Here is a 1,153,433-nt window from a genome sequence, read left to right as displayed (position 1 = left end):
GGAGGTGTCAAATAATAATAATAATAATTTTTAACATAAAAGAAAATGTAAAAAATAATTAACTACACTATTAACAAGCTTACTATATCTAAAACTGTACAACCTTGTCACAAGTGATACTGAGAATCAGGTAAAGAATTCGCGACAATAAAAGTTCTACATCATTATCCCACAGGTTGTCTTTATATTGGAGAATTTGTAAATTTCTCCAATATAACATTAAAATATCTCCGTAGAGCAGTCGTTAGCGAAGATTCCTTTGGTGCGAAAGACGTGGGTTCGATCCTTGTCGCACGCACTCACGCACGCACGCGCGCGCACGCACGCACACACACACACACACACACACACACACACACACACACACACACACACACACACACACACACACCTCTCTCTCTCTCTCTCTCTCTCTCTCTCTATGAATCACGTGATCGCAAACAACTAGAATCGAATGCAAGACTTGCTTCGAGTTGTGTTTAGTCTAATAGGTTCCACCCGGAAAAGTGGCATTAATATATGTTTCAGTGTTTCTAACTCCTATGTCGGTGTCTTACAATGGAGAGTGGGCACACGTTTGTATTAGTTGTAGTAGTTCGTGGTTCTTCGTCCCCACGAAGTAGGGGACAAAGAACCACGACGCTCCCTCACGAAGAATGTTGAGGGTAGCGGAAACAGAGGAAATGATTTTCCATTATCCTCACGCCTGGATACAAATTGAAGTAACCATACGTTTAGTTGTAAAGAATCTACGTGTGATGGCATGCAATCCACGTATAGCACATGAAGGATGGTAGTGGAAATGGTGTCTCCCATGAAGTTGTATGTTGTAGAGGCCTTCCAGAAAATTGTCTTCATGCGTATAATTTCCAACAGAGTCAAACACTTCTAATAGACATAATTGCCGACTGGTATTTTGTGAGTGGTTTCTACAACAGCATACGTGGGACAAACGATTTCTCTCTTGTGCTTTTCACAGATGAAGTGATGTTTAGTGTACGCCGTATTTTCAATTATTTTAACAATCACGGGTAGACCAAACAAAATCCAGATGCAGGTATGCAGTCAAAACATAGGAAGTGATTCTCCATCAAACGTATGCAATGTATCTTTGGTGAGATATTACTAGAGCTGTGTTTCGCCAAATAGGACTACAGGACCTTCGTACCTGATTTCTGCAAAACCTACTAGAAAACATCTTCCATGTACTTGACGACATTCATTTGGTATCGAGAAGAAAGGTGGTTTATTTATGCATTACCAAGATCCACCACACTTCAGTCTTGTGTTCCAGAGGATATCTTAATCAAAGGATATCTTCATCAAAGTTTCAAATAGCCCGTCAGACAGAACTCCAAAGGAACTCTTCTGTGGAGTTCTATCTGACGGACTATTTGAAATCATTGGCACTCCATTCTCCACCCTAATCAAGTGGAGAATGTTGATATGTGCAAGAGCATCATGAGCATGCATGCCTGTATATATATATATATATTATATAAGATTACCAAAACTGTATGTATATATATATATATATATACACACAGTTTTGGTAATCTTTCTGTTTTCATTCTTTGAACGTGTTCCATCCATTTATGTTTATATTTTTTAATTTTTTTCTATTACTGATTCTTGATTTAATTCTTTCATAATTTCTTCATTTCTTTTGTGATCAAATAGAGTATACTTTGTAGTTTTTCTCATAAACTTTATTTCTGCTGTTGTTAATCTTCGTTTGTCTTTTTGTTTTATTGTCCAGATTTCGCTTCCATACATTAAGACCGGTAAGGCTAATGTATTGTATACTTTTAGCCTGGTTTGTTTTTGAACTAGGTTTGGTTTAAATATAGAGTTAATTACACCTGTTATTTTTAAATATTTTGCAATTTTTACGTTTATATCTTTTTCATTTTCATATGTGATCATACATTTTAGGTAGTTAAATTAATTCACCTGTTCTAAGATCTTGTTATCTATTACTATTTTAGTTCTTACTGGATCGTGTCCTTTAAAGACTATAGTTTTTGATTCTGTTGATATTATTATTCCATAATCTTTGGCTATCTCATTTGGATTTAAAATGGCTTTTGTAAGTTATCTTCAGAATTTGTAATTATTAAATGGTCGTTGGCAAAAAGGAGAGTGTTTAAGTTCCCAGTAGGAGAAAGTTTAATTCCTTGATAGGAATTTTTATTCCATTTTATTATTATTTCGTTTAGGTAAATATTAAAGAGAGTTGCTGAGAGGAGGCATCTCTGTCAGACCCCTTGGTTTATCTCTCTCGTATATGATAGCTCATGGTTTAATCTTATTTGTATTTGATTATTTTCATATATACTTGTGATAGCTTTCAGGATATTATTTGGTATTTGTCTTTCTTTTAATATGTTAAGTAAAATGCTTCTTTTAACTTTGTCAAATGCTTTTTAAAAGTCAATAAATGCAATATGTGTTTCTAAATTGCATTCTCTTCTTTTCTCTATTATTAATTTTAGGCAAAAGGCTGGATCTATACATGATCGTCCTTTTCTAAATCCATTCTGTACTTCTAAAATAAAGTTTTCGGAATATTTCATTATTTTGCTATTTAAAATTCTGCTATATATTTTGTAACAGGAATTTAGTATACTTATACCTCTATAGTTTTTAGGGTCATCTTTATTAATTTTTTTAAAGATAGGAATCATAATTGCTTTTTTCCATTCTATTGGGGGGATTACCAGTTGTATAAATTTTATTTAAAATAATAAGTCTTTCTTTGAATCTTGTTCCTGCATATTTATATAGTTCTGAACTTAGGTTTCTTGTTTCTTTCAGGCTGATTTCTAATTCTTCTTTAGTTTTTTCTTTTTCATTTTCATTAAATGTTTGCCAGTTGTCATTTTTAAAATATTTATCTGTCCACAATTCTGTGTAGAAATTTAGAAATTCTTCTAATTTCAATTCGGTGTTTTAATTTTGTTTTCTTTAGTATCTGCATTTAGGTTTTTCAAAATCTTATATACATTGGGGCTTATTTTATATAAATCATGTTCTAAATTATAAACACATTTGTTCCATGATTCTCTATGTCTTTTTCTAACTTCTCTTTTAGCTATGGCTCTTATTCTTTTATATTCTATTTCATCTTCTAATGTTTTACTTCTTAACCATTTGTGATAGGCTTCTTTTGTTTTTTTTCATTTTGATTATTTCTTTGGTTGTATCATCCCAGATCTTCAGTTTTTTTCTTTTATTGAATTTTTTGGTCTTTCCTAAGCTTTCATTTGCTGCTGCATTTAGTATCGTTTTTATATTAAGCCATTCTATTTCTATTTCTTCATTTTGTTTTATTTTATCTAGATATTGGTTAATTCTTTGTTCATATAGCCATTGTATATTTGTGTCATTCAATAGTCTAGTTTTATAAACAAACGTTTTAAATTTTCTTTCTGTTCTTGTTACTTGTTGCCATTTAGGTGGTAATCTTAATTTTATTTTATCGAGGAAGTGGTCACTGCTTATTTCATATCCTTTGTGAACTCTAACATCTAACGAAAACTTTGATGTCTTTTCATTTAAGATAAAATAATCTAATATTGATTTCCATCCTCTTGCTGCCCAAGTATATTTATGTATGTCTTTATGTTTATAGAAAGAATTCATTATATTTATGTTATTATAAACTACAAAGTCAATCAATTGTTTACCATTCCTGTTTAGAGTATGTTCTGCATGTATTCCTATATTATTGTTAATTTTCGTGTTTCCAATTCTTGCATTTAAGTCTCCTGCTAAAATTACAATCATTTTTATTTAATTTATTATATATATTTTGTAGCTGATTATGATATTCAATATTATCCTGTTCTCTTCTTTCTTCTTGGGCATATAAACCAATTATTGTTAAATAGCCTCTATCTATTTTTATTCTAGCTTCTATTATTCTTTCATTCCATAACTTATAAGGTTTTAACTGTTTTGAAGGGGAGTTATGAATCCAAATCATGACTCCTGCTTGTGCTCTTTGGTCTCTGTCAACTCCACTGTATATCACATTAAAATTTTTGGTTCTCATGGTCCCTTTTAATTTCTTTTTTGTTTCAGTGATTACTGCTATTTTAAAATTTCGTTTATTTAATATTTGGTCTAATTCTATTTCTTTATATGCTATTCCTCTTACATTCCAGTTTGCTATGTGTATTATATTTTGTCGTTTCCATATTCGTTTTACCTTTTCCATACCAGGGTCGCTTTCCATAGATTCAATCCGATTACTTTTTCTGTCAGCTTAAAATTAGAATTATGTTCTCCATGTCAGGGGACTAGCCTCACGATGGATAGTTCAAGGATAGTTCTGCTACCTTAAGGCTACTGAACTAGCCTTCTTCAAAATTTGAACCCATAGGAGGAATAGGGTATATTGAAGGGGAAAGAGTAGATCATAGTAGAATACAGTAGAATTATCGTCAAGGTTTATAGAGGGGACATGGTTATAAGGTCAGAAATGGAAAGACCCCAGGCCCTCGAGTACTCTAATAGCATCTGAAGTTGCGGGGAAGTTACTGACATAAAATAAGAAGAGTTGGCTGATAAGGCCTTATTGGAAAGATTAAAGTGAGTGGATCTTCCTCAAAGTAGAAGAAGAAGTGGATAGATCCAGCTAGGGGACCACGGGAGTGCCACCTCTCTTACAATCAAGATGATTGCCCCTTTTGGCAATCCATAACCAATATTTTATTAAATTTTATCCGATAACAGAGCAAAGTAGTCGAAATATATTATTTCAATATTTTTACCCTTTGCATCCCAACAAACAGTATGATCGAAACAAAAATCCAACCAGTCAGAGTTCAGAAGCAATTTGCTATCAACAGATCGATAATCAGAACAACAGTTATAGGCATTGGGTGGAAAGTAACTAAAAAAAAACAGTAGGATACTTTCATCTGTCTTTGAGAAAGCGGAGTTTCAAATTTTCAGTAGTCATTACAAACAAGACCAAATAGGTTGAATGTTTCACCGATACTAATACACTAACAAATCTCACAGTTGCGTATCTATGAAGATGTTTTGATTGTTGACATCATTGTCATGCTAATTAAACTAAACTGAAAATGTTGGAATATAGATAACTTGTTTTGCTATCTTCGTTCATAAAGAAGAGTTTTGTTTCCTTTGGCTTGACACTTTTTTGATATCACAGAACTGAGATTTTCTGCAATACCGTTAGTACAGAATGTTAATCTTTCATCGGCTCTGATAGGCGAATATATTACTTCACTTTGTTTTTTTACATAATTTCTGGTGTGACATCCAGATCATCCGAAGACAGTTTAAGAAAAACTGATCTAGTTGAATAATATCATATTATTGAACGAAATGTGTAGATCATAGGTAGCCAACAGCAGGCCCGCATGCGGCCCGTACCGTGATTTTGTGCAGCCCGGGTCGGGATAAAAACGATATTAAATTATATGTATTATTAATTTAGCTATTAGTTTCGACCGCTGATTTTCTGATTGATATACTAGTTATATTCATTATTTCTGATGACGGAAACAATTTATATTCTCAACACAGAATCAAAATTGCTTTAAAAAGATTACTCAATTTATAAAATCTACTGCTTCTCTGTGGGGGTTGTAGTAGTGGTAGATTTCTATGCTCTCCAGAGTAAAGCATCATTGAAAGTCACTTGCTCTGGTTACAGTGATCAGTTTCAGAGACTCATTTTCACAATTAACAGTGTTATTGTTGCAGTTTATATCACCTGGTCAGTTACTTCAGCCTTTGTGTACTATGAGTAAGAAACGTAATCTGTGAAGAAAACAGGTCATTTCAAGAGAAATGGGAAAATGAATTTCTGTTTATAAACAATTACGACAACAAACCACAGTGCCTTGGGTGTTTGCAAGTACGGTCTGTGCACAAGGAATATAACCTCAAACGCCACTACATACAGCACCATACCGCTAAATACCAAGAATACGTTGGACAAGTACGTATACTAAAATTGTGCGTAATTTGAAGAGAAAGGTTAGTACTCAGAAATCTATTTTTGCTAAACCAACATTAATACAAAAAAGCTCACCCTTGGCATCGTTTTTGTAAGCGTAGAGATAGCAAGAGCAAAAAAATTATTATCTGATGTTGCATTTGTAAAACACTATTCTGTGAAAATGGCACGTGCATTTGGGGAAGATAAAATTTCCAGTGAGTTTGAAAGCGTCCCACTATCAAAACAAACTGTAACAAAAAGAGTCGAGGAAATAGGTTCTCACATATTAAATAAATTAAAAAGTGTTATTACAGATTCAGCTTATTTCTCATTGGCTCTGGATGAATCAACTGACATGACATATACAGCTCAACTTCTAATTTTCATTCGAACTGTTTCCAAAGACTGTTATTAATGAAGAGCTATGTTACCATTGAACATATTATATTACATAGAACCATTGAACATATTATATTACATAGAACCATTGAACATAATATAACAATGTTACCATTGAACTAGACAAGGGGAATGGATACACCAAGACACTTTTGGATTTTGCTAAAGCTTTTGACAGAATACAGCATGGCAGACTACTGCATAAATTAGAGAAAATTGTTTTGTGTTATACAATATTAGCATGGATAAGAGGATGGTTGACTGACAGATATCAAAAAGTGGTATACGGGGGATCTGAGTCTGCAAGTAACAAGTGGTGTACTACAAGGATCAGTGATTGGTCCACTGTTATTCAATCTGTACATTAATGATATTGGGAAGGATTTGACAAGCGACATACAGTTATTTGCTGATGATTCGAAGATAGGTAGGGTAATCAGGAATGCTGCTGATATGCAGACTTTGCAGAATGATTTGAATAGGCTGGAATTATGGGCATAGGAAAATGGGTGTCGGTTCAATGTCAGTAAATGTAAAGTAATTCACTTCGGCATGATTAGATATCCAATCTCGTACTATATTGGTGGGATTAGGCTAGAAGAAACTTGAGGCTAGGGATCTTGGAGTGCTATTAGATAGGAAGTTGAAGTTTAGGGGGTCATATTGCAAAGAATGCAAATACAACTTAAAAGATAATTGCAATGCCGAAACCTACGTTCACATGTAAAGATAAGGATGTTATTTTGCCTCTTTACAAAGCCTTGATAAGACCTCACAGGACTGTTGTGCACTGGTCTCCTGGTTTCCGTTGCGATTCTGATGTATTGGAGAGAGTACAAAGGAGAGTGTTAAAAATGATATTAGGATTGTGGAATACTGAGTACGAAGACTGATTGAGAAATTGTAGACTGCAGACACTAGCAAACAGGAGAAAGAGGGATGATATGATTGAGACTTACAAACTTCTGAAAGGGTCATACAGGATTTCAATTGATGGAATTTTTCATTTCATGGAGGGTGGGGAAATTTCTTTCATTCTTGGCTTGGAAGCCGAGAATGAAGGCTGCTAAGAAGGGGGGTGAGGACTGGATTTTTCTCTCAGAGGGTGGTGTGTGATTGGAATGGGTTGCCTTTGAATGGTGTGTGTGTGTGTGTGTGTGTGTGTGTGTGTGTGTGTGTGTGTGTGTGTGTGTGTGTGTGTGTGTGTGTGTGTGTGTGTGTGTGTGTGTGTGTGTGTGTGTGTGTGTGTGTGTGTGTGTGTGTGTGTGTGTGTGTGTGTGTGTGTGTGTGTGTGTGTGTGTGGCCTCCCTCGATGAGTCTCTGACTCCCTGGAGGTCTCTCTTAATAATAATAATAATAATAAGAGTTACTAGCATTAGAGTCATTGCATAACAAAGGTCAAGGTCATAACAACCTTCATAACTGCATCATATTTATGATGCAGTTATGAAGGTTGTAAATGGTACTGGTGACATCAACAATCTCACAGCTATTGTGACAGATGGCGCCAAATCCATGCGTGGTACTCAAACAGGCCCAGTTGGCTTACTAGGCTGGAATCAATTGCCCTGCATTATACATTAGGAGGCTCTGTGTGGTAAAATTTTGGAGATAGAGGATGATATGAAAACTGTAATGAAATGTGTGAATCTAATTAAGGGCGGAAATCGGGCCTTGACACACCGCAAGTTTCTGTCTTTTCTAACAGAAATGAAGGAAGAATATGACGATTTAGTATTGTACAAAAGTACGTTGGCTAAGAAGAGGGAACTGTTTGAAACGGTTTTGTGCTTTGAGGAAGGAAATAAAACAGTTTTTAGAGGAACACGAGAAGACAAACAAAGAACTAATCACAAAATTTTAACAGCTTACTCGCCTTTCTAACAGACATCACACACCACATGAATGAATTCAACGTGAGATTACAGGGACGTAACCAAACAATCTCAGATTTAGTTGGACACCTAGATGGGTTCATAAGTCGACTGAAGGTTTTTAAATTCACCCTAGTCAGAGTAAACTTGGTACATTTCCCTTCCTGCAGGGAGTTGATGAAGGAGAGCCATGACATTGATTTCAAGTTTTCTGTGCCAATGTTAGACCAACTTTTGGAGCAATTCAGTAAGCGATTTTCTGACTTCAGTGACATTAAGCCACAACTGACATTATTTAATAACTCAATCAATAAAATGCGACATTTCAGAGCAGCATGACACTATTTAATTGGAGTTGTGTGACCTTCAAAGTGACCCCTTTTTCCAGTCAAGGGTGGAGATAGGCATTGACTTTTGGAAACTGGCACCAAGGGAAAAATATTCTGCATTGAGTGATTTCAGCTTGAGAATTGCATCTATGTTTGGATGCACATCCATATGTGAATGCACTTTGTCAGCTATGAGGGCGATTAAATCGTCACAAAGAAGCCGACTGACTGATGACCACCTTCAGGATTTGTTACGAATATCGTCAGCAGCGTTAAAAATCGACTTTGATGAACTTGTTGCAGCACATGAACGCCCACAGTATTCTTATTAAGTTGTGTTACATGTAAAAAAACCAGAAATATGTAATTTAACAACTTATATTTAAATCAATCAAGTATTTTATATTGTTCTCCCAGTAGTAAAATGATTTAACAAATATAGTAATTCAAAACATATAACTATTGCCTTGAAAAAAATGCAGAGTTTATTTTTATTTAAGTTTTGTCTAAAAAGCGTGCGGCCGTGACGTTACCACTCATCATATATTGGCCTTCGTATAGAATGAAGTTGGCCACGCCTAGTGTTAATCGTTAAAAGCTTACACGCACGAAGTGACTCAACTAATAATGTTGAGGTTTTGGACAATGCTCAGGTATCGAGCCCTAGGAGGACATGATGAGTGCCTGCAGTTACAGACTTGATGGGGATGAGTCCCTATCCCGAACGTCTGGTTTCATAACATCCTAAAGATGTTTAATGAGACTGAGATCTGGTTAAATTAAGGAGAGGGAAGAAATCGATTAAATGAAGGCGTTTTATCATGTTCCTATAACCATTCCTGGACAACTATGACCTGTGACAAGGCGCGTTATCTTGCCGGAAGTGTTTGTCACATTCAGCTGATGTACACTTCACCTGAATGCGAAGGAAACTCAAGTTGCATGGGTGTGCTTCTTCACGTGTTATAGGCAGATTCCATTTAGCAGCATGGAAGACGTCTAATATTTGACCACTGAATATGTCTTCTCATAACAGAAAAATAAGAAATTTTCTAAATATTCAAAGTCTAACAAAGTTGATGTCGGACACATATTCGAATTTAGCTGTTGCATTTTTAATATAAACAATGCACCAAAGTGTATAGTGCATTCGGATAACTAACAACCAATTCCATAAAGTGATTGAGACTAATGGAGAGACATGAATAACGCAAGTTCATGAAAGGTAATAAAGAATTAATTGATTGTAACAATATATTAAATCTAAAAATGCATAAAGAAGGATCTAGAGAATAGCAATTTTTTTATTATTTAATTCATTCAATATGCATATAGTCCTTTAGAAGATTTTGATTGGAATTATGACCGAAATATCTAAAACTATGTGGCCAGTATACTGTTTACTAAATGCGTGTTCTCTGGTGTTAGAGCTAATATATCGATAGTGTTATAGCTAAAAAAAAAAAAGGAAAGAAAATTTAAATTCTGATTTATAAATTTTTATAGTTCGTAATCTGGAATGTGAGAATTTTGATGATTGAACTCCCAGCAGGACTCTTTGCAGGACTCAACCAAAAATGCCACTGATATTTTATCTGCATAATTCTTGGCAGGCCTACTGTACGTTGTTCTTTCGTAGGTAGGATTCTTATAATATAAATGCCAATGCAATAGTTGTGAGTCCAAGATGAGGTTATGACTTTCTTTCTCATTTCCTGAATGCCGTAACAGAACTCCGAGACCTGCCTTTCCTATACATCTCCATCCTACACCACAACGAAACAAACATACAAAATTCTCTCCTAACAGAGATAATCATCAAATCAAATGCCAATACTAACTAATTACCTCGGATATATCTAGCTCTAACCTATAACTATTTGTTGTTTTCTAGCCAACTTCCACACCGTTTCCTATTTTGAAGCCAGAGGGCAAGAACGGAACTTCTAAGGTACTTGTCGGAAGTCAAGTACAGAAAAGGGGTAAACGATCGACTGACCCATTAACGAAAACTTCCCGAAGGTCTGCGGTCCGCTTCCGTGCATACATAGAAACACGCAGCAAGACGCGAGAACTTTCGCTTTTCCCTATTTATCAGCGGCTGTTACCGAAAGCGACCGCTAAGAGGAGCCAGCGTCGCAAAATAAAATAATTTCCCATGTGGTTTTTATCGTACTCACTTAGATGCACGTGTTCCGAAAGATGAGCAGGATGTCTAGCTCAGGAACCATCGCTGCCGTTGTGGTGTACTTTTTAATACTCCAATTCAGTGGGAGTGAAGGACAAGATAACGATGTGTATAATATTGGAGTTGGAATTGCTGACATTACTGGACCTGCAGCAGACATTAATATGGTAAGTGATGAGATTGATTTAACTTATACCGCTGTTCTTAGCAGAGATAGAATGCGGAGAAAATATTTAAGTAAGTTTTATTTTTCCTATCAATGTTGATCATCATTTAGTACCTGCCTACTTGGGAATGACGATACTAAATCTTGTATAAATAATGCGATGAACTGAGTATCTTAAAATTTTACTAATCGCCATCATTAAGTATTTTTATGCATAAAAAGTATAGTCTATGAAATATCGTAACGTCTTCGAAGAAGACAAATATTCGACTTATATGATCATTAGTTATGTATTTTCTCACGTTAAACATTTTAAAATATAAAAGTTTGTATAGAATATAAGAAATGTGTACATTAGCCTTAAAATACCTTAATTAAAAATAAAAATAACCGTAGTTGCAGCATGAAATGTTAAAAATAGAAAAAAATTAATAAAGAAAATAAAAAGACTTAAATATTTAAATCAAGGATATCAAATGGTCCTCTTTCGATTATCAAGTTTGACTGATATATGAATCTATCTATTATAATAGATAGATTAAGCTAGAGTGATAATTATCACTTAGTCTATCTCAGTATATGATTACTGCTACTTATCATTATTGTCCAATAAAGGCAGACGCATGTTAGTAATTCTCTCTTGAGATTAATATTTATCTATTTTCAGTTAAGTAATCTTCGAATCTTATGGTATTCGTATATTCGAAGAAAAGATTGTATGAAATACAATAAAAAAAATCGCTGCAGTATTCACTTAAATCATCTGGTACCAACATAAGAATAGTGTCCTGCACTATAATTCGTAACATTTTTTATCACAAAGAAAAGTATAGGAAATATGGGGGTTTTTTTTGGTTCCTAATTACTCAAGAAATTATTTTAAAAACTGAACATATGACTCAGAAATGCACAAACATGAATAAAAATTTGTAAAAAATAATCCGAATTCTTCAAAAAAAAAAAAAAAACTTTAGTGCCAATGAATGAACCAAATTTTGTCTTTATCTGTTGCTATGAAATTGTATCTTTCTATAAAACATCTTGAGGGTTTGCAAAATAGTTTTGATTTAAGCAATATAGGCCTTTATACTAACGTGTACCTTTAACGTGATTTAGAAAATACTTATGTTGTATATGAATATTGGTTACTAAGAATTGGATAATAAAATATATTTTTCATGTCATATGGCCACCATATCCACACCACGACTGAATAAAATAATACCTACATGTTAATATTAGATTAATCACTTATCCTCGAATGAGCTATTAAATAGCTCATTTAATAATTAATATATTGATGTAAACATCATCAGCACAAAGTAAAACTGGTGCTAATCTCACCTGTTTACTTTGTGCAGATGATGTTATACTCCTATATTAATCCACTACAATCTGCGTGATTCCTTAATTGAAATTAATGATTTCTACAAATTTGCATGAAAATCAGCAACAAAAAAGACTGAGATTATAAAAATAGGCCGAAACATTGAAAATATCACCTACGATCTACATAGGAAACCTATAGAACAAGTAAAACATTTCAGCTATTTAAGCGCAATTTTAAGTAAAAATGACAAATTAAATCTGGAAATAGACAACAGAATAAGTAAATCTGGTATGATAGAGAGTCAGCTGAATAAATTTATATGGAAATAAGAGCGAAATGAATCAAAAACAAAATTAGTTCTATCCCTGTCTGGTATGGAGACAGTCCAGACAATGTTGAAACCCGAGTTCTAAGAAAAATTAGGGGAGTGAACCGATGGCATCAATGGCAGAATCATATCAAAAATGATGATATTAGAAAGGAACTTGACATTATTAGCATTCAGGAATGCATGGCAGAGCTAAACTCGGATGGTATGGTCATTTAAACAGAATGGGAGAAGGTTAGCAAAATGGGTGTTGGACGGCAGTAAAAAGACCTACAAGAAGGCCATGACCTAGATGGACTGATGCCATAAAACGTGCCTTAAAATACCAAAATATAAGATCTGAAAATATTGGATTCCTTACAGAATAATTTGGAGGAAATCGATAGGAAGTTAGTAATGATGTAAACTCTTCATGCAGTACTCTCACTGTATCCTTCATACCCACTGAGGGGACATATAATGATGAATGCTAAAAAATAAATAAAAATAAAGATAAAAATAATAATTACAAGCGCGATATTTATATGTAACATTCCCCTTCAAAAAATTTAGATATACAGCTGAATTGTAATTATTATTTTCTATTCAACTGTCTGTGTTAAGAATCTTTGTTTTTTTGTTTTGTTTTGTTTCTCTTTGATAACATACTTTCTTTGCAATATCAGAAGCATATCAAAAATGATGACATTAGGAAGGAACTTCCTAATCACATTTTTGATATGCTCGTAAACAAGTGTCGAACACAAATATTTTTCCAAGTCATAGAAACAGTCTTATGGCAGCCTGTGGAATTTTAAGTGGGAGTGAGGCCTAATCAAAATAATTTTTAAAAAAATCCTTTTTTCCTAATCAGTAACCAATTTATTAATAAATAAATCTACAGATTTATTTATTCTTTAAGCTGAAATTGTTTATATTCTTTGTATTATTAATTCTGATTTCGCTTTCCTGCACACGGGAAGGTAATCGCGTATTTATCAGAGCTCGGATTTCTTCTTTCGAATTTTGTGCATCTTTCCTGCTTTATCTAACAACTTTACATAAGGAGGCGCAAGTTTAAAAAGAAAAAGGAAAACTCTTGGAAACTATTCTATGTTGTCGTTTTTTTTTCCTTCCTTCCTTCTAGGAAGGCAACCATGAAGGAATAAGTGAAATACCTTACCTAACTGCCTGACCTTTAACCCTCCCTTCATCCATCCAGAACGTAGATACACACACCAGGAAATCTAATACAAATTACACATTTAAAATGCGGGAAAATTTAGTAAAAAAAAAAAGATGTTGATATTTTTCCATGATTATTAAATAATGTTTTTATATCTTCAAAATTTAAGTAATTATTTTAGAATTATTTTTAGATTTCTAACTAATCTTCGTTGGGTCTGTACGAATTTTCATATGTGAAATCTATGGTAGATAAGGTTTTCCGGTTATTATAATTTCATGGCTGGTAACTTTCTTTAAACAATTATAATTGCATTATAATTGACAACCTACTTATTCTTAGGAGTATCATTATTTTGACAGTAATATATATTTGACTACTTTAATTCTCTGTCGACCGTCCCCAAATTTTTGTTTGTTTTCATAGATTTCTATAAGTCAGTATCACCTGACTTCGATTTTTTTTTCTAATTTTGCAAATCTATTCTTTTTTTTTTTTATCTCGACCTTGTATGAAAAAACATCCCTTATGTCATTGAGACAGCGAAATCGCTAAAACTTCCTTTAAAATGAGTAATACTTGAAATACATTAAACTGCAAATAAAAATGTTCTCCAAGGACAGTTATTTTAAGTTTCATTACACTCAAAGAAAGATAAATTGCTTTGCTAAAAAAAAAATTTAAAAAAAAAAGATTATTTAGCATTATACTTTAGTGACTATTTATTTTGTTAAGCCGCAACGTATTGCAAGAATCCCTAAGGCAATACATCTACGAATATAGCTATGGCTTCCTTCGATATAAGGCATTATAATTCGGGACAACAATTTCATTATTACACTTTTATTTTCTATTACCATTATGGTTCAGCGAATAGAAATACTTACTTAGCGAACAATGTGGTGTCAGAGATCGTTTGCGATTTGAAATAACCTTAAAGCCGAATTAACATAAACCTAAATAATTACATCAATCTCATCTATATGAGATTTTCTAAGTATTTCTTTACATTTGGTGATTAATGTATTGTAACAAACGACTCGAAGTTTTTTTATAAATTAAATAATTTAGTAACTTCTTCATGTTATTCGCTCAAAATGATAATAGGTAAACACCATATTGGCACATTTTTTTTCATTTTTTTTTTTTTATTGAGCTATGAGCAGAACTATTGTTCGAGTCATCTACAGTATTCTAGTCACAGTAGATGCCACTTATTATGTCTATTAATACACATCATAAATTTAAATAATATAATCAGTCCTCGTGGCCGAATATGATACATATCGATATACAGCAAGAGAAGCAAAGGGACACAGCGGAAAAACATGTGATTCCTCCCCAAACGACAGAAAAGGTGATTAATGTAGACGGTTAGCGAAACCGGATAAAATGACCAATTATGCAACTTCTAATGAAAAACAAAAATAACAGGATGCAACACAGAGGGATATATCGTAATTCATTTTGATAACATTAGAGGTATTAAGTCTAGTGGCCGGTCCTAATCACTTATACCCTCTACTTCAATATTTTAAATGGTTTGTAAAATTCTAAACAAATATCATATACCTATAAACGTTCCATATCATAATTTCCCGAAGACAAGCCAAGAATAAATAATAGTTTATTATTTATTTCATATTTTATTACAAACTAGTTATTGGTAAATCGAAATATCGATATACATAAGCTTTTATCATTTGAAGATAGCTAGTGTGATTAGGTTCTCCATAGAGCTGATAGGTCCCATCTGTTTCTCAGGATGTTGAACAGGCTTTCGGCCCTATCGAATATGGACTTCAAATGATCGCATTTGTATTTCAGATTGCTTCTTAAAACTGGCATATTTAGAATATCGTTATAGATAACTTTCAAGCCATCGTCTGAAAGTGGTCAAATTTAGAAATGGCATCGCAATTTTTTCCAAAGTCCCGATGCTGTCCCGAGCAGCGTCATTGTCACTATTTCGTAGGCATGATTCACCAAAAAAAAAAAAAAAAGGTTTGGAAACGCGTTAAAGTCATAATTAAAGTCATTATCTTTGCACAACAGGTGTACAAAGAAAAAGACTTTGTTTTACCAGATACAGATTGTGTATTATAAAACCCAATTCCATTCACGTCCCAATGCAATTTATCCATTCTGTAAAAATAACATTTATTCAAGTTTTTCAATATATATCACGTACTGCTATCCAAATTAATTAACGACATTGCATTTTATCCAGGAACAGTGCGATTATCTGTTCAGATTATGCCAACATGTGTCCATACGACCGACTAACTCTCTGTTAGTTGAAAAGCATTTTTAAAATATTCCTCACGTGCTATGACGAGAATCGTACCCAGAATCGTTCCGATAGGACATTGTTGCCATGCGCTTTGAAGGGATGGAAAGTAGTACTGAGTGTACTTTATGTAATTTATTGTAACAATGAAAGATCATTACCTGTTCGATCCAGAGAAGAATATAGTAGTTTCCATACGATAGCACTTTACATTTGAAGCTACTTACCGATGCTTCCTTATGATTGCAATAAGTCAAAGTAATTAAAGCTAAGATTATTATTATTATTATTATTATTATTATTATTATTATTATTATTATTATTATTATTATTATTATTATTATTATTATTGGCCTTCCACTATTAACTAACTTCAATCCAAAGTGGCAACAGTATGAGAAAGAAACAACCAAATTCATATTTATACATGCAAATAAAATCAAAATGTGTTCGAAATCGGCTTTATGTTTGTGAGGGAGAAACCGGAGCACCTGGAGAAAATCCAACCGTAGCAGGAAAATGAAAACGAACAATAGTTGGTCCATATAGTAAACTAGTCATAAGCGTGGCCAAACCGATACACGAATTTAACCACCGGCAGGGAAGATGGATTGTACATACTCACTCAGCTTATCCTCTTCTTTGCATTCATTCTCTAACTTTTTATTCGTTTCTTTTTTTCATACTAGATAATCATTATGTTAATTATAATTAGAATACCCTCCAGCCATAACAAGTATCTAATTTTGTCTTAAAGGTATATAAATTCATCGATTCTATAACCTAACTCGTTACATGGCCATTCCACATTTTGTCTATCTGAAGAGGAAAAATAAATACGAACATTTAGTTCTAATTCTCTTTTTCACTAACTTATTAAAAAAGCATGGTTCAACTAATTACAGCAAACTCCTGGTATGTATCTCGTGTGTGCCCTAAATTAACTTATAAACATCAATTCTCATGATTATCATGATACAAACCCACTATACTTAATCGGTATTCTCTGATCTATTTTCTTGACATCCATTAAAAACCTGAAACTAAAACTTCAATCCATAAATACTTGTATAATAGATATGACATCCTTTCTCTTACAGGTCAATCTGTCTAGCTTTAGAGGAACTCTGGACAGTAAGGAATACCATTTTACATACAAAATAGTATTCCGTATTAACAGAAGTTCCTATCTACTAATTGTTTTAGCAATATGATCCTGAACGTAAATTCTTTTTTAACTAAAACACCCAAATCTTTATATTTACTGATGCTTTCTAAAACTTGTCTATTCAGTTTATATCCATCTAATATTATCTTCTTCCCAAACCGGTTATATTTGCATTTATTCCCATGAAATATTAAACCAATCTTCCCAGTCACTATTCCGGGGTTTTAAGATCATACTGTAAAGAACTTAGGCCATCCGAACAATTAACTATTCTGCTCAGCTTTACATCAACATGACTATGTTAAACAACAAGGGTTCTAACACCGAACCCTGTGGTATCACGCTCCTAAAAACCTGGCTCTGAATACTCTCATATAAACACTACTTCTTATTATCTGTTCGTCAAATTCTTTTTGGTACATTTCAATCATCAGGCACTGATGTGGACCACTATCAGGTGGCTTTGCTAAAATCCAAAAAATCACATGGTTCGCTATTAATGGGTCTATTTTCCTTCATAAAAGGTAAGTTAGCAGATTTGTCATAACCGATCTCTCCTTGTTCTGTTTGATGCGCTTAACAACCGATTCCTCTCAAAAATATCCTAGATACGATTCTTAGTAATTTTATGTTTTATTTTATGTAATTCTAAGAAGAATTAATGGCCTGTAATTCTCTATTTTTTGTGATGATCCATCCTTATGAATTGGAATAAACCTTTGCAAACTTCCAAACAGAAGGAAGTATTCCCAATCTCAGTGAAAATTGGAAAATTATCATTTTCCCTTTAATTATCATTTTCCTCAGGAAAATTATCATTTTCCCTTTAATTTTAATTACCTTTCAAAGTCAAATGATTTGCTGTTCATCACAAAGGAGTTTCAAATAATTCATATGATCAATCACTAATCCATCTGATGTTATTATCAAATCCAAGATCCTATTCCTTCTAGTTCTAGCAGAGACTCGCGCGCATATGTTGCTCTAAATAACTATGACGAAGACGCTCCAAAAATGTATTACTAGTTACATTATATTATCATCTCTTTCATTCTCCTAGAAATGTCTCCCGCATTAAAATATTCCATTAATAGTGCTTTCCATTTGCTTATCTCTAAATAATTAGCACATAAAAACATTTCATAGATGGCTTTCACGTTCTAAAGAAAAAATGTGATTCCCAAACAAAAGGTCAGCTAAAATCCGAAACCCTGTTATCCACTTGACTAATCAGCAGCCAGATGAAACTGGTGTGGTCACTGGACCGTTTTCGTCACACACACACACACAGGGTGATAATAGTAATGTTAGCATTTCTAGTGCGATTGTCAATCGTTCAATCAGAAAACAAAACCTCCACAGCTTTATTTACTAAGTGTAAAAAGCTCTGCTTCATCATTGAAACCTAAATAATAACTACTGATTTAAAGCATTCTAGTTCCGAGTAACCGTATCACCTCCCCCTCGCAGTTGTAACCAATATGTAATATTGGTAATAATCAACATTATTGGTAATGTGCGATATTCAATGTTCCGTTGTGAATATCGTGCAGTGACTATAAGCTCCATGCCTCCAAGTTTAGTCAGATGTCTATAACTTTAAATACTGTACCTTGTCGTTTATCGGCAGCTTCAATTACAATCATGTCAATCAGATACTATGAAATTCGAGTATCTTTTCTTTAACAGTTGTAATGAAAAACTGTTACTTCCAAGGAACTGTACTTTGACGGCAACTGCACTTTCAGTTTCCTCAAGAACTTCATTTCAGTTTCCTCAAGAACTTTCAAGAAACAACTCGTAAAATTTAAAAAGAGGAAAAGTGTTTGGCTTTTAAAAAGATGTATAAAATATTATGCAATAATCACACGTCTGCTGTATCGTAGCCTTAATATTACATTTGTTTCACTTCCAGGGAAAAAAAATATTTTCCTTAGAACAAAACAAGGAAGAAAAGTTTTCAATGAATTGAATTTCGTACTTGTTGTTGTTGTCTTCAAGTAGCACTCTCAATATTCAGATTGTTTCATTCCTGTTCTCTTGATTTCCCTTTTCATTTAATACGTCATTAAATAAAATAAGAACGAGCAGCTATGTTACTTATGTCGCCAAAAGTAGGACAAAAATATAGTTGTCAGGAAGACACGGAGAGAAAGCTGAAAGAAAGGAAATCAGCAGCTGTATCTTCCGACTCACTCCAGCGATGGAGTCATTGAACTAAATCCCAGAAGGCAGTACTTTCTTATTAGCTTTTTTTTTTTTTTTTTTATCTGGTGCTTCCTCGTAACTCTTCCGAATCATGTGAGGCTGAAAGTTATCACGCAATTGCATTCTTTTCTACAGTTTTGGTTATTGTTTCTCAAAATATCCATTTTAATATAACATGAAATCAAACTACGACAAATAACAAGCAAAAATATTCAGTATTTCATATGGGAATGTTTTAAAAAACGAGTTGTTTTTTGTGTATGTTGGATGCGCGCATCTTTCACTTAAATTAGCTAAAACGAAAGAAATATTTTTTAGAAACCATTTTTTTGTATCAATGCGCTGTTGTACCTGGTAGCTGTGGTGGCGATTCACAGTTCAGTATTTGAACAACATTCCGAAATATATATTTAGCATTGTTACAAAACTGGCCGGACTTTAAAACATTAAAGTGCTATCCTTGAAAAAATAAAATAATAATAATAATAATAATAATAATAATAATAATAATAATAATAATAATAATAATAATAATAAATAATAATGGGCGCATGTAAAGATTTAGACTTAAGTCATCTGAGGATTTATGAGGATTTTGTTACGGCCTGCTAACAAAACAGCAATCCAAAATTGTATTTCAAATCCTTTCTGTATACGCTAGTACTGTGGAAAAAAGCCGTAAATGTGCAAAAGATGCAATAAATCATGTCTGGAATCGCCAAACCTGTTACTTAAACGTTGATAACTTTGAAAATGTAATCAATTCATGCTCTTCTTTAGCCAAAATCAACATATCCTATATAAATACGCTATTTCGGCACAATATTGTATATTAAATAATATTGTACATATACTCATTAACATAAACCTTCAGCTTACCGAAGCACGTTGTTTAGCTCTGAAATAATACCGAACAACAGACCGAAACACGCAAAACTGGTACTAATATTATTATCAAAGCTAACATATATTTAGCTGGCCAAATCATAATATCTATGCTTAGGAATGCGCCTAGTGCATTGTACCTCGAAGGTCAGCCGCTTCCTTTCATTATCAAAACTTGTCTTCCCTCCCACCCTTAGTCTCCTTTTTTTTTTTTTTAATTGGCGTCGTATCCGCGCCTTATGCATGGCACTTCGCAGATGTTCAGCCACTGTCAAAGCTTGTCATTCCTCCCTCTACTGCGTCTATTTTAATTGATGCCGCATCTGACTTGAAATGTGTCCCCTCAAGTTCTAGTTCTAGTTTCTTTCATGCCAAAGTTCCAAGTCTGGAGTTTCAAGCAATAAGGTGAAAAATAATCCTATGCGAAGGCCTTTAGTACAGAACGTGGTACAAAAAATCTGTCATGACGTGGTCCAGTGTGAGATGCTCCAGTTATCTTTCCATGTTTTGTTTTGTTTTAATATAGATTCCACTCTTGAAAGGCCAGAAACCTATAGCACACTATACAACCAACATTTCGTTTATGCATTTTAGGTGGATAATCCGCAACCCTGTTCTAGAAACCAAATAGGAACCTTTCAAATCACTAATCATTGTTGCGAAAATGATCTTGTAGTAATATGAGGAAATAGACAATGCAAATGTTGTCTTCACTTATTCAACTACACCTCCTTTAAATGATACACTGTTATCTCATTTTCAAACACTCTTGGATAAACCTACAAGGCAGACAAAGAAATACGAGTTAGGGCACCGTTTTTAAGGGAAACGTTTATTGCATATATTTTATATGAAATATATCAACATACGATTAGTTTAAGGTCAATTTGACATTTTCTACCAAAATGATTCGATATTCAAAATATACAGATTGGCTACAAATGTACCGACTAGTTAGAAGTAAACAGTTAATATGATGCGCATGCGCGTTAGCAGCTGTACCAACAAGACATAAAATAAGTACAAAACACTGTTTGTTTGTTTTTTAAAATTAAAGTTTGAAATTATGTAGAAATTTAGAAAATTTTAAAGTTTGGTATACAATGCAGTAACTACATGTAAAAAAGAGACAATTTAAAAATCCATTAAAGGTGAAGCAAAAATGTGTAAGACTGGTCGCATTTGTCAATTGCATGTATTTCGATATTACGTTAGCCTATAGTAGCGCCCCCAACCAGTGGCTCGCAAATAATTTCGTTTTAAAACCCTTTTTCTGTAATACACAAGTCAACTTGATATTCACGTATCGCTGATTTCAAAGAAAAAAGCAAAAACACATGTTGACGAAGAATATTCTAAAATAACTAGAATGTTAATGTATAAAATAACATGGCTGTCAGGATGTCTGCTTACTGCTGAGAATAAGTGTAACTCTGCAGAAAAAGTTGGAAGAGCATTGGAATTAATATTCATAAATACAATGATATTAAAATCGCTTTCTTTTCAATCCTGATTTTGCTGCTTTCTTTGGGAAATTATTTCGACATTATATTTAGAAAGTATAATGAAATTAAATTTTATATTTACTTGGTTATTTATTATTTTTTTTAGATGGGCTATGCAAAGTTCAGCCAAAATGCTGGAGGTATACACTTCCGCCAGTACAGCAGAGCATTCATCATTGGTGACAACACCTCACGTGTGGTATTCGTAAGTGCTGATTTCTGCATGACGTCACAGTTGGTCTACCTTGAGGTAAGTGTACAATAATCAAATACTATCTTTTATCAGTGGCCCTTATTAATCTTATTAATATATTAATACTATCTAATATCTCAAAAAAAAATATATATATATATACACCTAGAGAGAGAGAGAGAATTTCAGCCAGGCCACATTAACTGGAAGAATGAGATAGGGGAGAAAGCTCTTAAATAAGTTAGGCCTTCCTACTATCGTTCGTCAAAGGATGATTTCAGTCAAGTGTGTTCCAAACATTACATACTGAACTCCAAATCCTCGGTTTCCACGAAAAGACTCTGCATACAAGTTAACTGTTCGATTTGATTGGTGCAAAGTTCACTACGATTTGGCTGCAGACGGTTGAAATATTATTGTATTGAATGACCCATCACGATAAACACTCTTCAAATTAGATAATGTTTTTGTGTAATGACAGCCCTGCCAGAACTTTATTTACCAGAGTATTATTCAGTCTGTTATGTGGGGTGGCATTGCTGTTATGGCGTAGGAATGATTATAGTTTGGACTCCTTATCGTCGTGCCAGGAAAAGTTAGCGCCAACTGTTATATTGGTATTCTGGATAATTTCTGGGCCGCCTGTGCTACAGCAGTTATATTGAAACGATTCAGCGAATATTAGCATGATAAATATCATATCTATATCATATCTCAGTGCTTATGGTGACGTGGGTTGACAATATCAAAGTGAAAAGGTTAGACTGGAAAGACAGAATCCTGATCTGAAAACTTTTCGGTAAAGTAAGGACGTTGGTTGAAGGCGAAATTTAAGTGGCCTAACTTCAATACAGGGTACAATTTTGTTGGTGCCAAAATACCTGTGTCCATCCATAATGCATCTTATAATCTCAGTGAAAGACAGACCAACCATAAACTTGTCTGGCGAAAATAAGGACTTGCGATGAGAGCGATGTTCGCATAATTATTACAACGTAGTGTACATGCGAGAAAGAGGGTATGAAACAGTCAAAACCAATTTTGTTATCCTGCAAATAATGTAATAATTTTAACTACGTTTCGAACATAAGCATGATTGACCATATTGAACCCTTGTTGGCTATGAAAACTTCATACAAGTATTGTAATTCAAATTTATAAATTTCTTTATGCCATGAACAGGGAATGAGGACATGAAATGTCCTTTAAACTGCTTGGAACTTTCAATTTCTCTGCTATCAACTGAATGTTCTGTCATTTGTGGTGTAATGGGTGTAACAGATGCTCCGTCACTAACCCACTATTTGCGAAGCGTAACATTTCGATAAAGAAGTAACTTATCATTCCTCATATCAATTCGATTTGAAAATGGTGCCAGTTGTTCATGAGAAAGTATTGAGATACAAAATGTTTACGTAACGCCCTAAAACTATGTGCTAAAAATGCCGTATCCTGTGACATATATGTGAAATTCAGTTTTTTAATTTCTGATATATTTCAATACAGTTAATAAAAAGTTGTAGTGAAGTTTTTCTGCTTGGTTGCAAGTTATATTATACTTAGAATTTTATTATTGTTTTTATTCTTTACTCAAGTATAAACAAATAAAAAGTTTGCACATAAAGCAACTTCACAAGTATATATAAGTATGTACTTGACATTCAAATTGTCCCCGGTGACCCATAATGTGCACCATACTTCCTTTCAACCATGTAAATTTCCATGCATTAACTCCCAGTATGTGTACCGGTCTAGCTTCCACTCATGAGACTTCAGTAAAGGTTGAAACCGTTCTGAGCAGTGACATTTTTCTCATGATGCATGTCCTATAAAAAGTATACAGTGCATTATGGTATACTGGAGTCATTTGAATGTGAAAATAATTGACTCTATATACAAGACGCGTAGTCGTTAAGTTACTTCACTTGCAAGGTTTTTGTTTTCTGGTGCCTGGTAACAATCCAAGAAGTTAACAATGCTGAACTTCTTGGAACTACTATAGACATCTTATCATATTAGTTCTCCTCTATAATAAATTTGGATTTTTTTCATGATCGTAATCACATTATTCCCTTTCTTGTATTCATTCATAACGTACCGTATGGAGAGCTAAAATGACTTGAAAATATAACATGTTTGATCTCGAGAATAGGCTTTCGGATAGCCCGGCCATTAATAATGTGTACAAAAATCTTTGCAACCAAAATTTTGTGGGTGGGATTATGATTAAAAAAAATTACCTCATGTGGTGCCTCCATCCTTTTTCAGCGCCTAGTAAAAACTAGTCACTGTCATCTCATCTTAAAACCTAAAAGCAGGCAGATGACTTTAATATCAGTAATCCATGAAATACGCGACTATGAACTTAAGAAAAACGGCATTGTTTACAGGCTGACCTGATAATTTTCAAGCAAGGAGACTGCAATGAATAAATTAACTGAACAGTGAATATCGCTAAGATTTTTGTTAGTTAAATTAGTATATAGGTTATCAGTAAACTCCAGAAAAATGTACTTTCATCTGTTATACTACACCACGTATTATTTTGCCTATCAATGCAAAATATTCATTGAAATAGTCACTGGAATCAAGGGAAGCTCTCAGCAGTTGAACGCTCCATAAGTAATGCATATGGCGCGATAACTGAGGACACATACTTGAGTTTGTAGTTAAATAGCCATGCTATATATAAGTTTATTTACAGGTTGATAAGTAATATCGACCTAAAAATACAAAAATACTAATTTTGCTTCTGTAACACAAGCAGTAGCGAATATACACCATTGGCCAGAATGACTTGGTTCGATACTGGTCGTGGTAAAATGAAACGTCATGAAGATCTCGAGATTTTTACGACAGGATTCTTGTTCGTGTTTCACCTCCCATAACATACAAGCAAAGCCAGAGAATGCACTTTACTGACAATTAAATGACCTGTTCTGGAATAATATAATAATCAATTAATTAGATTTTAAAAAAAAACTTTCTTTTTTTTCAATCTAATATTGAACATCTTGTGTTATAATCAATACGTTCGACATATTTCTGTAGACTGAAAGCACTGGAAACATCAACAGAAATTGGTATTTCTTTATTAGCTGATGTAAAGTTAGGTGCAGGACTTGTCCTCCTATAGAAGGTAGCTGATGTAAACTTGGAACAGTAAAAAGGATCTATTTACTCGTTATTTAGTTCACAAATTTATTAAACGAAACGTTTACACACGTTTTTAATTCTCTAACATTCTAGTTGATGCATTACACGGGGTATAAAGCTTATAAACGCCTTAAATATACAGGGTGTTCGGGATAAATTTGACATATTTATAATTAATTATATTTTTCCGTAAGTTACATGTATTAACACACACTTCTCTTCATTTAAAAGTTTGGACCCTTCTTCATTCATATACAAGATGTCAGAAAGGATGGATAGCTGGAACCCACCTGAATCATGGAAGAGAATAACTTGTATCATGATGATTCGTGCCCGCCATCAAAATAAGGATATTACGACTGCTGCCCAATGCTCCCTGAATACAGTAAAAACAATCAGGCATGAACTAGAGACATGCAATGGTGACTACGAGGATGTAGCAAGAAGAAAGATCCCTAGCAGACGATCTGATTGCGTTCGTACAGCAGAATTCCTCGCAAATCTGCAGGAACAGGTGTTGAAGAACCCTGGCATTGGAATTCGGGCTTTGTTCGTGGAGTTGCTAACTGTAGTCAAGCCCTGGATAACAAGGGTAGCCAATGGTAGGCCGTATGTATGGCAGCAGGATTCGGCCCCTTGCCACACCTCTGGGAAAAGTCAAAAATGGTTGTCTGAAAATTTCTACGACTTCACCAGTCCAAATGTTTGGCCTCCAAACTCCCCAGACCTTAACCCCATGGATTATTTTGTATGGGGCGCAGTTGAAAAAGACACCAATCGCACTTCCAGTAATACAAAAGCCCAGTTAATGGATAAAATTAAAACAGTTTTTGCGGCCCTTCCCAGGGAGACTGTAGCATCAGCTTGTTCGAGGTTCCGAAGCAGAATTGAAGCTGTGATCGATGCTAATGGTGGTTATTTTGAGTAAATCTTGTTGATAGTATTGTAATTAACTCTGCCTGTAATGTTTTTTTGTCAATTCATTAAATTTAATAGATACAAAGAAGATTTTCTTTTTCCTTACGAAACTGTCAAATTTATCCCGAACACCCTGTACTAACACCAGTAAATGTTACCACTAACTGATAGTTCTGATCTGTGATTAGCGTAATGACACACAATCAAAGAAGGATATTTTTTTTGCATTAATTTGACAACCTCCTAACTTTTTTACTAACCATCATAACTGCACCATTATACATGACAAAAGCTAAGCAAGTTTTAAGTAATCATTCATTCATAAAACATGAGGAAAGAAAAATCGCACAAAGAATTAATAAGCCCTTTTTTTCTATCGACTTCATTCTAGCTCAAAAAAAACAACAAGTTTATGCAAAAACTCGTTTCGTTATCTATACAAATTCGAACATACACGATAAAGCATATTTTTCTGTTAATGAGAATTTCCTGCTCGTCAATTAACGATTTTGTAAGCCAAACTTCTTTTTTTTTTTTTTTTATTTCCTAAAGATCAAATTTTAAGACAAACAGTGGTTTGTCTTAAAAACAACTATTTACTTTTTGTTTTGTAAACAGCTATTTACTTTTGCCAAATGAAGTTACAGTACTTCATCGTTGCCCATTCTGTAGAGACCTTCCTTCGTACTTCGCACAAGTCATTTTTTTTAATCAACAGTACAGCAATAGTACATTTTTTTTAATCAACAGTACAGCAATAGTACATTTTTTTTAATCAACAGTACAATTTTTTAATCAGTTAGTTTATTTTTACACGAAATGCTTTCAGAGAACTTGTGATAGGGTTAGAAATGTTCTCTCAACATTCACAAAAATCTTGCATTCGTGGTTCACGTGATACAAACTTGTAAAAATAAAGAATTTCAGCTCATCTTCATACTTTGCAACGCTGATTTTATATATTTGATCATATCTACTTTCTTCACTGCAGACAGCTTATGTTAAAATCGTTTAAAATGTGTTTTGTTTCATTTATTTTTCCTACTGTTGCAATTAGCTCCTATCATAATTTTATTTCTGAAAATAGAATTAAAGATAGCACAGGAAAACATTTAAGTTGCATTAATATCATTATTTTAAATTCACGCTTTGTACCACTTAGTTGATCAAGTGGAGGAATCAATGCTCTCCAACCAACAGGAGATGGGTTCGAATTGTACTGTGACATGGATGTTTGTGAATGTCTTTAGGCGGTACAAGATCATTGTTCGCCTTGTAAGATAACCATTCTGCTTATGGGACGCCTGAAGTGGCTTGAAAAAATGTTCCATGTTTGGTGTCTCTAAAGCAAGGTTATAGCTTACTTCATGGTCAAAATGTAAACATTTACCTTTCATGAATGAGATTTACATAAAAAAGCATTTGGCAAATCCAATATTCATGCTTGCACGTTTGTAAGTGTTGCACTATAAAAATGTGAAAATGCGTCATTAAAGATAGACTTTTTTTTATACCAATGTAAACACGAAGAGCTTTAAACCTATAAAATAACAGGTGTTTAAGGAGAAAGAGGAAATCTGTGGATGCGTTTCTTGAACAACCGAAAATCGTTATCCTTAGAGGAAAGGCTACTGGAGAAAACTGTTCCAAAGAATAGAGGAAGATGAAATGTAAAGGAGAATGAGAAGTTTGGTCAATAAGTTTGAAACTGAACTGAGCTATAGTATATGGATGTTGACCAGAACCTACTCGTGTTTTTACATGTTTGAAGAAGATGGAAGAATGGTGGGGGATAAGCAGTTCGGTGGAGCAACGCCCACAAAAACAAATTATATTCTACAAAAGAAATTGCACCATGCCTATGAAAGAGTCGATGAGCTTCTAAGAGAAAGTGACTGAAGGGAGTTTGCAGTACCGTCGACAGGGTGTAGCACAGAGGCAGCCTGCCTCACGGTGCGGCTTAATAAGGGCGCTCGATCAGCCATATTGCGGTTGGCACCGTTGCTAAGCTAACAATTCCTGTTAAGTGCGGAAAGAAGTTTTTCCAAGTTTAAACTGATTAAAAATTATTTGCGAACAGCAATGATCCGAGATAAATTTGTTGGTCTAGCAACTACATCGATAGAGGCGGACATAGCTTATAATTTAAATTTAGAAGAGTTATAAACAGTTTTATCGTGCGATATCCCCGTAGAGCAAACATTTAATTAATGTTATTATGTAATTGTTTTGCATTAATGTTTCTCTTGTAATAAAAATTTAATTATGTAAGTGAGCATAATAAATTGTTGTCTTGATAGATGTGGTATCGTTGGTTGAATTGCTCTTTCAACTGCCCAAATGTATCCTCAAAGAGAAAGACGAAAAATTAATAATAATGAAGCTTCACCGTAACTGTCACTTCGAGCCAAACAATATTTAGCTGGTCCAGCTTATTGACCACGGGTGATGGCAAGCAAATTAAAAAACAGACTATGGGTTTTTTAATAAGTAGAAACGTGGAATGTTTGGAGAGATTGTTTATCTGATCTGCCATGTGCAATTCGTTTCAATGCTGGTGTTTCAGACTCGCCGATAAACAGGAACAAGTAGTTAGTGGAGTTGCTGTGCTAAATTAATCAATATACCGCCCAAAAAGTACAATTATATATACTGGTATGGAATGTTATGTACGCAATGAATCCCATACCAGCATTTTTTTTGTTTTGTTTTGAATCTCGCAGTACCCAGAGAAAACACAAGCCCTTATTTTTGCGTAACTTATTTCTCTACAAGAATTATTTTCCTATGCCTTGCTCTGTTTAATCTAAATAACCATTCTGTTTTTCTTTAAAATAATTTTCACATCAAGCTGCAGAGGCATCACAAGATTTTTAAGTTTTATTCTCGCCGTTCAACTAATTCAAACGTTATCAGTCTAGATTATTCTTCCTTGTTAAAAATTATTAAATAATTCAAATGCTAAAAATATAACATTTTGAAACTTTTTCAAAGTCCTGTGACCTCAGGATTTATCCAGCACACGGAAACGAAGTAGCGAAAACATTTTACATTATGGTAAATTATAGCCATTGTGAGTATTGTACATTGACATATCAAACATCAGTGGCATCTGTGTAGGCACCACTGTCATCTACACACAGACCCAGATTGATGCGTCGCTAAATACGATGATTCATAATTCTTTGCGTGCAGTGCGGTGTTCTAAAAAGCACTGAAAATTATTCGCCAGTTATTTGTGATGTTTGTCTTCTTACATTCTTTTCGATGATACTTTACAGCGTGGTCCCAAGTCGAAAGATTTAGATATGTTCAGACCAGCGAAATTGAAAGTGCATTTTCGTAGATGTTACATGGAGATATTTTTAACTGCCAGAGCAAAATGAGGAGAGATTCTGTTAATATCGTCAAAATTAATCCTCGAAACTGAAAGTATTTATTCTGGAACAGACCATTTCTGTAATATCTGCAGGTAACAAACTTTGTTCCTCATTAATCCAGTAAAGAAACAAATGCCTCGCACTACCTTCTTTCCAAATAATAACAGATGGAGGATTATTCTCAATTTCAAGTGAATATTCACTTCAGTGAGCAGATGATCTAATGCAATTTATAATTAAGTGTGCTTCCTTCTGATTTGGACCATAACAGCTCATGCACAAATTCCGGACGGTAGGAATAAAAGTAGATCCTTCGGCAAATGCAAGTGCAGCGTAACTTTACATTCCAAGTTTTTCAGAGCATTTCCGCAGATTTCGTTGGTGATCAATCAAATGATGTAAAGACTGCCGTCACTGATTCATTTTTTATTCCAGGTCTTGGTGAATGGTGAAACTTCTTAAGTTAACTTGGTCATAACAGGTCAGTCTGTTTAATAAACTTAGTGTTTCACTAGTGACAACTTTATTAGTAATCAATTCAGTTTTTTAGTGAAATTTTAAGCTTTCCATCTCTGATATTTGAATGCAATCATCCTCAGCACCATATTTCATTTTTAATATTCTTTTCAACATGCCATTTTCATTATGAAAAAATGTTATTTAACCATCATCATTATTTTGAGTAGTGGTTTAAGATAATAAAAATACCATTTGGTCGGCCAAATTCCTAAATGGAAAATTAAATTTGGAAATAGACAGCATAATTAGCAAAACTGGTGTGGTAAGAAGCCAATTGAATACATTTATATGGAATAAGAGAGAAATTAAGCAAAACACTAAATTAGCTATATACAAGACAATGTTCAAACCAATTTTAACTTATGGATCTGAGAGCTCCATAAGTTAGAAATAAAACACTTCACCAAAGATTAAAGAGCTCATATGAGAGTCCTGAGAAAGATTAGGGGAATGAACAGATGGCAATCAATGGCAATATCATAGTAAAAACAAGGATATTAGGAAAGAACTTGACATTGTCAGCATCCAGGAATGCGTTAGCAGAGCTAATCTCAGGTGGTATGGTCACTTAAACCGAATGGGCAAGGCTAGGATTAGCAAAACAAGTGTTCTTTAACACTTGTTTTGCTAATCATACAATAAAAAAAAAGTGTAGAAGACAGAAACATAAGATCCGATAATATTGGAATGTTGGCAGATAATAGGCTAATCTGGGAGTAAATTATTGATAGGAAGTTAATAAAAATGTAACTTTTTATGTAGTACTATCATAAGATCCTGCACACCTCTTGAGGATATATATCAGGAATTTAATGATGATGATGATGATGAAAATTGTAATTTTCTATTACATGTCCACTGATGAAAATAAAACAAAATAAAAACAATAACAAATAATGAAACAATAAACTTTTATGGTATATTGAAGATAATTCGTGTTCACAATAAAGATGATAACGTACGTATTTCCAAATGTTTTCTAAATAAAGTGCTGTGGTGTACTTTGTAACTGATAAAGAGCTGTTTGTCATGGATATTATGTTTTTGTTATGATGACTAAAATAGAGTCCCCCCAACATAGAAAAAAGAATGTATATAACATGGGGTAATAAAAAGAAGATTGTATAAAATGAGAAATATTTAACTGAACTACAATTCTTTTTCAATAAGGCTACTAAAACAAACCGCTGATTTGTATATCAGCTTCCCACCATCATATAACTGCCCTCTTTCATCAGGTATAACTACTAAGATGTTCGAATACTAGCTTATTTGAATTCTGTCTAGCACTGACGACATAATTTATATGTCATGTTTTTCATTCACTGTACAAGTAAAAAAAGATCCATTCAGCGTTCTAGAAACAAACCGTCTATATGCGCTGATCCGATGCGCGTCCAATTAATAACACAATTCCATGCCCTTGACATTATAACACGCCCTCTCAACTCAGTAATCAGGAAGTTCACATGGTAATTAACATACATAACTAGACAACTAGAAATATGTGATACTTTAAACTCGAAGTTTCATTTATAACGTAGTGAAATATAATACGATCTTGGTATTACTCAGTAATAAACACCAGGCTGAAGTGAGTCGTGTTCTACGTACTAAAAGCTACTACTACATTTTTCTCCAAGTGACTTTTTTTATACAAAAAAAATGCATTGCATTATTATAGTGTGTGTGTGAGAGAGAGAGAGAGAGAGCGAGAGAGAGAGAGAAAGAGAGAGAGGTGAAAAAATAACGTCGAAGCTTGCAACCAGTCGCCTAACGAAGTGGGTGGTTCAATGTGCAAACACGTTACTGTGCTGGTATATCATAGTCGCCTATACTTAACCAAGAAATAAATACTTCAAAGATAGCTTACTCACAGTAGTGAGCAACCTAGAAATCCTAAAATTTAAAAAATACATAGAAAAATTATTTATTCCAATTTAACATACTAGTACAACATGACACAAAAAGGTTCAGCATCAAAGATTAATATTAATATTCAGTGCCTAAAGTATTTCCTGTTTACTTCGGAAACATTAAAATAACAGGAATCGATATGAATTACTCATTATAAAACAATGTAGTCAAAATAACTGAAAAATACTCTTATTAATTCGAAATCTATATGAAACTGGTTATCCTAATTATGACAATACAAATAATTTCTTTCTTAAAGCTTTTAATTAACCAAGCATGGTGACCTCCTCATTAGTTGAAAAGATTGCTATTATTTTATCTAATAAAAAGCCACACATACACGAAGTGCATATACAAGGAAATAAGAATATGAATTTCATTGTCCGTGCGAGAAAATCACCCCGCTTACTGAAGGCTAGATTAGGTTTTGAAAGAGTTTCGTGTTTGATTTCTAGAGTAGAATTTTCGGATCAGGTTAAAATAAATAAAAGAACCAAAAATTATAACAATAGTTTAAAAAATAATAAACGAAATCCTTAGCCTAACTACTATTATAATAAGTGGGTTGGAGTCATATAAAAAATATATTAAAAAAACTGATACAATGCATTACTATACTGTACACATAATTCTGTTTTACCTAATTTTACTATTAAAATGGTCCCATTACTAAAACCGAAATGAAATAGCTCTATTAAAGGTTTGAGTCATTGAAATGTTGAAATGACTTTAAGAGAGCGTTTATAGAATCTTTAAGTGAATTTACTGGTCAACAACAACAACAACATCGTGTACATATATCCGTATAACGTCACCTAGAAGGCTGTTATAATTGTTTATATGCAGCATAGCACAATAATTCAACTATGAAACAATTCATAGTTGAATTTTTGTGGTTAATATTGCCATAATGTCACTGTTCAGGTACAGTATTTAAAGAGCAGCATCTAATGGTGGAAGCTTTGCTGCGAGAAGAGATTGAGTGCGTCAAAAGTTATAGTTCCTTTTATCAAATCTAGATATTTTTGCCGAAGCACTGAATGCGACATATTTTATTTATTTGGATATATATATATATATATATATATATATATATATATCCAAAACTGAGACTGGTCGACAAATGTTTAAGAATTCCAAATTTCATTAAAATCCTTCTAGACAGTGACTAGGAATAACTTGCGTACGGACGAACAGACGAAGATTCTCTTCGTCTGTTCATTTTTTTCAGGTATTCTAAGGAACATTTGGAAAACTAATCATGGAAAAGTTAACAACCCAGTAATGCATACATCCTAAGAACCACAATGAACTATTAAGACATGTTTTACGCGAGTGAATAACTTCTCAAAGATCAGCAATTAATTGGCCATCATGTTCTGTAGATCTTACGCGCGCTCTACTTTTTCCTAAGGAGCTACTTGAAAGAAAAGGCGTATGTGAACAAGTCCCAGATAATCTAACAGCTGAAGGAGAGCATTCGTGCAGAAATTAGGGCGCTGCAGCCAGAAACATTAATATGTCGTAGAAATGGCCTGTCTTTAAGTCACCCTGTATAACAACAAAGAGAGAGAGAGAGAGAGAGATGCTGAACTGAGGCGGAGGACCTTCTGTTCAGACATAATGAGGTTGTACTGTATAACATAACCTTCCCAGTCAAGCCAACCCTATCTTACCGCGGTGGGGTCTGTTTCCACAAATGGCGAACCTCGCAAATACTACCGTTATAAAATTTATCTTTCCTAGTTGGAGAAAATGCCACCTGTACTCCTAGGTGGTAAATAGATCTCATCGCCTGATGAAATCACCTCGCTTACTGAAAATCTGAAGCAGCTGTGGCCATCTCCGTTTGTAAGGTCGTATTTGCCGGCCTGGGTGGCCAAATGGTTAGCGTCCGCTCTCCAACTAACCAACCAACAGGATGCGGGTGCGAATCCCACAGTGAGCAATGGATGTTTGTGATTGTTTTTAGTTGGGCGATGAATTTCATCGCAGGTGTGAGACCACAACCCTGCGTATTAAAGACCTGAAGTGGCTCCAAAAAGTTCCACTTTTAGTCTTTATAGCAGGGTTTCCGGACTATGTAAAAAATAAATTAAAAATAGAAAAAAAAAATAAAATAAAATTGATAAAATAGAAAAAAATAGGTACAAAATGTACTCTAGGTTTGCAATCATCCTTTTGGGGGGGGGGGGGGCGAAGTAAACAAAAAATCAAATTTCCGTAGCTGTGTTGATGAAACAAAAACTACGCGGAACTATAATTAAAATAAATAATTTATTAAATTAATTATTTACACTAATTAAATTGATTATTTGCATGCCGACGTATCGCCAGCTTAAGCTAGCATTATCGAAGCCAGAGCAATGTCAATGCAACAGATAATATAGACATTTAGCTCCTTTAAAAGGTACGATTTAAAACAAAAGTGGAATGCCTGGAAATTTTTAAGGATTTCAAATATTAAATTTGAATGAAATCAGCCCAGCAAAAGCGCCGGAATAACTTGCATACTCAGACAAAACTGTTAATGCATCTAACCAGACCTCGAGTATTTTTATTAGCGTCCTGTCAGCGGTAGCTAGACCCATGGAGATATCGAGAGCTAAATCAATGGTTTCATGTTTCCATATATACGGTGTGCAAGTAGGAAATTAGTGTGTTACCATATTATTAAAATACTCTGAATGAGAGACAGAAAGAAAAACTGGCAACAACTGTCACCCATCGAGAGTACTTGATAATATGGCGATATATCATTTTGGTATATGTAAACATGACTTTTACCGTCGATACCGTATCTCAACGAGGGGATAACTCCCACTGAGAAGACCTCAATAAAAGTTGAAAGCAGTCCAGGCCGTGATCCTTCTCATAATGCACGGAAATAATGTCAGAAAGGAAATGTGCTGTGCATTATGGATTACTACGGTAATTCTGATGTAGTCGTCTGTCTCCGTATGCGAGTAGCCCATCGTGATGTTACTTCACGTGCTTTGGTCTGTTTCCACAAATGGCGAACCTCGCAAATACTGCCGTTATAAAATTTATCTTTCCTAGTTGGAGAAAATGCCACCTGTACTCCTATGTGGTAAATAGATCTCATCGCCTGATGAAATCACCTCGCTTTAAAAGAATTTACTTGAAGCAGTGTTAGCTTAAGCCGTTTTTATCTTTATCTGCGGATAATTTTCTTTCTCAATACGTAGCTGAGTCACAAGGTGCATCTCTCTCTCTCTCTCTCTCTCTCTCTCTCGTGTGTGTGTGTGTGTGTGTGTGTGTGTGTGTGTGTGTGTGTGTGTGTGTGTGTGTGTGTGTGTGTGTGTGTGTGTGTGTGTGTGTGTGTGTGTGTGTGTGTGTGTGTTATTCCTCTCCTGTGGCTGGACAGATTTTATTGAAATGCGATATTTTTTCATGTAATTCCCCACTCAAGAAAAGTTGTAAGTCAATAGTACATCACCACCGTGAATATGTTAAGGATTTTGTATGCATGTTTGTGTGGTAAAATAAAAAAGATTAATATAAAATAAACTATATAGTATAATAAGATTCATTTTAATTAAAAATTAATAATATTCATATGAAGTAATATTAATATTATTACTATATTATTGATATATGCAATATGATGCTATATTAATAATAATATTTAGCACATTTTTAATTATTCATTAAGATTCTTTGCACATACCAAGGAAAAGGAATCCAGGTCAGTATTATATTAATATTATTAGTTTTTCTTCCGGAAACTCGGGTTTTTCGTCCTGTAAACTCAAGAAAATCGACCGTAGAACCCACATTATTTCAGACATTAAAAATACGAGTGTTAGGGTTAGGGACCACGAGATGGCGGCACTCGTTGAGCCGTCACTCTTCACTGCGTGCCGCTTAATTAGTGATAGCCTTGGGTCAGCTATCTCTGATTGGGTACCAGTGGAGATTGAACTGCCCACTCAGTCTCCAAAAGTTAGATAGGGCTAAAAACGGCCTCGCCTACTCTTTATATATATACAGGAAGAAAAAGGCGTTAGCTGATTTTTTTTTTGATTATATGATTAACAAAAATACATTATCCTTTTACCAAATGATATTAAATGCCCTATTCCCCATATATCCCTCACAAAAATGGATGGTAAATTACGCCTTCATATGATATATCCTCCAGACTATTGACATGGAAAATATACCTAAATTAAGGTATACAGGCTGTCTTTGAAGAATATCAAAAATCAAAGACTAATTACTAAGCTGAGCAAATGGTAAAAACTCACATTAGATGACCTTATTACAACAGCTCAGATATGCCTGGAGTCGTCCGTCTGTGCTGTATAACCACCTCACTCTTGTAATCCTGACCTCAGACTCAAATTTCCTGATTTCCCCCTCGTCCTTACCGTTTGATCTAAATTTAGTATTTAGTCAAGTCTGTCCCTCCCACCCATGGCATTCTGATTAAATTTGTGATTTTGCTGCCTCGGAAAATTATAAACTTGATCAAAGGGCAGTTAGATATATTCCCTTCAACGAATTATTCAATATAAATGTTGCACTACCCTTCTTTCCCTATCCAATTTCGTTTGAGATCTATCTTCTCTTCGACTCAAATGATCTTATAAAGATTCTTCACGTTCTAGATGGAATGAGAACATATAAGTTTTCCAGTAGAAAAACAAATAGCGAAGTCTGGCGACAGCGCTACCAAGCGGGCTGTGCAGATAGGACTATTTCAATTACCAAAAACATCGTTAACTAACAGCCCAAAAACATACAGAATGATAGAATTTGTTATCAGTTCAAGAAAATTATAGACGTACACAAAGGATAGTTGCAATTAAATACTATTGGTGCCCACACAGAACTGACTCTTCGGTGTAATGCGTCCCCGACTGAAAATCTTACTCTGCTTTAATATTATTATTATTATTATATAAAACGTCTATGGAGTCCAATGACTAATCGCCATTCTACACTCCACGATCCGCGTCTGCACACTATCTACTATCCGCTACATATTATTTTCGTCTCTTAATTGAGTATGCTCTCTGGCCGAATTGTCTGTTTTGTTGAACTAAAACAGGAATTTCCTGGATAATAAAATTTAAAAAAAAAAAATCCTTGCTACCTTCATATGAGATAGATAATATATCTTTAATTGAAAATGTCTATATAAGGATTCCTCTAGTTCTCACCGGAATCGAAATCAGATCTTTTCCAGTAGAAGACGTATATCCCGTAGATCTCCTTATTACAAGCGGTAACTGAAAGAACCAACGATCGTTTTTGATTCCAAGCATTGGTTTCTTCATAACAGGTGAAATCAAAACTTGCATCACTTTTAATCTTCTGAATTAGCTAATGTATTTTAATTCATTAGCTAATTCTGATCGCATTTCAATCCCGACACACCTAGAAATACCAACAAATGACCTTTACTGATAGAGAACAATCGAATATGGAAGTACATCATTAATTATTACTTATTTTTGTCGAAATACTTCATAATATAGTTATATTCCATCAGCAATTTTTACAACATTTTCTATGCTGCATACCAAATTTCATGTTTGATTGTATTATAATATGACTCCCAAGTCCTTAATGTCAACCTTACGAAGTTCAACGCTTCCTAATATTCCCAGAATATAGCTCGATGATACGTTGTACATTCCAACATGCCTCTGTCATTTGACCGATTACAATCAGTCAACCCGGACAAGAAGGGATAAGTTCCCTGGGCCCGCGATTTCTAAAGGTCTAGGCGTAAGTTGTTTCTTTTTCCACTTCAGAGGGCCTGGTAAGTTATTTTCCATAGGCCCAGCGTTAGCTGACGACCCCTCTGCGGTCAGCCTGCTAGAATGCACAACTCAAATAACCCTCTTTGATATCAGCAAGCTGACTCTGAACATAGAATTGCCGTAGGTTGGATATTTTTAGGTTGTTGGGTAATTCTAGATATATTAAACATTGTTGTGCGCAAACACCTCGGCAGGAACGATAGTTGAGGCCCATTATCGTGCTGAATTACACACACACATAGATGTGCCTCAGATATGAAAGTATGATGGCGATATCCAATAACATATCTCCAAAGTTTGTATAATCGAACTCGTACAGATGAAGAGGTAAATATGACAAAGGAGAACAGACATTGCACATTGTTATATAACGAACCTAAAAACTAATATACTGTTACTACCATAAAATTTCATGATAATATTAACCTGAACAGAATATTCATATAATATAACAAACTGATAAATTGTCTTGTTAAAACACTCATTAAAATACATGATACGGTTTTTTTCTTGTCATTATTTTTAATCTCTGTAACATTGTCGACGACACTGACACGGTTCTGTAATAATTTAAGTTTCTAATTGTCACCAGTCATTTTTGTAAGCATTTAGACAAATTCAAACCATGTCGCTAAAAATTAAAGAATGAATCATCCTAGAAAGATGATTCCAATTTTATAGGGAAAACTGTATAAATTTATTTTTATTAATACGAAAGGTATTTGCTGGTTTGTGAACTTAAAAAAGAGTGTGTAAATACTTAAAAAAAAGGTATTAGTTTAAAACATTGACGATAATGATAGCAAGATTATTTAACGTGGCCACAACGTCGTTCTGAAATTATGCACCAGTGACAGCTGTTGCTAGTTTCACAATGTTAACAGTAGAAAAAATACTGTGAAATTCCCATGTAACTTGCTGATGCATAATTTCAGAATGACAGCTGTTGTTATCATTCTGAAATTATGCTAACAGTAGCATCGTGAAGTGCTACTGTTAGCGTTTCACAATATTATTCACTTTTTACTATTCTAAATATTATTCACTTTTACCTTTTAGGTAGTGAAGCGCTTAAAAGAAAAATATGGAGATCTGTATACAGAACAAAATGTATGTATCAGTGGAACTCATACCCACTCGGGACCAGGAGGCTTCTTACAATACGTACTTTATATAATTCCTTCTCAAGGATTCATCAAGCAAACGCTTAACGGCTATGTTGAAGGAATATTGACGGTATGTTGTGTAACAGTTTATATCAATTCTGAAGATTATCAGATTTTAATTTAGCGTACATCGAAACGTAAACTTATAACATGAGTGCAACTGCCAAAAGTTAATGTCGGCTTAAACAGATAATAAATATCTGTTTAATACAGATACAGTTTCATACTGCATCAACACACAAACACACACACACAACGAACAGTGCCAGAAACACAAAATCTTAAATAAGACTCTGTAGTAATACTTTAGAATTCAGTATAAAAATTATACTTTTAATAATTTGTACATAATTTGTTTTACTTAGCTACCGTCAAAGCGAATATGGCAGAAGTGAATTTCGTAATTTCAATACTGCATTAACAACAAAAAATATTTACGCATATACCATTCACAGATCGATGAATTCGGCTATGCTTCAGCTGCTTTGGGATTATCATAATAAAGTCATGAAGAATCCAATCAAATCATGCAGAAGTGTTATACTGAAGCAAAACATCTGTAGGAATTCAGCTATTTGCAATGAATTTTAATAAACAGCTTTAAGCGACTGCTATCAAGAAAAAGAAAGAACAAAAAACTAGAAATTGTCACAGAAAATATTGGTGGTTTTTGAACTATGCAAATAACATTTATTACGAAACAAAATAAATATATTCCAGAACTAAAGTTCTAGAGTGTAACAATTCTTCTGAATTATTACACTTACGAGGGTTGTTTGAAAAGTTTGGTGAATTTCCAATTGACGGCAACACAGTTCGTTCATTTATACCAGTGTCGACACGCATCATCTTTAATGACCCCTAGCAAAATTTTAGGTACGTGCGACAGGTAGTTCTCGTTTGGCAAACAGTTAAAATGACCCTGTTCACATTTTTCATAAAAATGGAGAAAAACGAGTTTCGTGCAGTGATAAAACGCTTTTAATTGAAGAAGTGTACGCCCGCACAGATCAAAGCCGAGTTAAATGAAGTTCATGGGGACTCTGCACCAGCATTAAAGGCTATTTATTTTTGGATAAATGAGTTTAAATGTGGTCGTAAGTCCATCGAAGATGAAGCGGACGCCCGACTGGGGGTCACTATGAAGAAAATGATTGACAAAATCCATGGTATCGTTATGGAAGACCGCCGAGTGAAAGTACATGAGGTTGCTGAGATTGTAGGCATCTCAACTGAATGGGTGTATAATATTCTGCACGAAAAATTGCACAGGAAAAAGCTGTGTGCGTGATGGGTGCCCCGATTGTTGACTGTCAATCAAAAACGCATGCTAAAAGACATTTCAGCGCAGTGTTTGGAATGTCTTTTTGCAATTCGCAGAATTGTTTGCGTCGATTTATGACTGCAGACGAAACTTGGATCCACCACCACCACACACCTGATTCCAAGGAGCAGTCAAAACAGTGGACAATGCCCTGTGAAAGAGCACCGAAAAAAGCGAAGACCGTTTTGTCAGCTGGGAAAGTGATGGCTACTGTTTTTTGAGATTCCCAAGGAATTATCATGATAGACTATTTGGAAAAGGGTAAGACAATAACAGGAGTCTATTATGCGTCATTGTTGGACCGTTTAAAAGAAGAACTGAAGAAAAAACGGCCGAGATTGGTGCACATAAAAATGCTCTTTCATCATGACAATGCACTGTCCCACACATCGGCCGTCTCAATGGCAAAATTGCACGAATTGAGATTCAAATTGGTTCCACATCCACCGTATTCTCCAGAACAAGAAGAAGTCGTGTGACTTCTTGTTCCCAAACATAAAAATTTGGGGCTCGGTGGGAAAAACTTTCTTCCAACGAGGATGTCATCAAAGCTGTCTATGACTATTTTGCACAATTTGACAAATTCTACTTTTTAGATGGGATGAAAAAATTGGAAACTCGCTGGACCAAATGTGTAGACCTCGATGGAGACTATGTTGAGAAATAAAGATGATTTTTTCCAAAACAAACATGATTAACTTATTTTTTTGCCGAACGTTTCAAACAACCCTCGTACACCTAAAAAAAGAAGTTGATAAATTGGAATTTTCGGACCATGCGCAAAATTCAACTATTAGTTTTCAAAACGAAATATCAAATATTGGGATCAATCAACGTCATCGGGGTAGGGAGAGACGTGTACTCTCTGCTCTTGTGGATTAATTTGCAGTTTAGGCAAGTTTGGCAGTTATATTATCATAAAAATACTGAAATATTTCAATGTAGTTTCTTAATATTTTTGCATTGCATTAAATCAAACTAGTATTAAAAATATCATTGATTAAAAACAAGTTTGACAAAATAAGTTAATCTCCTTAGTAATGTTACTTATGTTTTACGTGATATTTTTTTCGTGGTCTCTCAAAACATTTGGAAAGTGAAATATACTTCTCTAAAATAATAATTCTCAAACTAGAAGTCAAGAAAAATTTCATATTCTCTAAATAAGATGGGAAAGATGAGATGACGATATGAAAATATCTTCAACCCATGAACGAGACAGCTGAAAATTAAACGTTTATTATTCATAGTCTGATAAAACAAACTAGAAAGGATGCATTTTTGAATATAATATGGCTGAATATTTGATATTTTGCTGAACAGGTATTTTAATGTTTTGTTGCCTGAGCAAAGTCATACCTGCCTTGGAGCAGCGACACTTGTACACCTGCCTGAAAAATCATCCAAAGTGCCGATGAACAAGGGGACCCAAATTTATGCTTCGTCCTGGAAGATTTTTCGAAATTCTGGAACCAACTAACATGAAGCGATGTATCAAGTTAATGATGTAGGTGCAAGCATAAAAGCCAAGTCTTTACTTCCGTATTATATGAATGACAAGGATCGAGATGTAAAAATGTGATCCAAGTATCAGTGTCGTGAAAATATGAGCCATTACTTTTGACGAAAAACGTTTGGAAACCACTGCTGTAAGCCGATGTTAACTACTACCTGATATTTTCCGTGATGGGAAGGGGGGGGGGGGATCTAGCATGTGGAAAATGAATATAGCTAATTTATTATTCTATAAAATCTTTCCCTCTATCTAGTCTTGTCAACGTATAACCATACGCTTTAACTTTCCTTAGAGTATCGATCGTGCCCATAAAAATATGAAACCAGGATATATATTTTGGAACCAGGGAGACCTATATAATGCAAGCATCAACAGAAGTCCTTCAGCCTACGAAAACAATCCCGAAGAAGAAAAATTAAGGTTTGTTCATGATTTACCTAAACATCTCACTAAACGTACTTTTTATTTTCAACGCTTAAAACATCACAAAAGAATATAAAAGGTGGCAGTTACATTTTTGTAATCGAATCAACTGAGTAATAACAAACAATTTTAGAATTAGTTAACTCCGATATCAATAATTATTTATCTTTCAAATAAAGGTACTCAAGCAATGTAGATACAACGATGGTACTTCTCAAGTTTACTGATATTAACAACGTTCCTCTAGGGATGATAAAGTAAGTATTTTGAAACTACGTAATTCTTTAAATATTTACTTAAAGATGCTTAAATTGATGAGAGAAATATTTATAGAATGCAGCTGTTCTCGCTGATACCTGTCACTACAAATAAAGCGATGTTTCAATACAAAATAGGTGCACTCAGCTAAGTATGCCTGCTTTGTAAAAAAACAAAAAACAAAAAAATGTGAGCGCGATTTGTCACTGGCACGTGTAGCTCAGTGGAAGTGGCGCTTGCATCCTCTGCGCTAGGCCGTCTTAAGTTCAAGTCAGTTCGAACTTTTTCTAAACGTTTCTTCAACCAGTTTCTGAGTTAATCGATCGCTGGTGCGGGAAATCAGACTTTTGGTCCCGTCAACTGAAGAAAATCGACCGTAGAACCTACATTATTTCAGACAGTAACATATCCTGTTGGGGTAGATACAAAGATAGGGCAAAACTTGTTGTCCCGTCTCTTCATCGGTTGCTGCTTATAATTAGTGATAGTCTTGGGCCAGCTATCTCTGATTAGCTATCAATCAATCTCCAAAAGCTAGAATGGATTAAAAGGCTTCTCCTACTCCCTATAAGGGTATAAAAGGTGTATAACCATACTGTTGCTGAAGTTATTATTTTTCATTTTTACTTTTAAATTTGCATCTTTACAGTTAAGTTTGGAGGATCACAATTATACCGTGTAGTCAGTCCTCGACTCACGATGTATACGACTTGTAACTTTATATATTTTTGTCAATTTTATGTAATTTTTTATTACAAGTCGTATACATCGTGAGTCGCACGGTATAATTTTCGTGCCTCACGTGTTCGTGCTGGTATATTTCAAGGGACGGTTCAGTTTCAACTATATTCTCCACACTCACCGTATTAGATATGCTTTTCTCCTTCACTGGCGTTGTAACTTATAGACACACAAAGGAAGATGGTCACTTGTTTGATGATGTAATGGCTATTTTTCTTACTTATTTCAGGATTTTGCTACTTTTTAACTGCTTAAATGTTTTTATATAAAAAAAAATCATGGAGAATTTTAACACCAAACTACTAATCTAGATAGACATTATTTTTTTGACATGACTATATTTCAATCGTAAATATAGTCCTAAGTTTAGTGAGAATGATTAAAGTGTCCTTTTGTGAGATATTTAATATTAATTCTCCATCTATAATTTTTTGTTTGGTTTCGGTTTTCTCTGCTGAAATAACGGAGTAAGAAGGGTTTTTTTTTTTCGGTGGTATTCAGAGTTTAAGATGACTGAGCATGTCTTCTTTTATTCTTAAAATCATCTTTATTTCTTCTCAGTTTTGCTGACAGCAATCATTTCTCATAGCAACTAAGTGTTCTACTAAAGTATGCTGTTCTTGTGGAAGGATTTACATTGAGCAAATTGGAAGAAATTGTAAATTTCGGAGGAGTAACCTCGCAGCATTGTGAGTAATGACAGGCAAGAGAAGTCGGCTTAATTGATTCAGCAAGTACATTTGCAATACTGGATTAACTGTCTATTATTTATGCATCAAGGATCTTTACGCATCAAGGTAGAGAAACCTGGTTCTAAACACATGTACTATACAGCAGTTTGTTCATTAACAAAAATAAACCCAGTCTAGTTTTCACATCTGCTGGATTAGAATAATAGGAAAACCTAGTCATTAGTCTATAAGAATTAATAGTGAACTATCATTCATCACAAATGTAGTATACAAGTAACGGTATATAAAAATCGAGGTAATGACTTTTCTCAAAGTGCAAGTCGACTATATTAATTGTAACATATGATGTATAAAGAACAATAATTGAACTCAATCTAATATGCGCCCTATAAAACTTCAAGCTGTAAGAGAAAACGGCATCGGATCTTAATAAAATAAAAATAATAAAATTCACTAACGCCTTTTGTTCCCAAAGGAAATAAGAACTCCTTTAGCCTAACTTTTGGAAGATTGGTGGGCAGCCAGTCTCCACCATAAGTCATCAGTGATAACTTAGTTCAAGGCTATTTATAATTTCAAGAGGTCGATTTACAGAAGCCAACTATCGATACCTTGTAGTCCTAAATCCTAATAGGTATATATTGCTGTCTGAAATAGGGTGAATTCTACAGTCGATTTTTTGAGTTGAGGAAAAATCTTACTTGCTTATGCCAAAGATCGACTAACTAGAGAACTGAAAAAAAAAAAAATCTTAGAGAAAACGTTCGTGTAGTTGATGACTTATATTAAGTTATTTGAAATGATATTAACTATCCTTTCGAACAACTTAATACTAGCTTTCGCTTCAGTACCTATCCCTATTATGTAGAAGATTACACAGATTTGTTTGCATTATCGCAATCATTTGTTATAACAATGGACTTTGTCGTGTATCCTGTAGAAGCAACAGAATCTAAATTGCAATAGGAAGTAATAGTGCATTGACATTAGTACTAAAAGAATCTTAAGACTCAGTGACTTGGATCTAATCGCCTCCGTAGCTCAGTAAAAAGAACGAGACTTGGTTGAAAAGGCCTTGGTTCGAATGCCCTCCAGGGTGCAATGATTATTTAAAAGGAGTTAAGTGAAGATGAACTTCTTAGTCTCATAAAAAAAAATTAGAGATTTTTCCTGATTCTGAAAAACTCAAGTGATATCAATTTAATCAGCATTCATTTTTCTATCCCAATTTTAGATTAGGTTTAAGAAACATATCGCATCAGGCCAAACAATTCCCATCACAACTATTGTATTTGGCCTAATACGTAACTGGAAGATGACTTAAACCTAATTCGATAATTTTATTTTTATTACATGACACCTCAGGGAGCCTAGACTCATCGAGGGAGGGAACCTACTCTACCACACCAGCCGCATCTACTTTCATCATCTACACCAACACCATCTACCGCCGACCACCACTATTAGTATTTCCACAGACAATCACAAACATCCATGCCCACGGTGGGATTCGAACCTGCAGCCTTTTAGCTGGAGAGCGGATACGCTAACCACTCGGCCATCCAGGCCGGCTATTTATTTTAAATATTTTCTTAAAACTCGTAAACTAATTCCACGTTAATTATGCTGTTTCAGTTATGAAGTTTGGGTTGACTTCATTGAAGTAACTTCATCCCTCCGACATTATTACTATTACCGTCATCAGACCAGATGGGGTTCAAAATATTCATCGTGGGAAGTCCCGTTGACACATACATAACTCATCCTAAGTACCGCCCTAAGCACATTCAGCGTCTCCTCACTCCCAACACTCCTAGGCAGTGCATTCCAATCATTCACCACTCTCCATGCAAAAAACTTACTTCTCACTCCCCCGTCCCCTGCTCATCTTATACCTTCATTATACAGTTGGCAAGGATGGTTTTTTGTTCTTTCTCGTCCATCTCATGAAAAACCTCTTCCACATTAATCTGTAACGCAGAAAACTATGAAAATACTGAAAATGGTTAACATGATTATTACATACATATATGCTGTTTTTTTTATCAATAAAATGAAAAATGCTTTTAAAAATCAATTTTAAAAAATGTAATATTATCAAAAAAGACTTTCCGTTGTAGAAAATCACTGTTCCCCTCCCTCCCTCCTCCCCAAAAAATGCAAAAAAAAAAAAAATAATTAAATATCTACTTAGAACAGTAGATATTTAAAATGCCTGCTCTTACTTCATAAGAGGAGGCAGCTATTTTGACTATTTACAAAGCTGAATTATATTGAAAATTATTTTACTGATTTTCTGCAACTTATACACTCAGCACATACCAACTTAAGATCATTACTAAAATATGATAAACAAAACAAATCTCTTAATACAGATGGACGAAAATAGTTCGTAATTTTCATCTATGTAATATGCAATACGTTAGTTGTTTACAAGAAACTAAAGTGTAATCACCCTTAAAGCATGATGTTACATGCATCAGATTTTATAAATGCCTCATCATCGTCTTGGTTCTCCAACACAAGACTAAAGCTTTCCCTTTGCAGCAATTAAGCAACTGAACCCATCATCCAATAACAATTACATGGTGATTATGGCCACTGACATGCTGCAGTTTCTAACAAAGTATCTCTTGGTATACTCTTGCTTAGAATAAATTTTTTATGTTTCAAAAATTCAAGATAATTCCTTTAAGTGTATTTTATTCTCGTTTTAGGAAAGCTTCAATGTTCATAGAGTTATTAGAAACTGTTAATTTACCTAAAAATTCTTTAGTACAGGAATACTAAAAAATAAAAAGAAAAAAATTTCAGATTTAGTATTCAGATTACGGTGTTGTTGGTTTTAATTCTCTGGTGCACTAAATTCGATGTTTTTAATATGTTTGTAGCTGGTTTGCTGTCCACTGCACTAGTATGAACAACACAAATCGTCTCATCAGTGGAGATAACAAGGGTTATGCTTCTATTCTCTTTGAAAACGACATGAATGGAAACAGTCTAATTGGAAAGGTATACTATTCTATTTATTCATCATATATTCTAATAATAAGTGATACCAGCGAATGTTTTTCTATTTAGTTACTGAGAGTACATAGACATGGAATGGGATAGTTTCTAGGGGGAAAAAATAAGTACTGTACTTACTAAATGTACCATGATATATTCTAATAATTATAGGTCTCATCGAATTTTAGAGCCTTAGAATTGTCCAACCTTAGAGAATAAGTCCTATATCTACCATAATCTCGCGATTTGCACCAAAAACGTTGGTGCAAATCGCGAATTACTGAGAAATTGTCAAGGTGGAAGTTAAATATTGATTTTTATATGAAAACTTCCACTAAATATCAAATGAAAATCAAAACTTATCCTGTATCGAATGGTATCACCAACTCGGCTATCAAGTAGTATGTAGATATTACATAACATTGTAAAATAGTACAAAAAATAATTGCCAAATTCTTCAACGGCTACGTCTATTTGCTCACGTTGTTTATCTCTTGGTCATTACCAGATGCTCTTGGGAAATATAAAAATAATACTTCTGACATGAAAAAAAAAAAAACGTTGAATTGTGAAAAGGAATTCGTAGGAAATTATTAATTATTTTCAGTGAATTGTTTTGATTATTGATGAAGTTTCCAAAACCATACCATACCATCAGCTTCCTCAAATCAGGTATGTGCAAAATACAGCCAGTTCAGCGGCAGAAACATCAGTTGGTCTACTTGAAAAATATACTTCTGAATTATTTAATCACCATGACCGAAGCACTAAGACTTTCCATTCAAAATTGTATTTACTTATATGAATATTCGATTATTCTAAAGAATGCTCTGGAAATGTTCTTCCCCGGTAGTTTTTCGAAGGAAGAGGAATAAGGTTCAAGATGAAACCATGAGGGTCTCCATTTTAGAAGTTAGTAATGACTCTCTCTACCTTACTGGTTTTTTCATTGAGATTTGATGAAATTATTTTCGCCTAAAAGAGCATAAATTTTAATTTAAAAGTCTCTGCAAATCAAGCTAACAAAATGACCATTTCAAAAGCAAGCACCAAAATATTAATAAAATAAATCCCCTCACGATCAGTGATTCCAAATCAAAGATGATTATCCTGTTCTTCGTTCTTTTCTCTAGTGTGGAGTGTCGTTCAACAGACCAAGTTGTGGTCAAAGATCTATGAATGAATATGAACAGTAGTACCAAATAAGTTGACTTCCCTTGCAAAGTATCCATTAAAATACTTCAATGTATCATATCGTCATTATTATGTACACGGTATGCAGTTAAGTAATGAGACTAAAATTATTATATCAAAACAAAGAACTATATTTGGAATTGTCAATTGCACAGATTCAAATTAATCTCCATCCAACTCCACACAACTTTACATCTATCGTAGAGGTGTTGGAAGGCACGGTGAAAGTCCTGAACAGAAACCTCCTTCAGTGTCGGGATCACACCGCGTTGGATGTCCTCAATGTGGCTGAAGTGCCCCCTTTCAAGGACCGCTTCATCTTTGGGAAGAGGAAAAAGTCTGCGGAGCCAAACCTGGCAAATGGTGGTGGTGGTGGTGGGGGGGGGGGAATGTTCGATCACACAGATCGCCTTCGAAGCCAGGAACTGCTTCACAGATAGCGCACAGGTGCTCGGGTGCGTAGTCGGGCAACAGAAACCAACTGTTGTTGTGGAACAGTTATTTCCTGACACTTCGCATGTGAGCATACAGACGTTGCACTACTCCTAAATAGTACTGACCATTCACTGTGGTGCCCTCAGGAACAAATTCGCTGTGGATCATTCCAGCAGCGTCGAAGAAAACAATGACCATTGTCTTGGCACGTAATTTTTGCAACCTGACTTTCTTCTGCCGGAGAAAAGACGTTCCCCACCATTCCATGCTCTGGCGTTTCGTTTCCGGATCAAACTGAAAACACTAACTTTCATCACCAGTGACAATTCTTTGCAACGCATCACGATCTTGATCAACTGCATGGATGAAATTCCGACAACGTGCAACCCTGTTCTCTCTCTCTGTGTTCGTGTGTCACAAACCTCGACCAAATCTTCCTCTTGTGCAAATCTCTTTCTAAGATTAATCTGGCCCTTTCCTTACCGACACCAAGATGTACAGCGAGTAGCCTAGTGGTTATTCGCCTGTCATGGGCAACAATATCCCTAGCTTTCACCACATTTTCATTTGTCCGTGCAGAAACTGGCTGTCCACAGCGTAGTTCATCCAGGGACTCTCTCTCTCTCTCCCCCCTCTTTAAACGTTCAAAGCCAGCAGAACACCTGTGCCTGGCTCAGACAGTCATCGCCGTGAACGTTTTTTAGGTCTTGATACACTTCTGTAGCAGTTTTTCCTAAGTTACATTGATATTTTATCACAGCTCTTTGCTCCATAACGCAATTTCTGACACGCTCCACGCACACCTTCTTACTTCAACGGTTGCCACAGGAAAACTACTACGTCAACTGACTCGAAAGTTGCCCTTGCGATTTCAACACATTCTAGCAGTCAAAACTATAAACACGTTTGTTACTTTTATTCAAAAGGCTGTCCTGTCAAAAATCAATCTGATTACTTAAGGAGCACACTGTGTATAGCCTGAGTACCAAACAATTATGAAGCACACTCACTTGTCTTGGCAACACGTTGAAGGAATCCTATGGAAACAGCAGATACTGGACGTCGCACAAGTCATGTAACGATGCAATCTGCCTTCTCATTTCATGATTCTGCTACAAATATTCTGCTACACTGCTCGTGTAGCATTTGTCATATTTTCTGATTTCACAAAGCTCTTCCTGTAAATGATAAATTAAATTATGGAGAAATATTTAAATTAAACATTTCCTCTTTAGTTAAAATAATAAATATTTCCGCCTAATTTTAAATAATATACATGTTCATATAATGGAAGAAAAATTACTCCTGTAGTGAAATTAATGAAATAACCATATTAATGTTAAGGTACTCAAACCGCTCGTATTCAAGTGGATGCGCATGTTACTATTAGTTTTCCTAAACCGTGGTCTAAAATTATAATGGGTGTAGGATTCTTTTTTACCCTTTGAAAAACGCTGTAGCTTACTTATATTGTTTATTTGTTGTTATTTTGAATTACAGCGCCTCATAGTCATGAAGACCATGCGGCGATTGTGTTTTTTTTGTGGGGGGGAAGGGGGGGTGCGTAATGATAACACTGGCCAACACAATTTTTGCTGACTTTTATATGAGACTTGTTTTTTACTAATTTGGGTGCGCTGATTTCAAATATCAAACCCATTTTTCTCTATCATGTCAGGTTTTTCCTTTATGGCATTTTCTTTTTGCTAATTTGTAAGTTTTTGATAGTTTTAAGGAGGCAGTACTATTTAGAGGATCAAAAAAATCGATTTTTTAATATTATTTTCTGAAAATATGTACTTTTAAAAATCTGTTCCTAACTTTTTATCAAGAAATTCGAAAAATTCCCGAAGATATAGCCTATTATTCAAAGCGGTGCGCAGATCAGAATCGGAGCGCTCACCGCTCTCGCTTGTTAGTAAACGTCCTTTATAAATTGGCACGGCTATTTCATTGGAATGAGCAACTGGCCGAATTGCTGAGTCGAGATTTGGATACACAATTTTTTTCTTATTCTTCTTATTATAACCAGAAGTCTGAACTAAACAAAAATAGCAATCATCTACGTGATTTTTCGGTTCACGCCAAATCATTGGAATGCCAAAAGCTAATTTTTGGCGTTTTTGCTTGCTCAACTGTCGTAAATTTTCTACACTTTATTTGGAGCCCATGACTTGTCCTGATCTGCTCTGCAATTTTTACGTCAAAGTATGCAAAGTACACTTTCTTAACGAAATCAGTGATATTTGTCCTTTACTGGGAACAGTAAAGCTGCCACAAATGTAGCAGAAGGAATCTACACTATTGACACAATTTAGAGTACTAGACATGATGTATTTTCTTCACTGCCGACTAACATGCAATTAACAAGACAAAAAAAAACCAGAGACTTTATTGAAACGTTATAAGCGTTCATCATACTTTCACGGTCGATTAACGATTGACTGATTTCGATCGTTCTTTGTCCGCTATGACACATATAGCATTCATTTGTTTTAGGCAGTTGTCATCGCCTACTTTTCATCACCTAAATGTATTAGGTCGGTTATAGGCCTCTCTTGCATTCAAAGCACCAGTACGTACCGTTGCAGGTTCCTACGCATTTATTCCTTTACTAACAAGCGAGAGCGGTGAGCGCTCCGATTCTGATCTGCGCACCGCTTTGAATAATAGGCTATATCTTCGGGAATTTTTCGAATTTCTTGATAACAAGTTAGGAACAGATTTGTAAAAGTACATACTTTCAGAAAATAATATTAAAAAATCGATTTTTTTTGATCCTCTAAATAGTACTGCCTCCTTAAAACTATCAAAAACTTACAAATTAGCAAAAAGAAAATGCCATAGAGGAAAAACTTGACGTGATAGAGAAAAATGGGTTTGATATTTGAAATCAGCGCACCCAAATTAATAAAAAACAAGTGTTAGATCATAATCAGCAGAAAAATTTTTTTTTGTTGTTGGGCAGTGTAATGTATTTACATAGCTCTCTGTAGCTATATTGCAATATTGCAACTATATTGCAACCTAGACGAGCTGTTGCACTTAGGTGTCAAACATATGATTTTCCAAAATTCTGTATAGTATGAAATTTACAATAAAAGGATTTTATAATTAAAAAACTGAAATGAATTATTCATTAATTTATACGAATTACTGATAATGGATTCTTTTGCATACTATTTAGGGTCCATTTGTCGCTGCATTTGCACAAGCCAACGAGGGCGATGTCTCGCCAAATATACTTGGTCCACACTGTATTGATACCGGACTTCCCTGCGATTTTAATACAAGCACATGCAATGGTAAAGTAAGTATATGAGCTGCAAATTGATTGCATTAACCTAGGCTTAGAGAAAGAGAGAGAGAATGAAAGTCAACCCAGCGAAATATCATTTTACAAAATGGATACATACATTCGATTTCGTTCGTCACGACAATGTGCTTACTGAATTTAATTTTAAGGGTTTTGAAAATAAGGATTTTGTGAGCACTTGGGATGGTGCCTGGTGCGCGCGTACACACACACCTATATATCACCGATATATGTAGGACTGATCCCTCCGTATATTTCGGCGAATACACCAACATACGGAGGGATCAGTCCTTTCTATCAAGGCCGTATTCATGAGTGTGCGAACTGTGCGGTGGCACAGGCCCCACAAAGCGCAAAAAATTGAAAAAACAAAATCAATTATTTTTTTAAATTATTACATAAATTAATATTGTCATTATTATATAAAAAATATTATTATATAGAAAAATATATGTATATAATTTTACAACTAACTATTGTTGTAAGCGAAATAAGATCGTAGCGCTAGAGCGGTAGTATTTGAAACTACTCTATTATAACAATATCGTACAACATAGTGTTAAACAGGGAAAAGTGCATTTCAAAACAGGTGTTTTTAATAATTTTAAGGAGTTTTTCTTGATTTTAGTTTATGATTTTATGAACAACTAAGTATATACACCCACTGTCGTGGCAATTTTTTTATGTGACATTACTTGAAAAACATCTTAAAAAATATATTTTGTAAACTGGTTTTAGGTTATCCGACATCAGAATTTTTCTTCAATAGTAGTTTTCAATCTATATTAGATTTATTTATTTTCTAATATTATCTATTTTATTTATCAGGTAAGTAATTTTGTTTTAATTTATTAACTTATTTTATAATTAAATCTATCGTATTTAATTCTAGAGTACGACTAGTCGTGAGAGAGATTATTATGGAAGAAAATACCCAAGTGGGCATGAAAAACGAAAGCGAAAACAAGAAAAGAAGCGGCTGAGGAACGTCAAAGAAATTCACTGTTTAAATTTATGAAGTTGAACTCATATATTTGTTCAGATATATCAGTTGATAACGGGAGTTCTGAAATAACTACAAACAGTTCTTCGGCTTCAACATTAATTAATAATGAGAGTTCTGAAATACTCAAAGGAAGCAGAGAACATGACGCGTTTGGTCAAACAATGAGTATTGAAGATCCTAAAACTGAGACACCAGAGGAAGATGAACTATTTACTATTGATGATCCAGCAACATGGCCCAAAATTTTGAACAACGCAACACTAACACAAATTGTACAACGTGGTCCACCGTCTCCTCCGACTGAAAATGATTTTCCAAAAGATGACTACAAGAGGTGTTTTTCCACAGCTCACTATAGTAGAACAATTGCTAACGGAGAGAAGCAAAACAGAAGATGGCTTGTATATTCAAACTCTTCCAATTTTTTGTTTTTGTTGCAAATTATTTTCTTCTGCAGATAATTTTTTATCTAATAATGGCTTTTCTGACTGGCGACATGTAAGTGAAAGATTAAAGTCGCACGAACGAAATCCAGTGCACATGAAATGCATGTATTCATGGACACAAATGGAATGTAATTTAAACAATCACAATACAATTGATCAGGCAAATCAAAATGTCATAAAATTTGAAGCAGAACGGTTAAGAAATGTTTTAAGACGAATAGTAGCAGCAATTCCTTATTTATCCGAACATAATTTAGCTTTTAGAGGTAATTTTGATACTTTGTACACAGCCCATAATGGTAATTTTTTTTGGAATCATAGAATTAATTGCAGAATTTGATCCACTTTTAAAAGATCGTTTAATGATCTTTTAAAAAATCATTAAATGCTTTTTAAAAGCATTTAATGATTTTAAATGGGAAAAATCATTTAATGTAAATTTTTTAATTAATATAATCATTAAATTAATGTAACCATTTAATGTCAATAATATAATGGGAAAAAAATTATAGGTAAGAAACAAAATTCTTATCTATCACACCCATTATGCAAAATGAATTAATTGTTGATATGGGAACCAAAATTCAACAAAATATTATAAATATGATACGACAAAATTACTATTCAATAATTCTCGATTGTACTCCTGATGTTAGTCATCAGGAGCAAATTTTAGTAATTTTTAGATTTTTACATATATTTGAAGCAGATATTGAAATTCGTGAACACTTTTTGACATTTTTGACAACTAATGACACTACTGGTAAAGGTAGATCTGAAAATATAAAATCACTTTTGAATAAATTATATCTTAAATTGTCAGATTTTAGAGAGCAAGGGTATGATAACGGATCGAATATGAAAGGAGTATATAAGGGAGTCCGTGCTTACATTTTAAATGAAAACGAAAAGGCATTTTATACTCCTTGCGCCTGTCATAATTTAAATTTGATTTTAGGGGATGTCACAAAATCATCAATTATAGCAATAAATTTTTTAATGCTATACAAAAAAATATATACAATATTTGCTGCCTCAACTTCACGTTGGGACATATTAAAGAAATTTGTAGAATAGAATTAGTTAGAGCTGTACGTTTTCAAATTCCAGAATTTTTAAATGCACTAAAAGAATTATTTAAACTGCATCAGATAATACTATCAAAGTAGAAGTGGTTTCAATATATGAAGAAATAGATTCATTTGAGTTTATACTAAGCCATGTAATTTGGTATGAGCTTTTGTCAAAAGTTAATTTAGTAAGTAAAGTATTACAAAATGCAAAAATTCCCATAGACGTAGCAACTAAGCATATTAAAGAGTTAGTGCAGTACTTTGAAGAGCAGAGAATATCAGGATTTGATAGTTGTTTTGAGATTGCTAAAGAACTGTCAAATCTATTAGAAATAGAAATTAAATTTAAAGAAAGTCGAATACGTCGAAGAAAAGTATTTTTTGATTATGACACGCCTGATGAATCACACATAGGTGATAACAAAGATAATTTTAGGATAAATTTCTTTTTTGTAATTTTAGATACTGCTCTACAATCTGTCAAAAAAAGATTCGAATTGTATGAAATTCACGAAAAATCATTTGGATTTCTTTATGATATAAAATTAATAAGAAAAATGACAGAAAATGAGCTGTATCAAAAATTAAATACAGATATTGATGAATCTGAATTTTACAATGAATTAATTATTTTTAGAAATACTGTTCCAGAAGATGCACCCATTAATATTTTAAAATTCATAATTGCAAATAATTTGTCGGATATTTATCCAAATATTACTACGCATTTAAAATATTATTGACCAGTCCAGTTACGGTCGCATCAGCAGAAAGGTCATTTTCCAAATTAAAATTAATAAAAACCTATTTACGGTCTTCTATATCTCAAAAATTTGTCGTCCCTGGCAATAATATCTATAGAGCATGAAATTACAAAAAAAAATTTGAATTTTGATAGCGTTATAAATGATTTTATTGATAAGCGCATTAAGTTAAATAAAATTTAATATATTAAGATTTCTTTTAAATCTTATAAGTTGTTATACATATTTTCATTCTTTATAGTAAAAATGGATATTTTTTTCATAATTTTATATTATTATTTATATTACTAAATAAATCATTGTTCTGGCGTATTTATATGATAATGTGTACTTACATAATAAAATAATATATCATGTACATACAAACACATTTATTTTTTAACTAATATCTTCCCTTTACTTAAATTGATGCTAAAGAGCATACTTGTTTATTTATGTGCATAAATATTTTTCATATTTGATTTAATTAATTAACAAGATATTCTTCCATTTAAAATGTCCATAAATGTTACTAACTTTCAGGGCCCCGCTTTTCCATTTCGCAACCGCAAAATGTAGAAACGGGCCTGCTTTCTATGCTCTGCATCAGAAAGACACTGTACTACCATTACTACTCATATTCTTGCTACTTTTACCACCATCGAGATTTTATAAAATTTCCTCCATGAGATGAGCTGATTAAGCTAATAATCTAGTGTTTAATTTGGATAGACATGACTGACAGTTTATGACTTAAGTATTCATGAAAATACTGATCACGTCCATATAAAAAATAGAATATTTTTATGTTATTTTTCAATCTGTTTAATTTTATAGAATGAAAAATGTATTGCACAAGGCCCTGGAAAAGATATGTTCGAAAGTACTAAAATTATTGGAGAGCGGCAGTATGAAAAAGCTAAGGTAAGTGATATTTAATTTTGCAGATTTTTCTTTTTAGTCATGTAGCGATGATAGAACTACAAATGTTTTACTATTATATGGCAATCTTCACGAATTGGACCAAAATGGAGGAAAAGGTTGTAGGGAGAAGGAAGTAATTTACTTATTGAATGTTTTAACTACTTCATTAATAAATAAACGGTAAAACTGTCATTTCTGCTGCCTCCATAAGAACCAAAGAACATCGTTACTATATCCCATGCACCTACCCTGTAAAAATCTCACCAGGAATACTTTGTGGGCAATGCCTACATTAATGGCAGAGATAAAGTGAACAAAGTGACTGATATATATATATATATATATATATATATATATATATATAAATTTGTCGTCCCTGGCAATAATATCTATAGAGCATGAAATTACAAAAAAAAATTTGAATTTTGATAGCGTTATAAATGATTTTATTGATAAGCGCATTAAGTTAAATAAAATTTAATATATTAAGATTTCTTTTAAATCTTATGTTGTTATACATATTTTCATTCTTTATAGTAAAAATGGATATTTTTTTCATAATTTTATATTATTATTTATATTACTAAATAAATCATTGTTCCCTGTAAATAAATCAGTGTTCCCATACCACCCTGTATATATATATATATATATATATATACAGGGTGGTTCAAAATTCCACGTAGAAACTTTGAGGGGAGACAGAGAACATCAAAATCAACCATATTCACATAGGAAGGCATCACCGGAAACGCCACCGGAAGTACTAACAGGGCAGTAAGTAGCGTAAAAAACTTTATTAGGCGTAACTGAACAGTTCAATAGTAGTTGGATACATAATATGGTAACGAGGTGCATGTCTGCCATCTCAGCGTTCGTAAAACGACGCATGTCCTTCGTACGACGAAAGCTTGAAAGAGGAAGCCCCAATTGCTCACCTGAAGCGCTGGCGAACAGCGCCACCTATCACTTTCGGGTGGCGTTTCCGGTCATGCTTCCTATATGAATATGGTTGATTTTGATGTTCTCTGTCTCCCCTCAAAGTTTCTACGTGGAATTTTGAACCACCCTGTATATACAGGATATGTAGTGTATAAGATATTGCATGTGCTGCCATCTCATGTTATCATTTAAAATTAATTTTATAGTATCATAATGATGCTGTTGGCACACCCTCCCTCGATGAGTCTTTGGACTCCCTGGAGGTGTAAAATAATAATAATAATAATTATTATTATTATTATAATAATAATTTCATGCACTTTGACTCACCGGTCATCCAATGCCATATCGTGCACCTTGATCGATGATTTCTGGTGTTGTTACACTTTTTGGACGTCCTTCACGTGGGTCAACTTCAAGGCTGGTAAATGAATAATTATTATTATTATTATTATTATTATTATTATTATTATTATTATTATTATTATTATTATTATTTGACACCTCCAGGGAGTCCAAAGACTCATCGAGGGAGGGTGTGCCAACAGCATCATTATGATACTATAAAATTAATTTTAAATGATAACATGAGATGGCAGCACATGCAATATCTTATACACTACATATCCTGTATATACAGGGTGGTTCAAAGTTTCTACGTGGAATTTTGAACCACCCTGTATATACAGGATATGTAGTGTATAAGATATTGCATGTGCTGCCATCTCATGTTATCATTTAAAATTAATTTTATAGTATCATAATGATGCTGTTGGCACACCCTCCCTCGATGAGTCTTTGGACTCCCTGGAGGTGTCAAATAATAATAATAATAATAATAATTATTATTATTATTATTATTATTATTATTATTATTATTATTATTATTATTATTATTATTATTATTATTATTATTATTATTATTATCTGCCTTCCGCCAAGTACATGTTATATCATCTGACCAAGTTCCGGGACCATTAATAACCCCCAAATTCATTATACCTGGATGGATACTATTAGCAAATGCGTTCAATCTCAGCTTTATGTTTACAATAATAATGTTTATAACAGCAAAGCCATTTTGAGTAATCTGCCCATAAAACAGTTTTGCTACTATAATAATTAACTTAATTCAAGTACCTTAGTTCTTTAAAACCTGCAATAATGAATACATTTTACATTTGTGAAAAAGATCAGTCAGTTGAAACACAATATCATTTAAATTTTGAAATGTATTAAGACTACAAAAATAGTGTTGCGTCCAATTTACTATTATTATGCTTTCAACTATCCTTACTTGTGAAACTCCACTTGTCTTGATCCAAATCTTATCTATATTACGAGATATCACCTAAATACAAATATTCAAGCTTCTTCTCCCCTTAGTGTCCCTAAATATTTATTTTATACTGCACCTTTCAGGACATTTAGTTTAAGATATAAAATTCAAAAACAAGGAGCAATTACCAAAATATGTCTGAGTGTAAATACTAATATGCAATCGTGGCCGTTATCTCGTAACTTAACAAATCCTCCCCCCCCCCTCGTGATTAGGTTCGTATGTTGTTACAAGTGGTGCATTGAGCGGCAATCTCAGACAACTGTATTTTCATTGAACAAACGTTTATTGAACTCTTAAACATGGTACAATTCATTCTTTATCAAATAAAACTCAATTCAATACTAAGAATATATAATGCCAATTAACACTAGCTAAACGCAAGTATTAGGCTAAGATCCTACATGAGAATTGTGATCATATTGCCATAACAGATTCTATACAAACAAAACATATATAGTCCTAGAACTAGTTGACCCTTTATCTAACCCCTTACTGGTCTGATCACGCTATAATTCTGTACTTTCTAGGACATATATAATCAGTTACTCTAATTTTCTTACTATGACAATATGGATTAAAATTATCCTTTCGCTGAGCTAATACACACCTTTGACCTTTAAAACTCTCTTAATTAAAATATAATGTACATGCATAAATAGGCACATGAATAGTTATTAATTAATAGTAACAAGCTTATTCTCATTCTAGTCTGACATGTACTAAAGTCTGAGTATAATTCTCATTAATCCCTTCAACTGTTCAGGTATTGAACAATGACTACAGTTACATATGATTTGAATTGACACGAGATTCTTACGGTACCTTTTGACTTGGGTCTTCTACACTGGTCTCTACCCTTTTCCGATATTTCACCTTCTTAGGACGAACTCTTCTATAACTTATCACTCCTAAGTTCTTTTGGCATTAAGATGGGTTTTCACGATCTTTACTTTACATGTTTCAATCAAGGACATACATAGAATCACCTATTCTACGGCTGTGAAATTCACCACGTGGGCACTGACTCCTTTATAGAATTTTCTTTCTCTCGTTACGATCACTGGACGATGAAACACACTGACATTATCTTCTCTCTTTTTTACTAAACGGCGTCCCTCATTTCTTACAATAGGAACACAGAACCGAAATCCCGCACACTTTGTTTCCTTATTGTGTCGGACGGAGAAAACTTCTAACCCGCCGCTCAACATTAGGAAAATTAGGAAAACCGCGTGAGACCTATACGAAGACTCGTAAAGAAAACTCTGAGGAAAAAAGCCTCGTTTGGGGGGGGGGGTTGCTAGCCCTTTTATACGATGAACCCTACCGGCACCTTCTTCAATTTCTTTTCTCCCCTTCCCCCCCCCCCCTTTACTGGAGTCGATTTCACTGACCAATTAGAGTGGCGTTTTTCTGCCAAAACATCCTGCGGTCCGTGTGCACGCGACTGACACGTGACGAAGTCTCAATTCGGGAATTATGCCCTTGAGCTTTTTTTTTTGGTTTTTGTTTAAGCTAACCTCTATGTCATCTATACTAAATTAATCCCCTTTTCAAAATTTTCTAAGAATTAACTCGAATCTTTAATCTCTTATTTCAAGTGTAACAACTAGCCTCTCACATACAAAATCCTATGACTAATCTTCTTTGCTTTACTTAACTTTATTTTATCATATCACAACTGTAATAAATTTCCTCCTCCCCCTTTTTTTTATTTAGTTCAACAAACAATTTCAGCTATATTTTTCACTTGGATCCAAGCATACTTTTCCTTCTTTTAATTTTATGTATTCGTTACTTTCAAAGGCTCTTAACGATATTTGCTTAGGAACAAGCTTGCTCACTTAGTTATTTATACGGGTTTTTTTATTTCTTCTCCTGTTACATCATGATAACTGAAATTTTCACATTATTAGGTTATCAGGGTGTAACAATGGTAAAGCAACAACATAAATATTGCAAAAGTGATACAACACAAGTCTTATAAGAAGGTAGTAAAAATAATACTACAAATATAATACAAGTACTGTACAAGTGAAATATAAAGACTGATAAACTAGGAAAAAACATAAGAATGAAGAAGAGAAAAGGGAAACAGACCAGAAGGAACTGTGGTCTACAATATTTGTAGACCACGCAATGTCTACAAAATTTTGACATTGCGTGGTCCAAAGAGTCAGTGAATGAGAGTCCATCTATTATCTTATAACTCTAGCCATTTATGAATTTCGCAAAATTTTCTCGCGATGACTTTCTCATGATATCAAAGAATTATTCTAGGATTATCCTAGACTAGTAAACGCAAAAATAAATAAATAAATAGAAAAATAGATTATTACTAAATTCAGATTTTTTTTCCATCTTCTAGGAGCTGTTCAAATCAGCTAAAAAACGTATTAGCGGCTCAGTTGAGTTTATACACCAATATGTTGACATGACTGATGTCTACGTGAGAATCAACGACAATCTTACAGTAAGTTGATTATTAGAATTTTAGCCTTAAAAAAAGCCTGTAAAACTGAAAATTAATATTTGTTCACTTTTAAAAGATCAGATATTACGTTGTTTTCATTGATTAGACCAAATTTATGATGATGTTTTGGGTTAAACGACACAGATTATGTTTATGAGATACCTGCCGACTTTTCCGACAAATGTTTGCATTTTTATCAAATAGCAAAATGTTTTTTTGTTCTTGTTGTTGTTTATGTGACTGCCACCCCCTGCGTATTAGTACTGTGAGCGGACTAAAAGGTTTTAAATTATATTATATTTTATTTATTTTTTAAATTTGTTTACATAATCCGTCTCTAGAAACCAAACAGAACTTTTTTCAAGCCACTTCGAACCTCCAATAAGCGGGACGTGTCACATTTAAAAACAATCATAAACATCCATGTCCAAGGCGGATTCGAACCACAGCCCATTGGTCGGAGAGCTCAGCCAATCAGCCCGGCATAATCATAGAAGATAAATCATTCATTCAACTTGGTTAAAAAGTGTTTCCCTTCAATGCAGTTCGAATTTATAGTCCAGTGTTTCTCTAACTGAATATCGAAATATCAATAATCCTCCTCCTCTGAAATGTATTCACCGTTGCCTGCGATTCGGTCTGAAGCATCCTCAAATCTCCGAACCATGAGTTGCATTTCATTTATCTTATGAATAAAAAGACATTGTCCAAAGGAGAATATCTTTGGATGTGATGATGGTTGTATGCAACAATTCAAAAGGTCTCTAAAAAGCAACATCTATAAAATCGCCGACACAAACAATTTAAACTGTTAAATTAAAGCAATCAACGATGCTTAGCGTAAACAAGTCCACTTCCAGCTGCACTGACACTGGCGACCAGTCCAGCACTTTTAAGCAATGCCTCACAAATGATTAAATACATTTTAAATACACAGCACTTAATTGCAATTCCGCTATCACAGGATTCCTCTCTAGTTGGAAGAAATGCTAATTAGACCTATTAGGTGGTAAATGAGCTGCACTGCTGGTGAGACACCACCACAACCTTCCTTATTGGGGAATCTGCAGCAGCTTATGCTCTGTTTGATCCTTAGAACAAAGATTCTTTCCAGAGCACTGTACATCTACAGTGTACACAAGCATTTTGTGTAAATTCTACACAATATGCTTGCAAGCTTAAGATTACTTTGCCTCGTTAAGTGGCGTTGATTTACTGCCTCTACCTGTCCTCCAATTCTGAAAATCGTTCATCCTGGCCTCGTTGAATTCTTATTCCTGAAGCTGGATTGTTATTAACTATTTCTCATCTCGGTAATTCAGATCATAACCTCATACAAGTTTTCTTTATTGGAACGTCCTTTCCCTTCCATCAGCAATTCACCATCTTGCATCATTTGGTGCTACAACACCACCGAGTGGAAAGATTTCCGAAGATTTTACTTCTCCCTTCCAGTGTCAGAATACTGTTTCCTTTCTCCATATGCAGGTATTTGTGACCATGTGACATAAATTATCCATTGGGAATGAGAATATGCATTCCTCACTATTCAAAATTTCCTCCCGATATCCAAGAGCTATGGTATTATCAAGAGGTGTGCCAGAGTAGTTCAAGAAAAATAAAAATAATGAAAAAAAACAAGCATGTTGTAAGTGGCTTGATCAAAAAAATCAAAATACTTGAAAAACAGTCATTAACAGTGCTAGTCTGAATGGGAAAGGATTAATGTAGAAAACCTGCCACTTTTGGCAATGGTAATCGTGCTTTTTGGTCCTTTGCAAAAGCTGTTGGGCACAATTTCTGCCCCTCGGTGCTCCTGCTTCTCTCTCTCTCTCTCTCTCTCTCTCTCTCTCTCTCTCTGTCTGTCTATCTCTCTCTCTCTCTCTCTCTCTCTCTCTCTCATACACACATACAGATGACACTATTGTAACATCACTTAAAGAAAAGATAAAGCTGACCTCTCTGCATCATTCTCACCCAACTCTTTCACAGATGACCAACGTAAACCATCTCCACCTTTACCTACATTACATGCTTCTGACTTTCCTCCTGATGGTATCCCACTAGTTCTACTCAAAAAAATCTTCTTTTGAACTAACACCTGTCCTTTATCATCTCTACACTATATTATACACAGTCGCAGTCCATACAACAACACGAAATCAAACGGATATAGAGCCCCCCCTCTAAAAAAAAAGATAAAAAGATAGGTGTCTACCATCAAACTATCGACCTACTGCTCTCATCCCAGTGCTGTCTAAAATAATGGAGAAAGTCATCAATAGTCAATTTCGACATAGAGAACGATTAACTAATCAGTGACCAATATGGAGTCTGCTAATCAAGATCTACTTCTCGCTTATGTCACCCATTTTTGGACACGTATAGTGGAAAGGTTTGGAGAAATTGTGCTGTTGCACTTGATATTTCCAAGGTATTTGATTGGATTTGGCATCCAGTGCTTCTCAGCAAAGTGCTATTTTATGGTCTGCCTTCTTCCTTTTGCAAATGTACTGCCAGCTGCCTCTCAGATAGCTTACTATGAGTAAGGTGTTCTCTCTCTCTCTCTCTCTCTCTCTTAAGATTTTCCTATTAATGCAGGTGTTCCTCGAGACTCTTATTTCATCCGCCATCTTCCTCGAAAACATAAGCATCTTATCTCACTTCCCTTAAGCTCCTTCCATAGTTTCGCTGATGACAGCGCTTTCCATTAACCACCCTCCTTTAAAGGGCTAAAACAACCTCGTAACCTTCATCAATATAGTACTTCTAAAAACACACGAAAAAAATCTTAGTTCTTCTCTTTTTATCTTAGTTTCTTCTCTCTTGATAATACTCAAATAAGATACAGTCAATAGTCAATACTTTATCTCTCTCTCTCTCTCTCTCTCTCTCTCTCTCTCTCTCTCTCTCTTCAAAATGACTCTTACTTCTAACTTTCCTTGGCATTCGCATTGTGGCTCTTCTACAGATACTTCCATGGGCTCTGTTCAACAGACTTAGCATTCATTATGTCCTCCATTTCGGGCTAAACCTACAAGAACACGAACAGCAGTGACAGTTGACTGTCTCACTCAATCTGCTACTCCCATTCATCTTTCATTCCATATACCTCAGCTCCATGGAATAGATTTTCCCGTGAAGTGCTCCTCAAAGTTCAAACCACAACTTCAGCTCTTCAAAAATAATATCAATATTATTTTTCGCTTGACCTCCATAATATTTACTACCACTTTTCACAATCCTTTTTTTTTTACATAATATCCTCTTTTTAAAACGTTCTTACTCGCCAGCTTGGTAAATTAGTCTTTATTGATTTTTGAAAGACCAAATGAGAATTTTGGTTTTTAAAATTATGGAGTGGTGCAATAATTAAATGTTCATATAACTTGGAATTTTCTTGCTCTGTTCTTAGCCTATTACAATAATACGAAAAGAGTTTCTGTTATAGCATTTATATGTTATATAAATGCATATGTTATAGCAATCCCGTCAGCGGGATTGTATCTCTTGCATGGGTAACAAATTTTTCAGGAAATGATAAAATTGTTTATGAATTAATAAATCAACAGATCTTGGAAAATTTACTGACCAATATTGCGAATTGTATCAATATTACTAAACCAACAGTAAATACTGAAATAAGACAGCCAAAAGGCTTCCCTTCGGTGATGCACAATTATTCAAATTAAGTCAAATTAAGTCAGTGACCCCCCCCATAATGTATAACATCATACATGTCCGCTAGGAGATATGTTTCGCATTATGGGAAATACTAAGGATAGTGATCGGAGCTTGTTTCACCTTTACTACGAGTTGCCCCTGTCATGAGAGGTTTGCTTATGCTTGGATCCGCCGAAACTTTTATAGTTTCCATATATTTGGCACGAAACTCTTGTAGTTTCTCTATTCGGCTTTGAAATAATGTTGGATTCAATATCCACTTAATTTGAACAACAATAAATATAAATTGCAAGGCAATGTCAACAGCAAATTTCCAATATTTGCGTATAAACTAGTTATTCTAAAATCGAAATAGCATGCCTTCCTGAATTATTTCTTGATGAACAATTTTCTTTGCTGATTTATTTTTTCTTTACGAAAGAAATGAAAAGAACTCAAAATTCTTCTGACGTAATTTGTTAAAATCTAAATCACTTTCTTTTCTATTTTATGTTAATTTCGTGCTAGATACACCCATATGTTTTCTAAACATGATTATTTTTAAAGTTCATCATTTGGTTATTTTATTTATTTTTATTTTTTTAATTAATATTTTTTGGTCTAGCCTATTTGAAATCGGCAGTTACGCCTGCCTGCTTGCGTGGCCTTGTGGATAGCATCTTCGCTTGGCAACCAGCAGGCAGTGGTGTACGACTCCCACAACCTGTTGGCTGCAGATGAAGGGTCATTAGCCGGGAAATACTAGCGAAATGCTATTAAAACAATGAGAAGAAAAGTAGTAGTTTCCGCTCATAATGAAACGAAAAGCATGACTGATGCTAGGAATGTCATATTTCACGCTACCCCTGACAGCGGTATATATTTTTTTAGATATATATTTTTAGGACATCTCTCATAGAGAAACATGCAGAGTCTTATAACATACGGTGTAGATGCACCTTCTGGCTAAAGAAAATTTTAAAGTCTGCTAAAATCGTTATTAATATGCACTGCTATACAATATCGCATTTGAGAATAACTACAAGCAGATTTAATTCTATTAGTCATTACAGTGAAATGTCACTTAATTGTACATGCCTATAAATATCCAATAATGAATTTACAAAATATGAAATTTAAAACATTAAATATAAGATAAACTAACATAAAAAATAATTCAAAACTGTCATAAGAGTTTCCTAATGTTTCACTTATTTTCTTTCTTTCTTTTTTTCAGATAAAAACCTGTAAACCTGCTATGGGCTACAGCTTCGCAGCGGGTACAATCGATGGACCGGGAGATTTTGACTTTAAACAAGGTAAGAAAAGATTTATTCATACCTTCTGTAATCCAGACAGTGTGCCAAAGGTCCAATGACGGTTTTAAAAAAATAAACTCTAAAATGGTTTAATATGCGACCTACATGTCGCACATTAAACAACTCTAGGGTTTTATTTTTTTAAACCATCATAACGTTTAACTTATCATCCCTAAAGGAAAATACTACAAATGAAGAGTCTACCCTGAAAATCATTGTGGAATAAAATTGCTTGGAGACATTCTTCATTCATTTTAATCTCAATTCCAACCATGGAAGGTTCTAAACTTGTAGTACATTCGTACCATCAATTGGCTACAGATTAAATAATCAAGAAACTGTGCTTTAAACTGTGCTATACAAATTATTTTTGAGGCCATTTTCAGGCTTCCAATAAAAACGGTGGTGGTGGTCCACTGGTCTCTCACATTGGGTCATGGCATTATGGATTACATAATCTTTAGCTCACTTGCGCTACCTTATTCGTTAAAACCTTACGTCGGTGATAAATCACATACAAAATACTAAAAATCCATCAGAAAGAAATTCGACCTCCATTTGAGAAGGTGGGGAAGTGAACGGAGAATACACCTCCATTTGAAAAGGAAGTGAACTGAGAATATACAAAGAAATAGCAGTAAGCAATTAAATATGTGGTATGTATATCGTTGTTGGTGAACTGATTGCACCATACATCTTCAAACAACATACAAACATACTAGATTTCTGCAAAATGAACTACAGTTCCCTTTAGAGAATACCTCCTCTATAAATGGAAACGATAAAACCGATAGAAAAGAAATAGTACCCTCTCCACACAGAATTTAACTAAAAACGTTCCTCAGTATCTCAATGTGCAATGCACATTGTAACGAAGTATCCCCATTTTGAAGAACTGGCCACCATGTTTGCAATAATTCCATATATGGAATTTTACAAAACTTATGAGTGCCAAGTGAATACGAGATAAGGACTAATTCATCAAATTTTCTATGTTGTAGGAAGGTTAATGACATTGCAATTTTTCCAACGGCTTACACTTTCCATAGCCGAACGAGTCAGGATGTGCATCGAAGATTGTAGGCAGTCGGAATATTTTAAACTGAACTGTAATTTTGTTTCCAGTAAATAATTATGTTTGTTCAAAATCAATTTCGTTTCCAATACCTGAAACTCTGTAACCGTTGAGAACAGGAACCTTATTCATGTGATATTTCTAACCAGGACTGGCCTCAGGAATAACTTAAAGTATGGACAAAGTCACTGCACACTCTGTACTCCAATACGATGCAAAACACTATTTGGGTATAAAATAAAAAAAAAAACGAGTTTCTGTAATAATAATAATGGCCAAACTTTATCATTAAATTATTATTTTCATATTTTCAAATGTACTAAAAATTCTTGGTATTTTCAATATATATTCTTAGAGAAATGTACCTAATTTTATAATGAAAATATTACACGACAATTACAAATCTTTAAAATTTAATATATACGAGTATATACCGGGTGATTATAAAATAACGTCGTGTTCAGAGCCCTCTAGCGAGTAATGTATTGGACGAAACACATCAATATTCGGTAGACGTACACAGTGGAATGGGGATTCGATTTAACGAAAAAAAAATAGTACAAAAAGTCGCCAACAGGGGAAATTTTGGCGCTTCCACATTAATTTTAGTATGTGTGACTAATGAATGACTAAATGGAAAATGAGAGGCATATGACCACCATTCTGATGTTCCTGACTCTGCATACGGTGCACGACATTTTCCAAAGTGGCTCTCAACATATCGGAATTGATTTGTCTCACGTGAACGTTATTCGATCTTTCAAAGTTGGAATATCGGGTACATGTCCTTGATATACAATGCTTTTAAGAAATCCCCACAGCCAAAAGTCACAAGGATTGAGATCAGGCGATCTCGGTGGCCATGGCGTGGGAAATGCACGACTAATGATTCTTCTGTCAGAGAAATGTTGTCGCAAAACACGCTGTACCTGAAGTCCGATGTGGGGTGGTGCACCATCCTGAAGATGGTCGAATCGAGATATCCTCTTTGCTGCAGTTGTCGAACTACAAAGTTCTGTAGCATATTGGCATATCTGTTAGCATTGACGGAACAGGTCACTAGTCCATTTTAGCGATTTTTCCTCGTAAAAGTATGGACCGATGATAAAAGACGTCGTAAATCCGCACCACACTGTGACTTTGGGCGAGTGGATATGCATCTGTAGGCACACGTGCTGATTAGTTTCAGCCCAAATGCGACAGTTGCATGTGTTAATATCGCCGTTCAAATAAAAGTGCGCCTCGTCACTCCATAAAATCTGCCACCGCCATGCATCATCTACTTCCATGCGCGCTAAGAATCTCAAAGATAAGTCGATTCGTGTGGTCCCATCAATTCTTGAATGACTGATTTTATAGGGGTAACACTTCAACATCTGATGTAGGATTTTCCACACCGTTGTGTATGCGATATCCGTTTGCCGGGATATTGCTCGTGCATTGCTGGTACCCTGTACATTCGTCATCTCCTGTTCCACAACAGCAGTTGTAACTTGTTCAACTTGTTGGAACAAGTTGCAACTGCTTACTGGAAAACTGCTCGAGTTCCAGTAGTTTCAAATCGCCGAATCAGTTTTCGTAAGTTTCTTACGCTAATCGGTCCTTTTCGTAAATTTTTCATACGCCGAAAATCACGAAGACAAGCACTGGCATTATTGTTCCGCTGATAATAGAGTTTGACTAACAAAGCACGCTCACGTAAAGTAAGAGGCATCGAAAAGCAGTTTGTCTTCGAATGATAAGAAATCTTTCCTTTTATTGCATGATCGCTCACAAGAAACGCGATAATGCAAATTAATGCATTTTACTCGGTAAACAGAGCAAAAATTTCCCCTGTTGGCGACTTTTGGTACTTTTGGTTTTCGTTAAATCGAATCCCCATGTTCCACTGTGTACGTCTACCGAATATTGGTATGTTTCGTCCAATACATTACTCGCTAGAGGCTCTGAATACTTGAAGTTATTTTATAATCACCCGGTATATTTATATATTATGTAATAATAATAGACGAGTAAGTGTGTGGATGAAGACTCCATAGTTCAGTCAGTATACAAATCCCTTTAGTCAGAAAGACCTGGGCTCGATTCCCGTCAGTGACGTGAGGAACCTTTATCTGGGTCTCTTTCGACAAAAGGTGAGTTAGCCAGTCTCATACGGGGGTAGGGGTTTTTTTCAGCCGGCAACGGTTTTTCTTCCCCCAGACCACACGCAAATCGGCCCCCATGAACACACATGGATTATAGTTCCAGCTACATGCCGGTTCTAAGCCCGGATAAAATTGGGGGGGGGGGGGGGAAGCAATGGGACTATCCTGTAAAAATCTCATCAGGAACACTTTGTGCGCAATGCCTAGAAAATCACCTGGGGTCGGAAGCGACTGAAGGGAAAAACCATCATCACCAAGTCTGTGGATAGGATTATTGCCGTTGTGCAGAAACCTTATCACTAAAAACATTGAAAACTTTATGGTCACTTGAATATGAAGTCTTAGAAATGCGAAACTAAAAACAAAACAAGACCAAACATAACTTCTGCAATATGCCGGGTTTGTTTATGATAATTCCACACACACACACACACACACACATAAACACATAAGGGTATATATATATATATATATATATATATATATATATATATATATATATATATAATGTATTCCTTGAGAAACGCATTAGGGGGAATGAAGAGTAATTTCTATTTTGGTTTCAATCGTACTCTTTCTAGTAGTAAAATCAAATGTCTAAGATAAACACAATTTGAAACGATATTGTTTTTACTTTTTTCGCTATAGCTGAACTGTTTCATTGTTTATTAGTTTCGAAATAATAATTTCTCCTTGGTTCGATGAAATTTAATGAAATCCAGTATTTAGAATTACTGTTTAAACTTATCAAATCGCAATATTTTTAAAAGGCAAAATCCTAAAAACAAAATTAAGTGTGCTTTACAAATGCTAAAAATAGCTCGAAGTTCAGTTGTTGAGATAATAAATAGAATCATTTATAGAATAAGGTGAAGAGACATCTTTTCATGATTAATTAGTTTCTTGTGTGTAGATGTATATCACCACCATTTTATTGAAGCGCAATGAAAAAAAAAAAAAGAAAAGAAAAAGAAAACTACTAATTCGATTTAAAATATTATTTTGTTACACAGGCACGCATTCAACAAGTGCCTTCTGGAACTTTCTACGAAATGTCATCAAACGGCCGTCAACTGAAATGATTGATTGTCAGGCTCCAAAGCCGATACTCTTACCAACTGGAGAGGTGAGTAACATACTCGTAGAGGTACCTATTTTTTTTTTTCAATTTTTTTTTCTTTTCAAAAGTTACAAAAAATTTCGACTAGCCACGTATGCTACATATTTTAAGTGGACACTGATTAGAAAGAAGTCAACGGACACGAACATGGACAAGGTACATCGTGCCATGTAACGAATCACGTGCTTGTAGCCGGCCGGTAAAAATTGGACAAATGTTATACTCCCTAGTCAGTGCAATTGCGTCCGGGTGAAATGGAATTTGAAAGAGGCGTTGTGATAGGATGCCATGTCGCAGGCCTATCTGTTCGGTAAATGATTGACAAATTGGGCCATTCCAGGTCAACAATCAGTGATACCGTACTGAGATGGAGTTCCTGGCATTGCCTGGAATATGAATCTATACAAAAGCATTTAGAACCGAGGCTCATAACATGGGTTTCCATGGAAGGATCGCAATATGCAAGCTTCGCATTACCCGAACCAACATGCAGCGTCGCCTCTAGTGGTGCAGTGGAACGTGGACGCTCAGAAACCTGTGTTATGGAGCGACGAATTACACTACACCCTCTACCGAGCGGATGTGCGGATGCTCGGTGAACGCCTCTCTTCCCAGAGTGCATAATCTCATCTATGAAAATCGGTGGTAGCGGTGTGATGGTAAGGTCCTGTATTTCCTGATTTGGCATCTGACATCTGTTTGTGGTGCCACGAACATTGAACTCCGAGAGGTATCTGATCAATCTGGACAATGCAATGCCATTTTCACGGAATTGATCATTGTCTCAACAAGAATATGCATCGTGTCATAAGGCTGCTGCTGTATCTGCGTGGTTTGTGGACATGAACGTTACCATACTTGACTGCCTTCCACAGGGCCCTGATCTCAACCCTACTGAACATCTGTGGGATGAACTGGAGCATCAGGTGAGGTCAAGGGACGTCTGCCTCACAGCAGTCCAGGATCTCATTACATGCCTACAGGAAGAATGGTCCAAAATTCCCATTGATTGGTATTGTACGCTTGTGAAAAGTATGCACTGTAGGATTGCCGCAGTCAACGCAGCAAAAGGAGGTTTTTCATCTTATGGAGGTGGCTGTTTGTTCCTCACAGTCTGATGACCGTTGACTTTTTTCCAAGCAGTGTATTGGTGAGCATGGTCCTTCTGCAGCGTTTATATTTATAACAAACGATATCAATTTAAATGTCTTCTTATACAAAAAGATATTAATTTCATATGTAATTACAATAAATAGCCGATTTAAAGTGATTTATGTTTTAGCTATTATAATTGTACAGTATAAATTTTTGTAGTTGTTTAACAGTTATAACTTATAATTGTTATAATTATAATGACAGTTATTATAATTGTATTTTTTTTTAAATTGTGTGTGTGTGTTTGTGTGTGTGTGTGTGTGTGTGTGTGTGTGTGTGTGTGTGTGTGTGTGTGTGTGTGTGTGTGTGTGTGTGTGTGTGTGCAAGAATATTTTTTGCTGAAAATAACTACCCTATAGAATGCCGAATTAATAATGGAAATTGCTGATATGGTAATAGAAATTAACATAGAAGATTAGTTGTGTAAGATTACAATTAAAAACTTAATTCGCACATGCTGGATAAAAATATCGCCTATTTCGAGATTTTTTTTCCCCCTTATTTCAAAAAGGATGTAATCGGATTCGAACGTAGAGTGTTTGAAAATAATGGCGACTATCTATCTGTTTTTTTCTACGGACGTTCGTCAATTTCATTTTTCACGCTGTAACATCATTGAAGTGAATGTAATGACAAATAGCCTTAAAAAGGTTTCGTCTTGCATCAAAATTTATGGAAAGAAAAAAGTTTCGAAGAATAACCGATAATGTACGGAATTCACACAACCTTCGACATGAGTTGCCTTAGCAGTGACCCTACTTGCACAAACCCTGAAAAGTCCGTATCTTCACTTTTGTTGTTCTTTGATTAAGGAGTTTGATTAGACGTGTCTTTGATGAGAACAAATAACTGAAAAATATTACTAACTGTTCAGTGGAAACTAAATTCAAAGAAATGTGAATAATTAAATAAAATTTCATGAAAAATAAAGTGTCCATTAAAATTCCATTGTTTTAACTTTCAAATAAATCTTGAGCGAATAAACAAAAAACAACAAACCAGTGTAAACTAAAGCGGTCATTACTTTTACCAAATATAGTAATGAATGCAGTAAGCATACATATTTCTGAAGGTAAAATACAAAACATAAATTATCACTCAAGAAAAAAGCTAATTAACGAATATGAACCATTTTTTTCTTGATTTTTTTCCTCATTAACTTTTCAGATGTCCTTCCCATACCCTTGGCAACCAGATATAGTTCCAACACAGATTCTAAAGATCGGTCAGTTAGCAATACTTGCTGTTCCAGGTGAATTTACGTAAGTATAAATAATAAAAATACAGGTTTACACATAGCCTAAGCTAAATTGCTCGATGCTAAAGATTTTGAAGATATTTACTTTAAAATATGCAAAGAACTTCAGAATGTGGGTGAAAAACAAATCATAATTTGTTTTTCGCCCACAAATCCACAAAAATGTGCAAGGGAGATCCACTATAGCATTTTTATCAGGGGGGAAAATCAGAAGTCCGACATCTCAAGTGAAATGAAGAACAGAAGTGGACTGTCCCAACTATGTGAACAACATGAGTGACAATGGTATGTTAGGATATAGCTTGGAGCTCTGCACTGGCTTTTATCGATATAGTGTTATAATGAACGGAGAAGTTTTGGATTGCGTTTTCAACGTTCTGGATAACGCTAAACTTATGGAATTGTATAGCGAATGCTATAGCAAGTCTAAGATAATTTGTTTGAAGACAGCAATGCCTCTGGCCAACTCAAATTTTCGATCTAAACTTGATTAAAACTCGGAAAAACAAGTAAGTAATCGTCACGGGAGATAAACAACACTGGGAAATTTCAAGACAATCTTACATAGTTCTCTATGTATGTTCTCTAAGTTCTCTATGGCAGTTAATTTCGCAGGAAAAGTTTGTGGAAAGTGTGTGGAAAGTTTACTACTCAGAAAAAAATGTTATGACGTCAAAAGTGGGCCTATATTTTATTTCTTTATTTTTTTAAGAAAAGAAATATATTTTTTTTTTGTCTTTATTTCTTGGGTATTTCAATCCTTTTGGCAGCATTGCTATTTAGAAGCAAAAAGGATTAGCAAAATGGTGATATATATGTAACGGCATATATCGTCACATATACACGTTGAAAAAATTCCATTGCTAGCCTGATTATTTCATTCTGTATATAAAAAGAACTGGCATGAGCAAGAGAAACGGAATCTTTGAAATATTCCACCACGCAAAACGTTAGTCAGATACGATCATACGAGGAAAGTTGGACTGGTGTATAACATCTAAATCTGTAAGTACCAAAGCTAGACATTTTGCTACATGTATAGCAAGGGAATGAGAAGCCATTCAGTATCCTTGGTCGCCTAATTGTCCTACAACTTGAAGGATTTCCACATGTAGAATTTATCGAAGAGTCTTTAAACACAGCAATGTAACGAAAGCTTTCATTCTCAATTAAAAAAAATCAGCTAACGCCTTTTTATTCCCGTATACGAGGAGTAGGCGAGGCCATTTAGCCCTATCTAACTTTTGGAGACTGAGTGGGCAGTTCAATCTCCACTGGTACCAATCAGAGATAGATAGCCCAAGGCTATCACTAATTAAGCGGTACTCAGTGAAGAGAGACGGCTCAAATGTGCCGCCATCTCGTGGTCCCTAACCCTAACACAATATATTTAATGTCTGAAAATAATGTGGGTTCTTCTCAATAACCAAATCCTCTTATCTCAATATGTAGATAAATTAATAATGCATTTATAAAATCGATTCTAATAACCTGTGATTAAACTTATGGGGCGGCTGATGTGTCCCATGAATGTACTGTGCGTTGTGAATAACGAAAGAAAATTCATTTTGTATGGTTAGGAGTGTCTCTCCAGTGCATCGCGATTTGTATCTACACTTGCCACCCCAGTGCTGCCATCTGGTGGTCACTATAGCATTCAATCCTTATGATTTATTATCACTCATCTCTGTAAAACTTCCTTCTTATTTCAGGATTTAATCGCTTAGTGAAATATCATTCCATAAAAATAAATCACACTGACAAAATATATTTACGTCATAAAGGAAATTCAAAATTGAAAAAATGACAGAAATCTGCATAGTTTTCATTTTAATAAGCGATTCATTCGTTTCAATTATAAATTATTTCAGAAAAACTTCTTTTAAAAATGAGAACTTCATCAAAAAAAAGGTAAACGGGGAAATATTAAGTATACACCTAAATATATAAAAATATACGAAACGTAAGACATTACATAAAACGAACATTTATGTAATGGCTGATAATATTTATGTGAATGGCTGAGATAGGATTTATTTATTTAATAGAGGAAAACATCTACTACAATATGTGGCGTAAAACTGATATTTTCGAATGTATCTCAATGCTACTATCGTTTCGATTTACAACACATGCTAGCACGATTAGTGTCATAATTTTAGGGATTATGATTCACACACACACACACACACACACACACACACACACACACACACACACACACACACACACACACACACACACACACACACACACACACACACACACACACACACACACACACACGCACAAAGAGTGGCTGAAAGTCACCGAACAGTTGTATTGATTAGATTAGATTAAGTTAAATTATAAACAGATTTGACTGCAAGTTCAATTTTAATTTCAATAAATGTTTGCTTTATTAACATGACGTAATTTTCAAGATTTTTAAATGAATAAACTCATCAAATTTAACAGGGTTGCCTATAAGTCATGAAACATTCCGTATAAAGGGTCCATCTTTGTGAAGCTGAAAATAGAAGGAATTTACGTGATGTAGTTTATCATAACTAATAATAATAAAAAAAATTGTGATGTTAAAACTTATCTAGTTGCTTCACAAAGACGGGGTCTGCGCGGTTAGCCTCTGGCTGTGGCTTCGCAATTATATGCCTGGGGAAGGAGTGTCCTAGGTTCGATTCCCGTCAATCAAGGACGTGAGGAGCTCTAGGATCTTTCTCAGACATAGCCAAGTTAGCCGGTCTTGGGCGTGGACAGCAGGGTTTTTTCCACCAGTTTATCCTGCGGTTTTTCATCCCGCAAAGTAGGCAAACCGGCCTCGTGAACACACACACACACACACATGCTACAGTCATAAGATATAGTACTTAATCCCTCATTAGGAGGGCTCAACCAAACGAATAAAATAAACAAAGACGGGCACTTTCTAACAGCATATTCCATGATTTATGGGCCATCTTGTACATGTAAAATATATGCAAACGCTTAAAACTTATTCAGATAAAGATGACACAAGATCATATGATGGATGATACTAAGGATTATGCTAAAAGAAACAGAAATATTTCTACTGGCATTTTATTTAATGTGCCCATGACCTGTTAAAACCCCACTTATAATTTACTTGTTATCAATACTTATTTATGCGCAATGAACGATGTTTCGTTATTAACTATTCATCAAAGAGTAAAGTTAATTACTCTTTGGTACTCTTAGATTTGTTGGGGGTTTCTTGTTATTATTTCTGCGTTCTTGTTTTGGAAATCAAAAAAATATTCTTTAATTTGATTCGAATTAATATATTATTTCGCATGTACTTTTATTTTTCATTTCTCAATTTTTTTTTCTCATTTAAAATACATTTTTTGGGGAGTTAAATTTTCAAGATTACCAATGGTGTAACGAAAATACTGGACACGCAAAGGTACATCATAATCCTTCTCCGCAAGCAGTGTGTCAAGTCACTCCAGATACAATGGACAGTTACAGAGGACAGATTTCATGTTGTTCATCTTTTAACCGAGCTGTATTTCGATTTGGAAAATATTCATATATTATACTTAATTCAGTGGCGCACTCAGGATTTAATCTTGGGTGGAGTCCGAGCACTCACGATTTAATCTGGGGGGGGGGGGCTGAGTAGACGATTTACGAATACACACTACGCATTGCATACGGCCTATGACTGAGCATCTACAGTGAGCGCCAATACATGGTAAGTAGTATAGAAATAGAAGACACAACAAAAATAAAAAAATGAATTTTAATTAGGAAAAGATTTTGGGGAAATTTTCTAGTGTTTATTTCCTTTTTCTTTTGGGAGGGGCCAGGGCCCCTTGGCTCCCCTCCCTGGGTGCGCCACTGATACTTATTATCTGAAGATAATGTGGAAATGTTTATGTCTACTGCAGTCGTATAATGAAGGATGCCAAATAATTATACTTGAATTGTATTGATAACAGATTATAGCACAAGAAGAGGGCAGTTCATTCCACACATTTCTTATATATATTGCAAAAGCCATTTTGGAGGAACAAGTGGAGAGTATCTCAGCTTTCCAATCTACATGCTTTGGTTAAATCTCTAGAGTAGATGATTTTCATTACATGGTGTGAAAACTACCTCGCCAAGGTTTACTGACGTGATTGAAAAAGTGTGTATCAATCTAACCCTTAGTCCACTTATTGCAAATGTTTATTGGTGTCAACCTTTTGTGGGTGAGATTTTCACATAAAAACAAAACAGGAAAAAAAAAAAAAAAAGGCAGTTGATTGTTCTTAGTTGGCACTCTCCAAACGTTTGTCATTCGTCAGTTTGACACTATCATTTCGTATTTTGACATTTCTAGTACTTCAGATACTGATTATTAAGGTACCCATAAATAAAGTTTGGCGCCGCTATAAATAAACATTTAGACTAATTTTTCTTCTGTATTTACTTTTCATCTGCAGCACAATGTCTGGAAGAAGACTAAAAGAATCGGTCAAAAAGGTAAGTGGTTTTCAATATTTTTCTGCAATTTTTAAACTCATGATAAACTACATTAAAGGAAAAAAATAATACACACACACACACACGCACACACAACACACACACACAAATACTGATCGGACACTTTATTAGAAAAAGCATTTAACAGCGAGTGGGACCCTTTTGCCTTAAAAGAATGGCCTGTATTCTCTGTGGCACTGATTCAACTGACTAAAATGGTCCTCTGAGATGTTTGTCCACGCTTTCACTATGACATCGCCCAACTGTTGCAGATTGGATGATGACACGTTGCTGCTACAAACTGCTCATTCCACCTCATCCTAGAATTCTCTATTGAATTGAAGTCTGAGGACTGATTTGGCCATTGAAGTAAAGGAAACACTGTCATGTTCTTCGAACCACTTCAACACGCTACTTTCTTTTGGCATGGCTCATTGGTGTGTTAGAAGTCCATTTGACAATGAGTAAAGTGCAGCTCTGAATGGATGAAATGATTAATGACGATGATAAGATTGGCTGCGACATTCAGGAGGTGCCCAACTGGTATCAGGGAATCTAACGTGTACCAAGAAAACATTCCCCATACCATTAAACCTGACCTGTTGCTACTTGGAAGGGTCAGTAACCTCACATTGTTGCCATCATATTCTGGTTCTGCCATCAGCATGGTACAGTACAAAGCAGGACTGGTGAGACCAGGAGATATTTATTTCTGTCGCCAGTTGTCCAGTTTTGGTGATTACGTTCCCACTGAAGCCTCATATTCATGTTCTTAACTGACAGCATTGGGACATGCAATGGTCGTCTGCTCCTATCTCATCGCTGACAGCGTGTGACCAACTGTGAACTCAGAGATGATGTGATGACCACCACACCACTGTTCTACTGATCTGTGATTTGACTGGTTGTGGACCTCCTGTTACGTTTCACCATTCTTCTCTGACTTCTTCATCAATGAGCTATTTTCGTATACAATTGTGAGATACTGGCACCAGCACGTTTGGTACAACAGTCATACCACGCTCGTCATTTAAGTCATGTCTTTTACCCATTCTGATGCGTCAAACACAAAAAAACAGAAATGTCCGGGGTCTGTCTGCCATTTTTATATAAATAAAAATGGCAGACAGATTTATATAGAAATTTATATAGATTTATAAATTTATATAGAAATTGCAACCACGTGATTCAGGAACAGTTCTCAGGAACGGTTCAGGAACCCGTTTACTTCCCTAAATGGGGAAGAATTCCCAATAAAGTGGCTACATATAGCTTGGTTATCCGACCATTGTAAGACTACGTAAGTGTTACATGTAATTATAATATTCCTGGAAATGCAATAAGTTTTCCTAAAATGGCTTAGGCAAACCTGTGTGAGAAGATGCGCTCATGTCCAACCAAATTAATACTGTTTCAAATCGTAATTTTCACTTTATCATTTGTTCTTTTATTTTACTTTTTACATGCGCGATTTTTTTTTTAGTTTGGGAAAATTTCCCATTCAATAATTAATGTTTCATTTTTATTTCCTTGTTTCTGAATTTTAATGCTAATTCTTTTCTAAAAATGTGTCACTTTTTTTTTCCCATCTTCTCTTTAGCTTGTTAAGCTCAATTATCCCTGTCAAGTTCAACTAACTTGGCTTCGCGTCAACCTATTTAATGCCATGATAGATAGTTAATCCTGTCTCTGCACACTCGTAGGCTTGTCATCTGCGCATGCTTTCTGTCCGGTTTGCCTGTTTTGAGAGATGAAAGAAAAAAAGAAGAAAAAAAAAAAAAACAGAGGTTTCTTGAGGGGGAAATCCCTGCCCGATATTTCCAACCTAAGGACATCGTTGTTACCGACCAAGCTAAAAGAGGGTGGATTTTTTTTATCTCGAAATTTACCATTCCTAAAAACACAATACACTGCTTCTGAAAAATAAACCGAATCCAACTTTAATTACAGAATATGTATGACAGTATTTCCCAACGTTTTTTTGGATTATGCCCCACCTCAACGCCTCAAAGATTTTGATGCTCCCCTCTAGCATAATAGTCAGCCAAGTTCTGAAAAAGTATAATATAAATATGTAGTAAAACTGTTTTTAATTTGACTTTCTTTAGTGAATATAAATTTGATATTACACTTCGTATATTATAAAACATAAATCGAACTGAACTCGGGAAAATAAAATCCAATAATGCGATCCTTGAGCTTGATGTCTGCTGCAAAGAGTTTTTTTTTTTTTTTTTTTGAGGTACTAATTTAGTCATTTTCAATCTCAAATTCCCCATGGTTTGATATCCAGATGATTTCTTTTTGTCAGTAGCAAATCATTTACAGCACTAACGCCACATTCAACTAAATATGACGACGGGAAGGGCAACACTATTTTTTTTGCAAAAATAGTTGAATTTCGGTATTTCGTTTCTGTCTCGTCAGAAAGCCATGCCATTGTTCCTTTTATGTTAAATAAAGTTCTAATAGACTCATCATTTTGCTTTTCTGAGAGTTCTTCTTGATATTGTATTTATGTTGACTGCTGTACTAGTGATGTCAGCTTTTTTTCTCGCAGGGTTGCAACATCGACAATTTATCGCCGACTGGTGAGTTTTTGTGAGTATATCGGTAATGAGGTGACGAATGCAACATCATTTTCTATTTGCCCTCCAAAATATTCATATTGCCCCCCTGCAGGGCGTACGCCCCACGTTGGGAACCACTGATGTATGACCATGCATTGACACACAAATATACTGCTGTTTGTCAAATAAAACTAGATACTATATTGTCCAACATAGAGTTAATTTGACTTTAGCGAATCCCTTCTCAAACACTTAATTAAATCGCTTGAGAAGGGGATTCGCTAAAGTCAAATTAACTCTATGTTGGACAATATAGTATCTAGTTTTATTTGACAAACAGCAGTATATTTGTGTGTCAATGCATGGTCATACATCAGTGTTTCCCAACGTGGGGCGTACGCCCTGCAGAGGGGCAATTTGAATATTTTGGAGGGCAAATAGAAAATGATGTTGCATTCGCCACCTCATCACCGATATACTCACAAAAACTCACCAGTCGGCGATAAATTGTCGATGTTGCAACCCTGCGAGAAAAAAAGCTGACATCACTAGCACAGCAGTCAACATAAATACAATATCAAGAAGAACTCTCAGAAAAGCAAAATGATGAGTCTATTAGAACTTTATTTAACAAAAAAGGAACAATGGCATGGCTTTCTGATTAGACAGAAACGAAATACCGAAATTCAGCTAGTTTTGCAAAAAAAATTATGCATTCAATTTAAATTTAAATTTAAAAATAAGTTTTCAAATCTAAGAACGCTAGTTTTAATCAAGTTAAAATTCACGATCGTTTCATGTAGATTTTCTTATGTGACGAATTTTTTCAAAACAGTTATGATTAGGTTTTCCGGCTTGACTGGATGAGTGAAGAGCGTACTCGCTCTCCATCCAAATGGCTGTGCGTTTGAATCCAGCATTGGAAAATGATGTTTGTGAATATCTTTAGATGGAAGAAATTTCATCGGCCATATTTTGAAGAAACAGATTGTTCTTCAATGACATGATTGTTGTTTGGGATTAAGATGGCCACAAAGCGAGCGTATTATATTATGTCGATTGAGTGCATTTTCAGTATGTCTGTTTTGTAGGGAGGAAACCCTATCATCACAGTAGGCGACTCGCTAACTGACTCTGAAAAGCCTTTGTAATATTCCTTGCCTCTTAAGCTGAATTCGAAACTTGGCCTTTCCAACTAAACGAAGTCATCGTTATTGAACGTGCTGTATTAATGTTTGGTTGTGGATAAGTTCTGCGCTGCCATATTATTATTCTTTTTTCGTTAATTCACACCCACCTTTGATTACAGTAAGGCTGATATTTCGACTTGATATTAGCAAGCTTGGAATATTTTTATATTATTAGTACCATATACCGTGATATCTGATTATACGTTCGTATAATCTATCGACGAAGTATGAAATTTGTTACGGATTGCATTTCAAATGCGAGAAAATAGGAAATCACTTTTCCTAAATAATGTCATGTTAGTAAGGTTACTAGCAAAGAGTGTGCCGACATATACGGAACAACTATACCCTGGAGTGAATAAAAACAGCTGACAGACTATATGGCAGGAATGACTATTCTCTAACAATCCTACCTATTGATCAATGGGTAGAAGGGATGAATGCTAATGGGATGAAGTGGTGTTAGGGAGAATTACGACCGAAGGAACTAAATCTATGAGACCAGAAAAAACTCAAGCTTCCACCTCCGTATTGGACTGGCCAACTCACCTTCACTTGAAAATCCCTTACGCTTTTATCCAATCAAAGGGCAAATGTTGCATAGTCCACGCGACTATGGATCCCTATTGAGACTTTTTTTTTATTTCGTTTTATTTATTTATTTATTTATTTGCATAAGCGTCTAAACACACATAAATTGAGTAAATATTGAGTATTTACTCAATTATTAGATGGACTGTTATCAAGCAATGAGTAAATACGAAGAACTACTTACAAAATTACGATACTAAGAAATAAATAGGAAATCTTTAAGTCATTATTAAAGAATATGACGACAGGTTTCAAGATTTTGAGAAGCATGATATTGAAAACGAGTTCGTTTCGGTCATACCTTGTTGTTTTAAGTGAATCTAATTATTAATGAAGTTAAACGAGCGTTCAGAATACAACATTCTGTGCAATCAAATATTTTTTCCATTTATGAAGAAATTATTTGATTCTTATTTATTCCATTTTGATACGAATACGACCTATTGTTGTGAATCAATATTCTCAAACGTGACTCGAATTAAGACGTGCTTGAGATCACAAACGCTCACTTAGGAAACTAGTCGAAGGTGAAATGACTGGAACCAAACCCGAATCATTAGTTCAGGGCACGTAGACGGGAGGGGAGAGGGGGGAATTAAGAGACACTTGCCATTCATTTACATTTTTGTAAATACGAGGAATGTTTAATAATAAATTTAAATACAGAAACACTTTTCATAATAAAATTTATTTTATTTCAAAATGCTGTCCTATTTGTTGTATATCGCAAAATCAGGAACTTTTTTTTTTTTATCTCTGCTGATTAATGTTCTTCTTAATATCCCAACATCAGGCTAACGAAATATTCTGAAATATCGTGTGCAGTAATTATAAGTAAGCAAATTTGTGTCTATAATTGTCACTTTACGCTGTAGTTCATAGCCTGATTTAGGGGGATCAGTGATTTGCAGCGATTCACTTGGAAGTCATTTCCATATGACATATTATCATTATTGCAGTAACTCTTCATCCCCTCCAAACTCCGGTGACCAGATGGGAACGTTAGTCCGAATGTGGTCTGATGAAGGCTTTATGCAATGGGTAGTAGGTAGTAGAATTTCTTCCAGCAAGCGTTGCAACAGTTATTACGACTAAAGATGGGACAACACATTCCTTTCTGTCAATAAAGGTATACTGTTTATATCACTATCGTATGACTTTTGGTAGGAATAGTGCATCACTTTTAAAGTGATGCACTATTCCTACCAAAAGTCAAGTTTATCGTAGTGAAATGTACTGCTTTAATTATAAGATTTTGTCCTGTCTAAGTATGAAATTATCTGATTACAGACCATAGAAGAAAATACATCTGAGGACAACGACACTTTAATAGTAGTTGCTGGACTTAGTAATACCTATACATCCTATATAGCCACTTTTGAAGAATATCAGGTAAGACTACAGCGGTTCTGGTGAACATTTTCAAATGAATATGAGTTTATATTGCAGTTTTAATTATTACTCGAATAACAGTATTTTATTATCATTGTTCAAATAACCTTATTTGAACATATGGGGTACTGTGCCACCAGTATAGCACCGTACCTTATATGAGGTACTGTGCTATACTGGTGTACTATGTGTTGAATAACCTTTCGTGCTTGGCGTCACCATAAAAAAATTCTGTTTAGTATAAAGTCATCTGCAATTTTAAAAAAAAAATCATGAAAATTTAATACATTTCATTCCTGTTTCTTCATGCTAATGAAAATTTCCTAGTATTTAAATAACTGATTATTTCAAAAGTGAATGGTATATTTGTACATGTTATGAAGTTGTGTTTTATTTGTGATATATACCAGGTACAAAGATATGAAGGAGCTTCTACGCTATTTGGACCTTATACCCTAGATGCCTACGTTCAACAGTATAAAATGTTGGCCAAAAATCTAGTTAAAAAGAGATTTGTACCGGAAGGACCACCACCCCCGAATTTTCTGAAACGACAGCTCAGCTTCAAACCTGGAGTGATATTTGATCGAGCGCCCTTCAGGAAAAGTTTCGGCGACGTACTACAAGATGTGGATAAATCATACCCTGTGGTAGGCTATGGTTTCATTCTTTGCATTCTGTACTTAATATTTGTGTCTATAATTGTCACTCTACGCTGTAGTTCATAGCCTGATAGGGGCGTATTTAGAATGAGTATATTGAAATATACTCATCTTTCAATTAAAACAACTACTGGAAACATATATCCTCTTAGGACATCCATATCAAAATATACAAGCATATAATATCAATTCGATGTATTTTAAAACGCAGCAAATGCAATAATTCTACTTTCATGGCAATACTACTACTACTACTACTACTACTACTACTACTAATAATAATAATAATAATAATAATAATAATAATAATAATAATAATAATAATAATAATAATAACATTACAGATGTTGTTACGCAATTTCAAAGTTAAGACAAACCATCTTCTCGAAACGTCAATAGAATCTGTCAAACGTTGAATTATCTGCATGTGCCAAATAGTTTAAGATTGGCTTTCCTAACCATAATTTTAGAATAAGGTCTTTAAGAGCTTCGACCTCCAGTTGTTCGAAACACATAGTAGGATGTTGTAAACTTTTGTTGATATGTTCCGTGAACATCTTGTTATGTTATGTCTAAATTTATATTTTTGTGCGTAAATTGCTTGTGTTCTTCTCGCCGATTTTCATAGCTGCAGGTTGAAAAACCCAAGTTTACGGTAGGAAAAACTCTGCTCTACATGTGATGATCTCTTTTGTCTAAATCGGCTTTAATTTTAAAATTCCGATAAAGGTTCTTAGCATCCTAAAAGAAAAAAAAAAAAAATCAAGAGCACGCCAGATATATTTTGATATATTTCTGAGATATATTTCTTGTGCCTTATCCCATCTGTTTGGGGTCGACTTTTTAAATGATGCGACTTTTAAACGATCCCAACCGACTTGTCGCAGAGCCTGAAGATATTTGTGTGTGTGTGTGTGTGCTCGCGGGGTCGGTTTGCCTATTCTGAGGGATAAAAAACCCGAGTTTTCAGAGAGAAGAACCCTTGACCTCCGTATGAGACCGACTAACTCACCTTTAGTCGAAAAGACCAGATAAAAGTTCCTCACGTCATGGACGGAATTTAACCTAGGGCTTTCCGATCAAAGGGTTTCGTCTCAAATGGAGTAAACCGCGATAACATAACGGTAAGAAAATATCTAAGAGCAATGTATGTATGATAGTTTTGAATGAGCGTACACGCGCGCCCGCGGAAAAGTATCTAAAGCGAATGAAATATCATCCGCTCTAAAATAAACTGTGTCTTCCGGTTCATTTTAGTCACAATTAACGAGTGACGTAACTGTTTGTGGGATAGAGAAACCTGACTGGAAGAACCTCAAAAGTAGTATCGTATTTCAAGGCCAGTGAGCTAACAATGTTCTGCCAACTTCTAATAGTCAAACACATTTATCTTATTTATCCTTAAACAAAATATTTACTTAACCTCTATATATTTTGTATGCGATTAAAATAATCATTCTATGACGTTTATGTTCGAAGTTAAAAATTAATTAGCTTTCGGATATTTAACGTTAATAGTTATATTTCTAAGAGTAATAAATTTCTTCAACATGATGTGCGGTAGATATTTGTGTGGAATGGAACTAAATTAACTTCCACATCGAGTCGCCTGTCACTCAAATATAATAATCTTAAAAGAGGTGAAGCCTCTGTATTCCTCCCTCCGAAATCATTTATAATCAATGCCAATAATTGCAGTAGTTAACAATACATCTCTGCACAAAGTTATACACATAACTGTCGTCCGTTCTGTGCGATCCCAATAAGGATTTTAGAACATTCTATCGTTGCCAGTATCAGTGCTTGTATAAGATACAAATGCTGCATGTAAACAGTGATTGCATGTGAGGAAATATTTAGTAGATTTTTATTTAATTTATTGATTTTATTTTTCCAGAACGCTACTGTGTCGGTTACATTTGTTAGTGGACATCCTAGGAACAATTTACAGGTATGGCTTCCTCAAATTTCGAAAATTGTATAATTTAATTCGGAAGTTTCCAAACTTTAGTAAATCTTAAGAATATAGACTCATCCTGTTCTTTACGGATTTTAAGTGAAAGCAACATTTAGATCTATATTTTTAATCAACACTAAAAAAAAAAAACTATCATAAACAGCACAACAACAACAGCAAAAATGCTTTTATACCGCACCAAGAATATGCAGTATTAAAACCTGCTAATGGCAGAAGAAATCTTATTGAACCAGCTATGGTATCAGGTTTACTCTGTGTCTGTTCCTAGTAATAAAGATTGTGATACCGGGAGGTGTCAAATAATAATAATAATAATAATAATAATAATAATAATAATAATAATTGTAGTGCAGAATCGGCCAAATTGTACTACTGGCTGTAAAGCAGCATACGCTCTGGTGTACTAGAAGTTGGCTTCGAGATAATCCGACTGCATCAAAGGTATAATTCAATTCCTTTTGTTTTAACACCGAAGTCACCGAAGCTGGTACGGCAATCTTCTGTATCAGGAGCAGTTACAGAGAAAACCTGATGCTTACTTCAGACCATATAGAATAGTAGGTGGGTAATTTTTGGAAATTAGCACAGAAGGAAGATGGCCCTCTCTCTTCATTGTTAATTCACGATAATCTTTTATATTCTTCAAGGCTACTAATGTAACACATTCGTATCATTACTTTACATACGTGTAATACATACGTATTACATGAAGAAGAAATTGCAAAAAATATATATACAATCTAGGAAATAACATGAATGAAAATAAACATTTAAATAGATAATATACGGGAAAATTTAAATATAATCATTATAGAAAGCGTACATGAGATTGCATTAGATAAAAAGGTTAAAAATAAAAATCTCTTATAGAAAACAATATATCCCACACAGAAGAGGTACAACAACTTATAGCACACCAGTGCTGTTTGTGAGGTGCAAATAAGGGTTGAGAAAGAAGAAACCTATTAATATTCTTCTATAGCTGTAGTTTATAACTGTTGGGAAACACATCTTGAAGAAGGCTGTTCTAGAGTATACGGGTAGAATGGAATAAATGAGGAAGAGGAGAAGCAGATAGAATGGGTTTGCAGTTGAACTATAAAGGGATTTTGGACAGCTGCTGCTCTTGGTTTAACAGGTCTAACAGGAAGAGGAAGAATGATGGTTGTCAATTCACTGACTCAGTGACCATGGAAGTACCGGTAGAAGAGACAAAGCTGAAACATTGCGTCGGTGACATAGAGGTTGAAATGAACCTTTGAGGGAAGGGTCATCTAAGAGCCGAATTTCTCTCTTCTGGAACAGCATCAATAATTTTCAAGGTTTTAGGTGCACCACCTAAAATGTGAACAGTATTATAAGGATGGTGTGAACAGTATTATAAGGATGGGCTGATTTGGTATTTATGCAGGGTTAGTAGCTGAGGTGGGGATGTAAAATATTTTCTTGCGCAGAGAAGAATACCTAGTTTTTTGAAGCAGAGGAAGTTGTTGATGTGATGTGCTTGTGCCAAGAGAGGTTGGAGGTAAATGTCAGTCCAAGGAGAGAGAGAGTTCATCCTGTCTGGTGATGCAAGGTGAACTGAGATCCCTTTTGCGAGAAAAGTCAGGACTGCGTTGTGGTGAATTGAAGGTGACTAAGTTATCCTTGCCCCACTGAAGGATGGTATGAAGATCAGTGTTTAAGGCACTGGTTGCATGATTTTGATTTAAGGGATGTCTGGAAAATACATAGTTTATCAAAGGGGTAGGGTGAATGGAGAGTGCTTTCGTCAGCAAAGTTATGAATAGGATTTGTAGTGAATTGAGAGTAGGTCATTTATGTAAAAGAGAAAGAGGGTAGGTGATAGAAAGGAGCCCTGAGACACTCCTGCATTGGTGGAAAAGCTCAAAGAGAGGGCGCCATCTACCATGACATGCAGTGAATGACCAGAGAGGAAGCTGGCTATCCAGCTTACTCTCTGGTCATTAATAAATACATTAATAAATGCTTAAAACAGAAAGATATACCAAACAGCTGAGACAACGCTATTATGATACTCTTGTTCAAAAAAAGGATAATAAAAAAATGGTAGAAAATTAGAGCTTGCTGTCACAAATATATAAATCATTTATTTATGAAAATAATAACAAACAAACCACAAGATTATCAGATGAATCTCAGCCTAATGAACATGCTGGATTCATAAAGGGATTCAGCACAATCATCCATACGAAGGCATTGAATCAGCTAAGAAAAAAAATTGCATCTAGGTTTTATAGATTATAAAAAAAAAGCCTTCGATTCAGTTGAAAAAACAAGCAATCCTAATAGCAATGAAGAAACATGGAGTAAGCCAAAATTATATACAGCTAATAAGCGAAATATATGAAAAAAGCAATTGCTAGTATCCTTATAAATGAACACAGCAGCCCATTCCGAATCAATAAAGGAGTACGCCAAGGAGATACTATTTCACCCAAATTATTCAATGCAGTATTAGAATATGCCCTGAGTGAACTAGACTGGAGTGAGAAAGAGATTAATATTAATGGTTAAAAAACTAAATTATTTACATTATGCTGATGATATTGTAGTAAAAACAAACAACAAAGGAGAACTAGAAGAAGTGATGCCTGAATTAAACGCAGTATCAAATAAAGTAGGATTATACATCAACTATGAAAAAAAAAAACTAAAATAATGACAAATATCTTAGGAAACCAGATAATAGAAGAACAAATAACAATAGACAATAACAAAATAGATCACGTACAAGAATATGTATACCTTGGAATAACCTTTACATTATGAAAAATAAGCATTTATGAATAACAAAACAAATACGGACTGAATGATGAAAACTGAGCACAGAATGGAGGGAATATGCTGAACATCAAACTGCGAGATAAAATTTAAAAAATGAAGATATAAGAAAAGAAACAAAATTGTTGGACATTAGGGGAAACGCTTTTAAAATTAAAATGGAGATGGGCAGGACATATTGCACAGAATAGTGGCGATAGATGGACAAAGACAATCAGCCAGTGCCATCCATATGCAGGAAGACGAATGCTTGTATGGACGAATGATCTAGTGGAGATGGCTGAAAAGCTGTCTCCGTCCGTTCTTTCTCATCAGATAGATGATTGTTCGACCATTCTTCTATAGTCCAGACTATGCAGGAGCACTTAAAAAACTCGCTCCGTATCTGAATATCAGTTATATGTAGTCAAAAATAACCACGTGACGCTGTCTCTGATAAGAGATGCACTGGCCACTCAGTGTACATTTTGAGGTAAGCAAAAAATTCTCAGATAAGGCTCTTATGACAATCTCAACCGATATTCTTTACAACGAAAACTGTATAATTTCCCTCCCTAGATATAACAATCCGATCATGGTAGATTAGAATACCCATAGGAAAAACATGCCACACATTCGTTTTGTTCACATTAAATAATTAAATCAACAAAGCGACAACCGCCCCCATCTGTGTGAAGAAGCCCTTGGCCTCTCGCAACTGTTCATAAACTGGTCTTGCTTTATTCACTGAATCTGCCGAACCAATCATTTTGGCTCAAATAGAGTACCATTTTACACTTTTTAACATATATACATATATATAGCTTTGAAATATAGTAAGTCACTATGTTGATCAATTTATTGAGAGAATGCATACGATATTGCATTATATGTGCGTAAAGTTGCACTGGGTGATTAATAACATATCATATGCTACATGCTTAATCCTATGCTGCATGGCCATTCGTAAAAAATATTTGTTCAAAATGCAAACTGATACAGTACCGATGCAAAAGGAAAATAAATGCTTCCTGCAACTTATTTTACATAAACATGAGTTTCGATCGGATTGAAACTTAGAACAACTAAAGAATACATCATATTTAAGTTATGTTACTCTGACTGTTTCCTACTCAAAGTTAATTAACTACCGATGAATGTTATTAATCGTTTGCCACATAAATTTGTAATGTGAAGGTAATAATGCTAGTAACTAATTATATATTTATCATTTTTATAATTACGACACCATGAAATAATAAAACCAAAACTGATACAAAATGACGAAAATTCATAAATTGGCGCATCACGTTAATACTCAAATAGTTCATGGTTGCACCAACCTACAAAAAGAAGTATGAAAATGAGCCAAGTCAATTATCAAAAAAGTGCTTTGCAACAGGATTATTGTGTGCTGTGACGTCATTCGTTATCTTAGCAACTGAACCTAGAGCTAATTTTGGTTTATGCATACTGTGAACAGTATACATAAGCCAAATGAACAGTATAAATAAAATTTGGAGATAGGCAAATAAAAAATGATCTATAGTGAAAATACTACAGAACGAAAACAAATCGAAATAATCAAAGACAGACTGAGCCAAAAGTCATATGTATTTGCATACATATAATAAGTGCTCAGGTATTATTCGAAATGAACGTAAAAATAGTCTATCCCCATTTACTCCGGAAATATGTCAGAAAAATGCAGTCATGTCAATTCGCAATAGAGAAGCGATTCTTTATTGGGTTTTCAACAGATTTGTAAGTGCTTTTCAAAATAGTTTGAAAGTGGTCACCACATAACAGTAACACAAAAAGATATGAACATATAAATTATACTGCAGAAAATAAAAACCACTGTGGCTAAATCAGAAAAAAATCATTAAAGGCACAGAAACCTGGATTATTTATATTAATATTTTTACTGCAGCTTGTTTCCAAACAGATGTCCCTTCACGGAAACAGAAATTAAATTACCACAGTACAGATATACGATCCACAAAGTACATCCAACGGACAAACTGCTGTTCTCTTTATAACTAATAATCTCCTTAAAATTATATGCAAATGCAAACACGAATGCAATGCTGAAGAAGACTTTTTTATTTGTTTCTTACAGCATGACAGCACTTTCTTAACAGTGGAGAAATTGGAGGCAAGTACATCGCAATGGAAGGTGATTGCAACAGACGCAAACTGGGAGACAAGGTAAGTGTTTTCATTTTTATAATTTTAGCTAATATAGTAATGAGTGCTGTTTTCAATCATGCAAAAAGCATGCTGAAATCACTCCCAAATTTCACAGGTCACGATTAAAATCACTGGTGATTTTAATCATAAAAACTGCAATATCATTAGACCCATCATAACCCTGCTCAAAAAGACATTTTAGAGAAGTATAAAGGATATGGAAGTGGGAAGGTTAGCATAAACATTTTCACCCTCATTCAACATGATGTTTGAATTCTAATTAGAGCTAAGAAAAAATGAGGGTACATCTAAAACATAAGAAACTATTTTTACATTCCTTTTCGCCGCTGTTATTTATTATACTTCTTGTTTACGTCATAAACTACTGATCATCTAACATCATTATAAGCACTGCAATTATGTTCATTATCTGTAGGTTCTACTGGAAAAGGACAAATACCTTTCTTGGAGAAAGCGAAGTCACCGTTACATGGGCTATCCCACTCAACGTAAAACCTGGAAAATATCGAATCCAACATTTGGGTCACAGCAAAAGTCTTCTTCAAAATATTTCCCCTTACAACGGAACATCCAGCACATTTCAAGTGGAAGCGTAATACTAGGGAAGACTCCTTACTAAACTAACAGTGTATATAAACAAGATACTTGAATTATAATTTCTGAGTTTTCTGTTAATGATAGTCATGTCATCCGGGTAAACCACAACTAAACATTATCTTTCCTTAAGCTTTTTATTATTATTATATTTCTAAAAGAGAAACCGACAATTCAATATTTGTTAATAAGTTAAATTAACAAATAAGCTAAATTAACAAATTGGAATATATAACTATTAATATTTAAGAATAGTCATCATAAACATACTGGGAACTACGGTGGTATATGGAAATTTGTAAGCGAGACCTGAAATTTTTGGAATGTTAGTGCTGGATTTTATAACTTTAATTTAATTTTATTACATTATATTCTAACACATCCTAACATACAGTTAATGGGAGGATGATGGCTAGATGGTGGATTATGTAGTATGAAGGACGCCCTTACCACATGAGTTATTAGAATCCATGGGAGTTTCATGTAATAATAATAATTTTAGGTTTCTAAGGATTTAAATGAAAAATTTAAATGGAATATTTTAATAAGCATGAAATATACGCACATATATAACAGAGCAGGGAAATGATCTCCGATTAAAAAATGACAAACTTTGTTCTCATAAAAAGAAAACGACGTTGTCTTTTTAGTTAATCAACTAACACTAATCGTACCATAGTTAAGAAAATGCTTATTGACTTAAATCTTTTAGTCATGAAATATTCTGAGTCACAATACGAAGTAATACGCTAGTATCTAAGTACTATTAAAGAATCGATCATTTGTGCTTGAAGAGAACAGGTGATCAATATATATATATATATATATTGAAATCGCGAATAAAAAATAATAAATATACTGTCGAACTCTTTTTCACTTTTCATAGGTATAGTAGAATATAATGTGGTGATATTTTACACAGGGTTGCCCATAAATCACGGAGTTTAAATATTTAATAATTTATTTATTAATTAATTTTATTCTTTTTTGTTATAATGAAATACAGAACCTGGAGATTTTTTATTAGTTATGAAAAACCACATCATGTAAATACCTTCCATTTAGGGCGCTGTAGCCAAAAACATATAATAATAATAATAATAATTAATAAATAAAAAGCTATTAAATGTTTAGACCCCTTCGTGGCTTATGGGCCATCCTTTATTTATCTGTAACAAACGAACCAAAGAAAATTGTATTCTAGTCAAATTTCTTAATCAATATATCAAGTCAAAAGAGTACTTTCGTGTCGCAAAACATTTGTATTTCAGAATTAAATGTATCATGTTACTAGATTAAAATAAAATGTACTAATTTCAGTTTTGTTAATTTCTTATCAATATGAGAAAAACACTTCAGCTTCTACAGCATTTTTTAGGTGGCGCTGGATCCATTTACTGTTTATTGTTGTTTCGAAGAAGCGTGAGGATTTTTTTTTTTTTTTTTTTGGTTCCTAGTGAGCGAAAGTGTGTAAAAAATATTAATAGATATTTCTATCAGGCTATGTTAATAAATATATAGCCTGATATAGCAAAGTAAAGAATTGTTTTCACAAATAAAGATTATTTCAACGCTCCAGTGGTGTAGCTAGAGCTTTTGCCGTCCGGGGCGGTCCCTGAGTTTGCCACCCCTCTCATTACACACCAAAAATACTACAAAGAGTCAAAACGACGTATAGGGAAATAAACTAAAACACTATGTTTATTTTTGAAGTAAAACTTTAATTTCAACATTCTAAAATGTTATTTTTCTTGCTTTTCTGTTAGCAAAATCGTCGATGACATTGGCGAAGTCTATTTCATAGTAATGTAGGTAATTTTTAATCAATTTTATTTAGAAAAACTCCTCTCACAACTAGCAACACTTACAGCAATTGAGAGGAAACTTCGCAGTAGTATTACAATATTTGGAAATGAGTTCTCCAGACTGTATTTTAGAATTAGCTGCAAAAGTTCAAAAAGGTTCAAAGTGCCGCCCGGGGCGGATCGTCCACCCCTAGCTAACGCCTCTGCAATGCTCTACTTTCTCCCTATACGTTAATAAGATTATCTCTTCCCAACGTACTATGATGACAAGGATGGTAAATCTATGGAAGGCATCACGGTGCTCGGTTAAAAGAATATTATCTTTGATGATATATTCAAATTAATAACTTTAATTTCAAGGATAATACAGTGAAGTTTTAATCTACTGCAAAAAATATACATGATAATAAATATAATATTATTTTATTATTTATTTATAAATTATTTATAAATTTCATTTTTTTTTTTTTCTGTTGAAAATTTTAGATTCAATGTGTGGCATCACTTAACAGGGACATTTTGGTTATAACAAATTTTAACATAATGCACCCTTTCTCCTACAATCACGTCGATGGGTCATAGAGAAAAAATACGAACAATAAAAAAACGTAATCCATTTTTGATATCATTGGCTTGTTAAAAGTATTCTGAATTAAACACACCATATTTGAATATTCAAGTTTATATCTAACTTTGTTTTGGCACACCATCTTCATTTATTCTGTAAAAAAACCTCACCTACTTTATTAATAATTTAGATAATCAGTAGTTTAAGCCAATTTCTTGTCAGTTTTCTTTTAAAACGTCGAACAAATCCATTTGATATTAATGTCACTGAGTCTAACTTCAAACAGACCCAAATCATCTTTTTGCGGAAGACGGCAATGCGCATGCAGAAATATCAAAATTTTCAAAACTAAGTAATAAATAGGCGTGTGCTAGCTGCACGTACTAAATTTACATGGGCTAGCTGAATTATTTAGAAGAAGAAAGACAGTAGCCTGATCGCTGATATATTGCCAGGCCCTTGGCGTTTATTAATGGGGACAAGGACAACCGCCAACTGGTTCTCACAGACAAAGGACTGTCCACAGAAACCTGCTCTAGCTGAGAGTGAAAAGAAGGTTAACGGCCAACCCCACCTTATTCTCTAGGTTTTTGGCACCTTGAAAATTGAAGAATAGCATTTATTTCACGATAAAGGGCGTTGTAATAGTGGGCCACCTTCCTGTGATATATGGGTGACATTTCGACAATTTGCAGATCACAAAAACTTAACGAAAAAAAACTATTTTGTTTAGTATGTAAGGAAAATTGGGGGAAGGGTGTCAACGATATAAAATTTCTTCGGCGATAAAATTATATATTTCCTTATATAAAATTTTAGACGCCTATTGTATTTATATTTATCTTTGATAAATATAAATATAATTTCTGATTGAATCTAAAAAACTGCATTTACTTCGCAGTCTGAAGTAAATTCAGAATTAAATCACAAATGAGAACTTTAATGACAAGTCTTCAAAGAAATAAACAAAGTAAAAGAAAAAAAAGCTATTAATGTGTCAAAAATAATGAAAAACCAAAAAATCTTTTTTCTAATATATCACGTTTTTACAGAATGTATTCATTCTTTAAAATTGTATAATTATTACCTAATTGTACAATGATTACCAAAAATGCAAAATTAACGAGTTTAAAGAATCGCCAAAATTTATAAATTCGAACTACCGTAAACAGAGAAATAATAAGACGATGTAACAGAATCATCTGTGGAGTCGTTACTAATAAAAAGCCAGCAGGTAATTAAGTTAACTGGTATTTGTAATTCAACTTTTGTTTTCGTATTAATGACTATTAAAAAAAACTATAATATCATAATTTCATCAAATGTCTTCGGCTTGACACCAGACTACAGAATGAAAGCGGGAGGAGAAGAAAAGATGGGCATTTTCTAGACATTTTCAATTAAGGTCTAGTTAGTCAGTCTCACACTGGTGGCGCCGTTTTTACATTTTGGTTTCGTAATGAAATTGTATACTTATTAATGCGGTTTTCATGAATTTTTAATAACAAAATATTTTTAATTTGTAATTCTTTCTACATGCTATTTTTAAGATTATCGATTTATTAGAAGGTTGCCTTTTTTTTTTTAAATTAGATTTTGACTTCCCTCTTCTTTTCTGCCTATCATGTATCTAGGCTATATCTAATTCCAGTATCATGCTATCTCTTTCTTGATTTTTCAATTTCTTTCTCCATTTATGTGAGGCACACACACACACACACACACACACACACACACACACACACACACACACACACACACACACACACACACACACACACACACACGAAATTTTGACACTCGATTGTTTCTCATTTGGGTAAGTGGTATGTCCAGTTTCTTCATATTCAATTATAGTAATTCATTTGGTTTATATTAGAATTTCAATATTTGTTCTATCGACCTATTGGGTTTAACCAGACGTTTCTCTTATGAAGGTTCACATCTGCGCATTGGATTCGTTCTTCATTATTTTTTTATAGATTTCATTCCATATATATATATACTGCGTGTATACACTTCTTGGAAAAAAATTAACGGACATCACCATGAGCAAGTTGCATCGTATCATGTAACGAATCATGTGTTTGTAACCGGTATAAATTGGACGAATATGATGCTCTCAAATCGGTGCAACTGCTTCCAGGTGAAATGGCTGCAAGAACTGACGAAATTTGAAACAAACCTTGTGATAGGATGCCATGTTGTAGGCCTATCTGTTCGGCAAATTATTGACAAATTGCGCCATTCCAGGTCAACTCTCCGCGCTTCTATCTCAGTATGGTATCACTGATTGCAGTGGACGACCCACCATACTCACCGAACGTGACCATAGGGTGCTACGAAGGATAATATGTAAAAAACGGCCATTCAGCCGACACGTTGAATGTGAAGTTCCTGGCATCGACTGGAACACGAATCTGCACAAAAACATTTAGAACCAGGGTTCACAACATGGATGTCCATGGTAGGACCGCAATATGCAAGTCCCACGTTACAACCAACATGGAGTGTCGTCTTCAGTGGTGTAAAGAGCGTGCACAGTGGGACGTGGAAGCTGGAAAAGCTGTGTTATGGAGCAACGAATCACAATACACCCTCTATCGAGCAGATGGATGGGTATGGTTGATACCCGGTGAACATCTCTTCCCAGAATACGTAACCCCCACCTATGAAATTCGGAGGTGACAGTTATTTTGTTATTTTATTTCTTACATGGGTTTCTCCTTTGAATGCCATTATTTTTGTCTCTCTGGATATTTTCATTAATTATACTGTTCTGTAAACAGATTTGTCATAATCAATATCTCCTTAACGAAACCATGCTGTGATCTCCATCAATCCTGATGGAGATCACAGCATGGTTTTTAATAAAAGTATTTACTGTATTTATAAGGCTAATAAGACTCATGTGTCTATAATTTTCCACTTTTTACGATGAACTAGTTTTACGAATTGGAAGAAGTTTTGCAAAATTTTCCATTCAGAAGGAAGTCTTTCCAGGGAAGTGGCGTTACTGACAGCTACGGACTCTTTCACTTACAAACTTCAGAACGCATTACAGATATACCAATGAAATTTGATATTTTAAACGTTATTTACTTGTTACTTAATCTACGAATAACGAATAAGTTTTTATACAAAAGATTAAGCACTAAAAAAAGTAAAACTCACATTTAACAGTTATTCTTACTTGTTTCATGGACTTCAGTTTAAATACAATAGGGAAACTTACTGGTCGAAATATACTTTGATGTTCTGAATAAAACGTCTCCATTAACTAGCGTTTCTATCTGAAGAAACATAAAAATATTTTACTGGTGGTCAAATATTTTCTTAGAAGTCAATTTTTTAAAGTATTTCACTTCCTAGTATTATTCATCAAATTAAATGGCCCAATTATTCATCAAATTAAATGGCCCAATTTTTCAATCAAAAATGATGGTACTGCAAAATACACTTAGCACTACTGTTGATTTCAATTGTATATTTTAATCAAAAGTCATGTCAAAAATAGAGGAAAAAGCAACAGTATAACAAACAGAATCATGAATAATAAAATATCACACAAAAACATTTATATTTGCATTCCCACACCGGGAAAAAAAAAACGACCGCAGAAATAATAAACTTTGAAATAGTTTCATCGGAATAAAAAAAACTTAATAAGGATTCGTAAGTCGTTTCTTGATCGTACTGAAAATTCAAAGCATTTTCCGGAGAGGCAGTTCCTCTAAAAATTGGATGACATTCTTTTAGAACAGAGAATATACTCCTTTTTTCTAAATATCTGTGCGTCCATTTTTCGACAAAGAATGAAACACTGCAAACTGAACTTAAAATCATTTTACTAAAATCATAACAGCATTCTCATATTCATAAATGAGAACTGTCTACACGTAGACTAAAAGAATAAAATAAACAAAGAATAAAAAAGGCTTTTATTTGAGATACAGTTCAACCTGAGAATAACAGGTCATCTCATCTTCAGCGGCAGGCAGGCTACGATGTACAAGCAAGGTAAAACGTTAACGATGGATTATTTAAAAAATGGTATAAGCCCTGTGATGGTATAAAAAGCAATGCGATGTGAGAGAGAGAGAGAGAGAGAGAGAGAGAGAGAGAGAGAGAGAGAGAGAGAGATGTAGGAATTGATTAAAGGGTCAACTTCGACTTTGAATCGTCATTTACCAACGTCCCCTCTTGAAGATTCCCTTTATCTGCTCTAACACCAGATGTAATAGAATTATTCGACTTTTTTATCCACTCCGGCTGCTAAGAAATCTTTTTTTCCTCCATACAGCCCCACCTATCTTTTTAATAATACGCTACATAGATGTCTTCGCCATTTGGGGATCCTGAAGACATCTTACCTGCCTTTCTAGCAAATATTAATGGCCTGTATCCTTGGATAAACTTCATCATGGAATAGAAAAGGATAGTAAACTGGCTTCTTAGATGTCTTACCTATCTTAACTATCTACCACAAACCTACTTTCACTGGTTGCTACAGACAGCAGCAGTGTGGGAGGGAATGGATACCGTCCATTCCCTCCCACACACAAAATGGAAATATGGAAATTTACTGCATTGAGTTCATAGCGTATGCTCTACCCTAAGGATCTCAAGCTTCATTGTGAAACTGAATGGCTTCTCCAAACGGACTAAGCCTACTTCCAACAACCCTGAACCAGTACGGAGAGTCTCAGTTCCGTATATTTCAGGTATTTCAGAACCGATTTCAAGAATCCTCAAGAAACACAACCCTAGTGACTACATTTTTTTTTTTCGATCAACAAACTCTCCTTGTGGCTACCTTCTTCTAAAGATGAATGATCTCCTTTTTCTCTACCTGGCGTTTACCAAGTTTCCTGTGACTGCTCTTATTTCGGTGAAATCAGACGTTTGATGGTGTGGAGAAAAGGTTACAAGAATACATCGTACATCATTAATAAGAAATCTGAGAAATCTGGTCTACCGCAGCATGGGATTGACACGACTACAGAATCATCCGGTCTAGAACATGTCTACTCCATCGATTCTCTCTCTCTCTCTCAAAATTTTATGATGTTTTAGTTAATACAATTTTATGGGTAATTTTTATTAAAGTGGAAAATAACGTATCCGACAAATACAGATTTATCGTGTTTTGCTTGGCAGAGCAAAAGTACGAAGACTTCCGTGTTAACTCAGAAATCCTTCATTATCTCACAACCATAGTCCAGGTCGATAGTTATAGTAGTGTTAGAGTTTGGGAAATATTCTCTAAAAAGGTTGCGCTTCTCGCCGTCTTTAAGGAATAGATAAATGCTACAATCTGAATAAGTGAATAAGTGTACTCATTATAAATATACGAATATCCAATGTAATGGATGGCATTTTTCATACAGATAACAATGATATTGTATTGAGATGCAAACAATGTGAACTAAATCATTACTTAGATATTACTTCCTCCTTTCACACATAGTTATTATTATATTAGTTATTAGTATATAACTATATAATAATTAGCTATTAGCGAAAGCTATATTTTATAATAATTACTAATTGCTATATTATCAATAGTATATTATACTTGTGTACATTTAATGATGTATGAGTCTTCTTCAAAAAACTGAAGGTGCATTATATCTGTTCTGTGCAGCCTAAAATGGCATGTAATGATCGATCTGGTTGAAACGCCTAACTTGAGGGTTTTAAGATTTATTATTATTTACTATTATTATTAAGACGATTAACTGAATAACTCTTTATGTGCAATAATTGAGAAATTAGCCAAAACACTAAACTATCAGTATACAAATCAGTATTAAATCATTTTAACTAATGAATTTGAACGTTAGGTTAGAAATTAGAAACTAGTATTACTAGAAAGCCTAGAGGAAATTAGAAAAATCATAGAGGAAATTCGAAGAAGCATAGAGGTACAAGAGTTCATATAAGAAAGCATACTAGGTATAAGAGTGAAGATAAATGTTGGTTGGTTTATTGAAGCAAGAACAGCAAATGTCATACTGCACCATAGCAAAGGTTATAGGAGTACATAAATAGTCAAAGGTAAATTAGTAAATAATATGTATCTACAAAAATTAAGTTAAGCAATGCAGTATCTACATTACAGTCAAATGTGTTTGTACAAATTAATTCTTTGTAAAAGGATAAAAACATCATATAATCTCTTTGAGTTTGATAATATCTGCCTGAGTGTATACGGCTGTTAGGTTCATTCCTCTCTCGTACAACGTGCTAGCACTCCACTAGAATATGACAAATAGTAAGACGCATGTTGCATTTTTCATACACTAGCCAGAAGACCGAAATGTAATACCTTGACAGTATTAGAGTTCTGATAAAGAACAGACTAATTTGGAGGGAAATTGTACCTTATCCATGTAGTAATTTCATGGGATCCTACAGACCACCCCTTAAAAGGTACAAACTAAGAATATGACGTGATGATGATACTGTTCTTAATGACTCTATAGTTCCATCAGTAACGACATGCTTCGGTTGGAAAGACTAAAGTTCGAATTCGTATGATAATAATAATAAGTATTATTATTATCATTATTAAATAGCAGTAGTAGTAATAGTACCATGGCAACCTGACCCAAGGAAAAGGGCGAATCTTGGCATTAGTTTCTTCCTCTTCTTGCTTGGACGACTTTTGCCAAAAGGACATCAGGAAAACTCTGACTAATCTTGATACTAATAATAATATCTAACATGGATTTTAGGCCAGGTAGCCTGATCAGGTCTCATGCCATCTCTTTCTTCCGATTCGGAAGGCATGAGAACAGGCATGAGACCCCGAACTTACTGATAATATTTTCGGTAGTTTGCTGTTGTCCATTCGATTTAAATGTTCTATCCATTTTTGTTTATACTATCGTATGTAGTAATTAATTGGTTTTATCTTCAGGGATTGTAGAATTTCTTCATTTGTTTTATGGTCCCACTTGGTATACCCAGCTGTTTTTCTGAGAAATTTCATTTCTGCTGTTTGAATTCGTTTTTCATCTTTCCTTTTTATGGTCCATGTTTGACTTTCGTATAGTAGAGTTGGTTTTGACAAGACATCTGATTCTAGTATGTTTTTGTACTAGGAATGGCATAATGGCATAATATTCATTATGCCATTTACTTTGACAAAGCTTGATATTTTAGTGTCTATGCCTTTTTCTTCTTCGTATGATAGATCACATCCCAAGTATCTGAAAGTGAATTTTACTTTCAGATAGTGAATTTTACTTCTTTTTGGGTTTTCTCCTTTCAATGCCATTATGTCTGTTTTTTCTTTAAATCATGTCATATTATATTTTTTGAGATATCATTTAATGATTTTAATGATCTTTGTAAATCATCTTCTGATGTAGCTAATACTATTTGATCATCTGCAAAAACTAGTGTATCTATCTTCATTTGTGTGATTATTTGTACACCAAATGGGTTATACTGGTGTATTTCCCAGGGGTATTTCCAGATTGTTATAATTTTATTTATATATATATATTGAAAAGGTGAGAGGGTACATCCTCGTCGTACTCCTCTTGACATATCTTTCCATTCTCAGATGTGTTCTAATTTAATTGCTATTTTATTTCCTGTATATATTTCTTGAATGGATCTTAAAAGTTGGTTTGGTATATTTAAATCGGTTAATATTTTAAACAATTTTTGTCTACTAATTTTCTAAAAGGCTTTTTCATGATCAATAAAGGCCATGTGTGTTTCTTTTTGAAATTCTCTTCTCTTTTCTATTAATAATTTTACAGTAAAAGTTGGATCTATGCAGAATCGGCCTTTTCGAAAACCATTTTGTTCTACATTCAGTCAGTGCCCAAAAAGGAAGACAAAAGTCAGCCATCTACACATACCGCCACTGAATTAGAAACCTTTATGCAGATACTCGTGTAAGTAAACGTCACTTACGCAGCGTACATACTTGGTTACGTGCGTCACCAAGTGTTCTAGACCATTATTTAAGAATGCTGCTTTCAGTAACTGCCAATAGTGTTGATCACAATGGGAAAAACAAAGGATCTTTCGGAATTCGATAAAGGGCTTATTGTGAGTGCCGGTCTGACTGGAGCCACGATTTTGAAAACAGCAGAGATGACTGGTCTCTCAAAAGATGAGCTATCCCAGGTGTATAATCAGTGGAAAAGTGACCCACACTTCTTAGCAATCGCTTTCCTGACAGTCTGTCAGGAAAGAGATTGCTGTCGTCTGAAAAGGATTGTACGGACAAACAGAACTTTCTGTGTGCAGCAATTGGCTGTAGCATTTAATGAAAGTTGTTCCCGACCTGTGCGCAGAGAATGAAAAGGATCGGTATTGGCAGTTGCATGCTATACGGAGACCACTGATTTCTGCGAAGTGTCTAATACCTTTGGACACGGGCCATGGAAAGATCTGGAAAAATATCATGTTATGGCTCTTGATATTTCAAAAGCATTCGATCGTATTTGACAACAAGACCCCTTGAACAAGATGTCATCTTATTGCCTCCCTCTTGTCCTCTGTGATTGGATTGCCAAATTCCTCACTTGTCATTCATTGCGTGTCATGGTGAATGGCTTCGTCTCATTATATTGCTCCATCAATGCTAGCGTGCCCCAAGGTTCTGTGCTCTCACCCACTTTTCCTCCTTTACATCAATGACCCTCTCTCTCTCTCTCTCTCTCTCTCTGACTTCAAATCCAATTGGCAGCTTTGCCGATGACAGTACTCTTCATTTCTCTTCCTCATTCGAGAAACTCTGTAGTACTCTAATGAGAGAAGCCTCAAGATCTTCCATAACCAATGACTTAAACATTGATCTTCTCAACATCCTCAAATGGGGTGAAGATAACTTAGTAAAGTTTAATGGGGAGAAAAACAAACCAACTTCAAGCTTGCCTTATTACCAGCAAGAAAGATCCTATCTCACTCCCTTTAACTTTTGATAAAGCTTGGTGGTCTTTTTCGTTCGAAACATTATTTCTCTTCATCCGAACTCCTAAAACCTTATAAGTTTTAGGTCCGACCAATCTTGAAGTATTGTTCCCACATTTGGGGCAGAGCACTCAAGACTTCTCTAAGAATTCTTAGTGATATTCAGAAGAGGAGAATCAGCTTAATAGATGAGTCTTCCCTCACAGACTCCCTTCAGCCACTTTCCCATAGGCGCTCGGTTTCTGCGCTGTGCCATTTCTATAGGTTTTTTTAATGGGCATTGATCCTCTGAATCCACCATTCCTGCACTTTCCTCTAATCATGTAAGAATCAGAGCAGCCACTGGCCAACATCCATACGTTGTCCAGCTCCAAACATACCGAATAAATTTCCATCATCTTTCATTCCACTCATCCCCTATTCTTTGGAACAATCTTCTCCATAAAGTTTTTCTCATTGACTACAGCCTCCCACTCTTCAGGAAATACATCAATAGTCTACATTTTTCTCCTTAATCACTTGCCCACACATGGCAATGTAGTTTTATAGGTTCTGTGACCTTTCATGTGTGGAATCATCATCATAAAAAAATGGTAGCCCTACGGATTCGATAGACTCATGGCGGAAGTCCCATCTAACATTTTCCCAACTATCATTTACACAATCGTTTCAAACTCGAACAAAGCACTCATCCTAACTCCGGAAGTCTATTTCAATTATTCACCACTCTCCAGGCAAAAAAAAAAAAAAAAAAAAACATAGTCTGTACGCCCGCCCATGGTAGCTAGCGCTTATTGAATTTGTAGGGGTGACTCCTCGTTCTCCCCACACTGGTCATGTACTGAAAAATATCCAGTATATCAGTCCTATAAAACTCTTTAAGAACTATAGGTCTCTATTACAGCGTTTCCCATTTTTTTTCCTACGACGGAACACTTCACAAATCCTGAAATTTTAACGGAACACCTTGGTTAGAGTCGAGTATCATCGGTCTCATATTCAATGTAAAGCTAAGCGCACACTATCGATCGCCGCAGCGCATTGCATTAACCTTACTTGTGACGCACGTTTCCTAGAATAGATACCTCCGTACCTCACTCGCGCTCGGAAGGGTCGACAACCGCGGGTGGCTGAGTCGAGACCAGAGCACGCTGACTTTAATAGCACAATCCACATGCAAAACGAGGCGGGCCTGATTTTCAAACATGTTTGAACTTGTAGCACCATTTAAAACCATTCCACGCGCATATTAATTTTCATAATTTTTCGCGCAACACAGTTTGGGAAACCCTGCTCTATCATATCCACATTCTCCTTTTCCGATTAGCAACCAATTTCTGCAACTCAAAAATATTCGATCTATCCTCATAAGTAGCATTCCCTAAATCTACTACCATCTTGGTCACTTGCCTTTAGAACCTCTTCCACATCCACAGGAAACCCAGGTAATCTGTGAACACTAGTCCAGATGGGGATATAGAAATCTTACAAAGAGTTATAATAGCCTCATTATCTCTACTTATCCAGTATCCCCAAATTCCTAGCCTCATTAATTTCCTGCATTCTTGTTCTATGAATGTAGAACCAGAGCCTCCGTAGCTCAGTCGGTATAGACGAAGCCCTTTGGTCGGAAAGATCTGGGTCGATTGCCGTCCATGACGTGAGGAACCTTTATCTGGTCTCAGATAAAGGTGAGTTAGCCGGTCTTATACGGAGGTAGAGGGTTTTACACCCGGAAACTAGGGTTTTTCGTCTCCCAGAGCAGGCAAACTGGCCCGTGAACACATACGGATCTATAATCATAAAATACTTAATCCCTCACCATGAGGGCTCAACCAGTCCTAAGGGACGGGGAGAAATTCATACGAATAAATAAAAAGTATATAACTAGCAATCTTTTCATCCATTACATTGCACATTTCCATATTAAACGGAGAATCATCCGCCTTGCCCATATGTCAGTCTATTTAAAACTCTACATCATCTCCATTAACTATTGCTCTATTCAAGTTCACATCATCAATAAACAACTAATATTTCCCCATTTATACCACATGAATGGTATAAGACCATTTACTATTACCATTGATGTACAATTAAATTGAAGTAGCTCCAGTACAGGACAGTATGGCACACTGCTGGTAGTAGGAAGGCATGTAACTAACGGGCGACTACTCCTAGATAGAAGGATCTCTGATGTCTATCAATCAGCCACCTTCCTGCAGATATTCAAGCTCATCTGCAGCAGTTTATGTAAGACCAAACGATATCAAATGCATTTACAAAGACAGTATTGCCATGTATCTATTCTCCCTAATTAAGGGTTAAATTCTACTTATCATTATGAATAAATATGCAAAAACAATTAATTTAAATTGACTGTAGCCACCTATATGTGGTGCACGATAACAAATGTACTATCTTTCGAGACAACGGTGATGACGCTATGAAACCTTCGTTTTATTTATTACGAAATTCAAGCATATCATCGTGCTTGCTATTCTGCAGTCTATCGACTGAAAAACAAAACAAAAAATCCAAGAAATGTAAATACTTCATTTCAAGGATGTACCAGCGTAACTGATTTTCAGAAAAACTAAAACAGCTTCGCCTTCTGGCAAAAGATTTCACAACATTTCTCTCGAAAATCTTTTGACTCTGTCAGCAAGAATAAATTCAACTGGATTTTAATGTCATGATTGACGATGGAATTACGTCATAAAGTAATTCTCTTATAAAGGAAATTCCCAAGAAAAGTACGCAAGAAAAGATGAAAAGTTCCTTTGGACGGAAAAGCAAGACTACGATTGGAAGTAAACAGAGTCTATGAAACTGTTTTATTCTGCCCATTTCTGAAGGGAAAATGTCCGATCGGAATGTTGTTATTTCTGTGCTTTGCTCCTCAGTCATACAGACAGGTTCACCTCAATGTCTTTATTCAGGTTAACTCTCTCAAGGCATTACCGGAAGTAAAGTGTTTCTTGCTAAGCGACGTCGAAAGAATTTTAATCAGCGCGTAACGCGTAACTGGTAGACTGTTATGCGCAGAAAACGACCCACCCTTTGTACAGCCTTTTATTTCCCAACAAAGACACTCAGGTCAGAGTTCGTTATCTGACTAATCTTTCTGGGTAGTAAGACTTGGCACAGTTTCAAAAAAAAAAAAAAAAAAACACTCGTAACAGATAAATGCTGGTTTAAATATGTTTCCAAGTACAATAAAGTTATGTCACGTTCGTTCTACCATTTCTCTTATGCTGTTAGGGTTAAATATTACCGTCGATGCATTATGATTGCTACCAGCCTGTCTTCGAGTGGTAAGGGGGGGGGGGGGGACAACCAGAATTTGAATCTATGTAAATATGTATTTTTTAATGCAGACATGCAAGGGTGGTTCTGCATTAAAAACCGGCTCGGCATTTCAAGAAAAGAGTTTAACGTCGTTGAAATATTTTAAAATATTTCAATAACCTGAAAATGCAATGAAAGAAAGGCAATTACCAAATAAGACACACCTAAGAAAACTTGCCAATTGTACTGCCCTTATAAAGAATATCAACCAGCTTTATAATAAGCAAAAAAAAAAAAAAAATATAGCTTACAGATACACTGGAGTAAAAACGTATCTCAGATATTGAACGCAATTAAATTAATAACTTATTTTACCAAAAGTAGTAACACGGACCTTATTTAACACCCTTAGGTGTCAGTTAGACTTGCTAAATTATGTTTTCCGTTCAGGGATCTAAAAATATTGTAAACTAACCATTACGAAGATTTTAAAAAATTAAAAATAAATGTCTCAGTAAATCGGCACATTTTTAATTTGCTTTCTTAGACAAATTCAACGCTTATCTAGTAGGTGCCTGTAGGGAATCATTTTTAAAATATAACCATAGAAATCAATATTTTTCTTGAATGAACAATTTGATCCAATATTTTATGCAGACAACGTTTAACAGCCCATTATTAATAACATGAATGTATTGGCAAGCTTATGCTTTATTGGGAATTATTATGTATGGCTTTGGAATTTTTGTAATACTTCACAATACTTTTTTTTTTAATAATGAGCGACTATTTATTTTTTATTTTATTTTATTTTATTTTATTTTGTGTTCATAACCCAGTTTTTCGTCGCCAAATAAATAAATAAGTAAAATTTTAAAATAAAACTTTAAAAAATTAAAAAAATATTCTAACATTACTTTTATTCCCCAAAGGGAGTGAGAAAACTTTTTGGAAATCAGTAGGTAGCCACTCTCCATCCTTTGTCCTTACTGGTAGTTGAACTGAGTTGAGCCCACGACTACCGAAGATGTCATGGATTCAGACCTCCTATTTCGTGTTCCTAATATTTCCGAAATAGTCCGAATGTTTTAATGTTGCTCCCACCCACGAAATGTTATTGACTAACCTATAGTGTATTTCACCGTGAGTGGGTTAAGGATTTTTTTTTTCCATTTCTTATCAATTTTATATATATATTTTGTATTTTTAATGTATTTTTACATAGTCTGGAAATCCTGTTCTACAGACCAAACAGGGAACTTTTTTTCAAACTACTTCAGGCGTCCAATAAGCGGGGTGGTTGGTCACATCGGGCGATGAAATTCGTCTCCCACCTAAAGACATTCACAAACACCTATGCCCACAGGGGAATTCGAACCCTCAGCCTGTTCGTTGGAGAGTGATTACAGTAACCACTCGACAAACCAGTCAGGCAAAAAATAGAAATGGAAGCGTTACAAAAAAAAAAAAGAAAAAAAAGAAAAAAGAAAGAAAAGGAAAAAAGTTACAGATGCACCAAAAATAAAATAATAAGAAATACAAACTTCACTGTTATCTATTAACCAAATAATGATATTTTAATAACGTCTAATAACTCTTAAATGGATATTTTTGTATTAATTGTAAAATAGGACTAACTGACCATTTTAACATATGGAAATGTATGTGGAAAATATACCGCAGCAGGAATACAGACACTTTTGCAAAAATAAAGTTCGTACCTCATTACCTCATTTAGTGATTAACATGAACTATTCGATACTTTCTATTTATGCGTGGCTATTATGAAAACCGTAATTTGACCTTGTGCGACTGAAATCACTCTTAAGTGATTTTGTGTGAATCACTCTTAAGTAATTCACTTAAGAGTGAATGAAATCACTCTTAAGTGTGAGTCATACTAATTTAAAGGATCTGATAGCAACTGTTGACACCGAATTCGCATGCTGTGGGGATCACTAGTTGTGGATCACTAGTTGTGGGATCACAGAGAACGACTGCGAGATTAAACAGATTAAACATTTTAGATTAAACATTAGAAAATTTTAAAGTAAAGAAAAAATGCTTAGTAAAGAACTTCTTTGAAAACTCAATATATTCACTCTGTGGATTTTTTTTGTTTTTATTTATTTTTGTCATGTATAGAGCTCGCATTGCGTGACATCTATACGTTACGGCGGGGGGGGTGTTAAATTTTGTAGCAGTAAGTCATGAGTATTATATATTTTATGGCAGAGGAGGGAGGAGACAGCGCAAAAATAGTATTTACATAAATTATGGACAAGCCCTATTTTAAGTCGAAGTTCTGTCGAAGAAAATAAAACAATGTCACTGCAACCCCCCCCCCCCGTATAAACCTTGAAAATTTGAGCCCATGCATTTCGATTTCATATAAATACACACACACGCAAACACGTGCCAAGGTTCATGCATCGTGACACCCATTGTATCTGAGTGACCCTGAAATCGCGTCAAAAAGGTAATTTTCTCTCAGCAGTTACATTCAATTATTTCAGGACTATATCGAGTTCCAAGAGCATCTGGTTAGTTAGCTAATATAAGGCTGTCATAAGTGAGATAATTTTTTATTTTAATTTTCAATTAAATACTTTTTAAGAGAAGATTAGATGAAGAAACTGGAAACCTAAATTCATAAAATATTTTTCAGTGTTTTATCGATATTTATTAGCAAAACACTTTTCATTGGTTTAAATCGCTTGTTTAATTATCCTAAAATATTTATTCAGAGCATAAGATATGAAGCTCGTAGAAGATATCGAAAAATATTCATCGAAGTATTCCTTCTTGCATATACAAAAGCAGCGCTAAGTACATGTATGTATATGGGAGCGTTCATGAATTTATCGGTTTAGATTTACATAAGAACAATGAAGATGTGATGCGCAGGGCGATCAGCAATTTTCTTAATCTTGGTTGGGTATACTAAACCATCAGATTCGCTAATTTAAATGTATATTACATATAAAATAGTTCACGATCAATTGATTAAATATTATGAATGAATATATTAAATGAGTATGTATTTATGAGGTTTTTCATTTTATTAAACAGGCAAACTGGGTCGAAAAACACACGCCAAATATAATGCATAATACCATCGAAAAATTATATACGATTGCAAGTTTTTGAGCACACTGTTAAAAATATGGACATGAATACTTTATATGTATAAACTTGAGTTTTCTTTTTTTTTTTAATGGTGATTTCCCCAAACGTAAGAGGTTTAACCCAATGCACACTAATAATATATATGGGTCAAGGATTCAGAAAGAGAAATCGATTAACGTTAGGTCTGTATACTTGTAAAGTGAAATTTTTTAGAAAATACATAAATAGATAGACTCTTGTAAAGGACATCATTAATGGATGAAGAGGAGAAAAAATTGTCGACTTTGGAGTTAATCTATCCTTGTAAATATTACTTCACGGAAAAAGAAATCAAGACCAGGTTATAATCGGATTTACCCAAAGGATAAACGTTAATGTACTTAAATGATCGTTAGTCAGATAAAGATGAACAGTCATTGGTGAGTCATTAGGACTGTATCAGTCTTGTAGGTACGTGATTGGACCATGGGAGATCGCCGATAATAGCAAGTGCTCAGCATCTCTACCTGGTGAATCGCTAAATTGGAAAAATAGGAATATATTTAAAGTTGTGACTTTGTGAAATTTCTGAGAAAGATTATTTTGTTAGTAGAAAAGATGGACTGAAAAAAAATCAAGATTTAAAGAAAGTTTAGAAAGAAAATTTAGAATGCTTGGCGGCATAAGGAAAGACAGAGAGAGCAAATTAATTTGACAGAATACGGTAAAGATATAGGTTGATAAATATAATAAAAAAGAGAAAATTCTACACGAAATACTCTCACGTGTAATATCAGAACATATGCAAAAATGTCAGCTGAAGATGGAACGTGTAATGGATGGGTAGTGATCCAAGAGACTGACAGCTAAGGTTCTGTTAGGAGGAAGTATAGTTTTGCAGATTGAAAATGGAAATGAAGACTTCATCATTAGGATTGGAACTGTATTGCACTGAATATGTAGTGGATATCTTTGATAATCCATAAATATGTTGGGGGGAGAAAATCGCGCTTTGGCTCTGAAGATCACACATGGTTTCCATCACTTCAAAATGTTCAGTTAGCAACCCGGTAGTATTACACCCGTAATGAAGTTCACCTCCCAGTAGTATCTCAGTATCTTGCTTAGCCTTTCCTCTGAGATGACGCCACACCTTATTCCTACTAACGTTGGTTAATTCCTGGATGGCTGCCTCCATCTCCATAATTTATATTCAAGGACTATATTGAAGGCTGCTAACAATGTAAGTATAGGTAGATGATTTGGTTACTGAAGAGCGACCGCACCACGCGAAGTTCGACACACCCAGTTCGTGGTGGTCTGAACGTCAGTTTTAGGTCTAGGTAAATCTAGACCTAAAACTGACGTTCCCATGGGCAGTGGATTAGCTGACCCAGACGATCAGTGAGGTAACCAGGATGGACCAACAGTTAAACTTTCAGGAGTTGTGGCAAAATAAGTTGACAGCTTTAAGCTTTTTTTTTTTTATCTGTGCCTTTTTAATTAACTTTTTTTGAAAATCTTCAGTTTTAGATATTTGTAAACTGTCCTCTTTTCAATTTCGCGCGTGGTTCAAATTATTTCCTACACCTAACGCTGACCCTGGGCATAACAACCATACAGGGAATCCTCTGCAGTCCTCCTGCGAGAGCTTAGTAGCTGACCGCGCTCAAGGGACCAACGAAATCTTGTTGCACAGTGAACCAAAACCTGTAGTTATGTCACTCCAGACGGCTTGTGTATGGCTGATCCACGATGCTGTTCTACTACTAACAGCGGGGTTTCTGTAGGGATAGTCGCCTATCGTGTTACTACAACATGTTTATTAACTGTTGAAAGGACAGTTCATGAGCTGGTCTCGTGAAGTTATGTGCAACGTGCGCTCACGGTTAGTAGCTAACAGTTAGGTAAACTGAGGTACTTATATATACAGACTTATATCATGCTCAAATGGAAGAGGAAGAAAAAAGCAAAGTAGACGCTGACTGTTCTTTTTTATCTATTTAAAATCTGTGACCTAACGACTTTCTAGATGGACAATAATGTTATCATTCACATCCTGCATTTTGTGAATAATTTTATGTCCTTAATTTTGCTATTTTTCATAAATAACCAAAATGGCAATTTGTGTCTTGAGTTTTCTATTATTAGAGCAAGAATTGATAGAGTTAAGCATTCTGGTGCCAGGACGAAATATGAACCAATATTTAAAATTAATTTTTATAAATGAACACTTTTTAAAGTAACTTAATTTGGCTCCTACAACAAATTCCCTATGTGCCTATCCTACCGAAAACTTCTTAGCCTTGAAAATAAATCTAAAGCATATATGATTCAGTGAGAAAATAAGAAGATGCATAGCCTGGGCAGGGAGGGATCTCAAACGGTCTTCAATCTACATTGCATGCTTTACAGGTATCTGCGGTTACCACCTGGATTTTTATAACAGAAAAATTTATTGAATTAGTGAATCCCGTAATTTGCTAAATACAATTCACACGTACGTATAATGCGATTCAATTTCAGAAAAGCTACTTTGTGATCCTGAGTTCCAAGCCAAAAAATAAATCCATCAATACAGTGGAATCCTTTTAAATACTATAACGAAAGACAAAATGCTTTTCGCTAACGGAGAGATTTTTCCAGCATAGTCAACTCATTACAAGATCAACCCTACATAGGAAAAAAATATTCATTTAACATGCAAAATATATATTTGTTAGCTTGAAAATGACTATTTTTATTCCACTTAACCAAACGATATTTAATTGTACGAAATATGAAACGTGAAGACCTTTAACCTAAGTAATAAACATTCATTTAATTTGCAACGCATCCAATGCCTCGTTTATGTCTATTTTATGCGTGGGCGATATTGTTTTTGTAAAAGAATTGTCAGTGATGATATTTGATTAACATGACGGGGCACAAAGCATGGCACTGTCATCATTGTCTTGCTGCACGCGTTTCTTTTTCTTTATTTCTTTTTTTTTTTTTTTTGTTTTTTAATCAGTAAAAACTGGAAAGTTGTGTGTGTGTGAGAGTATGTACGAAGTAGGATTGCTATCAAGTTGATATTCAGTGGTGAAATCAGTAGTTACAAGAGATGGAAGAGATCTTGTCATTTCTTTACAGTTACGTCACATTATTTATTAAGAGTTAATATTAACATTTATGCTCAATATTATTTCATAGCTAAGCCAAGAATATTTTGCTGGAATATTTTTCCCTTGTGGCTGTCTGTACCTGTACAGTACCTTATTCTGCACACAGTGGCTGAATCGGATGATGAAGGCGAAAGTGATTTCAGCTTCTAATATCTTAAGGAATGTTCTAAAAATTCAGAGTAAACAAAAAAAGTGGATTTTCAGTTAGTTAATTAAAAACGATCCTATCCGTATTTATGTTTGAAATAATACGAATTAAAAATTTGACCTAAATGGTATTAATGAATATGCAGTAAATTGATGTTGCAGAAATAGCACTATTAGCACTATTTTGTTCATAAAAGTGCTATCTGTTAATACGGACTAATAGCACTATTAGCGTAAAACGGACTCAAATATTTGGAAGAAGTGCGAGCAAATTTTTTGACGGACCGGATAAAGTAGTCTCGTAGGTGCATGCACATCTGTGTCCCTAGGAATAAAAGAGCATAACCTCATATCTCTATTATGACGTCAAAAATCAAACGAAACTATTTTATTATAGAGAAAGAAAAACAAGAGATGTTAATGAATTTGTCCGTCGCTTCGTCCTAATATATAATAAAACCCCTACTCATAAAAATTAAGTTATATCTTCTAGTGGAGGGTCTACAGTTTGATATCCTTAAATTGAGATCGCTTAGCTGAAGGATAGCCAAATTAGGCAATGCTGTTGCTACTACTCTTTGTTCATCGGTCACTCTTATAGCATAGACATAGGCTAAAAGTGAAGATAGCATATTTGTGATATCATGACAGCTGGCACTGAAACAAGAACCTACTAATACATTCAGTGGCAAACTGTTAGAGAAGATGGCAGGCACCTACATATAAACAGGGGATAGAGTTCTTGGAAACTGTCAGCATTTTAGAAAGTTTTTCATTTAGGGGTTACAAAGTATATATATATATATATACGATAAAGAATTAAACGATAATTCAATACCTCGGCAAAGTATACTATACTGGATTTGCGTGTGTGTTGTGATGATGAGTAACGATCGTGACGAATCCAAATAGGAGATGATAGCTGAAGTTTAGAATATCTCGGGAACTATTGTTCTGCTAGGATGGCCACGTCCAAGATATAGATATAGATACTGATATAGAGAACAGTGTGATAAACAGAAATCGAGTTAACCTCTGGCATAAAGCCAGAAATCGAAGCTATTTTAAAGACTCATGGTGATCCAGGAAGCTATTGGCTAGACACAGTTTTCATTTTGTGAGTAAAGTAGAAAAAAAAAATCAAATATTTATCCTAAAACACTGATTACATTACCTAAAGAAAGCTACCATCTTAATAATGTTACTCATTATGTCAAGTTAAAATCATCAAGCAACAAATAAAATACAAAAACACTGCTGGTGATTCCCTGTGGTGCATCACGTACTGATGATGCATCGGCGGGGAATATATTTGCTGCTCTTGGAAGGCAAGGAAATTCATTTCCTGTCCAGTATACTTCATCGGAAATTAAAAATAATATCTTTTAATATAATATATGGCAAATAAAATTAGATTCTTATAATTAAGTTGCCAGAAATGTTTCTGAAGGAAAAGAGTATAGTTGATTAGTCAATTGTTTCATTGTGTAACGTGAAGTATAAAAGAAATCAGGGGTGTATAACAGGTTTCAAGAGTCAACTTTCACTCTCCATGATATTGTTTATAATGTCCGATGATCACTTTGCACTTTAACATATAGTTCTGTATATATATCCAAAGAAATCGGGTAGATTTGTGCAAATTAACGACTCATATAGAGCTTAAATGCTTCACTGATTATGATTATTTAAAATTTTGTTCTTTTGAATTCTCGATAAGTCTGGTAATGATCCGAATGTCTAAACCAGTGGTTCTTAACCGGTGTTTTCTGCGGAAGGTGAATAGGTGTTCCGCGAAAAGTTCGTTCTGGAATTTGTCATTTTTAAATTAATTTGTCAGCACAAATTAATACTGGTCTGAACGAACAAAATGAGACTGAAAAAAGAACTCTGCCAAAATAGGACCTGCTCAACTAACCAAGTTTTTAATTAAAATTAACTTATTCATTTAAAAAATAAAAACGGTTTAATAAATCATTTTGTTTATAATATAAATTGGGTTGCTACTGACATAAAGCAACCGAAGATTAATATTCAAATCAGCTATTACAAGGCATAATTCATTAAAAGTATAAACCTGCTCTTTCATGGTTCAGGCACGATCGCTACGGCATATATGGAGGGTGCGTTACTTATTTTTGGGAAAGTCTTACATTAAAACCTCGCCACGTCGTTACTGCAAATGAGCATATTAAACAGTTAAACAACAAAATAAATTATACACAAGGCAGGGCCTCGCAAGAGCCAGACTGTTCATTAAAATAAAAATAAAAAAAAAAAGACATCAGACAAGAAGGGCGACCAAACAGTTGAAACATTTACTTCATTATGAATAGGAGAATTAATAGTGCTGTACTAAAGTACAATAGCATGTCCTATAATATGTAAGCACCAGAGCGATTTTGCGTTGAATGGTTTAAAATTCACATAAAAGTAGCGCATTACGTCAATCAATTGCTTGAATTTTTTTTCCACACAACTAAACCGACGTTACGCACTCAGATTCAGTACACAAAGGATCAGAGAATTTTCATCTCGTGCTACGCTTGATTCTAACCTTACTGATTATTTTTCAAACAAAGGGCACGTGTAAGTTTTTCGAATGCACCCCATAGTCACCAGGTAACTTTGCAAAATTACAAATATTAGATGTGTTGAAAATTAAAAAAAAATAGGTCTGTAAATAATGTAAAATTTATGTCTATTTAATTAAGGATGACATCATTGCTTAGAAGAACCAATAAACATAAAATATGGACGTCGTGATTGATGTTCAGAATGAAGAAAGCCGTTTCAAAATCATAAACAATGAGCCAGCGAATGATGTACTTAATGTATAACCCAACACCACCTCTCCGAGAAGCCTAAAAGGCATAAAACTGGGTTTGGTTTCTGGATTAAAGATTTCTTTCTTAAAGAGAATTAAATTCTCTTTAAGAAAGCGTCGTGAATTTAATTCAGCTCAATTAAAAATATTTGTTTATGGTAAACACTTTTAATAAGTTTTTTAATGTTTATTAAAATTAATTCAGCAACAGATATAAGTTCCTTACAATTCTAAATGAAAATTTGCCTTCTTTTTATTAAAAACAATACAGTCAGCTCCACCAAGAACAGGGTGGATTTTTTCTGGTTAAAACTAAGATGGATGATAATTGCTATTACATACTGAACACCTACGTTCGTGTATCAGCTGCACTTTACAATGACACCCTATGTCTCCGAGAAATGTTGTCCGCCCAAGGGTGTCGTCTTCTTTCAATGTCACTGATCTTTGTCTCAAATAGGAAAAGCAGCAAGTCTAAAACTATTCTGCTCCAAAAAGGGAAATCATCTTTAAAACATCGCCTACTTAATTTATGTCACTCTAATAATACCTCGTTCTGTAAGAGGGCACTTCCCCTTTCACCTGACTCTTCAGATTAGTGGCTCCTTAAAGCATTCGTAGGCGTCCAGTTTTTAGCGCATCCAAATTCTTAAATATGTGTTAAGAAAGTATATCTTAAATATCTCTCGTACTCTCAGTTATGGAGGTACGCTATGATTATATATATATATGTGTGTGTGTTTATCGCTAAGTCATTGCAATAAAAAAAAAGTGTCATTTATGGTGCAGCTCATCATCATCCATTTCTTGGTAATATAACAGCTAACAACGAAACAAACTTGCGAAGATGTACTCACTGGAGTATACAGAAATCTTGCTGGTGTTTTTTTCCTTTTTTTTTTATCAGGCATGACGTTGTTAGGATCTGATAAATTGTTTAATCAATTTTTTAAAGGAAAGAACAAAATTTATTTAATACAATACAGTACTTAATACAAATACAATTTAACAATGAGAAATGTGTATAACCCAAGAACATAAGCTCATTCGGGTTTATAAAATGCATAACCCCGATGAGCACAAAAATATTGACAAGAATAATATATATATACATGCGGAATTAAAACACTAATTAATTGATTATTTTGCACTGGTTATTTTCTCATTTTATACTTTTATTCTAGAAAAAAAAAAGTTCATTATTCTTATAAACATTTAAGTACTCTCTAATCAGCTTTCTGTATGTGTTCATGTTGGTCTCGTTTCTAATTATATTACTAATTTATTTTGTAAAGAGATTAGTGGTGTCTGCGTCGTGTGATATGTTCCTCCCCGGCTTAGTAGGATACAGTACTCAGTACTGTATAACAGTCTGTATCGTATCCAAGCGAAATATAATGTTCTTAACATTGTCACTGTTAAGAATCTTTATAAAAAGAAGACACGCGATAGCAGCATAAATCTTACTCTGTTGCATACTTCTGTAATATGTGGTTTCCAGCTTAAGTTGGTGTCAATTTTTAATCCTAAATAGGTTATAGTATTCACGTTTTCTATCTCCATGCAGTTACAATTTAGATTACTTTTACAATTCCAGTTATGTAGGAATATACGGATGATAAAATTGGTTTTGTTAACAGGTGTATTTCTGAGTTTTAAAATTATCAATTTTGTTTTTCAGCATTGAGAGTAAGATTATTCATGGGAAACCCGTTTGTCACTATCTTCGAATTTGTGTTAACCATGTTTTGCATTCCACTTACAGAATTTGCAGTGAATATCAATTCGATGTCATTTGCAAAGGTGTTTATCTTACTTGATAACTGTAGGTCACAGAATTCGTCGATGTAAATTATAAAGAATACTGGCCTAAGCACAGAACCTTGAGGAACACCGCGAAAGTGTAATGAAATTGCTGTAGCCTTTATTAAGTTTTACTGTTTGTGATTTAGTCGTTAAATAACTTTGACTCTGTCATTTACATTTTAAGCTTTTGTGAAATATGTTAGTAAACATCTCTGTACTATAATGTTCAGTAAGTGTCAGAGAAGTGCGTTATCTAAAGTACTTATCGATTTGTGTATGTAGAGACAAGCACTTCAAAAACGATTCGCTATTTCCAAAATCAACATCTGAAATAGTAGGCAAAGAAATTAGTTGTATTGGTCACACAATCCTTTTTGACAAATAAAGTAACAGTTTTACTACCCCTTCAGATTGTAAAGCCTTGTTCTAACAGCTTTGATAACGAAAAACAAATATTTTTCTCAAGAGAAATATTCGTTTCCTTCAGTGGCGTTAACTACGACTTGTAAGTCCACCCCCCTCCTCATCAGATTATGAAAGGTGAAAGTGAAAACAAGTTATGAGTTTGTCGTGAGGCTTCAATAAAAATATCTTGCGTAAACAACTTAAAAATTTGCAAAAAATATACTTATTATATTTGTTATTATATTATATTTCCTTTCAAGAATATTCAGGTACATTTTTCAGTTAACATTCTTACTTAATAACAAAATTTAATCCATAATGTTAAACATTTGTATTTTAACGGGTAGGTCACCGGTTAGCTCCTTGTCCAATAAAGCTTAGACCTTTCTCTTCTGTTAATCTTAGAGCGCTGCATGGAAATAATTTCCAGAAATCCAAAAACATTTCTAAGCATTCTTTTTTTAAGTTTGTTTTGCAGAATGCGCACGCACTCTGTACTGCTTTACCCACCAATCCATTTATTTTTGTATAATACATCACTATATGGATTTTAATAAAACTTGGAAAGTTTAAGTACCCGAGTTTTAGTAAATAATGATAGACAGTAAAGTTACTGATTTCAATCATTTTAATTTTGGAATAAAATGGACGATTTAAACTAGAGTTGAGACGAAACGACCTTTATGATCCTCGGATCATTTCTTTGGCAAAACTATACGTTCCATTTGCTCACAGCAGATCGACAAGGAATCGTTAGTAAAGCATCCACATATAAATATCACCTGGTCATCGAACCTGCTGCTCTCTAGCAATTCTAACAGATGGTCCAATAGTAATTGAAAATATAGACAACGCCAAAGTTCTTCGGAGGCCCTTAATTGACAGGAAATAGAGAAACACCTGCCTACATAATGTCCTACTTTCCCACTTAATAAATAGGGATCAATGACAAATGTTTTCCTGTTGTATTTTTTTCCTCCTGATGCTATTTTATGTTGCATAACTGTGTGAGGAAAGCTTCAGAAATTTCATATTTGTCCCACAACAATAGCAACCAGCAGGTTTGACCACAAATACAGAGAACAATAGGACAATGTCTTCATCTCCTTTCTCAGATAAGACGATGATTGTCAAGAGGGGTACCGAAATCAACATCCATGTAAGTATTTAAAACTTATTTTCAGTACAACTTTCAGTGCAAAAATGATATTTATTTTAATAAATAAATTTTAATCATTTTAATATTACCAGATACTTTTCTAGAGGGAAGAAGACGAAAAAAAAACACAAAAGAAGAGATAATAAAAGAAGAAATTTTGAATGCAATAAACCAAATAAACTTATCTAAGTCACCTGGTTATGATGAACCTCCTACTGAACTGTGGAAATATGGTTGCATAGCAGCCATCAATTTCCTGCTCGAACATTTTAACCAAATACTATATGCTGGTATAATCCAAGATGACTAGAAGACACGCATCATAATACCAATTCTCAAAAAGGGACATAAACAAAGGTGGGAAAATTATAGATCCTTAACATTGCTAAGTCGTAGCTATAAAATCTTCCCATGCATTATTCAAAATAGAATCCAGACTTTAATGAATGAGACAATAGGAGAAGATCAAGCAGGACTCAGACCTGAAAGGTCTATATAGACCATATTTTTACAGTTAATAACCTGGATGAAAAGTGTTTGGCATACAATTTACCTATATAATTGCAGTTTTATCGACTTCAAACAAGTATTTGATTCCATTGACAGAAACAAAATGATAAACATCATAAAATCTATGACGAATTATTGTAACGATACCAAAATAACTGTCAAATTTAATAAAATAAAAACAGACAAATTCAAAGTAGAAAAAGGAGTCATGCAAAGTTGCCCACTATCAGCAAATTTATTTATTATCTATCTGGAAGAAATATGCAAATTCAAAGCTTGAAGAACCACGTTTATTAATAAATGCACGAATATTAACCACATCAAATATGCAGACGATGTTACTATTCTTGCAGAATCTAAAGCACAAATGAAAAAAATATATATATAAATTTTAAATGAAGAGTGCAAAACTTTTGAAATGAAAAGCAATACAAGCAAAACTAAAATAGTGAAAATTGGAAGAGATGAGGAAAAAATTTCAATAACGTTAATTTCTAAATAAAATCACATATTCAAACAAGTATAGCAATTTATATATCTCAATAGTCTCGTTACTCACACTCTCGAAAACACAGAAACAATAAAATACAGACTTAACAAAGGATGGTCTAATATGAATAAATTAAACAATATGGAAAAATAACAGCATTTCAAAAAAACCTCAAACTAAAACTCTATAAAATCATTATGATACCATCAACGTATGGAGCCGAGACTGAACAGTCAATCAGAAAGAAATGCAGAAAATCAGAGCATTCAAAATGAAATGCTTAAAAAATAAATAAATAAGACTGCCTGTTCAGGACATAAAACAAATGAACAAGTCAAACAGGAATTAAATTATAGTGAAGTATATTCTTAAACAGTAATTAAGATGGTTTGGACACCTCCAGAGAACGTGGACGCTTCCTTTCAAAGATTACCAAATATGGTCCTGAATGGAATCATTGGAGGAAGACGATCAAGAGGCACACGAAATAGAACTTCTTATAGTCTTCACGGAAAGGTCACAATTATCAACCTTCAGAGAGAGAGAAGACAGAAATGCCAGAGATAGAGCCAGATGGCAAAGATTTGCACATAACTCAACCAGTCATCAGACGGATGAGAAAGAAAAAGAATTTTAATCATGATTCCAATCATTCATACACAAGCATATATTAGGAATATTGTAATAAACTTTCACGTGCTACTATTTCAATATTTCATTACTGTATCCATGAATTTCGAAAATTTGACAAAAACTACAATCGCGATATTTCAGAAAGGATACTTTTCCGAAATGCTTAGAGTTACATCGCGTTACAAAAGCGTATCAATAAGTATTATATATTAAAGAAAATGATGAACATTCTCCACTGCCTAATAGTTCGAATCGTACATATCTGAATAGACTCGGGCCTATGACATACAGAGAAGTCGCTACTTACAGGGTTGGCGAACTACTAATGGTGACTAGAGAGTTCATGTTCTCTCTCTCTCTCGTCTCCTTCCATATCCCAGTATCTTTTCCACTATTTATCTTTGTTCACGTAGTTAATTCCTTTGTTATAGAGGTCACGGGGAGTAGCTGTACATACATTATCCAGCCCTTGTAGTTATGCCACAAATTGTTTCCACTCAACATCGAGGGCAATTGTCTCCCTTTCGTGCAACAGATGTGAAAGTCCAAAAGCCACTCTTTTAGATGGCACACTTGGATAATTGCAATGACTCACTGAGCTCTCTTTTTGTAAGCAAAATGACCAGACGACATGATACTGTCTAGATCAAGCTATACAATAGTCTCACTATGGCACTAAATTAAAACGCAAACTACTTCTACTGCATACAGTCAACAGAACTCGATGTTACAATCAGAATTTTAATCATCATGTTTTTATCTATATTGATATTAAATATATCAAATTTTGTCCCTTCAAAGTTCTCTACTGACAGACTATGAATGAGAAAGTTTTTTTTTTTTATTTTAAATATTGAGAACAACCTTACTACATTTTTACAAAATGAAAAATGTGAGTTTGTGGGCACTCAAAATCATACTATCTTGGAAACTACAACTTCATACGCTGCTGATACTACAAAACTACTACTTCAGAATTTCATATTTCGCAAAATAGTTCCGGAATTCAAGCAACATTATATTGCAGTTAGTATCTCTTATAGGAAATTGTACTACTATAAACGAATATTTTCGAAACCCAGTTCTTTTCTATACGACTAAAAACCATCACGATATTTGGTTGATGATTGGTATGAATTTTACACTAAATCATGGGAATTGAGTTCAGTGTTTTACTGCCGTGCGACGAACATTGTATACTTTTATGTTTTTCATTATAAAGTCGCTGAAATAACTTTCAGGCATTGTTTCTGTTCATTGCTATTTATTTTGATTATAAAAGCTTTGTGACTTCGAAAAAATTATAAATTTTAATTATAAAATAATGTAAGAAAAAGCCATTTACTAAAAAGGCAATAGAGGGTTTTTTTTTTTACTGTCAATCCCCCCCCCCATCTCTTTCCCCAGTATTAATAACCATTTTCTACATCTCGAAAACGTCGAAAGTACGACACACTTCATGACGAAAAGATCGAAAGATTGGCTGAGTTAATAAGTCTCGGACTGTGTTGTTAGGGTTATTTCCCCCGGAAACTTTTCTCCACACCTGAAAGCGACATGAAAATACATGAAATTGAAAGACATAACTTGCCAAGGTTAAGGCCTTTCAATGATGACGCCATGGTTATCGCGTCATCATTCTACACAACACAACTAACCATAGATTTCAACTGCTTCGAGATGAAGTAAGACGTTATACGATTTAATATAAATAGCTAGTAGTCGGTTATGCACTAGTTCTCGGTGAGATCGGCTGACGTAGAATATTCATTGTATCCCCAAAGTAATATTTTAGTTGGACATTCATTAAATCATATCTATCGAAAGAATCTAATTCCTTCTCCCTACCCATGAGATATTTCAACACTTGCATTACAAGAGACGTTTAATGATAGGTGTGCCCAGTTTCCCCATAATGGGGAATAAATTCTTGCCTGTTCAATATGTGTTGGTTCTACTACCAGAAATGGCGCGGTTTTTAATTCCTTAATCCTATCTGCTAACTCACCTTCAAACAACAAAGTGGAAACACCTCAACATAAATCAGAAACTGTTACAGTTTCGTTATTATTATTTTTTTCCCCCTCTTCTTCTCTCTATTGGTCTCGTGCCCTGTCAAGCTGGAGCAGAGTCCCCCCTTCTTCCCCCCTACTACTGCTGCCCAAGGTCATCTACCTTACTGTCCCCACCGAGCCAAAACATCTTACGACGTGACCGCCTTTTTCGCCTCCATTCTAATTGCGCTGCGCGTGCACCTTGTATCATGGGATGGTGACGTCAGGAAACCTGTTGCAGTAGCGCGCGAGACCTCAGTCGTTCGTCTGCTGCTAGCAGCGGAGTTTGCCGAGAAGACATTTTAAATGACGACCTATGAGATGGGTACTTCTTCAGTAATGGACTGTTACCGATGATTCAGTTTTTATGTTATCGATCATGAGCTTCGGCTCCTTCTACTGGACTTTCCATACTTATTTATTCTCTTCGGTGGCGCACTAGTTACCTGTCTTGGCAAAGTGAGTTAAAGTGCTGGGATAGGTGCAAGTTCGCTGCTAGGCTATGTACAACTATTTGCTATACTTTCTTATTCTGGGGACAGCAAAATGGAAACTTGGTAAGTCTTTAAATTTGATGCATTTGTTGAATATATGTTAGGTGTTAAAATAATCCTCATATAGCTCATCCGTACAACTTCTTTGAATTGTATGCTGATCCAGGGTACTGGATGGATGTTGAGCACATGATAATGACACACGTATCGCGAAGGACGCCTCGATCACGTATCTAATCGTGTGACAATTGCATGTTAAGAAGAACCGATTATGTTCCTCGTGTCACTGCGAACTTAATCTCGATTGAGTGGAACTTTTGGTGTTCGTTTAACAGCTGCAAATCATGGAGACGAATACTTATTAGGTGTGTTTAGACACATCCTTTGAAAAAGGAATGTAGATTCAGAGTTTCTTTAGGTATTTCCTGTTTCTCAATGACCCGGCATGTTACATCTGTCTTGTATATGAGATCAAAAAATGAGGAAGAGAGGAGGGGAAAGCTACTGTTCGTGAGAATCATCTTACAAGTTGTGTGTGTGTGTGCGCGCTCGTGGAGCGGAAGTATATCTCATTAGTTGCAACCTGAGTCTAAAATAAGTCTTTAACCAGTTCACTGAACTTTTCCATAGCAATTACTTCAATTAAAAGGCACACGTTCAAGTTGTTCTCTTACACCCCCCCTTTTTCCTTCCGGTCATATATCAACGCCTTTTCCATGCAGAAAACTTAAGAAAACCCATCTTGTTCAATTATCAAGCATGAAGTGTTAAATGCCATTAAATGTACGTGAATAAAAATACCTTAAATGAATGTCTTTTCATCCACACAACTTTGACTGCAACTAAAATAATGAAGCAACCAAGATAGTTTAAAAAAAAAAAAAAAACCTGTCATGATATCTATGCAGTGGCTTAGCCATGAATATGGTATAGATTAGATACGAGTAACAGATCTTTATTTATATATAAAGAGCATGTGCTTTGTTTCATTAAAATAATTAAAATTATTATACCAATTTTCCTTTAGCTTCTATAAACACAGAATTAATGCACTTCAGTGGAGTAGCAGAGGAATTCTTGGATGCGGAAGTCTGTGCTTTATGATTTTCTTAAGCGGGAAAGAGGATAACTACACTATTATTTAGACTAAGCCGATTTCGATTATAAGAGTGTATTGACATAATAGCAACGATGATCCATCATTTTGGACCAGTGGATTATTGTGCTATCATAAGACTACTTAACAATTATTAAGAGGGGGAAAAAAGCTTTTAATTACAATATTGAAATTAATGATAGTTATGATTAATAATAATTAATCATAACCTGTATCAATTCGCGATTCAAGTTAAATATAACAGGTGCAATAATAGATGTAATTACACAATGTATAAAAACGATATGTTGCTTCATATGTTTTACCTCCAGATGAAGTAATCTAAATGCACTCAAAGTAATGAAATAAAAGCATGGAATGACCTACAGAGGAAATATTACGCTACTTATCTATTTTAATTAAAAGAAACTCGAGATGCAATCAGTAGCAGATCCCGAGAAGGGAGAGGAAATACCACCAAGGCATCGCTTTTTTTAAAAAAATGTAGTTTCGCCAGTCTTCTGTTATGTGTTTGTATATCTATATATTTTGTAAATTAAAATTTTGAAAAAAAAAATTCAAGTAAGTTATATTAATAGAACAAATGTTATGAAACTAAATATTTATCAGTCTTCGCTAAAAGTCCATCTGCCACTGGCTGAAACTCTAAATGAAGTTTTTGAAAACCCATGAAACTTTTTTTAACAGGAGTGCATCGAGATTAACGACTTCAATATGCAACAAAAAATGATCTTGCAAAAATGACACTAATGCAATTTTACAATTACACAAAATGGTTGACTCGAAATAAAATATCGGCACCCCAATCCATATGCGAAGTCAGTTTACCGAAACAATTTCAAACATATCCTTGATACAAACCATTCATTGAACGCATCTATGCTTCTCTTAAAGGGAAAAGAATGTTCGGCTTTAAATCTTGGTTCCAATCACTGTTGGGAAATCAGACGCAGTGTGCAAAGCAAATATGGAAAAGAGTAACAGGCATATTTTGATTTGGACAAAGCTGTTTTAAGAGGTTACTTCAATTTCATGAACAGACTTAGAGAACCATAGATGCCTTCTTTCAAGCTTGAGAAAGAAAATATATTTCATGAACGGACTTTTGCAAATTATTTGATCTCGAACTACTTCAGGCCTAACTGGCAACTAATTGCACCCATCTTAACAATCTGCTATGTGTGTTATTGTCTATTCTATCAACATTTATTAGAACACACCGGATGTAAATGTAAAACTTGTCATTAAAAATAAATACTTTCAGCTCTTCCAGTTAATTAACATCTTAAATTAACTGTGTAAAACTGCCTATTAACGAAAGGCTTTGCTTCGGTGCATACTACATGAACCGACTTGACAATTAAAAATGAAGGCAATTTGTTTCGCTTTGCGATTTTTATTTCGAGTTGTGTATATATAGTACACTGCATTCATGTGTAGTTCAGTTCTGAATTATTCCCTTAAAATAACTTATTTCGTTTCTTAGTTGTAAAAGACTAACAGTCGAGTCATTTATTTTACAAATGCTGCTTAATTTGGTTCTGCAGGAGTTTAAGTGTATATATCTAAATTAAGAAAGTGGTACAATAATCTTTCATGTTTATTGGTGAACAGTAAATCTCAAGTGGAACTCCAAAATGTATGTCATCGAATAAACAACTATCTTGATTTCTCATGATATATATTTTTTAAAAAAGTACACAATATAATTACATATTTAAAAACAAAGTCGAGTTTTTTTTTTTTTAGTTTGTTTTTCTCTACGTCTGTCTAAGACTAAAGCGAATATAATATTTAGTGTGTGTTCTCTGGTCGCTTCTGGGGATGTAAAATCAATATTCTGGGCAGTATCTCGATTTTTTATCCCGCAAAATGTGCAAATACCCTGCCATATAAAACCGAATAACCTTTAGTTGACAATCTCTTATAACTCTCCTCTCATAATACGAACGCAGGCCTTTCCAACAAAGAGCATCGTCGCTACAAAGACTGTTTACTGGTTTGTGAATTTCTTGTGTATCTCCTTAAACCCTGGAAAGCACCCTAAAAAGGAAAGTTTTTTTTTAATGTGGCTCCCGCTCACGAAAGGGGCGGGAGGCACATTAAACTGTCCACATCGGTAGTGGACAGTACGAATTTTTTCCCTATTTTTGTTAATTTTTTGTTTTATTTTTTTTACATGGTCCAGGGACCCTGCCCTAGAGACCAAACACGGAACACCTTCAAGGAGGGAGACTACCTCCAATAGGTGGTCTCACACCGGGCGGTGATATTCACCTAAAGACAGTCACAAACATCTATGCCCACAGCGAGATTCGAACACGCCACCTGTTGTTGGAGAACGGATATGCTAACTATTCAACCAACCAACCAGGCTGGCCTGGCAGTATGCACTTATAGTTATGACTGTAATATTAGCTGATATCCTCTGCAGTTTTAATTTTTTTTATATATTTCTTTAGGAACGCTTAAACTTAATGAAAGCTCAAACAAGTATATTTAGTAGCTCGGATTTGGTGTAAATATGCATCAAGTTGATTCTAAGAATGCTGATTTACAAAAGTTAATTTTAAAATACGATAATTTTTGAAAGAAATATAAAGAAAATATAAGCTGACCTTTATCAACCTTTCGCTGATAGAAACATAAGCAATATGACACACTTGCTGTTATAATCCGAATTATAATAGATACGTGCAAACTGTCTCAGTTTTTGTGCTGACAAATATAATTTTTATAAATATATTTTGGACTTAAATTCAAGCGAATGCATATTCATGGTAAAGTTTGCTAATAAGTAGTGTTATGATTTTTTTTTTTTTTTAATTGGTATCGCGAGAAAGATTCGAATCTCGTATAGAACACCAGGAACTTTTTAATTTACCGATACTAAGGTTCACACCACTAGAAAGACACTGGGCCAAGGTCACTTTTTCCATGGCGAATTTAAGATCCAGAATATTTTATTAATACAGCTTGTGTATAAATTGCAATCAAAAAGTATGAGAGGACAATCAACCTCTAAAGGCTATCATTTTTAAACAAATATTTCATGATCTAAATATGAAATATTTGCACACAGTTAACTGTGTTAATTTATCTTACATAAGAAAAACATTTCTTTAACTATCAAAATATAATAAGAATGAAATCTTTTATAAAACATTTGATTGGCTACTGGTTTTACCATATGATTAGCTACGAGAAGGGTAAAGATAGCGCATGCGCTTATTTTATTTTCAAACTTGGGTGCATTCGTTATAGAGGAGTTGAAAGAATAATTCCAAATAATCTATACACACTGCCGAATAGATTAATTTTTGTTAGGTTACCTTATGAGTTTGTCGCTTAATATGTTTCAAAAAAATTAAAAAGTAAACAAGAACAACAAGGGGCTCGCAAATTTGAGAAAAATTTAACAAAGGGCTCGCGCGAGCCCTTTATAGCTCACCACTGCAGGAATACAGTGGCGCACCCAGAGGGGGGGAAAGGGGCCCGGGCACCCCCCAAAGAAAAGGAAAAAACAGAAAAATTTCCAAAAATCTTTTCCTAATTAAAATTCATTTTTTTTTTATTTATGTTGTGTGCTACTTATGAATTAGCGATCACTGCAGATGCTCAGTTATAGGTCGTATGCGATGTGTAGTGTGTATTCGCAAAACGTCTACTCAACTCTGCCCCCCTCCAAGATTAAATCCTGAGTGCGCCACTGCAAGAATATATATATATATAGTTTTTTAATTGTAGTACAAAATTTGGTGTTTGCTCCCGTCTTAACGACGGGACTACACCGTGCTATGATTATAACAAAGGAATCGCTGATTCCAACTGGATCTGTCAAATCATTTACCCATCAAATGTTTATATCTTATTTAATGTTACACCAACTGGAAGAATCAATCTTGCATTGGATTAATGAATTGTCATCATAGTTCCTATTGCACTGATAATTTCCAAGAAAACTAATACTGGTACATCTGCTACAAAGACTCAATAAACAACGTGATTTTCCCCCTTCCACGGTGACTGTGCAACTCCTGTTGTTGCCAGTGTTTTTCTTCACTTAAACGAGTGAAGTTGAAGCAGTAGGAAGAGAAGTACGATGCAGCCTGCAGTAGTAAAAAACTAGAAGTCATTGTTAAGACGCTGCCTACTGCACGTGCTATCAGACCTGCCACACCACAGTAATTAAGCACCATTTTTTAAATTCCTCCGCTTACCCTTTGGCCAGGACACTGCACTATAGCCTGTGGATATGCGCCAATGAGAAACCTCAAACAGTGGTCTTCAACCGATGGCTCAAGATAGACGGAACACGAATTTAGTTAAGTTTTGACAAGGTTTTCCGAATGCTAAGTAATGCATCAGATACTGAGTACATTTTTATCATAACCATATTTGATAAAATAAATAATTCGAGCATACGTTTCGATAAATATCACTGATCTTTTACTCTAAGAAATTAAGACTTTACTCTGTACTAGAGTAAGGTTAAATATTGGCTTACATAAGAGGCTAACTTTAACATGTCATACAAGTGGGTCAAGACATGAAGTCTACAAATATAATAATGTCATGGGAAATGGACAGATTGCGTTGTACACGTGCTTCCAAATCAGCTTACGATTTCAAAACTATACTAAAATACGAAGGGCGTTACACTTATTTACGAAACGACATCTGTCAAGTTCTGACAAGATGAATACCTGCTATGCGAGCACCGCTGTCACATCTGTAACACTTCAAGACGATCTACATCGAGATTCTACATTCTTATTTCCGGATCTAGAGCTCAAATTCAAAAGCATGAATACTTTTCCACTGTTTACCGGCAAAAAAAAGATTAGTCAGTATTTCGGAGGGAGATAGTCGCACCTCCTTCTTCTGTAAAGGTTGGGGGGGTGGGACGTTTCGACTAGTGGAATGCACACGGTGTGTATTTTAAAATACGCTTCTACCATTTGCAGTAAAATGAACTGGTATGTTCAAGATATTTTGCAAAGAAAAATTAAAATAGAAAATTCAGAACTGTGAGAATCAAATTGCTACTTCATTTTTGGGTTCGATGTTAAAGCTGCTTTAAAGCAATCGCTCTTTTGAACTGAGACAACGAACGGTCATTGTCCGGCGTTAACCTAAATAACGAAGGTAATGTTACACTTAAAACGAAGAAGCCAAAGAATTAGCTTAGAAAAAATTTGGCTTCCATTTCGTAATTTTTCTGAATTTTTTTTTTAGATTATAGACAGCACTTCAAGACTTGTTTAAAAAAACGCGAAAATGTGCTGAATATGAAATCAGTTACTAAATTATGATTTCAAAATAAGATAATTCAATAATGTTACAAATTATCCACACATTATTATTACACATACTCCTCTTGGAGTCGACTCATCGAGGAATGCAATAGTAAGATCCATTCTAACAGAGATAATGTCTATCAATACCTCCATCTTAAATCGATTCAGTATTTGTGCACTCGCATCTCATTCGACAACCACTCTCCATTGCAAAAAAAAAAAAAAAAAAATCATGGTTTTGAAGTTTAAAAGACATCGCAGAAAGCGATAAACGGCACAAAGAAATACTAGTATACTAAGAACGTGACAATTTTTATATTTTTAAGAGACGGTATTTATTAACACAAACGTGTGTGTGTGTATATGGATGTTTGTGGAATAAGTGTGTGTGTGTGTGTGTGGATTAAATTACAGCATTAACATCTATTTTGAAACCAATCAATGGAAAAATTGCTTACTCTGCAATGTTAAGGTAGGTCAACTCTTGGAAAAGGTTTCTCAAGCTTTCCTGCACTGCTTCGTTATTTATGCATTAGTGTTAATAGAATCTTAATGAGTTATAAAATCTGGAGTAATTATAATTAATGAAATAAAATTTGCAAACTGCGTAATGAGACTTGCAAAATACATCTTTTCGTTATTAATATAGTTTTATAAAATAATAATGAAAGTCATGCCATAACAAGTTTTTAGGATTATTATACAAAGAAAAACGATAATGTAGTATTTGAACTCCAAATAATACTAAATGTTAAAATGAATAATCCTTTCGCAGTTTAAGATTCCATCGATTTTCCTGAAAAGGAAAATATAACAATGAAAGAAAATCTGTCATTTGGATTTCACTGCTTTACTGTGTTTGTGTGTGCGCGCGGATTACTACTCATAAGAAGACACTTCCCCTTCAGATGACGTCTGTAAATAAATCATCCATTTCATGCTAATTCCCCTCGTTTAGCCAGAGGCGTAGCACTGTGTTCACAGTACCCAGGTGTTAATGCTTCTACCGTAAAGGTGATTTTGCATCAATATCCAATTAAGCGCAAATAAATAGTAGCTATAATGTGATAAAATTATATATATATAAAATTAAAAATTATATATATATATATATATATATATATATATATATATAATTTCTGTAAAAACGTTTGTTGGCTTCTATTTTGTGTGTCGCCTGTTTTTAGAAAGAAATCATCTAAAAAATCAGAAGTAATTATGTTACGTACATTTTCACTAGTGCGATGGAATATAACATTTGTTTCTCACTCGGTTTTTTTCATGCCATTCCTCTATTTATTTTCTTCGGGTGTACAATATCTTTTACAGAGCAACTTCTTCTATGGTACTATAGTGGTCATGGAGAAAATAGAAGCAAACGAATTAACGGTTTTTTAAAAAAAAATTAACTTAACATGTGAACATCAAAATATCGTTCACATCCAAAAACCACCACCACTTAAGTCATTCTTTCTTCGTTTATAGCTCTAGCAGCAAAACTTTCTTTTTGGAAACAATCAGAAGTACTGTCATTGTGGAAATTAAAGAATAAGTTCTAGCAATGAACGTCAGATTTATCCTAAACATTAAACAGCACTTCAGATCGGTAAGCATGACCACACAAAGATTGGCCATGCTTACTACATATTTTGGGATGCGAATGGTAGTTATTTGGATTAACATTGAAGCCAGAAATATTGTGATGGGGGAAAATTCAACTCAAGGGAAAAAAACCCATCTCCGAATGAGATTGGAATAATTCGCTTGTCAAAAGTTCATTGCTTTAAATCACACACAGAAGCTGAGAATGCATTATAATATGTATCACGTTCGAAAAAAACTTCCTACCACGACATGAGATAGACCAACCCACCTTGAAATGATCCCGTCGTACAATCATGGGAATCGAACATTTTTTCCCCCCTTTCCAGTTAAAGGTAGTCTACTGAATGCCCTATGGATACTCCTCACGAAGAGTGGTATATCGTTGTGTAAATGGCCCAAGTTCTCGTCCACCCACATGCTATATAATAACAGTGTCATAGTTGCAGACAACTGCATAAAAGGCTGATATTCTGTTTACTCTTAGTTTATATTTTTATAACTTTAATATCATTTTGCATTATAAACATAACAAACGCTAACTTTTTTTTTCGCGAAATACTCTGTGTAAAACAATTATTAAAAATATCTGATCAAATATTTTTTTTCACCAAGAAATCAATTTTTGAAACTTTCCAAGATATACCAAATCTTTTGTAAAGTTGGGAAGAAAGAAAAAATCGTTTATCAACAGTGGTGATCGATACGTCCGTACCTAAAAAGGTGAGAAATGTTACTTAACCTGTCCTAGATTCCGTTGTTACTCCTCCCCTTTCAATCACTTTTCTGTAAATTAGACATGACCTATATCTTATCACTGTCGCGCTGCAGTACTAAATGGCGCTAGAGACAAGAGGTTAACCTTAGCTGTTTCTTGTAGTAAGATTCGCGCTCCACAAACCGATCCACGCCTGACAAAAACAGTTCCTCCCCCTCCCTCCCCGAAACTTTCAAATGTTAAAAGGAAGGTCTTTTCCTCCTCCCCTTTGTAGAGGTTGAGAGCTCCAACACGAGGTGCCAGTTTTAATTAGCCTTTAGAAAAGTGGAAGCGTTTGACGTCACACATGGAAACTTTTGGGAGCAGTAAACAAGAAATAAAGATAACTAACGCCAGTTCAACGAAGAGCAAGAATAACCAGATAGAAGGCGCGGTTGCTTTCGACTTGAGACTAATAAAAACTAATTCAACCGAATTCATTCCCTAAGGTTAGCAAATCAGAACGCAACAATGTTTTCCTTCCCTCCAAGTCGGAGTCTCTTCGTGAAGAGATAACGTCAGTTGTTTTGGAGGATGAAAACAAACGTAGATGATCGACATAGACAATCGTTGTGTTAACGCACAATATCTTAACACCCGATGTTAAGGAACGGTATTAAAATAATCCCTCACTTTCAGACGCTCGCTCGCAAAATGTAACCTTTTTTTTTGGAAAATAAGAAAAGAGAAATTGTCTTTAGTTAGGTCGGTCACGTATTTTTCACCTTGAAGTCCATAAACACAAAGAACTGCCCTTTTCTGTTCTCATGTGATCGGATAACTTGACAGCCGTTGTTCGCTATCCTTGACTGGACAGGGTCACCTCCCTTTTCCACTGACGAGCTGTAGTTAAATCGAAACAACTGTCAGAAAGCTGTAGTCCTTCTGTTTAAGCGAGTGCAGTCTAATCCTCGGGGAAGGGATAACTATCCAAACAAATGTGCATTCGAGACCTTGCTACACCTGTAGAGCCGTCTTTAGAGGTTATATTCCTCACGCACACAGAATGAAAATCTTGCCGTGCAGTTAATGACAGACGCGTATAAATTCTCGATGTAATATATTTGAGATTGTGTTAACGCCAAATTATATCTTGTGTTTGAATTAGGGCCAATCTATAAATATCCTCCTTGATGGCATATTGTTTGCTACATGAATAGCGGAAGTCACAATATATCGTTTCAGATTTTTGTTGTGCATTTTTTTTTTCTTTACTGCATTTAACGATGCTAAATATAAAGCAAGTTGATTTTCTTGACTACGAGATTAAGTTAATTTATGGCAGCTACATGCAATACGACAGACTCCTGCTGTTATTATATTCTCTAGACCAGTGCTTCCCAAACTTCTGGATGTCAAGGCCCCCTATGGAAAAATTAAAATATTTCACGCCCCCCTCGAAAAAAAATCGTAATATAGACATATATTATTATAATATTTATTGTATTTATATTCAATACAAAACATACACAACGAATATTGCAAAAATCAAATGCAAATATTATATTTCTAGCATGTTACATACACATTTAACATGGCACATTATCTCATATTTTTATATAGGTAGATTTACTGTTATTGTACATTTGCAGTACAAGCACATGACACGTAAAACGATTAGTAATAAAGAAAGAATTAAAAACATAAAAGAAGTTTAATAACAATTTAATGTGATGGATGTGTTTCAATACTGCTACACAAAAAGTCAATATCAGGTGAAATATTTGAAACTGCAATTCTTAGATTTCTGCTTTGAAATGAAACTTAAATGAATAAGCATATATTTACTAATATTCATTAAGCGCCGAAATACGCAGGAAGCAAAATTTGTGAACCCGCACCAATGTGCGATTTTTTTCCATTAAAGTATAAAAAATAACAAAAAAGAAATAAGAAGAAATATGTTTCTTTTAAAATAAAAAAATCTACTTAGTCTTTAAACATTTTCAATTTGTTTTCGTCATTTCACGGCCCCCCTCAACAAAACCTACGGCTCCTAAGGTGCCGCGGCCCACAGTTTGGGAAGCACTGCTCTAGACTACATAAACTTCAAATCTCCTGCAAGCATTGATCACTTAATAAATTTCTTCTGAATATCTTCGATTCGCTCGATCACTATTAAAAAATGTGAATAACACAAGTTGTAATCAGACTGATTCATGCTCCCCCCATCTCACTAATACACTTCACACAGTCACTCAATTTTCTCTGCTTGTACTGCTATTATTCATCAGCATTAGAATCAATAATACTCCCTAGTCAATAATACTTGCATTCAGCAGCTTATCAACACCTCACAGTACATCTTCAAAACTCATAGACCAAATTTTTACTCTTTGTTCATCCCTTCCTCTGCTGTCCTTGGGAACAGTCTGCCATCTTATGCTTTCCAAGGAATACAATCCACAGCTCTTCAAGATAAATGAGAACAAGTTCATTCTTGTCCATCCACGATACTAGTGTACTATAGGTTGACCAACCTCTCGTGGACGAGTTCCCATAATAATAATAATAAACAGTTCTATTTATGAATCTTTTTAATTTAATCTAAAATTTGCTGATACTAGTTTTCCTATATCAGGTTCCTAAACAACCTGAATGTATCAGTTGATAGACGGATACAAATTAATTTGTTACAATACTGGATGTATCAAATTAATCTGTATTCATCCCGTACTGTTGTCCTTGCCAAAATTACACTTGTCTACATTAAATTCCGCTTCCTTGTCCGCTCTTCCAATCTTAAGATCATCCTGAAATAACTGAGAATCTCGATGACTGATTACTCTATCTGATTCACGTCATCAGCAGAAAGTGGAAATTTAATATCTGAATGAATCATCGAGTATATTAAACACCAACCCCACACTGAACTGTGGAGTACCTGACAGTTTTATCTGACAACCAGTTAGGTACTTCACATAATCGCACTCTTTTAAATACTATATTTCATGTGTCTAACATTTCAAACCAATGTTCTATCCTCTCACGAAGTAATCATATTTATTTGGAGCATTTCTGTCAAATGTTTATGGATTTACTGAAATCCAGATAAATTTAGTCAAATTGCTATATTCAACATTATCAACCGCCAAATCATTTAAGATCTAATAATTTTCTCCTCCTGTATTTCTTCAAGTTTAAGTATTCATATATACATTAGTAAATATTTATTAAATTGTCGGTAACTCTAGCTCATAGGTTCCCAAAGTGGGCGGTACCGCCCCCAGTGGGCGGTACCGCCCCCAGTGGGCGCTGAAGCCTTCTAGGGGGACTGTAGTGAGATCAGAAGTATTTGAGGACGTTCAGGCGGTCTAGGGGTCGGTGGCTCTTTATAGAAGAAATTAATAATATATATTTAAAAATTAATTATTTTCGTGATTTTGCGATTAGATAATCATTTAAAATTTAAATATTGAATTTTAATTCATCTTATGCCCGTCTTACACGATCAATTTTTTTTATTAATTTTCTATTTCAATTATTTAATCATTTGAAAATTTACCATGTCAGATAGAAATAGATGTCAATTTTCTATGTCAATGAGAAAATAGAGGATGTATATACGTGTGTATAATAGGTTATGTTTACAGTAGCAAATATATTCGTTATATTTCATTTCAAAATATATATAAAATATATAAAACCACTTTTCTAATTGATTTGTACAAAAATAAACCCAATTTTATATAATTTAATATTACGAGTAAAAATAATAATGGCAAGAAAGAAATAAAATCGTAAATTTTAGTTAGCCTAGTTAGTACTAACTTATATTGCTAATTAGAGGGAAAAAAACAAAGCAAATATTATTCGAAACTTATTATACTGTTTTCTGTGGTTATGTTTTGTAGGTTTGTTGTTTATATCTTGTGTAATTATTTTATTTATTAATTATTATTTATAATTATTTGGACAATGTCGTGGTCGGACGAACAAAATGCGCTTGCGTGCAAAATAAAAAATTGAACGTGTCATACAGGATATATACTTATTATATTTTTTATATACTTAAAAAAAAAATTATTCATTTTTTTGCTATTGTAAAAATTGATCGTGCCATACAGGCTTTATATGTGTGTCTATCCACGCAGCAGACGAGTCTTAACTAGTATGTCGGTCAACTATTACGTAGGTAATTCACTCAATTCAGCATGTTTTGACAGGTATATGGGTGCTTGCAGTGACTTGTTCAAAGCACGAGTACAATGGTATCGCAAACAAGTCGATGCATGCAAGTCGATTCGGGCTAGATTTCAAATCTATAAATACCAGTGGTTTAGGAATAAGTTTCATTATTTTTTGTGTGCTTTGCCAACAATCATCAGTCGAAAGCGTGATAGGTAAGTGGAGTCATACAAAGTGTAAATTAAATCTTTTATTTTGTGATTATTTTTGCAAATTTTATTACTTCATTATGTCTGAATATAAGAAGAAATGTTGACAGTACAGTATTGAGTATTTGAAATATGGTTTTATTCAGTCTCAAATATTTGAAAGATGGTTTTATTCAAACTGTTATAATGGGGGGCGTTACAAAATTTATGTCTTGCAAAGTGGGCGGTGACCCGAAAAAGTTTGGCAACCTATGCTCTAGCTGAATCAGTCAAAATTTCTCTAGAGAAGCTAGTTATGCTTAATTCATTTCTAATCTATAAAAGCTTTTGAATTAATCAAGTAATCCTAGCAAGCTATAGTTCACATTTTGCATTACAATTGTAGCTTTTATTTGTCTTATCTTGTACAAGATAATTAATAAAAATGCAAGAATCAAAATGCTAATTTCTGTTTACTTTTTAAGCACGTGAGCACAATGTGCTGTATGGAAATATTTCAAACAGAACAACAAAGGGCTGATTTATAGTAATAATTCATTTGCATCTAAATACAGTAATTCAGTATATTGAGTTACTGTTACAATTTGAAGTTATCCGTGAAGATTTTCATACAAACATGCATCTCGGTATTTCATTTTAAATACGTTTTTACATGTAGGAATTTAAGATTTTTTAAAAAAAAGCTATTAGCATGAAACCACTTATTAGTGAGCGTGATTTCCACCCCCCCCCCACCCCCGACTTAACGAATTAAATTTCCGATTAGTGTGTCATCGAGCAAAATCCAAAGAATTAGTATCGCAAGCAACATTTAGCAAAGTATGTCTATAACTCTCTCTTTTGACGATAATAAAAGGAGATATCGAATTTTTGTCAGGATTTCAGCAGCTTTATTTTATGTAGCTGCATCCAATCGTTTTCTTCATTTGGGAACAATATTATAAGATGCAAAAGTTTGAATTTATTTTCATTTTTTCATACATTACAGAAAACATATATATTGTTAACGAAAACTAGAAAATTAAAAATTGGTTGCCGATCTACTGTTGACGAAACAGTTCAGAAGAACTGCAAGGCTTTAAAGAAACTTTGCAGGGGTGGGAGGGGGGTGCAAGTAGCAGATTTCGATAGTGCAATGCCCAAGATTAATCTAGAAAGCTATAAAATTAAAAACCTTGACAAAGTCGGTCAAAAAGAGGGTTTTCGTTTTTCTGTGATGTTAGTGTTAAGATTGAAGAGAAGTTAAGTCTTTGTTTGGTTAGATAAGGGTGAAATCATTCATCGAAATCTACAGGGATTTGTTAAAGGGTGGTCACTTTAGTAATAAAGTAACAAGAATGGTTGATTAGGGAATCTGAATATATCTCGATTTCAGCTGAACTCCATTGATATTTGAAGTTGGAAATAAGTAGCCTTTGCTCTGTAATCTTCTACTCCATTTTGAGAGATATTAGTCGATTATAAACTGAAGTGCTACAATTTCTTGGGGTTTCATTTGTCCTTTATCCTTTATGTATTAATCGCTATGGAATATAAAAATTATTGTAACATAAAAATTATGCAAATTTCCCTGTCGATTTTGTAAATGTATTATTACAGTTTTTTTTATGAATTTTAAATTTACAAAACTGCATTTTCTGACTTTAAGTTTCTGATATTATATAAGTAAACTTAGTGAGAGAAAAAAAGTGGAGAGAAATCAGTATTTTTACCTTATTAATTATTGGATTTTAAAATGCTGGATGTAATCTTAATGATTACAAACCATGAATCCACCATTTGGAAGAATTCTGGCAATGAAAATGTTATTCTGAAAGGCGTTGTAAGGATTTTCTTCTTTGAGTGCCCTCTCCTATCGGAGGTCGGCGACCACCTTGGCAAATTTTGAGCGATTCTCAGCCACTCTGAGCAGTCTGAGTTCATGCCAGTCCACTGGCTGATGTCTGCCAGCCAAGATTTTCTTCGTCTTCCTTGTCTTCTTCCATTTATCTCCTTTTATAATCAATTGAAGTATCTTATATTTTTCATTACGAAGTAGGTGACCAAGATATGCAGTTTTCCTTCTTTTTATGGTATCTAAAAGTTCACGTGATTTTCCCCATTTGTTCCAGTACTTCCTGATTCGACGTTTTTGCTGTCCATGGAATTTTTAACATTCGTCTGTATAATCACATCTCAAAGGCTTCAAGTCTTTTTATTAATGTTGTCTTCAAGGTCCAAGCTTCTGCACCGTACAGCAGCACAGACCATACATTAAAATTAAACTGCGGTTACATAGTGTTGATTTCATCAAGAGAAGATGATGTTGTAAGAATAGCACGGAAAAACAAGAAAGCAGTGTCACCTTGTTTTATCAGGATCAAGGACGTCGTGTACTATATCTTCCTGGGGAAGTGGTGCACCCAGGGAGGGGGCAAAGCCCCCCCCCCCCAAAAAAAAGAAAAAGTTAAAAAACACTTGAAAATTTTCCAAAATACTTCATTTTTTATTTATGTTGTTTCATGTCTTCTATTTCTATACTACTTATGAATTAGGGGTCACATAAGGTGAGAGAACCATATAGCAGTGTTTCTCAACCTATGGTCCGCGGACCACAGGTGGTCCGCGACGATGGGATAGGTGGTCCACAGGCTTAAATTAACCCAATAAATCTATATATTTTAATTATCCAAACAAAACAAATTAAAATTGAATAAGTAAGTAAAAATTATTAAAATAAAATGAATACTTAAAAAGAAAAAAATAGCGGCAGAATGTTTATGGAATGAACATTCTGCCACTATTTTAATTTGTAGCGGCAGAATGACGAGTAATAAAAGAGGGGTGAAGTGAAAAACAATATGGTTTTATTGCTTCCACCTTCCCTTGCTGTTCTGTCAGATTTAAAGTGAACATGTGTTGTCCACATCACCACATTTCAACCAATTGCTTGTTGTTTATTGATTTTTATTGTTGAAGGTTTTCCTCCGTCTACCATGGCTCAATATATCTTCAGAAGTGCTAAGTAATACTTAGATAAAATGTGTTGTGAGGTGCAACATATGGTTTTGCTTGAGTCTATATATACAGCATAGTTTCTGTATGAGAGGACATGTGATTTAGTAATTAGTGTCGTTTTTATCTCAGTTGTCTCTAATTGCACTATTTGTTGAGAAATATATTACACCGACTGCTTATACCTTATTCACTGATAATAAAAGTACTTGTTTAAGTTAAGGGATATTACATCCCATATTGTTTCTTAGCCGAATAAGAAACTCAAAGTTTCATGCCGAATATAGAAACTCAAAGTTTCATGCCGAATATAGAAACTATATAAAGTTTCGCGATTCCAAGCGTAAGCAAATACTTTGATAGTGCAACACCTGACCCATTTGGTAGTGCAAAGTGAGGCAACTCATAGTAAGGGTGGAGCAAGATCCGATCACTATTCTTGGTATTTAACTTCAGGAGAACTATTTCATTCCATTTATTGACCAAATATTGACTCAACTTCATGAACGTTTCACTCGTCACCGCAACATTTTGAAATATTTTTTTTTCTCTTCTACCAAATGGAAAAGATGCTCCAACAGCAAGTGCAATGGAAGATTTTCGTCAATTGTGTGAATTTTAAGCCGGTGATTTGCCTTATACAAATCCAGCAATTTTGAACGCCGAATTCAAGTTGTGGTATAAGAAATTTGAAAAACCGTTTTCAATAGCTCCATGCAAAAATGCCGTTGATGCAGTTTCAAAGTGTGACAAAATGTTATAGCCTAACATCATTAACTTATTTAAAATATTTGCAACGCTTCCGGTAACAACATGCGTCAGTCAAAGGTCATTTTCTAACTTGCGCCTTTTAAAAACCTATTTAAGATCTACCATGACACAATCACGATTGAACGGACTGGCTTTGCTATATATATATATATATATATATATATATATATATATATATATATATATACACACACACACACGCACAGAGAGAGATTAATGTAACCACGACTGAAATAATTCAAGAGCTTTGTGAAAAGAAAACAGAATTTTATTCTTTAAATAAATTTTTATAATCACCTAATAAATTTTATTGAATGAATGAAATTTAACGAATTTTAGTTGAACGGATAAAAATATTTTTATCCGTTCAACTCGTCCCCACTCCCCAAGATTAAATCCTGGGTGCGCCACTGTCCTGGGATACAAACAAATTGGTTAGGAAATCAATCAAAGCCAAGTAGTAGGTCTTATTCGAAGGTGAAGAGAGTATACACTAACCTTAATCTTAAAAATAAATAATACAACTATTACTAATAAAGCATATTAATTTTGAAATACTCTGAACCGGTGGGAACTTCTTCCAAGAGTACTAAACATTAAAACCAGGGACTAAAATGTTGGATTCATTATTTAAACATGTCATGAAGTTTACTTTGGCGCTATTATTGTACCTATTATTATGCCATGATGTAAGCACACTGACTTTTGAAACACTTTAATAGTATTTCGGGAACACAATGAAAAAGAGCATCTGTAGTTCAAATGTATTGCACTGACATAAATTTATCTATAAATTATTTATTACTTAACATAGCAACGCATTGCTGTGGTTATGAAGTGTCACTACCGGTCGGAATGTCTTGGTTGTGATTAGCCGTCGCACTTTTCGCTTTCAGTCGTCTGTATACGTCCTTCGCCGTTAAACGGTTTCCTGCTTGACAGCTGTACAAATGTCCCTCTTTTTTTATGGCTGAATAATATTTCCATTGTAATACCGCAGTCAAGTGTGAAAGGTAATGTTCCTTAGCATGTTGTCCGTCACCGAGGACCACCTATAGGTTGATCACTTCACTTCTACAGAGAACCTTGATACCTCTACCTTTTACACTGTATAACCTCTTAAAGATATCATCTTCCGTATAGGCTGGTGTTCTGTGCATTTAACTTAGCTAGCTAATCATTAGTCCTCATTTTCAACTTTTTTCAAGCATTAAGCGTTGCTTATTAAGGGAGCACTTTAAAATGAGTCGGAAAAGGTAAGAATTAACGCAAGCGTACACTACAATTTATATATTTGAATTCGCTTCTTCTTATTATTACTTAAAACACTTCACTGGAAAATACCTTGTCTGTTATAAACGCTACTTTCATGTATTACAAAAAAATATTCGCGATTCAAATCGTGGTAAACTTCAGTCTTACAAATTGCATCGGTGATTTTAGCAAAATATGCACGCATCTGTCCTGTTTTTTTTTTAACCGTAGGTATTTTTAGAGCTGCTGTGCCGAACTGGCCACTAGCATTTTCCCAACTTTTCTGTAGTTGCTGGTCAACACTAACAGTCCACCTTCCTAACTTCGCAATAACTTCTCGTCGTCCTCTTTTCATTCCATCTGTTTCTGTCCCGCTGGAACATCCCTCGCTTTGTATTCCGTAAGGACCACAATTGTCAGCTGTTCACGAAAAGCATCAATAAGTTCCTTTCTTAACATGCTACTCGTCTACGCCGAGTTGCTAACTATGCCTAGATTTTGCTAGTTTTCGTGCAGTTAATATAAAATAAAGGTTATTTTCGGTAACATAAGTACGTTTCATAAGATGATTAAGCATCTTGTTTTGTCCTCCTTCACACTTAACTCTTCCCTCTGACTACATGAATTTTATTTAAATATATCAAGCCAATTCAAGTTTGGTTTATAACTTTGCACTAATTTTTAGTGATAATGAATTACATAATTATAAATGTTGCGATCCTTCTTTGTCTCGGATTATTTCCATAGATCTTTTCTTTCTGCTAGATGTACATAAAATGGAACCAATGAACAATTTTAAGACATTCATTATCCTACTCAGCAATTCTCTTCTTTCCCCACTCCGATATCCCTCAAAATGCCGCTATATTTTTGGCAAACATTGTACCTGGCATTTCATGCAAAGTTATGTCACCAAAAATATCAAACTGCTCGATTTTAAAAGGAACCACGTTCAGTTTGGCTGTGTATTTGAATATTAAAAATAGGAATCTCCTTCGTTGCGCCCTAAGAACGAGTGGTTGAGTGAGTTTTGCCTAGCCTCACTTGCTTGGGCGAAAACTTTACGCAGCGGGAGAAATTTTGTCTTTTTATTTTTTTCTCCAAGATAGTCTTAGATTGAGTACGGTTATTTGTTTCAGCTTTCCATGTTCAAAGACAGACTGGTCTGATTTTAAACAGATGAGAATCACTTTTGTTCATATTGGGTCAGTGTGAAAAGCTTCAACATTTTCCGGACATATTGTAAATTTATAGGATCTATGAAGAAATATTTTGCTATTTTTTAATATGGCAGTTTTTTAGTAAGTCAGCTGATCCTGACATTGTTTCTTGAAATATAAACTATATGTTCTTCACATCTTCTTTCAATAGACGATCCACCTTTTTTTTATTCATAATAAAGATAAGAGCAAGGATGCATTTTTGGCTTTTGTGATAGTTCCCTAACCGAACAAAAACTGGAAATTTTTGAATTTCTTCAAGGCTATGGCCGATTTTTTCATCAACAACTTTTATTCCATAAAAGTTGTTAATGAAAAATACGCTAGAAAAAAACGTATGATGTTGTTTTCTAGCGTATACTTTTCTACTCGTAGTTTTGAGTTCATAAATACGGTAAGCTTTCTAAATGGCTATAATATATTTACTATTAGCAAATGTATCTGCACTGCAGTCACGAGAATGGGCCAGACAAGATTACTGTTAAGCCAAGGAAAAATCCTTGCGTAAAATCACCTAGATTTGCCGGCCGAGTAGCTAACGTCACAAGCTGTATCTAGGTTTGAATTCCATTGTATGGGTAAAGTTTGTGAAAGTTCTGTATTATCATTAGATCTCTAGAGCAAAATATAATCCGATTATTCAGCAATTCATTCACCCATGATACTAAAAGGAACAACAACATAAAAAAATGGTAGGAGTTACCACTTTTTTGTGAATGAGATTTGATTTATAAAAATTTATTACTAAATTTTGGATTCAACTTGGGTGAATTATGTCTCATCTATAAATTACATAATTTTTTTTCACATTTAAGATCCTCTCTCATTCGAACGTACCATATAACATAATCTCAAGACCTATACACGAGTTTTATAACTTTTTTTTTCAAATATTCGCTCATTAAAAAAAAAAAGTACTAACATAACGAAGATGGATTTGATTGAAATTTTGATATCGACTAATTGAGTATCCTTATATACAACATAGCTGACTTTAGAATTTCATTCCATGAACAGAAAAGTAGGAAATTAGAAGATAGTTATACCGATTATTATGGTGCTGCTACTCTTCACTAATTTTACAAGTAAGAAAGATGAGGTGTCACTACGAGTGTCATGTTGAAACTTTTGGCGATTTTCCGGTAATACTTAAATAAAATAAATTTGAATATAAATAACTTTTTGTACATTTAATTTTAAGGAATGTATTATTATAATTGACATACACGTAGCGTCATAGAAGATGCTTGACTGTTTTTCTGGTAGATCACGTATAGAAGGGGGGAGTGGAGCTTACTCTAGTTGTTCTTCCATTCACTAACTCTAATTTATCAATGATCCGCACAGCTTGCTATAATATACTCGTTATATGTATACTTAAATATTTCTGAAATTCGATATTTCAAAATTTTAATACAAAATAAATTTGTTACAGGATCTGGACTTCCTGGTCAAAATACGCCCCCTGTGTTTAACTTCAAGCGAGAGTGGACAATTAAAGAAAATGAACCAGTTGGTAAGTTTGAAGTTTGATTTCCAGTATTCTGTTTTTTTTTATAATTTTCACCACGTTCTAATGAGTTGCGAGACTACCATTCAGTAGCCGAGGGAAGTATGCAGTATAAATATGCCAGCATGGCGATAATTCACTTTACTAATGACAAAGATTTAACATTCGCCGCGCCCAGTTATTTGTTAGCTTCCAAGCTAAGTGTGGGCCTAGAGGCATAGTGCTCCCCCCCCTACGACATTTCGAATCTATTAACTAAGATTAGAATCATCCCCCTCCCTCCTATTCCCACCGTCTTTCAACGTCTGAAGTTGTTGCATGACAACTGGACTTCTAAGGAGACACTCGCATAGGGCGTTCATCTGACGGACACTAACCTCCCGTATATCAAAAAAAAAAAAACAGTCGACTAGGGGAGGAGTGTCCCCAAATACCAGACAGCCTTGAGATGCCAGACTTGCTGACAGGATAGCAAATACATCAGACTTCGGACTCTAGTCATCAGAGGTCATGATGCTGCAAAGTTGTTACCTTATTAATATTCTAGTGATTAATGATCAGGTACCGATTTCAATATCGGGAACTTTTGGAAAAACATCAGTTTTTCTCGAAGGTAACTTGTAAGTCGATCACGTAATCTCATTATGCTAATTGCAGGCTTCAACAACAAATGATGTGAAATTTGTAATTACATGGAAGAACCTAAATTTGGATAAGGCAAAGGAATTATTAGTGAGCTAAAAACAAATGAGTTTATAAGGACCTATTATCTTAAAAATGAATGGCGTTTACAACGTTTATTCAACATGTTGAATGAATATTGTAAAGGCTATATAATGTAAAAGTTACTTTCCCATCCATGAATACCACAAGAAAGCTTCCCTTGTAAGAAAAATCTCATTCGTGAAAGCGACCCCACACATTTTCTGTTAAAGAATCCGAAAATGTATTATAATTAAATTGGAATTTAATTAAGTTTAATATCGTATTAATATTTTATATTAACACGATATTAAGCTTAATTAGAGGACTGGACTTCAATATTCATCCCGAAGAGACTGAGTATGTCCAAAGAACGTTTCCGTTCAAATTCCGCTGTGAAATAATGATTCAAGATCCAAGAAGTTCATTGTATTAAAAATTAATTGGAATTTTGTGGTGAGGGCACGGAAAAAGCTGCACAAGTACAAAAGTCATTCATAAACAATAGCGTTTATAAAGTCTTGGTAGAACAGTAGCATAATATCGAAACTGTCCGAACAGATGGCGCTAATTTAAAACTAAACAAATTCCGAGACTACTAATGATATTGTCTAGACAAGAGGATGAGTGACTACCGAACATATCTTTTTTTGCGAAAGCATAGAAATTGCAGAATCCAGAATAGAATTAAGAAGTCTGTTACGTGTTTTATTTAATGAACTGATTTCTCGCGATTTTTTATCTTTAAACTTAGTATTAGTATCTCATTTTATGGATAAATGCCACAGAGCACTTCCATCTTCCTATAGAGTGGAAATTCTGTCATCGAAAAATGACGAGGAATTTTTTTATCATTTCATATGGTAAAAAGGTACCCTCATTTCGTATCTGGATAACTGGAGTCGAATAAGGAAATACACATATAACTACGCAAATTTGAATGATATTCCAGAAGCTTGATCTGGATATATCAAATGAGTTGTGGTTATTAAAGAAAAGAGGGTGGGGAATTACCCTTACGGTTCAGCAACCATCTTAAGACCACATCCTTGTTTCTTTCTTAGTAAGGGTAAATGACACGAATGAGTGGGTCTAAACAAACGAGGTTATCGGGCCATTCTGTACGCGCGGAAGACTATCCCCCAAATCAGGTCATTATTCTTTACGCGTAGATTTGTGTCTCTGTGCGCGAGTAAGGCCTCTGACCCAATTCGAGGCTAAGTTTGAAGGAGAAGCGAGATGTCTTGGCGACGGCACGAAACCGCAGAATTAATACGAGCTTCACAAAAATAGCGTAATGTCACTGATTTCTTACATATATTTTATTTCGCTAACGAACATATTTGGAATGGAATCAATTTATTGTTTTGGTAGAGAATATTTGAAAGAAAATGAAATTTCAGGGCCTAAAAAAAAAAAAAAAAAAAAAAACTGCCAGAATCAAGGTTGGTTTTTGACAACCTAATAACTTTTTTTCTAACTTTGATGGTTTCGTACGGCCTTAACGGAGATGCCCGTTTGTTCCAGTGAGAGATCCGCGAAAACTTTTTCTGAATTCTCGGAAGGCAAACATTGTCCGAAGCCATTCTCACGATGCTAGCAGGGTTCTTCCATGTGACCCACATTGTCCTTGTTGTTCTCGTTCTTGTGCATGCTAACAATCAGGAAGTAAAGCATTCAAGGAACCTTGTCGTTTTTGCCTCGGCCAGCTCGGTTTTTCCTATTAATAAGATAGTGCTGAAATGCGTTCGAATGCCCTGATCTAGGTCGTCTGTTCGGACAAACAAGTTCTGTTGTTTGATCCGTAACTTCCGTCTCTTTCTTAGTAGGGCCAGATTTATTTTCATTATGCAAGAAGCAGAGAGAGATTTTTTAATTTGACCGCACTTTTGAAGGCCTTTTTTGTTATATAAAACTACAAGTAAAACATGATTTGGATGACCTTTTTAGTTATAAAAGGATCGCTCATAATTTTTAGAGCTGTCATTTTAGTTAACTAATGGTTTCATGTCCTTAGTATCACTTGCCGAATGTTGATAGACAAAAGAAATTTCATTTTAATATTGTTCCACGCTGGATAACTTGTTTCAAAATACTGCACGGTTAATGGGCGTGTTTTGAAGGTGGCCTTTTCTGGAGCTCAACGTGACAAATCGATTTAAGTGACCGATTTTGATCGCAATGATTTAAATAAGCATTAAGAATAAAATCATTCCCTAAGACTGTAAAGCTGTGTGAATTCAAACGGCCACTTTGTCTAAAATGTTAACTTTCAAGGGAAGCAGGACTAGTTCGTTTGAATTAAATAGGCGCAGCAAAATCACACCGCATTGCTGTAAAATTAAGCATGAATTAAAGTCGCATTCTTTGCATGCTAGTACTCTAATTTTTATTTCTGAAATTGGAAGTTCATTACTTGAACTTCGAAGTGAGCTTCAAAATAGAATCAGTGGAAAGGCGATATGATACTTTAATTTGACAAAGAACATGAGGGGATATCAAAAGGAAGAAAGAACGAAAGGATCAAAATAGCCAACCTCCCGATATTTTTTGAAAAACAGCAATAGTAAGAATCACGAGAGCAGACGTCATATTTCTATTTATTTATTTACAGAAGGGCAGAAAACGCGGGCGTCTCAATAAAAACGCATCAGTTGGGTTGTTGCATAGATTTTTGAGATGCAATCTGAGTCGCTACAGTTTACTTACAGTATTAGGCTGCTGCTGTTTCAGGTTTGATGTTAAGCTGTAGTAGCGCAAGTTATTTATCCGAGGAGCTGCTTTTTTTTTTTTTTCTTAGATCAGAAATGAAAAATACTTTCTGTATAATTTTATTTTTCTTTTCGTCGGAAATAGTTGTTGAGGTTGGCAACAAGTATTTCCAACAGCACCTGTCCTACGCTAGTCGGTTACGGGCAGGATGCGGAACTGAAAAGTATCTAAAAATATTATTACTAATTTTAGCATACAGGAATTTACTGAAACAAATATATTCCATGTTGTTTGTATAAATTACTGTAATAAAAGTAATTCCTCGTGCAGATCTGTAATTCTGATATCTACAGCATGTGCATGTAAGCGTTCAACTATTGATTTGAACAGTGATCAGGACTAAATCTTTCTCGAAGAGTAATTTTTTAAAAATGGAAATTTCATAATTTCCATTTTTAATTTCCAATTTACGCATGCAAAATATATTCAGTGACCGTCACCTCTTAAAGAACAGAATATTCTTAAAAAACGGAAACCATTGAAGACCATCAAAACGATGTGATTTCCAATAGTATTCGTATGCTATAATGCCATTAGCTGTTCATCATAGCAACTAAATCTAGCGCTGTCTCTAGATGAGTTTCACTAAATGTGAAAGCGCCATCGATTAGATTCGTTTGGTCTATCCTAAAGCAAGATCTTCATGGGTTTGGAGCGGACAGATCTAAATAAAATTCGGCATTTCAAATCATCATCATTACTAAAATTTGTCGATTCGAAATTGGATTCTTTGAACGTGCAAAATTTGAGAAATAGTTTCGATATTTCGTCAAGTAATAATCCGCTCTGGTTGTATTTTGGTCACAAAAGCTGAGAAAGGTAAACTTGTCTACAAGTAAACCTCAAATGGCTCTATTTCCATGGCGCGATAGCAAATCATGTCGCTACGCTACGCAAAAACAGAATGCTATTACGAATGCTCCATGTTGGCTTATGTACTGTACACAGCTTTTGTTATCCTTTGTAAAATAATTTTTTTGCATCATTTCGCGTTTTGCCATGAAAAATAGTTCACTTGTAACAAAGTATCTCCCAAATCAGCCAAGTGCACTTACAAATGAATATCTATTTTCTCCTTAATTTACGCAATTTTCCTTATCATATAGTCTTTTGACATTTTACCAACGGCTGCAGTCTCCTAATTCAGTTAATCATTAATTTAATCCTTGTAACCGCTCGTTAATTTAACCCTCCTCGTGAACAGTTGTTCTACCTGTAGATGTGGTTAAAATAAATACGATATCGTAACCGGTTTTCAAGGTTTGTCTGGCTAACCAAACTTCAGACGGAAATACAAAAATAAACTGGGGATAATGTTAGCTTGTACCCGAGAGATCAGATCTGAATTTTTGCAGGTATGAAAAGAAACCACTGGAAAAGTTTCATTTTGTTCGACACGATATATCGAGGTTAATGATACGCAGAGAACTGAAATATAAACAAAACTATTTTGTTATCCAGATGGCCGACGAAGGAATGACCTTGAAAAGAGGTTGCAATGTTATTCTCTCTATTTGGATACAAAGCACGGATTCATGAAAGTAGCGATTATTTTAATACGTTTCACTCGAGAGTTAAAAGCTATTGCCGCGTGGTATTTGTGTAATAATAGCAATAAAAAAAGACATTAGTTAATTATTAACATTAATAGGAAACAGAACAGTCAGTAACTAGGTGTTTGGGGGCTCGGGGAAAAATACTAATTTAAGCGCTTCTCCACCCACACTCCCAACAAAAAATCGCACCTTTTGAAAAATACGATTATGCGTCTCATCCAATCTTGAAGAATGACTTTGTTTCTCATTTTTATTGAGAGGACATTTTTTTCCTAAATAAGACGAGAACATATAAGTAAAATGAAGCTTTCACTGTTTATATGAATTAACTTGCGTAGAATTATACATTTCTTGTATAATTTCGATTTTTGCATAAACACATTTATTTTAAACAATACAATATGACAAAGAAGTCTTTTATAGTATACTCTAACACCTCAATGCTACCAAACTAAGAAGTTAAATAAAACAAGGAAATAGTCAGAGAATCAGTATTGCAGTAGCATACTTTGATATTGCTCGCTATGTTTCTTTGTGAATCCCACACACAGCATGAAACCATCATTATATTTTTAGTATGATAGGTGGACGGATTACTACTAATAATAATAAGCTAACGCCTTTTATTCCCTAATATGGAGTAGGCAAAGCCTGTTAACCCTATCTAGATTTTGGAAACAGTGGGCAGTTCAATCTCCACCGATAGCCAATCAGAAAGCTCGCCTATCACTAATTGTAAGCGGCCACCGATGAAGAGACGGGCAAACAAATGCTGTCATCTCTTGGTACCTAACCTAACAGGATGTGTTACGGTCTGAAATAATATGGGTACGGTCGATTTTCTTTAGTTTCCGGGAGAAAAACCCCACTTGCCCATTCCAGAGCTCGACTAACTCGGGAACTGATCGAAGAAAAGCTTACAAAAAATTCCTCCAGTCGGCGACTAGACTTGAACTATAAGTATCTTCGGGGCCTAGCGCAGAGGATGCAAGCACCACTTCCACTGAGCTACACAGGCCTAAGTGTGGGCGGACTAAGCTTAAATAATTATTTCCCCTACTCTATTTTTGCTTAAGCCACCTCATATCGCCAATAAACAGGGTGACAATCTTATACCTAACGATAAAAATCGTTTACCACCTAAAGATATTCACAAACGCTATATCATCTCGCACACTTAAGGGTGGTAGAGATGCTATCCACTGGGCCAACCATGCTGACAGTGACGTACTGAATGCAGCCGGTTTTGGCTTATACACCCTCTGTCCAAAATGAAACCGAACTTTTCGAAAATAGAAGAAACTAGTGGTGCCACCTGTTGTATCTTTTTGTTGTCGAAAGTGGCAACCTTCATTAGTGTTGTGTCAACTGTTTATGACATTTGTTTCATTAGAAGCCGAATTACAATGCCAAGAATGACAGTGTGTTTTGACGAACGGTCGGAAAATGAGTTTCACACAGAGAGCTGCGATTGAATTTTGTGTTAAACTAGGTAAAAGTTTTGCCGAAACGCATTAAATGCCTCAAAAAGCATACAGTGATGAATGCTTATTCCGTACTCAAGTTTACGAGTGGTTTAAGTGATTTCAAAGTGGTCGTGAAACGCTTGAGGACTACGAAAAGTCGGGCCATCCAAAAATTGGACTGAGCGAAGTTAGCATGCAAAAAGTGCGTGATTTCATCAAAAAAAAAAAAAAGAAAGAAAAAGAAACCCGAAATCGCCCTTGAGATTGATTGAAGATGAATTGGGGATTCTAAAATCAACTGTGCACAACATTTTAACCGAGAGTTTGGGCCTTTGTAAATTGATTTCGCGATTTGTTCCCCACAAGTTGACCGATGACCAAAAAATGCATGGAATTGAACACTGCAAATGCCTGAAACCGCTCGTAAGCATTCAAATTTCCTTGAAATGATCGTTACTGGTGACGAAACGTGGTGTTTTGAGTATAAGCCCGAAACAGAGTGCTGACTGGAGACCACCAGAAGAGGACATCAGAAAAAAAGTCGCTTGGAGAAGTCAAAAGTAAAGACAATGGTGATTTGTTTCTACTATTCCAAGGACATCATCCACAAAGAATTCGTTCCGCTTGGCCAAACGGTCAATGGTGAGTTTTATCTCGAAGTTCTGAAGCGATTGATAGCGAGAATTCGTCGTATATGGCATGAATATAGTGATGCAGGCAGCTGATCACTTTTGCACGATAAAGCACCATCTCATCGTTCGAACATAGTGAGACAGTTTTTGAGAAAAAAAAAACAAGTTTATGTGTTGGATCACTCGTCGTATTCACCTGATTTAGCACCCTGTGACTTTTTTCTCTTTCCCCGACTTCATTTGCCGACTGAAGGAAAGCGATATAACACCATTGAAAACGTTCAAGAGGCAGTAGTCACAACCCTCAACAGTATCCCAAAAACCGATATAAAAAACTCATTTAACGAATTAATTGATCGTGCCAAACTGTATCGAAGCTGAGCGAGAGTATATTGATTGAAATAAATTATTTGAATAATTATAATTGGTCTGTGTTTTATTTTCTATCAAAAGTTCGGTTTCTTTTTGGACAGAGGATGTGTATACTGAGAACGCTGTTATAAATAACCTGTTGGTATCTCATTTGTCTGATTCTACAATTAAGACCCGTCCAACGAAAGCAAAAATGGAGAATTCGAAAAATTTTATAAATACAGTACACTGATTGTTATTCAAATCTGTCTAGCCAGAGTGGCATTATTTTTTATGTGCCTATGTACAGACAAATAAACTAATAGTTGCTTATGCATTATTGCGAAAATCGCCTAAATATTTTCTACATCTATCTGTCATGCTGAGATTTTATTATTATTGTTGTTGTTCCGGGCAACTCCAAGGAGTCGACAGACTCATCGAGGGAGGCCCTAACATCATGTCAAGAACAACTATTCAACATTGACACAGTATCTATCATACCTTGCCTTGAACTCATTCACGGTCTTAGCACCCACAACAGACTCTGGAAGCTTATTCCACTCATTCACCACTCTCCAAGTAAAAAACCTAGCTCTAACTCCCTTGTCAACCACGCTCTTGCCCAGCTTCCATGCATGGCCCTTAGTCCTCCCACCACCAGTCATATTTTCAAAAATATCTTCTGGATCAATCTTATAGAAACCCTTCAGTAATTTGAATGTCTCAATCATATCACCCCTCCTTCGCCTATCGTCCAATCTCTGCAACCCACAAATCTTCAACCTATTCTCATAAGGTTCATTCCACAGACCTTCTATCATCTTGGTCACTCGTCTCTGGATCCTCTCCACTTCCTCCCCATCACGAAGAAACCCTGGTGCCCATAACTGGGCACAGTAGTCCAGATGGGGTCTTATCAAGGCTCGATACAGAGGAACAACAACTTGTTTGTCTCTGCATGTTAAAGTATTTTTCAGAGCCAAGTGATTTGATGAGCTGATTTAGTCACTTTTGCAATGTGCCCCCTAAACTTCAATTCCCTATCCACCAACACTCCCAAATCCCTGGCCTCATCAATCTCCTGGAGTACGATTCCACCAATGCGATATACTGCTGCTATTCTTTTCACCCCAAAGTGCATAACCTTACACTTTGCCACATTAAATTGACATCCATTTTTCCTAGCCCAGTCCTCTAAGCTATCCAAATCATCCTGTAAAATTTTGACATCCTGTGCACTCACAATTGCTCTACCCAACTTTGCATCATCAGCAAACAAGTGACCACTTCCTCTCAAATCCTTTCCTATATCATTGATGAACAAATTGAAAAGCAGTGGTCCAAAAACAGAGTCCTGCGGCACACCACTAGTCACAAGCCGTCTTTTAGACTCCACTCCTGCATAAACCACTTTATGCAGGAGTGGAGTTTTTTATAAGGTTAAAACCCCTTTTGGCAACTTGTTTTGGTAAAATACATAATGAGCTGTGCATTACTTCACTCTTAGCAATTTCTGGTCTGGCTCCCACTGACGAGACCTCAACAAAGGCCGAAACCGGTATAAATAGTGACCATTGCCTTTAATGTTTAGCATCATACATCTCCGTAAGGGGATGTGCTTTACATTAGAGAAAAAAATACATAGAATAGTGATCAGAGCTTTATCCACCTTTATCACGAGTTGACTCGACTGGCGCTACCTTAGGGATCAGTTGCCTTAGATTTGCAGGCGCAAACTTGACTTTCTTTCTTTCTGTTTGCATTCTTGGGAAATAGGATTAAAAACCAAGTTTATATAAAATTGCTTGGTATCTTGAATACATAATATATACCAAAGTTAAAATTTTCTATATATATATATATATATATATATATATATGGGGGGGGGACAAGAGGTTAATGAGAAAGTAGGAACATGTTAACATGGTTCGTAGATAGTCTGTGGTTGTAGGCTTTGAGAAAAATAAATATGGAAATAAAGTGGATATTTTATCCTTTCCTTTCTGATAATTATAAAAAAACTCTTTTCCTCTATAACACAAATACAAAACGAGGCAGTAAAATAGATATTTAAGCTTTCGATTTAAAAGTGAATGTCGGAAGAACTGAAATGCATCCTAATGGATAAAAATCCTTAACACTTTCCTTCGAAAAAATGTCAAGCATTTTCTAGACGTCGAACCGTTACATCGTCTTAGATGCACACGCAAACCAATCGCTTTGAAATACTTCAAAGCAACAACGACAAAAAAAAAAAAAGTTTGAGACGTTCTTATCCAAGTTTGCTGATTATATATATTTATCCTCAGCTCAGAATACATGTGCATTTTAATAACTGACAGTGTTTTCATGCATGGGGAAAAAATGATAATTAAATGAAGTTGAAAGAATTGAGAATAAACATCTGAATTTTAAAAAACAGGCAAGCATCTTTAAATCTTTATCTTGGATCTCCAGTTAAAAATTCATACAAGTAAAACCCTAAGTTGATAAATAAAAACGCAGTGCTAAGCATATAAAATATTAAAGTTAAAAAATATTACAGTAATTGATATTTACTTATAAGTGAAATGATTGTAATATTCACCGACATTACATCGCTTTCGGCTGCATAAGTGAATTAGAATGAATACAGTCATCCCTCGACTTACATCCGGCAGGAGTTAAGTCGGTTCGGACGTAAGTCGATACATTAAATCAACAGAGTTATAGGGGTTAGGGACTTAACAGTAATTAGTATACTGTCATTTTAATTTTTAAACCTTATTATAAAACTGTACTGTGTGTTACTGCCACGATAAAACAGGAGAATAATCACCCAAATCTTCCTCCACAATCACATCTTTATTACCTTCCCTATGTGAAGGACCAGGCTGCAGCTTCTGGTGTAACATTTGTTTTTTTGATGAAAATGTTCAATATGCTTTGCTATTAGTCTTCTTCTTTTAATTATAAATTTGTTTATAGCAAGTAAACGAATCATGTACTTTCCTTTCTATTAATAAGTTACGTTGAACATTGGGGGGTCCATGTCTTCAACCTTGAGAACATCGCTAACTGCAGAGAACATTTCTGCAAGACCCTTCGCTGTGAATTGTTTAACCACATCTCCTTTTTCTCGTTCTTCCTCTTCTGCAACACGTTGTTCCTCCAGTTCCACCAATTCTTCGTTGGTCAACTCTTCAGGGGCACTTCGAGATTCAGATGCTAGGCCCACTATTTCTTCACACAATTTACAAAGGTCTTCATTTTTTTCAAAAATTCCAAAATCGTGCACAACCCATTTTAATGTCTTTTTCCATATGCCACTCGTACAATGAGAAATCACTTCGTCCCAAACTACAGCAATATTTTTAATAGCATGATAAATATTTAATGCAGGCGTAGACTTCTGTGGCTAATTGGTTCAAAAGATATATTTCGGTGATTACACCACATTTTCTTTTATTATTCAGTTATATAAAACACTGAAATAATAGTTCCCGACAAGTTTCGTAAATCGTAGGATTTACATCTTCAGGGGTAAATAGTATAAAGTTTTAAACAAGAGAATTAATAAATACAAATCATAACCGTCTGGCTATTCATAAAACTCAAATAACAGAATGCATATAACGTTATTGACGTTGAACAATACTGGACGATGTCACGTGTTCATGTTCATACAGTCCGAGCTCAGATTGAGGTAGATTTTTTATTAGAGCTAACCACACTTGATGGAGAATTAAACCTTGATTTTTATTGCGTTGGGTTTTTTAGCATATTAGCAGCTTCTTTAATTCTTATATAACTGTTGTTTTCTATGTATGACATCGTCGTTTTTTGCCAGAATACATCGTGTCCAGTGGAAGTGGTATGGAAAGCAAGACCGTTTTTTGTTCTCTTTTGTATTGTACGTCTTTTTGGTGTTCAGCCATGCGTATTTCTCCAGATCTTCCTGTCTGTCCTACGTAGTAAATCCCGCAAGAGCAATGGATTTTGTAGATTCCTGGTTTTTTAAGAGAATGATGAGGTGGTTTTGTTGGATGTAGGAATCTTGAGATTTTTTCCATAGGAAGGCCACTTTTATGTTGTGTTTGGTCATTAATTTGGCTAGCTTATCTGTAACATTTTTATATAAGGAAGCGAGATTGCGTTTTTGTAATCCTGTTTTATTGTGTTGTTAGCTGGAGGCATTTTAAGGATTCTCTTGATGGTTTTTGTTTCATATCCATTCTGTTGGAGGATTTGTGTTAAGTATTTTAGTTCTTCATTACAGAGACAGTGCATACAATGTCTCCAGTACACAAGAAAGATGTAATGAAGAACTAAAATACTTAACACAAATCCTCCAACAGAATGGATATGAAACAAAAACCATCAAGAGAATCCTTAAAATGACTCCAGCTAACAATACAATAAAACAGGATTACAAAAACGCAATCTCGCTTCCTTATATCAAAAATGTTACAGATAAGCTAGCCAAATTAATGAAAAAAAAATCTCAAGATTCCTACATCCACCAAAACCACCTCATCATCCTCTTAAAAAACCAGGAATCTACAAAATCCATTGCTCTTGCGGGATTTGCTACGTAGGACAGACAGGAAGATCTGGAGAAATACGCATGGCTGAACACCAAAAAGACGTACAATACAAAAGAGAACAAAAAACGGTCTTGCTTTCCATACCACTTCCACTGGACACGATGTACTCTGGCAAAAAACGACGATGTCATACATAGAAAACAACAGTTGTATAAGAAAATTTAAAGAAGCTGCTAATATGCTAAAAAAAAAAACCAACCCAATGCAATAAAAATCAAGGTTTAATTCTCCATCAAGTGTGGTCAGCTCTAATAAAAAATCTACCTCAATCTGAGCTCGGACTGTATGAACGAGAGCAAGAACACGTGACATCGTCCAGTATTGTTCAACGTCAAATAACGTTATATATCTGCATTCTGTTATTTGAGTTTTATGAATAGCCAGACGGTTATGATTTGTATTTATTAATTCTCTTGTTTAAACTTTAAGTTATACTATTTACCCCCTGAAGATGTAAATCCTACGATTTACGAAACTTGTTGGGAACTATTATTTCAGGAAATAATAACTATTATTTCCTGAATAATAAAAGAAAATGTGGTGTAATCACCGAAATATATCTTTTAAATATTGAATGCTTTCCAGAATTGCATGAGAATCTGGTCGTTTCCTTCAGTAGCAGAAATGGCTTGTGAAAAAGTTCTCCGTAGATAATAAGCCTTAAACACTATAAGAACTGCCTGATCCATCGGTTGGATCAATGAAGTAGTGTTTGGAGGGAGAAACATGACCTTGAACGGTGAAGATGATCGATATAAGACGGATGACCTGGAGCATTATCTAGAATTAATCAAATTTTGAATTCTACAGTTTATTTCACACAATACCTTTCCATTTCACTCGCATTACAGTTGCTTAAGGCATCCACAAATAATTTTTGAGCCATTCACGGTTTCTTTTATCTCCGCTAATGAACTGGAAGAGTATGCTTCCGAATGTTTTTGAAGGCTCGTGGATTCTCACTGTGCCATATCACAAATGGTTTCGGTTTATATCCAGCCACATTATCCCCTAACTGAATCGTAACACAGTCTTTAAGAGCTTTGAAACCAGCCATAGATTTCAGCTTTTTTGTGGATGAATTGTCCGCTCGGGAATTTTTTTCCGAAACAAGGAAGTCTCATCCATATTAAATATTTGCTGTGCCAAATAATTTTCCTCCGCAATAATTTTTATCAAATTTCTTCACAAATTCCTTGGCAGCCTTCGCATCGGAAATTGCAGATTCACCATACATTTTCACATTATGCAGTGCAAAACGCTGCTTGAATCTCATGAACCCACCGGAAGAAGCGTTGAATTCGTAGTCATAATCGGGTCCTCCTTCAACATGTTGAAGAGACTTAGTGCCTTAGCGGTTATGGTCATAGTGCTAAGACATGCGCTTTTAGTTTAGGTCCTCTACGCATGATGGAAATAGCTTTTCCAATCACCGATTGGACCTTGTCGTTGCTTCGTCACTATCGTTGAACTTGCAACTTCGTTTCAAGATCAATTGCTCGACTCTTTTTCTGTGATTCTTCACTAGGTTTTTTAATTGGGCGTGTAGGGGCCATGTTGCACAAAATATCGCCAAATATTTAACGATAAATACACAAATGACCTATTTTTCAATACAAAATCAGCAGAGAAACTGTTGAAGTCAGTACGTGGCTTCAACCGAGGGTGGTTGCCGTTGAATGCGCTGTTGTCGTTGCATTGTTGCTAAATAAAATCTTTTTTTACTTTACGCTCCCTTGCGTCTTGTTCGAAAGTATAGTTGAAAACGTCATTTATTCCATTTTGGGATCACGGATGTATCTTCGAACGGACGTAAGTCGAGGGATGACTGTACCTATATTTTTAGGTCTTCCTTTTTAACTCCGCACTCAGCCAAATTCGTGAGTTGAGTAGCCACTTCGCAGAGTTATCATTAAATGAGATACTCAAATTACCATTGTCTACAGTACTTACATCCACTACACAATCATCTGTCCACACTGCATCTAGCGTCTCCGTAGCGCAATTGAAGAAAAAGGCCTAAGATCGATTTCTCGTCAAAGGAATCTTTATATTGGCTTTTTCGTTTGAAGGTGAGTTAGCCGATCTCATACAGAGGTAGGTTTTTTTCTCTCTCTCCCGGAAACTCTGGTTTTTCATCTTACGTACAGACAAATCGGCCTTCAGAACACATGCAATTTACAGACAAAAAAAAACAACAAAAAAACTGTTGGTGGTGGTGATGGGCGGCAGATGGCGTTGATGGTAACTGTATGCAGTAGGAGAATTGAGTAGTAGGGGAGATGGTTAGATGTGTGTGTAGAGGAGTAGAGTGCCCTCCCGTGATAAGTCCTTGGAGGTGTGTCACATAATAATATACAAAGCATAAGGATGGATGGATGACAAATGGTCTCTAAAGTCTTATTTGTTATTAAAACATACAGAAAAGTTTTTTTTCTTTGAAGAAAAACATAACATTTTGACAATAGATTTTTTGAATATCCCTACCCCACAATAACGTTAATACAAGAAATTCGGAACATAACGGACAACTACGAAGAAACAAAGGCTGCTTGCAAAACAAGTTATTAAAAATTTTAACAATAAAATAGTGGGGTTCAACTCAGTTATGCCTTCTTTCTCTATAAGCAGTCCAGCCGTATAAAATAGGGGGGGGGGAATAGGATCTTATTAGTAGGCCCATAATTTAATATAATTAGCCGTCAGGAATAATGCTATTAAACAGTATTAAAATTAATATACGATATTTATTGATTAATTTTTACAAAAAAAAAAATCTGACTCATTTGTTAACATTACTTTGGGCCTGATTGGGCCAGTCCTGTCTGTAAGCCACTTAATAAACTCCGTGTAAGCAGAATTCTTATTAGTTAATTTATTAATTTTTAATGCGTGTGAATTCTGATCTGTTGATTATAATAGGTAGTCGAATTGCTACTGTTCAGACAAGAGACGAGGACCATGATACTATCGAATACGGCATCGACCCTGCTGTCTATCTGGACGGATCGAGATATTTCCGAATCAACAAACAGACGGGAGAGGTATTCTTAGCATCAACCCTTGCTGGCCAGGTAAGATTTGCGTTTCTCAATTATTTTAATAGTTTAAATATAAATAAAAGCGATCAAACAATATGTGCTACTTTATATTTTCCCCAAGCCGTTTTAAAAGAAACATGAATACCAGACAATTACAGGATGATTTTACACACACGCACACGCACTGCCTTCATCAAATTACGTAACAAACGTAATTTGATGTGCTTTGTGTGCTTACGTTCAAGTAAGCACACAAAACGATTCAAACTTTTGAAGTAAAATTACTTCATTTTTCATAAATGGAATATATACCCCATAAATTGTAAATGAAGCTATAAACCTCTTTCCCTCGATGACTAACTTCGGGAGAGTTAATAATAAATGTCATGTACATGCATCACAACCTTAAACATATATGTAAAGGAACTTACCTATATTTTATATGAAACAGAAATTCAACTCTGGAATTTAATTCAAGAAATTCACTACAATTGATAAAAACTGCAAATATTAATTATTCACGTAATAAATATTACTAATTAAAGATTCTAGAATAAAATCTTCCTGAGCGAGCTTGCAAATGACGTTCGTTCATAAATGTTTGAATGCAACTGCATTTCAAAACCGATACATAAATAAAAGCAGACGTCAAGTCACTGATACACGTCAATCGGAATTTTGTTCTTACGAGTAAATGAAAATGTCTTTTCATTTACCCGTGACAGTCTTGTTAACTTGACAACGAAACTTTAAAAAATAAATAACATAAAATGCAGAATCTATATAAGTAGTAAATAAAATTGTCCGATTGGAAATTTAAATTTCAAAGTTATATATTGATTTAAGATATTTCAAAGTTATATTATAGTGATTCCTTGTTATCAAAACGTCTCCGTAGCGCAATTGGAAGAAGGACGGTACATTGCGCCCTTCGATTAGAATAGGCGTAAGTTCGATTCTCATTTGCGACGGGAGGAATCTTTATGTGGACTTTTTCAATCTAAGGTGAGTTAGCCGATCTCATACGGAGGTAGCAGTTTTTTTCCTCCCGGAAACTCGGGTTTTTCAGCCCGCATACAGACAAATCGGCCCTTCAGAACACACGCAATTTACTTTACAGACAAAAAAAATAATAGTTGTCCTCCCGCGATGAGTCCTCGGACTCCTAGGAGGTGTCACGAATAATAATAATAAACTCATCGGCGTACTCACAAAGAAATGGTTCTCAATCATTACACTAGGGGAGGCGTTGAACGAAAAAATGAATTTATAAATTAATTCTGAATAAATTTATTTATTATTATTATTTTTTATTTATTTTTATTTTTTTCATATGCCGTGAACATTGTGAACCACTAAAATAAAACAAATCTGTTTACTGCTTGGTGTGTTTGGATAAATGCTGAAAACTATATCGGTTACCATTTCATGATGGTGAAGTATGAATAAATGAGAAAGTGTGCTTATGAAATACGACATCAGACGAAAGTGGCGATGAGTTAGAGAGGTCGATTGGTAGGTGGCTGCGAGTTAGCGGTAGGACAGCGGACGTACAAGGTATTACTTGCGTAAACGGCACTGAAAAACTACGTAATTTAAGATATGAAAGCAGAGTTGGCAAATATGAGGCAAGAGATTAAACCTATGAGGAATGAACTGAGGAGAATTACGGATATGCGTGGGAATGTGAGGAAGAATGGAACGAAAGATTTGAAAGAAATAGCGAATGATTTGAGAGCGGTAATGTACGAAGATTCGATAAAAGGTTTGGCGAATGAAAAGGTGCACAAGGTCTGCCTTCCGGGAAGTAGAATGAGCTGGGTTGTTGAAGCATTGGATAAGAGGAATACGCGAGCAAAAGAGTTAGTAATGGTAGTTGGAACGAATGATCTAATTGGTAACGAGAAGAATGTAAGGAGAGATGTCATGAGACTGTTAAGAAGAGTGAAAGATAAGTTTGGTCAGTAAGGTGGTCAGCGTGTTGGCCGGGGATGGTAATGATTAGTTGAGAAGGTGAGGAAAGATTATGAATGATATGCTAGTAGAGTTGTGTGAGGAGAAAGGAGTTCATTTTATGAATATGTGGGATGAGGTTAAGGGACGTATAGAGCTATATAAAAATGGGCTACATTTGAATGATTTGGTGTAAGTCAGTTGGAGAATGACTGAAGTGGACCTGGGGAAGCAAGAGGTGTTGTGGAAGAGCAAGAGAGTAAGATAGGCAAGTTTGTAATGGAGAGGTGAGTGGCGCGAGTGAAGAGAATGAGAGAGAGAAGGAACACAAAGTGGATGGGAAAGTGGGGAGGAGGTCAGGGTGGACACTGCGTGAAAAGTGTAGATGATGGTTTCAGGAGTAGATGTGCGAGTGCGCAAGAAAAGATTAAGGTAGTCAAGGATGTGGGGCGATACTTAGGTCTGGGGAGGGGTGTAGTATCAGTGGATACTACACCCCTGATAGACAGGAATGGATAAGGGAAAGCGTGGAAGATTCATCCCGAGAAGTGGGGTTAGTAGGACTTGTTATTGAAACAGAAATGAGCTAGCGTGTATGTTTACAAATGCTAGAAGTATTCGAAACAAGGGGGCGGTGAAATTGTAGCATTGATTGAGTTAATTTGCCCAAAAATTGTTGGTATAGGTGAGACATGGTTGAATGAGGATGACATTCTGACAAGAATAGAGATGGAGGGACATGTAGTCTTTCACGAAGATAGATAAAGCAGAAAGAGAGGAGTGTTATTGATGATGCAGACTTGTGCTCATCTAGGATGGAAATGCAAAGAGCAAATACTGACTGTAGTTTTGAAGCAGTATGGTGTAAAGTGGAAGTAAATATGATGAAATGTTTAGTAGGGTGTTGCTATAGACTTGGTAATGTGGAAGGCAGTGAGAAGGAAATGTTTAGACAAACGGTCTTGCTAATAAGAAAAGGGTGATCATTATAGACCATTTCAATTATGATAATATGGACTGGAATGAAGAGACAGCATCAGGAACCAAAGAGAATGAATTTCTTCTTTTTAAGAGACCTACCTTACTCACAAGGCGGTGATTATGGCAAACTCAGGAATGAGGAATTGCATGGGAAGGAAATCAATTCTGTTTGGTCTCTAATCAGGAATTTTCTGGCAGAGGCAATGACTGGGTATATTCCAAAGGTCAGGAGATTAAATAAAGTAGGTGTAGATGACTGAAGAGGTAAAGCATGCAATCTGGAAGAAAAGCATTGTGGATATGGCACAAGATGAGTGGAGATAATCAATTACATGAGGGGTACAAAGAGCAAACAAGGAAGATGATTCACTTAGTAAGCATAACAAAAGTGCGGTATGATCAGTAGTTAGCAAATGATGCTAAAAGAAATCCTAGGGAGTTTTTTCGATATGCGGCCAGTAGAAAGAAGAATGATTATGGGAGGATGATAAACACTGAGGAGGATATAGTAGAGATGTTAAATGAGAAATTCATTAAAGTATTTCATTTTTATGATTGTAATATAATGCAGAACTTGAAAGTAGTGGGAATGGGGAAGGAATCACTGGTGATGATTGAGAAGAAGATATATGAAGAATTTAAAAAAAAAAAAATCAGCTAACGCCTTTTTATTCCCGTATACGGGGAGTAGGCGAGGCCATTTAGCCCTATCTAACTTTTGGAGACTGAGTGGGCAGTTCAGTCTCCACTGGTACCAATCAGAGTTAGATGGCCCAAGGCTATCACTAATTAAGCGGTACTCAGTGAAGAGAGACGGCTCAAATGTGCCGCCATCTCGTGGTCCCTAACCCTGAAGAATTGAGTAAACTTGATGGCAACAAGGCATGGACTTGATGGTATATCACCGCATGTCTCGAGGGAATGTTCCAGGACCTTAACACTTTTAACGTACATTTTCAACACGAGTCATAAATTAGCCCAGGTCCTAAAAGAAATGGAACAGTGGAAAAATTGTTCCACTTCATAAGTGAAGTGATAAGAATAAGGATTTAAATTATAGGCCAATCTGCTTGTTTGGAGTTGTGGTCAAGGTGTTGGAGAAGCTAGTGAGGACAAGGATTCAGAACGGGGTGCACAGCAGTAGAATTCTGTTTAATAGACAGCATGGGTTTGCTAAAGGAAGATCGTGTTTTAGCAATCTGCTTATTATAACAAGGTGACGAAAACATTGGACAGGTGGAATGCATATATAGCAGTATATTTAGATTTTGCAAAGGCTTTCGATAGATTACTACATGAAAAACTAGTAGTTAAATTGGAACAGATGGAATTGGATAATAGATTAGTGTGTTGGATTGGCTGTCTCACAGGTATCAATAAGTTGTGTATGGGTGGGGAGTGATATTCCAGGAGACGAAAGTCACTAGTAGCGTTTCCCAGGAGTCTGTTTTGGGGCGATTGTTTTCATTTGTATGTAAATGACATTGGAAAGGGCTTAAATTACGATATACAGTTGTTTGCAGATGATACAAAGTTCGGGAAATTATGAGAAGTAGAATAAATGTAGCTTTGCAAGAGGACCTAAATAGACTGTGTGAATGGGCGAGTGTGCGGGAATATCAGTTTAATTAAACCAAGTGTAAGGTTTTAAAATTTAGGATGCAGAGCCTAGGATTGATGGGGATGTTTTGAAGGAAGAGGAAGGAGATGAACGATTTGGGGGTTGTGGTGGATAAAGACTTGAAATTTCGTGGACAATTTTGCTAAAATTGTGAGGACGACACAGTGGATTATGGAAATGATGCGGAGAACACTGACGTGTAGAAGTAAGGATGTTCTGATTCCATTGTATAAAACCTTGATCAGGCTGCATATGAATTACTGCACAGATTTAGTCGCCAGGTTTTCAAAAGGATGAGGTTTTGATATTTGGACTCCAGAGTTCAGAAATCCAAATAAGTTTCAAATATTTTAATAAGCTTGAAAAACAATCGAGAAAATTACATGTAGTGTTAATAATGTATAACGTATACATTTGAGTAGTCCTAAAAGGTATGTCTCACGGATTGATTAAATCAATTCCTGAGAGATAAAAAAAAAAAATCGAATAAAATTTTTTCAGACCATATAAATCATAATTTCAACCGGTAAAATAATTTACCGGTTGAAAATTTTCGTCCCCGAGACATGCAATCACGTTAACTTTGCCTTTTTTGCAAGCCTTTGCGAATAGAAGGCTATCTTAGCCTTTTGGATAGCCCATTCATTGTGTCTGTACACAAGAAATGATATTCAGCCATGGAAAGTGAAAGACTACATGCACGTAGATCGCCACATATGCTCTAAGTTATATAATTCATTCCGCTAGCTATGCAAAGGTATAGAAATCAAGAATGAGTCGTTCGGGCTTGGGTCTGATATTATAATAAAAGCAATGTGTGGTGATGGTCTCACCGCGAAAAAATGAAGCATCTACCATCTGGAAGTTCCGCACAAACGTCAGGACTGGATACAAGGTTGTGGGTTGTTAAACAAAAGTGCTACCTAATTATTATCCGGTCCCAGACCGATATCATAAACAAATAGCTATAGTTGGCTTATCATCCGAGCAGATTCACTTTCATTCGAGTCATAGGCCATACTTCTTTCTTGAACTGTCTCCCACTGTGCATATTGGTTCTACTTTAAGAATACTGTTCCCACATTTGGTATAGCGCACTTAAACCCGAATTTTTCGGCAGTTTGTTGGAATATGCAGTTTATCTCGACTATTCTTGTAGACAGACCCATTCTTACAGCCTTATTATACACTGTTACTCATGTGGTAATTTTTTTTTTTTTTACTTCTATAAGTACTACTATGAACATTCAGCTGGCATTGTCTATGGAAACTGGAATGAAATCTAGTGCTATCCACATATATACAGCGATTCATACTAAGCGAACTAGCTTTGCTTCTGTTCTCTTCACAGTCCACATTTGATGTTTGAAATAGTCTTCCTCCTTCAGTTTTTTTTTTTTTTTCTTTCTAAGAAGCAAAAACGTCGTTTTTCAAGTCGCTGTTAACAAGTTGTCTTACACATACACGATACCATACCACACCCTTTCGTGTGTGGGTTATAGTGTCATATCAAGGGCACTATGCGCCCGGAGCGAAATTTTCCCATCATTTGGAATCTATGTAAAGGAGGAAACCATAAAAAAGGTCCCCCTCCACTTCGCTATGCCATTTAATAGGTTGATACTTAATGGCAAATCTTATACATAACCGAAGAATAAGATGCAATGAAATTTGCTGTACGGTTAAAGCGTTGGATATGGTCGTGTTTACGTGCTCTTCCCTTCTGCAGGTATTGCAATAAAATATCATGTTTTCAGTCGATTGTATTTCTCAAATATCATGAGATGCGAATCTAGATCCTTTCTCCCACAAACTTTATTCGCTAGCCGCTGGGTTGTACTATCTTGTTCAACTTGAGCCGATTCTCGTGGATAGATTACTTCTTTGTAGCATAGTGGTTGTTTATCATCTGGGGCATCAAATGCATTTGCTGTAATGTTTCTTGCTTATGATGTGTTCGCATAATTCTCTGCGCTGTTATTGCATATCTGATTGCTGGCTAAAGTGATATTTCAATATTATCGCAAAAGATCCTCGTGTTATTTTATATTTTACTTGAAAATTTTGCTATTCGACCTTACCATATATACTGCTGATCCATAACGAGGAAGGATATTAAACTATTTTTTTCTTGAGAGTATGGATGATTTCTACAGGTTGTCAGTTTTTTGGAGAAATATTGCAATGCATCCAGTGTCATTTTTTGTAATATACTGGATGATTTTTGGCAATTATTGATAGCAGTACTACTGGCAAAAATTTCATCATGGAAATTTTTGAGTTGGCCGTTCTTGAAATGTTGATTTGAGAGTTACTTTAACCAAGTAGCTCTTATTACTATCCCACGAAAGTATATAATTCAGAGAAAGGAAATATATATACTGCGGGAATTTTTATACTTTACCAGTGGATACAATTATAAAAAAAAATTACTTAACTTAAATAATTCTAATATTTTATTAGAGAATGATTTTTTATTTTATTATTTTATTTTTATTTATTTATTTTTTATATACCATAAGTTATTTAAATACACACATTTCCTTCCTCTTAACTCGGTGCTGGTGACGATTTTAAATGTGATGCTCATAGATGATGTTTTCCACACTTAACGATATAATTCCATATTTTGATTTTATTACTCTTACGTGCATTGTATAATTAAAAAAATATATTCATAAAATAAAGGAGTCGATGAGATTTCAATCATTTCAATTTATTGGGTATTTCGACCCAGCTCCAATCAAACCATACCGAAATTAAGGAGAAAAAAAAATAATAATAATTGCAAGGCCACTTAGAATGTACCTTTCCAAGCGCAGTTGTTTTTACGTAGCTCTTACGATAATATCGGATAAGTGAATAAGTTAGCACATGAAGGATTTAATCTAAATTCGGTTTACCATTTGACATAATTCTTTCGTTATCTAAACTGAATATCGTGTACATGTATTTGAGCCACCCTTATGTGTATGTCCTTAGAAAAGCTGTCCAGTCTTGTTACTTGCAAGGTTTGGGGAGAGGGAAGAATAAAGAAACTCCATTCGTCTGCTGGTTAATAATCTGTTTTGTCCTTAAATTTATTCTTAACGATGCCTTGGGGAGATTAGTTTTCTTTCTTGCTCTGCTGGTTCATTATTTTCCACATTTTCCTTGTATCTCATTTTTAACTGATTTTATTTGTATTTCTTTTGGCGACACGTTCGGTTGCAGATTATTGCTTTAATTAACTGCAATTGCTTTATGCCTGGAAAAACAGCTAATCTTTAATAGGAAGATATCGTTTGGCAATTTTTGTCTTAGCAGGCGGGAAATTTTTCATTTCTAATTAGTACTCTTAATCATGCAGCTTTCTTTTCACTTACGCAATCTTTCAAAACTTGTTTTATAAGTCGTTCTTGCTATTTTGAGGTGCGTTTCACACAATTAATTTTGTCAAGTTTATTCCTGGATTCAGGCTGTGCAGATTTTATTGAAATTCAGAATGCAAGATCCTAACAAAAATTTTACACTTCAATTTTCATTTCAAGCAGACCATTTTCTACACGTGAAAAAAAAAATAAATTATATTCCGATATCTATATTTTGTCAAATTTAATAAAAACTGAATTGAGGTATACACTAATATCAACGTGTTTCGGGTTGGTTTCAATCTGATCATTTTTTTTCTTCTTCTCTTGGCAAAATGAATTGATAATTTTGCATTAGCTGGATGGCATTTTATTAATAAAATGTTCTATTTAGGATCTCTAAACTTATCAAGTCATTTAAATTTTGATTTCAAATTCACTATCTGTAGTGACAAAATTGAGCAAAAAAAAAAAAAATAATGTATGCATTACATAAGCCTAAAAAAAATTTTTTTTGAGGGGGGGGGTGTTCAGTTCAATACTGATTGATAAACGATTATTGTTTTCGCTTCTGAAATAATTCCGCTTTCGTGGATAATTTACTTAAATATATCGTTTAAGATTGCTATTAAAATATGCAGCTACTTTAATGGAAAAATTAAGCGAAATAAATACTACGTTATACTTAAAGTTGAATAAAAAATAAAACAACAGAGCTACTCACTAACCAAAATAGCTTTGCTGTTTTATTATTATCATTTCTATTTTATTTTATTTTATTTTATTCGAGTATAACTGTTACTGAATGAAATGCACCATTTTGTGATTGCTTACGATCATTTTTTTTTTAATTAGTGAGCATACTTTGCCATATTGTCGTGCAACTACAAATTGTCCGATTGAAATCAAAAGCGAAATGACTAATAAGACATTCTGAATTTCATTGAATTACATTTTCACTTAGTGAGAAATAATTAATCACTTCATAGCTTCTGTCAATAAAAGTGATCCAATTGTAACAAAATTAATATAGCAGAACAAATTTCTGTAAGGATTCAAATCATGAATTTCATTACTATCAGCATTTTGAGAAATACACCCAAAAATAAATTGCGATAGTAGAACACACGTAATTTACAGACAAAAAAAATACTAGTGGTGGCGGTGGGCAGTAGATGGCGTTGGTTTAGATGATGGTTGGCGGATTAAGTGGTGGAGACGGGGAGTTGTAAGTGCCCTCCATCGATGAGTCTTTGGACTCCTTGGAGGTGTTATGTAATAATAATAAAGACATAACAGTAAGTCACTGTTAAAAGTAGGGCATAGTTAGATATTACTGTTGGACTATGAGTATAGAATACTTCATTGGGAGAGGGGGGGGGGTATAAAATGTATACTGTTATTGTACTAGAAAAAAAAAACGGTAATATGGAACCGTAGTTCGCACCCACAAAATGTTATTAGTATATCTATAATACCCTCGTACCATGGGTGGCTAAGGATTTTTTTTTTTTTTTCATTTTTATCAATTTTTTTATATCTTTTTTGTGATTTATTTATACATAGCAGGAAACATTGCTCTTGAGATCAGACATGGAACTTTTTTAATCCACTCCAGGCCTTTGCTAAGCGGGGAAATAAACTCACACCGGGCGGGGAAATTTATCTTCCGCTTAAAGACATTCACAAACATCCATACCACACACTCACACGAGCGCCCTCTCTGTACATTCGAATTTACATTTGAATGGCTTGTTTGATAATGGCATGTGATGCTTTCCCTCCTTTCTTTAATTAAACACAAATGAGCTTTTTTTTTTATTCTTTGAGATCATCTCATCGTTTTTTGTTTTTTTTTTTCTGGAGATCAAAGATCACTAATCATAAGAGAATTATAATAAAAATAACTGTGAATATATCTTTTATGGGACAGGATATTACTTAAAACACACAAAAACCATACATAAGTGATACTTGTTATCCTTTTTTGCAGACGTCAAACGCAGTTCTCACGAAATGGCACGACTGGGGATTCCCTTATCCTTGTTTCTGGTTTGCTGTTCTAAGTCAGAGAAACACGATTTATGAGGTTATTTCCTTCTTACGCTTTGCCGTAAATTGTTAGAAATGACTAACAGGTTATGTAAAGATGTTTGTGGCGACCTGTATTGTTTTGCCTGCTTCGATGAACACATTGCGTAGATGTAGAATTTGAGAGGACAGAGGAAGGTGGGGGATTTTTCCCCATAATCTTCAAAACGTATTTTAGAATGACCTTGCATATGTCCCGAGCAGATGAATAAAACATTTGTCGTGATCAAAAACTGAACTTAATTCAAAAAGAATAAAATACGGAGTATATTATTGTTTTTAATATATACACATGACATATATACACAGGGCCGCTTTATCATTAGGCGAACCTAGGCAATCGTCTAGGGGCGCTAAAACTTCTGTGCGCCAAATTTGCCAAAGCAAAAGTCAGAAAGATTAATTTTTCGTTATTTTTATTTAAGGTGTAATAATTTTCTTGCTATACAGATGTTAGGAGTAATCATATATGTATACAAACGTATTCGTTTTGATTAATAAATTTTTTTAATGTTCATAATGGTATTATTTTTATAAATATCCACATGTGTACGTGTGCTTGTGTGAGTATTACGAAATATATAGAGAGGGAGACAGTGTATAGGGGCGCCTAAATTTTCTTTGCCTAGAAGCATCAGATACTCTAGGACCGGTCGTGTGTGTGTGTAATTTTCGTTGCATTTTTAAATATAGTAATGCACAAACAGTAGCTTACGACAAAAAGACTTTTTTTTTAATTCACTATTTACATACTAATGTAATTATACACAAGCGTCTAAGAAATGCTAACCAACATTTTTGATTCGGTAGTTTTGATTACAACAGGATTCGATGTGTCCATTAGCGGTATTCCGAAACAATAGAAGAGGTTTGTTGACTGTTCATGGTAGGAGAGGATGAAAAGATAGCACATATTTTGTGTAAGCAGTTAAAGAAACTTGAATTTTAAAATGCGACAAAACTGCTTCCTCTCAGAGTATCCTTTTGTCTCGATAGTGGAACAAAATGCTTACTTTTATTTTGTTCAGTGAGAAAGCTTTTTACTATTAAATCACATAAGTATTTCGTAATAGACATATTTTAGCGTATTTTAACCTTATAAATACGTAGCACATTTTTATTTATTTATTTTTTTCTGATCATCTTGGCATCCTCCCACTCTACCTCACATTTTTCTATTTACTAGCTTAGTCTTCTGTTCACAAAACCCAAACCTTTGCTAAGCTGGAGGTAAAAGTTTTGCCGGCAGCCTGGAATATTATTATTATACATGCAGTTATTAGAAAACCATATGTATTCCCTTTAGCGCACATAAAATTTAACCAATCAGATTTAACATTTTATATACATTATTATTATTACGGGCAACTCCATGGAGTCCTTAGGCTCATCGAGGGAGGCCCTAAACATCATGTCAAGAACAACTATTCAACATCCACACAGTATCTATCATACTCTGCCTTGAACTGATTCGCAGTCATGGCACCCACAACATACTCTGGCAACTTATTCCACTCGTTCACCACTCTCCAAGTTAAAAACTTAGTTCTAACACCCTTTGCTAACCACACTCTTGCCCAGTTTCCATGGATGGCCCCTAGTCCTCCCACCACCACCAGTCCTATTCTGAAAAATATCCTCTGAATTAATCCTATAGAAACCCTTCAGTAATTTGAATGTCTCAATCATATCATCCCTTCTCCGCCTATCAACCAATTTCTGCAACCCACAAATCTTCAACCTGTTCTCATAAGGTTCATTCCATAGACCTATCATCATCTTGGTCACTCGCCTCTGGATCCTCTCCACCTCCTCCCCATCAAGAAGAAACCATGGCGTCCAGATCTGGGCACAGTTGTCAAGATGGGGTCTTATCAAGGCTCGATATAGAGGAACAATAACTTGCTTGTCTCTGCTCGTCAAAGTATTCTTCAGTAACCAAGTGATTTGATGAGCTGATTTAACCACTTTTGCAATGTTCCCCCTAAACTTCAATTCCCTATCCACCAACACTCTCAAATCCCTCGCCTTGTCAATCTCCTGGAGTACAGTTCCACTAATGTGGTATATTGCTGCTAATCTTTTCACCCCCAAATGCATAACCTTACATTTTGCCACATTAAATTGGCATCTATTCTCCTTAGCCCAGTCTGTCAATCTATCCAAATCATCCTGCAAAGTTTTGACATCATGTGCATTCACTATTGCTCTACCCAACTTTGCATCATCAGCAAACAAATGAACAGTTCCCCTCAGATCCTTTCCTATATCGTTAATGAATAAATTAAATAGTAGTGGTCCAAGAACAGAACACTGCGGTACACCACTAGTCACAGGTCGTCTTTTGAACTCTACCCCTGAATAAACTACTCTCTAATATCTCTCCATCAACCACCCTCCTATCCATCTCACCAACCCTATATCCATCGCCATATGCTGCAGTTTACCGATTAGAATTCCATGTGGTATCCTGTCAAAGGCCTTAGCAAGGTCCAGCAGTAACACTGTATACCCATTACCCTTATCCAGTTCAACCGTCACTGTGTTATAAAACGTAAGCAAGTTAGTGAGGCATGATCTACCCTTCACAAAACCATGCTATCCCCTATACAGTATCCAATTTTCATATATCCATTCCTGTATTTTTCTATTGACTACTTTCTCCAAAACCTTGTCAACGACTTCTGATATGCTGATCGGTCGGTAAATTGCAACAGCAGTCTTGGAACCTCCTTTATGCAGTGGAGCTATTTTCCCCTCTTTCCACATTTACATTTATTTATTTACATTATTTACATAATGTAAATAAATGAATTCCAGAATTAGTATTACTTTGTCCAAGCGATTGAGTATTCTCTAATTGTATTTGCACTTAATATATAAATTACAGTGAATGTACAAGTTTAGTTAGCTAAGTAGTTAAAGTATCGTTTCTTCCATCACTACGCTCCAACTTTGGGCATAAACTCTTTTTGTGATACTTTTTTGGTGTGAGGTGGCGCCACCACCGCCTTGCCTTAGAGGTCTGAACTAACTTAAAAAAAAAATAATTTCGTTTCTAGAGCGGTTTCCGGACAATATAAAATAATAATAATACAAAAAAACCTTAGCCACGCAAATTCAAGAGTTATGCGTATATTTGTAGTGGAAAGAAAGCAAACGAGGTTATTTAAATGCTTGAAACACTTGTTTCGCTTACAAAAGTAAGGCATTACAATGTATATTTTTAGATGAAAAAGTGAAATTATCTGTTTCATTCTAATATTTTAGAATTCCACTACTCAAAACCAGAATTTCTGTCAGTATACCAGCAAAATAATCGTTAAACACTGAATAACACCACCACTATGGAAAAATTATGACCACCATTTTACGCTCGTTTTATTATATCATCGTGTGTGTAATCGAATATACAAAAATTAATTCTTGAAATTATGGGAAAAAAGGATTAGTTAATAAATTTCCGATCTTTAATGCTATTCTTAAAGCAACTATTTAATTCATGCGAGTAGTTGGATAGATTGATTGACTTAGCATGCTGGTCTCTGTCAGCACTTCATCACCGATGTTGAGTTGCACGTGCTAAAGCTCAAGTAGGACGAATTAATAGTCTGCCGGAGTGGCTCAGTAGCTGTCTCTCTGCACATAACAGAAGTGACACCTGGTGAGAACCTGGACGAAAAGTGTCCGATAGCAACGTTCTTGAATGCCATGGCCTTGAACAAATCGCCATCGTCGGTGTAATTGCCATAGCAGTTAGGTGGTCGCGCAGTTGGCCACCACTTTTACTGCCAAGGTTGCGTCTTCCTTTCCCAATCACATCGTAACGTTAATTCGATGTCAAGATGGGTGGGGGAAAGGTGTGTATTACGCAACGATTTCGAGGTTTTCACTGGGAATGTTTAAAAAAGTTTCGTAATCTTACTTTTAAGCTTCCTAAATATAAAAACAATTCTAAAGAAAGCTCTTAGTTTTTGTATATTTTTTCTCAAAACATGCCAAATGCATTAAGATAGCTTGTCCATTGTGTGCTCGAATTCACATTAAATGGGGATATTTTCTTGTTTGTCGGGTTTGGCTTTCATGAAAATGTTACCATTAATAATTTTCTGGGAAGATTTTTAATTGAACAGACGTGCTTTTTTCGATTAGTTATACGTCCTACCTGCTCAATATCCAGAAACATTCCTGTTTTCTTAAATTCGTCTTAATAACAATGTAAAAGTATCAGCATCACTTAGCGAGCAGACATAATTTCACGAATTATTTTTAATTAAAATAGAACGCCAAATTTCTTCATAATAATGAATAATTGACAAATTAAATAAAATTAGTCTTCTCAGTGGAGTTAACACAAATATGCCTCCTTAGCACAATTGGAAGAACAACGGAACATTGAACCCTTCGATTGGAAAAAAACCTGTGTTCGAATCTCGTAGTGACGAGAGGAATCTTTATATGGACTTTTCAATCGAAGGAGAGTTAGCCAATCTCATATGGGGAGGGGGATAGCGGGGTTTTTCACCTAGAAGCTGGTTTTTCATCCTTCAGACCAGCCACACTGGTCTGTGAACACACACAGATCTACAGTCATAAAATACATCCCTCACTAGGAGGGCTCAACCAGTCCTAAGAGATGGTGAAGGAACAGGGGAAAACCCATACAAATAAATGATAGAATTAAGTAGCCATGGAGATGAGAAGTGTGTGTGTGTGTAGCACAGTGGAGCAGTGCCCTCCTGCAATGAATTCTTGGATTCACTTCAGGAAGTGCTACGTAATAATATATTATTATAACAGTGTCTCCATGCTGTCAGAAGGCTCATTGCAGAAGATTCTACATTGACACACTAACCATTATTCACACAATACCTATCATACTTCTCCTTAAATTCATTAACAGACAAAGCATTAACAGCCACCTCTGGTAATGCATTCACCATCCTCCAAGCAAAAAATCTAGTCTTAATGCCCTTGCAGAGCTGGCTCAGATGTCAGTTTTTTGGGTCTCATACCGAGGCCCCACGCTCAGAAGGGCCCTGCACTTTCAAATTTATAAAAAAACTTGATAAAAGAATTTTTGATGTTTCAGAGATATATTGATATGGGAAATATTTTAGTATATGTATTTAATGTTTGTAAATTATGTTTAATAAAATTATATGATTTTTTTTGATAAAAAATTCTTTTTTTGCAAATATTTTGGGAGCCCGCTAATAACCTTTCCTGAGGCCCCCACAAAACCTCCACTGGCCCTGCACCCTTGTTAACCACACTCACACAATCTCCAAGAATGACCCCTTGTTCCCTCCCTTTCTGCACTGCTCAGAAAAAAGTCATCAGTATCAATCCTATAAAATCCCTTTAATAATTTATAATCTTCTATCATATCTGATCTCTTACATCTATCAGCTAGTTTTTGGAGCCCACAGACCTTCAATCTTTCCTCATAGGAAACATTCCACAGACCTACAATAATCTTTGTAACTTGCTTCTGGATCCTCTCCACCATTTCTTCATCACCAAGAAATTCAGGTGACCAGATCTGTGTGCAATGATCCAAATGTGGTCTTATTAATGCCTTATAACATGGAACAATAACTTCCCTATCCCTGCTTGTCAGTGTGTTCTTTAACGATCATTAGTTCTCTGTCCACAATAATCCCTAAGTCCCTTGCCTCATCAAAATTCTTGCAGTTCAGTTCCATTAATATAGTACATAGCATGTGATCTCATCCTCCCAAAGTGACACCTTACACTTAGTCACGTTAAACTGACAGCTATTTACGTTATGGGCCATAGGCCCATAACACCGGCCTATTTAAAGTCATCTTGCAAGATATCTACATCATTTGAATTGACTATTGCTCTTCTCAATTTTGCATCATCAGCAAACAAGTGGATATTTCCTTTCAGATTATTTCTAATATAATTAATATACAAACTAAACAACAGATGACTAAGTACCAAGCCCTAAGGTACACCAGTCACATACCTTCTCCTGGACTCGGCCAACAGCCAGCCTCTAATCCAAATCACCAGCTTTGGATCCATTCCCATTTGCTCCAATTTATGCAACAGAGTTCTGTGTGGAATCCTGTCAGATACCTTTGCAAAGTCCAACAGTATCACTGAGTAAGGATTTCCTTTATCCAACTCCACCATTATTACTTTAATATAGAAAGTAAGTTACTAAGGCAAGAATTATCCTTCAAAAACCATGTTGTCCCTTAAAGGGTTGAGATTGAGAGTTTTAGATCTGATCATTTCACCAGAGGATGAAATTGTGAGTGGGGTTTCACACTTTCCTACAGAAGTAATTTAATAATAAAGTGTGACAACTTTTGGCAACTTGTATAGGTAAATATGACTTCTTCATTACTTCCACCTTGGTATCACCACCTCTGGGTCTGGCTCCCACTGATGAGACCTCAATAAAGGTCGAAACTGGTCTGGGTAGTGGCCCTTCCCTTAATGCATAGCATTATACATGTCCACAAGGAGATGTGCTTTGCATTATGGGAGATACTAAGGCAAGTGATGAGAACTTATACCACCTTTTACCTCGAGTTGCCCTAGTCCTGAAGATACTTCAGGCGCAAACTTTGTTTGCTTACACTTGGATAAAGTATTAAACTGAATATATAAATTATAGTCTAACCAAGTGTAAACACTTCAAACGTAGTTGCAGTCAGTTGGTTGAGACAGAGTTGTGGAGTAGGTGCCCTCCCTCGATGAGTCTTTGGACTCCCTGGAGGTATCAAATAATAATAATAATAATTTACACTTCCTCGACATTTCTTATAACTAACATTCTAGTTCAGATATTGCCTTAGTCATTTGTCTCTGGATCCACTCCATAGTTTCTGCATCACAATGGAAACCACTGCTTTCTACAATATATTTTATATTACAAGTTTAGACAAAAGATGGTTCAATTTGCTATAGATAAATTTCATGACTAACTCAAATTTCTACTTTTCATGGGAAAAATCCGAGTTAATTGTGGCTTGCTTTTTGGTCAGTCTCCATAATTTCAGGTATATTTTTGGTAAGATTTAATTTGAATTATTGTTATAGTAATATTGCAAATCATTTGACATCTCAATTTTCTTTTTACAGGCTGGAAGTGATTACTACTTATTTATAACTGCTAATGATGGTCATCATTCGGTAAGTTGATTTTAAAAACTTAATATTATTTTGCAGTTTAAAAATTATTCTACTTCCTGAGAAAGGCATTATACAGTCTAATTCATTGTGAGTGCTTATGCTAATTTATACCTTACACTGATTTTTGTGCATTTTGCTAAAAAGCTATGATTTAGTATTTCTATCTAGTATCTAATAAAGCATGATTGCACAAAAAATTGGTCCTTGTTACATATACATAACAAATTTTTGTTGAGATAAGTTCTACATGGTAGGGTTGTTACCTTAATCACTCAAAACATAATCATGGATAATGGGATCTGCTGTTTTATCAAATATTTTCATGTGTTCCTTGTTATTTTCTGGTGGCAATATTTGGTATTCCCACACACACACACACACACACACACACACTCATGGGGGGAAGGCAAATTTCAGTCTTTAAAGCACTCCCAAACTACATCTCAGTATCTTACTCTTAGTCTTTATCCTGCTTTTTTGTTTCACAACTGCTTTGCTAATTTGTCATCTCCTATTGTAACTGACCATATCATCATAGATTAGCTCTGCTTACACCCTTGAATATTAACACTGTCAAGCTCTTTTCTGATAGCTTCATTTGCAATACAGTTCTGTCATGGATAATAGAATCATCTGATTTCTAGTCATTGATGAACTGTTTTGTAATGCACTTCTCAGATCCATGATTTAAAATCAGTTTAAACAATCTTGTATACTGCTAGTCCGCGCGGTTAGCCTAGTGGCTTTGCGCTTCGCAACCATATGCCTGGGGAAGGAGTGTCCTAGGTTTGATTCCCGTCCACGACGTGAGGAGCTTAAGGATCTTCCTCAGCCATAGTCAAGTTAGCCGGTCTTGGGCGTGGGCAGCAGGGTTTTTTCCGCCAGTTTATCTGGGGTTTTTCATCCTGCAAGCAGGCAAACCGGCCCCGTGAACCCACAGGTTACAGTCATAAATACTTACGGCAAGGAAGGCAACGGGAAACCACCTTGCTCATAATCATCTCTCCCTAGAATGGTAGCATATAGCTACCCTCCCGCGGCCGTATGGCAGATGGGAACCAGAAGAAGAAGAGTATACTGCTAGGTCATTTTTTTTTTTTTTTTCATATAACTATAATTTGCTGCATTTTGCTTTGCAGCTACCTTTATGTAAAGGAACTACAAAATTTGTCCAAACTCACTAATGAAGACTACCACAAAACTCCCAAGCATACTTGATGTTCTTAGTAATATTTATTCTCTCAAAATTCAGTGAATTTTAAAATTTTTAAAGTGGATAACTCAAATGATAAACTTGGCTTTTTATATAAAAATATTTGAGTATTACTGAATTTACTTGTATTTACTTGAACGAAAGATTATTGGGATCACTGAGATGTGGTTGACAGAAGAGAATATAACAGGTTTTTATTAGAGGAATTTTTTTCATAGCAGTGGCTGAGTAATGTATTGTTATGGAAGGTGATGAATTCACTTAAATTGAAGACCAAAGTATCACATCTAAGAACTAACCTCTTGTGATTCCATCTATATCTGATAATTAATAGTATCTCTGAGGTTTCAGAATTTGTACTTGTAGGATTTCAAACATTAGATCTAGAATTCATCCTAGATCTAGATCTAGGAGGAATGGCAACAAGAGTAGCTGACTTGCAGAGAGAGAGAGAGAGATAGATGAGCTGAAAGAGCAGTTGGAATGTCTAGGGAATGAGATGAGAAGTGTGGAAGATGAGATTAGGTGAATGGAAGGGATGAATGCAAGGCAAATCAGAGTAGGAGTGAGAGAGAGTTATGGGAATGATAGAAGAGGAGAGAATAGGAACAGTAGAAGAGAGGGAGTTATGGGAATGGTAGAAGAGGAGAGAATGGGAACAGTAGGAGAGAGGGAATGAGAAGAATATGAGGGAGCGCTGGAACCAGTGATAGAGTGATGTCAGGAAGGCAGGTAAGTAGGGGAACACAGAAAGGGTTAGAGGAGAGAGAGAGATGCAGGTGAGCAATCAAGGAACAGGGTGGTAAGAGGTGTAATGTATGGGGACTCAATGATCCGTGGTGTGCAAGATGGGATGCGTGAGGAGTGTTTGCCTGGTGGAACGATAGGAAGTGTGGCTATGGCAATTAAGAGGGGTGAAAGGGTGGATGAGATGATTGTGATGGTAGGAACGAATGACTTGAAAGGCAATGTAAATTGTGCAGTGAGAGATATGAGATTCTTGCTTAAGGTGGTACAAAAGAAAACGCAGAGAGGAAAGATAGTGTGCGTGTTGCCTCAGTGTCAATGCAGGGAAACTAGAATACCCAGGATGGATGGTAGCGAGGGTGGCCTCTTGTGGAAATGGGCACTTGGGAGAAGGGGGGACGACATCAGGTAACGCTGAGCCCAGTGGAATCTAGAGGGGATAATGCTAGGTATAGAAACAGTGGCATTTTTATGCTTTCTACTAATGCCAGGAGTATTTGGAATAAAGGAGAGGAATTGGTGGTACTGATAGCATCAGCCTGGCCAAAGATTATTGGGATCACTGAAACGTGGTTGATAGAAGAGAATATAATAACAGGAATAAAAGTAGCAGGATACAGCATTTTTCAGCAGGATAGGAAGGGAAAGCATTGTGGTGGAGTACTGCTTATGATAAGTCCTCTAATAGTGGAGGCTTTGGAAGGCAGAGACACTAATAATTTTGAAAGCATATAGTGTGAGGTAGAGGTGGGCAAGACAGGATATTTAGTGGGGTGTTGCTACAAACCAAGGAGCACAGAAAGTGGGGACCAGGCGATATTTAGACATTTGAGCTTGGCAAGTGCAAGAAGAATGATTGTTACGGGAGATTTTAACTACAGCGGTATAAATTGGGGAGAGGATGATGCATGTAGTAATAAGGGAATGGAATTTCTAGAATTCTTGAGGATAAATGTCTTAGGCAACATGTAATAGAGGAAACAAGAGGTTCAAGAGTTTTGGATTTGATCATAGCATCAGAAGAGTTGATAATTACTGAGATGCCACCAGTTGGAGAGAGTGACTATATGGTTTTGACTTGGAAGATGAATAGACATGCAGGAGTATCAAAGAGATGGAAACATATGTGGAATTATAAGGCAGGTGATTATAATAGTCTTAGATATCAACTTTGGGAAGTTTCTTGGAGAGAGAAATTGGAAGGCTGGGATATCATTAGTGCTTGGGAAATTGCGAAGGAATATTTGTTAGCAGCAATAGTAAGCTGTATTCCACAAGCGAAGAAGCAGACACAATTTGGTGTAAAGTGGATGACAAAGAATATTAAACAGGAACTGCATGTGAAAAAGAGGCTATGGAAGAGATATAAGGAGACAGCTGAAGAGCAGATGCATGAAGAATATAAGACACAGGCCAGGAGAGTGACTAGTATGGTAAGGAAGGCAAGACTAGCCCAAAGATCCAAAGAAAATATTAGGGAATTTTTTTAGCTATGTGGCCAGTAGGAGGAGAAATGATTGTGGAAGAATGATATTTTGGGATAGAAATGGGAATAGAGTGACTGATGCAGAGGACATAATGAAATTGTTCAATGAACACTTTATTGGAGTATTTCATCCTGGAGGAGTAAATTTTAATACTAGATGGATAGAGCAGGTTCGAGGTTTAGAGGTGCAGGAGGAGAGTGTATTCCAAATACTGAGTACTCTGGATGTCAGTAAAGTAAAGCTGTGGGACCGGATGGTATTTCACCACGAGTTTTGAGAGAATATGATAAAGAACTGACAGCTCCTTTGACCTGGCTTTTCAACGAAAGTCTGGCTATGGGAAAGGTGCCCAGGGAATAGAAGGAAGGTAAGATAGTGCCATTGCATAAGGGAAGTAGCAGACTGGAAGTGTCTAATTATAGACCAGTTTGTGTGTCATCAGTAGTTGTTAAGATCTTGGAGAAATTAATGGACCGTATACAGCATTCGGCAGATGAGGGTAATGTTATCTGTGAGCGTCAACATGGATTTCTTAAGGGGCGCTCGTTTTTAATATGCTAGCCTTTTATAATAAAGTTACAAGAGCAGTAGATGAGGGAAAGGCATATACTGCCATTTTCTTGGATTTAGCAAAGGCTGACAGGGTGCCACATGATAAGCTGATATTTAAGTTGCAGCACATGGGTTTGGATGTCAGGTTGGTCAACTGGATTTGGAATTGGCTGTCCAATAGGTATCAGAGAGTTGTGTATGGTGGGGCAATTTCAAGGAGACAGAAGGTTACAAGTGGGGTCCCACAGGGCTCAGTACTGGGACCTATATTGTTTAACCTTATATCAATGACATTGGCAGTGGATTACAGGGGGATATTCAGTTGTTTGCGGATGATGTGAACTGGGAAGGGTTATTAGCAATAGTACAGATGTGGTAGCCCTGCAAGAGATTTAAATAAGCTAGACAGATGGGCAAATGAATGGGGGTGTTGATTTAATGCAGCAAAATGTAAGGTCTTGAGGTTTGGGACGCTGCATACTCTATTGGAGGAGCTATACTGGAGGAAGTAGGGGAGATGAGATCTGGGGGTTGATGATTGATAGAAACCTGAAATTCAAGGGACATATTGCAAAGGTGGTGAAGGTAACACAGAGGATTGCTGCAATAATGAGAAGGACGCTGGCCTGCAGAGATCATTCCGTTGTATAAGACCCTGATCAGACCACACTTAAACTATTGTTCTCAGATTTGGTCCCCAGGATTTGAAGGGGATAAATTAACTGTGGAAAGGGTACAAAGACGGATGACAAAGATGGTTTCAGGACTGTACAATGTTAGTTATGAGGATCTGCTGAGAGAATGTGGAACTGCAGAATTTGGTAGATAGAAGGAGAGGCGATATGATTGAGATTTTTAAACTGCTCAGAGGTAGTTACAGGGTTGACATTGGGGAGTTCTTTCACTTGGTTGAACAGTGGGAAGGAGTGATGACAAGGGGCCATCCCTGGAAGTTACGAAAGGAAGCTGTGAGCAACAGGGCAAGTAGTGGTTTCTTTGTATGGAGGGTGGTTGAACCGTGGAATACATTGCCTGATAGAGTGGTGAGAGCGAGAACAGTCAATGAGTTTAAGGAGTCTTGATAGACTTTGTTTCCTAAGGAAGGACCTCCTGCGATGAGTCTTTCGACTCCATGAAGGCCTGAATAATAATAATAATAATAATAATTAGTTCAGCTACTCTAGGATATTAGGTTACATTCTTTGTTTCTACTTAGACATGATCATTACTTCCACTGTTTCATGTTATGATAAATTTGAAGTAATCAGCATACTAAGGTGAAGGAAATAATCTTATGAAACTTATCACAAGCTAAATAAATAAATAAATGAAAAGACTAATTTCAATCTGTAATGTACTGTTTTCTTTACATAGGCAAAGATTGAAGTATATGTCAGGGTTACAGAGTCTGGCAGCATTCCTCAAGAACCTACCATTGAAGTTCCTTTCAGTACCAGTCATCCCCCTATCAGAGAAGATACAAGGTTACAGCCATTTCCAGCTTATCCGTGGCCAAATGATACCAACATACCCTCCTTACCTGACTCCTCCGGCACCGCCTCCTCTCCTGACTACTCCATCAAGAAGAATGTCCCCACCCCGAGGTCCCCGTACCCCTCACCCTCCTCCACCTCTACCACAACCATCTCCACCGCTGGAGAGGGAAGTATCCCCACAATTTTCCCGGTTCCTCCAGGAAAGGGCACTGCGCAGGACAATGGGAAGGTTAGCCAAGGATTCGACATAACATCTACAATTCTACCAATTGTGATTACAGTAAGCTTGGCTCCATTGCTGATGCTTCTCCTCTGGGTGCTACACAAGAGATGTAAAAACATTGATAAACTTTCAGCGGTAAGTGGTTTTGAGACAAACCTTCCTGAATGGGGCATTGTAATTATTGTATAAGTAATTCCAGATTCAGTTATTTTGAATGTACCATAATACACCTATGAAATTTATCCATTGAGTTGAGATTGGAACTAATTAATTCTTCGCAAGCAGTAAAATACAGTAATCTTTCAATTATTCAGCTGCAGTGAGAAATCAGTTTGCCAATGAAATAACTGAAGAGTTGATTAAGTGATGGTACCATTTCTTGGTACTGTACCAGAAGTCTGTTGACATACTAATCCATTCAAAAGTTGGTGAATTGAAGGTTGTTATTTGAAAATTAGATAACTGAGATCACTTTATTAAAAAAAAAAAAAAAAAAAAGTTGATGCATTGTATGTGCTATGTGACTCCCACTCACAAATAGGTTTATATTTTATTTATATTAAAAGTTTAATATTTTTGTTTTAAACAGGTATCTAAAATATAGGTTGTAAATCTATATTTTAAGCCCACCCACATTAGTATTGTGATTGGGTAAGCTTCGTGCATATTAAAATATTTGCGCATCTCATAGCAAATTCATGTACTAATCAATTTTGCTATGAGAAGTGCATTTACAAATATGTAATAAGATGTTTAATTTTTTGATGTGCAGTTTGAAGAATAAGTATCCATTAGTTAGAATGTTGTATGAAGTAAGAGGTACAAGGGCATAAAAAAAAAAAAAAAAGTAACCAGCATGCTACAGGATTCTGTTCTTAGGCCCCTACTCTTTATCTTATTTGTTAATATTCCTTGTGGATTAATGGGATGTCCAGTTTGCTGATGATGCACAGTTGTAAAACATTATAAGGAGTAATGTTTATGTTAAATTCCCTTTTGAAAGATTTAATCTTCCAAAATGCAATACCACTTGGGAGTTTAAAGGTATAATTCTGTATTATATTGGAAGTGTGCTCCAGGAGATAGATGAGATGGCCTCTGGGGGGGGGGGTGATGGCTGACAGTGGCCTCATGTTCAGAGGGTGCATTGCAAAAACTCCACAGTACATTGCTGCAAATAAAGAGCACAGAAGTAGAGACAAGGAGATGGTTATGGACTACTGTGTTCTACTTCAGTAGCATCGTTTCTATTATGATGTAGAAACTCTAGAAGGGTGCTGAGATGAGTAATTAAAACAACATGAGGACAAGTCCAGAATGGTGATTATGGGAAGAGGTTAAAGAAATGTAAACTTGTAGAAATGAAGTGATGGATAGACATCTAAGTTGCCGAGGAGGGATTTATACGTACATGGAAGGATGAAAGGGGAAAATGAAATGCCATCTAGAATGTTAAGTAACAGTTTGCTGTGGAGAGCAATGATGAGTAATTTTTTTTTTTTTTTCGCATGGAGTAGATGAACAAAATGCATTGGTGGTGAGTTTTGAAAGCTAAGAATTAGAATCAATTTATAGCTCAATATGTTGTGTTTTGCCAAGTGAAAGCTCTAACAATGAATCTGACTTCATAGACTTGAGTGAAAATAAATATTATAAACTTGTATGCGCTGCATTACTTACCATCATCTAATCTTCATAATACAGTATTACTTTTGCAAAATATAGTTATAATTTTGCTGATTTTTGTAAATCCCATCTACAAAAGCTAGTAAACCGATTACACATTAGTGCTGTGTGGTGGGCTAAGGGAACTCTGCTCTAGAGACCAAACATAATTTCTTCTGAGTCACTTTGGATCTCTAATAAGCAGGGTAGTGATCTTGCACCAGGTAATGAAATTCATCTCCACCTTCTAGACATTCTCAAGCATCCATAGGGACATTGAAACCCCACGATTTATTGGTTGGTGAGTGGAAGTGCTGTCCACTCTCAAACCAGCAATGATGTAGTGCATAATAGATTATAATTTATGTATTAGATATGCTGTATTTGCACCATTTTAAGTTGATTATGCTCTGCATATTCTAATTTGTGAAATAGATATTCCATATGTTAAAGATACCAAGTAGTTTTAAACCTGGTTTTACTCAATTTTTTTCCAAGTAAGCAAACAGACAAAATGTCAAGTTTGCGCTTGCAATATATGCAAGACTAGCTGATCCCACAGGTAGTGCAAGACCAAGGCAACTCATGGTAGAAGTGGAGCAAACTCTGATCACTAATTTATTGATCAGAGCTTGCTCCACTTCTACCACGAGTTGCCTTGGTCTTGCACTACCTGTGGGATCAGCTAGTCTTGCATATATTGCAGGCGCAAACTTGACATTTTGTCTGTTTGCTTACTTGGAAAAAATGGAGTAAAACCAGGTTTAAAATTACTTGGTATCTTTAACATAACTATACCCAAGTTAAAAATACTTTCTACAATAGATATTCCATAATGTGCTCACAGAGATCTTAATTTGTTTACACACTATACTTTTGATAAGTATTAGAATTCTTCCTGTTGTGAGCAACATATGTACATTCCTGTCACATATAGGTTAAGATATATAAGCAGATAGATATTTTTAGAGGTGATCATACATCTGAATATTGTTAATTTACAGGTGGAGAATAATATTCCAACTCAAAGCCATATTGTAAAATGTTATCAATATCATCCACTTTTGACATTGGTAAAAGTCTGTATTGGCTAACAAAAACTAAGCCATGTTGTGATGATAAATAGTATTACTTTATTCAAGAAATACACAGGAAGACCAGAAAACTAATGAACAAAGTGCTTGGAAGGGTGGAAATTGTCAAGCAGGAATTCAGTTACAGGGGTTAGGACATTATGTGAGCAGCTGTACACAGTCTTGATTTTTATGGACGGGAAGCTACACATAGTTGAAATAACTAGAACAGTCAAGAAGTTATTCTTTACAACAGTCAACAATTGTTGGTTGGTATTAATGCGGAAGAAATTTTTTCTAGAGTGGGGGAAGGGGGTAGAAGAAGGAAACATACTTGGAGGGTGTGAGCAAGGTATAAAGAGTAGGTTCTTGGTCAGTGGAATGTGTTGCCTGACATTGTGGTGAATGCAAATACATTGAATTTGATTAAAGCACAGTTTGTTGGGCTTTGTGTGTGTGTGTGTGTGTGTGTGTGTGTGTGTAACAGTGTTTGCCTCCTGCAGTGAGTCTTTTGACTTCATGGAGGTCTAGTGTTGATAATAATAAAGAATTATTCTTTGTTAATCAGATGAGTGAGTGAATGTTGACATTGCTGATACTTAGAGAATTCCTTGGCATCAGCTCAGTTATGAAGTTAGTTTGATAGTAGAGCTGTAATTATTTGGAGCTGTTTCTCCTGGCATATCTTTTATTGTAGTGTCAGAAGGATGAATGCTGATAGATATGTCTTCTGGATAATGGAATGTTTTCTACGTTATGAATGTTTTACAGAACACACCCTATCTTTTTTTCACTGTATCATGTCATATGACATGATTTGTTACATTCACAGTTAGAAAATACATGTCTAGGAATAATAAATTTTTTAGTTATTAAATTATTAAACAGTATTTCACCTTGGTCATCAGAGTATCTTCATGGGCATAAGGAAATGCACTATTTGTGCATGCCAGCAAACCAATATGAAGTTAAAGACAGTGTTAAAAAAAAGGCAGGATCCTAAAGTCCTAGCTGCCACCCTCCATGGGCATAGTGGTGGGATCGTGCTGCTCCCGTTGAAGGTCTGTTTTTCCCAGAAATGTGGAAGATGATTAGCTTGACCTTTAGTTGAAGGAGAGCAAGTGCCTATTACTGCACTTATAGAGGGTGCCAACTAGGACGTTAGGATCCTACCTTTTTACACTTAATCTTTGTCTTCCTATTATTGGTGTGCTTGTATACACAAATAGTTTTTCTTTGTGCCTATGAAGATGCCTTGGTGACTAAGCAAAATATTGGTCCAATTTAATAACTACAGTTAAGTATTATTATCCCTAGATACTTTTTCTCCTCCAAAAAAAGTATAATAATCAATGCCTAAGCATTCATACCTGACTGGTTATTGCTATAGTCCCTTTATACTGCATAGATGCAGTATAAAGGGTGTGTGTGTGAAGCAATCTTGGACTGATATCTATCAATCATCCTGCATTCTGTTTTTGGCTAGAAATAGAATGCAGGATAATTGATAGATATCAGTCCAAGATTGTCTAAGCTGTCTTTGGAAAATCTTGAAGGGAGTTCTGTCAAAATCCCTTCTTATAGCTCTCCAACTTTATATCAGCAAACAAACTGAATATAACCCCCCCCCCCCCAAACCCATGAATCCACATGAAATACCATTAATAAATGTTGAATAGTACTGTAGTGGTACCAGGTTACTGTCCTGGTATTTTCAGACAAATCTCTAATATCTTGATGTAGTAATCTACTTGCATTCTGTGAATAAATGACAGATGTATGGAATAAAGTGGAGATTCATTGAGACATTTTTGGACTTTATGAAGGCCATTGACAGGGTGCTATATGTCAAGTTAGTGTTATAAACTGAGGAATATAATGGGAGATTAGTTAATGAATAGATGACTTGTCTGAAAATAACAGGACAGTAACCCCCTCCTAACCCATGAATCCAAATGAAATAGCATTAATAAATAATGCTGAATAGTACAGTAATAGTGCTTCATGTGGATTCATGGGTTAGGAGGGGGGGGGTATATTCAGTTTGTTTTCTGATGTAAAGTTGGAGTTATAAGAATGGATTTTGACACTCACTTTAAGATTTCCCAAGCCTTAGCTTGGACAAATAAGCACACTTGATTTTAATAAAGTGCAAGATATAAAGTCTGTGCACTGTATTGTTAGAACTGTACGCCAAAGGACAGATGCTGATCAACAAAGGCTTGAAGTTCAGAAGGCATGTTGTAGGTGATGCAAGGACTATGTAGTGCACTGCTGCTAGGTTAACGAATGCAGTGCTAAGTATAGATAAGGTGGTTGTACCACTGTACAAGATACTGGTGAAACTGTACATTGACTACTCTGCATATTTGTTTATGGATTTCTAATGTAATGAGAAAATCTAAAGTGAGTATAGATGAGCCTCATAACTAAAGGTAATATTCTAACACTAGAAAATCAGTTATGAGGAAATGTAAATTACAGTTTAGTGAAGAGTGGAAAAGAGACTAATGATATTGAAGTTAATGAAGGAATTTTTCAGATAGAAAATGGAGGATGAGGGTGAGAGACTGCCCTGGAAATTACTTAAGGGTAGTAGTGAACAAGGAAGGAGATTTTTTTTTTTTTTTTTTGCTAGAGGGTATTGTAAATGCTAACTGTTTGAGTGAGCTTATTTCAATATATGTAGTTGAAACCTCCCACAAAGTGACTTCATGAAAATTTATAATAAAAATTTGACTTGCCTGCACAACTACAATCTCAATCCAGTTTAAAAAAAAAATCTTGAAACCAAACTGAAATGTCATGTGCCAACTAGACCAGTGCATTCAGCAGTGACACATAGACTAGCAAGTATTTGAAAGAACAGTCCAAAATAGTTGACTGTTGTCACAAAATATGATCAGAAGTCAAAAGTGGACTCGCATGCTTATCGAGGTATAGTATGCCCACGCTTTAGAGATCTTCACTTGGAAACTTGCCAAGAATAGTCAGTTCATGCTGAAGGGGAGAAAGAAATGAAGGACGTATGAATTGGTCTCCAACACGTGAAATCATGGGCTTTATAGGTAAAATTTTCCAACTGTTATACAAGCAACATAGTTAACTACAGTGATCATAAAAGAGAAGTTAATTTTCTAACATGTAATAATAAACAATTCATCCCACAATACAGATTGATTATCGTATTATCGGAATGGATTCTCTTTCTGTTGACATGTGTTGAAGGGTCTTGAATCTGTGGGCATACTATATATATATATACATGTGTATATATATATGTATATATATATGTGTGTGTATATATATATATACATGTGTATATATATATTGTATATATATATGTGTGTATATATATATATATATATATATATCTGTGTGTGTGTGTGTGTGTGTGTGTGTGTGTGTGTGTGTGTGTGTGTGTGTGTGTGAGTAATTTATATTTCTTTGAAATATAGTCTGTCCCAATAGTTATTTAAATACAGTGTATTTCATAATGCTTTGGTATTAAAAATGAGCATTATGTTTATCACAGAGATTTTCAGAATGCTAGCAAGCAGGCCTCGCTCATTTAATGAGCAAGACATTTATCAAAATTTTTATCATTATGCTGCTATTAAGGAATATTACTTTAGTCATTCTAATAGTGTTTTAGTGAATTTCAATATTTCTGAGTAATGAATTTTTTTTTCTCTTTCAGCAGAAAAAAGTTCAAGAAAGAAGAGAGAGTAGACTACCTGAAACTGTAAGCGTGCGTTATCATTCTGGCATTCCCTGTCCTCCACGCTCATTTCTCACACATCCTTCTGCATATACACCTGATGAGCCCAGTAGGGTAAGTATTGAATATTGTGTATAACAGATTTTTATGGTACTTTATTTTTGATTCAGAATGCAAAGCCTAATCACTAAATTAAAACCATTTAAAAAAAAAGAGAAGATATTTTACCTGGAGATTGAGTGGTTCAGCTTACTGAAGAGCAAGGCTGGATGCATCCAGCCATATTTAACTAGAAACAGGAATTGATGAGGTAAGGAGAGGCAATGAAACAGCAGGAGGAAGAGAAAGATTCTCTGGTAAAGAGGTGCCAAAGAGGAGGAAATACTTTTAAAAAAACGTTGTTTTTTTAGTGATTTTTTTATTGGGGGGGGGGGGCACCAACTAAAGTTTTGCACACAGGCACTGGACACTACTGGCACGCCCCTGTCTGTTTGATCAATCTGCCTTTGATTTGACTCAATTTCCTTGATATGCTTAGTTGCATTCATTTCCTGTCTTTGTCTCCAAATTATTAAAATACTCTGGATAAGAGATAGTTGTCAAAAGCGTTTTTTTTTTTTCCCCCCCCCTAGTCATGAGGATACTTCACACTTAAACTTTGTTTGGATAAAGGATTAAACAAGCAAAACTTTCTATCTGATCCAGAGCATTTTAATAATAACATGATACATATTTTTACCACTTGTATGTGAAAAATGTAACTTCTGCATTAGCCTTGATATCATCTAGTCTAAATAAGTAGTCTTCCCCTAATGTTCTTGCATTATGGAGTACTGAGGCAATTAATGCAAAGTCAACAGCCTCTATATATAAAGTAGCCTGGTAATGAAGATACTTCATGTAAATACTGTTTGCTTACATTTGGATAAAAGATTACACAAAAATATAATTTTTTGTCAAATAAAATTTGCTTTCCAAATTCTGATAACAACTCTGACCTCCTATCTCTGAAGCTTGTCTGCTGTGACCAAATACCCAAATAGTGAGGTCATCATCCTTGAATGTCAATATCTACAATTCAAACTAGCTTAGTGTGTAGACATCCATTTTTTTTTTTTCTCCCTCAAACTGTACTGATTCAGCTGGAAGGGATATAAAGTCATTTGCTGTTAGCAATGACCTAACAAATTTCCGGCCTGGTTGGCCGAGTGGTTAGCACGTCTGCTCTCCAGCCTAAAGGCTACAGGTTTGAATCCTGCTTTGGGCATGGATGTTTGTGATTCACTATGAAAATATCAGTGGTGGGCAGTAGATGGCATTGATGTGGATGATGATAGTTGCAGTTTGTTGTAGTTGGTGGAGTCAAAGAGTTGTAGAGTAGGTCCCCTCCCTCGATGAGTCCCTTGTACTCCCTGGAAGTGTCATGTAATAATAATAAAAAATGGTCCACCTAGCTGCCAGATTACTGGATAATCCTGAACATTCTGCAAAAACACCCTTCACCTTTTCTTAAAACCAGTTCTCCAAACATATTATACATGCAGTTTTCATGGTAACATTGTCCAAGTTTCCTTGCAATAGGATATATTTCAACAAGCCAGTCTGTTGTGTCTTTTGACATTACAGTAATGTCAAAAGGATCAAATACAATGACCTCTGACTACTGCTCTTCCTTTCCATGGCCTGGTTACTCTTTCCACTCGCTAGACCAAACACCCTGGTCCTATTGAATAACGAAAACAATTTGGATTAGAATTGAAGGCATTCATCTCCTATTCAACCAAAAATCCCCAATCACTTGTTCTCTAATAAATGTCCCAAAGTAGCATAAAAAAAAAATTCAACATATTGCAGGTGTCGTAAGACACACTCCAGCTTTGAAAATAGCAACTTGCAACAGCTAAAAATAATAAATAAAACCTGAACTTAATTTTGAAAGAGCAAAATGCAAAAAAAAATTTCTTCTGTTTAAATGGTAATCAAGTCTTTTGATCCTTGTGGGATCATTTGGTGCAACTTCTTCCTTTCTTTGCTCCTACTTCACTCATCCTGATGTACCATCATGACCTCTCTTAATGTCCACATTTGCATATACATTATTATTATTATTATTATTATGTAACACCTCCAGGGAGTCCAAAGACTCATTGAGGCGCCTGCTCTACAACTCTTGCGTCTCCACCAACCACAACTACCTGCATTGTCTACACCAACGCCATCAACCACCACCACCACCACCACCACCACTAGTATTTTCACAGACAATCACAAGCATCTATGCCCATGGCGGGATTCAAATCCGCAGTCTTTTGGCTGGAGAGCAGATACACTAACCACTCGGCCAACCAGACTGGCATATAGATAGGCATAGGTATTGATGGTCATTCATTAGTGCCTTCATGGTATAAACAATACCAGAAGAAAATAACTTATTGAGCTAGTATTTTGTGGATTTCTAACTGACATCTGCAACTGTAAAAGAGCCTCTGTAGCTCAGTCGAAGCCCTTTGACTGGAAAAACCTGAATTCAGATCCCACCCAGGACATGCATAACCTTTATCAAGGATTTTCATCTTGAGGTGAGTTAGCCGGTCTTATATAGAGGTTGCAGGGTTTCACTCCCAGAAACTTGGATTTTTCGTCTTGGAACCAGGCAAACTAGCTAGAACACATTGCAATTTACAGACAAAAGAACACTTATAGGCTTAACCACCTTATCCTAGAATTACAGTTGTGAAATCTAGTGATATTTGAAGGTTGTGGGGGTGCTTAAATGCCTGTTAGAACCCCTGATGATGATCTACAGTGGTGGTAAAACACATAGCATTCAATTAGATTGTGTAGAAAAAATAAAAATTGTAACTGATGCTTCTTGAAGTTAATTCAAGAGGCGTCAGGCCAAATGGTCTTGGAATGACTATCTCTCCGATGTCTGGATATTCCTTAATACAAGATTAAATGGAAGAAGACACCTGTGCTGTATAGGAGTCACTATAGGTCTAAGAGACTATATTTTTGGAATCAGCATCAGCCATGAAACACTTCCCTAATCTCAACAAATTTTCCAAAGATCTGGAAAATTATGACAGTCCTAAATTTCTGTACAGATTACATCTTATAAAGCAGGAAACACTGGCAGCATAAGGAGGTTTATAAATGCCAGGATGTGCAAGGGGATGAAGAGTGGATGAAAATTATTAGCTGGATCCATAAACAGATCAATGCACTCGCATTGAGCTTGTCAGAATCAGTGCCACTATCACGTTTGCTACAAAAACTATTTGGAATGCTAAATACTGAACTGTGGTAGATTTTTTTTTTTTCACATGGTCAGAAACCATCACATGAAAATATTAAAAGCCCTCCAACAGCGAAACATATCACAAGAAGGGTTTATATATTTGTCAAGTCTGATATCCCATGCCAAAAGGTTACCAGAACTGAAATCACTTTTATATAATCCATCAAGATTTAGATTTCTTGCCACACTTTGTTACCTGTATTTCCATTATGACTTTAAGCTTTAATTTCAGAGAAAGAAATCCTGGAGGAAGTAGTTTTGTAAAAGCTTTTGCTTAGAGTAGATGCAACTTCTAGACATAATGATGGCATTCCTCTTCACCTGATCTGGAAAATTATGGCAGTCCTAAATTTCTGTACAGATTACATCCTATAAAGCAGGAAACACTGGCAACATAAGGAGGTTTATAAATGCCAGGATGTGAAGGGGATGAAGAGTGGATGAAAATTATTAGCTGGATCCATAAACAGATCAATGCACTCGCATTGAGCTTGTCAGAATCAGTGCCACTATCACGTTTGCTACAAAAACTATTTGGAATGCTAAATACTGAACTGTGGTAGATTTTTTTTTCACATGGTCAGAAACCATCACATGAAAATATTAAAAGCCCTCCAACAGCGAAACATATCCTAGTTGCAACCACTTTCTGCATTACATCAAGCATGATGTAATGCAGAAAGTGGTTGCATAGAACTCTATGCACTGCATAGAACCCCACTTATCATGTATCCAAATTTTTAACCAGACTAGTAATTCTCAGTCGTCAGATTTTCTAGCAAAATCTAATAGTTATCTAGTACCAAGGTTGTACTAGATGTTACTCTTCAGCTGATATCAATTGCCTTTCCATCTAATGTAATTCAACTGTTTGATGTTGTAATTTATTCCAGCTATCTCGGTTGCAAAAATACTCTTCTAACAAATAGAAGGAACTCAACTCAGATGGACAGTGTGTCTTCCCTACATTTAGCTAATTTCCATGAAACATTTTGAGGATATCTTATTCTCTTCAATATTACTTTGACCATTCTTTTGGATGCATTATTATATTAATAATCTGGCCTCGTCTGAAGGATACACTCCCTGTGTCCCTAGTCTTTTTAGACATTGCTTTACTGCTCTGTCTGGTAATCTATATATTGTAAACCAACCTTCACAGGCCATTACACACTACATAATTCAGCTCATCATCATCATCCTTCCCAAAAGCAGCATTATAAAGAACTTACTAGTAACCATGCATATATTTGTTCCAACCCTCAAGACCTCCAGCTAGGAACTCCTAATATCCAGAATATTAGGATCAAAAATGGTTTCCCCAAAAAACAAATGCAACATATCCGTAATTCCTATATGCCAATTCCAAAAAACTGTACAAGGAGTTCAGATTCCTTACATCTCTAGCATCTTTTAATAAACATGGTTATCTTTCTCTAATGACAGATGGCCAACTTTTACCCTTCCAGGAATGTACCAAGCTCTATTTAAGTTTATTCTTCTTTTTGGATAAACTGATTTGTTTTGTGGAAAAACGAATATGGGAACATAGTGTTATATTGCGTATAATAACCCATCTTAGCAGCATGGTATGGATACTGAACATAAAATCTTCTAATCATGAACCCAATTGCTTCATTGATATCACTTTAAATACAAATGTTTTATTTAAGGAAATTGTTGAAGCCTTAGTGAACTGCCTGAACTTGAATCGAAAGGGTTATGTCTTTACAAAAATTTGGGAGCATCTCATTCTCCTTAGTCATCACCATTTTTTTTTTTTCATGCAAACACTAATATCTTTGAAAGAATCTATTGTTAGCATTCTGTCTTTCTCAACCATTGCTATACTTCAGCTCGTCATCCTTTTTTTCATGCGTTGCATGAAAAAAAGGACGTTAATTTCAAGCAAAAATACAGTCAAACTTTGTTGTAACAAGCACAGAAATAATTAGATCAGTAATGAGCAAAAAAGCCATAATGATTAATTTATGCATATTCCCATACAATTGCTCACTTTTATGAGTGTATTACATGCATATATCATACAAATTTTGATGTATGATATATCAGTTATGCAGACATTCATAACTGTTTGGGTAGTTCTTGGAATGGACAAAAATGAAAGAAGTGATATCCCATAATGCAAAGCACATCTCCTTGCAGACAAATATGCTATGCATTCTGGGAAGGGTCACTACCGAGACCAGTTTCGACCTTTATTGAGGTCTTATCAGTGGGAGCCAGACCCAGAGGTGGTGATACTAAGGTGGAAGTAATGGAGAAGTTATATTTACCTATACGAGTTGCCAAACGTTGTCGCACTTTATTATTAAATTACACTTGGCTATGCTACCAATTATATATATTTGGTTTAATCCTTTATCCAGGTGTAAGCAAACACCTTTGCCATGAATTGCCCCAGTCCTGAAAATACTTCAGGTACAAACTTTGTTTGCTTACACTTGGATAAAGGATTAAGCCAAATATATAATTGGTAGAATCAATTCATGAAAGAAGTGACTTAGCTTTTATCACTACATGCATCAGATTACAGAGCAGTTTATAACCTAATTTTGTCCTTGGGAGCCATCCCCACTCTGCCTATCTCTCTGCTGTCTAGCCTCTGGCCCTCCTCCCAAACACTTGTCACAGCTGCAAAATCAATTACGAGGGTGGTCTGATAAGTTCTCGGCCTAACAACGAAAAAAACAAATTTATAATTTCAAAATTATTTTTATTTTTCAACATAATCTCTCTTAAGACTAATACATTTATTCCAGCGATGCTCCAGCACCACAATCCCGTCCCTGTAATGGTTCTCAGTAAGATCTGCAAAATACCCCTCTACAGCTGCAATCACTCTTGATTCGAAGAAAAACTCTGACCAGCGAGGAAGAGTTTTAGTTTCGGGAAGAGATGGAAGTCAGAAGGAGCCAAATCTGGGGAATAGGGTGGATGTTCCAACAATTCATAGCAGAGATCCTTTAATTTTCCTATTGCCAAAACACCTTTGTGGGGGTGCATTGTCCTGATGAAAGATTTTTTTTCTTCTGCAAACCAGGTCTTTTCTCACAAATTTTTTTGTCGTCTGGTTAAAAGATCAGAATAATATTCCCCAGTTATTGTTCTACCCTTTTCAAGATAATTAATAAACAAAATACCTTTTAGCATCCCAAAACACTGATGCCATGACCTTTCCTGTTGATGGAACCTACTTTGTCTTCTTTGGTGCTGAACAACCAGCTTCTATCCACTGTTTTGGTTGTTGTTTGGATTCTGGTGTGTAATGGTGAATCCAAGTCTCATCCATAGTAATAAATCAATGCACAAAATCAGTTTTATTCTTGTTAAAACGCTCCAAGCACTATTCAGAGATTTTCATGCGAGTGCATTTTGATCTGCTGTGAGCAAGTGTGGCACCAGTGCAACAAAGCTTTTTGAACATCCTTCACATGGATCATCTTCAAGGCTGGTACGGCCACATTTAAACTCGGCTGCCCATCTCTTAATTGTTGAAATCGAAGGAGAGAAGAGTGCCCATAAACTTTTATGAACTTTGAATGAATTTCTTTTGGTGTTAAATTTTCTTTTACAAAGAATTTTAACTGCACGATACTCAATTTTATCCATTTCAAGGGATACAGACAACACTTTTGCTTCAAACAGCTGTATAAAACAAAGTACTTGATAGAATGACTTGCAATTTCACATGGATGCTTATAACAGATGTACCATCTTAGAAAAAAAAATCTTGCTGATAGTGTTGCCATCTATGGTTGAGGCCGAGAACTTTTCAGACCACCCTTGTAAAAACAAACCTTTCTGTCAGAAACTTGTCTACTGAAAGAAAGTGTCTCTCAGTTTGCAAAAAAGTAGAAATTATTTGTGATTATTGATTCTAAATTGATGCCGGCCTGGTTGGTAGAGTAGTTAGCGTATCCGCTTTCCAGCCAAAATGCTGCAGGTTCGAATCCTGCTGTGGGAATGGATGTTTATGATTGTCTGTGAAAATACACCAACCACAATGAACCACATCTACACCAACATTGTGGTTGGTGGTGATTTGTAGAGCAGATGCCCTCCCTCGATGAGTCTTTGGACTCCCTGAAGGTGTGAAGTAATAATAAAAAAATTATTGAATGTTATGTGAAAAAGGTTGAATTTTAAAAAATTTTTTTTTTTTTTAATTCTTTATCCTCTTCGACAGTATTGACATTGTAGAAGAATAAAGATATTTACATATTAGCACTGGAAGACAATATTTAAAAAAATATTCAGAAAGTGCAAGCTTACAAATGTCAATGAAGCATTTCTTCAATAGTTTGCTTCTTTGCATGGCAAGGAAGCTGGATTTTCAATAGATGGTCTGATCTTGAAGGCTCAAGCAGAAAAATTTGCTAAACAATTTGGATGCGATGATTTTGTATGTAACAATGGTTAGCTGGGTCAATTTAAAAACCAACATAACATCATTTATGCAAAATTTGTGGAGAATCTTGATCTGCCGATGCAATAGGGCAAATGAATCTATTTACCGTGTTTGGGCAGAAATTAGGAATTTCAATGATGGAGACATCTATAACAGGATGTTTTTATAATCAGATACCTGACAATACGTTTAAATTCAAAGTTGAAAAATATCAAGTTATTGAGAATTAAAAAAGACAAAATAGGAATTAGATTTAACTCATCACTGATATAGTAAGTAATGGTATAATGAGGAAATTTTGTCAATCCCCTGGTGCTCATTATAACCAAATTCAACTGTGTTTGTAAATAATATAATTTATTGTTGAAAGTTTATTTTTCACTTGGTTAGACTATAATAAATTTAGTTTAATCCTTTATCCAAGTGTAAGCAAACAAAGTTTGTGCCTGAAAATATCTTCAGGACTGAGGTAAGGTAGTACAACACTGGGCAACTCGGAGCAAAGGTGGACCAAGCTAACATCACTCCTATCTCAGTATCTCCCATAATGCAAAACACATCTCCTTGCAGATATGTATAATGTTATGCATTAAGGGAAGGGTCACTACCCAGACCGGTTTAGACCTTAATTGAGGTCTCGTCAGTGGGAACCAGGCCCAGAAGTGGAGATACCAGGGCAGAAGCAATGGTTGTACTACCATTCAGTCCTGAAGATATTTTCAGGCACAAACTTTGTTTGCTTACACTTGGATAAAGGTTTAAACTAAGTTTATTATAATTTATTGTGTTTGTGTTAAAAGTATATTCATTATGAATATACTTTACCTCTTTACACAAATACCTCTGAAAACTTGTGTAATCCATATAATTCAAACTGACTTCCTTCTCTTCCTCTTCACAGACCATTTGGAAGAGAAGTCAAATTATTTGTCATCAGTAACCCACCAGAATCTCATAAAATTTTCATTCTCCTAACATCCTGGACCTTTTTTTAACCTGTTCTCCTTCCAAATCTCGTTCCTTTTCTATGGAGTGCCCTCCCAGTCAATCTCAGCTTTATATCCTATGGCACTGCAACAATGGGATGAACCTTCAGATGCCTCATTTTCATGGTCTGATTATTACTTCTGCCCTCCTGATCCTAACACTTGCTCTGATCTAAACTGATATTATTCTCACTGGGACGAGTGCCTTTATTCCTCACTCCACTCAAAATTTTCAAACCCCCTTATCTAAGCTCTGATTTGACTTTAACATAATTGTGTTAAAATTTAGCATAGTCCAATGGTTCAAGGCAAAAAAAAAAAAAAAACTCCAGCTTTTTGCTGAGATTACCACAGCCCATAACTGTGAGGGGGTGGGGGGGAATCAACACTGAATCTCCCATCGATCATCCAAATAGATCTTGTAAGAACAAAATGCACTAAGCCTGTCTCCTTCTCAAATGGCAGTTGAGCTTCTTTGGTCCCTTGTTAAAACTCTAGGATACAGTTTCTGCCCTTCCATGTTTTCACCTCTCTCACATCCTGAGCACAATGATAACATTTTCTTATGATGATAACGTAAACCTCTTAGCATCAGTGTTTTTCCTCTCGAAATGACCAAGACAAATCTCCTCCCATTCTTCCACAAACTGAAAAATACTCAGTAACCTTGACACTGACAGGTCTCCTAGACCTGATGGTATTCTTCCAGTTGTATTAAAAGCTTGTACCCAAGAAACAACACCATCATGTATTGCCTCTACTAGCTGTCATACTCATCTGGCAACTAAATATTCTTATAGTTACAATTCATACAGTATACAATATTGTATTGAATGTGAGTGTATATAAAAACTTATAAACAGTTTTCATTACAGTAGACTTTCTGAATTTTTACTTGAGGGAAAATGAAAGAGAGCTCTTTGTTTGCATATTTCATCTAGATATTAGATGACCGGAAGTGGGAATTTCCACGTCATCGTCTTCATTTCCTTGGTATTCTTGGAGAAGGATTTTTTGGTCAAGTGTGGAGGTGTGAAGCCACTAGTATTGGAGGCATTGATGGAACTAATACTGTGGCAGTCAAAACACTTAAGGGTAAGAAAGTCTTTTGTTTGCTTGTATTCCTTAAAAAACTTGTCTCTTAAATTTTAAATTAAAAATTAATTATTTCTAGTTGTTTCATAATGCTCAGTACTTTAGCATCATTATGCAATTTCACATTTTTTTAATCCCCCAGAGAGTGCTACTGAGAAAGAAAAGAAAGATCTCTTAAGTGAATTAGAAGTAATGAAGTTATTGGATCCAAATCCTAATGTTGTCACTCTCCTAGGCTGTTGTACAGAAAGAGGTAATGTTTTGCTGCCAAGTTTATATACTGTTTTTTAAAGAAGGCTACTATTATCATGACTGGAATCCTCTGTCAGTTATATCCTGTATATTAACTCTTACCAACTTTTCCAATACCTGTGCTTGATAATAATACTAATAAAAGCTTACAATATGAAGTCTGTTTTTGTATCCCCTTTTGTACAGAGATACTATTTCACCTTTTTTTATACTCTTTTTGAGACATCTGTTGTTGTTTTTTTAAGGTATGTATATATATATATATATATATATATATACAACCAGTGGCATAGCTGGGGGGGGCGAAGGGGGCGGTCCGCCCCCGGCAGCACTTTTTACTTGAGAAATAATTTTATTTTTCGACGATTCTTCTATTTATGTTAACTTAGTAATTTTATTATTTAATTAATAATTAGTTTTTAACAACTATACTTACAACTAACATAAACGTGTTTTAATTTCTTTCCCTACGTCATTTTGACTTTTCGTAATATTTTTGGTGTGTATTGAGAAGGGCAGCAAACTCGGGGACTGCCACAGGCGGCAAAAGCTCTAGCTATGCCACTGTATACAACATGTATTCATGTTGAGCTTTTTTGAGTTAAAGAACCATTAAGTTCTTTATAGGTTTCCCTTGATTATATTCAACTGCAAGTGATATGTTGTCATCAAGAATTCACATTATTAATCATGAATTTGTTTAATGTCTTCTGTTCACTCTCTTTTAATCCTTCTTTCCATCCTTTGTATGTTCTTGTTAGCTCTGACTGTTATTTCCATCACACAGTCATTTTCCATTTTAACTGTGTATTGAAAAAAAAATCTCCATGGGATTTTTCTGACTTTTGTCTAAGTGTGCTGCTTATTTCATCTTTTTCCTTATCAAATGTCACCTTTCTTTTTTATCCCTCATGTAACTGATCATTGCCTTCTACTTTATGCAATCTGCTCTCACTATAACAATTATAACAAACTATTGCAAAACCTCATCAAACCCCAATAAGTTGTTCTAAAGGAAATTCACTATAATAAACTATTTCTCTGGTCATTATAAGTTTGCTGTCAGTCAACCATACTGCACCTTCAAAATGCTTCCTTTCAGATTGCTTGCTTAATCTCACCATTCATTTGACATTTTATTTATCCTCTTATCTCTCGACATGTGTTTGGACACTTACAGTAGTTCTAGATTATTATTCACTGTTTTGATCTCTTCTCCCACCCAATTATTCCACCATAACTCATGCTTGCTCCAAGCTATCTTTTGAGCTTTCCATAAGTTTCTTCATCAACTCCATGAGGAGTCCAGTAGCCCAGAAGGTTTGCCAGTAGAACTTTGGAAGGGATAAGTTTCATATTGTGATAACTGTGAAAAATTCTATACATTTCGATGAAATTTTTTGTTAGTTAAGACAATGCATAGTGTTTATCAAGATTGTTAGGTTTGATTGCAATTTTTGTGTAATTGCAGCTTACAGTAAATGAAGGCAACTACAGTGAGAACAAGAATGAGATGTGCAGCATTAAAAATCAAATGTAGTGAGTGGTAAGATTTTTCGAAGATGTTATGAGTCTAGTACGCATGCATTGGAAAATGCAGAGGATGTGTTTGTTGAGAGATTGAACAAGAGAAGTGTGAAGAAACGGAGCTGCAGAAAATGAGATTTTGATGGAGTGCAGTCTTTTAAATAAGTTGAATGAGGGAAACATTCCATCTAATTTACAAGTTGCTTGTGTCTGCTATTGTTATGAGCAGAAAATTTTTACATGACCTGATGAATGCATGGTACTTTAAAATTATTTCTTGTAATATACAAAAAGCAGTGTTTTTAAAAGAAATTTTCAGCTTAAAAAGCAACAGTTAGATATGTGTGAGAGCATCTGACTGTTGCTTTTCAGCTGAAAATTTCTGTCACTGTGAGGCTGTACACCTGCATTTTGTATGCAGTGTAATTGCCAACATGAAAGACTGCCAGAATGCAGAAGTTGAAGAAATGATTAAGAAACAAGCTGAGGCACATACAAAATAAGATCAAACATTTGGATGTGATCGAAAAAATAAAATGAAAGATTGTGGAGAAAGAAGTTGTAAATGACTTTAGTGCTGTATGGAGATTCCATTATTAAAGGTATGATCCAAGAGGGAGGATAAATAGGGTAATTAGTACTTTGGATATGAAAAGTATGTGTGCAAGCAAATTAGTGGCAGTTGTGGTAATGAGCAGAATGACTATGGGAAGATTGCAAGGGTGGTTATCAGGAAATTATTGAGGAGAGTGAAAAACAACAATAGGATAAGAAGGTTAATTAGTGTTTCTCAGGCATGATAATGAGTTGACAGTGAGCAAAAAAAAAATGAATGGCATTGCTAGCAAAGCTGTTTGAGGAGAAAGGGATGCAGTTGTGTCTTCACCAGTGGCAGCTCGTGGCTTGAAATCGTAGGGGATGCTGCAACTTTCGAAATATACATACATACTGCAAGTACAGTGTATACATGTTTGGATAAAATATCAAAATTATGGTAAAAATTAAAAAAATAAATAAACATGAAAAAATATTGTTTATTATCGATAAAATTTTACAGTATAGTTCAAAATTACTTAAAAATAAAATATATTCTTCTTGTTTTCTTTCATGAAAAAATATTGTTTATTATTGATAAAATTATACAGTTTAGTATAATTCAAAATTACTTAAAAATAAAATCCATTCCTTTAATTGTAATTGAAGGAATGGATTTACAATTTTTGGACATTACAATTAAATCCTTTAATTGCAATGTCCAAATATTTTAAGAGACAGAGTAAAAAAAGTTAAGCACTACGAACACTCCACTACTTGTGCAAACTGCATATAAACAACAGTGGAACTGCATGACGGACAGTGCTGCATTACACTAATAGCTCGCATCTCACTATGACGTGCATATGCTTGCAAGCGTAGCAATATGACTCTGTGGTAAACACGGTGCTAGCGTCCTTCGCCCTTTTAAGTGCTACAAGATGGATTTTTATTATTTCTTATACAAAATAAGAGAATTGTATAGGATTGTTGATGATAAAATTAAATATTACAAGCATATATAAATAAATTAATAAATATATTTATGTATCGCAAAAAATTGGGGGTGTTGCAGTTCCACAGTGCCTATGCACGAGCCACCCCTGGTCTTCACACAGTTGTATGCAGCAAACACTGTATAAACAAGTACAAAGGATGAAAATGTCAAATCAGAAAACTTGATTCATTATGACAGGCATCTTATCACCTGTGATTTAGCTGATTAGGTGGGAATTTCATTTGGATCATGCTAAACATTTCTTCAAAATACTCGTGTTCATCATCATCAGTTGGTTTGCATAATAGTTCTTAGTCATATTTTAATAGCACTTCATGGTATAAACATCAAAAAAGAAAGAAATTTATTGAATTTACTAATTTTTCACTGGTTTAGTATCTTCAGATCAAATTATAACTTGATGCAACTAGGGCAAGAATGCATAGTGTTGAAACTATCATCAGAGGTACTCTCAGAATATGCAGTCAATGCACTTAGTTGAAGACATAATTTTGCTATAGCTTCCAAACAGAAGTAACCATTTTGAAAATAATGACTAGCAGGTTTCTGATCTCTCACCCACAGTGGCTAATAACATTTGTCTTGATGTGGCTGGTGTTCAGTTCTTGTAATTTGTTATTTCAGTTCTGGTATTTTGTTCTTGTATAACTTTTTATTATGACCGAAACTGATAAAGGAAATGCAACTTTTATTATGTTCCAAATAGATTATAACAGAGAAATGAACTGTCCCGTTAACGGCTCTTATCCAATTATATATAGGAGGATCCACAAAATTCACAAACCTAATAATCCCCTTTATTCAATAGTTAACAGCATAGACAAACTACCTTACAAACTGGCCAAACATTTATCCAAATCACTCCCCCCACCATAGGCAATTCTCCCTCTTTTATTAAAAATTTGATGCACATTAAAACATTAATTAACCTTGACAGATTCTGACATCACCGTCAGTGCCGTAACGAGGGCATGGCGAAAGATGCACCCACCAAGGGTGCAAAACGTTAAAAATAAATAAATAGATATAAAAGTCTGTTATTTTATATTGTATTTTTAAATTTCGGTAATATGCCACTATAGACACACAAATTCTGAAACACACTGCAACTCATTTTGATGGTATTAATAGTAAGTATTTAACATATTGCATTTAGTAAAATTTAACTTGTTACATTTAAATTTTTCAAAATTTTTGTCATTTTTGGGTTGGGGGCGCAAGTTAGACACTTGCCACAGGCGCTTCATACCCTCGTTACTGTACTGATCATGGTGAGCCTTGACATTACTTAACTATTCACCAATGTAACTTTCGCAGAGATCCTTAACCTTAATAAGCCACATTTCCCTTCTGATATAACTGAGTTATTGAAATTCGCCATTTATTCTGGTTACTTCTTATGGAAATGAAAAATATATATATATATAACAGTTGGGTTGGACTGCTATGGGTCCCTTCCCCACTAGCCAACTTCTACATGGAACAATCTGAAAACCAAGCACTCAACATAGCTACACTCAAACCAATGGATGGCTGCACTGTGTTGCTATTTGGCCTCATGGCCCAGACATATCCGATATATTTTTTGGTGCATCTCAACAGCCAGCCTAGTGACATGACTTCCTAATGGCTCATTATTCTCTTCCATTTACAGAAAATCCACACGTATGGGAAGGTATTCACATAAGCAATCACATCACTACCTATTCCAACAGTATGGCATCCTCAGAATGCTTACTCACTAAGCTAGAGATATTTGTTCAAATGACAGCCTTTGAAACTGAGGTCAGCAATCTTTGCTACAGCCCATATAAAAAAATAGATAAAATACTGCATGCTCCTCTCTCCCAATTCCTCTTGCAACCAACACAGCAAAACTATTCCCATCCTATATATTAAGGATACATCATAAAAGAGTGCTCCTCTCTCTCCCAATTCCTCTTACAACCAACACACAGGATCACAGCAAAACTATTCCCATCCCATATATTAAGGATACATCATAAAAGAGGTTCTCTACAAATATAATCTACATGCCACTTTCAAACTACTCAGTGGGCTTAGCTACCTTTATCTGTTCTTCTAAAGATCAACTTCACATCCTGGAGTGTATAAAGTGTTTGTGCCTGCAGTTTGGCCTACTTTGGACAGACTGGTAGATCAGCTAACATCTGCCTTAAAGAACACAAAAATTATTGTACATCCACTATATGGAAAGTTTCTGCTAGAAAACAATGTTCTGGATACTCCTTCACATAAGATAAAATGGAGAGAGAGACATCGATATTATGCAGAAGTTGCTATAGGTCAAAGAGACTATTTTTAGAATCGACATCTGCAATGAAGCATACTCCCAACCTTGGCAAGTATGGTTGCATTAATTTGCTAAAGATCTGGGAGATGGTCATTCTGAGACCTGACTTCTCCAAATTAACTTTATGGTTATATGGCTCATGGAGGATGCATGTTAAGTGTTAGTTCTGTTTTTTTACATGAACTGTTTCAAATGATTTAGTTTAGTGCCTGTCATAATTTATTATATATTTATTTATTATAATTTGTTATAAGCTATAATTTATGCTGGGGAGGAAACCAGCATATTAGTAAGCTCAATAAGGTAATTTATTTTTTTCTTCTCTTGCTGTTTATACTGTAAAGCGCTGTTATGAATAATCAAGAACATTTAAGCCTTTCTATATATATAGTTCTTAGTCACACCAAGAATTTTTGTGGAATTTATTGACATAATTTCATCTACACAGAATAAAGGTGATCATGCTTATGTCCCATAGTCTATGTCTGTGAGATGCATGTATTGATTAGCTGGTTTGTCTGTTTTGTCTTTAACTTTATTTCCCTCAGAAAAGGTCTTAAGTTTTATTAACAGTGAGTGGAACCCAGTCTCTTTTTTCTAAGGAACTAATGTATAGAAAAAAAAAAAAAAATCACTTTGACTAATAGCTTGATTGGGGAAGTACAGAGGATGTATTCTTTTCTATTCCTAAGATTGTCATTTGATGTTAATTATATTATACAAAAACCTTTTCCAGAAATTATTTTTGATCGATAAAAGTATAGTAATTTCACTTCATATTTAATTTTCTTTGCCTCTTATAGATCCAGTGTTTGTCATTATGGAGTTTGTATCAGGAGGAAAACTACAGACATATCTTCGGGAAAGCAGAGCTGAGAGATTCTATGGAAACCTTCATGGAAGCAGCAAGAATCTTACATCTAGAGATCTAACATCTTTTGCTTATCAAGTAGCTAAAGGAATGGAGTATCTTTCCTCAAAAGGGGTATGTTGCATTATATGCCTTTTGTATCTAATGAACAGTACAAAATCTTTTGATTTGAAATTAAATTAAATATCTTAAGAATGATAAGTTCAAATGTTATCAATATATATTTTATGACTAAGATTTATTGACAGCAATGTGGGGATAGGGCAAAAAGACAACTTACAGCACCAGTTGGAACACCTCAACCAGCATGTATAAGGTAACAAGGAAGAATACCATTCCATCTTAACATGGAGATCAACATTGAAATACTTTCTCATCAATAAATGGAAAACATTGACTGCCTAGCAGAACAATTGTTTTGTTAAGAAAAAAAGCAAAGCAGAAAAAGCAGTGATATATAAATATAAAGAATGTGATTTCTGACAAATCAAAATTGTAGTATTAGTACACCCTCTATAGAGTTGGCAGACTCATGAGAAGTTCATTCAACTGACATATTTATCATATTGAATCTTAAAATCCGTAACACTCCCTGCAGAGACAGAGAATTGTGGAGTAGGTGCCCTCCCTCGATGAGTCTTTGGACTCCCTGGAGGTGTCAAATAATAATAATAATTTGCTCACAATTCTCCATTAAAAAATCTATTCCTCGCACTCTTTTCCCTCTTCACCATTCTTACATAATTCCAGGGATGGCCTCTGGTTCTCCTCTTGTCTTCTGCTCTTCTTATAATCCCTCTAGATTAATCCAGTAAAATCCCCTCACTAACTTGGTCTCTGTCATCACTTAATTTCTTCCTATTCATCAAACTCTGCAAGCTACATTTCTTCAACCTCTTTCCAAGATGCCTAATGAATTCTGTAGTGTCACAAACATCAGAAATATACGTGAATTGCATTATCTCCTTGCATCCACAACTACCCTAGTATTTCATGATTGATACGTTCATATTAGATTAGAGACATGAGAAAATATATTCATTTTTTGTTCTCATGCTTGCTCATCTGAAGGGTGCCTGCCTTATGCAGGCACCCTTCGTGTGAGCAAAGCATCATGCAGACATTGAACTCCAAATTCAATCGTATTTAATCCCTCACTTGTCTTACGAGTTCATTTGTCCAATGAATTCATGCTGTAAACATAATCATAATTTTCAATTATGAATCTTTTTACAATTTTCAATATTAGTTTTGCTTTCATAACACACATCATTAACACTTGGGATGTACCCATTATTATTATTGTTGTCGAAACAAATGTAAAGCATTTGAAAATTGATGTACTTATTAGAATCTGATCATTTCTAATAATCTGGATATTCTTTATTGTAATTCATATCTATTGTGTTAATATATCTTTTGTTCTTTGTGGAGACATTCTTATTATGCCAATGAAGACAGCATGTCATCATTACCACATAACGTCTCGCTTGCCATTTATGGAGTGTGCATGCTGACTGAGAAGATTGATGGGTGATTGACAGCTGACAGAGTGTTTGGTACCATAGTAATGAGGAAAACAAGTAGAGAGAGAGAAGAAAAATTTTTGAGAATGGCAACCAGAGAATTTTGTTCTTAGGAAGTTTTTAAGAAAAATTAACAATCGGGAGAATATTAATAGAAGATTCCGAAAAGGAATTGTAGCATTGTGAATCTTTAAACTGGAGAGCCGAGACTATCAACAAGTGTTTAATAAATAAAAGAAGATATTGGAGTTGATGTTCTGATTCAGTTTTTAGGGGAACACTGAATGAAAAAGTTTCATCGTCTGTTTTAATGATGCCAGATTACTATGGAAAAATTTTTTAGGATCAGAAAATCTAAAGTGTAGACTTATTTTGAAGGCCTTAGATCCAATTAATTTTGTAGATATTTATATAATTTTATTTAAATGTATATAATTTTTATTTGGTCTTGGGTCAGTAATTTTCAGGATTCTAAAAGAAATGTTCATTACACAGGAATGAACTCCTGTGTAATTACCTAACATTCAGAGTTTAAAAAAAAAAAATAAATAAAATCTCTTTACATAGATTAAAAAAAATAAATGATAAATAACTGGAACAGCTGATGGCAGTAAATGACAAAAAAATAAACAATACCATACATTTAAAAGCTGCACTTGTTCCTTCTGCACAATGTGTGCATTGTCCCATTTCCAATTCATTGTCCTCCTTAACAATCTTACTATCTTAATGCACATTTTTTTTTTTTTTCATATCTTCTCTCTTTCCATACTTTGAGACTGTGCGAAACACGTCAGTGCTTGTTCACAGCATGTGCGACATGGCGAATGCGGCTGGTGCCTGAAAGATACGACTAGTGATGAGGCGTGAAGTGGGATGGGAATACGTACATATAAGAAACTGCGTAACTCCGGATTCGTGTAAGTCGGGGTATGACTGTATTTAGAAATTTATGTACATTTAATCATCAAATACAACATTTATTTTACAAATGATATTCTATCTTTTTTTCAATTTAGCTGCTTGAATACAAATTCTACCCTACGGTTCTTCTTTATGAACTGGTCAATAACATCGTCATAAAAAGTTGGTTGTAACTTAATTTTCCCAAGCAACACGCACACTTGTAAAGGCTGGCTGAAGCTCACTGGCTAGAGCTACTTTGACTGCGTATGGCCTGTGTTGTTTAAGACGACGTGAAGGGAGTGGAAATGGCTATGCACGCACATGAAATCACAGTGCTGCAGCGAGGACCTGGAAGCTCCTACAACTGAGCAAGATAAGGTAGCTTTGACTAGACGAGCAAGCATCGGCCTTCGATACACAACTCAATTATTGCTGCGCAAGCTTAAGATATCTTCTGTCTACAAAAATAAAAGCCTAAATGGAATGCTTATAAATGCATGCATTTATTAACAAATAAATATTACTTCTTTCTCAATTAATGAGCTTGCGCAGCAAGCATGGAGAATTTGTCCCTGAATTCTCCATATCTTCCATGCTACTACTCACACTTTGGTGCTCTTGCTCATTCTTATCTATGCTGTATTCAACACTCACATTTTCCTCACTGGTTATCTTTGAAGTCCACTGTTATTAAGTCAGCTTGTTACAATATTTGGCATAGTGAAAATTGACTGTACAAGGGGGGGGGGGGGTGGAAAGTTCTGATAAACACCTAGAACAAAAATTAATTAATTTTGTCTTATACATCCGAAAAGAAAAAGAACAATTACAATTTGATGAAACATGGGGGTTAAAGGGTTTAAGATATGTTCTTTCTTGTGGTTATATCAATTGTTGCTTTAATATCATTTTTTGTTCTAGGTGTTTAACAGAACTTTCCAGCCCCTGCTCTATATTACTTCATTTCTCACTAGTAATGAAGTCAACTCTACTTGAAGTCACAACAAGCTAATTGTTATGAAACTATTTGAAAAATGAGGGTGTATGTAAATCTGTTTACTATTAAAATAAATATTTGCTAAATGATTTTGGTATTCTTATAGGTGTCTGGTGCCAGTAGGTTTCTTTCCAACACAGCAATATCATTAAGTAATTTATATTTATCAAAGTAAAAATTTTTTTAACAGTAACAAAAGAAAATTGCTTATCCGTACTGTTAAAACATGCTTTATGAATGGGATTGAAAGCCACCTTTCTCAGTTTTATACTTTAAATGAGAATTTATAACTAAATTGAAGGTGAATTTATAACTAAATCCAAGAATGTGAGCTATTTCAAATCTCATTATCCAGCATCAGATATCAAGTTCAAATATTTATTTACACAAGAATCCTAATCAACATTAAAAGAATTCTTTGAGTTTCTACTAACCAGAAAAATCAAAACTTTTGTGATTTATTACTTTGTAAATATTTTTGGGTAGATCTTAAAAAAACTGCAGCTGGTTGGCACTAAGGTGTGATTTTTCTGTGAAAAATTTGTGGGTGGAAAGCAAGAATGGTGAGTATCAAAGTCCAAGTATCTCAGAAATGAGAAAATTGAGTAGTAAATATGCTAAAAGGTGCAAAAATTAATGTACATAGGAATTGACTTTTAGGTGTGCATGAAGGTGAACATAATCTGAATAATATGAGCTGTAAAAGACACATGGAAGAAGTGGTGAAAGATTGAATTATGTGATCATAATAAAAATAGCATATGTAAGCAGTTTTTCATAGGATAAAGCACAATAGCAGTGAATTCATCAAGACCACTATAGCAAATAAGTCAATGTATAGGATTATGCAGTTGGTAGATGTTGAGAAATGAAAGAATTTACATATAGTTGACAAATTGCACTTGAATGGATCTGGTTATGCTTTTGGATGAAGTGCAGTTCAGTGAGACTGGAAGTGAAAAATTAGAGAAATTAGTTTTAGGTAGGCATGTGTACAAACATGGATATTGTCTGACTTGTCAAAAGTATTTGACAGGATGTTGCATGAAAATTTTAACTGGAGCAAATGCAGATGGATATGAACCATGTGACATGGATAATAGGATGCTGATAAATATCAAAGGGTAGTATATGGTGGAGCAGCAAAATATTCAATTTGCAGTTTTTTTTTTATCTAAAATGCATAACCTCAAAATAAAGATTTATTGTCACAAAGACCATATATTTACAATGTACTTAAGCTCTTACAAATTGCCTACCGGTTTCGCTAGTAACTGACCAGCTTTCTCAAGGCTTGCATAGTACAAAAAAGAGGTAAATGCAAAAAAAGGTTTCAAAATACAAAGAACCGTTAGTACCTGTTAGGTAGCTAGGGTGACACGTTCGCGTGACATAACTACTCAGCATCATGAACACGCGTTACATGCAAACGCGTAATATGATTATTTGCGTACTGTAGCTCTGTTGAACTGAGGGAGTTAATTAGATTTTTCCAGGTATCGTTCAGAATGGCCCCTTGATTTCTGTTTAGGTTACTTCCCGTACGTAGTACAACTGCCGCTTCTTTAAATACTCGATGTCTGTAATCATCGTCTACGTAGGGCATGGAGCTGTTATTCCAGTCTATAGTGTGGTTCGAAGTTGAAAAGTGATGTGCCAATCCTGAGGTGATCATTCTGTTGTGATTAACATCGCCTATATGTTCTTTCTGTCTTATTTCCAGGCTTCTCGAAGTCTGTCCGATGTAGGAAAGACCGCACGTGCATGGAATATTATACACACCTGGATATTTATAAAATGGCACACTGTCTTTAGGGAATCTTAGGACCTGTCTTATGCTATTTGTTGGTTTAAATACAACCCTGATGTTATGTGTCTTTAACAATCTTGCAATTTTTGTTGAAGTTGAACCTATAAAGGGGATGGCTGCTGTTGAGATATGCTGGTCGACTGTTCTTTCTTGTTGGTTATCTATGTATAGAAATTTGTTGATGATGTGTCTAGGATAACCATTTTGTGATAGAGTTGTAGCTATTTGAGACAGTTCTGTTTGAACTTCTTCCTCATCAGAGATAAATTTTCTAGCTCGATTTCTTAGATGCTGTGTTTCTGTGACCTATGATGGTTAGAAGAGTAATGTAGATATCTTCCCGTGTCGGTTGGTTTTTTGTAAATCGACAGTTTAATGCTGTTTCCTTGTCTTTTTACTAGTAAGTCCAAGAAGTGTAGCTGTTCGTTATTTTCTACTTCTAGAGTAAATTTTATTTTATTGTGGAGTGCAAGGGAATGTCACCGTTATCCTTAACTCCAAAGACTACATGAAGAAGTTAAACGACTTACTATCTGACAATTCCACGTACAAAATCCTCACCAGAGATCCCACAATGAAGAACCACAATGAGACAAACTTCCTGATCCGTAACATGAATACTTGGCCTGAAGAATTAAAACGAAAACTTAAATCCTCACATCCCATCACTCCTAGACTGTACAGGGCACCTAAAGTGCATAAAGAAGTGCCACTTCGTCCGATTGTGGATGGCAGGTCATCCCCAACATACCTATTGGCTAAACACCTAGCGAATTTACTTAAAGGAAAAATTAGACAGAGTCCTACTTAAAAAATTCTCAACACTTTGTGGACAAACTAAAAAACATAAAAATTACACAAACAGACATAATGGCCAGCCTAGATGTAGTGTCCTTGTTCACGAATGTACAGTAGAAGAAGTAATGAACATTATCAAAGATATCTTTCCTGCAGATATCACAAAGATGTTCGAGCATTGCCTACAATCAAATTTTTTCAAAGTTAACAACAAGATATACAAACAGTTAGAAGGCCTAGCCATGGGCAGCCCTCTGTCAGCACCATGTGCAGACCTTTTCATGGAGAAATTTGAAGATGAAATATTCACCAGCATTACTCCTAAACATTCTATATGGAGATATGTGGATGACATCTTCATCATATGGAAAGACAACTTAGAAAGCCTACATCTGTTTGTTAACAGAATCAATGCACTCCACAATAAAATAAAATTTACTCTAGAAGTAGAAAATAACGAACAGCTACACTTCTTGGACTTACTAGTAAAAAGACAAGGAAACAGCATCAAACTGTCGATTTACAAAAAACCAACCGACACGGGAAGATATCTACATTACTCTTCTAACCATCATAAGTCACAGAAACACAGCATCATCCACATGCTAAGAAATCGAGCTAGAAAATTTATCTCTGACGAGGAAGAAGTTCAAACAGAACTGTCTCAAATAGCTACAACTCTATCACAAAATGGTTATCCTAGACACATCATCAACAAATTTCTATACATAGATAACTAACAAGAAAGAACAGTCGCCCAGCATATCTCAACAGCAGTCATCCCCTTTATAGGTTCAACTTCAACAAAAATTGCAAGATTGTTAAAGACACATAACATCAGGGTTGTATTTAAACCAACAAATAGCATAAGACAGGTCCTAAGATCCCCTAAAGACAGTGTGCCATTTTATAAATATCCAGGTGTGTATAATATTCCATGCACGTGCGGTCTTTCCTACATCGGACAGACTTCGAGAAGCCTGGAAATAAGACAGAAAGAACATATAGGCGATGTTAATCACAACAGAACGATCACCTCAGGATTGGCACATCACTTTTCAACTTCGAACCACACTATAGACTGGAATAACAGCTCCATGCCCTACGTAGACGATGATTACAGACATAGAGTATTTAAAGAAGCGGCAGTTGTACTACGTACGGGAAGTAACCTAAACAGAAATCAAGGGGCCATTCTGAACAATACCTGGAAAAATCTAATTAACTCCCTCAGTTCAACAGAGCTACAGTACACAAATAATCATATTACGCATTTGCATGTAACGCGTGTTCATGATGCTGAGTAGTTATGTCACGCGAATGTGTCACCCTAGCTACCTAACAGGTACTAACGGTTCTTTGTATTTTGAAACCTTTTTTTGCATTTACCTCTTTTTTGTACTATGCAAGCCTTGAGAAAGCTGGTCAGTTACTAGCGAAACCGGTAGGCAATTTGTAAGAGCTTAAGTACGTTGTAAATATATGGTCTTTGTAACGATAAATCTTTATTTTGTAATACTTTATGACCAAAACATGTACAATTTAAATGCATAACCTCATTCATCAGTAAAATCAGTAAAATTCAGTAAGTTTTTTTGGAATGGAAGATTCATTTGAAGTCAAGTAATCTCTTCAATTTCTTCTCATCTTTTCCACGTTAGACTATTGTTTTGTTTTTTTTCATTCTCGAAATTCAAGCATTTGTTCCTACTGAATTGTTGAAAATAATTCTTGTTAGCATTGACAATCTTCATTGCTTCTTTCACAAGATCTCTAGCCATTATTGCAAACCTTGGTATGCTTAACAAGAATGCAAGGCACTTGGGGGGAGGGACAACATATCACATCTACCAAAACCTCAGCTACTTATTCTTCATGCATAAAAGTTTACAACCCCCCCCCAAAAAAAAAAAAAAAAACATGAAAGCAGAAAACTCCTCCTATCCAAATGGTAGATATCTTCTAATCCATTGTTTTACCATGCTTTAATTTTTTTTCCACTCCCTGATGGTGCTCCTCCATTACTCAGAATTAAAATCTAACATATTTCTGACCAAATTTTCAGAAGGATGAAGAGATGTTGGAAAGAGTCCAGAGGCGACTGACTAAGGTAGTTTCTGACCTCTGGAATGTCGAATATAAGAAAGATTGGGAAAATGCAATTCACAGAGTCAGGTGGATAGGAGGAAGAGAGGAGATATGATAGAGACCCACAAATTAGTAAGGAGCTGTTATAGGATCAATGTTGGAGAGGTTCTACAGAAAACAGTGGAAGATCAGGGGAGTACCAGAGGTCATCCCTGGAAGCTGTATAAAGAGGGTGTGAGCAATGGAGTGAGAAGCAAGTTTTTTGCATGAGCAATGGAGTGAGAAGCAGGTTTTTTGCAGAGAAATTGAGTGTGTTTAAAGCACGGTATGATGAGCTGTGTGTATGATAAAAGGACCTCCTAGATGAGTCTTTGACTTCATGGGGTCTTAGGTAATAATAATAATAATTCTTAACATGTCGGTAAGTTATAAAATTTAACAATACAGTATTAATGCAAATTCATATATTTCAGATTATTCACAGAGATTTAGCAGCAAGAAACATACTTGTAAATGAAAATAAAGTGTGCAAAGTAGCAGATTTTGGGTTTGCCAGAGACGTTATGAGTACTCAAGTTTATGAAAGAAAGTCAGAGGTGAGTTTTTATGAAATTTAATGATTCTCTCATTGCATGAGAAAATCTTGTGTAGTAATGAACTGGATATACTTCTTTTAAGATTTTTTTTATATTAAGATATGAAAAAGACCGTATTTAATTCTTTGAGAAACTAAAATTTGGTGAGAATTGCAAATGCAATTGACTTACGTATATATATATATATATATTTTTTTTTTTTTTAAATATATATAATTAATTAGTACCAATTCAGTATATTTGTCTAGCCATATAAACTGGATTTTTTCATTCTCAACCCTCTCCTTGACAATATCAAATTAATAACAATTCTAAGTGAATAAAAAATAAAGAGGAAGTATGTCCATAAAAGAAATACAAGGAACATTCAAGGAATACACATTGTTCCTATTCACGAGAGGTTGAAGGACTATAAGCACATGGTGCCATGTGTGGGATGCAGGCGAAGACTAAGATAGAAATTTGATATTTTTTTGAAAGTTGCAGGTTGTATGTAGTATTTGGAAATACTATATGAGAAAGGCTGTTCCAGAGGGAAAGGAGAAGCAGGTTTGGTGTGTTTGCAGTTGCACTGAAAAGGAACTCTGGGCAGCTGCTACTCTTGTTTTAAGTCCCAAAAGAAAGTGGAGGATTGATGGTTGACAGTTCAATGGAGCAGCAACCATTGAAGCACTTGTAAAACAGACATAGTGCTGAAGCAAGATATGAGACTTCACTTCATGCAGTGAAGTGAGCCTGTAAGAGAAGGATCATCTATGAGCTAAATTGCTCTCCTCTGGACAACAAAGAATTTTTAGGGAGGTGGTTTAGGTGTACTATCCCAAGGATGGGTGTGTTTAGGATTTGTACAGTTAGTTAGTAGCTTGGTGGGTGTAAAATAGCTGAGGAAACTATTGATACATTGTTTTTATGCCAGGTGAGGCTGGAGGTAAATGTTTTTATGCCAGGTGAGGCTGGAGGTAAATGTTAGTCCAAGCAGAGAGAGATCTCATTCTGTCTGGTGACTTTGTATTACTGAAGGTAAGCTGAGATCCTTGTGAGAGAAAAGGCATGACTGTCTTTAGGTGGCACTGAAGATGACTACATTGTCTTTGTCCCATTGAAGAATGTCTGAGCACTGCATGATTGGTCAAATGAGTAGGATGAATGGAGTGTACTGTCATCAGCTAAGCTGTGAATAGGATTAATGGTGACTGAGAGTAAGTTATTTATTTAAGTAAGTAGTAACAGAACAGAGCTCAGAGGCACTCCTGCATTGATAGCAAAGAAAGATATAGCCATTCACCATGATATGCAGTGAATGACCAGAAAGCTGGCTGCCGAGTTACACAAGGTGGTAGGTAGACCAAAGGATGGCAATTTCAGTAGGCCTTAATGCTAGACATATTCAACAGTTCTGGGAATGTCAAAAGTCAAAGCCCATCAAAATGTCACTGGAAATGCCAAGAGTGACAGCACCTGTACTGTATATGTCTATAAAATTATATACAGATATTAAACTAGAAATTCTAATCCTACTACTTTGGAAATATGATGCATTTGAATTTTGCATGACTCACTTTAGTGGTCTTCAAACTTTATATAGCAGCACCTTCCCACCAGGAATGCTTTCACTACATTTTCTATCTTTCTTAGTATTTTTTCCTAATAATGGAGCATTTCCATGATGTAGTCTGTAGCAGAAGCAGTACTCCCTCGATCAGAAAGACCAGAATTGAATTCTGCTTAATATAAGAGGAACATTTATTAAGGGCTTTTCAGTTAAGTGGGTTAGCCAGTCGCATATGGAAAATGTTTTTATTTTAGCATAGCATGCAAACTGGCCAGAGAACACCAGTTTACAGACAGGTTTGCATCACAACCTTAGCTGCTTTGGTGTGGCTGAATAGCTAATTATAACTATGTATAAAAATTATTAAATGTAATATATACTTTATTGTTGATAGGAAGTTAGTAATGATGTAAGTTCTTCATGTAGTACTATCATGATATCCTGTACACCCCTTGAGGGTATATGTCAGGAATTTGATGATATATACTTTATAGCATACACTTAGTGGCCACTTTATTAGGAACACCTCCCTATTTATAAAAATGGGGAGGTGTTCTAATATTATAAATAATTTAATATATTTTGATTTAACATTTTTTTTTCAGGGAAGTTTGAGTCAAGCTATATAAGTGAAGATGGCCACATAGTCTAAGTGAATTCTCTGAATTCTTTATAGACCAGTTTCTCTAACTTTTTCTAACCACAATATATTATATAAAATAAAAATTAAATCAAAAGAAGAAAAAAATTCTATGTCTCATTCCACACACAAAGGCCCAAGCACTTCACTTCCGACCACAAAATATTAAATTGATTTTTGGAGGGAAGCAAAGTGCATACAGCTTGCTTCTACCTTTGCCTTGAGTTGTCCTGGTGTTGCACTACCTCTAGGGTCAGCTCTCTCCATCATAGAGAAATGAAAAATGTGCTAAACTGAAAAGTTTTTCATAAAAGCTTATCCTTACTGTATACAACAAAGTTAATATCAGACATGAATTATTAACATTTAAATATAACACAGGGAAAAAAACCCTCAAACAACAAAAACAAAAATAAAAAAACTATTTAATGCCATGGCTCTGCTTGACATCTGAGGTATGCTGATGATACAGTACCTCTGTAATGACAAGGAAGAACTAGTACATATTCTTGACAAAATTAACGAGATCAACAAGAACAGAGGACTTCAGCTTAATCCTAGCAAAACAAAGATTATAGTTCTCAAAAGAAATACACCAGACAGGGAAGCTCCTGAGAAACAAATGTACTTTAATGGAGAAAGAATTAAGTCCACAAAATAGAGTACCTGGGATCCATTATTAATGTAAAGAATTGCTGGTCAGAGGGTTAGGGATGGCTAAAACAGCAGTCAGAGACTTGGCTAAAATTTGGAACGATGGATCTATCTCCATAGGAACAAAGCTGAGAATTTTGGATGCAGCTGTTTTTCCAACAGCAACTTATGGATGTGAGACTTGGAACCTAAAGAAGTCAGACAAGAAAGGATAGCTGCTTTTGAGATGTGGTGTTACAGAAGGCTGAAGATTTCAGATACTGAAAAGCAGATAAATGGATGGGTGCTAGAAAGGATCAGTAGAACTTTAAGGTTCCTTAAGGATATTGACAGAAGAAAGTTGAAAGGATGGAAGGAGGACTTCTCAAAACAGTAATAGAAAGTAAAGTTCTGGGAAAAAGAGGAAGGGGTAGACTGTCAATGAGATGGATGGATGGCGTGTCTGATCTTCAGAGAGTTGAAGCCTCCAGAAAAGCATACAACAGGACCATGTGTGGTGAGAACTAGTGTGGCACATCACCGAGCATTTGAGTGACCATATGGCATCTCTCAATGCCAAATGAAATGGATGGATGTTTAACATAAAACTTAGGATTCCTTTTTATTCATAGGAATAAACAGTTTTGCTCACTACACCTATTCTTTCAGATGAATGAAAATGTCCCCATACAGTGATAAATATCCCCTCCCCAACAAACACCATACTGCAAATACAAGAAAAACAAGTTAGCTTTATTATACCACTAAATACAGTACAGACACAATTAGTCTATGTACTTTATATATAGTGACAGTGTAAATCGGAGGCATCTGGAATGAAAACAACCAGACTATTCATAATGATACCCCCCCCCCTCCCCACAGTCACTATACATTGTGTAATATATGAATGTCATGTAATTTTGTATTAGGCCCTAGTGACCCCCTTACGTTCGTATTAGGCATCGCCTATTAAGATTTGAAACTGCGACCACTTCAAGGATAAGATAGTTAGCCCTATGTATCCTGTCTGTAGATAGGTGTGTTCATAGGGCCAGTTTGCCTGTTCTGGGGGACGAAAAACCTGAGTTACTAGGTGGAAAAAAAGAAACCTTACCTCCATATGAGACTGGTTAACTCACCTCAGTCAAAAGAGACCAGATAAAGGTTCCTCACATATCTTGGATGGGAATCAAACCCAGGTCTTTCCGACCAAAGGGCTTGGCCTATACCAACTGAGCTACGGAGGCTCTAAATATATACATAATGTGTAATAATATATGTTATTATTCAAACTAAAGAGCAGAGGAAGACCATAAGATGACATTTTTCATAGTTCTCTATGGCAAACCTTATTGAGATGTCTTGGAAATGTCGTACAACAAAACTGGTTTCTGTAAATGTTTCCGTAGCATGTATCTAGACACATAATGCAGGTGAGAAGATTACTTGTGGATTTTGAGTCACACACAGAGTGTGTGTGTACTTGTAGTAAATGATTAGCTGTTTGTCCTCCACACGAAGGCAGTGATCTTCTCCACTGACAGAACATCTCATATCTACTGTAGAGATTCCAGTACATAACCATATAAGTGAAAATAGCAATTTGAAAACACAGCAGCAGAATGATTTTCAGTCCATAAAGTGATGTGAACATAATAGTTAAACTAGTAGCATATCATTTTGCAATATTACACAAATGCTTCATTGTTAATTTGTGCTAGATGCATGAATTAATCTAGTTCTGTATATTTTAGGTCTTATGTATGCAGACCAGTTGGTTTAAGATAAGGTATTGATTTTTATTGTACTGTGTTGAATGTTGCATCATTTTAGAAGTTTCTTTAAACTTGCAAATATAGCTATTAAATTCAATAGCTGGCATTTTTGTTCCCAAATTACTCAATGTTTTTCCCTAAGGTAAAAACATCGGGCCTGACTTGCACTACTGAGGAAAAGCATCACATAATCTGGGGACAAAAATGCCAGCTATTAAATTTATAAAGCTATATTTGCAAATTTAAAAAAGCCTCTGAAATGGTGCAACATCCAACACAGTACAATAAAAATCAAAACTACCTTTAACCAACTATGTTGTTGGCTTAAAATATACAGAACTAGATGCCATCCAGCACAAATAAAACATTTGTGTGAAATTCAATAAGATATGCACTACTAGTTTAACTATTACATTAACATGTTGAAAATCATTCTGCTGCTATTTTTAAATTGATATTTAATTTTATTCTTGATGAAATATGCCATTGTGCATAAGAAACTAGTTGAATGAATACATTTACTTTCATACTTGTAATGATTCTGGTATAACCATATTATAATTGAGCTTGTCTACATCATTTTTAGAGACCAACTGAAGGTTGAGTAATCAGTCAAGTGTGAGGTAGACTACCTCTTTTTGGAATATGCTGAATGAGTTTACTTCCTTGCTGTTAGCTGAGATACATAAGTGTAATAGTATAGAGTTAATACTGTGAGTGGATATGGGTTTTTCTATTTTTATTAATTTTACACACATTTGTATTTGTTTTTTATGTGATCTAGAAACTCTAGAGAACATGGAACTTAAGCCTCTAATAAGTAGGGTGATGGTCTCAAAAGGCAATGAAATTCATCTTATCTATAGAGAGAGAATCATTTCTCCTATAAATATTGAGTGATTGGTGTATCTGCTCTGCAAACGTGCAATTTGCTTGAAAAGAAATTACACTAACAACTCAGCCAGCCAGTGAGTGGAAGTCATTTGCTTTGGTCATCTCTCGCAGAAAATCTTTTTTTTTTTTTTTTTAACATTAGAATGCCTTGCCACATTTGTTTGGAAAACCAAGGCTTGGATGTTGGCAACAATTCTGAATGAAGGGGAAGTGAAGACATACATTCCAACTTGAATATTATCTCTAACTTGGAACACTTATTTTGATAATGAGAGTGGAGATGATCAGATCATGAAAGGAGTAAAATTTCCAGAGGTCATTTCACTTGCCACTGTTATAATACCAAAGGACATTAAGCTGAGTAGTTGGAGGGAGAGCACTTCACTAGGGATGAAACTTGTACAAGATTATAGTTAGTTACCAAGAGAAGTGCCAAGCTTGTGTACTTTTTTGAAAGGAAAACTGGATAAGAAAAGATCTGGTGTTTCAGTGAGTGGGAAGGATTGTTTGGTATTCTGCTTGGCAGACAGATGATTCGTATTTGGTTCATTTCTAATACCTTAGCAAATACCTCAGCTTGCTTCTCTTCCATCTTGGTCAGTGGAATTGGGAAAATGAGCCAGCTGGAGTTATTGACATTAAAGTAACTAAGGAAAAAAATGTCATCACTGGTTTGGATAGTTGGACTGCAAGGAAATCAGGCTTTAAGCATAAGTCAGACCAGTGATTTTTATAGTTAAGGAAAAGATAGATGGCAGATGAATGACACACAATGGAGAAAGGAAATCTTTAGCCAAAGGATCTCAAAAAGAAGATTAGAGATTGGGTATGTGACAGTGTCACACAAATTCACATAGGCTACCACCCTTGTGACAGAAGGAATCAGAGTATAATTCAGAGAATAAATCAAGAATCGGAGAATAAAAAATGACAACTACAACCACCACAATCCTTTTGAACTGTTTGTAGTTATCATTTTTTAAGCTCAATCAAAAATAGGGATCGGCAAGTGGATATAGAAGTGTTTTGCATTTTTTGAAATTTGTTTAGGATTTCTTGCAGAAAGTTTATTTTACTTACCTGATTTTGATTCTTCCAATCAGGGTGTTTTTGAAGTAAAATAAAAGGCAGGGTCATGCAATGAGATGAGATACACGTCCTCCCGTACAGAGTATCTAGTTTACATATCATAATGTGACCTCAACAGAGTCCGTGCATACCACATTACTTGTGTCTCCCTCCTTGCACAGTGTAAATAGTAGCAGGATTGAAGCCCTATCTGACTGAAGCCTCATGATTCATTACCATCAGGTTCAGCCCCATGAACTGTCTAGTTACCAGCCTGCAGAACTGCTTTACTGTTGCATCCTCAAATGGGGAAGGATATGCAGAATCTAGTTTGGGATAGTGAGGAGTACCATTTTGCATTATATGCTTGAAGTGCATATAGAAGGGGAAGAGCAAGAGTTTCAGAGCCAGACATGGCATCAACCACTTCAGGGCTCTAATAAGTGGAGCCTCTATAGTTCAATCAGTACCGATGGACACCATTATGTTAAAGTCCCTGGTTTGAATTCTATCTAGAATGTGAAGCACAATTCAACAGAAGGTGAGTTAGCTGGTCTGATATGAAGATAGAAGGATTTTTTCTTGTCACAAAACAAATTGACCAAAAGAATACACACAATTAGCAAACATAAAACACTGGCCTTTGTTGCTCTGGCCATAACTCCACATAGCGTCCAAAATAAGCAAAGTGGTATTTCACTAGATGAGTCATCTGCCATCTAGTAGGTCTTTTTAGTGGGGGATCCAAAAGTAGAAGACAGAAAATTACCATTTAATTCCTATTCTTCCCTGCCTTAGGTCTCTTAAGGGGGGGACAGAAATACCAAATAGGAGAAGAAAAATTTTAATTTAAGCTTGTATTAAAATTTGATCATGATTTTTCTTGTTTTACTTAATTTCTTTAATAAATGTTTGTTTTTTCAGGGACGTTTACCAATTAGATGGATGGCTATAGAGTCATTGTTCGACAATATTTATACAACAAAAACTGATGTTTGGTCTTATGGCATATTGCTATGGGAAATAGTCACCTTAGGTAAATAAGCAAATTTTATTTAATAATTTGAATATCAAAAGTATTAAATAGTTTGGCAATCATAAGTTCTGTTTTAGTTATCAGCAAGTAAATAGATTAAATCTGCTCATTATTCTTTCCATGAATTACTTCTTAAAATCATATTTAGGACTATTGATTTGTATAATAGCTGACTTTAAAATGATCAAGTGCACTTTTTTTTTTTCCATAGCAAGCTAGATTTCAAATTTTTGTAACCTTATTTTATTTTTTGGAACAAATTCCACAACGAGATTGTTAATGTTGAAGGGCTAAGCCACCTTAACTACACAACTAGCCAACATAAAACACTAGCATGTGTTGCTCTGGCCATAACTCAGAAAGCCTCCAATAAGCAAAGTTTAGGAATGATGTTGAAGGTTAAGGAACTTTAACCATAGGTTAAAGGAGAAGGAATCTTAAATTCTTTTTCAATAGCTGAAATTGCAGTCCTTGAAGAACACCTTGAAAAACAGTTCCAGAAAATACAGATGGAATAAGGGAGGCAGGTTCACTGGATTTACAAATTTACAGTTGGATTATGAATAAATGTTGGGCAGCTACTGCTCATGTTATTAGGTTCAGTGGAAAGTGGAGGAATGTTAGTTCAGAAGGAGAAAAAAAAAACACATGCTCATGAAAGCACCAGCAGAAAAAGACATAAGGCAAAAACAGATAATCTGCAATGTAGTGGTTGAAGTGTGTGAGAGAGAGAGAATCAGTTTGCTTCAGGACAGCATCAAGAATTTTTATTAAATGTTTTTGTTGTAGCACTCCAAACATGAGAATTAGTATTCTAAGGCTAGGAAGATTTGGAATTTGCACAGAGTTTGTAGCTGGACAAGAGTGAGTATAACATCTTAACCAGAAACATCTTGAGCAGAAAACCTGTGGCATTTGCAAGGTTTGGAACTGTCAGAAAAGGCTAAAGGTCAACCTGACAAGAGGTCTAATCTTTTTTACCTTTGATAATACACAGAGTTTTAACCTTATAAAGGTGATATAGGATGGACATTAGTTCTGAAGAACAAGATTTAGAACAACCAGAGTGATATCATAGGGGCTAGAGCAGGGCTTCAGAAATTAAACTAAAAATCTATTAGCCACAAAATAATTTTACTCGTCTAAATTATCAGTTGGTTATATAAATAGTTATAGGCATTTTTTTTTAATGTTATGTTGACAAAACAAAGTACCGTATATTTTTGCATATAATGCGAACTAGAAATTTTGTTTGAAAACTAGCCCTAAAATGCCATGTCCACGTATAATGCGATCTGTTAATCTTGTTCCATAACATTATAAATAATACAATACGAATTAAAGAAAGAAATATTTATTTTAAAAAAAAATGTCAAAATACATGATAAATTTATGGAAGGACTTCACTTTTTCTTCAAGCTGCTTTGGTAACTTCTGCGCAATTTTTGTTCGGTGTCATAATGTTAATGCTTTGCGTTCCATAAATCTGTTGCACCACCCAGGTGAAGCAAGAAAAGATGAAATATCTGGTGTGTGTGTCCTTGAATTTACCATTCTTCAGTTGTAGAGTTCGAAAACGAATTGCATTTCTTGTTACTATAATGACATCTTGTCGTTGCGTCAAAATCCATTCATTCAGCTCTTCTTCGAGTTCTGGAAAGGATGCTACATCTCCACGACGGGCACGTTTCGTTTTGGGGATTTTTTCAAGACTGTCTTTTTGCTTATGCCAAAGTCTAATATTACTCTCTGCTACACCAAATTCTCTCATAGCAACACTGTTATTATGTTCTTCTGCAAACTGCACGACACGCAATTTAAATCCTGCCTCAAAAGATGAACGTTTACATTTTTGTTGGCTCATTTTCAGGCTAGGTTTGTTTAACGAATAATATTTAAAATTAACTGGGTTAAACCGATATACCTAACTGTGCTAATATCCCGCCAAGGGGGTGGGATATTAGCAGTACTTACATTACTGGCTTTATACACATATACGATGCGCACTCGGTCGCCAAATGCTAGTGGGTCAAGTAGATTTGGTTGCATAGGCATTAGGTAGTATATATTATTATTATTATTACATGACACCTCCAGGGAGTATAAGGACTCATCGAGGGATATATATTGTGCGTGCAAATCTATAAGATGTTATATTTTTTAAGATCTGCATATAATGCGAACCCCTAACTTTAAGTAATATTATTTAACGTAACTTTTTCGCATTATACGCGATAATATACAGTAATACATTCTTTAATTCTCACTATACACATAATTAATACAGAAATATGCATGCCACAACAACGCAGTTCATCACAACTCACATCTGTTTATTGTTCATAATGAAGAGTGAATTTATATCAATTGTCCATAAACAGTTTAATAGGAAAGACAAATAATAAAAAAAAAAGTAAGTAACCAGCACTTGTTGTGTAGCCTGATTCACTTTTCATGGTGTTCTGATTTTTGCAATTATTGTTTTTTAAATAACAGTATTCAAAAGCATTTTCATTATGTAAAATTTACAAGCATTTAATTACACTAAGGTAATTCATGATGTTGGCCTGTGGTGGATCAGTGGTTAGTGTATCTGCTCTCCAGCCAAAAGGCTGCAGGTGCAAATCCCACCTTTGGCATGGATGGCAACTTCATACATTCATTCATGCAACTATATATATCATCTTCCTTTCCCTCTTTTACCTTGCAGTGTCGAGGGTTTATTAATCATCGGATCTCAAACCGTTCACAGGATAAGGTGGTCAGTCCTATGCCTCGGTGTATCCTATGTCCGTAGTGTTGAGTTCTCAAGACCAGTTTGCCTGCTTTGCAGGATGATAAACTGGGGAAAAAAACCTACTGTCCATGCCCAAGACCGGCTAACTTGGCTATGGCTGAGGAAGATCCTTCAACTCCTCACGTCACCAACAGGGATCGAATCTAGGACACTCCTTTTCAAGGCATATGGTTGCAAAGCACACAGCCACTAGGCTAACTGCGTGGACACACACGCTTCTCCCATGGAGATCCATTCCCAAAAGGAAATGGATCTCCATGGGAGAAGTAGATTCTTTACTTGAGTGAGAAAAATACAGGCTGAAGTTGAGCTGTGAAAATAAGCTTACGGCAATACTATGTTACAGTTGTGCACCTACTTAAGGACAAATGTATTGGAAGAATAAGATGTACTACAGTGTTTAAATCCATATAGATAATAAATAACAGAGAGGATAATGTACATCCTTGTCTGATACCAGATTTAACATTAAACCATCTTCCTATACTTCCTTCAATTCTAACTCCTGACTTACAACTGAAATAAACACTGAGTATTGCTTGATATAATGCCCCACTGACACCATATAACTGTAGTGTTTTGAATAGCTTTTCTCTTGGCACTTTTTAATATGCCTTTTCCAGATCTACAAAACCTAAATAGAGATCTTTGTTATATCCCCATGATCTTTCAACTATTTGTCATAAAGTGAAAATCTGATCCTGATAACCTCTATTTGACCAGAATCCAGCTTGTTCTTCACCAACCTTCACTTCCACAATCCTTCTCAACCATTTCTCAAGTATACTTGCATAAATCTTACCAGGAACATTCAATAGGGAAATACCTCTGTAATTCTCACATTCAATTTTATTTCCCTTTTTGTGTATATGGGTACTATGAGAGTTCTGTCCAGGCCTTCTGAACTATGCAGTGCAGCCACTGTAAGACTTTTATACCTCCATACTTGAATATTTCTGGTCGAATATCATCTACTCCAGCTACCTTTCCACATTTCAGGCTTTTGATGGCATTTTCTACTTCAAGTATGGATAAGTATTCTTGATTGCATGTCTGAGTGTTTTTTACCACTGTGCTGTCATTACTGCTTGTTTCGTTTAGCAATTTTTCAAAGTAATTACTCCATACATCATGGATATCTTTTTCTCCAGTTTTTAGTCACCTTTATCATCTCTAATTCCTTTTTATACCACTCTTTCCTCCATTTCTCAGCTTCATCAACCTCCAGAATATCTTGCCACCTTCTTGATATTTATTTTCTATGTTCTTATCAAAGTCTTCCCATGACTTTTATTTAGCTAGTTTTACACGCTGTTTAGCTTTCTTACATTTGGCTCTGTATTCTCTAAGAACAGAAGCTCACTTATTTGCCAGGAACTTTCAATATGCTTTCTTTTTTCCTTCACTGCTGCCTCTTTAACTTCCGGTATCCATCATGAAGTTCTGATTTTTCTATCCTTGCAGACAACCCCACCACATGCCTTTCTGGCTGAATCAATCAATGTTTTCTTCATGATTTGCCACAGAATCTCCAAGGTTTGGTTTCTGTTCTCAAACTCTTTCATTTTTTCTTCAAACATGTTTGTGTATTTTAGTCTGCAGTTCACACCTGAGAGCTGCTCACTTTTATTTGCATTAAAACTTTCTTACATGTTCTTTTCAATATGAAATTCAATTTTATCCTACTCAAGACTAAATGATGATCACTTCCAATTTCAAATCCTCTGTACACTAGTGTCCTGCACCCATGAGAAAACATCACTATCAACAATAACATAGTCAATGAGACTTTTCTTATTCCTTGTCTTTTCACCATGTGTATTTGTGCACATTTTTATGTTGGAACATTGTGTTAGTAATAACCAGTGCATGTCCTGAACAGAAATCCAATAGGTATTTGCCATTATAAAGCTTTGTTCTTCTCTCCAAATTTTCCCAAAATATTTTTGTATGTCTGACAATCATTTCCTACTCTGCTATTTAGATCCCCAACAAGGACCAACTTTTCCTTTTTCATTGTGTCAGTTGCTTGTACTGAAGCCTCAAAAAATTCCTCCACTTCTACCTTGGTAGAACCTTCTGTGTGACAATAGGCCCAAATAAGTCTCGTCTCATTGTCCAGTTCCCCATTCTGATATTTGCCCACATCACTTTACTTGATATTGCCTGCCATTCGAGAAGATTAACCTCATATTTAGTGTTGAATACTATAGCTACAGAGTGCTTAAGTTTCAAAGCTATTCAATATGCTACAGTTATATGGTGTCGATGGGGCATTATATCAAGCAATACTTAGTCTTTATTTGAGTCGTTAGTCAGCAGTTAGAATTGAAGTACAGGAAGGTGGTTTAATGTTAAATCTGGTGTGAGACAAGGATGATGTACATTATCCCCTCTGTTATTCATTATCTATATGGATCACATTATGAAGGAAAGCGGTATTAAAAATGTATCAAAATTGGAGATGTTAATGTCAGCTCTTTGCTTTATGAGGATGATGTTATACTTCTAAATAAATCTGCTACAAGTCTGCAAGATTCTCTGACTAAATTGAATAACTGTTGTAATATATATGGTATGAAGGTCAGCAATAAAAAGACAAAGACAATGAAAATAGGCAGAATCACTGAAAATGTCAACTGTGTTGTGAATGGAGAACCTGTGGAACAAGTAAAACATTTCAGCTACTTAGGCACGATTTTTAGTGAAGATGGTAAATTCAATATAGAAATAGACAACAGAATCAGCAAAGCTGGTATGGTGGGAAGTCAATTGAATAAATTCATATGGAATAAGAGAGAAATTAGTCGGAACACTAAATTAGCTGTATACGAGACAGTGTTCAAACCAGTTTTAACTTATGGATGTGAGAGCTGGGTCAGAAGTAAAACACTTGACCAAAGCCTAGAGACTGCAGATATGAGAGTCCTGAGAAAGATTATAGCCATGAACAGATAGCATCAATGGCAATATCATATTAAAAACGAGGATATTAGGAAAGAACTTGACATTGTCAGCATCCAGGAATGCGTTAGCAGAGCTAATCTCAGGTGGTATGGTCACTTAAACAGAATGGGCAAAGAAAGATTAGCAAAACAAGTGTTCTCTGCCAGGTTGGCAGCAAAATGACCCAGAGGAAGACCAAGATATAGGTGGATTGATACGGTACTAAGTGCCTTAGATAATATAAGATCTGATAATGTTGGAGTCTTGACAAGTAACAGATTGATTTGGAGGAAAACTGTAGATAGGAAGTTAGTAATGATGTAATTTTCTTCATGTAGTACTATCATATCACGTACACCCCTTGAGGGTACATGGCAGGAATTTGATGATGATGAATACTATAACTGCTCCTTATTTTCCTTGATTGTCATTGCCTGAATATAACATTTTGTATTTATTGCTCAGAAAGATCTCACTAATTTTTGTCTGTCACTCTTATGTTGATCTAGTACTTATCCAATTCCTCGGCTAGCTCCATTTCTTTGCCATTCAGACTTCTTGTGTTGATAGTACTGATCTTGAACTCTGATGTTGAGTTGGAGTGTGTTTCAGGATTGGTTCCAGTAGTCGCTGACTTTTCGCTGTTCACCCTGGTTCCCTGGCGAAAACAACGAGTACCTTGTTTAACTGGGCAAAACCACCAGTATAAAATTGTCATGTTGTGCTATCATTTTATATTGTGTGGTTTAAGTCAATAAGAATACAATTTGATCGGCTAAATCCCAAATTGCCATCCCATCCTTGTTCGTTCAGAGAACACTATAATGTTGCTGTGAGAGAAATTATGAGGATTTTTGGAACTGAAGTGGATATTTATGAAATCTTTCATATAAGTTCAGGTTCAGTCCCATGTCTGCTGGCAGCTTTATACCCTTGAATGGAGGAGATGATGGCTCCCTAATTCATTATGGTGTGAAGAATATGCCTAGCAAGGCCACCATCTGCATTGTATGTATGGATAAAATTTGAGATTGGTGAGAGGAAAATCATGTATAGAAGAAAGAACAGAACTCTGGGCTATTTCTTTTTTGTAGATATCTAAAGCTATTCATTATGATATACAGTTAATGACCAGAGAAAATTGATTATTCAAATCTAATATATTACAGTATGTTTTTGTCTTTATGTGAAATTTTGTGTATCACCTAATAAGTGTTGGATAGTCATTCTCTTCAGTCAATTGCTTTTGCCGTTCTTGCTTAACATGGCATACTTTGTGTGACAGTTGTATATGTTAGAGTATTACACTTGACACAAAAACATTATGGGATGGGCCATCAGCAGTAAAACTTTTTACAGCTATATCTGATCCAGAGTATAGACTGCTTTATTTTAGGTACTTTTTAAAAGGAAAGGCACATATTAAAACTTTTCAGAATTTGAATATGCCTTTTAGACTAACATATAAAGCAGGCTGGAATAATGCAATAATTGTAAGAGGAAAATTGAACAGCCTCACCTTAAGCTTCCTACTTGTTCATTAATCAATGAAGCAACTTGCAAAAAGTATAAATCTGCATATGAACGGCAAAATTGTATAGGTGAAAATACCAAAAAGCCACAATTTTTTTCATTAAATTTATCTCTTGAAATTTCATGATTAATTTATTTTTGTTTATTATATTTACATGTATTTTCTTTTTAGGATCTACACCATATCCAGGACTAGGAGCTGCTGATGTGATGCGGAGAGTTCGTGAAGATTATCGTCTAGAAAAACCTGAGCACTGTAGAAGAGAAATGTACAATATCATGTTCTATTGCTGGGATAAGGATCCTCAAGAGCGCCCATCTTTCAGTGAACTGGTCAGTCTCTTGGATAAACTTCTGGTCAGTGAACATGAATACATAGAACTGGAAAGATTCCCTGACCATTCATATTACAACATTGTCAATCTATCTGGAGAAAAACTATGAAGTGCTAATACCCAGTTTAGTGTTGATAACTGTAACTAGGATAAAACAGTTTCCATTCAGCTTTGATTTTTAATTATTTAAAAGCAAGAACTGTGATATATATGAACCAACAAGTTTGGTGGATACAGATCTGCATGTATATTGTCTCGTGACATAACATGCTCAATCAGTTTCCCAAAAAAGACTACCGCCATGTTAAAGAGTGAAACTTGTATAGTAAGCATTGCATTAAGTGAAGAATATAACTTTGCTGTACTTTGTCAGGATAGCAGAGACTAGACATCTGAATAAAGAGAAAACATAACAAATGCAGCAGTCTGGACTTGTATAGCTTTGTAAAGATGTGAACAAACTTAACTGTTTTACCAAATGTTTCATTTGTATTTTTAAAATTTAAGTTCACAATTTGGTTTTTTAAATAAAGATGTAACATTTTACATAAATCACAAATGCTAATCTTATGATTTAGGCTATCAGCATGCATTAAACAGTTAGTGAGAATAAAAATTAGAAATATATAACCCTTAAACAGCATGTGTACAGTAATAATAGCTACTTTTCTATAAATTACTTGCTGGTGCTAGGTTCATTTTCATGGTACAAAGTATAGTACTGTCCTGCAGTTCCACACATGCAAAACTTTCATGTGTTGGTCCCATTAAATATTAAACAAAATGAGAACTCTCTTCCAAATGATTTTATGCTGAAGCAGTAAAAATATTTTAGGATGAAAACCCTACATCAATAAACCTTAGATTACACAAGAAATATTAGAATGGTGATCAAGGTAGAAGCTTAAGACTAATTCAGAACAATGAACAATATAATTATCTGACCAGACTGATTAAAAAAGGACAACCAATCATATTCCTAATTTACGCTCACACTTAGACCTACACATTTTACCATGTAGGTATTCGGAACCAAAATCCTACAGAATAGGTGGGTTACTCCTTATTCCTGGAGGTCTCCTGGAGGACTCCTTAGTCCTACGTGTAGAAATATGTGTTCACAGGGCCAGTTTGCCTGTTCTGAGGAACAAAAAAAACCAGAGCTTCCAGGTGGGAAAAACCCCCTACCTCCATATGAGGCCGGCTAACTCACCTTTAGTCAAAAGAGACCAGATAAAGGTTCCTCATGTCATGGACGGGAATCAAACCCAGGTCTTTCTGACGAAAGGGCTTAGTCTATACTGACTGAACTATGGAGGCTCAAAATCATTAAATAATTAAATTAACAAAGCTTTTTAATCATTAAAAATGGATTTAGGATGAAAATATAGTATGAATATTCAAATATGATGTTTTTGATCAACAAAATTTAAAGTGCAATGTTCTAATAATAGTTGTGACTATCTTATACTTAAGTAGAAAGATCATCTATTCTATGATTAAAAACAGAAGACAGAACTGCTACCCTTCTACAAAATTTGCAGCAGGTGCAGTAACATAAATTTTGCCAAAAGATTAGCATATGGCTATTCTTATTCCCATTCCAAATAGAGGAAACAGAAAAAGTGCAGTAATTTTAGGAGTCTTTATCAATTATTCACGCAAATATTTTTAAACATCTTACTTTCATGAAATGATGCAAAAATGGAATAAAATTTCTCACTTTTAAGCTGTACAGTAGCAAACAAATTAATCTGAACAAGCCAAATTTTCATCAAGTTTTTGGTTTGGGTTTTAGTTCACTATTTTGGTTAAGTGCTGCATGTTTTAACTGTCTCTACAATGTTTATTAATAGTGTTGTGCATTTTTAATAGCATAAACAAGTTGACATTCATAGTGATTTTATTTATTTTGTGTAGCTATAAAATGAATACATATCCAAGAAAGTGTTCAAAAATATATACTCTTTCTCAGCACACATCCATGACTCAAAGACAAATTGCCAATGAGTGTGGCGTTGGTTTGGGTACTGTCCTTTTGGATATTTTCCTTTTCTGTCTTCTTGACAGAAAAGGCAAATTTGGGTGAAAAAGGAAAACTACACTTACTCAAGATCGTTTACTAGTTAGGAAAAGCACAATGAATCCAAGATTGTCTGCTGTAGACTTGGTGGCTAGTAGGATTAATGTTTCTGACATGACAGTCTGTCAAAGATTGTTGGAAGCGAGGACTTCCCTTAGACCAAGTCTATGCTGAAAAACAGAGGCTCCAGTGCAAAGATTGGGTTGTTGAGAAGTGGAAAAAAGTCATATTCTCAGATGAGAGCCATTTCTTTGTCTAAGGAGAGCAAGTACTATGTTTGCAAATCAGCAGCTGAGAACACTTCTCACGCCCACCTTCAACAAGTTCCTAAACACCAGCTAAAAAAAATGTTCTGAGGTTGTTTTACACATGACTGTCCAGGATCACTTGTGCCTGCTGATGGTACGATGAAAAATGACCAAAATACGTAAAAATATTGGAGAAAAGAGGGATTCCACAGATCTAAAAAGACCAAGAGAGTCATCTTCCAACAAGATCTTGCTCCATGCCACACTTCAAAAAAGTATTTCTCAAAAATCACAACATCCAATTGCTTCAGTGCCAAGAAGTCTCCTGACATTAACCCAATAGAAAATTTGCAGGCCATAGTGAAAAAGAGACTTGGAAAATTAAATCGTGAAAGGATAACTTAATACAATCCATCATAAAAGTATAGTTTTAATGTGCAGAAATAAGAAAAATGTGTTCTATGTTGGTAGAGTCCATGCTTAAGCAGATGAGCATATAAATTATTAGGTAAAGTTGGAGTTTAATTTTTATACTTATTTTCTTGCAAAATTGGAAATTTTCTTTAAAATGTGAGCGTTCGGATTAATTTGTTCGCTACAGTATTCACGAAGAATAAGAATACAATAGACCATATATTTACAATCCATATCATCAGAGACAAATACATTAACATACCAAAGCAATGGGCATTATTTTTTTATTTTTTTACCTACAAGAAAACCTTTGACTATTTGGCATGATGATCTTTGGAGAATTCTATATCTTGAATAGATTACAAGATATCACCAATATTGTTTAACTTCTTCCTTGAATGTTTTGTAAATGAAACCCTGGAGAATTGTGGCAGGAAGAAGAATAAACCACCTGAAGTTGATGACTGATCTCCTAGTGGAGAACAAATCATCTCTTCAGGAAGTTGCCACAAAGCTAGATCATACTCAAAAAATGTCTTAATTACAAGTGTCTAGAAATGAAAAAACAATGACATCTGTGTTTCTGATAAAATGAAGAAAAAGTAGCAAATGAAAAAAAAAAAACGTTTTGAAGGTAAATTTATAGGAGTGATCAGTTCAAATATCTCTTTAATATTCTGGATAAAAACTGAAGATCAAAACAGGATATTAGAACAAAAACTGAAAAGGCAGCATCATTGTTCCAAAAACTAAAGCCACTATGGACAGATGAACTTGCAAATAAATTACATCTTTATTGACACTTAATTTGAGATGACGAAGAAGTTATTTGCATTTAAAATGAGGTACTATAGGCATATCCTAAAAATACCATATTGATTCTTTTACTGACTGTCCAGGATTTAGAGGAAATAATTTATCTGGCTTGGTCATCAGCAGATCTAAGGGCTGCCCAGGGTAAGCCATGAAGGGACTTATTAAAAAAAAAACAAAAAAACTCCCAGGATAAGCTGGATAGACAATGCAGAAAATTGGAACAATGTTTCATTTACAGAGTTGAAAGCTAAGTGTAGGTCAAGAACTGACTGGAGAATTTTTTTTGTGAAGACTAATTTCTGATAATTGTCCCTATTACGGACTATGGAAAGAGATGTTTTTCAGTCTGAAAAAAAAAAAAAATTATAAGTATTCAGCTCATTTTGTATACCTATTTTAATTTATAAACTCATTTCATTTTAATTATGAAGTTAAATAAATTAACTTGTTTTAATATAGTAATGGGGCAGTATCGGCTTTCAGAGAAAGTTAAATTGCATATATCTCATGCACTTTAGCTTTCTCTGATACTAAATTGCATGGATTATGTATGGATAATCCTTTAATGATGCTAGGCTTTCCATATTTTTCTCAAATGATGTTGCGCTAGTGTTTTGAGACGGGTCTATTCCCAAAACTACAATGCATTATCCAGAAATGCTGCATAACTTTGTTCATCCTTCAGCTAAAACTCTACACCCGAAAAATGCAAGTCCATACTAGACAAAGCAGTTCCAAACTATTACACCTCTGCTATCAAACCTCATAAATGGCATAATTTAACATCTGCAAAACCCATCCTTAACTATCTGCAAAAGAAAGTAGCATGACTCACTCCATAAACCAATTTCCAATGTTCTGTGGGCTAATCACGTTATCTATAATGTAGTTTACACTTTTGATTGCCATGACTGATTTTAGGCTTATGTAGAACTTATGTGGGAAACACTATTACCCACAGAAACACTGTAGCTCTTTGGCATGTCTTCCTTATACAAATAATTGCAGGCTGCCAGGATTTCTCAACAGATACTTAATATGTATCCTCAACAGGTGTACAGGATATTGATAATACTACATGACATATTACATCATTACTAACTTCTACTGACAGACTCCAATATCAGCTCTTATCTTTTTCTTCAAACGCACTTCTTATTATATCAACTTACCTAGATCTCAGTCTTCCTCAGTATTTTTTCTGCTATCCTGGTAAAAAACTTACTTTACTTCCTTCCCTCCCATTCGGTTCAGGTGACTACCATCTGAGATTAGCTCTGCTCATACATTATTCTTATAATAATCCTGCTACTGATGTCATCTGTTCACTCCAATTTTTCTCAGAATTCTGATCTCCAGTCTTTGATCAAGTGTTCTATTTGTAACCCAGCTGTCAGATCCATAAGTTAAAATTGGTTTGAACACTCACTGCCATGTATATACAGGGTGTTCGGGATAAATTTGACAGTTTCGTAAGGAAAAAGAAAATCTTCTTTGTATCTATTAAATTTAATGAATTGACAAAAAAACATTACAGGCAGAGTTAATTACAATACTATCAACAAGATTTACTCAAAATAACCACCATTAGCATCGATCACAGCTTCAATTCTGCTTCGGAACCTCGAACAAGCTGATGCTACAGTCTCCCTGGGAAGGGCCGCAAAAACTGTTTTAATTTTATCCATTAACTGGGCTTTTGTATTACTGGAAGTGCGATTGGTGTCTTTTTCAACTGCGCCCCATACAAAATAATCCATGGGGTTAAGGTCTGGGGAGTTTGGAGGCCAAACATTTGGACTGGTGAAGTCGTAGAAATTTTCAGACAACCATTTTTGACTTTTCCCAGAGGTGTGGCAAGGGGCCGAATCCTGCTGCCATACATACGGCCTACCATTGGCTACCCTTGTTATCCAGGGCTTGACTACAGTTAGCAACTCCACGAACAAAGCCCGAATTCCAATGCCAGGGTTCTTCAACACCTGTTCCTGCAGATTTGCGAGGAATTCTGCTGTACGAACGCAATCAGATCGTCTGCTAGGGATCTTTCTTCTTGCTACATCCTCGTAGTCACCATTGCAAGTCTCTAGTTCATGCCTGATTGTTTTTACTGTATTCAGGGAGCATTGGGCAGCAGTCGTAATATCCTTATTTTGATGGCGGGCACGAATCATCATGATACAAGTTATTCTCTTCCATGATTCAGGTGGGTTCCAGCTATCCATCCTTTCTGACATCTTGTATATGAATGAAGGGTCCAAACTTTTAAATGAAGAGAAGTGTGTGTTAATACATGTAACTTACGGAAAAATATAATTAATTATAAATATGTCAAATTTATCCCGAACACCCTGTATATATATAGCTAGTTGTGTTCTAAATAATTTCTCTTATTCCATATAAATGTATTCAGTTAATTCCCTACCATACCAGCTTTGCTAATTATATTTCCTTATTTAGATTGTCCATATTCACTAAAAACTGTGTATAGACAGCTGAAATGTTTTACTTGTTCTATAGGTTCAATATATGCAATAACACTCTCAGGACAGGGGAAATACCTCCCCAGTGAAAGGAAGGTATAATTATACTGATACCAAAAAAAGGAAAACCTAAATAAACCTGAAAACTACTGTGGAATAACTATTCCACAGTAGTTTAGCGGTTCCTACTATAAAATCATGTTATTCTATAGGTTCACTCCATATGAAAACTACTGTGGAATAACTATTACCTACAGCTCTGAAACTTTACAATAAAATGATTCTTAATCACATAGAACTCCATATTTCCCCAAGGAAAATTAAGCAGGATTCCTAAAGAACAGAAGCACATTAGAACACATTCACAGTATAAGAAGATTATTGGAAGGTTCCAAAGACAAGAATATTCCTCTTATCCTCAATTTCACAGCCTTTACAAAGGCATTTGATTCCATTAGTACAATTAACATGTGAAGTTAATTCTACTAATTAACTTTATTATTCCAACAAACCTGAAGCAATTGCAGCACCTTATCAAGATTTTCATGCCCATGTTCTTGTCAATAGAGACTTGACAGAAAAATTTCCTATACCAGGAGTTCTACAAGGTAACACTTTATCTCCCTTCCTCTTCATATAACCATAGACTACATTTTCAGGATGGTTCAGGACAGATTTGGCACAATGCTAACATGATAAACAACTGTCTCAGTGACCTCAGTTATGCGATATAGTATTAAAGATTAATCTTTATCCAAGGCGCAACAACACTTTGACAAACGATACCAAACTGCAAGAATATTTGGATTGACAGTTAATTCAAACAAAACAAAAAAAAAATAGAGTACAAGGTTCCATCGGTGACAGGAAAGTTAATCGAAAGACAATTAATCGAACAAGCAATTTGCCGAATAAACAATTCATCGAAAAAACAATTCACTGAAAATTTTTGAATTCTTTCATAATTCATCGAAAAGCCATTTTTCTTGCAAAGTATTTAAAAATGTTCAGTAACAATATGGAACGTTACTCATGATACAGACAACATATGGAAGTGGTCATTGAACAGGGGCAAATTCTCCATGCTTGCTGCGCAAGCTCATTACGTGAGAAAGAAGTAATATTTATTTGTTAATAAATGCATGCATTTATAAGCATTCCATTTAGGCTTTTATTTTTGTAGACAGAAGACATCTTAAGCTTGCACGGAAATAATTGAGCTTTGCTTTGTGTATCGAAGGCCAATGCTTGCTCCTCTAGTCAAAGCTACCTTGGCTTGCTCAGTTGTGTGAGCTTTCAGGTCCTTGCTGCAGCACTGTGATTTCATGCATGCATAGCCATTTCTGCTTCCTTCATGTCATCTCACTCTGTTGCTTATACGCAGTCCAAGTAGCTCTAGCCAGTGAGCTTCAGCCCAGCCTTTACAAGTGTGCATGTTGCTTGTGAAAATTAAGTTACAACCACTTTTTTATGATGATGTTATTGACCAGTTCATAAAGAAGAACCATAGGGTAGAATTTGTATTCAAGTAGCTAAATTGAAAAAGATACAATATCATTTGGAAAATAAATGTTGTATTTGTATGATTAATTGTACATAAATTTCTAAATATATAGTTTTAAATGGTCAGTAATTCATTATTCCACTAATCAGACTTCAATCACACCTCTCACTCCCTGAATGATAACAAGAGCAAGCGTGAATTTCAAGACCAGCATTCGCCCGTGTCTTTGAAACGTAATAATTTTCTGGCATTTTAGAACATTTAATGCAAGACACAATGAAGCAGTACATACTGCTTCATTGTGCAGATAGTGATTTGTCTGTAGAGAAGACATTTCGTTCTACCAAATTTTGTCACAATAACTCTAGTCTGACTGAAATTAAAAATTTCCTTAGATTTCATCCAGCCAGAGCAGAATTGCTAATATCATTTCAGAACTTCTTTACGTAAATGTTATGATAAAAGTGATCCATTTGGAACTAAAACTGAACCGTGCAGACAGTTTCTTGCACTGAAAACTTCTGCTAAGTCTGCGAGTTATTGTAATACATAATTTCGACACTTTTTTTTGTAGCCCCGAATATAGCTGAACTGAAAACTGAAACAGTTCGACAATTTTTTGTAAAAGTTGTAAATACCGAATCCAAGTAAAATTTGTCCATTAATAAATGTACTGGCGCATGATTTTTATCAGTCCTCTTCAACTAAAGGTAAGTTAGTAGGCCTAATATGGAGATGACTAGGCTTTTCCTCCTGGAAATAGGCACATCAGTCCCACGAACACACATATGGTATATACAGACAGGAAACACTTATCGGACAACAAAGACAATAAGAATCCATATTGTTCTATAATTATTCCTTAGTAAAGTAGCATTGCTATACCAACAATCATTATATTGAGGAGGATGAGGGAAAATAGTATTAATCGTTAATATTACTACTAATAATAATCAGCTAATGCCTTTTTATTCCCGTATATGGGGAGTAGGCGAGGCCATTTAGCCCTATTTAACTTTTGGAGACTGAGTGGCCAGTTCAATCTCCACTGGTACCCAATCAGAGATAGCTAGTCCCAGGCTATCACAAACTAAGTGGCACGCAGTGAAGAGAGACGGCTCAACAAGTGCTGCCATCTCGTGGTCCCTAACACTCGTTTAATGTCTGAAATAATGTGGGTTCTACAGTCAATTTTCTTGAGTTTTTGGGATGGAAAACCTGAGTTTCCGGGAGAAAAAACCCACTTGCCTGTGCCAGAGATCGACTAACTCGGGAACCAGTCAGAAAAAAAGGCTTAGAAAAATTTCTAGTAGATTCAAAACCAAAAGTCTCCCTTTGTGCAGTCAAGCACCATGGTGTGCAAATGCCACATCCACTGAGCTACAGGCTCAAAATAATAATAAACAAAAAAAAAAAATTGATTCTTTGATGTAAATATTTTTCAATATAATAATAAAATATACAGAAATTCAGAGTAAAAATATTAGAAAACTTGAAAAAAAATCATTCCTGAAGTTTTTCAATCATGTATCACTTATTTACTCCTGTTTCTGTTATTCCTCAACGACAGGAGCAACATATGCACTTATCTCCGGAATAACCTCGAAAGCAAGTAATTGCAGTTAATAAGGGGACGATTAGGCTAAGAATGGCCTGCACCTGTGTCTTTGAATTTCTTCAAAACCACTAACATGTTTTCTTACATATCCTAAATGAAAAACAATAATTATTACGATTTCAGGAAACATAGGTGTTAAAGGGTTTTAAGATATGGTCTTCCTTATGGTTTATATCAGATTTATTATTATATCAGATGCTTTATAATTTTTGTTCTAGGTGTTTATCAGAACTTTTCAGTTCCTCCCCTCATGTACAGCTTGTTACTTTCAACTGGTCCTTTCACCACACCACTAGTGACTTCCTCTTCTGAGATATCGCAAAGGTATTAATGAATTCCTCATGTATACCTCCAACTCACTTACCATCCTTGTTCTTCTTCCCTCCCTACTGACCTCAAGTTGTATAGGATGTTATTTTCACGAGGATGAAATACTTTTATGACATGTTCATTTTTAACATCTCAATTATATCCGCCTCAGTGGATATTATTCACTGCAACCAGTATGCCCTGCAAAAAAATCACTTTCCGAATGAAGTCGGATAAATAGTAGTTTCCCATATATAAGTGACCTGAAAGATATATCCCTCTCAAAACAATTCAAAAAAAAAAAAAAAAAAAAAAAAATTGTACACACATCTTCATCCCACATGCCTTATAATTCATTTTTCGGTGAACTGTATTTTCAATCAATTGCGTTTCTATGGATTGTGTTTTCGATTAACTGCTGTTCGATGAATTGCTTTTTCGATAAATTGTCTTTCAGTGAACTCTCTGGATCCCGGTTCCATCATTATAGAACACAACCAACTTTTAGAAAAAATAGGTTTCCAATACTTAGGCTCAAATATAATACTGTAAATGACATAATACTAAGAAATAAATATAAAGCTCTCAATCAACACAGGTATCTAAGAAATATATGGAAATCATCCCTCATCACCTTGGAAACAAAAATTAGGCTTTACAAAGCAACCTCTCAAACTATCTTATATAGTGGAGAAACATGAAACATTTCCACCCAAAAAGCAGCAAAAACCATTAATAGCTTCAACACAAGCTGCTTAAGATTGTTACTCCTGGAAGGATCGTATTTGTAATTCCACTATTTTGGAAGAAGCAAACCAAAAACCCTTGAAAACCCAATGCAGATGTCAACTGAGACATCCTCCTCCATACTTTGACATCTTAGTTTTATATGTCCCCTCAAATGGACAAAGATGGAGAGAAAGACCAACTAAACAATTCTGGCAGTATATTAACCACGTTATCAGCAAAGACACTTTCTCCATGAGAAATAACTCAAATGGGCTCAAAACAGAAGCTTGGAAAGCAGCATATAACTTTTTTCCTTTATTTTTATTTAGTTCATTTCCCTATTTATAAATTGTAAATTAACCATGATGATAGGTTCACCATTCAGGATGCAATAGACTGCCTAATTCAATTTAGAGAATCATGCAGACTTCTATAGGAGTACATCACCTGCATAAAGTAAACAGCTAAATTCAATATCTCCAATTTTGATATCAGGCCTGATGCAACTTTCATTCATATGTGCTTCATATAAATGATGAATAACAGTGGAGATATGCATCTAAGTCTGAAATATGATTTAACATCAAACCATCATTTATAACTGCTTATAACTTAAGTATACTGTGTACTATTCTGTATAATTTTCCACTTAACCAATATAACTGGAGCATTTTGAAAAGCTTCTCTCTTAGTACCTTGTAATATTTTTTTTTTCTAAATTTTCCTATGTTCCCATGATTTCCCAGTTATATCTCAAAGTGAAAACCTGATCCTGACAACCTCTATTTAGCCTGAACCCAGCTTAATCTCCAAGTATCTCTTCAAAAGTAATTACTCCAGTCATCAAGAACATCTTCAGTTTTCATGTCAATCTCTATCTCTGATTCCTTTTATTTTATTATTATATGATCCCTCCAGGGAGTATAAACTCATTGAGGGAGGGCACCTACTCTACAGCTCTCTATGTCCACCACTCAATCCATCAACTACAACCAACCACAACTACCCTCATCATCTACACCAGTACCATCCATTACCCACCACCACTAGTATTTTCACAGATATCCATGCCCACAGCAGGATTCGAACCCACAGCCTTTTTTGGCTGGAGAGCAGATAAGCTAACTGCTCGGCCAACATTTTATTTTATAATACTCTTTCCTCCATTTATAAGCTTCTTCAATAGCTTCCAGAACATTTTGCCCCTTCTTGATATTTATCTTCTATACTCTTACCAAAGTCTTCCCATGACTTGCTTAGCTGTTTATACACATTGCTTTGCTTTCTTACATTTTTCTCTGTATTCCCTAAAAGCCCATGATAGGAACTTTCAATATGGTTTTCCATGTCTGCCTCTTTAACTTCCCGAGTCCGCCATGCAAGTTTTGATTTTCCTATTCTTGTAGACCACTTTAACTACATACTTTCCTGGCTGAATCAATGTTTATAAACAAGTCTCTAAGGTTTGATTCTTGTCTAACTTTCATTTGTTTTTTGAATACTTGTATATTTGAGTCTATAGTCCACCTCTGAAAGCGGCCACTTTCTTTTTAAAACTTTTTTTCCCGTATTGTATCTAGTTTCATCCTACTCAAAACTAAATGGTGATCACTTCCTAATTGACACCCCCCCCCCACCTGTATACTCTTGTCCAGATATCATTATCAACACTAACTTATTAGTCAATGAGACATTTTTTTTTTATGTCTTCTATGTGAATTTGTGCATATCTTTATACTGGAAAAAGGTATTAGTAATGAGTATTCTCCTGAACAAAAATCTAGCAAGTAATCATTATTTTGGGTCTTTTCTCCAAACTATGTCTGTTATTCAATTCCTATTCTGCTGTTAGGATCTCCAACAAGGACCATCTAGGATTTTTGTACATTTAATTTATTGGTGTTAGCTTCCCTGACCTTGGCTGAGTTTGCACCCGTATATAACTGCCTATAGTTGTTTTCTGGTGATAGTCTTGTATCAATGTTATGATTGGATAAGCTACTGATATAGCATAACACTTCTTTCAAAGGTTTTTCTCCATCATTTACAGTATACAGCTATACACCTGACTTCATGGATATGTTTGCCATAAACAGCAACGTAAGACACAAAATATATCAGTATGTTTCATTATAAAACAAGTCTCCCAACACCATTTCAATGGTATTTTAGATCTTAGCAGGTGTTTTGTCCTCTGTAACTATATTAACTCTAGAAGTCTTCAAATTTCTGATATATATATATATATACTCTCAAGAGATGTACAGAATACTAAGACAAATCCTACAGGTCATGTCAAATTTTCAGTTAATTGAAAATCAACCTTTACTGGCAAATACATTTACTCATCCTCACACAATTATTCATCACAAAAGCTACATATTATCAAATCTTGTACATATATAGCTCATATAATCTGCTTTTCTGACTCCCTTTTGTTAGATGAACTGAATAAAATTAAAAGCAATTTGTCTAATGGATACAATAAAACTGCCATTCAAAAAAATTACCTCTGTCTACACTACAATCTGATGTGAAAAAAATTTCAATACCCTGCCTCAAAGGAACTCCAGTCATCAAGAATTTTGAAGAATCTGTACAAATAGTACAGATTCTTCAAAAATTCAATCTATACACTTCCTTCAAACTAGTTTGGAAATTGTCTTCCTTCTTACTATCTATCTAAGAAGAATACATTACCACCTCTCTCCTTACCAGGTATCTTCTCATGTCATTTTTGCTATTTAGGACAGACTGGTTTCTCTGTTTTGATTAGAATCCAAGATCATTAAGACTATATATTATGCTTTTTGAATCTGACAAGTCTGACCTTGCTTCTCATGTCATTGCACTAGGCCAAACCTTAATTACGCTGATCATCAATTATTATTTATTAATTCATTTCTTTTTATTTATGCAACTTTTACAATGGTTCCTTTGAACTCTAATAAGGGTAATCCTTTCAACTCACTACACCTGAGTTGACAAGATTACCCTTATTAGAGTAAACTTTCATAACTTATCGTTTCATGAGAATAAGTTATATGAAAGTAATTAACAGTATCTAATGATGTCCATTATGTTAGATGAACTACATTTTTTACCTGTATATGAAAAAATTGTCATGAAAAATGTGAACATAAATTTGTTACCAGCATACTAATAAATTATATTACACAAAAAATGTGCTATAAATTTTGTACAAATTAAATTACAACACATTTTTGGCAAAAGTTACAAATCTGACATAGTTAAGGAGCTAATGTACAGTGCTTACAGAAAACTATGTAAAGAGACATTTCAGTATGGAATATGTCCACCCTGAACAGCAACATGGCTCTCTCACAATGTTGTACCATGCTTAGCACCAAGTGATTCAGCTGTTCTTGAGGCAAACTGGACCACTCCTTCAAAGTAAGGATAAGGCCTTGTTTTCTGGAGGGGGGGGGTTCAATCAGCAATGAGTCTCCCTATTGCAGCTCAAACGCATTCTATGGGGTAGAGATCTGGAGAGCATGCTGCCCACTCGATTCAATTAATATCATTGGTCTCCAAAAATATCGCCACTATTCATGTATGATGGCACAGCAGTGTCATCCATAAAAACAGCACCAAGGAACAATTGAACGTGACTTTGCAATATAATGCCTCCTCACACCATTACCCCCAGCACTGCTATATCTATCCCTTTGAAGAACATTCTCACGATGGTAAACAGTATCACTTTCATACCAGATTATCTAGAATTTGAGGCAAGACTAAAATGACTCGCATGTAAAGAGTACATTAGCCTGTTGGTGTCTTGTCCAATTTTTATGAATACAACACCAATGAAAACATACTCTACAATGAGTTGTGGATAAAACAGATGCAGACTACAGGCTTTAGGGTGTATAAGCCTATTTCTCACACATCTTGCCACAGTTTGTTATCTACATACCTGTGCTAGAATGGAGCCAACTTGCAAGCTGACCTGCCATGGTGCATTGATTACGTTTTGCTGTTATAACCAAAAATCTGTCTTCATGCTCTATGGTAGCGTGAGAGCAACTTCCTAGCAAATGTTTGGAACACATTCCATTGATTTGAAATGTAGCCCAGAGCCTGGATACAATGCTATGCGAGATTCCAAACTCTCTGGCAATATCTAATTCTGCAGCCTTCAAGCTTTTCAATAATTCTTCCCCATGTGAAATGAAATTTGCAACTTTATTCCTTCATGAAAAGAGCTTCCTTTAAACAATTCGCTTAGCCTTTTGCCTTTTATCCTGTTGTGCTACCATGTGACCCCTTTGTGTGCGATTTGAAAATTTGAAAGTGTACCTGCTTTCTATGCAAGACTACAGGCATAGAAAGGCAAGACTACAGGCATACAGCGTTCATCCTTAGGTTTTGGACACCAGTGTATATTGGAGTTTTCGAATAAAATTCTACAATTTTTTGAATGTGTAAGCCATGAACGTTTCTGTAAATATCTAGTACACATGTACCATTAAAATTATTCATACACATGGTACTAATTATTTTTCTATAAGAATTTCTTATATTTTGAGGATGGACATAGCACATTAGGAATAAATGGGTTAATAATCATGATAAAGCTACATTTGTGACCTGTACTGCAAAAGTTAAAGAATAAAAGGTCATTTTATGCCATGTTAAAATATCATTTTAACATGCCACTTTTAAAAATGTGATTGTCGACTTATACAGTAGATTCCGTTAATTGGGATAGCCATTTTATTAGGGACAAGTCTACACCTCTGAATCAAATAATTAGAATAATTAAAGAAAATGTGTTGACTGATTTGCAATTCTAATTTATTGCACAGAATATAATTATTACCAAATATGAATTAGCATAATCTAAATCTAAGTATACTTTGTGGATTATATAACTATGTAACCATAAAAATGTAATATAAATTATAAAAAAAACTGTTATTTGAAAACATTCACAAAATTAGAATAATGAGAAAATAAATGCACAAAAATTAGTCAAAGGGAAACATGATAATTAGAACTTTGTTGCATCCCTCTTAGCTTTTATGACCATTCGTAAACAGTTAGGCATATTATTTACTAGCAGTTCACAGTCTGTTTTTTTTTTTTTTTTTTTTTTTTTTATCAAAACATGCCCATGTGGTATGCAGACTAGAAACAAGTTCACTTTTGCCTTTCGGCGCAACTTCTTAAAGACGTTTCTTCATAATTGCCCATAAATTCTCAATGGGGTTTAAATCAGGTGAGTTTGCTAGCCAAGGAATTACACCGATTTGCCTCTCTTTAAGCTATCTAGTAGTGGTTTTGGACAAGAAGCTGAATCTTGCTGAAAAAGGAAATTGCCATCACATAAATCTACCAATGCCTGAAACAAAGCACTCAAGAATTTCTTGGTATACTTTGGAATTGACTCTTGTACACAATACATAACCTACTTGGACACACTGCAGTCATACAAACCCATACCATGACAGAGGTTGCAAATTTCACCAAACGTCTCATGCATTATTTATCAAATGCTTCTTGCTTAAGATGCTGAATATGTATCCCTTGATGACCATAGGACACACAAAACATACTTTCATTGCTAACAAGTACCTTTCTTCCAGTCCTCTTGACCCCACAAGTCTTTGCTTACACCATCGCACTCTAGCTGCCTTTTGCTTGGAAGTCAATAAGTGGCTTCGTCTCAGGCAAACGTGATTTAAAACCTAATTTGTGAAGTCGCCTCAACATCGTAGATTTAGACACATTCACACTTACTTCTTTCAATCTCCTCTGAAAATACCATACACTTCGGAAGTAGTTTTTCTTCGCAATATTCTTCGATCTCCTCTCATCTCTTGATGTAGTCTTACCTTTTGACTGCTACTGCAGTGATTATTTTGAAAACTCCAGTTATTAGAATACTGTCTCAGTACTCTACTCATGCTTGCTTGAGAACATTTCAATTCCTTAGCTATAAACTGTTGAGTTGGGTCTTCTTTGTGTAGAGACACCATATGAAACTTCTTAGCTTCCGATATGTCACTTGTTCAATCCATGTTTAGCAAATGATTAACTGAAATCCATATGCAAATGATTCCTTACATGAGCCAGTCCTGCAGCTAGTGAAATATATGCTATTTCTATGCTCTCCTCTAAACCAACTGGAAAAATTTGGAATATTCTAATATTTTGAACAATAAAAATTATTCTAATTTTGTGAATGTTTTCAAATAACAGTTTTCTTATAATTTATATTATATTTTTATGTGTTTACATGATTATATAATCTACAAAGTACATAGATTTAGATTATGCTAATTCATATTTGGTGATGATTATTTACTATGCAATAAATTAGAAATGAAAATCATTCAACACATTTTCTTTGATTATTCTAATTTTTTGATTTGGAGGTGTAGAACAAAAGCAAAATGAGAATAAAACTACTATTTGCTTCGTTTAATTGGACCAGTCAGTAACCAGATGGAGTGCTAGAAAAATTACATAATCTTGATTCAAAAGTTTAGTGCTGATGACACCTGCAATAGTGACAAAACAAGGGTATTTCATCATGTCACATCAGGTGGTTCCCTGTGTATTAAACATGCTACACTGTTTGGATCAATGTAAACTATAGATTGTGTAACAGTGTTATGCTGTTCAAATATGTTAGGCACTAGAAAACAAAGCTGTTAATTTCTGGAAATAGGGCCAGACCTCGATGCTTTACAGCAGTATTTCTCAAAGTGTGGTATGCATACCCCCGGGGGTACGCAAAGGTTCTTCAGGGGGTATGTGGCAATTTTCAGCTATGCATCATTAATGCATGGAATTATTAAGAAAAAGAATTATTTTAAGCGTATATATTTCTCAATAAATTATATATGAATTCTGCTACTCAAATTGCAAGTCACTATCGCCAGTATGTGAACGTTGTGGCAATAGTAACTCGCTCCCTGCGATAAACAACACTCCCTCCCCAAGAACATCACTATACTGAAGACACAAAAAAAAAACAAGCAGTTTTATTGTATCCCTGAATAAGGTACAGAGACATTTGCAGTCTGTATAATATATTTCTCACAAATAGTGCAATTAGAGACAACTGGGATAAAAATGGCGCTAACTAATGAATCACATCTCCCCTCCAGCAGAAACTGCTGTTAGAGTCAAGCAAAACCACATTGCCGGTGGTTTTGCTTGGCACTACCCCGTCGTGAACGTGCTAAAACTAAGATATATATATATAGTGAATGTTTCAGATATTCGGTTGAAGAGAATTAGCATTTAAACTCAACTGTTGGCCTGTCTTTGGTTCATGCGAGCTCTTGTTAATACTGCATCAATCATGCACTTTTTCATAGCTGCTCTATCTCTACTTGCCTACCATTGCTGCCTGTTTCACGCTCTGCTTTTACTTCTCATTAGTCATTTGGGAAGGATTGTTCATTACGTATCTCAAGTCTTGTAAATTACTGGTAATTTTTGGTTGAAATAATGGGAAAGAAGAAGCTATTTGGGTAGATGACTTTGATGATGCACACAAGGAAACTGTTCTCGATGCCAAAAGTAGCAATAGCGAATAGGAGCTTCTTGGTAAGTCACACCATTTTCAGTTTTTTTCTGAAAACTTTAATTTCTGAAAACTTTAATTTCCGAAAATCCCCACATATATCACGCACCACGATTTTTTAGCTTAATTTTGGGAAAAATATGCGAGTTATATTCGAGTAAATATGGTAATTTTTTTAGCTTTCAAATTCTTAAGTGTAGATTGGATTTATAAAACACACAAAAGATAGCAATATAGCGCATACAAGTAGCTGTAAGCAACAAGAAAATGTTGATATTGTATCTGGATCAAATGAAATTGATAAGGGTGTGTCGTCAGACATAACCATCTGGAAGAAGATGAAAAATCTTCGTAAGTATGATATGAATTACTTGAAACATGGATTTCCATGGACAGGAAATGAAGAGGAACCTATTCCAAATTTTGTTCTATTAAAAATAAATCTCATTTTGTTTATATGAATATATAAATTCAAATAAAATAGACATTTAAAATGAAATATACAGTCATACCCAGACTTCCGCGAATCCAGAGTTACGCGGTTTCTTATACGTATGTATTCCCGTTCCACTTCATGCCTCACCACTAGTCGTATCTTTCCGGCGCACATGCTGTGAACAAGCACTGATGTGTTTCGCGCGGTCTCCTTCATACACGATTTTTATAGTCTACAAACCTTGCGATTGTTTAATATTATGGTCTTGATAAAAATTTTATCACATAAAAAATAATAAAGTCGTCCAAACGAAGCAAGTCCAATTCTTCTACAGCTAGCAAGAAAAGAAAAACATTGACTTTGGAAGCAAAACTCAACATCATTAAGGATTTTGAAGGCAGAATGAAAATTTTTGAGCTAGCAAAGAAGTTCGATCTACAGGAATCCACAGTAAGAACAATCTTAAAAGAAAGGTTTACATATTTTGGAGGACATAGATTCTAACGAGGAATGAATTGTAGCCACAAGGCAAGGAATAAAAAAAAATCATTGGCTTGCTATGAAGAAATTTTGCATGACAAGAAAAAGACATTATGCCATCAGACATAACCATCTGGAAGAAGATGAAAAATCTTCGTATGATATGAATTACTTGAAACATGGATTTCCATGGACAGGAAATGAAGAGGAACCTATTCCAAATTTTGTTCTATTAAAAATAAATCTCATTTTGTTTATATGAATATATAAATTCAAATAAAATAAATCTCATGATGAATCTAGTAGATTTTATGAAACCATCGAAATCACTTTCTTTTTTTAGGTACGAAAAACTACAATTATGATTATATTTCTTAAAAAATATAGGTGTTTTTGTATACCTTTGGTCCCAATTGTATGTTTGTATATATAAATTACATGCAAAATTATACCCTGAGATTCGATTTGCGCGCTTTTTGTTGGTCCCACCTACCGTGTAACTTCGGGGTATGACTGTACTTTATTTATTATTTGATAAGGGGGTACTTGATAATAATGAAAATTTAAGAAGGGATATGCAGATATCTGAAGCTTGAGAAACACTGCTTTACAGGGATTAGAATGGAGAGTTTATCAGTTCAGTACCATGCAAACAAAAATACAGGGATGATATCTGATTTTTCTAAGAACTGGTTCTTAACAGTTGTTAAGGAGATCAGCACAAAGAGTTAATCTTTCACAGGCTATACAGCAGTTTATAGCCAGTTGGTGAGGAATAAGACCATTCAAAAGTGTTTGGCTCACTGAGTTTTAAGCTTTCAATCATGGATATGGTCAATAGTGAAAATGCCATCTCATTAAACATGAACTACATCAGAAACTATGAAGTGTTTTGCATCCATTGATGGTTCTTCAATACTATAATGAAAACTTGAGGAAATTGAAGTAAAACATCACAGGACATTAAAAGAAAGTGAAGATGATGACACTCCAGAGCATGAACGAGTGACTACCCTTTCTGGATTATGACTACTTCATGCAGGAAAGCAATATTATATGTGCACTGATTTTATTTAATTGCAGAAAAAAAAGGGGACTATTCTCGTTAATTACTGCATTAACTACCTGCTTGTTTAATCATATATAAATGAAACTTTTATTTTTTGTACATACACCTTTTAAACTCTTGAAGTGCAACTTCATTTAATTGAGGCAGCAGCTTAATTGGTCAGTGGCTACTGCTTTAAGAAATGCTTTAAAGAATTCAAAACCAAATCAGTTTTTTTTTTTTTTTGTAATAGGCTGTTCAAGGTATTGTAGTCAATACAGCTTCTAAAACTCGGATAAAAAGAATTTCTGTTTTCATCTTAGCTTTATCTCTTTAAATAAAGGGCACCTTGGAATAAATGACTCAAGAAAAATCAAGCTTCAGATAGCATCAGCTGTTTTGCAACTAGCTTCTCTAAAACTTTTGATGAGAGATAACCATGACATAAAAGTAGAAGAGGTAAAACCAGGCAGTTATTATGGGTATACATACAATCATTTCTGTTCAAGTTAAGACAGTGGAACAAACCGTCTCACATTTAAAGTTGCTTCTAAAACTTTTCAGTGAACTCTGAATGGAGGAGATGCCTGCTTCAAACCCAAAGCATTCTAATATGTTGTGATCATACTTATAACCAGTGCTGCCACCTAGTATTTTCTTGTGTGAGCAAATAATGTTTGGTGCCTTTCCAAAAAAATTTTTTTAATAAAGTGTGAATAAAACGAACAGGAAATGAAAAAAAAAACAAATAAAAACCGCTTTACAGTATAATGTTACCTACGGATTAGTCCTGCTTATACAAATTTTTTTTAAGTGGAACTCAACAATTAATCATAAGTTGATTTATGCTACATCAAAAAATAAAGAACTATTTTAGGTATATTTTCGTAAATTTTAATCAAAAATTACAGTGATATAATCGGATCCAGGATACAATTTCAAAATTTATTTGTTTGTTTCCGGGAAGATCTGAAGGGGTCCGAACGGAAGACGACGTGCATTCATAATTATATGCACCATTCTGTACCATTCGTTGTTCGTTTAAACTCTTATCTCATATTTTTTGACATCTTTTAGGCACCTTTTCTTCTGCGCCGCCTGTGTATATTGCACACGCCACTAGCCGAGCCTGCTTATAACCCAGGGAAAGAGAAGTACCATTTTTCAAATTCTATGCCTTAAAAAAAACTCAGAGTATAGAACACCAGTTAATGCGCGATGTTGATAACTCCTTCCTAACATAGTGGATCAAAGGATGTTAAGAAATATAGCCTGCATTTGTGCTGATTTTTTATTATAAATATGATACAATTTTATACAGTAGAGTCAATGTGTGCATAGAACTTTAAAAGCTTATAGCAGAATCTTTCTTTAATAAATAACTTCATATGAATAGAGTTTTGATAGTGAAGTTAGATTTGTTTGAATTTACAAATTGATGTGCCCAATGTTGAAGCACATTATGGATTAAAGCTGAGGATGATATTTTTGGAACCTATTGTAAGTTCTTGAAAAAATAACTACAAGGAATGTCTGCTTATTCTTAACCACTATGAACTCTGTAAACCATATTTTTAAAAGTCAAAGAGCCATTAACTGCTTAGTGTCAGACTCCAATTCAGACAATTTTTACTTGCTTTCTTTGACTCAGTATACTGAAGACAAGGACAGAAACACTTGCATCTAGTTGTAACAATGACCTCTGAGTGGAAACTTTATGAAAGAAAAATTTGAAGAATGTAGTTTAAAAACAAAATCAGGGGCAGGAAATCTAAAAAATATATAATGAAAGTCATTTAAGGAGGAAGAAGACAACAGATAAAGAAAAAGTTTGAAAGTATTGAATAAAGAAGGTAAAGTGTGTAGTAGATCTGTCCACTAAAACTGGGAATGAAGATGTGATATGTATATTATTTCTAGCAGAAATGGAATAACTGCAAAAGCTACTGCACTTTAGCCAGCATGTTTCAGAATTGTGAATGTAAGCTCTTTAACACTAGTACATTTGTTTCATTCACCGAAACCTATTTTATTCAATATTTCATCTTTTCTCTCTAAATATTTTTTGTACCACACAATTTATTAATTTGCTATATAGCATTTTGAAATAGCATTTGTATTTTTCTGTTCAAGTTACTTACTAAGTAAGATCATTGTAGCCAAATGTAAACACCAATTTTGAAGCTATTCCATCCTAGAAGCCAATTTGTAAAACTCTTAATTATCGATGCTTAATCTACATTATCAATTAAGAACAAATGGCACAATACTAAAATTCTAGAATTGCATTCAGTGTATGAATACTAAGAAAACCTCTTGTAAAAAAATTTAATTTGAATATCTCACTTTTCCATGAAAAATATCAAATGAACTTTCACAGAAAATATTTATTTAATCAAAAATAGCATTTAGATACAGAAAATTTATGGTGTCAGCAATGCAAAAAATCCCATGATAGGACACGTCAAAAAGAATAAGCAGCTTAAAAAATACTACTAGCAGAGATATAGAAAGTGTGTATAAATTTGCAATACTGCAAGTGATTCAGTATAAAAGTTTTTTATTTAAACAGTATACAAAATATCACTGATTCAAGAATTCTGGAAGAGTTATTTTTTAATGTACTTGAAGTGCTACTGTAAAATTAAAACCATAATCATACAAAATTATATTCAAATATGCACTTTCAAAAAATAGGGCCTATAAACATACAAGCATTAATTTTTTTTTTTTGACAAATTAAAACTAAATACTCTAAAATTGTGAAAGTGTAAAATAAGATCAACTCTCATTATGGTTAGTTCAAGTCTGAACTAGGTAGTACAATTGGTAATAATGGAAGCTGTAGAAAATCCTTTAGTTGGAACTTCTCATTATAATGAAATCTGACTGCATTGATGCAAGCTTATGAAGCTCTCACAATAAAAAGATTACACTGTCAATAAAAGCACTGTACATTATGAAGTTTCAAGTACATTAAATAAGAACTCAACTGGCATAAAATTCTATTCTCCTAATATATTTAAAATATGCATATCATAATACATATATATTATGTATATACATATAAACATGTACATACAAGTATGTGGATAAATTCTGTTTTTCTAACTTGATTTTGATATTTACATAATCCTTTGCCCTTCATAATGCTGCAAATTAACACTTCAAAATCAGAAGTACAGATTACAGGTAAAGAACTGGTTTATAAAAAGAATGGTAAATTTCAACCCAAGGAGAAAAATAATTTTTTCTAAAGTAAGCTTTTTCCTCACAAAAGTAAAACTTTTACATGGCTATAGTTTGTCCATCCTAAATTCAAATGAAGTAAAATTCCATTGTAACTTACTGCATCTCTAAATTGTGCTCAACAGTTTGCTCTGTAAAATTTTAATGCTTCTGGCACAATCTTAATTTTTTCTTTTAATGTATAAAATTTAAAGTGTGATTTCAGCGTACTTTAACTGCTTTCATACTGCAAATAAGAGTGTGTGTGTGTTTTCCTTCCCTGTTCTATGACTTAAAATGATTTCTGGTGCCATAACAAAGGAAAATTGAAATTTTATCTTTTTCTTCTACTCTGCAACACAAAGAAAAAAAAAACATTATCTAAAAAACAGTGAAAATCTGATGTTATAAAATATTGGTAATTTAAAGTCATTAATATCTAACAGTAGAATAATTTGATATCCTTCCCCATAAATTAACCCCATTCCAATTTCAAAAGAGAATTTATAAGGTGATATAGCATTTTTTCATGGTATACACGCATTTGTTTCCTGCCCTCCATCTTTGGAAATTATTTGCTCTACAGGAAATTTTGACATTTGTAGGTTATGAGTCAGAAAAACCAGCTGCAACTGTGATTGATGTCTTCTTACCCTTATTCTTGCACCACTAACTATGAAAGTATGTGCACACTGTGCATGAAGAGCAAGATGCTCGTAGCATCACTTCAATAATCTATATGTAAGGTGGTAGTTACTGTGTTTTGAAATTGAGGAAATAAACATATTCACTACATGGAAATACAATAAATGCATTTTAAAGAGATAACAAGAAATCAAAGAATGCTAATATCAGAGATAAATTTGCAAGATCACAAGAAATTAAGACACTAAAGAAACAGTAATAAATTTAGTTTAATCCTTTATCCAAGTGTAAGCAAACAAAGTTTGTGCCTGAAAATATCTTCAGGACTGAGGTAAGGTGGTGCAACACCAGGCAACTCCGAGCAAAGGTGGACCAAGTTCTCATCACTCCTTGTCTCAGTATTTCCCATAATGCAAAGCACATCTCCTTGCGACATGTATACTGCTATGCATTAAGGGAAGGGCAACTACCCAGACTGGGTTTCGACCTTTGAGGCCTCATCAGAAGCTCTCATCACTCCTTTTCTCAGTATCTCCCATAATGCAAAGCACATCTCCTTGCGGACATGTATAATGTATCTCCTTGCGGTTATGCATTAAGGGAAGGGCTTCCAACTAAAGAAACAACCAAGATACATATGGAAACACAAAAAAAAAAGATGCAGGTTGTTTTCATTGTAACAATAAATATATCCCTTTATAACCTAATATTTCAGTGAAACTACAAAAACAGTATATGGATTTTGACACTGTGAATTTATGGGCCAGAAAAGGATAATTCAAACCTCTCTAAGAGAGGTTCTGTGTAATATGCAGAGTTTTTATTTTAATCTCTGTTATTTTATGCTGATTTTCTGATTGCTAGATTGTATTTTACTATCGCATAGCCAAGAAAACAGCAAACATGAGAGTCAAAGCTTTTATGTTTCCTGTTTTTGCATTAAAAAAAAAAAAAAAAGCTATATCCAAGCTTTACTATATTATTTTTATGAAAGTGCAAAATTTTACTTCCTCTTAAAATAATATAAATTGGGTTGATGTTTTTAATATGTGCAGATGGTATTTCCCTTGGGTATGCAGAAAACTTTTTAACACATCAAATATTACATACACATTAAGTATTAATACTTTTTTTTTCAATGAAGTCCTTTATTTTGTGTTGATCATGCTGTATACTTATTCATGAGGTATAGATATTTAAAATTAATATCCATAAAGTTCAGATGAATGCTATATATATAAATTTCATGCACTCCTGTATATATCCATTGCAGATGGACAAACTGCTTTTGTGTGATATGCTCACCTGGTGCAGCTAATATAAAAAGGGTGGAGAAATGTTACTGGTTTTCGCATGATGTTTATATAATACAAGTTCTCAGTTATATAAATATTAAGAAAGAATTAAAAACGGCAAGAAGCAGTTTCATGCTTGCTACAAAAAAGTTTCCCATCACATGATATGTACAAATGATTTTACAGCAAATTAAGTAATTTCTCAAGCTGATTACATAAACCAATCTCCTTCTTCCTTTTGGGAGGACAATGTTACATATTAAACTTCATATTAATATCAAATTTTATAGATTTAAAATTATATGAATGTAAATTCATTACATGAATTAACACTGAAGCAAATTTTCAAAACCCATTGGCCATTTCACTTACAGTAATTAAATGAACAAAAATAATAATTTGTAACTTATAGAAACTGTAGATGAATAAATATATTCTGTATGATAAAAAAACTGTGTACTTAAAATTAAATATAATAGATGGTTACCAAATAACTAAAAGCTAGAACTTTCTCATTTCTTTCTTCCTTCATTTTGGATGAAAGTTTACTGTCTGTTTAAATCAGTTTTCATCAATAACTAGTATAAGAAGTAAAGATTTTTTTTATTACCCTATTGCATTTAATAGCAATGAGGTTTGTTTAAAAAAACAGATGAATATTTTGTATGCATGAAAACTGCACAGAATCATGAGTAAATCTTTCTTATAACTGCCCAGAAGAATTATAATAATATGTATAAGAATTGCACCAGATGAAAATTCTAATGAATATAATACAAAAATAAGAACTCTATTCATAAAGGATAATAACTAATGGAATAAAAAAAAAATGGAATTTTTGTGAATGAATTAAAAATATGATTTTTTTTAAAAAAAAGAAATGCACATGCTAAGGTACATCTCAGTGATGAAGAAACTATCCATTATTGACAAAAATAAAGAATATTTCCAAACTGTAATTAAAATAGAATGACTAAACAAAAGGAATGTCTGGAAATTAACTATCACTCACAAGGACAAAATTATATAATGTCTACAGACATTATATCAGTCAAGCAAAAAAAAAAGTTTAAATGTATAAAAATTTGATTTGAAATAATGAAAGGCATACCAATACCTCTCATTAAGAAAAAAGCTGCAGCTGCTTCATAATATATACAGTTGCTTAAAGTAGTTCAAAAAAATAAAGATGATATACAAGAAAACAAATATATCACTATTATTGTTCTACTGATATACAGTGGACTCTCACTAGAGTGCACTTATGGTACATGGTTTGCTATAGTGAATTTCCTTCCAAAGCTCCATAACATTATAGCTATGAAACTTTGTGAGACTTCATTAATTTGTCACAGTGGGTACATTCATTATGATGGTGTTTAATACAATGAGAGGTGACTATATTTCTCCAAAATTGTAATGCATGTCATCAACTGTAAAATGTATTTTCAATGATACCAAACAGTAAAATGAAATATGAAATTCTAGTTATTTAATATTTATGTACTTTTTATGCGTTTGAACCAATGCAGAAAAACATAAGCTGGGCACCATAAATCTCTCAAAAAAGTAAACTGTATTAATATTCTTATAATTAAATACAAATATTATATATAATAGTCTAAAAAAAAAGGATTAGTAATGTCATAGCTGCATAGAAAATAGAAGTGAAATAATAATGTCATGAAAAAAATATTATTCACTTGAAGGCACTCTTATGAAATCTCCAATCTTTAAATTTAATTTGTATTTTAACTTTAATACTATGCTGAGTTGTTCTATAAAGAGAGAAATATTTTGTTTGACAAAAGAAACACTGGGCAACATAGTAATTAAGATAATCAGCTAATAATTTGATACATATTCCAGATATGTTGCAATTAAAGCATAAATTATTGAAAATTCTAAAAAGGTCCACATGAATTAATGAGAATAAACTATTATTTAGATATTAGTCAAGTGTAGGTGAATAACTATTTTAATTACCAACTAGTTTCACCAGCTTATGCTGTTGGCTTCATCAGGGTACAATCAGGAAAGCAAAGAAAATGAAAATTACAAGCTAAACGTTAACTGGCAATTCTATTTGCCAGTTAAAAGAAGAAATAGAATTGTCAGTTAATGTTTAGCTTGTCATTTTCATTTTCTTTGCTTTCCTGATTGTACCCTGATGAAGCCGACAGCATAAGCTGGTGAAACTAGTTGGTAATTAAAATAGTTATTCACCTACACTTGACCAATATCTAAATAATAGTTTATTCTCATTAATCCTTGTGGTCAAGAATCAACAATTTTGAGTCCACGTGAATATTCAGAAAATTAATATCCCTTATTCTATATACATCTCTAAATGTCTGGAAGGAAAAAAAAAAGAATATACTGATATTTCTTCATTAGTTGCAGATAATTTTTATACAAGGCACACAATATAAATTTTATTATATAGTCATTTTTCAGAAGAATTAAAAAAAAAATTAACTACATTTCAGAAAGTAAAGACAAGTCATTATTTAATAATGAGCTTATTAGTATGTACATTTTGCTATTTAAGCCAAAGGCTTATATTATGCAAAGTACATTAACAGTTTCAATGTATGAGTGAAACCTGTAAATAAAAATATCTTGTAATGATGTTTAAGATGAAAAATGATACGAATACATGACACATGAAATGTATTGTCAAAATTCAATGTGGAATGGGTTGTTTAAAATCTTAAGTTTTCTAAACTGTATATTTGCTTTCAACTATTATACTTTGTCATTAAAAATAACAGATTTACTACTGCTATGCTATTTTATATTTCTCTGAATTTTTAGTCCCTCAGGAAACTACTATAAGCAACAGTTCAATATAATATGTCACCAGCTAAGAAAAATGAACTTCAGTCCTTTCAATTTTTCTTAATGCTTTTTTTTCTTATTATTAACACATGAAAAGAAACACTAGACTCATGTGCATTTAAATACTAGGATCATATGTACATTATTATTTTTACATAACTATTATCCTTGCTGACTTCTGTATAATTCATTTAAATGATCACATGAAGGTGTTCGAAAATTTTTAGCCTTTTCTTCTAAAGCTGTATCACGAAAACTTTTTGCCTTCCATATCATACTTTCTTCTGCAATACAAAAATTTGTCATTACTATAACTATACATTAAAAAAACATGAAGTTTTTAATTTCTCAAATGAGAAAGAATTTTCATACAGGTAGTTTTAATGTTATTTATAATTTATTTATAAAAAGAAAAACACATTTTATTGAATAAAAAAATTAATGATATAAATATGCATTAATTTTCTGTTAATTAGAAGAAATTCAAATTTTTACTGAGTATTTCTTGTACATGGGTGACATCTTATCCACCAGGAACAATGACATAATGGAAAATTTACATAATAAACTTAAAAACTTTATTAACCATCTGACTTTTTCACTACAAGTAAAAAAGGAAAATAACATTTTAAATGTATCTAGTAAAATTAAAATAAAATACAGGTAATGGACAAAAAAAAAAAACGGAAATTGACTCATTTTGATTAACATGGCATTGGTCCACTGTAGATGTCTAGATGCCCCCCTAAGTCCTGCTATGCTTCCTCACTGTGGTGGGATAGGTGAAGCACACTGGGAGTATCATTACTCCTGGCAGGGCCTCCCAAGGCATGAAGGCCATCCCACTATGCCCAGCTAAATGCTAGCAGGCGAAGACAGAAGAGGAGATTGGCACCATCTGTCTTAATTTACTGCCCATTAGACATTCATGGCGAAGGACTTAACACAGCACAACATGCTGGCTCGGACATCGCCCGGTTCAACAAGATCCGCGTTGCCATTTGGTAGCAGCTCCAGGGGTGGAAATGAGAAGTTAGTGACTGGCACTACCATCACCACTATCACTGACAAAAAAAAAATAATGAAAAAACTGGATCCAGATTCAGACTTAGCAAACATTTAATGACCGGAAATTGAAATATTAGGACTTTCTTACAATCAGGTCAACTCAAATTACTACAGCACGAACTAAAAAGATATGAATGGACTGTTATGGGACTTTCTGAAATTTGATGGCCCAAAACAGGAGAGCTAACAACAGATGAAGGACATTTTGCTTCTTTACTCTGGATGTGACTGCAGCGGTAAAGAAGGTGTCGGGTTTTTGATACACAAATCATCATGAAATTCTGTCATGGAATTCAATCGTATCAAATAGCAGAATTGCTCTAGTCTGCCTAAGAGGAAAACCACTCAATATCACCATCATACAGGTCTATGCCCCAACCACAGGCCACGAGGACTCTGAAGTAGAGGAGTTTTATGATCAACTTAATACAACAATCACCGAAATGAATAGAAAAGATCTTTTGATTGTACAGGGTGATTGGAATGCCAAAATTGGAACAGACATCAGCAAGGATTATCTCCCATTTGACGGACCGTATTGCTATGGGGAGACAAACGAAAGAGGTTTTGAATTGATCAATTTTGCCTCACAAAATGAACTCGCCATTACTAACACTATTTCTCCATAAGCCTTCCAGAAGATGGACATGGACTTCCCCTGATGGTAAAACAAACAACCAAATTGACTTTACCCTTGTAAGCACAAGATTTAAAAACTCCATCAACCTCACAAGAACCAAATCATTTTCTGGAGCCGATATTGGCAGTGACTACAACATGGTCATTACAACTGTGAATATGAAAATGAGAGAAATATTACCTACAAAATCAACTCGTAAAAGATATAATATAGAAAAATTAAAAGATCCCCAAATACATATACTATATAAATACAAATTAAAACAAATTTTTGACACAAGCTTCAAGAAATATAATAACATCGAATCTAAAACCAAATACTTCTTGAAGAAATCCTTGGATACAAAAGGAAAATAAATAAACCATGGATAACCAAAAATATTTTGGACCTATGCAACAAAAGATATTTGAAATCTCATATTAACAGCGGTGATAATAGAGAACAGTAAAATATTACTAAGATTATTAAAAAAGAAATCAAACATGCTAGAAACTTATGGATATTAGATGAATGCAAAAATATAGAAGAGGACTTAAATAAAAATAATTCTAAAAGTGCTTTTCAAATTATCAATAAGTTAACCAAACCTTTTACTGCAATTAATTGGAGCATAGAAGATGAAACTCCTATCATGGATAACCAGAAAATAGTTGATAGATGGAAATGTTACGCAACCAAGCTTTTTCAAAAGGACCCTCAATTGACTGACGATATTTTGGACGGAATTTTGCCAGGAGGTTCAGAGATTACCCGATATTAAAAGAAGAAGTCATTGCAGCAGTTAGCTCCTCAAAAATAGGAAAAATCAACAGGAATTGATAGTGTTACAATGGAACTGATACGCAAAGGAGGTGACATCATCATAGACACCTTACTAAATTTATTCCAGGACGTATGGAACACAGAGACCTAGCCTTCTGTCCTTGTACCTATTCTTAAAAAGGGAAACAGCAATAAATGTAACAACTATAGAACAATAAGCCTTATTAGTCATTCAAGCAAAATCCTGTTAAAAATACTATTGTCAAGAATCGAAAAGAAAATAGAAAGCAGACTGTCAGATGAACAAGTGGGTTTCCGGAAGTCCAGAAGTACAATCGACCATATTTTTACACTACACATATTAGGTGAAAAATACATAGAACATAATAAAATAATCTGTCACAACTTTTTAGACCTTCAAAAAGCTTTTGACTCAATATGGTACAGGGCATTATGGAAAATTTTAGAACATTACGGTATTGACAACAAAATTATTAGGATTATTAAATCTCTTTATTCCTCATCTGATATGAGAATTGAAATTAAAAATTACAGCAGTGAACCATTCCAGGCAGAATGGGGGTAAGACAGCGATGCATCTTGTCCCCTCCTCTTTTTAATTGTTTTCTGGAATACCTCATAGATGAAACTCTTCATGAATATGACAATACTACAATAGTAGTTGGTGGACTAAGAATAAATAACTTACGTTTTGCAGACAATATCGATCTTCTGGAAGAAAGTGAAAAAGAATTACAAGAGATAACCAGCCGCGTTTTCGGAACATTAACAATGATAACCTCAAAATCAGACATTGAATTCTTAAATATACAAATTGGCAATAAACAAATTGCGAATGTAAATTTCGCAATTTGTTTGCGAAATTTACATTCGTCCGTTTGCAGCAAAGATCACAGACAGTGGTGCAAAGGCTTGTGTAAGGCAACTCGACTATGATATCAACTCTGTGTAGTTCCCAGCGCAGTTTTTGTTGAAATAGATTTCTCATGACTGGTGTTGAATTTTTCACACAATTGCTTAGCAGTAGCCTACCTATTTTTTGTGGTACAGCGTGCTAATGCTCAAACATCCCTCTCTTGCAGTAAGCACTTTTATCCACTAATGCATTTCGCTGATGATATTTGTCCTGTTGACTGCCATGCTGACATAACCTCAGAGACTGTTCCTCAACTAACATGTGCAATTTCAGCTGTACTTGTCACAGATGAACCTGCCAGCCTAGCTCAACAATCAAGCCCCTTTCAAAGTCAATGAGGTCCTCTCTGGATTCCATATTGCATAAATCCATTCTAACATGCAATAAACAGTGGCACGCCTCCATTTGCCTTTATACACACATTCCTAGAATATCAAAAGGCAAATGCATATTAACTGCGCCTGTGTTTGGTGGATCGTAGACACTGCATTGCAACTACTGATAACATGATCCAATAGCTCAGTGTTTCCATTTTTTGTCCATTACCTGTATATTATAAACCCAGCTGCAAAAATATTGCAAATTATCTACACTTTCGATGGTTCTATGTAAAGAAATCAGTTGTATAGCTCTTTTATTTAAATATTACTTCTGATTCATCTCAGATACTGCTATCTCTGAATTATAGTAGATAAAGCTGATTTCAAAAAAGACAATAGCCAATTAATCAGTTTAGCTGTACATGAATCGGCGTGCATTCAAAATCTATTGAAAATCTAAATACTGTATTTACTAACTTAGATTAGCTCTGCTCATTAAAAATATTAATGTCGAGTTCTCAGCCTCAGTAGCACAGTTGATATTGATGATACCCTTTGGTTGAAAAGATCTGAGTTCAAATCTGGTCTAGAATGCAATGAACCTTCATGAGGACTTTTCATCTGAAGGTGAGTTAGCCAGTCTTATGTGGAGGTGGCTGGGTTTTTCCTCTTGGAAATTTGAGTTTTTCATCCTGCAAAACAAGCAACTAGCCAAAAGAACATATGTAATTTATAAATGTAGCAGACAATACAGACAGGGTTAGCTGTCCTATCATAAACAGTGGTATACCCAATTAGTGCTGGGTCCCAAATGAATGAGGATGAGTTGCAATTTGGGAATAAGTCAACCAAACTGCATTCTGTATCGGTTAAACAACAAACAAACACGAAATTTCATGTCAGCTGGGTTAAAAGAGATCCCCCCCCCCCACTGCTGATGAGCAAGGAGTCAGCTACTGCAACAAACAACAGAAGAATGAAAGATAGGCACAATCAACATATGAAGTATCAATGAAAAAGAAACTGAACTGGTGAAAGATCTAAAGAAATACTATATAACCATATAAAGAAATATTACATCTGTTTTAGTGTTTTTATCTGAGTAACACAAGTTATGTTACTTGGATAAAAACACTAAAAAAAATGTGATCCTACTAAATAATAAACATGGAATGTTATATTATTTTTATGGTTATATAGCCTACTTTTGTTTAAGGAGTGCCCCTTTTCTTCAATGTCATTGGCTTTTTAATCAAAAAGCTAAGGGCATTACTGATGTGTTATAAAAACCGATATATGAAGAATAATATAGAAGGAAAATTCGAACATACTTTTTTGGATGTCGTTGGCTGTCTCCTTATCCCAGTGATACATTCATCTGCTAAGCTGTTAAAGGAAGGGGGTTTGGGAAAAGCGGGAGGGTAAAGCAATGTGAGAGAATTATTTGAAAAAAAGCCAGGGTTTTTTATATGTATAATATTATTATTATTAAGGTGGGCAGAGAGCACTTTGGGAGGGGAGGATGAGAGAAGGATCTGAAATGGAAACTATTTTTTGGGGAAGAGGAAGGATTGATGGAAAAAGATCAGGGGTGAGAGTAACGGGTTGTAAGCCATTTCAACAGTGCATTGTCTTCAGAGCTTGTGGCGGGAAGTGGAGGACATGTCATGTCAGCTTGGTGTTTCTGTCTTTGGTGTGCTTGTGTTATTGGTCGGAGTCGTGAACTAATTTTTATGTTATAGAGCTTCCAACTCTCAGAGATTACGTAGGATCGGTGGATGTTTATTGAGTTCGTCACATTTTATGGCTATCGTTTCCGATATTCTAAGCATTGTTTCGTTATCTTGTATGTCTAATATTATAGCCTTGTCGATATGTGGGGTATGTTTCTGTTCACTGACCCTGTGGGGTCGGCGAACAGAAACGACAAAGATTCATTAGTCAGCTTTGACATAACTGCCCTTTTCACTAATGTCCCGATCAATGATACTATTCTTCTCTTACAAAACATATTTCTGCCCGATATCACGGCCCACATACTTTGCTCTGGATATTTTGTGTGGCAAAATAAGTATTACCCACAAAAAGAAGGTACAGCTATGGCCTCACCTTTCTCCCCCAATTGGTAACTTTTACATGAAAGCCTTCAAGCAACAAGCTCTAGATTCGGCCAGCCTAAAACCCAAAGTCTGGCTCAGATATGTTGATATTTGTGCCATTTGGCCCCACAGTTGTGAAACATTAAATACATTCCTAAGCCACCTGAACAAACAACACAAACGTATCCAATTCACCATCAAAATCAACTTTCTTCCTTTTCTAGGGACATTCGTCATACATCTTCCTTCAGACTGACTCTCATTCACTGTCTACCACAAACCTACACATACAGGCCAATACATACATAAAAATTCATACCACCATCCAACACAAAACTAGGAGTCATCAGCACCCCCAAACACAGCTCTGAACCAAGAATTTGAAATCATTAACCAAACATTTGTAAAAAAAATGGCTACAATAAAAAAACAGTTCACAAGATCCTCCATAAAAATGCTATTAAAAGCAAAAAAGATTACAAGAATGCCATAACCATACCCTACATTAGGGACATTCCAGAAAAATTAGATAGAACACTACTTAAATACAACATCAAGACAACCTTCAAACCCCCGGCAAAATTAAGAAATTTACTTAGCACCTCCAAAGATCTTCCATACCTTGCCCACCCAGGGGTTTACAAAATTCAACGTACCTGTAACCTACCTTACATAGGGGACGCACCATCCCAATCAGAAAAGATGAACACAAACACCACATTAAAACCTCCACTATGGTAAAACAGGCCTATCAGACTCCACACACCAAGCAGAATTGACTGGAAAGGCACTAAGTCCCTACACCGCACCAAAACCTGGTTTGAAAGAAAATTCAAACAAGCTTGTGAAATGCTAAAACATCATTTAAATCTGAACAAAAATGATAGATTAATTATTCCAAGAATTTGGAGGACCCATCCTCAACACACATGGCAACCAGAACAACCCCAGACAGAAAAAAATCTCAATACCAAAGGAGTATAGAGAATTTTTGAATTGTATATTATTTTGCACTATAGTTTAAGTCAATAAGAATAAAATTTAGATGGCTAAATCCCAGATTGCCAGCATATCCTCATTCGTTCAGTATCCGAGTAGATACCTAACATGATGCACCACAAAAAGATGAGGTTTGGACATTAGGTCAGAAACCCTGGTCTGTTTTCTACATTCCTTAAAAGGTTACATGAAGGTTTCCTCCCAGTTACACAGCTTTGACACCCTTAAGCACCCCAAAAGGTTTTAAAAAAGGTTTAGTTTTTTTTTTTTTTTTTTTTTGAGAATGTTGGTGAAATGAGAACTAAAACCACTTTCTTTCCATCTCTTTCATATAAATGAAACATTTCACCACAATGTAAAAGAGATGAACAGGAAGTACTAGGGACACATGAAACATCGATATTCTAAGTGTCCCTATTACTGTTTAAAAAGGGAAGCTAATGATGCATCATATTAGACTAAAAGTTGGTTATTTAAAGGCAAAAGAATATCTTCTTAAAGGTTACAGATTCCAAATAAACACCATTCTTTCTTTTTTAACTGCCTCTAATTTCTTTTTCTTTTTAAAAACTTCTTTGGCAATTAGGCTAAAATAAACAAATCTGAAAAAAAAAAAAAAAAGAAATGCAATTTTTGTTTGTATAAAATCCATATACTCAAAAAATTGGTTAATCATTTTGAAAACCAGTGTAAAACACTTAAGCATAGTAAGTTTTTTGAATGCAAATATGTTTTATTATAGATCTAATTCTAATATATATCTAATCTAAACAGACTGCAGAAGCAAGCATGAAAAAGCCAGGAGGTAATTTGGTATATCTATACAGAAAGCAGTTGAGTTTGTTGCTTTGGTGAATATGTTGTGGCCTAAGATTGTTGGCATTAGTGAAACCTGGCTTTCAGAGTAAGATGCAGTAACCAGAATTGAGTATAAAGGGTATAGTATTTTTAGGATGGACAGAAGAGATAGGAAAAGGAGGGGAAGGAATACTAATGATATCAGATGATTTGAGTCCAGTTAGGCTAGAAACTCATGAAAACATAGTAATGCTCCATGTACAATGAAATACAGGGTGTTCGGGATAAATTTGACATATTTATAATTAATTATATTTTTCCGTAAGTTACATGTATTAACACACACTTCTCTTCATTTAAAAGTTTGGACCCTTCTTCATTCATATACAAGATGTCAGAAAGGATGGATAGCTGGAACCCACCTGAATCATGGAAGAGAATAACTTGTATCATGATGATTCGTGCCCGCCATCAAAATAAGGATATTACGACTGCTGCCCAATGCTCCCTGAATACAGTAAAAACAATCAGGCATGAACTAGAGACTTGCAATGGTGACTACGAGGATGTAGCAAGAAGAAAGATCCCTAGCAGACGATCTGATTGCGTTCGTACAGCAGAATTCCTCGCAAATCTGCAGGAACAGGTGTTGAAGAACCCTGGCATTGGAATTCGGGCTTTGTTCGTGGAGTTGCTAACTGTAGTCAAGCCCTGGATAACAAGGGTAGCCAATGGTAGGCCGTATGTATGGCAGCAGGATTCGGCCCCTTGCCACACCTCTGGGAAAAGTCAAAAATGGTTGTCTGAAAATTTCTACGACTTCACCAGTCCAAATGTTTGGCCTCCAAACTCCCCAGACCTTAACCCCATGGATTATTTTGTATGGGGCGCAGTTGAAAAAGACACCAATCGCACTTCCAGTAATACAAAAGCCCAGTTAATGGATAAAATTAAAACAGTTTTTGCGGCCCTTCCCTGGGAGACTGTAGCATCAGCTTGTTCGAGGTTCCGAAGCAGAATTGAAGCTGTGATCGATGCTAATGGTGGTTATTTTGAGTAAATCTTGTTGATAGTATTGTAATTAACTCTGCCTGTAATGTTTTTTTGTCAATTCATTAAATTTAATAGATACAAAGAAGATTTTCTTTTTCCTTACGAAACTGTCAAATTTATCCCGAACACCCTGCATATGATGGAGTGTTGTTACAGATCTGACGATTTATTTAACTGAGGATGAGAATTTATCATTGTACAGATGATTAGGTCTCTACAATAATAAATTATAAGTGACTTAAATTATCCAAATATTGATTGGATAGAAAACTCGTGATAAGAATGAAGAAGAATTTATTCAGGTGTTGTGACAACTTTCTCAAGGTCAAAGAGTGTTAGGTTTGATGATAGCATCAGGAGTCTTAGTATAGGATATGATCATTTTGCTACCAGTCAGTAGAGTGATCGTGCAATACTGACTGGGTATTAAATTAAATACTATATGGATATTCTAATTAAGACAGGTTAGATGCTGAAATACAAAGGCCAAAAATTATGATAAACTTGGGAGAATACTGTGTTCAGTTTCATCGTATCAGTTACTGAATGCATGGCATAGGAAGCAGTGAAAAGTCACCTAACTGAGGCAGTATCTAAATGTCTCCCTAGAGTTGAAAGAACAAATAGGGTGGTAGTGAAATGAATGTCCCAAATTATTAAGCATGAGATCCATAAGATGTTGTGGAAGGAATATTGTGAAAATAATGGTAAGAAGAGTTGTGAAATATATAAAGCAAAAGCCAGAAAAGTTATGAGTACTGTACAGAAAGTTAAGTTGGAATATGAAAAGAAACTGGCTGTGCAGGTAACCCAAAAGAATTTTATCACTATGCTACAAGTAAAAGAAAGAATGAACGTGGAAGAATTACTTTACTGAGTACAGATGGTACTCTAGTGTCAGCAGATGCAATTGTTCAAATAATGAGTGCTCATTTCACCATGATTTATTAACCTGGTATGTGTGACATAGCATACAATACTATCGCTACACTGGATGAAGAGATACAGACATTCATGAGAAGGTTCTAGAACTGTTTCATAACTGAATAAAAATTTGGCATGTTTGCCAAAGGAATTTGTCTAGGCCCTTGACATGTTTGTGTCATTTAAGTGTCGAAAGATTCCATAGAAATGGAAAGAATGTATAATAATCTCATTGCACAATGGTGGTGCAAAGACTGATGTGTGTAACCAGTGACCTATCGGTATCACTCGAGTATCTGTGGAATCTTCACAGATACTCAAGTTTAGGGAAGTTGGTAAGAAACTTTTTTTGTTCTCTGAAACTAATTTACATACAGAAATTAGTTTCAGAGAACAACTATACTTTGCAATGAACAGCATGTGTTTACTAGGGAGAGGTCATTTTAAGCAATTTGCTCTTATTTTTATAATGACGTTACATCTGAGTTAGATAAAAGGAATGGATACACTATGATACTGATGGACTTTGCTAGCATACGACATGAAAGGCTGTTACATAAACTAGAGGATTTGGAATTGAAATATAAACTACTGATTTGGATAAGTTGGTGGATGACTGACAGACAGGTATCAGAAAGTGATATGGGGTGGGGTGGGGGGTATGAACCTGCTAAATTTAAGGTAACCAGTGTGGTATACCCCAGGGATCAGTATTTGGGCCACTGGTGTTCAATTTATACATTAATGATATTGAGAAGGACCTGACAGATGTTCAACTGTTCACTGATGATGCAAACACAGGCAGGATGATCGGGATGCTACCGATACATGGCACTAACAGAATGATTTGAATAGGCTGGAAGTGCAGGTAAATGATAGTAACTATCAATTCAATGTTAGTAAGCATCAAGTTATGCACTTTGGAGTGATGAGGTATCCAATAGTGTATTATGTTGGTAGGCTGGAGAAAGCGATGAAACTAGGGATCTTGGAGTTATGCCAAACAGGAATGTGAAGTTCAAAGGTTGAATAGTAAAAGTTACAAATACAACTTAGAGGATAATTGCAAGGTTTAAATGAACATTGACATGTAAGGATAAGGAAGCCATTCTGCCTCTTTACAAGGCCTTGATAAGACCACATACAAGAACTACTTGCACAAGTTTGGTCCTCTGAGGAGTTCCCAGGGGATAAAGAAGCTGTGAAAATGCCAAAAGAAGAGTTACAAAGATGATATAAGAATGTAGATTATTAGGACAGATGGAGAATTTGTGGACTGTAGACACTGGTGGACAGGAGAAAGAGGTGATATAATTTTGTTTCAAAATTGGAATATCATAAGTAGGCATACTAAGAATAAAATATGAGAAAATACAGACAAATGAAACAGCAATTAAAAAAAAATAATAATAATAAAAAAACAGTAAATTCTAAAGAAGTTCCGCCTCAGCAGCTAATATAAGATAACAAAAAAAATCAATATTTACCTAACAAGAAAAAAAAATTATAATTAAAAGTTACGATAGTTCAGAAGATTGATTGTTTTATCTTATCCTACATTAGCTAGTAAGATAACATTTTTTTAGAATTTTCTGTTATTGTTTAATTGCTGTTCCATTTTTGTACTGAAGATGTTTGTGAAACATAAGCAAAAATTTTAGTGAATGCACATGGACTTTGCTAACATACAACATGAAAGGCTGTTACACGAACTACAGAATTCGGGATTGAAATAAACATCAAGATTTTCCATGTAGATTTTCTATTCTTGTATTTTATTCTTTGATATGACAGAAGCCTATGAACTTCTAAAGTAATGAAATTTTTTGTTACATGGAAGGCAGGGAGAGTGGGGGGGGGGGAACCATCGAGATTAAGTTTCTGTGTGGTTAAAAAAGGAATGAGAGCTAGAATTTTCACTTACAGAACAATGAGTGAGTGGAACAGCTTACCTGCTGAAGTGGCGAGTACATCTAGTGTAAATGAGTTTAAGAGAAGGTATGACAGCTGGTTTGTGATGTATGGCCATCCCTGATGAGTCCTTGACTCAATGGAAGTCTGATAATTCCCTAGGTACTACATGTTAGAGAGAGAAACCTTATTGGACCTGATCATGTTTGTTAGATAATTATCAGCGCTTGCGATTAGTTTTAGAATTCATTTCCAATATAGTAGCATTATAAACTGTATTTACATGAATAATCAATGTATATTTATTCCTTTTCCACATTTTTACAAATTCCATAGAGTAAATTTTCAATTTGGAATCATAATGATGGACCAAATGTTCATTCTATCAGGGTTCTGTGATCAGGAAGGCAATCATGATGATTGCCTTCCTGATCTCATCTGTTATTTCTCTAGTCAACTAACAGAGCAACCAACATGCACACATTTTATTTTAATCCAATTCTGATTTGGTTGAGTCATGCTCATCTTGTCCTTTTTCTCTCTGGCATAACACACAATATTCACTTCTAGAGTTACTTTACCATAAAAACCGCACAATTGGTAGTGAATTTTAATAGCACTAGCATTTTTATGCATCAGAAATTCAATTACTATGCATTATTATACAATGCTTTGACAAATTTGTAAAAGATTTATCTATTGTATAAGCAATAACACAGGAAATATAACTTTGATTATACTGTATAAAGTGAAAAGATGTAGGAACAAAAGAAACGAACATTTCAAGATCACCCCCATGCCAAGAGTAGTGCATGTACAGGTAATTACATTCAATCACCTTTATATAAGGAGTGCAAAAAAAGCAGCGTTCCTCTACTTTCTTATCAGCAGCTTCTCTCATTGAGTGTTCAGGGTGTTACAGCTGTTAATATGTTAATCCTGTCTCAACAGTCTACTATGTTTGCCAACACGTATTCTCTATCCAGTTTGCCTGTATTACACAAGGAAAAAACATCATCTCTGTATTCGACAGGCTGACTTACTTTAATTATAACTGAAAAAAAAACCAAAAAAACATATAATACCTATCATTTTCACCTAAAATTTTTTTATACTTACTATAATTTCTTTCCCTAAAACAAGATGTTCTTAAATTTGATATATGTTCTTCCTCAACTTGAGCTTCAATTCTTAAAATACTTCCTTGATATTCACTTAAAAAGTTTTCTTTTACAAAATAAGGTATTTCTAGATTTCCTGTTTTTCTTCCATAGATATACTTTCTAAGAAAATGAAAATTTCCTGTGAGATTACATTACAAAAATAAACCAAATTAAGCATAACAAATCAAAGGGAACTGAAATTGCTTATGAAAAATTTTAGTTCAATGCTAAATAATCCAGTAACATTGGTACTCACATGCCTTTAGGACATATCACTTAACAGAACAGACATTTACACAGTATGCCCATTAAGTAACGAGACCACAATTATTATATCAAAATAAAGAACTATATTTAGAATTGTCAATTACACAGATTCAAAATAATCTCCCTCCAACTCCACACAACATTTACATCTGTCAAACAGGTATTCAAAGGCACAGTGGAAGTCCTAAATGGGAACCCCCCCTTCAGTCTTTGGGTGACAGTGCATGATCTCCTCAATGTTGCTAAAGCACTCCCCTTTCAAGGCACACTTCATCTTGGAGAAAAGGAAAAAGTCTGTAAGAGCCAAATCTAGTGAACGAGGGGGATGTTTGATCACACAGATCGACTTCGAAGCCAGAAATGCTGCTTCACAGGCGGTGCACAGTGCATGGACACATTGTCATGCAACAGAAACTAATTGTTATTGTAGAACAGTTCTTTCCTAACATGTCGCATGTGGGTGCACATTACTCCTAAATAATACTGACTGTTCACTGTGGTGCGCTCAGGAACAAATTCACAGTGGATAATTATTATTATTACGTGGCACCTCCAGGGAGTCAAAAGACTCATCGAGGGAGGGCACCTACTCTACAGCTCTCCGTCTCCACCACTCAAACCACCAACTACAGCAAACCACATCTACTGCCCACTGCCACCACTAGTATTTTCACAGACAATCACAAACATCCATGCCCATGGCAGGATTCAAACCCACATCCTTTTGGCTGGAGAGCGAATATGGCCAACCAGGGCAGCAATAATTCCAACAGCATTGAAAAAAAAAAAAAAAACTAGTGTCTTGACACATGATTTTTGTAACCTGACTTTCTTGTTCTGGGGAGAAGACGTTGCACTCCATTCCATGCTCTGGCATTTCGTTTCCGGATCAAACTGAAAATACCAACTTGCATCACCAGTGACAATTCTTTGCAACACATCACAATGTTGATTAACTGCATGGATGAAATTCTGACAACATGCAATCCGCAGAAACTGACTATCCATGGTGTGGTTCACTCTCCAGTGATTCTCCCCCCCCCCCTCTTTAAATGTTGAAAACCAGTGTACAGCTCAGATAGTCATCGTAAACTTTTAAATATTAAATTTCAGTTTAATATAAACCAAAATAATCACTCGACGTTTCGACCTTCACACTAAGGCCATCATCTGGAGCATATGCATATACACAAAGAAATGAGCCGCACTACAATCTACATGGTATGCTAAAGTTGCATTGATTTGGTCAATTGTTAAAAGTACTGACCTGACATCTGGTGAAAAAAAAAACTACATCGACACCATTTAAAAGCAACATTAAACCACCTATAAAAATAAACATATTCAATTCCTCTAAGGATCCTCCCCAGAGTTTATCGTATCTATTGCACCTGTAACTTACCTTATATTAGGGAAACTGGACATACAATCCCTATCCATAAAAAAGAACAAACAACACATTAAAATTAACAATTTTGGTGAAGCAGGCCTCTCAGATCATGCTCGTAACACCCTACACCACTGATTGGAAAAGTACATGTTCTTTACATCATAAAAAAACCTAGTATGAACACAAATTTAAAGCCTGTGAAATTATGATTAACCATCCTAATCTTAACAACAATGGTGGCATAAAAAGTCCCAAGAATTTGGATGGCACACATTCAGCCCACTTAGTTCAAGTTTTCCAGCAAACCCTGACTTTAGGACTCTAAGCAATTATTTCAGCTTTTATTGACCACCACCATCCATACTGTTTTGTTTTAATTTATCGTCGTCCAGCAGCAGATGAGCAGCTCTTCTCCATTTCTCTCGGTCTGCTGCCTCTATCATTCTTAAACCAGTCCATTACACAATGTCATTAAACCACTGTTTGGTTGGTCTTCCACATCTTCTCTTCCCTTCATGGGAAGGGAATGATTTGATATTCTCTCTGTAGCTAATCTTTTCCAATGCATTAATTCTTTCCATGTTGCTCTTTCTGAGTGTCCATGACTCACTTCCATAACTTGCAATATACTCCAGACTGTTGCTTTAACTATTCCAATTCTCACAACTATTTTAATATTCATATTTATTAAAATTCTCTTCATTTCCATAAATGCTGATTTAGCTTTACTTATTATATTTCTAATGTCCAACTCTGAAGTTCCTTTCTCTGAGATCCAACTACCTAAATATTGAAATCTTTCCTCCAGATCTTATCTTTGCATTATCTGCTATTTTTCTGCCCATTATCATTATTTTGGTCTTCTTTGTGTTAATCCTTAGTCCGTACTTTTACAGGAGTTTTCAATTCTTTGAACAATTTGTTTTAATCCATTTTCGCTTTCTGCCATCACCACTACATCATCCACATACCTTAAGTTATTGACGATTCTTTAATTTATATGTATACTTATGAGTAACTTTGTGTGAACATGTTGCTTTCTAACTTAATTTATTTTTGTAACCAAACAGATAATAATAATAAAACGACTCTAGTGTTGATGTAGTATTTTTTTTCCCCACCATGGGTCGGACCAGTAGTTTAACGATTGACCAAATCAATGTAACTTTAGCAAACCATGTAGACTGTAGTGCAGCTTGTTTCTTTGTATATATGTGTATACTATAGGTGTTGACCTTAATGTGAAGGTCAAAACATCAAGGGATTACGGTTTGTATTAAACTGAAGTTTACTCTAACATAGTAGTTGTTCCCATAATTTTTATAATGAATATTTTTTTTTAGATCTTGGTACACTTCTGAAGCAGGTTTTTCTAATTTACAGTAAAATTTTATCACAGCTCTTCAAATCCACGTCACAACTTCTGACATGCTCCACTCACACACTCTTGCTTCAACAGTTGCTGCAAAAAACCTGCTGCGTCACCTGACTTGAACGTTGTACCTGCAGTTACAACACACTCTAGCAGTCAAAACTACAAACACATTTATTACTTTTATTCAAAAGGATGTCCTGTAAAAAATTAATGTCATTACTTCATGGGCACACTGCGTAAGCTAACATGCCATTATGGCTAACACCTTGATAATATTCAGAAGAGAGCAATTTGTTAAAAGATGATCTCCTTGCACCTTACAGAGGCTCAAAGCACTTTTCCTTAGAAAACCGTCCTAATCTGTTTTCTGTCCAGATTATAACCTCCAGCTGTTCAAGGAGGCATCAACAGGTTCCTCTTTTCTTTTTAACCACTTGTGAATACATGTTCACACTAACAGTACTGATGTTTTATCGACTAAAGAAAAAAACAAGCTTTAATACAGAGTTAACTAGAGCTTGTCCAAATCATTAAAAAAAAAAAAAAAAAAAAAAAAAAACACGAACATAACTGGAATAGATTACAATAACACGACCTAATAGTAAATATTATTTTATTTAATAAATCTAATGATAGTATACATAATAAATTTTAAGTGGTCCTGTTTCTAATAACTACTCCCCATATTCTTGAGACAGGTAGAGAATTGTTCTTATTAAGATTTAGTCTATGAAGGAAGATCTCACAAGAATTAAATATTTTCACAAGTTTGAAAGAATTTTCAAAGGCCAGATTTTATGTATTAAAGAAATCTAAACATGTTCGTTATTTCAGCAGTATACATACAACCTGCCAGTAAAAAAAAAAAATCAATTCATACACCTGGGAAAGATTATGGATGAATTTTATGAGAATTTTTTTCCAGACAGGTAATCCTATTACTACAGGCGACTCCAGGGAGTCCTTAGACGCATCGAGGGAGGCTCTAAACATCATGTCCACACAACTATACGACATTCTCACAGTATCTATCATACCTTGCCATGAACTCACTCACCGTCATAGCACCCACAATAGACTCTGGCAGCTTATTCCACTCATTTACCATTCTAAAAGTAAAGAACCCAGCTCTAACACCTCTACTAACCACACTCTTTCCCAGCTTCCATAGGTGTCTCCTAGTTCTCCCACCACCAGTCCTGATCTCAAAAATATCCTCTGAATTAATCCTATAGAAACCCTTTAGCAATTTGAATGTCTCAATCATATCTTCCCTTTTCTACCTATCAACTAATTTCTGCAACCCACAAATCTTCAACCTGTTCTCATATGGTTCATTCCATAGATCTGCTATCATCTTGGTCACTCGCCTCTGGATTCTCTCCACCTCCTCCCCATCAAGAAGAAACTTAAGTGACCAAATCTGGGCACAGTAGTCAAGATGAGGTCTTATCAAGGCTCAGTACAGAGGTACAATAACTTGCTTGTCTCTGCTCGTCAAGGTATTTTTCAACAACTAAGTGACTTGATGAGCTGATTTAGCTACTTTTGCAATATGCCCCCTAAACTTCACCTCCCTATCCACCAACGCTCCCAAGTCCCTGGTCTCATCAATCTCCCGGAGTACAGTTTGACCAATGTGGTATACTGCTGCTAATCTTTTCACCCCAAAATGCATAACCTTACATTTTGTCACATTAAATTGACATCCATTCTCCTTAGCCCAGAACTCCAATCTATCCAAGTCTTCCCGCAAGATTTTGACATCTTCTGCATTCACTATTGCCCTACCCAACTTTGCATCATCAGAGAACAAATGAACTGTTCCTCTTAGATCCTTCTCTATATCGTTAATGAACAAATTAAACAACAGTGGTCCAAGAACAGAACCTTGCAGCACACCACTAGTCACAGGCCATCTTTTGGACTCTACTCCTGAATAAACTACTCTTTGATATCTCTCCATCAACCACCTGCCCTATATCCATTCCCATATGTTGTAGTTTACGGATTAGATTTCCATGTGGTATCCTGTCAAATGCCTTAGTCAGATCCAGCAGTATCACTGTAAACCCATTACCCTTATCCAGTTCAGCCGTCACCGTGTTATAGAACTCGAGCAAGTTACTGAGGCATGATCTACCCTTCACAAAGTCATTTCCTCCCTTATTTACAGGTTCGCTTTCTGCAGTCAATCCTGGTCTCAAAATATTAAATGGAAAATTCCAGAAATAAATAATTCATAAGTTTTAAATTATGTGCCATTCTAAGTAGCATGACAAAATCCTGCACCATCCCAAATGGGATGTGAAGCATCCCCTTCTCCAGCTTATCCACACTGTACTGTATATGCCAGGGATGTTCAACCAGTCGATCGCAAAGCGATTTTTGGTCGATCTCTTGTGTATTCCTCCTTACTTACAAATTTAATTAAAGCTGAAAACATATTATTTTATTTATCATTATTTTTAATTTGCTTTAAGTGTATTGCTATTGTTTATTTATTTTTCGTTAAAATTGTCAAATCAGTGATTTTCTTATAAGTCCGGGTAAATGAATTAATTTGGATTAGTGGAAGTCAAACAGCGACCCGAGTGAATACGATTATAAGCAAAGTGTAAAAACTTGATTGTAGCTTAAATATTAAATATTCCAAAGCACATTACATCGATTTTTTACTTAGGTTAAGTGAAAATGTGAATATTGTAAAAAAATAAACTTTGTTTGTCTCGGTATAGTTTGTATTAGATTTTTTTGTAAATAACTCTTTTGAAGCTAACTGTATCTACTGCTTTAATAAGAATATGTTAAAGGCAATGTTTTTGTCAGCGAAGCTGTACATGGCGGCATTAAAAAGATTTTTATTGAAACTTGTATGTATGAGAAAGGCTTGCAGGCTCTAAGTGTAAACATCTCCGAAGTCAGCCAGAAAGAGTTCAAACAACTTTCCGATGGCTGGCAACTTACAATCAAAAGAAAGCGGACCAAAGGCATGCCGAACTTGAAACTTAAGATGAAAGACTCATACCGATTCTTTGGGGATTGCCAAACTTCATGCGAGGTCTCAGAGGAGGCCTAACAAAAAGGGACTGAAGCAAGCAGAAGGGTTCCCGGTTCCAGAATTGCTGTCAGAGAGGAGGCCACCCGGTCCAGAATCACTGTCAGAGAGAGACTGCCTGGATCAACGTTGCTTGAGAGAGGAGTTTCTTACTTCCAGAAAGGAGCTTCTCTGTTCGAGATGTCGCTAGAAAGAGACTACTTCTAGGCAGCAAACAAGGTTTCAAATTGCCGGAGAATAGTTTCCAGGTCAGAGAGGATTCCAGTTAACAGTTGGCGGCAGTTCTAGCTGTTGAAACGGCAGAAAAAGAAGACAGTCGTCCAGGCATTTTCGGAAAGCCCAAGCAGAGGAGAAAAGGCAAGGCAAATTTCCCAAAGCACCTTTGCTTGTAAGTTTTTCTTTTCGCCGAAAGAGAGTAACCTTTTGCGGAGCTGAATGAGCCCACAGCCCGCTACATTCCTGATGAGATGCAGCTGAGCCAAAATTTCCTGAAGCAGATCTGAGACTAAAGAATTGCCATAGAACTTTTAGTGAAAGACTTGACTGAATGTGAGATACAGAGCCTTTGTAAGTTCAAAACTTTTATATAATTCCTGTTATAGTTGATACAAGAAAGACTTTTAAGATATATGTTTAATAATGTTAAGAAATGTCCATAAGAGAATCAATTAGCATGTTAGAGGTTGATATCAAATGTGTAAAGATAACTTAACACAGATTTAGGTAACCTCTTTACGAGTAAGCTTAGAGATTAATAAGTAAAAATTTGTAAACTGAGAGTAGGTAACCTTATGTGTTAAAGAAAGTATTTAATGTTGAAGAAAGAAGGTTCTAATTTTTGCTAAAGAGTTTTTATAGATGGATAGAGAAAGCAATCTCCCTAACGTTAAAATTGTGTATATTTCATAGTAATGTAAATAATTGTCATTTGACTTTCTTGTTACAAGAGTGTTGCCTGTTTATTTACAACGCACTGTTTCTAAAATAAATCGGACTTGTTGAGCGGGAATCTAAGTGAGTTGGCCAAAGCGTGAAATTAAGAAAAAGAATAGCCCACGGCTGTTTGTGAAAGTTTTAATGTAGGAATTTGTGTTAGAGAGAGAGAGAGAGAAATCTACCAACTATATATTTGAGTTCTTTTTGCTAATCAAAGATATTAGTGGCACAGTCTCATTTTAAACAAATTTTCTAATATCTTAGGCATAAGACTCGTAATGCGAAAGGTAGATAAACATACATAATAAGATAAACAAGAGAGATTCTGAGAGAAAGAAAGCGCGCACAGCAAATTAGAATAATGGAGAATAAAGTATAGAGTAAAAGACATCACAAGTAATTAATAGAAATTACAAGTATACAAAGTTAAATAATAATAAAAGTTTACAATATCGCAGTAACGACTGGATAGCAAAAGTAGATATAACAAAAGCACATCAAATGCGTTTCGTTTAATTTGAGGATAATCATCAGTGTATCAAAGAAATCGAAGACTTATCATTTTGACAAGGCATGGGAAATGGATTTTTTCTTTACAATGGTAAATGGAGTGTTGTTGTTTGATTTGTAATTCATCTGTAGCAATTCCCAAAAAAAGTAATATTGAGAGACATTTTCGATCACTACATGCAAAATATGATGAAGATTTTCCCCAAAATTTCGAAATATGTAAATCAAAAATTATAAATTTAAAGGCAGGACTTTCTGGACAACAAAATATGATTTCGAAAGTAATAAATAAACCAATATCAGTCACTATTGCATCTTTGAAAGTGTGTAATTTATTAGTAAAAGCAAAAAAGCCTTTTACTGATGGAGAGTTAATAAAAGAATTGTTTCTTGCAGCAGCAGAATCTTTTTCTGGTTTTAAAAATAAAAATGAAATTATTTCGAATATTAAAGATTTGCAACTTTTCAGAACAACGGTTATGAGAAGAGTTGAACTTTTAAGTGCCGATCTGAATACTCAGTTAATGTCAGACATTCACCAGTGTGTTACGTTTTCATTACAATTTGATGAATCAAACAACTTCACTGATATTGCTCAGTTAATGGTATTTATTCGGATGGTATTTCAAGATTATTCAAGTAAAGAACTTTTGAAAATTATACCATTATTGGGAAGGACTAGGGGAGAAGACATTTTTTCGGCATTTGATGAATTTGTGAAACAACACAAAAAAAAAAAAAAAAAGCGGAAGATTAAAAAAACTTCCGACGATGACAAATATCCAGATTTTTTAACGTACCACTGTATTATTCAGCAACAAGTACTGTGTAGTAAAAGATTAAACACAAAAGATGTTTTGGATATTACATTTAAAATTGTAAATTCTGTTCGAGGAAAAGCCCTGCAATGATGGTTATTTAAATTATAGGCAGATGATGATAGGGAACTTCTTTTGTACAATAATGTTCACTGGCTCAGCAGAAGTCAATTTTTAGAGAGATTTCTTGTATTAATTAACAATATAAAAAATTTTCTTGATGAAAAAGGAGATATTTATCCACATTTGAGTGATAAAAGATGGTTGTTACACTTATCATTTTTAGATTTCTGTACGAAATTAAGCAATTTAAATTTAGAGTTACAAGGTAGAGATAAAAATTTAATTGACATGTTAAGTTCAATAAAAACTTTCCAACAATACTTACTTTTATTAAAGAAAAATATAAATGACCACAAATTTAGACATCTTCCATATTTATTAAAAATTTTTTGAACAAAATCAAGAAATGCTTTGCTATGATTTAAAAGAATTTATTCATGAAATAGAATTAGTTGAGGAAGAAATAAATTCAAGATTTTAATAAAACTTAAATGACCGTATCTTTTATCAATAATCCATTTCAAGAAAACTTGAACATCACAGAAATTTCAAATAAAATTAGTGGGCTGTTTGATATAAGATACTGCACGAAAAATTCTGACATGTTTCGGATCAACATACTTGTCAGAATCCGCTTTTTCAAATATGAACGTCATAAAAAATCAATTAAGAACCCAAATTACAAATGATCATTTGGATGATTGTCTGCGATTGGCCACTTCTTCAGGTCAACTTGACTATGAAAATATTGCGAGGTCCAAACAATGCCAAATTTCATATTAACTTTTTTTTTTTTTTTAATCAACCAGCATTTACTGTAACTTGTGAGTTTGTAATCAATCTGTTGTTTTTTCTAACTTTGGTTTTCCAAAATAGAGAAATAAATATTTTATTCCAATATATATATATATATATTTTTTTTTTTGTTGTATTAAAATAATTAAAAGTGATAAATAAATTTTTAAATACACAAATAAAGTTTTTAGTTGTGTATTTTTTTTAGTTGTTTATTTGTACATAATCAGATATCAGGTTAGGAGAACGTGATCTATATAAGAGAGTAGATCGCCGAATAACAATCTTTATAGAAAAGCAGCTTGCGTAGTAAAAAAAGGTTGAACACCACTGGTATATGCTATCTGCCTGTTAGTCACTTAGTAACCATTTCGTCTCGGTTATTATATTGCAATGCTTGTGTTCAAGTAACCCTTATTTTACTTAATGACTCCAAAGTGCAATAGTAGTGATGCTGGCAATTTGGGATATGTCAAAGAGAAGTAATAAAGTGTTTCCTTTAAGTGAAAAGGTGAAAGTTCTCAACTTCATAAGGAAAGAAAAAAATCTTATGCTGAGGTTGCTAAGATTCCATTCACATTCACATATCTTTTATTACAGAATATTGTTATAACTGTTCTATTTTATTATTATTTATTGTTGTTAATCTCTTACTGTGACTAATTTATAAATTAAACTATCATAGGCATGTATATATAGGGTTCGGTACTATCTGGGGTTTCAGGTATCTACTGAGGGTCTTGGAACTCCTTCCTACAAATTTCACAAGTTTGTATCATTACCAATAAAATATGATAAATAACTTTCCAAATTTTGGAAAGTTAATTATCAAAATTACTAACAGTCACAGATTTTGTACCTACCACATCTTCCTACATCTCTTTGTTTGTTCACTATCTAATTAATAACTTAATCTAATTAATAATTAACATCTAATTAAAAACTCTTAACAATACTTTAACAGTTTCTTCATATACTTCATCAAAACCTACTGACTGCACCAAATCCAATAATTTCACCTATTGCACTATTTGTTAAATTGTTTACTAGCGATTGTCATACAGCATCTGTAGCTCAGTTAGTTTTGAAAAACTTAGGTTCAAATCCCATCTAAGAAGTGATGAACTTTATCAGGGCTTTTCAGTCAAAGGTGAGTGAGGAGCCAATCTCATGTGAGGTGGAGAGTTTTTCATTTTCATTTGATTTTACGGACCTAGATTTAACAGACTTTGGATTTAGTGGACAAAATTTCCGGTCCATATGTCACATGAAAATTAACACCCTGTTAATTTTAAATGCTTTTAACCAAGATTTGCTTATAATTAAATTAACAGGTTATTTTTTTATTAATTTCCTGTTATTTTTAACAAATTTACGGCATCATAATTGGAAAAATACTGTAGTAATTTAGCCTATATAAATGAGTCACCGCTCATAAAACATGTTCAACGAATGATTAGCACTTGATCACACCAATCGCGCTGTAATTGGTTCTTTTGTCACATGGCATGACTTTATGCAGTAGTTTTAATGCATGCTAGCCAATGCATTCAGAAAATCTACTTTATTATATGACGGACTTTCGGATTTAACGGACACCCCCCTCGTCCAAATTAGTCCGTTATATTGAGTTTTACTGTACTAAGCTGGATAAAAATGAATATCAAATTGAAAAGAACAGTGTATAAGAAAGTTTTAAAGAGAATTAAATTTGAGCAGCTTTTACAGGTAAATTATAGACTCAACTGTACATTACATTATTGAAGGAAAAATGAAACAAACTGAAAACAAGAAGCTTGGAGTCTCAGTGGCAAACACTGAAGAAGACATTGATTTATCCAACTAGGGAGATATACAATGAAGTTGTCTGCAAGGTTATAAAAATAAGAATGCCATGGTAGACACAAGAAGCTAAAGAAGCAGTCCTTGAAAAGAAGAAAGCATACCAAAAGTTCTTGCAAATAAGTCAGCAGATGCCTAAAAGAATACAGAACAAAATATAAGAGAGCTAAGCTATGTGTAAAAATAGCCAAACAAAAGTCATGGGAATACTTTAGTAAGAATGTGGAAAATAAATATCAAAAAAGGTGGCAAAATGTTCTGGAGGCTATTGAAGAAGCTTAGAAATGGAGAAAGGAGTAACTGTTAAAGGAATCAAAGATTATAAAGGTGATATGAAAATTGAAGATAAGGATATCCTAGATGTCTGGAGTAATTACTATGAGAGACTTAAATGAACCAAGAAGTGACAACACTGTACTAGAAAATTTTCAAGAGGAATGCAAAGAATACAAATCAATACTTTTAACTCTCCAGAGGTTGCGAGCGGACTGTAAGTCCGCACATTTGCTTTTTTGCATATATTTCTAAAGCGGCTGGTTAAATCCAGTTGTGCGTTTATGTAGCTTTGTATACAGGCAGGACATATGTTAGTGTAGAATATTACGCTGATGCGATAACAACCGTTCCCACTGAGACATTGCAGTCACAGATCCCATGCGACCCTTAGTGTTATAATAAGCAGCCATCAAAATTTTTTAAATTTGGTAAGTACTTGTAAATTATTTATATTTTTACATACAGGCTTATATATTTACACAGGAAATATATTTTTTATATGTTTATATATAATTGCAATATGGTGAATTATATTCTCTTTAGGTAAAATAAAATGGGTGACTATGAGAAGGAGCAAGAATGATTACAGAAGCTGATGAAGTGTCATTAGAAGTAGCTGAAGATAACCCGGAGAGTTTGGAGGATAGATTCTATCAGGACAAAGACGGAACTTTATGGAGAGCAGTACCGAACTAACAAACGTATTAGGACTGAGAGATACAATATAATCAAAGAATCATCTGGCCCTAAAAATGACACTCAAAATTTGCAGTCACCTCTTGATATTTGGAATTATTTTAAGGCGATTCTATTTTATCGATTATTTTGGAAAACATGAACAAGTATATTGAAAGTTTAGCTAGTAAATACACTCAAGAACAAGACACCAAGTTTACAACTCTGAATGAAATACGGGCTTTAGCTGGACTTTTATATATTGCTGGTACATATAAAGCAAACCGTTTGAATTCAGAAGATCTTTTTGGAAGCAATGGTAAAGGCATTGAAATATATGATAAGAGTACACGTGAAGAAAGAAAAAAACTAGACAAATTGGCAGCTATTTGTGAAGTTGTTGATCTATTTGTTACAAAGTGCAAAAATGGATAGAATCTAGATGAATTCACTACAATCGATGAAAAGTTGGAAGGTTTTTGAGGAAAATGTTCATTTCGCCAATACATACCAAGTAAACCGAATAAATACGGTATTAAAATTTTTCAAAGATAAATGCACACTTGTATCATACTGTCCCCAAAAAAATAAATTTGTTTTGTTAGCTCAAGTTTGCATGACGATGATGGCATTGATACAGAGAGTGGAGCTTTATACAAACCTGAAATTCTGATTACCTATAACCATACAAAAGGAGGAGTAGATGTTGTTGATCAATTGTGTTCAACATACAATTGTGTTAAATCAACAAGAAGATTGCCTATGGTAGTTTTTTACTCTTGCATCAACATTGCTGGAATTAATTCTCAAGTTATTTACCATGCAAATAACATTGACAAAAAAATATTGCAACATAAATTTCTGCAAGATCTTGGATTCTCTCTACTACAAGTACATTTGCAAGAAAGGGTATCAATTCAAAGATTTGCCAAGAAATATAAAACTAAGGCTCATAGAAATTTGTGGATCACCTGAGAACAGAATTGAGAACGAAACTGCAGTTGCACATCCAGAAAAAGGAAGATGCTATTATTGTGATAGAAAAAAAAAAACAGTGCATCTAAATATTATTGTAAGAGATGTTACAAATTTATGTGTCTTGAACATGTTACAATCATGTGCAATGAATGTGTAGAACTTCAGTAAAAGAACGTTAATCCAGTTCTACACATTTATTGCATATGTAGCATGTGCAGTTCTATTTCGCATCATCATCAAATTCCTGACATGTACCCTCAAGGGGTGTACAGGATATGATAGTACTACATGAAAAATTTACATCATTACTAACTTCCTATCTACAATTTTCTTCCAAACAGTCCGTTACTTGTCAGGACTCCAACATTATCAGATCTTATATTTCTATCGTCTAAGGCACTTTGTACCGTATCAATCCACCTATATCTTGGTCTTCTTCTGAGTCGTTTTCCTGCTAACCTGGCAGAGAACACTTGTTTTGCTAATCTTTCCTCGCCCATTCTGTTTAAGTGACAATACCACCTGAGATTAGCTCTGCTAATGCATTCCTGGATGCTGACAATGTCAAGTTCTTTCCTAATATCCTCGTTTTTAATATGATATTGCTACTGATGCCATCTGTTCATGCCTCTAATCTTTCTCAGGACTCTCATATCAGCAATCTCTAGTCTTTGGTCAAGTGTTTTACTTCTGACCCAGCTCTCAGATCCATAAGTTAAAACTGGTTTGAACACTGTCTTGTATACAGCTAATTTAGTGTTCCAACTAATTTCTATCTTATTCCATATGAATTTATTAAATTGACTGCCTACCATACCAGCTTTGTTGATTCTGTTAGCTATTTCCATATTTAATTTACCATCTTCACTAAAAGTAATGCCTAAGTAGCTGAAATGTTTTACTTGTTCCACAGGTTCCCCTTCACAACACAGTTGACATTTTCAACAATTCTACCTATTTTCATTGTCTTTTTAATGCTGAACTTCATACCATATCTATTACAACAGTTATTCGATTTAGTCAGGGAATCTTGCAAACTTGTAGTGGATTTATTTAGAAGTATAACATCATCTGCATAAAGCAAAGAGCTGACATTAACATCTCCAATGCTGATATCATATTTAATACCACTTTCCTTCATAATTTTTAAAGTTCTATTTCTAAGACATTTAATTATTTTTTATTTTATTTTGTTTTCTCTTGCAAATATGTTGTAATTTGAATAAATAATCTTTTTTTCTACAATATGCTTATTTATTATTATTCAAAACACCTTCAATTTTGTTAAAAATGAGTATGGAATGATAGTCCGCGTGTGACCCTTGATACCAAAATTTTCACGCGACCTTTGAAGGGTTAAGGTAGAAAAAGTCATCAAAAACTTTAAATGTAGAAAGGCAGCTGGAGTAGATGATATTCGACCAGGAATGCTAAGTATGGAAGTACAAAAGTTTTGCAGTTGCTACACTGTATAATTCAGAGAGATTGGTCAGAAGGTCAAATTCCTGATGACTAGAGTAGAGCTCTCATAGTACCCATAAATAAATAAAAAAAAGAAAAAAAAAGTGACAATGTGAGAATTACAGAGAAATTTCTCTACCAAATGTTCCAGTTAAGATTTATACAAGAGTACTTGCAAAGAGGTTGAGAAAAACTGTAGAAAAGAAATTTGGAGAAGAACAAGCTGAGTTCAAGCCAAACAAAAGTTGTCAAGATCAGATTTGCAATTTAAGACAAATAGCTCAGAAATCATGGGAATATGACAAGGATCTGTATTTAAGTTTTGCAGATCTGCAAAAGGCATATAACAAAGTGCCTATAGAAAAGCTTTTCAAAACACTTCAACTGTATGAGGTAAATGGAACATTAAACAGAGCAACACATAGTCTATATTTAAGCTGTCAGTCAGCAGTTAGAATTAAAAGGTGGTTTCGTGTTAATCAGGGGTAAGACAAGGATGCACATTATTTCCACTCTTATTCATCATCTATATCAGTGCTTCCCAAACTTCTGGATGTCAGGGCCCCCTTTGCAAAAATTAAAATATTTCACAGCCCCCCCTCGAAAAAAAATCTTAATAGAGATATATTATTATAATATTTATTGTATTTATATTCAATACAAAACATACACAGTGAATATTGCAAAAATCAAATGCATATATTACATTTTTTGCCTCTTACTGTTTGGTTCTGAAGACGATGCAGGCTGTTCTGGTAAAATATGAAATACTGTCCTTTTTTTTGAGTCTGTTTCTGCTTCTTCTGATTGTTCTCAGAATTTTTTTTTATTTTTTTTACCAGCCACTTATCCATTTCAGGGTTAAATTTTTTAATGTAGAATAGATCAAATAATATCACCACCCACTTACCGATACTGGCACACCACAGACTGATAACATGAAATTAGTGAATATTACCTGAATAAGGGAATCCCCGGACCAGGAGCATTTTTGTCTTTTGTGACTTTTCTCCCTTTACAGTAATTAAGCCTAACGCGAAACAGACAGCAAAGGCAGGTTATTAAAACGTGCATATGATTGGTATGGTATTAACAAAAGATCATGCAACCGAAAGATAAAAGCATAGCTGACAATTGAGTTGAAATGCTAACTCTCTTCAACCGAATTCCATATGTGAAACTGCCACAACATTCATTTTATATATATATATATATATATATATATATATATAATATATATATATATATTACTTAGTTTTAACACTTTTATGAATTTTAACACGTTCGGTTGAATTTTATTGCTGCCTTGGGAAATTAAACTCGCACATATCTAATTAATAACAATAGTTTTTAGTTAGATACTATGTTTGCCCATGCAACATATGGTTTTGTTTCAGTCTATACAGCATAGTTTCTGTATGAGAGAACATGTGATTCATTAATTAGTGTGTTTTTATCCCAGTTGTCTCTAATTGCACTATTTGTTGAGAAATATATTACACAGACTCCTCACACCTTATTCACTGGCATAATAAAAGTATTTGTTTTTATTGCCTCTGCAGTATAGTGGCTGTTAGATAGGGCGTGTTGTTTACCACTGCAAGCGAGTTACTATCTCCCCACATGAACTTGTTTAAGCTTTTTTTCATGTGTGAAGTACATGCGAAACTTTTATTGGTAACAGAAAACTAGCTAGAATGACAGCGATAATATAAAACGAGATTTGATATGTATATAAAGTCAATATCAACAGTCCCTGATTATGAACGCGTGATGAAAGGGACATGAAGATTTGGAGGTTCCCTGGAGAGCATTCGAAGTAAATACAATTAACCACTGCTTTGAAATGAAACATATGAATAAGCAATATTTACTAATATTCATTAAGTGCCGAAATACGCAGGAAGTAAAGTTTGTGAACCAACACCAAAGTGTGAATTTTTCCATTAAAATATAAAAAATAACAAAAAAGAAATAATAAATAATAAAAGTTAAATATGTTTCTTTTAAAATAAAAAAATCTACTCAGTCTTAAAACATTTTAAATTTGTTTTCATTATTTCATGGCCCCCCTCAACAAAACCTATGGCCCCCAAGGGGACCGCGGCCCACAGTTTGGGAAGTGCTGATCTATATGGATCACATTATGAAAGAAAGTGGCATTAGGGCTGATATTAGAATTAGAGATGTCAAACTTAACTCTTTGCTTTATGCTGATGATGTATTCCTAAACACATCTATTGCAAGTCTCCAGGATTCTCTCACTAAATTGAATAACAGATGTAACAAATTTGGCATGAAAATCAGCAATACAAAGAAAACTAAACTAATACAAACAAAACTATGAAAATAGACAGGAGCACAGAAAACTTCAGCTGCATTCTGAATGGATATCCTACAGAACAAGTAAATTTCAGCTATTTAGGCACAGTTTTTAGTCAATTGGTAAGTGAAATCTGGAAACAGACAACAGAATAAGCAAGGCTGGTATGGTGAGTAGCTAGCTGAATAAATTTATGTGAAATGAGAGAGAAATTAGCCATCTAGCACAATCTAATAATAGAAAATCTATTCTTTAAAAAAAATAATAATTGTACTTTTCTTGCAATATACTTTCATCAACAAGATAAACTAGCAATTATAAATACAAAAATTAAAACTGATATAATCTAATTAAATATCCCAGTGAATTGGATATTTAAAATTTTACATAACACAGATTCTTACAATAAAGAGCCAAGAGGCTATTTTTCCAGCGACATAAATTAAGTTAAGGGGGATAGTAAATCCCGTATGATTTTACAGCCAGGTACGAAACTCAGAGATTGAAATCCATCGAAATCTAAGAGTTTCATGCCGAAGAACTATCGGCGAGTTCAGGCATAAGTGATCACCTGGGTAGTACAACACTAGGGCAACTCGTTGCAAAGGTGGAGCAAGCTTCATCACTATCCTTAATATTTTCTCATAATGTAAAACGCAGCTCCTAGGAGATGTATTACTGTTTTACATTATGAGGAGAGGTCACTACCCAAGACCGGTTTCGACCTTTTTTGAGATCTCATAAGTGAGTAGGTAGACCTAGAATACCAAAGTTTAAGTGAACCGAACTTACATATACCCCTACTAATGAATTGCCAGGCTGGTGTACCCATATATTATTATTACTACGATAAAGAGCCAAAAGGCTATTTTTCCGGTGACATAAATTAAGTTAAGGGGGATAGTAAATCCTGCATTATTTTACAGCCAGGTACGAAACTCGGAGATCGAAATATAAGAGTTTCATGCCGAAGAACTATCGAAATCCATCGATTTCAATCTCCGAGTTTCATACCCGTACTTAATTTATTTCGTACTTAATTTATGTCACCGGAAAAATAGCCTTTTGGCTCTTTATTGTAGTAATAATAATATATGGATACACCGGTCTGGCAATTCGTTAGTAGGCTATATGTAAGTTCGGTTATGGGTATATGTAAGTTCGGTTCACTTAAACCTTGGTATTTTAGGCTTAAACCTACTCACTGATGATACATCAAAAAAGGTCGAAACCGGTCTGGGTAGTGACCTCTCCTCAATGTAAAACGGTAATACATCTCCTAAGAGCTGTGTTTCACATTATGAGAAAATTCACAGTAATGATATTACTGTAAGCACTGTGGACGTGTCTAAGAAAAGCTCCTGATTGAGATAAGGTATTCTAGGAATAATTACGTATATATTAAGTATTACAAAGTATTGTTTATTTTTAGTATTTAACGTGTCTGGGTGATTTTTGTGTGTTTTTTGAATATTTTAACAATAAATTGATAGATCAATTATCTGTGCGCATGGCTCCCATAAAGAGGAACACAAAGATAGCGGCCAGGTCGCCATATTAGTCTGATCTAAACTGAAAAGAGATGATTCAGTGTTCCGTTTGCGAAATGTATGCATCGAGGAGAGCAGTTGGAGTCTGGTTAAACAACGATTGTGGAGTGAATGTGTGCAAAAAGTGTAAAGAATGTGAGGATTTAAAGAATGTTTCAGGTTGTGTGAGTGATATCATTGTCGAAAGTGAGAATCTAGATCACAGCGATATTCGAGGTATGAATGAGGATATTTGCGAGGTAGTACCTGATAGCTGTGCGAGTGGCATTGATAGAGTGAATGAAGTTAAGCATACAGAATGAATCATCAGAAAATAAAAATGATGACTCTGACGCAATGAGTGAAATAGCTCTATTACAAGGAGCGATACATAGTGTAAACCAGCAACTGGAACGTTGTTGTAAAAATCTTTAACAAGCGTACCGACTAATAATCGGCAAAAGTATGATAGAAAAAATAAGGGTATGATAGTGAGTGTAAACAAAATGAAAGAGTGTGTATTGTATGGAGATTCCCTAGTAAGAGGTGTGGTAGTTGAGAGTTTAACAAAATAGTACCAACCCAGTGCGACCGTAAAGAATGTAAGCGAGTCAATTAGAATGCAAAAACAGAGGGTGAAGGAATTGATCGTGGTAGTGGGTACAAATGATTTATACTCCTTCTATACTCTTCACTGTCATGCCGTGGCTTGACAGTGAAGAGTATAGAAGGAGGACCATAATTGCTAATGACTTTATGCGTGAATTATATATGATGAGTGGTGTGGAATTTGTGGATGTGTGGAATGAGTTCGATGGGCGAAAGGATTTATATAAAATGGATGGATTACATTTGAATGGATTTGGTGTGCGGAGACTTGAAAAGGTGTTGACAAATGTGGTGTAAGTGAATTTACAGAACCAGGGAAACTAGAGTTAAGGGGAAGGGGGGGGGAGTGGATTTGCAGGTTTTAGGGAAACAGTTGAGTGTGTAAATGTGTGTAATATGCCCAAGCGAGTAGGAAAGACCATGAATCAGAATGGGATAGTTAGTATAAGGCATTTGTCCCATCCCAAAATAGGGATGGGACAAATCGGCGTCATCAGTTCATGTATACAAATGCCAAAAGTATTAGGAACAAGAGGGAAGAATTTTTGGCCTTGGTTGGCACTTCCACACCACAGGTTATTGGCATTAGTGAAACATGGCTGACAAAAGATGACACAGCTAGTGGGATTGAATGTGAGGGGAATGGTGTGTTCAGGAGAGACAGGGAGAATAAAATGGGGGGAGGTGTGTTATTGATGATAGCAGATGAGCTACAACCAAGGAGAATAGAAGTGGAACTGCAGGATAGAGATAAGAGCACATTTGAGGCTATTTGGTATGAGATTGAAACTAGCAGAACAAAATATACAGTTGGGTGCTGCCATAGACTAGGTGATGGAATAGATGGTGGAGATAGTATGCATAAGCAAATAGAAGAAATGAGTGGAAGGAGGGTAATTATTATGGGAGACTTCAACTATGGTAGCATTGATTGGAAGGAGGAGAGGACACATGGGAGGAAGGAATTGGATTTTATGCGGTTATTAAGGGATAACTATCTGCGACAGCATGTAATGCAATTACTAGGTCAAAGAGTGTTGACCTAGTAATTGCATCTGAGAATTTGGCTGTAACGAATATGACCACGTTGCCACCAATTGGTGAGAGCGATCATAGGGTTTTGACTTGGGAGGTGGCTAAAGGTGTGGAATTTACAATTAAGACAGGATACATGTGGAATTATCGGGCTGGTAAGTATGACAAGCTTATGAGATTGATTGGTACAGTGCCATGGCATGGCATGTAAAACTGCAAGGGCTAGAAGTGGACAGTGCATGGAAGGTGGTTAAGAAGTGTTTGCATGAAGCAATGGCTGACTCTATACCTAGAGTTCGAATAATAAATCAAGTAGGAGTTAAATGGATGAATAACACCATTAAGCTTGAGCTGCAAAAAAAAAAAAAAACTATGGAGGGAATTTAAGGAGAAAGGTGATTGGCAGACACATGAACAGTATAAAGCCCAGGCCAGAAGGGTAACGAGTGTGGTAAGAAAAGCAAAAAAGGATTACAAAAGAACATTGGCCCTGCAGGCTAAAGACAATCCTGAACAGTTTTTTCGATATGTTGCAAGTAAAAGAAAAAATGTATATGGCAGAATGATTTTAAGGAATGCCGATGGTAGGGAGGTAACCGAATCAGTTGATATAGTTGAATTATTGAGCGAGCACTTTGCAAGAGTATATCATCCAGGTGGTGACATTGCAGAAATGAATGAACGAAAAACTTACACGGGAATTGTGGTGAATGAGGTGGAGGTGAGTAGTCTATTACAAAACCTCAATGTTAATAGATCTGTGGGATTGGATGGTATACCAGCTCGTGTTGTACGTGAAGCAGCTAAAGAATTGTCAGTACCCTTGACCATTTTGTTTAATCTGAGTCTCGAGTCTGGGTTAGTCCCGAGGGGGTGGAAAGAGGGGAAAATAGTTCCACTGCATAAAGGAGGTTCCAAGACTGCTGTTGTAAATTACCGACCGATTAGCATATGAAGAATCGTTGTCAACGTCTTGGAGAAACTAGTCAAGAGAAGAATACAGGATTGGATAGATGAAAATGGGATACTGTAAGGGGGACAACATGGTTTTGTGAAGGGTAGATCATGCCTCAGTAATTTGCTCACGTTTTATAACACAGTAACGAATGAACTGGATAACGGTAATGAGTTTTCAGTGATTCTGCTGGACCTTGCCAAGGCCTTTGACAGGATACCACATAGAACTCTAATCAGTAAACTGGAGCTGATGGGGAAGGATACAGGGTTGGTGAGATGGATAGGAGAGTGGTTGATGGAGAGATACCAGAGAGAGAGTGGTTTATTCAGGAGTGGAGTCCAAAAGAAGGCTTGTGACTAGTGGTGTGCTGCAGGGTTCTGTTCTTGGACCACTACTTTTCAATTTGTTTATAAACGATATAGGAAAGGATCTGAGAGGAAGTGTTTACTTATTTGCTGATGATGCAAAGTTGGGTAGACCAATTGTGAGTGCACAGGATGTCAAAATTTTGCAGGATGATTTGGATAGTTTGGAGGATTGGGTTAAGGAAAACGGATGTCAATTTAATGTGGCAAAGTGTAAGGTTATGCATTTTGGAGTGAAAAGATTAGCAGCAGCATATCACATTGGTGGAACCGTACCCCAGGAGATTGATGAGGCCAGGGATTTGGGAGTGTTGGTGGATAGCGAGTTGAAGTTTAGGGGGACACATTGCAAAAGTGGCTAAAACAGCTCATCAAATCACTTGGTTACTGAAAAATACTTTAACAAGCAGAGACAAACAAGTTATTGTTCCTCTATATCGAGCCATGATAGGACCCCATTTGGACTACTGTGCCCAGATATGGGCACCAGGGTTTCTTCTTGATGGGGAGGAGGTGGAGAGGATTCAGAGACGAGTGACCAAGAAGTGGCAGGTCTGTGTAATGAACCTTATGAGAACAGATTGAAGATTTGTGGGTTGCAAAAATTGGTTGATAGGTGGAAAAGGGGTGATATGATTGAGACATTCAAATACTGAAGGGTTTCTATAAGATTAATCCAGAAGACATTTTTGAGAATAGTGGTGGTGGGAGGACTAGGGGCCATACATGGAAGCTGCGCAAAAATGTGGTTAACAGGGGTGTTAGAGCCAGGTTTTTTACTTGGAGAGTGGTAAATGAGTGGAATAAACTGCCAGAGTCTGTTGTGGGTGGTATGACCGTGAATAAGTTCAAGGCGAGGTATGATAGATACTGTGCGAAAGTCGAATAGTTGTTCTTGACATGATGTTAGGGCCTCCCTCGATGAGTTTGTCGACTCCTTGGAGTTGCCCGTAATAATAATAATATTAAGGATAGTGATGGAGCTTGCTCCACCTTCGCAACGATTTGCCCTAGTGTTGTAGTACCCAGGTGATCACTTACGCCTGGACTCGCCAATAGTTCTTCGGCATGAAACTCTTAGATTTCGATCTCCGAGTTTCGTACCTGGCTGTAAAATAATACGGGATTTACTATCCCCCTTAACTTAACACAGATTCTTTTTAATATTGTTATTTAAAAATTACAATTGCCTTGCAAAGACAAGTCAACAACTGGATTATCTGAATGAATGCATTGTGAAAAGTGAGTCTGGCTCCACATTCAGTGCCACCTACTTTGTTTCTGTGAATTTTACTGTCTTCCCTGTTAAATTATTGTTCATGAATAATTTATATAAATTCACCCTTCATTATGAACAATAAATGAAAGAACCCAAACTGAGTTGTGATGGGCCGTGTTGTGGCAATAGTCTTAAACGTATATCTTAAAGGAAAGCCTACTTCAGTATAATTACTTGTGATGTACAGAGAGAATTAAAGAATGTATTACTTTGTTTTGGTCAACATAACATTAGTTTATCCACTTTTCCCAATATCTACAGTCTTAACAGCAAAATATGAATGATATGCACCACCACCACCTATAATCATCCAAACCAGACTATTCCTAATGGCACTTCAGCTAGTGATCTCAACAGCTGCTCTCCACCTCAGATGTCCAAACTAATAGTTTTTGTGTTACTGATCCCCCCCCCCACACACACACAAATTAATAAGCCCAATTAAAGTGTTACTCAGTTAAGAGGAGGGAACAAGTTTTTAAGAAGTCTGATGAAAATGAGTTGCCAGGGTCAGCTTACTCAAAGATAACACCATGCTTTTGAAGTTATTTATTCTTGATGTGTAGTATACTTAAAGGGAAGGGTGTACAAGATACTATGACAGGTCAATATAAAGTGTTCATTATTTTACTAAAAAAATAATGTCCCTTCCAAATTTGCTGATGAAAAACTTTGGATTATAAAACATTTCTTTGGTGTCTCAGGATTTGTTATAATCAGTACCTAATGCACTGATGGTTTATTATTATTATTGCAGATATCAATTAATTTTGGTTAAACTGGACTATGTAAATGTTAAAATGACTTAACACATATGTGCCACTTTAATATTCTATATACATCCATGTTTGTTTCTTGACTGCAATAGTTCTAACCTGAAAGTACTATCAGATTTCTATACTGAAATCTAGGCACATTTGATCCTGGGTATATAAATTTGCTATAATAATTTTCTTCCATTCTTAATCTTGTTTTCTCAATAATTCAGTAAATTGAGTCCTCACACTTCCATACAAAAAAAAAGACATTTTAATAACATTAAAATATATAAATAAATAAAAAAAAAATACAAAATTCTGAATTTAACAACTAAATTTCAGATTCACAATCAGAGGATAACTTTAGACTAAATTTGTTTAACCACAGAAGTTGACATCTATTTCTTTTCTTTTCTTTCCTTTTTTTTCTTTTCTGCAGCTGCACTAACTCTTCAGCAGAAACAGTTCTTTATCTTGCCAGGAATTAAGGGGCCAATTGCTCTATCTTTAATAAAATATAGTGATAGCTATCACTGAAATTTGCAAGTTCTAATACCTGAAATCTGCTTTTCTCTTATGAAAATCTTTATAACTGTAGACTTCTTATTCAAAGTAAGAGATACAATGGCCAAACTTGGATAATAAAATTCTTTATTCAAATACTCCTGCATTCCTTACTAAGAGACTTTCAGAAAAGTTGCAAAAACATGGGATACCAGGACAGTTTGATATGGTTGTATTCCTCCATATACAAGTAAACTATCATGCAATTACTTCATGTGCTTATATTCATGTAAAAGATAAAAACAAGATTATAATTTCTTGTTCAGTATAAGGTGCATTTAGTGCTTAATTTGGATTTAAATTTTTCAGTTAAAATTGAATTTCACAGAAAAATTATTAACCATTTAAAATTCAACTTGCCATATCTAATTTCCAGAAATGGCTGTGAAATCGTTACTGTTCTAATGGAACATTTAATATCTGATAAACATTCCTCCTTTATATGAAAAACATCAAGCTCCAAATTTCCTTTAATTTCTTTCCAACTATTACTCTAGTTACCTTTTAAATATCTTTTTTTCTTTACAAAACTACTAATGGAACTTCTCACTAACTTGTTCAACAAACTCCTCCATGTCTCTCTCTCCGCACACCCCCTGTGTGTGTGTGTGTGTGAGAGAGAGAGAGAGAGAGAGAGAGAGACCTCTCCTTCAGCTGTTTGCTAGTTATTGGATTCTTTCCACTAGCACATGCTGCAGCACACATTATACTTCTGGTTACCACTTCAGCCATTAAGTATTATCCTCATGGTGCTTTACTTGAAAGCAGTAAAATCTTACACTTGCAGTGAAGTAAGTTTTTTTTTTTTTAATTATGTATTTTTAAAAATATCCAAACATTAAATTATATATCTTATTTTGGATAGACTAATTTACAATCAAGTAACATTCACTTCATTAAAAATTAACACTCCATATGAATATAATACAGACAATACACAACTATTTAATTGAAAAATATAATTAGTTTGTACCTTTTATCACAACATAATATAATACAATGTAACATATGATACATCATACTAACAAAAGAATCTGGTAACTAAAAAGAGAAAATTAAAATTTACACTCATTTGATTAAATAAAAATACTGTAGAACATCTGGATAGATATGGTCTACAAAAAAGCTTGTTGGTATGGAAATAATGCAGCCACTTTGAGTAAAGGACTCTAATGAAAGTAGACAATTGGAATTTCTTTATACTGCATGTTTCAATTTTAACTGAAAAATTTTAATTCAAATTAAGCACTAAATGCACCTTATACTGAACAAGAAATTATAATCTTGTTTTTATCCTTTACACGAATATAAGCACATGAAGTAATTGCACAATGGTTTACTTGTATATGGAGGAAGACAACCATATCAAACTGTCCTGGTATCCCATTATGCACCCATATACTGACATGCATAAGTTTCAACCTTTGTTGAGTTGTTATCAGCAGAAGCAAGACCCAGACAGCAGTCAATAATATGGTGACAAAGATTTCCTACTTGTATATGGAAACATAAATATATGATTGATTTAGCACTCAGTATTTCCATGAGTCTGTCTCCCCCATTGAGACCTCAATAAAGGTTGAAACTAGTCTGAATAGTAACCCTTCCCATGGCAATTTGATATGAAGTCATGTGCTTTCACATACATGTAGCCTATTGTGTTACTTCACATGCTCATGCCTGCACAAAGGATAAAACAAGAATATAATTTCTTGTTAAGTATAATTTACTCTGTAACCATGCAAAAAACCTTGATGCAATTAAATGCACTATTAGGTGGGAATCATTTCCATACTCTATTTTTCTATATTCCAGTAATGTGATTTTAGGAAAGTTCTCACATTGAACTTTATCATATAAGATTCATTATAAAATCCTTGTGTAGTTTTAACTTTTTAACTTCCATTCTATGCGTGATAAAATCAATCGGTAAAAAACTTTAGAAATGCAATTTAGTGAAATATAGCATGTACTAAGAGTGATTCATTTATTTTATGATTATTTACAAAGAGACTCTCCTAAGGTCTGGTGTACATTAGGAAAAGACTAAATAACTGGACCATTCTTTTTTGAAGGATAGGTTGTTAATAATGAGAGTAATTTGGAAATGCTGCAGAATTACTTTATTCCTGAACTAACATGTTTAGGACTTATAAGTGATAGTGTTTCAGCAAGATGGTGCACTTTGTCACTTTGCTGTCAGTGTTAGGTAGTTTCTGAATGAAAATTTTCCTAACAGATAGATTGGAAGAGGGTGGACTAATCTCATGGCCACCATGTTAACCAGATATGAGCCCACTGAATTTTTTTCTATGGGAGACATGTTAAGACTATTGTTTATTCAACAAACCTCACTCTTTAGACAATCTGCAGTCTAAGATAACTAATGTGATTCAGGTTTTTTCTACAAAAAAAAATTGAACAAATTTGTAGAAGTTTGGAATCATATCTCAGTTTGAATATGCAACAAAAGTGAATATGTTTAGATAAACCAAGAATGCATATAAAACTGTAATAAATTCTTTCACTATTTTTTTTTTCCCCAGATTGATTTTATCATGTATAGAACAGAAGTTATAAAAATTTAAACAACACAGGGACTTTATAATGATTCTGTATTTTCAGCAAAAAAAAACTCTGTATTATTTTTAATTCATTATTTGAGGTGACAATGTTGAATAATCAATATCACCATAAAACAGGTAATGATAAAGAGCTTCTACTTTATTAATAGGCAATACTTACGTAGTTCTCACTAAACTATATGGAGGATCGGAAACAAAGAAACTACTCATTACAGATAGACCAACCAGCATTAGGATTGGCATCATTTGCAAAATTGCACTGTAGCTATTCTAAAAATCGAAAAAAATTGCATAAAATAAGCATTCAAATTATCAAAAAGTACACCATTAAAAAGTGAGCAATAGTGGTGATAATAACAATACACAAATATTCATCATATTATTTATTATGCATGAAAATGATTGCCATCAATCAATTCCACAGACTGTTTTATTCACAAGTGTTAACTTCATCTTATCTGATGCAATATGCACTGATTGGAAATAAGTCAACAGACACCATAGTATGAGGAACAAACAGCCATGGCACCCACCTTAATAAGATGTAGGACCCACTTTCACTGCTATGACTGCAGCAACCCTATGGGGCATACTTTCCACAAGCATACGATAGCAATCAATGGAAATTTTGGACCATTCTTCCTGTAGGCATGTAATGAGGTCCAGGACTGTTGTGTAGTGGACGTACCTTGACCTCATCCGATGCTCCAGTTCATACTACAGATGTTGAACAGGACTGAGATCAGGGATCTGTGCAGTTACAGCAGCAGCCTTATGACACAGTGCACTGTCTTGCAGAAAGAGACAATGGTCAGTTCTGTAGAAATGCCGAAAAGTAGGAAGTCCAGATTTGAACATTCTGGACCAGGCATCTGCCATACCCACAATCGACCATCTGTTCAGTGGAGAGTGTAGCATGATTCGCTGCTCCATAATACAGCTTTCCAAGCTTCCATGTCCCACTGCACACACTCTTTGCACCACTGAAGACACTGCATGTTGGTTTGGGTAATGTGGAGCTTGCATATTGCAGCCGTACCATGAAAATCCATGTTGTGGGCCTTGGTTCTGAATGTTTTTTTGTGCGATTCATGCTCCAGTCGATGCCTGAAATTCCGCATTTAACGTGTAGGCCGATGAATGGCAGTTTTTGCATATTATTCTTCATAGCATCCTATGGTCATATTTGATGAGTGTGGCAGATCATCCACTGTGGGGAGCACTTGCAGTTGACTACCTACTTAGATCTCTGTATGGTATCATTGACTGGTGATTTGAGATGGCCCAATTTGTCAACTATTTGCAAAAAAGATAGGCCTGCAACATGGCACCATATCACAATGCCTTTTTCAAACTCCGTCAGTTCCCTTCTCTCAGTCATTTCATCCATATGTGGTGACTTGGGAGCATCATATTCCTCCAATTTATACCAGCTACAAACACATGACTATTAACATTGCATGATGCATCTTACCCATGGGAGTGTCCACTGCCTTCTTTCCAAGCAGTGTAAGTTGTTTGCTTGGAAATAGCAGTACTGATTTGTCTGAAGTTGATAGTTATTCACTTTTATATTTTCATAATCATTGCACTTTGTATAATTTTGAATTTAAAAAAATGCATGCAACACGGTTTGTGATTGATTGATACTTAGAAAAAATTCAGAGAATATCATTATAACTAAATGAAACAAATTGCTATGATAAATGCTATAGTCAGTTATATTTCCATATCCTTAAAGAATTTACAGGATAGAAATCTTTTTTATTACTGTAGTAACCTGAAATATGCTCTGTATCAAATGAGTTTTTCACTTTGTCAATGTCTTTCCAATGTTTCAAAATAGTGTTATAGAATACTAAATAAAACAAAGTATAATTCAGTAAAATACTCCTCATGGAGAACAAAATGTCATCTTCCCATATTTAAAAAGGGGATGATATTTAGAACCATCTGATCAAAGTTATATGCATAAAAGAAAGTACCAATATTACTCTTTTTGTCCACCTTGCAAAATCAACAGAAGAAGTCAACAAAGTAGGCATAATTTTTTTTACAATTATTTTCACAACCACTCAATAGTACCATTCCAGAAGTGTTCTACTGAATATTTAAAATTAAGGGGTTTTGTAAATATGCTACAGTGTAAGTTCTTTTATATAGGTTTAATATGTTTAAAATTCATAAATTTATGATAATGTAATGATTATGATAACTGCATTTAAATGAATAATTTGCAATTAAATGTATCATTTATATAGCATTCTGAGTATCATTTATTATATATACTCTCCACTGTTATAAATGCAAATATTACTGAAAATGGCAAAAATACTGTATTACAAAATATTAATACAGTTCCAAGGAACTAAAATGCTGATGAAGGGATAATGGTGTCATTAGAATAGAGTTACACAAATATATTTAAATATTTAAATGATTTAAATACTTGAATATTTAAACTAAAGATATTTTGGAACACATATCATGAATCATTGGCAGTGCATTAGAGTTAGAAATTCAAAAATCAAAGGAGGTACATGGATAACAGAATCTTTTCGCGTATGCAGTCATGAGGTAGCCAGCTAAAAACAATACTATCAGAATAAAATGAAGTGTATGCATGCAAATAGAAAAATAATAATATAGGATTAAACTTTATAGTTCCTTGATATAATTTCTTAGCATTCTGGAATGGAAAGTCTATTGTTGGGATTAGAATGATGCAGCAGGAACTGAACTCAGCACTTATTTTTAAAAATACATGATTGTATTTATGGGAACATCTGCGTCCTAATTTAGTATCATCTCAAAGAATCCTGTGACTAGTATTAGCAATCCCATGTTCTGCCAGAACATGAGATTACTAATACTAGCCAGAACATGGAATTACTAATAGTTTCTTGGAGTCAATGTGGAAATGATGTTCAGAGATCCATAGAGAAACACATTGGCCCATTTGTTCAAAGCAGAATAAACGGCAGCTGCATGGGACTGAATACACTCCAGGTAGCAACACAGATGAAATTTTATCATTTGGAGATGGTATCATAGAGCTGGTTGAATTAGTGGGCTTAAATGTGGTAGAGATATTGTACTTTATTAAGATAAGAGTGACGCATTGTGAAATGCCTTTAACGTATGGGATGGAGATTTTATGCAAGTCATCTCTTCTAATAGAGGCAAGAAAAAAATAGTTGATAAACTTCTCTACTGTTTTGGAGTCGAAACTATTAAAAATAGCCATTTCTTTCTTTATAGAAATTTCTTTTTGAAACAGTTCAGACGAGGAACAAACGGCATGCGCTCTTCAAAGAAGGCATATAATAATACCATAATTTTGAGGGATCGTGAGTAGAAGTGTGAGGAATATACAAATCTGAGAAGAAAGGTTAATGAAAGACAGATACTGACAAAGAACCATCTAATTATCTTTTTATTTTAGAAGAAATCTAAGAAAGATATAATTCTGTTTAATTCATTTAATTCAATTTACCTTGAGCTCCACAATGAATCTGATTCTGTGATAATTTTTGTAAGAAGACTTCTAATTGTTGACATGATTCATTCCAAACAACAAAAATATTATTCATATAGTGAAGCCATAAGAGAAGTTTGGATTAAACGTGAAATTTTTTTTCTTCCTGTTGTTCTAAGTAGAAGTTAGCATAAAAAAAAATCACAAACCTTCCTTTCTCTTGTCAGTATCTCCATAACACTTCTGCTTGCCATCCCTCATTTAAATGCCTTCTTTCAAGAGCTTTCAAATGTCTTCTTTCTGTTCCTTGTAAGAACTGCTTCAAAATGAAATTTTTATAATGAAAGAAATGGTTTCTCAATGGTTTCAACTCCAAAATGATAAAGAACTTTATCAACTGTTTTTCTCTTGCCTCTATGCATTAAAAGCATTTCAGAATGCACGGTTTGTATCTTAAAAAGAAGTTCAATATCTCTACCACATTTGAGCCTATTAATTCAATCAGCACTTTGATAATTCAATCAGCAATTTCATCTCCAAAAGATAAAATTGCACTTCTACTGCTACCTGGAATGTATTTAGTCCAACTGCTATTTATTCCACTTTGGATAAACAGCGAATCCATTTCTATATGTATCTCTGAACATCAATTTTACAATGCCTCCAAGAAATGTAACAAATCATCTGGTCTGACAGAATGCAGGATTATTAATATTGACCACAGCATCATCCTTTGGAATGATATTAAATTGGTGCATAGATGTACTCAATAAATACAACAGTAATAAAGAATAAATTTGAATGTGGATGAGGTCTGCAGACCTCATTCACATTTAAACTTCAGCTTTACTACTCAAAAATAAATTATCACCTAGAAATATCACGAAATTAGAGTTAACAGCTATTAAAGAATTATAAAGAGATAAAAACACAGCAATGGTTAAAGAAGACAAAGAAAATACAACAGCAGTTATGAACAGAGATGAATGCATAAAAAAAAAATGAACACCTATTAGAAGATTCCAATACCTACATAGCCTTAGACCAAGATCCCAACAAAGCATACACAAAAGTTACTTAATTGGCCAAAAGAATTTTAAAAAATCTGACATTGAAACATTCTTTAGTCCCAGGTATTTATAGACCATCGGAAATCCATAAAAAGGATATTCCATTATGTCCAACTGTAGACGAGAGAAATTTACAAACCTCCAAGTTGGCAAAGTATCTATCAAATCTGGTAGCTCCACAATAGGAAAGAAAGTGTGAAGAATAGCCTACATTTTATTGAAAAGGTAGAAAATTTAAATATAGAGCTTTCAAACATCTCAGCAAGTTTAGATGTGGTCAGTCTTTTCACAAATATGCCCAGCGATGACACAGATTTTCTTCAGAAGCTTCTCCCACCAGACACAGTCAAACTATTCAAACAACATATGGGAAACACTTTCTTCATATTTCAGGATAAATATTGGAAACAAAAAGGACTTGCCACAGGTTCATCTCCCATCACCAGTCCTTTTTGAAACAAAAACTATTGAAAACTATCACAAAAAATCAAAAACTTGGTTATGTTACATTGATGATATTTTTATTGTTTGGTTAGGATACAGATGACTTAATTCAATTTAAAGATTAACTGAACAGCTGGCATCCATACATAAAATTCACTCTTGAACTAGAAAATTGGGGAAAAAAAAAAAAAAATCCTTTGATATCCTTCTCAAAGGAAATGAAGAAACAAAATTGATGTTTTCAGAAAACAGACCACAAATGGAAGATTTTTACATATTTTTACATGCCATTTTACATCATCATCCATAGAAAAGATTAAAAAACATGCCTATCTAAACATTAAGAGATAAAACATATAACATTCTGGTACATAAAAAGAGAGTGAGAACTGCTCTACCTGAGGCATACTCTTGCCCTCAATGGATATGTAGGATATCTGCTATTCAGCAATATCCAATTATCTTGCATTAATTTTTAGCAGCCACCAAATTTAATAAAATAATAAAATAAAAAGGAAAGGATAACTTTTGTTTTTTATTATTATTTCTTGTAATAATCAGAAATGTTTATATAAGAAAGCTTTGTTACTTATGGCCCACTGAAAACCATTTGATTGAGATATTTTTATTTGTAAAAAAAGGACTCGCCTCTGGTTTTTTTTATTTCTTCTGTAACAAACTTGAGAGAAGAAATTATTGAACTTTCTGATGATGTTTTCATGGCATTGAAGAAGTGCTGACTTGTTTTATAAGCACCTTCACCTCACAGCCATGTTGCTTACGTCAGACAGTAGCATGCTTGCACAAACAATGAATTTCCAAAGATGAAGTTGAATTACTGAACGAGAGAAAAATAGAACAGCTGTTGTGTTCATTAGAGAGAGAGAGAGAGAAAGAGATCTTTTCTAGAAGGGAGTCAGAAGCTTTAAGGGAATTTCTGAAGCCAAAAAGGTGGATAAGTGTTATGAGGGAAACAAATAGTTATTCCAAAATTAACAGATGAATTTCCTTTATATGAAGTAAAGTTGTGACAGATAAAAGTGATTATATAGTTTCTCTCAAAGCAAAGGACAGTTCCTTTTTGATAAAGTATGCAGAAAGCATATTTCAGATAAGAACTATAAACCCATATAAAATGAACTTTTTGTATTTAAGGATAATGATGAAGCTTCCACAAGGAAACTGAGAAATTTAAAATTATCTTCATATTCTAAAGTAGGAAAGGAACTAATATTCCAAAGAAGATATGAAAAAAAAAAAACGTTCTTTTTTGAAAAAGATTGTGTAAAAATTATTTTCTTGTTTTAAAGGAAAAACATGTATGAGTTAACAAATTTATATTTTATGGCCATTATTGACAGCTGAAGAAACTGTGTATTCTCACAAAATCCTGAAATTTTGAAGAGGAGAAATCTTATGTAATGTTTATGTCTTTTATTTCTCTTTAGGAGATAAATTTATTTAAACTGCAAAATTGTATATAGCGCTTGCAAAACAAACATTTTACACACACTTTAAGACAATACAGAAAAATCGACACATTATTTGTAAATAAATATATTATTTTGAATTTCCTTTGTCTCTCACCCAATCTCTTAATTTATCATAACAATATATCCTATTGTTATATATATATATATATATATATATATATATATGGGTACGAATCTATGGCATTAATCATTTCTCTTATAAAAAGAAAGTGAAAACACACTATAAAACAAATCCAAGATGATCAAACAAATTTCTTAATATACTTCTGACAACTCCTTTATAATCTAAACAAGATATTAAGAATGCAAACATCAAGAATGTTACAAAGTTGCAACATTGTTCTGTGATTACATTAAAGTGTTTTTTTTTTCTTTTTTTGCCATTGTACAAAATCTCCACATCATGCCATAAAAAAAAAAGGTATTTATGAGATTCATTGCTCCTGTGGCATTTGCTATATAGACCAAATGAGAATATCAGGGAGATTTGTATGTCAAAAAAAGAAGACAGCATAAATCATGTCTGGCATCCCATACAACAAACATGAGCTATCAAGTATCTGGTAAGAAACAAAAATGCCATATACTGATCAAAATTCAAAGAATTTTGATCAGTATATGGCATTTTTGTTTCAAGTTCAAGGAAGCCTCTGAAATACTGCAGATCCCCATACAATGTAACAAAAATCAAGGCTTAATCCCACACCAAGATTGGTCTGCATTCATTAAAAATGCAACACCACAGACCCACACCAAGCTACAAAATGCGACTACAATAACTAGCATTGTTCCAATGCATACAGAGTAATTAATTTAACATTTTTTATTCTGGTTACTTGTTTGTATGTATCATTCTGAAGTTCCAATAGCATCTATGTTTCTCTTCTTCTTCGGCACTACAGCTCCATGTAGGGACGTGGCCTCTCATTTTTGGGTTTCATAACTCACTACGAGGTGGGGACGTTACCCCCATGCTCAACAATGTGTAATTGTCTGTGAAGCGTTGTGTTCTTAAGTCCGGTTTGCCTGCTTTGCGGGAGGAAAAACCCCAGATAAACTGGGGAGAAAAACCCTGCAGTCCACAACCTAACCTAACCACCCAAGACTGGCTAACTTGGCTATGTCTGAGAACGATCCTTTGCTCCTCACATCAGCGACAAGAATTGAACGCAGGACACTCCTTTCGCATGCATATGGTTACGGAGCGCATAACCACTTGGTTAACCGCACAGACATCTGTGTAATTAATTGTTTCTCATCTTTTTTTTTTTGTGTGCGTGCGTGTCATTTTTGCTAGTACTCCTGACAACACAAGTCCAACAACTTGTTACATGCGAATTAGTGGGACTAAAAATATGTGTTCTCAATACTAAAAATTTTCTACATATCCATACTTTAACCAGTCATTGTTAATTAAATATTCAACTGTGATTTTGTGTAGCTATTTTAATGATTAACATATAGCTATCCCTTCATTAGAATATTAGAATCCTTCATGGGATGTTATAGCTAAGACCAACAAGCTTGGAAAATCATACCTACAACATGGTAAGATATAGCCAAGAATTTCTATGTTTTCTAAAAACATGTAGAAAGGCAAATTATTATTCCTGCTTTTACAAGGATTAAATAAACCATAAAATCTCCAGGACCACATCAAATCTATCTCAAAGATGAGTCATTCTCTTGTAAGAACTCAAATAAGGCACTATAAGACAGAAATTTCTCATACAATCCTAGAAAGTTCTAATTTATAATTGAACTTTTCTGATGTTCTTAATCAAGATTTATGTAATACAATTCTAAATATCTCAAAATAATCTGAAAATTCTGCTCTCTGTAAACAAACTCTACATCGTAATAATAAATTAAATAACTATCAACTTTCTTCCAATTGTAAAAAACTTTTCACAATAAATGGGTAGTTAACCTTCCTAATCATTCACTAATGGAAGATGAACTCTATGTTCTAGCTAGAGGCTACAAAAATTTTCTAAGATGCCAAAAAATTTCCTCATTTGGATTTTATGCACAATAGTGAATGAAATATATCTCATTTATCATATTCAAATTTATATTTGAAGTTGGTAAAATAATTCATAATCCTAAACTTCTCCCTCTAAATATTCCATTTGCAGAATTAAAAGTTTTACATGATCTTTAAAAAAATAATAAAAATCTTATAAAAGGAGCTGACAAAGGTAATATTACTGTTATTTCTGACTCTTTTGATTATAAATGGAAAAAATGGCGTTTTACTATGAAATCGACAAACCTATACATTAATCCACAGAGATCCAACCAAGAGTCAGCTTAACAAACTTAACTCATTATTGGATAAATGTATTATTGCTTGTTCCTGATATAGCTCAAAAACTTAGAACTAATCATGCAAGGCCACCTAGAATTTATAGACTCCCTAAGTTGCCTAACCAGAATATCCCCTTAGTTCATGATAGATTACATAGGAATTCCAACATACAAAATTTCAGTTTCTTTCAAATCTCCTCTCTCTCCACAACTGGCCATTCTTTTCTTACAGTAAATTACAAGCTAACCATTTTTCAGGAAATTATAACGTATAATTAATATTAATTAGGATAATTTAATTAATACTTCCTATATATATATATATTGTTGTAATTAGGATTGACTCAGGATGTATAAATTTATAAAATTAAAATTTAACTGACAAGAACCTCAGAAAGTATAACAAAAACCTTTAATAAATCACGACTAATTTCATCGGTGTTCCGACTTCTTCAGGTGAGAAAGAAATAACATAAGACTTATAAAAATAACAAGGTAAAAAACATGGACTTTCCAACTTAATAAAAAGAAGCAGAATAGTAACAGTCATATTTGAGTAGGTGACAGCTAATTTTAGAGTGACAGTATTGGATCACTGTGCTATGGGAATCAGGCAAATTGTAGTTTAGATTGTTGTTCAAGTGCGAAAGGATCCAGAACTATTTCTTTTGATTCGATAATTCGTCTTTCAAATTCATCCTTGCATATATATAAATTGGTAGTGCTGTCCCAATCAACTTGGTGTGGCCATTCTTCGTGGTTAGAGTTTGCAGAGAAGAGAACATGACTGGAAAGGATGCTCACTCGTGTTCTACTGTAGGAGATGTCACGTCTATGCTCCTCAAGATGAAGTGAAACAGATTTATCTGTCTGGCCAAAATAAGGTCGACCACAGTCGCAAATAACTTTATAAACACCAGGAAAATGCAGCTGGTTGTGTTTTGGTTGACTCAGAAAAGAACGAAGTTTTGGAAGAGTAGTATAGTCGGTCTTTATGTTGAATTTCTTCAAAATCCTAGATAGTTTTGGGGTAAGAGAGCTGATAAATGGTAACTGTATATGGGTGATAGGGTTAGAATCATCTTCTTGTCGAGGTTGTTGGCATGGTCTCAAATGTTTAGTGATGTTACGAGATGAATATCCATTATTTAAGGTGTTTTTCAGGAAGTTAAGCTCTGTTTGAAGGTCTTCTTCTGTGGAAGTGAGACATCTTGCTCGATGCACAGTTTCTGAGGAGGGAAGTGATGAGAAGAGCCATGCAAATATCTATCAGTGTGGGTGGTTTTTCGAAAAATTGAAAATTTAAGACAGTCAGGTAATCTACTGATCTTTAGATCTAAGAAGGGGAGAACACCATTAATCTCTAGTTCTGATGTGAATTTAATGTTCTGATGTTGATTATTTAAATGGTTTAGGAAGTTTTGAAGTTCCTCTAAACTATGTTCCCAGATAAGGAAGACGTCATCAATGTAGTGTAACCACAGTTTAGGTTTAAAAGTAGCTATAGAAATTGTTCTCTCTTCAAAATCTTCAGAGTTTTTGATGAAGGAGGAGGAATTGCCAACTAGATGTTTTAAAGAAGCTGCAAGATATATAGACAGATTGTACGTAGGTGAGTCAATACCTTCAACAATAGGTCTTAAAGGAATGTCAGCCTTGTGGATCTTATGCAGGCCATACAAACGAGGAATGAGGGGATGGAGAGAGCGGAGAGATAGTCTTGTGTGTCTAGGAAGTTCAGAAGTTGATTTCAGAAGATTGTTTGTACGGTTATGAAGTTCTCTTGTGGGATCACTTTCTAGAATAGAATAGGTATCAGAACTTAATAAGTTGTTAATTTTTGAACAATAGTCAGATTTGTCTAAGATTACAGTTGCATTCCCTTTATCAGCAGGTAAGATAATAATGTCATTGTTGTTACGAAGCTGGTGTATTGCTTTTCTTTCTCCTGCAGAACTTAGTGTGCTCTCAAAAGGTCTTAACTTCGTTCCTTCTCCGACCTCAATTCCTAAAGAACTCTTTCTTACAAAAGTTGAAAAGGCAGCTGCGCAGTTACCAAAGCAAACTGCGAATTTTCTTAGGATCAATGCCAACTTTACCATAAACAACAGTCGTCGTCCTACAGATAATCTATCTCCAACAGAAAGAAAAGCAATACACCAGCTACGTAACAACAATGACATTATTATCTTACCTGCTGATAAAGAGAATGCAACTGTAATCTTAGACAAATCTGATTATCGTTCAAAAATTAACAACTTATTAAGTTCTGATACCTATTCTATTCCAGAAAGTGATCCCACAAGAGAACTTCATAACCATACAAACAATCTTCTGAAGTTCCTAGACACACAAGACTATCTCTCCACTCTCTCCATACCCTCATTCCTCGTTTGTACGGCCTGCCTAAGATCCACAAGGCTGACACTCCTTTAAGACCTATTGTGGAAGGTATTGACTCACCTATGTACAATCTGTCTATATATCTTGCAGCTTCTTTAAAAGATCTAGTTGGCAATTCCTTCTCCTTCATCAAAAACTCTGAAGATTTCATCTCAAAAATAAAAAATTTAAATCTCATAGACTCTGACAGAATGGTGAGTTTTGACATTGTGTCTCTTTTTACGAATGTACCTACAGATGAAGTTCTGACTCTTCTTAAGGACAAGGTTTCAAAAAAAATATTTGCTCTTCTAACTCACTGCATGAATTCCGGCTATTTCTTCTATGAAGATAAAATATATAAACAAACTAGCGGGTTAGCTATGGGCAGCCCTCTATCCCCAGTCTTAGCTAACATTTTTTTAGAAGATTTTGAACACAACCAGCTGCATTTTCCTGGTGTTTGTAAAGTTATTTGCGACTGTGGTCGACCTTATTTTGGCCAGACAGATAAATCTGTTTCACTTCGTCTTGAGGAACATGGATGTGACATCTCCTACAGTAGAACACGAGTGAGCATCCTTTCCAGTCATGTTCTCTTCTCTGCAAACTCTAACCACGAAGAACGGCCACACCAAGGTGATTGGAACAGCACTACCAATTTATATATATGCAAGGATGAATTTGAAAGACGAATTATCGAATCAAAAGAAATAGTTCTGGACCCTTCACACTTGAACAACAATCTAAGCTACAATTTGCCTGATTCCCATAGCGCAGTGATCCAATACTGTCACTCTAAAATTAGCTGTCACACACATTCAACTCATGCCAACAGTAGCATGTTTTCACCTATTCAAATATGACTGTTACTATTCTGCTTCTTTTTATTAAGCTGGAAAGTCCATGTTTTTTACCATGTTATTTTTTATAAGTCTTATGTTATTTCTTTCTCACCTGAAGAAGTCGGAACACCGATGAAACTAGTCGTGATTTATTAAAGGTTTTTGTTATACTTTCACGGGTTCTAGTCAATTAAATTTTAATTTTATAAATATAATTATATATAATATATATAATTAATATATATATATATATTAATGCGTGTATATGTATATATATAAATATGTATTAGAAAACAATAACGAAGGAGAATCAGTGGCATAGCGGGGGGGGGGGGGGGGGGTCTGCCCCAGGCGGCACTTTTTTGGAGGTATTACATGAGACAATTTTATTTGTCGATGATTCTTTTATGTTAACTTAGTAATTTTTATTACTTAATAATTAGTTTTTAACAACTATACTTATAAATAAAATATAACAAAACCATTACGTATCGCTATCATATTATAATCCAAATTCTTAAAAATAACACAATAAAATGAATGGCAAGGCGATTGCTTTATTGCTTATACTGTGGCGGCTGCTTCTCAACAGCTGGCACCACACAGTCAGTACACATTTGCGAAAACGTATTGTTTTTTTAATTTCTTCTTCTAATTTTGTGTATAACTAAGGCCATCGACAGGATTTTTGGGTGTCCGGTATTATAATCTCTGTGGTTCCCTACTATATTATTGTTTTTGCTTAACCCTTTTGATGCGTTTATGCAGTGTATAAAAATTAACAAACATGATTCCGTTTTTACCCTAAAAATGCCCGATTCATCATTAGTTTTTTTAATCTGTTAAACATCTGTAGAGGGTTAGGTCCGGAGATAGCAAACAACATAAGACTTGACGTTGCCAACATCCTCGCCCAGTCTTCGCCTCCAAAAAGTAATTTATCATCCTCCCAAAGCACTGCTCTCATGAAATTACAAAAAGATAAAAGTATCGTTATCACCAGAGCTTATAAGGATCATGCCAGTCATTCTTAATGCCACTTAATACAATCGAAAAATGGAGATTATCCTCCGAGATCGCTCTACCTACACCCCGCTAGAACACGACCCCACAAAAACACAAGTTAGAAAACTAAAAAACTTATTTAAAAAAGTGTCTTCCTGGCCCCTGGAAACCACAAAAAAACTCAAACCTTTCTGTTCAGTCTCCCCCAAATACATGGTTTACCAAAAATCCACAAACCCAATTCCCCACTAAGACCTATAGTAGATGCCACTAACTCACCTTGCCACAAACTGTCAAAACGGATGGCCAACTCTCTGACCCCCCTCACTGGACTTTCCACATTCTATATAAAAAACACTACCCATTTCAAAACCCTCATAGAAAATTTAACCTTAAATAACACAGAAATATTGGAAAGCTTTGACATCTCCTCATTGTTTACCAATATTCCATTAATTGATACCTTAACATTCTTAAAAAACATTTTTCCTTCTGACATCTTAGATCTCTTTTCATTTCCCATCTATTCTGGTTATTTTTCTTCATCATCAAATTCCTGCCATTTACCCTCAAGGGGTGTACAGGATATGATAGTACTACATGAAAAAATTACATCATTACTAACTTCCTATCTACAATTTTCCGTCAAATCAGTCTGTTACTTGTCAAGACTCCAACATTATCAGATCTTATATTTCTATCATCTAAGGCACTTTGTACCGTATCAATCCACCTATATCTTGGTCTTCCTCTGGGTTGTTTTCCTGCCAACCTAGCAGAGAACACTTGTTTTGCTAATTTTTTCTCTCCCATTCTATTTAAGTGACCATACCACCTGAGATTAGCTCTGCTAATGCATTCCTGGATGCTGATAATGTCAATTTCTTTCTTAATATCCTCGTTTTTAATATGATATTGCCATTGATGCCATCTGTTCATGCTTCTAATCTTTCTCAGGACTTTCATATCTGCAGTCTCTAGTCTTTGGTCAAGGGTTTTACTTCTGACCCAGCTCTCAGATCCATAAGTTAAAACTGGTTTGAACACTGTCTTGTATACAGCTAATTTAGTGTTCCGACTAATTTCTCTCTTATTCCATATGAATTTATTCAATTGACTTCCTACCATACCAGCTTTGCTGATTCTGTTGTCTATTTCCATATTTAATTTACCATCTTCACTAAAAATCGTGCCTAAGTAGCTGAAATGCTTTACTTGTTCCACAGGTTCTCCATTCACAACACAGTTGACATTTTCAATAATTCTGCCTATTTTAATTGTCTTTGTCTTTTTATTGCTGACCTTCATACCATATCTATTACAACAGCTATTCAATTTAGTCAGAGAATCTTGCAGACTTGTAGCGGATTTATTTAGAAGTATAATATCATCCGCATAAAGCAAAGAGCTGACATTAACATCTCCAATTTTGATATCATGTTTAATACCACTTTCCTTCATAATGTGATCCATATAGATAATGAATAACAGAGGGGATAATGTACATCCTTGTCTCACACCAGATTTAACATTAAACCATCTTCCTGTACTTTCTTCAATTCTAACCGCTGACTTACAACTCAAAGACTAAGTATTGCTTGATATATTGCTTCATATAACTGCAGCGTATTGAATAGCTTCTCTCTTGGCACCTTGTCATATGCCTTTTCCAAATTGACAAAACCTAAATACAGATCTTTGTTATATTCCCATGCTTTCTCGACTATTTGTCGCAAAGTGAAGATCTGATCCTGACAGCCTCTATTTGGCCTGAATCCAGCTTGTTCTTCACCAAGCTTTTCTTCCACAATTCTTCTCAACCATTTCTCAAGTATACTTGCATAGATCTTGCCAGGAACACTCAGTAGGGATATACCTCTGTAATTCTCACATTCAGTTTTATTTCCCTTTTTATATATGGGGTACTATGAGAGCTCTACTCCAATCATCGGGAATTCGTCCCTCTGTCCAGGCTTTCTGAACTATGCAGTGCAGCCACTGTAAAACTTTTATACCACCATACTTCAGCATTTCTGGTCGAATATCATCTACTCCTGCTGCCTTTCCACATTTCAAGCCTTTGATGGCTTTTTCTACTTCAAGTATGGATATGTATTCCTGACTGTATGCCTGGTCAGTGCTTTTTACCACTGTGCTGTCATCACTGCTTGTTTCATTTAGCAGTTTTTCAAAGTAATTACTCCATACTTCAAGGATATCTTTTTCTCCTGTTTTCATGTCACCTTTATCATCTCTAACACCTTTTACAGCACTCTTTCCTCCATTCCTAAGCTTCTTCAACAACCTCCAGAATATTTTGCCACCTTCTTGATATTTATTTTCTATATTCTTGCCAAAGTCTTCCCATGACTTTTGTTTAGCTAGTTTTACACAGTGTTTAGCATTCTTGCATTTGTCTCTATATTCTCTAAGAGCACAAGCTGACTTATTTGACAGGAACTTTTGATATGCTTTCTTCTTTTCCTTCACTGCCTCTTTAACTTCCTGTGTCCACCAGGGAGTTCGGATTTTTTTATCCTTGCAGACAACCTCACCACATGCCTCTCTGGCAGAAACAATCAGTGTTTTCTTCAGAGTTTGCCACTGAATCTCCAAGGTTTGATTCCTGTTCTCAAACTCTTTCATTTTCTTTTCAATAATCTTTCTGTATTTTAGTCTACAGTTCACATCTTAGAGCTGCTCAACTTTTATTCGCTTTAAAACTTTCTTACATGTTATTCTTTTCAATATGAAATTCAATTTTATCCTGCTCAAGACTAAATAGTGATCACTTCCAATTTCAAATCCTCTGTACACTCTGGTGTCCTGCACCAGGGAGTAAACATCACTATCAACAATAACATAGTCAATGAGACTTTTCTTATTCCTAGCCTCTTCTCTCCATGTGAATTTGTGCACATTTTTATGTTGGAACATAGTGTTAGTAATAACCAGTCCATGTCCTGAGCAGAAATCCAACAGATATTTGCCATTATTATTAGCTTTGCTCTTTTCTCCAAATTTTCCCAAAATATTTTTGTATGTCTCACAGTCATTTCCTACTCTGATATTTAGATCCCCAACAAGGACCAACTTTTCCTTTTTCATTGTGTCAGTTGCTTTTTCTAAAGCCTCAAAAAATTCCTCCACTTCTACCTTAGTAGAGCCTTCTGTGGGACCATAGGCACAAATAAGTCTCATTGTCCAGTTCCCCATTCTCATATTTGCCCACATTACTCTACTTGAGACTGACTGCCATTCAAGAAGATTAGCCTCGTATTTTGTGTTGAATACTATGGCTACTCCTTCTTTTCCTTGATTGTTATTGCCTGAATATAACATTTTGTATTTATTGCTCAGAAAGATCTCACCAGTTTTGGTCTTTTTTGTTTCAGTCACCCCTATTATGTCGATCTGGTACTTATCTAATTCCTCAGCTAGCTCCATTTCTTTGGCATTCAGGCTTCTTACGTTGATAGTACCGATCTTTAACTCTGGTGATGTTGAGTTGGGGTTTGTTTTCAGATTTGTTCCAGTAGCTGACTTTTCGCTGTTCGCCCTGGTTCCCTGGCAAAAACAACGGGGGCCTTGTTTAACCGGGCGACGCCCCAGCCGGCATGAAATTTTGTCATGTTGTACCATCATTTTTTATTTTGGTTTAACCAATAAGAATACAATTTGGTCGGCTAAATCCCAAATTGCCAGCCCATCCTCGTTCGTTCAGTATCCAAGTAGATACCCAACAGGGTGCACCACGAGAAGGTGAGGATTGGACATTAGGTCAGAAGCCCTGGTCGGTTCTCTTCATTCCTTTAAAGGCTATGTGGAGGTCTCTTCTCAGTTATACAGCTTTGACCCTTAAGCACCCCGTTATTTTTCTTAGAAGAACAAAATCTATAAGCAGATAGAAAGAACCGCCATGGATTCTCACCGTATCACCAATTTTTATATGGAAGATTTTGAAAAACGAGCCATAGACTCAGCCCTTTCAAACCTTCCATCTGGCTAAGATATGTAGATTATGTGTCTATTTGGCCTCATAGCCAAGACACATTACACACCTTCCTCAGTCACCTCAACAGCCCACATCCAAGAATCCAGTTCACGATGGAAAAGGAAAAGAACAATTGTTTACCCCTCCTAGACACCTTAGTTACACGCCTCTCCAACGGCACACTTTCCTTCACGGTATATAGAAAACCCACGCACACAGGCAGATACATACATAAACGCTCCCACCACCCTGCTCAACAATATGGCATTTGCATCTGCAAATGGCATATTGTTGAAGTTAAGACAATGTGGCAATATAGGCATCTGCAGACACACGTGCGGATTAGTTGTAGTCCAAATGCGACAGTTGCGTGTGTTAATATCGCCATTCAAAGAAAAGTGCGCTCCGTCATTCCATAAAATCTCCCACGACCATGCATCATCCACTTCCATGCGCACTAAGAATCTCAAAGATAAGTCAATTCGTGTGGTCGCATCACCAGGGTGCAATTCTTGAACATGACTGATTTTATAGGGGTAAAATTTCAACATCTGATGTAGGATTTTCCACACCATTGTATATGCGATATCGTTTGCCGGGATATTGCTCGTGCACTGCTGGTATCCTGCATATTCGTCATCTCCTGTTCCACAATAGCAGTTGCAACTTATTCAACTTGTTGGTGATTGATTGGTTTGCATCCCCTGCCTACCTGCACTGCTAGAGTTCCAGTAGTTTCAAATTGCCGAATCAGTTTTTGTAAGTTTGTTATGCTAATCGGTCCTTTTCGTAAATTTTTCATACGCCAAAAATCACGAAGACAAGCACTAGCATTATTGTTCCGCTGATAATAGCGTTTGACTAACAAAGCACGCTCACGTAAGGTAAGATGAATCAAAAAGCAGTTCATCTACGAATGATAAGAAATCTCACAGGCTTTTCCTTTTATTGCATGATCGCTCACAAGAAATGCGATAATGCAAATGAATGCATTTTGCTGGTAAACAGCGCCAAAATTTCCCATTGGCGACTTTTAGTACTTTTTTTTTCGTTAAATCGAATCCCCATGTTCCACTGTGTACGTCTACCGAATATTGGTGTGTTTCATCCAATACATTACTCACTATTGGGCTCTGAATACTTGATGTTATTTTATAATCACCCGGTATACGTGGGGATTTTCGGAAACTAAAGTTTTCAGTTTTTTTCATAAAATCCGTGCATATATCTCGCACCACGATTGCAACTGCTATTTCCTGCCTAGAGAATAGTTTCCTTGTGTGCATCCTACCCAAATAGCACCATCTTCTTTCCCATTATTTCAAGGAAAAATTACCAGTAATTTACCAGACTTGCAGTTTACCAGATACTTGATGAACAATCTTTCAGGAACGAATAATGAACAGACAGCTATCGTACTAGGCCAGTAAAGAAATAGCAGCAATGAAGATGTGCATATGACTGGTGCGGTATTAACAAAAGATTGCGTAAGTCAAAGATAAAAGCCAGCAGACAATTTTTGAATTGAAATGCTAATTCTCTTCAACTAAATTCAATATCTGAAAGTGCCATAACAATATTCACTATATATTTTTTAGCTTTAACAGGTTTGGGAATTTTAACACTTTCCGTTGATTTTTATTGTTGCTTTGCATTTGAGCTGGGGGTAAAGACTTCCACCACACATCTAGTTTTTAGTGTTTGCTGGTGCAGCGTATGGTTTTGCTTGAGTCTAAATAGCAGCATAGTTTCTGTGGAAGGGGACATGTGATTCATTAGTTAGGGCCATTTTTATCCCAGATATTTCTAATTGCACTATTTGTTGAAAAATATAATACACAGAATGCAAATGTCTGTACCTTATTCAGTGATACAATAAAATGACCTGCTTTTACTTGTGTCTGCAGTCATTATTGGCTAGTGGGGAGGGAGCATGGTTTGCCAAGGGAAGCAAGTCACTATCACCCTGATGTGAACGTGATTAAACTTTTTTTTTTTTTCCTGTGCAAGGTATATGCAAAATTTTTAAATTTCTTTTTTTGCAAAGTAAAATCAGGGGTGCGAGTTATATACCAGCAAATACGGTAAGTTATTTTTAAAGCTATGTGAAATGTATTATCAATATTCAGGATTATGAAGTGTTATCTGCATGTGTACCCTTCTCTTTCATTTGCATGTGTAGGTCAACTTATAATTGTACAAATTTTTGGTTTGCTTAAACTTGGTTGGTATATGCAGAGTGATTACGATAAGATGGAGAATTATAATTTTTGTCAGTGTCTATATGTCTCTGTCCATTTTTACACCCCATAATCTGATTTTCATTAAAGTTAAGAGCTGTATGAATAAAGCAATTATTTAATTGCTTTCTTATATATATATATATATTTATTTCCTTCCTGCTCTTTACAGATTGAGCAGAATGTCACCAGCAAAGAAACATAGACATTCAAATGAAAAGGATATTAGACAATTTAAAGAATACTGGACTGAAAAATGTGGCATGATTAAGAAAGATAATAAAGCATTATGCATTTTATGTTCCAAATCAGTTGTTTGTAGGATTTCTTCTGTAAAGAGATATTTTGAAACTGTTCAGAAGAAAGTAAGTAACAAAAGTGAGCAAGAACAAAGAGAATTTAATTTCTTGTGAACTGAGCAAGATAAAAAAATAGTCCGATACTTTGATGAAATTTATTTCAGGTAGGCCTAGTTCCAACTTAGTTGCTGCTAGTTTTGAGGTTTCAAAAGTTATTACCTAACGTGGAAAACCACTCAGTGATGGGGAGTATATTAGGGAAGCATGGCTAGAATGTGCTCCGTTCCTTTATGACAATCTTTCAGAAAAGGTAAAAATTATTCGGCGCATTAAAGAATTGTCTGAGTACAAAAACAATTATGAATAGAATACTTAAGTTGGAAAGGAATACAGCAGAGCAATTAACAAAAGATTTGGCTTCATGTAAGTTCTTTTCTATTTGTGTTGATGAGAGCATAGACATTACAAAATCAGCTAGGAAGGCAATCTTTGCTCGATTTTGTAGGGATGACAAAGTATGCAAAGAGATGATTAACCTTGTAACACTACCTGAGTGTACGTGGGATTGAAATATGTAAAGCAGTTAGGAACGAATTATCTATTCGGCAAATTGATATTTCAAAAGTGGTATCCATCACAACAGATGGTGTACCCAGCATGAATAGTAAGGAAGCAGAATTTGTAAATCTGTTTGCAAAACATGTTGGTCATCCACTAATAATTTTTCATTGCATTCTACATGAGGAGAATTTATGTGCAAACGCTAGCCTAAAGGAACTTCAAGAAATGATGAAAACAGTAACCAAGGTTGTTAATTGCATTTCTGCAATTAACAACCTTTCGCACCCCTGATTTTACTTTGCAAATTGAATAAAATTAAATTTCAGAATGTATTGAATGAAGTGGATTTGGTGTACAAAGGACTAATAATGTACAACATGTTCGTTGGCTTAGTCGAGGTCTTGTTCAGAAACGATTTGTTGAATGCCTGGATGAGTTAAATCTCTTTTTTGACTAATCAACAAATGTCTTATAAAGAAACGTATGACATCGTGTGGGTTTGTAAACTCATGTTTATTACAGATTTTTGTGAACGTTTAAATGACTTGAACCTCAAACTACAGGACACGAAAACATCTTCAAATAAACTTGCAGATGTTTTCGTGGATAAATATGAATGATTTTGAAATGCAGTTCATTGATTTTCAAAGTAGCTCAATTTGGAGGCAGAAATTTGTTGACCTCAGAGTTGACTTGGAAAATATTGAAAAGGAGTGATTAGAGACGGGCGTAACAGAGAGAAGTGCGGAAAAAGAGGTACTAAGAACTTGGAATGCTATTCCCGAAACTTTTGAATGTTTAAAAACCCTTGCAGCAACATCATTATTCATTTTTGCATCTACATATTCTTGTGAATCATTGTTCTAAGTGATGGACTTCGTTAAGTCTCTTAACAGGAGTAGCCTTACAGATGAAACTAGTAGCGCATGCATATCTCTAAAGGTTCCAAAATATAAAACTGATATAAATTAATTGTCATTAATGATGCAGTAGCATCATTAATGACAATTAATGATGCTACTGCATAAAAAAAAAAAAAATCAGCTAACGCCTTTTTATTCCCGTATATACGGGAGTAGGCGAGGCCATTTAGCCCTATCTAACTTTTGGAGACTGAGTGGGCAATTCAATCTCCACTGGTACCCAATCAGAGACAGATGGCCCAAGGCTATCAATAATTAAGCGGTACGCAGTGAAGAGAGACGGCTCAAATGTGCCGCCATCTCGTGGTCTCTAACCCTAACACAATATATTTAATGTCTGAAATAATGTGGGTTCTACGGTCGATTTTCTTGAGTTTACAGGACGAAAAACCTGCTTGCCCGTGCCAGAGATCGACTAACTCGGGAACCGGTCGAAAAAAGGCTTAGAAAAATTTCCTCTAGTGGCCGACTAGACTCGAAACCAAGACTTCCTTCGTGCGGCCTAGCGCGGTGGTGTGCAAACGCCACATCCACTGAGCTACACAGGCTCATTGATACTAAATAAATAAAATGTCTACTATTTTTCTTTAGTTTTGATTTGATGTTTTTTGCTAAAAATGGTAAAGATTAATGTTGGTAAAATAATAATTTATTTTGTTTGTAATTTTTATGTATTACTCGTAAGGGATTAATACAATTATATCTTTAATTTAATTTTATTTTATTGTGCTTTAATCAAGTAAAACGATTATGAGATTGTGCACTGCAATATATTGGGAAAACTTGAATAAACTTATGTCTGACTGATCTTTATAAAAAAATCAAAATTACTGTTTACTCTTATGCTGTTAAAAATGGCATCTTTAAATTGTGCAGCTTTATATAGCAGCTAGAATTACACTTAAATGCAAATAAAAAATATTCATGCTATCAACAGGGTAGAAGGACTTTTAAGTAAAAATTCCATCACTAATTTTTATATTCATTCAATCTTTACAATAACTCTTACAATATTCTTTGATTTTACCATTCTAGTGTGATTTTTGATTTTTTTTGAAAAGGTCTTCCCAATACTTAAAAGACACCAAATAATAATATGTTCCCCAAAATTTTGGGTTGGCACGTGAGAAAATTTTGCTTCAAAAATTTCACGATTTTGGCATGCACAAATTGCCCACCCCTGGTCTAGAGTCTAGATTTAAACAAATCTATCATACTGCTGTGCGTTTGGGAGTTTACGGCAATCAGGGAGCTGCGGCGAAAACACCAGCCAGTGTTACCAGCGGTGATGATGATTAAGCCTCATTGTCAAAAAATGCTATGTCTTTTTGACTTTTTTAAAGTATTTTTGGTGTGTATTGAAAAGGGTGGCAAAAGCTCTAGCTACTGAGGAGAATGCTATATTTGGTTGATATATTTGAATTACTCAAAAGTGTAAATATGTGAACCATCAATAATAAGTCATGTGAAAATGGAAAATGGAAAAGAAAGAATAAGTCCGAGTAGAAATACTTTCATTAATGGAAAGCGAATTATTAAAAATTGACATTTGTGATATGTTCTTATAAGTTGCTAGGTAGAGTGAATAGCACACGATCCTATTAAGTCTAGAGACATGAATAAGTGAATCTATGATTGCATAATTAAAAAAAAAACTTACAAGGAGAGGGAAAGAGATTTGTTTACAAAATATGAATAACTATAATAAGTTTAGTTTAATCCTTTATCCAAGTGTGAGCAAACAAAGTTTGCACATGAAAGTATCTTCAGGACTGGGGTAAGGTAGTACAACACCGGGCAACTTGTTGCAAAGGTGGAGAAAGCTCTCATCACTCCTATCTCAGGATCTCCCATAATGCAAACCACATCTCCTTGGAGATAGCATTGGTAGTACAACACCGGCCCACTCGTTGCACTACCTTATCCCAGTCCTGAAGATACTTTCAGGTGCAAACTTTGTTTGCTCACACTTGGATAAAGGATGAAACTAAACTTATTATAGTCTAACCAAGTGAAAAATAAACTCTCAATATGAATAACTAACCAATAATAAACAGTCACTATAAGGAGAGGCTAATTCAATGATCTAATAATGTTGATCAGGTGATTCATTTAGGCGTGGCAGGAACACATGTGGTTTGATGGAGCAGCAAATCATCTCATAAAATCTGTTGTGCATGTTATTATTATTATTATTATTAAGAGAGACCTCCACGGAGTCAGAGACTCATCGAGGGAGGCCACATACCACACACACACATCAGCTATCATACTTATTCTTGAATTCATTCACACTGCTTGCACTCACAATATCCAAAGGCAATCCGTTCCAATCATGCACCACCCTCTGAGAGAAAAATCTAGTCCACACCCTTCTTGGCAGCCTTCATTCTTAGCTTCCAAGGATGCCCTCCAGTCCTTTCCCCACCCTCCATAAATTGAAAAATTCCATCAATTGAAATCTTGTATGACCCTTTCAGAAGTTTGAAAGTCTCAATCATATCATCCCTCTTTCTCCTGTTTGTTAGTGTCTGCAGTCTACAAATTCTCAATCTGTCTTCATAATCAATATTCCACAATCCTGATATCATTTTTAATTTTTATCTCCCCTTTGTATAATGCTATTTGATTTAGTGGTCACTACTCTTTCCTTCACCTTATTTCATATGTTGGCCTCTGTCTGCTATCTTTAACCCTTATATAACCCTAAATCATCTGCCTAACTCTGAGTATATGATCTTACTGCTTATCTGACAATCTCTAAATTTTGGGCCCCCAGAATAAGTGGATGATCTCTATAAGTCGTCCACATTCGCTCAGACAAATTTATTTCCTGTGTCAGCCAGGGCTTTAAGGTCAGAGTCAAACTCAGCCTAAGGATGGTTATAGAATATCAGATGCTAATAAAATAATTCGCTTGAAATCAGAAGCCGTAGGTTTTCCTTTTTGTCTGTTTGCAGTCGTGCCCCCTTTCCTTTCTTACTTAGGATATCCCCGCACGCGTATATGATCACCAGCTTCGTATTTTTATGAAGGGTCTAGGTCAGTCAGCATGGTCAGAAAAGCAAGCATGGAAGGTCACAAACAAACTTCATGAATTCATAATTAATTACAATACAAAGACAAAATTTATATTAATGCTAGATTAAAACTTTTACGTTTCTCTCACTTTCTCATTCTTAGATAAACATGGATTTCTTAATCTCTACAACACTATTCCTTCAACTTATCAAATATATAATTTACAGCTTAATAGGAGCCAGCTAGGTATTTGGCACATTATTAATCTCCCTCAAGTAGGTCACGACAGAATCTCCAGCAAATTAACAGTTCTCAGAATTCAGTCTAATGGTATAGTCATTCGCACATATAATAATTCTTCATGCTTATCCTTATCATAAATTTCGAGTTACACTTTCTTCTGTTTCTGTTAGTCAAGTTCTCTAAAGGGCTAGAATATGAAAAAGTACTTATCTACACTATCTCAGGTTCTTTTGGGATTTTCTCTGTCCTTCCTTCTTACGAAGTTCTGGCTGCCTTGGTTCTGCTGCCACGTGGGAATCACGGGCTCTCCCTGGATAGGGTGCTTGGTTTCTTTATTAAGGATTTACGTCGATGCTATTCCTTACCGACAGCCTGCATTCAAAATTTGCCATGCTCTGTGGCGGTGCCATACTGGCTCAGAGATCAACTCTTAAAGATAAGAACTGAATCATGATGGCCACTCGAAGCACACAGTGAGAATACACGAACAAACAAAAATGGGGGGGGGGGCAATTCTGTGTTGCAGGTTTTACACGCTCCCCAAGAGCGCCACCTTACTGAGTTTTATCTCTCCTTTCACCCCTGACTGGGTGACTTATCCTTAACCCCGTATGAGGATTACCGATCCTCATACAGGGCTTTCCAATTCCGGGAATGCATACGTCTTGATGTTTTCATAGAGGTAGCACCTGCGGACACTTACGCTGCTATTGTAGTATTGGGCAACATTTGGCCCTTCTTACCGAATTGTTGGCATTTTTTCACGTGTAGAAATTCACTGATAATTACTCTCATGTGAGCCTTTTTTTGTTGACCTACAGTTACATTAAAGTATAAACACTAACTACAATACAAACAGTTCTCATTCTAATTTGCCAGTTGTTATTTCTTTTAAGACGTAGTTAAATTGTGCAAAAATGATAAGTATGCTCATTTAATGGATATCTTCTGTTAGACTCTGGAAAGGTGACGTCATTTAGAATGAGGTCCCCCGTTTCAGATCTAACACTTGGCATGCCGGTCCCAAGCCCGAATAAATGGGGAGGGGTTGAGTGCAGGGCTAGCAACCCAGTCTCAGAAAAAAAATTTTTGCTATACAAACTGAAACCTTCTAAAATGTGATATCAGATGAAGAAAATAGAACATTTAGCACCTCTGTGAAAGCCCTTCTGGGGAAGCAGAGGTGCAGAAGAAAGTGACGACACCTTAGACTGGGATGTTGGAATGTTAGAACCATATTTGAAAATGGGGAAGACATACCAAGTCTCGAGAGTCGTAGAAAAATACAGATTAGAAATAATGGGATTAAGCAAAAAGAGATGGATAATGTTATATCTGTAATTCGTCGGCTGTGTTATTGTTATATCCTTTAATTTTATATATTGTTATGTTATATTCGTAATTTCTATTGATGTTATTGTAATTCCACTAATAAAATCCTACCGCCTGCGCCATTGTTAATTTTGAAATTTGTCGACTGTATTATATCCTTACTTTCATATAATGTTATATCGTAAATCATAAGTTCAATCCTATTATACATTAACTTACTGTCTCTAGAATCTATCCTTTTGCTTACTCAAAACTTTGTACAATCAAAGTCCTACCAGCTACTCTATTGTTATGTCGCTATCTCTCTATATTATATCTTATTCTACCTCTATAATAACTCTCCTTCTAATCTATTGTCGTGCTCCTAAAATACTAATTCAGATTTATTTCCTCTTCGGATATTGGCAAAATTTATATTTCGCTGCGCCAGCCAATATCCTATAACAGAAGAGACTCTTGTTCAGGGAAATAATTCAAAATTTAAAAGGATACACACAATAATTTATCTCACGTTAGCGCTGTGCAGATTCAATTAGCAGTCGTAGACCGAATCTCACTTAAACAATTATATCTAAATTCCTTCCTGCCAAAAAGGTTCAATTTCATAAGTGGTGGTTTGAATTCGTAATCAGGCATAACTCAGGTATAAGGTACAAAGCATGTTTATTGGAAAAACATAAAACATTTTACAGTTATTTAAGTTTAAATACTCAATGGATCAAAATTCACTCTAAGTTAAGGGTTATACTAAAGTACAATGAATCAGAGCAAATTAAATCCTTCAATTATCAAAGGATTAGGTTTAAGCATAATACTACTACTATATAACTCCTTTCAAAATTACTCACAGAATACTTATCGAACACTTTCATTAATACTCTATCAATGATTATCTTAATTATAAATTTCATTTTTAAGCAAGTCTAGTCATTCACAAATTACTGCCTATTTAACAACTCCTCTTTGTTCCACAAGGGATTAATTAATTTAATCAAATTCTCGCTAAAAGTTCTCTACTAGTGTCCTTTAGTTACAATGCACACAAATTTCTTGCTCTTCTAAACGAATTTTAACATAGAAAGAAAACTCTTACATTACCGGATCTTCTCAGATTTCATGCCGCCATCTCATGTAAGTCTGGATTACCTTACTGCATATTCTTCAGCAGTCTTTGCGCCTGGCAATGTACTATGCTTTTTCTTCTAATCGTTTCCGACTGTTGCGTGCTGTCTACCGCTCCGCAGGAAACTTTCTCCAATGGGACATTCTGCTAAGGCTCGATTCCACATGGGCCGTCATATTGCGATCAGCTCTGCTTGAAAATCTTCAAGCATTCTCAAGAAAAGAACCTGCCGTCCGTCATTACCGTAGCCAACCCACCGCTCTCTCGCAAATCCTCTGACAAACTCCCCCTAAAACTCGAATCCAGCGCCCGTAGATCAAAAGGTCAAAAAGCCTCCTAAAACGGCGTGCTTCGTCTTTTATTTGCCCTATTCGGGCACCCTCTATTCAATGCAGTTTTCACCCACGAACCCCATCGTTCATGCCCCTTGGGTGATCCTACACTCTCGCTAACCTGTCCGGTTATATTATTCTAGGTAGGCGCTCTGACGTCATATTTCCGCGTAGGTATAGCCTCCACCGCTATGCTCGACTCGTACCGATTATACACGATTATTCCGGATTACTATTATAAACTTTTCTCGGAATTTCGCAAAGTACTAGACAGCTTACTTGGGAATTACAAATAACCAGCAATAACTCTCACTATATGGCCACATGGACTACAATTATTACAAAACATAAAATAATACTTTATAATTATTAGCTGATGTGCAGATATCTCCTTAATAAGTAGTAGTTTGTCATGTTAAATCCTGAATAAAGAATTTACTTGTAAAGCTCTGCATTCAGGATCTAACAAAAGTCTCCATTTACAAAAAAAAATTTTTTCTTAAGATAAAATTTTCTTTAAGCAACTCTTATTGTAAGATTGTTTTCTAATTTTCTATAATAACTCCCTATTGTCTCTCCCTCAATTCTCTAGGGATGAACCGTCCATTCTTTCTGGGTCTCAGTACATATCTAGGCTTATGAGACTGCATTGTTTCCTCATGACATGACTGAGTTTGCTCATTCTCATGATATATATTCGGTGCTTCTTTGTACCTTAAGTGTTTGGGAAGATATTCCCTCGACAAGCTTTGCTCTTCTTCTCTCTTGTTGCTCTGGAATGTGTTTTCATCATGTTCCCATTGCAGTCTCTGTTTTGTGTTGACTCCCCCCCCCCCCCTTTTCCCCAGATGTTTTCGAGGGAATTGCCTAGACAGACCAACCTACTTGATCTACATCTGTACAATTTTAGGCGATCCGAGTGGACTACTAGGGTTCTTCCCCGACGTGTCATCTCCTTTATCTTGTATGTCACAGGGGATAGTTTTTCTACAATTTCAAAGGGCCCTGTGGCACTCCTTCCAAAATCCCCCCCCTCCTTTTTTTTTGAGTTCTGCTCCAATAGGACTAAGTTTCCTAGTTTTAAGTCTTTGTGTTTCCTTAATTTATTTGCATAAGACCGGGCACATTGGGAACACACATTACTTGACTCGGCCACCAATTCATGTGCCAGCCTGTTTTCCTTCATGAGGCTGTTCAAGTACTCATCAATGTCTGGGAATCCAGTGCTCACCTTTGAATTTCTGAAATCATTGGGAAAAGGGGGCTTGAATCCGCACAGCACAATAGCAGGGGCTTCCCTTGTTGCTGCATGGAGAGCGGTCCTACAAGCAAAAAGGGTGTGTACCAGATGAGAATCCCACTCCAAAACCTGCCCTTCTGCCAGTTTGGAAAGAGTGAGCTTCAGAGTCCGATTCATCCTCTCGCACATCCCATTTCCTTGGGGGGTGATACGGGGTTGTAAACAGTTTCTTCATTCCCAACAATTTGCAGAGTTGGAGCATTACTTCAGCAGTAAAGTTGGTACCTTGGTCTGACAAGAGGGTTTCGGGAGTTCCATATCTAGAGAAAATGAGCTTGAAGAGCTTGTTGGCCACGGTCTTTGCTGTTTGATTTTTCATGGCTGTGGCTTCGAGAAACCTTGAGAACATGTCGATCACGATAAGAATGTACTTGTTTCCCTTTGAGGTAGTGGGGAGAGGTCCCACAATGTCCATGGCCACAGCTTGAAATGGTCGTGAGGGGAGTGGGAATGGTTGCAGTGGTGCTTTACCAGAAATGACAGATTTCTGTTGACACATAGTTCTCAATATCTTCTCTCATGCCCTTCCATAGGTATCTGTCCGTCACCCTCTTCCAGGTTCTGTGGATACCCTGATGTCCGGCTAGCTCCGCATCAAGAAACAAGTACAAGACCCAAGGAATCATGACTTCAGGAACCAGAATTTTCTCCTTCCACCTCCCTGTGACGTCTTGTTTTGACAACAAAAGTCCGTCTTCATCCATATGTATGGTCTTGTGGAACACTTGGTTGTGCGAGAGAGACTCTCCCCTTTTCAATCTTTCATGCTCCCCCCCCCCCCCCACATTGGGTCAGACTTCTGGGCTTCTATTATTTCAGACTTACCCCAACTTTGAAGATGGAGGGGAAGTGGCTTCTTCTTTCTCTCGACCAATAGCATGGGTTGATATTTTCCTCATCAGTGCAGGAGTCCAGAGATCTAGACAGATAGTCAGCCACAACGTTGGATTTCCAAGGAATGTAATTAATTTCTACCCTGAATTCTTGCATCTCTAAGGACCACTTCACAATTCTTTGATTCTTATCCTTCATTGATGAAATGAAGGACAAGGGTTTGTGGTCCGACCTGAGTATGATATGTTGGCCCAGCAATATATATCGGAACTTTTGAGGCTGTATATGAGTGCCAGAGCCTCCTTCTCGATGACAGAATAGTTTCTCTCAGAGGGGGATAGCCTTCTGCTCATGAAAGCAATTGGTTTGAAGTGATCTCCTTCTGCTTGTTCCAGTACTGCCGCAATGGTGTCCTTGGAAGCATCAGCTGCCAGGAAAAAGGTTTGACCGAGCTTAGGGTATGAGAGTACTGGTGTTCTAGTCAGAGCCTGATTCAACGCATGATAGGCCTCACGCTTCCCCCCCATACAAATTTTCCCCCCTTTTTCATTAGTTTTACAATAGGGACCATTAACTTGGAGCATTCAGGGATAAATTTTCTGTAAAAGTTCACCATGCCCATATACCTCCTGACTTGTCGTACTGTGGAAGGGGGCAGTGCTTCCAGTATGGCATTTACATTACCCTTGGAGGGTTTTATCCCCTCTTCGTTGACCACATGTCCCAGGTATTCCACTGACTTTAGGAAGAATTTCACACTTGGAACACTTCAAAGATAGACGTGCCCTATTAAGCTTGTCCAGAACCTTCAGTAGGACTTCTTTATGCTCTCTAAGGCTGGATGAGTAAACCAACAGGTCGTCCTGGAAACACAAGACTCCTTTACCCAGGACGTCACCTAATACGGTGTTCATGAGGCTCCGAAAACTCATAGCCGAGTTCCTTGCTCCCTGGGGAAGTCGGCACAGTTGGTATTTTTGCCACTTTGTGGTAAAAGCAAAATACTGCCTGTCCTGCTTCCTGAGGGGAATTTGGAAGTAGCCAGAGTTCAGATCCAATTTTGAAAACACTCTTGCTCCCTCCAGCCCAACCAGTAACTCTTCTATCGTATATACAGGGAAGTCAATTGGTTTAGCGACTTTGTTGACTTCCCTTAGGTCTCCGTTTGACTTTTCAACCAGAATGAAGGGGCTGTTCCAACGGGAGTTTGACCTCTCGATGATTCCCGCCCTTTCATAATCCATTAGTAATTTCTCCAATTTGCCTAGGTGTTTCAAAGGTGTTTGATACTGCTTAACATATATCGGTATCTCTGAAGTGACTTGCACCATATGCTCAACCACATTCGTGGAGGGTAGGGAGGTGATTCCCTCAGTGAACACCTGGGGATATCTCTTATACACTAGTTGAAAAAATTCTTGGAGCTCCTCCTTAACGGGATCGGAGTCATGCAACTTCAGAGCATTGTGCACAAGTCTCTCTCTCCATTCATCTTGATCTTCCTCCCCAACCGACCTAGTTACACTTATTTTGCTTACATTGTCGGGAGCGAGTTTAGGTTCGAAAGTTCTCCCACAGAGTGACAGTGATTGGTTAACAAAGTCACACACAAATTGATTTTTTTTCAAGAAGTCCAATCCCAGCACAATTTGGTGGCCCAGGCCTGAGATCTCAGGGAGAACTATCAGTCCATGCATAATGCTTATGGGGAAACAAGGCATAGAAATATTTACATTAATTTTTGTGGTGGAACAAAGTTCCACCCTGGCAATTCCCATGATTTTGTGAGGTTGTTGAAGTTCAACCAAGCTATCATTATTCAGGGTGCCTAGCTTTTTGAAGAGCGAATGAGGGATGACCAAAATATGCGCTCCAGTGTCTAAGAGGAAACTGCAAGGGATATTCTCTATGAAACCTTCAACCAAGGTAAGGTTCTCTTCATCTTGCATCTCTGTGGTGCTCACGCTCTGCATCTTGCAGAGCTTTCCCCTCAGTGTTGAAATTTGGAGCCAAATGATGCTTTGATTCGCCTTTGGGGGTCCCCTCTCCTGAGGCTTCTAATATTGAATTTCTTAGATCAGTGATCTGTGCCATGTCCCCCAATATTCTCTCTCTTTCTTTGACCACCTCATAGCATTTATCAAGGCTTTCTGCTCCATTCTGGAGTGCACATTCTTGCAGTTCATGGGAGAGGCCTGTTCGAAATTGTTGGAGCGCTACCCACTCAATGTGGTCTCGGTCCTCTGGTGAGGCCCTCATTTCTTGGGTGAGAGAGTCAGTATTCTATTGAGAAAAGTATCGACTCTCTCCCCTTTTCCTTGGAAGCACTTGAACAATTCCTCCCTCCTTTGAGAATTCAGATATCAGAATTTCCTTGAATTGTTCATATCTCAGGGTTCTCCTTAGGGTGGGTTGTGAGTAAAGAACTTTCTTCGCTTTCCCCATTAACCTTCTACGTATGAGCATGAGGAGTTGTATGTTGCTCCATCGGCCCATTTCTCTGAGCTCCTCGACGTGTTTAAAGAATGTGTGCACACAATCATCTCCCTCTCCAGAAAATTGTGGGAACACATGTAGGGGATCAATCATTCTAAGAAACTCTGAGTCATTTAACTCTGGGCTTGTAGGTAGGGACATATCTGCATTCATCTTACAATTCAACACAATGTAATCTTCTTAAATTCTAATTATTCCAATAAATGCCTGATACGATATCAAAAACCAACTTACAGTAATTAAGGATGTGTCAACTTTATTTCTAGGGCCCCTAATCACATCCTACCAGCTGCGCCATTGTTATATGCAGATTCAGTTAGCAGTCGTAGACCGAATCTCACTTAAACAATTATATCTAAATTCCTTCCCGCCAAAAGGTTCATTTTCATAAGTGGTGGTTTGAATTCATAATCAGGCATAACTCAGGTATATGGTACAAAACATGTTTATTGGAAGACATAAAACATTTACAGTTATGTAAGTTTAAATACTCAATGGATCAATATTCACTCTAAGTTAAGGGTTATACTAAAGCACAATGAATCAGAGCAAGTTAAATCCTTCGATTATGAAACTTTAAGCAAAGTACCACTACTATATAATTCCCTTCACAAGTTACTCACAGAATACTTATTGATCACTTTCATTAATACTCTATCAATGATTACCTTAATATTAAAATTTCATCTAAGCAAGTCTAGCCATTCACAAATCACTGCCTATTTAACAACTCTTCTTTGTTCCAAAAGGGCTTAATTAATTCAGTCAAATTCTCACTAAAAGTTCTCTACTGGTTGAGGAATAGATGATCTTGAAGTCTTATCTGTGACTGCCGCCAGCTGTTTCAGTACAGCATCAAGACGGTCCGTTACAGGCTGTTGAAGTCGTTCAACTTCTTGCTTAATTATAGCACGTACTTCTTCCATATTTGATAGCCCTACTTGTTTTGGGATGTTCAATTCATTTTCAGTCACTAGACCAACGTAGACTGACATTTCTCTTTCACTATCCTTTTGATCATTAGGCTTTCCTTTGCTTGTGCTAAATTCCTTCTCAGTTCTATTCTCGCTAGCGGAATTATTCACCTCTTTTATCACGTTAACATAGCTGGCATTCGATGCGGGACAAATGTCTCCGAGCATCTGTTCCTTTTTTTTTTTACAGCAAGCAAACATTCCTCAAGATTTGATATATCCTTTCCGTATGCTGTCTCCTTAAGATCTTGTTTCAATCCTGCCTTAAAGTGCTGGAAGACGGCCCAGTTTAGATGGTGCCTGTCATTGTCCGAAACACTTAGTGTGTTGGCAAGATCTAACAACCTGTTATGGTAATTGGACACACTTTCTTTGTCCTTCTGTACCATTCTTTGGAGCTTCCACATATTCGGTCCAAGGTTCTTTACCCTTGAGAACTGTGAAATAAGGACTTCTTTAAATTTTACATAACTCTGGGTATCTTTCAGAACTGGTGAGGAATGGAAATAGGTCTTAGCCTTTCCAACTAGCTTGTTGCGTAGCAGAATGAGCAGTTGGAATTCACTCCACCGACCAATTCTTCTCAATTCCTCAATGAACTCGAAGAATGCAATCACGTCATCAGATTCATCACCCGAAAACTGAGGGAATACCTGTTGGGGATTAATCGTTCTAAAAAACTGCCCTCTATTCAATGCGGTTTTCACCCACGAACCCCATCGTTCATGCCCCTTGGGTGATCCTACACTCTCGCTAACCTGTCAGGTTATATTATTCTAGGTAAGCGCTCTGACGTCATATTTCCGCATAGGTAACGCCTCCATCGCTACGCTCGACTCGCACCGATTATACGCGATTATTCCGGATTACTATTATAAACTTTTCTCGGAATTTCGCAAAGTACTAGACAGCTTACTTGGGAATTACAAATAACCTAGCAATAACTCTCACTATATGGCACACATGGACTACAATTATTACAAAACATAAAATAATACTTTATAATTATTAGCCGATGTGCAGATATCTCCTTAATAAGTAGTAGTTTGTCATGTTAAATCCTGAATAAAGAATTTACTTGTAAAGCTCTGCATTCAGGATCTAACAAAAGTCTCCCCTTACAAAAAAAAATTTTCTTTAAGCAACTCTTATTGTAAGATTGTTTTCTAATTTTCTATAATAACTCCCTTTTGTCTCTCTCTCAATTCTCTGGGGATGAACCTTCCATTCTTTCTGGGCCTTAGTACGTATCTTGGTTCATGAGACTGTATTGTTTCCTCATGATATGACTTAGTTTGCTCATTCTTATGATGTATATTCGGTGCTCCTTTTAACGTCTTGGACCTATTTATTCTCCATTATTTTTACTCATAAAGCTTGCACAATCAGTTAGTAAGTGTGTGCACCCTTTGTAGCAATTGCTAAATTCCAACACAGCAAACCACTTATAGCTTTTCTAAGCACAAAAAGAAAACAGAGGAAATCTGCATAATCAAACTGCCGTTGATGTTGTATGATAACTTCATGTTTTCTGTACTTGTTCCGTCTCGGTCTGTTATAGGAATTTCTAGTTCTATTAACCATCTCAATGTAGTTTACCCTGATTGTTGTCGGACAATCCTCCCCTAAATTCTCTTCTGTAACACCTTGGTCATTTGCTAATTTTACACTTGATTTTTGGTAAGTCTCAGATTGACTGTTCACTTCTGAAGTTGAAGCTAATTCAGAATCAGTCTGGACATCTGGAGACACTTCATTAACTCTGTCAGTTGGCATGACATTTCCTCTTCCCTGCATTCTTTCTTCAGGAGATCTCTCATTTCTATTTCTAACCTTAAAATTTTCGTTCCCTCTTCTGAACCGTTTATTTCCCATTAGGATTATCTCATTTCTAGAGAAGTTGCAAGAGAACTTGTGCCTTTCTAGAAAGTTAGTTCCTAAAATTATCTGAACGTGTGGGTGAGATGTCCTAGGGAGGACCAACAACTCCTGCCAAACACACATGTTAAACTCAGGTAAGTATAATTTTACTCTAACACTTTTTGTTGCACATTCTAGGTAGGCGCTCTGATGTCATATTTCCGCGTAGGTATAGCCTCCATCGCTACGCTCGACTCGTACCGATTATACGTGATTATTCCGGATTACTATTATAAACTTTTCTCGGAATTTCGCAAAGTACTAGACAGCTTACTTGGGAATTACAAATAACCTAGCAATAACTCTCATTATATGGCCACATGGACTACAATTATTACAAAACATAAAATAATACTTTATAATTATTAGCTGATGTGCAGATATCTCCTTAATAAGTAGTAGTTTGTCATGTTAAATCCTGAATAAAGAATTTACTTGTAAAGCTCTGCATTCAGGATCTAACAATAGGAACTGGAAAACTCAAATTAAACTCTGGTCACTACTTAATCTACTCTGGGAACCAAAATACGAATGACCACACAAAGGGAGTTGCACTAATGATGACAAAGAAAGCCCATGGTGCACTAATGGAGTGGAACCCAATATCCAAAAGAATACTAAACACTAGATTTAAAGCCGGCAAGCAGAACATCACAATAACTGTTATATATGCACCAACAGATGATGCGATTCGGGAAGAAAAGGATAATTTTTATAACATGCTACAGAGAAGTATAGAAACAACAAATAAAAAAGATATGCAACTTATAATTGAAGACTTTAATGCTAAGGTTGGAAATGATAATACTAATAAAGAAACTGTTATGGGAAAGTATGCAGAAGGAGAAATAAATGAAAATGGAGAGTTACTTATAGACTTTTGTATGTTCAATCAGCTTGTAATAGGAGGGAGTCTCTTCCAACATAAAAAAATATATAAGTGGACATGGATAGCACCAGATAGAAAGACAAAGAACCAAATAGACCATGTACTTATATCAAGGAATTGGAGGAAATCACTCCTGGATGTCAGAGTTAAAAGAGGAACTGAGGCATATTCAGATAACTTTCTCCTAACAACTAACATAAAAGTAAAAATATTTAAAAATAAAAAAACAGTGCACAATAGGAAGAGGTTTAGAATTGAAAAACTCAAAAACAAAGATTAGAAATAAATTTATAACAACTCTACAGGATAAATGGGATAAACTCAAAAAAAAGAGAAGGAGATAATATAGAGGAAAAATGGACTAAGATTAAAGACATACAAAATACAGAAGATGAAATTAGAAAAAGGATGGAAATTGCAAGGTCAACTTTCAACAGTATGAAAAATCTATTAACATCTAGAGAATTAAATCTGAAAACAAGACTAAGAATCTCCAAATGCTACATATGGTCTACATTATTATATGGAGTAGAGAAATGGACACTCTCCGATCCGAGTTTTTAAAAAAACTGGAGGCCTTTGAAATGTGGATGCTGCAAAGAATTATGAGAATATCATGGAAAGACAAAAAGACAAATGAAGAGGTACTAGAGATGGCAGGCATAAACAGGAGCCTGATGAAAGAAATTAAAAAGAGAAAAGTCAGATATTTTGGACATATTCTGAGACATAACTGCCTACAAAGGACACTTCTCGAAGGAACTGTTGAGGGAAAGAGAGGAAGATACTGGAGTGGATGAAATATATAGAAGACTGGACCTATCTCTCATATGAGGAATGCAGCAGAGCGGTGCAGAATAGGACATGGTGGAGACGCATGGTAGTCAATCTCCTGGAGAGAGAAGACACCTGACAGGACAGGAATAAGCACATTAGAAAAGATATTGGGATTTCAAACTAATACAGACAAAGAATGGATATCAGAAAACACCAAATTAAAAATAGAGAAGAGAGATAGAATAAAAGAGAAACTGTTACAGATTGGCAAAAATGTTGAACAAGAACAAGCGGAAAGATATAGAGCAATTAACAAAGAAATAAAAAGAAGTGCAAAAAATGATAAAAGAAAATAGATAATCTAGCATAAGAGGCAGAGGATGCTGCATATATAAATAATACTAGAAAGTTGTATGATATTACAAGGAAATTAAGTGGAAAAAGAAACAAATGGATAGTTCCTATATACAATAAAGAAGGAAAACTATTATTAAATGAAAAAGAACAGATAAATAGATGGGTGGAATTCTTCTTGGAGAAATTTCAAGAAATGACTGATGGTGATCAGAGCCGAGAATTAACTGAACAAAATGCATCATTAGATAAAAATTTGAACGAAATAACAAAAGCAATAACCCAGATCAAAACAGGTAAAGCACCGGGAGCAGACAACATACAACACGATATACTAAAAGCAAATCCAAAACTTATAGCAGAAATATTATATCCCTTACTAAATGAGATATGGCAGAAAGAAGAGTTGCCTAAGGAATGAATACTGGATTACTGGTTAAATTACCCAAAAAAGGGAACCATCCGAATGCAAAAATTGTAAAGGTATAACATTGCTGAGTGTTATAAGTAAAATACTAGCAAGGATAATACTAGAAAGAATCAAAATAAAAACAGAAAATAAAACTAAGACCAGAACAGGCAGGATTTAGAGCTATTAGATCATGCACCAACAACATTGCTACTTTACGAATTATCATAGAACAATCATTGGAATGCCAGGCAAGCTTATATTTAAATTTCATTGATTTTGAACAAGCTTTCGACAGTATAAACAGATCTTCCCTATGGAAATTACTTAGACTCCCAGAAAAAATAATAAGAATAATTAAAAGAATGTATGAAGATTTTGAAATTAAAGTAATACATGGAAATACCCTATCAGAACTATTTAAAACAAAGTCAGGAGTAAGGCAAGGTTGTATACTCTCCCCTACTATGCTTTTGTCATAGACTGGATGATGAGAAAAGTATCTCATGGAAATACAGGATTACAATGGTTACTTCAAAACCAACTCCACAATCTAGATTTTGCAGATGATATCTGCTTACTTTCACAGAAGCACCAACATATAGAACAAAAAACAACAACACTTGTAGAAACAGCCAAAAGTTGATAAATAAAAATAAAACAATGTTAATGAAATTAAATGCAAAGCAAAATAAACAAATAACAATAGAAGAAACACCGCTTAAAGAAGTAGAACGGTTTATATACCTTGGTTCAATAGTATCAATAAAAGGAGGAACTACTGAAGATATAAATAGAAGGAAACAGCTGGCTAATTCAACTTTCAACCAACTTAGAAATATTTGGAAAAACAAGAATTTGTCTATAAAAACTAAAATGAGAATATTTAACTCAAATGTAAAGGCAATACTAATGAATGGAACAGAAACAGGTGTTAAACAAAAAGATAGTTAATGTCCAGGTCTTCCTAAACAAGTGCTTAAGAATGATAAACATCGGTTTATCATTCTTAAATGATAAACCGATGACGGAAAAACATGATACTGGGAATATATTGGCCAAAACAAATATCAAACGAAGAACTATGGGAGAGAATAAACCAGAAACCGATGTTGCAACAGATACGCGAAAGGAAATGGAGATGGTTGGGACATGTGTTGAGGAAAGAAGATAAAATAATAGTAAAACAGGCTCTAGATTGGAACCCACAGCATAAAAGAAGATGAGGAAGGCCAAAAGAAACATGGAAAAGAACAATACTGAAAAAAAAATAACAAATATTAATAAAAACTGGAACCAAATAAAAGCAGAAGCAAAAAAAACAGAGTCTGGTGGAAAATGGTGGTGGAAGACCTATGCTCCCAGGTGGAGTGAAGAGGATTAAGTAAGTAAGTCTCAGTGCTTGCCCTGCGTTCTGGGCGGTTTAAAACCACTGGAACGTGAAGAATTTGACCTGCTGTGCCATCTGTTCAAAGAACTCAAAACTGTATGTATTTGTGATTGCACACCCGGGCTATGAACGTGAATGTGATGCAATGTTTAATTTTAGGAATCACACAAAACCAGGAAAACAATTAAGGAAATCTTTTCCAGGAATAAATGCAAAAATATATCAGAGATACTGCTATTCTGTGAATGTGCACCGTACACCAGGAATATTTTCCCGATATATATATACACACACACACACACACACACACACACACTTCACCTCTCAAATCACCTGTGCCAACCAAGACAATTGTTTCCTTCAACTTACCTTTTTGCATCTGAATAGCTTGACTAATATCGTGAATTTCTGCACCATGGAAACACAATTTTGTCACACTTTCATTAAATACTCCCCTCATCATTGAGTCTCCATTATATAATTTCTCTTCAATTTAAGTCTCAGCTCTGGAGTTCCAAGGGAGTGGATAGAGGGCAAAATAATTCCTTTGCATAATAAGGGAGGTTCTAAGATTGCAGTACAAATTACAGACCAATCAGTATTTCAGGCATAGCAACCTTAGCAATAATCAGTGTGTGTGTGTGGCTTAATCAGTTTCTTGTATAAGGCACTGATTAGACCACACATGGACTACTGTGCACAGATTTGGTCACCTGGTTTTCAAAAGGGCAAAGAGATGGTGGAAAGGGTCCAGGGGCACAAATGCTGACTAAGGTAGTTTCTGATTTCTGGAACAATGAATATGAAGAAGGGCTGAGAAGATGCAATTTACAGAGTTCAATGGATAGGAGGAAGAGGTTTTTCATAAAATGGTGGGAGATCAGGAGAGAACATGAGGTCATCCCTGGAAGCTGTATAAGGAGGGTGTGAACAAGGGAGTGAGAAGCACGTTTTTTGCATGCAGAGTTGTAAATGATAAGCGTGGTGTCTATAGAAAATTTGAATGTGTTTAAGGTGCGGTTGACGAGCTATGTGTATAACAAAGGGACCTCCCAGATGAGTTTTTAGCTCCATGGAGTCGTAGGGTAATAATAATAATATTGATGAACACGTTAACAAGCAGAGATAAGGAAGTTGTTATTCCTCTTTATAAGGCCTAGATACATCCACATCTGGACTACTGTGCTCAAGTCTGATCTTCTTGGTTTCTTGGGGGATTTGGAAGTGGTGGAGATGGCAAGTGATCAAAATGGATTGGTCTGTGGAATGTTCCCTATGAAGACAAATTGAGGGTATGTAGATTCTAGAAGTTGGTTGATATGAGAAAAAAAGGGGATATGATAGAAACATTTAAGTTACTTAAAGGGTTTTATAAGACAGGTGCAGGGGAAATGTTTCAACACTTGTCTGGAGGGGTCATCCCTGGAAGTTGAATAAAGTGTGGTTAGTGGGGTGTGTGCGAGGACTAGATTTTTTTGCTTGGAAAGATATGAATGAGTAGAATGGGTTACCAGAGTCGGTTGCGAGTGCTCTGTCTGTTAATGGTATACAAGGAAAGGTAAGAAAGATTAACTGGATAGACTGGGTCTCCCACGATGAGTCTTCGGACTCCATGGAGGTGCAATAATAATAATAATAATATTTCAGAAATGATGCATTGGCATCATTAGGGATCACAAAACAATGCCATGTGCACTCAGGTACTAGCATTGAGCAAATGAGACTGAAGAAAGGCAACCAAGACTTGGCAATAGTCTTAAATGACACTTCCCAGTGGCTAAAAAGAGTGGTCCTGGCCATTGGACTGACGATGAGTGCTTCCCAAATTTGAGGCAGATTCATGTATCCAAATTTGTTGAGGTTTGGAAAGTTTCTCAGGGCCAAGGCAGATTCAAAGAAGCCTCTAATATAGGTATTCCCTGTGGTGCAATAGAGTGGCCTTCTTCCAGCATATCCTGTGGCTAGTGTCCAAAGCAAGGTCAAAGTCCAGAGTGGCCGTAATGGTGTAAATGGATGTAGTCCACAAGTTCAGAAATTCTGATATTGGTTGTCCTGCCTGCTTGGCCATAGTATTCTCACAATGTACTGGCAACATTCATTTACACATAAAAATCACAGGCCACTTTAAAGCAGTACAAAAACCTCACACTCCAACATACTGACATAATGGTCAGTTTTGATGTCTCCTCTCTACTCACTAATGTCCCTCTCAAAGACACCTTAGACATTATCCAAGTTATATTTCCTCCCAATATCTCAGTCCTGTTTCAGTTCATTATGAACTCTGACTATTTTGTTTGGCAAGGAAAATTCTATAAACAGATAGAGAAGGACAGTCATAGGTTCTCCACCCCTAACCAATGAGACCTCACCTCTGAACAAAAAGCATTAAACTTTGTCCACATAAACCCACTATTTGGTTACTCTATGTAGAAAATGCATTCTCCATGGACCACATGGCCTTGATACTCTCAACATTTTCTTAATGCATCTAAACAATCAACACCACAGGATCCAGTTTACCTTAGAAAATGAAAACAAGTCTTCCCTTCCAAGACACTGATTACACAACAGCCTGATGGATCCCTGGCATTCTCAGTCTACAGAAAACCCACACATACTAATAGATACATTTACCAGCAGTTTCCCCCCCGTGTTATATATTCTATATAACAGGGAGGAACTGCCCTGTTATATAGAATTATAAAAATTCTATATAACAGGGCAAAATTAATCAGTTCTGATAGCAGTGCCTAACTACTGCATATGACCACATTCTCAACACTACAACTCCCACAAAATATTAACCCTGTAACCCCCCCCCCCCACTTCAGAGCAGAGATTACACAAAATCTATCACTATTCAAGTATATCCAGGGCATATCAAAAAAAAAAAAATAAATAATAACAAAAAATCCTAAAGAAATACAATCTTACAACCACGTAAAAAAAACTGGCATCCCTTATCTGCTCCACCTAAGACCAGCCATATTCCCCAAACCTATTAAGTATCTACTAGATCCCTTGCAGTTGCAAACTGTCCTACTATGGCCAGTCAGGACAGCCAATATCAGAATTTCTGAACACATGGACTACATTTGTTTCCACCATTACAGCCACTTTGGACATGATGACCATGACTGGACACTTGCCACAGGATACGCTGAAAAAGGCCACTCTTTTACACTACAGCAAATACAAATACGAGAAGCTATTCATGGAATCTCATTCCTCACATACCACCTCAGCAATTTTGGATTCACAAAACTGCTCCAAATTTGGGAAGTACTCATCCTCAGATCTTCAGTCCAACAGCCAAGACCATCCAATTTAGGCTGCTAGGAGACACTGTTCAGGATTCTAGGCCCTTTTATTCAGTCTCATTTACCCAGTGTTAGTGCCTGCATACATGTCACTGTCTTGTGATCCCAACTTCACACAAGTAGCCATAAAATATCAATTGAAAAAGGTGTCAGACAAAGAGACTCTCTATCACCCAAAATCTTTACAGCAGTCCTTCAAAAATATTTAATAATATAACTGGACAAACCTTGGTATAAAAATTAATAACAGAAACTTAACACACCTAAGATATGCAGATGATATCATAATTTTTGCAAACACTCCAGAAGACCTTAATATAATGATAGAAGACCTATATCATGAAAGCAGAAAAGTCAGTCTAAAAATAAACAGAGAAAAAACTAAAGTCGTGTTTAATCATTTTGTAACACCAAAAAAAACACAATATTTTGGCTTATCGTCCCCTAGAACAGGCTAACCCCACGAACACACATATGGATTACAGTCAGGAATACGAAGTCTCAGCCATAATCCTGATTCTTCAGCTATGCTTGTCCCTGAGCCCGGATAAAATGGGAGGGGGGAATTGAGATGGTGCCATACCTCCCTGTAAAAGGGGCTCACAGCTGTTGTGTCATCATACGAAATAAATAACTATAGCAATTTAAATTTTTTCCATGATCAGTAATGCCCAAATAAATCATCTTAGCTATTGTTTAAGAGTATCTCAACTGCTTTAGCTTTCTTTGTTTTGGTAATACCAATTACGTCAACATGATACTTTTGTAATTTTTCTTGTTAACACCACCTCATTTCCTATGATGCTTCTTATACTGATAGTGCCTACCTTCAAATCAGTTGAGTCTGTTCCAGAAGCTGCCTTTTCATTGTTTGTCTCAATTGTTACAAAATCAGCAGGGACCTGTTTAACTACTTGATTAAGAACTACCAATATAAGGAAGGAATATTATATAAATCAAGTGGATATTAAATCCAGCATTATTTCAAAGCCAAATGCAGAATATATAAAAGTTTCGTACGAAATCTGACCAGAGAGCTTACGGGAATACACTCACTGGCATTTACGAGTTGCCCTAGCGTCCATATATTCATCTCCTATTGGTCCATTTTCCTGACAGCTGTTTCGAACTGATACTCAGAGACTAGGCAGAAACCTGGTCTCTGAGAAGCAAAAACTCTCATTCCGTACTAATCGATCGTGCCTCCTATAAGGTCCACGCTAGGGGAACTCATAAATACTGGTGAGTGTATTCCCGTAAACTCTCTTGTCAAATTTCGTACGAAACTTTTATAGTTTCTGCATTCGACTTTGAAATAATGTTGGATTTACTATCCACTTGATTTATATAATTTTACATTATCGAAATGAAGCCTTTTGGCTTTTTATTTTAATAAATAAGGAATGAGTAGTTTAAGCCAATACCCACTAAGATGCACCTAGGAAATGCGACACAGGACAATGGGGCAAAAACCCAGAATCTCCATATTCCTTCCAGGCTAGTCAGAGATCTCTTATCAGTTATTTATTTTTGACATTTAAGCAACTACCAACCAACTTTAAAGAATATATTCTTTAAATTTTAATGATTTTATAGTATTTCTTGTCTTCACTGACTTCAGAGATTTTTTATTCTTGTAATACTGGCACCTAGCATTTTGAAATGTTGGCACACCAACTACATTTTAAAAACTCTGTCCTGATGTTGATATGTACTGTATTATAGCCACTGCAACATCAGGATAGACGTTTTGAACACCTAGTTATTATGCTTAGCAAATCTTCATACATATTCATAATATTCTTAACAGTAAGATATGATGATGTATGACATATGAAGCTTACCTCTTGGCGAGCCTCAGCAGGTTGTCTATATCGATGCCAGCTATTGCCTCTCCTCACATAAACATTTCCTATATAAATATTGTTCTTATTTAATGCACATACACAAGTCATTCAAATCAACAGAAATAAGTTTTAACATTTAGAGGAAGGAAATCAGAATAAATTATAAAACAAATTGGGAGGATAGTAACAAGCATGGCTCCCTCTGAAAATACACAAAAAAAATAAATCACAAATTGCTTACTATTTTTTGTTCATTTAAGTAGATCAAGGTCTAAATAAAGAAATACCACATAAAAAGACTTATATTTTCTGTCAAATAATTACAAAAAAGAGATTTTTTTTTGCTCACCTAAGCTGTATAACAACATCAGCAACCATTACTGAAGTGAAGCAAAACCTTAGTGTTTCTACTCTGGAACCAGAGGATTGTTTCGTTTGGTTTTGTAAAATGTGATGCAGAATTTTTTATTAGTCATCTTTTTTGTGTTCATATTTATGAATTTAGGGACGCAAAACACACGTGTTGAAAAGATTATTTTACTGATTAATAATAAAATAATAGCTTGACATTTCGACCCCTGTATTGAGGTCATCATCAGACGGATACACATGTATAAGAACCAAGCTACATGCTGTTGCACTCTATACAGGTAAATTACATCTATGTTGTTGACTAAAATTTTTTCTTTGCCTGCCCTCTAGTGATTAAAAAAAAAATACCAATAAAAACTACAATAAACTCTGCTCAAGTCCTCATGTACTAGGATTCTACTGGAATTATACAGTTTATATTGTTATATTACAATTATCTTCTGGATTTGTACAGTACAGGTTGCTATTGAATGTTCAGGAGAAAAAGAAAAAAAAAACACTTCACCAAGTCTTCTTGTATTGAGGTTTTTCTTCGTGATTGCTATGAAGGTTGCAGATGGGTCTCCGCATTCTTGGAATGGTTAGACCATCATTTTTATTCAGATTCGGATCATGTTTGAACATTTCACATGCTTCCTTGAATTTCCGCTCAAACCAGGTTTTGGTGCAGTGGAGGGACTTGGTACCTTTCCAATCAAAGCATTCATAAATATGAATGCTGATCACCATGTAACCTTAAAAGAAAGAATCTTTTCTGTGTGTGCGCATTAAAATGTGATGTGGCAAAATTTCTTTCTTTTTGTAGTCTGCTTAGTTTGTTTTTGTATGTTGGATTCACTGACTTTAAATGGTAAGGTTGGCTTTTGAGAAATAGAGGCAAAAGGTGTTTGCTTCTAGATGCCTACTTTCTGATACTGGCTTTTATTGGTTTTATATAATCTGTTTCATCTGTTTTTGTATGTTTGCTTCACCAGCTTTAAATGGTTCAGGTTAGCTTTCGAGGGCAGCAGGCCTGAGGTGTCTGTCTGCTTCTAGGTGCATGCATAACTACTGTGTGACCAATTTGGTATCTCTTAATCTCTGTTTTTTTCTGGTCTAATAAGACCATTTTTCTTTTCCGATTTTCAGCAGTTTGGTTTACTGATGATACGTGATGTGCAGATTTTATCTTTTGGCACTGAAATTCAAACGTCCCCTGGTTTCTAATAATTGGTCATATTTCTGACAGTTTGTTAGATTTTAAAACTTGGTGTTCATTATGAAATTTTAAATTACACAATATATGTAGCTATTAAACACACAACATTTCATGAGTGGAAACAAAAATGATCTTATAATAATGTAGTGTTATGGTTTGAGAGTGTGAAAGATAAGGTTCTGCTTCATGACAGTAATGGATGCAGATACCATTACGTAGTTTAGGTAATTCTCGTGGAAAGGCTTAGACGTTGGTTATGCATTTTCACTATATAATTTAAGGAAATTACAATGGATTAGGATATACATTAAGATAAATTTTAATATATTTCAATATTTCGGCAACGTCACGTTTGCCATTTTCAAGAACTTAACTACAAGACACCTGCACGCAGGCACAACAAAACAGTAAGTGAGGAAGAAGTAGAAAGCTATTATTTCTCCTCAAGTCCTGATTGTGCCCTCTAGCGGGCAATGTTGGTAATCTTGGGCGATTGGGCTGAAGGTCTTCTGATGTAGGTTTCCCAAATTTGAGGAAGTCTCATGCAGCCAAATTTGTTGAGGTTTGGATCGTTTCTTAGGGCTGAAGCTGATTCCATGAAAAGCCTTTCATATCTGTATTTGCTACGGTGTATTATCCTGGCTTTCTTCCACCGTATTCTATGGCAGGTATCCAGCGCATGGTCAGCAAGACTAGAGTGGCTGTATTGGTGAAAACGGATATAGTCCTTGTGTTCTGAAATTCTGATATTTGCTGTCCTGCCTGTTTGGCCAAAGTAGGACAGCTTACAGCTGCAAGGGACCTGGTATACACCAGGTAGGTCTAGGGGGGAAGGTTGGTCTTTAGTAGGGCGGATAAGGGATGCCAATTTTTTATATGGTCTGCAAGTTATGTTTTTTTAAGATTTTTGTGATTTTTTCCGAGGTGCCTCGGATGTAGGGTATGGTGATGGATTTAGAGTAATCCTTGTTGTGAGGGAGGGGGAGGTTGTGGTTTACTGGTTTCAATATTTTTTGGATTTTTTTTTTTTTGGGTGGGGGTAGCCATTGGCTGAGAAGGTGTTGAGAATGTGGTTTGGTTCTGTGGTTAGGGCATTGTCATTCGAGCAGATAAGTTTAGCCCTGTTGTGAGGTTGTTGGTGAATGTATCTGCCTGTATGGGTGGGTTTTCTATATACTGAGAAAACTAAGGTTCCATCAGGCTGGCAGGTGACTAGTGTGTCTAAGAAAGGAATGCAGTTGTTTTTTTCCTCTTCCAGGGTGAATTTGATTCTGGGGTGTTGGTTGTTTAAGTGTGTTAAGAAGGAGAGGAGTGCATCGCCCAAGAATACCAACATTGCCAGCTAGAGGGCACAATCAGGACTTTAGGAGAAATAATAGCTTCCTACTTCTTCCTCACTTACTGTTTTGTTGTGCCTGCGTGCACATGTCTTGTACTTAAGTTCTTGAAAATGGCAACGTGACATTGCCGAAATATTGAAATATATTAAAGTTTATTTTAATGCATATCCTAGTACGTTGTAATTTCCTTAAATTATATAGTGAAAATGCATAACCAACATCTAAGCCTTTCCATGAGAATTACGATTATCCACGGAGATGTTATCGCACGTAAAGCACGCCATTACGGTAAATTGAAGTTGAAGCTATCAAGACAACTGAATCGTCTCGCCTTCCTAAAGCGCTGCCGAGATAACCAGGTAATCCCTAACTGTGTGAAATTCAAGCACCGTTTCTCTTCGCAAAAGGCACTTCGTATTTATAACCGTGCCAGCCAAGCCTTACTCAGAGAACAAATTGCCGCCACTCGCCGTTTCCTGAGTGAAGCTAACTCAGCTATACAAGCACTCGAAGATGACCTTTCAAGCACCTTAAGCCACGAAATTTGGTCGATTGTATACGACATCTCATGCACTGCAGCGGAGAAAGAATTTAAAAAAGTACGAGATCGACACATCAAAAAATTTGAAAATTTAAAAAAGGACGCAATCTCGAAACCGCAACTTCCTACCGAAATGTTAGTCAACCTGTCGTCACTTGGTGTGAAACCTGAAGCACTCGATGCCCTCGCACGTGACCACAACTTTGCCATCGCGCCCAGAAGAATACCTGCTGAGGATATCATGATACGAATTGAACGCGGGATTCGACACCTTCCAAGCCACGTCGCCAACGATATCAGACTGGATGTAGCTTGTGTTCTGACCAAAGCTAAACCACCTAAAACCAACATGCCCAGTAAAGAAATTAAATCTCAATTAGAATTAAAGAAAAACAAGAAAATAAAAATCACCAAAGCTGACAAAGGGAATGCCACAGTATTACTTAACCAAAAAGATTACACAGGTAAGCTGAAATCTCTATTGTTAGATAGGGCCACTTACCTCCCTATCGAGTATAATCCCACCAACTCACAAATTAGAAAACTCCACAGGCTCCTTAAGAAGGTCACTTCCTGGCCTGTGGAAATCACTAACAAATTAAAACCATATAACTCCATGTCCTCCCCCCCCCCCCCCGTATTTATGGACTCCCAAAAATTCACAAGGAAAATGTGCCATTACATCCCATAGTAGATGGCATTGATTCCCCCACATACAAACTAGCTAAACATTTGACCAAAGCTCTCTCACACTATACTGGCAACACACCTTCATACATAAAAAAACTCAGCCCATTATTTACAAATGTCCCACTCAAAGAATCCTTAGAGCTAATCGAAGCTAAATTTCCTCTGGATATCACAGCCCTATTTCAGTTCACAATGAACTCAGGCTATTTTGTTTGGCAAGGAAAATTCTACAAACAAATAGAGGGGGACAGCCATGGGTTCTCCACTCTCCCCACCCTTGGCCAACTTTTATATGGAGACTTTTGAAGAGGAAGTCTTAAACTCTGCCCCAAAAAAACCAACCATTTGGCTTCGCTATGTAGATGATGTATTCGCTATTTGGTCACATGGCTCTGATGCACTCCTCTCCTTCTTAACACACTGAAACAACCAACACCCCCAGAATCAAATTCACCCTGGAAGAGGAAAAAACAACTGCATTCCTTTCTTAGATACACTAGTCACCCGCCAGCCTGATGGAACCTTGGTTTTCTCAGTATATAGAAAACCCACCCATACAGGCAGATACATTCACCAACAACCTCACAACAATATGGAGTCATTAAGACACTACACGATAGGGCTAAACTTATCTGCTCGAATGACAATGCCCTAACCACAGAACTAAACCACATTCCCAACACCTTCTCAGCCAATGGCTACCCCCCCCCCCCCAAAAAAAAAATCCAAAAAATATTGAAACCAGTAAACCACAACCTCCCCCTCCCTCACAACAAGGATTACTCTAAATCCATCACCATACCCTACATCCGAGGCACCTCGGAAAAAATCACAAAAATCTTAAAAAAACATAACTTAACTTCTTGTTACAGACCATATAAAAAATTGGCATCCCTTATCCGCTCTACTAAAGACCAACCTGGTGTATACCAGGTCCCTTGCAGCTGTAAGCTGTCCTACTTTGGCCAAACAGGCAGGACAAATATCGGAATTTCAGAACACAAGGACTACATCTGTTTTCACCAATACAGCCACTCTGGTCTTGCTGACCATGTGCTGGATACCTGCCATAGAATACGGTGGAAGAAAGCCAGGATAATACACCGTAGCAAATACAGATATGAAAGGCTTTTCATGGAATCAGCTTCAGCCCTAAGAAACGATCCAAACCTCAACAAATTTGGCTGCATGAGACTTCCTCAAATTTAGGAAACCTACATCAGAAGACCTTCAGTCCAATTGCCCAAAAATACCAACATTGCCCACTAGACGGCACAATCAGGACTTTAGGAGAAATAATAGTTTCCTACTTCTTCCTCACGTACTGTTTTGTTGTACGTGAGGAAGAAGTAGGAAGTGTGCCTGCGTGCACGTGTCTTGTACTTAAGTTCTTGAAAATGGCAACGTGACGTTGCCGAAATATTGAAATATATTAAAATTTATTTTAACGTATATCCTAGTATGTTGTAATTTCCTTAAATTATATAGTGAAAAAGTAGTTTAGGTAAGTAAAAAAAAAATATCATTATAATTATTTTTTAGGAATTGCAGGTATTTATTTTTATGTTAGATTTCTTGATTTAGACTCTGATCTACTTAAATGAACAATTAAGAGCAAGAAATCTGTGATTTTCTATCCATTTTAGAGGGGAGTTATGCTTGTTACTATTTACCACAAATTGTACAAACCTTTAATTTTCTTTACTTCTCAAATATACAAATATTTCATAGATGATATACTGTTAATGTATCATTTATAAACATTTACATATAGAATGTAAAGGCAGTTATTCAGCATCTGCACCTTAAGTTTCCCCAATGAAGTTAATTTTTTTTTCAATTAACTATTAATCCAAAGTTTCTACCACACTCAGTGGCCAAAACATTATACACATTTTCATGTTAAACAGAATCCACTAATAACATGCAGTCAGCAGTACATTAGGTAATGATTATAACTAGGCTGCAGATTGCCTTCCCAAGAGACAGTATGCATTCAACTGTAATGGACACAAATATCAATCTGAGAACTGCAAACAAGAATGACAATGGAAGATGGCTGCTTGTAACACTGTCTCGATATATCCAGACAGTATGATAAGCAGAAAACATCAAGTCAATGTCAGGCATGTGGCTGAAAACAGTTGAATGACATGAGATAGATAAGAAAATAGACAAGATTATAATGTGTTAACAGACATGCTGCAAATGGTGAAACTGCCTACATGAGTCAATAAGGGACTGTGTGACAGAGTACATCTACCATGCTTCAGACATAGCGGTGTATATATTCAGGGTGTGCTAAGTGTGCAACTGCACAACTGGGAAATTCATGAAGAAATAATTTTTGAATAGTTGTTTATTTGAAATAAATAATCGTGAACTGTTACAAATATCACGACATTCATTCCCAGTGCGACTGTAAATCAGATAAGGTGAGTGCTGCCATTGATGCAAGTGTTGACCAGTCATATATGAACAAAGTGTAATGTGATTCCTTACACAGTCTGTGACAAGGCATTTGCATGCATTTTTAAGGGCTAAAAAGCAAAAAAAGCAAGCAGAGATTATAATGAGCATGCTGAGGAATTTTGCATTGACTGAAATTTGCATTGGAATTAAAGGAGAAAAATAAACTAACATTTATTTTTATCCTTCTCAACAATTTGGAAACAACGTTAAAGATATTTCGTGTACACCTTTTACAAGCCGAAAATATGAAGTCAACTTAAAAAAGTATTAAAGATGATAAACCATGTCTGCTTCTTCCAAATTTACAGTGTTTGCATCTCCAAAATGAAAGATTGAAAGGATGTATAAATAGACTGATTTTCTTAGAAAAGTACATTTTTATATCCATTTAATGATTTTTAATGTTGTCCTAACAAAGCACACCAGCTGGAATATTCACCATACACATCAGACATCATCTAACAAAAACAAGTGATTAAGATTAGAAAAAGAACATTGGCACATTAGAGTGGAGAAAAGTCACATGAAGTGATTAATTCCAGTTACAGTTATTTCAGGTGAATGAAAGGACAAGGGTGTAGGCAACAACAATAGAGAGGCATGAACCTAAGTGATGGTCTGGGAGACACACTGATTACCTGGCACTCCCTTAGGCCCTCATTGCAAAACATCACTGCTGACCAACAGAATACTATACCAAGTCAAAGGACAATTCATCCAGGAATGGTGAGAAGAACACCTACTTCAGCCACAAGATTTCAATCCCATCGAGCATCTTTTGGATGTGGTAAAAGATGTTTGCAAAAGAGTTACACTATCTCAGAAACTACAAGAATTCGTGTCTGCTTGATGACCTGTGGAGAGCATTTTCTGAATTTCATTGAGTCAATGCTCTGACATATCAAGGTTGTCCTAAAAGCTAAAGGTGGCCCAATATGTTACATGGATATTCCTAATAAATTGGATTCTCAATGTATTTGTATGTAAAACTATCATGCTGAACTTCCCGCTTTGCTGTTTTGAGTATATAAAGCTACGTTAATAAAGAAAAGGTACAACTACAAACCTCTTATTTTAAACAAAAAAAATTGTTACATGTAATATATATATATATATATATATATATTACATGTAAAAATCTCAGGACTCCCACGGGCTACAGTGTGTCCCCTAGGTGGCGGAGATGAGGGGAACTCTGACTACCATCCGTTGGGTATCAGGGCAGCTCTCAATATATTGAATAAAGAGCCGTGGACCAGTGGTTTTGGGACCGGCGATCCCATGTGAAAATATTGCCATTCACCGACACGCACTTGGCCAGTGTGGTGAATTTATGGCCTAACCTTCCAAGATGAATCCGACAGAAATAAAATGGCCCTCATTCCCCGGAGGTTGGATTGTTACCACCTATGGCAGCAGGCAGTTAAACATGAAGGCAGAAGATGATAAGAATCCCCAGGTAACCAGATCATGCTGCAATTGGAAACTAGATGTTGGAACATTAAACTGTAGGACTCTGAGCAGTGAGGCACGGCTAACTCAACTAACTGAAGAGCTAAAGTGACTAAAATGGGACATTCTTGGACTGTGCGAAGTTAGACGTAATGGTGAAGAAATTCTTCAATTAAAAAATGGAGACATACTATATTACAGAGGCCAAGATAAGGAAAGATTCAGTGGAGTTGGATTCTTGATCAACAAAAAAACTAAAGAACAACATAATAGAATTTGACAGTGTATCTGAGTGAATAGCAAGTATTGTTCAAATCTCAAAAAATACGCTCTTAAGATCATCCAAGTCTATGCACCAACAATAAGTCATACTGATGAAAAAATTGAAGCCTTCTATCATGATGTATCCCAACTCTAAAGGAAAACATCATTTCAAAATTGTAATGGGAGACTTTAATGCTAGAATTGGTATACAACATTCAGATGAAAGCTCAATGGGAAATTTGGATATGGCATGAGACGACAGAGGAGCAAGGCTAATAGAATTTGCAGAAAAAGAAACCTGTATATCATGAACTCCTTTTTCAAGAAAAAAACACATAGAAAGAGGACATGGAAAAGTCAAAATGGAAAAACTAGTGAAATTGACTTTATCCTCAGCAATAAGAAAAACATCTTTCAAGACTGCTCTGTTATAAACACCTTCAACATTGGAAGGTGACCATCGTATGGTATGCAGTAAAATCCAAATAAATTGCCAAAAAAAAAGAAAAATGTTTCAGAGATCAAAGCAAAACATAGATGTACACAAACTCAACATAAAAAAAAAAAAAGGGATATTCCAACACAAACTAAACAATAGATTTAAACATCTTATTATAGATGACAATACTGATCTATCAGAAAGTAATGACATTATTATCCAAAACCTTTTACAATGCTCACTTGAAACAGCCGGTACCACAGAACAGAAACAAGTCAAAATTTCTGAAGAAATAAAGAGAAATGAAACAGTCAATTAACCTACAGAATAAAATTTAATACAGTGAATTGTGCAAAATGATCAAAAAACGTATCACAGAAGAAATAAGAAATTCAATTGTAAATTCATACAACAAACAATTGAAAACAAACGTAGTCTCAAAAAAAAAAAAAAAAAGGCCAAACAGCAATTGATGAACAGCAACAAACAGACGGTTGCAGTCAAACTACAAGACGGGACCATCACCAGAAACAGATATGCTATAGCAAAAAGAGTAAGAATTTTACTCAATATTATATCAGGATGATGAATTAAATGGAGAAGACAACTACAACACAAATGAAGTACCAGATTCTACCAGAAGTTATGTGGAGCATCCAAAGCTTGCAAAATGGGAAAGCTGCAGGTGAGGATGGAGTTATAACTGAACTTCTAAAAACAGGTGGAGAAATAATCTACAAACTCTTAGCAAAACTATTTACTTTATGCCTGAAGAAAAATGATGTACCAACAACATGGAAGAAGGCTACCCTAATTCTGATACATAAAAAAGGTGAGATAGAAGACTTGACAAACTACCGACCTGTCAAAGGTTGGTCGATTGGTAGAGCCTCTGCTACTAATAGCTCGCAAAAAGTTAAGCAAGTTTGAGTGCAGTTAGTAGTTGGAAGGGGTACACTCTCCCTTGATGAGTCTTTGAACTCCCTGGAGGTGTCACATAATAATAATCAATCTACTATTAGTGGTTTACAAAGTGTTAACAAAAGTCTTAGCTCACCGGCTTTGTCCGACTCTAGACCTAGCACAACCAAAAGAACAGGCAGGCTTTCAAGGGGGCTTTAGTACAATGGACCATATTCAAGTTGTACAGCAGATTATTGGATGGTGTAATGAATATCAGTTACCACTAGCCTTTGATTCACTTAAAACTTGTGCAATACTTAAAGCATTACGAAACCAACAAGTGGAGGGGCCATACATCAGGACCATCAAATTAGCATACACCACTGCCACAGCAACAATTAATTTCAATAGCAACATCTCTACTGTGGGAATACAGAGGTAAAAGACAGGGTGACACAATATCTCCAAAATTATTCACAGCATGCCTAGAAGAAATATTCAAACTTCTTGATTGGGAAGGGAAAGGTCTGAATATAAATGGAAGATATTTAAGCCATTTATGCTTTGCAGATGACATAGTTATCTTTACTTCAACTGCACATGAATTACACTCATATCCATGAACTCCAAATTGCTAGCAAAACAGCTGGCATAAAGATAAACCTAAAGAAGACCCAAGTTATGTTCAATAGCTATGTACAACCAGAAATAATGAAAATCAATAATGAGGAAATTAAACAAGTAGATCATTACATATACTTAGGACAACAGATATCAATGGAACAAAATATCATGGACGAAATTAAAAGGTGCATGATGGTTGTGTGGAAAGCATTTGGCAAATTACATTCAATATTCAAAAGCCAATTACCATTATGCCTGAAGAGAAAAGTTTTTAACCAATGTATTCTTCCAATACTGACATATGGCTGAATGCAAAGGAAATTCAAAAATTAAGAACAACACAATTGAACATGGAAAGAAGTATGCTTGGTATCACAAGATTGGATCACATACAGAATATATGGATAAGAAATCAAACCAAAGTCTCTGACATCATAGAAGAGTGAAATATCTGAAGTAGCAATGGGCTGGGAATATTGCACGAAGACAAGATCAACGATGGACAAAAGAAGTACTGGATTGGATTCCACATGGGGAAAAACGGCCACAACACCAACCTAAATCATGGTGGATTGATGATGATATCAAATTTGCAGGAGTGACATGGAAAAGGAGAGCCATGGACAGACAGTTTGAAGTAATCTTGGAAAGGCCTTCATCCAGCAGTGAATCGACAATGGCTGATAATGATGATGATATATATTATAATATCTTGGTATCTTTAACATATATATAATATTCATCAAAGCTTGATTTGCTTCCTCAGTCTTAAGAAAAGGCTGGTTATATTCCACTAATTCGAGCCCTGCCAAGGGCCTATGAGTTGTGGAAATACTTTCTGAAAATGAAAGCTGTGACGAACAAAGCAGCCTTTTGCAGCTGCCCAATTTTTATCCATCTAATTCTAGTGCTTCTAGATGATTTTTCAATGTTTTAGGGATGGCGCCTAAAGCACCTATTATTATGGGAACAACTTTCGTTTTCTTTTGACAGATTCGTTCAACTCCGATTTGCAAATCGCGATACTTTGTAATTTTTTCATTTTCTTTGTCATATGTATTATAATATATATAATATATAAGTTAAGGGGAAAAAAATCCCTTATTGTTTTTCAGCCAGTAAGCGAAACTAAGATCGAAAACTACAATCTGAACGTTTCATGCCGACGAACTGTCGGCGGATCCAAGCGTAAGTGACCACTTGGTAGTGCCACACCAGGGCAACTCGTTGCAAAGGTGGAGCAAGTTCCCTCACTATTCTTGATATTTTCTCACAATGTAAAAACACACAGCTCCTAGGATATGTAGTACTGTTTTACATTATGAGGAGAGGTCACTACCCAGACTGGTTTCAACCTTTTTTTGAGGTCTAGCTACTCACTGATGAGACCTCAAAAAAAAAAAAAAGTTGAAACCAGTCTGGGTAGTGACCTTGCCTCAATGTAAAACAGTACTACATCTCCTAGGAGCTGTGTGTTTTTACATTATGAGAAAATATCAAGAATAGTGAGGGATCTTGCTCCACCTTTGCAACGAGTTGCCCTGGTGTGGCACTACCAAGTGGTCACTTACGCTTGGATCCGCCAACAGTTCGTCGGCATGAAACATTCAGATCGTAGTTTTCGATCTTAGTTTCGCTTACTGGCTGAAAAACAATAAGGGATTTTTATCCCCTTAACTTATCAACCTCGCCAGAAAAAAATAGCCATTTGGCTTTTCATCTTAGTTACCATATATAATATATATTTCTAATATATAAATATATATATTATAAATATATATAATAAAAGAAAGAAATGAAATTTATAATAAAAGAAATGAAAGAAAGTTGCATTTTGAATAAATTTAATTGTTATTCTAGTCTCGGTCAGTATATATAAATATGAACATATCCCAATTCAGAGTTAATACTACAAAAAAAATATATATTACATGCAGTATAAATTATACATAGAGTAAAACCCCGTTTTTACGTTCCCGCAATTTACATTTTCCTGCCATTTATGTCATTTTCCGTTGGTCCCGTCTTAAGGCCTGTTCTAACGATATATTGTTTTCCCGCCATTAACAACTTGATATGGACGTTATTTCCCGTGGTTTGCATTTTTTTCTCGGGTGGCAATAGTGATTTTCGAATTGATTTCTGCAGAAATCTGCACATTTCTGTTCTCAGATGGCGTTGCTTTTGGCTGTAGTTTCGTTTCCACTATCACGGTGACTTGCACGCTTGCAGCAGTAATGTAGTGATGAGCGATACCGTGATTTTTCAATCACAGTACGAATTGATATTGCAGAATTTCTGCTAAGTAATTTAGCATGTGAAAGTTGCTTCAAGTTGCCATGGTGGATTATCCATGTTAGTAACACGGAGAAAAAAAGACAGAAAATGTATTTCGGTAGAAGAAAAGATGGCAATTCTGCGACGTGTAGATTGGCATGCCAGAACACGTGTGCACTTAGCAAAAGATCTTGGACTCTCATTGTCCACTTTGAACACGATAGTAAAAAACAAGTCAAGCATTGAACTCAATGCAAAGCAATCTTTTCTTTTTTTTTTTGACATAAAAAAAAAGAAAAACAAAAACAATCAACAATTAAAATTTTTTTAAATAGATAAATGTAAGTATGTTGTAATAGATTTCACAGTATGATGTGAACACAGATGGATAAGAAAATATTTATTAACTTAGAAGCTAATATTTCGCTAGTATATCCAGCATCTTCAGAGCACACAACACAAAGTTTGTTACAAAAGCAAGACAACCACAATCTGGTGTAACAGTGGGGCTAGTATAAGTAATTGCAGTGTGCAACACAAGACTAAAGTCCTAATATGGCGCCATCTAGGTTAAAAAAAAAAGATTCAAAGTTTTGAAATAGTAGTCCAAATGATAGTCTTAGAAAGTTTGAAAAATAAAATAAAATAAAAAAATAAATAAAATAATATAAAAGTAATAAATATTAATTTGGTATTAGGATGACTGTCTCCCAAATCTTTGGTAGATTTATACAGCCATACTTGTTAAGGTTTGGAGTATGTTTTAAGGCTTCTGTTGATTCCAGGAACAACCTCTCCGAATTGTAGAAGCTTCTGTGCATTACTTTTGTTTCTTTCCAATTGATCCTGTGTGCAGGGGTATCCAAAGCATGGTCTGCCAGACCCGACTTGCCATAGTGAAAGTGTTGGATATATTTTTTGTGTTCACTGAGGCGGATGTCCACATTAATAAATAGCTATTTTCTTATCTATCTGTGTTGATATCATACTGTGAAATCTATTACAACATGTTTGACGAACCCATAAGCCTATCCACACGTATAAATGTAAGTAATTGTAAATTCATTTATTTTCAGTTATTAAATTTTGCAATCTAGTATGTAGACTCGCATACTATAGTTCACCCACCGTTTGTAGGTCCCTGCTTCGCGTCTTTCCAAGAATAGTCGATTCATGCTGAAGGGGAGAAAGAAATGAAGGACGTCTGAATTATTCGCAAACACGCGAAATTACGTGCTTTATAGGTAAAATTTTCTCCAACTGTTATACAAGCAACATAGTTAACTACAATAATCATAAAAGAGAAGTTAATTTTCCGACTGGTAATAATAAACAACTCATCCCACAATACGAACTGATTACCCTATTATCGGAATGGGTTCTCCTTTTTCTGATACGCGCAGAAGTGTCGAAGGATCTCTAATCAGTGGGCGAACTATAGCTGTAAGTCATCTTTTAGTTTTTTTAATGTTTTTTTTTACATTTTCTGCTATTTACATTTTTTTTTTTTTTGGATGGCCCGACTTTTCATTGTCCTCATGCATCTCATGACCACTTTGAAATTGCTTAAACCACTCGGAAACTTGAGTACGGGATAAGCATTCATTACTGTATGCTTTTTGAGGCATTTAATGCATTTTGGTAAAACTTTTACCAAGTTTAACACAAAAGTCAATCGCAGCTCTCTGTTTGAAACTCATTTTCTGGCCATTCGTCAAAACACACTCACTCTTGGCACTATAACTCGGCTTCTAACGAAACAAATGTCATAAACAGTTGACACAACACTAATGAAGGTTGCCATTTTTAACAACAGAAAGATACAACAGGTGGCACCACTAGTTTCTTCTATTTTCAAAAAGTTCGGTTTCTTTTTGGATAGAGGGTGTATAGAACAAATAAATAGTTTCATTTCTGCCTAATTTTCAAGTTTCTTTTAGCTCTTAGTTCATGGCCATGCATGATTTCAAAATGAGGATGCCAAGTATTATGGGATAGTTGGTAATGTATGGCATGTGCTGGTGTTGAAAAATTTGTTTGTGTGCAACTTTTGCAAGAAGGCTTTAGTTTTTTTCCTGGAAAAAAATTCCAGGATTACTTTTTATTTTGCCACTTTTACTTCATAAAAGCACATATAACTTATTGTTTTGGATGAAAACATGTATTCCATATTATCCTACCTCCAAACGTGTTTCTGAAAATCTTTGCATAAATGTACTTGAAATAAAGGAAATTCGCAAAAGAAAAAAATTTACTTTTCCTTGAACAGTTTTCATTTTATCTTGCAAGAACAAAATTATTTTAAATTATCTAGTTCCTCTACACTGATTGTAAGGAATGCAGAAAACTGATGTGACTTTTAACCTATTGGGTGTTGGCAAATAAGTTCGTTTGGATTTTCAGAGTGGAATGAAACACATTTTATTTAATATATATAATGCATATTAGTCAGTTATATATTGACCCTCTTAATCAATGACCTCTTGCCATCTGTCCACCAACTTCATTATGCCACGTTTATAAAACTCCTGAGGTTTACTGGCAAAAAACTGATCCAGGTGTCTTTTGACAGCCTCCTCATTAGCGAAGGTTTTCCCGTTCAGAGAATTCTGCAACGATTGGAATAAGTGGTAATCAGAAGGTGCCAGGTCCGGTAAATACGGAGGATGTGGCAAAACATCCCAGCCAAGATGTAACAATTTACTCCAGGTTGTTAACGATGTGTGGGGTCTGGTGTTGTCGTGGTGAAAGACAACTCCTTTCCGATTTGCCAATTCAAGATGTTTTGTGCTAATTGCACGGGCCAGTCACATTAACTGTGAGCAATAGACAGTTGAATCAATCGTTCTGCCTGACAGTGACACCTCGTAGTGGACAACACCTTTATAATCCCACCACATACAGAGAGCACGATCTTCTTTGGGTACAATCCCGCTTTCGAGGTTGTTTGCGGCGATTCGCTCTTGTGCCCCCATGATCTTTTACATACCACGTTATCGTACACGACCCATTTTTCATCTTCCATAATCATCCGCTTCAAAAATGGGTCGTTTTCTTTGCGATTCGCAGCATATCACAGATGGATATGCGAGCAGTCATATTGGCCTCAGTCAATTCATGATACACCCAAACATTGAGTTTTGAAACATATCCCAGCTTGTGCTAATCATTTTCAACGCTTGTATGGGATATGTTCGGTACTGCAGCAATCTCCTGCACTGTTTGTGACGGATTTTTGTTGACGATATCCTTCACGACACTCGAATCAACCTCCTTCAGGCGACCGGTGCAAGGCATATCACTGACATCGAAATCTTCAGAACGGAATTTAGCAAACCACTTTTGGCATACACATTCTGTTAAGGCACCATCCCCATATATGCTGCATATTTTTTTTTTATGGGCCTCCACAGCTCGTTTGCCTTTTTTGAAATAAAAAAGCAAAATATGCCTGTAATATATGTTATTTCCTTCCATTTCTAAAAATATGTCACACACGCAACTGAAATAGGCCGAACAAAAATTCACTGAAAGGTTATGCGAAATGTCGCCTTTCAACTGCGCAATAGGTTTGCGTGGTAGCGTAACAATAGCGACAGGCGAAGCAGTGTAAACTTGCACTAATGCATAAACCAAACAAACTTATTTGCCAGCCCAATATTAACTGTCCAATCTCATTTTCAAGTTACACTCTCTTAAAAGATATTCACTCAGATACCATCCCCATGCTGTTTCTGTCAGGAACCATAGTGATAGTGTTAGCTACTAGAGCATTAACAGAACTGAAGACCGAAATAATCAACCAATGGAGTGTCAATGGAAAAGCAGAGCCAGCAAAGGAATTACAGAAACATCACCTTGGCTTAATTGGGAAATGAAAACCCAACTCAGCTAGTTCCTAACTAAGAGATGATTTAGTCAAGCAATATGGATCAGAGAAAGGCAACAGTAGTAGTAATTATAATACAAAAAAAAAAAAATCTGAATGAGAAACAGGTCCAAAGAGAATAATATAGCCAAACTTCAAATAAATGCAAAATTAAACAACAAGACAATTTGTGCATATGCTCCCACGGAATGACTGAGCACTGAAGAATAAAGCAATTCTTTATGACAGCAGATAGGAAACGAATCCTGGACCTACAGAAATGTTCTAAGAAAACCTGAAGAAGATGATGATTGAGCAATATTGATAAATATATGCTGAATTTCTCTTTCAAACTTGTCACTGCCAATACCATATCCTAGAACAAAGATGTGCATAAATTTTTCTCATGGTAGAAAGGAAAAAAAAAAACTTATGTTACTGTTGACAGTGATACCTTCAGACTGGTCTAGCATACAAGAGCATACAGGGAGTCTGATATCAGGTGATCACCATCTACTTCTAAGAAAGTTTAAAATTTGCGAGAAGATTAAAATAAAAAAAAATAGATTTCTATTAACAGTGGAGTTTAGTAGCATGGAACAATCAAGAGTATTAAACATTTATCAAGCAACAAGTACTAGAGTTTCAAGCATTGCTGCATCCTACCAACCTAAGGAATAAAGCTGGGAAGGTGAAAAGCTCAGAAGAACTCAGCTTTCATCACAGTGGAGTACTTCTGGTTGGGAGTTACTACTTATCTTATCTAGCCAAAAAACATAAAAGGATAAAATAAGTGATAATTTTAGTTCCAGTTATAATGAAATCTTGGATTCTTTATACTTTTCATGACTCTGATCTAACTGACCCAGAGGTTTTAAGCATGGGCAACTTTCAGAGGGAATCCATAGAGGCATCATTATCCTGATGTGTACTCAACAGGAGTACACCTTTTGGGTATATATACTCTAGTATTATTTATTTTATTATTTATTCCGGTGCGAATCCTGTTCAGCATTGTCCAAGTCTTTTGGCTCAGTTCCATACCCGGGGATGTTGAGATGATGCCTATCCAAGTTTGAAGTTGAGAATTGGTATTTATGCTCCACGTTCACTTCCATTGTTCTTTGGTGTTGTAGTTGGTCGTTCTCAGGTGTTTAGCTTCACAGAGAGGGGGCTTTATTGATTTCAGTCTGTTGAGCTGTAGTTCTAGTATGTCATTGTGTATAGGCAATTCAGTATTTCTGAGTATTTTATAATATTCATGTAGAAGAGCATGATGTCTTCATAGGTTTGGTGGTATTATGTTAGCATTGGGAGCCAGTAAATAGGAGTTGTTTTTATGGTTCCAGTGATGTCACGTTGTGGTTCAAGTTGGCGGTCAATTAGTTTGGTATGGCAGCTGTTGAGCCAAACAGGAGCTCAGTACTCTGCCACCGAAAAAACTAATCCGATTGCGGATGTTCTTAATGTGGTTGCTGCTGCACCCCAAGAAGTGCCACATAATTTCTGGATGATGTTGCTTCTAGTTCTAATTTTCCAGCTGTGTTTTAAACATGTTTCTTATATGATAAGGTGCGATCAAGTGTAACTCCTAGGTATTTAGGATATTTGTTATGGTGTAGAACTGAGTTTCCAAATTCGATGTGCAGCTTGTCGTGTGCCAGTTTATTGCTGAGATGGAATGTAGACACTTCAGTTTTACTTTGACTTGGTTGCAGTCTTCATTTTTTAAAGTAGTTATGCATAGCAGCAAAGTCATTTGTGAGACTTTCCTCCATCCATCTTAGTTCTCTATTTCTGGTGGCTAATGCTATGTCATCCGCAAAGCAGAATTTTCTAGATGCCGTATCTGGCAGGTCAGCAATGTATAGGTTAAATAAGAGAGGGGCCAGTACTGAGACTTGTGGTAAGCCATTGTTGAGTTTCTTCTGATTATTGATATTTTCTCCAAGGACAACACGGAAATATCTATTGCTGAGCATATTATTAACAAGCTGTATTGTTCTTTGGCACGGTAGTACTTTCATTAGTTTATGCAGCATGCCCTCTCTCCATACATTGTCGTATGCGGCAGTTAAAATCAAGGAAAACTACAGAAGTTTTTAATTTTGTTGAAAGCTCACTTCAATGTATGATGTCAGCGCCAAAACCTGGTCACAACAGCTGTGATTGGGCCTAAAACCTGCCTGTTCTATCAGTAGTCTTTCCAGTAGTTTATATGTGCAGATTAGTAGTGAGATTGGACGATAGTTTTGTGGGTTGTCAGTTGAATTTCCAGGTTTGGGAAGGGCTATGATCTTAGCTCTCTTAAATTCCTTTGGCAACATGGCGGTGTTTATTATTTCCGAGAAGAAATGGGCGAGCCATTTTTTGGTATTTTTGTCAGCATGAATAAAAAATTCCAGGTGAACCCCGTCAAACCCAGGGTCTTTCTCGTATTTGTATCAGCTAGTGCACTGTTGATTTCCTCATCATTGAAGGGTATTGCATATTCTGATTCGTCTTGTAGTTTTGCTTCAGGTCTTGGCTTCTCTTTTAACTTTAATGGTATGGTTTTTATCACGTTGGCATCTCGAGATTCTAGTAATGTGGTTAACAACTTGGTTTAGTATGACATCCATCTTTTTAATAGTCATCATTGTAGCGCCTCCTAGCTTCCGTAATACACTCCAGGCCTTCCTGCTGCAGTGCCTGAGGTCCAGTCCCTCAACTGTTTCAATCCAGCATTGTTGTCTTGCTGCATCCAAGTCATGGAGGAGATCTTCTGTGATTTCCAGATCACCACTCTCCATAAATTTCTCATAGAGCTGTTCGCTCTGTTCGTTCCATCCAGGGATATACTTCTTTCTGTAGCCTCTGGGGATATTTTTTTAGCTGTAGAGATGACAGCTCCTACAAACTGATTGTAGTACTGGGTACAGGAGGTATGAAACGAACACACTTGTCAAGGTCAATGCATATTTTTCCTAGTCGGCTCTTCGAAGGTTCCATCTCGGGTGGGGAATTGATCGGACAAGAGGTATTTTTATGCCCACTCCAAGGAGGACCAGTCGGTGTGTTGGCTGTGAGGGAAGTCACCAAGAAATCTTCTTTGAGCAGGTAGAGGTTCATTCATGTTGTTAGAGGTGACGAAGAAGAGGTCAGGATTATAGTCTCTTCTCCATACTGCTGATCTTAAGGTGCCACGTTCTTTAGCATCAAAGACCAAGTAGATATTGGAGGTCTAAGCCCAGTCAGCGAGGGCTATGCCGCATTCATCATTCTGAGCATACCTCCATAACTCATGGGGCTATTGAAGTCTCCCACATATATAGTTGGGTGGCTCAAAAGAGGGAGAACTTGTTGAGGCCATTGGACATTTGGTAGCTTGTAGACATTAACAAGCGTCAGTTTGCCCAACTTCATCACGATCAAGCTGACATCATCACATGATGCAGTAACAAGTTCGATCTACTCAATGTTGTTGCGGGCATATGTCGTTATGCCATATGCATGGTGGTAAGTTGCTCCTACAAGCTGGTAGCCGTAATTCTCCCTCTTCTGTACAAGTCTTCTTCATGCATTTCCTGGAGGAGTACAATGACTATATTTTGGTCAAGAAGGAATTTTGAAAGGTATTCACATTTCGATTTGCTAATTCCTTCGATGTTAAGATGACAGATTCGGACTTGGGGTCAGAGATTTCTAGTCAGTTGGTTCTTCAAAACATTCACTTCTGATTGATGCATATAGTTAGTAGCCAAAAGATCCATAGATAGACTGGCTGCCAAGGTTGCTCTAGCTCATTTAGCGTTATCCAGGGTGCACCATGAGGAGGCGAGCTAGGATTGTGCACACTCTAGTAACATTGCTACATGAAAAGTTTACATAATACAAATTTGCCTGTTATTTATATCAGAACTCAAATACAGTGGTGCCTTGATTAACGATAGTAATCCATTCCAGGATTACTGTCATTATCCAAGGCGCGATTCCGCATAAGATTTAATTGAAAATCTATTAATTTGTTCCGGCTACTCCCCACAACCATACTGCATATTAAAAATGCAGATAAAACACATTTAAAATGTCATAAAAATATGGTAAATATCATTTATTTATTATACAGTATGTTTGCTACAAAAAAATTAACATTAATAAAATGAATTGTTCATTAAAACAGTTTTTAATTATCAATCTTCACCAGAAGGACAATTGGGCTCACTTTGGAGTTTTTTACAAATGGACCTGTAAAAAACATGCCTAGGGTTGTTTTGCTTCTGCCTCTTTTTTAAAATGTTTCTGAAAAACTGCATGGACTTTTCATTAAATAGATCTGCATTTCTATTAACCTCAGATTTGTTTGGATTCCATTTCATAGCAACATTTTGAACTTCCTCCCATTTTGCCAAAACATTTTTAATTTCAGCAGTCATAATTTGTTCTTTCTCTCCATCCTCATCTTCAGATGAAATTTCCATTTCCTTTTCTTCACATTGCTGCTTGAAAAGTTCTTTTAGCTCGTTAGTAGTCAGTTCTCGGTCATGCATCTCCAATAATTCTTGAAAAAAGAACCACAAGTTCTTCTTTCTTAGCTAAAATGGTTGATATTGTAGAATGACTGGTTTCATATATTCGAGCTAGCTGCATAACTTCCACACCTTCAGGATGTTTTGCTATTATTTCTTTCTTCTGTTCAATAGAGAAAATATTTCTGGTTTTTTTTTCCTCACTAGCTTTCTTTTCGGGACCTATTTTGTCATGGTAAAAAAATTTACTCTATAAAAAAAAAAGATACGCAAAATACGGTATTATTACAAATTATACAACATTAAGACAAGGGATAAAAAGAACATATCACCTAAAAATAAAAGTAAAAGTTAAAAAAAAAAAACTTTTTGAAATAAAAGTTAACAGTTAAATTCAAAACCTGCAATTTTTGACTTAGTGCATTTTGCTTGTAAGGTGACGATATTAGATACAACACATACTGTAACATACACTGATCAGCAGCTTATAGATACAACGATTATTCTACAGATGAGATTTGATTTTGCCTTTTGATGGTGAACAAACAGTGACACGCACCTGCCAATTTATTGTCTATATGAACCAACACAAAAAATAAATGCTTAAATACTTATTTTCATCATAAAATGCATTTATAACCACAAATTTTAAAATAAAGCACAGTACACTACAAGAAAAGAAACAAAAAACGGAAAACGTAAACAGCTGTCTATTATGGGTCAAACATACTTGAGCTTCACAGCTATGTCACGTGACTATTCTCTGTTCGACAATGTCTTCCCGCGCGTGGCTGAGTGTGACCGGAAAATTCCGGTTTTATAGATCGGATAGAGGTTCACATAATCAAGAGATTTCTTTCTTACAGCCACTCGTCGTTAACCGAGTATATCGTTATCTGAGGCCGTTGTTAACCAAGGCACATTTATTGTCAAATCGTATATTTCAGTCTTCTAAAGCAGTGGTCATCAAACTGTTTTGATCGCGTACCCCCAAGACAGAAAAAATAAATAGTGCATACTCCCAAATGATTGAGCAAAAATCTATTGTAATAAGTATTACAAAGAGGAAATATGCCTTGTATCATCATATAATAATAAAGAAAGCTAGATATTTTTACGCATTATTTTGTGTTGTATTGTGTCAATTTAGTTGTGTTGTATCTAATGTCAATTAATTGACATTAGATACAACACAACTTTGAACGAATTTTAACAGCTTACAAACATATTTATTACAATATTTAATGGGAACAATGGCCTTGCATTTCTTTCATAATTGCTTGAAATTCTGGTTTGATAGCTTGTGATACTGTGATACGAAGGTCTGGTTCCAAGTTTAATTTATTTCGATATTTGGTTTTAATACCTGTCATCGCAGAAAACGATACCTCACATAAATAAATAGAACCAAATGGTAGGAGTGCATCATTTGCTGTGTTTACTAAATTGCTATACTCTGACTTCAGTCCCATCCACCAATTGTGAAGAGATTTCTGTTAAAATTCGTTTTTCAAAGTTGTGTTGTATCTAATGTCAATTAATTACTCTTGAAAAATAATTGGATTTTACATTTTCTGCAAATGGATATAAAATCCATTGAAATTCTTCATCAGGAAGATCTGTGAATAAGTTACAAAAATATGTCTCTAAACTTTTTAAATGTGCAGATATTAGACTTTTTGTTTGTTTTACATTTATATTATTTTCTGTAATGAAATCAGATAAAGATGGAAACATTTCTAAACATCCCTTTTAAAATTTCTCTCTCCACAGCACCATTTTCTTTTGAAATGCAGTTATTTTCTCATTCATTGTTAAAATGTTACCTTTTCCTTGAAGAGACAAATTAAGCATGTTCACTTTTTCAAAAATATCAGCTAGGTAGCATAGTATTAATAACCACTTATCGTCATTGAAAAGATCTGCAAATTTCTAATCTTTAACCAGTAGGAAAATGCGTAACTCATCTTTTAGTTCTACAACTCTCTTAAGTACTTTTCCTCGAGATAACCAACGCACCACCGTGTGGTATAGAAGATTTTCGCGGATACTACCCATCTCTTGACTGTAAATATTTTACTATTCAAAGGCCTCGTTTTTATAAAATTAACTATATTGATAACAACATCCTGCAGTATTTTGTGTATATCAGGCTGTATTTTTTTTGCCGCAATAGCTTGCCTGTAGATAATACAATGAATGAATTTGACATGTGGTGCTATTTTGGTTACTTTTCCTTTCAATCCTTTCTTTGTACCAATTAAAGCAGCTGCTCCATCGCCAGTTATGTTTAAACAGTTTTTCCACAAAACATTGTTTTTAACAAAAAAGTTATTTACTGTTGAGAAGATATCTTCCCCTGTACATTTTTCCTGAAGTGCCTCACAAAAAAGTAGTTCTTTGTGTAATTCATTATTAAAATAATTTCTTGTAAATACCAATAACTGACACATGTTGGCAACATCTGTGCTTTCATCAAGCTGTATAGCAAATTTCTCACATTGAGTCATTTGTTTTAATAGTTGCTTCTTTAAATTATTTGCAATGATTTCTATACGTCTACCAATAGTATTTGCTGATAAGGGAATACATTTTAGTTTATCTGGATATTCTTTTCCATGGATTATTTCTACCATTTTTATGGCGGTTGAGAGTACAAGTGTTTCCCCAATGGTGTGTGGCTTTTGGTCTTTTGCAATTAAGAATGCAACCTCAAGAGATGCCTCCAAATATTTATCGATAATTTTAGTGAATTTTTTTAAGTTGTTGGATTGAGAATTACATGTCTTCAAACATTGATCAAAGAATTGTAAAGATTTGTGTTCATGTTCAGGATGTTTAGTTTTTAAGTGTCTTACTAATAATGATGGTTTCATACTTCCATTACATAGCGTCTCATGACACAATACACATGTAGGACGAGGTTCATTGTTGACTATCTTCGATGTAAATCCCCATTTCAAGTAGTCTTCTTGATAATTTCGAACTTTCTTGGGCAAGGGTTTGTTAAGTTTCACTTAATTTGACTGATAACAAACTTGTTTGAATAGAAGAATCAATCCTATCTTTTCCTTGTTGTTCGTCTGATGTAGAAGTACTATCATAATTATCTTCAATTCGTGGTTTCTTTGGAGGAAATTTTTTTAACCATTTATCCATTTCGTGAGAGTTAATTTGTAAAATTTAAATATAATTCATTTACTATTGATAATAGCAAACACTTTTAAAAAAATTTAAGCAATTTTGATGATATTAATTCACTATTTCTAGTGTAAACATAAAAGTAACCACAAAAAGGCATTGGAATTGCACAGAAACAATATATATATACTAAAAAATCTTTAAACATACTACTAATAGTCAAATAATTAATACAACTGTCGTATCATCTGTAGATAGCAGGATAACTAAGCAATTTTCCTTCTCTAGTTGGGCTTGTCAACACAAGGATGCTCTACAAACAATGGCAATGATAAGAAGTAAGAGATTTACTCCCCAGTTTTAAAAAACATGACAGCTTTGCCACGGACGATTATGTGTGCAAAGTCGCCCAATGTGTGCTACTCGCAAATTTAAGTTTACAGGGTGTTTTGTCTATATTAGATATATGTTTAATTGATGAAAGAAAGTAATATTCTTTATCTTTAATTAATTACTTAATTTTTTTCCTATCAATATAAAACTTTTTTGACATATCCCCACGTATCGACTTGCATACCCCCTGGGGTACACGTACCCCACCTTGGAGCCCACTGTTCTAAAGTACTTCTAACTGCATCAATCAAACTCTATCTTGGTCTCTGGGTTTTTTTTGTACCATCAGGGTAAAAAAAAAGTTTGTGAATCTTTCCTCCCTCTCTCTCTCTACAACATCATACCAGCTGAGATTACCTCTGCTCACACATTTCTGAATTGGAAAAAACATTAAAAATGAACAGAACAGGAATGAAATTGAAACAATGTCACCTTTGTTCCTAATCTGCTCATTTATGTTTCTATCAATTTCCTCTATTCAATTCCCTAACTTATTGACTGTTGATTTCTAATCTGGCTCTCAGATCCATAAGTTAAAACTGGTTTGAACAATATTCTAATATCCTGTATACACTCATGAGCAGTTGAATCAGAGATACCTGCCATGTTGGCAAAATGGTGCTGTGGTCGCCCTGGTGAATGGAATAGTGCCACGTGGCAGGGATGTTGTCAGACCTTGCACTGACCATCTGAGTAATAGTCGAGCACAGAATGGGGAAGACTCGTGATCTCAAGGAATTCGATCGCGGCTAGATAGTTGGAGCCAGACGTATGGAGCACTCCATCTCTGAAATCATGTAGGCACTGGGCTTTTCATGGGCCACTGTGTCAAGAGTGTACCGTGAGTACATGGAATCGGGTAAAACCACAGCCGCAGTGTACAACGTGTCGATGACAGGGGGGACACCGTCGGCTAGCTCGGATGGTAACAGCAGATAGACGAGCCACAGTGCCGCAGATCACTTGCCAATTCAATGCTGAACAACGACGACGTGTGAGCAGCCACACCATCCAGAACCATCTCCTCACTATGGGGTACAGAAGCCACCGTCCGACTAGGGTACCTTTGCTCACAGCACGTCACAAGACACAACGATTAGCATGGGCACAGGAACTGTACCATTGGACCCTCGATGCATGGAGAAAGGTTGCCTGGACTGATGAGTCGAGGTACACGCCGATGGCAGGGTACGAGTGCATCACCAAGCACATGAAGCGATGGATCCCTCGTGCCAGCAGGGTACAGTTCAGGCCGATGGTGGTGGTGGTATCCTCATATGGGGACTGCTTATGTGGGATGAAATAGGTCCCCTGGTACATCTACCATCGTCCCTCACCGGCGAATGATACAGGGACCTGCTGTCAGATCATGTGCACCCATTTCTGCATCTACAGCACCCTGCAGGAGACCTATACCTACAGCAAAACAATGCACTGGCCCATTGCTCCCGAATTATGGCCGAGTGGGTGGAAGAACACTCCACAGACATGAGGATGCTTAGCTGGCCCCTGAGGTCCCCTGACTTGAATCCTATTGAACACATCTGGGATGCTGTCGAGAGAGAGATATACGCACCCTGGACCCTGCTCCGACCAATCTCTGTGCATTGTGGGAGGATGTGCAGCGGTCATGGATCAGTTTGGCTCCCCAACACTTCCGGTGCCTTGTGGAGTCCATGCTGCATCACCGCCATCATCAAGGCGAAAGGGGGTGCTACCTACTACTAGGCAGGTATCTCTAATTCAACTGCTCATTAGTGTATATTAAGTTTAGAATTGTGATTAATTTCTTCCTCTTACTTCATATAAATTTATTAGATGACTCCTCACCATACCAGCTTTGCTTATTCTGTTAGGTTATTTCCATTTTGAATTTGCTACCTTCACATGACTAAACACGCTGGTTTCCATAAATTAAGAAACAGAGAAAAACTGCAATAACTTTGTGAGGGGGGGGGGGGGGGGAATGAAAGCCAGGTACATTATGTAAAAAGTGATGACGCTGAGTCTGTTTTATCATATACAAATGAGCCATGGCATAGAGCCTCCATAGCTCAGTCGGTACAGACAAAGCCCTTTGGTTGGAAAGACCTGGGTTCGATTCCCCATCAGTGACGTAAGGAACCTTTATCTGGTCTCTTTCGACCAAAGGTGAGTTAGCCGGTCTTATACTGGAGGTAGAGGTTTTTTTCCCGCTCAGAAACTGTTTTTTTGTCCCCCAGAACAGGCAAACCAGCCCCGTGAACACACACTACATACATAGGACACTAACCACCTTATCCTCGAGTTATGGCTGCAGTTGCAAGAATACTCACCATGATACTGTAAAAAGTTAGAACAGGAAAAGGATTAAGTAAGAGCCACAGCATAAAGTCGGGAATTTTGGAGTAGTTTTCCATTTTGTGTCTGGAGCGAGAACAAGACATTTTGTGATAGCAAATTCTTCGATATGGCTGCAAGAAATCATTAAGCCAACAAATTCAGGTGGTGAGTCATCATAAGAGGCGAGTTGTTCCATGGTTGTTTCACAGACTGTGGAACCAATTCCAACAGTCATAAATAGCATCCTGGAGATAATGGTGAAGGAAGGCCATGGGCTACAACCGAAGTGGATGAGCAATATCTCCAATTATTTGTTTGCCAAAACAGGCATGCTACCTTGAATCAGCTGCAATCTGATCTTGTGTTGGCTATAGGAACATTGCTTCTGTGCACAGAAGGTGGGCTGTATGCTAGGTGACCAGTAGTCTGTATGGTCCTATCTTCCCATACCATTGGAGAGACCATTTGAAATGGGCCAGGTGCCATGTAAACTGAATCCAATACTAATGGGGATCAGTATTGGAGATACTGATCCCCATTAGTATTGGTTTTATTCACCTCATTACAGATGAGTCCCGATTTGCTCTACAAAGCGATACCAGGCATGCTCCGATCTGGAGAGAACCAGGGACACTTATGTTTACCGTAGCATGATGATTCAAGGAGGCATTTTGTTGGGTGGACTGTACCAACCTGTATGTGCTTCCTAGTGGAACCATGAATGCTGCAACTTGTAGGGATGAGATCCTAGATCCCTACATTTGTCCAAATGCTAGTGTGATAGGGGAGACATTTATCCTACAAGACAATAATGCTTGTCCTCATTGTGAGAGGCTCATGGAATAATATCTTTAAGAAGAGACTATTATACGTATGAACTGGCCAGCCATATCCCCCCCCCCCCAATCTTAATCCTATCGGGCATGCCTGGGATGCTCTAGATAGAAATGTTACTGCTCTAATTCCCCCCCCCCCCCCAAAAAAAAAATCCTTGAGGGACTTTGGGAGAGCTTTGTTGGAACAATGGCTGTTATTACCAACTGAGCTGGACATTACAAGATTATTATTATTATGACTTGACACCTCCAAGGAGTCCAAGAACTCATCACAGATGGGCATTCCACTCCAATCCACATCTCACTGCTCTCCTACTACTTAATTCTTCCATTACACATAACGGTCATCAACACCATCTACCAACAGTATTTTTTGTCTGCAAATTGCATGTTCTCATGGCCAATTTTCCTGAAAACGGTATGAATAACACAAGTTTCCAGGAGAAAAAGTCGTGCTACCTTCATACGAGATCGGCTAACTCACCTTCAACTGAAAAAACTCATGAAACATCGTTGGAGCATAGTTCTACTGAGAGGAGTGACCACCTTCCTTATTAAGGCACTATCTCATTACGATGATTGTCATCATGTATACCCATTTGTTACTGAATTTAACTATTTATTTACAATATTTGTGGGTGTTTCTTTCACATCTCATATCATACTTCTTTACACCAAATTACATAAAACTGATCATACAGTTGTTATCGTGATTTTTCTCTTTATGGAAACCAGTATAGCTGAAAGTTTTACTTGTTTTATAGCTCTCCATTGCAGCTGTTTTCAATATTTTCATAGTCTTTGTTGTTTTTTTTTTTTAATTACTGATTTATATGCCAAATTTGTTACAGCAGTGATTCAACTGAGTTAAGGAATTGTGCAAACTCTAGTAGATTTAATTAACAGGCATAAAATCATCTGCATAAAGTAAAAAGCCAAGTTGAATATTTCTATTTTTGATATCAGGTTAACGCTACTTTTGTTCAATAATGTGATCCACATTGATGATGAGTAACAGCGGAGATATTGTACACTTTTGTCTTACACCTGATTTCATATCAGCATTTTCATGTATCTCTTTCATATTTAAATACTGACTTACAATTTAATTATTGGCTATATATTGCTCTGCATAATGATCCATTTATATATGTGACTGTGGCATTTTAAACAGTTCTCCTCTCAGCACTTTGTTATATGCTTTTCCAAATCTAAATCATTAAACAATGATTCTTGTTATGTTTCCATGATTTATCAGTTATTAATCTTAAAGTGGAAATATGATCATGACAACTCCTATTTGGTATGAAACCAGTTTGTAATTCTCCAAGTTTCTCTTCCATTTTTTTTAGCTTCTTCTCTAGTACGGTTGCATAAATCAAACTTTTCCTTACCTGAAACAAAGAGTAGAGAAATTCCTCTGTAATTCCCACATTTAGTTTTATTTCCTTTTTTATAGATGTGTACTATGAGAGATAGACTAAAATTATGTATTCAACCTCCTAAAACAGGCCTTCTGAATTATGCAGTGCATCCACTGTAAAAAACTTTTTACACCTCCCTATTTGATCATTTCTCGTGGAATACCAGACTCCAGCTACCTTTTCACATTTCAGATTGTGGAGTCTTGAGTCAAGAAGTATGAAACCATCATCACTTCTTGCTTTATTTAACCATCTTTCAAAGTAAATATTCCAGGCGTCTAGAACAGGGGTGAGAAACCTTTTTAGTATCAAAGGCAAAAATTGCTAATTCAAAAACTTCCATGGGCAACTGGCAAATTTTAACTCTTATATATATAGTGTATGTAGTGTGCAATATATATCTCAATAACTAAATGTGCAACATTTACTTATTGTTTAGACATATAATTATATACTCATTGTGTAGACATAATTATAACAATCAAGCATATAATTATAACAATCTTAAACTTTTTAGTGAGACGGCTGAAACTGCTTTTTTTGTGAAAGCTTAGAAATATTAGTCGCCCTTGATGAGAAGGCTACTCGTAGTTCATTGGCAAGATTTTCGTCAGTGAGTATTGTACGAGAGCAATTTTTTGTCAGACTTAATTTTGAAAAAAATTGCTCGCATTGATAAGTAGTAGAAAACTGAGAGTTCTGTTTCTTTTTATTTTGAAAAAAAAAAAATTCGTTTCTTTTTATTTACAAGGTGTTATTTTTTAAAGAAGGGAATTTCTCAGAATCAATAGATTTGTAAAAGTCCAATATAGGCAGATTACTATATTTTGATCTCAAAGTGTTATCACACTGCAAATCAATCAACTCTGATTCCAAGGAATCGGAAGCTTCCTCAGGGCATATATCAGAAGGTGTTTCTCATCTCCTTTGAAATTGATTCAAAACACACTTTGACACTCATCAGCATACTCACTTGTTGATTTTGGATTGCATTCTCGTAATTTTAGAAAATATGTAAAGCGGTTTATTTTTTTCAGTTGGGTAAGAATAATTGAAGCATCGATTCAAAGCTCTTGATATGAGTGAGCAAAGAGGTCATTAGCTGATTGGGTCGTTGTAATTTCAAATTTAGATTATTCAAATGACTAGTTATGCCTAATAAAAATGCTAAATCACTTTGAAATTTTTCATCCTCCAATTCTTTAATGGGGACACCTTTAATATCCAAGAAAATTTTCACTTCGTCTTTAAGTTCATAAAATCGCTTGAGCATTTGAGCTCTACTTAGCCACCTAACTTCACAAAATACAATAAGTCCTCATATTCGGCTTCAAGATCTTGTAAAAATTCTTTGAATTCCCTGTTGTTCAACCCTTTACTTTTTATCAAATTAATGGCCTTTGTTACTACATTCATGACACTGTTCATCTTGAGTGACTTTGGGCATAGATTTTCCATATGAATGAAGCAGTGGCACACAAAGTATTTGGGTTCAATTGATGTTTCTTAAATTCATTCTTAATCAGAGCCATGAACCCTTTTTCACGACCTACCATGGATGGAGCGCCATCTATAGCGAGACCACTCAGTTTTTCATACGGTAAATCGAAATCCTTTAATGTTGAATTGACCATTTCAAATAAATCTTCACTTTTAGTTGTCCCCTTCATTGATTTTAAAGCAAGAAATTCTTCTCGTATATTGAAATTTGTAGTTATTCCCATATAAATATAGCCATTTGTGCAGTATTTGACAGATCAGTAGTCTCATGTTTTACTCATGAATCTGTGTTTGACTCTAATGAGTAAAACACAAATTCTGCTGAATCTACTTTCAAAGAAGTTTGGATGTCATCAGCGATATCTTTAATATGGTCAGAAACAGTTTTTCTTGATAGGCTAATATTTTTAAACAAACTCGGTTTTTCTGGACATAAAATCTCGACGGCAGTAGGATGCAATCTTTCACAAACTCACCTTCATTATGGGTTTTAAGTTTTTTAGCAATTTGTTCACACAACACATAACTAGCTTGAGTTGCAGATGATCTTTCCTGAATAAGCTTTTTAAAAAGAGATTGGCTTTTGATTATATTTTTTTTCAAAGTCGCTATCTTGTCTAAACGTTCTGATCCTTTTAAATTTTCATATTTCTTATGCTTATTCAAATAATGTCGTTCAAGACTATATTTTTTGTAAACTGCAACATGTTTGTTACAAATAAGACAAATGCACTTGTCATTAATTTCAATAAAGAAGTATAGTTCTGTCCATTTTTCACAAAACAGAGCACATTCACCACTTCTTTTACGCTTTTCACTACAACTTGTCATTTAAAAAAATAAATCTAATAAAGTTGTCAACTGGTTAATTACAAGGCACTCACAGTACTACAAGAGAAAAACAAAGTCAAAAGTCAATGTTTTGACATGCAGGAAAATGTCATGGCAGTAATTGGGAAGCAACCAATCAGAGAAAGTCTGAACTTTGCCTGCGAGAAATGCTCCCAATTTCTTTTTATCTTAATGGCTGGTCTCAATTTGATGGTTGCCAGACGTATGATGATCATATTTTATGTAAGACAGTTATTTTTGATTTTTTATTATCTAAATTTAAATAAATTTAAATTATTATAAAATTTTATTTACATGTACATACGAGTACATCAGCAAAGGGGCGAATTGAAATAGATTCACGGGCGAGGGTTTCCCCACCCCTGATCTAGAATCTCTTCAGTTTTCATGTCACTTTCATCATCACTGATTCCATTTACAGTACTCTTTCCTTCATTTCTTTTTTCTTTTCAATAGTTTCCAGAACATCTGCTACTTTCTTGACATTTATTCTCTATATTTTTGTCAGTCTTCCAATGATTACTGCTCAGCTACTTTTAATACTGCTTTGCTTCTCTACATTTTTCCTTGTATCAGAGCACATGCTGACTTACTTGATAAGAACTTTCGATATGCTTCTTTAATCTTTTTCATGAGTCTCTTTAACTCACTGAGTCCAGTATGAAGTTTTATTTTTTATCCTTCAAGACAACTTCACCAAATGCCTATGTGGCTGAAAGAATCAGTTCTATTCAGCATATATCAATGAATCTCTAGGTACGATTCTTGTTTTCAAACTCTTTCATTTTTTTTCTTGAATAATATATGAGTATACAGTTCAAATCTGAAGGCCACTCCACTTTGATTCTTTTAAAAACATTTGTGCACATTTTTCTTTTCAATATGAAATTAATTTTTATTCAGCTCAAAACTAAATGGCCATCATTTCATAATTCAAATCTTCTTATATAACACTTGTGTTCTGAACCAGCCTAAAAGATACCGTTATCAACAATACAATCAGCGAAACTTTCCTTATTTTTTATGCCTTTTCTCCATGTGAATTTGTGCACAAATTTATGCTGGAACACAGTATTAGTAATGAGTAGTCAATATCCTAAATAGAAAGCCAGTAGACTGTTATTATTAGCTTTGCTCTTTTTTCCAAATTTTCTCACATCACCTCTATATGTCTGGTAGTCACTTCCTACTCTGCCATTTAGATCTAACACAAAGATTTTTCTTTTTTGTCAACTGCATTCTCTAATGTCACTAGAAAAATACCCCACTTTGATCTTTGCTCACATCTACTTGAAATTGCTTCTCCTTCAAGAAGATTATTTACATGTTCAGTGTTGAATATAATTATCATTACTGCATAAACATAACATCTTGTCAGTTGTTATTAAGAAGAATTACCTATTTGTGTCTTCTATGTTTCAGTAATGCTAATTATGTCAATGTAGTATTTTTCAAAATTGGACACAGTTGTTATCTGAATGGTATCCCAGAGATGGCTGGAACTCAGTGGCATATCCACTCAAGATAGGAATGAATGAATAACTTTGGAGGCCTTCGTCCAGCAGTGGACAGAAAATGGTCGATGAAGAAGACAACATTTCTAATTCTTCTATCAGTGCCACTTCTTTTGATAGTGCTTATGCTGATTGCTAAGACAGTAGCTGACTTTTCACTGTATGCCCTGATTCTCTGACAAAAACAATCAGGACTTGTTTAACCAGGCAACACTTTACCTGACATGACATTTCATCTTATCATACTATTATTTTCTTTTGGTTTAAACCAATACAGATACAATTTTGTCAATTAAATATCTATTAATGGGGTTCACCATGAAATGGTGAAGATTAGACATTAGATCAGATGCCCAGCTAATTCTCTGCATTCCTTAAAATAGTTTATGTGGAAGTCTCTTACCAGTTATCTAGCTTTTACCCTTAAGCAAGCTATAAATTTGAAAATACAAATATAAATTAAATAAAATAAAACAGTATTTGAAGGCAAACATTAGAGGCTCAGTGGCAAAGTTCAAAGAAAACACTGAGTAAGCAAGAGAGGTGCTAAGAAGTTATCTTCAAAAGAAAAATCAGAACTTCATATCATACTGAAAAAAATTAATGAGACATTTCCAGAAAATAAGAAATCATAACAAAAGTTCCTGGCAAGTAGATAGTCATAAGGTTTTGGCAAAATGGTCTGCAGCCTACTGAAAAAAACTTAGAAATGGAACTAAGAATACTGTTAAAGAAATCAAAGAGAGAAAGAAACTAACAGGCCACTATCAGTGCATAAGCACATTCAGTAGGTCAAGCACAAACAATAGAATGTTATTCCTTTTTACAAATCTGAGTCATGTGTTGGAGTGCCATCATATAATAGATGGTTAAAAAATGAAACCATATTAAAATTAAATGTAAAAATAAATAAAATAAAAACAATCAAATAATGATAAAAAATTACATAAATTTAAGTGATATGTAAAAAAACCATTCCATTGTTTGTGTTTCACCTTATGAATGTGCAAAAGCATGATCAATATATAAGTAAATAGGGCAGAAAAATCACAAATTGGTTTATGCGTATCAATGGGAAGCACTTATCAAAATTACTACTGAAAAGTTTTATATTATACGAATTTTGTTAAATCCTTCATTTATTGATTTCATTTAAGGTACATGTTTATATGTCAAAATAGCTGTTAATTTTTTTTTTTTAATTTTAAATATTCCATATGTATATATGCTTCAAGGTCCACATAGATTGGCGACATTACCATGCAGTTACACTCTCTCACATAGCAAAAGCAGAGGGGCTACAGAATAATTTATTATAAGTGAATAGTTTGCAACAGTGAATTTTGAATTTCTTTTAGCATAGCATTGTACTTATGGGACTTTTCAGTAGTTTGTTATAATGTTTTTTTCTATAGTGAGAGTTGACAAGGTTTGTGTTAATTTCTGATAAGCCATTTGTATGGAATGATAATGATGTATTTATCAACTTCCAAAGTACTTAGTAAACACAAAGTCCAATTTGAAACGTAAAAAAAGATAAAACTGAAAAATATAAAAACACATAGCAACAGTAATCATTTGTAAAATTAACTTTTTACAATAACTAAATGCCATCTGAAAGTATTTGGAGGAGTTTCAACTTAAAAAAAAAAAAGAAAGCGAGTCACACAAGTCTGTTGGTTTATCGAGGTTATTAAACTTGGAAGTTCTCTGTATTATGGACAGCATCATATCTTATATTGTTTCTCATGTTATTTAATGCTCTATCTACACATTTAATTAGATTCTCACAAAGCAATTTTTTTTTTTTTTTTTTGCCCCACAGGGGTTACAGAATAGTTTGCTATAAGGCAAATACACAAATAAATGTATTTGCCATAAGATTTGTGGCCTCACCTGTGTGGAAGTGATATAAAAAAATGAAAAAAAAAAAAAAATAATAAAATAAAATAATATTATCCAATAAGAAGTCAAAGATGTCCAAATTCTGAATTTACAGTTATAGTATAATCCTCAGACTATTTCCAGACTTATGTACAACATATAAATAACTGGCCATATATTTTTATTTTCTATAAAAAAATTTAAAACAAAAATGCATACCACCACTGGAAAAACCACCTCCGAAAAACATGTTGAATAATTCTTCGGCAGACACATCACCTGAAAATAATGTATAGCATTGCTTATCTAATGGAAAATACCAATAATATAAAATTATTATAGAAAACGTTTAGCTTACTGTTTCACAATGCTCAGTATGCTAATAAAAATTAGGTTCTTGGGAATAATATTACTTTAGAGCAGAGGTTGGTGAGGGTGCACTAAAAATTCATTGCTTGCAGTGCCAGCAATGAATTTTTAGTGCACCCTCAAACTTTGGAGTTCACAGCAGTAATTTTGCAGCATAGATCGCAATATATCTGAGAGATACATTCATTACTAGTATGTGCTAAAATGCAAGAAAACATAAAGAAAAAAAATATAATACATGATGCAAATATAATACATGATGGTACAAATTAAGTGAATATTGAATCCAACATTATTTCATAGCCGAATATAGAAACTACAAGAGTTTTGTGCCGAATATATAGAAACTAAAAGTTTCGGCAGATGCAAGCATAAGTAGTGCCTTATGAGCAACTCGTAGTAAAAGTGGAGCAAGCTCCAGACCTCTTTCCTTAGTATTTTCCATAAATGTAAAGCACATCTTGCAGAGGTCAGCAATCTTTTTAATATGAAGACTGCAATATAAAATTTGAAAATTATGGAGGGCTCATGACATCCATTATGAAGGGTTAGAAAGATCTTTGTAAACCAAAGTATTTGAAATGATAGCGGGAGTGATTCAACAAACATACATACTAAAAAACAAAGGGTTCTAACAATGTTTAGAAATGGTGTGAAGGGTAGTGAGAGCAGTCGCATTGATAACTAGATGACGTTAACAACTCAAACTACTTATGATCAGAGGTCTCTCGGACACTCCATCTGATCTGACAGTACATGTTAATTGTTAACATGAATATTCTTTAACCATTAAAGAATATTCATGTTAATAATTAGCATGTATCTGTCAGATCAGATGCGAGCATTTTGCTTTATCAATCATAATGGCAAATGTATTTGTTTATTATGCAATAATAGTGTGGCTATTTCTAAAAAAAAGTAATATAGAAAGACATTTCAAAACCACCATTCATGCCAATTGTAATTTTAAGTTTAATTATTTAAATCAGGAGGAGTTGGCAATGCAGCACCCACGAGCGTCATGGCACACACATTGCACCTTTCATATTAAAAAAGGTTGCCGACCACTGTTCTAGAGCATGGAAATTATTCGACTTATATACAAAAGCACATGCATAGAATCTTGCCACCTATTACAAGATATTTTCATGCAAAAAATATGAAAATCAACATTAAAATAAATATTAAAAATGAAATGTTAGTTCTGAAACTACATACATTCAGGATTCACAACATATAAAAGCACACATGCTATGTACAAAAAAAAAAAAAAAAAAAAAAAAAAAAAAAAAAAAAAAAAAAAAAAAACCAGGAACTGGACAATCTGGAAATAAGTTGTGATTAATTTTAAATCCTCTAAAACTGTAAAAATTCTGTGGAGACACTGAATAAAAACAGTCATCATCAATTTCCTAATATGTACTACCAAGGGGGTGTTCAGGTTACTATGACAGCACTACATGATTAAATTTACATTATTATCAACTATCAAGAATTTTCCTACAAATTAGTCCATTACTTGTGAACAATATTGCCATATCTAACATTTCTTGTTTCTAGGGCACTTCTGATTGAATCAACCTACCTATTGGATTTCCTCTGAGTCTCTTTCCTGCCATCAAACACCTGTTTTGCTAACCTTTCCTCACTCATTCTATTTAAGTGGCCATACCACCTTAGATTAGCTCTGCTGAGACAATCTTGAATGCTAATAATGTCAAGTTCCTTTCCAATGTCTTCATTTTTAATATAATTCAGCCATTGATGCCATCAGTTCACTCCTCTAATTTTTCTCAAAACCCTCTTATCTGTGGTCTCTAGTCTTTGTTGCAAGTACTATATTTCTAACCCAACTTTCAGATCCATAGCTTAAAACAGGGTTGAACACTGCCTTGTATACTGCTAGTTTGGTGTTTTGGCTAATTTCTCTTATTCCACATAAATTTATTCAGCTGGCTATCCACCATACCAACTTTGCTTATTCTGTTGTCTATTTCCATGATGAATCATGGAATAATTTTTTTTTTTATTTTGGCTTAACCAATAAGAATACAATTTGGTCGGCTAAATCCCAAATTGCCAGCCCATCCTCGTTCGTTCAGTATCCAAGTAGATACCCAACAGGGTGCACCACGAGAAGGTGAGGATTGGACATTAGGTCAGAAGCCCTGGTCGGTTCTCTGCATTCCTTTAAAGGCTATGTGGAGGTCTCCTCCTCTCAGTTTTACAGCTTTGACCCTTAAGCACCCCGCTGCAATTATATGGTGTCAATGTGGAATTATATCAAGCAATACTTAGTCTTTATTTGAGTTGTAAGTCAGCAGTTAGAATTGAAGGATGTACAGGAAGATGGTTTAATGTTAAATCTGGTGTGAGACAAGGATGTACATTATCCCCTCTGTTATTCATTATCTATATGGATCACATTATGAAGGAAAGTGGTATTAAACATGATATCAAAATTGGAGATGTTAATGTCAGCTCTTTGCTTTATGCGGAGTTCTAAATAAACCCGCTACAAGTCTGCAAGATTCTCTGGCTAAATTGAATGGCTGTTGTAATAGATATGGTATGAAGGTCAGCAATAAAAAGACAAAGACAATGAAAATAGGCAGAATCATTGAAAATGTCAACTGTGTTGTGAATGGAGAACCTGTGGAACAAGTAAAACATTTCAGCTACTTAGGCACGATTTTTAGTGAAGATGGTAAATTAAATATGGAAATAGACAACAGAATCAACAAAGCTGGTATGGTAGGAAGTCAATTGAATAAATTCATATGGAATAAGAGAGAAATTAGTCGGAACACTAAATTAGCTGTATACAAGACAGTGTTCAAACCAGTTTTAACTTATGGATCTGAGAGCTAGGTCAGAAGTAAAACACTTGACCAAAGACTAGAGACCGCAGATATGAGAGTCCTGAGAGAGATTAGAGGCATGAACAGATGGCATCAACGGCAATATCATATTAAAAATGAGGATATTAGGAAAAAACTTGACATTGTCAGCATCCAGGAATGCGTTAGCAGAGCTAATCTCAGGTGGTATGGTCACTTAAACAGAATGGGAGAGGAAAGATTAGCAAAACAAGTGTTCTCTGCCAGGTTGGCAGGAAAACGACCCAGAGGAAGACCAAGATATAGGTGGATTGATACGGTACAAAGTGCCTTAGACGATAGAAATATAAGATCTGATAATGTTGGAGTCTTGACAAGTAACAGACTGATTTGGAGGAAAATTGTAGATAGGAAGTTAGTAATGATGTCTTTTCATGTAGTACTATCATATCCTGTACACCCCTTGAGGGTACATGGCAGGAATTTGATGATGATCATGGAAATACCATCATATGAATTTGTGGTTTAAGCCAATAGTACATTTTGGTCGGTTAAGATGTGCCAAACTGACAGCACATCCTCGTTCATTCTGTACCCAGTAGATACCTACTAATTGGATGCACCATGTAAAGGTGAGGATTGGACATTAGGTTAGAAGCCACAGTCGGTTCTCTGCATTCCCAAAAGGCAATGTGGAGGTCTCCTCTAAGTTGGCTTTGACCTTTAAGCGACCCAAATAAAAAGTCTCTACTCCAACTAGCATGATATCTGATGGTGTTGTATGATTACATGTGTAGTACAACATTTAATCCACTATAGAATATAGTTTGATGGAATAAGTCGATTTTGGAATTTGTCATAATTAATAGGATGTCAAGAAAAATCTGAAGTCCCCCCCCATCTAAAGGACAGGCTAACCAAATAACTCACTTTTCTCAAAATACAAAATTATACAGCTTCAATTTAATTTTTTTTTTAATTTGTTGATTTAACATGGGATGACTCACTGATGTGCTCTCAAATTGTGCATGTTAAAAAAAAAAAAAAAACTGCTGACAAAACAAAGATATTTACAACTATTATTGTAAACAGTAGATAAAATCTTTGTTTTACTACTTATTTATTTTTAATCTTGGTATCACTAGAACAATCTGGAGAGGGAGGGGGGGGGACTAAACAGTCAAAGCTCGTAACTAGTAGGGACCTTACCCTCCATAGGAATATAGAGAACCACAGCATTTAACTTACACCTGAATTGAAGCCTGACTTTACATGATGTATCAAAAGAAAAATTGCTTTTGATTTGATTTATGGCACAAAGACAAAAGTCATACTATGCCAGGACACAGGTTTACAGCAGTAGATATGGTAAATGGTTAATAGGACAATCACAAACATCTATGTCCTTGGCAGCATTTGAACCTGTAGCCTCTTGGCTGGAGAGCAGATACACTAACCACTCAGCCAATCAAGTCGGCTTAAAAGAAAAGATGTGGAACTAGATGATTAAAACAGGCGAGCTACTGCTAAACATAAGATGCTAGAATCAGATAATGATGATATCCAGAAAAGGAAGGAGTAGCTATAGTACTGTATACTATGTTATTCAACTATAAACACCATGACAAATTTCTTGAAAGGAAGGCAACTTAAAGCAGTGATGTGGAAAAACTTCAAAATGGGAAAATAAATGACAACAGTTGTCTGTGTTATTAAATTATTCTAGTATGTAAAAAAGCAGATGAATTCTTTGATCATTACAGAAAATAGTTGACAAAGAAAAATGAAAATCTGATTCTTGATGGAAGCCTAAACAGTAGTAGGAAACAAATCTCAGGTACACAACAATTCACAGAGAAGGATAACACTTAACAAATACTTAAAAAGGTATTCAAAACTTTTTACATTTTCTATTCTTTGTCTGTTCAAAGTGATTTCCATCCAATCATTTCCTTTCCTTGAAATCTTCATCACTGTTGTCTTCTGAACGTTTATTTTCATTTTATATCTCTCATTCCAACCCTGTTCAGTCTGTTCAAAATTCTTTGCAAGCCTTCCTCTGTTTCGCTCATAAGTACAATGTCATCTGCATATCTTATATTATTTATCAGGTGTCCGTTAATCCTTATTCCATCCTTCAGATTTTCCAAGGCCTCCCTCATCATCCATTCACTATAGACATTAAAAAGGAGTGGGGACAACCCACACCCTTTCTTATGGGGATCCATTCAGTATCCTCTCCTTCAAATCTGACCCTGGTTTCTTGAGTTTTGTATATTCTAAACAAAATTCTCATAATATTTTTATCTATTCCTATTTTATGCAAAATATCAAATAAAACAGAGTGATTAACGTTAATCGAAAGCTTTTTCATAGTCCATAAAGCATAGATATAAATCTTTATTGCACTCGATCATTCTTTCCCCCAATATCCATAGTGTTGTCATAGCTTCCCTGGTTCCCCTGTTTCTCCTGAAACCAAACTGTGCTTCGTGAATTGACTATTGGGGAAATGTTGATCAAGTATCCGAGAAAAAACTATTTTAATACCAACTAGTTTCATCATCTTTAGCTGTCGGCATCTTCAATGTACATAACTGATGTGATAGGCACTAAAGCTAACAAAACATGTTACAGATTAGACTTTAACAGAATTCTAATTATAAATTACAAAACAACTCTGAACGTGTGCAATACACGTGTGGCGCATACATGATTTCACTTGTTGTTGTTTAGGAATGTTTTATAGTTGGTACTAAAGTTCATTTCTTGTGTGTTTAGAGATCTAATTAGGGTCTTCCAGATCTCGGATAAGATTAAACCTTGGTTCCTATTAAGATTTTCTACAGAATGGACAACTGCGACTTCTTTAAAAATAAGAGCGGTAATCCTCTTCTATGTAAGGAATACAGCTTTTATCCCACTCAATAACATGGTTGGTTCTGGAGAAATGGGAAAATAAGCCCGATCTATCTTGTCTGTTGTTTTTGACATATCCGATGTGTTCTCTCTGTCTTATCTCAAGGCTTCTTGAAGTCTGGCCGATGTAACTTAAACCGCACGAGCATGGGATATTGTAAACTCCAGCATATTTAAAGAAAGGATGGAAGAAACTAGTTGGTATTAAAATAGTTTTTTCTCAGATACTTATCAACATTTCCCAAATAGTCAATTCACATAGCTTCTGTGGTCAAGAAAAAATATCATTTAATACAAACTTTGCTTCATTTAATTCCTTCTCTATTTGTTATATCTTCCTTATATATCAACATCAACATATCCAAAATCTTGGACATCGTCCACACACTGCTTATAAATTACCACAACATACAAAATTATCCCCTTCTGTTATTCTTTCACTGATAAGGTTATAATCTCAGCAAATTCCTTTAAAATGAATGACCATACACACACACACACACACACACACACACACACACACACACACAGAGATTTTTGTTCTTCTCCATGGGCCAAAATATTAGTGGTCAACTTGGTGGACTTTTCCTTACTCAAACGGAAACACAGTTCTTATCACCATTCCTCCTCTTGACATTTCTTATTGGCAGGTACATTGATGAAGTCTGATATATCAGTGACAAGAATAACATACAAAAACTAATTGTCTCTTTAAACAACTTTAGCAAAAGACTCATTTTCAATTAAATATAACAAAGATAAATCCATAAACTTCTTACATTTGATTCTAACCATTATATTAGTACTATGGTAAACCATAAGGTGGATGTGAAATGCATGAATGAAGCAGTGAAGTATGCAATTTGGAAGAAGTCATTATGGAGGCAGCATAAGATCAGTAGCAGTAATAGACAGTTGCACGAGAAGTACAAAGAGCAAGCAAGAGAGATAACTTGCATGGTAAGGGTAGCAAAAGTGCAATATGAGCAGCAGTTAGCTAATGAAGAAAAAAAGAATCCTAGGGAGTTTTTTTTTTTAGATATATGGCCTATAGGAGATATGATTATGGACAGATGATAGATTGGAGAGAATGGTAGAATGATCACTGTTGAGGAGAATATAGAGAGATGCGATGCTAAGGGTATTTCATCCTCCTGAAAGTAACACCATGCAGAACTTGAAAGCAGTGAGAAGGGAGGAGCCACTGATGGTGAGTGAGCAGTAAGTATATGAAGAATTGAGTAACCTGATGTCAATAAAGCTGTAGGACTTGATGGTTCATTCCAGAGTTAACAATAGCTTTAACTTAGATTTGCCCAAGTTCCAAAGGAGCGGAAAGAGGGCAAAATTGTTCCGCTTCATGAAAGGGTGAAAAGACTAAGGCTTTGAATTACAGACCAGTCTGTTTGTCTGGAGTTGTGGTAAAGGTGTTAGAGAGGCTAGTGAAAACCAGGATTCAAAATTTGGTTGAGAATGACATTCTCTTTGATGCGAGAGTATGGGTTTGCTAAAGGAAAGCTGCGACAGATGCACTGGATAAAACAGAAACATACATGGTGGTATACTTAGATTTTGCTAAAGCTTTTGAGAGACTGTCACATGACAATGTGGTAATTAAACAGGAACAGATGGGGGCTGCATAGTAGATTAGTGCACTAGATTAGAGATTGGCCATCAGACAGGTATCAGCAAATTGTGCATGGGGAATGATATCCTGCAGGATGAATGTCATTAGAGGGCATGCCCCCAGGGGTATGTTTTGAGTCCATCGCTGTTTAATTTATATATAAATGATACTAGGAAGAGCTTGAATGGTGATATGCAGTTGTTTGCAGATGATGCAAAGTTGGGAAGAACCATGAGGAATATAATGAATGCTGTAGCTTTGCTAGGGGACTTGAATAGACTTTCTGAATAAGTAAATGAATGGAAATGCCACTTCACACAGCAAAGTGTCAAGTTTAAAGTTTGACAGAATCTGAGAGTGTTGGTGGATGAAGACCTGAAATTCAGAGGGCATTTAGCTAAAATTGTGAGGACAGCACAGCACATTAAGGAATGATGCAGAGATCACTGACATGTAGGAGTAAGGATGTTATGATTCCTTTGTATAAGGCTTGATCAAACCACATGTGAATTACTGTGCACAGATTCAGTCATCAGGTTTTCAAAAGGATGAAGAGATGTTGGAATGGGTTTAGAAATGAATGACTAAGGTGGTTTCTGATAGAGTATGAGGGCAGATTGAGGGAATGCAAATTGCATTATGTCTCGATCATGTCCCCCCATCCTACTATGCACTTTGCATAGTAGGATGGGAGGGGACATGTTATATTATATTATGATTGAGACATAATATAAATTGGTAAGAGGTTATTTACAGGATTAATGTGGATCTGATTTTTTATAGAATGGGTGGAGACAGAGGAAGAACAAAAAGCCATCCTTGGAAACTGTATCAGGAGGGTGTGAGTAAAGGAGTGAGCAATAGTTCTTTTGCATGGAGAGTTGCAGGTGGTTGTAATGCATTGCCTGGAAGTGTGGTGAGTGTGGAGATGGTGAATGCATTCAAGTCACACTATGATCAGCTGTGTGTGTGTGTGAGAGAGAGAGAGAAAAATGGAGGATATCCTGCAATGAGTTATTGATTTAATTGAGGTCTACTATGTAGACCTCAATGAGGTCATTGAGGTCTACATAGTAGACCTCAATGGAGTCAATAAATAATAAAAACTTACCAACACTGGAAACTACTTGCATTTCTCCTATCAACCCTGCTCTCCGAAATCAGCTTGATGTAAATAAATAATAATACGGTTGCATTAAACTTCCCCAAACATGGGAAACACTACTTCAAGATCCCAGTTTATGCCCTAGGCTGCTAACAGTTGCCCAGAAAGGGAATCCCACCTAGTAAGGACTCTCATCTTTTGCATAAGTGTTTCACATAGTTTTGTGTTGCCTTTGTGTGTGTGTTACATCTCATATTGTACTCCATTACAATGTCTCAGTGAGTGAGACAAAATATTGGAAGAATTAAATAATATTTTTAATCCTTTCTCAGTACTGTTTCACTCCATTAAGCCTCCAATATGAGTTTCTCCCATCACTTAAGCCTTAACACACAGTTTACTCATTCCACGATTTAACGTTTGTGCTGGGTACTGCCCACATGTGTATAAACTGCTGCATTGGGCAGTCGCTTTTTCACAAACCTTACACGGCATGTGTTGAAACTTTTCCAGTAGAATTTTAATTAGCATTTGTGAAATTTCTTAATGATATCAAAAACCTCAAATGCAATTCAAACTGATTTCAAGTAATATATCATCATCAATTGCCTGATATGTACCTCCAAGAGGTGTTCAGGCTATTATGGCAGCACTATATGATTAACTTTACATTATTATTAATCTCCTATCAACAATTTCCCTCCAAATTAGACTATTACTCGTCGGTACTTCAATACTGTCACATCTAACATTTTTGTTTTAAAGCACTTCTGACTGAATCGATCCACCTAGACCTTGGTCTTCCTTTGGGTCTTTTTCTTGCCATCAAACACCTGTTTTGCAAATCTTTCCTCTTCCATTCTACTTAAGTGACCATACCACCTTAGATTAGCCCTGTTGACACATTCTTGAATGCAAACAATATCAAGTTCCTTCCTAATGTCTTTATTTTAAATATGATTCTGCCACTGATGACATCTGCTCACAGCTATAATTTTTCTCAGTATTATCATATCTGCAGTCTGTAATCTTGAATAAAGTGTTTTATTTCTAATATAACTATCATATCAAGAACTTAAAACTGGTTTGAACACCGTCTTGTATATTGCTAGTATAGTGTGTTGGCTAATTTCTCTCTTATTCCATATAAATTTATTCATCTGGCTCCCCACCATTCCAACTTTGTTTGTTCTGTTTTATTATTCTATTACAGATTTAATTTGCAATCTTCACTAAAAACTGTGCCTAAATAGCTGAAATATTTTACTTGTTCTATAGGATATCCATTCAGAATGCAGCTGAAGTTTTCTATATTCCTGCTTATTTTCATAGTTTAGTTTTTCTACTGCTAATTTTCACACTAAATTGGTTACAGCTGTTATTCATTTTAATATCAGGTTTAATGCCATTTTCTTTCATAATGTGATCCATATAGATGCTGAATAAGAGTGGAGATAATATGCACCTTGTCTTACACCTGATTCTACAACAAACCATCTTCCTGTATTTCCTTCAATTCTAACTGCTGACCTACAATTTAAATATAGACTATGCATTGCTTTATATAATGTTCCATTTACCCCACATAACTGTGTGTTTTGAAAAATGTTTCCTTGGGCACCTTGTTGTATGCCTTTTGCAGATTTCCAAAGCAACTCAAGTTTTGTTAAGTTGCACTTAGTAGTGCAGCTTAATACTGCCCATCTAAGTTTTCTTTATTCATCATCATCATACGTATCAAGGATTTAGGCCTAGTATGGCCTGTTCCAGCCTTAGAAGTCATCGTTGAATCGTTTAAGAGGATGTCCTGGTTTTATTTTTCCTAATGGCTTGTACTTTAAGGCTTGTTTTGGTAATCTTTCTGTTTTCATTCTTTGAACGTGTTCCATCCATCTATGTTTATATTTTCTAATTTTTTCAATTACTGCTTCTTGGTTTAATTCTTTCATAATATCTTCGTTTCTTTTGTGATCAAATAGGGTATACTTTGCATTTTTTCTCATAAACTTCATTTCTGCTGTTGTTAATCTTTGTTTGTCTTTTTGTTTTATTGTCCAGATTTCGCTTCCATACATTAAGACCGGTAGGGCTAATGTATTGTATACTTTTAGCCTGGTTTGTTTTTGAACTAGGTTTGGTTTAAATATAGAGTTAATTACTCCTGTTATTTTTAAATATTTTGCAATTTTTATGTTTATATCTTTTTCATTTTCATAATTGATCATACATCCTAGGTAGTTAAATGAATTCACCTGTTCTAAGATCTTGTTATCTAATACTATTTTAGTTCTTGCTGGATCTTGTCCTTTAAAGGTCATAGTTTTTGATTTTTCAGTTGATATTATCATACCATAACCTTTGGATATCTGATTTAGATTTAAAATAGCTTTCTGTAAGTTATCTTCAGAATTTGTAATTATTATTTGGTCGTCTGCAAAGAGGAGAGTGTTTAAGTTAACTGTAGGTGAAAATTTAATTCCTTGATGTAAATTTTTACTCCATTTTATTATTATTTCATTTAAGTAGATATTAAAAAGAGTTGCTGAGAGGGGACATCCCTGTCGGACCCCTTGGTTTATCTCTCTTGTATATGATAGCTCATGATTTAATCTCATTTGTATTTGATTATTTTCATATATACTTGTGACAGCTTTTAGGATATTATTTGGTATTTGTCTTTCTTTTAATATGTTAAATAATATGTTTCTTTTAACTTTGTCAAATGCTTTTACAAAGTCAATAAATGCAATATGTGTTTCTAAATTATATTCTCTTCTTTTCTCTATTATTAATTTTAGGCAGAAGGCTGGATCTATACATGATCGTCCTTTTCTAAATCCATTTTGTACCTCTAGAATAAAGTTTTCGGAATATTTCATTAGTTTGTTATTTAAGATTCTGCTGTATATTTTGTAACATGAATTTAGTATACTGATACCTCTATAGTTTTTAGGGTCATCTCTATTACCTTTCTTAAAGATAGGAATCACAATTGCTTTTTTCCATTCTATTGGGGGGGATACCAGTTGAGTAAATTTTATTTAAAAATAATAAGAGTCTTCCTTTGAATCTTGTTCCTGCGTATTTATATAGTTCTGAACCTAGCTTATCTTCTCCAGGTGATTTTCCATTTCTTGTTTCTTTCAGGCTGATTTCTAATTCTGCTTCAGTTATTTCCTTTTCATTTTCGTTAATTGTTTTTGCCAGTTGTCTTTTTTAAAATATTTGTCTGTCCACAGTTCTGTGTAGTAATTTAGAAATTCTTCTAATTTCAATTCAGTGTTTAATTTTATGTTTTCTTTGGTATCTGCATTTATGTGTTTCAAAATCTTATATACATTGGGTCTTATGAGTTTTAAGGCCTTAAAAGTTTTCTCCTTAAAACTTAAGGCCTTAAAACTCTTGCCTTAAGAGTTTTCTTTATTTAAATATTTTTTACTATGCCAATTTAGAATTTCAATAATATTTAGAATTATTTCATGTCTGCATTGTTAATCCTTCCAATATATATGACTGCACTTTAGTTCCAATTTTTCCCATTGAAGATACTTATAACACAATAGGTAAAATTTTTATGAAAATTTTATGAATAAAAAGTTTCATAAAAGTAATATTTTATAATTATTAACCATATGACAGATTACATTTCAATTAAGAAAAAATGTATATGTTCTCTGGCTGATTTGTAAGATTAAAAAACTTTCTAGAAATATAAAGTGGCTAACTGACGTTCAGGGGAAATGCCCTTAAAAGTTTCTTAAATCCTGCACAGGATTCAAACCCAGGCCTTTCCAAGTAAAATATAAAGGTGCTAAGGAGGTAATTCCTCCCCTGTGAGACAAACATTGAGTATACACACACGCACGCACACTATATAGAGAAATAAATTAATGGATATAAACTTACCCTCAAATCCTCGACTATAATCATAGTAATAACCATCATGAGAATGAGCATGCCTTCTCTGAATATCTTCTGATCCATATGTATCATACTGCTTCTTTTTTTCTGGATCACTTAATACAGCAAAAGCATTTCCAATGGCTGTGAAAAATAAGATATGTATGCAAATAGATATTTAAACAAAAAATGTCTTTTGATATATTGCAATAGCATGAAAATTTATGTAAAAATGATACAGTTTAGTGGATATAAATATCAGATTAAGGGAATTACAACATATACCAAAAGTGACTGTTTCTAGGTGATGGATTCAATATGGATTCTTGCATTTGTCAGCATAAATGGACAGGATACTAGACCACAGTTCAAGTACATCATATGCTCTCACAAAACCTGTCAGGCAGGAATTGTACTAGGTGAGTATTACAGCTCCAAAAATCATAGCAGCAACTTATAATAATAATAATAACCAAGAATAAAATTGACTTAAACAAACCAGGGTGAGCCAGAAGTCTACACAAAATAAGAGTGAGTGAAACAACTGAGTGTTTATGTTAATTATTTTCCTCTTCTACATGAGGGATGATACAAGTAACTCAACAGTTGAGAAACAAATTCTAACAAGCACATGGTTTATAAATATCCTGTTACTGTTGAAACCAACCACTGTGACATTAAATTTAGAAACAGTTAGAAAGAAATGAAAATGTGGCATGAGGGGAGAGAAAGTTGTTCCTTAGCAGTATCTGTAATTGGTTCCAGGATGACAAAAAACAACAAGATGTGATGATTTTGAAGAAATTACACTTCATTCATGTAAAATTTGAATGCTATAGAAAAGACGTTCTATAGCACTCAGTATCCATAACCCATAATGTGCCACCATATGAAAGATTTGCAAATACATTACTAACAGTGCCAGTCTAAAAGTTTTTCAGTGATATCACAAATCAGGATCTAAATATCTAATGTAGAAACATGAACAGTGTGTGTGTGTGTTACAGTAATGATTTGCAAAATGTTCTCTTCAGATACAAAGAAAATCAACTTACATTGAGCAGGATGAACACAATCTGCTCAATATGATGATATGGATAGCAGTCAATGGCTGGCGCCACATAGGAATTTCTTCGTCATCATTAATATCTTGATATGTATCCTCAAGAGAAGGGGTGTACAACTATGACAGTACTACATGATTAACTTGACATTATTACTACTCTCCTATCAATAATTTTCCTCCAAATTAGTCTCTCACTTTGTCAGCACTCCAATATAGTGTTATCGTATCTAATATTTTGCTGTTCTAAGGCACTTCTGATTGAATCAGTACAACTAGATCTTGGTCTTCATCTGGATCTTTTCCCTGCCATTTTAGCATCAAACACCTTCTTGCTAATCTTTCCTTTCCCATTCTGTTTAAGTGACAATACTACCTTAGATTAGAACTGCTGACACATTCTGGATTGCTAACAATGTCAAGTTCCTTCCTAATATCTTAATTTTCATTATGATTCTGCCATTGATGTTATCTGTTTACTCCCTTATTTTTTCTCAGAACTCTCATATCTGTGACTTCTAGTCTTTAATAAATGACTTTATTTCTAACCAAACTCTTACATCCATAATTTAAAACTGGTTGGATCATTGCCTTGTATACTGCCAGTTTAGTGTTTTGGCTAATTTCTCTCATCCCATTTATATATATATTTATTCAAATAGCTCCACCAAACCAGCTTTGCTTATTCTGCTATCTCTTTCCAAATTTAATTTGCCATCTTCACTAAAAGTTGTGCCTAAATAGCTGAAATATTTCATTTGTTTTAAATATTCTCCATTAAGCATGCAGCTGAAGTTTTCCATGTTCTTTCCTATTTTCATATTTTGGTCTTTTTTATTGTTGATTTTCATGCCAAGTTTGTCACAGTTGTTATTCAACTTAGAGAATCCTGGAGACTTACACTGGGTGTTTAGAAGTACAACATCATCTTCATAAAGAAAAAGATCTAAGTTTGATATCTCTGATTCTAATATCAGGATTAATGCCATTTTTTTTTCATGTGATCCATAAAGATGATGAAAAAGAGCAGAGGATAGTGTGGAGATTAGCACACGTATTTTGATGTAATTAATGCCAGTTTGTCCTCTGATTTGACACCTTAAGCTCAAGAGATGACTAGAGAGCACAACAGTGAAGCTTTAAGCACAGTGCTTAAAGCCTCACTTATAAATTAGAGCTAATCGCTGGATATAACCATGTGTAAAAACATATTGCAATGATGTTATAGTCTCCTCTCATGATAACGAACTACCAGATAATTCCAACCAAAGCCCCAGAGATATGCTATTCACAAAGAAATTCACTATAGCAAACTAATCACTATAACAATTCCTGCAATAATGCTAATCTTTAGCATCAACTGGCAAAGATTGTCATCTTCATTTGATTTATTGCATGTATCCATCAAATTGCATCTTATGTTTCATGGTGACTATAGTACAATTTTAGCATAGGAAGAGAACTTTTGAGTATCTGAAATGTGTGTGCATGCATACATGCATTGTAGCTAGGTTTAACTGTCAAATCATAAAATTAACTGTTTCTTAAAAACCAAGTTACTCTGCTGGGAGAAGCCAGTGAGCCTAAAATTTAATGAAAGAAATGAATGACACACATTTTGTATGTGTATTTTATCCATGAAAGGATGCAAACCTTAGAAGGGCAGGGATTTAGATTATCAAGATGTATAGCTTTTACTTATTAAAAAAAAACTACAACAAAGATCATCATCATCAAATTCCTGCCATGTACCCTCAAGGGGTGTACAGGATATGACAGTACTACATGAAAAAATTACATCATTACTAACTTCCTATCTACAATTTTCCTCCAAATCAGTCTGTTACTTGTCAAGACTCCAACATTATCAGATCTTATATTTCTATCGTCTAAGGCACTTTGTACCGTATCAATCCACCTATATCTTGGTCTTCCTCTGGGTCGTTTTCCTGCCAACCTGGCAGAGAACACTTGTTTTGCTAATCTTTCCTCTCCCATTCTGTTTAAGTGACCATACCATCTGAGATTAGCTCTGCTAACGCATTCCTGGATGCTGACAATGTCAAGTTCTTTCCTAATATCCTCATTTTTAATATGATATTGCCATTGATGCCATCTGTTCACGCCTCTAATCTTTCTCAGGACTCTCATATCTGCGGTCTCTAGTCTTTGGTCAAGTGTTTTACTTCTGACCCAGCTCTCAGATCCATAAGTTAAAATTGGTTTGAACACAGTTTTGTATACAGCTAATTTAGTGTTCCGACTAATTTCTTTCTTATTCCATATGAATTTATTCAATTGACTTCCCACGATACCAGCTTTGCTGATTCTGTTGTCTATTTCTATATTTAGTTTACCATCTTCAGTAAAAATTGTGCCTAAGTAGCTAAAATGTTTTACTTGTTCCACAGGTTCTCCATTCACAACACAGTTGACATTTTCAATGATTCTGCCTATTTTCATTGTCTTTGTCTTTTTATTGCTGACCTTCATACCATATCTATTACAACAGCTATTCAATTTAGTCAGAGAATCTTGCAGAGTTGTAGCGGATTTATTTAGAAGTATAACATCATCAGCATAAAGCAAAGAGCTGACATTAACATCTCCAATTTTGATATCAGGTTTAATACCACATTCCTTCATAATGTGATCCATATAGATAATGAATAACAGAGGGGATAATGTACATCCTTGTCTCACACCAGATTTAACATTAAACCATCTTCCTGTACTTCCTTCAATTCTAACTGCTGACTCACAACTCAAATACAGACTAAGTATTGCTTGATATAATGCCCCATTGACACCATATAACTGCAGCATATTGAATAGCTTCTCTCTTGGCACCTTGTCATATGCCTTTTCCAAATCAACAAAACTTAAATACAGATCTTTGTTATATTCCCATGCTTTCTCGACTATTTGTCGTAAAGTGAAGATCTGATCCTGACAGCCTCTATTTGGCCTGAATCCAGCTTGTTCTTCACCAAGCTTTTCTTCCACAATTCTTCTCAACCGTTTCTCAAGTATACTTGCATAGATCTTGCCAGGAACACTCAGTAGGGAAATACCTCTGTAATTCTCACATTCAGTTTTATTTCCCTTTTTATATATGGGTACTATGAGAGCTCTACTCCAATCATCAGGAATTCGTCCCTCTGTCCAGGCTTTCTGAACTATGCAGTGCAGCCACTGTAAGACTCTTATACCACCATACTTCAGCATTTCTGGTCGAATATCATCTACTCCTGCTGCCTTTCCACATTTCAAGCCTTTGATGGCTTTTTCTACTTCAAGTATGGATATGTATTCCTGACTGCATGCCTGGTCAGTGTTTTTTATCACTGTGCTGTCATCACTGCTTGTTTCATTTAGCAGTTTTTCAAAGTAATTACTCCATACTTCAAGGATATCTTTTTCTCCTGTTTTCATTTCACCTTTATCATCTCTAATTCCTTTTACAGCACTCTTTCCTCCATTCCTAAGCTTCTTCAACAACCTCCAGAATATTTTGCCACCTTCTTGATATTTATTTTCTATATTCTTGCCAAAGTCCTCCCATGACTTTTGTTTAGCTAGTTTTACACACTGTTTAGCTTTCTTACATTTGTCTCTGTATTCTGTAAGAGTAAAAGCCGACTTATTTGCCAGGAACTTTTGATATGCTTTCTTCTTTTCCTTCACTGCCTCTTTAACTTCCTGTGTCCACCAGGGAGTTCTGATTTTTTTTATCTTTGCACACAACCTCACCACATGCCTCTCTGGCAGAATCAATCAATGTTTCCTTCAGAGTTTGCCACTGAATCTCCAAGGTTTGATTCCTGTTCTCAAACTCTTTCATTTTCTTTTCAATAATATTTCTGTATTTTAGTCTACAGTTTACATCTGAGAGCTGCTCAACTTTTATTCGCTTTAAAACTTTCTTACATGTTATTCTTTTCAATATGAAATTCAATTTTATCCTGCTCAAGACTAAATAGTGATCACTTCCAATTTCAAATCCTCTGTACACTCTGGTGTCCTGCACCAGGGAGAAAACATCACTATCAACAATAACATAGTCAATGAGACTTTTCTTATTCCTAACCTCTTCTCTCCATGTGAATTTGTGCACATTTTTATGTTGGAACATGGTGTTAGTAATAACCAGTCCATGTCCTGAGCAGAAATCCAACAGATATTTGCCATTATTATTAGCTTTGCTCTTTTCTCCAAATTTTCCCAAAATATTTTTGTATGTCTCACAATCATTTCCTACTCTACTATTTAGATCCCCAACAAGGACCAACTTTTCCTTTTTCATTGTGTCAGTTGCTTTTTCTAAAGCCTCAAAAAATTCCTCCACTTCTTCCTTAATAGAACCTTCTGTGGGACCATAGGCACAAATAAGTCTCATTGTCCAGTTCCCCATTCTCATATTTGCCCACATTACTCTACTTGAGACTGACTGCCATTCAAGAAGATTAGCCTCGTATTTTGTGTTGAATACTATGGCTACTCCTTCTTTTCCTTGATTGTCATTGCCTGAATATAACATTTTGTATTTATTGCTCAGAAAGATCTCACCAGTTTTGGTCTTTTTTGTTTCAGTCACCCCTATTATGTCGATCTGGTACTTATCTAATTCCTCAGCTAGCTCCATTTCTTTGCCATTCAATCTTCTTACGTTGATAGTACCGATCTTTAACTCTGGTGATGTTGAGTTGGGGTTTGTTTTCAGATTTGTTCCAGTAGCTGACTTTTCGCTGTTCGCCCTGGTTCCCTGGCGAAAAAACGGGGGCCTTGTTTAACCGGGCGACGCCCCAGCCGGCATGAAATTTTGTCATGTTGTACCATCATTTTTTATTTTGGTTTAACCAATAAGAATACAATTTGGTCGGCTAAATCCCAAATTGCCAGCCCATCCTCGTTCGTTCAGTATCAAAGTAGATACCCAACAGGGTGCACCACGAGAAGGTGAGGATTGGACATTAGGTCAGAAGCCCTGGTCGGTTCTCCGCATTCCTTTAAAGGCTATGTGGAGGTCTCCTCTCAGTTATACAGCTTTGACCCTTAAGCACCCCCATGTAGTAAATAAATATAATTATTATTTTCGCATTTTTTTTTAAAAGTAAAACTACATAAAATTGCAAAAGTCACTTTTGCTGATAAAAATTGGATACATCAGTGATGGTCAAATGGCAGCCCAAAATATGATGGTAGCAATGTTATCCATTGATCAAAGAGACCTGCTCTGAATCCCAACTAGAAAGTGAGAAACTTTTATAAGAGCTTTTCAAATGAGCTAATAGAGGACGTATCTGTTCTCAAAAAGAAGAGTGGCAGGATTTTTTCCCTTTCTGGGAAGTCAAAATGAACAAACCAATCAAGTGAATACACACACACATGTAACAGACATTATGGTCAAGACATTCGAACTAATTAAAAAAAAAGGAAAAAAATGAACAGTATTTAAAATACTTGTTAATTTGAGAGAGAAAGAGAACATAATTCTGCTGTATTTCTGGTCTATGTTCCAGAAGAAAAACTCAAATTATAATCAACTGTACTTCATGAAAAAGTTAGTTTGAAATACATACTATCCCATATCTATATAAGCCAAATGCCTGTTATAGTCAAATAACATGGCTTCTTAAAAACCCAATTTTGGTAATGATACTGAAGTTCTGAAGAAAACTGTAGATAGGGGGGTGCTTAAGGGTCAAAGCTATATAACTGAGAGGAGACCTCCACATAGCCTTTATAAAAATGTGGAGAAATGATCAGGGCTTCTGACCTAATGTCCAATTATCACCTTCTCATGGTGCAACCTGTCAGGTATCTACCTGGATACTGAATGAACGAGGATGTGCTGGCAGTTTGGGATTTAGCCGACCAAACTGTATACTTATTGGCTTAAAACAAAATAAAAAATGATGGTACATTACAGAATTTCATGCCAGCTGGGGCATTGCCTGGTTCAGTTCAACAAGACCCCCATTGTTTTCGTCAGAGAACCAGGGCTAACAGCAAAAAGTCAGCTACTGGAACAAATCCTAAAACACACCCCCAACTCAACATCACCAGAGTTCAAGATCGGTACTATTAATAAGAAGCCTGAATGGCAAAGAAATGGAGCTAGCTGAGGAATTAGATAAGTACCAGATCGACATAATAGGGGTGACAAACAAAAAAGGCAAAAACTAGTAAGATCTTTCTGAGAAATAAATACAAAATGTCATATTCAGGCAATGACAATCAAGGAAAAGGAGTAGCCATAGTATTCAACACAAAATACGAGGCTAATCTTCTTGAATGGCAGGCAGTCTCAAGTAGAGTGAGGGCAAATATGAGAATGGGGAACTGGACAATGAGACTTATTTGTGCCTATGGTCCCACAGAAGGTTCTACTAAGGTAGAAGTGGAGGAATTTTTTGAGGTTTTAGAGAAAGCAACTGACACAATGAAAAAGGAAAAGTTGGTACTTATTGGGGATCTAAATAGCAGAGTAGGAAATGACTGTCAGACATACAAAAATATATTGGGAAAATTTGTAGAAAAGAGCAAAGCTAATAATAATGGTTGAGCAGAAATCCAAATACCTGTCAGATTTCTGCTGAGGACATGGGCTGGTTATTACTAACACAATGTTTCGATATAAAAATTGTGCACAAATTCACATGGAGAAAAGAGGCAAGGAATAAGAAAAGTTTCATTGACTATGTTATTGTTGATAGTGATGTTTTCTCCCTGGTGCAGGACAACAAAGTGTACAGAGGATTTGAAATTGGAAGTGATCACCATTTAGTCTTGAGCAGAATAAAATTGAATTTTATACTGAAAAGAAGAACATGTAAGAAAGTTTGAAAGCGAATAAAAGTTGACAGCTCTCAGATGTGAACTGCAGACTAAAATACACAAACATGTTTGAAGAAAAAACGAAAGAGTTTGAGAACAGGAACCAAACCTTGGAGACTCAGTGGCAAGCCCTGAAGAAAACACCGATTGATTCAGCCAGAGAGGCATGTGGTGAGGTTGTCGGTAAGGATAGAAAAAATCAGAATACCATGGTGGACACAGGAAGTTAAAGAGGCAGTGAAGGAAAAGAAGAAAGCATATCAAAAGTTCCTGGCAAATAAGTCAGCTTGTGCTCTTAGAGAATACAGAGACAGACAGTGGCGGCTTATACATAAGCACTGTGACACTGCAGCACCTCCAAGGAAAAAACGAAAAAAATTAAATTTTGTTTGTGTTTATAAATAATAACAATGCTTACAACATTATATAAATGCAATACAACATACAACATATTACAGCTTATGTTTCGACATTGATTGAATAGTTAATAACTGGAATTGTTTGATTAATGCTTTAGATTACGAAACAAATGCACTGCAATCTAACGCAGTGTCAAAATTATCACGTTCGGTCAGTTCCAGCTGGACTTGCCAATATTCGTTTGACATAACAAGTGAATTCGACACTTGCTACAGACAAATTGTATGCTTGCGTGTGTTATTTCTGTGAGATACGAAATTTTTATTATTGGTGTGTGTTAGTGGTGAGGGAGAAATATTTTTGGTAAATCTTATTTTATTCTGTTAAAATAACAATCATTTATTTATTATAAATACAAGGCCAAATTATGACATGTGCCATTGTTGAAAATTTGAAAATAATTATATTTTCGCAATTATCGTAACATGAAACAAATGCAGTGTCCGAATGTCGAAACCGACACTGTTCAACGAGTAGTGTCGCTACAGATATATTGAATGCTTGCTCGCGTTATTTCTGTGGATAAAACTTTTATTATTGGTGTGTGTTCATGGTAAGGGTGAAATATTTTTAATAAAGCATTTTTTAATATGTAAATTTACTTATTAATAATTGGTTACTCATTAGGAAAAAATGAATTATTTTTTCTTATTCTGTATATGCAGCACCCCCACTTAAAATTTTCAACGGCTGCTACTAGAGACAAATGTAAGAAAGCTAAATGCTGTGTAAAACTAGCTAAACAAAAGTCATGGAAGGATTTTGATAAGAACACAGACAATAAATATCAAGAATGTGGCAAGATATTCTGGAGGTTATTGAAGAAGCTCAGAAATGGAGGAAAGAGTGATGTAAAAGGAATTAGAGATGATAAAGGTGACATGAAAAGTGGAGAAAAAGATATACTTGAAATATGGAGTAATTACTTTGAAAAATTGCTAAATGAAACAAGCAGTGATTTCAGCAGTGGTAAAAAACACTGACCAGGCATGCAGTCAGGAATATATATGAAAAGGGAAACAAAACTGAATGTGAGAATTACAGAAGTATTTCTTTACTGAGTGTTCCTGGTAAGATATATGCTAGTATACTTGAGAAAAGGTTGAGAAGAATTGTGGAAGAGAACCTTGTGAAGAACAAGTGGATTCAGGCGAAATAGAGCCTGTCAGGACCATATTTTCACTTTAGGACAGATAGTTGAGAAATCATGGGGATATAACAAACATTTCTATTTAAGTTTTAGATCTGGAAAATGTATATAACAAGGTGCCAAAAGAGAAGCTATTCAAAACGCTACAGTTATATGGTGTCGATGGGGCATTACATCAAGTAATACTTAGTCTCTATTTCAATTGCAAGTCAGCAGTTAGATTTGAAGGAAGTACAGGAAGGTGGTTTTGTTGGATCCTACTTCTTCTCAATCTATACTTTGGATTCGACTTGTTAGTCACTACGATGTTCTTAAACAAAATATAGTTGCTAGTCGATTTCTAATACAAATATAGAGAAAATTTATATTTAATGACTGCACCACTCTATATCTGAATTAGTTCAAGAACTGAAGAAAAACCAACTCACAACTATCTCTCCTTTAGGTGTTAATATTGTATATACTGGCCGAATATATTTAACTTATTTATCTCTCCTGCTTTGGTTCGAATATTTTATGAATGGTGCAGTAAAAGAGATTCAGGCAAAATACAACCTTTGATTAACAAAAACAAACATTTAATTTTAGAATCACAAATTATACACTTAAGATCAAATCAGTAATTAAGATATCACAAACATTTTAGCTTCTCTGATAAGTTCGATCATACAGACTCAGACAAAGGTAAATTCGTTGACTCTAATACAGTCTTCTCACAGTTCCTTAAGTTCCAAATACAATAAAATCGCAGTAACATGACTTTACAAGCAAACACTTTTAAATTTATACTTCAGCTAATCTTCACAATAGTTACTGTTGACATAAGGAAATTCTAGGATGTAACTTACGCACTTCTCTGTATAGGAATATTAATGGTTGGAATAATCTTACCGATAATCTTCTATCTTCATCAACTTATACACAAACACTTTTTATAACCGTAAACACTTTTTACAATAATCGGCACTCATTAAAATAAATCTTCAAAGCATTAACTGAATTAATTCACGGTCACTATACACATAAACAAACGTTCTTGCATGAAGTACTACTGATCACTCATGAATTAAGGCAATACACAATAATTCCCTATCTTGAAGTTTTATATGCACAGTTGTTCATTCCTCCTGCATTCAAATAATTCTTTAAGCACTATAATTCTAAACACAGCTAACGGTAAACTTCTATTTTACAACCTCTACTATTCTCTAGTTAATCGATGCTTTATTTCAAGATTCTGTGTGTCCTTGACAGGTCGGACCTGAAATTAAATCTCAACTCAAGTATTGCTAGTCTATTTAGTAGTCACTCAGCTGTCTTCCATAGCTATAATTGTTATTCTACAACTTATTAGCTAACTGCCTCTTGACTAGTAGACTTTATTTAGCTGCTTGAGTGACTTGCCGACTCGCTATTATCGCACTGCGATTCCCGAATGCTCAGATTCCAACCTAATGCCAATCCTCTCCTCTCTCTCTCTCTCTTAATTATAATAATTTCCAGCGTTCTTCCTTTTTATATCCATTCTTCCTGCCTAAATTATTCTCATGATTTCTTTCTAAAACTCTTTTCAATAAACCTTCTCCCCACATGCTGTTCCAAAAACGTGCTCGCTCACTTACATACGTCTCCATGACAACAAAACAAAACATAAAAAAATTGAGGTATTGCATAACGCTAAACTTCTACAAATAGGAATAAATAAAGAATATTTACATTTCAATTAATGTGCAGTTAAATTATCAAATACAAGTTCTTGTAACATTAATATAGTAATGAATAAAATAGCTTAATAATATTTAATACAGTCTTTTCATTATTAATACATATATCCTTGATTAAATAATTAAATATTAGACAAAACTAAGGTAGTTATATGAATATTAAATTGTAAAATAAGTTGTTTACATTAAATAATATTTACAAGTCTAGCCTTTGTGATGGAAGATCATGTTGGATTCTGAAGCAAATAATAATTACTCCAATCTCTATATATTCAGAATCCAACAGTTTAATGTTAAATCTGGTGTGAGACAAGGATGTACATTATCCCCTCTGTTATTCATTATCTATATGGATCACATTATGAAGGAAAGTGGTATTAAGCATGATGTCAAAATTGGAGATGTTAACGTCAGCTCTTTGCTTTATGCGGATGATGTTATACTTCTAAATAAATTCGCTACAAGTCTGCAAGATTCCCTTGCTAAAGTTAACAACTGTTGTAACAGATATGGTATGAAGGTCAGCATTAAAAAGACAAAGACAACAAAAATAGGCAGAAACATTGAAAATATCAACTGCATTGTGAATGGAGAACCTATAGAACAAGTAAAACGTTTCAGCTACTTAGGCACGATTTTTAGTGAAGATGGTAAATTAAATATGGATATAGACAACAGAATGAACAAAGCTGGTATGGTAGGAAGTCAATTGAATAAATTTATATGGAATAAGAGAGAAATTAGCCAAAACACTAAATTAGCTGTATACAAGACAGTATTCAAGCCAATTTTAACTTATGGATCTGAGAGCTGGGTGAGAAGTAAAACACTTGACCAAAGACTAGAGACTGCAGATATGAGAGTACTGAGAAAGATGGCATCAATGGCAATATCATATTAAAAATGAGGATAGAACTTGATATTGTCAGCATCCAGGAATGCACTAGCTGAGCTAATCTCAGGTGATATAGTCACTTAAACAGAATGGGAAAGGAGATTAACAAAACAAGTGTTCTCTGCCAAGTTGGCAGGAAAAAGACCCAGAGGAAGACCAAGATATAGGTGGATTGATACAGTAAAAAGTGCCTTAGAAGATAGAAATATAAGATCTGACAATGTTGGAGTCTTGACAGGTAAAGACTGATTTGGAGGAAAATTGTAGACAGGAAATTAGTAATGACGTAATTTTTCATGTAGTACTACCATATCCTGCACACCCCTTGAGGGTATATATCAGGAATTTCATGATGATGATGAAGTTTATCCCAACTCAATAGTCTGTTGACATGTCTATCACTACATATGTCCTCAAAACAGTTTATGTGCAAGAAGAAGGGGAGGAAGAAAGTTTCTAGGAAGTACACCTTGCATGTCTGTATGAGATTAACCAACTCTAGAGCCCTTAACAGATGTTGTGTGTGCCAGTGAGATTAAAAATCAGGTCTTTCTAAGTCAAGCACACACTACAGAAGCAGTAAGTATATTTTTTATGTGAATTCCACCCATGAAAGGCTGTTAGCCTATTATACATCAGTGTTCATACTACAGGTGGACTAAGGATTAAATAGTCCAGAAATACTATTTTAGAAACCAAACATGAACTATTTCAGGTCTCCAATAAGCAGGTTAGTGGACAATTAAATTCATATCTACCTAAAGACATACACAAAACATTCACGCCAAGTGCTTAACATATTCACTCTCCAGCCAACAAATTACGGATTCAATTTCACGGTAGGATTCAAATCCACAGCCTGTTGGTAGTAGAGGGGATGTATTAACCACTCCAGGCCAGTAAATAATATGCAGAATACTTGGCATAGTGCAGTTAATAGATACCGGAAAGTTCTGTACTATGCAACAAAAAACAGTGTAAAAAACAGGTTCCAACAAAAACAGTGCAAAAAAAAAAGAAGAATAGAGTGCATATGAAAAAACAGAATGGTTCCAGATGTGAAAACCCAATACAAACAATAAGTTATTTTCATAAAACATATGAAAACCATTGAATAAAACTCTATTTAATTTTAATGGAAAATTTTTTATTTTAAATACTTATTTAAAGTATATACAAATGTATCATTCTTAAAGAAAATAATGTGTCATTTATAAAATAGAAATTCGAAAAGGCCCAACTAAATCCACAATGGGCATTAGTCTTTATTTGAGTTGTAAGTCAGCAGTTAGAATTGAAGGAAGTACATCATCCCCTCTGTTATTCATTATCTATATGGATCACATTAGGTAGCTGCATTCTATTGTGTGAGACTGGAATTAAATCACTTACATCATTTGAAATACTTTGGCTGTCCTGTTCATACTGCAATGGTGAAACATTTTTCTTCAGTAAAAGGAACTAAATTAGCGCTAATTTCCAATACTTCTGAAGTCTGATTTTTTTTTTTACCATGAACTCCGTAATTAATTATTGTGATCCTGTTTTGACTAGAGCTTTGTATAATTCTTCATATTGCACCATACATACTTCAGTTCACATTTAAACTTCAGCTCATTCAGTATTTGGATCATGTGTAAGAAATGACTTTGCAATTTACTAGTCATTTGAAGCCCTTCTTTAATTAATCCTACACTGAGTGCAATCTCTTCATCATCACTTTTCTTTTTCATCAAGATTATTCTCAAGGACAGCTTCTATTATTTTATCATGACTAACAGCCTTGTCAACCATCAATTCTTCAATATCTGCAGATGAAAAATCATAAATACTTCTCCACCAACTGCATGTGCTAATTTGATGATATTGGGATACTCAGTTGTATGCAAAGGCATAGGATTTTTCTTTTTTCACACATTCGGAGCAAGTAGCTTTCCAGCATGTGTTTAACGTTGATGGTTTCAATTCTGATAACGCCAACTTAGCAAGTTTGATGTAATCCAAAATAGAAAATTTCTTCCATACATCAATAACTGTCAGTAAATTGCCTTATCTACTTTATGCAAAATGTACTGGAATGTTCTTCTTATGTAGTAAGTAGCAATCACACCCTGGTCTAGTGGTTGAATTAAGGATGTTGTATTAGGTGGCAATAAACAAAATTCCGCATTCATCATCATCATCAAATTCCTGACATGTACCCTCAAGAGGTGTAGAGGATATGACAGTACTACATGAAAAAATTACATCATTACTAACTTCCTATCTACAATATTCCTCCAAATCAGTCTGTTACTTGTCAAGACTCCAACATTATCAGATCTTATATTTCTATCGTCTAAGGCACTTTGTACCATATCAATCCACCTATATCTTGGTCTTCCTCTGGGTCGTTTTCCTGCCAACCTGGCAGAAAACACTTGTTTTGGTAACCTTTCCTCGCCCATTCTGTTTAAGTGACCATACCACCTGAGATTAGCTCTGCTAACGCATTCCTGGATGCTGACAATGTCAAGTTCTTTCTTAATATCCTCGTTTTTAATATGGTATTGCCATTGATGCCATCTGTTCACACCTCTAATCTTTTTCAGGACTTTCATATCTGCGGTCTCTAGTCTTTGGTCAAGTGTTTTACTTCTCACTCCGCTCTCAGATCCATAAGATAAAACTGGTTTGAACACTGTCTTGTATACAGCTAATTTAGTGTTCCGATTAATTTCTTTCTTATTCCATATGAATTTATTCAATTGACTTCCCACCATACCAGCTTTGCTGATTCTGTTGTCTATTTCCATATTTAATTTCCCATCTTCACTAAAAATTGTGCCTAAATAGCTGAAATGCTTTACTTGTTCCACAGGTTCTCCATTCACAACACAGGCGACATTTTCAACAATTCTAGCTATTTTCACTGTCTTTGTCTTTTTAATACTGACATTCATACCATATCTATTACAACAGTTATTCAATTTAGTGAGGGAATCTTGCAAACTTGTAGCAGATTTATTTAGAAGTATAACATCATCTGCATAAAGCAAAGAGTTGACATTAACATCTCCAATTCTGATATCATGTTTAATACCACTTTCCTTCATAATGTGATCCATATAGATAATGAATAACAGACGGGGATAATGTACATCCTAGTCTCACACCAGATTTAACATTAAACCACCTACCGGTACTTCCTGCAATTCTAACTACTGACTTACAACTCAAATAAAGACTAAGTACTGCTTGATGACACCATATAACTGTATATGGTGTCAATGGGGTAAAAGACATATGACCATAATTGTATATGGTCATATGTCTTTTCCAGATCGACACAACTTAAATACACATCTTTGTTATATTCCCATGCTTTCTCAACTATTTGTCGTAAAGTGAAGATCTGATCCTGACAGCCTCTATCTGGCCTGAATCCACCTTGTTCTTCACCAAGCTTTTCTTCCACAATTCTTCTCAACCGTTTCTCAAGTATGCTTGCATAGATCTTGCCAGGAACACTCAGTAAGGAAATACTCCTGTAATTCTCACATTCAGTTTTATTTCCCTTTTTATATATGGGTACTATTAGAGCTCTACTCCAATCATCAGGAATTTGTACCTCTGTCCAGGCTTTCTGAACTATGCAGTGCAGCAACTGTAAGACTTTTATACAACCATACTTAAGCATTTCTGGTCAAATATCATCTACTCCTACTGCCTTTCCAACATTTCCAGCCTTTCATGGCTTTTTCTATTTCAAGTATGGATATGTATTCCTGACTGTATGCCTGTTGAGTGTTTTTTACCACTGTGCTATCACTGCTTGTTTCATTTAGCAATTTTTCGAAGTAATTACTCCATACTTCAAGGATACCTTTTTCTACTGTTTTCATGTCACTGTTATCATCTCTAACTCCTTTTACAACACGCTTTCCTCCATTTCTAAGCTTTTTCTTACAACTTCCAGAATATCTTACCACCTTCTTGATATTTATTTTCCATGTTCTTGTCAAAATCCTCCCATGATTTTTGTTTAGCTAGTTTTACACAGTGTTTCGCATTCTTACATTTCTCTATATATTCTCTAAGAGCAAAAGCTGACGTATTTTCCAGGATCTTTTGATATGCTTTCTTCTGTTCCTTCACTGCCTCTTTAAATTCCCATGTCCACCATGGAGTTCTGATTTTTCTATCCTTGCAGACAACCTCACCACATGTCTCTCTGGCTGAATCAATCAGGGTTTTCTTCAAGGCTTGCCACTGAATCTCCAAGGTTTGGTTCCTGTTCTCAAATTCTTTCATTTTTTCTTCAATAATCTTTGTGTATTTTAGTCTACAGTTCACATCTGAGAGCTGCTCCACTTTTATTCACTTTAAAACTTTCTTACATGTTATTCTTTTCAATATGAAATTCAATATTATCCTGCTCAAGACTAAATAGTGATCGCTTACAATTTCAGATCCTCTGTACACTCTGGTGTCCTGCACCAGGGAGAAAACATCACTATTGACAATAACATAGTCAATAAGACTTTTCTTATTCCTTGCCTCTTTTCTCCATGTGAATTTGTGCAGATTTTTATGTTGGAACATGGTGTTAGTAATAACCAGCCCTTGTCCTGAGCAGAAATCCAACAGATATTTGCAATTATTATTAGCTTTGCTCTTTTCTCCAAATTTTCCCAAAATATTTTTGTATGTCTCACAATCATTTCCTACTCTGCTATTTAGATCTCCAACAAGGACCAACTTTTCATTTTTCATTGTGTCAGTTGCTTTTTCTAAAGCATCAAAAAATTTCTCCACTTCTACCTTAGTAGAACCTTCTGTGGGACCATAGGCACAAATAAGTCTCATTGTCCAATTCCCCATTCTCATATTTGCCCACATCACTCTACTTGAGACTGCCTGCCATTCAAGATTAGCCTCGTATTTTGTGTTGAATGCTATGGCTACTCCTTCTTTTCCTTGATTGTCATTTCCTGAATATAACATTTTTTATTTATTGCTCAGAAAGATCTCACCAGTTTTTGTCTTTTGTCTTATCTAATTCTGCAGCTAGCTCCATTTCTTTGCCATTCAGACTTCTTATGTTGATAGTACCGATCTTTAACTCTGGTGATGTTGAGTTAGGGTGTGCTTTCAGATTTGTTCCAGTAGCTGACTTTTCGCTGTTCGCCCTCGTTCCCTTGCGAAAACAATGGGGGCCTTGTTTATTTGGGCGATGCCCCACGGGCATGAAATTTTGTCATGTTGTACCATCATTTTCTATATTGGTTTATGCCAATAAGAATACAATTTGGTTGGCTAAATCCCAAATTGCCTCATCCTCGTTCGTTCAGTATCCAGGTAGATACCCAACAGGGTGCACCACGAGAAGGTGAGGATTGGTCATTATGTCAGAAGCCCTGGTTGGTTCTCTGCATTACTTTAAAGGCTATTTGGAGGTCTCCTCTCAGTTATACAGCTTTGACCCTTAAGCACCCCATTCAGGTGTTCTAAAACAGGATGGTCAATCACATTGTCTATAATCAATAAAACTTTAGTCCAGAGATTTTTTCCCATCAAATAGCATTTAACTTCTGGAACCATTCATTAAAAATTTTGTTTGTAACTCAACCTTTTTCGTTTGAGCACACTGGTAACATGTTAAAATCCACACCTTTCATTGACCATGGTCTTAGGGATCAATTAACGAGTAATGGTTTTAATATACGATCTCAATCTCCTGAAGCATTGCTGCAAAATAATAGTCACGTGTTCCTCAGCTGCTTTAAAGCCATATAATAAATTTAGTTTAAAGGTGGCACACCGTTTGGCAACTCCTATAGGTAGAGATGACCTTGCTAATGCTTCTGCCTGATATCTCCACTTGGGCCTGGCTCCCACTGAAGAGACCCCAATAAAGGTCGAAACCAGTCTGGGTGGTGGCCCTTCCCTTAATGCCTAACATTATACATATCTGCAAGGAGATGTGTTTTGCATTATGGGAGATACTGAGATAGGAGTGATGCTAGCTTGCTTCACCTTTGCAATGAGTTGCCCGGTGTTGTGCTACTTTACCCCAGTCCTGAAGATACTTTCAAGCGCAAACTTTGTTTGCTCACACTTGGATAAAGGATTAAACTAAATTTATTATAGTCTAACCAAGTGAAAAATAAACTTTCAACATCTTTCTCTAAATCCAGAGTAATTTAATAAAAAGGTGAAACACCCTTTGGCAACTCCTATAGGTAGAGATGACCTTGCTAATGCTTCTGCCTGGTATCTCCACTTGGGCCTGGCTCCCACTGAAGAGACCTCAATAAAGGTCAAAACTAGTCTGGGTAGTGGCCCTTCCCTTAATGCATAACATTATACATATCTGCAAGGAGATTTGTTTTGCATTATGAGAGATACTGAGATAGGAGTGATGTTAGCTTGCTCCACCTTTGCAATGAGTTGCCTGGTGTTGTACTACCTTACCCCAGTCCTGAAGATACTTTCAGGTGCAAACTTTGTTTGCTCACACTTGGATAAAGGTTTAAACTAAATTTATTATAGTCTAACCAAGTGAAAAATAAACTTTAAACTTTCAACTGCTTTAAAGCCACCAACACTTTTTTTTTATTTCACTATATAAGTTCTAGTTGGCATTTTTTTCCAAAAAGGACTGGTCTCATCTGCATTCCAAACTTCATCAGGAGTGTAGCCACCATTTTCAATAATTTTGGACAGTTTTGAAAGAAATTCCCTAGCTGCCAGCTCATCTGCAGATGCAGCTTCTTTTATGTTATGTTATGAAGCACGTATCTTTTGAGAAATTTTGTAAGCCAACCTGTGCTTGCATAAAAATCACAATTGTTGTTGGCTCCTTTTCCTGAATCTGTTTGTACAACCGTAATGCTTTCTGTTTGACGACATTTCCATCTAAAGGTATTCCTTTTTGCAAGCAATCTTCTATCCCCAAAATTCAAGTTTAAGTACATATGTACCGTTCTAGGAAATTATAATTATAATGGAAATACACTTTTTAACAGAACTGAATTCAAACAGAAATTTTAAAAATAAGTACCATTTGAACCACATTAGATCAAAATATACTGCATAAAAATAGAATTGCTTTTGTTTTCTAAACAGTGTTATTTCGAAACCGTATAAAAAAAAGCCATGTAAAAAGAGAATTAGCTGTATTATTATAGTGCAATGCATTCTAAACAATTACAGTACTGGTGGAAGAAGAAAAAAATAATAATTAGACATCATTTGTTTATGATGTGTAATTATTATCACCAGAAATACTAATTGATGTGCAAAGAAAAATAAAGAATTAAAATAAAATAAAAAAAAAATTTTATTGTTGTAACTGAACACAAGTTTTTATTTGGAAAATCTGTAATTAAACAATATACTTTGCATAGGTTTTTTCTGCATGCATATCTTTGTAACACTGAATAGCATTTTGCAATGCTTGTCGAACTTGAATGCTTTGTTCAATGTTAGGATTGGTGTCCATAAGAAAATAAAAAGCTCATTTAAGAATGCTTTTGTAAGCTCTTTAGCAAGAGTTTCATCTAATTAATCTTTCTCTTCATATTTTGTTCTAGTGTTAACCATTTACTTTTGTTAGGTTCACAAGCTTTGTTGTATTTTCTCTTCCCTCATAATAGCATATAAAAGGTTAGTTGTATATAATAAAAAATAAAAATTTTGTAGAGCAATCGCAGTTTTGCTGCACCAAAGTGGAAATAATACTAAAAGGTGCATCGACAGCCAATTACTGTCATATGCTAAATCACTACAGTATTGCTTCAACAGTCAGAATATTAATGAAGCACAGTACTGTACTACTCTCAAATTTTTTTCAAATTGTTAAACTTATAAACCGTGTTATAGCAAAGCATGCACAGTTCAAAACCTCACTATGCAAGGTATTGCTATATTCATATCTGATTAACAGATTTTAAAACAACAGATTAAAAAAAAAAAAATGGAGAGAATATTTCCATGAATTGCTGATAAAAGTGGTAGCGCTATAACTCAAAATGATATACTAACTACTACTGAAGAAGATTCTGCAAAGCTGCCATCAAAGCAAGAGCATAATAATATAATTGATTTTATAAATAATAAATCCAGCATTATATAAATCAAGTGGATATTAAATCCAGCATTATAAAATAATACTGGATTTAATATCCACTTGATTTATATAATTTTGCATAGCCGAAATGAAGCCTTTTGGCTCTTTAGTAAATACTTTATGCAATGACCAAGACTTCGCTTATGAAAAATACATCTCTCCGACACTTTGAGTTCCTTAGTACTGAACGAGGTTTCTGCCTGGTCTCTGAGGAGAACCTATCAGTTCAAAACAGCTGTCAGGCCAGTGAAACTTTATCAAAATAGACCAATAGGAGGTGAATAGATGGACACTTGGTCAAAGCGATCATGTCTCCTATAAGGTTTGGCTAGGGCAACTCGTAAATGCCGGCGAGTGTATTCCCATAAGCTCTCTGGTCAAATTTCGTACGAAACTTTTATATAGTTTCTGTATTCGGCTTTAAAATAATGCTGGATTTAATATCCACTTGATTTATATAATTTTGCATCACCAAAATGAAGCCTTTTGGCTCTTTATTTTAATAAATTCCTGGAAATATTAATATGAAACTTGATTAATACTTCAGAGCATTGTTATTATATACCTTTATTTAATGTGTGTACTTAATAAAAATGGCATTCTATCACACACAAATACCCACTGAATGGCCAAAAATATTCTCTGAGAATGGAATATTTCTAGTAAGAAATAAAATATGAAATTTGATATGCAGTAAAAGGACATCAGTTGGTGCCCTACCACATATAAAAATTTCATAAAAGTAGAACTGCATTTATGCTTACATTTCCCAATTTGTTGAAATTAGAATCTACAAACATAAAAGACAATGAATTAAGGACCAGAGAAAAGTTATAATAATCTATAACTAGATGTTTTATAGAAATGTATGGTAGATATAATAATACTTTTAAAAATGATTTAACTCATGTAAGGGAAATTTAGCAAAATTTATTAACAACTCCTATATACTTTGCTCAAAACATGAGAATCATTCAGGGAGAGAGCAAAGGAATAGGTTATAATATTCAAAATATTAATACAAGAATCAGTCAAATAGCATGAGTATACTTCGTCTTGCTAACAGATGATGCAAAAGATGAACAGAGTATTCACAGATGCTACTGATATGGAGCACTAACAGAATGATTTGAATAGGCTTGAAATGTGGGCAAATGATAATGGCTATCAATTCAATGTTAATAAGTGTAAAATTATGCACTTTGTCGTGATGAGATTTCCAATGGCATATTACTGCAAATACGCTTGGAAAAAACTGATGAAGCTATGTATGTATCTTGGAGTTATGGTGGATAGGATTTTGAAGTCAAATGTGACAGAAAAAGTTGCAAATACAACTCAAATTGTGATGTTGAAATGAACCTTGACATGTAAGGATAAAGAAGTCATTTTGCTTCTTTATAAGGCCTTGATATGACTGCGCCTAGACTGTGAGGATGGTCTGAAACGTTCTTGGCCTAACAATGAAAAAACAAATAATTTTAAAATTATTTTTATTTTTCAACATAATCTCCCTTAAGACTAATACATTTATTCCAGTGATGCCTCGCTCCGAAGCCATTAGCCCGTCCCTGTAGTGGTTCTCAGTAAGATCTGCAAAATACCCCTCTACAGCTGCAATCACCTCTTAATTCAAAGAAAAACCTAACCAGCAAGGAAGAGTTTTAGTTTTGGGAAGAGATAGAAATCAGAGGGAGCCAAATCTGGGGAATAGGGTGGATATGTTCCAACAATTCATAGTGCAGATCCCTTAATTTTCCCATTGCCGAAAACACCTTTGTGGGGAGGTGCATTGTCCTGATGAAAGATGATATTTTTCTTCTGCAAACCAAGTCTTTTCTCACAAATTTATTCATCTAGTCTGGTTAAAAGATTGGAATAATATTCCCTGGTTATTGTTTTACCCTTTTCAAGATAATTAATAAACAAAATGCCTTTAGCATCCCAAAACACCAATGCCATGATCTTTCCTGCTGATGAAACCGACTTTTGTCTTCTTTGGCACTGAACAACTGGCTTCTGTCCACTGTTTTGACTGCTGTTTGGATTCTGGTGTGTAATGGTGAATCAAAGTCTCATCCATAGTAATAAATCGATGCACAAAATCAGTTTTATTCTTGTTAAAATGCTCCAAGCACTGTTCAGAGATTTTCACGCAAGTGCATTTTTGATCTGCTGTGAGCAAGCATGCCACCCATTTTGCACAAAGCTTTTTCATTTGCAATTCATCATGCTAAACACGTTCTTTTGAAATGCCTATAGGTTCAGCAATTTCACACACTTTAACTCGCAAGTCATTCAATACCATATTGTGCACATGATCAATGATTTCTGGTGTTGTTACACTTTTTAGACGTCCTAAATCATCTTCAAGGCTGGTACGGCCACGTTTAAACTCAGCAGCCCATTTCTTAATTATCAAAAATGAAGGAGAAGAGTGACCATAAACTTTTATGAACTTCGAATGAATTTCTTTTGGTATTAAACATTCTTTTACAAATAATTTTACAACTGCACAATACTCAATTTTATCCATTTCAATGGATACAGACAACACTTTTGCTTCAGACAGCTGTATAAAACAAACTTCTTCACAGACTTGAGTGACTTGCAATCCACATGGATGCTTATGACAGATGTACCAACTTAGAAAAAAAAAAAAAATCTTGCCGATAGTGTTGCCATCTATGGTCAAAGCCGAGAACTTTCAGACCACCCTCGTACTATGTGAGTTTTGATCTGCTAAGTTCAAAAAGTATAAAGAAGCTGTGGAAAGGGTGCAAAGAAGAGTTACAAATATTATATCTGCATTATGGAATGTAAATTATGAGGACAGAAAGAGTGTGTGGACTGTAGAACGCCGGTAAATAGGAAAACAAGTAATAATATGATAAAGATCTATAAACTTCTGAAAGGGTGAATGGGTTGTTAGACGCTTTTCATTATTTGGAAGGTGAAAAGGAGACAAAGGGGGAACCTATGGAAGTTAAGTTTGTATGCAGTTGAGACAGGGATGAGAGCTAGATGTTTCTTTCACAGAAGAGTGAGTAGAACAGTTTGCATGTTGAAGTAGTGAGTACATGAGGTATGAATGAGTTTAGAAGGTATGACAGTTGAAGTAGTGAGTACATGAGGTATGAATGAGTTTAGAAGGTATGACAGCTGGTGTGGATAATATATATATATATATATATATATATATATATATAGCCTCCCTCAATGAGTACTACTTGGCTCCCTGGAGGTTTCTGAACGATAACTACTCCAGACATTCAGAATATCCTCATTCTTTTTAGTCATATTCCTTTTACAGTACTCTTCTCAATTTCTAAAGTTTTTGGTATCCTTCAAAAGGGTATACCATTTTCCTGATATTTATACAGTATTCTGTATTCTTACTATCTTCCTATGATCTGTTTAGCTACTTTTATACAAATATTTTGCTTTCTTACATTTTTCACTGCATTCTCTCAGAGTACACATGCTGACCTACTTGCTTTTGATATGCTTTCTTCTTTTAGTGGATGCCTTTTTATCTTCATGATTTCTGATTTTTCTCTCTTTAGAATCTTGTTTTGAAACTTCCAATTTTTTCTTGAATATTTGTAAATCTGAATCTACAATTCACCTCTCAAAGTCATTTTTTTAATTGTATATATTGTTTTTTTCAATATGATATTCGGTTCTAGGAAAATTCAGCCTAAACATTTTCGGCGTAGGAAAATTTGCCACATACATTTGCGTCGTAAGATATTTTGCATTAATTTTTGTAAATAATCAATGAATGATAAAGGGTATTATAAAATCATTAAAAAGGCAAATCTTTATTAAGGTGAATGTCAGTGATATATAACATAATGAAATCATTTAAAAATTGTGCAAATTAAAAGAGATGCTGCATAAATAATTAACTTTTTGCTGCGGATTGTCGATTCAACAAATCCATCAATAATCATCACTCATTGGAAGAAATGCTAATGCTGTGAAGCATTTAATTTTCATGTTGAATTCAGCATCTGTTTGATAGCGTAACTTCAAATCAAAGGCAACAATTTTGCGATAAATATTTCTTGCCATATGAAATAAACAACTTTTTATAGTTGTTGATGTAAATATGTTAGAAAAAGTGTTGATCGTTGCTTCCTCGAAGTCAACCATTAATGTTTCAGGATCTAGTGATGAACATAAGCCCTTTAAGGCACAGAATAATCTGTTGTAAGTTAATTCTGATTTGCCAGGAAGCAAAGCAAAAAGACATGGAATGCTAATACTTCCTATTACTATATGTAGCCTGAATAACCGATAATAATAATAATATTATTATTATCTAAGATCATCTAATCCAGCTTGTGTACCAAATATTAAAATTCTATCTTCATCATCTTCACTATCGTATAATAAAAACTGCTCACCATTTTCTAGAACTTTATACTCATCTGGAATTATATATATCCACTTTTTTCAGTTGGGATACGGGGTGCTTGGCCTATCTTTTGCCTCCATTTAATATTACAACACAAATTTGCTAAAGCCGACATCAGAGATGAAATGTTATCTAAATTTGATGAAATATCTGCAATTAAAGACCAAGCAGAGACTTGTGAACTAGAAGCTGATGATTTTAAGTTTGCCATTGCTTGATAAACTTTAGATTTCCAGGGTTGAGAAGGGTGACAATGCTCACCAAATGCTTTACATAACAGAGTAAATGCATAGAAATATTTATCAAAGGAAGCACACAAGCAGACTGTCAGAAAGCTTAATTTTAAAGAAATTACCTTCCTCTAACTAGTTGGTTGATAAGGTCACCAGATCGTGTTTGAATTTTTTACGTCGAAAACGTCTTATGGCAAAAATGTCTTGCACAAAAATGTTTATGCAGAATTTTCCTATGTTGAAAATGTTTACGGCGAATTTTATGGCCATGATGATATTCATTATCCTGTTCAAAATTAAATGATCACTTTCTATTCAAATATCATGTATACTCTTTTGTAACTTAACCAGAATGATAATTATCAACAACATACTCGATGGAGACTTATTAGCACTCTTTATCCACAGGCAATTCCATGTCAAAGTACATCAATGCATATACCTTGCAAGTTTATGCATTCTAGCATTAGCTAATCACTCTAAATTTCATATATGTGGGGAAGAGGGAGGATGGTAAAAATTCAGAAAACAACATTATTAAATAACTAATCTTTACTACACACTAATAATCAATATCACTTATTCATCAATATCCCCTTTTACTACATGCTGAAGGAACGTAGTAAAAGGTGACAGGCAATCTGCACATGACATTTAAGCAACATCTGCATTAGAAATAATTATCAATAGTCAAAAGAAATTATTACAATTTTAATATCCCAGAAAATTAACAGCATCATCTGCTTGTGCTCTGTAAAATAAACATATTTCCTTCCTTCCATGATTTAAGCATATTTTAACTGATCTAACTGAACTGCTAAAGTTTTTATATAATTACATCCCATATGTTTGCATATTTTAGGGGACCATAAGACAAACCAAGTTTGAAGTAAAGTAAACTGCATAACTAAGACATTACACTAATAACAGTTTCTTGTTAAACAGAATTTAAGATATTCCAGACACATAACATCACATTTATTCTCAAACTTTATAGAAAAATTATATATAAATTATAAATTACAGAAACATTCTTAGCAATTAAATCCTGTACCTTTGAAAGCTTCTGCTGCTCCAGGTGCTTTATTCTTATCTGGATGGAACTGTAATGCTAGTTTTCTATACTGTTTCTTTAATTCTGACTCTTCAAAATCTTTACTAATTCCTAAAACCTCATAATAATCTTTGCACTGCTTTATCCTAAAACATATAAGATACTCAAATTAGGTCAAATGCAAATCATGAGAACAATTTGCATACAGCAGATAAAGCCAAAACTATTTTCATGTTCCCCTCCCTTATCCCTTCAAACTACAGTAGAGTACTCTGTTTACAGGAGTTCAATTTCTGCAGATTTAAATCTATATTAACTTTTTCAATTTATCTGTATAACCGAATCAAAGTTATATGTTTAGGTACATCCAAAAAAATGTGGCAAACAACTGGGGAGAAAAAGTGAGTTGAACTGATGCCAACCTCCACCTGATGCCAATGTAATCTACTCAAAATTCAACCTTTACCAACTATTATAATAACGGAATTAACTCGCGTAAATTATTCTTTATTCGTACAATTTTCACCTGAGTATCGCAGGCATCATCAGTATAGGTACAAGGCTAATTAAACAATAACTGTTATATTCACAATGTGTCACCTAAGTAGTTAAGGTTAAATTTCCTAATTTATTTAATTATTTAAATTTAATTATTCAATTATAATAATTTAAATTTTTTTTTTTTTTAAATATATGTGTATACAATTATATGTTAGGAAAGATTTGCTGCTTTATAAAGTACTATCTCCCACAAGGAGGAAAGACGTAGACCATCGGATCTGTTTAGGTTAGGGGAGTGAAGTAATGTTTCACGTTTCTTTGTATAGCCGTTCCATTAGGAACCGACTTTTGTGAATGACTTTTGTCTTGTTCCACTTAACTCTATGTCTGATGTCGATGGCATATTCGGCAATTCCAGACTATTCGGGTTCAAAGTACTGGATGTACAACTGATTTTCTTCTAACTGGACCTGAGCAGATCTTCCTGTTTGTCCGAAATATGATAATTCACACGAGCAGGGAATCTGGTAGACACGTGGATAGCTGAGATGTGGGAGCTTCTCCTTTGGAGATATTAGGAACGTGGAGATTTTTCTGATGGTCGAAAATCTGCACTGATATGTAGTGGTTTTAGCACCTTAGCTATGCGTTTGCTAACCCAATGTACATAGGGGATAGGTATACGTGTAGGGGACTGTATAGGTTGTCCCACTTACAAAATATCAAAATTTCTGTCAAATTTACCCACTTCTTCAACTAGAAGAACTGCTACATATATAAAAAATTCTGTGGACTTCAGAAATAAAATTTCCGATCTGCATCTAGACGATTCGGAGATTATGATTAGTCTAGATGTTGTTTAGCTATTTACCAATGTTCTGTTGGCGGACAGCATAGAATTACTACACCAAGAATTTCCTCCAGACATTGTCAAATTATTTGAATTTGTAATACAGTCCGGTTATTTTTCCTTCAAAAACCAGTTATACCAACAAATGGAAGGGACAGCAATGGGTAATCCAATATCTCCTGCTATTGCCAACTACTTCATGGAGCATTTCCAACAGCGTATCTTTGACAACATTACACCCAGAATTAACATTTGGTTCAGATATGTGGACGACATTTTTGCCATATGGAAGGGCACCTCAGAAGAACAACAACAGTTTCTCTCAAAAATTAATGCGCTTCATCCAAGGATTTAGTTCACCCTAGAAGTAGAAGTAAATAAGCAGTTAGCCTTTCTAGACCTCTTGATTCTTCACCAACCAGATGGTTATCTACAATTCACAGTCTATAGGAAAGAGATTCATACAGGCCAGTACATCCATGCTGAATCACATCACCATCCCAGCCAAAAAGCAGGTACTATAAAAACACTAGTTCATAGAGCCAACTCCTTTTATTCTTCAGAAGAACTTTTACAAAAAGAATTACAGTATATTAATTCCTCCTTCATATCCAATGGCTATAAGAAGTCCTTCATAAAAAGAGCTTTAAGTAGTCATGCTCCAGCATCCTTTTCAAGTACAGAAGAACCTACACGTATACCTATTGCCTATGTACACGGGGTTAGTGAATGCATAGCTAAGGTGCTAAAACCACTAAATATCTGTGTGGCTTTTCGAAAAATCTCCACATTCCTAATGTTGCCAAAGGACAAGCTCCCACATCTCAGCTATCCAGGTGTCTACCAGATTCCCTGCTCGTGTGGATTATCATATTTCAGACAAACAGGAAGATCTGCTCAGGTCCGATTAGAAGAAAATCAGTCGTACATCCAGTACCTTGAACCCGAACAGTCTGGAATTGCAGAACATGCCATCAACACCAGACACAGAGTTAAGTGGAAAAAACATGTCATTCACAAAAGTCGGTTCCTAATGGAACGGCTCTTCAAAGAAACATGTGAAACATTACTTCACTCCCCTAACCTAAACAGATCCCATGGTCTACATCTTTCCCCCTTGTGGGAGATAGTACTTTATAAAGCAGCAAATCTTTCCTAACATATAATTGTATACACACATATATATATTTATAAAAAAAATATAAAAAATAAAAAGATTTTTTTTAAAATTATTATAATTGAATAACTAAATTATTATTTAATAATTAAATAATTACATTTAAATAATTAAAAAAATAAAAAATAAATAAATAATAATAATTTTGTCATGTTGTACCATCATTTTTTATTTTGGTATTAAACACGATATCAAAATTAGAGATGTTAATGTCAGCTCTTTGCTTTATGCAGATAATGTTATACTTCTAAATAAATCCGCTACAAGTCTGCAAGATTCTCTGACTAAATTGAATAACTGTTGTAATAAATATGGTATGAAGGTCAGCAATAAAAAGACAAAGACAATGAAAATAGGCAGAATCATTGAAAATATCAACTGTGTTGTGAATAGAGAACCTGTGGAACAAGTAAAACATTTCAGCTACTTAGGCACGATTTTTAGTGAAGATGGTAAATTCAATATAGAAATAGACAACAGAATCAGCAAAGCTGGTATGGTGGGAAGTCAATTGAATAAATTCATATGGAATAAGAGAGAAATTAATCGGAACATTAAATTAGCTGTATACAAGACAGTGTTCAAACCAGTTTTAACTTATGGATCTGAGAGCTGGGTCAGAAGTAAAACACTTGACCAAAGACTAGAGACCGCAGATATGAGAGTCCTGAGAAAGATTAGAGGCGTGAACAGATGACATCAATGGCAATATCATATTAAAAATGAGGATATTAGGAAAGAACTTGACATTGTCAGCATCCAGGAATGCGTTAGCAGAGCTAATCTCAGGTGGTATGGTCACTTAAACAGAATGGAAGAGAAAAGATTAGCAAAACAAGTGTTCTCTACCAGGTTGGCAGGAAAACGACCCAGAGGAAGACCAAGATATAGGTGGATTGATACGGTACAAAGTGTCTTAGACGATAGAAATATAAGATCTGATAATGTTGGAGTCTTGACAAGTAACAGACTGATTTGGAGGAAAATTGTAGATAGGAAGTTAGTAATGATGTAATTTTTCATGTGGTACTATCATATCTTGTACACCCCTTGAGGGTACAATGCAGGAATTTGATGATGATGATGATAATAATAAAATAAATAAATTTAGGAAATTTAACCTTAGCTACTTAGGTGCCACTTTGTGAATATAACAGTTACTGTTTAATTATAGCCTTGTACCTGTTCTGATGATGCCTGTGATACTCAGGTGAAAATTCTACAAATAAAGAATAACTTATGTGAGTTAATTCCGTTATTATAATAGTTAGTAATATGTCTACTCACAGTATTTCCTTACTGAAACTGAAAATCAAAATTCAACCCTCTTGTTGTTTCTCAGGCTAACATCAACTGTTCTCATATATTTTGTTTATTATGACTTCATTCTGATAGCATTTCATATAAGTTTAATAAATATATGCCTATAGCTTGTATATTTAATTATCAAATTCTCTTTTAAGCATCTCTGTAGTGCAATTGGAAGAACGATGGAATATTGTGTCCACCAATTAGAAAAGACTGGAGTTCAAATATCATCATGACAAAATATTTATATGGTCCATATAAGAATGTTTATATGGACTTGATCAATTGAATGTGAGTTAGCCATCTCATACAGAGGTAGCGGTGTTTTTACTCCTGGAAACCTGGGTTTTTCATCCTGCATACAGGTAAAAAATACAATTGATGGTAGTGGGGGAAAGACCTGTCGTTGTGCAGTTGAAGGATTAAGTAGAGGAGACAGTGAGTTGTGTAGTAGTGTTCCCTCCCATGAGAGTCCTTGGAGGTGTCACATAATATTATTACTAGTGAATTATTAATAATCAGTATAATTAATAAAAATATTAACATGTTGTGCTGATTGTAGCATCACCTGTAAGATTTCTAGGCATGTGTTTAATAAAATTGATAATAAATTTTTAATAAAATAGAGCATATTTATAAAAAAAATTAATAATGGTCCTTTAACTTTTTATTAGTTGCATGGGGTCTATTTGACCCGTCATTCAAGTTTGATTTCTGACAAAATCGATTTTTGTTGCGATCTTGAATAGCTAAGTTTCTTGCTGCCCCTGTGCCAAATCAGTCATATGCTAGCCATCAGCGCAATCAATTGTGGAGTAAGGAGCGATTTCTGACATACTGACCATGCGACTAATTATGTAACAAAAAACGTGACTAATTAAGGGTTAAGTGATAGTGCAACTGCCATTATCATGCCAGAAAATCCATACCACTGGAAGTATAAAAGAAGCCAGTCAATCATGATAAGGAATGTGTTGACTTTATCTGAAAGCACCTTATGCACCATCACAAACAAGAAAAAAAGAAAGCAAAGTATTAAATCAAGCACATTGTTGTGTGTTCAATTTAATTCCACTAACATGCACATTAACATAAAGCATGGTAAAGTTGCCGGCAATGTAGCTACCTCAACAGAAACTGGCTTCCCCTTCTCAAAATTCACTGATCACGATGGAAGAGATGCTACTTCTTAGTAATGACCTAACACAAATTGTCCCTCTAACTACCAGAGTACTTAATCTTCACCATTCTCCTAACACCCTGGACATTTTTCAAACAGCCTCTCTTTCCAAATATACTGCAGATGTCACCTCTCCTGGTGGTAAACCAAACTATTACCTTGTCCATAATTCCTTTTCTAGGAATTGAATGAGGGCCTTCATCCCTACCCCCAATTCCACCCAAAATCCATAACTACCATCCAAGTCGTGGTTCTCTAAATATTCCAAAACCAGTTTGAGTGCCTCTGTAGCGCAATTGGAAGAACTGAACTAGACACTGAACCCTTCAACTGGGAAAGACCCAAGTTCGATTCTCGTTGATGAAAGGAATCTTTATAAGGACTTTATGTTTCAATGGAGTAAGGACAACCTTGTAGACTTCAATGCCATGAAAACTCAGTCTTGTCTGATCTCTTTCAAGAAAGATCTCACATCTCTTCACATAGGTTTCAATACTATTCAGATATACAATCATGATGAGATTTTCCTTCTTGGACTGACCTAAACCTTCAATCCTTTCCCTGGAACAAACACATCTCAACCATAACTTCTGCAGCCACCAAAAGACTTTTCTGCTCAGGACAATACTTACAAATAGACTGTAACGGTAAAGCTGCTAACTCTATTCAAATCTGTCCAACCATGGAATATTACTCACACATTTGGGGTGATGCATTGATCTTTCTAAGGTTGCTCAATGCCATCCAGGAAGAGGACTAGTTGATTAATCAATGATTCCTATCTCTCTCTCAAATCCACTTCAATCTCTCTTACAGATGTTTAGCTTTCACCTCATGCCTGTTCTGCAGGTTGCTCTGCTGAATTAGCCACTATCATTCCTCCACTTTCCTCCAAAATCATAAGAACAAGAGTCACCAGCTTGAAACTTGCTGAACTAATGAACTTCTCTGCATCCTACTCTTTAATTCCATCTACTTCTGTTCTTTAGAACAGCCTTACTCACTCTTTCTTCCCTAAAGAATACAACCTTCAGTTGTTCGAAAAAAAGTCCTCCTTTTTTCTTACCCTCTTGTCCATACAGCACTGATATGTTATAAGGGCTTGTGATATTTCATGTGTAAGTCAGATATTTAAAAAAATTGCAGACATGAACATTTTTATTTATTTATCATTGTATTAGACAATGATAAAATTACATATTTTCTTTATCATATGCAGATTTGAGAAAATAAAATATTAATTATAACAAGTGTGGGTATGCAAAGTTATAGTTTCATGAACATGAGGGAAAGAAAAGATATGACAACAGAGATATAAGTGTAAATGTCTTTTCAGAAAATATTTCCAGAGAAGAAAGAAAGAGAGAAAATGTAGAAGGAAGAAGAGTAGGAAGGGTGGGGAAGAGGTCATCTCTAAATAAGAATGCGAACAGTAATGTTTGACAAGTTTGGATACAGAGTTCATAAACTTTATATGCAAACTTAATATATTATTATGCATATAAACTTTATATGTAAATTTAACATATAAAGTTTATATACAAGCATATACGAACATATACAAGCTGTTCTTTATGCAAATCCATGAAGTTCCACTGTAACATAGACATTTGTAAAAAAGCTCTTTCGAAATCAAGCTGATAGCTCAAAAAAAAAAAAAAAAAAAAAAAAGTTATAAGAATGGAGAAAAGTGAAAAAAAAAAAAGCCAATGAGGTATATGATTTTCACTGCTGAAGGTGAAATCACCTTGTTTACATTCTTTAACAAATATGTGTATAGAGTAGGAGAAAAAAAAAATTGCATACACCTTTGGACGGCCTCCAACTGTTCCTGAGTATATTCTAATGTTTTATCAACTGTTTCATCTTTATCTGAAGACAATTTTGATCTTCTTCGGGGAGCTTGTGGGCTGGAAGACTTTTCTTCTGAATTAGACATACCAGGCTTTTCTTCATAACTGGCTGTACCATTCAATTTCTGAAGACGTTCAATCAACTCTAAAAAATAAAAATTTTAAAAATAATAAAAAATAATAAAAAAAGAGAGTCCAACCCAATACATTTATTTCAGGATTCATGCAATTATGATAAGAGCTGCATTAATATACATAATTCTCCATTCAAAAATATAAAATTATCAATATGTTAGTCGAACAAGCAAATAAAAGGTTGTGCTAATGATATGACAAAAGCAGATTTATAAATAATCAAAGCACAGGTAACTCCTGTTTTATGAAGGGGACGTGTTCCAAAAAAACATGAGTATAGCAAATTTCCATATTAAATTGGAGATAACTTTTTTTTTCACATCTTTTGACTGTTTTTATTGATTGATTGACTTTTTCTATTTTTTTTTTATAGACTGAAAGCCTTATTTGTTATTCTTTATGTGTTGACGGGTATCGATTTTTGAATTAAATCTTTAATCCACGCAATTCCAACTTTTCAAACTCTTGGATAGTTTTGCTTTGAGAATGGGTGATTTTCTTTGATAAGAAGGAAGTAACATTTTCACTGCTTCTTTAATTTTATCATTATATTTAAATATTGTTCTTATTGTTGACTTGTTTAATTTAAATTAAAGTGCAATATCAACATGGATTGAAACAGGATTTTTTTTTGTATAGTTTTTAACTATGTATCCAAACTGATAACAGCAAGACTTATTTATTTTTTTTATGTGCCAGGATATTCTCATTGTTGTGACTTTCTTTTGTCAGTCTTATTGACATGCTTAATAAGGGTAAAAATGAAACCTGCAATATATTATATACACGTAGAAACAATAGCATCAGAAGTGTATCGAACCAGCATTTATATATCTCTGTTTTTAAAGTTCTTCAAATCAACAATGAATTTTGAACTCGCAGAATTCAAATGAAGTGATATGCTGGATAACATGCTGTGCACACTGCACATAGTAACATATACAGTGGTGGGAAAAAAAACAGTGTAAAAGTGAATCCACATAAATCAGGGGTTAATATATGTAATTCACATAACCATGAACAGGAATTGGCTTGGTGGTTTGCAAAGTTTATTGATTTTTGACCCAACAGTCTGGATGCTGTAGTATGCCCAGTTATTAGGTATACAGTTAGATAATGAATGAACAAGAATGAATTAGTGCAACTTAGCTGACCAAACTGTATTCTGTGCTAGCTTAAGCTAAAAAATGATGTATGGTATAACACCAGAAAATCCCACCAAACAACGAGAAGTCAGTTAATAAAACAAACTTGACCCCAACAAAACTTAAAATAAGTAGTCAACAATAAAGAAATGGAACTAGAGGAAAAGTCTCATCCTGATTGGTTATCAAAACATTATCGTTGATGAACAGCATGGATTTGCTAAAGGGAGGTTATGTTTTAGTAATCTACTTATTACAATAAGATGACAGCAGCATTGGACGTGGGAGATGGATATATGTAGTATACTTAGACTTTGCAAAGGCTTTTCATAGATGGATTACTACATATGTTGATAGTCAAACTAGAATGGATGGGGATGAATATTAGACAAGTGCATTGGATTCGGGATTGGCTGTCTGATAGGTATCAATAAGTTGTGTATGGGGGGGGGGGGGAGCAATATCCCAGAAGAGGAAAGTCACTAGTGGGGTCCCTCGGGGGTCTGTTTTAGGACCACTGCTATTTAACCTGTAGGTTAATGATATTGGAGAAGATTTGAATGGGGATATTCAGCTGTTTGTAGATGATGCAAAAGTTGGGATGAACTATGAGAAGTAGAGCAGATGTTGTGGCTTTACATAGGCTGAGTGAATGGGCACAGGAGTGGGGATGTCAGTTCAATTGTGTGAAATGCAAGGTTTTAAAATTTGAAAAACAAAGATGGGGGATGTAGAATTTACCCTTGGTGAGGATATATTGCTGGAGGTGGAGGAAATAAAAGATCTTGGAGTGATTGTGGATAAGGATCTAAAATTTAGAGGACACTTTGCCAAAATTATGAGGACACCACAACAAATTCTGGCAATGATGGAGGACAATGACTTGTAGAAGTAAGGAGATTCTGGTTCTTTATCACATCCTTATACAATGGAATATTGTATAAGGCAGTTGACTAAAATAGTTTCTGATCTCTGGAATGTTGAATTTAAAGAAAGGTTGAGACAATGCAATTTGCAGTCTGGTGGATAGGAAGAAGAGAAAAAGAGATCATCCCTCGAAGCTATATAAGGAAGGTGTGAGCAGGGGCGTGAGAAGCAGGTTTTTGTATAGAGTTGCGAATGATTGGAATGAAATGTCTGAAAGTGTGGTGTCTGCGGAGAACCTGAACGTGTTTAAGGCAGTATGATCAGCTGTCTGTATGACAAAAGGGGTCCTAGATGAGTCTTTGATTCCATGGGATCTTAGGATAATAATAATAATCATCCTCCAAATTAGTCTATCTACCACGACTGCAATTCTAACTGCATCAGTTCACCTAGATCTTGGTTTTCTGCTATCTTGGCATCAAACACCTAGTCTGGTAATATTTACTCTCTTATTCTGTTTTAGTGACCATACTAGAGATTAGCACTGCCCACATATTACCAAATACTAATGATGTAAAATTCCTTCCTAATGTTTCACTTTTAATGTGATTCTACTAATGATGCCATCTGTTCACTCTCATATCTGTGAGACAACCAAAGCCTAGAAATTAGAACAAAAATAAGAATGATAAATCACTATTAAACAGGAAATCTAGCACAACTAAGAAAAATATAAGACTGGATTAGGTTACTGGGGATAGTGAAGTAAGATAGAATGGTACTGGTAGAATAAAGGCTGTTGTTCTAATGAAGATATGTCTCTTTATTTAAGGAAGCCTAATATACACATCAACAGAGAATTGGAATCCTCATGAGCAAATAATTTAGTTGAGCAATGATCAGATGCAAACCAATTTCAGAATAAATAACAGTAAATATTAAAACTAAATTTGGAAGGCTAAGAGATGTCCAGTGGTATGCTCCAAATGAAAATGCATCTTTTGAAGAAAAAGAAAAGCTTTATAGTCCACTTGATAATAAATATCATGATAACAACACACAGTAAAGACAGCACACTCTTCAAAGGCAACTTTAACGATAAAGTTGGTAGGCAAACACAGTCTGAGAAAGGGAAACGGAAAATATTTTACTGTGAAATGGCAAGTTATTGGTAGAACTATGTCAGAAATATAACTTGTTAAGTAGCACAATCTTCCAACATAAGAGAAGATGTACAATATATCAAAACACAAAATCAAACAGATCATGCTGCCATCAGCCAAACGTGATGATACTGGATAAGATCCTCCTCTAATAATTGTAGCTATGCAGTTATGTCAAAAAATAAATAAACAGGGCAAAACAGTTAATAGACACAAATCTGTTAAAGCATAAAACGCCAAAGTCATATGGAATTTAAAATAAAGATGAAGAAAAATATAGATAGTAATTTGGATGGAATGAAAAAGAGAATGAGGAATATAGACACAGGGGGGGGTGGGGGGGGGGGAGGATTAATAATCACAGAACATGTAATGGCTTGAAGAACTGGCAATCAGGGCACAGCAAGCTGCAGACAAGTTTAATAGCAGAGTTGTATACTATTATATTATAGGAAGACTACAAAAGAATGTCCAAGTGAAGGATCTAAATAGAAAATTTGGGTCAAAAGAAGAACAGAAGAAAGAGAAAGACAACACTCGGGTCAAATCTTAAGTAACAGTAGTGACAGAATACAAATTGAAATAAAAAAAGGAGTAGATGAATTAAAACATGATACCAGCTGGCAATCTAAATTAGACATAAAAAAAAGACTATTAAAAAATGAAAAGCTACAGGACATGACAGCATCACTCTGGAGGTTCTCAAAACTGATGTCACAACTAAAGATGCAAAAGAAGGATGATTTAGAAAATTAATAATTGGAAGATCATAAACCTGCTATGTTAGCAGTAAAATTTTTTGCAAGCTTATCTTTTAAAAAATCTTTAATATTTTAAATGATTGCATGAAAAAACAGTCTGGTTTAATGCCAAATATACCTTGAATAAAAGACATCACCTTAAGAATAATAATACTTTAACTGTATGTGATATAAACCATGTTTAATGTTAGTAGATTTGTAGAAAAAGCCTTCAATTCCATTGTTGGAGACTGTATGTGAACTTGATAACTAAATTAAATCAACTTTAATATATACTTTCCGATATTTCGGCAATGTAACGTTGCCATCTTCTTGGGAACTTAAAATAAAGACAAGTGCACGCAAGTACTACATAACAGCAAATGAGAAACAAAGCGAGGAGGCTACCGTTTCCTAAAGTCCTCATAGTGCCCCCTCAGGCTATATTGGTAGTTCTTGGCATTTGGGCTGAAGTTCTTCTGATAAATGTTTCCCAAATTTGGGGCAGTCTCATGCATCCAAATTTGTTGAGGTTTGGCATGTTCCTAAGGGCTGAGGCTGATTCCATGAATAGTCTTTCATATTTGAACTTGCTGCGGTGTAATACTGTGGCTTTCTTTCACCTTATTCTGTGGTGAGTACCCAGATCGTAGTCTGCAAGCCCAGAGTGGCTGTACTGGTGAAATCGGATGTAGTCCTTGTTTCTGAGATTCTGATATTTGCTGTCCTGCCTGTTTGGCCAAAGTAGGACAATTTACAGCTGCAAGGGACCTGGTATACACCAGGTAGGTCTAGGGGAAGTGGTCGGTCTTTAGTGGAGCAGATAAGGGATCCCTATTTTCTATATGGTCTGTAACAAGTGGTCAAGCCATGTTTTTTTAGGATTTTGTTGATTTTTTCCAAGGTGCCTTGGATGTAGGGAACGGTGATAGATTTAGAGTAATCTTTTTTGTGAAAGGGGGGGAGGTGGGTTGTGGATAACTGGTTTAAGTATTTGGGGGGGGTAGCCATTGGCTGAGAAAGTGTCAAGGATGTGATTTAGTTCAGTGGTTAAGGCTTGATCATTTGAACAGATCAGTTTTGCCCTGTTGAATAGCGTTTTAATAACTCCATATTGTTGTGAGGGAGAGTTATGGAATTGGATTCACTCTTCTCCTTCCTAACACACTTAAACAACCAACACCCTAGAATCAAGTTCACCCTGGAAAAAGAGAAAAACAATAACCTCCCCTTCCTAGACACACTAGTCACCCGCCAACCTGATGGAACCTTGGTTTTCTCGGTTTATAGAAAACCCACCCATACAGCCAGATACATTCACCAACAATCCCATCACCCCCCCCCCCCTCACAACAATATGGAGTTATTAAGACACTATTCAACAGGGCAAAACTAATCCGTTCAAATGATCAAGCCTTAACCACTGAACTAAATCACATCCTTCACACTTTCTCAGCCAATGGCTACCCCCCCCCAAAAAAAATACTTAAACCAGTTATCCACAACTCACCTCTCCCTCCTTCACAAAAAAGATTACTCTAAATCTATGAACATTCCCTACATCCGAGGCACCTTGGAAAAAATCAACAAAATCCTAAAAAAACGTGACTTGACCACTTGTTACAGACCATATAGAAAATATGGCATCCCTTATCTGCTCCACTAAATACCAACCACTTCCCCTAGACCTACATGGTGTATACCAGGTCCCTTGCAGCTGTAAATTGTCCTACTTTAACCAAACAGGCAGGACAGCAAATATCAGAACACAAGGACTACATCCGATTTCACAAGTACAGCCACTCTGGGCTTGCAGACCACGCTCTGGATACTCGCCACAGAATAAGGTGGAAGAAAGCACAGTATTACACCACAACAAGTTCAAATATGAAAGACTATTCATGGAATCAGCCTCAGCCCTTAGGAACATGCCAAACCTCAACAAATTTGGATGCATGAAACTGCCCCACATTTGGGAAACATTTATCAGAAGAACTTCAGCCCAAATGCCAAGAACTACCAATATAGCCTGCTAGGGGGCACCATCAGGACTTTAGGAAAACGGTAGCCTCCTCGCTTTGTTTCTCATTTGCTGTTATGTAGTACTTGCGTGCACTTGTCTTTATTTTAAGTTCCCAAGAAGATGGCAACGTGATGTTGCCGAAATATTGGAAAGTATATATTAAAGTTGATTTAATTTATATTTCTACTGTAAGCTGTCAATTCCTTAATTTTTAGTTATCACGTTTAACCAGCATACAAACCTTTCTACAAGAATTGTGTGTGTGAACTGCATTCCAAAATAAAAGAATGCCATAGAAAATAAAATTCATAAGGAAAGGTTATAATAAATCCCAATGCTGGGTGGGTGCTGCAAGATAGATATTATTATTATTACGTGACACCTCCAAGGAGTCCAAAGACTCATCGAGGGAGGGCACCCACTCTACAACTCACCGTCTCCATCACTCAGTCCACCGAATCACATCATCTACACCAATGCCATCTACTGCCCACCACTAGTATTTTCACAGACAATCACAAACATCCATGCCCATGGCAGGATTCAAACCCAAAGCCTTCAGGCTGGAGAGTGAACATGCTAACCACTCAGCTAGCCAGCCGAGGGCTGGTATATCTGTCACAACCTTTCTGAACTGTATCTGGAATATGGCTCCCTAATATGTATGCTGGTGCTAAAAAACAGAAATGACACATACCAGTGGAATATCACAAAAAAATAAATAAAATTCTGTGTGCAGACAATGTATGCATAATCTAGATTGTAGACATGTAGAGATCCAAAATAAACTAACCACATTACAAGAATCACTGAAAACTGGCTTAAAAACAAATACAAATAAAACAAAAGAAATTGGAATCAATGGGAATAACAGTGTAACAAGTATAACTGAAAATGTAAAAATTTACTTTTTACATTTTACTTATCTCAATAGGTTTTATCCACAGATAGAAAAGTAACTAGAGACCAGGTGTGAATATTCCAGGTGTGCAGTGCTCATCCACCGAATAGCAATATTATCGATATTATGTTTTTGCATTTATTCCCATTAAAGACTCCCCTAATTGTTTCCAGACTTCACATGATTCCTAAAAGTAAACACAATATACTAATGCTTCATGAAGCGGACACTTTTCAATGTGTAAACAATGCATTACATTCACATTAATAGCCGTGCATTCAAAATACATACACTTTTGAGCCTTTTGAAAAAATGTGCAGATGGTGCAGAAGTTCAAATTCTTAGCATTCTGGTAGTTTTAATGCACTCAGAAGGCGAGGCTGGGTGAGCTCTGAGACAACAGCACCTAGAGGTTGTGATTGGTTATTGCGTCAACCAATCCAATTGAACATTGTCATTTGTCATGAGTTGTTTTTGTTTTCTGGGTTTCATCTGTTTTGCACGTGTGAAGTGTGAACTGATGTAGTATGCAAGTTTTTATATATATAATACAGACAAGTTTTTAATATATAATTTTTGATAAATTTATAACTTTTTGCCCATATTTACAATGGAAAACAAACAGTATTGTAGTCGAAGAAGGTAAGTCTTTTACACCTTTGGGTAATTCAAATATGCCAACCATACCACACCAAGTATCTTAAAACAAACATATTGTCCCCCACTTTGCACAGATAAATATTCAAAGTTATCTTACAGTTAATTGCATTAGACCAATCAAGATGAGCACTAATGTGCTATACATTCTTAAAACTTTCATACATTAATAAAAATTCAATCATACAGTCAAACTGACATGAATTTTGTAGCACGGGTTGCATAAGCCATGGCAGCACACCCAACCAAAATGGACACACAATGCCACTGCTAGAGATGTATAAGAATTCAAAAAGCAAGAGATACAGTTCTTTTATATGGATGTGAAACATGGTTGATTTCAAAGGAAAGCTGCAAACATACATGATTGTCTCAAATTATTACTAATGAAGACCTCTGGAAAAGAACTAATCAGCAAAAAAAGTAACCTGGAAATATCAGAAACTGAAAAGTCAGGGAGCCAGAACACACAACTAGGAAAGATCATCAAGAAATCTGTCATGCAGTCCTGGAACCCACAAGGGAAGAGAAAGAGCTAAGCCTCTCCTAAAACAATGTGGAGATCAACCGGCGAGAAAAATTCTGCTAAACTAAGACCAACAGTGAACATAAGAAACCGATAGAGAGCATTTATAATGGGCAATATGATATTTTAAAAACTCCAATAATAAGGTATTAGTCCATATGTTCTTCACAAAAAAAAAAAAAAGACTGATGACAACCATAACGCTACAAAAATACACACTACATATTTTAAAATGTACTTGAAATAAACATAAGTTTCAGAATTAAAAAATTGTGATTACAAAAGGGAAAAAGAAAGAGAAAAATTTTTTTTAAAAAAATGCCAAATACGCAGCAATTTTGAGTAGTGTTTACTAATGGTGTTCTGCTGTATGAACGTGCATACCAATTCGGTATGCACGTTCCCAAGCTGAATTCAAGTCACCTACAACGTGCTATCTCTGCATTATTAATATTTGAATAATACATTTACATTTCAATATACTAACATGTCAGCATTTTACCGATATGGCAATATATTAAAATCAGTAAAGCAGAACAAAGTTCCTACAAAAATAGCAGAGAATTAATTGGACTACCATGCAACACTTAAAACACTTAATACTGGTTAGTTAAGCTGTCAAAAAATTAAGTAATACTTTGGTGGGTTATGTATAATATTATATATGAAATTATGACAGGTGAGGGAAGTGGCTGTTGGTATTAGAAAATCAGCGTTACGTAAGTCACGGACGGCTCATAAAACATTCAATCTCATCAAGGAAACTACTTACGCCAATGAGTTGGTATAATTTTGATGATAGAAACAGTTACCTAAGATTTCAGTACAGATACTGGTTTATTTCTGTTTTTAATAAATAATATCCCAATAAATTTAATTTACAACAGTAACACAAAAATGGCACATAAGTACCAACTTTTTTTTCTGCCATTTTACCTTTACCTTTTGCACGGTCTGAAGGATAAAGCTTTTGAGCTTTCTGTAGATACTTTAAGGCTATTCCTCGCTGACCTTCGTCTAAATATTTCTGTGCTAATTCTATACACCGCTCGCTCTCATCTCTATTTCCGTCCATCTTGATACGGACATACTTCAGAGAAACAACGCACACTCATCAAGAAAGTTCATCGCAAATTAAGAAATTCATTACCACTAGGGGACCTATTATATAGTCTTAGAATTAAAAGTTATGCGACAAGTTGACTTTTTTAATTGTAAGATTTCTCGTGATTAAATATGTTAGACGTTAATTAGTTTGCTGATTCAAGTTATTTGCTCGTGATTTGTTTGAGAAAACCTCAGCGGATGCGGAGCGATTTCACGCATGCGCTCTCTTTGTTCATATGTATAAATTGTCACAGTAGACATTAAAAATACATTTTCAGATTATGTTTACTTATAAAAATATTGTTAAAGAATAAAATAAAATGATAAATATTACGTTCCACCGAAGGAGTGTATCCATCCTACGAAATTACTCAAAATTACACTGATTATAAGCACGGAAGAAAAGAGCTTACAAACTTCCTCTGGTGCAAAAACTTTTTAAAAAAGTACAATAAATATTCATTATTGTTTTATAGTCAAAGAGCGAAACAATGCGTCTTTGATTATTATTATTAATGTAAAAGTCATATTATTATTATTATTATTATTATTATTATTATTATTATTATTATTATTATTATTATGTGACACTTCCAGGGAGTCCAAAGACTCATCGAGGGAGAGTATGCCAACAGCATCGAACAATCGACCCTTCCAAATACTAACCGCGCTCAAACTTGCTTAACGTTTTGTGTGAGCCATTAGTATCATTAATTATATTCTTGAAGAGGCTGGGGATATGTCAAAAACTATAAAAAATTATATTCTTATTTTAATCCTTTACCGAAGCATAAGCAAACAAAGTTTGCGCGGAAAATCTTCACGACTAGACTACTTGAATAGAACGGGGGTTGGCCGATTGCCAAGAATAGTCAATTCATGCGAATCAGTCACCGGCACGTGAAATCACGTGCTTTATACGAAAAAATTTCAACTGTTATACAAGCAAAATAGTTACCACTATAAAGACTACAATGTTCATAAAATAAAAGTCCATTTTCCGACGTGTAATAATAAACAACTCATCTCCGATATGACGCATTGATTCCCGTATTATCGGAATGGATTCTCCTTATTCTCACATGCGCAGAACTGTCGAAGGGTCTCGCATCTGTGGGCGTACAGCAGAGGCTTTTGACTTTTACATTAATTGACTCGGTGTTCCATAATGCCAAGCACACTTCCTTTACAACTACATCTGATTTAATAATATGGTGATACACTAGTTTACTACTTGTATGTGGAAAATATATTACTTTTGTATTGATTTAACCTGAGTATATTTCTGGGTATAGCTCTCACTAATGTGAATGCTTTTTCTTGCCTGAATTTTCCTTTCGTGATTTTCGTCACTGTGACAGCGTAAATCGCTTGGCCATTCCTCCGCGCTAACTCGAAACATATCCCTTAGGCACGATAAGTGCTTTTCTCACTTTTGGGCTGGAGTTTCAAACAGGGTAGATCCCAGGAATTTTGTAATCCCGTGCAATACCATATTTTTCCGCCCTTTTCCCCTAAAAAAAAAATATTTTAATGACGTCATTAATATTTTAATGACGGCTAATGAAAATTCATAAGTTAATGAAAAATTATCATAAACTATATCTTCCAATCGAGATTCGGCTATTGTAGAACGTAAATGAGTGTTAATAAGCTTTAATTTTGAAAGACTACTCTCGTCCCTTGAAAAAACAGCATCCGCATTTAAAGTATCGTTGAAGATTAATTCAGGACCGGCTGCATTCCCTGGACTCACCATAATATAAAACACAAAAAGAAGAATTCATCACATCACTGTTAACACTGCACTATGGACTGGTCGGATTCTCGCTCACAAATAAGAAACAGCGGAAATCGCACATGGAAGACAGAATAACGACCATTCTGTCTTCCATGTGAAAGAAAATTAATTTAAACATTCTGACATTTTATATATATGTATAATCTAATCTTGTAAGTCTATACTTATTAAGAATATGTTACTGTCTTCTTCTTTTTCTTGTTAACATGGATTTTAGGCCAGGTGGCCTGTTTCAGCCTCATGCCCTTTCATTAAGCAATTTTGATGAATATGCATGTACTCGTATTTTAACCTCAGTTCAAGGTGAACTCACGGCCAACAATGGAATCGGAAATAAATGCAAGATGGATGGTGTTCTGCTACTGTCACGTTGTCTGATATTAACACTGACAGTGCGATATTAAACGCAATATAATGCATTATTTTAAATTATTATGATTTTTTTAAAATATTCTGTACAGTGAATTTTTTATTATGCAAAAATTTAACTAACGACATTCTGAAGTCTGGTTTCAACAGAGAAGGAATAAATTACTTTTTTATGATTTATTTTTTGTATAGTTTAGACCAATCTTTCCTCCCAAAAAAACTTGCTTCACCGTGTAAATGCACGTGTTGCACCGACGGTAGAGCCGGCCCTGGTCACAAACATGGTGCCTCTTAAGTGATTTGTGGCGCTGTGGTTTCGGCATCGGCACATCTGGCCATCGAGAATGCTTGGTGATGGCATGTTGCCTTTCACTTCCGTTCACGTTCCGTACAGAGGAGTGGGGGAGCATCGCCTTAGTTGGTTTCTCTCTCTTCTTTCTGCAGGCTCATTATTGAGTAGAATTTTCTTTTATAGACCCTTTTAATGTGCTGGTATTCTTTTGTTTGTGGGCACTCTTTAGAGTGCGATCATATGCATGATATTACTAGCATATGATTTAAAGACTATGTGCCTTATTATCTGGAGGTCAATCTTAAGGTCTTGCTACAGGATTTTCATTAGATTATTGAGTAGAAGTTTCTTTTATAGACCCTTTTAATATGCTGGTATTCTTTTGTTTGTGGGCACTCTTTAGAGTGCGATCATTCATTTTTCCCTTGAAGGCATTCGCCTTCCAGTGGGATATATTTTTCTGTTCACAGCACTGTTTACTCAGTGCGGGATTTTTTCCCTTTCAGTTAGTGATATTACTAGCATATGATTTAAAGACTATGTGCCTTATTATCTGGACGTCGATCTTAAGGTCTTGCTACAGGATTTTCTTCAGAATAGTGAGTCTTTTTTCTCTTTTGTTTAGCACAGAGTAAATTGATATGAGTTCTCTTCCTCGGGTTGTTGTTAAATGGATCAAAAAGTAAAATACGTCGTCAGAACATTAAAAGAGGGAGTCTACAACATATCTACCTTTACACCTTTTGGTGGTTGCCAACAAATCGTTGCAAAGGATCTCGCAACCAGAAACAAATTTCTATCAGGTTTCAAGGTGAAACACCAATTAATAGCTCCTGTAATGATGGAACCAATATCAGTGCAAACAGAGATAGAGTAAATTGAGAATCCGCACCAGATAAGATGATGATGATTCAGCGAGTCTAGTATGTCTGTATAATTATAAAATCACATGTATAGCACAATAAAAAATTTTTGTTGTAAAAATATTTAATCTTACACATAATCCTTGTAAATCAAGAGCCATGGTAATTGACAAAAGAACGACCATAGACTGCATGCATCATGAATGATATAATCACATAATCACAAGAAAGATATTTATTTAACCAAATATTTCGGTCTGGAAATAGCAGACCATCGTCGGTGGTATTACAAGAACAGTTTAAAAAATATACAAGCTAGAATACTAACAATAGATCGTTGAAATTAGAACATGCCGCGTGATGTTATATCACTAAGTATGAAACGAAATATTTTGAAGTAGAAACATGATTGAATTTGCTATTAAAAAAAAAAAAAAAAAATTGATTATAATCCAACCAACAGACAACTAAAGAAATTAAATTCTCTCCTTGATGAAGTCATCAGTTTGGATAAAGACACAATTGAAAGACTTAAAACTCATTTTGCAAGACCTCCTAGATTTTATGGCCTTCCAAAAATCCATAAGATTGACTATCCTCTTCGTCCAATAGTAGATTGCATTGATTCTCCTACTTACCGTATAGCCAAATATCTAGCTAAATTACTGAAATCTTACATTGGCAACTCGAGTTCTTTTTTAAAAAACTCCTCAGATTTCTTAGAAAAATTAAAAGATGTCTCATTACAACCTACAGATCTTATGGTTAGTTTTGATATAGAATCTTTATACACCAATGTACCTCTTAAGGAAACTTTAAAACTACTTGCTGACATCTTTCCTCAAGATATTATAAAACTATTCGATTTCGTTATACATTCTGGTTATTTCATATGTCAAAACAAATTTTATAGCCAAGTAGAAGGAACAGCCATGGGAAGTCCTCTTTCTCCAGCTTTAGCCAACTTTTATTTAGAACATTTAGAAAAAGTCCTCTTCACATCTAGTTTCCCTCTACCATCTTTTTGGGTAAGATATATAGATGACATATTTGCTATTTGGCCTCACAGTAAAAACACTTTATCTTCCTTTTTAAACAGTATTAATTCCTTACATCATCGCATAAAGTTTACTATGGAATTAGAAGAAAACAACCAGTTATCTTTTTTAGACGTTCTCCTCATCCGATCATCTTCAAATATTCTTACAACTACAGTATACAGGAAACCAACATTCACAGGTCGTTATATTCTGAAAGAATCAGCCCATCATCCATGTCATAAAACAGGAATTATAAAATGTCTCATCAAAAGAGCCAAAACTAATTGTTCTACTTTTGATTATCTACAGAAAGAACTTTCTACTATCCAGCAACACATGAAACTCAATGGCTTTTCTGAAAAAAGTATTCAACGTCTTCTTACATCTTATAATCCTCCACAAAACAACAAAGATTCAATACGTCGAGTACCTATTCCTTATATCTCCGGTATTTCAGAACCTATCGCAAGAATTTTGAAGAAATATGATTTAACAGCTACGTATTCTCCTATTAACAAATTGTCTTCTCATTTTCCTTCTCCTAAAGACAAACGCTCAACTTTATCTCTTCCTGGAGTTTATCAAATTCCTTGCAACTGTGATCTCTCTTACTTTGGACAGACTGGACGTTCTCTTGAAAAAAGAATCCAAGAACATCAATCATCCATTCTTCACAATAAACCTGAAAAGTCTGGTTTGGCTCAACACGGGATTGAAACTGACCACAGCATCCTTTGGTCCAAAACGCGCCTCTTACATAGATCCCGTTATAGGTTCGAACGTTTGTTCAAGGAAAGCGTGGAGGCCTTGCTCCATCATCCCAACCTGAATCGTAATGACTGCATATCTATATCAAAAATCTGGGAAAGCCTAATCAAGATTACTCATTAATTTTTTTTTTTTTTTTTTTTTTTTTTTTTTAATAGCAAATTCAATCATGTTTCGACTTCAGAATATTTCGTTTCATACTTAGTGATATAACATCACGCGGCATGTTCTAATTTCAACGATCTATTGTTAGTATTCTAGCTTGTATATTTTTTAAACTGTTCTTGTAATACCACCGACGATGGTCTGCTATTTCCAGACCGAAATATTTGGTTAAATAAATATCTTTCTTGTGATTACGTGATTATATCATTCAGTCTTATGTCGCAAGTATCCTTAAAACAACAAATGCATGCATCATTTTACAATCATATTGTATCCACATTTTATTAGTTAGAGGAAAAAAACACTATTCGATTAAGAAAAATAAACTAATTTAATATAGTGAAGAATAATTTTCCCAAATGTTGTTGATAGCCAGGCAGTCGCTACAATTAAGTAGTAGCCGATGAAGAAGGACTTACTCCCTCTACTTAAAAAAAACGTTCACATTTATATGTAGATGTAAGTAATATTTGTTATTATCCCACTAAATCCCGTGGCTAGTGTTGTCAATTAATTGATTAATTGATACGCTATGCTAGATTGATGAGGTTTCATAAGCGGGATATAGTATTGATGTTCAGGAAAATATGCTTTTGGCTGATCATCCTGTATGTTCATAATAAGACAAATTGAACGAACATGTAACTTCGTAAACAGGATATTCTTACTATTGACAGTTTGTACACAAATTCTTCAAGTCGATACTATATAGGGTGAATACTAATTAATTTCTTTTATCCTTCAGTTGTAGTCTTTGAGTAAAGCTGTTCGATACTTTGCAGTTCTTGTTTGTGAAACTTCGGTTAACAAATTTTATGTACTCTAGTAAGTAAATATTTTACGATCGGTAGCGTCGATAGAGTGTAGAATAGAGGCAGCCTGCCCGAGGGCGCGATCTGGCGACGGTTGTGTTTACGATATCGTACATTTCATGCGGATAGTGAACAGATGGGCTTAAGTAATGAATATAGAGACATGTAAAGGATTGTTTATAGTAGATAGCAGTCGAAAGTGTTCCACCAAGTTTCAGATGGACATGCATATTCAAAAAGGAAATTCCTCTTGAAGAATCATTCTAGTGTTAATATGATACGAGGATGTAAATTGTTCATTTTTTATACGAAACGAACAGGATTTTGATTCTGAATGATTTCAGATAGCCAAAAACATCTATGTAGTTTCACGAAATGCACGATCTTGAGTCGAGAGAGAGAGAGAGAGAAACGTTTTATTCCATGTATTCAAGATAAAAAAAAATAGGTGTGCTAGGTATTAGTGGGAGTTCATCGCATGTCTTTACTTGTTTGTATATTTTATCCTTCCAAGCAGTGGCGGCCGGTGAAAATTTTAAGTGGGGAAAAAAAAATATTTATTTTCCTAATCAGTAACGAATTTATAAATAAATAAATTTACATATTAAAAATTGCTTTATTAAAAATATTTCATCATCGCCACGAACAAACACCAATAATAAAAATTTTGTATCAATAGCAATGACAAGCGCCAACACTATCCGCGTTAGATCGCAGTGCATATGTTAAAAAAAAAAAAAAAATCAGCTAACGCCTTTTTATTCCCGTATACGGGAGTAGGCGAGGCCATTTAACCCTATCTAACTTTTGGAGACTGAGTGGGCAGTTCAATCTCCACTGGTACCCAATCAGAGACAGATGGCCCAAGGCTATCACTAATTAAGCGGTACGCAGTGAAGAGAGACGGCTCAAATGTGCCGCCATCTCGTGATCCCTAACCCTAACACAATATATATATATATATATTTTTTTTCTTTTTTTTAATGTCTGAAATAATGTGGGTTCTACGGACGATTTTCTTGAGTTTACAGGACGAAAAACCCGAGTTTCTGGTAGAAAAAACCTGCTTGCCCATGCCAGAGATCGACTAACTCGGGAACCGGTCGAAAAAAGGCTTAGAAAAATTTCATCTAGTCGCCGACTAGACTCCAAACCAAGCCTTCCTTCGTGCGGCCAAGCGCGGTGTTGTGCAAACGCCACATCCACTGAGGTACACAGGCTCTGCATTTGTTTCGTGTAACGATAATTGAAAAAATATAATTCATTTCATATTTTCAACAGTGATACTCGTCGTAATTCATCCTTGTATCTATAATAAATAAATAATTATATGTTATTTCCTTCTTCAGTTCACTGGGTAACTACAGATGCCATATGATCACTCCGATGCTCGGTGATGTGCCACACCAGGCCTCGCCATGTAGTCCTGTTGTTTGCTTTTCTGGCGGCCTCAACTCTCTGAAGATCAGTCACTCCACACACGCCATCCATCCATCTCATTGATGGTCTATCCCTGCCTCTTTTTCCAGGAACTTTACCTTCTATTACGGTTCTGAGAAGTCCCCATTTCATCCTTTCTATGTGTCCAAAATATTTTAACTTTCTTCTGTCAATATCCTTAAGAAGCCTTAAAGTTCTGATGATCTTTTCTAATACCCTTTCATTTGTACACCTTTCAGTATATGATATCCTCAACAGCCTTCTCTAACACCACATATCAAAAGCAGATATCCGTTTCTTATCTGACTTCTTTAGGTTCCAAGTCTCACATTCATTAGTTGTGTTGGAAAAACTATTGAATCCTCAACTTCATTTCCATTGAGATAGATCCATCCTTCCAGATATTAGACAGGTCTCTGACTGTTGTTTTAGACATTCCTAACCTTTTTCTGACGTCTTATGAAAAGTAATTCTTCACATTATTAATGGATCCCAGGTACTCAAACTTGCTGATTTCCTCAATTTTTCCCCATTAAAGTACACTTGTTTCTCGAGAGCTTCTCTGTTTGTATTTCATTTGAGAACCATTATATTTGTCTTGCTAGGATTGAGTTGAAGTCCTCTGTTTTTACTGATTTTGTTAACTTTGACAAGAATTAGTCCTAGTTCTTCCATGTCATTACAAAGGAGTACTGTATAATCAGCATACCTCAGATTACAGATCAATCTAATTCCTATCCTAATTCCTGTCCTGAGCTCATCTAATGCTTCGCACATGATGTCCTCCGCATATATACTAAACAAGCGAGAAGAAAGCAAACATCCTTGTCTAACTCCTTTTAAAACTTGAAGCCAGTCAGTCAATCCAACACCTGTTCTTATTGTGGCTTCTTGCTCCTTATACAAGTTGGCTATCAACCTGATAGTGTGTTGAGGAAAACCCATTCCTTTCATTACTTCCCAGAGTTTCACATGCTCAACACAGTCAAAAGCTTTAGAGTAGTCTAAGAAACACATTACCAGAGGGAGACTGAATTCTTTGTATTTTTCTATGATCTGTCTAAGGCAAAGGATCTGATCTCTGGTGCCCCTACCTTTCCTAAAACCTGCTTGTTCCTCAGGCATCTCTGCCTCAACTTTGGCCTCAATCCTATTTAGCATGATCTTTAATCAAATTTTGCTTGCATGAGATATCAAACTAATAGTTCTATAATTCTTGCATGCCTTCATATCACCTTTCTTGTGTAGTGGTATGAAAACTGACTTCTTCCAGTCTCTAGACAATGATCCTGTCTCCCATATCCTTGCAATCAATCTGTGAAACGCTCTTATCCCACCATCCCCTGTGGCTTTAATTAACTCTGCTGGGATTTCATATGCACCTGGGGCCTTATTGCTGTTGAGCTGCTTAACTGCTCTTTCAACTTCATGCCTAAGTGGAGGAGGTTCCAAATCAAAATTTTCTTGGTGGGAAGGCTCCACATTTTCTTTATCCACTCTGCTGTACAGTTCCTCATAGTATTCTCTCCGTCTGTTTTTGATTTCCAACTCTTCTGTTAGTAATGATCCATTCCTGTCTTTCATGACTTTCAATTTAGGCTTAAACTTGTGCTTTAAGTCACGAACTAAATGAATCATCCTGTTATAAATGTACCTTCTCATCTCGAACTCTATTTCTTCACATTTGTTAGTATAGAACTTTTCCTTGTCCTGCTTGATGGCTCTCTTGACTTCTTTATGTAATCTCTTGTATTCTTTGGTCCCTGTGTCTCTTTATTTTTCCAACCGCCTTCTTTTGATTAGTTCCCATGTTGAATATGATATCCATGGGTTTATTGGTTTTCTTATTGGGCCGAGATACGTCTTTGCTGTATCCTGTATTATCATCTTGACTCCTTCCCAAAGCATTTCTCGTGAGATTTCATCATTGGTCTCCAAAAAATCATCCAGTTGATGTTTCTTCTGTGAATCCACTAGGAATTACTCTAATATCCAATCTAGTGGAATGTGCCTGACCTGGAAGTTTTCGGAGTCTTAGTCTTACTTTGGCTCTTACCAGCTGATGGTCTGTACCACAATCTGCTCCAGGACAAGTATGCACATCAGAGATGCTTGTCTTCCACTGCTGGAGAGCCAGGATATAATCAATCTGGTGCCTTGACCTATCAATGTTAGATGTCTAAGTAGAGGTCCGTCATGGATATAACTGGAAGCAGGTATTGGTAATAACTAATGTGTTAGCACGGGCAAATTCAACAGTCTTTCACCATGGGTGTTACATTCACCCAGACCAAACATGCCACACTCTGGCCTGACACTCATACTCTTTCCCACTTTCGAATTATGTCCCCCTAAGATATACAGTATGTTTCTCCTTGGTAGGCAGTCCAAAACAGTTTGTAAGTTTTCATAGAAGTCTTCACTCACTTCTTCAGGCCTATCCGTGTATGGTGCATAAACTACCACAATTGATACATTGGTAGGCTGAGCCTTAAGTCTAATGGAGAGTATCCTATCATTAATGGGGCTATAACCAAAAAGGCTTCTTGCCTGAGCTGTCTTCAGTATCACAGCTACCCCATGATGTTTTGAGTCACAACCTGAGTAAATAACTAGCTTACCATCCTGTCTTTTGAAGTGACCTTCTCCATTCCATTTGGTCTCTGTAATTCCCAAGACGTCAATTTTATACCTATCCATCTCTTTACAGATAATCTCAAGAGTACCCATCTGTAAACCCCAGACATTCCATGTGCCTATGTAAAATTCCTTTCTAAGATTAATCTTATACATTCTGTATTGCTCATTCACAGCATCACTGACTTTTGATGGAGACTGTAATATACTTCTCGAACAAGACCCTCTACCTGAGCCCTGAACGCGGCTCTGATTACTCTGCACGACAGCCGATGCAGCATGAAATGCGTTATTAGGCACAATCATAGTAGCATTTTGGAGTGAAGTCACTGCAAGAAGAAAGGTGATAAGGTTGCAGAGGCCCTTTCCACATAAGATGAAATAGCAAAATAGGAAAGGTTCACCCCTAGCTCTCGAATACTCTAATATCATTGGGGGGAGCAAAAAAAGGGGGAGGGACCAGTCTACAGATAATATGACAGATGTATATTACATGAAGTAAGGCATGGTCCAGCATCAGGTACCTCGGGTTTGCCATGCCCATACTCACTAAAGTGAGCCCTTGATATTTATGTTATTTTAACAAAATAAAATAAGATTGACAAAAAATAGTTCACCACACACAAGCACCAGTAATAAACGTTTCATATAATAAAGGTTTTAAGCGCCACATTGCAACCTTCGATTGGATTAGGCCTAAGTTCGATTCTCATCGCAACGGGACGAATCCTTATCTGGACGATTTTCAATCGAAGGTGAGTTAGCCGATCTCATACGGAGGTAGCAGGGTTTTTTCTCCTAGAAACTCGGGGTTTTCATCCCTCATACAGACAAATCGGCCCTTCAGAACAATCGCAATTTACAGACATAAAACACCACTTGTGGTGGAAGTGGGAGGTAGATGGCGTTGATGGAGATGATTCGTAGTAGAGGTTCGGTGTAGCGGTTGCGACAGTTGTATCAGTTGAGACAGTTGTAGGTGTCCTCCCGCGATGAATCTTCGGACTCCTTGGAGGTGTCAGGAATAATAATAATAATATCTCACAGAAATAACGTGCGTATGGATTCTAAAAATACACTGCTGTTTGGGAAGTGTGGGAATGACGTCACGTGCAATGACAAGTACAAACGAATATCGGCGTTAAATCGTAGTACATTTGTTTCGTAATCTAAAGCGTTAATCGAATAATTCCAATTATTAACTATTCAGTCAATGTCAAAACATAAGCTGTAACTATTAACATGTTGTATTGCATTTATATAATGTTGTAAGCATTGTTATTATTTATAAACACAAATAAATTTTAATTTTTCATTTTTTCCTTCGGGGTGCTGCAGTGTCGCAGTGCTTATGTATGGGCCGCCACTGCTTCCAAGTGAAGTAACCTCATGTGATCATGAATTAGAATAAGTCTACAATATCCGATTGAAATTCTTGGTCTAAACTTCTATAACCTCAGTATGAAGAATATTTGTGAAAAAGGAGATAATGACAAAACTAAACATCATGTCTAAACATGCCAGATTTGTCTGTTATTCTTGCGATAAATTCTGTAGAATGAAACTTATTAAGTCTATAAAACCTTATAAATCTTAAATGCCACAACGCCTGATGACAACATTACTGTTAGTTCAAATGGAATAATACAAATCTTTAAATATATCTACATATAAACATGACCGTGTATTCAAGGAAGTGCTGACCAACGAAGGATTCGGATATGATTGATACAATCTACTGTTCAAATGTCATCACTCTTTGTCTTTGCTAAAGCTAATGATGTCTTAGAATACACAAGACGTAATATTTGTACAAAAATGATTTTCAGTGTAGTAAGTGTGATTTTATAATCATAGAAACTCCGCAATTCTCATTATATTATTCTAGAAAAACCATTGGATGGCATATTAGAATGCTATGTATTCTTAAGTGAATTCTTGTTGGTATGTATTCTGGGGGAAAACGAACCTAAAATGAACTCTTGCAGATTGTTTTCTTTTATACGTCTTTTTTTTTCTTTTTCATTGACCATGGTTCATTTGTAAGAAATGCATTTTCATATATGAAATTCCATATTACTAATAAGTGAGATGAGTTGAGATGCATGAACTCTACTGCTAACAGCAAGAAGGCCATAGGTCCAATGCATTAGGTTTGCTAGATACACACGTTTCTTCCACTTCAGGAAAAGTCTGTCACTGCAGAATGAGACATTTCCACTAACTATTTATAGATAAGTTCGGTGAAGATTATTTTTACCACTGTAGTCTTAGATGCTAAATCATATGATCGGAAAATGAATTTACTGCTTCGTGATCGCGGTACTTACTCTCAACTTAATAATCATCCCTCCAAAAGTCTGCTCAAAAAAACTCAACAAGTTACTGGATGAAATAATATCGATAGATGAAGAAACCTTCAAAAGACTCAAAACATACCATGTAAGACCTCCTAGAAGATATGATTCACCAAAATTACATAAAAGTAACGGTCCACTCAGACCTATTGCGGATTATATAGGCAGTCCCAGACATAAAATATCAGGATTCCTATCTAACCTTCTCTGTCACCTCACTGGCTGCTCAATCATTTCGATAAAAAAAAATTCTATAGAATTTCATACAAGGATAAAAGGCATTAAACTAGCATCCTGTTTGTATCACCAGAATTTGTGTTGCTTTCTATTGGTGAGAATCTCGGCCTAATTTGTATTTTGATGTGATGCAAATATAAACCCGAAATAACATGACTCCACGTTTCCCGTGAGCTTTGAAGACTCCACTTAGTCGAAAAGACTAATACCCTGTACTCCCATTTTTTATCCTAATTTTTATCATTCCCCTTTATAGAATAATGAAATAATATAATGAAATAATATATATATATATATATATATATATATATATATTATTTCATCCTGTTATATAGCATATAACCAGTCTGGGTAATGGCCCCTTGCCTTTAATACAAAACATCATGCATCCCCTTCTTGGAGATGTGTTTTGGCATTAAGTGAAAATATTAAGATCAGTGATCAGAGCTTATACCACCTTTACCACGAGTGGTCTTGGCCTTGCACTACCTGTAGGATCAGCTACACTTGCATCACTTGCAGGCGCAAACTCCTTATGAAAATAGGCAAAATAGCCATACCTATTGATATCAGTTTAAAAGAGTGACATGGATTGGATTAATTGCAGAAATAATATTTATTTAAAATAATGATTAATTAAAAACTTATGAACAATTAATAGTGGTCACTCCCCAAAACTTGGATATTGACATACAGTTTTATTTTGATTCATGTTTTGAATGTAGTTAACAGTCTATCTCCCTGATGTTGTCCACATGTTGATGTTTTTGTACAAATTCTATACAATTTTCATTACATGTGCAAACCGTGAAACTTACTTTAATTTCAAGTTCACGTGTTCCATTAAAGCTATTAATTGATCATTAAATCTATACGCGAGTAGTCCTATGTAGTTTATAGGAACTGACATTTGCATCTACAGCGATAGACCGTTAGAAGAGATGTCTAAGTTTAATTATAGTTGCCAACTAGAAGAACTTTTCAAGCCATTTTTCTCCTGGTTCCAAAGTTAGTTGATCTCCAACACAGTCAACCGACCGCAAAACCCACACTATATCAGAGAATAACGTATTGTGTTATGATTAGGAAACAAGAGATGGCAAGACTTGTTCGCCATCTTTTAATAGAGGTTGCATAAAATTACAGATCGCCTTGGGTCAGCTATCTCTAATTGGCTGCTGTAAAGATGAACTTTGCATTCGGTGTCCAAAAGTTAGAGCTAAAAAAAAAGGGGATAAAAGGCTTTAGAGGATTTTTTCCTCTGGTCTGAAAAACAAATCGATAATATTCAGTGTAGTGCCAAGTCGGTGTCCCGACTTGACACTATACTGAATATTATTAACACTCTATATTATTGTCTGAAACGTACAAAATCTAGACTTGAGATATTAAAATTACCCTTTCTACTAGTAATAATAAATAAATAATTAAACTTGTCTGTCTCTCTTCGTCTTTATTATTTAAAACTAATAAGTAAATAATAAATAAATATTAAAAAAACAGCTAACGCCTTTTTATTCCCGTATACGGGAGTAGACGAGGCCATTTAGCCCTATCTAAATTTTGGAGACTGATTGGGCAGTTCAATCTCCACTGGTACCCAATCAGAGACAGATGGCCCAAAGCTATCACTAATTAAGCGGTACGCAGTGAAGAGAGACGGCTCAAATGTGCCGCCATCTCGTGGTCCCTGACCCTAACGCAATATATTTAATGTCTGAAATAATGTCGATTTTCTTGAGTTTACAGGACAAAAAAACCGAGTTTCCGGGAGGAAAAACCTGCTTGCCCGTGCCAGAGATCGACTAACACGGGAACCGGTCGAAAAAAGGCTTAAAAAATTTCCTCTAGTCACCGACTAGACTCGAAACGAAGTCTTCCTTCGTGCGGCCAAGCGCAGTGGTGTGCAAACGCCACATCCACTGAGCTACACAGGCTAAGTAAATAATATATAATACGTAATAATTAAATTAACAAATAAAATGCTCCTCTCTTTTTTCTTCTCGTTATTAAATTTCAGGGATGACTTGTCATTTTTGTAAAACTGCTGCCATATATTCTTAAAGCAGCATATGTTGGAGAGGACTATGTGAGAGAGAGCATTGGACCTGGTCATTGGATCAGAAGAGCTGTCCATAACCAACGTGAAACCATTGCCTTCAATTGGTGAAAGTAACCATGTAATCTAGACTTGGGAGATTTACGATTATAAAAGGGGAATATTATATAAAGCAGGGGTATTTGTGGAAGTACAGGGAAAGTGACTATGACATGCTTCAGAAGAAGCTTAAATCTTTACCATAAAACAATGCAGACTAAGAATGTTAGTAGTGCATGAGATATAGTTAAGGGTTACCTAGAGGAAGCAACATTAAATTGAATACCTAGGATAAGGAAAGTTAATCGGCTAGGAGTTAGATGGATGAGTAATATCATTAAGCACAAGCTGTAGAAGACGAAAATTCTGTGGAGGATAGAAAAAGAGAAAGATGACGAAAATACCCATTGACAATACAAGGATCAGGAAAGAATAGTGACCAGCATAGAAAGGAAGGCAAAATCAGATTGTGAAAAGAATCTAGGTGAACAGGCCAAAAGGAAATCCCAGAGAGCCTTATGTGGAAAGTAAGATGAAGAATGACTATGCAAGACAAACCTTAATGTGTGATGATTTCCATGAGGAGATAGAAGTGAATAAAATAGATGTGTTACTGAGTGACATTTTTTTTACTTAGTGACCATTTTGCAAGGGTATATCATCCAATTGAGGCTATTGCTTTATTCTATGTGACAGATACTAATGCGGGAACAGAGGTGGATGAATTGGAAGTTCTTAGGATATTGCAGAATCTCAATGGAAATACAACTGTGGGATTAAATGGAATATCAGCTAGAATTTTGCGAGAATGTGCATGCGAATTGGCAATGCCTTCGCCTAGGCTCTTTAATTTAAGTCTCAACTTTTTGTAGAATTTCAAGGGACTGGAAAGAGGGAAAATAATTTTTTTGCATAAGGGAAGTTCTAACACTGCAGTAGTGAATATTAGACTAATCATTTTAGAAATATCTCAGGCATCGTGATAAAAGTGCTAGAAAAATTGGTTAAAAACAGAATTCCAGAATAGGTAGATAAAAATATGATACCCTATAGGGATCAACGTGGCTTTATGAAAGATTATTCATGCCTTAGTAATTTACTAACTTTTTACAATACAGTAACAGCTGAGCTGGATAAAGGAAATGGCTACACGATCATTTTGTAAAGGCATTTGACAGAATACCACATCGAACTCTGTTACGCAAATTAGATAAATGAGGAATGATGTGATAATGTTAAGTGGATAAGAGGGTGACTGATGAACAGATATTAAAAAGTGGTTATGGAAGGGCAGAATGTAGGCGAAAACAAACTAGTGGTGTGTTGCAAGGTTTAATCCTGGGGCCATCGCGGTTTAATCTTTACACAAATCATGTAGGAAATAACCTGAAAGGAAATATTCGGTTGTTTGCTGATAATTCGAAATTACGTAGAATAATAGTTATCCAGGCGATGTGGAAACCTTGCAGGGCGATTTAAGTAGGCTTTCGGTATCGGCAGAAGTTACAGAGTGTCAGTTTATTATTGAGAAATGTAGTGTTATGCATTTTGGGATAAACAGATTACAAGCTGTGTATCACATTGATGACACTGTACTAAAGGAAATAGATGAAGCTAGAGATTTAGGGATGATGGTAGACAGAAAATTAAAGTTTATAGGACATAGTGATAAGTTGTTAAGGTAGCCTCTCAGATTCCTTGGCTAATGAGGAACACGGTAACAAATAAAGATAATGAACTTCTTATACCTCTTTATAATTCCTTAATACATCCATATCTGGATTATTGTTCTCAAGTCTGGTCCTCCTGTGTTTCTTGGGGAATGAGGAAGCAGTGGAGAGGACTCTGAGGCAAATGAATATTGTGTGGCTTGTGGAATATTGCCTATGCAGGGCCGACCTAAGTAATTTGTCATCCCGTGCAATGTCATATTTTGCCGCCCCTCCCACTATTAAAACACTTCTAATGACGTCCTTAAAGCCATGATGTTAAGCTGGACTTTAACATGACTGATCACAAATTCTGAATAGTAACATTCTTCGTCTTTTAGTGACATCTCCTATCGGAAGTCGGCGACCACCTTGGCAAATTTTGAGCGATTCTCACTACTCTGACCAGTCTCTCAGAGTTCATAACAGTCTGATGTCTACCAGCCAAGATTTTCTTCGTCTTCCTTGTCCACTTCTTCCATTTATCTTCCCTTTTATAATCAATTGAAGTATCTTATATTTTTCCTTACGAATTAGGTGACCAAGATATGCAGTTTTCTTCTTTTTATGATTATATAACTATAAGTTCATGTGATTTCCCTATTTGTTCCAGTACTTCCTGATCAGACGTTTTTGATGTTCATGCGATTTTTAACAAAAAAAGAGAAATTTTTTTTCTTGCCATTTCAATTCTAACTTTTATTTCTATTTCTGCATTGCAATCTTCATTTAACCAGCATCTGAGATATGTAAACTTTGCCACTTTGTTTTCCATTTAAAGAAATGCTGAATTAAAAATTGGTTTCTTATTTATGACCATGCATTTAGTTTTGGTGATATTTATTTTTAATCCCATTTTTTCACTCTCTTCATTCATTAGTCCCAGAAGTTTTGAAGATCCTGAATATTGTCATCCAGGAGAGCTGTGTCATCAGTATATCGTATGTTACTGATGATTTCACCATTTACACTAATACCTTCCTTTCTTCCTTCCAAGACTTTTTGAAATATTTCTTCTGAGTATATGTTAAAAAGAAGAGGTGACAGCACACATCTTTGCCTTACTCCTCGTTTGATGTTCATGGAGTGGAGTCCGTAATAATGTCATCAACTTGAAGAAATGCCTTTTGGTTCCAATATAAGTTTTCAATGATCCTGATGTCTTTACCATCTAATCCAATTCTTTTTAATTGTACAATCATTTTAGGATGTTGCACTTTGTCAAATGCTTTCTCGAAGTCGATGAAGCAAATAAATATTTCCATGTTTTGGTCAATACATTTTTGGAATAAGATCCGAGAACAGAAAAGAGCCTTTCTTGTTCCCAAACCGTTTGTAAAGCCGAATTGGGTATCACTGATGGTGTCTTCACATTTTCTGTATATTGTTTTTTTTTAAACTATTTTCAGAAACAAGTTTTCGCATTTGCTTTTTTAGGTAGCATAATGAAGGTCGACTGTTACCAGTCTTGAGGGATCATGCCTGTATCGTAGATCTTATTAAATAGCTTTACTAATATATTAATGTTGTCACCTTCTAATAACTTTATTATTTCTGCTGGTATTCTATCCGGGGCTAGGGCGTTACCATTTTTAGCTGAGTTTAGTGCACATTCTACTTCTGATCTTAGAATGCATGGATCTTCCCTATGCTCATAAGTATTTTCTGGGTTCTGTCTGCTATCAGTAAAGAGTTCTATTTATTTCACCCATTCTTGTATTTTGTCATCCTTTTCGGATATAATTTCTCCCTTTCTGGTTCGAAGGATACAGAATTGATTTTTCTTACATATACCTGAGGTCTCTTTCAGCTTTTTGTGTAGATTAAAATTGTCATGCTTTTCCTGTAGAATTTCTATTACTTAACAATTTTCACCCATCCAGATTTCTTTTGCTTCTTTGATTTTGTGTTTAATAATTTTCTGAACCTCTTTATATTTTGTTGGATTATGATTTTTATATGATCTGCGTTGATCCATTGAGAAAGAATTTCATCAGTCATCCAATTTTTTATTTTTACTGCTCTATTAGGACATAAGGTATTGGTACCATTCTCTATGAAGACAGATTTTAATTTGTCCCATGATTCATCAACCCTCATGATGTCATCATTCTTGATAAGTGCTAGCTCTTGATTCAGATCTTGACTCAGTTTGCTTCTTACCTCTGTGTTTTTTAATTTTTCGAAATCAAACCTTTTTGTTGATGTGTCTTAAATATAGCTTTTAGTTTAAGTTTTTCAAAATTTTCTTGGAAACTTTGTTTTTCAGTAGGTTGAGGACTTCTTCTGTGGGTACGTTTGTGAAGAGAGAGACAATGTCAAAACTTACCATTCTGTCACAGTCCATGAGATTTAAATTTTATATTAATTTAATTTAATCTTAATATCAGTAGGTTTCCTGACTGTCTCAAATTTTCGATTTTTCTTAAATCTACTCACATAGACAGATACTTACATGCCTCTTCTCATTATTTCGCTCCACATAAACTTGGTATTATTTCTTCTCTAGCCCATCGAGCGAGATCTCTTACTTCAGAAAAAGAAGATATTCAATTTGAACTGAACTACCTTAAAAGCACTTTTTTGAACAACGCTATTCATCTCGAAGCATAACTAAAAGTCTACATTCACGTCTTCAACCTCGGCCAGAAGATAACTTCAATCCTATTACTCACATTCAATTGCCGTTTATAATCTCTTTATCACCAAAATGGCAAAAATGATGAAGAAATTTAACATCAAAACTTACTTCACCACCCTACCAAAACTTCGTTTTTTCCAGAGTCAACCCAAATAAAAACACAACCAATTTCAATTTCCTAGAGTATACAAAATCATCTGCGAGTGCGGTAAACCTTATTATGGACAAACCGATAAGTCTGTCTCACTACCCCTGGAAGAACATAAAAGTGATATCACTTATGAGAGAACCCGTGCAAGGGCCTTGTCAAGTCACGTTCTTTTCTCTGCTAACTCCAATCTAGAAGAACATCAACATCAGATAGACTGAAATCTTAAGTTCACTATCCGTAAGTATCGTGACGAACTTGAGAGACGCATCCTTGAATCAAAAGAAATAGTCCTGGACCAATCACACATGAACAGTAATTTAAGCTACAACTTGCCAGACTCTCACAGCTCAGCGATCCAGTTCTGGCGCTCTGGAGTCAGTGGTCACTCACTTTTGCCTCACGTTAGACCTACCACGCGGACACCGTTTCAAATTTGACTGTTGCTATTTCCAAATTGTTTATGTGATAAATCCATGTTATTTAACTTATTATTAATTTTTCCAGTTTTTTATAATTATTTATACACCTGAAGAAGTCGGCGTTCCGACGAAACTAGTTGTGTTTCTCAAAGTTTTTTTCTTCCTTTCGCGGTGTTTTTAGTCAGTATATTATTATTATTTAATATATATATATATATATATATATATATATATATATATATATATTATCATGCTTTTTAAATACTGACTGAGATCCGAGAATTAGAATAAATAATGTAATTTATTGAAATACGCAACATGTTTCATCGCGGTTACCGACTTCGTCAGGCGTGATAGAACATTGAAAGCCAATAAAAAGAAATATAAGAAACACTGTAAAGAAATATTGAGTCACTATAAAACCATAAATTATAAATTATAAAATCGACTATAAGCTACAGTTATTTTGAACTGGAGCTGCAGTCCGTGTTAAAGTTCTATTGCTCGAAACCTGTGCGCGTGTTATTTCACCAGTGCGCCAATATCTGACAGTAGAGCTAAAAGAGTCAGGCAAATTATAGCTGAGGTTACTGTTTATATGAAGAGGGGTTCATGACAATCTCTTTAGATTCGATTATACGGCGTTCTACCTCGTCGTGGCATATGTGCAGGTTTGAATTTGTTCAGTTTATCTCATATTGGGGCCTTCATTATTTGTGTTAACCGTAAACAGGACATGGCTTGAGAGGGCACTAGCTCTAGTTCTTTGGTAAGCAATGTCTCTTTGGTGTTCCTCGAGACCTAGGAGGATCGACTTTTCCGTCTGGCTATAGTATGGTTTCCCGCAGTCACATGTGATTTTTTACACACCTGGGAATTGTAGATGGTTGTGAGCTTGTTTGTGATTGCTTAAACTTGATCTTAGTTTGTGAAGAGTAGAGAAGCACGTTTTTATGTTAAACTTTGTTAAAATTCTACTCAGCTTCTTGGAGAGCGTGCTGATATATGGCAAGGAGATATAGCCTTTGCGGTCGTCCTGTATTTCTACGTTGTTTTGTTGACGGTCATCCTGCGTTACTACGTTGTTTTGTTGGCGGTGGTATAGTTGTTTATTGATACTTTTTGAAGGTCCTTTAAAGATGTTGTAGCTCATTTTTTAGTTCTTCTTCATCTGACAGTACAGATCTAGCACGATGCACTAGAATTGAGATGATACCCATCTTCTGTACCGGATAGTGATTTGAGGATGCATGCAGATATATGTCTGTGTGTGTATGTTTTCTAAAGATAGAAATTTTTATGGACTCAGATGTTTTAGTAAGTTTAATATCCAGGAAACATAGAGATCCATTTTCTTCCATCTCGATGGTTAATTTGATGTCTTGATGGAAGTAGTTTAAGTGATTGAGAAAAGTGTGAAGATTCTCAATACCGTGTTCCCAGGTGAGGAATATGTCATCCACATATCTAAGCCATTTTTTGGCTTGAAAGTAGAAGAGGAGATTGCCTTTTGTTCAAAGTCTTCAAAAAACATTAATAGATGAATATATTTAAATTGTACATGTTTTTGGTCATAAAGTGTTACAAAATAAAGACTTATTGTTAAATAGACCATATATTTTTAACGTACTTAAGTTCTTACATATATATACTGTATATATATATATATATATATATATATATATATATATATATATATATATATATATATATATATATAAATATGGAAATAAATTTTTAACTTGGGTATATTGTATATTTGGATAACCAAGCATATAAAATTGCTTGGTTATCCTAATATATATATATATATATATATATATATATATATATATATATATATATATAAGCTAATGCCTTTTATTCTCTTTATTATTGTATAGGGATCTAACTTTTGGAGACTGAGTGGGCAATTCAATCTCTACTGGCAGCCAATCAGATATAGCTGACCCAAGGTTATCACTAAGTTAATCGCCACACAGTGAAGAGACGGCTAACAAGTGCCTCCATCTCCTGGTCCCTGACCCTAACAGAATATGCTACTGTCTGAAATAGTGTGAGTTCAACGGCCGATTTGTTGAGTTCGAAAAACACACTTTCCAGGAGAAAACCAGCTTGCCCGTGCCTATGATCAACTATCTCGGGAACCGGTTCTATATTCGTGCGGTCAAGCGCTGTGGAATGCAAGCGCCATTTCTACTAATCTACACAGTCTCCTATTAGTGGAAATCGCCCTTGCACTCCAGGGCGCTTGACCGCACGAATGAAGAGCCGGTTCCCGAATTAGTCGATCTCTGCACCGGCAAGATTCCTCCGCTGAATTATCTGCGTACTCAAAGTTACAACCAAACATCATTTTCTTTTTTCGAAATCTGCAATCGACAGTTCTTTATATTCAATGCTGCATAGTGCTAATATTAGCTTTTGTTATCGAAGGTAGCAGGGTTTTATCACCGGAAAACTCGGGTTTTTGTCTTGCGTACAGGCAAAGCAGCCTTCAGAACACACGCATTTCACAAATCATAATGTTTGTGGACCGTAGATAGCGCTGATGGTAGTCGTATGTAGTAGGAAAATTAAGTAGCAAGTGTGACGGTAACACGTGTAGTGGAGTACCATTTTGCGATGAATTCTTGGAGGCATTACGTAGTACTGCCTCCAAGAAGCTACAAATAAATTTTATGCCCTCAATTTTCAGCAACATTTTCTTCAGATTAGTCATTTTTTTTTTTTTTCATTTTTAGACTGGGAGGCCCATTCAGCAATAATTCGCAGTTGGTGACATTAGTTATTACATGCATACAAACACATCGACATGGTCTTTGCAACGTACGTATGTATTATTTGAGGAACTTACCTAAAAATATTTCTTAATTTCCGGTTTTCCACTGCGGGATGCGTGTTTCAAATTTTGTCGTTTTCAATTGACCATAGTTCCGTTTTGAAATATTCATGCAAATTTCCCTTTATGTGTATCGTAAGTATGATTCTCTCATTTGCCTTATTTCATCAGTACGGGGATATTTTACTAATTGTACAGAACAGCTGCAAAATATATTATAGTTAAGCCCAGACCTAAATGAATGATTGGAATCCTATTTTCCCGTCGTGTTAGGCTCAATGGCCTGTCACAACTAAGTTACTTGGCCTACTGGAAATCTAAATAATGCTCTGATAGGACGTTTAAACCTATCTGCCGAAAGAAAATGAGGTTTTAACTACTTCAGATTTCAACTCACAGAGACCGACTAATCAGTGACATTGATTCTTTAGGCTACATCCATAACAGACAATTAGTCCCTTGAGAATTTCAGATGACTTTCACCAACTGGAGGTTTCCGTGTGGGGTTTCTCGTTACTGCTTCTTCTGGAACCGTTCCTAGACCCAGCAACCCTTTACATTTCGGCATGGTAGCTGTCATAAAGCTGCAGTTCCCTAAACTTCACCCATTGTGGTTATTCCATATAAGTGTCTATTTAATAATAAACTGTAATCTCAGATATTCCTATTTATTATAAAAATATATAAAAAGTAATACGGAAATTACTCCTTGAATTAGTAACCAGGCTACAAAGTTTTTACTGACTTTCTGTATTGGTATATGGTGTTGTTAATAAAGATATCATTATTACAAAAGCTGATAAAGGAAATTCTATAGTTATCCTCAACTCTAAAGATTATTATGATAAGTTAAACGTATTACTATCAGACACCTCAACTTATAAAATCCTAGACAGAAACCCCACAATAAAAAATCATAATGAAACAAACCAACTAATCAGAAATTGTAACAATTGGCCAGAAGAAGTGAAGAGAACACTAAAATCCTCGCATCCTATTGCTCCAAGACTATATGGGACACCTAAAATACATAAACAGGATATACCTCTCCATCCAATAGTTGATGGAAGATCATCACCAACCTACCTTTTGGCAGAGCATCTTGCAAACTTATTAAATAATAAAATAAGATCAACAGAATCCTATATCAAGAATAGTCAACATTTTGTAAATAAACTCCAAGCCATTAAGATTGCACCAACTGACATGCTAGCCAGCCTAGATGCTGTATCCCTTTTCACCAATGTTCCAGTAGAAGAGATAAACATCATCTAAGACCTCTTTCCTCTAGACATCACACAGATGTTTAGACACTGCCTTCAATCTGACTTTCTGTATTGTTAGATCTCAGGGAGTCATAAATATTCCCACATACAGACAAATCAGCCCTTCAGAACACACGCAATTTACAGACAAAAAATACTAGGTGTGGTAGTGGTGGAGGTGGGCAGTAGACGGCGTTGATGGAGATGATTCGTAGTAGAGGTTCGGTGTAGTGGTTGAGACAGTTGTAGGTGTCCTCCCGCGATGAGTCTTCGGACTCCTTGGAGGTGTCACGAATAATAATAATAATAATAATATGACACTAAGTTAGCAGTATTGCTAATCAGTATTGAGTCAGCAGATATATGATTTCTATATATAGTGAGCTGTTTTACATATTTGTTATATTTGTACTAATAAGCTGACAAAAGAAAAAATCAACAGTATAAATTCATCATCATCCACTTCTGGATATGTACTCAGATGTGTACAGGATATTATGATAGTACTAAATGAAATAATTGCATTATTACTCATTTCCTACCAACACTTGTCATCCAAATTAATCTGCTATCAGGACTCCAATATTGTCTTCTTCAAGTGTCATCCCCTAGAAGGAGGTTGGCAACCATGTCACGGAACTTTTTTTCTTTCTTTTGCTGCTCTGGAACATTTATGGTTATTCAAGCCAGTCCAGTCCTTAATGTCTTCAAACCACATTCTCCTGGGTTTACCTCTAACTCTTTTTCCACCCAGTTTCCTTTCTAATATTAATTTCTGAATGCCTTCTTGTCTAGTTAGATGTCCAAAATATTTAAGTTTTCATTCTTTAATTATTTTCATTAATGTTCTTTTCATTTTTGCTTTCTTTAAAACATTTCGTTTTTCATTTTCTCTGTCCATGATATTTTCAACATTCTTCTGATGGTCCACATTTTGAAAGCTTCAAATTTTTTTTCTCTGCTTCTTTATTTAGAGTCCAAGTTTCACTGCTGTAGAGAAGATTTGACCAGATATAGCACTTTTTGTCACATTATTATGACAAATATTGTCCAATCTTATGTCACATATTGTCACATCTTATATTTTGTTACTTATCCACCTAGGTCTTGGTCTTCCTCTGTCTTTATTCCAGACGTCCTGAAAAAAAAACCTTATTTTACTAACCTTTTCTATCTCATCATCATCATCACAATGCTAATTAGGGATATTGGCCATATTGGTCTGTTCCCGTTTCATTATCCATCCAATATCCTTTTTTTGAAGTTTACCCTGCCTTCCCTTTCCCAGGGACTCACATTGGTGTGTACGGGCATGGCAAACCCGAGATATCTGAGCTAGACCTGATCTTGCTTCCTATAATATACACTTGGTATATCATATCTGTAGACTGGTCTTCTACTCTTCTTTCCTTTACTCTCTCTCTTACTTCTCACCCCCCCCCCCAGTTCTATTAGAGCAATTCTCACATTCCTGAATGCTAATAACATCAGGTTTCTTCCTAATATCTTCATTTTTCATATGATTCTGGCATCTATACCAGCTGTTCATTCTGTTAATTCCATAAGGTGACCCTTATAGATGATGAATAACAGTGGAACTAATGTGCACCCTTTTCTTACACTTGATTTAAAATCACTTCCTGTATTTCATTTATTCTTAGCTGCTGAGTGACAACTCAAATATAGACTATATACTGCTTGATATAATGTTCCATTTAGACCTTACAACTGTTGCATTTTGAACATCTTTCCTCTTGATACTATGTCTTATGCATTTTCTAGATCTACAAAACTTAAATATATGTATTTGGTGGTGGGCAGAGAGTTAAGGTTTAGAGGACATGTTGCTAAGGTAGCGTAAGTTTACTTGACTATTGAAGAAAACATTAACAAGTATAGATGAAGTTATTCCTCTTTATAAGGCCTTGATATGTCTACATCTGGATTATTGTGCTCTGGTCTGGTCTCCTGGGTTTCTTGGAGATGAGAAAGCAGTGGAGAAGATTCAAAGGTGAGCGACCAAGATAGTAAGTGGTCTGTGAAATGTTCCCTATGAGGATAAATTGAGGATGTGTGGCTTGCAGAAGTAGGTTGATAGGAGAAAAAGAAAGGATATAATAGAAACATTTAAATTGCTTAAAGGGTTTTATAGGATTGATGCAGGGAAAGTGTTTTGACACTTGGATAGAGGGGCCAGAACAAGTGGTCATCCCTGGAAGTTGAATAAAGTTATGGTTAGTAGGGGGTGTGAGGACTAGATTTTTTGCTTGGAGAGTTGTGAATGAGTGGAATGGGTTGCCAGAGTCAGTTGTGAGTGATTTTTTTTCTTAATGGGTTCGAGGAGAGTTTTGATAGATTGTATGGATAGTTTGAGTCTCCCGTAGTGAGTCTTCAGACTCCGTGCCACAATAATAAGATCCTTGTTATATTTCCATGATTGTAACATACTAAAATTTCTAAAATATGATAAAAGAAATTGCAACAAATATTTCACTTTTGTTATCTCTTGAAATTTGGGAATGAAATGCACAGAACTCTGTATTTAGAAAATTTGGTGGTGGATTTTGCTGTTTGCCAAAGTCTTGATGTAAGCACTTCTATGTATACACGCATACATCTATGTAAACAGAACTAGTTTTTGTACCAGGATTGTATGCCAGGTCCCAGTGATGCACTCAGGATTTAATCTTGGGTGTGTGTGTAGGGGGGGGGGGACACTCAAGATTTAATCTTGGGGGAGGGGGGGGGCCGAGTTGAGTAGACAATTTGAGAATAGACACTACACATTGCATACAACCTATGACTGAGCATCTGCAGTGATTGCCGATACATGATACCCATGATCTCCTCTTGCCCAGCTCGGGCAAATGAAGTAGTGCTCAGTCCACCCGAGCACTACCCCTTTCGCCTTGCGTTTACAGCGGCCACGATTCCTGAGAGCTATAGGGTATTCCCACCGCTAATTCATAAGTAGTGTAGCAATAGAAGACACAACATAAATAAAAAAAAATTAATTTTAATAGGAAAAGATTTTTGGAAAATTTTCTAGTGTTTTTTCCCTCTTTCTTTTTTTTGGGGAACCCCCCCCCCCCCCCACCACCACCAATGCTAGGTCCTCTGAGAGAATATGTTGAAATTGACTAGATCAACCATTTATATTATTTATTAATTTTGCAGATTTCGGGTACATAGTGCCAGAGCTTTCATTGTGTTTCTAAAATACCATGCAACATTAAGTTTTTTTTGTTTGTTTGCTTTTTTTTTTTTTTTTTTTTTTTTTTTTTTTTTTTTTTTTTTTTTACATACTAAATTTCATACATATTTTGTTCAAGCACTAAATCTGCTATTTCTCTCTGAAGTGCCTTGACTATGATATTATAAATAGCTCCTGACAAAGTAACAGGTCTGTTCATACATCATCATTCAAAAAGTAGTGGGAGTCCTAATTCGACATATTGGGACTCCGTTCCACGTTGTTGGAGGTTGTCTTTAAAAAGCAATTTGTTTAAAATGTGTCCACAGCTGTCATTCCATATATTAATTCAGCATCCACAAAATTGGCGAGAATGTTAAAAGCTCATAACATCAGAGTAATTTTTAAACCAACTGCCACGATCAGACAAGTCTTAAGATCACCCAAAGAGGTACCCTTCTTCAAATTTCCTGGAGCATATGAAATTCCATGCTCGTGTGGCCTTTCTTACATTGGACAGACCTCTAGAAGTTTTGAAATAAGACAGAAGGAACATGTGGGGGATGTCACAATAGAATCATCACATCTGGTTTAGCTCATCATTTCTCAACATCAAATCACGTTATAGATTGGAAAAACAGTTCTATGCCTTACATCGAGAATGACTACAGACACAGAACTTTAAGTAGCAGTGGTGCTACGCACAGGCAATAATTTAAATAGAAATCAAGGTGCTATTCTTAAAGACATGTGGAAATATCTCATCAATTCTCTCAGCTTAACAGAACTACAATATGCGAAAAACTACACAGCACATGGTCATGTACCGGATTCTGACTGAAGCATTCGAACACATGCATGCCATCAAATGTAACGGCCTAGCAGTTACTAAAGTATATGTTTTCATGTAACTTGATGCATTTGTTTTCACACCAGTACAGCCTTGAAAATGCTAGGCAGTGGCTAGTGAAACTTGTTGGCTCTTTGTATTTTTAATCATTAAATCTTATGGTCTTTTAACAATAAAAGTTCTTAGTTTTAATCATTCAGATGATATTCCAGAAAGTGTGGTTTTTATTTATTATTGTTTCTGTAAACGTGTGAGCAAACTGTAGAATAAAATGAATATGTTATTCATTTTATTATATATAAAATGAATAATTCTATACAGAATATGAAATTTATGTATTAAAACTAATAATATAGAAACCTAATAACTTAAGAATTTTTAATGAAATCATCATCATCATCATCAAATTCCTGCCATGTACCCTCAAGGGGTGTACAGGATATGACAGTACTACATGAAAAAATTACATCATTACTAACTTCCTATCTACAATTTTCCTCCAAATCAGTCTGTTACTTGTCAAGACTCCAACATTATCAGATCTTATATTTCTATCGTCTAAGGCACTTTGTACCGTATCAATCCACCTATATCTTGGTCTTCCTCTGGGTCGTTTTCCTGCCAACCTGGCAGAGAACACTTGTTTTGCTAATCTTTCCTCTCCCATTCTATTTAAGTGACCATACCATCTGAGATTAGCTCTGCTAACGCATTCCTGGATGCTGACAATGTCAAGTTCTTTCCTAATATCCTCATTTTTAATATGATATTGCCATTGATGCCATCTGTTCACGCCTCTAATCTTTCTCAGGACTCTCATATCTGCGGTCTCTAGTCTTTGGTCAAGTGTTTTACTTCTGACCCAGCTCTCAGATCCATAAGTTAAAATTGGTTTGAACACAGTCTTGTATACAGCTAATTTAGTGTTCCGACTAATTTCTTTCTTATTCCATATGAATTTATTCAATTGACTTCCCACGATACCAGCTTTGCTGATTCTGTTGTCTATTTCTATATTTAGTTTACCATCTTCAGTAAAAATTGTGCCTAAGTAGCTGAAATGTTTTACTTGTTCCACAGGTTCTCCATTCACAACACAGTTGACATTTTCAATGATTCTGCCTATTTTCATTGTCTTTGTCTTTTTATTGCTGACCTTCATACCATATCTATTACAACAGCTATTCAATTTAGTCAGAGAATCTTGCAGACTTGTAGCGGATTTATTTAGAAGTATAACATCATCCGCATAAAGCAAAGAGCTGACATTAACATCTCCAATTTTGATATCAGGTTTAATACCACATTCCTTCATAATGTGATCCATATAGATAATGAATAACAGAGGGGATAATGTACATCCTTGTCTCACACCAGATTTAACATTAAACCATCTTCCTGTACTTCCTTCAATTCTAACTGCTGACTCACAACTCAAATAAAGACTAAGTATTGCTTGATATAATGCCCCATTGACACCATATAACTGCAGCGTATTGAATAGCTTCTCTCTTGGCACCTTGTCATATGCCTTTTCCAAATCGACAAAACTTAAATACAGATCTTTGTTATATTCCCATGCTTTCTCGACTATTTGTCGTAAAGTGAAGATCTGATCCTGACAGCCTCTATTTGGCCTGAATCCAGCTTGTTCTTCACCAAGCTTTTCTTCCACAATTCTTCTCAACCGTTTCTCAAGTATACTTGCATAGATCTTGCCAGGAACACTCAGTAGGGAAATACCTCTGTAATTCTCACATTCAGTTTTATTTCCCTCTTTATATATGGGTACTATGAGAGCTCTACTCCAATCATCGGGAATTCGTCCCTCTGTCCAGGCTTTCTGAACTATGCAGTGCAGCCACTGTAAGACTCTTATACCACCATACTTCAGCATTTCTGGTCAAATATCATCTACTCCTGCTGCCTTTCCACATTTCAAGCCTTTGATGGCTTTTTCTACTTCAAGTATGGATATGTATTCCTGACTGCATGCCTGGTCAGTGCTTTTTATCACTGTGCTGTCATCACTGCTTGTTTCATTTAGCAGTTTTTCAAAGTAATTACTCCATACTTCAAGGATATCTTTTTCTCCTGTTTTCATTTCACCTTTATCATCTCTAATTCCTTTTACAGCACTCTTTCCTCCATTCCTAAGCTTCTTCAACAACCTCCAGAATATTTTGCCACCTTCTTGATATTTATTTTCTATATTCTTGCCAAAGTCCTCCCATGACTTTTGTTTAGCTAGTTTTACACACTGTTTAGCTTTCTTACATTTGTCTCTGTATTCTGTAAGAGTAAAAGCTGACTTATTTGCCAGGAACTTTTGATATGCTTTCTTCTTTTCCTTCACTGCCTCTTTAACTTCCTGTGTCCACCAGGGAGTTCTGATTTTTTTATCTTTGCACACAACCTCACCAGATGCCTCTCTGGCAGAATCAATCAGTGTTTCCTTCAGAGTTTGCCACTGAATCTCCAAGGTTTGATTTCTGTTCTCAAACTCTTTCATTTTCTTTTCAATAATCTTTCTGTATTTTAGTCTACAGTTTACATCTGAGAGCTGCTCAACTTTTATTCGCTTTAAAACTTTCTTACATGTTATTCTTTTCAATATGAAATTCAATTTTATCCTGCTCAAGACTAAATAGTGATCACTTCCAATTTCAAATCCTCTGTACACTCTGGTGTCCTGCACCAGGGAGAAAACATCACTATCAACAATAACATAGTCAATGAGACTTTTCTTATTCCTAGCCTCTTCTCTCCATGTGAATTTGTGCACATTTTTATGTTGGAACATGGTGTTAGTAATAACCAGTCCATGTCCTGAGCAGAAATCCAACAGATATTTGCCATTATTATTAGCTTTGCTCTTTTCTCCAAATTTTCCCAAAATATTTTTGTATGTCTCACAATCATTTCCTACTCTACTATTTAGATCCCCAACAAGGACCAACTTTTCCTTTTTCATTGTGTCAGTTGCTTTTTCTAAAGCCTCAAAAAATTCCTCCACTTCTACCTTAGTAGAACCTTCTGTGGTACCATAGGCACAAATAAGTCTCATTGTCCAGTTCCCCATTCTCATATTTGCCCACATTACTCTACTTGAGACTGACTGCCATTCAAGAAGATTAGCCTCGTATTTTGTGTTGAATACTATGGCTACTCCTTCTTTTCCTTGATTGTTATTGCCTGAATATAACATTTTGTATTTATTGCTCAGAAAGATCTCACCAGTTTTGGTCTTTTTTGTTTCAGTCACCCCTATTATGGTCAGGGGTGCTTAAGGGTCAAAGCTGTATAACTGAGAGGAGACCTCCACATAGCCTTTAAAGGAATGCGGAGAACCGACCAGGGCTTCTGACCTAATGTCCAATCCTCACCTTCTCGTGGTGCACCCTGTTGGGTATCTACTTTGATACTGAACGAACGAGGATGGGCTGGCAATTTGGGATTTAGCCGACCAAATTGTATTCTTATTGGTTAAACCAAAATAAAAAATGATGGTACAACATGACAAAATTTCATGCCGGCTGGGGCGTCGCCCGGTTAAACAAGGCCCCCGTTGTTTTCGCCAGGGAACCAGGGCGAACAGCGAAAAGTCAGCTACTGGAACAAATCTGAAAACAAACCCCAACTCAACATCACCAGAGTTAAAGATCGGTACTATCAACGTAAGAAGCCTGAATGGCAAAGAAATGGAGCTAGCTGAGGAATTAGATAAGTACCAGATCGACATAATAGGGGTGACTGAAACAAAAAAGACCAAAACTGGTGAGATCTTTCTGAGCAATAAATACAAAATGTTATATTCAGGCAATGACAATCAAGGAAAAGAAGGAGTAGCCATAGTATTCAACACAAAATACGAGGCTAATCTTCTTGAATGGCAGTCAGTCTCAAGTAGAGTAATGTGGGCAAATATGAGAATGGGGAACTGGACAATGAGACTTATTTGTGCCTATGGTACCACAGAAGGTTCTACTAAGGTAGAAGTGGAGGAATTTTTTGAGGCTTTAGAAAAAGCAACTGACACAATGAAAAAGGAAAAGTTGGTCCTTGTTGGGGATCTAAATAGTAGAGTAGGAAATGATTGTGAGACATACAAAAATATTTTGGGAAAATTTGGAGAAAAGAGCAAAGCTAATAATAATGGCAAATATCTGTTGGATTTCTGCTCAGGACATGGACTGGTTATTACTAACACCATGTTCCAACATAAAAATGTGCACAAATTCACATGGAGAGAAGAGGCTAGGAATAAGAAAAGTCTCATTGACTATGTTATTGTTGATAGTGATGTTTTCTCCCTGGTGCAGGACACCAGAGTGTACAGAGGATTTAAAATTGGAAGTGATCACTATTTAGTCTTGAGCAAGTTAAAATTGAATTTCATACTGAAAAGAATAACATGTAAGAAAGTTTTAAAGCGAATAAAAGTTGAGCAGCTCTCAGATGTGAACTGTAGACTAAAATACAGAAATATTATTGAAAAGAAAATGAAAGAGTTTGAGAACAGGAATCAAACCTTGGAGATTCAGTGGCAAACTCTGAAGGAAACATTGATTGATTCTGCCAGAGAGGCATGTGGTGAGGTTGTGTGCAAAGATAAAAAAATCAGAACTCCCTGGTGGACACAGGAAGTTAAAGAGGCAGTGAAGGAAAAGAAGAAAGCATATCAAAAGTTCCTGGCAAATAAGTCAGCTTTTACTCTTACAGAATACAGAGACAAATGTAAGAAAGCTAAACAGTGTGTAAAACTAGCTAAACAAAAGTCATGGGAGGACTTTGGCAAGAATATAGAAAATAAATATCAAGAAGGTGGCAAAATATTCTGGAGGTTGTTGAAGAAGCTTAGGAATGGAGGAAAGAGTGCTGTAAAAGGAATTAGAGATGATAAAGGTGAAATGAAAACAGGAGAAAAAGATATCCTTGAAGTATGGAGTAATTACTTTGAAAAACTGCTAAATGAAACAAGCAGTGATGAGAGCACAGTGATAAAAAACACTGACCAGGCATGCAGTCAGGAATACATATCCATACTTGAAGTAGAAAAAGCCATCAAAGGCTTGAAATGTGGAAAGGCAGCAGGAGTAGATGATATTCGACCAGAAATGCTGAAGTATGGTGGTATAAGAGTCCTACAGTGGCTGCACTGCATAGTTCAGAAAGCCTGGACAGAGGGACGAATTCCCGATGATTGGAGTAGAGCTCTCATAGTACCCATATATAAAAAGGGAAATAAAACTGAATGTGAGAATTACAGAGGTATTTCCCTACTGAGTGTTCCTGGCAAGATCTATGCAAGTATACTTGAGAAACGGTTGAGAAGAATTGTGGAAGAAAAGCTTGGTGAAGAACAAGCTGGATTCAGGCCAAATAGAGGCTGTCAGGATCAGATCTTCACTTTACGACAAATAGTCGAGAAAGCATGGGAATATAACAAAGATCTGTATTTAAGTTTTGTCGATTTGGAAAAGGCATATGACAAGGTGCCAAGAGAGAAGCTATTCAATACGCTGCAGTTATATGGTGTCAATGGGGCATTATATCAAGCAATACTTAGTCTTTATTTGAGTTGTGAGTCAGCAGTTAGAATTGAAGGAAGTACAGGAAGATGGTTTAATGTTAAATCTGGTGTGAGACAAGGATGTACATTATCCCCTCTGTTATTCATTATCTATATGGATCACATTATGAAGGAATGTGGTATTAAACCTGATATCAAAATTGGAGATGTTAATGTCAGCTCTTTGCTTTATGCGGATGATGTTATACTTCTAAATAAATCCGCTACAAGTCTGCAAGATTCTCTGACTAAATTGAATAGCTGTTGTAATAGATATGGTATGAAGGTCAGCAATAAAAAGACAAAGACAATGAAAATAGGCAGAATCATTGAAAATGTCAACTGTGTTGTGAATGGAGAACCTGTGGAACAAGTAAAACATTTCAGCTACTTAGGCACAATTTTTACTGAAGATGGTAAACTAAATATAGAAATAGACAACAGAATCAGCAAAGCTGGTATCGTGGGAAGTCAATTGAATAAATTCATATGGAATAAGAAAGAAATTAGTCGGAACACTAAATTAGCTGTATACAAGACTGTGTTCAAACCAATTTTAACTTATGGATCTGAGAGCTGGGTCAGAAGTAAAACACTTGACCAAAGACTAGAGACCGCAGATATGAGAGTCCTGAGAAAGATTAGAGGCGTGAACAGATGGCATCAATGGCAATATCATATTAAAAATGAGGATATTAGGAAAGAACTTGACATTGTTAGCATCCAGGAATGCGTTAGCAGAGCTAATCTCAGGTGGTATGGTCACTTGAATAGAATGGGAGAGGAAAGATTAGCAAAACAAGTGTTCTCTGCCAAGTTGGCAGGAAAACGACCCAGAGGAAGACCAAGATATAGGTGGATTGATACGGTACAAAGTGCCTTAGACGATAGAAATATAAGATCTGATAATGTTGAAGTCTTGACAAGTAACAGACTGATTTGGAGGAAAATTGTAGATAGGAAGTTAGTAATGATGTAATTTTTTCATGTAGTACTGTCATATCCTGTACACCCCTTGAGGGTACATGGCAGGAATTTGATGATGATGATGATGATGACCCCAATTATGTCGATCTGGTACTTATCTAATTCCTCAGCTAGCTCCATTTCTTTGCCATTCAGGCTTCTTACGTTGATAGTACCGATCTTTAACTCTGGTGATGTTGAGTTGGGGTTTGTTTTCAGATTTGTTCCAGTAGCTGACTTTTCGCTGTTCGCCCTGGTTCCCTGGCGAAAACAACGGGGGCCTTGTTTAACCGGGCGACGCCCCAGCCGGCATGAAATTTTGTCATGTTGTACCATCATTTTTTATTTTGGTTTAACCAATAAGAATACAATTTGGTCGGCTAAATCCCAAATTGCCAGCCCATCCTCGTTCGTTCAGTATCAAAGTAGATACCCAACAGGGTGCACCACGAGAAGGTGAGGATTGGACATTAGGTCAGAAGCCCTGGTCGGTTCTCCGCATTCCTTTAAAGGCTATGTGGAGGTCTCCTCTCAGTTATACAGCTTTGACCCTTAAGCACCCCTTTTTAATTTAATGAAATTTTAATTTAATATAATATAATATAATATAATTTAATAATTTTAATTTAATGGGGTGCTTTTAATGAAATGTATTTGTAAAATCTAATTAGTAACTTTTGCATTAATTTAAATAGAATGTCATATAAATACATTATAAAATCCCTTGGAATTACTTTAAGAAATTGACTTTCAGGATTGAATTTCTTTTTCTTCAGACTAATTGCTTTCATTTTATATAAATAACAATAAAATAATAAGCTTCATAGATTGAATAGATTTTTAAAATATATCTTCAGAATGCAACCACAAAGAAATACTTCTGGGTGTGATGATTGTATTCTGATTCATGTCCACTGTCCAGAAGAGAGAATTTCTAATTCTCCAGAAAAGAAACATGTAGGTAAAGCGCTTATATATATATATATAATTGTTTTTAATTTTTTGTTTATTTGTGCTATGCTTGGTAAGTTAATTAGTAGATTAATTAATTATGTCAAACAAAAACCATCTTTTTTAAAGTCAAATAACTTTCATATAACTCTACTATTTGTCATGAAGATAAAGTAGAAAAAAAAATTTCTTTGAGCAGGTCATTCTTTATTTTTTATTATTATTATCATTCAGGCGAGTCAAAAGACTCATTGCGAGAGGCCCCCCCCCCCCCCCCCAAGAAACACAAAATCCATCAAGACTCATCGAGGGGAGGTCCCCCTGAGAAACGCAAAGTCTGTCATACCACTCCTTAAACTTATTGACCGTTCTCGCTCTTACCACTCCATCAGGCAATGCATTCCATGGTTCAACCACCTCTTACAAACAGTTTCCTTTTGTAACTTCCAGGGATGGCCTCATGTCATCACTCCTTCCTGCTGTTCAACAAGTGAAAGAACTCCCCAGTGTCAACCCTGTAACCACCTCTCAACAACTTTATAGAAGAGTTTATCCCAGGTAGTTGTGGGAGAGATATTTAATTTTCTGGAAATTATGTTTCAGAAAATGCAAAGACATTCTACCTTTTTGCCATTCTACTTTTCAGAACACAGGGACTACATCCGTTTTCACCAATACATCCACTCTGGTCTTGCAGACCATGCGCTGGATACCTGCCATGGTGGAAGAAAGCCACAATAACACATAGTAAATTCAAATACGAAAGGCTATTCATGGAATCAGCCTCAGTCCTAAGAAACAATCCAAACCTCAATAAATTTGGTTGCATGAGACTGCCCCAAATTTGGGAAACCTCCATCAGAAGACCTTCAGCCCATTCGGCCCAAGAATACCAACATTGCCTGCTAGGGGACACCATCAGGACTTTTAGGAGAAAGAATAGCTTCCTGTTTCATTCCTTATTTACTGTATGTTGTGCCTGCGTGCACGTGTCTTGCATTTAAGTTCCTGTGATAATGGCAACGTGATGTTGCCGAAATATTAGAAGTGTATTAAAATTTATTTTAATGTATATTCTGTTTTATGTTGTAATTTCTTTAAGCTATTTAGTAAGAATGTATAACCAACATCTAAGCCTTTTCACGAGAATTCTACCTTTAATTTGTCTAAAATGATATGAATTTGTTGGTTAAAAAAATTATATTAGTATTTTTTATTAATAGATATTCATTGTAACAACAGAGTCATCACAGGAGGTCTGATTTGACCAGCTGTTAGCTAATATGGTAAAGTCATTCACACACATGCAATATATTGCTAAGCGGTATTCCTTGCTCTCCAACAAATAGGCTGTGGGTGAATTCTGCTGTGGCCTAGATGTCTATGAATGTGACTAGGAGATGATTTTTATTATTGTGCGTGTGTGTATGTGTGTGTGTACCATTGCTTTGCTTATTGGAGGCTAAAGTTTCTTGAAGTAAAGCAGTAACCCTTATCCATCCACAGCTACTTGTGTATGTTATGAGTTCATCAGGTTTTTTATTTATGAAATTAACTTTTCATAAATGGTGTTGGAAGTTTATTTTCCACTTGGTTAGACTAACTTATAATAAATTTAGTTTAATCCTTTATCCAAGTGTAAGCAAAGTTTGCACCTGAAGTATCTTCAGGACTGAGGCAACTCATGGTAAAGGTGGACCAAGCTCTCATCACTCCTTGTCTCAGTATCTCCCATAATGCAAAGCACATCTCCTTGCGGACATGTATAATTTTACACGTTGAAACTAAATTTATTATTTTCATAAATGGATAAGGTGTTAAAATTTCTTCAATATTCCAACACATTTCACTCTTACCATTTTCCATGCACAAAATCTCTTCCTCACTTCCTTGTTCACTGCACTCATATACATCAGAATAGCCTCCTGCTCCTCCCCCCTTTCTCAACCCTTTTCACTCTATATGCATCTATACTCCCACCTCCATATTAATAATCTGGTATTTCACCAAATTAATATGGAAGTGATAGTATAGGTACATCGAATTAATATGCAGGTGTGATTGTATAGGATGATACTGATATAATATGAAAACATCTTAGCAGATAAGCAAAGTTCACCTCTTTGTTCATCTGCTAAGTTCTATATATATTTGCTTGCCCTCTCCCCATAACCAGTATACTAGAGTTCTGAAGTTACCTTAGTTACTTGTCACACAAACCCTTTCCCAACTTTCTTCATTCCAAACCAGATTTGCTCACATTGGTTGATGTGATCAGAACTTTCTGGAGTAGTATCACTACCTTCTTGTCATTGCTTGTCACTGTCCTCCTTATCATAGCAGCAGCATAATCGTGTAGTCTTCTCAATTGTTACAACATACTTTTTGAACGGTTGTAGGTCTGTGTCGACCTTCATCCCATATCTTGAATCTTTTTTACCTCTTGAAGCATAGTTTCACTGATACAGGTAGCCTTAAAATTCTGCACTCATTCCAAATACAAAACTTGGGATAGGTGAGTGTTGCTGGTGTTTTATCAGCATTAAAACAGCAACCTCTACTCATCTGCCTAAGTTAAAAGTCTATTTAATCTTTTAATCATACTTTTATACATCAGCAAACATAGTATTTGTCAATACATATATCATTGACAAATGAAATTTATATTTCCTGTTTCCCCCCCCCCCCCATTCCAATACAGAACTTGCTAGTGTGTTTCAGGCAAGCAATCTCTCCATCTGTCTAATCCATTATCCATCTCCTTCATCTTATATACCAACTTGCCATTCATTAGTCTATCAAATCTTCTTTCACTATGCGTTATTTCCGCTTCCTAGTCTTGTCCTCACTATTGTCCTGAATATAGTCTTGTCTTCACATTCACTAGTCTATCAAATACCCTCTTGAAATCTTGTACAAAACATTTTGTCTTTTAGTAATTTTTCATGAAATTCAAGTACTTTACCAAATCAAGACTTCCCTTTTTAAAAATCCACAATGACTATCATAGAATGCTATACCTATTAGTCATGGTCTTGTTAAAATTAACTTCTCCAATACTTTAATGATAACTGCTTATATACATAGTGGTTTGTAATTGGAAATCTGTCCTAGTACAGTCTGACATAGCACATTTTTCTTGTGGTAACAGTAATACTATTTTGTTCTCCTTCCATTTTGGGATTCTTTCTATTGCAAGACTTGCTAATTAACCACATCAGAGACACAATCAACTACTTTGCATATTTTCTAAACATATATATGTATGTGTGTGTGTGTGTGTGTGTGTGTGTGTGTGTGTGTGTATAGAAAGTTTTTTAACTTGGGTATATTATGCCCAATATACTATATACATAATATACCCAAGTTAAAAAAACTTTCCACATCTATCTCTCATCCTGAGATTTTATTTAATAAGGTCAAAGTACCTTGTGGCAACTTGTTTAGGTAAAATTCATAAGCTCTGCATTACTTTAACCTTAGCATTCTCAGGTCTGACTCCCACTGACGACATCTCAATAAAGGTCGAAACCGATATGGGTAGTGTTGCGTCGGAAATAACTGACCCGCTATCAGTCAGCCATTTGTTTCAGACCCAACATGAGAAAATAGTGACTTACGATAAAAACATGCTTATACTCTCAAGAGCAGGGGTAATGAAGTAATAAATAAATTGTAATCAAAAGGTATATCAACTTAGTTAATAATATTGTTGTATAGTAGTCCAAATACTATTTTAGAATCATGCCCAATATGGGAAAATTATGTTGAACATATCAGAGTCGTATGTTAACCAATCAACGGAGGGTCAAATCACTACGTAATAGTCCACAATGACACAGCAGAAAACCCGTATTGTCATCCAGTAACCCTGCTGTAACACTTCCGTCAAGAGAGAGACATCGAGAAAAGGATATGATACCATCGATACCTGACGAATCAGAGATAGATAAGTGAGTGACAAAGACAGTACAAGAGACAGAAGAAGAGAGAGCACTTGCGGATAAGATATAAGGAGTGGTGTGCACTTTAAACGCTCTCTTGTTCCTGCATTTTTCCTGTGTTCCTGTTCAAAGGCCGTGAGGGCTGAAGAAGCTTGTCCCACGGTATCCAGCAACTTTCCACGTTGTTGTGGGACCCGATGTGCACAAGACGTCCGACAGAACATTGGGAGACCAGCAGACAGCGCCATTGGTGAATCTGCCACCAATGTGAGGATAGCGAAGGCGATACTTCGAGAAGAAAGGAAAGAGATAGACAATGGACCGATAAGGGAATCCTGTCACATCAGAGGAAAACCCAGTACTGAAGTTAGGGAACCACTTCACTACGGAAAACAGCCAGTAAGGTGCATATCTTTTACCTTATATATATCAAGTATTGTAGAACCAGAGGAAACAAAAAGAAGGAAAACTTTAAGCATAGCCCTGCTAGAACTAGGTGATCTGTTTTTGGACTAACCGTCTGTGATGAGACCTTCCTGTGATAGTTAAAACCTTTATGTAAGAGAGACACTATAGTAAGACAGTTATGAGAAGATTCATTATGTGTGATAAATCTGTGAAGGCCCTGTTATTTACATTGACCCTATAACTTGTGTAAATTTCACAGCATAGAATTTTGATACTCTAACTAAGATAGTAATTGTTAAATTGAGTGAACATATTATGTGCATTTAGCTTACGCTGTATTGTCCAAAATTTGCCTATCCATTAGAGCATCACTTAATACTAATGCAAGGTACAGAGATAAGATTAATTAATTGATGCTCTTGGAATATAATCATATATGCCTGTGTGATAAGAAATGTGTGAGAGTGATTTTAACGCTTAGAATAATTGAGTGAGCTTATTGCAGTTGCATGAGTATTTGTGCATGAACTTGTTTTTTATGTTGTTATTACATGATTTCTGTGTATGATTTTTAGCAATTAAATGTATTCTTTTAAATCAAAGCTTGTGAGTTCGTGTTTGAGACTGAATTACCACTTAGAAAAGTTCGGATCTGTGTAAGTGGGAGAATACTGTATGCAAGGTAAAAGGGGGGAGCCACGACTGCACACCACGTGATCCCTATACTCAACTAAATTGTCAAGATATTAACTAGAGTAAACCTTAGTATCAGAAACTAGTTACTGGCTGGCACAGTCGATCTCAAAATAATTTGCCAGGGATTGATTTCTGATACATGTAAGTTAAGATATAAAACTAAAGGAAAGTATAGAATAACAAAGAGAGAGAGAACGACCAAACCCCCGACGTAACAGTAGTGACCATTGCCTATAATGCATAGCATCATACATCTCCACAAGGGAATGTGCTTTACATTAAGGGAAAAATACTAAGGAAAGTGATCAGAGCTTAATCCACCTATACCACAAGTTGTCTCAGACTTGAACTACGTGCAGGCACAAACTTGACTGACTTGTCTGTTTGCTTGCTTGGGAAATAGGATTAAAAACCAAGTTTATATAAAATTACTCGGTATCTTGAATACATATATATATATATATATATATCATCTACAGGTTTTTTAATATCGTGTGTATGACCCCTTGTATACTTCTAATTCTTGTAGCATTTGCTTTTTTAAAAGGGCATTTCACAACATCATTTCATACTGGTGTAAAATGTACTGACAGAGTGTTCCTTAAATAATTCCATGACATCCTTGTAGGGTTTCACTTTGACACCATCACCACCTACCAGTATCAGCCTCCTGTAATCATTCTTCATGTTAACCATGTAGCAGAAATTCTGTTCGATTTCTTTGGTTTGACTGTTCAATTATTCTCTCATATGATGCTATTTCTTTCCTTACCATGATTATCATTCTTTTAACCTGCATTTTATATCTCTCCTAAATCTAGTCATTGTTTACAATCGTACTATATTCTTTACAAAAATATCTTTTTCCACACTGTTTGCTTAATTTCAGTGTTCATATATTTCACTCTTGAAAGCCCATGTAACTTAGTGGAAGTGGCATTTGCATCCACAGTACTAGGCTGCCTGAAGAAAGACCTAACGTCAATTTTAGTCACCAACTACATGAACTTTTTCTAAGCCTTTCTTCAACTGGTTCCCAAGTTGTCAATCTCTGGCATGGGCAAGTGGGTATTTTTCTCCTGGAAACTCAGGTTTTTCATCCTTTTAAACTCAAAAAAATTGAACCCACACTATTTCAGATAGTAACATACTGTGTTAAGGATCACTTGTTTGCCATCTCTTGACTGGATGCTTAAATTTAGTGATGGTCTTGGGCCAGCTATGTTTGATTGGCTATCAGTGCAGATTGAATTCCCCATTCAGTTTCCAAAAGTTAGATAGGCCAAAATAGCCTTGCTTACTCCCTATAAGGAAATAAAAAATATTACTGGATAGTGGATTTATTTCACTCCTTTGTCATTTGTTTCTGACTCTTGGTATTCAGTGTGTATTGCCTTGTATCAGATGTGTCCTGACCACTTCATATGTTTTACTAATCTCCTTTTTTGTGTTTCATGCACTTCATCATCCCATATAATACAATTTGATTATGGAGCTTTCCATAATCATCTGCTTTGTAGGTTCACATATTCATTTTTGACTGAAACCCTTCCCTGCTTAACTGTTCCCAAGTCAGTAATTTACTCATGGTCATTCTGACTAAACTGATGGCAGTTTTAATTCCTTAATTGCAACTACTTCTGCTGAGGTTCTTATGAAATATAATACTAGAAACTTGTTGCTTTCGTCACTTACTGTCTGAGGTAGTTATTGACAAAAATTCAAATTCTGTGTGTTCCATACTATACTCTCTTTCCAGTTGATATTTCTGTAATTGAAATTTTCCATTAGGATCACCTTTCAGTTACTCAACAAATTTATCTAAACTTGTGTCTATATTTGTGTATTGAAAGTTTGTGTGTACTTATGCGTTATTAATTCTGTTGATCTTAGTTTTGTACTATGACTATTGCCTTTGTATATCAACAATTCTAAAGGGCTTTTATTCATTTTACTTTCATTTTTTAATGAATGATACTAATTTTTGGGCACCCCTAAACTATTTAAAATTTTATTATACACTTTAATAAAGTTATGTTTTATTGTCTTATTATTTATGATCACCAGAGATTTGAAGGATACATAGTAAAGATTGTGAAGATTCCACAGCATATTGTTTCTATGATAAGGAGGATGCTGACAGTTAGATAAAATCGACTCTTATTATAGCAAACACCATTATAATAACTACATAAAAGTCCCAACCAAAGACAAGCCCAGTAGGCATATTCCTATGCTAAAGGATGTTGCTGTGGTAAACTATGCAGTATGCTAAAGTGATAAGACAAACTTAAAAAAGTGATAAGATCTTGGATAATAAAAGCGAAAGAAATCTAGAAACAATGGACCAGTGGTGGCTTGAACATAAGCACTGCGACACTGCAGCACCCCCAAGGAAAAAATAAAAAAATTAAATTTTGTTTGTGTTTATAAATAATAACAATGCTTACAACATTATATAAATGCAATACAACATGTTAAAGGTTACAACTTATGTTTTGACCTTGATTGAATAGTTAATAATTGGAATTGTTCGATTAATGCTTTAGATTACGAAACAAACGCACTGTGATCTAACGCAGTGTCGGAATTATCACATGCGGCCAATTGCAGCTAGGCTCACCGATATTCGTTTCCACTTCTCATTGCACGTTACAAGTGATTCGACACTGCTCATTTGGGCAGTGTATCGTATGCTTGTGCGCGTTATTTCTGTGGATACGAAACTTTTATTGTTCGTGGTGAGGGTGAACTATTTTTTGCAAATCTTATTTTATTTTGTTAAAATAACATATACAGTAAAACTCCATTTTTACGTTCCCGCAATTTATGTTTTCCTGCCATTTACGTCATTTTCTGTTGATCCCGTCTTAAGGCCTATTCTTATGATATATTGTTTTCCAGCCATTAACAACTTGATGTGGACGTTATTTCCTGTGATTTGTGTTTTTTATCGGGTAGCAACACTGATTTTTGAATCGATTTCCTCTCATTCAAATTGATTTCTGCAGAATCTGCGCATTTCTGTTCCCAGATGGCGTTGCTTTCAGCTGTAGCTTCATTTCCACCATCACGGTGATGACTTGCACGCTTGTAGTAGTGATGAGTGATACTTTGGTTTTTCAATCACAGTACAAATTGATATTGCAGAATTTCTGGTATGTAATTTAGCGTGTGATAGTTGCTTTCAAGTTGCAGTGGTGGATGATCCATGTTAGTAACATGGAGAAAAAAGACAGAAAATGTATTTCCATAGAAGAAAAGATGGCAATTCTGCGATGTGTAGATTGGCATGCCAGAACACGTGTGCAATTAGTAAAAGATCTTGGACTCTCCATGTCCACTTTGAACACGATAGTAAAAAACAGGTCAAGCATTGATGGTGAAGCACAGATCAATGCAAAGCAATCTGATGCTATGTCAAAAAAACGAAAATATATCCGGACATCGACATACAATGAATTGGATAAACTTGTGGCAGGGTGGTGTGTTTCTACGAGAGGGTCGGGTATTCCAATCGATGGTACTATACTCCGTGCAGAAGCTCTTGAATTTGCTGCGAGGTTGGGGGTTAATGGTTTTACTACGTCAAATGGATGGATTGATCGTTTCAAGACTCATCACAATATTGTGTATAATCAAGTGTGTGGAGAAAGGTAATAGTGTTGCAGGGGAAACTGTAAACCAGTGGAAACATGAACTAAAGACTTTTCAGGACTACGAACTGAAAAATATTTTCAATATTGATGAAACTGGGCTCTTTTATAACATTCTGCCAAGTAAAACATGTTTTAAAGGAGAGAAGTGTCACAGTGGAGAACTCAGCAAGCAGAGGGTAACTGTTTTGCTCATGGTCAATGCTGATAGATCAGAAAAATTTCCTCCACTGGTAATTGGTAAATTTAAAAAGCCAAGGTGCTTTAAGAACAGGAAAAATCTGCCTACTAAGTATGATGCCAACAGCACAGTGTGGATGACTGGCAGCATCTTCATATCCACCATGCATGCTCTGGATGCTAAAATGGGGGCAAATCACTGCAGAATACTAATACTGTTAGACAAATGTCCTGCACACCCTAAACATCTGCAGCTCAGAAACATTAGATTAGTGTTCTTTCCCCCTAATTGTACAAGTGAGCTTCAGCCATTAGATCTGGGTATTCCGGATCTAATCCATACATTTAAATTGAAATATAGAAAAATGCTTGTTGAAAATGCTGTGTTTATGCATGCTAATGGTATGGACCCAAAACAAATGACCAAATCAATCCTTGACCATGCATTATGTGGCCAAAGCATGGTTGCATGTTACTCCTGAAACCATATCCAACTGTTTCTGGAAGGCAGGAGTTACATTTGTGGAAGAGGAGGAACAACTACAGGAAGAAGAAGATATGTCAGAGCCCAACAACTGGTATGTGGTGGATGAGTCTTCCTCATTCCAAGACTATGTTGATGCTGGTGTAATCACCTCAATGGTACCAAGTGTAGAAGACATCCTTTCCAACCACCTTGGTGAAGAAGAGGATGAAGTGGTTGAAGAAGAGTGTGATCAAGAACCTACAGTCTCTACTAGTAAAGAAGCAATGGAAGCTATCTCTGTTTTGAGGCGGTATATTGCAAGTGCATCAGGAGACGATGGGGCATTAATGCCTTATACACTGTGGAGAGGTACGTGGAACTTATAAGAGTGCAGAAAAAGCAAAAATAATCAACAATTAAAGCTTTTTTTAAATAGATAATTATAATAATTGTAAATTCATTTATTTTCAGTTATTAAATTTTGTAATCTAGTATGTAGAGTCACATACTAGCAGTAAGTCATCTTTTAGTCTTTTTTTTTTTTTTGATTTTTTACATTTCCTGTTATTTACACTTTTTTCCATCAGTCCCCTGGAAAGTGTAAAAAAGGGGTTTTACTGTAATTATTTATTTATTATAGATACAAGGTTGAATTATGACGAGTGTCACTATTGAAAATATGAAAATAATTATATTTTTTCAATTATCATCACACAAAACAAATGCACTGCAATCTAACACAGTGTGAGAATAATCGCACCAATAGCAGCTAGACTCGCCGATATTCGTTTACGCTTGTCATTGCATGTTACAAGTGGTTCTGACACTGCTCGTTTGGGCAGTGTCGCTTACAGATAAACTGTATGCATGCGCGTGTTATTTCTGTGAGATACGAAACTTTTATTATTGGTATTTGTTCCTGGTGAGGGTGAAATATTTTTAATAAAGCAATTTTTTAATGTGTAAATTTATTTATTAATAAAATTGGTTACTGATTAGGAAAAAAAGAATTTTTATTTATTTATTTATTTTATTTTGTATATGGAGCATCCCCACTTAAAATTTTCTCCGGCTGCCACTGCAATGGACCTAACATGGGAAAAGTAAATCAATTAACTTTCCCATAAAGCTGAGACTGATAGAAACATGCATATTCAAAAGTGCCATCTGTGGTTGTGAGATACGGGTAATAGTCAAAGACACTGTGAGGTGAATATTAGCTTTCAAAAGAACATTTTATTGAAAGATTCTATGAATTGGATGGGTGTAAAACTTAACAAATGAAGAACCATATTAAGAAAGTATACTGCAAAAAGAATCTAACGTAGAAAATAATTCAAAGGAAATTAAAGCTTTTTGGACATATCAGCAGAATGGATAACAGTAGAAAGATTAAAACCTTGGTACAATGGATCGTATAAACAGAGGATGTCCAAGGCAAGAGTGGATACTTAATGCGAAGGTATGGAAAGAGTTTGCAAGATTTGAGTCACCTGGCAATGGACAGAGAAATGGCAAAGAATGATGAAACAAGCATTGGACCCATGGGCACTGATGATAATGATGAAACTGTTCACTATAAAACAATTTATTTGGTTACTAGGGGTTTGCCATAGTGAGGCTGCATAAAAAGGTACCTGTACCAGTGTACAAGTATGATCAGACTGCACCTACATTATTGTCTACAAATTTGGTCACAGCTAGTTTCTGGTGTAATGAAAATGGAGAGGACATGGAGATAAGTAGCCAAGAAAATATCAAGAATCTGTAATATTTGTTATGGGAAGAGGTTGAGGAAATAATAAATTTACAGAGCTTCTTAATAGATAGAGGTTATACAAGAAACTTAAGTTGGTGAAAGGATTTTACCACTTCACTATGAAGGGAAGTATATATTAAGTGAAGGAATTGAGGAGCAGAACAATAGGCTGTCTTTGAAAGTTGATTAAATGTGTGAACAGGAGAGTGAGAAGTAAATGTTTTATATATAGAATGGGGAGAATATGTTGCAAATGTGTTTAAGGTAAAATATGATAAATATAGTGCTAGTTGTATGAGACTTCTGCTGAGTCTGAATCTATGGAATCTCCATTAACGATGATTTTCTAGTTTTGTTATATCGATTTCATACGTTGATAATATACAAACTGAGAATTCCTTGAATATGAATCTCTGTACTGGAATTGGGGGGGGAAGATGAGAGAAGCTCTAGTGCTTAGAATTTCATTAACAGCAATAGATTATATATCTTTTTTAGATTAACTATAAACTTTTTATTTTAACATTGACAGAATTTTGCTGAACTGTAATAGAGCATGAAATTGGTGTGAACACATATGAATTTAGACAAATTTAGCTTTTTATTTTATAACAAACAGTTTGTGGTATTTGAAAAATATTGTCCTCTTTCTTTTTATTTTGGGAAGTGATATATAACCAGTTACATAATAACTGAATTATGATACAATTTAATAAGATAGGGGTGCTTAAGGGTCAAAGCTGTATAACTGAGAGGAGACCTCCACATAGCCTTTAAAGGAATGAAGAGAACCGACCAGGGCTTCTGACCTAATGTCCAATCCTCACCTTCTCGTGGTGCACCCTGTTGGGTATCTACTTTGATACTGAACGAACGAGGATGGGCTGGCAATTTGGGATTTAGCCGACCAAATTGTATTCTTATTGGTTAAACCAAAATAAAAAATGATGGTACAATATGACAAAATTTCATGCCAGCTGGGGCGTCGCCCGGTTAAACAAGGCCCCCGTTGTTTTTGCCAGGGAACCAGGGCGAACAGCGAAAAGTCTGCTACTGGAACAAATCTGAAAACAAACCCCAACTCAACATCACCAGAGTTAAAGATCGGTACTATCAACGTAAGAAGCCTGAATGGCAAAGAAATGGAGCTAGCTGAGGAATTAGATAAGTACCAAATCGACATAATAGGGGTAACTGAAACAAAAAAGACCAAAACTGGTGAGATCTTTCTGAGCAATAAATACAAAATGTTATATTCAGGCAATGACAATCAAGGAAAATAAGGAGTAGCCATAGTATTCAACACAAAATATGAGGCTAATCTTCTTGAATGGCAGTCAGTCTCAAGTAGAGTAATGTGGGCAAATATGAGAATGAGGAACTGGACAATGAGACTTATTTGTGCCTATGGTCCCACAGAAGGTTCTACTAAGGTAGAAGTGGAGGAATTTTTTGATGCTTTAGAAAAAGCAACTGACACAATGAAAAAGGAAAAGTGGGTCCTTGTTGGGGATCTAAATAGCAGAGTAGGAAATGATTGTGAGACATACAAAAATATTTTGGGAAAATTTGGAGAAAAGAGCAAAGCTAATAATAATGGCAAATATCTGTTGGATTTCTGCTCAGGACATGGACTGGTTATTTCTAACACCATGTTCCAACATAAAAATGTGCACAAATTCACATGGAGAGAAGAGGCAAGGAATAAGAAAAGTCTCATTGACTATGTTATTGTTGATAGTGATGTTTTCTCCCTGGTGCAGCACACCAGAGTGTACAGAGGATTTGAAATTGGAAGTGATCACTATTTAGTCTTGAGCAGGATAAAATTGAATTTCATATTGAAAAGAATAACACGTAAGAAAGTTTTAAAGCGAATAAAAGTTGAGCAGCTCTCAGATGTGAACTGTAGACTAAAATACACAAAGATTATTGAAAAGAAAATGAAAGAGTTTGAGAACAGGAATCAAATCTTGGAGATTCAGTGACAAACTCTGAAGAAAACATTGACTGATTCTGCCAGAGAGGCATGTGGTGAGGTTGTGTGCAAGGATAAAAAAATCAGAACTCCCTGGTGGACACAGGAAGTTAAAGAGGCAGTGAAGGAAAAGAAGAAAGCATATCAAAAGTTCCTGGCAAATAAGTCAGCTTTTACTCTTACAGAATACAGAGACAAATTAAGAAAGCTAAACAGTGTGTAAAACTAGCTAAACAAAAGTCATGGGAGGACTTTGGCAAGAATATAGAAAATAAATATCAAGAAGGTGGCAAAATATTCTTGAGGTTGTTGAAGAAGCTTAGGAATGGAGGAAAGAGTGCTGTAAAAGGAGTTAGAGATGATAAATGTGGCATGAAAACTGGAGAAAAAGATATCCTTGAAGTATGGAGTAATTACTTTGAAAAACTGCTAAATGAAACAAGCAGTGATGACAGTACAGTGATAAAAAAACACTGACCAGGCATGCAGTCAGGAATACATATCCATACTTGAAGTAGAAAAAGCCATCAAAGGCTTGAAATGTGGAAAGGCAGCAGGAGTAGATGATATTCGACCAGAAATGCTTTAGTATGGTGGTATGAAAGTCTTATAGTGGCTGCACTGCATTGTTCAGAAAGCCTGGACAGAGGGACGAATTCCCGATGATTGGAGTAGAGCTCTCATAGTACCCATATATAAAAAGGGAAATAAAACTGAATGTGAGAATTACAGAGGTATTTCCCTACTGAGTGTTCCTGGCAAGATCTATGCAAGTATACTTGAGAAACGGTCGAGAAGAATTGTGGAAGAAAAGCTGGTTGAAGAACAAGCTGGATTCAGGCCAAATATAGGCTGTCAGGATCAGATCTTCACTTTACGACAAATAATCGAGAAAGCATGGGAATATAACAAAGATCTGTATTTAAGTTTTGTCGATTTGGAAAAGGCATATGACAAGGTGCCAAGAGAGAAGCTATTCAATATGCTGCAGTTATATGGTGTCAATGGGGCATTATATCAAGCAATACTTAGTCTTTATTTGAGTTGTAAGTCTTCTTCTTCTTATTGTGCTATCATCTATCAAAGGTCAGCGACCATCCTGGCAAACAAACTGCGCTCTTGTGCTAATCTGAGCAGTTGTGCACTGCTCTTTCCTGTCCACGTCTTGATGTTGTCAAACTATGATATTCTTTTTCTTCCTCTAGTTCCTTTGCCATCAATTCTTCCTACCAAAATAGTTTGTAGAAGTTGGTATTTGCTGTTTCTCATGATGTGTCCAAGATATGATGTTTTTCGTTTCTTGATTATTTGTACAAGATGTTTAGCTTTGCCAATGGATTTTAAGACATCTTCATTGGTAATTTTTTCTGTCTATGATATCTTTAGCATTCTTCTGTATAGCCACATCTCAAAGGCTTCGATTTTCTTGATGGTTGTCGCCTTCAATGTCCATGTTTCAACTCCATAGAGCAGAATAGACCACACGTAGCATTTCAGCATTCGGCATCTGACCTCCATGTTATGTCTTTATTGCAGAATAGTGTTCTCATTTTCATGAAGGACTGCCGTGCAACTTCAATCCTTGTCTTTATATCTATTTCTGGGTCCCACCGTTCATTAAGCCAGCAACCAAGATATTTATATCTTGACACTTGAACAATATTTTTCCCATTGAGTGTCAGTTTCATTGATGAGGCTGGATGTTTGCTGATGATCATGTATTTTGTCTTGTTGATGTTTATATTTATTCCCATTCTTTGGCTTTCTATGTATACTCTGTCAACGAGTTTTTGGAGATCCATAATGTTATCTGCAATTAGCACGGTGTCATCTGCATATCGTAGGTTGTTAACAATCTTTCCATTTATTGTGATTCCCTCTGGACATTCTTCCAATGCTTTTTTAAAGATTATCTCTGCATATATGTTGAACAGGAGTGGTGAGAGCACACATCCTTGTCTCACTCCTCTTTTGATGTTAATATCACTGGTGGTAATGTTGTCTAATTGAACGGTAGCTGACTGATTCCAATACAGATTTGTTATTAGTCTTATGTCTTGTTCGTCTAGCCTTATTTGTTGAAGGAGTTCTATTAAGTTGGTGTGTCTGACTTTGTCGAATGCGTTTTCAAAATCTATGAAACACATAAAGACAGATTTCTGTTTTTCTATGCATTTTTGTATCAATATTTGGGTACAGAAAAGGGCCTCTCTAGTACCAAAACTATTCCGAAAGCCGAATTGTGTTTCACTTAGAGTTTCTTCACTTTTTCTATAAATGCGATTCTGAATTACTTTCAAAAATATTTTTAATGTTTGGCTCATTAGACTAATAAGTCTGAAGTCACCACAGGAATTCGCTTTGGGTTTCTTTGGGATAGTGATAAATGTAGATTTGAGCCAATCTTTTGAGCTGACTATGTCCCCAGGTAGCGGATCGGGGAACAGCCTTCAGATATGGAGGTTAGCTGCAATATAAGCAGAGCAATCTGGCGAATAAGCAGCCGTGGACCAACAGCGACTGAGCTATCAGGGCGTGGGGGAGCAGAAGTGGCAACTCTGTCTCACTTAAAACCTCACAAAGCCCAATGACAACTCGGTGACATGGCGAGTAGTGCCGCCATTAAATAAGTACCTACTGGGGTCACTGCCCCTGACATTGGGAAGCAGCATTGTCAGTACTGACACAAGGTTGAAGCCAAATGATGACGGAAAAGCTTGTGATCAGAGATTTGCAGATGGCAATATGATTATATTGTGTACGTCTGTAATACTGCGGAGCAGAAAGCAAATGGAGAAACTACTGCTCTACCTTATCTCCAGAACAACCACCATGGCGAGCAAACCCTTACAATTGGCCCCAAGTTCCCGGCGTCCCTTAAATGGGACAGGGGTCCAAAGAATCTCCGGGCTCAAAATGGTGTCCACTTTTAAAATTGCAACTTGGAATGTCAGAACTCTGTATGAAGCTGGCAAATTAAGAAATGCCACAAGAGAAATGAAGAGGCTGGGCATCCGGATTTTGGGAATTTGCGAGACAAGATGGCCAGGATCTGGAAAGTGTCAACAAGATAATATGACAATGTATTACTCTGGGAATGATGAGAACAAACATCGACATGGTGTAGCTGTAATAGTAGATGAAGAAATCAATAAATCAGTAATAAATTGGATTCCATTTTCTGAAAGGATAATGCTGTTACAACTTAAGGGAAACCCCGTTAACATAAATATCATCCAAGCCTATGCACCAACAGCTGACAAAAGTGAAGAAGATGTTGAAGAGTTTTATGAACACCTAAAAGAGATTAAAAACCTAACAAAGAAACATGATATAAACATAGTGATGGGTGACTTCAATGCAAAAGTGGGAAGAGGGGGTGATGGAGAAATTGTTGGCGAACATGGCTTAGGCACCAGAAATGACAGAGGAGAACGCCTAGTCCAATTCTGTCAGGAAGAAGATCTAACAATAGCAAATACCTGGTTTAAACTTCCACCCAGAAGACTGTATACTTGGAAATCGCCTCAAGATAACCAACATAATATTGTCAGAAGTTGTAAGTCAGCAGTTAGAATTGAAGGAAGTACAGGAAGATGGTTTAATGTTAAATCTGGTGTGAGACAAGGATGTACGTTATCCCCTCTGTTATTCATTATCTATATGGATCACATTATGAAGGAAAGTGGTATTAAACCTGATATCAAAATTGGAGATGTTAATGTCAGCTCTTTGCTTTATGCGGATGATGTTATGCTTCTAAATAAATCCGCTACAAGTCTGCAAGATTCTCTGACTAAATTGAATAGCTGTTGTAATAGATATGGTATGAAGGTCAGCAATAAAAAGACAAAGACAATGAAAATAGGCAGAATCATTGAAAATGTTAACTGTGTTGTGAATGGAGAACCTGTGGAACAAGTAAAACATTTCAGCTACTTAGGCACGATTTTTAGTGAAGATGGTAAATTAAATAGAGAAATAGACAACAGAATCAGCAAAGCTGGTATGGTGGGAAGTCAATTGAATAAATTCATATGGAATAAGAGAGAAATTAGTTGGAACACTAAATTAGCTGTATACAAGACAGTGTTCAAACCAGTTTTAACTTATGGATCTGAGAGCTGGGTCAGAAGTAAAACACTTGACCAAAGACTAGAGACCGCAGATATGAGAGTCCTGAGAAAGATTAGAGGCGTGAAAAGATGGCATCAATGGCAATATCATATTAAAAATGAGGATATTAGGAAAGAACTTGACATTGTCGGCATCCAGGAATGCGTTAGCAGAGCTAATCTCAGGTGGTATGGTCACTTAAACAGAATGGACGAGGAAAGGTTACCAAAACAAGTGTTCTCTGCCAGGTTGGCAGGAAAACGACCCAGAGGAAGACCAAGATATAGGTGGATTGATACGGTACAAAGTGCCTTAGACGATAGAAATATAAGATCTGATAATGTTGGAGTCTTGACAAGTAACAGACTGATTTGGAGGAAAATTGTAGATAGGAAGTTAGTAATGATGTAATTTTTTCATGTAGTACTGTCATATCCTGTACACCCCTTGAGGGTACATGGCAGGAATTTGATGATGATGATGATATAACCAGTTACATAATAACTGAATTATGATACAATTTAATAAGATATGAGGAAATAAAGAATCTGTTGCTGGAGATGGCATAAGATAATGTCACTTGAAGATATAAAAAAATATTGGTGTGTTTCATGTTAATGGGAGGGGAATAGCATTGATATACCATGGAGAAGAGAGAGAGATGAATGAATGAACAGAAAGTTGTTGAAAGTTTATTTTTCACTTGGTTAGAATATAATAAATTTAGTTTAATCCTAAACTAAATTTATTATGAACAGAAAGTGTTTATAATTTTAAGTAAGCTTGAATAAGGCCATGGGATATTATTTCATGCATTCCCTTAATATGCATAATAATAGACTTGGTTGTTTAAGTGGAATCTGGCAACAGGAACACACCCTGAAGAGCAGGAGGAGGAAGGAAGATAAAAGGTAAAATAGCATTACTGATAAGAAAGAAATTCAAATCATTGTGGCAATAGTATAATTTTAGGAGAGGAATGGATAATTGATTTATAGCTCACACACAGAGACGATTGACTGATTGAAGCTACTTAGTTGTGTATGGTAATGAGTCTCGAAGGAGAAAGTGCGACTCCAGGGTTTCTGTTCTGGGATCACTGTTTAATTTATATATTGTAGTTTGTAACTTGAAAGAAGATATTCAGATACTTCTGATGCTAAATTGGAGAGAGCCCTGATGTCATGCCGTTATAAGAGAATTTGAATATCTTTTGTTGTTTTGACATTTGAATGGGGATGTCATTTCAGAGTTGCTAAATGTAAAGTCATGCACTTTGACTAGAGGATATAGAAAGATGTATTGTAGTGTGTTGTAATGTAGTGATGGTGGATAGAAAGCTGAAGTTCAGGCAATGTATTACAAAAGTTGTTACTCAGAGAATTGTCAGCATACCATTTTCATCCATTAACATCATCTTACCATAATCATTCTTCCTTCGAATTGCCACATATCTGAAAAAAAAAAAGTATGGTTTTTCTTGGCCTGATTTACTAATTTCTGCTCATACTGTAGTTTTGCTGTGCTTACCAACTGATCACCTTCCTGCCCTGCTGTTTATACTCCTTATGCAAGTGGTTGCTACCATTATTCATCTTGTGCTACCTCCACAGTATCCCCTTCTTCCAAATTTCATGTTTAATCCCTTTATTCATCCATTCGACACCTACTTTATTCATTCTTTTGACCTTTTGAAAATTTGCACATTGATGTTTTTAATTATCTTTTAGTCAGTTCCCACAAACCATTTATCTCCCTGCCCACTTAACATCTCATTCTATGCCACAGCTCCAAGCTGTTTCCTAAGCTTTTCATAATCACCAGCCTTGTAATTCCATATATATATATATGTATATTGGCGTACATATTTATTCAGAAGATAATGCTATGAAAAAAATTAGTTTAAATGACTATAATACCGAAAATAAAAAGAATCAAGTTTAATGCTGAGATACTAGTAGTTTCATTGAACAAAATTCAACTTCTTCAGGTATCAAAGACAAAGAATTATGTAAAATAACAGTGACATAATAAAATTACATCAACAGAACTAATATAAAAAACCGAAGTATACAGTTTAAAACAGTAATCCATGGTGGAATTCCATTTATGCTTCCTTAATACTGAGATACTAGTAGTTTCATTGAACAAAATTCAACTTCTTCAGGTATCAAAGACAAAGAATTATGTAAAATAACAGTGACATAATAAAATTACATCAACAGAACTAATATAAAAAACCGAAGTATACAGTTTAAAACAGTAATCCATGCTGGAATTCCATTTAAAGTTGACTACATGCGAGAGTTGTCACAAGAGCGCCAGTATTGGACAGTGGCAATGTATGCATCAGAAAGATTGTAGCTAAGGCTGTTATTTATATGGGATGAATCAAGGGATATTTCTTTAGATTCGACTATCTTCCTTTCGAGCTCATCATAACATCTATGAATATTAGAAGTTTGTGGCCAGTCTATGAGGTGTTGAAGGCCTTCATCCGAGTTAATAGAGAAGAGAACGTGGCTTGAGAGAGAGCACTGGCCCTGGTCCTATTGTAGTATATGTCTCTTCTGTGTTCTTCAATACGTAAAAGGATAGATTTAGCCGTCTGACCATAATATGGTTTGCCACATTCACACAAGATCTTGTAGACTCCTGGATACTGGAGAAGGAGATATTTTATTTTAGGTCTACTTAGTATTGATCGAAGTTTTGGAAATGTAGTGAAACAAGTTCTAATGTTAAATTTCCTAAGAATTTTTGCCAGTTTTGGGGAGAGAGAGCTAATGTATGGTAAAGATAGGAATGCTCTTGGGGAAGAAGAATCTTCAATAGTAAGAGAACGACAGTGAGAGATAAATTTATCAATTTTCTTAAGAGAGAAACCATTGTTGACAAAAGTCCTTTTTAGTAAATTAATCTCATTTTCAATCTCTGTTTCATCTGTTAATAAAGATCTGGCGCGATGTGCCAGGGTTGAAATAATTACAAATTTCTGCAGAGGGTAGAGATGGGAAGAAGCAACATTTTTAGAAAACCAATGTTGGTTTTCTAAAAATAGAGATTTTGATGTTATCAGTGAATCTTGTGAGTTCAAAAAAGTCCAAAAAGGAAAGACAGTTGTTGGATTCCTGTTCGTAGGTGAAATCGATATTCTCATGAAACACTGAGATAGTCTAGAAAAATATTGAGGTTATTTAAACCGTGTTTCCAAATGAGGAATACATCATCTATATAATGGTACCAGATTTTGAGTTTCAGTGTAGAGGAATTTATCGCCTTTTCTTCGAAGTTCTAAGGAATATATCAGCAAGAATCGGAGAGAGCGGACTGCCCATAGCCAATCCTGAGTTCTATTTGTAAATCTTATTTTCGAATTTGAAGTATCCTGAATTTACACAGTGAGAGAGTAAAGAAAAAAATTTCTTGAATAGTTTGTTCTTGAGAAGATGGAGGACTTCTTGAGTAGTTACATACGTGAAGAGAGAAACTATATCAAAACTTGCCATTAAATCTGATTTGTCGAGTTTGACGTATCTGATTTTGGAAACAAAATCAGCTGAATTTTTTATATGAGAGAAGGAATCACCAGATAGGTTTTTCAAGAAAGAAGCAAGGTATTTAGATAGGGGACTTTATGCCCTCAGCAACTGGTCTAAGTGGAGAGTTCAATTTATGGATCTTTGGGAGTCCATATCAGGGGCGGCTTGTGCATAGGCACTGCAGAACTGCAGCACCCCCAATTTTTCTCAATATATAAATATATTTATTAATTTATTTATATTTGCTTATAATATTTAATTTTATCATCAACAATCCTATACGATTCTCTTATTTTGTATGAAAAATAATAAAAATCCATCTTGTAGCGCCTAGGAGGGCGAGGGATGCTAGCAGCACTGTGTTTACCACAGTGTCATATTGCTACGCATATGCACGTCATAGTGAGATGCGAGCTATTAGCGTAATGCGGCACTGTCCTTGCGCAGTTCCACTGTTGTTTATATGCAGTTTACGCCAGTAGTAGAGTGTTCGTAGTGCTTATCGTGTTTACTCTGTCTCTTTAAATATTTGGACATTACAATTAAAGGATTTAATTGTAATGTCCAAAAATTGTAAATCCATTCCTTTAATTACAATTAAAGGAATGGATTTTATTTTTAAGTAATTTTGAATTATATTAAACTGTCTAATTTTATCTTTTATCGATAAAACAATATATTTTTTCATGAAACAAAACAAGAAGAATATATTTTATTTTTAAGTAATTTTTAATTATTACCAAACTGTATTTATCGATAATAAACAATATTTTTTCATGTTTAAGTTTTACCATAATTTTGATATTTTATCCAAACACGTATACACTGTACTTACAGTGTGTGTGTATATTTCGAAAGTTGCAGCACCCCCACGATTTCAAGCCACGAGCCGCCACTGGTCCATATAATCATGGGATTAGTGGATGAATCGATCTCAGGGAAAGACGGATGTTTCTTGGCAACTCTGAGGTGGTTTCAGTAAATTGTTGGTCCTGTTTTGTAATTCTCTTGTAGGGGTCACTATTTAATTCAGAGTAAGTGTCAGTTTCTAGTAGTTGCAAAATTTTATTATGATAATCAGTTTTGTCTAAGATGACAGTAGCATTCCTTTGTCTGCAGGGAGAATTATATCATTATTTTTCTTTAAGTTTTATATTCTTTTAATAGCTGATCTTTCAGAATAAGAAATGTTATCAGTTGGGGGTCTTGCATGATTTTTGGTAAAAATAGCCTCCATACATAGAAGGTTTGCCTCTTGGTTTGGAAGTGAGGATGCTGCTTTTTCTATCTTAGTTAGGAATAGTTCTTTAGATATTGAGGTAGGAGCAATAACAAAATTGAGACCTTTAGCAGGTATAGTTTCTTCTGCCGATGAAAGGGAATGGGAAGAATTATTTATGACAACGTTTTTTAAATAGTTAGAATTATGATGGGATGAGGGACGATCCTGCATACATTTTATAGCTTCAAATTTTCTGATGAGATTAATTTTATTAGTGTTCTGTGCTTTTGAAGTCTTAAGAGCGCTAATGTCTTTTAAATTGTTCCAAGATGAAGTGTCCAGAGAATTATTTAAACGGATATCTAGAGACGTCTTCTTAGAGAAATAAGAGGCTAGACTACGTTTGGTGTCAACAATACGTTAGGATAAAAGCTCCAGTTTAGCCTTGTGGTAAATTCTTTGAGTTCTAGCTGTTTCACTACGTTTCCAAAACTTCAATTCTAAGTAGACCTAAAATAAAACATCTCTCTCTCCAGTATCCAGGAGTCTACAAGATCTTGAGTGAATGTGGCCAACCATATTACAGTCAGACGGCTAAATCTATCCTTTTACGTATTGAGGAAAACAGAAGAGACGTATCCTACAATAGGGCCAGCGCTCTCTCAAGCCATATTCTCTTCTCTGTTAACTCAGATGAAGGCCTTCAACACCTCGTAGACTGGCCACAAACTTCTAATATTCATAGATGTTATGATGAGTTCGAAAAGAAGATAGTTGAATCTAAAGAAATATCCCTTGATTCATCCCATATAAATAACAGCCTTAGCTACAATCTTTCTGATGCACACATTGCCACTGTCTAGTACTGGCACTCTTGTGACAACTCTCGCATGTAGTCAACTTTAACTAGAATTCTAGCATGCATTCCTTTTAACTGTACTTTGGTCTTTTATATTAGTTCTGCTGATGTAATTTTATTATGTCTGTGTTATTTTACATAATTCTTTGTCTTTGATACCTGAAGAAGTTGAATTTTGTTCAACGAAACTAGTAGTATCTCAGCATTAAACTTTATTCTTTTTATTCTTGGTATTATAGTCATTCAAACTAATTTTTTCATATATATATATATATATGTGTGTGTGTGTAAATTAGTTTTTTTTACCTTGGGTAATGTATATTAGGGTTACTAAGTAATTTTTTAAACTTAGTTATTTTACTCCTAATCCCAAGTAAGCAAACAGTTAAGTTTGTGCCTGAACGTAGTTCAAGTCTAAAGGTGGTGCAACTCATAGCAAAGGTGGATAAAGATCTGATCACTATTCTTAGTATTTTCCATAATGTAAAGCACATCTCACTAAGAGATGTATACTGCAATACATTATGGGTGGGGTCACTACCCAGACCAGTTTCAACCTTTTTTGAGGTTTACATTATGGAAAATATTAAGAATGGTGATCAGAGCTTTACCCACCTTTACTATGAGTTGCACCACCTTTAGACTTGAACTACGTTCAGGCGCAAACTTAACTGTTTGCTTACTTGGGATTAGGAGTAAAATAACTAAGTTTGTAAAGTTACTTAGTAACCCTAATATACATTACCCAAGGTAAAAAAACTAATTTACATCTATATCTCGTCCAGAAATTTTTATTAAAAATAAAAACACCTTGTTGCAACTTGTATAGGTAAAGTTGATAAGGCTCTGTATTACTAAAACATTGGTATTTATGGTCTAGCTACTCACTGAGGAGACCTCAAAAAAGGTTGAAACTGGTCTGGGTAGTGACCCCACCCTTAATGTATTGCAATATACATCTCTTAGTGAGATGTGCTTTACATTATGGAAAATACTAAGAATAGTGATCAGAACTTTATCCACCTTTGCTATGAGTTGCACCACCTTTAGACTTGAACTACGTTCAGGCGCAAACTTAACTGTTTGCTTACTTGGGATTAGGAGTAAAATAACTAAGTTTATAAAATTACTTATATATAAATATATATATATATATATAAAAGATACCAAGCTATTTTAAACCTGATTTTACTCCATATCCCAAGTAAGCAAACAGACAAACAAGCCAAGTTTGAGCCTGCAAGTGTTGCAAGTCTAGCTGACCCTGCACGTAGTGCAAGACCAAGGCAACTCCTGGTAATAGTAGACACAAGGTCAGCTAAACTTGCAGGTGCAAACTTGACTTGTTTGTCTGTTTGCTTACTTGGGATATGGAGTAAAACCAGGTTTAAAACAGCTTGGTATCTTTAACATTTATTATACATAAGGTAAAATACTTTCTACATTTATATCTCCTCCTGAGATTTTTATTTAATAAGGTTAAAACACCTTATGGTAACTTGTTTTGGTAAAATACTTATAATCTCTGTATTATTAAAATCTTGGTATTTCTAGCCTGGCTCCCACTGATGAGACCTCAGTAAAGGTCGAAACTGGTCCGGGTAGTGGCCCTTTGCTTTTAATACTAAGCATCATACATCTCCTCCAGGAGATGTGCTTTGCATTAAGGGTAAATATTAAGATTAGTGATCAGAGCTTATTCTACTTTTACCATGAGTTGCCTTGGTCTTGCACTACGTGCAGGGTCAGCTAGACTTGCAACACTTGCAGGTGCAAACTTGACTTGTTTGTCTGTTTGCTTACTTGGGATATTGAGTAAAACCAGGTTTAAAATAGCTTGGTGTTTTTAACATTTATTATACCCAAGTTAAAATACTTTCTATATATATATCCTTTCCTCACAGAAGTCTTCATATAGCTAGCCACAACCCATGTAATCACTCTCATCAACTGGAGTGAATTGCAAAACACACTCACAATCACATACTCTGATGAAATGATCAGGTCTAAAACTCTCGATCCTTGTGTACCCTCCTTTACATACTGCCTAAGATAGTTGTCTCTCAAGAAATACATTTTCCTTTTTTGCATATGCTATCTCTTCATTTCAATCTATATTGCCATAAAAACAATCACTCTTAATAATCACCATTCCCTTGTTCTCTGATGAAATTGCCTATACATTTCTTTATCACCACCAGAGAAGATTCACAAAGGTGGTAAGTGGTCTTTAGGATGGGGAGCATGATTCAAGAATGTAAATTACAAAACCTTGTGAATAGGAGGAAGAGGTGGCAGGGAACGACTGAGAATTAAATTAGTCAGGAGTTTATGGTAGAGGGAGTAGAACAAGAGGCCATCTCTGGAAACTGTATAAGGAGGGTATGAGCAGGGGGGTGAGGCAAAGGTTTTTTGAATGGAGAGTGGTTGTTGAGTGGAATGCCTTGCCTGAGTGTGTTGTGAATGCAGACACATTGAATAAGTTTAAAGCACAGTGTAGTGATTAATTTCTGTCTTTCTTTGTTTATTGATCAGATACAAGATGCCTGTGAGAGTGAGGTTGTAGAACAGTATGAATTTATTATTTATTTAGCATATTGAGAAAAATACAAGAAATTAATGAGCAAAACTATATAGAGACTGAGAGTTCAATTAACTAATCAATGACAGTCTGGGAATAAATGCAAGTTTCTGAGGTCTCCAGGGAAGGGGTGTGTGGTGCAGTCATCAGTAATATGATGCTGGACAGCACCACACATGCAAAAGGGATGACTGAAATTCTCCACAGATGTAATAAGTTGATACAGTGGCCTTGTCCATTCCTAAATCTGTTTAGCTGGCATGAATTTTTGTGAATTCAGATGAACCTTTATTTTCGTATTGGAGAGCATTTGTTCTAGTAATTTTAGTTTTTTGGCAGTTGATTGTTTTGGCTGCTTTATATAGTAAACCTTTCTTCCATACAGTGTCATAAGCTGTTCTTAGGCAGTACCTGTTGCTAAATAGATATTGCCTTCATAGACCTATCCAGCTTTTATATGGGTTGTGAGAGCTAGGATCTGGTCGCAGCATCTTCCGCTGGGTCTAAATCCAGCCTGTTCACTGGGTAAGATGGCTTCCATTTTTGGAGAAATCCTAGAAAAGATAATCCTTTCGAAACATTTGTAAGGAGTGCATAGTAATTCTATAGGATGGTAATTATTAGGTTCATTGACTTATTGGGTTTTAATATGGTTATTATCTTTGATTCATGTCAAACATTTTGGGAGCTATTCATCATTTATTATTGAGGAGAAAAAATTAGATAGCCAGGATTTTGCTCTTGAGCCAAGATGAGTAAGAAAGTCTGGAAAAGATGCCATCAATATCCATGTTAGTTAGGATCCAAAAGTCTGTTTTACTTATTGATAAGTTTTTTTTTTTATCGGGACTTCTTTTTTGTGCTGACACTTCTGAAATATTAAAGAGAATGTATAGAGTTCCATGTTGAGAATTGCTGAGAGCTCAGACTGTAATGTGAACTGATGGCCTCAGCCACAATTTTGCCATTGCACTTCAACAAATACTAGCACTAGGCCTAATGTTCAACATCGAATGCTGTATCCATAACTCAGCTCCTGATATAGCTAATAACATTAGGCTTGACGTTGTAGTTCACTTTCTAGATCTTTGCCTCCCAAACGAAATCTATCTTCCTGCCAGCTCAATGCCCTCATTAAACTACATAAAAATGTCAGCCCTAGTGATGACTATGCCATTAAGGGAAGTGCTACTGTTATCTTCAATCATTGAATACAATAAGAAAATGGATATCATTTTTAGACTGCTCCACCTACAGACCTTTTAGATTATGATCCTACTAAATCTCAAATCAAGAAATTAGCCTACTCAAATAAGTTTCTTCCTGGCCTCCTGACATCACAACCCCCCCCAACTATTCAGTTGCCATCCACCCTCTTCCTGGATATGCGACTTACCTAAAAATTGATAAACCTAATTTTCTCCCTAAACCTCATAAGTAGATACCACTGATTCTCCCTGATATAAATTATCCAAACAACAAAATCTCTTTTCCCCCCTTACTGGTCATACCACATCATACATAAAAAACTCTTTCCATTTAAAAAGTTCCATTGAAAACATAATAATACTGATATCCTAGTGAGCTTTGACATGGCCTCATTGTTCACTAACATTCCCTTAAAACAGATAAAGGGTGCCTCAATGGGATCTCACCCCCACCCCTCATCCTTACCAATTTTTTTAATGGAAGATTTTGAAAAACAAGTTCTTGACTTAGCCCCTCTCAAACCTTCTATCTGGTTAAGATATGTTGATGTGTTTTCTGTTTGGTCTCATGGCCCAGACACATTAAACACTTTTCTCTGTCACCTCAATAGTCTTCACCCTAGAATCCAGTCGATAATGGAAAAGGAAACTAATAATAGTTGCGTCTTTCTAGATGCATCGTTCACCCCGTCCTTTTCAGTATATAGGAAACTTATTCACACAGGCAGATATATTGACAATTCCCCCCCCTCAACAGTATGGTGTCATAAAAACACTAACTCAATGAGCCAAAACTTTGTTCCAATGAAACCTCTCTTGCAGCAGAATTCAGTCATATACACCACAGTTGTTTTTAGTAATGCTATCACCATCCCCTATGTCCAAGGCATGTCAGAAAAAATATCTAGAATCTTAAAAAAATACAATCTTTGCACCACTTAAAACTAGCTACTCTTATCTGCTCCATTCAAGACAAACTCCGTTTGCTCTCTCTCAGTTCCGGTGTATATAGAGTTCCTTGTTCTTGCAAATTGGCCCACTATGGGCAGACAGGAAAATCAGCTACCATCTGCATGGAAGAACATAAAAAATACATCTACAGTCATGATTATGATCAGTCTGGCCTTGTAGACCATGCTTTGGATACAGCTCACAAAATAAATTGGAAAAAGACTATCATGCTCTGTCATAGTAAATTTAGAAGAGAAAGACTGTTTTTATAATTTGCTGCTGCTCTTAAAAATCAGCCTAATTTGAATAAATATGGTTGTGTAAAACTTCCCAAAATATGGAAAACACTAATACTTCGAGAGCTCAGTTTACATCCTAGGCCACTAACATTGTTTTGTGCTGCCTTTGTGTGCGTGTGGTCTCATTTTGTACTCCCTGATGATGGCTCTGTAACTGAGATGAAATATTGGAAGAATTAAATGCTATTTTTAATCCTTTCCTAGTGCTGTTTCACTCCATTAATCTTTTAGCATGAAATTTTCAAACTGTTGTAATGTGCAATCATGTGAAAATTTTGTTGACTAGGCCAACATTAAGAAAAAGGTCTTTATGGTATCTGGAGAGTTCATCGAAAAACAGTTAATTGAAAGACAATTCATCGAAAAGGCAACTAATGAAATGAACAATTCATCGAATGACAATTCATAGAAAAAACAATTCACCGAAAATTTTAACTTTTCTAAAATGTTATGATAAAAGTGATCCATTTAGAATAAAAACTGAAACTTGCAGAGTGAGATAGCAATGCTACTTTAATAGGGAATAATTATAGAACAATATGGTTTCTTATTGTCTTTCTTCTCCGATAACTGTTTCATGTCTGTTCATGGGACTGATTTACCTGTTTCTGGAAGGAAAAGCCCAGCTTATGCAGGCTCCATTATTATTATTGTTACTAGTGGTAATATGCGACTTCAATACAGCAATTATTATGGGATGAATTTTACTCAGATTCGCTATTTGAAACTTTTACAAGAAAATATCTAACCGTTCCAGTTTTCAGTTCAGCTATATTTGGGGCAACAACAAAGAAATAACGTGTCCAAATTATGTATCACAATAACTCTCTGACTTAGCGGAATTAGTAGAAGTTGTCGGTACATGAAGTACCGACAACTTTCTAAATGGATCACTTTTATTATAATATTTTTGAAAAAAAAAGTTTTGAAATGATATTAGCAATTCCGCTTTGGCTGGATCAATTTAATGAAATTTTAGTTAAAATTTTCAGTGAATTGTTTTTTCAATGAATTGCATTTTTGACAAATTGTTGTTCGATGAATTGTCTTTCGATTAACTTTTTTTTTTTATGAATTTTCATGGAACCGGTCTCTACAGATACTGCAATTAGATTAATTGATGATCGTTTTCCTCATATTCATTTTTTCCTTCATGTTCTTTCTGTTACATATTTTGTTACTTACTCATGTTGGCTATCCATACATTTTCTAAACTTCTTAGAATGTGGTAACCAGCAAGCCCTATTTTACATTTAAATTTCAATTTGGATTGACTTATCAGTTTTTCGTTTTTTTTCTTAGGACATCCTTTCTTTATACATGTAAACCAAAGAGTAGTACAGTCATACCCCGATTTACGCTACCCCGACTTACACGAATCCAGAGTTACACGGTTTTTTATATGTGCTTATTCCTGTCCCGCTTCACACCTCATCACTAGCTGTATCTTTCCGGTGCTGGCCGCATTTGCCAGTGTTGCACATGCTGTGAACAAGCACTGACATGTTTCGCACGGTCTCCATTCATACACGATTTTTATAGTCTACAAACCTTGCGATTGTTTAATGTTATGTTCTTGATAAAAATTTTATCACATGAAAAATAATAATGTTGTCCAAAGGAAGCAAGTCCGATTCTTCCACGGCTAGCAAGAAAAGAAACACATTGACTTTGGAAACAAAACTCAACATTATTAAGGATTTTGAAGGCAGAATGAAAATTTGTGAGCTAGTAAAGAAGGTCAATCTACAGGAATTCACAGTAAGAACAATCATAAAAGAAAGGTTTATAGATTTTGGAGGACATAGATTCTAACGAGGAACGAATTGTAGCCACAAGGTAAGGAATGAAAAAATCATTAGCTTACTATGCAGAAATTTTGTGTGACAAGAAAAAAGACATTATGCTGTCAGACGAATCTATTAGATTTTATGAAACCATTGACATCGAAATAACTTTATTTTTTTTATGTACGACAAACTACAATTATGATTATTTTTCTTAAAAAGTATAGGTGTTTTTGTAAACCTTTGTCCCAATTAACTAATATTTTGTATGTTTGTATATATAAATTACATGCAAAATTATACCCCGAGTTACACGAATTCGACTTACACACTTTTTGTTGGTCCCACCTACCGCGTAACTTCGGGGTATGACTGTATTTGGAAATTCAAATCTAAATATTTCTTCTTCCTACTCAGTTCAAGAATACTGTTAGCTGAACAGTTTTCCTATGTGAATCTTATGGGGGTGGGAGGTGTAGGAAGTGCATATAAAACAGTATGATATCTGTGTCAGTTGTTATGTAATATGTTGCATGCTTTTTTCGAGTAGGAATGCTGCAGTTGTGGCAATAATTATCCATAAAACATTGCTATGATTAGTTTCATCACTGTTTTCAAGATTTTCACTTAAATATAGCCTGTATGTGATTTCAAGGTACAGTTTTAATTCAGTATAAATGAAGCAAGAGATTATTTGTATGTATGTATGTATGAGGGTGGTCTAAAAAAGTTCTCGGCCTCGACCATAGATGGCAACACTATCGGCATGAGATTTTTTTTCCTAAGTTGGTACACCTGTCATTAGCATGCGTGTGAAATTACAAGTCATTCTATCAAGTAGTTTGTTCTATACAGCTGTCTGAAACAAAAGTGTTGTTGTATCCTTTGAAATGGATAAAATTGAGTATCTTGCGATTATAAAATTCTTTGTAAAAGAAGGTTTAACGCCAAAAGAAATTCATTCGAAGTTCATAAAAGTTTATGGGCACTCTTCTCCTTCATTTTTGATAATTAAGAAATGGGCTGCCAAGTTTAAATGTGGCCGTACCAGCCTTGAAGATGATCCACGTGAAGGACGTCCAAAAAGTGTAACAACACCAGAAATCATTGATCGAGTTCACGATATGGTATTGGTATCAAAGTGCATGAAATTGCTGAGACTATACGCATTTCAAAAGAACATACAGGATATGTTTTGCATGAAGAATTGCATGTGAAAAAGCTTTGTGCAAGATGGGTGCTGTGCTGTGCTTGCTCACAGCAGATCTAAAACGCACTCACATGAAAATCTCTGAACAGTGCTTGAAGTGTTTTAACAAGAATAAAACTGATTTTGTGTGTTGATTTATTACTATGGATGAGACTTTGATTCACCATTACACACCAGAATCCAAACAGCAGTCAAAACAGTGGACAGAAGCCAGTTGTTCAGTGCCAAAGAAGACAAAAGTCGGTTCCATCAGCTCGGTTCCCTGTTTTGGGATGGTAAAGGCATTTTGTTTATTAATTATCTTGAAAAGGGTAAAACAATAACCGGGGAATATTATTCCGATCTTTTAACCAGACTAGATGAAAAAATTCCTGAGAAAAGACCCTGTTTTTAGAAGAAAAAAATCATCTTTCATCAGGACAATGCCCTCAAAAGTGTTTGGCAATGGGAAAATTAAGGGATCGAACCTGCACTATGAATTGTTAGAACATCCACCCTATTCTCCAGATTTGGCTCCCTCTGACTTCTATCTCTTCCCAAAACTAAAATCCTTCCTCACTGGTCAGTGTTTTTCTTCGAATCAAGAGGTGATTGCAGCTGTGAAGGGAGTATTTTGCAGATCATACTGTGAACCACTAGAGCATCACTGGAATAAATGTATTAGTCTTAAGGGAGATTATGTTGAAAAATAAAAAGAATTTTGAAATTATAACTTTGTTTTTTAATTGTTAGGCTGAGAACTTTCAGACCACCCTCATATAATCTGAAAACTTAAGTTGCCTCTAGTTTATACTTGTTTATTTTGAAAGCCATTTATTAAATTAGAAGTTCTTTAATTATAGGGTTCCTCTTCAGCATGGAAATATGGTCTACTAGCAGCAGTCTTTTATGGATTATGTTCTACTTCCATGGCATTTATTAATAAAGTTATTGTATCCTCTTATGACTTTAATTATCCATTTTTCATTATGACGTGTCAGATGGCAACCACTGTGTGTTTCCTTGAATTGTTTCGCATTTTAAATTTGATCACCATTCCATGTTATTCTCTTAATCAAGGTAAGATCTTTAATAATTTCTGTTGCCCATGTTTCATTTTTATATAGTTAACAGTCTATATTTTAATCCCTGTTAGCATATCTAACAAGATGAAAACATATTCTTAGAAAATGTATGGTGTAAAGCAAAGTAATTGTACTGAAACATTTCACATCCATTTATAAGCAATCTGTTTCTTATTAACGATTTATACATAAGTTTGGGTTGAATGTGTTATTAGACAGTGCACTATGAACATTGATGCTAATATCAGATGTGGGTAATCAGGTAACAAGACCTGAGGACAGTAATCTAGATGTAGTCATAGCAAGACTTTATAAAGAGGAATGATAACTCCCTTATCTCTGCTTGTTAGTATGTTCTTTAATAGCAAGTAATCCTGTAAGCTACCCTGCCTACTTTAACAGTATGCCTTCTAAACTTAAACTCTCTATCCAATACTATCCAAAATTCCCTGGCTTCATCAATTTCCTGGAGTACAGTTCCTTCAATGTGGTACACAGCTTGTAATCTTTATCTCCCAAAATGCATAACTTTGCCAGAGCTGTGACTTAAATTATACAGCATCACCAGTTCCTCTGCACATTCCCTTAAAACACAAGCTGATATCCCATCTAATTCCACAGCTGTATTTACATTCAGATTTTGCAATATCCTAAGTACCTTCAATTCATCAACCTCTGTTCTCACATCAGTCCTAGTTATCTCTGCCATAACAGTATATCTGCACTTAGATGATATACCCTTGCAAAATGGTTACTCAGTAGCTCCACAATTCCATCTGCTTCTATTTCCTCTCTACTATCTGCATTCATTAAAGTTGTCCTTCCATAGTCATTCTTCCTTCTACTTGCCACATAATGAAAACACTCTGGAATTTCCTTTTTCCTGCTCAGCTAACTTCTCATAATCTGATTTTGTCTTCCTTATCATGAACTTTTCTTGCCTGTTTCTTATACTGTTCATAAGTTAACTGGTCACCTTTCTCCACAACATTTTCTTTTTTTGCAACTGTTGCTTAATGATATTACTCATTCATCTAACTCCTACCCAATTTACTCTCCTGACCTTGGGTATACAGCTTGATATTGTTTCTTCCTGATATCTCTTGACTTATTACCCCCCCCCCCCCCATGCACTGCGAACTTTCTTCCCTTGCAGATCTTTATGCCTTAAAACTGCTTCAACCTGCCTTTTTAGTGTATCATCAATTGCCTTCAAAGTATATCATCACCCGCCTTATAGTTCCACACATACCCCATGTAATTTCCACATTTTGCTACCTCCCAAGTCAAGACCACATGATCAGTTTCCCCAGTTGGAGGCAATATAGCCACCTTTATGGACAGGTCACCTGGTCCTGTAACTAGATCTATCACATTCTACCTCAAGTAATTATCTCTCAGTAAGTATATAAATTCCATTTCCTTCCTGCCTTGTGATTTTTCCTCCTTCCAATCTGTCTTTGAAGTCTCCCATAATAATTACTCCACAACTTGCCATTGCCTATAATTTTTGACGAGGTTGCACTAAAAAATGCCAAAAAACTCCTCCCTCTTATTTCTGATACAGTAGCATCGCTTTTGGCCCACAGCCACCTTTACATCCTGAATTGACTACCCCATTCTATATTGTTTTTGAGAGACTAGATCTTGCATTTTTTGTTCATTTACACACTCATTTGCTTTATGGGTGCCTTTGCACACATTCATTTGCATCCACCCTAATAGTTTTCCTAACTTTGCACTTCCACAGTCTCAGCGAACAAAGCTTTTTCTAGACACCTTACTCCCAATCCACTTAAGTGCAGTCATTATAAATCTTTCTGTCCACCATATTGTTCAATCTGAATCTCGGGTCTGGTTTAGTCCCGAAGGGGTGGAAAGAGAGGAAAATAGTTCTACTGCATAAAGGAGGATCCAAGACAGCTGTTGCAAATTACTGACCAATCAGCATATCAGGAGTTGTTGTCAAGGTCTTGGAGAAAGTAGTCAAGAGAAAAATACAGGAATAGATTGATGAAAATGAGATACTGTATGGGGGATAGCATGGTGTTGTAAAGGATATATCAGGCCTCAGTAATTTGCTCAAGTTTTATAACACAGTGACGGCTGAACTGGATAGGGGTAATGGGTTTACAGGGATACTGCTGGACCTGGCTAAGGGCTTTGACAGGATACCACATGGAATTCTAATCCGTAAACTGCAACATATGGGGATAGATATAGGGTTGGTGAGATGGATAGGTGGGTGGTTGATGGAGAGATATCAGAGAGTAGTTTATTCTGGACTAGAGTCCAAAAGACGGCCTGTGACTAGTGGTGTGCCACAGGTTCTGTTCTTGTACCACTACTATTTAATTTGTTCATTAACAATATAGGAAAGAATCTGAGAGGAACGGTTCATTTGTTTGCTGATGATGCAAAGTTGGGTAGGGCAATAGTGAATGCAGATGATGTCAAAATTTTGCAGGATGATTTAGATAGATTGGAGGACTGGGCTAATGAGAATGGATGTCAATTTAATGTGTGGCAAAATGTAGGTTTATGCATTTTGGGGCGAAAAGATTAGCAGCAGTATACCACATTGGTGGAACGGTACTCTGGGAGATTGATGAGGTCAGGGATTTGGGAGTGTTGGTGGATAGGCAGTTGAAGTTTAGGGGGCACATTGCAAAAGTAGCAAAATCAGCTCATCAAATCACTTGGCTGCTAAAGAATACATTGACGAGCAGAGACAAGCAAGTTATTGTTCCTCTGTATTGAGCCTTGATAAGATCCCATCTTGACTACTGTGCCCAGATATGGTCCCTTGGGATTCTTCTAGATGGGGAGGAGGTGGAGAGGATCCAGAGGCGAGTGACCAAGATGATAGCAGGTCTATGGAATGAACCTTATGAGAACAGGTTGAAGATTTGTGGGTTGCAGAAATTGGTTGATAGGCAAAAACGGGGGGATATGATTGAGACATTCAAATTACTGAAGGGTTTCTATAGGATTAATTCAGAGGATACTTTTGAGAACAGGACTGGTGGTGGGAGGACTAGGGGCCATCCATGGAAGCTGGGAAGAGTGTGGTTAGTAAGGGTGTTAGAGCTAGGATTTTTTTACTTTTTGAGTAATGAATGAGTGGAATAAGCTGGCAGATTTGTTGTGGATGCTATGACTGTGAATGAGTTCAAGGCAAAGTATGATAGATACTGTGTGAATGTTGAATAGTTGGTGAACATGATGTTCAGGTCCTCCCTCGATGAGTCTAAGGACTCCTTGGAGTTGCCCATAATAATAATAATAAAAAAACTTCAGGACATAGTTCCAGTAACTTTACATCAATCCTTCTGCACAACTTGAATATTAATTCATTAGCTATCATTACCCACCATCTCAATTCACCTCCATCATAGCGTGCCAGCAGACTCACAAACTTTGCCCTCTCACTCTTCTTTTTTACTTCCAATAATTCTTGCACATTCTCTCTCATACAATACTCCTTACTTCTCAGGTCATTGATTCCAGCCAAAACAATCAATTTTTCAACCTTCCCTCTTTGCATTCTAACAGCATTACTGATATTAATTTTCACACCAGGGAAACATGATTTTGTGGTCCTCTTATTATAGAATCACCATAAAAAATTATCTGTTTATTCTTACAATTTTTTTTTGACTTTGGACTGCTTGTTTTTTTTCTGTTTTCAGTTTGAGTAATCTTTTGCTGTTTCTGCAGCCTTTCATTGTGTTTTGTGCTGTCAAGGACTACATGCAAGTGAGCCATTTCTTTCTTCAGATCTTCCATGTTCTTCTGAACTTTTGCCACCCCACTTTCAACCAATATTTACAATTTCTGATCCACTATTAATACTCTCTACTCTGTTATCATGTAATTTGTTCTCTCCTCATTCACTCTCAAAACATTTATTACAGTTCCCAGTGAACAAAATCACGCAAATTTAGCTCACCAAAAACAAAGATGTCTTGGCCACCATTGTTCTGCTATGCATAGGTGCCATAGTAACAATATATAATTTTAGGAAATATACATTTCACTTTTGACTAAATAACTCAGTCTATCTTGCACACTTAGAAAACAAAACAAATAATTACAATAAATTAACTCAGTATTATTAGCAAAAATTTGAAAAAATTTACTTATCTTTCTGCATTGTTGCAAATCAATGATGTTAACCAAATATCTTCTAATTTCCACATGTTTTGCTACTGCCCAAGTCAAGACAATACTATTATTCATCTGAAAAATGCATTGTGCTGTTTCTAGTGCTTTCTTCTTCCAGATTTCATGCTTGATCACTTTACTCATCCATTTGACACCTACCTTATTCAGCCTTTTGACCTTTGGAATACATTCACACATTGATGCTGTTAAATATCTCTTAGTCAATGCCCAAGCAGCATTTATTTCATTAAACTTGCCAAGAAATTATATTCTTGTTTAATCCTTCATCCAAACATAAGCAGACAAAGTTTGCACATGAAGTATCTTCACGACTAGGCTACTTGTCAACTTCACTTCAATTGCCTTTGTATCCCATAATGCAAAGCACACTTCCTTTAAGATGAAGCATAATGCTATGCATTATGAGAGAGTCACCACATAGACCAGTTTTGGCCTTTATTGAGATATATGGGAAACATATGACTTCTGCATTAATTCAACCTTGGTATCTCTTTTTGGATCTGGCTCCTATTGATGTGATTTCAATAAAGACTGAAACCAGTCTGGGTAGTGGCCCTCCTATAATGCATAGCATTATACACATCATAAAGAAAGAGTGTTCTTTTGCATTATGGGATACTAAGGCTGATGTTAAGTCATTAGCCTCTACACGCACACGCACACACACACACACACACACACAAAGTAGTCTAGTCATGAAGATACTTCATGAGTAAACTTTTAACAATTCAGTGAAGGATTAAACAAGAATTTAATTTTTTGGCAAGTTTAATTTAATTTGTAAACAAGTGAAAAAACATTCTATAGTATTTATTTCATTCCTGCTTAAGTCATCATTCCACGCTATTACTTCAAGCTGATTCCTAAGCTTTTCATAATCACCAATCTTGTAATTCCACATGCATTTTTCCTCACAGAAGTCTTCATATGGTTAGCCACACCCAGATTGTCACCCTTCATGATCACTTTATGCAGTTGGAGGGAAATGTGACATCCTACTCACAATCACAGTTGTCTCAGAAAAGCTCAAGAAATTCATTTTTTTTTTCATTATTCCCAAATTCTATTTCTTCCTTTCAATCTCTATTACTATAATTAAAATTGCCCATTATAATTAAAATAGCGATCACCCTTCCCTTGTTCACCAACCCAAGTTGCTTATATTTCTTCATCACCACCCTCAACATTCTCTGGCCTGGCCTATAGCAATATTCAACTAAACATCTCCTCCTTTCTGCCTCACACCATACTTCTTGAAAACCATTTTCAGTATTTTCATCTTGCATCTCCACCATATGTGGACTTGATTTCCTGCTATCATCTCCAGTACACTCTCCCCTTCATTCTTGTCCTTTCTATCCTCAAGAAAATCCTCGTACCCTTCCGTTTCTATTTCTGTCAGGATACCATCCTCATCCAACCATGTTTCACTTATTCCAACAATTTTTGGGTAAATTAACTCAGGGAAACAGTTTCATCTCTCTTATTTCCGATGCTTCTGGTATTTGTAAATAAACACAGTAGTTCACCTTTAGGTCTATAACCAGTCTTACCCATGCCCCTTTGGGTTGTGTTTGAGTTTCCCCACACCTACACATGTGCAATCACCTTTATCAATTTCATATATATTTCATATTTCACTTATTTCATATATATCTCCTCAGTCTTATACATCCCTCATATCCAAGGCCATCCCATTCCTATGCCGACTATCCCCATACACACACATTCACTATTACTTCCAACATCCACTCTTTATATATCATATCTCCCTGTCTACCTTGACCTTCCCTGTTTCCTGTTCCTTCTGCATTCCCATTCTCTCTCTCTCTCTCTCTCACACACACACACTACTGCTGCTTCCATTAATAAGCATTTCATTCTCACCCATTCCATTCTCCATTATTCATTACATTTCCTTTAACAACAGTCTCTCCAGTTGACTCACACCAAATCCATTTAAATGCAGCCTGCCACTTTTATACAAATCCATTCTTCCTTCAAATGCATGCCATACATCTACAGATTGTACCCTCTTCTCCTCACACAACTCTGCTAGCACACTATTCATGATTATTGCACTCCATCTCAACTTTTCATTGTCATACTTTGGCAACATGCTGACAACCTTTTCTACCACACTGTTTTCTTTCACTATCCTCAATAACCTGATATTCATCCTCACATTCTGCTTATGTCCAACAAAATCATTTGTTCACAGAACCAGTACTCTTGCTTGTTTACTTCTCATATCCAAAGCATTAGTTATCTTGCTCATTCTCCTTCCTGGAAAACAGGAAGAAGAATTAACCCAATGAAGAATAGTTTAATCAGATAAGTCCCATATTGTTAGTCTGTTCAGTATGCAGCTATCTAAAGCAGCGCTTCCCAAACTGTGGGCCGCGGCCCCCTTGGGGGCCTTGGGTTTTGTTGAGGGGGGCCGTGAAATAATGAAAACAAATTTTAAATGTTTTAAGACTAAGTAGATTTTTTTATTTTAAAAGAAACGTATTTTAACTTTTATTATTATTTTTTTTGTTATTTTTTATATTTTAATGGAAAAATTCACACATTGGTGTGCGTATTTCGGCGCTTAATGAATATTAATAAATATTGCTTATTCATATGTTTCATTTCAAAGCAGTGGTTAATTGTATTTACTTCGAATGCTCTCCAGGGAAGCTCTAAATCTTCCTGTCCCTTTCATCACGGGTTCGTAATCAGGGACTGTTGATATGGACTTTATATACACATCAAAACTCGTTTTATATTAACACTGTCATCCGATCTAGTTTTCTGTTACTAATAAAAGTTTTGCATATACTTCACACATGAAAAAAAGCTTAAACAAGTTCATGTGGGGAGATAGTAACTCGCTTGCAGTGGTAAACAACATGCCCTCCCTAACTATACTGCACAGGCAATAAAAACAAGTACTTTTATTATGCCAGTGAATAAGGTACGAGGAGTCTGTGTAATATATTTCTCAACAAATAGTGCAATTAGAGACAACTGGAATAAAAACACACTAATTAATGAATCACATGTTCTCTCATACAGAAACTATGCTGTATAGACTGAAACAAAACCATATGTTGCATGGGCAAACATAGTATCTAACTAAAAACTATTGTTATTAATTAGATGTGTGCGAGTTCGATTTCCCAAGGTAGCAATAAAATTCAACCGAACGTGTTAAAATTCGTAAAAGTGTTAAAACTAAGTAATATATATATATATATATATAATGAATGTTATGGCAGTTTTACATATGGAATTTGGTTGAAGAGAGTTAGCATTTCAACTCAATTGTCAGCTATGCTTTTATCTTTTGGTTGCGTGATCTTTTGTTAATACCGCACCAATCATATACATGTTTTAATAACCTGCCTTTGCTGTCTGTTTCGCGTTAGGCTTAATTACCGTAAAGGGAGAAGAGTCACAAAAGAGAAAAATGTTCCTGGTCCGGGGATTCCCTTATTCAGGTAATATTCACTAATTTCATGTTATCAGTCTGTGATGTGCCAGTATCGGTAAGTGGTGATATTACTTGATCGATTCTACGTTAAAAAATATAACCCTGAGATGGATAAGTGGCTGATAAAAAAATAAAAATCCTGCTAACAATCAGAAGCAGAAACAGACTAAAAAAAAAAAAAAAAAAAGGACAGTATTTCATATTTTACCAGAACAGCCCGCATCGTCTTCAGAACCAAATGGTAAGAGGCAAAAAATGTAATATATGCATTTGATTTTTGCAATATTCGCTGTGTATGTTTTGTGTTGAATATAAATACAATAAATATCGTAATAATATATCTCTCTATTACGATTTTTTTTCGAGGGGGGGGCCGTGAAATATTTTAATTTTTGCAAAGGGGGCCCTGACATCCAGAAGTTTGGGAAGCACTGATCTAAAGGATTTAACATTGTGTCCAACTCCTTGTTCACCATCACACTTGAATCTTTAACTTCATACTTTTCCTACATTGAAATTCCACCATTATAATAACTTATCTCTTCAATCTGGAATGCACAATTTGACATATGTCAACATTGAACTAATATCCATCAACATTGCCTGTTACACTGGTTTGTTTAAACCTCTCTTCATTGTTTCTTATTGTTCTTCTCAATTTAGCATTAGCTAACTGACTCTAAAATATGTAAAACTATTATTAAGGAACTGCACTGACATTTTGTGTGGTCTGTAACAATCTGATGGAAAAGGCACAATTTGTGGCCAGTAGAGAATTGTCACTCACTTCTTTACCCATTCACATGATTTTCATCCTCAGTAGTTTTTTCTTTACAACTTCTATGGATGACCTCCTGTTCTAGTTCCTTCCTCTTGTTCTACCATACAAAAGGTCAGTGTTAATTCTGCAATTTCTTTTCAACAATTTTAATTTCTTAATCATACCACCTCTTTGTGTTCTATCCACCAAACTCTGCAGTCTACATGCTCTTAGTTTATTATCATAACTAACATTGTACAGTCCTGATATCATTTTTGTTATCTGCCTTTGTACTTTCTCAAAGGTTAATTTATTCTCTTTAAATTCCAGATCTGATCATGATTATAGTACAGAATCACCACTCTTCCTCTGTCTGTTGATCATTGTACTTCTCAGCATTTCAGCAGTCGTTTGGTTTACCTTTCACCACCTTCATAGTATGTCCACTGAACTTCAGATTTCAATCAGTCATCACTCCAAGATCCTTTGTCACTTCCACCTCCTCTAGAGTATGCAACTTTCCAACCATGGACCCAAAATATCACTAACTTGTCAGTTTAATGTAGTGAACATCCTCATGCATTCATATGCCTTGTCCAGCTTATTCAAATTCTCCCGAAGGTCCACAACATTGACACTATTGCTAGTAACCTTTCCCAGCTTCATATTATCTGCAAACAACTGAATATTCTCCTGCAATCCAGTTGATACTGCTTACTTGTATACAACTCTCTGATATGTATCAAACAGCTAATCTCCAATCTGGTTCAATAACCCAATATCTAAGTGCATACTCTGCAACTTAAATATCACTTTATCATGTGTATCTAGTCTGATCTTTGGTAGAAAAAAAAAAAAAAGAAGCAGTATATGCCTTTTTTCATCAACTGCTTGTTGCTTTATTAGAAAACCAGCAGATTGCAACAAGAGTGCCCCTTAATAAATCCATATTTATCCTCACTGATAACGTTACCCTCGTCTGTCCAATTTTGTATATGATCACTCATTAATTTCTCCAAAATCTAAAAAACTACCAAAAAAGTACAAACTGGTCTTTCGTTGAACAGCCTTTTCTTAAAACACATGAAATCCTCATTCAGTCCCACTGCCTTATTAACATCCTTTTGAACTATTAAACTGAACCCTTCCCATCCCTCTAGTAATTAAATCTACTTTTCTAGAAGTAATATCTCAAAATAAAGTAATCATTACACTACTTCACTATGTCACCTGCATTTGGTCACTCATCCCCATCTTCAACCAATATTCTTCCACATTTATTTCTCCTCCTATTCGGTACGTAACAGTAGAAGTCCTTAGAATTTTATTTGGATCACAGGGATAACTAGTATAGTTTTTACTATACTAGTCACTTTCCTGGCCTTAGTCTTATTCTTCATGTAACTACTCTCCACCCCCTCCCTCTCTCTTTATACTTTTTTAACCCTTTTTCTTCTCTAGTTCTGTTTGATTTCATTAGTCCATCTTTCAGATTTTACATTTTGGTCTCCTAAGGCACTTTTAACTGTCTCAGTTTATCAGCATCTTAGCCTTGCTGTAGGTGTTTTATTGGATTTAATTTTTTTAGAACTTATATAATGCAAGCAATTCAAAAACAGAAAAGAAAAGTAAAAGAAATAGTAGTCGTAGTCAGCTAATGACTTAATTGGCGATAAGTTCAGTATGAGAGAGAGGACATGAAAGGGTTGTTGGAAGAAGCGAGAGTGAAGAGTGAGAAAGTGAAAATCGTCAGTATTTTACCTTGCTATGATAAAAATGAATTAAGAAGGGCTATGTGGCAAACGATTCGATGAGTAGGCTGTGTAGAAGGAATGGATGTGAGTTTTTGGATCTGTGGAGTGAGTTCAAGGGAAGACTGGATTTGTATAAGAGGGACGGCCTACGCCTGAATGCGTTTGGTATCAGGAGTCTAGAAAAACTAATAACTGGTATGAGACCTAACACAGAGTCAGGGAAACTAAATTATAAAGGGAGGAATGATGTGAATGTGAGTGTAAGAGCGACAATGTTATATAACTGTTAATGATGCGAATGGGCTTTAACGTGGAAATGTTGACGAGGAGAGAATGATTTTGGTTTTGTGTTCATCTGGTTCGGACCCATCAAATGTGTGCAAAGATGTCTACATGTGTAAGGCATTAGAGAATAGAGATCTGCAAGTTGTCCAACTGTGTCAGGCAGACTGCAGACAAGACAATACAAAAGAACAAACAAGTAGATTATTATGTCTGTACACGAATGCTAGGAGTATCAGAAACAAAGGGATAGAGTTTGTTGCTTTAGTCAATATGTTGCTACCTCCAGTTGTAGGTATTACTGAGACCTGGCTATCAGAATCTGACCTATTAACTGGTGTCAAGGGTACAGTATTTTTAGGAAGGAGAGGAGGGGGGATCTCAACTCTAACTTGATTCGAGTCAAGTTAGAGTTGAGATCTATGATTGCAGTACTACTACTAACAATATTTCATGTGGCACTGACTTTGAAGCTGGTGTGAGGTGGAATCTATCAAGATCAATTACATAGTGGGGGGGGGGGTATTGTTACAGACCTGGTGGATCGGTTGCTAGTGATGAAGAAATGCATTACTAAATACAAAAGATGAGCACGAAAAGAGTAATCATAATGGGAGACTAATTATCCAAATATTGATTGGGTAGCTGTAGAATCTCATGAGAAGAATGAAAATGCATTTATTGAGCTGTTGCGGGACAACTTCCTCAAGCAGCATGTGACAGAAGAAACTTGAGGGCAAAGAGTCTTATATTTGATTATAGTGTGAGAGGGCGTTTCAATTAAAGATGTAACTATTCTGCCTTCGGTTGGTGACAGTGATCATGCAGTACTCACTTGGGAAGTGACTAAGTTTATGAATGTTTCATTCAGGAAAGGTTACATGCTGAACTACAAAGCAGGAAAGCAGGAATCGGTTGCTGGATAGAAAGAATATCGACAGTGCATGGGAAGCATTGAAACAATACTTAAATGATGCGATATCCGAATATGTCCCGAGAGTTCAAAGAATAAACAAAGTAGGAGTCAAATGGATGTGTAATCTTATTAAGCAAGAGACTCTTAAGAAAATGACGATGTGCAAGGAATACCCTTTGCATAAGGATGACGGTCGTTATTAACGTTATAAGCAGCAGGCTAGAATAGTCACATCTGTTGTACGGAAAGCAAATCTGAGTATGAAAAGAAACTGGCTCTGACAACCCACAAGAATTCTATTGATATGCTGCAAGTAAAAGACAGAATGAATATGAAAGGATAACTCTTCTAAATTTAAGCATGAGGGTTACAGATGCAGAAGAGGTTGTTCAGTTAATGAGTGCCCATTTTGTTAAAAGCTATCAACATGGTGAATGCAACATTGAGCTCACTGTTACCTCTTCACTAGATGAAGAAACGCAGGTGTGTGAGGCTGAAGTATTAGAGCTGTTGCACAAATTGAATAAGAATTCAGCAATAGGGACTGATGGAATGGCCCATTCAGTGTTCATCTGAACGGGCCATTCCTTTGACCAGGCTGTTTAATATGAATCTCTGAACAGGGAAGATTATGCAGGAATGGAAGGAATGTATGGTAATTCCACTGCACAACGGTGATGCAAAGACCGATGTATCCAACTATCGACCAATTAGTATCTCAGGAGTGGTGGTGAAGATTTTGGAAAAATTGGTTAGGGCTCGCATTCAGAAATGGGTTGACAGTGAATCTCTACTTCGCAATGAACAACATGGGTTTACTAAGGGAAGGTGATGTTTTAGCAACTTGCCCGCATTCTATAACAATTTAACCATTGAACTAGACAAGGGGAATGGATACACCATGATACTTTTGGATTTTGCTAAAGATTTCGACAGAATACAGCATGGTAGATTGTTGCATAAATTGGAGAAAATGGGATTGGGTTATAGAATATTGGCATGGATTAGAGGATGGCTGACTGACAGATATCAAAAAGTGGTATACTGGGGAATCTGAGTCTGCAGGGTTTAAAGTAACAAGTTGTAGCACAAGGATCAGTACTTGGTCCACTGTTATTCAATCTGTACATTAATGATATTGGAAAGGATTTGATAAGCAACATACAGCTATTTGCTGATGATGATGCAAAGATAGGTAGGTTAATTAGGAATGCTGCTGATATGCAGTACTTGCAGAATGATTTGAATAGGATGGAATTGTGGATATGGGAAAATGGGTGTCAGTTCAATGTGAGTAAATGTAAAGTCATTCACTTGGTATGATTAAATATCCAGTGCTGTATTATATTGGTGTGATTGGGCTAGAAGAAACTGACGAGGCTAGGGATCTTGGAGTGTTAATAGATAGGAAGTTGAAGTTCAGGGGCCATGTCGCAAAGGATATATCACTCAAAAGATAATTGCAATCATGAAACAAACGTTCACATGTAAAAATAAGGATGTTATTTTGCCTCTTTACGAGGCCTTGATAAGACCTCACTTGGACTATTGTGTGCAGGTCTGGTCTCCTGGTTTCCATTGTGATTCTGATATATTGGAAGAGTACAAAGGAGAGTGTTAAAAATGATATCAGGATTGTGGAATACTCATTATGAAGACAGATTGAGAATTTGTAGACTGCAGACACTAGCAAACAGGAGAAAGAGGGGGTGATATGATTGAGACTTAGAAACTTCTGAAAGGGTCATACAGGATTTCAATTAATAAAATTTTTCAATTTATGGAGGGTGGGGAAAGGACAAGAGGGCACTCTTGGAAGCTGAGAATGGAGGCTGCTAAGAAGGGGGTAAGGACTGGATTTTTCTCTCAGAGGGTGGTGCGTGATTGGAACAGATTGCCTTTGGATGTTTTGAGTGCAAGCAATGTTGAATGAATTCTAGAATAAGTATGATAGCTGGTGTGGGTGTAGTATGTGGCCTCCTTCGATGAGTCTGACTCCCTGGAGGTGTCTAATAATAATAATAATAATATTTAATTGCCATCTTTACTAAAAATTGTACCCAAATACTTGAAATATTTAATTTGTTCTATAGATTCTTCATTGAGATTGCAGCTGATGTTTCCATAGTCCTGCCCATATTTTTTGTCTTTAATTGCTGATTTTCATACACCAATCTTTTTCCAGCAGTTATTCAATTTAGTTATGGAATCTTGAAAACACTGGATTTTTCATTCATAATGTGATATGTATAGATGACATTGCAGTAGATAGGTGAGTGACACTTTCTGGTGACTGACAAATAGACACCAGAGAGTAGTATATGGTGGAGTGGAATCTAGGAGAATGAGGGTGACTGGTGGAGTGCCTCAGGGTTCTGCTCTAGGGCAATCACTCTTTTAATTTGTATTTTAATGATATAGCAAGTGATTTAAGGAAATATTCAGTTGTTTGCTCACAATGCAAAACTGGAGAGGACAGTAATTAATAATGGTAATGTAGCTATCCTGTGGTATGATTTAAATAAATTGGCATTGTGAGTAAAGGATATTGATTGTCAATTGTAGTTTGCTCTAATGAATTTTGACCTTTCTACTGTTTGCTATCTTAAATTAAAAGCCTTGCTACTATACTTCACTAACTGTAATTTAATGGGTGTAGAAATTTGCTATAATGATGTTTTACTTGTAGGAATCAACTGCGTATTCCTTGAGATATTTAAAGCAGTTGTGATTTAACTGTAAATTTATAATTTTTCAGGATTTGCATTTTTAGCTCCTAGCATATTCTATGCTTTGAATTCTGTGACTGCTCTTAGTGCCCTTAAAGGTTTGACAATTCCAATGTATGCAGCGATTAAAAGATGTGCTCCTCTAGTCACACTACTTCTTTCTGTTATTGTGCTACGCAAGCCACTCCCTGCCTTCCAAATCTGCATGTCTATTCTGCTTATCACTGTTGGTTGCTTAATTGCAGGTAAGCTAAATGTAAATTATTACTTAATGAAAAAGGTTCTCATTAACTGACAATCATATTGTCTGAACTAATTTTTACCTTTGAATTTCTTATCAGTATTATACAGATTTTGTGGTATTAAACATGATATCAAAATTGGAGATGTTAATGTCAGCGCTTTGCTTTATGCAGATGATGTCATACTTCTAAATAAATCTGCTACAAGTCTGCAAGATTCTCTGACTAAATTGAATAGCTGTTGTAATAGATATGGTATGAAGGTCAGCAATAAAAAGACAAAGACAATGAAAATAGACAGAATCATTGAAAATATCAACTGTGTTGTGAATGGAGAACCTGTGGAACAAGTAAAACATTTCAGCTACTTAGGCACGATATTTAGTGAAGATGGTAAATTCAGTATAGAAATAGACAACAGAATCAGCAAAGCTGGTATGGTAGGAAGTCAATTGAATAAATTCATATGGAATAAGAGAGAAATTAGTTGAAACACTAAATTAGCTGTATACAAGACAGTGTTCAAACCAGTTTTTACTTATGGATCTGAGAGCTGGGTCAGAGTAAAACACTTGACCAAAGACTAGAGACCACAGATATGAGAGTCCTGAGAAAGATTAGAGGCGTGAACAGATGGCATCAATGGCAATATCATATTAAAAACGAGGATATTAGGAAAGAACGTGACATTGTCAACATCCAGGAATGCGTTAGGAGAGCTAATCTCAGGTGGTATGGTCACTTAAACAGAATGGAAGAGAAAAGATTAGCAAAACAAGTGTTCTCTGCCAGGTTGGTAGCAAAACGACCCAGAGGAAGACCAAGATATAAGTGGATTGATATGGTACAAAGTGCCTTAGACGATAGAAATATAAGATCTGTTAAGGTTGGAGTCTTGACAAGTAACAGACTGATTTGGAGGAAAATTGTAGATAGGAAGTTAGTAATGATATAATTTTTTTCATGTAGTACTATCATATCCTGTACACCCCTTGAGAGTACATGGCAGGAATTTGATGATGATGATGATTATTATTATTATTATTATTATTCAGGACTTCCATGAAGTCGCAATTCATCATGGGAAGCCCATCCTAAAAAACACAAGTCTATTATACCATTCCTTTCTCATTCACTATTTGTGGTTTCACTACCCGATGAGTTATTCTTTCTTTTAGTGTTGTACGGTGATCAGCATTCATTTTAGAAATTATGGACTTTACAACCGTGTTATAAATCACTACAGGCAGCCCTCGGTTTATGGCGGTTCAATTTACGCCGATTCACTAACGGTGGTTGCCTGTGTTGGAACGTACATCCTAGTTTCGAATCCGCCATTTTGTTGCAACGTACTCTTATTAATAAAATCTATTAATTGCCAATTGATCACTAATACAAATATAGAGAAATTTATATTTATACTGCGCCACCCTATATTTGGATTAGTCTATATAAAATAGTAGAATCAATTTTCAATTAAATTAGCAGTCTCCTTACTCTTTCAGGCCGAATTCAATATTTTTCATTTGAGGCTCCCGCTAGATTCGAATTATTTATGAACGGTGCAATAAAAAAGAATCAGGCAATCACAGTATTGAAATTAATAAAACAAAACATTTAATATAAGGTTATATGATGAATACATGAATTCCACTTCTAAAATGAGACATTACAATTAAGTTAGAACATCGGGTCAAATCATTTATATTAATTCAGTCTTCAAAATTTTCACCTACAAGTTTCACAGTTTTCTCAATTACAAAATTCCCTACTTAGATTAATACGACAGAATTTCTTGTTTAATTAGGTTGCTCATATTTCTCAGTTATACTCCACACTTAACTCTCAGCTGGCACTTATCATATCATTAAACACAGCAGATATTATTTCAAGGCAAATTATTTTTAACTTCTAACTTGGCGATATGTCACATTAAATGTTAGAATGAGCAAAATGGAACTATCACTCAAGTCTTCATACACAGAAACAAATAAAATATGACTGTCCTTACCGGAATTAATCTTCAGCACGTCAGATTTAATATGAGCACCTCTTCAAATTATATTTATTACACCTATTGAACACATTTAAAAAAGAATTCTTCAAGGTCATAACTAGATTATTATTTGTTGCGCTTCACAATTCTCAACGGCAACTTTAGGGAGATTGATGTCCTTGTTTACTACTTCACAACAAATTAAGTTCCGTACAATTCTTCCTAAAAGCTATATAGAAATAAGTAGTAATTCTAAGCTAACTGGATCTATTCTGAATCCTTCATTACCCTTCCAGTCCTTTAATTATCCAAATACGGCACCAAATTCCTATAAATGCCACTGCTGATTTTACTTTTAGCTATCTACAAATTTTTACTTCGTCTTTGCACATTTTAAAATACTACCTTCTTGAATTCCTGCCCTTCAGTCCTTTTTATTTACTTTCACCCCCTTGCTTATATCCTTCCTTCTTCCCACTTCAAAACTTCTCCTTTTCTTCTGCTTATTTTTCCACTCGTATATTTTCTTCTCTCCTCGTTATCGAAGCTCACGGTCTACCCACGCACGTTCCATTTTATTTCTCTCTTCATGGCAACGAACAAAATGTAAACATTCGCGTTAATGTTACATAAGGCTATACTTTTACATTGAGTAATGAAAAACATTAATAAAATATTACAGTTACTTCATTTTCTCTTTCATTTCATTTACAATTAATAATAATAAAATATATGTTACAGTATATATATAAGGTACATTAAATTATATACATATAATTTCTCATAATATTATTGAAGGAATAAAGCAAATAAGATAAATGATATTTATCACTGGGTCTTTCCAATAGTAAAATATACATTAAAATTATTTAATCAAATAATAGCTGATGAAATTCAGGAATAATACATGAAAAATAATTCTTAAACAAGGGATTAACAAATAATTTTTAAACAAGTCATGCTTAATATATGATAGGTTATGTTAAATGTGAATGAAGAACAGAATATACATAATAATTTCATTCACAGTTTAACACCTGCACGTGCTTTCTTACTGTAGTGTGGTTGACCGAGAAACAACACTAGCAGACACTGTAGTGTTCGAGTGTTTACCGAGCTACTACGACGTATATGTATCAAATCTAGTTTTACTGTTGAATCTACCTAATTGTTCTATTTAATTTTTTTTTACCTATATATATACATATTTAAATTGATAAAGTACGTAATTACATACCATGTCTGATAATAGAAGTGCAGAAAAATTAACAGAACTTTGTGTTAAGAAGGCTTGGAAATCAATCACACTTGAAAAGAAGATGGAGGTGATTCGAAGAATGGAAGATTGGCAGACACGTGCTAATGTCTGTAGAAGTATGAACTTACCTCCATCGACTGTTACTACAATTATGAAAAATGCAGATAGAATAAAACAGTCTGCTCAACAATCTACGGCAGCACTAAATGCAAAACATGTACATTATAGCAGGGATAAACTTCATGAAAAAATGGAAAAATTATTATCATTATGGGTGGATGACTTGAATCAGAAAAACATTCCTCTGATACAGGCTGTTATAACTGAGAAAGCAAAATCAATTTTTGAGGATCTTAAAAAGACAGATGGAGGCAAAGAAACATTTTTAGGAAGCAAAGGTTGGTTCATGAGATTTAAGTCTTGAAGTAAGTGCCACAGTGTCAAATTATGTGGTGAGGTGGCAAGTGCAGATGTTGCAACAGTGGCTGCTTTTCCTAAAGAATTTCAAGACTGTGTAGAACAAGGAAGTTATCCTCCTGATCTCATTTTTAATGTTGATGAGACTGGGCTCTACTGGAAAAAATTGCCATCATGCCCCTTCATTTCCTGTGAAGAACGTTCTGCTCCAGGTTTTAAAGCTGCAAAAGATAGACTTACGCTTTTGTTGGGCGCAGATGTCTCCGGAACTTTGAAGCTTAAACCAATGTTGGTGTACCATTCACAGACACCACCTTCAAGGGTCTAAAAGCCATGCTGCCAGTCTATTGGAAATGGAACAAGAAAGCTTGGGCTACACAAGACATTTTTATAGATTGGTACACAAATTATTTTTGTCCTAATGTGCTTCGCTTCTGTAAAGAAAATGATTTCCCAGCCATGGCATTGCTTCTCTTGGATAATGCCCCTTGACATCCTCAAAACCTTGCTGAAGTAAGAACACCATTGTATATCAAGGTTGTTTACATGCCCCCAAACACAACATCGCTTTTACAACTGATGGATCAAGGGATTATATCAATCTTCAAAGCCTGTTACCTCCGTATAACATTTATGGAAATGGTAAGAGTCTTGGACACTTAAGGAAAAACCATTAAAGACTATTGGCGGTCATTCGATATTTTGAAGGGCATTGACACCATCGAGGCAGCTTGGAATGACGTGTCAGCAAAGTGTTTAAAAAGAGCATGGCGAAAACTTCTTCCAGCATTTATGCATGATTTTGAGGAATTAGAGCAAGAGGAGAATGTTATTGAAGATGTTACCAAGCTTGCGCGAGAGGTGGGATTGTACAATATTGCAGCTGAAGATGTCACAGAAGTCTTAGAGAGCCATGATAAGCCGCTTTCCAATCAAGACTTAAAAGCATTATCCGAACAATTAAATCAACATCCAAAGGAGGAGAAAGAAAACGAAGAAGGTCCTCTGAGAGATATGAAAATGGTCGATTTACAGCGTATCCTTGCAAGCATAGAGACATTGACTGATGAACTCTGCAAAATGGACCACGATTGGGAACGGAGTGTGAACTTAAAAAGGAGTGTAATCACATCTATTCGACCTTACACTGAACTCTTAAAGAAAGAAAAAGAAAATCTAAGCAGTTAACACTGGATACTTTTTTAAAAAAATGCAGGTGATCCGAAACTTCAATATAGAAATATGTAATATCTTTTCGAAGTTTCATATTTTTTTGTATATAATTTTGTTTTGTTTTCATTATTAATAATTTTATTTTAACAAATATGTATGTATTATCAAAGCTTTAAATATAATAATGTTACACATACTTCATTTGCATATTTTTTGACTGCGCGGAACATAACTTCATACCTCCCAGGTTCGTTTTACGCCGATTCAGTTCACGCCCGTTTTTTCAGGAACGGAACTGAGGCGTAAACCGAGTGCTGCCTGTATTTTAATTTCCCGATGTTTCAACCTTCATATTGAGGTCATCATCTGGAGTATATACAAATATACAAGGACAAGCTGAGTTACATTGCACACAATAAGCTAAAGAAACAATGATTTGATCACCAGTTATTCTACAGACATGCCTCTAGTGAAAAAAAACATACAGATAAAATTACAAATTAATTAATTATTTAAAAACTACATCAAAACTAAATAATTAATTTGTAATTTTATTTGTATTTTTTTTTTCTTTTTTCACTCATGCCAGTAGAATAACCGGTGATCAAATCATAGTTTCTTTAACTTACTGTTTGAAATGTAACTCAGCTTGTACTTGTATATTTGTATATACTCCAGATGATGACCTTAATATTAAGGGCAAAACGTCGGGAAATTAAAATAGTTATTTATAACACGGTTGTAAAGTTCATAATTTCTTAAATGAACCCTATGAGCTACTCCTCACCCTCACCTTTTCCATTTCTTTTGTTCTTCCATATGAAAGAGCTTCCCCAATGTCATCCCTGTAACTATTATTCAACAGTTTAAATGTGTTTCAACCATATCATCGTTCCTTCGATTTACCGAAGTTTTCAGTCCAAATGTCCTCAGTCCTGATATCATTTTTGTTATCTGCCTCTGTATTTCCAAGGTTAATTAAATTTTGGATGCTTATAACTGAGAGGAGACCTCCACATAGCCTTTAAAGGAATGCGGAGGACCGACCAGGACTTCTGACCTAATGTCCAATCCTCACCTTCTCGTGGTGCACTCTGTTGGTTATCTACCTGGATACTGAACGAATGAGGATGGGCTGGCAATTTGGGATTTGGCAGACCAAATTGTATTCCTATTGGTTTAAACCAATATACAAAATGATGGTAAAACATGACAAAATTTCATGCAGGCTGGGGCGTCACCCGGTTAAACAAGGCCCCCATTGTTTTCGCCAGGGAGCCAAGGCGAACAGCGAAAAGTCAGCTACTGGAACAAATCTGAAAACACACCCAAACTCAACACCACCAGAGTTAAAGATCGGTACTATCAACATAAGAAGCCTGAATGGCAAAGCAATGGAGCTAGCTGAGGAATTAGATAAGTACCAGATCGACATAATAGGGGTGACTGAAACAAAAAAAACTTGTGAGATCTTTCTGAGCAATAAATACAAAATGTTATATTCAGGCAATGACAATCAAGGAAAAGAAGGAGTAGCCATAGTATTCAACACAAAATACGAGGCTAATCTTCTTGAATGGCAGTCAGTCTCAAGTAGAGTAATGTGGGCAAATATGAGAATGGGGAACTGGACAATGAGACTTATTTGTGCCTATGGTCCCACAGAAGGTTCTACTAAGGTAGAAGTGGAGGAATTTTTTGATGCTTTAGAAAAAGCAACTGACACAATGAAAAAGGAAAAGTTGGTCCTTGTTGGGGATCTAAATAGCAGAGTAGGAAATGATTGTGAGACATACAAAAATATTTTGGGAAAATTTGGAGAAAAGAGCAAAGCTAATAATAATGGCAACTATCTGTTGGATTTCTGCTCAGGACATGGACTGGTTATTACTAACACCATTTTCCAACATAAAAATGCGCACAAATTCACATGGAGAGAAGAGGCAAGGAATAAGAAAAGTCTCATTGACCATGTTATTGTTGATAGTGATGTTTTCTCCCTGGTGCAGGACACCAGAGTGTACAGAGGATTTGAAATTGGAAGTGATCACTATTTAGTCTTGAGCAGGATAAAATTGAATTTCATAGTGAAAAGAATAACATGTAAGAAAGTTTTAAAGCGAATAAAAGTTGAGCAGCTCTCAGATGTGAACTGTAGACTAAAATACACAAAGATTATTGAAGAAAAAATTAAAGAGTTTCAGAACAGGAGTCAAACCTTGGAGATTCAGTGGCAAGCCTCGAAGAAAGCCCTGATTGATTCAGCTAGAAAGGCATGTGGTGAAATTGTCTGCAAGGATAGAAAAATTAGAACTCCATGGTGGACACAGGAAGTTAAACAGGCAGTGAAGGAAAAGAAGAAAGCATATCAAAAGTTCCTATCAAATAAGTCAGCTTGTGCTCTTAGAAAATACAGAGACAAATGCAAGAATGCTAAACACTGTGTAAAACTAGCTAAACAAAAGTCATGGGATGACTTTGGCAAGAACATGGAAAATAAATATCAAGGAGGTGGTAAGATATTCTGGAGGTTGTTGAAGAAGCTTAGGAATGGAGGAAAGAGTGCTGTAAAAGGAGTTAGAGATGATAAAGGTGACATGAAAACGGGAGAAAAAGATGTCCTTGAGGTATGGAGTAATTACTTTGAAAAACTGCTAAATGAAACAAGCAGTAATGACAGCACAGTAGTAAAAAACACTGACGAGGCATGCAGGCAGGAATACATATCCATACTTGAAGTAGAAAAAGCCATCAAAGGCTTGAAATGTGGAAAGGCAGCAGGAGTAGATGATATTCGACCAGAAATGCTGAAGTATGGTGGTATAAAAATCTTACAGTGGCTGCACTGAATAGTTCAGAAAGCCTGGCCAGAGGGACGAATTCCTGATGATTGGAGTAGAGCTCTCATAGTACCCATATATAAAAAGAGAAATAAAACTGAATGTGAGAATTACAGAGGTATTTCCCTACTGAGTGTTCCTGGCAAGATCTATGCAAGTATACTTGGAAACGATTGAGAAGAATTGTGGAAGAAAAGCTGGGTGAAGAACAAGCTGGATTCAGCCAAATAGAGGCTGTCAGGATCAGATCTTCACTTTACGACAAATAGTCGAGAAAGCATGGGAATATAACAAAGATCTGTATTTAAGTTTTGTCGGTTTGGAAAAGGCATATGACAAGATGCCAAGAGAGAAGCTATTCAATACACTACAGTTATATGGTGTCAATGGGGCATTATATCAAGCAATACTTAGTGTTTATTTGAGTTGTAAGTCAGCAGTTAGAATTGAAGGAAGTACAGGAAGATGGTTTAATGTTAAATCTGGTGTGAGACAAGGATATACATTATCCCCTCTGTTATTCATCATCTATATGGATCACATTATGAAGGAAAGTGGTATTAAACATGATACCAAAATTGGAGATGTTAATGTCAGCTCTTTGCTTTATGCGGATGATGTTATACTTCTAAATAAATCCGCTACAAGTCTGCAAGATTCTCTGACTAAATTGAATAACTGTTGTAATAGATATGGTATGAAGGTCAGCAATAAAAAGACAAAGACAATGAAAATAGGCAGAATCATTGAAAATGTCAACTGTGTTGTGAATGGAGAACCTGTGGAACAAGTAAAACATTTCAGCTACTTAGGCACGATTTTTAGTGAAGATGGTAAATTCAATATAGAAATAGACAACAGAATCAGCAAAGCTGGTATGGTGGGAAGTCAATTGAATAAATTCATATGGAATAAGCGAGAAATTAGTTGGAACACTAAATTAGCTGTATACAAGACAGTGTTCAAACCAGTTTTAACTTATGGATCTGAGCGCTGGGTCAGAAGTAAAACACCTGACCAAAGACTAGAGACCGCAGATTTGAGAGTCCTGAGAAAGATTATAGGTGTGAACAGATGGCATCAATGGCAATATCATATTAAAAATGAGGATATTAGGAAAGAATTTGACATTGTCAGCATCCAGGAATGCATTAACAGAGCTAATCTCAGGTGGTATGGTCACTTAAACAGAATGGGTGAGGAAAGGTTACCAAAACAAGTGTTGTCTGCCAGGTTGGCAGGAAAACGACCCAGAGGAAGACCAAGATATAGGTGGATTGATACGGTACAAAGTGCCTTAGACGATAGAAATATAAGATCTGATAATGTTGGAGTCTTGACAAGTAACAGACTGATTTGGAGGAAAATTGTAGATAGGAAGTTAGTAATGATGTAATTTTTTCATGTAGTACTTTCATATCCTGTACACCTCTTGAGGGTACATGGCAGGAATTTGATAATGATGATGATTAAATTTTGGATTTCTATCAATCATCATCCCAAGGTTCCTTGTCTTCTCTACTTATAGCACATTTCAACCAATACAGTGTGCAGTTTCTCATAGATGGATCCTGAATTTCAAGACCTTACATTTAGTTCCAATAAACTGATATCCACATTCATTTACCCATCTCACTAGGTTACTCAAATCCTCCTGAATGGCTATTGTATCTGCACTGTTATTGATAATCCTTTTCAACTTCACGTTATCTTCAAACATCTGAATATCCCCTGTAGTCCATTGACATGTCATTGATATAAAAGTTCATGGAAATCCCACTTGTAACCTTCTGCTTCCTTGATAACCACTCTTTTATATACAACTCTGATATTTATCAAACTGCCAATTCCTGTCCAGTTCAATAACCTGCATCTATAGTTTTATGTTATAACTTAAATATCAGCTTATCATGTGGCCTTCTGTCAGTGCCTTTGTAAAATCCAAAAAATAGCAGCATATATCTTTCCCTCATCAATCACTCTTTTTACTTTATTATAAAAGGCAATCAGATTACTGACAACGTTTACTGACAAGAGCATCCCTTAACAAATCCATGTTGACTCTCACAGATAACATTACCCTTCTTTGTTGTATTAATATGATCTCTCACTAATTTATCTAAAATCTTAACTGAAGAAGAAATACAAACTGGTCTTTAGTTTTACATTTTCATTCCACCACCACCTTTATGTAATGGCACTATCTTACCCTCCTTCTGATCCTTGGGCTCCTTTGCATTTGCATAGCTTATTGAAAAATAAAGTCGACAGAACTGTCAGTTCTTTAGCATATTCACTCAAAACATATGTCAAAATCCCATCCAGTCCCATTGCTTTATCCAAAGTACTTAGTATTAGAAACACACTCTCCTCATGCATTTCTAAACTTTGGACCCCCTCCCCATCCCACTAGTAACAAAACTTGCTTTTTCCAGGATGAAATACTTGAATAAAGTGATCATTAAATAACTCCACTATGTCTTCTGCATCAGTCACTCTACTCCCATTTTGGTCTAATAATAATATTCTTTCACAATTATTTCTCATCCTACTAGGTGCATAATGAAGGAATTCCTTTCGACTTTCCTTGGACTTGGGACTAATTTCTTCTCATATTCAAGTTTTGCCTTCCTTATTATGCTAATCACTTACCTGGCTTGAGTCATATTCCTCATGCAACTGCTCTGCACCCCTCTCCTTATATTTTTTCCATAACCTCCTCTTTGTAAGCCTGCAGTTCCTGTTTGATATCGTTTCTCATCCACTTCACACCAAATCTCATTCTCTTTTTCACTCGAGGTATGCAACTTTCCATTTCTGCCAATAAGTATTTGTTCACTAGTTTCCATGCACTGGTGATATTTCATGCTTCCATCTTCAGAACCACCCAATGTGATTTCTAAGATTCTTATAACACCTGCCTTATAATTCCACATAAATTTCTTTTTCCTGGATACTTCTACATATCTCATCCTCCAAATCAAGACTAAATAGTCACTCTCTCCAACTGGCGGCAGAGATGACATCTCAGTTTAAAATCAGGTTTGATGCTATGACCAAATCCAAAACTCTTGAACCTCATTTTTATTCTACTACATGTTGCCTATATTTATTTCTCAAAAATTTTGGAAATTTAATTTCCTTACTACTACATGCTGTTAACAGTTCCCAATTTATATTACTGTAGTCAATGATCACATGTTTTGCACTTACCAAACTCAACTGCCTAAACAGCTTCTACTCTTCACCCTCTATGTTCCCTGGCTTTTCTTCTTTTCTAGTAAGGTATTTGAACCCACATGTCAGTACCTCGTGGGATTTTTTTTTTTTTTTATGTCAATTGTACCAGGAATGGGAAGTATCTTTCTTTCAATCTGAGGGGTTGATAAATCTTCTACCCCCCCCCCCCCCCCCGATATCGGCGGATACTAGCTTGAGCTAATAGGTAGTGACCTCCCGCCATAATGTAATAACAGCATACATTTCCTAGGAAATGTGTTTTTACATTATGGAAAATACTGAGAATAGCGATCAGAACTTTCCCCACCTTTGCAACGAGTTGCCCGTGCTTATACTATGCCCTAGGACTACTTGCATTAGCTCACGCTAGTATCCGCCGATACTTTTATATAGTTTTTTATACTATATTCAGCATGAAACTCTCTGATTCCAATCTTTGAGTTTTTTATTCGGTTTTAAAACAATGTGGGATCTAATATCCTCTTAATTTAAATAATGTTTATATCGCCGAAATGAAGCCTGTTGGATCTTTATATTTAAGTTATTTCTGTTATTTAAAAAGTACATAATTTATGTTGACCATTTATCCTACATATAATGGACACCAATAATTAACGCATCATTCACAGCATGTGTGTCCAGGAATTTGTTTTAATGTTTATCCCATGAGTTATTCAATAGTTCATTAGTACTATGCAAGGGTAGAAATTTGAAGAGAAAGAAGAAACTTATTAATGTTGGATTTTTCGAGACATGTAAGTTATACTCTTTAGCAAATACATAAAGATGAAAAACTGTTCTAAAAGACAACAGCTGAAAGATGAATGAAGAAAAAAAAAATATTTATTCTGTGAGTTTGGAGAGTTGAAGTATGAAAAATATTGAATGGCAGTTGTGTTTTAAGAGATTTCGAGGAGAGTAGTGAAATTATCAAAACTGATAGTAAGTGACCATGAAAATACTTTTAGACGGTGCAAGCAACAAAAGCTGAATATCGGGGGGGGGGAGTAGAAGATTTATCAACCCCTAGGCACTAGGACTACTTGCATTAGCTCACCCTAGTATTCGCCGATACTTTTATAGTTTTTTATACTATATTCGGCATGAAACTCTCTGATTCCAATCTTTGAGTTTCTTATTCGGTTTTAAAAGAATGTGGGATCTAATATCCTCTTAATTTAAATAACAGAAATAAGCCTTACAAACTCAAGGAGCTACATAAGTTTGCACAGAAGAAGCTTTTACAAACATGCATGCCTCACATCATGATTAGAATCCACAGCCTGGGGAAAAAAAAAAAAAAAATAAATAACAACAAAAAAAAACAAACAGATACTTTTATCAGCTGGAGTTGAGGCCAAAAATATGTTTGTATAAAGAGTATTATTAAGCCTAGGTTATTACTCCACTGTCTTGTGTTGTTGTCAGCATACCATTCTTTTTCTATTTGCCTGAAATAACAAGAACCAAGATTAATTGCTTCACATGACTTTTCTCGTCTTCTAGTGTTCATCCATCTTAGCCATACCTAGTTGTCTGTTTGATAGGGGCATAATATCCTTAATGGTCATCTGCTGTCATACTCCATTTAGGAGAGTATGCACTCATGTATATATAGATATATCTTTCTGTGCATCATTAGGTAGGTGTGAGATGGATGAATAAAGAGATTAAGCATGCAATACAGAGAAAAAGGGCATTGTGGAGGCAGCCTAAGAGAAGTGGAAGTAACCAATTTCATGAAGTCTACAAAGACCAGGCAAGGAGGGTAACTTGGTTGGTGAGAGTAGCTAAAGAGAGGTATGAACAGCAGTTAGCTAATGAAGCCAAAAAGAATCCTAGGGAGTTCTTTCGATATGTAGCCAGCAAAAGAAAGAATGATTATGGAAGGATGACATTGATTGGAGGAAATGGTATAAAGACAGCTTTTGCAGAATGTGTGGTGGAGATACTTATTGAGCAGTTCATAAAGATCTTTCAATCTTGTGAATGTGACTTCATGGAGAGAAGAGCAGTTGATGATGGGGAGGAGACTGACTGTAAGTGAGCAAGAGGTGTTTGGGGAGTTGAGTAAACTAGATGTAAACAAGGCTGTGGGACTTGATAATATATCACTGCGTATTCTGAAGCAATGTGCCAGAGAGCTGACACCTGCCTTGACATATTTTTTTAATACGAGTCTTGCACTTGGTCAAGTTCCTAAAGAGTGGAAGGAGGGCAGGATTGTGCCACTTCATAAAGGAGGTGATCGAACTCAAGCATCAAACTATAGGCCTATCTGTGTATCAGGTGTTGTGGTTAAGTTGTTGGAGAAGCTTGTGAGAACTAGGATCCAGAGTTGGGTTGACAACAATGGTATAATCTTTGATGGACAGCATGGATTTGCTAAAGGGAGGTCATGTTTTAGTAATCTACTTACTTATTACAATAAAGTGACTGCTTCCTTGGACAGAGGAGAAGGATACACAGTAATATACTTGGATTTCGCAAAAGCTTTTGATAGAGTACCTCATGATAAGTTGACAGTCAAACTAGAGCAGATGGGGTTGGATATTAGATTAGTGCATTGGATTGGAGACTGGCTATCTGATAGGTATCAACAAGTTGTGTATGGGGGTGCAATATCCAGGAAAAGAAAAGTCACTAGTGGAGTGCCTCAGGGGTCTGTTTTATGGCCATTACTATTTAACTTGTATGTTAATGATATTAGCGAAGATTTGGATGGAGATATTCAGTTGTTTGCAGATGATGCAAAGTTGGGACGAACCATAAAGAGTAGTGAAGATGTTGTGGCCTTGCAAGAAGACTTGAATAAATTGAGTGATTGGGCAAGCAAATGGTGATGTGAGTTCAATGTTGCAAAATGTAAGGTTTTAAAATTTGGAAAACAAAGATGGGATGCAGAATTTATGCTTGGTGAGAATATATTGTTGGAGATAGAGGAAATAAGAGATCTGGGGGTGATAGTGGATAAGGATCTAAAATTTAGGGGACACATCGCCAAAATTGTGAAGACAACACAAAGACTTCTGGGAATGATGCGGAGGACACTGATGTGTAGAAGTAGGGAGATTCTCGTTCCATTGTATAAGGCTTTGATTAGGCCACACATGGACTATTGTGCCCAGATTTGGTCACCTGGTTTTCAGAAGGATGAAGAGATGTTGGAAAGGGTCCAAAGGCGACTGACTAAGGTAGCTTCTGACCTCTGGAATGTCGAGTATGAAGAAAGATTGAAAAGATGTAATTTGCAGAGTCTAGTGGAGAGAAGGAAGAGGGGAGATATGATAGAGACCTACAAGTTGGTAAGGGGTTGTTATAGGATCAATGGTGGAGAAGTTCTACAGAGAATAGTGGGAGATCAGGGGAGAACCAGAGGTCATCCTGGGAACTGTATAAAGAGGGTGTGAGTAGGGGAGTGAGAGGCAGGTTTTTTTCGTGCAGAGTTGTGAGTGATTGGAATGCCTTGCCTGAGAGTGTGGTGTCTGCAAGGAGTTTGAATGTGTTTAAGACACGGTATGATGAGATGTGTGTGAGATAAAAGGACCTCCTAGATGAGTCTTTGACTCCATGAGGTCTTGTTTAATAATAATAATAATAATAATAATAATCCCATTCATGAAAAGCTGTAAATGAATAGCATATTACCTTAATAGCAGGTTAAACTGGTAGTAACCTACCCCTAGAGACCAAACATTGACTTTTTAAGCCACTTCATGCCTCCATTAAGCAGTGTAACAATCCTACATTGGATGATAAAATTCATATACCACATGAGAACATTCATAAACATGCATGTCTGTAATGGGATTTGAATCTACAGGGTGTCCCAAAATTCACGCAAGATTTAAATTTAGTGCCATTTGTGCGGTAAAGTGTTGCCAACGAGGAAAAAAAGACAGCATGACAGCTGACAGTTCAGGGTTATTAAAAATGGAGCGCTACACGAAAGAACAACGCATTTTCATTGTTGAGCAATATTTTAAAAATAATGAAGGTTTGGCAGCTACAGTTCGCAATTTTCGTACAAAATATGGTCGGAATAGTGATTTAACTTCATCAACTGTGAACAGATTAATTTGAAAATTCAAGGAAACTGGATCAATTAGTGATCTTATACACTCTGGCCATCCTTCAACAAGTCGTTCAACAGAAAACATCGAAGCAGTTCGTGAGAGTGTTGCTGAGAGTCCAGAAACGTCAATTTGGCACCGTGGTCTTGAATTGGGCATTTCGAGAAGCTCTCTACAGTGTATTCTCACGAAAGATTTGCATCTTTATGCTTACAAAGTTCAATTGACTCAAGAACTGAAGCCTACTGACCACACACAGCGAAGAGAGTGTGTTGAATGGACTATGGAACAACAACAAGTGGGTGCTTATTTGATCACTTCCAATATCAAATCCTCTGTACACTCTGGTGTCCTGCACCAGGGAGAAGACATCACTATCAACAATAACATGTGACTTTTCTTATTCCTTGCCTCTTCTCTCCATGTGAATTTGTGCACATTTTTATGTTGGAACATGGTGTCAGTAATAACCAGTCCATGTCCTGAGCAGAAATCCAACAGATATTTGCCATTATTATTAGCTTTGCTCTTTTCTCCAAATTTTCCCAAAATATTTTTGTATGTCTCGCAATCATTTCCTACTTTGCTATTTAGATCCCCAACAAGGACCAACTTTTCCTTTTTCATTGTGTCAGTTGCTTTTTCTAGAGCGTCAAAAAATTACTCCACTTCTACCTTAGTAGAACCTTTCGTGGGACCATAGGCAAAAATAAGTCTCATTGTCCAGTTCCCCATTTTCATATTTGCCCACATTACTCTACTTGAGACTGACTGCCATTCAAGAAGATTAGCCTCGTATTTTGTGTTGAATACTATGGCTACTCCTTCTTTTCCTTGATTGTCATTGCCTGAATATAACATTTTGTATTTATTGCTTAGAAAGATCTCACCAGTTTTGGTCTTTTTTGTTTCAGTCACCCCTATTATGTCGATCTGGTACTTATCTAATTCCTCAGCTAGCTCCATTTCTTTGCCATTCAGGCTTCTTATGTTGATAGTACCGATCTTTAACTCTGGTGATGTTCAGTTGGGGTTTGTTTTCAGATTTGTTCCAGTAGCTGACTTTTCGCTGTTCGCCCTGGTTCCCTGGCGAAAACAATGGGGGCTTTGTTTAACCGGGTGACGCCCCAGCCGGCATGAAATTTTGTCATGTTGTACCATCATTTTTTATTTTGGTTTAACCAATAAGAATACAATTTGGTCGGCTAAATCCCAAATTGCCAGCCCATCCTCGTTCGTTCAGTATCAAAGTAGATACCCAACAGGGTGCACCATGAGAAGGTGAGGATTGGACATTAGGTCAGAAGCCCTGGTCGGTTCTCCGCATTCCTTTAAAGGCTATGTGGAGGTCTCCTCTCAGTTATACAGCTTTGACCCTTAAGCATCCACTTTCTGTTTCATCTGTTAATACAAGAGCAGCAGTTGTCCTGCACCCATTTGATGTGTGCAACTGCAAACACATCAAACCTGCTCCTCTCTTCCTCTTTTATTCCATTCACCTCTGTCCTCTGGAAAAACCTTCCTTATGAAGTATACAACTACAACCCTGCAGATCTTCAAAAAAAAAAAAAATCAAACTTCTATCTCAGTCTTCATAAGGACCCTCACATGGCACTGATCTGCTTATAGGTCTTTAGAGGCAGGTAGACCAAAGGATTTTTAGTAGGCCACAATGCTACGCATGGTTGAAAGCTTTGGAAATGTCAAGAGCGACAGCACAAGTTTCTCCAGATCTTTCCATGGTATGTGTCCAGTAGTGGGTGATGTAAGGTGTGAGGTCTGTAGATCTTTAATGGCAGAATCCATATTGGTGGTTGCTGATTGATAACTACTCCATTATTTTGGAGAGTACTGAGGTGATGGCAATTGGTCAGTAGTTTGATGGTAGACTTCTATCACCCTTTTTTGGAATAGGATAGATAATATTGCTTCCATGCATTAGAATAAGTACCAGATATGTATAATAGATTGCAGAGATGATGATGTTAGTTCCGAAGCACAATGTTTGACAACCATTGGAGAGAGTCCATCAGGACCAGAAAACGTTTTTAGTATGGAAGTTATTTATTAGTTTTCTGATTTCTTTTTGTCAAAAAAATTGTGGGAGACATATGTTGCTTGGATTCTTGTATGGCAGGAGGTGATTTCCCTTGGTCATTTATGCAGGGATTTGAGGAAAAGTGATGCCAGGAGGTCAGCGCTTTATCTGTGAATGAAGTAACAGTAATAACCTCATATCCAAATTATCCATTTGGATATGAGGCAAGTTTTTTGCTGTTGGCCTTTATAAAATCAGATTTGGATCTGCTCATGACTGATTTGCATATGTTGTGTGCTTTGGTATAGACAGAGCATGAAGCTGAAGTTTTTGATGCAAGCCACATGTGGTAAGCTAATTTTTTTCTTTGACTGCTTGATACACTTTTGGTTTCCAGGGCTTGGAAAGTGGATGAGAATTATGGGTTGAATGTGGGATGAAGGTCTTTATGCCAGTGAGAATAGTTTCTGTGACTCATTTGCAGCAGGTGTTAGGGTCAGATGAGCAAAAACAATAGTCAGACGAAGGAAAGGAGGAGTATTATTTCTGCTCATCTGACCCTAACACCTGCTGCAAATGAGCAGAAACAATAGTAAGACCAAAGAAAGGAGGAGTAGAAATTCTGGAGATCATCCAAGTTGGCTCTTTTATAGTGCCAGAGGATGCAAGGTTGGGAGTGATTGCAGGAGGAGCGTTCCAAGAAAGAAGACTTGTACAAGATTCTGGTGTGAGTTGCTGAGAGGAGAGGTGACCTCTGCAGTGTATCTGAAAGGAGAATTAAAAAGAGATCCAGAGTGGCAAAGAATTCTGCTTCTTACCCAGCTTGGTCAATGGTGTTGGAATATGGGATCCGGTTGGAATTTTGGGCATTGAGGTCACTAAGGAAGATGACCTCACTATTCAGATAGCTGAATTGCAGATGGTCAAGCTCATGGAATGGAATGTGAAGAGGTCTGAATGGTTATCAGTGTTTGGAGACTGGTAAATGCAACAAATGAATGTTACTAAGTGGGGCAAGGAAACCTTTAGCCATCAAAAGCAGGGGATTCTAAATTAGTGATTCAAAGGCTATGTCAGATTTCACAAAGGCACAGGTGGCAAAAAGAAGTATGTAGTTTGGGCATTGGAGGTGGACAGTAGCAGCTGGAAGACTGCAAGTGGTGGAAAACATCATTTGTTGTGAAAGTGAGTTTTTAACTGAAGAGATTCTAGCTTCGTTTCTATGTTGTGTTTGGTTGTAATGCGACTCTTTTAAATGGAATTGGTTTATTTCATTTTTGTAATGGTGTTACTGTCATTATTTGTAGGAGTCTTCATAAGTTTAGTCATGATTAACCACCTCACCGGCCATTATGGATCAAATACGCATCCTCATACACTTCGTATTAATGATATATTTCAATGTAATATCATGGTATTACAATTTTAATATGCACTTCGCATCCATGATAAACTTGACGTCTATAGACGTCTTGCCCGGTAGCATGGTTAAATGGAAGGATATAGTGGAGACATGCATTGGGAGAAGATACTCTTGGATGTGACTTCCAATACATGGAAAGATGGAGAAAAGTACTGGAAGAGAGAGGTATGAGACTGAGCAGAAGTAAGAGAGAGTATATGTGTTGCGCAGTGGGCGGTGGCGGCCAGGAGACAGATTTGGAGCTGGAAGGAAATGTCATCAGGAAGGTGAGAGACTTTAGATACGTAGGTTCAACAGTGGAAGAAGATGGAAGAGCTGAGAAGGAAGTTGGATGCAGGATACAAGCGGGTTGGAGGAACTGGAGGGAGATGGCTGGAGTGTTATGCGATAAGAGGGTGCCGATCAATCTGAAAGGCAAAATTTATAGGACAGTAGTGAGGCCAGCTATGACATATGCTATAGAAACTGTGGCCCTGAGGAAAAATAACATCAGCAGGATGGAAGTAGCAGAGATGAGAATGCTTAGGTGGATGTGCAGTGTGACCAGAAAGGATCATCTGAGAAATGACTATGTCAGGGGAACAGTGAAAGTTACGAACTTAAGAGCAAAAATACAGTAGGCAAGGTTGAGATGGTTTGGTCATGTGATGAGGAGGGAGGACGAATATATGGGAAGAAGGGTCATGCAGATGGATGTGCAAGGAAGGCGGAAGCGTGGGCGGCCAAAGAAGAGATGGAGGGAGCTGGTAGAAGAGGACTTGAAGATGAAGAACTTGGATGTGGTGACAACCCAAGACAGGAAGGTGTGGAGGAGACTCATTACAAACAGTGACCCCACTTAAGTGGGAGAAGCTGCAGAAGAAGAAGAAGAGAAACTAGTCTCTGTGCTGTGATGTGGCCTTGACAGTGTTCCCTACATGCCACTACTTGGACTCCCTCACCAGGCACAACCTGGCAAAGCATGTGGCAGCAGGATGCTCTAGTTGATGGAAAGCCTCCTGACTCATTACTGACAGGTTCACACCTATGCACTAACTGGCTGCTGGCTTGTGGCACCACTGTAACTGATGCACCCTTGAAATGGAGAAGGTTATGGGTCTCTATCTGTTTGTCATGGCCTTGAAGGGGTATCACTCACATTGCACAGAAAAGAGAGGGGAGCAAAACAGAAAACCAAAATCCCTGCTCTGGATTTGCATGGCAAATGCCACTTCAGACCTCTGATAGTCGGGAGGTGGTATTTCACTGGGTGAAGAACATCTACCACCTTGTCTATTTGGCATTTCCTCCAGCTAGGAAGGTATCCCTTTGTAGTAAGAACACTTGTAAGTTGACAGAGAGACTGTGTATTGCCCATCCCTGCCCATTAGTGGCAACACATATGAAGAACAACAACAATTTCCTGAGGGAAATAACTTCAGTTCTATTCAGCTAATTGTCTTCTTCCCTTCATTTTTTAATACCAATTTTTGCTTAAAATAATGTCGTAGGTACTTGAGGCTGTACACATGTATCATTTATGTGTGGCTCACATATTATCATTATTGGACTTCATTTTGTTGCTCATGTTTATTTAATTTAAACTTTATACTGATGATGCCCTTGATACTTGGGAAAAAATTCTATAAATAAAACATCTCTCGTGTAAGTCTTCTGTTATTATCATATTAGAGAGTATGTGCTACTGTTGTTAGTTCTGAAGCACAGTGTTTGAGAACAGTTGGAGAGAGACAGAGAGAGAGATATTATCAGAAGAGAAAATTTTTAGTGTGTAAGTTATTTCTTCTAATATCTCTGCAAAAAAATAATCATAGGAGGTTTTTTTAGTATTCTATTTCTGATATGGAGGTGATTTGCCTTGATGCAGGAGTTGGAGAAGAAGAGTGATGCCAGAAGGTCGGTTTTTTCTGTAGCTGTTGTTAACAATGGTAACATCTGGATGAGAGAGAGAGAGAAGCACAGGTAAACTGAATTCTCATCCAGTGTGGCAGTTGCAAGAGCTCTCCATTTGGATAGGAGGAAGATTTCTGCTGTTGGCCCTTACAAAGTTATATTTGGATTTGCTAATGATTGTTTTATATTTATTGCATGCTTTGGTATAAGTTGAATATGAAGCTAGGGTCCCTGTTGCAAGTGCTTTGGTACATCTTTTGTTAAGCTATATTTTAGGAAGTGGACAGGAATTTTGGATGGAGTGGGAAATGAAGGCTTTCATGATGGCGAGAATAACTTTTGTGACTCATTCAGAGTAGATGTTTAGAATAGAAGAGTAGAAGCAAATATCGAACTATGAATATGAAGAGTAGAAGTTTAGGAGATTATCCTATTTGGTACTTTTGTAGTGCTAAATGATATGAGGTTGGAAGTAGCTAGAAGAAGGCATTCTATAAGAGAGCTTGCACAGGATTGTGATCTGAGTTACTGAAAAAGGAGAGGTGACCTTTATGGGTATATCTGGAAGAAGAACTGGTTAAGAAAATATCAAGAATATTGGGAGAATGGAGAGAGTTATCATGTATTAAGATTGGTAGATGTAAGATTTGCATTAGTTTATTCCTTACAGCAAATACTTCTGAATCTTGGTCAATGGTGGTGGTGAACAGGGGATGCCAGTTAGAGTTGTGGACATTAGGAAGATGATTTGACTTCATTCACTCTATTGATAGCTGGATTGCAGAAATTCAACTTTCAGGCATAAGAAGATGAAGCAGTCAGAGTGGTTTTTGAATTTAAAAAGTGATAAATACAGCAGATAAATGTTACTGAATGGGACAAGGAAAATATAAGTCAGAGGAGGTAAAAATACGTATATATGTATGTATTTGTAGAAACTTAAATTCATCATATATATATATATATATATATATATATATATAATGATTCTGTTATTTCCCCTAATATGAAATGCCATTCTTAGAGTTCTTTATATATATATATATATATGTACACACACACACTGGCCTGGTTGGCCATGGCCATATCCGCTTTCCAACCAATGGGCTGCCAGTTCGAATCCTGCCATGGGCATGGATGCTTGCGATTGTCTTTAGGTGGGAGATGAATTTCATCACCAATGTGAGACCACTGCCATGCTTATTGGAGACCTGAAGTAGCTTGAAAAATTTCCATGTTTGGTCTCCAGACCAGAGTTTCCAGACTGTAAAAATAAGATTTTAAAAAATACAGCAGAAAAAAATATATATATATAAATCAATAAAAATAGAGAGAAAAATCCTTAATCCATCCATTGTACAAATGTACCATAGGTTTACAAATAAGTCTTTCATGGATGGAAGCCACATAAAAAAAAAAAATGTCAGAGGAGGTTAAAAATTCCGATGTATTGAGATAAAAATGTATTATGATAACATATTAACTGTAAGGCTAGTCTACCATTAACATATTATCTGATTAATGTTGATCATGTTGGTAGAGTAGTGAATGTTTCCACTTTTCAACTATCAGGTCATGGAGTTTGAATTCCACTGTGACACAGATGTCAGTGAATGCCTTTAGAGCAGGGTTTCTGGATTATGTAATTAGTGCACCTATGATACTAAAATGCACTATAGGTTCTCAATGTTCCATGGGTGGGATGTACATAAAAACAATCACATTTGCTTGTTACATCATTAAAATTTATATTACTATTTAGATTTGTTTTTTAGTATTGTGATTCTTAACTTATATGGTGTTGGATTTAAATACTAATTTAAATATATTATGTGTTAGTAAGATTACATTTAAAATCTTAGTTTATTAGTATCTAAATGCTAAATATTACCAACATGGGTGTAAGTGATGGTTAAAATTTGTTTAGACAACTTAATTTAAATTTAGCTTAAATATGTTTAATTTAAATGGTGTCAATGATTAAACGTTAGAGAGAGGTGCTGCAAGTAATGTGCATTGTTTGTACTGCAGTAAAAATGTCTATAACAACTTCAGTCACATGATTTTTTAGTAATATTTACTAAAAAATCATGTGATTGAAGTTGCTATAGACATCAATTTTCATCCTGTTTTGACACAGACTAATGCCCCCACCTTTCATTGGAATATATCCTGCAATTCAGAAGGGTATCAGTCATCTACTTTTATTTTTTTGCCTAAAAATTACATGATTTCGTTTTTGAGGACAAAGTATTTCTCGTAACATGTAATGTCATTCTTAAAGTTCTTTAACGAGACACTACTTCTTTAAATGAACTCTAAAATGTAATTATATTTTTAAATTTCTAAATTTACTTAGTTATTTTAAAGGGACATATATTTTTTAACTATTTTTTTACAGGTTTTGGGGATTTATCTTTTGATTTCTATGCATATCTCTATGGCTTGACAAGTGTAATTGCTCAAGGACTCTACTTGATTTTAGTCCAGAAGAAAGCAGAAAATAACCTATCTGCTTTACACATTCTCCAGCTTAACTGCTTTAATAATTTACCACTGTTTTTGACAATTTGTGTATTATCAGGTGAAATTAAAAAAGTAGCTACTTCTATTTTTTTTCAAAGTACGTATGGATTTTTTGATTCATAGTATTACTTACATTCATAATAATTATAGTAATACATAATATTTGTATATCATTGAAATGATCCTTTGAAATGGTGCCTATTATTTTGACCCAGCCTGTGTAGCTCAGTGGATGTGGCGTTTGCCTACCACGGCGCTTGGCCGCACGAAGGAAGACTTGGTTTCGAGTCTAGTCGGCGACTAGAGGAAATTTTTCTAAGCCTTTTTTCGACCGGTTCCCGAGTTAGTCGATCTCTGGCACGGGCAAGCAGGTTTTTCCTCCCGGAAACTCGGGGTTTTTCGTCCTGTAAACTCAAGAAAATCGACCGTAGAACCCACATTATTTCAGACATTAAATATATTGTGTTAGGGTTAGGGACCACGAGATGGCGGCACATTTGAGCCGTCTCTGTTCACTGCGTACTGCTTAATTAGTGATAGCCTTGGGCCATCTATCTCTGATTGGTACCAGTGGAGATTGAACTGCCCACTCAGTCTCCAAAAAGTTAGATAGGGCTAAATGGCCTCGCCTACTCCCCATATACGGGAATAAAAAGGCGTTAGCTGATTTTTAAAATTTTTTTTTTATTTTGACCCCCCCCCCCCCCATATTTTGCAGAGTGTTTGCTTTCATTATTGGCATACAGATAATAGCTACAAACTATAAATTGTTTCTCTTACTTAGTGTTGTCTTGTACAGTAATAACCAAGATAAATTACATTTATCTTAGTTACTAATAGTTGCAGTTAATTTTTTTTAAAGATCTCTTTGATTGCTGTTTATTTTACAGATTATTATTATGTAAGCTCTTCTATGGAGTGAAGGACTCATCAAGGGAGAGTTTCTTCCATTCCCCAGTGCCTAAATAACTGTTGTATCTTCTTTTAAAACATTAACAGAAGATGCACTCACAACACCCTTTCTTAGTTTCTTTGTATAATGGCATTTTCTTGTTCTCCTTCTGCTCATTAGGAATTGTACTCATGTTGCAACTCAAGTTGAATAATCAGGTTAGAGGACTGCTAATTCTTTAGCAGTCTGAGAATTTTCTGATATCCCAATCCAATCCTACTGCTGTGTTTGATCACTACAAGGTATCATTTAACAACTTAGCTATTTCTAAGAGATCTAATACTTTCCTGTCTTCTGTGTTCACTTAGTTATTCTTCCATTGCCAGTTTTCCTTTATATATATATATATATATATATATATATATGTCCCTCTCCCACAAATGGCTGTAAACTGATAGTAAAGTATACCATGAAAGAGCTAAGGATTTTTTTTTTTTTTGCATTTTTATTAATTTTTGTAATTTTTTTCTTTTGTAATTTTTATTTATTTTTTACCTGGTCTTGGAAACCCTGCTCTACAGACCAAACATGAAATTTTTTGAAGTCACTTCAGGCCTCCAATAAGCAAGACGTTATCTCACACTGGGCAATGTAATTCATCTACCAGTTACATTCACATGCCCATGCAGGATTTTCTGCAGACTGTTGGTTGGAGAGTAGCTATGCAAACCACTCAGCCAATGAGGATGGCAAACTGCTAACAGCTTTTCATGGTCTGGATTTACCTTCCTTGCCATAGTTAGCATTTCCCTGATCTGTTTTTATTCTGCTCCCAAGCCTAGTTATCACCTTTCTCCCTATATTGGATCCACAGCGTTTATTTTTTATGAAGCTCTTGCTTCAGAAGTTTTATTCAGTCATTTAATAACCATAGAATTTATTCTCCTAATTCTAAGAATGCAGTCAGCTACAGCTTCCTTTCGACATCCTTTGACACTTCCTGTATTCTGCTGTGATTCCTCCAGGACCATGCAGTTGTTTTCATGTTAAGGCACTACTTTCATCTGACTTCTCAGTCTGTTATACTCACTCCTTCATCATATATCTTTTTATTCAAGATTCTTATATGATTTGTCCTCTCTCAAATTAAAATGCAATTGTCATTTTCTAGTTGGAAGCAAACAAGCTACCTTATTTATTACTATGTGATTCTATGCGAGTCCCATGTGCTACTTAAAATATATTTTGAAGCCCCAATAGCTATGTAAGTTAATTTCCCCCTTGTCTTGCATACTTTTATCTTTCTTTAGGATATATCTCCATTGTTGAAATTACCCATAATGATAGTTCTTGTATCCATAAGGTTTATCTTTCTGTGTGTGCAGTTCAGTCCTCTTCAGAAGAGTCGAGTCTGCAGCAGCATCTCCCAATGTGTGTTTTTTTCTGTTAACCTCTATCTCTCACTCAAATCTATTGCCAGTATTATTTATGCTGCCACCACCACCATCACCACCATTATTGAGGATCTCTGCTCTCATTGGATTTAATCCTTTTGCAGTCATTAGCAGTGTTCTTCCTCTTTCATGAATATACTGTACCCATCACATTTTATTCCTGTAAGGATGCCCTCCTCTGGTAGCCAGAGGAGGGCATCCTTAGATCTCAATAATGCATGCCAATAAGTTTTGGTCCCATATCATTTACCAATGCTAAACATTCATTCATTACTTGTATTCATGAGGCTTCTGGCTATTATTAGTGAACATGCATGATCCATCCACCAGGCTGATACATATTAGGTGACTCATAAAACCTGATTGTTTTTAAGAGTCACCCCATTGCTACAGTCATCACTTTTCTTGTCTGACAAAACTGTCACAACATTTTTGAGATAATTCCTTCATACTATCATTCTCTCTTTCTCACCTTAGTGCACATGTTCAAGTTCTCATACAGCTGCCCTCATACCAGCTGGCCTGGTTGGCCAAGTGGTTAGCTTACCCACTCTCCAATCAACAGGTCATAGATTCGAATCTCACTGAGGGCATGGATGTTTATGATTGTCGTTAGGTGGGAGATGAATTTCATTGTCCAGTGTGTGAGACCACTCTCCTGCTTATTGGAGCTCTGAAGTGGCTTAAAAAATTTCCATGTTTAGTAACTAGAGTAGTGTTTCCAGACTATCTAAATAAATAAAAATTTGCAAAAAAATATATGAAATTGATAAAAATGGAAAAAGGAAAAATCCTTAGCCCACCATGGTACAAATGTACTACAAGTTTACTAATAACCTTTTTGTGGGTGGGAACCACATAAATGGATTCTGTGTTAGGTTTATTTATTTAAGTGTAAACTGTTGCAAGTGCAAATCCTTTCTGCCATCATAAACACTCCATACATTCTAACATACTGTGTACCCCATTTATCTTGTACAGGCTGCTTATTGAATCATTAGCAATTACAGTTGTCTCTCAGCTCACTCACATCATAACTTGGCAACAGGTTCACATTTCTTCTCTTTTATTCTTCTTTTTTTTTTTTTTTTTTTTTTTAATTTCATTCAACAAGTTTTTCATCTCTTCCTCTCATATCACACTTATCTCCTTTCAAATCCTTTTTTCCAATTAACAGTCATATCTTTCACTTGTCCTATTTGCCTCAACTATATCAACGAATCTTCATTTCTAGAAAATATGCTTTCATTATTTGCTCATCCTAATCACACTCCTAATCATAGAATCACTGTATATCACTATATCTTTTTTGTCCTTTTGAAGTTAAACAAAGGGCTAATTGTATCAGTCATATCACTTTGAGTTAACTAATGCTAACAATTATAAAAAATATATAAACATACACTCCAGCTACATTCAAATTTAATTAAAACACCCAAATAAATATAAATATGCTATTATTAAAACACTTAAGGAATAGAACAACGTAGTTAAGAATATAAATTAAATTAAACTTTAATAAATATTTTCCGATATTTTGGCAATGTCACATTGCCATTTTCTAAAGGAACTTACAAAAAAGTTACGTGCACGTAGGCACTACAACACAGAAACTGGGAATGAAGAGATGAAGCTATTGTTCTCCTAAAAGTCCTGACGGTGCCCTCTAGCGGGCTAAGTAGGTGTTCTTGGCCGTTGGGCTGAAGGTCTGCAGATGTAGGCCTCCCAAATTTGGGGCAGTCGCATACACCCAAATTTGTTGAGGTTTGGAGAATTTCTTAGGGCTGAGGCTGATTCCATAAAGAGTCTTTCAAATTTGTATTTGCTACGGTGTATCACTGTAGCTTTCTTCCACTGTATTCTGTGGCGTGTATCCAGAGCATGGTCCGCAAGCCCAGAATGACTGTATTTGTGAAAACGGATGTAGTCTTTGTGTTCCGAAATTCTGATATTCTCTGTCCTGCCTGTTTGGCCAAAGTAAGACAGTTTACAACTGCAAGGGACCTGGTAAACACTAGGTAGGTCAGACCTACCTGGTGTTTACCAGGTCCCTTGCAGTTGTTTACCAGGTAGGTCTGACCTACCTGGTGTTTACCAGGTCCCTTGCAGTTGTAAACTGTCTTACTTTGGCCAAACAGGCAGGACAGCGAATATCAGAATTTCGGAACACAAGGACTACATCCATTTTCACAAATACAGTCATTCTGGGCTTGCGGACCATGTTCTGGATACACGCCACAGAATACGGTGGAAGAAAGCTACAGTGATACACCGTAGCAAATACAAATTTGAAAGACTCTTTATGGAATCAGCCTCAGCCCCAAGAAATTCTCCAAACCTCAACAAATTTGGGTGTATGCGACTGCCCCAAATTTGGGAGGCCTACATCTGCAGACCTTCAGCCCAACGGCCAAGAACACCTACTTAGCCCGCTAGAGGGCACCATTAGGACTGTTAGGAGAACAATAGCTTCATCTCTTCATTCCCAGTTTCTGTGTTGTAGTGCCTACGTGCACATAACTTTTTTGTAAGTTCCTTTAGAAAATGGCAATGTGACATTGCCGAAATATCGGAAAATATTTATTAAAGTTTAATTTAATTTATATTCTTAACTACGTTGTTCTATTCCTTAAGTGTTTTAATAATGCATAACCAACGTATAAGCCTGTCTACGAGAATAAATATGCTAATTCTATATGCTATGTTATTATTAAGATTTATACAACTAAACATAATTGTTAATATTAACAACAGAAAAAAAAAAACCTTGATAACAACAAATTCTTGATTTATCACTAAGTACTCTCAAATTTCAGTATAAAATTAGTAATTTTTAATTGTACTATCAAAAATATATATAGTAGGCTACATGTTGCATTAGGGCTGTTCCAATAATAAGATATAAAGGAACCTAATAGAATTTATTAGATCAGGAAAAGTAAGTAGTCATACCCCGACTTACGTGAATCTGGAGTTGCGCGGTTTCTTATATGTACGTATTCCTGGCCCGCTTCACGCCTCACCACTAGTCATATCTTTCCGACGCCGACCGCATTCGTGAACAAGCACTGACATGTTTCGCATAGTGTCCGTTCATACACGATTTTTATAATCTACAAATCTTGCGATTGTTTAATGTTATGTTCTTAATAAAAATTTTATCACATAAAAAATAATAATGTCATCCAAAAGAAGCAAGTCCGATTTTTCTACAGCTAGCAAGAAAAGAAAAACATTGACTTTGGAAACAAAACTCAACATTTGAAGGCAGAATGAAAATTTGTGAGCTAGCAAAGAAGTTTGATCTACAGGAATCCACAGTAAGAACAATCATAAAAGAAAGGTTTACAGATTTTGGAGGACATAGATTCTAACGAGGAATGAATTGTAGAAAGGAAAGGAATAAAAAAATCATTAGCTTGCTATGAAGAAATTTTGCGTGACAAGAAAAAGACATTATAATATAAGACAAATCTATTAGATTTTATGAAACCATCGACATCGAAATAACTTTCTTTTTTTTTATGTACAAAAAACTACAATTATGATTATATTTCTTAAAAAATATAGGTGTTTTTGTAAACCTTTGGTCCCAATTGTATGTTTGTATATATAAATTACATGCAAAATTATACCCCGAGTTATGCGAATTCGACTTACGCGCTTTGTGTTGGTCCCACCTACCACGTAACTTCGGGTTTTACTGTATATTTCTTCTTTGTTATAAGGATATCATCAGGGAAAGAAGAGAAAATCAGATGGCAACATTCAAAATAGACATGGGTCATGTAACATGCATTTACATACTCATTTCTTAATCACAAGATGAGTAAGCAGGAGAATGCACTACACAGTGATTAATGTTGTTGTTTTTTTAATTCAAAATTATCAATAAATATCATTCCTTAACTAGACTGCAATTGCGCTTAAAAAGAGTTTCCATACTCTGTCTTAAAGGAATATCAGAACGAATAGCATGGGTTCTTAATAAGTATAATCTATGCACCACCTTCAAACCATTCTGGAAACTCTTTTCTACCATCAACCAAAGATAAATTACTCTTTCTTACCTGGTTGTTATCAAGTGTTCTGTTCATGTTGACTTTGTTATTTTGGACAGACAGGCTGTTTCACCAAGATTTCATCTGTAAAAAAACTCAATCTAAACATCAGCAGAATTCGAGATAGATGCCATCAACATAAGAAGTGGAACTGGCAGAAGAATTTGAGACATGGTCATGTTGATATTACCTTTATCATCTCCGATTCCTCTTACAGTTCTTTTTCTTCCATTTCTAAGCTTTGCAATAGTATCCAGAATATTTTGCCACCATATTTAGTACTTTTATCTAAGTCTTTCAATGACTTTTGTTTTGTTGGTTTACACATTATTTCACTTTCTTACATTTTTCTCCATACTCTCTCAGAGCACATGCTGACTAACTTGTGTTAGTCAGCATGGGCTCTGACTCCGTGGTGGAGTTCTGGTTTTTCTATCCTTGCAGATGACCTCACCACATTCTTCTCTGGATGAATCAATGTTTTCTTCAGGATCTGCCACTAAATCTCCATTGTTTGCTTCTTATTTTCAAACTCTCTTATTTTCTTCAATAGTACTTGTGTATTTGAGTCTACAATTCACATCTAAAAAGAATCTACTTTGATTCTTTTTCTTTTCACTGTGATCAGTTTTTCCCTGTTCAAAACTAAAAAAAGTGGTCATTTCCTATTTCAAACTTCTGTATGCACTTCTCCATCCTTCTAATTTTTGCTGGCTCATGTGCATATGAAAAACATTTCATGCACAAGTTTCCAGTCTCAGACTCAGTATGTGTGGTGGTAGCCTGTGCTCACAATAGCAAAGTCACAAGCCACAAACCCATAATTTGACAGTGAAATTGCCATTTCAGCACATTTGTCCAGCCATTCTTATTTTAAGAAATTTATAGTAGTTCTTTTCTGTTTTAACTTGAATGCTGATATTTTGAGAGGTTTAATGCACTAAAACTGCTAATGTTTCTCTTTTTTTTCATCTGGCTATAACCTGAAAAATTGTAAATACCTAAACAGTAGACAACCTAAACAAATATTCCTCTGCAACTTGCTGACTTCAGCATCAATTCACTCAGGCTAAAAGTAACTAATTAGAGTATTAAGTTGGAATGGGTTAGAGTAATATTGGAGGAGTGGAGACACTGGAGAAATTCCTAAATAAAATAAGTGATGAAATGTAATTTATCATCTGATTTTTATAGTACATTTAAAAATTGACTTAAATCAACAATAACAGTCACGAATGAGAATTTATTTCTTCTCTCCATCTGAATTTGTGCACATCTTTTTATTGGAACATGGTATTAGTAATCACTAGTACATGTCCTGAACAGAAATCCATCAGGTACACTTACCATTATTATTAGCTTTGCTCTTTTCTCCAAATATTCTCAATACGTTCTGTCCAGTAATCAATTCCTACTCTGTTTATATCTCTAACAAGGAAAACTTTCCTTATTCTTTGTGTCATTGGCTTTCTTTTAACACCTTCTTTTTTAGTAGAAGCTTCTGTGGGATTCCAGATACTAATAAGTCTCAATCTCTAATTCCCAATTCTTGTATTTGCCCACATTAGTCTGCTTGATATTGATTGTCATTCAAAAGATTATCCTCATATTTAGTGTTGAATACCACAGCTACTCCTTATTTCCTCTGGTCATCTCATTTGAGTCTTCATTGTTTCAGTAATACTATCACGGTATTTATCTAATTTTTCTGCTAGTTCCATTTCTTTTCTACTGATGCTTCGTATGGTGATTGTTCCAGTCTTGAACTCTGCTGACATTGGGTTAGAATTTTTTCTGGTAGCTAAATTTTCGCAGTTCACCCTGATTTCCCAAAAGAAGCAGTATGAGTTTTTTATATTATTCATTTCTTCATTTATTCATTCAATAAATGAGATCGTAGCCTTACACCCAGTGATGATATTCATCTCCTACGTAAAGACAATCCATGCTTATGGTGAGAATTTGAACCTTCAGCCTCTTTGTCAGAAGATTGGGTGTGTTAACCACCCACTTATATTTTATGTTTGTGATAATAAATTATCACTTCACGACTGGACTACTTGTATATAGAGGCTATTGACTTCACATCTTTTACCTTAGTATCCCATAATGAAATGCACATATCCTTACAGACATGTATAATAATAATACTATGCATCATGGAAGGGCCACTACTCAGTCCTGTATCGACCTTTATTTCAGGTCTCATCAGTGGGAGTCAGATCCAGAAGTGATACCAAGGTTGAAATAATGCAGAAGTCATATTTCCATATACAAGTAGTCAAAAGGTGTCACTCCTTATTAATAAAATACTCTAGATCAGAGATAGGTATCGAAAATTTTTTCACTTGGATAAAGTACTTTATCCAAGAATATTCATTTCTTGGATAAAGTACAATATTGAATAATAAATATTAATTTGGATAAAGGATTAAACAAACTGAGAGGAGACCTCCACATCGCCTGTAAAGGAATTCGGAGAACCGACTAGGGCTTCTGACCTAATATCCAATCCTCACCTTCTCGTGGTGCACCCTGTTGGGTATCTACCTGGATATTGAACAAATGAGGATGGGCTGGCAATTTGGGATTTAGCTGACCAAATTGTAATTCTTATTGGCTTAAACCAAATTATAAAATGATGGTACAACATGGCAAAATTTAATGCCGGCAGGGGCGTCACCCGGTTAAGCAAGGCCCCCCATTGTTTTCACCAGGGAACCAGGGTGAACAGCGAAAAGTCAGATACTGGAACAAATCTGAAAAAACACCCCAAATCGACATCACCGGAGTTAAAGATCAGTACTATCAACATAAGAAGCCTGAATGGCAAAGAAATGAAGCTATCTGAGGAATTAGATAAGTACCAGATCAACATATTAGGGGTGACTGAAACAAAACAGACAAAAATTGGTGAGATCTTTCTGAACAATAAATACAAAATGTTATATTAAGGCAATGACAATCAAGGAAAAGAAGGAGTAGCCATTGTATTCAACACTAAATATGAGGCTAATCTTCTTGAATGGCAGGCAGTCTCAAAGTGATGTGGGCAAATATCAGAATGGGGAACTGGACAATGAGACTTACTTGTGCTAATGGTCCCACAGAAGGTTCTACTAAGGTAGAAGTGGAGGAATTTTTTAATGCTTTAGAGAAAGCATCTGACATAATGAAAAAGGAAAAGTTGGTCCTTGTTGGAGGATCTAAATAGCAGAGTAGGAAATGATTGTCAGACGTACAAAAATATATTGGGAAAATTTGGAGAAAAGAGCAAAGCTAATAATAATGGCAAATATTTATTGGATTTCTGCTCAGGACATGGACTGTTTATTACTAACACCATGTTCCAACATAAAAATGTGCACAAATTCACATGGAGAGATGAGGCAAGAAATAAGAAAAGTCTCATTGACTATGTTATTGTTGATAGCGATGTTTTCTCTCTTGTGCAGGACACCAGAGTGTACAGAGAATTTGAAATTGGAAGCGATCACTATTTAGTCTTGAGCAGGATAAAATTGAATTTCATATTGAAAAGAATAACATGTAAGAAAGTTTTAAAGCGAATAAAAGTTGAACATCTCTCAGATGCGAACTGTAGACTAAAATACACAAAGATTATTGAAGAAAAAATGAAAGAGTTTGAGAACAGGAACCAAACTCTAGAGATTCAGTGGCAAGCCTTGAAGAAAACCCTGATTGATTCAGCCAGAGAGGCATGTGGTGAGGTTGTCTGCAAGGATAGAAAAATCAGAACTCTGTGGTGGACACGGGAAGTTAAAGAGACAGTGAAAGAAAAGAAGAAAGCATATCAAAAGTTCCTGGCAAATAAGTCAGCTTGAGTTAGAGAATACAGAGACAAATGTAAGAAAGCAAAACACTGTGTAAAACTAGCTTAACAAAAGTCATGGGAGGACTTTGGCAAGAACATAGAAAATAAATATCAAGAAGATGGCAAAATATTTTGGAGGTTATTGAAGAAGCTTAGAAATAGAGGAAAGAGTACTGTAAAAGAGTCAGAAATGATCAAGGTGACATGAAAACGGGAGAAAAAGATATCCTTGAAGTATGGAGTAATTACTTCGAGAAATTGCTAAATGAAACAAGCAGTGATAGCACAGTGGTAAAAAACACTCAACAGGCATACAGACAGGAATACATATCCATACTTGAAGTAGAAAAAGCCATCAAAGGCTTAGAATGTGGAAAGGCAGTAGGAGTAGATGATATTCGACCAGAAATGCTGAAGTATGGTGATATAAAAGTCTTACAGTGGCTGCATTGCATAGTTCAGAAGGCCTGGACAGAGGGATGAATTCCCGATGATTGGAGTAGAGCTCTCATAGTACCCATATATAAAAAGTGAAATAAAACTGAATGTGAAAATTACAGAGTTATTTCTATACTGAGTGTTCCTGGTAAGATATATGCAAGTATACTTGAGAAACGGTTGAGAAGAATTGTAGAACAAAAGCTTGGTGAAGAACACGCTGGATTCCGGCCAAATAGAGGCTGTCAGGATCAGATCTTCACTTTACGACAAATAGTCGAGAAATCATGGGAGTATAAGAAAGATCTCTATTTGAGTTTCGTAGATCTGGAAAAGGCATATGACAAGGTGCCAAGAGAGAAGCTATTCAATAAGCTACAGTTATATGGTGTCAATGGAGCATTATATCAATACTTAGTTTTTATTTGAGTTGTAAGCCAACAGTTAGAATTGAAAGAAGTACAGGAAGATGGTTTAATGTTAAATCTGGTGTGAGACAAGGATGTACATTATCCCCTCTGTTATTCATTATCTATATAGATCACATTATGAAGGAAAGTGGTATTAAACATGATATCAAAATTGGAGATGTTAATGCCAGCTCTTTGCTTTATGTGGACGATGTTATACTTTTATTATTATTATTATTATTGTTCCAGGAAACTCCAAGGAGTCGTCAGACTCATCGAGGGAGGCCCTAACATCATGTCTGGAACAACTATTCAGCATTCACACAGTATCTATCATATCTTGCCTTGAACTCATTCACGGTCGTAGCACCCACAACAGACTCTGGAAGCTTATTCCACTCATTCACCACTCTCCAAGTAAAAAAACCTAGCTCTAACACCCTTGTCAACCACGCTCTTGCCCAGCTTCCATGCATGGCCCCTAGTCCTCCTACCATCAGTCATATTTTCAAAAATATCTTAGATCAATCTTATAAAAACCCTTCAGTAATTTGAATGTCTCAATCATATCACCCCTCCTTCACCTATTGTCCAATTTCTGCAACCCACAAATCCTCAACCTATTCTCATAAGGTTCATTCCACAGACCTGCTATCATCTTGGTCACTCGTCTCTGGACCCTCTCCACTTCCTCCCCATCATGAAGAAACCCTGGTGCCCATAACTGGGCATAGAAGTCCAGATGGGGTCTTATCAAGGCTCGATACAGAGGAACAACAACTTGTTTGTCTCTGCATGTTAAAGTATTTTTCATAAGCCAAGTGATTTGGTGAGCTGTTTTGGTCACTTTTGCAATGTGCCCCCTAAACTTCAACTCCCTATCCACCAGCACTCCCAAATCCCTGGCCTCATCAATCTCCTGGAGTATGGTTCCACCAATGCAATATACTGCTGCTGTTCTTTTCACCCCAAAGTGCATAACCTTACACTTTGCCACATTAAAATGACATCCATTTTTCCTAGCCCAGTCCACCAAACTATCCAAATCATCCTGTAAAATTTTGACATCCTGTGCACTCACAATTGCTCTACCCAACTTTGCATCATCAGCAAACAAGTGAACACTTCCTCTCAAATCCTTTCCAATATCATTGATGAATAAATTGAAAAGTAGTGGTTCAAGAACAGAGCCCTACGGCACTCCACTAGTCACAAGCCGTCTTTTTGACTCCACTCCTGAATAAACCACTCTCTGGTATCTCTCCTTCAACCACCCTCCTATCCATCTTACCAACCCTATATCTATCCCCATCTGCTCCAGTTTACTGATTAGGGTTCCATGTGGTATCCTGTCAAAGGCCTTGGCAAGGTCCAGTAGTATCACTGTAAACTCATTACCTCTATCCAGTTCAGCCGTCACAGTGTTATAAAACATGAGCAAGTTACTGAGGCATGATCTACCCTTCACAAAACCATGTTGTCCCCCATACAATATCCCATTTTCATCTATCCAATCCTGTATTCTTTTCTTGACTAATTTCTCTAAGACCTTGACAATGATTCCTGATATGCTAATCAGTCGATAATTTACAACAGCAGTCTTGGAACCACCTTTATGCAGTGGAACTATTTTTCCCTCTTTCCACCCGCTCGGGACTAACCCAGATCCGAGACTCAAATTAAACAAAATGGTCAAGGGTACTGACAATTCTTTAGCTGCTTCTCGTACTACACGAGCTGGTATACCATCCAATCCCACAGATGTGTTGACATTAAGGTTATGCAATAGACTACTCGCCTCCACTTCATTCACCACAATTCCCATATAATCTACTGGTTTATTCGTTTCTGCAATGTCACCACCTGGATGATATATTCTTGCAAAGTGCTCACTCAGTAACTCAGCTATCTCAACTGATTCAGTTACCTCCCTACCATCGGCATTCTTTAAAATCATTCTGCCATGTACATTTTTCCTTTTACTTGTTACATATCTAAAAAACTGTTTAGGATTCTCTTTAGCCTGCATGGCCAATGTTCTTTCGTAATCCTTTTTTGCTTTTCTTACCACACTAGTCACCCTTCTGGCCTGCGCTTTATACCGTTCATGTGCCTGCCGGTCATCTTTCTCCTTAAATTCCCTCCATAGTTGTTTCTTTTTTTGCAGCTCAAGCGTAATGGTGTTATTCATCCATTTAACCCCTACTTGATTTATTATTCGGACTCTAGCCATTGCTTCATGCAAGCACTTCTTAACTACCTCCTATGCACTATCAAATTTTAGTCCTTGCAGTTGTACATGCCATGGCACTGAGCCAATGAAACTCCTAAGCTTGTCATACTTTCCAGCCCGATAATTCCACATGTACCCTGTCTTAATTGAAAATTCTACACCTTTAGCCACCTCCCAAGTCAAGACCCTATGATCACTCTCACCGATTGGTGGCAATGTGGTCATATTTGTTACAGATGTAACAAATATGACCAAATCCTCAGATGTAATTACTAGGTCAAGCACTCTCTGACCCCTAGTATTTTCCATTACGTGCTGTTTCATTACATACTACTTATCAATAAATCCACTACGAGTCTGCAAGATTCCTTGACTAAATTGAATAACTGTTGTAATAGATATGGTATGAAGATCAGTATTAAAAAGACAAAGATAATGACAATAGGCAAAATCATTGAAAATGTCAATTGCATTGTGAACAGAGAACCTGTGGAACGAGTAAAACATTTCACCTACTTAGGCATGATTTTTAGTGAAAATGGTAAATTAAATATGGAAATAGACAACAGAATCAATAAAGCTGGTATAGTAGGAAGTCAATTGAATAAATTCATATGGAATAAGAGAGAAATTAGTCAGAACACTAAATTAGCTGCATTCAAACCAGTTTTAACTTATGGATCTGAGAGCTGGGTTAGAAGTAAAACACTTGACCAAAGACTAGAGCCCGCAGATATGAGAGTCTTGAAAAAGATTAGAGGCGTGAACAGATGGCATCAATGGCAATATCATATTAAAATCGAGGATATTCGGAAAGAATTTGACATTGTCAGCATCCAGGAATGCATTAGCAGAGGTGGTATGGTCACTTAAACGGAATGGGCAAGGAAAGATTAGCAAAACAAGTGTTCTCTGCCAGGTTGGCAGCAGAACGACCCAGAGGAAGAACAAAATATAGGTGGATTGATGCGGTACAAAGTGCCTACGATAGAAATATAAGATCCGATAATGTTGGAGTCTTGACAAGTAACAGACTGATTTGGAGGAAAATTGTAGATAGGAAGTTAGTATTGATGTAATTTTTTCATGTAGTGCTATCATATCCTGTACAGACCTTGAGGGTATATGGCAGGAATATGATGATGATATAATTTCTTGGCATCTTTAATTTATAGTATAACAAAGTGAAAAAACTTTCAACAAGAAGTTTGTTAGTATCAATAAAACAAAAACAGTCAAGAAGCAAGACAGAGGAAGTAATATTAATTTTAAACAATGAAGTAGTAGAATAAATAAATAGTTTTAACTACTTAGTTTAAATGATACTGCACATATTTTAGATGTGCAGTATCATTGTGCAGAATGGACAATGATGACTACATTGCTAAAAATATCGAAAAGTAATAAAATTATTATTATTATTGTGACACTTCCAGGGAGTCCAAAGACTCATTGAGGGAGAGTGTGCCAACAGCATCGAATAATTGATCCTCTTCCAACTACTAACCACGCTCAAACTTGCTTAACTTTTTGCATGAGCCATTAGAAGCAGAGGTTCTACCAATCGACCAACCTTTGCTGGCAAAGAAAAAAAATTAAGCAACCACTTGAAACTAAAGCTCTATGATTTAATTAATTGGGAAATAAATTTAGATAAAGGAGCTGTAGTGGTGTGTTTGTATGAAATTATGGGGTGTAGAGGATATATTTTCCAAAAATAATAGGAAGATGACTTGCATGAGGGGTGAATTTTTTGACAGTGTATTTATCTAATTTTTCCTGTTCTTTGAGTTGTAGTTTTTCAATATGTTGCATGATATTGGGAGTAGGATCTGTAATTATTTTATGTGTTGGTATTGTTGACGATGTCTTGCATTTTATTATGGTAATTGGTTTTGTCAGTTATAACAGTAATATCACATTTATCTGCTTTATTTATAATATCAGGTTTACTTATTAAATGTTTTATGGCTAGCAAAAGGCGAGAGGATAGATGTTTCTGAATAATTTTGCTATTTATGATATTGTTTGTCTTTTTAAAATCGTATCTTTGTTGGGGTTATTTTCAAGTTTAGTTTGTGCTTCTATTACATATTTTCTAGGAAGCATTTAGGATAGATAGTAAAATTTAAACCTCAATTTCATCTCGAGAAAGTGTACAGCTGGATATATTTATGACTGAACTATAAGCACTGTATTTGTTCATTTTGGGCATGGTGAAAGTTAGGGGAGGAAAGTAGGATGTGTGTGTTGGTGTTGATAAATTTCTTAGATTATTCTTTTTTTATTCTGGCTTTGTTTCACTGGGTAACTCCATTACCTAATAAGCTTTGCTATTTTTTTTTTTTTATTATTATTTGATATCAGGAGTGACATTAACCCTTGTTTCAGAAAATCCTTTTATTAATAAAGTTCTATGATTTAATTATTATTCTCGCTATCCTTTATGAAACTGAGATATCGACAATTCAAATGAACAAATCTAATATAAATTTGACAGATCACATATAATTATGGATTATTATCAAATGACAGGTTATTGTACTGAAGAAGTTAGAAGAAAGTCAGAAAGAAAGCAATGACCAATTTCTCAGTTGGACCCTGAGAAAGAGTGAAAGAAGGAAGATTGTTTTGATTTGCAGTCCATTACCATGGACTGCAAAGCAAAACAATAAATCAGTGATAGACAGAATAAAGCCAGATTGCTCCCTCAAAGCTATGATCATCAAGCAAAATTGTCATACTTCGGACATATTATGCGAGAAAATGACAGTCTGTAGAAGATGATGATGCTTGCTAAAGTTGATGGAAGCAGGAGAAGAGGAAGACCGAGAATTTGATGGGTGGATAGCGTTAAAGAAGTAACTGGAGTGCGCTTGGAAATTTTGAAAGACATGGTCAGGGACAGATCTAAATGGAGAGTGTATGTTCGTGGGATCACCAGGAGTTGAAAACGACTCGATGGAACATAGCACACACATACACACACATCAAATGACAACAATTGGAATGGCACAGTTGCCATGCATCATGTGCTGAATAGACAGATTAAAAGTCACACTCCAACGAAAGACCATAATTAACATGGTTACAGATTACTAACAAACACAAAATCTGTAAGTCAGAAGAGAATAAGAGATCTTGCATAAGACAAGAGGAAATTATTAATCACCATCCATGAGAGGCTTAACCTAGCCCAGGACAGAAGAGATAAAAATTAAAATTTTTGATAAATTAACAAAATACTTATTGCAGCATACTGTTCATGCACTTATGTATATTAAAAATTCTTTACATTTTAAATTTTAACAAATTTAATTAGTTAAGGAGTTGTTCTGTATATATACTATCTTTACAAAATAGATTGACATCCATCTGAAAACAGCTCTTCCTTTCTTGACATAACTGCACATTTCAAAACTGTTATGTACTTATGTTGTTTCTTTTGGCATAGTAAGCACTATATCTACTTCATGTTTATTATTATTATTTTTATTTTTAATGTTGCATTGATTCAAGCAAAGAGCTTGAAATTCTTCCATAACCCACAGTTAACATAAGATATGGAGATGATGTTTTGGTTTCACAACTTAACTAGAGCATCTCTCTCTCTCTTTCTCTTGTCAATCCTACCCATAAGAAGTGAAAACCTGTAACACAATTAGTGATCTGGGTGGGATAATGCATTTCTGATGTTCTGTTTCTGTATTATGCTGTATAGGTAAGTTCACATACTGTTTATTTGGTGGAAGAGAAAAGAATGCCAGTTCTCCTATACTGGCATCATTCCTCCATTTTCTTTAAGAAATCTGTAATAACACAAGTAACTACTGGTCACCATCCATATGCTGCTCAGTTTCAAACTTATTGAACCAATTTCTCATTCTCTTCTTTCATTCTCTATACTCTTTTCTTTTTTTTATTCTCTGTTCTTTGTTAGATAATCCTGCTTTAGACACCAGATGGAATTTTTTCAAGCCACTTCCGGTCTCCAGGAATCAGACAGTGATATTTTTCTATTCTAATAACAGTTGATTAAAAATTAAAAAAAAAACTCAACACTGATGGTAGCTTTATTTCTAATATGATCAGCAAATTTTTCTACCACCACACATAGACAGAAAAAGATTGTGCCAAATCCTGCTATACTACATCTTATTTATGTGGCACATAAAAATAAAAACATAATAGCTAATTGTGATCACTTTCAAGCTCATCATCATCATTATCAAAATCCTGACATGTACCCTCAAGGGGTGTACAGGATATGATCGTACTACATGAAAAATTACATCATTACTAACTTCCTATCTACAATTTTCCTCCAAATCAGTCTATTACTTGTCAAGACGCCAACATTATCAGATCTTATATATCTATCGTCTAAGGCACTTTGTACCGTATCATTCCACCTATATCTTGGTCTTCCTCTGGGTCGTTTTCTTGCCAACCTGGCAGAGAACACTTGATTTGCTAACCTTTCCTCGCCCATTCTGTTTAAGTGACCATACTACCTCAGATTAGCTCTGCTAACGCATTCCTGGATGCTGACAATGTCAAGTTCTGATGACCCAGCTCTCAGATGCACTAAGTTAAAATTGGTTTGAACACTGTCTTGTATACAGCTAATTTAGTGTTCCGACTAATTTCTCTCTTATTCCATATGAATTTATTTAATTGACTTCCTACCATACCAGCTTGGTTGATTCTGTTGTCTATATCCATATTTAATTTACCACCTTCAGCAAAAATCATGCTACATAGCTGAAATGTTTTACTTGTTCCACAGGTTCCCCGTTCACAACACAGTTGACATTTTCAACAATTCTACCTATTTTCATTGTCTTTGTCTTTTTAATGCTGATCTTCATACCATATCTATTACAACAGTTATTCAATTTAGTCAGGGAATCTTGCAAATTTGTAGCGGATTTATTGATAAGTATAACATCGTCTGCATAAAGCAGAGAGTTGATATTAACATCTCTAATTCTGATATCATGTTTAATACCACTTTCCTTCATAATGTGATCCATATAGATAATGAATAACAGAGGGGATAATGTACATCCTTGTCTCACACCAGATTTAACATTAAATCACCTTCCTGTACTTACTTCAATTCTATCTGCTGACTCAGAACTCAAATAAAGACTAAGTATTGCTTGATATAATGCCCCATTCACACCATATAACTGTAGTGTATTGAATAGCTTCTCTCTTGGCACCTTGTCATATGCCTTTTCCAGATCGACAAAACTTAAATACAGATCTTTGTTATATTCCCATGATTTCTCACTGTTTGTCTTAAAGTGAAGATCTGATCTTGACAGCCTCTATTTGGCCTGAATCCAGCTTGTTCTTCATCTAACTTTTCTTCCACAATTCTCAACCATTTCTCAAGTATCCTGCCTGGAACACTCATTAGGGATATACGTCTGTAATTCTCACATTCAGTTTTATTTCCCTTCTTATATATGGGTACTATTAGAGCTCTACTCCAATTATTGAGAATTTGTCCCTCTGTCCAGGCCTTCTGAACTCTTGCAGTGCAGCCACTGCAAGACTTTTATACCACCATACTTCAGCATTTCTTTTCGAATATGATCTACTCCTGCTGCCTTTCCACATTTCAAGCCTTTGATGGTTTTTTCTAATTCAAGTATGGATATGTATTCCTGATTGTATGCCTGTTGAGTGTTTTTTACCACTGTGCTATCACTGCTTGTTTCATTTAGCAATTTCTTGAAGTAATTACTTCATACTTCAAGGATATCTTTTTTTCCTGTTTTCATGTCATCTTGATCATTTCTGACTTCTTTTACAGCACTCCTTCCTCCATTTCTAAGATTCTTCAACAACCTCCAGAATATCTTACCACCTTATTGATATTTATTTTCTGTGTTCTTGCCAAAGTTCTCCCATGACTTTTGTTTAGCTCATTTTACACAGTGTTTAGCTTTCTTACATTTGTCTCTGTATTCTCCAAGAGCACAAGCTGACTTATTTGCCAGGAACTTTTGATATGCTTTCTTCTTTTCTTTTACTCTCTCTTTAACTTCCTGTGTGCACCATGGAGTTCTGATTTTTCTATCCTTGCAGACAACCTCACCACATGCTTCTTTGGCTGAATCGATCAGGGTTTTCTTCAAGGTTTCCCACTGAATCTCCAAGGTTTGGTTCCTATTCTCAAACTCTTTCATTTTTTCTTCAATAATCTTTGTGTATTTTAGTCTACAGTTCACATATGAGAGCTGCTCAACTTTTATTCGCTTTAAAACTTTCTTACATGTCATTCTTTTCAATATGAAATTCAATTTTATCCTGCTCAAGACTAAATCGTGATCACTTCCAATTTCAAATCCTCTGTTCACTCTGGTGTCCTGCACCAGGGAGAAAACATCACTATTATTATTATTATTATTATTATTATTTCGGGTGACTCCAGGAGTCCTTAGACTCTTCGAGGGAAGCCCTAAACATCTTGTCCACACAACTATGCGATTACATTCACACAGTATCTATCATACCTTGCCTTGTACTCGTTCACCATCATAGCACCCACAACAGACTCTGGCAGCTTATTCCACTCATTTACCACTCTAAAAGTAAAGAACCCAGCTCTAACACCCCTGCTAACCACACTCTTGCCCAGCTTCCATAGGTGTTCCCTAGTTCTCCCACCACCAGTCCTGATCTCAAAAATATCCTCTGAATTAATTCTATAGAATTCCTTTAGCAATTTGAATGTCTCAATCATATCTCCCCTTTTCCGCCTATCAACTAGTTTCTGCAACTCACAAATCTTCAACCTGTTCCCATATGGTTCATTCCATAGACCTGTTATCATCTTAGTCACTTGCCTCTGGATCCTCTCCACCTCCTCCCCATCAAGAAGAAACCGAGGTGACCAAATCTGAGCACAGTAGTCGAGATGAGGTCTTATCAAGGCTCGGTACAGAGGTACAATAACTTGCTTGTCTCTGCTCGTCAAGGTATTTTTCAACAACCAAGTGAGTTGATGAGCTGATTTAGCTACTTTTGCAATGTGCCCCCTAAACTTCATCTCCCTATCCATCAACACTCCCAAGTCTCTGGCCTTATCAATCTCTTGGAGTACAGTTCCACCAATGTGGTATACTGCTGCTAATCTTTTCACCCCAAAATGCATAACCTTACATTTTGTCACATTAAATTGACATCCATTCTCCTTAGCCCAGAACTCCAATCTATCTAAGTCATCCTGCAAGACTTTGACATCTTCTGCATTCACTATTGCCCTACCCAACTTTGCATCATCAGCGAACAAATGAATTGTTCCACTTAGATCCTTCCCTATATCGTTAATGAACAGATTAAACAGCAGTGGTCCAAGAACAGAACCCTGCAGCACACCACTAGTCACAGGCCATCTTTTGGACTCTACTCCTGAATAAACTACTCTTTGATATCTCTCCATCAACCAACCACCTATCCATCTCACCAACCCTATATCCATTCCCATATGTTGTAGTTTACGGATTAGTATTCCATGTGGTATCCTGTCAAACGCCATTGCCAGGTCCAGCAGTATCACTGTAAACCCGTTTCCCTTATCCAGTTCAGCCGTCACCTTGTTATAAAATTTGAGCAAGTTACTGAAGCATGATCTATCTATTAACAATGACATACTCAATGAGACTTTTCTTATTCCTTTGCTCTTCTTTCTATGTCAATTTGTGCACATTTTTATGTTTGGAACATGGTGTTAGTAATGACCAGTCCATATCCTGAGCAGAAATCTAACAGGTATTTGCCATTATTATTAGCTTTACTCTTTTCTCCAAATTTTCCCAAAATATTTTTGTATGCCTGACAATTATTTCCTACTCTGCTATTTAGATTCCCAACAAGGACCAACTTTTCATTTTTCATTGTGTCAGTAGCTTTCTCTAGAGCCTCAAAAAATTCGTCCACTTCTACCTTAGTAGAGCCTTCTGTGGGATGGGACCATAGGCACAAATAAGTCTCATTGTCCAGTTCCCCATTCTGATATTGGCCCACATCACTCTACTTGAGACTGCCTGCCATTCAAGAAACTTAGCCATAGTATTCAAAACTTTAGTGTTGAATACTATGGCTACTCCTTCTTTTCCTTGATTGTCATTTCCTGAATATAACATTTTGTATTTATTGCTCAGAAAGATCTCACCAGTTTTTGTCTTTTTTGATTCACCAATAGAGTCACCCCTATTATGTCGATCTGGTACTTATGTAATTCCTCAGCTAGCTCCATTTCTTTGCCATTCAGGCTTCTTATGTTCATAGTACCGATCTTTAACTCTGGTGATGTTGAGTTAGGGTGTGCTTTCAGATTTGTTCCAGTAGCTGACTTTTTGTTGTTCGCCCTGGTTCCCTGGCAAAAACAACGGGGGCCTTGTTTAACCGGGCGACGCCCCAGCCTGCATGAAATTTTGTCATGTTGTACCATCATTTTGTATATTGTGGTTTAAGCCAATAGGAATACAATTTGGTCTGCTAAATCCCAAATTGCCAGCCCATCCTCGTTCGTTCAGTATCCAGGTAGATACCCAATAGGGTGCACCATGAGAAGGTGAGGATTGGACATTAGATCAGAAACCTTGGTCAGTTCTCTGCATTCCTTTAAAGGCTATCTGGAGGTCTCTTATCAAAGTTATACAGCTTTGACTCTCCTAAGAATGTGCTGTACTCAGGTGTTTGTAGAATTTGTTCAGCAAAAATTGTCTTGCTTTTTGTCTTGTGATATAAGAGCAACATAATAATATAAAATTTAATAGAAAGTGCACCTTATATAAAAGTCTTTTGAAGAAAGGCTTTGTATGAAAAAAAAATTAAAAAAGAAAGACTTATTCTATAATTCAGCAGTAACAATGCAAAATATACCTAACCTTAATAAATATTAGGTACCCTTACACTGTCACATGAATTGAAAATACAGAGCTAGGATAATTGCCTTGAACTGTGGCAAAAGGGCACTTAATGCTTTACTCCTGATGGTATATCAACATATTGGTAATAAAATTATGCTCTTTTGTTTTTACAGTTTTGTCCTGATCTTAATACTCACAATGGCTTGAAATCAGTAATGGTTAGCATATGAGTTTTTATGTTAACTCCACATGCAAGTAGTCACAAATCCTATACCAGCACTTTGCCATATGTAGGTAAGTGGTTAAGGAGAAAGAAGGAATCTATTAACAAAGTTGCTTGAAACGCTAGGGTGTTATATTCATTGGGGCAAAACAATATGGAGAAAGAAAAGGAAAAGCTCTTTTAACAAACAGGTGTCTGGAATGAAGGAAGATAAAAAGTTAGTTTATGTTTGGAGTTGAACTGTGCATGGATATTGACCAGTGGTTACTCATGTTCTCACAGTTAGAGAAAAGAGGTGATGTGATAACAGTCAGTTCAGTAGCATAAGATGTCCATGAAAATACTTATAAGAAGGTATTATTATTACATGTAACTCCAAGGAATCTTAGGCTCATTGAGAAAGGCCCTAAACATTATGTTAAGAATTATCCAACATTTGTGCAGTATCTATCATACTTTGCTTTGAACTCATTCACAGTCAAGGCACCCACAACAGACTCTGGCAACCTATTCCACTCATTCACTATTCTCCAAGCAAAAACCTACTTCTAACACCCTTGTTAACTACATTCTTACTCACTTTCCATGGATGGCCCTAGTTCTCCCACCACCAAACCTGTTCTGAAAAATTTCCTCTGAATTAATCTTGTAAAAAAAACCCTCCAGTAATTTGTATGTTTCAATCATATCACCCCCTTTTCACCTATCAACCAGGTTTCTGTAACCCATAGATCTTCAACCTGTTCTTGCAAGGTTCATTACATAGATCTGCTATCTCTTGGTCACTTGCCTGGATCCTCTCCACCTCCCCCTCATCACCAAGAAACCCTGGTGCCCAGATCTGTGCTCAGTAGTCAAGATGGGGTCTTATCAAGGATCAATAACCTGCTTGTCTCTGCTCGTCAAAGTATTCTTCAGTAACCAAGTGATCTGATGAGCTGCTTTAGCCACTTTTGCTATGTGCCCCCCCCCCCCCCCCCACCTAAACTTTAACTCCCTATCCACGAACACTCCCAAGTTTCTGGCTTCGTCCATTTCCTGGAATACAGTTCCACCAATGTGGTATATAGCTGGTAATCTTTTCACCCCAAAATACATAACCTTACACTTTGTCACATTAAACTGATATCCATTCTCCTTTGCCCAGTCTGCCAATCTATCCAAATCATCTTGCAAAATTTTGACATCGTCTGTATTAACTATTGCTCTACCCAACTTTACATCATTAGCAAATAACTGAACAGTTCCTCTCAGATCCTTTCTTATATCGTTAATGAACAAATTAAACCGTAGCAATCCAAGAACAGAACCCTGCAGCACGGCACTAGTCACAGGCCTTCTTTTGGACTCTACTCCTGAATAAACTACTCTCTGATATCTCTCCATCAACAACCCTCTTTCTATCTCACCAATCCTATATCCATCCTCATGTGCTGCAGTTTACTGATAAGAATTCCATGTGGTATCCTGTCAAAGGCCTTTGCCAAGTTCAGCAGTATCACTGTAAACCCATTACCTTTATGCAACTCAGCTGTCACTGTATTATCTAATGTGAGCAAGTTACTGAGACATGACCTACCCTTCACAAAACCATGATGCCCCCCCCCCCTCATACAGAGTTTCATTTCCATCTATCCATTCCTGTATTTTGCTCTTGAACAACTTCTTCAGTACTTTGACAACTCCTGATATGCTGATCAGTCAGTAATTTGCTATATCAGTCTTGGAGTCTCCTTTATACAATGGAACTATTTTCTCCTCTTTCCACCCCCTTGAAATTAACCCAGAGCTGAGAATTAGATTAAACAGTATGGTCAAGGGCACTGATAATTCCCTTGCTGCTTCACATAAAACTCGAGCTGGTATGCCATCCAATCCCACAGCTGTATTCACATTTAGGTTCTGTAACATGCTATGCACCTCCATTTTGTTTACCTCAGTTCTCGTGTAAGCTTTTGGCTCTCTCTCGTTCCTGCAATATACCAACCTGGATGATATACTCGATATACTCTTGCAAACTGTTCCCTTGTACTATTTCGACTGATTCAGTTACCTCCCTACCATTGGCATTCATTAAAATTATTTTGCCATATACATTTTTTATTTTACTTGCAGCATATCGAAAGAACTGATTGAGATTCTCTTTAGCCTGCATTGCTAACTTCCCTTCATAATCTGCTTTTGCCTTTCTTACCATACTAGTTATCCTTGTGGCCTGTGCCTTATACTGTTCATATACCTGCAGGTCACCTTCCTCCTTAAATTCCCTCCATAACTGTTTCTTTTCTTTTTTTTTGCAGCTGCAGCTTAATGATGATATTCTTCCATTTAACTTCCACTTGATTTACTCTTCTGACTCTAGATATGCAGTCTGCCATTACCTCCCTCTAACATTCCTCCACTTCCTATGCACTGTCAACATCCAGCCCTTGCTGTTTTACACCATGGCACCGATCCAAGCAATCTCCTAAGCCTGTCATACTTACTGGCCCTGGAATTCCATATATATCCTGTCATAACTGAAAATTCCACACATTTAGCCACCTCCCAGGACAAGATCATACGATCACTCTCACCAATTGCTGGCAACCTGGTCATATTCATTATAGACAAATTCTTAGAAGTAGTTACTAGATTGAGCACTCTAGAACCCCAGTACATTCCATCACATGCTGTCTTGGGTATTTATCCCTTAGTAACAGCATAAATTCCATTTCCTTCCTCCCATGTGTCACCCATAATAATTATCTGTCCTCCACTCATTGAGTCTATTTGCCGATGCATACTATCTCCATCATCTTTTCTATCCTCTGGTCTATACAGCATCCAACTGTATATTTTGTTCTGCTGGCCTCAATCTCACACCAGATAGCCTCAAATGTGCTATTTTCACTGTCCTACAATTGAACTTCTACTCTCTTTGATTGCAGTTCATCGGCTATCATCAGTAACACTCCCCCCCCCGCACACACAATGCTTTTCTCTCTGTCCTTCCTGAACACACTGTATCCTTCACATTCTATCCCACTAACTATATCATCTTCTGTTAGCCATGTCTCACTAATGCCAATAACCTTTGACCAGGATGAGCCAACCAATGCCAAAAATTCCTCCTGCTTGTTCCGAATGCTCCTGGCATTAGTGTACATAAAGTGCAAAAGCCCCTTAGGCCCACCACTATCCTGACACTTTATTCTAACTATCCCATTCTGGTTTGTTACCAGTGGTACTAACGTAGGCATATTATACACATTCTTACACTCAACTGTCTCACTGATGTCTGCACATCCACTCAATAGGTTTCCCCCCTCACACACACCAAGCCCTAGTTTCCCTGATTCTGTACATCCAATTTCATTTCCTTCAGCAGCACTTTTTCCCATCTCTGAACACCAAATCCATTCAGATGCAAACTGTCCTTCTGGTATAAGACCTTTCGTATAATGCATAGTTTATCAGAAAATAGCTGGAGGAAGGCTGTGAAGAAAGGGGTGTGTCATATTTTAAATAGAGTGTCCTCTTCTGTATACAGTCGAGGAAAATTCTTAGGTTTTTAGGTGCATCATTCCAGATGTGATAACAATTTTCCAAGATTGGTCAGATTTGTGATTTATAGAATAGAAGCTAGATTTGAAAATCAGCCTAACAAGGAAAAAAAATCATAATTATCTATCTATATGTACCCACACACACAAAAATAAGTATCTATGTATACTTAAAATCTCTTATCTTTCTTATTCAAATCTTTCATTTTTTGGATAAAGGTGTGGTCTGATTGAGCCAATTTTTCTATTTTGCTTGTTTTGCTGACACTGTAATGTTTAATCTACCTAATGCAATTTTGCTGAACTATTTCTTTTTTATGGCAATTTATTTTAAAAAATTAACTTATAAAAAGTAAACTGTATGAATAAACACACATGTTAGAGAGTAGGGTTACTTACCAGGTTTTGGAAAACCAAATATGGGACATGGGACACTCATGTCCTGTATTTGGTTTTTCCGAATACCAGACAATTTTGGTGAGTCCGAAAATATTATAGGAACACGTTTGCTGCTGCAGTCATTAGAATTAAAAGAATGATGATGCTTTATGCCATGAAATGCCATAATTATTTCGCAAGCAAAAACTTTTATTTCCTTGCTGGTATTTAGTTTTACAAAATAAACATCAATACTTTTGGAACTGGAACTCGAAATGTTTAATTTGTGTTTCTGAGTGTTAATGTGTTGTGTAATATCCAATCATCCCCCATGTGCAACACTAAACGTTCATCTACAGATTTTGCATTCATCTTCGTCATTATGTTTTCCTTTTGCAATAAAATTCCATTCTGTCTAATAATCATCGTTAAAAATGTACTTTTGTTTTGCCATTACTAAGGGCTTAAGGAAAGAAACAAAATTTAATTTATCTTTGTATAATTAATAAAGAAAATTAATTTACCTTTAATTATGTATTTTATGTATTAACCAAATAGCGCACATTCGAAAAAGGCGAGATATTATGTTTTAATAATTATGGAAATAACATCCACGCACTGTACTGATACCGCACCGCACAATTTCCAAATAAAAACTGTTTGAAAATAAGCAAATGAAACATATCTGTACAGAATTATAAATAAAATGCTTATACTAAATAAAAAGCGACCAATGAAAGGGGCCGTCACTGCTACTGCATTTACAATTTCCTCGAATTGTCAGTTTTTTTTATGGCTTACAAATCAATTTAAATTGGATTATTCAAAAAGAATATTGAAAATTATAATTACTTAACATAATATTTATAATTTTATCTTTTTATTAAAATTCGGGACATTAGGCTGTCCCTACAAGTACAATACGTGACAGCAAAATTTGACGTAAAATACAGGACAGTCCTGTATATACGGAACGTCTGGCAAGCCTAGTTAGAGAGTAACCCTTAAAAAAAAAAAGAGCAAATTATCTGTTAAGGAAAATTAAATTGAAATTTGTATTCTAGTTCAAATTAGTGTACACAATATTTTTCAAAAATTGCTTGCTTATATTAATTTTTTTCTATTTCAGATTTTGGATTTTTGTTGTGGTTTATAGCTCAAGTATGTATAGGATCACTTTTGAATTATTCTTTATTTCTGTGCACTGCAGTGAATTCTGCTCTAACAACAAGTCTTGTAGGAGTAATGAAGAGTATTTTTCAGACAGTCGTAGGATTTTTTACCTTTGGTGGAGTAAAATTTCACCCAGTGAATATTGCAGGCCTCATACTTAATATGTATGGAGGATTATTGTATATGTATACTAAATATGAAGAATCAGAAAAACGGGAACTTCATCAAAATGTAATCAAAAACACTGATGAAAAGAAAAATTTACTCTCCAGGTTAAAACCATACGAAAACTGTTCTGGAAGTTAACGAGAATTGCGTTTCTTTCCATGAAATATTTCATGTGGATTGTGCACATTATTTAAATAGACATTTAGCAATGAAAGTTATACTATTAATTTTATACCTCGCACACTTATATATCTTCTAAAATATTGTATATTTTTAGAATATTAAAGATCTGTTGAAGTTGCACTTTGCTTCTTTTCAAAATGGACTCAGGGTCACATCAGTAAGAAATGTATCATTCCAGAGAGAGAGAGAGAGAGATGCATTCTTGTATTATTTTTTAATTCATGTTAATTTATCTTTGAAATGGTGGACTTGAAGTAGTAATAGAAAAATGATGCAATCATGAATTACCTTTATAGGAAAACATTCCATTTTACTGTACTAGACTTGGGGGGGGGGATTTATTTATTTTCTCACATTTTAATTTATGCTATTTACTTTTGGAATATTATATTATATTTTCTGAAGTTTTAAAACAGAATTATATATAGTAGAGTCCCAGTTATCCAACATAAGCTGGACCAACAGGTGGTCAGATGAAAGAAATGCAGATTGAACAGAAGTTCAATATAAGTATGAAATATTGTTTATAATACAGAAATTACAGCAAATACATGAGTATACAATATAGTTAGTGCAAAAGTTAATTTAAAGAAATTAGTGATTACAGAGAGAGAGAGAGATTGTTCACTACCAGAGTAATGAAGAAAACAAGAAGAGAAAGAGAGAATGGAAGTTTGAGAACACAGATAGAGAATTTTGTTTTAGGAAGTTTATAAGTTTATAATGCCTGCATCTCAATAGCATGACATCAGTAGTATTCACTTCCTCTTATTCTATGTAAGCCAGCACTACTTAAAAATAGTCATAATTTTTAATTATGAATCTTTTTACAATTGTTCCTCTACATTAGTATTTTATTGGTTTTGTATCATGTAATTCTGGCACTTTCAATGTGCCCGATAAGAAATTGATATATTTAAAGAAATAGTGTCAAGTATTTGAGATGAATTGTACTTACTAGATTCTAATAGTTGTAATAATTTAATGGTTCTTTGTAATTCATAATTGTTAATTACTGTGATATCTTGTTGTTCATTGTAAAATGATATTCTTCTTTTGAATATCATTTAACGAATATCATAAGACAATGAGTCAGCCATTACTAACTCCTCATTTACCACTAGTGAAACAAATATGTATGCTCACCAAGGAGGTTGATGGGTGATTGACAGTTGACAGAGAGAGCGTTTGTTCAGTACCCAGGTAATGAAGAAAACAAGAAGAGAGAGAATGGAAGTTTGAGAACACAGATCAGAGAATTTTGTTTTTGGAAGTGTATAAGAAATTTGACAGAATAAATTAATAGAAGATTCTGAATAGGAATCATAGCAAGGTGAATTCTTTAACTTGAAGAGTTGAGACTGTCAACAAGTGAATAGTAAATAAAAGGAGATGAAGAAATGCAAAATGGAAAGTTTCATCTTCTGTCTTGAGGATGCATGTGATATTTATTTTATTGGAAACAAGTAATGTAATTTATAGAAATCTGAAACTGTAAAGTGACTTTAATGATGAGCTCTACTCTAACAATTTTGTTTATAAGGTAGTAAAGAAAACTGTTTTTTTTTCTCTGGTAAGGAATTTGTGCATTTTGTAATTGTATTGCCTGAGGTAAGAATATTTATACTCCAGTGAAACAGTGAGGATGAATGGAACAATATATGCTAAATAAGAAAACACTGTATAGTCCCAGAAGTTAAGAAGTGTTTTATATTTTGAGAAAAGGGCTGATAAAGAACTGACTGTAATGAACATTGTTTGTAGGATGTGAAAAACAACGTTCATTATAGTCGACTGATCAAGTACTATATGTTAAACAAACCAATAAGAGTCAGAGAGAATGAATTTATTCTTTAAATTCATTTAAAGTATAGTTTCTATTTAAAAGGCTTTGGATCCAAATAGTTTTGGAGTTATTAATTTAATTATATTAAATATGTATATAGTTTTAATTTCACTAAATATATATTTATTTATTTGGTCTTGAGTCAATCATTTTCTGCATTCTAAAAATAATAAAGTTAAGTCATTACACCAATTGAATTGAACTCTTGTATATTTACCTAACACTTAGTTTAAAAAACAAGAGAGATTAACATAATTGGCACAGCCGACATGATTATTAACACTGCCTTCAGACCCATGACCTCTTCACTAGAACTCATTTTCCCTGTTTTGTCTAGGACAAAAGCACAGCACAGTCCCAGTGTTGTTTTCCTTCATCCTCATTCATCATAGCAATTATGTCATGGTCAGTCAATTCTTGTTGCTTATCTTTCTGCATCCATTCCTGTATGTCATCGTCATTTGCTTTCTCACATCCTGAAATTTCTTTTAACAAAGTTAGCAGATTATCACATTTTCAGCCATTTCTTATTCATTTTTCTTTATTAAATAACATCTTTAAAGTTCACTTTCTTCAGCATATCTATCATACCATTTTTAAACCATAGTTAAAAACTTAAGATATTTTTTCTTTAATGCTTCAAGCATGTTCTGGTCCAGTGGTATGAATGTAGTCCAAATGCACATGCATTGTAACATTGTAAATAATATCTGACATGAGAGATGGCATCGAATGTTAAGTGACAGTCAGGTAATTTGGGACTCTGCTGTAATTATAAATTATCCATTACTAGTACCTTCATTTTTACTTTACTATATTTCTGTGAAAGAACATGAAAAGCCTGCATAGGCTATAAGTAAATAAATATGCTGTTTCTGGATTGATCAGATTTCATGGATGTATCAAGTAATGTTAACTGTCTTTTATGAACTAGTCATTGCAATGATTAAGCAAAGTGATGTTGTATTTTTCTTTGAAATAAAATATTTTTGCATCTGTTATAATGTCTGATATAAATTATATAAACCAGTGATAAAAGAAATTAACACTGAACTTTCATAGTTAATTCACAAATCTGTTATGTAGTGAAAAATACTTATATTCATCTCAAAAAACAAATAATTTCGGCGGGATAGGAAGGATAAATGGGATGGTGGAGTATTATTTATAAGTGATGAGTTGTGTCTCTCAAAGTAGAGGATTTGAGGGAAAGAAGAAAGTGACCGATAGTTTTGAAAATATGTTGTGTTAGATGTTGTTATAGGGCGGGAACAAGAGGGTAATGAGTAAGAAGTGTTCAGGTAGGTAAGTTTGGCAAATGCAGAGCAAGTGATCATTATGGTATATTTTAACAATAGTAGTATAAATTGAATGGAAGAAACAACATTCAGTAGTAAGGGAATGGAATTTCTAAAGTTCTTGAGAGATAAATGAGGATTAAGTGCTTTGGATTTGATCTTAGCATGAGAGGATCTGATTGTAACTGATGCTATCTTTGCCCTTGGTTGGTGGGAGTGAACTATGTAGTCTTGACTTGAGGATAAACAGACACGGAGAAAGGAATTTGTGGAATTATAAGGCAGGTGACTATAATAATTTTAGAAATTCCACACATTTAACCATCTCCCAGGTCAAGATCAATCTCATTAATTGGTGACAATCTGGTCATCTTGGTTACAGACAAAGCCTCTGATACAGTTGCTAGATCTAGCACTCTCAAACTCCAAGTACTTTCTATCACATACTGCCCAGGTAATTATTCCTTAGCAACTGCATAAACTTCATTTTCTTCTCTCGTGTCCTTTCCAGTCTGTGTTCTGATAGTCGAAGTCCTCCATAATAATTGCTCTCCCTCCACTTGGAATTTATTGCATACCATCCACATTATCTTTTACGTCCGCCTGATCTATAGCAACAACTGCATATTTTGTCTAGTTGGCCTCTATCTCACACTAGATGGCCTCAAATGCACTATTTTCACTGAAATGAAAGGAAACAGTTTCTTGCCTATCCACCAAGACGTTTCCTTCCATACCTCACAAAGATTGAACTGGAGGAGTGCAATACAAATGAACAACCAGAACTTCAACCTATGCGAGTCATGGTGGAGAGTATTGGCTTCAACATACCTCCAATCTTCAAATTCCCATTTCAAATCCAACATCTCGTCTGGAGGGCTTCAATCTCTTTAAATCAGATCAGAACAGGACATGGGAGATGTAAGCATCTCTTGCATAAATGGAAGCAGTCCGATACTCCAAACTGTGAATGCAGAAGCAGGATCCAAGCTATCAATCACATTGTGCTTGAGTGCTCTATCTACTCATTCTCAGGCACTAAAGAGGGCTTTTTTAAACTGACCCCAGAATCTCTGGAGTGGATCTGGGATTTAAGGATTAAGCTTTATCTCCTGATTCTTAATTTTTAATGTTTAATCATTTCACCCTACTATACCCCTTTTAAAATGATTTTTGCAATTTTTTTTATGTTGTTTTATGTAATATGTATGCAATATCCTGAGACCTGTACATCATACGCTAAGTAAATAACTGAACTCTAGCTGAACTTCCCTTTTTTTTTTTTTGACTGCAGTTCATCAGCTAGCATCAACAATATCCTTTTCCCCTCTATTTTTTTTCTCTCTCTATCCTAAAATACTATACCCTTCACATTTTATCTCACTAACTATATCATCTTCTGTTAGCCATGTCCACTAATGCCAATAACTTTTTGGCCAAGAGGGACTAACCAATGCCTAAAACTGTTTTGAATGCTCCCACAGCTCTCCTTATGCTTTATATTAACTATCCAATTCTGGTTTGTTACCACTAGTTCTAACTCAAGTTTCTCTGGTTTTGCACCACCAATCTCACTTCATTCAACAACTCTTTTTCCAGACTCATACCAAATCCATTCAACAAACCATCCACCTAGTTTAAGTCCACACATCCACAAAGCTCACATCATTCTTCCTACACAATCTTATTTGCGATCATGGCCCTCCTTCTCAACTCACTTTGGTGCCCTTATGTCATACCATGGCAATAGCCTCAATATCTTAATTCTCTCACTCTAATCTGTTGCTACTTTCAGTCTGCCCTTCTGTAACCTAATAGCCTTACTAACATTTTACTCTGCAACTTGGGAAGCATGATTTTATCAAACTCTCATCAAGCACACCTCTTATCATGAAGGAATCATCTCATACAAACAGGGCCGTACTTGCACTTTTCCTGAGGCAGGTGGATGGGGCACCCTCCCTCATTGTTTGGTGCCCTTAAATTGGCCCCTGAATTTTTCAGGACCCTCCCCCCTTTCCCCTGCTAGAGCCTCGTGTGCCTGTGCATAAGTAAGGCCCTGCATACAAGACTCTCCTTACTTTTCCTTCCTCATTTAGTTGAGCATTCCTCTCTCTTTTCTCACACCTTTCTTTCTGTTCTCAGCTATACTATTGACCAGATGTTTCTGCATTCACTAAAGCTCACACTTTGTCCTGTGAAGAACTCAGGAAAAAACTGACTAAGGGTGTGGTTAGAGAGTGGGTGAGAGTCAGGTTCTTCTCATAGCAAGAAGTGTGTATGTGGAATGGATTACCATTGGATGTGAGCATGTATTCAGTTAACTTATTCAAAGAGAGAGAGAGAGATATATGATGTTAGGTTAGGCCAGATATTAGGCATGAACGATTAAAAATTGACACAACCTCAATGAGTTAACAACTTTAGCCTTCACTATCTGATGAAGCCATACTAATAAATCATATTTTACCCTTGGATAGGCTTATGTGTTCGTCAGACATGTTATAATAGGTTTCACGATATGATAAGAACACAGATAGTTAAGAAAATAACTATTAACTTAAAAGCTAATATTTTGCTGGTATTATATCCAGCATCTTCAGAGCACACAACACAAAGTTTGTTACAAATGCAAGACAACCACAATCGGGTGTGGTGTAACAGTGGGGCTAGCATAAGTGATTGCAGCGTGCAACACAAGACTAAAGCCCTTTTTTTGTGTTGCACAAAAAAAAAATTCAAAACTTGAATTTTTTTTTTTTTTTTTTTTAACCTAGATGGCACCATATTAGGGCTTTAGTCTTGTGTTGCACGCTGCAATCACTTATGCTAGCCCCACTGTTACACCACACCGGATTGTGGTTGTCTTGCATTTGTAACAAATTTTGTGTTGTGTGCTCTGAAGATGCTGGATATAATACCAGCGAAATATTAGCTTTTAAGTTAATAAATAGTTATTTTCTTAACCATCTGTGTTCTTATCATACCGTGAAACCAATTACAACATATTTTACCCTAGCATGAGCAAACAAAAGTCTAGCTAATAAAAGATATATTTCCCACTGATAAGAACTTCGGTAAAAGTTGAAACCAATGGGGAACTCTAAATAAATTATATGATGCTATATATGTCCTACAGAGCAAGTGTACTTTGCATTATGGGATACCAAGGGCATTCCATAACGATGTCTTGGTATGATGATGTCTGCTGATCTCCATAGCTTAGTTGCGAAGTTACTTCATATGCATAAACTTTTGTCTGCTTACACTAGCATAAAATATGGATGAAAACAGGAATGTAATTTTTTATCAAGTATAATTTTAGTTTTGGTAGTGATATATTTAGAATTGTCCCAAATTTCTTTAGTGATATCTTTGGAGTGGACAAGATCCAAAAGCATATAAGGAATTTCAAATAGGAAGTGCTTATAATTTTGAGCAGACTAAAAATTAATACCACAACAAAAAATCACATTTGTAAAATTAAAACAGAATTTAACTGGAAATGTACATCAGCAACAACCTAAAGAACATTGAAAGATTTAGATGAATGAAGCATGTACTAACATGTTCACAAAGATAGAAAAAAAAATTAGTGAACTTACCTCCACATAGCCTTTATAGGAATGCGCAGAACCGACTAGGGCTTCTGACATAATGTCCAATCCTCACCTTCTTGTGGTGCACCCTGTTGAGTATCTACCTGGATACTGAACGAATGAGGATGGGCTGGCAATTTGGGATTTAGCCAAATTGCCAGCACATGTGGCTGGAGCACCACCTGGTTAAACAAGGCCCCTGTTGTTTTCGCCATGGAACCAGGGTGAACAGCAAAAAGTCAGCTACTGGAACAAATCTGAAAAAACACCCGAAATCAACATCACCAGAGTTAAAGATTGGTACTATCAACATAAGAAGCCTGAATGGCAAAGAAATGAAGCCAGTTGAAGAATTAGATGAGTACCAGATCGACATAATAGGTGTGACTGAAACAAAAAAGACAAAAACTGTTGAGATCTTTCTGAGCAATAAATTAAAAAAAAAAAAAAATAAATTTTAGCCTATTTTTTCTACCCACTACTGGGTGAAGGCCTTTCCCATTGTGGGAGGTTTTAGGTCTACTGCTCCCATGGTGATCCAATCCATATTGGGAGAGGACATAACAAACATCCATGCCTACGTGGGATTCGAACCCAGAGCCTGTTGGCTGGGAAGCGGATATGCTAACCACTCGGCCAGCCAGGCCGGCAATAAATACAAAATGTTATATTCAGGAAATGACAATCAAGGAATTCAATAGTATTCAATACAAAATACAAGGCTAATCTTCTTGAATGGTAGCCAGTCTCAAGTAGAGTGATGTCAACAAATATCAGAATGGGAAAGTTGACAATGAGACTTATTTGTGCCTATGGTCCCACAGAAGGTTCTACTAAGGTAGAAGTGGAGGAATTTTTTGATGCTTTAGAAAAAACAACTGACACAATGAAAAGTTGGTCCTTGTTGGGGATCTAAATAGCACAGTAGGAAATGATTGTCAGACATACAAAAATATTTGGGAAAATTTGGAGAAAACAGCAAAGCTAATAATAATGGCAAATACCTGTTGGATTTCTGCTCAGGACATGGACTGGTTATTACTAACACCATGTTCCAACATGAAAATATGCACAAATTCACATGGAGAGAAGAGGCAAGGAATAAGAAAAGTCTCATTGACTATGTTATCGTTGATAGTGATGTTTTCTCCCTGGAACAGGACACCAGAGTGTACAGAGGATTTGAAATTGGAAGCAATCACTATTTAGTCTTGAGCAGGATAAAATTGAATTTCATATTGAAAAGAAGAACATGTAAGAATATTTTAAAGCTAATAAAAGTTGAGCAGCTCTCAGATGTGCACTGTAGACTGAAATACACAAACATTATTGAAGAAAAAATGAAAAAGTTTGAGAACAGGAACCAAACTTTGGAGATTCGGTGGCAAGCCTTGAAGAAAACCTTGATTGATTCAGCCAGAGAGGTTATCTGCAAGAAGAGAAAAATCAGAACTCCATGGTGGACACAGGAAGTTAAAGAGGCAGTGAAGGAAAAGAAGAAAGCATATCAAAAGTCCCTGGCAAATAAGTTAGCTTTTGCTCTTAGAGAATACAGAGAGAAATGTAAGAAAGCGAAACACTGTGTAAAACTAGCTAAACAAAAGTCAAGGGAGGACTTTGACAAGAACATGGAAAATAAATATCAAGGAGGTGGTAAGATATTCTGGAGGTTGTTGAAGAAGCTTAGAAATGGAGGAAAGAGTGCTGTAAAAGGAGTTAGAGATGATAAAGGTGACATAAAAACAGAAGAAAAAGATATCCTTGAAGTATGGAGTAATTACTTTGAAAAATTGCTAAATGTAACAAGCAGTGATAGCACAGTGGTAAAAAAACACTGAAGGCATACAGTCAGGTATACATATCCATACTTGAAGTAGAAAAAGCCATCAAAGGCTTGAAATGTGGAAAGGCAGCAGGAGTAGATGATATTTGACCAGAAATGCTGAAGTATGGTTGTATAAAAGTCTTACAGTTGCTGCACTGCATAGTTCAGAAAGCCTGGACAAAGGGACGAATTCCAGATGAGATTGAAGTAGAGCTCCTACTGAGTGTTCCTGGTAAGATATGTGCTAGTATACTTGAGAAACAGTTGAGATGAATTGTGGAAGAAAAGCTTGGTGAAGAACAAGCTGGATTCAGGCTAAATAGAGGCTGTCAGGATCAGATCTTCACTTTACTACAAACAGTTGAGAAAGCATGGGAATATAACAAAGATCTGTATTTAAGTTTTGTCGATCTGAAAAAGGCATATGACAGTGTGCCAAGAGAGAAGCTATTCAATACACTACAGTTATATGGTTTCAATGGGGCATTATATCAAGCAATACTTAGTCTTTATTTGAGTTGCAAATCAGCAGTTAGAATTGAAGGAAGTACAGGAAGATGGTTTAATGTTAAATCTGGTGTGAGACAAGGATGTACATTATCACCTCTGTCATTCATTAACTATATGGATCACATTATGAAGGAAAGTGGTATTAAACATGATATCAGAATTAGAGATGTTAATGTGAGCTCTTTGCTTTATGCGGACGATGTTATACTTCTGAATAAATCTGCTACAAGTTTGCAAGATTCCCTGACTAAATTGAATAGCTGTTGTAATAGATATGGTATGAAGGTCAGCATTAAAAAGACAAAGACAATGAAAATAGGTAGAATTGTTGGAAATGTCAACTGTGTTGTGAATGGGGAACCTGTGGAACAAGTAAAACATTTCAGCTACTTAAGCACGATTTTTACTGAAGATGGTAAATTAAATATGGAAATAGACAACAGAATCAAAAAAGCTGGTATGGTAGGTAGTCAATTGAATAAATTCATATGGAATAAGAGAGAAATTAGTTAGAACACTAAATTAGCTGTATACAAGATAGTGTTCAAACCAATTTTAACTTAGTGGATCTGAGAGCTGGGTCAGAAGTAAAATACTTGACCAAAGACTAGAGACTGCAGATATGAGAGTTCTGAGAAAGATTAGAGGCATGAACAAATGGCATCAATGGCAATATCATATTAAAAACGAGGATATTATTAATAAGGAACATTGTCAGCATCCAGGAATGTGTTAGCAGAGCTAATTTCAGGTGGTATGTCACTTAAACAGAATGGACGAGGAAAGATTAGCAAAACAAGTGTTCTCTGCCAGGTTGGCAGGAAAACGACCCAGAGGAAGACCAAGATATAGGTGGATTGATATGGTACAAAGTGCCTTAGACGATAGAAATATAAGATCTGTAACAGACTGATTTGGAGGAAAATTGTAGATAGGAAGTTAGTAATGATGTAAATTTTTCATGTTGTACTATCATATCCTGTACACCCCTTGAGGGTACATGTCAGGAATTTGATGATGAAAAAGTTAAAGAACTAATCCAGGAAAAAGAAGTTATGTTAAAGCTAAATCACATTTTTCTTCACCAGTATCCGTCTAAGGTGCTCCTTATCATTAATTACAAATGTACCACAACATTATTGTCCCTCTAAAGTTTTTTTCCAGTGGCATACTGGTTTATTTCACCAGTATTCTTGGTCTAAACAGCAATATAAACAATGTGCACTACCACCATCTACAGTCATCTGAACCAGAATTACTGCTTCTAACAGAACCAGCTGCAACCTGAACAAAGCAGCACTTGGGATATCAGTTCAAATGAATGCACATGTTAGAGATTACAAAACCAAACTCCCTTCCCCCTCCCTTTGTTTTATCTGCTTTGGCTCAAAATTTCTCTATCCAAACTCAGATAACCACCTGACTTCTTCAATAATCTCTCAGTGAAGCTCAAATTGGCTTTCCTTCTCCAGTTTTGCCAATCAAGCAAGAAGGGATATTGAGGTATTTGCCATTAGCAATGTCCTAACACAGATCATCAGTTTCCCTACCAGAATATCTGATAATCCCTCCAATCTTTCAACACACTTGATCTTTTCCAACTATACTGTGGATATCAGTTCTCTTGGTAAGTCAGACTACAAACTCATACAAATCTCCTTTGCCAAGGAACAACTTTCACCCAACAGTCCTCAGTTTTGTGTCCTTTGGCAATAGATGGGAGACAAACAGGATGACCTCCATGACTTCTACTCTTTCCATTGTCCATCTGCTGCTTCCATTCTGATCCAAACATCTGCTGAGACTGAATAACAAATCACCTTCATTCCACACAAAATTTCTAACCAACATCTAAGCCTTGACTCCCAAAAACGTGTGCTAATGCAGTAAAATAAAACATACAAGTTCCTCAAGACCAAAACTCCAGCTGCTCACTCTGCCTATAATGTGGCTCACAAAACCTGTAAAATAATCAAGAAATTCAAATTAGATTTGGAAAAAAGGCCAACTGCTGCTAACTTGCTTCCTGTCTAAAAGCCTTCAGGTCCTTCGCCAAAACCACTGGATGCAACTTTTGTCCATCCCATCCATGTTTCTACCACTCTCTTACATATGGATGGTACCACAGTCACTTCACCTAAAGACAAGGCCAACTTGCTGGTATCACTCTTCTGTTCCAATTCTTGCATTGATGACCTCAGCAAAGTTCTCTCCATTCTACTAAGAACTCACTCCATGTCACCCATAGTCTTCTGCCAGAAAGAAATCCATAAACACAAAAGTATCCAGTCCTGATAGCATCCTACCTATTGTATTAGTAATTTGCGTCCCAGAACTAACTCCTATCCTGTATTGCCTCTTCAAGCTATTCTGTTCAGCTGGCATCTACCCTACAGCATGAACACTGTGCCTTTCCAAAGAAAGGTGATAAAACTCAGCCAACAAATTTCTGTCCAACTGCTTTCACTTCTGTTCTCTCTGAAACTACGGAGGTCATCAGTAGCCAACTTCTTCACCACCTGGAGACCTACCTACTACTCAGCGACATAGATATCACCACACTCAGTTTTGTGTCATAAATTCACCCACTCTGCTTCCTGTATACAGTATAACTGTGCATTCATCAACTCCAAATCCTGTCCATATCTCAGTACACTCCTTTTCACTTGACAAACCTTGTATTATCCAATTGTCAGAACCATCAAGCTCCACCATGATCAAATGGCCTGGTTGGCTGTGTGGTTAGCATATCCACTTTCCAGGCAAGAGGCTGTGTGGTTGAATCCTACCAAGGGCATTAATCTTTGCGATTGTCCTACTAACTGTTTACCATGTTTACTGCTGCAACCTGTATCCTGACAGAGTATGATCTTTGTGCCATAAAAATCAATGTCTCCTACCTATGTTTCGATGAGAGTAAGGACAACCTTGTAGATGCCACCAAAACTCAGTTTGTCTGATCTCTTGCTGGAAATACCTCACATCCCTTCCCATAACTTTCAATAATACCATGCTACACAATCATGATAAGATATTCCTTCTTGGATTGACCTACACCTCCAATTCTTTTCCACAAGATGCCACAAAATTATATTCTTGGTTTAATCTTTTATCCAAGTGTAAGCAAAGTTGGCATGTGAATTAACTTAATGACTGGGCAACTCATATACAGAGACTAATGACTTCACATCACTTGCCTTAGTATCCCATAATGCAAAGCACATATCCTTAAAGATATAATGCTATGCATTATTGGAAAGATCACTACCCAGACCAGTTTCACTATATATAAGTGAAGGGAAGTCTCCAAAAACTCAGTCAATCCCCCAGATCACTCTAAACTCAGCAAGTGCGAGCAACCTGAAGGATAATTTTACTCAGCAGCTGAACGTGACAGGCCCACCCTCCTACATGAGAGGATCCTTCAGCAGTGGCTCGCCCAATGTCAAGCTCACTCCCCCCCCCCACACACCACCAAACAGAGCCATGAACTTAGTGGTGGCCCCACTCAGACAGGCAAAACCCAGAGCAGAGCTGCTCACATCCTCAGTGTGACCACCACTTCTGTGCAAAAGCACATCAGTGGAAGCCAGACTCAGAAGCGATATCAAGATTAAAGTAATGCAGAAATAATATTTCCATATACAAGTAGCTGAAAGGTGTCACACCTTATTACTAAAATACTCTGGATTAGAGATAGATGTTGAAAGCATTTTTGAAAATTATGGAGACAGCTACCATGTTTGAATAAAAACTTTAGTTTAATATAGCCTGCAAAATCCTGATAAACCACCCAAATATCAACAACAAAGATGGCATGAAAATTCCAAGACGGAATTTTCATGCCATCTTTTCATGGAATTGGAGGACGTGACAGAATGTTGAAAGAAATCTCACACAAGTACAAGAGCATTACTCGTCATGACATTGAATTCACCTTTGTGAGCCATGTCAGAAAAAACAAAAAAGTGTTAAAAAGGGTGTTGTAGTGAAGCCTATGATTTTTTCCGAGTTCAATTCCCATTGTCAGGTTGATCTCATCGATTTTCAGTCACATCCTGACAGGGAATACAAGTTTATAATGGTATACCAAGATCATCTCACTAAGTTTGTGGTTCTCAAGGCTCTGACATCAAAGACAGTGGAAGAAGTGGCAGATAACCTCGTGGACATATTTACGTCTTGGAGCACCATCGATTCTACAATCCGACAATGGTAAAGAATTTGCTAATAATGTGGTGAGAAGCCTAAAGGAGTACTGGCCGAATTTGAAGATCGTTCATGGCAAGCCTCACCACTCACAAAACCAAGGAAGTGTCGAAAGAGCTAATCAGGACATTGAAAATATGCTGTGTACGTGGATGCAAGATGAAAAAACTGACCGATGGAGTGAGGGACTACGTTTTGTGCAACTTATGAAGAACAGAGCATTTCATTCTGGGATTAAGAGAACACCATATGAAGCTCTCTTTGGCTGCAAAGCTAAAGTGGGTCTCACAACGTCTTCCTTACTCCAAGATGTTTAACAAGACATACAGACTGAGGAGCAACTGGAAAAAATGACGGAAAACATCCAAACAATACAAGAAGAAACAGATCACCCTATCCAAGAGAAAGAGTCTATTGCACAAAACACAGATGAGACTGTAGTCAACAATGGTAGAAAGGAAAGTGGTGATGAATACATGCCTACTGAAGAGGCTTCCAGTTCTGCTACCTGCTGCGTTTGTTTGTAGGTAACCAGTGGTGCCCATACTTGCAGAAACTGTCACTGAAACGTTCATGCCACCTGTGGACATGAGAGTAAAGATGATGGAAGTGAGAAAATAGAAGGTGATGATGTTAATATTTTGTGTACTCTTTGCTTCAATATTGAGAATGCTGTCGAAGGTAAAATTCGATCTAAATTGAATCTGGAAATACAGGCCACAAAAATGAAAATAGATTCTGACAAAAAATTTCCTCCTGCAGCTTTGGGGGTCACTGTGCGAGTTCCTATCCCAAACGTCGACAAGGGAAGGGGAGACTCGCGCAATCTGTTGGCAGTTGTTATGAGTGTGACAGACGATGGTTTTTACCGACTTGGAACTGCTGAAGGAATTTTAAACCAACACAATTCACTTTATGTCACAAGGGCTTAGTGAGAGTTGGAGACGCGCCTGACCATGAAATAGCTCTCTGGTCAGCCGCTTCCGCTCAGTCCACGGGTAGCGGCAGGGATTCGTGAGGTGTAATTGCAAGACCAAGTGTCGAAATTTGAAGTGCTTTTGTATGAAAAAGGCAATTAAGTGCAATTCAAAATGCCATTCCAGTCTACCTTGCAGCAACAAGTAGTTCAGCACTGGTCTTTTTCTATTTTTTGTAATTTGTAATTGTTCATAATCTGTAATTTTGTAATTGTTACCTTTTTTCAATAAAAGCCTTTATCTGTAATTTTGTAATTCTTTTCAATAAAAGCCTTTTTCATACTTTGCCAAAACAACATTTGTCATTCTATATAATGCCTAGGTATTCTATACAATGCCTAGGGAAAGTATGTAAAAAAATAAAAAGAAAACAAACGTTAACAAACGTTTCATACTTTGCCTAAAAACGCCACGCATTCTATAGAATGCCTGCTTTGCACACTTTGCCAGTAACATATACAAATTCCCTTGAACATGTGGATCTGTTGAACCAGAAAATCTGCAAGCATTCATTGAGAACATAATAAAAATATATCCACACATAATTGTGATCATTCAGGTCTAGAATACAATGTCTTGAAACACCTTGCACATAATTAAATGAAAATAAAAAAATAAAAAAAAACAGCTGCTATGTTTCACTGTAGCAGGGGTGCGCCGGCCATATGTGCAATGTGTGCGCCGCACACAGGCGCGAGCATAGTAAAGGCACCAAAGAGGAGGAAATACTTTAAAAAAACTTTTTTTAAAGCGATTTTTTTATTGGAGGGGGGTATAGGGGCCCCAACTAAAGTTTTGCACACAGGCACCGGACACTACTGGGTATAGGGGCGCCAACTAAAGTTTTGCACACAGGTGCCAGACACTACTGGCATTCCCCACACTGTAGTGAGTACCAACATGAATTTTTTTTTCTTTTTCTTATTTTTGAATTTACAGCAGATCTTAATAAAACCAACTAATCAATAAATATGCATGTGAGAAACTCCTCAAGATATGGAAAACTAATTCTTAGACATTTCATCCAACAACCAAGCCTACTAACAGCACCCAATAGAGACCATCCTTTCTAGAACTTTAGTCCTTCAGACTTATCATTTATCACTTAATGATTTTTAATTGCTTCTGTGCACTTAGCATTTTTCTGTAGATAGGCCTAGATCTTTGAAGTTATTCATAATACTTGAACAGTATTGCACAATAACAAAAAAAAACAGTAAGATTTATTAACTTAGCTTAGGTCTTGAAAGTTATTCATAATGCTTTAACAGTATCACACAATACCAAAAAATGACAAATGAGATTTATTAACTAGCTAATGCTTCAATGGATTTCTAACCAGCATCCTCAGAGCACAACCTACTTGTCATGATATATATATACAAGCAGCAATGAGCCTGGAAACAATTCAAATTGTAATGGACAAAATAACTTTTTTTTTTTATCATTCAGACAAAAGAACTGAAGTTCTGACTTGGCAGCACTCTCTAACATTGTATGAATAGAAGTTTTCACTTTTACTGAAATAAGAGCCAACAGGCTTCACTTCGGCAAAGTAAAATTATTCAAAATTAAGTGGATATTGATAATGTGGTATTCAATATCCACTTAATTTTGAAGAAGTTTTCACTCTTTGTTGGGTTAGAGTTGATTTTAAAAAATGACTTTCTCCAAAATTTTATGCATATTATTGCAGCCATACTTGTTGTGGTTAAGGAAGAGTTTCATTGCTGTTGCTAACTCTAAAAATAAGTCTCTCTAACTTGTAAGAAATAATCCTGTGTGAAGGGTAGCCAAAGTGTGGTCTGCCACTACTGGCTTGTCATAACGATAGTAGCAAATGTATTTCTTGTGTTTATGAAGGTGGATGTTAATAGATCTTAGTCTTTTTGTAGTAACATGTTGTGACCATGTTACTACAAACAGACAAGTGACAACGTAGTAACATGTTGGCAGTCACAGGGCATTTCATACACTCCTGGATGTGATAGAGGAGAGAATCTCAGTCCTTTGGTGAGAAGTGTGGTTTAAATGGGGTGTGTGGAGGTCATATTTATATAGTATTTTAGCTAACTTTTTTCAGATATAAGGAATAGGAATAATAGTGCTTTGGTTCTGTATGTTTGGAGAAGAGAAGCAGGTTTTATTTTTATTTATTTTAGGCGGCTTAAAAAGTTCCATGCTTGGTCTCTAGAACAGGGTTTCTGGACTATGTCAAATATAAATAAATACAAAAAATTATGAAAATTAATAAAAATAGAATTTAAAAAATCCAAAACTCACTTATGGAACTAATGTACCATAGGCTTACAACCTTTCGTAAGTGAGAATCACATAAGTGAGTTTTGGATTTTTTTAAAATTCTATTTTTAATTGTAGCCATCGAGCCTCTGTAGCTCAGTTGGTTTAGACAAGCCCTTTGGTTAGAACGACCTGGATTCAAGTCCCATCTATGATGTGAGGAACCTTTATCAGATGTTTTCCATTAAATGGTAAGTTAGCAGGTCTCATACAGAGGTGGAGGGTTTTCTCCTGGAAACATGGGTTTTTCATCTCTCAAAACAGGCAAACTGGCCCCGTGAGAACACACACATATATATAGACATAACATATTCCTAGAATAAGGATTAACCAACCTATTCCATAGGATTTCAGTTTTGAATGCCTGCACGGTGAAGTATGAGTCTATTGCGTGAGCACAAATCAGGATAGGATTGTAGCCATTGGCTAAAAATGTGTGAAGAAGAAAGTCAAGTTCTGTGGCAAGTGCACAGTGTAATTAGAGCAAATAAGCCTGACTGAAGTTTTATGGGTTCCATATTATTATTATTACCCCTCCATGGAGTTAGTAGACTCATCGTGAGAGGGTCATTCAGCTGACAACATTTATCATACCGAATCTTAAAATCCTTAACACTCCTTGCATTAACAAAATATTCTGGTAATGCATTCCATTCACTGACAATTCTCCATGTAAAAATCTACTCTTCACTACATGAGGCTATTTGGTGTGAGATTGAGACTGGCAGAATAAAATATACAGTTGGGTGCTGCTATAGACCAGGTGATGGAATAGATGGTGGAGATAGTATGCATAGGGAAATTGATGAAATGAGTGGAAGGAGGGTAATTATTATGGGGGATTTCAACTATGGTAACATTGATTGGAAGGAGGAGAGGACACATGTGAGGAAGGAAAAGGATTTTATTCAATTATTAAGGGATAACTATCTGAGACAGCATGTAATTGAAAATACTAGGGGTGTGAGAGTGCTTGACCTGGTAATAGCATCTGAGAATTTGACTGTAATGAATATGACCATGTTGCCACCTATTGGTGAGAGTGATCATAAGGTCTTGACCTGGGAGGTGGCTAAAGGTGTGGAATTTTCGATTAAGACAGGGTATATGTGGAATTACCGTGCTGGCAAGTATGACAAGCTTAGGAGATTGCTTGGATCAGTGCCATGGCATGTACAACTGCAAGGGCTGGACGTTGATAGAGCATGGGAAGTGGTCAAGGAGCATTTACAGGAGGTTATGGCTGATTGTATACCTAGGGTCCGAATAGTAAAACAAGTAGGGGTTAAATGGATGAATAACACCATTAAGCTTGAGCTGCAAAAAAAGAAACAACTGTGGAGGGAATTTAAAGAAAGGGGTGACCTGCAGGCACACAAACGGTATAAAGTGCAGGCCAGAAAGGTAACGAGTGTGGTAAAAAAAGCAAAAGCGGATTATGAAAGGAAACTAGCTTTGCAAGCAAAAGAGAATCCCAAACAGTTCTTTCAATATGCTGCAAGCAAGGAAAAAACTGTACACGGCAAAATGATTTTAAGGAATGACGATGGTAAGGAGGTCACTGAATCAGTCGATATAGTGGAGTTACTGAGTGCGCACTTTGCAAAGGCATATCATCCAGGTGGTGACATTGAAAAAATGAAGGAACCATTAGTTTATACGGGAATAGTGATGAATGAAGTGGAGGTGACTAGTCTATTACAGAACCTTAATGTGAACACATCTGTGGGATTGGATGGTATACCGGCATGGGTCTTGCATGAAGCGGCTAAGGAATTATCAGTGCTCTTGACCATGTTGTTTAATCTGAGTCTCAGGTCTGGTTTAGTCCCGAAGGTGTGGAAAGAGGGGAAAATAGTTTCACTGCATAAAGGAGGATCCAAGACTACGGTTGCAAATTACTGACCGATCAGCATATCAGGAGTCGTTGTCAAGGTCTTGGAGAAAGTAGTCAAGGGAAAAATACAGGAATGGATTGATGAAAATGAAATACTGTACAGGGGACAGCATGGCTTTGTGAAGGGTAGATCATGCTTCAGTAACTTGCTCAAGTTTTATAACAAGGTGTCGGCTGAACTGGATAAGGGAAATGGGTTTACAGTGATACTGCTGGACCTGGCAAAGGCGTTTGACAGGATACCACATGGAATACTAAACTAATCCGTAAACTACAACATATGGGAATGGATATAGGGTTGGTGAGATGGATAGGTGGTTGGTTTTGATGGAGAGAGATATCAAAGAATAGTTTATTCAGGAGTAGAGTCCAAAAGACGGCCTGTGACTAGTGGTGTGCCGCAGGGTTCTGTTCTTGAACCACTGCTATTTAATCTGTTCATTAACGATATAGGGAAGGATCTAAGTGGAACAATTCATTTGTTCGCTGATGATGCAAAGTTGGGTAGGGCAATAGTGAATGCAGAAGATGTCAAAGTCTTGCAGGATGACTTAGATAGATTGGAGTTCTGGGCTAAGGAGAATGGATGTCAATTTAATGTGACAAAATGTAAGGTTATGCATTTTGGGGTGAAAAGATTAGCAGCAGTATACCACATTGGTGGAACTGTACTCCAAGAGATTGATGAGGCCAGGGACTTGGGAGTGTTGGTGGATAGGGAGATGAAGTTTAGGGAGCACATTGCAAAAGTAGCTAAATCAGCTCATCAACTCACTTGGTTGTTGAAAAATACCTTGACGAGCAGAGACAAGCAAGTTATTGTACCTCTGTACCAAGCCTTGATAAGACCTCATCTCGACTACTGTGCCCAGATTTGGTCACCTCGGTTCCTTCTTGATGGAGAGGAGGTGGAGAGGATCCAGAGGCGAGTGACTAAGATGATAACAGGTCTATGGAATGAACCATATGAGAACAGGTTGAAGATTTGTGGGTTGCAGAAACTAGTTGATAGGCAGAAAAGGGGAGATATGATTGAGACATTCAAATTGCTAAAGGGATTCTATAGGATTAATTCAGAGGATATTTTTGAGATCAGGACTGGTAGTGGGAGAACTAGGGGACACCTATGGAAGCTGGGCAAGAGTGTGGTTAGCAGGGGTGTTAGAGCTGGGTTCTTTACTTTTAGAGTGGTAAATGAGTGGAATAAGCTGCCAGAGTCTGTTGTGGGTGCTATGACGGTTAACGAGTTCAAGGCAAGGTATGATAGATACTGTGAGAATGTAATCGCATAGTTGTGTGGACATGATGTTTAGGGCCTCCCTCGATGAGTCTAAGGACTCCTGGAGTCCTTAGACTCATCGAGGGAGGCCCTCGATGAGTCCGAAATAATAATAATAATAATAATAATTCTTACATAACTTCCAGATGGTTTCTGGTTCTTCCCCTCTTACCTGCTGCTCTTTTCATAATCCCCCCCCCCTCTGGATTAATCTGATAATCCTCTCACTAACATAAATGTCTCTATCATACAACCTCTTTTCCTACCATCCACCAAAGTCTGCAATCCACATTTCAACCTCTCTCCAGAGCCAGCAGTCCTGATATTGTCTTAGTCACTTGTCTCTGGACCCTCTCCAGTGTTTCCACATCACATTGAAAACTAGGTGACCAAATCTGAGGCACAATAGTCCAAGTGTGGTCTGACCCATGCTTTATCCAGTGACACAACCACTTCCTTATTCCTACATCTTAGAACACTTCTTATCATAGTGGCACTACAATGTGCAGTCTTTGCAACATCCCCCTAAACTTCAGTCTACTGTCAATCGACATCACTCCTAAATCTTGAATCTCATCCACCTGCAGTACAGCACCATCAATATAGTACAAATACTTATATTTCTGCACTCCAAATTGCAATTTATTGCACTCATTATTATTAAAACCCCACTCCTTTGTCAAAATCAAAAGTCTATTCAAATTTCCTGAAGGGAATTAACATCAGCAACACTACTTCTAATTCTTTCCAACTTTGCATCATCAGCAAACTGAAGATCCCCAGTCAGTCCACATGATATATAATTTACAAACAAGTTAAATAGTGTGGGCCCAAGACCAGAACCCTGGGGCACACCACTGGTTATCCTCCTTTTTTGAGACTCTGCTCCATCACACAACTTGCTGGTATCATTCATTGCCAATCTCTAATCCATCTAACCAATATACTATCTACTCCCATCCTTTGCAGCTTGTAAACCAACTTATCATGTGGTAATGTATCAAATGGTTTTGCAAAGTTAAGAATATCACTTTATACAATTCTCCCTTATCTAACATACTGATTACCTCATCGTAAAAAAAAAAATTCACATTTGACATCTGTAGATGCCATCCCGTACCACACCAGGTTTTGGGAGTGAAGCCTCTGCTAGGAGAAGTGGTAGGGTCCTTTCCACACAGAGTTAGTAGGACTATCACAAAAATCTATGCCCCCACAGCAGGATTCAAATCCACAGCCTCTTGGCTGGAGAGCAGATATGCTAACCACTCTGCCAACCAGGCCAACACCTTATCATAAAATGCAAGTAAATTGCTAAAACAAGACTTACCCTTTACAAATCCATGCTGCCCATCATAAAGAATGCAATGTCCATCAACCCAATCCTGTATTCTGTTCCTAACATATCTCACCAACACCTTCACTACCACTGCAGTTATACTGACTGGTCTATAATTGGAAACTTCTTAGAACCATGCTTGTGGAGTGATACTATTTTGCCTTCTTTCCACTACTTAGGAGCTCTACCTGCTGCAAGACTTTCATTAAACAACTAGGTCAAGGGTATAGCTAACTTTTGTGCACATTCTTTAAGAATACATGGTGATGTCATCCATTCCCACAGCCTTATTCACGTCTAACCCAATCAACACCTGATGCACCTCTAATTCTTTCACCACCAATTCTCCTAATATTTGCATCCCTTCTATATATATTGCACATCATTTACATCAGTATAATACAGAATGATAAAGTGCTGGTTCAATAATTCCACTATATCCTTTGCAACTGTCACTCTGCTGCCATGACTATCCACCAGTGTCAACCGGCTATAATTATTCTTTCTCTTGCTTGCCATGTAGCAGAAAAATTCCCTTGAATTAACCATGCTTGTCACTTTCAACCAGGCATACTTAAATTCAGGACTCTAAATCCTAGAAACAGTGGTTTGACTTGAAATTAAGGCCACAAAAATGTAGTGCTGTCTCTACATTTCCTGACCTATAACAGCATCCTATCAGATATACTAGCTGGTTAATTTTTAACTTCCCACCAGACAGATTCAAGATCTGTGCATGTACTATCATCTTCCACACTTTGTGGATGCAATTCCTCCACAATCAAATAATCTTCACGAATCTGATTATCACTGTCTTGTACCTCCTCTATAGCCTTTTCTTTTCACAGCTTGCTTGATTTCACTGTTCATCCATTTCACTTCTACTCTATTAACTCGCTTAACCTTTTAACCCTCTATTAAATCGCTTATCACATACTTTTCAGTTTCTTCAGGTGTTTTTTAGTCAAAGGGATTCGAACCTGCAGCCCTCTGGCTGGAGAGCAGATATGCTAACCACCTGGCTGGCTGATTTGATAGAAATTGATTTATTTCAATTGTTTTTTTTAGAGTATTTACATTATACATTATTTTTGATTTATCGATATTTATTTGTAGCCCTATCTCCAGACTTCATTTAATTCAATAAGCACATGCTCTAGTCAGCAAATCATAGATTGCTTAAGTATTCTCTATCAATATTAAGGTATCTTTTCTCTCAGTTCAATTTTCTCATAGCATATTCAAGGGCTGTAGCAAATAATTTTGGTGAGATTTGTATTGCTCTGTATAATGTTCTACTTATCCTATATAACTGTAGTATTTGGAAAATCTTTTCTCAATGCACTTTGTCCAGATCTCTAAAACTTAAATACAGATCATCCCATGATTTCTCAACTATTTGTTATAAAGTGAAAATCTAATCTTGGCAACCTGTGAACTAAACCCAGCTTGTTCTCCAAGTTTCTCTTCCACCATTTTTCTCAGAATGCTTGCATACCTCTTACCTAGAATAATTAGTAGAGAAATTATTTGGAAATTCCAACATATAGCTTTATTTCCCTTTTTATAGATGGGAACTATCAGAAATCTACTCCAGTTATCTTGAATTTGATCTTCTGAATTATGCAGTGTAGCTACTGCAAAACTTTTACACCTCCATATTTGAGTATTTTTGGTCGAATATCTCTATGAAAACCTCAGTAGCACAATTGGAAGAATGATGGTATGTTGCACCCTTCGATTAGAAAAGGCTTAAGTTTGGTTCTCGTCATGACGAAGAGGAATCTTTATATAGGAATTTTTCAATTGAAGGTGAGTTAGCTGATCTCATAGGAAGGTAGCAGGGTTTTTCCCTCCTGGAAACTCAGGTTTTTCATCCAACATACAGACAAATCAGCCTTCAGAACATATGCAATTTACAGAAAAAAACAAACAAACACTAGTGGTGGTGGTGGTGGGCAGGAGATGGCATTGGTGTAGATGATATGGCAATGATGGTTCGGTGCAGTTGGTGGATTAAGTGGTGGGGACTGAGAGTTGTTGAGTAGATGCCTTCTATCGATGAGTCTTTTGGACTCCTTGGAGGTGTCACGAAATAATAATAATAATCTTCTCCAGCTGCCTTTCCACATTTAAGGTTTTAATAGTTTTTTTCACCTCAAGTATTAGCATGTACTCCAATTTGTCCTCTTCAGTATTTTCTACTACACTTCTGTCCTGTTCATGACTTATTTTTAATGGTATTAACAACATCAAAAAATAAGTCATGAATAACTGTCAACACCTAAGTTTAACAGTTAGAGAGAGAGAGTGTTCTGTCCTGCTTGCTTCATTTAACAGGTCTTTTAACAGTTTTCAAAGTAATTACTCCAGACATCTAGAATATATACTTATCTTCAGTTTTCATGTCATCTTTATCTTTGATTCCTACTACAGTACCCTTTCTTCCATTTCTAAGCTTTTTCAATAGTCTCTGGAACATTTGGCTACCTTCCTGATATTTTTCTTCTGTTCTTACCTAAGTTTTTTCGTGACTTTTGTTTAGTTAGTTTTATACATAGCTTAGCTCTCTTACATTTTTTTTTTTTAAGGCATCTGCCAACTTAAAAAACGAACTTTCAGTATGCTTTCTTCTTTTCCAGGACTGCTTCTTTAACTTTTTTGTGTCCACCATGGTGTCCTTATTTTTATATCCTTGCAGACAACTTTACCACTCGTCTTTCTAGCTGAATCAATCAATGTTTTTTTCAGAGTTACCACTGACTGTGGGGTTTGGTTCTTATTTTCAAATTGTTTCTTTTTTTTTTTCCTTTTTTTATGGATAATATTTATATAGTTGAGTCTACAGTTCATCATTAAAATCTACTCAACTTTAATTCTTTTTAAAACTTTCTTACAATATTCTTCTTATCTATGTATTATTCATTTTTACCCTACTTAAATTTAAAGTGATGACTTGTATCCTGAACCAGCATGAAGATATCACTAGCATATATAAGGCTGGAATCCTGTAGCACAGCAGGATTCCAGCTACTACATACCAAACACAGTACACTTCAAGCCTAATAAGCAGGGTGGTGGTCTCACAACAGGCAACAAATCCCATCTCCCATCTAAATGCTTTCATAAACATTCATGCCACCATGTTCAAACTCAGCCTGTTGATTTAAAAGTCAATACACTTATCCAGTTAGCTAACCTGGCCAATAAAGAAATCTTGATGTGTATACTAGCAGAAATAAATTTAAAAGACTAGACAATGAATTTCTTTGGTAATTATCAGATTGCCAAATCAGTGATGCACATTATTTAATATAATTATTAATAAATTAGCTTTAAATTAAATGAGTACAATTTCTCTTTCCAATGGTTATATGAAAATAGATATTGTACTAAATTGTTCACATGATCTTAATTTTCTTCTTCAGAATGACTGAAGCAGTTGGAAATATAGTTGAGGAAGTGGAGTGTAACATTTAAGAAATAAAAGTATAAGAATGTAAAAAATGGCATGCAATAAAAGTACAGTGAATCTCACTTATCTGTTCTTCAAATATCCAAATCTTTAGTTAATCTGCCCTTGAAAAGGTTATCATGTCATTGATTCCTGGAACAGCACCATGTGCTTGTACATTCTCTGAACTAAACCCTCAGATTACTGACCACTTTTTCAAAGCAGTTTCTCAACATGATTGGATAATTGAGAAATCACTGTATAGTGATTTGGTAAGAAGTTAATGTTAGATGGATATAAATCAAATAGGCAATTATTTTAGAAACATTTATGAAATGTAGTCTGGAATCATGGTAGGCTAGCAGAGCTTGGATTATGGTAACCTTATATAATTCCCTATCCACTAACCAAAGCTATTCAGAAAGGATTTCGTCCACAATTATATTGGTGGATTGTATCATGATAGTGTGAAAATCTGTTGTTCAGTTGACCAACTGGTTTTGGCTGCTTGTATATTATCTCTAATTGTATATTATGTTATATCTTCAGAACTAAGCTACTGTCTTCTCAAGTACGTAGATTGCTGTGCATTATATTTGTGAAGATATCTCAAGACAATAAATGGTAATTTACTATTAGTAATTTTATACATTAACAGCAGCCATCAGGGTTTAATAGTACTTAACATCTCACTCAATACAAGAGTCCATAACAACGACAAAATGTAGTCACATTTTATCGTTGTTATTGAATTTCTTGTATTGAGAGAGATGTTAAGTACTATCCCTTGAGCATACAAAAGTTGGTTATAGTTTATTTAAAAATCACATAGGATACTAGTTTATACTATCCCTTGAGCATACAAAAGTTGGTTATAGTTTATTTAAAAATCACAGAGGATACTAGTTTAAATAAACTATAACCAACTTATGTATGCTCAAGGGGCAGTTTTCTTCCAATTGGATGGCATCTGACCAGATATAAGATTCAAAATATAAGGCAAGACATTGGCAATTGGGAAGATGGGGATAAGAATAAATGTTTTAGTGTATTTAAAACATATATATTTAACACTAAAACATTTATTCTTATCTCCATCTTCCCAATAGCCAATGTCTAACCTTATATTTTGAATCTTATATGTGATCAGATGCCATCTTGAATGAAAGAAGCCTGCCTACATTTTTAATTTCATAAGGAAAACTATTTTTTTTAAAGATTTATATCATATATCATATACTTTAACCTTTAACAAAAAAAAACAAAAAAAAACAGCAGAATTTTAAAAGTTATACAAAATACATTATCTTTTCTTTTGAGATAGATAGATAGGATGGCAATGATTTGGCTTTAATACAACATGTGGCTACTGTTTTACAACTGAATGGTACTTCGGATTATTAGGGTATATGCTGCTTCCTAGGCAAAGTACTATTTTGCAACCTCTAAATTCAAGAAAATATGGAAAATTGAAAACAAAAAATAGCATTTTTATAGTTGAGATACAATTCTGCCACTCCTAGGCATTGCTTTAGTAGTGGACAATTTACAATGGCCCTGCTGGTGCTTCACAATGAATTCCAACTAATTTATTTATATTTATTTAATCCTTAATTCTCTCCCTCCCTGAATTTACTATAGCATACCTGGCACTATAACAGGCTGTTTCTTTGGCCCCTGTCTGTGCTAAATTGAGGAAAGGTGTAGGGAGGAGGAAGAGGGTTCAGAGTGAGCACCTTCTGTATGAAGTATGTTTCAAAGTTTTCTGAAATAACTTAAATTACTTAATGAGTGATTACATCTTTTCTTTATTAATATGAAAAAATGTAATTATAATGTAATTACTGTAAACCATGACAAATTATCTCTCCCATCTTTCCATATGTATACAGAAAATAAAATGAGGATTAAATTTTATCGGCAACGAAGTCAACAAATTTATTAGCTCCTCCCCCCACCCCACCCAAAGAATAGCATGGAGATGAAGGTTGTAGTTTCAATCATTTGTGTAGTTCAAGCATTATCAAATGAGAAAGAGAAGTGTAACAAATTATTATTAACAGACCTCTGAATCAGACTTGTAGTCCATTAAAGAAAGTTACCAACCAGTACACAGGAAGGAAGTAGGGGAAAAAAAAAAAAAAAAAATTTGGAGCTCCACACTATCCCAACATCAAATGCAAAATTTGAGAATCTTTCCACCATGAAACGGTGCATACTATTAGACAGAACATGATCTAACTGCAAAAGACTGTTAGTATATTTTCAGTCAAATTTTCAAAATGAATAGGTTTGTAATAGCATATTGCAAATGGGTGCTGTATATTAGTAGAATGTTTTCATTATACTTTAGTTAACAAGCATAAAACATGTGATAAACACTATAGCATGTATAAATAATCAATTTATTAACCAATACTACAAAACTCACATGAGATATCACATGTCACCAGGAAAGGCACAATAGGTAAGATATAAAGAGGCAATGCCTCATGGTGTGAATTTTAAAGGTGCAGACTTTCCTAAAGATGGTGTGCCTCATATATTTTGCCACCTGAGGCTATCTTTGCCTCAGATGACAAAATATTCAGCTCTAGTCCTACATATCATATTTTAAACAGTTCTTTTTACTCCACTCTTAAAATTAAGTGCATTTTTATATGCCCATATTTTCAAGAGTTTTACAAGTCTATCAAAAATGCATACAACAATTTTCACATAGCAAACACCATTAAAGTGAATTTAATCACTATTACAAACTACCAAAGAGTCCCATTGGTATCAATGTTATACTTAAGGAAATTTCCCTATAGAAAAAATCTCATATAAGTTTGGAATAATGAGAGTTGACTGTAGTTATGGCTATGTGTCAATTATTTTGTATGTGATATATATATATATACTGATGTTTTAAATGAAGTGAGTTTCAATCAAAACCAGACCTTTAGTGCAATGGTGATATTCAAAATTTCATAGAAAAAATTCTGACTCTTCGAGCTGCAAATATCAAGTAATTTACTATTACTTCATGTTTTTATTGTTGTGATTAGACTATTAAAAAAAACAAAATAATATATAAATTTTTTAATTACTTTGTTTTGAATATATTTGCAATTCTACTGATATCTGAAACTGTTGAATGATCTGTTTGTTTTGTACTTTAAATGACACCTTATAATAAAATAGTATACCATAATCTTTGATATTTTTTTATTATACAAATTACCAAAAGGCATCTTCATTTTCCACAATTATTTTTCTTTCTTACTTTTTTTTTTTTTTTCAGTATTATACAGCAATGTTCACATGGTTATTTTATTATGTTTATCACCCTTGGCTAGAAATTTAGACAGTCTGAAACATCAAATTCAAAGAAGAAATTCACTGTGCTATTAAGCTAGAGATTTATTACCTTTTATAGTATTGCCTAGGTTTGCATGCTAAACAAAACTTATCTGTTTACATTTCCTTCTTAAAAGTTGCTATGCTTTAAAATTTGAGAAAGTCTCACATCATGCCCGCAACACACACACACACACAAAAAAAAGCATAACCAACTATCAGCTTTATCTAAGATAACTTCTTATAAAATGGTCTGTATATATCCTTTATAAAATGTTATTTTGTTGCTGACTCTTTTAGTTATTATTTTCTTAAATGAAAAAATTTACATTTTCTTTCATTTAAAAAAAAATGCTGCTTTCATTAAAAAAAAAAATGCAAAAAAATGGAAATCTGATTATAGTTTACCATTCTCTTTACTACTACTTCAATAGAATTTACTTTTATATTCACAATAATGCTAAACTTACCCATATAATTTATCAGTCTCATTTGCAATCTTTTTGCTTAAAACTGAGTGCATTTTTCTGTGTTAAACAAGGCATATTAGAACAAACTCCAAGAGCAGAGTTATCAGAAAGAAAAAAATTGGTTTACATTTGACAAAATTTATTAATTTCAATTAATGAAAAAAAATTTGGGAAAATTTTTAAACATTGACAGAATTTTTTTAAGAGTCTTGAACTGATAATCTAAAAAAAATGGCCTAATAAGCTCAAAGACTTCTTTAAAAAAAAATAATAAAACGAATAAAATAAAACAGATAAATAAATAGAAAATTAAAGATGCAAATATTGAGTACCAGAGAAGAAAGAGAGAGGACTATATAAAAATGACTGGCTATTAGCTTTGATTTTTTTTTTTATCTTTACAAATAAGTTGAATATCACTTAAATACTATATTGTCAATAATACATTACATTTCATCACTGTGCATTCAACTTATGTTCTAGTGCTACACATTAAGAATATTTTTAAATGAATTCTGATAGTAGCAAAAAATTTAGATTTTGGTATAATTAAATTTTCTCTTTGATTCTCAAGTATAAATGCAAGAGTTTGAATTTATTTATTAATATAAACTGAATATAATACTTTTCTAAATTAAAAGCTTATGTGGATTCCATCTTGAAAGAGTTCTTCTATTTGTGCAGGAGTCTGAATATGTGATGATATCATACTGTATGATCACTGAGCACTTTATTAACAATTTAAAATTTATGAAATATGAATAACAATGAATTACTTTTTTAATATATATAATTTCTTCACTACCTGAAGAAACAGTTCATAAAAGTTGCTGTTATAATTTTGCAAATCCTAATCTATTATTTGGCTTCAGTATATGGTTCACGTGGTAGTCTGGCTTAGTGAAAGCGAAGACAAGCCATGCAATTATCACTCTTCTTAGGAATGTACTCTTAACCACAGCGAAAAAGTTCTGTGTACATGTTGTTCTAAGAGAAGCTATGTTACAAATGAATGTCACATTTATGATGAATGACTTATGAGTGGTTGTGCTTTACAGAAGTCATTACAAAGAAATATCATAAATTAAATTACATTCAGCTTTCCATATCATTCAGAGGCTCTTGTTTCAGTCTCCTAGATTCATTGTCATCATCCTTCCTTCCAGAGGAAATTAACGAATCTCGTTTACTACTGGTAGTTATAGAGTCTAAACTCTTTAAATTGGAAGAGGAACGAGATTTATTTTTTAAAGCACTGTCTACTGAAGAAACCACAGTTTGTAAATGGTCACGAGATGACATCAATACTCTAAAATATCTGTCTGCTTGAGCTTGAATTTTCTTTAATTCATCTTCTACACACCTTGTCTTTTTTCGTTGTTCTTCTAATTCATCAGTTATCCGCTCTGCATTCCTCTCGCTAACTGCTGCAGCCTCGTGCACTTCTTCTGTTGAAAAACAAAATAAGAAAATGAGCTATATCTTTTGAAAATGCAATGCTGATATTAACAGTAATGAGTTCTCTATAAATTATTTCTTTAGTTTTATTAAAGAAAAATATAATTCAACTTTGATATAAAGAAATCTCAGAACACATTTTTAAATAAAAATTTAACCAAAACAAAGTATACTGTGCTGTCATCTGATTAAAAAATTTAATCTCATTTAGCCTCTTTCAATGATTTTACAAATATTTGTAAATATGTATGCAAGTATATCAACAATAGGGTTGGTGAGATGGATAGGTGGTTGGTTGATGGAGAGATATCAAAGAGTAGTTTATTCAGGAGTAGAGTCCAAAAGACGGCCTGTGACTAGTGGTGTGCTGCAGGGTTCTGTTCTTGGACCACTGCTGTTTAATCTGTTCATTAACGATATAGGGAAGGATCTAAGTGGAACAATTCATTTGTTCGCTGATGATGCAAAGTTGGGTACGACAATAGTGAATGCAGAAGATGTCAAAGTCTTGCAGGATGACTTAGATAGATCGGAGTTCTGGGCTAAGGAGAATGGATGTCAATTTAATGTGACAAAATGTAAGGTTATGCATTTTGGGGTGAAAAGATTAGCAGCAGTATACCACATTGGTGGAACTGTACTCCAAGAGATTGATGAGGCCAGGGACTTGGGAGTGTTGGTGGATAGGGAGATGAAGTTTAGGGGGCACATTGCAAAAGTTGCTAAATCAGCTCATCAACTCACTTGGTTGTTGAAAAATACCTTGACGAGCAGAGACAAGCAAGTTATTGTACCTCTGTACCGAGCCTTGATAAGACCTCATCTCGACTACTGTGCCCAGATTTGGTCACCTCGGTTCCTTCTTGATGGGGAGGAGGTGGAGAGGATCCAGAGGCGAGTGACTAAGATGATCACAGGTCTATGGAATGAACCATATGAGAACAGGTTGAAGATTTGTGGGTTGCAGAAACTAGTTGATAGGCGGAAAAGGGGAGATATGATTGAGACATTCAAATTGCTAAAGGGATTCTATAGGATTAATTCAGACGATATTTTTGAGATCAGGACTGGTGGTGGGAAAACTAGGGGACACCTATGGAAGCTGGGCAAGAGTGTGGTTAGCAGGGGTGTTAGAGCTGGGTTCTTTACTTTTAGAGTGGTAAATGAGTGGAATAAGCTGCCAGAGTCTGTTGTGGGTGCTATGACGGTGAACGAGTTCAAGGCAGGGTATGATAGATACTGTGAGAATGTAATAGCATAGTTGTGTGGACATGATGTTTAGGGCCTCCCTCGATGAGTCTAAAGACTCCTGGAGTCGCCCGAAATAATAATAATAATAATAATAACAAGGGCTCAGACTGAGCTACGTTTTGTTTGTAAATGAACATAGCGAAGTAGATCTATACCATACTGGATGATACATCAGTACCTCTGAAGCCGTTTGGCAGATTTTATCTTTTGATATTTATGAGCACCATCCAACTGTAGTTCATCTCACAGTTCATCTCAAAAATGGTCAAACAGTATACGAGGGGGTCTGAAAAGTTCTCGCCCTCTTGCATAGATGGCAATACTATCAGCAAGATTTTTTTTTTCTAAGTTGGTAGATCTGTTATAAGCATCCATGTGAAATTGCAAGTCATTCTATCAAGTAGTTTGTTTTATACAGCTGTCTGAAGCAAAAGCATTGTCTGTATCCCTTGAAATGGATAAAATTGAGTATCAAGCAGTTATAAAATTCTTTGTAAAAGAATGCTTAACGCCAAAAGAAATTCATTCAAAGTTCATGGGCACTCTTCTCCATCATTTTCGACAATTAAGAAATGGGATGCCGAGTTTAAACAAGGCCGTACCAGCCTTGAAGATGATCCACATGAAGGACGTCCAAAAAGTGTAATAACACAAGAAATCATTGATCAAGTGTACGATATTGTATTGGATGACCGGCGAGTCAAAGTACGTGAAATTGCTGAGACTATAGGCATTTCAAGAATAACACTGATTTTGTGCATCGATTTATTACTATGGATGAGACTTGGATTCACCATTATACACCAGAATCCAAACAGCAGTCAAAACAGTGGACAGAAACCAGTTGTTCAGTGCCAAAGAAGACAAAGTTGGTTCCATCAACAGGAAAGGTCATGGCATCAGTGTTTTTAGATGCCAAAGGCATTTTGTTTATTAATTATCTTGAAAAGGGTAAAACAATAACCAGGGAATATTATTCCGATCTTTTAACCAGACTAGACGAAAAAAAATTATGAGAAAAGACCCGGTTTGCAGAAGAAAAAAATCATCTTTCATCAGGACAATGCACTCACAAAAGTGTTTTGGCAATGAGAAAATTAAGGGATCTGAACTATGAATTTTTGGAACATCCACTCTATACCCCAGATTTGGCTCCCTTTGACTTCTATCTCATCCCAAAACTAAAATTCTTCCACGCTGGTCATCGTTTTTCTTCGAATCAAGAGGTGATTGCTGCTGTAGAGCGTTATTTTGCAGATCTTACAGAGAACCATTACAGGGACAGGATAATAGCACTGGAGCATTGCTGGAATAAATGTATTACTCTTAAGGGAGATTATGTTGAAAATAAAAATAATTTTGAAATTATAAATTCGTTTTTTCATTGTTAGGCCTTGAACTTTTCAGACCACCCTCGTATTTCACAGAAATTAATGCACTCAGCATAGTGGAGCCACCAAGGGACACAACATTAACAGCCTTTTTTAAGCTATGCATCAAAGATAATTTTGCCCAAATACTGATCTTAACATGGTACCTACATACTACACCTGGCATCAAAATAAATTTCAACGAAGAAGATAGGGTGCCAACATAGACGGTTATTCTAGTGTGAAGAGTGATGCTCTAGGTCGTGTTTATAAGGACTAAAATCATTCAGCAACTAAGAACAATAAATAGTGTGGTACATCCGACATACCAGGGTACATGTAAGGCTTTGAATTTGATAGAAGTTGATTCTCACTGGTCCGACTGTCTTGCCGATGGAATAATTTCTATTGCATCAGTAAGATATGATGAATGTCTTATGAGTGATTGTGCTTCACAGAAGTCATTACAGAGAAATGTCATAAATTAAATTACATTCAGCTTTCCAGATTATTCAGAGGCTCTTGTTTCTGTCTCCTAGATTCATTGTCATCATCCTTCCTTCCAGAGGAAATTAATGAATCTCGTTTAATAGATCTTGTCAGTCATGTTCACTGCAACATGGCTGAACCTCTATTGCTATGGTCACCTTACAAAAATCATTTTTCAGATGATATCTTGCACTAAGAACATTTTACTCATTCTTAGGCTCAATTTTATTAAGCAATATACAATGGGCATTACTGAAACTTGATTGAATTGTTAAGTCAATAAGTGACAAAAGTGTTGAAAGATTTCAGTTTTCTGATATCGAACAATCCTTTGCCTCTATATACAGATTTAATCTGGGAAACCTCATACAAATTCAATGAGGTTCAGGATTTATTAAGTCAGCACAAACAACCACTGACTTCAGATCAAGCTGAAGTTTTTCACAATGTGTTCAACAAGCTGTGAAAATCAACCATGGAAACTGTTTTTCTTGGATGCTCCAGGTAGTACTGTGAAAACATTTTTACTAAATTTGAAGCCAGGATGAAATCACTGGCTGAGACATCCTCAGGTATAGCAGCTACTCTATTATAAGGTGGTTGAACTACTCATTCTACTCTAAAAGTACCACAAAATAAATGTAACTAATGATACACCTATGTGCAATATATCAAAACAAAGTAATTTGTCGAAATTATTACAAAAGGTTTCTTTGATTGTTTGGGATGAACGTAGAATGTCTCATAAAACATTTGTTGAAGATGTCGATAGAACACTGAGGGATATCAGATCAGATGATCGAAGAATGGCTGGAATAACTTTTTATTTGCCAGAGATTTTCGACAAACACTTCCCATCGTATGCTGCAGAACCAGGGCAGATAAAGTGAATGTCTGCATTAAGATGTCATCGCTATGGCATGGTATAGAGAAGTTTTCTCTTAAAACCAATATGTATGTTCACCTACATGGAGACTCTAATGCACATTCCTTCTCCTCAAAATTGTTAAAAATTGGTGAAGTACAGCAAAGAGACAGAAAAATTATATTAACACACCTAAATATTGGGAAAATTGTCCAAACTGTTGTGCAGGGTCTACCTATCTACTGAAAACATAACAAAAAAGCCACCTTCTGGTTCAGGGAGAGAGCTATCCTTGCACCTCGAAATCATGGCGTGTCAATAATGAATGAGTTGGTTCTTAATAGGATTAATGGATCTGTTAGTGTTTACAAATCAGTAGATACTCCTGTGGATGCAGATGATGCAGTTCATTTTCCCATGGAATTTTTAAATTTGCCCAATCCACATGGATTGCCTGGTCATAAAATTAAATTGATGCTCTGAAATCTGCATCTGCCAAATATTTGCAATGGAACTTGGCTTCAAATAAAATCATTGAAATCGAATATGATAGAAGCTGTGATATTTACAGGTCCTGGTATCGGAGAAATTGTCTTCATATTTGGATACCCCCCATTCCTTCAGCCTATCCATTTGCATTCAAACGGTTACAATTTACAATGAGAATTTGTTTTGCAATGATGATTAATAAAGCTCAAGGACACACCCTTAGATATACAGGTTTAGATTTAAGAGGTGAATATTTTGGACATGGTCAGTTATATGGAGCATGTTCTCGAGTTAGCAGTCCTTAGAATTTAATTATTTCTGTCGAGGATGATGAAACTTCTAATGTTGTTTACAAAGAAGAGTTATAATGCTCACAATTCTACACCATGATGAAAACACCAGCACCAAATACTCAAATAAATACTCTGAAGTGAACCACTGACAGCATAAGTTCACTTTGGTGAAGAAGGAGGGCTCACGAGGTATTCTATAAAATGAAATTTGATATCAGTTCACAAATTTTGCACATTCAAGCCAAAACCGAAATACATACAACTTTGCCCTTCAGCTATGTTTTTTAAAACCGTGTTAATGACATATGTATACTCAGTTCCTATGGGTTCCTAATAGTATCATGTATCTGGCTGGACAGTGGCAGAACAGAAGTACTCTTAACCTCTGTTCATTCCTTTCTTGCTTTATATGGTGGTACAAATTATTAGTCCTTTATATTAAATTTCTTAATTTCCTTAGATAATTTATGCGTATAGCAGTGGCGGCTGGTAAAAATTTTAAGTGGGGATGCTGCATATGCACACACACAAAAAAAAAAAAAAAAAAAAAACTTTTTTTTCCTAATCAGTAACGAATTTATTAATAAATAAATTTACATATTAAAAATATTTCATCCTCACCACGAACAAACACCAATAATAAAAGTTTCGTATCAATAGCAATGACAACTGCAAACGAATATCGGCATTAGATTGCAGTGCATTTGTTTCGTGTAACGATAATTGCAAATATATAATCTTTTCATATTTTCAACAGTGGCACTCGTCATAATTCAGCCTTGTATCTATAATAAATAAATAATTATATGTTATTTTAATAAAACAAAATAAGATTTACAAAAAAATAGTTCACCACGCACCAATAATAAATGTTTCATATCTCACAGAAATAACAAGCGCAGGCATAAAATACACTGCCCAAGCAGCAGTGTATCTAATGACGTAACGTGCAACGACAAGGCAAACGAATATCGGCATTAGATTGCAGTGCATTTGTTTCGTGTAACGATAATTGAAAAAATATTATTCTTTTCATATTTTCAACAGTGACACTCATCATAATTCAGCCTTGTATTTATAATAAATAAATAATTATATGTTATTTTAACAAAATAAAATAAGATTTACAAAAAATAGTTCACCACGCACATGCACCAATAATAAACATTTCATATCTCACAGAAATAAGGCGTGTAAACATACTAAAAATACACTGCCATTTGAGCAGTTACAGTTGGGAATGACGTAACCGTGCAATGACAAATGCAAACTATCGGCGTTAAATCGTAGTGCATTTGTTTCGTAATCTAAAGCATTAATCAAACAATTCCAATTATTAACTATTCAATCAATGTCAAAACATAAGCTGTAACCTTTCACATGTTGTATTGCATTTATATAATGTTGTAAGCAAAGCATTGTTATTATTTAAACACAAATTTTAATTTTTTCATTTTTTTCTTCGTTTATGTGTTTAAACCAAGTGCTTATGTACTAGCCACCACTGGTGTATAGTCATTTAATCTTGTTCAACCAATAATTCACACACACAGTCAGCTAAGGTGAAGGAGATTTGGTTTGGTTAGAATTACAGCCAAAATTTCATGGCTACAATTCCAAATTTCAGGTGAACAGCTAAGTTAATAAGATCAGTATATATCAAGTCAGTTAATTGTGTGTCCTTCAGCTGGTTTGCCTATTTTGAATCTCCATATCAGACCAGTTTACTTACTCTCTTTGTTATCTTGAATATTTGAAACTGAAGGGATATTAAATTACTACAAAGTGAAATATTTATAATAGTTTTTTATTTAATTTTTAATGTTTCTAAAGTGTATTATTATTACATATTAGATAAGGATATAATAGTTAATATGTTAGATATTAAATAATGATGTAATACTTACTATGTTAGAAAACTTATCTTTTGCGTATTTTACATTAAATTAAATTTTACATTTGATTATTTTAACACAAAAGCCAAGTTTATATATTTTTAGTTTATTTGTGTGTTTGTTGGTGGTGACGAACACATTTATCTATTACAATATGCCTATGTGGGAAAAGCTTCTCAGAGAGATTAAATCTTCTGGGAATATATCCTAATCAAAGCTCAGACTCTCTTGTAATTATGATTTTAACTTTTTTTTTTTATGTGAATCCCATCATTAAAGTTTGCAAGCATATAGTAGATTAATGCTACTAACATATAGATTAACACACACACATATATTAATCTAGGTACAAGTTTCATTGGAATGTGTTTTAATTAGCATAGTATCAGTTTTTAGATGTTATTTGTGGAATAAATCTTTTCATCTTTTCAAAACTTAAAATTGTTTTATCTTTCTTTCTTTCTTTCTTTGTATCTAACTTTCATGAAAGATTTCATAACACTAAGTTTGAAAATCATTAGATTTAACTAATGTGAACTTAACATGTATTGTTTACAATAAAATTAAACAATTGAAATCTGTATATTTGAATAATACATTTAAATCATCATATTTCAAAATTTATGTATATACATATGACACAATTTTTTAAAAAAATAATTTACCAAGCTCTTCTTCAAGTTCTCTGACCATTCGTTCAGCATCAGCCCGGGCCTTTTCACTGCGCTCAAGCTGCTGTAAAAGTTTGCCAACATCAACTATAGCACCCTGGTATCTGATCAGAGGTAGTTTATAATTATTATCATCTTTAGTTGCCTGTTGCCCATTTTCTAAAGCAGCATTTTGCAAATTACCATTTGGCTTGATTTCTGGAGGACGCTGCAATATAGACTTGAAAGATGGCAAATACCTACGATTTCCTTGTGAAAAAAAATAAATAAATAAAAAATAATGCATGAATTGATGAATGCATAAAATACTGTATTTATTATTAAAGATAATAAATATTCATCATTATATTATAAACAAGCAGGCAAATAGCATTTGTATTCTGAAACTAAAAGCTTTAGAATTCAAATAAACATGCTACAGGCATTTTGCTTTCAATTGGAGCTTGATATTTTATTAGTGCTTTTGCTTAAAGGAATCACTGGCCTGAGAAGTGTTTCCACCTACTCATTCTTATGTATCTGAAATACAAGATCTGACAATATTGGGACAGAGAACAGACAAATTTGAAAGCAAATTATTGACAGGAAGCAAGAAACTTTTCACCCTTTTAGGGTATATATATGAAGAATATGATGATGAATTTTATTAAACATGTGCTGAATCCTTATGTACATCAAACTAAAAAAGAAATCATAGCAAGGCTTATGTACAGTTCACTTTATGAACTGTGTACTTTTTTGGTGTGTAGGAGTCTCTAAATTAATTTTAGACTCAAGAAATAAACTTTTCTCTCTCTTTAGATAATTTTGTGAGACTGCATTCATTAATCTAAAAATTTAGTCACAATAATACTGTGTAAGAAAGCAATATTTGATCCCATTTTGCACAATATTTTAAAACAATAAAAATTGCTATTTAATTTCCTATTAACTAACAATAAAATGTTTTTGTTACTTATTAAAACTGCTACAGTACAACTGAAATTGTGTATCCAATCGTATGGTTGATTTAAGAGTGTGTGTGTGGGGGGGGGGGATAAACCATGCACAACTATAAACATGGCAGCAATAAGGAACTATAGAAATGGTAGATTATGTAATAATACAGTGGTAGCGTAGTGCACAATAAAAGAGAAAGCTGTGATGAAGCTATAATGATTAATCAAAAATGGAAGAACAGAATTAAGAGCTACACTTTTATTAATGAAATAACAGCGACTGTGTTATTTCATTGGTGGTGAGACTGAAATTCAAAAGAGGCTATCTTACAATAATTACTTATTAAAAATTTTATAACTGCAGGAGACTTTGATTCCAGTGCTACAGTAGGGAACAAAAGTATACCATAGATTGTAGGTAGATATGGAGAACAACATTTAAATCAAAATGGAAATAAACGGAGAGATTTCTCATTTTATTATGAATTAAAAATTACAAACACATTTTTAAGAAAAAACGATATCCCTAAATATACATGGAGTGTTGGATGACTATGATCATTAATACACTACATGATCATCAATGGGAATTTTGGACCATTCTTCCTATAGGCATATAATGAGGTCCTGGACTGGGACGGATGTCCCCTGACCTCACCCGATGCTCCAGTACATTCTACAAATGTTTAATAAAATTGAGATCAGGGCTCTGTGGAGGCCAGTCAAGTGTGACATTCATGTCCTCCACAAACTGTGTAGTTACAGAAAACCTGTAACTACATGGTGCATTGCTGAAAGAGACAATGGTCAGCTTTATAGAAACACTACAAAGTAGGAAGCATTGCATTTTCTATAATGTTCAGATACCTCTTGGAGTTCAATGTTTGTGGCCAACAGAACCAAACAATCATACCTCTGAATTTCACAGCTGGAGTTATGCACTCTGGTAAGAGATGTTCACCTGGTACCCACCAAACCAACATCCATCTGCTTGGTAGAGGGTGAAATGTGATTTGTTGCTCCATAACAGAGCTTTCCAAGCTTCCAAGTCCCATTGTGCATACTCTTTACACCACTGAAGACAATACTGCATGTTGGTTTGGGTAATGCGGGGCTTGCATATTGCAGTCCTACCATGGAAACCCACCTGCAAGCCTCGGTCCTGAATGTGTTTGTGTAGATTCATGTTCCAGTTGATGCTCGGAACTCCACATTCAACAAGTCGGCTGACAAAAGGAGGTTTTTACATATTATCCTTTGTAGCACCCTATGGTCATGTATGGTGAGTGTGATGGGCTGTCCACTGCAGGAAGCACTTGCAGTTGACTCTCTGTGCTTCTATCTCAGTATGGTATCACTGATTGTTGACCTGGGATGGCCCAATTTGTTAACAATTTGCCAAAGAAAGATATGCCTGCAACATGGCATCCTATCACAATGCCTTTTGCAAACTCCATCAGTTCCCTTCTCACAGCCATTTCACCTGGACACTGTTGCACTGACTTCAGAACTTCATATTTCTCCAATTTATACCAGCTACAAACACATGACAGAATGCACCTTGCCCATGGGGGTGTCCATTGGCTTGTTTCCAAGTAGTGTATACTCACACACCGTTTCTTGGTAATCTCAAACACAGCAATACAAGCAGGAAAGAAATCACAGAAACCATGAGAATCTAATGAAAAGAAAAATAAAGAAAGAAACTACAAAATTTACCTACTCCAAGAAGATAGTATTAGAAATCTATATAAAAACCAATTGACTCACTACAATAATTAAATTCTCATTTCAAATTCCTGTCTCTTCTGGCATAAATGAAGAATGGATAAACATAAGCCAATTAATAAAACAAAGAGGAGAAGAGGTTCTTTGGACAAAGAGGAAAAAAAATGACTAAAAATTTGGAATGATGAAATAGCAACAGCTATAGAAGAAAAACAAAAAACTTACATGCTACACTTGCAGAAATAAACACCAGAATCACTAGAAGCTTACAGGACTAAAAGAAATATTGCAAGAAAAGCTCACTAAGATTCTTGGGAAGGATTTATTAACAATATTGAAAATGATTCGCATGGCCACAAAAACATTGCTTATAAATTAATGAAACATGAATAAATCAGAAAAAAAAAAGATGTAACAGAAATTACAGGAATCTCAAAGGAAGAATGGTTAGAACATTACAAACAACTATGGTATAATCCATCCCTTAGTAAAGAAGACCGCGCGGTTAGCCTAGTGGCTTTGCGCTTCGCAACCATATGCCTGGGGAAGGAGTGTCCTAGGTTCGATTCCCGTCCACGACGTAAGGAGCTTAAGGATCTTCCTCAGCCATAGCCAAGTTAGCCGGTCTTGGGCGTGGGCAGCAGGGTTTTTTCCGCCAGTTTATCTGGGGTTTTTCATCCCGCAAGCAGGCAAACCGGCCCCGTGAACACACAGGTTACAGTCATAAATACTTACGGCAAGGAAGGCAACGGGAAACCACCTTGCTCATAGTCATCTCTCCCTAGAATGGTAGCATATAGCTACCCTCCCCCGGCCATATGGCAGATGGGAACCAGAAGAAGTAAAGAAGAAATAGAACATAAAAATGTAAATAATACAAGAATAAATTTATTGTTGATGGGGGAATCGGAAGAAGCTTCATCAACAACAACTACAACAGAAAAAGAAAAGAAAAGCAGCAGGAACATATGAAATCACCTCAGAGTTAATTACAGTGCTACCCCTTTTAAAGTAAGATTCCTGAATATGTTAAACAGTTGCTGAATTATCTGCAACATACCTGGCATTTAATAGTTATGAAAGAGCCTTTGACTGAGTTAATAGACAAACATTATGGAATGTAATTGAAGACTGAAGCTATCCAAAACAGTTATTAAATGCAATTAAGAGCCTATATAACAATACAACTGCAATCATAAATATTAATGAATACATAGCAGAAGAAATAGAAACTAATCGGGAGTCTGACAAGAATGTAGCCTTTCTTCTACCATATTTAATATATATATAGATAGATAGATATAAATGATCTAATAAGAAAGTAGAAATCTGTAGTAAATCCAGGAATAAATATCACTCAACATACAACAGTAAACACTATGCTTTTGCAGATGATTAAGTACCTACACAAAAATAGGAAGACGACCTTCAGAGATCTGTTCACCATTTATGGCAATTAACTTGTGAATACAATTTACAAATTTCATTAAAGTAAATTAAAATTATGGCATTCTGGGGTAAATATCCCATCCATCCATCCCATTCAAGTGTGATCTCCTATCTAAGAGGTTGACTACTATGATGTGACTCATGGTTAACTATGGGACGTTACAACATGTGGTGAGGACCCTATCCCTTCCACATATTGTCATAACTATTCATGGCTGTAAATCCCTATGTGTGTGTGTGTGCATGTTATCAAGGAGGGGCCAGTTTGCCTGTTCTGAGGATGAAAAAACCTAGTTTCCAGGTGAAAAAAAACCCTACCTCCATATGAGACCAGCTAAACTCACCTTTAGTCAAACGAGACCAGATAAAGTGTTCCTCACATCATGGATGGGAATCAAATCCAGGTCTTTCAGGCCAAAGGGCTTCATCTGTACTAACTGAGCTACAGAGGCTCTCAATATTCCATATAAACTAAAATAGTAATTGAAAACAAAACTCTAGAACAAGTAACACGTTTTCAGTATCTAGGATGTGATATAACATTTGATAGAGATAATGATGTCGATAATAAATTACACAATTTTCAAACAATCTGTGGTACTCTGAGATGAATAACAAAAGGCAAAACAAGGAAACAATTAAGATAAACTCCAATACTAACGATATTATATGGTTCAGAAAGTTGGATAGAAAGAAAAAAAGATGAAAACAGAATACAAGCAACTGAAATAAATTTCTTAGAGCAGTTCAAGGATGTACAAGAATGGATAGAACACAAAATGATGACATAACATTACAAATACAGGCAATAAATGGTAAACTAAAAGAACACTGAAAGAAGTGGAGAGAACATGTGCAACAAATGGAAGCAGAATGGCTATCAAAAGAAGCAATAAAATATAAACCTAAAGGGAAAAGAGATGTAGAAAGACCTCCTTTCCTCCGACCCTTTCTAGTAGACTTTGTCATGTCAAACATCTATGCAGAAACTAAACATATAATTCAAGGCAGAAATATTAAATAGTAAAAAAAAAAAATGATAAACATCCTGTATTAAATACATAAAAGATGCATATATTTTACACACCATATTCAGTTGGGCAATTTTTAAACACTGAACACGCCAAATATATTTTGCAATTTGACCATTCGAAAGTGCTAGCACGATTTTTAAAATGTGCAAACCAACCACTGCTTGCAGCTCATGATATTTTCCCTTAAGGTTCTCAAATAAACTTCTTCCCTTAACTTGTATTGTCATAAAGCCCAAAGGAACATGTTTCTGAATCTGGTCTTCCATCCGTATTGTATGTATAATAAATTTAGTTTAATCCTTTATCCAAGTGTGAGCAAACAAAGTTTGCACCTGAAAATATCTTATGGGGTAAGGTAGTAACAACACCGGGCAACTCGCAGCAAAGGTGGAGCAAACTAACATCACTCCTATCTCAGTATCTCCCATAATGCAAAACACATCTTACGGATATACATAATGTTATGCATTAAGGAAAGGGCCACTACCCAGACTAGTTTCGACCTTTATTGAGGTCTCTTCAGTGGGAGCCAGGCCCAGAGGTGGAGATACCAAACAGAAGCAATGGCAGGTCATCTTTACCTATAGGAATTGCCAAACGGTGTGCCACCTTTTTATTAAATTACTATGGATTTAGAGAAAGATGTTGAAAGTTTATTTTTCACTTGGTTAGACTATAATAAATTTAGTTTAATCCTTTATCCAAGTGTGAGCAAACAAAGTTTGCACCTGAAAATATCTTCAGGACTGGGGTAAGGTGGTATAGGTAAAGATGACCTGCCATTGCTTCTGTCAGGTATCTCCACCTCTGGGCCTGGCTCCCACCGAAGAGACCTCAATAAAGGTTGAAACTAGTCTGGGTAGTGGCCCTTCCCTTAATGCATAACACATCTCCTTACAGATATACAGATTATATATCTGTAAGGAGATGTGTTTTGCATTATGGGAGATACTGAGATAGGAGTGATGTTAGCTTGCTCCACCTTTGCTGCGAGTTGCCCGGGGTTGTACTACCTTACCCCAGTCCTGAAGATATATTCAGGCGCAAACTTTGTTTGCTCACACTCGGATAAAGGATTAAACTAAATTTATTATAGCCTAACCAAGTGAAAAATAAACTTTCAACATATTGTACGTAATTTTTTTATCTCTGTTAGTGTGTCTTCACGAGTTTTTGTTATTATGGTTGTTCTCATGCTGGCTGTTCCTTTTAACATGTTCTTTTATATGTGAGGCATCCTTTACTATGGTATTTACTGTCAATACTTCAAGACCGAGTTCACGTACTATACCTGATAAGCTTTGTTCACCTTCATATTTCTTTATTATCCATAAGTTCATCTTCTCTAGATTGATTACAGTACATTTGTGAGATGGTTATTGTTTTGATTCAAGGGCACATTTAACACAGCAATGACTGGTCGTAAATGTGCCGGTAGTTCTTGTTTTTATTCAATCCAATGTGCATAACATTTAGAAAAAACACCAAAAATGTGAAAATAAGCAAAACACTATATACGTGTGTTCACGGCAAGAGACATGTCAGAACTGGGACAATGCAGCATGTGAGGCTGAGCAAATTTCTACGATTTACGTATCTCAGAGTCCGTCTATATCTTGAAAGAAGAAGAATAACTGTAACATTCAAGATGATAGATAGTTAATTTAAAATGATGATGCCTTCTCCAGAGCCGTAAACTTGAATATTCCATAAACAATCAAAATCCACATTTAACACAAAAAAAATTAAGACTTAATATTCTTCTTCTCTTCAAGGATTAGACATTTGCCTGTTCTGGCTTCACTGGTCACTCTATCTTTGCAGCTGGTCTTCCTATCTTCCACTTTCCCTTTGGTATATATCTATCCACTTCTTTTGGGAGCTGATATCTTTCCAACTCTCTCTATATTCCTTGATCTTTTAATTTACATCATAAATACCTAGTTCTTTTCTGATGTCTTCATTTCTTATATGATCAAAACAATTTTGAGCATCCTTTAACTGCTCTCTTAAAAATCTCATCTCTGTGGCTTGTATTTTACTTTCATCTTTCTTCTTAACAGTCCATGTTTCTGAACCATATAACAGAGTGGGAGTAGCCATTACAGGCAGCCCTCGGTTTATGCCTCACTTCCGTTCCTGAAAAAACGGGCATAAACCGAATCAGTGTAAAACAAACCCAATTTCAATGGGAGGTACAAAGTTAAGTTCTGCGCAGTCAAAAAATATGCACATGGAGTATCTGTAATATTATTATATTTAAAGCTTTGATAATACATACATACATATTTGTTAAAATAAAATTATTAATAACGAAAACAAAACAAAATTATATACAAAAAATACGAAACTTCGAAAAGATATTACATATTTCTATGTTGAAGTTCCTGGTTTTGGATCACCTGTATTTTTTTTGAATAAAGTATCCAGTGTTAACTGCCTAGATTTTCTTTTTCTTACTTTAAGGAGTTCATTTTTTTTTTCTTTCTTTAAGGTCAAATAGATGTGACTACACTCCTTTTTACGTTCACACTCCGTTCACAATCATGGTCCATTTCGCAGAGTTCATCAGTCAATGTCTCTATGCTTGCAAGGATATGCTGTAAATTGGCTGTTTTTATATCTTTCAGAGGACCTTCTTCATTTTCTTTCTCCTCCTTTGGATGTTGACTTAATGGTTCGGCTAATTCTTTTAAGTCTTCATTGGAAAGCAGTTTATCATGGCTCTCTAAGACTTCTGTCACATCTTCAGCTGTAATATCATCCAATCCCACCTCTCACGCAATCTTGGTAACATCTTCAATAACATTCTCCTCTTGCTTTAATTCCTCGAAATCGTGCATAAATTTGGAAGAAGTTTTCGCCATGCTCCTTTTTAAACACTTTGCTGACACTTCGTTCCAAGCTGCCTTGATGTTGCTAATGCCCTTCAAAATATCGAATGACCACCAATAGTCTTTAATAGTTTTTCCTGAAGTGTCCAAGACTGTTATCATTTCCATAATGTTATACGGAGGTAATAGGCTTTGAAGATTGATATAATCCCCTGATCCATCGGTTGCAAAAGCGATGTTGTGTTTGGGAGCATGTAAACCTTGACAGCCAATGGTGTTCTTACTTCAGCAAGGTTTTGAGGATGTCCAGGGGCATTATCCAAGAGAAGCAATGCCTTGGCTGGGAAATCATTTTCTTTACAGAAGTGAAGCACAGTAGGACAGGAGAAAAATAATTTGTGTACCAATCTATAAAAACGTCTTGTGTAACTCAAGCTTTCTTGTTCCATTTCCAATAGACTGGCAGCATGGCTTTTAGACTCTTGAAGGCACGTATCTGTGAATGGTACACCGACATTGGTTTAAGCTTCAAAGTTCCGGAGACATTTGCACCCAACAAAAGTGTAAGTCGATCTTTTGCAGCTTTAAAACCTGGAGCAGAACGTTCTTCACAGGAAACAAAGGGGTGTGATGACAATTTTTTCCAGTTGAGCCCAGTCTCATCAACATTAAAAATGAGATCAGGAGGATAACTTCCTTGTTCTACACAGTCTTAAAATTCTTTAGGAAAAGCATCCACTGCTGCAACAGCTGCACTTGCCATCTCACCACAAAATTTGACACTATGGCACTTACTCCGAGACTTAAATCTCATGAACCAACCTTTGCTTCCTAAAAATGTTTCTTCACCTCCATCTGTCTTTTTAAGATTCTCAAAAACTGTTTTTGCTTTCTCAGTTATAACAGTCTGCATCAGAGGAATGTTTTTCTGATTCAAGTCATCCACCCATAATGATAATAATTTTTCCATTTTTTCATGAGTTTACACCTGCTATAACTTACATGCTTTGCATTTAGTGCTGCTGTAGATTGTTGCGTAGACTGTTTTATTCTATCTGCATTTTTCATAATTGTAGTAACAGTTGATAGAGGTAAGTTCATACTTCTACAGACATTAGCACATGTCTGCCCATCTTCCCTTCTTTGCATCACCTCCATCTTCTTTTCAAGTGTGATTGATTTCCACACCTTCTTAAAACCAAGTTCTACTAACTTTCTTTTATCAGACATGGTATGTAATTATGTACTTTATCAATTTAAATATGTATGTATGTAAAAAAAATAAATAGAACAATTAGATAGATTCAACAGTAAAACTAGGTTTGATACATATACGTCGTAGTAGCTGTAAACACTAGTGTGCCTACTAGTGTCATTTCTCAGTCAGACCACACTACAGTAAGATAGCATGCAGGAATCCGGTATTATTGTGAATCGGCGTAAATTGAACCATCATAAACCGAGGGCTGCCTGTACTTTATAAAATTTTAGTTGAGTTTCTTGTCTTGTTTTTTTTATTCAGTGTCCTTTCACTTGTTCCACATATTTTCTGGAATTTCTTTATTTTTTTCATTTATATCTTTATCTTTTAGATGTTATTATGCAGCCTAAATAATTATTTTATTATATAATTAATTATATCTATTATTTCATTTTCAATAACTATTTGCTTGATCTAACATGATCTAGACCTTTAACTTTTGCTATGATTTTTGTTTTTAAATTTAAAATTTTTTCAATTTATAAATTGTATTGTTGGCTTATTTTTAACCCAACCGCTGGGGAGGGCAAATTAGTCTTCTCAGTGCCGGTCCCAAGCCCGGATAAATGGGGAGTGTTGGCATCAGGAAGGTCATCCGGCCATAAAAAAAAACCATGCCAAAACCAAGGATGAAATGCTGAATAACAGAGAAAGGACCACGGTTAGGGCGTCCCCCGTAAGTGACGCGCAGTTCTGTCGCCTGAGGACTGTGAGAAGCGGGCTAGGGCTACTGAACCAAGGACAGGTACGGCTAAAGAAGCGAGTCCAACAGAAAGAGAGTGTGTGTAAAGTAAGAATCGGGTCACTGAATGAGAAGAGTAGGGAGATAGTGGACATGATGGGAAGAAGGAAGCTGAAGATCTTGTGCATGCAGGAGGCAGGAGACAAGGTGGAAGGGCAATATAGCAAAGCAGCTGGCAGAGGGATATAAACTGTTTTATAGTGGTGTGAATGAGAAGGGAAGAAATGGAGTTGGAATTATCATCGATAAGGAGCTGAAGGGTGGAGTCTGTGAGGTGCGGCGGAAGAATGATCGGATTATGAGCGTTAAGCTTGAGATGGGAGGAAGTGTGGCTATGCCCCACAAGTAGGTTGCGATGAGGAGGAGAAAGAGACATTCTGGAGAGAACTTGACCAAGTAGTAATGGGAATCCCTGATGGTGAGAGAGTGATCGTCAAAGCAGATCTGAATGGGCATGTAGGAAGGCGACGAAGCGGTGAAGAAAGGGTACATGGGGTTGGAGTAGTGGTGAAAGAAATGAAGAAGGTAAAAGAATTATAGAATGTGCTGTGGCCTTCGATCTGGCTATAGCTAACACGTGGTTCAAGAAGAGAGTTGGGCATTTGATAACCTATAAGATGCGTGTATAGAATGAGTCAGATTGACTATATTATGTGCCGTAGGAAACATCTGAAGGAGGTGAAAAACTGTAAAGTGATTAATGGAGAAAGTGTGGCGGCACAGCACAGGTTGGTTGTGGTAGACTGTGATATAAAAGGGGAAAAGAAGAATAGATGGAAGTGGCGGATACAGAGGAGAATAAAGTGGTTTGGAATTGGAAGAGGAAGGCCCAAGGAATAAGTTTAAAGAAAAGGTATTGAAAGTAATGAAGGTACCAGAGGATGTGGAAGAATGGTGGGACGTTAATAGTCGGAATATTAGAAAAATTGGAGAAGAGGTGCTTGGTATAACATCAGGAAAGGGAACTGCCTGAGGATAAGGAGGCATGGTGGTGGAATGAGGAGGTGCAGTTGGAGATCAAGGAAAAGAAAGAGGCAAAGAAAAAATGGGACATGACTGGAACTAGAGCTGACAAGGAGGCATATAGATTAGCGAAGAAAAATGCAAAGAGAGCTGTGGCAAGAGTGAAAGCGAGAGCAGTTGATGAGGTTTATGAAGAACTGGAGAGAAACGGTGGTGAAGCTCAGTTGTTGAGAATAGTGAAACCCAGAGATAAGGCCTCGAAAGACATAACATCAGTCAAGCAGATAAAGAATGCCTCAGGAGTAGTATTACAAGAGGAGGACAAAATCAGAGGAAGATGGAAAGAATATTTCCGTAAACTACTAAATGAGGAGAATCCGAGAGAGAGGTGTGAGGATGGAGAGGCAAACGAGAGACCGGTGCAAGACATAAGTAGAGAGGAAGTGGATTGGGTACTAAGAAAAATGAAGAATGGAAAGGCTGTGAGGGCAGACCAGATACCTGGGGAAGTGTGGAAAAGTTTGAGCAGTGAAGGCATGGATATGTTATGGGATCTAATGAGGAAAATAGCCCAACAGGAAAAGATACCAGAGGAATGGAGGAAAAGTATTCTCATCCCAATCTACAAAGAAAGAGGAGATGTTCAAGACTGTGGCAACTATAGAGGGATCAAGCTGATGTCACACATATTGAAGATATGGGAAAGAATAATTGAAGGAAGGATACGGCAGGAAACGAAAATTGGTGAGGAGCAGTTTGGATTTATGCCAGGAAGAGGGACAACGGATGCGATATTTGCGCTAAGGCGATTGATGGAGAAATATAGAGAGATGCAAGTGGATCTGCACTTGGTATTTATAGACCTGGAAAAGGCATAGGACAGAGTGGCCAGGCAGGAGGTGTATGAGGAAGAAGGGAGTGTTGGAGAAGTACGTGAGGTTGGTGAAGGAGATGTATGAGGGAAGAGAAACTCAGGTCAGGTCTAGTGTCGGCATGACAGAAGGGTTCCCCATTGTCGTAGGGCTACACCAAGGGTCAGCTCTGAGCCCCTACCTCTTTGACCTGGTCATGGATGTACTAGTGGAGGATTTCAAGAAGGAGGCACCATGGAGCATGCTGTTTGCTGACAACATTGTTCTATGCGAATCATCCCGAGAGAAGCTTGAAAATACACTGGAAGAGTGGAGAAAGGCACTGGAGGAGAGACGCATGAGAATTAACCGGGTGAAGACTGAATATATGTCAATGGGGAGTGACGAGGATATGGTCATATGACTCCAGGGTGAAAGGCTAATTTCAGGGAAGAAATTCAAATACCTTGGGTTGGTAGTTGAGAGGAATGGTGACTTGGATGAGGAAATACAGCACCGAATAACATGCGGTTGGATGAATTGGAGAAAGATGAGCAGGGTCCTGTGCGACAAGAGAGTGAGTTGTAAGAGGAAAGGAAAGCTGTATAAGATGGTGGTGAGGCTGGCGATGTTCCATGGTGTGGAGACATGGCCTATAACCAAGGCACAGGAGAAGAAGATGGAGGTAGCGGAGATGAGGATATTGAGATGGATGAGTGGTGTGACAAAGAAGGACAGGATAAGGAATGACTACATCAGAGGGATGGTTAAGGTGGGACCAATTAGCAAGAAGATACAAGAAAGTAAGCTGAGGTGGTTTGGACATGTAGAGAGGAAGGGTGAGGAGTATGTTGGTAAACAAGTGGAGTATATGGAGTTGGAGGGAAGGAGGAAAAGAGGCAGGCCCAAGCTCAGGTGGAGGGATAAGGTGACAGAGGATCTTAGGAAGAAAGGATGGAGTCCGAAGGATGCCATGGACCGGAGAACTTGGAAGAGGAAGGTTAAAGATCAGTGTGCCGACCTCATTTAACATGGGATAATGCAGAATGAAAGAAGAAGAAGAAGAATTGTTGTCTTATTTTGTTTAATTCATAAACTGATTTTTGAAGGTCATCTTCATTGTCTTGTAATATAATCTGATCATCTGCATACAGCATTGTATTGATAACAGTTCTTCTGGTTAATTGGATACCTTGTTTAATTGTTGTTTTCCATATTTCAATAATCTGATCAATATATATATATTGAATAGAGTTGGAGATAAGATACATCCTTGTCTGACATCCTAATTTATTTCAATCTCTTTATTATTATTATTATTATTATTACGTGACACCTCCAGGGAGTCCAAAGACTCATCGACAGAAGGCTTACTCTACAACTCTCTGTCTCCACCATGCAATCCACCACCAATGCCATCTACCGCCCACCACTAGTATTTTCACAGAATCCATTACCATGGCGGGATTCGAACCCGTAGCCTTTTGGCTGGACAGCGGATACGATAACCACTTGGCCACCCAAATAAGGAGGAGACATCAAAACTGACCATTATGTCAGTGTGTGTGTGTGTGTTGGAGTGAGAGATTTTCTATACTAGCTTTATAGTGGGCTGAGTTTTTTTATGTGTGAAGGTGTGGTGCCAGTATATTGTGTGAGCACTTTGGCTAAATGTTTAACTAATTTATTTGTGTGTGTGTGTGTGTGTGTGTGGTGGTGGTGGGGGGAATCAATGGCATCCACAATGGAACGTAATGGTACATTTTGCTTATGGATTTTTGGTAGTCCATACATCTGGGGGGGGGGGGGGGGGTCTGGAGTTAAAAGGTTTTAGTCTGTTAGTCACTTCCACAAGCAAAGCGATAACTTTCTTAAAGAGTCTATGGAGTGGTCTGATTTGGGTGCTGGCAGGATCATATTCTATAGGGAGGTAAGTAGACCGATGTAAAAATAAAGAGGCAAGCTTACCTGTGTAATCAGATTGGTATAGAACCACTGTGGCATTTCCCTTATCTGCTTTAGTAATTACTATTTTTCTGTTGTTTTTCATTTCCTGCAGAGCTTTGAATTCTTCTTTCAATAGTTTGCTTTTTGGTGGTTTGGCTTGAGTAAGAACACTGGCTATTACATCCGATCTGATATTGTTGGCAACATGGGTGGGAAGGCTGTGGATACCTCGTTCTACCTGTATCATTATTTCTTCTGCAGGGATCTTTTTAGGTGCTACAGTGAAGTTGTCGCCATGTGCAAGTATGCTGATTGCTTCAGGCTAAAGGATAATAGGTTTATTACCATGTTGAAAGGTAGTTGAGGTTTTGAAGCTGAGTTCTTTTTTAAACTTTCAAATTTTTTGATGTACCGACATTATTCTTTGAAATTCTTTTTCTGCTGAAGCATTTGAGATGTCGGAAAGAATCGCCCAAGCTCTACTTTTTCGCACAAACAGCTTCATTGGTGTTGGTCAAGAGGACATGGGTGACTGCAATCTCTCCCGTAGAAGAGCGAAGCTAGTGCATCGGTATATGCAGAGAGCCTTTGGTGTGCGATGGAATCTCCGTGGATGATTGTAATTCTTGTAGATAAGCTTATTCATTGGATGTCATTTCCTAAAAAATTAGAAGTATGTCTTACCAATGTATAAGCTTATCTACAAGAATTTCTTATAATTTATATTACTTTATGTGTTTATGTGGTTATATAATCTACAAAGTACGTCGATTTAGATTATGCTAATTCAGATTTGGTAATAATTATTTTCTATGCAATAAATTAGAATTGCAAATCATTCAACACAATTTTTTCGATTATTCTAATTTTTTAATTTGAAGGTGTGAGTGGTGGGATCCATCTCCTACCCCCCACTGCTTAGATCTCCAACAACAACTACTTTTTCTGTTTTCTTTATGTTAGCTGCCTGTTCTAATGACTCAAAAAATTCTTCCAATTGTTCCTTAGAAGAAACATCTGTAGGACAATAGACACAAATAAGTTTTATTGTCTCCATTTTGAAGTTTCTCACAAAACTCTACTTGAAACTGCCTTCCAATCAAGAAGTTCATCTTCATGTTTGGTGTTTAATGGTATTGCTGTTCCTTCCTTTCCTTGATGATTATTGCTTGAAAATAATCATCAAGGAATCCTATACTTATTATTTAGTAAGATCTCACCTGTTTTTGTCTTCTTTGTCTCAGTAATGCCAATTATGTCCACGTGATACTTTTCCAATTCTTTTGTAAGTTTGATTTTCTTTCCATTAATATTTCTTATATTGATGGTTCCTATTTTCCATTCATCTGATGGGTTTCTTCTTCTTCTAGATGTTGAGTTAAAGTTTTTTCTATGAGCTGAGTTTTCACTGCTCATCCTGGTTCCCTGACAAAAACAGCCAGGATCTTCTTTAACTGGATGACGCTACAGCTGGCATGAGCTTTTATCATGCTGTATCATCATATGCATTTGTGTAAGCCAACAGAGAGTACAATTTGGTGAGCTAAATTCCAAATTGCCAGTCCGTCCTCGTTCATTTAGTACCCAGTAGGTACCTATTAATGAGGTGCATCATGTAGGTGAGGACCGGAGATTGAGGCAGAAGCCCCCAGTCAGTTCTCTGCATTCCAAAAAGGCAATGTGGAGGTCTCCTCCAAGTTTTTTGCCTTTGATCCTTAAGTGATTCTATAGCAAACACAACTATAATGAAATGACAAGCTACAACAAACTATGAAAAAAGTCCTGGCACACATTCCATAGAACTCAATTATATTTTGCGCCCCTCGATTAGGAAAAGGCGTAAGTTCGATTCTCGTCGTGATGGGAGGAATCTTTATATGGACTTTTTCAATTGAAGGTGAGTTAGCCAATCTCATATGGAGGCAGCAGGGTTTTTTCTCCTGGAAACTCAGGTTTTTCATCCTCAATACAGACAAATCGGCCCTTCAGAACACACGCAATTTACAGACAAAAAATACTAGTGGTAGTGGTGGGCAGTGGATGGCGTTGATGTAGATGATTAGTAGTAGAGGTTCGGTGTAGTAGTGAAGATGGAGAGTTGTAGGTGTCCTCCTGCGATGAGTCTACGGACTCCTTGGAGGTGTCACAAATAATAGTTTAATCTCACTTTTCCAAACAAAATTCTAACAATTCCTGATAGTGAACTAAATTTTCTAGTAAATGATGTCACAATGCACACCCAAAAATGTTTATTTGGTGAACACAGACCATATTTCTTTAATTTAATCTACCTAGCACAATAGCGGCATTTAATATACTTGCATGATCGTGTCAATAGATGTTCCCCAAAGAAGATCCCCAAGTCTTCTTTACAAGAGCAGATAACAGTGCTTAGTGTTTATGTTGATTGGCTTGAAAACTAAAAGTTGAGAATATAGAGATCTCTGATGCTAATAATTTTGTTGAAATTACTCTCTAAAATGTATTATGTTCTGCATTAAAACTAGATAATCAAACATATAGTTATTTATCAGGAAGATAACAGCTTATAGCTTAATAAGAGCACATAGTTTTTACCAGTTTAATAAAAAATTAAACTCTGAGTATACATTTTAAGATGAGTCAACTAAACTTTTTGCTTTAATTTACAATAAAAGGAAGCTGTGTACTAAATTTGATAAGTATAGCCCTTTTTTGATTAGATATGTGAATTATGTGAACTATGCAAATTAGTCTTCAGTTGGACACAAGGGTACTGGGGAGAGGGGAATGAATCTTATCTTTAAAAATTACAATAAGAGAAAACAGAAGTGCTTAATGGTCAAAACTGGATAACGGGGAGACTTTCACTGAGCTTTTTAAGGAAAGCACAGAACCGACTAGGGCTTTAGAATCCTCATCTTCTCATGGTGTAACATATTAGGTATCTACCTGGATACTGAAAGAACAAGGTTAGGCTTCAAATTTGAGATTTAGCCAACTAAACTGTATTCTTATTGGCTTAAACCATAATGCAAAATGATGGTAGTGGTTAGCGTACCTGCTCTCCAGCCAAAAGGCTCCGAGTTCGAATCCTGCTGTGGGCATGGCTCTACTAGTGGTGATGATGGGCGGCAGGTGACGTTGGTGTAGTTGCAGTTTGTTGTAGTTGGTGGATTGAGTGGAGACAGAGTTGTGGAGTGGGAGCCCTCCAGTGGTGTATTTAAGTATTTCCTGCCCCTAGACCCTTAGAAAGTGCCCCCCCCCATATTTAATGAACATGTTGATTTACATGTATAACCTATTTATATCGTAAATGTGTAATATAAATATAATTACAAAAACGAGAGCCCGGAAATTTCCGCCGCCCCTCAAATGCCACTCTAGGCCCGGTATCACGGGTATCACATAATAATAATAATAATGATGACAGAATTTCATGCCAGCCAAAGTGTAGCCCAGTTAAACAAGGTACCTCTTGTTTTTGCCATGGAAATAGGGTGAAGAGCAAAAGTCAGCTGCTGGAACAAATCCTAACTCAACATTAGCAGAATTTAAGATTGGCACTATCAACAATAAGAAGCATCAATGGAAAAGAAATGGAACTAGCAGAAGAATTGGATAAGCACCATATCAACAATAGTAGGTGTTAACAAAACAAAGAAGACAAAAGTAGGTAAGAGATCTTTCTAAACAACAAATACAAGATGTTATGTTCAGGTAATAACAATCAGAAAAGGAAATATTATCTATAATACTCAAAACCAAAAATGAGGATAATCATCTTGAATGATAGGCATTATCAAGTAGAGTGATGTGGGCAAATATCAGAATGGGAGAACTGTACAACAAGACTTATTTGTGCCTATGGTCACAGAAGGTTCTACTATGAAAGAAATGGAGGAATTTTTCAAGGCATGAGAGAAGGCAGCTGATACAATGAATAAAGGAAAAGTTGGTTCTTGTTGAAGATCTAAACAACAGAGTAAGAAATGATTACCAAACATGCAGAAATGTTTCGGGAAAATTTGGAGAAAACAGCAAAGCTAATAATAATAGTAAGTACCTGCTGGATTTCTGTTCAGAACATGGACTAGTTATTAATAACACCGTGTTCAACATAAAAATGTGCACAAATTCACATGGAGAGAAGATGCAAGACATAAGAAAAATCTCATTGACTATGTTATTGTTGACAGCAATGTTTTTCCATTGGTTTAGAACATAAGAGTATACAAAGGATTTAAAATTGTAAGATATCACCATTTAGTGCTGACCTGGATAAAACTGAATTTCCTATTGAAATGAAGAGTGTGTAAGCAAGTTTTAACAAATCAAAGTTGAGCAGCTTTTAGAGGTAAACTGTGGATTCAAATACACAAACATCAAGAAAAAATGAAAGAGTTTGAAAACAAGAACCAAACCTTGGAGATTCAGTGGCAAGCCCTGAAGGAAATATTGATTGATTCAGCCAGAGAGGCATTTCGTGGGGGTTGTTTGTAAGGTTAGAAAAATCAGAACTCCAAGGTGATCTCAGGAAATTAAAGAGGCAGTCAAGGAAAAGAAGAAAGCATATCGAAAATTACTGGCAAGAAAATCAGCTTGTGCTCTTAGAGAATGCAGAGAAAATTGTAAGAGAGCAAAGCATTATGTAAAATGAGCTAAACAAAAGTCATGGGAAGACTTTGGTAAGAACACAGAAAATACATATCAGGAAGGTGGCAAAATATTCAATAGTCTATTGAAAGCTTGAAAATGGAGGAAAGAGTACTGCTAAAGGAATCAGATATCATAAAGGTGATATGAAAACTGAAGATATTCTAGATGTATGAAGTAATTACTTTGAAAGATTGAAAAATGAAAAGCATGGTGGTAAAAAACACTCAACAGTAATGCAATCAAGAATACGTATTCATATTTGAAGCAGAAAAAACCCAAAGCATTAACCCAAAGCAAAACAGGAAAGGCTCCAGGAGAAGACAATATAAACTTGGAACTTATCAAATATGCAGGACTTGAATTCTCACTCAGGTTACTTAACTTTTATAATATGATCTGGAAAGAAGGAAAATGCCCACAAGATTGGACCAAAGCAATAGTTATTCCCATTCTACAAAAAAGGACACAAATCTGATTGTAACAATTATCGTGGAATCAGCTTACTTAGTACCTACCTGTTATAAAGTATATGCAAAAATCTTAGTATATAAACTTAAACGTATAGTAGACCCAAAATTAATAGAAGAACAAAATGGATTCAGAAAAGGCAGGTTTTGCATAGACTCTGCATTTACGTTAAAATTATTAATTGAAAAACACAGAGAAATGAACATAGAAACACACATAGCTTTTATAGATTACACCAAAGCATTTGATAAAATTATCAGAGAAAAACTATGGGAAATCCTAGAAGAATATGGAATACCAAACCAACTCTTTAGAGCCTTATATAACATATATCAAGATAATAAAATATCTGTGAAGTACTGTTGTGTCCCATTTTACGATTTTTATTCTATCTAACAATTCCCGCTTATCAATGTTCTTCTATTATCTACGCACAAGATATCACCAAATTTTTACTAATACTTAGGTTATTTCTCCCCTTAGTACCCCTAATATTTGTATTTATACTGCGCCTTTTGGGATATTTAGTTTAAGATATTATATACAAAAACAAGGAGAAAGAACTCAAATATGTCTGAAAGTGAAACAATGTTGCAGTCGTGACACTTTATCTCGTTTCTTAACATTAATTTCCCGCGTGATTAGGTTCGTAATTTTTCAAGTGGTGCATTGGACAGCAATTTCAGACAACTCTTTTATCATCATTGAACAAAGGTTTATTAAATTCCTTAACATGGTACAATTCAATTTTTTGTGATTACTCAATTTAATGCTAAACTAAATACTTACAAACTAACATTAGCTTAATACAAGTAATTAGGCTATGATCCTATAATGGGTATTACGATCATGCCGTCATAACAATTCAACACATAAATTCACTTGACATGGACAAATAAGATTAATTCACACTATTTAACTATTCAAACTTAAGCAGATTAACTAAACCATTTACTGCACTAACATATAACTAGTATTACGATCATGCCGCCATAACAATTCAACACGTAAATTCATTTGACATGGACAAATAAGATTAATCCACACTATTTAACTATTCAAACTTAAGTAGATTAACTAAACCTTTTTTCTGCACTAACACACAACTATGACATTTTAACTTTCCAATACATTACAACAGACATGCAAAATTCTCAGGACACTTAATTTTTCACATAACATTAACACTAGCCAGCTTACTTTTAATATATTCTGTCAGATACTAAAGTCCTAGTATAAATTTTCCTTGGTCACTTCAACAGTTCCGTATTAGAATAATGATACTTATCACAGACAAATTTTAGTTAACATTAGATATATGTTACAGTACCTTTCTTTCTTGGGTTTTTCATATGGGCCTTTACCATCTTCTGATTGAACTAGCTTGGTGTAACCTCTCCGACAATCTGCTTCTTCTACGTTCTTTTTGGAATTGAACTAGGCTTACGCTGGCTTAACTTTTCGTAACTCCGAACACACTTTGAATCATCTATATATCGGCTGTGCAACTCGCCACGTGGACATCTATTTCTTTACATTCTCTCCATTTTTCGTAGTTGTCACTGAAGTTGGAACACAAAGAATATGCTTTCTTTTCCTCGACTTTATGGCATTCTTCGCTTCTCCCATAGGAAATACGGAACCGAAATTCCACTCACTTTTGTTTCCGTGTTGTGACGTGGAGATATAATCCCTATCTCGCCACTCAGGAAAATACTGTGAAATTCCTACGAAAGTGCTCGCGAAGGACTCTCCTGGAACAGAATCAAAACCAAAACCAAAAAAGCCTCGTGGGGGGGGGGGTTTCCAACCCTTTTATACCTGTTCTCCTAACGGCACTTTTTCTAACTTCTTTTCTCCGCCCCCTACTTGTTTTTACTTCACCAACCAATTAGGGTGGCGTTTTTCTGCCAAACGTCCTTTGATCAGCGAGCCCATAACGATGTCTCAATCCGGGAATTGACCCTAAGCGATTTTCTGTTGTTTTTCTTGTGCTAGCCTCTAATTTAATCCCTTTTCCAAAATTTTTCTATGAACTTACTTAATAACTTAATCTCTAGCATCTCACATACCATCTCTTGTGACTAATCCTTTTCTGTCTTATTTAGTTAAATTTTCTCTTTTAAATCATATCACAATATTAATATATTCTTTCTTTTGTTAGTTAGTTTAACAAACACCTTTATTTTTTATATGTTTTATTGGATGCAAGAATCTTTCTTTTTCTTTTAATTAATTCAACTATTATCTTTTATGCAGGGTTTTTAATTTATTTTATCTTCAATATTTGTTCTTCATGTTACACCATGATAGCTGAGAATTCTATATTCTTAAGATATCAGGGTGTAACAGAACAATAATTCAACATCAAGCTGGAAACCAATAAATCAAGGAGTACATCAGGGTTGCCCTCTCTCACCAATTTTATTTAATATATACATAGATAAAATCATAAAAGAATGGAAGATAACTAATGAAGGAGGATTTAAGATAAATTGTAACACCAGATTAGCTACTCTTCTTTTTGCTGATGACCAAATAATCCTTGGAAATAATGAAGATGAACTACAAAAATCATTATGGAGTCTAAATAATCTGATAAAAACATATGGTACGAAATATCAACCGACAAAACAAAAATCATGGCCTTCAAAGGTGCTAATCCAATAAGAAGCAAAATAGTAATAAACAACAAAATAATAGAGCAAGTAAATACATTCAAATATTTAGGTTGCACAATGTCATATGAAAATGAAGCTGATATAGAACCAAAGATATCAAACTTTTTAAAAGTAACAGGCATTATAAATAAAATTTTTAAACCCAATTATGTACAAAAACACACACGAATAAGAATCTACAATACAGTAGCTAAACCAACTTTACTTTATTGCAGTGAGATATGGAATAAAAAAAAGTGGATGAAAGAAGAATTGAATCATCCGAAATGAAATTTCTGCGCAGAACTGAAAAAGTCACAATAATGGACAAAAATGAAAAGCAGCGAAATCAGAAAAAAACTTGGAATTACAACCTCCCTAAATGAAACATTTAGGGAGGTTAGGGAGTTATTTGCTATAGAGAAAAATGGAAAGAACACATACTAAGAATGAATAGAAGCAGAATACCTAAACAAATTCTAAATTACCAGCCAAAAGATACTCGATGCAGAGGAAGACCCTTAAAAAGATGGAATTGAGTTTGGAACAGGCCACTTGGCCTATAAGCCTGGAAAGGAAGAAGAAGAAAAACCCATCAAAAAACAAAAACCTTAACTGTAGAAAGGCAGATGGAGTAGATGATATTCAATCAGAAATGCTCAAATATGGAGGTATAAATGTTTTAAAGTGGCAACACTGCATAATTCAGAAGGCCTGGTCAGAAAGTCTCTATAGAACTCTACCCCAATCATCTAGAGACATACATCATCACATTTGACATACAATCAACATGTATGGCAAATGCAAGTTCGAGTATGTATTTCTCGATATAATGTCCCATTCCCATCTACACCACATAACTGCAGTGTTTTGAAGAGCTTTGCTCTTGGCAGCTTGTCATATGTCTTTTCTAGATCTACAAAACTTAAATACAGATCCTCATTATATTTCCAAGATTTCTCAACATTTGGCTTGAATCCAGCTTGTTTTTCACCAAGTATCTCTGAAATAATTCTTCTTAGCCATTTCTCAAGTATACCTGCATAACTATCACCAGAAACATCCCATAGTTCTTTTTTGTTTTTGCCAGTAATTTAACAAAAAAGGTTCCTCATGTCCTAAACAGGATTTGAACCGCAGTCTTCACTAGCAAAGAGGCATCATCAAAATTGACTGAGCTATAGAGGCTTTATATATATATATATACACTGTGTTGACAAAAGTATTTGGACTCGTTACATGACATGAAAATTTCAGATCTTACCACATGCAGATATTCAAGGAGTGCCTGCATAAGTCTGATAATAAAAGGTGGGATGTGCTACATATTTTGCACAGTACTTGATGTCAAGATGCCATGTTTAGCTGAACTGATAGACTTACATTGTGGGGTGGTAGTTAGCTGTCACATCAGTGGTCTTTCTGTCTGTGATATTGCTACCTGTCTCAGTACACCAAAATCCATCTTTGCTTATGTCATTCATAGATAGAAAGTTGATGGTGCTACCACAGCAGGAAAATGTCCCGGAAGGCCATTGACACTCACTGGCCAAAATCGAACGAGCCCTGTCTCGGAATGTTCAAGCATCCTGCATGTCATACGCAGCAGATCTCGCAGTTAACCTGGAAAATGCTGCAGGGACATCTATCAGCACAGGTGAGAGTTGTGCAAGTATACTTGAGAAATGGCTAAGAAGAATTATTTAAGGGATACTTGGTGAAAAACAAGCTGGATTCAAGCCAAATGTTGAGAAATCTTGGAAATATAACAAGGATCTGTATTTAAGTTTTGTAGAAGAATGGGACATTATATCGAGAAATACATACTCGAACTTACATTTGACATATATGCTGACTTACATTTGAACTGAAAGTCAGCATTCAGAATTGAAGGAAGTACAGGAAGATGGTTTGAGGTTAAACAGGTGTGTGACAAGGGTACATATTTCACTGTTCTTTATTATCTAAATGGATTTATGAAGCAAAATTGTATTAAACCTGATATCAAAATTGGTGCTGTTGATCTTAGCTGTTTACTTTATGCAGATGATATTATACTTCTAAATGAATCCAGTACAAGTATGCAAGATTCCCTGACTTAACTGAATAACTGCTGTAATAAATTTCATATGAAAATCAACAATTAAAATAATGAAAATAGGCAGAAGTATTCAACTGTATTCTAAATGGAAAACCTAAAGAACAAGTAAAACATTTCAGCTATTTAGGCACAATTTTAAGTGAAGATGGCATATTAAATATGGAAATAGACTACAGAATTAGTAGAGTTGGGTTAGAAATAAAACATTTGATCAAAGACTGGAGACTACAGATATGAAAATTCTGAAAAATATTAAGGGAGTGAATAGATGGCTATTTAGGTACAATTTTTAGTGAAGATGGCATATTAAATATGGAAATAGACTACAGAATTAGTAGAGTTGGGTTAGAAATAAAACATTTGATCAAAGACTGGAGACTACAGATATGAAAATTCTGAAAAATATTAAGGGAGTGAATAGATGGCTATTTAGGCACAATTTTTAGTGAAGATGGCATATTAAATATGGAAATAGACTACAGGATTAGTAGAGTTGGGTTAGAAATAAAACATTTGATCAAAGACTGGAGACTACAGATATGAAAATTCTGAAAAATATTAAGGGAGTGAATAGATGGCATCAGTGTCAGTATCAAATAAAAAATGAGGATATTAGGTAACGAACCTGCCATTGTTAGCACTCAAGAATGTGTTAGCAGAGTTAATCTCAGATGATATGGTCACTTAAACAGAATGGGAGAAGAAAGATTAGCAAAACAAGTGTTCACTGCCAGGTTACCAAGAAAAATACCCTGAGGAAAACAAGATGTAGGTGGACTGATACAATAAAAAGTGCCTTTGAAGACAGATGAGATCAGCTAAAGATGGAGTTTTGACAGAAAACAGATTAATTTGAACAAAATGATTGATTGAAGTTAGTCATGATGTAACATTTTCTTGCAGTAGTATCATAATATCCTGTACACTCCTTGTGGGAAGATATCAGGAATTTGATGGTGATGATGGAATATAGTGCTCATAGCACCCACCTGCAAAAAGGGTAAGAAAACTGAATATGAGAATTAGAGAGGAATTTCCCTTCTGAGTATTCCTGGTAAGATTTATGCAAGTATACTTGAGAAACAGCTAAGAAAAATTGTGGAAGGAAAGCTTGAAGAAGAAAAGCTGGATTTAGGCATAGTAGAGTTTGTCAAGATGATATTTTTGCTTTAAGACACATAGTGGAAAAGTTATGAGAATATAACAAGCATCTGTGTTTAAATTTCATAGATCTGGAAAAGCCATATGACAAGGTATGAAAAGAAAAGCTGTTAAAATGCTAGAGTTACATGGTGTAAATGGGACATTATATCAAGCAGTACTTAGTCTATATTTGAAATGTAAGTCAGCAGTTAGAATTGAAGGAGGTACAGAAAGATGGTTTGGTGTTAAATCTGGTATGAGACTAAGGTACATTATCTCCACTGTAATTTATCCTGTATATGGATCACATTATGAAGGAAAGTGGTATTAAACCTGACATCAAAATTAGAGATGTTAATCGCAACTCTTTACTTTATGCAGATGATATTATACTTCTAAATAAATCCAGTGCAAATCTGCAGGATTCTCTAACTATACTAAATAGCTGCTTTCAGTGCCTTAACTAAGCAGGTGCACAGGCAGGGCCCAGGATGAAGGAGATCTGAAATGGGATATCAAAAAAATAATCAGTATTATATTCTCATTTCCAAATTTAAAATTTTGCTGCCATGGAGTAGATTCTGTAACGTTTTTGGTTAAAGTTAAAAATTAACCGATCTATTTCTATCATATTTGTTTTTTTATTTTATTTTTTCCAAAACAAAAAAGGAGGATCTAAAAAAATTTGCAGAGGGCCCATAAAAAGCTATTTATGGCGCTGCTGTAATTAGCTTTTCATGTGCTTATCAGTGCCAGTTATGGCACTGATAAATTTGCTATGGAAATCAGAAATAAAAAAGGCAAATGCAGTGAAAATAGGCTAACAGTGAAAACATCAACTGAATTCTGAATAGAAATCTAAAATATTTCAGTTATTTTGGCACAATTTTTAGTGAAGATGACAAATTAAATATGAAATTGACAGCAGAATTAGCAAAGCATATATAGTCAGCTGAATAAATCTGTATGGAATAAGAGAAAAATTAGTTAAATGCTAAGCTAGCTGTATGCAAGGCAATGTTCAAACTAGTTTTAACATATGGATTTGAGAGCTGGTTAGATATAAAACTCGATCAAAACCAAGTGAGAGTTCTGAGAAAGATTAGGGGGAGTGAACAGAGGGCATCAATGGCTATTAGGAAAGAACTTGACATTCTTAGCATCCAGGAATCTGTTAGCAGAGCTAATCTCAGGTGGTATGGTCACTTAAACAAGATGGAAGAGGAAGATTAGCAAAACAAATGTTCTCTGCCAAGTTGGAAGGAAAAAGACCCACAAGAACACCAAGATATAGATGGACTGATACAGTAAAAACTGCTTTAGAAGACAGAAATATAACATCTGATAATGTTGGAGTTTTGACAGATAACAGATTGATTTGGAGGAAAATTGTTGATAGGAAGTTAGTAATGTTCTTCATGTAGTACTATCATAATATCCTGTATGCCCCTTGAGAGTATATGCCAGGAATTTGATGATGATGGTGATGGGCACACACACACACACACACACACACACACACACACACACACACACACACACACACACACACACACACACACACACACACACACCATGTTGACAGAAATATTTGGACACTTAGTTGTGGTCAAAAAAATGGGTTTTAATTACATTTCTATACTGAGTGGAACCGCCTTTGGCCTGAATGACAGCAACTACACTTCAGGACATGCTTTCAACCAATTTCAGATACATCACAACAGGAATATTCTTCCATTTCTTGCTCAACCCCATTGCTGATGCTGATGACTGCCACTGTTGTCATTCACAGTCCAGGAACAGTGTGAAAGATACCAGTCCAAATGTCATTTGGCATTGATGGGGGGGGGGAGAATGTGTGGCTTATTTGAAGCAGTTTTGCTGTGTTAACCTGAGGCATACAACTCTATGAGGACAGGTCTAGCGCTGATAAATGTCCCTGCAAACATGAAGTTGTCCAGGATGTTCAATTAGCCATCAAATGTCGGTTTTGGGTACATCCACCAAAGAAACAAGCCCCATCCAACTGAAATACCTCCATACACTGAACCTCCACCAAACTTGACAGTTGGAATGATGGAGTCCTGCCAGAACTGTTCCCTAGGTAATTTCCAGATCCAAACATGTCCATCAGAGTGAAACATTTGGAATGAGTGATTCGTTACTTCACAGAACTTTTCCCAATCATTCACAGTCCAGGAACAGTGTGAAAGATACCAGTCCAAATGTCATTTGGCATTGATGGGGGGGGGGGGGGGGGAGAATGTGTGGCTTATTTGAAGCAGTTTTGCTGTGTTAACCTGAGGCATACAACTCTATGAGGAGAGGTCTAGCGCTGATAAATGTCCCTGCAGCATTTTCCAGGTTGACTGCGAGATCTGCTGCTGATGACATGCAGGATGCTTGAACATTCCGAGACAGAACTCGTTCGATTTTGGTTAGTGAGTGTCAATGGCCTTCCAGGACATTTTCCTGCTGTGGTAGCACCATCAACTTTCTATCTATGAATGACATAAGCAAAGATGGATTTTGGTGTACTGAGACAGGTAGCAATATCACAGACAGAAAGACCACTGATGTGACAGCCAACTGCCACCCCACAATGTAAGTCTATCAGTTCAGCTAAACATGGCATCTTGACATCAAGTACTGTGCAAAATATGTAGCACATCCCACCTTTTATTATCAGACTTATGCAGGCACTCCTTGAATATCTGCATGTGGTAAGATCTGAAATTTTCATGTCATGTAACGAGTCCAAATACTTTTGTCAACACAGTGTATATATATATATATATAAAGCCTCTATAGCTCAGTCAATTTTGATGATGCCTCTTTGCTAGTGAAGACTGCGGTTCAAATCCTGTATGAGGAACCTTTTTTGTTAAATTACTGGCAAAAACCATGTAAAGAGTAAAGCACTTTAATATTAATGACTAGTTTCTAATTCTTATGGCACTACTATGTACTTCTTCAGATTGGAGCAGAACACAAAACGCAGTATTTTTTACATGGTTTTCACCAGTAATTTAACAAAACACGGATACAAGAATCCACCCAAACATGGTACTAATGTACTATAGGTTGATCAACCAATCTCTCGTGTATGGGATCAACATAAAAAAGAAGCCATGGAAATTGTTAACTTTTTAATGAAGAACCTTTATCAGGGCTTTTCAGTGGAAGGTAAGTTAGCCAGTCTCATATGGAGGTAGCAGTTTCCTCCCAGAAACTCGGCTTTTTCATCCTACAAAACAAATATTCAAACTGTCTAGTAGAACACACAAATGATAGTTATAATATACTATGCAGATAAGATTAACTGTGCTATCAGAGAATTAATGAGGTTTCATAGAAGCCAAGTTACTTGGCCATTATAGGTCACTGAGATTAACATACAAGGGGAAATGGGAAGTAATGTACATGACAGTAATCACTTACTATGCCAAACACTATTACAGTAACCTGACTTGCTATATAACAAACTATTTTAAAGTCTGATAGCATCAATGCTATTCTAAGAGAAATTCACTATAACAACTTTTCTTTTATCTCTGTGGGTTTATTATAGTGACAATTAACTGTATAATAATACCTTACCTGCAGCTAAGTCCTCCAAAATTGTTTTATTCCTTTCACTCTCTGCTAATTTTCCACTTTTGCTTCCATCACCAGCTTCTCCATGTGGCCTGTCAGTCAGCTTTCGATAGTGAAGTGTTTCTTTTTTCACTACTTTTTGTACCAGTTTACGTACCTGCAAAATTTTATTTAGAAATTCACAAAGTTCTAACATAATTATATATGTATGTATGCATTATTAATATAGGCCTTCTACAAAATAATACTAGTATTCTAAATGCAAATATTTTTCAAAACAAACTGTTGATGGTTACATAACCTAAAATTGTTGTTTATCTCTCAGTTTTATGTACATACATGATCATCCAATTTCAAGTAGATGTCAAGCTCAGCAAAAAGCTCAGGGTGTTTCTCATCATCATCAAATTCCTGCCATGTATCCTCAAAGGGTGTACAGGATATGATAGTACCACATGAAAAATTTACATAATTACTAACTTCCTATCTACAATTTTCCTCCAAATCAGTCTGTTACTTGTCAAGACTCCAACATTATCAGATCTTAATTTCTGTCGTCTAAGGCACTCTGTACTGTATCAATCCACCTATATCTTGGTCTTCCTCTGGGTCGTTTTCCAGACAACCTGGCAGAGAACACTTGTTTTGTTAATCTTTCCTCGCCCATTCTGTTTAAGTGACCATATCACCTGAGATTAGCTCTGCTAATGCATTCCTGGATGATGCCAATGTCAAGTTCTTTCCTAATATCCCCGTTTTTAATATGATATTGCCATTGATGCCATCTGTTCACACCTCTAATCTTTCTTAGGACTCTCATATCTGCAGTCTCTAGTCTTTGGTCAATTGTTTTACTTCTTAAGTTAAAATTGGTTTGAACACTTTTGTTTTGTTTGTATACAGCTAATTTAGTGTTCTGACTAATTTCTCTCTTATTCCATATAAATTTATTCAATTGACTTCCTACCATACCAGCTTTGTTGATTCTGTTGTCTATTTTCATATTTAATTTCCCATCTTCACTAAAAATCGTGCCTAAGTAGCTGAAATGTTTTACTTGTTCCACAGGGTCTCCATTCACAACGCAGTTGACATTTTCAACGATTCTCCCTATTTTCATTGTCTTTTTATTGCTGACCTTCATACCATATCTATTACAACAGTTATTCAATGTAGTCAGGGAATCTTGCAGAGTTGTAGCGGATTTATTTAGAGGTAGAACATCGTCCGCATAAAGAAAAGAGCTGACATTAATATCTCCAATTTTGATATCATGTTTAATACCACTTTCCGTCATAATGTGATCCATATAGGTAATGAATAACAGAGGGGATAATGCACATCCTTGTCTCACACCAGATTTAACATTAAACCATTTTCCTATGCTTCCTTCAATTCTAACTGCTGACTTACAACTCAAATAAAGACTAAGTATTCGCTTGATATAATGCCCCATTGACATCATATAACTGTGGCGTATTGAATAGCTTCTCTCTTAGCAACTTGTCATATGCCTTTTCCAGATCAAAAAAACTTAAATACAGACCTTTGTTATATTCCCATGATTTCTCCACTATTTGTCGTAAAGTGAAGATCTGAAATCCTGAACATGCAAAAGCAACGGGTGAAAGAATTGATAGTGGTAGCAGGTACAAATGATTTGAAAGGAAACAAAATGGCTATGGGTGAGGATGTGAAAGAATTGCTTGAGGTAGCAAAGGAGAAGAGTGAGAGAGTTAGGATGGTGAGTCTGTTGCTGCGGTATGACAGTGAAGAGTATAGAAGGAGGGCCATAATTCCTAATGACCTTATGTGTGAATTATGCAGGATGAGTGGTGTGGAATGAGTTCGATGGGCAAAAGGATTTATATAAAATGGATGGTTTACATTTGAATGGTTTTGGTGTACGGAGACTTGTAAAGGTGTTATTGAATGTAGTGGAAGTGAATGTGCAGAATCAGGGAAACTTAAGGGGGGGGGAGTAGATATGCAGACTTTAGAGAGACAGTTGAGTGTGTGATGTGTGTAATATGCCCAAGTGAGTAGGAAAGACCACGAATCAAAATGGGATAGTTAGTATAAGGCATCAAAATAGGGATGGGACATACATGAATTGCAGAAGATGGCTTCTGCAATTCATGTATACTAAGCCAGAAGTATTAGGAGCAAGAAGGAAAAATTATTGGCCTTGGTTGACACTTCCAGACCACAGGTTATTGGCATTAGTGAAACATGGCCGACAGAAGATGACACAGCTAATGAGACATACATGAATTGCAGAAGACGGCTTCTGCAATTGATGTATACTAATGCCAGAAGTATTAGGAGCAAGAAGGAAAAATTATTGGCCTTGGTTGACACTTCCAGACCACAGGTTATTGGCATTAGTGAAACATGGCTGACAGAAGACAACACAGCTAATGGGATTGAATGTGTGGGGTATGGTTTGTTCAGGAGTGACAGGGAAAATGAAATGGGGGGAGGAGTGTTATTGATAATAGCTGATGTGCTACAGCGAGTTTCTTAGATGTGCTAAGATCTCCTTAGATGTGCTAAGGAGAATAGAAGTGGAACTGCAGGATAGAGAAAAGAGCACATTTGAGGATATTTGGTGTGAGATTGAAACTAGCAGAACAAAATATAGTGTTGGGTGCTGCTATAGACCAGGTGATGGAATAGATGGTGGAGATAGTATGTATAAGCAAATAGAAGAAATGAGTGGAAGGAGGAGAGGACACATGGTAGGAAGGAATTCGATTTTATGCAGTTATTAAGGGATAACTATCTGCGACAGCATGTAATGGAAAATACTAGGAGTCAGAGAGTGCTTGACCTAGTAATTGCATCTGAGGATTTACAAGAATATATCATCCAGGTGGTGACATTGCAGAAATAATGAACCAATAGATTATACGGGAATTGTGGTGAATAAAGTGGAGGTGAGTAGTCAATTGTAAAACCTCAATGTCAATACATCTGTTATACTAGCTCGTGTCGTATGTGAAGGGCTAAAGCATTGTCAGTACCCTTGACCATTTTGTTTAATTTGAGTCTCGGGTCTGGGTTAGTCCCAAGGGGGTGGAAAAAGAGGGAAATAGTTCCACTGCATAAAGGAGGTTCCAAGACTGCTGTTGTAAATTAACGACAAATTAGCATATCATGAATCATTGTCAAGATCTTGGAGAAATTAGTCAAGAGAAGAATACAGGATTGGATAGATGAAAATGGGATACAGATTTGGGGGACAACATGGTTTTGTGAAGGGTAGATCATACCTCAGTAACTTGTTCACGTTTTATAACACAGTGACTGCTGAACTGGATAGGGCTAATGAGTTTACAGTGATTCTACTGGACCTTGCCAAGGCCTTTGAAAAGGGTACCACATGGAACTCTAATCAGTAAACTGGAGCAGATGGGGATGGATATAGGGTTGGTGAGATGGATAGGAGGGTGGTTGATGGAAAGATACCAGAGAGTGGTTTATTCAGGTGTGGAGTCCAAAAGACAGCTTGTGACTAGTGGTGTGCCTGAGGGTTCTGTTCTTGGACCACTACTTTTCAATTTGTTCATTAATGATATAGGAAAGGATCTGAGAGGAAGTGTTCACTTGTTCGCTGATGATGCAAAGTTGGGTAGAGCAATTGTGAGTGCACAGGATGTCAAAATTTTGCAAGATGATTTGGATAGTTTGGAGGACTGGGCTAAGGAAAATGGATGTCAATTTAATGTGGCAAAGTGTAAGGTTATGCATTTTGGGGTGAAAAGATTAGCAGCAATATATTACATTGGTGGAATCGTACTCCAGGAGATTGATGACGCCAGGGATTTGGGAGTGTTGGTGGATAAGAAGTTGATGTTTATGGCTCACCTTTATCATCTCTAACTCCTTTTACAGCATTCTTTCCTAAGCTTCTTCAACAACCTCCAGCATATCTTGTCACACCTTCTTCATATTTATTTTCTATGTTTTTGCCAAAGTCCTCCCATGACTTTTGTTTAGCTCATTTTACACAGTGGTTCGCTTTCTTACATTTGTCTCTCTGTATTCTCTAAGAGCACGAGCTGATTTATTTGACAGAAACTTTTGATATGCTTTCTTCTTTTCCTTCACTGTCTCTTTAACTTCCCGTGTCCACCATGGAGTTCTGATTTTTCTATCCTTGCAGATAACCTCACCACATGCCTCTCTGACAGAATCAATTAGGGTTTTCTTCAACGCTTGCCACTGAATCTCCAAGGTTTGGTTCTTGTTCTTAAATTTTCGCTTTAAAACTTTCTCACATGTCATTCTTTTCAATATGAAATTCAATTTTATCCTGCTCCAGACTAAATAGTGATCATTTCCAATTCCAAATCCTCTATACACTCTGGTGTCCTGCACCAGAGAGAAAACATCCTTATCAACAATAACATGGTCAATGAGACTCTTCTTATTCCTTGCCTCTTCTCTCCATGTGAATTTGTGCACATTTTTATGTTGGAACATGGTGTTAGTAATAAGCAGTCCATGTCCTGAGCAGAAATCCAACAGATATTTGCCATTATTATTAGCTTTGCTCTTTTCTCCAAATTTTCCCAAAATATTTTTGTATGTCTCACAATCATTTCATACTCTGTTATTTAGATCCCCAACAAGGATCAACTTTTCCTTTTTCATTGTGTCAGTTGCTTTTTCTAAAGCCTCAAAAAATTCCTCCACTTCTACCTTAGTAGAACCTTCTGTGGGACCATAGGCACAAATAACTCTCATTGTCCAGTTCCCCATTCTCATATTTGCCCACATTACTCTACTTGAGACTGACTGCCATTCAAGAAGATTAGCCTCGTATTTTGTGTTGAAGACTATGGCTACTCCTTCTTTTCCTTGATTGTCATTTCCTGAATATAACATTTTGTTTTTATTGCTCAGAAAGATCTCACCTGTTTTGGTCTCTTTTGTTTCAGTCACCCCTATTATGTCGATCTGATACTTATCTAATTCCTCAGCTAACTCCATTTCTTTGCCATTCGGGCTTCTTATGATGATAGTACTGATCTTTAACTCTGGTGATGTTGAGTTGGGGTGTGTTTTCAGATTTGTTCCAGTAGCTGACTTTTTGCTGTTCGCCCTGGTTCCCTGGCGAAAACAACGGGGGCCTTGTTTACCCGGGCGATGTCCCAGCCGGCATGAAATTTTGTCATGTTGTACCTCATTTTTTTATTTTGGTTTAACCAATAAGAATACAATTTGGTCGGCTAAATCCCAAATTGCCAGCCCATCCTCGTTCGTTCAGTATCCAAGTAGATACCCAACAGGGTGCACCACAAGAAGGTGAGGATTGGACATTAGGTCAGAAGCCCTAGTCGGTTCTCCGCATTCCTTTAAAGGCTATATGGAGGTCTCCTCTCAGTTATACAGCTTTGACCCTTAAGCACCCTTCTTGTAGAATTCTTGTAGAACCTTCTTGTAGAATTAAGAGTAGAAAATGATTATAATATATATGTTTACATTGTTTTCAAATTATCTACCACAAACATGCAGTACTCTAATTAGGCCTTTTTTTTATAGGAAATAATATGGAAATAGAATGATTCAAAGTGAACTGACCTGAAGGTGTACATGCAAATGATTAAGAATGACAGACCTATAAGATTCCTAAAAATAAAAAGGATACATCGGATAGATTCCTAAAAATAAAAAGGATACATTATGAAAATATACAGGCATACCAAATATTTCATTAGCAGCTGCAGGTGGTTTTTTTTAATGTACTTAAATATCTTGCATACAGAATTTTAGATCATCATAGTGTAGTTAAAATGTTATGTGAGTAAAGGTTAATTAATATTCATGAGTGATCAACACAGTAAATGTATGAATCAGACAAATGAAATGCACCAAACCAATGTTAATAATTAGACAAGTAGACTGCATCAAACTAATGTTCAAATCTATGTTTGCATAGATTTGAACATTAGTTTTCCGTGTTCAAAACAATTTTAATATATGGATCTGAGAACTAGGTTAGAAATAAAATACTTGATCAAAGATCAAGAGTTCTGAGAAAGATTAGAGGAGTAAACAGATGACATTGGTGACAATCTTGACATTGTTAGCCTCAGGTAGTATGGTCACTTAAATAGAATGGGAGAAGAAAGGTTTACCAAAACAAGTGTTTCTTGCTAGGATGGAAAAAGACACAGAGGAAGATCAAGAGACCTAGGCGGATTGATATAGTAAGAAGTACCTTAAAAGAGAATTACTGGAATTTTGACACAACAGATTAATTTGGAGGAAATTTTTGACAAGAAGTTAGTAATGTAATGTAACTTTTTTATGTCAGACTATCATAATATCCTGTATACCCCCCCCCCAAAAAAAAAACAACAACCAGAAGGGCACATAACAGGAATTTGATGATGACGATGTTGAATACATCTACAGCCTATACACTGTGATACAAATTCCACTGTGATATGGATGTTTGAGATGGTCTTTTGGTTGTTGATATTTTCATCGCCTGATGTGACCCCAATGCTTTGCTTACTGAAGACATGAAGTGGCTTGAAAAAATTCTATATTTGTCCTGTATTATAAGTTTATCTCTGATTACACTATGGGTTAGACACTTGGTCTAACCCATAGTGTAATCATGTACTATATAAACTTTTGTGCATACAGCTATTTCCAGTGAGAGAGAAAGAGAGAGACTGTAATGCAATATATATGACACTGAGCCTAAGATTAAACAAAACCCCTGAAGTCATATCAAAGTGTGCAATAAAGGATGGCTATGAAATCTTTATTTTATTTTTTTTCTGATCTAAGCCACTTTCTTGTTTATATTTGCACAGTAATACAAGACACCTGTTTACAATTCTCACTTTCAAAAACTGACTAACAGAAATTTTTTAAAAAAGCAAATCTAAAAATACCTGAGCACGAGAAAGCTGGAGTCCAACAGTAAATAATATTTCCTCAATATCTTTATCCAATAGATAACCACAGTGAGTCTGGTCAAAATATACAAATGAGAGAAGCAAATGTGGATCAACTGTATGCATCTGAATTTTCTTCCTCTTCTTCTTTCTTTTATCTGCAATAAGTAACATATAAGCTATATTATATGAGATATAATAAGCTATATTAAAATAGCTACATTATAAATTATTTATTATTAGTATTTTTAAAATGGACATTACTTTGTTTTACAAATTTTTCCAATGTATTCAATTTAATTAAGGCTGCATATTTTTCATTTTTTAGCAATTTTTTTTTCTGTGCTTTACAGAAATCTCATTTTTGTCAAGTATAAAAATGGCAGAAAACAAAATATCACTTTTCCCATTCACCAAGTAAATGGATAAAAAAAAAGTACTACCCTGAGCTAACTGAAATGGATCCAAACTTGGAAGTAAATCTAATCATATGTTCTCAGCTGTTTTAATTAATTTATGATTAATGCAAAAGTAACAAGACCCACTATAAGTTTTTCTATGCATAGTGCATGGTTCTTGGTTCTGTTTATTTATTTTTCTTGAGTGTAAAATAAATAAATTCATAGAAAAATCATTCATTCATAGGAATGAATTCATATGAAAATATTCATATGAACTGATTCATAGGAAAATCCTGCTATCTGTGCCTGAGATCAGGATCTCAGATGAAGACAAGATATACAGCAAATAACTAGGCAGGAAAAAAGATCCAACCTCAATAATTTCTCTCTTGTCTTAAGATGGGAGATGAATTTCATCTCTTGGTGGGAGATCACCACTCTGCTTATTGGAGGCTTGAAGTGGCACGAAAAAGTTGCATGTTTGGTCTCTAGCGCAGGACTTTTGAACCAGGAAAAATATAAATAAAAAATATATAAAATTAATTGAAAAGAATCTTTATCCCACCCATGGTATGAATGTACTATAAGCTTAGAGTAAACACAACACACACACATAAATAAATAAATAAATACTTAATGATATTTGATAAACCAGGTATACATCCTCCATTTAGAAAACATGATTTATTACCAATATTTTGCCAAAGTCTCTATAGCATTTTTAGGATACCAAGTTATATTAAAACAAGATGGCATGTTATATTAAAGGCAAAAAACACAATGGCAAAACAATAATATAGAAATAAATACTTGATTTATCTGAAATTTTATTGTTATCCTCCAGGCAATTTAAGAGCCTGTCACAGTCACATACTTCTGTTCAAACCTAAAATAACTGTTTCTCAAACCATGGTTAATTTCAAACTGTCACATTCAATTTGAATCTACTTATTTGTAATACTATAGTATTCCTCTAATGGCACTCAGTGAAAGAAAGAAATAAACTTATGTATCAGTTTGAATACACATTATATAGCAAGCAGATTTTTAATTCTCCCCCCCCCCCTTCTCATGTCATTTACATAAAGAATAGTTATAGACTGAAATAGCCAGCTGATTAATTTCAGAACGATTATTAACATGGTGTTTGATGTTATAAATCTTAATAACAAAAGTTTGTTATTAGGATAGCTTTATTGAGTAAGAATTTTTATGATTTTATACCACTGTGTATCTATTTGTCTGGGAGGTTTTCTGTAAATAGTGAAAGCAAAGAATCATGCAGGAGTCCTCTGACTAAAGCATCTAGGAAACAAATTATAATTTTGACGTAAAAACAAATTTTATTGAGAAACATTGGTTTTAAAATGTTAAAAATGTATCAAATGAATTGGGAAACAAGTGGCTGAACTAAGTAAACACATTTTTTTTAGTTTAAATATGATATTGTCGGCATGGCACCAATGCATGGACGAACAATGGATACAAAGACCACATTGCCTGTGATTTGAATTTGCGAGATTTTATTCAGTGCAGTGTGTGTGTGTGTGTATGTGTGAAATGTATTCGTTGAGAAAATTAAAGGATATGTGGAAGGAAATTGAAACCGGAGAGAGTATGTATTAAGTGTTTCAAAAGTGAGTGTTTGTTAGGTGATGAGAATGCAGCAAATATTAGTAGAGCGGACAGTGCCTACAGTAAGATGGAAAATATTATTAATGTTGAATGTATGGCCGTTGAAACAGAGGAGAATGAAATGGCCATTAATAAAGAAATTGCACACTTGAATGTATCCTTCACAGAACAAAGTATAAAATTGAAAAATTGCAGAAGCAGCAAGAGATTAGTGGGACTGAAAAGAGAAAGGAGTAGGCAGTCTGAAGGAATAATAAAGACCGATCGAACAAACAAGAAAAACAAGTTAAGGAGAAAATTACGTGCAGAGACTGAACGATCAGGGGAGTACTTAATGAAAGTGTTACAAAATCCTGTTTCCATGGTGCAAAAATTGACAATATTAGCCACACCATCTGGATGCACAAAGGTAAGTCTAAGGAAATTATTGTCTGGGTTGGTACAAATGATTTGAGAGGCAAAAAGTATTCTATGAGGGAAGATGTAAAGGAGTTGTTAGAAAAGGCAAAACTGAAGAGCGAGGTGAAGATTGTAAATCTCCTATGATGCAATGAGAGAGGTGAACTGAGGAGGAGGAAAAGGGCATTGATAGCCAGTGAGTCTATACATACATTGTGCAGAAGGAATGATGTAGGATTTGTAGATCTGTGGTCTGTGTTTGATGGAATCTGTATGAAGGATCTGTACAATGCTGATGGACTGCATCTAAATGGTTTAGGTGGATGAGTTGGAGGTTCTTAGGATATTGCAGAATCTCAATGTGTATCTGGCCTGGTTGGCCGAGTGGTTAGCGTATCTGCTCTCCAGTCCAAAGGCTGTGGGTTCAAATCCATGCATGGGCATGGATGTTTGTGATTGTCTGTGAAAAATACTAGTATTGGTGGTGGGCGGTAGATGGCATTGGTGTAGATGGTGGATTGAGTGGTGGAGACAGAGAACTGTAGAGTAGATGACCTGCCTCAATGAATCTTTGGACTCCCTAGAGGTGTCAGTAACAATAATAATAATAAATACAGCTGTGAGATTAGATGGGATATCTGCGAGAATGTGCATGAGAACTCGCAATGCCTTTGACTAGGCTCTTTAATTTAAGTCTAAGCTCTGGTACAATTCCAAGGGAATGGAAAGAGGGAGAAATAATTCCCTTGCATAAGGGAGGTTCTAAGACTGCAGTAGCAAATTATAGACCAATCGGTATCTCAGGCGTGGTGGTAAAAGTACTAGAAAAATTGGTCAAAAAGAGAATTCAATTATGTGTAGATAAAAATATGATACTGTATGAGGATCAACATGGCTTTGTGAAGGGTCAGTCATGCCATAGTACTTTATTAACGTTTTATAATAGAGTAACAGCTGAGTTGGATAAAGGAAATGTTACACTATGATTTTGCTGGATTCTGCAAAAGCATTTGACAGAATACCGCATGGAACTCTGTTATACAAATTAGAACAAATATGGATATACATGACACTGGTTAAGTGGATCAGAGGATGGCTGCCGGACGGATATCAAACAGTGGTATTTGGAGTGGCAGAATTGAGGCAAAAACAAGTGACTAGTGGTGTGCTGTAAGGTTCAATGCTGGTACCATTGCTGTTTAATTTGCACACATAAATGATATAGAAAATAACTTGAAAGGAAATATTCAGTTGTTTGCTGATTATGTGAAATTAGGTAGAGTAATAGTTAATCAAGGCGATGGACAATTGAAATATGCTGTCAGTATGGGCAAAATATAATGGATATCAGTTTAATGTGGAGAAATATCAAGTTATGCATTTTGGGAAAAACAAATTACAAGCTGTGTATCATATTGATGGCACTATACTCCAGGAAATAGATGAAGCTAGAGATTTAGGAGTAGTGGTTGACAGAGATTAAAGTTTAGAGAACATATTGCTAAGGTTGTGAAGGTAGCCCATAATATTACCTGCTATTGAAGAACATATTAACATGTAGAGATAAGGAAGTTGTTATTGCTCTTTATAAGGCATTGATACCTCCACATCTGGACTACTGTGCTCAAGTCTGGTCCCCTGGGTTTCTTGGGGATGAGGAAGCAGTGGAAAGGATTCAGGGGCAAGTGACCAAGACAGGGGAGTGGCCTGTGGAATGTTCCCTATGAGGATAGATTGAGAGAGTGTGATTGTAGAAGTTGGTTGATATGAGAAAAAGAGAAAATGTTATATATATAAGTTGCTTAAAGGGTTTTATAGAATTGATGCATGGGAAATTTTTCAGCACTTGGCTAGAGGGGTCAGAACAAAGGGTCATCCCTGGAAGTAGAATAAAGGTGTTGTTAATAGGGGTGTGCAGACTAGATTTTTTGATTGGAGAGTTGTGAATGAGTGGAATGGGTTGCCTGAGTCAGTTGTAAGTGCTTTGTCTGTTAATGGATTCAAGGAGAGGTATGACAGATTAAGTGGATAGATGGGTCTCCTGCAGTGAGTCTTCGGACTCCATGGAGGCACCCATATAATAATAATAATAATTGAAAGCATGAAGTCAAATGGCAAATATGTCATCAATGTAATGAAGTGAATGCTGTAAGCTTTAGGGCAGCTGAGCAAAGATCTTAAACTAAAGGATAGAAAGAAAAAAAAAGTAACAGAAAGATGAGGGAGAGAACCTCAGCATTCTCAATTTGTAAGTGAACTAGCTTAGCATACAGACACTGAACATTTCTTTATTTGAAGAAAATGTTATATATAAAATCATTGTATATATTGCATAATATGATACATCTATGGCATGAAACTCATTAAAGAGATACCCATGATAAATATGTTAGTGCAATATTTACTAAAGAAAACTTAATTTCATTATCCATTGAATCAATGAACAATAGAAGCATTGAGATTATTACAATCACATTTAAAAATATCTCAATCACCTCAATTTATACACCACTAGAAGAAGCTTTCTCCTTTCCCAACATCCTTTTCAATAATAATGCATACATGACTAAAGTTGTATTAGGTGAGTTTAACAGCCATAGTTACACAAAGTCCATGAAGATGGACAACTTGAAAAATGGGCTGAAAACTTCTTTCTAAACCTGATACATAATCCAAAATTCCTTGCATCTTTCAAACAGTGGCAGATGGAAGCAGGGCTATAACCCCATATTTGTTAGCTCAAAAATATCCAACACTTGTGTTAAAAAATGTTTCAAATCCCATTCGACATAATTCAACAACCTATAATGCTTCGATTCAACCCAGCATTATGCCTAACACAGATTATGATTTAATTTCAAAAAAAGCTAACTGGAAGGGTTTCATGGAAGATCTTGACCACTCCATAGGGCCAATCCCTATGGAGTGGTCAATGGTTGGCATGACTCATAATAGCAGAAAGGCATGGAACTTTATCAACAGAATTAGGAAGGACTTCATATTTCACTAAACCAAATGGGAATCCACAGGTAATGATTAATCAAATTGCTCACCAGCTGCTGCTGAATGGAAAATTCTCTAAAAAGCACCCAAAAAATAAGATATTTAGAACCCCAAGTGAGGAACAAAATATGATTAAATCAGATTTCACGATCACTGAACTCAACGTTGCAATAAACCTATTAAAATCAAGAAAATCTGCAGGCAGATGATATCTGTAATGAACAAATTAACACATTCGCTGCAACGCTCATCGGGCATAGTTTATTACCACATGCCAAGCACTTTCACTTATACAAGGTCAGTACAAGTTATCTCGTAGCTGGCTTATCAGACAGAAATTTGTTTCATATGCCAACTATGAGAAATCTCGTATCATCCCCCACCTATGTCTCACATGCGCTGACAACTGTGTAACTTGAGTTCACAGTCAGTGACATTCAGCATTCAGTGCAGTAAGGTTTATTGCATCTAGTCTTACAATTATTTAAAATTATCTAAATAAAAACCTTCAATTATGCCATGGCCAGTAAAAGAAAGCTTACTGATGAAGAATTAGAAGCTTACGCTAATATGAGCACTGATGAATGGAATGAATTATTTGGTTCCGATTCCGAAGATGATTATAACCCTACAGACGACTCTAGCGATGACTCAGATGATGATATCGTATATAAATATATGTATATGTTGAAAAAACTTCAAAAAATTGTTTTATTTGCATAAACTGTGTTTATGCAACAATACTTCTTATAATATACTATACTTTTGTTGAAATTATTTTCCTTCTACCAAGCCCCCAGACATGCTCTCCACTTTGTTCACAAGCCAAGGGTCCAAATTAACGTGCTTATACTACAGGCTAACTCGTGCTTGGCATAGGAGGTCAGTAATCGACATATGAGTATATTCGTAGCTGGCTTGTGAGGCTCATATACCAATAGTTGCCAGCGAACGTGTTAAACATTTTGGATCCAGGACTAAAGAGTGACTATTAAACCTATAACACTTGCCTCAGAACCCTAAGGATCTGAGGTAAGTGTTATAGGTTTAATAACCTATAACACTTGCAAGTGTTATGCAACTATCTAGAGGCATGCTTACGTGATGGCCTTTCTGAAACCAGGGAAAACTCCGACTGAAGCAAAAAATTATATATATATATATCACTACTTATATATATATATATATATATCACCTACATCACTACTCAGCAACCTCTTTAAACTCTATGAATGATTAATTTTGAACTATAACCCCCCCACCCCCCTAATTGAACCCCATCTTATTCCTGAGCAGGCTGGTTTTAGACCAGGTAAATCTTGTACATCACAAATTCTCAACCGCACTCAGTATATAAAAAATGGTTATGAGCAAAAACTAGACACAGGAGTAGTCTTTGTAGGCCTAACTGCAGAAATAAAATATATGGAATAACTAGAGACTATCACCTTGTCCTCCTGATTCAATTACTCTTGGAAAACAGACACTTTTTTGTGGACTGGGGGGGGGGGATAGAAAGAACCACTGACATCCTCAAAAAAATTGCCTCTCCCAGGGAAGTGTTACCACCATTACTTTTCAACATCTATGTCAATGATCTCCCCCATCTTTCCAGGAACTAGAAATTTTATGCTGATGACCTTGCCACAGTTACTCAATCAAATAATTTCAAGTCCATTGAAACTACTTACCTTAAATAGTCTAACCACATATTATAGCAATAATCAATTAAAACCAAACACCTTGAAAACCCAGACTGGCCTTTTCCACCCTAACAATAAGCAGGCCAACAAGAAGCTACAGATTTCTTGGGAAGATTATTATATAGAACATTCCTGGAACCCAGTCTACCTTGGTATGACTCTCAATTACACTCTTTCATATAAAACACACAGAGAAAAAAACAATGGCAAAAGTTAATGCAAGAAGCAATATACTAAGAAAGCTTACTTCCTCCAAATGGGGTGCAGACCCTATCACGCTGAGATCTTCTGCCTCCGCCTTTTGCTATTCATTTGCTGAATATGCCTGCTCTGTATGAGCCAAATCCTGACATGTCGAAAAACTTGACCCAACATTGAATGAAAGCAGCCACTTAATTACAGGATGCCTGAAACCAACACCAATAAGAGACCTGTATACTCTGGCTGGTATTGCAGCCCCCCCTTTAATTCAAAGATCTGCATTCTCAGAGGACAAAAAAAGCAAACAAATCAATGATGAATGCCACCCACTATTTGGCCAGACTACAGTGCCCCAACAACTTAGATCCTGACATAGCTTTCTAGCAATCGTTGAACCACCTAAAAACCTCCAGAGACAAGACTTCAACAATAGTTTGCATTGTAGGCATTGACTAGAATGTGTGGTAAAGATAACAGACTTCTGTAGCAAGAGCAGTGTTATTAGAACAAAAAGCCCTGGTTTTATGATCTAAGAACACCATATTGTTGGGCTGAATGCATGGTATGATTGTTTATGTAGGTATTTCCTGTTGTATGCATGCATGCGTGCACGTGTGTGTGTGTGTGTATTTGGCTTTCTATAAGGAAAATACAGAGAACCATTTGAAAAATGCGTGATTAGTGTCACACACTAAAAGGGCAGATAGTTATTTGATTTTTTTTTCTTCTAGTTTTGAGAGTGCTTTGTTCTCTAAATGTTTTACATAGAAATTCCCAGTCCTCTCTCATGTTTTACATAGAAATTAGCCAAAGGAGGGTAGAGGAAAATCATTGCAGTTTTATGTGTTTGTATATTTTTCCTTTTCATATAAAGTAACTAGCATGTGCTGTAAATATGAAATACAAATTTGTCTAGAGGGAAGCTGAGACTGTTAAATCAAGCATCTTTGCTTGTAAATCAAGAGATGATATCAAAATGATGTTTTTGTTTTTGAGGCCTTTTAAACAGATATTTGAAATAAACAGTTTTTTTTATATTATTATTATTATAAAGGTGGTAGAGTTAAAGAGAGCAAGTGACCTTGCTGTTTGGCAAGTCTGCAGGGTTTGTCTATACACGGGGTCAGCAAACTGTGGCTCGCGAGCCACATGCGGCTCTTTGGGTACATACATGTGGCTCTGAAGTGAAATTGAAAATAAAAATAAAACTATCATAGTTTCATTTATAAAATTTTTAAAGATTATACAGAGGGAATGGTTGAGCACATGGTAGGCAGGGCAGCAAAACAAAGTGACTAATTAGGATGAGGTTTTAGGGTGCCTCGACATCTGAGGTCATTTGCAGAGCAACAAAGTGACTAATAAGTGATCGCACGTGTGTGTGTGTGTTAGCATTTCAACTCAACTGGCAGCTTGCTTTTATCTTTCAGTCTCGCGATTTCCGAAAAATATTTGGTTGAAATGTGGTCATGTGGATAACAGTGTTCACTTCAAATCTGACAAAACAGCAAGGGAGGGTGAAAGCAATAAAACCATATCGCTGTTCATTTCACCCCTCTTTTATTACTCATCATTCTGCCGCTACAAATTAAAATAGTGGCAGAATGTTCGTGGAATGAACATTCTGCCACTATTATTATTACGGGCAGCTCCAAGGAGTCCTTAGACTCATCGAGGGAGGCCCAACATCATGTCAAGAACAACTATTCAACATTCACACAGTATCTATCATACTTCACCTTGAACCTATTTACAGTCATGGCACCCACAACAGACTCTGGCAGCTTATACCACTCATTTTACCACTCTCCAAGTAAAAAAAAAAAGCTCTAACACCCTTGCTAACCACACTCTTACCAAGCTTCCATGGATGGTCCCTAGTCCTCCCACTACCAGTCCTATTCTCAAAAATATCTTCTGAATTAATCTTATAGAAACCTTTCAGTAATTTGAATGTCTCAATCATATCACCTCTTTTTTGCCTATCAACCAATTTCTGCAGCCCACAAATCTTCAACCTGTTCTCGTAAGGTTCATTCCATAGTCCTGCTATTATCTTGGGTCACTCATCTCTGGATCCTCTCCACCTCCTCCCCATCGAGAAGAAACCCTGGCGCCCATATCTGAGCACAGTAGTCGAGATGGGATCTTATCAAGGCTCAATACAGAGGAACAATAACCTGTTTGTCTCTGCTTGTTAAAGTATTTTTCAGCAACCAAGTGATTCGATGAGCTGATTTAGCCACTTTTGCAATGTACCCCCTAAACTTCAACTCCCTATCCACCAACACTCCCCAAATCCCTAGCCTCATCAATCTCCTGGAGTACGGTTCCACCAATGTGATATACTGCTGCTAATATTTTCACCCCAAAATGCATAACCTTACACTTTGCCACACTAAATTGACATCCATTTTCCTTAGCCCAGTCCTCCAAACTATCCAAATCATCTTGCAAAATTTTGACATCCTGTGCACTCACTATTGCTCTACCCAACTTTGCATCATCAGCAAAAAAGTGAACTCTCCCTCTCAGATCCTTTCCTATATCGTTAAATCAACAAATTGAAAAGTAGTGGTCCAAGAACAGAACCCTGCGGCACACCACTAGTTACAGGCCGTCTTTTAGACTCTACTCCTGAATAAACCACTCTCTGATATCTCTCCATCAACCACCTGCCTATTCATCTCACCAACCCTATATCCATCCCCATATGCTGCAATTTACTGATTAGAATTCCATGTGGAATCCTGTCAAAGGCCTTGGCAAGGTCCAGTAGAATCACCGTAAACCCATTACCCTTATCCAGTTCAGCCGTCACTGTGTTATAATACGTGAGCAAGTTACTGAGGCATGACCTACCCTTCACAAAACCATGTTGTTCCCCATAGTATCCCATTTTCATCTATCCAATCCTGTATTTTTTTCTTGACTATTTTCTCCAAGACCTTGACAACAATTCCTGATATGCTGATCGGCCAGTAATTTTCAAGAGCAGTCTTGGAACCTCCTTTATGCAGTGGAACTATTTCCCTCTCTTTCCATCCCCTTGGGACTAACCCAGACCCGAGACTCAAATTAAACAAAATGGTCAAAGGCACTTACAATTCTTTAGCTGCTTCTCGTACGACACGAGCTGGTATACCATCCAATCCCGCAGATGAATTGACATTGAGGTTTTGTAATAGACTATTCACCTCCACTTCATTCACCACAATTCCCATATAAGCTGTTGGTTCTTCCATTTCTGCAATGTCACCACCAGGATGATATACTCTTGCAAATTGCTCACTCAGTAATTCTACTATATCAATTGATTCAGTTACCTCCCTACCATCGGCATTCTTAAAATCATTCTGCCATATACGTTTTTTCTTTTACTTGCAACATATCGAAAAAACTGTTTGGGATTCTCTTTAGCCTGCATGGCTAATGTTCTTTCATAATAGGCTTTTGCTTTTCTTACCACACTTGTTACCCTTCTGGCCTGGGCTTTATACCATTCATGTGCCTGCAGGTCACCTTGCTCCTTAAATTCCCTCCACAGTTGTTTCTTTTTTTGCAGCTCAAGCTTAATGGTGTTATCCATCCATTTAATCCCTACTTAATTTATTATTCAGACTCTAGGTATACACTCAGCCATTGCCTACTGCAAACACTTCTTAACACCCTCCCATGCACTATCAACATCCAGCCCTTGCAGTTTTACATGACATGGTACTGTTATATCTTTCGTCTTTGGGTCTTATCTCTTATTCTTTATCCTTTATTATTATTTTGTATTTTGCTTATTATCAGTTAATTCGTTTGCCAACAAATTTCTATTATTTAATGACTGCGCCAGCTGGCAACTAATTCTGCTATACTATCCAAGGTTAATTAGAAAGAAAATGCAGGGATCATGAAGTATTCAGTCGTGGTCCCGTTTCTTATATTATTAGTGGATTCCCCTTTTATGCACGGTTTGTAATTTTCCAAGCGGTAATTCAATCTCACAGAAAGCATGACAAACTCATTTGATTACTCATAAAGAAATACGTTTATTTTAGCACAAAACATAAAGATACATGTTAGTTAAACCTTTAATTAAAATAGAGCTTGGATTCCCTCCTTTTCTTAATTTAACACATCTAAAAATTTCTACACTGTAATCCTTTATATTAACACAAATCTTTCACTTCTATATATAGCTATCCTCAGACTCTGACAACATATACTAAATTACCTATTTACTACTACACATGCAAATTACATACATATACAAATCAATTCTGTAACTCTGACATAGATTTCTTGAGATAATGCTCCTACTTATATCTTAGACTCAATCCTCCCCCAAAATTTTAGTTAGCATCCAATTAGGTTTAACAGTATGACATTATTATCCTTTAGACACAAACAGTTCGTAGCCTTGGTCTCCTAATCGGCTCAAGCCTAAGATGCCTTTTTCTTAGATATAGACAAAATGTCCAAAATGCAGACAGTTCTTATAACACTTCACGGAAATGGGCTGTGTTCTTAAAGATCAGTTCTCCTTACTCCACGGTTACTCTGATATTAATATGAAAAGATTTCTGCTTACTGTTCTTGCTTTATCTGGATATTTGGATCTCCTTACTGTACTTTCTTTAATGGTGGCTTCACTATTCTTTTGTTCCACACGAAACGAAACACTTTTACACTGATTTATACACTGACGTTAACTCATCAGTGGCCCTTTCTTCTTAGGAATCTGGACGCATTATAGCTGCAGCTTTGATCCACGTGGCACACATAGCAAGGGAAGACACTCGCTAAGGATGGCGGCAAGCTTTTCACAACTATACAGCCTTCCGCACAGGAAAACCAGGTACCGACGAAACGAGAAGAAAAAGAGGACGATTCAAATCCCCGTCGAAACCTATATACTCCAAAACAGCGCCCTCACTCGGTTGTGTCATCATACGTACGGCGGCTGCCGATTGGATACCGTGGCCACGAACTATCTTTGACATGGCCTAAAACTATTATTAGCTTGTACACATCTTTTTAGAATTTATACATGACCTTTTACCTTAATTAACTTAACAAACCTCCTCTATTTAGTTTATGGGATACTTTAACATTGCTTAGAATTTACAAATCTGGATATACACGTTCTTGGGTCATTAATGAGCACATTTTATGTTTGGAGGCATAAGTATGTCCTTATCCACTCCTTCTGAGGTAATCTTATGTTGGGTCGGAAAAGGGGATGACTCATCACATTTTCTTGACACAACAGTACTGAACCCATCAAACTCCTAAGCTTGTCATACTTACCAGCCCGATAATTCCACATGTACCCTGTCTTAATTGTAAATTCCACACCTTTAGCCACCTCCCAAGTCAAGACCCTATGATCACTCTCACCAACTGGTGGCAACGTGGTCATATTCGTTACAGCCAAATTCTCAGATGCAATTACTAGGTCAAGCACTCTCTGACCCCTAGTATTTTCCATTACATACTGTCGCAGATAGTTATCCCTTAATAACTGCATAAAATCCAATCCCTTCCTCCCATGTGTCCTCTCCTCCTTCCACTCAATGCTACCATAGTTGAAATCTCCCACAATAATTACTCTCCTTCCACTCATTTCTTCTATTTGCTTATGCATACTATCTCCACCATCTTTTCTATGGAATGAACATTCTGCTGCTATTTTTATTTTTTTAAGTATCCATTTTATTTTAATAATTTTTATTTACTTATTCAATTTTAATTTGTTTTGGTTAATTTAAGTCTGCCTGTGGACCACCTGTCTCATCGTTGTGGACCACCTGTGGTCTGCTGACCATAGGTTGAGAAACACTGCTATAGAGCAGTGGTGGCTAACCTGTGGCACGCCCGAGAATTTTGCTGGCACATCAACGATATACATATGATATCCTTTCATTCTTGTTTTCTAATAAATCCTAAAACAGATTGTTCCCCCCACTCTATGCAGAAGTATTCAAAGTTATCCTGCAATTAATTGCATTGGACCAATTAAGATGACTATGCCTGTTTCTTCTTCTTTGAGTGGTCTGCAACTTTGCTGACTACTCAAAGTCATGCTGTTTTATTGCAGCAATAAAACACGTGTTCCTCTTTTTTGATTCATCTTTATCTGATTTGTGGAGAATGACTGGTTAGTTTGCCCTGTGTGTGCATTACAGAGTGAAGTGTGAATTGTAATATAGTTAAACAAATGTAAACAAAAAATACATTTTTAAAAGGTAAGTGTAATTAATGTAATTTAATATTATTTTACTTGTTAGTTTTATGATTTTTTTTTTTGGCTTTTAAAATGAAATAATTTAATTTAGGATTAATTAATTAGTTGCTTTTGAATAAAATATGCCGGTCAATTTTTTTTATATATGAAATTGTGCTGAAATCTAATTCTGAATACCTTTTTTTCACCCAAGAATTAAAGATCATTAAAATCGATGCCAAATGACCACAATGTATTTATAGTTTACATGAACAAACAATTACATCAAAAAAAGCTAAAAGACGTTTATTGATGTAATTATTTGTCTCCAAGCTTCACCGCCGTGGAAAATTTTCAGTGCACGCACGGCCATGCACACGGTCAAATGAACGTGAAATTTGTAGCGCGGGTAGCATAATCCACATGACAGAACACCCAACCGAAATGAGCACGCGACACCACTGATATATATATATATATATATATATATATATATACAGTAATCCCTCGATTAATGCGCCCCTGATTAGTGCGATTAGTGAATTTCGATACTGAAATTTGATTAATTAATGCGCCTCTAAAATTCGATTAGTGTGCCTATATACATCTTAAAAATAAATGTTACAGATTTTAAAAATTTTCTATCCATACATTTTTATGGCTGACTATTTTAAAAAATCACTCATCAGAATGAAATAATTTAGTTACTGATTTAAAACATTTTACAAAGTTATTTTTAATGGCATACTACCATGCACTTTATGTTCCAAATTTTTACCGTCAAAATTTATGTCGTCTCCTAATTACATAGCATTTTCCTGATCATATCTCGTACCTCCTTTGCAATTATTTTCTTTACATTTTTTTTAATTATTTTAAAGTATTTTCCCAAACTTTCATCATGAGTAAAAGAATTAGTGAGCAAAAAAGTGAAAGTGTGAAAATAATTCGAAAAGTAATCTCACTGGAATAAAAACTTGAAATAATAAAGAAAGTGAACAAGGCGAGTCCAGAGCAAAGATAAGACAAGAAAACAAAAATGGGTGAATCAACTATAAGAGCAATTTTAAACAAAGCTGCTGAATACAAAGAGAAAAAGTAAGGCTGATTCAAGTTCACCATGCATGCACTCAAAATCAAAGTATCATAATGATTGAATTAGAGAGACTTCTTTCTACATAGATCGAAGATTGTAACCAAAAACGGATCCTGTAAGAACTAACTTTAGTCTTTATTAAATCAAAAGCATTAAGTCTCTTTGCAACCTTGAAAGAGAGAGCTATCAATGATGGAAAAGAAGAATTCCACGTCAGTGCTGGGTGGTTTGAGCATAATGTTCTAATCACAGGCGAAGCTGCAAGTGCCGATAAGGAGGTGGCCGCAAATTATCTAGAAATTTGAAGAAAATTGTATAAGAAGAGGGCTATTGTGACCAACAAATATTTAATGTCGATGAAACTGGCCCTCTTTTTGGAAGCCAATGCCTTCCAAGACTTTTCTGGCCAAATCAGAGAAATCTCAGCCTGGTTATAAAGTCACAAAGTCGAATGAAATTACTGCTAGCAATATGCGATCCATTTGGAAGCACATTATTCCACATTGTACAAATGATTTTAGAGGCTTTTCGAATGAATCTAAGTTAATTAAATCTCATTCTGAGAAACTGAGTGATTCTGACCTGCTAAATTTAGATGCACAGCGGGAAGATCCTGAAGAATATGAAGAAAATTTAATCATTGACAAGCCCAAAGAGATTTCACAGAAACAAATTTAAAATATTTTCATGCAACCGAAACTTTTAAGTAGCAATGTTTAGAGACTTGCCCTTGTGAAGAGAGAAGCAGGAAAATTTGCAGAAGAGGCAGTTGTTTGGAAAAAAGAAACATAATGCCAGCCAGAATAATAGATTTATATTTTAAATATGTTTTATTGGCGTTCAGCTTCATAGTTTTCCTTTAACTAGGCCCTGAGACATACCTTAATTCTTTTATAAAAAAAATCAAGGGTAAAAAAAGACATTTGAGGAACGAATTATACTTTTTTCCATAGGTTATTATACTCGATTGGTGCGTTTTCAATTAATGCGCCTGTTTTAAAGAACGCATTAGGCGCACTAATCGTGGGATTGCTGTGTGTATATATATATATGTGGTGATCAGCTTTTACTCGGTTGTTGTACATTTGAATAAAATATAGATTTAATGACTATAAAACCGAGATAACATATAAAGATTTTAATGACAAATACTACTAGTTTCGGCATATGGCAGCCTTCTTCAGGTATTTATAAAGGAACTAATAAACATTGAATTATTTAAACAAACTGGAAATTACAGGTACAAATTGCCTCACATAATCGATACATAAAAACGTTGTATTTTTTCAAGTTGTTCCAACTGGCGTGCCATTGTTTATTGCAATTGTGCATGCAGGTTTACGTGAACGCCAATATTGAACAACTGCAGCATGGCTATCTGGGATGTTATAACTCAATCTGTTGTTTAAGTGGACCGGGTTCAGCAGGATTTCTCTTGATTCTACAATTTTCCTCTCAAACTCATCATCACAGCGAAAGATATTTTCTGATCTATTCCAGCAAACGGAGTGGCTTTGTTGGTTATCATTAGGATTATTTGAAAAAAGAATATGACTGGATAACGCCGTTGCATGAGATCTTTTGTAAGAGATGTCTCTCTTATGCTCTTCTATTCTTTGTTCAATAGATTTGTTTGTTTGTCCAAAGTATGGGATATTGCAATCGCACCACAATTTATATACTCCAGGGTACTTAAGGTTGTGATGGGTAGGTTTTGGATGGCTGATTAGAGAACGGATTTTAGGAAGTGTGGTGAAGAAGGTCCTGATATTATATTTTTTAAGGATTTTAGCTATTTTTTTGGAGACTGTGCTAATGTATGGAATGGAGATGCTACCTTTAAAATTAATAGTCTCTGTTGTGCACTGCCTAGGAGGATCCAGAAGAAATTTCTTAATTGTTTTTTCAGAGTATCCATTTTGTTTAAAAATAAGAGTGAGGTGATTCATTTCTTTTTGTAGTTCATCTTGTTCATTTAAGAGGGAACGTGCTCTGTGTCCTAAGGTAGATACGGTTCCAAGTTTTTGTGGTGGAAAATGATGAGAAAGATTATGCAGATATCTATTGGTATGCATAGGTTTTCTGTACATAGAGATTTTTAATCTTTCAGAGCATCGTGTAAGCATAACATCCAAGAAAGGTAAGGAGTTATTATTTTCTAAATCAGCAGTAAATTTTATATTAGGATGTTGGATGTTTAGATGACGAAGAAAATCTGTGAGAGATGTGTGCCCGTGATTCCAAATAATGAATATATCATCAACATATCTTTTCCAAACTTTTGGTTTAAGTGAGAAGGAAGATATGGCTTTCTTTTCAAAATCTTCAAGGAAGATGTTAGCTAGCACTGGAGACAAAGGATTGCCCATTGCCAGGCCTTGTTTTTGTTTGTAAATGGAGTCCTGATATCTGAAGTAACCAGAATGAATGCAATGCTTTAATAAAGTGAACATTTTTTTGGATAATTTGTCCTGTAGTAATGTAAGTACCTCATCTGTAGGAACGTTAGTAAATAAAGATATAATGTCAAAACTAGCTAAAATGTCATTTTCATCGATGGGAATATCTTTAATATGAGAAACAAAATCTGTGGTGTTTTTGATGAAAGATGAAGATTTATTGGAGAAACACTTGAGGTACTTTGCTAAATATTTTGAAAGTTTATATGTAGGTGAATCAATTCCTTCCACAATTGGGCGAAGAGGGGTGTTTTCTTTATGAATTTTTGGAACTCCATAGATGCGTGGGATAAGAGGATGTAGAGAGCGTAATGTTATATTATATATATATAATGTTATATTATAACCAATATTATATATATATATATATAATGTTATATTATAACCAATATTATATATATATATATATATATATATATATATATATATATATATATATATATAATATTGGTTTTATTATATTTATTACGGTCGCAATTTACCACGCCGTGTTTCATTTCACGTGCAACAGTTACAATAAAACGTGCTACTGGTGATATTTATTTTTATTAAATTTTCGAGTTATTGTCATTTATTATTTTGAATAATTATTTAAGTTTTTTTATTTTCTTTTTATATAATGTATTTATATAACGTATTAAATAAAATATATTGTTTAGAGTGCTTTTCAACACGGCTACGAAGAAAAAACTAAGAAAAACAACAGATGAGCATTGTGGCTTTAAAACTGAATGGACTGAATCTTTCGCATTCATCTCAAACTCAGATGGCTTTCCAACCTGTCTTATTTGCCAAGAAAAACTGGCACACAACAAAAAGTCAAATTTGGAGAGACACTTCACAACAAAACATGCCACATTTGCCAGAAAATATCCTGTCGGTGACACGAGAAAGAGAGCAGTTGAAGAACTTCAAACGACAGGACAGAAAAATGTTGAAAAATCAAGTTCTGTATTTAATTACTGGAGAGAGTCTACCAATGATGTTAATATTGCAAGCTTCGTAGTGAGTCAGGAGATCGCTAAGAGAGGAAAACCATTCACAGATGGTGAATACATAAAATGTTGTTTTGTTAATGCATCTGAAGAACTTTTTCGGGATTTCAAAAACAAAGCAGAGATTTTAAATAAAATTAAAATCATACCATCATCTGCCAAAACAGTAGCAGATAGGACAGTCACAATTTCCTCAAATGTGACCAACCAACAAGTCGAAGATGTTAAATTAGCTTCAGCTTTATGTTGAATTTTTTCTTGACAATTATTCATAAGACTATTACACTTTTTTATAAAATCTTTATCAAGTAGCTTTATTTTTATCCTCCTACATGTTTCGCCAATCTGTTTCTATTGGCATCCTCAGGGAATACAAATCAGTAAGCACAAAATGAAGGTTACAGACTAGGTTATAACCGATGGTTCTAAATCATACAAAAAATTGGTGTTGTGCGTGACAATGTGCATGTCTCGTTAACGTGATTTATTCGTGATGACTCATGACGTAATTGTTATGAAAGTTCATTTCTTTGATATTTAATGATCTGATAAAAGTTTTCCAAATTTCTGGTAAAATTAGACCTTGATTCTTGTTTAGGTTTTCAGTTTTACGGGCGACTGTAGCTGCTTCTTTAAAGGTTCTTGAATGGTAGTTATCTTCTATGTATGGCATAAGGCTTTTATCCCACTCAATGTGATGGTTAGTAGAGGCAAAATGGCATGAAAGGCCCTGAAATGTCTTGTCTGTTATTTCTGACATATCCTATGTGTTCTTTCTTTCTTGTTTCGAAGCTTCTAGATGTCTGACCTACGTAACTAATACCACATGAGCAAGGAATATTATATACTCCAGAGTATTTGTAGAATGGGTGAGGATCTTTCGGTGATCTTAAAAATTTCCGAATAGTATTGATTGGTTTGAATGCCACTCTGATCTTGTATGGTTTTAAAAGGTTAGCTAATTTTTTGGAAAGGTTGTTGACAAAAGGAATTGTACTGATGTATTGTGGTTAATTCCGTTAGTAGGTCATCCTTGTCTGTCGTATACTGTATAGCTCTATTCTTGAGACTATGGATAATGCTAAGTTTCTGAGCTATGTGATGAGCTGAGTTGAAATGGAGGTAACGTCCAGTATTTGTAGGTTTTCTGTATACAGATAGGTTGATACTATTATTGGATTGTTTCTTTATTAAAATGTCAAGGAATGGCAGTTTTTATCTTTATCGAGTATTCAGATCTTCTCCAGTACAACAGGGTTCGATGCCTTTCCAAAGGCGACATGTTAAAGCGTTTTGCATCTTGCATAAATGAAATCAAACTATTCCTCGACAACAAAGATGTTCAATATCCAGAATTAACAGAAGATTAGTGGTTGCAAAAATTGTATTTTATGGTGGACGTTAGATCACAACTGAATCAGCTCAATCGTAAATTACAAGGTAAGGGAAATACTGCTTTTTCAATGCTAGAGGAAGTTATTTCATTTGAAAAGAAATTGATTCTGTTCACTGAAGATTTAGACAGGGGAACTTTAGTTCATTTCCCAAACTTGTCTCAATATCGCCAAGAAAACAATGCCCTCATTAACAAAGATTATTTCAAGACAGCAGTTTTAAACATGAGAGAATCTTTTCTTCAAAGGTTTCAGGAATTCAGAAATAATAAAGCGACTCTAGCCTTTATTACAAATCCTCTCAATGCCAATGTGAAGGAATTAAATTTTTCTCCGTTTGATATTGACATAGCTAATTTTGAAATACAATTGCCAGACTTGACAAGCAAAGACCTATGGAGCTCAAAATTTGTACATCTTGGTACTGAAATAGAAGAACTGGAAAAGAAAAATGCAATCTGATTTCACAGCGCAAGCAGACTGCTATAAAAGAACTATAGAAGGCAGACTCAATGATTTTCAATAGTTGGAATGGTCTTCCGGACTCATATCATGAGTTGAAAAAATTTGCATTTGGTATTTTCTCAGTATCTTCGGGTCTACATATTTATGTGAGCAATCGTTCTCTAACATGAATTTCATTAAATGTAAATTGAGGAACCAAATTACTGATGCCAACTTGGAATCGTGCCTTAAATTAAAAACGACTAGTTACAAACCGGACATACAGAAACTTTCTAAGGAAATGCAAGCTCATTGCTGACACTGATTAAAACAAACGAGAGCAATTTTTTGTGTGATTTTTTTCTTCATTTAATAAAGATATAACTAATATTATAACTTGTTATATATTGCTATAAATTTACTATAATATTACTTTAAATTTTCCTTATTTGTAAAAATATATTTATGGCTCTCGAATAATTTTTAAATTGTTGTGAGGGACGGGTTTGGCTCTTCCGTCTCAAAAGTTTGCAGACCCCTGGTCTATACCATCAACTATAGGGCTTGTGGGAGAGGGGATATTTCTGAATTTTGTGTCCCATAAATTCCAGAGAGGTAGAGATATGAAAAGAGTTTAGCTTGTTAACAATTTTTTGGGCCAAGAGGCAACTTTTTTTCTTCCTTTTCAATAATTTGAAAAGTATTGTCATTTAGATGATGCATTTTTTTTGTTGTTGTTGTATTCCATTTAATCCATAATGACAACAGTATTATCCTTATAAGCTATGACTATAATGCTTTTCTTATTATGTATAACTTTTTTAAGGTGGTTATTTCTTTCTCTAACATTTGCTTTTTTTGGGGGAGGGGGGACAATATTTAAATTTGGATGTTTGCTAAATCTAAGTGAATATGAGTGACCACTATAAGAATTAGATCATAGATCTTGTTTTATACACACACACATATATAAAACTGGCCTGGTTGGTCAAGTGGTTAGCGTATCCGCTCTCTAGCCAAAAGGCTGCAGGTTCGAATCCTGCCGTGGGCATGGATGTTGTGATTGTCTGTGAAAATACTGGTGGTGGTGGGCTGTAGATGATGACAGTAGTTGAAATTCATTGTAGTTGGTGGATTGAGTGGTGGAGGCAGAGAGTTGTAGAATAGGTGCCCTCCCTAAAAGAGATAGCTGGCCTAAGGCTATCCACTAATTAAGCAGCCAGTAGTGAAGATACGGCTCAACAAGTGCCACCATCTCGTGGTCCCTAAACCTAACACAATATATTTAATGTCTGAAACAGTGTGGGTTCTACAGTTGATTTTCTTGAGTTTATGGGATGAAAATCCCAAGTTTCCAGGAGAAAAAACCTGCTTGCCCATGCCAGAGATCGACTAACTCGGGAACTGGTCAAAAAAAAGGCTTAGTGAAAGTTCCTCTAGTCGATGACTAGACTTGAACTCGTTGTTCCCCTTTTCTCTTTGGGCGGTTTAGCGCTGAGGAGTGCAAACACCACTTCCACTGAGCTACACAGGCTGAACGGAATAATAATAATAATATATTTCTGGTGCGACCATAAAGGACGTAACTGCGTCTATTAGAGAGCAAAAGGAAAGGGTGAAAGAAATGATTGTTGTGGCAGGTACGAATGATTTGAAAGGAGATAAAATGGAAATGATAGAAGACCTGAATGAATTGTTTGAGGTAGCAAAAGAAAAGAGTGAGAGAGTTAGAATGATTAGTCTTTTGCCACAGTATGACAGTGAAATGTTTAAAAGGAGGGCTATAATTGCAAATGACTTTATGCGTGGGTTATGTATGACGAGTGGTGTGGAATTTGTGGATGTGTGGAGTGAGTTTGATGGGCGAAAGGATCTATATAAGATGGATGGCTTGCATTTGAATGGTTACGGTGTAAGAAGACTTGAGAAAGTGTTGCTGAATGTAGTGGATGTGCAAACTCAGGGAAACTAGATTTGTTGGGGGGGGGGAGTAGAGATACAGTCCTTATGGAGGCAGTTGAATGTAAGAATGAATATAATATGCCAGAGCAAATAAGGACAACAAATCTGAGTGGGATAGTTAATATAAGGCATCAAGGTAGGGTTGGGGCTAATGGGGGTCTTAAATTCATGTACACTAATACTAGGAGTATTAGGAACAAGAAGGAAGAGTTTTTGGCCATGGTTGGCACTTCCAGACCCCAGGTTATAGGTATTAGTGAAACATGGCTGACTGTAGATGATATAACTAGTGGGATTGAATGTGATGGGTATAGTGTTCAGGAATGACAGAGAGAATAAAATGGGGGGAGGAGTATTGTTGATGATAGCTGATGAGCTCCAGCCAAGGAGAATAGAAGTTGAATTGCAGGATAGAGAAAAGAGCACATTTGAGGCCATTTGGTGTGAGATTGTGGCTAGCAGAACTAAATATACAATTGGGTGCTGCTATAGACCAGGTGATGGAAAAGATGGTGGTGACAGTATGCACAAGCAAATAGAAGAAATGGGTGGAAGGAGGGTGATTATTATGGGAGATTTCAACTATGGTCGCATTGATTGGAGTGAGGAGAGGACACACGGAAGGAAGGAACTGGATTTTATGCGGTTATTAAGGGATAACTATCTGCGACAGCATGTAATGGAAAATACTAGGGGTCAGAGAGTGCTTGACCTAGTAATTACATCTGAGGATTTGGCTGTAACAAATATGACCACGTTGCCACCAATCGGTGAGAGTGATCATAGGGTCTTAACTTGGGAGGTGGCTAAAGGTGTAGAATTTTCAATTAAGACAGGGTACATGTGGAATTATCGGGCTGGAAAGTATGACAAGCTTAGGAGTTTGATTGGTTCAGTGCCATGGCATGTACAACTGCAAGGACTAGAAGTTGATAGTGCATGGGAGGTAGTTAAGAAGTGCTTGCATGAAGCAATGGCTGACTGTATACCTAGAGTCCGAATAATAAATCAAGTAGGGGTTAAATGGATGAATAACACCATTAAGCTTGAGTTGCAAAAAAAGAAACAACTATGGAGGGAATTTAAGGAGAAGGGTGACCGGCAGGCACATGAACGGTATAAAGCACAGGCCAGAAGGGTGACGAGTGTGGTAAGAAAAGCAAAAAAAGGATTACGAAAGAACATTGGCCATGCAGGCTAAAGAGAATCCTAAACAGTTTTTTAGATATGTAGCAAGTAAAAGGAAAAATGTACATGGCAGATTGATTTTAAAGAATGCCGATGGTAGGGAGGTAATTTATAGTATAACCAAGTGAAAAACTTTTAACAACTATCTATCTCTAATCCAGAGTATTATAATTATAAGGTGTGGCACCTTTTGGCAACTCGTATAGAAAAATATTACTTCTATATTACTTCTGCATTACTGCAAAACTGATGTAAGAGCTATTGCTCTTACATCAGTTTTGTCTAAAATTAATGGAGAAGGCTATCAACAGTCAGGTTCTTGAACACCTTGAGAACTTTTGTCTAATTAATGACCACCACTATGGATTTTGCCACTCCAAATCCACAGAAGATCTCCTAGTCTACATTGCTCACATTTGGATCCTTCTTTGGAAAGGTTTGGAGAAATCCATGCTGTTGCTTTTAATAGGGGTCTGGCATCAAGGGCCTCTCAATAAGTTACCATCATCGTCCTTGTATAAATGAATCACCAGTTTCTCTGTGATTCATCTCTACATTTAATGGTGGATGGTGTTCTCCTCAGAGAACACCATTTTCTTACTCTGCTGGTGTCCCTCAGGATTCTGTTAGTTCACCCACCCTCTTCCTGATTTATATAAATGACCTACTCTCATTCATTGTAAACATTATTCATAGTTTTGCTGATGATAGCACATTCCACTTGTCTTACTCATATAACAGGCCTTGCACTGCTCAAACATCTCATGCTTCATGATCATCTATAATAAGTGTTCTGAACATAGATCTTAACAGTATCCTTGAGTGAAATCAACCGAGTCAACTTCAATATTTCCAAAACATGGTTTATTTTTTTTTTATTTGTTTTCCTGTAAAAAAAATATCTCAGATCTTCTCTGCTTGCTTTTGATACTGAACTCAACTGTCAAGACCAAATCTCTCTTCTTGTACTGACTCTTACTCCAAAGCTTTCTTGACAATCACAATCATATCACTTCTACAGCATTAACAGCTTCCAAAAAAACTTGACATCCTTTTCTGGTCAAGAAGTTACCTCTCTGCTGAATATTTGTACTTCATCATCATCAACAAATTCCTGATATGTAGTCCATGCGGTTAGCCTAGTGGCTATGCGCTTCGTAACCATATGCCTGGGAAAGGAGTATTCTAGGTTTAATTCCCGTTGATGACGCGAGGAGCTAAGGATCTTCCTTAGCCATAGCCAAGTTAGTCGGTCTTGGGGTGTGGACAGCAGGGTTTTTTCCACCAGTCTATCTGGGGTTTTTCATCCTGCAAGCAGGCAAACCGGTCCATTGAACACACGCGGATTACAGTCAGGAATACTGACCCAGCCATAGGTCTGATTCATCAGCTATGCCGGTTCCGGAGCCTGGATAAAATTTGGGGGGACTGAGATGGTGCCGTATCTCCCCATAAAGGGGACTCACGGCCGTGTATCATCATATGATTATTATTATTATTCCTGATATGTATATACCTTCAAGGGGTGTACAGGATATGATAGTACTATATGAAAAATTTACATCATTACTAACTTCCTATCTACAATTTTCCTTCAAATCAGTCTGTTACTTGTCAAGACTCCAACATTATCAGATCTTATATTTCTATCGTCTAAGGCACTCTGTACTGTATCAATCCACCTACATCTTGATCTTCCCTGTCTTTTTTCCTGCCATCCTGGCAGAGAACGCTTGTTTTGCTAATCTTTCCTATTCTGCTTAAGTGACCATACTATACTACCTAAAATTAGCTCTGCTAATGCATTTCTAGATGCTGACAATACCAAGGTCTTTCCTAATATCCTCGTTTTTAATATGATATTGCCATTGCTGCCATCTGTTCATGCCCCTAATCTTTCTCAGGACTTTCATATCTCTAGTCTTTGGTCAAGTGTTTTACTTCTAACCTAGCTCTCATATTCATAAGTTAAAATTGGTTTAAACACTGTCTTGTATACAGGTAATTTAGTGTTTTGGCTAATTTCTCTCTTATTCCATATAAATTTATTCAATTGACTTTCTACCATACCAGCTTTGTTGATTCTGTTGTCTATTTCCATATTTAACTTACCGTCTTCACTAAAAATCGTGCCTAAGTAGCTGAAATGTACCACCAAATAAAAAATGATGGTACATTTGTACCTTTGTGTACAAATATCAAATCTAACATTTGAATACTGCTCTAATGTAGGGGGTAGTGCACCTGAGACCTCCCAAAAAATTCTTGATGTGTTCAGAACAGGGGCAGTCCAGTTGTTCAGTGACACTTCTCTTAAAGACTCTCTTCAGCCAGTATCCCATAGAAGATAAATATTTTGCATTGTGTCTCTTTTACAGATATTTCCATGGGCATTGTTCAACAGAAAACTAGCATTCATTATGCCTCATATTTCTGCTGGATCTACAGGGACTTGTACTACACTGCTCAGAATCCTTTTACAGTTGAACTGCATAGTCACTGAACCTGCTACTCCCAGACATCTTTCATTCCTTCCACTGCAATTCTGTGGAACAGTCTGTCTCCCTCATGAAGCATATCCAAAGGACTACAATCTTTAACAGTTCAAGGAGAACAAGATTACTGTATTCATGACCCTGCCTTCACATGGCATCTGTTTCCTCTAAGCTCTTCTGCCTTTTGTATGTGTGATAAATAATTATTATTACTACTACATCCTCCAGGGATTCTGAGGACTCATCATGGGATGGCACACTACTCTACTTTGCTAAATACATTTCATCCTCTCCACTACTACTTAATTCTCCAACTACATTTCATCCTCTCCACTACTACTTAATTCTCCAACTACAACACTACTACCATCAACGACTTCAATCGCTCATCATCACCACCAACAATAGTATTTTTTGTCTGTAAATTGCATGTGTTCTTAAGGCCGATTTGTCGTTACGCGGGATGAAAAATCCGAGTTTCTGGGTTTTTTGTATGAGATCAGCTAACTCGCCTTCAACTGAAAAAGCCCATATAAGGATTCCCCCTCGTCATGACAAGAATCAAACCTAGGTCTTTTCCAATCGAAGGGTGCAATGTTCCATTGTTCTTCCAATTGCACTACAGCGGCTTAATAAATAAATAAATATTACTATTACTATTACTATTATTACGGGCAACTCCAGGGAGTCATTGGACTCATCGAGGGAGGCCCCAAATCATATTCATCACAACTATTTGACATTCATACAGTATCTATCATACCTCGCCTTAAACTCATTCACTGTCACAGCATCCACCACAGACTCAGGGAGCGCATTCCACTCATTCACTACTCTAAAAGTAAAGAACCCAGCTCTAACACCTTTACTAACCACACTTTTGCCCAGTTTCCATGGATGTCCCCTAGTCCTCCCACAACCAGCCCTGTACTCAAAAATATCTTCTGAATTAATTTTATAGAAACCCTTCAGTAATTTGAATGTCTCAATCATATCTCCCCTCCTCCGCCTATCAACCAATTTTTGCAACCCACAAATCCTCAACCTGTTCTCATACGGTTCATTCCACAGACCTGCTATCATCGTGGTCACTCGCCTCTGGATCCTCTCCACCTCCTCCCCATCAAGAAGAAACCTAGGTGACCAAATCTGAGCACAGTAGTCTAGATGGGGTCTTATCAAGGCTGGATACAGAGGAACAATAACCTGCTTGTCTCTGCTTGTCATCATATTCTTCAGCAACCAAGTGATTTGATGAGCTGTTTTGGTCACTTTTGCAATGTGTCCCCTAAATTTCAATTCCTTATCTACCAACACTCCTAAATCTCGTGCCTCATCAATTTCCTGGAGCACGGTTCCACCAATGCAGTAAACTGCCGCCAATCTTTTCACCCCAAAATGCATAACCTTACATTTTGCCACATTAAACTGACATCCATTCTCCTTAGCCCAGACCTCCAATCTATCCAAATCATCCTGCAAAATTTTGACGTCATCTGCATTCACTATTGCCCTACCCAACTTCGCATCATCCGCAAACAAATGAACTGTTCCTCTCAGATAATTTCCTATATCATTTATGAACAAATTAAACAGCAGTGGTCCAAGAACAGATCCTTGTGGCACACCACTAGTCACAGGCCGTCTTGTGGACTCTACTCCCGAGTAAACCACTCTCTGATATCTCTCCGTCAACCACCCTCCTACCCATCTCACCAACCCTATGTCCATTCCCATATGCTGCAATTTACTGATTAGAATTCCATGTGGAATCCTGTCAAAGGCCTTGGCAAGGTCCAGTAGAATCATCGTAAACCCATTACCCTTATCCAGTTCAGCCGTCACTGTGTTATAATACGTGAGCAAGTTACTGAGGCATGACCTACCCTTCACAAAACCATGCTGTCCCCGATACAGTATCCCATTTTCTTCTATCCAATCTTGTATTTTCCTCTTGACTATTTTCTCTAAGACCTTGACAATGATTCCTGATATGCTAATCGGTCGGTAATTTACTACAGCAGTCTTGGAACCACCTTTATGCAGTGGAACTATTTTCCCCTCTTTCCACCCGCTCGGGACTAACCCAGACCCGAGACTCAAATTAAACAAAATGGTCAAGGGTACTGACAATTCTTTAGCTGCTTCTCGTACAACACGAGCTGGTATACCATCCAATCCCACAGATGTATTGACATTGAGGTTATGAAATAGACTACTCACCTCCACTTCATTAACCACAATTCCCGTATAATCTACTGGTTTATTCGTTTCTGCAATGTCACCACCTGTTTTGACCTTTATTGTGGTCTCTTCAGTGGGAGCCAACCCAGAGGTGGTAACAAGGCTGAAGTAATGCAGAAATCATATTTTTCTATATGAGTTGCCAAAAGCTCTCACACCTTATTATTATAATACTCTGGATTAGAGATATATAGGTTAAAAGTTGATAGATAGTTGTCTGGCTCCCACTGAAGAGACCTCAATAAAGGTCAAAACTGGTCTGGGTAGTGACCCTTCCCATAATGCATAGCATTATACATGCCTGCAAGGAGATGTGCTTTGCATTATGTAATACTAAGGCAAGTGATGTGAAGTCATATCACCTTTACCACGAGTTGTCCCAGTCCTGAAAATACTTCAGGATCAAACTTTGTTTGCTTACACTTGGATAAAGGATTAAACCAAGTATATAATTTCTTGGTATCTTTAACTTAGAACAAAAATCTTTGCCTCTCTTCCTGCTTGGTCAGTAAAATTTGAAAAAGGGAGCCAATTAGAATTATGGACATTGAAATCAGAAAGATGACTTCACTGTTTGGAAATTATGACTGACTGTATGAAATCAAGCTTTAAAGTTTTTGGAAGTTAAAAAAGGTCAGAATGATTTCAAAATTGGGAGAACAGCAGAGGTAGTAGATGAATGAAACAAAATGTGGTAAAAAAAAAATTAAGCTATAGGAGGTCAAAAAGATGAGATTTTAGGTTAGACATCCTTTGGCAAGGAATATCAGAACACATAAAAGCACAAGAACCTCCCTTATGGCAGAAGAAATCATAAAGGGTATAATTTGGATAGTTAAAAATAGCTCTGGTTGATTTAACAGAAATTTGAGGTTTAGTCAGAAACAGATTATCAGGTTTAGATGACTGAAGATGATGATGCACGTCATTTAAGTTACTGCTGATACCATGGATGTTTGTAAAGTGAACATGAAGGATTTTTTTTGTGTAATTTTTAAGATACAATTTTTTATTTTTTTTTTGAATTTTAGAGGGACATTTATTTTTTTGTTGAACCACAGAGACTATACCTATTTAGACTTAGTTTCATGTTTAGTGTTACAAAAACTGAAGAGAAAAAGGGAAGAGTAAACTCTTGAACATGTCGCCAGTTTCCAACCACAATGTGGCCTTGAGAGTCGTCCTGCACCCCCTCCCCCCACCACATACTATTACATGAACTCCCTCCAGGCATGACTTGGCAGTGTAGTTAGCAGCGAGATTATGTGCTGTTTGAAACCTCCTAAAAGGCGCATCGGCATCTGGCTCGGTTCCGTACACTACATGATAGCCAGCCTGTGGAAGTACTTTACTGCTGTGACGTCGAAGGTAGGTACACTGAATATCCCTGCAGTATGTTTGGTATGCCCTCAAAGAGTAGCACTCATGCTGCATGCTGAAAGCTGGGAGAGGGGAACTGGAACTCTTCCTCTGGCAGTTAGACATAGAAGTAACCACTTCAGGTCCCCAATAAGGTGGTGGTATTTCACTGGACAATGAAAGTCATTTACCACTTATATTCATCATAATTTCTAGTTTGGTTACTTGTCTGAGTGTGAAATAAAGTTATGACCTCGAGTGAGAACACTAGCAACTTTTGTGAGAGATTGATGTAAATTTACGCTGAATTTAACAATGCGGTCTAGATAAAGTTATATTCAGAGTGTTGTACAGATGTTGAAGAATATCAAATTTTTCAAGTGCCAGGTACTTGATCACAGCAGATCAAAAATGCACTTGCATGAAAATCTCTGAACAGTGCTTGGAGCAATTTAACAAGAATAAAACTGATTTTGTGCATAGATTTATTACTGTGGATGAATTGGATTTACCATTACACACCAGAATCCAAACAGCAGTCAAAACAGTGCACAGAAGCTGGTTGTTCGGCACAAAAAGATAAAGTCCATTCCATCAGCAGGAAAGGTCATGGCATCGTGTTTTGGGATGCTAAAGGCATTTTGTTTATTAATTATCTTGAAAAGGGTAAAACAATAACCAGGGAATATTATTCCAATCTTTTAACCAGACTAGATGAATAAATTTGTGAGAAAAGACTTGGTTTGCAGAAGAAAAATATCATCTTTCATCAGGACAATGCACCTCCCCACAAAGGTGTTTTCGGCAATGGGAAAATTAAGGGATCTGCACTATGAATTGTTGGAACATATCCACCCTATTCCCCAGATTTGGCTCCCTCTGACTTCTATCTCTTCCCAAAACTAAAACTCTTCCTTGCTGGTCAGGTTTTTCTTTGAATTAAGAGGTGATTGCAGCTGTAGAGGGGTATTTTGCAGATCTTACTGAGAACCACTACAGGGACGGGCTAATGGCTTCGGAGCGAGGCATCACCGGAATAAATGTATTAGTCTTAAGGGAGATTATGTTGAAAAATAAAAATAATTTTGAAATTATAAATTTGTTTTTCCACTGTTAGGCCAAGAATTTTTCAGACCACCCTCGTAATAGCATTTCGTTTCATTCTGCTATATATATATATATAAACATGCTTTTGTGTTATATGTTTTGATCCAAACTTCTGAAGTGAGTTTACATTTAGTCAGATTTAACATTAACTCAGGTTTCTTAGATATACCTTGATCATATAATAGAAAGAAATTCAGTTGCTTATGAACTTATCTGTTACATTTAGTTACCAGAAAACAATAGCATTCATAAACAGATTTAGAAAGTATAACTTCTGGTGCTTTAGTACATCTAGATTACCTTGATGGACCTGTGGTTTCAGTCAGGATTTCTCCATGACTGCAGGTCGTAAAGAGTCCAGCTATTTCTGTCTTGGGCCTCTTCTCCATTTTCTTCCAACTTTCTTAATCATTGGGTCTTCCCACCTTAAGGCTGGTCTTCCAGGTTTCCTTTTGGTATCTCTTGGATACCAGTTTGTAACTCTGACTGTCCATTTGTTGTCTCTCATTCTGGCGAGATGTCCTGCCCATCTTCTTTTGCTGTTGCAGATTGTTTTTATTATATATGCGAGTCCAGACTTCTTCCTGATTTCTGTGTGTCTTACGTGGTCTATTTTGTTTATATTGCATATTCTTCTTTCTATTGCATGTTGAGTTGTTATTAAGCTTTGTTCTTCTTTTAAAGTTGTTCCATGTTTCACTGCCATAAGTTAATGCTGGTAAGATGTTACTATTGAAAAGATGGGCTCTTATGTCTATATCTATGTTTTGGTTGTAATTGTTGATTTTATTTTGTTGAAGGCTATCCAAGCAGCTCTTTTTCTCCTTGCTATTTCATATGATATATCATTATTCATTTTTATGGACTGGCCGAGGTAGATGTATTCTTCAACTTTTTCGATGGTGTGAGATTCTAGAGCGATTGTATGATCTTTACAGTATTTGTTTTTCATCCATCTTGTTTTGTCAGGGTGTATTTCCAATCCAATTTTTGGGCAGTTTTGGCTTATGTTATTCAGCTTTGATTCTAGATAACATAAATTCAGCATTGATTCTAGTACTTCTAGATAACAAGATTAATCCATATAACTAAACTGGCCCAGCAAAACATTGGTCTGGCTTTTCTAATTGGATTGCTAGTTTTCCCATGGGGGGTGGATGATGTTCTCTCTTCAAATTTCCCTATTAATATGTGCATTCCAAAGGGATCTGTTATTTGACCTACCCTCTTCCTTATAAATAACCTCAAATCCTGTCCACAATTTTGCTGATGATAGTACTCTTCCTTCCTCCTACTCGTTTCAAGAAAAGTTATAATCAGTATGCTCTAAACTGTTATCTACATACCATCCATCAATGGGGGGGCAATGAAAATCTAGTCATTTTCAATGCTTCCAAATCAAAATTTTGTTCTTAGGGAAAAAAGACCTGGCTTTCTCTTCTTGGGCTGATATTTATTCCAGACCTTACCTAGCACAAAACCCATAACTTGAATAGCATCCTCAGGTTCCAAAAAACTCACAGTCTTTTTTTCCTCAAGATGTACAAATTGTACTTTGTACAAATAACACCAAATCAGCCCTTCCTTGGAATACTGCTCACATCTGAGGTGGTGCACCAAAAATCACTCTAAAATTTCTTGATACTATCCAGAAAAGGACAGTTTGGCTAATCAACAACCCCCCCCCCTTTCTCACAGATTCTCTACAGCCACTGTCTAAGAGATGGTCAGTTTCTGCAGGTGTTTCTTCTAGAGATATTTTCATGCATGTTATTCAAGAGAACTGGCATCCATAATTCTTCCTCCCCATTTCTGTTAAACTTACAATAACACATACAATAACTGCCCAACATCATTTTTACATTTGAAATGCTGACTCACTGAATCCACTCCTCCAGTTTGTCTTTCATTCCGTCTACCTCAGATCTCGGGAACAGCCTTCCCGGTGAAACATTTCTCAAAGACTATAACCTGGAGCTCTTCAAGAATATAATCTGATTATTTTCTCTTGACTCCTGCTAACACATGACATTGATATGCTATGCTTTCCTGAATTTGTGTGTGAGGGATATAAAAAAAAGTTGGTAAATTAGAACAAAAGACTTCGGGTATGTTGAGGACATCGGAAAAATTTCCTCCAGTTAATTTTAAATTTATATTCTTTATACTTTGTATTTTAATTTTGAAATACAATATATCAAGAAGGGGTGCTTAAGGGTCTAAGCAGTATAACTGAGAGGAGACCTCCACATAGCCTTTAAAGGAATACGGAGAACCAACCAGGGCTTCTAACCTATTGTCCAATCCTCACCTTCTCGTGGTGCACCCTGTTGGGTATCTACCTGGATACTGAACGAACGAGGATGGGCTGGCAATTTGGGATTTAGCCGACCAAATTGTATTCTTCTTGGCTTAGACCAATATAGGAAATGATGGTACAACATGACAAAATTTCATGCCAGCTGGGGCATCGCCCGGTTAAACAAGGAGTCCCCCCCCCCGTTGTTTTCATCAGGGAAAACATCAAAAAGTCAGCTACTGGAACAAATCTGAAAACACACCCCAACTCAACATCACCAGAGTTAAAGATTGGTACTATCAACATAAGATGCCTGAATGGCAAAGAAATGGAACTGGCTGAAGAATTAGATAAGTACCAGATCGACATAATAGGGGTGACAGAAACAAAAAAGACAAAAACTACTGAGATCATTCTGAGCAATAAATACAAAATATTATATTCAGGAAATGATAATCAGGGAAAAGAAGGAGTAACCATAGTATTCAACACAAAATACGAGGATAATCTTCTTGAATAGTAGGCAGTCTCAAGTAGAGTGATGGGTACAAATATCAGAATGGGGAATTGGACAATGAGACTTATTTGTGCCTATGGTCCCACAGACGGTTCTACTAAGATAGAAGTGGAGGAATTTTTTGAGGCTTTAGAAAAAGCAACTGACACAATGAAAAAGGAAAAGTTGGTCCTTGTTGGGGTTCTAAACAGCAGAGTAGGAAATGATTGTCAGACATACAAAAATATTTTGGGAAAATTTGGAGAAAGGTTATTAAAGAAAAAATGAAAGAGTTTGAGAACAGGAACCAAACTTTGGAGATTCAGTGGTAAGCCTTGAAGAAAACCTTGATTGATTCAGACAGAGAGGCATGTGGTGAGGTTATCTGCAAGAAGAGAAAAATCAGAACTCCATGGTAGACACAGGAAGTTAAAGAGGCAGTGAAGGAAAAGAAGAAAGCATATCAAAAGTTCCTGGCAAATAAGTCAGCTTTTGCTCTTAGAGAATACAGAGACAAATGTAAGAAAGCGAAACACTGTGTAAAACTAGCTAAACAAAAGTCATGGGAGGACTTTGGCATGAACATAAAAAATAAATATCAAGAAGGTGGTAAGATATTCTGGAGGTTGTTGAAGAAGCTTAGAAATGGAGTAAAGAGTGCTGTAACAGGAGTTAGAGATGATAAAGGTGACATGAAAAACAGGAGAATAAGATACCCTTGAAGTATGGCATAATTACTTCGAAAAATTGCTAAATGAAACAAACAGTGATAGCACATTGGTAAAAAACACTCAACAGGCATACAGTCAGGAATACATACTTGAAGTAGAAAAAGCCATCAAAGGCTGGAAATGCAGAAAGGCAGCAGGAGTAGATGAGATATTTGACCAGAAATGCTGAAGTATGATGGTATAAAAGTCTTACAGTCGCTGCACTGCATAGTTCAGAAGGCCTGTACAGAGGGACGAATTCTTGATGATTGGAGTAGAGCTCTAATAGTACCCATATATAAAAAGGGAAATAAAACTGAATGTGAGAATTACAGGGGTATTTCCCTACTGAGTGTTCCTGGGAAGATCTATGCAAGCATACTTGAGAAATGATTGAGAATAATTGTGGAAGAAAAGCTTGGTGAAGAACAAGCTGGATTCAGGCCAAATAGAGGCTGTAAGAATAAGATCTTCACTTTACAACAAATAGTTGAGAGAAAAGACAAATGACAGACAAGGTGCCAAGAGAGAAGCTATTCAATACGCTACAGTTATATGGTGTCAATGGGGCATTATATCAAGCAATACTTAGTCTTTATTTGAGTTGGAAGTCAACAGTTAGAATTGAAGGAAGTACAGGAAGGTGGTTTAATGTTAAATCTGGTGTGAGACTAGGATATACATTATCCCTGTCTGTTATTCATTATCTATATGGATCACATTATGAAGGAAAGTGGTATTAAACATGATATCAGAATTGGAGATGTTAATGTCAGCTCTTTGCTTTATGCAGATGATGTTATACTTCTAAATATATCTGCTACAAGTTTGCAAGATTCCCTGACTAAACTGAATGACTGTTGTAATAGATATGGTATGAAGGTCAGCATTAAAAAGACAAAGACAATGAAAATAGGTAGAATTGTTGAAAATGTTGACTGTGTTGTGAACAGGTTACCTGTGGAACAAGTAAAATATTTCAGCTACTTAGGCATGATTTTTAGTGAAGATGGTAAATTAAATATGGATATAGACAACAGCATCAACAAAGCTGGTATGGTAGGAAGTCAATTAAATAAATTCATATGGAATAAGAGAGAAATTAGTCAGAACACCAAATTAGAGTTCAAACAGTGTTCAAACCAGTTTTAACTTTTGGATCTGAGAGCTGGGTCAGTAGTAAAACACTTGACCAAAGACTAGAGACTGCAGATATGAGAGTCCTGAAAAAGATTAGAGGTGTGAACAGATGGCATTAATGGCAATTCAATATTAAAAACGAGGATATTAGGAAAGAACTTGACATTGTCAGCATCCAGGAATGCGTTAGCAGAGCTAATCTCAGGTGGTATGGTCACTTAAACAGAATGGGCGAGGAAAGATTAGCAAAACAAGTGTTCTCTGCCAGGTTGTCTGGAAAACGACCCAGAGGAAGACCAAGATATAGGTGGATTAATACAGTACAGAGTGCCTTAGACGACAGAAATATAAGATCTGATAATGTTGGAGTCTTGACAAGTAACAGACTGATTTGGAGGAAAATTGTAGATAGGAAGTTAGTAATGATGTAAATTTTTCATGTAGTACTATCATATCCTGTACATCCCTTGAGGGGTACATGTCAGGAATTTGATGATGATATATCAAGAATAAAATTAAAACATTTAATGGGCAATTTTTGATAGATTATGACCACTGCTGTTGAGGAATAACAGTCTAATAATTTAAACACAGTACTAAACATGAAGGTTTTCTTAATCTAAGTAATAAGAAGTGAAATCTTATACTAATGTTACACAAGTTCTCCATTCAAGATGCACATAATGTTTTCAGTATTCTTACCTAGTTTCACAGTGTATATTTTTAATGCTAATTTTTGTAACAAATTATTATTATTATTGGCTACTCCATGGAGTCGTTAGATTCATCGAGGAAAGCCTCAAACATCATGCTAAATACTATACAACATTTGCACAGTATCTATCATACTTTGCTTTGAACTCATTCACAGTCATGGCACCCACAACAGACTCTGGCAACCTATTCTACTCATTCATTACTCTCCAACAAAAAAATCTAGTTCTAACACCCTTGCTCAGTTTTCAAGGATGGCCCCTAGTTCTCACACCACCACCAGACCTGTTCTGAAAAATTTCCTCTGTATTAATCTTGTAAAAGGCCTTCACTAATTTGTATGTCTCAATTATATTACCCCTTTTCTGCCTGTCAACCAATTTCTGTAACCCACAAATCTTCAGCCTCCTGTTTTTGTAAGGTTGATTCCACAGACCTGCTATAACCTTGGTCACTTGCCTCTGGATCCTCTCCACCTCTTCCTCATTGTCAGGAAACTCAGGTGATCAGATCTGTGTGCAGGAGTCAAGTTGGGGTCTTATTAAGGCTCAATAAAGAGGAATAATAACCTGCTTATCAGTCCGCGCAGTTAGTCTAGTGGCTTTGCACTTCACAATCATATGACTCGGGAAGGAGTGTCCCAGGTTCGATTCCCGTCGAAGACATGAGGAATTTGAGGATCTTCCTCAGCCATAGCCAAGTTAGCCAGTCTTGGGAGTAGGCAGCAGGGTTTTTTCCGTCAGTTTATCTGGAATTTTTCATCCCGCAAGCAAGCAAACTGGCCCCATGAACATATACTGCTACAGTCAAAAAATATATCCCCCCCCCCCAAGTGGCAGGCTAGGCGACAGGTTGGTTGGGAGTGGTATTAACAATAAGTCACGTCCAAGTAACACGCGGACACTGCACAGGAAGCGGGAATAACGCTTAGTGAAAGAAGAATAACCTCCTTGTCAAAGTATTCTTCAGTAATCAAGAAATCTGATGAACTTTAACCTTTAACTTCCTGTTCACTAACACTCCCAAATCTCTGGCTTCATCAATTTCCTAGAGTATAGTTCCATCAATATGGTGTACAGCTGGTAATCTTTTCACCCTCCAAAATGCATAATCTTACACTTTGCCACATTAAAGTGACATCCATTCTGATTTACCTAGCCTGTCAGTCAATCCAAAATTTTATCCTGCAAAATTTTAGCATCATCTTTATTAACTACTACTTCTTCTTCTAGCTTTACAACTCTTTATGAGTTTTAGCTTGCAAAACAATTTTTAACCATTCTTTTCTTTTCTTTGCAATATTCTTCCAATTCTTAATTTTTAAAGTTGTAAAGCTCTTTTTGTACATCATCAATCCATCTTTTTCTTGGTCTACCTTTCTTCCTTTGTCCTGATGGTTTCCATTCAAATATTTTTTTAACTCCTCTATCTTTTTCCATTCTTTCTATATGCCCCAACCACACTATTCTTTGTGTCTTTATATATCTCTTTATTAACTACTACTCTATCCAATTTTGCATCATCAGCAAACTGAATAGTTTCTCTGACATTCTTTCCTATATCAGTAATGTACAAATTAAATAGTAGCAGTCCAACAGCAGAGCTCTGTGGCATGCCACTAGTCACGGTTCTTCTACTAGACTCTACTCCCGAATAAACTACATTCTGGTATGTCTTCATCAACCACTCTCTTATCTACTTCATCAACTTAATAGCCATCTTCATGTGCTGCAATTCTTTTATAATTTTTGGTAATTTGCTACATTAGTCTTGGAGCCTCCTTTATGCAATGGAACTATTTTCCACTCTTTCCACCTTCTTGAGACTAACCCAGAGCTGAGACTTAGATTAAACAATGTAGTCAAAGGAACTGACAATTCCCTAGCACCTTCATGTAACACTCCAGCTGGTATACCATCTAATCCCATAGCTGTATTCATATCAAGGGTTTGTAATATGCTATACACCTCCATTTCATTTACCTCAGTTCTTGTATAAGCCTTTGGCTCTCTCTTTCCTGCGATATACCAACCTGGAGGATATACTCTTGCAAATGTTCACTTAGTAATTCTACTATTTTCCCTGATTCAGTTCCCTACCATCGGCATTCATTAAAATCATTCTGCAATAAACATTCTTCCTTTTACTTGCAACATATCGAAGGAACTGTTTGGGATTATCTTTGGTGTGCACTGTAATTTCCTTTCTCACTTTGCTTTTGCCTTTCTTACCACATGGTTACAATTCTGGCCTGTTTTGTATACTGCTCACCTTTCTCCTTGAATTCCCTATACAAATTTTTATTTTTTTTTTATGCAGTTTGCCATTACTTTCCTCAAAGCCCTTTACCATTTCCTATGAACTATCAACATCCCACCCTTGTAGTTTCACATGCCATGGCTCAATCTTCTAAGCTTGTCATAGTTACCAGCCCTGTAATTCCACATATATCTTCTCTTAACTGAAAATTCCACACATTTAGCCACTTCAAGACCATATGATCACTCCCACTGCAGTGGCAGTGTAGTCATATTGGTTATGGACAAATTCTCTGATGCAATTACTAGATCTTACCTATTGTCCTCTTCTGTCGGGAATGGGTTGAGTCTTCCATGTTTCCACAACAACCTCCAGGAGTCTTTGCTTCTTGCATGGCTGGTGAGCTGTCCATAGGTTTGTAATACAGAGTTAACTTTTATTGATGTTATCCATTTAGTTCTTGGTCTTCCTTTTTTTTCTCTTAATCTTGCATACAGAGCGCGGTTGGGTAGTCTTTTTGGTGGAATTCTCTCAAAATGCTTTTGAGATGAAATGTCTCAGAAAAATAAATAAAACAAAATGGACAAAAAAGAAAACAAATGAAACTGTAAGACAAGAACTAAACTATACATACTCATTAATAGAAAAGATCAAAAGAAGACAACTTGCTAGATCTAACACTCTCAAACCCCTAGTACATTTTAGCACATGATGCCTCAGGCAATTATTCCTTAGTAACTGAATAAATTCCATTTCCTTCCTCCCATGTGTCCTCTCCTCCTTCCAATCTATGTTCCAATAGTTGAAATCTCCCATAATAATTAACACCCTCCACTCACTGATCTTAACTGTCAATGCATACTATCTTCATCATCCTTTCCATCTATCTATAGTAGCATTCAACTGTATCTTTTATTCTGCTGGTCTCTATCTCACACCAGGTGGCCTCAAATGTCCTATTTTCACTGGCCTGCAGTTGAACTTCTGTTCTCTTTGGTTACAATTCATCGGCTATCATCAATAATCAATCAATCCTCCCCACATTCTTTTCTCTCTATCCTCTCTGAACACACACTATAGCCTTCACATTCTATCCCACTATCTATATCATCTTCTGTCAGCCATATCTCACTAATGCCAATAACCTTTGGCCAGGATGAGCCAACCAATGCCAAAAATTCCTCCTGCTTGGTCTGAATGCTCCTGACATTAGTGTACATAAAGTGCAAAAGCCCCTTAGGCCCACTGCTATCCTGACACTTTATTCTAACTATTCCATTCTGGTTTGTTACTAGTGGTACCAACTTAGGCATTTTATATATATTCTTACACTCAACTGCCTCGCTGATATCTGCATAACCACTCAATAGCTTCCTTCTTGTATAAGTCATTTTGCTCATCAAACTTATTCCACACATCCACAAACTCCATATTATTACTCCTGCCTAATCTATGCATCGAGTCATTTGCTATTATGGCCCTCCTCCTCAGCTCTACTCTGTCATACCATGGCAACAGACTCCCTATCTTAACTTTCTGATTCTTTTCTTTTGATACTGCCAGTATTTCTTTCATATTCTCCCTCATGCTAAATATTTTTTCTTTCAAATCATTTGTTTCAGCCAATACAATGAACTCCTTCACTTTACTCTTATGTGTTCTAATAGCTTCATTAACATCAAATTTTTGCATCTGGGAACATGATTTGTCAATAGCATCTCATATGTTAGAATTGTAGAAGACTTGCTCCTTGATTTTTCCTTCTCTCTCTCTTAGTCAAGCACTCAGTTCTCTTTTCTTGCACTTCATTCTTTCTGATATCAGCTGATCCACTTGCCAGACGTTTCTGCAGTCATTGCAGCTCCCACTTTGATCTGTATATTACTCTGCATAAGCTATCTCCCTCATTACAGCAAACTCTTCATTCTTTACATCTGTCATGCTACTATTCTTTTGATCAACACTTTTTCTCTCTCTCTCTCTCTCTCTCTCTCTCTCTCAATAATGTAACTTTTAACCCCTGTTTCAATGCTATCTGCTGTTACACCATCACAGACATTTTCACAAATATTCTCTGTTCCATCCACAGCTTCAATCACGTGACATTTTCCCACCTCTATCAATTTTAAAGCCAATTCCATTTGACTTTGGTAATGCAAATTATAGTGCAATATCTGCACTGCATGAAGTACATTTGCTACAGTAGTCATTCAATTTAGCAGTTAAGGAATCCAGCTAATGTGTATTGATCAATTTCAAAGTATACCATCTACATAAAGTGAAAACCTGAGATCATAACTCCAATTTTGATACTGGATTCAATGCCACTTTCTTTCATAATGTACCATGTAGCTGATAAGGAAGAGTGCAGATAACATGTATCTTGTCTCACACCTCATGTTATATTAAGCCATCTTCTTCTTTCTCCTCCATCAGATTATGGGTTGACTCTCCTATGAACAAATTTTTGCCATCTAGGTCTATTTCTTGCCATTTCTGTCATTTCTCTGAAGTTCAATAATTGTGATTTTTCCTTCAAAGACTGCTAAGTTATTTTTGGCCTGACTGTTAATCATCTTGATCCAAAGAGTTCATTCAAAGCTATTCAAAGCAATGTAGTCTCCAAATTTCCTTTCCATAATTTTCTTAGCCACTTCTCAGGTATGTTTACATAAATTTCACCTGGAATACTTAGCAGGGAAATTCTTCTACAATTTACACATTCAGATTTACTATTATTTTTTGAGAGGCTTTATTTCAGCCATTTGGAATCTGACCTTCTGACCAGGCCATGTGAATTATGTAGTGCAGCAACTATGAAAGATTTATACTTCCAAATCTGAGTATATCTGGTTAATATCATCTACTCCAGCTGTTCCACACTTAAGGTTTTTGATAGCTTTTTTTTCTACTTCAAGTATGAACTCCTGATCACTTTTCTGTTGCTGCTTATTTCATTTAACAGTCTTTCCAAATATCCAAAATCTCTTAATCTTCAGTTCTTATATTGCCATTATCACCTGATTCCTTTTACAATAATCTTTCCTTCATTTTTAAGTTTTTCAATAGCGCACCAGAACATTTTGTTACTTTCCCGATATTTATCTTCTATGTTCTTACCCAACTCATCCTGGACTTTTTTTTTTTTTAGCTATTTTTACACAGTATATAAATTTTTCATACATTTTTTTTATATATTTACGTATAGCTTACATATATTTTTCTCTGTATTTGCTCAGAACACAGAGAACACACTTGCCTTGACTTTTTGATATGTTTACAGAAGAAGACATATCATTCTTTTTTTTTCCATTACTACTTCTTTAGCTTTTCCATTTCACCTTGGAGTTCTGATTTTTCTATCCTTGGAGAGAACTGTAGCACATGCATTTCTGTGTTCCAGATTTTGCAACCCTTGGGTGGAAGGGCAATAAATGTGAAAGTTATGATTTATAAGGATTTCACCTATTAGTCTTCTTTGTATCATTAACATGACTAATGTTGACATACTATTTCTGTAATTTAACTGGCAGTTCCACTCATTTCTTATGATGCTTCTTATAGTGGTAATCTTCCCTTCTGTGATGTCTCACTAGCTGATTTTTCATTTTTCACATTGGTTTTTTTTTTTTTTGAATAAACCAATGGGGAAGGGGATATGTTTAATCAGGTGACCAGCTAACATGATATTTTATCATGTTGTAAGCCAATAAAGAATACAATTTAGTTGGATAAGTGTATAGAGGCTTAAGTGCTGTGAAGACATAATGTTGGAGGTTTAATGGATTTTTACAACACTCAGAAAGGATTAAAAAGAATTTAATACTTCCTATATTTCGTCCTAGTCACTAGGACATCTACGGGGATTACAAAAATAACTAATGTAACATAACACAAATATCATACAATACTAAGCCCAACCACGTGGGTGACACTAAAGTCCTATCTAGGTGGAGCACCCTCTAAGGGTGGTTGTAGGTGGCCTGGAATATAAAGTAGGATCTAGTACGGCTTACCAAAAATCCACAAACCCAATTCCCCACTCAGACCTATAGTAGATGCCACCAATGCACCTTGCTACAGACTGTCTAAACAGCTGGCCAACTCTCTGACCCCCCCCCCCTTCACTGGCAGGTCCACTTCCTATATAAAAAAACTCGACCCACTTTAAAGCCCTCATAGAAAATTTAACCTTGAATAAAGCAAACATATTGGTAAGCTTTGATATCTCCTCTTTGTTTACTAATATTCCCTTAACTGACACCTTATCTCTCTTACAAAAAGTTTTCCCTTCTGACATCTTAGATCTCTTTTCCTTTGCCATTAACTCTGGGTATTTTTCTTGGAAGAACAAAATCTACAAGCAGTTAGAGGGAACTGCCATGGGTTCCCCCCTCTCCCACCCCCCCCTTGCCAATTTCTATATGGAAGATTTTGAAAAACGAGCCATAGACTCAGCCCCACTCAAACCTTCTATCTGGCTAAGATATGTAGATGATGTGTTCTCTATTTGGCCTCATGGCCCAGACACATTAGCCTCCTTCCTCAGTCATCTCAATAGCCTACATCCAAGAATCCAGTTTACTATGGAAAAGGAAAAGAACAATTGTTTACCCTTCCTAGACACCTTAGTCACACGCCTGCCTAATGATACACTTGCCTTCACTGTATACAGAAAACCCACACACACAGGCAGATACATTCACAAACTCTCACACCACCACCCCTCTCAACAATATGGCATTATTAAAACTCTTACCAAGAGAGCCCACAATCTTTGTTCCAGTGGAACCGCCCTCACTACTGAGCTTAACTACATACACAACACTTTCCTCTCCAATGGCTACAGCGATCACAGTATCAAAAAAATAATTAGTTCCTCTCCCATTCCCGGTCCTTCTCGTCAACAAGAATTTAAAAATGCCATCACCATACCCTACATCCGTGGCACATTCGAAAACATAGCCAAGATTCTAAAAAAGTACAACCTACACACAGCATATAAACCCCACCGCAAACTTGTTACCCTTATCCGTTCTACAAAAGATCAGCTCCCTCCTCTCTCTCTGCCTGGAGTTTACAAAGTACCCTGTTCCTGTAAGCTGGCGTACTTTGGACAGACAGGCAGATCAGCATCCATCCGCTTAGAGGAACACAAGTCTTATATCTGTAAACACAACTATGGTCATTCAGGCTTGGCTGACCATGTCTTGGACACCACCCACAGAGTATCATGGAAGAAAACCACCATGCTCCACCACAGCAAATTCAAGAAAGAGAGACTATTCTTAGAAGCAACAGCAGCTCTTAGAAATCAACCAAATCTTAATAAATACGGTTGCATTAAGCTTCCGAAAATTTGGGAAACAGTCATCACCAGAGATCCTACTTTATATTCCAGGCCACCTACAACTGCCCTTAGAGGGCGCTCCACCTAGATAGGACTTTAGTGTCACCCACGTGGTTGGGCTTAGTATTGTATGATATTTGTGTTATGTTACATTAGTTATTTTTTTAATCCTCGTAGATGTCCTAGTGACTAGGATGAAATATAGGAAGTATTAAATTCTTTTTAATCCTTTCTGAGTGTTGTAAAAAATCCATTAAACTTCCAACATTATTAGTTGGATAAGCTCCAAATTGCCAGTATCTAAGTAGTCAGTATCCAAATTCAGTACCTGCAAATACTTACCTAACATGGGGCACCACAGGCTAGGGCAAGAACTGTACACTAGGTCTGAAGTTCAGTCTGTTCTTCACATTCCTTGCAGGATATGTAAAGATTTCCTCCCACTTATCTAGCTTTGAACCTTAATTTACCCATAAAACAAATACTTAACATGGAATTCTATATTTAAAAATTTCTTTTTTAATTTTTACAACTGCAACATACCTATACAAATTAGAAATTCATCCTATGTTGATATAAACTTTTTTGTTTAAAATCATTAAGGCACCAATTCCCAAAGTTTGATAAATTTTGAGCATTGCATACATTATAGGTTTGCTACTATTTAATAATTCATAATAACTGATATTAAAATTATTGTATTTGACACTACAAGTTAGTAGAATGAAAGATAGTTTATAAAAAAAAAAAGTAAACTGTAGAGAGATATGGCTTTTAATAGTATTTGAAAAACTGCTTTGATAAAATGTAAGCGAAGGTTTCTGTGCGTAAGCAGTTCTGGAGACAGTTTTTGGTATTGAGACCACATGTTTATTAAACAATAAAAAATAAAAGAGTAAAAAACCCGACAAGTTTCATTTGTCATAAGACTTACATCATCAGGGGTAATAAAAGTTGAACACACAACCAAATTAAACAGTCAATTAGATGTCTTTTTTAACTTCAAAACTATTCATTAATTGAGAACCGAATACAAAATGACAAGTTCGTTGCTGTATGCATGTTGGAACAATGCTAGTTGTTGTCACGTTCTGTGGCTCATGGGTGACATATCCAAGGTCCAAGGCAGTTAAATTTTTGATAAAGGCAGACCAAACTTGATGTATAATCAAGTTTGGTCTGCTTTTTATTGCATTGTGTAGGGATTCTAAGCATTTTTGCAGCTTCTTTAAATTTTCTTGTGAAACAGTTCTTATCAACACATGACATGTTTGTCTGTTGCCAGAGTACTTGATGGCCAGTAGTAGTTGTATGGAATGCTAAGCCTGATTTGTGTTCAACATCTTTTATATGTTCAGCCATGTGGATCTCTCCTGACCTTCCTGTCTGGCCTACGTAACAGATGCCACAAGAACAGTGAATCTGATAAATGTTTGGTTTTTTCACGGGATGATGCTGATGTTTTGGTGGATGTAGGAATCTTGATATTTTTTTGTAGAGAAAGAAAAGCCACTACTACTACTGCCCATCTTAATTTTGTAAAATAAAAGTGAAGTCAGAAATCAGTCAATCAGGTTTCTCCTACATTATTATGTGGAGAAACCTGATTAACCTATACCAGACATATACAAACTTATCCAAAAGAATATAGTTAATACTTATATTCTCGAATCATACCTTTTTCTTTTTTGTCATCATCGTCATCATCATCATCAGATTCATCATCTTCTTTCTCACTTTCATCCTCATCTTTCTTGCGGTGCTCCTCTCGCTCTTCCTGTGAAATTTCAATTATTATAACTTAAAATATACTGGAAGAACACAACTCTAAAAACAACAAAACACAAGGGTCAAGTGAACCAAAAGTTTGGAATTTATGTTTTTATACCATCTTTTCATTCTTTCTTTTGTGTATAAAAAAAGCAACTATATATATATATTCCACGCAGCAAATAAGGCTCTTATGAGCAAAACGATGCATGAATAATAATGTTTTTCAATTGTCATTTTGTTGTAGAATATCTAAATTCATAATATAAATTTTGACAGATTACATAAGTTTATTATAAACTGTTAAATAAATTTTATTTAAATCTTATATTCTGAGAAGAAATATTGAAAATATGACTGCACACTAAATTTGTCTTTTTTTCTTTTTTCCCCCATGTCTTCATCTTTTGATAGATATTACAGTTGCACTAGTAACATTGGTTTTTTCCTACCACTTTTTATTATTATTCTTTATACGGTATCTCCATGCCATCAAAAGACTCATTGCAGGAGACACATTACCCATTATTCACACAATACCTATCATACCTCTCCTTAAACTTATTCTCCATTTGGTCACTCACAACCACCTCTAGCAAGCCATTCCACTCATTCACCACTCTCCAAACAAAGAATCTAGTCCTCACACCCTTAATAACCACACTCTTAAACAACTTCCAGGTGTGACCCCTTTTTCTCCCCACTCTCCTCATGTACTAAAAAATTTCTTTTGTGTCAATCTTATAGAATCCCATTAGTAACTTATAAGTTTCTATCATATCCCCTCTCCTCTGGCTGTTAGCTAAACTCTGCAACACATACACCTTCAATTTATCCTCAGAGGGAGCATTCCACAAATTTGTCACCAGCTTGGTGACTCATCTCTGAATCATCTCTACCACTTTCTGATTCCCAAGAAACTCAGGTGACCAAATCTGTGCACATTAATCAACATTTGGCCTTATAAAGAGAGATAATAGCCCCCCCCCTCCATCTTTACTTGTCAATATGTTCATTAATATACAATTCCTCTGAGCTAGCCAACCTGCAATATGACCTCTAAATTTCAAATCTTTATCAACCATCACCCCAGATAACCTAGCCTCAAAATTTCCTCTAATTCAGTACCATCAATATGATAAAAAAAGTATATATCTTTTCATCTTGAAGTGCATTAACATTCTGCAGCATTAAATTGACAACCATTGTCCTTTTGCCCACACTCCCAATTTACTTAAATCATCCTAATATCTGCATCACCTTTATCAACTATTGTCCTCCCCAGTTTTGCACTGTCAGTAAACAACTGAATATCCCCCATCCCTCAAATCTTTACTCTTATCATTAATGTACAAATCAACAAGTAACTGCATTAGTACAGAGCCCCAGAGAACTTCACTAATCACCCTGATTCCATTCCACCATACACCCACCCTCTAATGTCTATCAGCCACGTCTCATATCCATTCTCATTTGCTTCAACTTATGTAATAGCTTTCCATATGGTATCCTGTCAAATGCCTTTGCAAAGTCCAGCAGTATCATGATGTAGCCATTTCCTATATCCAATTCCACTGTCACCTTATTATAATGTGAATAAATTACTAAGGCAGGAGCTACCTTTTACAAAACCATGCTTCCTTCTATAGTGTATCATATTCCTATCCACCCATTTTTTAATTTAACCACCACTCCAGAGATAGTAACTGGTCTGTAATTTGCTACTTATGTCTTGAAGCCACCTTTATATAATGAAACCATCTTACCCTCTTTCCACTCCCTTGGAACCCTGACAGAGCTGAGACTTAGATTAAACAACTTCATCAGCAGCACTGCAAGTTCTCTTGAACATTCTTGTGGGACACCATCCAGTCCCACTACTGTATTCACACTGATATTTTCAATATGTTGAGTACCTCCAGTCCATCTAACTCAATTTTCACATCAGTGTCTATGACATCAGTAATTGCAAAAAGTTACCACCTGGATGATATATACTTGCAAAATAATCACCACTTAGTAACTCAATAATTTCTTCTACTTTTGTCACTTTCCTACCATTATCACCGAGAAAAGTTATCCTTCCATAATCATTTTTTTCTCTCTCACTTGATATGCAGCAAAAAATTCTTTTGGATTTATTTAACCTACTTCGCTAATTTTTTCTTAAAATCTGATTTAGCCTTCCTTACCATACTAGTTACTGTTCTTGATTGCACTTTGTATTGCTCGTGAGCATACTGATAACCTTTTTGTTTATATTCCTTCCACAATGTGTTACTTTTTTTTTTTGTAGTTCCTGCTTAATATTACCACTCTTCAACTTAATCTCTACTTGGTTTACCCTGCTGATCCTGGGTATGCAGTTTGATACTGCCTCTCTCAAACAATCCCTGACCATTTCTCATGTGCTAATGACATGCATTTCATGTAGATTCTTGTGCCATGCCACTCCTCTAAGCTGCCACCTAAGTTTATCAACACTGAAAATTCAACATGTTGAGCAACCTCTCAGAAAAATGCTGCATGATCACTATCCTTGATTGGAAGTAAAGTTGCCTGTAGTTATTATTATTATTATTATTATTTGACACCTCCAGGGAGTCCAAAGACTCATCGAGGGAGAGTGTGCCAACAGCATCGAACGATTGGTCCCCTTCCAACTACTAACCTTATAGATAGATCTTCTGATATTATTACCAGATCCATCTCAATTGACATCAAGTTTTCTCCTGATTAATTCCTCTTTTAAAATAATAATTATTTTTTTATGTGACTCCCACCAACAAAAAGTTGTAAACCTATAGTATATTAGTTACCACAGGTGAGCTAAGGTTTTTTTTTTATTATTTTATAAATTGTTATTAATTTTTTCATGTAGATTCTTGTGCCATGCCACTGCTCTAAGCTGCCACCTAAGTTTATCAACACTGAAGATATTTATTATTATACATATATTTTTTATATAATCCAGAAAACCTATTTTAGAAACTCAATATGGACTCTTTCAAGCCATTTTATGCCTCTAGTAAATTGGGAGGTGATGGTCTCACACCAGGCAATGAAATTCATCTTACATTTAAAGATAATCACAAACACCTGCAGCCTCTAGGTTAGAGAGTGGGTAAGTTAACTTTCAGCCAACATGGTTTAGAATTGAGGGGTGGAACTACAAAAAATAAATAAAATAAAATGTGTGTGTGTGTATCAGAAAGGGACCAATTTTTTGCACTTGATACTTCAGGCGCAAACTTTGTTTGCTTACACTTGGATAAAGGATTAAACTAAATTTATTATAGTCTAACCAAGTGTAAAAAAAAAAAAAAGAAAAAAAAACCTTCCAACATCATTCTCTAATCCATAGTAATTTAATACTAAGGTGAGACACCTTTTGGCAACTCATATAGGTAAATATGACTTCTTCATTACTTCCACCTTGGTATCACCACCTCTGGGTCTGGCTCCTACTGATGAGACCTCAATAAAGGTCGAAACCAGTCTGAGTAATGGCCCTTCCCTTCCGCAAGGATGCGCTTTGCATTATGGGAGATACTAAGACAAGTGATGAGAGCTTAGTCCACCTTTACCACGAGTTGCCTCAGTCCTGAAGATACTTCAAGTGCAAACTTTGTTTGCTTACACTTGGATAAAGGATTAAATTAAATTTATTATGTCTATCATAAAGTTTTGAAATTGTCACTTTTTCGTTTAAAAGCACAAAAGTACTTCAGGCAAAGAAAAATGTGTAAAAAATGATACAAAATTTTATTTAATTTGGTAAAAATGCAAAGATACAAGGTCAACAAAAACATTCGGCTAGCAGAAAGCCTACAAAATTTTATTTTATAGGCTTTCTGCTAGCCGAATGAATCTGCATTTGATGATGGTTTATTTTATGTGGTTTTTTTCAACAATAAGGACTTCTAGGGACAATAAGCATTCAGAGTCATCATACCTGCAAGAGCATGCAAATGAACTAAAAGAACAGCATAAAGTTCATCTTTTTTACAATATGATGCAATTATCATTTTACATATTTTTATTTCTGGTTTTGTTCCTGTTCAACATATAATTTTGATTCTTGTTTCATTTGCTGCCTGGGACAAGTATTCCAATTTCCACCACCACCATTCATTCCAGTAGTAAATGAATTAGGGATTCATTGGGTTATATTGAAGACAGATATTAATAAAGATATATCATTTAATTCAGACATCATACATATATAAAAAAATAATAAATAAAATATACAAATGTGCAGCTAGTTATCGAAATAGCAAAAATAGCTGGTTTGAAATAAGAAGATAAGCAAGTTCCATTAATTAATTTCATTTAAATCAATAGTAATGGTGCTATATAGAACAAGGAAACTCTTCATTTTAACTCTTTATAATCAGAACTCGTCATCGTCATCGTATGTTATGCTTTCGCGTAACATAAGATGACGCTTGATGATAGTTTGTCACGATGACTAGTGACAATGACACATTTTACCACGTAAGCTTCCGTAACCAATAATCCCACAGAATAGGTTGGTTGCTCCTTATTCCCAGTAGTATCCCATGTCTGTCAAAGCGTGTGTTCACAGGGCCAGTTTGCTTGCTTTGCGGGATGAAAAACCCCAGATAAACTGGCGGAAAAAATCCTGCTGTCCATGCCCAAGACCAGCTAACTTGGCTATGGCTGAGGAAGATCCTTAAGTTGTTTACGAAGCACAAAGCCATAGGCCAAGGGTGTTCGACCCGTCGATCGCGGAGCGATTTTTGGTCGATCTCTTATGTATTCCTCCTTACTTACAAATTTAATTAAAACTGAAAACATAATATTTTATTTATCATTATTTTGTTATTTTTAATTCGCTTTAAGTGTATTGCTATTTTTTATTTATTTTTCGTTAAAATTGTCAAATCAGTGATTTTCTTATAAGTCCGGGTAAATGAATTAATTTGGATCAGCGGAAGTCAAACAGCAAGCCGAGTGAATACGATTATAAGGAAAGTGTAAAAACTCAATTGTAGTATAAATATTAAATATTCCAAAGCACATTACATCGACTTTTTACTTAGGTTAAGTCCCATGTGAATATTGTAAAAAAATAAACTTTGTTTGTCTCGGAATAGTTTGTATTAGATGTTTTTTAATTATTTTTTTTGTATATACTGCTTTAATAAGAATATGTTAGAGTGTTAAAAACAAAGGGATTTTTGTCGCCGAGGCTGTACATGGCAGCATTAGAAAGATTGTTATTGAAACTTGTATGTATGAGAAAGGCTTGCAGGCTCTAAGTGTAAACATCTCCGAAGTCAGTTAGAAAGAGTTCAAACAACTTTCTGATGGCTGGCAACTTACAATCAAAAGAAGAGGAGAACAAAAGGCATGCCGAACTTGAAACTTAAGATGAAAGACTCATACCGATTCTTTGAGAGTTGTCAAACTTCATGCGAGATCTCAGAGGAGGCCTAATAAAAAGGGACTGAAGCAAGCAGAAGGGGTTCCGGTTCCAGAATTGCTGTCAGAGAGGAGGCTGCCCGGTACAGTGTCGCTGACAGAAAGACTGCCTGGATCCACGTTGCTTGAGAGAGGAGTTTCCCGCTTCCAGAAAGGAGCTTCTCGGTTTGAGACGTCGCTAGAGAGAGACTACTTCTAGGCCGCAGACAAAGGCTTCAAATTGCAGAAAGGAAGAGTTCCAATTGCCGGAGAAAAGTTTCCAGGCCAGGTTATTGTCAGACATTCACCAGTGTGTTGCGTTTTCATTACAATTTGATGAATCAAACAACTTCACTGATATTGCTCAGTTAATGGTATTTATTTGCATGGTATTTCAAGATTATTCAAGTAAAGAAGAACTTTTGAAAATTATACCATTATTGGGAAGGACTATGGGTGAAGACATTTTTTCGGCATTTGATGAATTTGTGAAACAACACAAACTTCTGCTTTTTAAACTTGTGTCTATTACTACTGATGGTGCTCCTACAATGATGGGTAATAAATCAGGCTTCATTTCATTATGTAAAAACGATGACAAATATCCAGATTTTTTAATGTACCACTGTATTATTCCCCAACAAGTACTGTGTAGTAAAAGATTAAACACAAAAGATGTTTTGGATATTACATTTCATCATCATCATCATCATCATCAAATTCCTACCATGTACCCTCAAGAGGTGTAGAGGATATGATAGTACTACATGAAAAAATTACCTCATTACTAACTTCCTATCTACAATTTTCCTCCAAATCAGTCTGTTACTTGTCAAGACTCCAACATTATTAGATCTTATATTTCTATCGTCTAAGGCACTTTGTACCATATCAATCCACCTATATCTTAGTCTTCCTCTGGGTCGTTTTCCAGACAACCTGGCAGAGAACACTTGTTTTGCTAATCTTTCCTCGCCCATTCTGTTTAAGTGACCATACCACCTGAGATTAGCTCTGCTAATGCATTCCTGGATGCTGACAATGTCAAATTCTTTCCTAATATCCTTGTTTTTAATATGATATTGCCATTGATGCCATCTGTTCACGCCTCTAATCTCTCATATCTGCGGTCTCTAGTCTATGGTCAAGTGTTTTACTTCTGACCCAGCTCTCAGATCAATAAGATAAAACTGGTTTGAAAACTGTCTTGTATACAGCTAATTTAGTGTTCCGACTAATTTCTCTCTTATTCCATATGAATTTATTCAATTGACTTCCCACCACACCAGCTTTGCTGATTCTGTTGTCTATTTCTATATTGAATTTACCATCTTCACTAAAAATCATGCCTAAGTAGCTGAAATGTTTTACTTGTTCCATGGGTTCTCCATTCACAACACAGTTGACATTTTCAATGATTCTGCCTATTATCATTGTCTTTGTCTTTTTACTGCTGACCTTCATACCATATCTATTACAGCAGTTATTCAATTTAGTCAGAGAATCTTGCAGACTTGACTATGAAAATATTGCAAGGTCCAAACAATGCCAAATTTCACATTAACTTTTTTTTTTTTTTTTTAATCAACCGGCATTTCCTGTAACTTATGAGTTTGTAATCAATCTGTTGTTTTTTCTAACTTTGGTTTTCCAAAATAGAGAAATAAATATATTATTCCAATATATTTGTTTTTTTTTTGTTGTATTAAAATAATTAAAAGTGATAAAAGTGAATGTGTACATGTGTATATACACATACACACGCGTTCTCATGCATGTGTATACAATGCACACAAACCTGTGCTTTCACCTCTCTCTCTCTCTCTCACACACATCTAGCAGGCACCAATGTGTTACAGCATTACAGCACCTAAAGATAAAGCTGACACCTTCTGGCATCACTCTTCAAATCCTGCATAGATCATCAATAGTACTCAAATGTACACAGAATTAACACTGTCCTACATTGTCTACATCTTTTACGCTCAAGCTTATCCCAATGCATAGAAGCAAGAATATACCGCACCTATTCTAAATAGTGAGATAAAAGTGCCATCAAACTGTCAAATGATTGCTCTCAGCTCATTCTTCTCCAAAATAATGGAGAAAGTCATCAACAGTCAACTTCTCTACTACAACACACTTCATTCACCCTTTATTCAACAAACCATGCAGTACTCACGTATCCCAAACTTCAAGATCATCTACAACTAGTGCCTTAAACAATAAACTCGATATCATCCTTCAATGAGCGAGGATAATCTGCTCACTTTCAATGCTACCAAAATGCAGACCCTTTTTTTTTTCCTCACAAAAGGGATCTCAGCTCATTTACCCTTATCCATCTTGGTATATACAAATCATTCAGGCAAAAGTAGGTCTCTTTTTCTCCTTAGACTGATATTTACAGTTATAGATTATTCCAACTTCTTCTGACATAAGCACATTACATCAACAGCTAACACAATCCCCTAAAAACTAAGCATTCTTTTCTGTTCAAGGTCACACGTTGTTAGTTTCCACCCGCCCAGCTCTTAACTCTGTACAAATGCTAAATCTGTCCATCTTTAGAAATACTGTTCACATATTTGGGACGGCACACCTAAAACATTTTTAAAAATTCTTGATGCTGTCTAGAGGAGAGTGATTTGGCTGATAGATGATTCCTCCTTCAGTGACTCACTATCAACCGCTATCTCACAGATGCACTGTTTCATTTTTGAATGTGACATCATATAGAATTTGAGAGCAATGGAAGGAAAGGAGGAGAGACTGACTGTAAGTGAACAGGAGGTATATGGGGAATTTTGTAAATTTGATGTTAATAAGGAGACAAATCAATACCCTCAAACTACCATCCAATTTCTCTTACTCTAGTTGTTTCCAAAGAAATGGAAAGAGCTATCAACACCCAGCAGATATCAATCTCAAAGACTCCCAGCTAATAAATGACCACCAATATGGGTTCTGTTACTGTTGGTCAACAGGTGATCTACTCACTTATGTCATCCATATTTTGGACAAATAATATGGAAAAAGTTTGGTGAGTCCCAAGTGGTTGTCCTTGATATCCCCAAAGCTTTTGACTGGGTTTGGCACAAAGGCCTGCTAAGCAAACTCCCATCATTTCATCTACCTCCTGACTTAAACTTTCTGCACTTAAACTGCCACCTTTTTGACTGGACGCTTATTTCAGGTGATGGTGGATGGTCACTTATCTTCTAAATATACAACCATTGCAGGGGTTCCACAAGCTCTATTCTCTCACCCACACTATTCCTTCTATATATATAAATGACTTACTCCAGCAGACTGCAAACCCAATACATAGTTTTGCTCATGACAGCACATTGCATTCCTCCCTTTGATTTGACAAACCTAGCAATGCACAAATCACCACAATCTCCAGAACCTAACCACTACAACTTAAATACAGATCTCCAAAACATTCATCATTGGGGTTTGGATAATCTGGGCAATTTCAATGCAAACAAAAGACAACTCTGTCTTAAATCACACAACAAAAACCCTCTCTTCTGGTCTTACTTTTGACAACATCCAAGTCCCCATGCATGATGTATTTTATCTTCTTGGGATAACAATAACCTCAAATCTCCATTGGCACAAACATATTACAAATATTGCCTCCTCTGACTCAAAAAAAATTAGGTTTTCTTTTTTGCTCAAAGTGTTACTTTAACTCCAAACACCTCATAACTTTATACAAATCACAAATCCATCTGACCATTGAATATTGCTTTCATAGCTTGGGTAGTGTCTCCAAGAGCTCTAAAGATACTAGGCTCTGTACAGAAAAGGGCAGTCAGACTGATCAATGATCCTCTACTCACTGATACACTTCACTGACCTTCCACACAAATGCTCAGTTTCTACTGCTTGCATCGTCTACAAATACTTCTACAGTTACTGTTCATCAGAATTAGCATCAATAATACCCCCAATCTCTGTCAAATCAGTTCAAACGTGCAGTAACTAACCAATACCCCCCCCTCACAGAACAAAGAACAAATTTTTCCTCCTCCTCGTCATTCATCCTTTCCACTGCTACCACCTTATATATTTCCCAAGGAATACAACCAACAGCTTTTCAAGATAAATTGTGAACAAGTTCCTTCTTGCCAATCCATGGTACTAGCATACTATAGGTTGACCAACTCCTGTGGATGGGTTCCCCATAAAAAAAATAATAAACAAAAATAAAAATAAATTAAGAGAGTAAGTTAAATATGAGATATCCTAGGATACGAACCTGTGTGCAAGTTAGATTTTGAGTTTAGTTAGTCTTCCTTTTATTTTGAATTTAATGGTTTTAAACAACTCAGAGTGTGTGAGAGAGAAAGTAAAAGTAAAAATATACAACTCCCTTCCACACACACACACACACACACACACACACACACACACACACACACACATATATATATACACTAATGTATGGGGATTTTTATAAATTTAACTGATGTGATAAATTCAAATCTGATTTTAGAATTTCTGTATCGCTTATCACGTTTGGAAAAGTAAAGTAAAAATAACTAAAAAAATGAAAACTTTATACACAGATAAAATGTTATTTCCTAGTGTTAGTATTTAACTAAAGCATACTTATTATAATAGGTAATTAAAAAAAATGAATTTTGATTTGTGAGGAACTTCTGGAGTTTCTCTAAGAAGCCAGAGATACTTAGCCAGCATAATCAAATTCCATTTCCTTGTAGTCATTTTGCCATGAGACCATGATCCTGATAGAACTATTCACCATGTTCATTGCTTACTGTGCCCAAGGTAGTTAGGAAAAAAAATACAGATGAGAATTAAGGAAATGCACCTTAACATTTCATTCTCATGGAAGTGTCAGACTCAACTTTACAGGCAGTCCAAAAAGGCCAAACCTGACATGGTTTGTTGTCCAAACTGGAATCATAATAATTTTCCATATTTGTAAGCCAATAAAAATACCTTCTGGAGTTTCGATAACAAGCCATCATAAGGGAATTCATTTCCCTTGTAACTGCTGTTCCATTATGATTTGCAAATTGGAATCATAATTCGCCATAGTCGTAGTCAATAAATATATGTTCTTTAATTTTAGTTGCGCATGTTGTTAGTAATTTACTCCTCAAATAAATATTTTTTTTTTTGACTCACGGTTTCTGTTGCTTGATATATATCCATGACTTTCAAGAGCATAAATACATTTTCAACAAATCCAATTTTATTTCAATTGGTGGCATGATCCCCCCCCCCCATCATAGATTTGTTCAACACATCTTCTCATCTGTAACAAAAGTCTGTCTTCTCTTCTCTCTTCCTTTACTCCTCTTTTACCTTGCGGTGTTGAGGGTTTTCTATTCATTTAACCGCAATAGTACACAAGGATAAGGTAGTTAGTCCTATGCCTCCCGATGTATCCTATGTCTGTAGAAGCATTGAGTTCTCAAGGCTGGTTTGCCTGCTTATGTGATGAAAAACCCTGCACTCCATGCCCAAGACCAGTTAACTTGGCTATGTCTGAGAAAGATCCTAAGCTCCTCACGTCGGTGATGGGAATCGAACCTAGGACACTCCTTTCCCAGGCATATGGTTGCGAAGCTCATAGCCACTCAGCTAACCGCGTGGACTCACAAAATTCTGTTTGATCTTTTATGAACATTCCTCAGCCAGCCATATTTACACCAGAACTATTCACATAATATGAGCTAATTTAACATGCTATTCACGCAGATTTCTGAAAAAAAAAAAAAAAACGCAAGATAATCATATAGTTATAATCAGCATGCCAAAATTCATAACCAGAGTGAATTTATGGTTATGAATGGATGAAAAGTGGAACTTTTGCACAATTTGACAAAAGAGCTAAATAAGGAGATGATTTTCTGGAGCTAAAAAATAAAAAAATAAAATAAAATAATAATTTTCTCTTCAAGCTCACAGCCTTTAAAGTAACAAGTAATGATTTCTGCCAGATGTCATGAAACATAAACAAGAAACAGCTGCAAATGTTTATGTTATATTTAGGATTACTTTTTTAAGTCAGAAATAAACTGTTAAAAAAAACTGGAGCATGATTACTAATTTCAGTCTTCACAACTGACCTGAATTCAAATCATAAGTACATACATATTACATAAGTAGAATAATTAATTAAAGCAAACTTAATTAAAATTAAGTTACTTTAATCAAATGGAAATTCAAGGGAAGTGAATGAAAATATGTGCAGCACAAAATCTATGAAACTACAACATGACAAAATAGAATGGTACACCAATTATATCAATGATGTAATACAGAAGAATGCTAGCCTCAGAAATCCTGGCAGAAATTATTGCTTATTACTGCAAAGGCTGCAAGCTTGAATCTTGCTTAGGCACAGATTTCTGAAAGCCAACTATGGACATGCTTGTATAATTTCTTGAGTTTATAAGGTTTATCTTTTTTTTTCCCCCATTTCTTTTTAAGATATTGTTTCTTGGAAGTAACAAATGACAAGTAAGAAAATGCTTAATGATTTTGGTTTCTGCAAGCAGGAGTTATAATTGCAATGCAACGTAGTATGAACAATACTGTTCTGAAGCAGTAAATATAACACAAAATGTGACATGGAATACTGAAGTTCTGCATCAGTTTTTATATGATAAAAAAATTTATTTCTATACTACTAAATTCAAAAATAATCACAAAAGAAATTAACTTTTCTGTCTTTCTTTTCTTCTTTCTTTTCAGACTTCTTTTTATCCTGAATAAACAGGAAAACAAACAAATTCAGAATCAGAGCCAACTAACAGTAACTAATATTTTAACAATATTTAAACTAATATTTAAATAAGAATCTATCCAAATGTTCAAATGTGTGCTGACCTCAATATGGACTACTAATGGGCAGGTGATATGAAAAGAGTCTCTTCTAACCAGCCCCAGTGATTTTCCAGTATGGACTATTATTACATATGTGATTAGATTTGTAAATGCATGCCTTCCCCAACTGGAGAAAATATGAACTAAAGTTGTAGGTGAATGATGATTTTTTTTATTCACAGAAGACCAGAGCAGATTCTTTGGTTTTGTGTGATCCCCTTCCCCATTCTTAAATGCAGTACAGATGACATTATTCAAGCACCAAACACCTCCATTCAAGGGAACAGCGATAAAGTAATTCCACAGGTGCAAAATCAAACCTGATGGTATTAAATTAGAAAGATTGTTGACCAGTTAGTAAATAATCCTCTTGATATGTTTGATTGTGTCTGGAGATAGTTCCAATATGACAATATGTGCTGGGGCTACTCATGGACAAGACTGAGTTCACTCTATGTGGGCAACATATTCATGAGTTTTTCATTTAAAATAAAATTACTAATATTTAACTTTTTTTCTCCCACTGATGTTGAAAAGTAACATGAGAAAACAAAATTACTTTGCAGATCAGAACAAATCTCTCATAAGAAAGCATTACTAAAAAAAAATATCCCCATAAAAAAAAAAACAGAAAAAAAAATTATAATACATACAAAAAATACTTCCACATCTATTCAATTCATATAAGCAATGCGTAAACTCACTTGCAGTCATCCAAATCCAACTTAATATTGTATTTCTAACAAATCTCAACTGGTAACAACTACTGTCTGCTTTACATACAAGTAACCCTTGAACAATGCAGGAGCTGCCATCATCAGCATTGTTAAAAAATCTGCTATAACTTTTGACTTCCCAAAAACTTAACTACTAATAGCCTACTGTTGACAAAAAGCATTACCAATAACATAAACAGTCAATTAACACATATTTTATATATTATGTATGTATTATATATTATATTCTTACAATAAAGTAAATTAGAGAAAAGAAAAATGTTATTAAAGAAAATCACAAGAAAGTGAAAATGCACTGACAGTACTGTACTGTATTTATCAATACCATAAGTCAATGTTGGGGTGCTTAAGAGTCAAAGCTGTATAACTGAGAGGAGACCTCCACATAGCCTTTAAAGGAATGCGGAGAACCGACCAGGGCTTCTGACCTAATGTCCAATCCTCACCTTCTCATGGTGCACCCTCTTGGGTATCTACCTGGATACTGAATGAACGAGGATGGGCTGGCAATTTTGGATTTAGCTGACTAAATTGTATTCTTATTGGCTTAAACCAATATAGAAAATGATGGTACAACATGACAATATTTCATGCCGGCTGGGGCATCGACCAGTTAAAGAAGGCCCCCGTTGTTTTCGCCAGAGAACCAGGGTGAACAGCGAAAAGTCAGCCACTGGAACAAATCTGAAAGCACACACCAACTCAACATCACCAGAGTTAAAGTACTATCAACATAAGAAGCCTGAATGGCAAAGAAATGGAGCTAGCTGAAGAATTAGATAAGTACCAGATTGACATAATAGGGGTGACTGAAACAAAAAAGACCAAAACTGGTGAGATCTTTCTGAGCAATATATACAAAATGTTATATTCAGGCAATGACAATCAATGAAAAGAAGGAGTAGCCATAGTATTCAACACAAAATACGAGGCTAATCTTCTTGAATGGCAGTCAGTCTCAAGTAGAGTAATGTGGGCAAATATAAGAATGGGGAACTGGACAATGAGACTTATTTGTGCCTATGGTCCCACAGAAGGTTCTACTAAGGTAGAAGTGGAGGAATTTTTTGACGCTTTAGAAAAAGCAACTGACACAATGAAAAAGGAAAAGTTGGTCCTTGTTGGGGATCTAAATAGCAGAGTAGGAAATGATTGTGAGACATACAAAAATATTTTGGGAAAATTTGGAGAAAAGAGCAAAGCTAATAATAATGGCAAATATCTGTTGGATTTCTGCTCAGGACATGTACTGGTTATTACTAACACCATGTTCCAACATAAAAATATGCACAAATTCACATGGAGAGAAGAGGCTAAGAATAAGAAAAGTCTCACTGACTATGTTATTGTTGATAGTGATATTTTCTCCCTAATGCAGGACACCAGAGTGTACAGAGGATTTGAAATTGGAAGTGATCACTATTTACTCTTGAGCAGGATAAAATTGAATTTCATATTGAAAAGAATAATATGTAAGAAAGTTTTAAAGCGAATAAAAGTTGAACAGCTCTCAGATGTGAACTGTAGACTAAAATACAGAAAGATTATTGAAAATAAAATGAAAGAGTTTGAGAACAGGAATCAAACCTTGGAGATTCAGTGGCAAACTCTGAAGAAAACATTGATTGATTCTGCCAGAGAGGCATGTGGTGAGGTTATGTGCAAGGATAAAAAAATCAGAACTCCCTGGTGGACACAGGAAGTTAAAGAGGCAGTGAAGGAAAAGAAGAAAGCATATCAAAAGTTCCTGGCAAATAAGTCAGCTTTTACTCTTACAGAATACAGAGACAAATGTAAGAAAGCTAAACAGTGTGTAAAACTAGCTAAACAAAAGTCATGGGAGGACTTTGGCAAGAATATAGAAAATAAATATCAAGAAGGTGGCAAAATATTCTGGAGGTTGTTGAAGAAGCTTAGGAATGGAGGAAAGAGTGCTGTAAAAGGAGTTAGAGATGATCAAGGTGACATGAAAACAGGAGAAAAAGATATCCTTGAAGTATGGAGTAATTACTTTGAAAAACTGCTAAATGAAACAAGCAGTGATGACAGCACAGTGGTAAAAAATACTGACCAGGCATGCAGTCAGGAATACATATCCATACTTGAAGTAGAAAAAGCCATTAAAGGCTTGAAATGTGGAAAGGCAGCAGGAGTAGATGATATTCGACCAGAAATGCTGAACTATGGTGGTATAAAGGTCTTACAGTGGCTGCACTGCATAGTTCAGAAAGCCTGGACAGAGGGACGAATTCCTGATGATTGGAGTAGAGCTCTCATAGTACCAGTATATAAAAAGGGAAATAAAACTGAATGTGAGAATTATAGAGGTATTTCCCTACTGAGTGTTCCTGGCAAGATCTATGCAAGTATACTTGAGAAACGGTTGAGAAGAATTGTGGAAGAAAAGCTTGGTGAAGAACATGCTGGATTCAGGCCAAATAGAGGCTGCCAGGATCAGATCTTCACTTTACGGCAAATAGTCGAGAAAGCATGGGAATATAACAAAGATCTGTATTTAAGTTTTGTCGATTTGGAAAAGGCATATGACAAGGTGCCAAGAGAGAAGCTATTCAATACGCTGCAGTTATATGGTGTCAATGGGGCATTATATCAAGCAATACTAAGTCTTTATTTGAGTTGGAAGTCAGCAGTTAGAATTGAAGGAAGTACAGGAAGATGGTTTAATGTTAAATCTGGTGTGAGACAAGGATGTACATTATCCCCTCTGTTATTCATTATCTATATGGATCACATTATGAAGGAAAGTGGTATTAAACATGATATCAAAATTGGAGATGTTAATATCGGCTCTTTGCTTTATGCGGATGATGTTATACTTCTAAATAAATCCGCTACAAGTCTGCAAGATTATCTGACTAAATTGAATAGTTGTTGTAATAGATATGGTATGAAGGTCAGCAATAAAAAGACAAAGACAATGAAAATAGGCAGAATCATTGAAAATGTCAACTGTGTTGTGAATGGAGAACCTGTGGAACAAGTAAAACATTTCTGCTACTTAGGCACGATTTTTACTGAAGATGGTAAATTAAATATAGAAATAGACAACAGAATCAGCAAAGCTGGTATGGTGGGAAGTCAATTGAATAAATTCATATGGAATAAGAGAGAAATTAGTCAGAACACTAAATTAGCTGTATACAAGACAGTGTTCGAACCAGTTTTAACTTATGGATCTGAGAGCTGGGTCAGAAGTAAAACACTTGACCAAAGAGTAGAGACTGCAGATATGAGAGTCCTGAGAAAGATTAGAGGCGTGAACAGATGGCATCAATGGCAATATCATATTAAAAATGAGGATATTAGGAAAGAACTTGACACTGTCAGCATCCAGGAATGCGTTAGCAGAGCTAATCTCAGGTGGTATGGTCACTTAAATAGAATGGGAGAGGAAAGATTAGCAAAACACGTGTTCTCTGCCAGGTTGGCAGGAAAACAACCCAGAGGAAGACCAAGATATAGGTGGATTGATACAGTACAAAGTGCCTTAGACGATAGAAATATAAGATCTGATAATTTTGGAGTCTTGACAAGTAACAGACTGATTTGGAGGAAAATTGTAGATAGGAAGTTAGTAATGATGTAATTTTTTCATGTAGTACTGTCATATCCTGTACACCCCTTGAGGGTACATGGCAGGAATTTGATGATGATAAGTCAATGTTGCCTGTTTACAAGATGAATCATATGTGTGTCAGTACCTACATCGATATTGTCCTATATGATACAAAACACTGTAGATATCATTCATATTACTAACACTGGACATCAAAAAGGAAAACTTAATGTGAAAAAGAAATTATTCATATTTATTTACAGGTATAACCATTCATGCATTGATAACAAAGAAACAGCAATATAACTGCTTATAACGTTCATATATTCACTTTCTAATTAGTCCATTTCTGATAAGGTTTCACTGGCCTGACAGCAGTTTCGAAATAGTTGGTTCTCTTCAGAGACAGGTGTTTAAGTAAAGGCCTCTCTAAAATTCAGGTGATCCTAATCACATAATTTTTAGGTGATTAGGATCACCTAAGGGAGGAGTGCAATGTGCTGTCATCTGCAAAACTGTGTATTGCGTTGGAGGTCAACTGAAGTAGGTCACTGATGTATAGAACGGTTGGTGAGAACAGAACCTCATGGAACCCTGGCATTTGAATGGTGAGAGGTTAAAATACCACCCAACATCACACATAATGTGCTTCCAGATAGAAAGTTGGCAATCCAACTGCAGAAGTCCTGAGACAACCCAAATGATGGGAGTTTGCTTAGCAAGCCTTTGTGCCAAACTCGGTCAAAAGCTTTGGAGATATCAGTATACCAAGTATGCTATGTTATCTTCCATCAACAAGGATAGTATGTCTGCATTTGTTAGATCTGACATCCAATGAAGAAGAGGACCTCACCCGCAAATTCAAAATGTCCTTTTATGAAAGCAATTCCAAAAATAATAACTCAATCATGACAACTCCTTGCCTAAAAGAGATATGTCAGTGAAAGAAGAAAAAAAAAAGAGATAGTTTGCATACTATTTCTCAATATAATCTCCTTCCCTTCAATATATTTTCTCCACCACGTAGCAGGTGTTTCAAAACACAGTAAAACTCTTTGGATTGTTCATCAATTTCAAAATGAATATCCTTATAGACGTGAAGTGAACATGCTCATGAGCTGCTTTGCATTATCAAGTTACTAAAGCAATGGTGACGAATATATAATTAACTCGAAGTTTCAACTTTCTCAAGGTCTAGGGTACATTCCAAGATCTCAAGAAACATCCCACCTACATCCTGGACTTGGTTTAATCTGACTTCTGTTATTTCTTGATTGCAAACACATCTAATTCTAAAAATGACAAATAGGTCAAAGTAGAGGTAACAGAATGGTTCAGAAAACCTGAAGAGTTTTACTTGGCTTTGAAAAATGCATTGAATGGCAAGGAGATTATGCTGAGAAACAGGATAGTATAATATATAATAATTCAAACTGTTTCTTTAGGTACAGAAGTTACTACAATGGAGAGATTTTCAGAATGCTCCTCAGGGATCTGCTTTATCTCAAAATTTCCTTATCCCATTCATTTGCATTACTCTATGTTTGCTTTCCAAGTTTTGATAACCACTTTTTTCTTTTTTTTCTGGTACTTAACTTTTGTTTTTCTGCATTCCAAATATCCAAACAGTGAAGTCATCTTCCTGAGGAACTTCAATGTCTATAACTTAAAATGGCTTCTCTTTTCTAATTCCACTTATTAAGCTGGAAAGAATGCTGAAGTATCCTGTTAGCTGAACAAAAATTGTCCATCTATCAATCAAAATACCAAATAATCCTTATCATTTGTTCAATGATTCTGAACAGTTCTTCTAAATATACTGAAGATAACAGCTCTCTCTCTCCTCTTGATAACTCAAGTCATGACCTCATTGAAGTATTCTTTACAACAGAACATCCTTGGGAAAAACAGTATCAATCTCAAGTCCTCTGGTGCTATGGAAGTATCAAAAGAGTTGGCATGCATTTTTTGATATTTATGGAGACAACTACTGTGTTTGAATAAAAACTTTAGTTTAATATAACTAAAATCTACATTCCACGTTTCGACCTTTATGTCAAGGTCATCTTCTGGAGCATACAGCTATACACAGAAAACAAGCTACACTACAATCAAATTGGTTTGTTAATGATACTGACCAACCATTACAACAATTGTTGGCCTGACCTCTGGTGGAAAAAAAAAATATATACATCAACGCTAGAGTCCTATTATTAGTGTTATCTGTTAGTTGTAGAAATACATTGGGCGCAACAACAAGTAACTATCTATATACATATATTAACATCATGATTATACCTGTACATTCCAGCCAGTTGGTATGGAATGGTTTCTAATACTAGTTGAAGATTGGCTAGAGTCCTGACTTATGCTGGATCTTATATATTAGGTAGGCTGAATGTGTGCCATCCAGATCCTTGGAATATTCATGCCATCTTGGTTGTTGATATTTGGATGGTTTATCAAGATTTCGCAGGCTTCCTTGAATTTCCTTTCATACCAGGTTTTTGTGTGGTGTAAAGAGCAGGTGCTTTTCCAGTTGATTTGGTGTAAGGTGTTGAGTGCGTGGTCTGAGAGGCCTGCTTCACCATAATAGTTATATTTAATGTGTCTAATGTGTTCTTTCTTGCGTATAGGGATTGTCATTCCTGTTGCACCAATGTACGGTAAGTTACAGGTGCAGCGGATGCAACAGACTCCAGGATGTGCTAATGGGAGGAGAGGATCCTTAGAGGAGTTGAATATGGTTTAAAGTTTAGTGGGTGGGTTAAAGGTGGCATTGAGGCTATAATGTTATAGGATTCTGTTGATTTTTTCTGATAACCCTTTAATGTATGGGATGGCTATGGTTTTACTGTAATCTAGATTCGTTTTTGTTGTTGTTTTATGGAGTATTTTATTAATAGTGTTTTTGTTATAGCCATTATTTATGAATGTGTCGCTGATGATTTTTAGTTCTTGTTTCAGGGCTTGCTGGTTAGAGGAAATTGTTGTAGCTCTGTTTTTAAGTGAAGTTTCAAATGAATCAACTAGTAGCCGATAACAACACATATAAGCTGGTAAATTATAACCCAAAAAAGGATAAAGGATAAAACCGAGAAACTACTCAAGTCCGTCACTTCTTGGCCACTAGACACGGTTAAAAAGCTCAAACCCCACTACGCCTGCCCCACAAGAATATATGGGGTCCCAAAAATACACAAACAAAATGTGCCCCTTTGACCAATCGTCGAAGGAATAGACACTCCCAATTACCACTTAGCCTAGAAATTAGCAGCAACACTCAAGGAGTTGGTAGGTCATTTCCCCTCCTACATAAAAAACACACAACAATTTATAAACAAAATTAAAAACATAACACTCGACAAAGACGACTTATTAGTCAGTTTCGATGTCTCTGCCCTTTTCACTAATGTCTCCATCAATGAAACAATTCTCTTACTACAGAACAAATTTCCGCCCGACATTACGGCCCTCTTTGCCCACGTACTAAAGTCCGGTTACTTCGTGTGGCAAAACAAATTTTACCTACAGAAAGAAGGTACAGCCATGGGCTCACCACTATCCCCCCACCCCAATCACTAACTTCTACATGGAAACCTTTGAGCAAAGGGCTCTTGATTCTGCCACGCTAAGACCGACAGTCTGGCTTAGATACATTGACGACGTGTTCACGATCTGGCCACACTGGCGACAAACGCTAAACACATTCCTTAGCCACCTGAACAAACAACACGAATGCATACAATTTACCATCGAAATCGAAAATCAAAATTCGCTCCCGTTCCTAGACTAGTCACACGTCTTCCTTCAGGCAGTCTATCCTTCACGGTCTACCAAAAACCGACACACACACTGGCCAATACATACATGCTAATTTATACCACCACCCATAACAAAAATATGGAGTCATTAACACCCTTAAAAACAGATCTACAACAATTCTGTAACCAGCAAGTCCTGAAACAAGAACTAAAAATCATCAGCGACACATTCATAAATAATGGCTATAACAAAAATACTATTAATAAAATACTCCATAAAACAACAACAAAAACGAATCTAGATTACAGTAAAACCATAGCCATCCCATACATTAAAGGGTTATCAGAAAAAAATCAACAGAATCCTACAACATTATAACCTCAATGCCACCTTTAAACCACCCACTAAACTTAAAACCATATTCAACTCCTCTAAGGATCCTCTCCTCCCATTAGCACATCCTGGAGTCTATTGCATCCGCTGCACCTGTAACTTACCGTACATTGGTGCAACAGGAATGACAATTCCTATACGCAAGAAAGAACACATTAGACACATTAAATATAACCATTATGGTGAAGCAGGCCTCTCAGACCACGCACTCAACACCTTACACCAAATCAACTGGAAAAGCACCTGCTCTTTACACCACACAAAAAAAAAATTCTTCCTTGAATTTCCTTTCCTGGTTTGAAAGGAAATTCAAGGAAGCCTGCGAAATCTTGATAAACCATCCAAATATCAACAACCAAGATGGCATGAAAATTCCAAGGATCTGGATGGCACACATTCAGCCTATCTAATATATAAGATCCAGCATAAGTCAGGACTCTAGCCAATCTTCAACTAGTATTAGAAACCATTCCATACCAACTGGCTGGAATGTACAGGTATAATCATGATGTTAATATATGTATATAGATAGTTACTTGTTGTTGCGCCCAATGTATTTCTACAACCAACAGATAACACTAATAATAGGACTCTAGCGTTGATGTATAATTTTTTTTTCCCCACCAGAGGTCAGGCCAACAATTGTTGTAGCGGTTGGTCAGTATCGTTAACAAACCAGTTTGATTGTAATGTAGCTTGTTTTCTGTGTATAGTTGTATGCTCCAGAAGATGACCATGACATAAAGGTCGAAACGTCGAATGTAGATTTTAGTTATATTAAACTAAAGTTTTTATTCAAACACAGTAGTTGTCTCCATAAATTTCAAAAATGTATTCGGATCATCGTGTAAGCTTAAAAGAAAAGAGTTGACTTATATTTCTACTTAGAATGCCTGATTACTGTTTCTGCCTCTCCTGATCCAAACATCTGCTCTGAAAAATAACAGATATAAGAATATATTCTTATATCCTCATATGTTCTTTCTTGTGGCTATATCAATTACTTTAATATCATTTTTGTTCAATGTGTTTATCATAGCTTTCCAGGCTCCCCTTGTGAGTCAAGCATTTTGAGAGAGCTCTTAAGGGGCCCCCACTCTAAATGTCAGAGCAGTATTCAACAGCTAGGCAGATTTGTGATTTGTATAAGGTTAACCATTGTTCAGAGATGAAGTAACATCTTGGGCAAAAGAGAAATCCTAGTTTTTTAGAAGTTGAGGATGCAATGGTTGTGATGTGTTTATGCCAGGAGAGGCTTGATGTCAGGGTGATTCCAAGAAGAGAAATCTCATCTTGTCTGGAAATTAGAGTGTTGTCAAAAAATAATACAGGAGAAAATGACTCTTTTTTTGTGAGAAATACGACAACTGTTTTACTAGCATTAAAATTGAGGAGATTATCTGAACCCCATTGGAGGATGGCTTGGAGATCAGAATTGGCAGCAGTGGTGGTGGTGGTTGATGTTCTGTAGGTTGAGGTAAGTGGTGTAGGGTAACGTTTATCAAATGAAAAGGAGAAGTGCAATGTGCTGTCATCTGCAAAACTGTATTGGATTTACCTTGTTCATCTCTACAAAAACTGGAGATAAAAGACTAATGCCTAGAGGTGTTCCCCATTCCTAGTTGATGCCACCATGGTCGCCTCCCGATGGTTTCCACTAGAGAGGTGTAAACAAGGCACGGCATAAGTGATGTGCCCAATAACCTTAGTGAGGAACCTGAAGGTTCGATTGTCAGTTGAGCAGAAAGCATACATTTGACTATTATAGTGTGTGCTTTGAATCTGTCGATGATTTTTTTTTTTTTACATTTGTTTGCTTACGTTTAACATTTGTTTGGGCTGCACTATAGGCTGAGTGAGAAGCTGATGTTCTTAACCTGTCATTGAATATATGCTGTGTATTCAGTGAACAGAAGGCTTTGGCAGAGGTGGAGTGGGAAATAAAAGCTTCCACTACAGCAAAAACCATTTCATTTACATGGTTGGAGCTGTTGCTTACAGTTATTGCTAGAATCCTCTTGGATATACTTGGATGTTTGCTATCCTTGTGACCATAACCTTATAGCCAAGAAGACAACGAACATCTAAGTATATTTGGAGCATTTCAGAGTCAGATTTGAATTTGTTGATGGTTTTACAACTGTTGTATTGGTTGAGTGTAGAATGTGAAGATTTGGTTTTTCAGCACTTGTGTTATGCTGAATTTTTTTCTTGGATTGCTTTTGCATACTTATTGGAGAACCAAGATGTTGAAAGTGGTCTGCAATTTTGAGTGTGATACAGGTGAAGGCATTCATTCTTCACTTTTCACTTGGTTATACTATTGTTGTGTCCCTATCTCTAATATGATTACTCTTTTATTCTTTTACTCAAATTCTCGTTCAACTCTTTCTCAGGTATCACGTGGTACCCCCGTATAAAAATGGAATTGCCCCAGGGTCAAGCCAATACCAGAGTATCACAGTATCTGAAATCAACCTTTCGTAAAATACTAAGAAATTTATTTTTTCGCTGTGCCACTTAGCGCTTTTAGATTAAATAATAATATCAATCAAGAGGCGACCTCTTGATAGTATTTAAGTGATACCTTGACCTTTGCAGACGTGGCCAAAATCTCTTCCTTCTAATTTCCCGCCTAGGCTCGTGTTAGTTTTTATAAGCAGTGCATCAGATTCCAAAATCACATATAGACTTAATTGTATTTAAAAGCAAGGTTTATTAGATACTATAATTATATACATACAGAACATGTAAACTTAAATCTCAATCTAAGAGAATTCCTGACAGCCAGGTAAACATTAAAACATTCCAATTTTACAAGGATACTCAGACTGACTATTGTTAATCTTTTCAGTATAAATCTTATCAACATTAAACACCTAAATTATGCATAATAATCTCAATAATTCTTTTCTAATTCAGCTTCAATCAAACCACTCAAAAATAGCATCCATATCTTTTACAATCTTGTCATTAATAGCAATTCTTTACTCTGAACTTTATCATAACCTCTTTAAACATATAACATAATTCGATCACAGTAGGAGACAGTAAATATACGGTAACTTTCTCAGGATCACTACAGTTCAATTCTATATAATATTATTAATGTCCCTTCCTTAGATTCACAGCGCGATACAAATCCTTTCATTCATAGTTAACAAATACTATAAAGTTTACTTATCTATCTTGAACTGCATCACATTAAGAGATCCTCAGGAATCTGTCTCTCCTTAATCGAAATATCCATGGGTTCCTATCTGGCTTTCTGTGGACGACCGGGCTTACTCTTTCCGAGGAGATACGACCTTCTAGTTCTGGCGATACCTCTATCAAAACCCTCCAGAGTGGAGGTGGCGCTGCCACCCTTCACTCACTCACGACACCGCGAGACCAACACCAGGAGATCAGGAACAAAAAAAGCCTCGTGTGGGGGGTGCTTGACCCTTATATTTCGCCTTGGTTCCTGGCGATTCTCGCACTCCGTGATGTCCACCTAGCGCTTTCACGTAGGTCGACATCACAGCGTCCAGCCTTCTCCGCTACGTTTTTCGTACGTTGTTGGCACGCGAATGCCCGAGGCAAACCGCTCCCCTCGCGTTACTGCTTCCTGACCTTTGGACTTACATCCCCTTTACAATTTGTGCAAATCATTCTATAACTTCTAGTACTTATTGCTCTAACAAAAATGTTAAATGCTTACACTTCCACTATTATTTATACTAACTAGTGAGTGGTCCCTTATTGAAATATTATATAAATAACTGTTTGTTTTCTTTTAGTTTGAAATATTTGATATATCTACAAAGCAGTATTTTGATACCTAGAGACAAGCATGTTATAATGTTTCTTATTGTGTGTTCGCTCTGTTATACAATGATAAGATGAAATATCTCATGTTCCAACTTATCAGGGTATAATGAAGGTCCCCCCTTCAAATGAAAAATTTTCAAGAAATTTTTTTTTCTTTTTTCCTTTTTTGATATTCAGGTTTTCCTCACTTCAACCGGGGGGGGGGGGGTCTCGTGTAATGGCACCTTGTGTAGGATCTCCTGCTCCTTATACTTTCCTCATATTGTGGATTTCTTTGATTGCAGAAGTATCATGTGCCCCTGTGGTTGTTTCCATCTTCACTTAGTTTATGAATATCATGATCTACCTCCTTTGATTCCTTCCTTTCATTTAACTCAATTCTTGTTCCTTTCCTTTTCAACTTCTCAGAGGTGTTCTGTTTATCAAAAAAATACCTCGTGAATTGGATGCATTGGGTCCTGCCAAGTTTTTTGTCATGACAGAGACTAGCTCCTCTTGATTTCCTCCTTTTACCCTTCCTAACTCTAATGTGATTTACTTCTGAGACATCAGGTTGAATCTCATCTACATCTAAGTTCCTATTGCCAACAGAATTTCGCTGTGATGTTCTTACTATAAAGGATACATGATTTACATGAGGGCTTGTCTCTGCAGACAAAGTGTGCTCCCTCATGCTCAAGTTGTCACCTGCTAGCTCACCTATGGATTTATTAACCTGGTTTTCAAGGTTTCCTTTAAAAAATCGGTCTGTGGGTGAGTTTCTTCCTTTCTCGTGCGATCTTGATTCAAAACACTTTTTAATAACTTGCCTTCTTCCTAGGAGATATACTTCTTTCTTCGCATAATCACACTTAAAGTTGCACCTTATCAAAAAATCATTACCCAGAATCAGTTTTATGTGTGGGAGGGAAGATCCTGACAAGACCAGAAACTCATGCCAAACACACATTCTGAATTCAGGCAGATACACTTTAAGATTTACGGATTCAGATGCGTGAGATGCAGAGGATGTACATCCAAATATTCTCACGGATTGTTTGAGGTAAGTAATCTTGTCCTTAATATAGGGTTCTAATAATTTAAAATAGTCTTCAGAAATGATGGAGGTTTGCGCTCCAGTGTCAAGTAAGGCATTACAATGTTCTCCATGCACACTGGTCTTCACCATCATTTCATAGGACTGCCCTCTTATTCTTTGTCCTTTCCTCCACGTCCTATTAGCGTACGTGTGAGACCTAAACTCTTCATTATGACCTCTATTAAGGCGTCTCCTGCCATTGAAACAATTGTGAGCAAAGTGCCCAATTCTGTTGCACTTATAACACCTGGGAGGCTCTCTTCCATTGCTTTGATCATTCGTTCTGTGATTTGATGGAGGTGCTATTATTTCCTGGGAGGTGATTTCTCCTATTAGTTGTATTACTGAGTCTAGTCGGTCAAGAAGGGGTCTTTGTAGTCGCTCAACCTCCTCGCGAATTACCCTTGTGGTTTCCTCAGTTGTATTACTACTAGGTTCAGGGGTCTTTATAGACATTGTTCTCAGTTGCTTCATCACTTTGTCTAAACGCTTCATGACTGGCTTCTGGAGAATTTCTATTTCCTGTCTTACAATAGATCTGATGTTGTCTGTCTCAGCAAAAGACTCTGTTAATTTATTTATCACCTGACTATCATTGCTTTCATTTCCCCTTATCACCTTACAATTTTCCTTCTTGTTCTTGCATTCCTTACCTTGTTCAAGCCCTTTAAATGAGCTGCAATCTTCCTTGACCATATTTACAAACCCAGGGGAAGATGCAGGATGGATGTCCCCAAGCATCTGTTCACGTTCTTTGACCGCACTGTAACAGTCATTCAAGTTGGTTATCCTCTTATTAAATGCAGTCTCCCTTAATTCTGTTCTTACCACCTGTCTGAACTGCTGGAAGATGGCCAGTCCAAATGAGGTTTCTATTCACTGTGGACACTCACGGTACTGGCCACCATTAGTAATCTGTTCTGAAAATCAGACACACTCTCCCTGTCCTTCTGAGTGCACCTCTGGAGTTTCCATAAATTAGGCCCCAAACTTTCTAATTTAGAGAACTGGGAAATTAGGACCGTTTTAAACTTTGAATACTCCAGAGTGTCTTTTAGAATGGGACAGGAGTATAGGAAGGTTTTTGCCTTCCCCACCAGCTTACTATGGAGCAAGACCAGTAACTGAAAATCAGTCCATCCTCCAGCCTTTCTCAGTTCTTCTATGTAGATGAAGAATGTGATTTCATCATCAGAATCCTCACCCGAGAACTGAGGGAACACCTGTTGGGGGTTAGTGCATCGAAAAAACTCATTGTCTTCCATTATTCCTTCCATGCTAAGATGTCCAAAGGTGGTGTGCTGTAGAACAAGAATAGCAGAATTTACACTGGTGATTAGTGATTAACCAAGTGGGCCCAGGTAGCAAAGAATCAGGATGTTGATGATCTTTTTCCATTACTTCTGAGAGTATTGAGGTTGAGGGGAATAGGACAATAGCATGATAGCATACCTTTATCTTCCATTTTAGAGATATACTAGATAGATGCAGATGAGTTTAACATCTTATATGAGCTATAAAGAATGGATATTAATTCTGGAGCACAAGATACCATCTAAACCAGGAAACTTATTAGTATCACGACTAATCAGAATTTTTCTGATGCCTCCGTTGATCTTTTGCCACAGGGACAAGGTATTGTAGAAGGGGATTTATTTATTTATTTTTAATGTTGAACCCTATAGTAGGTTAGTACCATATATGGATATTGGGAAAGGAGAAACTTGTTTACATTTGATTTAAAAGCCTGTATATTATATTCCTCCTGTACACCCCTTGAGGGTAAATGCCAGGAATTTGATGATGATATTGTATTCCTTGGGAAATATGTCAGGAGGAAGACTGTTCCACGGTACGGCAGTAGCAAGGAGGAGGAAAAGAAACTTGTTCTGTGGGTTTCAAGGTGCTGCGAAGGGAAGTTGGGCAGCAGCTGCACATGTTACAATGGACTTAGTACTGAGTGAGGGAATTATTAAAGTTTTTTATTTATTTTTATTTATAAGGACTCTAAATTTGTTAAAATCAATCCAGCAAGACACCTCCAGTTGTCTTGCTGGATTGATTTTGTTTATGTACAGACAAAAGAAGAATGGCTTATATTACACTTGAGAAGCAATTAAATTCTTGTTTTTATTCTTTACTTGATCATGATGTATCATCAAACTCAGGTAGAGGATAAAAAAAAATAAAAATAAGGACATGAAGTGACTTCTCAACTAGGCTACTGATATATGGATGCAGAGGACTTCATATTCAAATACCTTAGTACTCAATAATGCACAGCATACTGGGGACTGAGCTGGCCACTGAAGTAAAGGAAACTCACTTTAGTGTTCCTTGAACTACTTCAACACTATATACTTTGTAGCATGACACACTGCCCTGCTGGAAGTACCCATTACATAATGGGTAAACTGCAGCCATGAATGGATGAACATCATCACAGCCTATCTTAACATCATCATGTTAAGATAGGCTGTGGTAGTCAGGCAGTGTTCAACTGGTATCAGAGAACCTAACATGTGCCAAGAAAATGTTCTCTACGCTACTTGGCAGAAAAGTTCCATGGCTTCATGTTGTTGCCACCATATTCTGGTTTTGCCATCAGCATGATACATTACAAGCTGGGACTTGTCTGACCAGGTGACATTTTTCCACTTGTCAGCTATCCAGTGTTTGTGGTCACATGCCCACTGAAGCTGCATCTTCCTATTCTTAGATGACAACATTGGGACCTGGGATAGTCATCTGCTCCTGTACCCAATCGGTGACAGCATGCAGTTCACTGCATGCTCAGCAGTGATATGATTGATTGGGACCCTCTTGTCATGTTTCACAATCCTTGCCATTCTTCTCTGACCTCATGAATCAATGCACTGTTACCAACTACAAAACTGTTGTTGTCTTGAAGTTGTCTGGTTATTACACCATTCTCAGTATGCCCTATGCACAGTTGTGCACGAAAATCTCAGAAGAGCAGATGTTTATGAGATACTGACACCAGCACGTCTAGCACTAACAATCATACCATGCTCGAATTCTTGCATCTTACTCATTCTGATGCATCAAACAAAACAAAACAAAAAAAAAAAACAGAACTGTCGAATGCTTGTCAGCCTGATTTATATAGCAAACTGCAGCCACACAATTCAACTGTCTATTCTCCTACATACATGGAGAGGTGTTCCTATTTTGATTGATTTTATATATATATATATTGTAGTTTTATTAATTTTAACCTGACTATGGTATATAGAAGCTGCTGACTTCTCATCAATTGTCTCAGTATCCCATAACACAGCACACTTCCTTTTAGTTGCATGTCATCCCTGGAAGTTGAATAAAGGTGTGATGAGTAAGGGTGTGAGGACTAGATTTTTTTTGCTTGGAGAGTTGTGAATAAGTGGAATGTTGATTAATTTTGACGGTATATATTAGAACACAGACTGATAAGTAAATAATTATTTATTGACTTATTGCTTATATTTTGCTGATATTATAACCAGCATCTTCAGAGCACAAAAAAACAGATTGTCACAGTACACAAGACTACAGCAATATTGTATAACAATGGGACCAGTTTGGACAATTGTAGCAACAACACAAAGACTAAAGTCCTAATTAGGCGATTTAAATATAGTAATTTAAACACGATTTATATATAGTGCATAATTGATGTTTATTGAGCACTCTAAATATCTTTTCCGATGTGCCTTCCATGTTGGAAAAAAAAAGGAAAAAAAGAGAAAAAGCAGGTACTAGTTATGTCTTAAGATGACTGTCTCCCAAATCTTAGGCAAATTTATACAGTTATATTATTGAGATTCAGAGTATGCTTCAAGGCTTCTGTTGCTTCTAAGAACAATCTCTCTGACTTGTAAAAGCTTCTGAGCAGTACTTTTGTTCTCTTCCAGTTGATCTTGTGTGCATGGGTGTCCAAAGCATGGTCTGCTAGACCCGACTTGCCACAGTGACAGTGCCGGATGTATTTTTTATGTTCACTGATGCAGATGTTCCCAGTTCTTCCTGTTTGACATAATAAGCTTGATCACAAGGTGCCTTGTAGACTCCTGGATGTGATAAAGGAGAGATGCTGTCCTTGGGTGAATGGATGAGAGTTGTCAATTTAACACATGATTTAAATATAGTGCATACTTGATGTTATTGAGCACTCTAGATATCTTTTCCAATGTGCCTTTAATTTATGGGGTGGTGACTGTTTTGCTGTAGCTCTCTGTGGCGGATAGTGGGGAGAGAGTTTCTTGGGAGCATTTAGTATTTTGTCTATCTTATGGTGATTATAGCCATTGGATAAGAAAGTGTGGTGTAAGTGAACCAGCTCAGCAGTAAGAGCATTGTCATTGGAAGAAATTGCTCTTGCTCTATGGGTTAGTGTTTTTAGGATACCATATTGTTGAGATGGGTGATGGTGTGATTGTTTGTGTAAATATCTCCCTGTATGTGTGGGTTTTCCATAAACTGAGAATGATAAGGAACTATCCAGAACCATCCAGTGTAGCCAGGAAGGGCAGACAGTTATTAGCGCTTCCAGTTCCATTGTAAAGTGGATTTTTGGGTGTTGGCTATTTAAATGTGCTAAGAATGTATCCAATGTGTCTGGGCCATGTGGCCAAATAGCAAGTACATCATCAACATAGTGTAGCTAAAGCGTTGATTTGAGAGTGGTTGTATTGATAGCTGTCCTCAAGGGCTCACTTTAGTGAGTATGGGCATGGCAAACCCAAGGTACCTGATGCTGGTCCATGCCTTACTTCATGTAATATACATCTATTATATTATCTGTAGGCTTGTCCCTCCCCCCCCTTTTTTTTCTTTCCTTCTTTCTTTTCTTCTTGCTACCTTCCCCCAATGCTATTAGAGTATTTGAGGGCTAGGGGTGAATCTTTCCTATTTTGCTATTTCATCTTATGTGGAAAGGGCCTCTGCAACCCTACCACTTTCTTCTTGCAGTGACTTCACTCCAAAATGCTACTATGATTGTGCCTAATAATGCATCTCATGCTGCATATTGGCTGTCACGCAGAATAATCAGAGCCGCGTTCAGGGCTTAGGCAGAGGGTCCTGTTCGAGAAGTATATTACAGTCTCCATCAAAAGTCAGTGATACTGTGAATGAGCAACACAGAATGTATAAGATTAATCTTAGAAAGGAATTTTACATAGGCACATGGAATGTCCGGAGTTTACAGATGGGTACTCTTGAGATTGTCTGTAAAGAGATGGATAGGTATAAAATTGACATCTTGGGAATTACAGAGACCAAATGGAATGGAGAAGGTCACTTCAAAAGACAGGATGGTAAGCTAGTTATTTACTCAGGTGGTGACTCAAAACATCATGGGATAGCAGTGATACTGAAGACAGCTCAGGCAAGAAGCCTTCTTGGTTATAACCCCATTAATGATAGGATACTCTCCATTAGACTTAAGGCTCAGCCTACCAATGTATCAATTGTGGTAATTTATGCACCCCACACGGATAGGCCTGAAGAAGAGAGTGAAGAATTCTATGAAAACTTACAAACTGTTTTGGACTGCCTACCAAGGAGAGACATACTGTACATCTTAGGAGACTTAAATGTAAAAGTGGGAAAGAGTATGAGAGTCAGGCCGGAGTGTGGCATGTTTGGTCTGGGTGAACGTAACACCCATGGTGAAAGACTGTTGGAATTTGCCTGTGCTAACAGATTAGTTATTACCAATACCTGCTTCCAGAAACATCTACGATGGACCTATACTTGGACATCTAACATTGATAGGTCAAGGCACCAGATTTATTACATCCTGGCTCTCCAGCGGTGGAAGACAAGCATCTCTGATGTGCATACTTGTCCTGGAGCAGATTGTGGTACAGACCATCAGCTGGTAAGAGCCAAAGTAAGGCTAAGACTCCGAAAACTTCCAGGTCAGGCACATTCCACTAGATTGGATGTTAGAGTAATTCCTAGTAGATTCACAGAAGAAACATCAACTTAGCTGGATGATTTTTTGGAGACCAATGAGGAAATCTCACCAGAAATGCTTTGGGAAGGAGTCAAGATGATAATACAGGATACAGCAAAGACGTATCTCGGCCCAATAAGAAAACCAAGAGACCCATGGATATCAGATTCAACATGGGAACTAATCAAAAGAAGGCGGTTGGAAAAATAAAGAGACACAGGGACCGAAGAATACAAGAGATTACATAGAGAAATCAGAAGAGCCATCAAGCAGGACAAGGAAAAGTTCTATACTAATAAATGTGAAAAAATAGAGTTCCAGATGAGAAGGCATAATTATAAAAGGATGTTTTATTTAGTTCATGACTTAAAGCACAAGTTTAAGCCTAAATTGAATGTCATCAAAGACAGGAATGGATCATTACTAACAGAAGAGTTGGAAATCAAAAACAGATGGAAAGAATACTGTGAGGAACTGTACAGCAGAGTGGATAAAGAAAATGTGAAGTCCTCCCACCAAGAAAATTTTGATTTGGAACCTCCTCCACTTAGGCATGAAGTTGAAAGAGCAGTTAAGCAGCTCAACAGCAATAAGGCCCCAGGTGCAGATGAAATCACAGCAGAGTTAATTAAAGCCACAGGGGATGGAGGGATAAGAGCGTTTCACAGATTGATTGCAAGGATATGGGAGACAGGATCATTGTCTAGAGACTGGAAGAAGTCAGTTTTCATACCACTACACAAGAAAGGTGATATGAAGGCATGCAAGAATTATAGAACTATTAGTTTGATATCTCATGCAAGCAAAATTTGATTAAAGATCATGCTAAATAGGATTGAGACCAAAGTTGAGGCAGAGATGCCCGAGGAACAAGCAGGTTTTAGGAAAGGTAGGGGCACCAGAGATCAGATCCTTTGCCTTAGACAGATCATAGAAAAATATAACGAATTCAGACTCCCTCTGGTAATGTGTTTCTTAGACTACTCTAAAGCTTTTGACTGTGTTGAGCATGTGAAACTGTGGGAAGTAATGAAAAGAATGGGTTTTCCTCAACACACTATCAGGTCGATAGCCAACTTGTATAAGGAGCAAGAAGCCACAATAAGAACAGGTGTTGGATTGACTGACTGGCTTCAAGTTGGAAAAGGAGTGAGACAAGGATGTTTACTTTCTCCTCACTTGTTTAGTATATATGCAGAGGACATCATGCATGAAGCAGTGGATGAGCTCAGGACAGGAATTACGATAGGAGGTAGATTGATCAGTAATCTGAGGTATGCTGATGATACAGTACTCCTTTGTAATGACATGGAAGAACTAGGACTAATTCTTGACAAAGTTAACAAGATCGGTAATAACAAAGGACTTCAACTCAATTCTAGCAAGACAAAGATCATGGTTCTCAAAGGAAAAACAAACAGAGAAGTTCTTGAGAAACAAGTGTATCTTAATGGAGAAAGAATTGAGGAAGTCAGCAAGTTTGAGCACCTGGGATCCATTATTAATGTGCAGAATTGCTGTTCAGAAGATGTCAGAAAAAGGTTAGGAATGGCTAAAACAACAGTCAGAGACCTGTCTAAAATCTGGAAGGATGGATCTATCTCCATGGGAACAAAGTTGAGCATTTTAGATGCAGTTGTTTTTCCAACAGTGACTTATACAGGGAATAATAAGTAAAATATGAAGAAAAAGAAACTATACATAAGTTATATACAATAAATATGGTCAGATGGTCCTCCAGTATATCTTGTGCAATCAACTGCTCTTTCTGTGCAGGATATAAGGTCCTCTTATGTGCAAGGTGATTGAAGAAGGGGACAAGAAAGAAGGTATTCCATGGACTGGGTTTTTCCACACTCACAATTATCTGTTCCAGTGAGGTAGCAGCATTTGATGAGGATTTGTTTGCAGAGTCCTGTCGTTCAAAGTCTGTTGAGGCTTTCAAGTATTCCAAGTCCAAGTGGGGACCACGTGGAAGCTGTTTGGTTGTTGGAATACCAGTATTACTCTCAGGGTGCAAGCCATATAGTGCAACCCATTATTCAAGTCTTGTCTCTGGAGGACTTTTAGGTGGTTCAACAGTTGCTAGGAAGCTATGTCAGGATCTTAGTCTTTGGGGTACTGTGGTCTGGCTGAATAATGGGTGGCATTTATCATTCATTTGCTTGCTTCTTTTGTCAGCTGAGAAAGCAGATCTTCAAATTGAAGGGGGTGCAATACCAGCCAAAGTATACAGGTCTTTTAGTGGTGTTGGTTTCAGGCATCCTGTAATTAAGCAGCAGCTTTCATTCAATGCTGGGTCAAGTTTTTCAGCATGGCTGAATATGCCTGCCCGGTATGGTCCAGATCCTGCCATGCTGAAAAACTTGACCCAGCACTGAATGAAAGCTGCTGCTTAATTACAGGATGCCTGAAACCAACACCACTAAAAGACCTGTATACTTTGGCTGGTATTGCACCCCCTTCAATTTGAAGATCTGCTTTCTCAGCTGACGAAAGAAGCAAGCAAATGAATGATAAATGCCACCCAGAAGAATAGCAAAGGGTCAAGGCAAAAGATCTCAGTGTGCTAGGGTCTGCACCCCATTTGGAGAAGTTAAGCTTTCTTAGTATGTTGTTTCTTGCATTCACTTATGCCTTCGTTTTTTTCTATGTGTGTCTTTTATATGAAAGGGTGTGATCGAGGGTCACACCGAGGTAGATTAAGATTCCAGGAATGTTCTAAATTAGAGCCTTCCCAAGAAATCTGTAGCTTCCTTATTGTTAAGGTGGAAAAGGCCAGTCTGGGTTTTCAAGGGGTATGGTTTTAATTGATTGCTGCTATAATATGTGGTTAGACTATTTAATGCAAGTAATAGAGCAGTCTCAATGGATTGAAATTTTTTTATTGAGTGGCTATGGGAAGTTCATCAGCATAGATAAAATTTCTAGTTCCTGGAAAGATGGGGAGATCATTGATATAAATGCTGAAAAGTAATGGTGATACCACACTTCCCTGGGGTGGGGGGGTTGAAAATCTTCAACCCCCCAGATCCACAAAGAAGTATCTGTTTTCTAAGAGTGATTGGATCAGGAGAACAACACAATAATCTCTAGATATTCTGTATATTTTATCTCTGAGTGTGAGATGGTTTATGGTATCTTATGCTGAGTTAGGTCTACAAAGACTGCTCCTGTGGCTAGTTTTTGCTCATAACCATTTTCTATATATTGAGTGAGGTTGAGAATTTGTGATGTACAGGATTTGTCTGGTCTAAAACCAGCCTGCTCAACAATAAGATGGGGTTCAATTAGGAGTCTATTTAAAATTAATCGTTGATAGAGTTTGAAGAGGTTGATGAGTAGTGATATAGGTCTGTAATTTTTTGCTTTGATTGGAGTTTTCTCTGGTTTCAGAAAGGCCACCACTTTAGCATGCATCCAGATAGTTGGTATCCTTAGGGTTCTGAGGCAAGTGTTATAGGTTTAATAACCACTCTTTAGTCCTGGATCCAAAATGTTTATTTTGTTCATTACAGATATCAATGACTGCAGATTTTCTAGATTTTAATAGGTTTATAGCAGCATTGAGTTCAGTGATGGTGAAATCTGAATTAATCATATTTTGTTCCTCACTTGGGGTTCTAAGTATCTTATTTTTTGGGTGCTTTTTAGGGAATTTTCCATTGAGCAGCAGCTAATGAACAATTTGATTACCTGTTACCTGTGGATGTTCGTATGACTTAGTGAAATCCTTCCTAATTCTGTTGATAAAGTTCCATGCCTTTCTACTACTATGGGTCATATCAAGGGTTTCTATTTCTTTTTTCCATGAGGAATGCCTTTCCTCTGCCATCTTTGGAGCATATTTTTTCTCCTGCTTGGATAGTCTCCTCTGAGAAAGGGTTGTGAAGTTGTAAGTAATTAGCATATTGGGCTTGTATGTCACTGGAAAGGCCTGGAATGTAGTTTGTGTGGCATCCTCGGGGGATATGTTTGGTGGAGATTTTCCTCAGTATTTTTATGAATTCAGGATACTCCTGAGGGTTTGGAGGGACTGGTTCTATGGAGCAGTCAAGATCTTCCATGAAACCCTTCCAATTAGCTTTTTTGAAATTAAATCGTCGTCTGTAAAGGACTGTGTTAGGCATAATGGTTGGGTTGAATTGAAGCATTATAGGTCTATGTTGAGTATCTGGAATGGGATTTAAAACCTTTTTAACACAAATGTTGGATATTTTTGAGCTAACAAATATGGGGTTATAGCCCTGCTTCCATCTGCCACTATTTGAAAGATGCAAGAAATTTTGGATTATGTATTAGGTTTACAGAAAGGGTTTCAGCCCATTTTTCAACAAGTTCTCCATCTTCGTTGGACTTTGTGTAACCCCAGTTAATACTATGGCTGTTAAAGTCACCTAATACAACATTAGTCATGCATACATTATTATTCCAGTATGGATATTCTTACACTTGTTATAGTATGGATATTGACCAGATTGCATGTCAGTCATATGAATCGTCTTTACTAAAGCTTGTGGGATGTGGAGAAGAGGAAAATGGAATATATTCATATGGAAAAGAGGCTAAAAGTAATTTTCACATTGGATCTTGAAATGTGAATATCTTACTTCAAACTGGAAGATTGGAGATTGTAAAATTGGAGATGCTAAGACTGAAAATAGATGTTCTTAGAATGGCTGAGGTAAGATGAAAAGGAGATTTTAGAACAGAGGATGGAATGAGAGTAATTTACTCAGGAGGGGAAGAGCAACATCAAGCAGGTGTTGGTATAATATTGAATAAATGAGTGGCAGGATGTGTGGAAGGCTACTGGCAAATCTCAGACAGAGTTTTAGTTGTAAAGATGAAAGCAAAACCAAGAAATATTCTACTTATTCAGATATATTTATCTACTTGTGATTATGAGAATGAGAAGGTAGAGAGATTTATGGAGATATAGAACAGGGTTTGAAATGTAAAGAAACAAAAGATATAATTATAATACAGGCGATATGAATGCAAAAATCGGAAGAGGAAGGGAGGAAGATATTGTCGGGCTATATGGATTGGGAGTGAGAAATGAAAGGGAGGGAGGAAGGGAGGAAGATATTGTTGGGCTATATGGATTGGGAGTGAGAAATGAAAGCGGAGATATGCTGTTGGATTTCTGTAGAACACATGATTTAGCAATTATGAACACTTGGTTAAAGAAACATCCAAGAAGATTGTATACATGGAAAGCCCCAGGGGAGGATATAAATAGTAGAAGAAATCAGACATATTATGTTTTGATAAACAAAAGATATAGAAACATTATCAAAGATGTGACAACATATCCAGGAACAGACTGTAATACAGATCATATATTGTTATCAACTAAGATGAAAATTAATCTAAAAAAAAGTAATTACAAGGAAACAAAGCAAATCATGGAACATAGAGCAGCTGAAAATACCAAATACAGCGAATAAATTTGCAAAGAAAGTAGAGGAAGAAATGAATGAGAGAAATATACAAGAAAGTGATGATGTAAGTGAAAAATGGAAGATTCTGAAGGAAAGCATAATTACTGCTACAGAATTACATTTAGCAAAAAAAAAAGAGGAAAGAGAGAAAAGAATGAAACCATGGATGAAGGAAAATATTTGAGGAAAATAACACAAAGAAGAAAGTTAGTTAATAGTAAAACAGAAGGGGAAAAAAAAGCAGTATAAAGACTTGAGTAAGGAGATACAAAGAGAGATAAAAAGGAAGAGTGGTTAGATGAAATAAGTAAAGACACAACAGCAAAGGCAGAAAGAAATGACATAAAAGGTGTTTATAAAAACATTAATATGATGACAGGAAGGAGAAAGATGCAAAGGATTGGAGCAGTCAAGAATGAAAGAGGTGAAATTCTGATAGAAAAAGAGATGATATTAAAGAGATGGGAAGAATATGTAAGTAAACTTTATGAAGACAGAGGAAAAGGCGAAAATCAAGTGAAAGAGCATAGTCGGCAGAGGCTGTACATCATGAGGGAGGAATTCAATCTAGCAATTCAAAAGATGAAAGAAGGAAAATTTCTTAGAAAAGATGGTATAAAGATAGAACTTATAAGGAATATAGGTGAAAAAGATATGGAAATGTTATTGCAAATTATTAATGGAGTTTATGAGGGACAAGAATTACCAGAGGAGTTTAGAAGATCAATTTTTATCCCCATTCCAAAAAAAGACAGGAGTTTTGGACTATAACAATTTTAGAATGATAAGTCTTATAACTCACACAGCAAAAATTCAGTCACAAATAATTTTGGAGAGAATTAAGAGTTAAATAGAAAAAAAATAATAATGGCAAATATCTGTTGGATTTCTGCTCAGGACATGGACTGGTTATTACTAACACCATGTTCCAACATAAAAATGTGCACAAATTCACATGGAGAGAAGAGGTTAGGAATAAGAAAAGTCTCATTGACTATGTTATTGTTGATAGTGATGTTTTCTCCCTGGTGCAGGACACCAGAGTGTACAGAGGATTTGAAATTGGAAGTGATCACTATTTAGTCTTGAGCAGGATAAAATTGAATTTCATATTGAAAAGAATAACATGTAAGAAAGTTTTAAAGCGAATAAAAGTTGAGCAGCTCTCAGATGTAAACTGTAGACTAAAATACAGAAATATTATTGAAAAGAAAATGAAAGAGTTTGAGAACAGGAATCAAACCTTGGAGATTCAGTGGCAAACTCTGAAGGAAACATTGATTGATTCTGCCAGAGAGGCATGTGGTGAGGTTGTGTGCAAAGATAAAAAAATCAGAACTCCCTGGTGGACACAGGAAGTTAAAGAGGCAGTGAAGGAAAAGAAGAAAGCATATCAAAAGTTCCTGGCAAATAAGTCAGCTTTTACTCTTACAGAATACAGAGACAAATGTAAGAAAGCTAAACAGTGTGTAAAACTAGCTAAACAAAAGTCATGGGAGGACTTTGGCAAGAATATAGAAAATAAATATCAAGAAGGTGGCAAAATATTCTGGAGGTTGTTGAAGAAGCTTAGGAATGGAGGAAAGAGTGCTGTAAAAGGAATTGGAGATGATAAAGGTGAAATGAAAACAGGAGAAAAAGATATCCTTGAAGTATGGAGTAATTACTTTGAAAAACTGCTAAATGAAACAAGCAGTGATGACAGCACAGTGATAAAAAACACTGACCAGGCATGCAGTCAGGAATACATATCTATACTTGAAGTAGAAAAAGCCATCAAAGGCTTGAAATGTGGAAAGGCAGCAGGAGTAGATGATATTCGACCAGAAATGCTGAAGTATGGTGGTATAAGAGTCTTACAGTGGTTGCACTGCATAGTTCAGAAAGCCTGGACAGAGGGACGAATTCCCGATGATTGGAGTAGAGCTCTCATAGTACCCATATATAAAAAGGGAAATAAAACTGAATGTGAGAATTACAGAGGTATTTCCCTACTGAGTGTTCCTGGCAAGATCTATGCAAGTATACTTGAGAAACGGTTGAGAAGAATTGTGGAAGAAAAGCTTGGTGAAGAACAAGCTGGATTCAGGCCAAATAGAGGCTGTCAGGATCAGATCTTCACTTTACGACAAATAGTCGAGAAGGCGTGGGAATATAACAAAGATCTGTATTTAAGTTTTGTCGATTTGGAAAAGGCATATGACAAGGTGCCAAGAGAGAATCTATTCAATACGCTGCAGTTATATGGTGTCGATGGGGCATTATATCAAGCAATACTTAGTCTTTATTTGAGTTGTGAGTCAGCAGTTAGAATTGAAGGAAGTACAGGAAGATGGTTTAATGTTAAATCTGGTGTGAGACAAGGATGTACATTATCCCCTCTGTTATTCATTATCTATATGGATCACATTATGAAGGAATGTGGTATTAAACCTGATATCAAAATTGGAGATGTTAATGTCAGCTCTTTGCTTTATGCGGATGATGTTATACTTCTAAATAAATCCGCTACAAGTCTGCAAGATTCTCTGACTAAATTGAATAGCTGTTGTAATAGATATGGTATGAAGGTCAGCAATAAAAAGACAAAGACAATGAAAATAGGCAGAATCATTGAAAATGTCAACTGTGTTGTGAATGGAGAACCTGTGGAACAAGTAAAACATTTCAGCTACTTAGGCACAATTTTTACTGAAGATGGTAAACTAAATATAGAAATAGACAACAGAATCAGCAAAGCTGGTATCGTGGGAAGTCAATTGAATAAATTCATATGGAATAAGAAAGAAATTAGTCGGAACACTAAATTAGCTGTATACAAGACTGTGTTCAAACCAATTTTAACTTATGGATATGAGAGCTGGGTCAGAAGTAAAACACTTGACCAAAGACTAGAGACCGCAGATATGAGAGTCCTGAGAAAGATTAGAGGCGTGAACAGATGGCATCAATGGCAATATCATATTAAAAATGAGGATATTAGGAAAGAACTTGACATTGTCAGCATCCAGGAATGCGTTAGCAGAGCTAATCTCAGATGGTATGGTCACTTAAATAGAATGGGAGAGGAAAGATTAGCAAAACAAGTGTTCTCTGCCAGGTTGGCAGGAAAACGACCCAGAGGAAGACCAAGATATAGGTGGATTGATACGGTACAAAGTGCCTTAGACGATAGAAATATAAGATCTGATAATGTTGGAGTCTTGACAAGTAACAGACTGATTTGGAGGAAAATTGTAGATAGGAAGTTAGTAATGATGTAAATTTTTCATATAGTACTATCATATCCTGTACACCCCTTGAGGGTACATGGCAGGAATTTGATGATGATGATGATGATGATAGAAAAAAAATGAATGAGGAACAGTTTGGATTCCGAACCAACAGAGGAACTAGAGAGGATATAACTTGTCTAAGAATTATTGGGGAGAAAACACTAAACCATGGTGGAAAGTTGTTTTGGAGATTTCTAGACTTTGAAAAGGCATTTGATACAGTGAAACATAAAAGGCTTTTTGACATTCTAGAAAATATTGATATTAACTCTTATGACTTAAAAATTTTAAAGAGATTATATTGGATACAAACAGCATCAGTATGTGTTAATGGAGAGGAACAGGAGAATTCCCAGTGGAGAGAGAGGAGTTAGACAAGGATGCAAGTTATCACCATTATTGTTTAACCTTTATAGTGAACAAATGTTTAGAGAGGCACTTGAGGATGTAGAAGAAGGAATAAAAATAAATGGAAGAATCATTAATAACTTAAGATATGCGGATGATGTAGTGGTGACGGCAGAAAGTGAAAATGGATTATAACAAATTCTTCAAAGAATTGAAAACTCCTGTAAAAGAGTACGGACTAAGGATTAACACAAAGAACACCAAGATAATGATAATGGGCAGAAAAATAGGAGATAATTTGAAGATAAGATGTGGAGGAAAGATTTTAGAAGAAGTGGAAAGATTTCAATATTTAGGTAGCTGGATCTCAGAGAAAGGAACTTCAGAGTTAGACATTATAAATAGAATAGGCAAAGCTAAATCAGCATTTATGGAAATGAAGAGAATTTTAATAAACAAGAATATTAAAATAGGTGTTAGAGTTGGAATAGTTAAAGCAACAGTTTGGAGTATTGAAAGTTATGGAAGTGAGTCATGGACACTCAGAAAGAGAGAGATATGGAAAGAATTAATGCATTTGAAATATAATGTTATAGAAAGATGGAAAAGATTATCTATACAGAGAGAATATCAAATCAAGAAGTTTTAAGAAGAGTTAGGATGGAAAGAACACTGCTCAAGAATATTATGCAAAGAAAGACCAGATTTGCAGGACATATTCTGAGAGGTTCTTCAGGACACCTGACAAGAACTATATTACAAGGGAAAGATGAGGGGAAGAGAAGACGTGGAAAACCAACTAGATAGTGGTTCAATGACATCATGGAATGGACTAGTTTAAGAATAATGAAGGCGACAGACCAAGAAAAATGGAGAAGAGCTGCTCATCTGCTGCAACCCTCTTGCTAGAGGATGCTACCGGATGACAACATTATTATTGAGGAGGATGTCAGGAAAGGAGGAAGCTTCTTCTGTCGGTTTATAAACTGAGGTGATTGAGATATTTTTAAATGTGATTCTAATAATCTCAATGTTTCTGTTGTTCACTGAGTCAATGGACAATGAAATTAAGTTTTCTTTTGTAATTCATTTAAAAATTTTATAGAATTTACAACCATGTTAAAAAAATTTTTTTATTATCCTGACGTTTCGATCTTCATATCAAGATCATCATCTGGAGCATACATAAATATACAAGACAAGCTGAGTTACATTATTAACTGTAAGCTAGAGAAACAATGATTTGATCATATGTTATTCTACTGGCATGACCTCTAGTGAAAAAAAAAAAAAAAAAAAAATATATATATTTATAAATTACATCAAGCCAAATTCAATTTATAATGATAGGATTAAACATTCTTTCTTACAGATGGTTTTCTTTCAGAAACAATGATGTCCTATGTTTAGTATTACAATTGTTATTTAAGATACTGGATTTTCTACAGTCTTGTTTATAGTTGTACTTAGTGAGGAAGGTTCCGTGGGTCGAATATATGCCTTCCATATGTTTGGGATTTTAAGACCATCATTATTGTTCAGATTGGGATGGTTGATAATGATCTCACAGGCTTCCTTAAATTTCTGTTCATACCATGTTTTAGTGCGATGTAGAACTGAAATATGGTATGAAAGGAAATTTAAGGAAGCCTGTGAGACCATTATCAACCACCCCAATCTGAACAATAATGATGGTCTTAAAATCCCAAACATATGGAAGATATATATTTGACCCACGGAACCTTCCTCACTAAGTATAACTATAAACAAGACTGTAGAAAATCCAGTATCTTAAATAACAATTGTAATACTAAACATAGGACATCATTGTTTCTGAAAGAAAACCATCTGTAAGAAAGAATGTTTAATCCTGTCATTATAAATAGAATTTAGCTTGATGTAATTTGTATATATATATATATTTTCCACTAGGGGTCATGCCAGTAGAATAACATGTGATCAAATCATTGTTTCTCTAGCTTACAGTTAATAATGTAACTCAGGTTGTCTTGTATATTTATGTATGCTCCAGATGATGATCTTGATATGAAGATTGAAACGTCGGGATAATAAAAAAGTTTTTTTTAACACAGTTGTAAATTCCATAAAATTTTTAAATGAATGCTGATCACTGTGTAACACTAAAAGAAAGGATTTTCTTTTGTAAATATTGCACTAACATATTTATCATGGGGTATTTCTTTGATGAGTTTCATGCCATGGATGTAAGGTCTTGCGGCACCTTCCCCTGAGTTTCTTGCAGGCAGAGTACATCACAGTCATTATCTCTGCAAATATTTGCAATAAGATCTTGCTTGATACTACAGAAACCTTCAATATTAAATGATATTATTTTTAGGCCTGGTCCCAGGTGAGATCCTTTAGGGCAGGAATTTGGGAGCATTTTAGTTCGACCACTTGCATTTGGTTGATAGCAGCTTTAGCTTCTCCTAATAGGTACTAATAGGGTGCAGGAAAGAGAACCTAGCTGCTGCGTACCTCTATTTGTGAATAGGGGTAAATAGTGAGGCGATATCAAAACTCGCCATTATGTCTGAACTTTTAAGGTATGGTTTTCTAAAATGCTTTTTAGGTGGGCAGAATTTTTGACAAAGGAGGGAGAATTGTTTGTGAGAGTGGCTAGTAGCTTAGCTAAATGTCTAGTCAGTTTGTATGTGGGATTATTTATACTATCCACAATAGGGCATAAGGGTGTACCTTGTTTGTGAATTTTTGGTGCTCCATATATCCTGGGTGTTTTAATGTAGAAGGGCTTGAGGTTGTTTACTGTTTTTAGGCCACAAAGTGACTTTTTTCAGTAATTTACACACCTTATTCTTTTGTGGTGTTTGCGCAAGCACAAAGTAGTGTGCTTGAGTAAACATCATACTCCTGAAGAGGAAGTTGAATGAGTGTGAGAGAGAAAATAGAACAGCTGTCATGTTCATTAGAACAGAAAAAGGGATGACATTCTAGAGAAGGGAGTTGGAAGTTTCAGAGGTGAAAGTAGTTTTAAGGGAATTTCTGAAGCCAAAATGGTGAATAAGAGTGTTATGAGGGAAAAAATAGTTATCCTAAAATTAACAGATGAATTTCCTTTATATGAAGTAAAGTTATGACAGATAAAAAGTGATTATTTAGATTCTCCTGAAGCAAAGGATAGTTCCTTTTTGATACGGAATGCAGAAAGCATATTCTGGCTAAGTGCTGTAAACCCATAAGAAATGAACTTTTTGTATTTAAAGATAACGATGATGCTGCCACAAGGAAACTGGGAACTTTAAAATTATCTTCATATTCTAAAGAAGGAAAGGAACTGATACTCCTAAGAAGATATGAAAGAAATACATTGTTGTTGTTGTTTTAAGAAAAATTATGCAAAAATTTATTTTTTGTTTTAGAGGACAGGTATGAGTTAAGAAATTTATATTTTATAGCCTTTAATGAGAGCTGAGGAAACTGTGTGTTGTGAGCTTAAAGTTTACATATTCTCACAAAATCCTGTGATTTTGAAGAGGAGAAAACTTTTGTAATGTTTATGTTCTTTAACTGTGTTAAATGTATGGGCCTTTATTCTCTTTAGGAGATTAATATATTTGAAGAGAAAAATTGTATATAGTGCTTGTGAAACATAAACATTTTACACACATCATTTAAGATAATACAGAAATATCTACATTAAGTAAATAAATATATTAATTTTTTTTAATTTTGAATTTCCTTTGAATATATTTTTTCCTTTGAATGATTTTTAAATAAGAGAAATAAAGTTAGTGATTATAATTATATTGTGAATATATGTGTGTGTGTGTGTATTGACAATATTGCCATAGTTCAGTCTCAAGAAAATGCAGTATTTTGTCCTTTAGTTGGAAAGATTTCAGTAAATTCCTTCCAGAATTAAAGGAAACCTTTATAAGAGAAATGATGATAAGCTAGCCAGTCATAGGCAGGGAGTGGGGTAACCATCAAAAAATGGTGGGAAATACATGCAGATAAAAATAATGTATGGGACTCGGGTCTCATGGCTTAAGTTGCCACACCAATAATTCTACCAATCACAATCCTTGCATAAATGGAAGCTAGTACTAGTCCATAGAATCTTCCATCTGTGTTATTACAAAGTTTAAGGTCCTATATTTCTAGGATGAATAACAGCTTACTTCCTAGCAATGTTCAAAGGGTAGATAACCAAGGATGTAGATACAGGCAGTCAGCATAAATTTTAAGGGTTCTGTTTGCATCAGAAGAAAATTAGTTTAATTAGGAATATTTCATAAAGGTACACTGTTATTTTGCATTTGATGTCTAAGTGTATTATTGAAGTGAGCGATGAACCTCAAGTTCAAAATCAACAGAGCAAAAAACTTTTATAACAGTTGGCTAAGAACACTAAGCTGATGTGATACATGTGGATAAACATCTAAGATTTTCTTGAACTGAGAAAATTCTAACATTTCATAATAATGACACTTTTCATAGTTTGACAGACTAAGATAGTCATTTTGATTTAAGTAGAGTAATTGTATTATTTAATGAGTGGTGTTGAATGACACTTCACAGATCTTACCTTAGTGAAGAAGCTTAAATTTATAACTCCTTCTTTGTAGGATCTTATGTTCTTCCACAGAATCCTGTTGAAATTCCTTACATTGAGAAAACCATGTTTCAGAAGATTATCTGGTGTCACAAGGATGAGATATGATGCATGAGCTTGGGAACTTGATAAACATTGGGATATAGAATAGGCTGTTTATTTTTAGATGGAAAGCTGCTTTACAGGGTTACACCAATCTCATATGGAGTCTGCAGAGGGTTTATTTTTCAAATGAAAACTCAGATTTTTCATCCCACAAAACAGATTACACACTGTCCTCATAGGTTGTTCAGTTGCTTCAACCATAATTCCAATACAACGGCAAGTTTACATCATGTATGAAGCTGCAGCCTGAGATTTAAAATATCTCGGAAATAGCTTTGGTATACAGGCTGTACACAGTCTGTTGTTATGAGGACAATTTGAACTGGCAGTATACTCATCAGTCCCCACATTTTATGGTTATGTAACTGTTAAAGGACTCATTATTTCTGCATTGCATATTTTCTTGTAGAGTAAAATATCATGAGAGCAAATGATTGTGCTATATATTGTAGAGTTTCAACTGCTCCATACTTTTGGATGAATGATGGGTTGAATGGCTAAAAATGTTAATGAGCTGTCAGGCAGCTGTTCAATTATGATCATGCAGCTAACGAGGTAGGCTGCAAAAGTTTTCAGCCTGACATACAAAATTCACACCAATTTTAAAACACTATGCATGACAGATAGCACTATCTATAGGGAGGTTAGTGTATCAGTTTCAACTCTCCACCTGCGTCATTCAGTTGGAGGCACTCGTTTGACTAACACATGTGAAGTGGATGTGATGTTAGAAATTGAGTACAGTACTGTAATAAAGTTTTTAACCAAAGTAAGTCTTTCTCCAAGTGCTATCAAACAGCAATTGCATGGCGTTCATGAGGAAGTTTCTCCTTCATATTCCACCATGTAGGAATGGCTAAACAGTTTTGCTTAGGAAGAGAGCATCAAAGATGATCCTCGTGATGGTCGGCCTGTGGAAGTGATGACTGTGGAAAATGTCTCTCTTGTTGAGGAAGAACTGCTCAATGACACACGGTTGAAGCTCAAAGAAATCTCATCAAAGTTGAGGCTTTCTATAACAGCTATCTTTTGCATCATTCACAAGAAGCTTCACATGAAGAATGTCATTATAAGGTGGGTGCTCAAATTCTCTCTCCAATTCAGAAGGAGCATCGTGCGACCTGTTCCCAAGTTTTTAAAGCTTTGCCAAGGGAATCAGAGGGAGACGTGCTGGAATCTATTGTCACTGGGGGTGAAACCATGGTCCTTTGTTATGATCTTCTTTCCAAAAGGGTATCCACGGAGTGGTGTAAACTAGGTGAAGCACTGCCAAAAAAAGTCAAGGTCACTCAGTCCAACAAGAAGATCATGGCAACAATCTTTTGGGATTGCAGGGAATTTTCCTGATTGATTTCAAGGAAAGGAATACACCATAAATGCAGAATATTATGCTTCACTCCTGCACAAACTACGACACCATAAACATTTATTGACTTATTGATCTGAGAGCTGGTTAAAAATAAAACACTTGATCAGACTAGAGACCTCTGATATTCCACTAATCTTTCTGAGAAAGATTAGTAGAGTGAACAGATGGCATCAATGGTAGTATCATATAAAAAATGAGGATATTATGAAAGAACTCGCCATTGTTAGCATTCAGGGATGCATTAGTAGAGTTAATCTCAGATGATATTGTCACTTAAATAGAATGGAAGAGGAAAGATTAGCAAAATAAGTGTTTTTGGTGAAGTTGGCAGTAAAAAGACCCAGAGGAAGACTAAGATGTAAATGGATCTATACAGTAAAAAAGGCCTGAAAAGACAGAAATATAAGATCTGATAATATTAGTCTTGACAGATTAATTTGGAGGAAAATTAAAGAGAATTTCCTTACTGAGTGTTGCTGGTAATATTTATTCAATTATATTAGAATTATATAAGAAAAATTATGGAAGGGAAATTTAAAGAAAAGCTGTATTCAGGCCAAAGAGAGGGTGTAAAGATCAGATTTTCACTTATAAAGACAAAGACCTGTATTTAATATATATATACAATATATAAATGCATATGAAAAGGCCAAGAAAAAGCTGTTCAAAATGCTATGGTTATATGGTGTAAATTGGACAACATATAGCAAGCAATACTTAGTCTATATTTGAATTGTAAGTCAGCAGATCTATCTGGATCACATTATGTAGTGGTATTAAACCTGATATCAAAATTAGAGATGTTAATCTGAGCTTTTGCTTTATGCAGATGATGTTATACTTCTAAATAAATCCAGTACAACTCTGCAGGATTCCCTGACTAAATTGAATAACTGTTGTAATCGATTTGGTATGAAAATCAGCAATTAAAACATTAAAAGACAATTACAATGAAAACAGACAGAAACAGTGAAAACATCAACTGCATCCTCCATGGAGAACCTACAGAACAAGTAAAACATTTCAGTCATTTAGACACAATTTTTAGTTAAGATGGCAAATTAAATATGAAAATATTTAATTTGCACAGAATAGAAAATCTGGTATAGTAGGAAGTCATGTGAATAAATTTATATAGAATAAGCGAGAAATGAGTCAAAGCACTTAATTAGCTGTATACAAAACAGTGTTGAAACTAATTTTAGCTTATAAATCTGACAGCTGGGTTAGAAATAAAGTACATGATCAAAAACTAAAGACCACAGATATAAGACTTCTGAGAAAAATTATGGGAGTGAACAGAGAGCATCAATGGCAGTATTATAAAAAAAAAATGAGGATATTAGGAAAGAATAACATTCAGGGATGTGTTAGCAGAGCTAACCTGAGGTTGTAAGGTCACTCAAACAGAACGTGTAAGGAATTGTTAACAAAACCAATGTTCTTTGCCAGGATGGCAATAAAAAGACCCAAATGAAGACCAAAATCTAGGTGGATTGATACAATCAGAAGAGCCTTACAAGAGAGAGACATAAGATCTAATAATATTGGAATCTTGACAGATAATAAATTAATTTGGAGGAAAATTGTTAATAGGAAGCTAGTAATGGTGCAACTTTTTATGTAGTATTATTATAATAATACCCCCCCCCCCCATCGAATGGTGTCAGGAATTTGGTGATGACATATTTACAGCTCTGTAAATCGAATATCCAACAATCTTGATGGTTTTTTACATTTTGGATATTTTTAATAGCTAAGTGTCTTGTGTAGCAGATATATTCCTAAATTTTTAAACCATTTCAGCTTTTAAAGTCTTTAAAATTGCTATCTTCACAAAGTGTACATTATTTTTTGTAGCAAACTAGAATAACATATAACATGTATAAAATGTGCTTAAAAATGCATATCACTTTGCACAGTAATAAATAAAAGCAAATCTAATCAATTTTTACTTTTAAATTAAGAATATTCCTTACTTTGTCATCATCCTTTAATTCAGGTGCTTCAAATAAACTCCTGTATATACGAAATCCAAAGTCTCTCATTAGCATTTCATTAAATAATTCTGCAAAGAGGGAAACCTAGAATGCCAGGAAAATTTAAATAAACATATAAGAACTGAAACATTTTTTTAAACATCTTTTTTGATTGAATATATTCAATCTGAATTTTATTCAGATGCAAGATTATGTACTAATTCTAGAAAATATTAATTATTTGTACATAATGATAATCATGTGTGTATCCAAAAAAAAAAAAAAAAATCACCCAAAGCTTTGGTATAAACTTTAAACTTTCAAAAAACCATGATGGAAAAAACAAAGTCTCTTATAGTGCAGTAATAACATGGAAATTTAATCAGTCATTAAAATTTGAAATACACTTACCAGTTTTGTGCACCTACAAAGAACTGTTTTTTTTTTGTAAGTGGATAAATTCCAAGGACTGATATTAAGATAAGATAAGAGACAAATGGTGAATGAGTGAAAGATATGGTATATACTGAAAGCAAGGAGTCATATGGTAGATAAAGGGCAGGAACAAGGACAAGGAGCAAACCCTGGAAGTTTCAACATTCCATGAATGCATTTTGTGATAGGATGGTGAAATACAAACAGTGAATGAATTTGAGGAGTGGTAGTATGACTTTGTGTTGTCTAGGATGAGTTTGCCACAATGAGTCTTTTAAACTCCATGAAAATCCTGAATAATGATAATAATAATAATCTATTAAAGCTTCCCTTCCCCTCAAACACAGAGTTTTAATGAAAGTTTGTCAAGCAAACGAATGGGATTTGAATCCTATTGGTTGAAGTGCTCTATTCACGTGACCAACCAGCCTGGCTTCATGTTCGTTTTTCTTTTCTTTTTTTTTTTTTTTAAATTGGCATTGAGATCCTCCATAGTCAGTATAGATGAAACCTTTTTGTTGGAAAGACCAGGATTTAAATTCCATCTAGGATGCGAATAACCTTAATCAATAATTTTCAACTGAAGATGATTAACCAGGCTCACACAGATGTGGAAGTGTTTTTTTTCCCTTCCAGAAACTCAGGTTTTACATCTCACAAAATAGGCAACACTGAACAAAAGAACACATGTAATTATCATACAAAGCAGTATCAGGTTTCTAATAAGACAAGTTACTTGGCTATGACAAGCCATTAAACCTTACATGAAAGGGAAGATAAGATGAGATATGGCATATACTGAAATAGGTCTGTGCAACATGCAGCCTCTGTCAGTCAAATCAGTCTTTCTTTCAAGTGATAGAAACTGTTTGCACTAACGTTGCTCTGAGTATTGTGGTTAAAAGTACAACATCTTGATTACAGGAAATGCCACTCAGTCAGTAGGAGTCTACTTCTCTCTTGGGACCATACCCAAATTGTAAACACATGAAGCAGATAAGTGCTAGCCAGTTATATTATAAGTCGTTTACCTCTTATGGACTTCACCTAAATAATAAAAAGTGCTGTTCCATAGTGTGTCAGAAGTCATATCACCATATATACCAGTTGCCAAAAGGTGTCAACACCTTATTATTAAAATTCTCTGAATTAGAGATAGCTGATTGAAGTTTTTTCACTTAGCTATGCTACTAATTATATATTTGGTTTAATCATTTATCCAAGTGTAAGCAAACAAAGCAAACAAAAGGGTAGTTGCCCTTCCCTTAATGCATAGCATTATACATGTCCGCAGGGAGATATGCTTTGCATTATGGAGATACTAGGCAAGTGATCAGAACTTACTCCACCTTTACCATGAGTTGTCCTAGTCCTGAAAATACTTCAGGCATAAACTTTGTTTGCTTACACTTGGAAATGATTAAACCAAATATATAATTGGTAGCATAGCCAAGTGAAAAAACTTTCATCAACTATCTCTAATCCAGAGAATTTTAATAATAAGATGTTGACACCTTTTGGAAACTGGTATATGGTGATATGACTTCTGCATTACTTCCACCTTAGTATCACGAAAGGAAAGAGAATAGACCGTGAGATGCGGTGATTAATACCCTTGGAGGGTAATGGATGGCAATGCTGCAGCCAATTAAGTTCTAACTGAGGCTCAGCTATTGTTGTTACCCTCTTGCCATGATCAGAGCTTTAATAGCTCAACAACACCTTATCCCAACACTGTCCTCTACAGATAACAGGGAAGATGAAAAGCATTCTTGCTTTGCCCCTTTAAGCCAGTCCTTATAAGGACCTTAGTATCACCACCTCAGGGTCTGGCTCCCAATGATGTGACCTCAACAAAGGTCGAAACTGGTCAGGGTAATGCACCTTCCCTTAATGCATAGCATTATACATGTCTGCAAGGAGATGTGCTTTGCATTATGGGAGATACTAAGGCAAGTGATCAAAAGTTACTCCACCTTTATTACGAGATGCCCCAGTCTCCTTAAAATACTTCAGGTGCAAACTTTGTTTGCTTACACTTGGATAAAGGATTAAACCAATATATAAGTGGTCTGCAAATATATTGCAAGAGTGAATCCACATCCACACCATGGTGAAACAGTCAACATCAACATTCTGCAAGGAAAATTACCCAAAATTCAAGTGGATTGTTTGAATTTTGATAAATTTAAATGGTCCATGTGCTTAAGGGTCAAAGATATATAACTGAGAGGAGACCTCAACATAGCCTTTAAAGGAATGCAGAGAACCAACCAGGGCTTCTGACCTAATGTCCAATCCTCACCTTCTCGTGGTGCACCCTGTTGGGTATCTACTTGGATACTGAATGAACGAGGATGGGCTGGCAATTTGGGATTTAGCCGACCAAATTGTATTCTTATTGGTTAAACCAAAATAAAAAATGATGGTACAACATGACAAAATTTCATACAGGCTTGGGCGTCGCCCGGTTAAACAAGGCCCCCATTGTTTTCGCCAGGGAACCAGGGCGAACAGCGAAAAGTCAGCTATTGGAACAAATCTGAAAACAAACCCCAACTCAACATCACCAGAGTTAAAGATCGGTATTATCAACATAAGAAGCCTGAATGGCAAAGAAATGGAGCTAGCTGAGGAATAAGATACGTACCAGATCGACATAATAGGGGTGACTGAAACAAAAAAGACAAAAATTGGTGAGATCTTTTCAAGAAATAAATACAAAATGTTATATTCAGGCAATGATAATCAAGGAAAAGAAGGAGTAGCCACAGTATTCAACACAAAATACGAGGCTAATCTTCTTGAATGGCAGTCAGTCTCAAGTAGAGTAATGTAGGCAAATATGAGAATGGGGAACTGAACAATGAGACTTATTTGTGCCTATGGTCCCACAGAAGGTTCTACTAAGATAGAAGTGGAGGAATTTTTTGAGGCTTTAGAAAAAGCAACTGACACAATGAAAAAGGAAAAGTTGGTCCTTGTTGGGGATCTAAATAGCAGAGTAGGAAATGATTGTGAGACATACAAAAATATAATTAGAAGAAACACACGTATAAACCACAGTGAAAATTATTTAATTGTAAATATTTCATCCTAAGTATCTTAGGACATCATCAGTACAGTATTTAAACAAAATTAGGAATAACATACAGTTAGGGCGCATGATTACAATAGAATTTCATGAAAACGTGCATAACGTGCTAAAGTAGAACACAAAAAAAAAAAAAAAAAAAACGTTAATTATTTAACACAATTTTGTATGATAATTTCCCATATTTTAGGAATAGTAAGAACGTCGTTGCGGTTTAGGTTTGGTCTGTGTAGTAGGGCTTCAGAACTTTCTTTGTATAAATATTCATGTTTAAATAAAGATCTATGTAAAGTTTAGCCTTTTCCCAATGGATCCTATGTTTTGGATTTTCAATTCCGTGTTGAGAGAGGCCAGATTTCTGCGGTTTAAGAAGACGAATGTGGTGTTGATGTTCCGAGATGCGTTTCTGAACAGACCTACCTGTCTGTCCAAAGTAAGATAATTTGCATGAGCATGGAATCTCATAAACACCAGGTAACATCAAGGGCGAGAATTTGTCCTTAGGAGAAGGTAATAAGTTGTAAATTTGGTTGATAGGTTTGTAAGTAGTGGCAAAATTGTATTTCTTCATAATTTTAGAAAGACGTTCTGAGATGCCTTTAACGTAAGGTATGGGAGTCCTATGCACTTCTTCCTGTCTGGTTTGATGTATGCAGAAGTGACTGATGATTTTTTGAGTTGTTTTGGGATGGCTGTATTTTTGATAACTTCTAATTCTGGTTTAAAGATTCTTCAGAGGAGCAGAATTTGTGTGCTCTGGAAACTAATGATTTAATAATGCCAGATTTCTGAGATGGATGATGAGCAGAAGAATTGTGAATGTAGCGACCTGAGAATGTAGGCTTGTGAAAGACGGACGTGATGATGGAACCGTCTTCCTTTCTTTGGGTGTGTAAATCCAAAAAAGAGATACCCTGTGGAGATTCTTTTTCTAACATAAAGTTGATGCGATGATGAAGAAGGTTAATTTTATCTAGAAACAGTTGTAATTCAGGTTCGGGATGATTCCAGACTGCAAATACGTCATCGACATATCTTAGCCAAATTTTTGGTTTGGGTTCAAAAGTGAATATTTTTTCCTAAAGGTGTTCTAGAAACAAATTTGCTAGGTTTGGTGATAAAGGAGATCCCATTGTTGTTCCTTCCTCTTGCTTGTAAATTTGACCTTTCCAGGTGAAGTAACCTGATGCAATAACAAACTTGAACAATTCAACTATATCAGAAAGTTCTGAAGCCCTACTACACAGACCAAACCTAAACCGCAACAACATTCTTACTATTCCTAAAGTATGGGAAATTATCATACAAAATTGTGTTAAATAATTAACGGTTTTTTTTTTTTTTTTTGTACTACTTTAGCACGTTTTCATGAGATTCTATCGTAATCATTCGCCCTAACTGTATGTTATTCCTAATTTTGTTTAAATACTGTACTGATGATGTCCTAAGATACTTAGGATGAAATATTTACAATTAAATAATTTTCACTGTGGTTTATATGTGTGTTTCTTCTAATTATGAATGCACCACAGGTTTTGTTATTTAAAAAAAAAAAAAAATACAAAAATATTTTGGGAAAATTTGGAGAAAAGAGCAAAGCTAATAAAAATGGCAAATATCTGTTGGATTTCTGCTCAGGACATGGAATGGTTATTACTAACACCATGTTCCAACATAAAAATGTGCACAATTCACATGGAGAGAAGAGGCTAGGAATAAGAAAAGTCTCACTGACTATGTTATTGTTGATAGTGATATTTTCTCCCTGATGCAGGACACCAGAGTGTACAGAGGATTTGAAATTGGAAGTGATCACTATTTAGTCTTGAGCAAGATAAAATTGAATTTCATATTGAAAAGAATAACATGTAAGAAAGTTTTAAAGTGAATAAAAGTTGAGCAGCTCTCAGATGTGAACTGTACACTAAAATACACAAAGATTATTGAAGAAAAAATGAAAGAGTTTGAGAACAGGAATCAAACCTTGGAGATTCAGTAGCAAACTCTGAAGAAAATATTGATTGATTCTGCCAGAGAGGCATGTGGTGAGGTTGTCTGCAAGGATAGAAAAATTAGAACTCTATGGAGGACACAGGAAGTTAAAGAGACAGTGAAGGAAAAGAAGAAAGCATATCAAAAGTTCCTGGCAAATAAGTCATCTTGTGCTCTTAGAGAATAGAGAGACAAATGCAAGAATGCAAAACACTGTGTAAAACTAGCTAAACAAAAGTCATGGGAGGACTTTGGCAAGAATATAGAAAATAAATATCAAGAAGGTGGCAAAATATTCTGGAGGTTGTTGAAGAAGCTTAGGAATGGAGGAGAGTGCTGTAAAAGGAGTTAGAGATGATAAAGGTGACATGAAAACAGGAGAAAAAGATGTCCTTGAGGTATGGAGTAATTACTTTGAAAAACTGCTAAATGAAACAAGCAGTAATGACAGCACAGTGGTAAAAAATACTGACCAGGAATGCAGTCAGGAATACATATCCATACTTGAAGTAGAAAAAGCCATGAAAGGCTTGAAATGTGGAAAGGCAGCAGGAGTAGATGATATTCGACCAGAAATGCTGAAGTATGGTGGTATAAGAGTCTTACAGTGGCTGCACTGCATAGTTCAGAAAGCCTGGACAGAGGGACGAATTCCCGATGATTGGAGTAGAGCTCTCATAGTACCCATATATAAAAAGGGAAATAAAACTGAATGTGAGAATTACAGAGGTAGTTCCCTACTGAGTGTTCCTGGCAAGATCTATGCAAGTATACTTGAGAAATGGTTGAGAAGAATTGTGGAAGAAAAGCTTGGTGAAGAACAAGTTGGATTCAGGCCAAATAGAGGCTGTCAGGACAGATCCTCACTTTGCGACAAATAGTCGAGAAAGCTTTAAGTTTTGTCGATTTGGAAAAGGCATATGACAAGTTGCCAAGAGAGAAGCTATTCAATACGCTGCAGTTATATGGTGTCAATGGAGCATTATATCAAGCAATACTTAGTCTTTATTCGAGTTGTAAGTCAGCAGTTAGAATTGAAGGAAGTACAGGAAGATGGTTTAATGTTAAATCTGGTGTGAGACAAGGATGTACATTATCCTCTCTGTTATTCATTATCTATATGGATCACATTATGAAGGAAAGTGGTATTAAACATGATATCAAAATTGGAGATGTTAATGTCAGCTCTTTGCTTTATGCGGATGATGTTATACTTCTAAATAAATCCGCTACAAGTTTGCAAGATTCTCTGACCAAATTGAATAACTGTTGTAATAGATATGGTATGAAGGTCAGCAATAAAAAGACGAAGAAAATGAAAATAGGCAGAATCATTGAAAATGTCAATGATTCTGCGTTGTTGTGAATGGAGAACCTGTGGAACAAGTAAAACATTTCAGCTACTTAGGCACGATTTTTAGTGAAGATGGTAAATTCAGTATAGAAATAGACAACAGAATCAGTAAAGCTGGTATGATGGGAAGTCAATTGAATAAATTCATATGGAATAAGAAAGAAATTAGTCAGAACACTAAATTAGCTGTATACAAGACAGTGTTCAAACCAGTTTTAACTTATGGATCTGAGAGCTGGGTCAGAAGTAAAACACTTGACCAAAGAGTAGAGACTGCAGATATGAGAGTCCTGAGAAAGATTAGAGGCGTAAACAGATGGCATCAATGGCAATATCATATTAAAAAAGAAGATATTAGGAAAGAACTTGACATTGTCAGCATCCAGGAATGCGTTAGCAGAGCTAATCTCAGGTGGTATGGACACTTAAACAGAATGGGCGAGGAAAGATTAGCAAATCAAGTGTTCTCTGCCAGGTTGGCAGCAAAATGACCCAGAGGAAGACCAAGGTATAGGTGGATTGATACGGTACAAAGTGCCTTAGACGATAGAAATATAAGATCTAGTAATGTTGGAGTCTTGACAAGTAACAGACTGATTTGGAGGAAAATTGTAGGTAGGAAGTTAGTAATGATGTAATTTTTTTCATGTAGTACTATCATATCCTGTACATCCCTTGAGGGTACATGGCAGGAATTTGATGATGATGATGATGATGATATTGGGTTTTGCCAAACAGGAGAAGAACTCGTCAAGCTGAAGAAAGCAAGATTATGCTATGCAAGTGGATGAGAACCTTCATTGAGAGGAGTAATAATAATGATTCAGAAAGAATTCATTCAGAACATCCAAGAAGTTAAACTAATCTCATCAAGCATAGTAGTCTTCAATTAAAGGAAAAAGACTATACATAACATTCATTCAAGCACATGCAACTAGACTCCTCACATCCACAATATCATATTGACTTTTATCATAAATTACAAAATGATATAAACAGTCATCTACATACTATTTTACTATATCCAATAGAGTAGTGCTGATTATAATGGGAGATTCTAGTGCTAACAGTGGACAATATAATTCGGAAGATATGTCAGATATCTCATAACAAAAAATGAGACATCTAGAATACGAGAGAAATGAAAGAGGAGAACATTTATTGGATTTCTGTAAAAAAAAATAAAAAAAAAACATGTTGTTACAAATACATGTTCTTCCATAGACCAGCACACAAAAACACTCTCAAGACTCCTCTACTAAAAATGATACTAATTATATGCATATAAGGAAAATATGTAAAACTTCAGTGAAGAATGAATGTTAAACCCCTTTGAAGTGTTGAACTGGATTCATACTATTCAACTAAAAATTTAGGCAAAGAAATTAAACAGAGTTCTCAAAATTTAACATTGATAACTTCAAAGTCATTCATAGCCAGAAAAAATATGAATAAGAAATAACTAAACAATTAACTGAACAGAATGAAGTAGGAAAAGTCTCGAAGAAATGAAAATACACATGATCTATATTGTAAATAACTCTCTACAACAAATAAGAAAGCCAAATTAACCCTGTCGCAACTCAATTGTCATATATTTATTAAAATGTGAAATCAAACAACCAGAATATATGAACCATAATTTACATGAAAGATGAATTTCATCATCTGATACGAATCCACCACCCTGCTTATTTGGAGTTCTGAAAAAGTTCCATGTTTGGTCTTGAGAACAAGGTTCCTGGATTATGTAAAAAGCAAATAAAAACACCAAAAAATAAAATCTATAAAAAGGGACAAATAAATCCTCTTAGTCTATGAATGAACCTTACATCCACAAACTCTTCGTATAAATAGGAGTTTAAAAAAAAATAATAAATAAATAAAATAAAATAATAATAATAATAATTCCACTGGAGAAGAACAAGTGGATTTAGAAAGAAATACATCAACTATTGACCAAGTCCTCACTCTACAAAGAACTGCAGGAATAGCCTGGGAATAGATATTTATCTTTGTTGCTGTTTTCGAAAAAGCATTTGATTTTATACGTAGAATACTCACTGAATTAAGTATCACAACCAATGCAATGGCACAATGTAGTAATATCAATACACATTATTCAATGTGAAGAGGGAGCCATGCAAAGATGACCTATCTCGCTCCTCTACTTTTTAACTTCTTCACAATAGAATAGTGAAGAAGTTAAAAAGTCATTCATAAAATATGATTCATTATCATTCATAAAATATGCAGATGACATGGCCATAATTGCAGATATTAACCCTAATCCACAAGATAACAAAAGTAGATGTACCAGAATCACTAAGCAAAAACAATGAAGATAAGAAGACAGACAAAGTAGCAATAATTTTAAATAATCAAGTAATAAGAGAAGTAAAAAGTTTTAACTACTCTGATTCACTAATCACATCCAATTTAAATGAAATGATGCAGTGAAAATTAAGCACAGAATCTCAACAGGATGGACAAAGATGACTACATTACAAAAATAGAAAAGTAATAAATTATCCAACTGCCTGAAACCAAAGCTCTATGACTGGATCAATATTCCCAGTACCTTTTATGGAGTTGAGATGTGGACAATAAAAAGAAATTCTACCTGAAAGAAAATTGCTAGCATTTAAAATGCCGTGTCTCCATTAATATAAATTAATAACTGGACAGAATTCAAATCAAATGAACGAATTAGATATGAACTTTTCAGATCACATATATTATGGAACATATCAAACAACAGGACATCATGTGCTGGATGGACAGATGAAAGGGTAATGATTCAAAGGAAAACCATGATCAACATGGTTATAGACATTATAAATAAACACAAAAGACAGAAGAAGAGAAGAGGTATTGCACAAAAAAGAAGAAAATGTGAGTCACTATCCATGAGAGGCTCAACCTTTCCTAGGAGAAAGGAGATAACAAGAAGAAAATTATATGAAAATATTGTCTTATACATCATTTACCGACATACACAAGCAATTTCTATGGCAGCAGAACCTACTGCTGCCATGATATAACTGTCTTATATCATGACAATGATATAAGACAGTTGATGCAAATAACAAATAAGTAATAATAATTTACACAATAATCTGTACCTAAGTAGTTATCAGTAAGTTATCAAAAAAAGGAATATGATTGCATAAATACCTCAAAAGAATGTTCTTTATTGTCTTCTTGCCTATAATCAAGCAACAGTGAAAGAGACATAATAGTACAATCAAATTTTCCACCCTTAGCTATGCGAGAAGGATGAACTACAACAGCAGGATATTCAGGTAGCTGATGACGCTTTTCTTGTGCAGCTCGCTCTTTTTCTTCTTTTTGCTTTTTTTCTTCTTCCTATAATGATTATGTACAATGACTGTCAAAAATAAAATATACATTTATTATTGTGATGAATAGTAAGTACCTATTCTTTCCAATTTTTATTTCACAACCTTTTCAAATCATCCTGTTATTCGCAACATGCAGTTAAATTTAAAAATGACACTTTCAAGAATTTTTGATTTCTTGTTTAAAGCTGAACTGAAGTGCATTTTAAAAATTCATAATGCCTGTACACAAGTTGAGAGTTTGAATCATTAATGCATGTGTGTGTGTGACTCACACAAATTAATTAGGCACATCAATATGCCATTTTTTGTCATTTGCCATTATGCTATATTTCGGAGCACAAATTTAGCTTGACTCAAAACAGATATTTTTTTTTCGCAAATATTTCATAAATCTATGTCATTACACAAATTAACATACCGATATATATGTCCAATTTCTGCTATTTGTGCACAACAGAAATGGAAAAAAAATTAATTTCATACTGTAAAGTTTTGCTTCACATAATTTGACTATATGCATGACTGATGCAAGTATTTGAAAATAATTCTTTAATGCATTTTGAAGTGTTCAAAATGCATTTAGTTCATATTTGTCTTGAAATGAAGGGTTGATTAAGGACCAAATAAGTGGGAGGAGATCTCCTTTAAGGAATACAGAAAATGGAGTTTCACCTAATGTCCAATCATCACCTTCATGTGGTGTGCCTTGTTAGCAGATATCCACTGGATACTGAACAAATGAGGATGGGCTGGAAATTTGGGACTTGGGCAACAAAACTGTACTTCTATTGGCTTAAACCACAAATAATATGATGGGGCAACATGATGAGATTTCATGCCAGCTGGGGCATTGTCCAGTTAAACAAGGTCCCCACTGTTTTCATCAGGGAACCAGGGTGAGCAGTGAAGAGTCAGCTACTGGAACAGACTCAAGCTTGACATGCAGAAGAAGAAGAAGAACAACAACAACAACGCAACATCAGAAGAAATGAAGATAGCAACCATCAACAAGGAGTATTGATAGAAAGGAAAATTGAACTTGCAGAAGAATTGGAAAAGTACCATGTGGGCATCATTGAAACAAAGATAAAAACAGATGAGATCTTACTAAATAATAAGTGCAGGATGTTATAATCAGACAATAATGATTAAAGAAAGGAAGAGGTAGTGATAGCATTGAACACAAAACATGAAGATAAACTTCTTGATTGAAGGACAGTTAAGTACAATTATGTGGACAAACTTCAAAATGAAACTCACTTGTGCCTACTGTCCAACAGAAGGTTCTCCTAAGGAAGTGGAGAAATTTTATGAGTCACTAGAGCGGGCAGTTGACATAAAAAAAATAAATAAATAAATAAAAAATAAAAAAAAATGAAAAATGAAAAAGTGGTCCTTGTTGGTGATCAAAAAGAGCAGACTTGGAAATCAATCCCACCAGGCATATAGGATCGTTTTGGGAAAATTTGGAAGAAAGTCAAGGCTAATAATAATGGTAAGTATCTGCTGGATTTCTGCCCAGGATACAGACTAGTAATTACTAACACCATGTTCCAACATTGAGAGAAGACACGAGCTTTAAGAAAAGCCTCACTGACAATGTTATTGCTGATAGTGCTATCTTCATGCTGGTTCAGGATACAAGAGTACACAGAGGATCTGCAACTGGAAGTGACATCACTTAGTTTTAAGTAGGATAAAACTGAATATCATTGAAAAGAATAGTATGTAAAAAAGATGAGCAGCTTTTACAGGTAAACTGTAAAAGCTGCTCATCTTTTTTACCAAAAGAAAATTATACAAATATACCAAACCAAAAGATTCAATTATACAAGCATTATTGAAGAAGAAAACAGTTCAAAAACAAGAACCAAACATTGGAGTCTAGGTGACAAACTCTGAAGAAAATATTGATCAATTCAGCTAGGAAGACATATGGTGAAGTTGTCTGCAGAGACGTAAAAATAGGAACACCATGATGGACACAAGAAATTAAAGTCATAGCCCTGAAAAAGAAGAAAGCATACCAAATGTTCCTAGGAAATAAGTTGACAGATATCCTAAAAAAAATATAAAAAAATGCAAGAGCTAAGCTATATATAAAAGCAGCTAAACAAAAGTGTCGTGGGAAGACTTTGGTGAGAATATAAAAAATAAAATCAAGAAGATGGCAAAATGCCCAGGAGGCTATTGAAAGCTTAGAAAAGGAGGAATGAGTACGAGGAATCGAAGATTACATGAAAACTGAAGATAAGGATATCCCAAATGTCTGTATTAATTACTTCAAAAGACTTTAAATATAACAAGGGGTGACTGAACTGTAGTAGAAAAGAAGTGCAAACAGGAGTACATATCAATATTTGAGGTAACACTGTCAAAAACTTGGAAATGCTCAACCAGAAATGCTCAAATATGGTATAAAAATTCTGAGGGCTTGGTCAAAAGGTCAAATTCTAGATGATTGGAGTAGAGCTCTAATAGTTCCCATCTGTGAAACAGAGAATAAAGCCAAATGTGAGAATTACAGAGAAATTTCTCTACTAAGCATTCCAGGAAAGATTTATGCAAGCATACTTGAAAATAACCTTTGAAAAAGTGTGGAAGGAAAACTGGGAGAAGAGAAAGCTGTATTCAAACCAAATAGAGGTTGTCAGGATCAGATTTTTATTTTATGACAAATAGTTGAGAAATCACAGGAATAGGACAAGGATCTGGAAAATGCATACGACAAGGTGCGTTATAAGTTACATTTAGCCTACCTGCACCATATGGGCCGATACTGACATCACTATATTGCAGAGGCATATTTGTTTAGTACTACTGTCTGGACAGTACAGTCACCTGAACCCAAGCAAATGGTGGACTTTTGTAGCTACACGGATTTAAGTGAATTAATTTAGTGCCTTTGAATTTTACAAGTTATAGCTAGATGAAAAAAAGGCAACATTAATATCAAAAAGATTACATTAGCAGTTTTAGTGTACTAAATCCTCAAAACATTGAAATTAAAGTGGAAAAGAACTGCAAATTTGTTTAAATTTAAGTAGCTGAAGAATTGTGTTGAAACATCAATGCCAACAGTAAAGAATAACATGCAAGTTGTACATAGTGAATGATTTAGATATGACGAAAATGACGGAGTTGTATGCTTGTATTGTTGAAATGCTAAAGTGGCAGGAAACTTTTCAGAAGGCAAATTTGAAGCATCACTTGTTGAGTAAGTCATATTTGGATAGTGTAACAACACTAAGAAACAAACAAAAAAAAAAAAAATCATTTCATGGTGGACTTCTCAGCATGGTTCACAAGTCCAGATGAAATGGAAGAGAAGTTCTCTAGTCTTGGATGAAAACGGTCTAACCCAGAACAAATCAAGATACTTATTGATGCTGGTGATCAGATTAAATAGCTCAATGTTTTCCATTCAAAGTATAAATGATCACATGGTCAAGTATGTGAACAGCTGAAGAAGCAAGACACATGTGAAGTTCTTCTTCATTAAAAGATAAAAACAAATAAATGAATAAAACTTGTAATTCTCAAACATTCCAAGCTTCAAGATCTTCGAGATGCAGAAATAAGAAAAATGTGTTCTACATTGGTAGAGTCCATGCCTAAAGTGAATTAATGAACTTATTAAGAACAGAGGAGCACATATAAATTATTAGGTAAAGTTGAAGTTCAATTTTTGTACTTATTTTCTTGTGAAATTAAAACTTTTCTTTAAAATGTGAATGTTCAAATTAATTTGTTCACTACTGTTTATGTATATAAAAGTTTGACATGTTCAAATGATAAGTTATGTTCGTGTGAAAGATATTTTGGCATTGTTGAGTTTTAAGACACTACTGAATAATAATATAATGAAAAAAAATATTTATTATAAGTTTTTTTGAAATTTATTAATAATTAGTTATTTATAAAACAAATAAATATAAAAAAGGCTGAATAAAACTTTTACAAACATCCCATTGAGTAAAATAAATGCTGCAAACACACCAACCTTTCTGGCATAATTTAATTTTGACTATTCCTTTTAATATAATTTGAGTGTTGTGTGAAGTTGGAATCACCAGAGCAATTCAACATTCTTTTTGCATTGGGAACAGAGCAGCACATAAGTTATCCGGTAAAGTTGAAGTTTAATTTTTTACTTATTTTCTTTTGAAATTAAAGTACAGTACTTGGCCTACTATAGGCAGACAGGAAGATCTGTTAACATCCGCCTGGAAGAACATAAAAAATACATTCGCTACCATTATTATTTATTATGGCAAGTCAGGACCGGCAGACCATGCTTTGGACAACACCCCTTCACACAGAATTAGATGGAGGAAAACTAATGTGCTATTTAGAAGTCATTACAGATCCAAAAGATTATTTTTTGAGTGAGCCATGGCTATGAAGAATTCTCCTAACCTGAACAAATATGGTTCCATTAATTTGCCAAAGATTTGGGAGACTATTATCTTAAAAGCTACTCCCACATTTTTTTTTTTTTCTTTTATGACATTAGAGGGTGCCAAAATAAGACTTTAGATCTTTTGTCCATTACAAAATATAAGGTTAATAAAACATCTTTTTATAAAATAGTTTGTTTAGTGTTGTTAATACCATTAAGAATAAGTCAAATAAAGGTACTTGTTTTTCTTGTGTCTGCAGTATAGTGGCTGTTGGGAAGGGCATGTTGTTGTTCACATGGCTGCTTCCAATCTTTGGACATCATGTAGAGAGTAAAAATTTATCTATTCCTAACTGAAAATGAACCCTTCAATATTCTATAAGAAGAATGCATCTGATGAAAGTCAACACATAACAAGCACAGTAAATTGTACACAATGATTTGCTCCTCTGTAAACCCACATGTTAAATAAATGTATTCCTCCTGCACCCACATGAATCACCTGATTTATCCTATCAGATCATAGGATAAACCTCTCCCTATAGTTATTTACTGAACTAGCAACACATACAGTTGCTGATTCTTATTGGTTACTGATTTATATTTCACAAACAAATTTCTTTCAATCTATTCATAAGTTTTTTTTTTAATTATGCCCATCATAAATACAAAGATGAAAATTTAGAGTTTATAGGATCACGTATTCTTCACTCCACTCCCAGATACTTATAACATGGATGTAAATAATTCATAATCCATTTTACAGTAGTGAAAGTATTTTAATTCATGCCTATTCTTTCTCTTCCTTATATTTGCTATTCTTTACATCTTTTAGTAAACTGAGTATAGTAACTAATAATCAAATATATCATTCTCTTTAATTATTATTTTTTAATATATTCTGAAAAGAATATTCCTTTTCACCCCGCCCCCCTGCTATGTGGGATTAGTTGTAATCAAAGAAACAATCAAGAAAAGTGGCATGTCTGATGACATGCAGGAACAAAATTGCCAGTAATTCCGATTGCTTCGCCAGATAGTTAGGCTCGTGGCGAGAGAGCTGCGATCATCCCAATGTGAACACGTTAAGAAGTTTTAGGTGCACCAACCCAAACATGTGAGTAGTATTCTAAACATGGATGGATTTGGGTTTTGTATATAGTAAAGAGTTGGTTGGGTGTAAAACAGGCTCTTGAATGAAAGAGAATGCCAAGTTTCTTAGATGATGAGGAGGCTCTTGATGTGATATGATGTATTTATGCAAGGAAACACTGGAGGTAAATGTTAGTCTGAGCAAAGAGATCTGATCTTGTCTAGTGATTTATGCATTACTGTGGGTAAGGGTAGGTGAGCTGGGATCTGTTTTGCATGAGAAAAGGCAAGACTGTGTTTTGGTGGCACTGAACATAAAAAGATTAACATTGGAGGACAGTATGTGCAATGTTTAAGGTACTAGTTGTGATTATCATGTAGTCTGAGATGTCAGAGTACTGCATGATTTGTTAAATGGACAAAGGGAGAGTACTATTGTCTTAAAAAAAGTGGATCGGATTAGTGGTTATTGCAAGTGGGTCATTTATGTACAAGTAGGTGATAGGATATAGCCTTGAGGGACTCCAACATTGGCAGTGAAGCTTGAAGACACAGAACCATCTACCATGACTTGCAGAGAACAATCAGGTCTCTCTGCCACCCAATTAGAGAGGGTGGCAGAGAGACCAAAGGATGGCAATTTGTTCAATAGGCCTCGATGCCATACACGATTAAAAGCTTTGGAAATGTCAAGGGTGACAGCACAAGTTTCACTGAACCTTTCCAGGGTATGTGTCCGTTGGTGGATGATGTAAGCTACCAGGCCAGTTGTGGACCTTGAATGGCAGAATCCAAACTGGCAGTCGGTGATTAACTTGTAGGCCTCTGAGTAGTGAAGGAGTTGGCTGTTGATGACTCTCTCCATTATTTTGAGAGGACAGTGGTGATAGCAATTGGTTGATAGTTTGACAGTAGACTATTATCACTCTTTATTGGTGTCCGCATGGTTAGCCTAGTGGCTTTGCACTTCGCAACCATATGCCTGGGGAAGGAGTGTCCTGGGTTCGATTCCCATCGCCGACGTGAGGAGCTTAAGGATCTTCCTCAGCCATAGCCAAGTTTGGGCGTGGACAGCAGGATTTTTTCCCCAGTTTATCTGGGGTTTTTCATCCCGCAAGCAGGCAAACCGGCCCCGTGAACACACACGGATCTACAGCCATAAATACTTAACCCCCCCATGAGGGGGCTCAACTCGCCCCAATAGGGACGGGGGAAAAAAGGGAGGAAACTCCATATGAATAAATAAATAAATAACCCTTTATAGGCATAGGATGGATATGAGATTGCTTCCATGCATTGGGATAAGCACTAGATATGTATATTGTCTCTACCTGTCTGCATCGTCTCTATATAAATTATAGAGACGATGCAGAACAGGTTTTAGCTTTGAAATGCAATGTTTGAGAACAATTGGGGAGATGCCATCAAGACCAAAAAACGTTTTAGTATCCATATTATTTAATAGTATTCTGATGACTTTTTTGTAGAAAAAATATAGGAGGAATACAGAACTTGGATTCTAGTATGGTAGGAGGTGATTTCTCTTGGTCATCTATGCAGAAGTTTGAGGAAAAGAGTGATGCCAAGAGGCCAGCTTCATTTTTGGGCAAAGTAAAAATGGTAACATCAGGATGACACAGAGATGAAAGTGCAGAAGATGCATCCGGCGGTCTTAGCAAGTGATCAGAAGGCATGGCTTCCATTTGGACAAGAGGTGAGTTCATTGCTGGTGGCCTTTATGAAATTGGATTTGGATCTACTGATGACTGATTTGCAAATGCTGCATGCTTTGGTATAGATAGATATATATGAAGCTGGAGTTCTTGATGCAAGCTCCATGTGGTAAGATGAATTTTTTTGCTTTGCCACATTTTTGGTTGAACCAGGAATTGGAAAGTGAATGTGGATCATGGGTTGAATGGGGGAATGAAAGTCTTCATACTTGGCTCTGTTGTAGTGCCAGAGGGTGCAAAGTTGAGAGTGGCTGGAGGAGGGGAATTTTGTGAGAGAGGAGATTTGTACAAGATTGTGGTCTGAATTGCAAAGAGGAAAAGTGACCAAAAAGTGATCCAGAGTATTTAGAGTGTGAAGAGGGTTATCAGGGATTCAAGTGGGTAGATGTACAATTGTGCTAGGCCATTATTTATAGAAATGACTTGCTTCTCGTCTTGCTTGGTTGGTGGTGTTGAAGTAGGGGAGCCAGTTGAAACTGTGCATGTGCAGGTTGCTCAGGAAGATGACCTCACTATTTGGATAGTTGGATTGCAGGTGGTCAAGTTTCATGGAAAGGAATGTGAATAGATCTGAGTGTGGTTATTTGTGTTTGGAGATCAATAAATGCAACAAAAGTTATTAAGTGGGTCAAGGAAACCTTGAGCCAGAGAAGGTCAAAATGCAAGGGATTCTAAATTAGCCATTCTCTGGCAGGCTATGTCAGATTTCATAAAGGTGGATGCACCGCCCTTATGGTGAAAAGAATCCTAAAGTGTGTAATTTGCACACTGGAGGTGGACAGCAGTAGATGTAATCTGGGTTCTGTCAGAAATAAGATGTCTGGTTGGGAAGATTGCAAGTGATGATAGATGTCAGTTATGTTTATGCCACAGATGTTAAAATAAAGTAAAGAAGATATGAAAATGAGTTTTTACTGAAGAGATTCTGACATGATTTGCATATTGTGGCTGGTTGTGGTGTCACTTTTTTGATGGAATTAATTTATGAAGAGATTCATTTTTGTCACTGTCATGTTGGTGAAAGTCTTCATGGGTTTGATTACATGGAAGGATAAGTGGGAATATGCAGTGAGAGAATACAGACTCTCAGACATGATTTCCATAGAGAGACATCATAACAAGTTATGTTTCATAACAGCACCCTTGTATATACAGATACCATTGATTATCACAATTGATCAAGAGATATTTTTGGGTTATGCACTGTAGATATAATTTTACCTAATATTGCCACTAAATATTGCCACCGGAGTTGCCCGTAATAATAGTAATAATAGTAATAATAAAATATGACATTACTGAAATCAAAACTGACACAGCATTTTAAATTTTGGTGTAGATTTTATATACCAAATTTTATTAATTTCTGTCTAGCCAAAGAAAAAAAAATTCACTCTTATTTCAATTTATGTTACTAGAGTATACTGGTACCATGGTTGCATTAAGGATTTAAATAATCAGTTTCTTTAGAGACCAAAAATGTACTTTTTTTCCCCCCTTTCAAGTGACTTCTGCCCTCTAATAAGCAAAGCAGTAGTCTCATACCAGGCAACAAAAATTGCCTTGAACCAAGTTACTTTCACATACATTCATGATACCACAGGATTTGAAACCTACAGCTGTTAGTTGAAGAGTGGGTATGCTATCCACTCAGCCAAACAAACTGGCAATTGAAACAAATCTTGAGATAGCCTGACAAATTTTGGCTAGTGCTCCAGTATTTGGGGAGAGGGGTGGGTGGAACCCACATTTCAATGATCATATTTACTTTCTATCTTGGGATGGTTAAGGATCATCTATAATTGAGAAGAAACCTCCATATAGGAATGGATTCTCTGGTCAGTTCTCTGCATTTAAAGGAATGCAGAGAACTGACCAGGGCTTCTGACCTGATGTCCAATCCTCACCTTCTCATGGTGCACCCTGTTAGGTATCTACCTGGATACTGAATGAACAAGGATGGGCTGGCAATTTGGGATTTAGCCAACCAAATTGTACTCTTATTGGCTTAAACCAAAATACAATTTGATGGTACAACATGACAAAATTTCATTCCGGCTGGGGCGTCACCCAGTTAAACAAGGTCCCCGTTGTTTTCACCAGGGAACCAGGCTGAACAGCGAAAAGTCAGCTACTGGAACAAATCTGAAAGCACACCACAACTCAACATCACCAGAGTTAAAGATCGGTACTATCAACGTAAGAAGCCTGAATGGCAAAGAAACGGAGATAGCTGAAGAATTAGATAAGTACCAGATCGACATAATAGGGGTGACTGAAACAAAAAAGACAAAAACTGGTGAGATCTTTCTGAGCAGTAAATACAAAATGTTATATTCAGGCAATGACAATCAAGGAAAAGAAGGAGTAGCCATAGTATTCAACACTAAATCCGAGGCTAATCTTCTTGAATGGCAGGCCATATCAAGTACAATGATATGGGAAAATATCAGAATGGGGAATTGGACAATGAGACTTATTTATGATGAGTTGAACATCCCATTTGGAAGTTCAGTCCTACATCATAATAAATACCCTAAGTATCTAAAAGTTACACTCAACCATACTCTATCATACAAGAAATACATTGAAAACACAGCTGGAAAAATAAGAACTTGAAATAACATCATTCAGAAATTATGTGGCACTTCCTGGGGTGCAGCAGCAAACACATTACGAACACTTGCACTCGGCCTGGTTTTTTCGGTAGCAGAGTACTTGTGCTCCAGATGTGAACTGTAGACTAAAATACACAAAGATTATTGAAGAAAAAATGAAAGAGTTTGAGAACAGGAATCAAACCTTGGAGATTCAGTGGCAAACTCTGAAGGAAACATTGATTGATTCTGCTAGAGAGGCATGTGGTGAGGTTGTCTGCAAGGATAAAAAAATCAGAACTCCCTGGTGGACACAGGCAGTTAAAGAGGCAGTGAAGGAAAAGAAGAAAGCATATCAAAAGTTCCTGTCAAATAAGTCAGCTTGTGCTCTTAGAGAATACAGAGACAAATGCAAGAATGCTAAACACTGTGTAAAACTGACTAAACAAAAGTCATGAGAGGACTTTGGCAAGAATATAGAAAATAAATATCAAGAAGGTGGCAAAATATTCTGGAGGTTGTGGAAGAAGTTTAGGAATGGAAGAAAGGTGCTGTAAAAGGAGTTAGAAATGATAAAGGTGACATGAAAACGGCAGAAAAAGATATCCTTGAAGTATGGAGTAATTACTTTGAAAAACTGCTAAATGAAACAAGCAGTGATGACAGCACAGTGGTAAAAAACACTGACCAGCCATGCAGTCAGGAATACATATCCATACTTGAAGTAGAAAAAGCCATCAAAGGCTTGAAATGTGGAAAGACAGCAGGAGTAGATGATATTCGACCAGAAATGCTGAAGTATGGTGGTATAAGAGTCTTACAGTGGCTGCACTGCATAGTTCAGAAAGCCTGGACAGAGGGACGAATTCCCGATGATTGAAGTAGAGCTCTCATAAAACCCATATATAAAAAGGGAAATAAAACTGAATGTGAGAATTACAGAGGTATTTCATATTGAGTGTTCCTGATAAGATATATGCAAATATACTTGAGAAACGGTTGAGAAGGATTGTAGAAGAGAAGCTTGGTGAAGAACAAGCTGGATTCAGGCCAAATAGAGGCTGTTGGGTTCAGATTTTCACTTTAACGACAAAATGTTCAGAAATCATGGGAATATAACAAAGATCTGTATGTTAAGTTCTGTAGATCTAGAAAAGGCATATGATAAGGTGCAAAGAGAGAAGCTATTCAAAATGATATGGTGGATATAGTGTCAATTGGACATTATATCAAGCAATACTTTGTCTTTATTTAAGTTGTAAGTCAGCAGTTAAAACTGAAGGAAGTACAGGAAGGTGGTTTAATGTCCCTCTCTTATTCATTATCTATATGGATCACATTATGAAGGAAAATGGTATTAAACCTGATATCAAAATTGGAGATGTTAATCTCAGCTCTTTGCTTTATGCAGATGATGTTATACTTCTAAATAAGTCCACTACAAAAGTCTGCAAGATTCCCTGACTAAATTGAATAACTGTTGTAATAGATTTGGTATGAAGGTCAGTAATAACAAGACAATGAAAATTGGCAAGAAACATTGAAAATATTAACTGCATTGAGAATGGAGAACCTGTAGTACAAGTAAAGCATTTCAGATACTTCACTAAAAATAGTGTCTATTTTTAGTGAAGATGATAAATTAAATATGAAAACAGACAACAGGATACAGAGCTGGTATTGTTGGAAGTCAACTGAATAAATTTATATGGAAGAAGAGAGAAATTAGTCAAAACACTAAATTAGCTGTATACCAATTTTAACCAGTGTATACCAGTGTTCAAACCAATTTTAACATATGGATATGAGCGTTGGATCAGAAGTAAAACACTTGACCAGAGACTAGAGACAGCAGATATGAGAGTCCTGAGAGGGATTAGGGTCATGAACAGATAGCATCAATGGCAATATCATATTAAAAATAAGGTTATTTGGAAAGAACTTGACATTGTTAGCATCCAGGAATGTGTTAGCAGAGCTAATCTCAGGTGGTAATCTCAGAGCTAATCTTAGGTGTATTGATACAGTAAAAAGTGCCTTAGAAGATATAAATATAAGATCTGATAATGTTGGAGTTTTGACAGTAACAGATTGAATTGAAGGAAAATTGTAGATAGGAAGTTAGTAATGATGTAAGTTGCATCTGTCTATCAGGCTATGAACTGTGAGAAGTGATGTGAAAACAAATTAAAAATGTTGTTTACAAATATTTCCTGAATACACATATAAGAAAGATATTACATTTAATTTGCAAGCTTATATTTTCTAAACATAGTATAATTTTAATCATTTATTAAGAATATTTAAACATACCTTTATTTCACTACTATTATTATTCAATTGAAAAAAGGAATTGAACAACTTAATTTTTATTTGTTTATCAACTGAATCAATTGCAAAAGGAATTGAATAACTAATTTATCATTTGATTATCAATTGACTCAACTGATAAAGGAATAGAAATCAATACAATCCTTCATTTACAAATTCTTAAAAGTGCCACTGAGTAGCTAATGTAAGATAACTAAAAAAAAAAGTCAATAATTTCCTAACTTATTTAAAAAAAAATACAAATAAACAAACAGACCAAATAAAGTTGGGAAATTTTAGCAGATTTAAAAAGTACGATCTCCCACAAAGGGGATAGACACAGACCACTGGATCTGTTTAAGTTAAGACAATAATGTCAAGGTTCATATGTTTCTTTACAAAGATGTTCTATGAAGAAATTACTTTTATGAAGAACTCATGTCTTTTTCCAGTGAACTACTATACATTTAGTGTCAATGGCATGCCCCTAAGTCCAGACTGTTAAGGTTCAGGTTTTTAATATAAGACTCATGTTCTTTTATACAACTAAAAGCAGATCTTTCTGTTTGTCCAAAATAAGATCACTCCCAAAGAGCAAGGAATCTGGTAGATGCCCAGATAATTGAGAGGTGGAAACCTGTCCTTAAGAGAATTGAGAAAGATAAAGATTTTCTGATATGGTGAAAGGCAACAAAAATATTCAACAAAATATTCATTTTTAAAACTTCTGCTATGCATTCAGTAATAGTATTGCACATAAGGGATAGTAAGGGGAGTTATTTCTTCTGTATTGGAAGAGGCAGAGATTCTATAACTGTTAAAAGCTTTTTTGATGAAAGAATATTTAAAACCATTAGATAAAAAAAAAAGTGGAATTAATATCAAGTAATTCTTTCTGCAAAAGATCGTTTGAAGAACATAAAGAATGGGCACGATACTAAAGTATTAATAATTCCAACATTTTGACTAGGATGGTGATGAGATTCAGAGTTGATATAATAAATTTATTGTAGTTAATCCTTTATCCAAGTGTAAGTGAACAAAGTTTGCACCTAAAGTATCTTCAGGACTGAGGCAACTCGTAGTAAAGGTGGACCAAGCTCTCATCACTCCTTGTCTCAGAATCTCCCATAACGCAAATCACATCTCCTTGCAGACATGTATAATGCTATGCATTAAGGGAAGGACCACTATATGCATGATACGTATTTGCAAGGAGATGTGCTTTGCATTATGGGAGCCACTGAGACAAGGATTGATGAGAGCTTGTTCCACCTTTACCACGAGTTGTCTCAGTCCTTGGATACTTCAGGCACGAACTTTGTTTGCTTACACTTGGATAAAGGATTAACTAAATTTATTATAGTCTAACCAAGTGGGAAAAAAAACTTCCAACATCTTTCTCTAAATCCAGAGTAATTTAATAATAAGGTGGTACATCTTCTGGCAACTCGTATAGGCAAATATGATTTCTCCATTGCCTCTGCCTTATTAATATCACCACTTCTGGGTCTGGCTCCCACTGACGAGACCTCAATAAAGGTCAAAACCGGTCTGGGTAATGGCCCTGCCCTTAATGCATAGCATTATACATGTCTGCAAGGAGATGTGTTTTGCATTATGGGAGATACTGAGACAAGGAGTGATGAGCGCTTGGTCCACCTTTACCACGAGTTGCCTCAGCCCTGAAGATACTTGGAGAAAGGATTAACTAAATCCTTTATCCAAGGATTAAGTTAAAGGATTAACTTGGATAAAGGATTAACTAAATTTATTATAGTCCAAACAAGTGGAAAAAAACTTCTAATGGCCTATATGATTCTTCTGAAAAACTGAAAAATGTAGGCTTTACTCTGGTTGATAGAAAATTTGAAGATCTAAAAAAAAGAACTGTTTATTTACTTCTTCATCTTCTTCTAAGGTAAATTGGATCCTGAGATGAACTGCATTTAATTTAGAAAGAAACTGCTGTAACTCAGAGGAAAGCAATTCCAAATCGCAAAAATATCATCCAAATATGTGTACTAGTGTGTAGGTCTAGGTAAAATGTTATCAAAAATGCATTGTTCAAAGTGTTCCATGAAGAAGTTGATTTTGTAATACATCGAGGTTATTTCTCCTTTAAAAACAAATTATATCAATAGATCGAAGGACCAGCCACAGGCAATCCTATTTCTCCTCCTACTACTGTGAATTTTTTAGATAGTACTTTTTAAATCGGCTAATCTTTCCTAACTTTATTTTGTCTATATATATATATATATATATATATATATATATATATATATATATATATATATATATACACACCCTCTGCCCCAAAAGAAACTGAACTTTTGATAGAAAATAAAACACAGGCCAATTCTAATTATTCAAATCATTTATTTCAATCAATATACTCTCACTCAGCTTCGATACAACATTTGGCATGGTCAATTAATTCATTAAAGGAGTTTTTTTTTTACATCAGTTTTTGGGATACTGTTGAGGGTCGTGGTTACTGCCACTTGAACGTTTTCAATGGTGTCGTATTGCTTTCCTTTCATTGGCAAATGAAGTTGGGGGAAGAGAAAGAAGTCACAGGGTGCTAAATCAAATGAATACAGCGAGTGATCCAACACACAAACTTGGTTTTTGCTCAAAAACTCTCTTCACAATGTTCGAACAATGAGATGGTGCATTATCATGCAAAAGTGACCAGCTGCCTGAATCATGATATCCATGCCGTACGTGACAAATTCTCGCTATCAATCACTTCAAAACTTCAAGATAAAACTCACCACTGACCGTTTGGTCAGGCAGAACAAATTCTTTGTGGATAATGCCCTTGGAATTCTAGAAACAAATAAGCATTGTCTTTACTTTTGACTTCTCCAAGCAACTTTTTTTTAGATGCCCCTCTTCTGGTGGTCTTCACTCAGCACTCTGGCACTTTGTTTCGGGCTACTATTCAAAACAATGTTTTGTCACCAGCAACAATCGTTTCAAGGAAGTTTGAGTCCTTGCAGTGTTCAATTCGATACATTTTCTGATCATTCGTCAACTTGTGGGGAACAAATCGCGAATTCAATTTATGAAGGCCCAAACTCTCGGTCAAAATGTTGTGCACAGTTGATTTTGGAATCCCCAATTCATCTTTAATCAATCTCATGGACAATTTCGGGTATTCTTTGATGAAATCACGCACTTTTTGGATGTTAACTTCACTCAGTCCAGTTTTTGGACGGCCTGGCTTTTCATCATCCTCAAGCATCTCATGACCACTTTGAAATTGCTTAAACCACTCATAAACTTGAGTACGGGATAAGCATTCATGACCGTATGCTTTTTGAAGCATTTGATGCGTTTCGATAAAACTTTTACCAAGTTTAACACAAAAGTCAATCGCAGCTCTCTGTTTGAAACTCATTTTCCAACCGTTCGTCAAAACACACTGTCACTCTTGGCACTATAACTCGGCTTCTAATGAAACAAATGTCATAAACAGTTGACACAACACTAATGAAGGTTGCCACTTTTGACAACAAAAAGATACAACAGGTGGTGCCACTAGTTTCTTATATTTTCGAAAAGTTCGGTTTCTTTTTGGACAGAAGGTATATATATATATATATATATATATATATATATATATATATACACACAGGGTGTTCGGGATAAATTTGACAGTTTCGTAAGGAAAACAAAATCTTCTTTGTATCTATTAAATTTAATGAATTGACAAAAAAACAGGCAGAGTTAATTACAATACTATCAACAAGATTTACTCAAAATAACCACCATTAGCATCGATCACAGCTTCAATTCTGCTTCGGAACCTCGAACAAGCTGATGCTACAGTCTCCCTGGGAAGGGCCGCAAAAACTGTTTTAATTTTATCCATTAACTGGGCTTTTGTATTACTGGAAGTGCGATTGGTGTCTTTTTCAACTGCGCCCCATACAAAATAATCCATGGGGTTAAGGTCTGGGGAGTTTGGAGGCCAAACATTTGGACTGGTGAAGTCGTAGAAATTTTCAGACAACCATTTTTGACTTTTCCCAGAGGTGTGGCAAGGGGCCGAATCCTGCTGCCATACATACGGCCTACCATTGGCTACCCTTGTTATCCAGGGCTTGACTACAGTTAGCAACTCCACGAACAAAGCCCGAATTCCAATGCCAGGGTTCTTCAACACCTGTTCCTGCAGATTTGCGAGGAATTCTGCTGTACGAACGCAATCAGATCGTCTGCTAGGGATCTTTCTTCTTGCTACATCCTCGTAGTCACCATTGCAAGTCTCTAGTTCATGCCTGATTGTTTTTACTGTATTCAGGGAGCATTGGGCAGCAGTCGTGATATCCTTATTTTGATGGCGGGCACGAATCATCATGATACAAGTTATTCTCTTCCATGATTCAGGTGGGTTCCAGCTATCCATCCTTTCTGACATCTTGTATATGAATGAAGAAGGGTCCAAACTTTTAAATGAAGAGAAGTGTGTGTTAATACATGTAACTTACGGAAAAATATAATTAATTATAAATATGTCAAATTTATCCCGAACACCCTGTATATATATATATATATAATATGAATAATTTGAAGAAATGGGTGACATACATCATGCATCTATAATGCGACACCATGAACTACTAATGCCAGCACAAAAAGACCAGATTCAAGAAACTCTGTACTATTTAAATAATGAAATAATTCTGCTTGAAAAACTGTCATAAAACAGGGAGAAAGTTTCATAATAACTAAAAACACAGTTTCATGTAGAATAGTGAAAATTCAGTAATTTCTTTATTTATATTTCATAATTCTTGAAAACTCAAAGGAAGGGAGAGAGCATATTGTAAAAAACATAGCAATTATACTTCTTTTTTCTTTTTGTCCTCTTCAATTTCATCTGAATCTTGCTTTTCTCTATCATCTTCTTCATCATGATCTAATGACTGTTCATTCTGTTCCTCCTTTTCAGATTCTGCTTTCAAGGCTTTAGTTAGTCGAGCAATTAGTTGAGACTTGAGTCCCTTTATACTTAGATTGCGTGCTTCCAATTCCCTTCTGAGGTCAGCAACCTAGCAAACATCACAAAAACAAATGCATCAAATTAAGTCTTAAACAGTAAAATTTAAAACTTCGGTATTAAAAATGAACAAAAGAGTCCTGCAAAGTGATGCATATGACTATGCTAGATTAATATATTTCTAGTTATTACAATTATTTAGACTGATATGAAAGCCAAACGGCTATTTTTTTCTGGCGAAGTTAATTAAATTAAGGGGATAAAAATCCCTTATTATTAAACAGCCAGTATGCGAAACTTTAAGATCAAAAACTACGATCTAAGAGTTTCATGCCGACGAACTGTCGGCGAATCCAAGCGTAAGTGACCACTTGGTAGTACCACACCAAGGCAACTCGAAGTAAAGGTGGAGCAAGCTCCCTCACTATCCTTGATATTTTCTCATAATGTAAAAACACACAGCTCCTAGGAGATGTAATACTGCTTTACAGTATGAGAGGTCACTACCCAGACCGGTTTCAACCTTATTTGAGGTCTCATCAGTGAGTAGCTAGACCTAGTGGTCACTTACGCTTGGATTCGCCGACAGTTCGTCGGCATGAAACTCTTAGATCGTAGTTTTCGATCTTAAAGTTTCGCATACTGGCTGTTTAATAATAAGGGATTTTTATCCCCTTAATTTAATTATTTAGACTATTAAATCACCTGAATTTTAATTTACATAGGATAAAAATAAATTCATTTTATATAAATTATGGACTCTACAACCATGTCATAAATAATTATTTAATTTCCCGATGTTTCGACCTACATATTAAGGTCAGACAAGCTAAATTACATTTCACACAGCATGCTGAAGAGATAATGATTTCATCGATGTTATTTTACTCGCCTAACCTCTAGTGAAAATAAAATTACAATAAATAAATGAAATGAAATAAAATAACTACATCAAAGCTATATTCTATTTAAGACAACATCAGAGAAACATTCTTTCATATAGATACTTTTGTTACAGTAAAAATGATGTCCTAATTTAACATTACAATTGTTATATTAGATTTGGGATCCTGGATCCTGAAATATGGTCCTATTTAAAATTAACTCTTAGGAAGAAAGGTTAAGTGGGTAGAATATGTGCCTTCCATATTCTTGAGATTTTTAGATCATCATTATTGTTAAGATTAGGGGTTGATAGGAATCTCACAGGCCTCCTTAAATTTACGTTCATACCATGTTTTGGTGTGATGTAAACAACAGGGGCTTTTCCAGTCAATTCTATGTAAAGTGTTCAGGGCATGATCAGAAAGACCAGCTTGACCATAGTTATTATATTTAAGTATTGTTTATGTTCCTATTTTCTGATAGGAACTGTGCATCCTGTTTCCCCTACATATGGCAAATTACAGGTGCAATGAATAAGGGATATATTCCATGGTGGGCCAGCAGAGGGAGTGGATCCTTGGATGAGTCGAGTAATTTCTTTAATTTTGCAGGAGGTTTAAAGGTAGTTTTGAGATTGTACTTCTGTAGTAGTCTGTGTATTTCGTCTGACATCCCTTTAATGTATGGAATGGTTACAGTTTTATTGTAGTCTAATTTATTTTTGTTTTTAAGCAAGGCCTTGTACAGAATTTTGTTGATAGTATTTTGGCTGTGTTATTTTTTATTAAAGTACTACTGATAAGTTTTAATTCATCTTTAAGTGCTTGTTCATTGGAACAAATCTTCAAAGCCCTGTTTTTTAGTGTATTAATGACCCCTAGTTTTTGTGTTGGATGTTGGTAGGAGTTTGTGTATATATTGGCCAGTAAGTGTCGATTTCCAGTAAACAGTTAAGGAAAGATTGCTGGAAGGAAGACGTGTGACTAGTGTATCTAGAAACAGAAGCGTGTTCTGCTTTTCAATCTCAACTGTGAATTGTATGCAGTGTTATTTGTTTAGGTGGCTGAGAAAAGTGTCTAATGTCTGGCGGCCACAGGGCCAGATAGCGAAACCAATGTCAAAGTATCTAAGTCAGACTTTGGCTTTAAAAGGAGAGGAATCTTTTACATCGAACATTTGCTCAAAATGTTCGATGTAAAAGTTAGCAACAATAGGGGAGGGAACACATAAACTCCTACCACTATCCAACACAAAAACTAGGGTCATTAATACACTAAAAAACAGGGCTTTGAAGATTTGTTCCAATGAACAAGCACTTAAAGATGAATTAAAAGTTATCAGCAGCACTTTAAAAAAAATAGTTACAGTCAAAATATTACAACAAAATTCTGTACAAGGCCTTGCTTAAAAGCAAAAATAAATTAGACTACAATAAAACTGTAACCATTCCATACATTAAAGGGATATCAGACGAAATAAACAGAATTACTACAGAAATACAATCTCAAAACTACCTTTAAACCTCCTGTAAAATTAAAGAAATTACTCGACTCATCCAAGGATCCACTCCCTCTGCTGGCCCACCATGGAATATATCCCTTATTCATTGCACCTGTAATTTGCCCTATATAGGGGAAACAGGATGGACAATTCCTATCAGAAAAAAAGGAACATAAATGACACATTAAATATAATAACTATGATCAAACTGGTCTTTCTGATCATGCCCTGAACACTTTACATAGAACTGACTGGAAAAGCACCTGTTGTTTACATCACACCAAAACATGGTATGAATGTAAATTTAAGGAGGCCTGTGAGATTCTCATCAACCCCCCCTCTAATCTTAACAATAATGATGGTGTAAAAATTTCAAGAATATGGAAGGCACATATTCTACCCACTTAACCTTTCTTCCTAAGAGTTAATTATAAATAGGACCATAGGTAATCCAGGATCCTAAATCTAATATAACATGTTAGATTAGGACATGTTATATTATCGTGTTAAATTAGGACATCATTTTCACTGTAACAAAACTATCTATATGAAAGAATGTTTCTCTGATGTTGTCTTAAATATAATATAACTCTGATGTAGTTATTTTATTTCATTTATTTATTGTAATTTTATTTTATTTTCACCAGAGGTCAGGCAAGTAAAATAACCATTGATCAAATCATTGTCTCTTCAGCATGCTGTGTGAAATGTAATTTAGCTAGTCTTTATATATATATATATGTGTGTGTGTATACTCGAGATGATGACCTTAACCCTGCAGAGGTTGCAGCTGATCTCACAGATACAAACAAATTGTTTTAATATAAATATTCTTACACGTATCCAGTGTATAGCTTGGAGTTCATGACTAGCTGTGCATGTGATATTCCGCACTGTTTATGCTGTCAGTTTGGTTTAACATGTGTTATGTAAAGGAGTGTGATATTTGATAGTAAATTGTATCTGAGAGATACTGCAAACTCCAATGTCATTATAGTATTGGTTTAGTTTTTTTTTTTTTTTTTTTTCATTTCCCATTGAAAATGGCTGGAAAAATATAATCAATTGGATAATTCATCAGATTTTGAAGAGATTCAGCAAATGTTACTGAAGTCCAATGATGCAAATTCATCTTCACATGATAGAGTCGAATGTGAAGATCAAAGTCAGTTAGAAGATGACGATTATGCAAAAGTTCATTTAGAAGATTGAGATACCAAACAAGATATTTCTAGTGAAGCAAGTGAAGATTAATTAGACATCAATGAAGAGTATTTGTAGATAGTTATTGTAGATAGGAAGTTAGTAATGATGTAAATTTTTCATGTAGTACTATCATATCCTGTACATCACTTGAGGGTACATGGCAGGAATGATGATGATGATGAAGAGTATTTTCTTGGAAAGGATAAAGAATCAAAATGGAGGAAAAATCCAATAAGTAAGCAAATTAGAAGATAGTCACAGAATATTGTGAGTCAATTTCCATTAGTTCAGCTATATGCAAAAAATGCCAAGACAGAACTTGAAACTTGGAATTGCTTTATCACAGATGATATTTTAGATCTAATCTTATTATATACAAATAAATACATCTCATCTCATCTTATCTTCCTTATACCCTCTTTTACCTTGCGGTGTCGAGGGTCCATTGTTCATCGGACCTCACTCCGTTTACAGGATAAGGTGGTCAGCCTTATGCCCCGGTGTATCCTATGGCCTGTAGTGTTGAGTTCTCAAGGCCAGTTTGCCTGCTTTGTGGGATGAAAAACCCCAGAATAAACTGGGGAAAAAACCCTGCTGTCCACGCCCAAGACTGGCTAACTTGGCTATGGCTGAGGAAGATCCTTCAGCTCCTCACGTCACCGACGGGAATCGAACCTAGGACACTCCTTCCCCAGGCATATGGTTGCGAAGCGCATAGCCACTAGGCTAACCGCGTGGTAACATCGATTCTATTTCGAACCAGTATTCAAGAGAAAGAGATGCTAAACGAATAGACAAAACAGAATTGAAAGCATTTTTAGACCTCTTATATCTAGCTGGTTTACATTGCAAAAATCGACTAAATTTGTCAGGATTTATGGGCTACAGATGGTATGGGACTGAACTTTTTAGACATACAATGTCTTTACGGAGATTTAGATTTATTCACAATTGTATCAGATTTGATGATGACAAACTTACCCACTTAGAACACTAAAAGTTCACAAATTAGCGGCTGTGAGAGACATTTTCTCACGATTTGTAGAAAATTGCAAATTATGCTACTCTATAGGACAGAATGTAACAATAGACGAAATGTTACCTGGATTTAAAGGCAAATCTGGGTTTAGACAATATGTTCCATCAAAACCCAGTAAATACAGAATAAAAATTTTTGCTATGGTCAATTCAAAAGTATTTTACACAGGAAATCTTGAAATATATGCAGGTAAGCAGCCCAAGGACCTTACTTGATTAGTAGTTGGCCCAGTCCTAAAAATACTTCAGGCAAAAACTTTGTTTGCCTGCACTTGGATAAAGGATTATACCAAGTATATAATTTCTTGGTATCTTTAATTTACTTGATTAAAAATAAACCAGTAGACATAATCAAGAACTTGCAGAAACCATTTACTCTTCAGGATATAATATTACAGTGGATAATTGGCTCACTGACATAAATCTTATCGCCGACTTGAAAAAGAAGTGACTTTCATATGTAGGTACTGTTTATAAGAATAAACCCCAACTACTACCTGAATTGGTGTCTCCTAAAAACAGGTCCGAAAAATCCAACATATTTGCTTTTGGTGCAGACTACACACCTGTATCTCATATATCAAAAAAATTAAAAAACATAATTTTAGTTTCAAGTATGCACTTTGATAACACCGTAAATTTAGATTCCCAAAAGCCTGACATAATAGAATATTACAATCAAACTAAGTCAGAGGCCAAATGATTGATACATATAATGTAGCCAGGAACATCAGAAGATGGCCTATGGTTATATTCTACACAATTTTGAATATTGCAGGAATAAATTCAAACTATTCATGCTGAACAACAATGTGAAAATATGGTGCAGAATATTTATTAGAAATCTCATAACACAGTCAGTGTCAGAACATAAAAAGGCATTCAGAAATCTCTACAGGTGTCCTCCTGTCCTGTCAGGTGTCTTCTCCCTCCAGGAGATTGACTACCATGGTGTGCATAAGCCTTTACACCTGAAAATGAAAAGAATCAGAAGCACAGAAGTCATGATCATTCTTATAATGTTAGAAATTGATAACAATATAAGTTTATTTCAGAAGGATCATTGGTGAGGAAAGGATCAAAGTATCTAGAAAATAATTAAGATTATATGATATTCTGGTAGGCATGAACAATTTTTTGTGAGACTGCTGATGAAATTAAATGTCTCAGCATCTTTATTGCTGAATAAAGTGTTCCAGTAAAGTTTGTAAAGAAAAGCTAATTGGAATGTAAGCATTAAAATCAGGAAGAAAGCAAGTTTATAGCAGGAATGTTGGACAGAAGAAAATCAACATTGAAAGAAAGGAAAACCAAAAATTCACAACAGTTGGTGGCAGTAGGAGAGTGACAAAGACAACAAATACATACAACAAAATGAAGAAAAGAGATTTTTAGAGATTTTTGCATGTCTGAAGTTTTCAAAATACTTCATGAGATAGTCAGCATATGACTATGATTTTTCTTACAACTGAAATAATCAAAATGAATTTCTAAATCAAAAAAGGTTTAATGATATTAGTAAGGAAATCTTGGTTAAGTAATTCCATTATTCTTCCAAAGATATGCTAATATATAAACAAAGAAACTATCCAAATTACTGAGCAGGTCTGAGATCCTCTTTCAAAATCCATGCTGTTTTTCATACATATATAGGTGTGTGTGTGTGTGTGTGTGTGTGTGCGTGTGTGTGAGCGCGCGTGTATATATATATATATATATTATTATCATTATCTGAGACCTCCAGGGAATCAAGGACTCATCGTGGGAGGCTATAAATCACCCAAACCAGCTATAATGCCTTCCCTTAAATTCATTTATACTAGATGCACTCACTCACTGCTCTCTCCAGGAGAAAAACCTAGCTCTTACCCTTTTCTTGACTGTGAACAAACTTAACTACCACGGATGCCCCCGTGTTCTCTCTCCACCTTCCATATAACGAAAAATTTCATCAGCTGAAATCCTATAATACCCATTCAAAAGTTTACAGACCTCTATCATATCATCACTCTTTCTCCTGTTAACCAGTCTGTAATCCACATACTCGCAATCTGTCCTCATAATCAAAATCCCATAATTTGGATATAATCTTTATAACTCTTCTTTGCACCCTTTCCACAGCTTCTTTATCCAGTTGGAACGCTGGAGACCAAATCTGTGCACAATAATCCAGGTGTGGTCTTATCAAAGCCTTATAAAGAGGCAAAACAACTTCCTTATCCTTACATGTCAAGGTTTGCTTCAAGATCACAATTATCCTCTCAGTTGTATTTACAACTTTTGCTATGTGATCACTGAATTTTAAATTCTTATCCACCAAGATCACCTGCCTCTTCAGTTTCTTGTAACATAACCCCGCTAATATAATATGGCAATGGAACTCTAATCATGCCAAAGTGCATAACTTTACACTTACTAACATTAAATTGAAGGCCATTTTCGTTTGCCCAAATTTCCAGTGTATTCAAATCATTTTGTAATTGATGAATATCAGTAGCATCCCTGATTGCCCTGCCTACCTCTGCATCATCGGAAAACAATTGCACATCTAATGTTAGACCCTGCCTGATGTCATTAATGTATAGATTGAACAACAATAGCCCAAGGACTGAACCAACCATGGGGTACATCACTGGTCACACTTTAAATCTGGGAGATTCACACCCACTGCATACCACTTTTTGATATCTGTCTGTCAACCATCCCCTGATCCAAGTCAAGAGATTACATTCCAATCCCATATTCTCCAGTTTATGCCACAGCCTTTCATGTGGTATCCTATCAAATGCCTTAGAAAAATCCAACATTATCATAGTGTATTCATTCCCTTTATCCAACTCGGCCGTAACATTGTTATAAAATATAAGCAAATTGCTAAAACATGACCTTCCTTGAGTAAATCCATGCTGCTCCTTGCAGAGTATATCATGTTTGTCTACCCATTTCTGTATGCGAATTCTTACCAACTTCTCTAAAATCTTCACTACCACACAAGGGTAATGCAAAAACTTGTGTCTAACTACCAACCTATCAGTATCTCTGGTAGGAAGGAATGATACCACAGAAATGGAAGGAATGTACTATCATACATTCCTTCCATTCCTGTGGTATCATTCCTGAGCAGAGACTCAAGTTATACAAACATGTAAAAGGCATAGCCAATTCTGCTGAACATTCCTTTAGCAAACGGGGGCCGATATTTCATCTGTCCCTATTGATAAATTCTTATCCCGGTTCTATGTTGGATGAAGAGTTAGAGTTTCATTTTCATGAACCTCTTCATCCAACATAGCAGTACCACTGTGCACCATGCTACATACACCTGGTTAACATATCTTAGCAAAGTGAGAATTAAATTAAAATTAAATGAACAATCTCATTACCTTCCAACACTCGAGTGCCACCTGCATTCAATAAAGTTATTCTTCCACATTCATTCTTTCTTTTGCTTATGGCATAATGATAAAATTCTTTTGGATTGCCTTTAGCTTGCATGGCCAATTTCTTTTCATACTCCATTTTAGCTTTCTGCACAATACTCGTTACTTTTCTGGCCTGAGCGTTATATATTTCATAACTCCTCTCACTCTTATTCTCATGATATTCTTTCCACATCACCTTCTTCTTGTGGATTTCTTGCTTCATAAGGTTGCATATTCATTTCACTCCCAACTTATTTATTCTTCAAACACTAGGGATACATTCAGATACTGCCTCATTCAAGCACTTTTTCAAAGATTCCCATGCATTGCTGACATTTTTCCCCATTTAGTAACTGATACCATGGGACCAAAGATAGTATTCTTCTAAGTTGATCATAATTTCCAGCTTTGTAGTTCAGCATGTAACCTGTTTTAATCGGAGCTTCAATACAATTAGATACTTCCCAAGAAAGTACAGCATGATCACTGTTACCAATTGGTGACAAAATAGCCATATTCTTGATAGAGACCACTTCTGATGCTATGAGTAAATCCGACACTCTTTGAACTCTGGTTCCTTCTTTCACATGCTGCTTGAGAAAGTTGTCTCGTAACAATTCAATAAATTCCTCTTCTTTCTTATCACGAGATTTCACTTCTATCCAGTCAATGTTTGGAAAATTAACATGTTCGCTGCCAACTACAAGTATACTCATAGTTCGTATATGAGCTACAGCTACGAGTATACTCGTATGATGCTTACCGCCAGCAACAAGATTACCGTACTGACCTTAAAGAAATGAAAATGATTGGCTCGTGGAGCTAGCAGCAAAACTGTGTGTACTCATAGATAGTATGTGCTCTGCACAAGTCAACTACGAGTATACTCATATGACGCTTACCGCTGGCAACGAGATTACCATACTGACCTTTGAAGAAGTGAAATTGCTTGGCGTACGGGAACAGACTATGCCGAAGTAGCAAGGTAGCGAACATGTTAAAGAAACCCATAATGATCATTCGTTTGGTACCCATAAGGCTAAATTGCCGATGCATTTCTTCGTCTCCTGCAACTGAGCTGTCAGGCTTGTAGCAATACCCCACCGTATATTGGAAATGTTGACGAGGTGAGAACGATTTCGGGTTTGTGTTCATCCAGTCTGGACTGATCAAATGTGTGCAAAGATGTCTACATGTGTAAGGCATTACAGAATAGAAATCTGCAAGTTGTCCAAATTGTCTTATACAAAAGAACAAACAGGTAGATTATTACGTCTTCACATGAATGCTAGAAGTATCAGAAACAAAGGGATAGAGTTTGTTGCCTTAGTCAATATGTTGTGACCTCAGATTGTAGGTATTACTGAGACCTGGCTTTCAGAATCAGACCTGCTAACTGGTATCGAGTGTCAAGGTACAGTATTTTTAGGAAAGATAGAGAGGATAGGAGAGGAGGGGGGGGTATGCTGCTAATGATATTGAATGACTCAAATCAAGTTAGAGCTGAGACTATGATTGCAGTACTACTACTAACAATATTTCATGTGGCACTGACTTAGCCATCTGGCATGAAGTAGAATCTATCAAGATCAATTACATAGTGGGGTGTTGTTACAGACCTGGTGGATCGGTTGCTAGTGATGAAGAAATGCATCACCAAATACAAAAGATGAGCACGAAAAGAGTAATCATAATGGGAGACTTTAATTATCCAAATATTGATTGGGTAGCAGTAGAATCTCATGAGAAGAATGAAAATGCATTTATTGAGATGTCGAGACAACTTCCTCAAGCAGCATATGACAAAAGGAACTCGAGGGCAAAGCGTCTACATGTGTAAGGCATTACAGAATATTTGATTATAGTGTCAGAGAGCATTTCAGTTAAAGATGTAACTATTCTTCCTCCAGTTGGTGACAGTAATCATGGCGTGCTCACTTGGGAGGTGACTAAGTTTATGAATTCCATTCGGAAAAGGTTACATGCTGAACTACAAAGCATGAAATTATGACCAACTGAGGAATATACTGAGTTCAATGGAATGAGATCAGTTGCTGTATGGAAAGAATATCGATGCATGGGAAGCATTGAAACAATACTTATATGATGCGATATCAAAATGTGTCCAGAGAGTTTGAAGAATAAATAGAGTAGGAGTCAAATGGATGTGTAATCTTATTAAGCAAGAGATTCGTAAGAAAAGGACAATGTGGAAGGAATACCGTTTGCATAAGGATGACGTCCTTTATGAACATTATAAGCAGCCGGCTAGAATAGTCACAACTGTTATATGGAAAGCAAAGTCTGAGTATGAAAAGAAACTGGCTTTGCGTGCTAAAGACAACCTACAAGAATTCTATTAATATGCTGCAAGTAAAAGAAAGAATGAATATGAAAGAATAACTCTTCTAAATCTAGATGGCATGAGTGTTACAGATGTAGAAGAGGTTTTTCAGTTAATGAATGCCCATTTTGTTAAAAGCTATCAACCTGGTGAATGCAACATTGAGCTCACTGTTACCTCTTCACTAGATGAAGAAATGCAAGTGTGGAGGCTGAGGTATTAGAGCTGTTGCACAAATTGAATAAAAATTCAGCAACAGAGACTGATGGAATATCAGCATGTGTGCGCTAAAACAGTGAACAGGTCAAAGGAATGGCCAGTTCGGCTAAACTGGCCATTCCTTTGACCAGGCTGTTTAATATGAGTCTCAGAACAGGAAATATTCCACAGGAATGGAAGGAATATATGGTAATTCCATTGCACAAAGGTAATGCAAAGACCGATGTATCCAACTATCGACCAATTATTATCTCAGGAGTAGTGGTGAAGATTTTGGAAAAAATTGTTTAGGGCTCACATTCAGATATGGGTTGACAGTGAATCTCTAGTTTGCAATAAAAACATAGGTTTACTAAGGGAAGATCATGTTTTAGAAACTTGCTCACATTCTATAACAATGTTACCATTGAACTAGACAAGGGGAATGGATACACTCTGATACTTTTGGATTTTGTTAAGGCTTTTGACAGAATACAGCATAATAGACTGTTGCATAAATTGGAGAAAATGGGTTTGGGTTATAGAATATTGGCATGGATAAGAGGACGGCTGACTGACAGATATCAAAAAGTGATATGCTGGGGAAGAGAATGAGTTTGAACTTCGGCTATCAATTGATTGGAATGTTAAATTATTCTCTGAATAACAAGTGATGTACCAGTGGATCAGTGCTTGGTCCACTGTTATTCAATCTGTACATTAATGATATTGGGAAGGATTTGACAAACAATATACAGCTATTTGCTGATGATGCAAAGATAGGTAGGGTAATCAGGAATTTTGCTGATATGCAGTACTTGCAGAATGATTTGAATAGACTGGAATTGTGGCCATGGGAAAATGGGTGCCAGTTCAATGTCGGTAAATGTAAAGTCATTCACTTCGACATGATTAGATATCCAATGTCATATTATATTGGTGGGATTAGGCTAGAAGAAACTGATGAGGCTAAGGATCTTGGAGTGTTAATAGATAGGAAGTTGACGTTCAGGAACCATGTGGCAAAGATTGCAAATACAACTCAAAAGATAGTAGCAAATTAAAAATGATATCAGGATTGTGGAATAATGATTATGAAGACAGATTGAAATGGTCATACAGGATTTCAATTGATGGAATTTTTCAATTTATAGAGGGTGGGGAAAGGATGAGAGGGCATCCTTGGAAGCTGAGAATGAAGGCTGCCAAGAAGTGAGGGCTAGATTTTTCTCTCAGAGGATGTGAGTGATTGGAATGGATTGCCTTTGGATGTTGTGAATGCAAGCAGTATGAATGAATTCAAGAATAAGTATGATAGCTGGTGTATGTAGTATGTGGCCTCCCTCGACGAGTCTCTGACTCCCTAGAGTTCTCTCTTAATAATAATAATAATAATAATATTTCATTCTGTTAACCTTCACTTCACATCAGATAGACTCAAACTCACTACTACATGGTACATTGTTACCATCATTGTTTTCTTGTGTTTCTACCCTAACTGGACTTTAGTCATCTGATATCATTAGCAGCATTCCTCCTCCTCTCCTATCTCTTCTGTCATTTCTAAAAATAGAATACCCATTACGCTCGATCCCACTTACCACATCTGATGTCAATAGCCAGATTTCACTAATGCCAACAATCTTAGGCCACATCATATTCAATAAAGCAATGAACTCAACCCCCTTTGTTTCTAATGCTCCTGGCATTTGTGTATATCCTTCTCATCCATCTAGGATGGGTTGAGTTCCCTTCTAATGAGGGGTTACTGGCATATTAATGCTGCATCCCCCTAAGGGCAACATTCATGACTGTATCTGTGTGTTAACAGGGCTGGTTTTCCTGCTTGCGAGATGAAAAACTCCAGATAAACTGGAGGGGAAAACCCTGCTGTCCACGCCAAGACCGGCTAACTTGGCTATGACTGAGGAAAATCCTCAAGCTCCTCACGACGTTGATGGGAATCGAACCTTGGACACGTCTTCCCCAGGCATGCGGTTGCAATGCACATAGCCACTAGACTAACCGCACGGACATTTGTGTACAGACATAATAAATTACCACCTGACCTATTCTTATAATTAGATATGAAATCTATTTGGTCTTGTTCTAGAATTTTCTCTTTTCCCTCCCCAGATATATTTAAAAGGTCCAAACCCAAAGCACATTTTTCCACTCCTTCGCCACATACATAACCAAAATATACACAAAGGTGATTTTATAAAGGCAAACAGGAAGAGAGATAGTTGCTTAACAAGCATATTATCTGGGAAAAACAATTTAGTCTACTATTGCTACTACTCTTAAAGCTGTTTCCCAAAGTATGGTACCTATGCTACAATGGTAAGCGATGAGTTGTAGGTGATATGCAGGAAAAAATAAATTACTAAAATTCAAAATATGAAATTTTCGAAACAATTACATGGATAATATTTCTGGCTGTCAAGTTCTAACTAAAAGTTCACTCGTACTCTTAGAATGATAAATAATACAACAGCTTAAGAATGATTAAAAGAAAGCAATTCTTTTAATCATTGATGTTTCTAATAAATATTATAAATAAATTATTATTAATGAGTAAATTAAGCTGAAGGAAAGAAAACCAAAAGGCAGTTAACAACAAAGATGTTAACACATATCTTTGTATTTATGCTCCTAGCTGGTGATGGAGCTGAGGCTGATTTGCCATACCCATGGCTTCCATCCTGTTGTAACTAACTGCATAGCATGACTAGCTAGTGACTGAATGCAACAAACACATCCGATGAGCATGAGTGGTATTTGTTTGATATAAAAAGTGTGCAATATCGACTTATCTCATCTCATCTTCCTTTTTACCCTCTTTTACCTTGCAGTGTCGAGGGTAAATTAATCATCAGACCTCAAACTGTTCACAGGATAAGATCGTCAGCCTTATGCTCCGGTATATCCTATGTCCATAGTGTTGAGTTCTCAAGGCCGGTTTGCCTACTTTGCGGGATGAAAACCCCAGGATAAACTGGGGAAAAAACCCTACTGTCCACACCCAAGACCGGCTAACTTGGATATGGCTGAGGAAGATCCTTCAGATCCTCATGTCACCGACGGAAATCGAACCAAGGACACACCTTCCTCAGGCACATGGTTGCGAAGTGCACAACCACTAGGCTAACCGTGCGGACTATTGACTTATCAATGAGTGGTATTATGATAATCTTTAAGATAATGTTTTTATTTTTATTAATTTTTATTAAACCTACAATGGATCAGTGTATAAAATCCCAGCATTGTTTTTTGTAAAAGACTGCAGAGAGTACATCCACTTCCCAGAATTGCACCGTTACTTTAAAGTTTTCTTCTTGAGATCTATGTTGGTAAGCATGTTTTGTTTTACTCCAGGGTATGGCATGCCTGATTTCTTGTTGATATACCACCTTAGCTCTTCATATACCCAACAAACTTCTGATGTTGTTGCAGGCATCCTTCTCCTTCTCAAGACTTGAATTTTTTTTTGTATGATAGTTTTCATGTAAGACCACTGTCCAGTTCATTCTATCTATTCCCTTTCCTGGCATATTTCTTGGATTTTGTCTTTAAAGAGCATAAGCTGGAGTCGAGTTGCTAAGGTCCTACGCATGTGTCTATGTTGCTGATGAAGTTAACCTTTAAGTGCACCATTTTGTAATCCGAAATTTGTCAGTTTCGGATGCCAGCTAGTGGCAAACGATGACTGCTCCAAATGTGTATCAGATTAAATTTTTACAAAAGGTCCATAGCACTGCCACTACTGAATCAGGGGTTCAGTTTATTCTGCATTGGTTCTTGTCCTCCATGAAGTTCCAGTCACCAGTCAATTGCTATTCCTGCTGCGGGGATAAATGTCCAAAAATCTAATTTTGTGTCAATTTAAACCAATCAATGGCTAATATTCTTTCATTAATATCTTGCTGTGCATTGAACAATAAACCAATAGCTGGTGGTTATATTAATATTCTGACTAGGTGTCTCCCGCAATTCAAAAAGCAAATGATAACAGAGGGTAACTACTTGAAGAGTTTTGCACATCACGATCATTTGAGAAGTGAGTTTTTTGTAAAAGGAGTATATGAACAGACTAGGCAGAGGCCTAGAGAGAAAAGCTCTCCCAATACCACATCAATCATTATGTTATATTTGTCTTAAATGAACTCAAAGTAGATGCATAATCATCATCATCATCAAATTCCTCACATGTACCCTAAAGGGGTGTAGAAGATATGATAGTACTACATGAAAAATTAAGTCTGTTATTTGTCAAGACTCCAATATTATTAGATCTTATATTTCTATCGTCTAAGGCACTTTGTACTGTATCAATCCACCTATATCTTGGTCTTCCTCTGGGTCGTTTTCCTGCCAACCTGACAGAGAACACTTGTTTTACTAATCTTTCCTCGCCCATTCTGTTTAAGCGACCATACCATATGAGATTAGCTCTGATAATGCATTCCTGGATGCTGACAATGTCTAGTTCTTTCCTAATATCCTCGTTTTTAATACGATAATGCCATTGATGCCATCTGATCACACTTCTAATCTTTCTCAGGACTCTCATATGTGCAGTCTCTAGTCTATGGTCAAGTGTTTTACTTCTGACCCAGCTCTCAGATCCATAAGTTAAAACTGGTTTGAACACTGTCTTGTATACAGCTAATTTAGTGTTCTGACTAATTTCTCTCTTATTCCATATGAATTTATTCAATTGACTTCCCACCATACCAGCTTTGCTGATTCTGTTGTCTATTTCTATATTTAATTTACCATCTTCAGTAAAAATTGTGCCTAAGTAGCTGAAATGTTTTACTTGTTCCACAGGTTCTCCATTCACAACACAGTTGACATTTTCAATGATTCTGCCTATTTTCATTGTCTTTGTCTTTTTATTGCTGACCTTCATACCATATCTATTACAACAACTATTCAATTTAGTCAGGGAATCTTGCAAGTTTGTAGCAGATTTATTTAGATGTATAACATCGTCCGCATAAAGCAAAGAGCTGACATTAACATCTCCAACTCTGATATCACGTTTAATACCACTTTCCTTCATAATGTGATCCATATAGATAATGAATAACAGAGGGGATAATGTACAACCTTGTCTCACACCAGATTTAACATTAAACCATCTTCCTGTACTTCAATTCTAACTGCTGACTTGCAACTCAAATAAAGACTAGATATTTCATGATATAATGCCCCATTGACACCATATAACTGTAGTGTATTGAATAGCTTTTCTCTTGGCACCTTGTCATATGCCTTTTCCAGATCGACAAAGCTTAAATACAGATCTTTGTTATATTCCCATGCTTTCTCAACTATTTTGCTAATCGCCTCTGTAGCACAATTGAAAGAACGACGGTACATTGAGCTCTTCGACTGGAATAGGCCTAAGTTCGATTCTCGTCACGACAGGAGGAATTTTTATGTGGACTTTTTCAATCGAAGGTGAGTTAGCCAATCTCATACTGAGGTAGCAGGGTTTTTTCTCCCGGAAATTCAGCTTTTTCATCCCGCATAGAGACAAATCGGCCCTTCAGAACACATGCAATTTAGACAGAAAAAATACTAGTTGTGGTGGTGGTGGTGCACGGTAGATGGCGTTGATGGAAATGATTAGTAGAGGTTCATTGTAGTGGTGGAAACAGTTGTATAGTAGGTGTCCTCCCGCGATGAGTCTTCGGACTCCTTCGAGGTGTCAATAATAATAATAATAATAAATATTTGTCGTAAAGTAAAGATCTGATCCTCACAGCCTCTATTTGGCATGAATCCAGTCTTTTCTTCACCAAACTTATCTTCCACAATTCTTCTCAACTGTTTCTCAAGTATACTGGCATAAATCTTGCCAGGAACACTCAGTAGGGAAATACCTCTGTAATTCTCACATTCAGTTTTATTTCCCTTTTTATATATGGGTACTATTAGAGCTCTACTCCAATCATTAGGAATTCATCCCTCTGTCCAGGCCTTCTGAACTATGCAGTGCAGCCACTGTAAGACTTTTATAACACCATACTTCAGCATTTCTGGTCGAATATCATCTACTTCTTCTGTCTTTCCCCATTTCAAGCCTTTGATGGCTTTTTCTACTTCAAGTATGGATATGTATTTCTGACTGTATGCCTGTTGAGTGTTTTTTACCACTGTGCTATCATCACTGCTTGTTTAATTTAGCAGCTTTTCAAAGTAATTACTCCATACTTCAAGGATATCTTTTTCTCACGTTTTCATGTCACCTTTATCATCTCTAATTCCTTTTACAGCACTCTTTCCTCCATTCCTAAGCTTCTTCAACAACCTCCAGAATATTTTGCCACCTTCTTGATATTTATTTTCTATATTCTTGCCAAAGTCCTCCCATGACTTTTGTTTAGCTAGTTTTACACAGTGTTTAGCATTCTTGCATTTGTCTCTATATTCTCTAAGAGCACAAGCTGACTTATTTGACAGGAACTTTTGATATGCTTTCTTCTTTTCCTTCACTGCCTCTTTAACTTCCTGTGTCCACCAGGGAGTTCTGATTTTTTTTTATCCTTACAGACAACCTCACCACATGTCTCTCTGGCTGAATCAATCAAGGTTTTCTTCAAGGCTTGCCACTGAATGTTCAAGGTTTGGTTAATGTTTTCAAACTCTTTCATTTTTTCTTCAATAATCTTTGTGTGTTTTTGTGTACAGTTCACTCTGAGAGCTGCTCAACTTTTATTCACTTTAAAACTTTCTTACATGTTATTCTTTTCAATATGAAATTCAGTTCTATCTTGCTCAAGACTAAATAGTGATCACTTCCAATTTCAAATCCTCTGTACACTCTGGTGTCCTGCACCAGAGAGAAAACATCACTATCAACAATAACATAGTCAATGAGACTTTTCTTATTCCTTGCCTCTTCTCTCCATGTGAATTTGTGCACATTTTTATGTTGGAACATGGTGTTAGTAATAACCAGTCCATGTCCTGAGCAGAAATCCAACAGATATTTGCCATTATTATTAGCTTTGCTCTTTTCTCCAAATTTCCCCAAAATATTTTTGTATGTCTGACAATCATTTCCTACTCTGCTATTTAGATCCCCAACAAGGACCAACTTTTCCTTTTTCATTGTGTCAGTTGCTTTCTCTAAAGCATCAACAAATTCCTCCACTTCTACCTTAGTAGAACCTTCTGTGAGACCATAGGCACAAATAAGTTTCATTGTCCAATTCACCATTCTGATATTTGCGCACATCACTCTACTTGAGACTGCCTGCCATTCAAGAAAATTAGCCTCGTATTTTGTGTTGAATACTATGGCTACACCTTCTTTTCCTTGATTGTCATTGCCTGAATATAACATTTTGTATTTATTGCTCAGAAAGATCTCACCAGTTTTTGTCTTTTTTGTTTCAGTCACCCCTATTATGTCAATCTGGTACTTATCTAATTCTTCAGCTAGCTCCATTTCTTTGCCATTCAGGCTTCTTATGTTGATAGTACTTTAACTCTGGTGATGTTGAGTTGGTGTGTGCTTTCAGATTTGTTCCAGTGGCTGACTTTTCGCTGTTCACCCTGGTTCTCTGGCGAAAACAACGGGGGCCTTCTTTAACTGGTCGATGCCCCAGCCGGCATGAAATATTGTCATGTTGTACCATCATTTTCTATATTGGTTTAAGCCAATAAGAATACAATTTAGTCAGCTAAATCCAAAATTGCCAGCCCATCCTCGTTCATTCAGTATCCAGGTAGATACCCAAGAGGGTGCACCATGAGAAGGTCAGTTCATGAGATTGGACATTAGGTCAGAAGCCCTGGTCGGTTCTATGCATTCTTTTAAAGGCTATGTGGAGCTCCTCTCAGTTATACAGCTTTGTCCCTTAAGCACCCAGAGCCAAAATCAAATTTCTATAATATATCTTACATATGCCAAATTGCAATTTGGCATGTGTAAGATATTAAAATATAGAAAATATCCTTGATTGGATTCAGCAATATTTTATTAGCCAAAAAAAAAAAAAAAAAGTGTTTTGGAAAATTAACCAGACAGCTTATGAGATATAACCTTCAGCATTGGAACTGTCTTGTTATGCACTTCTTAAGACAATGAACTCTACCCAGGAACCCATAAGTTTGTCTTTTATTAATGGCTGGATCCATAATATCCTACCTGATTGGCCGAGTGGTTAGTGTATCCGCTCTCCAGCCAAAAGGCTGCGGGTTTGAATTCCATCATTGTTCCATGGATGTTTTTGAGTGTCTGTGGAAATACCAGTGGTAGGTGGCATTGATGTAGTTGTGGTTAGTTGTAGATGGTGGATTGAGTGGTAGAGACAGAGAGTTGTAGAGTAGATGCCCTCTCCTCAATGAGTCTTTGGACTCCTTGAGGTGTTACATAATAATAATAATAATAATAATATCCGCTATTTTATTATCATGCATTGTCAAATTGTTACACACATAATGGGATTTCTCATTCTTTCGGGCTTAATGCAGTTTCAAATTACATTGTAAAATTGTTACATTATTTCTGGCAAAGCATCTGCAGTGAAGTACAATGTTGAAGAGTTTTTCAAAATAGTTCTCCCACACCAAGCCACACTAAGAGTTCTTCATTTTTGTCTTGAGTATCTTGCCACTTAATTATCTTCATTCTCAGCCTTTTGGGCTTCCTTTCTTTGGTGCATAAGGAATTAGCTACCAGGTACATTTCTATGTTTTACGCATATTCTGATACAGTTAGTGCCTTAGACGATAGAAATATAAGATCTGATAATGTTGGAGTCTTAACAAGTAACAGACTGAACTGGAGGAAAATTGTAGATAGGAAGTTAGTAATGATGTAATTTTTTTCATGTAGTACTATCATATCCTGTACACCCCTTGAGAGTACATGGCAGGAATTTGATGATGATGATGAAATCCTATGTAATTAGGGATATTATTTCTGGGAAAATCCCATGTTACTCCTCTTAATAAACTATTATATTTACGCAAGGCCATCATAGTAGACAGACAAGACAATGAAACAATGCTTAGAATATTGGAAACAATAGCCATAAAGTGTGACACGAACTCTATAAACGTACACAGGTCCTACATAATTGAGGTTTGGAAGCTACACAACATAAAATTGAGGTCACAACCCCGACCAATAGGCAATAACACAAACACTTCAAAAGCAGAAGCACCTACCCAACCTGACATAGCATCCACTTCCTCCATGTGTTCAGACGACGACCATGAATAGTCGAAATGGACCGCACCCTGTCAACCCTCCCCTCCACAAATCAGTTGCTGTTTTCCACCCCTTTCACCCTTTCCCATCTCACATAAATATATAAAAAACGCTCCGCCCATCCCTTATAATATATAAGTATATATATGTTACTCTAAAAAAAAAAAAAAAAAAAAAAAAAAAAAAAAAAAAAAAAACGGGTTTTTTCCATTGGTTATTTCAATTCTCCCACTTGCAACCCCCCCCCACACACATAGTAGTTTGAACAATGCAAAAGAAAAAGAGCCACAATACCCACAAAAAGATATGTGAAAATTTCTTGTCCTCTATGCAACATATATTTATTAATAAATATACACCTAAAATGCCCTAAGAATCCGTGAGAAAAAGAGCCAATGGCATTTCAACTGGGGCACTCCAAAACAGAAGCAGGCAAATAGCCGTAAATATAATAATAACTATGTAATTAGGATGAAACATCATGCTGTCGATTAAAATAAATATCATCTTATTCCAGTATTTGGCAAATTAAACATTATTCTTGTGCTAACGTGTATATATTTTTCTAAAAAATCAAATCTTATTCCAGTGTTCTGCCTTATAAACTCTTAATCACATATATATATATATATATATACATACATATATATATATACTTGTTGACTGTTTAGTTTATTTAGCTTGTTATACAGATCACGTGTCCTCTGATTCCTGTATTGCTGTTTAATGTCACTGTTTCTTTATTAATTCTTCAGAAGTTTGTATCACCCATTTTCTTTGAGATGATGAAGTCATAGTGACCACACTTTTTGCTGCTACTTCATGGATGGATTGTGCAATATAAGTGAAGCTCTGGGATGGTTCTGCTGGCATTGGACATTCTGTCAGTTTGTGTTGTAATAAATCTTTATACTATTTTTGTATGGTAACATTTCAGTGAGATTTATTTCCTATTTTTGTTTCTTCAATGGCTGGAGTTTAGTTTTACATTATTGTAAACTCTGCAAAATTTTGTGCTTGATTAAGAATTAAGACTAAGTCAGTCTAATGTGGCATAGTGCATTGACATGGTGCAGAAACTAGGTGGCAGGGAATGGTACTATATCTTGTATTTTTTTTTTTTTTTAATTCTTAAAGATGCAGAGATTATAGCATTATTTCTGCAATTTTTATCTAGAAATATACTGCTCAAAACAATTAGAGGATATTTTGGTTTTCTTGTAAATTATAGTTATAAAAATAATTTACAAATGTAACACAATTTGTAATAAATATCGATTATTTAAACAATATCTGATCAATACACCCTATCCATAAATAAGAAATATTTATTCATGTATAAAGTACTCAATAGTTATAATTATTAGCAGAAATTTATAATTATCTGACAGAAACTAAAATATCCCCTAATTGTTTTGAGCAGTGTACATTCATGTATATAGATAAAAAATCATATATGAGTTAAAACCTGGTAATCAATTTTCAAGGTACCATAGCTTGTTTTATTCACTACCTGAATTGGAGAAGAAATTCCTGATAAAAGTCTTAAAACAGTATTTAATGAAAATGTCAATGAAATGTTAGATAGGCTTAAAATTCTTCCTATAGCTTCTTATAAAGTCTACAGCACAAAAAAACTTTGTGTGTGTGTGTGTGTGTGTGTGTGTGTGTGTGTGTGTGTGTGTGTGTGTGTGTGTGTGTGTGTGTGTGTGTGTGTGTGTGTGTGTGTGTGTGTGTGTGTGTGTGTGTGTGTGTGTGTGTGTGAGCGTGTGCATGTACATAAATCCTTCAATGTATCCATTTGACAATGCACTAGAAAAATAAAAAATATGCTTGCACTTTTACAATCTCACTAGTGACCTTTTATTAGATCTTCTGCCACCTTTAAAATAGCATCAGAAGATTTTCCAAATATTTACAATATCTGCCAAGTAATTTCATCTACAACAGTTCTGTTCCACATATTCAACCCTACTATGCATTCTTTCAATATCTGGCAGAAATGATTTTTAAAAAACTAGGTCTGGTGTGATTTTGGCAAATCCAAACACTTTCTTGCAATAAAAAAAGTTTTGTACCTCCAATAAGTATTAAAACTTCATCTTAAATGTGAATTAGAAATTTTACTGGTGCATCATATTTCTTTTCAATTTTATAAAAAATGATGACTATTACTGAGCTACATTTCAAATATTTACTTTTAGTATATTTTAAATGACAGCCCAGTTGAATAAGTGGATAGCACTTCCACTCTCTAAATAATACTTTATAAGTTCAAATCCCACTACATGCATGAATGTTTGTGAATGTTTAGATGAAATGAATTTTATCACCTCGTGTGGAACAACTTATTGTGGAACCTACTTATTGGAGACTTGGAGCAGCTTGAAAAAGTTCCACATTTGATCCATAGGGCAGGATTTACAAATTATATAACCCTAATTCTACTCAGATACAAATGTTTCTTATATGACAACTTCTTATATGACAAAGATACATGAAACATAGATAAATAAATACATAAGAATCAAATCATCTGTATCATAAAGAAAAAAATCCTCCCATGGTATTAAAATTTAATACAGACAATAAACTAATAGTAGCCAAACAGTGTTTGTGTGCTTATGCAATCTGATGATGCACATTGTTTTTTAGGCTATTCATTTGAATTTATATACTTGTATAATTTATATATTTGAATTCATATATTCAATTACTTTCATTGATTTGGGATCCAGTTCTGAATGATGAGTTGGTTCTTTCCTCCAATGATCTTCTTGGCTGCCTTCCTCTTCATCCTATTATTGAAAGAAAGTTGTGTTATAAACATTTTTAGAAACAGCTTCAAAATACAGCTTATCCTGAATTTATAACATATGAGCCTGACAGATTCAAACAAATATTATACAACAGAAATAAGGCTGGTGATAATGATGTAATCTAGAAGTCATAAATAAAAATTAATTGTTAAAGCATTTAATTTACATGAATCACTAAAAAAAAATCCAAATTTCCTCAGGAAGCTGCAAGAAGAAGAAATCGTTCTGGTCATCTCATCTCACAGTTGTAAAGGTGATTTAGGATACCTATAGGATGATATAACTAATTTCTACTCATGCAGATGCCTATATAGATATACAGATATATATATATATATATATCTTCTTTCCACTGCTCTTCTTTTGAACCTTTTGGAGACTCAAAAAAAATAGTTATGTTAAAAAATGGGGACTAGCCACGATCAACAAGCACGAGGGAAATTTTTATTGTAAAAAAAAATAAAAACTATTAAAGATTTGGACTATAAAATCAATAAAACTTCAGCAACTGCTGTTTTTACCATCTCATATGGTAGAAAAACAGCAACTGATGTGCTACAAGTTACCTCAACAAATATGCCGACACAAATTTAATGGATAAAAAATACCTTTTTAAAAGATTTTCAGCAGTACTCAAAATTCTGTTTTTAAATACACTGTCCTTTGATGCCTAAAAATAATATGGATATCTTCTAGTAGAAATATAACTGATATTTTTTGAAGATTCAAAATTGCATAGTATTTTTTTATAAAATTTTTCCAGTTACTATAAAGAGAAACTTTCTTACATTTCTATACATATAAAACATGTCGTTCATGTGTACATACACACACACAAAAAAAAAATCTGCAGAAACTCATAATGAAATCAAAGAATAAAACCTGGATAATAAAAGGCTTTTGCTTCAACTGGCATTCATACATGGTCTTTTTACAGATTACACAAATAACACCTCAGTCACTCAGATTATGTTTTCCAAAAACTGCATTAACTGTGTCAAATGAAAGTACATTCTTATTACAATCAACGACAGTATAACAACATATCATTCTGTTATACTGTTATTGAGTGATAAGTAATTTGACTTAGATTTAGCATAAAAATGTAACAAAAAGTAACTTTTCTATTGCATACCAGATGTTGACTTCAAGAACACTGTGAAATGTTCTCATCCATGTAAAGTACCCCAGGGCTCTGATATCTCACCCATTCTTTTTCCTGTACATAAAAGACCTGCTCTCATGGACTTCAAATCCTGTCTATAGATATGCCTATGACAATGTACTCCATTCCACTCTTTTCTCTCTCTCTCTCTCTCTCAATCAACAAATCTTGTGGTTAAAAGTCTCAAGATCCTCCATAACAAACGTCATAAACTTTGATTTCCTTACTATTCTTCAATAGGATGAGAATAACCTTGTAAATAAGCTCATAACACAATTTAATGGAATAATTACAGCACAAAGAAAAATAATTAAACAGCAGGTTTAATTGTTTCAATATTTCTCTGTAAATATTATGAGTGTAAATCGGCATCTAAGCTTAAATACTCATTTAACCCTGTAAGAAAGATCTCAGTCACTTCTTTGTATTTTCAATAACAATTAAATATCAAAACATGACCAGATTTCTTTTCTTGGTCTGACCTGCACTTCCTGCCTTTCCTGGTACAAGCAACACATCTCAGTCACAGGTTCTGCAACAGCCAAAAAACTGTACTTTTCCATGTAAAGCATTACTTTTTACCTATACAACTACTAACATTGTATAAATCTCAAATCCATCCCAAAAATGGAATACTGACCACACATTTAGAGTGGTACATCTAAAGCCTCATTAGCACTGTTTTGATGCCATTCAGAAGAGGGCAATCAGATTAACTGTTGACCTCCCCTCCTCACAGATATTTAGTTTCCAGAAGCCTTATGCTTCTTCTACAGATATGCTCATGGTCAATGCTCTGCTGAATTGACTGTTATCATTCCTAAACTTTCTTCAAAAACTATAAGAACAAGAGCAACAGCTACTGGTCAACATCACTTTACCATCCATCTATAAACATAATGAACCAACTCTACCTCCTCTTTCATTCTGTCTACCCTTGTCCTATGAAACAGTCTCCCTCATCCCTGAAGACCTTTAAATCTTTAAAAAAAATATATTTCAACAAATTCTTTCTTATCCACACACAGCACTGATGTGCTATAGGTCTTGCAATCTTTCATCTGTGGGGTAGATATATAAAAAAAGATAATTTTTGTATCACTCACTTAACCTTACAAACCAGTCAAACATAATGCTGTATATACTTAGCAGTAACTTGTAAGAATTCTACAAATGAAACAAAATTATTTAAATCGAGGAGCTAAGCATTTTCAACTCTAAAAAACAGTAAACAATTTTAGAAATGCATTTAAATTGGGGGAGGGAATCCTACTAAATTTATATATTATACAAGGATAACTGGTGAATTTTGGAAATTTCGACATTTTTATTTTGACACTTAATAAAATTGAACTTGAAAAGCATTAAAAGGATATAAGCCCTTATATTTTACTGAGCTGTGTAACAGTTCAATCCCATAACAAAGACTTGACCCTTTTTTGGCAAATAAAAAACCTCTTAATGATCAGTATTGCCTTCCTCAATATTAGTGAAGAATAGGGAATGAACTACTGATAAAAAAAATATAAAATTAAAAAAATAAATAAATTTAAATTTGGTAATCATATAGCACTCTCTCCAGCTCTTTGATTAGTGTTCTTGTGGCTGAACTGAAAACAATGATTAAACTGGTAGGTAATGCTCACGCAACAGTATGTATGTAGGAAGGTTAGACTATAATTAAACTAAATTTATTATGTATGTTGTACTCTGGTTGTTGAAAACAGAAAGCAATATTGATGGTCCTTTCTGGAACAAATTCACAGTGGATTACACCCTCAAAATTATATCAAACACAGCATGAATTTGTTCCTAAACCAAACCAATTATCAGGGATGTAAAGGTTGAAAGTGCTGAAAATACTTGAACTGATTTGTTCCACAATAATTCTGCATGATCAAATTGTAAGTAGAAAACTATCACTCCACTATCACTTCTTGTAATAATGTTTTTGATAAGCCTTTATCCCTAGGATTGACAAAGAATTCTCCATAAACCTGACCTTTGTCAATTTGTGCAGAATATTAGCAGCTTCTACTGATCTTCCCAAACTGGTGAAGAGAATGTTGCAAAATTATCCTTGGATGCATTGAATTTGGCTATTAATCTCTACAGACTGGCTTTGATTGTCACAAGTTTCTTATGATCAACTGAGAGTGGCTGTCTGGAAAGGCACTGGTCTTCAAGAGTAATACTGCCAGTCTTGAAGTTTTAGAATTAATTAAATGCAGCATTATTCTTCATTGCATTCTTGCTTTCTGCTTTCAAATGTTTAGGACTGTTGTCTAAATACTGAATTCATTAGTTCTCATGAAGTTCTTGAATAAGACATTTATAAAACAATAGTAATAATAACAAACATAAGTAATTAATATCCTGTTTTGCAAGAAAAATTTGGCACATAGACCAGATATAATTATTTATTATGACCCGCAATAAAAAATAACGATACAAAAATAAAGACAAATTGTGAAAGAAAAAAAAAAAATTGGATCACTCTTATATCCTTTCAGGGATCAACTGCAAATATGTAATTTATAAATGGGATAGTGGAGTCATGTATCAGAGTGGCATGCTCAAGTACTATTCTAACTTTGAGAAGAAAAGAATTTAGTGAAAAGATAGATATAGGAGGCAGATACAAGAAAGAAGAATTGGTAGAGATAAAATTAACAGATTTAGATATGGGGATTTGAATTTCAGCTGGAATATTCCATATGTATTATATACACATATCTGATATATATTTTTAAAATTTCATTAAGGTTTCCACAGAGAAAACAGAGAATCTAAGGCATGAAGAAGACCATTCCACTGTTATTGTAACTGCTTATCAGTATGTTCAGAACAATCACAAAATCCTGCTCTTCTCATATATTCAATTAGTACAATACAATGCCATTTCTAGAAATACTTAGAATACATTAGTTTTATAATCTAAAACATTAAAATAGAATGTTGTATAGGCAGTGTCTTTCTCCACCTTAACTTTAGTTAAGGTGGAGAAAGATGATGGAAACAGATGATTTTCATTGCCCAGTGTGAAACAACACTACACCACAACAACCTGCTTACTGCAAGCCTGAAGTGTCTTGAAAAAGTACCATGTTTGGGCTTTGCAGCAAGTTTTCTGGATTAATGTAATCCATAGTCTATACATGATACTTTACTACAAGTTTATAGCTTTTGTGCATGGGATTCACATTATAAAAAACTATAGCAAGCCTAATGTAGTCCTTAGCCTATACATGATACTTTACTATAGGTTTACAGCTTCTGTGGGTTGGATTCATATTATAAACTACAGCATCATTTACAATATTGGTTACCAGCATGGTTGTGATACTATTCATGTCAAGTCAACTGAACACAAATTAAAAATAATATATATATATATATATATTTTATTTTGTAGACTACACAATCCTCCAAGAAAAAGCTGTTAGAAGCAAACTGCATCTATACAGAACTGTTTTGTTTGTCATGTACAAAAAAACGTCCAACATAAATTAATAATAATATGGAAATAGATCTAATTGACCAGAAATTTCTTACTTGAGGAAATTAGAAACTGGAGGAAGAATCTATAAATGCATTACATAGATACCCCATATAATTTATTTATCTAGGAAACTTCTAAGAAGTCACAATCCTCTGGAAACCTCCCCAAACAATTATGGAATAAGGACAGTAAGTCCCCAATTTCTATTTATTTATTTTATTTTTTTTTTTTTTCCCAATCAGTCTAAAGTGTTTTCTAGTTTTTTTTCTAACAAACCCTGGACATGGGAAAAACCGATTGCATTACTGTAATCTCTATGTAGAGAAAGATAAAGATTAGGAAAAGAATTAAGTGTTTTGCTGATTCCATTAGAATTTAATTATTAGATAAGAAGGTGTATATGGTTAAGTTCAGCTATGAGAGATGCCTGATTGGAACAGAGATCAATGGCACTATTAGTAAGTGTTTTAATAATGCCATAGAGCAATAAGTATGATTCTTGGATGTTGACTCTTCATGTGAAGAAGGAATGTGCCTAGGCCATGGGGTCAAACTGAGAACACTTAGACAGATAGAAAGATGGGTGTATCAATGATCTGCTTTACAAAACTCTCCATGTAAAAATCAGCAAGAGCAAGTGAAATGGGAGAATCCAATGCTATACCCTCTATTATTGGCACACCCAGGGAGGAGGCCAAGGGGCCCTGCCCCCCCCCCCCCAAAAAAAAAGAAAAGAAAAGAAAAAAAGACTAGAAAATTTTTCAAAAATCTTTTCCTAATTAAAATTAAAAAAAATTTTTTTTTTTATTTATGTTGTGTCGTGTCTTCTATATACTACTAATGAATTAGCAATCACATAAGGTGGGAATACCATACAGCTGTCGGGAATCACAGCCGTTGTGAACACAAGGCGAACGAAGTAGTGCTCGGGCGATACTTTGTTTGCCCGAGCCAGGCCAGAGATCACGGTATCATGTATTGGCGATTACTTCAGATGCTTAGTCATAGGTCGTGTGCAATGTGTAGTGTGTATTCTCAAACTGTCTACTCAACTCAGGGGCCCTCCCAAGATTAAATCATGAGTGCTCATTCCCCCCTCCCCCCCAAGATTAAATCTTGAGTACTCTGTCCCCTCTAAGATTAAATCCTGAGTGCGCCACTGCCTTCTATCAATTTGGATATTTTGTTTTCCCAAGAGAAATAGCTTACATGGATGGCAAAAGAATAGAGATCTGTGATATGAGACAAAAAAACATTTTCTAAAAGTACTAAGGTGTCATTCAAGTGGATATCGATGAAGAGAGAAGTCATGTAGCTGACCATAATACATTCTTCTTCTTCCTTTTTCCCTCTTTTACCTTAAGGTGTTGAGGGTTTTCTATTCATTTAATTGCAACCATACACAAGGATAAGGTGGTTAGCCCTATGCCTCTCAGTGTATCCAATGTCTGTAAAGGCACTGAGTTCTCGAGGCCGGTTTTCCTGCTTACAGGATGAAAAACCCCAGATAAACCTGGGGGGAGGGGGGACCCTGCAGTCCATGCCCAAGACCAGCTAACTTGGCTATGTCTGAGACAGATCCTAAGCTCTTCATGTCAGCAACGGGGGATCGAACTCCAGACAATCCTTTCCCAGGCGTATGGCTGCGAAATGCATAGCTACTCAGCCAACTGAGCAGACCTGACCATAATACTAGAATCATTTAAAATTAAATTTTTCATAGAAGCATTAAAATGAATACAATTTTTAATGTAAGAATGGCCAGTGAGGGAGACAGAGATTTAATAACTTTTAGATGATCTCTTACGAGGGAAGAGGAACTGGATAATTGGACACCAAGAAGTTACTTTTTTATTTTGAGCAATCTTTCTAATTGTATTTCCATGTTTTTTTTTTAAACTTGAAATTTGATATGATTGTAATCTAAAGGGATATAAGTAGATCAGTCTCTCAGCGTAATCATCGATTTTATGGTTATATTTACTGGCGAGGATTATAGCATTACTCTTGTCTACTCAAGTGATGCCTATATTTTCATTTTCATCCCCCAGAATAATAAAATAAATATGTTATTGTTTGCAGATGATCAGGTAATAATATCAGCTAAGGAAGACAATTTACAAAGCGCAATATATAATTTAAACCTTATAGTAGAACAGTTTGGAATGAAAATATCCATAGATAAAACTAAAACAATGGCATTTTGTTGACAAACTCCATTTAGAAATAAAATAGTTAATAATAAAATAATAGAACAGATAAATACTTTCAGTTCTCTTGGATGATATGAAGGAGAAAGAGACATAAAATTAAAAACTTCAAAATTTAATTTGAATAGTATTTTCCACTAGGAGTGTTTTCTATCTAAGAGGCATTCCATTATCCACCACATGGGAATGTCTCTTCTAGGGACACATTCCCTAGAGGAATTTTTTTATGGATTTTTAGGCCAATTGGCCTGTTCTGGCTCATGCAATTGCTTTTTTTGGTTTTCCAGCTCATCTTTTACCATTATCCATAGAGTATTTTTGAATTTAGTATTTTTAATTTAGATGTTCTAACCATTTTTGTTTATATTTACTTAAATATTAGTTAATTGGTTTTATATTCAGGAATTGTAAAATTTCTTCATTTGTTTTATGGTCCCGTATATCTAGCTGTTTTAATCTGTTTTTCATTATTCTTTTTTATTTTTTCCATCTAATACAGTTGGTTTGGACAGGATGGTATATAGTCTGATTCTGATGTGTTTTGTACCAGGAATGGCTTAAATATATTATTTATTTAATTTTAACCATTTACTTTAACAAACTTGATACTTTAAAGTTTATATCATTTTCCTCTTCATATGATAAGTCACATCCCAGGTATTTCCAAGTATTTTCTGGTTCTAGTATTTTATTATCTATCATTATTTTACTCTTTATATTTTATTCTCCTGGCATTTTCCCATTTTTCATCATATTGTATTTTTTAGTTCTGACATCATAATATTTTCTGTTAGATGATTCTCTGTTGTATAGAATGTTACTTCTTTATTATCATCAGTCCAGAGATTTTGAAAAAAAAGTTGCCTATTTTTCTAAATCCATTGTTTGCATTTTTACCTTTTTCTTTTATATTTTTGTTTATATATTTTATCATTTTATAGGTTTTTGGTTGTGGCTCAGTTATTATCCTCTTTACTTACAGCATTGCTCCATCTCTCTCTCTCTCTCTGTTTTTTCCTCTCTTCTCATTTTGCATTTGCACTGTTTCTTTTGCACTTATTTCTGCTTCTGCTCTTGAAATTAAGCTATTTCTGGTAACTCTTTTTTTATTTATTATTTTTTCTATTTCTTTGTCTCAGTTTCATAGTGCTATTTTTCTATTCCATTTACTCTTTTTTCCTAAGTTTTCTGTTGCTGCTTTTGTCAGGATTCAAAAGCCTCAATATACTCTTACATCTAGGATTAACTTGGCTAATTTAAAATTTGCAATAATGTAGTCTATAACTGACATCTCTGGCTGACCATGTATATTTATGTATTTCTTTATGTTTAAATACAAAGTTCATTATTCTCACATTATAAATAACAAAATCATGCAGTTTGTGGCCATTTTGATTATTTTTTTATTTTTGGTGTATCTTCACCAAATCTCCCTATGTTTGTTTTGTATTTCTAGTTTCCTATTCTGGCATTTAAATCCCTGCTAGTAGTAAACAGTTCTGTTTTATTTGTTTTATCTACGACTTTCTGCAGTTCTTTGTAAAAGGATTTTACTGTATTCTTCTTTCCATCCCCCTCTTCTGGTGCATATGTCCCAATTATTATTGTGTGACCTGTTAATGTTTTGATTTCTACTAGTCTTTCAGTCCTGTAGTTATAATATACAATACTGTTCTTCATAGATTTGTGTATCATTATACCTGATTTTGCTCTTTCTTCTTTTTTATTCTTCTATAGATTTATATATGGTTATTTGTTTCTTTGGTATCTTATCTTTTTTTTTGCTTTTTCTTTGTTTCTGTTACTATACATATTCTTTACATCGGATTGGTTTAGTTGTTCATCAAGTTCCTCTTCTTTGTGTTTGATGCTCCTTATATTCCAAGTTGAAATTTTCATTATATGTTCCTTCTTCCAGTTTTGTTTACCTTTTCCTGAATCATTTGTATCATGTTTTTGGAAAGAAAAATGGATGTCATAAAAGATAATATAAGGAGCATTTCAATTCAAGGTACAAAAATAAATAGTTTATGATTTGCAGATGACAATCATTATTGAAATTAAGAGGAACTAGAAAGAACAGCGGTGAAGTTAAGTGAAGGAGGAAAGAAAAATGAGTCGATAATGAACTTTAAAAAAAAAAAAGATATTCGGAGAGAAGATGATGAAAAAGATTAATGGACAAGAGCTGGAGGAGGTTAGGAACCTCACATAGGAGCAACATGACATATTTAGACTATAAAAGAGATTACATCTTGGATAAAAAAAAAAGCAAAAATAAAACCAAGCAAAATAAATCAGTGAGTCATCCCATAAAGCCAAGACTGCTGGAAACATGCATATTGAAAAGTGATGTCTTTGGTTGTGAGACATGGGTAATAGAAATTTTGAGATGAATATTGGCTTTTAAAATAATATGTTATAAAAAGATTCTATGAATTGGATGGATGCAAAAGGAAACAACTGTATAGCAAAATAAATTGCAAAGCAAATGTAATGATGAAAATGATTTGAAGGAAATTAAAGGTTTTTTTTTTATTGGAGATATCTGCATAATGGATAACTGGAAATCAAAATCTTGATGCTTAATATAAGCAGAAGAGAAAGCCCAAGGCAAGAGTGGGTAGATGATGTGAAGTGGTGTGGAAAGTGTTTGCAGGATTTGCATCATCTAGTCATCTGGAAATGGACAGATAGAAATGGCAAAGAATAGTGAAAGAAGCATCAGACAACAATGTGCACTGTACCCATGAGCACTTGATGATGAATGGAAAAGTACTGCGAATACAAAACATCTATAGTGTTCACATATTACCAGAAAGCTTTCACAGAGTAATAAAGAACAAGGTATAGATAACACTCAAGAAATTAAACAATCCAAATCTCATCATCATCATCATCAAATTCCTGCCATGTACCCTCAAGGGGTGTACAGGATATGACAGTACTACATGAAAAAATTACATCATTACTAACTTCCTATCTACAATTTTCCTCCAAATCAGTCTGTTACTTGTCAAGACTCCAACATTATCAGATCTTATATTTCTATCGTCTAAGGCACTTTGTACCGTATCAATCCACCTATATCTTGGTCTTCTTCTGTGTCGTTTTCCTGCCAACCTGGCAGAGAACACTTGTTTTGCTAATCTTTCCTCTCCCATTCTATTTAAGTGACCATACCATCTGAGATTAGCTCTGCTAACGCATTCCTGGATGCTGACAATGTCAAGTTCTTTCCTAATATCCTCATTTTTAATATGATATTGCCATTGATGCCATCTGTTCACGCCTCTAATCTTTCTCAGGACTCTCATATCTGCAGTCTCTAGTCTTTGGTCAAGTGTTTTACTTCTGACCCAGCTCTCAGATCCATAAGTTAAAATTCGTTTGAACACAGTCTTGTATACAGCTAATTTAGTGTTCCGACTAATTTCTCTCTTATTCCATATGAATTTATTCAATTGACTTCCCACGATACCAGCTTTGCTGATTCTGTTGTCTATTTCTATATTTAGTTTACCATCTTCAGTAAAAATTGTGCCTAAGTAGCTGAAATGTTTTACTTGTTCCACAGGTTCTCCATTCACAACACAGTTGACATTTTCAATGATTCTGCCTATTTTCATTGTCTTTGTCTTTTTATTGCTGACCTTCATACCATATCTATTACAACAGCTATTCAATTTAGTCAGAGAATCTTGCAGACTTGTAGCGGATTTATTTAGAAGTATAACATCATCCGCATAAAGCAAAGAGCTGACATTAACATCTCCAATTTTGATATCAGGTTTAATACCACATTCCTTCATAATGTGATCCATATAGATAATGAATAACAGAGGGGATAATGTACATCCTTGTCTCACACCAGATTTAACATTAAACCATCTTCCTGTACTTCCTTCAATTCTAACTGCTGACTCACAACTCAAATAAAGACTAAGTATTGCTTGATATAACGCCCCATTGACACCATATAACTGCAGCGTATTGAATAGCTTCTCTCTTGGCACCTTGTCATATGCCTTTTCCAAATCGACAAAACTTAAATACAGATCTTTGTTATATTCCCATGCTTTCTCGACTATTTGTTGTAAAGTGAAGATCTGATCCTGACAGCCTCTATTTGGCCTGAATCCAGGTTGTTCTTCACCAAGCTTTTCTTCGACAATTCTTCTCAACCGTTTCTCAAGTATACTTGCATAGATCTTGCCAGGAACACTCAGTAGGGAAATACCTCTGTAATTCTCACATTCAGTTTTATTTCCCTTTTTATATATGGGTACTATGAGAGCTCTACTCCAATCATCGGGAATTCGTCCCTCTGTCCAGGTTTTCTGAACTATGCAGTGCAGCCACTGTAAGACTCTTATACCACCATACTTCAGCATTTCTGGTCGAATATCATCTACTCCTGCTGCCTTTCCACATTTCAAGCCTTTGATGGCTTTTTCTACTTCAAGTATGTATTCCTGACTGCATGCCTGGTCAGTGTTTTTTATCACTGTGCTGTCATCACTGCTTGTTTCATTTAGCAGTTTTTCAAAGTAATTACTCCATACTTCAAGGATATCTTTTTCTCCTGTTTTCATTTCACCTTTATCATCTCTAATTCCTTTTACAGCACTCTTTCCTCCATTCCTAAGCTTCTTCAACAACCTCCAGAATATTTTGCCACCTTCTTGATATTTATTTTCTATATTCTTGCCAAAGTCCTCCCATGACTTTTGTTTAGCTAGTTTTACACACTGTTTAGCTTTCTTACATTTGTCTCTGTATTCTGTAAGAGTAAAAGCTGACTTATTTGCCAGGAACTTTTGATATGATTTCTTCTTTTCATTCACTGCCTCTTTAACTTCCTGTGTCCACCAGGGAGTTCTGATTTTTTTATCCTTGCACACAACCTCACCACATGCCTCTCTGGCAGAATCAAGCAATGTTTCCTTCAGAGTTTGCCACTGAATCTCCAAGGTTTGATTCCTGTTCTCAAACTCTTTCATTTTATTTTCAATAATATTTCTGTATTTTAGTCTACAGTTCACATCTGAGAGCTGCTCAACTTTTATTCGCTTTAAAACTTTCTTACAAGTTATTCTTTTCAATATGAAATTCAATTTTATCCTGCTCAAGACTAAATAGTGATCACTTCCAATTTCAAATCCTCTGTACACTCTGGTGTCCTGCACCAGGGAGAAAACATCACTATCAACAATAACATAGTCAATGAGACTTTTCTTATTCCTAGCCTCTTCTCTCCATGTGAATTTGTGCACATTTTTATGTTGGAACATGGTGTTAGTAATAACCAGTCCATGTCCTGAGCAGAAATCCAACAGATATTTGCCATTATTATTAGCTTTGCTCTTTTCTCCAAATTTTCCCAAAATATTTTTGTATGTCTCACAATCATTTCCTACTCTACTATTTAGATCCCCAACAAGGACCAACTTTTCCTTTTTCATTGTGTCAGTTGCTTTTTCTAAAGCCTCAAAAAATTCCTCCACTTCTACCTTAGTAGAACCTTCTGTGGGACCATAGGCACAAATAAGTCTCATTGTCCAGTTCCCCATTCTCATATTTGCCCACATTACTCTACTTGAGACTGATTGCCATTCAAGAAGATTAGCCTCGTATTTTGTGTTGAATACTATGGCTACTCCTTCTTTTCCTTGATTGTCATTGCCTGAATATAACATTTTGTATTTATTGCTCAGAAAGATCTCACCAGTTTTGGTCTTTTTTGTTTCAGTCACCCCTATTATGTCGATCTGGTACTTATCTAATTCCTCAGCTAGCTCCATTTCTTTGCCATTCAGGCTTCTTACGTTGATAGTACTGATCTTTAACTCTGGTGATGTTGAGTTGGGGTTTGTTTTCAGATTTGTTCCAGTAGCTGACTTTTTGCTGTTCGCCCTGGTTCCCTGGCGAAAACAACGGGGGCCTTGTTTAACCGGGCGACGCCCCAGCCGGCATGAAATTTTTTCATGTTGTACCATCATTTTTTATTTTGGTTTAACCAATAAGAATACAATTTGGTCGGCTAAATCCCAAATTGCCAGCCCATCCTCGTTCGTTCAGTATCAAAGTAGATACCCAACAGGGTGCACCATGAGAAGGTGAGGATTGGACATTAGGTCAGAAGCCCTGGTCGGTTCTCCGCATTCCTTTAAAGGCTATGTGGAGGTCTCCTCTCAGTTATACAGCTTTGACCCTTAAGCACCCCCAATCCAAATCTTAGCTATCAAATAGTTGAACCAATGAAGAATTACAGAATAAAGATAGTTGGTCAAGGATGTCATTGTCACACTCTAATATCTATATAGATACATAGATGGTAAAGAAATGGAAGAAAAATATAAAACCAGCATTTAAACTGGATTGTGAAACTATACTTGATACCTTACTGTTTGTTGATGACCAAATAATCCTAACAAGAAATGAACTCCAAAGAGCTTATTTTCTTGATGCACAAATGCCAAAAAATTTGGAATAGAAATATTAACAGATAAAATGAAAGTCATGGCTTTTAAAGGACTATCTTCAGTCCTTTTCATTCATAATTTTACTTTCATTCATAATTTTACTAAAGTAAAATTATGAATGAAAATAAAATTCTAGAACAAATCAATTACTTCAAATACCTTGGATGCTCTATATCATAAATAAAAAAAAAAAGAAGTTGACATTGATACCAAAATTCAAACTTACTAAAGATAACAGGGATAATCAATATTTTCAAACCTTAAAACAAATAGGACATTAGTAATAAAATTCTGTCCAGACCTTCTCTACTGTATGAAAGTGAAATATGGACCATATAAACTGTAGAAGTAAAAAGAACAGAAGTGGAGAAATGAACTTTCTACATATATCTTATGTTATATTTGACAAGAAGTTATATTCTTGTTTCAATCCTTTACCAAGCATGACCACAAACAAATGTCTGCACATGAAACAAATGTCTCATCAGTGGGAGCCAGATCCAGAAGTATATGAAAATATGACTTCTGCAACTTTGGTATTACCTCTGGGTCTGGCTCCCACTGACAAGACCTCAATAAAGGTCGAAACCAGTCTGGATAGTGATCCTTCCCATAATGCATACCCGAAAGGATATGTGCTTTGCATTATGGGATACTAAGGCAAGTGATGTAAGGTCATTAGCTTCTATATACGAGTTGCCCTAGTCCTGATTATATTTCAGGTGCAAACTTTGTTTGCTTACACTTGGATAAAGGATTAAACCAAGTATATAATTTCTTGGTATCTTTAATGCAGAAGTCATATTTCCCATAAATATATAGCAACATATTCCTCATGTTATTTTTTGGAGAAGAGGACAATTTAGGGATAATAATTAACCAACTTAATAAATTTAGTTGTTAAATTATTAGACTAATATTTCACTTGATCACTAACGCATCTTCATGGGCACAAATATATCAATTATGTATGTGTGTATGCAGGCACCAGCAAAAAAAAAACAGGTGTGCCTGTGTCGGAGCATAGCCGGAGGAGTTTTACATGAATACATCACGCCAGTGGATTATATGTGTTGGGAAGTGTAAATAAATGAAAACAAGTTTAATAATCGATTATAATTTTATTTATCATAGGTCTATGGTAAGAGAAGTAAGATACAAATGGTAGACAAGATACATCCAAGTTTCTGGCGAAAGTCAAAGCAATACAAGTGTTACCTAGTGTGGTTGGCGTGGTCTGAACATAAGTGAAATGAAACTCGCGTTTCATAAAATCCTGCAGTGATCAGTTTTGTGACACATCAACATTGAAGTCACTGGTGATGATAATGGGCATATGCAGGTCTGGTTCGAATACTGGGGATTATTTTCTTTATGCTTTTCAAGTATTGCAGCAGGGATCAATAGATACAACATTCTATCGCTGACGATGAAGTGTTTGGATGAATGTACACAGCTCCAAGGACAAATTTAGATACACCGTTGATGGTTACATCATCCAGGTATATATCTCCCACTGATGGTTCTTCGACTCTAAGCTTACGACTGACATCAATGGTAATGATACATTGACAACGAAGTTGCGGTTGATTGTGTTGCCTTTCTATGGCTGTATTCTTATATGCTTTAAGTTCGAAACCAGATACATTCACAGGTGTGGCATCGTCCATCCAGGTTTCACTGATGACCATGTAGTCAGATCTGTTCATAATGGTCTCAGTTTCGATATCTTCGGTATGCTCCACCAAACTCTGTGCGTTGATCGCCAGACAAGACTCCCTGCTGTGAGTTTTTGCCATTGTCATGATCATCACTATGTTTAATATCTGGACCTCCTCTGTGATTTCAACAGTCGACAATTGTCGACCACAGAAACTGTCAACTCGCTTAACTGGCATCGGCAAGTGGTGCTTTTTCATTCTCTCATATTTGTCAAGTATCTCCCTGACAGTGGGTGCTGAATTTCTATAACCATGATAAAATTTATAATCATCTCTCTCATTAGTCAAATACAGCCCATCGATAGAAGTGACTGTGCTCAGTGCAACGTACACCAGTTGATTTTGTTGAGACTTGTCGTATTGAAAGATGACTCGATCGAAAGTGCCTCCTTGCGATTTTTGAATCATTATGGCACAAGCAGGTTCGCCGACCTCCAATGCTCTTCCATTGTCACCAATCTTCAAAAATCCACATCCATTTTGTTCAATCCATCTTCCGAATTGGTGGCATAGTTGCTTACGTTATTTACATCCATGGGTTCGTGCGCTGCCGCCAGCGAAGTGCTGGCACCATCAGGCATGCACTGGGCCGTTTCCAATTTCTTTAGTTCCCAATACTTCCTTATTGGTTTCGACCCAGACATTGGGATATTACTGGAAAGCTGACAAGCTGCTCTTTCCCATCATATGTGTTTGTCATATTTTTTGCTGGCTTTCCGGTGAGTATAGGCGGACATTGTGAAATTTCTAAAATGTTTCAACTTCAATCCACATTTTCTTCACCAACACTGTATTGAAATTTAAGAATTATATGTTAAATCGATAGATCTCAATGAGAGTTGTTGACTGACACTAAAACGAGTGTCGTACCATGACAGAGTGCGAAGTTATACTGAGTGGAAGTTTCCGAGGCGCGGTGGATCATACACAAAATGATGGAGCCCCACTGTCACCCGCAGGGCATGCCGCACTATCTGAAGGTTACTGACGAATCTTTATTCTCTCAGCTATCGAATGATATAAGCTTGATTTAGCTACCTTTAATACTTTAGAAATTATTAAGCCAAACCTTATGGAATGATTTCGCTACACTCAACTTTTCATTCTGTACCCCCTAGTACTGTTCTGAATTTAAAGACGTATTCACGTCAAAAAAGCAAAGAAACCAAAGTTCAAACTAGTGCACTCTGTGAGTGTGGTAGGGGACCTAACTCGTTTAGCTTAAATTCTCAAAATGACAGTCTCCAAAATTTTTGGTAAGATAAAGCAGCCATATTTATTCAGATTGAGAGATTTGTTCAACTAAGTTTGAGTACCTGGGATCCATTATTAATGTTAAGAATTGCTGTTCAGAAGTCAGAAGAATTATTCAGAAGATTATGAATGGCTAAACAAGAGTAAGAGACTTGTCTAAAATCTAGAAGGATGGAGCTATCACCATAGGAACAAAGTTGAGAGGATGTAGCTGTTTTTCCGACAGTGACTTATGGATGTGCGACTTGGAACCTAAAAAAGGTCTAATAGGAAAAGGATAGCTGCTTTGCATATGTGGTTCTTTCTTTTAAGGTTACATGGTGGCAGTTTATTTTGCACTTGGTTAGACTATAATAAATTTAGTTTAATCCTTTATCCAAGTGGCAAACAAAGTTTGTGCCTGAAAATATCTTCAGGACTGAGATAAGGTGTTACATCCCTTGGCAACTTGTGGCAAAGGTGGACCAAGCTCTGATCACTCCTTGTCTCAGTATTTCCCATAATGTAAAGCACATCTCCTTGCGGACATGTGGCCCTTCCCTTAATACATAGCAGTATACATGTCCCCAGGGAGATGTGCTTTGCATTATGGGAGATACTGAGACAAGGAGTGATGAGAGCTTGGTCCACCTTTGCTACGACTTGCCAAGGGATGTACCACCTTACCTCAGTCCTGAAGATATTTTCAGATGCAAACTTGCTTACACTTGGATAAAGGATTAAACTAAATTTATTATAATATAAAGGTTACATGGTGGTCAGCATTCATAGTGAAGAATTTATAGAGACAACACACGTTAGAATACGTCATAATCTCATAATCTGTTCAGCATCTCTAAATAGCATTGTTGGTTGATCATTTATCCCTGTTCAATGAATTCATAGTAGATTATTCCTTTGTGATCAAAGAAACACACCAGCATGGTCCTGAACTGTGAACGTGATATGGGTGCTTTTTTTGGACGTGATAAACTCGGGGTTTTTCACTGCATGCTCTGGCAGTTTGTTTCAGGATTGTACCGGAAGTACCAGGTTTCGTCACCCCATAATTACTCTTGGAAACGTGCTTATTTGCAGAAAGATCAGTCCCAACTTGAAGCCGCTACTTCTTCTGTTCGTCTTTCAAGATCTGAGGCACAAATTTCACAGAAATCCTTTGCATACCCCATTCTTCCATTAAAATTGCCCTGACTGTTCCTTGATTCATTTGCAATTCATCAGCCATTAATCGTACACTTGTCTGTCAGACCGTAACAAATCTTGCACTCTGTTCACATTTGTGTCCGTCATTTTTGTTTTTGGCTGCCCACTTAGAGGTCATCATTCACATCTTCTCACCCACCTTTGAATCTCTTATGCCACTCAAAGACACTTGACTTTTTCAGAGTATCCACATCATATGCCACTTTCAACAGCTCCAACGTTTCAGTAGCAGTTTTTCCGATTTTCACACAAAACTGATGTTAACATGCTACATGCTGCTCCAAATTTCGATCACTCATTTTTATGCCAAAGTTCACACACAGATCTCTATTTTTTTTGCAATAGCCAACTAGCAAATGGTGTTATCGGCTTGAGGTTTACACACGCATTAGCTCAAACATGTACAAAGACAATTACTCACGTGACTCCAACCAAATCACCACATGGGTGACACTATGCAGCTGTTCTCGGAATTAAATTGTCACACCTCGTACATGGGCAAAGTTCCCAGGAAAAGAGGAAGGGGTTGACTATCAATGAAACGGAGTGTCATGTAGCTTGTATCCTGTATGTATGTATGTTTTCCTGATGATGACTGCAATACAGAGGTCGAAATGTCGATTGTTACTTTTTTAATGTTAAGTAATGTAATTATTTTAACACATGCATTGTGTCTCCATAAATTCTTCACTATAAATTTAAGATGTGATGTTACAGAAGGCTATTGAAGATATCATATAGTGAAAGGCAGACAAACAGATGGGTGCTAGAGAGGATCAGTAGAACTTTAAGGTTCCTTAAGGATACTGACAGAACAAAGTTGAAATACTTTGGACACATTGAAAGGATAGAATGAGGACTTCTCAAAACAGTAATAGAAGGCAAAGCGGAAGGGGTTGACTATCAATGAGATGGATGGATGGTGAAGACTGGTGTGACACATCACCAAGCATCTGAGTGGCCATACATTAAAATTCTGTATAATAGAGATTTCTTCCCATCGATTCCAGAGATCTGTGTTAATAGCATGGTCAATCATCCTAGAATGTCTGTTGTACTTAGATAATAGACAAAATTTTTTACCTTCATCCAGTCAGATATTGGCTATTCCTGGTTTGTCCAAAATATGTTAGTTTTCAAGAACAAAGAAGACTGTGAACACCAGGATGATTTAGATAATGAAAAAATCTTTTGGTGAGCAGACAAGGGTACCTAATTTTGGGTGTAGTTTAAAGGAAGTCTATATGTTACATCTTTTAAGAACACATCAAAATTTTTTAGGTATCAGAGATGTAAGAGATGGTAATGGATCTTACATTTTTTTTTTTTTTGCATGTGTGTGTGGGGGGGGGAAGGAGGGGAAGTATGTTTGGGAAATAGAAGGACAGTTATGTTGATTGTGTACAGAGAAAGCATTGCATTGTCCCTGATGTGAATGATTTCAGTTGAGAGGCTAGTATAATCCAAACATATTGTTCTAGTTCTATTTGGAGGGAAGGTGATGTGAGAGATGTACCTATCAGTGTGGGGAGATTTTCTGTAAACAGAAAAGAATAAGAGTCTGCTGGGTAGCCAGTGCTTACAGTGTCAAGAATAGGCACTCTATTAGTTTTCTGCTTCTGGTGTGCATGTATACACATGCATAGTTTATATCTTTATGTCCACAAAGATGCCTTTGGTAACCAAGGCAAGGCATAATTTAACAACTAAATAAAGTTACTTAATTATTATCCTTAGATTTGTTTCTTCTAAACAACAACATGACTGGTGACCAACATTTAATGCACCCATACTTGATTAGCAGCAAAATTTATGAAATAATCTGGATGAGAGATATCTAAAGAAAGTGTTTTCTCTTGATCTGAAAGTAAATTATATTTGACAAGAAATTATATTCTTGTTTTAATCCTTTACACCCAAGTAAAAGTGAAGTCTACTCATAAGTATCTTCACAACTAGGCAACTTATGAAAAATATGACTTTTTGCACTGAATTAGCTCTGAGTATCTTTACAGCTCTAGTCCTACTAATGATACCTAAATAAGGTTGAAACTAGTCTGGGTAGTGACTTAGCTTAACTTACCTATGCTGTGCATTATGGATATGGAGGCAATCTGATGAAGGTAATAATGAAGCCAATTTGATGTGAAATCAACCACTTCTATATATACAAGTAACCTACTAGTGAAAATATTTCGCAAACAGTTTTGTTTTTCTCAGGCTTGGATAAAAGATTAAAATAATAATACAGTTTCTTGTTATTTGAAATTTACTTTCTCATGAAGCAAAAGAATGTGCTACGCTACAACTCTCCATCCAAAGTATTTTAATAATATAGTGAAATACCTATTTGAAGACTGGTATATGGAAAAATTAATTCTGTATTGATTTAGTTCAATTTTATAGATTTAGCTTCTACTGATGAGATCTCAATGTCAAAAAAAAGCTTGGGTAGTGACTCTTCCAATAATGCAGGGCAATATACACAAAACCAAAAGGAAGTGTAATGGGCAATTTGATGTCAAGTCAACAAATTCTATGTATAAGTAGTCTAGTTGTGAAGATACTTCACATTCCAGAACTTTGTTTGCTCATGCTTAGTTAAAGGATTAAAGCAAGAATATAATTTCTTGTCAAATAGATTTTTTTTTCTTCTATGTAGACCACTAGTAGCCTGCTGGTTGCACTCTGTTGGTGTCTCATTTTTTCTGCCACATCAAAAACTTAGGCTATAATGCAGCATGACAAATAATAAAAAATTGAGTCAAGATAAAAGTGTATATAAGAAAAATATAAAGTTGGGAATAATGTAAAACTAATAAATAAAAACAATTTATCTGTAGAAGTCTCTTTTGTAGAAATGTAAAAAGGCTCCTCTGATATGTGCATTAAAAGGAATCAGATAAAATCTGCATGTGTATTTAGGCTCCAGAGAGAGATCATTAAAAACACTACAATGCTGACTGAGTTTATTGTGAGAGCAATTTAAATATGCATGATGGTTAAGATCATTTTGTGCAATCCACAGATTGCACAAAAGCATGTCATCAGCTCTCTCAATGAGAGAGCTGATGACATGCAGTTAGTCTGGTATACCAGACTAACTGCATGAAGAGAGCCTCTTGAATCAGTATTAATGCATCTTTGGTAGCATTCCAATGTTATGCAATTTAATACAAGTGTTATATCATGCAGCTCAGCATGCTATAGATGGGGATATACATTCTGGGACTTTTAAAGTGGAGAAATACATAAAGAAATAAACACAGACTAAGAGATAAAATATACAGATACATAATAAAAAAAAAAAAAAAAAAAAAAGGATCAAACATATTGAAAGAATGGACAATTTGAGACTACTCAGAAAGATATTCCAATAATACCATCCAACTGAAGGATGCAGAAGTCAAGTATGACCAAGGAAAAGATGGAATAAGAACAAGTCCAAAGGCCTTAAAATAGCTGAAAGAATAATGATCATTTTCTTACTCTTCTATATATTGTGTGTGAATTAATCATATTATACTGCAAATAATTACCTTAATTTTTCTTTTATTAATTAAAATACTATTGTATAACTTTCCAAAATTTCTATTACATTTGCCTTGGAATAGATATTATTTATTTTGTACATTTTTTCAACCAACACCAATATGAATATATTTTCTCAAGACAGATTAAAAATGCGAACAACTTTCCAAAGTAGCATATATGTTTGTTTATCTGATTTAAAAAAAAAGTTTGCAACAGCTAAATTTATATTTTTTAACCTTTCAAAGTGAACGATACGAACTTATTTTTCTTTATACATTCTGAACAGCAAATGATTATATGTCAGTTTTAACAATTCAATCAAATAAATAAACTGCAATTATGAACTACTATTCTGGGATGAGCATTATCCTCAATAGTATCTAAATGAAAAGGACCAGTGATACTTCTGTAATTTCACCACTAATGAGAAAGAAAAAGAAAAAAATAATATGTCACAAAAGTAACAATAAACAGCTCCAAGTAATAGCCCAATAATAAACATCAGAAATTTGTTTCATTTTAATCCTACAGATCAGGCGTTCCCAACCCTATGCCCGCGGGCACCATGGCGCCCATCGACCAATTTGTGTGTGCCTGCCGTTGTTCAACCGTGTGTCGTATAGTTTGAAATAATCACGCAACAATTCATGGCATGCTATATGACACATGTGTTAATCACACATGATGAGTATTAAACGCATACAATGTAAAGTAGACGTGCATTCGAAGTTGTTCATTCCAGTTTAAGAACTGGAATATCATCATATTCTCCTAATTATGAAGCACTGGCCAATGAAATGCAATGCCAAAGATCACATTAACTTACATATATATATTTAAATTTTTATATAATGTAAACTTTTAAGCAATAAAACATTTGTAAACTTTGTATGTATTCATTTAATAAACGAATTCAAAAACTTTGCTTGAAAAAATAGATGGTGCCCGTCACCCTATCGGTATTTTAGAATGTGCTCTAGGAAACAAAAAGGTTGGGAACTCCTGCTTCAGATTAATTAGTAGATGTTTCAAACAGAAATGATCAGATTCATTATGTAAACTAATACAGTATTTTTCAGCAAAATTAATTCTGTCCAATCACTTTCAAGATGATATAATTTCCTAATTTCTAATAATCATAGCTTCAGTTTTATTACTGAAAAATTATTATATTATTATTACATGAGCAAATCCATAGAGTCAATGGACTCATTAAGGGAGGTTCAAAACATTATGCCAAGTACTATCCAATATTCATATATCAAACTTAGCTTTGAACTCAGTCACCAACATGGCAACCTATTCCACTCGTTGACTATTCTCCAGGCAAAAAGACTAGAGACTATGTGTATCAATCCATTAAAAACCTTTCAGTAATTTGCATGTCTCAATGATTATCATCCCATTTTTTGCCTATCAACCAATTTCTGTAACCCACAAATCTTTAACCTATCCATATAGCATGAATTCTATAGACCTGTCACCAACTTGGTCAATCCACCTCCTCCTCATCATTCCCATGAAACCCAGATGATCAAACAGTAGTCAAGATGGGATCTTATCAGGTCTTATACCTTATGAAGAGGTATAATAATCTGATCATCTATGCCTCATCAGAATGTTAATTAAATGAGCTGTTTTAGACACTTTATGGCGTCAAAATTTCAACTCCCTATCCACCAACACCTCCAAATCCCTTTCATGAATTTTGAGTACAGCTCCAACAATAGGATGCACTGCTGGTAATCTTTTCACCCCAAAATGTATAGCCTTACACTTTGATACAATAAACTGATATCGGTTCTTTCTCCTTTGCCTCTACTACAGTCTATTTAAATCAGCCTGTAAAATTTTAACATAATTTTCATTGACTATTGCTCTACCTAGTTTTGCATCATCATCAGCAAACAACTGAATATTCTTCCTTAGATCATTTCCTATATTATTAATGTACAAGTTAAATGGTAGTGACCCAAGTGCAGAGTCCTGCAGCAGACCATTAGTCACAGGCCTTCAACTCTACTCCTGAATAAACCATGTTAAGGAGATCCCAAGACAGAAACACTTGAAGAGACTATGTTGAGACTGTTATGTTTATAGTGTCCCACCAGTCTGCAGACTATAGGTGAAGAAGAAATATCGCTCATTCAACCATCCTCTTATCCACATCACCAACTTCATATCCCCTCGTTTGCTGCAATTTATCAGAATTCCATGCAATCTTCTGTCAAAAGCTTTCACAAAGTCCAGTAGTATCACAGTGTAGCCAATAACTTTATCTAACTCAGCTGCTACTGTTACCATGCTGCCCCCATATAGCATTCCGTTCCTATATAATCCATTTCTGGATTTTTCCCTTAACCAACTTCTCCAATACTTGACCACCACTGCAGAGATGATGATCAATCAATAATTTGCTACCTTATGTTTGAAGTCACTTCTCTTAATACTCAAGCTAATATCTAATTCCATAGCAGCATTCACATCAAGGTTCTATAATATCCTATGAATCTCCAAGTTCATCTATCTCTATTTCCACATCAGCCCTTGCCTGCATTATCTCCACCTGGATGATATATCCTTGCAAAGTGATAAGTGATCACTTTGCAAGGATATACTAACTTACTAGTTAGTAATTAAACTATTTTGTCTGCTTCAGTTACCTCCATTCATCAGCTTTTTTTATCAAAACTATTCTTCCTTTTACTTGCTACATGCTAAAAGAACTCTTTGGGATTATATTTGGCTTGCACAGCTAATTTCCTCTCTGTGTGCCTTCTTTAAAATACTGGTCATCTTTCTGGCCCGTGCTTTGTACTGCTCATGTGTCTACTGCTTGCCTTTCTCCCTGAATTCCCTCCAGTTCTCATTATAAATTATCTGATACAATTGCCTTGTTAAGAACAATAATAAAAAAAATGGCAGTCATGTTACATAGGTGTTCCAATCTTAAGTGCACCATTTCTACATTTTGTATCTACTGGGTACTGAACGAATGAGGATAGGCTGGCAATTTGGGACTTAGCTGAACAAATTGTACTCTTTGTCAACCACAAATGCATATGGTGGTGGTACAACATGATGAAATTTCATGCTGGCTGGGGCATTGACCAGTTAAACAAGGCTCCCACTGTTTTCCTCAAGAAACCAAGGCAACCAGTGAAAAGTCAGTTACTATACATCTAGAAGAAGAATAAACCCACCATCAAAAGAAGTAAAGATAAAAACCATCAATAGAAGGAGTATTAATGGAAAGGAAACTGAAGAACTAGAAAAGCACCAGGTGAATATAATCAGCATTACTGAGACAAAAACAGGTCAGATTCTACTAAATAATAAATATAGGATGTTATATTCATGCAATAATGATCAAGGAATGGAAGGAGTGGTGATAACATTCAACACAAAACATGAAGATAAACTTCACGATTGGAAGGCAGTTTCAAGTAAAGTTCTGGGCAAACTTCACAATGGGACAAATGACAATGAAACTTATTTGTGCATATTCTTCTTCTTCTTCTGCAGCTAATCCCACTTAAGTAGGGTCACTATTTGTAGTGAGTCTCCTCTACGACCTCCTGTCTTGGGCTGCAGCCACATCCAATCTCTTCATCCTCAAGTCCTCCTCCTCCATCTCTTCTTTGGCTGCCCGTGCTTCCTTCACCCCTGCACATCCATCTGCATGACCTTTCTTCCCACATACTCTTCCTCCCTCCTCATCACATTACCAAACCATCTCAACCTTGCCTCCTGTATCTTTGCTCCTAAGTTCGTAACTTTCACCGTTCCCCTTACATAGTCATTTCTCATATGATCCTTTCTGGTCACACCGCACATCCACCTAAGCATTCTCGTCTCTGCTACCTCCATCCTGCTGATGTTATTTTTCTTCAGGGCCACAGTTTCCACAACATACGTCATAGCTGGTCTCACTACTATAATAAATTTAGTTTAATCCTTTATCCCGGTGAGAGCAAACAAAGTTTGCGCCTGAAAATATCTTCAGAACTGAATATAGTGTTGTGCTATCTTACCTGGGTAAGTAGTGCAACACCAGGGCAACTCATAGCAAAGATGGAGCAAGCTACCAACATAAAGGATTAAACTAAATTTATTATAGTCTAACCTAGTGAAAAATAAACTTTCAACATCTTTCTCTAAATCCAGAGTAATTTAATATAAATTAAATTACTCTGGATTTAGCAAGGTCATCTTTACCTATAGGTAAAGATGACCTTGCTACTGCTTCTGCCTGGTATCTCCAACTCTGGGCCTAGCTCCCACTGAAGAGACCTCAATAAAGATCGAAACTAGTCTGGGTAGTGGCCAATCCCTTAATGCATAACAGTATACATATCCACAAGGAGATGTGTTTTGCATTTTGGGAGATACTGGGATAGGAGTGTTGGTAGCTTGCTCCATCTTTGCTACGAGTTGCCCTGGTGTTGCACTACTTACCCAGGTAAGATAGTACAATACTATATTCAGTCCTGAAGATATTTTCAGGTGCAAAGTTTGTTTGCTCTCACTGGGATAAAGGATTAAACTAAATTTATTATAGTCTAACCTAGTGAAAAATAAACTTTAAAGGTCTCACTACTGTTCTGCAGATTTTGCCATTTAGATTGATCGGCACCCTCTTATCGCATAGCACTCCAGCCATCTCTCTATTTATGATTATATGGGGTAAATGGAACATTATACAGGGCAATACCCATATTATATTTAAGTTGTAAGTCAACAGTTATAATTGAAAGAAATACAGGAAGATGGTTTGCTGTAAAACCAGGGGTAAGAAAAGGACGTGCATTATCTTCACTCTTATTCATAATTTATATGAATCACATTATGAAAGAAACTGGTATTAAACTTGATATTAAAATCGGAAATATGAAACTCAGTTCTTTGCTTTATGAAGATTATGTTGTTCCTCCTAAACACATTGTGCAAGTCTCCAGATTCACTAACTAAATTGAATAATAGCTTCAACAAATCCGGCATGAAAATCAGCAATAAAAAGACCAAAACTAGGAAATTAGGCAGTATTAGCTGCATTCTGCATGGATAACCAACAGAAAAAGTAAAATATTTTAGCTGTTTAGGCACAGTTTTTAGTGAAGATGACAGAACAAGCAAAGTTGGTATGGTGGAGCCAGCCAGCTGAATAAATTTATATGGAATAAGAGAGAAATTAGCCAAAACACCAAACTAGTAGTATTAAAGACAGCATTCAAACGAGTTTTAAGTTATGAATCCGAGAGTTGGGTTAGAAATAAAGCACTTGATCAAAGACTAAAGAACATAGATATGAGAGTCCTGAGAAAAATTGGAGGAGTGAACAGATGGCATCAATGGCAGAATCACATTAAAAATGAAGATACTAGGAAAGAACTTGGCATTGTTAGCATTCAAAAATGTGTCAGCAGAGCTAATCTAAGGTGGTATTGTCCACTTAAACAGAATGGGTGAAGAAACATGAGCAAAACAGGTGCTTGATTCCAAGATGGCAGGAAAGAAACCCAGAGGAAGACTAAGGTCCAGCTGGACTGATTCAGTCTGAAATGCCTAAGAAGTACAAAATGTTAGATAATGACAATAATGGGGTTCACAAGTAATAGACTAATTTGGAGGAAAATTGTTGATAGGAGATTAATAATAATGTAAGCTTAATCATGTAGTGCTGTCATAGTATCCAAAACACCCTTTGAGGGCACATATCAGGAAATTGATGATGAAAGCCTGTGATAAGCAACAGGATCTCTCTTCTAGTTTTGTAGCATACAAATGGCAGAAATTGGGAGTGTGAATAACTAAGAAATCAAACAGCCAGATTTTTAACATACAACAAACAAAGTATGCATTATGAAATTTCTTCACATAGCCTCAGAAATGGCAAAAAACATATATATATATATATGTTTGTAATCTTTGCATATGCTTTAGAAAGTCAAAATTAGCAAAGATATTTCATAACCAACTACAGTCTGCAGTATAAAGTGATAAATTAATGAAATGAAGAATAAACATTGATATCTCATGGTTAAGTAAATGTAAATCAAAATTACCTCTATATAGTTATGGGATATATAATACCACAGTGAGTCAATTTTACAAAAATTAATTGGTGAAAATTTATTTTATTTTTATAACCACCTATATAAATCATTTTTTCTCTGCAATTACGTGGAATGGTAATCAGAAGGAAAAAAAGTGATACATTTTTTTAAGATACCGTACTTTTTTTTTTAACCAACAATGTTATGATTGTTTTTGTCATATTATAGTTTAGCACACTTTTTCAATGGAAAGTACAATTTTCTCCTTTAAAAATGTATAATCAGTTTTACCTGGTTGAAATACATGATGTTATCTTACAGTAAGAATTATAAACACGTTAACACAAGAATATTTTAATGTTTGCCAAATATTTCAGTCTGAAACTAACAGACTATCCTCAGTGGCTTGATAGGAACAGTTTTTACAAGGTGGAATACAAACAATTGATCATTCAAAAGTAGAACAAGCCACCTGATGTTGCATTGCTAAGCATTAAAGAGAGGTAAATTTCATCAGAGTGATGAATAAATTATAGGTATTAATTCACAATTTCATATAACAATCTTAATTTATAAATTCAATTAAAGATAACATTACACTAATGTAAGAATTAAAGGTCTCAATTAAAAAAATAATTTTTTTTAGTGTGTTAACTTTCCCATATTGTTGACAAGGATATACAATCATTTTGATTCAAGTTAGGGTGTTGAAGTAAGGCCTCAGCACTCCCTTTGTATAGGCGTTCGAATTTATAGTGACATCTGTGTAGAAGGCAAGTCTTGGACAAGAGAATGTTGTGGCTTGTCTCTATCCCGTGCTGGTCCAATCCAGACTTATCGGATTTGTTGTGAAGAATATATGATTGATGTTCTTGTATTCTTTTTGCTACAGAGCATCCAGTTTGTCCAAAGTGCGACAAATTGCAGTTACAAGGAACTTGATATACACCAGGCAGAGACATAGTTGAACGTTTATCTTTAGAAGAGGGGAAATAGGTGTATATTTTGTTAATAGGGACATAAGTGGTTGTTAAATCATATTTCATCAGAATTCTTGAAAATGGTTCTGAAATCCCAGAAATATATATGGAATTGGAACTTGACGTATTGATTCTTTGTTGTTCTGGATTGTAGGAATCGAACAGATGTTGTGTAGTTTTTTCGGAGAAACCATTTAATTTCATGTGATGTTTGATAGTTGAAAGTTCTTTCTATAATTCATGGGGAGTTGAGCAATTAGCTCTAGCTCATCAAATTAAACATTTTATGATTTTCCTGTTTATTGATCAGAATGATGGGCAGATTGTTTGAGAATGTAACTTCCAGTAAAAGTGGGTTTTCTGTAAACTGTTGTTGTCAGAATACCTGAAGGTGAGCGGATGAGGAGGATGTCTAAAAAAGGATAACTTGTTGTCTTTTTCAATCTCCATGGTAAACTTAATATGAGGATGTGAGGAATTGATTTTGGCTAAAAAGGAAGGTAAGGAATCTCTGTTGTGAGGCCACACTGAAAAGATGTTGTTTATATATCTAACCCAAAAGGATGGTTGAAGATATAAATGAAAACAGGATGTCTTCTAGATGTTCCAAATAAAAGTTGGCTAAAGCAGGAAAGTGGACTTCCCATGGCCGTTCTTTCCACTTGGTTGTAGAATTTGTTTTGACACAAGAAATATTCAGAGTGCATCACGAAATTGAATAATTTTACAATATCTTGTGGGAAGATGTCAGCAAGTAATTGTAAAGTCTCTTTGAGAGGTACATTAGTATATAGAGATTCTACATCGAAGCTCACCATAAGATCAGTAGGTTGTAATTAGATATTTTTTAATTTATTTAAGAAATCCGAAGAGTTTTTCAAAAAAGAGCGTGATTTGCCTAAATGTGAGTTCAATAATTTCGCTAAATATTTGGCTATACGATAAATAGGTGAATCAATACAGTCAACTATAGGACGGAGAGGAATATCTGTCTTGTAAATTTTTGTTAGACCGTAAAATCTAGGTGGTCTTGTAAAATGTGTTTTTAACCTTTCTATCGTGTCTACATCTTATCACCTCATCTAGAAGGGAATTTAATTTCTTCAGTTGCCTGTTAATGGGTTCGTGAACAAGTTCTTGGTATGCTGAGCGATCTCGAAATAAAAGAGAAATTTTTTTTCTGTAGTTTGAAGAATCCATAATTACTGTCACTTTTCCTTTGTTTGCTTTAGTTATAACAAGGTGTCTGTTGCTTCTTAAAGAATGTAGCGGTTTTTTTTCAGAAGGAGATATGTTGGAAGGAGGAAGCTTGGCTTTAAGTAGCATAGAAGCAACTTCTAGACAGAAAAAAATTAGCCTTTTCACTGGAGAGATGATTAAGGTTCCATTCGATGTTAACCAGGAAATCTAAATAAGGAATCTTTTTAGGGACTATAGCAAAATCATGTCCTTTTGAGAGGATGAGTGTTTCACTACTCGTTAAAGGGTGACTGGACACGTCGACGACCCAATTATCTGGAACATGGAAAGGCTTGATTTGTCTAGAAACAAGGACATCCAATTTGCAATTTAGTTGTCGATTCTGTTTTTTATATGAACGTTGTATAGAGCATTTAGCCACATTAAGAACTATGTCGGAACTCTCAAAGAGAGTGCTGAGGCCTTACTTCAATGCCCTAACTTGAATTGAAATGATTGTATATCCTTGTCAAAAATATGGGAAAGTTTAATCCAGATAACACACAATTTTTTTTTTTTAATTGAGACCTTTAATTCTTACATTAGTGTAATGTTATCTTTAATTGAATTTATAAATTAAGATTGTTATATGAAATTGTGAATTAATACCTATAATTTATTCATCGCTCTAATGAAATTTACCTCTCTTTAATGCTTAGCAATGTAACATCACGTGGCTTGTTCTACTTTTGAATGATCAATTGTTTGTATTCCACCTTGTAAAAACTGTTCCAATCAAGCCACTGAGGATAGTCTGTTAGTTTCAGACTGAAATATTTGGCAAACATTAAAATATTCTTGTGTCTCTCAAGAATAGTTATCTTACAGTGAAAAATCAAATCATACCATATCAAAATTAGTAAACGCAGGTATGGCACTCAATCAGGTAATGCTAACATGTTCATGGAATCTTCTGAGAGTATGTGTGCCCTGGCTAAATATGTGCAGAAGACAAAATGTGATAGTATTTATGACTCTTAGTACAGAAAAGCTAGATCAATTTATTTCTTTAATGGGATAAATCTGAAAATGAAATCTACCTTGGGAATGCAAATAAGAATATATGCCTGCAATTTCATGAACAGATAAGAGAAACTATGGACAAACAACTAGTATTTTCTCATGAAAACACTCTACGAATAAAGATATCTGAATACCTTCATGCATACGACACACACACACACACACACAAAATAGCCCAAAAAATAAGTTTTAGCTATTTTTGGCTTTATAGAATACATGCTATAATGACTGATGGACATTTGCAAATAAAAAATAATAATAATAAATCATAATAATAATTATAAAATGAAATAATAATAAAAAAAAACTTATAAAGTTTTTGGAATAAACATGTATTCACAGACGATGTAAACTAACATATCAATGAAACTACATGGCCACATAAAGATCAACCAAAACTGGAAGAATACCACTACTAAATCTCTGTAATTTTAAAGCAACATAAAGAAGTACCTTTGCATCTAAACAAACTCTCTGCTTACTTCTTCAGCAAAAATGCTTGACTTTCCTCAGGAGAAAAAAGTTTCTATACTTAACTCATAAAACTAATCCATGAAGGATACCTGATTATGCATGGAGATATGGATATTATAAGATGAGAGGAGGTGAATTATGATCTTACTTGCTTGAAATAAGCCAGTGTGTTTTTTTGTGGCATTGAAGTTAATGTGGTTAGACTCACTCCAATGAAATATAACAAAATCAGTGTTGAAGGCACTGGTTATGGAAGATCTTGTAGTTTGGGATATAACTACAGACAGGATTTGAAGTTAGTGAGAGAAGATCATTTATTAATAGCAGAAATATAACCTCAATATTTGGATGTTTAGAATGTAGATGATTAAGCTTCTGAGATGGAAAAGGTCAGAGTGGTTATCAGAATCTGGAGTGATATAGACCAGCGCTTCCCAAACTGTGGGCCGCGGCCCCCTTGGGGGCCATAGGTTTTGTTGAGGGGGGCCGTGAAATAATGAAAACAAATTTAAAATGTTTTAAGGCTAAGTAGATTTTTTTTATTTTAAAAGAAACATGTTTAACTTTTATTATTTCTTTTTTGTTATTTTTTATATTTTAATGGAAAAATTCACATATTGGTGTTGGTTCACAAACTTTGCTTCCTGCTTATTTCAGCGCTTAATGAATATTAGTAAATATTGCTCATTCATATGTTTCATTTCAAAGCAGTGGTTAATTGTATTTACTTCGAATGCTCTCCAGGGAAGCTCCAAATCTTCCTGTCCCTTTCATCACGTGTTCGTAATCAGGGACTGTTGATATTGACTTTATATACATATCAAAACTCGTTTTATATTATCACTGTCATCTGAGCTAGTTTTCTGTTACCAATAAAAGTTTCGCATATACTTCACACATGAAAAAATGCTTAAACAAGTTCATGTGGGGGAGATAGTAACTAGCTTGAAGTGGTAAATAACATGCCCTCCCACTATACTGCAGAGGCAATAAAAACAAGTACTTTTATTATGCCAGTGAATAAGGTATGAGGAGTCTGTGTAATATATTTCTCAACAAATAGTGCAATTAGAGACAACTGGGATAAAAACACACTAATTAATGAATCACATGTTCCCTCATACAGAAACTATGCTGTATAGACTGAAACAAAACCATATGTTGCATGGGCAAACACAGTATCTAACTAAAAACTATTGTTATTAATTAGATGTGTGTGAGCTCGATTTCCCAAGGCAACAATAAAATTCAACCGAACGTGTTAAAATTCGTAAAAGTGTTAAAACTAAGTAATATATATATATATATATAATGAATGTTATGGCAGTTTCACATATGGAATTCGGTTGAAGAGAGTTAGCATGTCAGCTATGCTTTTATCTTTCGGTTGCACGATCTTTTTGTTAATACCGCACCAATCATATGCACATTTTGACCCGCTCGGGACTAACCCGGGTCTGGGTTAGTCCCGAGCGGGTGGAAGGAGGGGAAAATAGTTCCACTGCATAAAGGTGGTTCCAAGACTGCTGTTGTAAATTACCGACTGATTAGCATATCAGGAATCATTGTCAAGGTCTTAGAAAAATTAGTCAAGAAAAGAATACAGGATTGGATAGATGAAAATGGGATATTGTATGGGGGACAACATAGTTTTGTGAAGGGTAGATCATGCTTCAGTAACTTGCTCACGTTTTATAACACAGTGACAGCTGAACTGTATAGGGGTAATGGGTTTACAGTGATACTACTGGACCTAGCCAAGGCCTTTGACAGGATACCACATGGAACCCTAATCAGTAAACTGGAGCAGATGGGGATAGATATAGGGTTGGTAAGATGGATAGGAGGGTGGTTGAAGGAGAGATACCAGAGAGTGGTTTATTCAGGAGTGGAGTCAAAAAGACGTCTTGTGACTAGTGGAGTGCCGCAGGGCTCTGTTCTTGGACCACTGCTTTTCAATTTGTTCATCAATGATATTGGAAAGGATCTGAGAGGAAGTGTTCACTTGTTTGCTGATGATGCAAAGTTGGGTAGAGCAATTGTGAGTGCACAGGATGTCAAAATTTTACAGGATGATTTGGATAGTTTGGAGAACTGGACTAGGAAAAATGGATGTCAGTTTAATGTGGCAAAGTGTAAGGTTATGCACTTTGGGGTGAAAAGCATAGCAGCAGTATATTGCATTGGTGGAACCGTACTCCAGGAGATTGATGAGGCCAGGGATTTGGGAGTGCTGGTGGATAGGGAGGTTGAAGTTTAGGGGGCACATTGCGTAAGTGACTAAAACAGCTCACCAAATCACTTGGCTTATGAAAAATACTTTAACATGCAGAGACAAACAAGTTGTTGTTCCTCTGTATCGAGCCTTGATAAGACCCCATCTGGACTTCTGTGCCCAGTTATGGGCACCAGGGTTTCTTCGTGATAGGGAGGAAGTGGAGATGGTACAGAGACGAGTGACCAAGATGATAGCAGGTCTGTGGAATGAACCTTATGAGAATAGGTTGAGGATTTGTGGGTTGCAGTAATTGGACGATAGGCGAAGGAGGGGTGATATGATTGAGACATTCAAATTACTGAAGGGTTTTTATATGATTGATCCAGAAGATATTTTTGAAAATATGACTGGTGGTGGGAGGACTAGGGGCCATGCATGGAAGCTGGGCAAGAGCGTAGTTGATAAGGGTGTTAGAGCTAGGTTTTTTACTTGGAGAGTGGTGAATGAGTGGAATAAGCTTCCAGAGTCTGTTGTGGGTGCTACGACCGTGAATGAGTTCAAGGCAAGATATGATGGATACTGTGTGAAGGTTGAATAGTTGTTCCAGACATGATGTTAGGGCCTCCCTCGATGAGTCTGTCGACTCCTTGGAGTTTCCCGGAACAACAACAACAACAACAATAATAATAATAATTTTAATAACCTACCTTTGCTGTCTGTTTCGCGTTAGGCTTAATTACCGTAAAAGGAGAAAAGTCACAAAAGAGAAAAATGTTCCTGGTCCGGGGATTCCCTTATTCAGGTAATATTCACTAATTTAATGTTATCAGTCTGTGGTGTGCCAGTATCGGTAAGTGGTGATATTATTTGATCTATTCTACGTTAAAAAATTTAACCCTGAGATGGATAAGTGGCTGATTAAAAAAAAAAAAAAAAAAAAATCCCGTGAACAATCAGAAGAAGCAGAAACAGACTCAAAAAAGAGGACTGTATTTCATATTTTACCAGAATAGCCCGCATCGTCTTCAGAACCAAACGGTAAGGGCAAAAAAATGTAATATATGCATTTGATTTTTGTAATATTCGCTGTGTATGTTTTGTATTAAATATAAATACAATAAATATTATAATAATATATCTCTCTATTACGATTTTTTTCGAGGGGGGTGGCGTGAAATATTTTAATTTTTGCAAAGGGGGCCCTGACATCCAGAAGTTTGGGAAGCACTGATATAGACAGCAATTAACTATCTGAATGGAGCAAGGAAATTTTGAGCCTCAAGAGATCATAAAGAGAGGAATTCAAGGTTTGTCATAATTTTTGTTCAAAGCTTATATGGAATGTGAGATATGATTTTTCGCTCCATTTGTGGAACATACCTTAATCCTAAATGCACTTGCTCCACTAGTACAGAAATGTTTCTTTTTTAAATTCCAGAGGAAAGTAGAAATCTTCAGTGAAGAAGCAAGGCAGAAAGTTTGTTTAGATGCAAAAGCTACTTTTGTACTATGTTGCTTTAAAATAAAATTCTAGAGATTTTAGCAGTGATATTCCAGATGTATGGTATGGTATAGTTGTTCCTTTTTTCATGACCGTGCAAATATTTGCATTGATATATCTTTTTTTTTTGAACCGACTTGCACTTTTAGCCTCTCTTAGCGTATCATATCCATAGCTCCTCAGCATCCAAAAAAAAGGGTGCTCTTATCCTCAAAAAACTTCTCAACTATACACTCCTAATGTTGTATAAATTCTAAATCTGCCAATATCTGCTAATATTATTCTCACATATGGGGCAGTGTGCAAAAACCTTTCTAAAAATGCTTGTCCAGGGCAATTCAGTTAATTTATGATCTTTCTCTCAAAGACTCACTCACTATTTTCATAGATATATTGCTACTGGTTTGTGCTTCTTTTACAGGTTATCTTAATAGGCAACATTCCACTGAACTAGCTGATATCAGTCCTTTACTTTTCCTCAAACACATTTTTTTTTTTTTTTTTTAATGTTGCTCTTGCACATGAAAGGTTATTTGTAAACCTAGTACATTTTGTGCTGTGGGCAGGCTAGGGATATTTTTTTCTATTTTTATCAATTTTTATATTTTTTTGGTATTTTTCCCACAGTCCAGAAATCCTACTCTAGAGACCAAACATGGAACTTTTTGAAGCCACTTCAGGCCTCGAAATAAGTGGGGCAGTGGTCTCATACTGGCGATGACATTGCTGGTATGAGGAACATACCGGCAATGTTCTCATTTGTCTCATTTATGTGAGACCTCTGCACAAATGTACTAAACCAACTTCTCACTCTACTCTTTCAAGCCTTTTATTTTACCTCTGTGCTATGGAATTTTTCCCCTATGCAGTTTTACATAAGAACTACAATCTCAAGTTGTTACAAAAACATAACAGGTTCCTTCTTTCTTCCTCATCATTTGTTCATACATATACAATACAGTTGTGCTATAGGTTTTGCAACCTCGTGTGTGTGTATCGGATATAATACACAAATGAAGTTGCACACATGTATACAATCAACTGAATACAATAAACCCTTATGTTTAGCCTATATAGACTATGAAAAAGCATTTGATTCAGTTAAAACATCTGCAACACTAAAGCACTTGAAATCCAGGGAACAGAGAAACCATATATTGAAACACTAAAACATATTTACAATAATGCAACTTCGGTAAATTATATAAAAACAGTGAAAAGTTCCCAATACAAAAAGGCATCCAACAAGGCAACATCATATCTCCCAAATTATTTACAGCTGCACTAGAGGAAGCCTTTAGAAGCCCTGATTGGGAAACAAAAGGAATAAACATAAATGGAGAAATGCTGCATCATCTGAAATTTGCAGATGATATTGTCCTGATAGCAGATAATTTTGAAGATCTGGAAGAAAGGCTAAATCAGCTAAATGAAGCCTCCAGAAAATTGGATTAAAAATAAATAGAGAAAAAACAAAAATAATGATGAATAAATACATAAACCATAGAACTATCAAAGTTGAAAACCATGAAATAGAACAAGTTACGTCATATGTATATTTGGGCCAATTGTTATCCTTTGAGGAGTGCCAAAGAAAAGAGATTAAACAAAGAATTCACCTTGGATGGACGGCATGGCTTATGGAAAATGAGAGACATATTCAGAAGTGGCATCCCTATGAATCTAAAAAGGAAAGCTTTCGACAAGTGCATACTTCCTGTCCTAACATATGGAGGAGAAACAGGGACTTTAACAGAAGCCCTAAACAAAAAGCTGAGAACAACACAACATCACATGGAAAGAAGTATGCTAAAAATAACATTAAGAGATAGAAAGACAAATATCTGGATAAGATCTCAAACAGGTGTCATGGATATTGTAAAATACATTAAACAGGTTAAGTGGAGATGGGCTGGCCATATTGCCAGATGCAGTGATGGGAGATGGACTAGAAAAACAACAGAGTGGAGACCAATGGATGGAGCAAGACAAAGAGAAAGACCAAGAAGAAGGTGGAGAGATGAACTGGAGCAAATTGCAGGAGTGAGATGGATAGGAGAGGCAGAAAACTGAGTGATCTGGAAAATCATGGGGAAGACCTTCGTCCAGCAGTGAACAGAACCAGAAGGTTGAAGAAGAAGTGTGTATTGGACTGATATTAAATATATATATTTTTAGATAGCTTCAATGATCCACTTTTGTCTCAGAAAAGCAAATTTGAATTATGCATTAAAGAGGAAGTTAAGGAAACCTGCTTGCCATCCAGATGCAACAAAAATAATGGAATGGTTCTAACCAACATAGATTTCTATCATCAAAGAGTAGAGTAAGTCATTATTACAGATAACACAAGCACAAGGTTCACTATAAAAATCATTATTGTGAAATGAGTTTAAATTGTCTTAATAATCTCTAATTAGTTTCAGCAGTATGTAGTGTGAAAGTTTTATTTAATTTATTTTAAAAACATAAGGATACTAAACAATCAACAAAGCTTCTTATTTAAGTTCTAGGCTAATAAGCATATTCTGGTAACAAAAGGATGACACTTTCATCTCTTTTTCATTTCTCTTCCTAGGTCTTCTATACCACATTTCTCTCTATTTTATATTTAATTACTTCCTTTGGTATTCTTCTGTCTCCCGTTTTATTGTGTATGTTGTTCTTTATTTTTCTTTTGGTTTCTTTTACCATTTATTGGATATTATTTATAATTCATTTCATATTTTATTCATTCTTGTAGATCATTTAACTGATCTAAGAATCATCTGCTTTTATTTTTCATCATTTTTTCCTCTCTATCCAACTGTCTTCTCTTTCTAGATACACTAGTGACAACTTCCAAATGGCTCATTATCCTTTTCTATTTACCAAAAACTCACACATACAGGAAAGTATTTACATAAAAAATTACTCCCCAAGCCAGGGATATTTGTTCCAATGACACAGCCCTTGAAACTGAGCTCAAAGACCTTGTAACATCTTTTTAGCTAATGGGTATAACCTATACAAACCAGATAAAACACTATATGCACGGCCATCCATATTAACCAACAAACAGGATCACAGCAAATCTATTTCCATTTCAATATTAAAGGCACATCAGAAAAAAGAGCTACGTTCTCTGCAAATATGATCTCCATGCCACTTTCAGAAATAAGTTGATAACAGCAGTATTCTCAGTATTCTCTATGGTTATCAGTATGGGCTTGTTAAAGAGAGATCATGTTTTACTAACTTACTTATGTACTATAACAAGGTGACAAATGTCTTAGACAAGGGAGATGCATATGAAGTGGTATAATTAGATTTTGCAAAACCTTTTGATAGACTGCCGCATATGAAACAGATGGGATTGGATAACAGACTTATGAGCTGGATCAGTGGACTGGCTGTCAGATAGGTATCAGAAAGTTGTATATGGAGGTGAGTATCCCGAAAGAGGAAGGTCACTAGTGGTGTGCTGCAAGGATCAGTTTTGGGACCACTGTTATTCAATTTGTATATTAATGATATCGGGATGGGTTTAACCAGTGATATGCAGCTGTTTGCAGATGATGCAAAATTGGGGAGAGTAATGCACAGTTCAATGCAAAGTTCATGCACAGTACAATGCATGAATGAGCAGATATGTGGAACTATCAGTTCAATGTTGCAAAGTATAAGGTTTTCAAATTTGGTGAACAATGATGGGATGCAATGATGGGGAAACTTTAAAGGTAGTAGAGGAGATGAGAGATCTGGCAATGATTTGGACAAGGACCTGAAATTCAGAGGCCACATTGCACAAGTTGTGAAGACAACACATCAGATAATGGCAATGATGCAGAGGACCTTGACATACAGAAATAAAGAAGTTATGATGCCATTGTATAAGAGCTTGATCAGGCCTCATATGGATTATTGCGAACAGATTTGGTCACCGGGTTTTCATGGTGATGAGGATACGTTAGAAAGGGATAAGAGAAGATTCACAAAGGTGGCCGGGAGTCTTTGCAATGTGGAATATGAGGATAGATCAAGAGATTGCAAAGCCTCATGAAAAGAGGAAGAGGGGGAATATGATTGTGACATTATAAGATAGTCAGGGGTTGTTATCAGGTTGATATAGATGAGATTTTTCATAGAATGGGAGGGGGGTAGAACAAGAGGCCATTGCTGGAAACTTTATAAAGAGGATGTGAGCAGAGGAGTGAGGAGCAGGTTCTTTATATGGAAAGTGGTTGATGAGTGGAATGCATTGCCTGAGTGTGTAGTGAATGTAGACACACTGAATCAGTTTAAGACATAGTTGGATGAGCATTGTGTCCAATAGTGTGTACCTGTGATGATGAGTCTCTGACTCCATGGAGGTCAGATGTTAATAATAATAATAATAAGAAGAAGAAGAAGATAAGACTCATCGCATTAGTGTGAACACACAACAAATAAACAGCTAAATAAAACAAAAATGCAAATGAAAAGCTTTACAAGGCTCTTTCTTTCAATCATTCGAGACAACAACATGTTAGAAGGCCAAGGAATGATATTAATATAGCCAATGAAACACAAGGCTCACTAGGTACAAGTATAAAAATAAACTCGGTAAAATTATAACTGAACAAATTTACTAACAATTTGTAACTGAAATGTAGATGTATATTATTATTATCATTATTATTATTTTAAACATTTTAGGCAAAAATTTAAGCAATCTCAGATTTGCTAATGACATAGCACTCTTCTCTGAAAACTATTGAAAATAGAATAATAAGTTACAAAGACGATTTTAAATATTTGGGTAAGATAATATCATTTAATAAGAGGATGGGAAAAGAAACAAATGCCAGAATCACCAATGCTTAGAGGAGCTATTGGAGTTTAAAAAAGTGGATGAAGGGAGACTTACCAATCAGACTAAAATGCAAACTTCATAATACTCGTATGATCATAATCTACCCATTCTAACCTATGGATAACAAACCTGGTCACTAAAAACTAAACAAGTATCCAAGCTAAGAACATGCCAAATAGCAATGGAAAGAAGTGTGTTAAACATCAAAAGGATAGAAAAAAATAAGAGCCCTAGAAATAAGAGAGAACACAAAAGTCACTGGCATCATAAGAACAGTAAAATCCCTAAAATGGAAATGGGCAGGACACTTGATGAGAAAACAAGATGATACATGGGATAAACTCACCACCTACTGGATACCTGGAGAGGGAAAGAGAAGTAGAGGTAAACAAAAGACCAGATGGAGAGATGAACTTACTCTAACAGCAGGACCAACCTGGTCGAGAACAGCCCAGAATAGAGCTGAATGGAATAACATGAGGAAGGTCTTTGCCCAGCAGTGAAATTCTATAGGCTGACAACAACAACAACAACTTTTGGGCTTAGCTAAGGCTTTTGACAGGATACAAATGGAAGGCGTTGCATACAAAAGAGGATATAAGATTGGTTATAAATTATTAGTTTGGATTATTTATCTAGGAATTCGCTATTGGTTAAAAAAAAGTCTTATCCTGAAGACATTCTCCTTGTGTCAGTAACAAGAAGTGAAACTAGGTCTTTTCTAACCGAAAAGTGAATATAGTGTCATACACCATCAGGCTGTGCTAAGGTGGCTAAGACTGAAAACTATCATCAAAATACTTGGAAGTTTATTTTCTACTTGGTTAGACTATAATAAATTTAGTTTAATCCTTTACCCAAGTGTAGGCAAACAAAGTTTGCACCTGAAGTAGTTCAGGACTGAGGCAACTCGTAGTAAAGGTGAACCAAGCTCTCATCACTCCTTGTCTCAGTATCTCCCATAATGCAAAGCACATCTCCTTGCAGACATGTATAAAGCTATGCATTAAGGGAAGGGCCACTACCCAGACTGGTTTCGACCTTTATTGAGGTCTCGTCAGTGGGAGGCAGACCCAGAAGTGGTGATACTAAGACTGACATTTATGTCTTTATGGGTGAAGCAAGATGTTTTTTATATTCCCTGCTATCTGTTGTGATTACAGTGAAGGTAGAATTTATGAACAGTTTGCTCGCCCTGGATGGACATGGAGATTATTCATCACTACAGAAAGTTAAAATGGCTTTTGGTCTTTTATATTTGAATATATCCGTTGCCTCGCATGCTACAGCTTGCTGAACTAGATCATTGGGGTGTATGGACATCTTTAGGAAGAATTTAGTTGCTACAGATTGTAGGAAAGAGAAGATGTAAGAATATTTGTGTCTTGATGAAGTTGATTGTTTCTGACATACCATGGGGCATTCAGAATCATCATCATTATTATTATTATTACGGGCAACTCCAGGGAGTTGACAGACTCATCAATGGAGGCCCTAACATCATGTCAAGAACAACTATTCGACATTCACACAGTATCTATCATACCTCGCCTTGAACTCATTCACAGTCATGGCACCCACAACAGACTCTGGCAGCTTATTCCACTCATTCACCACTCTCCAAGTAAAAAACCTAGCTCTACTACCCTTGCTAACCACATTCTTGCCCAGCTTCCATGCATGGTCCCTAGTCCTCCCACCACCAGTCCTATTCTCAAAAATATCTTTTGAATTAATCTTATAGAAACCTTTCAGTAATTTGAATGTCTCAATCATATCATCCCTTTTCCGCCTATCAACCAATTTCTGCAACCCACAAGTCTTCAACCTGTTCTCATAAGGTTCATTCCACAGACCTGCTATCATCTTGGTCACTTGTCTGTACTCATTGTATTTTGATAATGTTGGTATTAGAGGTGTGGCTCCAGGATGGAGAGGCATAGGTGATTATAGGACAAATCATCATCTAGTATAGTTGCAATTTGATTCTGTTGCTTAGCTTGCTATTTCTATTAATTAGTGGATAGATCTGAGTGATGGCTTTAGATGCTTTTGAGCACATAGACTGATGTGTTGGTTGAAAGTTAGCTTTTTGTTGAGCATTATACCCAGGTATTTTGTTTCTTCCTGCCAGGGAATTTTAGTGTTGAACAGCAATAGGTTTCCTGCAGGAGGCACTGGCCTTTTTGTGAAGAGAATGGCTGAGCTTTTTGGGGGGTTGACTTCAAATCTCCATTTGGAGAACCAACCCTCCAACTTTAGAAGGTTTTCTTGAAGCTTTTTGGTAATGCGGTGTGATCGGAGAGATCTGGCTAACAATGCTGTGTCATCCACATATAGGTCCATGATGGATGACATTGGGTTGTGCGGGATATCTGACATGTATATAGAGAACAGCAATGGAGCCAGTAGGGATCCCTGTGGTACTCCGGCGAAGATATGGCACTGATATGATGTAGTACCATTGATTTTAACTTGCATGGTTCTATTTTGAAGATATGATCTGATTAAATGTACCATTTTTAGAGAGATACTGGCTAAGATGAGTTTGTGTAACAGTCTGAAATGCCATATTTTGTCAAATGCTTTGGATAGGTCTAGAAAAATAGCTCCTGTGCACTGGTGCCAGTTAAAGCTGGTGGTGATGTATTCCACAATTCTATGAATTTGTAAGGAGGTACTATGGTGTTGCTGAAAGCCGAACTACTCTTTAGGAATGATGTCTAATTCATTTACAGAGGCTTGAAGTCAAGAGAGGATGACCTTCTCCACAACCTTACCCAGATTGGAGATGAGATTGATTGGACGATAATTGTGGGGAAGGTGCAAGTCCTTACCTGGTTTATGAATTGGGATTACGTCAGCCTGTTTCCAGATGGAAGGAAAATAGTGAAACCTTAAGATGGCATTAATGATTATAGTCAAGTGCACTACAGCTTTGCAGGGCAGTAGTTTGATCACCCTGTTTGAGATGCCGTCTGTTCCAGGAGCTTTATTGTTCTTTAGTTTTTTAATAATATCATATATTTCAGCAGGTGATGTGGGTGCAATATGGTCTGCACTGGTATCTGGGAAACTTAATACATGTCTGACTTGTCTGTGGATTTTATATAAGTGATTGAAATCTAAGTTGTCATATGTAGGTTTGCATAGATACTAAGGCAGAAGCAATGGAGAGGTCATATTTACTTATATGAATTGCCAAAAGGTGTATTATTGATTTTCTCTGGATTAGAGAAAGATGTTGGAAGTTTATTTTCCACTTGGTTAGATTATAATAAATTTATTTTAATCCTTTACCCAAGTGTAGGCAAACAAAGTTTGCGCCTGAAGTAGTTCAGGACTGAACTACTATAAGGACTTTTTACTATAAGTAAATATGACCACTCCATTGCTTCTGCCTTAGTATCACCACTTCTGGGTCTGCCTCCCACTGACGAGACCTCAATAAAGGTCGAACCCAGTCTGGGTAGTGGCCCTTCCCTTAATGCATAACTTTATACATGTCCGCAAGGAGATGTGCTTTGCATTATGGGAGATACTGAGACAAGGAGTGATGAGAGCTTGGTCCACCTTTACTATGAGTTGCCTCAGTCCTGAACTACTTCAAGCACAAATTTTGTTTGCCTACACTTGCGTAAAGGATTGAACTAAATTTATTATCATCAAAATACCTTAGAAGAGTCTGATTATCATCATGTGTCATCTCAGTCCAGGAAGTTGACTACCATGATGTGACTCATGGTTGGCTATGGATGTATGAATAATGTGATCTCTACCACGCTGTTGTAAATATTCATGGCTGTAGATCTGTGTGTGTTCACGGGGCCAGTTTACCTGTTCTGAAGGACAAAAAACCCGAGTTTCCGGGTGAAAAACACCTTCTACCTCCGTATGAGACCAGGATTAACTCACCTTTAGTCAAAACAGACCAGATAAAGGTTCCTCACGTCATGGACGGGAATCGAACCCAGGTCTTTCTGAACAAAGGGCTTCATCTATACTGACTGAGCTATGGAGGCGCATCACAGCCTGATAGTGGATGGCATTATGTTTACATTTTGTTTAAAATGATGCCAAATTGAAGCTAGATGTTACTGGCTCCTTCAACATTGTATGGACATTTGTTCTCTGATTATACTTTCGTTTAATTAAACTTGATTCTTGTCTTGAACAAATATGCTAAATAACTGCAACTGTTCCTCAAGAACCATTTCTACTACTTGTTAAGATCTTTGATCATTCTTCTTTTGTCAGCTTGACTGTTATAATTAAATAATTTACCATTAAAAGAAATAACTCAAAAGATAAATCAAAAACGCAATAGTATTAAGTGCAAGCTACTGTACTATTTAGCTGCAAGATCATCTTCATTGAAGCTAAATATAAAAGGCCAAATACGATTATGCAATAACAAAGCCATATTATTATTGCTGCACGAGCACCACCTCCACGGAGTCAAAAGACTCATCATGGGAGACTCAAATTATCCACACAATATCTATTATATCTCTTCTTGAACTCACTGACAAATAAAGCATTCAACAACTGTCTCTCTCTGTCAACCCATTCCATTCATTCGCCACTCTCCAAGCAAAAAATCTAGTCCTCATACCCTTGCTAACCACAGTCTTATCCAATTTCCAGGGATGCCTTATCCTGCCCTTCTGGCCAAGTGATTAAATATTTCCTCTGTATTAGTATTAATCCTGAAAAATCCTTTATGTAACTTAAGTGTTCCCCCCCACCCCCTCTTTTTGTCTACCAATCAAATTTTGCAAGTCACAAACCCTCAATCTAACCTCATAGGGAAGCATTCCACAGACCCCTTGCCATTTTGGTCACTTCACTCTAGGATTCCCCTCCTTTTGTCTACCAATCAAATTTTGCAAGTCACAAACCCTCAATCTTTCCACAAACCACTTGCCATTTTGGTCACTTCACTGTAGAATTTTCTCTAGAACTTTCCCATCCCCAAAAAATCCAACCTGAGTATGTATGCAAGATATGGTCATATCAAGATTATAAAGAGTGATAACTCCCTTATTTCTACTTGTTAGTGTGTTCTTCAATAACCAAGTAATCCTGTGGGCTATCCTGATTACCCTAGCAATATATTCTCAAATCTTCAACTATATGCTCAATTCTTGACTTCATCCTGGAGCACAGTTTCCTCAATATGGTACACAGCTTGTAATATTTTTATCTCGAAATGCATAACTTTACACTTTTCAACATTAAATTGACACATATTATGATTTGCCCACAGCATTAACCTATTTAAATCATCCATCAACATCACCTTGATTAACTATTATCCTACCCAACTTTGCATCATCATCAGCAAACAACTGAATATCACCCTTCAAATTATTTCCTATATCTTATGAACAAAGAGCATTAGTCCAAGCATAGGGCCTTACAGCAGACCACTAGTCATCTGCTTTCTCCTGGATTCTGCTCCTCCTTATACTACTTTTTGGTATCATTCCATCAGTCACTCTTATATCCATTTCACCAATTCCATCTCCATTTGTTCCAGTTTGTGTAACATGTGGTATCCAGTACAAACACCTTTGCAAAATCCAGCAGTATCATTGTGTGACCATTCTCTTTATCCAACTCTATTATGAAAAGTTACTAAATTACCAAGGCATGTGACCCCCTCACAAAGCCATGCTGTCCCTTATAGATTTTATTCTTATCTACCCATTCCTGAATTCTCTTTTTGGCCTACTTTTCTAGTAACTTTTACCACCACTACTGGAGATACTAATTGGTCTATAATTTGCTACTACAGACTTAAATCCTCCTTTACACAAAGCAATTATTTTTCTCTCCATCCACTCCCTTCAGACTTTACCAGAGCTGAAACTCAAATTAAATAGCCTAGTCAAAGCATCACCAGTTTCCTTGCACATACTTGTAAAATGCAAGCTGATATTGCATCTAATCCTACAGCTGTATTTGCTGAGATTCTGCATTATTCTATCTCCAATTAATTAATTTATTTATTTATATGTATGGAGTTTCCTCCCTATTCTCCCCCGTCCCTATTGGGGTGAGTTGAGCCCCCACATGGGGGGTTAAGTATTTATGGCTGTAGATCCGTGTGTTCACAGGACCAGTTTGCCTGCTTGTAGGATGAAAAACCCCAGATATATTGGGGGAAAATACCCTGCTATCCACACCCAAGACCAGCTAACTTGGCTATGGCTGAGGAAGATCCTTAAGCTCCTCACGTCGACGATGGGAATCGAACCCAGGACACTCTTTCCCCAGACATATGGTTGTGAAGCGCATAGCCACTAGGCTAACTGCGCAGACCTCCAATTAATCAACCTCTGTTATCACATCAGTCCCTGTCACCTCTGGCACAACAATATCCTCACTTGAATGATATAACCTTGCAGAGGGATCACCAGTAGCTCAACTATTTCATCTGCAACGTGCATATTGATTCATTAGCTATCATCACCTTCCTTTTCAGTTCACCTCCTATCATTTGTGTGGCAACAGACTTACAAACTTCATCCTCCGTTATTCTCTTTTGCTTCTTACAATAATTCTTTCATTGGTACCAGCCAAAACAATGGATTTTTTCACCTCATCTTTCTATATTCTGAGAGCATTACTAATACCATTAATTTTTGCACCAGGAAAACAAGATTTTGTCACACTTTTGTGAAGTGATTTGATCATCTTATCACAGAATTATCATAAAAAATTACCTTCTTTCCTTCTCTATTATTCATACAATCTTCTTTTTTTAGCTCATACTGCTTGCTTTTTTCTCTTCTCAGTTTGACAAATGGGCATTAATCTGCATCATTTCATTTTCTTTGTTTATTCTCTCATCTTCCCCCCAACAGCTCATCTTATGTTCCATTTCTTGCTTAACTTCTATTTTCTACATTTTTTAGTTGGAAGTTCTTCTAACTTATGCAAATTATTATTACACTGTAATATAATACTTTCCATCATTAGAGTGAATTAATATTATTGACTGACAAACTATGCTAATGCACAACACAAAATAAACTACATTAGTATTATTTAAAAAAATCCATATTAACAAGAGACATGAAGCAACTGCACAACAGTGGTATACTAGCCATGTTGTCATTGATCTATCTATCACCTTCCAAGGATAAATGGAAAAGAATAAATACATCCTCAGAATTTTCATGGTAATAATGATTTAAATTACGAGGTTTTGAAAATGATACTTTTGTATATTACTTAAAACATGATTTAGTTTTTCTGATGATTATAAAACTATTTTCTAGAAACTAATTCATTCTTCAGCCTATCATCTATGCAAATGGCTGAGGATGGGCTAGAAAACATGGAGAACTAGATTAAAGATTACTCTAGATTAATAATCTAACGACTTCACATCACTTGCCTTAGTATCCCATAATGTAAAGCACATATCCTTATGGGTATGTATAATGCTATGCATTATGGGAAGGGTCACTACTCATAGTGGAATATAGAAGTATATATAGCTTGTATATAGAAGCTAACGACTTCACATCACTTGCCTTAGTATCCTATAATGTATGGGAAGGGTCACTACTCATAATGCATAGCATTATACACACCCATAAGAATATGTGCTTTACATTATGGGATACTAAAGCAAGTGATGTGAAGTTATAAGCTTCTATAACTTCACTATAACTGGTATTCCAACAGGCAAACATCTTCCACGTGGTGCCCACTTGGACTGGAATACTTGGAAAAGCCTAAACAGACTCTGGACGACAGGACGCTGCAAACAAAACCTCATCAAATGGGGCTACCTCACTGGCCCAGACAATTGTGAGTGTATGACAACCCAGTCCATGGAACACCTTCTTTCTTGTCCCTTTCTTCCATCACCTTGTGCAAAAGAGGACCTTATATCCTGCACAGAAAGAGCAGTTGATTTTGCAAGATAATGGAGGAACATCTGACCATGTTTATTGTATATAAGTTATGCATATTTTCCTTTTTTTCATATTTAATTATTATTCCCTCTATAATTCACCTACCAAATCTAAGCTGATCTCATTGTAATGTATCCTAATTTGTTGTAAATCATGTTGTACCACTTACTTACTACTGTACTACTTGTGTTTGGATACGAAATAAATAAGCTTCTATATACAAGTTGCCCTAGTCCTGATTATATTTCAGGTGCAAACTTTGTTTGCTTACCAAAATATAAAACATTTTTCTTGGTATCTTTAATTTATAGTATAACCAAATAGAAAAACTTCCAACAACTATCTCTAATAGAGATCTAGATTTTTTTTCATGGTGAGTGGTAAATGGGCCCATTAGATGTTATTAGTGCATTATCAGTGTGTTTAAAACAGTCTGAAGAGCACATGCAATTAACAAACAAAAATACATTTACTGAACTGAGTGGATCACGTGAATTGAATTTTCAAACTGCCTAACCAAATCCAGTAAGCCCAGTCATACCTAAACAAGATTTAAGACTCTTGCAGATTATCTATATTATTATATTATAATCTATAAATAAAATAAAAAAACTTCCAACAAGTACTGCATCTATAAGAATCTTAAAAGTAATTGCAGTTGATTGAACAAGATGCTAGACTTGAAGAATATTAATCATGTATCAATTATATAGCAACACTAAGAATTTAAGAATGTTACTGTGACAGATCATTGAAAAAAAAAAAAAAGCTGTTTCATAGAATGCAATCTTATGTGATGCATATAATATTATTATATTTAATATAATTACAATTTCATATTAGTTTTTTATATAAACATTTTTCTCCCAAAAAATGCTCTATTATTTACTATTCTAATAGGATCAGTCCTTATTCTTTTGTTTTCCACCAAATATCTTTCCTTCTCTGAATTCTTCCTGCCCCCTGCACTGTGTTTAATAAGAAATTGATATTTATGTTTTAAAAAAAAATGTAAAGCATTTGAGATTAGTGTACTTACCAGATCTTGATAGGTGTAATAATTTCAACAGCTGTGTATTGTGATTTACAATTGTTAAGTGTACAGTGATATCTGTGATTTGTCATAAAGACATTCTCCTCTCACTAATGATGACAACGTGTCAGCCATTATTGATTTCCTGCTTGCCACATAGGTGAACATGTGAGCATGCTAACCAGATGGGTGATTGACAGCTGACCTTATTTCTCTTCATTACCCCAGTACTGAATCTTCAGTACTGGGGTAATGAAGAGAAATAAGGAGAGAGTGAGGGGGAATACAAATAATTGCATTTCCTTTGCAGAAATACAAAGCAAAACTTTGCATTCCTGCAAAGTTTTGCAGCTTTGGATCACTGGATGGCCTTCACAAAGCCTTAAACAGGGATACTTTAATTTGATCACCCTTTTTTTTTTGTTGTTGTTGTTTCATTTAGTTTCAGTTTTAGTTTGTTTGTTTTTCCTTCAGAAGAATTAGAGAAGTGCCATGTCAACATAATTTTTACTGGGAAAAAGAAAACGAAAACAAGTGAATGACTGTCTGTTTGAAATGACCAAAGCAGTTAAGGCTATGAGACCAATATAGCATATCTGTTAATTGCATATCTTCTGGGCAGTTTGCCTTGCTGAATGAAAAATCCAAGTTTCTAGGTAAGATGAAACCCTTTCATCTCTATATGAGACGGAGTTACTTGTCTTCAGATGGAAAAAAAAACTTTTATAAAGTTTCTTCATGTCCTAGCCAGGATTGCAATCTCTAAAAGGATGTGGCATGCTATTAATAACTATGAGATGTTATCTGGGTGACAGTCATCAAGGAATATATTCAACACTAACTATAGTATTTAACACTGAATACAAACTACTTGAAGTAGGCAATTTCAATTTGATGGATAAAGTCAAATTTCAAAATGGGAAATGAGACAATGAGAATTAACTGTGCCTATAATCATACAGAAATTTCAAATAAGGAGTAGAGGAATTTTTTAGGGAAAATAGTTGTAGAAAAAAGCTGGAAAAAGAGCAAGGCCATAATTACTTGCTAAGACTTCTGTTCAGGACACATGGATTAGTCATAATTAACACTATGTCTCACCATAAAGATATGCATAAATTTCCATGGAACACACACACACACAGAAATAAGAAAAAAGTCTTATTGATTATGCTATTGTTGACAGCCATATCTTCACATTAGATGAGTATACAGATCTGAAACAAGAAGTGATTATCACTTCAGTTTTGCATAAAATGAAAATGAATACTGACTGAAAACATGCATACATTTATTAAAGCATCAAATTTGAGTTCAAATTTCAAATATTACTGGGGGAGGGGGGATGTAAGTTTGAAAACAACAATCAAACTACTAGAGATTCTGTGGCACAATCTGAAGAATATATCTAATTAAGTCTAAGGAAGAATTGGTTAAGCAGATGCAAAGAGGGAAAAACAGAACTTGGCACATTTGAAGTTAGAGAGGCAGTCGAGGGAAAGAAGAAATCATATCAAAAGTTCATGCTTAGGTTCTGTGCTGGTTAAACTCATGATGAATGTTTATTGGAAAAAACTAAACAAATAATGACGAACTCCAGTTTAATGCTTCCAATATTTCATTTCTATCACAAATAGATCTTTGGGAGTGCAATAAGAACAGTTCTAATCTAAAACATTAATCTACTAAATTCCAATTTACTTTCTGTCATTTGAGTTTGTCACAATTTAAATTGTACTGCTGACGATGTCTCTGTGACAGAGCATAATACTGGAAGCATTAAATTGTTGGTTCATTTCTTGTGCTGATTTCATTCCATTACATGTCCAACACATAATGGAACGTGTTTCAACATTTTAATTAGTCAGGATGTAGAATCCCATTTTCATAAATATTCTACTAAGTGATAATACCTTAAATTTTTATTCTGAGTTTCACCCCAGAAAAGCTGGAAACTTAGAGCATAACAGTATCACGGTTGGGCTAAGCATTAGATCATTTGGGAATCCTACACAGAGACCAAACATTTTTTTTTTTTTTTTTCAAGCCATGTCAGGCCTCTGATAAGGTCAGTGGTTTTACACTTATGAATTTCATCTACCACATAAAAGAATAAAATTAAATTAAAATAAAAAGAAGAAAGTTCCTTCTAGACATCATTAAATTATCTCACTCTGCAATTAATGCAGGATTTTCTGATCTTATTACTTTCACCAACTATTATACAGAATATGCTGAGCAGCTTATTCTATGAACCTTTACTTCTCATCCTTCTGAACAGATAAACACAACTGAAACAATGTGGAAGACATTAATGCATTTTTGAACCCTGCATCAGGAGAATTACAATTCTTCCAAAAGATTAACTTAGTAAGCCAAAGAAACTAGATTATCTTAGAAGAAGAAAAAACCAAAAATAGTCGCTTCTGTTTTTAGGTGTTTCTATCAATGAAAAAGCTCTCTAGTTATCACTGCTTAGCAACAACTGATCTTCTCTGCCACTCCCACCTCAAGTCTTTATGAAGTTTTCAGTGACATGTACTTTGTAAAGGCAGCATAATTTCCAAACTCTTCTACTTCTTTAATTATATCTTCATTGGTCTTTTCCAGGCCTATGATATCCAAACCCTGCCAAGTATTTTGGGTTTCTATAACTTTAATTTTAACAAAACACAGTGGTTAGTTATATGACCACCGGAACATTTTGTCTATCTGTATTCTCCGGCCAGCAGTTTAGTCCACTCTGGACAGACTGGTAGATAGGTTAACATCTGCCTTGAAGCACATAAAAATTACATCTGTGACCATCTATATGGCAAGTTGGAAACTGCAAACCATTTCTGAATTTCTTTCACAAAAGATTCCATGGAAGATGACATTTTTACTACACAGAAGTCACTATAGGTATGAGACTAATTTTAGACTCAGCATCTGCTATGAAGCAACCTCAACAAGTATGGCTCTATTAATTTGCGAAAGATCTCAGAGGCAGTCATTCTGACATCCAATAGCCTAACTTCTCTAAATTAACTTTATGGTTATCCCCTAGAGCAGGGTTCTCAACCTTTTCCAGTGGCCCATACCACTATATTTAATTCAAGATATTAGATGTACCAGTAAGACAGTGGTACATGTACCATAGGTTGAGAATCCCTGCCCTAGAGGATGCCAAGTAAGGGCATTATTAGTTCTTTTTCAGTTACAATTTGAACTGTTTTTACAATAATCTAGTTTAAGTGCTGTTCATCATAGTTGTAATTTGAGCCCTAGGGGCTGGATAGCCATAACAAAGGTTGATCGATTGGTAGAGCCTCTGCTACTAATGGCTCACGCAAAAAGTTAAGCAAGTTTGAGTGTGGTTAGTAGTTGGAAGGGATTCAATCATTCGATGCTGTTGGCACACTCTCCCTCGATGAGTCTTTGAACTCCCTGGAGGTGTCACATAATAATAATAACATTAATTTAGAAGTACTGTTATGAACAGAGATAGTGCATAAACATGAAAAAAAGTGAAAATCACAAATAAGGTACATAGCCTAATTTCTGGATGATGTTTTTTTGTAGTTGGAAGGGGATCAATTGTTCGATGCTGTTGGCACACTCTCCCTCGATGAGTCTTTGAACTCCCTGGAAGTGTCACATAATAATAATAATAATAACATTAATTTAGATGTACTGTTATGAACAGAGATGACAGTGCATAAACATGAAAAAAAGTGAAAATCACAAATAAGGCACATAGCCTAATTTCTGGATGATGTTTTTTTTTAATGTGCCGCACAAGGACTATTCCAAAAAAGGTCAAATAACTCAGAAGCATTTTTTTTTACTCAGGAAAAACTTGAAAATATTTTCTATGAGTTTTATTCTTCAAATCAGACTAAGTTTGATTTGAAACACAATAAAAAAAAATTAAATATCTAAATTTAAAAAGAACTAGAAAATGTTTTTTTAGATCCTTGGAAAGATTGACACACAAGTCTTTCCAACCACCGGTTATTCTATTCGCAATACTATGTGTCATATTCATGTGCAAGAACAACAAATATGCTTATACAACTTTCAATCCTAAATGCATAATAAACAAACTAGTAAATAAGAATCAATATGTGAATTAACAGATGTTAAAGATTTCTGTTCTCTCTTAATCTGCATTGTAATTCATTGAAAAGGTTAGAGAAGAAAAGAAAATCAGTCAGTTTAACTGGACAACTTTTCATTGTGATCTAAATTCAAATGACAGGGATAGTTGATAGTTTTATAAAATTATACATAGGTATAATTTTATATATACAATCAATTAGAAACATAAGTCCCTTGTGAGAGATTTTTCTGCTTTTATAGCAATAAATTCCAGCAAATGAAAAGACACTTGCCATGTATGAGGCTTTTAAAGTATTTAAAAGCCTCATACATAGCAAGTGTATTTTTATTTAAAATACATAATTGGTCAACAAAGTTACTTATAAAGCATACCACTGATAAACTTCATGACTGAGGCATAAACATAATAAACATAGAATAATGTATCCTGCTCTCCCCCTCCACCTACCCCCCATCTGCTTATTAAAGTGTTCCATTAATCAAAACTTGTATCACTCATTAAAAACATTTAGCATATCACGAAAAACTATTTTGTTCTAAAAGGCACATATAAAACAAAAAAAAAAAAAAGTGAAAGAAAGAAAATCAACTGCATATGCAGTTGAAGACATACTGAAAACAAACTAAAAATAATAATAAATAATAAATAAATTCAGTAAACGTAGCACAAAAAAAAGTTAAAACAAATCTAAAGTATTTAAAGAAAATTAGTATATAATTTCATAGAAAGTCCTAACTATAGGTACTGCATGCACACTTTTAAAAAGATTACACATTATAGCAATATCACACTTCAGGGATTATAAAATATAGCAACATTTCTATAATAGTCTGCTGGAAGATCGTGGCTAGTCGCATGAGGTCAGCCGGACAGTGAGGCTAGCTCTGCCATCACGGTCCCTAAGAGACAGGAAAAGAAACAACATATATATAAAATATGGTAGAGCAGAACCAGAGTAGTGAATGAAGAGAGCATCAGTGCCTGGGTCTCATTTGGCTCCTCGGTGTCCTCCTGAAGTTTCCTCTGAAGCTGTGATTTGTAGCCGACGGCTAGGCCGTCCCATTCCAGTCGAGTAGGGAGGCAGCTCCAAACGTCTGGTAAGAAAAGGACCACAGTTTCAACACGCGAGGCGCGTCCTTTGTGCGACGATTCTCCTCTCCGGTAGAAGACCTCCGCAAATCGATACCTGTGAGGAGGTCAAAGACACAGAAAGAGAGCAACAGCTATGTATGCATGAGAAAAGAGAAAAGGAGTGGAGGAAAGGTTAAAATCAGAAAATCCTCACCTCGAACCCTCCTCCACTCCTCTTCAAGATCGCACAAGATTGAGTAAAACTATAAAATGAAAAAGAGTAAATTCTTTCTGAGCTGAAATTTATTAACTTTACTAAATATGTATAATTCGAAATTATGAACACATTAGATTAGTTTTTTCCTCCCTTATTTTTATTTAACTGTTTATAATAACTGCGCATGTACCAAATATAAACACATATATTCATGTTTCAAGCTATGTGTCAACTCAGAAAGAATTTTGTAATATTTATTTCCAGGTGAGTTCCCATACTATCAAACATATTAGCTGATAGCTTACTCAATGCAGTTATAACTAAGATAGTTGGTAGTACGACAGTGTTCTTTTTAGGGCATCCAGACAGGTTTGATTAAGATTCTATTTCTAGGAACTTGTGGTAACTAGCATCTAATAACCTTACTCTCCTGACAAGTCTCATTTGTGTTTTAAAGCCCTAGAGATGCACCCATAAGATGCGTAAGAATAGCAATAATCTGGCAAAATTCATAATTTGCACAAAGAGACATTCTACAGCCATTTCTCGTTTTTCTAGACCATAGAGAAAGAGAGAACCAGATAAATGTAAGTTATTTTAAGCAAAAAGTAGCCTTTGCATGCCTTAACTTCTGATAAATAAAATATAATCACTAAAACTTGCAATTAAAGTTTAGTGATTTATTTTTTTAGTGATTAAATCAGTTATTAGCATATTACTGAAATCATTTTAAGGATTTATATTTCATTTTCACTTACAGTAACTATCGCATTTTCAAGGTTAATTAATTAAAATAATAATAAAGGAACAACATGTACAATTAAATAAGAACAGGAAATTTAAACCAATATTTAAAATGTTCTGAATATTCCCTCTGGGTATGCAGTCAAAGGTGTGTGGTTTTGTTACTGCTTTAGAAAGAAAATAACAGTCTTCCAAATCTTTGGCATTTTTACAGTGAAATTTATTACAATTAGAAGTGTTTCTGCACAAAGGATGTTGAAACTTTCAAAAGGCTGTTGCACTGAGGATTATGGTGAGGTATCTATGACCATGAGGTAAGTATATTATCTCTCAATTGAATGTTTTCTAGCCATTTTGTCTGCTGTGTTAAGAAAGGTTACTCAAATCTGTTGGGGTGGGGGGATCCTATAAAAACTTCAAAATAATTACACTGCAGTTCTGTCTGTGAAATTTGACAGGAATGCATCCACATTTTTTCACTACCCAGTATGTTACAAAGTGAAAAGATTAGAACATGATGGAATACTAAAAACCTAAACAAATAACATTTTAATTTCAAGTACAATTTTTTTCTTAAACAGAAAAACAAAATTAAAAAAGAAGTCAAGTTAGAAAGTAATTTTTTGAAAAATTTATTATTTTAAATTATTTTTAAACAGTCATGAAAAAGCATTTAGATTGCTCAATCAAAGCAGATCAGAATTTGTTTTCAGATACCAACAATTATGTGAATGCACACTGCTAAACAAAATTAACAGAACAAAATGTTTTTCCTGCATATTTTAACAGTTATCTCCAAAGCAAATATTTGATATAATAGGCATTCAGGCATGAAAGGGTTGAAATGGTTTTAAACCAAAATAAAATGTTCCCCTTGGAACAATTCAAAAGGAACTTTTTTTTTTCCTAATTGTACAAATTAACCACGTTACCGGCCAAGACGTATATAGACGTCAAGGTTATCATGGATCATCAGTTACATCAGCCTTGGGACTGGTAGCTCAGCAGCAATTTCCTCCATTCCGCTCTGTCATTGGCTTTCTTCTTAACCTCCTGGTAACTCCTCAAACACGTGCTGTCTTTGACTTGGTCAAGAAAGCTTTTCCTTGGTCTGCCTCTTCTTCTTTTCCCCTCTATTTTGCCTTCAGTTATTCTTTTCACAAGTCCATCATGTCGAAGTATATGTCCAAACCACCTATCCCTTCTAATTTTGATCGATTTAATTAGAGTTCATGTTTCGTTTATCTCTCTCAGGACTTGTTGGTTTGATTTTTTTTCTGTCCATTTTATTTTGTTCATGCGGTGCCAGCACCACATTTCAAAAGCCTCCAATCTTCTTACATCTTCTCTGCTTAGAATCCAGGTTTCACATCCATACAGTGCAATGCTCCATACCAATGTCTTTACTAATATTTTTTTCAATTGTTGGTTGAGGTTTCCTGTTAAAATGCTTTTCATCTTAGAGAATTGGGCTTTTGCATTTTTTATTCTTGATCTTATGTCTTCTCTTGTTCTACCATCTTCTGTTATTAGGCTTCCTAAATATTTAAAGCTTTTCACTTGTTTTATTTGTTTCTCGCTGATGTCTATATGCTCTATATTGATAGGGATTTTGCCTGTAACAATGATTTTAGTCTTATCTGTGTTGATTTTCATTTTATATTTTTCAAGGTTATTATTCAGTAATTCTAGCATTGTTTTTAATGTTCTTCTGTTTTCTGCTACAAGGGTTATGTCATCAGCAAATCTCATACACATGACTTGCTCACCATTTATCTTTATGCCACTATTTAATTTTATCTTTAGTTTCCTGAATGGCCTTTTCAATATATAAATTAAATAAAAGTGGTGAAAGTATACATCCTTGTCTTACTCCACTCCTTATATTTATTATTTTCTCCTTATCATTGATTTTAATCTGTCCATTTCGATTTTTGTAAATTTGCTAAATTATTTTCCTATCCCTTAAATCTATGCTGATATTAGTTAGACAATTTAGGAGTACTTGCTGGTTTACTTTATCAAACGCTTTCTCTAAATCAAGGAAACAAATATAAGTATTTTGACTAAGGTCCAATCTTCTCTCTATTATTGTTCTTAAACAGAGTATTGCCTCTCTTGTTCCTTTATTCTTTCTGAATCCAAATTGGTCTTCATCCAATAGACAATCAATTTTTGAATAAATTCTATTTTGAATAATTTTTAGCAGAATTTTGCTAACATGTTCTAAATTGGCTGCATTTGTTTGCATTATTCTTTTTTGGTATTATGGTTGATTTCATAAATTCCTTTGATATTTCTCCTCTATCATAGATTTGGGCTATTAATTGATAGAGTAAGGATTTTGTTTCATCACCTAGATTTTGTAGCAGTTCTATAGGAATATTGTCTACACCAGGACTTTTTCCCTTACACAATTTGGACAGTGCTTTATCACTTTCGCATTATTGGGAGTCCTAGATTATCTTCATTTTGATTTTCTATTATCATGGATGTGAAGTGCATATTAAAATAGTAATACTATTGATATTACATTGAAATATATGATGGCTATGAAACGTATGAGAATGCGTATTTGATCTATAATGGACGGTTAGGTGGTTAATAGTCCTGGATAGGAATTTTAGTTATCATAAATTTTTTATCTATCTAGATTGGAAAATTTATTTCTTCCTATGAAGATATATTTCCAGGCTGGAGCAAAAATTTCACTCTTAGAAAATAATGCTCCATCTGAAAAATGAAAACATATATACTGTGTGTGTGTTTTCAGCCAGAGCATTTTTTTCAGAGGGTGAAATGTTTTGCTCTGACCTGGAAATACATCTTTCGAAATATATATATTAGATACAGTATGCGTGTTGTTGGAGCATTATTTTCTGAGAGTTGAAATTGGTTGCTCTGACCCAGAAATATATATATATATATATATATATATATATATATATATATATTTTTTTTTTTTTTTTTTAATAAAAAGATTTAATGACTAAAACCGAGAATAATAGTAAGACTTTATTGAAATAAAAAAACACAACTAGTTTCAGCTTTTGACAGCCTTCTTCAGGTGTCAGTAATAAAAGGAAACAGTAATAAAAACACTGACGTTTAAAACTGTGAAGCACAGGAAAATTGCACTACATAATTGACATGAAAAACGTATTTACATTTAAGTTGTTCTTACAAACGTGGCATTGTTTGTTAAGTGCATGCTTGCAGACTCTCGTGAACGCCAGTACCGAACAACAGCAGAGTGGCTATCAGGGATGTTGTAGCTCAAATTGTTATTTAAATGTTCACAATTAAGGATGATTTCTCTGGACTCCACAATTTTTCTTTCAAACTCATCAAGGCAACGAAAGATATTTTCGGATCTATCCCAGTAGACTGAATGACCCTGGCGTTCATCATCAGGATTGTTTGAGAAAAGAACATGACTAGACAAGGCACTGGCATGTGTTCTTTTGTAAGAGATGTCTCTCTTGTGTTCCTCCATACGTAATTCAATAGATTTATTTGTTTGACCAAAATAAGGGATATTACAATCACACATCTTATATATGCCAGGATACTTCAGATTATGATGACGAGGCTTTGGATGGCTTACTAGCGAGCGGATTTTTGGAAGTGTAGTGAATAAGGTCCTGATGTTATACTTTTTAAGAACTTTAGCTAATTTTTTGGAAACTGAATTGATGTATGGAATGGAGATGTTACCCTTAAAGTTAGTTATTTCTTCAGTGCGGTGGCTAGGAGGATTTAGAAGAAATTTTTTAATGGTTTTATCAGAATATCCATTTTGTCTAAAGACATGAGAGAGGTAATTAATTTCTTTTAAGTTCATCTGGGTCATTCAGAAGTGAGCGTGCTCTATGTCCCAAGGTAGAAATAGTTCCAAGTTTTTGTGGAGGAAAATGATGGGACTTACTGTGAAGATATCTATTAGTTTGCACAGGTTTTCCATACATGTAGATTCTAAATTTTCCAGAGCAGCATGAAAGTTTTATATCCAGGAATGGTAGGGAATTGTCATATTCAAGTTGGCTGTAAATTTTATATTAGGTTGCTGATTATTGAGACGATTAAGAAAATCCATGAGAGAGTTATGGCCGTGACTCCAAATAATAAAAATGTCACCTACATAGCATTTCCAAAGTTTTGGTTTAAATGAGAAGGATGATATAGCTTTAGTTTTACAGCCAATTTTTATTAAAATGTATCATAACAGAGTCAATGTTCCTGAATACACACATATACATACATATATATGCAACAATAAATGTGAGAGTTTTTCAGATGGAGCATTATTTTCTGAGAGTGAAATTTTTTGACCTGGAAATATATCTTTAGAAAAATAAATAAATATATATATATATAATATATATATATATATATTACAGTATGTGTGAGAGCATTTTTCAGATGATGGAGCATTATTTTCTGAGAGTGAAAATGTTTGCTCTTGACTGGAACGATTTACCAAAAAAAAAAAAAAAGAAAGAAAAAAAAAAGTTCCTCTGGATGAAATCCTGAAAGATAGATATCCTAAACCTAAACACTGTTTCAGTAGGATGGAAATATATTTACAATCTCCAATTCTGATATTAGGTTTAATACCACTTTCCTTCATAATGTGATCCATATAGAATAGATAATGAACAACAGAGGGGATAATGTACATCCTTGTCTCACACCAGGTTTAACATTAATCCATCTTCCTGTATTTCCTTCAATTCTAACTGATGACTTACAACTCAAATAAAGATTAGGTATTGCTTGTTATAATGCCCCACTGACACCATATAACTGCAGTGTATTGAATAGCTTCTCTCTTGGCACCTTGTCATATGCCTTTTCCAAATCGACAAAACTTAAATACAGATCTTTGTTATTCCCATGCTTTCTTAACTATTTGTCATAAAGTGAAGATCTGATTCTGACAGCTTCTATTTGGCCTGAATCCAGCTTGTTCTTCACCAAGCTTTTCTTCCACAATTATTCTCAACCGTTTCTCAAGTACACTTGCATAGTATACTTTCACTACTGACTGTTGCCAGGAACACTCAGTAGGGAAATACCTCTGTAATTCTCACATTCAGTTTATTTCCCTTTTTATATATAGGTACTATGAGAGCTCTACTCCAATCATCGGGAATTCGTCCCTCTGTCCAGGATCTCTGAACTATGCAGTACAGCCACTGTAAGACTTTTATACCACCATACTTCAGCATTTCTGGTCGAATATCATCTACTCCTGCTGCCTTTCCACATTTCAAGTCTTTGATAGCTTTTTCTATTTCAAGTATGGATATGTATTCCCGACTGTATGCCTATTGAGTGTTTTTTACCACTGTGCTATCGCTACTTGTTTCATTTAGCAATTTTTCGAAGTAATTACTCAATACTTCAAGGATATCTTTTTCTCCTGTTTTCATGTCACCTTTATCATCTCTAACTCCTTTTACAGCATCTTTCCTTCATTTCTAAGCTTCTTCAACAACCTCCAGAATATCTTACCACCTTCTTGATATTTATTTTCTATGTTCTTGCCAAAGTCCTCAAATGACTTTTGTTTAGCTAGTTTTACACAGTGTTTAGCATTCTTGCATTTGTCTCTGTATTCTCTAAGAGCACAAGATGACTTATTTGCCAGGAACTTTTGATATGCTTTCTTCTTTTCCTCCATTGCCTCTTTAACTTCCTGTGTCCACCATGGAGTTCTGATTTTTCTATCCATGCAGACAACCTCACCACATGCCTCTCTGGCTGAATCAATCAGGGTTTTCTTCAAGGTTTGCCACTGAATCTCCAAAGTTTGTTCCTGTTCTAAAACTCTTTCATTTTTTCTTCAATAATCTTTGTGTATTTTAGTCTACAGTTCACATCTGATAGCTGCTCGACTTTTATTTGCTTTAAAACTTTGTTACACATTCTTCTTTTCAATATGAAAATCTATTTTCTCCTGCTGAAGACTAAATAGTGATCACTTCCAATTTCAAATCCTCTGTAAACTCTGGTGTCCTGCACCAGGGAGAAAACATCACTATCAACAATAACACAGTCAATGAGACTTTTCTTATTCCTTGCCTCTTCTCTCCATGTGAATTTGTGCACATTTTTATGTTGGAACATGGTGTTAGTAATAACCAGTCCATGACCTGAGCAGAAATCCAACAGGTATTTGGCATTATTATTAGCTTTGCTCTTTTCTCCAAATTTCCCCAAAATATTTTTGTATGTCTGACAAGCATTTCCTACTCTGCTATTTAGATCCTCAACAAGGACCAACTTTTCCTTTTTCATTGTGTCAGCTGCTTTTTCTAAAGCATCAAAAAATTCCTCCACATCTACCTTAGTAGAACCTTCTGTGGGACCATAGGCACAAATAAGTCTCATTGTCTAGTTCCCCATTCTCATATTTGCCCACATCACTCTACTTGAAACTGCTTGCCATTCAAGAAGATTAGCTTCGTATTTTGTGTTGAATACTGTGGCTACTCCTTTTCCTTGATTGTCATTTCCTGAATATAACATTTTGTATTTATTGCTCAGAAAGATCTCACCAGTTTTTGTCTTTTTTTGTTTCAGTCATCCCTATTATGTTGATCTGGTACTTATCTAATTCTTCAGCTAGCTCCATTTCTTTGCCATTCAGGCTTCTTATGTGGATAGTACCGATCTTTAACTATGGTGATGTTGAGTTGGGATGTGCTTTCAGATTTGTTCCAGTAGCTGACTTTTCACTGTTCGCCTTGGTTCTCTGGCGAAAACAACAAGGGCCTTGTTTAACCGGGCGATGTCCCAGCCGGCATGAAAATTTGTCATGTTGTACGATCGTTTTCTATATTGGTTTAAGCCAATAAGAATACAATTTGGTCAGCTAAATCCCAAATTGCCAGCCCATCCTCATTCATTCAGTATCCAGCTAGATACCTAACAGGGTGCACAACGAGAAGGTGAGGATTGAACATTAGGTCAGAAGCCCTGGTCGGTTCTCTGCATTCCTTTAAAGGCTATGTGGAGGACTCCTCTCAGTTATACGGCTTTGACCCTTGAGTGGTTAATCCTTATTATCATGGTATCCTGCATCTGTATATTGCATGTGCTCTTCTGGACATTTACAGCCAATTAATGTATAAAGTGAAATAAATGGTACTTACCTGAATAAAAATTCTACATGCTAAAGATTCCTGAAATATGAATAATAGTAGTAAGATTATTTGTATTTGCTCTCCTGAACAGCTATCAGTAGTAATTTTTTTTTTTTTTAAGTGGAATTAAAACTATTGCTGAATGAGTTCAACCATACCCAGTTATATGTCACATGATACTTGCTTTTGTTTATCAATTTTTGCCAATGATACACAGATAAGATCAGTACAATCAGGGATGCTACTGATATATAGCACTTACAGAATGATTTGAATAGGTTAAGAACTGTGGGCAAAATAATAATGACTTCAATGTTAGTAGGTAATGCACTGTAAAATATCTCGCGATAAAATTTTTAATTAAATTTCCGAGATCGATTTTACCGAACATATAGAAATTAGAAATTATAACGTATTAAAATGAATGTTATACATCTACTGTTAAAATGCATAATTTAATGTATATTGAAGTATATGTAAAACGGAAAGTAAGGGATTAATCATGATTATAGCAATGACGAAGTAAGAACAAAAGTTCGCAAGGTCATGCAAATATAGAAATATGCCCCCAAGAACGGAAGGAGCCGAAGTGATGTCATCGTGCTCGTGGGTAATCTTGGAAACTACATTAGAAGAACAAAGGATTAGTGACGATATAAAAGAACTCTAGGCTTGAAGCTCTGTTTTTTTCGTTTCCAGATTTTGGTTCCATGTACGCAACCCCAGGTGCTGGAGGAGAGAGGAGAGGCCGTAATTTCGATGAATTTCCTGTGGATGTAAGGACGTGCTACGAGAGTGTGGTAACCCGTTAGAAATTGCAGCGACTTCGGCAGTTCCATTCTAGTTTCCCAATGGAAATTCAATCTAAGCTTTCCCAGGAAACTTCTATAGAATAACTGCCAGGATCGTCCAGGCAACAGCCAGTACCAAAGAAGAAGAAAAAATGTCAAGCTAAACTAGCTGAAGTTTGTTCAAATTGATTGAGCTGTGTTTGTAAAAGTAAATGTAAGTAAGCACTACTTTGCTAATGTCTTAAAAGCTTGCACTTGTTAGTATTTAGTTAGTTAATAAGTTGCGGTAATGAAAGTGAAAAACAAACGTTAACCTATATATGTAGTGAACGAAGTTTAGCTAAGTGTAAAACTTCGTTCAGTTCAGTTATAAACTTCTGTGTATAATGTTCAGTCGCATATTTTGCCTACTGTGTATGTAATAGGCCTTAGAGAGTTAATGTCTGCTATTTGTTTGTGCATTGTACTATTTTACTAGGTTAGAATAAAATGTTTTGTTTGTGTAACTATCTTGCCTGATCTATTTGCCAATGCACTGTTTCCAAAAAAATTAGCAAACCTGTGAGCCTGTTTAATTAAGAATTGCAGGGGTGCAATCCTAACTCGCCTCCTCGTGGTGTACCCTGGATAACGCTAAATGAGCTACAGCGACCTTGGCAGCCAGTCTATCCATGGATCTCCTGGCTACTAACTACATGCAGCAGTCAGAAGTGAACGGTTTGAAGAACCAACTGACTAGAAATCTCTGACCCCAAGTCCGAATCGGTCATCTTAACATCGAAGGAATTAGCAAATCAAAATGTGAATAACTTTCAAAATACCTTCTTGACCAAAATATAGACATTGTACTCCTCCAGGAAACACATGCTGATACTGCTGATAAGAAGACTTGTACAGAAGAGGGAGAATATATGGCTACCAACTTGTAGGAGCAACTTACCACCATGCATATGGCATAGTGCCATATGCCCACAACAATACTGAGCAGATCGAACTTGTTACTGCATTAAGTGATGATGATGATGTCAGCTTGATCATGACGAAGTTGGGCGAACTGACTCTTGCTAATGTCTACAAGCCACCAAACATCCAATGGCCTCAACAAGTCCTCCCTCTTTTGAGCCACCCAACTATATATGCAGGAGACTTCAATAGCCACCATGAGTTATGGAAGTATGCTCAGAATGATGAATGCGGCATAGCCCTTGCCAACTGGGCTGAGACTTCCAACAATATCTACTTGGTCTTTGACACTAACGAACGTGGAACCTTCAGATCAGCAGCATGGAGAAGAGACTATAATCCTGACCTCTGCTTCGTCACCTCTAACAACATGAATGAACCTCTACCTGCTCAAAGAAGAGTTCTCTGTGACTTCCCTCACAGCCAACACCGACCGGTCCACCTTGAAGTGGGCATAAAAACACCTCTTGTCTGATCAATTCCCTGCCCAAGATGGAACCTTCGAAGAGCCGAATGGGAAAAATATGCCATTGACCTTGACAGGTGTGTTCATTTCATACCTCCTGTACCCAATAACTACAATCGAGTTGTAGAAGCTGTCATCTCTACAGGTAAAAAACATATCCCTAGGGGCTACAGAAAGGAGTATATCCCTGGATAGAACGAACGGAGCAAACAGCTCTACAAGAAATTTATGGAGAGCGGTGATCTGGAAATCGCAGAAGATCTCCTCCATGACTTGGATGCAGCAAGACAACAATGCTGGATCGAAACAGTTGAGGGATTGGATCTCAGGCAGTCCAGCAGGAAGGCCTGGAGTTTATTACGAAAGCTAGGAGGTGCTACAACGATGACTACTAAAAAGACAGATGTCACACCAAACCAAGTTGCAACTAGAATCTCGAGATGCCAACGTGATAAAAACCATATCATTAAAGTTAAAAGAGAAGCCAGAGAGACCTGAAGGCAAAACTACAAGAAGAATCAGAATATGCAAGACCCTTCAGCAATGAGGAAATCAACAACGCACTAGCTGATACAAATACGGGAAAGGCCCTGGGGTTTGATGAAGTTCACCCGGAATTTCTTATTCATGCTGGCAAAAATACCAAAAAATGGCTCACCCGTTTCTTCTCAGAAATAATGAACACCGGCGTGTTGCGAAAGGAATTTAAGAGAGCTAAAATCATAGCTCTTCCCAAACTCAGAAAATCAACTGACAACCCACAAAACTATCATCCAATCGCACTACTAAGCTGCACATATAAATTACTGGAAAGACTACTGTACGACTGCATAAGCAACACCATCCTTGAACATGTTCCGATAGAACAGGCAGGTTGTGACCAGGTTCTGGCACTGACATCATACACTGAAGCAGGCTTTCAACAAAATCTAAAAACATCTGTAGTTTTCCTTGATTTAACTGCCACATACGACACCGTCTGGAGAGAGAGAGAGGGCATGCTGTATAAACTAATGAAAGTACTTCCGTGCCGAAGAACAATACAGCTTGTTAATAATATGCTCAGCAATAGATATTTCCATGGTTATCCTTGGAGAAAATATCAGCAATCAAAAGAAACTCAACAATGGCCTACCACAAGGCTCAGTACTGACCCCTCTCTTATTTAACCTATACATAGCTGACCTGCCAGATAGAAAATTCTGCTATGAGGATGACATAGCATTAGCCACCAGAAATAGAGAACTAAGATGGACAGAGGAAACCCTCACAAATGACCTTGCTGCTATGCATAACTACTTTAAAAAATGGAGACTGCAACCAAGTCAAAGTAAAACTGAAGTGTCAATATTCCATCTCAGCAATAAACTGGCACATGACGAGCTGAACATCCGATTTGGAAACTCATTTCTACACCATAACAAATATCCTAAATACCTAGGAGTTACACTTGATCGCAGCTTATCATATAAGAAACACGCTTAAAACACAGCTGGAAAAATTAGCACCAGAAACAACATCATCTACAAATTATGTGGCACTTCTTGGGATGCAGCAGCAACCACATTTAGAACATCCGCACTCGGATTGGTTTTTTTCGGTGGCAGAGTACTGTGCTCCTGTTTGGCTCAACAGCTGCCATACCAAACTAATTGACCGCCAGCTTAACACCACAATGCGACTTATCACTGGAACCATAAAAACAACTCCAATTTACTGGTTCCCAATGCTGAGTAACATAATACCACCAAACCTACGAAGACATGATGCTCTACTACGTGAATATGATAAAATACTCAATGAATTGCCTATACACGATGACTTACAGATTCCAGTCTGTTAGAGCTACAGTTCAACAGACTGGAATCAAGAAAGTCCTCTCTCTGTGAAGCTAAACACCTGAGAACGACCAACTACAACACCAAAGAATAATGGAAGTGAACGTGGAGCAGAAATACCACTGCTCAACTCCAAACTTGGTTTGATAGGCATTGTCTCAACATCCTGGGTATGGAACTGAGCCGAAAGACTTGGACAACGCTGAACAGGATTCTCACCAGACATGGAAGATGTGCAAGTTCTCTCTACAAGTGGGGAAAAATTCCCTCACCGGAATGTGACTGCGGGCACCCGAATCAATCAATCCATCACATCTCTACTGAGTGAGTCTTCGTGCATACACAGGCCAAAGAAACGACTTCCTGGAGGCGACACCACCTGTTATAGACTGGATCAGACAACTTGATATTAACCTATAAGTGTTTTGTTTGTTGAAAGTATAAGTGTCTTTGTTTTATTCTAATTGTTTGTCACTTACTTTCTATATATTTATTTTGACTTATGTACCTTTATAACTGCATGTAGATTGCCATATGCTAAATAAATAAATTAAGAATTGCCACAACTAGCTATAAAGGATTGTGTATGTTAAATTTGATCTTGCATATGTTCCATACTTAAATTCTCAAGTTATATATATATATAATTTAGAATGGCCCAGTCGTTAAACAAATAAATTTTTCTAAATTGCATAGCTTGAAAGTTGCTAACCTGTTTATTGTGGATAGACTAAAAAAAAGGTCATTCACTAGCAGTGCAGACATAAAGAAGATTATAAAGGATTAATAGTGAGGTCTATATTAAGCAGATTATAGTTTTATTTGAGTGAAGTAGAAGAAATAAGTTAGGCCTAAAGCGCATATGTAAAGGAGGTGTGGTTGATAGCAATATAAAGTAGATGATAGAATATTGAAAATAGAATATAAAAATTGTACAATGGCACAGCAGTTGACATATATTTACAGCACTTTGGTGTGAAGCAATTTCCAACACATTATACTAGTGGGATTATGCTCAGAGCACCTGATGAGGGATAAGGATTATGGGGTTATGGCAGAAAGAAATTTAAAGTTCAAAGGACACATGCACAAACTGCAAATACAAATCAGAGGATATGGTGATGCTGAAATGAATACGAACAAGGAAGGATAAGTCATTTGCCTCTTTACAGTGGATTGATAAGACCACACCTAGACTATTGTATGCAGATTTGGTCTCCTGGGTTAAGAGGGAATAAACATACATGATATACATTCCATAATCCCAAAGATGATATAAGGATTATGGAATCTATATTAGGAGGACAAATTGAGAGTATATGGACTGCAGATACTGACAAACTGGAGAAAAAGGGATGATGTAATAGTAGTCTATAAACTTCTAAGAGGGAATCATAGTATGTTGATTAATGAAATTTTTCATTATATCGAAGGCGGGGAGAGGTCAGGGAGGAGCATCCATAGGAGTTAAGCTTGATCAAAAGAGGTTGAAGTGGTGAAGAAGTTGAAGATTGTTGAAGTGGTGAATGCATATACCGTAGTTCTGCCACTCCCCTTATCCATGGGTTTGCTATCCGCAGTTTCAGTTGTCTACAGTGATTTGGGGTTCACCCCAGTCCATAAATATTAAATGGAAAATTCCAGAAATAAACAATTTATAATTACATTGACAAAGTGGATACTAGATGTAAACATTATTTCAAAGCCAAATGTTTGTAGAAACTATGAAAGGTTCGTAAGTTGACCTGAGAACTTATGAGAATACAATCCTCAGCATTCTCAAATTGAATTGCAGAGAGGCCTTTGAACTAACCTTAAGTAGTGCAAGCTAAGGCAACTCGGGAATGCCGAGGTTTGTATTCACATAAGCTCTCAGGTCATCTTACAAAACTTTCATAGTTTCTACAATCATTCGGCTTTGAAATAATGTTGGATCTAGTATCCACTTTATCTGTGTAATTTTACATCGTCGAAATGAAGCCTTATGGCGCTTTTTTTAGTAATAAACAATTCTGAGTAATGTGATGATATCTCATGCCGTCCTGCCTGGGACATGAATCACCTCTTTGTCCAGCATATCCATGCTGTACCATATACACTACCCACCTGTTAATCATTTAGTAGCTGTCCAAAAATATTAAACAAAAATTCCAGAAGTAAACAATTCCAAAGTTTTAAATTGCACACTGTTCTGAATAGTTCTCAGTTATCAGATTGACTGTCGTGGTCTCACAGTGCTTGTGTTCAAGTTATCCTTATTTTACTAGATAATGGCCCCAAAGCACAAAAGTAGTGATGCTCGTAATTTGGATATGCCAAAGAGAAGCCATAAAGTGCTTCCTTTTAAGTGAAAAGGTGAAAGTTCTTGATTTCATAAAATAATAAATAAAACATATGCTGAGGCTGCTAAGATTCCATTCACATTCAGATAACTTTTATTACAGCATTATGTTGTTATAATTGTTCTATTTTATTAGTAGTTATTGTTGTTAATATCTTACTGAGCCTGATTTATAAATTACACTTTATCATATGTACATATGTATAGGAAAAAACAAAATGTATATAGGATCCGGTACTGTCTGAGGTTTCAGGTATCTGCGGGAAGTCTTGGAACATATTCCCCACAAATAAGGGGAGGCTACTATAGTATGAATAAATTTAATAGAAGGTATGACAGCTGGTTGGGTGATGTATGGCCTGGCCTCCTTAAATGACCCTGGAAGTCTCTGATAATAACAATAATTACCAGTAAAGTATTGCAATTAACCTTCTTTAACTGTTATACTAATTGACGAGAATAGTCATTTAATTAAATTATTAGTGCTTAATACAATTATATGAAAAGGAATATTACTTCTGGTAACTATGTTGTCTCCCTAGTTACAACTAAAAACTTAATTTAAAGATGTGCTTTATTAACAAAAAAAAAATTAAATTAAAAACAGATCTTTTTTAATGGCCACAATCACCAAAGCAATCATGAATCACTACACAGCATCTTTAAGGCAGTCCAAATACAATACCAGCTAACTGAGTTTATCCTAATCAGCAGACAGATAAATGTAGTTTTCCTTGATTTAACTGCCACATACGACACCGTCTGGAGAGAGAGAGAGGGCATGCTGTATAAACTAATGAAAGTACTTCCGTGCCGAAGAACAATACAGCTTGTTAATAATATGCTCAGCAATAGATATTTCCATGGTTATCCTTGGAGAAAATATCAGCAATCAAAAGAAACTCAACAATGGCCTACCACAAGGCTCAGTACTGACCCCTCTCTTATTTAACCTATACATAGCTGACCTGCCAGATAGAAAATTCTGCTATGAGGATGACATAGCATTAGCCACCAGAAATAGAGAACTAAGATGGACAGAGGAAACCCTCACAAATGACCTTGCTGCTATGCATAACTACTTTAAAAAATGGAGACTGCAACCAAGTCAAAGTAAAACTGAAGTGTCAATATTCCATCTCAGCAATAAACTGGCACATGACGAGCTGAACATCCGATTTGGAAACTCATTTCTACACCATAACAAATATCCTAAATACCTAGGAGTTACACTTGATCGCAGCTTATCATATAAGAAACACGCTTAAAACACAGCTGGAAAAATTAGCACCAGAAACAACATCATCTACAAATTATGTGGCACTTCTTGGGATGCAGCAGCAACCACATTTAGAACATCCGCACTCGGATTGGTTTTTTTCGGTGGCAGAGTACTGTGCTCCTGTTTGGCTCAACAGCTGCCATACCAAACTAATTGACCGCCAGCTTAACACCACAATGCGACTTATCACTGGAACCATAAAAACAACTCCAATTTACTGGTTCCCAATGCTGAGTAACATAATACCACCAAACCTACGAAGACATGATGCTCTACTACGTGAATATGATAAAATACTCAATGAATTGCCTATACACGATGACTTACAGATTCCAGTCTGTTAGAGCTACAGTTCAACAGACTGGAATCAAGAAAGTCCTCTCTCTGTGAAGCTAAACACCTGAGAACGACCAACTACAACACCAAAGAATAATGGAAGTGAACGTGGAGCAGAAATACCACTGCTCAACTCCAAACTTGGTTTGATAGGCATTGTCTCAACATCCTGGGTATGGAACTGAGCCGAAAGACTTGGACAACGCTGAACAGGATTCTCACCAGACATGGAAGATGTGCAAGTTCTCTCTACAAGTGGGGAAAAATTCCCTCACCGGAATGTGACTGCGGGCACCCGAATCAATCAATCCATCACATCTCTACTGAGTGAGTCTTCGTGCATACACAGGCCAAAGAAACGACTTCCTGGAGGCGACACCACCTGTTATAGACTGGATCAGACAACTTGATATTAACCTATAAGTGTTTTGTTTGTTGAAAGTATAAGTGTCTTTGTTTTATTCTAATTGTTTGTCACTTACTTTCTATATATTTATTTTGACTTATGTACCTTTATAACTGCATGTAGATTGCCATATGCTAAATAAATAAATTAAGAATTGCCACAACTAGCTATAAAGGATTGTGTATGTTAAATTTGATCTTGCATATGTTCCATACTTAAATTCTCAAGTTATATATATATATAATTTAGAATGGCCCAGTCGTTAAACAAATAAATTTTTCTAAATTGCATAGCTTGAAAGTTGCTAACCTGTTTATTGTGGATAGACTAAAAAAAAGGTCATTCACTAGCAGTGCAGACATAAAGAAGATTATAAAGGATTAATAGTGAGGTCTATATTAAGCAGATTATAGTTTTATTTGAGTGAAGTAGAAGAAATAAGTTAGGCCTAAAGCGCATATGTAAAGGAGGTGTGGTTGATAGCAATATAAAGTAGATGATAGAATATTGAAAATAGAATATAAAAATTGTACAATGGCACAGCAGTTGACATATATTTACAGCACTTTGGTGTGAAGCAATTTCCAACACATTATACTAGTGGGATTATGCTCAGAGCACCTGATGAGGGATAAGGATTATGGGGTTATGGCAGAAAGAAATTTAAAGTTCAAAGGACACATGCACAAACTGCAAATACAAATCAGAGGATATGGTGATGCTGAAATGAATACGAACAAGGAAGGATAAGTCATTTGCCTCTTTACAGTGGATTGATAAGACCACACCTAGACTATTGTATGCAGATTTGGTCTCCTGGGTTAAGAGGGAATAAACATACATGATATACATTCCATAATCCCAAAGATGATATAAGGATTATGGAATCTATATTAGGAGGACAAATTGAGAGTATATGGACTGCAGATACTGACAAACTGGAGAAAAAGGGATGATGTAATAGTAGTCTATAAACTTCTAAGAGGGAATCATAGTATGTTGATTAATGAAATTTTTCATTATATCGAAGGCGGGGAGAGGTCAGGGAGGAGCATCCATAGGAGTTAAGCTTGATCAAAAGAGGTTGAAGTGGTGAAGAAGTTGAAGATTGTTGAAGTGGTGAATGCATATACCGTAGTTCTGCCACTCCCCTTATCCATGGGTTTGCTATCCGCAGTTTCAGTTGTCTACAGTGATTTGGGGTTCACCCCAGTCCATAAATATTAAATGGAAAATTCCAGAAATAAACAATTTATAATTACATTGACAAAGTGGATACTAGATGTAAACATTATTTCAAAGCCAAATGTTTGTAGAAACTATGAAAGGTTCGTAAGTTGACCTGAGAACTTATGAGAATACAATCCTCAGCATTCTCAAATTGAATTGCAGAGAGGCCTTTGAACTAACCTTAAGTAGTGCAAGCTAAGGCAACTCGGGAATGCCGAGGTTTGTATTCACATAAGCTCTCAGGTCATCTTACAAAACTTTCATAGTTTCTACAATCATTCGGCTTTGAAATAATGTTGGATCTAGTATCCACTTTATCTGTGTAATTTTACATCGTCGAAATGAAGCCTTATGGCGCTTTTTTTAGTAATAAACAATTCTGAGTAATGTGATGATATCTCATGCCGTCCTGCCTGGGACATGAATCACCTCTTTGTCCAGCATATCCATGCTGTACCATATACACTACCCACCTGTTAATCATTTAGTAGCTGTCCAAAAATATTAAACAAAAATTCCAGAAGTAAACAATTCCAAAGTTTTAAATTGCACACTGTTCTGAATAGTTCTCAGTTATCAGATTGACTGTCGTGGTCTCACAGTGCTTGTGTTCAAGTTATCCTTATTTTACTAGATAATGGCCCCAAAGCACAAAAGTAGTGATGCTCGTAATTTGGATATGCCAAAGAGAAGCCATAAAGTGCTTCCTTTTAAGTGAAAAGGTGAAAGTTCTTGATTTCATAAAATAATAAATAAAACATATGCTGAGGCTGCTAAGATTCCATTCACATTCAGATAACTTTTATTACAGCATTATGTTGTTATAATTGTTCTATTTTATTAGTAGTTATTGTTGTTAATATCTTACTGAGCCTGATTTATAAATTACACTTTATCATATGTACATATGTATAGGAAAAAACAAAATGTATATAGGATCCGGTACTGTCTGAGGTTTCAGGTATCTGCGGGAAGTCTTGGAACATATTCCCCACAAATAAGGGGAGGCTACTATAGTATGAATAAATTTAATAGAAGGTATGACAGCTGGTTGGGTGATGTATGGCCTGGCCTCCTTAAATGACCCTGGAAGTCTCTGATAATAACAATAATTACCAGTAAAGTATTGCAATTAACCTTCTTTAACTGTTATACTAATTGACGAGAATAGTCATTTAATTAAATTATTAGTGCTTAATACAATTATATGAAAAGGAATATTACTTCTGGTAACTATGTTGTCTCCCTAGTTACAACTGAAAACTTAATTTAAAGATGTGCTTTATTAACAAAAAAAAAAATTAAATTAAAAACAGATCTTTTTTAATGGCCACAATCACCAAAGCAATCATGAATCACTACACAGCATCTTTAAGGCAGTCCAATTACAATACCAGCTAACTGAGTTTATCCTAATCAGTAGACAGATAAATGTGGGGTGAGTCTGGGGAGTGCATATACTTCAGAGTTTGTGAATATCTAAGTAAATTAACAACTCTCAATTACAAAATATTAATTTTACAAATTAAATTCCTATAGATGTCAATTTAAATAAAGTAAGTTTACATGCAACTGAAGAAATTTACTTAAGTAACTGCTGTATTTTTAAATTTAAAAAAAAAAATTAGAAAAGTATTTCAGGGAGAAAGGCTAGATAGATGCAGAAATCTTTAGTTCCTTGTAAATTTGTTCATAGTTTCATTTATACTTCTTGTATCATCAATTTTTAATTCAATTTTTGAAGTGGGGAAAAAAATCTGTTTGGTACACAATAGAAACTGCTGTGAACTCTTCGGTAAAACAGAAAATGTGTTAGTTTGAGAAAGTCTGCAGCATATTAAAGCAAATGTTCAAAAAAAAGTTTGATGTACTGATGTATAAGGAATATGAATGATTATTTTTTGATGTTTTGGTTAACCTTATGGTTAACAATGTCAGGGTTATATCCCATTAGTATATGTAATTCCATTTAACAAAACAATACTCCATTTAGTAAATGGAATGCAATACACTAAACAACATGACAAAGATATATAATTAACAGACTATATCTGGTCATTGCTATAAATGGGTTATGCAAACAAAAGTTAACCTATAATGATTGTGATGTTAATTATAAGTTAACAAAATGTTGGAATAAACCCTTTTTATTCTAATTAAATAAACCACAAGTTTTCACCTATACTCCATATTATAACAAACAAGTTCATGAATGATGCAAAAACTATATCCATTTATTGATATAATGCTGTTTACTGGTTATAGACTACATTACAACCAGTAAACATTTTATCCTATAATGAATGTTCATTCTCTGCATTTTATTTACATGTAAATCTGTGCACAAACAATATGACATACTGCAATACTAATGAGTGCATACATTAGTGATAAGTTCACTGTGTAGTTTTTTTTTTATAAGTTAAAAAAATTTATGAACACAGTGTTGTGTTTTACTTTAGTTTGTTCAAAAGTTGGTTGAAGGTAGGAGAATAGATCAGATAATCTTCCCAAACACAAAAAGGAAACTAACTCCAATGCTTCAAGACAACAAGTTGCTGTTTATGAGAAGCATCTAATTGCAAAAAAAGGACAACAGATGTTCCAGAAAATCATGTCTGGAGACATCTTGGCCAGTGGAAGCATACTAAGGGTGATCACTTGCTCTTGTTTTGAGAGGATCATAAGGATGTATCATATTGAAGGCATACATGTTGAAATCAGAGTGAATATAAAAACATTAGTTTTAATGATAATAAATAAATATAAATAGGCAGTTCACAATGCATTGCATCTTCAGAGTAGGAGATAAGCAGTTAAGTTAAACTATGATGCAAAAGAACATGCAATATTTGTTCATCTGATCCATATCTTTGCATTAGATGAAATGCAATCAAGAAATCAAGTGTCTAGAAGACTACTGAGCTTAACCTACAGAATAAAAAAAAAAGAACTAACATATATATATATTATTACTTCAAATCCATTCTAGAAGAGAAAAAAAAAAAATTCCAAACAAAAAAACAGCTGTCAGAATGCAAGGAAGAAATTTACCTCTTAACAAACACCTTCTATTTACTGCCTAACATTTTGATAGTCATCATGTACCCTAAGGAATGTACAGATTATTATGACAATATTACATTAAAAGCTTAGATCATTACTAACATCTTATTGACACTTTATTTTTTTCCAAATTAATGTTATCTTTCAGGACTCCAATATCGTAAGATCTTTTTATGCTATATGACCCTTGAACTTCAACTTCCCGTCTAGAAAATTCCAAGATCCCTAGTCAGATCAGTTTCTTCTAGCATAATCCCACCAACATAATAGGACATTGGATATCAAAACACACGAAAGTGACACTGTCATTATTAACATTGAACTGACAGCCATTTTGACATACCCCAATTCCAGCCTATTCAAATCTTTCTGCAAGTACTGCATATCAGCAGCACTACTGATTACCCTACCTATCTTTGCATCATCATCATCATCAGCAGCAGCAGCAAATAGTTGTATTTTGCATGTCAAATCCTTCCCAATGTCATTAATGTGCAGAATGAATAACAATGCACCAAGGACTGATCCCTGAGGCACATCACTGGTTACCTTGAATCTTGCAGACTCATATTCTCCATATATCACTTTTTGATATCTGTACATTAATGACATTGGGATTTGACATGCAAAATACAACTATTTGCCAATATTTTATAACCCATGCCCATATCCTCCAATTTATGTAACAGTCTTCCATGCAGTATTCTGTAAAAATCCTTAGCAAAATCCAAAAGTATCATGGTGTATCCATTCCCCTTGTCTAACTCAGTGGTAACATTATTACAGAATGTGAGCAAATTGCTTAAACATGATCTTCCCTTAGTAAACCCATGCTGTTCATTGTAAAGTGTTAACCCATTTCTGAATGTGAAACCTAATCAACTTTTCCAAAATCTTGACCACCACTACTGAGATACTGATTGGCCAATAGTTGGATACACTGGTCTTTGCACCACCCTTGTGCAATGGGATTACCATACAATAGAACTTGTACATTCAAGATGTTTGGATGCAGCTGTTGTTTTGGTCTCTTTAATGCTGATTTTCATACCAAATTTATTACAGCAGTTATTCAATTTAGTTAGGGAATCATAGAGATTGGATTTCTTCAACAGATCCATATAGATAGTGAATAACAGTGGAGACAGAGCACATCCATCTTACCTGATTTTACATCAACTATCTTCCTATATTTCCTGAAATTCTAACTGCTGATTTAGAACTTAAATGTATTGTTCTGTACAATGGTTTATTTACCTCTCATAACTGTAACATCATGAACAGCTTTTTCTCTTGGCACCTTGTGATATACTTTTTTCCAGATATATAAAACTTATGTACTTTATTGTACAATGAAACATGTGGAGAATTCATGACTAAACAAACATGATATTGTTGAATTATTGAAATTTGTTATTACGTCCGGATACTTTAACTGGAAAGAGAAAATTTACAAGCAAGAGGTAGGAACGGCAATGGGGTCTCCTTTATCACCAAACTTAGCCAATCTATTTCTAGAATACCTTGAAGAAAAAATTTTCACCTTTAAACCCAAACCAAAAATTTGGCTACGATATGTTAATGACGTCTTTGCTGTCTAGGGTCATTCTGAACAAGAACTACACCTGTTTCTAAATAAAATAAACCTTCTTCCTTCTCATCAAATTGATGCTAGAAAAGGAATCTCCACAGGGTATCTCCTTTCTGGATTTACACATCCAAAGAAAAGAAGATGGTTCCATCTCCACTTCTGTCTATCACAAGTCGACATTTTCAGGTCACTACATTCACAATTCTTCTGCTCATCATCCATCTCAAAAATCTGACATCATTAGTAACCAGAGTACACAGCTTCTGCTCCTTTGAAGAATCTCTAAACCAAGAATTGGAAATAATCAAAAATGCAGCCATACTAAATGGATACAATCCTAAAACAACTCGAAAAATCATCAGTCACTTCCCCACACACATCAACCTAAACAAGAACAAGCCCATAGGATTCCCATACCTTATGTCAATGGCATCTCTGAACGTCTTTCAAAATTATGAATAAATACAAACTTGCCTACAAACCAATACCTACAAACCAATCAACCAGATCCACAATTGGTTACTTTCTCCTAAAGACAAACTCTCACCTCTGATGCTACCTGTCGCATAGAAAGTCCCATATTCCTGTAAATTGTCCTACTATGGACAGACAGGTAGATCCATTAGCAAATGCATTTCGGAACATCAAGGCCATATCTGTCTTATCAAACCGCAAAAATCTGGCCTCACACAACATGGAGTTGAAAACCCAAACCACAGGATCCATTGGAAAAAGACCAAACTTCTACACAGATCTTTATATAAACATGAATGTTTATATAAAGAAAGTGCTGAAGCTCTACTTCACAGACCAAATCTAAACCGAAATGACATTCTTGCCATCCCTAAAGTATGGGAAATTGTCATACAAAATTGTGGAAAATAATTTTATACACGTTATCTTATTTTAATGTAATCTATTTTTTTTCTCCAGATATATTTTAATTTAATTCTATAACACGCTACTGCACGCATATTGGGATTCCATTGTAATCATGCGCTGTAACTGTATGTTATTCCTAGTATTGTTTGAATTAACTGTACTGACGATGTCCTATGATTAGGATGAAATATTTACTTATTAAAACTTATTACTATGGTTACATGTGTTTGTTTAGTCAAAATCTAAGTACAGATCCTTGTTATATTCTCTGGAATTTTTTTTTAAAAAAATCTCATTCTGTCTGACAACTTTTATTTGGCTTGAACCCAGCTTGTTCTGTGCTCTGTTTCTCTTCCACAATTTTCCCTTAGCCTTTTCTCAAGTAAGCTTGCAGAAATCTTTCCTGGAAAACTCAGTAGGGACTCAATATTCCCACATTTGGTTTTATTTTCCCTTTTACAGATGTGAGTTTTACTTATATCACCTGGAATTTGATCCTCTGATTAGACCTTCTGTATTATGCAGCAAAGTCAGTGTAAAACTTTTACAGTGGTCAAGCATTTGTAGTCTAATATCTATTCCAGCAGAAAGGCAGATATTAGATATTAATATCTAATATCTGCCTTTCTGCATTTCAGGTTTTTGATGTCTTTTTCTACTTCAACCACTGATATGTATTCCTGATTACATTCTTGCTGAGTGTTTTCTACCACTATCTTTTCTTGTTACATTTAGCAATCTTTCAACATAATCACTCCAGACTTCCAGTGTATTTTTATCTTCAGTTTTCAAGTCACCTTTATCATCTCTGATTCCTTTTATAGTACTATTGACATCATTTCTAATATTTTCCAATAGCTTCCAGAATATCTTGCCACCTTCCTGATATATTTTTCTATATTTTACCAAAAATCTTCCTATGACATTTGTTTAGCTTTTTTTACACTCTGATAGTAGGAGATGATAATCTATTTTGGACCTTTATCATATCCTGATATATATCAAGTACATGTTCATACAACAACATTCATCTTGTTATGGACAAACTGGACATTCAGCAAAGAAAAGAATCTACAAACATACTAGAATCACAGTTATCCAGTTAAACCAAAATATCTTTTTAAGGAGAGCTTAGAGATTCATCATATTATTGCATAATTAAACAATGGACATGCAAAGATGGTTGGCCAAGTGGATAGCATACACCCACTCTCTCCAAACTAGGGGTTTGAATCCCTGTGTGTGTGTGTGTGTGTGTGTGTGTGTGTGTGTGTGTGTGTGTGTGTGTGTGTGTGTGTGTGTGTGTGTGTGTGTGTGTGTGCGCACGCACGTGCGCATGTGTGAGATTATGTAAAAAAATAAAGAAATATGTATAATATAAAAATAATAACATAAAAAAAACTATAGCCTACCCATGGTACTACAAGTTTACATCTTTTCATGGGAGAAAGTCATAAAAAATACTACAAAGTCTATTTGATTATTTGATTTAATACTCTTAAATCAAACAGACTTTTGTGTGTGTATTTAATAACTGCTTAAATGCGTTATGAAAGACTTTCAAGAAATTTATGATAGTAAGTTGAAGATATTATGTTTCACTTCTCCTCTAAAGTGTCAAAATAAGTAAAACAAATGAAGACGGACAATCTAGAGTAGGCCCTAATTCTGCGAGTTCATCCCACATATCACTCAGTAGATGTAATAGTGACATAACTGAAAAAAAAAAAAAATCATGATTCTGAGATATCCTAGATGTTATAGTTTTAGTCTGAATGATTTTGTAATAATTTTAGTCTGAAGTAATTCATATGAATGAATTAAGTGAAATGCAGAACAGTAGTAGAAAATATTCAAGAGGAATGCAAATATAGAAAAATAATGCAAAAACAGAAAAAGCTGTCAAAAGCCTGAAATGTGGAAAGGGAGCTGGAGTAGATGACATATTACCAGAAATGCTCAAATATGGAGATATAACAGATTTTGCAATGGCTACACATTGCATAATAATTCAGAAGGCTTGGTCTGGTGGTTGAATTCCAGATAACTGAAGTAAGCTCTCATAGTTTTCCATCTATAAAAAGGGGAACAAAGCTAAATGTTAAATTACAGATGAATTTATCTACTAAGTGTCACCGGTAAGATTTATGCAAACATACTTGAGAAGAGGCTAAGAAATAAATTGTGGAAGAGAAACTTCGAGAACAAGCTGAACATAGCATTCAGGCAAACAGAGGTTGTCAAGATCATATTTTCACTTTATGTGAATATAATATGGATCTGTACTTAAGTTTTGTAGAATTGGAAAAAGTATACAAGTGCCCAGAAAATAGCTTTTCAAAATGTATATGGGGTAAAATAGAACATCGTTTATATTATAAGTCAGGAATTAGAATTTAAGGAAGATAGTCTGATGTAAAATCAGGTGTAATACAAGAGTATACATTAAGTATCTCCACTCTTATTCATCGTCTATATGGATCACAGTGTGAAAGAAAGTGGTATATTAGAATCAGACTTATCAAACTTAACTCTTTCCCTTATGTAGATGATGTTGGACTCCTAAATAAATTCAGTGCAAGTCTTCAGGATTCTCTAATTCAATAACAGATGTAACAAATAGGGCATGAAAATCTGCAATAAAAAGACCAAAATTATGAAAATGGCAAGAAAAGAGAAAACACGAACTGCATTCTCAATGAACAACCTATAGAACATATAAAATATGCGAGCTATTTAGGCACAATTTTTAATGAAAATGGTAAATTAAATATCGAAATAGACAACAGAATTAGCAATGCTGTTATTTTAAGAAGTCAAATAAATTGATATGGAAAAAGAGAGCAATTAGTCAAAATAGTAAACCACAGTGTTCAACCAATTTTAACTTATGGATCTGAGAGCTGGGTAGAAACAGACCACAGACATGAGAGTTGTGAGAAAAATTAGGGGAGTGAACAGATGGAATTAATGGTAGAATCATATTAAAAATGAAAATATTGGGAAGGAACATTAAATTGCTAGCATTCAAGAATTTGTGGGCAGAGCTAATTTATGGTCATTTGGTCAGTTAAACAGAATGAAGAGAAACGGTTAGCAAAACAGGTGTCTGATTCCAAGGTGACAGGAAAAAGAACCACAGAAGAAGACCGAGAAGTATATATAACAATATCTGAGTGCCTAAAAGTAACTGACTAATTTGGAGGAAAAACCGTTGATTGGAGATTAGTAATAACATAATTTAATCAAGTAATACTATGAAAGTATTCTGACCCCCCCCCCCTCGAGAGGATACATATCAAGAAACTGATGATGAAGTGGCTATTTCAAAAATGTTGGCAAAAAGATTATACACATAATGGTTCAAAATATGCAAGACATTCCCAAGACTAAATGGATATTATGTGTGTGTGTGTGTGCACGAGCGTGCATGCGAGAGACAGAGAGAGAGAGAGAGATAATGGGTAAAGATTGTGATCTGAGTGACTTCAAATTTGACAGAGTGAGTGAAGGAACAACAGCAGTGAAAACCAAAGTAAACGGAGAAAGATCACTGAGTGAAAAAATCCTGGTTTGTTTTTACATGATTGTGGAATCAAAGGACAAAGATATGGCAACAACAACACGAAACCATCATTCTTGGTCACAAACAGTGCATGGATGCAGACATGTTATCTTGGCATTCCTTATGCTGTTTGACAGTAATAAGGCAGAGACTGAATGATGTAGCTCATTTGCACAATTTTGTCAACCAAGTGCACTCATTCAGTTGATTATTTACCTCGCACGTGATGTGCCCTTTCACAACTGAATAGCACACTAAGCCACTCAAATATATTACAAGAACACATTACTGTAATGGAATGCCTCCCCCCCCCCCATTCAGCTCAATCTCAATCACATTATGCATTGTGGGATGCAACAAAACAATATGCTCAATCACAGAATCCTGTTGCCAGTATCTACAGGAACTGTAGTAAAATGTATTCCATCTGTCTAAGCAAGAGTGCTTCTGGAATCTTGTGTAATGAATGTCCTGATTTTTTTTTTTTTTTTTTGAAGACTCATGGTAGTTCAACAAATTAGGTTTAACACAATTTTAGGTGGGAGATGAATTTCATCGCCCAGTGTGAGACCAGTGCCCTGCTTATTGGAGACACGAACTGGCTTGAAAAAGTTCCATGTTTGGTCTCTAGAGTAGGGTTTTCAGACTATGTAAAAATAAATAAAAAAATATATAACGTATTTTTCAATAGATAATGTGCACCCCCCAACATTTTCATCACTCCTTTTGCTGTATAGATAACGTGCATACGCAAACCAGCAGTAGAGTTAGGAAGTACAGACAGAGGATGGATGAATTCTTTAAAAGCACATGCGTTGCTAGTAGGAGTGGTCAATTTTTTTAATTCAAAATTTTACAATTTTTACATTATTGGGGAGCACTGTGACATTACTACGAATTTTTGTGTGACCTGAAAGATAACTTGTGTGGGCTGCATCGTTCTCTTGTAAGTAGCTGAAGTTACAAGAAAATTGCTGAAGAGAAACAATTTTCAAAAGAAAGACTGTTCCAAAAAGTTGTGATTCCAAAGATATTATTGTTACTGCTAATGATAAAGGTTGGATAAATTCTGAGGTTATGAAATTTTGAACAGAGAATGTGTGGCAAAAGAGAAAAAAATGGCATTTTTCAACTCAAAATCTTTGTTAGTGTTGGATTCGCAGGACACACACGAGAGCAGAAGTTAAAACTTTTAGGTGGGAGATGAATTTCATCACCCAGTGTGAGACCAGTGCGGTGCTTATTGGAATTGTAAGTATTCCAAATTGGCCGTCATTGATTATGAAGCTGAAGAAATATCAAACAAAATTTTTAAAACACCTGATTCTTTAAATATTGAGTCTGATGAAGAATTTTTTGAATTTGAATAGTGTAATATTCAATAAATATTAATATATTAGTTTTGTTATTTGATTTACCTTTCATACCTTTCAAAGGTATACCGTGCATGTTTATTTTTAACAAATTCAGACTTTTTTTTGTATCGATAATGCACGTGTTATCTATTGAAAAATACGGCATATAAAATTGGTAAAAATCGGGGAGGGATCCTTAGCCCACTCATGGCACAAAATGAAATATAGGTTTACTAATAATCTTTTGTAGGTGGGACTTAACATAAATTAAAAAAAAAATTGATGGATACTGCTAATACACAGACTATTCAAGTGTATTATATTATTCAACAATTATATTCTAGTTTTATATGTAATGTAATTCATCATAATCCAGCTAAAACTGATGCCTTTTGGTTGGAATATAGTATATTTGCACAGTTGTGTATATATGAGGGTGGTGTGAAAAGTTCTTGGCCTCGACCATAGATGGCAACACTATCAGCAAGATTTTTTTTTTTTAAGTTGGTACATTTTTCATAAGCATCCATGTGAAATTGCAAGTCATTCTGTCAGTAGTTTGTTTTATACAGCTGTCTGAAGCAAAAGTGTTATCTGTATACCTTGAAATGGATAACATTGAGTATCATGCAGTTATAAAATTCTTTGTAAAAGAAGATTTAATGTCAAAAGAAATTCATTTGAAGTTCATAAAAGTTTATGGGCACTCTTCTCCTTTCGTCTTCGACAATTAAGAAGTGGGCTGCCTAGTTTAAACATGGCCGTTCCAGCCTTGAAGATGATACATATGAAGGATGTCAAAAAGTGTAACAATACCAGAAATCACTGATCAAGTACACGATACGTTATTAGATGACAGGAAAGTCAAAGTGCGTGAAATTGCTGAGACTATAGGCATTTCAAAAGAACGTGTAGGCTATATTTTGCATGAAGAACTGCAAATGAAAAAGCTTTGCACAAGATGGGTGCTGTGCTTGCTCACAGCAGATCAAAAACACACTCACATGAAAATTTCTGAACAGTGTTTGGAGCGTTTTAACAAGAATAAAACTGATTTTGTGCATCGATTTATTACTATGGATGAGACTTGGATTCACTATACAGTTTGGATTCTGGACAGAAGCCGGTTGTTCAGCACCAAAGAAGGCAAAGTCGGTTCCATCAGCAGGAAAGTCATCGGTGATCATGTCATCAGTGTTTTTGGGATGGCAAAGCCATTTTGTTTATTAATTATCTTGAAAAGGGTAAAACAATAGCCGAGGAATATTATTCTGATCTTTTAACCAGACTAGACGAAAAAATTTGTGAGAAAAGATCTGGTTTGCAGAAGAAAAAATCATCTTTCATCAGGACAATGCACCTGTCTACAAAGGTATTTTGGCAATGGGAAAATTAATGGATCTGCACTATGAATTGTTGGAAACATCCACCCTATTCCCCAGATTTGGCTCTCTCTGACTTCTATCTCTTCCCAAAACTAAAACTCTTCCTCACTGGTCAGCGTTTTTCTCCAAATCAAGAGGTGATTGCAGCTGTAGAGGGGTAAGGGAGATTATGTTGAAAAATAAAAATAATTTTGAAATTATAAATTCGTTTTTACATTGTTAGGCTGAGAACTTTTCAGACCACTCTCATATATATATATATATATATATATATATATTTATTATTATTATTTTTAACTTAACCAACACAAAGAAGAACTTCCATAAGTACTAAGATTTGTCGGTCATCTGCAGAATTTTTTTCATTCTCTAATGTTATAAAGTTTTGCAATTGATAGTGAGAAACTGTATTAAATTTACTAAGTTGCAGATTACACTGATAATTGTACTACATAAAAGAAATTTTTGGAACACAAGTCCATAGTCCATATAATTTTTACGATATTGTATGTGGGTTTTTACCTTTCATTTCCAACTGTTTCAAAATGAACAAAATTGTGACAAGGGGAATCCTTGTATGGGCTTTTTCAGTTGAAGTGAGTTAGCCAATCTCATACGGTGGTAGCAGGGTTTTTTCTCTCGGAAACTCTGGTTTTTCATCTGAAGATAAATCGGCCTTCAGAACACAATTTACAGACAAAAAAATACTATTGTTGGTGATGATGGGCAATAGATGCCATTGATGGTAGTAGTGTCGTAGTTGGAGAATTAAGTAGTAGTGGAGAGGATGAGATGTATTTAGTGAAGTAGAATAGTGTGCCCTCCCACGATGAGTCCTTAGACTCCCTGGGGATGTCACATGGTAATAATAATAATAGTAAATGCCTAATCCACGGAATTGAATCCTTACATAATTAAGCTGATGTGTAGAATATGAGTTTTAACAGAGAAAGAATTAATAATTTAACATTTGACAGGGTCACTGTTTTGTATTTGTTGTGCATACTCCCTTACCCATATTTCTAACCAAATGGCTGGAAAAAAATATAAGTAGCAGAGAATTCAATGAACTAATTTTGAACACCCTCATTTATTTAACACTACACCCTTCTTTGTAAGGTGTTAATTAACAGATTTCTGAAATTCAAATTAGAAGATATTTATGGGAAAAAAAGATTATGAACTATAGTAAAGTGAAAATGGTATGAATGCCTGCAGGCTGTATGGTGGCAACCAACATTGCCAATTACAACCATCAATGGTGAATAGATTCATGAGTCTGAATCAGAATTTTGTTAGTGTGAACCATACTGTTTTATAAAAACCAGATTTACAGTACATAAAGAACATACTGTTGAACTAACTGGTTATGAGCAACTCACCTCTGTTGCTCATAACCAGTTAATAAATAATAATAATGATATTATTATTATTATTATTATTAAGAAAGACCTCCAAGGAGTCGGGGACTCAACCTCCAAAGGCAATCGATTCCAATCATACACCACTCTATGATAGAAAAATCTAGCTCTCACCACCTTTTTGACTGAATTATTATTCTCATTCTCCAAGGATGTCTTCTTGTCCTCTACCCATCCTCCATAAAATGAAAAATTCCATCTACTGTAAGCACATATGACCCTTTCACAAGAGTTTATGTCTCATCTCAATCACATCATCCAATCCTCTGTTTGCTAGTGTTAGCAGTCCCCAAATTCTCACTCAGACTTTGTAATATGTATTCCACAATCCCAATATCATATTTAACAATTTTCTATCAGCATCACCATGGAAACCAGGAGACCACACCTATGCACAATAGTCAAAGCCAGGTCTTGTCATGGCATTGCAAAGAGCCAAAATGACTTCCTTATTCTTATATGTTAAGATTCATTTCAGCATTGCAATTATCCTCTGAAATGTATTTGTGATCTTTGTTATACAATCCTGAAAGAACATCAACTTCCTATCTACTAAAACTCCAAGATCCCTAACCTGATCAGTTTCTTCTAGCATAATCCCACCAATATAATATTACATCTTTTAAATGCAGTATAACAATAGAATTCTTTTGAGTTGTCTTCAGCTGGCTGAGTCAGTTTCATTTCATACCCAGACTTAGCTTTTTCAAACAACAGTTGTCACTCTTCTAGCTTGCTCCTTATAATTTTCACAATTAATATCATTTTATGTACATGGCATTCCTTCCACATCATTATTTTCTTATGAATCTCTTGCTTAATCTGATTACATATCCATTTCTCTATCCCCTATTTATTCTTCAAACTCTAGGGACACATTCTGATATTCCATAATTTCGGTATTTTGTAGTTCAACACATAACCTTTTCTGAATGGAGCATCCATAAACTCAGTTACTTCCCAAGTCAGTATAGCATCATCACTCTCACCAAGGCAGAATAGTTACGTCTTTAACTAAAGCCACTTCTGACAGTATAATTAAATCTCTCTCTTTGACCTCAAGGTACTTCAGTCACATGCTGCTGGAGGATGTTATCTCGCAACAGCTCAATAAATTAGGTTTCATTCTTCTCATGAGATTTCACTGTTACCAAATCTATGTTCAGATAATTCACTCAGGATTCACTCAAGCAAGAATTGAGACCTGCAAATTGTCCAGCAGCATCAGTTTCTTCTAGCATAATCCCACCAATATAATATTACATCTTTTAAATGCAGTTATAACAATAGAATTCTTTTGAGTTGTCTTCAGCTGGCTGTAGACTATAGAAGTGAGTACACACACACACACACAAAAAAAAAAAGCATACAGACAAATCATTCTGCACCCATCATATGTTTATCTCATAATGAATTTTGTTGTCATTAGCAACCAATCCACTATGTATGTAACAACACTCCACTATGTATTTAATATCGTTAGATTCCACCTTATATCAAATGGCTTCACACTCACTGCTACATGGAAAATTGTTGCTAGTATAGCAGTCATTGCTTTCTACCCTAACAGGACTCAAATCATCCAATATCATTAACAGTACATCCCCCCCCCCCATCCTCTGCTGCCTATCCTTCCCAAAGATACTGCCCTTTACACTTGATACCAGTTCATATATATATATATATATATATATGCATCTGCTAGGAAGGTCTCAGTAATGCCAACAATCTGAGGACCCAACATGCTCACAAAAGCATCTAAACTCTACCTCTCTGTTTCTGATACTCCTGGTATTCATGTACAGGCATAATAAGTTGCCTGTATGTTTTTTTTTTTTTTTTTTTTTTTGTATATTCACTTCTATAGTCTGCATGATGCTGCTGGACAATTTGCAGGTCTCAATTCTTGCCTTGCTTATTCTGACATCCTTGCACATATTAATAAGTCTGAACTAGACAAATATGCAACTGTTTTTTACCCTTAATTGTTTCCATGATAAAGCACATTCCTCTCATAATAGTGATTCATGGTATAAACAACACCAAGAGAAGAAAAAAATACATTTATTAAGCTAATTAATATTTCTTCTAGATAAGCTTATATGTTGGTCATACATAGATTTTAATTTTTCAGGAAAGACAACATATACTAGAATCATCATCGTTTATAATTTTACAATTATAAATAGGGAAAAAGTTTTGAAACACTTTCTATTGATATAATATTTTTGTAAACTCTGTTGTTTACTAAGATTCTGACTGCCATTTCCAGATTGATCTACAGATGAGTCCACAAAGGTCCATTTATGATAAGGGGACCTGATTTCAATGAATGCCAGGTGGGTTTTCCATCGTGCTCCTATATGCAGATTGCATACATGTTTTCTGCCTCTGCTCCTCTGCAAAGTTGATAAAATTTTCCACATTTTAGGAGGGTGCGAACATTATATGTTGAAATGATTATGGATTTCTTCCAGAAATAGTGTTTAGAGCATTTCTTTCCTTCATCAGGCTGAAGGCTTCCCTGTGGGCTTTGACCTCCAGCCATCATAGGGGGAGGATTGAAGTGTGCTCTGAATACTAGAATATTAATTATAAACTACTTTAATTAATACCTTCCTATATTTTGGCACTGTTACATCGCCATCATCAAGAATCACAAAAAAATGATATGCATGCAGGCACTAACACTGAGCAAATGAGACTGAAGAAAGGCAACTGAAGTTGGTCCTAGAGTCCTAAAATGTGTCCCCTTGCAGACTAAATTGGGTTGTCTTGGCTGTTGGGCTGATGACCTTAAAATGTATGCTTCTCAAATTTGGGACAGTCTCATGCACCCAAATTTGTTGAGGTTTGGAAAGTTTTTCAGAGCTGAGACAGATTCAATGAATAGTATTTTATACTAGTATTTGCTGCGGTGTAATAGACTAGCCTTTTTCCAGCATATCCTGTGGTAGGTGTCAATCCATGGTCAGCAAGTCCTGAGTGGCTGTGTCCTGATATTGGCTGTCTTGCCTGTTTGGTCATAGTAGGACAGTTTGCAACTGCAAGAGACATGGTATACTCCTGGTAGGTCTAGGGGATATGGCTAGTCTTAGGTGAAACAGATAAGAGATGCCAATTTCTTATGTGGTCTGTAACTGGTTGTAAGGTCATATTTCCTTAGGTTTTTTTTTTCTGATTATTTTATACCCTGCATCTTCTGAGCACATTCATGACTGATACAAACAATTGAAATAAACAATTGTGAAAAACATTTCAAATTATAACTGAAACAGAACTAATGTCCTTACATGATGCCCTCTATGGGCTGGATAACCATAAAATTCATTTGGAGAAGTCAAGCTATCAGGTCTCAAAATGACAGTCTCTACCATATCTTTGGCAAATTAATTCAATGATATCTGTTGAGGTTGGGAGAGTGCTTCATAGCTGATGCTGATTCTAAAAAATAGTCTCTCAGGCCTATAATGACTTCTATTTATTATTGATATTTTCCTCCATCTAATCCTATGTGAAGGAGTATCTAGAGCATGGTCTACTAATCCTGACTTTCCATACAGATGATCATGGATGTATTTTGTGTTCTTGATGGCAGATGTTAACTGATCTAACAGTCTATCCAAAGTAGGCTAAACTGCAGGCACAAGAAACTTCATACACTCCAGGATGCACAAGAGGAAAAGGATCATCTTTAGAAGAACAGATGAAAGTAGCTAGCTGAATGAAAGGTTTGAAAATGGCATGGAGATCATATTTGCAGAGAACTTTGGCTATTTTTTTTTTTATATACCCTTAATATGAGGGATGGGGATGCATGTAGCATTTTATCTTTTTTTTTTTTTGGACTGTAGCCATTGGCTAGAAAGGTGTTGAAAGGTCCATGAGCTCAGTTTCAAGGGCTGTGCCATTTGAACAAATAGCCCTAGCTCAGTGAGTACACGTTTTTGAGATTGCCATATTGCTAGGAAAGATGGTAGTCATGTGATTGCTTATTTAAACGCCTTCTCTATGAGTGTATTTTCTGTAAATAGAAAAAGATAATGGGTGATTAGGAAATCATGTCACTAGTGTATTTACACAGAGGAGACAAATGTCATTTCCTTTTTTTCTATAGCGAAGGATATTGACTGTTAAGATGAGATGCACTAAAATTGTATCCAAGGTGTCTGGACCATGAGGCCAAATAGCAAACACAGCATCAACATAACACAGCCAAACCATTGGTTTAAGCATGGCTATGTTGGATGCTTGGTTTTCAACATCTTCCATGTAGAAGTAAGCTTGGGGCAGGACAACTGCAGTGCCATCCAGCTGTTTGTATTTTTCCCTTTTCATAAGAAACAACCTCAATGCATGGCAAATCTGAATAATTTAATTATGTCAAGTGGCAAATGTGGCTTAACAAGTCAAGGGTCTCTGTCAAAGGTACATAAGTGAATAATGAAATAATATCAAAATCAACAAAATATTAGTAAGTTTAATAAATGTATTTTTCCCTTGGTGTTGTTTATACTGTGAAGTGCTATTATGTATAATCAATGACACCTAAGCAGTTCCATATATGTGCAAATTCCTCTCATTAACAAAGTTACATAACTACACTTTTGAACAGATTCTTTCCATTCCTCACATAATAATTTAGTTTCCCTGATTCTCTGTATTTGGTCTCATACCAATTAATGTTTTTTCCTGTCAAATGCATTCAAGTGTAGGCCACCTGCTCTTATAGAAATCCATTCTTTCCTCAAATTCAATCCACATATCCAAATACTTGCAACAAACATTCTTTCTACATAGCCAATGCATTGAATCGTTTGCCATTATATCTCTTCTTCTTAATTAATTTCTATCATATCTAGGTAATATAGAATTTTCACTCTTCACTCTCACTTCTTCCAACAGTCGTTTTATTTCCTCTCTCATACCATAATTGCCACCAAACAAATTATCTGCTTTTACCAAAACTACCATCTCTTTTACTTTTCTTCTTTTCAATTGCATTCAATTAAATTTTTGAATTAGTAACCAGAAAACTAGAAATAATCACAGGGTTATTAATCACATGTTTTATGACTGAATTTCCATATCATATAATATCCTTCTTTTTATAATCAATTTTACCTACCTGATTATCTTTATGTGATATCTAACCTGATTCAATGCTGTTTTGTTTTTCCTTTTGCTGTTTATTACTTCCTGCCCTTACAACGCCTTTCTAATTGCTGCTTTTCAACTTTTTCCAATTCCTTCATCATCCATCTAATGATTTGCTTTAGTCTAGATATTTCCAAAGTTAATTCATACCCGATATTCTTGCTGTTTTCCGAAGTGGTATCATTCCATTCACTGGGGCAACCCACTTTACCATATTAATAATTTCACTAGCATTCCTCTTTGTTGCTGCTCTACTGTTCTTGCAAGGTTTTGGTGCCATTTCAGTACTACTTTAATATTAATGATATTCCAACAAAATATCAGGAAATATATCAGATACTATCAAGACAAAAAAAAAAAAAATCAACAGTAATATTACTATAAACACTAATTATTCTATAAAAATAACACAATAAAGCAGATAAAAGTCATCAATTTAACAGGAGCATTAAACACACAGATCTTTTACTATAGCCTCGAACCACACTCTCATGATATAGTGTGACTCAACTTTTCCCATCCTTGTTGGCCCATTCTTTTTCAAAGATATTTATCCTATGTGCACTATTAGTTGATACAGATATTGAATACCTAAACCTATTTAGTACTCTAACAGAGAGAAACCTGATATGCAAGATCGGATGTTTCCTCATCTGCCTAACCTACTGCTATCGACCTACTACTGATATGGTGAGTAGTCACTCCTGTATCTCTCAGTTTGGCCAATTTGTTTAAAAACCATTATCAATGATATGTTACATTCACACAATTTGCAGAAGCTTATTATGCTAAACATAGACACCCACTGGTGACACTTGCAACATGACAATTTACAGTCTCTGGCAGTGAACTCCACACACTTTTATTTATTTATTTATTTATTTTATTTTTTGTGATTCTCTTCTCCATGATCTGAACTATATATTCCCGCTTTGTTTTATTTCCTAGAACTAAATTTATAAAACTCTAAGAATTAAACTCCCCAGAGTTTCAAGTGCTAATAGTTTAACCCAATATATAAAACTTATATAATTCAAGACTACCTCTAATTTTAAAAATCACCATACAAAAATTATAATTTATGATAATGATGCATTTAAAAATTCCAAGTTAATCTTTCAATTCGGAATTGGATGCATTTATACAGTAATTGGAAATGAATTTCAGCAAGCAAAAGCTATTCCAACTAATATATGCTCATTGAGGAAAGGTACCAATTCATTCTGAATGAAAAAACTTTACATATGATAGAAATCCGTTGCAAAAAATGGTAGAAATGATTAATATTTTATACTTTACAGGTAATGCATTATAATTTACTCATAAAAAAATAAACAATACCACTCTGCTACCATTTCAATTGATTCCTCTACGAACAGAAACTCTTAAATTCTTAGCAAAAATGATGCTCATAATGCTGGATAAATTGTGAAGAAAATAAAGTTTTCTTCAAAATGATCAATAAATTACTAATTAATTTTAGTATATTATAGCTGAATCACTGTAAAAATGTTGGTAGAAATTAGCCCAGACCTTTTAACCTCATAGATTAAGTTTCTAGTATAAACAGATATTTATGATAAAATAATAATAAAAATAAATAAATTAAAACATTCTGAAGGTCTACAAAGTAAAATAATAATAGCACATAGCACAGGTGGCAATACTTTTAATTAACATGATACTTGTCAGGAACTTCTTTGGCATTCTGCAGAGTTCATCTGTAAGAAAACTAATAAAATAAGCAACATTTACTTACATCTAAAACTGAAAGAAAATATAAGGATACTTCTTCAGTATACACAGGATAATTTATAAAGAAAGAAAATGAGACATTATCGCATAATAATTATATGATTATTATAAGATTCACTCTTATTATTATGTGAAGATATTAAATGACAGTCTCATCTGAATGAATAAAGAGAAATGAATTAAAAATTAATGCCTTCTTTATATACACTAATTTGCTAGTATTTGTTTCCAAGTTTAATATTTAAACAATCTACTCACCACTGGCTACACCGGCTTAAATCTATCCCAGTCAGCGCTTTACAAGTTCGAATTGCAGTCCTAATTAGAACTTGTGGATCTTTCTCTGGATCAGTTCCATCTAAGGAAGGAGACCAAGGACCACCAATGGCTACTGTTTCGTTTTTCCCTTTCAAGCCCACTAAAAAACTGATAAGACGAGTTGGATGAACAAAGTTCTCACGGACATCATCTGGATCTTCTGCTAGTGCACAAGACTTGTGAAAAATTTCTTTTAAGGGAGGTGTAGATATTAGCATTACCTAGAAAACAACAAAGGAATGAAAAAAATAAAGTATGAAATAATAAATAAAGCTTTTTTTACCATCATCATCAATTTCCTGATATGTATTGATGATAAAAAAAAAAGCTTTATTTATTACCTTTACATTACAATGAATTTGTATTCATATAAAATTTGTTTTTAAAATTTTATTGTTGTTGTTGTTGTTGTCTTGTCCTTTGAGGAGTCTTAGATATTTCCATGTGCTCTTTGAACTGCTTTGGCTATGTTGATGATTTTGTTCATATAGAGTTTTGTTCAGGATTAGGGTTTATTGCTTTCAAGGCTGCTGTAATTGCTGGACAGGTAAAAATGTGAGTAGGTGTCAATTCAATATTAGGGCAGTTATTACAGTTTCTAAATGTTCTTGTACCATCCGTAAGATCTTCATTCCCCTAAGATGCCCTGTTTGGAGTTTTGCTATCGTAGTGGAGGTCTTTCCATCAGCATTAATTTCAGGAATTTGGTGTTGTATCCCTGATTTTCATGGAATTAGTTTAGATTTTGCTAGTGCATTAGCATCAGCAAGAATTATCATGTCAGTTTCTTGGTTGAGTTCTCTGCCCTCTTTTGCTAATTTATCAACTGCTTCATTGTAATCAATGTCCACATGAGCAGGAATCCATTGTAAAATGCAACTTTTTCCCAAAGACTTTAGTTGGTTTAAGAGTTTTAGGATATTTTGGATGAGCTTGGTATTACGATTTTTGTTTGCCTCCATAACTGATTTGAATCACTGTAAATTATAATTCCCTCTGATTGTCAAAATGATGATAATTTTAAGTAGGCTTCGAGTGCTTTATTTATTGTGCAGAGCTTATTAGCAAAATTGGAAGCAATTCTAGCAGATCCAACTTTTATTGCAAGTTTTTTTTGACTTTCGGGAGTAAAAGGAGAGAACCAATGCCTTCATTAATCATACTGGTGTCTGACGATCCATCGGTATAACAAGTAACTTGTTTGGAGGATGAAAGTAGGTTGATAGTATTTAGGCCTTTTGCTCTGAGTGTTTCTTTTGATTCTTTTTTTTTTTTGTACAGGGTTCAGTAAAGTTTAGATTTATGGAGTATTTGAAGGTAAAGGTATGAAAAATAGAGGTTCTTTGCTTATGTGGGCATTTAGATAATGAAGACCTATTTCCTTCCTGATAGTGTTGCCACCTGGTGACACTCTCAAAAAACTAAATATACTGAAATGGCTTTTGGGTCATTCAGTATAGGTACTGAAATTGTACCTATACTGAAATGGCCCAAAATTTGTACAGGGTTCAGTAACGTTTAGATTTATGGAGTATTTGAAGGTAAAGGTCTGAAAAATAGAGGTTCTTTGCTTATGTGGACATTTAGATAATGAAGACCTATTTCCTTCCTGATAGTGTCATCATATTATGATGGTGTCACTTCCTGAGAGTGTTGCCAGCTGGTGACACTCTCAAAAAACTAAATATACTGAAATGGCTTTTGGGCCATTTCAGTATGAAAATACCTTAAGATTAATTACAGGCTCTATTAGATTGACTCTAACATATTGGTTACCTCTTTTAGCAGGCATTATCCCTATAGAACTAGGAAGATTGAATTCTTTAGTCCATGAATTTCAAAAAATTGCTAATCCAAACCTACCTATTCATCAGGATCTCCCAACTCTTAATGTCAACAGACTGAAATGTTGCCATCCATCACTATAAGCAGCAGAAGAACTAGTGCTAAATAATTTTAATCCTTTATCAAAGTGGGAGGAAACATGGAAGGAAAATACGAAAGAACATTTACATAACATCTTTAAAGTTGATCAAACACCTTTACAGGATCGGATCTGCCTCGCAAAACCTGGACAATACTAAATAGGATTCGGACAAAATGGCCTGTGTGAAGATACTCTCTATAAATGGAACAGACAATCATCTCCAGAATGTGACTGTGGTGCTCCACAACAGACTATGCAACATATTGTAAAAGAATGCACCTTCCATGCTTATTAGAATGACTGGAATGACATTTTACAAGCGGCTCCCGAAGCTGTGACCTGGATTACAAACTTAGATCTGAATTTATAATGATATATATGTTTTTTCTCATTATAACAAATTAAGACTTTAACTTTTATTTTATTTTTATTTTTCAACTCCTTGGAAAAATATTTTAAATTCTTCAATCCTGTTAATATATAATGAGATAATGATTCTCTTTTTTAGCATCATGTTTTTGCCATGAGCAATGTAGGCCACTGTGCAGACTGTGTACAAATATGGTTTTCAAAAGGATGACAGAGACAACTGACTAAAGTGGTTTCTTGTCTCTGGAATATTGAGTATAAAGAAAGGTTGAGAAGGTGTAATTTAAAGTCTAGTGGACATAAAGAGGAGGGAGTGATATGATAGAGACAAGTTAGTAAGGGGTTGTTATAAGATTAATATTGGAGAGATTTTTCATAGAATGTTGGGAAATGGAGGGAGAACAAGAGGTCATTCCTAGAAGCTGTATGAGGATATATGCAAAGGAATGAGAAGCAGTCTTTTTGCACGGAGAATAGTGAATGATTGGAATGCACTGCCTGAGAGTGTGGTGTCTGCAGAGTATTTGAATATATTTAAGGGGTTACAGGGTTAATAATAATACACATAATAGTAAGTGTTACACATAACACATTATCTGAGATCTTACAAATCTTCTATGAATATCATCATAATTATACTTTTCATGGATTTAGCATAGCATTATACATCTCCTTGCAGACATGTATAATGCTATGCATCAAGGGAAGGGCCACTACCCAGACCGGTTTCGACCTTTATGAGGTCTCATCAGTGTGAGCCAGACTCAGAGGTGGCGATACTAAGGTGGAAGTAATGGAGAAGTCATATTTACCTGTATGAGTTGCCAAAGGGTGTCACACCCTATTATTAAAATTCTCTGGATTAGAGAAAAGTTTATGGAAGATGAGGATGAGACCTCAATAAAGGTCAAAACCAGTCTGGGTAGTGGCCCTTCCCTTAACGCATAGCATTATACATGTCTGCAAGGAGATGTGCTTTGCATTATCGGAGATGCTAAGGCAAGTGCTCAGAACTTATACCACCTTTACCACGAGTTGTCCCAGTCCTGAAAGTACTTCGGGCACAAACTTTGTTTGCTTACACTTGGATAAAGGATAAAACCCAATATATAATTAGTAGCATAGCCAAGTGAAAAAACTTCCATACACCAGTTATTTTTAACTATTTAGCAATTTTTTTTATATCTTGTTCATTTTCATATGTAATCATATACCCTAGGTAGTTAAATGAATTCACCTGTTCTAAAATCTTGTTATCTATTACCATTTTAGTTCTTATTGAATTTTGTCCTTCAAAGGCCATCATTTTTGATTTTTCTGTTGATGTTATCATTCCATAATCTTTGGCTATTTTATTTAAATTTAAAATATCTTCCTGTAAATTATCTTCAGAATTTGTAATTATTATTTGATCATCAGCAAAACAGAGCATATTTAAGTTTACAGTAGGAGACAAGTTTAATTCCTTGATGGGAAATTTTATTCCATTTTATTATTATTTCATTTAAATAAATATTAAAAAGAGAAGCTGAAAGGGGATATATCTTGTCAGACTCCTTGATTTATCTCTCTTGGATATGATAGATCATCATTTAATCTTATTTGTATTTGATTATTTTCATATATACTTATGATAGCATTGAGAATATTATTTGGTATTTGTCTTTCTTTTAATATGTTAAATAAAATACTTTTTAACTATATCAAATGCTTTTTCAAAGTCAATAAATGTAATATGTGTTTCTATATTGTATTCTCTTCTTTTCAATATTATCAATTTTAGACAAAAGGTCAGGCCTATACATGATCATTCATATCTAAATCCATTTTGTACTTCAAAAATAAAGCCTTCAGAATATTTTATTAGTTTGTTATTTAAAAATCTGCAATATATTTTATAACAGGAACGTAGAACTTATACGTCGACAGTTTTTTTGGGGTCATCTCTATTACCTTTTTTAAAAAAATAAGGATCACTATGGTTTTTTTTCCATTCTATTGGTGGGATACTTGTTGAGTAAATTTTATTTAAAAATAATAAAAGTCTTTCTTTAAACCTTATTCCTGCATATTTGTATAATTCTGAACCTAACTATTTTCTGCAGGTGATTTTCCATTTCTGGTTTCTTTCAAGATGATTTGTAATTCTTCTTTAGTTATTTCCATTAAATGTTTACCGGTTATTTTTTTTTAAATATTTGTCCACAATTCTGTATAGAAATTTAGAAAGTTCTCTAAATTAAAATTCGGTGTTTAATTTTATGCTTTCTCTAGTATCTGTACTTAAATGTTTCAAAATATTATATACAATGGATCTTATTCTACATAACTCATGTTCTAAATAAGAAACAAATTTGCTCCATGATTCTCTACGTCTTTTTCTGACTTCTCACTTGGCTATAGCTCTTATTCTTTTATATTCTATTTCAACTTCTAATTTTTTTACTGCTTAACCATTTATGACATGATTCTTTTTTTCATTTTGATCGTATCATTCCATATCTTAATTTTTCTTTTTATTGAAATTTTTGGTCTTAAACTTTCGATTGATGCCGTATTATTATTAACATCTGACCTCCATGGAGGCAGAGACTCATCGCAGGAGTTACACACTATTGCACACAATGCTCATCTAACTATGCTTTAAACTGATTCAATGTGTCTACACCCACAACACACTCAGGCAATGCGTTCCACTCACCAAACACTCTCCATGCAAAGAACCTACTCCTCACTCTCTGCTCACATCCTTATACAGTTTCCAGTGATGGCCTCTTGTTCTACCTCCTCTTCCATTCTATGAAAAATCTCTTCCATTTCGACCCAATAACAATCCCTGACTAGCTTATATGTCTCAATCACATCCCCCCCCTTCTGTGCACAATAATCCATATGAGGCCTGATCAAGGCCTATACAATAGCATCATAACCTCTCTCTTTCTGCATGTCAAGTCCTCCACATCACTGCCATTATCTGATGTGACATCTTCACAACTTGTGCAATGTAGCCCTGAATTTCAGGTCCTTGTCCACAATCACTCCTAGTTCTCTCATCTCCTCTACTTCCTTTAAAGTTTCCCCATCAAGTGTATACTTTGTATCCCATTGCTGCTTACCAAATCTCAAAACCTTACACTCTGCAACACTGAACTGACAGTTCCATTTACGTGCCCATTCATGCAATCTATTCAAGTCCTCTTGTAAGGCCATAACATCTGCTTGACTCTGCATTTCTCTCCCCAATTGAACAACAACATATGTTATTCAATTTGTATGTTAATTTGTTCATATGGCCCCCAAAACTGATCCTTGTTGCACACCACTAGTGACCTTTCTCTTTCGGGATACCACACCCCCATATACAACTTTCTGATACCTATCCGACAGCCAGTCACTGATCCAACTCTGAAGTCTGTTATTTAGTATCATTTTTATATTAAGCCATTCTATTTCTTCACTTTGTTTTATTTTATTTTATTATTTATCTTATTTTATTCTATGAATATACCCAGCATTTTAGTTTTAATAAATGAAAGCAAAAATACAATGATTGATGAGTCTGAAAGTGAAGGTCAATGACCTTATGGACAACTGCACACAAATTAGAGGTCCAATCATGAATAGCATTAGTAAAGAGCTCTTTATTAATAGAGCTCTATACTAGCAGAGCTCTTTGCTAATAAATAGCTGGTTATATTACTTGAATTTTAGTATACTGCTGTTTATTTTTGACAACTCAGTGTGTCTTTGTGAGTTTTGGCTTAGGGAATTGTTAGAACTTTATTAAATGAAATATTGAACCTTGCCTTCTTTGAACAGAACACAATGGTAGTGCTCATGAAGTCAACTACACAGGCATCAACTGGCAAGACTAGGCAAAAATCAAGTGCTGCTAATGATGCATACATATTACACTCATGACAATGGTTCAATGTCATAATATGTATGCATGGCAAAATGTGAAAGATATGTTTGTGGAAAGACTGAAACAGCAGACGACAGAATGTATGGATTTGTAGGAAGTGCAATATTTTGTTACACTATGACAGTGTTTCTTAATCTTCAGATATCTGTGTACCTAGGGTTGTCAGACGTCCCGATTAATCGGGATTGTCCTAATTTTAAGCCTCAAATCCCAATGTCCCGAATAGACCTTTCGAGAAGCTTCAAAATATTGGAAAGCTTTCAAAATCTGCCTTTGCCGAACTAAAGAAATTTTTAACAGTGTACAGAAATTTTTAGCAGTGTATTTGTGTATATTATGATTTAACCGAGTGCCTGTCTCGTTTCGTGATATTGTGTAGAGGGGACTTGCAGTGATCAAGTACATTTAAACAGTACTGTTGGACAGCGAGCCAAGGTAGATGCATTTAGTTCCGTTGACCGTTGATTTATTTACTATATTTTATTTTGTGTTTCGTTTTCTTATTTAAGTTAAGTTATTATTACTACTTTAAAACTTGATTATTAGTAATTATTTGAAATATAGTATTTGAAATTAATAATAACGTTTCTAATTACTTTATTTATTTTTAGCCCTACTGAAAATGCCGAAGAGACAATGCAAATTTTTAGAAAAGTAAAGTGAAAATTATCCAATGTGATATACTGCTGCTAATCTTTTCACTCCAAAATGCATAATCTTATTATCTTGCAATGTTGAACAGATTATTTTAAAACTATTTAATTATTTTGCTATATACACTATAAGAACAGAAAGACTAAAAGATTTTTGCAATTTTGTGGATGTAGAATATAAAAAATTACTGTCACACTGTAAAACAAGATGGTTTGCACTGCTACCTGCTATCGAGCAAACTATAAAATTATTTGATGCTCTTAAATCTTTTTTCTTGTCGGAGGAAAAAACACCAAAGACTTTACTAGATTTTTTTAAAAACCCTCTTAGTGAAGCCTATCTTTGGTTCCTACATAGCCAATGAAGTAGTACTCATTTTCAAATATTAAAAATTGAAGGAAGAAATAAGTCAATTATAGAAGTTTTAGAGGTTATAAAATATAGTGTCAAAACAGCAATAGAAAAGTTAAATAATAATTTTGTACCATTTCAAGTTAAAACAATAATAAAAAAAATTGAAGAAAGTGAATTAATTTCAAAAAAAAAAAACAAATCAATGAATTTCATGAAGAAATAATAAAATTTTATGAAACAATGACTGAATATTTAAAACAGTGGATAATACCATTGGAAACATATTCAGCGTTTTCATAGATGACTTTGGAAGAAATTCCAAAGTGGAAAGATGTGGAAAAAAGTTTTGAATATTTGAAGACAAAAAATATTGATATAAATGACACATACTTATTTAATCGGAGTGCTTAAGGGTCAAAGCTGTATAACTGAGAGGAGATCTTCACATAGCCTTTAAAGGAATGCAAAGAACCGACAAGGGCTTCTGACCTAATGTCCAATCCTCACCTTCTCATCGTACACCCTGTTGGGTATCTACCTGGATACTGAATGAACGAGGATGGGTTGGCAATTTGGGATATAGCTGACCAAATTGTATTCTTATTGGCTTAAACCAAAATACAAAATGATGGTACAAGATGACAAAATTTCATGCCAGATGGGGCATTGCCTGGTTAAACAAGACCCCCGTTGTTTTTGCCAGGGAACCAGGGCGAACAGCGAAAAGTCAACTACTGGAACAAACCCTAAAACACACACCAACTCAATATCACCAGAGTTGAAGATCGGTACTATCAACATAAGAAGCCTGAATGACAAAGAAATGGAGCTAGCTGAGGAATTAGATAAATACCAGATTGACATAATAGGGGTGACTGAAACAAAAAAGACAAAAACTGGTGAGGTCTATCTGAAAAATAAATACAAAATGTTATATTCAGGCAATGACAATCGAGGAAAAGAAGGAGTAGCTATAGTATTCAACACTAAATACGAGGCTAATCTTCTTGAATGGCAGGCAGTCTCAAGTAGAGTGGCATGGGCAAATATCAGAATGAGAAACTGGACAATGAGACTTATTTGTGTCTTCCAATGAACCACAGAAGGCTCTAATAAAGTAAAGTGGAAGAATTTTTTGAGGCTCTAGAGAAAGCTACTGACACAATAAAAAAGGAAAAGTTGTCCTTGTTGGGGATCTAAATAGCAGAGTAGGAAGTGATTGTCAGACATACAAAAATATTTTGGTAAAATTTGGAGAAAAGAGCAAAACTAATAATAATGGCAAATACCTGTTGGATTTCTGCTCAGGATATGGACTGGTTATTACTAACACCATGTTCCAACATCAAAATGTGCACAATTCACATGGAGAGAAGAGGCAAGGAATAAGAAAAGTCTCATTGACTATGTTATTGTTGATAGTGATGTTTTCTCCCTCGTGCAGGACACCAGAGTGTACAGAGGATTTCAAATTGGAAGTGATCACTATTTAGAGCAGGATAAAATTGAATTTCATATTGAGAAGAATAACATGTAAGAAAGTTTTAAGGCGAATAAAAGTTGAGCAGCTCTCAGATGTGAACTGTAGACTAAAATACACAAAGATTATTGAAGATAAAACGAAAGAGTTTGAGAACAGGAACCAAACCTTGGAGGTTCAGTGGCAAACCTTGAAAAAAACCCTGATTGATTCAGCCAGAGAGGCATGTGGTGAGGTTGTCTGCACGGATAGAAAAATCAGAACTCCATGGTAGACACAGGAAGTTAAAGAAGCAGTGAAGGAAAAGAAGAAAGCATATCAAAAATTCCTGGCAAATAAGTCAGCTTGTTCTCCTAGAGAATACAGAGAGTAAGAAAGCTAAACACTGTGTAAAACTTGCTAAACAAAAGTCATGAGAGGACTTTGGCAAGAACATGGAAAATAAATATCAAGAAGGTGGCAAAATATTCTGGAGGTTGTTGAAGAAGCTCAGAAATGGAGGAAAGAGTGCTGTCAAAGGAATTAGAGATGATAAAGGTGACATGAAAACAGGAGAAAAAGATATCCTTGAAGTATGGAGTAATTACTTCGAAAAATTGCTAAATGAAACAAGCAGTGATAGCACAGTGGTTAAGACACTCAAGAAGCATACAGTCAGGAATACATTGGAGTAGAGCTCTCATAGTACCCATATATAAAAAGGGAAATAAAACTGAAAGTGAGAATTACAGAAGTATTTCCCTACTGAGTGTTCCTGGTAAGATATATGCAAGTATACTTGAGAAACGGTTGAGAAGAATTGTAGAAGAAAAGCTTGGTGAAGAACAGGCTGGATTCAGGCCAAATAGAGGCTATAAGGATCAGATCTTCACTTTATGACAAACAGTAGAGAAAGCATGGGAATATAACAAAGATCAGTATTTAAGTTTTGTCGATCTGAAAAAGGCATATGACAAGGTGCCAAGAGAGAAGCTATTCAATACGCTGCAGTTATATGGTGTCAATGGGGCATTATATCAAGCAATACTTATTTTTATTTGAGTTGTAAGTCAGCAGTTAGGATTGAAGGAGGTACAGGAAAATGGTTTAATGTTAAATCTGGTGTGAGACAAGGATGTACATTATCCCCTCTGTTATTCATTATCTATATGGATCATATTATGAAGGAAGGTGGTATTAAACCTGAAATCAAATTGGAGATGTTAATGTCAGCTCTTTGCTTTATGCAGACGATGTTATACTTTTAAATAAATCTGCTACAAGTCTGCAAGATTCCCTGACTAAATTGAATAACTGTTGTAATAGATATGGTATGAAGGTCAGCAATAAAAAGACAAAGACAATGAAAATCGGCAGAATCGTTGAAAATGTCAACTGCGTTATGAATGGAGAACCTGTAAAACAAGTAAAACATTTCAGCTACTTAGGCACGATTTTTAGTGAAGATGGTAAATTAAATATGGAAATAGACAACAGAATCAACAAAGCTGGTATGGTAGGAAGTCAATTGAATAAATTCATATGGAATAAGAAAGAAATTAGTCAGAACACTAAATTAGCTGTATACAAGTCAGTGTTCAAACCAGTTTTAACTTATGGATCTGAGAGCTGGGTCAGAAGTAAAACACTTGACCAAAGACTAGAGACTGCAGATATGAGAGTCCTGAGAAAGATTAGATGCATGAACAGATGGCATAAATGGCAATATCATATTAAAAACGAGGATATTAGGAAAGAACTTGACATTGGCAGCATCCAGAAATGCATCAGCAGAGTGGTATGGTCACTTAAACAGAATGGGCGAGGAAAGATTAGCAAAACAAGTGTTCTCTGCCAGGTTGGCAGGAAAACGACCCAAAGGAAGACCAAGATATAGATGGATTGATACGGTACAAAGTGCCTTAGACAATAAAAATATAAGATCTGATAATGTTGGAGTCTTGACAAGTAACAGATTGATTTAGAGGAAAATTGTAGATAGGAAGTTAGTAATAATGTAAATTTTTCATGTAGTACTATCATATCCTGTGCACCCCTTGAGGGTACATGGCAGGAATTTGATAATGATGATGACTTATTTAATCAAATCACCACATTGAAAACCATATTAGAGGAAGAATTAAAATCTTCAGAGTGGAATAAAAAAATAGCTAAAGAAAAATGGGCATTTATATTTTCAAAAATGGAAACGGAATTTCCCGAGGAATAAAAAGATTTGTATAATATATGTGAATATGTTTTTTCTATACCTGGTCACAATGGTAACGTGGAAAGAATATTTTCGTTAATGAAAATCCAATGGAAAGAGGACAGAAATAGACTTTCAATAAATACTGTTGAAAGTATTCTTCAATGTCTCGAAAACTACAATTTTAATTGTCTTCAAATGCACGATTATTTACTGAATAACAAGGCTGTATTGAAAATGGCCAAATCTAGTGATAAGTTCAAAAAGAAAGAGTAATATTTTAATTAAAACAAAGAATAACTAATAGTTTTGTGATTTTTAAATAGTTAAAATAAGCCCATGGTATTATTTCTTATAGTTATAATTGAAAAAAATGTTTTTGTGATTTTCTTTTCTTTAAATTTTGTGTTATACTTGATTCAAGTATAAAGTGAAGTAACTTGAATATCTAATTGCTAATATTTTATATTTATCACTGTGATTTTCTTAGTTGAATTGTAGAATTTTTATAAAACAAAGAATGTTTTATTTGTCTCTGTGATTTTTTTTTTTTCAGTTGAGTTGAGTTGTATTATCTTTATAAAATAAAGAATCTCATGACTCTGATATTTGTAGTTCATTTGTAGAAAGATGTGTAGTTCTTTTTTTTTGGTTGTCAAAATTTTGTCGATCCGGTCCTGTGTCCCAGTTTGACAACCAAGAAATCTGACAACCCTGTGTACCCCTTCTTAAATTTTCATTATTTCCAAGTACCCCCTTATCAAAATAATAACAATAATAAATAAATAAGTATATTTTATTGTAAATGTCTATTTTATTTGAATTTAGATGTACATGTAAACAAAAAATATGATTTATTTTTAATAGAACAAAATTTATAAAGATGTTATAAATTTTTAGTTAATTTAAATAATTTATCATCAATGAGAGGGATACAATACAATATGTATCTGTCTGCTATTTTGCTCTCTTTTGTGCATTTTATAAATCCAGTCTTTAACGAATGATCCATATTTAAGAATTTAAAAGCTGAAAAAATTACAGTATTTACTCAAATATTACTCACATTTTTTTCCCCAAACTTAAAGCAAAAAAATCGTGGTGCAAGATATATGATGGGATTTTCAGAAACTAAAATATTCAGAAAAAAACTGAAAATGTGCATGACTTACCAAGAAGCTCCTATTCGCCATCACTATTTCCGGCCTCGAGAGCAGTTTCCTTGTGTGTATTGTCAAAGTCATCTATCCAAATAACGTCATCTTCTTTCCCATAATTTCAAGCAAAAAGTACCAGTAATTTACAATACTTGAGATACATAATGAACAATCCTTCACAAATGACTAACGAGAAGTGAAAGCAGAGCGTGAAACAGACAGCAATGGTAGGCAAGTAGAGATAGAGCAGCTATGAAGATGTGCATATGATTGGTGCGGTATTAACAAAAGATCACGCGACCCAAAGACAAAGGCAAGTCAACAGCTGAGTTGGCTCTCATTTCAACAACTGAGTTGAAATGCTAATTCTCTTCAACCGAGTTGCATAATATCTGAAACACATTCATTATATATTTCTTAGTTTTAACGCGTTCACTACAGGGTGGTGTCAAACAAAGCCATATGTTGCACTGGCAACATATGGTTTTGCTTGAGTCTATACAGCAGTTTCTGTGGGACAGGACATGGGATTCTTTAGTTAGTGCAATTTTTATCCCAGTTGTCTCTGATTGCACTATTTGTTCAGAAATATATTACACAGCCTGCAAATGTCTCTGTACCATATTCAGGGACATAATAAAACCAATTGTTTTTCATGCATATGCAGAATAGTAGCTGTTGCAGAGGGCATGTTGTTTACTCCAAAGTGGAAGTGTTACTATCACCCAAGTGTGAACGTTGGGTGATAGTAACTCGCAATTTCAGTAGAAGAATTTATACGTAATATAATTTAATGTATCTATATATTTTCCTCAATATATATAATTTATTAAGAAATATATACGTTTAAATTAATTCTTTTTTCTTTGTAATGATTCTATGTGTTAATGATGCATAACCGAAAATTGCCACGTACCCCCTGAAGACCTTTCACGTACCCCTGGGGATACGTACCACACTTTGAGAAACATTGCACTATGAGTTAATGAATGTCAAACAGACTGAAGGAATGAAAGAAATAGAAAGGGAACAAATGTTAGTGAGACTCAAGGAATAAAAGAATGCAAGAAGGTGTTATATAATAATAATAATAATAATAACGTAGAAGAGAAAGTATGTGATAAGGAAGCGAAAGGAAGTACAATGAGGAAACAGAAAAAAGGTATGGTGGAACAAGAGATAGAGAGACTATGGGATTTTATTTATTTATTTATTCGTGTGGGTTTCCCCCATTCCTTGACCACCCCTTAGGACTGGTTGAGTCCTCCTAGTGAGGATTTAAGTATGTATTTTTGCTGTAGCAACGTGTGTTCACGGGACCGGTATGCCTGTTCTGAGGGACGAAAAACTCTCTACCTCCACATGAGACCGGCTAACTTACCTTTAATCATAAGAAACCAGATAAAGGTTCCTCACGTCTTGGACGGGAATCAAACCATGTCTTTCTGACCAAAGGGCTTCATCTATACCAACTGAGCTACAGAGGCTCTACTATGGAAGTGACAGACAGTGAAATTGTCAGAATGCAAGATTTGATGGAACTGTTATTCAAAATGAAAAATAAAATGAAGAATGTGCAGAGTGATGTCAGACATTTAATGGAACCAATAAAAGTGTACAAAAGAATAGAATGAAAGAAAAAAGAAGGTAAAAGAGATGACTGAGTAGGATGAGTGATTTGAGAACAGAAGTGTATCGAGATTCCATTGATAGAGGATTGGTTAATTAGAGATCTGCTATCCAGGAGGGAAAATCAGCAAAATTCATGCTTTGAACATAAGGAGGAAATGAGCAAGAGAATTCATGGTAGTGGTTGTGGGGACAAATGATTTAAGTGGACATGAGGAGAATGTAAGGACAAATATGGAGGTTACTGAGGAGAGTGAAAGATAACAGTATTGTGGGAAAGACTATCAGTGTGTTCCCAAGGTATGACAATGATGAGTTGAGACAGAGAGCCAAAATCATGAATGGTATGATAGTGGAGCTGTGTGAGGAGAAGGGAGTGCAGTTTGTGGCTGTATGGCATGCATTTGAGGGTAGAATGGAATTATGCAGACATGATGGACTGCATTTTCAATGGCTATGGAGTGAGTGAACTAGAGAAACTGTTACTAGATGGAAGTGCAGTATGTGATACAAAAAAGAGATCAGAAATAAGAGATGAAGTGAAAGATCAGGAGAGAAGTACTGAAGAGACAGAACAAGCTAGGAGAGTAACTCAGTTAGGACAACAAAAGTGCAGTCTTTTGTTGTCCTAATTCATTCCCACTCAAGTAGGTCACTGCAGCGGATCAACTTCCTCCAATCAGTTCAGTCCAAGGCCATTTTCTCCTCTAGTCTGAGGTCTTGGAGGTCCCATCTTAAGCTGTCCAGCGATTATTGTTTAGGTCTCCTTTTACTTCTTTTGCTGGTTGCTTCATCACACTCTTCTTCCCAAGTAGCTTTTATCTCACCACATAACATGACTAAACCATCTCAGCCTTGATTCCCTAATCTTTCAAGATACTTGGGTTACCTTCATTATTCCAATGTTAATTGGCAGTAGAATTGGCATGCCTGTTTAATAAAAATCTTACAACAGCACAAGTTCTAAGAGAGTGGAAAGAAGGTAAAATTATTCCACAAATTATAACCCAATCTGTATATCTGAAGTTGTGATGAAGGTACTAGAGAGACTGGTGAGAACTACAATACTGAAATGGATTGATAACAGCAATATTATCGGTGGTTGTTGGCATGGGGTTGTTAAAGAAAAATCATGTTTTACTAACTTACTAATGTACTATAACAAGGTGACAAATGCCTTGGACAAGGGAGATGCATATACAGTGGTATATTTAGATTTTACAAAAGCATAATCTAAAATCCTATCCATTGCAATAAACTAAAATGAATGGGATTAGATAATAGACTTTTTGATTGGAATCAGTGGCCAGCTGTCAGATAGGTATCAGAAAGTTATATATGGGAGTGCAGTATTCCGAGAGAGAAAGGTCACTAGTGGTGTGCTGCAGGGTTCAGTTTTGGAATCGTTGTTGTTCAATTTGTATATTAATGATATTGGGATGGGTTTAACTAGTGATATGCAGATGATGCAAAATTGGGGAAAGCAATGCAATCAAGCAAATGTTATGGCCTAGAGTAGTGGTTCCCAATCTTTTTCCACTTGTGTACCCCTTTTAAACCCATTACTATAAATTGTATTCCTTTGTTTTTAAAACAGCTGTTTTTAAAAACTGACACTTGTGTTCAGTGCCTATCTTAATGTAAAATAATGGAAATGAGATAATGAGTTGGGAAAGGAAAATTACTACACTAAAAGTAGAAACCACAAATTTAATTTTACAATATTCGTAACACAGAAATAAGTATAGCTTCATGTTAAATACTGATAATGATGATCAAGTATTTAACAAACTTTTGATTTATTATTATTAATTTTATTTATTTGTGTTGTCTGAAAAGTCTACTAATTGGTATACAGATCACCAGCCGATAGAAATATTGTTTCAATCAGCTAGTGATCTGTACTAAGAAATTATCATTTCTTAGTAACACACAATTGTTCTGGAAAGGAGGATGGGTGACAAAAGTGATGCATGAGCTGTGCGTAACGATTGGTAGAAGAGTGGTTTGGGAGAGGGGTTCATAGCAATGCCCTCACCAATCATCATTCGCTAATGTGAGCTAGTTTTGAAGTTTCTCCATTAACGGTGATTCAAACTTAACATTTATTGTTCCATAACTAACATTTTGCATTTTGTTTACTTTACTTGTTTTTCTTCCATTACTAATTATGTTTCGTGTACCCCACCCAGCACATATCCCCAGGGGAAAACGTACCACCAGTTGGTAATCGATGGCCTAGAGGAAGACTTGAACACATTGAATTAATGTGTAGGTAAGTGGAACTATCAGTTCAATGTTGCAAAGTATACACTTGGTGGAGAAACTGTCAAGGAGGTAGAGGAGATGAGAGATCTGAGAATGATTATGGACAAGGACCTGAAATTCAGGGGCCACATTGCACAAGTTGTGAATACAACACATCAGATAATGACAATGATGCAGAGGATCTTGACATGCAGAAATAAAGAAGGAGGTGGGGTAGAATAAGAGGCCATCCCTGGAAACTATAAAGAGGATGTGAGCAGAGGAGTAAGGATCAGATTCTTTGCATTACCTGAGTGTATCATGAATGTAGATACATTGAGTTTAAGGCACGGTTGGATGAGCTCTGTGTGTGATAACGTGTACCTCCCACAATGAATCTCTGATTCCATGGAGGTCAGACGTTAATAATAATAATAAAAACTTTTACATATATTGCCTTAGTATCATATTAGTTAAAAGGCAAAAGCTTCAAAATGTCTATATATTTGTCTTTTATTAATGCTTACTTTTAAGGTTTCATAATCAGACAAGTAATATTTTAAGATGATTTCTGCAATGATTAGGCAGGCCTAAGACATTTGCAGCAATCCATAAAAGTTAACACACTGACTGCTCATGGTCTCACATGTCTACTTGCAACAGTGCCAAGAGGTTGTATTTCCTCTTCAAAAAAAAAAAAAAAAAAAAAAAAGTATTACTATTATTATTATTAATAATATCTGGCCTTTATTAAGTCAAAGGACTCATCACAAGAGGTCTATACGCGTGTAAGAAGATTATCGAACCGTGCCTTAAATCCGTTCTCAGTTTCTGCACTTATGTGTTCAATGCATTCTACTCACCAATCATTCTCCATACAAAGAATCTCCTTCTCCCTCCCTCTCCTGTTCATGCCCTCCTTACACAGCATCCATGGATGGCCTCTAGTTCTTCCCGCTACTAAAAATCTTCTCCACATTAATCTGGTAACAACTCCTCACCAACTTATATGTTTCAATCATATCTCATCTTCTTCTTCTATTCACAAGGCTCTGTAAGCTGCATTCCCTCAATTGCTCCTCATATCTGACATTTTATATACCTGACACCAATTTAGTAAACCCTTCTCTGGATCCTCTCCAATACATCCTCAACCCTCTCCCCCCCCCCCAAAAGGCAACCAAGATCAATATGTGTCCTGATCAAAACACGTTTCTTCAATTTTAGCAATGTGATTCTTAAACTTCAAGCCTCTGTCCATCATCAATCCTAGATCTCTTATCTCCTCTACCTCTTTCAAATTTTTCCCATTAATTGTATACTCCGCATCCCAACTTTGCCTATCAAATTTCAAGACCTTGCACTTTGCATATTAAACTAAAAGCTCCACTCATTTGCCTAATCACATAGTCTATTCAGATCCTCCTGCAAGGCCACAGTGTCTGCTCAACTTCTCATAGTCCTTCCTAATTTTGCATCATCTGCAAACAGTTGCACATCTCCAGTTAAGAGAGCCCCAATGTCATTAATATACAAGTTAAACAATAATGGTCCCAAAATAGATCCCTGTGGCACTCCACAAGTGACTATCTTTTTGGATGTCATTAATATACAAGTTAAACAATAATGGTCCCAAAATAGATCCCTGTGGCACTCCACTAGTGACTATCTTTTTGGATACCACTCCAACCTGCTGATACATGCCAATCAGCTATCCAATTCACCAGTCATCTAATCCCATCTGTTTCAATTTAGCTACTAGCTTGTCATGTAGCAGTTTATCAGAGGCTTTTGAAAAATCCAAGTACATTACCATATATGCATCTCCTTTATTGAGTTGTCACCTTGTCATAACATGTAAGCTGACTGCCAAATGACTTCCCCTTCCCCAACAAACCCATGCTGAACATCATAAAGAATACTGCTATTATCAACCCACTTATGAATCCTAGTCCTCACCAACTTCTATAACACAATTCCTATTATATTTTTCACTGTAAATATAAACCTTTTTAGAAAAGAAATCAGAATCAAATTATTGCACGTGGATAAATAATTCTTCCATATATGTAATCTATAAGTTATCACTGGTTATCTTGTATATTGGCCCCTGAAGAAAAAATTACACCTATAAAAAATAAGCAGCTTATCCTGTGTATTTTTTATAAGTGTAATTGCATGTTGATACTAGTGCACCTAGATGCTGCTTGCTTCTCATGAGATGGATACTCCCCATGTACATCTGAAACTTCGATAAAGTAATATAAACATACAGGCTCTGAAAATGTCAGTACAACTCTGGTGTTGTAAATTTTGTATTTATTTTACAAGTCTATTGTGTTATGTCTCTCATTTATCACTTGTAAAAATTATTTAATTTGCATTTCTTTTACAAATCTGTTGTGGTACTTCTCTCATTTATCCACTTGTAAAAATTATTTAATCTGATTTCACTATACTTAATTTGTATGCCAAGCTACTTTTTCTCCAATTAGAAATAACTGCATCAACTATGCATTATCTTGTAATCTGTGAAAAAGTTCAATACAACAAATATGACATGATTCATAGTCAGCTCCATAATTTAGATGGCCAACTATGAATTATCTTGTAGTTGGCATTCAATGTGTTAATAAGCAAACAGGTTAGAGAGCACTTGAAGGATATCAATAATAAAACGAAAAAGTCTAATGCAAAAATTGGTAAGCATTATATCTTGCATTTATAATGCTATGATCTATGAAGAAGTTAGTAATGATGTAAATTTTTCATGTAGTACTATCATATCCTGTACACCCCTCGGGGGTATATCAGGAATTTGATGATGATGATGTAAAATAAAAACACAGTGGTAGCTGTGTGATATACAATGCTGCAACTACCATATTTACTCGAATATATGATTTCACTTCATGAAAAAAGAAATTCAGATGTTTCAGATATAATTCGCACACGAAAAAAGTTTAAAACTTTAAGAAATAGAGAGTGAATGTTGTTATGGCAGTTTCAAATATTTTGGAATTAGGTTGAAGAGAATCAGCATTTCAACTAAAACATTCATCAGTTTGCCTTTGTCGTCGAGTAACATGATCTAGATAATCATTAGAACTGTTGTGCAACTGGATTTTGAGAGCTTGGGATATGATTTTGCCAAAAATAATAAATAAAAATGACGTATTGTTGTTAAAAGATTTAAATATATCACGTGTTGAAGGTGAGCAGCTGATCATGTATGTAAATAACGTTGATAATTAAAATTTAAATGCATTCATTTTATAAATAATGTGAGCAATTATAAATATAATGAATACGGAATGCTTGTAGATAAGCTTCTATTTTGGATAGACATACTTCTAATTTTTTTAGGAAATGACAAGGTAAACTAAATTATTAATTATAAAATCTTTAATTAATAACCACCTATATTTTGGAAATATTACATTGCCATCTTCAGGGATCACGAAACAATGATATGTATATGCAGGCACTCACACTGACCAAATGAGGCTGAAGAAAGGCAAATGAAGTCTGCAAGGTTCCCCCTTGCAGAATAAATTGGATTGTCTTGACTGTTGGGCTGACAATCTTAGAATGTAAGCTTCCCAAATTTGGGGCAGTCTCGTGCATCCAAATTTGTTGAGGTTGGGAAAGTTTTTCAGAGCTGAGGCTGATTCGAGGAATAATCTTTCGTGCTTGTACTTGCTGCAGTGTAATAAAGTGGTCTTCTTCTTCCAGCGTATTCTGTGGTGGTGTCCAATCCATGGTCAGCAAGTCCTGAGTGGCTGTATTGGTGGAACCGGATGTAGTCCTTGTGTTCAGATATCCTGATATTGGCTATCCTGCCTGTTTGGGCATACAGGACTGTTTGCAACTACAAGGGACCTAGTATACTCCAGATAAATCTAGGGCAAATGGATGGTCTTTGGTGGAGCAGATAGAGATGGCAATTTCTAATGTGGTTTGTAGCTAGTTGTGAGGTCATATTTTCTTAGGATTTTTGATAGTTTTTCAGATGTACCCTGGATATATGGAATGGTGACAGATTTAGAGTAAGCTCTGCTATGAAAGGGGGATGGGTTGTGGTTAACTGGTTTTAATATATTTTAGATTTTTTGGGGATTGTAGCCATTGCCTAAGAAAGTGTTAAGGATATGGTTAAGTTAGCTAGGGCATTGTTATCTGAACTGATTAATTTTGCCCTGTTATATAGGGTTTTTATAATCCCATATTGTTGGGAGTGGGGGAGAAGAACTGCTGATGAATGTATCTACCTATATGAGAAAGCCAGGGATCCCATCAGGCTGATGTGTAATCAGAGTGTCTAGGAAAGAGAGGCTGTTGTTGTTTTCCTTTTCCAAGTTAAACTGGATCCTGGGGTGTTGATTGCTTAAGCGTGCTGAGAAATTGTAGAGGGTATCCAGGCCATGCAGCCAAATAGCAAATACATCATCCATGTAGCACAGCCAAACAGTGGGTTTATGTGGAGCACAGTTTAAGGCTTTTTCTTCAGAGGTCTCAATAAAGAAGTTGGCCAGGGGTGGAGAGAGTAGAGAACCCATGGCTGTCCTCTCTGTTTGTAGAATTTTCCTTACCAAATGAAATAGCCTCAGTTAAAGTTTTTATAATTAATAATTTAGTTTATGTTGTCATTTCCTAAAAAATTAGAAGAAAGAATGGATACTGAAGATTTAATTATAAATGTCCATTTAGGTTTTTTTTTCCTGAAAAACTTTAGTTTCCAAAAAGCCCTGCATATATCTCTTGCGCCACAATTTTTTAACTTTAATTTTGGAAAAAAAAGTGTGAGTTATTATTACAGGCAACTCCAAGAAGTCTACAGATTCATTGAGGGAGGCACTAACATCATGTCAAGAACAACTATTCGTCTTTCACACAGTATCTATCATACCTCGCCTTAAGCTGATTCACGGTCATAGTACCCACAACAGACTCTGGCAGCTTATTCCACTCATTTACCACTCTCCAAGTAAAGAACCTGGCGCTAACACCCCTGTTAACCACATTTTTGCCCAGCTTCCATGTATGGCCCCTAGTCCTCCCACCACCAGCCCTATTCTCAAAATTATCTTCTGGATTAATCTTATAGAAATCCTTCAGTAATTTGAATGTCTCAATCATATCACCCCTTTTCCGCCTATCAACCAATTTTTGCAACCCACAAATCTTCATTCTATTCTCATAAGGTTCATTCCACAGACCTGCTATTATCTTGGTCACTCGTCTCAGGATCCTCTCCACCTCCTTCCCATCGAGAAGAAACCCTGGCACCCATATCTGGTCACAGTAGTCTAGATGGGGTCTTATCAAGGCTCGATATAGAGGAACAATAACCTGTTTGTCTCTGCTTGTTAAAGTATTTTTCATCAATCAAGTGATTTGATGAGCTGATTTAGCCACTTTTGCAATGTGCCCCCTAAACTTCAACTCCCTATCCACCAACACTCCCAAATCCCTAGCCTCATCAATCTCCTGGAGTACGGTTCCACCAATGTGATATACTGCTGCTAATCTTTTCACTCTAAAATGCATAACCTTACACTTTGCCACATTAAATTGACATCCATTTTCCTTAGCCCAGTCCTCCAAACAATCCAAATCATCCTGCAAAATTTTGACATCCTGTGCACCACTCACAATTGTTCTACCCAACTTTGCAACATCAGCAAACAAGTGAACACTTCCTCTCAGATCCTTTCCTATATCGTTAATGAACAAATTAAAAGTAGTGGTCCAAGAACAGAACCCTGCAGCACACCACTAGTCACAGGCCGTCTTTTGGACTCCACTCCTGAATAAACCACTCTCTGGTATCTCTCCATCAACCACCCTCCTATCCATCGCACCAACCCTATATCCATCCCCATCTGCTCCAGTTTACTGATTAGAGTTCCATTTGGTATCCTATCAAAGGCCTTGGCAAGGTCCAGCAGAATCACTGAAAACCCATTACCCTTATTCAGTTCAGTCGTTACTGTGTTATAAAACGTGAGCAAATTACTGAGGCATGATCTACCTTCACAAAACCATGTTGTTCCCCAAACAGTATCCCATTTTCATCTATCCAATCCTGTATTCTTCTCTTGACTAGTTTCTTGAAGACCTTGACAACGATTGCTGATATGCTAATCAGCCGGTAATTTACAACAGCAGTCTTGGAACCTCCTTTATGCAGTGGAACCATTTTCCCCTCTTTCCACCCCCTCGGGACTAACCCAGACCAGAGACTCAAATTAAACAGAATGGTCAAAGGTACTGACAATTCTTTAGCCGTACGACTGCTTCACGTACGACACGTGAAACAGTGCTGTCTGACACAAAAAGGGGGAAAAAAAAGGTTTAATAAAAAGTCAAATATATAAGTTTTTCAGAGCTCATGCTCTTTTTAAGTAATGTTATAGATGCTATGGTAAGATATGCCAAATTTTGTAAGACCAAGGACTACCATAATATTTTCATTTTATACTGAAAGTAAAAAGCTAAATATATTTGACCGCATCTCAAATGTAATATATAAAACTTGAATGCAAGGAGGCAATAGTATACTGCTGACAACATGCACACTACTAAACTTTCAGTAGTTTAAATGATCTGAAGTCACAGAATCTAAAAAAATTCCAACACTTAATAATTGCTTTCGTTTTTTTATTATTATTACCTACAATAAAATGTGTATTGTGTATTTATATAAACAGCAAGAAGCATGTGCTCTGATTTTCTTAAGGAAAAATAATTTAGCTTTTAACTTCTTCTTCCACCAATATGTCATTCCCTAATAACAAATTCAACACAATCATAAATGTACCACAATAACAATAAATATGTACACTGCCATTTAAGGAATTTGGTTTATTCTTTGATACTTATGATGGATGCATCCAGTGCTTTCTTTGGGATTGAATGCAATGGTACAGCATACAGGCACCTTTAATAACAATGACACATGACATACAGATGAGATATGGCTTAATTTTTCAACTTTTCCTGCTAACAAAGAATGTGTGCTGGCATTTATTGCTTAACAAAAAAGCACTGCTTATATGCACAACACATGTGCACATTGTCTGCTCAAAATATTATGACTGCAATCATAACAATTCACATCTGCTTCTCTTGCTGCCAGAACTGCTGATATGTGGTGTGGCATGGCATGATAAACCAATAAGATCTTTGAATATGTGGGATGAAGTATGCTGTACTGTGCCAACAGGATATTGCTTCACACAGATGTGTGAGTATTGAGAGTGGAGGATTCAAATGTTAAATCTCTCAATCCATGAAAATCCTGGAGATGTTCCATGGAATTCAAATCTGGCAAATTCAGCAGTCACCACAAAAGGTGTATCTGATGATCCACCACAGTATATAGGCACTTTGTGGCATTCATAGTATTGTCTACAGATATTAGTGCCTCAGGATATTTCCAAGAAGAAAATCTCCCCATAATGCTGTTAGCACCTGCTTTTCTACTGAACCATGATTTCTTCTCCACATGTTTTTACCTACCCATAAGTCTACTGTCCAAAGGGCACAGATGGAAAAAATTCATCTGAAAAGTCAACTTTTTACAATCTTTAATGGTCTAATGATGTCTCTCTCAGATGGAAACTATAGATTTAGTTGATAATTTGGTGTACATAGGTACTTTGGCACCTACTTTGAAGGCCTATTTGGAAGATGATATGTTGGCTGTGGTTAAATTTAATAGACAACTGTTCCACTGTTTTTTAATGGAGGAAGCAGACAGAACAACTGCTGTGTCTTGTCTTGTAAAGCATGGGCAGTACCTACCACTTGCTAAGCAACTGCTGTTCTGCTCAGTATCCATAAAATCTTTGAACACCTTACTGAGAACATTCCCCAAAAGTCTATAATACTGACAATTTCCTGGATACTACCATCCTTCAAACCAATATGCTAGAATCATGCCTTTTTTCAAATTCTGTCACCTCACATTTCTTGCCAATGTCAATCAGCAGCTTAAAATAAACAGTACATTGTACACCTCCATGTATACTGGCTTTCACTATGACACGAGTGCCACCTAGAAGTGTGGAATAGATGATTGTGAAATAAGGGAATGGTCTTAATGTTTTGACTGAACTGTTATTTTATGTTATTTATTATTATTTTTTTATTTATAATTATTTATTTTTAACAACACCAATCCATCTGGATCTTGGTCTTCCTCATTTTTTTTCACGCATCCTGCCATCAAAGATCTCTTTTGGCTGCCTTTCCTTTCTCATTTTGTTACCATACACATTATATCAGCTCTGATCACATATTCCTTAATGCTAACAAAGTCAAGTTTTTTTAATTTTTAATATGATTCCAATCTCAGAACTCTTATATGTTGTCTCTAGTCTTTGATCAACTATTTTATTTCTAACCCAACTGTTAGTTCCACAAGTTAAAACTTGTTTGAAATTGTCTTGTTTACACAAGACAATTTCAAACAACAAGCTAGTTGAATGTTTTCATTAATGTCTCTCTTATTCCATAAATCTAATCAACTGACTCCCACACCATACCAGATTTGCTTACTCCATTGTCGATATTATTACATGGCGCCATCAAAGGACTCATCGTGGGGAGGACACTACTCCACACAACCACCACTGATGCTTCATAACTTTCCATCTGCACACAATGCTACTACCATACTATATCATCTACCATCCACAAACAGTACTTGTGTCTACTGTGTTCTTGGCTTATCTACCTGTATTTCTGTATTTAATTTGCCATATTTACTATAAACTGTGCCTAAATACTGGAAATCCTGAAAACTTCTAGTGAATTTATTTAAGAGTACAGTATCATTTGCATAAAACAAAGAGCTGAGATTAACATCTCCAATTTTGATATCAGATTTAATGCACTTTCCTTCATAATGTGACCCATACAGATGATGAATAACAGTGGAGATAGTGTGCACCCTTGTCTTATTATGTTCCATTTTCAAAATGCTATATATATGCATTTCTCTTGGTTACCTTATCACATGCCTTTTCAGGTCTACAAATCTTATATACAGATCATTGTTATATTCCCATGATTTCTCAACTATTTGTCTTAAAGCGAAAAATCTAATCCTGACAATAAGTATTTGGCCTAAACCTAACTTATTCCTCTCTGAACTTCTCTACCACAATTTTTCTTAGCCTTTTCTCAATTATGCTTCAATAAATCTTGCACAGAACACTTAGTAAGGAAATTCCTCTGTAATATTCTCATTCAGCTTTATTTCTTTTTTACAGGTGACACTATGAGAGCTATACTCCTTCTGAATTATGCAGTGTAGCCACTGTAAAACTAAACCTCTTACTCTGTCACTTGATACATTAAATAATCTTTCAAAATAATCAAACCAGGCATCCAGAATATTTTTATTCTGGTATGTGGAATATGACAAGGAGACTTATTTATGTCTATGAATTTTGAATACCAAATCCAAACCAAGAGCCAAACCCTGGAGATTCAGTGGTAGACTCTGAACTGATTCAGCCAGGAAGACATGTGATTATATGGACTGTAGGAAAAGCTTAGAAGCTTCTGTGGGTAGGATTGCACATGTAAAAAATGATATCAATTATATAAAAGCTATGCCACAGTTGCATAGCCTTTTAGGAGGAGAAGGTAGATACACAACTTCGTTCCAACTACATTGTTCATTCCCCAATAGTCTCCTACAGCCTGATGGTTAATGCGTTTGGAACACCACTTAATATTGGCATGGCGACTTGAACATCAAATTGCATAAGAATTTGTTGTAACACACACCTGAAAATGTTTTTGAAAGATTTTTTTATATATTCCTGATAGAAATAAAAATAAACATCCTTTCTTCTTTTGTGTTTGCATTAACAAGAAGGAATTCTAGTCTCTGGCATGCAATGACTGCATTTGGGAGTGGAATGCCCAGACTACTCTGGATGGTATACCAATAGTTTGGCAAGCATTAGGCTGTTCCCAGACTATAAGGAAAGAGACTTACTGTAACACTATTAACCCTTGCTGGCTAGCACAGTGATTAATCCTAGCCAGACCATTGTTTTAACTGGTATACCCTCTTCTAGGACTGCAATTCTTGCCAAAGTTGTGAAAGTACCAGGATTACTTTTTTTTGGATGTCCATGAGTGGCACAGCAAACAGAGAGGCGAAAAATTGATCCCAATGATGGTGATTTGGAATATAGGATAGTAAAAATCCTAATGGGATGCCATCTTCATGGGAACTTAAGATAAAGACACGTGCATGCAAGTACTACACAACAGCAAATGAGAAACAAAAGCGAGGAAGCTACCGGGCTATATTAGGTGTTCTTGGCCTTTGGGCTGAAGTTCTCCTGATGTATATTTCCCAAATTTGGGGCAGTCTCATGCATCCAAATTTGTTGAGGTTTGGCATGTTCCTAAGGGATGAGGCTGATTCCACGAATAGCCTTTCATATTTGAACTTGCTGCGGTGAATTACTGTGGCTTTCTTCCACCTTATTCTGTGGAGAGTATCCAGAGCATGGTCTGCAAGCCCAGAGTGGCTGTACTGGTGAAATCGGATGTAGTCTTTGTGTTCTGAGATTCTGATATTTGCTGTCCTGCCTGTTTGGCCAAAAGTAGGACAATTTACTGCTGCAAGGGACCTGGTATACACCAGGTAGGTCTAGGGGAAGTGGGTGGTCTTTAGTGGAGTGGATATGGGATGCCTATTTTCTATATGGTCTGTAACAAGAGGTCAAGTCATGTTTTTTTTGAGGTGCCTCGGATGTAGGGAATGGTGATGGATTCAGAGTAATCTTTTTTGTGAAGGGGGGGGGGTGGATAACTGGTTTTAGTATTTTTTGGATTTTGGGGGGGGGGGTAGCCATTGGCTGAGAAAGTGTTAAGGACATGATTTAGTTCAGTGGTTAGGGCTATGTCATTTGAACAGATTAGTTTAGCCCTGTTGAATAGTGTCTTAATAACTCCATATTGTTGTGAGGGGGGGGGGGATTGTTGGTGAATGCCTGTATGGGTGGGTTTTCTATAAACTGAGAAAACCAAGGTTCCATCAGGTTGGTGGGCGACTAGTGTGTATAGGAAGGAAAGGCTATTGTTTTCCTCTTTTTCCAGGGTGAACTTAATTCTGGGCTGTTAGTTGTTTAAGTGTGTTAAGAAGGAGAGGAGTGTATCTGAGCCATGTGGCCAAATAGCGAACACATCATCAACTTAGAGAAGCCATATGGTAGGTTTGCGATAGCTAGGGAACTGCGTGTAGCATTAATTTGTTCCCATAGCAAAGCATGGCTTGGTTATAGATTCGGAGAGCTTTCTATGAAAAGAAACAGTGCTTAAATTTTACAATTTGGGATTGCCTGATTATCCTGGCAACAATTTAGGAAGGTCAGACGATTCAGTTGTCTCGATAACTTCAGCTTCATTTTGCCGTAATGGCAGACCTTGCATGCGATGGAATCTCCGTGGATGATAGTAATTCTTGTAGAATGGCTTATACGTTAAACATGATTATTAAAAAAGGAGATTACTAACAAACTAAAACCATATAACTCTAGACCCCCCCCCCCATATATATGGGCTCCCAAAATTACATAAAAAAAAATGTGCCATTACGTCCCACAGTGGATGGCATTGATTCCCCCACGTACAAACTAGCTAAATATTTAGCCAAAGTGCTCTCACACTATACTGGCAACACGCCATCACACACAAAAAACTCAGCCCACTTCAAAGCCAGTATAGAAAACCTTACACTCCAACATAATGACATAATGGTCAGTTTTGACTTCTCCTCCTTATTCACAAATGTCCCCCTCAAAGAAACCTTAGAGCTAATCCAAGCTAAATTTCCTCCAGATATCTTAGCCCTATTTCAGTTCACAATGAACTCAGGCTATTTCGTTTGGCAAGAAAAATTCTACAAACCGTTGATGATGTGTTCGTTATTTGGCCACATGGCTCGGATACACTCCTCTCCTTCTTAAGACACTTAAACAACCAAACACTACAGAATCAAGTTCACCCTGGAAAAAGAGGAAAACAACAGCCTCCCCTTCCTAGACACACCAGTCACCTGCCAACCTGATGGAACCTTAGTTTTCTCAGTTTATAGAAAACCCACCCACACAGGCAGATACATTCACCAACAATCCCACCACCTCCCTCACAACAATATGGAGTTATTAAGACACTATTCAACATGGCTAAACTAATCTGTTCAAATGACAAAGCCCTAACCACTGAACTAAATCACATCCTTAACACTTTCTCAACCAATGGCTACACCCCCCCCCAAATCCAAAAAATACTAAAACCAGTTATCCACAACCCCCCCTCACAAAAAAAGATTACTCTGAATCCATCACCATTCCCTACATCCGAGGCACCTCAAAAAAAATCAACAAAATCCTAAAAAAAACATGACTTAACCTCTTGTTACAGACCATATAGAAAATAGGTATCCCTTATCCACTCCACTAAAGACCAACCACTTCCCCTAGACCTACCTGGTGTATACCAGGTCCCTTGCAGCTGTAAATTGTCCTACTTTGGCCAAACAGGCAGGACAGCAAATATCAGAATCTCAGAACACAAGGACTACATCTGATTTCACCAGTACAGCTACTCTGCTTGCAGACCATGCTCTGGATACTCACCACTGAATAAGGTGGACCGCAGCAAGTTCAAATATGAAAGACTATTCATGGAATCAGCCTCAGCCCTTAGGAACATGCCAAACCTCAACAAATTTGAATGCATGAAACTGCCCCAAATTTGGGAAACATACATCAGGAGAACTTCAGCCCAAAGGCCAAGCCTGCTAGGGGGCACCATCAGGACTTGAGGAAAAACAGTAACTTCCTCGCTTCATTTCTCATTGGCTGTTGTGTAGTACTTGTGTGCACATATCTTAAGTTACCAGAAGATGGCAACGTGACATTGCCAAAATATTGGAAAGTATATATTAAAGTTTGATTTAATTTATATTTCTAGTATACGCTGTTAATTCCTTAAGTATTTAATGATCATGTTTAACCAGCGTATAAGCCTGTCTACAAGTTGTTGACTTTCATTTGTTGTATATATACTGGTCTCCATACACCGATAACCAATCAGATCTCTTCACATTCGTTTCCATGAAACTCAACCACCTGCAATCCAGCTATCGAAATAGTGAGGTCATCTTCCTGGATGAGAAGCAGAAATCTTTGCGCTAAGTAATGACCTAACACAAATCATACATCTACACACACTCAAATTCCTGATAACATTCTTCACTCTCCAAATACTATGGATCTCTTTATGACCTGTTCTCATTCTAGGTACACCATAGAAGTTACCTCTCATCTCGGCAACTCAGACCATAATCTTGTACAAGTCTCCCCATTTCACAGAAAGTCCTTCCTCCAACCACTCTCAACCTCACATCCTTTGGCTTCATCATCATAACCATCTGACGGCTATGATTTGTATTTATTAATTCTCTTGTTTAAACTTTAAGTTATACTACCTGAAGATGTAAATCCTACGATTTACGGAACTTGTCGGGAATTATTATTTCAGTATTTTGTATAACTGAATAATAAAAAATGTGGTGTAATCACCGAAATATATCTTTTGATTATGAGATATAAAAAAATGTTTTGGGAAAATTTGGAGAAAAGCAAGAAAAAAAAGGCGCACAAATTCACATGGAGAGAAGATACAAGAAATAATGTTGGAGGTTTAATGGATTTTTTACAACACTCAGAAAGGATTAAAAAGAATTTAATACTTCCTATATTTCGTCCTATTCACTAGGACATCTACGGGGATTACAAAAATAACTAATGTAACATAACACAAATATCATACAATACTAAGCCCAACCACGTGGGTGACACTAAAGTCCTATCTAGGTGGAGCGCCCTCTAAGGCCGGTTGTAGGTGGCCTGGAATATAAAGTAGGATCTCTGGTGATGAGTGTTTCCCAAATTTTCAGAAGCTTAATGCAACCGTATTTATTAAGATTTGGTTGATTTCTAAGAGCTGCTGCTGCTTCTAAGAATAGTCTCTCTTTCTTGAATTTGCTGAAATGGAGCATGGTGGTTTTCTTCCATGATACTCTGTGGGTGATGTCCAAGACATGGTCAGCCAAGCCTGAATGACCATAGTTGTGTTTACAGATGTAAGACTTGTGTTCCTCTAGGCGGATGGATGCTGATCTGCCTGTCTGTCCAAAGTACGCCAGCTTACAGGAACAGGGTACTTTGTAAACTCCAGGCAGAGAGAGAGAGGAGGGAGCTGATCTTTCGTAGAACGGATAAGGGTAGCAAGTTTGCGGTGGGGCTTATATGCTGTGTGTAGGTTGTACTTTTTTAGAATCTTGGCTATTTTTTCGGATGTGCCACGGATGTAGGATATGGTGATGGCATTTTTAAATTCTTGTTGACGAGAAGGACCGGGAATGGGAGAGGAACTGATTATTTTTTTGATACTGTGATCGCTGTAGCCATTGGAGAGGAAAGTGTTGTGTATGTAGTTAAGCTCAGTAGTGAGGGCGGTTCCCCTGGAACAAAGATTGTGGGCTCTCTTGGTAAGAGTTTTAATAATGCCATATTGTTGAGAGGGGGTGGTGGTGTGAGAGTTTGTGAATGTATCTGCCTGTGTGTGTGGGTTTTCTGTATACAGTGAAGGCAGGTGTATCATTAGGCAGGCATGTGACTAAGGTGTCTAGGAAGAGTAAACAATTGTTCTTTTCCTTTTCCATAGTAAACTGGATTCTTGGATGTAGGCTATTGAGATGACTGAGGAAGGAGTCTAATGTGTCTGGGCCATGTGGCCAAATAGAGAACACATCATCTACATATCTTAGCCAGATAGAAGGTTTGAGTGGGGTTGAGTCTATGGCTCGTTTTTCAAAATCTTCCATATAGAAATTGGCAAGGGGAGGAGAGAGAGAGAGGGGGGGGGAACCCATGGCAGTTCCCTCTATCTGCTTGTAGATTTTGTTCTTCCAAGAAAAATACCCAGAGTTAATGGCAAAGGAAAAGAGATCTAAGATGTCAGAAGGGAAAACTTTTTGTAAGAGAGATAAGGTGTCAGTTAAGGGAATATTAGTAAACAAAGAGGAAATATCAAAGCTTAAATTTTCTATGAGGGCTTTAAAGTGGGTCGAGTTTTTTATATAGGAAGTGGACCTTCCAGTGAGGGGGGGGGTCAGAGAGTTGGCTAGCTGTTTAGACAGTCTGTAGCAAGGTGCATTGGTGGCATCTACTATAGGTCTGAGTGGGGAATTGGGTTTGTGGATTTTTGGTAAGCCGTAAATTCGGGGGGGACGGGAGCAGAAAGGTTTAAGTTTTTTCGTGATGTCGGGAAGCCAGGAAGATACTTTTTTAAGTAAGATTTTTAATTTTTTAACTTGTGTTTTTGTGGGGGTCGTGTTCTAGCGGGATGTAGGTAGAGTGATCGCAGAGGATAATATTCATTTTGCGATTGTATTCACTGAGAGGGTGGCACGAGTAGAAGCGATTTGCTAGCGTAGTAATGCCAGGCTGGCACGGTTATATATCCGGAGTGCTTTTTTGGAATGGAAATTGGTCTTTAGTTTAACGCAGTTCGGTATCACCCTTGTATTCCGACATCTTTTTAAAAAGGCCATCCTATTTAGTTGCCTAGATAGTCGTAGTTTTGACTTACCGTATTGCTTGGATTTGCATGTTAAATCTTCTCCATGAATGATTAGAATTCGTGTATAGAGGCTTAAATGCTGTGAAGACATAATGTTGGATGTTTAATGGATTTTTTCCAACACTCAGAAAGGATTAAAAAGAATTTAATACTTCCTATATTTCGTCCCAGTCACTAGGACATCTATGGGGTTACAAAAATAACTAATGTAACATAACACAAATATCATACAATACTAAGCCCAAGCACGTGGGTGACACTAAAGTCCTATCTAGGTGGAGCGCCCTCTAAGGGTGGTTGTAGGTGGCCTGGAATATAAAGTAGGATCTCTGGTGATGAGTGTTTCCCAAATTTTTGGAAGCTTAATGCAACTGTATTTATTAAGATTTGGTTGATTTCTAAGAGCATGTTATAGTTGATAGTGATATTTTCCCTTCCGATATCTGAAATAGGAAGTGAACACTCTTTCGATTTGAGTAGGATAAATTGAATTTCATAACAAAAAGAAGAGTGTGTAAGAAAGTTTAAAATGAATCCAACTTGGACAGCTTTCAGGATGAACAGAGGTGAACTGTACTCAAATACACAAACATTAAATAAAAAAATGAAAGAGTTTGAAAACAAGAACCAAACCTTGGAGATTCAGTGATCAACCCTGAACACAATAATGACTGATTCAGCCAGAGAGGTATTTGGTTTGGGGTAATCTGCAAAGATAGAAAAATCAAAACTCTATGGTGGACTCAGACGTTAAAGAATAACCAGGAACATATGGAAAGGTCCTGGCACGTAAGTCAACTTGTACTCTTAGAGACTACAGAGAAAAATGTAAGAAAGCAAAGCACTGTGTAAAACTATTTAAACAAAAGACATGGAAAGACTCTGGTAAAAACATAGAAAATAAATATCAGGAAGGTGGCAAAATATTCCTTAGGCTATTGGAAATGCTTAGAAATGGAAGAAACTACTGTAAAAGGAATCAGAGATGATAAAGGTGACATGAAAACTGAAGATAAAAATATTCTAGATGTTTGAGTAATTACTTTGAAATGACTGCTAAATAAAATGAGCAATGTCAGCACAGTAGTAGAAAACACCCAACATATGTGCAGTCAGGAATACATATACATACTTGAAATAGAAAAAGTATAGAAATAGAAATAGAAAAAACCTGAAATGTGGAAAGGCAGATGAAGTAGACAAAATTTGACCAAAATGCTCAAATATGGAAGGTATAAAAGTTTTACAGTGACTGCACTGCATAATTCAGAGGGTCTGGTCAGAGGGTTAAATTCCAGAGTATCAGAGCAAAGCTCTCACAAAAATGGGAACTAAAACTGAATGTGAGAATCATCTCTACTGAGTGTTCCTGGTAAAGTTTATGCTAGTATACTTGAGAAATGGCTAAGAAAAATTGTGGTGGGGAAGCTTGGAGAAGAACAAACTTGGTTCAGTCCAAACAGAGGTTGTCAGGATCAGATTTCCACTTTAAGACAAGTAATTGAAAAATCTTGGGAATATAACAAGCATTTGTATTTAAGTTTTGTTGATCTGAAAAGGAATATGACAAGGGAAAGAGGAAAGCTCTTCGAAACACTACAGTTATACGGTGTAAATGGGACATTATATTGAGCAGTACATAGTCTCTAATTAAGCTGTAAATCAGCAGCTAGAATTGAAGGAGGAAGGAAGATGGGTGATGTTAAACAGATGTGTGACAGGGATGCACTTTATCTCTACTGTTATTCATTATCTACATGGATCACATTATGAAGAAAAGTGGTATTGAATCCAATATCAAAATTGGTGATGCTAATCTTAGCTCTTTACTTTATGCAGATGATGTTATATTTCTGAATAAATACTTCACACATTTGCAAGATTCCCTGACTAAATTGAATAACGGCTGTAATAAATTTGGTACAAAAATCAGCAATAAAAAAGATAAAGCAATGAAAATAGGCAGAAACGTTGAAAACCTCAACTGTATCCTGAATAAACCTTTAGAACTTTAAAACTTTTCAGCTGTGTATCACAAGTTTTAGTGAAGATAGCAAATTAAATGTGAAATAGATAACGGAATTAGAAAAGTTGGTATGGCAGAAAGTCAGCTGAATAAATTTATATAATTTATATGGAATAAGAAAGAAATTAGTTAAAGCACTAAATTAGCTGTATACAAGACTGTGTTCAAACCAATTTTAACATATGGATCTGAGAGCTGGTTAGAAATAAAATACTTGATCAAAGACTGGAGCCCCTCTGATAAGAAAGTTCTGGGTAAGATTGGTGGAGTGAACAAATGACAATGATAGCAGTATCACATCAGAAATGAGAATATTAGGAAAGAATTTGCCATGTTAGCACTGAGAAATGTGTTAGTAGAGCTAATCTCAGGTGGTGGAAAAAAATACCTGGAGGAAGATCAAAATGTAGATGGACTGATACAGTAAAAAGTTCCTTAAAAGAAGAAATATAAGATCTGATAATTTTGGAGTCTTGATATATAATAGATTAATTTGGAGAAAAATTGTTGACTGGAAGTTAGTAATGGTGTAACTTTTTCATGTAGTACTATCATAATTATCCTATACATCCCCTGAGGGTACATATCAGGAATTTGATGATCCCAGATGTTATTGAATTTTGTAACTTTTTATGTAGTGCTATCATAATATCCTGTACAACCCCAAGGATACACATCAGGAATTTGATGATCAAAATGTTCAAAATTCTTAGTTATTATGGCATACGCTTGAAAATAATCAAGTTCCAGTAGAATCATACCAGAATTATCATGCAAATGTAATGGTTAATGGAAAGATGAATGAGCACTTTCCTATTTCCAGTGGAGTTCTTCAGGGAGACTCTTTGACACCATATCATTTTATTACTACCCTTGAATATGTATTCAGATCCAAGGAAATGAGTATAGAATCACTCTTAAAGATTTGGAAGGAAAAATAGCAGTAGAACTAAAGTCTTAAAGAACAGAATAGAAGAAAATATTAGGCTAAATGACCACATTCTTGAAGAAGTAATTCAATTCGGCGACATATAACTTGTTATCCCTTAACTTAAACAAGTTATATGTCGCTGAATTGAAGCCTTTGGCTCTTCACATATCTAATAATTTATTAGAGCACCTCACGGCAATACTCGTAGAAGGGGTACAAGTTCTGTTCGCTACAAACTTGATATTAACTAGGTCTGGCTACTCACTGATGAGACCTCAATAAAGGTCGAAACCGGTCTGGGTAGTGACCTTCTCTCATAATGTGAACAAAAATACAGTTCCTAGGAGCTAAGTTCACATTATGGGCAAATATCAAGAATAGTGATCGGAGCTTGCTCCACTTCTACCACGAGTTGCCCCAGCTTGCACTACCCTTTGGGATCAGTGCTGCAGTATCCAGGTATTTGCTTACGCTTGGAATCGCCGAACTTTATATATAGTTTCTACTATATTCAGCATGAAACTCTTTGAGTTTCTTATTCGGCTAAGAAACTATATGGGATATAATATCCCTTAACTTAAACAAGTTATATGTCGCCGAATTGAAGCCTTTGGCTGATCACATATCTAATAAAAAATATTTTTCGTACAATCGAAGTTTTTAAGCAGCAATGCTTAGAAGCTGACCCTGATGAAGAGAGAGAAAAGTAGTAGAAGAGACAATAGGGCCATACCATCGGTTGTATGAAAAAAAAAGAAAGAAACAGAATGCCTGCAAACTACATTAGCTCAATTATTTGTTAAGAATCAGAATAACAAATTTATATTCTGAATGCTTTATTGTCTTTTAGCTTCATGGTTTTCCTTTATCTAGGCCCTGAGATATACCTTAATTCTTTTTTAAAAAAAATTAAGGGTCTAAAAAGATATTTTAGGAACGAATTATACTTTTTCCCATATGTTATTATATTCTATTAGTGTGTTTTCGATTAATGTGCCTGTTTTAAAGAATGCATTAGGTGCATTAATCGAGGGATTGCTGTATCTGGAAATCCAATCACATCACTAACTGATGAGTAGTGATGTGATAATATCATCAACAGATTTGGGATAACACGCCTTGAAACAATACTGAGAAATACATGACAAGGTCACATTTCTAATATAGTCGTTCTTGAAGAAAGCCAGTAAAGATTCATAATAGAAATAATTTTTAAAAAAAAGTCAGCTGAGATGGTTAGGAAACCAACTTTCACCTTCACCTATGTTCGGTGCTCTTGCTCTCCACAGGCCAACTAATGGACAAATCAAAGAAATAGCAGAACATTACTGTAGGAAGAGGAAGACTAAGAAAATTTTCTGGTAATATAAAGTAAACTCATGAACCATATGTATTTACGATTTAGTGCAAAATAGAGCAACACAACTCTATTTTGGAATTTCATCTCTATTTCACTTTCAATGAATAGGCTTTATCTTCATGAGTTTTTATTATATGAATATTTCTGTATATATTTTCCTATTCATATATGAATAAATGATGATCAATGAATCCCAGATGATGCTCCTATGGCAGAGAAAAAATACTGGAGCTATTAAATCTTTGTTTAATTATTAAATTTGCTGTTTTCTTTCCATTAAACCTAAAGATGAATTTCAGTGCTTTAATAAGTAGGGCAGTGGTCTCGCACACGAGGTAATGAAATTCATTAAGCACCCAAATCAAATATGAAAACAGATGACAATAATTAGAAGTGGCTTAGAAGACTACAAATAATATATGACAACATCAGAGTCCTGAGAGATAAAAAATCTGAAAAAAGTCTCGACAGGAATTTAGTAATGTAAACTTTTCATACAGTAGTATCATAAACTAATCATATCAAAAAATTCATATTACAACCAGCCACAACATGCAAACCAAGCTAAAATCTCTTCACTAAAAACTCACTTTCACATTCATGGCATTAACACCAACATAAATGACGTCCAAAATCACTTAAAGTCTTCTAGACCAGATGTATTATTCCTGATAGATACCAAGATCACAGCTACATCTATTGCTGTCCACCACCAATGCCCAAACTACACTCTTAAAGATTCTTTTCAGCACAAGGGCAGCACTATGCCTTTGTGAAATCTGCAATAATCTGCCAGAGAATGGCCAATTTAGAATAGCGCTTTTGACCTTCTCTGGCTCAAATCCTTATCCCATTTAGTACTTTCATTTGTTGCATTTACTGGTCTCCAAACACTCATAACTACTAAGATCTCTTCATATTCCTTTCCATGAAACTTCACCACCTGCAATCCAGATAATCCAAACAGTGAGGTCATCTTCCTGGAGGACCTCTATGTCCACAATTCCTACTGGTTTTCCTACTCCAACATCACCAACCAAGCAGAACAAAAAGCAGAAATCTTTGCTATATAAGTAACGATCTAACACAAACTGTACATCTACAACTTAAATCCCTGATAACCCTGTTTACTCTCCAAATACTCTGAATATCTTTTTGACTGGTTCTCCTTCCAGATACACCACAGATGTCATCTCTCCTCTCAGCAACTTAGACCACAATCTCGTACAAGTCTCCTCACTCACAAAATACCCATCCTACAACCAGTCCTGAGCTCGCACCCTCTGGCACTACACCTGCTGTGAACTGAACATGTACAGAAATTAGTCTCACTTGTATGAAGGCCTTCGTCTCACATTCAACCCATAATCCACATTCACTCTCTAAACCCTGGTTCAACCGAAAATGTGTGAAAGCAGTCAAACAAAAAAAATTCAGCTTACTGCATGTGGCTCATATCAAGAACTCCAACTTCTGTGCCTATACCAAAGCACAGAACATATACAAATCAGTCATCAGAAAATCCAAATCTGATTTCATAAAGGCCACTAGCAGAAAACTCGCCTCCTGTCCAAATGGAAGTGCTAAGGCAGTTGGATGTAACTTCTGTTCTCCTTGTCTTTCTCTCATCCTGATAGCACCATTGTTACTTCACCTAAAGATAAAGCTGACGTCCTGGCATCACTCTTTTCCTCAAACTCCTGTATATAGATGACCAAGGAAAATAACCGCCTACCATACTGAAATCCAAACATCATATTCCTCCTATAGTTTTTCGACAAAAAGAAAAAAGGTCATAAGGAAACTACTCAATAACTTGGATACCAAAATGTCTGCTGGTCCTGATGGCATCTCTCCAATTGTTCTTAAGCACTGTGCTCCAGAGCTAACACCTGTCCTGCATCATCTCTATAATTTATTAGGCATATTAGGCTTATCCCAATGCATGGAAGCAATCTCATATCGATTCTAATCCAAAAAAGGGTGATAGAAGTTTACCATTAAACTACTGACCAATTGTCATCACCTGTCTTCTCCAAAATAATAGAAAAATAAAATAATAAAGCCATCAATAGCCAACTCCTCCACCACTTAGAAGCCCACCAATTAATCTTTGACCACTAATATGGATTCCACTAGTCAAGATCCACAGCTGTGGATCTTGATTGGCAGAATCTTTCCATTCAATGTCTCCACCACTGGAAACATACCGTGGAAAGGTTCGGAGAAACTTGTGCTGTTCCCCTTGACATTTCCAAAGCTTTCAAGTGTGTGTTGCATTGAGGCCTATTAAACAAATTGCCATCCTTTGGTCTCCATGCTACCCACTGTAATTAGGTAGCCAGCTTTCCTGGTTGTTCTCTGCAAGTCATGGTAGATAGTTCACTCTCTTCAAGCTTCACCATCAATGCTGGAGTGCTTCAAGGCTCTGTGCTATCACCTTTTCTCTTTCTCTTATACATAAATGATCTACTCACAATAACCACTAATCCTATCCACAGCTTTGCAGATGATAGCACACTCTCCATTCATCTTGCTCATTTGACTGAATGGTTTGCCAAATGAGTAAGATCAGCAGAGAGTATTATCTCCAATTAGTGCTTTAAACATTAATCTACACACTATCCATCAATGGAATGATGACAACCTATTTTGTTTAATGCCACCAAAACACAGTCTTGCTTTTTCTCACGCAAGAGAGAGAGAGAGAGATCTCAACTCACCTACTCTTACCCTCAGTAATACACAAATCACCAGACAAAATCAGATCTCATTGCTTGTTTACCTTCAGTCTTTCCTAGCATAAACACATTACATCAATAGCCTCCTCAGCATTCAAGAAACTTGGCAGGCTCTTTTGTTCTAGAGTTTATTTTACACTCAACTCTTCACTATATACAAATTCCATGTTTAGGATACTGCTCACATATTTGGGGTGGTACACCTAAAACTTTCCTTAAAATCCTTGATGCCATCCAATTAGGCTTGTAGATGATAGCTTTCTTACAGACTTAATCCATGCGCAGTGTTTCAGCACTGTCTATTCTACAGGTAGATCTATGGTCACTGCTCCAGTGAATTGCCAACCATCATTCCTTTACTTTCTATTGCACTTGTTAATACAAGAGTAGCAGCTGCTCAGCACCCCCTTTATCGTGCAACTGCAAACACACCAAACATGTTTCTACTCATTCTCTTTTATTCCATCCACCTCTGTCCTCCAGAACAACTTTCGTCAAGAAGTAACCCCAAATACCTACAACCTGCAATTCTTCAAAAAAAAAATATCAATAAACTTTTATCTCAGTCCTGCTGCACTCTGCCCACCCATACATATACACACAGCACTGATGCACTTGTAAGTCTCTCAAACATTTGTATATGGGATCAACATAAACAAAAATAAATAATGTCTTGTATATGCCTAATGGGTAAGATCAGAATTTGTTGAATTTTTTTTAAAAAACTGAAAATTAATTAAAAAAGCAATATTCAAAGATCAATTCTGAATGCAAATGAGAATGCATAATTTTGTTTTTAACATATTTACTAAATCATTTACTGAATAGTAGTAGTCTAGAAACACATGCAACATTCAGTTTACTACTACCCCTTCATTGGATTCAAGCTGAGAATGAATGCTGCCATGAAGAGAGAGTGAGATCTAGTTTTGTCTCCCATAGAGGGGTTCATAATTGGAATGGATTGCCATTGCATGTTGCATGTGCAAGCAGCGTGAATGAATTCAAGAACAAGTATGACAGCTGGTGCATGTAGACATGGCCTCGCTTGATAAGTCCCTGACTCCTTGAAGGTCTTTCTTAATAATAATAATAATATTTCACTGATCAGTTTCTCAATCTAGTAGTATTTCAAATAGTTTTATAATTTTGTGTGTTTACCTTGGCACTATATGCATGATCTGCATCTGAAGGCTCCAAAATGGCATCATTTTCCAAGATTGGGTCAACTTCTTTGTGCATTATGTGAAATGAACATGGATGATCCATAGTAAATGGATAATGGGGTGGAAATGCTTCTTGCCAAAGAAAATTAGCACAACAGAAATCTGATGGAATGTACAAATTTGAATATCGTTTCCGCAATTCCATTACGTTTCCTTCATGCCTGAAAGAAACATATTTTATTTTCAGCATTTTTAGTAATGAAGATGAACACAATCTTAAATATTTTTAAGTTATGCATTTCAAATAAATAATCTCAACAGGCAGCTATATAAATTATATACCAATACTAATCAAAAGATGACAAGGGCTTCACTTTTATAAATGATTTAAATTATTGGTAAAAAGTTGTAGTTCGCAATTTCACACTTTATGTTCAATTAAATGTATTTAATAAATGAATTCTAAGAAAGATTTTAGTACAGGTGGTCTTTGCCATCTAAATCTTCATTAACTAAGTCCCTGAACTTCCATGGGCTAGAAAAGGAGAAATAGGCATAAATTCCCCCACCCCTTTCCAAGTTTACATAGTTTTCCATGTGTGACAAGTTGTTTCCCAACTATATATTCAATACACTCCTCCTAATCCTCCCAGTACAGTCAGAGATGCACAGTCTCTTTGTATCTGTTATAAGTGGATAATTGTATTGTGGTTTCACTTTTATTTTTAATGCCTTTTTTTTATGTATGCATGTGTACAAATCTATAAACAAATTCGTAAGACAGCTCCTTGCATAAGAAAGCACAAAAGCTGAATGGATGTTAAAATAGATGTTATTAAGTATTTTGTATTAGCAATGAGCAAGTGATACATTTTCCATGTCCTTTGCATAGCAGAGATTATGAAGCAAATGCTATGGCAATGCTGAGGCATTGTGCAGTAAAAGTTGTATGAAGGAGTGATACTATGGTGGAAGATGATAAGATGGAAAGGAATAATCTGCTTAGTTTTTTGCCTCTCCTTATTTTTCAGCTAACCCTAAAACCAGAAATTTAAATGGTTCTTATGTATGTTTTCTTATGGTTCTTAATAGGTCTTATTATGCTTTGCCAGTTATTAATGTCATTTTTGATTTTATAAACACATTCACATTGTATTTGTTATGGAGAATTACATTAAATGGGTTTATACAGAATATTTAATGTTTTTCCATTGGTAAGGGCTCATTTCCAGTGTTATGGTCCCAATTAAACTTAATTACATTAAGCCTTATGGAAATTTGCCCTTGACTATAAATGTTATTTTTTGTTCCTATTATCAACTTATAATGAATATTCCTTTTCACTTTTTGAGCCCTTTCTTCAATTTGTTCCTGACTTAGCCAATCTCTAGCATGGGCAAGCAGTTTTTTTCTCCTGGAATCTGAGGTTTTTCATCCCATAAATCCAAGAAAATCAGCCATAGAATCCATATTATTTCAAACAAGAAATATATTGTGTTAGGGATCACATGATGGTATCGCTTCGGCAGATGCTGGTTATAATTAGAGATAGTCTTGGGCCAGTTATCTCTGAATGGCTACAAGTGGAAACTGAACTACTACTACCAGTCTCCAAAAAGTTAGATAGAGCTAAAATGGTCTCACCTACTCCTGATAGGAGAATAAAAAGTGTCTAGTGGATTTTTTTTTTAATGAGGATCTCTCTCTCTATATAACTTAAGTAATATTAATGATATATAATGTAAATTATAGGAATCTGAAACTAAAATCAAAGAGATTTTAAATTACTTGGGAGCTTAATACCAGTTCTGGTCATACACACCTGTGGTCAAGCAATTTAGCAAAATGGCATCCTGATCAGAAAACTATTCAAGGGATACTTATCAGGATATCAAGTCAGTTATTACACTGAAACTTTTAACCAAGTATGGAAAAGAGTTAGAATGTATATTATAGGTAAATCAATGTCATGTGAATGACAGTATATGGCAGAACTGATGTGAATAAAAACATCTGTTAAAGAAATTGTACACTCGTTTCTTTCCAGTTCTCATAAATACATATGCTAAGTCAATTATATACTTAACATGCTAAATGCAAATGTTGGAAAGTAATTCACAAGCACCTCAAAATGCCAAGCATTTCAATTCACATTTCTGATTATCTATAATTGATATTGCAGATAATCAAAAACTGCAAACTGAAATGTCATGACTTTTGTTAACAATTCCAGAGCCTACAGAGAATAGCTACAAAATAAAGTCTGTCATCAGCAGTGGTGAAGAAAAATGTCCATCTTTCGGGAGATGAATCAACTTTAAAGGCTGAGTTCCGAACATTCTGCATTAATAAAAATGAAATATTCATTTCTAAAGCATTTCCGTTTATAAACATTCCTTACCTAATACCAACCTTGGTGTGCCAGGAACAGCAGATTTCACCATTATAACACCTAAAGGAATATACTGGAGCAAAAACAAAATGACACAATTCTTGATAATTCACGTGAATGATCCAAACAGATGTTATAAGGAGAAATAACTTCTAATTTGTAATGGAATGTACTAACAAAAATTATATTCAGTATTATTATCATTATTTTGTAAATCCTACTTGCAAAAGCTTGTAGACCTGCTGTACATCAATACTTTGTGTGACTAATAGTTAAATAATTCAGAAGTCCTATTGTGGAGACCAAACATGGAACTTTTTCAAGCCACTTAAAGCCTCAAATAAGAAGGGACTGGTCAAAACCAGATGAAGAAATTCATCTTCCATCCAAAGATCATAGATCTGCGTGAAGTCACAGATGGTTATTATTATTATTATTATTATTATTATCCCAAGACCTCATGGAGTCAAAGACTAATCTGGGAGGTCCTTTTATCACACACACACACACAGCTCATCATACCATGCCTTGAACACATTCAAATTCCTTGCAGACACCACACTCTCAGGCAAGGCATTCCAATCATTCACAACTCTGCACGAAAAAACCTGCCCCTCACTCCCTACTCACACCTTCTTTATACAGTTTCCAGGGATGACCTCTGGTTCTCCCACTATTCTCTGTAGAACTTCTCAGCATTGATCCTATAACAACCGCTTACCAACTTGTAGGTCTCTATCATATCTCCCCTCTTCCTCCTGTCCACCAGACTCTGCAAATTACATCTTCTCAATCTTTCCTCATACTCGACATTCCGGAGGTCAGAAACTACCTTAGTCAATCGCCTTTGGACCCTTTCCAACATCTCTTCAAATACTTCAGTATTTGAAGAGATGAAGAATGTGACTTCAGTTGCCTGAAGTCACATTCTTCATCTCTTCAAATATCTATGATCTTTAGAGGGAAGATGAATTTCTTCATCTGGTTTGAGACCAGATGAAGAAATCCCTTCTTATTTGACGCTTGAAGTGGCTTGAAAACGTTCCATGTTTGGTCTCCACAATAGGACTTCTGAATTATTTAACTATTAGTCACACAAAGTATTGATGTATAGCAGGTCTACAAGCTTTTGCAAGTAGACAATAGTCCATGTGTGGCCTAATCAAAGCCTTATACAACGGAACAAGAATCTCCCTACTTCTACACGTCAGTGTCCTCTGCATCATTCCCAGAAGCCTTTCACAATTTTGGCTATGTGTCCCCTAAATTTCAGATCCTTATCCACTATCACCCCCAGATCTCTTATTTCTTCCATCTCCAACAATATATCCTCACCAAGCATAAATTCAGCATCCCATCTTTGTTTTCCAAATTTTAAAACCTTACATTTTGCAACACTGAACTCATGTCTCCATTTCAGTGCCCAATCACTCAATTTATTCACGTCTTCTTGTAAGGCCACAAAATCTTCACTACTCTTCATGGTTCATCCCAACTTTGCATCAACTGCAAACAACTGAATATCTCCATCCAAATCTTCACTTATATCGTTAATATACAAGTTAAACAGTAATGGTCCCAAAACAGACCCCTGAGGCACTCCACTAGTGACTTTCCTTTTCCTGAATATCACTCCCCATACACAATTTCTTGATACCTATCAGACAGCCAGTCTCCAATCCAATGTACTAATCTAATATTCAACCCCATCTGCTCTAGTTTGACTATCAATTTTTCATGAGGTAGTCTATCAAAAGCCTTTGCGAAATCAAAGTATATTACTGTCATTCCTTCTCCTCTGCCCAAGGAAGCAGTCACTTTATTGTAATAAGTAAGTAGATTACTAAAACCTGACCTCCCATTAGCAAATCCATGCTGTCCATCAAAGATAATACCATTGTTGTCAACCTCTGGATCCTAGTTCTCGAAAGCTTCTCCAACAACTTAACCACAACACCTGACACCTGTAGTGAGATTCAAACCCATGACTTATTGTCAAGTTTCCTGTATCTCTTGATTTGAAGAAATCAAGAGATACAGGAAAAGAAGAAACTTTGGATGAAGTATTTTGGAAAAAAAACAAGAGAGAATTTCATATTGAAAAGAAGAACATGTAAGAAAGTTTTAAAGTGAATAAAAGTTGAGCAGCTCTCAGATGTGAAATGTAGACTAAAATACACAAATACTATTCAAGAAAAAATTAAAGAGTTTGAGAACAGGAACCAAACTTTGGAGATTCAGTGGCAAGCCTTGAAGAAAACCCTGATTGATTCAGCCAGAGAGGCATGTGGTGAGGTTGTCTGCAAGGATAGCAAAATCAGAACTCCATGGTGGACACAGGAAGTTAAAGAGATAGTAAAGGTAAAGAAGAAAGCATATCAAAAGTTCCTGATAAATAAGTCAACTTGTGCTATTAGAGAATACAGAGACAAATGTAAGAAAGCTAAGCACTGTGTAACTAACACTGGCTAAACAAAAATCATGGGAAGACTTTGGTAAGAACATAGAAAATAAATATCAAGAAGATGGCAAGATGTTGTGGAGGTTGTTGAAGAAGCTCAGAAATTGAATAAAGAGTGCTATAAAAGGAATTAGAGATGATAATGGTGACATGAAAACTAAAAAAAAAAATATCCTTGAAGTATGCAGTGAGGACAGCACAGTGGTAAAAAGCACTGATCAGGCATGCAGTCAGGAATACATATCCATACTTGAAGTAGAAAAACCCATCAAAATCCTGAAATGTGAAAAGGCAGCAGGAGTAGATGATATTCGACCAGAAATGCTCCTCAAGTATGGAATATAAAAATCTTACACTGCATAGTTCAGAAAGCTTGGACAGAGAGACAAATTCCAAGTGATTGGAGTAGAGCTCTCATAGTACCCATATATAAAAAGAGAAATAAAACTGAATGTGAGAATTACAGAGGTATTTCATTACTGAGTGTTTCTGGTAAGATATATGCAAGTATACTTGAGAAAAAGTTGAGAAGGATTGTGGAAGAAAATCTTGTTGAAGAACAAACTGGATTCAGGCTAAATAGAGGCTGTCAGGATCAGATTTTCACTTTATGACAGATAGTTGAGAAATCATGGGAATATAACAAAGATCTGTATTTAAGTTTTGTTGATTTGGAAAAGGCATATGACAAGGTGCCAGGAGAGAAACTATTCAATACACTACAGTTATATGGTGTCAATGGGGCATTATATCAAGCAATACTTTGTCTTTATTTGAGTTGTAAGTCAGTAGTTAAAATTGAAGGAAGTACAGGAAGGTGGTTTAATGTTAAATCTGGTGTGAGACAAGGATGTACATTATCCCTTATTTATTATCTATATGGAGCACATTATGAAGGAAAGTGGTATTAAACATGATATCAAAATTGGAGATGTTAATGTCAGCTCTTTGCTTTATGCAGATGATATTATACTTCTAAATAAATCCACTACAAGTCTGCAAGATTCCCTGACTAAATTGAATAACTGTTGTAATAGATATGGTATGAGGGTCAGCACTAAAAAGACAAAGACAATGAAAATAGGCAGAACCATTGGTTAGCAAGTGACTTTCCTATATGTCATGGAAAAGTCACTCACTACCCAGACCAGTTTTAACTTCTACTAAATATTTCAGCTACCTTTTTTAGTGGAGATGATAAATTAAATATGGAAATAGACAACAGAATCAACAAAGCTGGTATGGTAGGAAGTCAATTGAATAAATTTATATGGAATAAGAGAGAAATAAAACACTAAATTAGCTGTATACAAGACACTGTTCAAACCAATTTTAACTTATGGATCTGAGAGCTGGGTCAGAAGTAAAACACTTGACTAAAGACTAGTGGTCGCAGATATGAGAGTCCTGAGAAAGATTAGGGGCATGAACAGATGGCATCAATGACAATATCATATTAGAAATGAGGATATTAGGAAAGAATTTGATATCGTCAGCATCTAGGAATTCATTAGCAGAGCTAATCGCAGGTGGTATGGTCACTTAAACAGAATGGGAGAGGAAAGATTAGCAAAACAAGTGTTCTCTGCCAGGTTGTAGGAAAAAGACCCAGAGGAAGACCAAGATATAGGTAGATTGATACAATAAAAAAGTGCCTTAGAAGACAGAAATATAAGATCTGATAATGTTGGAGTCTTGACAGATAATAACCGCCTGATTTGGAGGAAAATTGTAGATAGGAATTTAATAATGATGTAAATTTTTTATGTAGTACTATCATATCCTGTACACTCCTTGAGAGTATATATCAAGAATTTGATGGACAAGACACAAGATGGATGATGAACAAGACAGAAAGACAAATATTATGGACGATATAAACAACAGAAAAATAAAGTTAAGAATATGGTAAAGAATGCTAAAGAGAAGAGTTGAGAGGATTTTGGGAAAAACATGGAAGAGAATTCCTGTAGAAAGGCTTATGCACTGGTTAAACATGATAATTAATAATTAAGGAATTGACAGTGTACACTAGAAATATAAATTAAATAAACTTTAATATATAATTTCCGATATTTTGGCAACATCACGTTGTCATCTTCATGGGAACTTAAAAAAAATACAAGTGCACGCAAGTACTACATAACAGCAAATGAGAAACATAGCGAGGAAGCTACCGTTTTTCTAAAGTCCTGATGGTGCCCCCTGGCAGACTATATTAGGTGTTCTTGGCCTTTGGGCTGAAGTTCTTCTGATGTATGTTTCCCAAATTTGGGGCAGTCTCATGCATCCAAATTTGCTGAAGTTTGGCATGTTCCTAAGGGCTAAGGCTGATTCCATGAATAGTCTTTCATATTTGAACTTGCTGCGATGTATTACTGTGGCTTTCTTCCACCTTATTCTGTGGCAAGTATTCAACAGCTTGGTCTGCAAGCCCAGAGTGGCTGTACTGGTGAAATCGGATGTAGTCCTTGTGTTCTGAGATTCTTTTATTTGCTGTCCTGCCTGTTTGGCCAAAGTAGGACAATTTACAGCTGCAAAGGACCTGGTATACACCAGGTAGGTCTAGGGGAAGTGGTTGGTCTTTAGTAGAGCAGATAAGGGATGCCAATTTTCTATATGGTCTGTAACAAGTGGTCATCGAAATACAGAGTTGACATATCAACAAGTTTGATAAATTAAAATAGAACTCGATGTCCAAACCAAAACTATAAGCCAACACTGTAGTTAACCTTTCTTCAGTTATCTTGAAGCCTAAAGCACTCAACACTCTGTCACGTGGTCACAACTTCGCCATTGTTCCTAGGAAATTACCAGCCGAGGAATTAATGATCCAGATTGAATGCAGGATTCGCCACCTTCCAAACCACATCGCCAATGATATTAGATTGGATGTAGCTTGTTTTCTCACAAAAGCAAAACCACCAATAACCAACATATCTATTAGTGAATAGAAGTCTCTACAGAAAATGAAGAAAAACAAGGAAACAGTAATCACCAAAGCGGATAAGGGGAACGCCACTGTGGTACTCAATCATACTGACTACACAGATAAGCTTAAGGCTTTACTATTAGATCGAGCTACTTACCTCCCCATTGAATACAATCCCACCAACTCACAAATTAGAAAACTCCATAGGCTCCTTAAGAAGGTCTCTTCTTGGCCTGTTGAGATTACTAACAGACTAAAACCATATAACTCTAGACCCCACCCCCTCCTGTATATATGGGCTCCCAAAAATACATAAAGAAAATGTGCCATTACGTCCCATAGTGGATGGCATTGATTCCCCCACTTACAAACTAGCTAAATATTTAGCTAAAGTGCTCTCACACTATACTGGCAACACACCATCACACATAAAAAACTCAGCCCACTTCAATGCCAGTATAGAAAACCTTACACTCCAACATAATGACATAATGGTCAGTTTTGACGTCTCCTCCTTATTCACAAATGTCCCCCGCAAAGAAACCTTAGAGCTAATCCAAGCTAAATTTCCTCCCGATATCTCAGCCCTATATCAGTTCACAATGAACTCAGGCTATTTGGTTTGTCCTGAAAAATTCTACAAACAGATAGAGGGGACAGCCGTGGGTTCACCACTTTCCCCACCCTTGGCTAACTTCTTTATGGAGACTTTTGAAGAGAAAGCCTTAAACTCAGCCCCACAAAAACCTACCATATGGCTTTGCTATGTTGATGATGTGTTCGCTATTTGGCCACATGACCCGGATTCACACCTCTCCTTCCTAACACACTTAAACAACCAACACCCTAGAATCAAGTTCACGCTGGAAAAAGAGAAAAACAATAACCTCCTCTTCCTAGACACACTAGCCACCCCACCCCCCAACCTGATGGAACCCTGGTTTTCTCAGTTTATAGAAAACCCACCCATACAGGCAGATACATTCACCAACAATTCCCCCCCCCTCACAACAATATGGAGTTATTAAGATGCTATTCAACAGGGCTAAACTAATCTGTTAAATGACCAAGCTCTAACCACTGAACTAAATCAAATCCCTAACATTTTCTCAGCCAATGGCTACCCCCTCAAAAAAAATCCAAAAAATACTAAAACCCACCTCCCCCTTCACAAAAAAGATTAATCGAAATCCATCACCATTTCCTACATCCGAGGCACTTCAGAAAAAATCAACAAAATCCTAAAAAAACACGACTTGACCACTTGTTACAGACCATATAGAAAATTGGCATCCCTTATCTGCTCCACTAAAGACCAACCACTTCCCCTAGACCTACCTAGGGGAAGTGGTTGGTTCCTTGCAGCTGTAAATTGTCCTACTTTGGTCCAACAGGCAGGACAGCAAACAGAATCTCAGAACACGAGGACTACATCCGATTTCACCAGTACAGCCACTCTGGGCTTGCAGACTATGCTCTGGATACTTGCCATGGAATAAGGTGGAAGAAAGCCACAGTAATACACCGCAGCATGTTCAAATATGAAAGACTATTCATGGAATTAGCCTCAGCCCTTAGGAACATACCAAACCTCAGAAAATTTGGATGCATGTGACTGCCCCGAATATGGGAAACATACATCAGAAGAACTTCAGCCCAAAGGCCAAGAACACCTAACATAGTCCACCAGGGGGGCACCATCAGGACTTTAGGAAAACGGTAGCTTCCTTGCTTTGTTTCTCATTTGCTGTTATGTAGTACTTGCATGCACTTGTCTTTTTCTTAAGTTCCCATGAAGATGGCAACGTGACTTGCCGAAATATCGAAAAGTATATATTAAAGTTTATTTAATTTATATTTCTAGTGTACGCTGTCAATTCCTTGAGTATTAATTATCATGGAAGAGAATTATAAAGAGAAAATTCATAAAAGATAAAAATGGAAAATTGCTCATGAAGGAGAAACAAATAATGAAGAGAGGAAAGGAGTATTTTTCAGAATTACTGATATGTGAGCAGGAAGATCAAGAACAATTCTGGACACATACTGAAACACAGAATCAAGGAGAAATAGGCATAGAGGAAATGCAAGCAGCAATAAAGAAAATGAAGCTGGGGAAGGCACCAGGTCATGATAATATTACTCCAGAAATGCTTAAGTATATGGGATCAGTAGTTGAAGACATGCTCCTAAAAATTAATAATATGACATGGAAAGAGAGGAAAATACCCATTGACTGTGAAATATCAGTAATCATCCGTATATTCAAAAAGGGAGATAACAGAATCTGTGAAAATCGTAGATGCATATCTTTGCTTAGTGTACCAGCAAAAATATATTCAAGAATACGGGAAGCAAGACTTTGAACTTAGGTAGAACAAAATTTAGACGAAGTACACTGTGATTAAGACAAAACAGAAGTACACAAGGTCATATACATACTATAAGACAGATTACTGAAAAAGCAATAAAATACAGGAAAGAAATACATCTGGAATTTTTAGACTTAGGAAAAGCATTCAATAAAGTACCATGAAAGGAGTCTTGAAAAGTTTTAAAGTAACAAAATGTAAATTAAGGCTTAATAAATGCAATTCAGAGTTTACATAGGAATTGTCAGAATTATGTATGAAGAGCAAATGCAGAATCAGAAATATTTAAAACTACAGCTGGAGTAAAACAAGGTGATATATTATCACCATATCTTTTTATCATTTTAATGGATGATGTAATTAAAGCGAGGGCACCTGCAAAATTAAAAACAAAACAGTATCAAGTGAGAAATTGGAAAATGAAACATGTGAAGATAACAGAATTAGTATTTGCAGATGATGTAGCACTTGTGGCTTCATCAGAAACGAATCTACAGTATAATCTAAATGTATGGAGTAAAGAAATGGAAAAGAGAAGGATGGTTATAAATATAGCCAAAACCAAAACAATGAGGATAGATAAAGAGCATCAAGAACATAATCTCAGTATAAAAGAACAGCATCTTGATCAGAAAATAAAATTCAAATATTTGGGAGTGATTATAAATGAAGATGGAAGAAAAGATGAAATACAAGCCAGAATTAATAGTGCTGAGAAAACATATCATGCAGTTATACATAGGAACAAAGAAGACTATACTTAAAACAACATTTGTATCAATCTTCACATAAGGATGTGAAACTTGAACTCTGTCTACAGGCAATGGAAATGAAGTACCTCAGGAAAATAGAGAAGAAAACAAGATGAGATAGAATCATAATTCAACTATAAGACAAAATCTCCAGATCAAACCATTAATGAAAGTCACTGAGGAAAGCAACTTAGATGGTTTGGACACATAAATAGTGGATGATTTGAGAATACCAAGACAGGTATAATGTGCAACAAGTGAGGATACCTGGCCAAGAGGAAGACTGACAGCAAAATGGGAAAATGGAGTTAAAAAGGCTCGGAGAGAGAGGGGAACGAATGGAACTAAGCCAGAAAACTCACACAAAATAGGAAAGAATGAAGAACGGGCTGCAAAACCTCAACACCATAAAGGTAGAAGAGGATTAAGTAAGTACAGGCAGCCCTTGGTTTATGCCACAGTTCCATTCCTGAAAAAACAGGCGTAAACTGAATTGCCATAAAACGAACCTAATTTTGATGGGAGGTATGAAGTTATGTTCTGCGTAGTCAAAAAATATAATAATGTGTAACATTAGTATATTTAAAGCTTTGATAATACATATATACATATTTGTTAAAATAAAATTATTAATAACGAAAACAAACAAAATTACATACAAAAAATATGACACTTCGAAAAGATATTACATATTTCTATGTTGAAGTTCCTGGTTTCGGATCACCTACAATTTTTTTAAAAAAAGTATCCAGTGTTAACTGCCTAGATTTTCTTTTTCTTTAAGGAGTTCAGTGTAAGGTAGAATAGATGCGATTACACTCCTTTTTACGTTCACACTCCGTTCCCAATCGTGGTCCATTTCGCGGAGTTCATCAGTCAATGTCTCTATGCTTGCAAGGATACGCTGTAAATCGGCCGTTTTCATTTCTCTCAGAGGACCTTCGTTTTCTTTCTCCTCCTTTGGATGTTGACTTAATTGTTCAGCTAATTCTTTTAAGTCTTCATTGGAAAGCAGTTTATCATGGCTCTCTAAGACTTCTGTCACATCCTCAGCTGTAATATCGTCCAATCCCACCTCTCGCACAAGCTTGGTAACATCTTCAATAACATTCTCCTCTTGCTCTAATTCCTTGAAGTCATGCATAAATGCTGGAAGAAGTTTTTGCCATGCTCCTTTTAAACACTTTGCTGACATGTCGTTCTAAGATGCTTCGATGTTGTTAATGCCCTTAAAAATATTGAATGACCGCCAATAGTCTTTAATAGTTTTTCCTGAAGTGTCCAAGACTCTTACCATTTCCATAAATGTTATACAGAGGTAATAGGCTTTGAAGATTGATATAATCCCCGGATCCATCGGTTGCAAAAGTTTGGGGGCATGTAAACAACCTTGACATCCAACGGTGTTCTTACTTCAGCAAGGTTTGAGGATGTCCAGGGGCATTATCCAAGAGAAGGAATGCCCTGGCTGGCAAATCATTTTCTTTACAGAAGCGAAGCACGGTAGGACAAAAATAATTTGTGTACCAATCTATAAAAACGTCTTGTGTAACCCAAGCTTTCTTGTTCCATTTCCAATAGACTGGCAGCATGGCTTTCAGACCCTTGAAGGCACGTGTATCTGTGAATGGTACACCAACATTGGTTTAAGCTTCAAAGTTCCGGAGACATTTGCACCCAACAAAAGCATAAGTCTATCTTTTGCAGCTTTAAAACCTAGAGCAGAACGTTCTTCACAGGAAATGAAGGTGTGTAATGGCAATTTTTTCCAGAAGAGCCCAGTCTCGTCAACATTAAAAATTAGATCAGGAGGATAACTTCCATGTTCTACACAGTCTTGAAATTCTTTAGGAAAAGCTGCCGCAACATCTGCACTTGCTGCCTCACCACATAATTTGACACCGTGGCACTTACTTCGAGACTTAAATCTCATGAACCAACCTTTGCTTCCTAAAAATGTTTCTTTGCCTCCATCTGTCTTTTTAAGATCCTCAAAAATTGTTTTTGCTTTCTCAGTTATAACAGCCTGCATCAGAGGAATGTTTTTCTGATTCAAGTCTTCTACCCATAATGATAATAATATTTCCATTTTTTCATGAAGTTTACCCCTGCTATAAAGTACATGTTTTGCATTTAGTACTGCCATAAATTGTTGCGCAGACTGTTTTATTCTATCTACATTTTTCATAATTGTAGTAACAGTCAATAGAGGTAAGTTCATACTTCTACAGACATTAGCACGTGTCTGCCCATCTTCCATTCTTCGAATCACCTCCATCTTCTTTTCAAGTGTGAATTGATTTCCGCAACTTCTTAACACCAAGTTCTTCTAATTTTTCTGCACTTCTATTATCAGACATTGTATGTAATTACGTACTTTATCAATTTAAATACGTATGTACATAAAAAAATTAAATAGAACAATTATGTAGATTTGACATTAAAACTAGGTTTGATACATATATGTCGTTGTAGCTCGGTAAACGCTCAAACACTAGAGTGCCTGCTAGCATCGTTTCTCAGTCCACTACAGTAAGAAAGCACGCTCAGGCAACCGACGTTATTGTGAATCGGTATAAACTGAGGGCTGCCTGTACATATAAAAAGTAAGTAAATAATCACCCAATGCCTTTTATTTCCTTAAGGGAGTAGGTGAGGCCTTTTTAACCCTATCTAGCTTTTGGAGACTGAGTGGACAGTTCAATCTCCACTGGTAGCCAATCAGACACAGTTGGCCCATGATTATCGCGAAGTGGTAACCAAAACAAGTGGGGTGAGGATAACCTAGTAAGTTTTAACGTATCAAAGCACAATCCTGTCTCATTTCCCAAGAAAAAGCATGCTTCACTCTCCCTCACTTCAGGCAATATTTTGTTTGCCAGCCAGAATCGATTTTATCTCTTCTTGGGTATCTTTCACATCTAGCTAATCCTGAAACACATCATATCCATAGTTTATTCAGCCTTCAAAAGGCTAAATACTTCTCTTCTGCTCAATTCCTGCCTCTTTAAAAATCTCAAATGTGCCCAACCTTAGAATATTATTCTCACATTTGGAGTGGTGTACTTAAAACCTTCTTGCTGGATTGTATTTAAACTAATCTCAACAAAAAAGACACATTACAACCGATCACAACATACAAATCAAGTCAGAATAATAAAAACCCACTTTCACATCCATGGCATTAACACCAACATAAATGATGTTCACCATCACTTGCAATCTTCCAGACCAGACATCTTAATCCTGACAGAAACCTAAGTCATAGCTACATCCACTACTGTCATATCATCTACTATCATTCACCCACTAATCCTAACCACAGCTTTACAAACAATAATAATCTCCAATTTTCCTACTCATTTGACAAAACGTTGCAACATTGCATAAGATCCCACACTACAGATCATCTGCAACTAGTGTCTGAAACATCCTTCAATGGCGTAAGGACAATCTGGTCATCACATTCAATGTCACCAAAAGAGTTTTACATAAAAGAGATCTCAGCTCATCCACTCTCACTGTCAGTAATGCACAAATCACCAGACAATATTAGATCTCTCTCTGCTAGGACTCACATTTACCTCTGGTCTTTCTTGGAATAAGCACATCACATCAATAGCTTCCTCAGCACCCAAAAGAGGCATTCTCTTTTGTTCAAGATCATATTTTACAACTAACCAACTCTCAACTATATACAAATCTCAAAATCCACCCATACTTAGAATACTGCTCACATGTTTGGGATGATGAACCTAAAACTTCACTAAATTCTTGCTACTGTCCAGAGGGAAGCAATTTTGCTTAAAGATGATCCCTCTCTTTCAGATTTACTCCAACCTCTATCTCACAGATAGAAGTTGCAAATATTAATTTTTTCTGTCTATTCTGCAACCTCACAGATAGAGGTTGCAGAATAGACGGTGCAATGTTTCTGCACTGTCTATTCTGCAGGAACTTCAATGATCATTGCTCCAATGAATCGGTAATCATCATTCCTCCACTTTCTATTTTATCTGTAAAAAAAAGAGGAGCAGTTGCCCAGCATCCCTTTACTATGCAACTATATACACACTAAACCTGCTTCTCTTCTTTCTCTTTTATTCCAGCCACTGCTGTCTTCTGGAACAGCCTTCCCTCATGAAGTATTCCCAAACAATTATAAGTGGAACCCTTCAAAAAAAATCAAATAATTCTCTCATGGACTCTCTCTCTCTTGTCACTTCCCCATAGACATGCTGTTGCTGCTTCATGTCTCTTCTATAAGTATTTCCATGGATGCTACTCAGATGAACTGGCCACTATCAACTCCTCCACTTTCATCTAATCAGTACAAACACAAGCAGCTGCTGGTCAACATCTATACACACTTCAGCTCCAAACTTATTAAACCAACTTTGCATCCTCCTCCTGCATATTGTTAGATCTTGAATGGGGACTCTTTCAACAAAAAGTCATTCATTCAAGATTTAACAAGAAACAAAATTCTGAGCTAGAAATGCTTGCACTATTGGTTAATTATGAAAAATATAAAAGAAAACCTGTTACAATTACCTTAGAAAGAAGTAAAGTTGAGGAGAAAATTGTATGTCAAAATAGAATTATATTGTTAAAATTATTGATGTCTAAATTATACTGTATAAGAATGTAAATCTAAGTGCAAACAAAGTTCAAAGGTTGCTAGCTAACTGCCTACGATGACGTCACGGCGCAACGGAAGCATTCGTGGAAGGTGCGCTGAACTTGCGTTTTCGGCGAAATGGGCACTCTTCAAGGAGCAGAATTGTGATGCAATCGTGTAGGGGTGAATAGGAGAGCACAGTGAGAGATCCTCCATTACAAAAAGAGGGCGCTAAAAAGAAGAATAAAAAGCGAGTTCACTCAGGTTTGAACCCCCATTTTTCTGTTCCTGTTTTCTTGTGTGGACAAGCAGAGTGCTGACCGATCGACGGCGCCGGAAGTATTCTCCTTCCCGGTTGCTAGCTGAAGGAGTCGGGCATGCTATATGTGAACTGACGGCAGACACCAACTAGAGCCATCGGTAAAAGTTTACCGATACGAAACAGCGGAATAAGTTCCTCAAAAAAGGATGGCCGAGATGACGATATCGATCCAGTAGACGAGCATATATACGGCAAAGTGCAAGGAATGGAGATTTGCGTCGATCAGCGTAATCTCCACATGGACGTGACTCGATAAAGCAGAAAGACATCTGACAACAAAGGACGGACGAAAAGAAACGCGATATCCTCTCAGGATACTGGTAATGTACAGTAAATTCCTTATTCTTGTAACAATTAGTATTGGAGCAAAGAGAGAAGAACAGATTTCTGATTGAGAAGAAAGAGAACTTTTAAGTGACTTTTGTGCTCAGTAATGCGTTAATCTAATTATACTGGACTAGTAGTCTGAAAGCCTAAGAGTATGCAACACTTAGTTGAATGTGAATTGACCTTTGTTAGCAAGTTTTACTTAGAATTCTGAATTACTATTTCATGATAAATATGTGCTTACTTAATCTATAGGTGTAAAATTAGAGTGTTTAGATAATTAATGTATTCCTTATAGCTCAGCTAATAAATTAGAATTCTGATATAACATACCTTGATATGTAAAAGTTTATTCTATGAATTTTTGATAATTAATAAACATGTTTTTTCTATGTAAGTCTGAGTTTGTCTGAGCATGAGATTGAAATTACCACTCACTAAAGTTCGAATCTGTGAATAAGGGGAAATTAAAGGAAGTTTAGAAAGTTTTAGGCCATGACTGCAATGTTGAAGTCTCTATAGGCACTTAATACTTTAATAAGATTATGTAATATTTAAACTCTTGGAAAGTTTCTTTGTACAAGAATTCTTCTGTACTAGGACTCTGGCTGGCGCAGCTAAAATAAATAAAATTTTGTCAGAGTTCCGAATAGAGAAGCAGTCCCTGAGAGATAAGTTAGAGATTTCAGGCTTAGTTAGTACGACAAGGATTTAAAATAGAACATAAAGAACACGACAAATAGACACGATTATAACAATATTGTTTTCCCTCAATCACTGCAACCTCCAGTTCTTCAAGAAACAGCAACAAATTATTTCTTCTCTCTCTCTCTAAAAAATATGGAAGCAAACCAAAATTTTATTCAGAGCAATGGCCTAGGTCCATTATTATTACAATATTATTCTTATATTGTAATAATAATGATATACTGATCCTTGATTTATAAAACCAGTACAGTGAAATTGCAAAATAATTTTATTTTAAATCAAATATTAAATTTCCATTATGTCTGAAGTAATTTCTTCTGACCAGTGCACAAAATAAGAACTCACTCATTATAACATTTTCTTTAACTAAGATATAATGTTTATTACAAAAACAATGATATTATAAATGAATAACACATGTGGATGCAATAACTTTATATTTACAGAATTTTTGCATATTGTGAACAGCTTAAGCAGTATGCGAACACCCTTAAGTATAAAAAATGCAACAAAACCATAAGCGTGATTTCATCATATCTTCACTGTTAATTATTCTGTCATACAGGTATACATTAACTCTTATACATTTATCAGGAATCTATTTCAGTCATGGTGTCTCATTTACATCATGTGATCACTTCAAGGTGAAATCTAAACAAGTGGGAAGAGACTTCCAAATAGCCATTAAGTAATGCAATGAACAGGCTAGGGATCGTGACCATGTGTCCAATCCTAACCTTATCATGGTGCACCAACATTAGTAGGTATCCTTGTATATCATCATCATCAAATTCCTGCCATGTACCCTCAGGGCGTTTACAGGATATGATAATATACATGACAAAAATTACATCATTACTAACTTCCTATCTACAATTTTCCTCCAAATCAGTCTGTTACTTGTCAAGACTCCAACATTATCAGATCCTATATTTCTATCGTCTAAGGCACTTTGTACTGCATCAATCCACCTATATCTTGGTCTTCCTCTGGGTCGTTTTCCTGCCAGCTTGGCAGAGAACACGAACACTTGTTTTGCTAATCTTTCCATGCCCATTCTATTTAAGTGACCATACCACCTGAGATTAGCTCTGCTAACACATTCCTGGATGCTCACAATGTCAAGTACTTTCCTAACATCCTCGTTTTTAATATGATATTGCCATTAATGCCATCTTTTCATGCCTATAATCTTTCTCAGGACTCTCATATCTGCGGTCTCTAGTCTTTGGTCAAGTGTTTTACTTCTGACCCAGCTCTCAGATCCATAAGTTAAAACTGGTTTGAACACTGTCTTGTATACAGCTAATTTAGTGTTCCGACTAATTTCTCTCTTATTCCATATGAATTTATTCAATTGACTTCCCACCATACCAGCTTTGCTGATTCTGTTGTCTATTTCTATATTTAATTTACCATCTTCACTAAAAATTGTGCCTAAGTAGCTGAAATGTTTTACTTGTTCCACAGGTTCTCCATTCACAACACAGTTGACATTTTCAATGATTCTGCCTATTTTCATTGTCTTTGTCTATTTATTGCTGACCTTCATACCATATCTATTACAACAGCTATTCAATTTAGTCAGAGAATCTTGCAGACTTGTAGCGGATTTATTTAGAAGTATAACATCATCTGCATAAAGCAAAGAGCTGACATTAACATATCCAATTTTGACATCATGCTTAATGCCACTTTCCTTCATAATGTGATCCATAATGATAATGAATAACAGAGGGGATAATGTACATCCTTGTCTCACACCAGATTTAACATTAAACCATCTTCCTGTACTTCCTTTAATTCTAACTGCTGACTTGCAACTCAAATAAAGACTAAGTATTGCTTGATATAATGGCCCATTGACACCATATAACTGCAGCGTATTGAATAGCTTCTCTCTTGGCACCTTGTCATATGCCTTTTCCAAATCGACAAAACTTAAATACAGATCTTTGTTATATTCCCATGCTTTCTCGACTATTTGTCGTAAAGTGAAGATCTGATCCTGACAGCCTCTCTTTGGCCTGAATCCAGCTTGTTCTTCACCAAGCTTTTCTTCCACAATTCTTCTCAACCGTTTCTCAAGTATACTTGCATAGATCTTGCCAGGAACACTCAGGGGAAATACCGTTGTAATTCTCACATTCAGTTTTATTTCCCTTTTTATATACTGGTACTATGAGAGCTCTACTCCAATCATCAGGAATTTGTCCCTCTGTCCAGGCTTTCTGAACTATGCAGTGCAGCCACTGTAAGACTCTTACACAATACTTCAGCATTTCTGGTCGAATATCATCTACTCCCTGCCTTTCCACATTTCAAGCCTTTGATGGCTTTTTCTACTTCAAGTATGGATATGTATTCCTGACTGCATGCCTGATCAGTGTTTTTTTTACCACTGTGCTATCATCACTGCTTGTTTCATTTAGCAGTTTTTCAAAGTAATTACTCCATACTTCAAGGATATCTTTTTCTCCCGTTTTCATGTCACCTTTATCATCTCTAACTCCTTTTACAGCACTCTTTCCTCCATTCCTAAGCTTCTTCAACAACCTCCAGAATATTTTGCCACCTTCTTGATATTTATTTTCTATATTCTTGCCAAAGTCCTCCCATGCCTTTTGTTTAGCTAGTTTTACACAGTGTTTGGCATTCTTGCATTTGTCTCTATATTCTCTAAGAGCACAAGCTGATTTATTTGACAGAAACTTTTGATATGCTTTCTTCTTTTCCTTCACTGCCTCTTTAACTTCCTGTGTCCACCATGGAGTTCTGATTTTTCTCTTCTTGCAGATAACCTCACCACATGCCTCTCTGGCTGAATCAATCAAGGTTTTCTTCAAGGCTTACCACTGAATCTCCAAAGTTTGGTTCCTGTTCTCAAACTCTTTCATTTTTTCTTTAATAATCTTTGTGTATTTTAGTCTACAGTTCACATCTGAGAGCTGCTCAACTTTTATTCGCTTTAAAACTTTCTTACATGTCATTCTTTCCAATATGAAATTCAATTTTATCCTGCTCAAGACTAAATAGTGATCACTCCCAATTTCAAATCCTCTGTACACTCTGGTGTCCTGCATCAGGGAGAAAACATCACTATCAACAATAACATAGTCAATGAGACTTTTCTTATTCCCTGCCTCTTCTCTCCATGTGAATTTATGCACATTTTTATGTTGGAATATGGTGTTAGTAATAACCAGTCCATGTCCTGAGCAGAAATCCAACAGATATTTGCCATTATTATTAGCTTTGCTCTTTTCTCGAAATTTTCCCAAAATATTTTTGTATGTCTCACAATCATTTCCTACTCTGCTATTTAGATACCCAACAAGGACCAACTTTTCCTATTTCATTGTGTCAGTTGCTTTTTCTAAAGCCTCAAAAAATTCCTCCACTTCTACCTTAGTAGAACCTTCTGTGGGACCACAGAAGGTTCTACTGTGCCTATTAATAGACCCTTCTTCTATTAATAGGCACAAATAAGTCTCATTGTCCAGTTCCCCATTCTCATATTTGCCCACATTACTCTACTTAAGACTAACTGCCATTCAAGAAGATTAGCCTTGTATTTTGTGTTGAATACTATGGCTGCTCCTTCTTTTCCTTGATTGTCATTTCCTGAATATAACATTTTGCATTTATTGCTCAGAAAGATCTCACCAGTTTTGGTCTTTTTTGTTTCTGTCACCCCTATTATGTCGATCTGGTACTTATCTAACTCCTGAGCTAGCTCCATTTCTTTGCTATTCAGGCTTCTTACGTTGATAGTACCAATCTTTAACTCTGGTGATGTTGAGTTGGGGTTTGTTTTCAGATTTGTTCCAGTAGCTGACTTTCGCTGTTCGCCCTGGTTCCCTGGCGAAAACAACAGTGGCCTTGTTTAACTGGGCGACGCCCCAGCCGGCATGAAATTTTGTCATGTTGTACCATCATTTTTTTATTTTGGTTTAACCAATAAGAATAAAATTTTGTCGGCTAAATCCCAAATTGGCAGCCCATCCTTGTTCGTTCAGTATCCAAGTAGATACCCAACAGAGTGCACCACGAGAAGGCGAGGAGTGGACATCAGGTCAGAAGCCCTATTCGGTTCTCCACATTCCTTTAAAGGCTACGTGGAGGTCTCCTCTCAGTTATACAGCTTTGACCCTTAAGCATCCTTGTATATCTACCTCGATACACAAAACAAATGAGGATGGGCTAGCAACCCAGGGATTTGCTCATCGAACGGCTTAAACCAAAAGACAATGATAGTACAACAAGATGAAGTCATATTGGCTGAGGCATCGCCTCCCTAAACAGGGGTTCCCTGTTTAGGGCAGCGATGTCAGGGAACCAAGGAAAACAGTGAAACGTCAGCTACTGTATCAAATTTAACATCAACAGAATTCAAGATAGACAGCATAAACATATGAAGCATCAATGGATAAGAAGTCGAACTGGCAGATGAATTAGAGAAGCGTCATGTTGACATGAATGATGTTACAGAAACAAAGAAGACAAAAAAAAAAAAAAAGAAGGCGAGATTCTTCTAAACACTGATACGTTATATCTAGGCAAAGTAAATCTTCCTGAATGCAAGGCAATATTAAATACATAGTCCCCACCCCTTATCTGCATGGAATAAGTTCCAAGACATCCTGAAGATAGTACCAAACCCTATATATACTATGTTTTTTCCTATACATACGTAATACCTATGATAAAATTTAATTTATAAATTAGGCACAATAAAAGATTAACAACAATAGCTAATAATAAAATAGAATAATTATAACAACATACCGTAATAAAGTTATCTGAATGTGAATGGAATCTTAGCAACCTCAGCACATGTTTTTTATTATGATTTATTTATTATTTTATAAAGTCAAGAACTTTCATCTTTTTCTCTTAAAAGGAAGCACTTTACAGCTTCACTTTGGCATATCCAGATTGCCAGCATCACTACTCTTGCATGTTGGGACCAAATACGATTACTTGAACACAAGCACTGTGATATACCATGACAGTCGATCTGATAGCCAAGAATTACTCAGAACGGCACGCAATTCCTGATATTCTTGATTTCCGAAAGATTGCAAGATGCATGTAGCTTTCTCCACCTTTGCAATGAGTTGACTTGATGTTGGACTACCTCTGGGATCAGCCGAATTGTCTATTGTTAAAAGAAAGAGCCATACGGCTTCATTTCAGCAATGTAAAATTACATTGGTAGAGAGATATTAGATCCAACATTATTTCAAAGCCGAACTATGAAAGTTTCGTAAGTTGACCAGAGCGCTTACGAGAATACAATCATCAACATCGCTGAGTTGCCTTAGCTACTTAAGTCAGGTAGGTAGTGCAACTTGGTGATGCTTCCTTTTAAGTGAAAAAAAAATGAAATTTGTTGACTTTATAAAATAATAAATAAATCATTAAAAAAAAAAAACATATGCTGAGATTATTAAGATTCCATTCACATTCAGATAACTTTATTATAGTATGTTGTTATAATTATTCTATTTTATTATTAGTTACTGTTGTTAATCTCTTACTGTGCCTAATTTATAAATTAATGTTGGATTTAATATGACAGGTTAACAGATTGATTTGGAGGAAAACTGTAGATAGGAAGTTAGTGGTGATGTAAGTTTTTCGTGTAGTACTATCATATCCTGTACATCCCTTGAGGGTACATCAGGAATTTGATGATTATGATCAATTTTAAGTTATAGATCTGAAAGTTGGGTTAGAAATAAAGCACTTGTTCAAAGACTAAAGACCACAGATATGAGGGTTTTGAGAAAATTAGGAGACTGAACTGATGGCATCAATGACAGAATCATATTAAAAATAAAGATATTAGAAAGGGACTTGCCATTGTTATCATGCAAGAATGCATGCAAAACAAATCTAAGGTGGTATGGCCACTTAAATAGAATGAGTGAGGAAAGGTTAGCCAAACAAGTGTTTGATGTCAGGATGGAAAGAATGAGACCCAGAGGAAGACCAAGGTCTAGGTGGATTGATTTAGTCAGAAGTGCCGTACCAACATGAAATGTTAGATATGACAATATTGGAGTGCTCACAAGTAATAGACTAATTTGGAGAAAAATTGTTGATAGGAGAATAATAATGTAAACAATGTAGTGCTGTCATAGTAACCTGAATACTCCTTGAGGATACATATCAGGAAATTGATGATGATGATGATATTATTAGAAGAAAAATGAAGGACTTTGAAAACAATAATGAAACCTTGGAAATTCAGTAGCAAACTCTGAAGAAACATTGATCCATTCAGCTAGAAAGGCATGTGGTGAAGTTGCAAAGATAGAAAGGAACTCCAATCAGAACTCCACTATAGACCCAAGAAGTTAAAGAGACACTAATAAGAAAAGAAGAAAAAAGCTTATCAAATGTTCTTAGCAAGAAAGTTAGCATGTGCTCTGAGAGAATACAGCAAAAAATTTAAGAAAGCACAGCACTGTGCAAAAGTAGTTAAACAAGTCTTGAGAAAACAGAACAGAACAGAACAGAAAAAAAAAATAATAAGCTGGCAAAATGGTCTGTTGTCTATTGAAGAAGCTTAGAAATGGAGGAAAGAGTACTGTAAAAGGAATCATGGATGGTAAAGGTGATACAAAAACTGATGATAAAGATATCCTAGATAGACTCATAAGAACAGAGAAAATAAATACATGAAGGTGGCAAAATGTTCTGGTGTGTATTGAAAAAATTAAGGTATTCATAGAAATTGAGATATTCATACCAAAGTTCTCGTTCATCTTGTTAGAGAGAGAGAGAGTGCATGCGTGCATGTGAAGTAGGGAACTATTGGAACACACGTTTGAACTGTAAAATGAATCATGAATGATAAAGGTGACATGAAAACTGATGTTAAAGATAACCTACATATTTTGAAAGATTTAAATGAAACAAAAACTGACAAAGTAGAAGAAAATATTAAAGAATACAATCAGTAATGTGTATATATATAAATACACACACACTGCTGATCACAATCAATACAATCAGCAGTGTGTGTGTACACACTGCTGATTGTATTCTTTAATATTCTTATTATTCTAATACTCTTTAATTTAATATTAAAGTATACAATTAGCAGTGTGTGTGTGTGTGTGTGCTCGAAGACAACTTCAGTAGAGAGCAGGCAGGATTCAGAAGAAGCTTCTCCACAATAGATAATATCCAGGTCATTTCACAACTAATAGAAAAATGCAGAGAATACCAAATCCCTCTATGTTTCCTCTTTATTGATTTTAAAAAGCATATGATACTACAGAACACAATGTGGTATGTAGTATCATATGGTATTAGTGCCTTACTGGAAATAAATGTGGATCCTACCTGCATCGACATGATAAAAGAAATTAACAAAAATCAGACCACACAAATTTGATCAACCTATATATAGATATAAAGAGAGGGGTCTGCCAAGGCGATGTGATCTCCCCAAATCTACTTACCAACACTTTAGAATACATTCTGAAAAAAAATAGACCTAAACATATAATAATAAAAAAATCGACACAAATAGAACATAGGATTTGTAACATAAGCATAGATGATGAAAAACTACAAATCCTTATGTTTGCCGATGATCTAGTACTGATATCCCACAACCCAAAAGACCTAGAAGAAATGGGTAAAAAAATATACACAAACAGCAGTAAGATAGGCTTAGAAATGAATCTAGAAAAAACAAAATGGATTAAAAACATCTACACAAGTGACAGTTACCTATGTATTAATAACATCCCTATAGAACAAGTCAACTCCTACAATTACTTAGGACAAACAATAAAAATGAATAACGATTTATCCGAAGAACTAGCAAAAAGAAAGAAAGCTGCATGGCTATCATTCAACAGACTAAAAGAAACACTTACTGATCCAAATCTTGACATCTCTGCAAAGGCAAAACTATTCAATAGTGACATTCTTCCATCACTCACATATGGATCAGAAACATGGAACACGACAAGAAAAGAAGAGACTCTCAGAATAACTCATCGTGCAATAGAACATAGGATTTGTAACATCAGCAAAATGGAACGTGTTAGAAACACGGAACTAAGAAAGAAATCAGGCATAAAAAAAGATCTGGTAACTGCAGTATACGAAAGCAAGATGAGATGGGCAGGTCACATAGCCAGACTCAGAGATAACAGATAGACATATAGAATACTCAATTAGCAACCAAGAATAAAGAGAAAACCAGGAAGACCACCTACAAGATGGGAAGATCCATTAGTGAAATATATGGGTATAACAAGGAAGAGAGGGGCTCAAAACTGCATTCAGGATTTCTCCATGAGTGCAGGTCACAAAGATGCCTCCAATAATACATGGGTCCATCAAGGTAATATACATTGCTGATGGCATGCTTTAATATTTGCTTTTTAATATATATACAATGCTGATTACAATCAATGCAATTAGCAGTGTGTGTGTGTGTGTGTGTGTGAGAGTATATATGTATACATGCACACACTCAGCGCCACCGCCTAGTATTTTTCTTGTGTGTGCGATTAATGTTCGCCACCTTTCCTAAAAAGTTTTTTTTGAATAAAGTGTGAATAAAACACACAGGAAATGAAAAACAAATGAAAATTATACCGTAAAGCAGTATAATGTTACCTACAGATTAGTCCTGCTTATACAATTTTTTTTTTACACGGAACTCAACAATTAATCATAAGTTGATTTATGATACATCAAAAAATAAAGAACTATTTTAGGTATATTTTCGTAAACTTTAATCAAAAATTATAGTGATATAATCGGGTCCAGGATACAATTTCAGAATTTATTTGTTCGTTTCCGGAAAGATCTTAAGGAGCCCGAACGGAAGACAAAGTACATTCATAATTATATGTACCATTCTGCACCATTCGTTGCTGATTTAAACTCTTATCTCATATTTTTTGACATCTTTTAGGTGCCTTTTCTTCTGCACCGCCTGTGTATATCGCAAATGTCATCAGCCGGGCCTGCACACAATTTTATTCGCACACTAGTTTTGTCTTTCACAGACTTTTTCAGGTGCAAAAAACATAGAAATAACCAGCAAGATAAGTCGGTGCGTCCATTAAGCATAATGCCACCCCACCCCACCTCATGACCCCAGCATCATCATATCTATGCCTTTCAAGAACATTCTCACAATGGTAAGCAGTACCACTTTCACGCCAGATCAAGTGTTATCTAGAATCAGAGGAAAGACCAAAACAACTCTCGTCTGTAAAGAGTACATTAGCCCATTAGTGTCTTGTCCAGGCATATGCATGCTCGAGATCCTAAACAGACATGTCTAATAATACAGTTAGAGAGAGTTCTTTTTTAAACTCGTCAAGGCTTGAACCTTAACAGTTTGTTGCTAGCACTTTTTTGTATTGTTCAGAGCCAGTTCCTGTACAGTTATCTTGCTGGTTAGTTGCACCTGAAGAAGTCTGTGAAAGACGAAACTAGTCGTGCGAATAAAATCTGCTTTTATTTTTTAATTCTTGGTGTTCTAGTCATTAAATAATAAATAACATTATTTATTTATTTAATATATAACATGTAAATCAAGTAAATCAATCTACACACACACACACACACACACACACACACACACACACACACACACACACACATATATATCAGAGGCGAATATTCAGGGTGTGCGGTACTCATCCACGAAATATCAGTATCACCGATATTATATTTTATTGACTTTTATTTTATTTTATTGCATTTATTCTCTTTAAAGATTCCCCCAATTGTTTGCAAACTTCGTGCGATTTCTAAAATTGAACACAATATACTGTACTAATGCTTCATTGTCCTCTTCGCAAGGATAATTGATGATGCAAAGTTGGGTAGCGCAATAAAAAATCAAGTATTCAAATAGTTTGCAGGGTGATTTAAATAAGCTGGTAAAATGGGCAAAGGATAATGGATGTCAGTTCGATGTGGAAAAGTGTCAAGTCATGCATTTTGGGATTAAAAGATTACCAGCTGTGTACTACATTGATGGAAAGGTACTCCAAGAGATTGATGAGGCTAGCGACTTAGGGGTGTTGGTAGATAGGGAGATGAAGTTCAGAGGACACATTGCTAAGGTGTCCAAGATTGCACATAGGATTACTTGGTTGTTGAGGAACACACTGACATCCAGAGATAAAGAGGTTATTATTACCCTTTATAAAGTGTTGATACTTCCACATTTGGATTACTGTGCTCAGGTCTGGTCACCTGGATTCCTTGGAGATGAGGAGGCTGTGGAGAGGGTTCAGAGAAGTGTGACCAAGTTGGTGAGTAATGTAAAAAATGCTCCCTATATTGATAGATTGAGAGCTTGTGAATTGCAGAGATTGGTTGATAGGCGAAGAAGAGGGGATATGATAGAAACGTTTAAATTACTGAAAGGTTTTTATAGGATTGATGCAGGGGAAATGTTTCAGCTGTGTGATAGTGATGGAAGAACAAGAGGACATCCCTGGAAATTAAAGAAGAGTGTGGTTAACAAAGGTGTCGGAACAAGGTTTTTTGCCTGGAGCGTGGTGAATGAGTGGAATTCATTGCCTGACTTAGTTGTGAGCTCTTCGTCTGTAAATGAATTCAAGAAGAGATATGACAGATATTGTTTTGCTAGTTTGGGTCTCCTGCGATGAGTCTACTGACTCCATGGAGATATCCGTAATAATAATAATAATAATAATAATAATAAAACATTAGTGCTTCGTGAAAAGGTGCTTTTTGCCGCGTAAACATTGCGTCACATTCGCATCAATAGCTTGGGTGTACTTTCAAAATGCATACACCTTTGAGCCATTTGAAAAGATGTAAAGAGGGTGCAGCGTGTCAAATTCTTAGTGTTGCATTATTTTTAAACCAATGAGAAGGCGTGTCTAGGTGAGCTAAAATTCCGAGCTCACTCAGCATCTAGCGGCTGTGATTGGTTATTGTGTCAACCAATTACTATATCCGATGGCTTTATAACAAACAGATGTTACACGTTTTCTGGAACTGAAAAGTTGAAAGTGGATGTTAGGAGAAAAATACTAATTGTTTTTTCTTTTGCTTGTGCAGTATAGCATCTGTTGAGGTTGCAAAGTTTTTTAACGGTATAGAGACATTTTTATTCTAGTCTTTGGAAACAACAGACAGTAAAAAATATCTATTCCTGAATGAAAATGAATATTCCGAATATAAATTAAATTATACTTTAATAATATTTCCGATATTTCAGCAACATCATGTTGCCATTTTCAAAAGGAACTTACAAAAAGGCACGTGCATGCAGGCACTACAACACAGTAACTGAGAATGAAGATATGAAGCTATCATTCTCCTAGAAGTCCTGATGCAAATTTGGTTGTATGCGATTGCCCCAAATTTGGGAGGCATACATCAGCAGACTTTCAGCCCAACGGCCAAGAACACCTACTTAGCCCGCTAGAGGGCACCATCAGGACTTCTAGGAGAATGATAACTTCATATCTTCTTTCTCAGTTACTGTGTTGTAGTGCCTGCGTGCACGTGCCTTTTTGTAAGTTCCTTTTGAAAATGGCAACGTGACGTTGCCAAAATATCGGAAATATTTATTAAAGTATAATTTAATTTATATTCGGATCTACGTTGTTCAATTCCCTAAGTGATTTAGAAATGCATAACCAACGTATAAGCCTGTCTACGAGAATTATAAAATGTTGTTGATCTACAACAAAATACCAGCATATGCGAGATGGATAAGACAGAAGAACCGCTGATACTAAAAAAAAAACAAAAAAACGAATGAATTTAGGATTCCCGAAAGTCTGGATAATTCCGATAATGATTGGATGTTATGTATACTGGGTCTCAGTAAACAAAATAAAATTCTTGGAAAACAGAGCGAAATATACACACACCAGAGAAATTTGCAACAAATTTTACGAGATGATTTGCTGCTCCATCAAACCATATTTATTTCTGCAATACTCTTTCTCTCTCTCATAAGTTTTTTTTTTAATTATGCGATCATAAATTCACTTATTCATGTTTAGAATTTATAGGATCGTGCTATTCGCTCTACCCAGCAACTTATAGGACACATATCACAAATTATAATTATTAATTATTCTTTACCATTAATGAAAGTGTTTCTACTCAACTTATTCTTTCCTATTCTCATATGTCATATAAATGATGGTACACATATTTTCATCTTTGAGTATTTCAAATATACCAACCAAATATAGCATTCTCCTTCAATGTTGTTTTCTAATCAATCCTAAAACATATTGTTCCCCCACTCTATGCAGAAGTATTCAAAGTTATCCTGCAATTAATTGCATTAGACAGACATAGGGATGTAAACTACAGGCCTTCAGGCATATGGGCCTACTTGTGACAGACGTCTTGCCACAGTTTGTCGAGGCATCTGGTCACCTGTGCTTGAATGAAACTGACCTGCTGTGGTGTGTCGATTATGTTTTGCTGTTATAATCAAAAATCTCTCTTTATGCTCTGTGGCAGAGCAAGGTGACCTCTTAACAAACCTCTTTGCTAACCTCTTTTTTTTTTATTAAAGAAATATGGCACAATATACAGCATTTCTTTAATTCAAAGTTCAATTAAAAGTTATAAAGTTTGGTAGGGTAAGAACTCATTTGGTGTTTTATTCTTTATCCACAGGGTAAAAAAAAAAAAAAAAAAAAAAAAAAAAAAAAAAAAAAAAAACACATTCTGATTTAGGCTTTTTGATTTTATTGCTCTTTACATTAGAGTGAGAAAGTGAAAATTTTAAGTATATTACCTAGATATAATAAAAATGAATTAAGAAGGGCTATGATGGCAAATGACTCAATGCATAAATTGTGTAGAAGGAATGGATGCAAGTTTGAGGGAAGAATGGATTTGTATAAGATGGATGGTGTGCACCTGAATGTGTTTGGTATCAGGAGTCTTGAAAGAGTAACTTGTATGAGACCTAATACAAGAGAGTCAGGGAAACTGAATTATGATAGAGAAAATGAGGAGAATCTATCTGTAAAAGTGAAAATATCATGTAACTGTGTTAGTGATGGGAATGGGTATTATTATGAAAATGATTATAAGGAGAGAACAATTTTGTGTTCGTCCAGTTCAGACCTATCAAGCATGAGCAAAGATATCTGCATAAGTAAGGCACTAAATAAGAACAGAAATCTGTCAGTTGTCCAACTGTGTCATACAGACTAGAGTATACAAAAAAGATATGCAAGTAACTTATTATGTCTATACAAAAATGCAAAGAGTATCAGAAACAAACGATTAGAGTTTGTTGCATTGATTAATATGTTTGGACCTCATATTGTAAGTATTAATGAGTCCTGCTGTCAGAAGAAGACATACTAACTGGTATTGAGTGTAAAGGATACAGTATTTTCAGGATGAGATAGACAGGATGAGAAGAGGGGGGGGGCTACAAATGATATTGGATGACTTGAATCCAGTTAGTATTGAATCTATCACTATAATACTAGTAACTAGTATTACCACCAGTAATATTTCCCATATACAGTGCTAACGTACTATAGGTTGACCAGCCAACCTCTCGTATATGGGCCCAACATAAAAAAAAAAAAAAAGTAACAGTTTTTCATTTGGCAGTGAGTTTGAAACCATCTCATGTGAGGTGGAATCTAACAAGATCAAATACATAGTTGGGTGTTGTTACAGACATAGTGGATCAGTTATTAGTGATGAAATAATGCATCACCAAATAAAGACAATGGGTACAAAAAGAGTAATAATCATAGTGGAGGACTTTAATTATCCAAACCTGATTGGGTAACATCTCATGACAAGAATGAAACTGAATTTACTGAGCTATTGCGAGACAACTTCCTCAATCAGCATGTGACAGAAGGAACTCAAGGTTAAAGAGTTAGATCTGATTATAGTGTATAGTAGTTACTATTCTGTTGTAAAATCTTAAACAAAAGGAATTTTGTATTAAAATACCTTTTATACAGATTTTACAAGTATGCTAAGTCCCACTAAAAATACTTGTGTATTAATAGAAAAATGTGATGTTAATTAATTTGGAAATAATAATTTTTTGAAGTTATTGAATATTGTGAAATCAAAAGTTTGTGTAAGAACAAAGGAAATTACATATGAGGTAAATTGTGTCTAAGTCTACCTCTAGTCAACTAAAATTCCAGACAGATTAAGGGATTAAGTCATGACCCGAGGGCACTCCAAACGCGAAGGTTGACATCACACAGGGGTTTCCCATCTGAGTGCACCGATCGATGAGGGTCACAGGTGCAGAGCATAAAGGGTTCCAGGGGATTACTACGTAAGAAAAGATGAAAGTCATCGGAACCAAATAAATAGCAGTATGCTACGTCGAGACAGGGCTTTTGGTTTTTTCCATTCCTGGGAGTTTGAGTTTTGGGTACGTTCCGGATTGGAGTTTCCATTCGTGGACAAGGAAGTCACATGGAGTTCCGGCGGGAGAGTTCAGACTCATGACGGTATCAAAGTCACCGTAAGCAGAGGTGTTCTGCGAAAAGTACGATGTTCGGAAATGGCTACTAAGCTTCTTTAGAATCATGGGTGATGAATCGTTATCTCAATCGGAGACCTTCATTCAAGAAGCAAAAGCCAGGAGAAAGATGCAGCTAAAGCAAGTCGTATTAAAAGGAACCAGATGCTGAACGTCCAAGCTGTAGGAATTAATTTGTCCGCTGATAAAAAGGAAGAAGTCTCGCAATTTTCAAAAGGGATGTCCTAGTGCAGTGACGAGGTCTAACCGGAATAAGAGATAATCGCTCGAATCAACCTGAGAGGACCAGACCTCGTGAAAAGTAAGAACTTTCCATTATTTAGTCAGAAACCAACTTAGATTGTGACGGTGGTTTGAAGTGATGAATACTTCCCATATACAGTACTTCCTGTATATGGGAAGTATTCATCTAAAGTTATCTAAAGATAGCCCAAAACTTGATTTAAAGTTAATGTTGCAGGACTTTAGGCCTTGAGCTAATATCTGAATTAATTAATTCTATGTAAGAAAAAGCCTAGCTCAATTTATTGTGAAACTGCTTGAGTTTATTAATGTAGAAATTCCTTAAGCGTGTTTTTATTATATGTTGACAATCGGAATGTATGTACAGTTAAGAGGGAGGGTAAAATTCTAGACACATGGTCCTAAATAGAAATGTTCAGATGGTTGTGGGATATGACTGGATAACTTCAGAGAGTTGTTAGTTAGAGCTTACTAAAAAAAATTAAGTGAATTTAATATCTGTAAATTGTGTATCTTTACTTAGTGATGAATAAACTGTTTTATTGTCAAAATAACTTGCCTGATCTTTAAGTCCAATGCACTACTCATAAAATCGAACCTATGTGTCTTGAAGTAGATATTGCCATACTGGGTGTTCTATTCTATGGAGGGAGATATTTCTCTTATCCTACAATTTTGGTGGTGCAGCTGACTTACAAACAAATTTTCCAAAATTTAAAATTAGAATATAACACCAATAAATCAGACAAGGAATTTGGCTCCAGCCCAAAGCACTTTCTTTGTTTTTGACATCCTGCACATGTGATCCTTACTATTTGCGACCATAAGATAGAAGTAACATTGTTAACGATAAAGCAACAAGGAGGTTCAATTGGAAATCATACAAGACAAATTAAGGTATAGATATTAAACAAAGTTAAAGTAAGAGAAAAAACATAAAACACACAATATTTAACACTGTAACTGTGATCATGGTACATACTTGTGAAGTTTATGAATGTTCCATTCAGAAACGGTTACATGCTGAAATAGAAAGCAAGAAATTATGACCACTTGAGTAGCATGCTAGGTTCTGTGAATTGGTATCAGTTGTTGAATGAGAAAGATATCAAAAGCGAATGGGAAGTGTATAAACAATAATTAAGCAATGCAGTAGCAAAATGTGTCCCTAGAGTTTGAAGAGTAAATAGGGCAGGTGTGAAATGGATGTCTAATCTTATCATGCAAGAGATTCATAAGAAAAGATGACATAGAAGGAATACTGTGTACATAAGGATGATGCACCATATTCCAGAAGAGACATAACCAGAAGTGTCACAAATGTTGTATGTCCTAAGTATGAGTATGAAAAGAAACTGGATCTGTAAGCTAAAGATAACCCAAAATAATTTTTTTGTTATGCTGCAAGTAAAAGAAAGAATAATATGAAAGAATAGCTCTACTGAATGCAGATGGTATGTAGGTGACTGATGTAGAAAAGATTGTTCAACTAATGAGTGGCCATTTTGCTAAAAGCTATCAAACTAGTGCACGCAACATTGAGCTCACTGCTATCTCCTTGCTATATTAAGAAATTGAGTTGTATGAGGAGGAGGAGGTACTAGAGCAGTTGCACAAAGTGAATAAGAGTTCTGCAATGGGGGACTGATGGGATATCTGCACAGATGCTGAAAGAGTGTTCAGTTGAACTGGCTATTTCTTTCAACAAGTTTTACAATTTGAGTCTCAGAACAGGAAAGATTCCACAGAAGTTGGAAGAATATATATAGTAATCCCATTGCACAACACCGACTGCTGTGCGCAGACTTTAAAATAAGATCGAAGATAAGAACTTCTGGTTGCCATGGGATGAAGACAATTAAGTGGTTTCGCTTAAAAGAAGAGAGTGTGAGGAATCGTTTTAGGGAGAGAGTGTTAGAGAGGATTTCGGATGGACTGGAGAGTGTACAAGATTGGTGAAAACATAATTCAAAAGTAATCCTGAGCTGTGAAATCGAGGTGCTTGGTGAGACATCTGGAAAGATTAGAGAGCAGAAGGAGGGTTGGTGGTGGAATAATGATGTACAAGTGGCAGTGACAGCTAAGAGGAAGGCAAAGCAGAAGTGGGATGAGTCAAGAGTGGAAGAGGACAGAGAGGTGTACAAAGAGAGAAAGCAAGAAGCCAAGAGAGTTGTGGCACAGGCGAAGGCCATGGCATATCAAGATCTGTATGATCAATTAGAAACAAAGGAAGGACAGAGAAAAATTTACCAACTAGCGAAATGTAGAAATAAAGCAGCTAAGGACATCTTACATGTGAGGCAGATCAAAGATGCTGAAGGAAGAGTATTATGGAGGGATGTGGACATAAGAAACAGATGGAAAATATACTTTGAGAGACTTCTGAATGAGGAAAATGCAAGGACTCACAGAGGAGATGGGCAACCTTCTGAGGGGATGGTGCAGAACATCAGTAGAATGGAAGTGACGGAGGCCATGAAGAGGATGAGGAATGGAAAAGCGGTGGGCCCCGACAGAATTCCAGTGGAGGCATGTGCCATTTCACAGCAGGTCAATTCTCTCTTCCCCCAGTGAAGGCACTGGGGGAAGAGAGAATTGACCTGCTGTGGGACCTGTTCATGAAAGTTTGCCAACAGGAAAATATACCCGAGGAATGGAGGGAGAGTACTCTTGTTCCCATCTACAAGGGTAAAGGGGATGCACAAGACTGTAAAAATTACAGAGGAATAAAGTTGATGTCCCACACAATGAAGATCCTAGAAAGGGTTCTTGATGGTAGATTGAGGGAGGAGGTGGAGATTGCAAAGGAACAATTTGGCTTCATGCCTGGTAGATCAACAACAGATGCTATCTTTGGGTTACGACAGATGATGGAAAAATATCGAGAGAAACAAAGGGAGCTGCATCTGGTATTTATTGATCTGGAGAAAGCATACGATAGAGTGCCAAGGCAAGAAGTCTGGAGGTGTCTGAGGGAGAAGAAGGTGCCGGAGAAATATGTCAGGTTGGTGCAGGAAATGTACAGAAATGTGAAGACAAGTGTTCGGACCTGTTTGGGACAGACAGAAAGTTTTCAAGTAACAGTTGGCTTACATCAAGGGTCAGCATTAAGTCCGTTTCTGTTTAATATTGTGATGGAGGTGGTAACAGAGGAGGTGAGAGAAGATGCACCTTGGACAATGTTGTATGCAGATGACATCTTGCTGTGTGTAGATTCAAGAGAAGAAGCGGAAACTAAACTGGAAAGATGGAGAAAAGTACTGGAAGAGAGAGTTATGAGACTGAGCAGAAGTAAGACAGAGTATATGTGTTGCGCAGTGGGCGGTGGCCAGGAGACAGACCTGGAGCTGGAAGGAAATGTCATCAGGAAGGTGAGAGACTTTAGATACTTAGGTTCGACAGTGGAAGAAGATGGAGGAGGTGAGAAGGAAGTGGGATGCAGGATACAAGCAGGTTGGAGGAACTGGAGGGAGATGGCTGGAGTGTTATGCGATAAGAGGGTGCCGATCAATCTGAAAGGCAAAATTTATAGGACAGTAGTGAGGCCAGCTATGACATATGCTATAGAAACTGTGGCCCTGAGGAAAAATAACATTAGCAGGATGGAAGTAGCAGAGATGAGAATGCTTAGGTGGATGTGCGGTGTGACCAGAAAGGATCATCTGGGAAATGACTATGTCAGGGGAACAGTGAAAGTTACGAACTTAGGAGCAAAAATACAGGAGGCAAGGTTGAGATGGTTTGGTCATGTGATGAGGAGGCAGGACGAATATGTGGGAAGAAGGGTCATGCAGATGGATGTGCAAGGAAGGCGGAAGTGTGGGCGGCCAAAGAAGAGATGGAGGGAGCTGGTAGAAGAGGACTTGAAGATGAAGAACTTGGATGTGGTGACAGCCCAAGACAGGAAGGTGTGGAGGAGACTCATAACAAACAGTGACCCCACTTAAGTGGGAGAAGCTGCAGAAGAAGAAGAAGAAGATTGCACAAGGATAGTGCAAAAACAGTGCCAATCAATATAACATTCAGACCTTGAATTAATATAAAATAACCTACCTGTGTATGCATGCTGCTGAAAAAGAAATAAATTTAATTTAAACAGCTATTTTGAAAGTAAGTGTACTTTGATGATGGATAATGAACTATGCCAATTAACAATAGTATTCATTTCTTAGTTTTAAAAGATGATTGCCTAGGAATTTTAAAACTAAGATATGAAAGGAAAGATGACTTTAATGGTCATTCTTCAAGTATACTAATCACACAAGCCATAAAAGTGTTTACAATTGTAAATTTATATCACGATACTGAATTAAGTTAATAACACTAGAAAATTTCTTTTACAACTACTTGTGAAATGATACCTTGGACTACACTGTTGGTAAAAAAAATCCAGATACTAGCTAAATTTATTACATCACTGGAATTAAATATACTGTAGACCTGATGGAGCAAGAAGACAGTAATTCACATTTATCACCATATAGCTGTTCAGCTTTTATTAGTGCATGACATCAAAGTTCATTGGCAAATACATTGCTTGGAAAAAAGTCGATAGATACCATAGTGAGAAACAAAGAGTCATGGCACCCACCTTAATAAGATGTAGGACCTCCTTTCACTATGATGACTGCAGCAATCCTATAGGCACACTTTCCACGAGTATATGATAGCAATCAATCGGAATTTTGGACCATGCTTCCTTTAGACATGTAATGAGGTCTAGACTGTTGGGCAGATGTCCTTTGATCTCACTCAATGCTCCAGTTCATCCCACAGATGTTCAATAGAGTTGAGATCAGGATTCTGTGGAAGCCGGTCAAGTGTGGTAACATTCATGTGCACAAATCCCTGCAGTTACAGCAACACCCTTATGACATGGTGCATTGTCTTGCAGAAAGAGACAATAGTCAGTTCCATAGAAACACCACAAAGTAGGAAGCACTGCATTGTCCAGAATGTTCAGATACCTCTTGGAGTTCAATGTTCATGCCACCACAAACAGAGGTCCGAGGCCAAACCATGAAAACCAGGACCATACCATTACATTGCCACCTCTGAATTTTATAGTTGGGGTTATGCACTCTATTAACAAATGTCCACCAGGCATCCCTCACATCCACACCCATCCATCTGCTTGGTAGAGGGTGTGGAATGATTCATCGCTCCATAACACAGCCTTCCAAAGTTTCCACATCCCACTGTACAGGCTCTTTGCACCACTGAAGACGATGCTGCATGTTAGTTCAGGTAATGTGGAGCTTACATATTGTAGTTCTATCATGAAAACCCATGTTGTGAGTCTTGGTTCCGAATTTTATGCAAATTTATGTTTCAATCAATACCTGAAACCCTGCATTCAATGTATCAGCCAATGAATGGCAGTTTTAACATATTATCCTTTGTAGTACCTTACGTAGTTACCAGCAGTGGCAGATTGCCCACTGCTGGTAACACCTGCAGTTGACTCCCCATGCTTCAATCTCAGCATGGTATCACTGATTGTTGACCTGGGATTGCTCAATTTCTCAACAATTTGGTAAACAAATAGGCCTACAACATGGCATCTTATCACAATGCCTCTTTCTAACTCCATTAATTCTCTTCTTGCAGCTATTGCTCCCATACACAGTAGGATTGACTTGGGGGACATCATATTCCATCAATTTATACCAGTTACAAACACGACTTGTTACATGGCACAATGCACCTAGCCATGGAATTTCCATTGACTTCTTTTCAAGCAGTGTACTGTGATATTGTGACAGTTCATTGATGTTCGACAATTTTACAAAGAATTTTGTACAACAGTATAATAATATCATAACTAAATCAATTCATATCTCACTCATAATACACCATTAACTTAAAAGCAAGTGCTGATCTCAACTCCCACCACAAAAATTTATTGAAATGAGAGTTGAAATTCAGTGCACTTAACTTCACACAGTTATCTACTACTTCAAAACTATTACTCCTCAACTACAGTATCAGAAGATAATTTGAATTCACATGTGCAACAGCATCACCACTGAGAGATGCTTATCATGAGAATTTTTATAAATTAAAACACAATGACAACCTTAAAATTAATTAAATAAAAAAAATATTCAAACAAAAAGTTCAATTAATTCAAAGATAAATTATATAATAAACAATAATACAGGGTGTCCCAAAATTCACGCAAGAAGTAATTTTAATAGAAAACACAGGTTTTTAATTAAAAATTGTAATTCCTTATTGATTCATAAAGTATACAATACAGGGTTGTGCATGGAATAGCATATCGGGTAAATGGCCTCCATGGCTTTGCTGGCACATACGCACTCTTTTGTCGAAATTTTCCATGACCGTTTGCATAAATGTGGCTGAATTTCGTTGATACAGCGCTCAATTTCCTCCTTCAAGGCGTGGATAGTCGTGGGCTTGTTGGGATAAACCTTAGACTTCAAAAAATCCCCCCCCCCCCAAAAGTCCAACAGCGTTAAGTCACATGATCTGGGTGGCCAATTCTGATCACCAAAACGGGAAATTACACGACCAGGAAATGACTCATGCAGTAAACGAATTGTTTCTCGGCCTGTATGGCATGTGGCACTGTCTTGTTGAAACCACATGTCGTCCACATCCACATCTTGCAATTTAGGCACAAAAAAAAACTGGATTATAATGTCGCGATAGCGAGCACCATTAACTGTTATTGCCTTACCAGCCGCATTTTCGAAGAAGAATGGACCGATGATGCCTCCAGCACAAAATCTGCAGCAAACAGTGACACGTTGTGGATACATTTGTTTCTCAACAATCACTCGTGGATTTTCTGAACCCCAAATGCGACAATTTTGTCGATTAACGAAGCCATCAAGATGAAAATGAGCCTCATCGCTGAAGATGATTTTGTTCGAAAAATAAGCATCCACTTGTTGTTGTTCCATAATCCATTCAAAGAACTCTCTTCGCTGTGTGTAGTCAGTAGGCTTCAGTTCTTGAGTCAATTGAACTTTGTAAGCATAAAGATGCAAATCTTTCGTGAGAATACGCTGTAGAGAGCTTCTCGAAATGCCCAATTCAAGATCACGGTGCCGAATTGATGTTCCTGGACTCTCAGTAACATTCTCACGAACTGCTTCGATGTTTTCTGTTGAACGACTTGTTGAAGGACGGCCAGAGTGTATAAGATCACTAATTGATCCAGTTTCCTTGAATTTTTTAATTAATCTTTTCACAGTTGATGAAGTTAAATCACTATTCTGACCATATTTTGTACGAAAATTGCGAACTGTAGCTGCCAAAACCTTCATTATTTTTAAAATATTGCTCAACAATGAAAATGCGTTGTTCTTTCGTGTAGCACCCCATTTTTAATAACCCTGAACTGTCAGCTGTCACACTGTCTTTTTTTTCTCGTTGGCAACACTTTACCGCACAAATGGCGCTAAATTTAAATCTTGCGTGAATTTTAGGACACCCTTTATTTGGAGGGTAAGAATATCAAGCTAGTCATGACAATTTTAATATAATAATACTTACAAATCAAGTGAGATCTTTGGTATCTGAACAGTGTATCTTGGAACAATTCTAGCTCTTCTCCTTGGAGGACTTCGACTATTACGACGTGGTGACCTAGAACGCTTCCTAACAGGCAAGGGTGGTGAATACCGTTCTCTCTCCCTTTCATACTCCCTCTCTCTGTACCGTTCTCTGCGTTCTTCTCTACGTGCTTCCCTTTCTCTTTCACGATCCCTACGTACTGGTGGAGGTGGTGGTGGTGGTGGGGGTGGGGGTGAATGCCTCCTTGAAGAGATGTTACCACCTATCCTTGATGCTAAATAATATAAGAGAGAAATGTCAGAGAAAAAACTAGTTTATCATGAACAATTTAAAGAAATGCAGAAAATAATAAACATTTTTTTAGATAGAAAATGTTGATATCTTTTGCACAACTTGATGAGAGAACAGTCTCAAATAGCTCTTTCTAAATATCTATGGAGGAATCATACCTGCACTTCCAAATGTTAAGTTGAAATTTTTTAAATTTTCCTTGCCTGATTCTTCCTCTTAACATTATTATTAATTATTGCATGGTAACTTCTAGAATCTAAAACTCATTACAGGAGACCAAACTATCCACATATCTATTATATTTCTCCTTGAACTCAATGACTGACAAAGCACTCACAACTAACTCCAGTAACTTCCTCCACTATACACCACTCTCTAAGCAAAGAAATCTATTCCTCAAACCCTTGATAACCCTGTGTGTGTTATGTTCCATCAAGTCATTTTTGACTCCTGGTGATTCTATGAACATACACTCTCCATTCAGATCTGTCCCTGGCAATATCTTTCAGAATTTCTAAGCGCATTCCAGTTGCTTCTTTAACTCCATCCATCCATCTAATTCTTGGTCTTCCTCTTCTCCTGCTTCCATCAATTTTAGCAAGCATCATCATCATCATCTTCTCCAGACTGTCATTTGCTTGCATAATATGTCCAAAGTATGACAATTTTTGCTTGACAATTTCCAGTTGGTTAGACTGTAATAAATTTAGTTTAATCCTTTATCCAAGTGTAAGCAAACAAAGTTTGCACCTGAAGTATCTTCAGGACTGAGGCAACTAGTGGTAAAGGTGGACCAAGCTCTCATCACTCCTTGTCTCAGTATCTCCCATAATGCAAAGCATATCTCCTTTCAAACATGTATAATGCTATGCATTAAGGGAAGGGCCACTACCCAGACCGGTTTCAACCTTTATTGAGGTCTTGTCAGTGGGAGCCAGACCCAGAAGTGGTGATACTAAGGCAGAAGCAATGGAGAAGTCATATTTACCTATATGAGTAGCCAAAAGGTGTTGTTAAGTCGGAACGAAACTTAAATTACAGAAAATTATGTTTCATACGGACTTAACATGGTTCTTATGCTTTAGGAGTATATAATGATTTATCAGACTAAATAGGCACTTGTATCAGACTAAATAGCAATCAAAAATTTACTAAACAGAGAATAATTTAGTTTTATGTTGTCTTGTATTGTATTGTAAAGTTTTATAATATATTAAGCTGTTTAATCGTTACTGCTCTGTAAGTACCTAACAATTGCTGGGGAAGAAATGTTATTCCATAATGCGAAATGGCCGACTTCTGTAACACATACTACAGTGCACTGGTATATCCTTAAGTAAGCACGGTGCCTTCCCCCCCCTCCACTACTACCCTCCGTAGGTTGCGCGAGGATTCCGCATGCGGCGCTGAGTGACGCTAAGGAAGCTTGACATAGAAGTTGATGACGTAGCAGAGAGGAGTGGCGCGCAGTTTAAAAGAGCATATAACGCCTTAGTAAGGATCTTTTTTGGCTGCTGTTCGAGTGTTCCTGTGCCCTCGTAGGTCTGGCTGGTGTGGAGCCTCCACGTGGTGTTCCTTTTGTTCGATGAGGTTCCGAAAGAATGACTTGGAAGCCTACCAGTCGGCAGCCAGCCCAGCAGACGATAATCACAGAAGATTGCCGATGTAAAGTGCAGAAAGAATCCGTAAAGAACATCCTGAAAATGTGGGAAGTGAACTAGACGTCGAAGGTGAATATAGAAACGAGATTAGTGATGAGGCCAGAGTAACATGCCAGCAATTGGTAAAGTACAATTTTTTTATTTTCTTACAAGTGGAAATGTTTAGGAAGATTAATTGTAAATGCTAGGAGAGACTCTAGAGACTGTTTCATTGATTAATTGTGAAAGGAAGAGAATAATGTATGTGAAATAATGCAACAGCCAGTATCTAGAAAGTAGTTCCTAAATGAAAGAGATAGAGAAAGTTGTTGTATGAAATAATCTTGTGAGAGATTGTAAGGACAGATATAATGTGAATGGAATCAATGGATTAGAGTATCATAACAAGTGTAAATGTTTAGATATCATGAAATGTTTAGATATCATATTTGTACCTACTGCACTTGCTCATAAAATTAGCGAACCTTAGCAGGAGGATAGATAGTATTAGGTCATGACTGCAGATATGAGAATTATAGTTGATAAGATTGAATGCTGACTTGATACAAGCTTTCTCAAATCTAGGATTCAGGGTGGCGCAGCAAAAAAAAAAAATTTCTCTGAGTCTGAATAAGGAATTAGAACCAGTGCTGAGACAAAGGGATAGGCATCCACCATTAGCATTTCCTTTGTCTCACAAACCAACAGCTTCACTCTTGTCAGTAATTCGGCCTGAATTAAGTTTGAGTTAAGTGAAATGTTTTAAAGCAGAAGATATTAGATAGTAATAAGGAAAGGATAAGAAGGAATTATAAAGGGAAAAGTAGTACAAGGTGTATATATATACATATAAGGAATTAAATAGTTAACTAATGGAAGTGAGATATAAGTATAAATAGATACTATAAGAGAAAAAGACAACAGTGTACCATCTTATTATTAAATTACTCTGGATTTAGAGAAAGTTGTTTTTCCACTTGGTTAGACTATAATAAATTTAGTTTAATACTTTATCCAAGTGTAATCAAACAAAGTTTGCACCTGAAGCATCTTCAGGACTGAGGCAACTTGTGGTAAAGGTGGACCAAACTCTCATCACTCCTTGTTTCAGTATCTCCCATATGCAAAGCATATCTCCTTGTGGACATGTATAATGCTATGCATTAAGGGAAGGGCCATTACCCAGACTGGTTTCGAGCTTTATTGAAGTCTCATCAGTGAGAGCCAGACTTTTGCATTATGGGAGATACTGAGACAAGGAGTGATGAGAGCTTTCCCACCTTTACCATGAGTTGCCTCAGTCCTGAAGATACTTCAGGTGCAAACTTTGTCTGCTTACACTTGGATAAAAGATTAAACTAAATTTATTGTAGTCTAACCAAGTGGAAAAAAACTTCCAACAACTTTCTCTAAATCCAGAGTAATTTAATAATAAGGTGGTACACCTTTTGGCAAGTCGTATAGGTAAATATGACTTCTCCATTGCTTCTGCCTTAGTATCACCACTTTTGGGTCTGGCTCCTACTGACGAGACTTCAATAAAGGTCAAAACCGGTCTGGGTAGTGGCCCTTCCCTTAATGCATAGCATTATACACGTCTGCAAAGAGATGTGCTTTACATTATGGGAGATACTGAAACAAGGAGTGATGAGAGTTTGGTCCACATTTACCATGAGTTGCCTCAGTCCTGAAGATACTACAGGTGCAAACTTTGTTTGCTTACACTTGGATAAAGGATTAAACTAAATTTATTATTATCTTGCTTAAATCTATCATTGCTTTCTTTCCAAGTAATAATCTTCTTCTAACTTCTTGAGTACAATAAACATCTTTATCAATTCGTGATCCTAGGAGTACAAAATGGATAACTACTTCCATTTTCTTCCCATCTACTTCAAAATCATTAAGTCCACACATTGCCATAACTTTTGTCTTTTTGAGGTTAAGTTATTTAGCACTTTCCTCTTTAACTTTCATGATAAGTTCCTCCAAATCTTCTTTGCATTTTGCTTAATGTTTCCAAAAGTTCTCAATTTCTGCATTGTAAAGGGGCCGTTCCTAAATTTCTTTCATTTCTCTGAACCACCTGTAGATGACTAATATCTTGAACGTTTTCTATGCAGATTATTTGAGGTATGCATTCTGCTAGCTGCTAGCAAGGTGGTATCATCTGCATACCTCAAATTATTAATATTTCTTCCTCCAATTTTAATTCCAACTGAAGACTCCTCCAGCCCTGCCATTCTTAAAATGTATTCGCTCTACAAGTTAAACAAGTACGGAGATAAAATACATCCTTGTCGCACCCTTTTACCTATTGTGAAATACTCAGTTTCTGCAAGATCTGTTTGGACAGTAGCTTCTTGTTCATAATGAAGATTCCTCAGAAGGATAATGAAATGTTCTGGTCCTCCCATTGTTCTTAACACATTCCACAGTTTCACATGATCTACAGAGTCAAAAGTCTTACTATAGTCAAGGAAACAAAGGTAGACATTCTATTGATATTCCTGTGCTCTTTCGATTATCAATCTCACATTGGCGATCTGATCTCTCTTGCTCCTCTGCCTTTTAGAAATCCTGCATGTTCATCTGGCATTTCTTTCTTCATGAATGGTTCCAGTCTTTTCTGAATGATCTTAAGTAAGACTTTACTTGCATGAGAAATCAGTGCTATAGTTCTGTAATTTCTGCACTCTCTTGCATCGCCTTTCTTCAATAAAGATATATAAACTGATTTTTTTCCCATTCCCTAGGCCATGTAGTTGTGATCCAAATTTGCTGACATAGAGCTGTTAAAATTTTAACTGCCTTTTCTCCCAGGGCTTTGAGCAGCTCACTCTCCAGTGGTACTGGCTCTTGTGTATAATCCTACTCTTCAAATTTCTCAGTAATTTTGGAGTCCTTTCTGTAAAGGGCTTCTGTATACTCTTTCCATCTTTCTTTCATGTCAGCAGCTTCTGTAAGATATCCTTTGTGTTTACTTTTCAATATTGTCACCTTGGCACTATTTCAAAAAGATCAGTTCCCTATTCTTTTTGAAAAGATCTCTTGTTTTTCCATTCTTGTTTTGGTCTTCTATTTGTTGTCATTCCTGGTTAAAGTATTTTTCCTTGTCTCTTCTGGCTTGTCATTGAAACTCTGCATTCAAATGCCATGCTTCCTGCAAATTTCCTGTGGCCTTCATTTTCCTCCTTTCCTGAGCAGTTTTGATTTGATGGCATCTTCTGACAGCCATTCAAACTTCTTTTTCTTCTTACAAACTGCCAGAATATTCTTCTTTGCTTCTGTTTTAATTATATCTTTAATCTCTTCCCATAGTTCATCTGGTTCTCTTTCACACAAATTGAGTGCTGAATCTGTTCTGTATACTAATATTGTATTTAGCTGGTAAGTTTTCAAGATCATATCTGATCAACATTTGTGTTGTTTTCAGTTTCCGTAATTTCACATGTATCGTTGCCACTAATAATTCATGGTCTGTTCCACAGTCTGCACCTGGAAAAGTCTTGACAGACTAAATTACACTTCTCCATCTTCTTTGTCCAAGTATATAGTCAATTTGATTTCTGTATTGTCCATCAGGTGATATCCATGTGTACAATCTTCATTTGTGCTGTTTAAAGCAGGTGTTAGCAACAAACAAAGAATTCGCTGCACAAATCTCAACTAGTCTCTTCTCCAAAGTGTTACGAATACCTAAACCAAAACAACCTGTTAATCCTTGTTCCTCAGTTTCTCCCACTTTTGCATTTCAATCTCCAATAAGTAGCCATAAATCTTGCTTTGATGTTGCATCTATCACTTCTTGTAACTTGCCATAAAATTCTTCTATATCTTCTCCTGGTGCCTCTGTAGTGGGTGCATAAATCTGTATGATGGTCATATTCATTGGATGTCCACTGACTCTACTTGATAACCTACTTTTGCCCACTTTCCTGGGATGAATTCTGCTACCCCCTGAAGTGCTGAAATATTTCCTCTGCTGCATTAATCCTATAAAACTGATTTAGTAACTTAAATCCCCCCCCCTCATATCTCCTCTTTTCAGCCTGTCAACCAATTTTTGCAACCCACAAACCCTCAACCTATCATCTGATGAAGTACAGTAAACCCTTGCTGAACGTGGGGGTTACGTCATTAATACATTGCACGCACGGCAAAATCACATTCTGCAAAGTTAACTTTCTATGGAAAAAAATGCGTTAGGTATAGTTCAAATTAAGAAAGTATGTATGTAAGTTAAGGGGATAAAAATCCCTTATTGTTTTTCAGCCAGTAAGCGAAACTAAGATCGAACACTACGATCTGTAACGTTTCATGCCGAAAAAAAAAAAAAAAAAAAAAAAAAATTACTGGCTGAAAAACAATAAGGGATTTTTATCCCCTTAACTTATATCAACCTCGCCAGAAAAAAATAGCCTTTTGGCTTTTCATCAAAGTATGTATGTATAATTTATCATCATCATCATCATCATCAAATTCCTGTCATGTACCCTCAAGGGGTGTACAGGATATGACAGTACTACATGAAAAAAATTACATCATTACTAACTTCCTATCTACAATTTTCCTCCAAATCAGTCTGTTACTTGTCAAGACTCCAACATTATCAGATCTTATATTTCTATCGTCTAAGGCACTTTGTACCGTATCAATCCACCTATATCTTGGTCTTCCTCTGGGTCGTTTTCCTGCCAACCTGGCAGAGAACACTTGTTTTGCTAATCTTTCCTCTCCCATTCTATTTAAGTGACCATACCATCTGAGATTAGCTCTGCTAACGCATTCCTGGATGCTGACAATGTCAAGTTCTTTCCTAATATCCTCATTTTTAATATGATATTGCCATTGATGCCATCTGTTCACGCCTATAATCTTTCTCAGGACTCTCATATCTGCGGTCTCTAGTCTTTGGTCAAGTGTTTTACTTCTGACCCAGCTCTCAGATCCATAAGTTAAAATTGGTTTGAACACAGTTTTGTATACAGCTAATTTAGTGTTCCGACTAATTTCTTTCTTATTCCATATGAATTTATTCAATTGACTTCCCACGATACCAGCTTTGCTGATTCTGTTGTCTATTTCTATATTTAGTTTACCATCTTCAGTAAAAATTGTGCCTAAGTAGCTGAAATGTTTTACTTGTTCCACAGGTTCTCCATTCACAACACAGTTGACATTTTCAATGATTCTGCCTATTTTCATTGTCTTTGTCTTTTTATTGCTGACCTTCATACCATATCTATTACAACAGCTATTCAATTTAGTCAGAGAATCTTCCAGACTTGTAGCGGATTTATTTAGAAGTATAACATCATCCGCATAAAGCAAAGAGCTGACATTAACATCTCCAATTTTGATATCAGGTTGAATACCACATTCCTTCATAATGTGATCCATATAGATAATGAATAACAGAGGGGATAATGTACATCCTTGTCTCACACCAGATTTAACATTAAACCATCTTCCTGTACTTCCTTCAATTCTAACTGCTGACTTGCAACTCAAATAAAGACTAAGTATTGCTTGATATAATGCCCCATTGACACCATATAACTGCAGCGTATTGAATAGCTTCTCTCTTGGCACCTTGTCATATGCCTTTTCCAAATCGACAAAACTTAAATACAGATCTTTGTTATATTCCCATGCTTTCTCGACTATTTGTCGTAAAGTGAAGATCTGATCCTGACAGCCTCTATTTGGCCTGAATCCAGCTTGTTCTTCACCAAGCTTTTCTTCCACAATTTTTCTCAACCGTTTCTCAAGTATACTTGCATAGATCTTGCCAGGAACACTCAGTACGGGGTGCTTAAGGGTCAAAGCTGTATAACTGAGAGGAGACCTCCACATAGCCTTTAAAGGAATGCGGAGAACCGACCAGGGCTTCTGACCTAATGTCCAATCCTCACCTTCTCGTGGTGCACCCTGTTGGGTATCTACTTTGATACTGAACGAACGAGGATGGGCTGGCAATTTGGGATTTAGCCGACCAAATTGTATTCTTATTGGTTAAACCAAAATAAAAAAAATGATGTATAATTTAAACTAACCTAAATATTGTTGTAATTAAAAGGAAAAAATGAAACAAATGTTAATTGAAAGAATTTTTATTACTGCTTAATAAGTAGGTACATGATACAATTTTTTTTTAAAAAGCTAGTGATTTTTGCTTGGGACAATGACTGATGCAACTCTTTAAAAGTTTTGCGGTAAGGAGCGCACAGTTTTTCAATGCCTTTCATAAAGTGTCCTCTTCTTTCTTCATTTGGTTCAATCTCCATTGCAAAATCAGACAGTTCCTGTGCCTTTTTTAACAATTCATTTAACTTCTTGTAAGTTAAAGGCACTTTATCTTCTTCTTCACTATCGCTGCTTTCACTGTCGGCTGGTGTTACAAGATCATCCAATTCTTCATTCGTCATTTCTCGATCGTCATTCTCGATTAATTCTTTGACTTTTCCTTCTTCTATATCTGAAAATCCTTCGCCGCCAATTGCTTTTGCAATTTGTATGATTTCTTTGGCTTCATTTTCAATTAATGAAAATCCTTTAAAATTGTTGACAACTTCTGACCAGAGCTGATGCCAGCAAGCATTCAATGTTGATGAATTCACTTGTTCCCATTCGAGTTTAATCATTTCTATGCAGTGGTATGTTGAATCGCTTCCAAAATACCATTTAGTGTGTAGTGCTTTTCTTCGTCTAGTGCTTTATTTGCAGAGGTGTAAACATGCCTGACATAATAGGCTTTGAATGTTTTTATGATTCCTTGATCCATTGGTTGGATTAAGGAAGTGGTGTTAGGTGGGAGGAATAAAACCTCTACATTTGGATGCAATGTTGTGAGGGCTTCAGCATTATGTCCTGGAGCATTATTGAGAATTAGGAGAACTTTAAAGCACAGGTTTTGCTGTTCTAAGTAATGTATGACTTTTTTAACGAATGAATTTTCAAAGCAGTTATTAAAGAGGGCTTTTGTTACCCAAGCTTTTCTATTCCACTTCCATACAACGAGCAACTGCTCAAAATTTTTTCCCTGCAATGCACGAGGCGTTTTAGATCAATAAATGAGCAGAGGCTTGCACTTGAAGTCGCCTGATGCATTTCCACAAAAAAGCAAAGTGAGTCTATCCTTAGAAGCTTTAAAACCTGGGGCAACCTTTTGTGTCTTTGTGATGTAGGTTCGTTGTCCCATTCGCTTATAAAATAGGCCTGTCTCATTTGCATTGAAAACTTGTTGCGAAACGTAATCCCTCTCTTCAATGAATTTCAAAAATTGGGGTTTGAATTTCTCTGCTCTTCTTTATCTGCAGAGCCAGCTTCTCCCTGAAGCTTTATATTGTGCAAATTAAAACGACGCTTAAAGTTTTCAAGCCAACCTTTGCTTGCTTGAAAGTCAATTTTCTCTGACGATTGGCCATCTTTACTTAAAACGAAAGAAAACAAATCTAAAGCTTTGTTTCGAATAGCAACACCATCCACAACTGAGCCTTTTTCGTTTACTTGATTGTCAATCCAAGCTATTAATATTTTTTCCATCTTTTCCAACTGCAGAATTCTTCTTGAAACTTGAGCAACCTTTGCCAAAGTATCGCCTGAAGCTTTGACACTAGACCGAATCTTTTCTTCATTATCCTATATTGTTCTTATGCTTGATTCATTTATAGCTAGTTCTCTTGCAAGCAATGAAACACATGTACCATTTTTCAACTTAATTAAAATTTCAATTTTCTGAGATAATGTCAAAACTTTGCGTCTTTTTGCTGCTTTATCATCTTCATTCTTTCTCTTAGATGTCATATTGAATTTTTGAAATTAAAAGAAATACAAATGCAAAAGGAGAAGAGGATAAACACTGATAAATACATGATTACAGCTCTGCTAACGTGAGTGAAATGATCGCAACTCGGCCTGGGTCACTCAGCTAGTGGGCAGCGCCAAGCAGGGTTGCCGGCTGATGCTCTGCAGCGTACTGCATATGAATGAAATTCTATCATTGGACAAATTAAATGAAAACAATTAAGATAACGCATATGTGCAAAATCGTGTTCTGCAAATCCGCACTTGGCAAGGGTTTACTGAATTCCATATACTGCTCACTATCTTGGTCACTGGCCTCTGGATCCTCTCCTCTGCTTCCTCATTACAAAGAAATTCAGGTGATCAGACCTGAGCATAGTGATCAAACTGTGACCAGATTATTACTGTTCTTCAACAACCAGTTTACATATTACATATTACAGTAATCCTATGAACTAACTTGGCCACCTTAGCAATAGACCCTCCGAAATTCAACCTCTATCTACCAACACTCCCAAATCCTTAGTTTCATCAATTTCCTTGAGTACGGTTCCATCAATGCAGTACATAGCTTCTAATCATTTCATTCCAAAAAGCATAAATTTACACTTTTCCCACATTAAACTGGTGCCCATTATCATCCATATCATCAGCCTATTTCAATAATCCTGCATACTCTCTACATCACCTTGATTAACTACTACACTATCCAATATTGCATCATCAGCAAACAACTGAATCTTTACCTTCAAATCATTTATGTACAAAATAAACAGTAGTGATGAATGCAGAGCCTTGCCACATCAGCTATCTTCATATCCATATTATCACATTCATATACATCTAATTTGTTCGAATTTGCATACCAGAATATTATGTGATATCTTATCGAGCATCTTTGCAAAATCTAGCAGTATTATCATCTTTTAACAATTCCCTTGATCCAACTCAGCTATCACTATTATAAAAAAGTTAGTAAATTACTGCAGTATGACCTACCCTTCACAACCTATGCTGGTCTTGCCCCCCCCTCCCCACATAATGTATCATATTCTTATCCATCCATTCCTGAATTCTTTGACCAACTTTTACAATACTTCTATCAACACTCCTGAGATACTCACTGGTCTATGATTTGCCATCACAGTCTTGGAGACTCCTTTTATATAACAAAAACTATTTTACTTTCCTTCCACTCTCTTTGGACTTTACCAGATTTGATACTTCAATTAAACATTCTGGTCCAAGGCAATGCCAATTCCTTTGCCCATTCTTGTAATATGTAAACTGATATCCCACAGCAGTATTTGCACTAATATTCTGAAATATCCTAAGTACTTCAAATTCATCAACTACTATTCTCACATTATCAGAGCTGTATTGTCATATGGATGAAATCTTGCATGTCCAGTAATTCAAGTGTTTTGTTTGCTTCTGAAATCTTACTACCATCAGCACTTGTTAAAGTTATCCTTCCATATCATTCTTCATTTTACTTGCCAAATAGCAAAAGAACTCTTTGGGATTTCCTCTGGTCTACTTAGCTAATTTCTTTTCAAAATATAATTTGCCTTCCTGGCCATACTGGTCACCTTTCTTATCTAGGCCTTGTACTGCTCATGAGCTTGCTGATCACCTTCCTCCTAAGCTTGTCATAATCACCAGCCTTGTAGTTCCACACATCGTCCTGATTTACGCTTGTGCCACACTTCATCGTGTAACCTATTCCGTAGGATTTTGGTAGTTCCACACATACTCTTAATGAAGATTTCATGTTTTGCAACCTCCTAAGTCAAGATTTCATGATCACTCTCTCCAAATGGCATCAATGTAGACACCTTGGTTATGGACAGTTCATCTGATCATATGACCAGATCCAACACTCCCTCAGGACTTCCATCACATGTTGTTCCAACTAATTATTATTATTATTTGACACCTCCAGGGAGTCCAAAGACTGATTGAGGGAGGGCACCTGCTCTACAACTCCGTCTACACCATTCAATCACCAACTGACCGCCACTGCACCAATGCCATCTACTGCCAACCACCAATGGTATTTTCACAGACAATCACAAACATCCATGCCCATGATGGGATTTGAACCCGTAGCCTTTTGGCTGGAGAGCAGATAAGCTATCCACTCCGCCAACCAGGCGGGCTTAATTATTCACCTGCTAATTCACCTTTTTTCACCTCCTAATTATCTCTTAGCAGATGAAAAAGGGGATAAACTACTAGAACAGAATGGATTCTGTTGAAGATTATATGAAGATGAAAAAGACACAGATATTAAAATATCAAATTTTGATAAAGCAAATGGCATAAAAATAATATAATTAAGCCATCCTTGGCACAAACACAGACACACTAATCACTCTGCCAACCAAGCCAGCAAGAGTATCCTAAATGTTATTTTGAATCAAATTAAAAATTCATGGGTAATTCAACTTCAGTATTCATTTAGGAAAATCACAATTCTACCTCATAAGTCAACATGTACAAAACTTAAGAAGGATAAAATTTGCACATATAATGCATAATACACTCATGAGCCAAAACACCGACTACCTACCTAGTAACGTGTTGCATCTCCATTGGCTGGGGTAACTGCTTGCACCTATCTTGGCAATGGCTCCACAAAACACCACTGTATTGTGGATGTCCTGAGGTATTGGGGTGCTTAAGGGTCAAAGCTGTATAACTGAGAGGAGACCTCCACATAGCCTTTAAAGGAATGCGGAGAACCGACCAGGGCTTCTGACCTAATGTCCAATCCTCACCTTCTCATGGTGCACCCTGTTGGGTATCTACTTTGATACTGAACGAACGAGGGTGGGCTAGCAATTTGGGATTTAGCCGACCAAATTGTATTCTTATTGGTTAAACCAAAATAAAAAATGATGGTACAACATGACAAAATTTCATGCCGGCTGGGGCGTCACCTGGTTAAACAAGGCCCCCATTGTTTTCGCCAGGGAACCAGGGCGAGCAGCGAAAAGTCAGCTACTGGAACAAATCTGAAAACAAACCCCAACTTAACATCACCAGAGTTAAAGATCGGTACTATCAACGTAAGATGCCTAAATGGCAAAGAAATGGAGCTAGATGAGGAATTAGATAAGTACCAGATCGACATAATAGGGGTGACTGAAACAAAAACGACCAAAACTGGTGAAATCTTTCTGAGCAATAAATACAAAATGTTATATTCAGGCAATGACAATCAAGGAGAAGAAGGAGTAGCCATAGTACTCAACACAAAATACGAGGCTAATCTTCTTGAATGGCAGTCAGTCTCAAGTAGAGTAATGTGGGCAAATATGAGAATGGGGAACTGGACAATGAGACTTATTTGTGCCTATGAAGGTTCTACTAAGGTAGCAGTGGAGGAATTTTTTCATACTTTAGAAAAAGCAACTGACACAATGAAAAATGAAAAGTTGGTCCTTGTTGGGGATCTAAATAGCATAGCAGGAAATGATTGTGAGACATACAAAAATATTTTGGGAAAATTTGGAGAAAAGAGCAAAGCTAATAATAATGGCAAATATCTGTTGGATTTCTCCTCAGGACATGGACTGGTTATTACTAACACCATGTTCCAACATAAAAAGGTGCCCAAATTCACATGGAGAGAAGAGGCTAGGAATAAGAAAAGTCTCATTGACTATGTTATTGTTGATAGTGATATTTTCTCCCTGGTGCAGGACACCAGAGTGTACAGAGGATTTGAAATTGGAAGTGATCACTATTTAGTCTTGAGCAGGATAAAGTTGAATTTCATATTGAAAAGAATAACATATAAGAAAGTTTTAAAGCGAATAAAAGTTGATAAAAGTCTACAGTTCACATCTGAGCAGCTCTCAGATGTGAACTGTAGACTAAAATACAGAAAGATTATTGAAAAGAAAATGAGAGAGTTTGAGAACAGGAATCAAACCTTGGAGATTCAGTGGCAAACTCTGAAGAAAACATTGATTGATTCTGCCAGAGAGGCATGTGGTGAGGTTGTGTGCAAGGATAAAAAAATCAGAACTCCCTGGTGGACACAGGAAGTTAAAGAGGCAGTGAAGGAAAAGAAGAAAGCATATCAAAAGTTCCTGGCAAATAAGTCAGCTTTTACTCTTACAGAATACAGAGACAAATGTAAGAAAGCTAAACAGTGTGTAAAACTAGCTAAACAAAAGTCATGGGAGGACTTTGGCAAGAATATAGAAAATAAATATCAAGAAGGTGGCAAAATATTCTGGAGGTTGTTGAACAAGCTTAGGAATGGAGGAAAGACTGCTATAAAAGAAATTAGAGATGATAAAGGTGACATGAAAACAGGAGAAAAAGATATCCTTGAAGTATGGAGTAATTACTTTGAAAAACTGCGAAATGAAACAAGCAGTGATGACAGCACAGTGATAAAAAACACTGACCAGGCATGCAGTCAGGAATACATATCCATACTTGAAGTAGAAAAAGCCATCAAAGGCGTGAAATGTGGAAAGGCAGCAGGAGTAGATGATATTCGACCAGAAATGCTGATCGAATATCATCTACTAATAAGAGTCTTACAGTGGCTGCACTGCATAGTTCAGAAAGCCTGGACAGAGGGACGAATTCCCGATGATTGGAGTAGCGCTCTCATAGTACCCCATATATAAAAAGGGAAATAAAACTGAATGTGAGAATTACAGAGGTATTTCCCTACTGAGTGTTCCTGGCAATATCTATGCAAGTATACTTGAGAAACAGTTGAGAAGAATTGTGGAAGAAAAGCTTGGTGAAGAACAAGCTGGATTGAGGCCAAAGAGAGGCTGTCAGGATCAGATCTTCACTTTACGACAAATAGTCGAGAAAGCATGGGAATATAACAAAGATATGCATTTAAGTTTTGTCGATTTGGAAAAGGCATATGACAAGGTGCCAAGAGAGAAGCTATTCAATACGCTGCAGTTATATGGTGTCAATGGGGCATTATATCAAGCAATACTCAGTCTTTATTTGACTTGTAAGTAAGCAGTTAGAATTGAAGGAAGTACAGGAAGATGGTTTATTGTTAAATCTGGTGTGAGACAAGGATGTACATTATCCCCTCTGTTATTCATTATCTATATGGATCACATTATGAAGGAATGTGGTATTAAACCTGATATCAAAATTGGAGATGTTAATGTCAGCTCTTTGCTTTATGCAGATGATGTCATACTTCTAAATAAATCCGCTACAAGTCTGCAAGATTCTCTGACTAAATTGAATAGCTGTTGTAATAGATATGGTATGAAGGTCAGCAATAAAAAGACAAAGACAATGAAAATAGGCAGAATAATTGAAAATGTCAACTGTGTTGTGAATGAAGAACCTGTGGAAAAAGTAAAACATTTCAGCTACTTAGGCATGATTTTTACTGAAGATGGTAAATTAAATATAGAAATAGACAACAGAATCAACAAAGCTGGTATGGTGGGAAGTCAACTGAATAAATTCATATGGAATAAGAAAGAAATTAGTCGGAACACTAAATTAGCTGTATACAAGATAGTGTTCAAACCAGTTTTAACTTATGGATCTGAGAGCTGGGTCAGAAGTAAAACACTTGACCAAAGACTAGAGACCGCAGATATGAGATTCCTGAGAAAGATTATAGGCGTGAACAGATGGCATCAATGGCAATATCATATTAAAAATGAGGATATTAGGAAAGAACTTGACATTTTCAGCATCCAGGAATGTGTTAGCAGAGCTAATCTCAGGTGGTATGGTCACTTAAATAGAATGGGAGAGGAAAGATTAGCAAAACAAGTGTTCTCTGCCAGGTTGGCAGGAAAACGACCCAGAGGAAGACCAAGATATAGGTGGATTGATACGGTACAAAATGCCTTAGACGATAGAAATATAAGATCTTATAATGTTGGAGTCTTGACAAGTAACAGACTGATTTGGAGGAAAATTGTAGATAGGAAGTTAGTAATGATGTAATTTTTTCATGTAGTACTGTCATATCCTGTACACCCCTTGAGGGTACATGGCAGGAATTTGATGATGATGAGGTATTCTGGACCAAGTAGACAGAGTAGCATCTCAGAGGCCAGCAAATGAGCAAGGCACTGGCATCTACTGACAGATCTTACATTCCCCATGATCCCATAAATGCTCAATGGGATTGAAATCAGAAGTAGGCAGCCAGGGGAGTACATGAAATGCTTGGATCTCTTTGAATCATGCTTGCACAATGTGAGACTTATGACACAGGGCACTGTTTTGCTGGAAGAGTCCAGATCCATCGTCATGCTGTCACCATGTAGGACAATATCTGGTCTGAAACAATCCTGAGGTAAGAATTAGCAATCAAGGAGTATGCACTGAGGATGAGAGGGCCCAAGGATCTAGTGATGTCCATGAGACCAATCCTCATCCCAAAATACTGCCACCATTGGCCTGTTCCTGACCAACCATGCGATTTGGCTGGCTAGAAACAGGCTGGTGGTCATAATGTTTTGGCTCATGAGTGTAATTTGAGATGTTGGTAAGTATTGCTATTTCTATCTTCTTTACAAAAAATGACCACTGACAGAGGTGTTTTTTACTTCTAAAACTGTTGGCATCACATCTAAGAACTGGGGAACAGGTGAGAACAGTCTGTATATATCCACTTTTAAATAATTAAACAATTAAGATAGTACCTTACAGGTTTCATACTAAATATGTGGTAGCTTCATCAAGGTTGCAGGAAAATGGAACAAAGAAATAACACAAATGCAAAAAGAGATTCATGTCAACAAAGATACAATAAACCATACATAATATAAACTAAAATAATATAATGAAATGTTCATTAATATAAACTATTGGAATAACATAGGTGTAAAGCATTATGATCTAATAAGTAATTTCAACACTTGTACAAAATTAAATCTTGATTCACATTAAGGATTTTGTGCAAGCAAATATCTTCAGCATATTCTTTAAAACAACATACATATAATTCATAACCTATGATTTTCTATGTAGCATTTTCAGAGCACAATTATAATTGTAAATTAAAGATTCTAAGCAATTAACTATTTATGGTTTACTCCTTTATCCAAGTGTAAGCAAAATTGTGAAGTATCTTCACGACTAGACTACTTATATATAGAGGCTATTGACTTCACATAAATTGCCATAATATCCCACAATGCAAACCACACACCCCTTAAGACGTATATAGTGCAATGCACTGTGGGAAGGGCTACTATCCAGACCAGTTTCGACCATTGAGGTATGTTTAAGCACAAGGATACCTCTTCAAAAACTTTTGCAATCCCTCAATCACCCAACAGTGAGTGACCCTAAGGATCATTAAACTCAGCTGTGGTTCTACTCAGCAACAGGCCCACTCTGTCACCAAGCAGAATCCTCAACAGTGATTCTGCCCAGTGGCAAGCCCATCCCACCACCAAGCAGAGTCACTCATATCTCAGGGAAAAACATCCACTACAGCAGCCCCACCTCCATGGAAACCACTTAAGCAAATTTCCCACATCCATGCAAATCAATGGGAGCCAGACACAGAAGAAATACCAAGGTTGAAGGAATGCAGAAGTCATATATTATCCATATACAAGTAATGAAAAGGTGTCACAATTTATTATTAAAATACTCTGGATTAGACATAGATGCTGAAAGGAGATAGTGAGATATAGATGCTGAAGAGTATACTGGGTTAAGAGAAATGGTATCAGTTGCTGGATGGAAGAATATTGACAGTGCACGGGAAGCATTTAAAAAATACTTAAATGATGCAGTATCAGAATGTGTCCAGGAGAGTTCGAAGAATAAATAGGGAAGGAGCAAAATAAATGTGTAATCTTATCAAGTAAGAGATTCGTAAAAAAAAGATGATGTGGAGGGAATACCGTGTGCATAAGGATGATGTCTGTTATGAAAATTATAAGCAATAGGCCAGAAGAGTCACAACTGTTGTACAGAAAGCTAACTCTGAGTATGAAAAAAAAAAAAAAAATGGCTCTGCAAGCTAAAGATAACCCCAAATAATTCTATTGATATGACACAAGTAAAAGAAAGAATAAATCTACTGAATGAAGGTAACAGATGCAGAAGAGGTTGTTCAACTAACGAGTACCCATTTTGCTAAAAGCTATCAACCTGGTATGTGCAAAATTGAGCTCATTGCTAACCCCTTCGCTGGATGAAGAAACTCAGGTGTAAGAGGAGGAGGTTTTAGAGCTGTTGCACAAACTGAATAAGAATTCAGCAATAAGGGTTCATGGGATATCAGCATTTATATATGTCTAACATATATGTCTCAATCATATTCCCTCCTCCTATTCATGAGGCTTTGCAATTTACATTCTTTCAATCTGTCTTCATACATCACCTTCCAAAGAAATTACCACCTTCATGAATCTTCTCCAGACCCTTTTTAACATATCCTTGTCACTATGAAAAACCATGTGACAAAACTGATGCACAATAATCCATATGAGGCATGATCAAGGCCTTATACAATGGAATCACTACCCCTTTATTTCTGAAGGTCAAGATCTTCTCACGCCATCGCCAATTATATTTACTTCTGACAACACAGAAGAGAACTTATGATCAGTAATGGGTGCCATAATCATTGCGCAAACAGTTTAAATGAAATTCTGTTGCTAACGTTCTATTCAAGAGTTCTTTTTTTTTTTTAAAGAAACAATACTAAATATTGTTTCTTTAATAAACATTCTCTATAATGCATATCATCATCATGCAGACCAGTAATGATGTGTGTTTACATTATGGGATATAAAGGCAATTAATATGAGGTCATTAGCTTCTATATAAAAGTAGCCTAGTCACGTGAAGATAATTCATTTGCAAACTTTGTTTGCTTACACCTGGATAATGGATTAAACAAAAAAATAACTTCTTGGAATTTTTAATTTAATTGAATTTCATACTGAAAAGAAGGGAAGTTTATTTTCCACTTGGTTAGAGTATAATAAATTTAGTTTAATCCTTTATCCAAGTGTGAGCAAACAAAGTTTGCGCCTGAAAGTATCTTCAGGACTGGGTTAAGGTGGTACACACCAAGGCAACTCGTTGCAAAGGTGGAGCAAGCTACCAATACTCCTATCCTAGTATCTCCTATAATGCAAAACACATCTCCTTGCGGATATGTCTATTGTTATGCATTAAGGGAAGGGCCACTACCCAGACCGGTTTCGACCTTTATTGAGGTCTCTTCAGTGGGAGCCAGGCCCAAGTAGAGATATCAGGCAGAAGCATTTGCAGGTCATCTCCACCTATAGGAATTGCCAATTGGTGTGCCACCCTTTTTTAATAAATTACTCTGGATTTAGAGAAAGATGTTGAAAGTTTATTTTCCACTTGGTTAGAGTATAATAAATTTAGTTTAATCCTTTATCCAAGTGTGAGCAAACAAAGTTTGCGCCTGAAAGTATCTTCAGGACTGGGTTAAGGTGGTACACACCAAGGCAACTCGTTGCAAAGGTGGAGCAAGCTACCAACACTCCTATCCTAGTATCTCCTATAATGCAAAACACATCTCCTTGCGGATATGTCTATTGTTATGCATTAAGGGAAGGGCCACTACCCAGACCGGTTTCGACCTTTATTGAGGTCTCTTCAGTGGGAGCCAGGCCCAAGTAGAGATATCAGGCAGAAGCATTTGCAGGTCATCTCCACCTATAGGAATTGCCAATTGGTGTGCCACCCTTTTTTAATAAATTACTCTGGATTTAGAGAAAGATGTTGAAAGTTTATTTTCCACTTGGTTAGAGTATAATAAATTTAGTTTAATCCTTTATCCAAGTGTGAGCAAACAAAGTTTGCGCCTGAAAGTATCTTCAGGACTGGGTTAAGGTGGTACACACCAAGGCAACTCGTTGCAAAGGTGGAGCAAGCTACCAACACTCCTATCCTAGTATCTCCTATAATGCAAAACACATCTCCTTGCGGATATGTCTATTGTTATGCATTAAGGGAAGGGCCACTACCCAGACCGGTTTCGACCTTTATTGAGGTCTCTTCAGTGGGAGCCAGGCCCAAGTAGAGATATCAGGCAGAAGCATTTGCAGGTCATCTCCACCTATAGGAATTGCCAATTGGTGTGCCACCCTTTTTTAATAAATTACTCTGGATTTAGAGAAAGATGTTGAAAGTTTATTTTCCTGGGTAGTCTGGGTAGTGGCCCTTCTGGGTAGTGGCCCTTCCCTTAATGCATAACAATAGACATATCCGCAAGGAGATGTGTTTTGCATTATAGGAGATACTAGGATAGGAGTGTTGGTAGCTTGCTCCACCTTTGCAACGAGTTGCCTTGGTGTGTACCACCTTAACCCAGTCCTGAAGATACTTTCAGGCGCAAACTTTGTTTGCTCACACTTGGATAAAGGATTAAACTAAATTTATTATACTCTAACCAAGTGGAAAATAAACTTTCAACATCTTTCTCTAAATCCAGAGTAATTTATTAAAAAAGGGTGGCACACCAATTGGCAATTCCTATAGGTGGAGATGACCTGCAAATGCTTCTGCCTGATATCTCTACTTGGGCCTGGCTCCCACTGAAGAGACCTCAATAAAGGTCGAAACCGGTCTGGGTAGTGGCCCTCCCCTTAATGCATAACAATAGACATATCCGCAAGGAGATGTGTTTTGCATTATAGGAGATACTAGGATAGGAGTGTTGGTAGCTTGCTCCACCTTTGCAACGAGTTGCCTTGGTGTGTACCACCTTAACCCAGTCCTGAAGATACTTTCAGGCGCAAACTTTGTTTGCTCACACTTGGATAAAGGATTAAACTAAATTTATTATACTCTAACCAAGTGGAAAATAAACTTTCAACATCTTTCTCTAAATCCAGAGTAATTTATTAAAAAAGGGTGGCACACCAATTGGCAATTCCTATAGGTGGAGATGACCTGCAAATGCTTCTGCCTGATATCTCTACTTGGGCCTGGCTCCCACTGAAGAGACCTCAATAAAGGTCGAAACCGGTCTGGGTAGTGGCCCTTCCCTTAATGCATAACAATAGACATATCCGCAAGGAGATGTGTTTTGCATTATAGGAGATACTAGGATAGGAGTGTTGGTAGCTTGCTCCACCTTTGCAACGAGTTGCCTTGGTGTGTACCACCTTAACCCAGTCCTGAAGATACTTTCAGGCGCAAACTTTGTTTGCTCACACTTGGATAAAGGATTAAACTAAATTTATTATACTCTAACCAAGTGGAAAATAAACTTTCAACATCTTTCTCTAAATCCAGAGTAATTTATTAAAAAAGGGTGGCACACCAATTGGCAATTCCTATAGGTGGAGATGACCTGCAAATGCTTCTGCCTGATATCTCTACTTGGGCCTGGCTCCCACTGAAGAGACCTCAATAAAGGTCGAAACCGGTCTGGGTAGTGGCCCTTCCCTTAATGCATAACAATAGACATATCCGCAAGGAGATGTGTTTTGCATTATAGGAGATACTAGGATAGGAGTGTTGGTAGCTTGCTCCACCTTTGCAACGAGTTGCCTTGGTGTGTACCACCTTAACCCAGTCCTGAAGATACTTTCAGGCGCAAACTTTGTTTGCTCACACTTGGATAAAGGATTAAACTAAATTTATTATGAAAAGAAGGGAATGCAAGAAAGATGTTAAAAATCAAAGTTGAACAGCTTTCAGTGGTGAACTGTAGACTAAAATGCACAAACATTATTCAATGAAAAATGAAAGAGTGTGAAAATAAGAACCAAACCTTGGAGATTCAGTGGGAATCCCTGAAGAAAACACAGACTGATTCAGCCAAAGAAGGCATGTGGTGAACTAATCTGCAAAGACAGAAAAATCAGAACTTCATAGTGAACTCAAGAAGTTAAAGAGTCAATCAGAGAAAAGAAGAAAGCAATATTGAAAGTTTCTTCCAAGTAAGTCAGCTTGCGGTCTTAGAGAATACAGAGAAAAATGTATGAAAGCAAAGCGCTGTGTAAAACTAGCTAAAGAAACAAAAAAAAAAAAAAAGGAAGGGGGCAGAATAAATATCAAGAAGTGTCAAAATATTCTGGATGCAGCTGAAAAAGATCAGAATTGGTGGACAGAGTACTGCAAAAGAAATCAGAAATGATCAAAGTGGCATGAAAACTGAAGATAAAAATATTCTAGATGATGTCTAGAGTAATAACTTTGAAAAATTGCTAAAATGAAACAAGCAGGGACAGCATGGAGGTAGAAACCACTCAAAAGGAATACATATAAGTATTTGAAGCAGAAAAAGCCATCAAAAACCTGAATTGTGGAAAGGCAGCTTGATGATATTTGACCAGAAATGCTAAAATATGAGATATAAAAGTTTAACAGTGATTACGTTGCATAATTCAGAAGTCCAGGTCAGAGGGTCAAATTCCACATGATTGGAATAGATTGCTCATAGTAATCATTTATAAAAAGGGAAATAAAACTAAATGTGAAAATTATGAGGAATTCTCTCTCTTTACTGAGTGTTCCTGATAAAATTTGTGCATGTATACTTGAGAAATAGCTAAGAAACATTGTGGAGGGGAAGCTTGGAGAAGAACAAGCTGGGTTCGGTCCAAACAGAGGTTGTCAGGATCAGATTTCCACTTTAAGACAAACAGATAAGCCATCACGTGAATATAACAAGGATCTATATTTAAGTATTGTAGATTTGAAAAATGCATATGACAAGGTGGCAAGAGGAAGGCTGTTCAAAATGCTTCAGTTATATATGGTGTAAATGGACATTTTATCAAGCAGTACTGAAGTTTAAGTCGGCAGTTAGAATTGAAGGAGGTACAGGAAAATTCTTTAGTGTTAAATCAGGTGTGACACAAGGGTGTACATTATCCCCACTATTATTCATCATCTATATGGAACACATTATGAAGGAAAGTGGTATTAAACCTTACATCAAAACTGCATTTCAGCTCTTTAACTTTATGCAGATGTTACACTTCTAAATAAATCCAGTACAAGACTGCAGCATTTCCAGAATAAACTGAATAACTGTGCTAATAAACTTGCTAATGAACAAGTAAAACATTTCAGCTACTTAGGCATGATTTTTACTGAAGATGGTAAATTAATTATAGAAATAGACAACAGAATCAGCAAAGCTGGTATGGTGGGACATCAATTGAATAAATTCATATGGAATAAGAGAGAAATTAGTCGGAACACTAAATTAGCTGTATACAAGACAGTGTTCAAACCAGTTTTAACTTATGGATCTGAGAGCTGGGTCAGAAGTAAAACACTTGACCAAAGACTAGAGACCGCAGATATGAGAGTCCTGAGAAAGATTATAGGCATGAACAGATGGCATCAATGGCAATATCATATTAAAAACGAGGATATTATGAAAGAACTTGATATTGTCAGCATCCAGGAATGCGTTAGCAGAGCTAATCTCAGATGGTATGGTCACCTAAACAGAATGGGAAAGGAAAGATTAGTAAAACAAGTGTTCTCTGCCAGGTTGGCAGCAAAACGACCCAGAGGAAGACCAAGATATAGGTGGATTGATACGGTACAAAGTGCCTTAGACGATAGAAATATAAGATCTGATAATGTTGGAGTCTTGACAAGTAACAGACTGATTTGGAGGATAATTGTAGATAGGAAGTTAGTAATGATATAATTTTTTCATGTAGTACTATCATATCCTGTACACCCCTTGTGGGTACATCGCAGGAATTTGATGATGATGATGATGATGAAAATCAACATTAAAAAGACTAAGACAATGAAAATAGGCAGAAACATTGAAACATCGACTGCATCCTGAATGGAGAACCTATAGAACAAGTACAAAATTTCAGCTATTTCGACACAATTCTTAGTGAAGATAGCAAATTCAATTTGAAAATAGACAGCAGAATTAATAAAACTGGTTTGGTATGGCTGAATAAATTTATATGAAATAAGATAGAAATTATTCAAGGCAGTGTTCAAGATAATTTTAACTTATGAATTTTACAGCTGGGTTAGAAATAAAACTCTTGATCAGACTGGAGAGACCACAGAGTTCTGAGAAAGATTAGAGAAGCGAACAGATGGTATCAATAGCAGTATCACATTAAAAATGAGGATATTAGGAAAGAACTTGACATTGTCAGGACAATGTCTCCTGCCTGGACATTGATCATTGAATATCAGGACACTGACTTGACATTATTACATTAAAAATGAGGATATTAGGAAAGAACTTGACATTGTCAGGTTCTTTCCTAATTTCCTAATATCCTCATGTGGTATAGCCACTTGAATGGGAGAAGAAAGGTTAACACTCTGCCAGGAAAAGACCTAGAGGAAGACCAGGATCTAGGTGGACTGATACAGTAAAAAGTGCCTTACAAGAGAGAAATCTAAGAACTGATAATATTGGAGTTTTAACAAATAAAATATTAATTTTGAGGAAGATTGTCAATAGAAAATTAGTAATGATATAACTTTTTCATGAAGTACTATCATAATATTATCTCCATCACATGAGGGTATACGTTAGGAATTTGTTCATGATTATGATGAAATCCAGTAACATTTACTATAACTTTCTTTTTTTTTTTGCTATTTAATTGTGTTCTTATATTCCATTTATTTATTTATTCGTATGGAGTTTCCTCCCCCGTTCCTATCGGGGCGAGTTGAGCCCCCTCATGGGGGGGTTAAGTTTTTATGGCTGTAGATCCGTGTGTGTTCACGGGGCCAGTTTGCCTGCTTGCAGGATGAAAAACACCAGATAAACTGGCAGAAAAAACCCTACTGCCCGTGCCCAAGACTGGCTAACTTGGCTATGGCTGAGGAAGATCCTCAAATTCCTCACGTCTTTGACGGGAATCGAACCTCGGACACTCCTTTCCCCAGTCATATGGTTGCGAAATGCACAGCCACTAGGCTAACCACGCAGACTTATATTCCATTAGAATAACATATCAAGTTGATTGTTACACAGGCCTGCAAAAGATCTGGCTAATTTTTATTTGTGTTATATCAAAGGTGCATTTATTCTAAACTAGTTTTCATTTAGCACAAATTTTGAAAGTGCATGTAATGCTGAAGAAGAGGTTTTCATATTGAAAAGTTTAAAATATATGAATTCTGAACCTCCAAGAGGAGTACCTGATGACTATATACAACATACCTATTGCATCAAGTGTAGAAATTTCCTGACTTACTGGCCACCGTCCTGGAGGAGGCACTCCAGCATACTGGGCAGGTACCGCTCCTGGAATAGAAACCATGCTGGCACTGATAGAGGGACTAACAGTAAGCCCAACTGATGCTGCTGATACTACAACTGCTGCTGATGGTACTGCTGATCCTAAGCTCACAGCAGCACCACTCAGTGTTGCCCTACTATTGTTTGTGGGTTGTACATTTAACTGAAATAAAAGAAAAGAGAAAACATTAAACTTAATATACATGAAACAATTAGTGAAAATTATTATTAAAATAAAAACTAAGTCAGATATCAAAGGAAGCCTATCTCTATAAAATACTGCTATAAATTTGCAGAGTTCAGATTATTTATTTCACCTTTCATATCAACACCATCATTAGGTGTGTGCATGTATGTGCAGGGTTAGTTAATTATATATATATATATATATATATATATATATATATATATATATATATATATATATATATATACACACATGTAAATTTTTTAAATATCTGTCCCACATATGAGAGGTTTCAGAATCTAGATAGGGAATAGGAGAGAAGAAACCTGATATTCTTGAATAGTTGGAGGCTGTAGTTGTTGAGGATCACTTCATGAAGAAAACTTCCGCAGAACAGACACAGATAGAATGAACTGTAGAAGAATGTTGGGCAGCCAATGCTCATATTATAACAGGCTTAGCAGAAGTGATGGAATAACATATGTTGGGTTTATGGAAGAGTATCCATGGAAAACCTGTAGAAAAGACACAAGGCAGAAATGAAACTGACTATTGGCGAGAGCCAGTGAAGTGAGTGTCTCTGAAAGAAGGATCACTGATCAGCTGAACTGTCTGTCCTCTTATAGAGAGCACGAAGAATTTTTAAGGAATGTACAGGGGTAGTGAATGAAGAGATGAAATATAGCATCTTGAACAGAAAGAAAGTCAAGTTTTCTAGAGGTTGAGGAAGCTACTCATACGATGTCACTGTGATTTCATCTGGCAATGCGAATTTGATCAGCGGTTAGGAAAGGTGAACCAAGATTGTTTTTGTTTTTTTTATCAGAAAATAAGGCAGAACTAAGTTTTGGGCATCATCAATAACAACTATGCGTAATCCCTAATCCCACAGAAGAATGAGTTTGGATTTAGGAGTCCTGTATTTAAGACCTTAGCTCTCAAGGATCTTGAAATTTCCAATGACTATATACTGCAAAGTTTGTCAAATGAATGAAAAAATGGCATACCAGTAAAACTATGGATAACTTAGAGGTCAGTGAGAATGTTGATGTCATTAAGATGGCTGAAAAAGATGGAAGAGAGTGCCATCCACTATGACATATGGTGAACATCCAAGGTGAGCAACAATGACTTACTCATTCATAGTTAAGAATTTATGGAGACACAACACACGTTAAAATAATTACTTTACTTAATATTAGGAAAGTAAGAAATAACTTACCCAACTACATTATTATACACACAAACATTATTGACTCTCGACTGAACATAACCATGTGCACGATTAGCGGGACCCTGAAATCCACCCCTCTGTCATGGCTACCAGTGCTTTCCAACAGAGCCCCAATAAATATATGAAGGCAGGCAGGCTTCACTAAAACTAGAAAAAATCACAAATAACTCCCTATTGCCTCTTCGCTCAACCTTTATAAATCCTTCTAGAATCCATATAAAGTCAAGGTCCCATTTTAATACATAACCAGAGCCTTTTCTGGTCCAGTACCTTCAATTCACAACATGTGGAATCAACAATGGGCTATGAACCTGCCAAACAAATGGCCTCTCGTGAAAGATCACTGCAGTCATCAGCCTGCCTTCATCTTTCCTAGAAGGCTATGGAAAACTATCAACAGAATCAGGGCAGATGAAGTATCTCCTACATAAATAGAATATGGCAAATAGCCCTTCCTATGACTGCACCCATATTCTACAGACTATCAAACATATCATCAGTGACTGCTCTCTTTGCCGTTTCCATGGTGATCTGCAGAAGATACATGACACATCAAAGGAGGCTATAAAGTGGCTTTCAACATTGGACATTGAACTATAGTTTAACTCTGCCATAAGAATACATACCCAACAACACTGTAGTTATTTATGGACCTACATGTGGACCAACAGTAAGTGTTGGTCCACATGTAGGTCCATAAATAACTACAGTGTATGAATTTAATATCAGATTATTTTACATTTTAAAAATTTTTTTATGATGGTGATTCAGAAAAAAATAAATAAATAAATAAAAAGGAAAGGAAAGATAAGTTTTGGCATTATTATTATTATTATATATATATATATATATATATATATATATATATATATATATATATATATATATATATATATATATATATAATAATATATATATATAATGCATTATATCTTGTAATTAGTAATTTCTTTAGTAACGTTTTGTGTAAAAGAAATCTTTGTATAGTTACAGCCACTTGTAAATCAGATTATTTACAAGTTTCAATGATGATATTATTATGATAGAAAAGAAAATTTGTTTTTCAATAAATTCTGCATCTTAAAATAAGGAACTAAATTAATTGGCTTAATTTTATGATAAGCATCAACTGATCACTAACTATTTTCTGATCTCTCTGATCTTCTCTGCAGTTTGACAAAGATATTCAATATGCTCATTACATTCTCCACTGAAATTCTGTCAAGTATGTGCTAAATTAAGCACCACTGTAGTGCAATTAGAAGGGTGATGGTACATTGCACCCTTCAATCGGAAAAGGCCCAAGCTCAATTCTCATCATGATGAGAGGAATCTTTGTATGGGCTTTTTCAGTTGAAAGTGACTTAGCTAATCTCATACGGAGGCAGCAGAGTTTTCTTTCTCCTGGAAATCCAGGTTTTTCATCTCGTATACAGCCAAATCAGCAATTAGAACACATGCAATTTACAGACAAAATATACTGTTGGTGGCAGTGATGAGCAGTAGAAGGTATTGGTGGTGATTGTGTGTAGTGGGAGAATTGTTTGTATCGAAGTGGATAGAGTACTCTCTCACGATGAGTCCTTGGACTACTAGTAGGAGTTACATAATAAGTATTACTATTATTACGGGCAACTCCAGGGAGTCATTGGACTCATCGAGGGAGGCCCCAAATCATATTCATCACAACTATTTGACATTCATACAGTATCTATCATACCTCGCCTTAAACTCATTCACTGTCACAGCATCCACCACAGACTCAGGGAGCGCATTCCACTCATTCACTACTCTAAAAGTAAAGAACCCAGCTCTAACACCTTTACTAACCACACTTTTGCCCAGTTTCCATGGATGTCTCCTAGTCCTCCCACAACCAGCTCTGTTCTCAAAAATATCTTCTGAATCAATTTTATAGAAACCCTTCAGTAATTTGAATGTCTCAATCATATCTCCCCTCCTCTGCCTATCAACCAATTTTTGCAACCCACAAATCCTCAACCTGTTCTCATACGGTTCATTCCACAGACCTGCTATCATCTTGGTCACTCGCCTCTGGATCCAATCCACCTCCTCCCCATCAAGAAGAAACCTAGGTGACCAAATCTGAGCACAGTAGTCTAGATGGGGTCTTATCAAGGCTCGATACAGAGGAACAATAACCTGCTTGTCTCTGCTTGTCATCGTATTCTTCAGCAACCAAGTGATTTGATGAGCTGTTTAGGTCACTTTTGCAATGTGTCCCCTAAATTTCAATTCCTTATCTACCAACACTCCTAAATCTCGTGCCTCATCAATTTCCTGGAGCACGGTTCCACCAATGCAGTAAACTGCCGCCAATCTTTTCACCCCAAAATGCATAACCTTACATTTTGCCACATTAAACTGACATCCATTCTCCTTAGCCCAGACCTCCAATCTATCCAAATCATCCTGCAAAATTTTGACGTCATCTGCATTCACTATTGCCCTACCCAACTTCGCATCATCCGCAAACAAATGAACTGTTCCTCTCAGATCATTTCCTATATCATTTATGAACAAATTAAACAGCAGTGGTCCAAGAACAGATCCTTGTGGCACACCACTAGTCACAGGCCGTCTTGTGGACTCTACTCCCGAGTAAACCACTCTCTGATATCTCTCCGTCAACCACCCTCCTACCCATCTCACCAACCCTATGTCCATTCCCATATGCTGCAATTTACTGATTAGAATTCCATGTGGAATCCTGTCAAAGGCCTTGGCAAGGTCCAGTAGAATCACCGTAAACCCATTACCCTTATCCAGTTCAGCCGTCACTGTGTTATAATAAGTGAGCAAGTTACTGAGGCATGACCTACCCTTCACAAAACCATGCTGTCCCCGATACAGTATCCCATTTTCTTCTATCCAATCTTGTATTTTCCTCTTGACTATTTTCTCTAAGACCTTGACAATGATTCCTGATATGCTAATCGGTCGGTAATTTACTACAGCAGTCTTGGAACCACCTTTATGCAGTGGAACTATTTTCCCCTCTTTCCACCCGCTCAGGACTAACCCAGACCCGAGACTCAAATTAAACAAAATGGTCAAGGGTACTGACAATTCTTTAGCTGCTTCTCGTACAACACGAGCTGGTATACCATCCAATCCCACAGATGTATTGACATTGAGGTTATGCAATAGACTACTCACCTCCACTTCATTAACCACAATTCCCATATAATCTACTGGTTTATTCGTTTCTGCAATGTCACCACCTGGATGATATACTTTTGCAAAGTGCTCACTCAGTAACTCAACTATCTCAACTGATTCAGTTACCTCCCTACCATCGGCATTCTTTAAAATCAATCTGCCATGTACATTTTTCCTTTTACTTGCTACATATCTAAAAAACTGTTTAGGATTCTCTTTAGCCTGCATGGCCAATGTTCTTTCGTAATCCATTTTTGCTTTTCTTACCACACTCGTCACCCTTCTGGCCTGTGCTTTATACCGTTCATGTGCCTGCTGGTCACCCTTCTCCTTAAATTCCCTCCATAGTTGTTTCTTTTTTTGCAACTCAAGCTTAATGGTGTTATTCATCCATTTAACCCCTACTTGATTTATTATTCGGACTCTAGGTATACAGTCAGCCATTGCTTCTTGCAAGCACTTCTTAACTACCTCCCATGCACTATCAACTTCTAGTCCTTGCAGTTGTACATGCCATGGCACTGAACCAATCAAACTCCTAAGCTTGTCATACTTTCCAGCCCGATAATTCCACATGTACCCTGTCTTAATTGAAAATTCTACACCTTTAGCCACCTCCCAAGTTAAGACCCTATGATCACTCTCACCGATTGGTGGCAATGTGGTCACATTTGTTACAGCCAAATCCTCAGATGTAATTACTAGGTCAAGTACTCTCTGACCCCTAGTATTTTCCATTACATGCTGTCGCAGATAGTTATCCCTTAATAACCGCATAAAATCCAGTTCCTTCCTCCCGTGTGTCCTCTCCTCACTCCAATCAATGCGACCATAGTTGAAATCTCCCATAATAATCACCCTCCTTCCACCCATTTCTTCTATTTGCTTGTGCATACTGTCACCACCATCTTTTCCATCACCTGGTCTATAGCAGCACCCAATTGTATATTTAGTTCTGCTAGCCACAATCTCACACCAAATGGCCTCAAATGTGCTCTTTTCTCTATCCTGCAATTCAACTTCTATTCTCCTTGGCTGGAGCTCATCAGCTATCATCAACAATACTCCTCCCCCCATTTTATTCTCTCTGTCATTCCTGAACACACTATACCCATCACATTCAATCCCACTAGTTATATCATCTACAGTCAGCCATGTTTCACTAATACCTATAACCTGTGGTCTGGAAGTGCCAACCATGGCCAAAAACTCTTCCTTCTTGTTCCTAATACTCCTAGTATTAGTGTACATGAATTTAAGACCCCCATTAGCCCCAACCCTACCTTGATGCCTTATATTAACTATCCCACTCTGATTTGTTGTCCTTATTTGCTCTGGCATATTATATTCATTCTTACATTCAACTGCCTCCATAAGGACTGTATCTCTACTCCCCCCCCTAACAAATCTAGTTTCCCTGAATTTGCACATCCACTACATTCAGCAACACTTTCTCAAGTCTTCTTACACCGTAACCATTCAAATGCAAGCCATCCATCTTATATAGATCCTTTCGCCCATCAAACTCACTCCACACATCCACAAATTCCACACCACTCGTCATACATAACCCACGCATAAAGTCATTTGCAATTATAGCCCTCCTTTTAAACATTTCACTGTCATACCGTGGCAAAAGACTAATCATTCTAACTCTCTCACTCTTTTCTTTTGCTACCTCAAACAATTCATTCAGGTCTTCTATCATTTCCATTTTATCTCCTTTCAAATCATTCGTACCTGCCACAACAATCATTTCTTTCACCCTTTCCTTTTGCTCTCTAATAGACGCAGTTACGTCCTTTATGGTCGCACCAGGTTGGTATGATTTTGTCAAATCCTCTACTAACACACCTCGTACTAACGAGTCTCCATACAGCACTCTATCCTTCATTTTGTTCATGTTCACATTCATACGTCTATTTTTCCTGTCATACCTTTTATTATTGGTTGATTCATTCAGTCTACTTTTGTTCATGCACTCTAGCTGCTGTGTTTGCTCTTTCTATCGCACTATTCAACAACGCGATCTCACTCAATGCATCTATCTCATCTTTTTTGTTCTCTGAGAAACCATTTATACTATCATTCACACTTTCTACATTCACACTCTCACAATTTTCATGTACAACCTTGCCGTTTCTTGTCATATCCCTGTTTCCTTCATTCTGAAGGTTGACAAAAATATCACACTCACAATCCGAAATACACTTCAATTCCGCATTCTCCCTGCATTTTCTACACACATTCAATCCTTTATTATCATCTAACCACACTCCGACTGCACTCCGCAAAGCGTACATTTCACAGCTAGTACACTGACTCATTTCTTTTATGCTACCGTTCTTTGATAACGATGGCGAACCTTCATTACTGGCCGCCATTTTCCTTCGCACAGGTGCCATTCTTATCTGTGACGTGTTTTGTCAAATTATACCCTAATCTTTAATAATTATTCAATTAATAAATAAGAGGAAAAAAAGTACAAACATCAGAACATTTAAGTACTAAATATAATTAAATAAAATGAAATATAACTAAATACAGTAACTTAGCTTCGTTTTGTCTTCCACCGTTACGCGTTCGATTCCGACGGTACCAAAATATATTATATCGCGACAGCAACTAACTTCCAAAAAACAACCACATAATGTTTAAACAATTCACCATTCCCAACACATACATACTAATCTTCTAATCAGTGGCTATAACTATGCAATATTTAAAAAAACATAACAAAAAATAAAGATTTCTTAAATTTTCTCACTCATTTTCTTATGCAGAATTAAAACTTAAATTTTAACCAATCATATCAGTGAACATTTTTTGTCAGAGGTATGCCAGAGTAGATTATTAACCAGTTTTTCTTTTGTCAGTTAATAATAATAGTTAATATTTATTATTATTATTATTATTAGCAACTCCAAGGAATCCTTAGACTCATTAAGAGAGGCCCTAATCATCATCAAGAACTATTCAGCATTCGCACGGTATCTATCATACTTTGCTTTGAACCCATTCACAGTCATGGCACCTACAACAGACTCTGGCAGCTTATTCCACTCATTCACCACTCTCCAAGTAAAAAACATAGTTCTAACACACTGCTAACCACACTCTTGTTCAGTTTCCATGGATGACCCCTAGTTCTCCCACCACCACCACCAGACCTGTTCTAGGAAATTTCCTCTGAATTAATCTTGTAAAAATCCCTCAGTAATTTTAATGTCTCAATCATATCACCTCTTTCCTGCCTATCAACCAATTTCTGTAACCCACAATCTTCAACCTGTTCTCATAAGGTTCATTCACAGACCAGCTGCCATCTTGGTCACTTGCCTCTGGATCCTCTCCCCATTAAGAAGAAACCCTGGTGCCCAGATCTGGGCACAGTAGTCAAGATGGGGTCTTATCAAGGCTTGATAAAGAGGAACAATAATATGCTTGTCTCTGCTCATCAAAGTATTCTTCAGTAACCAAGTGATCTGATGAGCTGATTTAGCCACTTTTGCTATGTGCCCCCTAAACTTCAACTTCCTATCCACCAACACTCCCAAATCTCTGGCTTTGTCAATTTCCTGGAGTAGAGTTCCACCAATGTAGTATACTGCTGCTAATCTTTTCACCCCAAAATGCATAACCTTACACTTTGCCACATTAAACTGACATCCATTCTCCTTTGCCCAGTCTGTCAATCTATCCAAATCATCCTGCAAAATTTTGACATCATGTGTATTCACTATTGCTCTACCCAAATTTGCCTCATTAGCAAATAAATGAATAGTTCCTCTCAGATCCTTTCCTATATCATTAATGAACAAATTAAATAACAGTGGCCCAAGAACAGAAAACCCTGCAGCACACCACTAGTCATAGGCCTTCTTTTGGACTCTACTCCTGAATAAACAACCCTCTGATATTTCTCCATCAACCAACCTCCCATCCATCTCATCAACCTTATATTCACACTCATGTGCTGCAGTTTACTGATTAGAATTCCATGTGGTACCCTGTCAAAGGCCTTAGCAAAATCCAGAAGTATCACTGTAAACCCATTTCCCTTATCCAGTTCAGCCATCACTGTATTATAAAATGTAAACAAGTTACTGAGGCATGATCTGTCATTCACAAAACCATGCTGACCCCCCCCCATACAGTATCCCATTTCCATCTATCCATTCCTGTATTTTGTTCTTGACTAATTTCTCCAATATCCTGACAATGACTCCTGATATGTTGATCAGGTTGATAATTTGCAACAGCAGTCTTGGAGCCCCCCTTTATGCAATGGAACTATTTTCCCCTCTTTCCACCCCTTCGGGACTAACCCAGAGCTGAGACTTAAATTAAACAATATGGTCAAGGGCACCGACAATTCCTTTGTCACTTCACGTAAGACTTGAGCTGGTATACCATCGAATCCCACAGATGTGTTCACATTAAGGTTCTGTAATATACTATTCACCTCAATTCCTGCAATATCACCACTGCCTGGATGATATAATTTTGCAAAGTATATCTCTTAGTAATTCTACTATTTCGACTGATTCAGTTACCTCCCTACCATCGGCATTCATTAAAATCATTCTGCTGTATACGTTTTTTTCTTTTACTTGCAGCATATCGAAAGAACTGTTTGGGATTCTCTTTAGCTTGCGTTGTTAATTTTCTTTCATAATCTGCTTTTGCTTTTCTTACCACACTAGTTACCCTTCTGGCCTGTGCTTTGTACTGTTCATGTGCCTGCAGGTCACTTTTCTCCTTAAATTCCCTCCACAAGTGTTGCTTTTTTTTAGCTCGAGCTTAATGGTGTTATTCATCCATTTAACTGCCACTTGATTTACTCTCTGGACTCTAGGTATGCAATCAGCCATTACCGTCCTCAAACACTCCTTTACCACTTCCCATGCACTATCAACATCCAGCCCTTGCAGTTTTACATGCCATGGCACTGATCCAAGCAATCTCCTAAGCTTGTCATACTTACCAGCCCGGTAATTCCACATATATCCTGTTAAGACAGAAAACTGGTAGCAACATCGCCATATTCATTATAGTCAAATTCTCAGATGCAATTACTAGATCAAGCACTCTCAACCCCCCCCCCCTAGTATATTCCATCACATGGTGTCTCAGGTAGTTATCCCTTAGTAACTGCAGAAAATCCATTTCCTTCCTCCCGTGTGTCCTCTCCTCCTCCTTCCAATCAATGCTACCATAGTTGAAATCCTCCATAATAATTACCTGTCCTCCACTCATTGAGTCTATTTGCCTATGCATACTATCTCCATCAACTATTCCATTGCATGGTCTATAGCAGCACCCAACTGAATATTTTGTTCTGCTGGCCTCAATCAAACAGCAGATAGCCTCAAATGGCACTCTTTGGCTACAGTTCATCAACAACATTCCACCCCCCATTCTTTTCTCTCTGTCTTTCCTTAACACACTATACCCTTCAAATTCTATCCCACTAACTATATCATCTTCTGTTAGCCATGTCTCACTAATGCCAATGACCTGTGGCCAGGAAGAGCCAACCAAGGCCGAAAATTCCTCCTTCTTGTTCCTAATACTCCTGGCATTAGTGTACATAAAGAACAATCCACCCCTATCTTGGCGCCTTATACTAACCATCCCATTCTGGTTTGTTATCCTTCATACTAACTCAGGCATATTATACACATTCTTACACTCAACTGCTTCACTGATGCCTGCATATCCACTCAACAGCCCCCCCCCACAAAAAAAGCTTTAGTTTCCCTGATTCCGCACATCCACTTTCACTTCGTTCAGCAACAATTTTTCCAGTCTCCAAACACCAAATCCATTCAGATGCAAACCATCCTTCTTGTATAAGTCCTTTCACCCATCAAACTAACTCCACACATCCACAAACTCCATAACACTCCTCCTGTATAACCTACACGTAGAGTTATTCGCAATTATGGCCCTCCTTCTCAACTGTACTCTGTCATACTCAGACATATATATAGATTGGAGGATGTTATGAGAACACACAAACAAAAGCAGTTAATTCCAAATTTAATAAACACTGTTTTTTCCTCTCTCAACAGTGGTCATTGAAATCTAATTAAATATCTCAAGCCTGTTTTTCTTTGAAACCAAAAATATAATTTGTGCAGAACAGTTCTTGAATAAGAACAGATTTCTTCTTTCATGTTTCCTTAATGTATCATAACATAAAGATAATATTAAACTTCCCTTTTTCTTCAACAAACTCACTATCTTAACTCTGTCATTCATTTCTTTTGCTACCTCTAGTAATTCTTTCAAGTCCTCTCTTATAGCAAACTTTTCACCTTTTAAATCATTCATTCTGGCATATGCTGGGATATTATAAAAATAAGTAACCAAAACATTGAGATTGAGTGAACAAAGTAAATTCAAGTTATTATCTTTATTTACAAACAAATAATATTAGTGTAAATTATGGCAATGCACAAGTGTAACAGCATGTGTGGGTGTTCTTCAAGCATTTATATATATATAGAGCATTTGTTCTGCAAGCACTATAAACAAATCTGCATTATAACTAAAACATATTCTGAATAGAAAAGGGCTCACAAACTTTACATCAAACATAAAGAAGATACATATCACACAAATTTCTTCCTATTTATTCTTTTCAAGATTGGAGGATTTTATGAGAGCACACAAACAAAAGCAGTTAATTCCAAATTTAATAAACACTGTTTTTTTCTCTCTCAAGGTCATTGAAATCTAATTAAATATATCATACCTGTTTTTCTTTGAAAACAAAAAAATAATTTGTGCAGAACATTTCTTGAATAAGAACACATTTCTTCTTTCATGTTTCCTTAATGTATCAATTCCTTTTCTGTTTTAGTGAAACATAAAGATAATAAACTTCTCTTTTTCTTCAGAAACTTTTTTCCTTATCCCTGCACACACAAAATAAGTTCTGTCTGTTGAAAACAAGCAACTATAGATTCTGTGAATAAGGAACACTACAGCTAAACAATTGAGGAATGGGAAAAAATTGTCTAGACCAACAAATCCTGGCTGTAAATGTTGCATGAATCAACAGAACATATATCAACAAAACACTCCAGTTGAACATCTATTGGATGTTTGATTGCCATAGTCTACTAGAATGCCAACCAGACATAACCTTGCATGGTGACAATTTACCATATGAATCACAAAAGTTACAAAAGCATGGAGCATTCAGAAATAGTTCCAATAGTAATGCAGTGAAGTCCAACCAAAGCCCTACAGGCAATGTTATGCTAAAAAGAGAAATTCAGTGTAGCAAACTCTTGATGTTTAGAGGAGAAAACACATGTCTAGGGATAATATTTAACTAAATTTATTTAGCCATTAAATAAATGTGCCTGCATGCAGGCACACCAGCATGAAGGTAAGCATGGACTAAGTGTAAAAAGGCATGATCCTACAGTCCTAATTGGTGTAGTGATGGGATCTTGCTGAAAGTCTCAAGATCGTGATTTCCCAGATTTCTGGTAAGATGAGGGAGCTGAGCTTGTTTAGATTTGAAGAACAGTACAGTGCTGTGATGGATTCTAGAAATATTCTCTCAGATTTATATTTGCTTCTAGATAAAAGAAACATGTTTTCTCACTGGATCTAGTGATCTGTATTCATTGCGTGATCTACCAACCCAGAATTGTTGTAGTATAGATTATGGGCATAGTTTCTGTGTTCTTCCAATTTGCCAAAAGTATGTTAGTTTGGAGGAGCAAGGGAGAGACAACAGGATATAGACACCAACATCCTGTAGACATCAGGATGATCTGGATGAGAGGGAGAATCTTTTCAGAAAAGGATATCTAATTTTTTGTATGGTTTAAAGAAGGACCTGTATGTTATACTTTTTTTTAAGAATTTATGCAATTTTTTCTGAAATATATATGTGCATGCACACAATTCAATGTAATAATGAGCTAAAGGTGCAACTTAACTGATTTTGATGAGTAAAACTAGTGCTATCATACTACATACCACATATGCAGAAACAGTGTGCAAGCAATGGATGTAAGGGATGACAGTAGTAGATCTTTTGTATTCTGAATTTGGGTGGGGGGGGAGGTTGGTGATAGGTGGAGAATTCTATTGATTTTGTGAAAGGGGAAGCCATTGACTAAAAACGGTCCCACATGTAACTGATTCCAGTGGAGAAGCCAGGATGGCCAGAACAGATAGTTCTATCTCAGTATGTTAAATTTTGGTAACATCATATTGCTGAGAGGGATATGTGATAGATGTACCTTCCAGTGTGAGAAAGTTTTCTGTAGGCAGAAAAGGATCCAATGGGTAGCTAGGTGATCAGGGCAGCAATAAAGGGCAGACAGTTATTTTGATTTTGCTTCTATGGTGAAACAGATCATCAGGTGTTGGCTATTGAGGTGTGCTAAAAATGTTTCTAGTCATGTGACCAAACAAAAAATGTCCTAATGTAGCATAGCATGGATTTGAGACAGAGTAGAGTTTAGGGCTATATTTTCAGAATGTTTCATGAATGGGCTGATGAGTGCATGGGGGGGGGGGGGCATATCTGTGCCTTCATTCTGCTTGCAGGTTTTTCCCTGCAAAGTAAAATAACCAGAGTGCATGGTAAAATGGATGATATGTCAGGGGAAAAGAGAAAATAGAATCTGAAAGAGTTCTATGGTTTCTTTCAGGCATTCATATTGGATATAGCAAACCCTAGAACCTTTTCAGATTCTCTTTCTCATGATATATCATCCTTGTTCACTTTTACCATATCAGAATCTTTGAGATCATCCCTGACAAGCAAAATTTGAACTGCACAGATTTAACATGGAAGTAAGTGTGAGGAATTAAATAACAAATTATATAGTTTTTTTTAAACTATATAATTTGTTATTTAATGGAACTCTAGTTACATATAGATGTTATTTTATGGATTTCTTTTCTTTCTTTTGATTTAGCTGACTGATTTTATGGACACCCTTTTTTCCTAGTTAGTTCATCAAAATATAATCCCTTATATTTCTGGTATCTCTGAACCTATTGGTAGAACTGTGAAGAAGTATCAGCTCATTCCCTCATATTTTCCTATCAACAAAATTTCTCATCTGTTACCACCTACATAAGATAAACTGTCACCTCTATTGTTAGCTGGTGTTTACCAAATTCCCCATGAATGTAATTTGACATACTTTGGGCAGAGAGGCCATTCTGTATAAAAAAGAGAATTAATGAACATTAGTATTACACTGAATATGTGAAACCTCAAAAGTCTGGTCTGGCACAGCATAGTGTTGACATTAAACACAGTATCTGGTGGGATGAAGCTCCTCTTCTCCATAGAAGCAGTTTTAAATATGAACACTTTTTTAAAGAAAGTGGCAAAGCTCCTTTACATCGGCCTAACCTTAATCAGAACAATCGTCTCTCTCAAAAGTTGTGGAGATTCTTGTTTTATGTAAACATCAAAAACAGTTTTAATATTATTTATTAATATATTAATATCTAGCTCACAGCAACAATCAGTTTACTGTTTTAAAATGGTTGATTGTTGTACCGTGTATTCCTATTCTTTGATTAGCTTGTTTCTACACACTGATGATGTACTGTAATTTTCAGTATGAAATATCTGTACTTTCATTCAAGTTAATTACTGTGGTTATCATGTAATTTGTCATTTAATTGTACTCTAAATAGCTAAATTGCATTTACTTGTTCTGTAGGTTACCATCGAGAAAATGTGATATTTTATCTTTCCTTATTTTCATAGTATTTGTCTTAATAACGTGATTTTCATATTAAATTTGTTACAGCATTTCTTTTCAATTTATGGTGAATCAACTGGTCTCTTATAGCTGGGTACATAAGACCATCTTGCAAAACAGAATGACTAGCCTGAGAATATGTGGAATTGATAGACAAGTCACATGCTATACACATCAAATTAGACATCTATTAGAGCATTCATTAGGTTTATATTAAGATAAGTTATTTAGCCTGTGATCAGTCATTTAGCCAAATGCCTCAGGGAAAGTTGGAGGTGACATCAGTTTGCAGAAAATATATTTAACATCAGTTGCAGAGAGTAATGAATTGAGCTTCAGCTTCCAGTTTTGATATCAGATTTCACTTTTCTCACAATATGATCCATATAAATAATACCATCGATGGATAAAAACTTGACTTATACATGATTTTACGTCAGTCCATCCATCTGTACATCCTTCAACTCTAAAATTGTTGACTCACAGCTTAAGTTTAAGCTATACTTTGTTCTGTATAAAAAGTATTAGTGCATTAGACAGTTTTTTTGCTTGTCATTTTATTGTATATCTAATTTTTCCATTCTTCGGATAAATTAAAAATCTAAATCTGCAACAGTGCCCTGAATCCAGTTTGTTTCTCAAATTCAACTAATTTTTCTTAGCCTGTTTCTGAAGTGTGCTTAGACAGGACTTGTCTGACATATGGAATTTGAAATTTCCACATTTAGTTTTATAATTTTTTAGCAACAAGACATGCCTATCAAGACATCCCAGCTTTGCTTATGCTGTTGTCTATTAGCATGTTTAATTTATTATATCTACTAAAATTATGCCTAAATAGCTTAAATGTGTTACTTGCAGCTAATGTTTTAGTGTTCATGCCTATTTTCTTAAAATTTGTCTTTTTAGTGCCAATTATCATGCCAAATTTATTGCAGCAGATTATTCTGTTTAGTTGAGAAATCCTGCAAACTTGTACTGGATTTATTTAATAGTATGGCATCATCAGCATAAAGAGGTAAGATTAACATCTCCTTTGAATATTGGGTCTAATTTCACTTTCCTTCTTAATGTGATTCATATAGATGAAGTGGAAACAGAGTGCACCCTGGTCTTACATCTGATTTTAAATAAAACCATCTTCCTGTACCTCCTTTAATTCTAACTGCTGACTTACATCTTAAAAGCAGACTGTGTATTACTTAATATCCTGTTTACACTATATAATTGTAGTGTTTTGAACAATTTTCTCTTGGTACCTTGTCACATGCCTTTTCCAGATCTACAAAACTTGTTACATTCCCATGATTTCTCAACTGTTTGTCTTAAAGTGATCCTGACAACCCACATCTGATCCTGACAACCCACCATCTGGCCAGAATATCTAGCTCCCTTTTTTTGTTTGTCTTAACACAATTTTTCTTTGTCAGTTCCCAAGTATATTTGTATAAACTGAATTAACTGCTATCAGCATAATGATCTAATACAAATTGTTCAACTTTCCAGACAGCCAACTAACGCTGATGCTCATCATTCTCTTAACAGCCTGGAACTTTTCTCAAACAGCCCTTCCTCAAATATGCCATTAATGTTAGCTCTCCTCGTGGCAACCCTAACCTTATTCGTGTTTCTTTTTCTGTAAGTTGTCTTTCTTCCAGCTGATCTCAGCCTTATATTCTATGGTACAGCAATGGTGCCAAATGGGATTATGTTTGAGATTTACATCTCTTCCAGTCTGATTATTGCTTTCAATCTCCATATTCAAGTACTTGCTTTGATCAAATAACTGAAACTCTTCTTTCTTGAATGTATGCTTTTATTTCCCACATCACTCAAAATCTTTGACCGCTATCCAAGTCCTGGTTCTCCAACAAATGTATCGCAACAGTCCAAAAACAGAAGTTTAACATACATTCAGTACCTCAAATTAAAAACTTATCCCTCAGCTTACACTACAGCATATAGCAACCGTAAAAAAAAATTTTTTAAATAATAAAATAAATAATAAAAAAAAATCCAAAGCAAGACTTTGTACTTAAGCTTGTGCCCTTCTATGTTTCTGTCTCTCTCATCCTGATAGAACAATAGTAATGTCTAATGTCTCCTGATGATAAGGCAGATATCTTGGCATCAGTCTTTTCTTCCAACTCTTATTTAGATGACCAAGGAAAATTTCCTCACTCCATTCCCCACACTACCTATAGTGTGCCTTCTGATCTTTTGCCAGAAGGCCATCAAAAACATACTCAGTAGCCTTGATATTAATAATTCTCCTGGCCCAAATAGTATCCCTCAAGTTATACTAAAATTTTTTTCACCATAGTTAATACCTAGTCTATATATGCAGTTATATTCATCTGGCATCTGTCCAACAACAGAGAAACCATGATATGACTTTATTTAACCTTTCTCTACAAAGGGAAATAAAAGTCAACATTCAAATCACTACTCTACTGATCTCATTTCAGTAAAATATTGAAAGAGGTCATTAATGGCCGACTACTTAACTACTTTGATTCTCGTAGACAGTCTTATATGTTGGTTATGCATTACTAAATCACTTAAGGAATTGAGCAACGTAGATACGAATATAAATTAAATTATACTTTAATAAATATTTCTGATATTTCGGCAACGTCACGTGGCCATCCTCAAAAGGAACTTATAAAAAAAGGCACGTGCATGTAGACAATGAAGAGAATGAAGAGATGAAACTATTGTTCTCCTAAAAGTCCTGACAGTGCCCTCTAGCGAGCTAATTAGGTGTTCTTGGCCGTTGGGCTGAAGGTCTGCTGATGTAAGCCTCCCAAATTTGGGGCAGTCGCATACAAGACTATTTATGGAATCAGCCTCAGCCCTAAGAAACTCTCCAAACCTCAACAAATTTGATTGTATGCGACTGCCCCAAATTTGGGAGGCTTACATCAGCAGACCTTCAGCCCAACGGCCAAGAACATCTAATTAGCTAGAGGGCACCGTCAGGACTTTTAGGAGAACAATAGCTTCATCTCTTCATTCTCAGTTACTGTGTTGTATTGCCTACATGCACGTGCCTTTTTTTGTAAGTTCCTTTTGAAAATGGCAATGTGATTTAGTAAAACTTAACTACTTTGACAATCACTTAATTAGTGATCACCAATGTAAATTTCACCACTCTTGTTCCACAGCAGATCTCCTAGCTAACCTTACTGAACTTTGGAAACAAGCCATGAAATGTTTTGTCAAATTCATATGGTCACTTTTTACATTTCATAGGCCTTTTGACTACCTATTCTTTGTGAACGTATTGCCAGCTTCTTCTCTAGTCATTTGTTGCATGTTATACTGGATGGTTTTCTCTCATCATATTTCTCCATTGATGCTGGAGTACCCCATGTGCTTTCACCCACTTTCCCTTCTATACATCAATGTTTTCTTACTGATATCCACTGCTATTCATAGCTGATAATGACAATATGGTCCAATCCTTTTCTTCATTCACAGAAACCTTGTAGCTCTGAAATGACTTAAGCTTCAAGATCTTCTACAGCCAACTACCTTAAACAACTCCTTGCTATTCTCAAGTGTGGTGAAGATAATCTAGTGAATTGATACCAAAACACCTGTGAAGATATGAGAAATGACCTGAAAATTATTAGTATTCAAGAATCCATAAGTAAAACTAATCTAAGGTGCCATGGTCGTTTAAATAAAATGTGAAATGGAAGATTAGAAAAATACATATTTTAAGCAAAAATGGTAGATCCAATTAGGAGTGCATCAGAAGACAAAAATATAACTGCTGACCACAGAGTGAGACAAGTAATAAACCAATGTAGAAAAAATTTGCCAATAGGAAACTAATAATCTAAACTGTGTTGAACTTTCATGATATTGTATACACCCTTCCCCTCTTGAAGGTGCATGACAGGAAATTATTATATTATTATTACATAGGCACCTCCATGCAGTCCTAAGACTCATCATGGGAGACCTATCTATTGTACCTCTCCATGAAACCATTAATAGACAAAGCATTTAAAACAGACTCAGGCAACTCATGCCATCCATTTGCCACTCTCCAAGTGAAAAATATAGTTCTCATGCCCTTGCTAACCACACTCTTACCCAACTTCCAGGGATGACCTCTTGTTCTGCTGACTCTAGCCAAGTTCTGAAACATTTCCAATGCATCAATCCTATAAAATCCTTTAAGTTACTGCATCAATCCTATAAAATCATTTAAGTAACTTAAACATTTCTATCATATCCCTCCTTTTCACCTATAAACTAACTTTTGTAATCTGCAAACCCTCATTCTGTCCCAATAGGGGGCATTCCACAGGCCACTCATCATCTTGATCACTCACCTCTGGATCCCCAAGAAACTCAGGAGACCAAACCAGAGCACAGTAATCCAGATGGGAATGTATAATTGCCTTATAAAGAGGAATAACAACTTCCTTATCTCTACTTGTTAGTGTGTTCTTACCCTGGCTACTTTAGCAATATGCCCTCTAAACTTCAATTCTCCATCTACTACCCCCAATCCCTGGCTACATCAATTTCTTGGAGTAGCGTTTGCTCAATGTGGTAGACAGCTTATAATTTTTGTATCCCAAAATGAATAACTTTACACTTTTCCACATTAAATTGACATCCATTATGTTTTGCACATACTATCAGCCTATTCACATCATCCTGCAAGCTCTCCACATCACCTTTATTAACTATTACCCTACCCAACATTGCATCATCATCAAACAACTGAGTATCTCCCTTCAAATAACTTCCTATATCATTTATGTACAAATTAAACAGCAGTGGTCCAAGCACAAACCTCTGTGACACACCACTAGTCACCTGCCTTCTCCTGGATTATGCTCCTCCATACATACTACTTTCTGGTATCTGTCCATCAGCCACTCTTTTATCCATATTCACTAGTTTCATATTCATTCCCATTTGTTGCAGTTTACACAATAGAGTTTCATGTGGTATTATTTCAAATGCCTTTGCAGAATCCAACATTATCATTGTGTAGCCATTCCTTTTATCTAACTCAGCTGTTACTCTATTATAAGAAATTGATAGATTACTAAGGCATGATCTATCCTTCACAGGGCCATGCTGCCCCTCATAGTGTATCATATTCTTATTCTTCTTTCACTACACGTTATTCCCGCTTCCTATGCAGGGTCCACGTGTCACTTAGATGTGACTTCTTGTTAGTACCACTCCCAACTGACCTGTCACCTAGTCTGCCGCTGGGGGGATATATTTTTGGCTGTAGAAGCGTATGTTCAGGAGGCCAGTTTGCCTGCTTGCAGGATGAAAAACGCTAGATAAAATAAACCTACTGGCGAAAAAAAAACCTACTGCCCGCGCCCAAGACCGGCTAACTTGGCTATGCCTGAGGAAGATCACGTCTTCGACGGGAATCGAACCTGGGACACTCCTTCCCCAGGCATATGGTTGCGAAGCGCAAAGCCACTAGGACAGTACGGACAGTATTATATTCTTATTCATCCATCTTAATTATCTTTTCAACCTACTTTTCCAGTACTTTTTATAACACTCCTGAGATACTGATTGGTCTATAATTTGCTACCACAGACTTAGATCCTCCTTTATGCAAAGGAATTATTTTGCTCTCCTTCCACTCTCTTGGAACATTGCCAGAGTTGAGACTTAAACAGCCTAGTCAAAGGCATTGCCAGTTTCTCTGCACATTCTCTTAAAATGCAAGCTGATATCCCATCCAATCCCACAGCTGTATTTGCATTCAAATTCTACAATAACCTAAATAGTTCCAATTCATCAACATTTGTTTTCACGTGTCCCTGTTACCCTCTGTCATAGAAGAACACTTCACTTGCATGATATACCCTTGCTAAATGATTGTTAAGTAGCTCAATAATTTCATCTGCCTCTATTACTGCTCTACCATATACATTTATTAAATTTATCCTTTCATAGTCATTCTTCCTCCTACATGCCACATAACAAAAAAACTCTAGGATTTCCTATCACGTGTTTGGTTAATTTCTTCTTTTATCAGATTTTGCCTTCCTTACCATGCTGGTCACCTTCCTTGCCTGATCCCTGTACTGTTTATGAGTTAGCTGGTCATCTTTCTCCTTATATACCCTCCACAACATTTTTTTTTTTTTGAAACTCATGCTTAATGATATTACTTATCCATCTAACTCCTACCAGATAATAATATTGCTTCCCTTGATTATCTCCCATGCACTGTGAACATTCTTCCCATGCAGATCTTTATGCCATGATACTGCTTCAAGCTGCCTCCTAAGTATATCATAATTACCTGCTTTGTAATTCCACATATACCCCTCCTTAACTGGAATTTTCACATTTTGCTACATCCCGAGTCAAGACCACATGATCACTCTCTCCAATCAGAGGCAATGTTATAGATATAGTTAGTCATGGATAGGTCTTTTGATCCTATAACAAGATTCAACACTCTCATACCCTGAGTCCCCTCTGTCACATTCTGCTTCAAGTAATTATCTATCAGTAACAGTATAAATTCCATTTCCTTCGTGTCATGTGACCTTTCCTGTCTCCAAAGTTGAAGTGTACCATATAATTACTCGACTTACACACACATTATACTAATCTGCTGATGAATGTCTTCCACATTATCCCTGGCACCCCTAGCCTATAGCAGCAACCAATTTTATATTTTGTCCTATTGGCTTCGATCTCATAACAGATCGACTCAAAAGAACAGTCATCTGCCAGACTGACTCCTAATCTTGTCAACTGCAATTTATCTGCTATCATTAGCCATACCCCACTCCCATCCTGTATAATCACCCTAAAAATACTCAATCCATCGCATTCTATCCCTGTCAAAAGACAGGGATAGAATGCGATGTCATCTGCTGGTGGCCAAGTATTACTAATGCCTCAAACTTATGGTGAAGTTGCATTAACCAATGGAAAAAACTCTTCCCTCTTATTCCATTGCTTTCAGCATTAATATATAGAAACTGTAGCATTCCCCTTAGGTCTCCAACCACCTTTACATCCTGAATTAACTACCCCATGATGTTGTTAACTGAGACTAGATTGTGCATTTTTTGTTCATTTATGTTTTTTTTAAAGTATGGAGTAATTACTTTGAAAAACTGCTAAATGAAACAAGCAGTGATGACAGCACAGTGATAAAAAACACTGACCAGGCATGCAGTCAGGAATACATATCCATACTTGAAGTAGAAAAAGCCATCAAAGGCTTGAAATGTGGAAAGGCAGCAGGAGTAGATGATATTCGACCAGAAATGCTGAAGTATGGTGGTATAAGAGTCTTACAGTGGCTGCACTGCATAGTTCAGAAAGCCTGGACAGAGGGACAAATTCCCGATGATTGGAGTAGAGCTCTCATAGTACCCATATTTAAAAAGGGAAATAAAACTGAATGTGAAAATTACAGAGGTATTTCCCTACTGAGTGTTCCTGGCAAGATCTCAAGTATACTTGAGAAACGGTTGAGAAGAATTGTGGAAGAAAAGCTTGGTGAAGAACAAGCTGGATTCAGGCCAAATAGAGGCTGTCAGGATCAGATCTTCACTTTACGACAAATAGTCGAGAAAGCATGGGAATATAACAAAGATCTGTATTTAAGTTTTGTCGATTTGGAAAAGGCATATGACAAGGTGCCAAGAGAGAAGCTATTCAATACGCTGCAGTTATATGGTGTCAATGGGGCATTATATCAAGCAATACTTAGTCTTTATTTGAGTTGTGAGTCAGCAGTTAGAATTGAAGGAAGTACAGGAAGATGGTTTAATGTTAAATCTGGTGTGAGACAAGGATGTACATTATCCCCTCTGTTATTCATTATCTATATGGATCACATTATGAAGGAATGTGGTATTAAACCTGATATCAAAATTGGAGATGTTAATATCAGCTCTTTGCTTTATGCGGATGATGTTATACTTCTAAATAAATCCGATACAAGTCTGCAAGATTCTCTGACTAAATTGAATAGCTGTTGTAATAGATATGGTATGAAGGTCAGCAATAAAAAGACAAAGACAATGAAAATAGGCAGAATCATTGAAAATGTCAACTGTGTTGTGAATGGAGAACCTGTGGAACAAGTAAAACATTTCAGCTACTTAGGCACAATTTTTACTGAAGATGGTAAACTAAATATAGAAATAGACAACAGAATCAGCAAAGCTGGTATCGTGGGAAGTCAATTGAATAAATTCATATGGAATAAGAAAGAAATTAGTCGGAACACTAAATTAGCTGTATACAAGACTGTGTTCAAACCAATTTTAACTTATGGATCTGAGAGCTGGGTCAGAAGTAAAACACTTGACCAAAGACTAGAGACTGCAGATATGAGAGTCCTGAGAAAGATTAGAGGCGTGAACAGATGGCATCAATGGCAATATCATATTAAAAATGAGGATATTAGGAAAGAACTTGACATTGTCAGCATCCAGGAATGTGTTAGCAGAGCTAATCTCAGATGGTATGGTCACTTAAATAGAATGGGAGAGGAAAGATTAGCAAAACAAGTGTTCTCTGCCAGGTTGGCAGGAAAACGACCCAGAGGAAGACCAAGATATAGGTGGATTGATACGGTACAAAGTGCCTTAGACGATAGAAATATAAGATCTGATAATGTTGGAGTCTTGACAAGTAACAGACTGATTTGGAGGAAAATTGTAGATAGGAAGTTAGTAATGATGTAATTTTTTCATGTAGTACTGTCATATCCTGTACACCCCTTGAGGGTACATGGCAGGAATTTGATGATGATGATGATGATGATGTTTTTTTTCATACATGATTTCATCATCAGATATTAGATGACCATCCTACTTATTGAAGATCTTAACATTAACACCTGATGATGAAATCATCTATCATTTAAAGACTTTCACAAACCATATATATATAAACCACATATATACACACCATATATAAACAATGTATAGTGGGATTCATGCTCTCACACTATACACAGAAAATTAAAGATGCTATACACCTAAGGGACGGAAAAATGGCAGAGGAGGACCAATTAGTAAGGACAACAATGATCGTACTTCTCATGGTTTACAACTAGGATGTATAAAATTCTACTGTTGGAATAGGCATCATAAGAAAGTCATTACCCAAAGAAACAATGAATAGTTAAAGAAGAATTGATTTCAAGACAAAAAAAAATCATTCATCAAATTAACCTGCATGATAAACTTGGATGAAAAAGTTTAGTAAGGCTTGGAATCAAAATGACAAAGGATTTCTCTACTTAAAATTTCTACCTGAATCAGTGAGCCCAAAATTAAAATATCAACCACTGCAAACACTATTATAGTAATTAACACTATTATACACTATTATACCTCACTACAGCAAACAATATAGCATTTTCCTCGTTATAGTAAATGTTATTATAGTATACATCCTCGACTCAATAAACACACGTAAAACCACAGTAATAGGTTTCTTTAATACGTAAATATTTTGACCTAAGTGTCTTAGGACATCGTCAGTACAGTTTAGAACAATACTAGGAATAACATACATATAGGGCATATGAATACAATGGAATCCAAATGCGTGTAGCAGCACTTTCTAGCGTAAAAATAAAAAAAAAATACATTTGAATATTTAGATTAAATTAAAATTAAAATTGAATTATTTTACGCAATTTCATATGACAATTTCCCATACTAGGAATGGCAAGAACATCATTGTGGTTTAGATTGGGTTTGTGAAGTAGGGCTTCAGCACTTTCTGTATATAGACTTTCATGTTTGTATGAAGATCTGTGTAGAAGTTTGGTCTTTTCCCAGTGGATCCTATGGTTTGGGTTTTCAACTCCGTGTTATGAGAGGCCGGATTTCTGCAGCTTGATGAGATGGATGTGATCTTGATGTTCAGAGATGCATTTAAGAACAGATCTGCCTGTCTGCCCAAAGTACGACAGTTTACAGGAGCAAGGTACCTCGTACACGCTAGGTAGTAACAGTTCCATGAAAGAACAGAACATGATATAACAGAACATGAAAGCACAGAATATGAAGAAAGGGAACAATGAAAGAGCAGAACTGTGACAGAACAGAACAGAGAAGAAACAGAACTGTGATAAAACAGAACTAGGACAAAGAGAACCAAGACAAATCAGAACAGGGGAAAAATAAAACATTTATTATTTATTATTATTTATTATTGTCATATCTCTATATGTTGTATAGATTTTTAATCACTGCAGGTTGTCCATTCGGCATAAAAACATCAATGTATAGTTCTACAATATTTAAATGAGCCAGCCCGGTTGGCCAAGTGGTTAGCGTATCCACTCTCCAGCCAAAAGGCTATGGGTTCGAATCCCGCCTTGGGCATGGATGTTTGTGATTGTCTGTGGAAATACTAGTGGTGGTCGGTAGTAGATGGTGTTGGTGTAGTAGTGGTCAGTTGGAGGACTGAGTGGTGGAGACAGAGCTGTAGAGCAGGTGCCCTCCCTCGATGAGTCTTTGGACTCCTTGGCGGTGTCAGATAATAATAATAATAATAAAGTCCTTCACAGACCCCCGTGGCTCCTTATCGGTTTTGCCAAAACTTATCCGGATGTACGGAATAATAGGATGAAACATTTTCGTTCTAGCAAAAATACAAATAAACTGTGTGCCTACATTTCCAAGAATACTAAGTAATTACAGGGTACTTCTTAAGAACTGAGCGGCTTACCAGATTATAGGATTACCAGGAATAGGTACCCTTTCACTCAACGCCCCTAATGCAGTTTCTAGTAAGTTTGCAATATAATACTTTTACTTAGTGCCTTTTGCATCTTCTGTTAGATATTTCACGTGGCACTTGAATTTTTGTTGTGAAAACATCTTAGCAATTGTATTGTCAGTTTGCCAGAATAAAAGGGTAATCCATCTTCCACATATTCACTGTAGACATACAATTTATTCGCAAGGTAAGCATTGATACGTATTTATGATCATATCGGCAGTTACTTATCTGCCCATATAATTTACTAGTTAGTTTAGTACTATGACAAAGCTTGAATATAAAATTAATAATAAATTTATTTTTTTAAAAATCAATTATCATGGAATTTTCATATTCACAGAAAGGAAATCAAGTTCTACTGTACCAAGGATATGAATATACCAAGTATAGGGAAAACGAGAGTGGAGTGATTACCTGGAGATGCAGGTCATTCTTGAGGACACAGGAAGAAAATATCATTGGAGAGGTCCCACAACACTGCCATGATTCTAATCCTCAAAAAGCATAGGCAAACATTTTAAAGGCTAGGATGAAGCAAGACATGAAGGCAGTTGGTGAAACTCTGAGGAATGTTATGGGAAATATTTTATCAGAAGTGAATAGGAATGTTTTGAAACACTTACCAAAGCAATCCTCACTCATGCGAAGTCTTTTTAAACATAAAGTAACTACTTATATTCCCAATCCAGCTACAACTGATTATTCTATCCCAGAGAAGTATGCTGACCTCATTTTGTATGATACGGGAGCTGATAACCCAGAAAGAATATTGGCAATTGGGAATGATGATCTGCTCTCAGAATTAGACAAGGATGTCATTTATGGAGACGGAACATTTTGATAAAGCACCTAGCATGTTTTCTCAGCTGTACACATGGCATGCTAAGATTGGCAATTCATATCCTCCATGTATTTATTTTCTTTTGAAAAAAAGAATATGGATACATACAACAGAATGTTTACCATATTGCAACAATTAGTGCCCAATATAACACCCCAAAAGATTCATGGAGGATATGAATTGCCAATCTTAGCATGCCATGTGTACAGCTGAAAAAACATGCTAGGTGCTTTATCAAAATGTTCCGTCTCCATAAATGACATCCTTGTCTAATTCTGGCAGCAGATCATCATTCCCAACTGCCAATATTCTTTCTGGGTTATCAGCTCCCGTATCATACAAAATGAAGTCAGCATACTTCTCTGGGATAGAAAAATCAGTTGCTTTTCCACAAGCAGAAGTAAAAGGGTGCTACTTTCACCTTTGCCAGAGTGTTATTAGGAATATCAACAGTGTTGGCTTAAAGGAAGTGTACGAGTCTGATAGTGACATGAAGTTGAAACTGAAGTCCCTACCTGCTCTCTCCTTTGTGCCAATAACAGATGTAAGAACTGTCTTTGACCAACTAGCTGCCACATTTCCAGATGAGGATAACTACAATGAAGTTCTTACATATTTCTTCTCAACCTACATCGAAGGAGTTGCAGGAAAATCACCTCTCTTTCCAATTAGAATATGGAATCATTTTGAGGCTGCTGCTGAGAGATATCCTAAGACTACAAATTGTTGTGAAAGTTTTCACAACACCTTAAACTCATTGTTGTCACCCAAGCATTTGGAACCTATTAGATGGATTAAGACGAGATATAGTTTGCCAGCGATTATTATTAGCCATTGCACATACAGGTCGCCCAGAAGTCAGAAAAAAGAGGTATGAGACCCTTAGTAATCAAGTGGCAATAGTTGTGCAGGAATATCAAAATCAAGAAGATAAATTGAGGCTTTTATGATGAATGGCCAACCTGCAGTGATTAAATTTTTTTTTATATTTTGTTTTCTACAGATATTTCATTAATAAAATAAATGTTTTATTTTTTCCCCTGTTCTGCAGTGATTAATTTTTTTATATATATATATTTCTTTTATATAGATATTTCATTAATAAATAAATACGACATATCGAGATACGGCACAAATAAATGTTTTATTTTTTCCCCTGTTCTGTTTTTTTACTGTTCTGTTTTTTCATGTTCCGTTTCTTCATGTTCCGTTTCTTCCGGTTACCGGTAGTAACAGAGGTAGGAGTTTGTCTTTAGGCGAAGGTAACAAGTTGTAGATCTGGTTGATGGGTTTGTAGGTCGCAGCAAGACTGTATTATTTCATAATTTTTGAAAGTCGCTCTGAGATGCCTTTGACATAACGTATGGGAATCCTATGGGCTTGTTCTTGTCTAGGTTGATGTGTGGAGAAGTGGCTGATGATTTTTTTGAGTAGTTTTAGAATTGTATCCATTTAGAATGTCCGTGTTTTTGATTATTTCCAATTCTTGTTTTAGAGATTCCTCAGAGGAGCAAAATCTGGGTGCTCTGGTTACCAGTGATTTGATGATGCCAAATTTTTTAGAAGGATGATGAGCAGAAGAGTTGTGGATGTAGTGACCTGAAAAGGTCAGCTTTCGATAGACAGAAGTGGAGATGGAACCATCTTCTTTTCTTTGGATGTGTAAATCCAGGAAAGAGATATCCTGTGGAGATTCTTTCTCTAACGTAAATTTGATGCGGGGGTGAAGAAGGTTTATTTTATCTAGAAACAGTTGTAGCTCTTGTTTGGAATGACCACAGAATGCAAAGACGTCATCGACATAATGTAGCCAGATTTTTGGTTTGGGTTGAAACGCGAAAATTTTTTTTTTTTGCTCAAGATCTTCTATAAACAGGTCTGCCAAGTTAGGTGATAAGGGGAACCCCATAGCTGAGTAGATTTTTTCTTTCAAGTGAAGTAACCGGACGTAATTGTAAATTTGAATAATTCAACAATATCAGATGGAAATTTTTGAGTTAACAGGTCCACGGTTTCCTTATGGGGGATATTAGTGAAGAGGGAAACAATGTCGAAGCTAATTAGCATGTCAGTTTCCAACAGTTCAGTGTCTTTTATTTTAGCATGAAACTCTGTGGAATTTTTAATTGATGAGGCTGAGTGGCCAATGTGGGGACAGAGAAGGTTAGATAAGAATTTTGCTAACTTGTAAGTCGGGCTGCTAATAGACTCAATGACAGGTTTGAGTGGGACGTTGTTCTTGTGAAGTTTGGGTAAACCATATATTCTAGGAGGTCTAGCATGGTATGTCTTGAGTTTTTTTACAGTTTCTTCATCTAATGAAGTTGTTTCATCAAGTAGCATGTTTAGTTTCTTGAGCAGTCTTTTTCTGGGATCATAATCAAGTTTTGTATAAGCATTTCAATCTGAGTAGTAAATTCATTATCCGGTCATATGACTGAGTACCAAGTACCACAGTGGTATTTCCCTTGTCAGCTCTGGCGATGATTATGTTTTTATGTTTTAAGGTGGTAAGAGCTTGCAATTCTGATGGTGGAATATTTAAGTCCAAAGGTTTGGCATCAAAAATTATTTTTGCTATTTCAAAATGAAGTTTGTTGGCTTCAATACTGGAGAGGTGGCCAATGTTTCTTTTGATGTTGTGTATAAAATCTAGATATGGAAAGCATTGTGGAAGAATGGCAAACTTATGACCTCTTGCTAGAACATTTAATTCATCTTCTGTTAGAGGATGGTTAGATAAGTTAACCACCCATTTTTCGGATGGTAATTTGTTGGTATTTTTCTTAGATCGCTTTGACAAATTGAGGTAAAAGCTTTGGTCCCCGATTTTTTGAAACGCTAATAATCACTTGTAGCAACTCTTGATTTAACGTATTTGACAATTCTGCTTCTAATTCTATAATTTTTAAATTATTTGTTGCCAATTTGTGTTTTAGAAACTCATAGCTGATTAAGCAGAAGTGGATGGCTTGCTTTCTAAGAGATTTTATGAGCACCTGGTGATTTAATAACTTCCTTTAGTTTAGTGAACGTTGGAATGAGTTTATCGTGTCTGCACTTTTTTTAAAAAAAAGAGATTCAGGCACATACCCTGTTTCAGTTGAAGTTTGCCTAGTAAGTCCGACTTCCGTGCTGTCTGTTCCCCCGTGAAGGAATAAGACTTGATTATATAAAGAAACCTGTGGAGAATTCATGACTAAATAAACGCACGTAAAACCACAGTAATAGGTTTTTTTAATACGTAAATATTTCGACCAAAGTGTCTTAGGACATCATCAGTACAGTTGAGAACAAAAGTGGTTCTTGCATCATTGTGAGATCTAATACTGCATGCCAGGGAATGCTACATTTAGAAACCTCTGTTTTGACTTGCTCTAACAAACAGTTTCCTTGTTCTAATTCAGTAATGTTTATTTGCTGTATTTACTGCTCTTCAAATTCTGAAAATTACTCTGACCTCATCAACTGTTGTCCTAGCAATCTGAATTCCTGCAATCCAATTAACCAATCACTTTAGATAATGAAATCATCTAAAGTGATTTCATTATCCACAACTACAAATGGCTTCTTTCTTTCAAATTCCAACAACCAGACAGGAACAGTTGAAGAAGGACTTGCCATAAACAACAATCTAATGCAAATCATCTTAGTTGGAGGACAATTTGCATGATCACCAACCCAAATCTCAGATAATCCTTTGCACCAATTAATCTTTTTTTTATATTTTTTTAACAGTTCTCCTGCCATGTAACATCACTGAGGTCACCTCTCCTCTCAACAACTTCTGAGACCATAATCTTACAAGTTCACAATCACTCCCACCTTGTGTTCTGTGCCACTATAAGAGTGAGAAGTAGGATGACCTCCAGGACTTCCACCATTCCTTTCCATGGTCAAACTAATACTTTTGCTCTTCTGATCCAAAAACCCACTCTGAGCAAGTTACCAAATTATTCTCAATGAAATGAAAGCTTTCATCCCTTGCTCTAACCAAAATTCTCACACCTACTTTCAAAGCCATAATTTAACAACAGAAGTATAAGTGTAGGTGAAGAAAAATATTCAGCATACCATAGGTAGCTTGTGACAAAAATACCAGATTCTTACTCAGGCAACACTGAAGCAGCTAAACAACCATCAACAAATAAATCCAAATCTGACTTTTTAAGGGTCAAGCAGAAGGTTTGCATTGTGGCCAAATGAAAGTCATGTCCTCTGGTCCCTTTCAAATGTAAATGGGCCCAACTTCTGCTCATCTCTCTCTCTCTCTCTCTCTCTGTGATGAGATTGATCCTGGAGAAATAGGAAGAAAAGAATGATGCTAGGAGATCAACTTTAAGTGTTATTACCCTAGCACCACTCTTTTCCTCCAATTTCTTCAAACAAATCAACCTCCTGCCATACCAGAAACAGTGTATCCACATGCTTCCTGTGGTCTTTTGGAAAAACAGCACAATCTTAAATAACCTAGACATTAAAAAGTCTTCTAATCCTAATGGCACTCCTCACCATTCTAATAAAAAGTTGTGCTCCAGCTGACATCTACCTCAATACATGAAAGCAAGCCTAAATTCAAGCCTTTTTCAAAAAGGAGGATAAAATCAATCATCAATTTATCAACCCACTGCCCTCACCTCAGTCTTGTCTAAAATAATGATACCTATTCAATTCAACAAACATTACTAGGGATCTGTCACTCTAGATCAATAGCAAATCACCTAACCTACATCATCCACATTTGGACACATACCATGGAAAGGTTTAGAAAAACCTGTACTGTTGCTTTTGACATTTCCAGTGCATTTGATCATGTAATGGCATCAAATGATGCCCAGTAAATTGCCATCCTTCAATCTACCTTCTGCTTCTCTATAATTGAGTAGCTTTTTTTTGTCTGGTCGATCAGTGTATGTTATAGTGGACGGCATTCTCTTTTTGAACTTCTCCACTAATGAAGGATAGCTTCATTATTCTGTTCTACTGCTTATCCTCTTTTGTCTATATATATAAATGATCTTCCCTTAGTGACCAATAATCCTATCCATAAGTTTTACTCATGATGGTACACTTCATTCCTCCTACTAATTTGACAAGTCATGCAGTACACGAACATACCAAACTTCAAGATCATCTATAATGAGTGCATTAGAACACTGATCTCCATACCAATTTTCAACGGGCCGATGATAACCTAATCCCTATCAATGATATCAATTTTGCTGAAAGTTTTTTTAACTTGGTTATACTATAAATTAAACATGCCAAGAAATTATATTCTTGGTTTTAAATCCTTTATCCAAGTGCAAGCAAACAAAAAATTTTGCACATGAAGTAACTTAATGACTGGGCTACTTGTATATAGAGGCTAATGACTTCACATCAATTGCTTAGTATACCAGGAGATACTTTAATGGGATAATAAAGCAACCGATGTGAAGTCGAACACAAATTTAGTTTGCTTACCCTTGGATAAAGGATTTAAAACGAAGAATATAGTGACGTGAAGAGCTGAAGGATCTTCCTCAGCCATAGCCAAGTTAGCCAGTCTTGGGCGTGGACAGCAGGGTTTTTTCCTCAGTTTATTCTGGGGTTTTTCATCCCGCAAAGTACGCAAACTGACCTTGAGAACTTAACACTACAGGCCATAGGATATACCGGGGCATAGGGCTGACCACCTTATCCTGTAAACGGATTGAGGTCCGATGATCAATGGACCCTCGACACCACAAGGTAAAAGAGGGTATAAAGAAGATGAAATGAGAATATAATTTCTTGGCATCTTTAATTTCAATGATATCAAAGTGTAGTCTTGCCTTCTTTCTCACAAAAAAAAAATAATAAAAAATCTCAATTCATAGAACAATGCACCAATCACAAGACAAGATCAGATTTCTCTTCCTGTACTAGTATTTACCTTCAGCTTTCCTATCATGAACATTGCATCAATAGCTTCCTCAGCCTCTTAAAAAAAAACTAGTATTCTTCTCCATTCAAGGGTTGCTCAGCCTTTTCTGCATGTTAGTAGTGGATCCCACCCATCCACTATTAACATGCATAAATCACAACCTTAGAATACTGTTTATATGCTTGGGATGATGATACACCAAAAATCTTCCTAAAACATCTTGAAGTTGTCCAGAGGAAAATGATTAGGTTGACAGATGACCCTTCTTTTGATTTTCTCATTCTTTTTCATGCAACCACTATCTTAGTCTGTTTTAGCTCTGTCTTTTCTATAGGTACTTCCATGGCTGCTGTTCTATCAAACTGACATCCATCATTCCTTCACCTTTCAATGAGCCAATTAAAACACAAGCCAGTAGCCGCCTGACATCCTTGTACACTACACCTGCTGCTCCTCTTCCTTCTTCTTTTATTTCATCTGGTTCTGGAACACCTTTTCTCACAAAATGCACATCCTAACCACTCAGCCAACCAGGCTAGCCAGCCTGGTTGGCTGAGTGGTTTGCATATCTGCTCTCCAGCCAAGAGGCTGCAGATTCAAATCCTGTTAAGGGCATGGATATTTGTGATTGTCCTACTAGCCATTTACCATATGTACTGCTGTAACCTGTGTCCTGGTACAGTATGATTGATCTTTGATGTCTTTGTGCCAAAAAATCAAATCAAAAATCCAACTATAACCTCCAACCTTTCAAGAAAAACAGCAATAGTTCCTTCCTTAGTTTTGTCTACACTCTGCACAATGGCACCAACGTGCTATAGTGTCTCTCACCTCTCATGTATAATACTGACAGTAAAAAAACTTCTACAACTGGAGCCTTAATCCCATACCTTCATGCTATTCTTTGATAAGTTAGTTAACCTAGTCATTTCAATGCTATAAAAACATATAAAAAACATAAAAAATATATATAAAAAACCTTTTTTTCTTTTTGTATAAAAAAAAGGATCTCAATTCCTTTATCTCTGATAACATGAAAATCAAACAAACAGATCTCTCTGTTCTTGGACTGAAATCTACTTGGAATCTCTTGTACTTTGTGATTAAATATACAATCAACCCTCCTATAACGCGGTACTCTTATAACACGGTTTCCATATAACACGGAGCCAAAATTGCGACAGCCCTCTTATAACACGGTACTCTTATAACGTGGTTTCCGTTCAACAACATTCCATCAACTTAATTAGTTTAAGAAGATTCTCTATAGCATGAATTTATCTATGTGTTAAATTTTTACAGTTGAAATTAACGGGGAATTCCCTTCTTTTTGGTGAAGGCACATCACCATTTTCCAATTTCAGTTATCAGGGAATTCCCCTATAAGTGAAGAAACGATGCGAGATTGTTTTCACAATGCTCTGTTTTAATGCTTAAAATAGACTGTATGATTGGCTGTTGCGTATTTGCGTGAATTTTTTTATCCAATAGCGCTGCCGAACTTTCGCTGTTGCAACCACCCACTTTGTCATCAATTTTAAGTGCAACTTAGGGAAACTGTCTGTAAATCCGTGCAGACGTACATATCACGATTAGTGTTCAATAAAGTGCCTTTTGCTCACTTAATTTGTGTTATCGTAATTGAACAACATTACACAATACTGTAGGTAATATTTTTTATTTGTTGTAATATAATAATAATAAAATAATTGTTAACCCCAGGTTTGCATAATGTCAGACACAAAAGAAACAAGAAAACAGTTAAAAAGAAAGTTTATATCTCTTGAGGAGAAAATCCAAATTTTAAATCGTTTAAAGGATGGTTCCCATATAACGCGGTACGAATCAATCTGATTCGTACTAATTCCGAGTTTCTTATAGCGCGGTATACGGTTTCCATATAACGCAGCATGAATTAACCTGGTTTGCACGTTAAATCTGAGTTTCTTATAACACAGTTTCCATATAACGCAGTACGAATTAATCGCGTTATAGGAGGGTTGACTGTATTACATCAACTGCTTCTTCAGACAGCAAGAAAAAAAAAAAAAAACAGCATCCTATCCTTCAACTCAAGATGCTTCTTGTCACCCACTCAAGTGCTAACTCTGTACAAATCTCAAATCCGTCCAATTTTATTCTCATGTCTGGGGCAGTTCACCAAAGACTTTCCTAAAAGTTCTTGAAGTGCAGAGGAGGGCTGACTGAGCAATGATTCCTCTCTCAGTGATGCACTTCAACCACTGTCTCAGAGACAGTCCACTTACCAATATCGATCTATTGAAAACATCAAAAGTTGTATAACTTGTATAACACTGTGCTGCGTGTTTTATGTGTTTATATATATATTTTTTTTTCCCTCCCAAGCACTGCAGGTTGTAATGGATGGGGAACACTTTTGGAGAAAGGCTTTCCAGAAAATAGAGGCAGCTGGAATGAAAGAGGAAAACGAGAATTAGTTTGATGGGTTTGAACTTGACTTTAAATGGCTGCTGGGGATAGCATCTTAACTGTGTTTTATCATGCAACCCTCAACAGCCATTTAAAGTCAAGTCCAAACCCATCCTCTTTCATTCCAGCTGCCTCTATTTTCTGGAAAAGCCTTTCTCCGAAAGTGTTCCCAAACCATTACAACCTCCAGTGCTTGGGAGGGAAAAAATAAAGATAAATAAATAAATATATATATACACACACACACACACACATATATATATATATATATATATATATATATATATATAAAAATAAAACACACACAGCACCAGTGTGATACAGGTTATACAACTTTTTGATATTTTCAATAGATTGATATTCAAAATGCAATCTCACTTTGTCTAAAGAACATTTCATTACTGATTTTATCTGTGTTGAATGCCAGTGTTTTTGTGTGCTATATATAATTTCTGAGAATAACCAGCCTTAGTTTCTAGTAAAATGTTGGAAGAGCCACTTATTAGTTTAAACACATTTCATCAAAAATTGCACAAAAATCCTAATTTCTGACTCCACATTAAGTCAGATATTTTAAACTGATTTGCCACATTTTCAGACTATGTGAGGTGATGCGAATGACACATTTATTTACAGCCCAAACTACTTAAAACCAGTATACCCAAAGTCCATATAGTCAAAATTCTGTACACTACTCCTGAGAATTGCATGAAATATTTGAATGTAATTTAATATGCCATTTCTAGAGATGATAAAACAAAAATATAAAGCTGAAAGTTCAGTGTCATACTTAGAAACAAATATTACACACATAAAATTTGGTTGAAAGTTAAAACATCTTACTTGATTTGGAAGAAGCTGTATTCGAGTTGCATTCCATTTGAATGGCATATTAGCATTATAAGAAGCTTCTACCAAAACTCGCTCTCCAATTTTTGGCATACTACCCTTCACAGCACTATTATTAAAGAAAAATATGAATGCAGATGCAATGGTTTCAGAAATAATGAAAATCATGTTATATCCTAAACATAATTTTGTTATTTCAAAAATTAGGCTATTCAAATGTGAGTAAATTTTTAAAAATAATGCAGTTTATTGTCAAAATAAATGAACAATATTTGAGTAGCAAAACATGTTTAATTTTTTTTATGTTAATATATTTTATTACCTTACTTTTCCTTTTGGTGTAACAGTAAACTGAGTTATTAAAAAAAATCATTTCTGTCAAAGAATTCGTAAATATATGAGTAAATTTTAGCAATATAAACTATTTATTAAAATGAGTAATCTGACTAACAAAGTGAAAGAGTAATTATCAATTTCCATCTAAACAGCCCAGTAGTACTTTTTTACTTTCCTTTATAATGATCAACTAGAACAAGAATACCAAACTATTCACATGTATTTGGCCCTTCAGTAAAAAAAAAAGTGGGTTTAAAATAAAGTACAGCAAAACTGCATAGATGTATATCGATGATGAAAATTTGTTAATTTTAATATGCAGCCTATGCTCATTATGGCAAACTTCTAGGGACCAAAGGAATATTATGTTATAATGGTTAGTTGCTATAATGGATTTTGTTTAGCATGATAAATGTCAACTGTGTTGTGAATGGAGAACCTGTGGAACAAGTAAAACATTTCAGCTATTTAGGCACGATTTTTACTGAAGATGGTAAATTAAATATGGAAATAGACAACAGAATCAGCAAAGCTGGTATGGTGGGAAGTCAATTGAATAAATTCATACGGAAAGAGAGAAATTAGTCGGAACACTAAATTAGCTGTATACAAGACAGTGTTCAAACCAGTTTTAACTTATGGATCTGAGAGCTGGGTCAGAAGTAAAACACTTGACCAAAGACTAGAGACCGCAGATATGAGAGTCCTGAGAAAGATTAGAGGCATGAACAGATGGCATCAATGGCAATATCATATTAAACACGAGGATATTAGGAAAGAACTTGACATTGTCAGCATCCAGGAATGCGTTAGCAGAGCTAATCTCAGGTGGTATGGTCACTTAAACAGAATGGGCGAGGAAAGATTAGCAAAACAAGTGTTCTCTGCCAGGTTGGCAGCAAAACGACCCAGAGGAAGACCAAGATATAGGTGGATTGATACGGTACAAAGTGCTTTAGACGATAGAAATATAAGATCTGATAATGTTGGAGTGTTGACAAGTAACAGACTGATTTGGAGGAAAATTGTAGATAGGAAATTAATAATGATGTAATTTTTTTCATGTAGTACTATCATATCCTGTACACCCCTTGAGGGTACATGGCAGGAATTTGATGATGATACTAATGCTATGAAGCTTTGGCTAGGGCTTTTTAAGGCAGTCTGGTACAATGAAAGGGTTCACAACAGCATAACAACAGTTGTTATAAGGAGAATTCACTGTGCATCATTTTACTACTACTAAATAATCTGCTCAATGCATCTTTACCTATAAAATATTAAACTGCTAATTATGCTTGCCTCTCCTAACAGATCTAAAATGAAACCTCCTCAGAAACCTTACTAAAGAAAGCTGATAATGTATATAAAATGCATAGAGTTTGTGGTATACAGAGAATACCATCCAAGGCCACGCTTGGACTGGAGTCTGCACACTCCCTATGTGAGTTATGTACACAAGTCCCTCACCCCAGCTGCATGTGCCTACTCTTTATGTTTCCTGAATCAACAACTCTACACCTGAAAACCAATCATGCATGTATTAGCATTTTCACTGCAGATACAAAAAAACTCCCTTAAAAAATAACAAAAAAATCTAAAAATATGAAAAAAAAGGCAGCCTGAGGGAAGACTTATGACAAGTGTAACTCTAACAATAACTCTCTTCCTTTTCTAGATACACTTGTTACGCATCTTCCTTCAGGCTCCCTTTCCTTCACAGTCTGCCACAAACTTACACACAAACACATACATAAAAATTCATAGCACCATCCAACACAAAAACTAGGGGTCATCCTCAAACATAGAGTCCTAAAAATTTGCTTCAATGAGCAGGCACTGAACAAAGAACACAAAATTATGCCAAACATTTATTAAAAATAGTTACAAGAAAAAACATTTCACAAGATCCTCCACAAAAATACCATATCAGAAAAAAATAGACAGAACACTACATAAATACAATATTAAGGCAACCTTCAAACCTCCTGTAAAATTAAGAAATTTACTCAGCTCATCCAAAGATCTTACCCACCCAGGAGTTTACAAAATTCAGTACACCTGCAACCTACCCTACATACGGAAAACAGGACGAATTATTCCAATAAGAAAAGACAAACATAAACGCCACAACATTATGATAAAACAGGCCCATCAGACCATGCACTTCAAACATGTCATGGACTCAACTGGAGAGGCACCAAGTTCCTACACTGCACCAAAACCTGGTTTGAAATAAAGTTCAAAGAAGCCTGTGAGATGCTGAAACATCATTCAAATATAAACAAGAATGATAGATTAATAATTCCAAGAAGGAGGACTCATCTTCAACCCATATAGCATCCAGAACAACCCCATAAAGAAGAAAACTGTAATATGAGAGAACTATAGAAATAATGTAGTTCCACTATAAAACCTTTTTTTTCTTTATCATCTGTATATTATACTGATATATATAAAAAGTTTATTTTATTTTTGTTGATTTTAATTTAGTAATATTTTATTTTATTTTTTTCCACCAGAAGTCAGGCTAGGATAAATGATTAACAAAGCATTTAGATTTATTTTACTTTTGCGTAGTGTCATGTAGCTTGTGTCTATGTTTTCCTGATGATGACCTCAATACAAGAGTTGAAATGTCAAGTGTTATTTTCTTAATTATAAATAAAGTAATTACTCCAAAATGTGTTTTTGTCTCCATAAATTCTTCACTATGAAGAATTCCATATCCATTTCACCAACATTCGATGTATCAATACCAACATTAGTAACATACACCACCACTTACAGACATCGAAACTTGATCACCTTTTCTAGCATCCTCCATGACCACAACCCACCTCAAATGTCCCAACTACATCCTGCATGATACAATCTGCAAAAAAGGAGGAACATGTGCTTTTATAATATCCTGTCTCAAAGACTATCCAACCTAACCCCCACCCCACCTTTCTGATCTGGCTGTAGATTTCCTTGCCTCACTTTATAGCTTTCATTTACACTAATAGCAAATTTCATTTGCTATTAGTGCAAATGAAAAAGGGTAATTTCATTTGCACTAATCAATTTTTAGTGATAATTACTTATCACTAAAAATTGATTTCATACAAATGAATTACCCAAATTATGAGATTGTCATCCTAGGAGACTAATGTCTATAACACAAACTAAGGCTATCCCCCCCCCCCCCACACACACAAACAAACTTCTGAGATCAAGCCAGACGTGAAGGTGAATCATGCCATCAGTCATGACCTAACACAAATAGTTAACTTACCAACCAGAATACTAGACAACCCTCATCATTCTTCCAACACTCTAGTTTTTTTTTTTAACTAGACTAATCCCACAGCTAATTCCAGCTTTGTACCTTATGGCACTACAATTGTGTCAACTGCAACAACTGCTGGAATTTTTAAGCCTCCTTTCCATGGTCAGATTACTATTTTCACTCTCCTGATCCAAACATTGCACTGAACTAATAACTGTAGTAATTCTGACTAGAATGAAGACCTTCATTCCCCACTCCACTGTAAATTCTCATTTCGCTAACAGAACTTTCAAAAGTGATAGATAAAATTATCAATAACTAACTTATCCAGTTCCTGGAGACTCATCAGTCAATTAGCAATGAACAATATGGAATCCACCATTCTTGTTCTGTAGCTGACCTCCTAGCTAATCCAACCCACCTTTGGACACAGGACATGGAAAGATTTGAAGATACCTTTTTGACATTTCAAAGGCATTTGATTGTGTCTGGCATCAAGGCCTCCTTCCTAAACAAGCTACCATCTTATGGACTCCCTCCTGCATTCTGCGACTGGATTGAGAGTTTCCTCATTAGTTGTTCATCGCATGTCATGATGGATGGCTTCCTCTCATCAGATTTCTCCATCAATGCTAGAGTACCCAGGGGTTCTATATACTCACCCACCTCCTTTACATCAATGGCCTCTCTCTCTCTGACTTAAAATCCTATTCACAGCTTTGCTAATAATAGTATTCCTCACTCCTCTTTCCCATTTGTAAAATCCTATAGTACTTAAAAAACAGAAGCCTCAAGATCTACCATAACCAATGATTAAACAATGATCTCCTCAACATCTTCAAAGGATAATGTTCCAATTTTTCAAGATCAGCTTTCTCTTCTTGGGTTGATTGTCACATCCAATTCATCCTGGCACAAACATATTACTCATACAGCCTCCTTAGCCTCTAAAAAGCTTGGTGTTCTTTTCCATTCAAAACATCACTTCTCTTCCTTTCACCTCCGAAAAATTTACAGATCCAACCAACCATGGAATATTATTCCCATATTTGGGATAGAGCATCCAAGACCTCCCTAAGAATTCTTGATGATATTCAGAAGAGGGCAATCTGCTTAGTAAGATGACCCTTCTCTCAAAGACTCCCTTTAGTCACTTTCCCATAGGTGCTCTGTTTCTGCACTGTGCCTTCTCGATAGGTACTTTCATAGGCACTGCTTCTCTGAATAGGCCATTGCCATTCCTCCACTTTCTTCTAACCACGTAAAAACTAGAGTAACCACTAGCCTAAACACCCACACACTGTCCAACTCCAAAAACTCTAAGCATAATGAACAAACTTCACATTATATTCCTTCATTCCATCTACCTCTATTCTACAGAACAAACTCCCTCCCATACTGGTTTTCCAACTAAGTATAACTTCCAACTCTTGAAGAACCAAATCACTAGGCTGCCTTTTTTTTTTGCCTTAATCAGTTATCCACTCATGGCACTGTAGTGTTATAGGTCCTGTGACCTTTCATGTGTGGGAATTATCATAAAAATAATAAAAAAATAAAATCTCCTCCATACCTCACGGGCTACACTAGCTCTTATGTTAAGAACAGATAAAAGATCTGTGTCTGCTGGATAATGATATAATGGTTTCCTTTGATGTAGTTTCCCTATTCACCAACATATCACTTCAAGAGAATCTTCAGCTTTTACAAGCTGATTTCTCTGAAGACAAAAGAATACACTGTAAACTTGTGTGAACGCACCATAAATGCAAGCTATTTTACATGCTGGAATATGTTGTTCAAACAGACTGAAGGAACAGTGATGGGCATTCCTATATCCCCAGCCTTTGGCTAATTATTTTATGGAACATTTAGAAAACCAACTCTTCTGTATTATTCTCTCTCAACCTAATACCTGTTTTGTTTCATTGTTTGGTCCCACTCGGTAACAGAATTACAATTTCTGAATAAAATAAACTCCTTGTACTGTCATATCAAATTCATTGATTAGATTCACAATCTCTTTGTAGATAACTTAATAATCTGTATCTCTACAGACAGTATTGAATTTTTTCTGTTAATAAAAAACCTTCCTTTACTGGCAGATATATATATTCGACCTCACACCATCAGAAGATGGGTATTATTAAAAGTCGTGTACATAGAGCTCATGCAATCTGCTCTTCGGAGTCCCTTCAGTTAGATGAATTAAATAAAATAAAAATTACTCTGCAGACTAATCACTATAATGAAACTGCCATTCAGAAAATTATCAACAGTTATTATCCTTCTGCCAGACTACAATTTGACATAAAACCGATTTCCATATCCCATACTCTATTCCATATTCCCATACCCTACCTTAAAGGAACATCTGAACAAATAGCACAGATTCTTTACAAATTATCAATACACTTCTTTCAAACCAGCTTGGAAGTTGCCCTCTTCCTCTTCTTTTTTTTTTTTCTTTTCTTTTTTTTTTCTTTTTTGTACAGCCTAGTGCTGCTGAGCTACAATTAGAATCCAAAAACATCAAGACTACATTGTATTTTTAAAATCTGACATTTTTGATATTAGACACAAGACTTCTTTGGCACCAGACTAAGGTTCTTTATTCCAACAGATTCAAATTCGATTGTCTATTCCTTGAAACATGCAAAACCTTACAATATCATCTGGCCAATTTCAAAATTCTGGGAAGTGATTACCATTACCTATTCATTTTTTTTTTAATATTGATTAGGTTATTTAATTTTTAGTTACAACACAAAACTATTCATCCATTTGACAGGCTTAAGTCTTTGACATTATTTGTAACTTAATTTAATGGTACTACAACACCAAACAAAAATAAATTATAAAAGGATGTTTATTAACTGGCTTAAATTTCACTGGATTGCAAACCTCACAGTAAAACAACATGTTGCAGTTTAAAAACAATGAGTTAGTGAAACAATTCAAACTATAATGGGCAAAATATCTAAAGATCTAATTTTGGCACCCTCTAATGTTGTATAAAAGAAGTATTACAGTCATGTAGGAGTTGGTTTTAAGATGATAATCTCCCAAATTTTTGGGAGATTATCATCTTGCCTTGGTATCACATAATGCAAAACACATCTCTTTGTGGACATGTATAACGCTATGCATTATGGCAGTGGTTCTCAAACTGTGGGGCGTGACCCCCAGGGGGATGCACAAATACCTTGAAAGGGGGTGCGGCATACTTTCCTACAAATAAAAATTAAAACTGCCCTAAATCAGTCTTAAAAATAACAACAAATAAAAATACAGAAAGAAAAACTTTTGATGATACAGGTTTTAATTATCATGAATTCCAAAATAACTAATAACTATTTTCTTCACTCACACTTATAAAACGAGTGCGCCAGAGGCAGTGTTGATAGTTCGGCAGCGGCCGCATCCTCTTCCAGGCAGCACTATACACGTGCAGCCTGAAAGCAGCAACTTAATGACATTAGGCCTAATATTGTGATACTTTAATTATTTTGTGTCAAAAACTGTTAAATAGTATGTAGAAAACACAAAATAAACTGAATAAAGCATCAAACTTATTATGACTTCTATTTTGATAAAGAAAACCTAAAACCAGCAGGGGGGGGGGGGAGCGACAGTGTTTTCTCTTGTCAGGTGGGGCTCAGAGGTAAAAAGTTTGAGAACCACTGCATTACAGATTGAGGTCTCGTCAGTGGAAGCCAGACCCAGAGGTGATACCAAGGTTGAAGAAATACAAAAGTTATATTATCATATACGAGTTGCCAAAAGGCGTTACACCTGATTACAGATAGTTAGTTGTTGAAAGTTTTAAATGGGATATTAAGGCAAGTGATGTGAAGTCATATCACCTTTACCATGAGTTGCCCGAGTCCTGAAAATACTTCAGGCACAAACTTTGTTTGCTTACACTTGGATAAAGGATTAAATCAAGTATATAATTTCTTGGTATCTTTAATTTAAAATAGAACCTTCACACCACATATCAAATTAGTAACTCTGATCTACTCTCCTAGGGACAAACTCCATATCCTGGAATGTATGAAGTTCCCTGTGACTTTGCCTACCATGGATAAACAGGAAGATCTGTTAACATCCACCTTGGAGAAAATAAGAAATACATTTGCTGCCATTATTATGGCGAGTCAGGACTAGCAGACCATGCTTTGTATATTCCTTTATGCAAGATTAGATGGAAGAAAACTAATGTGGTGAACAGAAATTATTACAGGTCAGAAAGACTTCTTTTACAATCAGCAATAGCTATGAAGCATTCTCCTTAGCTTAACAAGTATCATTGCATTAATCTGCCAAAAATTTGGCGACTGCCATCTTGAAATCAACTCCTACAATAACTGTAATACTTCTTTTATAGAACATTAGAGGACTACAAAATTAGGACTTTAGATCTTTTGTCCATTACACATTTAATTATTTCACTTACTCACTGTGGCATGTAAACTGTAATATATTGTTTTGTTCTGAGGATGCCAATTTGAAATCCAGAGAAATATAAGTAAGTTAATAAATATCCTATTATAATTTATTTTTGCTTGGTGTTGTAATAATGTTAAATAAGTTTAAATCAAAAACTATCCAGTTTGTTCCTTTGAACTCTAATGGTGCATCCTCCAATCAACTCAGCTGTTACCAAGAGAAGCTAGTAAGTGCATGCTACATGACTCATAGCTTGTGATTTATGATTATAAATCAGAAAGACTTCTTTTAGAATCAGCAAATGGCTAGGAAGCATAAATATAGTTAACTGATATGTTCTTTTGGTATAGTGAATTTCCTTTAGAACAGCAGCAATACAGTGAAATTTAGCCATGACATTTTACTACAACAAAAAGAAGAATAAGTGTTTGGAATAGTCAGAGTTGAATGTATTTATCTTTTATTATTGTTTTAGATTAAGAAAGTCATTGACTTGACAGTTATTTCAAATTATGTACTTGTCAAAAGCTAAGCAGAAAACTATGAGGACCAAAGGCCACTAAACAACATGGAATTTCATATGTATAGTGTCTGTTCATATGTTTTGGAATGTTTAGTCATGAGTTGTTAAGTTCTATGAAATCGGAAAAATTTTTATATGCATCTTTATCTACTCTCCAAGGAGTAACTGTAAAATTAATAAATGAAGGACAGTATAATGTATGAAGCCCTAAAAAAAAAAAAAGCATCTAACGCCTTTTTTTATTCCCATACAGGGAGTAGGCGAGGCCATTTTAGCCCTATCTAACTTTTGGAGACTGAGTGGGAAGTTCAATCTCCATTGGTACCCAATCAGAGATAGCTGGCCGAAAGCTATCACTAATTAAGCAGCACGCAGTGAAGAGAGACGGCTCAACAAGTGCTGCCATCTCATGGTCCCTAACACAATATATGTTTAATGTCTGAAATAATGTAGGTTCTACAGTCGATTTTCTTGAGTTTACGGGATGAAAAACCGGAGTTTCCTGTAGGAAAAATCCGCTTGCCCATGCCAGAGATCGACTAACTCGGGAACCAGTCGAAAAAAGGCTTAGAAAAATTTCCTCTAGTCACCGACTAGATTCGAAAGCAAGTCTTCCTTCGTGCAGTCAAGTACTGTGGCATGCAAATAGCTGAAATATATGTTCTATAGGCTCTCCATTAAGAAAAGTGAAGTTATGTCCATACCTATTTCCATAGTTTTTGGTCTTTTTATTGCTGATTTTCATGCCAAATTTGTTGCATCTGGTATGCACTTTAGTCAGAGAACCCTGGAGACTTGCACTGGAAGTTTCTAGGAATACAACATCATTTGCATAGAGCAAAGAGCTAAATTTCATATTTCCAATTCTAATATCAGGTTTGATGCCACTTTCTTTCATAATGCAATCCAAGCAGATAATGATGAATAAGAATGGAAATAGTGTGCACTCTTACCTGATTTTACACCAAACCATCCTGCAGTATTTCCTTCAATTCTCATTGCTGCCTTACAGCCTAAATATAGGCTATGTACTGCCCTGTATAATGTTCCATTTAATCCATATAATTAGCATTTTGAACATCCATAAAATTCACATAATTAGCTTTTCTCTTGGCACCTTGTCATATGCTTTCTCCAGATCTATAAAACAATTAAATACAAATCCTTAATTACATTCCCATGATTTCTCAACTATTTGTCTTAAAGTGAAAATCTGATCCTAACAACCTCTATTTGGCCTGAACCCTTACTTCTCCAAACTTCCCTTCCACAATTTTTCTTAGCAATTTCTCTAATATACTTGGATAAATCTTATTAGGAACACTCAGAAGAGAAATTCCTCTAATTCTCACATTGTTTTATTTCCCTTTATTTTATAGATAGGCACTATGAAAACTCTACTCCAATCATCTGAAATTCGACCACTTGACTAGGCCTTCTGAATTATGCAGTGTGGCCACTACAAAACTTTTGTACTTCATATTTGAGCATTTCTGGTCAAATCTCAACTCCGGCCACCTTTCCACATTCAAGCTTTTGATAGCTTTTTCTACCTCATGTGTTAATATGTATAAGCAAACCTCTACTTACAAACTTTCAAGATACAAACAATTTGTACCTATGAACACCATATGGGTTCAAAACCACAGAAACTTACACATTCATTTAGAAGCTTGTTCAGTAATGAAATACCATGAGTTGGCATATTTAAAATAATTATAATACCAGAGGGAAAACTCAATCAAGGGGCATCATCATCAGTACAAGATCACAAAATGGCAATTGAACATTAACAGACAATTCCAAAAAAGTGCTACTTAAGTAGCTACTGTAAGATAACTAAAAAGGTCAGTAAATTTCCTAACTTATTTAAAAAATAAAATAAATAAATTATACAGGGTGTTCGGGATAAATTTGACAGTTTCGTAAGGAAAAAGAAAATCTTCTTTGTATCTATTAAATTTAATGAATTGACAAAAAAACATTACAGGCAGAGTTAATTACAATACTATCAACAAGATTTACTCAAAATAACCACCATTAGCATCGATCACAGCTTCAATTCTGCTTCGGAACCTCGAACAAGCTGATGCTACAGTCTCCCTGGGAAGGGCCGCAAAAACTGTTTTAATTTTATCCATTAACTGGGCTTTTGTATTACTGGAAGTGCGATTGGTGTCTTTTTCAACTGCGCCCCATACAAAATAATCCATGGGGTTAAGGTCTGGGGAGTTTGGAGGCCAAACATTTGGACTGGTGAAGTCGTAGAAATTTTCAGACAACCATTTTTGACTTTTCCCAGAGGTGTGGCAAGGGGCCGAATCCTGCTGCCATACATACGGCCTACCATTGGCTACCCTTGTTATCCAGGGCTTGACTACAGTTAGCAACTCCACGAACAAAGCCCGAATTCCAATGCCAGGGTTCTTCAACACCTGTTCCTGCAGATTTGCGAGGAATTCTGCTGTACGAACGCAATCAGATCGTCTGCTAGGGATCTTTCTTCTTGCTACATCCTCGTAGTCACCATTGCAAGTCTCTAGTTCATGCCTGATTGTTTTTACTGTATTCAGGGAGCATTGGGCAGCAGTCGTAATATCCTTATTTTGATGGCGGGCACGAATCATCATGATACAAGTTATTCTCTTCCATGATTCAGGTGGGTTCCAGCTATCCATCCTTTCTGACATCTTGTATATGAATGAAGAAGGGTCCAAACTTTTAAATGAAGAGAAGTGTGTGTTAATACATGTAACTTACGGAAAAATATAATTAATTATAAATATGTCAAATTTATCCCGAACACCCTGTATATATATATATATATATTAGACAAAATAATGTTAGGAAAGATTAGCTGATTTAAAAAGTATGATCTCCCACAAAGGGGATAGATGTAGACCATCGGATCTGTTTAAGTTAGGAGAGTGAAGGAAAATTTTACATGTTTCTTTATAAAGTCATTCTATGAGGAACTGACTTTTATGAAGGGCTCTTGTCTTTTTCTGTAGATAGTTTCCAGTATTGAGACCACATGTTTTAAGATAAACAATGACCTTAATAAATATAACCCTACAACTTTCATAACCCATCAGACTTACATCATCAGGAGTATTATTAACAAAAGTTGTACAGAAAAGAGACTAGAAACAATTAATTACACATATTAGATGTTCTCATAACTTCACAATTCATTAAATATAAATAAATAAACAGAATAAAAGCATTAAATTAATTACTGTATATGTATTGGAAAAATGTCAGTTGCTGATGTCACGTTCTGTAGCAGCATGCATATCATAAATATCCTAGGTTCGTGGCAGTTAGATTTTTAATGAACACAGGCCAAACTTGGTGTAGGATTAAGCCTTGCTTTTATTATGTTATATTGTGTGGGAATATACAGTATTTGAGAGGATCCCTTGAACTTTCTTGTAAAACAATTATGATCAATAAAAGGCATTTTTGTTTCTTGCCAAACTATTTGATGGCCATTCTATATAACTTCTATATATAGTAGTTATATAGAATGCCAACCTTGATTTATGCTCTCTTCTTTTTTTGACATCTCTTACATATGAGATTTTAATCTAATGTTTAAAAAAAAAAAAAAAAGCCACTTTAATGTACTCATGGAGCCATTTTGTCTGTAACATTCTTGATGTAAGGTAGCATGATTGCATTCTTAAAATTTTTTTAAAATGTACTAGACAGTTGTTTAACATCTTGTGAAATAGTTGATGTTTTTCTTGTTCCACAGGTTCTCCATTCAGGATGCATTAATGTTTTAATGCATCCTGAATTAATTAATTTCGGGATGCATTAATGAATTAATGCATCCCGAAAATCAGCAGTGATATTTTCATATCACTGCTGATTTTCATGCCAAATCTGTTATAGGAGGTATTCAATTTAGTTAAGAAATCCTACAGACTTGTACCGGATTTATTTTGGAGTATAACATTATCTGCATAAAGTAAAGAGCTAAGTTTAATGTTACTTTCCTCCATAATGTGATCCATACAGATTAGCAATGAGGAAACTTTTCTGGTCGAGGTTTTATGCTCACAGTAGCTATTGGCCTGATAAATTTATTTCTCATCAACTCCAGTACCACATACACAAGTGTGCTATTAGTTTATAAGAAAAATAAAATTATCAAATTAGAGGACAATCCAATAAAGTTTAAAAGAATTTCCCTCTGGTTATAGAAATTACAGAACAAATATTTTAAAAAGGTAAGTAGACATGTAGGTATGTATTATTCGCAGAAATGCACAAAACATAGTCATAGCACAAAATGTAAATGGTGCTTGTGAGCACACCAAGCTGAATTGATTGTATGGGACATGTCATGCACACATTACTTGATCTGCATTCAGCCACATAGCTGAATGCAGATCATCTTGTGGCTCATTCTATGTACTTCACTGCATACTCAGGAAAGACTAAAGGTAAACATTAGTCCATGCAAGATCTGTGTCTGGTGATTTTGTATATTACTAAAGGTAAGGGTAGGTGAGCTGGATCACTTTTGCACAGAAAAGGCAAGACTGTGTTTTGATGCAATTGAACATGATAAAGCTGTCGAAAGTTTTTTTCACTTGGTTATACTACAAATTAAAGATGCCAAGAAATTATATTTTCAGTTTTATCCTTTATCCAAGTTTAAGCAAACAAAGTTTGCACGTGAAATCACTTCACGACTGGATTACTTATAGACCTCTCAATTACTTTAACCTTGGTATCACTTCTGAGTTTGGCTCTTGCTGATGAGACCTCAAAGAAGGTCAAAACCGATCTGGGTAGTGGCCCTTCCCACACTACATAGCATTATATACATGTCCATAAGGATGTGTGCATTGCATTGGATACTAAGGTAATTGATTTGAAGTCATTAGCCTCTATATACAAGTAACCCAGTTGACCCAGTTGTGAAGTGACTACTCACACAAACTTTGTTTGCTTACACTTGGATAAAGGATGAAACCGAGAATACAATTTCTTCCTTTCCCATAATGCATAACATTATACATGTCTGTAAGGATGTGCATTGCATTATGGGATATTAAGGCAACTGATGTGAAGTCATTAGCCTCTACATACAAGTAACACAGTCGTGAAGTGACTTCTTGTGCAAATTTTGTTTGTTTACACTTGAATAAAAGATGAAACCAAGAATATAATTTCTTGTTATCTTTAATTTATGATAAAGTTGTCCTCACTCCACTGAAAGATAGTATGTAAATCAATGTTTAAGGCACTAGTTGTGATGATCTTATAGCCTGGGATGTCAAAAGTACTGCATGGCTTGTCAAATGAATAGGATGGATGCACAGTACTACAGTCTGCAAAGCTATGGACAGAATTAGTGGTCATTGTGAGTAGTTTATGTACAGGAGAAGAGTATGGGTCTTCAAGTATCTTTGTCATACCATTTAACAATTTGAATCCTAGACCAATTGGGACTTAAAGAACCCTGTGTCCTGACCATTTTAAGCTCTATTTAAAAACTTTCTGTGCAGTGTCTCTATGAAATATCCAAATAATTAAACAGAATAATTATTCTGTCTTTTAGTTAGCATCTTTGACAATTAATTGGAACAAAAATTTTAGTTATACATATGATATGGGCTCCAGAAATAGATTGCAAGAAATCAAGATTTTTGAAAAAAATAAAAAGTAAATTTTTTATTTGTTTCTACTTATATTTACTTCTTTAGTGTTCAAAATTTAACAAATTCGGTCAAAATATTGCTTAGATATTACATAAATAATGAAAATTATAAATAAAATTTATGTGAATTTATCTATGTATAATGAAAATATCATTTTACATAGGGGTGTACATCAATATAATTATCCACTATTGGCCACAAAAGTCAAGTGGGTAAATTATTGAATTAGGCCATTCAGTTTTTGAAATGCCATGACCTCGCGTGCGATTGCGAACATGACCTGCTGGACGGCCTTGAATTTGGTCACCCTCTTGTTCGAAGTTCTGCGTCAGTGTTGCTTGACTTGGAGCTCACAATTTGTGGGGAGATCTGCTTCCTGTTGTTCTGGATCGCTGTCTGCCCAATCATCTAATTCAGATCCTTCGTTATCAAGTATTTCCTCAAGCATTTGTTCTAATTCACGTTCAGTCAAGAACTGTTTTACACCCCTGCTTTGGACACCTTATATTGTTTAGATTGGAGCAGCCAGAGTTATGACGGCGTGATGTAATATAAACATGAACACGTGATCGTACGTGACACAGCCGATGGGCAGGCGTTATGATATACTAATATAAATTCCCTTTTTAATTGATAAAAGCCAACCATCCTCATAGATAATGAAGCTGAAGGTTCAAATTCAACTACAGTACAGTCTGATAATGAATTTCAAGCATATATTATTATTTTTGGAATTTTTAATTTAGCAATGTAAATATATATCGATGGGATTCTGAGTTCATGTGCGATCGATGTATATTTACATCGATAGGACTCAAAGTATTAAGGATATCACTCACACTACGAAGAGAAAAGAGGGAGTGAGGGAACAGAAACTGGAATCCTGCTCTGGAAACCAAATAAGGCATTTGCCACTTCAGACCTCCAGCAAGCTGGGCAGTGGTATTTCATCCAGCAATGAAGAACATCTACCACCTAGTTACTAGTTGCATTTCCTACAATGGAAAGGTATCTCATTGTAGCAGGAATACTCACTGGTTTTGCCAGACCCTTTTTTGTGGAAGCAGGCCACACTACAGGGAGGCAGGGTTGATATGACAGGGAGGGGTATATATTGCACGTCCCTAGCCATTAGTGGCCCAAATTCTATTGATACTTCTAACTCTATTGTTATGGTTATTGTGCCTATCTTAAATTCTGATGATGCTGAGTTTGATCCTGCATCTGACTTTTCACTTATCCTTTTTTTTTTAACTTTTTTTTAATGAGCCTTTTTTTTAACTTTTTTTTTAATCTTATGTTAAAATGGTATATTTTTCACAAGTAAAATTCCAGTTCAGTGCAGAAAAGTGCCTAAAAGACTTCATTCTGAAACTGGAGAACAAACATGCAAATTTTTTTAGTCACTTAAGACCTCCACAACAGGACTCTACTGTTGTGGTCTTATACTGGGTGATGAAATTCATCCACCACTTAAGTACAATCACAATCTATGTCACTGCAGGATTTGAACCAACAGCCTGTGAACTGTATTGCAGAGATGCTATTCACTCAGCCAGCCAAGCAATATACATAAAGATATTTAATTTTGGAATACTGTATTCAATAGCTATCAGTTTTAAGTTTTGAAATTTTTTTCTCATGAATCTGAGAACATCCCATCTAAATGTGCCAAATTTCAACTTTATTATGCCAGGAATTTCAGAGATAGATACTTGACCACATACAATAAAGCACTTATTTTTGGACTGCCATTTTCGATCTATCAAGCTGATATTGTGAGATTAGAAACTGAGGTTTTTCATTTTGAGATTTTTCCCATGGGTTGTAGCATATCTTTTCTATAATCACAGGGATTTTTGAGTCACAGATACATACAAATAAAGATATTTATTAATAATGATAATGTGAAGGAGGAAAAAAAGAGGCTGAAAATATAGAATAAGATTCTGAATACTGTAGAAAAAACTCTGATATATGAAAATAAACAAAAGAAATGAGATTGGTTCAATGAAGAACATGCGTAAGAAATAATAAAAAAAGAAATAAAGCATACAAAGAATTTACTGCAAGACCATCTTAAAGAAGGAAAATATGAAGAAATGAAATAAAGGCAGACAAAGTATGTCGACAGAAGAAAAGACTAGCCCTTAATGAAATGACATGCAAAATAGAACAAGAAATGAAGACCAAGGGTGATCTTAGACAAGTATATAACACAATTAAGCAAATTAAAGGAGGATATAAGCCTGGGCTATATGTATCTATATGCAGATATGGACAAGGTAACATGTTAACAAAGAAAGAAAAAACAGGTTTCCATGAATTACTGAATAAGAACATTACTTCAACTCAAAATTATATATCCAGCAGAAAATGAATCTGTAGAGCTACCAAGAAATTAGCAATATAGTACATTCATTCTGGAACAACAAATCCACAGGAATAAATAAAATTCCTGCAGAGTTGCTAAAAGCAAGAGGGAAAAAACTAGAAGATAAAACATACAGATTTATTTTAACCATATAGAATAAAAAGCAAATGTGAAAAGAATGGAGAGAGTCTAATCTGTTCATTATATAAAAGGAATGACAAAACAGTTCATGGAAATTACAGAGGTATTTCTCTGTACAACATACAAAGTATTTACTTCTATTTGAATAACAGATTAAACCCACTAGTGGAAAACATAATTAGTTACATACAAACAGGTTTCAGGAAAGGCAATCAACTGCAGATCAGACATATATAGTTAAACAATTATTAGAGAAATGTTGGGAAAGTGATATTAATATTCATCAGTCTTTTGTTGATTTCCAACAAGCATATGACAACATTAATATATAAAAATTATATGAGATTATGATACACTTTGAAATACCAGATAAACTAGTAAGACTTGCAAGTTTAATAATGGAAAACTCAGAAGTACAGGTTAAAATATTAAATTATTTATCTGATTCCTTTCCAATAACTCAAAGATTAAAACAAGGAGATGGTCTAGTTCCAATACTTTAACTTAGTTCTGGAATACACTATCTGATCATTGCCAATAGATGCTAAAGACTCTTAATAAACAAATCAGTGCAGATTGTAGCATATGCAAATGACATCAGCATCACACCAAGAATCAAACAGAAAGCAGAAGGAACATATTTGGAATTAGAACAATCAGCATATGAGATACAGCAAAAAATTAATCAACAGAAAAATAAAATAATAATTAATTATTAGGAAGAATCGGTTAAATGACAAAGATGTGATAACTGGGAATCTTGAAACAGAAAAAGTAGAACAATTTAAATATTTAGGAGTAATGACCACTAGCCAACCAAATGAGATGGAAGTATGGAATCAAATCAAAGGAGGTAGACTTTCCCTCCCCCCTCCCCCACCCACTGGAAAACTCAAGTACAGAGTTTATTTAAATTGATAATTTGTCCAATTGTTGCCTATGGATGTAAAACCTGGATATTTAGAGCAATAGAAGAAAATATGATTTCTGCTTGCGAAAGGAAAATCCTTAGGGAAAATATTTTGCCCAATGAAATAATGATCTCTGCAGGATCATATACAACCATGAGTTATATCAACTCTGTAAAGAACCTACAATATCTAATATAATCAAGTTCAAAAATCTGGAGTGGGCAGGACATGTTTTTTATATAGAAAATGACAGTATTCTTAAGAAGACTATAAATAGTAAAATTCTTGGTAAAAGACCAAGAGGGGGAAAAAAAGAACAAGATGGATAGATACCATTATTCAATATAGCAACATCATATTGCAATGTCCCAACAGGATAAGTAAGGTACTGGACAGACAGACAGGGTTGAAGGATCCATGAGGCCAAGGTTCAATTTACACTATAGAATCATAGGTGGTTGAGGCCCAGCTTATTGGAAGTCTGAAGTGGCTTGAAGAAGTTCCATGTTTGGTTTCTAGAGCAGGATTTACAGACTATGGAAAAAATAAATTAAAAATACAAATATATAAAATTGATAAAAAATAGAAAAAAAAATCTTAGTCCACCCATGGTACAAAATGTAGTTCAGGTTTGCAAATAACCTTCCATGGGTGGGAACAACATAAAAAAAAGGAGGAAAAAGAATAGAAGAAATTCAACATACTTCAGTTAATGAAATCTGGATACCTTACTATCCAATTTCCAAATTACCCAGCCTACTCAGGTTTCAAGGGATCACATAAATTACAATATTCTATTAAAATGAACTATTAATCAGTTTCTCACCTTATCTGAAAGAAAACATCTTCATCAACAAATCCAAAGTTGTCATGTAACTTGGTAACTGTACCAGTAAAAACCCTCTGTTTTGGTTGTTGTTGTGGGGGCTGCTGCTGAGGCTGTGCCACTGCTGCATGAGCTTGCGGAGCTTGGAACTGTGCAGTCTGACCTAGAAGACGAGGTGCAGGATAACTAACAGTGCCAACCTGAGTAGTTGCTAATGTTGTTGGAAGAGCCAATCCTGGTTGTGGTAAGCGAGCTAATTCTACAACCATTCCAGCCTGAAAAGTTGAAAATATAAAACCACATTATTTCAAGTGGCATAAAATTCTGCCATAAAATTCTGTTAAAGTAAGTGAAATAGTATTCTGATCAGTTGCTTTTAAGCTTAATTTTATATAGCCATTCATTTGAGCAATTTCTCAAGAAGCTGAGGATATAGGTTTTCTGGTCAGTAAAAGTTGCTTTGTGGTAATTCATGCAACAGGAAAATGAATGCAGTTTTATAAATTAATGAAGTGACTGCTAATGTAGTATTTGTTTTATATGCTTCAAATGCAAGCTGATACAACTCAAATGCAAGTATTTTCATTTCTGTTTCTAATCAAATATTTAGCTGATACAACTAATCAATATTATCCAAAAAGAGATGACTCAAAAACATCAGTGACAGAGATTCTCACATTAAATTAAAGATGTCAATAAATTATATTCTTGTTAACCCTTCATCCAAATGTAAATAAAACATTTTTGTGTGGAAAGTATCTTTAAAAGTAGACTACATATAGAGGTTAATGACTTCATATTAACTGCCTTAGTATTGCCAAATTGCCACACTGCCATAGCATCATATACACCCTAAAGGATGTGTGCTTTGCATTATGGGATTCTAAGGCAATTAGCCTCTATATACAAACAGCCCAGTCGTAATGATACTTCATGTGCAAACTTTGCTTGCTTACACCTGAATGAAGGATTAAAGAATATAATTTCTTGGTATGTTTAATTTAATTTATAACCAAGTGGGAAAACTTTCGACAAGATTCTCACTAAAAAAAAAAAGTCTTCAGTTGTTTTGGGGACTTGTCCTTATGATAACAGCATCATGAGAAAATAAGATGACATCACTGAAGTAATGGAGAAAAATGATTTCTGTTTTGTGTTCATGGTCCTTCCCATATAACTACTGTAGCAATATTTATTCAGCTACACAACAACAACAACAGTTGAATTTTCTTAAATATCCTTCCTTGCTACATAAGAAATAGGATCTAAATTGAACTCCATCTGTAATGTGAAGATCTGTTTACATCCTTTGTCTTCACCAAATCGAAGCTTACATTTGACCTTCATTAGTTTCACATTTTGTAAGGCACTTTAATGATAACTTTACCTTCCTAACAGTGCTAAGCTTATGCCAATACATGGGGATCAGAAATTGGTTAAGTGAAAAGAAATTAAGTAAAAAAATCTGGCAGATATTCAGCATTCACAGAAGGTTGTAAACCTACCAATGTTGCTAGATTTACAACCTTTTGTGCTGTGATTGATAAAAGAGTTGCTTACTATTACGAACTTTCTTCCAAATTAATCTGTTGTCAGATTTGACATTTTATTTATTAAGTCCTTCCATTTATCTCACATTTATTTGGTCTTTTAAAGCACTAGAAACTACATTAATCCACTTCGATCTTGGTGTTTCTCTGGGCCTTTTTCCTTCCATCCTGGAATCCACCTGTTTTGCTACTCTTACACCACTCATTCTATTTAAGTAACCATACATACAATCTTTAGATTTGCTCTGTTCCTAACAATTCTGAATGTTAACAATATCAAATTCTGTTTTTAATATCGTCTAATCAATATTATTCTACAACTGTGCCATATCTTTGATCTTCTATTTCTTCTCAGAACTTTAATTTTTGTAATCTTTAACCAATGTTTTATTTCTAAACTAATTCTGAAATTTGTAACTTAAAACTGGCTTCAATGCTGTATTGCTAGTTGAGTGTTTTGGCTAATTTCTCTTATTACCATCCTGAATTTGTTTATATGGTATAACCACTACTACGAGCCTCTGCAGCTTAGTCAGTATAGACAAAGCCCTTTAGTCAGAAAGACCTGGGTTCGATTCCCATCCATGAAATGATGAACCTTTATCTGGTCTCTTTTGACCAGATAAAGGTTCTTTATCTGGTCAACTTTTATCTTGACCAGATAAAGGTGAGTTAGCCAGTCTCATACGGAGGTAGAGGGTTTTTTTCACTCGGAAACTTGGTTTTTTTTTTTGTCCTAAGAACAGGCAACCAGCCAGTGAAGACACACATGAATCTACAGTCGTAAAATACATACTTAATCCCTCATTAGAAGGGCTCAACCAGTCCTAAGGGTGGTTGAGGAAAGGGAGAAACCCCACACAAATAAAATAAATTACTACTACTGCTACATTGGTGTTCAAAAGCTAAGGAAAAACTATATTTTTTTTACCTGTATATGAAAAAATTTTCATGAGTACAGCCAAATGAGGATATAAATTTATTGCCAGCTTACTTATAAATTACATTACACAAAAAATGTCACAAATTTCATACAAATTAAATTGCAATAGGTTTTTGGCAAAAGTTACAAATTTCCTAAGGATGTAGTTATTAAAATATTCCTAAGGATGCACAATGTTTACAGAAAACTATGTGGAGAGACATTTCAGTATGGAATATATCCACCCAAACTGTGATGTAGTCCTCACAATGTCACAATATGAAGTTAGAGATGGTTGAGCCCCCCCCCCCCCCTGCAACTACCATCTCTTATAGCTACAGGAAAGAAGAGCTTGAAACTGGAAATTGTAAGACAAGTTAGTATGCAAAGACGATTTCCCAAAACCCTCCAGGGAGGATATTCTCAGATGCCCCTTGTCTGAAAACCAGAAATAATCTCTAGAAAATAGTAATGTGGAACGTCAGAACACTCTATGAGGAGGATAAATTAGGCAACTTAATCCAGAAATTAGAAGTGATGAAGATTATTGCAGGTTCCAATGAAGTGAGGTGGATGGATACAGGCATAATAATAAGAAAAAAATCATACCATGATTTATTCTGCAGTGACATTAGCACTTGTTCTAAGTAATAAAATCACAAAATCTCTCTGTGGATATTGGCCCATAAACGACAGAATCATAACAGCCAAAATAACTGCACAACCATTTAAGTTATATATTATCCAAGCATATGCACCAACTCAAGATCAGTCAGATGAAGAGTTGGAACAGTTTTATGAAGACATACAAACTGTAATCTCTAGTGCTAAGTCAGATAATATTATTATAATGATGAGCAACCTAAATGCAAAAGTGGGTTCAGAAAAAATCATTCTGCATGGGTAATCAAGGGCTTGGAATTAGAAGTGAAAGACTGATTCAGTTCTGTGAAACTGTAATAATTGCTTAATAATTGCAAACACATTATTTAAACATCCTCCTAGAAGACTATATATACATGGAAAAGCCCTGGATACATCTACCAAATTGACTATATAATAATAAGCAAAAGATTCTGAAATGTGATAACATAAACAAAAACATATCCTGGAGCAGCCATAGGACCTGACCATAACCTAGTGATTGCAAAAAATCAAAATAAAACTTAAGATACCAAACCAACCATTCATAAGAGAAACATAATTCAGACTCACTTAATAACAGAGAGCTGCTTTATAAAAGAATTTATTTAAGAACAAGTACCTTAACAAGTCCAACACCACAACTCACACAGAAAATAGAAGACCAATTGATGAAATTAACACAAACTTGATCGTGGAGAATGGAAGGACAGAAGATGAAATTAGAAGGATTGAAATCACAAGGTCAATGAAAAGTCTACTGACAACTAGAATTAAATCTGAAAACAAGACTAAGAATCTCCAAATGTTATATATAGTCCATGAAAGAAAAAAAAAAAAAAAATTGGAAGTTTTTGAAATGTGGATGCTGCAGAGAATTATGAGGATATCATGGAAAGACAGAAAGAAAAATGAAAAGATGGTAGGTGAAAAAAAAAACGCCTGATATAAACAAATTAAAAAGAGAAAAGTCAGCTATTTTGGAAATATTCTTAGACACAGCTGCCTACAAAAGACACTTCTTGAAGGAACTGTTGAGGGAAAGAGAAGGAGAGGAAGACAAAGACTGGAGTGGATGAAAAATATAGAAGAATGGACCTATCTTTCATAAGAGGAATGAAGCAGAGAGGCAGCACAGAATAGGACATAGTGGAGACACATAGTGGTCAATCTCCTGGAGGGAGAAGACACCTGACAAGACAAGATGACAGCTGGTGTGAGTGATGTATGGCCTCCCTTGATAAGTCCTTGACTCCCTGGAGCCTATACAATAATAATAAATATTTAGCTATCCTATAGCAATGTGCCTATTCCGTAGATTTACCAGTGAAAAACAAGGCTGATGTTTCTGTTTACCTGCCTATTTTAATATACAGTAGAACTCGGTTATAATGATCACAGTTACAGCAAATTCATTTATAACGAATAATTCTGAAGGTATATTTGAATTACATTTGATTTAATGCATGTATTTCATGTTTATTACAAATTCGTTTCACGGGAATAACGAACGAATAATACACGTTAGTCATTCCTTTACTGACATTTCATACGTACGCATTTTCTGGTTGTGGAAAAATGTCAGGAGTCAAATGGAAAATTTTATCAGTTTCCGAAAAAGTAGAAATTATACGGGAGGTGGAAAGTGGCCAATCAAATCTGACAGTAGCAAAAAAGTATGGTTTGTCCCCATCTACAATATCAACAATTTGGAAGAATCGAGAGTTGAATCTGAAAGCTTTTGAAAACAATTTATCGAAGTGTAAAAAACTTAAAAAGTGTAATAAAAGTGACGTTGACGAGGCACTTCTTTTGTGGTTTAAAGTGCAAAGAACCGCTGGCTTACCTATTAGCAGACCAATTTTGAAAGTTCAAGCCGAAAAATTTGCTGTTCAACTTGGTTATAGCGATTTTAAATGCAACAATGGGTGGATTGATCACTTTAAGAACAGAAACAATATTGTCTATGCAAAAGTAAGTGGTGAGGAGTTGTCCATTGACAAAAACATTGTTTCTGACTGGATCAAGAATCTATGGCCGGACATGAAACGTATGGATACAACAACATTTATAATGCAGACGAAGCAGGGGTTTTTTATAATTTAACACCCGATAAAACTTTTCAATTTAAAAACGAAAAGTGCATTGGCGGAAAACTTATCAAAAATAGACTCACAGTTTTAGTTTGTGCGAACATGACCGGTAGCAATAAAAGAAAGCTTCTTGTAATTGGAAAATCGGCAAAGCCTAGATGCTTTAAAAACATAAAGAAACTTCCCGTTGATTATACAGGGAATAAGAAGGCCTGGATGACATCTTCAATTTTCGAAAATGAAATTCGCAAGTGGGATAAAAATCTTCGCAGTGAAAATCGGAAAATTTTGTTATTGATAGACAACTGTCCTGCCCATCCTGTAGTGGCTAATTTAACAAACATAAAACTTGTTTTTTTTCCACCGAATGTGACATCTGTCTTGCAACCACTTGATCAAGGCGTAATTAGATGTTTTAAATCCCATTTTCATCGTCTGTTAGTCTTGGAACTGATAGAACGCAGAGAAAAACCCACGGAAAATGCTTATGCTTATGACTCGAAGATCAGTGTACTTCACGCAATACGTTTAATGAGTGATGCTTGGAATTTGGTGTCATCGTCTACGATACAAAACTGTTTTAAGAAAGCTGGTCTTGCGGAATAAGAGTGCGAATCTGAAGAAGATGAAGAGGATAACTTACCGTTATTAGTGTGGTTAAAAGTACGAAACTTGAACAATTTTGAAACGTGCGCAGAGATTGATAATTTTATAGACATTGATAATGGCATCACAACTTTGGGAATACCGACAAATGCTGACATCTTAAAACAAATCTCTCATACACCAGAAGAAGATAATAGTAGTAGTGACTCCGAGGAAGAAAATAGCAATGATGAGAAAATCGTTACCTGGTATGAAGCAGAAAGTGCTTTACATATTTTAACAAGATTTATGAAATCGCGATCTGTAAGTTCAGACGACACATTCAAGCATCTTAGTGATATAAGGAACAATTTCAAACGTATGAAATATGCATCTTGTGCAAAGCAAAGCACGCTTGATGATTTTTTATGTAAAAATGTGAAGTTTTAAAAATAAATTTTTGTTCTTTATATGTATGTATGCACATATGTATTTATGTTACCCAATATACCTATGCTGAAAAAAATCTGAAAACATTTTTAATTCGCTCAAATTATGGCCATCTTGGATATAACGAATAACGGTTATTACGAACAAATATATGCGGTCCCGTGGAATTCGTTATAACTGAGTTCTACTGTGTATATATATATATATAGGGGCCATAATTAAAGAGAAGGTGTTCAGAGCCTTGTTGCTCTGAACATCTTCTTAAATTGAACGAAATTCAATCAAACTTGGTGTAAGTACGCTCTGGAACATGGGGTTTTTATTTACAGAAGATAAAAAATAGTAAAAACTTCTACTGCCAGGGACATTTGGCTTTATAAGTGCATGGTTTGGAATTAAACAGTAATGGCTAGAAGATACACAACAAATCAATTTTTGTGTTGGTTTAACTTACAGATGTAGTTCAATATGTCTTTCTTTCAGATGTTCTAAGAACTGCATTCTGTGAATGACATTTTCTAAAGCAGAACAGTACAGAACATATCTGCATTGATTTGCCTCACATGCTGTGTTATTCTGTCTTTCAAGATTGCTAAATTAGTTGCAACTTTGTCAACTTGTTGAGGAATAATCTGTTGTGCCCTCGACCTGGCATCACTGCTAAAGATCCACTATTTTCAAATCATAAAATCATTTTTACTAAGATTTGTTACTGTCACTGGACCTTTTCTCCTATCCTTCAATCGCTGGAATTCTTCAGCAAAGCATTAGCATTACTGATAGTAAAGCTTGACTAGCAATGCACATTCCAGTAAGGTGAGATCCACAGAACTTCAATCTTATCAGAATGACTCGAATCTGTTTTGGTCTATCCACCAACTTATCAGTGAGATTATGTAAATATCACGCGATTCTAGCACCAACTGTCTGCCGGTGGCAAAATTTTATATATATATATATATATAAATATTTTTTTTTTTTTCTGTAAATCAAAAACCCTAAGTTCCAACATGTACTTGTAGCAAGTTTCGTTGAATTTCTTCCAATACATTTTTCATTGCAAGACTCTGAACACCCCTCTTATTATGGGAGCCCTGTGTATACATATTATATATATATATATCAGCGGTGTCACATACCCATTTCAGTTGTGTGTGCTGTCATGGCTTATGCAGCCAGTGCAACAAAATTCACATCAATTTGACCATATGATTGCATTTTTATCGATGAATGAAAGTTTTAATAGTGTGTATAGCACATCAGTACTCATCTTAATTGGATGCAATTAATTGTAGGATAACTTTGAATGCTATAATTTATCAATTAATTGTAACCAAATCTGCACAGAGTGGGGGACAATGTGTTTGTTTTAAGATACTGCATATTAGAAAATAATAATGAAAGAGAATGCTATATTCGAATTACTCAAAGGCATAAAATTTGGAAGAGGACAAGGCTTACCTCTTTCGAGTACAATACTGTTTCCCATTGTAAATATGGGCCAAAAAATTATAAATTTATAATTATAAATTGAAGCATTTGGCTCTTCATATAATTAGTAATTTATAAATTTATCAAAAATTATATATTAAAAACTTGTCTATATTATATATAAAAACTTGCCTACCACATCAGTTCACACTTCACACATGCAAAATAAATGAAACTCATAAAACAAAAAAACAGCAACTCATGACAAATGACAATGTTCAACTGGACTGGTGGAAACAATAACCAATCACAGCCTCTAGGTGATAATGTCTCAGAGCTCACCCTGCCTCACCTTCTGAGTGGTTTAAAACTACTAGAATGCTAAGAATTTGATCACTGCACCATCTGTACATATTTCCAAAGGGCTGAAAGGTATATGTATCTTGAATGTACACCTGGGCTATTTAACGCAAATGTGACACAATGTTTACAAGTCAAAGTGTCCTCTTCGTGAAACATTAGTATATTGTGTTTAATTTTAGGGATCATGCGAAGTCTGAAAACAATTAGCTGAGTCTTTAATGGGAATAAATGATGATTGCTCTTAGATTTCATTTCAGTCTTCTTATGGAATTAATAACTGCATCAATTCACATAGATCTTAGTGCTCTTATAGATCATTTTTCTTGCTATCAAACACTTGTTTTTGCTAACATTTCCTCTTCTATTCAGTTTAAGTAACATACAGTCCTTATATCATAATTTTAATATGAATATGCAATTAATTACTCCCCTAATTTTTTTTTTTTTAAGAAATCCATATTCATGGTCTCTAGTCATCGATCAAGAGTTTTATTTCTAGACAAATTCTAGATCCATGGGATAAAAATGTTCAAAAACTGTATTGTACACTACTAGTTGAGTGTTTAGGCTAATATTTTTCTTATCTCAAATAAATTTATTCAACTGGCTTCCCACTGTACTAGCTTTGCATATTCTATTATCTGTTTCCTTATTTAATTTGCAATCTTCACTAAAAATTGTACCTAAATGACTAAAATGTTTTATTTGTTCTAAAGACCATCTTATTTTTCTTTCTATTGTTGATTTTCATATTGTTATGGCATTCATTCAATTTAGTTAGAGGAGTGGTACTAGATTTATTTAGGAATATGACACCATCTGCATAAAGTAAAATGCTAAGTATAATATCGTCTATTTATTTAATATCAAGTTTAATGCAATCTTTCTTGATAGTATGGCCCATGAACATGTGACCTTATTAATTAACTGTTGAAAATTTTTTTCCCTTGATTATACAACAAGTTAAAGATGCCATGCAATTATATTCTTGGTTTAATCCTTTATCTAAGTGTAAGCAAACAAAGTTTGCAGGTGACGTATCTTCATGACTGGACTACTTGTATATAAAAGCTAATGATTTCACATCAGTTGCTTAGTATCCCATAATGCAAAGCGCTCTGCTTTTGGATGTGTATAATACTAAGCACTATGGGAAGGGCCACTATCCACAAGACCGGTTTTGACCTTTATTGAGGTTTCATCAGTGGGAGCCAGACCCAGAAGAGTGAGATACCAAGGTTGAAGTAATGCAGAAATCACACACACTGTATATACATATATAATTAAAGATAATTACTAGAAGCTGAGAGATACCAAAATAGAAAAAGCTATTATTTGAATGCACAACTAGTTTCATCTTCTTAGAAGAATTCAGGTACATAACATGAAAAGAGAAATACCAAAATGTACATTACAAGAGAGAAACAGCTATAAATTAACTTGCAAAGGTATTACTGATATTTGAAGGCTTTCTGGATGCTATAGTAATGTTGGACATGTTCACTTAATCTCGAGTACACCAAACAATCAGATAGGTTATTTGTTAAGGCTAGTATTAAGATGAACTGGATAAGGGACAATTTCTGTTGATTCCACAATTCTTCCAGCTCATCATAGCATCTAAAAATGTTTTTTGATTTGTTCCAGATCACTAGATGAGAAATAGAATCTTCATCATTAGGGTGAGCAGAATTAAGAACGTTATTAGATAATGTACTGCTCTAGTTCTGCCATGTGTGATGGCTGTCGCATGCTCTTCCATACAAAACTCAATGGATTTCTCTGTCTGATCAAAATAGGGCACACTGCAGTTACATTACACCAAAGATGGTAAACTCCAGGATACTTTAGGCAGTCTTGTTTCAGTTTAAGACTGAGAAAGGAACAGAGTTTAAATAGAAGAGTACAAGACTTGCAGATTTTAAATTTGTTAAGAATTTTTGCTAACTTTGGTGATAACTTTGGTGTTATTGCCATATAACATAGCTGATATATGGCAATAACATATATGGAAACCTTTAACATCAGTACTATCTTCAGTATGGTGAGCAGGTGAATTAAATAGCAGCTTACTAAACAGTCTGTTTAGGATAACAGTTTTCTGGAAAGTTGTAAGAAGAAGCTGTAGTTCTTTAGTAATCTCTTCTGCTTCACTGAGGAGGGAGTGAGCATGTTTACCTAATGTAGAAATGATGTCAAGCTTTTGGGAAGAATAATGATGAGATTGCACATCAATGTATCTATTGGTATGTATGGGTTTCTATAAATAGATATCTTCAGTTTTTCTGAATGAGTTTGACATCCAGGAATGGGAGAGAACTGTTAATATCCAATTCCAAGGTAAACTGTATTCTTGGGTGTTGATTGTTGAGATGTTCAGGAACTCCTTTAAGGAATCTGGTTCATGGCTTCAAATTAAGAGAGCATCATCAATATACCTTTTTCTATAACCTTGGCTTTAATGGAATGGAGTTGACTGATTTTTCCTCAAAGGTTTCTAAATATTTATAAATCTGCTAATATAGGAGATAATGGGTTGTCCATGGCCAAGCCAAAGTTCTGTTTGTAAATAGTATTTTTAAAAAGAAAGTAACCAGAATTTATGTACTAGGTCAGAAGTAACATAACTTATCTTTCAAAATAATTAAATCCTCTTCTGTAGGTATATTAGTCAAGAGTGAAAGAACAACAAAACTTGCCATAATTTCATGCTTTTGAAGATGCATATCTTTAATAATCAAAACAAAGTGTTCAGGATTCTTGAGAAAGGAGGTGGTTAAGCCTTTAAACTTTTTAAAACTTTGGCCAAATGTTTTAAACACTTGTGTGTGGGAGAATCAATGTCTTCGTGGAGTGTTTTCCTTATGTTTAGGCAAACCATATAATCAGGGAATGAGAGGATGAAATGAACGAAGAGATAATCTTAAATTTCTAGAAAATTCTATAGTGGTTTAAGATACTTATTCGATTTCAAGAATCGAGTAAGTATCCATTTGTAATAATTGGAACATTTTGTTATTATATAATCTTCAATATTCAGGATGACAGTGGCATTATCTTTATCTGCAGGAAGAATTATTATATCTTTGTTTTTTTTGAGTTTAGTAATTGACAGCGATCCAGCTCGTGAACTTCATAACCATACAAACAACCTTTTTAGAACAACTACAGAGTTTCCTAGAAATATTCGATTATCTCTTCGTTCACTTCATCCTTTAATCCCTCGATTATATGGATTACCAAAAATTCATAAAGAAAATACTCCACTGAGACCAATTGTAGAAGGCATTGATTCACCTACTTATAAACTCTCAAAGTAGTTAGCAAAATCTCTAAAGTGCTTATTCGGCTCAACCTCTTCTTTTTTTCAACCCGAAGTGGCTATGATCTGACCTCATGTCGGCTACTGGAACATTGGTTTCTGCTTCCACTATGCACAGAAGGCTTCATGAAGCTGTATGCTAGGCTGGAAGTCTGCATTTCCCCTATCTTCACACCACAACAGGAGAGAACATTTAAAATGGGCCAGACCCCTAGTCAACTGGACCAAAGGGTGTCGATATTGTTTACAGATGAACTCTGATTTGCTCTACAAAGCAGTTCTCTCCAGATCAGACGAGGTCATGTATCCCTATGTTCATCCGCATGTGAATGCAAATGGGAAGATATTTATCCTACAAGACAATAATGCTTGTCTTTATTGAGCAAAGTTGTGGACCAATACATTAAAGATGCTAAAAAATTATATTCTTAGTTTAATTCTTCGTTGTAAGGAAACAATACTTACATGTGATGTAACTTCAAGACTGGGCTACTTGTATATAGAGACGCACATCCTTTCAAAAGTGTATAATTCAATGTATTAAGGGAAGAGCCACTACCCAGACTGGTTTCAACCTTTATTGAGGTCTCAACCAAGATAAACATTCAGCATACAATCAATAACTCAAGTCAAAAACCCTAGCTTCTCACTTAACCTATACTACAGCCTAAAAATAAAAATAAAATAAGAAAAAAAAATATCCAAAAACAAATCCAAAAGAGACTTTGTATAGGCCAAATACAAACAGCTTAAATCTTGCAGCATGCAAACAGCAGAAAACAAGCCTGTTGGACAGAACTCTTCTGCCCTCCTTTGTTTCTACCTCTTTCACAGCCAGATGATAACATGATAACACATCACCTAAAGATAAAGCATATCACTTGGCCTCATGTACAGATAACTAAACAAATCTCCTTCTAATACACCTATAAACTGTTCACAGCATGCCTCCTCTGATCTTTTGCCAGAAGAACACCAGAAAAGTCTACATCATTCTTGATGCTAATAAGCACCCTTGTCCAGATGGTATCACTCTGATTGTGCAAAAATCTTGTGCTCCAGCCTACGTTGGCTATACAAACTATGATACTCATCTAGCATCTATCCAAGAATATGGAAACAAACCTTTATCCAACCTGTCTCTAAAGGGAGATAAGACAGCCATCAAACAATCATTTCATTGTTCTCAACTCAATACTTCTGAAAGTAATGGAAGAGATCATGAATGGCCAACTTCTTCAATAATTGGAGTCCCACTGATCTGAACAGAAACCAAGGAAAATTTTGTCAAAATTTGTTGTTGTTTTTTCTTCACACCTTTAAGGTAATGGATTAAGTCTAGAATATACTTTCTCACCAAACTACCATTTTGTAGTCCCCCCTCTGCTTTTTGGGAATGAATTGCCAGTTTCATTCAATAGTGTCATGGTGGATGGTTCCTCTCATCTGATAAATATTAGATGATAATTGACAGAAATCTGTTAACTGGGGTGCCCTAGTGCTCTGTGCTTTCAACCACAACTCTCTCCCATCTAATGACTTTCTCTCACTAACCTCAAAACCTATGTGGAAATTTTGTTGATGACAACTCCATTCATTATAGTGCTCAAAATTCAAGCAGAAAAAATTTATGATGTATAGTTGCCATGGGTAAATATATATTCAATAAAATAACAAAATAAAAATAAAATTTTTTTATACATGGAGTGATTGAAATAAATTTTATAACATTATAAAATTTATAATCATATAACAATCCTAGCTGAATGTAAATCAGTAACACATTTTACCAATAAGAATCTTTACTAATTATGAATAATATGTAAAAGTAATATTCAAAGAAAATTTTAGAGACATTTTTTTAAACTTTCACATCTGTCACTCCATAATATACTGAATTACATTTTTAATTCCGCGCGGTTAGCCTAGTGGCTATGCGCTTTGCAACCATATATGCCTGGGGAAGGAGTGTCCTAGGTTCGATTCCCATCGGTGACGTGAGGAGCCGAAGGATCTTCCTCAGCCATCGTCAAGTTAGCAGTCTTGGGCGTGGACAGCAGGGTTTTTTCCCCAGTTTATTCTGAGGGTTTTCATCCCGCAAAGCAGGCAAACTGGCCTTGAGAACTTAACACTACAGGCCATAGGATACACCGAGGCATAGGGCTGACCACCTTATCCTGTAAAAGGAGTGAGGTCTGATGATCAATGGACCCTCGACACCGCAAGGTAAAAGAGGGTATAAACAAGATGAGATGAGACATTTTTAATTCACAGTATCATTTTTACTGTAAATTGGCTGTATATTTTAATGAAATTCCTCAAGTAACATGCAATAATTTATAAAATCTCCCTCAATGAAATAAACAAAAATTAAAGAATATCATTTCACATATGTCAAAATTATTCTAATAGATGCTTGCTATAAGATTTGCCAAAGACAAAAGTAAAAATAAAATAAAATAAAATAAATGTAAATGTTCCCTTGATCCAATTATAGCCTCTGTTGAGTACCTTCATGTATGAAACAACAATATCTAAAGACAATTCTCAAGAGCAAAGGCACAGTGATCAAGAGAATTAGTTTGCTATAGTGAAAGGTCAACTACAGTAAATTTCCTTTAGGAACAAGAGCATTCATATTATGAGATATTGGCTAAGACTTTAAAATACTTTGTTATACTCAGTGAGCTCTTGTTATCTAGTGGTGTTGACTAATAAAATTAATTGCTTTCCAAAGATCAACAGAATTTGTCGATCTACAATGAATGAGAGAGAGAGAGGAAGAGAGATATATCTAATGAGTTACAGTGGCTTTCAGGTTTGAAAACCAACGTAATAGGACCATTTAAAAATATCTAGAAAATTCAAATTAAATGTTAAAACATATAACATTTAATTTGGATTTTCTATTCAGAATTTCCTTAAAAAATTGACTTTTGTTTTTATAAAAAGAAAAGAAAAAACTTTTAGGCCTTCAAAAACAGAATGTTCAATAATTAATACAATCTCAGGGGTGAAAGATGATATGAGATCGACAGATAATCTGATATTCGCAAGTTATAGTCTCCACCCCCACTACTCTACCTACCCACTGCTCCCCCCCCCATTCCATGACTCATCTGTGCATGCACCAAAATTTCTGCACAAGCACATCCCCTCCCCTGAGGCTATTTCTGCAACTAGCCGGCGGAAGAGTGGCCACCTTTGTACTAATGAGCACATCATCATTACAGAGTCAAACAAGAAGGTTCCCAACAATTACTGTGCTGAGGCAGGGTGTTAGAATTTATATGAAGTACACCACCTCCTTGCAGAATTAACGATGTCATTACTAGATAGCCATTTCCCTATATTCAGCATGCACCTACATGTAAATTCCCACGTTTATAAGAGTAGCACTCAGCATCCTCCCTGTGGGATCCTCAGTGAGGCATGCTGGACCTGGCCTTCCACACTGGATTTTCCATATTTGCTATTTCACGTTCCTTATAAATTATAATCAGGCTGGCTCTGATTAATTTTCTCAACTGAGAGAAATTTTCAGTGATAAACGAAATTGGCTGTCTTATATGAACAGCAGAACCAGGGCTCTATCCAATGTCTATAAAACGTCCACCTCAATGAGAGTCATGTTTACTCTTGCCATATACTCACAACCTTGATTAAAGAGGCATGAAGTGGCATCTGATAAAGCAGGTGAAACCTTGCAATGGAGCCCAATTTCGTCACACTCTCTCTCTCTCTCCAAAGCAGGATTTCCTCATTACCTAAACCTTTTCTCATAGACAGTACTGCTGTACAACAAATTTACAATTTTTTTAAGTGAATTCTATCCAAAAATTCACTTAAAAAACATTCAAAACAGCTGATAATACAAAAAAAGTCATAAGACAGGAATATGTTGATGTTTAGCTGTTGAAACATCAACTAAACTTACACTTACTGTTCCAATTGGAGTAGTAGAAGCCAGAGATGCTGGAAGAGCAAGTCCTGCCTAGGAATAAATGTATGCAAGAATGTAACTAATATGTATGTCTATGTATTTTAAATAACATTCTTAATAATTATTATGAAACTTTTGGGATGTGAATACAAAGTAATTTATATGCAGGAAAATCAGAAATGGGCATAATGCACTAATGCTAAATATTCAAACTCACTTCAGGCATAAGCTATATTCCTTATGAAGAGAGACAAATATCTGTTGATACACAGACAAATGTCTCAGTTTTCACTAAAATATTTCCTGATAAACAATCATTACATCACATTCACAGAGATCGAAAGATATCAGCTGTTGCAATGGAAGATTTCATAGCATGAATTTCCTTTAGCCGACTGATGCTATTGGCTTTTAGTTGATTATGGCATTTGATGAATAAGTATAAGAAATTAAATTACCAGTAAAAGCATAAGCAATCCACAGGTTTTGGACTCTTCCCTTACATCAGCATGTAGTTTCAATTCCATAAAAATTCACTAAAGATATCAAAAAATTATATACTTCGTTTAATCCTTTATCTAAATTTAAGCAAACAAGCTTGCACCTAACTATTTTCAGGACTGCGGTAACTCATATATAGAAGCATATGACTTCACGTCACTTGTCTTAGCATCCCATAATACAAAGCACATATCCTTACAGGTATATATAATGCAATGCATTATGGGAAAGGTCACTATCCTAACGGGTTTCAAACTTTATTGAGGTCTCATCAGTGGGAGCCAGACCCAGAGGTGATACCAAGGTTGAAGTAATGCAGAAGTCACATTTTGATATACGAGTTGCCAAAAGGTGTCTGACCTTATTATTAAAATACTCTGCATTAGAAACAGTTGTTGGAAGTTTTTCCACTTGGTTATACTATAAATTAAAGATACCAAGAAATTATATACCAGATTTAATCCTTTATCCAAGTGTAAGTAAACAAACCTTTTGGCAACTCATATATGAAAATATGACTTCTGCATTACTTCCACCTTGGTATCACTTCTGGGTCTGGCTCCCACTGATATGACTTCAATAAAGGTCGAAACTGGTCTGGGTAGTGACCCTTCCCATAATGCATAGCATTATACATATCTATAAGGATATGTGCTTTGCATTATGGAATACTAAGGCAAGTGATGTGAAGTCATAAGCTTCTATATACGAGTTGCTCCATCCTGAAAATAGTTCAGGCATAAACTTGTTTGCTTACACTTGGATAAAGGATTAAACCAAGTACAGTGGTGTCTCGCAATTTGACACTAATCTGTCACCGAACTAATGTCAATTGCGGGACAATATTTCCCATATATGGAAAATATGGAAATATAGATTAAAGTCTATGGAAAATAGATTAATTCGTTATCGGACCCCCATCCCACTCCCCTGTTAGGGGAAGTGGAGAAACACACCATATTATTTACTTTACTTTATGTATTTTACTATTGTATAATGCACTAAATTATACACTATTGTATACACAATACATACAATCTACTGAGCCTTAGATGTTGGAAGGGAGTCTTCTTTATCCTGTTCTACCTCTTCTCATCTCCTCTTTGCTTGAACAGGGATGAGGAACTGATCAAGGGTGGACTGTCTCTCCCTCTTTTTCAAGATGGTTTTGAAGTGATGCATGATGGTGTTGTTGAACAAGTCTGTCATTCTACTCACATCAGCAGTGTTGGGGTGCCATTCCAAACAGACTGCACCTTCTCCCAATGGAATAAAACTTCTTTAATGGCAGCTGTTTGCATCGGCCCTTTTTTCCTGTCATCCTCTTCTTCAGGTGAAATTCCTCTTTCTCTCTCCTTTGTTTGCTGTTCGCTGAGTGCTCTGAGTTCTTCTACGGTCAGTTCGTCATCGTGATCCTCCATAAGCTCTTCTATGTCAAGATCCTCACCATCGAAATGATCTCTCGCATGGTTGAATCTGCTTCTGATACTCCAGCTGCTTGGTCTCACCGTTGTTATCCTGAGTAAAATTAGGAACGAGTTTCTTCCATGATGCACAAAGGGTTCTCTGTGTCACTCCATCCCAGGCAATTTTAATAAAGGAAGTGGCATGGAGAATGTTGAACTCGGTCTTCCAGAAGTCCTTCAGAGTCTTGTCAGAAGAATGAGTCTCGTCAAAAAGCTGTGAGAACAAAGCCTTGGTGTAAAGTTTTTTAAAACACGCAATCACTTCTTGATCCATGGGTTGGATCAGTGGCATCGTGTTTGGAGGCAAGAACTGGATTTCAAGAATGTCCTCTAAGTCTTGGGGGTGGGCACTAGCATTGTCAAGGATCAGCAGTACTTTCAAAGGCAAATTGTTGTCAGTGAGGAACTTCTTCATGCTCGAAGCAAAACCTCAAAAATCCAGTCTTTGAAAACTTGCTGGTCTACCCAGGCTTTTGCATTGGATTGCCACATCACTAGCAGTTTGGACTTAATGATTTTCTTCTCAAAGCACAGAGGATTTTCTGAGTGATAGACCAGAAGTGGCTTTAGTTTAAACTCTTCGCTTTGCTGCCAATAACAAGGTAAGCCTATCTTTCATAGGCTTATGTCCTGGGAGCTTCACTTCTTCTTGCGTGATGTAAGTTTGATTTGGCAAGCACTTCCAAAATAATCCAGTTTCATCCCTGTTAAAAATTTGCTATATCAGGTAGCCTTCCTTCCTGTTTAAATCTTCAATTTTTTTCACAAACTTTTCTGCCTCTTTATCTGCACTAGCAGCTTCCCCCTATCTGAAAACACTATGGATGCTTGTTCTACCTTGGAATCTGTGAAACCAGCCTCGACTTGCTTTGAATTCCTCAATTTGATCTGAGGTACATCCTGGAGTTTTCTTCTGCAATTCTTCAAAAATTAACCTAGCCTTCTCGCAGATCATTGCCTGAGTTACTGGATCTCCCTTCATCTGTCTTTCTCTAATCCAAATGATAAGCAGCTTTTCCAATCCTTTCATTGATTGAAGATTATTTTTGTCAGAAATCTTCATTGCACCAGCAGACACCCTAACACACATAATCTTTTCTCTCTCTGTTGCCAAAAAGTTGCCACAGTTGACCTAGGAACACCATACTCTTGAGCTACATCTGTAATTGTTCTACCTTTCTGCACTTTATCTACAATTTATTTCTTTTTCTGTATGCTCAACCAAGTGTGCTTCTTTCCTGTATTATTCCTCTGTTCACTTCTCTTAGGACCCATTCTTAAATTTCACTCAAAAAAAATAATAACTGCAGATGCACAAAATTTTTACTTTCTGAAAAATACAGAATTGAAAATTAGCACAAACAACACGAGCAAACACCACCGCAGCCCAACAAGAAATGACGAATAACAAATGACATCGCACAATTCCATGCACGCACATGCACCAGCCCACGAAATTCAACTGCCGAATTGCAAGGCACCACTGTATAAAATTTCATAGTATCTTTAATAAAACATTCATGTTATACTTTAATGAAATAATTTAAGCACAAAAAGAAATAATTAAACAACATGTTTAATCATTTTGATATTTCATCTCAGTCACAGAGACATCTTAAGCAATGCAATGTTAAAATTGTAATATACACACACAAATAACAATAAGTGGAGGAAATGAGATTAGAATAAATTAGGACTAAAGGCCTGTGAGAGGCACCCTCTATGGGTGTGGTTGGCTAGCCTTAGCTGTCAAATTTTGGGAAGTTTAATACAATCATATTTATTAAGATTAGGCTGTTTTTTTAAGTAAGCTACTGATTCTATAAAGTCTCTGAAGATTGTATTCGCTGTGATGGAGCATGGTGGTTTTCTTCCATCTGATTATGGGAAAGACATCCAGGGCATGGTTTATTAGACCTGACTGAACATAGTTGTGATGGCAGATGTATTTTTTGGGTTCTTGGCAGATGTTAGAAGATCGTCCAGACTGACCACAATATGATAAGTTTGCAAGAACAAGGAACCTTGTAAATATCTGGAATGTCTAATGTAAATGTCTAATGTGCCTGAGCCATGTTGCCAAACAGAGAACACATCATTAATATATCTTAACCAAATAGAAGGTTTGAGACCAGCGGTGTCAAGAGCATGTTTGTCAAAATGCTGCATATAGAAATTGGCCAGAGTGGTCTACAGGGGAAAGCACATGGAAGTACCTTCTGTTTATATAAGGTGTCCTTCCAGGAGAAGTAACCAGTAGGGAAAGCAAAATTAAAAGATTATCAAAATTAAAAATTAAAATTATATTAATTTTAATAACTTTTTAAATTTGCTATCCAAAAAGCTTCTAAAAAGCATCACATCTTGACCTCCTGAAGTTATTAAAAAACTCAAACCTTTTAGTTCCTCCTTCCCTGGATATATGGATTGCCAAAAATTCATAAATCCAATTATCTTCTCCAACCCATAGTACCGTATTTACTCAAATATAATTTTTCCTCGCCACCCCTGATTTTACTTTATGAAAAAAGAAATTAAAAAGTTTTGCATATACCTTGCACTTTAAGAAATAGACAGCAAATTTTGTCATGGCAGTTTCAGATATCTTGGAATTCAGTTGAAGAGAATCAGCATTTCAACTCAATGATCATCAGCTTGCCTTTGTTGTTGAGTCATGCAATCTTTTGTTAATACCGTTGCACCGATCATGTACATGTTTTCATAGCTGCGCTATCTCTACCAGCCTACCATTGATGTCCATTTTATGCTCCACTTTTACTTCTGATTAGTCATTAATGAAGGTACATTCATAATGTATTACATATTGTCCTGAAATTATATATATATATATATATAATTACAGGACTATATATTATATAGTCCTGTAATTGAGATATGTTCATAATGTATCTCAAGTCCTGTAAATTACTGGTAATTTTTGCTTGAAATATGGAGAAACGTTCAAGTTACATTACAGGTTTTAAAATCAAAGTTATTGATTTTGCAGAAAAACATGTCAACTGAGCAAAGTTTACAGGGCATGAGTTTCCAGTAACCGAGTTTAATGTGTGATATTGGTGTAAACAGAAACTTGCATTACAAAATACCAATAAGTCAAGAAAAGCATTCCAACAAGTCAAGAAAAGTTTCCTGCATTGAAGGATGAGTTACTTGAATATGTGTAGGTTTGTGCAAAGACGGTTGCTGTCTTTCAAATGAAATGTTATATTTCAAAGTGCATGAGTTAGCTACAAAAATAAGGCATCAGTTGTACAGATCTGAAAATTCAGTCAAGGTTGGATCACAAGATTCATGAAGAGGAAAAGTCTTTCCCCTTTGTCAAAGGACATCCCTTTGCCAAAGAATGCCAAAATATTTTGAGGATATTATTATCATTATTACTCGTGACACCTCCAAGGAGTCCGAAGACCCATCGCAGGAGGATACCCATTGTACAACTCTCCACCACTACACCAAATCTCTACTACCAATCATCTACATTAACACCATCTACCGCCCACTACCACCACCACCACCACAGCTGGTATTTTTTATCTGTAAATTGCATGTGTTCTGAAAGGCCGATTTGTCTGTATGCAGGATGAAAAACCCGAGTTTCCGGGACAAAAAAAAAATCCTGCTACCCCCATATGAGATTAGCTAACTCACCTTCAATTGAAAAAGTCTGTATAAAGATTCCTCCCGTCACGACAATAGAACTTAGGTCTTTTCTAATCTAAGGGTGCAACATACCGTTATTCTTCCAATTGCGCTATGGAGGCGCTAGATTTTCATCACTATGTGATTCAACTTAGGAAGAGCAATTATATTATTTTTATGGCTATATAGCATACTTTCTAAACAGTGATGCAATAATTATATGTTATCACAAATAGCCAATGCCTATCAAACACCCCTTAATTTCGACATGCTGCACCAAACAACAATAACAGAAAACAGTGAAAAAGTATGATAATACACACAACTGGAAGTGAAAAATAGTGATGCACATTCATGCTTGCAATTACTGCAGATGGAAGAAAGTTGCCTCCTTACATAATATTCAAAAAGAAAACAATGCCAAAGGGGAAATTTCTCCCTAGAATTCATACAAGAGTTCAAGCAAAAGGGTGGATGGACACTACAATGATCAAGATTGGATTAGAACAGCTTGGGAAAAACAACAAGGGACATTATTTCAACGCCCAAATTTCCTCGTGTAGAACAGTTTCCATGGACACTTAAGACCTGAAATAGTAAAACAACTTTCAGATGCAAAGACTGATGTGAACATTATTTCTGGTGGTGGTCTTATAGCTTATTTACAGCCCTTGGATGTATCAGTCAACAAACCACTCAAGGAATGGCAGCCAGCAGCTACGACCTGACTCCAGCAGGAAAGATTAAGAGACAATCATTAGAACTAAGAACTAATCATTAGAACTGTTGTGCAACTGGATTTTGAAAGCTTGGGACATGATTTCGCCAGAAATAATTGCCAAGTTTTTTTTAAAAAACTGGCATCTTTAATGCCCTGAATGGGAGTGAAGATGATGCTATTTGGGTAGATGACCTTGAAAATGCACACGGGGAAACAGCTCTCGAGACTGGAAATAGCAATAACAAATTCTTGGTAAGTCGTACATCATATTTTCATTTTTTTTTTTTTAATCATGGTGATCTTATGATTCTGAAATGATAAAAGGACAAGCAATAATGAACCTGTTTGTTTTAATTTAATTGCAGAAGCATTGTCGCTAAAGATTAAAATATATCACGTGATGAAGGTGAATGGCCAAGCACATAAATAATTTTGATAATTAAAATGCACTCATTTTATAAATAAAGTGAGCAATTATAAATTATAATGAATACTGAAGATTTAATTAAAAATGTCAATTTACTTTTTTCCTGAAAAAAATTTAATTTCTGAAAATCTCCATGTATATCTCACACCACAATTTTTTAACTTTTGAGGAAAAAGTGCAAGTTATATTTGAGTAAATATGATAAATACTACTGACTTCTCCCTTCCTTTAAATTAGCAAAAAGCAAAATCTTTAATTACACTTACTGTAAAAAATTCCACACATTTAACAGAATTTAGTTTTAAACAATAATGATATCACAGTGAGCTTTGATGTTGCCTCTTTATTCACAAAAGAGAGAAATTAGCCAAAACACTAAATTAGCTGTATACAAGACAGTATTCAAGCCAATTTTAACTTATGGATCTGAGAGCTGGGTCAGAAGTAAAACACTTGACCAAAGACTAGAGATTGCAGATATGAGAGTCCTGAGAAAGATTAGAAGCATAAACAGATGGCATCAATGGCAATATCATATTAAAAACAAGGATATTAGGAAAGAACTTGACATTGTCAGCATCCAGGAATGCATTAGAAGAGCTAATCTCAGGTGGTATGGTCACTTAAACAGAATGGGAGAGGAAAGATTAGCAAAAAAGTGTTCTCTGTCAGGTTGGCAGGAAAAAGACCCAGAGGAAGACCAAGATATAGGTGGATTGATACAGTAAAAAGTGCCTTAGAAAATAGAAATATAAGATCTGATAATGTTGGAGTCTTGACAGGTAACAGATTGATTTGGAAGAAAATTGTAGATAGGAAGTTAGTGATGATGTTATTTTTCATGTAGTACTATCATATCCTGTACATCCCTTGAAGGTATATATCAGGAATTTGATGATGATGCTTTTTCCCCTGATATTACTGATCTTTTTAATTTTCCTATCCATACTGGTTACTTCTCCTGGAAGGAACCTCATATAAATAGATAGAAGTACTTCCATAGGCTCTCCCCTCTCATCCCCTCTAGCCAATTTCTATATGGAGCATTTTGAAAAACATGCTCTTGATACTGCCAGTCTCAAACCTACTTGGTTAAGAGATATTGATAATGCGTTCTCTATTTGGCAACATGGCTCAGACCCAGTAGACTCTTTCCTTCTCCAACCTCAACAGTCAACACCCAAGAATCCAATTCACTATTGAAAAAGAAAAAAACAACAGCTTGCCTTTTTCAGATACTCTAATCACACATTGGCCCAATGGTTCTTTCTTTCTTTCTTTGTTTACAGTAAACCCATCTACACATGTAAATACAAAACTTTCACAGCATTCCCATTCTCAACAATATGGTTTCATCAAAACCCTTGTTAACAGAGCCACCAACTTCTGTTCCACCCAAGCTTCCCTTACGTGGAACTTGCCTTTATTTGTCAACCTTCCTGCCCAATGGTTATAATGCAATTTAAATCAATAAATTATCTGTCCCTTTCATCTCCTCACATCCCTCTAAACATAAAGACTACAGTAATGCCATTACTATGCCCTATATCTAAGTGCACTTCAGAAAAAATAGCTAGAACTTAAAGAAATATAATCTCTGCACTGCTTTCAGACCTCTTTGAAGCTGGCTTCCCTTCTCTGTTTTCCTAAGGATCCATTTCCTCCATTCTCTGGACGATCTGCTAACATCTGCCAAGAATCCAAAAAAATACATCTGCCATCACAACTATGGTCAGTCAGGTCTAGCAGACCATGCCTTGGATATCTTGCCCAGAATCAGATGGAAGAAAACCACCATGCTCCATCACAGCAAATACAAACTTCAGAGACTCATTTTAGAATCAGTAGCAGACTTTAAAAAACAACCTAATCTTAATAACTATGGTTGTATTAAACTTCCCAAAATTTGAGAAACTTTAATTCTTGGGCCTCTCCTGCCCAACATCTAAGGCTAGCCAACCACACCCATAGAGGGTGCTTCTCATATGTCTTTAGTCCTAATTTATTCTAATCTCATTTCTTCCACTTATTGTTTTTCGTGTGTGTTATTACAATTTTAACATTGTAATCCTGAAGATGTCTGTGTGACTGTGACAAAATATGAAACGATTAAATCTGTTTAATTATTTCTCTTTGTGCTGTAAATTATTCCATTAAAGTGTAACATGAATATAAACCAGCACCTAAGCCTAAATACTCATTTACATAAAACATGTTGATAATTCTTTTCTTCTATACTTATGTTTGAAACACAGAGTTCACTAATGAAATATAAAGCTTTCACATATGGAATTACATGATGATAACAATTTGGTCCTATGAGTTTCTGCTTTATCTCTGACTAGAAACAACAACTCCAAACTTTTGCTGAAACCTTAATCAAAAGCACTAATGTGCACCTGGGGAGTTCATCTTAATTTACATGGGGCAATACTATGCCAATTCAGATGCCAAATGTTGCCCTCTTTTAAGATCTCAGCCACTTGCAAAACTTTACATTTGAAAGGTAAACTATATTGCTATTTGGGCATAACACAATATTGAATATATATTATCCTAATTTTTAATATCATTCAAGTGTTAACTTCTGTTCTTAGTGTTGCATATTAGTTCCACTTAACTTGTTGTTTAAGTTATTATCAGCATTAGGTGGAATGTATTTGTGCATCATGAAAATAACATGGTAAGTGTAAATGGAAACTGTTTCTAGACAATTAAATTGACTATCTATCCTCATTCATGCATCCATTTGTAATCCATAAAGAAATCAAATGACTAAATTATATCATAATGATTATCAACAAATCTGATTATTAGAATAAAATAGAGGATATTGCAAAAGGCTAAAACAAATATCAAAAATAGTCACCTATCCAACTTTCAACCTCATCAAACAGAAAAAACATTATATGAATTTAAAAAAAAAACAAGGAAAAATAGATAAATTTGTAATGAAAAAAAAAAAAATTAGATCCAGCACTACACAACTTCCCACCATGTTTGGTCATATGAGAATTCAATAAGATAATTACTCAATATACACTACAAAAACAATACCATGTCATCTCTGCCTATATATGTTTAGTCTACTAAAGTCTCTGTTAGCCGGTTACTTGTAAAAAAAAATAAAAAAAAGACAATTATCAGATGATATTTCAATGCAGCCTCTTTATACATAAATGTTGATGTTCCTAAAACACTCAACATCTTTCACTCTTTACTTTTAAGTACTCACCATATTCCTTGCACTTGTGGGTTGTCTTACTTTGGTGGATCTGCAGCTGCTGTTATCTGTTGTGAAGAACAAATCTTATATCAAGTACCATGAACCTGAGCATTCTGGCCTGGCTAAACATGCTTATCTCTAGTAAGCACTGAATCTTATGGAGGAAAACAAAACTTCTAGACAATAGCAAATTCCTTATGGATGGAACATCTTTATAAGGAAGTTGCAAAACCTTTACCCTTTCCTACATCATCTTAACAGGTCTCATGGACTTTGGTTATTGAGATTTATTGTTTCACTCTTTTAATAATTTCTGACTTATATATATATGACCCTCTTTATCAATGACCTCTTGCCATCTGTCCACCAACTTCATTATGCTGCATTCATAAAACCCCTGAGGTTTACTGGCGAAAAACTGATCCAGGTGTCTTTTGACAGCCTCCTCATTAGTGAAGGTTTTCCCGTTCAGAGAATTCTGCAACGACTGGAATAAGTGGTAATCAAAAGGTGCCAAGTCCGGTGAATACGGAGGATGTGGCAAAACATCCCAGCCAAAACGTAACAATTTACTCCAGGTTGTTAACAATGTGTGGGGTCTGGCGTCGTCGTGGTGAAAGACAACTCCTTTCCGATTTGCCAATTCAGGACATTTTGTGCTAATTACACTGGCCAGTGCATTAACTGTGAGCAATAGACAGTTGAATCAATCATTGTGCCTGATGGTAACACCTCGTAGTGGACAACATCTTTATAATCCCACCACACAGAGCGCATGATCTTCTTTGGGTGCAATTCCGCTATCGAGGTTGTTTGCAGCGTTCACTCGTTCCCCCATGATCTTTGACATACACGTTATCATACACAACCCATTTTTCATCTACCATAATCATCCACTTCAAAAATGAGTCGTTTTCTTGGCATCGCAGTGAATCACTGATGGATATGTGAGCAGTCATATTGGCCTCGGTCAATTCGTGTGGCACCCAAACATTGAGTTTTGAAAAATATCCCAGCTTGTACAAATGGTTTTCAACGCTTATATAGGATATGTTCAGTACTGCAGAAATCTACTGCACTGTTTGTGACGGATTTTTGTCGACGATATCCTTCACAACATTCGAATCAACCTTGGTCGGGCGACCAGTGCGAGGTGCATCACTGACATCGAAATCTACAGAACAGAATTTGGCATACGCATTCTGTTAAGGCACCATCCCCATATACGCTGCATATTTTTTATGGGCCTCCCCAGCTCGTTTGCCTTTTTTAAAATAAAAAAGCAAAATATGATGGTAACGTACATTATATCCTTCCATTTCTAAAAATATGTTACACACAACTGAAGTAGACCGAACGAAAATTCACTGAAAAGTTATGTGAAATGATGCCTTTCAATTGCGCAATAGCGTAGTGCGGTAGCACAACAATAGCAACAGGTACTAATGCATAAACCGAACGAACTTATTTACCAACCCAATATATATATATATATATATATATATATATATATATATATATATATAAGGGGTGCTTAAGGGTCAGAAGCTGTATAACTGAGAGGAGACCTCCACATAGCCTTTAAAGGAATGCAGAGAACCAACCAGGGCTTCTGACCTATTGTCCAATCCTCACCATCTCGTGGTGCACCCTGTTGGGTATCTACCTGGATACTGAATGAATGAGGATGGGCTTGCAATTTGGGATTTAGCTGACCAAATTGTATTCCTATTGGTTAAACCAAAATACAAATTGATGGTACAACATGACAAAATTTCATACCGGCTGGTGCGTTGCCCAGTTAAACAAGGCCCCTATTGTTTTCTCCAGGGAATCAGGGCAAACAGCGAAAAGTCAGCTACTAGAACAAATCTGAAAACACACCCCAACTCAACATTGCCAGAGTTAAAAATCGGTACTATCAACATAAGAAGCCTGAATGGCAAAGAAATGGAGCTAGTGGAGGAATTAAATAAGTACCAGATTGACATAATAGGGGTGATTGAAACAAAAAAGACAAAAACTAGTGAGATCTTTCTGAGCAATAAATACAAAATGTTATATTCAGGCAATGACAATCAAGTAAAAGAAGGAGTAGCCATAGTCTTCAACACAAAATATGAGGCTAATCTTCTTGAATGGCAGACAATCTCAAGTAGAGTGATGTGGGCAAATATCAGAATGGGAAACTGGACAATGAGACTTATTTGTGCCTCCCAATGGACCACAGAAGGTTCTACTAAGGTAGAAGTGGAGGAATTTTTTGAGGCTCTAGAGAAAGCTACTGACAGAAAGCTACTGACAATTTCTTTTAGTTGCTGTGTAACAAAGTTACACAGCAACTAAAAGAAAAAGTTGGTCCTTGTTGGGGATCTAAATAGCAGAGTAGGAAGTGATTGTCAGACATACAAAAATGTTTTGGGAAAATTTGGAGAAAAGAGTAAAGCTAATAATAATGACAAATACCTGTTGGATTTCTGCTCAGGACATGGACTGGTTATTACTAACACCATGTTCCAACATAAAAATGTGCACAAATTCACATGGAGAGAAGAGGCAAGGAATTAAGAAAAGTCTCGTTGACTGTTATTGTTGATAGTGATGTTTTCTCCCTGGTGCAGGACACCAGAGTGTACAGAGGATTTGAAATCGGAAGTTATCACTATTTAGTCTTGAGCAAGATAAAATTGAATTTCATATTGAAAAGAATGACATGTAAGAAAGTTTTAAAGAGAATAAAAGTTGAGCAGCTCTCAGATGTGAACTGTAGACTAAAATACACAAAGATTATTGAAGAAAAAATGAAAGAGTTTGAGAACAGGAACCAACCTAGATTCAGTGGCAAGCCTTGAAGAAAACCTTGATTGATTCAGCTAGAGAGGCATATGGTGAAGTTGTCTGCAACGATAGAAAAATCAGAACTCCATGGTAGACACAGGAAGTAAAAGAGGCAGTGAAGGAAAAGAAGAAAGCATATCAAAAATTCCTAGCAAATAAGTCAGCTTGTGCTCTAGGAGAATACAGAGACAAATGTAAGAAAGCTAAACACTGTGTAAAACTAGCTAAACAAAAGTCATGGGAGGACTTTGGCAAGAACATAGAAAATAAATATCAAGAAGGTGGCAAAATATTCTGGAGGGTGTTGAAGAATAAAGGTGAAATGAAAACGGGAGAAAAAGATATCCTTGAAGTATGGAGTAATTACTTTGAAAAACTGCTAAATGAAACAAGCAGTGATGACAGCACAGTGGTAAAAAACACTGCCAGGCATGCAGTCAGGAATACATATCCATACTTGAAGTAGAAAAAGCCATCAAAGGCTTAAAATGTGGAAAGGCAACAGGAGTAGATGATATTTAACTAGAAATGCTGAAGTATGGTGGTAGTATAAAAGTCTTACAGTGGCTGCACTGCATAGTTCAGAAAGCCTGGATAGAGGGACGAATTCCCAATGATTGCAGTAGAGCTCTCATGGTACCTATATATAAAAAGGGAAATAAAACAATGTGAGAATTACAGAGGTATATCCCTATTGAGTGTTCCTGGTAAGATATATGCAAGTATACTTGAGAAACAGTTGAGAAGAATTATGGAAGAAAAGCTTGGTGAAGAACAAGCTGGATTTAGGTCAAATAGAGGCTGTCAGGATCAGATCTTCACTTTACGACAAATAGTCGAGAAATCATGGGAATATAACAAAGATCTGTATTTTGTCGATTTGGAAAAGGCATATGACAAGGTGCCAAGAGAGAAGCTATTCAATACGCTACAGTTATATGGTGTCAATGGGGCATTATATCAAGCAATACTTAGTCTTTATTTGAGTTGTAAGTCAGCAGTTAGAATTGAAGGAAGTACAGTGTTAAATCTGGTGTGAGAAAAGGATGTACATTATCCCCTCTGTTATTCATTATCTATATGGATCACATTATGAAGGAAAGTGGTATTAAACATGATATCAAAATTGGAAATGTTAATGTCAGTTCTTTGCTTTATGCCGACGATGTTATACTTCTAAATAAATCCGCTACAAGTTTGCAAGATTCTCTGACTAAATTGAATAACTGTTGTAATAGATATGGTATGAAGGTCAGCAATAAAAAGACAAAGACAATGAAAATAGGCAGAATCATTGAAAATGTCAACTGTGTTTGAATGGAGAACCTGTGGAACAAGTAAAACATTTCAGCTACTTAGGCACGATTTTTAGTGAAGATGGTAAATTAAATATGGAAATAGACAACAGAATCAACAAAGCTGGTATGGTAGGACATCAATTGAATAAATTCATATGGAATAAGAGAGAAATTAGTTGGAACACTAAATTAGCTGTATACAAGACAGTGTTCAAACCAGTTTTAATTTATGGATCTGAGAGCTGGGTCAGAAGTAAAACACTTGACCAAAGACTAGAGACCGCAGATATGAGAGGCCTGAGAAAGATTAGAGGCACGAACAGATGGCATCAATGGCAATATCATATTAAAATAAGAATATTAGGAAAGAACTTGACATTGTCAGCATCCAGGAATGCGTTAGCAGAGCTAATCTCAGGTGGTATGGTCACTTAAACAGAATGGGCAAGGAAAGATTAGCACAACAAGTGTTCTCTGCCAAGTTGGCAGGAAAACGACCCAGAGGAAGACCAAGATATAGGTGGATTGATATAGTAAAAAGTGCTTTAGAAGACAGAAATATAAGATCTGATAATATTGGAGTCTTGACAGGTAACAGACTGATTTGGAGGAAAATTGTACATACGAGTTGTACAGATTAAATGACAGAGCCGAGAGATAAAAATAGAAACACTATTTTAATTAAGTAAATAAAACAGTGTTTCTATTTTTATCTCTCGGCTTATAGTCATTTAATCTAGTTTAAAAAATATGTCTCTCAGCCGAGTAAATCAGTTATATCAGATACATATAAACATGTGTGTGTGTTTAAGAATTTTACTAACTTATTTATTGAATTTTATTTTACTAGAGCTGTTGTAGTGCTTTTTAAAATTCTTCTGTTACTTGTATTTTATTATGTGCAATTATTCAGTTATAATAAAGATACTTTGATATCAAGATGAAAATTTTCCATTGATTAAATATCATGTAATCAATCATGTAAGTTATCCATTTCTGCAATTTTTTGAAACCATCAATATTCCTATTCTTAGTTGAGATTTCAATGAAAGTGCTTAGGGATCAAGTCATGTACTTATCTATATCTGAAATTGGTTTGGGAAACTGAAGAAAAACTGGCAAATAATCAGTGCACTAATAAAATGCAAATATACAGGCTCTGAAGCAGATTTTTTGTCTTTAAGTAGTCCATGGCACATGCCATATTCTCATAAACTCTCTGGTACAATTTTCAAAGTTTTATTTTATTTGGCTGTAAAAAGATGGATCTTTAATACCCTCATTAGTTATTTCTGAGAGAATATAGAAAAAACTATACAAAGCAAGGCAATTGGTAAAATTAGCTAAATAAAGTCACAGAAAGATGTTGGTAAGAAAAAAGAAAATAAACATCAGGAAGGTGGCAAAATATTATGGAGGCTAATGCAAAAAGGATAGAACTGGAGTAAAAAGTACTATAAAAGGAATAAGAGATGATAAATATAATATTAATGCTGAAGATTAAGATATTCTAGATATCAAGAGTAATTACTTTGAATGATTGCTAAATGAAACAAGTAGTGACAATGTAGTGATAGAAAACATCCAAGAAAAATGTATCTAAAAGTACATATCGACTTAAGGCAGTAAAAGCCATCACAAATCTGAGATGTGGCAAGGCATCTAGAATAGATAACATTCGGCCAGAAGTGCTCAAATATAGAGGTATAAAAGTGTTATAGGCTTCACTGCATAACTCAGATGGTTTCTGGTAATAGTATCAAATTCTAGATGATTGAGTAAAAGCTTATAGTGCCCATCTGGAGAAACAAAAAAAAAAAAAGAGAAATAAAACTGAATGTAAGAATGATAGAGATATTTTATAGTGCATTTCTACTTTCTTTTTAAGAACCAACTATTTCAAAGAGAAATAGTTGGTTAATAATACCACAGATTTGTACCTGGAATATTGTTATTATGATACATTAAGAGATTGGGCGCAAGACAAAGAACATTCAAAAATAATATATTTATTCAGGCAATGACAATCAAGGAAAAGCAGGGGTAGCCATAGTATTCAACACAAAATACAAGGCTAATCTTCTTGAATGGCAGTCAGTCTCAAGTAGAGTAATGTGGGCAAATATGAGAATGGGGAACTAGACAATGAGACTTATTTGTGCCTATGAAGGTTCTACTAAGGTAGCAGTGGAGGAATTTTTTCCTACTTTAGAAAAAGCAACTGACACAATGAAAAATGAAAAGTTGGTCCTTGTTGGGGATCTAAATAGCAGAGTAGGAAATGATTGTGAGATATACAAAAATATTTTGGGAAAATTTGGAGAAAAGAGCAAAGCTAATAATAATGGCAAATATCTGTTGGATTTCTCCTCAGGACATGGACTGGTTATTACTAACACCATGATCCAACATAAAAATGTGCACAAATTCACATGGAGAGAAGAGACTAGGAATAAGAAAAGTCTCACTGACTATATTATTGTTGATAGTGATGTTTTCTCCCTGGTGTAGGACACCAGAGTGTACAGAGGATTTGAAATTGGAAGTGATCACTATTTAGTCTTGAGCAGGATAAAATTGAATTTCATATTGAAAAGGATAACATGTAAGAAAGTTTTAAAGCGAATAAAAGTTGAGCAGCTCTCAGATGTGAACTGTACATTAAAATACACAAAGATTATTGAAGAAAAAATGAAAGAGTTTGAGAACAGGAACCAAATCTTGGAGATTCAGTGGCAAGCCTTCAAAAAAACACTGATTGATTCAGCCAGAGAGACATGTGGTCTGCAAGGATAGAAAAATCAGAACTCCATGGTGGACACAGGAAGTTAAAGAGGCAGTGAAGGAAAAGAAGAAAGCATATCAAAAGGTCCTGTCAAATAAGTCAGCTTGTGCTCTTAGAGAATATAGAGACAAATGCAAGAATGCTAAACACTGTGTAAAACTAGCTAAACAAAAGTCACGGGAGGACTTTGGCAAGAACATAGAAAATAAATATCAAGAAGGTGGCAAAATATACTGGAGGTTGTTGAAGAAGCTTAGGAATGGAGGAAAGAGTGCTGTAAAAGGAGTTAGAGATGATAAAGGTGACATGAAAACTGGAATAAAAGATATCCTTGAAGTATGGAGTAATTACTTTGAAAAACTGCTAAATGAAACAAGCAGTGATGACAGCACAGTGGTAAAAAACACTGATCAGGCATGCAAGCAGGAATACATATCCATACTTGAAGTAGAAAAAGCCATCAAAGGCTTGAAATGTGGAAAGGCAGCTGGAGTAGATGATATTCGACCAGAAATGCTGAAGCATGGTGGTATAAGAGTCTTACAGTGGCTGCACTACATAGTTCAGAAAGCCTGGACAGAGGGATGAATTCCCGATGATTGGAGTAGAGCTCTCATAGTACCCATATATAAAAAGGGAAATAAAACTGAATGTGAGAATTACAGAGGTATTTCCCCCGAGTGTCCCTGGCAAGATCTATGCAAGTATACTTGAGAAACGGTTGAGAAGAATTGTGGAAGAAAAGATTGGTGAAGAACAAGCTGGATTCAGGCCAAATAGAGGCTGTCAGGATCAGATCTTCACTTTACGACAAATAGTCGAGAAAGCATGGGAATATAACAAAGATCTGTATTTAAGTTTTGTCGATTTGGAAAAGGCATATGACAAGGTGCCAAGAGAGAAGCTATTCAATATGCTGCAGTTATATGGTGTCAATGGGGCATTATATCAAGCAATACTCAGTCTTTATTTGAGTTGTAAGTCAGCAGTTAGAATTGAAGGAAGTACAGGAAGATGGTTTAATGTTAAATCTGGTGTGAGACAATGATGTACATTATCCCCTCTGTTATTCATTATCTATATGGATCACATTATGAAGGAAAGTGGTATTAAACATGATATCAAAATTGGAGATGTTAATGTCAGCTCTTTGCTTTATGCGGATGATGTTATACTTCTAAATAAATCCGCTACAAGTCTGCAAGATTCTCTGACTAAATTGAATAGCTGTTGTAATAGATATGGTATGAAGGTCAGCAATAAAAAGACAAAGACAATGAAAATAGGCAGAATCATTGAAAATGTCAACTGTTTTGTGAATGGAGAACCTGTGGAACAAGTAAAACATTTCAGCTACTTAGGCATGATTTTTACTGAAGATGGTAAATTAAATATAGAAATAGACAACAGAATCAGCAAAGCTGGTATGGTGGGAAGGCAATTGAATAAATTCATATGGAATAAGAGAGAAATTAGTTGGAACACTAAATTAGCTGTATATAAGACAGTGTTCAAACCAGTTTTAACTTATGGATATGAGAGCTGGGCCAGAAGTAAAACACTTGACCAAAGACTAGAGACTGCAGATATGAGAGTCCTGAGAAAGATTATAGGTGTGAACAGATGGCATCAATGGCAATATCATATTAAAAACGAGGATATTAGGAAAGAACTTGACATTGTCTGCATCCAGGAATGCGTTAGCAGAGCTAATCTCAGGTGGTATGGTCACCTAAACAGAATGGGCGAGGAAAGATTAGCAAAACAAGTGTTCTCTGCCAGGTTGGCAGCAAAACAACCCAGAGGAAGACCAAGATATAGGTGGATTGATACGGTACAAAGTGCCTTAGACGATAGAAATATAAGATCTGATAATGTTGGAGTCTTGACAAATAACAGACTGATTTGGAGGAAAATTGTAGATAGGAAGTTGGTAATGATATAATTTTTTCAGGTAGTACTATCATATCCTGTACACCCCTTGTGGGTACATGGCAGGAATTTGATGATGATGATGATGATGATGAATATATTTATTTACAAATAATATTAGTGTTGATTTTTGTATCATCTTAAATGGTGTGTGTAAAATGTTTATGTTTTGCAAGCCAATATACAATTTTGCATTACAAATAAATTTATATCCTAAAGAGGATATAACAGCCCACACATTTAACACAGTTAAAGAACATAGACATTACATGAGATTTCTTCTCTTCAAAATCACAGGATTTTTTTCAGAATACACAAACTTTAAACTCATAACACAGTTTCTTCAGCTCCCAATAATGGCCATAAAATATAAATTTCTTTACTCATACCTGTTTTTCCCTCTAAAACAAAAATATAAATTTTTGTACAATCTTTCTTTAAAAAAATGTATTTCTTTCATATCTTCTTAGCAGTATCAGTTCCTTTTTTAGAATATGAAGATAATTTTAAAGTTCCCAGTTTCCTTGTGGAAGCTTCATCATGATCCTTAATTAAATACAAAATGTTTTGCTCTTACGGTTTACAGCACTTATCTGGAATACTCTTTCTGCATAGTCACTATATAATCACTTTTATCTGTCACAACTTTACTTCATATAAAGGAAATTCATCTGTTAATTTTAGGATAACTAATTGTTTCTCTCATAACACTCTTATCAACCTTTTTGGCTTAAGAAATTCTTTAAAACTATTTTCTCCCTTAGAACATCCAACTCCCCTCACTAGAATGTAGTCTCTTTTTCTGTTCTAATGAATGTGACAGCTGTTCTATTTTTTTTTTCTCTCTTGCACTCATTCAACTTCCTCTTCAGAAGTACGATGTTCATGTAAGAACACCACGGTCTGACACGTTAATCAACATGGCGGCAAGGTGAAAGGCACTTGTTTATAAGTCAGCAGTTCTTCAATGCCGTGAAAAAGCCATCAGAAAGTTCAATAATTTCTTCTCTCAAGTACATGTCACAGAAATAAAAAAACTACACCAGAGGTGAGTCCTTTTTACAAATAAAAATATCACAAACAAATAATTTTCAGTGGGCTGTAAGTAACAAAGCTTTCTTATATTAACATTTCTAATTCTTACAAGAAATAATGCATTTTTCCACTATACATTTTTGGAAATGTTTAACTACATGATAAATAATAATTATAATAATAATAATAATAAAAGTTATCCTTTCCTTTTTATTTAATTATTTTATCAAATATGGCTGAGCTAAAAAAATTAATGGAAGATAATCGGATATCACTAAATAGTAGATATCTTACAGAAGAATTTCCCTATTGAGTGTTTTAAGTAAGATTTATGCACACTTCAGAAAAAGCTAAGAAAAAATCATGGAAGGTAAACATGAAGAACAAGCTAAGTTCTACCCAAAAACAGAGATTGTCAGGATCAGATTTTCACTTTAAGACAGTTTAGAAATCATGGTAATATAACAAGGATCTGTATGCAAGTCTTATCGATCTGGAAGAAGCACATGACAAAGTACCAAGAGGAAAAAAATGTTCAAAATACTACAATTATATGGTGCAAATAGGATGTTATATCAATCAATACATCAGAGAACTAGTTTGAGTTGTAAGTCAGCAAATAGAACTGAAGAGGTACAGGAAGATGGTCTGATGTTAAATCCGGTGTGGTACACGAGTGCACATAATCTCCACTGCTATTCATTATCTCTATGGATCACATTATGAAAGAAAGTGGCAGTAAACCTGATATAAAAATTGGAGATGTTAACCTTAGCTCTTTACTTTATGCAAATAATATTATATGTTTAAAAAATCCAGTACAAGTAATTCATCTTGCAGACCTTCCCTAAACTAAATTGAATAACCTACTGTAATAAATCTGAAATGAAAATCGTCAATAAAAAGACAAAAATTGTGAAAACAGGCAGCAACACAGAAAACATTGACTGCATCCTGAATGGGAGATCCTACAGAACAAGTAAAACATTTCGGCTATTTATTGCAGCTACAGGCGGATTACGGACGACCCGACTTATGGCATTCCATACTTACGAACGGGCTCCCCATAAGGATAATTAATAATTAAATAATTTAATTAATAATTCAGGAACTAGTTTCTTTCACATATATAAACAAACCTGCACTTCGTCGTATTATTAAAGCAGCTCTTACTGTTATTTGGGAGTCAATTTAAGGGCTTGGTCACACTTGCAATGTTTGAGAACTGTTTTATTCCTGCTATGAAATGTTATTGTAAAAGAAAATTCCCTTTAAAATTCTGCTTGTGCTAGACAATGTTCCTGGACATCCAACATCTTTAGATGACCTTCAGCCTAATGTAAAGGTCGTATTTTTACCACCAAACACTACATCATTACTACAGTCAATGGACTAGGGAGTTATTTCTGTATTTAAGGCTTATTACTTACAGCATACATTCCAGCAAGCATTCAGGGCTATGGAAGATGATGTGATGACCTTGAGAGAGTTCTGAAAGAATTATACCATCCATGACACCATCAAAAACATTGCTGATTCTTGGGAGGAAGTGAAGCTATCAATAATTAAAAGAGTGTGTAACAAACTGTGCCCTCAATTCTGTGATGATTTTCATGGCTTCACAGGAGACTTCGCCGAACCAGAAAAGCTGTGGAAGATAGTAGCAATACACTGCAATTGGACATCAATGCAAATGATGTCATTCACTTACCAGAGTACCATTCACAAGAATTAACCAATGAAGAACTTATGGAGATAGAGAAGCAGCTGATAGAAACACAAGAACACAAAGAATCAGAAGATCCAGAGCCAAGAAAGCTTACAACAAAAGAATTAGCTGAAGCCTTCCGTCTCACTGAAGCAAAATTTGCTAAGCTTGAGGAGTAAGATCCTAACATTCAGCAGTTTTATAAAGATTTACTGTGCAATTTGTGAGAACTTCAGCTGCTGCTACAAGGCCATTTATGATGAAAAAAAAAAAAGGTTGTGCAAATAACCCTAGATACCTTTTTCAAGAAACCGACTTCAGTGCTAAGATCCCCTCCTCCAGAAACAGATTCAAATCCTGATTCTCCAGCACTAGGTCCATCCTCTCTAGCACCTTTTCCATCATCATTATCTTCCGATTAAGATTAATGTTAGCCTCCCTTCTTGCCACAGAAATGCCCCTTGATGCAATCTTTAATATTCTTGTTTGAAATGTCTCCTATTTCCTACCTAAACATTTTGTATAAGTTTGTTTTTATATTCTGCTTGTTTGATTAAAAGAAAGAGTACAACAGTTTCTGTGACTTATTATTACAGTACAGGAGTATCATTATTATTGCATATGCACTGTTCATCAGAGATCCGAGTTACATACAAATCTGAGACGTTCTCAGGAATGTATCTGGTTCATAACCTGGGGACTGCCTGTGTTTAATTTGCCATCTTCACAATTTTTAGTGAAGATGGCAAATTAAATATGGAAATAGAAAACGAAATTAGTAGAGCTGGTATGGGAAGGTACACTAACCTTCCCATATGGTAGAAAATCAACAGAATAAAGTTATATGAAATATGACAGAAATAAGTCAAAACATTAAACCAGCTGTATATATGAGGGTGGTCTGAAAAGTTCTCGGCCTAACAATGAAAAAACGAATTTATAATTTCAAATTTTTTTTTTATTCTCAACATAATCTCCCTTAAGACTAATACATTTATTCCAGCAATGCTCCAGCACCATTATCCTGTTCATGTAGTGGTTCTCAGTAAGATCTGCAAAATACTCCTCTACAACTGCAATCACCTCTTGATTTGAAAAAAAAATGCTGACCAGCGAGGAAGAGTTTTAGTTTTGGGAAGAGATAGAAGTCAGAGGAAGCCAATTCTGGGGAACAGTGTGGATGTTCCAACAATTCATAGTGCAGATCCCTTAATTTTCCCATTGCCAAAACATCTTTGTGGGCAGGTGCATTGTCCTGATAAAAGATGATTTTTTTCTTCTGCAAACTGGGTCTTTTCTCACAAATTTTTTAGTCTAGTCTGGTTAAAATATCGGAATAATATTCCCCAGTTATTGTTTTACCCTTTTCAAGATAATTAATAAACAAAATGCCTTTGGCATCCCAAAACGCCGATGCCATGACCTTTCCTGCTGATGGAACCGATTTTGTCTTCTTCGGCGCTGAACAACTGGCTTCTGTCCACTGTTTTGACTGCTGTTTGGATTCTGGTGTGTAATGGTGAATCCAAGTCTCATCCATAGTAATAAATCTATGCACAAAATCAGTTTTATTCTTGTTAAAACGCTCCAAGCACTGTTCAGAGATTTTCATGCGTTTCATGCTGTGAGCAAGCGTGGCACCAATCTTGCGCAAAGCTTTTTCATTTGCAATTCTTCATGCAAAATATATCCTACACATTCTTTTGAAATGCCTATAGTCTCAGCAATTTCACGCACTTTGACTCGCCAGTCATCCAACACCATATCGTGCACTTGATCAATGATTTCTGGTGTTATTACACTTTTTGGACATTCTTCGCATGGATCAACTTCAAGGCTGGTACGGCCATGTTTAAACTTGGCAGCCCATTTCTTAATTGTCAAAAACGAAGGAGAAGAGTGCTCAAACTTTTATGAAAACTTCGAATGAATTTCTTTTGCCATTAAACCTTCTTTTACAAAGAATTTTATAACCACACAATACTCAATTTTATCCATTTCAAGGGATACAGATAACACTTTTGCTTCAGACAGCTGTATAAAACAAACTACTTGATAGTTCTTTCTTTCAAGAAAGAACTATCAAGGGTTTACACGGTGATCAGGTTACACGGTGATCAGCATTCATATTTATAAATTTAGGGACACAAAAAGACACGTGTTGAACAGATTATTTTATTAATTACTAATAAAATAAAACTTTACGTTTCGACCCCTGTATTGAGGTCATCATTGGAAGGATACAAGTGTATAAGGAACCAAGCTACATGCTCTAGCTCTGTATACCGGTAAACTAAATCTACATAGTTAATTAATCCTTTTCCCTAGCCTGACCACTAGTGATTAAAAAAAAAATTAATAAAAATAAATAAATAAATAAATACAACTACAATAAACTGCTAAAGTCCTCATGTATTAATATTCTTCTGGATTTGTACAGTTCTGATTGTTATATGATTTCTTTCAGTTGCTGTTGAATGTTACAAACACTTCACCATGTTGTCTTCTTGTAGTGGGATTTTTCTATGGCTAGTTTAGGTTGTTATACAGGTTGTAGATGGGTCCTCAACATTCTTGAAATGGTTAGGCCATCATTTTTGTTGAGATTTGGGTTGTGCTTGAGCATTTCACATGACTCTTTAAATTTTCTCTCAAACCAGCTTTTGGTGCAGTGTAAGGACTTGGTATTTTTCCAATCAATTCTGTGGTATGTTTGGAGTGCGTGACCAGAAAGGCTGGTTTTTCCTTACTTGATAGAATGACTTGCAATTTGAAATGGATGCTTATGACAGATGTACCAACTTAGAATAGAAAAGATCTTGCTGATAGTGTTGCTATCTATGGTCAAGGCCGAGAACTTTTCAGACCATCCTCGTAGAAGATGGTGAATAAACCAGTTTTATCTTATGGATCTGAGAGCTCAGTTAGAAACAAATACTTGATTGAAGACTGGATGGAGACCACAGATATGAAAGTTGTGAAAAAAATTGCAGGGGGGGGGGGGGGGTTGAACAAATATCATCAGTAGCAGAGTCCTTTTAAAAACAAAGATATTAGGAAGGAAGACATCATTCACATTCAGGAATGTTTGAGCAGAACCAATCTCAGGTGGAAGAAGAAATGTTAGCAAAGTAAGTGTTATTTCGTCAAAATGCCATTAAAAATGACCAAGAGGAAGTCCAAGATCTCTGTGAATTGATACAATAAGTGGCTTAGAAGACCTAAATGTAAGATCTGAAAATATTATGGAATCAGCTTGAGGAAAATTGTCAACAGGAAGTTAGTAATGATGTAAACTTTCATGTATAGTACTGTCATAATATACTGTAAACTCCCTGAGGATACATATCAGTAATCTGGTGATGATATAGAAAATACAATACATGACAAAATTTAACTTTATAGTGAATACTTACCACTAGTCAGTACAAAAATATACATTTTTGTACTGACTAAAGACTCTCAATTAGCAACAATGAGGGTCTTTTTTAGGGTCTAGTTATATTTACACCAATTTTAACTGGTGTTCTAAAGATACTGTACTAATGTACAAAGAATGGTGAAAATAGAATGATCACTTGAGATCCTATCTCTCAGACAATTATTTCATTTTTGAAACATTCAATTGGGATTTCTGAAGTTCAACACAAAATTGTACATCTGCACACAAACATCTGACAATGCTACAATTCTCCATATGTGGATAGTATAGTAAAAGCAAATTGGTATCTGATGATGATGTGATTTTTTTTAAGTGTTGCAAATGTTTAGTCAACAGAAGAATGTTATTAGTTTAAATTTTACTGGAAGGAAGCAACAAAAAAAAAAAATCAATCAACTTTTTAATTGATGTATTAGTATAATCACTAATACATCAATTATTTTCAGCCTGCATGAGTCAAACATGTTACATAAAATGAGATCTTGCCATCCCCCCCTCCCCCTTCAGCTGCATTCAATGTTGCATTATGACTTATTTTTCATAATAAAATGCTTTCTTTATAGAAACATGTTATTTATCAAAACAATCATATATATATATATATATATAAATACACACACACGAAGGTGGTTCCATAAGTTTCCATCTTGACTAACTTTTAGAGGTTGGTAGAAAGAAAACAAATGTGTCATTTTCAACATAATTTCCCTTTACTTCAACACGCTTTTCACATCTTTGAATTAGCATTTCTATGCCCCTTGAAAAAATAGTCTAAACTGCATCTTTCACTTCACTGTCATCTACAAATTTTCTTCAATTTAGGTGTTCAATTTCCTAGAAGAAACAGTCCTTCACTGCAGTCTTCGCAACAATAGCCATATCGACCGGATCATGTCATAAAGCAGGCAAACAACATGACTCAGCATTCCTTGTCTCTTCTCCTTTATAGCATTGGACAGCTGTGCAGGAGTGAAGCATAATATTCTGCATTCATGGTAGTATTCCTTTCCTTGAAATCCATGAAGAAAATTCCCTAGCAATCCCAAACGATTGTTGCTATGATCTTCTTGGTGGACTGAGTGACCTTGGTTTTTCTCAGCGGTACCTCACCTGGTTTGCGCCACACCATGGATTCCCTTTTGGATCATAATAAAGGACTGGTTTCTTCTCTGGTGACAACGGATTCCAGCACTTCTCTCTGATTTCCTTGGCAAACTCTAAAAACTTGTGGGAACAGGTAACATGATGCTCCTTCTGAACTGAAGAGAGAAGTTGGGGCATCCACCTTGCACTGACCTTCATCATGTGAAGCTTCTCATGAATGATGCAAAAGACGATTGTTATAGAAAGCCCCAATCTTGCTGACATTTCTTTGAGCTTCAACTGTTCTGTCATTTAGCAGTTCCTCCTCAACAAGAGAGAGACATTTTCTACAGTCATCACTTCCACAGGCTGACTATCGTGAGGATCATCTTTGATGCTTTCTTCCTAAGTCTAACTGTTTAGCCCATTCCTTTATGGTGGAATATGAAGGAGAAGCTTCCCCATGAACGCCATCCAATCGCTGTCTGATAGCACTTGGAGAAAGCCTTTCTTTGGTGACAAACTTTATCACAGTGCGATACTCAATTTTTAACATTAGCCACTTAGCATGCTACGTGTTAGTCAGGGCTCCAACTGAATGATGCAGATAGAGAATTGAAACTGGTACGCTAACCTTCCCATAGATGGTGCTATCTGTCACGCACAGTGTTTTAAAATTGGCATGAATTTTGTATGTTAGGCCGGAAACTTTTGGAACTCACCTCATATATCTCAAATCACATTCAATGTCTATACGTGTGCATGCATGCATGCATGTGTAGATATATATATATATAAAATTACGCACCTGTGGTAATACAGCTGCTGGCTGCAAAGCACTCTAAAATACAAAAATAGTCATTTGTAATTTGTAATATAAAAAAGTTTTTGTTCAAAATTCATTAATAATTTTTTTTTATTTCTATATTCAATAATACAATTATTAGGAGTAAAATATCAATTATTATAATACAATTGCGGTGATTTTTGAATTATAGTCACATTAAGATGTCAATTTGCTGGTTCTATTAACTGAATATGCTAATTAGAAATGTTCCAGAAGTTACATGGGATGCTGCCTGTTCAAGGACCAGTTATCTGAGGTTTTGATTGCTTGAGAGTTGCTAAAAATTGCCAAATCACTGCATTATTTTACAGAAGAAAACTGCAAATGGTTCATATTAAAAGAATTCTTACACTAAATCTCATCTCACCTTAATTAAGGTAAATGGCCTCCCACTGGTGAGACCTAAATAAAAGTCGAAACCAGTTTGGGTAGTGACTTTCCCCATAATGCACAACATTATGGGAAATGTCACATGTCCAATCAAATATCTTGGCTTCATATAAAACAAATTTATACTATGAAAGAAAAGTTTATCTTATCTGCATACTACTGCCTGTCAGCTGCATATATTCTTGTGCCAAACTAACAAAAAAAAAAGTTTCACATAAGGAAAATCCTTCCAATTCCACATGGGCTAGCTCCTCTTCAAGCTCTCAAAAAAACTGCTACACAAGATTTTAAACCAGGAATAAGGACAGCCGTGAATAACAGTGATCCCTTAGTCAACATGTCATCCCGAGAGATATCTGTAGTAGAAGGTAAGTAGATGCAGCATCCTATTTTTAGAGATTGAAATGAAAGTCAGATGGCAATTACTTCTACATCTGTATTAAGTTGGAGTTTTTAGAAAGGAATTTCTAGAAATTCCTTTCTAGAGGAGGATGACAAAGGATGGTGATTTCTCCATGGGCAGGTCCATCTCCCATATTATCCTGTCCTGTTCTTAAAAATTATGGCTATATTTCATAATGCTAGACTGCTACTGGACTTCAAGTATGTGCCTACAGGCAAAAAAGCAGATTGTCCATTTCTTCTTCATCAGGAAAAAATATCCAAGATATCATCATATTGGACTCCCTCTAGGGAAGTAGGTATATTAATTGTTTTATCTTCCTGCATATTGTGTGTGGGGGGGGGGGGGGGGATTTGGCACTACAGAGAATGAAAAACATGCTGTTTAATGCATGTTCCATTATTTTTTTTAAGTGGATAAGTGGATTTTCATCAGGGGACCATTTTTGGCATTCTCTCAGGAGTGAGAATGGTTCACAGATAATTCACCACGGGAAAATTCATCGCAGAAAAATTCACTGAAAATATTATTCGCTAGAAAATTGAAATGATATTGCATTGATACCAATATATAAAGTAAATGCAGCGCAAGATAAATTTCACAAAATATAGTTTTTTTTTATGTATTTATGTATTATTTGTTTAGATTTTAATTAGATTTTCATAATATTTTTATTCTTATACAACGAAAGTAATATATTTATTGATCAGTAAGTTTCCTAATTTCAGTTTCGTTGTAATTTTTATTCATTTTAACCTGGCTCGGAAATCCTGCTCAAATTCCATGACCAAACATAGAAACCACTCAAAACCACTTCAGGCTGTGGTCTCACATCAGATGACAAAATTCATCTCTTACCTAAAAACAATTCGCTGATTGGCAGGAGAGGATACACTATCTAGTTGGTTGTTAATGACATGATAATTCTGATTATGGTTTATTTTTGAATATTTCACAAGAGAAGTAATTAATTACTTATTTCACTTTGGGAGCATGCATCTATCTATCTATCTATATATATATATATATATATTTTTTTTTTTTTTTTTTTTTTCCCCAGTAAAGTAGACTAAATATAAAATTTTAAATTTCTTAGTGTTATTATTATTATTATGTGACACCTCCAGGCAGTCCAAAGACTCATCAAGGGATAAAATACTAGTATTGGAGGAAAAGGTAAAGACTAGTATTGCACCTGCAGTTGGCAATTTAGCATATGCTGATTTACATAATGATGATAGGATTTACATAATTTTATTATTTTCTTTAATGTGATTACTCAAAAGTGAACCTATGATCTTAAACTAGCTCTGTAAATCATAGCAGCATACAACGTCTTTCATATGCAGGAAAAGTGGAGTCATTTTCAAAATACATGTGTATTCAATAAAACATCACATTCTGAATAACTATTAAGGATAACTATTATCCCTAAATATTCCCTATCTCAGTTCTGTAACAATTAATACATCTACAGAGCTTGTAGTAAGAAAGAATATTAATAATTTTATATGGAATAAAAATTTTCAGAAAGCTAAATATAATCGAAATATTAAATAATATATAAAATATTTCTTACAAAGGGGGGGCTATGCCCGCCTGATGCCTACAGCACCCAACGCCCCCGTGTTCCGGACTGGTAGGCCAGTTCTCCTTGAATTCTGATGACTCGAATTTTGACCCCCCTTTGAAGACTCAGATCTATGTTCCCAAATGAGGATCTATATTCCCAACTCTCCAAAACTGCACACCCATAACCAAAACCTTGGTTCTCCAAACAAGTGTGCTAAAGCAATACAAGATAAAATTCTCAAGCATATAAAATATCTTGCACAGTAAGCCCAGGTTTGCACCAGCATATATTATAGCCAGAAACATCTGTAAAACAAAAACATTAATAAATCAAAATCAAACTTTGAAAGGAACAAATGCAGAAAACTTGTGTCTTCTACTCAAATGGCCGTCAAGTCTTCAGATCCCTTGCTAAGACTATTAGGCTCAACTTCAGCCTTTCTATGCTTCTGCCTCTTTCATAACCAGATAGTACATGGAAACAATCCAAAGATAAGATTGACTTCAACATAAATCTTCTCCTCCTACTCTTTTATAGACAACCAAGAAGAATCACTTCCCACTATTCCATTAATAGCCTACTGTACGATTTTGATCTTTTGTCAGAAAGGCATCAGAAAAATCTACATTAGTCTGAATACTAACATTTCTGGGTCAGATGGTGCACTCAAGAGAATTAACATCCATCCTGTAAGGCCTTTTGTGATGGAAATACGCTTGTGGCATCTATCCAACAGCATAAAAACATGCTTACATTCTCATTTTAAAGAGGAAGATAAAAGTCAACATTAAATTATGGTCACATTGCTCTCATTTCAATCATCTCACAAACTGGAGAAGGTAATCAACAGTCAACTACTAAGTGGAGGACCACCAATTAATTAGTGATCACTAGTAAAGGATCCACAATTCTCAATAGCAGAGCTCCTAGCTAATCTTGGAAACATTTAGACATGAGCCATGGAAAGATGTGAAGAAGATCATGTGATCATTTGATTTCAAGGCATTTGATCTAATTTTGGACAGAGGACTTCTTACTAACTGCCTTCAGCGATTTGCGATTTGTGATTTGGTCATCAGTTTCCTCTCTCACTGATCAACAGTCATAATGGATGCTTTCCCCTCATCAGATTGTTATTGTTGATTCTGCACTAAGAATTTCAAAAGGCTTAATATCTTCATTAGCAATTTAAGTTAGAAGATGATGCTGTTTTTTTAATATATTTTGAATATTCATATACACAATTATGATATTCTGACATTAACTCAACTACTTAATATCTTGTATACTGCTGTAACCTTTGCTATGTGCGGTATGACCTTTCCTGTCCTTGAACAATTAAACCATGCACCAATCAATCAACCCATTATTTAAACTACAATTATTTTCATGATTTGAATTATTGTCATGTTTCCTATTTGTATAATAGTTTCACTTAAGACAGCTTAAGTTTATGCTTAGGTGTATAACTAGATCATATTTTACAATTATTATTATGACTTTGCTGTATTGAACTTTCTAAAGAATTAAGAGTGAGATCTTGTTTTATTGTTAAATTTTATATTCTTATTATTTAGTTTAATATTCTATTTAGATCATCTTCTAAGCATATTAAACTATCATCCCTCAATAGGTATAATCTTAAACTATCAGAAAATACATTTAATATTTTAGCTGGATTGTTTATGATGTTGTATTCTATATTTATATTTTTATATATTCCATTTATATTCTTTATTATGTAAGCTATATTTAATAGCTTACATAATATCTTGATGAATAGTTTACATAATATCATAATATCTTAATAATATCTTGATGACCAGCTAGATCAGAATCATGAAAAGTATTGAGAATCCATGGTTTCATTATAACTGGAATTTTTATATTACCCTCATCCCTTTGACTTGAAAGAAGCAAACCATCCTCAACTAAATAGAGCATTTGAAGGAATGCTCTATTTAGTTGAAGGAAAGAAAATTCCTTAGGAATAGATTCACCTCTTTTAACTTTTTCATATACATCATTCAAAATGGAATCTTCTTTCTGAGCTTGAATTATAACAGATTTCAGTTCAATTATCTTAGTAGATGATATAGCACGTATAATAATAGCTTGAATAGGAATTATTCCTGCCTTACTAATTTATAACCTAAATCTTCAATCTCCTTTAAAAAGAAGTGATACTTGAAAACTTCAATGAATAAATTAACTTCATCTATCAAGATGAAGAAAGAACTTTCAATAAGATATTTCTATGAGATGTTTGGTCCTTTAAGTATATATGCAAATCATCTTGAAAACAAATAACTCCCTTACTTAATATAGGATAAAATAGAATTCATTAATGACTGAAAAGACATGGCTGAGTTTCTAGCTCCTTGAGGAAGATGGAATAATTCGTACTTCTGCCATCTTGTGGCAAGAATTTTCCATCCCTCTTCTTTAAAAGGTATCTGGAAATAGCCAGAGCTCAGATCTAGTTTAGTGAAGTATCCTGCTCCTTTGAAACCAATTATAAATTAGAGATGCCAAAAAATTATATTCATGGTTTCATCCTTTATCCAAGTATAAGCAAACAAAGTTTACACGTGAAGTAACTTCATTACAAGAAAAAAACCTTTCAACATCTAGTAATAAGGTGTTGAAAAAACTTTCAACACCTTATTACTAAAATCCAGAGTATTTTAGTAATAAGGTGTGACACCTTTTGGCTACTTGTATATGGAAATATGACTTCTGCATTACTTAAACTTTGTATGCAAAGTTGAAGTAATGCAGGTATCACTTCTGGGTCTGGCTCCCACTGATGAGACCTCAATAAAGGTTGAAACCAGTCTGGATAGGTGACCCTTCCCATAATACACAGCCTTATATATGTCCATAAGGATATGTGCATTGCCTTATGGGATATTAAGGCAAGTGATGTGAAGTCATTAGCCTATATATACAAATAGCCCAGTAGTGAAGTTACTTCATGCTCAAGGATGAAACCAAGAATGTAATTTCTTGGCATCTTTAATTTATAGTATAACCAAGTGAAAAACCTCACAACATCTAAACCAATTAATAATTCTAATTTTACATAAAGGAAAATCAATAGGTTTTTGTGTCTTTACTGATTTCTCTCTGATACAAAACAAATATCAGACTTTCATTAGGTTTTCTTATCTGAATAAAGGACTATTCCATTTTGAGTTGGACTTTTCTAAAATTCTTTCATTTTCATACTCTTCTAACAACTATCGAAAAACACTATATATTTCACTCCAGTTTCATGCTGTTTGACGATCAGTGTCTGATTAGTCAGTTGCACAGAATGCTCAGCTGCATTAATACAAGATGCACTATATCTTCAGTGAAAACATTAAAAAATAATTTGAAAGCAGACACAAAAAATATCTTAGCATCTTTTCATTGGTTGTTGCTAATTTTATTGCATTTTCTACTAGTCATCTTTTTATTCTTTCCAAATTTTCTTTCTCATCCATGTTTACTGCTTCAACTTTTAAGCATTTGATCTTGTTTAGCATTAGAAACTTCAGAGCATACATCTAAATCTCTGCACCTTGTGAACAAAATTTTTATTAAGACTATATTCCAGTCCACAAAAGAGAAATAGTACCATCCAAGAAATTACAGGAAAACTAATATCTCCTAAGGAAATCAAGACTAAGAATAACCTATATTTTAGGATTAGAAGTCTAAGTTCAAAATTTCTAAAATAAGGTTATTAGAGTCAAAGTTTCCAAGAAATAAGAGAGATATGTGCTCCTGTATCTAATAAAATTTCACAATGAATATTTTCAATCAAGCCTTGTAATACTGTTAAAGGTTTATCATCACTGACATCAAGCACTGTAACAATATCAGTTTGTTCATTTGAATTATAAACTGACTTTGCATTACTTTGAGGCAAAATATCTGTAGGCAAGTTTGTTTTCATACAAGATTATAAATAATCCAGCTAAAATATTAAATGTACATTCTGAAAGGTTAAGATTATACCTATTGAGGAATGATAGTTTAATATGCTTAGGAGATGATCTAAATAGAATATTAACCTAAATAATAAGAAAGTAAAATCTAACAATAAAACAAGATATCAATCTTAATTCTTCAGAAAGTTCAATATAGCAAGGCCATAATAATAATTGTAAAATATGATATAGTTATGCACTTGAGTCTAAACCTAAGATCTCTGAAGAAAAACTAGATAACTCAAGTAAGCAACACAATAACAATTCAAGTCATGAATAGAATTATACTTTAGATAAGTTAATGTCAGAGTATCATAAATGTGTATATGGAGATTCAAATGGTATAAAAGAACCTGCATCATCTTCTAATTTTGATACCTCTGATCAAGTTGACAGTCTTCTGAAACTGTTAGTGAAAACTTCAAGCTAGCAAATGATAAATTCACACAGTACAGTTAAATAAACCACTAGGTTATAAAAGTGATATGAATAATTTTGTTCATATTTGTGATACAGATCTGGATTTATCATATGCTTCTCAATAAAATGATAACTCACAAATTAGTTGATAAATCCAGTGAAAATAAGCAAAAACAATATAATTTGTGGCCTAGTAATCAAATTTGGAAGAAATGTGATTTTTGTTAATATTAAAAGGAGATAACATGTATGTGTTTTGATTCAAGTTTTTTATTCTGAAAAAAATAAAAATTTCAAAGAAATACTAAGCCACTGTAAAAATCTCACATAAATGTACTTATTGTGTTTGGTTTTTTTACAATATTATGTATACTGATGAAATTTTCATTAATGAGAAATACGTTTTTGTTATTATAAGTCTTAACAAAATGTGTGTTTGCATTTATTAATGCAGTTGTATATGCTTAGTACTATTGGAGCCATATGTGGTTAAGCAGCAGTTATAAATAGTTAACTCACTTACTGTATGTTGTAATCCTTAGGGAATAACATAGAAATGCTCTGTGTATAATACTGTATGCTTGTTTTATAGTAATGTTCATATGTCACACTATTACTATATAATGTGTGAGCAATGTAGTAACAGCAGCCATTTTGTCACTTGAGTTTAGCTTTGAATCTCAGTAATGGGCATGCACATTAGTTGTTGTTTTTTAGAATAGCTGTCACTGGGAACACCAGCCAGCAGAGAGTAGGCAAGCAGGGAAGGAGAGCTGCAAAGGTCTCAAACTACCAAATTACATTCTCTAATCTCAAAAAAGTTTTCATATGCATCTTTAACTACTCTCTGAGGAGGAACTGTGAATTTAATAACTGAAGGTTATTAAATTATGTATCAAGTTAAATTATGTATGCAGTATAATGTATCAAGCCTTCATATATGAGAGGCAAGTGATATATGTTCCAACAAGTAATATGAAATTTGCAATAAAGTTCTTTTCATTGGAAATGCATTTGAACTGCTCAATTAAATGTGTTACTATTGTTTGGGTGATTATTCTTCATGCCTACTTCAGCAAAAATGAAAGAAAGATGCATTAAAGAAACTAGAAGACATTATTCAAGTATATTGACCAATAAGTATTCTAAGGAATTTGAAAGATAAAGCAGAGTGAATGAATTATTAAAAATCAATAAAATAAATGCTGAAAAGAAAGTTCTCATATGGGTAAAACTACAGAACTTTTAGCTGAATGCTATGTTCAGTTTGTTATGTATAGTATTTAATGGTCTCAGAATTGTATTTAATTGTGAATCAGAGAGTGAAAGAAAGAATATTATTGAGCATATATTATGTAATTCTTAGAATGGGCATTTAATTATTCTTTGTATGTATTAAGAAGTTAGAAATTATTCATTCTTTAGAATACAGAAATTGTTGATCCTTGAAGTCAATGCATCATCACATATATGAATCTGAAACATTCTAACCAACTAAAATAAAATTATATATAAATATATTGTTATATCATACTCCATGACTAATTTTAATATATGGTTGGATATAAGTGAGGAATAACATAGTTGTAGCAACTAAGCTTCAAATATAACATAGACATTAGGTCAGAAGCCCCAGTGAGTTCACCACATTCTATCAAGTCTATGTGGATATCTCCTCCTAGTTAACTAGCTTTGATCTTTAATTGACTTTAGTCTTACACATTAAATAGTTACAAGTAATGAGCAAATAACTGAAGATGGATTTCTGTGTATTTTGTCTATAATGTGTTGAAATGAAATGTTTGGAAAGTCAGTTTGTCTACAGGTGGCAAAAGTGAGTGAGATAGAGAGATAGAGAGAGAGAAAGAATGCAAAATAATTTCCAGCTGGGAAAACAACAAACTTAGTCAAAATGTCTAGAAAAATATTCCTTCTGTTATCAATATAAGCAAACACAGACAGATTAACTGGTAATCAAGAAATGAGGGCCAGTTAATTATAAAAGTCTTTATAATTAAAAATTCACAATTAGCTTTGTTTTAAGAGCATAAAACAGTGTTGTGGCTTTATAATACTCTGTAATCAAAAAGAAAAATATAAATAAAGTAAATGTGTAACATGAACTCTGAATGCTGAAGATATTAATTAAAGAGCCTCTGACAAAACTTTAAGTCTCAGCTCTGGTAGAGTTCCAAGGGAGTGGAAAGAGGGCCAAATAATGCATAAGGGAGGTTGCAGTAGCAAATTATAGACCAATCTGTATCTCAGGTGTGGTGGGAAAAGTACTGGTCAAAAAGAGAACAGAATGGGTGAGTAAAAATATGATACTTGATTAGGGGCAACATGGCTTTGTGAAGGGTCAGTCATGCCTTATTAATTTATTATCTTTTTATAATAGAGTAACAGCAAAATTGGATAAAGGAAATGGCTATACAGTGATTCTGCTGAATTATGCAAAGGCATTTGACAGAATACCAAGCGGAATTCTATTATGCAAATTAGAAAAAAATGGGGATGGATATGACACTGGTTAAGTGGATGGGGGGGGGGGGCTGCTGGACATAAAAAAAAAGTTGTATACGGAGGGGCAGAATCGAGACAAAAACAGGTGACTAGTAGTATGCCACAAGGTTCAGTGCTGGGACTAGTGCTGTTTAATTTGTACATAAATGATATAAGAAATAATTTGAAAAGGAAATATTCAGTTGTTTGCTGATGATGCAAAATTATGTAAAGTAGTAGTTAATCAAGGCAATGTGGAGAGCTTGAAAGATGATTTAAATACGCTGTCAGTTCAATGTGGAGAAATGTAAAGTTATGCATTTTGGGATAACAGATACTCCACGAAATAGAGGAAGCTAGAGAATTAGGGGTGGTAGTAGACAGTCAAAGTTTAGAGGACATATTGCTAAGGTTGCTAAGATAGACCCATAAGATTACTTGGCTGTTGAAGAACACACTAACAAGTAGAGATAAGGAAGCTGTTATTCCTCTTTATAAGGCCCTGATACATCTACATCTGGATTACTGTGCTCAAGTCTGGTCTCCTGGGTTTCTTGGGGATGTGAAGATTCAGAGGCGAGTGACCAAGATGGTGAATGGCCTGTGGAATGTTCCCTGTGAAGAGATTGAGAGTGTGTGGATTGCAAAAGTTGATTGCTGGAGAAAAAGAGGGGATATGATAGGAACATTTAAATTGTTTAAAGGATTTTATAGGATTGATGCAGGGGAAGTGTTTCAGCACTTGGTCCGAGGGAACAGAACAAGGGATCATCCCTAGTTGAATAAAGATGTGGATAGTAAGGGTGAGAGGACTAGATTTTTGCTTGGAGAGTTGCGAATGAGTGGAATGGGTTGGCAGAGTCAGTTGTGAGTGCTTTGTCTGTTAATGGATTCAAGGAGAGATATGACGGATTGTGTAGATAGTTTGGATCTCCCACAATGAGTCATCAGACTCCATGGAGGTGCCCGTACAATAATAATAATATTAAGATTACAAATTCCAATAAATTTGGGTTTAATGTTAAGTTGGAACATTAAATATATTCATGAAAAAAAATTAAGAGAGAAATTCACCTGAGTCAATCCAATTGCTGCTAAACTTGTTCCATATGCGGCACTTGTTGGAGGTGCAGGTTGAGCAGCTTGCTGTGTTTGAGCAGCAGCAACCACGGCAGCAGCTGCAGATAGGCCAGGAGTACTAGGTACTCCAGCAGCTAAAGTTGGTGTACCAGTAGGCAAAGGATGTGCAGTAGCTTGAGCAGCCAATACTGATGTACCCAGTGTTGGTGCAGTAGGAGCAGCAGTTTGGGCAAGACTAGCTCCAGCTGTAACTAGAATTTGTAAAACAAATAATTTTGTTAAAAGAGTAAACACAATTTCTTGCTAATTCAAATTATAAAAAAGAATTATTAATTCATAAATTAAAATTAATAAAGCAAAATGTTTTTAAAATACAGAATTTTTGCAACATTGTTGGGCCGTTTAAAAGAAGAACTGAAGAAAAAAAGCCATGATTGGCACACAAAAAAGTGCTCTTTCATCAAGACAATGCACAGTCCCACACATTGGCAGTCACAATGTCAATATTGCAGGAACTGAGAATTGGTTCCACACCCACCGTATTTTCCGGACCTGGTCCCATGTGATGACTTCTTGTTCCGAAACTTAAAAATTTGGCTAGGTGGGAAAAACGTTTCTTCGAACGAGGATGTCATCAAGGCTGTCAATGACTATTTTTGCACAATTTGACAAATCCTACTTTTTAGATGGGATGAAAAAATTAGAAACTCGCTGGACCAAATGTGTACACTTTGACAGAGACTATGTTGAGAAATGAAGGTGATTTTTTCCAAAAAATGTGTTTAACTTATTTTTTTTTACCAAACTTTTTCAAACAACTCTCATATAAATAAGTCTAGCCATACATATTGTTACAACTTGAACAGCACATAAACCTTTAATCTATCAGTAAATCATTTACAGCTTTCAGCATCCACAAACCACCACATGTATAACATGCTATATGCATATTATACACTATTTGAAATGTCTCCCTTTTGCTTTCATGCACATCCAAAGTCTGTGAGATCATGTATCAATGGTGGCATGCACAACATTCATTGGAAACACTGTCACTGCTCGCTAAAAATCCACATTCAGACTGGCAATGCTGGGGTGTTGTTTCTTGCAGGCTACTCTCTCAAACTCTGACCATAATTTGAAGTCCAGCTGATTCAGATCAGGACTTCCAGATGGCCAATCTGAAGGTGATATGTGATCGGGAACATTTGCCTCCGACCAATATTGTGTAGTCCTCACCTTGTGTGCAGGGGCTGAGGCCTGTTGGAAGGTCCACTGCTTACTGTGAAACAAGATGCTGTTCAGGGGCTGTGCCACAGGCTCCAGCATGGTATCTTAATACATGCTAACATGCTAAAATTTCTTTGGCAGAGGATTTGCACCCTTTCTTGCAGAAATGCAACTTGAATACCCCTGATATGTCACTAACATGAGAGATGATAGCCTCTCCGAATCCTGTGTGCTATTGCACGTGCTGTGCAACCATCTGGAGCATATATCTAATCGTTTTGGCAGTTAAAAGATTCTTCAATGGTGAAAATCTTCTCATCTGTGAAAAGGATATCTCTACGTCTGTTGTTCATATACTGCCAGAGAAATACCTTGGATTTTATAACACTGCATCAATTGTGGTGTTAGGAAATATCCAGTAGAACGATGATTAGAATGGTCATTAGTAAATACACGTGACATTGTTCTCTGCAAAATGTTCATCTCTCATGACATCACCTTCTGAGTTCTCAGAGGATTATGGCAGAGGCATGTCTTCACAGCCTGTTGCGTCCTAATGCATGGTTGTCGATTTGTTCTTTGGCAGACAGATATGTCTCCGGTATAGTTATAACAGTTAATAGTCCAATACACAAACATACTGTTGATCCTGAGTGTTTTTAGCTTATTGGAAATAACAGTGGCTGCATTCCAACCTTGTGAAGAGCTATTTCAGCTACACAGTTCCCAATTTCCTCACTGCATGTTAACCTGTATAGTTAGACAACTCTCTCTTTCTCTCTACTGATAAACATGTGAATGTTGACTGTGACCAGCGCCACTAACAGAACCAAGCTCACACAATGCTGTGGGCAGCACAGGAATGTGTAGAAGTTGTCAAGTATTTATGGCAAGACTGTTTTACATGTATATTTTTGTGATCACTTAATGGTCAATGCCAAATAACTGGGAGACCTTCACATCACCTTTCAAGAATTTGGACAACTGACTAGGCCTTCTGACCTAATTAATGTCCAAATCTTACCTTCATGTTATTCTTAAATTCACTATGTTATTGTGGTAGTGATGTTTTCTCCCTGGTGCAAGACACCAGAGTATACAGAGGATTTGAAATTGAAAGTGATCATCATTTGGTCCTGAGTAGGATAAGTCAGCAGTTAGAATTGAATTTCATATTGAAAAAAAGAACATGTAAGAAAGTTTTAAAGCGAATAAAAGTTGAGCAGCTGTGAAATGTAGACTATAATACACAGATGTGAAATGTAGACTAAAATACACAATTATTCAAGAAAAAATGAAAGAGTTTGAGAAAAACATTGGAGATTTAGTGGCAAGCTCTGCAGAAAACACTGATTGATTCAGCCAGAGAGGCATGTGGTGAGGTTGTCTGCAAGGATAGAAAAATCAGAACTCCATGGTGGACACAGCAAGTTAAAGAGACAGTGAAGATAAAGAAGAAAACATATCAAAAGTTTGTGGCAAGTAAGTCAGCTTATGCTCTTAGAGAATACAGAGACAAATGTAAGAAAGCTAAACACTTTGTAAAACTAGCTAAACAAAAGTCATGGGAGGACTTTGGAGAGAACATAGAAAATAAATATCAAGAGGGTGGCAAGATATTCTGGAGGTTGTTGAAGAAGCTCAGAAATGGAGGAAAGAGTGCTGTAAAAGAAATTAAAGATGGTAAAGGTGACATGAAAACTGGAGAAAAAAATATCCTTGAAATATGGAATAATTACTTTGAAAAACTGCTAAATGAAACAAGCAGTGATGAAGACAGCACAGTAGTAAAAAACACTGCCAGGCATGCAGTCAGGAATACATATCCATACTTGAAGTAGAAAAAGCCATCAAAAGCTTTAATGTGGAAAGGCAGTAGGAGTAGATGATATTCGACCAGAAATGCTCAAGTATGGAATATAAAAGTCTTACAGAGGCTGCAATGCATAGTTCAGAAAGCCTGGACAGAGGGATGAATTCCTGATGATCGGAGTAGATCTCTCATAGTACCCATATATAAAAAGGGTAATAAAACTCAATGTGAGAATTACAGAGATATTTCATTACTGAGTGCTCCTGGTAAGATATATGCAAGTATACTTGAGAAACGGCTGAGAAGGATTGGGGAAGAAAAGCTTGGTGAAGAACAAGCTGGATTCAGGCCAAATAGAGGCTGTCAATCAGATCTTCACTTTACAACAGATAGTTGAGAAATCATGGGAATATAACAAAGATCTGGAAAAGGCATATGAGAAGGTGCCAAGAGAAAAGCTATTCAAAACGCTACTGTTATATGGTGTCAATGGGTATTATATCAAGCAATACTTAGTCTTTATTTGAGTTGTAAGTCAGCAGTTTAGAATTGAAGGAAGTACAGGAAGATGGTTTAATGTTAAATCTGGTATCAGACAAGGATGTACTTTATCCCCTCTGTTATTCATTATCTATATGGATCACATTAGGAAGAAAAGTGGTATTAAACTTGATATCAAAATTGGATATGTTAATCTCTTTGCTTTTTGCAGATGATGTTATACACTAGTGGCCAAAATTGTGGAAACCTTTTGGAAAAAGTGTATTTTTGAGGTTTGATGGCTCATAATACCACTTTTTTTTTGGTGTAAAAAATTATATATCAATAGAAACATAATTTAATCAAGAATGCAACAAAGTTTGTTCAATTATCTGTATTCTATGAAAAGTTATAGCCAAATAACCAGAAAAAAGAAGCACAACTTGCTTAGGTTGATATGAAGTAGCTTTCCTTCATTTGAATGTAGCCAATGAGCATGAATGTTTAGAGAGCTACTCAGGTGTCATCTTGTTTTGGCAATGAGCCAATAAGGTCACAGTAGGATTCAGTTATTGATGTCATGTATTGGAGCTGAGAGGAGGACATTTGTCAGTGTGTTATGTGATTGCTATCAAGTTGGTTTTTTTGTGTTCTTTCATTTAGTGAGCTTGTAAAACGTAATAAAATTAAAGAAATGGTGCAGAGATAATGTCTGATGTAAAATAGTACTATTTTACATCAGAAAGCAATGCAAAATAGTACTATTAAGTGAACAAGGCACAGTCATGAAAAAATTATAAGAAAAACTGGTGGAAACTTAACCAAAGGTGGCATTTCTAAATTTTTGAAGAGGTATAAGGAGACTCAGTCACTACAAAACCAGACTGGTAAAGGCAGAAAAAGGTGCACAATAGCAAGTGATGATAGAAGAATTGAGAGACTGTGCTTATGTGACAGAAGAAAATCATCTGGGTGTATACAAGATGAAATGGCACAATACAATGTGAAGTTGAGTGCAAGGACTGTTCAGCACAGACTGCAGGAATTTGGTCTAAATGTTAGAATTCCATGAAAAAAGCCATTTTCATCTCTCAAACAAAGGTTGAAAAGATTAAACTGGGCTAAAACCCATGTTAACTGGACAGCGGAACAATGGGACATTGTTATTTGGAGTGATGAGACCAAAATCTCCCTGTTTGGTAGTGATGGCATAAAATACGTAAGGAGAAGAATCGGAGAAGATTTGCATCCTGATTGCATTACACCTACAATGAAAAACCCACTTAGTGTTATGATCTGGGGTTGTATGACATTGAAAGGTGTGGGCAGAATTTGTGATTAATGGGAATATAAATACCCAAAAATACATAAATGAAATACTTGAGCCCAAACTGAAGCCTTCTGCACGTGATCTTTTCCAAGATAATGAAGCATTTATATTTCAACAGGATTCAGCTCCATGTCATATTGCTGCTGTGTGCAAAAAGTGGTTTCAAGATAATCATATTTCACTACTGGGGGCTGGGATTATCCCAGACCTTAACCCAATCGAAAATCCATGGAGCTGACTAAAGAAACTTGTTAGTCAGAAGCAACCCACCAATAAAACCCAATTAATAGAAGCAATAATTCAATCTTGGTTTCACATTATAACAGCTGCTGAACTTAAAAACTTGGTTCACTCCATGGGAAGGCGTTGTAAGGCCGTAATTAATGCTAAAGGTTACCCAACAAAGTATTAACTCACATTGTGAGAATTTTTGTATATCTCATTTTTTCTATGTGTTTCACTTTTCTTCTTTATAACTGCTGTTCTAATAAAAAATCCTTCATAAAAGTTATTGCATTACATTCTTGATTAAATCTTTCCATTGATATATAATTTTATGGTATTACTCAAAAAAAAAAGTGGTGTTATGAGCAATCAAACCTCAGAAATACACTTTTTCCAAAAGGTTTCCACAATTTTGGCCACTAGTGCTTCTGAATAAATCGCTACAAGTCTGCAAGATTCTCTGACTAAACTGAATAACTGTTGTAATAGATATGGTATGAAAGTCAGCATTAAGCAACATTTCAGCTTAGGCATGATTTTTAGTGAATATGGTAAATTAAATATGGAAATAGACAACAGAATTAGTAAAGCTGGTATGGTAGGAAGTCAACTGAATAAATTTACATGAAATAAGTGAGAAATTAGCCAAAACACTAAATTAGCTGTATACAAGACAGTGTTCAAACCAATTTTAATTTATGGATCTGAGAGCTGAGTCAGAAGTAAAACACTTGACCAAAGACTAGAGACCGCAGATATGAGAGTCCTGAGAAAGATTATAGGCGTGAACAGATGGCATCAATGGCAATATCATATTAAAAACGAGGATATTAGGAAAGAACTTGACATTGTCAGCATCCAGGAATGCGTTAGCAGAGCTAATTTCAGGTGGTATGGTCACTTAAACAGAAAGGAAAGGAAAGATTAGCAAAACAAGTGTTCTCTGCCAAGTTGGCAGGAAAAAGACCCAAAGGAAGACCAAGATATAGGTGGATTGATACAGTAAAAAGTGTCTTAGAAGACAGAAATATAAGATCTGATAATATTGGAGTCTTGACAGGTAACAGACTGATTTGGAGGAAAATTGTACATACGAAGTTAGTAATGATGTAAATTTCTCATGTAGTACTATCATATCCTGTACATCCCTTGATGGTATATACCAGAAATTTGATGACGATGATGATCTTACCTCCACATGATGCACTCCATTAGTAGATATCTACTAGATACTGAATGAACAAGGATGGGCTAACGATTTGGGACTGCCAACCAAACTGTACTCTCTATTGGCTTAAACCACTAATGTATATGATGGTATAACATGAGATTTCATGCCCACTGGAGCATTGCCCAGTTAAACAAGGACCCAGCTGTCTTTGTCAGGGAACCAGGCCAAACAGTGAAAAGTTAGCTACCGCAACAAGCTCCAACTCCACATCTAGAAGAAGAAACCTAACATTAGAAGAATAGAAAATAGGAACCATCAACATAGGATGTATTAATGGAAAGGAAACAGAACTAGCAGAAGAACTGGAAAAGTACTATGTGGACATAACAAGCATCACTGAGACAAAGAAGACTAAAACAGGAAAGATTGTACTAAATAATTAATATAATATGTTATATTCAACAATAATAATCAAGAAAAGGAAGGAGTAGTGATGGCATTCAAACATAAAGATAAATTTGATTGGAAGCAGTTTCAAGTAGAGTTAAGTGGGCAAACTTCAAAATGGGAAAATGGACAATGAAACGTATTTGTGATTAAGGTACCACAGAAGATTCTTCTAAGAAAGAAGTGGAGGAATTTTTCAAGTCATTAGAGCAGGCAGCTGAGAAAAAAATGGAAAAAGTAGTCCTTGTTAGAGATGTGAACAGCAGAGCAGGAAATGAATCCCACCAGACATATACAAAAGTTTGGGGAAAATTTGCACAAGTTCACGTGGAGAGAAGACACAAGAAATAAGAAAAGCTTCAGTGACTACATCATTATTAATAGTGCCATCTTCATGTTGGTTCAGGATACAAGAATGTACAGAGGATTTGAAATTCAAAGTGCCCATTCATTTGAAATTCAAAGTGCTAAGCAGGATAACAATGAATATCACATTGGAAAGAAAAGTATGTAAGAAATTTTAAAAATATCAAAGTTGAGCAGCTTTTACAGGTAAACTGTATAATCAACTATATACAAACATTAGAAAGTATTTTACCTTGGGTATAATAAATGTTAAAGATACCAAGCTATTTTAAACCTGGTTTTACTCCATTTCCCAAGTAAGCAAACAGACAAGTAAGTCAAGTTTGCACCTGCAAGTATTGCAAGTCTAGGTGATCCCATACGTAGTGCAAGACCAAGGCAATATATATAGACATAATAGACATAATATATACAAACATTATTGAAGAAAAAAATTAAACAGATTGAAAACAAAAACCAAACGTTGGAATCTCGGTGACAAATTCTGAAGAAAACATTGATTGATTCAGCTACGTAGGTAGATGGTGAAGTTGTCTACAAGGGCAAAAAAATAATAACTCTATGGTGGCACAACAAGTTAAAGACGCAGTCCTGGAAAAGAAGAAAGCATACCAAAAGTTCCTAGCAAATAAGTCAGATGCAGTAAAAGAATACAGATAAAAATGTAAGAGAGCTAAGCTATGTGTAAAAGTATCTAAACAAAAATCATTGGAAGATGGCAAAATGTTATAGGAGCTATTCAAAAAAACTCAGAAATCCAGAGGAGTACTGTAAAAGAGAATACATATCAATACTTCAGATAGAATGTCATCACAAACCTGAAATGTGAGGCAGCTGTAGTAGATGATATTTGACTGGAAATGGTTCAGTATGAAGGTATAAAAGTTTTGCAGTAACTACACTGCATAATTCAGAGGGTATGGTCAGAAGGTCAAATTCCAGATGCATGGGGTAGAACTCTGATATTTCCCATCTATAAAAAAAAGGGAATAACGCTGTATGTGAGAATTACAGAAGCATTTCTCCTAAGTGTTTCAGCTGTATAATTGAGAGGAGACCTCCACATAGCCTTTAAAGGAATGCAGAGAACCGACCAGGGCTTCTGACTTAATGTCCAATCCTCACCTTCTCGTGGTGCACCCTGTTGGGTATCTACCTGGATACTGAACGAACGAGGATGGGCTGGCAATTTGGGATTTAGTCGACCAAATTGTATTTTTACTGGTTAATAACCAAAATAAAAAATGACGGTACAATATGACAAAATTTCATGCCGGCTGGGGCATCGCCCGGTTAAACAAGGCCCTCGTTGTTTTCACCAGGGAACTAGGGCGAACAGCGAAAAGTCAGCTACTGGAACAAACCTGAAAACACACCCCAACTCAACATCACCAGAGTTAAAGATCGGTACTATCAACATAAGAAGCCTGAATGGCAAAGAAATGGAGCTAGCTGAGGAATTAGATAAGTACCAGATCGACATAACAGGGGTGACTGAAACAAAAAAGACCAAAACTGGTGAGATCTTTCTGAGCAATAAATACAAAATGTTATATTCAGGCAATGGCAATCAAGGAAAAGAAGGAGTAGCCATAGTATTCAACAGAAAATATGAGGCTAATCTTCTTGAATGGCAGTCAGTCTCAAGTAGAGTAACGTGGGCAAATATGAGAATGGGGAACTGGACAATGAGACTTATTTGTGCCTATGGTCCCACAGAAGGTTCTACTAAGGTAGAAGTGGAGGAATTTTTTGAGGCTTTAGAAAATGCAACTGACACAATGAGAAAGGAAAAGTTGGTCTTTGTTGGGGATCTAAATAGCAGAGTAGGAAATGATAGTGAGACATACAAAAATATTTTGGGAAAATTTGGAGAAAAGAGCAAAGCTAATAATAATGGCAAATATCTGTTGGATTTCTGCTCAGGACAAGGACTGGTTATTACTAACACCATGTTTCAACATAAAAATGTGCACAAATTCTCATGGAGAGAAGAGGCAAGGAATAAGAAAAGTCTCATTGACCATGTTATATATTCGCGACGAATCTTTATCTGGAAGATTTCAATCAAAGGTGAGTTGGCTGATCTCATACGAAGGTAGCAGGATTTTTTTTCCCGGAAACTCGGGTTTTTCATCCTACATACATACAAATCGGCCCTTCAGAACACATGCAATTTACAGACAAAAAATACTAGTTGTAGTGGGCGAGAGATGACGTTGATGGAGATGATTGGTAGTAGAAGTTCGATGTAGTGGTTGAGACAGTTGTAGGTATCCTCCCGCGATAAGTCTTCGGACTCCTTGGAGATATCAGGAATAATAATAATATGTTATTGTTGATAGTGATGTTTTCTCCCTGGTGCAGGACACCAGAGTGTACAGAGGATTTGAAATTGGAAGTGATCACTATTTAGTCTTGAGCAGGATAAAACTGAATTTCATATTGAAAAGAATAACATGAAGAAAGTTTTAAAGCGAATAAAAGTTGAGCAGCTCTCAGATGTGAACTGTAGACTAGAATACATTTTATTGAAGAAAAAATTAAAGAGTTTGAGAACAGTAATCAAACCTTGGAGATTCAGTGGCAGGCCTTGAAGAAACCCCTAATTGATTCAGCTATACAGGTATGTGGTGAAGTTGTCTGCAAGGATAGAAAAATTAGAAATCCATGATGGACAAGGACAGTTAAAGAGGCAGTGAAGGAGAAGAAGAAAGCATATCAAAAGTTCCTGGCAAATAAGTCAGCGTGTGCTCTTAGAGAATACAGAGACAAATGCAAGAATGCTAAACACTGTGTAAAACTAGCTAAACAAAAGTCATGGGAGGACTTTGGTAAGAATATAGAAAATAAATATGAAGGAGGTGGCAAAATATTCTGGAGGTGTTGAAGAAGCTTAGGAATGGAGGAAAGAGTGCTGTAAAAGGAGTTAGAGATGATAAAGGTGACATGAAAAGGGGCAAAAAAGATGTCCTTGAAGTATGGAGTAATTACTTTGAAAAACTGCTAAATGAAACAAGCAGTGATGACAGCACAGTGGTAAAAAACACTGCCAGGCATGCAGTCAGGAATACATATCCATACTTGAAGTAGAAAAAGCCATCAAAGGCTTAAAATGTGGAAAGGCAACAGGAGTAGATGATATTCAACCAGAAATGCTGAAGCATGGTCGTATAAAAGTCTTACAGTGGCTGCACTGCATAGTTCAGAAAGTCTGGACAGAGGGACGAATTCCCGATGATTGGAGTAGAGCTCCCATAGTACCCATATATAAAAAAGGGAAATAAAACTGATTGTGAGAATTACAGAGGTATTTCCCTACTCAGTGTTCCTAGAAAGATCTATGCAAGTATACTTGAGAAACGATTGAGAAGAATTGTGGAAGAAAAGCTGGGTGAAGAACAAGCTGGATTCAGGCCAAATAGAGCTGTCAGGATCAGATCTTCACTTTACAACAAATAGTCGAGAAAGCATGGGAATATAACAAAGATCTGTATTTAAGTTTTGTCGATTTGGAAAAGGCATATGACAAGATGCCAAGAGAGAAGCTATTCAATACGCTACTGTTATATGGTGTCAATGGTGCATTATATCAAGCAATACTTAGTCTTTATTTTAGTTGTAAGTCAGCAATTAGAATTGAAGGAAGTACTGGAAGATGGTTTAATGTTAAATCTGGTGTGAGACAAGGATGTACATTATCCCCTCTGTTATTCATTATCTATATGGATCACATTATGAAGGAAAGCGGTATTAAACATGATATCAAAATTGAAGATGTTAATGTCAGCTCTTTGCTTTATGCAGATGATGTCATACTTCTAAATAAATCCACTACAAGTCTGCAAGATTCCCTGACTAAATTGAATAACTGTTGTAATAGATATGGTATGAAGGTCAGCAATAAAAAGACAAAGACAATGAAAATAGGCAGAATTGTTGAAAATGTAAACTGTGTTGTGAATGGAGAACTAGTGGAACAAGTAAAACATTTCAGCTACTTAGACACGATTTTTACTGAAGATGGTAAATTAAATATGGAAATAGACAACAGAATCAGCAAAGCTGTTATGGTGGGAAGTCAATTGAATAAATTCATATGGAATAAGAGAGAAATTAGTCAGAACACTAAATTAGCTGTATACAAGACACTGTTCAAACCAGTTTTAACGTATGGATCTGAGAGCTGGGTCAGAAGTAAAACAATTGACCAAAGACTAGAGATGCAGATATGAGAGTCCTGAGAAAGATCAGAGGCGTGAACAGATGGCATCAATGGCAATATCATATTAAAAACGAGGATATTAGGAAAGAACTTGACATTGTCAGCATCCAGGAATGCATTAGCAGAGCTAATCTCAGGTGGTATGGTTACTTAAACAGAATGGGCAAAGAAAGATTAGCAAAACAAGTGTTCTCTGCCAGGTTGGCAGCAAAATGACCCAGAGGAAGACCAAGATACAGGTGGATTGATATGGTACAAAGTGCCTTAGACGATAGAAATATAAGATCTGATAATGTTGGAGTCTTGACAAGTAACAGACTGATTTGGAGGAAAATTGTAGATAGGAAGTTAGTAATGATGAAATTTTTTTTCATGTAGTACTATCATATCCTGTACATCCCTTGAGGGTACATGGTAGGACTTTGATGATGATGATGATGATGATGGTGTTTCAGGTAAGATTTATGCAAGCATAGTTCAAAACAAGTTAAGAAAAATGTGGAAGAGAACCTTGATGAAAAACAAGCTGGACTTAGGTAGTAGTCAGAATCAGATTAGTCACAATCAGATCATTAAAGTCACCTAGAAGTAGTCACAATCAAATTTTCACTTTATGACAAATAGTTGAGATATCATGGGAATAAGACAGGGATCCATACCATAGAAAAGAATTTCAAAACACTACAATTATATGGTGCAAATGGAACATTATACAGAGGAATACATAGTCTATATTTAAGTTTTCAATGAGCAGCTGAAGTAAATACAGGAAGATCTTTTGATGTAATATCAGGGGTAAGACAAGGACAGACATTATCTCCACTTTTATTCATCACCTATATGGATTGCAATATGAAATATACTGGTGTTGGAATTGGAGATATCAAACTTAGTTCTTTGCTTTATACAGATGATGATGATGTTGTATCCTTAAATACATCCAGTGCAAGTCTCTAGGGTTCTCTGACTAAACTGCACACCACCTGCAAAAAATTCTGCATGAAAATGAGCAATAAAAAGTGTGAAACTGTGAAAAACAAAACTGTGACAATAGGCAGGAACATAGAAAACTTCAGCTGCATTCTGAATGGAGATCCTATAGCACAAGTAAAACATTTCAGATATCTAGGTGCAATTTTTAGTGAAGATGGCAAGTTAAATCTGGAAACAGACAACAGAATAAGCCAAGCTGGTATGGTAGATAGCCAACTGAATAAATTTTCAAACTTTTTATTATGCCATCTAGTAAATCCTGGTTCAGCTGAATGTAAACAAACTTCAAGTCTCCTCTCCCTCTCCTATTAGATAAATTCAACAAATTACATTAAATAATTCTCAGAATAGTCACAATACACTCTCACCATGCACTTGCTGCATATTCTCTGAATACCTTGAATTCTCTTGATATTAATTAAACTTTAGTGAATAAAGTGTGAGCCAGAATCCAATATTGACCTGACTAGAAACTTCTATTTCATGAATACCTACCAAACAGGTAACCATATTAACTTGCCTTACCGATATAATTCTTGAATTTAAATTCTCTATCAAACAAAAAACTACATTCTTGTGTTCACTGCTTGCCTGGACTCAGTGGGAATACTGAGTGGACAGTATTCCCACTCTTCAACCACAATGCAGGTATAGATGTTTGTGGCTGTCTTACTTACTCTGTGTGGAAAGGGCAACTGCAACTCAACCACTTCTAGCAGAGACATCACTCCCCAAACCCTAGATATCCGAGACATTAAATGTGAAAAACTGTGTTCATTAACTCCTTTTAAAGTCTGCCATTTCAACTTATATCCATCCAATACCACCTTTGTGCCAAATCACATATACCAGAATTTTTTTACATTAAACTCCAGTTCCCAGTTCACTCTTCCAATCTGTTAAGTTCATCCAGTCTTCCAAAAGTTGACTATTCTACAACTTTACATCTGTAAAGAGAGAAATTTTTATACTTTATAGAAAGCAAAATCATGTTAGCCTGAGTGATTAGGATCTCTGTTCTCTAGTGAACAGGCTGCAGGGTTCTAATACTACCTCAGGCATGGTTGTATATGATTGTCCTTAGGCGGTAGATGAATGTCATTACCAAAAATTTCATTCCCTAGTATGAGATTATTAACTTAACACTCTCCTTATTGGAGGCTTGAAGTGGCCTAAAAAGTTCCATGTTTGGTATGTAGAACAGGGTTTCTGGACCAAGCAAAAAAATGAATTAAAAAATGCAAATAATAATAATAATAATAAAATATTACAAAAATTAATGGAAAAAAAAAACAGAAAAAAAAAGCCCTAGGGTTATAATCTTTCATGGATAAGAGTCACATGTTAAGTATCCATGCTGGGTCTTAAAGGAACTTCCTTTAAAACACTACTCCCTATTTTCTATATGTCAATCAACTTCTCATATGATGATTACCAATCTCATTAAATAATTATACCTTTTTAGAACATTTTAATCAGCAGGTTCTTATGTGGAATGCAATTAAAGCATTTCCTGTAATTTAAAAAATAAATAAATAAATAACATCATAAACTTGGTCCATTTCCTTGATGATCTCTCAGCAAAAGAGATATTCTCCTTTGTAATCTCATAACTTTTCTGAAATAATCATTATTCAATCTACTGAATTAGTAATTTTTTTGTAATCTACACACTAGAGCTTAAAAAAACCTGTAATACAACATAGGGAAAATAGCATGGAGTGGGCTGTTCCAAAGAACAGAAGTAGATGAAATGAAAGAAAAGGATGAGAAGTTAATTTTTTTTATATAGACTTAAAGGCAAGGTGTATATGAATATTGATCAGCAGCTGCTCACATTTTTGCTATGTTTAGTAAAAAATGTAGGATGGTGGAGCAGCATTCATGAAAATACCTATGGAAATTGTACAGTAGTGCCATAGTACCTTTTGTCATCAAAAAGAAATTCACATTGCTAGTCTTTATTGAGTAGGGGAAATTTGCATAAAATTGATGGTTATACATAGTGAATAGGTCCATGTGAGATTGGTAGCTGTCTCCTAGAAACCTGGTGGCTAGAAGTGATGAGAGATAAAATAAGAGACTGGTGAATTTGTTTAAAAAAAAATTTTTTTTTTCTCCACATTATGTACCTCAGTACATAATGTGACATCATGTAACTCTTGGAGAAGACATTATACATTTGACATTATAATTAGCAATAACAATGGTTATCAAGAAAGATTAAAAAAACAAACAAACAGAAATTAAATTGAATTAACACTAATAAGGAATACTGAGTTATACAGTTTCCAATAATGATTTTAAGTTTCATGCCGAATATAGAAAATATATAAAGTTCGGCGAGTCCAAGCGTAAGCAAATAGCTGGGTTTCACATTATGGGTAAATACCAAGAATAGTGAATGGAGCTTGCTCCACCCTTACTATGAGTTGCCTCAGTGTTGCACTACCAAATAGGTCAGGTGTTGCACTATCCAGGTATTTGCTTACGCCTGGACTCGCCGAACTTTATATAGTTTCTATATTCGGCATGAAACTTTGAGTTTCTTATTCGGCTATGAAACAATATGGGATGTAACATCCCTTAACTTAAATAGTTCACGTCGCCGAATTGAAGCCTTTGGCTCTTCATATAATTAATTAATGATTTTAAGTATTCTAGCTTTTCACTTTGAGAGATTCTTTAGACATAAGGGATGCCCACATGGCTAACCAATTCTTGAGTAGCTTCATATTTATTTGGGGGAGGGGGAGAGGAATCGTCTAATACCTGTTATTTCCAAAGGAGTAAGCATATCTTCTTTGGGCCTGACTAACTTTTTGATGATTAGTGGACAGTGATCATTGCATCAAAACACTATGGGGGGAAACTCTACAGTTATATTCTATGAGAATTACAGAGGTATTTCCCTACTGAATGTTCCTGTAAGATTTATGCAAGTATACTTGAGATTTTAATGGAAGGGAATCTTGATGAAGAACAAGCTGGATTCAGGCCAAATAAAGGTTGGCAGGATCAGATTTTCACTTTATGACAAATTATTGAGAAATCTTGGGAATATAACAAAGATTTGTATTTAAATTTTGTACATCTGGAAAAGGGCATATGACAAAGTGCCAAGAGGAAAGCTCTTCAAAATGCTACAGTTATATGGGGTTAATGAGACATGATATTGAGCGATACACAGTCTCTATTTAAGATGTAAGTCAGCATTTAGAATGGAAGGAGGTACATTAAGATGGTTTGATGTTAAATCAAGTGTGAAACAATGTAAAAATGAAATTATTATTATTGCCAAAATTATTATTATTGTCAAAATGAAATGTAAAGCATTTGAAAAATTGATGTACTTACTAGATTCTGAAGTTGTGTTACTTTTAATTTTTTTTATTTTAATTTAAAATTACTAAGTGTTGTGTTTTGCAAAGACATTCTTGTTATGCTAACAGAGACAACGTGTCAGCCATTATACTTAACTTCTCGCTTGCCATTTACATGGAGTGTGCATGCTTGCTAAGAAGATTGATGGGTGATTGGCAGCTGACAGAGAGCACATTCATTATCAATGTAATGAGAAAAACAAGAGAGAGCTAATGGAAGTTTAAGAACACAGACCGGAAAATTTTGTTCTTAGGAAGTTTTACATGATAGTTGGAAAAATATTAATAGAAGATTCCGAAAAAGAATCGTAGAACTAATAGTCTTTGACTGGAGGAGTTGAGACCGTCAATAAGTATTTTGTAAATAAAAAACAATATTGCAGTAGGCATTCTAATTGAATATTCAAGGAAACTTTGAATGGAAAATTTCATCTTCTGTCTTAAGGACACACACCAGATTTTTATTGAAAAACAATTGGTGAAATTTAAAAGAAGCTTTTTTTTTTTCTCCAGTACTATAATTAGTAAATTGTGCTTTAAATAGAACTGCAAGAGGTAAGAGTATTTATACTTCAAAGAGACAGGGAAAATAATATCGTATGCTACATAAGGGTGAAAAGAAAGGATCCCATAGAAAAGAAGGAGGAAATGTTAATATTTCCAGAAAAGGCCAACAAAGAAACTGACAATGAACATTTTGTTATTGTGAAAACAAGGTGCTTAGTCTGGTAGATGTGATTAACTATATGTTAAACATCCAGTAATAGAATGAGTCAGAGAATGGGTGATTTTAATATTTTGGGATAAGAAAATCTTTAAAGTGTAGATTTATTTTAGAAGGCCTCGGATCCAGTATTTTGTAGTTATGTAATTTTATTTAAAGTGTACATATTGTTTTAGTTTTATTAAATGTATATATTTTTTGTATTTGGTCTTGAGTGAGTGATTTTCCGGATTCTAAAAGAAACAGTTAAAAGTCATTGCACCAATCAGAATTGAACCCTTGTGCAATAATAAACACTCAGAATAAGAAATCTTCTTTATAGGAATGAAATAATAAAAACAATCTCTAAACAGGTACACATTATCTCCACTGCTATTTATTATCTATATGGATTACATTACGAAGGAAAGTGGTATTAAATCCTATATCAAAATTGGCAATGTTAATCTTAGTTCTTTACTTTATGCAGATGATGTTATACTTCTGAATAAAACCAATGCAAGTCTGCAAGATTACTTGACTAAATTGAATGATTGTTGCAATAAATCTGGTATGAAATTCAGCAATAAAAAGACAAAGACATTGAAAATAGGGAGAAACATTGAAAACATCGACTGTATCCTAAATGATGAAGCTGTAGAGCAAGTAAAACATTTCAGCTATTTTGGCACACTTTTTAGTGAAGATGGCAAATTAAATTTAGAAATAGCAGAATTAGCAAAGCTGGTATAGTATGGAATAAGAAAGAAATTAGTCAAAACACTAAATTAGCTGTATACAAAACAGTGTTCAAACCAATTTTAAGTTTTAGATCTGAGAGCTGGGTTAAAAATAAAACATGTGATCAAAGACTGGGGACCTCAGATATGAGAGTTATGAAAAAGTTTAGTTGAGTAAACAGTGGTATCACATTAAAAATTAAGATATTAGAAAAGAACTTACCATTGTTAGCATTAAGGCTGTGTTAGTAGAGCTAATCTCCGATGGTAAGGTCACTTAAACAGAATAAGAGAGGAAAGATAAGCAAAACAAGTGTTCTTTGCCAGGTTGGCAGGAAAAAAGACCTAGAGGAAGACCAAGATGTAGATGGATTGATACAATAAAAAGTGCCTTAAAAGACAGAAATATAAGATCTGATAATGTTAAGAGTTGAAGAATAACAGATTAATTTGGAGAAAAATTGTTGATTGGAAGTAGCGTAATTTTTTCATGTAGTACTATCATGATTATCCTGCACATCCCCTGAGGGTACATATCAGGCATTTGTTGATGACAGTGATATAAACTGCTGTATCTTAGAGGAATTATGTTACATTTTTTAAATACTCTTAGCATCTAGTAACCCTTACCATCCATACAACGCGATGTTATTCATGGGGGATAGATGACTTTAATTGCCTAATGCATCATGCTTTTGCTTATTGGAGGTCTGAAGTTGCTGTTACCATGTTGAGTCTTCAGAGCAGGGTCTGGTTTCTGTCCTCTTTACAAGCACTACAGCTGATTAACAGACAACTGACTAGTGAGTTAGTACTTTGCTAGTCAATCAGGATAGTGATCAGGATCACTCTATGTGCTGTTAATCAGCTGTAGTGTTTTTCAGAAATAAAATTTATTAAGTCTACTGTGTATTTAATGGCTTCACCCAGTCCTTTATTAGCAAAATCATTAATGGTTATGGAGCTTCTAAATCACCTACACGCCCAAACAAGTTATCAACTGTATTGTTATCCCTTATATCAATGGTATTTCTGAGAGGATCGCCAGGCTACTTAGATCTGTTGGTGTCCAATAATGTTTGTATATTTGAGAATACAATTCATCTCCAACTGTTGATAGTCATATCAACAATAACATAATCATTAATAGAAATTAGTGATGAACCATGATATGCCTATGTAATATCATGTGATACCTGAAGTAAGATTATTTCAAAATAATTATAAACATCAAGAATTCTGGTAAGTAAAACTTAATTTATAATCCAAATTTTCTAAATGTAGAATGCTCTTCAACTGCTTATATGAAAAGGGTTGATAATGTATAGTTACAATAACTTGAACAAATAACTTTTACCACTACAAAGGCTGTAAAATTATCATACTATTAGTATGAAACTTACTGAAAGAAAACATGGGAACCCAATAAACTCTATGTTCTGAAACACCTACAGACATAGGATACACCGGGAGGGATAGGGCTAATCACTTTATCCTTGTGTACAGTTGCGGTTAAATGAATAGTGAATGAACTAAATTAAAAGTAATATTTAGTGGTTAATACAATTCTTCTGACAAAATGAAATATGCATGATAGTGAGAAAAAGTAATTTACCTCTGGCCCAGGGTGGATTTTTTCCAGTTGCAGCAAACTGTGCCATCATTTATTTCTTTGATAACTTTCTCATTCCTGTCATAAAATATACAAATAAATATAACTTCATTTAAAAATAATAAAAGGCAGCATGTTATTTATTGCACACTATCAATAGTGGACTACATAATTTTTTGGGTCTGAAAAGGTTTAGTGCCATTTAGTCAGTATGCTAAACAAAAAAAAGACAATTTTCCATATAGCATAACAATTCTTCACAAAATAATGTTTCTTCTTCTTCATTTTTCCCCTCTTTTACCTTGCAGTGTCGAAGGTTTTCTATTAATTTAACCGCAACCGTACACAAGGATAAGGTGATTAGCTCTATGCCTCCTGGTGTATAACATGTCTGTAAAAGTGTTGAGCTCTCAAGAAAGTCAGTTTGCCTGTTTATGGGATGAAAAACCCCAAATAAACTGGGAAGAAAAAACCCTGCAGTCCATGCCCAAGATTGGCTAACTTGGCTATGACTGAGAAAGATCCTAAGCTCCTCACGTCAGCATCAGGGATCAAACCCAGGACACCCCTTTCCCAGGCATATGGATGCGAAGCGAAAAGCTACTCAACTAACCGCGTGGACACACAAAATAATGTACATACATAATTTTCTATGCTCTCAGGTGGAGTGAAGAGGATTAAGTAAGGCAAGGCAAGGTATGATGAGCTGTGTGCATGACAAAGGGACCTCCTAGATGAGTCTTTAACAACATGGGGGGGGGGGCCTTGGGAAAATAAGATATATATACAGTCATGTGTTTATTTGGTAAACTATTGGGATGAAAATAAAACTGGATAATTGTGTCTTGGGGGGGGGGGGGGAATTGAGAATACAGTTTATTTAATACATCTTTCCTTCATTCTTATACGGTAATCAGAATACAAGGTTGGTCTGAAAAGTTCTCGGCCTCGACCATAGATGGCAACCATCAGCAAGTTTTTTTCTAAGTTGGTATATCTGTCATAAGCATCCATATGAAATTGCAAGTCATTCTATCAAGTAGTTTGTTTTATGCAGCTGTCTGAAGCAAAAGTATTGTCTGTATCCCTTGAAATGGATAAGATTGAGTATCGCGCAGTTATAAATTCTTTGTAAAAGAAGGTTTAATGCCAAAAGAAATTCATTCGAAGTTCATAAAAGTTTATGGGCGCTCTTCTCCTTCATTCTCGACAATTAAGAAATGGGCTGCCAAGTTTAAACACAGCCGTACCAGCCTTGAAGATGATCCATGCGAAGGACGTCCAAAAAGTGTAACAACAAAAGAAATCGTTGATCAAGTGCATGATATGGTATTTGATGACTGTCGAGTCAAAGTGCGTGAAATTGTTGAGACTATAGGCATTTCAACAGATCGTGTAGGATATAGTTTGCATGAAGAATTGCAAATGAAAAAGCTTTGCGGAGGATGTGTGCGCTTGCTCACAGATTAAAAATGCACTCGCATAAAAATTTCTGAATGCTTGGAGCGTTTTAACAAGAATAACGGATTTTGTATGTCAATTTATTACTACGGATGATACTTTGATTCACCATTACACACCAGAATCCAAACAGCAATCAAAACAGTAGACAGAAGCCAGTTGATCAGCACCAAAGAAGACAAAATCGGTTCCATCAGCAGGCATCGACGTTTTGGGAATGCCAAAGGTATTTTGTTTATTAATTATCTTAAAATGGGTAAAGCAATAACTGGGGAATACTATTTCGTGAGAAAAGACCCAGTTTGCAGAAGAAAAAAAATCATCTTTCATCAGGACAATGCACCTGCTCACAAAGGTGTTTTAGCAATGGGAAAATTAAGGGATCTGCACTATGAATTGTTGGAACATCCACCCTGTTCCCCAGATTTGGCTCCCTCTGACTTCTATCTCTTCCTCGATGGTCAACGTTTTCCTTCGAATCAACAGGTTCATTCAATACTCCTCAACTGCAATGATTGCAGTTGAGGAGTATTTTGCAGATTTACTGAGAACCACTACAGAGACAGGATAATGGTGCTGGAGCATTGCTGGAATAAATGTATTAGTCTTAAGTGAGATTATGTCGAAAAATAAAAATAATTTTGAAATTATAAATTCGTTTTTTCATTATTAGGCCGAGAACTTTTCAGACCACCCTCATACATCTCTTAGAAATTATGAAAACAACATATTCACACACACACAAAAAAAGATACTCATAAAAGTACAGTCATACCCCGAAGTTACGCGGTAGGTGGGACCTACAAAAAGCGTGTAAGTCGGATTCGCGTAACTCGAGGAATAATTTTGCATGTAATTTATATATACAAACATACAAAATATTAGTTAATTGGGACCAAAGGTTTACAAAAACACCTATTTTTTTTAATAAATATAATCATAATTATAGTTTTTCGTACATAAAAAAGAGAAAGTTATTTTTATGTCGATCGTTTCATAAAATCTAATAGATTCGCCTGACAGCATAATGTCTTTTTCTTGTCACGCAAAATTTCTTCATAGTAAGCCAATGATTTTTTATTCCTTGCCTTGTGGCTACAATTCGTTCCCCATTAGAATCTATGTCCTCCAAAATCTGTAAACATTTCTTTTATGATTGTTCTTACTGTGGATTCGTGTAGACCGAACTTCTTTGCTAGCTCACAAATTTTCATTCCGCCTTCAAAATCCTTAATAATGTTGAGTTTTGTTCCCAAAGTCGATGTTTTTCTTTTCTTGCTAGCTATATCAGAATCGGACTTGCTTCTTTTGGACAACATTATTATTTTTTATGTGATAAAATTTGTATCAAGAACATAACATTAAACAATTGCAAGGTTTGTAGACTATAAAAAAAAGTGTATGAATGGAGAACGCGCAAAATACGTCAGTGCTTGTTCACAGCATGTGCGACACTGGCGAATGCAGCCAGCACCGGAAACATATGACTAGTGGTGAAGTGGAATGGGAATACATACATATAAGAAATCACGTAACTCCGGATTCGCGTAAATAGAGATAGCATAAGTCAGGGTATGACTGTATACATATACCAATTTGATTGGAAAAGTACTTGTTCTTTACATCATACAAAAACCTGATATGAACAGAAATTTAAAGAAACCTGTGAAATTTTAATTAATTGCTCTAATCTTAACAATAATGGTGGAATAAAAATCCCAAGAATTTGGATGGCACATATTCAGCCCACTTAGTTCTTCAAGTTTTTCAGCAAACCCTGACTTGAGGACTAAGCAATTTTTCAACTTTTATTGGCCACCATCCATACTGGTTTGATTAAATTTATATGCATACTTATATGAGTAACTTTGTGTGTGTGTGTGTGTGTGTGAGAGAGAGAGATTGAAGATGTTGCTCTCTAGCTTAATTTAATTTTTTGACCAAATATCAGGACTCTGGCTTTGATGTAGTAAGGTTGTTGTTGTTGTTTTTTTGCTAGAGGTTAGGCCAATAGTTTAATGGTTGACCAGTAATTTTAACATACCATGTAGATTGCAGCGCAGCCTGTTTCTTTGTACATGTGTGTATACTTCAGATGATGACCTTAATATGAAGGTCGAAATGTCAAGTGATTATTTTGGTTTAATATACAGTTGAGATTGACGATTTCCAACACTTTAGGAATAGTGAGGCATTCGCGATTAAAGTCAGGTCAATGAAGCAGGGCTTCGGGACTTTCCTTGTATAAATGTTCATATTTATACATGGATCTATGTAACAGTTTGGTGTTTTTTAGGGTTGTGATTTAGATTTTTATAAGGCAGATTTGTGAAGTTTGATGAGCTGGATATGGTCTTGATGTTTAGAGATGCATTTGTTGACAGATCTTCCTGTTTGCTGTAGTAAGACAAGTTGCACGAACATGGCACTTTGCATACGTCGGGTAGCATCAATGGTGAGAGTTTGCCTTTTGGAGAGGGCAAACCCTCACCATTGATCTTAATGGTGAGAGTTTGTTACAGTAAATAGATTACAAGCTGTGTATCACACTGATAGAACAGTACTCCAGGAAATAGATTAAGCTTAAAGATTTAATGATGGTGGTAGACAGAGAGTAAAAGTTTAGAGGACATATTGCTAAGCCCATAAGATTACTTTGCTATTGAAAAAACACATTAACAAGTAGAGATAAGGAAGTTGTTATTCCTCTTTATAAGATCTTGACACATCCACACCTCGATTACTGTGCTCAGGTCTGGACTCCTGGATTTCTTGGGGATGAGGAAGCGGTGGAAAGGATTCAGAGGAAAGTGACGAAGAGGGTGAGTGGTCCATGAAATGTTCCCTATGAGGATGTGTAGATTACAGAAATTGGTGGATAGAAGAAAAAGAGGGGATATGATAGAAACTTTTAAATTTCTTAAAGGGTTTTATAGGAATGATGCAGGGGAAATGTGTCAACACTTAGCTACAGGGACCAAAACAAGGGATCATCTCTGGAAGTTGAATAAAGGTGTGGTTAGTTGGGGTGTGAGGACTAGATTTTTTGCTTGGAGAGTTGTGAATGAGTGAAATCAGTTGCCAGTATCAGTTGTGAGTGCTTTGTCTGTTAATGGGGTCAAGGAGAAGTAGGACAGGTTGTTTGGATAGTTTGGATCTCCCACAATGAGTCTTTGGACTCCATGGAGGTGCCCGTACAATAATAACAACAGTACATAAGTAAGTTAGTAAAACATGATCTCTCTTTAACAAATATTCAGCAGTATTCTCTGATAACCACAGAGAATACTGCTATTATAAACCCATTTCTGTATCCAACTCTCTCTCTCTCTCGTACCTTCACACATATCCAGATATACGGTTTGGTGTATAATTTGTAGCCACAGTCTTAGCCTTTATGCAGTGGAAGAATTTTACCTTCTTTCCACTCCCTTGGAACCTGTACTGTTGTAAGACTTTTATTAAACAGGCATGCAAATGTTACTGTCAATTCCCTGGAATATTCCTTGAAGACATGTCATCAAATCCTATCACCTTGTTGACATTAAGATTATAAATTTCCTGAAATACATCCCACTCACTCACAATTAAGCCATCCTGTGCTATGTACTCTACACTAAAGTTTCTCATGACTTCACCCTGATGAGGAACAAACAACCTTATAAATTGATCACTGAATACCTCTACAATGTCTTCTGCAGCAGTTCCATTCTATCACATCTATTAACATCATTCTTCCTTCTACTTGCAGCAAATCTCAAAATCTCTAGGGTTTTCTTTGCCTGATTTGCTAATTTCTGCTCATACTGTTATTGTCACTGAATAACTCTCCTGGCTTTTTATTTATACCCTTCATATAATTGATTATTACCATTATTCATCTTATACTGCCTCCAAAGTGCCTTCTTCCAGGTTTCATGCTTATGTCCCTCATTTATCCAATTTACTCCTACCTTATTCAGTTGTCTGACCTTCAGAATACATTCACACATTGATGCTGTTATGTATTCTTTGTCAGTTCCCAAGCAGCATTATTTTCTTACCGCTCAACTCCTCATTCCATGCTACAGTTCCAAGCTGTCTCCTAAGCTTGTCATAATCACCAGCCTTATACTTCTGTATACATATCCTTTTCTCACAGAAGTCACAGACTTCTGTGAGAAAAGTCTGCATATGGCTAGCCACAACCCAGGTGATCACTTCATGATCACTCTCACCAACTGGAGGAAAGTGCAAAACCCCCACTCACAGTTACATCCTCTGATGAATTATCAGATCTAAAACTCTCGATTCTCGCATTCCCTCCTTTACATCTGAGACAGTTGCCCGAGACAGCTGTTTCTCAAGAAATTAATTTTCCTTATTCCCAAATGCTATCTCTTCATTCCAATCTATGCTGCCATGATTAAAATCACCCATAATAATTATCCTTCCTTTGTTCACTAACCCAAGTTGTTTATACATTTCTCCATCACTGCCCTCCACATTCCCTGACCTAGATCAACATCCAACTAAATGTTAACCAGTCCTACCCAAGCCACTTGTTCGTTGTGATTTTCCCCACTACAACCCTGCCCAATCACCTTTATCACCACTTACCACATATATCCACCCATGCCTCGATTTGTTCTATTTCTTTATTCTACGGCCACTCTCTTCATGCCATGTCTCCCTGTCCACCTGGGCTCCCCATTTCCCTGTTCATCTTGCATTCCCATTCTCTCTTCATCTCTCATGCTACTACTGTTTCCATTGCCAAGCAAAATTATTGATAAACAAAACAGTAGTGTGGTCCTAGCACAGAACCATGCAGCACCCACTAGTCACCTGCTTTCTCCTGGATTCTGCTCTACCATATACCACTTTTTGATCTGTCCATCAGCCACCCTCTTTTCCACATAACCGGTGTCATATTCATCCCCATTTGTTGCAATTTGTATAACAGAGTTCCATGTGGCATTTTATCAAATGACTTTGCAAAACCCAGAAGAATCATCGCATAGCCATTTCCTTTATCTAACTCAGTTGTTACTTTGTTATAAAAAGTTAGTAAATTACTAAGGCATGACCAACAATTCACATGCTACTCCACAACTCTTGTGGAGTATCATATTCTTATCTACTCATTCATAAATTCTATTTTTGACCAATTTTTCCAGTACTTTTAATACCACTCCTGAAATAATTTCTTGTTCCTGGAATATTGATTGGCATATAATTTGCTACTGCAGTCTTAGAATCTCCATTATACAAAGGAATTATTTTATCCTCTTTCCACTCCCTTAGGACTCTACCAGAGCTGAGAGAAATTAAAGAGCTTAGTCTGAGGCATTGCCAGTTCCCCTGCACATTCTTGTGAAATGCAAGCTGATATCCCATCTAATTCCATGGTCATATTTACACTGAGATTCTGCAATATCATAAGAATCTTCAATTCATCCACCTCTGTTCCCCACATAAGTCTCTGTCACATATGTCACAGCAGTAACCTCACTTATTATAAAGTGAAACCTGTGGAGTATTTATAACTAAACATACACATGTAAAACACAGTAATTAAATTATTTTTAATAAGCAAATATTTCGTCCTAAGTATCTTAGGACATCATCAGTACAGTTATTTCAAACAATACTAGGAATAACATACAGTTAGGGAGCATGCTTACAATGGAATCCCACTATGCATGCAGTAGGTGTATAAATTCCATTTCCTTCCTGCCATGTGATCTTTTTTCCTTCCAATCGATATGTCCATAACTGAAGTCCTCCAAGTCCTACTACACGCATAGTGGGATTCCATTGTAAGCATGCACCCTAACTGTATGTTATTCCATACAGTTAGGGTTTGAAATAACTGTATTTCATTCATTTCGCATGGTGATTCAATGGCTGTAAGCCCCTTTTATGGGGAGGTACGGCACCACCTCAATCCCCCTATTTTTATCCGGGCTCGGGACCGGCATAGCTGACAATTGAGACCTATGGCTGGAGGGATTGTCTTAAGTATTCCGGACTGTATTCGTGTGTGTTCATGGGGCCGATTTGCCTGCTTGCTGGATGAAAAACCCTAGATAAACTGGGGGTTTTCATCCAGCAAGGAGGAAAAAAAAAAAACCTGCTGTACATGCCCAAGACCGGCTAACTTGGCTATGCCTGAGAAAGATCCTTAAGCTCCTCACGTCTTCGACAGGAATCGAACCTAGGACACTCCTTCCCCATGCATATGGTTGCAAAGCGCATAGCCACTAGGCTAATCACATGGACATAACTGTACTGATGATGTCCTAAGATACTTAGGGTGAAATATATACTTATTAAAAATAATTTAATTACTGTGGTTTACATGTGTATGTTTAGTAACCTCACTTAGATATTATTATTATTATTATCCAGGCCTCCGTGGAGTCAAAAGACTCATCGTGGGAGGTCCTTCCTAAGAAACACAAAGTCTATCAAGACTCATCGAGGGGAGGTCCCACCCCTAGTCCTCCCACTACCAGTCCTATTCTCAAAAATATCTTCTGAATTAATCTTGTAAAAACCCCTCAGTAATTTGAATGTCTCAATCATATCACCTCTTTCCTGCCTATCAACCAATTTCTGTAACCCACAGTCTTCAACCTGTTCTCATAAAGTTCATTCACAGACCAGCTGCCATCTTGGTCACCCGCCTCTGGATCCTCTTTACCAGTAGTCAAGATGGGGTCTTGACTACTGGTAAAGTACAGTAGTCAAGATGGGGTCTTATCAAGGCTTGATAAAGAGGAACAATAATATGCTTGTCTCTGCTCATCAAAGTATTCTTCAGTAACCAAGTGATCTGATGAGCTGATTTAGCCACTTTTGCTATGTGCCCCCTAAACTTCAACTTCCTATCCACCAACACTCCCAAATCTCTGGCTTTGTCAATTTCCTGGAGTAGAGTTCCACCAATGTAGTATACTGCTGCTAATCTTTTCACCCCAAAATGCATAACCTTACACTTTGCCACATTAAATTGACATCAATTCTCCTTTGCCCAGTCTGTCAATCTATCCAAATCATCCTGCAAAATTTTGACATCATGTGTATTGACTATTGCTCTACCCAACTTTGCCTCATCAGCAAATAAATGAACAGTTCCTCTCAGATCCTTTCCTATATCATTAACGAACAAATTAAACAGTAGCGGTCCAAGAACAAACCCCTGCGGCACACCGCTAGTCACAGGCCGTCTTTTGGATTCTACTCCTGAATAAACCACTCTCTGATATCTCTCCATCAACCACCCTCCTATCCATCTCACCAACCCTATATCCATTCTCATATGCTGAAGTTTACTGATTAGAATTCCACGTGGTATCCTATCAAAGGCTTTACCAAGGTCCAGTAGAATCACTGTAAACCCGTCACCGTTATCCAGTTCAGCCATCACTGTGTTATAGAACGTGAGCAAGTTACTGAGGCATGATCTACCCTTCACAAAACCATGCTGTCCCACATAGAGTATCACATTTTCATCTATCCAATCTTGTATTTTCCTCTTGATTATTTTCTCCAAGACCTTGACAACAATTCCTGATATGCTGATCAGCCAGTAATTTTCCACAGCAGTTTTGGAACCTCCTTTATGCAGTGGAACTATTTTCCCCTCTTTCCAACCCCTTGGGACTAACCCAGACCCGAGACTCAAATTAAACAAAATGGTCAAAGGCACTGACAATTCTTTAGACGCTTCTCGTACGACACAAGCTTGTATACCATCCAATCCCGCAGATGAATTGACATTGAGGTCTTGCAATAGACTATTCAGCTCCACTTCATTCACCACAGTTCCCATATAAGCTGTTTGTTCTTCCATTTCTGCAATGTCACCACCTGGATGATATATTCTTGCAAAGTGCTCGCTCAGTAATTCAACTATTTCAACTGATTCGGTTACCTCCTTATCATCGGCATTCTTTAAAATCAATCTGCCATATACATTTTTTCTTTTACTTGCAACATATCGAAAAAAACTGTTTGGGATTCTCTTTAGCCTGCATGACTAATGTTCTTTCATAATCCGCTTTTGCTTTTCTTACCACACTTGTAACCCTTCTGGCCTGGGCTTTATACCGTTCATGTGCCTGCAGGTCACCTTTCCTCCTTAAGTTCTCTCCACAGTTTTTTCTTTTTTTTTTTTTAGCTCAAGCTTAATGGTGTTATTCATCCATTTAACACCTACTTGATTTATTATTCAGACTCTAGGTATACAATCAGCCATTGCTTCATGCAAACACTTCTTAATTGCCTCCCATGCACTATCAACTTATAGCCCTTGCAGTTGTACATGCCATGGCACTGAGCCAATCAAACTCCTAAGCTTGTCATACTTACCAGCCCGATAATTCCACATGTACCCTGTCTTAATTGTAAATTCCACACCTTTAGCCACCTCCCAAGTCAAGACCCTATGATCACTCTCACCAACTGGTGTCAATGTGGTAATATTCATTACAGCCAAATCCTCAGATGCAATTACTAGGTCAAGCACTCTCTGACCCCTAGTATTTTCCATTACATACTGTCGCAGATAATTATCCCTTAATAACTGCATAAAACCCAATTCCTTCCTCCTGCGTGTCCTCTCCTCCCTCCAATCAATGCTACCATAGTTGAAATCTCCCATAATAATTACCCTCCTTCCACTCATTTCTTCTATTTGCTTATGCATACTATCTCCACCATCTTTTCCATCACCTAGTCTAAAGCATTTGAGGCCATTTGGTGTGAGATTGAGGCTAGTAGAACAAAATATACAATCTCACACCTAACGGCCTCAAAAGTGCTCTTTTCTCTATCCTGTAATTCAACTTCTATTCTCCTTGGCTGCAGCTCATCAGCTATTAACAATAATACTCCTCACCCCATTTTATTCTCTCTGTCATTCCTGAACACAGTATACTCTTCACATTCAATCCCACTAGTTATATCATCTTCAGTCAGCCATGTTTCACTAATGCCAATAACCTGTGGTCTGGAAGTGCCAACCAAGGCCAAAAATTCTTCCTTCTTTTTCCTAATACTCCTAGCATTAGTATACATGAATTGCAGACCCCCGTTAGCCGCATTCCACCTTGATGCTTTATACAGGGTGTCCCAAAATTCACGCAAGATTTAAATTTAGTGCCACTTGTGCGATAAAGTGTTGCCAACAAGAAAAAAAAAAAAGACAGTGTGACAGCTGACAGTTCAGGGTTATTAAAAATGGAGCGCTACACGAAAGAACAACGCATTTTCATTGTTGAGCAATATTTTAAAAATAATGAAGGTTTGGCAGCTACAGTTCGCAATTTTCGTACAAAATATGGTCGGAATAGTGATTTAACTTCATCAACTGTGAAAAGATTAATTAAAAAATTCAAGGAAACTGGATCAATTAGTGATCTTATACACTCTGGCCGTCCTTCAACAAGTCGTTCAACAGAAAACATCGAAGCAGTTCGTGAGAGTGTTGCTGAGAGTAAACGAACATCAATTCGGCACCGTGGTCTTGAATTGGGCATTTCGAGAAGCTCTCTACAGCGTATTCTCACGAAAGATTTGCATCTTTATGCTTACAAAGTTCAATTGACTCAAGAACTGAAGCCTACTGACCACACACAACGAAGAGAGTTTGTTGAATGGATTATGGAACAACAACAAGTGGATGCTTATTTTTCGAACAAAATCATCTTCAGCGATGAGGCTCATTTTCATCTTGATGGCTTCGTTAATCAACAAAATTGTCGCATTTGGGGTTCAGAAAATCCACAAGTGATTGTTGAGAAACAAATGTATCCACAACATGTCACTGTTTGGTGCGGATTTTGGGCTGGAGGCATCATCGGTCCATTCTTCTTTGAAAATGCAGCTGGTATGGCAATAACAGTTAATGGTGCTCGCTATCGCGACATAATAATCCAGTTTTTTGTGTCTAAATTGCAAGATATGGATGTGGACGACATGTGGTTTCAACAAGACGGTGCCACATGCCATACAGCCCGAGAAACAATTCAATTACTGCATGAGTCATTTCCTGGTCGTGTAATTTCCCATTTTGGTGATCAGAATTGGCCGCCCAGATCATGTGACTTAATGCCGTTGGACTTTTTTCTTTGGGGTTTTTTGAAATCTAAGGTTTATGCCAACAAGCCCACGACCACCCATGCATTGAAGGAGAAAATTGAGCGCTGTATCAACAAAATTCAGCCACATTTATGCAAAATGGTCATGGAAAATTTCGACAAAAGAGTGCGTACGTGCCAGCAAAGCCGTGGAGGCCATTTACCCGATATGCTATTCCATGCATAACCCTATACTGTATACTTTATGAATCAATAAGAAATTACAATTTTTAATTAAAAACCTGTGTTTTCTATCAAAATTACTTCTTGCGTGAATTTTGGGACACCCTATACTAACTATCCCATTCTGATATGTTGTTCTTATTCGCTCAGGCATATTATACTCATTCATACACTCAACTGCCTCCCTAAGGTCTGCATATCTACCCCCCCCCCCACTTAATAAATCTAGTTTCCTTGATTCTGCACATCCACTTCATTCAACGACACTTTTTCAAGTCTCCTTACACCGAATCCGTTCAAATGCAAACCATCCATCTTATATAGATCCTTTCGCCCATCGAACTCACTCCACACGTCCACAAATTCCACATCACTCATCCTGCATAACCCACGCATAAAGTCATTTGCAATTATGGCCCTCCTTCTAAACTCTTCACTGTCATACCGCAGCAAAGACTAATCATCCTAACTTTCTCACTCTTTTCTTTTGCTACCTCAAACAATTCATTCAGGTCCTCTATCATTTCCATTTTATCTCCTTTCAAATCATTCGTACCTGCCACCAGTGTTATTTCTTTCACCCTTTGCTTTTGCTCCCTAATAGACTCACTTACATCCTTAATGGTTGCACCAGGTTGGTATGATTTTGTCAAATTCTCTACTATCATACCTCGTATTAACGAATCTCCATACAGCACTCACTCCTTCACAATCATACTCTTATTTTTCCTATCACACTTTTGTTTATTGGCTGGTACACTCGGTAGACATTTGTGCACACGCTCCAGCTGCCACTTTGCCCTATGTATCGCTCCACTCAACTGCGTGATCTCACTCATTACATCTATCTCATCTTTTTTATTATCTGTTAAACCATTAATTTACTCTGTATTAATACCTTCATTCACACTTTCTACATTCATGCCCTCACAGCTCTCTGGTACAACCTCGCAATTTCTTCTACTTCTGAAAAGTTCGGTTTCTTTTTGGACAGAGGGTGTATATCCTTCTTGATAAAATATTTGTCATGTTTTACAATCTCCCAAGTCAAGACAACATGGTCACTTTCCTCAACTGGAAGCAATGTGACCACCTTAGTAGGTGTATAAATTCCATTTTCTTCCTGCCATGTGATCTTTCTTCCTTCCAATCCATATGTCCATAACTGAAGTCCTCCATAATAATTATTCAACATGCACTCATACTAATTTGCTGATGCATGTCTTCCAGATCATCCCTGGAATCCCCTGGCCTACAGTGGCAACCAACCATATATTTGTCCTACTGGCCTCCATCTCACACAAGATTGCTTCAAATGAACAGCCATCTTCCTGCTCCTATTCTCCTTCAAATGAACATCCATCTCCAATTCTTTTTGGCTGCTATTTATCTGCTATCATCAGCAGTACCCCTTCCCCCATCCTATCTTCTCTATCCTTCTTGAAAATACTAAGCTCATCACATTCTATACCTGTAATTACATCATCTGCTGTTAGCAAGTCTCGCTAAGATCTATAACTGTAGGCAATGGCGCACTAACCAATGCCAAAAACTCCTCTTTCTTGTTCCTGACTTTAGGAATTAGTATACTGTATAGGAACTGGAGCATCTGTTTATGCCCTGAATTACCTTTACTTTCTGAATTGACTAACCTATTCAATATTTTTGCTTGAGAGACTAGATTTCCCATTTGTTGGTCATTCTTACACTCCCTCGCCTCAAGGTGCCGTCTCACATGCACACTCACCTGCATCGGCCTTAATTGCTCAAGTTAAGTTTGTTCACCAAGCATGCCAAGTGCATGCTTGGTGAACAAAGCTCTTTCTAGACACCTAACACCAAAACCATTCAAGTGCTGCACATTAGCATCAAACAAATCCTTCTTTCCATCAAACTCCAACCATAGGTCCAAATTCTACATCATTCTTTCTGCACAATCTGCATATTGATTCATTTGCTCATGGCAGGGCACTTACAATCTTCACCTTTTCATTCTTCACTTTTGTTTCATCTAATAACTCCATCACATCCTTCCTCATAAAATACTTCTCACCTCTCACATCATTAGTGCCAACCAAGACAATTAGTTCTATCGGCCTTATGTTTCTGCATCTGGATGGCATCACTAAAATCATTAATTTCTACACCAGGGAATCAAGATTTTGTTATAGTTGCATTCAGTACTCTGATCATGGAGTCCTTTAACTAAAACAAGATTTTGTTATAGTTTCATTCAGTACTACTCTGATCATGGGGTCTCCAAACAAATTTTCTCCTTAACTTGATTCTCTTGCTTATTCACATGATTTCATTTCTTTTCTCAGACCACTGCCATTTCTGCAATTTTATGTTTTGTCTTGTGAAGGATAACATGCAAGTACTATTTCCTTATTAAGGTCCAATTCATTCTCCTGAACTATCTCCACACACACACACATTCTGACATTAACATTTTCCACTGATAATCACTAAATCTGCTATTACTCTACTAACGCTTACTTCATTCTCACCATCCAACTGGCACTCACGCCCAAAAACTTACTAAAAACTCACCAGTTTAGCTTTCCTTCCATAAATCCTATAACTTTCACAACAAATACATCTCGAACAAACACTGCACTGTACAAAATCACGTAAATTCAATTCACCTACAATGACGTCCTTACTTATAAACTCAATAAATCTGTCAATCACAAACCCATAGTAAACAAAAACTACAATGGATTAACCTATTCAATAACTAATTTATGATAAAATTATTTATCTTTCTGCAACACTAATAACAACACATACAATGTACCACCTTGTGGTGTATTGAGCGTAAACTTGTGCTCAAGTTCACAAACTAAATTCAATCATCTATTGTAACTGTCTCCTTGTGGCATTCTATATCTTCATATTTCTTAGCATAATAATGTCCGAGTTCTCTCTGTGTAATCTCTTATATTCTGGTCTCTGTGTCTGTTTCTCCATTCTCCTCCTCTTCATTAGATCACATGTTAACAATGAGATCCTCTGATTCCCTTCATTCTTCTTACTGGGCTTAGATATTTCTCAGCTGTATCCTATATTAAAACTTTCTCCCACAACATTAGGTGTGTTCTCCTCACCAATCACCAAAAGAAAATTCAACCCTTTTGCTGTTTCTTCTGTGGACTCTAGGGATCACTCTAACATCTGGTCTAGTCAGACAGGACTTCCTAAGGAAGTTATGGAGTCTTAGTCTTACCTATGGCTCTTACTAGTTGATGGTCTATGCCACAGTCTGCTTCTGGACAAATGTGCACATCAAAGATACTTCTGAAGTGCTAAGATGTAACATTCTACCTTGACCCATCAATGTTTGGTGTCCAAGTAGGTACTGGATGCTAGTAGAAACAGGTATTAATTGATAATTAATCTCTTAGCTTGGGAAAATTCCCCACAGGTGTTAACATACCTCTATATCAAACACCTCTTTCCACTTTCACACTGAATTATCCCAGGATGAAAAGGCCATCTCTTCTTGACAAGTAAGCCAAAATCAGCTTGTAGATTTTTCCAGAGAATTCATTTTATTTATTTATCAGATATTTTTTGTCATTTAAGTATCTCGTAAATTTTGGAACAGAAGGACTTAATAGTTTAATGAGAAGCAAAAAAACAACAGGCAGCATAATGACATAAGTTTTCAGAACAAGTGGGCATGTCAGTCTGAGTAGTGTTTTTTTTTTGTTTTTGTTTTTTTTGCTATATCCCATCCTAAGGAAAAAGACAAAAATCAACCACAATGCCTATGTTGGAATTCATAACATTTCTCTGAAGAATATTCCATAGTCCTCAAACATCCAGAGTAGAAATAACACGCAATCAACCAAATAATCTTAACTGACTGGCTTGCTCAGAAATAATTATAACCTAGGTAGACATGTTAGGTGTAAGTAAACATTTACTGAATCTTTCCTGTTTCTCATGTGTGTTCATTAGAAAGGATTTCCTACCAATCACATTTTCAAAGTAAATTACTTGTAAGCACTCTAATATTATCATATCAAACATTTCGGTCTTCTAACTTTTGGAGCCTCTGTAGATCAGTTAGTATAGACAAAGCCCTTTGGTCGGGAAGACCTGGGTTCGATTCCCGTCAGTGATGTGAGGAACCTTTATCTGGTCTCTTTCGACAAAAAGGTAGGTTAGCCAGTCTCATAAGGAAGCAGATGGATTTTTCCTCCTGGAAACTCAGGTTTTTCATCCCTTAAAACAGACAAACTGGCCAGTAGAGCACACGCAATTTGCAGACAAGAATACTTAGATGCATAGGGGTAATCATCTTATCCTCATATTACGGTTGGGAAGCCCAAGGATGCTTAAGTGCCTGTTAAAAGCCACTGATAGACAGATAGATACAACACACTTTTGAGTGATCCATCTAGATCTTGGGTATTCATCTAATTCTCATTCCTGTTATCTTAGATCCAACACCTGCTTTGCTGATGTTTCCTCTCCCACTCTGTTTAAGGGACCATACTGCCTTAGATTAGCCAAGCTCACATATTCTTGAATGCTAACAATGTTGAGTAACTTCCTAATATCATCCTTAATATGTCTGACACTGATGCCATCTGTTCAGGTCTCAATTTCTCAAAGAACTCTCATCTCTCATATCTATGGTCTCTAATCTTTGCTCAAGTGCTTTATTTCTAAACAAACTCTCAGATCTATAACTTAAAAAACTAGTTTAAACTAGAGATACACCAGAGCAGGATTTGGCTGAAGTACCAAATATTCAGTTGAAGCATATTGAATTAAATTTTATGAACAAATGGTTTGAAAAAAAGAAAACATATATACACCTGTTAAAAATTGATAACAAATTTTAATGAGTGTATTTTTTGGTTCAAAAAACATTTGTTTATAGAATTTAATTCACAATGCTTAAAATTTAATTTTTAATTGCAAATTTTAAAAAAGATTAAAAAAAACATGCAATAATACTTCACGTAATCATGTGACCATAAGAAAATTGATAAATATATACAGTATATATAGAAACCTTGAAAGTTTAGAAAATTGACTGGAGAGATTATGAGAATACAATCTTCAGCATCAGAGTTGCCTCAGTTTGCACTACTTAAGACACGAGTGCTGTCGAGGCATCCATATATTTGTCTTTCATTAGTTCTTGATTAAGGATTTACTGGCCTGAGAGCTGTTTAAAACTGTTGGTTTTCATCAGAGATCAGACAAAAACCTTAAAATGACAAGAATCCTCATTCAATACAAAGCAATTCTGCTTCAGAGAATTAAGCAGTCAGTGCTTGAGAGTAATTATCAAAGAAGAGACTAAAAGTATTCATTTCAGTGTAGTAAAATAAACAGATCAATCCATATTTCATGTAATACTTAAGAAACTTGGAAAGTTTTTTTAAGTGGTCCAACTAAGGCAACTCCAATGCTGACGATTGGATTCTCATAAGCTCTTTCTTCTTTATTTGAAACTCTCCAAGTTTCTATATATATGTATGCATATGTATATTTGGTTACGAAATAAGCATGTATCTTTAACATCTCCTATTTTAATTTATTTCACAATGCCAAAATGAAGATTTTTAAGATCTCATTTGATAAAAAGGGATAATAAAATTTTGCTTTCCTTACATATAATAACTATCAAATCTTAAGTACAGAGCCGAGATGCTCAATTTGAAATAAACGAGATATTGAAATGGAGAATATTGTGGATCTATCCATATTATATAGTCAAATGTAGAAAAAAAAACTTTTCTACCAGAGTTTGTAACCCTATAACATTTTCACAAGCTTCCTAATAAATTACTTTTAAGAAATTAAAAATTTTCTTACTTTTCAAAAGAAAGAAATTTTTTCTTACATTTCTATAATTGACAATATTACAGATGAATCTGTAATATTGTCAATTATAGTTTCTTATATAAGAGAAATATAACTTTTCATCTCTATAATTTAATATTGTATTAGGCACCCACCTATAGATCACTTATGATGAATTTAAGAATTTAACTTTCTAATATAGTTACAGCTTTGCATGAACTTTTTATCATTATTATGATTCAGGCCACCATGGAGTCAAAAGTCTATCATACCATTCCTTGAACCCATTCACCGTTCATGATCTCACCACTCTATCGGGCAATGCATTCAACGGTTCACCCACCCTCCATGCAAAGAAAGCACTCCTCACCCTCTCACAACTTCCTTTTGTAACTTCCAGGAATGGCCCCTTGTCCTCGCTCCTTCCCTCTGTTCCACCAAGAGAAAGAACTCCCCAGTAACAACCCTGTAATCACCTCTCAACATTTTAAAAGTCTCAATCATATCACTTCTATCCACGAAACTCTGTAGTCCATGTTGTACAGTCCTGATACCATCATTGTTACCTGCCTCTGCACCCTTTCCATAGTTAATTTATTCTCTTCAAATCCTGGGGACCAAATTTGAGAACAATAGTCCATGTGTGATGTGATCAGGGCTTTATACGATGGAATGACAACTCTTATCTCTACAGGTCAGTGTCCTTCTCAGTATTGCAGCAAACCTCTGGTTTACCTTCACCACCTTTGCAACATGTTCCCTGAATTTCAGGTTTTTATCAATCATCACCCCCCAGATCCCTTGCATCCGCTACCTCCTCCAGTACAGTTCCTAAAAAAATGTGGCCTCCCATTAATGTATTCCAAAATTCAAGACTTTACTTGTCCAGTTTATTCAAATCCTTACTAATCACTTAAGGAATTGACAACGTAGATAAGAATATTTCGGCAACGTCACGTTGCCATCTTCAAAAGGAACTTTCAAAAAAGGCATGTGCACGTAGGCACTACAACACAGTAACTGAGAATGAAGTGATGAAGCTATTGTTCTCCTAAAAGTCCTGATGGTGCCCCCTAGGGGACTAAATAGGTGTTCTTGGCCATTGGGCTGAAGGTCTGCTGATGTAAGCCTCCCAAATTTGGGGAAGTCTCATACAACCAAATTTGTTGAGGTTTGGAGAGTTTCTTAGAGCTGAGGCTAATTCCATGAATAGTCTTTCCAATTTGTATTTGCTACGGTGTATTACTATAGCTTTCTTCCACCGTATTCTGTGGCGTGTATTGAGAGCATGGTCTGCAAGACCAGAGTGGCTGTAGTTGTGAAAATGGATGTAGTCCTTGTGTTCCGATATTCTGATAATCGGTGTCCTGCCTGTTTGGCCAAAGTAATACAGTTTACAGCAAGGGTAGGTCCCCTAGACCTCTGGTGTTTACCAGGTAGGTCTAGGGGAAGAGGTTGGGCTTTAGTGGAGCGGATAAGGGATGTCAATGTTCTGTATGGTCTATAACAAGTGGTCAAGGCATGTTTTTTTAAGATTTTGGTAATTTTTTCCGAGGTGCCTCGGATGTAGGGAATGGTGATAGATTCAGAGTAATCTTTTTTGTGAAAAGGGGGAGGTGGGTTGTGGATAACTGGTTTTAGTATTTTTTGGTTTCGATATTTTTTGGATTTTTTTGGGGGGGGGGGGGGTAGTCATTAGGGCCTCGTCGTTAGAACAGATTAGTTTAGCCCTGTTGTATAGTGTTTTCACCACTCCATATTGCTGTGTGTGTGGGGGGGGGGGGGATTGTTGGTGAATGTACCTGCCTGTATGGGTGGGTTTGATATAAACTGAGAAAACCAAGGTTCCATCAGGTTGGCGGGTGACTAATGTGTCTAGGAAAGGGAGGCTGTTGTTTTCCTCTTTTTCCAAGGTGAACTTGATTCTGGGGTGTTGGTTGTTTAAGTGTGTTAAGAAGGAGAGGAGTGTATCAGAGCCATGTGGCCAAATAGCGAACACATCATCAACGTAGCGAAGCCATATGGTTGGTTTTTGTGGGGCAGAGGCTAAGGCTTTTTCTTCAAAGGCTCCATAAAGAAATTGGCCAAGGGTGGGGAGAGTGGTGAACTCATGGCTGTCCACTCTATTTGTTTGTAGAATTTTCCCTGCCAAACGAAATAGCCTGAGTTCATTGTGAACTGAAATAGGGCTGAGATATCGGCAGAAAATTTAGCTTGGATTAGCTCTCAAGTTTCCTTGAGTGGGACATTTGTGAATAAGGAGGTGATGTCAAAGCTGACCATTATGTCAGTAGGGGATTATAAGTGTAAGGTTTTCTATGCTGGCTTTGAAGTGGGCTGAGTTTTTTATGTGTGAAGGTGTGTTGCCAGTATAGTGTGTGAGTGCTTTGGCCAAATGTTTAGCTAATTTGTATGTGGGGGAATCAATGCCATCCACTATGGGACATAATGGCACATTTTCTTTATGTATTTTTGGGAGTCCATAAATGTTGTTGGTAACTTCTACAGGCCAAGAAGTGACTTTCTTAAGGAGCCTGTGAAGTTTTCTGATTTGTGAGTTGGTGGGATTGTATTCGATAGGGAGGTAAGTAGACCGATCTAATAGAAGAGCATTAAGCTTACCTGTGTAGTCCTTTTGGTTAAGTACTACAGTTGCATTTCCCTTATCTGCTTTGGTGATAACTATTTCTTTATTATTCCTCATTTCCTGCAGAGCTTTATATTCCTTGTTGGATATGTTGGTTTTTGGTGGTCTTGTTTTGGAGAGGACACAAGCCACATCCAATCTTACACTGTTGGCGATTTGATTCGGAAGGTGGTGGATTCCACGTTCAATTTGGATATAATATCCTCGCTAGGTATTTTTCTGGGAGCAATGGCGAAGTTGTGGCTGCATGAAAGTACATTGAGTGCTTCAGGCTTCAGGGTGACTGATTGATTATGATGTTGGTAGGAAGTTTTGAATTGACGGTAGAGTTCTTTTTTAATTTTTCGAATTTTTGATCTGACGACCTCGTATTTTTTCAAATTCTTTGTCTGCTGCGGTACACGAGATGTCATGTAAAATTGACCAAAGCTCATGATTTAAAGTGCATGCATGAAAGCTCTTCTTCAAAAGCACGAATAGCTTTGTTAATGTCCACTGAGAAAAACTGCATGGCGGCGATTTGTTCCCGAAGCAAAGCGTAGCTGGCGTGGTTATAGATACGGAGAGCTTTTTTGTGAAACAAAACGGTGCCTGAATTTTACACAATTCGTTATTACCTGATTATCCCTGCAGTGTTTTAGGAAAGTTAGATGATTTAATTGTCTAGATAACTTCAACTTCATTTTACCATATTGGCAGGCCTTCCGTGTGATGGCATCTCCATGGATGATGGTAATTCTCGTAGACAGGCTTATATGTTGGTTATGCATTACTAAATTACTTAAGGAATTGACAACGTAGATAATAATATAAATTAAATTACACTTTAATAATTTCGGAATTTTCCGATATTGCAGCTGTCAACTGTCTTACTTTGGCCAAACAGGTAGGACAGCGAATATCAGAATTTTGGAACACATGGACTACATTCGTTTTCACAACTACAGCCACTCTGGTCTTGCAGACCATGCTCTGGATACATGACACAGAATACGGTGGAAGAAACTACAGTAATACACCATAGCAAATACAAATTCGAAAGACTATTCATAGAATCAGCCTCAGCCCTAAGAAACTCCCCAAACTTCAACAAATTTGGTTGTATGAGGCTGCCCCAATTTTGGGAGGCTTACATCAGCAGACCTTCAGGCCAACAGCCAAGAACACCTACTTAGCCTGCTAGGGGGCACTATCAGGACTTTTAGGAGAACAATAGTTTCATCACTTCATTCTCAGTTACTGTGTTGTAGTGCCTACGTGCACGTGCCTTTATTGCAAGTTCCTTTTGAAGATGGCAACGTGACGTTGCCGAAATATTGAAAATATTTATTAAAGTGTAATTTAATTTATATTCTTATCTACGTTGTCAATTCCTTAAATGATTTAGTAATGCATAACCAACATATAAGCCTGTCTATGAGAATTATTCAAATCCTCTTACAGGGCTACAACATCTGCACTATTACTAATAACCCTTCCCTGCTTCACATTCTGAAAACAACTGAATATCCTCCTGCAATCCATGACAATGTCATTGATATAAAGGCTAAACAATAGCAGTCCCAGTACTGAGCCGTGTGGGACCCCACTTATAACCTTCTGCCTCCTTGATACTGTCCCCCCCCCATACACAACTCTCTGATACCTATCAGACAGCCAATCCTAAATCCAGTTCACTAACCTGACATCTAAACCCAAGTGATGCAACTTAAATATCAGCTTATCATGTAGTAACCTATCAAATACCTTTGAAAAATCAAAAAAAAAAAAAAAAAAAAAAAAAAATGGCAGAATAGCCTTTCCCTCATCAACTGCTCTTGTCACTTTATTATAAAAGGAAATCATATTACTAAAGCAAGAGTAACAAATCCATGTTGACTCTCAAAGATAACATTACCCTCATCTGTCCAAAGCTGTATATTGTCCTTCACTAATTTCTCCAAGATCTTAACAACTATTGATGAAACACAAACTGGTCTATAATTTGACACTTCCAGTCTGCTACCACCCTTATGCAATAGCGCTATCTTACCCTCCTTCCACTCCTTGGGTGCCTTTCCCTTGGCCAGACTCACTGAAAAGCCAGGTCGAGGGAGGTCAATTCTTTAGCACATTCTCTCAAAGCCCATGGCAAAATTCCATCCAATCCCACTGATTCATTGACATCCAGAGTACTCAGTATTTGAAACACACTCTCCTCTTGCACTTCTAAACCTCGAACCTGCCGTATCTATCCCTCTAGTATTAAAATCTACTTCTACAGGATATAGTGTTCATTGAACAATTCCACTGTGTCCTTTGCGACAGTTATTATTCCCATTTTTATCTAATAATGTCATTCTTCCACAATCATTTCTCCTTCTACTGGCCACATAGCTAAAAAATTCCCTATGATTTTCTTTGGATCTTAGGGTCAATCTCTTCTCATATTCCAGTTTTGCATTCCTAACCATACTAGTCACTCTCCTGGCCTTAGTCTTATATTCTTCATGGATCTGCTTATATCTCTCCTTATAACTCCTCCATAACTTCTTTTTAATCTGCAGTTCCTGTTTGATAGTTTGTCATCCACTTTACACTAAATTGTGTCCTCTTCTTCACTCATGGTATACAGCTTACTATTGTTTCTAATAAATATTCTTTCACATTTCCCAAGCACTAATGATATCTTGCTCTTCCAATTCCTCCCTCCATGGAACTGCCCCAATTTGATATCTAAGACTATTATGATCTTCTTCTTCAAGTGTTATCCCCTAGAAGGAGGTTGGCAACCATATAACGGAACTATTTTCTTTCTTTTGCTGCTCTGGAACATTTATGGTACTTCAAGCCAGTCCAGTCCTTAATGTTTTCAAACCACATTCTATCCTGTGTCTACCTCTCCCTCTTTTTCCATCCAGTTTCCCTTCTAATATTAATTTCTGAATGTCTTCTTGTCTAGTTAGATGTCCAAAATATTTAAGTTTTTGTTCTTTAATTATTTTCATTAATGTTCTTTTCATTTTTGCTTTCTTTAAAACATCGTTTTTTATTTTCTCTGTCCATGATATTTTCAACATTCTTGTGATGATCCACATTTCGAAAGCTTCTAATTTTTTCTCTGCTTCTTAATTTAGAGTCCATGTTTCACTGTTGTAGAGAAGACTTGACCAGATATAGCATTTTATTAATCTTTTTCTTGTGTCTATGTTAATGTCTCTGGATGTTAGAACAGTTTTCATATCAATAAAGGCTTTTCTTGATATCTCTAGTCTTCTTTTTATTTCTTTAAGGGAATTTTCTCTGTCTGTAAACATTTGTCCCAAATATATAAAAGACTGAACCTGTTCAATTTTCTATTTGTTAACAGTTATGTTTAGTTTCTTATTCATTGGTTCTTTTGATATAATCATGCACTTTGTTTTCTTTAGGTTAATAATTAATCCCATGTCTAAGCTTCTGTTGTAAATTTCCGTGACTAAGTTTTGAAGATCATCTTCAGATTCATCTATAAGGACTGTGTCATCTGTATACCTGAAGTTGTTGAGGTTCCTACCCACGACTTTTACACCCTTCAGTTCTGAAATATTTTTAAAAACTTGCTCACTATATATATTGTACAGTAAGGGTGATAAGACACATCCTTGTCTTACTCCTTTTTTGATTTCAAAGTTGTCAGAATATGCATTTTTATATCTTATTGAGGCCATTTGATTCCAGTATATATTTGTAATTATACATAGATCTTTTCCTTTTAACCCGTCATTCTGTAGGATATGTATTAATTTCTTTGATCTATTGAATCAAATGCTTTGGTGTAATCAATAAAACAAATTATGATTACTATTATGATTACCTGCCTTATAATTCCATGTACATTCCTCTCTCTTTGATACTCCTGCATATCTATTCATCCTCCAAGTCAAAACCACATGGTCACTCTCTCCAACTGGGGGCAGAGATGCCATCTCAGTTATTATCAGCTCTTCTAATGCTATGACCAAATCCAAAACTCCTGATTCTCTTGTTCCCTCTATTACATGTTGTCTAAGACATTTGTCCCTCAAGAAGTCTAGAAATTCCATTCCCTTATTACCACATGCAGTTTCCTCTTCACAATTTATACTGCTGTAGTTAAAATCTCCCATAATCATCATTCTTCTTGCAATTGTCAAACTCAACTGCCTAAACATCTCCTGCTCCTCGCCCTCTATGCCCCCTGGATTGTAGCAACACCCCACTAAATATCCGGTCTTGCACACCTCTTCCTAACACCATATGCTTTCAAAACCATCAGTGCCATTGTCCTCCAAATCCTCCACTCTGAGAGGACATAAGTCATCACCTATCATTAGCAGTACTCCACCACCACATTTTCCCTTCATATCCTGTCAAAAAATGCTGTCTCCTGCTACTTCTATTCTATTAGTATATCATCTTCCATCAACCACATCTCAGAGGTCCCAAAAATCTTTGGACCAGCTAATGCTATCAGTGTCACCAATTCATCTCCTTTATTCCAGATACTTCTGGTAGTAGTATACTAATTACACTAATTATATTATTGTAGTATACTAATATAATTGGAGTTGGAGATTAGTTATACTAATCTCCAACTCACATATAGGTTCTCCACAGAAAATACAGCTGAAGTGTTTCATGTTCCTGTCTGTTTTCATAGTTTTAGTCTTATTATTGCTGAGTTTCATGTCAAATTTTTTACAAATATTATTCAGTTTATTAGAGAATCCTGGAGACTTGCACTGGATGTCATTAGAAGTACACCATGATCTTCATAAAGCAATAAGAGTCTTATTCTTCACTCTTATTCTTCATAAAGAATAAGAGCGAAGATAATGTGCATCTTTGTCTTACACCTGAATTTTACATTACATCATCTGCCTGTATTTCCTTCATTTCTAACTGCTCACCTTACAAATCAAATATAGACTATGTATTGTACTGTATAATGTTCCATTTATCTCATAATTGTAATGTTTGAAAACTTTACTCTGGGCACTTTGTCATATGCTTTTCAGATCTATAAAACTTAAATACAGATCTTGTTATATTCCTGTGATTTTTCAACTATTTGTTATAAAATGAAAATCTGAGACAACTTCTACTTAGGTTCAATCCAGCTGCTGCTTCTCCTCCTCCTCCAAGTTTCTCATCCACAATTTTACTCAGCTTCTTCTTCTCAAACATGCTTACATAAATCTTACCTGGAACAATTGCAGAGCTCTCATAGTTCCCATCTTTAAAGATGGGAACTATGAGAGTTCTGCAATCTGGAATTCCACCTGCCCACCAGGCCCTCTGAATTATGAAGTGTAGCCATTGCAAAATTATTATACCTTCATATCTGAACATTTCTGGTGGAATATCAAATGATTTTCCTCATTTCCGTAACTTGCAATGTGAAAAAACTTGATGGCTTTTTCTACTTCAAGTATTGATATATATATATACTCCTGTTTGCATTCCTCTTTAAAATTTTGTACTACTAATCTGTGATGGCTTATTTTGTTTAACAGTCTTTCAAAGTAATTACTCCAGATGTCCTTATCTTCAGTTGTCATGTCACCTTTATCATCTTTCATTCATTATATGGTAATCTTTCCTCCATTTCTAAGCTTTTTCAATAGCACCAGCATTTTGCCACCTTTCTGATATTTATCTTCTGTATTCTTAATGATGAATTCTATTTAGCATTTTAGAATTCTATGTCTTCCCATGAATTCTATTTAGCCATTTTTACACATAGCTTAGCTCTCTTACATTTTTCTTTGCATTCTTTTAGTACATCTGCCAACTGATTTTCTAGAAACTTAGTATGCTTTCCTCTTTTCTAGAACTGCTTCATTAACTTGTGTCCATCTTGGTCTTCTCATTTTTCTATCCTTGTAGACAACTTCACCATATGCCTCCCTAGCTGAATTAATCAATGTTTACTTCAGAGTTTGCCACTGAGACTCCAACATTTGGTTCTTGTTTTCAAACTGTTTCATTTTCTTTCAATACTGTTTGTACAGTTGAGTCTACAGTTTATCAGTAAAAGCTGCTGAATTTGAATTATTTTTAAGTTTCTTACATACTCATTGAAACTAAGTGATGGTCACAACTCCCAATTTCATATCCTCTATATAACCTTGTATCCTGAACCAGCATGAAAATATCACTATCAGCAATAACACAGTCGAGGCTTTTCTTATTTCTTGTGTCTTCACTCCATGTGAATTTGTGCATATCTTTTTGTTGAAACAGGTAACATAAATTGGTCCTGAGAAGAAATCCAGCAGGTAAAGGGGGAGGTGGAAAGTTCTGATAAACATCTAGAGCAAAAATGATATTAAAGCAACTGATATAACCACAAGAAAGAACATATGAATATATAGGTGGTATAAGCTCTCGTCACTTGCCTTAGTATCTCCTATAATGCAAAGCACATCTTCTTGCAGACATGCATAATGCTATGCACTAAGGGAAGGTCGAAACCCAGACCGGTTTCGACCTTTATTGAGGTCTCATTAGTGGAAGCCAGACCCAGTGGTGGTGGTGATACGAAGGTGGAAGTAATGGAGAAGTCATATTTACCTATACGAGTTGAGAAAAGGTGTCACACTTTATTATTAAATTACTCTGGATTAGAGAAAGATGTTGGAAGTTTTTTCACTTGGTTAGACTATAAATTATATATTTAGTTTAACCTCCCTACCGGCCAATGTGGATGAAATAGTGACGCGAATTGCACTTCTTATCCATGTTATTCAATGGGTTTTAGAGCTTCATATCCAGATTTATCTCGACTTCTATAGACGTCGTGGCTGGTTGAGGGGTTAATCCTTTATCCAAGTGTAAGCAAACAAAGTTTGTGCCTGAAGTATCTTCAGGACTGGGGAAACTCGTAGTAAAGGTGGTATAAGTTCCCATCACTTGCCTTAGAATCTCCCATAATGCAAAGCACATCTCCTTGCAGACATGTATAATGCTATGCATTAAGGGAAGAGCCACTACCCAGACCAGAGTCGACCTTTATTGAAGTCTCATCGGTGGGAGCCAAACCCAGCAGTGGTGATACCAAGGTGTAATGGAGGAGTCATAATTACCTATACGAGTTGCCAAATTTATAGTCTAACCAAGTGAAAAAACTTTCAACATCTTTCTCTAATCCAGAGTAATTTAATAATAAGGTGTGACAACTTTTGGCAATTCGTATAGATAAATATGATTTCTCCATTACTTCCACCTTGGTATCACCACCACTGGGTCTGGCTCCCACTGATGAGACCTCAATAAAGGTCAAAACCGGTCTGGATAGTGGCCAGACCGGTTTCGACTGCTCCACTAAAGACCAACCACTTCCCCTAGACCTACCTGGTGTATACCATGTCCCTTGCAGCTGTAAATTGTCCTACTTTGGCCAAACAGGCAGGACAGCAAATAAAAGAATCTCAGAACACAAGGACTACATCCGATTTCACCAGTACAGCCACTCTGGGCTTGCAGACCAAGCTGTTGAATACTTGCCACAGAATAAGGTGGAAGAAAGCCACAGTAATACATCGCAGCAAGTTCAAATATGAAAGACTATTCATGGAATCAGCCTTAGCCCTTAGGAACATGCCAAACTTCAGCAAATTTGGATGCATGAGACTGCCCCAAATTTGGGAAACATACATCAGAAGAACTTCAGCCCAAAGGCCAAGAACACCTAATATAGCCCGCCAGGGGGCACCATCAGGACTTTAGGAAAACGGTAGTGTCCTCGCTTCATTTCTCATTTGCTGTTATGTAGTATTTGCGTGCATGTGTCTTTATCTTATGTTCCCATGAAGATGGCAATGTGACATTGCCGAAATATTGGAAAGTATATATTATTAAAATTGATTTAATTTATATTTCTAGTATACGTTGTCAATTCCTTAAGTATTTAATTATCATGTTTAACCAGTGTATAAGCCTTTCTACAAGAATGAACTAAAAGAAGAAATTAAAAAGAAAAAGCAATCGTGGAAGAGATATATAACATCAAAGCTGCAGGTTGATAGAGAACTATACAATAACTAAAGAAATAAAGTTAAACACTTTAGTGAAAGAAGAGAAAAGAAAATGCTGGGAAGGCTTCGGACATACTTTAGAACAAAATTTTAAAGGAAAAAACCAAAAACTCTTCTATAATGTTTTAAGAAGAATGAAGTCAGAGAAAGAATGCCCCGCCGGCAGAGGTTGGTCGATTGGTAGAGCCTCTGCTACTAATGGCTCAGTTAAGTAAGTTTGAACGCGGTTAGTAGTTGGAAGGGAACAATCGTTCGATGCTGTTGGCACACTCTCCCTCGATGAGTCTTTAGACTCCCTGGAGGTGTCAAATAATAATAATAATAATAAAGTTTATCAAAAATAAGGATGGAAAGTTACTCACAAATTCCGAAGACATCATGGAAAGGTGGGAACAATACTTCCAAAAATTATTGGAAGATGCAGGACATGGAAAAAATAGAACCCTAAGAGCAACACGTGCAAGCAAAATAGAAGATCAAGGTAAGGAAATTCATGAAATGAACTGTTAGCAGCAATAAATAAAATAAAACTGGAAAATCAGCAGGCCATGACCAAATAACACCAGAAATGGTAAAGAATTTAGGAATGAAAGCCATAAAATTTCTTTTACATCTATTCAATGTCATATGGAAAAAGAAAATTATTCCCAAAAACTGTGAAGTAGCAATAATAATCCCTATATTTAAGAAAAGAGATAACCATAAATGTGAAAACCAAAGGATTTCACTTTTAAGCATTCCTGGAAAATTGTATGCCCATATTTTAGAAGAGAGGCTTAGGAACCAAATAGAGGATACACTGGATGAAATGCAATATGGCTTTTGAAAAAACAGAAGCACACAAGATCTTATCTTCAGTCTTAGAGAAATATCAGAGAAAATATTGGAATATGGAAAAGAACTACATGCATGTTTTATAGATTTTGAAAAGGCCTTTGACCGAGTTCCCAGACACTTAATATGGCAAACATTAAAATAAAACAAGATACAAGGTAACTTAATAACAGCCATACAAAGCCTCTACAAAAGTAATAGCAATTATGTAAGAACCTGTAATAATAATAGATCAAAAGAATTTGAAACAAATGTAGGATTGAGGCAAGTCTCTATCCTTAGCCCTCTTCTTTTCATTACAGTAATGGATGAAATTTTAAAGGTATGCCAAACATAAAAGTTCCACCTAGGATACAGGAAACTGAAAAAAACAGGATTTCAGACATGGCTTTTGCAAATGATGTCGTGATTCTAGCAAATACAGCTGAAGATTTGTAGTACAACATCAACATTTAATATGAAGAAACAAAGAAAAGGAATATGACCATAAATATAAATAAAACTAAAACAATGATCATATCTAGAAACCAATCAAAACACAATAAAAATAGAGAACCATCAACTAGAACAAGTTCACTCCTTTAATGGCAGACTAGACACAGAAATTAACAACAGGATAACTGGGGGGAACAAAGCTATTCTATGCAATGAAAGGTCCACTCCTAGATAAGAAAATCAGTTACCCAGAATACCAAAATGACAGTGTACCATTCAGTGTTTGTACCAACATTAACATACAGTTGTGAGTCCTTGGTGTTCAACAACAGGAAACATAAATAAACTACAAACAATTGAAATGAAATATCTTAGGAAAGTGGCACAAAAAACAAGACTAGACCAAATAAGAAATCAAACTATAAGAGACAGCCTTCAAGTGGCAACTCTGAACCAATCCATAACACAAGCCCAAATGAGGTGGTGGACATCTTAATCGAATGGAAGCAAAAACTGTATATGAAAGCCAGAAAATAGGGAAAGAAACATAGGCAGGCCTAGGAAAGGTTGGCAAAAGGAAATTAAAGAGAAATTGGAAAAGAGAATTAACTGCAAAGCAGCAAAAGAACAAGCCTTGGACGGCACGGAAATCTCTCTGGAAAAATCTCGACACTTAAAAGCACAAGAAGGTCATAAACGAAGAAGAAGAAGAATTAAATCCCAGCAACTAAAGGTCAAAAAAACATAATACAAAAAACACATATAATTCGGTAATTATAATTACTAGGCCAATGAATGGGTGAGCAAAGCATTTCAGGCCTCCAATAAACAGGGTAGTGGTCAGGCACTAGATGACAAAATTCATGTAGCACCTAACAAGCATATCCCTGACTGCAATGGAATTCAAACCCACAACCTATCAGTTGGAGAGCAGAAGTGCTATCAACTGAGCAAACCAAGTCGGCAAGTTTTAAATCCAATATTGGCAAGTTTATCCTTTCTCCTTAAATGACTGTTCCTCTGCAGTACTAGAGTACTATAATCTGAATAACCTTTCATGTACAAAATTATCTTAAAAAGAATATTTATTATTCTCTCTTAATTATTAAAATATGTTTCAAAAACTAAAGTCAGTCTCTTTCTTTCAATTTGCTGACAAATGAATCTGAAAAATCATATCAACTATAGTATGCCCACACTTTGTAGAGCTTTGCTTGGCTTAGTGCCAAGAATAGTCGATTCATGCTGAAGGGGAGAAAGAAATGAAGGACGTACGAATTGGTCGCCAACACGCGAAATCACGTGCTCTATAGGTAAAATTTTCCAACTGTTATACAAGCAAACTAGTTACCACTTTAAAAATTACAATGATCATAAAAGAAAAGTTAATTTTCCGACGTGTAATAATAAACAACTCATCACAGAAGACAGATTGATTAACCTATTATCGGAATGGATTCTCCATTTTGTGACATGCGCAAAAGTGTCGAAGGGTCTCGAATCTGTGGGCGTACTATAGTTGATGTAAGCATTTGTAAACATTTTTACATTATCATTATTAACATTTGACCTCCATGCAGTCAGAGACTCATCGTGGGAGGTACACGTTATTGCACGCAATACTCATCCAACCTTGCCTTAACATATGTTAAAACAAGCTGAAAAACTATTATCAGACTTTTAAAGACAGAGTCAATATGATAAAATTTTATTCCAGCTCTTCAACAGAGCTTTAAATAAATAAAAAATTTTTTATTTAAAGAGGAGACCTCTAGATCTCCCCCCCCCCAACTGAAAGGCCTACATCTGAATCAGAACCAGTTCTAAGTATTTTGCTGTTCCAAGCAAAAATTTTTAAGCTGCTTCTTCCCCAAACACACACATACACTTTTTCTTATTATTATTATTACATGATACATCCAAGTAGTCCAACAGCTCATTACTATTTTACCAAATATACATAATATTACAGACTATGCTACCTACAGACAATGAAATTCCATGTGTCCACCTGTACAATTTGCCTGTATGCAGAGTGAAAGACCACAGTTTCCAGAATAAAAAATCCTGCTGACTTTTGTTGTTGGCTTTTGAATTTTTTTACTTTGAAATTAAAAAGAAAAAATTGAAAATAAAAATATAAAATTTGAATTTCGTGAAATAAACAACACTAGAGCTTACCCTAGTCTGACACTATTACAGAACAAACCTTGAAAAAGTTTTTTTTTTTTTTTTTAAACTAAGGTGCGAGCTGGTCTCAGATATTATTATTATTATCAACATTTGACCTCCATGGAGTCACAGATGCCTCGTGGGAAGTACTCACTATTGCGCACAATGCTCATCCAACCGCATCTTAAACTGATTCAATGTGTCCCCATGCAGAACACAGGCAATGCATTCCACTCACCAACCACCCTCCATGCAAAGAACCTGCTTCTCACTCCTTTGCTCACACCCTCCTTATACAGTTTCCAGCAATGGCCTCTTGTTCTACTCCCCTCTCCAATTCTATGAAAAATTTCTTCCATGTCTACCTGATAACAACTCCTGACCGGCTTATATTATTATCATTATTATTATTATTCAGGACTCCATGGAGTCAAAAGACTCATCACAGGAGGTCCCCCCCCTAAGAAACACAAAGTCTATCATACAACTCCTTAAACTCATTGACCATTCTTGCTCTCACCACTCCATCAGGCAATGCATTCCATGGTTCAACCACCCTCCAGGAAAAAAAAAACACTCTCACCCTCTTGCTCACAGATTCCTTTCGTAACTTCCAGGGATGGCCTCTTGTCATCACTCCTTCCCACTGTTCAACCAAGCGAAAGAACTCCCCAGTGTCAACCCTGTAACCACCTCTCAACAGTTTAAAAGTCTCAATCGTATCACCTCTCCTTCTTCTATCCACCAAACTCTGCAGTCCACATTCCCTCAGTCAATCCCCATAACTATCATTGTACAGTCCTGAAACCATCTTTGTTATCCACTTTGTACCCTTTCCACAGTTAATTTATTCCCTTCAAATCCTGGGGACCAAATCTGAGAACAATAGTCTAAATGTGGTCTGATCAGGGTCTTATACAATGGAATGATAACTGTTTTATCTCTGCAGGTCGGCATCCTTCTCATTATTGCAGCAATCGTATGTGTCACCTTTACCACCTTTGCAATATGTCCAATAAATTTCAGGTTTTCTATCAATCATCAACCCCAGAGCTCTTGTCTCCCCTACTTCCTCCAGTATAACTTCTCCCATAGAGTATGCAGTGTCCCATCGATGTTTCCCAAACCTCAAGACCTTACATTTTGCTGCATTAAACCGACCCCATTCATTTGCCCATCTATCTAGCTTATTCAAATCCTCTTGCAGGGCTGCCGCATCTGCACTATTACTAATAATCCTTCCCAGCTTCACATCATCCACAAACAACTAAATATCCCCTTGCAATCCACTGACAATGTCATTGATATAAAGGTTAAACAATATAGGTCCCAGTACTGAGCCCTGTGGGACCCCACTTGTAACCCTCTGCTTCCTTGAAACTTCCCCACCATACACAACTCTCTGATACCTATAGGATAGCCAATCCTGAATCCAGTTGACCAATCAGACATCCAGACCCATGTGCTGCAACTTACTAATAATCCTTAAATATCAGCTTATCATGTGGCACCCTGTCAAATGCCTTCGCTAAGTCTAAGAAAATGGCAGTATATGCCTTTCCCTCATCTAATGCTCTTGTAACTTTATCATAAAAGACTAGCATATTGCTAAAACAAGAGCGCCCCTTCACAAATCCATGTTGACTCTCACAGATAACATTACCCTCATCTGTCCAATACTATAAAGAGTATACAGTCCTTCACTACTTTCTCCAAGATCTTACTAACTACTGATGACACAAAAAAACTGACCTATAATTAGACACTTCCAGTCTGCTACCGCCCTTATGCAATGGCATGATCTTACCTTCCTTCCATTCCATGGGCACCTTTCCCGCAGCCAGACTTTCATTGAAAGCCAGGTCAAAGGCACTGTCAGTTCCCTAGCACATTCTCTCAAAACTCGTGGTGAAATACCATTCAGTCCCACAGCTTTACTAACATCCAGAGTACTCAGTATTTGAAACACACTCTCCTCCTGTACCTCTAAACCTCGAACCTGCCCAATCCCTCTAGCATTAAAACTGACTCCTCCAGGATGAAAACCCATTTTAGTCACCTCGTACGACACTGCAAGTCCTTATAGTCCTTATAAGGACTGGCTTAAAGGGGAGAAGCAAGAATGCTTTTCATCTTCCCCGTTATCTGTAGAGGACAGTGTAGGGAGAAGGTGTTATTGAGCTATTAAAGCTCTGACAATAGCCGAACCTCAGTTAGAACTCCACTGACTACAGCATTGCCATCCATTACCCTCCCAGGGTTTCACCCATCCTCAAATCCACATTCCATGTGTGGATTTGAGGATGGATGAAATCCATCCTCAAATATCATATCCCCCCCCTCTTCCTCCTATTCACGAGGCTCTACAACTTACATTCTCTCAATCTGTCCTCGTACTTCCCATTCCAAAGACCACTGACTACCTTTGTGAATCTTCTCTGTACCCTTTCCATCATCACCACGAAAACCTGGCAACCAAATCTGTGACAATAATCCGTATGAGGCCTGATCAAGGCCTTATACAATGGACTCATAACCTCTCTATTTCTGCATGTCAGGGTTCTCCGCATCATTGCCGTTATTCGATGTGATGTCTTCACAACTTGTGCAATGCGGCCACTGAATTTCAGGTACTTGTCCACCATCACTCCTAGATCTATCATCTCCTCTACTTCTGTTCAAGTTTCCCCACCAAGTGTATACTTTGCATCTCATCATTGCTTACCAAATCTCAAAACCTTACACTTGGCAATATTGAACTGATAGTTCCACTTACCTGCCCATGCATGCAATCTATTCAAGTCCTCTTGTAAGGTATTAACATCAGCCTGACTGTGCATTGCTCTCCCCAGTTTTGCATCATCTGCAAACAGCTAGATATCACTAGTTAAACCCAACCCAATATCATTAACATACAAATTAAACAATGGCCCCAAAACTGGCCCCCGAGGCACACCACTGGTGACCTTTCTCTTTCAAGATACTGCACCCCCATATACAACCTTCTGATACCTATCTACCGCAGTCACTGATCCAACACAGAAGCCTGTTATCCAATCCCATCTGTTTCAATTTATTTAAGAGCTTGTCATGTGGCAGTCTATCAAAAGCCTTTGCAAAATCCAAGTACACCACTGTATATGCATCTCCTCTGTCCAAGGTATTTGTCACCTTGTTATAAGTAAGTTAGTGAAACATGATCTCCCCCTTAACAAACCCATGCTGATAACCACAGAGAATACTGCTGTTATCAACCCATTTCTGTATCCTACTTCTCACCAATCTCTCCAGGACCTTCACCACAATTCCAGATATACAGACCAGCCTATAATTTGAAGCTAAAGTCTTATCACCACCTTTATGCAGTTGAACAATTTTACCCTCCTTCCACTCCCTTGGAACCTGTGCTGTTGCAAAACTCTTATTAAACAGGCATGCCAATGCTACTGCCAGTTCCCTGGAACATTCCCTTAAGATGCATGGTGATATGTCATCAAATCCTATCGCCTTATTAACATCAAGGTTATTTATTTCCTCAAATACCTCCTGCTCACTCACAATTAAGCTACCCTCTCCTATTTCCTCTACACTTAAGTTCATGATTCCACCCTGATCAGGATGAAACGCTCTTATAAATTGATCACTGAATACCTCAACAATGTCTTCTGCAGCAGTTACCATTCTACCACTTTCATCCCTTAGCTTCATCTTCCCATGATCATTCTTCCTTCTACTTGCCACATATCTAAAAAACTCTCTAGGGTTTTTCTTAGCCTGATTTGCCAATTTCTGTTCATACTCTAGTTTTGCTTTCCTTACTAACTGAGTCACTCTCCTGGCTTGTTCTTTATATTCTTCATGTGACTGATTACCATTATTCATCTTGTACTTCCTCCAAAGTACTTTCTTTTTCCAGATTTCATGCTTAAGCTCCACATTCATCCATTTTACATCTACCTTATTCAGCTTTTTGACCTTTGGGATACATTCGTATATTGATGCTGTTATGTATTTTTTTGTAAGTTCCCATGCAGCATTTATTTCCTTACTGCTCAACTCCTCGTTCCATGTTATAGCTCGAAATTGTATCCTAAGCTTGTCATATCGCCAGCCTTATAATTCCACATATATCCTTTCCTTGCAAAAGCCTGCATATAACTAGCCACAACACAGGTGATTACATCATGATCACTTTCACCAACTGGAGGAAAATGTGAAACTCTCCCCCCTTTGACAATTACATCCTCTGATGAAATGATGAGATCTAGAACTCTTGATCCTCACATGCCTTTCTTTACGTGCTGTCTGAGATAGTTATCTCTCAAGAACTAGAGAAATTCACTTTCCTTATTCCCAAATGCTATCTCTTCATTCCAATCTATACCGCCATAATTAAAATCACCCATAATAGTCACCCTTCCTTTGTTCACTAATCCAAGTTGTTTATAGATTTCTTCATCATCATCATCATCCACATACCCAGGCCTATAGCAACATCCAACTAAATATGTCTTCCTCTCAGCCTCCACATTACACCACACTGCCTCATAACCATTGCCACTATTTCCCCTTTTCATGTCTACCTTATGTGGACTTAATTCCCCTGCTATCATCAGCCCTTCCCATCCTCATGAAAAATACTGTACCCTACCCTTCCATTTCTATTCCTGTTATGATATCATCTTCATTCAACCATGTTTCACTTATTCCAATGATTTGTGGGAGAATAAACTCAATCACTGAAACAATTTCATCCCCTTTATTTCTGATACTTCTGGCATTTGTAAACAAACACAATAGTTCGTTTTTAGGTCTATAGCCAGTCCTATCCAAGCCATATGTTGGTTGTGATTTCTCCACTATTACAAGGTTTTTCCTTCCAAGCCAGTAATTCTTGTAGATAAGTTTATATGTTGGTTAGACATAGCTTCTAATTTTTTTTAGGAAATGACAACATAAACTAGATTATTAATTATATAAAACTTTAAATTTCAGAAATGTTACATTGCCATCTTCAGGGATCATAAAACAATGATTGTGAGTACCTGTGTGTGCACAATCATTGTTTTGTGATCCCAGAAGACGGCAATTGTATGAGAACATTGCCGAAATATAGGTAGTTATTAAAGTTTTTATAATTAATAATCTAGTCTACATTGTCATTTCCTAAAAACTTAGAAGCATTCCAAACCAGTAACTCTGTAGTACAGTCACAGGAAATGCAACAGTGCCAGAGAATATACACACAATTATCAGGCATAATATAGACTGCGATGATGAGATAGCACCTGGAAATAAAGAAAATGAGTTTCTTTAGTTTTTGAGGGACAACTACCTCAGGCAGTATGTAAGAAGACACACACCAGGATTGAGGGTCTTGAATTTGATCATCAAATCAGAGGATGTTATTTTAAATGAGGTGTCAAATCATCCTCCAATTCATGAGAGTGACCATGATGTGATTACCTGGGTGGTTGCCAGCAGTATGAGGACTTCTGTGAAGAAAGGGTATATGTGGAACTATAAGGCTGGTGATTATGAGAAGCTCAGAAGACAGCATGCAGGTGTAGCATGGAATGAGGAGTTGAGTGGAAGGGAGGTCAATGCTGTTTGAGTGATATTCAAGAACTATCTAGTAGAAGCAATGTTCTAAATGTATTCCAAGTAACAAAAGTGAAGCATGAGCAGCACTTGGCTAATGAAGCCCAAAAAAAAAAAAAAAAAAAAATCCTAAGGAATTCTTTCTATATGTAGTCAGCAAAAACAAGAATGATTATGGAAGGATGACATTGATTGGAGAAAATGGTATAAGAATAACTGCTGCAGAAGATATAGTTGAGATATTTAATGAGCAGTTCATATAGACCTTTCATCCTTGTGAATATGACATCATTGAGAGTTTGAGAGCAGTGGATGATGAGGAGAGATTGACTTGAGTGAATAAAAGGTATATGCAGAATTGAGCAAACTTGATTAATAAAGCTGTGAGACTTGACAATATATCACCAAGTATTTTGAAGGAATATGCCAGAGAGTTGACATCTGCCTTGACATATTTGTTTAATATGAATCTTGCATTGCGTCAAGTTCAAAAGGAGCAGAAAGAAGGCAAGATTGTGCTGACTTCTGTCACCTCCCTTCATGAGGGAGGTCACAGAAGTCAAGGCATCAAATTATAGGCCTATCTGTATGTCAGTTGTTGTGGTTAAAGTGTTGGAGAGGCTGGTGATAACCAGGATCCACAATTGGGTTGATAACAGTGGTATTATCTTTGATGGACATGGAGTTGCTAAACAGAGGTCATGTTTTAGTAATCCACTTACTTATTACAATAAGGTGATGACTTCATTGGACAAAAGGAAATGAATACACAGTAGCATACTTAGATTTTGCAAAGACGTTTGATAGATTACTGCATGATAAGTTGATAGTCAAACTAGAGCAGATGAAGTTAGATATTAGACTAGTGCACTGGATTGGAGATTGGCTATCTGACAGATACAGCAAGTTGTGTATGGGGAAGCAACATCCCAGAAGAGGAAAGTCAGTGGTGTGCCTCAGGAGTCTGTTTCAGAGCCATTGCTATTTAACCTGGTTGGAAGTCAGCTGAATAAATATATATGGGATAAGAGAGAAATTAGTCAAAACACTAAACTAGCTGTATACAAGACAGTATTCAAAACAATTTTAACTATGGATCTGAAAGCTGAGTTAGAAATAAAACTCTTGATCAAAGACTGGAGACCACAGATATGAGTTCCGAGAAAGATTAGGGGAACAGATGGCATCAATGGCAATATCATATTAAAAACGAGAATATTAGGAAAGAACTTGACATTATTAGCATTATCAGGAATGTGTTAGCAGAGTTAATCTCAAGTGGTATAGTCACTTTAAACAGAATGGGAGAGAAAAGATCAGTTAAAGAGTTCTTTGTCAGGATGGCAGACAGAAATATAAGATCTGATAACATTGGAATGTTGACAGGTAACTGGATAATCTGGAGGAAGGTTGTCGATAGGAAGTTTGTAATGACATAACTCTTCATGCAGTATTATCATAAGATCATCTACACCCCCCCCACCCCACGAGGGTATGTGTCAGGAATTTGATGATGATGAAGTATTTTCTAAAAAAAATCACACTCTGCAGATTTTCAAATCTAATATTAAAAAAATTTCTTTTAATTTCCTGAGATTTGCCTCCCACACAAAGTATTAATATACTAGACTGTATTACTGGTTGAAGAACCATAGTTTCATCTAATGGTACAAAAGGAAAGAGCAAGGACAAGAGGGCATCCCTGAAAGTTGTGAAATGAGGTGGTGAGTAAGAAGTTGAGAAGCAGCTTTTTTTTCCATGGAGGACAGTTGAACCATGCAATTCATTGCCTGAGAGAGTCTAAATTACCTCTCCTTGACTTAGTGTTGTCTAAGATGAATCTCTCCATAATGAGTCTTATGGAGGTCGATAATAATAAAAACCTCTCATGTTTAAGATTGTCATTAAAAAAAAAAAACTAATTTTATATTAATGCCTCATTTGCATTAAGCGTTTTCCTCCAATAAGACTAAACACTCTAGTTTTATAAGTTTGTAAATACTTTTTAACTAGTATTCTAGTGTAACTAGAAAAACTAGTTACAGATGAGAATTCTAATTATTATTATTACATAACACCTCCAGGGAGTCCAAAGACTCATCGAGGGAGGGCACCTACTCTACAGTACTCCGTCTCCGCCAACCGCAAATACCTTCTTCATCTACACCAACGCCATCTACTGCCGACCACCCGCACCATTATTTTCACAGACAATCACAAAACATCCATACCCATGGCAGGATTCGAACCAGCAGCCTTTTGGCTGGAGAGTGGATACACTAACCACTCGGCCGGCCAGGCTGGCAAATTTTAATTCAAGAATTCATTTTCACCATTTTCTAGTATGCAGCCTCAAAGGATGTACAAGAGTCTATTGCAAATAAGATTTTATGACTAGTTTCTCAATATCTACACTGTTCCAAATTGTTCTTTAATAACAGACCAATTTGGAAGAATGTCAAGTCTCTAATTTAATCTTCTAAGGCACTCTGAGCTGTTTTAGCCATCTGTTTTGCTTCACAATTCTTTTACTAATCTTTCACCCATATACCATCATTATGTTTCAGTTCCTATATACCAACTTGATTAGCTCGTATTCAAAATTAAGTGGATATTGAATACCACATTATTTCTTATCTGAATAAGAAACTCAAAGATAGGAAATCTAATCTAAGAGTTTCATGCTGAATATAGAAAACTATATATAAATAAAGTTCGGCAAGTCCAAGCGTAAGCCAACACCTGGTAGTGAAATGCCAGGGCAACTCGTAGTAAAGGTGGAGCAAGCTGCGATCACTGTCCGTAATATTTTCCCATAATGTAAACCACAGCTCCTAGGAGATGTATTACTGTTCTACATTTTGAGAGAAGGTCACTACCCAGACTGCTTTCGACTTTTTTCGATAATTTCAGTAATTGATTAGCTCTGCTTACACACACTCTTGAATTTTAATAACATCCCATTATTTTTCAGATATTTTCAATAAGGTTCTGCCACTGACACCACCTCTTCACTCCCCAAATTTTACACAGAGATCTTATATCTGTGGTCTCCAGTCTAATCAATTATTTCTAATCTCTCTCTCATCCCTAACTATTAAATCTGGTTTTGAAAACATTATATTGCATATTACCAGCTTCATCTTCTGGCTAATTTCTCTCTTGTTCCATATAAATCTATAAAACAGGCTTCCCACCATACAGCCTTACTTATTCTATTACTGTATCTATGTTCAATCCCTGCCACTATCATTAAAAATTGTATACAGAAATAGCTAAATAAGTTATTACTGCATAGTTTTACAGTTCTGAGAATGCAGTTCTTGATTTAATTTGCTTCTATGTACATTTTCAGTCTTATTTTTTTGCCGGTTTTTATAGGAAATTTCTTAACTCAGAAATTAACTTAGCTGGAGATTTTTTCAAGACTTGTAACAGATTTATCGAAGAGGACAATGTCATCAATGAAGAAGAAGTGTATGCTTAATATCTTCTATTTAAACATCAATTTAATAACATTCTAAATAAAGTGGTCCATATAAATTACCTCAGAGGTAGCATACAATCTTGCCTCACACCTTATTTAACATTCAACTATCTTCCCATAGATCCTTCAATTCTAACTGCCAGTTTGCAATTTCATTTATACCATAATGATTCTGAGTTTTGAGCAGTTATATGCTTTTTAAAGATCAACAAAGTGAAGTAAAGATCTGTACAATATATCAATCATTTCTGCGCTATTTGTTGTAAAGTAAAAACAATCCCTATTTGATTTGCATCAAATAGGGATTGTCTTGGAAGAACAAGCTATATACAAACAATTTCTTATGGCTTTTTTTCAAGTATGCTTCTAAATCTTTCTGGAACACTCATTGTGTTCCAGAAAGAGATATAGTTCCTAAAATTATAGACCAATTTACTCAATGAGGAAACTGGTCTATAATTCTCACATTCAGTTTCATTTCTATTTTTATGAACCCATACAACAAAATTTCTACTCTAATCTTCTAGATCTGACTTATGACCAGTCTTTCTATATTATACAAAGACAAAGAAAATCTTTTATAATATTCATTTCAGTATTTTAGGTAGAATATCATCTATTCTGTTGCCTTTTCACATTTCAGTTACGGTATTTCCTACTTCAAATAGTGATATGTCCTTATGATTACATTCCTCCTTGATTACTTAGATATAAGGCTGCATACTGTATTGGTGAGCTGTGTTTAAGCCTCAAAGTGGAATGAGATTCAGGTTCTTAGGGTGATGGTATACAATGGACTGCAGTTCCAAGAGCACTGCAAGTGTTGTGCTGCTATGATAAGAAGTACAATGACATGTAGGGATAAGGAGTTGTGGTAGTACATTTGTATAATACATTGGTCAGCCAAAATATAAACTACTGCACTTAAATTTGATTGCCTAGTTTTCATTGTGATGTGGAAACGCTAGAAAGGATTCAGAGATGAATGACCAAAGCGACATCATGACTCTATGCAAAGCGGTTGAGGAAATATAGATTGCAGAGTTTGGTGGTTAAAAGGAAAAGAGGCGACATGATAAAGACCTTCAAGCTGGTTATGGGATTTTACCAGATTAATACAGATACCAACAGTGGAGAATAAGATTATTATTATTATTATTCGTGACACCTCCAAGGAGTCCAAAGACTCATCATGGGAGGACACCTATTGTACAACTCTCCATCTCCACCACTACACCGAACCTCTACCACCAATCAACAACATCAGCGCCATCTACTGCCCACCACCACAGCTAGTATTTTTTGTCTGCAAAATTGCGTGTGTTCTGAAGGGCCGATTTGTCTGTATGCGGGATGAAAAAAAAACTGAGTTTCCAGGAGAAAAACTCTGCTACCTGCATATGAGATCGGCTAACTCATTTTCAATTGAAAAAGTCCATATAAAGATTCCTCCCGTCATGACGAGAATCGAACTTAGGCCTTTTCCAGTCGAAGGGCCCAACGTACCGTCGTTCTTCCAATTGCACTACGGAGGCAAGATAGGAAGAATGAAAAGCCATTCCTAGAAGCTAAGTAAAGATGTGGTAAAGAAGGATGTGAGAAGTAGATTTCTTACATGGAAGGGTGGTTGATGATTTCAAGATTCGATATGATAGACATATTGCTAGTAAAATGGAGCTCTAATAATGAGTCTACTGACTCTATAGATGTTACTGTAACAATAATACTTTTTATCATTGTTTTATAGTTTGTTACCTTATTTAATAATTTTTCAAAGCAATTATTCCAGGCATCCAAAGCATTCTTATCTCCAGTTTTTATATCGTCTTTCCCCCAGCTTTCTTTGAAGCCTCCAAAACATATTGCTACCTTCATGATATTTATCTTCTATATTCTTTCTAAAATCTATCTATTATTTCTGTTTAGCTACATTTTTTTTAGCTAAATATTGATATTGTTGTCTACACTTACACAAAAAAAGCACAAACTGACTTACTAGGCAGAAACTTTGTATGTTTTTTTTTCCCCCCTTCTTCTTTTCACTGTTTTCACTTAACAACATATGTCTAACATGGAATTCTTATTTTTCTAACTTGCAAGAACTTCACCACATACATTCTTGGTAGGATCAGACTTTGCACTCTGTCTCTAAAGTTGAGTTCTTTTTTTAAAACTCCTACATTGTTTTATTGATGGTACTTTTACTGGCCCTTCCCCTAATGCATAACATTAGACATATCCGCAAGGAGATGTGTTTTGCATTATAGGAGATACTGAGATAGGAGTGTTGGTAGCTTGCTCCTTCTTTGCAACGAGTTTCCCTGGTGTTGTACCACCTTACCCCAGTCCTGAAGATACTTTCAGGCACAAACTTTGTTTGCTCACACTTGGATAAAGGATTAAACTAATTTTATTATACTCTAACCAAGTGAAAAATAAACTTTCAACATTTTACTGATAGTATTTATATATTTCAGTCTACAGTTCATCCCATACATGGCACTAATGGGCTGTAAATTCTGCCACCTTTCATGTGTAAAATTATACAGATTTATAATCATTATCATTGAATCCTTGATATGTACCCTCAAGGGGGGGTGTATAGAATACAAAGATGGAAGTTACTTAAAGGTCAAAAATAACTGGGAGGAGACCTCCACATAGCATTCTAACGAATGCATAGAACCAACAGTGGCTTCAGACCTAGCGTCTAGTACTCACTTCCTCACAGTGCACTACATTAGTAGATATTATCTGGATTCTGAACAAACTATATTCTGTACTGTCAAAAGAAACTGATGGTAGATGATTATATATATTTTCTCACAGCTGCTCTATTTCTGCACTACGACTTTCCTCTATAAGTACTTTCATGGGCATTGCTCCTCTGAATTAGCCACTACCATTCCTCCACTTTCTTCTATGTAAGAACTAGCAACTGGCCACATATAAGGCCCATACGCTGTCCAACTGCAAACATGCTAAACAAACTTCTCATCATCTTCCTTCACTCCATCCAACATTATTCTTTGGAACAATCTCACACTGTTTTTCTCACTGAGTATAACCTCCTCACTCTTTCTTCTTAATCACTTACTCACATATGGAACTGTAGTGTCATAAGTCCTGTAATCTTTAATGTGTGGTTAAACAGCAAGTGCCCAAGAGCTCTGCTCTTGGGCACTTGCTGTTTAACTCATTTTTTAATATTTCATGTATTTATATGTGTATATATTTCATGATGATGATGATGATGCAGAGTTGGGAATCATTATAAGAAGTGTTGCTGAAGTGTATGGTGTAGCACTTTGGAGTGCAGAGGTATAAGGCCACGTACTTGTACTGGTGGAAATATGCCTTTATTATTATTATTATTATTATTATTATTATTATTTGACACCTCCAGGGAGTCCAAAGACTCATCGAGGGAGAGTGTGCCAACAGCATCGAACGATTGGTCCCCTTCCAACTACTAACTGTTCTCAAACTTACTTAACTGAGCCATTAGTAGCAGAGGCTCTACCAATCAACCAACCTTTGCCAGCATATTACGGCATATGCTTAGGAAATTAATAAGATTCGAGATCTGCAGGGGACGGCTGACAATGGACTGAAGTTTAGAGGGCACAATGTACGTGTTACAAAGACTACACATTGTACTGCTGCTATGATAGTGTGTATTGACAAGCAGGGATAAGGAAGTACTTGTGCCAATGTATCTAATGCAGTGGTCAGACCACACATAGACAACTGGGCTCAAATTTGGTGTCTATATCACATAGACATAGAATGTCTATGTGATATAGACATTTTATATCTATATCACATAGTTTTCACTGTGATATAGAAACACTGGAGGGTATCCAGCATATACAAAGCAATATTCTGGGATGTTAGTCACAAAGGAAGGTTGGTTGAGGAAATTTAAATTACAGAATTTGCAGATGAGCAGAAAACAGATAATATGATAAAGATTTTAAAGTTAGTGAGAGGGCTTATTACCAAATTAATACAGAGTGCATTATAAAAAGAGTCAAAGGTAAGAATGAAAGGCCATCCCTAGAAGTTGTGTAAAGGTGTGGTAAAGAGGGATGCTGGATTTTTTTTATTTTTTATCATTTTTTTTACACGACGACATTGTAAATGATGGGAGCATAAACAAATTTAAGATTAAATATGAGATATGTGGCTAGTTAAGTGGACCTCCCCTGATGAGTTTGCCAACTTCATGTAGGTTGCTGTAATAATAATAACATGACAGTCCACCACTAATTCTATTCTAAATTTATGGACATTTTTCTGTTCATTACAGTACTCATTCTTATACTGCTCAACATTAAGCAGTAATTGTTACTTCCTCTTTCAAATCTCCCTGTATACTCTTGCATCTTTGATGAATCTCATTAAAAACAATAACTTAACTGATAAATTTCTTCTATATATCAGAATAATTTTCCACTCTGATGTTTAGGTCTGAAGAAGAACCAGCTTTTTCTTTATTACAGCCTTTTCTAAGAACAGGAAAAAACTCTCTGCTTCCAGCCTGTCATAGGATCCTTGATACAAATAAGTCAAATTGTCTATCTACATTTCCATTTCAAAATATCATATGTAATTAGCATCTCTATAGCAAACTGAACAATGCATCTTTTGACTGGGAAAAAGACCTGAGTTTGATTCTTGTCACAACAAGATAAATCTTTATACAATAGAAGGCAACTTAGACAATGTCATACAGACACAGTAGGGTTTGCTCTTTACAAAACTCTGGTTTTTTCATCCTGCATCCAGGCAACCTGGCCAGAAAAAAACACACATTTTACAGACAAAAAATACTACTGATTGGAGCTGGTAGCATCAGTGTAAATGAAAAATTAAGTGGTGGAGAGAGAGGGGTGCCCTAATGCAATAAGCTCTTTGACTTCTTGAAGGTGTCAGATAATAATAATAACAATTATCTGAAAGTGGTCTCATTCCATTCGATCTTATTGGTTCTAGTAATGACAATTACATCAATAATTTTCTCTAATGCATCTGTTAGCTCCATTTATTTTCACTGATGCTCATCTTGATGGTATCCATTTTGATTTCTGTAGAAGGTGTCACAAGCTGACTTTCACTGTTCACTCCAGTTTTTGACAAAAACAGCTGAGAGTTGTGTTACCAGGCAATGTCTCAGCTGGCATGAAACTGATTATGTTGTCCCAACATAACATAAACAGCTTCATGTCGTTTCACCCAATAAGAAATATAATTTCATTAGTTTCATCCCAAATTGCCAGTTCATCCTTTCGGCATTCAGATGGCTACTAATTAACATAACACACAACAGGAGCATGAGGATTGGATAGATGATGAGAAAATTTGATCAGTTCTCTGCATTCCTTGCAGAATATATGAGTCCATTTCCAATTACCCTTCAAACCTCTTCTTAAACTTTAATATTTGGGACATCTTTTAATGAATTTTTTAATTAATCAGATTTGAAGACACTAAATTCCTAATATTAAAATTTGAAAAGTTTTTCATCTGTCGCACTAAGGAATTTCTAATAGGTGAAATTTCTGATATATGTATATTACAAATGGTGTGTGTGTACACATGCACAGATTGCCTCTTATGTTTTGTTTTTTTTTCTCGGTGTGAATATATTATTCTTTTATGTAAATCTACCATTGCAAGGTAGAATTCACATAAAAATCCTACATATTGTAATACATGGATTTAGGATTTCAAATGATCATCAACAGCTCCTCAGATGTTAATGACTGTTTAACAGCCAGGCACAGAAGAGCCTACCATGCAAGTGAAAAAGAGAGAGTACCCTAAAATTTGAAAGGCAAAGGGCAAGAAAATATTGTGCAGATATCACCTCCAGTGAACATTTTCCATCATTGAATTCTACAAGAAAAAAAAATATATAGTTTACAAAGACAAGAATGGTATGTAATGTAAGTTCGCTTGTGCTCTGTACAGGATAAAAAAAAAAAAAACTCTTCTGAATTTAAATATCTTTAAACTTTTCGGACTTAGATTTCACACAGTAACACATCTGTAATATTCTCCAAATACATATTGGTTTGCTATGTTGAAATGATTAATACCCAATCAATTTTATATCCTGGTGGTCACTAGAAATATTTTCCTGCGATTCTTTGATAGAACTTACAGAGGTCACCCATTTTTCTGCTATGCAATTTTTAATGCACAATTTATAAGCAATACATATTAATCAGTATATACGTGTTGGAGGGAAATAAATAAATGAATGGATATCTTAAAGAAGCAAAGCTGTACGAAATATGATATGCGAAGGTATTAGAATAATTTGCGTTTTCAAACTCTAAACAAAACATAAATAATTTGTTGTTTCAAATGAATCTTTAACAAAAATCACTTCAAAATAAACAGATCCAAGATCAACCTAATATAAAAGCAGCTCTTGTGTAAAAATTTTTAACATTATCATCAGGTTCTCCTAAACGATGTACGATAATTTAGCTGTTTTTTCAATTCAGTATTATTAGACTCAGAGAATAAACTTACATTTATAATAAATCATAATTAGTTACAACTCTGTAGTATACCGGTATTCTGTTTTTCGCTAGCATAAGTTCATATCTCTTAAGATGGCTTTAAAAAAACCTAAGACAGTTACACAACATATCGATCAAAAAAAAAGGGAAAAAATTAAATTAATACTCTATTAACAAACAAAGGAAAAATAAGAATATTCCCCAAAACCCGTCATTTTGTCATCATCACAATCGAAAATACCCGAACATTCCCGAAAAGGTTACGATCGGAGCTCGTATATTTTAAAACCATGTGCATGAAAATATACATACCCACGCATACAACCAAATAGCCCACTTTGCAATACGAAATCGACTGTAGCCCAATATGGAATTCATTGAGAAAACATAACATTGAAAGAATGTCATTCCATTATGATTTTTAGAGTCGGTAATACTGATAATGTAATGAAATTATTTTTTCCATTCTCTTTTTATTTGTCCTGCTGGAGGGGGAAAAAAAATAAAATTTCCACATGTGAAAACTCTACTACACCGTATATGGTCGGTTAATTTAGTTTCACTTTAAAAGCCCCCTGATAAAGGTTCCTAACAAGACTCGAACCTGGTCTTTTCAACTGGAGGGCATCTCGAAACCCACCGAGCTACACAGACTCTTCTATATATAGGTGCGCCAGATATTTTAGTTGTTATAGTAGTTAAAATCATGTGTTTAATCATTTTGTAACACCAAAAAACATAATAATAGAAAACAATTTCTGGGAAAGAGTCTCTTCATGTACATACTTAGGTCATCTCATTGATCTAAACTGTGGAACCCAAAAGGAAATAAATAGGAGAGTTCAACTTGCCTGGGGTGCATTCAGAAAATTGAAAAGCATTTTTCTAAACAATGATTTCCCATTCTGTTTAAAAAGGAAGACATTTAACCAGTGTATACTTCCAGTCATCACATGTGGTTGTGAAACTTGGTCGCTAACAAAAGCACTGGCAAATAAACTAACAACAACTCAAAGAAAAAAGGAGATGTTGATGATAGGCACCACATTAAAAGATAAGAAGCGAAACACCTGGATAAAAAGCCAGACTCACATCACTGACATCATTCTTCACCATAAGCGACTAAAGTGGAAATGGGCCGGAGATCTATCCAGGAGAGAAGATGCGCGATGGACCGCTATAGTAACGAATTGGATTCCAAAAGAAGGGAGATGGCGCCGAGGACGTCCTAAAAGAAGGTAGAGAGATGAACTGTCAAAATTTTTGTTGGGAAAAATTGGTCAACCATTGACAAGAACAGAGAAAGATGGACAGAACTGGAGGAGGCCTTCGTCCAACAGTGGACAGAAAATGGCTGGAAAGAAGAAAAAGAAGCAGATAGTAGTTAAAAGAACTTATATAGAAGAAGTTATATTTAGGCAATACTAATCAACTAAAGGAAAGGGGAAATTATCTAATGCCTTTTATTCCCTTATAGGTAGTGGGCAAGGTGGTTTTGTACTATCTAACATTGGAGGACTGAGGGACCAGTCCAACCTTCACTGTTAGATAAACAACATTGGATCATCACTAATTTTAATTGGCATCCAGTGAAAAGACTGACAAAAAAAATGCAGTTATCTGCATAACTCTACCACTATACGTTATTGTCTAAATTAGTGTGGGTTATACGATCATTTTTCTTGATTTATGTGATGAAATGCTCGACTTACGAGAATAAAACCTACTTGTCCTTGCCAGAGATTGACTAACTCGTGAACAGTCGAAGGAAAGCTTAGAATAAAGGACTCCACTCGGCGACTAGACTTGAAATTAAGTCTATCATTGAGAAGCATAGAACAGAGTATACAAAAGATATATATTGATAGGTGGGCTTACAGTAGGGTGCTAGAAAGGATGGAAAGAAATTTAAGGCACCCGAAAAATATTAACAGTAGAGAGTTGAAATAATTTGGACACATAGAAAGGATGGAAGCAGAGCTTCTCAAAAGAACAATGATATGCAAAGTTCCTGGAAAAAAGAGGAAGAGGTAGACCCCAATGAGTTGGTAGAGTTACTGATGTTCAGAGTTGATATCTTCAGAAAAGTCTGATGACTACCAAAGAATCGGTGGATGGGTGACCATGCAATCAAGCTGATAAAAATAAATCATTTGATTATTGTTGAGAAAATTTGCTTCAATACATTTCAGATAATGCAGTGACTAAATAATCAACACACTGCTACTCGTCAAACAAATACGGCTTTTCTACCTATTAAAAGTGGTGGTAGCATAAAATAGAAACTTTATTAATAATAAATAATAATAGGCTAATGCCTCTTATTCCCTTCTAGAGAGTAGGCGAGACCTGTTATCCCTATCGAGCTTTTGGAGTAGTCAATCAGAGATAGTGGGCCCATGACTATCACTAACTTTAGGTGGTCACTGTGAAGAAACTGCAAACAAGTGTTGCCTTCTCTTGGTACCTAACCCTAAAAAGATGTGTTGCTGTGTGAATTAATGCGTGTTCTATGGACGATTATCTTGAGTTTACGGGGAAAAAAATCCGAGTTTCTGGGAGGAAAAAACCCGCTTGACCATACTAGTGAACGAATAACTCGGGAACCGGTCGAAGAAACGTTTAGAAAAAGTTCCTGCAATCGGCCACTAGACTTCAACTATAAGTCTATCTTTGGGCTGCCAAGCGCAGAGGATGCAAGCGCCACTTCCACTGAGCTACATGGAAACTTTATTAGAAAGGTATAATTCCTGGGCATTTAAGAATAGAGTGATCGGTCAAAAATAGCCCATCAGTCTGTATTTTCGTATGATATTACAGTTACTAAACATCAATGGTTGGGATTTTCTTTCTTCTACCCAGCGATAACAATATTAAAAACAAAGATCTTGAAAAAATTACAAATTATCGACATTTAGTAAGCGAAAGAGCAGATGTAGCTAAAGTAATATTCACAACGAGAGTATTAAGCTAAATCACACAAAGATGAACAGCTGCAGTATTTCCCATAGAGAAATTTCTTGTGGTTTCTTGGCTAAACTGAACAAATGCAATATTTCGTTTCCTATGGTATAAAAAACTTCATCAGGGGAAAAATAAAATAAAGTGTAGATTAATTAAATAATTAATTAACTATATATATTTGTTGTATGAGAGCTCTGGTTCATTAACACAATTGAAGAATGTAAACAAGATACCACAGCTCTTGCACAAAGTGAATTAGTAATCAGAAATAATGGTTAATGGAATATCAGCATGGGTAATGAAAGATATACAGATCAAGTGGCTGTTCTGAGGTCATATAATTTCAGTCTGAGAACATGAAATATTCTACAGGAGTGGGAAGAATTTAGGGTTAGTTTTTTTACTGTTAAGAGTACGTACCAAGAGATAGCAGCACTTGTTTACCATTCTCTTCATCGGTTGCTGCATACAATTAGTGATAGTCTTTGGATAGTTATCTCGGATTGGCTACTGGTGGAGATTGAACTGCCCACTCAGTCTCCAAAAGCTAGAATGGGTTTAAAAAAGACATCTACTCCCTACCAGGGAATAGAAAGCGTTAGCTGATTTATTTATTTTTATTTTTTATCAGCAATAAAAAGAAAATGCAATGAAAATAGGCAGAAACAATGAAAACGTCAACTAGATCCTGAATGGTTAACCTATGGAACACGTAAAATTTGGACACAATTTTAGTGAAGATAGTAAATTAACTATGGAAATACACAACAGAATTAATAAAGTTGAAATTGTAGAAAGTCAGCAGAATAAATTTATATGGAATAAGAAAAGAAATTAGTCAAAACACTAAATTACCTGTATGCAAGACAGTTCAAACTAATTTTAACTTATAAATCTTAGGTTAGAAATAAAACAAGTGATTAAAGACAGGGGGTCTCCAATAAGAGAGTTATGAGAATTATTAGTGTAGTGAAAGGAAGTTATTAAAAATTAGGATATTAGGAAAGAAGAGCCTGTGTAGCTCAGTGGATGTGGCGTTTGCCAACCACGGCGCTTGGTCGCACGAAGGAAGACTTGGTTTCGAGTCTAGTCGGCGACTAGAGGAAATTTTTCTAAGCCTTTTTTCGACCGGTTCCCGAGTTAGTCGATCTCTGGCACGGGCAAGCAGGTTTTTCCTCCCGGAAACTCGGATTTTTCGTCCTGTAAACTCAAGAAAATCGACCGTAGAACCCACATTATTTCAGACATTAAATATATTGTGTTAGGGTTAGGGACCACGAGATGGCGGCACATTGGAGCCGTCTCTCTTCACTGAGTACTGCCTAATTAGTGATAGCCTTGGGCCATCTATCTCTGATTGGTACCAGTGGAGATTGAACTGCCCACTCAGTCTCCAAAAGTTAGATAGGGCTAAATGGCCTCGCCTACTCCCCGTATACGGGAATAAAAAGGCGTTAGCTGATTTTTTTTTTTTTTTTTAGGAAAGAACTTGTCATTGTTAGCATTCAAGAATGTGTTAGTAGAACTATCTCAAATGGAACAGTCACTTGAACAGAATGGGATATGAAAGATTAGCTAAACGTTGCGCCCTTCGATTAGAAAATGCCTAAATTCGATTCTCGTCGTCACGGGAGGAATCTTTCTATGGACTTTTTCAATCGAACGTGAGTTTGTCGATCTCAAACGGAGCTAGGAGGGTCATAGACAGAGGAAGATATTCTCCGTCTGTCTATGACTACTTTCGGAGTTTGTCAAATCTCTAGCAGAGACAAATAGTGTGTTTCTCCTGGATACTCTGATCTCTAATTCTTTACCTTAACACATTCTGCCATAGAACACGAGATTATCTCTGAATATGTGTAAGTATTATATACCCGATGTTGGCAGATGTTCTCTACCGAATCATGATTCCTAGATACTAAATAAAATCAATGATAGATTGGAGCCAACTGTCTGTGATCAACCAAGGTTAGAGATTGACAGGGCTGGCTCTAACGATGGTGCAATGCGTGCATTTGCATGGGGTGACAATTTTTTTGGGGTCGCCAAAATGAAAGGGAATAAAATGAAGATGTGCAATAAATAAATGCATATCAAGGATTTAGACATAGAATGGCCTATTCCGGCCTTAGGAGTCATCGTTGATTCGTTTAAGAGGACGTCCTGGTTTTCTTTTTCCTAATGGAAAATTTTCTCTTTCAATTTCCTTGTACTTTAAGGCTTGTTTTGGTAATCTTTCTGTTTTCATTCTTTGATCATGTACCATCTATTTATGTTTATATTTTTTTAATTTTTTTCTATTACTGGTTCTTGGTTTAATTCTTTCATAATTTCTTTATTTCTTTTGTGATCAAATAGCGTATAATTTGTAGTTTTTCTCATAAACTTCATTTCTGCTGTTATTAATCAATGAATATGAATTCACCTGGTCAAAGATTTTATTATCTATTACTTTATTAGTTCTTGCTGGATCTTGTCCTTTAAAGACCATAGTTTTTGATTTTTCTGTTGATATTATCATTATCTTTGGCTATCTCATAACATCAAATCAGCTAACACCTTTTATTCCCATATAGGGAGTAGGCGAGGCCTTTTAACCCTATCTAGCTGTTGGAGACTGAGTGGGCAGTTCAATCTCCACCAGTAGCCAATCAGAGATAGTTTGCCCATGTCTATCACTAATTATAGCAGCCACCGATGAAGGAGACTGGCAAACAAATGCTGCCATCTCTTGATATCTAACCTTAACAAGATATGTTACTGTCTGACATAACATGGGTACTACGGTCGATTTTCTTGAGTTTACAGGATGAAAAACCCGAGTTTCTGGGAGGAAAAACCAGCTTGCCCGTGCCAGAGATCGACTAACTCGAGAATTGGTCGAAGAAAGGCTTAGAAAAAGTTGCTCCAGTCGGAGACTAGACTTGAACTTAAGTCTGACTTCAAGCGACCAAGCGCAGAGGACGCAAGCGCCACTTCCACTGAGCTTTTTTTTTTTGTTATATAAAACTTTTATCATTTTTTTTTTTTAAATATCAACATTTTTATAAAAATTTTAACATTTTATTTGCACAAAAATATCGAAAACAGTAATATATATTATTCTCTAAAGTGGTTATGAAATAAACGTCACAATATTAAACTTCTGTTATGCAAGGAATTTTGTAGATTATGTCTGAAAAAAGAAATAACATGCATGTTAATTTGTGTATACAATGCAGCCATTACTTGAACATTTGAAATTAAAACGGTATTGTAAATAACGAAAATGAATAATTTCTACCATTGAGTGGAAGTTTATATTAAAAGATTAATAGAAGCTTTTAGATTATACAATAATATTTAAATATAAAAAAAAAAATACATACACGAGCCAGCCATGATTCGAACCTGGAATCTTCTGATCCGTAGTCAGACGCGTTATAATATTTTATTTTCTCAAAAGCATCTATGTACATTCGGACGAACTATTTATATATATACAATAAGTACATAGCATGCTTATTTCAGTTAACAATTTTCATTTACAGCATGATAATGAATACAATAAAATAATACAATATACAATAACATATATGTAATAAGTACATGGCATGCTTATTTCAGTTAACATTTTTGATTTATGTATTTATTTATTTATTATTATTTACATTTTTTTTTTTTTTTTTTTTTTTTTTTTTACAACATGATAACATGCCCAATGTCTATTTTCACCTAGAGTCCTGTGCAATCTTTTGGGCAGTTATTTTGTCATTTAACATCCATTGAAATATTAACATATTTTTACCAACTGAAAATTATAAGACATATACTTCCTCTTATGCAAATAGATCTGTTCATTACTATACAATATTTCTACACTTATATATACATATTTACATTATGTGTTTAGTTTTCTATTCCATTATTTTTTCTTTCAGAGTGAATTGTATTGGCTTGTTTTCATTTTTTTCTTTATGGTGGGTCTTTTATTTCTATTATTTGTATGTTTTCTTCATATTCATCAGAGATAAGGCCTATCTTCCGCCATTGGTGTTTGCTCATCTTTTTTCTGTTTATTGTGTCTGTTATGATTTCATTTAGTTGTTTGTTAAGTTTTTGCATTATATCTGGGCCTGTATCTCTTCCATAAATTCTGTCACATCTGTATGTCCAGATAGAGTACATTGTTGTTATAATTACAATTGCTTCAGTTATTGTTATGTTTCCGTCCTTTAGCCAGAATAGTGTGTGTTCTGTGAACGGTTCTTTGTGTTTTATAAATTTCTGAACAGTGTTCCATATTGGAGAGGTGTGGGGGCAGTATAACATTATGTGATATAGTGTTTCTGGTTCAGGGCAGAAGTAGCATTTGGCTGGGGCTTGAAGTGGAATACCTTTGTATGCGCACCACATTCTGGTGGGTAGGCAAGCGTGGTGAACCTTGTAATAAAATGTTTTTAGTTTCGGGTGTATGGGTAATCTGAATGCCTTTTTGAGTACATTGGATAATTTAATTTTACCTTTTTCAAACTCTCGGTGTTGTGGTGGTGGTATAACTGCTCGCGTGAGAGTGATAAGTGCAATTTTTGGTTTCATTTTGAGGAAATCTTTTATTTCTATATGATTATTAATGAATTTGTACCCCTCCGCAACTTCAATGAACATTTTTGGTATTTTGCCATTCGATTGTGGAAGAGAACAAATTATTTGGTGGGGTATTATTCTTTGCATGTAGTGTATGATATATGCACTCCATGCTTTGTGTTCCGAGTAAGCTCTCTCTATGATTTTTGCTCTTGCACTTAGAGTTTTTAAATGTACATTTATTAAACCAAGTCCTCCAGCTTCTATATCATGAAATATTGTACACTTTCGTATGGGTTCGTATTTCGAATCCCAAATAAATTTTGCACATTCTCTGTGAATTTTGTCAACTTCGTTGCCATTGTAATTAATGTTGGCTACAAGGTACCATATTTTTGATAGTAAGAACTGGTTACATATTTTTGCCCTGCTTCTAACTGATAGTTGTCTGGGTCTCATTTGTGAAATTTTTTTAGTAATTTTGTTATGAGCTACTTCCCATAGCTTGTTATGATGGGTTTGGTCCCCTATGGTGATTCCTAAAAGAGGGAGGTGTTCATTAATTTTAATTTCGTTTGGCACGGTTGGCTTATTTGCCCACCTGCCGACGAACATCGCGTGGCATTTATGAAAGTTGAGTTTTAATGCGGATGCCTTTTCAAAAGATTTAAATACATTACAAGCAATCGTGAAGGACTCGGCTGTGGTTAGCGTTAACGTAACATCGTCGGCATAGGCTAGTACTTTTGTTTTACCTTCTTCTCCTATATGAGTACCCGCTATGCCGGGATGTCCCGATATCGCTCGTATCACCGGGTCTAAAGCAAGAGCAAATAGGATCATAGATAAGCTGTCTCCCTGTCTGACCGAGCAGTCAATTTTAACAGGTGCCGACAGTTTCTTGTTGATTATGAGTCGTGACTGTGCAGTGTTATGTTTGACATTAAGTTTTGAAATTTCTTCCCGAAACCTGCAGCTTTAATGACTTCTTTC

At 35.6% G+C, this 1,153,433-nt stretch overlaps 5 protein-coding genes and 1 pseudogene across 10 annotated transcripts; 4 read left to right on the top strand and 2 right to left on the bottom strand.

Annotated features, from left to right (window-relative positions):
• The first annotated feature begins 10,583 nt into the window (after positions 1-10,583).
• LOC150096343 (putative neutral ceramidase C) lies at positions 10,584-92,238 on the top strand. Its single transcript, XM_090408812.1, has 18 exons — positions 10,584-10,937; positions 21,922-22,065; positions 38,753-38,929; positions 41,992-42,119; positions 42,302-42,379; positions 46,705-46,825; positions 51,639-51,761; positions 55,873-55,959; positions 60,612-60,716; positions 65,617-65,698; positions 69,934-70,046; positions 72,363-72,457; positions 76,905-76,944; positions 82,586-82,687; positions 83,098-83,337; positions 85,247-85,300; positions 90,234-90,322; positions 90,741-92,238. The coding sequence occupies exons 1-18, from the start codon at positions 10,767-10,769 to the stop codon at positions 90,919-90,921; spliced, it is 2,130 nt and encodes a 709-aa protein (XP_090264938.1). The 5' UTR covers positions 10,584-10,766; the 3' UTR covers positions 90,922-92,238.
• Positions 92,239-122,135: 29,897 nt separating this feature from the next.
• Positions 122,136-228,283, top strand: LOC150096341 (tyrosine kinase receptor Cad96Ca-like). The gene is made up of 12 exons (XM_090409035.1): positions 122,136-122,386; positions 143,111-143,191; positions 158,176-158,327; positions 175,413-175,463; positions 180,837-181,316; positions 187,620-187,754; positions 197,301-197,454; positions 197,597-197,707; positions 203,903-204,084; positions 212,569-212,691; positions 220,181-220,292; positions 227,741-228,283. The coding sequence occupies exons 1-12, from the start codon at positions 122,332-122,334 to the stop codon at positions 228,010-228,012; spliced, it is 1,908 nt and encodes a 635-aa protein (XP_090265161.1). The 5' UTR covers positions 122,136-122,331; the 3' UTR covers positions 228,013-228,283.
• On the top strand, positions 215,028-215,150 carry LOC150096342 (U2 spliceosomal RNA; annotated as a pseudogene).
• A 26,741-nt stretch (positions 228,284-255,024) lies between the features above and the next one.
• On the bottom strand, positions 255,025-428,176 carry LOC150096340 (dnaJ homolog subfamily B member 12-like). Its single transcript, XM_090409183.1, has 9 exons — positions 427,833-428,176; positions 418,689-418,878; positions 411,865-412,010; positions 385,956-386,093; positions 373,409-373,468; positions 338,373-338,440; positions 294,928-295,037; positions 268,275-268,438; positions 255,025-255,928 (listed from the first exon to the last, which is right to left on the bottom strand). Exons 1-9 carry the CDS (start codon positions 427,963-427,965, stop codon positions 255,807-255,809), a joined length of 1,131 nt encoding a protein of 376 aa, XP_090265309.1. The 5' UTR covers positions 427,966-428,176; the 3' UTR covers positions 255,025-255,806.
• A 22,238-nt stretch (positions 428,177-450,414) lies between these two features.
• On the top strand, positions 450,415-560,810 carry LOC150096339 (uncharacterized). Of its 3 annotated transcripts, none has more exons than XM_090409401.1 (6): positions 450,415-450,625; positions 463,342-463,441; positions 495,140-495,356; positions 509,498-509,713; positions 532,463-532,684; positions 560,077-560,810. In XM_090409401.1, exons 1-6 carry the CDS (start codon positions 450,612-450,614, stop codon positions 560,424-560,426), a joined length of 1,119 nt encoding a protein of 372 aa, XP_090265527.1. In that variant the 5' UTR covers positions 450,415-450,611; the 3' UTR covers positions 560,427-560,810. The 3 variants fall into 3 exon arrangements, with proteins under 3 accessions (XP_090265527.1, XP_090265529.1, XP_090265528.1); XM_090409403.1 differs by having other exon boundaries at positions 450,599-450,625; positions 463,342-463,445; XM_090409402.1 differs by lacking the exon at positions 450,415-450,625 and adding an exon at positions 450,687-450,773.
• A 26,581-nt stretch (positions 560,811-587,391) lies between these two features.
• LOC150096338 (cell division cycle and apoptosis regulator protein 1-like) lies at positions 587,392-1,145,055 on the bottom strand. 4 transcript variants are annotated; one of them, XM_090408838.1, is made up of 22 exons: positions 1,144,921-1,145,055; positions 1,097,563-1,097,637; positions 1,078,836-1,079,092; positions 1,068,455-1,068,487; positions 1,041,519-1,041,575; positions 1,026,224-1,026,498; positions 1,007,706-1,007,820; positions 972,441-972,681; positions 947,529-947,823; positions 908,331-908,556; positions 868,435-868,715; positions 830,115-830,349; positions 776,591-776,671; positions 753,894-754,097; positions 736,710-736,901; positions 726,658-726,762; positions 690,049-690,093; positions 677,820-677,919; positions 632,870-633,030; positions 625,956-626,109; positions 597,593-597,847; positions 587,392-590,265 (listed from the first exon to the last, which is right to left on the bottom strand). In XM_090408838.1, exons 2-22 carry the CDS (start codon positions 1,097,609-1,097,611, stop codon positions 589,913-589,915), a joined length of 3,714 nt encoding a protein of 1,237 aa, XP_090264964.1. In that variant the 5' UTR covers positions 1,097,612-1,097,637; positions 1,144,921-1,145,055; the 3' UTR covers positions 587,392-589,912. The 4 variants fall into 4 exon arrangements, with proteins under 4 accessions (XP_090264964.1, XP_090264966.1, XP_090264965.1 ...); XM_090408840.1 differs by having other exon boundaries at positions 830,145-830,349; XM_090408839.1 differs by having other exon boundaries at positions 1,041,525-1,041,575.
• Between the last annotated feature and the right edge of the window lie 8,378 nt (positions 1,145,056-1,153,433).

This window comes from Typopeltis vanoorti, chromosome 19 (genome assembly GCF_054136105.1).
Source record: "Typopeltis vanoorti isolate ZY-2024b chromosome 19, IOZ_Tvanoo_1.0, whole genome shotgun sequence".
Lineage (NCBI taxonomy): Eukaryota > Metazoa > Arthropoda > Arachnida > Uropygi > Thelyphonidae > Typopeltis > Typopeltis vanoorti.
This window is presented reverse-complemented; position numbering and strand designations above follow the sequence as displayed.

Excerpts from the sequence above, each read along its gene's own strand:
- LOC150096341 (XM_090409035.1), top strand. The coding sequence starts at position 122,332 with ATGTACAACTATTTGCTATACTTTCTTATTCTGGGGACAGCAAAATGG. Across the intron at positions 158,328-175,412 it reads CATCAACCCTTGCTGGCCAG|GCTGGAAGTGATTACTACTT; the intron begins GTAAGATTTGCG and ends TTCTTTTTACAG. Across the intron at positions 220,293-227,740 it reads ATGGGAAATAGTCACCTTAG|GATCTACACCATATCCAGGA; the intron begins GTAAATAAGCAA and ends TTTTCTTTTTAG.
- LOC150096338 (XM_090408838.1), bottom strand. The coding sequence starts at position 1,097,611 with ATGATGGCACAGTTTGCTGCAACTGGAAAAAATCCACCCTGGGCCAGA. Across the intron at positions 754,098-776,590 it reads TGGATCCCAAATCAATGAAA|GTTGCTGACCTCAGAAGGGA; the intron begins GTAATTGAATAT and ends GATGTTTGCTAG. Across the intron at positions 726,763-736,709 it reads ATAAAGAACATTCTTTTGAG|GTTTCCCTCTTTGCAGAATT; the intron begins GTATTTATGCAA and ends CTGGCATTCTAG.
- LOC150096339 (XM_090409401.1), top strand. Across the intron at positions 463,442-495,139 it reads ATTCTCCAGAAAAGAAACAT|GGTTCCTCTTCAGCATGGAA; the intron begins GTAGGTAAAGCG and ends CTTTAATTATAG. Across the intron at positions 509,714-532,462 it reads TGTTGGTTGCTTAATTGCAG|GTTTTGGGGATTTATCTTTT; the intron begins GTAAGCTAAATG and ends ATTTTTTTACAG.
- LOC150096340 (XM_090409183.1), bottom strand. The coding sequence starts at position 427,965 with ATGGACGGAAATAGAGATGAGAGCGAGCGGTGTATAGAATTAGCACAG. Across the intron at positions 386,094-411,864 it reads AGCAGCAGAAGCTTTCAAAG|CCATTGGAAATGCTTTTGCT; the intron begins GTACAGGATTTA and ends TATTTTTCACAG. Across the intron at positions 268,439-294,927 it reads TATAGTTTAGTGAGAACTAC|AAAGTATATCTATGGAAGAA; the intron begins GTAAGTATTGCC and ends TCATTTTCTTAG.
- LOC150096343 (XM_090408812.1), top strand. The coding sequence starts at position 10,767 with ATGCACGTGTTCCGAAAGATGAGCAGGATGTCTAGCTCAGGAACCATC. Across the intron at positions 22,066-38,752 it reads CACAGTTGGTCTACCTTGAG|GTAGTGAAGCGCTTAAAAGA; the intron begins GTAAGTGTACAA and ends TTTACCTTTTAG. Across the intron at positions 38,930-41,991 it reads ATGTTGAAGGAATATTGACG|AGTATCGATCGTGCCCATAA; the intron begins GTATGTTGTGTA and ends AACTTTCCTTAG.